Source organism: Rhinatrema bivittatum, chromosome 8, assembly GCF_901001135.1.
Source record: "Rhinatrema bivittatum chromosome 8, aRhiBiv1.1, whole genome shotgun sequence".
In the NCBI taxonomy this organism is placed as follows: Eukaryota; Metazoa; Chordata; class Amphibia; order Gymnophiona; family Rhinatrematidae; genus Rhinatrema; species Rhinatrema bivittatum.
The window spans coordinates 151,212,366-152,296,984 of record NC_042622.1 but is presented as its reverse complement, the minus strand read 5'-3'; the positions used below and the strand labels follow the sequence as shown (position 1 = coordinate 152,296,984).

General features: G+C 43.2%; 7 protein-coding genes across 15 annotated transcripts; 4 read left to right on the top strand and 3 right to left on the bottom strand.

Annotated features, from left to right (window-relative positions):
* Nucleotides 1-72,425: 72,425 nt before the first annotated feature.
* Nucleotides 72,426-130,779, bottom strand: EIF1AD (eukaryotic translation initiation factor 1A domain containing). Of its 2 annotated transcripts, none has more exons than XM_029612187.1 (6): nt 130,470-130,779; nt 115,021-115,310; nt 87,361-87,469; nt 87,102-87,210; nt 76,851-76,892; nt 72,426-75,693 (listed from the first exon to the last, which is right to left on the bottom strand). In XM_029612187.1, exons 2-6 carry the CDS (start codon nt 115,105-115,107, stop codon nt 75,504-75,506), a joined length of 537 nt encoding a protein of 178 aa, XP_029468047.1. In that variant the 5' UTR covers nt 115,108-115,310; nt 130,470-130,779; the 3' UTR covers nt 72,426-75,503. The 2 variants fall into 2 exon arrangements, with proteins under 2 accessions (XP_029468047.1, XP_029468048.1); XM_029612188.1 differs by having other exon boundaries at nt 130,496-130,779.
* An 83-nt stretch (nt 130,780-130,862) lies between these two features.
* On the top strand, nt 130,863-156,395 carry LOC115096907 (barrier-to-autointegration factor). The gene is made up of 3 exons (XM_029612189.1): nt 130,863-131,024; nt 154,319-154,455; nt 155,634-156,395. The coding sequence occupies exons 2-3, from the start codon at nt 154,333-154,335 to the stop codon at nt 155,778-155,780; spliced, it is 270 nt and encodes an 89-aa protein (XP_029468049.1). The 5' UTR covers nt 130,863-131,024; nt 154,319-154,332; the 3' UTR covers nt 155,781-156,395.
* Nucleotides 156,396-194,272: 37,877 nt separating this feature from the next.
* LOC115097951 (barrier-to-autointegration factor-like) lies at nt 194,273-273,603 on the top strand. The gene is made up of 5 exons (XM_029614141.1): nt 194,273-194,293; nt 195,238-195,351; nt 227,567-227,712; nt 270,870-271,012; nt 273,464-273,603. The coding sequence occupies exons 3-5, from the start codon at nt 227,587-227,589 to the stop codon at nt 273,552-273,554; spliced, it is 360 nt and encodes a 119-aa protein (XP_029470001.1). The 5' UTR covers nt 194,273-194,293; nt 195,238-195,351; nt 227,567-227,586; the 3' UTR covers nt 273,555-273,603.
* A 41,381-nt stretch (nt 273,604-314,984) lies between these two features.
* Nucleotides 314,985-357,749, top strand: ZDHHC24 (zinc finger DHHC-type containing 24). Of its 3 annotated transcripts, none has more exons than XM_029612116.1 (4): nt 314,985-315,139; nt 315,687-316,071; nt 347,818-348,095; nt 356,272-357,749. In XM_029612116.1, the coding sequence occupies exons 2-4, from the start codon at nt 315,794-315,796 to the stop codon at nt 356,583-356,585; spliced, it is 870 nt and encodes a 289-aa protein (XP_029467976.1). In that variant the 5' UTR covers nt 314,985-315,139; nt 315,687-315,793; the 3' UTR covers nt 356,586-357,749. The 3 variants fall into 3 exon arrangements, with proteins under 3 accessions (XP_029467976.1, XP_029467977.1, XP_029467978.1); XM_029612117.1 differs by lacking the exon at nt 314,985-315,139 and adding an exon at nt 315,156-315,243; XM_029612118.1 differs by lacking the exon at nt 314,985-315,139 and adding an exon at nt 315,346-315,501.
* A 47,466-nt stretch (nt 357,750-405,215) lies between these two features.
* PC (pyruvate carboxylase) lies at nt 405,216-987,242 on the bottom strand. Of its 5 annotated transcripts, XM_029611112.1 has the most exons (23): nt 987,124-987,242; nt 959,336-959,380; nt 953,320-953,387; nt 908,177-908,312; nt 904,138-904,322; nt 893,799-893,964; nt 887,733-887,878; nt 884,890-885,007; nt 872,717-872,868; nt 831,791-831,909; nt 787,940-788,102; nt 723,043-723,225; nt 526,230-526,374; nt 517,099-517,188; nt 506,363-506,584; nt 494,332-494,488; nt 493,769-494,009; nt 493,072-493,321; nt 483,034-483,278; nt 455,365-455,544; nt 449,575-449,823; nt 415,111-415,251; nt 405,216-411,040 (listed from the first exon to the last, which is right to left on the bottom strand). In XM_029611112.1, the coding sequence occupies exons 4-23, from the start codon at nt 908,310-908,312 to the stop codon at nt 410,792-410,794; spliced, it is 3,537 nt and encodes a 1,178-aa protein (XP_029466972.1). In that variant the 5' UTR covers nt 953,320-953,387; nt 959,336-959,380; nt 987,124-987,242; the 3' UTR covers nt 405,216-410,791. The 5 variants fall into 5 exon arrangements, with proteins under 5 accessions (XP_029466972.1, XP_029466968.1, XP_029466969.1 ...); XM_029611108.1 differs by lacking the exon at nt 953,320-953,387; XM_029611109.1 differs by lacking the exon at nt 953,320-953,387 and having other exon boundaries at nt 987,156-987,174.
* LRFN4 (leucine rich repeat and fibronectin type III domain containing 4) lies at nt 559,282-697,846 on the top strand. The gene is made up of 4 exons (XM_029611113.1): nt 559,282-559,409; nt 611,228-611,279; nt 646,259-647,665; nt 696,585-697,846. Exons 3-4 carry the CDS (start codon nt 646,284-646,286, stop codon nt 697,423-697,425), a joined length of 2,223 nt encoding a protein of 740 aa, XP_029466973.1. The 5' UTR covers nt 559,282-559,409; nt 611,228-611,279; nt 646,259-646,283; the 3' UTR covers nt 697,426-697,846.
* Nucleotides 987,243-1,046,689: 59,447 nt separating the features above from the next.
* On the bottom strand, nt 1,046,690-1,082,881 carry TIGD3 (tigger transposable element derived 3). 2 transcript variants are annotated; one of them, XM_029613431.1, is made up of 2 exons: nt 1,082,747-1,082,862; nt 1,046,690-1,048,279 (listed from the first exon to the last, which is right to left on the bottom strand). In XM_029613431.1, exon 2 carries the CDS (start codon nt 1,048,224-1,048,226, stop codon nt 1,046,796-1,046,798), a length of 1,431 nt encoding a protein of 476 aa, XP_029469291.1. In that variant the 5' UTR covers nt 1,048,227-1,048,279; nt 1,082,747-1,082,862; the 3' UTR covers nt 1,046,690-1,046,795. The 2 variants fall into 2 exon arrangements, 1 of the variants encoding a protein (XP_029469291.1); XR_003858293.1 differs by lacking the exon at nt 1,046,690-1,048,279 and adding an exon at nt 1,065,120-1,065,776 and having other exon boundaries at nt 1,082,747-1,082,881.
* Between the last annotated feature and the right edge of the window lie 1,738 nt (nt 1,082,882-1,084,619).

Here is a 1,084,619-nt window from a genome sequence, read left to right as displayed (position 1 = left end):
GGATGGCTTGAATAAAGTTTGACCCTTAACTTAGCAGCTCTCTCCTGTTTCAGGGGAGAGGTGAACGCAACCTGCCTGTCAGCTCATCCGGACATGGCCTGCTTTCTGAAAGGGTGAAGCACCTCCGGCCACCCCTATGGTGGGCAGTTCCCTTGTGGAATCTTAATCTAGTATTGGAGTTTTTGGCAGGGCCTTCCTTTCGGCTGCTGCGCAACCTTTCTTTGCATTTATTAATCCTGAAAACAGTGTTCCTGGTGGCTATATGCTTGGCATGTCGCATCTCTGAGCTACAGGCATTGTCGTGTCGGGAACTGTTCCTCCGGATGACTCCAGGAACGTTACAGCTTCATACCATTCCATCCTTCTTGCCCAAGGTAGTTTTGGAGTTTCATTTGAATCAGTCCATTTCATTGCCATCCCTAGATAAGCACAAGGATGAGGAAGAATACCACTGCCTTTGCCATTTGTGGCAGTAGGCTTTTGGTGCAGTATCTGGAAGTTTCAGAACCAGTCCAAAAGCTGGACTGCCTGTTTGTCCTTCACGGTGGAAAGAAGCAGGGTGAACCAGCTTTGCGGGCTACCATAGCTTGCTGGATTAAGGAGATGGTCACGGGAGCCTATATGGAGGCAGGAAAGCCATTACCCCTTCCAGTTAAAGCTCATTCCATTAGGGCTCAAGCAGTCTCATGGGTGGAAGCTAGAATGTCTCCCGTTGTCATCGGCCGAGCGGCGATGTGGTCTTCCTTGCACACCACCTCCAGGTTCTATCGCCTGCACGTTCAGACCCAGGAGGACGCAGCCTTTGCAAGGGCAGTGTTAACCGGACCGCGTACAGCCTCCCACGCCAATTGAGTAGCTTTTGTACATCCCATTGGTCCTGGGTCCATCTGGCTACATGCTAGAAAATGGAGAAATTATCAGGTAAATAATTTTGTTTTCCTTAGGGTAGACAAAATAGACTCAATATCCCACCCACGGCTGCCCAAGAACTGTGCGAATGATTCGCCTGTGGAGTGGATATCTATTCCAAGAGATTACAGGTAAGCTGTCATCCAGTCCCTAGAGCAGGGCATCCGTAATCTTACTGGAGTTTAGTGTTTGAGTACAGTTATGGTTATCAGTTTTTAATCAAGTTTTTTCGATAGTATGTCCATCGTGGCTTTTGAAGAAAATACTGAAGGGCTGGGGGCACTGCAGGGATGTATCTAGGGCAGTGGTTTCCAACCCTGACCTGGGAACCCTAGCCAGTCGGGTTTTCAGGATATCCACAATGAATATGCATGAGAGAAAATTTGCATGCTAGTGCAGTTGGGAACCACCCTAGATCAGTGCTAGTGTAGTTGGGAACCACCCTAGATCAGTGGTTCCCAACTGCACTAGCATGCAAATTTTCTCTCATGCATAATCATTGTGGATATCCTGAAAACCCGACTGGCTGGGGGGTCCCCAGGTCAGGGTTGGAAACCACTGCCCTAGGGATAGGAGGCGATGTCCTTTCGTGGATTACAAACTGGTTAAAAGACAGGAAACAGAGAGTAGGACTAAATGGTCAATTTTCTCAGTGGAAAAGGGTAAACAGTGGAGTGCCTCAGGGATCTGTACTTGGACCGGTGCTTTTCAATATATATATCAATGATCTGGAAAGGAATATGATGAGTGACGTTATCAAATTTGCAGATGATACAAAATTATTCAGAGTAGTTAAATCACAAGCAGACTGTGATACATTACAGGAGGACCTTGCAAGACTGGAAGATTGGGCATCCAAATGGCAAATGAAATTTAATGTGGACAAGTGCAAGGTGTTGCATATAGGGAAAAATAACCCTAGCTGTAGTTACACGATGTTAGGTTCCATATTAGGAGCTACCACCCAAGAAAGAGATCTAGGCGTCATAGTAGATAATACATTGAAATCGTCAGCTCAGTGTGCTGCAGCAGTCAAAAAAGCAAATAAAATGTTAGGAATTATTAGGAAGGGAATGGTTAATAAAACGGAAAATGTCATAATGCCTCTATATCGCTCCATGGTGAGACCACACCTTGAATACTGTGTACAATTCTGGTCGCCGTATCTCAAAAAAGATATAGTTGCAATGGAGAAGGTACAGAGAAGGGCAACCAAAATGATAAAGGGGATGGAACAGCTCCCCTATGAGGAAAGGCTGAAGAGGTTAGGGCTGTTCAGCTTGGAGAAGAGATGGCTGAGGGGGGATATCATAGAGGTCTTTAAGATCATGAGAGGTCTTGAACGAGTAGATGTGACTCGGTTATTTACACTTTCGAATAATAGAAGGACTAGGGGGCATTCCATGAAGTTAGCAAGTAGCACATTTAAGACTAATCGGAGAAAATTCTTTTTCACTCAACGCACAATAAATCTCTGGAATTTGTTGCCAGAGGATGTGGTTAGTGCAGTTAGTGTAGCTGGGTTCAAAAAAGGTTTGGATAAGTTCTTGGAAGAGAAGTCCATTAACTGCTATTAATCAAGTTTACTTAGGGAATAGTCACTGCTATTAATTGCATCAGTAGCATGGGATCTTCTAGGTGTTTGGGTAATTGCCAGGTTCTTGTGGCCTGGTTTGGCCTCTGTTGGAAACAGGATGCTGGGCTTGATGGACCCTTGGTCTGACCCAGCATGGCAATTTCTTATGTTCTTATGTTCTTAGATACATCCCTGCAGTGCCCTCGGCCCTGACTCCAGCTCCATCTGCTGCCAGAGGAGCATAAACCCATTCCCTGTACGTACCCAGATCAGTCCAGACTCCTGGGTTTTGCCCCCCCCCCCCCCCTCCTAGCAGATGGAGACAAGTTTATCAACAAAAACTCCGCCTTATATAGGATGGTGCCACCTACAGTCTGGCAGTATTCTTCTGTCACTAATCGTGTCACAGACCTTATATTTACAAGCTATATCATGTTGGACCGTTGGCGCACTGTATATCACACAAACATATACCAATAGTGTCCAATTAATTATTGCCTTTCCCCAGAACCTATAGTCTAGATGTATTGACCATCATAATAGGTGTCATCGTATAGCTTAGTTGACGCTTTAATACTCTACCTTATGTTTAATCATTGGTCACTGTATTTTCCTTTTCTTTTCTTTATGTGAACATATCACCTCTATTGTGCTTTTTATGCAAACATATCACGTGATTACTTAGCTGAATGGATGAACGCCTTTGTTTTCCTCAGAAATTAGCCCGGTGGATAATATCGTGGTATTTGCTCTACCCGCTCGCTCTGCCCTGTCCGATACGGGACCGTGTTTCAAATTTCAATTATCCTTTGTCAAGGGCTCATTTTTGTTACCCAGCCCTTGACAAAGGATAATTGAAATCCGAAACACACAGAGCGAGCGGGTAGAGCGAATACCACGATATTATCCACCGGGCTAATTTCTGAGGAAAACAAAGGCGTTCATCCATTCAGCTAAGTAATCATGTGATATGTTTGTGTAAAAAGCACAATAGAGATAATATTTATTTATTTTATTTATTTAACACTTTTCTATACCGACCTTCATGGTTGAAGACCATATCAGATCGGTTTACATCGAATAGGGGAATTGTAACTAAAACCATAAGTAGAACAGGAAGAATAAAGTCACATATAACAGGGTTAGTAAACTTGTTCACATAAAGAAAAGAAAAATACAGTGACCAATGATTAAACATAAGGTGGAGTATTAAAGCGTCAACTAAGCTATACGATGACACCTATTATGATGGTCAATTCATCTAGACTATAGGTTCTGGGGAAAGGCAATAATTAATTGGACACTATTGGTATATGTTTGTGTGAAGTATTCTTCTGTCTCCAGCAGGTGGAGAAGGTGCAAAACCTACAATCTGTGTTAGGGCCTAGCTTGTGTTTTGTGGCAGTGCAGTTAGGTGATTTTCAAAAAATAAATAAGAAAAGTACCTTTTTTTAATCTAGGAGATAACACTGGAGTGCTGAAGACCGCAGTGTTCCTCCTGCTGGTCACAGTAGACGCCTCCCAGGGGGTTGTGAGGTCCTGAAGGGACCATCCCCCTGGTTTCAGAGGCAGCTGAGGGTACTGGTGGTGCAGCCCCAGTTTTCCAGCTTGAGGGGATCACTGGAGGTGAAACCGGGGAGCCCGGCTCACTCCCCCCAGCTTGATCCAGGACCCGGAGGCTTGATCAGGCATTTAAAAAAAAAAAAATTAAACTTTTATTTTCACTCCCGAGGCTGGTTTTCTCTGCGGGGCTTGACTCTCCCTTCCCTTTGGTCGTGTTGGGGGGTTCGTTGCGCTCCATTTTCGGCGGTCTTACAGTCGTTTCTGAGGGACAGCATGCCATGCCGGGCTGCCTGCAGAGCCTGTGTAGCCGTGCAGCCGCGATTATTGCGCGATGGGGTCTGTGCGGATTGCCTCCCGGGGGTGAGGCAGCCTCCAATACCCGAGGGAGGGTCGTTCTAAGGGTCCAGACGGTGACCGGGGCATTCAGCCTTCATCCCCCGTCCCGTTCCCGCTGAACTGAGCACGGGAACAGGTGCCATTTTGAATGCCCTTGGGTCAGCTCCTCAGGGAGCAGGCGCCATTTTGTCCCCGATCGCGCCGGCGCTTTCCACGGTACAAACGGGGGTTGGGGAAGAGGACCATCCACCTCGCTTATCGCCGCAAAGCAAGGTCCCTGAGGGGGACAGATCGTCGGGGTCGGGCATCCAGATTGACACAGACCCTGATGCGGATGGGGCAGATTTGTCATCTGATTCCTCTTTTTCTTCTGAATTCATTTTGCTCATGCACAAGGACTTTAAGGCCCGGCGGGCTGGGAAAAAGAGGGTTCATAGTCAGGATACCCCACTAGGGTCCCGGAAGTGGGCTAGGTCCGGCCAGGACCCGGGCCCACCAGAGGGGCCGCGTCCTTTGGGTTTACGGACTCCTCTTGTAGATACGGATTTTTCGGTGGACACGGATGGCCAGGAGGGCCAAGACTTGCCCACCCAGCCCCAGAGGAGGGTTGAAGGAGAGTCTGACCCCCTGCAGGGGGGACTGAGGGGGTCCCATGGGATGAACGGTCTGTCTTTTTAGGAAGGACGAACTGGGTCTGCTCATTCCTGCTATCTTGGGGGAACTGGGGATTCAACTTCCCCAGGAAGAATCCAGGTTAGGGGCCACAGACCCGGTGGTCCTAGGTCTGAGGGGGTCCCCCTTCGGCTTTTCCCTTCCATTTTTCTGCGACTGATTTGCTTTTCAAGGAATGGGATACTCCGGATTTAGGTCTCAAAGTGGCGAAGGCAATGGACAAGCTTTACCCCCTGCCGGAGGATGCCTTGGAGTTGTTGCGGCTGCCTAAGGTCGATGCGGCTGTGGCGGCGGTCAGGAAAAAGACTACCATCTCGGTTACAGGGGGAACGGCCCTTAAAGATTTACAGGATCGCAAACTGGAAGTTCAACTTAAGAAGATTTTTTAAGTATCGGCACTAGGAGTCCGAGCGGCTATTTGTAGTAATTTTTCCTTAAGGGCTGGTCTCCATTGGGTGCAACACCTGCTTGCCAACGAGTCACTATCGCAAGAAGAAGCACTTCAGGCAGGGAGGTTTGAGGCCATGATCGCCTATAGTACGGATGCTTTTCATGATTGCTTCGCACCTCGGCCAGATCCATGGGGTCTGTGGTGTCGGTGAGGTGCTTGTTGTGGCTCCGTAACTGGGCAGCAGATGTTTCATCTAAATTTCAGCTGGGTTCCTTACCCTTTAAAGGCAAGCTGCTTTTTGGAAAAGAACTGGAGGACCTGATTCAGTCTCTTGGCGAGAATAAGATGTATCTGTTACCAGAAAACAGACCAAGGGCTCGGGGGTCCTTTGCTTCTCGATCTCTATTTCGCGGAGGTCAGAGACCTCAGACTTCCAGGGGATCAGGTTCCTCCTTCCGGCATAATGCCAGCTGGCAGCAGGCGTACTCTCACTCCTTTTGTGGGCAACGCTTCGGTAGACCTGGCGTCAACCAGAATGCACTGGGCGGTAAGCCCTCGCATTGATGTGCAGCCAGTCCATTCCTCTGTGCCAAAGGTGGGGGGCAGATTGTCTCTATTTTACAAGGAATGGGCCAAAGTCATGTCTGATCAGTGAGTCCTCACTGTGATAAGACAAGGCTACGCGTTAGATTTTGCATGCCAACCCCGCCAGAGGTTTCTGGTCTCCCCTTGCAGTATGGCATCCAAACGCCGAGCAATAAAGGAGACGGTACAGCGGCTGCTCGATCTCGGCGCCATTGCTCCGGTTCTCCCCCCCCCGCGGAGCTTCGCAGAGGCAGATATTCCATTTACTTTGTGGTGCCGAAGAAAGAAGGAGCCTTCAGACCCATCCTTGATCTTAAAAAGTGTCAACCAGTGCCTTTGGATTCCTAGATTCCGCATGGAGATGTTGCGGTCCGTTATTGCGTCGGTTCAATGGGGGGAGTTTCTGGCATATCTGGATCTCACGGAAGCCTATCTACACATTGGGATCCGGTCCGACCACCAGCGGTTCCTAAGGTTCCCTGTGTTGGGTCAGCATTATCAGTTTCAGGCTCTGCCTTTCGGCCTAGCCACCGTCTCCCAGACGTGCACCAAAGTTATGGTGGTGGTGGCAGCTCAGTTGCATCAGGAAGGATTTTTGGTCCATCCAAACCTAGATGATTGGATTCGCGCGAAGTCGGAATTGCTCTGCCAGGAAGCGGTACATCGAGTTCTCCAGTTGTTACGCTCACTGGGATGGATATTCAAAGTATCCAAGAGCAGGCTGGTACCTTCCCAGGTGCTGGAGTTTTTGGGAGCTTTGTTCAATACCCGACAGGGGAAGGTATCCCTCACAGAGGGATGTATGTTCAAGCTTCAGGGTCAGGTTCAAGCCTTGTTATCCAAGCCAGTACCAACGGTTTGAGATTATCTACAGGTGCTCAGATCCATGATGTTGACGTTGGAATTGGTTCCCTGGGCCTTCGCTCATATGCGGCCTTTGCAGTCAGCATTGCTCTCCCGATGGAATCCGGTTTCGGAGCAGTTCTATCTTCCTTTGCCTCTTCCGGAATCGGCTTGGCACAGTCTGGTTTGGTGGCTATCCCCGGACAATTTACAAGGGGTTCCGTTGGTGGTACCGAACTGGACAGTTGTCACTACGGACGCCAGCTTATCCGGTTGGGGGGCGGTCTGTCTGCAGAAATGGTCCTCAGTGGTCCCAGGAGGAAGCTCGATGGTCCATCAATCGTCTGGAGACTAGAGCAGTGAGGTTGGCGCTGCATGCGTTCCTCCCGTTTCTTCGGGGCAGAGCGGTCAGAGTCTTATCCGACAATGCGACAACGTCAACCGTCAAGGGGGAACCAAGAGTCGTCCAGTGGCACTGGAAGCTCATCTCTTGATATCGTGGGTGGAACGATATCTAGACTGCATAGCAGCATCTCACATTGCTGGGGTGGAGAATGTCCAGGCAAACTTCCTCAGTTGCAATCATCTAGATCCTGGCGAATGGGAGTTGGCGGACGACGCTTTTCACCTCGTTGGTGCCTGTGGGGCACACCTGCAATGGATCTTATGGCGATGTTCAAGAATGCGAAGGCTCCTCGGTTCTTTGCTCGGCGCAGAGACACGGGGGCCGAGGGAGTGGACGCGCTGGTCCTCCCCTGGCCCACGGACGTTCTGCTTTGTGTTTCCACCGTGGCCTCTCATGGGCAGAATCCTTCGTCGAATAGAGCTCCATCCGACGGAGGTTATCCTGATCGCTTCCGAGTGGCCGCGGTAGCATCTCCCTTACGGTTCCCGGACATTCTGGATATGCTTCATCAGGGATCCATCTGTTTCGACCAGGTCGAGCACTTTTGTCTAGCGGCCTGGCTTTTGAGAGGAAGCAGCTGAGTTCTAGGGGATACTCCGATTTGGTAGTAACTACGCTTTTACAATCTCGTAAGGTTTCTACTTCCATTTCGTATGCCCGTGTTTGGAGGGTTTTTGAGACCTGGTGTCTTGCCAGGGATGTGGTTCCCACTCAGGCGTCCGTGCTGAAAATTTTGAGTTTTCTTCAGGATGGTTTGGCTAAGGGGTTGTCGTGTAGTTCTTTGCGCGTGCAGGTGGCAGCGCTCAGTTCTTTGCGCGGCACCATTCACGGAATGCCCTTGTCAAGTCATCCTGACGTCTCTCGATTTCTTCGAGGGGCAAAGCACTTGCGCCCGCCAGTGAGGCAGCCTTGTCCCTCCTGGAATCTGAATTTGGTTCTGAAAGTTTTGTGTGGGGCTCCCTTTGAATCTTTACACAGCGCGACGTTGAAAGATCTTACTTTGAAGATGGTATTCCTGGTGGCTATTGCGTCAGCGTGCCAGCTATCGGAACTTCAGGCTCTATCTTGTAGAGAGCCTTTTCTCAGAATCTCAGATTCGGGGGTGTCGCTACGAACGGTGCCCTCCTTTCTACCTAAGGTAGTGTCTGCTTTCCATTTAAATCAAATCTGTCAAATTGCCAGCCTTTACGGACTTGGATAGATCGGACCCTTTGTATAAGGATTTGAAAAAGCTTGATGTTCTTCGGGCATTGTTGTACTACTTAGAGGTTGCTAACGGATTTCGGGTCTCCAATCACCTGTTTGTACTCTGGAGTGGACCCAGAAAGGGTAATATGGCTTCAAAGGCGACAATATCTAGGTGGCTAAAGGAGGTAATAAATTCTGCATATTTGTTGACAGGTAAGTCCTTACCGTTGGGAATTCGGGCTCATTCAACTCATTCGCAGGCCGCATCCTGGGCTGAATGTCAGTAGATTTCCCCAGAAGAAATTTGCAGGGCAGCTACATGGAAGTCACTGCATACCTTTGCCAGGCATTACCGCTTGGATATTTGAGCTCCAAGGACTGGTGACTTTGGAGAGGGAGTGCTGCAGGCGGGCCTCTCCGGTTCCCATCCCAAGTAAGGTTAGCTCTGGTACATCCCAGGAGTCTGGACTGATCCGGGTACGTACAGCGAAAGGAAAATTGGTTCTTACCTGATAATTTTCTTTCCTGTAGTACTACAGATCAGTCCAGAGTCCCACCCTTTTGTCCTTTGAAGAGAATGGAGAATGTGCTGCGTTATCCTTTTTTTCTTATTGGCAGATCTGATATTTTGATTGGTTATTGCTCAAACTTGGGTTCTGTATCAGTTTGGGAATGGATGAGCTGATTTACAGTTGTCAGGTTGCTGTATATAGTTTTGAGTGTTTTGTCATGGAGTCTGCTTTGACATTACGTAATGCTGCCAGACTGTAGATGGCACCATCCTATAGAAGGCAGAGTTTTTGTTGATAAACTTCTGTCTCCATCTGCTAGAGGGGGGGCAAAACCCAGAACTCTGGACTGATCCGTGGTACTACAGGAACGAAAATTATCAGGTAAGAACCAATTTTCCTTTAGTCCTGAATCCATCTGTTTACACTAAGGAAAACAAAATTATCAGGTAAGTAATTTCTCCATTATATGTAGGTAATGTCATCCTGCAGCACCAAATGGATTTGTGTCTCAAAGCTAGTAGAGCTTTGAGCCTTACTGGGCATGAGTGGGAATTCCCATATGAGAGTTACTTCATGGGCCTCAGTCATTTTTTTGTCTGAGCATTTACATGAATATGAATTTTTTTCTAAACTATTTTTTCCCCCTATAGTAGCTGCCTTTGCAGCCCTAAACCTTTCAGTGCTAAGACAAAAAATGAAGAATCTCATTAGCACTTCCTTTTTTCTTCTCTGAAAGGCCTTGCCCTCGAGTTGGCACAGAAAAAAAGAAACAACAGTGAACAGTTTTTAGTGGTGCATTTGTAGGAAGGTAGTATCTATAACCAATGGCCATGATGTTTGCTACAACTGCTTAGGGTCACAGCATGACCAGCCAAATTGCTGCTCCTCAGCTGGATGTCACTGCGTTTGCAGCAATTCAAGGCTTATTAAGGAGCTGTGTAAATCTCTCAAGAATCTCAGCAGATCCTCTGTCCATAGTGCAGCATTTTCTGCATCACCCGCAAAAGACATGCATGCAGGATCTTCAGACACCCCCCCCCCATCACCGCAGACTAAAGCTGCAGGATCTAATTTCCACAGCTACCCTGCATCAAAGAAAAAGTACCACTGGTCTCTTGAACTATACAAACCCGCTTCAAAAAAGCATAAACATTTAGAAGTTTGGTGCCAGTGCCATCAACACAACTTTCATTGGTTCCATCTTTGTCTCAACCTGCATTGAGTTGCTCATAAGAACTTAATAAAATAAGATTTGCCATACTGCTTAGAGAAAAGGTCCATCAAGCCCAATAGTTGCCAATTCAGTTCACATGTACCTAGCAGGATCCCAAAACTAGATTCCATGCTGCTTATCCCAGGGATAAGAAATGAATTTCTGCATTTCCACCTTAATGATTTATGGACATTTCCTCCAGCAATTTGTCCAAACCTTTTTTAAAAGCAGCTACACTGCTTTCACAACATCCTCTGGCAACAAATTCTAGAACTTAATTATGCATTGAGTAAAAAAAAAAAAAATTATCTTACTAGTTCTAAATATACAATTTAGTAACTTCATTGTGTCCCCTAGTCTTTATACTTGTTGAAAGAGTAAACTGATTCATGTTTAATCGTTCCACTCTACTCATCATTTTGTAGACCTCTATCATATCTTCTCTCAGTCATCTCTTCTCCAAGCTGAAGTGTCCTAAGCTCTTTAGCTTTTCCTCACAGGAGACTCATTCTATACCCTTTATCATTTTGGTTGCTTTTCTCTGTATCTTTTCTTTCTGCTATATCTTTTTTTGAGATGTGACCAGAACTGCAGACAATACTCAAGATGAGGTTGCACCATTGAGTGATACAGAGGCATTATGATATTCTCTGTTCCTGTTCATACCCCAGATCAGTCCAGACAAGCAGGTTTTGCATCTTTACCAGCAGATGGAGGCAGAGAATAAAATGTTTAAGGCACTGCTACTTAAGCGAGAGTTTCACATAGAGTTCCTCAGTATTTCTCTGTCTCCAGCAGATGGTAGAGGTGCTAAATCTGCAGTCGAGTTTCAGATTAAAAAGAAAAGATTTAAGGTGAATATTGCTCTTCAACGTTAGGTTCCTTTGGGGGCAATCCCTCGGGTAGAGCAGGATGAGCGGGGAATTGGATATCCCAGTTCTGACTCGACCCTTGTCTCCAGAGGGAGGAAAAGCCAGGGGTCCTGGTTCCCACGCTCCCTCTGTGAGCACTTCACCCTCAGCCAGCAGCCTACTTCCAGAGGCAGGGAAGAATTCTTTTTGTTTTCTTGCCTTATTTGTTGCTTTGGGATACTGTTGCTTTAAGTCAGAAGCTGTGGCAGGCTGCTTGTGAGCTGGGAGGCCAGACGCGCAGGTGAGCAGGAGGGCAAGCAATTTGGCGCTGGAGCGGGCAGGATCATTGAAGGTTTGACACTGGCTGGAGCTCACCCGTCGGAGGTTATGTGCCAGCTGGAGCTCGCCTGAGCTTGTGGTGCGCTGCATTGACAGTGACCATGGCAGGAGCCAATTTTTGCTGTGCAGGAGACGCATTGCTGCTTGCCACGGCAGCATGGCGCCTCTTGCTGAACGTGGGAAATTGCATCGGGGCTGCGGCTGAAAGTGATCATGACTGAATGCAGCCTCTTTATACCTTAACTACATCTCTGGAGGTGAGGGGGGAACTCTGCGGGAGTCACTTGAGGTGCTTGCTCCACCCGATCCTCCAGTCCTGGGGGAGGGGTGCGTCAGAGAAGGTGCCAGCCATTTTATCTGCACATGGCAGAAGGCAGTTTGCTGCAAAGGAGTTGGGCCTTCAGTAGAGCAGGGCAAAGCAGGGGAGCCTGAGGAAGAGGATCTAGATAGGGAATCCAGGGCTACAGAGCAATTCTCAGCAGCATTTGTCCTCTCCATAAAGCATTTTTGGCATGGAACGAAGCAAGAGTTGATAGATTGGGTGGGGGAGTCTCCTGAAGCGGGCCTTAAAGTGGCCAAAACAATCGCTAAGTTGTATACCTTACCAGAACAAATGTTGGAGCTTTGGAAAATGCTGAAGGTAGCTGCAGCAGTGTCAGCGGTGACCAAGAAGATGACCATCCCAGTGTCGGCCGTGTTGAAGGATGCCTTAGAAATTTCTCGCCCAATCAGTGGCCTTTGTGGTCTCCAGTGGAGCTTCGCAAGTCAAAAGAGAGGTGGTACGGGACACATTGTAGAGGCTGCAACTCCTGCACGCCATTGTTCCCATTCTACCTCAGGAGCATGGATTAGGAAGGTACTCCCTGTATTTCGTGGTTCTGAAGAAGGGAACCTTTCGGTCCACTCTCGATTTGCAGAAGGTCAACACGGCTCTGCGGGTCCCGCAATTCTGTAGGAAGGCACTGCAAATGGTGATTGCAGCGGTTCGCAAGGGAGAGTTTTTGGCATCCTTGGGGTTTGTGATCAGCTACCCAAAATTTCACCTCTACCTGTCTCCTCAGCTGGACTTCATAGGCACCAGACTAGATACTGTGTAGGCAAAGGCATTTTTGCCCTGTGATCGGGCTCTTGCCCTCGCCTCGCTGGCGGCCTCCATCCACAGCAGCCGGCAGGTGACTGCCCGTCTTCTACTCCTTTTGCTGGGTCAAATGGTGGCTTCCATCCATGTTACCCCTCTTGCCTGTTTGTGCAGGTGGAGGGCTCAATGGACCTTGCCGTCACAGTGGCGAAAGGCCTCTCAGGACCTTGAGACTTGCTTTGCAGTCATGGAACTCCTGTGGGCATGTCTGTCCTGATGGGAACACCTCTCCAATTTGGAGTGGGGGATTCCTTTCCAAACTGCACCACCTCAAAGTGATCCTCACTACCGATGCCTCTCCTCAGGGTCGGGGAGCCCATGTGGATGGCCTCCACACACAGATCTCTGGACCGCTCACGAAGCCCACTGTCAAATAAACTTTCTGGAGCTTTGGGTGATCCATTACACCCTATGGGCGTTCAGAGACTGGTTGTCCCACAAAGCAGTCCTGATCTGGACAGACAACCAGGTGGCTATGTGGTATATCAACAAATGAGAGCATGGGCTCGTTTCTCCTCTGTCATGAGGCAGTGCTGGTGTGGACCTAGGCCTTGTCGCAGGGGATGATGTTGTGCACGACGTACCTGCCTGGGACTCAGCCGGTCCGCCAGCACGTTCAGAGTCGCTCCTTCCAGCCGCATGAATGGTCCCTCAACCCGGAGGTAGCGGCCAAACTGTTTCATCAGTGGTGTTCACCAGATGTGGACCTTTTCGCCTCCCCACACAATCACAAGGTGAGCAGGTTCTGCTCCCTGTCGGGGGGGGGCAGACATCTCGCCTGCAATGCCTTCTCCCTCCACTGGGGGAGAGGTCTGCTGTATGCATACATAGAAATGAAATGAAACATAGAAATGACGGCATAAGAAGACCAAACGGCCCATCCAGCCTGCCAAACAAGCTTCACACTTTTTTTTTCTCATACTTATCTGTTTCTCTTGGCTCTTAGTAACCTTTTGGTTCTATTTCCTTTCCACCCCCACCATTAATGCAGAGAGCAGTGTTGGAACTGCATCTAAGTGAAATATCTAGCTTAGTTAGGGGTAGTAACCGCTGCAATAAGCAAGCTACACCCATGCTTATTTGTTTACCCTGACTATGTAATTCAGTCTTTGTTGTCTGTGTATAGATCCACTTTTCTTCATTCCCCCTGCCGTTGAAGCAGAGAACTATGCTAGATATGCGTGAAATATCTGTCTTTCTCCCCTGCCGTTAAAGCAGAGAGCTATGCTGGATATGCATTGAAAATGAAGTATCAGGCTTATTTGGTTTGGGGTAGTAACCGCCGTAACAAGCAAGCTACTCCCCGCTTTTTTGTGAATGCAAATCCTTTTATCCACATTTCCTCTTGCTGTTGAAGCTTAGAGCAATGTTGGAGTCACATTAACCGTGTGTATGTTTATTGAATAAGGGTATTATCTCCAGGCAGTAGCCGTCATTCCCGCGAGCCACCCACTCTTCATTCATGTCCTCTAGACTTTATGGATCCACAGTGTTTATCCCACGCCCCTTTGAAGTCCTTCACAGTTCTGCTCTTCACCACTTCCTCCGGAAGGGCATTCCAGGCATCCACCACCCTCTCCGTGAAGAAATACTTCCTGACATTGGTTCTGAGTCTTCCTCCCTGGATCTTCAAATCGTGACCTCTGGTTCTGTTGATTTTTTTCCGACTGAAAAGATTTGTTGTTGTCTTTGGATCATTAAACCTTTCAAGTATCTGAAAGTCTGTATCATATCACATCTGCTCCTCCTTTCCTCCAGGGTATACAGATTTAGATTCTTCAATCTCTCCTCATAAGTCATTCAGTGAAGACCCTCCACATTTTTGGTCGCTCTTCTCTGGACTGCCTCCATCTTGTCTCTGTCTCTTTGGAGATACGGTCTCCAGAACTGAACACAGGTCCTTGGTGAGGCCTCACCAAGGACCTGTACAAGGGGTTAATCACTTCCTTTTTCTTACTCTATTCCTCTCTCTATGTAACCCAGCATTCTTCTGGCTTTAGCTATCGCCTTGTCACATTGTTTCGCCGACTTCAGATCATTAGACACCATCACCCCAAGGTATCTCTCCTGCTCCGTGAACATCAGGCTTTCTCCCCCCATCGAATACTGTTCATTCGGATTTCCATTCCCCATATGCATGACTCTGCACTTCTTGGCATTGAATCTCAGCTGCCATATCTTCGACCAGCTTCCTTAAATCCTGTCTCATTCTCTCCACTCCTTCCGGCGTGTCCACTCTGTTGCAGATCTTAGTGTCATCCGCAAAAAGACAAACCTTACCTTCTATCCTGTCCGCAATGTCGCTCACAAAGATATTGAACAGGACCGGTCCCAACACCGATCCTTGCGGTACACCGCTTAAAACCGCTCTCTCTTCAGAGAGAGTTCCATTTACCATCACACATTGTCTTCTGTCCGTCAACCAGTTTGCAATCCAGGCCACCACCTTGGCACTCACTCCTAAGCTTCTCATTTTATTCACCAGTCTCCTAAGCGGGACCGTATCAAAAGCTTTGATGAAATCCAAGTAGATGACATTGAGCGCTCTTCCTTGATCCAATTCCTTGGTTACCCAGTCAAAAAAGTCAATCAGATTTGTCTGACAGGATCTTCCCCTGGTGAATCCATGCTGCCTCTGGTCCAGCAATTCTCCTGACTGTAGATAGTTCACTATTCTCTCTTTCAACAGTGACTCCATTACTTTTCCCACCACCGAAGTGAGGCTAACTGGTCTGTAGGTACCAGCCTCTTCTCTGTTCCCACTCTTGTGAAGCGGGACCACCACCGCTCTTCTCCAGTCACTCGGCACCACTCCCGTTTCTAGGGATCTATTGAACAGTTCACACAGTGGACCCACCAGCACATCTCTGAGCTACCTCAGTATCCTGGGATGAACCTCATCAGGCCCCATGGCTTTGTCCACTTTCAGTTTCTCCAGCTCTTCCCATACATTCTCTACTGTAAATGGAGTTACATCTACTCCACTCCCCTCCAGTTTCTTCTTAACTAGCGACTGTCCTTCTCTAGGGTCCTCTTTAGTGAACACAGAACTGAAGTATTCGTTTAATATTTCTGCCATTTCTTCGTTCTCTCCACACATTGATCCTTTCCACCTTTCAATTTCACTATACCACTTTGAACTTTTCTCTTTTCACTGATATATCTGAAAAATGTTTTGTCACCTCTCTTTACGTCCTTGGCAATCCTCTCTTCTGTTTGACTTTTTGCTGTCTTGATTAATTTCTTCATCTCCCTCTGTTCTACCAGATATTCTTCTTTGTGCTCCTCCCTTTGGGATATTTTATATTTCTTGAACGCTGTTCTTTTGGCCTTTATTTTGTCAGCCACCTCCTTTGAGAACCAGATAGTGGATGCCATTTGTTTGAACAAAGCTGCTTGCAGGGCATCCACTATTTCTCTACTATTATTAGATTCTGCAGATGGGATTCTCCAGTCTACATCTGGCATATTAAAGTCTCCAACGATCACCACGTCTCCCTTCTTTCCTATCTTTTGGATGTCTTCAACCAGATCTCTGTCCAGCTCTTCCTTTTGGTTTGGAGGCCTAACAACCACTCCAATAAAAATGGATGCCCCATCTTTTTTTAGGTCGGCCCATAGTGCTTCTTTGTTACCCCATCTTCCTTGCAGCTAAGATGCTTGGATATTGTTTCTGACATAAAGAGCCACTCCTCCCCCTTTCCTATCCTCTCTGTCCTTCCTTAAGTTGTAGCCTGGTATTGCCGTATCCCAGTCATGAGATTCCGTAAACCACATTTCCGTAACAGCAACAACATCCAAGTCCACTTCCACCATTAGGGCTTGCAGATCTGGGATTTTATTGCCCAAACTACGAGCATTTGTGCTCATAGCTTTCCAGCTTTCTTCGTTCAGTTTACTGCTGTTCCTGGATTCCTTTTGTGACCTCTTTAGTTGAGTTTTGTTATCCACTTTTCCTTTTGCATTTGTGCAAGGGAAAAGATTAGTGCCTCTGACAGTCATCCATCCCAGTGAGCTTTTTTTGGGGGTTTTGATCTGGAATTTCTGTATGCATTAGGTTTCTTCCCTCTTTCCAGATAACACTTCAATCTTTATTTCAAGAACTTCTTCAGTATTTAGTACAGAGAAGGCATTTTGTACTTGTTGCACTTGATACAGTGAGTGTCTCTCCTCTCCTGCTCCTCCTAAAGACCCTGCTGAATCTTCAACAGGACAGAGAGACCATGATCCATGTGGCACCTTTTTGGCCCCGACAGGCCTGGTTCCCTCTCCTTGGAAAGGAAGTTTATTCAATAATACAATCCCTGATTGATTGATATAATTTTTATTTTTTTTTTTATTTATTTAAGTTTTTCTATACCGGCATTCGCGATAAAAATCGCATCATGTCGGTTTACAATTAACAAGTAGATGGGGAACAAGAGGCAATAAATAACATTGATCTAAGTAATAATAATAATAAAATAATAGTAATAGTAGTAAAAAACGTTAAACAAGAGAAGGCTAAGGAATGCAGTTACAATAAAACAAGGGAGTAATATAACTTGGATCAGAGAAAAGAAGCAGGGGTTTAAATATATATAACATATATGTCAGTCAATGTGCTTATAGCGTTGAAGAATTGCCCTTATGAGGTAGGGATATTAATTATTATGATTAAGGCAAAGTCTGAGCGAATAGGTAATAATGGAATAGGTTTAGTTTAGTTCCGGAAAGGCTTTCGTGAATAGCCACGTTTTAAGTCTTTTCCTAAATGTAGGAAGGCAGGGTTCCTGTCGCAAATCTGGTGGGATGGAGTTCCACAATGTTGGTCCTGCAGTGGAGAAAGCCCTGTCTCTGGCGGTTATGTGCCTCATAGATTTGGAGGGTGGTACTTGTAGGGTTTCTCTATAGGATTCTCTGATTGGTCTTTTGGACGTGAATTTTTTGAGAGGAATTTGAAGGGTGAGCTGAGAGTGTAGATGTATAGCTTTGTAAATAATGGTTATGGACTTATATATGATTCTGTAATGAATTGGCAGCCAGTGCAGATCTTTGAGGATTGGTGATATGTGGTCTCTTCTCCGTGTGTTAGTTAATATTCTAGCAGCCGTGTTTTGGACCATCTGAAGGGGTTTGGTGTGAGATGATGGAAGACCTAATAGCAAAGAGTTGCAGTAATCTAGTTTCGAAAAAATTATTGATTGTAGAATAGTTCTGTAGTCATGAAAATGGAAGAGTGGTCTTATTCTTTTTAAGACTTGGATTTTATAGAAGCAGTCCTTAGTAGTTTGATTTATGAATGCTTTTAGGTTTAACCTGTTATCCATGATAGCTCCCAAGTTTCTTACTTGTGGAGTTTGTAAATTGGGTGGAGGGTTTGTGTCAATGTTACTGTTTTCAGATGAAATTAGGAGGAGTTCGCTTTTTGAAGAGTTTAGTATTAGATTAAGGTTTGAGAGGAGTCCATCAATTTTTTGAAGACAGGTTTCCCAGAATTCTAGAGTTTTGGTGTATGATTCCTTGACGGGGATGACTATCTGGACGTCATCTGCATACAGAAAGTGTTTAAGGTTTAAGTTGGTTAGCAGTTGGCAAAGAGGGAGCAGGTAGATATTGAAGAGCGTTGGTGAAAGGGAGGAGCCCTGTGGAACTCCCGTAGATGAAGAGTAGTGTTGAGATTCTTTGTTGTGAATTTTGACTTTGTATTTTCTGTTCCCTAAGAATTCTTATGCTCTTGAAAACATTGCAGTGTGTAAGAAGGTTGTGATGTCACATGGCTTCGCGCCTTTAAAACAAAAAACCGCTGGATATAAGAGGAATCTTTAACGAACACTGTGGTTACTTTTCAGCACTTGTTGGGTGATATTGTGCTTATGCTCTGCAAAACCTTGAAGATTCTTTCGGCGCAAAATGCTATTGTATATAGCATATTACAGCATTCTCGGCCACGGATAGAAAGATGGTTTGAGCGTACACTTCCAAAATCACAAAATTGGGTGTGAATATATACTCTAGAAATCAATCTCAAGTGTATCCTTCCAAAATCACACATTGTGCCCGAGTACTATCCATTATCAAATGCCCCTGCTGCAGCCGTAAGGGCGAAATTCTGCCAGAGTTGGGGGGGGGTACTATATTATTGAATAAACTTCCTTTCCAAGCCATCAGTCTTCTTTCCTGTTTTTTCACATCCGTGGTAACCTTAGACCAATTACCGCTTTGCTTTCTGGTTCCCTCTCCTGCAGGACCTGTCGATCAGGCCCTCCATCTGCTCATGCAGAATCGGGACACCCTGCACCAATCAAACCTCCAAGTGTTGGCCCTGACAGCTTGGATATTGAGTACCTAGCCCATCAACCCTTGGCCCTCTCAGATAGTGTCTCCCAGGTGGTGTTGGCATCTAGGAAACCTTCCACCAGAAAGTCCTACAGCTTGAAGTGAAGAAGATTCTCCATCTGCTATGCAGGGCAGGGCTTGGATCCATTCACTTGCCCCCTTCCCCTGCGGTTGGAATACTTGTGGCACCTTTCCTAGTCTGGGCTTCAAATCAGCTCAGTCAGGCTCCATCTCAGCACTGTGAGTGCATACCAATGAGGCATCGCTGGTTCACCTGTATCAGTGCAACCTTTAGTAGGTTGCTTTGAGGGGCCTGCTTCAGCTAAAACCCCCTCTTCGGCCTCCTGTTCCTTCCTGGGACCTCAACATTGTCCTAGCACGGCTCATGAGTCCTCCCTTTGAGCCACTGCGTTCCTTCGACATGAAGTACCTCACCTGGAAAGTTATATTCCTGGTGGCGATTACTTCGGCTCGCAGGCCTGCAAAGAGAAAAAAAATGAGAAGCCACAGCCAGTTATCACTCACATTCTTAACTGGATTCACAAAATCAAAATGATCCAAGCTTACCACAAAAAAGGAGTGTTGGAGAGAGATGGCCGCAAACTGCTCCTCTAACAATTTCTCACAGCAGGTAGTAGCGGCATAGAAAGAAATGGCACAGATATGTTCCATGCTCCACTGGAGGGGGATACGGTTTGCTTTGTTGTACCCAGAAATATTAAGGGTGCATTATGAAGGCCACGTGCAGATGTTCAAGGATAAAGTGGCATACATGCGACTGTGTGAGCGGATAATGAGAGATAAGTAGCCTGCAAGCCTTGGTGCGCTAGCAGTGCATGAGCTCATGTACTCAATGCATTTTGTTGTTCTTTTTTCTGTTGGCAAAGACTCTGTGTGATTGACGTCATGCAAGCCATATGTTTGTTTACTTCTTTTTGCATGCTAGATATGGTCAGTAGTAGCTTGCTATTTGAGGTTTTTTAACCTTTAAGAAGTCTTACAGTTCTAAAGTTTTGTTTCTTATGCTAGTTGGCATATTTGCTGATATGTGAAATATTGCCTTTTTTTTTTTTCCTAAGGTCCTGCCCCTTCCTAGGTGTGCAGCCGTGCCTCCTCTCCATTTAAAGGCCAGCGAGGGGCAGTCCATCTGGGCTCCTCTTGCTGACGTTTCCAGGGCGTCTCCACTTCAGCCCTATAAAGAGGGCCTTCCTTCAGTCAGTCTTCGCCTTCACGAGGAGCCAGTCATGGAGTTGGCCTGCTCCTGGATTCTCCATTCCAGCTCTTCGTTCCTCCGTGATCCTTCCTCTCTTCTTCAAGGCACTCTGTTCTTTGTTGATATTCCTCGTCTTCATCCGTGGTCCCTGATCCTTCGTCTTCATCTTCGTTCCATGTCCTGGTCTCTCATCGGATCCCATCTCCTTGTCTCTCTAAATATTCTGATGTTCCTGTCTTCTGATGTCTTCATCTTCTGATGTCCAGTCTCCGGATGTTCCTAGTCCTGATGTCCCCGGTCCAGAAGTACTTGTTCCATGCTTTGTGTTCCAGAGGTTCCTGATGTCCAGATGCCTTAAATGTCCAGACACCTTATTGTCCTGGTGTCCAGAGGTACTGGTGTCCTGTTGTATCAGATGCCCTACATTCCAGTCCTGATGTTCTGAGTTCCAAGTCCTGAACCTGAAGTTCTAGTCCTGATCCTGAATTTCCAAGTTCAGAGTCCTGATCCTGTTGTCCTGTTCTGATCCTGACGTAACCGCTAATTCCTAGCTCCGGGTTCAGCTTTGCCTCACCCCGGACCTCGTCTCCAGCTGACCTTCCTGGGAGTAAATCCGTATCAATCCGGTGTCCATTTCCAGTGGCCAGATCATCTTCTGGTTGGATCCTTCCTCAAGCACTGCCCGGATTCCTCCTTCGTCCTGAGTCTCAGTCCTACGCATGTCCCGCTCTCCGCGTGGTCCGTGACTAGCCTCTTCAGGTTGTGTAGGGCGCACAGTGGGACAGAGTGGTCCATGACCAGCCCTCGTCTGCTGTGTAGGGCGTCTTGAGGGGCATTGCCAGTCTAAGTCTCCGAGTATCCTGAGTCTTCGTTCTCATCTGAGTATCTGGAGTCCTCGTCTGAGTATCCGGAGTTCATGTCTGATCTCCATCCACATCCTAGCATCATGCATCTGAGTTCCAAGTGTCCTCATCTCGCCCAAGTTCCAAGTGTCCTCGTCTTGTTCGTCTTCAAGCCTTGTCCAAGTCTCGAGTTCCTGTCTTGTTCCAGTACCATCACCTGTCCTCGACCTCTGTCCGTCCTGTTGCATCTGCTGCTCCCATGCGGCAGATCCGAAAGGGCTATCGAGTGGCTGTAGGGCTACCCCAGAGACCAGCATTGTGTTGCTGGGTCTCTTTGGTGCATGCAGGTTCGGCAGTGGTTAGGGCTCCTGTGGCCAGCCTTATCCGCCCATGTTTGGACACGTCTTACCTGCCTCGGCGTTTCCACGGAGCTCCTCTCTGCAGTCGCACCGTGGTCAAAGGGCACACCAATCTCCCCGGAATCGGGACCGCTCCCGCAACAGATCCTGGTATCACCATGTCCCATTGGTTATCCTCTTTCCATCAGATCTCTGAGATGCCAATTATATCTATCTCTTCCTTCAGTGCTATACACTTTAACTCTCCTGTCTTTTTTTTTTTTACTTCTAGCATTTGTATACAGACACTTCAAAGTATGTTTTTGGTTTGCATTAACAACCATCTTATCGGTTAACTGGAGTAATTTGGAATATTTCTGCTCTTAAAGGCATCTGGGTACTTTAGCATTTATTACAATCTCTCTACTAGGATGCCCTATCTTCCCTGTCTGTTAGTTTCCTTCAAAGATACAGCATTCCGAACCATGTGCTTCTCAGAGGTTGCCAGCTTTTCCCATCTAGTTTAAAAGCTGCGTCATCTCCTTTTTAAAGGCACAGGATCCATCGATGCATGGAGTGTTGAAGCAGTTGGTGCATATCCCTAGTCAACTCAGAATGCATCAATAGCATCCATGCGCACTGCATCGACGTGCTCGACACATAGAAACGACGGCAGAAGAAGACCAAACGGCCCATCCAGTCTGCCCAGGTGTATAGACACGTATAGGATATGATGAATTGAGACATTTGCTGCCTGGATGCTCGACGCAGATTAGTGGATTGGTGCACTGAATACATGGTGCACTGAAGATGAAACACCGCTCTCCATTGAGACATTTCGAAACATTGGCGCACTCACTCCTTGATGTGACCTAAACCTTGCACTTGGTCCCTGAAAGGGTAGCACTTGGTACAGTGAGAATGCAATTAGCGCTTCCATAGAATTCAGCATCCAGATTCTATGATGCACTCTGATTATCCTTCTTTAAAGCAAACTAAATATTACTTTACAAAATCGAAGCATTCTACTCCATCAAATTTGCCGATTCTCCAAGCTGCTTTACTAACGCAATTCTAAAGGGATCACCCTAGATTGGCTGGAGAAGGGATATGGTTACTCCAATCCGCAGAGCGCATTTACCAACTCAACTACTGGTTGAAAGTTTTCATCTTGAAACACCAGACCCTATTCCATCTGTACCTCCTTTCATGGTTGGCCAGCCTCATTCCCAGCCACAGAAGCCAATTCTAGTTTCTTAAGAGGATGTGCCAATACCTACCTTAGGTCAGAGGCCCTATCAGTCTCTGGATCAGATCAGAATATGAGTGAGATATTTCTTCTCTGCCTTTTCAAAGAAGTTGGAGGAATTTCTTCTGCCTGTTCTTCAGAATCTAACATCAGCTGGTTTTGGCCATAGGGTTAAAACACTTCCTCTTGAGCAGATTATCCATACCTCTTCCTTATCTCACTCTGTTGCAGTGAAGACTAGCAGATTGGAGGATGTAGATCACCCAGCACTGCCCCCCACCCCCAGCTATAGCACCACCGGAGTTGCCCTCTTTCTTCATTGTACTCCTGGTTGAGTAACCCTGTACTTTTGGGGTCTGATGAGGATTCAACAGGCATAACTTCTGATCCACTGCCAAAACTGCCACCTCATACTTTGTCTCCAAAAGAACTCTCTTACTCAAATTTCATTGAAAAAATGGGCCCTAGGGGTCCATGTCTGTAAGGACAGAGTCCCACTTTCAAAGCTTCTAGAACTTATTTACAAATTCTTGATGCACCTTCTGAACCACTGACACTGCCTCTTTATGCCATTCTTAACGCTTTACAAATGAGAATGTGGAAATGCCCATTTCAGGCACACTGACTGCAAGAAAACGAACAAAAGTACAGAGTCCATCAATTTCCAGGTTTTGTTATTCTGCAATTGCCACACGGGTAGTCTAGTTCACTATGAAAAAATTAAAGAAAACATAGATTCATCCAAATTGACTACCAGGGAAGGACCATTTTGGCAAGAACATTTTTCAAGCTTCCATGCCAACGGCATGCATTACTATTCACCAATTCTACATGGTACAGTATATTCATGACTTATCTCCAAAACTTAAAACCTTTTTTCTAGCTTGAGAAAGGATATTCAGCCTATTCTCAACCATTTCTGAGCATGGAAGAAGGCATCTGCCACCATCTCCATTCAGTTTACAAGGCCTTTGACTCCTTTTTTTTAGAACCTCTGCATCATCGAATGGAGCGTGCCACATGGCTTCAAGCCAGCAGCATAAGGAGGGATGTGCATGAAAAACTAGCGGATTCCCCTTGTCTTGGAGATAATTTCTTTGGAGAGAATCTTCAAGAAACAGTGGAGCAAATAAAGGATCAAAATGTTGCAGTTCAATTCCGCTTGATGGGCCTCGAGCAACTGACTGCACCGTGATGGCCCTTCTATTATTTTAAGCAACCCTGTTTCTGTTCATATCATCAGTTCCGTCCACATCATCAACAGCCTCTCAACAACAGGCCTAGACTAAGGGAGCGACATTAGTTGAAGACAATTCAGCCGGCCCAACCAAAGCTGGGACCCAATTTTTGACATATTTGACCAATCCCCATGCCTTTTCTGGTTGGGACCAAAATTCAGTTTTTCGTGGACAGCTGATACCACATAACCAAGGACCCTTGGATCCCTCAAAACTGTGCAATCTGGGAATCAGTTGCGATTCTTCCAACTACTGCATCTGCTGCATTGTTTGAAGCTTCAGCCAGACCTGTCACATCTGCCACAGCTTCACCTGGAGGTTCAGATGCTTCTACAGCAGTGGTCAGTAAAGCCCCCTTCCTTGTATCACAGCATGGTCTGTACTCCAAGTGGTATTTCATCCCAAAAAATTGGGGTAATTGCAGTCTAGTCTGGATCTGAGGCATTTTAACAAGTACCTCCGAGAGACATTCAAAATGAGCCCCCTCAGCACGATTCTACTGTACATTTAGAAAGAAGAATGGATGTGTGCTTTGAATATCAAGGATGCTTACCTGCACATACCAATCCACCATTCACAATTGCTCTACCTTTGGTTCAAAGTGGATTCTGCCCGCTACCAGTACAAAGTGCTCTTGGCGGCTGACCCAAGAATATTCAGCAAATGTCTCACTATAGTAGCAGACGAGGTAATATTACAGAGGGAAATGCTTTTTTATAGCTAAACTCTCTAACAGCATATAACAATATCACATACACAGAGAGATCACATGTATTCAAATTATCAAAATTTTTATTAGAAATCACAAGGTGTTTTCCCTATCTAGACATTTAAAATCTAAACTCACACACTCATTCATCAATCACACTTCATATAAAAACATCTACATACACAAATAATGTTCACTGGTCAATAATTACAATTGATTATAATCAGTATAACAATATCAAACATGTAATACTATTTTTATATATCCAAACCCTGCTCTTATTTGTCCAACAAAGGATCTCCTTGTTTCGCCTAAATAATCAGGCTTCCTCAGGGACTAACAATGTCCTGTAGCCGGTTATATCTCTCAGGACTTGAAGTCTAATTCCTACACTTTCAAAAGTCATAGATATTCATTAACTTTCATTATATCACCACTATGACCAAAGGTAATTGCTACTCCAAACACTTTCCAAGATTTGCTTTCAACCGCTACTTTTTTACATGTCTCTCGGTAGTATCAGTCATGACAAGACAAACCGCTACTCGTTCCAATCCTTTAAATAACCTTTAATTCCAAATACATCTAAACAAATCCATTTCAGGAACCTTGCAGATTGTGCTTCATTGTATCTGCACGTGGCCAGACGCAACGCACTGCGTCAAAGATGAGTCACTATAGTAGCAGGGCATTTATGATGCCAAGAGATTCGGGTCTTCCCTTATCTGAACAACTGGCTACACACAGCACATTCACAAACCAACCTCATCAAATCTATGCACAAAACAATCTCCTTCCTACAGCTTCCTAATCAACTTTGAAAAGTTGCATCTAGTCCCTGCTCCGAAACTACAGTTTATTGGAGCATACTCTCCATGCAAGAGAGAACATTTCTATCTTTGGCTTGCGCAACCACCATGTACTAGCTCATCTGCTGATTGCTTGCCTTCCAACAGACAGCAACTCCTTTCTAGTCATACTGGGACATATGGCAGTGGTGGTCCACATGATCCCACTGACTGTATTTCATCTTAGTTAGCTTCAGTGGGGTCTGCATTCCCAATGATATCAGTTAACTCAACCACTGTCTAAGGTGGTCAGGATTTCCTGCACTATAGCTCAGGAACTTGAGTGATGGCTAAGCTTCATGCCCTTTAGGGGAGGGTACTCCTCTTCATCAACTACTCTACAAAATAATGCTGACACCTCCACAAAGGCATGGGACGCTCATATTGCATCCAGGACATTTGGTCTCCTGAGGAAAGTCAATATCAAATCAACCTGCTAGAGTTGTGAGTGGTAAGGAATGTGCTATTTGGTTTCACGCATCTTCAAGGTAAGAGCATCCTCATCCAGACAGACAACCAAGTGGCCATGTTGTATGTCAACAAATGAGGAGGAATAGGATCATGGCCTTTCTGCCTGGAAGTCCTCAGAATCTGGCATGGATGAACAGGAGTCAAACCATCTTATAGGCCTTTTATCTGCCAGAAATCTCTAACACATTAGCAATCACATCAGCTGAATCTTTTGCCCATTTGAGTGGTCTCTGCAGCAATCTGTAGTAGACAGGATCTTCAAATTATTGGAGTCTGCCATCGATGGAACTGTTCACCTTTCACGAAAACAACAAACTAGATTGATTCTGCTCATTTCTGCTAAGCAATCTGACTGGCCCAGGACACTTTCTCCTTGACTGGGACAAACCTCATACGTGCTTTTTCCACCGATACTGCTCATTGCCAAAACAGTGCAAAAGGTTCTTCGCAATTATGCTCAGCTGATCCTTCTGGCTCCAGCATGGTATGCATATCTGATACAACTTTCCAGCAGTCCTCCCATACCACTAGGATCTGATCTGGCTTATCTAACTCAAGAGGATGGGATGCTTTGCTATCCCAACCTCTCAGTTCTCAACCTAACAGCCTGGATGTTCTCTGCTCAGTGATTGCTGATGACTATTTACTGACAGTCATTGTGGATTTCATCTAGGAAACTATTAACTAGAAGACATTACGCTTTCAAGTGGAATAGATATTCCAAATGGTGTCTGCAAACTGCTTTCAACCTTTTCATGTGTACTTCAGCAGCTGTTGCAATATCTCCTCCACCTTTCCAACTCAGGTCTTGCCACTTCTTTGCAAGTGCACCCCAGTGCCATAGCAGCATATTGTATAATAGTGAATAGCAAACCCATTTCCACTCATCCCTTAATATCTTGCTTCATGAAAGTGCTTTCACAAGTGAAACCACCAGTTCAAGAATTTCCTGTGCTGTGTGATTTTAATTTCCTTTCTCAGCTGATGAAACTTCCATTGAGCCTCTAGAATCAGCTTCTCCAAAATTTTTTTTTTTTTTACTTGGAAGGTGATTTTTGTGGTTGCAATTATCTCTGCTAGTCAAGTCAGTGAAATTCAGGTGCTTGTCTTCTATCCCCTTTATCTGCACTTTTTCACAACAGTGTGGCTCTTCAAATACTCCCCAAGTTTCTTCCTAAGGTGGCCTCGGCGTTCCTTATTTATCAAGCCATCGTCCTGCCTACATTCTTTCTAAAACCACAAGCTCATGAAGGTGAAAAGGCCCTCAGTAGTCTGGATTGAAAATGGACCTTGGTGTACTTCAAAAGACTAACTCAATCACACCAGCAAACAAATCAGCTTTTTGTCTCCTATGACCCATATCATCTTGGAATGGTGGTAGCTAATTGGTTGGCTGAGTGCATTCATCACTGCTACACCTTCTTAGCACTACAAATCAGACTCTGTTCAACCTCATCAACTGAGAAATGTACCATCCTTGGTCGCTCACCTGCAGGAAGTGCCTATGGAAGATACCTGCAAAGCTGCAACATGATCTTCAATTCACCTCACAATTATTGTCTTGAAAAAATCTCAAAAACTGGTAGTAAATTTGGACAAGCAGTTTTGTGTAATCTTTTCTTATTGTAGTCCACTCTCCATAGTCTAGGTTGCTAAAGTAAATGCTCCACTGCAACCCTTAGCTTGGGACTCCCCATCTATAATAGCTAATTCAACTTGCTTACTGTAAATTGTGTTTTCCGTAGATAGGATGAATTAGCCATGGATTGCCAGCCCTCCTCTCTGGAGAGTTGAGTGTACACCTAGCTTAGGTCTGGCATTGACTGAGGAGACTCATGAGGCAATGCCTGTGCAGGAATTCTCGCAAATATTCATAGAGCTTGAAACTTTACTAGCTTAGAAAGACAAATCATTTCACTGCTGCCAGCTGATGTCACCCAAGTGTAATGGCTAATTCATCCTGCTATCTATGGAAAACATCATTTAAAGTAAACAAACTTGCTTTTATACTTGCATATACATTTACCTGTGTACAGTGTTTGGTCCTTGTCATCTTTGATATGATGTTCCTAAGGGCCATCAACTACATGTAGAGCTGCACTAGTTTATTCCCCACTGTAGGAATGACACCTGATTTCTCCAAGAGACAGTCTTTTAGCAAAATTCATAATCCCTGCTTTGTAACACAGTTCCACCTACAACCAATAAAAGTGTTAGTTCCATTCAATGCCGCTGGTCCCAGTGGTCTAAAATGGAGCCTTGCTCGTAATACAGTTCCACTTGAAGTGTCCCAAAACAAATGTAGCAGTGCTTCTGGCTAAATGCTGCTGCTCACAGTTGCAGAGAAAAACAGGATAGAGTTAGTAATATAATTTGTTAGATTCAAAGTGAATAACAGTTCAGCTGGCTCAAGGCTGCTACTCCTGGGGCAGAGACCCTGTTTGGAATACAAATCCACTCAAGGCTAACAACGACGATGAGAAAAAAATAGCCAGTTCATTTAGTTAATGCTGCCCTACTCAGTGGCCACCCAAAAAAAAAAAAAATCCACTAATCTGTAATACAGTTCCGCTGAAAGCCAATAAATAAGATTGACTTCCCCAGTAAAATATATCTCTGGGGAACAGAGGCACAATTCTTTCCCTTTCTCCCCATGAATTATGCTTTCTGCTACAAGCCTAGGCCCCCAACTTGCAGCCTGTAATGGAAAGAGTGAACAAAAGAAAAAACTACTAGAAGAATGAACTTCTGCAGCCCTTGCCCTAATTAGAGCTAATACAGTGCGGTATCTCCCAGATTCAAAGATGACAAAATTCACATCATACCCTGATCTTTTTCTATTTCCATGTCTAATTCCTGCTGTGGTGTAGCAAACGTCAGATCCAAGCCTCTTCTGCTAGTAACATGCTTGGTTCAAAATCCTCTCTTTGTGGGTGTGATTGCTACCCTACCTGGAATTCTCAACTTCCTACACCTGAGTTACTGGGGAAACCGGAGTCCCTGCCCTCGCAAGGACTTCTGTACAGACCCATTGATCTCCCTCTGGAAACATGGGAAATGTAGTCTTTTCAAAAAACTTTCCTTGTTCTGGGTTATGTATATTTAGGCCTTCCCTCCCTCTCATGAGCTGCTCTGTGTGTGTTAGCAAGAGGCGAGGGGGCTACCTTACCACAACAGAGTAAAATGGCTTTTGAAAATTGCTCTCCCCAAGTATTCTCACACCTCACTGCAGCCCATATATGAATGTTCTGCACATTTCTGCTCTCTGGTGCCTTTTAGCTTCAGTATGATTGCTAGATGGCCAAAGGAAAGGACATTTGTATTAAATACTATTAAGACCAAGATGTTTTCTGAATAAATTTCTGATTTTCTACCTTGTTTCTTACCAATGTAAAGGGACTTGTATATATGGTATTTATTTTATTTAAAATTACTAGTATCCTATGCCCTAAAAAGTCTGGGGTGGATAACAAAGAAACATCCACAAAAACTCAAGATATAATCAATATGTACATAAAACTTGTTAGAGAAGTGAATGACACATTGAAAAAGGACATATTAACTGATTAACTTCAGGCATCTGTTGATATTAAATCTTTGAACCTTTGGTTGAAAAAATTAGTTTTTAGGCCTTTCCTGAATTCCTTTGAGTTACTAATTTTATAGAGTTGAAGGGGTAGGGAGTTCTACAATACTGGACCAGCAATTTGAAAAGGCCTGTTCTCTAGTGCAGTCAAGATGGGTGTGACATGGTGCAGAGATATCGAGTAACTGTTCTGATGAATGTAGTGTTCTGCTGGGGGTATATAACTTGTGTTTCTTATGTACAGGGGGAGGTGATGTTATAGTTTAGATTAGAATAATGGTAGCCAATTTATATTGAATTCTCCATGTCACTAGGAGCCAGTGGAGTGAGAACAGAACTGATGTGATGACCGCATATATTGGAACTGGTCAGTAGTCGTACTGCTACATTTTGCGTAATCTGTAAAGCTCGAATAGTGTATCTAGAAAGCTCATATATATTATTTTGAGTCTTGCATTGGGACTAACATTAAGAATTCTCTCACTCTGCAAAGAATCCAGTTTGTCTGTGAACAAACAGGTTAGAAATATTTTAAATAAATATAATCAGCCACACAAGTGAGTTAGATCACCAGATAGTGCCATTGTGGAACATGCTGTCTGAGCTCAGAAAAACCTGAAGTCTTTGCTAGTATGCCTGAGAGTGCTTGCACAACTGCTGCCATGCGTGTCGTCTCAGTCAATTTTCTTCCACTGAGTCAAAAGGATGTTTGCTTGCTTTCTTTCTGCCGCTCACTTATTATTTTTTTTCAGGTAGTATTTCCTTTTCTTTTTTCCACTCAGTTACTTTATTTTCATCTTTACCAGTCTGATGTGAGTCTTCCCTACAAAAAAAAAGTTTTCTGTGACACCATTAGCTAAATTTCAAAATGTCAGGGAAAAAATCCTTTTTAAGTTCTGCACAAAATGCAAACACAAGGTGTTGAGCTTGGACTTCCATGAATTATGCCTCTACTACCTGAGCCCTTCTCATGATATGACAAGCAGTACAGCATGTGGAAGAATATCCCTTTTTAGCATTCTCACTATAGGGACCTCAAGCTAAAATTACGCCCCTTTGGAGGAAAGGAGCAGGAAAAGTTCAGAGGGATGGGCTTCAGCTTTGGAGCACAAGAAAAAGAAAAAAAAATCATCTGTTGGCATAAAAAAAAATTCTTATAAAGTCAGTACCTTCCTGTTTTGTGGCTGTCAATATTGAGGATTATGGCACCAATACTTTTCAATGCTGAAACTGATTTGACTCTTATGCTAAAACACAATTTCATCATCTTTGGTAAGGAAAATCACTCCTATCATACTGATGCCAGCTTCAGCCCCCTCTTAAATGGGTCTTCCTCTGTCTGCTCCACAATTTAGTGCAAAAGTTGTGGTTGGAGTTTGTCCATAATTACATGACAAATATTCCACTCCAGCACCTACATTTCTCATGGAGCCCACCTTAAAGAAATTCTCTAAGATTCCCAATCTTCTATTTCTCCTCCTGAGAAGGCTCAACAGGTGCATCAAACATCTCCAATCCATCTCTTCAAGAGATGGGTCTTCCTCGATAGACCCTCCAATTCTGCTCTCTGACAAGACAAATCTCATTCTTCTTTTGATTCCTACTCCTGACATTCTTTTGAGGGCAACAACTATACCTTCAGACCCCTCACCTGAACCAGCTACAAGCATGACTGCCAGAAGATGTGACCAATCCAGCCTTCCTGCAGAAAATGGCAGTCTATTCCATTTAAATTGAAGGAGGAGGTAATCAAGGGAAGAGTTAGCTGGTGTTATTAAATGCATTCAAACACACCTATGCAAGCCATTTATGTGCCAATCCATAAGACACTTCAAGAAGTCCAATCTAAGATTTTGCAGACTTCTCTCTTCATACTTTGTGTCTAGGAAGTTAGGTCTTAAGTATAAAATGCAATCCTGTGCAGACCATGAAAGTACAGCTCCCCCTTGAGTCGATAGAAGTTTGCCATCCTTGCTAGGTGGAGGACTACAGTATGTCTTGGATCATTTTGCTTTCTTTAAGGCAGATTTTATTACTAAGTAATAGTGGAAGGAAGATCTTCCAGTTAGCAATGCTGCAAAGTATTTTATTTATTTATTTTTATATACCGATATTCATGGTAACATCATACCGGTTTACAGCATAATAATCATACATCATTATTAATAAAATATACAGTATAATCATAAAATAAAATGCATTAAAATGAGAATAGATCATCTGCTATTTGGATGCCCAATTTTCCAATCTCACGAAGCAATCCACACAAAAGTCAGCATCAAATTTTTAACTATAGAAATTAATTTCCATGTGTCCCTTGAAGCTCTTCCAGTTGGGGAAGGCTCTCATTGCCACAGACCAGTAGTTTCTCACCTGACCTTTCAAAAGTTGCCTCCTCACACTCCGCCCAACTTTCATCCAGTCTTCCTGGAGTAACTTCAAATTCTAAAACAAGAGCTAGCCTGTCTGTTCGAAGCCAATGTGAGAACAGGTTCTAATGATGGAAAAAAAGGGCAAAAGATTCTACTTGAGATATTTTCTTATCCAAACAAGTAAGAGGTGTGTCTCCCATTCTAAACTTGATAAATCTAAACACATTTAATAAATAAATAGATAAAATAAATTTTGTAGGTACCATCCTTCCATATCTGGTGGGCATTGGTGAGGATACGTGCTGCAGAGTTTTGGAGTATCTGTAAAGGTCGTAGAGCGTGTTTGGGGAGGCCAAAGAGCATCGCATTGCAGTAATCGAGCTTGGATAGGATAGTGGCTTAGAGGACAGTACGGAAATCGGTTATGTGGAGCAGGGGTTTCAGTTTTTTTAGGGTGTGGAGTTTAAAAAATCTGTCTTTCAGGGTGGAATTAATGAATTTTTTTAGGTTGTGGTGGTTATCGAGGATAACACCAAGGCTGCGAACGTGATGGGCGAATGAGACAGAGGGGTGGGAGGGATTGGGAGTAGGGCAGGCGCAGTTGAGTGTGTGTGAGATGTAAAGGAGCTCTGTTTTGGTGGTGTTGAGTGCGAGGAAGTTATCAGTGAGTAGAGCGTTGATGGTTGTAAGGGCATTGTCCCATGTTTGCAATGCCTCTGGAAGGGAATTGGTGATAGGTATGAGTACCTGAACATCATCAGCATATATGAGATCACCTTCTTGTGATCTCAACACACTGGTGAATTGCCTTAGCAGGGTTTCACCCTCACAAGTGATCCCTCTGGGCTTACCCATCAGTCAACTTGTTTGCAACAGAGAATAGGAAAGTTGACATTTTTGCTCCATTTTCAAAGCAAGTTCATATCCACTCCAGACACTTTCTACTTGCAGGATACAGATTGCTGTATACCTTTCCTCTATGTCTATTGGTGGCGAGGATCATTCAGCAGGTATCCAAAGAACAGTTGCATCTTATCCTCACTGCTCCAGCGTGTCCCAGGCAAGTGTGGTTTATTGATCTGACCTACTCTACTAACTCGAGGAGGGTCATCTGTCATCCAATCTTCCCCTCTGTGAACTTAACAACATGGATATTGAACACTGGATAGTCTCATCATTGTCACTATCTAAAGCAAGGCTTCTCAAACCTGAACTGGGGACCCCACAACCAGTCGGTTTTTCAGGATATCCACAATGACAGCTGATCTCTGAAAACCCACAGGGCATACCTGAATGGCCAGAGCTCCGGGAAGTTGATTTGACACAACTGTTCACAGACGAACCAAAGGCACTGGGCACTGAGCCCATCTACATGAGCTCCCCCAACCCAGGGTGGACGCATCCGTAATTAGGACAATTTAAACCTGAGGACTTTGGAAGGGAAGCCCCCTGTTCCAGATTGGAATTGTCCCGCCACCAGGACAGACTCAGATGCTGTCCCAAAGTCCCTGAGAGGCTTGACACCACTGGGACCATAGTGTCCACTGGGCTTTTGCATATGCAAGTATGCCCTGGCAGTGACATGTACTGTTGTGGTCATATGGCCCAACAACCTCAACATGTGCCAGACCTGAGATCTGCTGGCTCACGTGAATCTCTGCCGTGATGGACATCAAAGGTGACAGCCCTCTAGCATGGCAGGAAGGCCTTGGCCTGAGCCATGTCTAGCCATTAAGTCCAATTGTGGTGATGAGCTGAGATGGGACTTGGAGTAGTTGATGACAAACCCTAATGGCTCCAGGACCCAGATGGTTGAGTGCATGGACTCCATGGTCCTAGTCTCCACAGACGTGCTGACACCATGGCAAGGCATTTTGTGAAGACACGTGGAGCTGACGCTAGTGCAAACGGCAACATCCGATACTGAAAGTACTGATTTTCCACCACAAATCGGAGATACTTCCAGTGACCATGGAAGATCTTGATGTGGGTGCATGTGTCCTTTAGATTGAGGGAGCATAGTCAGCACTCTTTTCGCAACAAGAACATTAAGGTGCTCAGGGAACCCATCTTGAACTTTTCCTGCTGGAGAATCTTGTTTAAGGCCCTTAAGGTTAGGATGAGATGGAATCCTCCTGTTTTCTTTGGAATCGTACCAGCGACTTGATGTCCTGCTGCTGCTTAGGAAGCTGCTCAGCCAGCCCCTGCACGTTTCAGAATGTCCTGCATATACTGGCTCATTTAGGGCTGATAGGTTGCTAAGTTGGCAATGTGCATGGCACCTTTAAACACCTTTCTCCCAAGAGCATCCATGGCCCTCTGATCCTTCCCCGGAGCCACCAGGGAATGGGTCAGAGTGCACTTGGTCTTCTTGAGAGATTTGATGACATTAATTGTAATAGTGTTGCTGGCTGGCAGAGTGAAGGGAAAAAAAGAGAGAAATATTCCTTTTCAATGATCAACAGGTGGCTGGCTGAGGTGTGGGAATTTTTTTTTTTTTTTCTGGGAGCAATACTACTGGTTGGCTGTGAGAGGAAAGAGAGGAGAGAGCGGGCTTGTTTTCTTAAAAGTGGAACATTACCTTCTTTCTATGACACCACTCACCTGCAAACCTGACCCATAAGATTAAAGGCCAGGTGGCAATCAGTATAACAAATGTCCCCCAATTTAATTTGCGGGGAATCCATCCCCTACCCACCTCTGGTGCATGAGTGCTGCAAACTAGTCCAGGTAATTTAAGAAAGGTAGCTAGCTGGGCTCTGCCATTCAAAAGATTGAGAAACATTGCTCTAGCTAACCTGCATCTGAAATGTGGCTACTAGGTGTCATTCTTCAGCAATAGCTGACTCCTTGCTCTTGGGGAGTGTGAACACTGCCTCCCCACCATCCCTGACCAGGCCTGGCAATTGAACCCAGGCTGAATTGGCTGAAGGGTTTTCATTTTTGGCCAAACGTCCAGCCACTCTCTGACGGCCTGTGGCTCCGGAAGCGCACGCCTCTCGCTGGGGTGAGTGAGCCGGGCTCCCCGGTATCACCCCGGCTGGGCTTGGATAAAGTGGGCTCCTCAACCCCTAGCCCCAGCAACCTGCTCGACCAGGGGGCATGGTCCTCTCAGGACCTGGCAACCCCCTGGGAGACACAGACTGTTCTTCCTCCAACCTATGCTAAAGGACTTCTTTTTTTTTTTTAAACTTAATTAAAGGAAGAAAGCAGACAATAACAAGACACTCTGACTACCTATCCTGAATTCCCCCAGTCCTCTAATTCTCTTTTTTTTTTTAGGCTGTGGGCTCTGCACCCATACCAGCTGCTGGAGACAGAGAAATACTGACAGGCTGTGGGTAGCACCCTGGTATATATGGCAGAGCATATCAAGTTTTGCTCTGTCTCCACCTGCTGGTGCGGAGGCATAACCCAGGAATCTGGACTGATCCTTGGTACTACAGGAACGAAAATTATTGCAGGTAAGACGTAATTTTCTTATAGTAGGTCTATTGCCAGAGCTTGGCTCAATGCCTCCTTAAAAAGAAGCCTTTAGTCTCACAAAGTACAGGAAAGATGAACAGAGAAATGACTGAAAGGAGATCCTTCCCCACTGTGAGAGAAGTAGAGATACAGGTAGTGCAACAGTTGTAATAGAGAAATACAGGCAAGCACTGCACACGTGTTTTGTTAATCTAGTACTTTTTTTTTTTTTTTTTACAAGCACTTGTGGAGTTTTTTATATTCTGCCCAAAACTATTATGGACACCTGTTGTAGGGGTTTTGACAACTCTAGTCCTTGAGTCCGCAAATAGGTCTGGTTCCAGACCTGAAGAAAAGGAGAATATGAGACTAATGCCTGTAGTTTGCTAAGTCTTCTAACTGAAATGATAGCATCAAATTGCATCTAAGAAATGTCAAAGAGACCAACTCCATTGGTTCATAGGGAGGCTTCATCAGTTGTAGTAAGACAATAATGAGATGCTATGCTACAGAAGGTTTAAAAAAAACTGGAGGCTTGTTTATATGTCATAAACCCTTCACAAATTTTAATACCAAAAGGATTAAGGAAGGATTGTTTTCCCTCCAATTGAGGGTGTTAAGCAGAGATGGCACTAAGGTGTACATTCACAGATGATGGATCATGGGAATATCTGGGAAGTTTTGAGTTGTGGCTCCCCCGCTTCAAGGATGACCAAAGTACTCTTTCCTCTCCCCAAAACACAAATTCATACTGGGGCAGATCACGTGTGCATCAAGCTCAGTATCCTGTTTCTAACAGTGGCAAATCCATGTAAAAAATATCAACAACCTCCCAAAAAGTAGATTCCATACTGCTTATTCTCAGTGCTTTCCCCAAGTCTACCTCATTAATAACTGGACTTTTCTTCTAGAAATTTGTTCAAAACTTTTATAGAAAGATAACAGCAGAAAAAGACTCTATGGCTTATCCAGTGTGCCCATCCGTCCAATTAATTTAGCATTATAATTCTCATCACTTCCTTAGAGAGCCCCTGTATTTATCACAATTTCTTGAATTCAGTTACAGATTTTGTCTCCACCACTTCCATTGGAAGGCTGTTCCACACATTCACCATCCTCTCTGTAAAGAAATATTTTGTAAGATTACTGTTGAGCACCCCATTTCAACCTCATGACCCCTCATTCTGGAGCCTCCTTTCCATTGAAAAAAACTCAGCTCCTGTGCATGGAAAACTCTGAGATATTTGAATGTCTCTATCATCTCACCCCTATCCTCCAGGGAATACATGTTTAGATCTTTGTCTATCCCCATATGCTTTAGAACAAAGACCACTGACCATTTTAGTATCCACCCTCTGCATCAATTATCCTGTTTATATCCTTTTGAACGTGCAAGCCCCAGCCTTGTACACAGTGGGGCAGATTTTCAAAGGCCCGCACGCGCCGGCGCGCGTAAAGCCCCGGGCCGCGCGTAAGTCCCGGGGTTTTTGAAAAGGGGCGGGAGGGGGTGTGTCTGGGGGCGTAGCGCCAGCCCGGGGGCGTGGTCGAGGCCTCCGGACCACGCCCCTGGGACCGGAGGACGGAGCGGGGCTGCCGGTGACGCTCGCAAAGGTAAGGGGGGGGGGTTTAGATAGGGCCAAGGGGGTGGGTTAGGTAGGGGAAGGGAGGGGAAGGTGGGGGGAGGGCAAAGAAAAGTTCCCTCCGAGGCCGCTCCGAAATCGGAGCGGCCTCGGAGGGAACAGGCAGGCTGCATGCGTATCTTATAAAATCCAGCGCACTTTTGTTCGCGCCTGCTGCACGAACAAAAGTACGCGCTCGCGCAAGGTTTTAAAATCTGCCCCAGTATTCTTAGTGAGTTCTCACCAGGGACCTATACAGAGGCAATATCGCCTCCCTTTTTCTGGGGACCCTTCCTCTCCTATGTAGCCAAGCATCTTTTTGCATCTGTTTGCTTAGAAGAATTTCACCTCCAATTCTTACCCACCTATAGTAGCTTAACCTTGCATTCAGTGAAAAAAAAAAAAAAAAGTCTGATTTGTTTTAAATGTGCTACTTAGTAACTTTATAGCGCATCCCCTGGTCTTTTTATTTTTTTGAAAGGATAAATAAGATTTATATTTATTTTTCCACTCATGTATTTATATACCCCTCTCCTAGCTCCCCTCAGCTGTCTCGTGTCCAAGCTGAAGAGCCTAATCTAGTTCAATTGTAAAGCACTGTTGCTAGTCGTTATGTTAATTGTAAACCGATGTGTTACTAAACGAATGTCGGTATATAAACCTGCAAATAATCTCTTTAGCCTTTCCTTATAGGAGAGTCATTCCATTACCTTCAGTGGTTTGGCTTTTTCTGTACCTTTTCTATTTCTGCTCGGTCTTTTATGAGATGTGGCCAACAGCATTCATTACTCTAGCTGTGGTCACATTATGGAGTGCTAGAGAGATATTACAATATTCATCATTCTTTTCCCAATAATTCATACCATCCCACCTCCTGATAAAGCACTGACAATAATTCCCTGCTTTGTGTTCTAAAGTGTCTCCTGCCTCCTCTCCCACTCTGCCCTCACCTGGGATCCTAGACAGCTGCAGGCTCCTGTGTCTACTTCAGCATCACCCCGCCCCTCCTATTCCTCCCCACATACTGCTTTTTGACATGGGAGAGAAGAGGCTGAAACGGCAGTTACACAGTACAACAGAAAACAATTGCTCAGCTCCCTTTCATCCCAATGCAGAAAGCTGAGCGTTTGCAGTTTCCTAATGCGCAAACTACTGTTATACTAATGCAGCAGGAGCTGAAAGGTACAGATACTGAGTTAAAATGTACGTTCAGCATAGACGGAGGGGGCCGATGCAATAGTATGTGGTCAGGCTACTGTGCTAGGCTAACCCAATGCAATAAGGGATTAGTGCATCCAAACTCACACGTAGCTAATAGCGCTCAGCACATGTAAATGCCATGTAGACGAGGCTATTCGCTATTACTGCCCATGCAAAAAATTGCCATGTGCCCAATGTGCACTTTTAACATAGCAAATTTAACGGCAGTGCAGAGCTGGCGTTAAGACTTACTGCATGTCAAGAGCTAACTAAAAAAACAAAAATCCTTTCTTGGTTCCTCCTACTTAGTATTGTCATGCTATTAAGCAGGAGGAACCACAGAAAGCTGGATCAAGCCAAAATGGGTACACAATATACACCAGTTGCAGGACTTTTCTGTCCTGCAGCTCAAACTTCTGCTGGCTTTACTCTAAGTGTCTCCTGCTTCATGTACAAGGGCAACAAAGTTTTTTGAGAGAATGAACAGTCTGACATTCCCTGTACATACCCGGATCAGTCCAGACCATGGGTTAGCCCCCGTTCCAGCAGGTGGAGACAGACCAAAGTTCTAAGGGTAGCCCATATAAGGACGGAACCCACCCTGGAACCCTCAGTATTTGTCTGTCTCCAGCAGATGGAACAGCTCTCCCTTTGGTTCCCTGTTTAGCTTGCCCTCTGTTTTCTTTCCTCTTCTTTCTCTGGGGCAAGCTCACGCAAGTACTCTTTTAATTTACTTCTTAATTTTTAAATATATTAAAAAAAAAAAAAAAAGATTTTTTTTCTCTGACTGACTGTGTCAGGGTAGACAGTTCTGTCTCCCTCGCTCTTGGGGTTCCTAGGGGGGCTTTGCCCCTTGATTTCTGTCAGCCTAGGTTCCCTTCCCGGTGACCTAGTGTGGGTGATACTGGTGGTGCCAGTCCCTCTCTCCACGTTTGTATCTGCTGCCGTGCCCTGAGATGCCTATACCTCGGTGGAGCTTCAGGGAGGATTATTATACCCCTGCCTCTGTGAATGCAATGAATTATTAATGTGAATAAACTGTTTTTGTTTTCCCAAGCTTTCACAGAATATATTTTTTACTTGTCTTTTTTTTTTTTTTTAATTTAAACAAAGACAGCAGTTTGATTTTGTGAGGAAGGAGCCGGGTTCAATCTCCCGCCCATCTCCTCAGGGGCTTCCTGCTCAGCTGTTTTCAATTAGCTTTATAGCCGCTTTCCTGCTCAATGCCGCGGCCACCTTTTTGTTTAGCTTGTGGAGAGTCGGCCTCCCCACTCTCCCGTGAAGGGATATGCTCCAGATGTATTTCAGGGGGTGAAGGCTCTCCCCGTCATTTTTCTAAGCCGTTCCCTTCTCGGGAATGCGCGTCAGCGGTGGCCATTTTGGGGATTTCTGATGAAACACTTCTTGCTTCTCCGGGGGCTGGGGACCCAATTTTTCCCCCCGATTTGAGCCCGGTTCGCTCTCGGGGGGGGGGGGGGGCTTGAACCCCCCTCACCTCTCCCCCCCAAAAAAAAATTTGGCCCGGACCCGTTTTTCATCAGAATTTGTCCTTTTATTGCATGAATCTTATTTGGCCAGCTTACAGAGGGAGGTAGGACACCCCCCCCCCCCAGTTGTTCCCCTTCCTCCGAACCCTCCTCCTTTGCCTGTGCCGTCACCTGATGTGGTTCCAGACCCTCAGTGCCCGGTTAGGGTTCATGTGTTCCCGGGTGGCCCCCCCCCCACCTCCCTTAGACCCGTTTGATGTTGGGGATAATGATATCACGGCCCAAGCCGCCCCCGCTGGAGGGCGACGAACCCCATGTCCTGCTCTTATTTCAGCGGGAGGAACTGGAGCCCCTTATTCCTTTCGTTCTCCAAGAATTGGGAATTGATACCCCACCAGATGATTCCATGGCGGCAGCGATGACACCAAACGCGGACCCGGTCCTGGCGGGACTCAGGGCCTTACTGCGTACTTTCCCGTTTCATCCAATGCACCGCTTGCTTCTCCTCAGGGAATGGGAATCCCCAGAGGCGAGGCTTCGAGTTGGTAGGGCTATGGATAAGCTATACCCGCTACCTGAGGACTGTCTGGACATGTTAAAGATTCCTAAAGTAGATTCTTCTGTCACCGCAGTGACAAAACGTACCACCATCCCTGTGGTGGGCGTTACTGCATTACGGGATATGCAAGACCGTAAGCTTGAATTTTATTTGAAACGCATTTTTGAGGTTTTAGCACTCGGAGTCCAGGCAACTATTTGCAGCAATCTCATGCAGCGGGCAAGCCTTAGCTGGATGCAACAGTTACTCAGCACTCAAGACCTCCCATCTGCAGAAGCAGAGCAGGCTGAGCGTTTGGAGGGTGCTATAGCCTATGGTGCGGATGCCCCCTATGACTTGCTTCGTGTCCAGGCGAAGGCTATGGTTTCTGCGGTCTCGGCCAGACGTCTTCTCTGGCTATGTAATTGGTCAGCTGATGCTTCTTCGAAAGCTCAACTGGGCACTCTTCCTTTCAAGGGCAAGTTGCTTTTTGGTGAGGACCTGGAGCAGCTTATCAAATCCTTGGGTGAGAACAAGGTCCACAAGCTACCAGAGGACCGTCCCAAACAGTCGAAGTCTTTCTTCCCAACTCTCACTCGTTTCAGGGGGAACCGCCGTTATGGCAATAGGTCTCGTGGCTCCTTCCCCAGGGTGGTTGTGTCCAGGTCCCAGTCTTGGTCCCATTCCTTTCGCGGCCGTCGAGGTTTCCGGGATGGCCATCAGCAACACACAACCACTAAGGTCAGCTCCCCAATGAGATTCAGCCAGTCCATTCCTCCGAACGAAACTTAGGTGGGCATCTTTCTCTGTTTCTCGAGGAGTGGGCCAAAATCACTTCCACTCTCTGGGTCCTCGAGGTGATAGAACACGGCTACGCGTTACAGTTTGCCAGGGACCTGCCGGATCTATATATCGTGTCCCCTTGCGGCCGTTCCAAGCAGCCTGTGGTCTGTCACACCCTCTTGAGACTTCAGGAGTTGGGGGCGATCCTTCCGGTACCGCTGCAAGAAAAGGGCGCCGGCCAGTATTCAATTTACTTCTTTGTTCCCAAAAAGGATGATTCTTTTCGCCCCATCCTGAATCTCAAAAGGGTCAATCGGGCCCTCAAGGTTCCCCGTTTCAAGATGGAAATGCTCGTGCGGCGATTGCAGCGGTCCGTTCCGGCGAGTTCCTCGCTTCCCTCGATCTGACAGAGGCATATCTTCACATCCCAAACCGTTGGGAACATCAAAGATTCCTTTGCTTCCAGATCCTAGACCAGCACTTCCAGTTTCGGGCACTTCCCTTTGGTCTCACCACCGCTCCCCACACCTTCACCAAGATCATGGTAGTTGTTGCGACAGCTCTCCGACAAGAAGGAATCTTAGTCCATCCTTATCTAGATGATTGGTTGGTAAGGGGCAAGTCCGCTGCCCTCTGCGTGTTCCAGAATGATCATGATAAACGGAGTTTTAGCCCTACTCGCATCCCTTGGCTGGATAATCAGCTACTCCAAAAGCAATCTTCGGCCCTCACAAGAGCTGGAATTCCTGGGAGCTCTCTTCAATACTCGGGTCGGAAAAGTTTTTCTTTCGGACTCGCGGACTCTCAACCTGATCAATCAGTTGAACACTTTTGTCTCTCTACCACTTCCCACGGCGTGGGATTACCTGCAGGTTTTAGGGACCATGGCTTCCACAATCAATCTCGTCCCCTGGGGGTTTGCTCACATGCGTCCTTTACAGAAAGCATTGTTATCCCGTTGGAAACCGATGTCTGAACTGTACCAAGAGATTCTCCCTCTCTCCGACTCTACCATTGCCAGTATACAATGGTGGTTCTCCCCGGCACACCTTCTCAAGGTGTGCCGGGGAGAACTCTTCTGACTCCCTCTTGGGTCATTGTGACGACAGATGCCAGCCTCTCCGGTTGGGGGCCGTCTGCCAATCTCAAACGACTCAAGGTTTCTGGTCCCTCTCCCAGTCTCGGTGGCACATCAATCGTTTAGAAGCCCGAGCTGTTCGCCTGACTCTCAAATTCTTTCTTCCCCTGATTCGACACAAAGCTGTCCGGGTTCTATCAGACAACTCCACCACGGTGGCTTACATAAATCAACAGGGGGGGGGACTCAACGTCGTCTAATGGTGCTAGAGACCAGCAAGCTTTTTCTCTGGGCAGAGAGGCACTTGGATCGCCTGGCAGCCTCCCACATAGCGGGCAAGAAGAATATTCAAGCCGACTTTCTCAGTCGACAACATCTCGAACCCGGTGAGTGGGAGTTGTCAGACGAGGCGATGGACCTAATCGTGCACAGGTGGGGTCCCCCTCACCTGGACCTCATGGCGACGCTTTCCAACGCCAAGGTTTCCCAGTTCTTCAGCCAGTGGAGGGAGCATTGTTCGGAAGGGGTGGATGCGCTGGCCCTTCCCTGGCCCTCCGACGTACTTCTCTACATGTTCCCACCATGGCCGCTAGTGGGGAAGGTTCTACGGAGGATAGAACTTCATCGTGGACCAGTCATTCTCGTGGCCCCCGAATGGCCCAGATGGCCGTGGTTCGCGGATCTGGTGAATCTCACTGCAGACGGACCTCTTCATCTTGGTCACCTGTCCCATCTTCTGCGGCAGGGTCCCGTATTTTTCGATCAGGCGGATCGCTTCTGTCTAGCGGCATGGCTTTTGAATGGAGACGTTTGAGACGCAGAGGATATAGGGATGAAGTTATTGCCACACTCCTCAGGGCTCGCAAACAGTCAACATTGCTTACCTATGTCCAAGTCTGGAAGGTTTTTGAAAATGTCTGCGAGGAGTTGGGTGTTTCAGCACGTTCACCTTCGGTTGCGGTGATTCTCACTTTTCTTCAGCGTGGTCTCTCCAAGGGTCTTTCGATTAGCTCCCTTCGAGTTCAGGTTTCGGTTCTTGGTTCCCTCCTGGGCACCATCGAAGGTCGGGCAGTCGCCTCTCATCCGGATGTTGTTCGTTTTCTCAGGGGCGCTAAGCGCTTGAAACCACCTGTCCGGTCTATTTGTCCCTCGTGGAGTTTAAACTTGGTTCTTCGAGCTCTTTGTTTGGCTCCGTTCGAGCCTCTCCGTCGAGCCACTCTCAAGACTGTCTTCTTGGTCGCTATTTGCTCCACCAGGAGGGTATCTGAGCTTCAAGCTCTTTCCTGTAGAGACCCTTTCTTGCGTCTCTCGGACTCGGGCGTCTCTCTCAAGTTTAAACTTACCTAAGGTTGTCTCGTCTTTTCATGTTAACCAGTCCGTGGAACTTCCTTCTTTTTCGCCAGAGGATATCGCGGCATCTGGTAATAGTGATCTTCGTCGTCTCGATGTCAAACAAGTCTTATTGCATTATCTTGAGGTCACTAATGATTTTCGGGTTTCCAATCATCTTTTTGTCCTGTGGAGTGGACCCAGCAGGGGGAAGCAAGCTTCTAAGGCTACGATCGCTCGCTGGTTGAAGGAGGCAATTCCTTCGGCCTACATTTGCAAGGGCCGAGCAGTTCCTGAGGGCCTAAAAGCTCATTCTTTACGTTCTCAAGCGACTTCTTGTGCGGAGTCTCATTCGGTGTTGCCGCAAGAAATATGTAAGGCGGCTACATGGAAATCCCTTCATACCTTTGCTCGTCACTACCGTCTCGATGTTCAGGCTCCAGTTTTTGGTTCCTTTGGTCGGCAAGTGCTTCAAGCGGGACTGTCTGGGTCCCACCCTTTGTAGGGAAGCTTTGGCACATCCCATGGTCTGGACTGATCCGGGTACGTACAGGGAAAGGAAAATGAGTTCTTACCTGATAATTTTCATTCCTGTAGTACCACGGAGCAGTCCAGACGCCCGCCCATTCTTCTTCTTCTGTCCGCTCGAATTTTCTTCCTGTCATTTTTTGAATTTTCCCTTCTTATAGGATTTTCTTTTTTGATCCCTGCATCTTCTTCCTGGAATTTACTGATAGGCACCGGAAGCATCATTACGATGATCAGGGGTAGATATACAAGAGCGTTTAGTTACACAGTTCATTCAATTGTTTCTGTTATTTTGTTGGTTTAAATTAAATTACTAGTTATCCTGTTACTTGCTTGATCTTGTACTTTCTGCTTTGACAATGGTTATACTGAGGGTTCCAGGGTGGGTTCCGTCCTTATGTGGGCTACCCTTAGAATTTTGGTCTGTCTCCACCTGCTGGAACGGGGGCTTAACCCATGGTCTGGACTGATCCGTGGTACTACAGGAATGAAAATTATCAGGTAAGAACTAATTTTACTTTCAAGAAATCGAAAGACATGCAAGCCAAACTGGGACGTACAGGAGCTAGGCAGAGAACAGCTAAAGAGAAATCCTTCAGGGAGTGCCTTCGGAAATCAAGAAAACTTGAATGGACGAAAGATATGACCCAATGGCATCACACTTGACAACCCATGTCTCCTAGGCACCCTATGCAAAGGACACACTTGGGACATAAAAATATCCCTAGCGCTTCCTTTTTAGAGTGGCACCTCATTGGAATACTGCATCGAGTGCCAGGGGGAAGTGGTTGTGCATGTGTTGTTAAAACAAGCGCCTGTTTCGTTCATGCATCAGCATGTGAATGCACTAACTTTTGAAGGAGGGGGTGGGGTGCAGGGTGTGGAGTTGCCCTAGAGCAGCACTTCTCAACCGGTGTGTCGCCAAGCACCGGCAAGTGTCTCGCATGCTCCCGGTCTCTCACGCTGCTCTTCCTTCCCTGCTGCCGTTGCTGCCGGGCTAAGAGCACGTTCAAGCCCAATGGGAACAGCAATGTGGTTAGAGGAAGCTGTGGCACTCGCAGCTGGCCTTTTCTTCTTCCCGCACCTGCCCTGGAACAGGAAGTGATACACAGTGCAGTGCGCGGGAAGGAGAAAGAGCCGTGCCTTGTGGAAAAGTAGCGGCAGCAGCAGTACCGGCCCCCGAGCAGTAGCGTGGCCCAGAGCAATCGAAGCAGCCGGCAATCGGCAAAGGAGACAGCAGTATAAGCCTCCCGCGGCCAATGGAATTCTTCTTTCTTGGCCTGCAGGGGCTGGAGGAGGCTGCTGCAGCAACCATTTGTGCTCGGGGAGGGGGAGGAAGTGAGTGACAGAGAGAGAAGACAGCCAGCCTGTGAGAGAATGTGTGTGATTGAGAGCATGTATTTGATTGACAGCATGTGTGTAAGTGTGAGAGAGAGCATGTGTGTGATTGAGAGAAACTGGTCAGAGAGGTGATGTGTGTATATGTGAGAGACAATAAAAGTGACTGGTCAGGGAAATGACTGGAGTGTGTGAGAGAGTGAGAGATTGGTCAGGGAAGTGACTGATGTGTGTGTGTGTGTGAGAGAGAGAGAAAAAGCATGGAAGTGAGAAATCTGGGGATGTGAGGAAGCATGGGAGTAAGAAGTCTGGTGTTGTGGGGGAATGTGTGAAAGAAAGCATGGGACTGAGAAGCATGTATATGTGAGAGAGAGCATGGGAGTGGGAAGCCTGTGTGTGGGCATGCATGAGAGAGAGACTGGTTGGTAAGGTGACTGTGTGTGAGAGAGAGACTGGGGTGTGTGTATGTGAGAGAAAGTGATTAAGGGAATGAGAAGCCTGTGGATGTGGAGAGAGCGAGCATGGGAATGAGAGAGAGACTGATGCGTGTGTGTGTGTGTGTGTAAGAGAGAGAAAGTGATTATGGGAATGAGGAGCCTGTGCAAGTGGAGAGAGTGAGCATGGGAGTGAGAAACCTGGGTGTGTGGGTGTGTGTGAGACACAGTATGGGAGTGAGAAACCCGTATATGTAAGATAGAACATGGGAGTGGGAAGCCTGTGTGTATGGCATGAGAGAAACTGTTCAGGAAGGTGACTGGTGTGTGTGTGTGTGTATCAAAGACTGATTGGGAGATGATTGGTGTGTGAGAGACTGGTCATGGGCCCTAAGGAAGAGGACCACGAGTATAGAGCTTAGCCACTACTGCTGCTTCTGGTGTGTGCTATGGCCTGCATGGAAGAGGACAGGAATAGGAGAGCTGCTGGAGGGGGTAAGTAAAGGTGGCTTTTAAAATTTATCTTTCTTGATTGACTGCCATTTTAAATTATTTAATATTATGTGATGTCTGCTTTTTTGAAATATTTTATTGGTGTTTGGAGAATTTTTAATAGTTTTTAATTGGTGGATGTTATTCTGTTCATAGCTGTTTTGAAACATTTATTCTGCTTTAGTATAGTTTTACAATTATTTCTGTGCGGTGATCTATAGCTGCTTGCTTGTTCTGTTTTCCTAATAGGAGGTGTATTGGTGTTTAGGGCCTGATTTAATATTTGTAGTATTGCCTTTTCATAGTTAGAGTTGTTACTGTTTGAGTGCATTCCATAATACAAGTGTAACTGTGTGCGGATTAGTTTATGTACATAACTGCAGATCCTGGGAGTATGTTAGGTCGGTTCTGTGTGTGTTACTGAGGTAAGATATTTTACTAGCATGTAAGCGTTTTATCAATCTTATTTGTTGTGTTTTCTCAAGAGGACATGCATTGGTGGTAAACTGCTGTCTTTTCATAAGTATGGCTATTGAGCCTGGTAGTAGAAGGAGTTTGAGTTGCTGTTACTGAGATGACACTAGAACCAGAATATCTTTTTTGTAGGGTGAGTTGTATGGGGAATGTCATAATTCTGCTTTACATCCATTATTGTGGGTCGGGGGGGGGGGGGGGGGGTTTCCCGTGGATGCAAACTGTACTTTTACATCTAGCCCCGTGACGATCATGGGTTCAGTGTGTCATACATGTGAGAACCATCTGTCAGGTGTGTCCCGACAAAAAAATGGTTGAGAACCACTGCCCTAGAGGGCTGGTGTCTCTCACTCTTGCTCAGAACCAGCTACAGTCTCTAAGGAGAGGCCCCAGCTAGAGACTGAGCCAGGCCAGGCCAGAGGTGAGATAAAATGTAGTTGGTATTGCTGTAGCTGCGAACAATTTAACTTTCTGTGTTTCTCCGGCTTTGGTTACAATATTGCTAGAACATGCAATGGAATGCAAGGAAGATGAAAAAGGCATGCAGCAAATTGACAAGCCAGGAAAAGGACAGCCTATTGTTTTTTTAATTATTTCCTATACTGACTGTAAGGTATTGAGTAGAAAAGCCATTTTAGATCAGCAGTTTAATAAATGAGCCCTCCATGAGGTCAATCCAGACAATGCTTAAAAATGATAAAAGTGGGAGATTGTATTGAGACCCACTGGCAGGGGTCTTCCCTTACTAAAATCATTTTGATATTGCAAACCCAGACAGAGTCACAGCAGTACTAGAAACTTTGTCAGAGATGAAGTAAACAGTAAAAATTTCCAGCACTAGGAAACCCTGAGCAAAGCCTGCAAATCTCTGACATTTGATTTATGTTTAATGTCTTTATTTGCATGGAATTTTCCATTTGAGGGCACCAAGATGGGGACACATTTTATTAATGTTAAAGGGCGACCAAAATGGTAAAGGGAATGGAATGTCTCCCCTATTGGGAAAGGCTAAAGAGGTTAGGGCTATTCAGTTTGGAGAAGAGATGGCTGAGGGGGGCATATAATAGAAGTCTTTAAAATCATGAGGTCTAGAGCAGGTAAATGTGAATCTGTTATTTACTCTTTTGGATAATAGAAAGACTAGGAGGCACTCCATGAAGTCAGCACGTAGCACATTTAAAACAAATTAAAGAAATTTATTTTTCACTCAAAAGCACAATTAAACTCTGGAATTTATTGCCAGAGGATGTGGTTAGTGCAGTTAGTGTAGCTGGGTTTAAAAAAGGTTTGGATAAGTTATTGGAGAAGTCCCTTAACTGCTATTAATCAAGTTGACAGAGGGGGTCAATTTTAAGAGCGGCACGCGGGTGTCCATGTGTGCACAGTTCTCAGCACACACACATGGACATGCCAATTTTATAACATGCGCGCATCACCTCTAGCATGGCCAGGCCACTTTGAAAATGCGCTTGGCGAGCTAGGGGCCCTGCCACGCGCATATCTCCCAGTATTTGCATGCGCCAGGGAATTAAAATTAGGCTGTTAGGGAATAGCCACTGGGATTTCGGGCATCAGAGGATGGGATCTACTTAGTGTTTGAGTACTTGCCAGGTACTTGTAAGTAGTATAATGGGTACACGATCAATCAAACTGATTGACAGGTGAGATAAGGATGACAGCAGCCAATCAGCGTTCACTTCCGGTCTAAGCCCCGCCCCCGCCCCGCCCACTCCCCATAGAAGTGAATGGGGGCGTAGCCACGCCCCTCCCGCCCCCTCCCGCCCTCGACCACGCCCCCGGCCACACCCCTTCCGCCACAGGCCCCACCCCTTCCGCAGCCAATCAGCGTTCACTTCCGGTCTAAGCCCCGCCCACTCCCCATAGAAGTGAATGGGGGCGTAGCCACGCCCCCTCCCGCCTCATCCCACCCCTCCCACGCCCCAAGCCCCACCCCTTCCGCCACAGGCCCCACCCCCTTCTGCCCCAGACCCCGCCCAGACCCCATCGATGCTCCTCCCCTCCCCATAGAAGTGAATGGGGAGCCCCTCCCACACCCCACACCCCCAAACCACCCCCCCCATGATGTCACGGATGACCCCGTCCACACCCCAACCCCAAGCCACACCCCCCAGTGACGTAGCGGGTGTGACATCACCGGAAGTCCACCCCACACCGCCCCACCAAAAACACACCCCCTAAAACGTCATCAGAAAGGGTCCTGTCGCTTTTTTAATGATGTCAGTATTAATGGACTCTGGCTGTTTTTGATGATTTCATTCACCGGAAGTACAATACAAAAGTCCCGAAATATGCGCTCCTAGAACCTCCTGATGCCTTTTAATGATGTCGGAGCCGGTAGTATGCTTTTAGGAGGCAGGAAAACTGCAGGAAATATGCTTTTTTTCTAGCCACTCTGTTTTTAAAAAACCAAACAAAATACAAGCTGATAGGAGGCAGAAAAACAGTGGCTCGTTCTGTTGACAAGGATTTGGTTTTTTTTTAAAACAAGTGATTGAAGCTACCGGTGGTGAATTGCATGAACTGCAGGATCAAACTTTGCAAAAGACAGGTTTTTTTTTTCCAAAAGACTAGGGACCGGGTAGTATAAAGGGTACGCTGTCACTCAAACCCCCAAGCCAAACCCCCCAGTGATGTCACCAGAAGCCCAAGCCCACCCCTCCAAGCCCTTGCTGTAGATAGGCATGCCCCAATAAAAAAAGTTACCAGAGAGCAGGCAGGAAACTGTGACTCATTCTGTACACAGAGACGGAGAATCCAATTACACCCCTTCCCTCCGCCCCCTCTGCCTCAATCCGACCTTCCCCCAGACCTAAATCTGAGCAGAGGATAATTGAAAGCAGTGGGGGGTGTAGGTTTGCAATGGTGAAACACAAGGCTTTAGTTTTGTTTTAAAAAAAACAGACTTCTGTATTTTACAGCCATATAAAAAAAACAAGAATGCACCAGCGGATCTTAAAGAAAATTTATAATGAGCCAGGAAATACCGGCAGTTTTGGCGGTATAACACCTCTTTTGCAGGCAGCTAAAGCATGTATGCCGTCTGTGACCAAGAAACAAGTGATTGATTGGCTTACAGAACAAGATGCTTATTCTTTACACAAACCTGCTAGGGTACGATTTAAAAGTTACATCAAAAGTATGTGTGACCCTGTGTTTTTTTATTTTATTTTGTAATTTTTAGAATGTGAAAATGGTGCAAACAAAACTATTTCCAAAAGAAAGAGAAAGGAGTCTGAAGATGCAGTTGAAGGTAAGAAGTATTTTTTTATATCTGTATGGGTAAAACAACAATTAGTTCACAACTGTGTAAAAGAAAAGGTATTACCATTTTTTGTTTTTTTTACATAACAGACCATGAGCAGCATATGCCAAAGAAATCTGACGAAAGACCGTACAAAAAACCGAGAGATAAACAAAAAAGTAAGAATCTATACTGTTATAGTTTAAGAAAAAATTCTTCTTAAAATATTGCAAAAAAAAAGTATGAGCCCACCCGTGTTAATTATTATTATTTTTAATTTTAGACCGTGAAAAGACTGCAAAAAAGCCTATTTCCGAAAGAAAAGATGAGAGAGACAGCAACAGACCTGTGCACAGGGAGGAAGTAGAGAAAGAATGTGAAAGCATGTTCTTAGATAATTGTACCGATGACAATGTTTCAGGGGGGTTGGTAAATAATTGTATACCAGAGACCTCTGAAAATGCAGCTGTAGAAAATGAACCGGTTAATTTTGTGCAATTTGTGAGAAGGTGGAACCGTGATTTAGAAAAATTTAATGGCGTGCTTTATTCAGAGGAATTTCGTTTTATTAATTTAGATAGAATAGATTCTTTCATAGATGCGCAAAATGTTGTGAGACAAGGCATACAGCATGTTCTAAATGAAATAAGCCATAACGTGTCCCCCCATGATTATATACAGATTCATTTACATTCTACAGGTTTTCATAATTCTTTGTATTCGGGAAAGTTAAACCCTCAGGATTTGAACGCTGATGATTTCTTAGATCAAGTTAGTAAACTCCTGCAGAGTTATAGAGAGATACAGTTTGGTGAGACATTCCGCATAGTCATTCTTGTTATAAGAAACAGAGGGGGCGGGTCACGAAGGGTTTTAAGGTCTATTCTGTACAGTCAAATCATACATAAAAAGAGAAGGCATTTAATAGACTTGAACAACACAGATAATAAGCTCTGTTTTGCAGGGAGTGTTACAGCGATCAAGGGCTCAGAACAAAGCTTACATTGTCTGACCCGGCATTTATGTTTTTTATCAACATACGATTCACATTTTTCGCACAGTATTTTAAGCAAACACTCAACTTCTTTTTTTAAAGCCAGAACTGTATGCCTTTCTAAACACTCTTGAGAACGACAATACAGCCTGCATTTCGGACATCTCTGTTGTACCCCGATATTGTCTACACACATTGCTGTTAAACAGAGACGGCACCATAATGTACAATTATGATCGTGACTATATGGTTTCTGGCAAAAATGACAGAAGTTTCGCTCCCCATAGAGCTTTTTTACATCTAAGATTCCATAAAAATGGTCATCATGTAGCAATATAAATACAGTTTTCTGGAATTCAGGTCTGTCCTTTGTCTTAAAACACCCCCATTGTTTTGTATAAAGCACAACTCTTATGTTTATACCCAAATGTTGTTCAAATGTTGAGACATCATCTAGCATGACCTTTTTATGTTCTGACCACCCTAGCTCTGTGTGCAGTTTTTTAGCACGGTCTAATAGCTCTGCATCTGTGAGCTTTGTTGGTGACATGAGCGCTGTAACACTCCCTGCAAAACAGAGCTTATTATCTGTGTTGTTCAAGTCTATTAAATGCCTTCTCTTTTTATGTATGATTTGACTGTACAGAATAGACCTTAAAACCCTTCGTGACCCGCCCCCTCTGTTTCTTATAACAAGAATGACTATGCGGAATGTCTCACCAAACTGTATCTCTCTATAACTCTGCAGGAGTTTACTAACTTGATCTAAGAAATCATCAGCGTTCAAATCCTGAGGGTTTAACTTTCCCGAATACAAAGAATTATGAAAACCTGTAGAATGTAAATGAATCTGTATATAATCATGGGGGGACACGTTATGGCTTATTTCATTTAGAACATGCTGTATGCCTTGTCTCACAACATTTTGCGCATCTATGAAAGAATCTATTCTATCTAAATTAATAAAACGAAATTCCTCTGAATAAAGCACGCCATTAAATTTTTCTAAATCACGGTTCCACCTTCTCACAAATTGCACAAAATTAACCGGTTCATTTTCTACAGCTGCATTTTCAGAGGTCTCTGGTATACAATTATTTACCAACCCCCCTGAAACATTGTCATCGGTACAATTATCTAAGAACATGCTTTCACATTCTTTCTCTACTTCCTCCCTGTGCACAGGTCTGTTGCTGTCTCTCTCATCTTTTCTTTCGGAAATAGGCTTTTTTGCAGTCTTTTCACGGTCTAAAATTAAAAATAATAATAATTAACACGGGTGGGCTCATACTTTTTTTTGCAATATTTTAAGAAGAATTTTTTCTTAAACTATAACAGTATAGATTCTTACTTTTTTGTTTATCTCTCGGTTTTTTGTACGGTCTTTCGTCAGATTTCTTTGGCATATGCTGCTCATGGTCTGTTATGTAAAAAAAACAAAAAATGGTAATACCTTTTCTTTTACACAGTTGTGAACTAATTGTTGTTTTACCCGTACAGATATAAAAAAATACTTCTTACCTTCAACTGCATCTTCAGACTCCTTTCTCTTTCTTTTGGAAATAGTTTTGTTTGCACCATTTTCACATTCTAAAAATTACAAAATAAAATAAAAAAACACAGGGTCACACATACTTTTGATGTAACTTTTAAATCGTACCCTAGCAGGTTTGTGTAAAGAATAAGCATCTTGTTCTGTAAGCCAATCAATCACTTGTTTCTTGGTCACAGACGGCATACATGCTTTAGCTGCCTGCAAAAGAGGTGTTATACCGCCAAAACTGCCGGTATTTCCTGGCTCATTATAAATTTTCTTTAAGATCCGCTGGTGCATTCTTGTTTTTTTATATGGCTGTAAAATACAGAAGTCTGTTTTTTTTAAAACAAAACTAAAGCCTTGTGTTTCACCATTGCAAACCTACACCCCCCACTGCTTTCAATTATCCTCTGCTCAGATTTAGGTCTGGGGGAAGGTCGGATTGAGGCAGAGGGGGCGGAGGGAAGGGGTGTAATTGGATTCTCCGTCTCTGTGTACAGAATGAGTCACAGTTTCCTGCCTGCTCTCTGGTAACTTTTTTTATTGGGGCATGCCTATCTACAGCAAGGGCTTGGAGGGGTGGGCTTGGGCTTCTGGTGACATCACTGGGGGGTTTGGCTTGGGGGTTTGAGTGACAGCGTACCCTTTATACTACCCGGTCCCTAGTCTTTTGGAAAAAAAAAACCTGTCTTTTGCAAAGTTTGATCCTGCAGTTCATGCAATTCACCACCGGTAGCTTCAATCACTTGTTTTAAAAAAAAAACCAAATCCTTGTCAACAGAACGAGCCACTGTTTTTCTGCCTCCTATCAGCTTGTATTTTGTTTGGTTTTTTAAAAACAGAGTGGCTAGAAAAAAGCATATTTCCTGCAGTTTTCCTGCCTCCTAAAAGCATACTACCGGCTCCGACATCATTAAAAGGCATCAGGAGGTTCTAGGAGCGCATATTTCGGGACTTTTGTATTGTACTTCCGGTGAAATCATCAAAAACAGCCAGAGTCCATTAATACTGACATCATTAAAAAAGCGACAGGACCCTTTCTGATGACGTTTTAGGGGGTGTGTTTTTGGTGGGGCGGTGTGGGGTGGACTTCCGGTGATGTCACACCCGCTACGTCACTGGGGGGTGTGGCTTGGGGTTGGGGTGTGGACGGGGTCATCCGTGACATCATGGGGGGGGTGGTTTGGGGGTGTGGGGTGTGGGAGGGGCTCCCCATTCACTTCTATGGGGAGGGGAGGAGCATCGATGGGGTCTGGGCGGGGTCTGGGGCAGAAGGGGGTGGGGCCTGTGGCGGAAGGGGTGGGGCTTGGGGCGTGGGATGGGTGGGATGAGGCGGGAGGGGGCGTGGCTACGCCCCCATTCACTTCTATGGGGAGTGGGCGGGGCTTAGACCGGAAGTGAACGCTGATTGGCTGCGGAAGGGGTGGGGCCTGTGGCGGAAGGGGTGTGGCCGGGGCGTGGTCGAGGGCGGGAGGGGCGGGAGGGGGCGTGGCTACGCCCCCATTCACTTCTATGGGGAGTGGGCGGGGCGGGGGCGGGGCTTAGACCGGAAGTGAACGCTGATTGGCTGCTGTCATCCTTATCTCACCTGTCAATCAGTTTGATTGATCGTGTACCCATTATACTACTCGGCTCGTCTCTGTGCGCACGGATCGACAGGGTGGCGAACAGAGCAAGATGGTGACGGCGACCACGTGGACAATATGGCGAACACCTCGGAGGGTCTCCACGTGGGAGGACCCTCTGATCTGACCGGGGTCTAGCCCTGCTAGGGCAGGTCAACCCAGTGGCACTGGTCCCGGCTGGCGACCTGTCCGTCTCCTCGAGCTTCGGAGACCGGAGACTTTTAAATAGATTTCTACCTTACCTTGTCTCGGCGCTTCCCGGTCTCATTCCGGGCGGTCTCCGGCTGCGGGGGAGAGGGAAAATACCTTCACCGCCGCGCTCAAAGTTGTGCCCGCTGCCTCTCGGCCTCACCCAATGTCGGGGGCTAGGTCCCCGCCGAGAGTCAGCCGCCGGACCGAGGCTTACCTTCGAGGGATTGCAGAAATCACCTCGGGAATTCTCAACTGGGGGAGGGACCCAAAGGGTGTCACCGCAGGAGAGCGGAGCTCGTCTGTAGAGGTAAGATTTCTTCTTAATTTGGTTTTCTTTGGTAAAATTACTCTAACGCTGTGCCAGCGTGCATAGAGTCCCTAACTGCTATGGAGACGGAAAATACTGAGAGCTGCACTTCCTGCAGGGGTATATGTACTAGGGCTGACGTCAGATTGAAATCTGGTCCGTCTTCAACTGCTATCAGGAGTACACTATACCCATGGTCCTGAGTCCATCTGCTACACGTTAAGTATTTTAAAAAAAAGTTTATTTTCTATCTTTTAGAGGATATTGTTTTAGAATTTAGGAATAAAATAAAGATTTTTGAGTTTAGGTTTTTGCATATATGGGAAAAATATATGAGGTGAACGGACAACATAAACATCTGATGCTGGTTGAAGCCCATTGCGGGCAAGAGCCTGTGGATTATTTGATTACAGAGCACAATTTTTCTGATGCTAATTTCCCACATGTTAGTATTTTTCTATTACTTTTCCTCATTGGTTTTCTTTTTACTGATCTGCATTATTCCAGTAATGAAAATTAGCAAGTAAGAACCAATTTTCCTTTGTTTACCATTGCTTGGGCAGGGGTAGCTGCAAAGACTTGTACAGGTCCAGCACAAGCAAACCCAATTGCAGACTCTTTTGGCTTGTGCCATTTGTTAGCAAATCTGATTGTTGAAGGTCCTCGAATAGCTCTGTTTCAGGGGCACTAGAGTAGTCAAATCAACATGCACACACAGCCTATGAATATTCATAGGAGATAGTTTAAAAAGCACAGGGTGTTCCATGAACATAGCTTGGAATGCTCTGGCTTTTAACTAGAGCCTCCTGGAATTTATATCAAATGCTAGGTCTCTAGGGAACCACTGTCAACCTCAGGGCTGGGCCATCCTTAGGCCAGTGCTACTATTCTGCTTCCTACTCCCCTTCCTCTCATGCAGGGACCAGGCAGAGAGAGACTAGCAGAGGCCAAGGCAATAAGGTGCATGCAGAACATGCAGTTTTACCCATAGTTGTGCACATAAAACGTACTGCTATAAGGAGTTAGAACATACAAACATAAGAAATAGCCATACAGTGTCAGACCAAGGATCCATCAAGCCCAGCATTCTGTTTCGTACAGTGGCCAATCCAGCCTACAAGAGTAGTATAATGGGTACACGATCAATCAAACTGATTGACAGGTGAGATAAGGATGACAGCAGCCAATCAGCGTTCACTTCCGGTCTAAGCCCCGCCCACGCCCCGCCCACTCCCCATAGAAGTGAATGGGGGTGTAGCCACGCCCCCTCCCGCCCTCGACCACGCCCCCAACCACACCCCTTCCGCCACAGGCCCCACCCCTTCCGCAGCCAATCAGCGTTCACTTCCGGTCTAAGCCCCGCCCACTCCCCATAGAAGTGAATGGGGGTGTGGCCACGCCCCTCCCGCCTCATCCCGCCCTCGACCACGCCCCAGGCCCCACCCCTTCTGCCCCAGGCCCCACCCCTTCTGCCCCGGCCCCACCCCTTCCGCCCCTGGCCCCTGCCCCAGACCCCGCCCAGACCCCATCGATGCTCCTCCCCTCCCAATAGAAGTGAATGGGGAGCCCCTCCCACCCCCAAACCGCCCCCCATGATGTCACGGATGACCCCGCCCACACCCCAACCCCCAGCCACACCCCCCTGTGACGTAGCGGGTATGACATCACCGGAAGTCCACCCCACACCGCCCCCCAAAAACACACCCCCTAAAACGTCATCAGAAAGGGTCCTGTCGCTTTTTTAATGATGTCAGTATTAATGGACTCTGGCTGTTTTTGATGATTTCACCGGAAGTACAATACAAAAGTCCCGAAATATGCGCTCCTAGAACCTCCTGATGCCTTTTTAATGATGTCGGAGCCGGTAGTATGCTTTTAGGAGGCAGGAAAACTGCAGGAAATATGCTTTTTTTCTAGCCACTCTGTTTTTAAAAAACCAAACAAAATACAAGCTGATAGGAGGCAGAAAAACAGTGGCTCGTTCTGTTGACAAGGATTTGGTTTTTTTTTTAAAACAAGTGATTGAAGCTACCGGTGGTGAATTGCATGAACTGCAGGATCAAACTTTGCAAAAGACAGGTTTTTTTTTTTTTTCCAAAAGACTAGGGACCGGGTAGTATAAAGGGTACGCTGTCACTCAAACCCCCAAGCCAAACCCCCCCAGTGATGTCACCAGAAGCCCAAGCCCACCCCTCCAAGCCCTTGCTGTAGATAGGCATGCCCCAATAAAAAAAATTACCAGAGAGCAGGCAGGAAACTGTGACTCATTCTGTACACAGAGACGGAGAATCCAATTACACCCCTTCCCTCCGCCCCCTCTGCCTCAATCCGACCTTCCCCCAGACCTAAATCTGAGCAGAGGATAATTGAAAGCAGTGGGGGGTGCAGGTTTGCAATGGTGAAACACAAGGCTTTAGTTTTGTTTTAAAAAAAACAGACTTCTGTATTTTACAGCCATATAAAAAACAAGAATGCACCAGCGGATCTTAAAGAAAATTTATAATGAGCCAGGAAATACCGGCAGTTTTGGCGGTATAACACCTCTTTTGCAGGCAGCTAAAGCATGTATGCCGTCTGTGACCAAGAAACAAGTGATTGATTGGCTTACAGAACAAGATGCTTATTCTTTACACAAACCTGCTAGGGTAAGATCAAACTATCAGGCTGTTGCCCGTAGGAATCAAAAAATTCTCCTGTGCCGTTTTCAGTCACGTATATTGCTAGCCAGTGTTCTCCAGGAAGGTCGTGGGGGTGGGTATTTACCACCAAGCTTGCAGGTTTCCTTTCTATTTGTACATCAGACAGCCAGTCACTGGGTAGGACGTCTACAAAAGATTTTGTAACATACGGATCCTTCTTTAAAATACGGTAGATCTGTACGGTGTTCATCATCATAGATAATCAAAAAGGACGTTCCTTCTGTGGTTAATTTCTATCACGTTGTCAAAGACACCATACACAATCATATTCACCGTGTGTGGCAAAGCGATGGCAAAACGGATTTCAGCCCGCAGATTACCGGTTTTAATCAAAGAGTAGTGGTCCGTGCACTCTTGGTCGGGTGATAGGTCAAAGGCCAGCAAGGTATAACCTTGGTAAAACTCTTGACGATCAATCAAGAGAGCACTGTCTTTCAAATGTTTACCCGTTGCTTGAACCAGCTGCATGTATTCTCTGATACAACAGCCGTTATCGAAATCCGGCTGGAGAGGTTTCCCTGGGACTTGCTCACCATCCACATACAGCGCAGCAAAGTTAATATCGTAATGTTTAAAATTGAAGGGGTTTTTAGAGTAATTACCGCTGAAAGCGTCATTATCCACGAAGCCCAATACGATAATTTTGGGTAATTGTCCCAAAAAGAGGTTTTCCTGGTTAGTCACACGGGCGCCAGCCGGTATGCTAAAGACTTTCAGACTTACACGGTCCACGGCGTACTTGACATTAGCTCTCAGCAGCGCTTCTGCATGCCCCAAGCGCACTCCCGGTGACACTTTCACTCTCCTTACAAAGAGGGCTGCAGATAAAATAATGAGTTTGTACCTCTCGTTGGCATCTCCGCTCATTAAGCAGAACGTATCTTTGTTCCGCGTTAGTTTAATTTTCACATCCACGCCATTTATGAGCAGCTTTTCTTGAAAAAACAGATCGCTATGTAAATGTCCCAGAAGCTCTACTTTATGGCTAGCGGCTGTAAACACAGCTCTTTCGGTAAAACCTTTATTACGCGATCCCAAGTCTCTCACTTCATGGTTTCCGGCTGTGTCTTTATAAAATAGGCCGCTTGTAAACTGTGTTTTGAGAGGACCCTCGCCGTAATTGAGAAACAGTTCTATGAGGGCTCTGTAAGGGTAACAGTTGTTGCTCTGACTAATGAGTCTATCTCCGAGAGTGACATCCAGCTGGCTAAAAATAGAGGCTATTGGATAGTTCACGAGAGCTACTCTGGCCCCTACTTCAAGATCGGACCCATCTTCGTTCACGATTTTGCAGGTCAGGTACAGCAACGTGTTGTTCAAATCCAGGTAATCCTCGCCATGTCCGGCTATATAAAAATCTAAAGGGGCTGTTTCTGACAAGGCAGATAATGGCGGAATCTCCACATAAACACTTTTTTCTATGCTGGTTTGTGTGGGGGCCAGTTGAAACAGATCCAGTTCTGTTTTCAAACATTCTTCAGACCCCTGATGTACAAAAGCCATAGTTTTTAGAATATATCTTGCTTCTTGGCGGAGAGGTTTCTCTTCTTCCCCTTGCGGTTAGTCTTTTGAGACTTGGCACGTTTGGTCTTCTTTGTTTTAAAAGGTTCAGGAGGCCCCTGTTGATTGGTTCTCTTTCTTTTAACAGCTCTTCTAATAACCACTAATCCTGACCCCTCCTGCTCTGTGTTATTGTTCATTTTATGCAGAACCGCCGTTGTGACACGGCCCATAACATCTTTGGCGATGTTTTTTGCTGCACTTTTCACATGAGGTTTAACAATCTCAAAACCCCTTCTCAAAAGAGGTATTGCTTTTCTAAAGAGACTACGAAAAATTCCGCCTATCCCAGCCCCGTACATGACCGGAGCACCGTAATACCCCGAAAGGCCTTCACCGGCCTGTGCTGCATAGTAATTTCTGTATGCGCCAGGGTCCCCATAGTATTTAACCACAACCATTTTAAAAAATAGTTTTCCGGGGTCGCAGGTGTAGCTTAAGGATCACTTTCCCATAGCGAAATGAGACGTGTTGGTTCTGGTCCGTCTTTATTTCAAATGTTATGGTGTCTATGTGCTGCTTGTTCACAGGAACATAATGCGGTTTATCATAAGTGAAGGTGATAAACTCGTCCTTACCCCCTTTAGTGGGAACACAACGAAGCAGCTGCACAAAATGGTCTCCCACCAGCTGGTGCTCTACAATATCCGTATACAGGTATAGGGTATTAAACCCTCCTGTGATATCCGTTGGAAATAGCGAGCGGTTCGTATTCGTTTTAGCTTCTAGCCCCAAAATGGTCGCTAAGTCACCCCCTGCAGAAATTACTGCTTTGTCCTCTGATTTTAATTTGATTCTTCGGATATTGGGGTCATAGATGATTCGTGGTGCCATGGCTTTGAGGACACTGTTCATGTCGTGGTTCATTTGATCCGTCAGGTTTTGAACGGTTGCATAATACCCTCTTCGTACAACAAAGTGATGCTCTGTGCTTCCTTCACCAGTGGTGACAACATATTTATGGTCTTCTTTAATATTATCCCATGTGTTCGGGTACTGTATTTCCACCAGACCCACTTCCCACGGGCCCTGTAGGTCCAAAGGTCTAGCTAATTGTGTGGTGAAATTAGAGCTGTTGTTTTGTGGAAATATTCTCACAGAGGCGTTACTAGGCAGCGTTACGTAAAATCCCCCTTCATTCATTTTTTTCTTTTTATGAGACAAGGCCTTTTCAAATCAAATGTTTTGAATCTCTGATGCTTTTATCCAGCTGTTAAATTTTTCAGGCCATCCTCGCCATTTCACAAAGCACTGCTTGTTCTTACCTCTCCCTTTTACCTTTAGAACCTTATCAACGCGGTATATTCTGTCCTGTTGAGGGCTGACTTTCTGTAATTCTTCAGGATAAAAAGAACCTTGAATGGTTTCCTCACCATAATCTTGTATCTTGTACACTGTTTTCTGTCCCCTGCTTAGGACGTCAGTAATTATAAATATCTCATCTGTCCATGTTTGTTCATAACCTTTTTCAAATTTCCCTTTAGTTTTTGACAGTCTAACATGATCCCCCTTTTTTAAAAAAGGCTTAGCAGTTTCATGTTTGTTGTTATTGCCGTAGATTACTTTCCAGAACCGCAGTGAGTTTGAGGTTGTTACATCGATGGGGCGGGCCTGTATTGTTCTGTGAAAACTGCGATTGTAACTGTTCATAAAAGCCGGAAGCACATCTTCATAGCGAAAAGTGTTGCGCGCTGTAAAGTATCGCCACATTTTGGATTTTAAAGTCCTGTTAAATCTCTCCACAACTGCTGCCTTAACATCGTTGTTGGTCACAAAATGCTGAATGCCCCTGTATTTTAACAAACTCTTCACAGATCTGTTTAAAAACTCTTTACCTCTGTCTGTTTGTATTTTGTTGGGAACACGACCACCTTTAAATATATTTTCAAAGGCCTCTGCCACTTCACGACCTGTTTTTGTTTTTAGGGTCACAGCCCATGCGTATTTTGACAAAACATCTATCACCGTCAAAATGTATTTGTAGCCTCTGTTATAACCAGACAAGGCTGTCATATCAACCAAATCTGCCTGCCATTGCCAATCTATATCTGACACTATGGTTTTATTTCTTTTAAATCGTACCCTAGCAGGTTTGTGTAAAGAATAAGCATCTTGTTCTGTAAGCCAATCAATCACTTGTTTCTTGGTCACAGACGGCATACATGCTTTAGCTGCCTGCAAAAGAGGTGTTATACCGCCAAAACTGCCGGTATTTCCTGGCTCATTATAAATTTTCTTTAAGATCCGCTGGTGCATTCTTGTTTTTTATATGGCTGTAAAATACAGAAGTCTGTTTTTTTTAAAACAAAACTAAAGCCTTGTGTTTCACCATTGCAAACCTGCACCCCCCACTGCTTTCAATTATCCTCTGCTCAGATTTAGGTCTGGGGGAAGGTCGGCTTGAGGCAGAGGGGGCGGAGGGAAGGGGTGTAATTGGATTCTCCGTCTCTGTGTACAGAATGAGTCACAGTTTCCTGCCTGCTCTCTGGTAATTTTTTTTATTGGGGCATGCCTATCTACAGCAAGGGCTTGGAGGGGTGGGCTTGGGCGTTTGAGTGACAGCGTACCCTTTATACTACCCGGTCCCTAGTCTTTTGGAAAAAAAAAAAAACCTGTCTTTTGCAAAGTTTGATCCTGCAGTTCATGCAATTCACCACCGGTAGCTTCAATCACTTGTTTTAAAAAAAAAACCAAATCCTTGTCAACAGAACGAGCCACTGTTTTTCTGCCTCCTATCAGCTTGTATTTTGTTTGGTTTTTTAAAAACAGAGTGGCTAGAAAAAAAGCATATTTCCTGCAGTTTTCCTGCCTCCTAAAAGCATACTACCGGCTCCGACATCATTAAAAAGGCATCAGGAGGTTCTAGGAGCGCATATTTCGGGACTTTTGTATTGTACTTCCGGTGAAATCATCAAAAACAGCCAGAGTCCATTAATACTGACATCATTAAAAAAGCGACAGGACCCTTTCTGATGACGTTTTAGGGGGTGTGTTTTTGGGGGGCGGTGTGGGGTGGACTTCCGGTGATGTCATACCCGCTACGTCACAGGGGGGTGTGGCTGGGGGTTGGGGTGTGGGCGGGGTCATCCGTGACATCATGGGGGGCGGTTTGGGGGTGGGAGGGGCTCCCCATTCACTTCTATTGGGAGGGGAGGAGCATCGATGGGGTCTGGGGCGGGGGCCAGGGGCGGAAGGGGTGGGGCCGGGGCAGAAGGGGTGGGGCCTGGGGCGTGGTCGAGGGCGGGATGAGGCGGGAGGGGCGTGGCTACGCCCCCATTCACTTCTATGGGGAGTGGGCGGGGCTTAGACCGGAAGTGACCGCTGATTGGCTGCGGAAGGGGTGGGGCCTGTGGCGGAAGGGGTGTGGTTGGGGGCGTGGTCGAGGGCGGGAGGAGGCGGGAGGGGGCGTGGCTACGCCCCCATTCACTTCTATGGGGAGTGGGCGGGGCTTAGACCGGAAGTGAACGCTGATTGGCTGCTGTCATCCTTATCTCACCTGTCAATCAGTTTGATTGATCGTGTACCCATTATACTACTGAGCCGTGTGCACAAATACCTTATGTGCACAACGTCGCGCACCCAAGTACCGTGCGCACAAGCGACGCGCATAGCCACACGCTTACTGTGCCGGGCGCATAACTTCGACCTATGCGCACAACACTGAGCGCGCACCCAATCGGAGCACACAACTGTATTTTACGCGCACAACCCATGGCACCACTGGAAAAGAAACTCAAGGCTCAGGGCCTTTGCCCAGCACGCCACATTAGAGCCGTACAGCATGAGGAGGCCACTGCCTTGTGTATACGGTGCGAAGAGGCCCTAAGGGATCCAACACATGGCCCTCCCCAGCCAGTACCGGGCTCCAGCCTCTCGAGCAGTACGCCGGACCTCGCATTGCCCAGCGGGCCCCCCCCCCAAAATGGGGCTCCCCAGGGACACGGCGCCCCTTAGTCTAGACCCAGCATCTATCTCCTGGGTGGAATTCTTCAAAGGTCTGCATACCTTCGTCCACATGCAACCGGGGCCTCCTATTATACGGCCACAGGCTCCACCAGAGGACCTCAACATACCAGGACCCTCTATGCCCAGGGAAGTGATCCCACCGCCCAGAATCCCCACCTTCGGGGACACTGACAACTCAGATGAGGATTCAGAACCCCTGGAGGAAGGGGAACTCCCTCGGGGGACAGAGCCCCACTGAACCATGAGACGCTTCTTCACCAAGGACGAGCTTCCAGATCTGGTCACACGCAGCTTAAAAGAGCTTGCCATCCCGGGCACAAGTGCCTCGGGAACCCACTATTAGAGGGACTCCATCAGACCTCCCGCCATTTCCCACTATTATAAGCCGTCCAGCAACTAACTGACCTGGAATCGGATGCCCCAGAAACTACATTCAAAGGGGGCCGGGCTCTGGCAGCCATGTACGCTCTGGACCCAGCCGCCAAAGATCTCCTGGCATGTCCAAAAGTGGATGCCATGGTCTGCGTGGTCTTGAAGCGCACTACTATCCCAGTGGAGGGAGGAGCAGCACTCAAGGATGCTCAAGACAGACGTCTGGAATCTATCCTCAAACAGTCCTTTGACATTTCTGCTATGTCTTTACAGATCGCGGCCTGCTGTGCCGTGGTGACATGCGCCTGCTTAGCACAGACCAGGAACAACACTCCTGGGGAGGCCCTGGAACCAGCTGTATCATTCTTCATGGACGCCGCTTCTGATATGGTATGCACAGCAGCTAGAGGAGTGTCATCTGCCATGGCAGCCAGAAGACAAATCTGGCTCCGAAACTGGTCAGCCGACGCATCCACCAAAATGAGACTCACAAGGATGCCTTTTAAGGGCACACTCCTGTTCGGAAGTGAACTAGAGAAACTAGCCAACAAATAGGGCGAGTCCCCACTGCCGCGGCTACCGGAGGACAGGAATAAGAGAAACCAGTGATCCTTCCCCTGAACCTCCAGGGGCAGAGGATCACAGCGCTTCAACCCATATAGAAGCACATATCAAGCAGCCCGCCCCGCAGACCGGAGCCAGTCCTCACACCGGGAACCATCCAGTTATGCACAGTTCCGTCGTTCCTCCCCAACGTGGTTCTCACTTCCATCTCAACCAAACCATCTCGCTACCATCGCCAGATGAGCATAAGAATTCGGAAGAGGCTCGAAGTCTATGCCATCTCAATGTCAGCAGGCTCCTAGTTCGATACCTGGAAAGGTCGTAATCCGTACAAAAGACGGACCATCTATTCATCCTTCACAGCGGGAAGAAGCAAGGGGAAGCAGCCTCGCAAGCAACCATAGCCCGCTGGATCAAAGAAGTCATCAAGGCGGCCTACGTAGAAGCAGGCAAGCCACCGCATTTACAAGTCAAGGCCCATTCTACTAGAACCCAGGCAGTGTCCTGGGCGGAAGCCAAGATGCTGTCACCCGCATGTTCAGGCTCGGGAGGACACAGCATTTTGCAAGGGCAGTACTAAGTGGGCCACGGGCAGCCTCCCACCCGGTTCGGGAGTAGCTTTTACACATCCCGCTGGTCCTGAGTATCTGCTACATGCTAGGAAATGGAGAAATTACTTACCTGATAATTTCGTTTTCCTTAATGTACTCATGGAATTCTCGGGGGATTCACGGGTAAGCCATGCTTTCCTTCAGCTAGGACACCCATCCTACCGGGTGTCGACGTTTCCCAGTTGAGGGCACTGGCGGTCTCCAGCTTTATCCACTTCAACCGGTTCAAATTTATTAAATTAACCAAGTTATAAAGTTAAGCACGTTATCCAAGTTACAAAGTTAATCAAGTTATTCAGTCATACATATATCCACAATGCTTTCGAGGAGAATACTGAAGAGCTGCACTTCCTGCAGGGGTATATGTACTAGGGCTGACGTCAGATTGAAATCTGGTCCGTCTCCAACTGCTATCAGGAGTACACTATACCCATTGGTCCTGAGTCCATCTGTCTACACTAAGGAAAATGAAATTATCAGGTAAGCAATTTCTCCATTTCTTACCAAAGTACTTTCCCTTATCCATTTATAATCTATCGAACGGGTGCTTCAAACTAAATCCCATAGCTCCCCCACCACGGACAATGTTTTGGCAATATGCCTTCTTCAGGGGAACCAAATTTATCCTTTGTCTTGGTCGTCCAGGCTCAAATTCAACCTTAATAAGATGGATTTGTTTGATTTAGTATCATAATGCAGATCAGTCCAGAATCCTGGGTTTTGCATCTGTATCAGCAGATAGAGACAGAGAAAGTTTTGCTGACTGTGCTACATAACCTAGTAGCACAGTTTTGCTGACTGTGCTACATAACCTGCAGACCCTCAGTATGATCTTGCCCAAGGCAAGATGACATCACAATTGTAGTTTTAGATGCCTTCATCCTGTTTCAGTCTGCTTTGAACTTCAAGGAGACAGCACAATTACAGATTCTTGGGGAGAGCTAAGGAAAAAAAAGTGTAATTTATCCTTATTTTAGAGGGCTTCTTGGTTATATTTTTTTATGTTTTGTGTAGTGCTAGCCTTATATTCTCTAGATTTTCTTAGATATTTATATTGGTGCATTAAATTGCTGTGTTTGTTCAAGCAAAAAAACAAACAAAAAAATAAGGGAGTGGGTTCTTCAGCTATGGGCAGGTGACTCATAGTGCATTGCAGGGGGCAATCAAGTCTTCAGTCTGCTTTTAATGTCAAGGAGACAGCCATAACTACAGATTCTAGGGGAGAGATAAGGAAAAAGCTTAACTTAGCTAGCCAATCTGGGGGAGGGTCTGTTCAAAATCAAATAGCAGATACAGTGTCCAGTGAACAGCCCTGGCCCAGTGGCATCTGGAAACTTAGGGCTTGCCCCATTTGTTCAGAGCTCTCTTCCTTAAAAAAGGAGCTGGCTGAAGTTAAAGATGAATTAGCTGCAATAAAGAAAGTTTCACCCATTTTACAGTATTTAGGAATTAATTCCCCATTACCACAGAAAAACCAAAAGTCAAGGAAAAAGTGGGGTCAGGTAGGATAAGACCTGTGACCCACAGACACCCATTCTTCACAACTGTGCAGCCCACATGTCTAACCTCCCCTCCCCCCCAACTCACACAGGGCGTTAAGGAACCCAAAAAACAATGGGATTACAGTGGGCTCTGGTAGAGTAAGACCTGTGATGTGGAGAGACACACTCTTTAAGTGACAAGTACAAAACGCCTTCTCTGTATTAGATAATGTAGAAGCTCCTGCGAAAGAGATTGAAGTGGTATCTGAAAAGAAAGAAGAAACCCAATGCATACAGAAATTCCATAATATAATCAATAACCAAAGGAAAAAGCTCATTGTGCTGGGTGACTCATCAGAGGCACTAATTTGGGAACTCTTCGAGGGAAACACTACAGTAGAAATGCTATTCAGATAGTTAAAGTGATCAAAGAAGAAAGCAAAGACTCTAAAGTTGATATTATCATCCATCTGGGAACCAACGACCTTTCTAGAAACAGTATCCAAGCGGTACAGAGAGATTTCCAGTCTCTGGCGAAGCAGATTAGTCACATGGCGACAACCATTGCCTTTTCAGAAGTGTTACCTGTTCATGGAAAGGTAAAGGAGAAGCTAAGCCATATTGATAACTTCAATGTATGTCTCAAATCCTGGTGTAAGGAACAAAGTTTTGGATATATTGGGGGCCGGGGCCATGGATGGAACAGTAAAAAGCTCTTTGTCAAAGATGGCTTACATCTGTCTGTGGCAGGAAAAAGGATCTTAAGCGATAAATTCAAATTCTATATCATAAGGCATTTAAACTAGATGGCAGGGGTGGCAGAAGGAATTTAGAAAGTCACCCCCCCACCCCAAATACAAATGCAATGGAAAAGGGTGAAGTAGATAACAAAAGTCAGCTAAATAAGTCACAAAAGGAGTCCAAGAAAATCAGTAACCTGAATGAGAAAAGCTGGAAAGCTATGAGCACAAATGCTCGTAGTTTGGGCAATGAAATCCCAGATCTGCAAGCTGTAATAGTGGAGGCAGACTTAGACATTGTTGCTGTCTCAGAGACATGGTTCATGACTGGGATATGACCATACCGGGCTATAACTTAAAGAAGGCCAGAGAGGACAGAAAAGGGGGAGGAGTGGCTCTTTATGTCAAAACAATATCCAAGCATCTGAGATGCAAGGAAGATGGGGCAAAGAAGAAGCATTATGGGCCATCCTAAAAAAAGATGATGGGGCATCCATTTTTATTGGAGTGATTTACAGGCCTCAAAATCAAATGGAAGAACTTGATAGAGATCTGGTTGAAGACATCCAAAAGATGGGAGAGAAGGGAGAAGTGGTGATTATTGGAGATTTTAATCTGCTGGATGTAGACTGGAGAATCCCTTCTGCAGAATCTATCAGTAGTAGAGAGAGAGAGTGGGTGCCCTGCATGGGGCTCTGTTCAAACAAATGGTAATGGAACCCATGAGGGAGGGAGCTATACTCTATTTAGTGCTCACTAACGGAGAGAATGTCTCTAATGTCTGGGTGGGAGCCCACCTCAGCACTAGTGATCATCAAACGGTATGGTTTGATAGCACAAATAGGATATGGAGAAGTCGCATGAAGACCCGAGTTTTGCATTACAAAAACACGAACTTTGTTGAAATGAGAAAGTACCTGGAGGAAGAACTAGAAGAAGGCTGGGAGAAAATGAGAGATGTGGAACAACAGTGGGCCAAACTAAAAGGAGCAATTACCAAGGCAACTAATCTATATGTTAGAAAAGTAAAGAAAAGCAAGAGAAAAATGAAACCTATCTGGTTCTCAAAGGAGGCGGCTGATAAAATACAAGCTAAAAGAACAGCGTTTAAGAAATATAAAGGATCCCAAAGGGAGGATCACAAGGAAGAATATCTTTTGGAACTGAGGGAGATAAAAAAAAGTAATCAGGAAAGCAAAAAGTCAAGCGGAAGAAAGGATTGCCAAAGAGGTAAAGCAAGGCGACAAAATTTTTCAGATACATCAGAGAAAGGAGAAAAGTCCAAAGTGGTATAGTGAAATTGAAAGGTGAAAAGGATCAATGTGGAGAGAGAGACGAAGAAATGGCAGAAATATTAAACGAATACCTAAGTTCGGTGTTCACTAAAGAGGACCCTGGAGAAGGACCATCGCTAGTTAACAAGAAACTGGAGGGGAGTGGAGTAGAAGAAACTCCATTTACAGAAGAGAATGTATGGGAAGAGCTAGGAAAACTGAAAGTGGACAAAGCCATGGGGCCTGATGAGGTTCAGCCCAGGATACTGAGGGAGCTCAGAGATGTGCTGGCGGGTCCGCTGCGTGATCTGTTCAATAGATTCCTAGAAACGGGAGTGGTGCTGAGTGATTGGAGAAGAGTGGTGATGGTCCCGTTTCACAAGAGTGGGAGCAGAGAGGAGGCTGGAAACTACAGATCGATTAGCCTCACCTCAGTGGTTGGAAAAGTAATGGAGTCATTGCTGAAAGAAAGAATAGTGAACTATCTACAGTCAGAAGAATAGCTGGACCAGAGCCAGCATGGATTCACCAGGGGAAGGTCCTGTCAGACAAATCTGATTGACTTTTTTGATTGAGTGACTAGGGAATTGGATCGAGGAAGAGCGCTCGATGTCATCTACTTAGATTTCAGCAAAGCTTTTGATACGGTCCCGCACATGAGGCTTGTGAATAAAATGAGAAGCTTAGGCGTGAGTGCCAAGGTGGTGGCCTGGATTGCAAACTGGTTGACAGAAGACAATGTGTGATGGTAAATGTAACTTACTCTGAAGAGAGAGCGGTGTTAAGCGGAGTGCCGCAAGGATCGGTGTTGGGACCGGTCCTGTTCAATACCTTTGAGCGACATTGCGGACAGGATAGAAGGTAAGGTTTGTCTTTTTGCGGATGATACTAAGATCTGCAACAGAGTGGACACGCCGGAAGGAGTGGAGAGAATGAGACGGGATTTAAGGAATCTGGAAGAGTGGTCGAAGATATGGCAGCTGAGATTCAATGCCAAGAAGTGCAGAGTCATGCATATGGGGTGTGGAAATGCAAAAGAACTGTATTTAATGGGGGGTGGGGGGGGAGGGCTGATGTGTACAGAGCAAGAGAGAGACCTTTGGGTGATAGTATCTAACGATCTGAAGTCGGTGAAACAAGGTGACAAGGCGATAGCTAAAGCCAGAAGAATGTGCTGCATAGAGAGAGGAATATCTAAGTAAGAGAAAGGAAGTGATGATCCCCTTGTACAGGGCCTTGGTGAGGCCTCATCTGGAGTACTGTGTTCAGTTTTGGAGACCGTATCTCCAAAGGGACAGAGACAGGATGGAGGCAGCCCAGAGAAGGGTGACAAAAGATAGAGGGTCTACATGAAATGACTTATGAGGAGAGATTGAAGAACCTAAATATGTATACCCTGGAGGAAAGGAGGAGCAGGGGTGATATGATACAGACTTTCAGATACTTGAAAGGTTTTAATAATCCATGGTCAACAACAAACCTTTTCCATTGGAAAAAAAATCATTAGAACCTAGGGGTCACGATTTGAAACTCCAGGGAGGAAGACTTAGAACCAATGTCAGGAAGTATTTCTTCACGGAGAGGGTGGTGGATGCCTGGAATGCCCTTCCAGAGGAAATGGTGAAGACAAACTGTGAAGGAAGTCAAAGGGGCATGGGATAAACACTGTGGATCCATAAAGGCTAGAGGATGGGAATGAAGAGAAGAGCCAAGGGGATGGCTTGCTGGAATGGTGATGGCTACTACCTGGTGATTACTGTCCTTACTCAATAAACCCTCCCACGGTTAATGCAACTCCAACATTGCTCTCTGCTACAATGGCAAGGGGAAATGTGGAAAAGAGGATTTGCATTCAGACAACAACCAACAGGGACTGAACTACACAGTCTGGGTAAACAAATAAGCGTGGGGGTAGCTTGCTTATTGCAGCAGTTACTACCCTAAACCAATTAAACCTGATACTTCACTTTGAATGCATATACAGCGTTGCTCTCTGCTTCAATAGCAGGGGGAAATGTGGAAAAGAGGATTTACATTCAGACAACATCCAATAAGGCAGTGATCTGTGCAGTTTGGGTAAACAAGCATCGGGGTAACTTGCTTGATGCAGCGGTTACTACCCTTAACCACTAAGCCTTATGATTTACCTTTGATGCAACTCCAACATTACTCTCTGCATCACTGGCAGAGGGTGGCAGGAAATTCGAATCAAACAGTTACTAACAAGGGCCCTGAACGTGGTGGTCGGTGAAACAGATAAGTATGGGAAAATAAGTGTGGGAGTTTGCTGGGCAGACTGGTTGGGCCGTTTGGTCTTTTTCTGCCGTCATTTCTATGTTTCTATGTTATCCCCTCTTTGGGCCACTCCACGGTACATAGAGATGATCCGATCTGCGGAAATCATTAGTACCCTTAATAATGCACGCCTTACATCCAACAGCCTAAGTTCTCTTGCTTGAGGTATGGAGGAATCCAAATCTGGAAAGGATGGAAGTTCCACAGTCTAACTAAAACGGAATGCAGAAACCACCTTTAGGAAAAAGGGAAGGCACAGTGTGTGATACCCCTGATTGAAATCTGCAGAAATGGATTTTGACATGAGAAAGCCTGGAGCTCAGAGATTCTCCTAGCTGAACAAAGAGCCACCACAAAAACCACCTTAAGTCCTTTAAGGTTGCCCTCCTCAGTGCATCAAACAGAACCTCAAACATTCCTCTATGCATCAGATTAAGATTCCAAGAGAGACAGATCTTTCGCACCAGAGGATGCAAATTTTTCCCTCTACGAAGCAAACTTATGATCCGTTTATGTGGACAGAGAATATCCCTGCACCTTAACCCGAAGACAGCCCAAGGTCACTACCTGCACTCTCAGTTTAAAGGCCAGACCCTTGACCAAATCTTCCTGTAGAAAGGCCAAAATATGTGACACTGTAGCATGAATAGGCTGCACACCATTAATGGTACACCAGGACTAAGGCTGTGGAAGCTCACCTGGCCTGCAATAAGGTAGCAATAACTTCTTTGGAATATCCCCTCCACCTCAGCCGCCTCCTCTCAAAAGCCAGGCTGCGAGACAGAAGTGAGCCACCTGATTTGAAAATATTGGGCCCAGGCAAAGAAGATTTGACAGATGACTAAACCTCAGCGGCTCCTCTATGGCTATGTTGACTAGATCTGCAAACCATGGTCGATGTGGCCACTCTGGAGCCACCACATTCATATTGCGTGGATGTTTCTATATCTGCCGTATTACCTTGCTCACCAGTGGCTATGGAAGAAAGACAAAGAAGAATCTCTCAAGGCCATGGCTGAACTAGAGCATAGATGCCTTCTGCCCCATGTTCTCTCCGGTGGCTGTAAAAATGAGATGCCTTGGCATTCTGTCTGGTTGCCATTAAGTCCATACGGGGATACCTCCATTTCTTGAGGATGAGACACATCACTGTATGACGGCTCACTTAGTTCTAGCTTTCTTTAACTGAGAAAATCCACCTGAACACTGTCCACCCTGGTGAGGGTGGTACAGGTCCTTGAAAAAAGCCAGAGGAGAAGACGGAATGAGGAGAAGGGGCCCTGGTAATATGTGACACTTCTAGCCTAAGTGCTATTCTGCCCAGAGAATCAATTCATGGGCCTTCTGAGCTACCGCCCAACTCTTGGTTCCTCCCTGCCAGTCGATATAAGCCACCATCGTTGCATTGTCCAATAGGACCTGCACCAGATGGCCGTATAATCATGGCAGAAAGGCAAGCAAAACGCACCGCTCTGGTCTCTAACCAAATGATAGATCATAAAGCCTCCTTCTTCTACCACTAGCCTTGCGTCAACTGATCCTGGCACACTGCTTCTCAGTTGGAAAGGCTGGCAACGGTGGTATCACCTAATTCTGAATTTCCAATTCCACATCACGCTCCAGATTGACCCAGAAGCCACCATGAAAGACTGTCTCTGCCTTTCCCCTAGAGCAGCAGGGGAAAATGAAAATCCTTCAATAACTGATTCCAGGGGGAGAGAAAGGTCCTCTGAAGAGGTCGCATATATGTGAATGCCAAGGCACTAGCTCCAATGTGGATGCCATAAGAGCTCAGGACTTGCAAATAGTCCCAGACTTTGGGCATTGAAAACCCTAACAGGTGTCGAATCTGACCTTGCAATTTCAGAATCTTCTCTTCCATGAGAAACATTCTTCTCTCCAGCGTGATGAAGAGTCACCAGATACTCCAGGGTCTGAGAGGGAATGAGATAGCTCTTTGCCTGATTCACCACCCTACCCAGAAACTTCAACCGCATCAATACCTTTTGTACTGACTGCTTCAGAGGTTTTTTGATCTCACTCAAATGAACCAGTCATCCAGATACGAATGCTGCCACCAACACCACCACCACCCTCTGTGAACAAAACTGGAGCCATTGCCAATCCGAAAAGAAGAGCCTGAAACTGAAAATTGTTCCCCTAGAATCATGAACCTCATTTCTGAGGTGAATCAGGCAAAGAGATATGTACAGCTATACCTCTATCAAGTCTGGAGACGCCAAGAACTCCTTGCATACCGCTGCTAGGATTGACTTCTGAGTCTCCATACAGAACCAAGGAACCTAGAGGGCCGCATTCACCTTCTTTAAATCCAAAATTGGACAAAACATTCACTCCTTTTATAGTACCACAAAATAAATGGAATACGTTCCCATTCTTTGCTCCTCTCAAGGAACCGATACTATAGCCCCCAACTGCTGAAGGCAGTCCACTGTCCCTTGAACATGCTTGGCGTGGGGAGTGCAAAGGTACATGATGCAAGTGTCTTGTATAAGCCAAGCAAATTCTAATTTGTAGCCGTTTTTTTTTTATCACACTTAGAACGCACTGGTCTGTGGTAATTTTGGTCCACTCCTCATAAAAAAGCACCAAGCACTCCCTGATGGCCAGGACTGAAGAGTGGACCGTCCTCGCTTCATTGCAAAGACTTTGCACCTCCTGTGCTTGAACAAGGATTGTCTCGGGATAGCTTCTGACCACTCCGAAAGCACTGTCACCAGGACTGAGCTCTGAGTGCGTTTTGCCTCCGAGGCCCCAAAGAACCTTTACTTTGGCGAAATCTGATCTTGAAACCATACATGAGCAGGAAAAAATCTTCTGCTCTTTGGCTCATCCTCTGGTAACTTATGCACTTTGGACTCTCCTGGATGCTTCATTATCTGCTTCAAGTTCTCCACAAACAAGAGCTTGCTCTTAAATGGAAGAGCTCCCAGTTGAGATTTGGACCAAACATCTGCCGACCAATTTTGTAACTATAGTACCCTTCTGGCCGATACTACAGACATCATAATTCTGGTAGATGTCCTAATCGGGTAAAACAAGGCATCAGCCCCATACACCACAGCCACTATTAAACACTCAGCCTGCTGCGCTGCTGCCCCCAATGCAGCCTGTGTCTCCTGCAACTGCTGGACTCAATGCAGACATGCTTTTTCCAAAAAACTGCTGTAAATTACAGCCCTTATGCTCAGGACCAAGACTTCAGAGATCTTCTTGAGGTGAGCTTCCAACTAGCGATCCCGCACATTTCTTAAAGTGGCAGACTCTGTTACCGGAACGGTGATCATTTTGGTTACTGCCAACAAAGATGCATCGATCTTAGGAAGAGCCCAAAGCTCCAATGTCTCCTTCAGCAACGATAAAGCTTCATCATAGCTCTGCCAACTCTTAAGCGGGACTCTGGAGTGTCCCACTCCCAAACTACCAACTTCTTTACTGTCTTATGAAAGGGAAAGACTTTCACTGGACCCCGCAAACCATTTAACATGGGATCTGCCCCTCCAGGTCAGACTCCTCTAGTGAAACCTTGATTCCCAACTTCTGAAGTACATGCAAAATTAAAGTCCAGAGCTCCTCTCTCCCCTTCAGCCACCAGAACCTCATCTGGGTCCCCACCCAGATCTGCTCCTGGGGAATCCCCCACCGTAGCAACAGAGTACTCTGAGTCCCCCTCTGAACCTCCTGCCTGAGAGGAAAGACCCAAAACATGCCGAATGATCGATCGCTTTCTTTTCACCTGTACAGATCTCTTCACTGGCTGCGAATCAACAGTGGACAGAGACTGGGACCAAGAGTGCATATCTCCTGCTGCCCTCCTTGCCAAATACACCTTATGCATGAGCAAAACCAAATCTGCCGAAAATGCCTGCAAGTCATCAGAATCCTGATCCAGGGGAAAAATCCTCTGAATCAAAACCTTCAGGTTCCTCCCTGGGGCCAGGTAAAGCCGTGATAATCGAGGTGGGGAGCCCCCCTGCCTCCCCCACTGATGCAGATAGCCCTGCTGGAGAATTCAATATCACTGCCCTTCCCGCGCTAATGAGGAAAGCCTTCGCTGTAGACCCAGCCACTCACGGGACTCGATACAACTTAGCAGCAGCGGCAGATGCCCCCGAAGTGCCTTCCCTACCCAATTACAGCCTGATTACAAGCCAACATGACCGAGTCATGATCATGATCCCCCTCAAGAGCTGCATGCTTTGCTGCGTGCCATTGCCATGTGTCTGGGGCTACGCGCCGCCACACACAAAACACCGTACTGGCTTCAAAAAGGATAGCTGGCAAACAGCTCTGCAGCCCCAATCGCTGCAGAGAAAGGACGCCACAAATAAGCTAACCACGAGGTAGACGCTTTTTTTTTTTTTTTCTTGTTATCAAACTTTAACCTCTCAGCCCTGGCCAGAAAATAAGACGGGATACTTCCCTGCTCCACCATGCTTATAGCTGCAGAGCTCTCAATGGTTTCTAACGCTGCCTCATGGAGAGTGATTGATCTAGACCACCAGATGCACACCCCCCCAGAACTCTCTATTGAGCTACCAAAAGAGTCACTAACCCACTGCTTGTCCACGTCGAACCAGGAGGATAGCCCCACCAGGGCTTAAAGCCCTGGAGAGGATCCAGTGCATTTTTTTTTTAAATCTACTCCAGACTGCAGGTTTTACATAATCTGCCATCTGCTGGAGAAAGAGAAATATAGTGAGGGACTGCTGGTGATGCACTATGTTATGTAGCAGCATCAGTGAATCTTTGTCTCCATCTGCTGGCAGTGATGCAAAACCCAGGAGTCTGGACTAATCTGGTAATTTCAGATCCTGTTCATACCCCAGAATACTGGATATTACACTACTGGAGCTACAGCTAGATGCATGTGAAAACTGTAGGAACCATATTGTCTCAACAGTCCAATCTTAGAGGTGCATTTGTGTCCCAGATTCAGCACCTTAACACAATTTTGTCCCAACCCTCCCAACTTATATTATATATCAATCCACAAGTTTCTGGGGCAAACTTTTTTTTTATTCAGTAACATTCACTTCCTAACAAGGCCCTAGTACCCTAGCAGGCTTTACCAGAATGTTTTGTATCAAAACAAGCCCCCACAATAGTGATGGAGACTTGCAAAAGATTGTTCCTGTGCTCCTGCACTGTTGGGTTGGTTCTTGGGTTATGATTAAGAAGGAGATGCTCTTGTTCCTGCAGCTTAGCTAATACATTTGCAGAAATTTGTAGATAATCCACAATGTGGATTTGGAATTTGTTTTTTTCCCCCCAAAGTATGACAGTCATCTCACTCTTGCTATCTCTTGCTGTAGGTGCATACCTAGAATGCTATAGCAGCTGTGGCAGAATAGAGAGACAAAAGATGCAAGACGTGACCATACACTTGCTCTCACTTAACCAGCTGCATGCCTAGCACTAGCAGAAGGGAGGCAGTGCTAGTGAAGACCCATAGAATTTCTACCCATGCCACGCTTCATAAGTTTGAGCTTAAGTCTCCCACCAGGAAAGCTGTAGAAAGCACAATAAAAGTTATTTTTGCCCTTGGTGCTGGTCTTTCTCTTCTTCCTCATCCTCAGAGTCCTCATCCTTGCTTGCAGAATACCAGTAGTTAGCACGATTTGTGTTTACAAACAAATCACTGTCATCTTCTGAATCATTCTGGCTTTCCTCATCTTCAGAGTTTTCACTAGGATGGGTGGTATTGGCACCTTGGTCACTGCTGGGGAAGAGTAAGAGCAGAGAGTAAGTTAAGATTGCTAGCTCAATGCCATCAAACTGGATAGGGCAAGGGTGGAAACTCCAGTCCTCAAGACCCATAAACAGGCCTTGTTTTCAGGCAGTGCATGCAAATATATTTCATGCATATTCATTGAGGATATCCTGAAAAACAGGTCTGTTTGTGGCTCTTGAGGACTTATCCCAGGGGTGACTAACAGCAGCCCTATGTTTTGCCAGGGAATAGGATAAGGTAACAATGAGAGCATGACCAAGGCTGCTCAAATCAGACAAACAGGATATTCACAGCAAACATTCAAAATCAATCGAAGAAATAACTTATTTGCATATTTTTGCTTTTCTGCTTGACAGAGCTGGGTGGGGGCATCCAGCATCAGATTTGAGAAGTCTCTACAAGAGGACAAGGAAAATAGTAGGTCAAAGGGGAGGGAAGAGGAAAGAAAGTGTAGGATACTAGAAAGCGGTAGGTAGAAACACAGGGTGTACCAGAAGGGAATGAATAGGCAAAGGCCTCCATAGTAAGGAAAGCCCCTGCCAAACAGTGAGGACAAAGGCCTGGTGAGGCAGGTAGAGGCCCTTGAAAAAAATCCAGAGGGGACAGAATGAGGAGAGAGGCCTCATTCTTCTTGATCGAAACTGGATTGGAAGGATTAAACACCAGGGTTGTTGGCTTTGTTGCCTTATCTTGGCTATTATTTTTGTTCAAATTAAAGTCTGTTTTTTGATACTTCAAATTCACTAGGTATTCCCTTTGTGTGCAACCACTGTGTGGTAACTTGGGCGATAATAGCTCAGGCACAACCAGGGAAATAAGGAGCCACATTTGATCTGTTCCTTGGGTGCACTTTATTTACAGTGAAAAAGTAAACTCAAAACAAACAATGCAGCTCACCTTAACTTCAGGTAATACACAGTCCTTAAACATAACAGGTCTTAATGTATAGTGGGGCTCTGCCTGCTCAACCTTTGGGCCCTGAGTTCTTATACACTGGTAAAGGGCTTCTCCCTTTACCCAGGATTCCCTGTGGGTCTGGATCTTAGAGGACCAGACAGGCCAGCTGTACCCAATTCTTTAAAAGTAGTCTGAGGGAGTTTTATGTATATTCCCTCACACACTGACTTGTACCTATAAGCTCTTACCTGTTTTTGTCACCTGTGTGGCGCTCATCAAACTTTTCTGGCCTATAGAACAGAACAACAAAACTAGTTTGTTATACAGATTTTTATAAACTGCAATTTCATTTGTTTTGATAAGATGCTCTCTCTAAGGGGGTACCCATCTTTGTAACAGTGCCACAACCACTACAACACATTATTTCACTGGTTCATTCAGTGTCTGCAGGATAGTTTTGTGACAGGTGCATTAATAAAGACCATCATCATATGCCAAATTTGCAGTAACATGCAGTGTCTCAGTAGAGTAAAGCAGGGGTGAACAAACTGGAGGATGGGGCCCACAGGGATCATTTGAACAATCCTGAAGGAAAGTACACTGGCTGCCCAATAAGAGAAGAAAAAAAGGCTATGCTGTCAAGTATCTGTGCCATGGAGGCACTGCATGCTCAGGAGGGAAAGCATTGCCAGAATGGAATAATATCATTGTAAGCATTCCACAGCTTAGCCATGTGGCTCTTTCAGTAGGCCAAGGAGAGGAGCTGCTTATGTTGCAGCAGAATTGGACATGGGAACAGCTATTGTGGTACTGCACAACCCAAGAAGAGATACCACCCTCAGGACTCAGCCCAGGACCAGCTCCTGCTGCTGGGTCCCTACCCAGGGAAAGATCACAGCCGTTGCCAGAGGGAATGAGAAAGTGGAGAGAAGGGAGGGAGCAGTTGGGGAAGGGAAAATAAAGGCAAAAAATATAAAAAACTTAAATAAAATAAAAACATTAGAAAAAAAAAAGATAAGCAAACTAAGAAAAAAAAAAAAAAATCCCTCTGACAGGCCGATACAGTAAAAATCACGGGAGAGCGGGCAAGCACCCGCTCAGGCCACTCTCCTGTGCGTGCGATTCAGTAAATTAATTTATTTAAATTAGGGTCCGTGGTAAAAAGAGGCACTAGGGACACTAGCGCGTCCCTAGTGCCTCTTTTTTGACAGGAGCGGCAGCTGTCAGCAGGTTTGACAGCAGACGCTCTATTTTGCCATTGTCAGTTCTCGAGCCCGCTGACAGGCACGGGTTCGGAAACCGGACACCGGCAAAATTGCGTCCGATTTTCAACCCGCGGGCCGATTTCAAATTTATTTATTTATTTTTTAAACTTTCGGGACCTTCTGTATATACTCAGATCATTCCAGACCAGTGGGTTATGCATCGCTACCAGCAGATGGAGTCAGAGGCAAAACTTTGGACACTGCTACATAAGAGAGTGCCACATGCAGTCCCTCAGTATCTATCTGTCTCCAGCAGATGGTAGAGATGCTTAACCTGCAGTCTAGAATTTAGATTATAAAAAAAAAAAAAAAAAAAAAAAAGAGTTGAGCTAGTGTAATGTGTTGCTCCTTGAGGTGTTCGGCACTGTCGCAGGCCATCCCTCAAGTGGAGCCGGGTGTCCGGGGGGGGGGGGGGTTGGTTACCCCTGACTGTGTTTTGCCCGTGTGCCTGCCGGTGGGCCTGTTATCCAGAGGTTTCTGGTTCCCTTGGCCTCCGAAGCAGTTCCCCCATTCTTTTGGCCCTGCTCTTCAGCGAGGTTTGGTAAAGTTGAGTGTTTAAACCAAACCAAAAAACAAAAAACCACCCCAGTCTTGTTGTCTTATTGCCTCAGGTAAGCCTCCGGAGTCAGCCGGGATGGCCGGGGAGGTGGGGACTGTGTCCCGAAGCCTGGTATGGGGCAGAGCAGGCTGTGAGGTCGGCAGCCTGGGGCTCCGGGTGGGCCTTACAGCTTTTGCGCTTCTCGGCTGAGTGAAGAAGGTTTCCTCGCCCCCCTGGTTCGTCCTTTCAGGCCTTCTGCAGCATGGGAGGCACGGTTGGAGCCAGAAGCAGTGCATTGTGGGAGCTTTGGTTTGCTGGCTGGGGACCGTTGAGGCTTCTTGTGCGGCAGGCGCCGGTTTTTTTTTTCTTTGCCGTGTGGCTCGTATGTGGTGCGGCAGGGGACAGTCTGGATTCGCGGTCACTCTGTCGTGCCTGTGTTTCTGGCCAGGAGGGCCCCTCGGGGGGGGGGGGGGGGGGGCAGAGCAATGGCAAAGCTTTATCCCATGAATCTGGAAACATTGGACCTCCTGAAGGTATTGCGAGTGGACGCCGCTCTTTCAGCAGTCACTAAGAAGATGACAATTCTGGTGGGTGGGGCGGCAGCGCTGAAAGACATGCAGGACCGCAAACTGGAGATTCAGTTGAAGCGGCTGTTTGAGGTTTGGGCGCCCAGCCTGTGTCCGGTGGTATGTGCCAGCATAATGCAACGGACCTGTCTGTGTTGGGTCCAGAAGGCCTCGGAGGTGACGTCTGGCGACTCTTTGCCCTTGCAAGCGGCCCGCCTGAAGGCAAGGGCAGCGTATGTGGCCGATGCTCTATGTGACTTGGTGCGGACTTCGGCGCGTGCTATGGCTTCCTCCGTCACGGCCCACAGGCTTTTGTGGTTGCAGAACTGGTCGGCAGACTTGTCCTGCAAGGCGCAGTGAAACGACAGCTCTTGCTAACATTGCCGCACCCAGGGATCAGATTAAAAAGGGGAGAAGCCAACAACTGAAATATTGTTAGCATTGCTGGTGGGGCCGTGCTCCTTAAAGGGCACAGCAGTTTTTCTATAATCCCTATACATGGGAAGCAGCCTGACTAGTGTGTTACTACAGGTGCTTTTCAAGTGCCAAGAAACACGCAGTGTAGAAGAGCCAAGTGCTCCTGCAATATGTTTTGACATCAGACAGCAGGGCCTGCAGAAAGGCCAAGAGCTCCTGTACCAGCCTTGCTATGAGATAGCAAGGACTGTGCAGAAAGGCCAAGAGCTCCTGTACCAGCCTTGCTATGAGATAGCAAGGACTGTGCAGAAAGGCCAAGAGCGGAGGAAGTGACGTCAGCCAAAGAGATGGCTGCTTAACTCACGAGGAGGAAGTGACGTCAGCCAAAGAGATGGCTGCTTAACTCACGAGGAGGAAGTGACGTCAGCCAAAGAGATGGCTGCTTAACTCACGAGCTCCCGATCACTTCCATATCTAAAGCCTTCTTTAGTGCGACAAACCGAGTAAACCGATTTAACCTTCAGCAGCGAGTATTGCTGGAAGATACCCGAGATGGCAACGAAGAGAAAATCTGTGGACTTTCAATGTTTTTCATATCAAAAGTCCAGCGGAGCGGAGGCGGAGGCCCAGACGAGGAGCGCGGACTCAGCACAGAGCTCTGATTCAAAAGACGGTGCAAGTGACGGAGCAGATGAATTTAATCTTACCTCTGATGCAGCGCCCACCCGCTCCGAATTCCGTGAATGGTTCTGCAGCATCAGACAAGATTTAAAAAGTTATAAAAAAGAGATCCGCGAAATGATGGATGATTTTCATGAGGAGTTGCACGCTATGGGAAGACGTGTGGATGAACATGAGGGCAAAATGGACGAACAGGCAGAGGTTACCAAGCAGCTTCAAGATATCTGCAGCGAGTTACAGGGCGAAAACGCAGCTATGAGAGCCAAAATGGCCGACTTAGAGAACAGAGCTCGGAGGGGAAACCTTCGCTTCCGGGGCTTTGCAGAGACTCCCAACACCGAGAACTGTGAGCTTTTGATTATACGTTTTTGTTCTCATCTGCTACACAATGAGAATTCGGATGATCCGCAGGAGGTGGAAGAAATAAAGCTGGATAGAGCGCACAGAGCGCTCCGCCCGCCCAAAACAAATGTCCCCAGGGACATAATTGTTTGCTTCCATAGTTATTCCCAGAAGGAGAAAATAGCCACGGCAGCAAGAAAACAGCAAAAATGGATGTGGGAGAAACAGGAGATCTCTATATATGCAGACCTCTCACAGGCAACGCTGCAGAGTCGCTATGAGCTGCGGGAAGTTACACAGTTCCTTAGGGGTGAGAACATTAAATACCGCTGGTTGCACCCTTTTGGTCTTACTTTCACGTGGGATGGGAAAACCTCGCAATTGCAATCGGTGGCGGAGGCGACCTTACTCCTGAAGGATAAGGGATTTCGTCCCATCACACCAGCAGCTGTTTCCACACGAAGAGTAATCCCTCAGGGGCAGCATCCACGATGGCAGCGAGCTACCACCAGAAATAGTAGGCTGAAGAGGAATTCAGATGCTGCTAAGCAAGCAGAAGGGAAAACCTGAACTACAAGGGGTTCCCTAAGCTGGTTTCTATACTGACATGGCTATCTCTGGTTGAGAGAGCTAACTTACAAGAGTTAGTCCGCACTCGCTGTTAAGCTGTTCAATTGGATTTACATGATATGTATATGTTTAAAGTTGGAGAATTTCGGTTTGTCACAGTTCTTTCATATGTTATGTAGGAAGGGGGAGTGAAGTCTGTTATAATCTTCCTCCACACGTATAGAGAGTATGGATCTACAGGAGGGAGTGTGTAGATCGGACGTAAGGGAGGGGAGGGGGGGGAGGGAGGGGGGAAATTTGCGTGGAGAAAGGAAGAGCCCAGAGCTCACTGGCAACAGTTCAATTTGGCATTGAGGATCACTTCTTTGGTATTTCTGCAGGGGACATGGGTGGAAGTGTGACGGGATTGGGACCTCAACAATGGAATAGTTATGGAGAGGATACCTCTGATTGGATAAAATGACGACCATACATATAGCCTCTATTAATGTTAAGGGGCTAAATACGCCTTTTAAGAGGCGTATGTTCTATAGGGAACTGGGCTACCTCAAAGTTGATATCGCCTTTATTCAAGAGACGCATCTAAGGGCGAGATATGAATCCTTAATGAAATCTCCAACATATCCACACCAATTCTATGCCGCAAGTTCTAAGAAAGCTAAGTATGCGGGGGTGGGCATACTGCTCAGCCGACATGTGGTTTTTGAATGTATCAGTTGTATCAGGGATCCCCTAGGACGTTATCTTATTCTAGTTATCTCTATTAATGGGGTGGAATATACCTTAATGAATATATATGCCCCCAATACGGAGCAGGGAAAGTTTTTTGATCAACTTAGTTCACTTCTCCTATTACACAGTAAAGGCTATCTATTGCTAGGGGGGGATTTTAATGTGGTCCGGGCACCTCAGTTAGATGCTTCTAGGGGCAGTGTCTCTGCTTCCCATAAACATAGAGCCAAGTTACAAGATTTAATGGAAACCTGGCAGCTATTGGATGTCTGGCGAGTGCATTATCCTACATCTAGAGTATATACATTCTATTCGACATCCCACCTTTCTTATTCAAGAATAGACTATTTCTTTACTGATAAGGGACTGTTTCATCATGTCCGTAAATCCAACATTAGTCCGGTGGGGTGGTCAGACCATGATGCGGTGGTTATTGAGGTCAATTTGCAGGGGTATGATGCTGGGGTGCGGTTTTGGCGCCTGAATGAATCTTTACTGGGTGAGGAAGACTATGTTAAAGCCCTCACTGATAATATCCAAAGCTTCTTTCAGCAAAATATGGGAGCGGATGTATCTGCACCTATGGTATGGGATGCGTTCAAAGCTTATCTTCGGGGACTATTGATTGCTAGAGGTACCTTTGTTAAAAAGAGAGATTTAAAAACTGCTCAAGAATTGAGGGCTACCATACAACAACTCTCCAAACAACACCAGGCTAGTGGTTCGGGGAGGGTTTGGTCGAAACTTACGCAGGCTAGGGAGGATCTAACCCGACTGGAATCTAAAAAGATTGCCCACTCAATGTTATTGGCGAAACAGGAATACTTTGAGGGGGGCAACAAAGCCGGAAAGCAGTTGGCCTCTCGATTAAAACAAGTACAATATCATAATAATATAGCCAAGATTAAATCCACCACAGATGTCGTCCTTACTAATAATACAGACATCAGGAAGAGATTTCTAGAATTTTATGCTCAGTTATACGCATCTAATGCTACTATTACACAAGATACTGTGGATGAGTACCTGGCGGATGTAATGTTGCCTTGCCTTTCCCCTGCAGCACAATTGGACCTTGATGCCGAGATCACAGTTGTAGAGATACTCGACAGCATACAGGATTTGAAGGTTGGGAAATCGCCTGGCCCAGATGGTCTGACGGCCAAATTTTATAAGCACTTTGGGCCGCACATAGTCGCCCATTTGCAAAAAGTATATAATTCTCTAAGGGATGGAGTACTGTTGGGACCCCAAGCTAATCTGGCGGGAATCACGGTGCTTCCCAAACCAGGGCGCGACCCTACGGTTTGCGGATCCTATCGTCCCATTTCATTAATAAATTTGGACCTTAAGATTTTAGCGAAAATCCTGGCAGGTCGCATGAATCTCCATATCACACGCCTTATCCACCAAGATCAGGCAGGATTTATACCAGGGAGAATGGCTGGGGATAACATTCGAAAACTGATAGACCTCTTATGGCTTGTCCATGAACGACATGAAGAAGCGCTTTTTCTCTCCATGGATGCAGAAAAAGCATTCGATCTGGTGCATTGGCCCTTCTTATTTGGGGTATTACGCAAAATGGGGTTTGGCCCGTACTTCTGTGAATGGCTGCTTAAACTGTACGATCACCCAAAAGCATGCCTTAAAATCAACGGGGGGTATTCTGACAGTTTTGATGTTGGAAGGGGCACGAGACAGGGATGCCCGCTTTCGCCTCTTCTTTTTGCGATATTTTTGGAACCTTTAGCAATTAAAATTCGTAATAATCCAAATATCCATGGAATACAGGCGGGAGTTTCACATCATAAACTTTGCCTTTTTGCTGACGATGTTATTTTTACAGTGCGGGATTCCCACAATTCTTTACAGGCCATCGAACACGAAATAAGGCAATTTAGTGAGGTATCTGGATATCGAGTCAATTGGGAAAAATCGGAGATACTCAATATTACTTGCTCCGATGCCACAGTACACTTTTTAAAACCTCTTCATCCTTTTCGTTGGGCCCACAAAAAACTTAAATATTTGGGGGTTTTTCTTACTAGTCATCCAAGAGATATTTATGGTTGCAATTACCCACCGCTTATTAAGAAAATATTTTTCGATTTGGATAAATGGCATAGAGTACCCATGTCCTGGTTGGGGCGTATCGCTACTGTAAAAATGAATATTCTCCCGAAGTTACTATATCTTTTCCAGTCTTTACCCATAGCTATCACTAATGCCGCGCTTAAACTATGGCAACGACGGATTTTTAGTTTTATCTGGAGAAGGCGCCCACCACGTATTAGCAGACAGGTTCTATATCAATCTAAATTAGAGGGGGGACTTAGTGTTCCAAATTTCCTCTGGTATTATGCTGCCAGTCAGGTTCGCCCCATTATTGAGTGGCATGCGGATAGTTCTCAGAAGCACTGGGTAACTATTGAGCAATGTATGGTGCCCGCGATGAAACTAGCTGCCATGCCCTGGCAGCCTAGGAGAACTTGGAAGGAATGTCGAGATCTGTTGCCCACTACTAGACACACTCTGTTAATGTGGGCTACATGGAAGGCTAAACTGGTGGGCATTAAGAACTATTTTTATATGACTAGCTTATACCACAATACTGATTTCAGACCGGGTCTACCAGCCTCAGCATTCCACGCTTGGAAGGGCAGATCAATTACAAGATTGGAGCATATTTGGGGAGGCGATAAACTAATTCCTTTCGCTTCTCTACAAGAGACCGCTGGTCTACAGACTACGGAATTTCTATCTTATAAGCAGTTGGAGCATTTCTGTCGCACTAACGGAGTGCTGGTGGATCTGCTGAGAGGTAAAACTCTCTTTGAAGGTTTTTGTTCTAGTCCTCATAGAACCCGAGGACTCTTATCAAAGATTTATAAGTTATTAAATATTAGAATTTTGGCTGTTCCCAGCTATGTTAAAGCGTGGAGTGCTGATCTTAAACGGGAAATACCCATATCTGACTGGGAACGCATCTATCTTCATATTAGTAAAGCCTCAGTGTCTTCCGTCCTTGTGGAAAATGGGTACAAACTGTTGTACCGCTGGTATGTCACCCCGGAAAGGTTGGGGAAAATATTACCTACATATGATGGCAAATGTTGGAGAGGGTGTGATGCCAAGGGGTCATTTTTACACATGTGGTGGGAAGGGGACTGTATAAAATCTCTTTGGCAGAAAGTGGAATGTTGGCTAGCCGAGATACTTGCTCATACCTTTTCCCTCACCATGGAAGGAGCTTTATTGAATGATATGGGCAGCGGAGAACCCACAGTAGCATCGGATTTATGTGTTCAAATCTGCATTGCTGTAAGACTGGAAGTAGCGCGATTATGGAAGGACAGGAATGGACCTAGTTTGGCTATGGTACAGCGCAGGACAGATCAATTATGTTCCCTGTACAAACTCACCGCGGAGAGACACAGGCGGCTGAAAACGTTCTACCAAGTCTGGAACCCTTACCTGCAGTGGCGGACTTCTCGGTCATCTCAGACTTAAGACTCGTAGTGTGTGTGTCCTCGGGAAGTACATGAGGATCCATACCTGATGACATATTTACGCTTCCGGAATTCGGTAGGGGGTGCATATTCCTGTGGGGCTCGGACTCAATCTCTTGTCTTTTTTTTTTTTTTTTTTTTCTCTAAATGGACAATAGTTCCTATTCCATGTATCAGAGCTGGTGATTCTGTATAACACAACTGTTGATGGTGGAAGCGAAGGGTCCTTCTCGCTTGCACATTTGCTCATTTGCTATTTAGTGATGCTTTAAGAGTGACGTTGCCAAGGGGGGGGTGGGGGTGTAAAACATTAGGGGGGTAAGAATTGAAACTGTGATGCATTTCTTTGTTTTCAATACTTTATTGTTCTCATGTTATTCATTTTATGCATCAATAAAAATGTTCATGATAAAAAAAAAAGAAAGGCCAAGAGCTCCTGTACCAGCCTTGCTATGAGATAGCAAGGACTGTGCAGAAAGGCCAAGAGCTCCTGTACCAGCCTTGCCATGAGATAGCAAGGACTGTGCAGAAAGGCCAAGAGCTCCTGTACCAGCCTTGCCATGAGATAGCAAGGACTGTGCAGAAAGGCCAAGAGCTCCTATACCAGCCTTGCTATGAGATAGCAAGGACTGTGCAGAAAGGCCAAGAGCTCCTGTACCAGCCTTGCTATGAGATAGCAAGGACTGTGCAGAAAGGCCAAGAGCTCCTGTACCAGCCTTGCTATGAGATAGCAAGGACTGTGCAGAAAGGCCAAGAGCTCCTGTACCAGCCTTGCTATGAGATAGCAAGGACTGTGCAGAAAGGCCAAGAGCTCCTGTACCAGCCTTGCTATGAGATAGCAAGGACTGTGCAGAAAGGCCAAGAGCTCCTGTACCAGCCTTGCTATGAGATAGCAAGGACTGTGCAGAAAGGCCAAGAGCTCCTGTACCAGCCTTGCTATGAGATAGCAAGGACTGTGCAGAAAGGCCAAGAGCTCCTGTACCAGCCTTGCTATGAGATAGCAAGGACTGTGCAGAAAGGCCAAGAGCTCCTGTACCAGCCTTGCTATGAGATAGCAAGGACTGTGCAGAAAGGCCAAGAGCTCCTGTACCAGCCTTGCTATGAGATAGCAAGGACTGTGCAGAAAGGCCAAGAGCTCCTGTACCAGCCTTGCTATGAGATAGCAAGGACTGTGCAGAAAGGCCAAGAGCTCCTGTACCAGCCTTGCTATGAGATAGCAAGGACTGTGCAGAATGGCCAAGAGCTCCTGTACCAGCCTGCTATGAGATAGCAAGGACTGTGCAGAAAGGCCAAGAGCTCCTGTACCAGCCTTGCTATGAGATAGCAAGGACTGTGCAGAATGGCCAAGAGCTCCTGTACCAGCCTGCTATGAGATAGCAAGGACTGTGCAGAAAGGCCAAGAGCTCCTGTACCAGCCTTGCTATGAGATAGCAAGGACTGTGCAGAAAGGCCAAGAGCTCCTGTACCAGCCTTGCTATGAGATAGCAAGGACTGTGCAGAAAGGCCAAGAGCTCCTGTACCAGCCTGCTATGAGATAGCAAGGACTGTGCAGAATGGCCAAGAGCTCCTGTACCAGCCTGCTATGAGATAGCAAGGACTGTGCAGAATGGCCAAGAGCTCCTGTACCAGCCTGCTATGAGATAGCAAGGACTGTGCAGAATGGCCAACTGCTCCTACAATGCACTTTGCTATAAGCCAACAGAGACTGTGCAGAAGGACCAAGTGTTCCTGTAACACATCCTGCTAAGAAACAGCAGGAAGGTACAACCACTGATAGATGTGGACCAGAGAAAGCCCCTACCTGCCCAAGACTGAACCCCGAGCTGTAAATAAATTCCCTCTCCTACAATGTTGGGGATGGGGTGAAAATGCTTACCACAGTCCGCCTTTCTTCAAATAGCGAATGTGATCTTTGTAAAGGATGCAGGCGATCTCTGCCTTTACCTTTTCTCCTTCCTCAATAGGGTCCACAATCAGGAAGTCTCCTAGGGCACAGAGAGATAAATAAATAAATCTTGATTTTGATTAATTAATTTATTTTATTACACTTGTTTTTAAAACCGGAACCTCCAAATCGCTCCCCTGATTCAGATGAATGCCTGCCTGCAGTTCTATAGCAAAGAGCAGCTGCTCACCTCTTTTTATCCAGATGTTCTTCCTGAATTTCGTAGGCATGCTAGCTAGAAACCGCTTCCCTTCATCAGTTTCCACTTCATGGAGGTTATTTCCAGGAGTCCCAAGAACCTGAAAAAGAGACATATAGGCACAGAAGTGCCATTTTAATTGAAAGTTGTTTCCTTTCTCTAGTACTAGGCACAAGTTCAAGAATACACAGGACAAGGTAGTGCTCCTCAACCTGTATCAAATCAAGAAATTCCTAAAACATAGGATTTAAAATCCTTCCCACTGAAATTCTCTTAAACATCTGCAACATTCAGAACAGTGTCAAAAGTTACCCTGCCTGCTGTGCATTTTTTTGGAACTGATTTTATCATAAGCTTCTGTAAATATACAATTGATAGAGTTCAATAGCATTCAGTTTACACCAAGTCTTTCAGCGTAGATTAGTCATATTATATAACATAAGATATGCTAAGGGTCCACTGAGCTCAGCATCCTGTCTCTGTCCGTGGTCAATCCAGAGCTCTTCCACATGCCCCAGGAGATTTCCAAGTAAGAGAGAATGAAAATTTGTCTACTGTGCATCAGTTAATGCTTCCTCCACGTTGGGAGTTATGCACTATAGCAAGCCCTATAATTTTTCCTATGCATTTTATGTGAAAAACTTTAGACACAAGACATATGACTCATTCTAAATTACTGGAATCAACTGCTATAAAGCAGGATGTGGACAGAAATAAATAGATTTAGCTGTCTGAATGTAAATTCCAGCAATATAAGATTAGAGAATATGTGTATGGCACTAACTGAAGATAAAGACTTAATAAGCATGTCAGAGACCTGGTGGAAAGAGAATAACCAATGGGACACTAATACCAGGGTACAAAAAATATCGAAATGACAGAGCATGGTCGGGTATATCAGTCAAGCAGGGTAAAAATGCTGCAGGAACAAACTGCACTTTGGAATTTCTACAGATGAAAATTCATGCACAACAGGAAAACAGTATAGCAATGTGGATATACTAGTGACTACCTGACCAGGTTGTGAAATGCTAACAGAAATAAAGGCTAACAAAACTGGCAGCACAATAATAATGGGAGATTTCAATTACCCCAGTACTGAGTGGGTGAACATCTCATCAGGGTATGCTAGGAAGATAAAGTTTCTGGCCACTTATAACTGCTTCATGCTATACCTGGTCATGGAACCAACAAGAAGGTGGTGGGGGAAGGAGGCTACTTTAGATCTTTTTCTCAGGGAATCATAGGACCTGGTTCAATGGGTAAATGTGGTGGGGGCCACTTGGCACTAGTGCAATCAAACGTCATACTCACTGGAAAGAAATTAAGTAAAACTACTGAAGTAGCATTTAACTTTTTTTTGTAATTTTATTACAATTTTAAATATAATCACCAAGAAAAGAAATGTGTTATAGTTTAGAATATTACTTGATGAATTTCATTCATTTAATACAATAAATATCAAATATTCAATAACTAAACTTAAAACAAAATAGCAAAAATGAAATAAAACAGGCATGAAAATTATAGTAAATGAAGTAATGCACAATGAATTATATCAAAGCTAACTAACTAAACAAAGCAAAAATATAAAAACAATAACAGTAAATCACAAAAACAGTAAAAATATAAAATTAAAACACAGAGTGCAATAAATGAGTGTGAAGCCAAATATAATAAAAGTCAACCATCAGTTGGGATAACCTTTTAAAAACAGAATTAGAACTTTCCTAAATTTCAGATGTTCCTTCTTAAGGCATGTTAATGGAAAAGAATCCTAGAGAGACAGCACCAAAAAGGAAAAACATTTCTCTAGTTCTTTCTAGCCTAATCTCCCCAGATGAATGCAGAACCAGAAGATCCTGCTGAGAGGAATGAAGAGTAAGTGAAGGATAAAAAGGAACAATAAGGGAAGCTAAACATGAGGGTGTCCCCCAACGTAAAGCTTTGAAAGTACAATACCCAATTTTAAGCTGAATATGAAGATAGACCAGAAGCCAATAAAGATCATGAAGAAGGAGAGTAACATAATTGTATTTTTTTTAAATAAAAAAAACCACCTTTGCAATAGTATTTTGAACTGTTTGAAGCCTCCTGATCTGATTGGAGGAAAGATTATGAAATAGAGAGGTACAGTAGTTCAAACAACACTAAATGAATGTAGAAATTTTAAGTCAGAAGAAGCTAGGAAGGATCTTAACCAGTGAATAAAGTGCAAAAAGAAATAATTTCTGCATCAAAATTGGGAATGTAGAGGCAAAGATAAAATTATTTATTTCATTTCTATACAACCTTATCAAATAATCAAGATTCAATGAACCATCAAGTCTGACACCAAGAGTGGCAATTATATCCTTAATTTGAAAGGGATTGCCAGCAATAGCTGGAATTGGTAGCTAGTTAATCAACTCCTAACAAACCAACTAGCCTCAGATTTGCTAGGATTAACTGAGTGGTTGAATTTAGTCATGGAATGCAAAGCCTTGTGGTCACATATAGCCGTAATCTGAATATCATCAGTGTAAAAATAACTGAACATAAGAACACAAGAAATTGCCATACTGGGTCAGACCAAAGGGTCCATGAAGCCCAGCATCCTGTTTCCAACAGTGTCCAATCCAGACCATAAGAACCTGGCAAGTACCCAAAAACTAAGTATATCCCATGCTACTGATGCTAGTAATAGCGGTGGTTATTATCTAAGTCAACTTAATTAACAACACGTAATGGACTTCTCCTCCAAGAACTTATCCAAACATTTTTTAAAACCAGCTACACTAACTACATCACCTGGCAACAAATTCCAGAGTTTAATTGTAAGTTGAATGAAAAAGAATTTTCTCCGATTGGTTTTAAACGTACTACATGCTAACTTCATGGAATGCTCCCTAGTCCTTCTATTATCTGAAAGAGTAAATAACCGATTCACATTTACCCGTTCTAGACCTCTTATGATTTTAAACACCTCTATCATATCCCCCCTCTGCCGTCTCTTCTCCAAGCTTGAACAGCCTTAAACTCTTTAGTCTTTCATCATAGGGAAGCTGTTCCATTCCCTTTATCATTTTGGTTGCCATTCACTGTACCTTCTCCATTGTAACTATATCTTTTCTGAGCTGCGGTGACCAGAACTGTACACAGTATTCAAGGTGCGGTCTCACCATGGAGCGATAGAGGCATTATGACATTTTCCGTTTTTTTCACCATTCCCTTCCTAATAATTCCTAACATATTATTTGCTTTTTTGACTGCCGCAGCAGACTGAGCCAACAATTTCAATGTATTATCCACTATGACACCTAGATCTCTTTCCTGGGTGGTAGCTCCTAATATGTGTATCTAAGCATGAGTTATTTTTCCCTATATGCATCACCTTGCACTTATCCACATTAAATTTCATCTGTCATTTGGATGCCCAATTTTCCAGTGTCACAAGGTCCTCCTGCAATTTATCACAATCTGCTTGTGATTTAACTACTCTGAATAATTTTGTATCATCTGCAAATCTGATTACCTCACTTTTCTGATTCCTTTCCAGATCATTTATAAATATATTGAAAAGCATGGGTCCCAGTACAGATCCCTGAGGCACTCCACTGCCCACTCCCTTCCACTGAGAAAATTGTCCATTTAATCCTACTCTTTGTTTCCTGTCTTTTAACCAGTTCGTAATCCATAAAAGGTCATCACCACCTATCCCATGACTTTTTACTGGTAACCCTCAAGAGGATAACTTTCAAACAACTGCGATTGCAGCATATACATGTGTGTTCCCACATATTTGCTATAGTATTTTAGATTATGTGCATATGATATATCCACCTTTATAAAATACATGTAATTCTACTTCGCAACACACATGTATTTGTAAGCTTATGCACAAATACATGCAATGCATTGAAACTATTAATGGATCGAACATGCATACTTTATCCACGTTTTAAATATATGTGCATATATTTTACATGTAAAAAATTGGAATCACTTGCATAAGTTAGCCAATCTTAAAACATGTGCGTCAAGGAAATTAACCAGTTTACCAATTAGTCTGCCAGTTCACCCAGTCCTTCTCCAAATCATTGAGACCATGGTGTTTCTTCAGCCTGAACTTCCCCAGTCCACCCTGACCTCCCATCCTGTCAGCACTAAACAGACATTTAATATCACACCAGATAATTAGCTATTTACATGCAGAACTGTTAGCCCCTCCCCAAAATGCCCCAGACCACCCTTTATACCATTATGTATGCATGAACATATGTGCATATTTTTACTTTTATAAAATACAGAAGATGCAAGTATAAGCTACTTATGCATGCAATGTTTTGAATAAGGATTGCAAAAGAGGGCCAATATGTTAAAAAGAATGGGAGACAACACAGAGCCTTTCACCTCTCTCATTTTCTCCCAGTCTTCTAGTTCTCCCTCCAGGTACTTCCCCATTTCAATAAAGTCCGTATTTTTGAAATACAAAACTCGGGGCCTGTGTGACTTCTCTGTATCTTATTTGTGATATCAAACCATACCGTTTGATCACTGGTGCTGAGGTGGGCACCCACCCGGACATTAGAGATGTTATCCCAGTTAGTGAGCACTAAATAGAATATAGCTCCCTCCTTCATTTGTTTGAACAGAGCCCCTTGCATGGCATCCAGTATCTCTCTACTTCTGTTAGACTCTGCAGAAGGGATTCTCCAGTCTACGTCCGGCAGATTAAAATCTCCAACAATCACTGCTTCTCCTTTTCCCACCTTTTGGATGTCTCCAACCAGATCTCTGTCTAATTCTTCCATTTGATTCAGAGGCTTGTAAACCACTCCAGTAAAAATGGATGCACCATCTTTTTTTTTAGGACGGCCCATAATGCTTCTTCTTTATTCCATCTTCTTGCAGCTCAGTTGCTTAGATATTGGTTTTTGACATATAGAGCTACTCCTCCCCCTTTTCTTTTCTCTCTGTCCTTCCTTAAAAAGTTATAGCCTGGTATGGCCGTATCCCAATCATGAGATTCCGTGAACCACGTCTCCATGACAGTAACAATGTCCAAGACTGCCTCTACCATTAGGGCTTGCAAGCCTGGAATTTTATTGCCCAGACTACGAGCATTTGCGCTCATACCTTTCCAGCTTTTCTCATTCAGGTTACTGCTTTTCTTCTTTGTATTTAAGGGGTGACATTCTAATTTCCTTCTGCCACCCCAGTTGTCTAGTTTAAATGCCTTTATGGCATAGGATTTGAATTTATCTCTTAGTATCCTTTTTCCTGCCACAAACAAATGTAACACAAACAATAAGCCCAGTTTCCAAAAACCAGGAGTACGCATACACAACAATATAGAATGGTTTTTGGACCTATTTTTTCAATTTTTTCACGCCATAAGTCAAAGACACATTCTTAAGATCATTGTTATAGTTTGTAGGACCGCTACCAAAGGGATCTGTATAACAATCAGACCCAGCACAGGAGAGGTCACTTTACTTTATTATTAATATCAAATTTTTCAAAAACTCCTTCAAAAGTACTGTTTGCCACGGGAAAATGTATTCATAGATGCAAGCAAAAATTATAGGAGCTTTCGTCTCAAAAAATAATCATTAGCAAAAACATTGCAGTACTTAGCTTCAAGCCGAGAAACCACGATGAAGTCCCGACGTGATCACGTTTCGGACCACCCGTTTAAGCGGGTTTGAAGACGGACCGCCAATGAAGATTTGAGACGGAATAACGCCAGTTCTTGCCGTTCTGGGAATGAGTTCTAGTAACCGCAATTAAAGGATTATCAAGAATTGACCCCTGAAGCAGGACCCTGGGTGGTCCGAAACGTGATTACGTCGGGACTTCATCGTGGTTTCTCGGCTTGAAGCTAAGTACTGCAATGTTTTTGCTAATGATTATTTTTTGAGACGAAAGCTCCTATAATTTTTGCTTGCATCTATGAATACATTTTCCCGTGGCAAACAGTACTTTTGAAGGAGTTTTGAAAAATTTGATATTAATAATAAAGTAAAGTGACCTCTCCTGTGCTGGGTCTGATTGTTATACAGATCCCTTTGGTAGCGGTCCTACAAACTATAACAATGATCTTAAGAATGTGTCTTTGACTTATGGCGTGAAAAAATTGAAAAAATAGGTCCAAAAACCATTCTATATTGTTGTGTATACAAACAAATGTAAGCCATCTTTGACATAGAACCTTTTACTGTTCCATACACGGCCCCAGCCTGCAATATATCCAAAACTTTGTTCCTTACACCAAGTTTTGAGCCTTACATTAAAGTTATCTATATGGCTTAGCCTCTCTTTCCCCTTTCCATGAACAGGTAACACTTCTAAAAAGGCAATAGTCTTCGCCATGTGACTAATCTGCTTCGAAAGAGACTGGAAATCTCTCTGTACCACTTGGATGCTGTTTTCTAGCAAGGTCGTTGGTTCCCAGATGGATGATAATATTAACTTTAGAGTTTTTGCTTTCTTCTTTGATCACCTTGACTATTTGATTAGCATTTCTACTGGCCGATGACCCTGTAAGGCTTTTGACTGTAGTGTTTCCCTCACCCAGCACAATGAGCTTTTTCTTATTGTTATTTATTGTATTATGGAATTTCTGCATGCATTGGGTTTCTTCTTTCTTTTCAGAAACCACTACAATCTCTATCGCAAGGGCCTCTTTATTATCTAATACAGAGAAGGCATTTTGTACTTGAGTCACTTGAAAGAGCATGCATTTCCACATCACAGGTTTTACTCTACCACAGCCCACTGTAATCCAGTTGTTTTTGGGTTCTTGTATGCTCTGTGTAAGTGGGGGATGGACATCTGGGCTGCACAATTGTGAAGAACAGGTGTCTTTGGGTCACAGGTCTTATCGTACCTGAGCCCACTGTAAACCCTTTTTTTCTGGGCTTTTGATTTTTCTGTGGTACTGGGGAAACAATTGCTGAATACTGTAAAGTGGAAGAGGATTTTTTGGTGGTTTTTGATACTTTTATTGCAGCTAATTCAGCTTTAACTTGAGCCAACTCCTTTTTCATGGAAGAGAGTTCTGAACAAATGGGGCAAGCCCTAAGCATCCAGAAGATTTGCCTCAAAAGAAAGGCTCCACAATTGATACATTGGATAGTCTTCATTTTCCTCAACTGATTTGATGGAGAACACCTAAGGAATTACCAAATTTTTTTTTCCAATTATGTATCCAGGCAGACAATATTAGAACAAACCCAGGGGTGGGTGGTTAGAGGGGTAGGGTGGGAGGGAACAAAGTGTTACAATCTCTGACCATAGGGGCCCGAGGGCGGCCACATTCATCTGCTGATGCCGGCCTGGCCTAGCGGCCCCAGGCGCCCTGGTCACGGCTCCCAGCCATCACAGTTGTCCAGCTCGCCAGCTGTTGCTATAAGACTCAGCAGGGCCGAGTAGTGTTCCCCGCTACAACATGCCACACGCGGTCCCACCTGGAATGCTGCTGCTACATTGGGCTGTGCGCCCTCCTAGGCGCGCACACGCGGCATCTCTTCAAATTTAAAGGGCCTGCAGCGGGACATCAGCCCATGGCCCCTTCTGATAACGTTTCCAGCTCCACCTATATAAGGCAAGCTCCGACCTACAGCACTTGCCTTGGAAAAAAGTTCCTTCACTCTGTTGAGCTACGTTCCTACTTCCAGCTTCTCTGTTCTCCGTTCCCTTCTCCTGCCCTGCCTTGCTCTCTTGGACGGACCTCCTGGTTCTTGACTTCTGGCCTGCATCTTGACTACAAATATCGCTGCCTGCCCTGACTTCTGGCCTGCCCCTTGACTATGCGGAGTGCCTCCTGGCACCTGACCTCTGTATTGAACCTGATCTTTGAGTACCATCGCCTGTCTCAATCTTCAGCCCGCACTCAGCCTGTCTCTTCACTGTGCCACCCATCATGGGATCATCCATGCAGAGGCCCACCTAAGACCAGCCAGCCCCGGTACCCAAGGGCTCAACCTGCGGGGATCGCGGGCTGGTATTGGCAAAGCTCCAGCTGGCCTCTGCTTCCCATCTGGCCTCGCCTGCCGACGGGAGGAGCCTGAAGGGGCCTCCCTTCAGGCAGTCGCAACTCCTCCCTCAGCCGCAGGGTCCACTTTCCCAACAGGTTGCCAAGGCCATGGACTCGGCGGAGGCCTCCGCTCTTCAAGCCATCCCAGGCCTGGCACTCAAGATTCAGGAGCAACAGCGATTCTTAGAAGTTCTGGTGGCCTCTATCGAATGTTTAAATGCCCGACTGGACTCCACTCCTACTCCGGCTACCCCTGCTCTGGCTGACAGCACCCTCGCGGCCCTCAATATCCTTGCCGGGCCCTCCACTTTACGGCGGGGAGCCAAAACTGTGCCAGGGCTTCATCAATCAATGTTATATGCATTTCTCCTTGTTGCCTACCGCATTTCAAGATGGGGCTTCCAAGGTGACTTTTATTCTCTCACATCTGGAGGGAAAGATTCTGGCATGGGCCTCGTCACTCTGGGAACATGCGGATGCTATTCTGCTGGACCTTCTTCGCTTTGTAGCTGTCTTCAAAAGGACTTTTGATGACCCAGGGAGACTAGCTACAGCTAGCTTGGACCTCCTGCATCTCCAACAAGGCAAGTGTGCCCTCAGTGACTACACTGTGGAGTTCCGAACTCTAGCTACAGCATTAGGGTGTCAAGAGGACTGCCTATGTCCTATCTTACTGGATGGCCTCTCATCTCGGATCAAAGATGAGCTCGCAGCCCGAAAACTTCCTGACTCCTTAGAGGACCTAAATGACCACATGGGCCGTCTCGAGCGTCGCCTGCAGGAAGACTCTTGGGAGCTTTGGCCTGTTCGCTGTTCTAGTCCCTCTCCCAATGGGAAAACTTAGTATACCCACCATTAACCTTATTACAAGTGGTAGGGAAGGAGTACAATTTATTAATCCACTTTAGGAAATGCTCTCCAAATCCCATCTTCGCCATAGTTTTAAACAGGGCCAGTGCACCATATTGAAAGCCTTCTCTACGGCAATAGTCAAAAACAAAGAGGCTATATTTCTTGATGGGCCCATTACATGATATCTACTATTTTCCAAACATTATCCCCTGCCAATTTTCCCGGAATAACCCCCCCCCCCCCCCCATCTTTATGTATCAGCCCCACCCCACCACTAATTTATTTATACATTCAGCCAGAACCTTTGATAGGATTTTCAAATCTAAATTTATGGGGGAGATCGGGTGGTATGAAACAATTCACAGGGTCTCTCCCTAGTTTAGCTAAAATCGTAATCCCTGCCATGTTACAGTCTGAAAGAATAAAGTTCTCCTCTCAGTAAGTTATACATTTTAGTCAAAGGGACTGCCACAAATGGTCTGTAAATTCTGGCCGTAAAGCCATCTAACCTCAGAGACTTACTGATCTTTAATAACCGCTGAAACTTCCAAGACAGATATTTCTCTGTCCAGCCAGATTCTATCCTTATCTGACAGCTGCGACAGATCCACTTCAGCCAAATATTTCCCAGTCTCTTCAAGAGAGATAGAGCTCTCAGGATTATGTAAATCTTGATAGAACTGAAGGAAACGCTCCCAGATATGTTGGTTAGAAGTTAGAATATCTCCCAATTTACTTTTTTATTTTTAGTATAGTATTTTGGGTACTCAACTGCTTCATGCAATGAACCAAAAGGCACCCCACCCTATTCTCCCCCTCACAATAGGTTTGCTTTGCTAGTTGCAGGTGGTGTGCAATTGTTGTGTATCTAGAGTCTAATTCCTCCCTAGCTGATAGTAGTCTCTGTAATATATTCTTAGACCCATTAAGTTTGTGTTATCTTTCAAGCTCTCTTATGTTATCCCTTAATTTTCTACTTTGATCTTCTCTCTCCTTTTTCAGAAATGAAGCTCTCGAAATGAGATGCCCTCGCAAATACACTTTCAAGCAGTCCCAAATTATTACAGGGGAATATTCCCCAGTATCAATTTCTAAAAACTCCTGTATCATATTTGAAAATGTATCACAAAATTGTTTATCATCCATTAAAGCATTGTTTAATTTCCAGAATCTATGTCTTGTTATGGCCGTTGGCTGCGGCGGGCCTCGACTGGGGCCGACTGTCATGGCCGCTGGCCGCAGTGGTCCGCGGCCGGGACCAGGCACTCACCCGAGGCGTCCGGTGGGCTCCGAGGCTCCTGCTGGAGGAGGTAGCCTCCTCCGGCGTTCTCCCCATGGTCATGGCTGCTGCTAGGCCGGCCGCAGGGCCCAGCATGGCTAGGATGACTCCTCCCCCCTTCCTTGGCTGCCTTAGAGCCGTTCACGCGGCTGAAGAATAGATTTAAAGGTGCCACAGCAGGAATTGCTCTGCTCTTCATCTCGCTTCTGCTTCTTCTCTTAGTTGGATTGACTCTGTGGTTCCTGACCTTCGGACCGGCTGTGGTGATTCTCTGGCGTTGACTTCGGATCAGCTTTGGACCATTCTCCTGTGTTGCTACTGGACTGCTTCGGACCTGTCTCCCGCCTGTTCCTGGACTGGCTCTCGACCTCTCTCTCTGGACTTCGACCCTTGGACCGGCTTTGGACTATCCTTCGACTTCTACTTCCGGACTATCTATGACCAGCTGGAGGCGCCAGCCGTCTGGAATCCATGACCTGCAGGAGGCACCTGCATCCAGACCTTCACTAATCTTCAGGGAGTTTCTTAAGTCCCAGCGGCCTGATCCCGACGGGCTCCTCCTGGGGGGATCTCGAGCTTCCAGGGTGAAGTCCTTTTACTACGCTCATCCCATCAAGCCTTGCCCTCTGACGGTAGAGACCTGGGGTTTACCCGTCTATTGGAGTAGCGCCTACTCTACCTCAGAACAGGGGTCCACCTTCTAATACGCAACATGTCCTGAGTCATAGTTCTTAAGAGATAACTCCATCCATATAAGTGCATGATCAGACCAGGTTACTGGTTCAATTTCCACTTGAGTACTCTATTAGTTAAATCGTTATCAATCAGAAAATAATAGATTCTGGAATATGAATCATGCAGGGATGAATAAAAGGCATAATGTTTTGAATTAGGGAATCTGGATCTCCAAATATCAATTATATTCCAAAATCCAATTAAATGTTTTAATTTAGAGCAATGATAGTCAGAATGCTTTCTACCTCTATAAGAACTATGCCAAATTAAAGTCCCCATCTAGGATAAGATGCCCCTCCACTTTCCCCACCATCATGTTCTGGAGCTGAGAAAAGAAATTTCCTTGCTCCTTATTAGGTGCGTATATATTAATGAACATAAAATATTTCTCCTCCCAGTTGTATCTGGATCAAAATATATCTTCCCAAAGGATCTCAGCTACATAACTTAGTTCCAAAAATATAATCCTTAAACAAAAGGATCCCAAGTCCCACATAGTTACTCCTTTTAGAGCAGGCAGCAAAATAGTGTTGAACAAACTGAGCAGAACTCAACCACCTTTCATAACGAGCTTTTAAATTAGTCTTCAAGCCCTTAATTTCTCCAAATCTTTTATAGAAGAGTTTTCTCTTGCGGTAAGTATTTAACCCCTTTACATTTAGGGAGACAATCCGAACCTTAGCCATAATGTATAATCATAGGTATACCACATCAGCATCACTCCATTATACCCATTCGGCCCTCCACCTCTCAACCTCTGGCATCTGGTATCTCACAACAACCCTTCTACCTGAAACCCAGACAGCTCATTTACCAAATCATGCACGGCAAGCCCTTGCATACCAACCCATCCCCCTATCCTTCCCTTTCACTTATTTCCTACCCACTCCCACCCCTTTCCCCAACCCCATTCTTGAGCCAAACTGCCCATCTTTTCAGGCAGCCAAACATTCCAAACGGGAGGAACCCACCCCAGAAGGCCTTCAGAAATCTCCCCCTCCCTGAACCCATCACGACATTCAACAACATTTAAAATGTGTGCAGTCAAATTTTAACCATTTGCTTAAGGTCTACTATAATCTATAAGTTCACCAACACTGTTCAATTTAACTTCATCTTCTGCCATTAAGAGGCTATCACCTTTGAGCAGATAATCTGCAACTCAAACTAAAGAGAAAAGAGAATCACCTCCAATGCATGCTTACCAGCCCTTTACGCCAGTCTAAATGTTTCAAGCATGATCTCCCATCACAGCTGAACCACTTGGTTGTCTTCATAGACTGTTGTTCCCAGCCCCCACTTTCTGCCATCGCGGTGCTTCTCCTTTCGCCAAGTTGGCTCTAGCTGCTGGTTGAGGTTTCTGATTAACTTTAAATCCTTTTGGCCCTAAACAAAGCCAATGCGTCTTCTAGTGATTTAAGATTCATTGATACTCCATATATAGCTGCCAACATCCTGAATAAATATAACCATCTGTATTTAATGTTCTCCTTTCTCAAAAATGACGCCACTTCTCAGCTCTGATCTATTTTGATGAGTAGCAAACGAGAGATCTGCGAAGACAGCCACATTTTGCCCTTCCCAGTTCAGGGTTATATTGAAATTTCTTTGATTTGAAAGTCATGAAAACATACTATAATGTCCCGTGGTCTGTTATTGGTTCCCCAACATAAAGATTGATGCGCTCTGTCTAATTTTATTGCTGGACTCTCGGGCAGATCTTCCCTCTCTTCCATCATAAGAAACTTGCAGAATCATTGAATTATCACCTCATAATCATCTCCTTTGGCGATTCCTTTAATTCGTAGGTTATTTCTTCACGCTTTTTTCCTCATCAGCCAGTTTCTCCTTTATGGTCAAGGTTTCCACCCTCAGTATCTCACAGTGAGATTTTATATGTTGTAGACTCTCCATCTAACTGTTGGCCCTATTGTCTAGCTAGTCAACCGGGTCCAGCCAAATCTTCTCTTATTTCAGACATCATGTCTATTAACTCAGCTTTGTTATTTTTAATATAATTTCCTAGTTCACTAAACCAGTATCAGAATTCGAACCTGGTCAGTGTTTCCTGATCTCAGAGATTGTCTGCATCACTCAGGCCTATTTCCGGTTGCTCCTCCCCGAGAGTCTCTGTGCCACTTTGCTCTCCACTAGGCTTCTCATTGGATTTTGCATAAGAAAAAAGTGTCGAAAATCCACTACTTTTTTCTTTGTTGACATTCTTATATCCTGTCAGAGTGTCCACACTAAACAGATAACTATGCTAAATCAAAGACTGAGTCAGAGGAGTGAGGAGCTCTGAATTTAGGTTGCCATCTGGCCCGCTGAAATCACTTTCTCCAGGAAATGACTTTTCTGGAGGCCTCCCACAGAATAGAAGGGGCTAGGTCCTCCAGTCTTGGTCCCAGAAGGAGTCTGTCCCAAAGAACCCCTTGGACTGGAGCTGTTCAGTTCAGGATAGGTTTTCCTCCCTATTTCTTGAAACCTACGCACCAGTTTTTCTGTTCTATTCAGAAGCCTAGTGAGGGAGAGGTCTCTGTCATCATGAAGCTAGGGTTATGGACTAGGTTTTCTTCAAGTGGGGGTTTGGTCCCTAAGCATGGCTAAGCAGGTGCTGGACTTAGCCCAGAACAGTCCATTCTGGGTTCGCCTCTAGGATCAGCTGGGAATCTAGAGGAAGACAACCGGTGCAGTTAGACCTCTAGATTTGGTGGAGAAGGAGAACTTTCTTATGAAGAAGAATCTTTCAATCAGGCTGTTTCGAAAAAAAGCAACTTGCTTCTCATTTCTCAGGTTATCTTTTCCCTACATGTGTCAAGATTTCAAGGTCGAGGAGGACCTTGAAGGCAGACCTATCCTATAGGGGGTGTGTGTGTGTGTGTGTCAGAAAGTTATCTAGGTCTTTTCCAATCTACAAGGCATTGAAGCACATGGTGTTGGTAGATTGGGAGTCTCCTGAACAGGAACTCAAGGGAAGTAAATCCATAAATAGGCTGTATCTTCTCCCAGCAGAGCACAAGGAATCTTTCAGGGTTCCTCAAGTTAAAGTCCGCGCGTATCTTATAAAATCCGGGGTTGGTGCACGCAAGGCTGCGCAAAAATCTGCAGCCTGTGCGCGCCGAGCCGCGCAGCCTGCTTCCGTTCCCTCAGAGGCTCCTCGGAGAGAACTTTCCTTCCGCGTCCCCCCACCTTCCCCTCCCTTATCCACCCCACCTCCCAGCCCTACCTAAATCCCCCCCTCTACCTTTGTTGGGCAAGTTACGCCTGCTTGAAGCAGGCGTAACTTGAGCGCGCCGCCCCGGCATCCCCCGGCACAGGCTGCAGTTCCAGGGGACTCGGGACTGCCCTCTCGGCCCGCCCCCGAACCGTCACCACGCCCCCGGACCCACCCCAGACCCGCCCCTTTTAGGAAGCTCCGTGACTTATGCACGTCCCGGGGCTTTGCGCGCGCCGGCAGCCTATGCAAAATAGGTGCGCCAGCGCAGGGGTTTTAAAATCTACCCCTTAGTCTTTTAAGACACTTTTGCCTGTTTTTATTTTTTATGTGCTTTGAAAGCTCTGCGATTTAACCGGTAATATTTATAAGATTTTTAAGCACATACTGTGGCGTTTTAATGGCTGTTAAGATAAGTAAAGTTGTTTTGAAAAATTGGTCAATACGTTTTGCAGCTTTGTTGTTTTTAATATACCTTTTTGCCTATTAACTTTTGGCGCGGAGTTGCCCTTTAAATTACTATTAGTGCATATGTGGGTTGTACCGATTTGATAGCATGTCACTCCTTATAAAAAATTTTTAAATGGATTTATAAAAATTCATTTAAAATTTTTTTATTGATTCGATCTCCGGTATGATTTACTTTGAGCACATACAATAAGTATTTTTGTTTGAAGTGATATATAATTTTATTATAATTTTTTAAATGTTTCCAATTTTTATTAATTAGGTGCACATTTGCAGTGATCCAGATTGTCTTTAATATTTTTTTTTTTGGGCAATTGACTTTTTGTTTTTAATTCATTTTTAGAATATTAAGCGAAGTGGAATTGCTGCATGCAGGTAACCACCGATATCAAATTTAATAGGTATTTACAGTTTTTCAAAAAAATTTTCAACAAAAAGTTTATATATTGCACCGGGTCATTGAGGCTAACATATTGACATATGTGGGATTATACATACAGTTTTATATTGAAGGATCTTACGATTTTTTAGATTTTATCATTTCCAATTTTGGCCATGAAGTGTTGTCATAATGTTCTGTCTATTATGTTGATTTAATATTATTTATATGATTTTATTATGTATGTTGGTATATATGTTTTTATATTAGTTTATATTGATTTTATTCTCATAGCCCCTGAAGCTCAAATGAGCGAAACTTGGCCTGAGTCGGGCTTTTTGTGATGATTTACGCAGAATAAAGAACTCTTGGTGTTCACCGGTTCTTTTGTCTTGGTCACTTCTGCTCTGAAGCAGGCCAGTGCGGCTTCTTGGACTTTGAGGGAGTTAAGTGACAACCCCTTCTTCATACTGTCCTTTAAGAACTCCAGAATCATGGGAATCTTGGCTGTCCGCGGGAGAATCCCGCGGTCCTCACACCATGCTTCAAATACTCTCCAGATCCGTATGTATGACAGGGATGTGGAGAACTTGCACGCTCGAAGCAGGGTTTGAGTCATGGCCTTTGAGTAACCGCACTTCTTCAGGCGACTCCTCTCAAGGGCCAGACTATAAGAGAGAATCAAGAAGGATCTTTGGGGAGAATTGGGCCCTGACGGAGAAGGTCCCTGTGTGGAAGTAGGCACAGAGGGTTCCCCGCAAGGAGTCTTTGCATGTCTGCCTACCATGGTCATCTTGGCCAATCCGGGGCCACTAGTAGAACTAACTATCAGTATAATTCAAAAGCATTGTTTTCTTATGTAGCTGTCCTTACCAGATCTGTAGGGGATTCTAATTTTCAAGAAATTAATACTGAAAACTGTAATGATATCGCCCTCTTTTTTAAATGATAAAACCCTCAAATTAGTATTATTGACTAATAAACAATCCAAGTCAAATTGTGCTCCCAACTAATCCTGACATTAAATTGGGCCACTTTTGAAACAGTCTCCTCAACTGAAATTGATAACATTATAAAAACTCTCAACCCTGCAATGCACCCTATTGATCATGTCCCCATTAAACTGCTAAAAAAAATTCCTAACATTATCTCTAAACCAATAGCCGATATTGTCAATCTTTCTCTAACTGAAGGCTCTGTTCCTAAACAACTTAGGTGTGCAATAGTCAAACTAATTCTAAACAGACCCCAATTAGATCCTTCTGAATTCTCTAACCTCAGACCTATATCAAATTTACCTTGTCTAGCTAAAATACTTGAAAAGGTTGTGAACAATCAACTTGTAGAACATTTAGGAAAGCACAACCTTCTCTTTTCTGCTCAACATGGATTTAGAAGATACTACAGCACCCTACATAATACCATCTTGAGAGGTATAGATAATGGACAAACATTTTTTGTTGATGTTGGACATTTCTTCAGCGTTCGACACAGTGAATCATTCAACCTTATTAGACAGACTGAAAGAATTAGGCCTACAAGAATTGACTTTATGCTGGTTCAAATCTTACTTGGAAAATAGATCGTACAAAGTTAGGATAAACAATGCTGAATATGATCATTTTAACCTTCCTCCTGGTGTACCTCAGGGATCCTCGCTCTCCGCTACTCTTAATATTTATATGTTTCCACTTTGCAAGCTTTTATCTGGTCTTAATCTTACTTATTTTATCTATGCGGATAATATGCAGATTTTAATACCTACTGAAAATTCTATAGCCTCCACTTTAAAAACTTTGGGACATTTATCTAGTTGCCATTAAAAAAAAGTATTAATTCAAATGAATCTTTCACTCAATGACAAAAAACAGAAATCTTATACATCTGTCCAAGTTCTTTCAATGTACTTAATTTTAAAGTACGGGAAGCTGCTAAAGACTATACTATTGCTTTTGATGTTAGGGATCTAGGGATGATACTAGATTGCAAAGTGAGTCTCAAAAAATGGATCAGCAGTATAGTTACATAGAACATAGAAACATAGAAATGACGGCAGAAGAAGACCAAACGGCCCATCCAGTCTGCCCAGCAAGCTTCACACACTTATTTCTCTCATACTTATGTTTCTCTTAGCTCTTGGTTCTATTTCCCTTCCACCCCCACCATTAATGTAGAAAGCAGTGATGGAGCTGCATCCAAGTGAAATATCTAGCTTGATAAGTTAGGGGTAGTAACCGCCGCAATAAGCAAGCTACACCCATGCTTATTTGTTTTACTCAGACTATGTTATACAGCCCTTATTGGTTGTTTTTCTTCTCCCCTGCCGTTGAAGCAGGGAGCTATGCTGGATATGCTTGAAGTATCAGTTTATTCTTCTCCCATGCTGTTGAAGCAGAGAGCCATGCTGGATATGCATCGAAAGTGAAGTATCAGGCACATTTGGTTTGGGGTAGTAACCGCCGTAACAAGCCAGCTACTCCCCGCTTTGTGAGTGCGAACCCTTTTTTTCTTCTCCCCTGCCGTTGAAGCAGAGAGCTCTGCTGGATGTGTGTAGTATCAGTTTTTTCTTCTCCCCTGCCGTTGAAGCAGAGAACTATGCTGTATATGCATAGAAATTGAAGTAACAGGCTTATTTGGTTTGGGGTAGTAACCGCCGTAACAAGCCAGCTACTCCCCCCTTTGTGAGTGCAGATCCTTTATTCCACATTTCCTCTTGCTGTTGAAGCTAGAACGATGTTGGAGTCACAGTAAGCATGTGTACGTTTATTGAATAAGGGTATTGTCTCCAGGCAGTAGCCATCATTCTGGCGAGTCACCCACTCTTCATTGGCGGCCTCTTGACTTTATGGATCCACAGTGTTTATCCCACGCCCCTTTGAAGTCCTTCACAGTTAGAGATGGATATTTTAAGCTGAATATTTTAAAGAGGCTAAAACATCTTTTATACCCCAATGATTTTAGGATGGTTTTAAAAGCTCTTATTTTTACTACATTGGACTATTGCAACACACTTCTACTGGGCCTACCTTCTAGCGCCACATGATCGTTGCAGCTCCTGCAGAATTCTGCCGCTAGACTGTTGACCAACACAAAAAAAATTTGACCATATCACTCCCGTACTAAAAGAACTTCACTGGCTCCCTATTGGCTATAGATCTCAGCACAAAGCACTTTCCCTAATTCACAAATCCCTTTACAATGAGAAGGTTGAAATTCTCAGTGCAGCCCTACATTTTCACATACCAACACGAACAACGGGATCATCTAATACTGGTCTACTACAGATTCCGAAATTAAAATCCGCCCATACGAACACCGTTCAAGAAAGAGCGTTATCCATTGCCGGACCCAACCTATGGAACTCCCTACCATTGCAATTGAGAATGGAAACTAACATCAAAGTCTTTAAGAAAGGAATCAAAACATGGCTTTTTAATAAAGTATTTAATAACGGTTGACTTTGATGGTGTTTACTTTTTATTGTTATAGATTTTATGATGTATAACTGTCATTTCTATTTTAGATATTTTTTTTAAGCAAATCAGATATGTAATTAGATTTTAAATGTTTATTTTAAAATGCAAATATGAATACTGATGCCTGGCCTAGGATGTAAACAGACATATGTTTTTACATGAATGCCGGTATACAAAAACAAATAAATAATAAATAGAACTAGTCCCTTGTGATGTTCTATCTTGTGGATGACCCTGCCCAGTAGTGGCCATGGGGGAAGGTGTACAGTAAGTCTTCCTCTGGCCAAGTCTGGACGAGAGCGTCGATTCCTTGGGATTGTGGCTCTCATCTGCGGCTGAAGAACCTGGGGACTTGGGCAGTGAGACAGGTGGCCAGTAGGTCCATGGCTGGGAGGCGCCAGTGATTTACTATCAGTTGGAATGCTGTGGTAGACAGCATCCATTCCCCTGGGTTCAGGCTCTCTCTGCTGAGGAAGTCTACTGAGACGTTGTCATTTCCTGTGATGTGGGAGGCCGAGATCCCTTGTAGGTTTATCTCCGCCTATGCCATGAGAGGGTCTATTTCCAGAGACACCTGCTGGCTCTTGGTTCTTCCCTGGCAGTTGATGTAAGCAACCATTATCTGACATTACTCGAACTCCATTGCCTCAGAGTCTGTGGCTGAATCGCAGGCATGTTAATCTGACCGCTCGAGCTTCCAGGCGGTTTATGTTCCATTCCACCTCTTCCTTGTTCCATTGTCCCTGGGCTATCAGTTCCTGACAGTGGGCTCCCCACCCTCGCAGGTTCGCATCCGTGGTGAGCAAGATCCAGTTCTGTGGGGATAAACTTACTCCTCTGCTTAGGTGGTCTTCCTGTAGCCACCACTGGAGCTGAGTACATACCTCTGCTGGTAGTTGGAGGCAAATTGAGTAGTCCTGGGACAGTGTGTTCCATCGTGACAGTAATGAGCGCTGGAGCAGCCGCATATTTTTATTTAACAGTTTTATATACCGAAGTTCTAGTAACAAAGTTACTAATCAATTCGGTTTACATTATAACAATAACATTGACAGTATATAGAATAATGTCTTACAGCCCTTGCCCATGGGATGACCTCCAGGGTTGATGCCATGAGGCTGAGGACTTGAAGATAGTCCCATACCATGGGGCGTGCATTGGTCATCAACTGTCGTAATTGTTCCATCAGTTTCCTTCTCCTCGGAGGAGGGAGGAAGATTATGTTCTGTTTGGTGTCAAAACGGACCCCCAGGTACTCTAGAGATTGAGAGGGCTGCAGACTGCTCTTGCCCGTGTTCATGACCCAACCGAGTTCCTGCAGTAGGCTCTTGACTCTGCTGGTCACCTGCCGGCTCTCTTCCGAAGACTTTGCCCTGATTAGCCAGTCGTCCAGGTAAGGGTGCACCAGCATCCCTTCCTTCCTCAGTGTTGCCGCCACAACCACTATGATTTTGGTGAAAGTTCTAGGGGCGGTTGCTAGGCCGAAGGGTAGCGCTCGGAACTGGTAATGGTGACCCAGTATCGCAAAACACAAGAAGCGCTGGTGATCCTGATGGACTGGGATATGAAGGTAGGCTTTGGAAAGGTCCAGGGAGGTTAGAAACTCTCCCGGTTGTACTGCCATTATTACAGAGCGAAGGGTTTCCATGCGAAAGTGTAGAACCCGCAGATGACGGTTGACGTTCTTGAGATCCAAGATGGGCCAGAATGATCCTTCCTTTTTGGGAACGATAAAATAAATGGAATAATGCCCCATATTTTGTTGGGGCGTGGGAACCGGAGTTATTGTCTTCATACTGAGTAGTTTTTTAGCATGGTTTCTACTGCCAGTCTCGGAGTGGGAGTGGCAGGGTGACATCATAAATTTGTCTCGAGGGATGCTGCGGAACTCCAGAGAGTAACTTTTTTGAATAATGTTTAGAACCCATTTGTCTGATGTTATCTCGACCCATCTTTGGTAGAAGAGGGCAAGTCGACCCCTTATATCTTCTTCCTGTGGATGGGTCAGCCCATTCTCATTGTGGAGCATGGCTGGAGCTTGCCCCCGGGCCTGCTCCCCTCTTGGTCTATCTGTTCCGAAAGGGCTGGGACCTTCCAGAGGGACGAGGTGCCTGGAACTACAAGTTCCTGTAGGGTCTAAAGCACTGTGATCCTCTGCCCTTGGTTCTTCTGGGGTAGGGACGCTGAGATCTTTTACTCCTATCTTCTGGTAACTGAGGCACTGGGGATTCGCCCCATTTGCTGGCTAACTTCTCCAATTCACTTCTGAACAAGAGAGATCCTTTGAAAGGCATTCTTGTGAGACTCGCTTTAGATGTCGCTTCCACAGACCAATTCCGCAGCCATAGTTGTCTTCTGGCTGCCACTCCCGAGGCAACGCCCCTGGCTGAGGTGTGCACCAGGTCTGAGCTTGCATCCGTGAGGAAGGCTGCTGCAGGTTTCATTGTCTCACCGGTATAGTTTCTGGAGTCATTTGCCTCTCTTGAGAGGAGCAAGCAGGAACGTGCCACCAGTGCACAGCAGGAAGAAATCTGCAATGTCATTGCTGTTGCAAAGGCCTCCTTAAGGATGGATTCCAATAGTCTGTCCTGAGTGTCCTTCGATGCGGCCCCTCCCTCAATGGGAATCGTTCGCTTTGAAACAGCACAGACCATAGTGTCCACTTCCGGGAAATGCAGTTGTTCCTTGGCCGCTGGCTCTAGGGGGTATAGAGCTTCCAAGGCCCAACCCCCTTTGAAGCTGGCCTCAGGGGCATCCCATTCCAGGTCAATCAGTTCTTGGATGGCTTCCATTATTGGAAAGTAGCATGAGGCCTTATGAAGGGACACCAAGATGGGGGTTCTTCTTTGGTTCCGCCATAGGGTCCGTGCCAGGAATACCCAGCATCTACAGTCTGGGAAACAAGGGCTGGTAATTCGTCCTTGTGGAAGAAGCGAAGCATGGTTCGGTATGATTCCATTCCTGGAGGGATTTCTCCTTCTTCCAGGGAGTCACTCGTATCATCTGAGATGTCTGGGTCCCTGTTAGGGAAGTTCTTGGTTAGGCGAGGCATGTCTCAAGGCATCCAAGCTGGGCGGGGAGGATCTTGTGCTTCCGGCAGAGGATGAGCCTGGGGTGCAGCTGGGGCTGATTGCGCCTGAACAAAGGCTTGCAGGTCTTGGAAAAATTCCAACCAGGCGAAGGTCCCTGGATCCATGTTAATCCCAGGGGGAGTCGGAGTAGGGGCCCCAGAGGTGCCCTCCCTTGGGGAAGCCATCTCGGAGATGCAAAGGTCCGGGGAGCTATCGTCAGTAGTTCCAGAACCATCTCCCGACAGTAAGGGACCAGGCTTTGGTTCCTCCTGGGCTTCTTCACAATGTTGACACAGGCAGGACTCCAAATCAGGCTGCGCGGCTCTTATGTGGCAGGCTGTGTAAAGAGAGTGCCTTCTGGCCTTGTTGGGCACCGGTGCCATTGTCTCTATGTGTTTGCGCGCGTGCAGTTGTAAACGCGGCTGTGCATGTAGTTATGAGCATGGGTGCCTTCAGTTGTGCGCACCGCTATGCGAGCCGCTGTGCATGCGCCTATATTGGACGCGCGCAAGTTAGGCACCTCGGCTGCCTGGCCTGTCCCGCATGTACCGCCGGTTGAGAAGGGAAGATGGCGCCGACGACCCCCGTGCGTAAGATGGTGCCCTCCAGGGGTCTCTACGTGTGTGGACCCTTGCACCGGATCGGGGCCTTGCCCAAGCAAGGCTGCTCAACCCGATCGGTGCTTCCTTCTAACCTCGCCGGGACAGATTCAGTATGGCAATCCAAGCTCTGGAGACCAGAGACTTGAATTTAAATATTTTTTCTTACCTGGTCTCGACGCTTACCGATCGTATGCCGGTCGGTCTCCAGCTGCTGGGGGAGAGGGAATTACCTTCACCGCCGTGCTCGTTTCTGCACCCACTGCCTTTCAGCCACACTGGGGACTAAGTCCACGCTAGGAACCGGTTGCCGGACCAAGGCACACTTCTGAGGGATATTGGAGATCAACTCAGGAATTCTCAACTGGGGGAGGGACCCTTAGGTATCACCGCAGGAAAGCGTGGCTCGATCTTCCTTAAGGTAAATTTTGTTTCTTCTTTGCTGTAATTCTTAACACTATTCTAGTGTGTGGGATAGTGTCCGCATCTGCTAGGAGACTGAGAGATACTGAAGAGCTGAGGTTACTGCAGGAGTATATCTAGAGTGACGTCAGCTTTGAAATCTGACTCAGTCTCCCATTTGCTAGCAGACGAGCCCAATACCCATTGGTTCTGAGTCCATCTGGCTGCATGCTAGGAAATCCACTATTTGTGGAGGGTACATAGATCATGCCCTGGTATGATAGCTACAATTTCTGAGAGTCCAAAAGATGACCTGTATGGACTTGGGAGTAGCTTTTGTGGCCTATGCTGTGTATGACCCGGAGAGGGTCTCTTCTAGATCTGTGGCATTGGATGTCTTAGTGTAGAGGTTGTTTGGCTGCAATACTAGGTGGCAGACACGGCTTCAAAGGCAGGTCATGACAAGCTTCCATTTTAATGGGGAAGTTGCTGTTCTGAGAAGATCTGGAAAAGCTAAAGATCTGGGAAAAATCAAACCTGTGATTCCTCTTTACAACAGTATGCAGGCAAATCACAGTCCTTTGGGGGTGGGGGCGTGCATAAGAGGGTAGTTGGCTCGCTTTTAAGAAGAGTGGACCAAGATAGCAACAGATCAGTGGAACCTTTTTGCCTTTAGAATTTGTTGAGTGGTAGAGGCTTTCATGGTCTCTTCATGTGCTTCAAAAGGTTGCAGTTCGATCCACATTGAATCAACTTCTTCTGTTGGATGTTGATATTTTAGTCCAGGAAGCAGAAAGAGAATGGGGCAGATATTCCATTTACTTTGGGGTGCACAAAAAGGGGGACACGTAGTGGCCCATTTTGCACCTCAAGAAAGTGAACACTTTACAAGTTTCCTACTTTTAGATGGAAACTCTGTGCTCAGTGATTGCTGCAGTCAGAAAAGGGAAATTCCTGGCATCCTCAAATCTGACAGAGTCCTATCTTCACATCTCCATTTGGAGAGATCATCAAAAGTTTCTCAGGTTTGCAGTGCTCAGCGGGGTGGGGGGAAGAGGGCACATTTTCAGTTTCAGGCGTTTCCATTTGGGATGGCAACAATCCCTTGCACATTTTCCAAGGTGATAGTGGTTGTGGCTACGAGCTTGCACAAAGAATGTATTCTGATATACCCCTATTTGGATAACTGGTTTATTCAAGCAGAGTTGATGTGGTACAGATTTTGCAAACTTTAGGATGAGTCAAGTTTTGCCAAGAGCAAGCTACTTCCATCACAGAATTTGGAATACCTGGGAGTGCATTTTGAGACAAGTGTAGGTAAGATGTTCCTTATAGCAGACAGGAGGCTAAAAACTGCAGAAATAGATTAGTCATTGGTTACACCTGAAGAATCCCAGGGTCTGGAATTATCTTTGTCCTTAGTTCCATGGTATCTATGCTACACCTGGTTACTTGGGCGTTTGCTCACATGAGACCATTACAGAGAGTTCTTCTGTTACTGTAGAGTCCCCAGTTGGAGGATTTTGAGTTTAGGCTGCCCCTGTCTGGGGAAGTAAGACAGTCTTTCCTGGTGGCACTCACAGGACAATTTGTCCAAAGAAGTGGAGTTAGAACAGGGCTTCCCAAAACTGCCCTGGGGACCCCACAGCCCGTCATGCATATTCATTGTGGATATCCTGAAAACCTAAGAAATTTGCATATCATGGAGACACAGTATATACAAATCTTTTTCATGCATATTCATTGTGGATATCCTGAAAACCCAACCTTCTGTAGGGTCCCCAGCACAGGTTTGGGAAGCCCCGAGTTAGAAATTCCAGATTGGGTCATAGTGACATATGCCAGTATGGCATCTCTTATGTTCTTATGTTGTGTTCCTATGACTATAGATGCCAGTGTGAAAGACTGGGGAGCCATTTGTCAGGGACAGACAGTTCAGGGCCTGTGGTCAGTTTTGGAAGCCTCCTTGTTCATCAATCAGGAAAGCTTTAGTGTTCTTTCTGCTGTTGGTCCGAAACAAGGCAGAGAAAGTCTTGTCAGACAAAGCAAAGGAGGTAGCATATATTAGACCAAGAGTCCGGTGGTTTCCTTGGAGGTCAGGATGCTGTTCGGTTGGGTACAGCAACATCTGAAGGCATGGTCAGCATCTCATGTGGCCAGGATGGAGAATGTGCAAGTGGATTTTCTGAGCAGACACACTCTGGATCCTGAAGAATAGGAATTGATACAAGAAGTGTAAGCACTAATCAAAAGACACTTGGAGGAGGGGATTTCCTAGTTGGATTTGAAAGCAACAAGACAATGCCACAGCTCCGCAGTTCTTCAGTTGAAGACAGAAGAGGGGCTCAGCAGGCCTCGATGCGCTTTCCCTGCCATGGCCTCAAGAGATCCTGCTTTACGGTTTTCCTCCTTGGCCTCCATTAGACATGTAGAAAAGCCATCGAGGCAGAGCAATCTTGGTGGCTCTGGAGAGGTCCAGGTGACTGATTTGTAGACTTGATGAATCCCAAGTTAGAAGGTCCCTTAAGACTTGGTCAGGGTCAGATTTTCTTGAAGCAGGTGGGTCACTTTCATCTCGTGGCCTGGCTTTTGAGAGAAGATTGAGTGTTAAATGGTCATTTGGAGGAAGTCATCCCAACTTTGCTTCAAGCTAGGAAGCCCTCAACTTCCCTAGCATATGTGGAGATTTGGAAGGTGTTAAGAGTTCTCATGTCAGAAGGCACGGATTGTCTCACTTCATGCCTCAGTTCCATAGATCATTTTCTTTTTGCAGAGGGGATTACAGAAAGGTTTAGCCCTGAGCTCTCTTAAAAGAACAAGTTGCAGCATTGGCCTGTCACAGAGGGAAAGAGCATAAGGTTTTGCTGGCCTCCCACCTGGATGTAGTGAGATTTCTCAAGGGAGTACAGCATTTGCTTCCTCTATTTTGATGAGTGGTTCTGCCGTGGAATCTTTATGTGGTTTTGACGGATTTGTGTAAACCGCCTTCTGACCCACTGAAAAGAGCATCTTTGAAGGAGCTTACCTTGAAGATGGTCTTTTTGTAGCTATTTGCTCAGTGAGATATATTTTGGAGCTGCAGGTTTTGTTGTGCAGGGATCCTTTCCTTTAGTTTTCTGAGGAAGGGATTTCCATTAGAATGGTACCATCCTTTTTAAGAAAAGTGGTTTCTTCATGCTATTTGATTCAATCTGTAGAATTGCCTTCTTTTAGGAAGTTGGAATCTTCTCCACAAGCCAGACAGCTTCATGTTTTGGACATGTGCAGGGCTCTCTGGAGAAATCTGAAAGTCACGAATGGCAGCAAGTCACTCAGAAAAACTAACTGTAGTGTAAATCTCCAAAGGTATTATTTTGTACTAATTTACCTTAGAAGCACAATATATATTGCAAAGGAAGAGCTCAGTAACCCACAATCCAGTGGGAGCACTGAGAGGAGAGGATCACCTTGCTAGTGGCTGAAAAGAATCGGTAAGTACTGCTTGGGGAAATTTTTAAAACTTAAAAGTATTGGGGAGAAGTAAACTATTGGGGTATATTATTTAGTGTGTTTGGTATTAAATAGGTAGTCAGAAAGGCAGGCAAAAACCAGAAGCTTGTGTGTTTGTATTTCCCATCCCACCCGCCCACCCCTAGCTCATCCTTTAGTTTAAAAGGCAGGTGACACTTTCACACTAAAATAAATAAATAAATCAGCCTTTTTACTTAAATTCAGAAATTCCCCATATCTTATCAAGAGTTTAACCATTCCCTTGTAAGTCACTACCTGATATATACTGAATACACTAATACATTTAAAGGATCCTAATTATATGCATTCCAACACTCATAGCAACCTAAAACTTAATTAGGAACTGAACAAATTTAAGATGAAGGCAGCAGTCTAGCAGCCAGAGGGGGGCTTCCCAGTCTTTAGCATCGAGTGTCACATGTATGATTTTTTACCCGCCAGTGAGAAATTGTACATGTGCATCTGATGCAAAGAGCTCTTGTCTCTCAGAGAAACTGATGTCTGAAGGCTAGAGCGGCAGACCTGGAGGAGTTGAGGCAGACAGAGATGTATATAAATGAAACCTTCAGGGTCATAGTAGCCAAGTCCCAACTCCAGTCTGGCAGCCTTGGTGCTGCCTTGAAGGAGGAAGGTCTCATGATCAGACAGCATCAACCTGGTGCAGCAGGAAATGATCCTGTAGAAAGGACCTGCTCTCCGGGTGGTGCATTGTCCTTTTGCTCTGAGAATGTGTCTCCCAGGGCTACTGCCTAGGAGGGAAGAGTTAGATTGACCATCATAGCTGGTGATTAGATTATTAAAAGTGTAGACATTTGGGTGGCTGGTGGGTGTGAGGATGCCTACCTGGTGCGAAGGTGGCGCACCTCACGCATCACCTGGATAGGATTTTAGACAGTGCAGTTGTTTCTTCTACACTCTATGTCCATATTACAACACAAACATTCGTAAATAGAACTCTCCCTTTTTATATATAACACCCCTCCCTTCCACCCCTTTACCTTGCTGACTCCAACTATTATGAAAAATGCAATGAGTACATAATTTCACTCTGCAGTTTGTGTCAATGTGTCCAAAAATCATTGCCATATTTGTAGAAACTGCTTCCTTCTTGTTAACTTACTATTCAGTATTGAGATTTTCTCCAGTCATTAAATGATACATTTGGTTCTCCCACATTGTAACTGAAGGAGGTTCTCTATCCATTTTGATTATTATACAAACTGTGAATAAACAAACACACTCTCTCCATACAAAAAGTAATATTGATAGTTATGCATTTGTTTTAGGTTCCCCTGCCCCTTGATATCATCAGATGCAATACACCAATATAACCTCCAGATTTCAGGTTCTCTTAATAAGAGCAGATTTTTAAATGTAAGCTGCCAGAAAGACAGAGGCACCAAGAACTGATCCTCTTGGAAGAGCAACTGGGATTTCAAAAACTTGCCCAGCAAGTTTTAGAACTTTTTCACACACTGTTGAAGTAAAGCACGGCAGAACTAGTGAAAATGGTTCAGGCCTCCTGCACAAGGTGAGTTTCTGTGCTGTTATAATTGTCATGGACAAGAGCATGGAAGGAGAGGAAGACTACGATTTTGTGGACTTAGGGTAGGGTTGTTGGTTTTTTTGTTGTTGTTTAAACTCACCCGGACGATCTGCTGCTGTTCAGATAGCGTGACATAATCCTCTAATACCTCCTTCACAACATGTTTACGTTTTGTGGCCTGAGACATCCTGCTCCACGAGATGCCAAAGGGGAAAAAAAAAAAAAAGTTTTCACCAGTTCAGGATTAGATGCCAACTTCCAACTTCTGTAATGCTGGCTGGCTCAGACTTTACTGCAGGAGGCAGTGATACCCCGAAAAGGTACTGCAAGGTCCTACACAGGTATCAGCTTCAACAGTATCTGCTCAGTTTCCTAAGTGATGACGGAGAACTGCAAAATAATCAGAAGAAAAAGAAAAAATACCAATGTTAATTTTCACAGAAGCAATAACAATATTGATACTAAAAAAGGATAGTAATAGGAATGAAAAAATATTTTAAAAACTTGGACACCAGCCAAAATGTTTAGGAGCCAAGGCAACTTGTCCTTATATAACTTAAAAAAATATAGATATATATTAAGACTTTGTGTTTTTTTGTTTTGTCTATCCCCCGCCTCCAGCCTCTTCTATTCAGACAGGGTGTAGTCTTGTCCCGCACTAGCTCCCTTTAAGCCTGAGCCAGCTGCCTTGGCTCCTCCTGGATCTGTACCCACCACAGAAACTTTCTGGCTAGGACCCAGGAATTTTCCTCTGTTGGTAACAGTAATAGCAGCAATATTGAACAGTCAGAATAACAACAGTAGTAGTGACAACATGGATATTAAAATATTACCAAATCATTACTGTCCCTAGCTAAAATGGCCCTCATCCCCCCACAGCCCTTAACTGGATAGAGGATGTGAATAATCTTGGGGTTTTCTTCCTGATGGTGGTAACATGTCTGCACAGAATTATTACAAGGATGGAAAAGCAACATGAAACATTGGAGAAATGACTGAAAATAGGGAAGTGTGTGCAATTACACTGAAAGTCAAATGAGTGCAAGTAGCTTGTATCCAAGAGACAAGATGAACAGACAGCACAGCAAGGAAGATTGCAGAAAATTTTAAAATGTTACACTGTGGTATTGGCACAAAAAGAAAGAGAAAGCAGAATCGCTTACCAGTAATATGTGCTCTCTGAGAACAGCAGAATGTTGGTCCTCAAAAGTGGTGACATCATCTGATAAAGCATAGCCCAGAACTTATGTCAAAGTTTCTAGAACTTTGTGTCTTTCTGGGCATGTGTAGCATTCCATTATGCAACACATCAACATGGGAGTTACCTCAGTCTAATTTCTTGGTTTAAATAAGCCAACACCAAGGGGAAGCAGGCATGTTTTGTAAGGACTTTCCTCGGCAAAAACTGCTACACAGCAGTGGCGTAGCCATGGGTGGGCCATGACCCACCCACTTTGGTGTTGGGTAGGCCTGAGCCCAAACAAGGCCTGGCCACCTTCTCCATCACAGTGGCTGAAGAAGAAGAGGCCCCCCTGAAGCAAGGCTGCCACGGGAGCCCATCCTTGTGGCAGCGAAGAAGCCAACCCGCTAGAGCAGGGGTCGGGAACCCATGGCTCGCGAGCCAGATATGGCTCTTTTGAGGGCTGCATCTGGCTCGCAGACACGTGTCGCCATACTTCGCGGTTCCCGGCTGACCCAGCTGCTCCCCGGTCCTCCGCCGCCCGGGCTTAAAATGCTGTCAGCCCGGGCGGAACGCGGCAGGACAGCTGGAGTCAGCGGCACCGGCGTGCTCTCTTCTCCTCCACCCCCCCCCCCGCGGCCCGGAAGAGGAAGTGGAGAGCATCGGGTGCCTGCGCGGGAAGAAGAGACCACACTAGCGTGGTCTCTTCTTCTGCGCAGGCACCCGATGCTCACCACTTCCTCTTCCGGGCCGCGGGGGGGAGGAGAAGAGAGCACGCCGACTGGAGTCATCCGGGTGCCTGCGCAGGAGTCATCGGGTGTCAGCCGGGTGCCAGCGCTGGAGTCATCGGGTGCCTGCGCGGGTCTTCCCGCGCAGGCACCCGATGCTCTCCACTTCCTCTTCCGGGCCGCGGGAAGAAGAGAGCACGCCGGTGCTCTCTTCTTCCCGCGGCCCGGAAGAGGAAGTGGAGAGCATCGGGTGCCTGCGCGGGAAGAAGACTGCAGCGCGGCTCGGAGGAAAATGAAAATCTTCAACCGCGGCCGATGGGACTCCGCCTTCGCCTCCGCGAGGGCTGAAAATGAAGGAGGTTAGCGTTGGGAGGTGGCTGCTGCTGCCGCGAGTTCCCGGGGGGAGAGAGAGAGTGAATGAGCGAGCAAGCATGTGTGTTTGAGATCCTGTGTGTGTGAGTGAGAGATTGCATGTATGTGAATGATTGAGAGCCTGTATATGTGAAAGAGAGTATGTCTGTGATTGAGATCCTGCCTGTGAGAGAGAGAGCATGAATGTAAGTTTACCATTGGGACCCTGTATGTGTGAAAGAGTATGTGTGTATGATTGAGATCCTTTGTGTGTGAGAGAGATCATGTGTATGTATGATTAAGAGCCTGTGTGTATAAGTAAGAGAGAGATCATGTGTGTCTGTGTCTGATTGACAGCTGGTTTAGGTGATGGAGCATGTGAGTATGTGATTGAGAGCCTGTGTTTAAATGAGAGAGAGAGACCATGTGTGTCTGTGTGATTGAGAGCTGATTTAGGTGAGGGAGCATGTGAGTATGTGATTGAGAGCCTGTGTTTAAATGAGAGAGAGAGACCATGTGTGTCTGTGTGTGATTGAGAGCTGATTTAGGTGAGGGAGCATGTGAGTATGTGATTGAGAGCCTGTGTGTAAATGAGAGAAAGAGAGGACATGTTTGTAAGCATGTGAATGAGAGTCTGTGTGTGAGAGAAAAAGACAGCATGTATTTATGTGATTGAAAGCCTGTGTGTGTGTAAGCGTGAAAAGATAGACAGCATGTGTGTAAATGTGTAATTAAGAGCCTATATAAGTGAGAGAGAAAAAACATTTGTATATGTGAGTGACTGAGAGCATGTGTGTATAGGTGTGTCATTGAGAGCCAGTATGAGAGAGAGCGCTGGTATGTGACTGAGAGAGGAGAAAGTTCCAAGCAAACCACCCCACCTCCTGCTAATTCAGAACAATCTCAGGACACCTGGATATCAAACGTTCCCAGGTATGCAGAGCAAAAAAATTTTTGTATCCTTATTATTTTTCATTACTGGATCTTTGTGTCTGCTATTTTGAAATATTTTGTTGGTATCTGGAAATGTTTTATATGAGTTTTTAATTATTGGATATTCCACTCATCAGCTGTTTCGACATGTGTTCTTTTTGTTAGTACAGTTTTACTGCTGATGATTTTATATTTCTTGATTTGTTTTATAAGGATGTATGATGTTTCTTTTTTCCTTTGTTACACTGCATACAGAGACTCTGGCTTGTTGCAGTTTCCAATTCAGTTTTTGTCTGCATGCTTCTTGTTATGCGTTTTGGTCTCTTTATTCTATGTTAGGTGAGGGACAGCACGTGATTCAGGTGAGGTTTTCTGCTGGCGTGTAGTTTCTGTGTAGGACTCTATAGCAGCCTGACTTGGTCCGTTTTCCTAATAGGAGATGTATTGGTGTCTTAAGGCCTGGTGTAATATTTTCAGAGACTTATTGTACTTTAAAAGTGTGATCTTACATAAAATGCACACATTTACTTGTATTTAGTTTTAAACATATTGTATGGCTCTCATGGAATTACATTTTAAAATATGTGGCGTTTATGGCTCTCTCAGCCAAAAAGGTTCCTGACCCCTGCGCTAGAGTAAAGCCATGGCGGAAGCCCATCCCTGTGATGACAGAAGAGGTTTGGCGGTGAGGCCCAGTGAGAATGGGAGCCTGGGTGTTTGTGTGTGAAAGAACGGGAGGCTGAGTGCGTGAGTGAGAGCTTGTGTGTGGTAAAACATGTGAGAGAGCTTGTGTGTATAAGGGAGTTTGTTACAGAGGAAGGGAAGAAGATAGGGGAGAGAGACAAGAAACAGAAAGAGAAGTGTGACCCTGGAGAAAGAATTAGAAAAGGTCTGACAAAGGGAAAGTGGGGAAAAAAAAGGAGATGGGAACCTACTGATTAGAAAAATAAAAACACACAACAAAGGTAAAAGAAAAAACAAAACAAAACAGTATTTTAGCAATTGGAATATGCCATGTTTGGGTATTGGCATTTTTTGTAATTTTGTATTTTGCTCTTTAGCGTTACTTTGTTCAGATTCTGGTTTCTCAAGCTTTCTATTTCAGTTTTGTTTCCATGTTTCTATTTCTAAATTGTAATCCCTTATTTCTGTATTAGGAAAGGGTTGGTCTGTGTTCTGCCTGTGTGTGACTGAGGCGCAATATTGCTGCTAGCTTGTAGTTTCTCTGTAGGAATTTGTAGCAATCTGACTTATTCTGTTATCCCAGTAGGTGGTGTATTAATGTTCTAGGCCCTGGTGTAGTATTTGCATTTCATCTTCTTCATAAGGATGCTGTTATTTGAAACCTGAGAGTCAGTGCTGTTGTATGGTTTGGCAAGGTTCTAGGTGCTTTATTTTATTTATTTATTTTTTAGATACTTCACAAAATGTTTAGCAGTAGAGGGAGTCTTTTTTGGCTTAGGAGACTCCAGAATTTGTATATACGGTAGTTTTTTTCATGTTGGGTTGCAATGTGAACTGTTGTAATTTTGCTCTGCACCCGCTCTGATGATTATTGCTATTTTATTGTAGTTATGGTGATCTCTGCCTTTCTGAAAGAGGATTTGTGAAAGAATACATTGATATTTGTTTTATGACACAATATCTGTTTGTGTACTTTGCTTTTTACCTGATACTCTTGTGTATCTATTGCAATAAATATAAATAAAAATTCCTTATTAATCTGTATTTTAATGTTGGTAAGTGCTTGAAATGAGTTAGAATATTCTAAATAAAATTTCACTCATTTTTTTAGATTCTTAGACAGGATTCAAGGAAAGAGTTGTTTCACCTGTAAACTCATGATGTATAAGGGCTGTTGTAGACTCCTTAGAAACCCAATGGAGTACAACTAGTAGGGTTTAGATCTGTATGCCTTAGGCCCACCCAAAAAAAAAAAAAATCAGTTCTGGCTACGCCACTGCTACAGAGGACAAGCAGGATGGCAGTCTTCACAAGTAAGGAACCCTAGCTACAGACTACCCCAAAGAAAAAAAGGGAAAACAAAAACAGTGTCAAGGGGCACAAGAATAACTTTGTTGCAAACAGGCCTTTCTTTTTATATTTTTCTTGCACAGGGGCAGACTGGAACAAAAACAGGAACAAGGAGAGAGAGTGGAATTGGGTTCTATACCTCAGAGAAAATCTGCAGGACAGACTGAACCTGCTGTCACGTTAGGAGTGCCTGTGTAGAGAAAAACTCATCGCAACTTTGGAGATCTCCTCCATAGAGATGTATCTTAGGTGGGCTACAGCCACTGCCATGGCTCTGACAGTGTAAGCTTTGACATGACCCAATTAGATTCAGGCTTGCCTGGGTATAACAGAAGGAGATGCTATCTGCTAAACAACTGGATAAAGTCTGTTTAGCAAAGGCAAGCCCCATTTATTTGATGTCAAAGGAAACAAAGCTGGGTGGACTTTCTATGTGTTTCAGTCTACTGCAGGTAGAAGACCAAAGCTCTCTTGCAGTCCAAACTATGCAGTGCTTTTTTCACCTTGGTGGACATATGGCCTGGGGGAAAAAACAAACAAACATGCTAGGAGGATGATTGACTAGTTAACGGCAGGGGAGAATGACTGATACATCACGCATATCCAGCATAGCTCTCTGCTTCAACGGCAGGGGAGAAAGTCAGATACTTCACTTTCAATGCATATCCAGCATAACTCTCTGCTTCAAGGCAGGGGGAATGAAGAAAAGTAGATCTATATACAGACAACCAACAAGGTCTGAATTATTTAGTCTAGGTAAACAAATAAGCATGGGTATAGCTTGCTTATTGCGGCGGTTACTATTTATTTATTTATTTAAAGCTTTTATATACCGGTATTAGTATGCAAACATCATACCGGTTTACATTGTAACTGAAAGATAGAAAATACAATTAACAGGGAGGGGAAAGGGAGGGAGTAAATACATAGTGCAGTAAGATGAAAGGAAAGGGAACATCAACTTTGAGAGGTAAACAAGGAAATTAATTACAAAGGGCTATATACAATATTTACAGAAAGCTATTAACAGTGTGCAATTTGAGAGTCATTTGTGTGAGGATTGATCGAGAGGAATGAGAGGAGTAGGCAAGTGGAGGCAGATTATTCTGGGAAGGCCTGTCGGAAAAGCCATGTCTTTAGTTTTTTTCTGAATTTGGAGTAGCATGGCTCAAGTCTGAGTGTAGTCGGGAGGGAGTTCCATTGCTTAGGGCCTGCAATGGAGAGAGCGCAGTCCCTTGTGGAGGAGAGGTGGGCTTTTTTGATGAGAGGTACTGTTAGGGTACTTTTGTTGACAGAGCGCATAGGTCGGTCGGAGCGTACGGGGCAAAAGAGTTCATCTAGCCAGTTAGAGTTGTAGGAGTAGATGGATTTGTGTATTAAGGTTAAGGTTTTAAAGAGGATGCGGGATGTTATGGGGAGCCAGTGGAGGTCTTTGAGTATGGGAGTGATGTGGTCTGATTTCCGTGAGTTAGCAATAATCCTGGCGATGGCATTTTGGAACATTTGTAGGGGTTTCGTGGAGGAAGCGGGTAGTCCGAGGAGAAGGGCATTGCAGTAGTCTAACTTAGAGGAGAGAGTAGATTGGATGACAGTGCGAAAGTCATGATAGTGGAGGAGGGGTTTAAGTTTCTTTATAACATTGAGCTTGAAAAAACCTTCTTTGAGGATGGAGTTGATCTGTTTCTTTAGATTAAGTTGTTGGTCTAAAATTACTCCAAGGTCTTTAACAAAGGGTTGGGATGATGTGGCGCTGAATGCTGGGTCATTGGAAATCAGGGGTTTGGGGGGTTGGTGTTGAGAGAGTAGTAGCAGCTCCGTTTTGGAGACGTTTAAGGCAAGGTGGCTGTTAGAGAGAAAGTCATTTATAGAGGCAAGGGTGGTGTTCCAAAAGGCAAGGGCATCAGAAAGCGAGTTGTGGATGGGGATAAGGATTTGCACATCGTCTGCATAGAGGTAGAATTTGAGGCCAAGGTCTGTGAGGAACTGACAGAGGGGTGTGAGGTAGATATTGAATAAGGTAGAGGAGAGGGAAGAGCCTTGGGGGACACCTTGGGATAAGGGGTAGAGAGCAGATTTGGCATTTCCTATTTTGACAGCAAACTTTCTGTTGGATAAGTAGAATTTGAACCAGAGCAGGGCTAGGCCAGAGATACCTATTTCAGTCAAACGGTTGATGAGGTAATTGTGATTGATGGTGTCAAAGGCAGCTGAGATGTCAAGAAGAACAAGGAGGTAGCAGTTGCCCTGATCCATACCTCTGAGTATGTGGTCTGTGAGTGAGAGTAGGAGTGTTTCAGTATTAAGGGATTTGCGGAAACCGAATTGGGCAGGATGCAGAATATTGTTATTGTCAAGGTATTCAGTGAGTTGGATATTAACGATCTTTTCCATAATTTTAGAAATGAAGGGCAAGTTTGAGATCGGGCGGAAGTTGGAAGGGTCTTTGGGGTCTAGTGAGGGTTTTTTTAAGGAGGGGTTTTACTATCGCTTGTTTGAGGACATCTGGGACGGAGCCCGAGGAGAGAGAGGAGTTGATAATGTCAACAATGGGTTTGGCAATGGAGTTTGGGATTGAGAGGAGGGTTTTTGTGGGTATGGTGTCTGAGGGATGGGTTGCCGGTCTAAGTTTTCTGAGGATGGATTCCACTTCTTTGGTGGAAGTCAGGTCAAGAGTGTGAAGGGTACTGTTGGCAGGGGTGGGCTGCAGGGGGGAGGGGTTAATGGGGAAGGGTGTTGGAATCTGAGGAGGATGTTAGAGATTTTTGTGAGGAAGTATTGGGCGATTTCTTCACTCCTAGTAGGGGCTTCGTGAGGTCAGATACATAGGTGAAGAGGGCTTTTGGGTTGTACATGTATTGGTGGATCTTGGTAGAGTAGAAGTCTCGCTTGATTTTGAGTGTGGTTGTTCTGTAGTGGTGGAGGACAGTTTTATAGCTTGAGGCAAGTTGGGGTGAGGGAGCTTTACGCCAGATTCTCTCACGCTGCCTAAGATTGTTTTTTAAGACTCTTAGCTCTGCTGAGTACCATGGTTGATGGTTTTTTGTGGATTGTCGTATTTCTCGTCTGGAAATGGGGCATAGCTTGTCAGCAATTTCAAGGGTAATGTTGAACCAGGAGGTGATGGCAGCTTCAGGGTTGGAGCAGTCAAGGTTTGTGACAGCATTGGAGATTGCAAGTGCAAGTTCATCTCCTGGGCAGGGTTCCTGTAGGTAATGGTAATGTTGCTTGTGGGGGCAGGGTTGGCAGGAGTAGAGAGTGATAGAGAGGCTTGTATGAGGAAGTGGTCAGACCAGGGTACTGGGGAGCAGGTGGGGGGGTGGGGAGGCAGAAAGCAGTGGTTGATGAAGATGAGGTCGAGGGAGTGTCCAGCTTGATGAGTAGGGGAGGAGACAATTTGTCGGAAGCCCAGTGCTTGGAGGGCGGTGAGGAATGCATCACAGGAAGGGGAGAGAGGAGTGGCATTGACATGTAGATTGAAATCTCCTAGTATGATGGAAGGGATTTCAATGTTGATGGATATGAATTCAATAAAGGGGGACAGATCTCGGTCGATGGAGCCGGGGGGGGGGGCGTATATGAGGCAGATCTGTAGCGTAGGGGATTTGAAAAGGCCAATTTCTAGTTTGGGGGGTGAGGAAATGTGAGTGAGCTTGAGGTTTAGGTGTTTCTTGAAGGCTAGGAGGATGCCACCTCCTCTTTTTTTTGGTCTTGGGATAGATAGGATTTCGTAGGAGTGTGACGGTAGCTGATTGAGGAGGACTATGTCAGTTTCTTTGAGCCAGGTTTCTGTGATAGCACAGATATCTGGTTTGCAGTCGTTGAGGAGATCATTTAGGATGGAGGTTTTCTTAGAGAGGGACTGGGCATTGAAAGGATAATTGAGAGGGTTGTAAGTCCAAGAATTTGGTTAAAGGGGGTGGTGAGGATGGGGAGGAGGGACTTGTAAGTGGGGGATGGTATGAGGGAGGGGAGGCGTCTGTTATGAGGAAGGTGAATGCGGTGGATCTGGTGGGTGGTCATGGTGAGTGGGGGAGTGAGTGGGAGAAGGATAGGATTGGATAGGTCTGGATAAGTGTGAGTCCGAGGGTTGGGGTTGCTGGTGGGCAAGGCACATGCAGAGTAAAGTAGTACAGAGCAATTACTTAGGAGATAGAGCAAGTGAACAGTGAGGATATTGTAATGCAGGGTATACAATGCAGCTTATATTGCCGGCAATATAAAGCAGGTTAAACAGAGTACATTTCAGTGTGTCCAAACTGATAGCAGGAGTACAGTGCAGCATAAGCAATGTAGAACAGTAAACAGTTTCAGTGTAGTTAATTTAGAATAGGACACATAATATTTATGATACTTACAGTTGGGTGCAAAGTGCAAGGGGGTGAGGCAGGTGTCTGGTAGCGGATGAGGAGGTGGGAAGAGGTAGGAAACCTATTCCAGGAGGAAGGGAGGCCAGGGGTAGAAAGGTTTGGGTGAGAGCGGGGAGGAGTAGGCAGACGGAGGGGATGTATAGCTAGGTCCTGTTCTAATCGCACTCTTGTCCGGCTGTGGGAGAGACGGTCCGTGGTGGAGTAGAAGGGACGAAGAGTTGAGTCAGGGCGGTCCCTCGGTGCAGTCCAAAGGGGCTGCCCCCTTTGTCGTGCTCCTTCGGTGCGCGGCGCCGGAGCTGCAGGACGATTTAAAGAGCCGCAGGGTCTGTGGCGCCGATCGCGCAGGCCTTCCCTTGAGCCGGTGCCGCGTTGGAGGAGGATCGCTGAAGTCGCTTGGAAGGAGGGAGCCCCGGAGCTGCAGGACGATTTAAAGAGCCGCAGGGCCTTGGCGATTGGCTGCAGAGGTAAGAGGGCGGGCCTTCTAGTCGGTCGGAGGTGGCGGCGGGACGGCACGAGTGGCCACGCGGTCGGGCTTGGACCCAGCGAGGGTAAGAGGGATCTGAGGCCTTACCCCGCTGGGTCTGTGGCGCCGATCGCGCAGGCCTTCCCTCGAGCCGGTGCCGCGTTGGAGGAGGATCGCTGAAGTCGCTGAAGTCGTTACTACCCCTAACTAATTAAGCTAGATATTTCACTTAGAGGCAGTTCCAACACTGCTCTCTACATTAATGGTGGGGGTGGAAGGGAAATAGAATCAAAAGGTTACTAAGAGCCAAGAGTAACAGATAAGAATGAGAAAAAAAAAAGTGCAAAACTTGCTGGGCAGACTGGATGGGCCATTTGGTCTTCTGCCGTCATTTCTATGTTAAGATGGAATTCAGACACCAACTTAGGAAGAAACTTAGAATGGGTACACAGACCAACCCTATCCTGATAAAATTTGACATAAGGTTCATAAGTTACTAGAGCCTGGAGCTCACTGACCCTGCACGCTGAAAATATGATCTTCCAGGTCAGGTACTGCAGGTCATAGGGAGCATAGTGGCTCAAAGGGAGCTTTTATAAACTGGGTCAGGATTATATATCCCAAGACAACAGGAGGCCTGATGGGAGGCTTCATATGAAGCGGACCCCACAGGAACTGGACAATCAAAGGCTGTACAAAGATGGGTCAACCTTCTACATATTGGTGATAAGTGCCAGTTACAGTGAGACGTACTCTTATGGAGTTGGTCTTGAGACCAGAATTAATAGGTAGATATTCAAGGTAATCAAGCAGTTACAGGAGAAAGGATTCAAGGCCTTTTGCTCACACCACAAAGCTAAGCTCTTCTATTTTAGTCCAGGAGTCTCGTGGACTTCTTTGAAGCTAACAGAACACAAGACATAGTCAGTGAGAGATCCAGGGATTGCAGAGGTATTCTAGAAACACTGAGGTCCATATTCAAAAGCCATACAGATGGATAACGTAATAGTTATTCATCTAAATGGCTTACCTGGCTATATTCAGCCCTTATCTGTCAATTCTAGCCGGACAACTTGTTAATTGACTAAGAATATAAGAAATTGCCATACTGGGTCAGACCAAGGGTCCATCAAGCCCAGCATCCTGTTTCCAACAGTGGCCAGTAACCAAAAACTAAGTATATCCCATGTTACTGATGCCAGTAATAGCAGTGGCAATTTTCTAAGTCATCTTGATTAATATCAAGTAATCGACTTCTCCTCCAAGGACTTATCCAACCCTTTTTTTAAACCCAGCTACACTAACTGCACTAACCACATCTCCTGGCAACAAATTCCAGAGTTTAAATTGTGTGTTGAGTGAAAAAAATTTTTCTCTGATTAGTTTTAAATGTGCTACATGCTAACTTCATAGAGTATCCCCTAGTCCTTCTAATATCTGAAAGAGTAAATAACCGATTTACATTTGCCCATTCTAGACCTCTCATTATTTTAAAGACCTCTATCATATCCCTCCTCAGTCGTCTCTTCTCCAAGCTGAACAGCCCTAACCTCTTTAATCTTTCCTCATAGGGGAGCAGTTCCATTCCCTTTATCATTTTGGTCGCCCTTCTCTGTACCTTCTCCATCACAACTATATCTTTCTTGAGATGAGGTGACCAGAATTGTACTTAGTATTCAAGGTGCGGTCTCACCATGGAGTGATACAGAGGCATTATGACTTCTTCCGTTTTATTCACCATTCCCTTCCTAATAATTCCTAACATTCTGTTTGCTTTTTTGACTGCCACAGCACACTGAGCACAAGATAGCGTGGATCCGGTAGTGGTCCGCAGAGCGGGGTAACCGGAGGATCCCACACAGCAGGATAGATGAGGTAACGAAGGGTAGGTCTTGTACTCACAATGCAGTAGATAATACATCGTAGCAGCAGCGGAGATCCGAAGAAGGAGAACTCACTCAGCTGAAGATGGTGAGACAGGCAGGAGAGGCTCTCCGAGGAGCAGATAGCCCTGAGTGCAGCAAGGCCCCTGAGGAGCGGGTACCTGAGTCACTCAGCCAGGAACGCCGGTACAACGATGCGAAGCGTCTCAGAGAAAGGAATAGCAAGATGGAATCCTTGCTAACTCATAGGTAGGGAAGTCCGTTTAACTTAAATACACGTAGGCAGTGACGTCATGTGGAGGGGACGCCCCCAAGGTTCCCGCCATGACGTGCACAAGAAGGAGGCAGGTGCACGCGCGTGCCCTAAGTCACTCCAGGTTCAAGATGGCGACTGGGATCACCCTCGCAGTCCCAGGAACGCCAAGGAGGTCGGCGTGCAGAGGCAGAGACGGCCATCTTAGCCAGGCTCAAGGCTATTGGGCAAAATGAGGTGAGCAAAGGTCACAGCTGTCTGCGACCAGGCGCAACAATCGTAATTTCAGTTGGTACCCTTTCTTTATTATACTGAGTAGCCAGCGGTCTGATGTGATTTGGCTCCACTCCTGATAAAATGAAAGGAGTTAACCACCCACGAGTAGTTGTTGCAGTGGCCCGGTCTGGCTCAAAAAGACTGTTATGGTTTTGGAACAGCCAGCTGTGGTTGTTTTGGTGGTCTCTGAGATCGATTTAGTCCCCAAATCGGAGTGGTATTTGATTGTGATCTTGGTTGGTAAGGCAGAGATCTGTAAGATGTATATGGTCTATAAGAACGCCTAGGATAAAATGGTTTCCTGTAGGGCAGATAGTATCGCCTCGGAGGGGCTTGGTCAGTGGGCGTTGTTAGAGATGAGACTGCTACGCTCTGTTCTTTTAATTGTGTTACTGTCTCTCTGAGCTTCTCCCCGAACAAGGTGTCTCCTTTACATGGGAGGTCCGCCAATTTGTCATGGACTTCTTCCCGGATTGCACTTGCTTGAAGCCACACTATTCTTCAGGCTACTATAGGTGACACTGAAATTCGACTGAGGTATCAAACCCTTCATAGACCATTCGAAGTAGATGATGGAATCCTTCTTCCATGTCTAGTATACCTTGCTTCTGCTGGGTTTTCTGTGAATCTATGTTCGACTCTGTTTCAATGTTTTGTAGACATTCATATAAAATATTGAGCAAAATAAAATTGGTATTGCTGGATCTTTGCCTTAAGCATTGCTCCTTGCAACACCTTTTTCCCCAAATCATCTAGATATCAACTATCTTTTGTAGGAGGGGTAGTGGAGTATAACCTAGATCGTCTTGCTTATTCAACCACAATAGATGCATGTGGTAGGTTAGACGCTCCATAGTGCTTTGATTTTTGCATCCTAAATGTTAGGTCTGTCTTCTTCGAAACTGATGACCCAGAGAAGGGTGACTCCCATGCTTTATCCATTACCCCAGCCAATATGGAGTGGGAAGGTAAAGCTGTAGGTTCTGTTGGCATTTGAAAATTTTTAACAAGCCATGTATGTCTGCCCTTGCATCTGGAAGTTTTTGATCTCTAGATGTAAAGCGGTACCTACTTTTTCTATGAACTTTGGGTACAATTCCTCTGGGGGTGATGAAAGTTCTGGTTGTTCTTCCAGAGGATCTGATTGTATGCTTATTGGAGATTCCGGTGAGGATGGGGAGGAGTAGATAGGCTCTCCTCTCGGCCCCTTAGATAGTGGGCTTGGAATTTGTCACCTGTTGACTCCAGATGGAAGATCAGGCAAAGGAGAAATGATTAAGCCCTCCCAATTCCCCTTCCGATGGACTGGATGGAGGGTATGGAATTTGGGACAGCACCAATGTATCGAAAAATGTTTGAAGTATACCCGTAATTTGAGTTTTTGATTGAGAAGCTGCTGCCTGTAAGCCTTTGGCTGAAGATTCTGATATTCTCCTCCTCTTTCCAGGTGGGGGAGATCCTTTTTTTGGTCTCTTCAATCCAGCTGGGATGTTTATGGGAGGCAGAGGATGATGGGCATTTTGGAGGTGTTGAAATAAACTTCTTCTGAAGCATTGGAGGCTTCCACATTCACAATAGTGAGTGGGGTGGAATGATTTTGCCCAACAGGCGTTTGATCCTTTTTTTTATGAAATTGCAGATTTAAAACAAATTTAAGAAAATATGTTTTAGTCAATGCAAAATTAAGCTGTGGAATGTGGTGGCAGAGGATGTGGTCAAGGCAAGATAAGTAGAATAGCTGGGTTAAAAAAAAAAAAAATTTGGACAAAATTTCTAAAGGCCAGGTCCAATAACAACTGTTAGTGATGGAGGTTTGGGGAATGACATCTCTTACTACTTGTTGGGCATGGTTTCCAAGTGACCAAGCATGGCCATTGTTGAAGACATTATGCTGGACTTAATGGACTATTGGTTTGACCCTGTTTAGCATTTCTTATATTCTTATTGCTTGCAAAACAGCACCAAATTTTCAAGCTCCTGAGTTCCTTTTGTTTTAGTACCAGTCCTGGGTAGAATGAAAAAAAGTTATTCAGGAGTGTCCATTCTGCATGACAATGAAATTTTGCTAAGTGAAAAACCTAGAAAGATAGGTACAATATATAGAAAAAGGAAAAAAGTGAAAATAATCAGGATGAGCATAGAATACATGTTGAAATTCAGTGGTGAAAGTAATAAGAGGACAAACATACAAATTGCAGGAAAAATGTTGCAGTGTTTTGGTACCTAGTAGGAGCAACACTAAACAAATTAGATCCCTTACTGAAGCAGTCACACTGTATGACCAGCAGGCTACAGTGACTAAATGTGAGGGAATCTCAGCATGGTTAAAAGTAAATGTGTCCCAGATGATATAATAGTTCTAAATCTATTACACGCATTGCTCATTCTACTTTAGAGTCATTACAGCACATATGATTTATCTAATCTGCCTTACACTCACTAATTTAATTTTACAAATCCTACCCCTCCCTCAGCGATCCCCTATATTTGCCCATTCTTTCTTAAAAACGGTATCTGAATTCAAGAAAGCATGGGATAAATACAGGGGATCTTTGAGAGAGAGGTAGGAATTGTAACTCTAAATTAGTTGGGCAGACTAGATAAACATGCTGGCACAAAAAGACAATGTGGTCTCTCTGTTTTTAAAGTAGATGGAGCCATGGCTATGACAGAAGCAGGATGCTAAGCTAGATTCTTGGAGTGATTCGACGTGACTAGGTCAGCAATTAAAAAAAAAAAAGGCTGAAATGGCCGCGAAAGCTGATAAGGCGACAAAAACACTGATATGAAAAGAGAAGAAAGTTAAGTCAGCAGAAGAGTACTAGAAATGCAGGTGGAGAGAAGAAAGCTCAGAGAAGAAAAAAATATATAGATCATAACCATTCACCAAAATATTGAAGCTTGATGCTGAAACTAGAAAACTGTGCTTAACCAACGACCATAGTGAAAGATGGATAATACCTGGGAATTCAACGAGTGAAAAATACACTCAACAGAAACATAACATCATCACTAATCATAATAATAATAATATCAACGCAAGTCGCAGAAGTAATAATGAAAGTATTAATCAAAAAGTACCAGATACAACCATCTTGACCCCTTACACTTCCTGTAGAAACCCGCTAGTAACAAAGGCTTTCACGTGCATTCTCCTCAGTTTCCTGCGCCAAGCTCTTTATTTTGTCACCGATGTGCGCCTCTGTGGATTTTACGTCAGCGATCGGCGCAGTTAAGAGGCTGCTGCTGCTCTCATAGACGCGCAGGCGCATTGCTTGGCTAGAGGTACGCGCCTAAACTGAAACCTCAGTTGACGCAGATAGCGTGGGAGGTGGGAGACGTGAGAGAGAGAGCCAATGCCCCGTTTCGCGCAGGTGCGGTGGCGCTGTTTCTCTGGGCGCAGGCGCGGATTTCTTCTTTGGCGCAGGCGCTCTGGGAGACTGGCGTGGAGTTGATATCCTAGATCGTGTAGGCGGGGAGGTATAGGTTTCTTGGGCGCAGGCGCAGTAGTGTTGGGAGCCGGGGTGGAGTTGGTTCCCTCGGTTCTGTAGGTGTGGTGGCACAGGTCGCTTGGTCGCAGTTGCTGGGTTTGACGGTTGGCGGGAGTGGTGCTTACTTAAACGGAAGCCAGAGAAGGTGAGAAGTAGATGGCTGTGTCTATGCCTTGAAATGTTCATTTTGGGCGGGTAGAAGAAGAAGCGTGGCCAAGTCTGTAAATAAATCGGTTATTGGAGCTCATCTTCCTTCTCGAAACTTTCCTCCTCTCCTACAACCGCACACCCCCAAGCTCTGTGGGTCTTGGATATTTGTTGCTTGTATCTTGGAAAACGATGTAGCCTTCCACCTGCCAGTATTCCTCGACTCGTCCCGTCCTCTACAGATCAGCCTGAAGGAAATATGGGGAATATTGTTTCTCTTGTTAGGATCTAAAGGCATACTTTTGTCTGCAAATGAATAGTTTGTATGGAAATATATTGCTTCAGAATGTAAATGCCCGGGGACCGACAAAAGTATGAAATGTAAATTTTTTGGCGGGAGGGTTTCTTTCTTTTTGCTTGCCTCAAATTTTGCTTTGTAAATCAGATCAAGGGCAAGAGTAATGTTGCATTTTCTTATTAGAAGACAAAACTGCGAGGTCATACCTATCATAGCGAGTGTTTTCCTGATTGTAAAACTGCCAAATTGCCTAGTACTAGGAGGGAGGTTTTAGGCCAATTCTGGACGTCTGACAGCCCCTTCCGATGCATTATGGGTAGCAGCAAAGACTGTGGATACGACATTGCTTTGGAATGTAAATTCAAAATTGGGACTGGCCGAGAAGTCTCTGTCCTAGAACTGGCAATCTTGATAGCTCTCGATTGGCCTGTGGTCCTGTTAAATCACTGGCTTCATCCATTTGTGCGCGGTATTCAGTTAGGTGATGTCAAGAGGGAAAACGATTGGACAAAAACTATAGTCAATAAGCATTGTAAGGCCCACTTAGTAACAAACTTACTTATTTATCTGTTTTAGTTCCTTTTTTGTAACTAGGGATCCTGTGTGTTATGCATTTTTTAATTCCTTCTCTAAAAATGGTCATAAGCTGATATCCTGTGCAAGTCCCTCTGCTGGACACACGATGAATTTAAGTTGGCTTGCTAGCAAACCTGGTAGTATATTAAACCAGCGTCTAGCTAGGAAGTTATTGGGGTAGATGACTGCGTGCAGGGTGTTTCACAGCGAATTTCACAGGGGTAAAGAGTATTTCACAGTGAAATTTACGAACTGCTGAATTGCATAAACAGAATTGTACAAAACTTTTATAAAACAGCTTAAGATTCATTTAGTTAAGCAGGCTTTTTCAGATGACTGTTTAAATACCAGTTCTAATTCCCTGAAAGAAATACAATATAACAGGCAATAAGATGTTTTTATTTTATGTATTTATTTTTTACAGTTTTTATTCTTATGTATGTGAAAGTGTAAGTTGCCTAGACCTTTGGATTGTGCAACGGACAAGAAGGGCCTGGCTATCAACCCCCATTCCTGCCTTACTCTGCACTATCAAGGTGCATTCTAGCATCTCTGGGTATAAGGTTAATTGGGATAAATCTGAACTTATGCCATTTTGGTATTCATTCAAGTGAAAAGTGTCCCATATATAGTTTTCAAACATTAGAAGGGGAAGAAAAACCCTCTTTATATTGATTCAACTAACTTCTTTGGATAATACATTCATTGCAGAAAAATTTTTAAAGAAGGAAGTGGATGGTTTCATAGAACTTCAATGCACTACTTATTTGTAATGCTTTATATCGGTTTTAATCATGAACGTTCCACCTCCTGCCTTATTTGTTTTTTTGGGAATTTTTTATCAATTGCAATGTGCTTTAAAAACATATCATAAATATTTTCAATGGCAGTGATAAGTTAGAGTCCCATATTGATCATTGATAACACCGACCGTGTGTCTGGAAATTCACTAACCACTCAATGATAATACCGACTCTATCTGAACGTTCACAGTCCACCCGATAACACACCGATCAATGTGGGACTCTAACTTATCACTGCCATTGAAAATATTTGATATGTTTTTAAAGCACATTGCAATTGATAAAAAATTCCCAAAGTTCACAGGATGTTGACAATAATAGCTGCTTCTCATTACAGAGCAGACTGTACTGAATACTTGAAGCTCAGTCTTAGCTTGCAGATTTACTATAGCAGTTAAAGTTCTGTTAACAAAACTCTCTTGGCAGAGCTTGGGAAATCTGTGGAAAAAGCCACGGGAAAGCCCTTAGCAAAGGCTCTTTTGGGTAATGTCCATTCAGATAATATTGGACGTCAAAAGTCCATCTGGGTAACTCAGTCTCTTTTCGTTAAGTCATATGTTGCATATCTAGTTCCATAAGGTCCAATGTTGATCCAAATTGTATAGTGCCACCACCTATAGGCACAGAATTGGTGGGATGCAAATGATGTCATCTAGGTCCCGATGCATAGGAATGTTCTCATATGCTCATTAGAGTCCATCAACAAAAGAGGTGTTAGAACAATACCCATTTTATATCTGGCCTCAGGCTGGCTACAAAGTTTTTTACCAAGGACGTGATCTCCGTTCTTGTCCAAGTTTTTCTTCTCATTTGGGAGGTGATGGCAACTCTCTGATATGAAGAATTAAACACTTTTCTGTGTGAAAAACACTCATATATTGTGGCCAAAATCAACACAATGCAAACTCCATGATTGCATTGCTTTAGGTGTGCACCTTTTTAATCAGTCTGTGTGAATAGCAGTAGGCTTTCAGGTTCATGATGCACATCTTGGTTGGGGTCACTGGCGTTTACCCTCCAGTTCCCCCTCTCATAATATATTTTAATTTACACATCATATTAAGTGAAATAGGATGCATTACCTCTTGCAGCTAACTAGCAAAAATATATATGCAAGTTGAACTCTGAATAGCACAAGATAATGATAAATGCAGTGATGTGAATGAATAATAATACAAAATTAAAAAAAACCATAAATATCTTCTGTTTAAGCTTCAATGTAATAGTTAAATATAATAACTATTGATAAATGTACTCAAAATTAATCATGCATGAATAATGTGAGTAAATATATTTCACTTAATATGTGTAAATTAAAATATATTATGTGAGCTAAGTACGTTATGAGCTCACACTCTTTAAGTAACTCAAAAGTAAAATCACTTTAGGCAGCGAGTTGTGATATTATATGATACCTTATTTTAAAAGGAACGCGTGCGGAGATAGACTGCAGTTTTAAAATCCCTTGCAGTGCGTATGTGTGCACGTAATCTTAAGAGTGGTCTCAAGTAAATGTCCTGTGTGCATTTCCGATAGGGCTTTAGCAGCTTTTATGCGTGTTTAGCAGCTCTTATGCGTGTATGCAGGCGGATTTTAAAACATGCTCACGCAAGGAAAAAAACAGTTTTTTCAAATTAGTTCACTAGTTTGTCCAGTTCATATTGAGCTCTTCAAGACCCCTCTAGTTCTTCATACTGTAAGCCCCCTCACTTGACCCTGAACCTTCATGCTGTACCGAAAGCCCTAAAACTGGAGATCTTCAGACTTACTCCTCATCGGCACCAGCAGTAAAGTTACGGGGATAACATGTGGAGGCGTGCTACGGTCAGCTTTTTTAAAATTCTGAGTTATATGTATGTCTTTGCCCTGTCCCAGAATACCCATTCCATGCCCCTTTTCTGCCCCCTTGTTCTTGAAGCTTGCATGGGTATGTACACGAGTATTTCACGGCTTCTTAAAATGTGTTGCTCGCGCGTGGCCCGCATACGCGCATATGTGGCAGTTTTTTGCGTGGTCAACACTTTTAAAATCTGTTTCATAATAACTTGGCATTGCGCTAAGACTTGTAAACACAGTGGGGTGGAAGTAAAATAGTTCTACCAATAAGTCATCATGGCTGCAAACATTTGCTTCATGAGAAACAAAACAATGTATTATATAAACAGAAACCAAAAGTAGGAAGGGCATATGTCGAAACAGTTCATCTGTAAAAGGTCCACAACACAGGTATCGGTGATAATCTCAGTGTCCTGGTCTATAGACAGTTCAATAGTGTGAGAGTCTTTAAAGTTCAACAAATAATCTAACTCTTTATTAAAGTTAATAGCATGTCCCTGAAACACATCTAAGTTCTCTGTCTAGTATAGGACAGGTTCTGGTTCCAGGTAGTACAAGGATATTTCTCTCATTATGGAATTCTTAGGAACCGTAATAAGACTCACATTACTCGGCAGAGGCATTCTGTCAAAAACATCATCTTTACTATGAGAAACTCTCTCATTTTGTGATGTACTAACTAGCCAAACATTTACAACAGCTTTGGCATCAGAAAAATCATCATATTTAGTCATGGCTATATTGCATGTCTCCTGTCCATTTTTCAGAAGGCAAACCACAGAGCTTCAGTGGTATCTTTCAAAAAGGGTTTCCCAGGACACATCCAATATATGTCTTTTGGGCACTGGCATAGCTCTAAATTAGGCACTAAGTATTGCTGGGGATTGTGTGGATAAGCTAGAAACACAGGTGTATTTACATGGAGGAACAGATTATTGGACCATATACCTGTATTAATCACCTGCTTTAACTGATAAGTTAAGAACATAAGATATGCCATACTGGGTCAAACTAAGGGTCCATCAAGCCCAACATCCTTTTTCCAACAGTGGCCAATCCAAGACACAAATACTATACATGTACCCAAACATCAAATATATCTCAAGCTTACTGATTGATAACAGTTTATGTATTTTTTCCTCTAAGATCTTATACAAACCTTTTTTTAAACCCAGTTACACTAACTGCCGTTCCCACATCCCCTGGCAATGAGTGCCAGAGCTTAACTATGTGCTGAATGAAAAATAATTTTCTTCAATTTGTTTTAAATGAGCTACTTGCTAACTTCATGGAGTGCCCCCTAGTTCTTCTGTTATCTGAGAGAATAAATGAACAGGTTAATGTAAATTGGTTAAGTCCTTTCATGATTTTATAGAACTCTATCATACCCCTCTCAGTTATCTCTTCTCCACACTGAACAGCCCTAACTTCTTTAGCCTTTCCTCATAGGGGAGCTGTTCCATGCCCCTTAACGTTTTTGGTCACCCTTCTCTGCAATTTCTCCAGTGCAACTATATCTTTTTTTTGAGATGAGGTAACCAGAATTGCACAGAGTATTCAAGGTGCAGTCTCACCATGGAGTGATACAGAGGCATTAAGACATCTACCATTTTATTTGCCATTCTCTTCCTAATAATGCCTAACATTGTTTGCTTTTTTTGACTGCCACAGCACACTGAACCAATTTTGATGTATTATCCACTATGACGCCTGGATCTCTTTCCTGGGTGGTAACTCCTAAGATAGAACCTAATATTGTGTAACTACAGCAAGAGTTATTTTTCCCTATATGCATAACTTTGCACTTGTCCACATTAAATTTCATCTGCCATTTGAAAGCCCAATCTTCCAGTCTCACAAGTTCCTCCTGCAATTTATCACAATCCACTTGTGATTTAACTACTCTGAATAATTTTGTGTCATCTGCAAATTTGATTACCTCACTCGTACCCCTTCCAGATCATTTATAAATATATTAACAAGCACCGGTCCAAGATCCTTGAGGCACTCCACTGTTTACCTTTTTCCAATGTGAAGCCAGATCATTTAATCCTACACTCTAACCAGTTTGCAATTCAAAATGTCATCACCTCCTATCCCGTGAATTTTTAGTTTTCTTAGAAGCCTCTCATAAAGGACTTTGAATGCCTTCTGAAAATCCAAATACACCACATCTACCAGTTCACCTTTGTCCACACATTTATTCCACTTTCAAAAAAAATGTGATTTGTGAGGTAAGACTTCCCTTGGGCAAATCCATGCTGCTGTATCCCATTAAACTATGTCTATCTAAATGTTGCGAGATTTCATTCTTTATAACAGTTTCCACGTTTTTTCCCGGCACTGAATTCAGGCTCACCAATCTGTAGTTTCCAAGATCTCCCCTGGAGCCCTTTTAACATATTGGGGTTACATTGGCCTTCTTCCAGTCTTCAGCTACAACAGATTCTTTTAATGATAGGTTACAAATTAATTGTAATAAATCTGAAATTTCATGTTTAGTTCTTTCAGAACCCTGGGGTATATACCATCCAGGCCAGGAAATTTATTACTCTTCAGTTTGTCAATCTGGCCCACCATATCTTCCAGGTTCACCATGATTTGGTTCAGTTTATCTGAATCATCACCCTTGAAAACAGTTTCCAGAACAGATATCTCCAACATCTTTTTCAGTAATATAAAAGGAAAATTCAAAACATAAGCAATCTCCATTTTGTCTGTCTACACATTATGGAATGGCACTTTCCATGTGGAAGGCAATTTGAATCTGAATATGCACCATAGGATTTTGAGTAATCTTAGCAAAAACATTAGTAATGATCTCTGGGAAACCAGGTAAGTAGGGATCTGACCCTTATTGATACTATTGTCTAACTCTCTAAGCAAGTTGTTGGTGAGAGCTTGAATAGGTGCGATGAAGGTACATTATTCACTGACCCCTTTAAGTATATTAAATTCATGTCCATGTTGCTCAATGGCTTGACATTGTAAATTAACAACTGTAACAGCTTCCTTCAGTGCCTTGCCCTGAGCAGTTAATGAGTAAGTTGACTGTTCAGGGCAAGACATCTTGTTGATGGTGTAACTGAATTGAGATGCTACTCATATCAGCTTGTAACTCTCAAACGCTATTCTGTAAATTTCTCACAGAAATAACATTTGCTATAGACTTGGTGGAACCCAAAACTGTGAAAAGAAGTGCTCCCACAACAAATCCTGCAAATCTTTTGGCTCTGTCTTGATCTTTCCTGACAGACTGAATCATAATTTTCTCCAGCTGTGTCTGTATTTCGCACATTTGCAGTAGTATAGTCCATGTGCACCTGAAACCATTGTGTACTGTACAATGTCATGTGAGACGGGTTAAAGTGTCTTTTTGGACCACATGGTGAGGATCCAGTGATACATGTACTTTCTGTCTAACTATCTGTGACTGAGTGATTAGAAATATGGGAGTGTCCTATAGCACAATTCCTGAGGTAGAACCAGGTTCAATTATCTTGGCAACCTCAGCTCCTGTCAGCAGCACCATCAGGAGAAGAACCTTTAGGGTTGGGTTCTCCATCTATAAAAAGAAAAACCATTCTATCTCTTGGTTAGTAGTAGTCATTTCAAGAAGTGAATCTTGACTCTGGAACCTGCTTGGATGGCAAGGTCAAAGTTGATTATTGTGGACCCTTTTAAGGAGGTTTTCACCTTCAGGGTCTTTCTTCATTTGAATAAGATCATCGACAGGTCAAGCTTTATCCACAAATGGAAATGGTCCTTTCCAGCTAGGTAAAAAATGTACTTTCCTTTGCCTTACCAAAACTGTAATAAAACACTTTATCACCAATTTGGTACTTATTTGAAGTAAACCTGAGATCATAAGCTTTTCTACCTCTAGTGGCCTGTTCTAGGTTCTTTTCAGTAAAGGCGAAGGTAATCTACAAATGTTGCCTCAAATGTGCAACATCTTCATGTGAAGTTGTTGCACTTGCTAAATTAGCATCTTGCATTCCTGCAAAGAAAAACATAGCTCATTAATTTGTCGTCATTTCAAATGATGACACATGTAGAGTAATGAGAGTGAGGGAGACTGGTTGGAGGAGAAAATGGTGAGAACTGAGTAGGAGGTGACTGCTGTGGGGAATGGAATGGAGGTGACTAGTGAGAGTCTGGTCTGGGGTGACAGATGTGGTGACTGGGAGACTGGTGTATAGGATGACAAGTGAGAGAGACTAGGGGGACTGGTGAGAGGGACTTGTATGGGGGTGACGAGTGAGAGACTGGTGTGAGGGATTGGTTAGAGGGTGACACGTGAGAGACTAGTGTGGGGGATGACTGGGAGAGAGAGACAGTGGGGGGGGGGTCTGACTACACTGGTGAGAGGTGTGGAGAGAGACTGGTGTGGGGGATAACTGATGAGACAGTGGAGTGGGGGAGACTGGTTTGGGGATGTGACTAAAAACTTAATTTAAAAAATGGCTGAAGGGAGGAGGCAGGTAGTGCATCACTGCTTATTACAGGTACTAGTATACATGATCATAATTATTGCACACTATCCATGAAATTAAGGGAAAAAATGAAAATGAGCAAAAAAGAGATAATGAAAACATGAAAAAAAAATTACTGCACACCCCTTCTGACCTTACCAAATTTAGTAGCGTAAATGAAACTTTATGGGAAGGTGTCTTAAGTTTAAATCTAACATGTCCAAGTTAGAAGCTTTGAATATTAGTGCCCCTGGAGATCTCATAGAAAATCCTCAGAGTTACTTCTCCTTTCAGTGGCAGCGGACTTCCTAAAATATCTAGTGGTCAGGATTCTAGGCGATAGGAGGAAACTGGTTGAGGCAAATTATGGAAACTTAAAGGGTAGTATTGAACAGAACCATCAAATTTGGAATAACACAACTTTTGACTTGGTTGGGAAGAATTGTGGTAATTAAAATGAATGTATTGCCTCAATTGCTCTGTTTCAGACTCTTCCAGTATAGATGTTTAGTTTAGTTTATTGTTGTTTATATACCGATGACTCAGACTAACCATCACACCGGTTTACAAAATTAAAATACAAGAAATACAATAGATCATAAAAGAATATTAAATAGGATTCAGAAAAAGATTCTGCACTTTATATGGCGACAGAGGCAACCAAGAGTTGAAGGGAGTAGGCCTTCCTATAATTGCTTGTCTAAGGCTGTCAGGTTAAGAGCATTAGTAGATGGGTATATAACCGGCTAGCCTAAACAATGGGGCAGCATTGACAACATTTTGTTGAGGCATCTTCTCTTCGATCTACTTTATGGGAATCTTCTCAGGGTGGAACTGTGTCATGTGAACCCTTATACTAATTGGCAGCTCCAGCTTTGGAAGTCAGTTGGGCAGGGATTGAGTTCGTGGGGAAAATTTTCTCCATTAATTGCCTGGTGACTGCTTATCTCTGTTTAGGAGATGGGAAAATAAAGGCCTGCGAATGTTAGGGCAACTGTGTGACAAGGAGGAAGTGATTGTTTGTTTTTTTTTCTTGTTGAAGGAGAAATATCAGCTCTGTGATGCTGATCTGTTTGGTTACATCCAGGTATGACGTTTTCTAGAATACTCTGACAAAACAGGTGATCAGTAAGAGTAGATCCATTTTTGAGAAGTTAGTTACTAAGGGAACATATTGCAGGAGCTGTCTCCAAAAATCTGTCTCTGTCTGCTTCCCCATACTGAGGGAAACTTAAGTATAAACTTGCCTGGGAGTTTGACTTGGGGGTTTTTGGAGGAAGGTACCTGGGAGGGGATTTGTCTAAGAGCAGCTAAATCATCTATATCAGCTTATTTGGCTGAAAGTATGTACAAAATGTATTATAATAGATGGTGTCTTACCCAAAAGAGGTTAAAGAAGATATATAAATCCATATCAGATGCTTGTTTGTGTGGGAATTTGGGCTGTATGAACACATGTGGTAGAGATGCTCCATGTTAACTCCTTTTTGGAAATTGGTATATTATTTTTGAAATAACTAATATAAGGCTGGAATTGGATCCTGTTTTATACTTATTAAATAATTTCCTTAAAGTTCCTACAAAGTTGGCCAGGTTAATACTCCATATCCTTCTGGCAGCAAGATGTGACGTGGTGGTGTATTGGAGTAGAGGTACTAACTGACCTCTTATCTGCGATTATGGCGTGTTTTATCAGATGGATACATTAACAGCAATTTGGTGGGATTGTTATCAGTTGCAGGTGGAATAGTGCAAGTGGGAGGGAGAGAGTTGAGAATTAAGGGGGAGAAGGGTGGACAGGCAGGATGGAGGGGAACTTTATTTGAATTGTAAGTCTGTGATGCCAAATCTGGATCAATTTGTTGTAACTGTTATTACTGGTATTTTATTGAGTGGAGTTGGAAAAACTTTCAGTAAACTTTTAAATTAAAAAAAAAAAAAGACACTAAGTAATTACATAGCTTTCTGATATATATTTTTTTAATCAAGCACGCACACTCAGCTCTGTGGGTGCTTGAGCGTCCTCTCCATCAGTGGTTCTCAACCTTTTTCCCATCGTGACACACCTGACAGGCCTCGCTCACATGTGTGACACACTGCTCATTACAATTCACGGTGGAAATAAAAAGTAAAGGTCCGGTAATTTTTATTGTTTAAAATGACACAAGGAAAAGATACATATTCTGTCTGAACAGAAATTACATAAATAGTAAACATCCCACACCAAAACAGCACCAAATTCCAGCACTTAAACAGTAACCACCTTACCTAAGAAAAGGCAACACTGAAAATACTACACCAGGCCTTAAGACACCAATACAACTCCTATTAGAAAAACGGACTAAGCCAGGCTGCTATAGAGATCTACACAGAAACTACACACCAGCAGAAAACCTCACCTGAATCACATGTGCTGACCCTCAACTAACATAGAATAAAGAGACCAAAACGCATAACTAGAAGCATGCAGAAAAAACTGAATTGGAAACTGCAACAAGCCAGAGTTTCTGTATGCAGTGTAATAAAGGAAAAAAGAAACATCACCCATCCTTATAAAACAAATCAAAAAATATAAAATCAATAGCAGCAAAATCATACTAACAAAAAGAACAGATTATTTCGAAACAGCTGATGAGTGGAATATCCAATAATTAAAAACTCATATAAAAAATTTCTAGATACCAATAAAATATTTCAAAATAGCAGACATAAAGACCCAGTAATGAAAAATAAGGATACAAAAACGTTTTTGCTTTGGATACCTGGGAACATTTGATACATGCTGTCTTTTTCTCTCACACACAGACTCTCATTCACATGCTTACAAACATGCTCTCTCTCTCATTTACACACAGGCTCTCAATTACATACTCACATGCTCCCTCACATAAACCAGCTCTCAATCTCACACAGACGCACATGCTCTCTCTCTTACTTATACACACAGGCTCTTAATCATACATACGCATGATCTCTCTCACACACAAAGGATCTCAATCATACACACATACTCTTTCACACAAGCAGGTTCTCAATCACAAACTTACATTCATGTTCTATCACAGACCTACTCTCTTTCACATACATGCTATCTCACTCACACACAAACACACACAGGATCTCAAACACACATGCTTACTCATTCACTCCCCCCCCCCACCTGTGAACTAGCAGCAGCAGCCTCCTCCCAACGCTAACCTCCTTCATTTTCAGCCCTCGCAGAGGAGGAGTCCCATTGGCCGCAGGGGTTGATGCTCTTCTTCATTTTCCTCCGAGCCGTGCTGCACATTCTTCAGACCGCGCCTCTCTTCTTTTCGTCGGACCGACACTGACCACACTAGCGTGATCTCTTCTTCCCGCACAAGCACCGAATGCTCACCACTTCCTCTTCTGGGCTGCGGGGGGGGGGGGGGTGCGGGAAGAAGAGACCATGCCGGTGCCGCTGACGCCACTTGATCTGCCGCGTTCCACCAGGGCTGATAGCATTTTAAGCCCGGGTGGAGGAGGACCGGAGAGCAGCTGGGTCAGCGGGGGACCGGGAAATGTGGTGACACACTGGTTGAGAACCACTGCTCTACATTGTATCCTGCACGTGTGTAGACCAGGAGTTCAGAGCTCCATGCTGCAGGACTGTCAGGGAATGCAGTAAGTAAGTGCCTGTGACTCCTCTGATACTGCTCCTGCAGCCTATTGACTGGCTGTGTAATGTTCGGCCAGTGGGCTGCAGGAAGACCAGAGAGTAGCAGCAGTGTAGGACAGACTTCCTGACATATAATGGAGATGGGGAGGGTAGCTGATAGAAGATCTGGGAAGGGTAAAGAGGGACAGGAGCTACAAGGTAAAGAGAAACAGAGAAGTTATAAGGAGGGTGAGAGAGAAGCTGATAGAACTGCTAGAGGATGTTTTAAAAGGGGATACTGGCTGGGGAAAAGAATTCTGCTATGAAAGTCTGGGAGAAGAACTGAAAGAAGGAATTCTGGCTGGGAGAGAAGGAAGTAAGGAACTGGGAGAGGAGCTGAGGAAGAGGAGTAGACAGGCTGTGAGGCCAGAGGGCTGAGAGAAGGGGACAGTAGCTAAGTGAAGGGAAAAGGGAATGCAAGCTGAGGGAGAGGACATGGGCTCTGATAAGAACAGGGGTGAGTGATTAGATGAAAGAGCTCTATGGACAGAGGCGGGAGAGGTAAATTGAGAGAGGTTGTAAGGAGAAAGGATCATAGTCTAACGCTACTACTCTTCGACCATCCAGAAAGCTTCATGGTCTGGGTGTGATCCAAACAGCTCCTGAGCTAAAATATTCGCTGCTTATATGATTTTGCAGTTTAGTTTCCATTTGTATTCCTTAGGATCAGACCCAAGTGAGACCATATTCTTAAACCAGAAATGGCACTCATCAGCCATCAAACTCCTCTAGACACATGGAGTTCCCAGAGTCTCATGGTTGCAATTCAGGGTACAGTGTTTCAAGCACAAAGTCTTTTCAGATTCAGGTTATCAATGTGCAAAATCTCTTAAGATAAATTAGGTATGAAAAATGTTTAAACAAAGCTCTATTGGCAAAAACATAGTCTTCTTTCTTTTTCACTTGCAAATGCAAAACGAACTGGCTTACAAACCAGGTTCACTTGAGGGCCAGTGCAAGGGTATTAGATGCCCTTGGTGTCCTTGTCCTTGTCCTCCTTCCCCCTATCCTCACATATGCACAATAAAGTTATGAATTTAGAACAACATTTTATGAAAAATGGCATTCAAAGTATAGTCTTCTGTAGTAAAAATATCAACACATGTTACCCTTGCACCTGCCCTGCATATAAATGTATTAGTTGCTGTAGGCAAACCTTACAGCATTGTCTCAACCTTTTCATGCCTGCCCCCCCCCCCCCCCCCCCCCCCCGTCCTCTACACACACAATTGTTTATAATGATATTTTACTTGAAAAATTATGTTCAAAGTATATTCTTCGGAAGTAAAAATATCACATGTATATTACATTTACATGCACTGCTATGTGTCACACTGGAGGATAGTGAGCACCTGTGCTGAGAGTTCAAGGTAGGTCTTAACAAAATGGCAGCTGACGCACCGCAGCAGCAGGTCTTCTGCCTAGTCAACCACTTCCCCTTCAGGTTGAGCCATCAGGTTCTGATTGCCAACAGGACTTACGGCTGAAGACAGAAGTGGAGTTGAAATCCAGTCCGGGGTTGGCAGTGAGGAAACAAACCAAGATCAAGACAACACAAGGCAACAACCAGGACAAGGGCACGAAGGGGAGAACCAGAAAAGGAGCAGGAATGCTGAGCAGCAAGCACTGCAGAACTGCAGAGGACCTGTTGCAAAGGCAGTGGGTAGTAGTTTTGGGCCTCCCTTTCTACAGGGCAGGATGCCAGCAGGACCTGCAAAAGAGCTCAAGAGCTACCGGAAGTTCAGCCATGTTCCTTGGAAGCAGCATGCTGCCGGAGGCGCTTCACACTAGAAGTGAGAGGCGTTACACTGTGGTGGCGGCGGCAGCAGCAGCAATCAGAACATCCTGCAAAAAAGACACTTGGAACCCACATGGCATTAGACCTACTGCATGTTGTGTGTGGACTTGGCCCTCAGAAATTTGAGTAAATGGAATTACAATATAGCAAACCTCCCATACCAAAACAGTATTCCTTTTTTTCCTGATAGACCAGTCGTCATGCATGGGATTTCCCTCCTCCACAGCTGATGGAAACAGAGGAGATTCTCCTAGGACAAGCAGGATAGAAGTCCTCACATATAGGTGACATCAATTGGAGCCCAGCTCGGAAAACTTACGTCAAAGTTTCTGGAACTTTGAGCATGCCCAGTATGCCCTAATCCATGCAACCATGAGGGGTCCCTCTTCAGTCTCTCTTTTTCCATGGAGCTCTCACATTGCGGTTTCTGAACTTATCTTCTGTTTTGGAAAACCTTCACCAACTTTGTGTATCAAGTTTATTTTTCCCGATCGCAATTCCCTCTCTGTTCCTCTCACTTCCAGTTAGGATTTTCGTCAGTTCGGTAAGTTTATTTTATTTGTTTCCTTTGATCAGTTCCTCTGAGGCGGTGGTGCTTCGGTGTCCACCGGCATCAGTCACCCACCACTTTAGCTGTCGTTTTTTGCCCTTTGAGTTCGCCTCAAAGGGCAAAAAGGTGCTTGTTCTCTCTTTCAGTGATAGTACCCTCTTCTTACTTGGATCAATTATGTGCGCCCTGTGACATATTACCAAAAAAATAAGGGTACTGCTCTGATAGTAAGCTACTGAATTGGGCTAGGACCACATACCCCCTTAGAGCCTAGAGTGAGGTCATAAAAGAAATGTGTCCTCTGTCTCCGTCAACTGCGGAGGAGGGAAATCCCATATGTAATGACTGGTCTATCAGGACTGAAGGAAAGAAAATTATCAGGTAAGAATAATTTAACCCTAAATGCCAGCAATCATAGAAACAACCATAGGGGCGGATTTTCAAAGGGTTACGCGCGTAACCCCGAGAATCCGCTCCTGCGCGCGCCGAGCCTATTTTGAATAGGCTTGGCGACACGCGCAAGCCCCGGGACGCACGTATGTCCCGGGGCCATTTGCCGCTGTGCCCGGGATTGCGGGCTGCCGGCGCACGTAACCTATGCCTGCCCAGAGGCAGGAGAGGGTTTTAGGTAGGGCTGGGGGCTGGGTTAGGTAGGGGATGGGAGGGGAAGGTGAGGGAAGGGCGGAGGGAACGAAGGAAGGCTGCGCGCGCCAACCCCAGATTTTATAATATGCGCACAGCTGCGTGCACATGTTATAAAATTGGGCGTAGATTTGTGCGCGCCAGGTTGCGTGCTCAAATCTACGCCCGCATGTAAAACTTAAAATCTGGCCCACTCTGTCACAAAATGGAGCGAAGATGTTGGTGAGATACATACAGCTGTTTATTTTCTAACTCTGTTACTAACAAAATTCTGAGTTGTGACCATTCTAATAAGTGGTCCTGTCAACAAAAGTTTATAGTCACAACAATATTCTCATACACTGACTACAATAAAATACACACTCCAAAATATTACCCCAAAGCAAAAGATATTTAGCTTTGCAAGCAGCAGTAAAAAAAAAAAATATATATATATTGTGTGTGTGTGTGTATATATGTATATATATGTGTGTGTGTATATATATATATATATATATATATATATATATATATATATATATATAAAAATAAAAATAAAATACTCTCGTGTGTCTATGTATATATATATATATATATATATATATATACACACACACACACACACACACACACACACAAGAAGAGAGAGTTACTGATATCTACAGGAGACACTTCCCTGATCAGTAATTCCCCCACTCGCACAATCAGCCATGTCTAGAAACCTCAGTGTGGAGGATGGCAGTGCTAGGCTACAGAGGTCATTTGAATGAACTCTGGGATGGTGCTAAAGGTGTGTCAAAGATTTTTTTTTTTTTTTTTTTTTTTTGCTCCTTTGAAGTTTGGCTGGATTCCCAGTCATCGCATCAGACTGGGAACAGACAGATCCAAACTGAAACTTAATCCTCAGCCCTTTCTTTGAAAGCACATAATTTCTTTCTCTAAAAACATATGTACCTGCCCTTATATTTGTAATAGTGGTGCAGTTGTCCTCTGATCAGTTTAGGTCTGTATTTTGTATTTGTCTCATATTGGGGCTTCCTCCGTTACCCATGCTCCATCAAAATGTCTTCTGCAAACCTCTCCTTTACCATTAATACACTCCTTTCATTGGATCTTGAAAAAGAAATACAATGCGGTTTAAGAGAATAAGATATTGCAAAGTTGATTTAATGCAAAATATAAATACCAAAGCAATAATTGCAATGTAAATCAAAATTTTAGTTCCCTATGCTTTTATTTGTTACACTCTGAGTGGAGGTTTTTCTCACTCAGGCTCCTTGAGCCAATAAGGGGGTAGGTTGAAGAATTTAACGTGTGCTTAGAGAGGTTGAGCACTTGGGGCAGGGTGTTCTCAATAGCTAAACAGCACTGCACTCCCAAATGTGTGTAAAGCAGCAAACAGACCTCTTCCTTTAGCAAATAAAAGGTCCAGGGCTAACCGATTATCTTTTAGGGCAGTGGTTCTCAACAGGTGTGTCGCGATGTCCTGGGAGGTGAGTCGCAGGGCCAGCAGATGGCTGCCTCCTTATCAGCCTGGGTGGGAGTTGGTTGGCTTCTCTTACATTGGGCCTGATGGGAGATTACTCTCACTTCCTTCTCTTCTTTCTGGCCCAGTGAAAGGCTGTTTCCTCCTTCACCTAGATCAGAGTGAGACACTGCCAGTTCCTGCTGGGACACAAACTATCTTCCCCTGCAGAGTCTGGGAGTGATACTGAGGATCAGCTACCTGGATCCCTTGTTTCTCACCCCTTCCTGCTCAGCAGCCCCCACGCTCCCTCTCCGTTCCACCTTCATCTTCCCAGCATCCCCAACCTCTTTTCTCCCACCCTCTACCTGTGCATGGAGGGTGAGTGTGGGGGCTGCTGAGCAGGCAGCGGTGAGAAACAGGGGGTCCGGGTAGCAGGGCAGGGAGATGGGATGAAGCAGGTAGGGAGGGTCAAGCAGGAAAGAGAAGAAGCATAGAGAAGAGGATGTGGTGGGGGGTCAGGAATGCTAGGCAGGGATATGAGTGTAAGCAGATGATTGAAAGAGAATAATTGGGAAAGTGAAGGATGATGGAGGCATGGAAGGGGAGTGACGGGGTGCAAGAGCTGTAATATTCAGTTTTTGGAATGTGCATTTCTTCTATCTTTACTTTGCTTAGTTTAGGAGGATATGAATTTCTGTTTCTGGCTTTCCAGTTTTGCACTTCACACAGAGTGGCTTTTTGAGGTTTCCATTCCAGTTCTTGTCTCCACATTTGTAATTTGTGGTCTTTTCTGTATTTGGTAAAGGTTGGATCTGTATGTGTGACTGAGGTGAGGTATTTTACTAGTAGCTAGGGATTTGTATCAATCTTCTTTGTTGCGTTTTCTCACGCTCGGTAGAACATGCATTGGTGCTGCACTGCTGCCTTTTCATAGGAAGGGCTATTGCTGTTTGAGTTCTGGGAATTAGTGTTGCAGTGGTATGGAAGGTTTCCTACACACGTGTGCTGAGTTTTTTTTTTTGGTTTTTTTTTTTCAGGTTTTCTATTTTTCAATGCGCCTGGTAGTAAGGGAGTTGGCATTCTGTTACCGAGCTAGCACTAGAATCAGAATATCTTTTTTATATAGCAAGTTGTATTTGAAATATCCTAGTTCTGCTCTGCATCCGCTGTACGGGGGTGGGGGGCCGGTGTGGGTTACTGTAGATGCAGGGTATATGTTTACATTTAGCCCCGAGGTGGTCAAATGCTCAGTGTATCTCGCCTGTAAGCATTATCTGCCAGGTGTGACCCAATAGAAAAAAGGTTGAGAACCACTGTTTTAGGGTATCCTGGAGAATTTGAGTGTCTAATGCCAGTAACTTAAATTGAGTAGTGGTGATATTCTTCTGGATTTCTACCAATGCTTGTAGATGGAAGATTGCAGTGGCCAAACGGGCCATAGCATGCCCAGCACCATGCAGAAGTGCTGAAGCAGCGTTCAAACCATTGAGCTAAGTGAGGGTTATCAGGTTATAGTTGATAGCATCCTTGGGGTGTTATCGGTCCATTTGTGTACACTTGGGCATGAAATTATTTGGGTAAATAAATGCAGTATCTGATATGCATATACAAAGGTCCACTCTTCGTGCCATTTTTTGGAATCCAATAAGCCCTCCCCTTTGTCTCTGCACTCTGTGAAAAGCACCAGCATCAGGTGGAAGCCAGATGAGGCGCCATTGTGAAGGAGTGGCTATAACCAGTGCGTCATACAGCCATTGAAACAGGATCATTTCATGCTAGTCCAGAGTGTGACTGTCTCACCTGAGATCACTGTCATCTGGTGTTCCTTCCCCAAAGTGTATGTGTGTCACATAATGTATTTCTTAATCCAACATATCTCCACATCAAATTTCATCTTCCCATAAAAAAGAAACTGTTTTATTACCCAGTCAAATATATATATATCAGTTTTCTTTAAATTACCACAGAAAACCTTACTTCCTCAAAAACATATCTTGCACTTTAAAATTTCGACTCTTCCTTGAATGCAGCACTCTACAACAATCATGACAATTTGAGATTTTATTGTATTTTCTGAAACATTGATGACAAAGATCCTTCCATGAATGAAGACTCACTATTCATTAATTAAAGAACATTCAGGCTTACATCCAAACATTTTTCTATTTCATTTTAGCAACACTCTTGATCAGTGATTAGCCTTATCTTCTCAAAACCAACCACTGTGCAAGCACACCACACCACTCGACTTAAATATTTATATCACTCTTAAAAAAAAACCAAAAAAAAAAAACCCCTGAAGAAAACTGACCGATCTTTTATTAAAGATATGCAAACTTATCTCTGAATTCTTTTTATCAGAATTGCTGGCATTCACGATCGGCAGTCTGCTTTGTCTTCTTAAAGCAGAAACGCCATGTGTACGCACTGCGTTCGTTAAGGGGTCAATTTTAAAAGTGTTGCTTTCGCAAATATACCCATAATACATGAGTAACGCAAATATATGTGCTTATGCAAGCAAGAAATAAGGGGGCAGAAAAGGGGTGAGGTGTTCTGGAGTGGTGCCACCAGTTATGCGCATAACTCCCTATCTTAAAATTGGAGGCCGTAGTGGCTTGTTAGCCACATATATTTACTGCTGCTCCTGATGAGGAGCAAATCTATTAAAAATAGCATTTTAGGGCTTACATGACAGGGTGAGGGGTCTGGGTCAATTGGAGTACATGCAGGATGAAGAACCAGAGGGGTCTCGATGGGCAAACTGGTGGAAAAATTGGGAATGTCCCTCGCACAAGTGTTAAAATCTGCTTATTTATGCCTATTAAAGCCAATATCGTCCTATGGAAGGTATACAAAGTAGGTTTTGTAATATAACCTCTTAAAGTTAGGAGCATACTTACACATGCGGCAGATGTATTTTAAATCATACGTGTGCAGGTGCACAGATGAATTAAAATTCCAGTGTATCTCCACTCGCATGCCAGTACACACATGTATGGGTGCACGCACCTTTGTTTTAAAATTAGCCTGTTAGCTTATAAATATATAAGCCAGGCCTGTTTGTGGCTCTTGAGGATCGGAGTTGGCCACTCTTGGGATAGTAAAATTGGCATCCTAATAATTTCAATTATTTATTTTTTATTTATTTTTAATTTTTATATACTGGAATTCCTGTATACAATACAAATCAGTCCGGTTTACATGGAACGAAAAGATAGCCCTGGTCTGGGAAGTCAGACCGGGGTTTTTTTTACAAAGAACATTGAACAATAACATATAATACATTCATAATACAAAGAACATTGAACAATAACAATAAATCCTTAAATATTTTCATAATTTAATTAAAATTAGGCCAATGGCATGTTGAACTTAAATTAAACGTAAGGTAAATTGAAATTTAATTTTGCATAAAATTGCATATTATTAACTGTAACACAGAATATTCCCAAGTTCAATCAGGATGCGGCGCTTAGTTACATTCTGGAGATTGGAACGCTTGCCTGAAGAGCCAGGTTTTTAACTTTTTTTTTTAACTCTGGTAGACTGGGTTCGAGGCGTAGGTCAGGGGGGAGAGCGTTCCAATGGTGTGGTCCTGCAGTTGAGAGTGCTCTTTTTCTTAGTAATGATGTTGCTGGAGGGGCGAATAATGTGCCTCTGTAAGCGCTTCTGATGGGTCTGGAGGATAGGTGTGGACGAAGTTGAGTTTGGAGTGATATAGGTGCGATGTTGTGTATTGATTATGAATAATGGTGAGGGTTTTAAAAAGGATTCTCTGTTTGATGGGTAGCCAGTGGAGGTTGCTCAGAATGGGGGAAATATGTTCTCTTTTATTGGTGTTTGTTAGGAGTCTGGCAGCGGCATTTTGTACCATCTGTAGAGGCTTGATACTGTTAGCGGGGAGACCAAGTAGAATTGCGTTACAGTAGTCGAGTTTTGAAAAAATAATGGATTGAAGGACGAGGCGAAAATCATTGAAGTGAAGGAGTGGTTTTAACTTTTTGAGGACTTGTAGTTTATAGAAACAGTCCTTGGTGGTGGTGTTTATAAAAATTTTTAAGTTAAGTTGATTGTCAAGCCATGCTCCTAGATCCCTGACTTTTGAGGAGAGAGAAATGTTTAATGAGGAGGGTTGCGAAAGGCTGGGTGAGTAGATACGTGGGTCTTGTGAGATAAGTATCATCTCTGTTTTGCTGGAGTTTAAAATCAAGTTTAGGTTGGAGAGGAGTTGTTTAATTGGTTGTAAACAATCCTCCCAGAAGGAGAAGGTTTTTTGAATAGATTCTGTGATGGGTATGAGGATCTGGATATCGTCTGCATAGAGGTAGTGCGTAAGCTTGAGATTTGATAGCAAATGGCAGAGGGGGAGGAGGTAAATGTTGACCAGGGTGGGTGAGAGAGATGAACCTTGTGGTACGCCTTGGTCTGTTAGGATGGGTTCAGATTCCTTATTGTTTATTCTGACCTTGTAGAACCTGTTTGATAGAAACGATTTAAACAAACTGTGGGCAGTGCCTTTAATTCCTATGTTTGATTCCTATGTTTAATTCCTATGTTTACCCAAACATTGATTGAGTGTTTAATTCCTATGTTTACCCAAACATTGATTGGATAAATATCAAATCAGGACATGCAAGGGAGGTAAAGTGCATAGATGCCATCAATAATTGCTTCATTGAGCAGTTGCCATGGAACCAATAAGGGGCAACCAAATTAAATCTAGTTCTAAGTGGCTTGCAGGTCCTGGTGCAAGAAATAAAGGTGCTAAAGGTGCTGGATCTGCTTGATAATAGTTATCATAGTATAATTAAATTTGACATAATCACTAAAAGGCAAGTGTGATGTCAAAAATTGAAGTATTTCACTGTAAAAGTGGAGACTATGATAAAATGAGGAAATTTGTTAGAAAAAAACTAAAAGGAGCAATTCAGAAGGCTAAAAAAATTCAGGAAGTGCAGACATTGTTTAAAATGACCGTTCTCGAAGCCCAGACAAAATGTGTTCAATGTATTCAAAAGGTCTGAAGGAAAAACCAAACTATTACCAGCATGGTTTAATCATGAAGTGAAACAGACAATTGAAGCCAAGAGGGCATCTTTCACAAACTGGAAAGTAGACCCTAATGAGGAAAATAGGGAAGAGCATAAGGACTGGCAAGTTAGATGTAAAAACGTCATTAAGCAGGCTAAGTGAGAATTTGAAAAGAAGCTTCCCGTAGAAGTAAAAGCAAGTCATAAAAACTTTTCAAGTACATTTGCAGCAAAAAAAAACCTGTGAGGGAGTCAGCTGGGTGTTAGATGACTGAGGGGTGGTCAGGGAGGACAAAGAAATAGAAAAACTAAATAAATTCTTTGCCTCTGTCTTTATTGAGGAGGATTTTGCGGTCATATCCTCACCAGAGCTAATGACTGAGCCACTAAACAAAATCACTGTGAAACTAGAGGATGTAATAAATCAGATTGACAAACTGAAGAATAACAAATCATTGGAACTGTAGGATATTCACACCGGAGTTCAGAAGGAACTCGGACATGAAAATGTAGACCTGTTTCTGGTGATTACAACCTATCATTTAAAACAGCTGCATTACTTGGACACTGGAGGGTGGCTAATGTGACACCATTTTTAAAAAGGGCTGCAGGGGTGATCAGGGAAGCTGTAGACGAGCCTGAAGTTGGTAGATGCTACCCTTGAAAAAAAATAAATTACTGACCACAGAGAGTGACATGGTTTAACGAGGGAGAATCAACATGATTTTTGCAAAGGGAAGTCTTTTACCAGTTTACTAGATTTTTTTGAAGGTATAAATAAACATGCGGATAAGGCGAGTCATTTTGTATAGTATATTTGGATTTTCGGAAGGCATTTGACAAAGATCCTCATGAGAGACTCCTCAAGAAATTGGGATGTCATGGAATTGATGGCAGTGTATTGTTTTGGATTGGTAACTGGAGAAAAGATAGGACTAAATGTTCTGCTTTCCAAATGGAGAAAAAGGTAATTAGAGTTTCCTAGCAATCTATACTGGGATGTATGCTGTTTACCATATTCATAAATGATATGGAAAAAGGAACAAATGAGGCGACACAAAATTAAATGAGTCATTAAAACAGCAATGGATTGTGAGGATCTGCAGAAGGATCTTGTGAGACTAGGAGATTGGGCATCTAAATGGCAGATGCCCAATCGTCTATATTAAATTGCAGTAGTGCACATAGGGAAAAATACTCCAAACTACTGGTATATGATGATAGATTCTGTGTTAAGAGTCACCACCCAGGAAAAGGACCTCTGAGTCCCTGTGGACAATCCTTAACATCTTTGGCTCAGTGTGCAGTGGCAGTCATAAAGGCAAATAGAATATTAGGAATTATTTAGAAAGGGATAGAGAATATTGTAATGCCTTTGTATAGATCCTTGGTGCAGCTGTACCTTAACTATTGTGGGCTGTTCAGGTTGCCCATCTCAAAAAAGACAGTGGGCATAGAAAAGGTACAGAGAAGAGTGACAAAAATGATAAAGGGAATGGAAAAGCTGTCTTATGGAGAGAGGCTAAACAGATTAGGGCTCTTTAGCTTGGAAAAGAAATGACTGAGAAGGGGATATGATTAAGATTTATAAAATCATGAGTAGGGTGGGAGAGGTAAATAGGGAACAATTATTTACCCTTCCAAAGAACTCTAGGACCAGGGGACACTATGAAACTAGCAGCTGGCAGATTTAATATAAATCGAGGGTAGTATTTTTTTTTTTCACTCTGCACACAATCGTGCTATGGAATGTTGCCAGAGGATATGATCAAGGCAGCTAACATAGTGGAGTTCAAAAGAGGATTGGACAAGTTCCTGAAGGAAAAGTCCATAAATAGCTATTAGCCAGGTAGACTTGGGAAAGCCAGCGCATATCTCTGGGAGTGAGATAAAAGAAATAGATCTACTATTGGGAATCTGTTGGGTCGGTACTTGTGACCCAAACTAGCCACTATCAGAGACAGCATGCTGGGTTCAGTGGACCTTGATCTGACCCAGCATGTCACTTCTTATGTAGTGTGTCTAACCTGCTTTTAAAAATCTCCGATGGTGATCCTACTACCTCCTTAGGAAACCTCCTTCCATTAAACACACTTTTATCTCAGTCTAAATTCACATGCAATATTGATTTTTTTTTTTTGCTTCAACTCTTGAACAGCTGAATTGGCCAACATGAGCACATCCCAGAAACATCGGGACTTCGTAGCGGAGCCCATGGGGGACAAGCCGGTGCGGTGTCTGGCTGGCATTGGCGACGTGCTAGGCAAGAAGCTGGAAGACAAAGGTTTTGACAAGGTCAGCACCTCATTTTCTGGTACAGTAAGAGGAATCCAAGAGCTCTGTGAAAGCTGGAATATCCTGGGTTAATTATCACTGCTCTCCCTATCACAGAGCTCTTCTGTTGCTTTCAAAAACTCATTCACTGTGCTTTAAAAAAAAGTTCTATTTTCTGTGCGCTTGCAGGCCAATACAGTTTAGTATGCTCAGCCTAGCGCATAGCTTGATGTGCGGTTGGATGCATGTTTTGGTCGCACTAGAATAACTCCCGATACAATAATGGGATCAGCACGTCCAAAACGCACGTAGCTAATAGCACTCCTCACATGTAAATACCACGTTGATGAGGCTATTAGCTAGTATCCCTGATGCAAAAAATCACTGTGCACTCGACACACGTTTTAACCTGCAAAAATTAATGCCAGCCCCTGAGCAGGTGTTAAGTTTTGATGGCCCCCAATGCATCAACCAAACAAATACTGCTTTTCTGTGGTTCCTCTGATTTAATATCATCATGATACTAAGTAGGAGGAACCACAGAAAGCAACATCATGAGAAAAAAAAAAGTCTCGATGGCGGTCAGGTTAGGAAAATGGCTGCTCAATTTACCAAGTACCCATCAGATTCCTGTTTTCCTAACCTGCGCACAGCCAGGTCTCCTGAGTGCCTGATGCCAAGGATGCGCTAGGGATGCACAATTGATCCCTAACACGTTCTTTTTAGCGCGGCACCTCATTACCATACTGCACGCACACAGGAGAGGTGGATGGGCACACATTAGTAAAATGGGTGCTCAATACGCGCGCCCGTTTTCTACTTGTTTTTATTGCATTGGCCCCTTGGTTAGTAGTATAGCAGTTCACACTGTATCAATTCAACATACTTAAGGCCATCTCATTGAAGAAACACTTCAGCTGCCCATACTCTATCTTCTGGTGGGGCAGTATGTGTGATGGCAGCTAGTATTGCTGCTGTTTGTGCTGGGCCTGGCCTGTTTTGGGGCAGGCTGTGTGTATAAGGGAAGCTGGCTATGCTGTGCCTCTCCTGTGGTGGGGCAATGTGTGTAAGGAAAGCTTTGTATTACTATTGCCCATGCTGTTCATGTTTTGTAGGTAAGTTGTTGGTCGTTTCCAGCACTTCTAGTCCAAAAAAGCAAATTTTGACTTTTCTCTGTTTGCTCTTCTTGTGTCCCTTAGGCCTATGTCGTGCTGGGCCAGTTTTTAGTCCTGAAGAAGGATGACGAGCTCTTTCGGGAGTGGCTGAAGGATACATGTGGGGCCAATGTCAAGCAAGCCAGAGACTGTTTCGGCTGCCTGAAGGAGTGGTGCGATGCCTTTTTGTAAAACTGGATTCCCTCTCTGCTGTCCACCGTCAGTATCGTTAGGGCTTCTGCAGTTAGAACCAGCAAAATTTTCACCTCCCAAATTGCAAAGAACGGAGCCAGTTCTGTATTTAGCAGTCATTCACAAATGAAAGTCAAGTGAAGGACTAATTTATTCCAGATTTGGTGTTTGGACTTTCACAGCCCTGTGGTACTTGTCTTTGACTGAAATCTTGAGAGATGTTCCCTTCCCATTGGGTTTGTAACCATGCCTGATAATCTGTGCTGTCACCCCTGGTTTGTAGCTTTTAATACTGATTCTCACCTCTTTTCCCCCAATATATTTAAAACAACTGCCTCAAGCCTTAATGATATGCACGGCTATGGTAGCGTGCATAAATCTGAATATAGTTATGTAATGAGAGCTTTTCCATCATTTTTTCTGGTTCAAGTTTCTCATAGGCAGAAAAAATTACTGCTGTTTTGAATAATGTTTTTAAGTTTCTTGCTCGCATGCTCCTTTAATAGATTATTAAAATTGGTCTCTGGGATGGATTGTGTGTTATGACACTTGGTTTTTGGAAGAAGAACTGAAATCACTGCACAGTTTTTTAAATAAAAAGTTCTCTGATTAGTGCTTAGGCTCTGGTTATTTGAAATCTGTTTTTTCTGCTTATGTTCTAAGTAGTAGTGATCTGCAGATAAAAACTGCCCAGTCGCCTCCCTATGACCTGTTGACCACAATCTACTGGAGTTCACGCATCTCCTTCCACTTGCCCTTATTGCAACCCTGAAAAAGTTTGGATTCTGTCAGTTTTGGTGGTTTCCATTACCCCTGCTGGTAATGATTCTAGGCAGCCACTGCATCACAGTAAAGATATATTCCCTCTTCCAAATGTAATGATTGTCCTGGAATTTCTCTTTCTATGAAAAATGCTGCCTTTTTTTCAATATTGTTAAGAAAATAATCTCCCAAGCCGTATCTTTCTCTGTTAATAAGCAGGGCTGAATTAGCCATGTTGTGGTGTAATATCATCCGGCAGGACTGAATGGACCCCTTTCTCTTAGCTAGTAAAGCTTTTGCTCTATTGAGCATATACAGGAATTCCCACTTTGGGATTGCCTTGTAAGTCCCCTCAGTCTTTTTTTTTTTTTTTGTCTGAGCACCAGCACAGACATGTAGCTCATCTAGCTTTTTTTTTTTTTTTTTTTATTAAATCTTTATATTTTCTCTTTAAAAAGTTGCCTTCTCAGCAATTCTCAGTGCCTCCTTTCAAAAAAAAAAAAAAAAATCAAAACATACAAGCAACATTTTCTTCAGGATATCCAAGAAGAAACCCATTGTGAGTGACTTGAAGGTCTGTATTTACGATAGGGAAATGTCCATCACCGATGGACACGACTTGTGCTACTGCTGCCTGGGACTGGATCATGACCGGGTCAACTGTTTTAGGGTTGTGACTGGATGTCTCCTGCATTACCAAGGCGAGGGCCTGGAAAATGGAGGAACTGTGTAAGTCTCACAGAAGCTGCAGTTTGACTTTTTCCCAAAGCAGCCTCATCTGCCTCCCTGAGAGTGGAATTTAGCATGAGCTCCTCCAAAATTTCTCTCCCTTTGGCAGAATAGGTCAAGTAAACATAAGCAGAGTGCATTGAAGAGGCACCATGCTGGAGCCACTGGTGCAGCCACCGCCAAAAAAAGCAATGAGTCTTGGCATCGTCAGTGCACCCCCGATGCAATGATCCTTGATGCAGAGAACATTGGCACCATCGAGGCACTAGGCCCTGGAGCTGTCAAAGCATAAATCCTCAGTGCACCAAGCCTTAGACTGAGAAAGTCATCAGTCTTCAATACCCTTGTCATCTGAGCAGGCTCCTTCATCATCCATGTATTGTGCTGCATGCTTCCAACATAGCTGTACGCTACGCTGTTGAGAATTTTGACAGGGGCAGAAGGAGAAATTGGTACTCTTGCCCCTACCAATTACCCAGAGCCATTATACCAAAATGAATGGAACAAGGGCTATATCTGGAAATACCATATCCCAGTTGCCGTCTGGTATCTCTTCTATTTAATCAGCCCTCTATTCAAATTTTGCAGAGCCTGGAAGATATTCTGGATTCCATTCTCATATCAGAAGAGGGACAGCCCCTCAACCAACTAGCGGAGTTGGTAAAAGATCTTTTATCTCTTTTAGTGGCTAAGGGATAAGGAGGATACCTTCCATCCTCTCCAGGATATCATGTTTACTCCTGCAAGGAGGATTCCCAGTATCCACAGTTTGCACAGCTACTCCCATCAGAACCCCCATGAGATGGTTCTAGCTGGCATTTGCCTGCAGCAGAATCCCGCCAGTCGGAGGATGTACACCAGGTGTGTACGCCACCAAGGTGACCAACAACCCCCTTTAGGCTCTGAAGTGGGATCAATGAAGATACCCTTTCAGCCCCCCTCCCGGAGCCAACGCAAAAAACAACAAAGGGACTACCTTACACCGTGGAAGATTTTATTAGAGGTGCCATTGGTCGGCCCCTGTCACATGGTAGGAGCACAAGATGGTGCCGGCCGTCCATTGCACCTAACATGTGACAGGGGCTGACCAATGGCACAGGTAGCCTCTGTGACATAGTAAGGGCAAAGGCTATCGGCGCCATTTTGAATACTGGCAGCCGATGGCCCAAGTGCAGGAGATTGCTCCGGACCTCCGCTGGACCACCAGGGATGTTTGGAAAGTCTTGGGGGGGGGGGGGTCAGGAGGCTGGGGGGGTTGTAGTTAATTAAATTTAAAGGGTTGGGATGGGGAATGGGGACAAAAAAAAACATTGGTTGTAATTAGTGGGGGGGGGGGGGGGGGGGGGGGGGTTTGTTGGTTTGTTTTTTTTTAATATTCGCTCCATAAGAAGCACAGACATTTTCCCCCCACTTTTGGGGAAAAAAATTGCATCTTATGGAGTGAAAAATATGGTAAGTTACCCCCATGCACCCTTTTCTTCATTTTCATCCTGTAACCTTTAGGGATCTACAGTGTTTATCCCATGCCACTTTGAATTCTTTGACTGTTTTCATTTTCACCACTTCCTCTCCAAAAGGGCATTCCAGGAATCCACCACCCTCTCCGTGAAAAAATATTTCCTGACATTGGTTCTGAGTTGTCTCCCCTGGAGTTTCATTTTATGAACCCTAGTTCTACTGATTTCTTTCCAACAAAAAAGGTTTGAAGTTTGTGCATCATTAAAACCTTTCAGGTGTCTGAAGGTCTGTATCATATCTCCCCTGCACTTCCTCTCTTCCAGGGTACACATACTTATATCCTTCAGCCTCTCCTCATAAGTTTTCCGTTACTGACCCCACACGATTTTGGTTGCCTTTTTCTGGACCGTCTCCATCCTGTCTATATCCTTTTTTGAGATATGGGTTCAAAAACTGAAAATAGTATTCCAGATGAGGCCTCAGTAAGGATCTGTACAAGGACATTATCACCTTTCTCTTACTGGATATTCCTCTCTCTATGCAGCCCAGCATTCTTCTGGCTTTAACTATAGCCTTGTCACATTTCTTTGCTGACATTGGATCGCCAGACACGCTCACCCCAAGATCCTCTCTCTTGGACTGTGCCCATCAGTCTTTCACCCCTCATCACATACAGCTCTTTTGGTTTACTGCAATCCAGATGCATGACCCCGCACTTCTTGACATTAAATCCTTGTTGCCAAATCTTCAGCTACTCTTCAGGCTTTCTTAAATCACTTTTCACTCTCTCTCCTCCTTCAGCAATGTCCACTCTGTTGTAGATCTTAGTATCATCTGTAAATAGACAAACTTTACCTTCTATCCCTTCTGCAATGTCAATCACAAAGATACTGAACAGAGCCTGTCCTGATACGAATCCTTGTAGCATGCCACTTAACACTTTTCTCTTTACAGTAAGTTCCTTTTTCCATTATGCACTGTCTCTTGTCAGTCAGCTAGTTTTGTAATCCACTCCACCACCTTGGTGCTGATTCTCAAGCTTCTCATTTTATTCACAAGCTGCCTCTGCAGGACTGTATCAGCAGCTTTACTGAAATCCAAGTAAATCGCATCAAGCGCTCTTCCTCAATCCAATTCTCTAGGCACCCAATCACAAAAAATCAATCGGGTTTGTCTGACAGGACTTTTCCCTGGTGAATCCATGCAGCCTTGGATCTGGCAATTTACTGGATTGTGGATAGATCAATATTTTTTCTTTCAGCAGAATCTCCCTTAATTTTCCCACCATCGAGGTGAGTCTAATCAGCCTGTAGATTCCAGCCTCCTGTCTGCTGCCGCTTGTGTGAAGCGGGGGCCCCAATCGTTCTTCTCCAGTCTTGTGGCACCACTTCCATTTCTGGGGATCAGGTCTTTTTAGCGGATCCACCAGGACATAGCTGAGCTACTGTAGTACCTGGGATGTATCTCATCTGGCCCCACAGCCTTTGCCAATTTGTTTTCCTAGCTGTTCCTAATCATTCTCTTCTGTAAAAGGAGTTGTCTACCCCATTCCTATCTATGGTCTTGTCAACCAGCAATGGTCCTTCTCCAGGGTCATCTTTAATGAACACAGAACTGAAGTATTTGTTTAATATCAGCCATTTCTTCGTCTGTCCCTAAACCTTTCAATTTCATAATACCACTTCAAGCCTTCCTTCTTTCTCTGATTATATGTGAAAAATGTTTTGTCACCTCTTTACATCTTTGGCAATCCTTTCTTCTACTTGACCTTTTGCTTTCATAATTTTTTTTGTCTCCCTCACTTTCACCAGGTATTCTCCCTGTGTTCCTCTTTTTGAGATCCTTTATATTTCTTGATCACTTTTTGCCTTTTTTTTTAATTGTATTTGAAAAATGCATAAATAAATAAACACAAATTTTAATGAGTATAGATATTTGTAATTCTATTAGTACAGTTTGAGCTTGATTTAATATTTATCTGATATTCTATGGTAATTTCCTAGGAAGGGAGGATGGAACAAAGCAGTATTAAAGACAAATAAGGAGGACCACTTCCCCCCTATACAAACAATTGAAAATTTGAGAGTTTACAACTGGTTTAACTTCTACATTGCCTCTGATCAAGGAAAGCTCGTAGCTGTGATAATTCAAAGAATACATATTTTTTATTTTGATATACTATTTCACATTCTATGGTTAGCTATAAAATCTTTAGAGACGGCATTAGTCAATTTAAGAAAAGTAACAGTGGACTCTAATCAATGCTTCAGTAATATTGAGGCTTCTCTTTCCAAATCTGATGTTAAAATGGAGCAGATGGAAAAGAGAATGAGCAACATGGAAATTTGGCAGCAAAGATTTACAAGAGCTGAGATATTATACGATAAAAAGTTAGAAGCAATAGAAAATTCTTAAAATATTTGAATCTCAGGATATTACATTTTCCAAAACATGACTTAATATTGCCATATGAGATGTTCAAGGAATATCTTTAGCAAATCTTAAAAATGCCACAACAGGCAATACCTGCCGTCTCAAAGATTTATGTACCTTTTAAGAGGTAACATTCCATCAGATGGTAAGCCAGGAGAAAATTCATTGAATTTGACAGGAATAATTTAATCTACTGCGGACACTATTATGTCAAATAGATCCGTATTACATGTCTCCTTTTCTTTTGCCTCTGATCGAGAGGTAGTGTTTCGACTTTATATGCGGAACCGTGTGGCTACATTGCATGGTGACAAATTATGGATTTATCCTGATTTCTCAAGGATGATGCAAGAAAGGAGAAGGAAATTTCTTGGGTTAAGAGCAGAGATGGAAGCAAAGGGGGGTAAAATGTTATTAAAATGTCCTTGCAAATGTTTGCCTTTTTTTTTTTTTTCTTTTTTCAGCTACCTCCTTTAAGAACCAAATCGGTCTCCTTTTCCATGTACATTTGTTTACTTTCCAACATATAGATTTGTTGCCTTTGTAATAGCTCCTTTTAATTTGGCCCATAGTTATTACACCTTGTCCATTTTCTCCCAGTCTTCTAGTTCTTCCTCCAGATACATCCCCATTTTGTCAAAGTCTGTATTTTTGAAATTCTAAATTTAGGTTGTTGTGTGACTTCTCTGTATCTTATTTGCAATATCAAACCATACCATCTTATGATCACTGGTGCTCGTGAGCACCTGTCTGGGCAGTAGAGACATTATCCCACTTTAGTGAGCACCTAGCTCAAATATTTCATACTCCCTTGTGGGGGGTCCATTACCATTTGTTTGAGCAGAGCCCCTTGAAGGGCATCCACTATCTCTACTTCTTGACAATTCTGCAGAAGGGATACTCCAATCCACATCCAGCAGATTAAAATCTTCAAGCATATGTTTGCACCTATAAATAAAAAATAAAAATCTTCAACAAGCAACATTTCTCCCTTCTTTCCCACCTTTTGGATATCATTCACCAGATCTCAGTCCATGTATTGAGTTTGGATTGGAGGCCTGGAAGAACCATAGTCTTGTTTTAGAATATCCCATAATGCTTCCTCCCTACCCTATGTCTCTTGCAATTCGGCTGCATTGATAATTGTTTTTGACATAAAGTGCTATTCCTCCCTCTTCTGTCTTCTGTCTTTCCTTAAAAAAATTATAGCCTGAGTTGGCTGTATCCTAGTCATGAGACTCCATGAACCATGTCTCCATACTGACAACAATGTCCCAAGTCCGCCTTCACCATTTAGGGCCTGCAGATCTGAGATTTTGTTGCCCGGGTACAAGTATTTGTGGTCATAATTTTCCAGCTCTTTTTTTTTTTTCACCTTTTCTGCTTCTTTGCTTAAGCATGAAATGTAGAGCCGATTGCTTTCATTGTCTACTCTCGCTTCTGTGCGCAGTGGCTGTATAGGGGTATATTTAATATTATGTCATAGAACATTCTACACACAATCTGGTAAAGCTGAACTTAGTTTACTAAATTAAGTTAAATATATGGATAATAAATCAGCAAAGATAAGTAATATCAAAATTGAATACAGTAACACAGTAAGCTGTATATAAATCAATACATGTAAATAGGAAACAGACAGAAATAAAAATAGAATATTAAAGGACAGCAAAGATCACTTCCCTTATATGTCTTCCTTCTATATAAGCCAGTGTTCTTAGAAACCTGGAGGACATGAACTCGGGGACCCTAAAAAGAACCAGCAAACTCGCTTTCTGTTCCTTTCAGCTCATCCAACTAACATAAGCAAATGCCATGCCTTATATATCCCTCTGGAAGTTAGGTGTTTCAATTTGCACTTTATCCAGGAAGGTATTTCAGTACTAGTCTTTTGATCTTGCCATTTGTTAAAAGACACCAAATATGTTAACTTATTATCAGCTCATTGGGATTGGTACTATTCTTTAGCATTTGATCTTCCCAGGTATTAAGAAACACCAGATGCCTTAGTTTTTGATTTCCTCAGAGACCCAGATGTTCCCTGGGGCCATCCCAGCTCTCTTGTTGCCAGGATGTCCTGGGAATGATGTGATAGTGTCATGCCTTTATACAATGCCTGTACTCAACGTATATGCAATAATCATCAATCATTAGAGCCTTTTCTGATCCATAGCTCTCTATTCGTGGAAGAAAGTCTTCCAGGGATCTTGCTAGCTGCCTAAAATTATCTTATAGACTCCTGTGTTGCTTGGGGGTGGCATTCCAATTTCAATGGCCACCTTCTCCCATCCCCATCCTGCAGTTTACATGCCTGATGTATGACTGGACTTTCTCATTTAGGATCTTCTTTCCTGCCACTGTCAAATGTAGTACCCCAAACCCAAAAAAACTCAATAAAAAAAATGACATCTAATTGATACCAAATGTAAACTCACACCTTTTACCTTTTATCTCTGTATTCCACAATTTTTTGAAAAATGTTTTTTTTAAATACTATAAATCTTATTTGTTCTAATGATTCACTCTATAGAATTATTTCTTAATACAATAACTTCTGACACATTTCTCTCTCCAACTAAATCATGTTCTCCAAAAGGAGTTCTTTCTCAAAAGAATCCTCCATTACAATACAAAAAAATTGTTTTATGGAAAGGATTATGGTTTCATATTTAATTTGTATCTTTACCAGCTAGCAATCGATACCTTGAACGTGTTTATAATCATTAACCGCCAACCACCTTCCCCGTGAGCTGATGTGAATAATTATGAGAAATCCTTATTGGGAGGGCACTAAGAATTTTTGCAATTAGTGATTGCTGCTATGCTGTTAAAGAACATGGACAGTTTTCTTGAAAACATGTACTGTGTCGATTAGGTTGGATAAATAATCCAGTGACCAGAATAAAGATTATGGTGAAGAGTATAGGCATATTTTTTTTTAGTGTTGTATAAAGCTTGTTTCAAAAAAATCCCAATTTTTTGCTTTCTCATAATTATTCTCATCAGTTTGTGTGGAAGGTGGTTGGCAGTTAATGATTATAAACACGTTCAAGGTATCGATTGCCAGCTGGTAAAGATACAGATTAAATATGAAACCACAACCCTTTCCATAAAACAATTGTTTTGGTATTGCAATGGAGGATTCTTTTGAGAGAGAACTCCTTTTGGAGATAATCTTGTTAATTGAACCTCGGTATATAAAAAGTTATAAATAAATAAATAAATCATGATTTAAGTGGAGAGAGAAATGTGGTAGAAGTTATTTTTGTAAGAAATAATTTAATAGAGTGAATAATTAGAACGAAGAACGTTTATAGTACTTTAAAAAAATTTTGTGGATTATAGAGGTAAAAGGTTTGAGTTTATATTTGGTATCAACTACTGTCAAATGTAGGCCATCCTTAATCTCTTACTGCTCCATACATGACCCCAGCCTCCAATGTATCCAAATCCACTTTCTTTATGCCATGTATTGAAATTTTCTATCTGGCCTATCCTTTCCTTTTCTGTGAACAGGTAATATTTCCAAAAATAACATTGATATTAGTCTTTACTTTCTTCTATAATTAAACCAATTACCTGGTTTGCATTCCTACTTGCTGAAGATCCTGAAAATGTTTAATATGTGTCATCTTTGAAAAGAGATCCCAAATTAGTTTCTCTAATGAACTGAGTCTCCTATCAGAAGGTGCTTGCTTTTGAGGTTTGATATTTTAAATGGTTTTCAGTTGCATTGGATAACTTCTTCCTTTACAGTTGTCCACTTATTTTCTATTGGAGGAGTAGCTTCTATTTCCAATGCAGAAAAGGCATTGGGGCAGATTTTCAGAGGGTTACGTGCGTAACCCCCGAAAAGCTGCCCCTGCGCGCACTGAGCCTATCTTGCATAGGCTTGGTGGCGAGTGCAGGTCCCGGGGCTTCGGGAAGGGGGCGGGTCTGGGGCGAGGGGGCAGTCCGGGGGCATGGTGGAGGTCCGGGGGGCAGTCCCGAGTCCTCCAGCACAGCGGCCTATGCCGGGGGATGGCGAGCCGGTGCACGCAAGTTAACTTCGGAAATAAAAGGGGGGGATTTAGTTAGGGCTGAGGGGTGGGCTAGATAGGGGAAGGTGGGGGGATTGTAAAAAAAAAAGTTCCCTCCAAGGCCGCTCCGAAATCGGCACGGCCTTGGAAGGAACGGGGAAAGCCATTGGGGCTCCCCTTGGGCTCGGCGTGCACAAGTGTGCACCCCCTTGCGCGCGCCGACCCTGGATTTTATAACATGCGCGTGGCTGTGCGCGCATGTTATAAAATCAGGCGTAGATTTGTTCGCGCCGGGTTGCATGAACAAATCTACGCCCGTGCATAAGTTTAAAAATCTGGCCCATTATGTAAGGGCATCAGTGTGGATGAGGCTCTCTCTTCACCCCAGGCCTTAATCTGCCAGAATCCACCATATTCCTGGATATTCGAGTCCTCTGTGGAAGTGGGGGTAAATATCCTGAATGTTTCTCAGGTGAGGAGAATGGGTGGCTCTGCTTCACAGGTCTGTAATCCATTTTTCCCTTGGTTTTAGAATTTGCTGTGGCAGTTTATGTTGATATGCTGGAAAGAGGATTTTCAAAGTTTTGATAATTCCTCTTCCAGATGAGTCAGTTCCTTTTTTCATTGTAGACAGTTGGAACAAATTGGACAACCATTGTCTCCAAGTAGTATGCCTTGGGCCATGAGCAGTATGATTGTTACACGAAATAGCAGACATTCTGATTTCTAGCTGTTACAGTAGGTATAAGCTAGAAATTATTGCCATTGTGGACTTGCTGTTAAGACTGTATTTCCAGAGATGCCCTTTCCAGCAAGTCCACAATGGCAATAATTTCTAGCTTATGCCTAACGCCATCACCAAAAAGAGTGCAGCAAGTCCAGACCAAGCCTGAACCACGTTTTTGGCCAGTACAATGCTGCAATTGTCATGTAGTGTTATAGAAATGTTTAAGTAGTAGTTAGCAAACCCAGCAACTATGCTGTCTGATGATGGGGGAGGGAGGGGAATCCAGCACTATTTGAAAGAGTGGCACAAGATCACCAAAGATTAGTGGGTCTGCACACTTAAGGCTGGATACCTCTTGTGTTTCTCCCAGCTTCCCACACTTCCTCATCATTCAACTTTCAATCTGAATCTGTCTCACACAAAGCAACTCTGCCTGGAGGTAGAATCACTCCCCAAGCAGCAGGTGCTAGAACCAGTTCCTCCACCTTACAATGGCCAAGGGTTCTACTTTTGTTATTACTTATCCCTAAGAAATGTGGGGGGACAGAGACCCAGCCTGGGTTTAAGAAGCCTGAACAAGCATCTACTCTGGGAGAAATTCAAAATGAATTCTCTCCCCATAATTCTCCCCTTCATCCAGAAGAGGAGTGAATGTGTGCTCTAGATCTAAAAGATGCTTATCTTCATATTCCCATCCCCCCTTCCCATGAGTGGCATCTACACTTTATGGTGGACTCCTCCCACAGTCAGTACAAAGTGCTACCCTTTGGCCTGGCAGCAGTACAGAGTGTCTTCAAGTGCCTAGCTGTGATAGTGCACTGTGGTGACATGGCATTCAAGTCTTCCCAGACCTGCACAACTGGCTTGTGACAGCAGACTCCCAGGAATGTGCGGTAACCACCCTGCAAAAGTCAATACATCTACTATAGTCAGGGCTTCTAGTGAATTTTGAGAAATCTACTCTATTGCCTTCTACAAAATCAGATTCATTGGGGCTTGGATAAGAGTCGGTAAGAGAGAGCTTTTCTTCCATTACATTGGGCAAGCACTCTCAGGTCCCATGTATACAGACTGTTGAAAGCAAAGATGAGTCAACAGCCATGGAGATGATGGTTGTTCTGGGCCGCATGGCAACAATTTATATAGTTTCACCTACCTGCTTTCACAAATGGCTCCTATAGTGGGCCTTTGTTTCCAGAGGAACCACTTTACTCAACCCTTAACATCTAAATTAGAGATTTCAAAATAAATGAAACAGGAATTGTACTGCTGGCTACAACCCTTTAATCTTCAGGAAGGAGCACCACTCTATTTACTTCCATCACTAAGTAATGTTGGCAATGGATTCCTCCTCAAAAGGGGGGGGGGACTCACAAGGCTATATCTTGGTCATTTATAGAAAGATCATTTCATATCAACCTTCTAGAGTTGAGAGTGATCAGATTCACTCTAACAACTATCTCACACTTCCTCCCAGGAGAAGAATATTCTCATTCAAACTGATAATCAAATAACCTTATTCTGTGTGAACAAGCAAGTGAGCACAGGGTCATGTACATTTTGACAGGAAGTGATAAAGATATGGAAATTGGCATGCAGACATCAAGCTGTACTGCAAGAGACCTACCTTCCAGGGATCTCCACCATGTTAGCAAATCACCTCAACAGAGGTTTTTTTTTTTTATTAATCTAATAGTCTGTACAGCAGTTAAGTCAGCATCTACTTATTCTATGGGAACTTTCAGCAATTAACTTATTTGCATCGGAGCAAAACTGAAAAAGCTTTGCTCTATTCTTCCCAGTGAACTCAGCACCACTCAGGATGCTTTTCTGCTAGATTGGAATGCAGCTCTCATGTATGCTTTTCTACCAATTCCACTGATAGACAGAATGGTGCAAAAGGTGCTCCACAACTGGCCCCATCTGATTCTCATAGTTACAGCATGGCCCAGACAGATTTGATTTGTGTATCTAGTACAGCTGACCAGCAGTCCTCTAATCCATCCTAACTCCAGAAGAAGGATGTATGTTTCATCTGAATCTTCCCTCCTTCAACTTGATGGCTTGGATGTTGAGTGCTCAATGAGCACTGAATTGTCCATACCCAAGGAGGCCAAGGACATAATAGCATCTGCTAAAACTGGAAAATCATGGTTTCAAATAAAGAAGATTTTCCAAATGCTAATAATTCTTTGCATACAAATCCAAGAATTATTCAGTTACTTGCTCACTTTCAGCTTCAGGACTTACCACCTCATCAGTAAGAGTACATTTCAGTCCCATGGCAACATACCACGCTCAAAGTGAGAGCCAATCTCCACTCATCTGTAAATTTCCAACTTCATGAAAGGCATATGGCATACTTAACCTCCAGTTGTCAAACCACCTGTTCCATGGGACCTAAACACGGTTCTGGCACAACTGATGAAGCTGTCATGTGAATCATTGGAGTCTGCTGCTTTCATGTTTCTAGCATGGAAAGTAATAAATACTTATGGCAGTAACATTAGCCAGAAGTCAGTGAGCTTCAGGCTTTGGCTCATTATTGGTCTTTTATGCAATTCTTCCATAATAGGGTGGTACTCTGCATCTACCCAAAGTTCCTACCAAAAGTAGTATCAGCCTTCCATATTAATCAAGCCATTGTGTTCCCTATGTTCTTCCTGAGGCCACATGTTCATGAAGGTAAAAAGCCTTTTCGGAAGAAGTGATGTCATCCGGTGAGAATGGACGCTTGAGCTTCCTTCTCTGCTCCCCTCCACTGGTAAATTCAGCATTTTCCCATTAGTCGTAGTTATTACAGTTGGAGAGCTCCAGGAATAGCTGCATTGAAATTGACGCAATGACCAGTAAGAAAAAAACAAGTCGATTTGACTCATTTTTTGTTCGATGTGAGCGGATCGAGATATGAGGCCTTGTCCAGCATGGCCGCCATGGAGGAGGCTGATGGTGTTGTTTTGGCAAAAGAGCGAGTGAGCCTGGAAAAAGATGAGCTAAAAGACACGCTAACAAAGCAAGGTTTTGACAACTGGTTCCAAGATCTCAAGCAAGATATTCATAAGTTGAGGGAAGACTTTTGTTCGTCCATAGCGGATCTCCATACAGACTTGATGGATCTCGGAAAGAGAGTAGAGGATGCAGACGTAATGGTGGAGGAACAAGAGACTAAGCTTACAAATATGGTGGCAGCTATGGAAGAATATCATGAGAAACAAGAGGACATGTCTCTAAAAAAAAAATAGATCTAGAGAATAAATCGCGGTGGACCAATATAAGAATAAGGGGACTGCCGGAAAACCTAGAATATGCGACTACCATGGAAGTTGCCCATAAGATTTGTTCCGTACTGCTTGTTGCTTTAAAAGAATCAGGAACAGATTCCAGTCATGCAAGAGTGGTGATTGTGAGAGAGCGCACAGAGCACTGGGTAGGGCCCCGCAAAATGTCTCCAAAGACATAATATCGTGCATGCACAACTTTCTGGTTAAGGAAAGGCTTATGAGATGTGCCCAGAAACTGGCGCCTTTCAGATGGGAGGAACACAAACTCACCATATTCAAAGATATTTCACCAGCAATGTTAAAATGAAGAAGAGAGCTTCAACCATTAACAACGCTACTGCAAAAGAACGCATCGGGTATCGGTGAACATATCCTTAGGGGTCTGGCATTTACAATTCAGGGGATAACCTCCAACATTAAAACCAACGAAGAGGCCTTCATAATCCTGTCGGTGGCAGGAGTAACAATATCATCTCTAGAGACTCCAACGGTCCGAGAGGTTGCATCGGTGGCACCCAAATGGAGGAGGGCCAGGAGGGAGACACCTCACCTGATATTCTGGAGGACAGACTGACCAAGTACGAGAAATACCACCTTGAAATAATAGACTCTCCTCCCTTGAACCGAGCAGGGGAATGGAGTGTTGACATATTTTCTTGCGAAGACACAATCCGCGACTGGTTACGAGACACATGGACAGACATTAACGCTATACATAATCAGTATGTTTGGAACTTATGGGTCTGAGCATGGGTACCTAGATCTCGATATGGTTCAAAATTGATTTATATGCTCTGGTGCTTAGAGTTGTTTTACTACTGCACTTTAAAAGGTTTTTGGGAACAAAATTGAATTATGTTTAAATTACGAATAAGATGGGGAGGGGAGTACCTAGATGGATCCTTCCTCCCTTGTTTAGGGGTCTACGGGTATAGTGGATGGGGTAAAAACGGGTTTAGTGAAAGGGGTGGGAAGGGGCTGAGAGGGTGGGGAGGGGAGGGTCAGAACTCTCGAAGTTTTTGGGTTTTATATAATCAAATTAGGATGGGGTGAACCAAGGCAACGGATGGTCAAGGGAATACCATTAGAAGGGAGGGAACAGTTAAGGAAGGCTTGGGTGGGGGGTACAAGGTATGATTATGAGTAGCATAAAATTTGTGACTATTAACGTAAAGGGATTAAACTCTCTTTAAACGCCAAATGCTGTACAGGGAGCTTGACCATTTAAAAGCTACATAGAAATGACGACAGAAAAAGACCAATCGGCCCATCTAGTCTGCCCAGCAAGCTTCCACACTTATTTTCCCATACTTACCTGTTTCATCAACCACCAAGTTCAAGGCCCTTGTTGGTAACTGTTTGATTCAAATTTCCTGCCATCCCCTGTCATTTATGCAGATAGTAATGTTGGAGTTGCATCAAAGGTGAGCATAAGGCTTATGGTTAAGGGTAGTAACTGCCGCATCAAGCAAGTTACCCTGATGCTTGTTTACTCAGACTGCACAGATCAATGCCTTGTTGGATGTTGTCTGAATGTAAATCCTGTTTTCCACATTTCCCCCTGCCATTGAAGCAGAGAACAACGCTGTATTTGCTTTCAAAGTGATGTATCAGGCTTAATTGGTTTAGGGTAGTAACCGCCGTAATAAGCAGCTACCCCCATGCTTATTTGTTTACCCAGATTGTGGCATTCATCCAGGAGATGCACTTACGCCGCAGGGACGAATGACTCTTAGTCTCCGCCAAATTCCAATATCAGTTTTTTGCGGCATTCACTGTCCACCGCAGCTCCCTGGATAAATGACTTGGACAGTAGTCACTACCGAACAAATTAGGAAAATCCCTAAGGTGTAATACTATTGGAATAGATCTAATTAGATACAGTGTTTGGCAAGATGGTATATTAACCAGACATTGCCCCTTCATTAGTGTAATGAGTCCACTATGTCACCCTTAAGCATGGGGGGAGAGGAAGGGATTGGGAGAGGGATTAAGGGATAATAATGGAATTTGTGGAATAATGTTATCTGTATTACATGTAAAATTGTTTGTATGCAATTTTCCACAATAAAAAGTTAATTACACAAAAAAAAGCCTTTTCATACCTTACAATGTAAAATAGCCTTGGCTTACTATAAAAGAACTCTGCCACATCATCAAGCTTTGCAACTATTTGTCTTCATACAATCCTAACAAATTGGGTACACTAGGGGCTGCACATTGTTCAACTGGCTAGCAGACTGCATCATGCTCTGCTATATACTAGCAGGACTACAAAATTCAGACCTCATCAAGTTAGAGCCATGGCTGTATCAGTGGCTTTTCTGCAAACCATACCTCTCGGCATCACGCTCCAAAATATCTCATCCCTCATATTCACTTTCTTAGATTTAAATGACCTCACCTACTTATCAGAAAAATCTGGCTCCTTGGCTCAATATATTGTGAGTGTGTATGTTAAATATCAGTTTATTAACAGGAGATTTTTTTTAATATGTACACATTTATATACTATGAAACAAAACAAAACTGCAGGACAAGCTGTTGGGTTGGAAGGATGTAAAAAATTGATTCATAGTTGATCTTTGGGGTTTTTTTTTTCAAGCTGCAACCATATATCTGAAATGGCTTTTGAAGTTCTAATCCTTACTCCCAAACAGTCTTTATTACAGTTTTATTCATCAAATAAATCTTGCAGTGCTTAATTTGTAACCTGGTAATATAAAAAAATATAAATATGCTATCAATTTCATCAAGGTATTATCAAAGTCTCTTACTGTATAGAAACAACTCAGTAGTGTTTAAATATCCCCTTCAATATCCCTGTCTCTGTCTGGAGTTCCATACCAAATTTATATCCAAAACATTTTGTATTGCACCCTTAACCATGCTCCAAAAATGTAGGATATTCCTGCAATCCCACCATATATGCCAAAAGGTACTCACCTCCCCACAAAGTCTCCAACATCCTGAATGTGTATATTTTATGTAACCTATGCAGTGTGAAATACCAATGATAAATAATCTTATAACTATTCTCTATTAATAAAGCAAAAACAGAACTTTTGGTGCCCAAGCAAAGCACTGCTCCCACTCAGTGTCTTCCGGCTCTTCCCCCCAATCTTTTTCCCAATCCCTGATATGACAAGCTATTCCAACTTTAGAAATCTTTATATTCTGTCTGGGACAGTTAATGCCTACACGTAATGAGATATTAAAAAGCTTCCATTCAGTTTGGGATCCATTCAGGTTTTTGCGATCTAAGTTTAAATGAATGAAAAATGATAATTGCTATTTGGGGGGGCTACCAGTTCCACCTATCAATCTGCAGTGGAGACTACATCTATCAATCTGCAGTGGAGAATAGCAAAAAACAGGGAAACTATAAAAACTTATGAATACTTGAATCTATGGGTGTTAATTTTGGAAAGATGTATTATGGCATAATGTTTTGCTGTTATGGTTGTTATCTATAAAGTATTCAATAAAGAGTAAATATTAAAAAAAAATTATGGATTTTTCTTCCAGAAATTTATCCAAAACCTTTTTTTAAAACCAACTATACTAACAGCTTTACTACATCCTCTGGCTACAAATTCCAGAGTTTAATTATGCATTGAGTAAAAAAAAGTATTTTCTCCTATTTGTCTTAAATGTATCATCTAGTAACTTCATTTCAAGTCCCCTAGTCTTTGTACTTTTTGAAAGTGTAAACAACCATTTACCCATTCCAATCCTCTCATTATTTAATAGACCTCAGCCATCTCAATTCCAAGCTGAAGAGCCCTAACCTTTTTAGCCTTTCCTCAAGGGGAGTCATTCTATCCCCTTTATCGTTTTGATCACCCTTCTCAGTACCTTTCTAATTTCACTATATCTTTTTTGAGATGTGTGACCAGAACTGCATACAATATTTGAGGTGCAGTTGCACCATGGAGCAATACAAAGGCATTATGATATTCTCTGTGTTATTTTCCATTCCTTTCCTAGCAATTCCTAGCATTCTATTTGCTTTCTTGCCCACCACCACACATTGGGCAGAGTATGTCAACATATTATCCAAGTTAACACCTAGATCTTTTTCCTGGGTGGTGACTGCCAATGTGGAACCTTGCATCGTGTAGCTATAATTTAAGTTCCTCTTTCTGATATGCATCACTTTGCACTTGTCCACATTAAATGCCATCTGAATGCCCAGTTTCCCAGTCTTATAAGATCCTCTTGCAGTTTCTCACAGTGCTCTTGTGATTTAACAACTTTGAATAATTTTGTATCATCAGCAAATTTGATCATCTCACATGTAATTCCCATCTCTAAATCATTTATTAATATATTACACAATAGCAGTCCCAGTACAGATCCTTGGGGTAGTTGACTAGTCATCTTTCTCCAATCAGAAAATTGACCATTTAATCCTACTCTCCGTTTTCTTTTAACTAGTTCTCAATCCACAATAGAACATTGTCTCCTACCCTATGACTGTTTAATTTCCTCAAGACTTTCTCGTCAAATACTTTCTGAAAGTCCAGATACACTATATCAACTGGCTCACCTTTATCCACATGTTTATTCATACCTTCAAAAAAGTGTAGCATATTAAAGAGGCAAGACTTCTCTTTGCTAAATCCAGGTTGGGCTTGTCCCATTAAAGTATGACTATCTATATATTCAGCATTTTTGTTCTTTATAATAGTTTCATCATTTTTTCCAGTAGTGATTCAGGAAATGGCAGCACACGCCACTTTTAAAATACCCCAGGTCATGAGGTAGAAGCGGGATTTGCGCACCCACTTAAAATTTGGCGCACATATGCATGTGGCCAAGCTATTTTATAACATACATGCATATTAAATGGTCACGCCCCTGGGTGTGGCCAATGTATGCATGCAAATGTTTGCATGCTCCCCCGTTTGAAAGTTACTGTCCCTGGTACATACAAATTCTAAACTATCACCTCCCTTCAAGTCATTAAAAGATTCAGGTTTCAAATCTGTAGTCAAAAAATCAGCTACACGATGAATACCAGCTACAGACCATAAATGGAATATTTGCTGTCCACCAAACTGCAATTCTGGATTCTTTCTAAAAGTTAATATGGGTGAAAAGTTACATGATAAAGACCATTTACTCTGAAGATATGTCCAGACCTTTCGAACTAGCTTTATTAAGGGATGCATTTTTATTGTCTTTGTTAAATAATCTCCGGATACCTAAACCACATTAATGGGAAAATAAAGAACCATCAAACCCAACTCTATAGAGCTATGAGTATAAATATTCTTACCTAATTTCCAATCTCCCAATATTCTCAATCGACAAGCCGCATTATACATGCAGACATCAGGTAAGCTAATGCCACCCAAATCTTTGTTTCTATATAGTTTTTTAAATAATATTTTGGAGTTTCATAGCGGTCCCTGGGTCCTCTCTTTATCTCTGCTGTGGTGGCCTGTTAGATCGTGGTGTGTGTGGTGGCAGGAGTCACATTTAACCAAACATACAGGTCAATCCAGTAACGAGCGGTAGGGAGAGTTGCATTAGTGCCCGGCGCACCCGCGGTTGCCACACGCACAGTCCAGCTCACCTACCGCTCGATCCTGTATGTAAATAGCTTGCAAATGCAAGCTGCGTCTAAGAAGCGTCCGTGAAGCGTTAGGCCCACGCAACCCATTTTACTGTATAGAGCGCTATACAGTGCCTATACAGTAACCTGGGTGCGCGGGCCTAACGCTTCACGGACACGCTGGTATCTGTCATTTCAAATGTCATTTCAAATGACATTTGAAATGACAGGTACCAGGAAGTGGACGGTTCTCCGACGCTCGGGATTGTCAGCCCTCTCTCCCCTCCTCCCGAAGCAACAAAAGCGAAAAGCAGCCTTGCTCCGGGAGGAGGGGAGAGAGGACTGGCAGTGTAAAGCGACGAAGCGACTTACTTTTTTTGCAGCCCCCCTCCGGAGACGTACGACGGACGCGGCTTCCCTGCCTCCAGCTGCCCGCGAAGACAGACGCATCGCACGGGCGAAAGCGGCCCCTGTGCGTGCAATTGGGCCGCTCAAGACGTGATGTCACATGCCGTGACGCCAAACGTCGTGACGTCACGTCTTGAGCGGCTCAATTGCATGGGTTCCAGCATGGAGCTATGAAGAGAGGGCCTAGCCCTACTGAAGCTCTCCTCAAGCTAAGGACACTGTTTAAAATACCTCCAGTGAAGTGTCGACTTTCAGTGGACATCAATTTGTTATCAGAGAACAAATATCTTTACTGTTACTATCTCCCCAAACCGCTGCCAAAGCACAAAGCTGTCATATGTTATCATAAGTAATACATTAAGGGGTAGATTTTAAAAGAAGCGCGATCAGCCTACTTTTGCTTGCGCATCAGACTCAAGCAAAAGTACGCTGGATTTTAGTAGATACGCGCGGAGCCGCGCGTATCCACTAAAATCCTGGATCGGCGCGCGCAAGGCTATCGATTTTGTATAGCCTGCGCGCGCCGAGCCGCGCTGCCTCCCCCCGTTCCCTCCAAGGCCGCTCCGAAATCGGAGCGGCCTCGGAGGGAACTTTCCTTTGCCCTCCCCTCACCTTCCCCTCCCTTCCCCTACCTAACCCACCCCACCGGCCCTGTCTACACCCCCCCCTTACCTTTGTCGGGGGATTTACGCCTCCCGGAGGGAGACGTAAATCCCCGCGCGCCAGCGGGCCTGCTGCGCGCCGGGCCGCGACCTGGGGGCGGGTACGGAGGGCGCGGCCACGCCCCCGGGCCGTAGCCACGCCCCCGTACCCGCCCCCAAAACGCTGCCGACACGCCCCCGGAACGCCGCGACGACCGGGCCCGCCCCCCGACACGCCCCCGACACGCCCCCCTCCGAGAACCCCGGGACTTACGCGAGTCCCGGGGCTCTGCGCGCGCCGGGAGGCCTATGTAAAATAGGCTTCCCGGCGCGCAGGGCCCTGCTCGCCTAAATCCGCCCGGTTTTGGGCGGATTTAGGCGAGCAGGGCTCTGAAAATCTACCCCTAAAGTTTTTAAGTATATGAAATGGCAAGGAGTATCATATTTGCCATACTACATCTTTTATGTCATGGTGCATCCTCGCTGTTTAGAGAGGCTGCCCTGTACAGGGGCTCAATGGCACATCACTAAAAATGAGATATTGTTAGAAAAGGGGACCTAAATTTGTGCAGATCATTGTATACTAAGGCTTTCCACTCTACATGCATGATCTTATAACCTTTGCTACTGCCATCATACCACATATAGCTGACATTGGACAATTAATCCTTACTTGCAGAGCTGTATACTCTTGCAGGCATGTCAATATATAGGGAAGTAGGAAATAGATTCTAGGTTGCTATAGAAATATGCACCAATAGTGCAGGCTCCTATATTTTTCTGTGAGAACTTTATATACACAGCTATGGCACAATTCACATAAAATGCATGATTTCTATTTGGGTTGTATTTCATTAGCTAACCCTTTCTTTAAATTAAAGATAAGTGTTGCAGATACGGATTCATGCTGTATGCCAGCATCAGTAGCACATACTCCCCCCAAAGTATGTGCTTATATAATGCTATGAATCAACATTGTAATGTCGCTGTTCATTAGGGGATGCAAAAGATCCCAAAGTAAATCCCAGAGAGATGAAATATTAATATATGCAGCCACTTACAGGCTATATTTCAGTACTTGGGTAGGAGAAAGTCAAGATACTAAAGGCTTTTACTGTGTGCAGCCTTTTAATATACACATCACTCTATGCAATGGAGCTCATTATGTGCCAAGGTGATGTCTAAACAACAGATCAATGTGAGGAAAGCCAGCTGGAATAATATTCTACCATTATTAGCAAGAATTCCTGTTTTTTGCACGGAAGGCCAATAATTGCAGGTTGTATCTAAAAAGAAGCTAAAGTCAGCAATGCACAGCTGTAACAAGATCTCAAAAGAACATATGGAGGCATGAAAGTATGTACACATAGGGGCAGATTTTCAAAGGGGTACGCGCGTACCCCCTGAAAACCTGCCCCAAGCTCCCCCTGTGCGCGCCCCGGGATGCGCATAAATCCCGGCGCTTTCCTGGGGGGGCGTGTCGCAGCGGCATGTTATCCGGGGGCGGGGCCACGGGCGTGGTTCTGGCCCGGGGCGTTTCGGGCTACGCGCGTATCTATTAAAATCCAGCGTACTTTTGTTTGTGCCGGTCGCGCGAACAAAAGTATGCGTGGGCGTAGTTTTTAAAATCTACCCCATAGAGAGGTGGACCACATAACCTATAGGGTCATTCATCAAGCCAAATTAGGGTCTTATGGCGCGATAAATGGGGTCTAATGTGTGATGTTTATTGCATTGTGCGTTAGCATGTAAATATGAGTATGCAAAAACTAGAAAAATTATGCAAATGAGGGACTCCTTCCACATTTCACAGTAAACTAGCACAGAATAATGAGGGATTTAACTTGGGAAATAAAACTTTTTTATAGTAGAGGGGGAAAAAATGTATCTCGCCATAGAGGCAGTTATCTTGAATAGCGGCTATTATTGCGTGCAATAAAAAAAAGGCCTTTTCCCATACACACCTACACAGCCCTGCTGGTCCAATAAAATCTGCTTTTCTTACTTGCCCTGACTTCGTAAAGCTACAGTATTAGGGGGAAGTGCACTAGTAGTGGGATACTGGCTGCCTCATGCTGGTCAAAAACAACAACTACTACAACAGGCTAGAGAGGTTCAAATGCCTCCTAGGGAAGTACCTGCAACGGAGCCAGAGCCACAATCCCCACCGGTAGAGCGCCCTGGCCCATGGCAGGCCTTGTCATGCAGGAGAGCATGTAGGTGGTATAGGGAGTGCACCTTTCATCCACAAACCTCATTGCTGGGGTTGCCAGAGGAACATGTGGTTATGAGCTCTCAGGCTATCATGGAATTATATCAAGAACTCAGAAGGGATATGGATCCCACCAAGGAAAGGTCCTGCGTTATACCAAGTCTCACCAAACTATTGTGCGCCCTGCATTTTATGACATCTGGCTTTTTCCAAACAACAGTCAGAGTCATCGGGGAGTGTCCCAACCTTCTTTTTCCCGCTGTCTGGGCCAGGTCATTACAGCTGTACATGGCTGCATTAATCGCTACATAAGATTCCCTCAAGAAAGGCAGGACTTGCTGGAATTGAAGAGAGAGATTAATGCCATTGCCAACTTTCCTAATGTTCTGGGAGCTATTGACTGCACTCACGTAGCCATCATCCCACCCTGTGGCAGGGAGCAGATCTACCGTAACAGAAAGCTCTTCCACTCCATCAATTTGCAAGTGATTCTGATGCTCGACTGCATATCCTAGACATGGTCGTCAGGTACCCAAGAACTGTGCATGATTCCTTTATACTTAGGTAATCTGGCGTGTTTGTCATTTTGAAGACGGCCTCTATGATAGGGATGTAGCCTATTGAAAGAAGCCAGGATAGGGATGTAGCCATTGCAAGAAGCCAAAAAGTAAGGAATTTAGGAGAGTTAATAGATGAGGCTCTGACAATGGATTTCTACATCTGTTCGATGATTCAGAATGCTTGGCTTTGACTCAGACAATTAAGAAAACTTCAAACTTGTTTAGAGGCCTCCGTTTTCAGATTGGTGGGCCAGGCGTTGGTTTGTTCAATATTAGATTACTATAATGTATTTATTTATTTATTGTTTTAATGAATAGAACAGATTATATTGCAGAGATCACAAGACAAATTGAAGATCAAACCACATACATTAGATTGCCAGGTAATCCAACAAAACAATTACAGAAAAAAGTACATGAGATCACTGATATTGCTAAAGCATTGGGTTATTTGACTAACAAGGAGTATAATTTTTTAAATCCAAAACAGCCTAGAGTTCCCACCATCTACATTTTACCAAAGGTACACAAAACCTTACACTAACCTCCAGGCAGACCGATCATCTCCGCGAATGACTCATTGCTTGAGCCATTATCAATTTTTACAGATTGTTTTCTTAGAGAATTCATTCTACAATGTCCTTCTTATATGCGTGACACTACACATTTCTTGCAAATGTTGGAACCTGTGTTAGAAGTTATTCAAGACAAGTGGTTGGTCACTTTAGATATAAAATCCTTGTACACTTCGATTCCCCAAAATGAAGCATTGGAGATCATACAGTCATTTTTGAATAAAAGGACATGGCCACATCGAGTACCAACTGAATTTATAGTGCAATTGGTGACATTAGCTCTGAAAAATAATTTTTTCATCTTTCAAAATCAATTTTATGAGCTAGTTTCAGGGACAGCGATGGGGGCCACGATGGCTCCCTCCATTACAAATTTATTCATGGCACAGTTTGAAATCACTTGGGTGGACAATTCTCCATTTTCATCAAAAATCTTCTTTTATAAACGCTTCATTGACGACATCTTCATTATCTGGTGTGGTAATGAGAAGGAATTATTATCCTTTGAAAGGTGGATCAACACTTGTGATGACAATATTCAATGTGTTATGCAATACAGTTATACAGAAATTTCCTTTTTGGATGTCAAGTTACAGAAAACATCTTCAGGAAAAGTGATTACAAGTGTTTTCAAAAAATCAACAGATCGAAACACCATGTTACATTATAACAGCGCACATCCTGTACCTTTAAAAAACAGTTTGCCATTTTCGCAATTTTTACGGTACAAACGTAATTGTTCCAACAGTCAGATCTTCAAAATGCAATCTAATAAATTGGCCGAAGATTTCAAACAGCGAGGTTATCCCAAGAAATGCGTTAGCAATGCATTCAAACGGGCACTCTATTACGATAGAGATGCTCTGCTGAATCCTTGTGTTAGACAAGACAGCACACAAACGATCACTTGTGTCACTAAATATTCACCCATGTCACGTAAAATAATCAACAGTATGCGTAATCATTGGCACCTAATTCAGATGGTACCTGGACTTGAAGATCTGAATTTCCGGATGGCGTTTTCCAGGAGCAGAAATTTAAAAGAAATCTTAAGTCCATCTACTTTACCGCCAATAAAAAGGAATACATTGACAACCATCGATGGTTCTACACCATTGGGACATTATAGATGTGGTCATTGTAAAATTTGTGATCAGACATTGGAAACAAAAGTATTTACATGTCCAACTACAAATTATACATACAAGTTACATCATTTTACCAACTGTCAAAGTACTCATGTGGTGTACATTATCAAATGTCCGTGTGATAAAATTTATGTCGGACAAACCACACGTTCATTGCGATTACGTATCAGTGAACACAAAAGTTGTTTAAGAAATAAAAAAGAAACAGCACCAATAGTAGCACATTGTTTATTGGCACAACATCAGTTGAAAGATCTTCGCTGGTTTGTCATCGATCAGGTTGTTATGGACATTAGAGGTGGAAATCGTGAAAAAATTCTATATAAAAAAGAACATCAATGGATTTTTAAATTAAAGTCTGAAGAACCTAATGGCTTGAATAGTAACATCGAATGGAATACTTTAATTAACTTGTGATCAATTACAATAAATTCTGAGATTTAGGTATATACAATATATAATGGTCATAGTCAATGCAATAGATCATTCTGATATTTGTTACAGATGAACAATCAGTAAAGTTTCTTCAAAACATGTGACGTCAATACGCCATCATGTCAGATGGTGTTCTAGGATTGGTCCATTTCAAGTAAGTTTGTCATTTAAATAGAGGCGCCATGTTTAAATGCCTTAGATTGACCCGACCATAGAGACGGTATTGTCCAACATAAGTAAGTAGTAAAACCCTTAAAAAATTTCTTGAACGTTAATTTGGCACGAGATAAGCTGTATATTACCGACTCAATGTTTTAATATCCTAGAGCCCGCCCTGATGCAGGTTCCGAAACGTTGACAACGTCGGCAATTTGGTGGCTTCCGCAAAGAAACTGAAGCGGTTCCTTCAGCCAAAAGATGTTTGGGCTACAAATTTCAAGATAAGTAATTGTCGGGACAGTTATTGCCAATACAACAAACAGTTCATCTGTTTTATGTTCTAGTCGGGTGGCACAATGTAAAACTGCTCCAGTTTACTTTCATTCATGATTATCGGAAACCTCATTGGTTCTGAGTTCAAGTCTGCATAATTCAAAGTTGCAGGAAGAATCAAGAAACTGCAGTAATTGAAGTTATAGTACAATCTATCATATTATCTCTTGAAGCTCCAGTGCAATTTACACTTTTTGAAATGATATGCAATTTTAAGAAAAATTAGAAAAATACAGGGTAAGATTACAGACCAGTGATTGTACCAACACGGCTGAAAACCTCTGCTGATTGCAGAATTATATGCCGGTGCTGAGGTCTAATCTTCCCCAAACAAAAATATTCAAAAAATCTATAAAAATTGGTCTAATATAATAATTGAGTTTTTAACAATATTGGAATAAAGCAATATGTTTTAATTATATACAGCAACTTTGAAATCACATGACTCATTGTGGTGCTTACACAAGCAAGATTAACTAGTTGATGTTTCAACTGGAAAGCAGTACACAAGGTGTGGTGAGTGAGCTGTTCTCCATCTGGGATTTAAAACCCTTTGTGTTCCTTTTCTTAAGGTGATAATGGTAGTGCTTTGTAATTCAAAGATTGAAAATCTGCCACCTTTGTTAATGGTCATGCAAATGCACCATCAATACTTGTACCATCAATTCCTAGCTTAATTCCTAAAAATGAAACCTGGGACAGACAATTTTGACTTTGTTAGAATTTATTTTATTTCCTTGCTATGCTCTTTATAAAAGTAGTTCTGTAGGGTGCCTTGCACACAGATCCTGTAAATACTGTTCTTAATAGATCATTTAGATAATCACAGATGCACTAGCTGGAAGTCTGAAGGTCTTGGACAAGGTTTAAAAAATAGAAGGGCTTCAATTGAATTTCCACTGAATCTATACTCTGCGCCTTGCCATAAGGGTCTTGTTTAGTTGCCCATACTGTAACAGGTACCTATAGAAACTGTTCCTATCTGTATTTGAAATTAACAAACTGTCTGGCTGAATGCACTACTTTGGAGATTGGTGCAAAAGAAAGCCTTATTTCCAGGTCTTGTAACAAATCCCTGCCTAACAAATTTACTGGATAATCTGGTGCATTATACTAACTGACTTGTTACTTCTTTTCATTGTAACTGTATCCTAGTCTTAGCTGTCCTGTGTAGGGATGTGAATCGTGTCCTCGATCGTCTTAACGATCGATTTCGGCTGGGAGGGGGAGGGAATCGTATTGTTGCCGTTTAGGGGGGTAAAATATCGTGAAAAATCGTGAAAAATCTAAAAATCTAAAAATCGCAAAACCGGCACATTAAAACCCCCTAAAACCCACCCCCGACCCTTTAAATTAAATCCCCCACCCTCCCGAACCCCCCCCAAATGACTTAAATAACCTGCGGGTCCAGCGGCGGTCCGGAACGGCAGCGGTCCGGAACGGGCTCCTGCTCCTGAATCTTGTTGTCTTCAGCCGGCGCCATTTTCCAAAATGGCGCCGAAAAATGGCGGCGGCCATAGACGAACACGATTGGACGGCAGGAGGTCCTTCCGGACCCCCGCTGGACTTTTGGCAAGTCTCGTGGGGGTCAGGAGGCCCCCCACAAGCTGGCCAAAAGTTCCTGGAGGTCCAGCGGGGGTCAGGGAGCGATTTCCCGCCGCGAATCGTTTTCGTACGGAAAATGGCGCCGGCAGGAGATCGACTGCAGGAGGTCGTTCAGCGAGGGTTCCGGCGCCTCGCTGAACAACCTCCTGCAGTCGATCTCCTGCCGGCGCCATTTTCCGTACGAAAACGATTCGCGGCGGGAAATCGCTCCCTGACCCCCGCTGGACCTCCAGGAACTTTTGGCCAGCTTGTGGGGGGCCTCCTGACCCCCACGAGACTTGCCAAAAGTCCAGCGGGGGTCCGGAAGGACCTCCTGCCGTCCAATCGTGTTCGTCTATGGCCGCCGCCATTTTTCGGCGCCATTTTGGAAAATGGCGCCGGCTGAAGACAACAAGATTCAGGAGCAGGAGCCCGTTCCGGACCGCTGCCGTTCCGGACCGCCGCTGGACCCGCAGGTTATTTAAGTCATTTGGGGGGGGTTCGGGAGGGTGGGGGATTTAATTTAAAGGGTCGGGGGTGGGTTTTAGGGGGTTTTAGTGTGCCGGCTCTCGATTCTAACGATTTATAACGATAAATCGTTAGAATCTCTATTGTATTGTGTTCCATAACGGTTTAAGACGATATTAAAATTATCGGACGATAATTTTAATCGTCCTAAAACGATTCACATCCCTAGTCCTGTGTACCAGCTTATTCTGTCCTTCAAATCCTATAGTTTGTATGGTTTCATCTGATAATTCAACTCCTTTTAGAAGTATTGTTAGCACTGAAGAAGTCGCCCCAGAATCCAAAAAAATGTGCAAGGTTGCTTATTAATATATACAGTCAACATGGGTCCTTCTGCTCCTGCCCTGATTTGCACCACTCCTAACAGACATTATGTATAACCATTCCCTGCTCTATATCTCTAAATCTTGGGAAATCTTCCTGGTCTGCCTTTCCCACTAATTCTGTTATATGTGGGATTTCTTTCAGGGTTTGCTCTATATTTATGTGCAAAATGAATATCAACATTTCAATACCTGTGCTCCTGTCAGGATCAAAACTAGCTCCTTATAAAGGGCTAACCACCTCTGCCATTTATCCTTCTTCTAATACTTCCCATCCTTCTAGATTACTGCACCTATTAATTAGGGATGTGAATCGTTTTTTGACGATTTAAAATATCGTCCGATATATTTTAAATCGTCAAAAACCGTTAGGGCCACGATACAATACCAATTCCCCCGATTTATCGTCAAAAAATCGTAAATCGGGGGAAGGGGGAGGGCAGGAAAACCGGCACACTAAACCCCCTAAAACCCACCCCGACCCTTTAAATTAAATCCCCCACCCTCCCGAACCCCCCCCCCCCAATGCCTTAAATTACCCTGGGGTCCAGCGGCGGTCCGTAGCTAAATCGGGGGAAGGGGGAGGGCAGGAAAACCGGCACACTAAAACCCCCTAAAACCCACCCCCGACCCTTTAAATTAAATCCCCCACCCCCCCCAACCCCCCCCCCCCCCAATGCCTTAAATTACCCTGGGTAGAGCGGCGGTCCGAAACGGCCTCCTGCTATTGAATCGTGTTGTCTTCAGCCAGCGCCATTTTGCAAAATGGCCACCGCAAAATGGCGGCGGCCATAGACCAACACGATTCGACTGCAGGAGGTCGTTCCAGACCCCCGCTGGACTTTTGACAAGTCTTGTGGGGGTCAGGAGGCCCCCCCAAGCTGGCCAAAAGTTCCTGGGGGTCCAGCGGGGGTCTGGGAGCGATTTCCTGCCGCGAATCGTTTTCCGTATGGAAAATGGCGCCGGCAGGAGATCGACTGCAGGAGGTCGTTCAGCGAGGGTTCCCCCGCTGAACGACCTCCTGCAGTCGATCTCCTGCCGGCGCCATTTTCCATACGGAAAACGATTCGCGGCAGGAAATCGCTCCCAGACCCCCGCTGGACCCCCAGGAACTTTTGGCCAGCTTGGGGGGGCCTCCTGACCCCCACAAGACTTGCCAAAAGTCCAGCGGGGGTCTGGAACGACCTCCTGCAGTCGAATCGTGTTGGTCTATGGCCGCCGCCATTTTGCGGCGGCCATTTTGCAAAATGGCACCGGCTGAAGACAACACGATTCAATAGCAGGAGGCCGTTTCGGACCGCCGCCGTTCCGGACCGCCGCTGGATCCCCAGGTAATTTAAAGCATTTGGGGGGGGGGGTTCGGGAGGGTGGGGGATTTAATTTAAAGGGTCGGGGTGGGTTTTAGGGGGTTTTAGTGTGCCGGCTCACGATTTTAACGATTTTCATGATACTTTACCCACCCAAACGGCAACAATACGATTCCATCCCCCTCCCAGACGAAATTGATCGTTAAGACGATTGAGGACACGATTCACATCTCTACTATTAATTAATTCTGGGAATACCAAGCATCACTTCCACTGGTTCCATATTCCACATCATCTGAAACCTGTTTACTCCAGATACTTTCTCAGCATTTATTCTATCTAGAAACACTTTCCCTCTTTCTGCTTATGTAATTCCTCCATTTGCCTAGAATATAACTTCAGCTCCTTTACTCTTTTCTCTAGCATACAATGACAAATATTGAGAAGCCCTGGTTACAAAGAACAAAGTGTCTGTAGATTTGGAACCCACATGCTAGTACATGGGCTGTACACTATTAGGCATAGACCAATGAGACCCATGTAATATCAAATTTAAACATTTAAAGCGTAACGGATAATACCAGCTGGGTGTACCCAGCTTCTATTTCCCCACAGATTCATGCAGCTGCTGCACTGTTCGTAATCCTGCTACCCTTTGTGCTCTAGTTAGTACACATTCCTTAACTGCTAATTAACAAGCTTGTTTAGTAATCTCTTGTGCTGCAAAGTCTGCACATGTAAGAGAGATATTCCTCCTATTCCATTTTCTTAGGTGTTCATTAAGAGATGAAAATATTAAAAAAAACTTTAAAATTAGTCTAGAAGATGCCACCAGCCTCAGAGTCACTCTTGCTACTACAGAATACCACAGCTACATCTCTGGAAGTCTTAAATAATATTATCCCAAACCAAAAGATCTTTTAATGCAGCATCGCCAAATGTTTAAATACTGTACCAATAAAGGACAAAATGGGTTTTAGCGGCAATGCCAAATTGTAAACCTATGAACACAGGTTGTACTATCGTATTCATTTGTTGTCTCTCTTGTAAGCTCTCTGCCCAGGTCCTTAGGAAAAAAAAAGGGCCGCTTAATATTTTTGTTCAACCCCCAGACCTCTATTTCACTACCCAAACAAATGACTCTAATTACTAAAAGCTTGCTCTCATATGTGGTAAGCATACTTTGAGAATACAGAGCATGGAGTAGAAATATATTCCTGCCTTCCAACCTCCTACAGCCACATCTTCTTCCTATTCTACAATTAAGGAGCACAGATGTGAGTAGTGCTAAAGTTGTACAAGTGCATTTTAAGATGAGATTATTGTGAGGCTCTATGCAAGTGTGATTTAATCTTATAATGGTAAATGTAGCTCCCAGAATCACTGGTATCTAATAAATAAATCTAAGCAGGTTACAGGGAAAAAAAAACTTACTCCAATTTTTTCAATTGAAAGAGTGGGAAGTATTTTTTTTTTTAGTTTCTTATCATACTGAAAAGCTGTCAGATCCCTACTTTGCACAGCTAGAGGCACACAATAATATTCATTAGCCAAATCTAAAACTGTATACTAGTTGCTCAAAGATTCTGTTTTAAGAGTTGTAGCTGTATTTGTAACATTAGGGTATTCTGCTAGTACCAATTCATTTAGTGCACTTAAGTCTTGCACTAATCACCACTTCCCAGAAGGTTTTAAAACTGGAAACAAGTAGATTCTATTATACCATGTTTAAGCAGTGAAGCAATTTCTGGTTTAATACCTTCTTGTGCTTCTTTGGCTAAGGAATATTGACGTCTCATACTGAAGAAAATTAAATTTGGAATTAATTGTAATTGTCTAATGGGATACTATAGAAGTCAATAATATGGCTGAATAGTTACCAAATCTCATAGTGGTAAAAGAGATGTGAGCATTCCCTAAAAGTATTCTAACATCATGGGAAGTATGTAAGACAATTAAAATCCCTGGTATGTGTGCTTGCAATTTACAGATAGTTTCCGTACATACCACAACCCCTAATTCTGAAAACCCCTGTTCTATCACACCAAAGTACCAGAGAAATAAGCCATGGAGGTTATATTGTCATGCTGAGAAGCAGCCACTGCCCATCCTTCAGACCCATGATATACCCACAAATCAATCTCATAACTTAACTCTACAAGAGCCAAACTAGATGCATTCAATACTGACTGTATTAGATCCTGTATAATTTCTGAGTCTTTTGCTCTGCAGTTAATGTCAATTTATTTTCACTAGCAGGGCTGCCTTTAAGATGCCTAAGTAATTTGACCTAGCTGACTACAAGCATGCAGCAAAGCTGGATATCAGCAGTACCCTGAAAAGATAGGAATTCCAAGCAGCCAAAACAGGAGCATAGTGTGGGGGCAGTTTACTCCATTCAGTATCATCAGAAACAGAATCTCTTTGTCTATACCATAGATCAAACACTTGCAAATGTTTATCTAACTACTGTTCTTTTACATACTTAAACCAATTTAACAGGAGAGTTGGTTTCCATGAGCTTTCCTATTATCTGCTAGATGACTTCCTGTCACCTGAATGAAAAAAGAAAGTGCAATATATCATTTATGTCTGCTCTAAAATCTTTTAAGTTTAGTATTTGCAAACCCAATATTATGAGCTTCTACCCAAATTCAAAGTTAGCCCATCAGAGAAAGCTGACGAAACCAAACTTTCTAAAATAATCTACTAAATTAAATTCACTTACTGTCCACAACTTTAATTCCTCCATAGTCTGTTTATACCTTTTAAACAAAAGCCAGTCAGGTAAACCAGTTTTCCCCCACTGTGTTCTACTAACCATATGAATTGCCTGGAGCTTTACATCTCCCGCTTTCTCTTTATCTGCCTACCCAGTTAACTCTCCAGCTCCCAGTGCCCTTTCAAGTGCTGAAACTTCCATAACAATCAGACCTAAAATAAAAAACCAGAATGCAAACTATACTTCCCCAACACTTTCCCTTATGTCCCTCTAATAATCCCTCAGCCTCGCAAGCAGAGCAAGGACTTACAACTTACACTATTGTTGTTTTTCCAGTACACATTTTAGTAACAAATATACAGACAAATAATTCACAATCACTCTTAATAAGTACTCCTTAAGTATAATGGTCTACAATGGGCGTCCCCAAAGTAGATCAAAAGAAATAATGCACTGTTATTTGCAATTGGCCAAAAAAGAAATCTTTTACTTACTTACCTAGAAAATTAAATTTGAAAATTAATTATATAGGCATGATTAACTACTTACAGATCTATCTTCCCGTGGGGGGCTCTCACATCTTCCGGGTACTACTTTTGTTGTCTTCCAGGTACTACTGTTTCAATAACCAGTCATCCAGAAATCAGAAATCTCTGTTCCTAGGAATTACTATGCAATAAACAAAACTTCGGACAATCTGCCAATTAAAGTCCGAGTAGCAGCATTAGATCTGACCCAGTCCAGCAGAGACAGATGTAAGACTGCACAAGTGATGGCCGCAACCATCAGTCCCTGTTCAGGTGCCAAAAATGTTTAGCACACTATATGCTTATAGCCAGGGATACAAGAACGCTTAGACTCAGTAGAAAGTATAATTTCTTTTTATTAATCAGTATAAGTGTTCTCGGGAGATGCTGGGTACTGGATGTCCTTTGTCTGACAAACTGACCAGTATCTCTTTGTATACAGGAAGTGACCCTTCTTTTATAGTTAACATTTAATACTGGAAAAAGATAGAAGGTTCTAGAGATTTGCGTGACTGCCCAAAGGATCATTTATATAAGTTGTAATGTCAACTGCATGATAACATCATCCCTAACTACCCTTGATTAGTTTACCCAGGAAAGTGTAGCCCATTTACCATGGCTTTCGAGATAGTTCTTTGTTCTGTTAAAATCTTTACTGGTCAAGATAATCAACACATCTGTAGCTGTGTTGATTACAAACTCCTGAGAATAGTGCCTGAAGCTCCCTTGTGGTTTCTCCTTTGTGACCCTAAAAATAGGCATCACCTGTCTGGTGCCAGCTTGGCTGCCTCTACAGATATCGAGGGACATTCTGTAAGTCATGCTCAGAAAGTCACTCAGAGTCCATTCAGCCTAGGCAGGCTAAAGAAAAGCAGAGGCTTCTGGGGATTTCCTTCTCCATGTTGGTTTTCTGTTCAGGCATACTTCTCAATGCTTCCCCCATTTGAGCCCATGGACTCAGCACATATTAAATACCTCACATGGAAGATGGTGTTACTGGTTGCAGTAACATCAGCACGATGAGTCAGTGAATTACAGGCCTTGGTCCATTATTCTCCGTATTTACAGTTTCATCACCAAAAGGTGGTTCTCTGAACTCACACGTCCTTCCTACTAAAAGAGGTTTCTCAATTCCATCTCAATCAGACCATAGAACTACCCATCTTTTTCCCTAAACCTCATGCAAATGACAGGGAAAAATTACTGCATAGACTAGATTGCAAAAGAGCTTTAGCATACTACAAAGAAAGAACAAACTCAGACTCCCGTGTTTCTCAACTCTTTGTCTCTTTCGACCTGAAGGCGCCTGGATTACCGGTGGCTAAACACATTATCTCCAGCTGGATAGCACAGTGCATCAAGTTCTGCTCCGACAAACAGAAACTACAGCTACATTCTGTTCCCAAAGCTCACCAAGTTAGAGCAGTGGCGGCTTCCTTGGCACAACTTAAACATGTCCAACCCATAGACATTTGTAAGGCAGCTACATGGTCATTGTTCCATACCTTCACATTGCACTACTGCCTTGATCAACAAGCAGCTGCTGATGCGAAGATAGGGCACGCAATCTTCCAATCTCTATCCTCTTGTTCACGGTGACTGCCACACTGTTCATGATCACGTACAAACATATATAGCATAAACAACGTGATCGGGAGCTTGGGACTCCCATGACAGCATGGCTAATTCAGCCCTGCTATCGACGGGAAAAAGCAAGTTTGCTTACCGTAAACGGTGTTTCCGTAGATAGCAGGATGAATTAGCCTTGCTGACCCACCCTCCTCCCTGGCAGTCACCGTCTTTTCGACTACACTACAGCTTAATCACAGACTGAGGAGAATCTGTTACTTTCCTGCACGGGAACACACGCGCAGCTGCAGAGAGCAAAGCTCTAGCCTCTGCTTGGTAAAGCTCCGCCTCCTGGGCCCTGAATGACAGTTCCCATGACAGCATGGCTAATTCATCCTGCTATCTACGGAAACACCGTTTACGGTAAGCAAACTTGCTTTTACCTTTGAGAAAGCGTAAAATTGTGTTGAAAGTTTCAGTGTGTTGCCACGTATCCTGGATCCCCTGCTCAGGAACAGGGTTACTACTGCATTGAATCTGTGGTGCCTGGGTCATTTTCCCCAGTATCTAAAGAACCTGCAACTCCCATCTGCTTGTATTACATGGGGGCTGGCGGGGTCTTCTGCTGCAGCTCACCTCTCGCTGCTAGTGGTAGCTTTATCCCCATGTTTCCTGGTGGGGGTGCTTCAATACTTTCTCAAGAAGTTGGCAGTGCCATTTCAGATGCCAGACCTACGGTAGAACCAGGAACTGCCTTCTTACCCGATGCTGCCTAGTTTTGGCCAGGTTATGAAGCATGCAGCAGGCTAGATGTCAAGATTTATTATTACAAGTTTAAACAGTGAGAAACAAGTAATGAAAATACTATAAAGGTACCATAAGTTTTTCACAGTTAATACAATTAGGTTTTCTTTTAATTCCTAGTTAAGTATTTTAAATTAAGAGAACCGGTTCTGTTACCACGGTGCACTGAGTAAAGGTTCAGATGTTCATCAATCTGTAGCCATGGCCAGTGGCTGTATATTTATATGTGTAATCTGAAGGTGCCACAAAGTATTTTCATACTGGGGATATTATAAGTATGAAAACACTATTGTCTGTTCTTCTGTGTACTCTGCCTGTATTCCCAACCTGGTGCAGAGTGATGATTCACAATGTCAGACTATTTCCACCTAAGATAAATAACAAAATAGTTCCTCTCACTTTAGAAGCAGCTCTGCTGTTTGACACTCCTTTCTTTTCTTTTAGCTTTCTCAGTGGGTTCTGTTATCAGCTTTATTATAAGCAAGCTTCCAGTTTCATATATCCAGTCTTTTTCTCATCAGAGCACACCACTACAGTAAACTAGACCTTCTCCTGAGTCAGACTCTGGTTCTCCTAGATCAATTCAACTGGAGAGAACATACTTCTTTAGATGATATGTGTATTCTCCTATATTATGAGAGCTGTAGCCCTCTCCTTGTTAGAGAAAGCCAAGATCACGCATATATTTCTTAAAAGCAAGCCATAACAGTGGCATATACAGCCATATGTATGTATAGTGATTGGAAAATCACTCACTTTATCCACATTACATTTGCCAAATTTCCAGTCAATTCTTATAATGCTATCAAATACTGATGAAAATCCATTGTGATACAGCCAGGTTAATTTAATATTAACAATTAAACTGCCTACCCTGAACCTTACCTTGAATTTACCTCATATTTAAAACAAATTTCACACTAACAGTGTTACACATACTTCACAGAAACATAGAAACACAGAAGTGACGGCAGAAGAAGACCAAACAGCCCATCCAGTCTGCCCACCAAGCTTTCACAGTTTTTTTTCTCATACTTATCTGTTACTCTGTCCGCTGAGGTCAGGGCCCTTATTGGTAACTTCTTGGTTCAAATTTTCCTTCCACCCCTGCCATTGATGTAGAGAGCAGTGCTGGATCTGCATAAAAGTGAAGTGTCAAGCCTAATTGGTTAGAGGTAGTAACCGCCGCAATAAGCAAGTCACCCAGCCTGTGCAAATTAGTCCTTGCTGGTTGTCTTAATATAAATCCTCTTTTCTTCATTCCCCCTGCTGTTGAAGCAGTGAGCTGTGCTGTATATGTATTCAAAGTGCAGTATTGGTTCGGAGTAGTAACCGCCGCAACAAGCAAGCTACTCCCATGCTTATTTGTTTACCCAGACTATGCAATTCAATTCTAGTTGGTAGTTGTCTGAGTGTAAATCCTCTTATCTTCATTCCCCCTGCCGTTGAAGCAGTGAGCTGCGCTGTATATGTATTCAAAGTAAAGTATCAGGCTTAATTGGTTCGGGGTAGTAACCGCCGCAAAAAGCAAGCTTCTCCCACACTTATTTGTGAATGCAAATCCTTTGTCTCACATTTCCTCTTGCCATTGAAGCATAGAGCAATGTTGGTGTCGCATTAACCGTGTGTATGTTTATTGAATAAGGGTATTAATCACCAGGTAGTAGCCGTCATTCCCGCAAGCCACCCCCATGTCTCTTCTCTTCATTCACATCCTCAAGAGGTCAGTGAGCAGTAATCATTTTTTGCTGCGTTGCTGATAAGGAACCTTTTTCAACTATACTCTGGCAAGTTCACTTTTCAAGAATTTGCTGCAGCACAGTTGAAAAAGATTCCAGTGATCGGGGAAAGGTACTGGAACTATGAGAATTTTCAAAGCTCATGGGGGGGATGCTGGTACTCCTGCCTAGTAATCTTTCAAGATCAGCAGCCAGGAAGTGTTGGTGTCCAGTCGCTGAGTTTAAAATATACTTGCAGCTGGGATTGGATGACTAGCAGTGTTAATCCTGCCAGCCGCCAGAGACAGGAGACCAGTGCCCACCTGGCTCCTGTAGGTAGGGAGGGAGGAAGAGAAAGAAGGTCTTGGCTTAGGGATAGGGATGGCAGAGAGATTACCACCCCTCATGGCTGGATTTAAAAATATGGTGCCCATAGGCAGAGGATTGGGAATGGGGAAATTTGCCATTGGAAATCAGAGTGCAGCAGGGTGAGTCCCTATTTTTGGGTGCCTTCTAAACTTGGTGCCCTAGACATACGCCTATGTTGCATATGCCTAAATCCAACCTAGCGGCTCTGTAAAACCCATGCCAGAGAAAACCCTCCTATCAAGGGAGGAGAATGAGAAGGCCCGCGGCAGATCAGAAGATTGAGCCATCCCCAAGGGAGCAAGGGTAATCCAGCGGCAGATCTGGAGGTGGCGTGGTCACCCTTCAGCAAGGGGACCCGAGCGGCAGACCGGGAGGTGGAGTCAGGTCCCCCAGGAAGGTGCGGATCCCAGCGGCAGCCCAGGAGGCAGAGTCGGGTCGCGTGTACCCCAGCGGCAGTCCAGAAGGCAGAGTCAGGACCCCCAGGAGGGCTGGACCCTAGCAAGCGGATCTCTCAGTGGAGCGGAAGGAGACATTTAGATACAATGGACCTCCCCAGGCCAACACTGCCCACCAGCCCAGTTGCATCTTGTCACATGGGTGAGGCTTGGGAAAGAAATAAGGGGAGGATGATAATACTTGCTTAAGCGGGAATGTAAAGATCCCTTCTATTACATATGGTGGCATACTGTATATAATTGTGTGGCCTACTAACCACGAGTAGAGTAGTGTGCTGTTTGATTAGCAAGACACGTCAAACGCTAAATTTTGATTAGTTTAATTTTTATGTCTTATTATTCGTAGGTTTTTAGAATTTTTTATTACACTCGTATTTTTAGCTTTTAGTCTGGACAAGAAGAAAGAGGAGGATGCAGGGCAAGGAGTGAACAGGAGAGAAAGGAGTAATGCAGGGCAAGGAGTAGGTGAGGGAGAGGATGGGGAATGCAACTTAAGGAGTAGATGCAGGTTAAAGGGGAATGCAGGGGATGAAGTAGGAGATGCAGAGCACAGAGTGGATTGTGAGGAGGAGAATGCAGGGGAAGGAATGAGGAGGAAGAGAAAGGGGATGCTGGACATGAGGGTGGGGGAAGAGAGAGAGTAGGATGCTGGGCAGGAGGGGAGAGAGAGGGGTGTGCTTTGCTGGAAATGCTGCCCCCAGAGGGATACAGAGGGATACATCGCTGTGCCAGAGCAGCCATGTGTATCTCAGAGGGGAGGTAGGGGTGGGGTTGGAGGAGTAATTCTGAAAATCTGTCCTAGGTGCAGAAAAGGCTGGTCCCGGCATTGGAGTCAGAGATGGGAGGAATGAATGAAACCCCATCACAGTGTAGGAAATCGGTGATGGGACTATTGTGTTAGACTCCATTGTGATGTATGAGGTAGGTGCTGGGAGGAATGAGTGAAACGCCATTGAAAGGACTTAACATATAAATAAAGCTTGAAGTTGTAAAAGTAATTGAAAAAAAAAAAAAAGCTAATCTTGGAAAGTTCCTGGGAGGTGATTGGTCATAAAAGACAATGGAGTCTCTTAGTGACCAATCAGGTGATGCGTTTGGAACAATAAGTATCTGCTGGGAGCTGGAAACTGTCAGGGCAAACACTCCAACAAGGAAGAGGGGGGGGTAAGAGACTCAGCTACCAGGGTGTGTTCTGGGGTAGGGGGCAGACCCTGGGGCAACAGAGGAAGATAACAATGGAGGAAGATGGCCAGGAGATGGCTTTAGGACTGAGCTTTGGGCTGTGTAGGGCAGATACCCAACCGGATGAAAATAACAAAGGGTAGTACGAGAGGGGGCTGCAGGCCATCTTGTGATGAAGAGCAGTGTGAGAGGTTCATAGCATATGAAGTGATGGGACAGACAGAGGGTGCTGCAGTGTATGTTATGATGGAGCAGTGTGATGTGAGCTACAAGGAGCCTCAGTACTGAGACAAGGGCCAGTATTGTAGGTGCTGCTCAGCTTCCTGTGATGAGTCAGTTTGAAAGGGACTTACTGGACATCATGTGACAGAGCAATGTGAGAGCAAAGCAGTATATTTTGTGATGGGTCAGTGTAAGAGGAGGGCTGCAGGGCTTTTTGTCACAGGGGTAGTGTGACAGGGGGCAGTATGAGAGGGAGTTGCAAGACATCTTGTGACGGGGCAGTGAAAGAGGGGACTGCAGGATATCCTGTGACAGAGAGCAGTGTAAGTCCACGGCACATCCTGTGACTGGACAGTGCAAGAGGATGCTGCAGGATCTCCTGTGACAGTAGGCAGTGTGGCAGGTCAGTGAGAGAGGGGACTGCAGGGTATCCTGTAATGGGGACAATGTGACAAGGCGAAGCACGTCCTATGAGTGGGTGGGGAGAAGAGGACAGTTTGACAGGGGGCTGCAAGGGATCCTGTGACTTGAAGGAGGAGGGGTGGCAGGATATACTAGGATGGGGCGCATGTGAATGGGGGCTGCAGGACATCTTATGATGGGGTAGTGGAACGAGGGGGGATGCAGACAATCTTGCGACAGGGGGGGGGAGGGGGACTTGCAGTATATCCTATGACGGAATTAACAAGATTCTGTGTTGTCAGTTGGGAGCAGAGAGCTGGGGGAGGCGACACCAAAGAGGCACGGGATCAGGGCCTGGAAGCTGGAGCCAACAAGGCACAGCCCTGAGCGCACAGAAAGAGTGCGAACCTGTGCAGGTGAGTGTTGATTGATCTAGGAACTGCACAGCTACTGAAAGTCCCAGTCAGTGATCAGCCTGCTTAAGTAAAATATTGTTGGGTATATAGATCTCTTATTATTTACACTCCTAATCCAAGAGCATTACCTGAGTTGTATCTACATTGGCGTATTTTAAAAACTATATGTTTATGCTTCCCTCGCAGAGTCTATGGATTTTTCCCTTGTCAATGTTTGATGTTTTTCCCATCTTCTTTTATACTCTGTGTCTCCAGGTTATTTCCATAGTATTATATAACTATGTCCTTTCTATAGCTAGCATGCTATTAGTCTACTCCTGATATTTTAAAATAAAAAAAGAGTAAGGTACTCAGGGCCACTTTTTCTTATGGGCAAAAGCAGCTGCACTCCTCCCTAGCAGTGGTATTGGTTGCTGGAGTGGGTGGTGCCAGAACCTTGTTGCTGGCAGAAGTTTTCATGTTCTCCTGCTCTTCTGCCTCCTGCTCCAGTTCCTGCTCAAACATAGAGCTGTCACCTGTGAACAGCAAATGTGTTTAATTAGGTGTGTTCATATATTGCAGGGTGTGCTGGGCATTGTCTTATGGGCATTTAGAAGAATTTCCTTTTCAGGGAGAGCTGCATGCAAAGAAAACTGCTATTAGCAATGGTACGCTCATGCCATATGTGTGATGGCAAGGCCATACCATGGTTTCTATTCATACAGAAGCTTGCTTTCAGCATTATGTAACTTGATGGTGCCTTGAATGTGAGAAGGGGACAGAGATAGACTAGGTGTCAGGGTTAGAAGTGTTAGGTTCTGGTCCACAGAGGAAGGCATTTAAGGCCATGAGCTGTACCACTGGGAGGAATGTTCCACACATCCATCACCTTCTCTGTAAAGAAATATTTCCTAAGATTATTCCTGAATCTACCCCCTTTCATCCTCAATACATGACCTTTCATTATAGAGTCTCTTTTCCGTTGAAAAAGCCTTTGAGATATTTGAATATCTCTATCATATTTCCTCTATCTCACTTTTCCTCCAGGGTATACCTGTTTAGATTTATATGCTTTAGAACAAAGACCACTGATCATTTTAGTAGCCACACTCTGGACTGACTCCATCCTGTTTATATCCTTTGAAGGTGTGGTCTCCAGAATTGTACACTCACTCTGTTCCAAATTAGGTCTCACCAGAGACTTATACAGGGTCAATACGACCTCCCTTTTTCTGCTGATCATTCCTCTCCCTTTGCATCCAAGCATCTTTCTGGCTTTTACTGGCACATTTTCCATCTGTTTGGCCACCTTAAGATCATCAGATACAATTACCCCCAGATCCTGCTCTTCCTTTGTGTTTAGAAGAATTTCACCTCCAATACTGTACCTTTCCTTTGAGTTACTGCATCCTAACTGAATCACTCTATAAATTTTAGCATTAAATCTTAGCTGCCAGACTATAGACCATTCTACAAGCTTTATTAGATCCCGCCTCTTGTTTTCCATACCTTCCTGGCTGTCCACCCTGTAATAAATTTTGGTATCATTGGCAAAAAAAAGACAAATATTTACTGACAATCTATCTGCTATGTCACTCACAAAAATGTTTAAAAAAATGGTCCAAGGACCAATCCCTGAGGCGCATCACTAGTAACACCCCCCCTCCTCAGAGTAAACTCCATTTACTCCTGCCCTTTGTCGCTTTCCATTCAGCCAGTTTCTAACCCAATCCAGCACCAAGGGTGCTCAATTTATTTATAAGTCTTCTGTGTGAAACCGTGTCAAAGGCCTGACTGAAATCCAAGTACACTAGTCAAGTGCTCTCCCTTGATCCAACTTCCTGATCACCCAATCAAAGAAGATGATCAGGCTCATTTGATAAAATTTACCTCTGGTAAAACTATGCTGCTTCAGACTTTACAATCCATTGGATTGCAAAAATTGTAATATCATCTGTAAAGATATATTTCCTAAGATTACTCCTGAATCTACCCCCTTACACCCTAATCACATGACCTATCATTCTAGATCCTCTCTTCCATTGAAAATGCATGGAAATCTTTGAGATATTTGAATGTATCATATCTCCCCTATCTCACCTTTCCTCTAGGGCATATACATGTTTAGATCTATAAGTCTATCCCCATATGCTTTAGAACAAAGACCACTGAACATTTTAGTAGCCACCCTCTGGACCAACTCCATCCTGTTTATATCCTTTTGAAGGTGCGGTCTCCAGAACTGTACACAGTATTCCCAATGAGGTCTCACCAGGGACCTATACAGGGGCAATATCACCTCCCTTACTCTTCTGACCATTCCTCTCCCTATGCAGCCAAGCATCTTTCTGGCTTTTACCATCGCTTTATCCACCTGTTTGGCCACCTTAAGATCATCAGATACAATTACCCCCAGATCCCGCTCTTCCTTTGAGCTTAGAAGAATTTCACCTCCAATACTATATTTTCCCTTGGGTTTTTGCATCCTAAATGCATTACTCTGCATTTTTTAGCATTAAATCTTAGCTGCCAGACTTTAGACCATTCCTCATGCTTCACTAGATCCCTCCTCATATTTTCCACTCCTACCTGGCTGTCCACCCTGTTACAGATTTTGGTATCATTGGCAAAAAGACCAAACCTTTCCTGACAACCCCTTCCGTTATGTTGCTCAGAAAAATGCTGAAAAGAACCGGTCCAAGGACCAATCCCTGAGGCACATCGCTAGTAACAACCCCCTTCTCCGAGAAAACTCTATTTACAACTACCCTTTGTCGCCTCTCACTCAGCCAGTTTCTAACACAGTCAATCACTCTAGAACCCATACCAAAGGCACACAATTTATTTATGACTTCTGTGCGGCTTTGCTGAAATCCAAGTACACTATAAGGCAAATTTTTTAAGCCCTCTGCGCACCAAAGCCAGGAGATATGCACTGAAGTCAGGCTGGTGTGCGCTGTGCGGATTTTAAAAAGTGTGCGAGTACACACATATCTCCTAGTATGAGCACAAAACATTTTTGCCAAAGAGAAGCAGGGCATAACTGTTTAAGCACACAAGCACGCTCCAGGGTCCCCTACCACGTAACTTTACTTTTGCTACCTGGAGATAATACCCTTATTCAATAGACATACACACGGTAAATGCGACTCCGACAGTGCTCTATGCTTCAAAGGCAACAGGAAATGTGAAAAAAAGGATTTACATTCACAAAAAATGTGGGGAGTAGCTTGCTTGTTACGGTGGTTACTACCCCAAACCAAACAAGCCTGATGCTTCACTTTCAATGCATATCCAGTGTTGCTCTCTGCTTCAACGGCAGGGGGAATGAAGAAAAGATGATTTTTATATTCCGACAACAACCAACAAGGACTGAATTCCACGGTCTGGGTAAACAAATAAGCATGGGTGTAGCTTGCTTGCTACGGCGGTTACTACCCGAATCAATTAAGCCTGATACTTCACTTTCAATACATATCCAGAGAAGCTCTCTGCTTCAATGGCAGGGTGAGATGAAGAAAAGTGGATTTATATTCATATAACAACCAACAAGGACTGAATTGCACAGGATGGGTAAACAAATAAGCATGGGAGTAGCTTGCTTATTGCGGTGGTTACTACCCCTAACCAATTAAGCTAGATACTTCACTTAGAAGCAGTCAAGCACCACTCTCTACATTAGTTGCGGGGGTGGAAGGCAAATAGAACCAAAAGGTTACATTAATAGCGGGGTAGAAGGGAAATAGAACCAAAAGGTTACTAAAGACCAAGAGTAACAGATAAGTATGAGAGAGAGAAAAAAAAGTGTGGAAGCTTGCTGGGCAGACTGGATGGGCCATTTGGTCTTCTTCTGCCGTCATTTCTATGTTTCTATGTAAATCCTGAAACAAAAAACAATAAAGAGGTTAGTAGAGTTTTAAGGATTGGGGCTAACAGGGTAAAAGGGAGGCTAATTATCTAGGGGGGGAGGTTTAGTAAGTCATATCCTTTACCTGGGCAAACTGGGAACAAACTGGGGAAGCTGGTAATTGCATCAGCGCACCTATGCACCAAAATGCCCCCACTTATGAGGTAGAGGTGGCATTTGCAAACACATTATTTTATATCATGCGAGCTTATACGTGCATATGTTATAAAACGGCTGCTTCCATTATTGTGAGCCAGCATACGCGCATATTTGTGAGCCTGCGTGGCTGTTTAAATGTTACAGTTTATGTCTAGTGCTCTCCTTCATCCAACACTCTGTCACCCAATCAAAAAAATGGATCAGATTCATCAGATTCACCTCAAAACAATTGAACCCACCATATCTAAAACTATCACCAAAATCGTCAATTTATCCCTGACTGAAGGTAATTACCCCAAATGCCTCAAATCTGCAGTTATCAAACCTATTCTAAAAAAGAACAACTTAGATCCTGAAATCCTCACTATCGCCCCATCTCAAACCTATCGTTCATAGCCAAAACCATTGAAAAAGTCATACACACCCAACTTGACGACTATCTGGAAACAAACAACATCCTACCTCCAACTCAATATGGATTCAGAAAAAACCTAAACACAGAATCTCTCCTCCTCTCACTAAATGACATAATACTAAGAGGCTTTGACAAAGGTGAAAAATACCTACTCATCCTCCTTGACCTCTCAGCTGCTTTCGACACAGTAAACCACAATATATTGTTAGAACGACTGACTCAAATCGGCTTAACTGACACCACCCTACAATGGTTCTCTTCCTATTTATCTGACAGAACCTACCAAGTTTTAATCAATAACAACCCATCCAAAAAGATCAACCTCAACACTGGAGTTCCCCAGGGATCAGCGTAATCCGCCACCCTATTTAACATATACTTTCTCCCCATCTGCCAATTACTAAAAGATAATGGAATCACCCACTTCCTCTATGCCGACGACATTCAACTTCTAATTCCCATCCAAAATTCGATTGAAGACACCTACAAGAAAATCTTGACTCTACTTATCTCAATTAAACATCTCCTAAATTCTCTGAAGCTCATAATCAACATCGACAAAACTGAAATAATACTCATGAAAAAAAACCCAATCCAACTCCGCCACCCCTGCCTTTACTTGACAAACAAATGAATTCTATACTCCCCACCACCCACACCAGGAACCTTGGAATTATCATTGATAAAGAACTTTCATTCAAGAACCACATATCAAATAAAACTAAAGAAGGATATCACAGACTTCTAACCCTAAGACACTTAAAACCATTTCTTAACCCTTATGATTTCAGAACAGTCTTATTTTATTTATTTATTTATTTATTTATTTACTTTTCTATACCGCGGCTCGTTGGCAAACATCACCTCGGTTTACAATGAACATTAAGTGAGCAACAGGCTTTACAATCCAACATATTTAAGAAAGGATACAATAGCTGATAACATTCAAATTATATTAAAATAAAACTAGACTACTTAGCTAGGGCGTATAGTACTGGGGATCAACTTAAATAAACAGTACAGAAATTTCTTTAGGTCCATATTAGACATATTGCAGGAAGTTAGGACATCAAAATGTGTTTAGCATAATTGAAAGTAACTGATTGGAATGATAACTACTACTACTCATTTTCTCCACCTTTGACTACTGCAACTCCTTACTAATTGGAATACCTTATTCAAACCTCAAACTGCTCCAGATTCTGCAGAACTCAGCAGCCAGAGTTCTGACAGGAACAAAAAGAAATGAACACATAACGCCCATATTGATCTCACTTTATTGGCTCCCAATTAAAGCACGCATCGAACACAAATCAATGACCATCATTCATAAAATTCTAAACAATGATCATCATGAACTAAATGGCTTAAACATAACCCCCCAAAATCCTCAAAGAAACCTACGTTCAAACAAATCAGGATGCTTAAACATCCCCCCCATCAAAGATGCGCATCTAACAACAACAAGAGAAAGAGCCTTTTCCATTGCCTCCCCTAAATTTTGGAACTCCCTACCTAAAGATCTGAGAACCCAACCCAACCTCAAAACGTTCAAAAAAGACCTAAAAACATTGCTGTTTCACAAATTCTACACTGACCTTCATACTTCTGAACATCCTAACTCCCAATCGAACTTTCATCCAAAAAACCTCAAAATAACTTCTATCCAACCAGAACAAACAATCCCTCCTCCTCCCACATAATGATACTTTCTGGACTTGAAATGTTTAACCTCTGTTTAATATGCACATTGTTATATTTTTTCCACAATTGTTAAGAGAGTTACAATTTAAATTTTGTAAACCGTTATGATGGCTTTACCGAATGACGGTATATAAAACTCAACAAATAAATAAATAAATAAATAAATAAATAAATCTGACAAGATTTATTTCTAATAAAATCATGCTGCCTTGGATCTTGCAATCCACTGGATTCCAAAAATTGCACTATCCTCTGTTTTAGCAGTGATTCCATTAGTTTGCTCACCACAGAGGTCAGACTAACTGGCCTGAAGTACCCAGCTTCCTCCTTACTTCTATTTTATAAATAGGAACCACATCTGCCCTTTTCCAGTCCTTCAAAACTACTCCAGACTCTAAGGAAGCATTGAAAAGGTCAGCCAGTGGAGCTACTAAGACATCTCTAAGTTCCCTTAGTACCTTCGGATGCATCCCATCCAGCCCCATCGCATTTTCCTCTTTAAGTTTAGTTACCTTCTCATGAACACACTGTTCTGAAAATTGATTGAGGCTTACCTCACTTCTAATCTGCTCCAGGCCCTGCTCCAGGCCCTTCCACAGTGAACTGTGAACAGAAATATTTAAGTAATTTTGCTTTTTCCTCATCAGCCTCTACATATCCCTCCCCTTCACCTTTGAGTCTCACAGTGCCACCTTTGCACTTCCTTCTATCAAGAATATATCTAAAATTAATCATGTCCCCAATTTACCATATTTGCTGTTTTCTTCTATTTGAATTTTTGTATTCCTGACCACTTTCCCAGCTTATCTTAATTTTTCCAGATATTTTCACCTGTCTTCTCTTTTTGTGATCTATTGTAGCTTATGAATCCTAAACTTTTCTCCCTTACCTTTTCAGATACTTTTTTAGAAAACCATTATGGTCTTTTTTTTTTCTCTTCCTTTTATTTACATTCTTAACAAAAAGATTAGTTGCCCTTATGATATCTCCTTTTAGTTTTGCCCACTGCCCTTCTATTTCCCCTAGATTTTTCCATCCAGCTAATGTCTTCTTGAGGTACTCCCCCATTTTGAGAAAGTTAGTTTTCTTGAAGTCTAGGACCCTCGTCTTAAAATGAACCTTCATCTTTTGCGTCCTAATATTGAACCACACCAGGTGGTCACTGGTTCCCAGATGATTATCCAATACAACATCTTTCCTTCTCCCTAACTAAGCTTAGTACAAGGACAACAAATTGTTGGTTTATTCATTTGTTAGACTTTATTACTTATAACCTTTATTACTATGTTACCCAATTCTTATTTACCGTGATTACTATGTAATTCAAATTGTATACTTGGTTTTTCTTCTCTTTGACTATGTTACTTAAAGTTGCATAAATGTTCATTGTTTCATGTAATGCCATCAGGCAAGTTTCTTTTTGTTCTATGTAAACCGGTTTGATTTGCATCTAATGTAGGAAGATCAGTATATAAAAACAATAAATAAATAAATAAATAAATACTGTCCCCCATTGGTAAGCACCAGCTCCAGTATTTCTCCCTCCAGTGTGGTTTCCATTACCAGTTGACAGAATAGTTCTCCTTGTAGAGAATCCAGGATCTCCATGCTTCTGGAACAGGGGTGGGCACTTCCGGTCCTTGAGGGCCACAAACCAGTCTGGTTTTCTGGATATCCCTAATGAATATGCATGAGAGAGATTTGCATGCACTCTGCCTCAGTTGTATGCAAATCTATGTCATGCATATTCATTAGGATATCCTAAAACCTCGACAGGTTTGTGGCCCTCGAGGACTGGAATTGCCCACCCCTGTTCTAGAAGATACTGCAGTTGGTATGTTCCAATTAACATCTGGAAGATTAAAACCACCTAGCAGCAGCATCTCCCATTTCACAGCAATCCTGTGAATATCCTCCATTAAACCTCTGTCCATCTCTTCTGATTGTGTTGGATGTTTCATTCCCTCTTTCCAGATTAACTCACAGTGCCTCCTCCATACCTCGTAAACCAGGAATACTGTTGCTTTAATACTGTTCTTTATATATAATGCCATGCCTCTTCCTTGTATAACTATATCCCAGTCATTTTTTTCTGTGTACCAGGTCTCTGTGACAGCTACTATATCTAAATCACCTTTTTCCATGACTACTGTTTTATTGACCGAGCCATTAGAACAGAGGTCCAGTACCAAGTTTTAATCAGAATAAATTTATTTTTTATTCAATATTGAAAGCCAATCACATTAGACCCCTGGGAGACAGAGAGGGAACTTTTTCTTTTTCAAAGTTCTGCCTGCCTGTCTCAGCGTTTATTAGTCAGGGCTAAGTTTTTATAGATAAAAAACATCCAGGGACTGCATAAAGTATCAGGTACCACGTGTGTCCTATCCAATCAGGCAAACTTTATCTAAACTTCCCCTGATACCGCCTCCCACCTTAAGATCCAATTAGGCCTAAGAAGGGCCCACATGTCTATTGAGTACTGTCAATCTTCTGTTAGTTCTTTGTCCTGTCAATATATCAATCATTGTAGTCGGTCTTTGTTCTGTCACTCATTCCAGGCCTTTGATCAGAGTCTTGACCTCAGGGGGATATTCAGTTTAACTGGCCTTTTTCAGTCGAGATAGGAATCTGTGAGAACAAAGCTTGGAATGTGGCCTCAGCCATTTGCTATCGATAACCTCATGACCTTTGAGCATAGGCTTTGCAGAGCCTAAATGTATTCCAGATGTCTCCAAGTAGCCATTCACACACAGGTCAGTTTAAGTTCACTGTATGCCAGCAGTTTCAGTTAAGTCAGACAGCAAAGGATTCTGGGGTAAGCTGAATGAGCCAAAGTCCTGAGCCAAAGTCTCCATGTTAAGCTGCTGCCCACATATCATTACCTCTAGATCTGGGACTTTATTCTCTATACTATGAGCATTGGTGCACATAGCTTTCCAAATATTGTCTTTTTTTCACATCTCCCATTGCTATATGAGTATTTAATGCTTTAATTACCTTAGTGTTTTGTTCACCCATCCCTGATGATTCTAGTTTAAAGCCCTCTTCAGTAGGTTCTGTGTTGAAAGATGCCCTATGAGAAAAGACTAAAAAGGTTAGGACTGTTCAGCTTGGAGAAGAGACGGATGAGGGGGAATATGATAGAGGTGTTTAAAATCATGAGAGGTCTAGAACGGGTAAATGTGAATCGGTTATTTACTCTTTCGGATAGTAGAAGGACTAGGGGGCACTCCATGAAGTTAGCATGGGGCACATTTAAAACTAATCGGAGAAAGTTCTTTTTTACTCAACGCACAATTAAACTCTGGAATTTGTTGCCAGCGAATGTGGTTAGTGCAGTTAGTATAGCTGTGTTTAAAAAAGGATTGGATATGTTCTTGGAGGAGAAGTCCATTACCTGCTATTAAGTTCACTTAGAGAATAGCCACTGCCATTAGCAATGGTTACATGGAATGGACTTAGTTTTTGGGTTCTTGCCAGGTTCTTATGGCCTGGATTGGCCACTGTTGGAAACAGGATGCTGGGCTTGATGGACCCTTGGTCTGACCCAGTATGGCATTTTCTTATGTTCTTATGCTGCTTCCCATCTTTGATAAGTTGATCCCATCTCATAAATCATAAGAACATGCCATACTGGGTCAGATCAAGGGTCCATCAATCCCAGAATCCTGTTTCCAACAGTGGCCAATCCAGGCTATAAGTACCTGGCAAGTACCCAAACACCAAGAAGATCCCATGCTACTGATGCAATTAATATCAGTGGCTATTCCCTAAGTAAACTTGATTAATAGCAGTTAATGGACTTCTCCTCCAAGAACTTATCCAAACCTTTTTTAAACCCAGCTACACTAACTGCACTAACCACATTCCCTGGCAACAAATTCCAGAGTTTAATTGTGTGTTGAGTGAAAAATAACTTTCTCCGATTAGTTTTAAATGTGCTACATGCTAATTTCAAGGAGTGCCCCCTAGTCCTTCTGCTATCCGAAAGAGTAAATAACCGATTCACATTTACCCGTACTAGACCTCTCACGATTTTAAACACCTCTATCATATTCCCCCTCATCCGTCTCTTCTCCAAGCTGAACAGTCCTAACCTTTTTAGTCTTTTCTCATAGGGGAGCTGTTCCATCCCATTTATCATTTTGGTTGCCCTTCTCTATACCTTCTCCATCGCAACTATATCTTTTTTGAGATGTGGCAACCAGAATTGTACACAGTATTCAAGGTGCAGTCTCACCATGGAGCGATACAGAGGCATGATGACATTTTCCGTTTGATTCTCCATTCCCTTCCTAATAATTCCTAACATTCTGTTTGCTTTTTTGACTGCCGCAGCACACTGAGCAAACGATTTCAATGTATTATCCACCATGATGCCTAGATATCTTTCCTGGGTGGTAGCTCCTAATATGGAACCTAACATTGTGTAACTATAGCATGGATTATTTTTCCCTATATGCATCACCTTGCACTTATCTACATTAAATTTCATCTGCCATTTGGATGCCCAATTTTCCAGTCTCACAAGGTTCTCCTGCAATTTATCACAATCCGCTTGTGTTTCTTTCCAGATCATTTATAAATATATTGAAAATCCCAATACAGATCCCTGAGGCACTCCACTACCCATCCCCCTCCACTGAGAAAATTGCACATTTAATCCTACTCTCTGTTTCCTGTCTTTTAACCAGTTTGTAATCCACGAAAGGACATCGCCACGTATCCCATGACTTTTTACTTTTCCTAGAAGCCTCTCATGAGGTACTTTGTCAAATGCCTTCTGAAAATCCAAATACACTACATCTATCGGTTCACCTTTATCTACATGTTTATTAACCCCTTCAAAAAAGTGAAGCAGATTTGTGAGGCAAGACTTGCCTTGGGTAAAGCCATGCCTTTCTATATGTTCTGTGATTTTGATCTTTAGAACACTTTTCACTATTTTTCCTGGCGCTGAAGTCAGGCTAACTGGTCTGTAGTTTCTGGATTGCCCCTGGAGCCCTTTTTAAATATTGGGGTTACATTAGTCACCATCCAGTCTTCAGGTGCAATGGATGATTTTAATGATAGGTTGCAAATTTTTACTAATAGATCTGAAATTTCATTTTTTAGTTCCTTCAGAATCCTGGGGTGTATACCATCCGGTCTAGGTGATTTACTACTCTTCAGTTTGTCAATCTCTGCTCAGCAATCCTTGAAATATCATCCCATTATCCAGGAAGTCAAAACATTCATGTTGACACCATCTATGCAGCCGTTATTTTATGTCCAGAATACAAGCTTCCCTGCCTGGGCCTTTATCCTTAACTGGGAGGATTGAGGAGAGTACCACCTGTGCACCTATCTGTTTTACCCTTTCTCCCATGAAGTAACTTTTGATACGACCTGCATTGCCAACATCTAGATCTGAGCCCTAGTGACCTCCATGCAGCACCTGAATTGAGACCACCCCCACTCTCACCTCCCTAGAGGCCCCCTAGTAACCCTCTGGCACATCTGGAGCTGAGTCCACACTCACTATCCATATGCTAGATACCTCACATGTATATGATGCTCTGAAAGTGAAGAGGGTGCACAGCAACTGCCAGACATTTTTGTTGTGCCGAGGTTTTGGCGCACCCCTTGGATGGGGAACAGATTAATTTCATGTTCCTCTCCCAGGGACACCAGGCATTAGATGTCCCTGGCAGTAAAATTAGGCTGGCAGGTTGGTGGTGGCATTTTTAATGGGCAACGCCCTTGCAGAACCAGAAGTTGTACATTGCAAAAGCATGCATATTATTGTATTATTGCACACACAGGTGGCACAAATGTACACAAAAGTGAACGTGCAACAATGAACTTCGATATACATGCATTTTACATCATGCACATGCATTTGCACACCATACAAAATACCTGTGCATTGGCACACTTCTATAATCATTTATAGGGGCATACGTGCACATGTTTGAAAGTTATCCTCTTAAGGGAAAATTTTCAAAAAGATTTAAATGCTTAAAACTGAGTTTTAAGCATTTGTAAATGCACTTTATGCATTTAGGTGGGCTTTTGAAAATTGCTACAAAAAATGCCATTGAATTGTCACTAGGTTTTACGTGCATAAGTTCAGTTTAACGAGTAAATGAGCTTTAAAAAATTGCTACAATTGTATGTTACATTTACATGCATAACTCCTTTGAAAATTATCTCCATAAAGTACTCCTATGCACATAAAACCTATTAACAATTCAATAGCATATAATCATACAAATTTTCAAAAGTGCATTTAGGCACATAAAACCCAGTTTTAAGCATGAAAATCCATTAAACCTTATCTGTTAAGTCTGTTATTTTTTTGTTCCTGCCCAAAGCATGCCCCCCCCCCCCCCTCCCAGGAATGTTTCACTTCAGCGTGCACACAATATAGAACTCTGCACATATTTTTTGCTGTTCTGAGTGAGGGCAATGTTGAGACAGTCAATTCACCCACATAAATTTCTTTGAAAATTGTCAAAGAAAGCAGGAGGACATGCTGAGCCTGTAGTTTGGCTGTAGCATCACCATAGCTCCAGCCGAGGGGGAGTGTTTTGGATCATGAGAATCCTCCTTGATGAAATTGGCTAGGTGAAGGTAAAAAGAAAGTTAGTAATTGTTATTGTTTTCCTGGTCTAGTGGTGCTCTCACCACCAAGGCCCAGGTTCAGTTCATAGCCAGTTTCTTTTGCTAGTAGTATGGAGAAATTACTACTTACCTGATAATTTCTTTTCCTCTATGAAAGACAGGTCAGTCCCAAGTGGGTTATGCACCTCTGCCAGTGGATGGAAACGGAATAAAAGCTGACATCACAGATATATAGCCCTGCCCCGACATCAGCTCGCCAGAGGTCTCCGGAAAAGCAAAACTGTGGACAAACTGATTATACTTGAAAATAATGATTAACAATCATGCTTCCAACCAATTGGGAACACTGAGCTAAGACAAAAAAATTAACATTCACTAAACTGAGGGGCTAGTTAAGACACTTACCTGTCTTCAAATGAATATTAGGAACAACACTCTGCAAGGTCTGTATCAAAAGAACAAACCAAAAGCAAAAATCGGCAGCCGAGGACGGTTTGGGGATTGGCCTGCCGTTTGGCAAATCTTGACAGGAGACAATAATCAAATTTCTGTCCACGATTCTGCCTGAGTCCTCATGGAATGCGGTCTAATCTGCTTCGGCAATGGGATCTTGGCATCTACATAGGCAGCTGTGATGATTCCTTAACCCAACGGGCTACAGTTGTCTGTGATTCCTATGAGGAAAGGCTAAAGAGGTTAGGGCTGTTCAGTTTGGAGAACAGACGACTGAAGGGGGATACGATAGAGGTCTTTAAAATCATGAGAGGTCTAGAACGGGTAAATGTGAATGAGTTGTTTACTCTTTCGGATAATAGGACTGGGGCACTCCATGAAGTTAGCAAGTAGCATATTTAAAACTAATTGGAGAAAATTCTTTTTCACTATACGTACAATTAAGCTCTGGAAATTGCTGCCAGATGATGTGGTTAGTGCAGTTAGTGTAGCTGGATTTAGAAAAGGTTTGGATAAGTTCTTGGAGGACAAATCCATTAACTGCTATTAATCAAGCTGATTTAGGGAATAGCCACTGCTATTACTGGCATCAGTAGCATGGGATCTACTTAGTGCTTGGGTACTTGCCAGGTACTTGTAGCCTGGATTGGCCACTGTTGGAAACAGGATGCTGGGCTTGATGGACCCTTGGTCTGACCCAGTATGGCAATTTCTTATGTTCTTATCATTTGGAAGCACTGGGTATTTTGTCTAAAGTTCTCTCCTGGTTCTCCTCCTTTCTCTCTCAGTAGCAATATCAGGTGATTACGGGGGATACTTCCTCCACGTTGCATCCTCTCAGCACAGGAGTACCTCAGGGCTCGTCTCTATCTTCAACCCTTTTTAACATTTACCTTATCCCGCTCTGTGCTGTTCTTGCTGATTTGGATGTCTCATTTAAACTTTATGTATATGATATACAGTTCTTTTTTCCTATTCTGTCTTTCACGTTAACATTGAAAAAACTATCAACCTGTTTGACAAAAATTAAGGAATGGATGCATAGCAACAGACTATCCCTGTTATCTCGGAGTCCGGCAGAGGAATTTCTGTCACATTTTAGTTTTGACAGACATACCATCCCAATTCAATTGAGTGCATGTAACTTTGGGGTTGTTACTGACTCTTCTTTGTTTATGCATCCCCACACTGATAAGTTAGTGCAGTTGTTCTATTATAAACTTCGTTTACTACAATCTTTAAAGCCATTACTCAGTTATTCTGATTTCTGTGCAGTTACACAATCTCTTGTGTTGCCATCACTGGATTATTGGAACCTGCTGTTCTTGGGTCTTCCCAACTCTTATTTACAGGCACTCTAGCTTGTACAAAACTCTATAGCTCAACTCATTTCCGGTACCCCATTGTGCAACCATATCTCCCCAGGCCTGGCTACCCATTAGCTGGCATATAAAGTTCAAAATGCTGATGTAGATCTTCAATGCTTTGCATGAACATGCTCCTCCTTGTTTGGCTTCAACTATTTGGAAATATCAATTGAATTGCTGACTCCGCTTTTCCTCACAACATTTACTTGAGATTTTTGGTTAGGTAAAACTTACTGAATCTAGGTAACACATTTTATGCATAGCAGTCTCTACTTTATGGAATAGCCTCCCTGAGGAGCTAAGATCTGAATCAGATCTGCTTTGCTTTAGAAAGCTTCTTAAATCTTATTATCTCATCAGCTTTCACTGACTGTCTTTCCTGGTTTTTGCCTAGGCCTTTTCTTTCCTTCCTGGGTTGCTTTCAATAGGTAAAGGGGGCAAAAAGTATTATAATTTATGGTTGTTTACTGGGTTATGTTATTGTTGAATATGTATGTTTTGTTGTAATCCATTGAGACTGGAGGATCAGCAGAATATACATTTTTAAAATAAAGAAAACAGATGCCTGAAATGACTTGCATGACATCAGTCCACTGAAGAGGTCATCAGGCCGGAGATAATGAAATACCGGCATAAAATAAGCAGGTTGCATAAATCATGGTGATGGGCTGGGTCTGGCCCCACAATCTTAATTTACCCACTCCTGACCTAGAAGGAAATGGTATCATTAGGAATAGCCATCTTGGATTTTGGGAACACAAGTCATGTCTCACAAAGCTATTAAAATTCTTTGAAATTGTAGCTAGGCACATGAATGCTGGTGAACCAGTCAACATACCGTATTTGGACTTTAAAATAACATTTAACAAAGTACTGCATGAGAGATTACTCTGAAAACTCACTGGCTATGAGATAGAGGGCAATGTACATTCATGGATCAGTAACTAGTAATCTATTCTAAATTATAATCTGCTTTGAGGCCATTTTGGAAAAAGGCGGAATATCAAATGTTTGGAAATGCTGTAAATAAGTACAACATGATGTGCTTTAGGAGAAAAAAATCCTAACTATCAAATTTGCGGATGATACAAAATTATTCAGAGTAGTTAAATCACAAGCGGATTGTGATACATTCCAGGAGGACCTTGTAAGACTGGAAAATTGGGCATCCAAATGGCAGATGAAATTTAATGTGGACAAGTGCAAGGTGATGCATATAGGGAAAAATAACTCATGCTGTAGTTACATGATGTTAGGTTCCACATTAGGAACTACCACCCAGGAAAAAGATCTAGGCAACATAGTGGATAATACTTTAAAATCGTCGGCTCAGTGAGCTGCGGCAGTCAAAAAAGCAAACAGAATGTTAGGAATTATTAGGAAGGGAATGGTTAATAAAACAAAAAATGTCATAATGCCTCTGTATCGCTCCATGGTGAGACTGCACCTTGAATACTGTGTACAATTCTGGTCACCGCATCTCAAAAAAGATATAGTTGCGATGGAGAAGGTACAGAGAAGGGCAACCAAAATGATAAAGGGGATGGAACAGCTCCCCTATGAGGAAAGACTAAAGAGGTTAGGGCTGTTCAGCTCGGAGAAGAGATGGCTGAGGGGGGATATGATAGAGGTCTTTAAGATCATGAGAGGTCTTGAATGGGTAAATGTGAATCGGTTATTTACATTTTTGGATAATAGAAGGACTAGGGGGCACTCCATGAAATTAGCATGTAGCACATTTAAAACTAATCGGAGAAAATTATTTTTCACTCAACACACAATTAAGCTCTGGAATTTGTTGCCAGAGGATGTGGTTAGTGCAGTTAGGGTAGCTGGGTTCAAAAATGGTTTGGATAAGTTCTTGGAGAAGTCCATTAACTGCTATTAATCAAGTTTACTTAGGGAATAGCCGCTGCTATTAATTGCATCAGTAGCATGGGATCTTCTTTGTGTTTGGGTACTTGCCAGGTTCTTGTGGCCTGGTTTGGCCACTGTTGGAAACAGGATGCTGGGCTTGATGGACCCTTGGTCTGACCCAGCATGGCATGTTCTTATGTTCTTAACTACCAGTACATGCTGCTGGGGTTCAATATGGGAAAAATGCTATTAGTAAAGGGACCTTGGAATTACTGTGGACCACACATGGTATGCAGCAGTGGCCAAAAAAGCCAACAGTATGTGAGGAATCATTTGGATAGGCATCAATGACAAATCCTAAGATATTAGCCTGCTTCTCTTTAGAGCTGTGAGACAACTACACCTGGAGTACTGCATATAGTTCTGGTCACTCCATCTCAAAAAAGGACGTGGTGGAGCTCTAGAAGGATGATGAGAAGGATGAATGGATTGGGGCATCTTTCATATGAAGAAAGGCTTAAACAATTTAGAGATTTTTAGCCTGGAAAAGAGAAGCCTGAAGGGGGATTGCTAGAGGTCTAGAAGAACATGCATGGAAAAATTAAACTACAAACAAGTGGTTGTTTATGCCATCCAGAAATACTAGAACCAAAGGCATTCATAGAAATTGTATGCTTGCAATTTCAAGACAAACACCAGAAAGTATTCTTCAGTCATTGGGTAGTTAAAGTGGAATCTGCTACCACCAACTGTAGTCACAGCAAGCAGCATAGAAATGTTTTAGAGACGTCTGGATGTATTTCTGGAAGACAAGGACATAAATGGATATTAGACATGGATGGAGGCTTCACACTTTTATAGATCTGTAGGGAATACTTAGATCAGGAATCCCCAAACTTTTTAAATGAAACAGCACATGCGACATTTCAATTCACAGAGGGGGTGGAGGGTTGTTCCTTGAAGTCTAGCCCTTTCAGTGATTTGAAAAGCTGTGGAAAAGGGGAGGCAGGCGGCAGGATTCCCACAGAGGTATGGCAGATAAGGTGTCAATAAAATTTTTCCTAGGAAGCTGGCAATCATGCTGCAGCCCTGGAAACACTGCCACCTGCCTCCCCCTACTTCACCATCTGGATCTGTCCCCTGGGAAAGTGAATGGCAAGAAGATGTGTTTGTGGCACATTCTCTCCCACTCACATTCCCCCATACACATTTGCTTTCTTCTTCCCTCTCCTGCACCTCAGTCCTTTCTCTCACTTCTTTTCCCTCTTCACACTCATTCTCTTCTTTACTCATGCTCCCTTCCTCTCACCCCTTGTCCATTTCTCTCATTTATGCTCCCTCCCCTGTCTTTCACCCCTCTCTGCTCCTCACTACTTTTCCTTCCTCTCACCCTTTTCCTCTCTTCTCACAGTCCCTTTTCCCTTTCTCATCCTCACTACTTCTCCTTTGCTCCCCCTGTTCTCTCTTTTAATTCATTCTCCCTCTGCCTCCTTTCTTCCCATCTACACCCTCTCCCTCTTACCTCTCTTCTCCTCCCACTCGTTGTTTTCTATCCTCACACCCCTTTCTCTCCTTTCAACCCCTCCCCTCACTCTCTCCTCTCCACTCTTACTCCTCTCTCTTCACCTCATAGGACTTATCTTCTGCTGGTGGAGGCTGGGGACCTCACCACTGCTTTCTCCTTGCTCTTTGTTTGGCTGCCAGGGGTTGGGAATCCTGCCAGCACTTCCTGCTTGATCTGCTTCTGTGCAAGATTTGCTGTTTCGTTGGCAGGGGTTGGGGACCCTGCGAACATTTTCTGCTTTCATTGCCTGTGAGTGGTGCAAAAAAAATAAAATAAAATTGTGCTCTGTGGGAAAATTTGGCTGTGGGCAGAGGAGTATTTGGGGAGCCGGACAAGATTGCTTTGTGGGCTGGATGTGGCCCAAAGGTCATAGTTTGTGGACCCCATGAATTACATGACCTCTGGTTTTTATCTGATAACTATAGGGCCACTGTAAGAGACAAATGTTGGGCTTGATGGCCCATTGGTCTGATCCAGTAAGGCTCTTCTTATATTTATATATATTCAGTAAGAACAATATAGGTAAATTGTGGTAGGAGGTATGTTTTTGTAATAATGAATTGTTGTTTATTTGATAGTGTCAATGCATTAAAGTGGCTGCGAAGTTCGAGTGCAACATATGAGTCACTCACATAAGAAACAAGTAACAAGCGTGGAAATAGTTCCTTCCCAATGAGGAGAGCTATCTTTTGATATAAATTATATTCAAGATTCCCCTGAAGAAACCGCCAGGCGAAACAAGGGCCCTGTCGGGAGCAATTATAAAGGATCATTTTGTCATCAGGATCCAATGAGATTGCAGGAGCAATTATAAAGGGTATTTTTGTCATTAGGATCCAATGAGATTGCATTAAAAATTGTGTTGGGGATGCATTAAAGAGATTAAAGACATCAGAGGTAGTAAATATTGAGTAAGAGGATAATATGAGTTCATATATAATTTGAATCAAAAAAGTAAATAGTGGGGGAGTTTTTGTTGCCACTTGTATTGAGTCATGAGATAGATATGATAGGGAGAATAATTAGAAGAAATATTTTGAATATTTGTGATAGTATTTATTTAATGAGAATTTTATGAGAATTTTAGGAGTGTGGTGTAAGTATGATTGAGTATGTATGGGTGTGAGAGAGATAATGTTTTAATTGCATTTTTAAACACTGTTTTTGATGATTTATATAACTAATGCTTGAGAAATGTGAATCATATCTTTGTATGAATTTTCTAAGAAAATAAAACTAAAATTTTTTTAGTATATAATAAGAGTTGTTGAAGTATGATAGCTAAAATTATGGAGAAAATTGTCAACAGACAACTTTCTGAATTCCTTGACGACAACAATATCCTCACCTCTAACCAATATGGATTCCGGAAGAAAAAAAGCACAGAATCTTTATTAGCCACACTAACGGACACCATTATCTTCAAGCTCGAAAAAGGCCAACCTTGTCTCCTCGCGCTTTTGGATCTTTCCTCAGCGTTCGACACCGTGAACCATCCCAGCTTACTACAACAACTAACAGACATCGGCATCACAGGAGCAGCTTTCAACTGGTTTAAGTCCTTCCTAGAGAACAGAACATACAAAGTTAAGATAAACAACAAGGAATCTCACCCCATCCAAGCCAAGATGGGGGTACCACAAGGATCATCACTCTCCCCCACCCTCTTTAACATTTACCTTCTTCCACTCTGTCATCTACTTACTAACCTCAAACTCACCCATTTCTTATACGCGGATGACATACAAATTCTCATCCCTATCACGGAGACCATACACGAAACCATGGCATACTGGAAAAAATGCCTCTCATCCATCAACGATCTTCTAACCAGCCTTAACCTGGTTCTAAACACCAACAAAACAGAAATCCTCATAATAGAACCGGATCATTCTGCCTTGCCAACATCCAACAACCCTCCAGATACCTCAGGATATGCCACTGCACCTCAAGTCAGAGATCTGGGAGTACTACTAGACAACAGACTCTGCCTCAATAAATTCATAAATAACACTACAAAAGAATGCTTCTTTAAACTACAAGTGCTAAAGAAACTAAAGCCCCTTCTACTCTATAGGGATTTCCGCACAGTTCTTCAAGCCATCATTCTCCCAAAAGTAGATTACTGCAACTCTCTCCTGCAAGGCCTTCCCGCATACACTACCAAACCACTCCAGATGGTACTGAATGCTACTGCAAGGATCCTTACCAATGCCAAAAAAAGGGACCATATCACCCCGATCCTCCAACAACTCCATTGGCTTCCCATAAAATACAGGATTCAGTTCAAACCTGTATGATGATTCATAAGGCCCTACATAATATCTCTCCACTCAACTTAACCTTCAAGCTTCAACTACACTCCTCTAACAAACCAACCAGAAGGGCATACCAGAACAGAATGAACACCCAACCTGCAAAATCTACCCTGAGGAAACGCGCTCTATCCACAGCGGGCCCGTCTCTCTGGAACTCCTTACCACCGGACCTCCGCCTTGAGTCGTGCCATACCACTTTTAAAGTGAAACTCAAGACTTGGTTATTCCATCAAGCTTTCCCAGAGAGCTAAGAGCAATAAGATCAACAACCATCATTTTTTTACAGCAATAATTTTATGTTTATATTACTTCAGTTTTATGTTCCATGTCGTTTTCTTTCTAAGTTGTTCTTAGTTGTTTTCACAATAGCTTGTAGTTTATTATAGATTACCCGTTCATTATTCACAATATGTTCCATGTAAACCGCCTCCCTGGCGATAGTTATCCATGTTAAATGTGAACCGGAGTGATATGTATTGTATACAGGAACTTCCGGTATATAAAAGCCAAAAATAAATAAATAAATAAATAAGTAATATGTGCTTGTACCCCACTCCTGAAGGAGCGGGGTACATATATATATATATATATATATATACATATATATATATATATATATATATATATGTATGTTTGAACATAGACTACAGAAACATCATTAGAAAAACAGTCCTGTGAAACAATTACAAAGAATCCTTTCTTGTGGACTGTGATCAACTATATCCCCTTTTTAATGAAGATATCTTCCATGTAACTCATTTGCAATTCACAAAGTATCTTTCTTGAAGTCCAGCTCTATTGCCAGTGTGTTATTGTTTCATTACAAGCACTTTGTATATACTTTGACAATGTTTTATGTTACTATTTGTATACCTGCTATAAATGCATACACTACAGAGAGTTTAGAAGCGGTGTGAATGAGGAATGATTGACTAGGGCAATTGATAAATATATGAGTATGTTAGTGGGCCAATTTTATTTTTTTAAATTATTTTTTGAATAATTTTGATATTCTTTGCCATTGTGTAATAAAGCTTGCAATATTAAGCATCTTTCAAATCATACAAAACATTAGTGGTGCTACTTACCCTATTTTAGGGTTCTCTGATGTTTTAGAATAGGGATGGGCAAAACTTTTTGACTGGGGCCACATTATTGGCTCCAATTTTTAACAGGGGCCAGGGGTCCTCCTTGATGTTCCTCAAATGGGTGAAGAGGGGGGAACCCCCTTGTAGCTCCCCAAGTTGGGGGGGGGGGGTGCCTTCAAACTCTTTGTGCCTTCTTAGATTTCCTTATCAGTAATAGGCTCTCTCCCTCTCTCCCATCCACATACCTCTCTCACTATCACTTATACACGTAATTCCCTCTCTCACTTCTTCTGCTGCAGACAGCAGCCTTGGGGCCTCTATTCTGAGATAGCTGCAGATAAAAGCTGACTACTAGTATCTTCACTGGAATATGTAACACAAGTCAGCCACAGTATCAGCAGTGCATGCTCCAGGCCCCATAGCCAGCATTCACCCTGCCAGACAATATCTCCCTCCTCCTCTGCCACTTAGGTCCCTGCCCCTCTCCAGCTTTTTACCTCAACACCAACATGCCCCACCATGGGGCATATGCCATCTGATGACATTACACATCAACCATTCTAGCTGAGGGACAGGTTGCTGTAGCCGGTGAGGTGGGCTCTGCCAGTGATATGAGGGCCTCCGGTTCCATTCAGCTGCCAGAAGGATGGGCTTTTCCAGTGGTCCCAGGCCTCCATTCTTCTTTGGCTGCTTACAGCCATTAGGCAAGCTTTTCTTAACCCACCAATTCCTCCCATGCGAAACTGCCTTCCTCTAGCAGCCCGCCAGAGGTGCAGTCTGACATCATCTGCGATGGCCCATGTTTTGTGCATCATTATGATACATTGTTAATGATGGAAGGCTACTCTGGCAAGCTACTGGAGGATGGTAGTGGGCCACATCCTACTGTGAATTACCAGGTGGTAGGCAAGCTGGAAAGATGGGAGAGATGGGGCCAGTTCTGACCTGTGGGCTGTAGTTTGCTAACCCCTATTTTAGAAACGTTTCTTAATTCAAATTGTTCTCCCTTTGCCAGCAAGACTTCATGCAAAGGAGAAATGGAGACAGGAAGCATCTTTTTAAAATTCTTTTGAAATCAGGAATACCAAATGATTAAGACAGCAAATGTTGTTTTGAAAGACTATGGAACAGTAATCAACTTGTGTTCATAGTAGACTGTTAATGAGCTTTGATGTTCCATGAGAAAGACTTTGATTGCCAGAGCTGTACTATTAGCTAGACTACACTGCCCCATGAGGATGTTTAGTGGGTAGGGGGTGTTACATTTGGTAGGTTGTGGGACAGCCATGCAACTAGCCACATGAACCCCAAGATGCCATTGACTGTCTGTTACGGCATGGATGCCACCAGGTCCTTTTTCCCCGGCACGCAATGCCATCCTCTAGGCACATGCATGCGATGCATTGGGCCTTTAAGGCTCCATGGCAGGAAAGCATCACCTGAATGCCTCCTGATGATGTCATGCAGCTGGGTATCTAAACCCAACTGTGTCTCCTCCAATTTGCCTCAGCAGCAGGTCTCCTGCCTTGTGTAGTCAGGACAGTGCGACCGGGTGTGCATACCGTGCAGTTCCACAGGGCGGCACACCCAGAGGGGGCAGTGGGTCGGTGGCAGCAAGAGAGGCTGTGGGGCCACCAGTGGAGCATAACCTGCTGGCAGCCAAAGAAAGAGGGAGACTGCTGGCTGCCAGTGCTGAACCTGCCAGTGGCCGAAGAAAGAGAAACGCTGCATGCCACCAACAACTGAAAGTGAGAGGCCCAGGTCTTCTTTTGTGCATGCGCCCGCGCACAACTTCCATTCCCCCCCATTAAGCAGGAAGGTCAATAGGACTGTTGTGGAGCTCATTCTACTATAGAAACATAGAAACATAGAAATGACGGCAGAAGACACAGGAAGTGTGCTGGCCCCACCTTTAATGGGACTTCCTCTCCAAGCCCTATAAAAGGGCTGCTCCATCAGTCTGTCGTTGCCTTGCATCTGAGTGACATCTCTTCTGGAGGCTCCTGCCTGCCAGAGCCTTGTAAGGTCTTCTGTTCTTCGTGGAGCTCCTCGTCTCATCTGCCTTCGTATCATGTCTTCATGTCTTGATGTCTTGCCTGAGGTCCCGGTCCATGTTCTGATGTCTCATCATGATTCTCCATGTCCTGATGTGCCTGCCTTCCAGGATGTTCTTCCCTGCGTCTTCGTCTGGTGCTCCTAAGCCTTCTGTTCCTGTAGAGCTGTGGTTCTCGGATGATGTCGTGCCTGAGAATGGAGCGGCCTGCAGGTGGGATTGGTCCCTGTGCTCCTGAGCCTCTGTTCCCGCCAGTCATAGGTGAAGCTTCGGATGACATCGGCTCTGTCATTGGAGTTCCTCCTTGCCTGGATCTTCCCCATGCTTGTCCCGCTCTCCTCGTGGTCCGTGACCAGCCTCTTAGGGCTGTGTAGGGCGCGTAGTGGGACAGGGTGGTCCGCGACTCAGTTCCGTGGGTGGGCTGAGTAGGGCGCGTTGAGAGACAATGCCAGTGTCCTTCCTCCCAGCTATTGTCAAGTTCCAAGTCTCGTCCGTGATGCCGTTGCATCAACCCAAGTGTCTTCGTCCGTGATGCCTTTGCATCCATCATAGTCCTGTCTATGCGTCAAGGCCTCCGCCTGCCCTCAACCTCAGGCCAGGCCTGCTGCTTCATGCTGTTCCACGCAGCAGGTCCGAAAGGGCTCGGAATGGTCAGAGGACCATTCAACTTCCAACATCCTTGGGTGTTGGCCATGGGAGCTTGCAGGCCTGGCAGAGGGTTAGCTCGTCAGCCGTGCTGAACCATGTCAACCCACGGGTCGGTCCTGAACGCGTCTGGGGCCGGGCTGAGGCCCAAGAGCACACTAAAATACCTGAGTGTAACACCACAGGAGTGCATGTAAACATAATATGCATGTTATAAGTGTTATTATTGCCTCAGAAGACTGTACTTTTGAATGTTATTTTTCATGTAAAATTTGTTATAAATACACAATTTAATTGTGTGTCTGTAAAGGGTGTGAGTGTGTGTATGTGTGTGGGGAGGTGGCATGTGTGCAAGGCTGTAAGATTTGCCTAGGGTACCTCATACCCTTCCCTATCCATGGGTTCTGGGGTGGGGGGGGGGGGCATGTAAGTTTAAAAAAATATAGATTGCAGGATGGAACTGGGCTTTATTTGATGGGCCTGGGATAGATACTGAATGAATCGGGGGGCGGGGGGGAGGGGGCAGTACAGTAATTTTTTGCACAGGTCAGCAAAAAAGCTAGCACTGGTCCTGTGTGTAGTTTATGTTGCTTACATTCCTGCTTGCCTTGCCTCTCCAGCCTGCCCTGCCTTGTTTCATCCAGCCCAGCCTTACTTTGTCTCATCCAGCCTGCTCTACCTTTTCTTGCCTCTCCAGCCTGCCATGTCTCATCTCATCTAGTTTGCTTTGCCTTGCCTTACCTTATCCAGCCTGCTTTGCTTCATCAATCCCCTTGCCTTTTTCCTGTCTTCTCCTTCGATTGATTTCAGGATTGACTCTTGCCTGGACCTTGACTACTCTGGCTCACCACCTGCCATTGACCCTTGCCTGGACCTCGATTATTCTTGCTTGCTGCCTGCCTCTAACCTTTGCCTGGACCAGGATCTTGTTGCTTGCTGCCTGCCCCAACCTAGCCTGGACCTGGACCCTGTCTCTTCTTACCGTGTAGGACTTTTGCCTAAGCCCTGTTGCCCCCCCCCCCCCCCGGACTCAAGGGCTCAATGTGTGGGAAAGGGGCTGGTAAAGGTGAAGTTACAGGCCCTGCCTTGCCACTGGATATTCTCGTCAGCTGTCAGTGTGGGCCTAGGGGGTTCACTCCCTAGGCTGTGTCAACCACACCATAGCACTAAGGATCCACCTTCCTTTCAGGGGAAAGATATATATTTTTTTTTATAGTAGCAGATACTGCTTGAATTTGAGCTGATGAATGAGATACCTTTGCATCATAGATTAGGTAAGTGATGCATTATATATTCATCATGTTAGCCAGTAAAAGATAAGGGTTTAAATTTTAACAAGGCTTCTTAATTATGTATATAAAAATGAGTCTGTCTTTGAGAGGGACACAGAGAGAAAGAGAGATACAGGGATGTAGTCATGAATTGCAGCTTCCAGTTTGCTGCTGATAACTAAGGAAAAGCAGTTTCTGGTACCTGGAAGTTTTCTTGTAGTTAATTACCCTGAAGAAAATTACTTATCGAGTAGTACTGAAACAGATAGTGTGTTATTTTGTAGTATGGGCAAATAGGGTGATTTTTATATATTTTCTGTTTTTGTTTTATTTCAAACTAGGTAAATGGTATTAATATATGCCTGTATTTCATGAGTGGTATGCAAACTTAGTTTTAAGGGAATTTTCAGAAGATTTGTCATGAGTTCATTCAGAATAGAGGGAATTTTTATTTTGTTTTTGAGATCATCTGGTCCATGCATACTGTTTTAATCACCCATCTAAACTGCAGAGAATTTGTCTAAAGTATTCATCAATCACGTGAGACTGAACTCAGAAATCATATGCAAATATTCTGGCCAGAATTTAGATGGGAATTTTGAGAACTCATTTTTGTAATTTGCTGAGATATAGGGCAAGGTTAATGATTTCCCACTATAAATGGCTGTGACACTGTGGGAGCGGCCCTTGACTTGCTAGAGGACAGAGCAGTCTGGATGTCAGCCTTGCTTCATTTAAATTTTTATTATTTACACAAAAACAAAAGCAGAAAAACTCCTGCTTATCTCAGCAGTGCTTAAATCAAACAGTAGCAGTAAGACAAATAATTTTAGCATATTCTCTACTTCCTCCTCCTACCTGGAGCCTGGGCATTCTTTCTTATTCCCATCCTTAAGAAACACTCTATGATCAAGATTTCCTTCTAGGCTATGCCTTAAGATGGACCAGGCTAATTGCCTGGTCCTGGTCTTTTAAGGAGTCCTGATATATATACTTTTTTGCATACCTTCCCAGGTTGAGTGCTTGCCCTTACCAGGGTTACCTCCCTGGAACAGGAATCACCTTCTGGATTGCCCTTAGCTACTTGATGTTTTACCTCTTTCTTCATTATAATTCAAGGGGAAGTTGGATAAAGGCCTTTGGACTCATGGACTGGCTTCCTATCTACCCTGTATTTCCAGCAGACTTAACTGGCTCATCTTCTCTTTTGATACTCTTAAAGCTATCCATGTTACTCTTCATTTCCCCTTCTGGTGGAACTATGGGACCATGGCATTTTTAGTGAACCTCCATGGGACTCTCTCCATGGCAGTCCCTAAATACTTGGACTGACTGAGCTTTCTCCTCTGACATTACCCATCATGGTCTGAATTTTGTAGGTTCCCTGATATATATATGTTTCAATTTTCTAACAGGGAGGCCCCTGAGAGAGATTCCTCACTATGAGGTAGATCTTCAAAAGTACGCTGGATTTTATAAGATACGTGCGTAGCCGCGCGTATCTTATAAAATCCGGGGTCGGCGCGCACAAGGGGGTGCACATTTGTGCAACCTGCGAGCGCCAAGCCCAGCGCGCGCTGCCTGTTCCCTCCGAGGCCGCTCCGATTTCGGAGCGGCCTCGGAGGGAACTTTTCTTCGCCCTCCCTTCCCCTATCTAACCCCCCCCCCCTTACCTTTGTCGGCAAAGTTACGCCCCCGGGCCGGCACCACGCCCCCGGGCCCGCCCCCGAAACGCCGCGGCCTGCCCCCGAAACGCCGCGTCGTTTCGGGGACGCCCCCGGACACGCCCCCTCCCGCCCCTTTTCGAAAGCCCCGGGACTTACGCGCGTCCTGGGGCTTTACGCGCGCCGGTGGCCTATGCAAAATAGGTGTGCCGGCGCGCGAGGGCCCTGCGCGCGTAAATCCGGAAGGATTTACGCGCGGCCCTTTTAAAATCCGCCCCTATAGTCTGAGCTGGATAAGTAAGCTTGCTCCAGAGAGTCTCTGGATAATCGTATCCCAGAACTACAGGGTATGGCAGCCTGGAAACTACTCCTACTTCTGTGCTGGCTTGTTCTGCTGGGATCGTCAGAAAGACTTGGCTGGTCGGGTGCTGTCATTGGTCACCAAGCAAGGGTCACCATCTTCTTATAGTTGACTTATCTTCTCTTGAGTAACTCTTTCTGGATGAGAGTCTTTACAATTCCTAAGTCTAGTAGGACTTCTATGGGAGAGACATCCAGTTCTACTGGAACCACAAAAGTGGAGAACCCTAAGCAGGGGCTTTCTATAAAGTTGCACAAATATGGAGTCATCCCATTTACATCTATAGCTCACTTCTGGCCCAAAGACAGTTGCTGGTGAAGTGATCTCTCTCTCTCTCCACAGCTGAAGCATAGTGGCAGACCCAGATCCCATCACCGGTGTCATGCTTTTGGATTGCAGCTTCCTGATCCCAGTGGGGACAGTCTCTTAGATAGTCTTGGTTGATCTGGCATCGACTAGGCCTAGTGGAAGGCATCAGCTTCTTCTAGGATGGTCTCCAGGGTGGGTGCTGATATACCCACTTTCACATAGATCAGTCCAACCCATCCAGTAGAATCAGTTTGGCTACTTCAGCATTTGTCTTCCCTTCAGGCTGTAGCCATTTCCAGCCTACATTTTTTAGCTAGTAGAAGAGGCTTTGTGGACTCACCCCAGGTTGAAGGACTCCTCATCGAAACTGCTGCTGGTATACTTCTAGGGTGCACCCAGTTTTGACCTCTGTGAAGGTGGCCCTTCCATATGGGTTAGCAGTTGGAAGGCAGCCTGGCTGCTGCCTGTAAACAAATTGCATAGGTATGTGGTCCATGTGGATTTGGGCTAGCCTGCCAAGAAACAGTTGGGGGTCTTTTCTTGACATCAATTTAAGTATTACTGGAGACAGAAGGGGCAGCTGGGCTATAGCAGCTTGTTCAGATTATGTTATTTGAGTCAGTAATATTTGTTGCTGATTGACAGTGACAGTTATTGCTTGTACTGCTAGTTACTGGGTATACTGTGTCTGTACAATTCTCTGTAGTTGCTGTTGACCCTCTATGAGCATACAGTAATTGCTCCATGTTGATTTAATATACTCTGGTGCAGCAGAGGCTTTGCTCTTCCTAGCGAGCCACTGCCCTGGTTAGGAACACAAGCAAAAAAAAATAATCTTTCTCTTTTGTCTCAGAGGAAAGGGGAAAAAAAAGGTAACACGTCCAGTTCATTTCCCTGTCTGTCCCCTGTATTTAGTTCCTTGCTGCTCCTGCAAGGAGGCCCAGGGGATAAAAAAACATCCTCACTTTTTTTTTCATTGTGGGTCTCTGTTCTATGCTAGCACTAGAGAAGAAACCTCACTGCTATCACCATATGTAACACCTGATCCTTGGCTTGCCAGAGGGTAGAGCAGTCTGGGCTGAGCCTTGCTTCACTGAAATCTTTATTATTTACACAAACCAGAAAAATACCTGCTTACCTCAGCAGTGCTTAAATCAAACAATAGCAGTCACAAGTAGACAGTTTTAGCATATTCTCTGCTTCCTCCTCCTGCCCAGGTCCTCTGTGTTCCTTCCTGGTCCTGCTCTCTTATTTCCTTGCTTAGAGAAGCATCCTATGACCAGGATTCCCTTCTGGGATGTGCCTTAAGTTGGACTAGGCTAAGTGTCTGATCCTGGTCTTTTAAGGGAATCCTGATATAAATTCCTTTACAACTACCAAAACTTACATTTTCTTATTTTCCAATGTTAATAAATTATTATTTTTATTTTTTTTTACTGGGAGTAAAGAGGTGTTTTACCCTTGGAAAAATGCCTTCTGAAAAGGGGTGCAAGGGGTGCTACCAGTGGATGGAGTTAGGGTGAGCCTCCAAAAGTACACATGGGGATTTCATTTTTAAATCGCCAAGCATACTTTTTAAAAAAAAAAAAATTATTTCTCAGAATTTTCAAAAATTACAATCAAGCATTCTTGACAGCAATACTGGCCGCAACCAATTCTTAGTCCACAATACATGAGGAAAGGTTCCACACATTTTTAAGCCAGTTACAATCACAACAGAAATAACTAAGTAATAATAGACGATCAACTAGGATAACCATACTAACTGTCACTTAGAGTTACCAGCTATTTCACTAGGGGAGGTATCAATAGTTCCTGTAGTTTGTTTTTCCATAATAAATCTCTGCAGATGGGACAGTTGGAAGAAACAATATTTCACCTTTTTATATATTATATCACATTTACATGGATATCTTAACTTAAATAACGCACCCATTTGCAACAATTTTGACTTAAATGTAAGAAATTCTTTCCTCCTATTCTGGGTTTCCCTCGTCACATCCGGAAACATTCTAACCTCCATCTGGCAAAATTTCTCTTTAATATTACGAAAAAAGAGTTTTTGAACCCACTCTTTGTCTGTTTTCAATAAAAAGGATATTATCATAGTTGCAGGTTGGGCTTTTTCTAAACCAGTGGATTCAAGAATATCAGTTATATTCAATGGTTTTAAAGATTGATCATGATCCTCTTTTCCAGATGACTTTTTCATAGAAGGTGCATAATATACCTGGGACAGTGGGGGTAACGCTTGTTGTGGAATTATTAAAAATTCTAATGCGAATTTATTCCACATTTCCTTCGCTGACAGACTTACCATTTTAGGAAAGTTTCTCAGTCTTAAATTATTGCTTCTTGTTTGATTTTCTAAATTCTCTAATTTTCTAGTCAAACATTGATTTTCCTTCATTATTAAACCATTTTGGTTGTTTAATTTTTTTATTTCTTGGGAGTTTTTTCCAATTTCTAAATCTCTCCTTTTATCATCAGAAATTATTTTATTCACTTTAATTTCAATTTTTTCCATATTTTTTACTAATGGTTTTAATTGAAGAGATACATTTTTGTCTAACACAACAAGCGTTTCCCAAATTACTTCAAGTGAAAATGTATGTGGTCTCACAATAGGTATCATTTCAAATTTCTCGCTTTCTAAGACAGGATCTTGAGATATATCCCCTATCACAGCTGCCCCTTCTAATCTTTCTGCTACCGGAACCTCAGACGTTTCCAGAGGACCCTCCGTATTGTCACACTTTTCCAGGGACAACACAGTGTTCTCTGTAGGTTCGGATCTTGAAGTAGCAGGATTGTCAGTGGGTACTCTACAATCCGGGGATAAAGAGATCTCAAAGTCACGAGGGTTTGCATTGCCTTCCTGCATTCCGTCAAGCGACAATCCACCTGGTATCATGGGAATCCTTCTGATATGGGCATCCATAGGGCCCAGTATCGGACTGACTAATTCTCCTTCCATAACAGTTCTCTCTTTTGCCCTCCGTTTCCGGGCAGAGTGAGGCATAATATTAGAATCAGAAAAAAGAAAAAAAAGAAGGGGACTTAGCTGAGTTGAAAGTCTCTCCTTTTTCCTCACGTGGGATCTTTGAAGGTGGGCTGCTGTAGAATGGAATTAATGCAAAGTTCCCTGCATCTCCCTGCGATTCCCTGCGAAGCCCGAAAGCCGCGTGCCCCTTAGGTGCGCACGGCTTTGGCTGTGCGCCGCTAACAGCTTGATGTTATAGGGCTGCTTCCAGGTCCGCCCTCTGTCAGAGAAGTCACGTGGTACAAGGAAAACTTCAGGGCACTGAGGCTCCTCTTACCCCGGCAAGAGAAATGGTAGGCAGTCCTTCCCCTCTCAACCCGAAGGGAGAGTACAGCAGCCCGATGTTATAGGGCTGCTTCCGGGTCCGCCCTCCGTCAGAGAAGTCACGTGGTACAAGGAAAACTTCGGGGCACTGAGGCTCCTTTTACCCTGGCAAGAGAAATGGTAGTCAGTCCTTCCCCTCTCAACCCCACCAAGCATACTTTACCCCATGTGCTTTGCACCTGTAAAGTAGACAGGGTAAAGAATCTCCATCAGAGCTGGCCCACCTCTGGATTTTTAGAGAAACTTCATGTGGAGTTTCCATTTGAAAACTGGCTTCCAGGCCTGTAGGCATGCAAACTACCTTCAAGGACTGCAAATTCCCCCCAAAACAATAATGCAGCGATAGACTGATAATTTGGCAGGCCTAAGGTTAACAGAGGCTGCCACATACATATATTAGCTTCATTTGGCTGAGGTTGAAGAGAGGGGTGAGAAATATGTGGGAGAATGAACTTTCTCTCACACACACACACACATGCTCACACACTCTTTTTGACACATAGGGAAAGGGACGTTGAGAGAGACTGCTCCTCAGCTATTCAGGACAAGATGGAGGTATTGAGAGTCTCTCAGTTCCCCCATTCTGTTCTGAGCTAGGACAGAGTTAGTGTTTTTCTATTATAAACTGCAAAAATCACATTTTCTTATTTTTCCAATGCTAATAAATTATTTTTTTTGCTATAATGCCATGTGGTTCTGTTTCCTATGGAGTATAAAAATCTAAATGTGTTATGTTAATGTTCATGCACTGATTTTGCTTATATTACTTGTAATATTTTTTTTTAATTTTTCTGCTCCAGCCTTACCTCCACACCTCTGGGAGAAGCTTTAGTTGTGTGTACTTGTTACACAAGCCCATTCAAAATCACATAGCTGAGAGGAAAAGTTATTTATGTGGCCCCCTCCCATAGGTGGGGGTTTACATATACCTCACCATTTAGTTCACACTTTTCCAACTAGAGAGTTAAAGGCATGTTATAGAGACTAGTATTTATAACACAGATATATATAGATAAATAGCTATATAAATACAGTACATAAATAAATAGAAAAATATAGATTAAAGAAAAAGCAAAAAATCATCCAATGAGATCAGTGTCTATTTCTTTACTTGATAAAATCCAGCGTGTGGAGAAGGACGCACCATGACTGGGATTTCTCAGAAGCATCAGAGATTCCTTAGAGACCGTATAGAAAACAACTCGGTCACTTCGGTGCCAGGCATTGGAATAATCCTGGGTCATCGTCTCATTATCAAGGATTGTAAAACAGTGAGTACCATCTATTAATGCAAGATTTATTGCTAGTGCTACTGTGTTTGGACTCACATGGGAGCCGATGTAATAAGTGGCACTAACATTAGTGCAGGTTTTTACTTTCATTTTAGTGCGCTTGCTTCTGGTGTAAGTTAACTTTGATATATAAAAGGGGTTTTAACTTCTGAAAAATGCGTGCTAAAAGTGTAGTAAAAACCTGTGCTCAGATTAGCATCGTGCATGCAAATCCCATGCAAAAGAAGGCATTAACTATTCCTCAGCAATGCAGGGAGGTGTTTTAAAGAGAAGACAGTTTAAAGCACATTTTCTTAATGCTGGAAATTTAATTCCTGGATCAGAGCAGAAGTAAAAGGTATCTCACATTTCTGGTTGCCATATTATGCTATTGCTTCCCAGTATGTGTTACGACTGTCGCTGCCCGACGTCTCCACTCCGCCCTCCCTACCTCTTTGGTGACTTCTCCCGCGGTTGACGGACGTTTGGCTGCTGTGGCGTCTGCCTGCCGTCCTCTCCGGCGTCCCCGGTCCGGCTTGGGCGCTGCCTCCCACCATGCTGTCCAGCTGCCTTAGGGCGCGCGCGCTGCGTGACCCTGCTTCAAATACTTTCTTTGGCGCGAACCTCAGGGGCATCCCCCTGTGATGACGTCACACATCCCGGATACAAAAAGCCTACACTACTGCTAGCTAATCGAGTTAGCAAGGACAGGTATTCGTACTGGAACTCCTTACAGATGGGATTCGCTCTCCATACCTAGCTACTCTGCCTCTCCATTATTGGACTTACTCTATTTGGGGTACCCGCTCCTCGGGGACCTCTCTCTTCTCTTTTAGGTCGCTGTTTGGAACCGGTACTCACTCCTCGAGGGCCCATGTTCCTGGACTCGCTGCCTGAACTCCACTTCTGCCTGGAAGATACCGCTGCCTACACCATCAGTGAGTTACCACCTACTTCTCTCAGAGCTGTTCCCTGGAACCAGATACTCGCTCCTGAGCCTGAGGGACTACAAGCCCAGCCGGGCCTCATCTCTGCTCACTACTGCCACCTCTGTTGGCTCCTCAATACTGTTAATAAAAGATCTACCTGTGTTGTGTGTCCTGAGCTGAGCCTGACCTGTGGCCCCTCACGGGACTTCCCCCCGTGGGCATGGTCAGCAGCCACAGTGTCCAAGAGTCCACCCAAAACCTTACAAACAATAACAGATTGCTAACTCCATGGATCTGGCACAGCTCAATGCCATGCAGGCCATTCTGGGCCTGGCCCGGCGCATTGTTGAACAGCAAGACACGTTGGAGAAACTCACTTCAGCGTTTCATCAGCTGCACACACAGAAGACCCAAGGCACTAATTCCAGCAATGAAGGTCAGTTACATGAAGTAACTTTAAAGACTGTTGTACCGCTGGCTGCTCCTGTTCATTTCTCGGGAGAGATTCAGACCAGGGTTTTTTTAAACCAGTGCTGCATGCATTTTGCATTACAGCCTTCTCAGTTCTCCACAGCTTTTTCCAAGACTACTTACATTCTATCTTATCTTGATGGAGGGGCCTTGTCTTGGGCCTCTACACTGTGGAAACGCAAGGATCCTATTTTGCAGGACATAGATGGATTTTTGGACTTATTTAAATCCGTTTTCGATGATCCTGCTCGAGTGACCGTTGCCGGTTCTGCTGTAGTAGACCATTCATAGTGGCGACGAATGGAAAACAGCCTTCAACACTCGAGACGGCCATTTTGAGTACTTAGTTACGCCTTTCAGCCTGTGCAATGCACCCACTATATTTCAGAATATGATGAACGACATCCTGCGGGACCTGCTGTACAAGAGTGTCGTGGTATACCTGGATGATATCCTGATATTTTCCCAGGATTTGCCCACTCATCTAGAGGATGTCAAGCAAGTACTATGCCGACTCCATGAACACCGGCTTTACGCCAAACTCACCAAGTGCGAATTTCATAAAGACTCAGTGCCTTTTCTTGGCTATATCGTGTCTAAAGTTGGCTTCCAGATGGACCCTCAAAAGCTCGAGAGTATCAAAAATCGGTCCCAACCTACCAGCCTGAAGGCCCTGAGATGATTCCTGGGGTTTACCAACTATTATAAAAGCTTTATAAAGAACTACTCTTCTTTAGCAGTACCCTTGACTGCAATGACCCGCAAGGGTGCCAATGCTTCAAAATGGACTGCGGAGACCATTTCCGCGTTTGAGAAACTAAAGACTGCCTTTTCCATGGAACCATGCTTGCAGCATCCTGACCCCAACAAGCCCTTTATCGTAGAAGTTGACGCTTCAGATGTTGGCATGGGGGCTGTATTGAGCCAGACTGGAGACTCTAAAGCCTTACGTCCCTGCTCTTTCTTCTCACGACGTTTCTCCCCAGCAGAGAAGAACTATGGGATCGGTGATAAAGAGCTCTTGGCAATAAAGCTTGCATTCGAGGAATGGCGGCCTTGGCTCGAAGGCAATCAACATCAAATAACCGTATTCACGGACCACAAAATCTAGAGTATCTCCGCCAAGCGGATGTTTGGCTGCCACAGCGTCTGCCTGCCGTCCTCTCCGGTGTCCCTGGTCCAGCTTGGGCGCTGCCTCCTGCCATGCTGTTAAGCTGCCTTAGGTCATGCGTGCCGCATGGTCCTGCTTCAAATACTTTCTTTGGCGCGAACCTCAGGGGTGTCCCCCTGTGATGACGTTGCGCATCCTGGATACAAAAAGCCTACACTACTGCTAGCTAATCGAGTTAGCAAGGACAGGTATTCGTACTGGAACTCCTTACGGATGGGATTCGCTCTCCATACTTATCTACTCTGCCTCTCCATTATTGGACTTACTCTATTTAGAGTACCCACTCCTCGGGGGCCTCTCTCTTCTCTTTCAGGTCGCTGTCTGGAACCGGTACTCGCTCCTCGAGGGCATATAGGGAAAAATAACCCTTGCTGTAGTTACACGATGTTAGGTTCCATATTAGGAGCTACCACCCAGGAAAAAGATCTAGGCATCATAGTGGATAATACTTTAAAATCATCAGCTCAGTGTGCTGCAGCAGTCAAAAAAGCAAACAGAATGTTAGGAATTATTAGGAAGGGAATGGTTAATAAAACAGAAAATGTCATAATGCCTCTATATCACTCCATGTTGAGTCCGCACCTTGAATACTGTGAACAGTTCTGGTTGCCACATCTCAAAAAAGATATAGTTGCGATGGAGAAGGTACAGAGAAGGGCAAGCAAAATGATAAAGGGGATGGAACAGCTCCCCTATGAGGAAAGGCTGAAGAAGTTAGGGCTGTTCAGCTTGGAGAAGAGATGGCTGATGGGGGATATGATAGAGGTCTTTAAGATCATGAGAGGTCTTGAACGAGTAGATGTGACTCAGTTATTTACACTTTCGAATAATAGAAGGACTAGGGGGCATTCCATGAAGTTAGCAAGTAGCACATTTAAGACTAATCGGAGAAAATTCTTTTTCACTCATCGCACAATAAAGCTCTGGAATTTGTTGCCAGAGGATGTGGTTAGTGCAGTTAGTGTAGCTGGGTTCAAAAAAGGTTTGGATAAGTTCTTGGGGGAGAAGTCCATTAACGGCTCTTAATCAAGTTTACTTAGGGAATAGCCACTGCTATTCATTGCATCAGTAGCATGGGATCTTATTTTCTTCAAATGTTCCTATCAAATTTCTCTCTTTCCCTATCCTTCCCTATCCTTCCTACTGCTGTCCTCTCTCCTCTTTCATTGTTGCTCCCCCTTCCCCATCCCTGTTTATTGTATTTCACTCTCTTGTTATTTTTGTTACAGTGTAAACCGGCATGATGTTCCGACGAATGTCGGTATATAAAAATCAATCAATCAATCAATCAATAAATAAATAAATCTTTTTTGTGTTTGGGTACTTGCCAGGTTCTTGTGGCCTGGTTTGGCCATTGTTGGAAACAGGATGCTGGGCTTGATGGACCCTTGGTCTGACGCAGCATGGCAATTTCTTATGTTCTTATGTTCATGTTTCTGGACTCGCTGCCTGAACTCCACTTCTGCCTGGAGGATACCGCTGCCTACACCATCAGTGAGTTACCATCTAGTTCTCTCAGAGCTGTTCCCTGGAACCAGGTACTCGCTCCTTGAGGGCCTGCTTCTATTCCAGCTTCTGTGATCCCTACCGAGAGAAACCACTGTTTGAGTACTCAACCTACGAGGCTCTATTCCAGAACCCTGCATATACTTCATTGTACTCACTATCTCAGTTTCTCTTCACTACAGCACAGCCATTGTGGGATCACTGTTCCAGATCCTGAGGGACTACAAGCCCAGCTGGGCTTCATCTCTGCTCACTACTGCCACCTCTGGTGGCTCCTTAATACTGTTAATAAAAGATCTATCTGTGTTGAGTGTCCTAAGCTGAGCCTGATCTGTGGCCCCTCACGGGACTTCCTCCTGTGGGCGTGGTCAGCAGCCACAATGTCCAAGGGTCCAACCAAAACCTTACAAACAATAACAGTATGTTAGTGTCTAGCTGCTTCTACCACACTGGGCACAGCAACAGAATAACTTTGGCCACCAGAAATGTGAGTTTGTTTCACCTTGGACCCAGGAGTTTAATTTCCAGTGCTCTCAGGGTGGTCATAAGAACATAAGAACATGCCACACTGGGTCAGACCAAGGGTCCATCAAGCCCAGCATCCTGTTTCCAACAGTGGCCAATCCAGGCCATAAGAACCTGGCAAGTACCCTAAAACTAAGTCTATTCCATGTTACTGTTGCTAGTAATAACAGTGGCTATTTTCTAAGTCAACTTAATTAATAGCAGGTAATGGACTTCTCCTCCAAGAACTTATCCAATTCTTTTTTAAACACAGCTTTATTAACTGCACTAACCACATCCTCTGGCAACAAATTCCAGAGTTTAATTGTGTGTTGAGTGAAAAAGAACTTTCTCCGATTAGTTTTAAATGTGCCACATGCTAACTTCATGGAGTGCCCCCTAGTCTTTCTATTATTTGAAAGAGTAAATAACCGATTCACATCTACCTGTTCTAGATCTCTCATGATTTTAAACACCTGTATCATATCCCTCCTCAGCTGTCTCTTCTCCAAGCTGAAAAGTCCTAACCTCTTGAGCCTTTCCTCATAGGGGAGCTGTTCCATTCCCCTTATCATTTTGGTTGCCCTTCTCTGTACCTTCTCCATCGCAATTATATCTTTTTTTGAGATGCAGCGACCAGAATTGTACACAGTATTCAAGGTGCGGTCTCACCATGGAGCGATACAGAGGCATTATGACATTTTCTGTTTTATTCACCATTCCCTTTCTAATAATTCCCAACATTCTGTTTGCTTTTTTGACTGCCGCAGCACACTGAACCTACAATTTCAATGTGTTATCCACTATGACGCCTATATCTCTTTCTTGAGTGGTAACACCTAATATGGAACTAACATTGTGTAACTATAGCATGGGTTATTTTTCCCTATATGCATCACCTTGCACTTATCCACATTAAATTTCATCTACCATTTTGATGCCCAATTTTCCAGTCTCACAATTTCTTCCTGCAATTTATCACAATCTGCTTGTGATTTAACTACTCTGAACAATTTTGTATCATCTGCAAATCTGATTACCTCACTCATCGTATTTCTTTCCAGATCATTTATAAATATATTGAAAAGTAAGGGTCCCAATACAGATCCCTGAGGCACTCCACTGCCCACTCCCTTCCACTGAGAAAATTGTCCATTTAATCCTACTCTCTGTTTCCTGTCTTTTAGCCAGTTTGTAATCCACGAAAGGTCATTGCCACCTATCCCATGACTTTTTACTTTTCCTAGAAAACTCTCATGAGGAACTTTGTCAAACGCCTTCTGAAAATCAAAGTACACCACATCTACTGGTTCACCTTTATCCACATGTTTATTAACTCCTTCAAAAAAGTGAATGCAGATTTGTGAGGCAAGACTTGCCTTGGATAAAGCCATGTTGACTTTGTTCCATTAAAGTTGAACAGTACACCAGCCTTATACATTAGAGATGTGAACCGCTTCCCGGTGTCGGCCGCCACTAATCAAAATGGCGCCGATGGCCCTTTGCCCTTACCATGTGACAGGGTATCCGTGCCATTGGCTGGACCCTGTCACTTGGTAGGAGCACTGGATGGCCCACGCCATCTTGTGCTCCTACCATGTGACAGGGGCTGACCAATAGCACTGGTAGCCCCTGTGACATAGTAAGGGCAAAGGCTATCGGCGCCATTTTGATTACTGGCAGCCGACTGCCCGAGAGCAGGAGATCGCTCCCGGTCCCCCGCTGGACCACTAGGGGCTTTTGGCAAGTCTTGGAGGACCCTCTTGACCCCCACAAGACTTGCCAAAAGTCCAGCGGGGGTCTGGGAGTGACCTCCTGCACTCGGACCGAACTCAGAAGAGCCAAGGACACTTGGAACTTGGAACTCAGACAAGATGAGGATGCTTGGAACTTGGATGCAAGATGCTCAGACGTGGATGGAGATACCGAATGCTCAGATGTGGATTGAGATCAGTCGTGGACTAAGGAAAGTCAGGCGAGGACTCTGGATACTTAGACATGGATGAGGACCCAGGATACTCAGTCAAAGACAAATGCTCAAGATCTAGGTTAAGGACAGAAGCAGGCACAAGGTACTCCGAAGACTGGAACAGGATACAAGACTCAGGATTCAAGACTAGGAAATTGGAACTTGGAACTCGGAACATTAAAAGCAAGGATCTTCCAGAGGCTTGCGCTGCCGACAAAAAGGACATCAGGACCAGGATTTGGAACATGGAACTCGGATACATCAGGGTGAGGACTGGAGCATAGAACATCAGGAACAGCAAGACACCAGTACCTCTGGATACCAGGACATCAGGGCATCTGGACATCGGGGACCCCAGGAGATGAGGGCATCAGGGACATCTGGAGCATGAAGGGTGGAACATCAGGAACTGCTGGACCAGGGACATCAGGACAAGGAATATCCGGAGACTGGAACTGAAGACAAAGATATCAAAAGACAGGAACATTGGGACATCTGGAGACAAGGACAACTTGACATCTGGAGACAAGGAGAAGGAATCCGACAAGAGACCAGGACATGGAACAAAGATGAAGACAAAGGATCAGGAACCACAGAGGAAGACGAGAGAAATCCAACGAAGAGGAGACGGGTGACGTCACGAACCTGAATGGCGGCTTGAGCCAGTTGCTCCACAGTGCCTAACGCTATCATTGCAGAGAATCGAGCTCCATCCGTTCTTCCTTGCCTCTAAGGGCGCACATCGGTACCTTAGTACGTCCCCGACATGACGACCAAACGTAAAGGTCCCGATTTGAGACAGTTTACATATGCGAAGGGGAAAGAAGAAGTGGGGCCTTCTGACGACCATGATCCACCGGCCGAACCCGTCGAGGAGATGGAGGAGGGTGCGAATTCCGAAGCGGTGGTGGGCCAAACAGAGAATACTATGCCCACTCGGGAAGAATTTCGCCGTTGGTTCCAAGATCTTCGCCAGGATATGAAGGCTAATAAACGGGAGATGATGGCGCAAATGTCGGAACTCCGGGAGGATATGGCGGCCATAGGCCGGCGGGTGGATGACTGCGATATACGTTTGGAGGGCCAAGAAATACGCCTAGATCAGCTACAGGAGGCGGAGGACTCTCTGAATAAGCAATGTGTGGAAGTTTCGGCGAAACTGGAAGATCTCGAGAATAGAAGCCGCAGATGTAATCTGCGGTTTCGAGGCATCCCAGAGACTGAGCTTTATGCTGATTGCACAGCGGTAGTGCGCTCTCTCTGTAAGTTTTTTCTTACACCCGACCCCGCTGGGGAATCCTCGGCAGCAGTATCGGACATTGAGATTGAAAGGGCCCACCGCACCCTGGGTCCTCGCGGCAACAATCAGCCGCGTGATATTATAGCCTGCTTTCTGCGATTTCCCATCAAGGAGAGAATTTTGACAGCGGCCCGGCGACAGCAATCGTGGCAGTGGGAGTCGAATCAGATAGCGGTGTTTGCCGATATTTCCTCTATCACCTTGAAAAAGCGGCAAGAATACCAACCTGTTACATCTGTGCTTCGGCGGGAGAAAATTCGCTATCGGTGGTTGTTTCCGGGGGGTATAGCGGTCACCATCCAAGGAGTTACCTCTAAGGCCCTCAGTGTCACGGAGGCGGCAGCCATCTTGACGGCGGCAGGATTTCCAGTTACCATCTCAGCGCCGCAGCCCCAGCGTACGAGGCCAGAAGTCAGAAGATGGCAGCGAGTGGAGCATGGAGGCCGACGGCTACGCCGGAACGTCAGCGGGCAGCTGGCGGCGCCGGAGGAGACCCGTGAAGGGACCTGATGTACTTTTCTATAATAGATTTGCTGAGTACTTCCTTTTGAGTTGCTTTTTCGGGGAGCGTGGATGGAGGAGCAGCGCTTGCTGAGCGCTGTTCGTTTGAATAGTCTGGGTTACAGAGATGCGTCTTGCATTGGGTGACTAAGTTTGTTTGTTCTCATTTGAGTATGTTTATAGCCAGCTCGGTTCAATCACAGTTTAAGGTGCATGGCACTGGAGTGGCGGAGGGCCGCCTCAGGGACTTCCCTGGTCTCCTCTGCTTCGGCAGACGCGCCATGCGACTATGGTGCATATTTCTATGGGGGGATGGGGGGCGGGGGAGGGATGGGGGACAGTGGGGAATATGGAACGATAGGATAACCATGTTGTACGGCACCTGCAGGTTTGATGCTGGTAATGGGGAGCTTATGCTCAGGTGGAGTGGATGGGAGGAATGGGACATTTTGAGATCTTGGCTAGGGGCACATACTATTCTTGGGACTCTTGTAGCAAGTAATACCTCTTTATGATGGCGGTTCATATATATTCTCTTAATGTTAAAGGGCTTCACACCCCAAGAAAACGGCATCTCCTCCGACAGGATATTAAATCCCTGGGTGCCCAGATAATATGTCTTCAAGAGACTCATTTAACTAAACGATATGAGCATTTATTACACTGGCCAGAGTTCCCTCATAGGGTGTTCTCCGCGGCCAGGCCGAAGGCGAAATATACAGGAGTATGTGTTCTTTTTTGTAGAGGGGAGGATTATGTTTTACGTAAACAAATTAGTGATGAGAATGGGCGCTATGTGCTCGTAGTTTTTGTTTATCAGGGAATTACTTATACACTATTGGCTGTATATGCGCCTAATGACCACCAGAAGGATTTTTACTCTAAGCTTGACGAATTACTAGACAAAGAGGGGGAGGGACTACCAATAGTGGTGGGCGATTTTAATTTGACCCTTGATCCCCTTTTGGACACGTCTAAGGGGTGCCAGGCAGGTTCCCGCTCTCATAGAAAACGGTTGAAGTCCCTCATAAACACTTGGCAGTTGGTGGATCCCTGGAGACAGCAGAATCCTACGGGACGAGAATATACCTTTTTCTCTGCGTCTCACCAATCGTACTCCCGTATTGATTTTTTTTTGATTGATTCCCAACTGGTGGATAGAATTGAGGATGTTGATGTCCAGGCCATTACGTGGTCTGATCATGCCTCTATCACTTTAAAGTTAAGGGGTCGCTGTGCAAACTCCGGTAGTAAAACATGGAAGTTTAATGACACCTTATTGAGGGATGATAAATTTCGTCAACAGCTAATTGCTGATATCCAGGAGTATTTGGAGAATAATGAAGGGACGCCCACCTTGATATGGGATTGCCTTAAAGCAGTCTTGAGAGGCAAATGTATATCCCAGGGTGCATATGTGAAACGTTCTAAATTAGCACACCTCACGTTGCTTCTTCAGAAGATTGAGGCTCTAGCAAAAGACCACAAAACTACGCTTTCGAGGGCTACCTATTCTTCTTTGCAGCAGGCCCGAATGGAATTGAACACGCTGGCCTCGGCTGAGCTGACAGACAAATTACGAATGTTGAATCTAGAACGATATGCCTGGGGAAATAGGTCCGGGAAACTACTGGCCAGATATTTACGGCGTAGGCAGACCCAGAATCAGATTTTGGGTATTAAAGCGGTAGGGGGTGATTTGTTAACTTCTCCCCCGGATATTCGTCGCCGCTTCCAGGAATTCTATGGCGCCTTGTATTCAGCTGAAACACATATTACCGATGATCAGATTCAGGGCTATCTGGATCAGGTCACTCTCCCTAGTTTAACGACCGAGGAGCGGCACCTGCTAGATCAGGAGATCTCTACTCTGGAAATACAGTGGGCTATTAAAGATCTCAAGGTTAATAAGGCACCAGGCCTTGATGGCTATACACCCCTTTTTTACAAAACTTTTGCTGACTCCTTAACCCCTTTGCTTGGGGAGTTATTTAACTACTTGAGAGGGGGGGATCCCTTACGGCCAGGCTCGAATGAAGCCGGAATCACCATCCTTGGGAAACCCGGGAGAGACCTCACTCAATGTGGCTCTTATCGGCCCATCTCCCTTCTCAATATTGACCTCAAACTTTTAGCTAAAATTATGGCAAACAGGATGAATAGAGTCATGGGGAAGTTAGTACACTCTGATCAAGCAGGGTTCATTCCTGGCAGAATGGCCGCGGACAATATTCATAAAATCGTAGATTTAATTGGGTGGGCCAGAAGGGGGGGGGTACCAATGGTCTTGCTCTCAGTGGACGCAGAGAAGGCCTTCGACATGGTGCATTGGCCGTTCTTATTTCAGACTTTACGTACCATGAACTTTGGGGATAAATTTTTAACTTGGCTACGGTTATTATATACTAACCCCTTGGCTCGTGTAAAGGTTAATGGCACTTACTCTGATGCCTTTGCCATTCAGTGGGGTACTCGTCAAGGTTGCCCCCTGTCACCTTTACTATTCGCCTTGTTTTTAGAACCATTGGCTACTATGGTGCGTATCGCCCCGGGGATCAGTGGGGTGGAGATAGGAGATAGGCCTTATAAAATGTCCTTGTTTGCAGACGACATTTTGTTTACTCTGACCAAGCCGGCCTCGTCGTTACAGGGAGCTTTAGATGCACTACATAACTTTGGGGCGGTATCTGGCTTTAAGCTTAATGTAGACAAGTCCGAGATTCTTAATATTACTCTACCCTCCTTGGAGCTGTCGGCTCTCAAACAGCAGTTTCCGTTCCGATGGGCATCGTCCAAAATCAAATATTTGGGTGTCTACATCAGTAAAGATCCAGGGGAGCTATTTCAGCTGAATTACCCGCCCCTCATCCGTAAAATCTTTGATGATCTAGATAGATGGTCCGAACTATATCTCTCCTGGACGGGGAGAATAGCGTCGGTTAAAATGAATGTGCTTCCCAGGCTTGGCTATTTATTTCAGGCGCTTCCGATTCCTATCCCTGATGCGATAATTAACAGCTGGCAGAAGCGTATCTTTTCATATATATGGAAACGTCGCCCTCCCCGGGTTTCTAGAATGATTCTGTACCGACCTCGCCTGAGGGGGGGGATGGGAGTCCCAAATTTGCGGTGGTACCTAGTAGCGTCCCAATTAAGAGCGTTGTTTGATTGGCATAGGCTAAAAGAGCAGAAGCAATGGGCAGTAATTGCTCAAGAGAGGGCGGGTGGAACCTCTCTTCGTTCCCTATTATGGCAGCCTAAAAATACGCGTCTCCCCTTGGACCAGGCTTCAGCTTCCACTACACATGTACTCTTGCTTTGGGATAAGTGGAAGGTATCGTTGACTGGGTCCAGACGTTATTATTTTAGTTCCAGCTTTCAAACGAACTCTAAGTTTCCAGCAGGTCAGATCTCCAGCACTTTTGGTAGCTGGAATGCGAAGGGGATTCACAGCTTGGGCCAATTATGGGGTTTGGAGGGCCTCCTTCCCTTCACAACTTTACAAGAGAGGTATGGGTTGCCCTCGGGTGATGTATTCCTCTATCTTCAACTTCGGCATTTCCTCCAGGCGGAAAGGGTGGGGAGTGACCTAGCCCTGGGGAAAACCCAGTTTGAATCCTGGTGTGATCAAGCAGATACCTTGAGGAAAGCAATCTCGCAGGTCTATAATTATCTCAATAAGGACCCTAAAATTAAACCTCCATACATGCAGGCCTGGGAGAGCGATTTGGCACGATCCATGTCTGATGAGACTTGGGATCAGATTTTTGCCTGCACAAAAAAAGGTCTCCCCTACTCGCAGTTGATGGAGAACAGGTACAAGATACTACTCCGTTGGTATTATACACCTGCTAGGATACACAAGTTTAAATCTAATTATGATATTCGCTGCTGGAAGGGGTGTGGGAACGACGGCACTTTCTACCATATGTGGTGGACCTGCCCCTACGTAACACAATTTTGGACTGCTTTGACCTCCTTCCTTCGAGAGATACTGGGGAGAGAGTTAGTGCTTACCCCTGAACAGGTGTTACTGAATATGCCGTGGGACTTGCCTGTAATACAGGGAAAGCTGGTTACTTATGTAGTCTCAGCTGCTAAATGCCAGATCGCCTTAGAATGGAAATTGCCAGGCCCTATTGCTTTTGAGAAAATTCATGGTCGCTTGCAGATCCTTAGTACGCTGCATGATAGTGTGGGATCCTTCAAGGCCAGTGAGACGGCCTTGTCCCGAAGGGTATGGCAGCCGTATAAGGATTGGCGAGTGCGAAAGGGCCTCTGACCTTCTTGCTCTTCTATCAATCAGCATAACCGATAGCTATGCCAGTGCCCCTTTACACATGGTTTCCTCATGGGTTTTCAATAGATGGTAGGGTGGGAGGGGATATTGCAGATAAGAGAGTTGTTGCACATTGTTCTGCTATTGGAACGATACATATTGTTTGGACACTTTGCCTTTATTGTTCATGGCTGTTTTCGTTCATGTTATATTTGTGTGTATTTTGCACGCTTTCAATAAAAAACTTTAATTACAAAAAAAGAAATCCAACGAAGAAACAGAGTGCCTTGAAGAAGTGAAGATGGACGTCGGAGCCTCCTGGATGAAGAGCTGGAACAGCGGAGAATCCAGGAGCAGGCAGCTCCTTGCGAAGGTGAAGACAGACTGAAGGAAGGCCCTCTTTATAGGGCTGAAGTGGAGACGCCCTGGAAACATCAGCAGGAAGAGCCCGGAAGGACTGCCCCTCGCTGGCCGTGCACCTAGGGGCAGGACCATGGAGAGTGGCATCATGCCGTGAAGGAAGGTCCTGAAGTCAGTGCCTCCCTGCCATGAAGAAAGAAGATGATGGTGGCCTCCAGGCCGCATGAAGAGGAGCTCCATGGTGGCCTCCTGGCTGCGGAAGATGGCAGGCGCTGGCAGCCTCGAAGTTGGATGGGGCGGTCTCCGGACCGCAGGACTGGACGGCGGCGGCTCCGACCACCGTGGAGGACTGGCAGTGGAGAGGTTAGAGGCTGCTTGTGGGTCTAGCCCGCAAGCAGCATCGTAACAAAGGTGCCTTCTCCAGAGAGCTTATGCTTTGATTTTACTTGCCATGCTTTGCCAAAATGGCATTTCATGTGAGATTGGTGCTGTGCATCAACTTGTGCGCACATTTTCTCATTCAAGGCCATTTTGACAAGGCATGACAAATCAAATTAAAGCATAAGCTTTCTGGAGAATGCACCTACAGCTAGATAAACAAAGCATAGGCTGTTTGGGTGAGCAGCAACAGTTGAATAGTGCATACTTTAGCACTACAGGTATGTGTGCTGTCCAGCTCTTCAGTAAAGCAAAGAAAACCCATGACTGGTGCCTGTCTTAGACAGCTTTCATTTGAAATGTAAATTCTGGGTCTGATGTGGAGTAATCTCACATTTCTGGTGGAAGATGTTGTCTATTGTTGTGCCAGTGTGGTATTTCAACTCAGATCCAGGAGGATTTACATTTCCAATGTAAACTCTCTGAGGTGGGCACCTACAGCTGAACAATACTTGAAAGTCAGGATGCATAATACCAAATGTATACCATTTAGCTGAAGGTGCATTTCCAAGAGAGCTTATGTTTTGTTCAGCTGTAGGTGAAAGCCCCAGAGAGCTTATGCTTCATTTGGTCTGGGGTAGAGTAAACTCACATTTCTGGAGGCCAAAGCTATTCTATTGATGCACTCATTCTGGCAGAAAAACACTACCACATGAGCACAGCAATAGAATATCATGGCCACCAAAAATGTGAGTTAATTGTTACTTCATCTTAGGACAAGGAGTTAACCTGAAAATCCATTTAAGTTATTAAACCAGGAGTATAGAGGTAACTTGGAAGGAGTGTGACCAAAATGGACTTGCATACAAGATTATGCCCAAGTTGGCATGCCCAGTGCTAATCTCACATGCAAGGACATTTTGCCAAGTGAAATCACAAGGTAAGTTGTCTGGCTCAGACAACTACAGCCATTTGAGATGCACAGCACCAGTGTGATACTGTTCAGCTGTAGGTGCCTGCTCTAGAGGGCCTACCCTTTGATTTCACTTGGCATTCCTTGTCCAAATGATCTTGCATGTGAGATTGTGCCCAAGTCAGGATGCCCAGTGCCAATCTTGCATGCAGGGTCATTGTTGTCACACTCCTTCCAACTTAAATCACTTTTTAAAGCACTTTTATGCATTTTACACCCCCCTCCCACCACCCATGTCATTCAGGCAGGGGGGGGTTCATTTAGCGGCCAACACCAAAGATGCTGTGTAGCTTGTTGTGCACATAAAGGAGCACAACAAAGGAGCTCCTTTGTACACTTTTTCATGTGCACTTAGTGCCACGAAAGACCTAACATCGTGACACTTTGATGACTGCACAATGGAATCTCATGGTCACATTGCAGGACTGGGCCTGTTCCCTGTTATTACTGGATGTGGAAGGTATGGCAGTTTGATTCATATTACATGTCACTCTTTGCTTAAGTCCCATTCCATCTGCCTAAAGCAGATTAACTGCCAATTTACTGCTGCAAATGTTCTCTCTACATCATTGCAATTGTTTTTCCCGTTGATTAATGCCCAATCAACCAGAACTAAAATCCAGCTGCTATTTGATTTGCTCTCTTTGCACAAGCCAGATTTCTTATGCATTATGAAAACATGGCTTCTTGAACCAAATTTGTCCACCTAGTTATTCTTGGGCCTCTCAACCAAGGAGCAAGGGATGTCGTAGTTGCCTCATTATCTACAAAAGCTCTTTTAATATATCTATTGAAAGACCCCACCCATGGTTAACATATGAACTTAAGGCTATCACATTGAAATACCTGTCTGCTTAGTTTACTGTCCACCTGGCTTCCTTTCTTCTAACTGTTCCCCTTTTCTTAAATGTTTGATGAGTACGAAGGCTGATTTAGGAAATATGCTAATATGGTGATTTCAATTTACACGTAGACACATATCTGCTTGCACCTCAAACTTAATTTTTAATAGCTGTCATAGACTGTCTTGGTTAGTCTCAAATTCTAACTAGCTGACATAAATTTGGGCTCCCTGGATTTGATTTGCATCATCTCCATGTTATTGTCTACTTTTTCTCCTGATTTGGTTATTTCAAAAGGTCCCTTGGTCAGACCATTTTTTATTACAGTTTGTGTACCCTCTTTCTGAGGCCATTTCTGACATTGTTCCATCAGTTAAAACTATCAGAAAGAGGACACAATTTGAATTTGATTCTCTGCAAGATCAGTAGATTTTTGCTTTAGCTGAAATTGAGGCTGTTGATATTAAAAGTGCTGTACAGGGTTGGGAGTCTGCCATTACTACCTCCTTAGACCTCACTGCACCAGAGACGAATGTACAGATACTTCATACCAAACATGCTAAATGGTTCAAGTGAAGATCTACGTAAGATGCAACATTTCCTCAGGAAGCATGAAAGAGAATGGCAGCATTCCCAATCTTCTGAGGCTCTGCGCTTCTATAGATCCTTTTTGAATTCCTATAGAATTCAAAGTGACTCCGCTACGCAAAGCTTCTACTCCCTGTAGAACAGGCAATAGACAAAAGGATCTCTTCCATTTGGGTAAAAATATTTCCACTGCACCCAGCAATGTGCTTACTGATAACACAGGTTGAATTTCATGTGAGTCCTTTATTAATCAATTTTCTCAGCAAATTGCTAATACCTGCTCTACTCTCCCTATGGGAAGACATATTTTCATCTGCCTGCTGCCATTAGAGCTCTGCTACAGCCCTGTTTCCAGCTTGAGAGCTGTGGAGAAGCCAGCCCATTATATCCGCAGTCCTGCTGGACCATCAACCTTGCACGCAGAGACTCCACCCCTCATCTGACATCATCAGGGGGCATCAGAGTCTAAAGCAGGCCATGACACCAGACTTAAATTTTCATCTGCCTGCTGCCATCAGAGGTCTGCTACAGCCCTGTTTCCAGCTTGAGAGCTGTGGAGGAGCCAGCCCATTGTTCCCACAGTCCTGCTGGACCATCAGCCTTGCATGCAGAGACTCCGCCCCTGTTCTGACATCATCGGAGGTGTTGGAGACTAAAGCAGGCCACAATGCCAGAGGTGCTTGCACTGGAGAGGTGCATGCATTTGGCACATGCACAAAGGAGCCTGTCACTTTGAGTGTCCCTTCATGCACGCTTTTAGGGGATTTTGTTATCTCATTGGAGTTTCTCTGTTGTTTCTCTTGAGAGGTTTCATCTTCCTGCTTCTTTTCTCATCAACCACGATAACTGTCAACTTCATTTTTAATATTACTGGCCAAAGATGTTAAGGATCTCTCTCTTCTCATTATTACAGACCCACACATTGTCCAAGGTCAGCCTCAATTTCCATTCCTATAACTCCGGGGCAATTACTTTCTTTGTCCACTGCTATAACAATTTTATTAGTTAACACACAGTCATTAACCAAAAATGTTATCATACATGATCTCATTGTACAACATAAGCTGGATTCTTTTTGCATTACTGGTAACTGGTCTGCTGATTACGATTCACTTTGATTACTGCAATGCTGTCTGCCAGGATATAGCTATCTTTCTCAATCTAGGTCTCATAGGCATGGCAAAGGCATTGCAGTAATCTATAATTATCCCAGGACAAGCAGGATGCTAGTCCTCACATATGGGTGACATCACTCACGGAGCCCTAATGCGGGAAAACTTCTGGCAAAGTTTCTAGAAGCTTTTAACTGGCAGCCCGGGGCTACTGAGCATGCCCGGCATGCCATGATATTCCCTGCCACAGGGGTCTCACTTCAGTCTTGTTTTTTCCGCGCTGCCATCGACATCGCGGTCACAGGAGCCCTGTGAGGTTTCCTCACAACTTGACAAAAATTATTAAATTTTTCGCTGTCAAATTTGCCCATTTCGGGTCTCATAAAGTTTGTCACCGGCCGGTGACAAACAAATTAGTTTTCGCTAAAGAAAATTCCAACTTTCCATCGACGGATGTCGACTGAAAAAATGTCATCAGGCTTCAAAAAGTGCCCAGCCTGCAACCGAACTATGTCCATAACGGACCCGCATACCGAATGCGTTCGGTGCCTTGGAGGAGAGCATGACATCGCTTCCTGTCCAAAATGCCAAGAAATGACGGTAAAAGGCAGGAAACTCCGCCAAGAAAAAATGGCACAAATTTTCCAGATTCAATCAGGACCTTCACCGACGACTTCCACAAAATCATCGCCGGTAGGCCTCACAAAGAAGATCCTGATCAAGAAAAGACTTCCGGAGGGTTCGGGGGATGCCTCTTCTCCAACACCCTCCACATCATCGACAAGGTCGGTATCCGAACCACGATCGAAGCATAAGCACCGACGGCATCGATCGATCCCGCCGCTCCCGCCGCCGGAGGAACCGACCCTTAAGAAGCAAAAGACTTCCTCAACTGTGGTGCCATCGGTTCCGGAATCGATACCGTCGACGTCGCAGCAAGTATCAACTCCGATTACTGACTTGACTGCTTTAATCAAACAAATAGTCACTGATGCCTTGCAGCATCAAATTCCGGCATCATCGCCGATGCCGATCGCCGTGTCGATGCCGACCACCGTGTCGATGCCAGCGGAATCACCGATGTCTCTGCCTTCGATACCGGCTTCACAGCCGATGCCGACACCTCACTCGATGCCGGCATATACGCCGATGCCAGAGATGTCTTCATCGATTCCGCTGACGACTTCTTCGATGACGGTTCCGGTTCCATTATACACACCATCGATGCCATCGGTTCCTTTACAATTCCCGATGCATTCGATGCCAGCCAGACCTATATCATCGATGATTCCAACACAATCAATGTCACTCTATACTATGGCACCATCTACAGCACCTCTGCTAAGAAAAACATCTTCCACTAAAAAATCAGTGGAAAAATTCAAACATTCTGCACTCAAAACTACTTCCACTCTTCCAGACCCTTCTAGTTCGGAAGCACAATTACACAGCATCATCACTAAGAGGTATCAAGACCTTCTGGCTTCATTACCCATAATGCCTGGACAAGAGGAAGAGGAGAGGGAGGATTCACCGGATCCTCAAGATCCCTTGCAAGGACCTTCAGGAGTACCTCCACCTCAAAGGTCAGAACCTCCTCAGTATCACATACCTACTTCTGAGACTTGGTCAGACACAGAATCTGAGCCTACCTCAGAAGACTTCTTGTCTGATGCCTCTCCACCTCAAGCCAAAAAGCAGTCACCTCCAGAGGACCTCTCATTTTCTTCTTTTATTCAGGAAATGTCTGAGTCCATACCCTTTCAACTCCAGGCTGAAAAGGATGAGAGGCAGCAAACACTTGAAATACTGCAATTTGTGAATCCTCCTAAGCACAATTTGGCCATCCCTGTGCACGAAGTGCTTTTACAGCTTCAGCAGAGGATTTGGGAACATCCATGTACAACCCCTGCCGTGAATAAGAGAGTAGACTCTACATATCTTGTTCAAGCAGCTCCAGGATTTGAAAAGCCTCAACTTCCTCACAATTCCCTTGTGGTGGAATCTGCTCAGAAAAAATCTCGCAGAACCAGGACTCATACCTCTTTCCCTCCAGGAAAGGACAGTAGATTCTTAGACCTAATGGGAAGGAAAATCTACCAAGGAGCCATGCTCATTTCCAAAATTGCTGCATATCAGCTTTACATGACGCAGCACCAGAGGAATCTCTGGAAGCAGATTGAAGAGTTTTTACCCTCTCTGCCTCAACAACACCAGGAGGCGGCACAAGTCATTATTCAAAAGGGTTTGGATGTAGGAAAGCATGAGGTAAGGGCAGCCTACGATGCTTTTGAAACATCCTCTAGAACAGCAGCATCCGGCATCAGTGCCAGAAGATGGGCCTGGCTAAAAGCTTCTGATCTGCGCCCTGAAGTCCAGGACAAATTAGTGGACCTTCCCTGTCAGGGAGATAATTTGTTTGGAACCAAAGTACAGGATGCCGTCGCCCAGCTTCGAGAGCATTCAGAGACACTAAAACAACTCTCTATGCTGCCTCATGACCCTGTAACCCACACACCTCTCAGGCCGTCACGAAGAGAAGCGAAACGTCCTTTCTACCGCCCGAAAAGATACTATCCTCCCGCTTCTAGGCCAAGACCTCCAAGGTCTCAGCAAAGACCACAACAAAGACAACAACGGTCTGCGAGACCTCAACCACCTCCCCAAACAGGATCCACCTCCGGTTTTTTAAACAAATTTCAGAGCACAAAGCCAATATCCCAATCCCTATGCCACCTTGCCAGTCGGAGGGAGAATATCCCATTTCTACAAGGAATGGACAAACATAACCACCGATCATTGGGTACTGTCCATAATTCGTCAAGGCTACCGCCTAGACTTCTCATCTCTCCCTCAGGAGTTTCCACCACAAAACTCCCATCTCAATCACATTCCTCAATTACAAACAGAATTATCCACTCTTCTGAAAGCAAAAGCTGTGGAACATGTACCACACACTCAGAAGGGCAGAGGATTCTATTCCGGTATTTCCTCATTCCAAAGAAAACCGGAGGCCTACGTCCCATTCTAGATCTCAGAAATCTCAACAAATTTTTAAAAAAAGAAAAGTTCAGGATGCTTTCGCTAGGCACAATGCTTCCACTAATACAAAAGGGAGATTGGCTTTGTTCTCTGGATCTTCAAGATGCTTACACACACATTCCTATATTCCCACCTCATCGCAAGTATCTGCGATTCACAGTAGGACATCAGCATTTCCAATACCGAGTGTTACCATTCGGCCTGGCTTCAGCTCCCAGAGTATTCACCAAATGCCTGGCAGTGATAGCAGGACATTTACACAAACAAGATGTTCACGTGTTTCCTTATCTCGACGATTGGCTAATCAAAAGTCAATCACAACAAGGAGCAATCAATTCACTCCATTACACAATAGCAATACTTTCCAAGCTGGGATTCCTCATCAATTATCAGAAATCCCACCTGAACCCTTCTCATCTACTCCAGTTCATAGGAGCAGAATTAAACACAAATACTGCACAGGCCTTTCTACCAGAAGATCGTGCAGTCACACTGTCCCTGTTGGCGTACTCACTTTCCATGCAACAACAAGCGACAGCCCATCAGTTTCTTACCTTACTAGGCCACATGGCCTCAACAGTTCATGTCACTCCTACAGCACGACTCACCATGAGAGTAACCCAATGGACTCTTTGAGCACAATGGATCCAAGCCATTCAACCATTACATTATTCAATCCAAGTAACCCACCAACTACGCTCATCGCTACACTGGTGGACAATCAAGGACAATTTACGCAAGGGCCTACCCTTCCAAAAACCGGTCCCTCAGATAACATTAACTACAGATGCATCCACCTTGGGCTGGGGAGCTCACTTAAACTCTCTTCAAACTCAAGGAACTTGGACAAAACTCGAAGCTACATATCAAATCAATTTTCTGGAACTTCGAGCTATACGTTATCCGCTGCATGCGTTCAAGGACTGCCTTTCACAAGACTGTTCTGATCCAAACAGACAATACGGTAGCCATGTGGTACATCAACAAACAGGGAGGTACGGGCTCGTATCTCCTTTGTCAAGAAGCTGCACAAATTTGGGACTGGGCCTTGAACCACTCAATGTTCCTACAGGCCACTTATCTAGCAGGAATTCACAATGTGCTAGCAGATCGACTCAGTCGTCAGTTCCAACCACACGAGTGGTCCCTGAATCCCTCAGTAGCGACCAAGATATTCCATCGTTGGGGACAACCAACAACACACCTCTTTGCGTCACATCTGAATAACAAAGTGGACAACTTCTGTTCTCTACACAAACACAACAACCAGCCAGCCAAGGACGCTTTTGCTCGCCCTTGGAACTCAGGCCTACTATATGCGTATCCTCCAATACCGCTTATAACGAAAACTCTAGTGAAGCTACAGCAAGACAAGGGAACCATGATACTCATAGCCCCATACTGGCCTCGACAAGTATGGTTTCCCCCACTGCTAGACCTTTCAGTCAGGGATCCAATACGCCTGGGAGTAGCTCCCAATCTCATAACTCAGGATCAGGGTCGGTTGCACCATCCCAACCTTCAATCCCTATCCCTGACAGCATGGATGTTGAAAGCTTAATCCTACAACCACTCAATCTTTCAACAAATGTTTCTCAAGTGCTTATCGCTTCATGTAAACCTTCCACAAGAAAGAATTATTCTTTCAAATGGAAAAGGTTCACTTTGTGGTGCAGACAAAACAATATTGATCCTTTCACTTGCCCCACTACTTCTCTTCTAGACTATTTGTACCATCTTTCAGACTCTGGTCTTCAGACTTCATCAATCAGAGTACATCTGAGTGCAATCCCAGCTTATTATAACAAGATGGGAGGTGCACCTATATCCACACAACCTCTTGTCAGTAGGTTTATGAGAGGTCTAACTCACCTTAAACCACCAATTCGGCCTCCAGTCACACAATGGGACCTGAATCTGGTTTTAACAGCATTAATGCGTTCTCCCTTTGAACCCATTCATTCTTGCGATCTCAAATTTCTCACATGGAAGACTATCTTCCTTATAGCCATCACATCAGCAAGAAGGGTTAGTGAGTTACAAGCACTTGTCACGTATGAACCTTATACAAAGTTGCTCCATGACAGAGTGGTTCTCCGAACACACCCAAAATTTCTTCCTAAGGTAGTTACAGAGTTCCACTTGAATCAAACCATAGTTCTACCCACATTCTTTCCAAGGCCTCATTCTCACCAAGGAGAAAGAGCTTTACACACTTTGGACTGCAAATGTGCGTTATCCTTTTATCTAAATTGCACTATGCCCCTCAGAAAATCCAATCAGCTTTTTGTCTCTTATGATCCAAATAAGCCAGGTAAAGCAGTGGGTAAACATACTCTGTCTAACTGGTTAGCAGATTGCATACAGTTTTGCTATGAAAAAGCAGGCCTTCCTCTCCAAGGGCGAGTAAAGGCGCATTCAGTAAGAGCAATGTCAACCTCGGTAGCACATTTTCGTTCAGTGCCAATCATTGACATTTGTAAAGCAGCAACATGGAGTTCTCTTCACACCTTTGCAGCTCATTACTGTTTGGACAAAGAAGGACGACAAGATTCAGCCTATGGACAATCTGTCTTAAAGAACTTGTTTCCAGTTTGATCCCAACTCCTTCTACAACCAACCTGCTGTGATCTTCGGCTGCATCATTTCCTCAACAACGCATCACTGCTACCTGCATGGACAATGACTCAGCCTCTAGCTTGCTAATCACCCATATGTGAGGACTAGCATCCTGCTTGTCCTGGGATAAAGCAAAATTGCTTACCTTGTAATTGGTGTTATCCCAGGACAGCAGGATGTAGTCCTCACAGAACCCACCCGCCACCCCGTGGAGTTGAGCCTCAGACTTTTATTATTTTAGTTTGCTAACGCTTATTGCTACATACCAGACTGAAGTGAGACCCCTGTGGCAGGGAATATCATGGCATGCCGGGCATGCTCAGTAGCCCCGGGCTGCCAGTTAAAAGCTTCTAGAAACTTTGCCAGACGTTTTCCCACATTAGGGCTCCGTGAGTGACGTCACCCATATGTGAGGACTACATCCTGCTGTCCTGGGATAACACCTATTACAAGGTAAACAATTTTGCTATCCTCTCTGGCCCTGACTAAACATTCTGCTTCATTATCTTCACCTGTTGGAAACAGGATGCTGGGCTTGATGGACCCTTGGTCTGACCCAGTATGGCATTTTCTTATGTTCTTATATGAGTTTCTTTTCCTTATTTCCAAACAGTTCAATTTGTATGTAACCTTCTGTCCACCAGGTCTTCTCAACCATAACATTTCTCCTTTGTTTGAATTCCTATTGTCTCAAAATGCTGACCATGACAAAACAATCATCCTGGAATACTTTAAGTGCATGTGGATGCTCAGCCCCTTTCGCACACTGGTAAATTACTTCTAGAGACCATGAAAATCTGTGGATGGGAACAAGTCATAAATCATCCAACTCACAAGGCTGGCTATACTTTAGATTTGGTATTTATTAATCCCACAACTTTTTCAGCTATTTATTATTTCAAATATTCCTTGGTCTGATCATCAACTTATTAATGTCATACTAGGAATTCATTCTCAATCTTTGCCTAACACTGAGGAGTCCACCGCATTTTACAAGCACTCCCAAGTTGATACACCTCTCTTTCAAGAAAAACTAACTGCTCTATTATCATTATCTGCTCCAAATTGCTTTGAGTCTCTAGTTGACAGATGACACAATTCCATCTCAGTAATTATGGATGAATTAACTCTAAAAAAAAAATAAATTGTGCCAAACGAGGAAGTTAAATTCTGCTCCTTGGTATACCAATTCATTAGCAATTCATAAGCGCAGAATGCACTGAACGGAAGCTTACTGGTGAAATCTTCCTCACCTGAGAACTTAATTGCATACAAACAATGGATAATTTGTACAGGCACACTGTTTTCACTGCCATTCGAACATGCTACAGTGATGGAATCCTGGCATCTAGCAACAGCATGGGACAGTTATTCAATACTGCAAAATTATTAATTGGTACTTTTAAGAGAGTTGTCCTTTGCCAAAAATTCCCAATACATTGTGTGAATCTTTTGCAAAACATTTTGTCTCCAAGATTTCAAAGTTGTCTGCTTCTTTCACTATTATTATGGGTCCAGCCTTACCTGCTTGAGATTCCTGTCATTTGGGACAATTTTGAAGAAATCTCCCAGTCTGAGATTATTAGCATAATCCAATCCATGAACCGCACCACCTGTGCATGCAATCCATGTTCCATCGCCCTACTAAAATGCTGTTGTAAGACTCTTTGTCAACAAATTGCTGACACTGTCAACCTTTCATTATCTTCTGCCACACTACCTATAAGCCTAAAAGGAATATAAGTAAAGCCGCTATTAAAAAAAACATTGCTCAGTATATCAGAATTTGACAATTACTGGCCCATTTCTTCCATTTTGTTTATTGCAAAGGTACATGAGTCTTTTTTTTTTTTTTACATTAACTCTCTCAATTTCTTGATGATCATTCAATATTAGACCAACACCAATTTGGTTTCCTTAAAGCTCACAACACTGAAAATTTACTCATCTCAATATATTTAATGGTGGATTTGATTTCGGCATGGGTTACTTCCTTGTTTTTTTAGACATTCATTCAGCATTCATCATGTTGGACCACACAATACTCTTGTCATGTCTCAGAGAGGTAGGAATGGCAAACATAGTTCTCACTTGGTTCTCATCTTTCCAGCTGTACATATCAAATAAAAATTGATTCATTCAGTTCATCTTATCACCCTATACAATCTGGTGTTCCACAGGGATTTTCCCTTTTGTCAGCCTTGTTCAGTATCTACTTAATTCCACTATGCCGTATCTAGGCCAGCTAGGCTTTTCAAACAAACTCTTAGCTGATTACATTCAGTTTTCTTTTACGATACTTTCCATTTGATATGATACCAAGCAATTCTTTTCTTGATGTCTAACTACCAATCAAGACTGGCTATCACAGAATAAATTATCCTACCTAGATCCTCTGATCCTCATTCACAATAGATCAGATATTTCCTTCTGACATAAAGTTTGTGATTGTGGGGTCTATCTTAACCCAAAACTATCAATTAAACTGCATATACAATCAGTTGTACAGTCTTCCTTCTTCAAGTTAAAATTATTGCATCATCTTAAGCCCCTCCTAGAACCATCCAACTTTTGTACAGTTCTTCAGGCCTTAGTACTTTCGGGTATTGAATATTTTAATTCACTATACTCTGGTTTGCCTCTTTTCACCATATGACCTCTTCAGATTATACAAAACTCAACAGCTAGTTTACTCACTGGTTCACATTTACAAGATCACATTACTCCTGATCTTAAAGCCTGACTCTTTCTTCCTGTCAACTTCTGCATACAATACAAAACCGCTGTAATCATTCACAATATGTCGTTTGAGTATCCCGAGTCCTCATCCTTGTCTGAGTATCTGGAGTCCTCGTCTGACTCTCCTGAGTTCACGTCTGAGCATCCTGCATCTGAGTTCCAAGCATCCTCATCTCGTCTGAGTTTCAAGTTCCAAGCATCCTCGTCTCGTCTGAGTTCCAAGTTCCAAGTGTTCTCGTCTGAGTTCCAAGTTCCATGTATCCCCATCTCGTCTGAGTTCCAAGTAACCTCGTCTTGTTCAAGTCTTCAAGCCTTGTCCAAGTCTTCGAGTTCCTGTCTTGTTCCAAGTTCCAGTACCATCGCCTGTCCTCGACCTCTGTCCGTCCTGTCGCATCTGCCGTTCCCAAGCGGCAGGTCCGAAAGGGTTATCAAGTGGCCGGAGGGCTACCCAGAGACCAGCATTGCATTGTTGGGTCTCACCCGGTGCTTGCAGGTTCGGCAGAGGTCAAGGCTCTGGTAGCCAGCCTGTTCGCCCATGCTTGGACACGTCTTGCCTGCCTCGGCGCTTCTACGGAGCTCTCTGCAGTCATGCTGTGGTCCAAGGGCACACCAGTCTTCCCAGAATCAGGACCGCTCCCTAGCACTCCCCCAACCACTTCTCCATCGGTTAACCAAACAGACTAATCTTATCCTAGATTTGTCTCAATGCATGCATAGATTTGTAAGGAGATCTCATGTGGAACCTGCAACTATAGGAAAATCAGTGTAAATAAACTTATAGTAGATTATCATATTTAACCAATAACTTTATGATATGTATTCATTAGTTTTAGGGAGCAGGTACAGACACTTTTTATGAGTTAATTGAAATAGGTCTGACGTTTCATTTTTTAATTCTTTTAGAATCCAGGGGTATATACCCATTTGGTCCAGGTGATTTACTACTCTTCAGTTTGTCAATCTGGTCTACCACATCTTCCAGGTTCAGTGTAATTTGGTTCAGTTCATCTGAATCATCACCCTTGAAAACCATCTCTGGAATGGGTATCTCCCCAACATCCTCTTCAGTAAACACTGAAGCAAAGAATTTGTTTAATCTTTCCGCGATTACCTTATCTTCCCTAAGTGCCCCTTTAACCCCTCAATTATCTAATGGTCCAACCGACTCCCTCACAGGCTTTCTGCTTCAGATATACTTTAAAAAATTTTATTATGAGTTTGGCCAACTTCTTTTCAAATTTTTTCTTAGCCTGTCTTATCAATGTCTTACATTTAACTTGCCAATGCTTTTGCTTTATCCTATTTTCTTTTGATGGATCCTTCTTCCAATTTTTGAATGAAGATCTTTTGGCTAAAATAGCCTCTTTCACCTCACTTTCTAGCCATGCTGGCAATCGATTGACCTTCCTTCCACCTTTCTTAATGCATGGAATACATCTGGACTGCGCTTCTAAGATGATATATATATATTATTTTTTTTTTCAGTTTTTCACACAATGCAGAAAACAATATAGCAGGTACCACAAACCTAGTATCCGTAAAACTCCCCAGTGCTCCACCCCCTCCCCCACCCCTCCCATCCCACCCTTATTCCAAAACCGTAATGTTCATTATTCTAGGTAGTAAAAGCTGTTCTACCAATCCAGTAGCGAATTGTTTCATGTTTTTTATCGTAACTCTAGGATGGTGTTGCGGGCTTTAGTTGGCAGAAACATAAGTTAGTCTGTCCAGAGTGCCATATAATTAGCATACATTTTAGCGGAGTTATGGCCCTGGGATCTGCAAACGGTCAAGTGTTCATAGATGGCTAACTTCCGTAGTTTATTTTCCCACTAAATAACTGTTGGTATATCATTCGTCATCCAATAAGCCAGTATTGATTGCTTCATTAATAAAAAAGCTTTTTGTAGAAATTGCTTTTGTGTGTTCTTTAATGTACCTTCCTGGCCTTCTATACCACCAAAGAGGCAAACCTTGGGAGACTGAGGGATTCTACATTGCAACATCCATCCCAAGATCCATCCCAACACCTCCAAGACCTTCTTCCAACATCTTTTTATCATTGGACATTCCCAGAAGCTGTGATACAGCGTTCTTGTTTACATTTTAAACATAGATTCGAATTTACCAATTTTGCTCTATAAACCCACGTTATAGGCATGTACATACTACATAAAAATTAAACTGTGTCTCGCTTAACACCATGTTTTCTGAGGGATCCTTTATACCACTGAAACATCTTTTTATCATACCAGAGGATATATGATGCTCCAGTTCTTTGTTCCATGAGTCAGCTATTGTCTGCCAGGCATTTGTGCTATCCAGCTGTTTGAGTGCTTTAGAGATAGAGGCCATTAACAATTGTTTCCCTGGAGGTGTGACAAAAAATTTGTCTAATACCTGCAGAGAAGGCCTCGAACATTTAAAAAGGTCATTCATAATAAAATGTCTAATTTGGAGATATACATAAAACTCTTTATGTGAGAGATCATACCCAGAATGTAGATCATCAAAGTTTCTGAGTTCTGTACCAGTAGCATTTAAGTAGCTTTTGAGTGTTGATAAACCCTTCTGTGCCCAAACTTGAAAGATGATATTTTTTAACAATGTCCATGCCTGTTGCATACTCTTTTCCTTTGTAGATGCAGCTTTCAGTTATTTTTTAACTATTTTTCTCATTTTATCTAAGTTTCCCTTTTGAAAGTTTAGTGCTAGATCCGTGGATTTACTTACAGACCCCCTTCCAGTCCTTAGTTCAAATTTGATCATATTATGATCTCTATTGCCAAACGGCCCCACTACTATTACCTCTCTCACCAAATCCTGCACTCCACTGAGGATCTAAAATTGCTCCCTCTCTCGTCAGTTCCTGAACCAATTGCTCCATAAAACTGTCACTTATTCCATCCAGGAACTTTATCTCTCTAGCATGTCCTGATGTTTCATTTACCCAGACAATATTGGGGTAATTGAAATCTCCCATTATTACTGCACTACCAATTTGGTTACCTTCCCTAATTTCTCTTAGCATTTCACAGTCTGTCTCATCATCTTGGCCAGGTGAATACTACTGTACTCCTATCACTATAATCTTCCCCAACACACAAGGGATTTCTACCCATAAAGATTTGATTGTGCATTTAGTCTCATGCAGGATCTTTATCCTGTTGGGCTCTATGCCATCCCAGACATAAAGCACCACCCCATCACCAAGATGTTCCTCTCTGTCATTGCGATATAATTTGTACCCTGGAATAGCACTGTCCCATTGGTTATCCTCTTTCCACCATGTCTCTGAGATGCCAATTAATTCTATGTCATTCACTGATATACACTCTTCCATCTTACTTCTTAGACTTCTGGCATTAGCATACAAACATTTCAAAGTGTGTTTTTTATTTGTATTAACATTCTGCTTTTCAGTTGACCTGAATAAATTGGAATCTTTTAGCTCAGGTGAGTTTTTAATTATAGGCACTTGGACTACTTTTCTTATTATTGGAACCTCTCTTTTGGGATGCCCTAACTCTAATGCTTCATTAGTATTCTTTGAATATATCTCCCTCTGAACTATGCGCTGCTGAACGACTGTTGGCTTTCCCCTTTGATTTAGTTTAAAAGCTGCTCTATCTCCTTGTTAAAGGTTAACACCAGCAGCCTGGTTCTACCCTGGTTAAGGTGGAATCCATCCCATTGAAAAAGTCTCCCCCTTCCACAAAAGATTCCCCAGTTTCTTACAAAACTGAATCCCTCGTCCTTGCACCATCGTCTCATCCATATGAGACTCCAGAGTTCTGCCTGCCTCTGGGGACCTGCACATGGAATAGGGTACATTTCAGATAATGCTACCCTGGAGGTTCTGGATTTCAGCTTTTTACCTAAGAACCTAAATTTGGCTTCCAGAATTTCCCTCTCATATATGTTTTTATATCATTGGTTCCCACATGTACCACGACAACTGGCTCCTCCCCAGCACTGTCTAGGTGATGTGTGAGGTCTGCCACCTTCACACTAGGTAAGCATGTTACCAGGCGATCCTCATGCCCACCAGCCTAACAATCAGATCACCAACACTTCCCTCCTGGGCAGTAGCCCTGGGAGACAATCCTTGGTGCGAGAAGACAATGTACCACTTGGAGAGCAGGTCCTTGCTACAAGATAATTTCCTGCTGCACCAGGTTGATGCTCTCCATTCATGAGACCTTTATCCTTCAAGACAGCACCAGGGCTGCCAGACTGGAGCTGGGACTTGGCTACTATGTCCCTGAAGGTTTCATCTATATACTTTTCTGTTTGCCTCAGCTCCTCCAGGTCTGCCACTCTAGCCTCCAGAGATTGGACTCATTCTCTGAGAGACAGGAGCTGTTTGCACTGGGTGCACATGTATAACTTCTCACCAGCAGGTAAAAAATCATACCTGTGACACTCGATGCAAAAGACTGGGAGGCTCCCCTTTTGCTGCTGGACTGCTGCCTTCATCTTAAATTTGTTCAGTTCCTGGTTCAGTTTAGGTTGCTATGGGAATAGGAATGCATACAATTAAGATCCTTTAAATGTATTAGTGTATTCACTATTTCTCTGGTAGTGACCTACAAGGGAATGTTTAATCTCTTGATAAGGTGTGAGTAATTTCTGAATTTAAATTAAAAGGCTGATTAATTTTTATTTTATTTTATTTTTTAGTGTGAAAGTGTCACCTGCCTATAAATTAAAGGATGAGCTAAGAATGGGTGGGAGAGGGGTGAGAGGGAAAGAAATACAAACATACAAACTCCTGATTTTTGCCTGCCCTCTGACTAGCTATTTAATACAAAACAAACTCCTGGTTTTTGCCTGCCCTCTACCTAGCTATTTAATATGAAACACACAAACTCCCAATTTTTGCCTGCCCTCTGACTAGCTTTTTAATACAAATTTCTGGTTTTTGCCTGCCTTTCTGACTACCTATTTAATATAAAACTCAGAAACTCCTGGTTTTTGCCTGCCCTCTGATTAGCTATTTATTACAAAACACATAGGCTCCTGGTTTCTGCCTGCCTTCTGACTAGCTATTTAATACAAAACACACAAACTCCTGATTTTTGCCTGCCCTATGACTAGCTTTTTAATACAAACTTCTGGTTTTTGCCTGCCTTTCTGACTACCTATTTAATATAAAACTCACAAACTCCTGGTTTTTGCCTACCCTCTGACTAGCTTTTTAATACAAAGAAACAAACTTCTGTTTTTTGCCTGCCTTTCTGACTACCTATTTAATACAAAACACACAAACTCCTGGTTTTTTCCTGCCTTCTGACTAGCTATGTAATACAAAACACACAAACTCCTGATTTTTGCCTGCCCTATGACTAGCTTTTTAATACAAACTTCTGGTTTTTGCCTGACTTTCTGACTACCTATTTAATATAAAACACACAAGCTCCTGGTTTTTGCCTGCCCTCTGACTAGCTTTTTAATATAAAGAAACACATTTCTGTTTTTTGCCTGCCTATCTGACTATCTATTTAATACAAAACACAAAAACTTCTGGTTGTTGCCCGCCCTCTGACTAGTTATTTAATACAGACATACAAATACACTAAATGATATACCCTAAAGGATGGATTTTAAAACTCTGGCGCATGTAAATCCCGGGGTTTAAGTGCATGGCTGGGTCTTACACGCGCCAGGCCAGACCAGGTCTACTGATTTCAATGGGGCCCTCTATCAATAATTCTTGAAACACTACTGCATTACATCCCAATGTGATTCTAATGAAAATGTTGGATCTGCTATATTAAACAGTTCACATATCTAGTATCAACCATCCATTCTTGTCTTTTCAGTCCCAGCATATGGAGCTGTTTTGTGTGCACATCCTCAGAGAAATCAAAATTGCATATCTATGACTGGAGTTCTCCGTGGACAGAAGCACAAAACAACCACACATTCCCTCTCTCCTCCCAATAGTTGATATTTATATGCTTGACTTGTTATTCCAACAGCTATATACTTCTTGAGGTAACTTTTAGGCAGTAACTGCTTGATAGCACCACTGCACATACTCCGAAGTTGTGTTCCAGATTCTTTGGAGCTGTAGCAATGTGATTGGTTCAGATACGGCACTGTTGGTGTTGTCACCCAGCATCTGTAGCTATTTTGATGACTCTCCCACTGCCTTGATGAGGACTCTCCCCACAGGTACCCCCAACAAATGGGAGGTGATAGACTCTTCATAGCAGAAGCCTCAAGCTTATCTACTCTATTTTTTTTTTAATTTACAAATGGTGGAGGGTGGGGGGAAGGAGGAGACCAGAGGAACTGCCATTCTATGATAGAAAGAGGCAACTTTTTTTTGTATCTTATTTTTTAAAATTCCTTCCCCTCTCAGGCTTTACCTAGTTCCCATTAGGACTGGGAGCCAGACTTGCTCTGCTTGCCAAAGCCAGTGGTCTGGCCCTAGGTCCACAGGAGCAAAGATTCAACATCGAGCAGCTATACCACCAGGTCCTACTGTCTGCTGGAGGCAGAACATACTGGATATTTCCAGTGCTGTACCACTTGGCAGCAATGTCATGAGGGAAAAATACTGTGTTCTCTGCCTCCATCTGCTGGTAGGGGGAAACAACCCACAAATAAAGCCTGGTCTGGTGTAGCTGAATGACATTGAATGATAGTGTTTGAAAAATTGACAGTAAGAGTGTTGAGAACGGCCTCGAAAGGCCTTGCATTCTGTTGAGAATGGGTGGTTTAGTGTGCCCTTGGGCCTCAGCCTGGACCCAGACCTTCAGGGCTGAGCCAAGGGTTGACGGTGGCTCCGCATGGCTGACGGTCTTACCCTCTGCCAGGCCAGCAAGCTTCCAAGGCCAACATCCGAGGATGTTGGAAGTTGAATGGTCCTCTGACCATTTCGAGCCCTTTCGGACCTGCTGCGAACAGCATGGAGCAGCAGGCCTGGTCTGAGGTTGAGGGCAGACGGCCTTGACACGAAGACATGTCAATGATTGATGCGACGGCATCTAGACGAAGACACTGGGTTGATGCAACAGCATCTTTGGACGAAGACACGGGGTTGATGCAACGGCATCCATGACAAAGACACGGGGTTGATGCAACGGCATCCATGACGAAGACACAGAGTTGATGCAATGGCATCCATGACGAAGAACTTGACATCCAAATAGGCAAAACACAAGGCATGGACATTGGCACTGTCTCTCAGGGCGTCCTACTCAGGCCACCCGCGGGACTGAGTCGTGGATGACCCTGTCCCACTGCGCGCCCTACACAGCCCTTGCAGGCTGGTCACGGACCACAAGGAGAATGGGGCAGCGCAGGGAAGATCCAGGACATGACGGCTCGAGAGCGCAGGACACCAGTCCACCTGCAGGCCACTCCAACCCGGGAAAGACGTCGTCCGAGGGAGTCCGGCCCACAGGACCAGAAGGCTCAGGAGCGTAGAAGACGAGACGCAGGAACACACATCAGGACATGGAGGAACATAGCGAGACATCACAACATGGACCGGGACCTCAGGCAGAACACCAAGACATGAAGACGTGGTAGAAGGCAGACGAGACGAGACGAGGAGCTCCACGAAGACAGAAGACCTTACAACTCTGGCAGGCAGGAGCCTCCAGAAGGAAGTCATCACGATGCAAGGCCAAGAACAGACTGACGAAGCAGCCCTTTATAGGGCTAAAGCAGGAAGTCCAATAACAGGTGGGGCCAGCACACTTCCTGTGCCTGGCCCTTTAAATCTTGAAGAGAGGCACACGCCGATGCCTAGGGGAAGCAGGAAGCTGTGCAGGACCGCGGACAGCGGCCTGCACCGACGCGCAGTGTCAGAAGAGGCAGAGCTGAGCCTGGACGCAGGCTCCGACGTCGACAGCGGCTCCAGCCGCTGCAGGAGGCCCCAGGGGCGGCTCCAGCCGCTACTCCAGCCCGGGGCTGTGGCCTTAGCGCCGCAAAGATGGAAGGCAGCGTCGGGGGCGGTCCCAGCCCCGAAGAAGGCAGGAAAGTCCGCGGCTCCGGCCGCGGTGAAGAGGAGAAGCACGGGCGGCCTCCGGGCCGCATGAGGAACTTCAAGCCGCGGCTCCAGCAGCGAAGTGCAGGCCCGACGGCAGCATCCCTGCTGCGTCAGGGACAGGAGCAGCATGGGGTGAGTGAGCCTGCTCGTGGGGAGACCCGCAGGCAGTGCGTTCATAACAGTACCCCCTCCTCAAACCTCCTATCAACAATTCGAGGATAAGGGTAACAGTCCATACCGGATGGAGGTATTCAAGGGTCCAAAAAATGGAAGCTGGTAATTCCGGGGACTGCGTGAAAAAGGCAAGAACAGCAGAAACACACAAAAGGACATACCACAGGAACCAGACAAAAGAAACCATACCAAAACAGAACACACAGCACAAAAGGCGAGCAATAATCAACAAAAACAAACAGCACAACCACCAAAAACAAACAGTACAACCAACAAAAACAACAAAACACACAGCAGCCACACATGCAACCCAACACACAGCAACCGCCACACAACAGCCAACATACCAACCAAACATACAGCAGCCACACACGCAACCAAACCAACACAGCACACGGCACAAACACACCAACACCACACCACCAATCAAACATACAGCAGACGCACACACAACCAAACCAACCCTAACACACAAACAACAACAACATACAGCAGCAACGAGCGCAACCACAACCAACAACACAAACAAGCGCACCAAACACAAACAAGCGAACCACCAAACAGCACAAACGAGCTAACAAGCACCAACAAGCACACAGCAGCCACACATGCAACCACAAGCAAACACACAGCAGCCAATACAGCACCGCGCAACCAACCAAACGCCCCCAATCAAACATACAGCAGCCGAACACGCAACCAACCCAACACAGTGCAACCAAACAACCAACAACGCAACCAACCAACACAGACAAGCGCACCCACAAACACACAGCACAACCAAAGCAACCCTGATGCACATACAACATACAACAGCAACACACCCAACCATCGCCACACACAACAGCGACAATCAACAAGGAGCCAAACAGAACAATCACAGTAAAAGCGAGCCACACAAAACAGCACAAACAAACTGAACACAGCACAAACAAGCACAACCAACCAACACACAGCGCAACCAACCACACACAGCGCCAACGAGCAACGCAAGCAACCATACAGCACAACACATTCAGACAGCACAAACAATACAAAACAGACAGCAAAAACAACAGCACAACCTACAAACAACAAAACATACAGCACAAAGAACAAAACAACCCAACATACACATACCACAAACACGCGCACCAACAAACAGCAAACCCAACACATACAACAAACCAACCAACTGCAGCAACGCATCCACACATGCAACACACCACAACAACCACAAGCACAACCACAACCAAAACAGCGCAAACACAAGAGCAACATAGCAGCATACCAAAGACAAACAGGACACCCAACACAAACAAGCAAAACACAAAAACATACGGCACAAATGAGTGCAACCATACAGCACAAACAATACAGCAACACACACAAAACAATACAGACAGCACACAACAAGCACAACCAACCAACACACACAGCACAGACAATACAAAACAGACAAATGAGCAACAAGCAAGAACCAACCAGAAGCACCCAGAAACACCAAGAAGACCTGGGGGAGGGAACCCAGGGCGGGCAAAGAAAAACCAACAAAACCAGTAGGGGTGCAGGCGCCTCCTGCAGGTCCTAAAACCCCAACCTGGCAATATGATGACAAAAGGACTGGATGCAGGCGCCTCCTGCGGGTCATTACAAAAAGAAATCCAGGCAGCTGGTGCCTCCAGCAGGTTGTAACTATGGCAAACTGGCGCCTCCAGTAGGTCGAATACATAAAAAACCTGAAAAAAATTTTTTTTTACGGTCCCATAACAGTCCAGGACACAAAGACAAAACTCTGGAACAAGGCGGATCCATCGGCGGGGCACCACCGTTGGGCACATGGCCTTGCATTCTGTTGAGAATGGGTGGTTTAGTGTACCCTTGGGCCTCAGTCCGGACCCAGACCTTCAGGGCCGAGCCGAGGGTTGACGGTGGCTCCGCACGGCTGACGGTCTTACCCTCTGCCAGGCCGGAGCAGCAGGCCTGGCCTGAGGTTGAGGGCAGACGGCCTTGACACGAAGACATGACAATGATTGATGCGACGGCATCTAGACGAAGACACTGGGTTGATGCAACAGCATCCATGACGAAGAACTTGTCATCCAAATAGGCAAAACACAAGGTATGGACATTGGCACTGTCTCTCAGGGCGCCCTACTCAGGCCACCCACGGGACTGAGTCGCAGACCACCCTGTCCCACTGCGTGCCCTACACAGCCCTTGCAGGCTGGTCACGGACCACAAGGAGAACGGGACAGCGCAGGGAAGATCCAGGACATGACGGCTCGAGAGCGCAGGACACCAGTCCACCTGCAGGTCACTCCAACCCGGGAAAGACGTTGTCCGAGGGAGTCCGGCCCACAGGACCAGAAGGCTCAGGAGCGTAGAAGACGAGACGTAGGAACACACATCAGGACGTGGAGGAACATAGCGAGACATCACAGCATGGACCGGGACCTCAGGCAGAACACCAAGACATGAAGACGTGGTAGAAGGCAGACGAGACGAGACGAGGAGCTCCACGAAGACAGAAGACCTTACAACTCTGGCAGGCAGGAGCCTCCAGAAGGAAGTCATCATGATGCAAGGCCAAGAACAGACTGACGAAGCAGCCCTTTATAGGGCTAAAGCAGGAAGTCTAATAACAGGTGGGGCCAGCACACTTCCTGTGCCTGGCCCTTTAAATCTTGAAGAGAGGCGCACGCCGGCGCCTAGGGGAAGCAGGAAGCTGTGCAGGACCGCGGACAGCAGAGGCAGAGCTGAGCCTGGATGCAGGCTCCGACGTCGGGCAGCGGCTCCAGCCGCTGCAGGAGGGCCCCGGGGGCGGCTCCAGCCGCTACTCCAGCCTGGGGCTGCGGCCTTAGCGCCGCGAAGATGGAAGGCAGCGTCAGGGGCGGTCCCAGCCCCGAAGAAGGCAAGAAAGTCCGCGGCTCCGGCCGCGGTGAAGAGGAGAAGCACGGGCGCCCTCCGGGCAGCAAGAGGAACTTCAAGCCGCGGCTCCAGCAGCGAAGTGCAGGCCCGACGGCGGCATCCCTGCCGCGTCGGGGACAGGAGCAGCATGGGGTGAGTGAGCCTGCTCGAGGGGAGACCCGCGGGCAGTGCGTTCATAACAAAGAGCTGCTGGTTATCCAGGTAAAATTACCCAAGCACTTTCCTACTTACCAGCCTGCTGAACATCCACTTCTCAGGAACATGCCCTTGAGTTCACATATCAACAGACTGATGTAATAACCTGCGTGTTAAGAAACTGTGTGCTGGATTTCCGTGCACAGTATTCATGCACAGATTACAATTACTCATCAGGAGTTTATGTTTAAATATCTTTTATTAAGTTTGCAATAAAACTGACAAACAATCCAACAATGAGATTGGGATCATTGGTAGACACTGTCCAGTGCCCATATACTTAACAGATTATTAACTTCTCAACAAGCAGATAACACCCCTCCCCACCATAGCATTCCTTGAAAAAGTGCCTCTTATTGTCATATGATCAGTCTTTTTTTTTACTCATAAGTCTAATCAAAAGAAACATTAATAGTCATTGAGTTTTTGACTCTTAGTTTTATGTGGCAGAGCCTGCAAACATGGGCTCCAGATTAGCATAAAGACTGTTTTCTTCTTGGTCAAGGTCATCTTATCAACATATTTTTCATAAATGCTTATTTGATGAAGCAAATTATGAAACTGCATCAGGGTCGATAGATCCTCTCCCACCCAATGGGAGGTAAAAAATGCGCATTGACTGGAAAATGTGCATTCAGCATAGGGCAAATGCGCATTTTAACTTGGGAAGGGGGGAGGGGCCATCCCTTGAAACTTGTACTTATCCAGCTAAGTGGCAGTGGCTAACTGTGACCAGATAGCCAAATAAGTCCATATTTATCCAACTGTCAGTGGCTAATCGCGGCCAGATAGCTGGATAAGTCCAGACTTATCCAGCTATTTGGCCAGAGCAGGAAAACATTTTTGTTTTCACCTGTCCCTTGGTTTTAAGTGCCAGCACAGCAATTCTGGAAACTTTACTCCACCTCTGACTAATGCCCTCATTTGCATGAGATTTCCATGCAAGTGCGCTAAGTAATATTCACATTTTTGAAAGAAGCTTTTGTGAGTGTAAAACCTTTTGCTGCATTAGCAGTAAGTTTATGCTTACAAAATGTGCATTCAGATGCAGATAAAACTGCGTTCAGCTGAACCCACCTTTCTGCATCATCCTGCGAGTCAATGACAGAGCCAAGGATTAGGACTGAATAGGCAAAAAGATAACACTGTGTACATTTTTCAGAAGCACACATGGCAAATAACAAACACCCACCTGAAATATTTTCTTACAAGCAGATATCCTGTTAGCTGTCCCATGTATGGAGCAATACATGCAGTCCTTCACATGAACAGGGACGCTGATCACTTCACTTGCATGTGTTGCCATGTATGACTATACTTGATCTGAGTCTTCCCCCCTGGATTTTCATTTTGTGACCCCCCCCCAGGTCTGTTTCCTTTCCAACAAAACGGGCCGATACAGTAAAGTGCGGGCCGCAGTTACCCCCGTTTCTAACCCGCTGTTTACTCACAATTTGGCCGCGAAAGTCCAACCCGCGATACACTATCCCTTTTAACCCATCCTTACCGTTTCTTTAAATCTACGGGTAACCCTTTCCGCCCGCGGCATGTATATATGTAAACGATTGGATTAGCTATTCCCTCCCATTCAGTAACGTGCGCCCCGACTATCGCCTTTTTAACCTGCAATTTAGCCGCGTCTTTAACCTGCCGTCCACCTGGACAAAATGGTCAGACAGATGATGAAATGCTAAGGGAAATCAGGGAAGAAAACCAATTGGCAGTGCAATAATAATGGGAGATTTCAATTACCCCAATATTGACTGGGTAAATGTAACATCAAGACTTGCTAGAGACATAAAGTTCCTGGATGTAATAAATGATTGCTTCATGGAGCAATTGGTTCAGGAACCAACAAGAGAGGGAGCTATTTTAGATTTAATTCTTAGTGGAACGCAAGATTTGGTGAGAGAAGTAACGGTGGTGGGGCCACTTGACAACAGTGATCATAACATGATCAAATTTAAACTAATAACTGGAAGGGGGACAATAAGTAAATCTACAGCTCTAACACTAAATTTTAAAAAGGGAAACTTTGATAAAATGAGGAAAATAGTTAGAAAAAAACTGAAAGGTGCAGCTGCAAAGGTTAAAAGTGTTCAACAGGCATGGTCATTGTTTAAAAATACAATCCTAGAGGCGCAGTCCATATGTATTCCGCGCATTAAGAAAGGTGGAAGGAAGGCAAAACGATTACCATCATGGTTAAAAGGTGAGGTGAAAGAGGCTATTTTAGCCAAAAAAACATCCTTCAAAAATTGGAAGAAGGATCCATCTGAAGAAAATAAGGTAAAACATAAGCATTGTCAAGCTAAGTGTAAAACATTGATAAGACAGGCGAAGAGAGAATTTGAAATGAAATTGGCCATAGAGGCAAAAACTCATAATAAAAACTTTTAAAAATATATCCAAAGCAAGAAACCTGTGAGGGAGTCTGTTGGACCATTAGATGACAGAGGGGTTAAAGGGGCTCTTAGGGAAGATAAGGCCATTGCAGAAAGACTAAATGAATTCTTTGCCTCCGTGTTTACTAATGAGGATGTTGGGGAGATACCAGTCCCGGAGATGGTTTTCAGGGGTGATGAGTCAGACGAACTGAATGAAATCACTGTGAACCTGGAAGATGTAGTAGGCCAGATTGACAAACTAAAGAGTAGCAAATCACCTGGACCGGATGGTATGTATCCTAGGGTTCTGAAGGAACTAAAAAATGAAATTTCTGATCTATCAGTAAAAATGTTTAACTTATCATTAAAATCATCCATTGTACCTGAAGACTGGAGGGTGACCAATGTAACCCCAATATTTAAAAAAGGCTCCAGGGGCGATCCGGGTAACTATAGACCAGTGAGCCTGACTTCAGTGCCAGGAAAAATAGTGGAAACTATTCTCAAGATTAAAATCGTAGAGCATATAGAAAGACATGATTTAATGGAACATAGTCAACATGGATTTACCCAAGAGAAGTCTTGCCTAACAAATCTGCTTCATTTTTTTGAAGGGGTTAATAAACATGTGCATAAAGGTGAACCGGTAGATGTAGTGTATTTGGATTTTCAGAAGGCATTTGACAAAGTCCCTCATGAGAGGCTTCTATGAAAACTAAAAAAGTCATGGGATAGGAGGCGATGTCCTTTCGTGGATTACAAGCTGGTTAAAAGACAGGAAACAGAGAGTAGGATTAAATGGTCAATTTTCTCAGTGGAAAAGGGTAAACAGTGGAGTGCCTCAGGGATCTGTACTTGGACCGGTGCTTTTCAATATATATATAAATGATCTGGAAAGGAATACGACGAGTGAGGTTATCAAATTTGCGGATGATACAAAATTATTCAGAGTAGTTAAATCACAAGCAGACTGTGATACATTACAGGAGGACCTTGCAAGACTTGAAGATTGGGCATCCAAATGGCAGATGAAATTTAATGTGGACAAGTGCAAGGTGTTGCATATAGGGAAAAATAACCATTGCTGTAGTTACACGATGTTAGGTTCCATATTAGGAGCTACCACCCAGGAAAAAGATTTAGGCATCATAGTGGATAATACTTTAAATCGTCGGCTCAGTGTGCTGCAGCAGTCAAAAAAAGCAAATAGAATGTTAGGAATTATTAAGAAGGGAAAGGTTAATAAACGTAAAATGTCATAATGCCTCTATATCGCTCCATAGTGAGACCACACCTTGAATACTGTGTACAATTCTGGTCGCCGCATTCTCAAAAAGATATAGTTGCGATGGAGAGGTACAAAGAAGAGCACCAAAATGATAAAGGGGATGGAACAGCTTCCCTATGAGGAAAGGCTGAAGAGGTTAGGGCTGTTCAACTTGGAGAAAAGACGGCTGAGGGGGGATATGATAGAGGTCTTTAAGATCATGAGAGGTCTTGAACGAGTAGATGTGACTCGGTTATTTTCACTTTCGAATAATAGAAGGTCTAGGGGGCATTCCATGAAATTAGCAAGTAGCACATTTAAGACTAATTGGAGAAAATTCTTTTTCACTCAACGCACAATAAAGCTCTGGAATTTGTTGCCAGAAGATGTGGTTAGTGCAGTTAGTGTAGCTGGGTTTCAAAAAAGGTTTGGATAAGTTCTTGGAGGAGAAGTCCATTAATAGCTATTAATCAATTTTACTTAGGGAATAGTCACTGCTATTAATTGCATCAGTAGCATGGGATCTTCTTAGTGTTTGGGTACTTGCCAGGTTCTTGTGGCCTGGTTTTGGCCTCTGTTGGAAACAGGATGCTGGGCTTGATGGACCTTGATTGACCCAGCATGGCAATTTCTTATGTTCTTATGCTAAATTACCGCCTACCCTTACCCCTGAGCTAGAGGCAGGGTAAGGGTAGGCGGCAAACTTTCCCCCAGCCCCCGCTCAACCTGCTCTGGCCGCCGGTGTCCGGGGCAGCCCAGTCCTCTCTCCCCTCCTCGCGAAGCAAGGCGCAGGGCGAAAAGCGACTCGACCTGCTATTAAAATATTGTAAATAAAGTGTAACAAAAGTTAACTTACTTTTTCTTACAGTCCTCTCTGCCCTCCTCCGGAGGCGTGCACTGCAGCTCCCCTGCCTCCCGGGGGCAGCCGGCGGCAAAAGTGGCTTCCAGCAGCCCCCGCCGGCGAAGATGGATGAACGCACGCCTGTAGTGCACGGGCGCTCGTCAGCAAAGGCACACGAACGGGCGTGCGTGACGTCACGGCATACGTTCATACGCTTTCGCTGACGTGGGCACCCATCAATTTGGGTGCTCAAGCCAGCGAAAGCGTCCGTTCATACGCTTTCGCTGGCTTGAGCACCCAAATTGACGTGCGCCTACGTCAGCGAAAGCGTATGAACGTACGCTGTGACGTCACGCACGCCCGTTCGTGCGCCGGGAGCCGCAGTGTGCGCCTCCGGAGGAGGGCAGAGAGGACTGTAAGAAAGGTAAGTTAATTTTTGTTACACTTTATTTACAATATTTTAATAGCATGTCGAGTCGCTTTTCGCCCTGCGCCTTGCTCGCCTTAGGTTTTCTTTTGATTAAAGTTGGGATCCACTTCCTGGTACCTGTCATTTCAAATGTCATTTGAAATGACAGGTACTAGGGCACCCAGGATACTGTATAGGCGCTGTATAGCACCTATACAGTAAAATGGATTGCGCTTCATGGGCGCGACGTTGGACGCGGCTTGCATTTGCATGCCATTTAAATACAGTATCGAGCGGTAGGTGATCCGAATTGTGCGTGCGGCAAACGTGGGTGTGCCGGGCACTAACGCACCTCTTTCTACCGCCCCTTACTGTATCGGCCCGAAAAAAGGTTGAAAGTTTGTGCATCGTTAAATATTTTTAGATTTCTGAAGGTCTGTATCAGATACCTAAAAAGATTTAATGATGCACAACTTTGAACCTTTTTTAGCTGGAAAGGAAACAGTAGAGCTAGGGTTCACGAAATTAAAATGCAGGGGGGAAGATTGAGAACCAACATCAGGAAATATTTTTTCACAGAGAGGTGGTGGATGCTTGGAATGCCCTTCTGGAAGAGGTGGATGCCTGGATTCCCTTCCGGAAGAGGGTGGTGAGGACGAAAACAGTAAACAATTCAAAAGGGCATGGGATAAGACCATGGATTCCTAAAGGCTTGAGAATAATAATGAAGAAAAGGGTGCATGGGGGTAACCTACATGGAATGGCAGTTAATATCCTTAACCAGAAGGCATGGGGGGATTATTACTCTTAACCAATTAGCCTTGATGATTTAGACACAACTGCAACATCGCTCTCCGCTTTGATGGCGGGATGGTGAAAAAAGGGGTATTGGATTCTGAAGACAGACAATGCTGGGCCTCAACTTTTACAGTCTGGGGTACTGATTCGCTGACATTGGGGATAAAGCTTCTGTGGCCAAGCCCAAAAGCAAAGAACGTTAAAGCAGTATTATTGGAAGTATCTGGAAGGCTGCTCACTATGTAAAAATATTGCAGTAATTTTGTTATGGGTTTGAAAGTTGCTTGGTCTTACTTGTAAGTATATTATTCTTAACATAAGGCATGGGGGTAACCTGCATGGAGCAGTTGCTGCCATGGGAAGCTTGCTGGGCAGACAGGATGGACCATTTGGAATTTTTCTGCCGACAATACTATATTACTATGTTACTATGTTATGACAATTAGCCAACACGAACTGCCAGATCCAATCTTTCTCCTACACCCCATACCAAACAAGATAAGGTCAAGCAGCTTTTGCAGACAGAGACCATATTTCCTAAGATATTGGTGTAGCAGGGGCAGGAATAGCAGTTTGGACAGTAGTGTGGGGGAGGGAGGATGGTGGCCAGAGGTTGATGCTAACATTTGAAGGAATGCTGTGAAGTGAACGGGGGTGCTATATCACTTTCTAAACAGCCAGTCAAGCACTAGCATCCAGGCATCTAAGCAATAAAGCACAAGAGGGGCCCTGGGTTTGAGCTGGGTGTTACCACACCCAAGGTACCCTCCATCCCAACTGAACAGAGAGTGATTATTAAATTCTATTCAGTGCATGAGTTCCATGTAAGGAATTCTTGGTATCATTTTACAGGAGTGATCCTTTTCCGCTCTTCTCTTAACTTAGACTGCTGATCTGTTGAATGTGTATAAGAAGGACACAGCAGGGTTTGATGCATGGCTAAAGAAGACCTGCAGAGCCAACAAGAGGCAGAGGGCCAGCTGCAGCCGTGCTCTGGCAGAATGGATGTCGTGCACCTGTCAGGAAATGTAAGCGGGATGGAGTGGGGATAGGCACTTTCCATGTACGTATGAATAAAAGCAGGATTCTGATGCAACACCACTCTACAAACTCTCTATGACATCACCATGCCAGTAGACTAACTTATTATGTTAATTGACTCTGGAAACACATAACACTAGTTACAATAACTGGCTCCTTTCACACACATCTCTATTTACAGTAGCTGGATCATATCATATACATAGAACTAGGTACAGTGTCCAGTTTTTATGATTATTTTGATTCCCTGTGAATATGCTGTATCCAGCCCTTCTGTGTATTTCAGCTGGGCTCAGACTCATGAGTTGCTGAGACAATGGGAAATGAATTTTACTCAGTCACTTGCTTTTTTTTAGTCTTTAAAAGATGCCTGGGAGAGAGTTTAGCAAGTCTTTTGGTAACTGAGTTACCAATATAAATAAGAAGCAATTGCTGGAAACTAAAAAATGTTTCAGGCCAACACATATTTATACCTTTGGTAGGCAAGATGGAAAATGTTTTAGTTACACTGACCTTCTTTACAATGGCATGGTATTCTTGTGGTAAGGATCTGGATCTGCACAATATACAGGCCGATACAGTAAGGACGTGTAAGAAACAGTGCGGTAGTGCCGGGTGCTCGCTCGTTTGCCGCGTGCATATTTTGGTTCACATACCACTCGATTCAGTATTCAAATTAGACGCAAATCCAAGCGGCGTCCAAAGCGCGTCAATGAAGCGGTAGGCGCTCGCAATCCATTTTACTGTATAGAGCAGTATGCAGCACCTGTACAGTATCCAGGGTGCGTTGGTACCTGTCATTTGAAATGTCATTCCACCAGGTAAGTGGATGGTTCTTTTCTACAGACCCCCCTGCCTTGAGCGCCCGGCCGGATGTCCAAGCCGCGACCTTGGACATCCGGGCTGGGCGCTCAAGGCAGCGGTGCCTCTGGAAAAAGCTTGGGTAAATCCTTTCAATTTCAATAGTGTGAAGGAAAACAATCAATTTTTTTTTCTTTGCCATCATACGGAGTCTGATAAATATCCGGGCATCCATGATTGGAGGCAAGCTCGTGGCTCTCCTGATCTGCGCCCTCTCTTCATCCCCGGAGTGTCAGGAATCGCGCGGCCGGCACAGCTGCTTCAGGGCAGGAGCCCCTTTAACACTGTGAAGCCGGGGAGGCCCGAGGGAGCAGAGCGCGCCTCTCCGAGGGACCCGGAGTTTGTACATGGACGTCCGCTGCCTTGAGCGCCCGGCCTGATGTCCAAGCCGCGACCTCGGACGTCCAGCCGGGCGCTCAAGGCAGCGGTGCCTCCAGTCATGGACGCTGCGACCTTGGATGTCCGAGGTTGCGGCTTGGACGTCCGGCCGGGCGCTCAAGGCAGCGGATGTCCAAGCCACTGTAGGCACCGCTGTTGGCAAGCTGCTGCCTTGAGCGCCCGGCCGGACGTCCAAGCTCGCGGCTTGTTATCAGTTTCAATGTAAAATGTTTTTAAAGTGATCTTATCATTTCAACTTGTTAAGGTACCAACAGTTCTTCTCTTGGGTTGACTCTGTGTCCGATTTGAGTTCCACATTGGGGAAAAAGCTTGCGTAAATCCTTTCAATTTCAATAGTGTGAAGGAAAACAATCAGTTTTTTTCCTTTGCCATCACACGGGGTATGATAAATATCCGGGCGTCCATGATCGGAGGCACTGCTGCCTTGAGTGCCCGACCTCGGACGACCAAGCCGCTTTTTTTCGAGCATTTCTCAACCGCTGTCTGGTACGAAGCTGAGTGAACACCACACTAATGCCAGGGACAGGGTAGGCGGTAAATATTCAGGTTAAAGACGCGGTAAATGAGCTGGTTAACAGGGTGATAATTTGGGCGCTCGTTACTGTATCGGAGGGAATAGCTAATCCGATCATTAACATGTCATATACATGCGGCTGGTGGAAAGGGATGCACGTCCTTTTTGGCAAGCGGTAAGGACGTGTAAAAGCCGATACTGAATCGCGGGTACGCCTTACGCATCCAAAACGTGCTCCAAAGCGGGTTAAAAACTGGGTAACCACGGCCGCGCTTTACTGTATCGGCCCGATTGTGAGGTATTTCACTGGGGCTACTCTAGATTTGGCCTGCTGTAGTGTGGTATTCTTGTAATAAGGTTCTGGATTTGACATACTATAATGTGGAATTCCTATGGGAAAACTCTGGATTTTGCACACTATAGAATGGTATTCCTGTATTGAGAATCTGGAGTTGGCACCCTATAATATGGTATTTTTATGGGTATGGTCAGGATTTGACATGCTACAGAATTGAAGAAATGTTGTTGAACAACAGATGAAAACAAATTTATCTTATTTTGGAGAGAGACTCTGGTCTGCTGTGCCTCTATGCACCACACTTCGGCTGCTCATGCCTCAATTGGTTGACACTGCTGTGACATCATTGTCCATTCCTGTTTCCAGGCTCTGTCCAGGATCACCAAGTCGCAATTCAGTGCCTAAGAGGGACGAGATTGCAAGCCAAACAGAACACCGTGAAGCAGTATGTTATTAATTGCTAGGTGTTCCTGCTCAATAAAAGTGGATGAAGAAGTACAGCAAGAGCTTATTGTTCTATAATAGAATGAAATGTGCCATATTAAATATACGTGCATTCCCTCTCCTCAGCTCAAGCACTGCATCTCTCCTCTCAGATTACAAGACAGCACTACAGTACGTGGTCTAAACATGGGCAGGGGATGTGAGAGCTGTTTGAGGAGTAAGGAGAGAGGCTTCACAGGGGGAGGATCCCTGATCAGAGCCAAATGGGAAGAAATAAGAAGGTCTTGCAGAGGGAGAATTCTCATTCTGATGAGACCTGTTTGGGAAGGACAGAGGCCTCACAGACTGGCCAATGCTATATCGTGCACTGAGCCTAATGCACAGGCTAACAAGCTCTTGGACATGCGTTTTGGACGTGGTAGGCTAACACCTGATGCAATAAGGAGATTAGCATGTCCAAAACGTGCGTCCAAACCAGCAAATAGCTAATAGTGCTCATCACATGTAAATGCATGTAGATGAGGAAAACCTAACGCCAGCCCCAGGACTGACGTCAAGTCTTACACACTCTGAGCCGTCTAAAAAAAAAAAACCCCATAAAGCCACAAAAAAGCCCAAAATACTGCTTTTCTGTAGTTCCTCCTACAGAAAGGAGGTGGAATCACAGGAAAGAGCATGAAAAAAATTTTTTGACAGCAGTCAGGTTAGGCAAATGGACGCCCATTAATTGAGCGTCTGTTTTCCTAACCAGCGCACAGCCGCTTCTCTTAGGCGCCCGGTGTTATGGATGCACTAGGGATGCATGATTTGTCCCTTATTTAAATAATGCATCACATGCCCAGGAGAGGTGGCTGGGCATGCGTTAAGAGAGCGGGAGCTCAATCATGTGCACCCATTTTACGCGAGCTGATATTGCATCGGCCTGAGAGGGAGAAGCCCAGATAAGAGCTAGATGGGAAAAAGTAGTGTGGCCAGGTGTCCTGATTTATACAGGACAGTTTTGCTTTTAAAGAAATTGTCCCATGTCCTATTTAAGCACGAACAGGATGCACAATTGTCTTTTTTTTTTTTTTCAATCTGACCATACATGGAAAAAGAAATGACTGAACTTCACAGATGACATACATGGACAGATCTAGAATTTAAACAATGGAAATACAGATGATGTGGTGCATCATCTCCCTCCTCCTTCCCCCCTCGCTTTTATTTTCCCTTCAGTTCTTTCTTCTCTCCTACCACCTTCCACGTTTCTTTCCATTCCCTTCCCTCCACATGCAACCATCGAGTTACAGTCGAGGAACCAAGTACAGTGCGACAAGGCAGGGGAAAGAAAGACCAGACAATAACCGTACAGTATGCAGTTAAATTGAGACTCTGAAACTGGGGGGTGAGAGATTACATGTATTTATTTAAAACATTTATATGCTACACATCATCCAACATTTGAAATGGCTCCCAGAAAACACATTCATAAATAAAAACAAATAACAGGACAAGAGGAAGACAGATGAGACAATAAAAATTCAGACTGCAAATTCAGATACATAACTCTGAAAAGGTGACAGTCTATCCCAGGAGTAGGGGGTGAGAGGGTTATAGCAGGCCAGAGGTAGAGGGTTTGCTTCATAGTTCTGTGTGGTTAAGATGTCATATAATAGACAAAGCAGGATTTCTCAACAGTCCGGGGAAACACAGTTGTCCGGGTCTGATCCAACGTTTTTAGGGGTTCAGATCACACATTGATGTCTGTGACTAGGGCCCAAAGGCTGCTTCAAATAACCATGTTTTCAGTAGCTTTCTGAAGACTAGGAGGTCCAGGGCCAGTCTGATGTGAGGGGGCAAGGAGTTCCAAAAGGACGGAACCTATAAAGGTTCTGGACCTGGTGCTGAAGAGGCATATAGCTCTCAGGGATGAGGTCACGAGGTGAGCTTGTGACAGAGAGTAGAGTGGGCTCATAAGGATTAGGTAAAAAAGAGTAAGGTCTTTGAGCAATTTATAGGTCAGAGTCAAGATCTTGACTTTGTTATGGTAGAGTGTTCGCAGCCTGTGAAGACTTTTCAAGACTGGTGTGATATGGTCAAATTAGTGTACCCTCAAAATCAGATGGACAGCTACATTTTGAATAAGTTACAAACAATGGTTTAGGATGTTGGGGATGACTACATACATTGAAGTAGTGCAGGTGGGAAATGACAACAGTGCAGATGGCAGTTATGAAGTTGGTGTTTTTGAGTAATGGTCAGAGGTGATGGAGTTGGCGGAGGTGGAGGAAGGCTGTTTTTACTAACATGTGAACTTGTGATTTAAATGTGAGTTGGGAATCTAATATGAAGCCAAAACTCTGAACTTGGGAGCTGAGAGAAAGAGTTGTTCCTTCAAGGACCATTTTTAGGAGCAAGTGATACGATTCTTTGTTCCCAATCCAGAGCATCTCAGTCTTTTTGGGATTGAGGTTTAGTTTGTTTTGGCTCAACCAGTTGGTGATTTTCTCTAAGGATCCATTGACATGAGTGATGATTTGATCTTAATTTGTACCTATAAGGATCAGGAATTGAATATCGTTAGAGTAAGAGAAATGAGTGATGTGTCAATCTCTAGTGAGTTCATAGAGAGGAATTAGATATAGTATATATTAAGTGTGGGTGAGAGAATGGAACCTTGAAGTACTCCACAGTGAAGTGAATGTGGATCAGAATGCACTGTTCCCATGGAAACAGTTTGGGTGCAGTTTTGGCGGAAAGATGTGAACCAGGCCTGTATTGAACCAGCCAGTCCTGTATCATGTAATCTGGTGAGAAGATTGTGATCCACCATGACAAAGGCTGTTGAGAGGACTAGAAGGATGAGTAATGCTGACTTCCCTCTCCACTTATTCCCTCCCATTTCTCTCTCAGGTTTTTCTTCATCTCCCATCCCCTTTAAATTAATCTCCATCTTTTCCCTTAAGTTCCTTTCCATTTCTTCCTCCTCCACCAGGGTCCTCTTCATCTCTTCCTGCCTTTGGATTCTCTCTCTTTTTTCTCTCCTTTCCTTTAGGTTCTTATCTATCTTTTTCCTCTCTCATCTCTCCCTTTATCACATACCTCTGTTTCTTGGTATGGGAAGAGTAGTGGCAAGCCAGTAGGGTGTGAAATGGTGAGAGTATGCTCCCTGTCCCTTTGGCTGCTTTTACCCCACAGTATTCACTTTCTTGTAATCAGGAAGTATAGGAGGGGGGAGAAGGACTATTCATAGAGACTGGGGGTGCCAGTGTGCCCCCTCGCTGCCAGCCTGCTGTCACTGCTACTGAACTGACAACCCAAGAAGATGAGAGTCGAAAGAAGGTCGGCCTTATAAATGTAGTAATTTTGGTACAGTTATTTACCAAGCAAATGTCTTCTATTCTGTGGATGTATCAGAGGCCACCTTAGGAAGGAGTAAGGAGAGAGCCATTGTGAGGGGAGGATTCCTGATGAAAGTCGGATGGGAAGGAGTCAAGAGAGAGGTGTCATAGTAGGGAGAAATCCTGACAAGAGCCAGAGGAAAAGGACTAAACTTGGGATGATACACTGGTTTATACTTTTGATCCTACCTCTTTTGGTACGGTTGGGGAAATGACGGCTTTCTGGATGGCTCCTTTCTCAGATCCTGTGGGCATCAGCTTGACATTCAAATAGTAATTAATCCCATTCATGTCCTACAATGTGACTGTTTTCGTAGAAAGAATGACTTAATCCATAAAGTGAGAATGTCAAAGCACAGCCGGCCCCCACTCATTCCAAACCAGGAATTTGGAATTTCTGTTCTCTCCAAGCCCCAACCTCTTTTTACTCAGCTTCACAAAATTGCACATGGAGAATCCTTCCTAGAGGATTCCAAAAACAAAATGCTCCTGTTTCTCTAGAAATTTGAAATTGCCAAAAAATTGGGCATTTTTTTGGTAATGGATTTTAAAGCTGAATTGCTAATGCAGTCCTGACGGAGCCAACTAGGATGACCAGGAGTTCTGTTTTTATACAGTTTTGATTGTTAACATTGCTCTGTGGCCTGTTTAAGTAAGATTAGGAAGCACTATTATCCTAATTTTCAATTGACCGAACATAGAAAAGAATTTCATACATGACACACATGGGCAGATCTAGGAAGGATTCTGAAAAAGAAACTGCAGATGTGCTACACTGATATTCCCCTACCAGGGTAGATATTCAATATGCTGAAGTCCAGGGCAAAAACTAAGTGGGCCCACCCACCTTGGCCCTGTGTCTTTCCCCCTCTTCTTCTCCGCCCCCCCCCCACCCCAACATTCCACTGTCCCAGGACCTTTCATTCCTTCTCCTCCTGCTCCTCCAACCCATGGCTCCTATCCCAGTTTCTCATCCCTCCTCTTTCTCTGCTCCCATATCCTCCCCTATAATCTTGGATCCTCCTACACACCAGGCCCTCTCCCTCCTCCTCCCCCTCATAGCCCTTTCCTGGGTCCTCACCAACCAAACCAGGTTTTCTCCCTCTTCCTTTCACTCCCCTGCCCCAACTCTATGACACAGGGTTGGAAGGGGGAGAAAGGGCCAGGCCCAGATTAATATTGTTTACATATCAAAATATCTCCACTAACCCCAGTGATCCTTCAGTTTTACTATTCCCCCTCAACTGGTTAGCCTTCAATTTTTCCCCATCCCACTGGCTAACCTTCAATTTGATTTCTTCTCATCCCTAACTGCTCCATTCCCCGATCCTCCAATTTTAAACCCCTCCCCTTCACCTCATTTGGTTGGACCTGGGTCTGACGAATTTCTTTGAGGGAGGGAGGGGGGGGGGCAGTAATAGTTAGACATAAAATCCTCTGTGAACCAGTGTGTGTTTACAAGCCACACAGTGGCCCTACTATCCTTTGTTACTAAGGAAGCTTGGGGGGGAGTCAGATATAGAATCAGCATGGGGCCAGTGAGGTTGTGTAAGTGGATAGGCTATGTAGCAGTCCTGCCCTTTCCTGTTACTAAAGACATTTGGGGGATGGGGGAAGAGGGTGATAGTGGGCGACAGCAGTAAGATATAGAATCAGCATGGGGACTGTGATCATACCTGAGAACTTTTGATTTCCAGTCACCCAGAGATTGTTGCAGATTTGGTCTGTGCGCGGTGTGCACCAGTAGCAGCAAACTTTCTCACATATACAAACCTACTCAAATGTTCACCCTCATACTCTCTTTCACACACATACTATATATGCTCACACACACACACACACACACACACACGTTCTTCTCATTCATCCCCCAAAAAGACTATCACACACATGCACACTCACTCAGTTCTCCTCCTTTTACACACACAACACTCATATCAGTAACAACAAACCGAACACTTTTCACTGACAAACAATTTAGGAAGTAACACAAACCCTAGCTACAAATCCCTACAGAGAAACTTCACGCTAACAGAAATACTGTACATCAGTTACTTATGCAGAACACAGATCGACCTTTACCTAATATAGAATAAGGAACTACAAATTAGAAAGAAAAATATGTAGACAAAAATAAAATGGAAAGCCCGAAAAACAGACTCTGAACAGTGGATTACTGAAGAAAATATATAATGTAAATTCCCAAAGATAGCATATGCCAGTCACTAAAAACTCAAAAGATATTTTTCTTTTAACCTTTGTTGTCTGATCTCATTATTTTAATCGGTTGGCCCCAGCCTCTTTTTAACATGTTCTCCTTCTCAGTCGTTTCCTAATTCCTTTTTGAGGGTCTCATTTTTTTCTGTTTCTTTTCACCTCCTGTCTTCTTCCCTTCTTCTCTTCTTTCCTTAAACACACTCACTCTGTGTCTGATTGCTACTGTCCCTTCGCAGCCCCAAAGATGTCTGCCCTTGGGCAGCTGTGGTTTGGTGTTTGTAAGCATCTGTTGTTGGATTTGCCTCTGGCTTGCAGATGCCACTGTGAGCTGCTTGGACTATCTATTCAGACTTCCCACATCAGTGTCCTTCATTTTCCCCAGTGGCTATCTAGTTTTCAGTATAGATTTGTACAGGGCCAGTGCAAGGGGATTAGATGCCCTAGGCACCTTCTGCCTTGCACCTGCCTCCCCCCCACACCCTGGGTCACCCCCACTGCCTCCCCGGTCGCGCCACCACCCCCCGGTCTCGGCCCTGACTTCTACCTCATTCTCAATCGCACCCACATGTTCGTGGCAGAGACAGGATGGAATAATGAGGCCCTTGCTGCGGCCTTCTGGAATGGATTAGCGGATCGGATCAAGGATGAGCTGACCTGTCCGGACCTACATTTAGAGCGAGATGCTTTTATTCTCTTTTGTCTATGCCTGGATGTCCATATTCGTGAACAACAATCAGAGCTTCAGCCTTCTTCCAGCCTTCTTCCATGGGCCTACCCTGTTCTGCCACTTGAGGAACCTATGGAACTGGGCCGTACTGGCATTTGCTTTTCCCAAAAGGTGAAAGATTGCAGGAAGCAGCTGGGACTTTGTCTCTCTTGTGCAGACTTCAGCAACTTGGTCAGAAATTGTCCACATAAATCCAGGTCTGGTCAACATTAGTCTCTGGCCTCACAGGAGCAGATTCCTTTGGATCTTGTTAAGGTGCCTCTCAATCATGTGGCCCAGCATCTCAGTCTCCTTATGTTGGCCATCAAGATCAGCAGAAACTTGCCTTTATCAACTCCGGAGCAGCAGGCAATTTCATTAGTCTGTATTTTATCCACCTGCACAGAATTCCTATTCAACCCAATCCTGCACTGGTCTCCATTGTTGCTTTTGAACTAAGGAGGGGTACAACAGGTCACAGTGGATCTGAATCTTCTAGTGGGTACGTGGCACTCTGAACCCATTTCATTCTGGGTCCTTTAATTGCCTTCCTGTATGGTTCTTCTGGGTTTATCATAACCCACTTGTGTTCAGGATATATTGTCTCTTAGTCTCCCTCTTGCTCTCTTCTTGTGTTCCTGACCTGGGGTCTATAGCTTCCACTCTCATGGCTTCTGTAGTGGAAATATCCCCGGCTTTCCAATGTAGTACCATGCTTTCACAGATGTTTTTAGCAGAAACACTCCTATGGCATCGAGAGTACGATTTCACTATTGAACAGCTTCCTGGATCCATTCCTCCATGTGGCCAGGCATACCCCTTGCCAGGCCCAGAAACTAAGGACATGTCTCAATATATTCAGGGAAATCTGGCTTCAGGCTTTATTTGACCATCAAAGTACAGGATTCTTCTTCTTACAAAAGGATGGATCTCTTAGCCCAGGGCTTCCCAAACGTTTGCTTAATGTGACCCCATTTTAGCACATAAAAATTCACATGACCCCAAAGGATAACCAAAACAAATTATCAGAGGTGTGGCCCCCCTTCCAACAATCACTTCTTGTCACCCTCCCTGCAACAGCTGATCCCCTCTCTTAACCTCTAATGCCTCCTGAGGACCGCCTCTCTTAACTTCCTCCCCTCCAGCAGATCCCTCTCTCCTTCAGCCCTTGCTTTTCTTATAAACCCCAACTGATCCTCAATCATCCCTTCCCATTCATCCCATCCTCTATTCCCTCCTCATTCTCACCTCCCATCTCCCATTTCCTCTCTCATATCCCAGCATCACCTCCTCCCCTCCAATCCTTCTCTCACATTCCTCCCCAATTGATCCCCTCTCACCCTTTACCTTCGCTAAAGCTGCTGGCACCAGAAGAATGCTGCCATCTGAGGCACTTGTGACCCCCAGCTGAAGGTTTTGTAACCTCATTTGGGGTCCCAACCCACGGTTTGGTAAGTCCTGCCTTAGGCCCTGTATTCATTATTGGGGTCTCAATAAGATCACAGTTAAGGATTATTATGCCCTGCCACTAATCTCTGAACTTTTTGATAGACTTCAGAGTGCCCAGATTTTTACCAAACTGGATTTGGGAGGGGGGGAGGGGGGCTATAACTTGATTTGGATCCGACAGAGTGATGAGTGAAAAACTGTCTTCAATAATAGGGATGGGCACAACGAGTATACGGTCATGGCCTTTGGACTTTGTAATGCTTCTGCCATATTCCAAGCCTTTTTCAATGATGTGTTTCAAGACCTCCTTTCTCAGTATGTAGTGGTTTATATTGAAACATCTTGATCTCCTCCCCAGAGCAGGGCACTCATAGGCAGCATGTAATGAAGGTCTTTTCTCATCTCCACCAGAACCAGCTTTTTGCCAAGTTTGAGAATAGTGTGTTTCAACAGAAGTCAGTTCATTTCTTGGGATATGTAACTAGGCTCAGGAGTTTGAAATGGACCTGGATAAGTAACCACAATACTTAATTGACCAATACCTTTGGATGTTAGGGCCACCGGCGGCAGCAAGCCACAACCGGGGCCAGCCACTCACCAGCGCGGCAGACCATTCCACCCGCGGTGACCGTACTCGACTTCAGCGGGTTTGTGCTGCGGCAGTTCCGCTGCTCAATCAACATGGCCGCGGTGTCGGCTGTCCTCCTGCTCACGTCTGGCTCCGCCCCCCGCTGGATCTCCCTAGAGCCGCGCATGCGGCAGAAGCTATTTTTTTAAAGGAGCCACTACAGGAAATGGGATTGGTTCCTTCCTGTGAGCTCCATCTGTGAAAGAGTATTTAAGGCAAGGTCTGCACCGCAGACCTTGCCTTGGCTTCTTGGCTCCCGTGGTTTGTTTGTTCCGGTGTTCCGTTCCTGATCCGCTGTTTGACCTCCCGTGCTCGATTCCTGGACTGGCTGCTGACTACGTCTTGTTCTTGATCCCTGGACTGGCTGTGGAGTATCGTTTAGTTCTTGATCCCTGGACTGCCTGCGGAGGTTCGTTTGGTTCCTGATCCCTGGACTGGCTGTGGAGTATCGTTGGATTCTTGACCCCTGGACTGGCTGCGGATTATTCTTTGGACTTTACCCGACTACTTGTGTCCGTGAGCCAGAGCAGTTACAACCCGCTGGAGGCGCCAGCTATCTGGACCACACGACCGGCAGGAGGCGCCTGCATCCAGATTTTCCTCTGCACACTGCACAAGATCTTCCAAGTTCGCCTCGCCTACCAACGTGAGTGATTTGAAGTACTACGTCAGACCAAGGGTCCACCGCCTGAAACATAACAGTAAGCCAAGACCATGGACCCGGCAGAGGCTTTCGCACTAAGAGCAATTCCTGGCTTGGCTCAGAAACTCATGGAGCAACAGAGTATGTTGGAATCTATGGCAGCCTCCATAGATCGACTCAATGCTCGGCTGGACGCAGTAGTCGCTACACAATCTAGCACTCCAATTTCCACTCCTCTGCCTGTGCCAGTTCTGCCAGCAACACAAGGCTACAACCCGCCAGTTCTTCCTCTACCCATACCACCCCAGTACGCCGGGGATCCGCGCTTATGCTTGGGATTTCTGGACCAGTGCAGTATGCATTTCCGTCTGCAAAGATCCTTGTTTCCGGATGATATCACCAAGACCACTTACATTTTATCCTTGCTTGAAGGCAAAGCTCTGGCCTGGGCTTCTCCACTATGGCAGCGCTCGGACCCAGTACTGCAAGACCTTCCACAATTTCTGGAGTTATTTCGAACAATGTTTGAGGAACTAGGGAAGCAAGCAGCTGCCAGTACTGATCTTCTTCACCTCCGTCAAGGAGGGTGATCCCTCACGGATTACACTATTGAGTTTCGGACACTAGCTACAGAACTTCATTGGGAGGAACACATTCTGTGAACAATACACCTAGAGGGACTATCTGCCAGGATCAAAGACGAGCTGGCTGCTCGGGAACTTCCATCTTCCTTAAATTCCCTCATTGAATTAGCAACAAGAATTGATCGACAGTTACAAGAAAGGGCTCACAAGGCCCTAGGATCAAGGAGACGCCCGGCTATTTCCTATGCTCTGCCTTCCACTCCCCCAACCTCTCGAGAGTCTTCTAGCAACGTAGGGTCGGTAGCAGAACCTATGCAATTAGGCCGTGGACCTTTATCACCCGAAGAACGCCTGAGACGCCGCAAAGCAGGCCTTTGCCTTTACTGCGGAGGATCAGGCCATCATATTGCCACCTGCCCAATCCATCCGGGAAACTACAAAGCCTAGGATTTTTGGGGGGGAGTCACCCTAGGCCTCATATCTCCAGCTCCCCCACTCACCTTACCAGTTACCCTCGACATTAAAGGATATGAATTCACCACTTTGGCCTTAGTAGACTCCGGTACGGGTGGAGATTTCATATTGCCACTTGGGGTGGCAAGCTTTCCTGAACTCCACCTAACAAGCTTCACCAATAATTACTCTACACAGCAGCTGTATATATTGGACTATGTATATATACTGTTCTCTTGTATATAATTAACCTCATCTATCTTTCTTTTATTTCTTCCACCCCAGTTCATCAGCCCTTGTTAATTGTAACTGCATCTCTTCATCACGTTTATTGTTGTTCTTGGTTGTATTCATCACACCCCTGTTTTTCATGTAAACCGACATGATGTGAATGCTTTCATGAATGCCGGTATAAAAAAATCTTAAATAAATAAATAAAATAAATAAATATTACAAGAACTAGTGGATCAACTCCAGATTCCTACTCGTCTCTGTTCAAAGCCTTTGATCATCTCTTCTATCCATAGCGATCCTTTACCAGGAAGAATAACTCACCACACAGAACCGCTAGACTGCCATATTGCGCCCAACCACACAGAACAGATCACCTTCTATGTCCTCAGCAAAGCCATTCACCCAGTGGTTCTCGGCAATCCCTGGTTGCAACGCCACAATCCACAATTTGATTGGACTTCTTTAAGACTTACTCACTGGGGACTGGGATGCCGTGAGACTTGCTTAAAGAGAACTACTTCCACTTCTAGTTTCGTCTGCACCTCGGTCTTGCAGAAGTTACCCTCCCAATACAAACAATTTGCGGACGTATTCTCCAAGGAGGCAGCAGATACATTACCCCCGCATCGAGAGTTTGACTGTGCTATTAAGTTAATTCCGGGATCCACACCACCTCGAGGGAAAGTGTATCCTTTATCGGCCGCAGAGACCCGGGCAATGTCTGAATATATTCAGGACAATTTACAGAAAGGGTTTATTCGACAATCCACCTCCCCCAAGGGGGCTGGTTTTTTCTTTGTCGGAAAAAAGGATGGGACATAACGCCCTTGCATTGATTTCCGCGGACTTACCGCTATCACTATCAAGGACCGGTATCCCCTGCCTCTTATTGCGGACTTGTTTGATCGCCTGCAAAGAGCTCGAGTATTCTCCAAATTAGACTTGCGAGGAGCCTATAACTTGGTACGGATTCGGGAAGGGGATGAGTGGAAGACGGCATTTAATACCAGAGATGGACACTACGAATATCTCGTTATCCCGTTTGGGTTAACCAATGCTCCTGCTGTTTTTCAACATTTTATTAATGAGATTTTTAAAGACTTATTATATGTTTGTGTGGTTGTCTATCTTGATGATATTTTGATTTTTTCCAAGGACCTACAAATGCATCGCCAACACGTTACGCAAGTTTTACAACGCTTAAGAGAACATCGTTTATATGCCAAACTAGAGAAATGTATTTTCGAAACAGAGTCCTTACCTTTTTTGGGTTATATTATCTCCAAGCAAGGTTTCCAGATGGACCCGACCAAAGTGAGATGTATACAAGAATGGCCTCAACCCAACGGACTACGTACACTCCAACGGTTTCTGGAATTTGCTAAATACTATCGGTATTTTATCAAGAATTTCTCCAAACTGGCTGCGCCGCTTACCGCACTTACACGGAAAGGAGTTAACATCAAAACCCGGCCAGTAGAAGCGATTGAAGCATTCCAAGCTCTCAAAGACTCCTTTCTACAGCAACCCTACCTTCGCCACCCTGATCCTAGACGTCCATTCACGGTGGAGGTTGACGCTTCCACGGAGGGAGTTGGAGCGGTTCTGAGCCAGAACGATGCAGCTGGAACGTCTCATCCGTGCTCTTAATTTTCGATGAAATTTTCACCTGTAGAGCGCAATTATTCCATTGGTGACAAGGAATTGTTAGCCATCAAACTTGCCTTTGAGGAATGGCGACAGTGGTTAGAGGGGGCTCAACACCATATTACAGTTTTTACAGACCATAAAAACTTAATATACTTACAACAAGCTCAACGCCTGAACCCACATCAGGCGTTGAGTCTCTGCAGACTTCATGACAGACCTTTCAATTTCTACTAACTGTACTGCCATCTTGGTGGTAGTGGACCATTTTTCCTGAATGGCACACTTCATTCCCATCTCTAAACCACCTCCGGTTCGTCAACTGACCATCATCTTTATTTTGGAGGGAGGTAGTTTACATGGAATTCTGACCACTATCATGTCGGATCAAAGTCCCCAATTCATTGCCAGATTCTGGAGGACTTTTTGTAAAAATTTGGTTACCAATCTGCAATTTTCATCAAGATACCATCCCCAGACAAATGGCTTATGGAGAGGACCAACAAAGATCTTGAGCAGTTCTTTAGGTGTTTTGTCTCTGCTCATCAGAATGATTGGGTCACAGTGCTCCCTTGGGCTAAGTTTGCTCACAACAATCAGTTTAATGAATCTACAGGGACTTCTTCATTCTTCACAGTTTATGGCCAACACTCTATTTACCTCCTGCCACTCCGGCTACTAACATTCCTGTAGCTGATGACTTGGTATGACAATAAAATGTTCTGAATAATTTTGAAAAAACTGTAACCCCGCAGAAAAAATTTGCTGACCATCATTGTAGACGTGAACCCCAGTTTCAAGTTGGCAATCAGATCTGGCTGTCTACAAAAAATCTAAGACTTAAATATCCGTGAGCTAAGCTCAGTCCAAGTACATGGGGGCCATATTCCATTATTGAGAAAATCAGCCCAGTAATCATGTGTCTTCAGCTTCCTAACACACTTAAGATGCCATCCTCATTTCATGTTTCTTTGTTTAAGCTGGCTATGCCAGATCCTTTCAATAGGCAAGAAACACCTCCAGATCTGGTTCTGGTTGACAGTCAGCAATGAATTGGAGCTTGAGGAGATTCTGAACGCTAGAGTATCCTGTAACAGAGTACAATATTTGGTCCATTGGAAGAAAAATCTTTGGGTGATGTCTGACTTCAATGCATCTTGTCTTTTGAAAAGATTTCTTGCAAAGCAATGCAAGGGTCCCCCTGAAGTGGGGGTACTGCAAGGATCCATTGCAGGATTTGCCTCCATCCTGCAGGTGGCATTGTGAGCATTGTTCCCTCTAAGGTGTGCGCATGTGCACACAAAGACTGGATCTTGTGCACACAGAAAATAAGCATGGAGAAAGTGCTAGCCGTGCAAATTTTTAATATCGCGGGGCCTGCATAGAGAAGGAGCAAAAGAATGGGCTTCTGTAACAATAATCGGCTCCTCCCCAATGGGCAAGTAGTGATGGTGACAGTGGCAGCAAAGAACTGAAAGAGCTTCTGAGGCTGCCAGCAAAAGAAAGAGAGGTGAGCCTGCCTTGAGTGTGTGCATGTGAGAATGAATGGGAATTTGCCTGGGGGGCTGTGTGTGTGTAAGAGAATGAATGGGAACTTGCCTGGGGGGAGGGGGTGTCTAAAGGAGCCAGTGAGAGTGAGTACATATGTGTGTGTGGGGGTGTGTGTGAGGAAGCCAGTGAGAGTGAGTTCATGTGTGTGTATGTGAAGGAGCCAGTGAGAGTGAGATCCTGTGTGTGTGTGTGTATGTGTGTGTGTGTGTGTGTGTATATAAATGAGAGAATCTGTGGGAGTAAGAGCCTGTGTATGGTCGTGGAAGGGGGGGAGAGAGGGTCTGAGAGCCTGTGTATCAGAATGTGTGTGAGTCTGTGAGAGAAAGAGGATGTGAGCTGTGGATGTGTATGAGAGCATGTATGTGTGAGTGTGTGTGTGTGTGTATATGACATAGTGTGAGTGACAGAGAATGTACATGGGAGTGTGCATGAGAGAGAGAAAGAATAAAGTTTGTGTTCTCCACTAGCCCCCTAATCCTCAACAATCTCAGGGTAACTGGAAATCAAGAGTTCCCAGTTATGTACAACTGGGGATTTTTAAAAAATTCTTATTATTTTTAATTATGGGTATTATTTGATGTGTTTGCTGTTTTGAAATATTTTATTGGTGCTTTAGAAATTTAAAAAATGTATATGACTGACCCCGCCCCCGCCCCGCCCCCAGACCGCCCCGCCCTCTCCCCACCCCTTTTTGCAAGCCCCGGGACTTTCATGCGTCCCGGGGCTTTACGTGTGTCGCCGAGCCTTTTTAAAATAGGCCCAGCGCGCGTAACCCTTTTAAAATCTGGCCCAGTATGTCTAGCCAATTATAATTAGTTGAATTCTGCAGCAATAGCAAAGTGTAACTTACCCTATTCTTACTTCATGATCATTTAAGTAATGCAGAATTATTTTCATTAAAACAGTTAAATAAAACATTTGAAATCTGATATTTTTTGCCCTAATCCTGCTTGGACACACTTGGCTCATAATGCACACATTTTAGCTCAGCTTATAAAAAGTTGCATGAAAGAAACTTTTTGCGCACAAAGGGCTAGATTTTTTAAAAATACATGTGCATGTCCATGTGCGTGTGCTACCCGGTGCGCACACATGGACACTCAATTTTATAACATGCGTGCACTGACCTTTGTGGAATAAGTTGTGCGCACCGGCCAAGTGCCGTTCCGCGATTCCCCGACACGGCCGCTGTGCTGGAGGCCTCGGTCCCGCCCCTGCCCCCGGACCACCCCGCCCACTCCCTGCCCCTTTTTTTCAAGCCCCGGGACATAAGCACGTCACTGGGCCTATGCAAAATAGGCTCGGCGCGCGCAGGTTTTCAGGGTTACGCATGTAACCCTTTGAAAATCCACCCCAACGTTTTGCACTTTGCGATAAGTGCCAGAATTGTTGTAATTCCTACCTACAACCACTTGGGAGGGGGGGGGGGAGAGAGAAAGCACACCTAGCTATAAGGCCCTCATACTAGGTAGGTATTTATACCTCTATGGGAGGCCCACCTAGTTACTTGAGGTGAGGTTTAGGTATTAGTGTAGTTGTTAGGGGCCACTTTGAGATTCAGAGTGCGACGTACGAAAAGAACAGTGCACTCTTGTGAAGATTTGATGACCTTTGGAGTGAGGAAATTCACCCAAAGATGAGATTTGTGCAATGTTCTCTCAACCTAGCTTGATGTTACCCATATAGCACTTTGATAAATGACCCCCTTAATGCGACCACTCTAGACTGGTTCGAGCCTGGATCAAGAGAAGCACTTGTGCTTTCCTATTGGCTGAGAGCAAACCTCCCTTGAGTGGGGAGGGTGGGGAACAACCTTGGAGACTAGCGACAGGTTCATACTTGTCTAGGCTATTCAGTTACACATGAGACAGTGTGGTGAGAGGTTGTTTGCCGCTCTATATAGTGAATCGTATTCCGAAGTGTAGTCCGAGTTCTTGTCTGTATACAAGAAGTTAGCAGAATTAATTTTTTTATTTACATACATACTTATTTCCTTTCCTTCATATCATCTCTGCCTCTGCTATTTCTCGTCGTATGTGCCTAAACAACCCTGATTCGTTTTGTTTTATCTGTGGCAGTTTCACCATTCCCAGTCAAAGGACAAACATCAGCGCATTTGTCAGGCAAGCCTATTTTGCATATTTTAAAGTAAAACTTGGTGATCAAGATAAGTCTTGGGCTCCTCACCAGGTGTGCAAGCAGGGTGTCGAGAGTTTATGGATGTGGACGAAGGGAACATGTGATAAATTGCCATTTGGTATACCTATGGTTTGGCGAGAGCCCAGAAATCATTCAAGTGACTGTTGCTTTTGTATAGCGAAAACGTCAGGATATAACAAGAAAAATAAATGTAAAATAGAGTATCCTAGTCCACCATCAGATATACGCTCAGTGCCTCATTCAGCTGAAATCCCAGTGCCAGTTTTCATTGAACTACCCTTTTTCGAAAAACAGGAGTATGGTGAAGAACTAAGTAACAGCAATGATGAAGATTTTGAAATTGAAGATAACTCAGTTCGTAAGGGATTTGATCAGCATGAGTTGAATGATTTGGCACGAGATTTGGGACTATCCAAAAAGGCTTCAGAACTCCTAGCATCAAGACTGCACAAGAAAAACTTGCATGAAAAAGGAGTGCAGGTATCCTACTTTCGATCAAGAGAAAGTGCATTTCTGCAGTACTTTCGAAGTGACGGTGGCTTTGTCTATTGCCATAACCTACATGGTTTAATGGAGGAATTGGGAATTCCAATCTATAATGCAACTGAATGGCGACTGTTCATCGATAGCTCAAAGTGGAGCTTGAAGTGTGTCCTCCTCCACAATGGCAATTTATTTGGTGCAGTCCCAATTGGCCATTCAGTTTGTTTTCGTGAAGACCATGAAGACATAAAGAGAGTCATTGATCTGTTGCAATTTCACAAGCACAATTGGATCATCTGTGTTGACCTTAAAATGGTCTGCTTCCTTGGTCAGCAACGCGGATACACCAAGTATCCCTGTTTTCTGTGTATGTGGGACAGCAGAGCTCGTGAGAAGCATTGGGTGCAGTCGAATTGGCCTCCAAGATCTGACCTCAAACCTGGTGATGCAAACATTCTACATGAGCCTTTTGTTGACAGAAAGAACATTATATTCCCACCTCTGCACATAAAACTGGGTCTCATGAAGCAATTTGTTAAAGCTTTGCCAACTGAAGGAGAATGTTTCAAGTATCTCATTTTGGCATTTCCTAGCCTGTCGTTTGAAAAGATAAAGGCCGGTGTGTTTGACGGTCCACCGATTCGGCAGCTCATTAAAGATGAACATTTCATCGGGCCAATGTCAGAACTCCAAAAGAATGCTTGGTTGTCATTCAAAAACCTTGTCAAGGACTTTCTTGGAAATACACGAGCACAGAATTACACCGCTAAAGTTTATAAACTCCTGACCGGTGGAATCACCCCCTTTTCAAAACAGTGGGTGTCCTTGGCAGCAATTCCCCACCCGTCCACCACATGTCGAGAATGTCGCAGCACAGGCGTCGGGGTGACCAGAAGACAAAAAAGGGGGGCTAAGCAGGAGAAGCCTGCAACATATATTAATTCAAAATGAGACGTTGCTATAAAGTTCGACATTTTTTTCCACTTGCTTCAACGGTGAGGGACATATGAAGACGGCAAGCATCAATGTCGGGGTCCCAGACTTCTACGGAATGGGCCCCTGGCCAAGTCACAGTCCCCCTGGCTGCTCCAGATCAATGGCTTCAACGGCCGGGAGCCGGAATAAGACTGAGAACAAAGAAGTGGTCGGCAAGAAGGCAAGCCTGGTCACCCCCTGTTTAGAGTAGGCGGTTTGAATTATATGCAAATGTTTTGGTGTTGTATCTGAAAATGTTTAAATCCTAAGTGGTAGATTTTAAAAGGTGTGCGCGGGCGTACATGGCGTGCGCTACCAGGTGCGCACACATGTACACCTGATTTTATAACATGCGCGCACAGGCGCACAAATGTTATAAAATCGGGGGTTGGCGCGTGCAAGGGGGTGCACAATTGTGCACCTTGCAGATGCCAAACTGCACTGCCTTCCCCGTTCCCTCCCAGGCCGCTCCGAAATCGGAGCGGCTTGTGAAGGAACTTCCCTTCCCCCTAGCCTGACCTTCCCATCCCTTCCCCTAACCTTTCCCCCCCAGCCCTTTGTCTTACCTTTTGTGCCTGCCTCTGGTGCGCAAGTTGCGCGCACCGGCAGCCTGCTGGCACGCGATCCTCCGACAAAGCGGCAATGGCCTCTGTATCGGAGGCCTCTGGCTCCGCCCCTGGACCACTCCTTTAGTAAAGCCCTGGGACTTACATGCATCCCAGGGCTTTACAAGCATCGCTGGACCTTTTTAAAATAGGCCCGGCGTGCATAACCCCCTCTAGGCGCATAAATCCTCTGGATTTACGCTCGTAGGGCTTTTAAAATCTGGCCCTTACTTTATTCGGTACTATATAAAGCTTGTGCTGCAGCCAAAATACCCACATAAAATATGTATTGCTTGAAAAAAGCAAGTGTGGTGCATTATTTTGAGTGGGTGATGGTAAATATGCATTGGAGGAGGAGGCTAGCCCGTACACATATTGTGAAAGGTTTATGTCAATGCATTCATTTGATGAATATTATGTTAATAAACATGAATGTCAGATTTGATTCCTTTGTACTTCTCTATTAAATATGGAGCTCCACATTGCTATGTTTCTATATGTTGTAAAGCCCTGACAGGACAGGAATGATGAGAAAAACAGCAGCCTGTCTCAGCTTATTTTGGTATAACAGCCACAGTCTTACTGTAAGTGCATTAGGATTAATTCTTTCCCTGATGAGGAAAAATGCAGTGCTTTGGTTTACAGATTATAAAATGTACCCAGTAAAGTTGTTTTAAAAATATATTTTCCCCCTGTTTGTTGTTTGCAGATTGTTATTCTTTTTTTGTGTTCACTGTATATCCTTGTTAATAATAAACTTTCTTGGTTGTTAGCACTATATTTAAGACTAATCAATGACCCAGGTAAAGTGCTATGTGATATCTGTATTTTATGTATTTATTTTTAAACTCTTTATTTATAAGTTTTAATTATTTGAAAAGAGAAATAGGTACTATACATATCAAAGTTTCAATTTAAGAAACAGTTAAACATAATAAGAAAAAGAGATGTGTAATACAATGTGTAATACCAAATTTAGACCCCCAAATTAAAAAAAAAGGGGGGGGGGGGGGGGGGAACTAACTACCATGGGGCAAGGCAAAGGATACAAAGACATTTTTCCTAAAGAGAAAGGATGGAGGCAATCAAGCAGTGTACTACCTAATCATTACAAATCCACATTAGCAGAAGGGGGGGGGGGGGGGCACAATATTACATTTAGAATCCAAAATATTCCTTAACTGTAGTGGGTCAAAAAAGAAAGGACGTGAAGAGTCCAAAGTTCCACGCATTTACAAGGAAAACACACTATGCAAGTTGCCCCAAGAGTTAGGTCTCATTGCCAAAAACCTCTTTCTACGTTCCTGTGTAGCTCTTGAAATGTCCGGAAATATCCACATTTTTTGGCCTTTAAAAAGAACATCCTTATTACGAAAATATAGATGAAAGATGTTGTTCTGATCTTGTATAAAGACAAAAGTCACCGTCAAAGTAGAACGACTGATCACATTCCCTTCCTCAGAGTTTTCCAGGAAATCTGTTAAGTTGGTGGGAACCACCACTACAACCTTGCCCCCTGAACTTTTAGAGGTAGGCAAAAAATAGATTTTCTTCATTGGAGGTAATGCATTTTCTGATATTAATAAAACTTCCTTCAAATAAGTAGTAAATAAATCAGCAGGTGTTATCAAAGGAATCTGAGGAAAGTTAAGAATCTTCAAATTTAAAGACCTTAAAGAATTTTCAATATTTTCAATTCTAAGCAAAGTAAGAAGAAAGATCTTTAATAATATTAACCTGGACTTGTACTTTCGCCAAGAAAGACTCTCCTTCAGACACTTTTTTTTTTCCAGTGAATTCAAATGAAGCTCTTGGGATTGAAATTGATTATGCAAGTCAGTGGGCATAGATACTAAAGATGTAACAGATTTATTAACTGACATCAATCCATAAACTTTCCAGCGTTATTACAGGAGGTTTTATAGAAGAAGCAAAATCGCCTGAGCCCTCAAGAGTGGATAAAGAAGAAACAACGGAAACCTTAAGACTCATTTTGAATGATTCACCAGTCAAGAAAAACTGCACAGCCGTGCCCTCTGCATACAACAGCGCTTCCCGTGACTCCTGTGTTACTCCCACCAACCTCCTCAACTGAACCTGCTCTGGGCAAGCAGGAGGAGAGGAGCCAGAAGACACAACAGGGCCGCCCAACAATCCTGTATTTCCCAAAAAGGAGTCCAGGAAATTGGCAGCACCTTCGGGAAGCCACGAAATGGAACAGCGGTCAGGGCTGAGGGAAACCTCTGCCTCTGATGGGCTAGCCCCCAACACCAGCCAAGAGGTAGATGCAAGCTCTAGAATTCTTCAGGCTTACCCTTCCTAATGGCTCCTTTGAGTTTACCCATCGCAGAATGTAAATTCAGGAAATGTATTTGAAGAAAAAGGCAAAAACGCCAGGGAAGCAACTCTGGTCAGCTACTGCTTGGGAGTGGCCATCTTGGTTTCCCTGATATCAGTATTTTTCATCTGTAGTCTGCAAGTGCCTTTCTGGGTATTATGTGACCCTAGGTTGTTGTGGAGTCACAGTGTCCCTAGAAACCATCAGGAAATAACTTGTTAGCAGGATACTTGCCCCTAGGTAAAAGGAAACCCAGTTGACAGGACAAGGGCATGTGTGCAGGTGCAACAAGGTCTGTGCAGTGCTTCTTGGACTTCAAGTGGCCAAGGGTTTTACCCTGGTGCCTACTAAAGATAGTGCAGAGATATTACATGACATCCCCCATCTACAAGTCTGACCCCAGCACCTTCCCCCTTGCTTCTGTCCCCTCCTTCGGCATGACTCCAGCACTCTCCCAGAGCGGAACCTAGCATTCTCTTTCAGCCAAAACCAATCCAACCAGCTATATTTATATTCTGCTTCCCCCAGCATTCTCCTTCCTTACTTCTCCAACATTCACCCCACTCTCCTCATCACTCACAGGTATTCAGTAGATTCCGACCTCCCCCAAAATTCACCCCTCATTCTGTTCCAGGCATTCTCCTCCATTTTATCACCCCCTTTTCAGTATTTAATTATTTAATTAATTTTCTGTACAACAATCTCAGACCAAATAAGGTCGCCTGATGTAGTTTACAAACTTTGACCATTTAGCCATCATATAAAAGTACATTATAGGCAGAGATGATTCAAGGGAATCTGCTATCTGAGACAAGGGATAAGATGACGCTATTCCCTTCTCCCCCCCCCCCCACCAAGTCAAAGCACAGGTCAAATATTAAGAGGGGTCCCCCTATAGTCTGGCCCTTGCAGTGGTTTGAAATACTGCAAAACAGGAGTCAGAGTTCCCAGAGGAGTGGCAGATAGTGCGTCAATGATATTTCTAGGAAGCTGGCAAACCTGCCACTCATCCAGGAACCCTACCACCTGCCTCCAACATTTCTCCAGCATTTGTCCCTTGGAGAAGTGGGAAATAATTGAATGGTAGGGGTCTGTGTGTGGTGCACTCTCTCCAGGTTGGTGAAAAGCTATGAGATGCCTTAGGCGAAACTTAGAGCCATGCACCCCTTTCCTCCCAGCCTTCACCACACATAAAAATTATGCATAAAGAAGGGCATTCATAGTTTTCTGAGGTTAAAATATAACAACATATATATTGGGGTAGATTTTCAAAGGGGTACGTGCATAAGATACGCGCGTTCCCCCCGAAAACCTGCCCCAAGCTCCCCCTGCACGTGCCGAGCCTATGTTGCATAGGCTGCCGGCGCGTGCAAAGCCCCGGGACGCACTTTGCTTGGGGGGCGTATCGGGGGCATGGTGCCGGCCCGGGGGCGTTCCGGGAGCATGGCCAAGGCCTCTGAAACTGCTCCCGGGCCGGGGAATGGCACGCCGGCAGTCGGCCCGGGTAGGCGTAACTTTTAAAATAAAGTGAGAAATATGCCTGAACAGAAAACCAACATGGAGAAGGAAATCCCCAGAAGCCTCTGCTTTTCTTTAGCCTGCCTGGGCTGAATAAACTCTAAGTGACTTTCTGAGCATGACATGCAGAATGTCCCTGGATATCTATAAAGGCAGACAAGCTGGCACCAGAAAGGTGATGCCTATTCATAGGGTCACAAAGAAGAAACCAACGGGAAGCTTCAGGCACTATTCTCAGGAGTTTGTATCAACACAGCTACAGACGTGTTAATTATCTTGACCAGTAAGATTTTAACAGAACAAAGGACTATCTCGAAAGCCATGGTAAATGGGCTACACCTCCTGGGGAAACTAATCAGGGGTAGTTAGGAATGATCTTATCATGCAGTTGACATTACAACTTATGTAAATGATCCTTTGGGCAGTCATGCAAATCTCTAGAACCTTCTATCCTTTTCCAGTATTGAATGTTATCTATAAAAGAAGGGTCACTTCCTGTATACAGGGAGATGCTGGTCAGTTTGTCAGACAAAGGGCATCCATTACCCAGCATCTCCCGAGAATACTTATACTGATTAATAAAAAGAAATTATACTTTCTACTGAGTCTAAGTGTTCTTGTGTCCCTGGCCATATGTGTAGAGTGCGCTTAACAAAAGGTAGGGGGAGCGATTTAGTTAGGGATGGGGGTGGGTTAGGCAGGGGAAGAGAGGGAAAGGTGGGGGGGAACAAAAAAATTCCCTCCAAGGCCGCTCTGATTTCGGAGCGGCCTCGGAGGGAACAGGCAGCGTGCGCAGGGCTCAGCGCACGCAAGGTGCACAAATGTTCACCCCCTTGCACGCGCCGACACCGGATTTTAAAAGATATGCGCGGCAACGCGCGTATCTATTAAAATCTGGCATACTTTTCCCTTGGTTTTGCAGTTACACCACCCCCTCTAAACTAGCTTGGGGTCTAATGGGTGTAGTTAATTTCAAAATGTGTTGTGTGGTATATACTATTTCCCTGTTTATTGTTTCGCATTGGATGTACTATGTCATTTTTCTTTAACAAAGTTTAATGCTTTGTATATTATTATGAAAAACTTAATAAAGAGAAAAAAAAATAATCCGGCATACTCTTGTTTGCGCAGGGTTGTGCGAACAAAAGTACGCTTCTTATAAAATCTACCTCATTATGTTTACATGCACTGCTATACTGCCAACTAGAAAATCTTGCCTAAAGATCCTTAGAACCTAAAGGGGTAGATTTTAAAAAAGAGCGCGATCGCGTACTTTTGTTCATGCAGCAGGCGCAAACAAAAGTACGCTGGATTTTATAAGATACGTGCATAGCCGCGCGTATCTTATAAAATCCTGGATCAGCGCGCGCAAGGCTGCCGATTTTGGGCAGCCTGCGCGCGCCGAGCCGCGCAGCCTGCCTCCGTTCCCTCCCCTCACCTTCTCCTACCTAACCCACCCCCCCGGCCCTATCTAAACCCCCCCCTTACCTTAGTCCCTTGATTTACGCCTGCTAGAAGCAGATGTAAATCTACGCGCGCCAGCAGACTGCTGGCGCGCCGTCATCCGACCTGGGGGGCTGGTCCAGAGGCCTCGACCACGCCCCCGGGCCGGCGCCACGCCCCCGGTCCCACCCCCAAAACGCCGCGTCATTCGGCCCCGCCCCCCTTAAAAAACCCCGGGACTTACGCGCGTCCCAGGGCTCTGCGCGTGCCGGCGGCCTATGCAAAATAGGCGCGCCGGCACGCGAGGGCCCTGCTCGCGTAAATCCGGGTGGATTTACGCGAGCAGGGCATTTAAAATCTGCCCGATATTGTATTAGGCCTTTTGCAAAGTGCGTTTGATGTGAGCTTGGCTCTCAGAAAGCCATGAATATACTGAATTACAGTTACAATATAGTAAACCTCACGTACCAAAACAGCACTAAATGCTAGCAGTCAAACAGTAACAATTCTACCTATGAAAAGGCAAATTCGCAAATATTACACCAAGTCCTAAAACACCAGTATACCTCTTTTTAGGAAAACAGAACAAACCAGGCTGCTATAGATCAATAAACAAAAATTACATGACAGCAGAATACCTCACCTCAGTCATACACACAGAACACAGATAGACCCTCACAAAATACAGAATAAAAATACCATAAAGTAGAAATAAAGTACATATGGCAGTCAAAAATTGAACTGGAAACCTCAAGAAGCCAGACTGTATGAAGTGCAACAGAAACACCATCCCTGCTCATAAAACAATAATAATATCAAGAAATATAACACATCTATCATAACAATAAAACTATACTAATAGAATAAATATTTCAGAACAGCTGACAAAAAGAACATCATTCAATAATTAAACTCAAATCTTTTCATAAAGGTCTTAAAAACCAATAAAATATTTCAAAACAACAGACATCAAATAACACTCAAAATTAAAACTAATATAATTAAAAAATTCCCTGCTCTCCCTACCAGGAATCTTTTTATTTCCAGTCACCCTGATATCAGTCCAAGGGTACTACCAGGGATGGAGAGACGAAGGATCAGGAGACGCTGGAACTGGAGACACAGGAGACGCTGGAATGGGAAACACAGGAGCAAGACAGTGGAACGCAGGAAGGCAAACTTGTTGTCACTAGGTGATCGACCCTATTGCCAAGGCAAAGAAGTGATGTGAGGCACTTCCTTTTGTACAGGAATCAATCTGGGTGCGCTGCGGAGCTCGGACCCGCCCTTGGCCCTTTAAGAGGGCGGTCAGTCCGCTTGCACATGCTTGTTATGGTTAAGTGTGTTTTGGTGGATTCTTGGGTGCTGTGGGAGATGACCACGCCCACGGGGAGGAGCCCTGTGAGGAGCCACAGCACTGGGCTAGACTCGTAATGCACAAAACACAGTTAGTTCTTTATTAAACAGCTTGAAGAGAGCCACCAGAGGTGGCAGTAGTGAGGCAGTCTGGTAGTTGCAGTCTCAGGGACCCCGACAGAGGGAGCCCTTCTCTCCTTGATGATGATAGGAGGTTCTGCAGCAGGTTTCCGAGCTAGGAGATACTGTGGATGAGATAGACTGAGAGTTAGAGTACTCACTAGGTGTTTGCTGTTGGTATGTGATTCCACCAGGTATGTTGAAGAAGATACAGGCACTGAGGCAGGGAGAGCAGGCCCTCGAGGAGCAAGTACCTGTTCCCTGTAAGGCACCTGAAATAAAGCAGAGGGCCCCCAAGGAGCAGGTACCCAGGTTAGCAGTTACCCCGAAGGGCAGAGAGAGAGAGCTTCCAGCGGCAGCACGGAAGTGGCAGAGTAGTGTAGACAAGAATGAATTCGAGTCCTTGCTAACTCAAAGAGCTAGCAAACTAGTGAAGGTAATATACCCAGATGGCATGACGTCAGCATGAGGGAACGCCCTCGAGGTTCGCGCCAAGGGTGGTATAAAGACTTGGGGTGCGTGTGTGCGCACCCTAGAAAGTACCTGGGAGGAGCAATGGTGGGAGGCTGCACCATAGTCGTTCCGGGGATGCCGGAGAGGTCAGCTTGTAGACTCTGTGGTAGCCATTACTCCTAGGTAAGTGGGAGGAGCCGTGAATAAGGTGAGGCATACGGGGTGAAGCTGTCTAGTACCGATGGACGCAACAGTGCCTAGGGATGGGGCCGATGCCACGGAGGACACCGAGCCCCGCCGTGAGGCCTGGCTGGAGCAAGAAGGTGAAGCATCGTGGAATGCTGCTGCGGAACGCCGTGGCAGAGTGGAGCTGGCGGCAGACGCAAGGGAGGCCAACCTGGGACTGGCTGGCATGGAGGAAGGGTAAGCGGGCCCGGGAGCGGGTGAGGCACGAACGGGACGCGCAACACTATCATTAAAATCATCCATTGTACCTGAAGACTGGAAGGTGGCCAATGTAACACAGATATTTAAAAAGGGCTCCAGAAGTGATCTGGGAAACTATAGATCAGTGAGCCTGACTTCAGTGCCAGGAAAAAATCGTGGAAACTATTATAAAGAATGAAATCACAGAACATATAGATAGACGTTGTTTAATGGGACAAAGCCAGCATAGTTTTACACAAGGGAGGCCTTACCTCACAAATCTGCTACAATTTTATGACGGGGTGAATAAACATATGGATAAAGTTGAACCAGTAGATGTGGTGTATATGGATTTTCAGAAGGCGTTTGACAAAGAGAGGAATCTAAAAAAACTAAAAAGTCATGGATAGGAGGTGATGTCCTTTTGTGGATTGCAAACTGGTTAAAAGACAGGAATCAGAAAGTAGGATCAAATGATCTGTTTTCACAGTGGGAAAAAATAAACAATGGAGTGCTTCAGGGAAAGGTCGGGTGGAGGGTGAAAAGGAGTGCCCCGGAGAGACACATGATTCATAAAATACATGGAATTTGGGAATGGAGGTTGGGGGAATGGGAAAGACCAGCACTGATCTTCCGGCACTTCTATTTTATTTAAACTTGAGATGGGGCACTAGAGGGAGTGGGCAGCAGGCTTGGCCTGACAGTTCCAAACTTTTGGAGCTCAGGTGGAAGGGAGGAGGGGGAGGTTGGGGAGGTACCAGTAGTGGAGAAGGTTTTCATGGGTAATGATTCAGATGGACTGAACCAAATCACAGTGAACCTAGAAGATGTGGAAGACATAATTGACAAACTGAAGAGTAGTAAATCACCTGGACCAGATGGTATACACCCCAGAGTTCTGAAGGAACTAAAAAATGAAATTTCTGACCTATTAGTAAAAATTTGTAACCTATCATTAAAATCATCCATTGTACCTGAAGACTGGAGGATAGCAAATATAACCCCAATATTTAAAAAGGGCTCCAGGGGCGATCCGGGAAACAACAGACCGGTTAGCCTGACTTCAGTGCCAGGAAAAATAGTGGAAATTGTTCTAAACATCAAAATCACAGAACATATAGAAAGACATGGTTTAATGGAACAAAGTCAGCATGGCTTTACCCAAGGCAAGTCTTGCCTCACAAATCTGCTTCACTTTTTTGAAGGAGTTAATAAACATGTGGATAAATATGAACCGGTAGATGTAGTGTACTTGGATTTTCAGAAGGCATTTGACAAAGTTTCTCATGAGAGGCTTCTAGGAAAAGTAAAAAGTCATGGGATAGGTGGCGATGTCCTTTCGTGGACTACAAACTGGCTAAAAGAAAGGAAACAGAGAGTAGGATTAAATGGACAATTTTCTCAGTGGAACGGAGTGGGCAGTGGAGTGCCTCAGGGATCTGTATTGGGACCCTTACTTTTCAATATATTTATAAATGATCTGGAAAGAAATATGACGAGTGAGATAATCAAATTTGCAGAAGATGATACAAAACTGTTCAGAGTAGTTAAATCACAAGCAGATTGTGATAAATTGCAGGAAGACCTTGTGAGACTGGAAAATTGGGCATCGAAATGGCAGATGAAATTTAATGTGGATAAGTGCAAGGTGATGCATATAGGGAAAAATAACCCATGCTATAATTACACAATGTTAGGTTTCATATTAGGTGGTACAACCCAGGAAAGAGATCTAGGCATCATAGTGGATAACACATTGAAATTGTCGGTTCAGTGTGCTGTGGCAGCCAAAAAAGCAAACAGAATGTTGGAAATTATTAGAAAGGGAATGGTGAATAAAACAGAAAATGTCATAATGCCTCTGTATCGCTCCACGGTGAGACCGCACCTTGAATACTGTGTACAATTCTGGTCGCCGAATCTCAAAAAAGATATAATTACGATGGAGAAGGTACAGAGAAGGGCTACCAAAATGATAAGGGGAATGGAACAGCTCCCCTATGAGGAGCTGTTCCATTCCCCATTCCTCTTCAGCTTGGAGAAGAGACGGCTGAGGGGGGTTATGATAGAGGTGTTTAAAATCATGAGAGGTCTAGAACGGGTAGATGACGTGAATCGGTTAGTTACTCTTTCGGATAATAGAAAGACTAGGGGGCACTCCATGAAGTTAGCGTGTGGCACATTTAAAACTAATCGAAGAAAGTTCTTTTTTATTCAACGCACAATTAAACTCTGGAATTTGTTGCCAGAGGATGTGATTAGTGCAGTTAGTATAGCTGTGTTTAAAAAAGGATTGGATAATTTCTTGGAGGAGAAGTCCAATACTTGCTATTAATTGAGTTGACTTAGAAAATAGCCACTGCTATTACTAGCAATGGTAAGATGGAATAGACTTCGTTTTTGGGTACTTGCCAGGTTCTTATGGCCTGGATTGGCCACTGTTGGAAACAGGATGCTGGGCTTGATGGACTCTTGGTCTGACCCAGTATGGCATGTTCTTATGTTCTTATGGTTAGGACCTGTAGGCCCATGATGTTTTTTTTTTTAAGATTGCCACTTAGCTGGATATCTTTTGAAGATATCCAAGTAAGTGGAACTTTATTCGGCTACACAAGGCTGGATAACATTAGACCTGCTCTGAAGCAGGTCTAAAGTTATCAGGCTAACTTAAGCAGTTATAGTTGAAAATAATCTAAATTAGCCAGATAAATTTGTCGTGCCCTGGAATGCCTCGTTTTTTATCTCGCTAAATTATAGCCAGATAAATATTTATTTGGCTATAATTTTGCTGGATAAGTGACCGAATACCCCAAAACTTGCCATTTAGATGGATAACTTGTGAATTATCTGTCTAAATAGCTTTTGAATATTAACCTTAAAGTTTCTAACCTGCAAATTGTTGTTTTTTTGTGACTGTCATTTCCGCATTAAGAGTAAGTGAACAACAAGTTCTGGTTTCATATTCACCATACCTTCAGTGTTTTCACAATAGGGTGGTCTTGTGTTCTCACCCCAAGTTTCTTCCAAAAGTGCTCTCTACATTCCACATTAATCAAGCTATTGTGCTACTTATGTTCTTTCCAAGACCAGAGAAAAGAAAATAGGTTCATCATTGCTTGGATTGTATGAGAGCCCTGTCATATTACCTAAAAAGGATTCATCCTCACATCAAGCTTCTCGGCTGTTTGTGTCTTTTTCTTCCCAATAGATTGGCAAACAAATTCTATCGTAGGGCTTCCAAAACTATGGGTTGGGATCACAAATGGGGATATAAAATTTGCAGTTGGGGTTACAAGTGTCTCAAATGGTAGCGATCTTCAGGCACCAGCAACAGCAGCATTAATACTGGCAGTCAACATAGGGCATGTGAGGCAGCATGTGCTGAAAGGTCTAGCAGTGGACTTGCCATTGTTTACGTTTCTGTGGTAACAGGAACCCCTGTATAAGAAGGGATCAGGGCTGTTGCAGTGCCCGTGAGCTTCCACTAGTCCTCAGACTCCGTGGTAACTTTCATAAGTAATGCTGCTGCCGCTTGCAGATCAGTCAGGCTTGGGATCAGCCATGAGGGGAGGGCTGAGTGTACATGGGTCAGTGGAGACTGCCATGGCTCCTCTCTTTTCACCCACCACGGAACTTACCCAAGAGAAAAACGTTGCCCCTGTCATCAACCTACCCTCTCTTCCTACCAGTTGTCATCTTTTAGCCCAGATCTGAAAGAAAAATGTTCTGCTGACCCTCACCAAGGGAATGTTTGGAGGCTGGGCTACTTGAAGGGAGAAATGAGATGAAGGGTTTGAGGATTGGATAAAGTGGAGCTGGATTGGCTGTGGAGGTTGAGAGAGGAGACAATAATAGAAAATCAACTGGAGAATCTTAGAGAAGGTTGGGGTGAGAGGGGATCAGCTGGGGGAATGTGAAAAAAGGATCGGAGTGGAAAAGGTGAGGATGGGAGTTGAGAGGGGATGGGGTGAGAGGAAGGGGATAAGATCATTTGGGGGTTATAAGAAAGGCCTGGTGTGAGAGAAGATCAGCTGGGTGAATGTGAAAAGGGCTATAGGATAGAGAGAAAGCCTGTAGGAGAGGGTGGAAGTTGAAAGAGGAGGACTGCTGGAGAGGGCAGAGGTTGATCAGGGATCAACTGAAGTACGGTGAAATGTGAGGAGGAGTGATTAGCACCCTTGCTAATTTGTTTTGATACTCATCTGGGGTCATGTGAATTTTCAAATGGTAAAATTGGGTCACATTGGTTAAAAGTTTGGAAAACCCTTTTCTATCAACTTGGTATGTTGTATAGCACAGTGGTTTTTCCCATTGTGACACACCTGACGGACAACACTCACATGTGTGACACACTGCTCATTACAATCTACGGTGGAAATTTAAAAAATAAGGCCCCGTATTACTTTTATTGTTAAGAATGATGCAAGGGAAAGATAAGAACACTTTCTCTGAACAGAAATTACATAAATAGTAAACCTCCCATACCAGAACAACACCAATTTCCAGCACTCAAATAGTAACCACCTTACCTAAGAAAAGGTAAACTGAAAATATTACACCAGGCCTTAAAACTCCAATATGCCTCTTATTAGGAAAACGGAACAAGCCAGACTGCTATAGAGCCCTACACAGAAACTACATGCCAGCAGAAAACCTCACCTCAATCACATGTGCAGACTCTCACCTAATAAAGAGTGTGAAGTATCAGTTTTTCTTCTCCCCTGCCGTTGAAGCAGAGAGCTATGCTGGATATGCATTGAAAGGGAAGTATCAGGCTTATTTGGTTTGGGGTAGTAACCGCCGTAACAAGCCAGCTACTCCTGTGTTTTAGATAAAAGGCTGATTATTTATGTGAAAGTCTCTCTTGCCTATAAATCAAAGGATGGGAGAGGGGTGGAAGGGAGGGGAAGATAAACACACACAAACTAAACTTTTTCCTACCTTTTGGCTAGCTTTTTATAGCAAACAGGACTGGATGTGCTGCCTAGACCTCAAGGATGTATATGAGCATAGGCATCCTTGAGGGCTCTGGATCACATCCAGTCCTATGGTTAGATGAAAGGTAAAATAGTCCCTAGAGATGTCATTTTGAACTCCCTCCGCGAAGATGTTTGTTGAAAGATCTGAGGTCTAGGATAGGGCGCAGACCTCTAGATTTTTTGGGAATGAGGAAATATTTGGAGTAATAGCCTTAGTTGTGTTGAGAGTGGGCTAATTCTCGTATGGCATTCTGCTTCAGAAGCGACTGCACTGCCAAATATAGAAGGCTCATTTGGGGTTGATCATGTGAGAGTTAAGTCAGGTGGGATATTTGAGGCTCGTTCTTGAAATTTAGGTGATAATCCTTTTTTACTATTGTCAACATCTATTGGTCTGTGGTTATTGTGGCCCAGTAGTTCGCAAAGTATTGAATTCTGTTCCCGACTGGTGTTACTTGCTGTGGCAGTGGTGGCTTTAAAAATGTTGCTGCAGCTTTGCTGCTGGCTGTGGCAACTGTTTCTGTTGGTAACAATCTCTTTGACATCCACAGGACTGGAAGGGTGTTTGTTGAGGACGTGGTGGTTGACATGGAACTTGCTGGTAGCTCTGGCATGGCCTGTATGATCATCTTTTATACTGAGGGTAGAAATGCCTTGGTGTATTTGACTTGTTGCCAACGGTAGAGAGGGATTGTACTATCACATTTTGTTCTTTTATTTGTGTGACCGTCTCCTTCAGCTTTATGCAGAAGAGGTTGCCACCTATACAAGGGAGGTCCATTAACTTCTCATGTACATCTTCATTATGCTGCTTGCCCACAGCCACGCCACGCATCTTGCCACTATGGAGAACTGCTGCTGTATTCACCACTTTGTTGAATTACTCATACATAGACTTTAGGAGAGTCCTTCTTCCATGTCATAAAGAGTTTGAGGTGAGACTGGTTAGCATTCTTCTGTTCTGATGTATTTTTTATTTTATTTATTTACCAACATTTTTATACCGGTATTTGGAGCAAGCCATCATATCGGTTTACAATAAATACAATTAACTAAAATTCTACTACATTCAAATAAATAACATAAAACTAGACATAAAAGTATTGCTAAAACTTAACTTATTAATTCTATTACAATATTATTATTATAAAAAATAAAAAGCAAATAAAATCATATAAAAAGACAAAAACGGATTTGTAGACCACTCCTGTTTGTTAAGTGCCAGTGGAAATAGTTATGCTCAGCTGTTGCCCTCAGTGAATGCCTGTTTAAAAAGCCATGCTTTAAGTCTCTTTTTAAACTGTGTTATGTTGGTTTCTAGCCTTAAATCTGTTGGAAGTTTATTCCAAATTTTAGGCCCTGCTAATGATAGAGCTCTGTCTCTCACAGTAGTCAGTTTTGCTGATGACAATGAAGGGATGGATAGTAGATCTTTATTTGATGATCTTAAATTTCTTTGAGGTGTGTGAAGCCGTATTGATGCGTTCAACCATTCTACTTTATCTCCATGAACTGCCTTGTGCATGATACTTAGGGCTGGATTTTAATACCTACGCGCGGGCGTACATTTGTGCGTGCAACCCGATGTGCACAAATGTACACCCGATTTTAACATGTGCGCACAGCCACGCGCATATTATAAAATCTGGGGTTGGAGCGCGCAAAGGGGTGCACAATAGTGCACTTGCGCACGCCGAGCCCTTGGGGAGCCCTACTGGCTTTTCCCGTTCCCTTCAAGGCCACTACGAAATCGGCCTCAACTCCGCCCGTGACCTGCCCCCCACCCGCCCATTCAGTAAAGCCCTGGGACCTTCACGCATCCCGGGGCTTTATGCGCACTGCCGGGCCTTTTGAAAATAGATCCGGCGCGCATAGGGCTTTTAAAATCTGTCCCTTAATGTTTTGTATTGTACTCGTTGTTCTATTGGTAGCCAATGTAACTCCTTCAATATTGGGGAAATGTGCTCTTGTTTTTTTTGACCCCCTTAACATCCTTGCAGCAGAATTTTGCAAAATTTGCAATGGGCGGATTGTCGATTAGGGTAATCCAAGAAATAGTGCATTACAGTAATTTATAATAGCCTTCTTTTGTTTTCATCGCAATATGCTTTTTAAAATGTAATTCCTGATCTAAGTAAACGCCGAGATCTATTTGTGTTCCCAAATTAATTTGAGTAATTTTCATATTGAAGATGGTGAGTGATATTGTCTATAGATATTTTCCTTTCCAGAAGAATAATTTCTGTTTTCTCAATGTTAATACTAAGTTTCATTTGTGTTAAGAGCTGTTTTATAATATTAAGATACATTACTGTCAGTTGATATGTTTTTTCAATAGTGTGTGTGATAGGTATTATGATCTGTATATCATCAGCGTAAAGGTAATATGTCAGGCCTAATCCTGAGAGGAGATGGCAAAGTGGCATCATATAGATGTTAAATAGTGTCGCTGATAGCGCAGACCCCTGTGGGACTCTGGTATTGAGATTAATAGTATCAGATGTTACATTATTTATATTGACTTGATATGTCTATTGGTTAAAAATGAGGTTAACCGTTGTAGGGCTGTACCACTTAAACCGATTTCTGTAAGTCTACATATGAGGATGTTATGATCAACGGTATCAAATGCCGCTGAGAGATCAAGCAGCAATAGTAGATATTTATTACCAGTATCAAATCCTCTTAGGACAGTGTCTTGTAGTGAAAGAAGTAATGTTTCGGTGCTAAAAAATTTTCTGAACCCATATTGTGCAGGGTATAATATATCATTACTCTCTAAGTGTTCATTTAGTTGGTGTAGCACAACTTTTTCAATTAATTTGCAATTGCAAACACTCATGCAAGTATTGCACCATATAAAACTGATACTGCTGAATACATGTTGTCAGCATTGAACTTTGAAAAACTTTCTTTCCAAAGTCATCTAATAGTTTGTAATCATTTCCTAGGGGCGAGTTAGAATGGAGCCTTGATTTTTTAGCCTCTTTATTGCTGATTCAACAACTACAGAGTTATGAGGCAGTTGCACAATGCCATACCCTGACAACTTCTGAAAATGAAATTTGAAATCTAGTTTGCGGGTTACTGTTATCCTGCAATAGGGAGATACCCATGGTTTAATGAGAATCTTCTGGAGAACTGGATGGGATGGGAGAGTTGTGGGTACTGCCAGGATTTTTATGATAAACATTATCTCTGCCCAGAGATCTGAGTCTTTCTTTATGTCTGTTTTAAAACAACTTCCCATCTTATCTATAAACTGAGAATACATCAAATCCTCAGGAGGGAAAGAATAGTCTGGAAGCTCCTTCTGCAGGTCTGATGGTAAGCCTGTTGAGTTTCCTGGGGACTCCACTGAAGATGGCAAAATGGGGCTCTCTGATCTTGGAGAAGGTGCCAGTGATGTTTCCATAGAAAGGACAAAAGGTGGCAGAAGTTCCTCCCTGTTATCCTTTGAAGATCTGGGTGTAGGAAGCGGAGGTGCTCCCGGTATCACAGATTCCTTGGCCCAGGTCGGATGGGGTACACTGGTGGAAACTTGGTGGCCGAACTTGTGGAAATAATGATGAAAAGAAATTCCTCACAATACTGGTAATCTGCTCTACCGTTTGTTGTGACCGGAGGCCAGGAGCTTGAGGAGTGTCCTCTTCTCGCACTAAGATTTGTTCCTGTTCCACCGTGGTTATGGGGCTCTTTGGTAGGATCGAACAAACAGGCTGTGGTGTTTGGAGTCGTTGATCCTGTTGCCACAGGGTAGAAACCAGAAAGGAGCTTGCCCTCCTGCTGGAACATAGACAAATGTTTCATAAGAAGAATAGATTCCTCTTAATAATATTGGTGATGGAAGTGCTGCAGTTAGTATTTCATAAGCTGGCGCTGATCCTAAGGGAAGGCCCAGAACCTGCCACTCTCTAGGATGGATGTCCCTTCTGGGAGATGTAAGACCTGAGAATATTTGATGTTCACTTTCCTTTGAGGACTCTGAAGTTTGCGGGGAGGGCTCCTTAAGAATAGGTTCCTCTTGATGTGGAGGTCTTTTCCCGGAGCAGAAGTCGTGCAGTGGGATGAGGGTAGTGACCTTTCCTTGGCATGTTCTTATTTTTTCCTCTTTGGTGGCATGATGCTTTCTTTTGCGTTGTGAGTGTCGAAGGTGTCAAGGCATGTGCCATTTTCAGCAGTTATAGTATTGTCTTCAGCACATAGTGCATCACCTTCGGTGTGTGATGTGTCATATATGATAATGAACCATGTTTTTGGCGATCTTTGTACCCTGCATCAGAAGCAGAGCTTCATGCGCCATACGGGTAGGAGCATCGTGCAACCTTGGGGGGTTTCCCCCATGAGTGAGCTATGTTGCACCATCTGTTGACACTTTCGGCGCCCCAATTCTTTGCTTCTTTGGTCCAGTGCTATGGGCCTTTTCATGCACTGAGACACTTTCTGATGGCGCAGACATAAGAACATAAGAAATTGCTATACTGGGTCAGACCAAGGGTCCATCAAGATCAGCATCCTATTTCCAACATTGGCCAATCCAGGCTACAAATACCTGGCAAATACCCAAACACTAAGTAGATCCTATGCTACTGATACCAGTAATGGCAGTGGCTATTCCCCAAGTCAACTTGATTAATAGCAGTTAATGGACTTCTCCTCCAAGAACTTATCCAAACCTTTTTTAAACCCAGCTACACTAAGTGCACTAACCACATCCTCTGGCAACAACTTCCAGAGTTAATTGTGCATTGAGTGAAAAAGAATTTTCTCTGATTATTTTTTTTTTTTTTTTTTAAATCCTTTATTTTTCAATTTTTTAATGTAATAACCACACTGCAAAGCAGAACACAACATTGAGAAACATTGAGAAAACATCTGGATCCCCCCCACCCCATTATGAAAGTTAAATACAGTATCATACCATCTGCCATAACGTAGTTAGTGGGACTCCGATTAGTTTTAAATGTGCTACTTGGTAACTTCAGGGAGTGTCCCCTAGTCCTTCTATTATTTGAAAGAATAAACAACCGATTCACATTTACGCGTTCTAGACCTCTCTTGATTTTAAAGACTTCTATCATATCCCCCCCTCAGCCGTCTCTTCTCCAAGCTGAATAACCCTAACCTCTTTAGCCATTCCTCACAGAGGAGCTTTTCCATCCCCTTTATCATTTTGGTCACCCTTCTCTGTACCTTCGCCACTGCAACTATAACGCATTATCTACAAAACACTCACCATAATCCACAAAGCAATCCACACACACAACTCCAATTGGTTAGACCTCCCTTTTACAACTCCTAAGTCCAGTCGACCCACCAGAACAGCAAAAGCTGGCACCCTACTTGTGCCCTCCTTGAAAACAGCCCATCTCTCCTCCACACGCGACCGTGCTCTTTCGATTGCAGGCCCCACCCACTGGAACACACTACTGCCTGACATACGCCTTGAACCCTGCATGAACAACTTCAAAAAGAAATTGAAAACATGGTTGTTCAACCAAGCTTACCCAGAATAAAAAGCCATTAACCCGTGCCAATGTAGACCACAATACGTCTACTCTCTTTTCTCATATTGAGGAACTATGTTTTTGTTATTTTCCATCTCCTCACCGCGAGGATCCTTGTTGGTTTTTACTCTGTCTTTCTTAGCTGCCTATCGTTACCCCATCTCCCAGTTTGAACTTCCCTGTTAAAATGTAATTTTCCTAACTTAATTTGTTGATTGTAAACCGACATGATGTCCACAACGAATGCCGGTATATAAAATGTTTTAAATAAATAAATAAATAAATAAATAAATAAATAAATCAAACTATATCTTTTTTGGAGATGCGGCAATCAGAACTGTACACAGTACTCAAGGTGCAGTCTCACCATGGAGCGATAGAGGCATTATTACATTTTCTGTTTTATTCACTATTCCCTTCCTAATAATTCCTAACATTGTTTGCTTTTTTGACTGCTGCAGCACACTGAGCAGACAGCGCATGCAAGGTTCCTCAGAGGCTGGTCAGTGCTCCTGAGCCTGCCTCAACTGTCCTGGGGAACATATTGTTGACCTGGTATGGGCTCTTACCTTGCTGGATGAGGATGAGGGTGAGGGCGAACACTGTTCTGAAGCCGGTGTCCCGTCTGCTCAAAGGTGAGCAATTTTCTCCGCTCTCTGCCTCTGTGCCCTCATAGACATCCTTCTGTAATCGCTGCAATTGACCTAGTCGTGGTCTGGACCCAGGCATAGATAACAATAGTTATGGCCATCAGTGATCGACATGATTTGGTCACAACTACAGTACTTAAAGCCCGAAGTGTTGCGGATTTGGACACTTGGACCGAAGAGTTGGCACAACCTGCATGGAGAAGCCCCAAAGGTCTCCACCATCGGCTTGCTGAGCTGGCTGTGCTAGAGGCTCAACTGGAACTTTACCTATATCAGCCGGCGTTCCCCTTACGTTGAGCCCTTGGGTGCCGGGCCCTGCAGGTCTTAGGTGCGGGCCTCTGCAGGTGATGTGAAGATCCATCAAAACGAAAGAGTTGCGGGCCAGGATTTAGTGCACAGGGAATGCAATTGAAGTCAGAGTCTAGCAGCGGTCAGGGCAGGCAGCATACAATCATTCGGAGACCGGGCAGTGGTCAGTGACAGGCAGAGTGCAATCAGAGTCCATGCCAAGATCAACACCAGAAATCCATCCGAGGGGCAACGAGGAATGGAGAGAGGTTGTGAGGCGAGGAACAGCACAAGCAGGAGCAGAGACACTGAGGACTGACCACTAAGAAGACAGGACTGAAGACTGACCATGAAGACGAGAACTCAGGAACACAGAGCAGACTGCCAACACAGGAACAGAAATCAAAAACTCTGGAACATGGACTAGAAGCAAGAAGCCAGGAACAGGAACACGGGAACATGCTGAGGCAATGCACTTCTAGGAAGTTCACCTATTGCCGAGGCAGGGAGTGCAGAGAAAGCCTTATATAGTGAGGGAGCCCATATGCCATCAGAGGGTGCCATGAGGAAGTTCCTTCCATGGGCCCTTTAAATTATAGCAAGTTGGGCACGCGCCTAGGGGCAGCCCTGTGTAGGCTTCTTCCTGCTAGTTCACTGTGTAGGGCCATTCAAGTGTGGAAGTCTGCTGTGTGCTCATTCGGGGTCCTTCCCTGGCATTGGAAGTGTCTGCAGAGAGCTCAGGACTGGAGGTAAGTAAAGTGGTCAGCAGGGCAGACCTGCGGACCGCCGAGCATAACACGAAGTTTTTCTCTGGGCTACGTTTAGCACTGAAAAGTGCTGTTTTGGGGTTTCCGTAAACAATTTTTTAAAGAAAATCTGAGGAGAGGAAATGAGAGACAGAATTCCACCTTCCGTAAGAAATGTGGACAAAATAGAACTGAGAAGACTTCTAAAATGATCATTTGTGTGGGAATTGTTGCACATGCCCAATACAGCAAAAGCTCTAAAGCTTTGAGAGACAGAACCGCCTAGTGCCGCCCGATGACATCACCCATTCAGCATGGCTTATTCAACCTGCTTATCGATGGAAAATATATATTACTGGCTTTGTGATGTTTGGTAATTAATAATTCTTTATAATCAGTCTCACCTTGGAAAAATTTTATTGACCTTTGATGCTTTCAAATCAATTTTAAATTGTTCAATTGTCTTCAAGTTACAAAACTTGGGTCAAAAACATCAACTACTGTGACCCATTTAAGTTTTTCTATTTTTTAATCAATGTCTCTTTTTAACACGTCATCTATCTCCTTAGCTTTTTCAATAATTAGAAGCATACGATCTATCGAACATTTATTCAAAATCAAAGTTCATTTTACCAAGAAAACCTTTTCTTCACAATAAATTTTTGGTTCTTTTAAAATTCTTAAACCCCTTGGAATAGAGATACTCAATCAAGGGAGCACTGTTTAGCTCTTTGCATGAAAGTCTTTTGTAAAATCAATAATGAAATAGATGTTTTATTTTTGTGTCTTTTTTCAAACAGGAATGTTTCCTTCAATACATTTGCTAATGTTTTTCACTACAAATGAATAATTCCTCCTACTGAATTTGTTCCATATTCACTTTCAACTGAAAATCATGTATAACAGTCCGAAAATGAATGCACAATACTCATTGAGTCATAAACAGCATTCATGCTGACTTGTTACTCAATGTCCCCCCACTATCTGGAGTTATCATCGTATGGTAGACACCTTGCATTGGGGTATTCTGTAGATTATAGTGCCCATAGTCAGAGGGGAGAATTTGGTCTTGCGATTATCATGACTAGAACAAACTTGGATTCACCGTCTCTGGAACATTTTATAAAATTAAGTTGTCTTAAATATGCACAACAGATTGACTGACTGGGCATCATAGCAAAACACAAATTTCATAAAAATACTTTTAATGGTTAAATCATTTCAAGGGAGGAGTAGCTTCTCTTGTACTCATTTGGTAATGATGCCTTTATGTTTATACACTTAAGCCATTTGAAATTTGATTTTACTCACTTATAGTGTATTGTGATATTGAATTGTGGGGTTGGATGATACCCCTTGTTGGTTGTTTTTTTATGTAACAGTCTTGCTTGTTTAACAAGGACCAACATAAATAGAGTATATGGAATTAGTATTGTATTAGTATGTCATCCTTTACTAGCTTTGGGACCCCTGATTATATTCTTGAAATAAATATAGGATGAAACACTAATACCATCCCTATACTACATTTATGTCAGTCCTTATTTAACAAACATCTAAAGTACCTGAATGTAATCTGCTTTGAAGTGTCATGAAAAGCAGCATATACATTTTTTTTAAAAAGCAGCATATACATTTTTTTTAAAAAGTGAAAAAAGTAACAATCAACCTGTTATAAAAAAACAAGTCAGCGTGAATGCTGTTTGTGACTCAATGAGTATTGCGCATTCATGTTTGTACTCTCTTATATGTGATTTTCAAGAGAAAATGAATTCATCAGTGTAAAATATCCTGAGACCCAGTTCAAAATCTCTGACCTAGACATATCTCCCATATAGAATTTACATATTGGGAATGGCAGGATTTTGTTAACCAATTTGACTTTTTTCCAGGGCATAATTCTTTTGTATGCAAGAAATACTATCAGCTCAGAGGCCAAAAATATTTTGTATTCATAACACTTTTTTTAAGGTATATTTTGAGAGTAAATTACTAAATTTTCCAAGAGGATAACAACTTCCTCCCCACCACACCATAGTCATGTCCTCTGGAGCACAGAATTCCCCTACTGCGCAGTTGTGCATAATCTGCGCAGAATTTGGCAGACCCCAGGGTTCCACGAGCAGGATGGTCTCCACTCGCAGCACGCCTGGGATTGCTTCGTTTTTGCTGTGAGCAGAGAGCCTGTGTGAGAGTGTATGTGTAAGAAAGAGAGCCTGTGTAAAGGGATGAATGTGTATGTGTGAGAGAGGGAACCTATGTTTGGGGGAGGTAAGCAAGAGAGGGAGCCAGTATGCAGGGGTGTGTGAGAGAACGACACAGCCTGTGCACGGTGTATTTATGAGAGGGACAGGAAGCCTGTGTGGGTGTGTGCAAGAGAGAGAGGGAACCTATATGAGGGAGGGTGTGTATGCGAGAGAGAGGGAGCCTGTATGACTGTATGAGGGAGTATGTGTGTGAGAGAGAGGGAACCTGTGTGTGTGTGTGTGTGTGTGCGCAAGAGAGAGAGGGAGCCTGTATGAGGGGATGTGTATGTGAGAGAGTGAGGGAACCTGTATGAGGGTGTGTGTGCGTGCAAGAGAGGGAGCTCGTATGAGCATGTGTGTGTGTGCAATAGAGGGGGAGTCTGCATGAAGGGGTGTGTGTATGAGAGAGGGAGCTGTATGAGGGGATATGTATGTGAGAGAGTGAGGGAGCCTGTATGAGGGGTATGTATATGTGCACTAGAGAGAGGGAGCCTGTGTGAGGGGTAGTACTGAGAAAGGGGTCAAACTCTGGGAGTGGAGATAGAGTGGAAGGGATTGAGTCTAGAGGGGAAGGGGAGAGATAATGGCAGGTGGAGGAGTTGGGTCCTGAGAAGGCAAAGTGAGAGGAGACTGGCTAGGGGAATAGGGAGAGAGGGTGGAAGAGATACTCTTACAGTGAACTTCTAGGGAAATTCTGCACAAAATATTTAAAACTCTGCAACTTTAAGTAGTAACTTTTTTTTAAAATTACTTAAATATTGTCATGTATATTGTGTTATATTGACCAATATAAAGTATGCAGAATTTTAAGATTTTGGGTACACAATTTTAAATTTGTGTGTGCAAAATATTACATTTTTTTATGCAGGAGGCCCCCTCCCCCTCTCGTAGTAACATCACCATGAACTATAGTATTACAGGGAACAAGTGTCTAGATTCACCCAACAGAAATCTGGTGGCCTTATTCCAACTGTACCATATCTATAAAGTGTCCAGATATTCAAAGTTATTATTGGAAAAAAAAGCTTATGAAGGTTTCCTTCTGAATGCAGTATGAGATTGGGGAGGAATAACGGGCAGCACCGTAATTATTTGCACAGGTCAGCATAATAAGTAGCACTGATCCTGAAAGGAATGTGAGAAAATACTTTTTAAGTGACAGAAATTTGGAAAAGGCTTCCAGCAAGGGTAAATCAAAATAGTGACGGAATTCAAGCGCGTATAGGATAGAGGCCTTAGTAGCTAGAGAGGGAGAAAACCACTTTCGAAGCAAAACCTATGCCAACACAGGAAGCAGGTATAAATAGGCGGAAGGGAGACGGACGAGTTAGTCCTTTTCTCCCCGCATCTTCATTTCACATTATATCCCCAATAGCCGTACCTCATCATCAGCCCTTTTCCTCTATGCCCCTAAAACACTCCTCAAATACACATAAATCTGACGGAGAAAAAAAAGGACCATACGGCCTATTTAATGTGCCCAGCTCTACCATTTACTAAGTCTTAAAACTCCACAAACCCTCCACCTGGGGTTCTTCAGTCCCGCCCTTATACTCTTTAGCCCTGCCTTGATACTCATCAATTCTGCCTTCGGAGTCCTCACTAAAACAGCGGGTACCCAAAACAATCATTTGTCAATAGTAACCGACGCTTTCACTGTCACCGGGCTGGGCTCAATAAGTGGTGTACGAGTGACTTCCGCTTCCGGTCCTTCAGTGGAGACCGCGACCCCGAGCTCGACGAATAGAAAGGAAGTGCGCGCGAAAGAACCTTCCTTCTTCTGCCTAGTCTCACCAACGGTACTAGTGAGGTAGGTACCAACATAATGAAGGTGGGATTCGGAGCGCAAGACGTATGAAAACGGCTTTCTCCTTAGGAGAGGGAACGAAGTGAAAAACACCAGCGAGCGACGGCGTTAGTAACGTCACTTCCTGTGCTTCGTAGCCACCCAATATCTATCTCTATTGCATTTTCTAGCTCCGTTTTGTCATGGGGGGGTCCCTGTGTAGAACATCTCCTTATATCCCTTTTGTCATAAGAATCATGATTTAATATCTGTCCATACATTTTTTTTTATAGTGGGGCTCTGTGTATAATAATTCCCCTACATCATTCTATGGTATAGGGAAAGTATATATAACATCTCTCTGTCGTCTGTCTTGCGGGCCATGTGTAAGAAGCGCTCTTTAACCGCAGCTGTTAATTTGGACCCATAGCCACGTTTGCCACAAGCAGACTGTGTTACACCTCTGTTACTTCCTATGCCCTGAAATCCGTCTGTATTATATTTTTATAACTTATTTTGAGGTTTTGAATTACCCTCCTATTGATATTTTCTTCCTCATCTTTTTCTTTAGGTGTTGCCTGACTGGCATGTTTCACACTGTTATTTTCATTGTCAAGTGAAAGAAGAATTGAATTACATGCTGTTGGAAATTGGTGGATTTGGGAGTTTCTGCCAGCCATGCTGAAGACACTGCCTGCTAGGTGGAGGCACTTGGATGCTGCACTCATCCTTCCTGTGTGTGTGACAGGGCTCCTGATCCTCTCTGTAGTGCTGGAGGTGCTTTACCTCCTCATCCAAGAAGGGGCTGTGGTACCAGGACTCCACCGGGGAGCCCACTTCCTCCTTGCCGGGTTCCTACTGCTGAATGCTGTGGGTAACATTATCATGTTTATCTACAGCAGCTCCAGCATTAAAGGGGTCTTTCTGCCAGCCAGTTTGGTGGCACAGGGCTGGGAGTAAGTATGTTGTCAAACTTCATCTGATAGAAGACATCCTTTGCAGTTCATTGTCATGCATTAGTAGTTGTGTATGAAAACACAAAATAGGTTAGAATTGATACTAGTAGAAAGTGCAGCCACCAGCAGGTAGACCCAAGGGTTTTTAATTTAATTTGTTAAGATTAATATAAGGCTAAAAGAACCTTGGTGCTAGATTGGCTGGGTATCTCAAATTTTGTATCTGCTTCCTGCTGTTGAGGACAAGGGGAGTTGTCAGTGCTGCATCCAGGCCAAGGCAGTATGCCACTTTGGGCCTTGGCTGAATAGTGCCATGCAACTGCAAGTAGAGACTAAAGGGAGAGAAAATGATTGAGGGAGGCTCAAAGGAAAGTTGACAAAGCTGGAGGGAGGGAAGAAGCTTTGGGTAGACTGAAAAGAGGGGAAGAGCAAGTGGAGGAAAGAAAGAAGCTTGTGAGAAAATAGAGGAGGAAGATCTGGAGAAAGGGGAGGGCAAATATTATAAGACCATACAAATTGTCTTGCTGATTCAGACCAGGGATCCATTGAATCAAGCTTCCTGTCTCTCAACAGTGGCTGGGCAGATATTAAGAGGAAGATCTCTGCACTTGCTCATAGAAGGTGTGAATCGCCACACCTATATGCCTGATAATTTTTAATGGATCTGTCCTCTAGAAATTTGTCCAAACATTTTAAAAATCAAACTATAGTATTAACCTTCACCACATCCTCCTCCTCCAATGAATTTCTAGCTTAATTATGTGTTGACTGAAAAATACTTTATTTGATTTAGTGATACTAATATTTAGAACAGAGAGAGAGCAGTTTTTAAAATAAATCATGGGGGAAAACTGACAGTTGCTTAGGAACACATGGTTCTGAGTGAGATATCTTCAAAGGATAATGGCATAATGAAAAAATTAGAATATCCCGATAGAGAGGTTATGATAGAGGCAGATGTAGCCCTGCTGCATTTAAATGAAGGTAAGACAGAGAGAAATGATTCCAAACTACCCACTTCAACTCCTAGGCAGGTTGTGAATACAGTTATCAAAACATACTTCGAATTGCCTGTAAGCAAATGGAGAAGTCTAAAAAATAAGATTTGAGAGTTGGAATGTATGGCATCAAACACAGATGTAGACATAATAGTCATCTCAGAGACATGGTGGAAGGAGGATAATCAATGGGCCACAGTGGTACTAAATGATAGGTCAGGTCAAATTGGTGCAGGGGAGGTGCTGTATGTTAAGAATGGCATAGAGTCAAATAGGATAAAAATTTCTTGCAGGAAACAAATGCAATGTGGAATCTTTATGGATAGAAATGCCCTGTGTTATGAGGAAGAGTATAGCAATGGGGTATATTATTGTCTACCTAGCTAAGATGAAGAGAGACGCAGTGAAATACTAATAGAAATTAGGAAAGCTAGCAAATTAGGCTCCCAGTAAATATGGGAGATTTCAATTGCCCCATTATTGATTGGGTAAATGTCTTAATGGGATATGCTAGGGCGGTAAAGTTTCTAAATGCCATAAATGTTTGCTTCATGGAGCAGCTGGTCCTGGAACAGATGAGAGGGACAACTCTAGCTCTGATCCTCACTGCGACACAGGTTGTGGTGCGAGATGTAACAGTGGTGGAATGTGAGGATGACTGAATAAAATCTTGTGGGCTGGCTCCAGCCTTTTCTCATGCAATTTCAACTGTTATTATAAATAGCAAAACAACATCACAGTAGACCCCTTACCTTTTCAGTACTCACAACTCAAAATTTCCCAGAGAGGGTTAGGTGCTCCTATTCCTGGAGATATGGGGCTTCGTGAACCTGATTAGGCTCAGTCTCTTATCCTGCCCCAGCAGGGTCCCACAAACAGAGCTCTCTCCCCCTGCAGGAATTAAAGTGGGCTAGGCATCAAGCCTTGTTAAGGAGGAGTTTCAGGGCCACTCCTTCACATGGACCTGCTTGGCAATAGTGATCATAACATAATCAAATTTAACACGATCATTGAAGGGAGAACATTAAGGACAACTACTGCAATAGCATTGGACTTTTAAATAGGGAAACGTTAATAAAATGAATGGATGCAAATGTTAAAAGTTGCTTATAGTGTGGATGCTGTTTAAAAACTATCTTGGAAGCCCAGAATAAATGTATTCCATGCATTAAAAAAGGTAGAAAGACCAACAAACTGCCAGAATTATTAAACTATGAGCTGAAAAATACTATTAAGCCAAAAGGACATCTTTAAAAAAACTCAAAAGAGCACAAGCACTGGCAGGTTAGATGTAAAGTATTAATAAGGCAAAAGAGAATTTGAAAAGAAGTTTGCTGGAGAGACAAAAACTCAAACATTTTCAAGAATATTCAAAGCAAGGGACCATTAGATGGCCAAAGGGGTAGAAAGGGCACTCAAGAAGACAAGACCATAGCAGAAAAACTAAATGAATTCTTTGCTTCGGTCTTTACTCAGGAAGATATTGGGGAGATACCTACCCTGGAAATGTTCTTTGAGAGTGTTGTATCTGTAGATCCTTGGGCTGGAATGAGAATCGCTCTGTGAACAGGGAGGAGCCCTGCAGGTTCGCACCATAAGCAGGCAGACCTGTCCCGAGCTTCACCTATACCAGCCCACGTTCCCCTCGGGTTGAGCCTTTAGGTTATGGGGCCGGCAGGACTTAGGAGAAGGCTGGATGTGGTCCAAGGGCAGGCTAAGGTCAGAGATAGGCAGCGGTCAGGCGCTCAGGAGTCCAGGCAAAGGTCAGAACCGGTATCTGATGGAGAGGAAGAGGGTTGGATAGGGCTGGAGTGGGCTGGGCAGAGGAAGGCTGGAACAGGCTGAGAAAACGAAGGCTGAAATAAGCAATACTCACTACTACTGTAACAACCTGTTGCTGAGGCAGGGTACATCAGGAAAGCTGCCCTTAAATAGGGTGAAGATGTGACATCCACAGCAGGGGCCACGGGAACTTTCCAGCTGCAGTTCTTTTAAGAGGCCTGATGGGTGTGTGTGCACCTGTGGGAAGCAGGGAGGTTCAGGAGCTGGCGGCGTCCTGCCACAGGGTGTTCACTGGCCTCCTGCTGCGCTGAAGACAGTGGCCAGCTGGAGCGTGCCGGCCGTGAAGGTAAAGATGATGGCTAGCAGGGGCATCCCATGAGCTGTTGAACGCAACAGAGTGATGATTCAGAGGAACTGAATCAAACCACAGTGAGCCAGGAAGATGTAACAGAATACATTGATAAACTAAAGAGTAACAAGTCATTGGAACAGGATGGCATGCATCCCAGAGTTCTAAAAGACCTAAAAATGAAACTACAGCCTTAGTACTAGTAATCTCTAACTTCTCATTCAAATCAGCTGCATTACCTTAGGATTGGAGGGTAGCCAATGTAACACCCTTTTTAAAAAAAAGACTCTGGAGGCGATTCGGGGAAACTACAGACCGGTGAACCTTGGTGCTGGACAAAATAATAGAAGCTCTTCTTTAGAATAAAATTACTGGCCATTTGGATAGACATAGATTGATTAATTAGTTAATGGGGCAGAACCAATATAGATTATGTGCAGAAGAAAAATTTTTATTTTGGTTCATTTATTTGTTTCATAGAACACAATCATTTGTTTTTGTAAATTTCAAAAATTAGCATCCAAAAATTCAATTTCAATTTTTCATTTTTTGTTTTTTTCAAACGATATATGTTAAAAATAGACTTCCCTTTTGTAGCTGTCGGGGTCAATAGGAAATAGACATAGAAAACTTTTTAATATATTTATAAATGATCTGGAAAAGGGAGAGAAGTGATCAAATTTGCAGATAACACAAAAATATTCAAAGTTGTTAGATCATGAGCCGATTGTGAGGAATTGCAAGAGGACCTTGCAAGACTGGGGAACTTGGCATGTAATGACAGATGAAGTTTAATGAGGCTGATATTCAGTGCTCCTTTGCTGGATAAATAACGGTGGCTAAATATCTGGCTGCAATCAGCAGTCTCCATTTAGCCTGGGTGTGCACAATTGTAAGTGTACATGTGCATCCAAGCACATAAATCAGGCTTCCACTGTGTAAGTCAGAGTATTTTAAAACCGGTCCACATCCACGCTATGGCCACTTTCACCAGTTCTTCTAGTAGTTTGCCCAGTGTGAACTGCGTCCTCCAAACTCCCGTGGTTTAATAGCCTGCGCTCCCCACAGTTAACCCAGATCCTTTAGACCCCTCCAGAATGGCTGGGGTTTTTTTTGTTGTTGTTTACAGTTGCACCTCCTCCATAGCAAAAGTAAAGTTATGTTGCAGAGGACCTGGGCATGCGTCAAGGCCTGTCAGTAATTACTCGCACAACTCTTGGCTACGCCCTGAAATGCTCACACCCCACCCAGACTGTGCCCCTTCTTGAAATCAAGTGAGATGTGCGCACAGCAGGAGATGCAGGCATCTGGGTGGCTTTTAAAATTCGGTTGCCAAGCACAGGCCCAATTGGTGCGCATGCCAGGCTTTTAAAATCTACCTCATAGCATATAACAATTCTGATCCAAGTACTCAACTATACAGCATAATTATGGAAAACAGTTTTACAAAAAAAAAAAAAAATAGAAACATTTGAATACAAAACTATGCTCCTCTCACCCACAACTACCCACTGGGAATTATTGATCGGCATATAGCCAATGTCTGGCACAGATTTTATCATACATTGTAGTATTGTTCTGCAATGTATATGTTCTTTAATAGGGCAGTCTCATGTATTTGCTTGTGCCAGTGAGCCAACAATAGCATTCATTTCCAGAAGGTGGCAGCTGTGATCCTTGCTGCATGGATTAATTAACTGCATAATTTGCATTGATAAATGTTCACTAGTGAATCCCCCATAAGCCTCATAAATACAACGCCTCTTTTCCACAGCCTCTTCAACATTCTTTAGAGGCAGAGGGAGAAATCTTTGCTAATAATATATGGTATCTATATGTCCTACGTAATAGTTTATAAATTATTCCATCGTGTGACTACATAGCAACACTTTGGGGTGAATTTTCAAAACATATTTTGAATAAAATTAGATGATAACTTTTAAAGAGGTGCGCAGGCACACATGTGCGCGTGTTCGTTGGCCCAGAGACGCAGCCATTTTATAACATATGTGCGTGCGTGTTATAAAATAGCCTGCGTGCACACATGTGCATGAATTTTAAGTGGACACACACCTCTGCACGCAAATCCCACTTCTACCGTGTTAAGTGGGGAGATTTTAATAGATGCATGCCGAAGTCATTACCAGTTTTTCCAGTTCATTCCCAGTTCGCACAGGTAAAGGATAGGACTTCCTCACCCCTCTAGTTTAAAGCTTCCCTTCTCCTCTGTTAGCCCTAACCTTTAAAATTCCGCTAATCTACCTAGAATTTTTTTGTTTTACAACTTACACGTCATCCATAGCAGAAGTAAAGTTACGCAGCACGGGATGCTGCCGTGCGCCTGTGCAGAGTAAGTATTTACGCGCTAATTTCAGTGTGAAATTCAGGCATGCCCATCCCTTTTATGGAACTTTCCATTTGTGCATAGCGGCAAATTTATGGGGCGGATTTTAAAAGCCCTGCTTGCGTAAATCCGCCCGGATTTACGCGAGCAGGGCCTTGCGCACGCAGAGCCCTGGGACTCGCGTAAGTCCCGGGGTTTTTTGTCGGGGGCGGGGCCGATCGACACGGCGTTTTGGGGGCGGGACGCGGTGTTTTGGGGGCGGGCCTGGGGGCGTGGTTTCGGCCCGGGGCGGTCCGGGGGCGTGGCCGCGCCCTCTGGAACCGCCCCCCGGGTTGCGTCTCTGTGCGCCAGCGGCCTGCTGGCGCGCGTGGATTTACGTCTCCCTCCGGGAGGCATAAATCCGTGGACAAAGATAAGGGGGGGGGGGTTTAGATAGGGCCGGGGGGGTGGGTTAGGTAGAGGAAGGGAGGGGAAGGTGAGGGGAGGGCGAAAGAGAGTTCCCTCCGAGGCCGCTCCGATTTCGGAGCGGCCTCGGAGGGAACGGAGGCAGGCTGCGCGGCTCGGCGCGCACCAGCTGCCCAAAATCGGCAGCCTTGCGCGCGCCGATCCTGGATTTTAGCGGCTACGCGCGTATCTACTAAAATCCAGCGTACTTTTGTTTGCGACTGGTGCGCCAACAAAAGTACACGAACGCGCATTTTTAAAAAATCTACCCCTAAGCGTACTCGGGCGGATTTTTAAATCTGCTCGGTGCATACTGGCCCGACTTACACGATTATCTCCTGCTTTTGACACACACCGGGCTTTCAAAATTCACCTTTTAGCATGTACTTGCATTCATTCTATTATATAAACATCAAAAGTATATGTGTATTTTCAGTCTGGCACACACATTTATGCCTAAAAATAAGGGGCAATTTTGGAGTTCCAGGGCATGGCCAAGATGTATGTGTGCAAGTTGCTATTTTATAAGAGACTTACATTCACATATTTGCAACTTATTTGTGTTATTTTACACCTGCTAATTATCTTGTTCTATTGATATCAGACTTGTCTATTTGTTCACTATTGGTTGGGTGAGAGAGAAGAATTTAAGATTTGTCATACTAGGTCAGACCAAAGGTCCATCAAGCCCACTATCCTGCTTCCAACAGTGCCTAATCCAGGACCTGGCAGGATCCCAAAAGGTCAATAGATTGTATTTTGTTAGCTTTAACCACTACTTTTGAGCAGAAATAGGCCATAGATCTGGCATGTCACTAATGAATATGAGGATCTTTTTCTTATTATAATACAGTACATCAAATGTGTTTCCTGCACTTTTGTGGAAGATAGTTGTAATTTTCAAAAGGAGTTATGCATGTAAATGTAACTACTATTGTAGCAATTTTCAAAAGCCTTTTACTTGAATAAAGTGCACTTGAGTAAATCCCAGTTTTACTTAAGTAATTTCTTTTTAAAATTAGGCCCTATATGAAATGGCTCACATTTATCCAGATGTTTATTCATCCCTTCAAAAGAATGTAGCAAATTGGTGAGACAATACTTCCCTTGACTAAATCCATGTTCACTTTGTCCCAATAAACTATGTCTACAAGTTCAGTAATTTTGTTCTTTATAATACTTTCAACCATTTTTCCCGGCACCGATGTCAGGCTCATGGGTTTGTAGTTTCCCGCATCATCCCTGGAACCCTTTTAATAAGCCAGTGTTACACTGGCCACCTTCCAATGTTCAGGTACCATACCTGATTTTAATGATTGTTTAATTTTATTTTTCAGTTCTTTCAGATGTCTACCACCTGGTCCAAGTGATTTGCTCCTCTTCAGTTTGTCAATTTGCTATAGTACATCTTCCAGGTTCATTGAGATTTGTTTCATTTCCTCTGAATCAGCACCTTTAAATATCACTTCTTTTTTTTTTTTTTTTTTGGCATGACTATCTACCTCAGTAAAGACTGAAGCAAAGTATTCATTCAGTCTCTCCGCTATAGCCTTGTCCTCCTTTAGCACCCCTTTTACCCCACGATCATCTAATGTTCCAGCTGACTCTCTCACAGGCTTTTTGCTTCAAATGTACCTGGAAAACATTTTTATTATGAGATTTTGCTTCCACAGCAAGCTTCTTTTTAAATTCTGCCTTTGCCTTCCTTATCAATGCTTTGCATATAATTTGCCAGTGCTTATGTTGTTTCTTGTTTTCTTCATTCAGATCCCTTTTCCATTTTTGAAGGTTGTTCTTTTGGCTAGAATAGGCTCTCTTACCTCACCTTTTACCCATACTGGTAGTTGTTTGGCCTTCCTTCCACCTTTTTTAATCTGTATAATGCAATTTATTTATTTAAAGGCTTTTATATACCGATGTTCAAGTACTAGTACATATCTCGTCGGTTTACATAGAACCAAAGTTGGAAATTACATCAAACCATACTCGCCATTCAGTTTTTGTAGTTTAAACCAGACGGAGATACAGTCTGAAAATTGAATATCCAATATTGTTCACGGCACATCAAAGACAGTGTTCTGTCTCTGCCATATGGGTCCACCACTAAATGGTCTAATACTACCCAGCAGATATCCTCATACTCATGATGAAAATCTAAGAAAGTGTTCAAATGAAGGAGCCTCATTTTACAAGTTTTCAAATAGCTCTTGTGTTCAATTAACCTAGTGCAAATCATTCACATTGGGGCAGATTTTATAACCTGCGTGTGCGGGGTACATTTGTGCGCACTACCCAGCGCGAACAAATGCAGCCGCGCTCATGTTATAAAATCCAGGGTCAGTGCGCACAAGTAGGTGCACACTTGTGCACGCCGAGCCCTAGAGGAGCCCCGATGGCTTTACCCGTTCCCTCCGCTCCCCCCCCCCCACCTTCCCCTCCCTTCCCCTAACTAACTCAACCCTACCTAAATCCCCCCTCCCTACCTTTATTTCAGTATTTACACCTGCCTCTGGCAGGCGTAACTTGCACGCACCAGCCAGCTGCCTGCGTGCCATCCCCCGGCATGGCCACTGTGCCAGAGGCCTCGGTCCCGCCCCCGGACTGGCGCCATGCTCCCGCTCCCTTCCTGCCCCTTTTTCAAAGCCCCGGGACATACACGCATCCCGGGGCTTGCACGCGTCGCCGAGCCTATGCAAAATAGGCTCGGCGCACGCAGGAGCAGGTTTTCGGGGTTACGCATGTAAGTTACCCACGTAACCCTTTGAAAATCTGCCCCATTGTCTTCCCAATATAAAATTTCCGGCAAGGCTAGACAATCAGATTTATTACATATGTAGAAGTACATGTGGCTCACTGCTTAAAACAGAACTGTTTCCCTGACAGTAAACAAAGTCAGTTCATCCCAAATTAATGGGCACATATTGCATTTCCCATAGGGATAAGTACCACACGCTGTGGTTACCTCCATGTTATGACTAGAATCATCTTGAGCACCAGTTGCACAATACAAACACAAATATTAGAGCCCTAGGAGAAAGCAAACATGGGATCTTCTTTAAAAATTCCAATGTTTCCTAATAATCCCACAAATTGATGACGAAGCAACAGAATAGTTCATAATGCATGTTTGTCAGGTATTGGTCTCCTTCAGAGAAGATTGTAATTCCCGATTCGCAAATAGAGTATGCTGATAGACTTGTTTAACATATATTATACAATATTCCCTCTGGAGAAAGCAATGGGCCATGACACATGCTTGAATTTTGAAATCATGAGTATCAGAACAAAGACACCATAAGCTTAAAAATTGTCCTGTGTGTAAATTCGTTTTGAAGGAAGCTGGTTAAAAGCTCTCGTATGATAATGATACGTTCATTAGGCTTATGATAGATGCTCATTCTAATAGAGTTCCCATTTCTCATAATCTTAATATCCAAAAAATGAAATCAGGAACCTGTATGTTTAGCCATTGATAAAATTCCAACAAATATTCTTCAGTGCCTCTCCAAATGACAAATACTTCGTGATATACCGATGCCAACATGCCAAGTTGGACATCCATTTGCTTTTATATATAAACATCTCCTCAAAAAGAGCCACATAGGTATTGGCCAGATCTGGGGCCATGATAGTTCCTTGAATCTGCAGAAAAAAATAATTCTGAAAACAAAAATAGTAACAACACAATGCCAATGTAGCCAATTCTATAATGAACTTGGTGGGAATCCAGTTGCTGTGTCAGTACTTTCATAACCTCTTGTAAAGCCCTATCTTGGGGAATAATAAGGAAACAATATCAAATGTACTAACCACATGTTGTTTTTGATCATTATGTCTTTCAAAAAATGCAATATATGAGTACCGTCTTTTATATAAGACTTTATTTGTAATACAAAAGGTTTTAGTAAACAATCAATAAATATTGAAAGTGGTTCTAATACTGACTCCCTTCATGGACACTATAGGGTGACCAGGTAGTTGGGAGAGAGACTTATGAACGTTCAGAAGTATATATAGAACAGGAACTTGAGGATGTTCATTAATCAAAAACTTCCTTTCCTTCTCAGTCAGAAAACTAGCTTCAAAATTACGTGTGACCGTAGCTTTGATTACCCCCACTAGTTCATTATTAGGGCCACTTCAAGGCATCATTAAAACTATGTGTCATTTAACTGCCTAAGCATTTCATTAACATATTGATCACAACTCAATAGAGTGTTACCCCCACTTTGTCCGCTGGCTTGATCATAAGATCAGTCTTTGATTTTAATTCCCTCAATGCCAGCATCTCATCCTGTGTTGTATTATGATATATTATTTATTTATTTAGTTCTTTTCTATACCAATGTTCATGACATAAGTCATATCACATCGGTTTACGTCGAACAAGGGGGAATTAACATTAGCTTAATCGTTTAAAAAGAGAGCTACTAGAGTTTGGAAGATAGAAGAAAGGTAGGGAGTGAAGGAAGGAACATATAAATGATAGTGGTTACCACAATAATATACTTATACGTTAACTACATTGTGACTTACTGAGTGTATCATAACATTTTATAAGGTTAAGGATAGGCTTGTTTGAACAGCCAGGTCTTAAGTTTTTTCTTAAAGGTCAGCGGGCAGTGTTCCTGGCGTAGGTCTGGAGGCATGGCGTTCCACAGAGATGGTCCAGCTGTGGAGAAGGCCCATTTCCTAGTGGAGGTGTGAATAGTGGATTTGGGGGGGGGGGGGGGGCGTGGAGGGTTTCTTTATAGGCAACTGTAACTGGTCTATTTGAAGTGTGGAGTCAAAGCGGGATTTTTAGCTCGAGCGAGTGCCGATTGTGGATGGTCTTGTGAATGATAGTGAGGGACTTATGAAGGATTCTGAAGCTTATGGGGAGCCAATGGAGATTCCTGAGGATGGGCGTGATGTGGTCTCCTCGGCTGGAGTTGGTTAGGATTCTGGCGGCGGCATTCTGGAGCATCTGTAGGGGTTTTCTGGTAGTTGTGGGGAGGCCAAGGAGGAGGGAGTTGCAGTAGTCGATTTTTGAGAAGAGGGTAGCTTGGAGGACCATCCGGAAGTCATAAGTGGAGGAGGGGTCTAAGGTTTTTCAGAATTTGTAGTTGGTAGAAGCATTCTTTTGTTGTGTTGTTAACACATTTTTTTTAAGTTCAGTCAGTTATCCAGTGTAACGCCAAGGTCTCTCACTTGGGCAATTGTGGCAGTTGAGGGGCTGGGGAGGGGAATATTATTGTGGTCTGGGGAGATGAGGAGGAGTTCAGTCTTGGCTGTGTTGAGGACTAGGTTGAGACTGGTGAAGAGAAGGTTGATGGAGTCGGATGTTTCTCCAGCACTTCCATATCTCATAATATATGTTGAAACATAAAAATAAGAGGGTTGAGAGGGCCTGGGGGTACCATTTAGAAGGCATTTTAACGATAAAATTATCATATGACACAGATGGATATTTTAAGAAAAATATCTTGTATTGTAATTGTTTAATGAATTAAAAAATCATGTCATAAATGTAAAGGATTATGAAAGTGAGTAGGAACAAAGGATAAGCTTTTACTCAAAATTTTTAAACAATGTCGATGTCTGAATTAAAACTCTTGACCTTTTGTAGCTGCTCCTTTTAGTTGTTTCCTAACCATTTTTGTCATTTTTATCATAATTTCTCTCGTGATGTTAAATGCTATCTCAGTAGATTCCCTTAGTTTCCTCCTTCCAGCTATCAAGTTAGATTTGATTATTTTATGATCATCATTGCCAAATGGTCCTAACACCATTACCTCTTTCACCAAATCATGTATTCCACTAAGGATTAGCTCTAAAAGAGCTCCTCCCTTGTTAATTCTTATATCAGCTGCTCCTTGAAACAGTCATTTATTTCATCTAGAAATGTTACCTCCTCAGCATGTCCTGATGTGACATTTACTCAGTCAATACTGGAGTAATTGGAATCACCATTATTATTGTTGCTATTTTTGTTGGCTTTTCTAATTTCTGTTAGCATTTCATCATCTGTCTGTTCATTCTGGCTAGGTGGATGGTAGTGTACCCCCACTGTTATTCTATTCCCCTTCTCAAATGGAATTTCTATTGAGGCAGTCCCAGAGAGGTTCCTTCTTCTGTTCCTGTGCAGATAAGACTCTTAAATTTCTTCTGGGGGATAAAAGACTCTTAATTTTCTGGGGTGCTCTTCTGAGGGAAAAAAGAAAAAAACCAAAAAAAACCCTGCTTGTTTTCTTTCACTATTCTTCTAATTGCTTTGTGCTGCACTAAAATCTGGGCTCTCTGAGCAGTAGAACTTCTGTGTTTTATACCTTTCTCTAGGTCTGTTATTATACAATAATTGTAATTGTTGCTTGCAAACTTATTTTTAAGATCCAGTATACCTGCTTTTCTATTATTGTATAGCTGTTCTTTAATAATCTGGTTAATATTGGCACAGAAGTGCTGAGGGGGTCCTTTAATAGCTAAAGGACTAATAAAGTTCCAGAAAGTGTCCTGCTTGTCCCAGGTTCAACTGTTTCCCTCCCACTCTACCCCTCTACCCACCCACCCCTGGGATTAGATTACTAATATAGACTGTCTAAATTAGCATTAGCAACAAGATCAATTAGTAAGTTAACAGCTAAGGACATACCAATCCCAAACTTAACCAATATGAGAACTATCCAATGCAACTGTTGTAGTGCCTTTATTCTGAGGGAAAGCATCTGGAGACTTGGAGCTTGCCCGATCTGTGCACAGCTCTCTTCTTTGAAAACGGAGCTGACTGAGGTTAAAGCTCAATTAGCTTCAATTAAAAGAATTACACCCATATTGCATTACTCAGAAAATAATTCCCCAACACCAAAGAATAACCAGGAGTCAAGAAAAAGAAATACAGTAGACTCAGGTAGGATAACACATGTGTCCCACAGTCACCCATTCTTGACAGATGGGAAGCCAACAAGTATACCCCCCCACTCAATCAGTTCATCAAGTAAATCATTAAAAAACAGGATCACAGTGGGCTCTGGTAGAATTAGACCTGTAACAAGGAGACACACACAGTATCAAATGCAACAAGAACATAAAGCCCTCCCTATATTAACTGAAGAAATTCTAGAGAAAAACATTGAGATGGATAACTCTGTCATCAATGGCACAACTGCAAAAGGAACGAGTAAAGTGAATAACAAATCTCAACTAAAGTCTCATAAGGAGTACAGGAAAAGCAATAACCGTAAAGAGAGTACCTGGAAAGCTATGACTACAAATGCTCATAGTTTGGGAAATAAAATCCCAGATCTGCAGGCCCTAATGACAGAGGCAGAACTGGACATCGTTGCTATCACAGAGACATGGTTCACAGAATCTCATGATTGGGATACGGCAATACCAGGCTATAATTTGTTAAGGAAGGACAGAGTGGATAGAAAAGGGGGAGGTGTGGCTCTTTATGTCAGAAATAATATCCAAGCATCTGAGCTGCAAGGAAGTTGGGGCAAGGAAGAAGCACTATGGGTAGACCTAAAAACAGATGATGGAGCATCCATTTATATTGGAGTGGTTTACAGGCCTCCAAACCAAAAGGAAGAGCTGGACAGAGATCTGGTTGAAGACATCCATAAGATAGGTAAGAAAGGGGAAGTGGTGATCATTGGTGACTTTAATATGCCAGATGTAGACTGGAAAATCCCATCTGCAGAATCTAAAAACAGTAGAGCAATACTGGATGCCATGCAAGTATCTTTGTTCAAACAAATGGTATTGGAACCCACGAGAGAAGGAACTATTCTCGACTTAGTGCTCAATAATGGAGAAATCGTCTCTGATGTCAAGGTGGGCGCCCACCTCAGCACCAGTGATCATCAAACGGTATGGTTTAATATCACTAAAAGAATATGGAAAAGGAGCACAAAGACCAGAGTTTTACAGTTCAAAAACACAGACTTTGAGGAAATGGGGAAGTACCTAGAGGAAGAACTAAATGGATGGGAAAATGAGAGAGATGTGGATCAACAGTGGACCAATCTAAAAGGAGCAATCGCCAAGGCAACTGCTCTACATGTTAGAAATGTAAAGAAAAGCAAAAGAAAAATGAAACCTATCTGGTTCTCAAAGGAGGTGGCTGACAAAATTAAAGCTAAAAGAACTGCATACAAGAAATACAAAAGATCCCAAAGGAAGGAGCACAAAGAAGAATATTTGTATCAACTGAGGGAGACAAAGAAATTAATCAAGTTGGCAAAAAGTCAAGCAGAAGAGAGGATTGCCAAGGAGATAAAATATGGTGACAAAACATTTTTCAGATACATCAGCGAAAAGAGAAAGGTCCAAAGTGGTATAGTGAAATTGAAAGGTGGAAATGATCAATGTGTGGAGGGAGACGAAGAAATGGCAGAAATATTAAACGAATACTTCAGCTCTGTGTTCACTAAAGAAGACCCTGGAGAAGGACCATCTCTACACAACAAGAAACTGGAGGTGAAGCGGAACAGAGGAAAATCCATTTACAGTAGATAATGTATGGGAAGAGCTAAAGAATCTGAAAGTGGACAAAGCCATGGGGCCTGATGGGATTCATCCAAGGATATTGAGGGAGCTCAGAGATGTGCTGGCGGGACCGCTGTGCGACCTGTTCAATAGATCCCTAGAAACGGGAGTGGTGCCGAGTGATTGGAGAAGAGCGGTGGTGGTCCCGCTTCACAAGAGTGGGAACAGAGAGGAGGCTGGTAACTACAGACCGGTTAGCCTCACTTCAGTGGTGGGAAAAGTAATGGAGTCACTGTTGAAAGAGAGAATAGTGAACTATCTACAGTCCGGAGAATTGATGGACCAGAGGCAGCATGGATTCACCAGAGGAAGATCCTGTCAGACAAATCTGATTGACTTTTTTGACTGGGTAACCAAGGAATTGGATAGAGGAAGAGCGCTCGATATCATATACTTGGATTTCAGCAAAGCTTTTGATACGGTTCCACACAGGAGACTGGTGAATAAAACGAGAAGCTTGGGAGTGAGTGCCGAGGTGGTGACCTGGATTGCAAATTGGTTGACGGACAGAAGACAATGTGTGATGGTAAATGGAACCTTCTCTGAAGAGAGAGCGGTTTTAAGTGGTGTACCGCAAGGATCGGTGTTGGGACCGGTCCTGTTCAATATCTTTGTGAGCGACATTGCGGACGGGATAGAAGGTAAGGTTTGTCTTTTTGCGGATGACACTAAGATCTGCAACAGAGTGGACACGCCGGAAGGAGTGGAGAGAATGAGACGGGATCTAAGGAAACTGGAAGAGTGGTCGAAGATATGGCAGCTGAGATTCAATGCCAAGAAGTGCAAAGTCATGCATATGGGGAGTGGAAATCCAAATGAACTGTATTCGATGGGGGGGGAAAGGCTGATGTGCACGGAGCAGGAGAGGGACCTTGGGGTGATGGTGTCTAATGATCTGAAGTCGGCGAAACAATGCGACAAGGCGATAGCTAAAGCCAGAAGAATGCTGGGCTGCATAGAGAGAGGAATATCGAGTAAGAAAAGGGAAGTGATTATTCCCTTGTACAGGTCCTTGGTGAGGCCTCACCTGGAGTACTGTGTTCAGTTCTGGAGACCGTACCTTCAAAAAGACAAAGACAAGATGGAGGCGGTACAGAGAAGGGCGACCAGGAAGGTGGAGGATCTTCATCGGATGACGTACGAGGAGAGATTGAAGAATCTAAATATGTACACCCTGGAGGAAAGGAGGAGCAGAGGTGATATGATACAGACTTTCAGATACTTGAAAGGTGTTAATGATCAAAAGACAACGACAAACCTTTTCCTAAGGAAAAAAATCAGCAGAACCAGGGGTCACGATTTGAAGCTCCAGGGAGGAAGATTCAGAACCAATGTCAGGAAGTATTTCTTCACGGAGAGGGTGGTGGATGCCTGGAATGCCCTTCCGGAGGATGTGGTGAAGACCAGAACTGTGAAGGACTTCAAAGGGGCGTGGGATAAACACTGTGGATCCATAAAGTCAAGAGGCTGCCAATGAAGAGTGGGTGACTCGCCAGAATGATGGCTACTGCCTGAGTCAATACCCTTATTAAATAAACATACACAGGCTTGACTCCAACATCGCTCTAAGCTTCAACAGCAAGAGGAAATGTGGAAAAAAGGATTCACACTCACAAAGAGGGGAGTAGCTGGCTTGTTACGGCGGTTACTACCCCAAATCAAATAAGCCTGATACTTCACTTTCAATGCATATACAGCATAGTTCTCTGATTCAACGGCAGGGGAGAAGAAAAACTGATACTTCACACATCCAGCAGAGCTCTCTGCTTCAACGGCAGGGGAGAAGAAAAAGAGGGTTCGCACTCACAAAGCGGGGAGTAGCTGGCTTGTTACGGCGGTTACTACCCCAAACCAAATGGGCCTGATACTTCACTTTCGATGCACATCCAGCATGGCTCTATGCTTCAACGGCATGGGAGAAGACTTATACGTCACGCATATCCAGCATAGCTCCCTGCTTCAACGGCAGGGGAGAAGAAAAACAACCAATAAGGGCTATAACATAGTCTGGGTAAAACAAATAAGCATGGGTGCAGCTTGCTTATTGTGGCGGCTACTACCCCAAACTAATCAAGCTAGATATTTCACTTGGATGCAGCTCCATCACTGCTCTCTACATTAAAGGTGGGGATGGAAGGGAAATAGAACCAAGAGCTAAGAGAAACAGATAAGTATGAGAGAAAATATGTGTGAAGCTTGCTGGGCAGACTAGATGGGCCATTTGGTCTTCTTCTGCCGTCATTTCTATGTTTCTATGTTAAAGATTCTATAGTGCATTTTGTTTCCTGTAGAATTTTTATCCTGTTTGACTCTATGCTGTCTTTACCATATAGCGCCACCCCTCCACCAATTTGATCTATCCTATCATTGCAATATAATTTGTACCTTGGAATCACAGTGTCCCATTTGGTTAACCTTCTTCCACTAGGTCTTTGAGATGCCAATTATATCTAAGTCTTTTTTCAGTGCTATGTATTCTAGCTCTCCCATCTTATTTTTTAGACTTCTAGCATTTGTATGCAGACATTTTTCTATGTTTCTATTTCAAAGTATGTATTTTTGTTTGAATTAACAACCTGCTTATTAGTTGACTGGGGTAATTTTGGAATCTTTTTGTTCTGTCTGCTCTTTATTTAAAGGCTCATGGACTATTTTAGCATTCCTATCAGGATACCTAACATCCCTGTTTTATTAATATCCTTCAAAGATATGGTACATCATTCTGAACCATGCACTTCTGAGCAATTGTCAGCTTTCCCCATCATCTAGTTTAAAAGCTGCGCTATCTCTTTTTTAAAGATTAGTGCAAGCAGCCTGTTTCCACATTGGTTAAGGTGAAGCCGGAATAGACTCCTCCTTCCCCAGAATGTTCCACAGTTCCTGACAAATCTAAAACCCTCTTCCTTACACCATCGTCTCATCCAAGCATTGAGACACTGGAACTCATCCTGCCTCTGGGGTCCTGCACGTGGAATGGGGATCATCTCTGTGAATTCAACCCTCAAGGTTCTGGATTTGTTTCCTACCTAAGAGCCTAAATTTAACCTCCAGAACCTCCCTCCAAGTCATTGGTGCCCACATGTACCTTGAAAGTTGGCTCATTCCCAGCACTCTCTAAAATCTTATGTAGGTGGCACGTGAGGTCTGCTAACTTCACCCTAGGCAGGCAAGGTACCAAACAATCCTCACATTCAGCCACCCAGCTATCTACATTTCTAATGATCAAATCACCTACGATAATGGCCTTCCTAACCTTTCCCTCCTGAGTACACAGACCTGGAGGATGAGGCATCACCTTGAGGGCAGGTCCTAGCTACAGGAACACTTCCTGACACACCAAGGTTATGGTCTTCTGTCAAGTGACCTTGCTCCTCCAAAGCAGCAATAAGGGCTGCTTGACTGGAGTTGGGACCTCTCTACTATGTCCCTGAAGGTCTCTATATACCTCTCTGTCTGCCTCAGTTCCTCCAGGTCTGCCACTCTGGCCTCTAGAGGATCAGACTCGTTCTCTGAGAGCCAGGAGCTCTTTGCACTGCATGCACTCATAGAGCATTTCACTAACAGGCAGATAATAATACATGTGACACTTGGTGCAAATGACTGGATAGCCCCCAAATTGCTGCTGGACTGCTCACTACATCTTCATTTTATTAAATTGCTAAAGTTTTAAAGCTGATTAAGGATTAGGCATGTCTCCCAACTGAAGGAGTTTTAAATTATTTGGTGTCTTTTAAAATCTAAGGTTTTTAAATTGATAATTTGGTGACTCTTGTTAGTTTGTGAATGACCAGCAACGAAACTAAAATCAGTCGATCACTAAAATGAGGGTTAATTGTATAGTTTGCAAAATCGCTAATTGACTTGTATTTTCAAGATTTTCCTCCTAATTGGGGGGGGGGGGGATCTATTTAACAGATAAAAAGCCTGGGATGGGTAGGAGATGGGGAGAGGGGTGAGTGGATGGGAATCAAACTAGTGACTAGTTGCCCAGGAACCGGTACTCTCACCTTTTCAGATCAAGTAAGTGACCTTTGTAAACTCACAAGTTTAATACTTACAAGCAAATACTAACTTCTCCAAGCTGACAAAATAACCCAAAGTCCTATTTCTAAACACACACAATTCCTAACAGTGGCAAACAACTACTACCCTTAAAAAAAACTAATACACAGTAAACACAGCCAATAATAGTTTAACCCTTTAAGAATTTGGGGTGGGTTTTTTTTAGATTTTAGGCTTTCTTTCCCAGCAAGTCCAACTTACCACTGGCAGATAAAGATTCTCCCTCTGGGTGAACTGGGGTGAATTGAGAGTGAAGAACTAGGAGGATCTCAATGACCTGGAGAAGGACTGGTTAAACTGGTGGAGGTTTCAGCAAACTAGTGATTACAATTATATATGCATGTTTTAAAATGCACTGATTTTTACACAGAAACAGGATTTTAAACGAGCAATTCATATTTTTTTGCAACTGTGATTTTAAAATAGGTAAGAAAAGTACATGCTTTCAATGAATTGCAGCTATTCATACAAAGGAAAATGTGGTAGGGGTAGACATACTGGGGCAGATTTTAAAAGCCCTACGCACGCCGAGCCTATTTTGCATAGGCCCGAAGACGCGCGCATGTCCCGGGGCTTGAAAAAAGGGGCAGGGGTGTGGCCAGAGGCCTCCGTAGGGCCTCTAGGCTGGGGGATTGCGCTCAGGCACTCGGCCGGCACGCGCAACCTACGCCTGCCCAGAGGCAGACGCAACTTGCATAACAAAGGTACGGGGGGTTTTTAGGTAGGGCTGGGGCCGGGTTAGGGAGGGGAAGGTGGAGGGGGTGGAAAAGCCATCTGGGCTTCCCTAGGGCTCAGCACGCGCAAGGTGCACAAGTGTGCACCCCCTTGCGTGCGCGCCGACCCTGGATTTTATAACATGCACGCAGTTGCACGCGCATGTTATAAAATTGGGTGTAGATTTGTGCGCGGCAGGTTGCGCGCACAAATCTACGCCTGCGCGTAGGTACTAAAATCTGGCCCACTGTGTGCACATTTTATAATCTGCTCATACCTGATACACGCAGGTTATAAAATACTGTAGTAGATCCCCATGCAGCCATATATGCGCGAATATGGGGCCGCATGCAGTTCTATGAAAGTTATCCTCTTTGTGCGCAGCTTTCCATATTCTTTTCCTATCTCCTTCTTGTAATATCAGTCAAAAATCCTCATTCCTTTGAGTTATCACAAAGGAGGTTCATAAGTCATGATGATAGCCCTATAGAGTGGAGCTGTTATCTTGTATCCTTCTTCCACCAACATGAAAACATTTTCCATCCTAGATGGCATTTTTTTTTGATCCAACCAACATCTTCAGTTCTTGAAAGGGTCTCTGTATTCTTTCAGGCTAATTTTAAAAGGAGTGTGCATGCGCCTATACATGTACATATTGGCGCAAGTGAATATATGCTGAAATTTTAAATCTTGCGTACACTTGCATGCATATGTTTGGAAATACATTGCCTGTGCATAACTATGCGCCTAATCTTAAGAGATTGCTCGAGAAAACATACCTCACATATGTTTCCTAGGACTTTACCAGCTTTTGCGTGCATTTGTAGGTGGAGTTTTTTAAAACATGCGAGGGACAACCCAGTTTTTCCAATCCACCAGTTTTTCCCAGTTATTATTGAGGTCTTAAAGATTCCTCGGGTTCTTCTTCCTGCAAGCCCCCACTTGACCCAGACTTCTCACCCTATCCTGTAAGCCCTAAAACATGAGATCTACAGACTTGTTCCAAATCTAGAGCAGCAATAAAGGTACATGGATACAAGCCAACTTGCACCACAGTCTCCAATTTTAAAATACGGAGTTACGTGTGTAACAGGTGGCCCTGCCCTGGAATGTGTATGCTCTGCCCATGCCCCACCCCTTTTCCCACCCTCTTATTTTTGATGCATGCACAGGTATTTACATGCAAACTTTGTGACTTTTTATATTTTTTTTTTTTCAATTATTTCTTTATTAGTTTTCCAAAATATTACATAAAACACAAAATATGTTTAATTCACATTTCTATATATAATCTTAACTTGGGAAAACAAATTATTTCAAATAATGACATTACATAAATGTTCAGAAAACTTTCCCAAGTTAAAAATAATAATAATGAAGGGGGTCCTATCTATCACAAATAACCTTCCATAATTACTCATTCTGTGAAGGGACATCATCTATCTTAACTTCTATTGCTTCTCCAAGTATCGAATCTTGGTTACAATTAGAACTTGACTTATCTTTCAAGAAATTCTCAAGCTGTAATGGTTCGTTGAAACTGAATTTTTTGCCCTGAAAATTTAAAAAACACCTAGAAGGATATCTCAAATAAAACGTTGCTCCAATTTCCAGGACTTTACTTTTCAGTGCCAAGAACTGTTTCCTGCGGACCTGCGTAGATCTAGAAACATCTGGGAACATATAAATCTTTTTACCACAAAATTGCAGGTCTTTATTTCTAAAAAATTTCTCCAATACACATTCCTTATCTCTCTCAGCCATAAAGGATACAAAGAGAGTTGCTCTCTTATTTATGACATCTATTGATTCTTCTAAGAATGTCGAAATTCCCATACTACTTTCCTCATTTATCCTAGCTCTTATATCGGATCTAGACAGGAAGTAATGTATCTTAGAGAAAGCTGGTATATCACTCTCTTCATACATTAAGATCTCTTTTAGATATTTTATCAACATCTCTCTAGGGGACAATAATCTGGTCATTGGAAAATTTACCAACCTTAAATTTTTTGCTCTTACCAAATTCTCTAAATTTTCCAAATCAGTATGTATTAGAGTATTATCTCTAATTAATACGTTATCCAAGTTCTGAATGTTATTTATTTTCCCAGTTACTTCATTTAACATTACTTCCACCGCACTCAATCTTTTACCTTGTTCCAATATTGAAGTTCTATTCACATTAACCAGTGATGTAAGAGAGGAATTAACTTGAGTCAGATTCAAGTCCAATTTTACCAGTACCCTCCAGAGGTCCGAGAGTGTCACATTTGACCGGGATTTGACTGGCTACCGGAACTATTAAAATCAATGGGCCGCAAAAGGAAAGCAAGATATGTCACGTCTTCACCCACAGCAACTTTAAGAACTGGACCCATGGACGCCCATGTGAGTCGGCAGGGACCGCCAAGAATGGACAGTTTGCGAGATTCGTCTGAAGCCTCGCTTAGTCCAGGCAACTTTGTGACTTTTTAAAATCTGTGTTGCTTGAATGCAGCCCACCTACGCATGTAGCTGGGCATTTTTTGCATGAGCAACACTTTTTTAAAATCAACTTCTTTATGCATCTGTTGCGACACCACCCTCAATCCAAACTCACTTTTCAAATTTTCAAACAATACCCAACTATCTTTTCTCCATAGTTGGCTTAGAAATCTCAACCCAGCTCTCCACCAATCCTCCATTTTCTAAATTAAATGTGAATATTGAGATGCTGGGATTATCTTTTAATAAAGAGATTGGAAAGAGGGAGCCATGCTGCATATTTACCCCTTTAAATAATGACCACCAAGTAATAATTGTGTGAGCAATTGTATAATTAGATTTGAATACTCTTTGGATTTGCGGGAGGAGGGGAAAGCAACAGAAGAGAGATCAACCCCTTTGGCCAAACCAGTCTCCAGAGAAAACCAAGGCAACATGTAGTCTCTGCTTAACCAAGCCTTTCAGCACATAAGCCTGGATGCCTAATAATAGTCTAGCAAATTGGGAAGCACTAACCCATCACCTAACTTTGATTTCCCAAGTGTGCTTAATTTAACCCTAAGTACTTTGCCTTTTCAAATAAATCTAGAGATTTCACCATTTAGATTGGCAAACAATTTCACAGGCAGCGTATATCAGATATGCTGGAAAAGGGCAAAATAATCATCTTGAGCACACAAATTCTCCCAGCACAAAACACTAACAGGTCTTTCTATTCCCTCACAGCTTTCAGGATCTTGTAAACAATAGGAGCATAATTATTCTTGTATAAATCGGACCACGCCCTAGGTATGATTTTACCCAGATACTTGAAACATTTCTCAGCCAACTTAAAGTGGGACATGCAAACAGGCATTGGAGCAGGCACCTCAGCCTTAATAGTAAATAACTGATTTTTTTTAAGTTAATTTTGTAACCTGATACCCAGAACTTCTAAAAGCCATGGGGCAGATATTTTAAGGTTGGTTATGAACAATAAGATATCATCTGCATAAGAAGAGACCTTATGTGACCTATCCTTGAACCGAAACCCATATATCACTCCAACAATTTGAGCCAGTACTTCTATGGCTACGGCAAACAAGAGGGGTTAATGGGCAACCTTGCCAAGTAAAAGCAGGATAAATAAAGTTTGATAGGAAGGTGTTGTTCAAGACTCTGACTTTAGAATTGAGAATATAATGCTCTCATCCAGTCTATATATACTTTATCAAAACCATAATAAGAACATAAGACATTTCCATGCTGGGTCAGACCAAGGGTCCATCAAGCCCAGCATCCTGTTTCCAACAGAGGCCAAATCAGGCCACAAGAACCTGGCAATTACCCAAACACTAAGAAGATCCCATGCTACTGATGCAATTAATAGCAGTCGCTATTCCCTAAGTAAACTTGATTAATAGCAGTTAATGGACTTCTCCTCCAAGAACTTATCCAAACCTTTTTTGAACCCAGCTACACTAACTGCACTAACCACATCCTCTGGCAACAAATTCCAGAGCTTTATTGTGTGTTGGGTGAGAGAGAATTTTCTCCGATTTAGTCTTAAATGTGCTACTTGCTAACTTCAAGGAATGCCCCCTAGTCCTTCTATTATTCGAAAGTGTAAATAACCGATTCACATCTACTCGTTCAAGACCTCTCATGATCTTAAAGACCTCTATCATAACCCCCCCTCAGCCGTCTCTTCTCCAAGCTGAACAGCCCTAAGCTCTTCAGCCTTTCCTCATAGGGGAGCTGTACAGCCTGTCCAAAGCTGCTTCTACATCTAATTCTACTATCCACTCTTGAGTTTTATTTCTCCGTGTCAAAGATATGTTGAATACTCTACACGTATTTGCCATAGACAATCTACCTTTTATGAATCTGGTTTGGTCGTCCTTGACAGGAAGCCCCCATTATTTTTTCCAGCATAAGTTGCAAAATCTCAGCCAGAATCTTTAGATCTGCATTTAACAGCGATATGGGATGATATGAACCTGGATCCAATTTGTTCCTGCCTTTTTTATGTAAAAAAACTCATTGCATCCGGCTGAGCAAATTGCCACCAGAAAAACCATCTTTAACGTAAGATCCTTCAAGGAAGCACGACCTCAAGGCTCACAGAGAACCCTCAAAACCAAATTGAGGTTCCAATCCGGACAGACCTTGCGAACCAGAGGTTTCAAATGCTTCACCCCGTTCAAGAAACGGACAACATCGGGATGAGACACTAAGGGCCTGCAGTACTTGCCAAGTTTTGGTTCTGCTCAGGCCGCCCGTTGCCCTGCATGCTTGCTGCACCATTCCTCTAGCCTTCAACTCTTGGAAAACCTTTTATAAAAATCCAGATGAAACCCATCTGGTCCAGGATTCTTGCCACTAGAAAGGCCAGACACAGCCTTCTGCATTTCTGACAGGGATATTTGTGTAGCTTGTTTTTTGTTTTGTTCCTCTATAACTTTAGGCAGCTGGGCCTTTTTGAGATAAGCATTGATTACCTCTGGCTCATATCCACCCCCACCTGAATCCAGGTCAGAGAAAAAAGATAAGCTTCAAAAAATCTAATTTTTTATGTGATACTTGCCCTTTTTTTATATGAATTATTGTAATCATGTTGCCCTGGTTCCTCTTCCTCAGCATCCTAGCCAGCAGTGTCTCTACTTTGTCTCCATGCTCATAACATTTATGGCACGAGTATCTTAGGGATCTTTCAATCTGGATAGTCTTAAGACTTTTCAATTCTTGTCTACATCTTTGTCATTTTTTCCAGCCCTGCCAGAACAACTAATTTCATGTTGTTTTTCCAAGGTTGAGATTTCCCGCTCTCGACCTTTTTCTTGTTTGAGGTGGCTTGTATAACTTATGATATTGCCTCTTAAGACTGATTTAAACGTTTCCCAAAGAACCACCAGATTATACTTTTCAATTACATGAACTTAATTCTCAATAGCATTAGTGATTATCTAAAAAAAATTCCACCATTTGAGGCTGGGGATACTGTCACCAGCAACCACAAATTGTATAGCAATAACTAACTCAGGAATCAAACCCTTTCAGAAATTGAGATGTCAACTCTGTCCCCATATTTACCCAGAAAGCATCATCACAGGACCCAAAAACATCAATTATTTAATAACATTTATAATTCACTTTCCAGATTTAAAAAAAATTGCTCAAAGCGATGCACATACACATGTAATACAATATTGTCATTATAAAACAAATATAAAAGAAACTTTAAAAACCAAATAAAATAAAGAACAAAACAGCCCTTCCATCCATAAACTAAATCTTAACCTCAAATGCTCACTCCTTTCCACCTCGCCACTTTCAAAAACCTACATATTGATCTAAATGCTAACTTAGCTATTGCTACCTCCACAAACTTCAGTCATCATCAGCCATGTCTATAATTTCTTCCAAAAGTACATCAGATCTATTTGTTCTCTGATTTCTAAAGGTAATATAGGTAACAACCATGGAAAATGCTTTATTTTGAAGCCTAATTTGACGAAAGGCTTTAAGAGTGGTAATTGTAGCTGATGCTGATATTGCGATCTTAAGGACCTTGTTGGGATTTTACATGTAGCTCGGCTATGAAGCAAGAACAGCTGTCTGTCTCTATTTCCTCAGAGTGCAGACTTCTGTCTCTCCCTCTTAATAATTAGCTCTTCAGTAGAAGAACTGATTGTAGGGCTGCATGAGTGACTGCAACCTTTTCCAACAATTTTGCCATGAATAGCAAATTTGCCAGTGGTCTGTAGTTAGCCACAATCTCTAGGGTCCAAATCGGGTTTATTTAATATAGGCAAAACAACCAAAGATTTTAAAACTACAGGACTTTTCCCTCCTGTAACAAGGAATGTATCAACTTCCATAATCCTTATAGTACCAAATCTGGCAACACATCCATCAAGTAAGACAGGCAAGGATCTAAAAGAAAATTAGATTTCCTTATACCTGTTCTTCCAATGTAATATATGCCATCCCCTGCTATCTATGTAGGACAAATAGGTCAATCTTTAAGGTTAGTGTATAACGTGCCATCCACCTCTGTCATTTTTTAAAATTTAGTTACACTACCAGTCCTGACTAAAACTTCCGGTAACAACTTCCACAGATTAATTATGCATTGACTGAAAACACTTGCTTAAATAATTTATTTTGAATTTGCTAACAGTTTCATGGAATATCCCCTAATCGTAGTATTATTGAAAGGGTAAATAACCATTCCCCATTAACTTGTTCCATACCACACATGATTTTATAAACCTCTATCATATTCCTTGAGCAATCTCTTCTCTAAGCTGAAAAGCCTTATCCTGTTTAACCTTGCTTCATATGGGAGCTGTTTCCTTTAAAGTTTTTTTATATACCACCTATAACAAAAAGATTGTGCTGGGTAGTCTACAACAGAGCATACAACATTATAATATCAAATACCAGTGCCACGCAGGCAGGCTACTTTTCCATGGGCCACCCTGTACAATAAACATGGTAAAAATAAACAATGTCAGTAATAACTCCTAGATATTTATATACACCTTTCTGCTCAAGTTCCTTTATCCTGTCATCTTCAATCTGAGAGATGTTTTCAGTTTTGCTTAGTTTTCATCCAAGGAATGTGCCTTTGTACATTGGTTGAGGCTGAATGTTATCCTGATGTCATCCCTTTTATCATTTTGTTGCCTTTCTTTTAACTTTTTCTAGTTCCACTATATCTTTAAGAACTGCGTACAACACTCAAGGTGTAGTCACACATAGATTTATACAGAGACATTGATATTTTCAATTTCTTTCCATATAATTCTTCACATTCTATTGTCATTTTTGACTACTGCTGCTGCACACTGAGCTGAGGGTTTTGGCTGGTCCAAGGTCCTTTCCCTGAGTGGTGGCTCCTAATGTGGAACTCAGAATTGTATATATGTAGTTAGAATTGGTTTTCCCTAAGTACATTACTTTGCACTTGTCCACATTAAATTTCATCTGCTATTTAGATTTCTAGTTTCCAGTCTTGCAAGGTGCTTCTGCAATTGCTTACAAGCTGCTTGTGTTGTAACTACTTTGCATAATTTTGTGCCATCTGCAATTTGATTACCTCACTCATTGCTGCCTTTTCCAGAATATTAATGAATTTGTTAAACAACAATGGTCCCAGTACAGATCCCTGAAGCATTTTGTTTTCTACCTCTATCTTTTGGGGAAACTGATCATATAATCCTACTATTTTTTTTTCTATCTTTGAACTAGTTACTAGTCCACAGAGTAGGACATTGCCTCCTATCTCATTACTTTTTCATTAACTGAGGAGTCTTTCATGAGAGACTTTGTAAAATGCCTGCTGAAAATTCAGATATACCATGTCAGCTGGCTCACCCTTATCCACATTTTTTTTATCCTTGAAAGAATTCTAATAGTTTGTTAAATATATGCTGTCTCTTCCCCATTAAACTATGTCTTATGAGGAGGCAGCTGAAGTGTGGATGCTGGGAACATGCAAAATGGAGGTTCCTTATCATTTGGGTAGGTCAATCCCAACGAGTGGGTTATGCACCTCTGCCAGCAGATGGAAATAGAGCAAAAGCTCCGAAATCACCCTGCCAGTATTCTCCGTCTCTAGCAGATGGTGTACATGCATGTCCCTTCGGGTGATTGCCTGTGAGTGAAAAAAAAAAAAGAAGAAAGAAGTTGAAAAAGAGATATCAGAAAGACAAGATGTCTGTGTAGCACCACTTACCTCCTGAGGTGATACTGTGCTGTCCCTCCCTCGCAGTGCTTTCAGTCCAGTAGCCTTGACTGGCGTGGACATAAATTCCAATAAGTAGTTGCAGGCCAAGAGAGACTCGGTAGTGAAAACTTTAGACCTCTCCCCCCATAGCTGGGATCTGTTCCTACTCTCATCCAGGGATGGCTGAGCTCAAGTAAAAGTTTTTTTTACTTTAAAAAAAAAAAAAAAGACAGCAGGAGAAGGGCCTGTTTCCTCAACGGCCAGCTGTCCCACTCATGTCTCTGGGGAGTTCTGTGAAATGAGGAGAGAGTGCAGGCTCAGTAGGTTGAGTAGCCATTTGGCTAGTCCCTGCTCCCAGGCTTCTCCTATTTTGGCATGTGGTAGGCCATGGAGTGGTTTTACACACTTTTTGCTGCAGGCTGTCAGCACGCACTTGCATATCCGTGTGGGCATCTGTTCTCATTTGTGCATGCAGTTTAGGTGTTCTTCCTTCTGGACACATATATTGTACATCCAATTTAGGCGTTGGTACTGGGCGTCCAGTTGGACAAGCAGCCTAGGCACGTGGACTTGGATGCACTTTGTTTGTGCGTCCATTCTGGGTGCACTTATACACGTGGTTAAGCTAAGCACAAGCCTTCAACAGTCTGCACAATTACAGCATGGCAGCCGCAGCAAAGAAACCTAAGCACCTATCTATCTGTGTTGCTTGCTACATCAGGGCCATTCAGCCGGAGCTTTCTTTAAGCCTGTATCAGCACTGCCTGGATGCTTGGAGAGATATGCTTCCTTTTTTGCTGACAATGGTTCATCTCCTCAGTCTGAGGGGAGTGGGACCGAGGAAGACATGGCAGCGGTGTCCCCTCCCTTGATTGTCCTCGGGGGACACTGGCTAGCAGGCCATCAGGTTTGGGCCTATGGGGCCTGGAAAGGACCCCATCCTCCTTTTCCTGGGTAGAATTTTTCCAGGGATTGCAGATATTTCTACAGGGCTGGTCTTCTGAAGTGGCAGTACCTACTAAGGTAGCTCTGAGTGCTCCTCCGTCTGTCTCCATGGTCAAACGCCGTGGCGCAGGGCAGTCTGACAGAGCTCAAATGCAGGTGGATCAGGATGATATCAATGATGATGGGGGTAGTTCTGGTGAGGAAGGGGACATTCTCCCAGATTAAGAACCATATAGAACTCTTCTTTGTTTCTTTCAGAGAGATGAGTTGTCAGTTTGATATTTAAGGCCTTGAAGATCCTCAGAGTGGCTGGGCTTGACTCCTTGGGGATGCAGAAGAAGGATCCTATTTTGGTCACCTTGCGCAAAGCTTCTTGCTTCTTTCCCCTCTTGGATGCAATCCAGGAGTTGATTGATCTGGAATGGAGTGCGCCAGAGGCATCCTTTAAAGGTGGATGCATCTTGGCAGGTTTATACCCCTTGGATATGCAGGCCAAAGAGCAATTGCATTTCCCTAGGGTGGATGCTTTAGTGTGTTTTGTCACGAAAAATGCCACCATCCGGGTAGAGGGAGGTGTGGCACTGAAGGATGCTCAGAATAGGAAGCTTGAGCCTATCCTGAAGCAAGCCTTTGAGGCAGTGACAATGAACTTACAAATTGCTTCTTGTTGTGCCTTTATAGCTCTGGCTACCTTGCGTCTTTGTCAAAAATCTGGTGGCACTGGTCCGATCTTGGATCTATGATAGAATCAGGGGCCGCTTTCTTGGCTGATGTGGGCTGTGTACGCACAGCCATCAGATGAGCTGCTTCAGTTATTGCAGCTAGGCAGCAGCTGTGGCTAAGCAACTAGTCTGCAGGTACTATTTCAAAATCCACCCTTACTTAGCTGCCCTTCAAAGGCTCGTTTTTGTTTGGCAGTGAATTGGAAAAAATGGCAAGTAAATGGGGAGAGACCCAGGTCCCTTGTCTGCCAGAGGACAAGAAACCCATTGCCTGGTCTTTTCAGGTGACTGGCTGCTCCCGAGACTACCGGCATTTTCAGCCTTATAGGAGAGGTTCTTCCCAGAGATCCGTCCCTTCAGTAGGTCTCAGCCCTTTTACCTCTGAGATCCTTGAAAGGATGCAGGCTCCCTAGGTGGAGCTCCTCGGTCTTCCCAATGAAGGATTGTGGGCTCACCTGGTGGTGCAGGAGATAGGTGATTGCTTCTCCTGGTTTTATCACAGGTGGGTTCAGATTACTTCGGATCAATGGTTCTAGAAGTGATTCAGAATGCGCATGCTCTAGAATTTCTTTGCATTCCTCCGGTTGCCTTCCTGGTCTTGCCATGCAACTCCCCTCAGAAGAGGGTAAAAGTGGAAGTGACTTTACAATGGCTGTTGTAGCAGTGATTCCTGTTCCCGAATATCAGTGAAATATGGGCCATTATTCCATTTATTTTGTTGTGCCCAAGAAGGAAGGATCATTTCGGCCCATACTGGATCTCAATGGCATCAACCGTCATCTACGAGTCACGCATTTCAGGATGGAAACTGTGCACTCTGTCAAAATGGCTGTCCAAGTAGGGGAGTACTTCACATCTCTGGATCTGATGGAGGCATATCTGCATATTCCTATCCGGCAGGAAAATGTGGTTCCTCCGATTTTACTATCCTGGATCATCATTACCAATTTCATGCCTTGCCTTTCGGACTATCCATGGCGCCCAGGACCTTTTCCAAGGTCATGGTGGTGGTAGCAGCTGCCCTTCACAAGGAGAGCATTCTAGTTCATCCCTATCTGGATGACTGGTTGATTCGAGCCAAGGTATTGGAAGAGAATATTTGCTTTTCGCAGGGTAGTTTCCTTACTACAGACTCTAGGCTGGGTGGTGAATCTGGCCAAGAGCAATTTGCAGCCATTTCAGACCCTGCAGTATCTCTGGGTTTGATTCGATAAAAGGCAGGACAGAGTGTTTCTGCCAGAATCTCGTATCCACACGTTGATGCTATAAGTTCGATCTCTGAGGAACTCTGTTCGTCTGACCGTGTGGTCTTATCTACAGGTCCTGGGGTTGATGGCTGCCACATTAGAAGTAGTTCCCTGGGCAAGGGCATATATGACCCTCCTCAGTGTGCATTGCTTTCCCGATGGAGTCCGCAGTTGCAGAACTATGCGGGGAGGCTGCTTCTTCCATTAGAGGTAAGATCCCAGGTGGACTGGTGGTTACATGCGGACCATCTCAGGAAGGGAATTTCCCTGATAACGCCAGATTGGTTGTTACTCACGACAGATACGAACCTCTGGGGCTAGGAGTCTCACTGTCAGGAGTTAGTGTTGCAAGGGCGATGGAATGCAGCAGAACGTCAGTGGAACTTCAACAGACTGGAGGCACGAGCGGTTCGGTTGGTGTGCCTACAGTTCACCGAGTGGCCCAGAGGCTCAGGCAGTCCGGATAATGTACAACAGTGTGACAACAGTGGCTTACATCAATGATCAGAGTGTAACCAAGAGTCAAAAGGTGTCAGAAGAGATAGATGTGCTCATGATGTGGGCAGAGAGGCATCTCCTAAGCATATTCACCTTTCATATTGCTGGATAGGGCAATTTCAGAGCTGATTTCCTCAGCAGGAGAAATTTGGACCCAGGAGAATGCGAGCAAAATCAGAAGGAGGCAAATCTCCCCAAGCATCCCGTCAGTGCTGATACAGACTTAAAGCTCCGGCTGAATGGATAGGTGCTTAGTTTTCTTCGCTATGGGTGCCATGCTTAAGCGTGCAGACTGCTCATGTGTAAAACTTATATACACAACAATATGGCACATTTGCACACACCCTGGAAAAAATTAGAGGGAACGTTGCTCTCAAGTGTTCTAAATATTTTCCACCACTAATTTAAATAATATATTTAGTAATTTACATTAAGCGTTAAAAATAAAATATTTTTGCCAGCAGACCCTTTTAAGATTAGTAGTTATAGTCTTCAAATACCAATTTTATTTATTTTTTGCTTTATTTCAGTTTCTAATCTTATTCCTGGGTCTTCTTACCTTCTTGTCACCACATGTTTTACACAGCACACAAGATCCCAGCCTTCATAGAAGGCAGATCTCCTTTACACAGCAAACAAGATTATACCTTGAGAAAATGGCAGGTCTGCTTTACAAGCATGCAGAATGCCCAGTCTGAGCAGAAGGCAGGTCTCCTTTATGCACTTCCCTGGATCACAATCTTTTACAGAGCACACAGGATCTTAATCTGAGCAGAAGGCAGCTTTTCTTTATGTAGCCCTCTAGATTGTAGTAAGCAGGCGAATATCCTTTACACAGTGTACAGGATCACAGCTTTAGCCAATAGCAGTCCTCCTTTGAGCTCGGCTTCTAAGATATCTCTCCTTCTGCAGGTACTGCTATACATGCCAGACACATGTGCCTCCCCGCTGCCAGCACTGTTTCACCTGTGGCGTCTGCGTACTGCGCCGGGACCACCACTGTGTACTGCTGGGTCAGTGCGTGGGATTCCGCAACCAGCGTTACTTCATCTGCACCCTGTTATATGGCTGGGCTGGGTTGCTCTATGCCACAATCCTGAACGCTGAGATCTTCCTGGGTATCCTGCATGAGGGATTAAGCTTCCACAGCGCTTTCCTGCTTATCATGCCCTGGATGATGCTCCTCACAGGTATAGTGTTGGGGGTTTGGGAAAATACTGAGTTATTTGTCCAGAACTGTGTTACGCTCACTTCCCTTGGAGTGAGTCATTTTCTCCCCTTGTGCCTCAGTTCTGCTCCCCGGCTTTCTAATTGATGCTGTGTGTGACTTTGGGGTTAGTTATTTTATCTCCCTTTGCCTGTCCTAATCCCTGAGGTAAAAAAGTGTGAATAAAATGTGAACTAAATTTTAGCTCATATTTTCTTTACTCATCCAGTAAAAATTGAGTTAACTCCTGACGCAAATGCAAAAAAACCACATTAACCGAAAAATGTGTGCACAAAAATATGTGTAGCACACACAAAACATGAAATATGTGCACGGGGCGGTGGAACGCCTTTTTGGTTGGAGGGGGCAAGCGAATCGGCTAATCTCCGCCCCCATTTGCACCTTAGCATTTTGTGAAATAGTACAAAATCCTACAAAAAAAACACCTCAGCACATGTACAGCAAATCTGCCATACCATAGATGCATGAAGACACAGGACTCCAACAGCAATAACCTACCTGTGAAAAAGCAACACTGCAAATATTACACCAGGCCCTAGAACAAGACTGCTGCAGATCCCTACATGCTAGCAGATTACCTCAGCGCAGTCACACTTGTAGAACACAGACAGATCTTTACCAAAATTCAGAATAGATGTCCACATAAGAAATGCCATGCTGGGTCAGACCAAGGTCCATTAAACCCAGTGTTCTGTCTCCAACTGTCCAATCTAGGTCACAAGTATCTAGCGTATTACAATTACAAATGTGCAGACAAAAACTGAAATGGAAACTCCAAGAAGCCAGACACTATATGCAGTGTAAAACTGGAAAACTATCAACAGAAGTATATTTCCTCCCATGCCAAGCTCCCTTTGTCATTCTTGTGGAGAGTGAGGAGCATTATGTTGACTCTACCAGGATCCTGTAATTGTTCTTGTGGAGGATGGGGGCATCTTTTGTTACATAGCACCTATCCCAAGAACAACGGGGGCTCAGTAGCCCTAAAACAACACCTCCTACCTCACCCTGTGATATTTTGGTCCCCTACTCCAGCACTAGTATCCTCCATCTCCTCTCTCTTTCCCCATGTTCAGTAGCTTTCCCCACCTCTCTCTCCCCCCTCCCCATATGAGTTATACCCAGCCTACCCCAGCAAGTCAGCCAGTCTGGAACATCCCCCACTTCAGCCAGCCTCGGACTTCCAGCCCCCAGCCAGCCTTGAGACCTCCCCCAGCCAATCTCAGACCCCAGTTACTTATCCTGCACCCTCCTGAAAGCACTCCTACAGCTCTACGAGTCTGAGCCGTGCAGATGTTTGTATTCTTGCACAGATTACAGGCATCTGCACAGCTCAACACCAGGGACATGCAGTACCAGCCAAACTACTTCTGGGATGGCATGGCTAAACGTTGGTAGAGCCAGGGCCTGTTTGGCCCACCCCTTTCCGATGCATATGTATGTGCATAAAACAACTGAATTAGGTACATTAGATAGGCATAAAGTTAAAAAAGTGCTTCTTTTTGAGGCAGGCATTTGGCACAATTGTCACCATTGTGAGTAAAATTGTTCTGTGTACAACTGTCTATCATGTAAGCTCTTTTGGGAAGGCACTATTTGCAGCAGATTTGTTATATGTACAATTGTCACCATCATGCAGCACTTCCTGTATGTACAACTGTCTGTTGCTGTCGCCTCATGGTTTCTGGTTTGTTGCATAAGGCCAGCCATCCCCTCGTCATGCTGTTATGCAGTTTCTGCCTGATCAACAGTTCTGCTGCCAACTGTTCTCCCTGGTTTTACATGAAGCAGTAACTATAATACAATTTTACAACTAGAGAGCACTGTACAGCAGTGACAATTATGCTATTTTAAGTGTATTCCCCAGAGAGCTTATGTAAAGATAGTTGCAAATACAACAATTTTGTGATTCTGACTTGAGGCTCCTGGGATAGAATCCCTTTAGTTTGAGAGTCCCAGCATTCCTAGACCAGAGGGCCTCTGGCTCAGGGTCCCAGTCGTGGGTACTTCAGTGCTTAGATTTTTAAGGCTTGGAAATGTAACTCCTCATCAAAGATGGGGTTAATGTTAGTCTATGGGGCTGTGGCAGCGAGGTCTCGGACCTAGGAGTTCCCAGATATGGTGGTCTATCCTGGACCTTGGAGACCTCTGAGTCTGGGATCACTTCCAGGAACTCCTGGTCTGGGACTAACACTAGACTCAGAAATGTGAATTGACATTACTCAACCTCTAACCCAGGAGTTACATTTCCAGAGTTAACAAAACATATTAAGCCTTCAGGGCTGCATTGCCTTCATTAACATGGGATTTACATGTAGGAGTACTAATTTATGTGACATTTTCACTCCTATTTTGCACACATTTTTTGTGCTCCAAAAATCCTTATTACATTGTGAGTAAAGTTATATGTACAAACAGGAGTAAACATGTGTACTCAGTCTAGCACACCTTATTACATTGGCTTCATAGTGTACAATGCCAGACAGTTGCAGTCCAAGTTGTGCACATATTGGTGAATATTAAATGAGAGAAGAAGAAAGGATTGATGATATCAGCATACCACTGAATGGAGAAATATAGTCTTACCTGTTCATTTTCTTTCCTTGAGTCCACCCAGACCATTTTAGACATATGGGTTTATGCTCCCATCTCCAGCAGATGGAGATGGAGACAACAGGTATGCTGATGTCAACCTTTTTAGGGTCCCGTGCTACCTCAGCCTGTCAGTATTCAATATAACAAGCTAAGAAATTGTAACCACATCCTATACTCTTAACCAGGAGCTTCCCAGGGAGAACCACTGGCTCGAGTCTCCCAAACCAGTGTAGACCGACCTGTGGAGCAAGGCCAGTTGCGGCCACTAATAAAATACAGACTCTGCATTCTGAATGATCAAAGCACTCTGGCAGTCTAAGGAGGTCCTGGACTTGTCTGACTGGACTCAAGGAAATTAGCAAATAAAACTCAATTTCTCTTTCCTCTTCATCTAGCCAGACCAGTCTAGATGCTTGAAATATACCAAGCTATCCCTTTTCTGGATGGGATGCCGCCAGACCTGTTCTCAAGTCATTCAAGTCAAAAGTCTTCTTTTCTCTGGCTTGGACATTGAGATGATAATGGTTCAAATATTAGTGTCATGTAGCGCTCTGCAAATCTCCCCCAGAGCAACCAAGAGAAGCTCCAGTCATTACAAAACCTGTACCTGGGAGAGTGTGTCCATCAGGCCTTAGGGCTTTGGCAGACCTCTTGCTATATAAGCCAAGGCTATCACCTTCTTAATCCAGCGCGCTATCCACGCTTTCAGAGCCGCTTCGTTTTTTTCTGGGACCACCTAACATTCCTAAGGCATTAAACATCTTCCGATACTGAAGAAGAAATATAATCAAATTGCTCAGTTTTCCACCTATAATTCCCTTTTGAAGGAAGGGAGAAAGTGCGATACCATGTTAAGAAAGAAGGATGGAACTGAGCAAATCGAAACTTCCTCTGCTGAGACTCCTACATAAAAAGATCTGCAATTGTGAAAACCATCTGGTTGAACAAAAACGCTATCATCAACACTGCCTTGAGTCAGATTCTCAATCCTTGCCATCCTGCCCATCACTTCCTTCCTGGGTGGCCAAATATGTTTAACTTCCTTCAGGAAACAAGAATCTTCCAAGTGAAACACCAGTGGTCTGCTCCTAAGGCAGATATTATAACAGGCAATAGCTGCTACCTGCACTTGTGGAGAATTCAGGGCCAAACTATTCTCCACATCTTCTTGTATAAAGGCCACGATATCTAATACTGACCACTTTTGAAGCATTCACTCCCTTATCTGAACACCACACCTCAAAAAAATCTCTAAGCTCTCATGTATGCCAGAGGGTAGAATTATTCTCACCAAGAAACCTTTTTTTTAAATTAAACTTGTTCTCTGTAGAACCATGCCTCAAGAGAAACCTGAGTCAGATCTTTGAGCTGCAAAGAGCCCAGGCCTTTGGAAAATGCAAGGGAGCCCTGTTTAGCAGCCTCAGCAAATCCACTTACCATGGAACCTGGGCCAATTGAGGGCCACTCGAATCAACCAATCCCAAAGTCTGGCTGTCCTGTAAGATTCTCATTCCTGAATTAAAACATTGAAACTGAATGAGTTCCTTTTTCTTCTTGTGACTGAAAAAAACTTCCTCATCTTGGCATTCCTCTGCATCTTGTTCATGATCTGGAAGAAATGCCTGTGCTGGCATCCCCACTATCCATTCTGAAGGTAGTTCATTCTTCCTGAGTAAATGAATCACTGCTGATTCATCCTCCTCCTTGGAGGAAGTTTGTCAGTTCTTCCCTTTAAAATGATGCTTCTGGCCTTAAACTATGGGCTGGTTGGTTTGAGGCTGAACTGATGGCAAGGAAGCTATAGAACTAGGAATCATAAGTGTCTTTCTGTAAGAGACTGAAACCAGGCCCGCTTTCTATTTAGTAGCAAGTAAACCATTTGGGGAAGCTCCTCAGGAGAGAGGGACCTTTCACACACCGCAGTGCTCATCTATTTGGTTTATCATCTTGCCAGCTCCACCATCAAGAGGGACTTCTGCATTTTCTTGATTGTTTATTTATTTTTTTTCCACACAATTTTGAAGTTTTGGGACAGGGTGCATCCTTTACAAATTGGTGACGTTGAGGTTGACCTGTTTTCTTCCCCCTTGCCTCCACTCTGTGCCACCACCCCCCCCCCCCCCCTTTTGGTCCAGACTATGAATTACCCCAATGCTTGGGGTGGGGAGTGCCACATGAGAAATTATATTCACTAATATGATTTAGCTTTGGGTTCATAGCCTGAGTGGGGGATGAGACAGGGTCCCGGTCACCTCGATACCACAATTCTGTGCCCTTCTCAAACAACCTCTCACTTGTGGCACCACAGACCAGATAAAATCATCACACCAGAATAAAACAGTAATTAGTCCTTTTGTTAGTATTGTGTAGGTAGACATAAATCCAACCAGAACATTAAATGGGAAAAGTACAGTGGTGAAGTATAATATAAACTTGCAGCTTTCTTATTTTATATCAAGCAATGCAAACATAACACTGGGTATGGCCTGATAGCCAGGGGCACCCAACACACTCACATGGATAGTAAACAAAATAATAATAACAATAATAAGGAATGCTAATAGAGAAAGTGTGTGTGGGGGGGGGGATGGGGGAAACAGTGAAGTACACAGCTTTCAAAAATTATTTTTACCCCTGAGTACTCAAAAAGGGGGGAACAGATCCACCCCACTGTCACCAATTTATAAAGGGTGCACCCTGTCCCAAACAAATTACCCTAAATGGTCTCCCAGCATTTCTTTGGCTTCTTCCTCTGCTAACTCTGTAGTGCTGTTCTCTGAGCAGACTAAACAGTACAGCCCTTTTCCCAACTTGTTAACACTGTAAGTGCTGGATGCTGGTTCTTGCAGAACATTTTTCATCCACAGGAGAACACACAGGGGTTTTTGACATATGTTTTATATTCCTTCACCTTGGCTGTGACGGCTTGCAGTCTCTTCAGGATTGAAAACCTTTTTTTTTTTTTTTTTTGACAGGTCCAAAACACATCACTCAGATCCAGACGCAGCTCAGTGCACATTCTAAGACTCCAATACACGATAAGCTTGTGGAGGCATGAACCTGGTTAATAGCAGCTTGCTACATACTTAGTTGCATTCCAGAAAGGTTTCCATGTCTCTGACAGAGGTGAGAGTTTGGAGGATATTTGAGGCCTGATGTTCATCTAAAGGATTAACAACAAAAGGAGCTTCAGTACCGTCAGTTTTGAAATTTCTTTAGGAAGGTTTGGATAAGAACTTCGCCCTTAACTCTCTAAGGGTGCAGATAGTTGGTATTGCTGGTCAATCCTATTTAGTTTCATCCAGATTTGTCTCATTTTCCTAGGGGAGTGAAACATATTAGCCCTTCAGTGACTGACTTGGTTCCTTCCTGGGATCTAAATTTGATTTTGAGATCCCTCAATGTTCATCCCTTTGACCCTATGAGAATAGATTTGATCAGGCATCTTACTGTTAAGGCAGTATTTTTGGTGGCGATCTGTTCGTCAAGCTGCATTTCGGAGCTGTAGGCTTTATTGTGTAGGGAATCCTTTTTGAGATTTCAGACAAGACAAATATTCCCAAGTTGGTTTTTCCTTTTCATCTTAACCCATTATGCTCCAGTGTCCTATTTAAAGCACAGCTTCTTAAAAAATTGGGACATAATGGGTTAATCAGATGGGATGACCTCCTTCCCAAACAAGTATGATCAGCTTCAGTGTCTGCATGTAAAAAGGATTCTTCTTAGGTTTTTGAAGATCACTAATGGTGTCAGGATATTGCAGCAGCTTTGTTTTGTTTAGTAGCTTCAGAAAGGATAAAGCAGCATTAAAGCCTTAAATAGCTTGTTGGACTAAGGAGATGACAGGTGCCATCCCCTTAAATAGCCAAGAATTTGTGGCAGAACTACGGCTGGTATCTCCTGAGTCTATTTATTCAGAAGGGTGGCATTGTGGTCATTCTTGCATTCCTTTTTGAAACATTATTGTCTACATGTCCAAGCCAGAGAAGAAGCCTCCTTTTCCCCAGGGGCTTTGTGATCAGGTATGGCAATTTCCCACCTGGTTGAGGGATAGCTAAGGTATATCCCATATGTTTAGACTCGTCTGGCTGGATGAAAAGGAAAGAGAAATTTAATCTTTCCTGTTAAATTGTTTTTCCTTGAGTCCAGCCAGACCAGTCTAGGATCCTCCCTGTCTGCCAAATATTACTTCAGCTGGTTTTTTTTTTGTTTTGTTTTTTTAAATCAGAGTAAGTACTGTTGACTCCCATTGCAGATTAGTTCTGCTTTAGTAAGGGGAGTCAGTTCTGTTCTCCTCTGAAAGCCTCTAGTTGAAAGAGTAAGGGATAGATGATTTTTATCTTGGCTTATTACATGGCATACTGGCAGGCTAAGGTCAATACAGGAGATTATATCAGCAAGTCTGTTAATGTCTGTCTCCATCTGTTGGTTGGAGAGCATAACCCATGCACCTGGATTGGTCTGGATGGACTCAAGGAAAGTAAATTAACAGGTAAGATTACATTTCTCCTATGTGCAGAAAACATGATTTGTGCACAAATCGTGAGAACAAGACTCCAGTATGATGAACTCCAGTTCAGCCCCATAGACCAGCAATAGCCCCAGAAACTTTATTCCACCGCTGACCAGGAGCTAAATCTCCAGCATTGAGAAGAGATGATGAGTTAAGCCTGTATATCTCTGCACTGGGGAGTAATAGTTAATGCCTTGATTAACCTGGCATTTCATGGAGGAGCAGTAATTAGTGCATACATTTTTACTTATGTTTGTGTGCAAATTTTTTGTACAGTCAACTCCTTATTCGGGAATAAAGTTGTACACGCACAAATATGCACATAGCTGCGCATACTGGGGCAGATTTTTACAATTATGCGCAGGGGGTACATTTGAGCTCGCTACCCGGCGCGCACAAGTGTACACCCGATTTTATAACATGTGCGCGCTGCCACATGCATGTTATAAAATCCGGGGTCGGCGCGTGCCAGGGGGTGCACACTTGTGCGTGCCGATCCCTAGGGGAGGCTCGATGGCTTTCCCCGTTCCCTCCAAGGCTGCGGTCCCGCCCACAGCCCCACCCATTTTTGCAAGCCCCAGGACATACGCGCGTCCTGGGGCTTGCGCACGTCGCCGAGCCTAAGCAAAATAGGCTCGGCGCGCATGGGGGGGGGGGGTTAAGGGTTACACGCGTAACCCTTTTAAAATCCGCCCCACTATGTTTACAGCTAAGCGTCCCTTTATTACATAAAGGCCAGAAGAAGGTGTACTCCTTTAAGATGAAAGGATAACAGATCTCACTATTGTCACTAGAAGGGATTTTTTTTCCTTCAGCACAAAATGGGAGAAAAAATAATGCCCAGAGAGTGAAATTTTGGATCATTTTGCCAGTGGAAGTAGTTATAGTGCAGAACTAAATTAATTTAAAGGTAAATCTGACAAGTTTATAATGGGAAAATGTATCAGTGAGTGTGATTATAAGAGCTATAAATTAGGGAGAATAGCTAATCCAATGATTCTGAAATGATTTTTCTTTTTCTGTTGGGCAGGTCAAGTCAGTGGCTCAGCCTTCATCTTTGCCTTTGTAGCTGACACATGTGTGGTCGGTTTCCTCCTCTGCACTGCTTTCCTGCTTTTCCACTCTGTCCTGCTCTTCCGGGGTGCTACCTCCCGGGAGTGGTTCGCTGGGGATCGACGATATGACTTGGGCTGCTGGCGACGCAATGCACAGGAGGCTTTGGGGAGCCAGTGGTATCTGGTTTGGTTCTGTCCACTACTCTCTTCGCCGTTGCCAGGTGATGGTGTTCGCTTTGAAATGCGGGCACCGCAGGGATGCCCCTTACCAAAGACCTCTGACCTCTGAAAGCCAATATTTTCCCATTTGATTCTTCTAGATCATTGGTGAGGGAGGCTGGAAGTGCAGATGTTGGCCAATTGAGTGTCTTTGCCATCTCACAAGGAATCTTGGACAAACAGATTTTCAATGTAATAGGCTCCCCCACTCCCAAGACTAGTCACTTAACTGCCCTGTACTAAAACAGGTTGACTTCCTGTCCATGAGCAATCCCAAAGAATTAAGTTCATATGTTAAGCTGAATTTTGTTTTGACTAACCCTCTCCAACCATCCTAATTAGAATAATACTGTTTTTGTAGGTGTAACAGGTGTTTTGTGTTACTGTGATCTCAGGAGCATTTTGCTTCCAAACTAGTGAAATAAACACAAGGGAGCTCTTACAGTTAAAAAATTACTTCCATTAGTACCTGTTATATGGCTTTGCATTTACATACTTTTTCACACCCTTACACTTTAAGCTTGGTCTATTATAAGGACTAGAGTGTTTGAACAAAGGAAATAGAGATTTTTAAATCATTAGGGTTTGAGAAAAAAAAATCAGTTGAGATTATACAATTTGGTTTTTTTTGTTTTTTTTTTAAATAGTACCACACCTCCCACAATTTTCTGCACATATATTGTGTAGGCCTAAATAAAACTAGGAATGAAAAATCCACAGTATAATATAGCTGTTGTGCAACTGAGAAAAATGTGGATTATCGCCCCTCTTTTTCCTGTGAAGAGTCCACCTCCAGGCCACTGCTGAAAAACAGTTTGTGTGCGGTGTGTAGGTCTATGCCTCAGTGTCATACAGAGGCGTTATCAGAAATAAGTCCAGGCCTGAGCAATGAATGTATGTGTGTTCATGATGCTCATGCACAAAGAAGTGGTTTTGGGCAAATGAATCAAAAGAAATATGACTTCCTTTGGAGATAAGAAGTAAAAAGTTTGGTTATTGGGTCAGGCAGGAATTGCTCATTAGGAGAAGGCAGAGTTGTTTGCCTTAACAAGCAGGTGTGGATAAAGCACTAAAAATGACCACCAGAGAATCCCAGTTTCTTGAGGGAGATTTTTTGAGATTCTACAACAAGAGTTGGCAAATTCTGTGGCAGTTAAGTGGTAAATTTACATATCTTTACAGTTTAAATAATGTATTTTTTTTACTTTATAAAAATAAAGATTTTTTTCTGATATTTGTGTCCAGTTAATTTGATTCTTCAAGATATAATTGCGATGGAGAAGGTACAGAGAAGGGCGACCAAAATGATAAGGGGAATGGAACAGCTCCCCTATGAGGAAAGACTAAAGAGGTTAGGACTTTTCAGCTTGGAGAAGAGACGGCTGAGGGGGGATATGATAGAGGTGTTTAAAATTATGAGAGGTCTAGAACGGGTTAATGTAAATCAGTTATTTACTCTTTCAGATAATAGAAAGACTAGGGGGCACTCCATGAAGTTAGCATGGGGCACATTTAAAACTAATCAGAGAAAGTTCTTTTTCACTCAAAGCAAAATTAAACTCGGGAATTTGTTGCCAGAGGATGTGGTTAGTGCAGTTAGTGTAGCTGGGTTTAAAAAAGGTTTGGATAAGTTCTTGGAGGAGAAGTCCATTACCTGTTATTAATCAAGTTTACTTAGGGAATAGCTACTGCTATTACTAGCATCAGTAGCATGGGATACACTTAGTTTTTGGGTACTTGTAGCCTGGATTGGCCACTGTTGGAAAAAGGATACTGGGCTTGATGGACCCTTGATCTGACCCAGTAAGTGCATGGGGGTAACTTGCTGGAATGTCGGTTACTACCCTTAACCAATAAGCCTTCGTACTGTTGATGTAACTCCATCATTGCTCTCTGCTTCAACGGCAGCAACCAACAAGGACTTTGAATTTTGTGGTCTGAGAAATCAAATAAGCATAGGGGTAACTTGCTGATGTGGCAGTTACTACCTTTAATCTATGAGCCTGTAACTCTTGATGTAACTCCAACATTGCTCTCTACTTCACAGCAAGAGGTAATGGGGATTTTGGACTCAAACAGCAACCAACAAGGGTCCTGACTTTGACAATTTGGGAAACTGATAAGTATGGGGGTGACTTGTATGGTACGGTAAAAAACTACCATAAGATTATGGCATGGCAAAAACTACATAAGATTGCTGGGCAGACTGGATGGACTGTTGGTCCTTTTCTGCTGTCATTTCTATGTTTCTATGTAGCAGCAGTGTGAGAGGTTCTGCTTTCTCTAAGTAATTGGATATGAATCTCCTGTAATACCCCATGAGGGCTAAGAAAGCTCTCACTTTTGCTTTTGTTTGCGAGATCACCTTGATCTTGTGGGTCTGCGAGTGGACCTTCCCCTTCCCAAGGGTATAGCCAAGATACTGGATTTCTCTCCTTCCCAGCAAGCACTTCTTGGGATTTGCTGTCATTCCTGCTTTCTTCAGGCTTGTAGTATGGCCTGGAGTTGGCTTAGATGTCCTGTAGTCTGGGTGGTACACCATGGTGTCATCCAAGTAGTTGGCTGTATAACCTTGATTTGGGCACAGCAGGCAGTTAACCAAGCACTGAAACATTATGTGGGTACCCTGGAGTTCAAAAAGAAGGATGGTGAATTGGAAGAGTCCACCTGGCTTAGAGAACGCAATATTTTCCTTTGGCCCTTGAGGATCCATCATCCTTTACCTAGGTTAAGTGGTCTCTCCTGGGACTGTGGTGAATCAGGCATGGTCTGGGCCTGATAATAGGCCTCCACAACTTCTAATGCCATTTCTAGCATAAGGTTTGGATGTTGGCACACTCACCGCTGCATAGGCCATCTAGGAACTGTTCTAGCAAAACCGTTTTGACTACCTCTACTCCAGTCTTCCCTTCTGGGTGCAACTACTTCCAAACCACTTCCTTAAGTTTGTAGAAAAACTTCCATAGGTTTTCCCCAGGTTGATGCACTCCTTGCTAAAATTGATGTTGGTAGGCTTCCAGGGTAAATCTCTAGGATGGCTGTTATGACTTCTGCATATATGGCCCTTCCTTCCTGGTTGGCAGTTTGAAAGGCAGCTTGACTATTCCCTGTAAGTAGGTAATCCATCTTATCTTCTGGCCACCCTGCCAGTCAAGCTGTCCATTCAAAATTCTTCAAAAAACAAAACAATCGGGGTCTTCTTCCAGAGCCATCTTATGTATTACAGGTTATAAGGGAGATGGCTTGCTTACAGCAGTCTGCATGGCCTGTGCTACCTGGGTTAGAACCAAATTTTGCTGCATAACTTGTTTTCAGAGTGCCTACTGCTGGCCAGTTTGGATTTGTGCAGCTGTCTGCAGTTGTCACTATCCTTCAGTGAGGAGCTGTTTCACTTGCTCCATCTTCCTTGCTTCTCAAAGGCGCAAGCGGTAAAGCTTAGAGACTCTGTGGGGGAAGAAGAAAGAAAGAAAGAAAGAAAACCTTTCTGGCCTTAACTAGCTGTTTCAGGTGGGGCAAGCCCCCTTGGCTTGCTGTAACAAACTCCCAGGCTGTTCCAGCAGCTAAGTCCCAGGAAAAGAAATAGAGAAAAAAATCCTGTGCATTTATTTTTTTTTCTGTGTCTTCCTATCTGTGCTTCCCGCTTAGATCAGGAGATCCCACTGCTGCCATCATATGTAGTAGCTGGTAGCGATCTTGAATGGGAACCAGCCAGGAGAATGGAAGCCGGTAGACTCTAGCATTTTTACACACACAGTTTTATTTACAGAATGGAAAAAAGACAGAATAAAGGCTACTTAAATGCAGCTTCAAAAACATCAAACATAAGAGGTCTGTCTGTATTCTGGTTTCCTACCTCTTCTCTGGGGCCTATCTAACCTCTCTGGGCCCTGACTCCTTATACTGTAGTGAGGGGAGCCTCCCTTCAGCCAGAATCCCTTGCTGGGCTGGCTCTTAAGGAGGACTGGGCCCAGGGGCGGATTCCCGCTGACGACCGGCCCGGGGATTCGCTGCCCATGCCGGCCCAGGAGATACCACGTGGTCTGCCGAGTGCGGCTCTGTCACAGCCCCGCTCGGCAGACCACGTGACTAGCGCGACCGGCCCACCGGGGGATGCATGATCCCCCCAATAGGGCAATCTGCCCCTGACTGGGCCAGATAACTGTGGTCAGTCCTTTAAGTATTCTGAGGGAGTTTCCCATATACTCCCTCACACATGAATAATGAAGTGACAGCGCAGACACTATGGAGGTAAACAAAAACACATAAAAAGAACTAGCAACCAATCATTTTCTACATGTTAATGATATACATTTTAGATATGGTAAAGCTGCCCAGGCTAAAGCAGGGCTGCATAGTATTATACAATATTCACCGATGCATGTACAGAAGTGTAAATTCACAGATGCACAGTTAAGACTGCTCAGTGCGGAGTAGCTGTAAATGGAATTTTGGTGATCCCCTGATGCAGGCGGCCGTGGGCTGCCAAAACGCAGCGTCGGGAGACCAGGAGCACTCTTAACTATGCAGTAAGATGCAAGATGTAAACATATAGAAACGGATATAAGCTTGGTGATCAGGCCCATATTGAGACACTGTACAAGGAGACGGAGGGCCCAGGAGGTTGAGGCACAGTCCCGGTGATTCCTTCAGCAGTAAAAATTTGGAGCAGGCAAGAGATTAAAAGATCAAAATGGCGACCAGTAAAGATTTTGTTTGAGAACAAACAAATGTTGGGACAAGGGAGAAAACTGAATCAGGGTTGAGCTGGTCCGAAAGGAAATAGTATAAGTGACTGCACATGGGACAGAGAACGAGCAAGGAAGCTCAGAATTGGAAATTAGCCGTGGGCTGAAATTTACAACGATAAGTACGTTTAATAGAGAGAACATTCATGGAACAAGGAATATAAAATTGGGGGACTATGCATAAAGATTTTGAAGAGTGGGAATAGTGATTTAAATGTGTCGGGGTTAATAGCTAGAGGTCCCACAGGGCCAGGGTCGGTATAGGAGGGGTAATAAACTTATCCTTAGAAGAAGGGTCAATACCGGAAATACTGAAAGGGGCAATCATAAAACCAATTATAAAGAAAAAAAAATAGTGAACCCTTCATCCTGAGCAATTACAGACCAGTTTCAAATTTACCATTAATTGCCAAAACTAATAGAAAAAACAGTCAAAAACAACTAACTGAACATTTAGATAACAATAATATACTATACCCCTTGCAGCATGGCTTTCGTAAACATTACATTTCAGAAACATTACTGCTCTCACTGACAGACAACATCCTGAGAGGTTTTGAAAGTGGAAAACATTACATTCTTGTGCTGCTTGACCTGTCATCAGCTTTTGACACAGTAAATCATGATATACTTTTAAAAAGACTAGAAGAAATAGGACTACATCGCAACACAATTGCCTGGTTCAGATCATATTTAAGTAACAGATTTTTTCAAGTACAGACTAAACGTAATGTCAGAGAAAATAAACCTACAAACAGGAGTACCACAAGAATCAGCCCTGTCAGCGACGCTCTTTAACATTTACCTGCTCCCTTTGTGCCATCTGCTGGCAGGCCTGGGAATTATACATTACATATATGCTGATGACATACAACTAATTCTACCCATCGACGACACAATTGAAAAAACATTAAACCTAGCTAACATGTACCTAGACATTATCAAACAACTACTAAACCAAATGGAGCTAGTTATTAATATTGAAAAAACTGAATTCCAACATTTAGAACGAAAAAATATTGAGATTATTCAAACTCCAATTATACTTAAAAATAATCAGAAAGTAGACTTAGCCGAGAAGGTACGAAACCTCGGTGTAATAATTGATACAGAACTCAGCCTTAAACAACACATTTCTCTGAAAGTAAAAGAAGGCTATGCTAAACTTATGGTTCTCAGGAAACTAAAACCTTTACTAACACCAACAAACTTTTGAACAGTTCTACAGGCACTGATATTTGCAAGCACCAACTACTGCAATGCTCTCTTTTAGATTACCATATACAACTATAGGACTGCTCCAAATACTACAAAACTCAGCCACAAGAATACTTACAGGTAAAAGGAAGAGACCACATTACTGAAACACTAGCAGAATTACACTGGCTACCCATAGAACATAGAGTACAATACAAAACACTATGGGGTAGATTTTAAAAAATAGCGCGATCGCGTACTTTTGTTCGCGCACCAGGCACAAACAAAAGTACGCTGGATTTTATAAGATACACGCGTAGCCGCGTGTATCTTATAAAATCCGGGATCGGCGCATGCAAGGCTGCCGATTTTGGGCAGCCTGTGCGCGCCGAGCCGCACAGCCTGCTTCCGTTCCCTCCGAGGCCGCTCCGAAATCGGACCGGCCTCGGAGGGAACTTTCTTTCTCCCTCTCCTCACCTTCCCTTCCCTTCCCCTCCCCTACCTAACCCCCCCCCCCAGCCGTATCTAAACCCCCCCCCCCCTACCTTTATCCATGGATTTACGCCTACCGGAGGCAGACGTAAATCCGCGCGTGCCAGCGGGCTGCTGGCGCGCCAAGACCCAACCTGGGGGCTGTTCCGGAGGGCGCGGCCTTGCCCCCGGAATGCCCCCAGGCCGGCACCACGCCCCCGATACGCCCCTTTTTAAAAGCCCCGGGACTTACGCGCGTGCCGGGGCTCTGCACGCGCCGGCGGCCTATGCAAAATAGGTGCGCTGGCGCGCGAGGGCCCTGCTCACGTAAATCCGGCCGGAGTTACGCGGGCAGGGCATTTAAAATCCACCCGTATGCACAATACATAAATTAATTCAAGACGAAAAAGCAGAGTGGCTGAACACAGCACTGCGTGTACATGTCCCACACAGAGAAATCTTAGATCGGCTAACAAAGCCCTTCTAACCGTCCCTTCTGTTAGGACAGCAAGACTGACCCAAGTTAGAGAACGGGCATTATCCTTAGCAAAACCTATACTATGGAACACCATGCTCCTTGAGATCAGATTACACAGAAATTTCAAACTCTTTAAAAAAAAGTTTAAAAACCTGGCTCTTCAAACAAGCATTCTACAAAGAGAACAGAGAATAGGAGAGAGCAGGCAGCAGAACATCAACACACAGCACACAGTTCAATATGTATTACCCAATACATTTTTTACATTACTATATGTGCCTAACTGTAAACCGTTGTGATGGCATATTACTTAACGACGGTATAGAAAAGATTTTAAATAAATAAAATAAATAAATAAATAATAGGAGATAAGATCTGTAAAGATATACATTGTTATGACGTCCTGCAAGGTTAAGATTGTCTCTATAGAGACTGGATAGCTTTTTGGGGGGTTTGATAGAAGGACTAGTGAGAGTGTGTGGCAGTTTATGAATGTGGAATGAGTATGAAAGGGGAGATGATGTGGTGTGTAGGTGGAATGCAGAAAAAGATTGGGAGAGACTGTGTGTGGATATTTTAAGATAATGAGTGGGGAATAATGCTTTATTATTAGATACTGTGTCATTGATAATGCTAAGTAATAAATGGTGAAACAGAAGAAGTAGGCTATAAGCCCATATGGTTTTAATTGAGGATCAGAGAGGGGGTAGGAAAGGGGGGGGAGGGAGGTTTGTATGTGGCATGCATGAGGTGTGACTGAGGATGCTTTGGAGTTGGTTCTGCGGGAAGGGGGTGGTGGGCCAGGATTGGATGGAGGGGATAAAAAAAGAAAAACCCGGGAATATGTTTACCGGGGATCGGTTGTTGGACCGAACATTTCTATGCACCACTTGGATTGTACGCTGTTTTTCTGTATTGCATATGCTATTGTTATCCCATGTCTGCATAACGTCTTCCGGTTAATATAAATTATTTTGATAAAACAGCGAATTATAACAATAAAGATACTAATTTAAATAAGTAGGAGAATAATTGAAAGGAACATTTATTGTGACTGTGTTCCTGAAAGGTAATTCAGGTGTTTTGAAGTTTATTGACTGGTGTAAGGATTGGGTTGTGTTTTAGTTCTCAATAAGTGAGCACCATATAAGCAGCTGGGTGTTTAGTCCAGAGGTAGACAATTGTTTTCAAATAGTACAGAACCTCAGTGAAATTAATGCAGAGGTCTCAAGACTACATAGAGTATGCCCAGCATTCTACTAATTCTAGGAGCATTCAGGATAGTCCCGTGTCCCAGGATACAATCCTTAAGAGTCCCATGAAATTTTAGTGCCTTATTATTTTGTTAGGAGGGGAGAAGGCAGTGGTGGCTTCTTCTCTGATATCCTCATAATATTTGCACGTCCTGTGCCTGATGTCGCAGGAGCCACTTGTCTGGAACACAGCATCCCAGTTTCTTACATGTTATACACATTGAACAACAATATGATTATTTGTCATAGCACTATTACAAAGATAAACTTACTTGTGGGTCAGCCACCAAGGCTCCCCAGTATAGCCTTCTCCAGGGGAGTGAGGGGCAACCTATCTGAGGCAGAGAGAAGGAGATTAGCAGTCTACTTCTTCTTGGCCTCTCAGCACAGCAACCTCCATCTGGCCTTCAGATTTTCCACCTCCCTGCTGTGCCTATGCACATAAAACTATGCAATAAAGTACGCTCAGCCTAGCGCACAGGTTTACACGCGGTTGGATGCGCATTTTGGACCCGCTAGACTAGCACCCGATGCAATATGGAAATTAGCGCATCCAAAACACACGCTCAAACAACTGCGTGGCCGACAGGGCTCATCACATGTAAATTCCATGTAGATGAGGCTATTAGCTATTACCCTCGATGCAGAAAATTACTGGGCACCCAATGTGCACTTTTTAACGTGGCAAATTTAACTCCAGCCCCGGAGCTGGCAGTAAATCAATCTACAAGTCAAGGGCTCAAGAAAAATTTAAAAAATAGTGTCCTGTGTGCTTCCTACCTTTATTTTTAAATACCTACTACTTGCGGTGTTTAAGAATAAAGGTATAATGTAAGGGCTTGATGAAAAAAATATTCAGGATGCTTAATATACATGCACAATAGCGATGCTCCAGGCCAATTTAGCCCCTTGCTATTGTGCGTGTATATTTGGCATCCAGAAGTGGGATAAAACGGGAGCTCGTATTGAGCACCTATTGCAGTTGTGGGTTCACAGCCGCATCTCCTGGGCACCTGATGATTCGAGCACTAGGGACACATAGCTCTTCCCTAGCAGCAGCTCATTAAAATATAGCATCAGGCACCCAGGAGAGGTGGTTGTGTGCACGTTAGGAAAATGCATCTTACTGCATCCAGTACACCCTCATTTTGCCTTATGAGACAGACCACCATGACACTCTTTGAGTTGCTAAAATTAGCTTTTCTGAAACCCCACCCCTTTTCTACCATCATGCCAAGCTCGGAGAGAGAGAAGGCATCTAGCCATAAAATTTGTATAATGAGAAACCAGCTGGACAATAGTGTCACACTTAACCAGATAATAGTTATCCATTTGGACACGGAAATTGGCAAGACATTTAATTTAAAATCCTATTTGGTACAAATACTTGACAGTCATATAAAATAGTATTTCTCTGTATAAAAACCACATTTGCTAATACTGTGTCCTTACTTTGGTAAGAAAACTAGGTCTCTACTTAACATTTAATAGCTATGCAAAAGCAAGCCAAGGTGAGAACTATCAGGGATGTGATCCAGAACTTTCTTGTATAGAGGCACGAGTGGGAACAGATGCAAGACCATGGCCTTGATGCAGAAGATAGGTTTCACTAGTGAAGAACTGCATGCATATTGTTTGAACATGTAAAAGCACTTGTCACACTTCAGTAGTCTTGTCACAATCCTCCTTTGAATAGCAAGAGATGGATTTCCAGGTGAGTGGGATTTAATTGAAGGCTAATCCTAAAAGCTCTGATTAGACAAAGGGAGTAAACAGTCAGCAGTGAATAATAGCTGACAGGTTACAACTGAAATTCCACTCTCTCCCACCTGAGGTGACATTTATGAAGTAGAGGTGCACTTGCTGAAAGGTAAGTAATTTTCAGTCTGTGTGTCTTTCTCTAATATATGCAAGTCTTTCTCTATTATACAGTCCATGAACACAGTTTTAAGTGGGTCATGCAGATGAATGCTATAACAGATATGGATGTAAATGCTGCAGCTTTGTTTTGTATTCTACAGCAGTGTCTAAATGCAGCACACCATTCAGAGCTGCCTGGGCTGTAAATTCAGCAAAGATTGATAGCTGTAAGGAAATCCTTTACTACCTGCATATGATAACAGCCATTTATCCCTGTGGAAGCAAAGTATTCCTACCTGTTGGCCATCACAACAAAGAAAGCACAGTTTTTTTCCTCACTCCTTTACAAACAGCATGAATATGTAAAACTGTCTTAATTGGTAAATCCTTTAATATATGTGCATGTGATTTGAAATCTGCACAGGGAGTTGGTTGTTTTCAGGGGAACACTATCTGTGAATAATCACTTGAAATGGCAGCCGTGGCCTTGATTTCTTTTGTGGTTCTGGGAACTTTTGAGGACTATGGGCCAGATTTTCAAAAGGTTATGCGCGTCAGGTCTATTTTAAAAAGGTCCGGGGACACGCGTAAAGCCCCGGGACGGGTGTAAGTCCTGGGATTTGCAAAAAGGGGTGGGGAGGGGGCGGGGTGTGGGCGGTCTGGGGCAGGGGCGGGGTCAGAGGCTCCAGGCACAGCAGCCATTTGCCGCTGTGCTTGGGATCGGCGTGTGCAACTTACTTCAGCCCCAGGGTAGCGCACGCATATGTACGCCCATGCGCAACCTTTTAAAATCTACCCCAATGTGTGCATAATCAGCTAAAATAGAGCAAGTTAACATAACAAAGGGTTTGATCATAAATAGTTGTACTGAGGCCAGTATTCAGTAGGCCATTTAGTAGACAAGTTATCTGGTTAAGGTTAACTGAATAACTTTCCCATATATTCAGCTCGATAAACATCCTGCTGAATATATTTGATTAAAGTTATCCGGCTATATGTAGCTGCATAACTTAAAAACCTAAACAGCTATATTAAACATAGCCATTTCTGTTTTTAAGTTATCTGGCCTTGTGTGGCTGGATAACTTGCCACTTAGCCGGATATCTTCAAAAGGTATCCGGGTAAGTAGCGCTTTTGCCTAAAAAAAGGGGCCAATGGCCCGATTTTTGGTTTCTCCCACCTAATATACAAGTTGCCCTTTCAGGCCTTGTATCCCCCACCCCACATGTTTAAATATAGTGAAGCTGTTGTGCACGCCCCCAACAAATCCCTTGTTCAGACCGAAACTGGTGGACCAGGCCCTTCCTCCCCTTCCCCCCTCAGCAAGTTACCACCCCAACACCAACACCCCCCCCCCCCCCCCCCCCCCAATCCTTTCCCCGCTTTCCTTGGTCAAAAAATCTCTGCCAAGAGCAGGGTCAGTAAGTTAGCCGAATAAGTCTTATCTGGCTAACTTACAAAGTCGGATAGCTTTAAATATTAAAGATACCTGATAATGATGTCATAGTCAAACACTGAGTGAGTAATATTGAAGAATAATAGTTGAGTAATTGATATGCATCCCCAAAAATAAAAACACATGATGATTGCTAACAGTTTAGAATGTGTTTTATTAACAAAAATTTATAAAATGTTTAAATATAATCCCTCCTACATAGCAATGATTAACTGCTCATCCTATAGCTCAACTATTCCCACCCACATCCCACATCCCATAACCCATAGTCCCACTGCCACTACAGATAACCCCCAACCTCAGCATTAATGGTGCCAAAATGACCCCAGTGGTCTGCCTGGTTGCTACTGCTCCATTTGTCACATCAGGAGCTTGATATCGCTTTTCAGCTCTCTTACCTCCCTGGCGATGGCAGTACTGGTTTCTCTATCATGACCTAACTCCCTCATCAGGGAGATGTTGCTCTTTGTAACTGGGGTGAGGAGCTCCAGCAGTCTTTCAAGGCTTAGAGGTTGACTGGAGCATTGCAGCGGCATCAAAGTCTGAGATCACTATAGCCATATTAGTGGCAGACAGTTCTGTGTCCGCGCAAGATACTCCCCCTTCCTCCTCCCCTTCCTCTTACTTACCTACTTATTTATTTATTTAATATACAGACATTCGATCGAGATATCACATCGGTTTACATATAACTAAACATATAAGGCAAGATCTGCTTATTTTTACATTGTAACATGGTAACTTGGGAAATAAGATATAGGATGCGATCTAGTAGAGTCTTAGGGAGGTTAATTGGGGGGGGGGTTCATGACATAGGGCATTAATATGCGGCTAGGGGGGGAGGGGGGATGGTAAGGCAGGGCGAGGGGAGTAGGGCAGAGAGTGGCAGCGGTAGTGGGTTTCGTTTTCAGGGGAGGGATGAATCCGGGGGGTGGCTAAGTATCTGGTGGGAAGGCTTTTCTGAAGAGCCAGGTTTTGAGATGTTTTTTGAATACTTGAGTGGAAGGTTCATTTCTGAGTGGAGGTGGGAGGGAGTTCCAGAGTGTGGGGCCAGCCACGGATATGGCTCGTTTGCGGGTTGATGTGAGGTGTGCTGTTTTGGAGTCTGGAACGGCTAGGAGGCCGGTGTCTGAGGACCTGAGGTTTCTTTGTGTGGAATATGGGAGTATGGCATTGTTTAACCAATTCATCTCGTTGTTGTTTATTTTTTTGTGGATGAGGGTGAGAGTTTTGTATTGAATTCTTTGGTTGATGGGAAGCCAGTGAAGTTCTTTTAGTGTGGGTGTGATGTGGTTGCATTTTTTTATGTTGTTGTGGACCTGGCGGCGGCGTTTTGTAGTAACTGGAGAGGTCTGATGGTGGCTTTGGGGAGGCCAAGAAGTATTGTGTTGCAGTAGTCGATTTTTGAGATTATTGTTTGTAGGACCGTTCTAAAGTCTTGAGCGTGAAGAAGGGGGTTTGAGCTTTTTTAGTGTTTGCAGTTTGAAGAATCCATCTTTAATCATGTTGGAGATGTGGTGCTTGAAGTCGAGTTCTTTGTCAATAGTCACTCCCAGATTTTTCGTAGATGGTGTAAGTTGCACCCCTATGTTTTTTTTGGGGGTGTTGATTTTGAGGGGGGCCAAGGGGTGATCATTTGAAATATGTAGGAATTCGGTCTTGTTTCGGTTGAGGCAGAGAGATAGTTGTGATAGCAGAAGCGTCATTTTTGAGCTGATATGGTTCCATCTGTCTAGGGTGCATTCTATGGTTTCACTTATGGGGAGTAGAATTTGTATGTCATCTGCGTATACAAAATACGTGAGGTGTGATTCTGATAGGAATTTGCAAAGTGGAAGGAGGTATATGTTGAATAGGGTGGAGGATAGGGAGGATCCTTGTGGGACACCGTGTGTAATTGGTATTTGGGAGGATTTCGATGTGTTTATCTTTACATTGTAGGATCTGTTTGTGAGATATGATTCGAACCATTTGATTGTAGTGTCTCGTAATCCGATTTCTTTGAGTCTGGTGAGGAGTGTTCTGTGGTTGATGGTGTCGAAGGCGACGGATATGATTCCTCCTCCTCCTCTTTATTGCCCTCCTCCATCTCCTCCTCCATCATGGCATTGCCCCTCTCTTTTTGACAGCTGACAGATGCAGCTGGATGATGGATAAAATTGACCAAGAGATGATTGAGTGTAGGGAGTTTACAACCCTCTCACATAAACGAAGACAATACTCACTGCATCAGTGACCCTGTCCTTCATTGAAGCTGAACATTGGGCCAACACCTGTTATCTAAGTCCTTCCCAGGTCTATTGGAATACTAGCAGCTTTATAACATACATTAGCTGGCAGGTAGTTTTCATTTTATCAAAGGTAATGCCCCCAGTGCATTGCCACATGCCTGACACTAGTTACTGTGCATTTATTAGTTGCCTAGAGCCAATAAAAGGTCACAGAGATTGCTGTTACCAACAGTATCTGATGCTACTTACTCTTTACTACAGCTTGTAGGACAAAGGTAGCATTCATTCACAGAACGATATAGTTATAAAGAAATTGTAACATGTTAGGAGATTAAGGTGCTATAAAATTTATAATAGCGCTCTCAACTACAGAACCTATTTTTTGAACAGCAACTATAAGAAACTTTGCTCTGTGTGCATCATAGTGCCAGCAGCAAGGAGGGGAAGAGAGAGATTGTAATTGAAGGATGATTACAGCAAGTGGTGACAGTTTGACCTGTATGTTCCATTCATAGTGCTAGCCACATAAGGCTTGTGTACAAGCTACATAAAGCTAAAACACCATTTAGGGTTTCCACAAGCCTTCTGTCTTCCATTACATTATACGGTAAAGTGCATGCCACTGTGGATAGTAAAGAAAGAGTAATAAAAGGCTTTACGTGTTGTTGGGAGGGGCACCCATGTTCCCTGAAAGGTGCTCCTGGCTGTTAGAGCTGGCTGGAGATTAAGGGCTGTCACAGCTCAGTAGGCTGCTTGAAGGGAGGATGCCAGCAGCCACAGGAGCATTCTCTCTGGCTCCCATGACAAAGGAAAGGAGCGGCAGCTGTGGGAGCCTTTTCTCTGGCTCCTGCGGAACAAAGATAAGGGCCAGCAGGCGTGGGGCGGCCTTCCCTGCCTCCTGCGATCCCATTCGTCCCTTGGCGAGGCGGAGCTTGGAGGAGCGCTGCTGCTGCTGCTGCCACCATCCGATTCAGCCACGGCAAATAAAAGAAGGCTCCCTGCCGCCGATCACGAGGCTGGCACAGGGAGCAGGAAAGGCAGCAGGGAGGATTGGAAAAGGTTTTGGCAGGGTCTGTGGGCACCTGACAATTAAGTCACCACTGCGACCCTTAAAAGGGCCAGATCACAGCGGCAGCAGTGCAGGCAAACAAAAATAAATAAATTAACAAAAATGAAAGCAAGAAAATAAAGACAAAAATAAAGTATGGGGAAGAGCATGCAAGTCCGCCCCCTCCCCCCCAAGCCATCCTGAAGGTGCGGGTATGCACTGGGGTTTGTCAGAAGAACATGCACATCAAGGGGACTTGGGTAAGAGAGAAAGGGAAGTCTTGGGAGAAAGCTGCCAGTGCTGCGCCGGGGAAAACATTTAAATTGAACAAATGGGCCAGTTGGGAGGTGGGGTGCCCAGTACTATCCCCTACCACCTGTGTCAGGGTGACTGGGCACTTTAACATGTTCAGGTAATGCCCTTATGCCATGGCTCCAGTTTCTACAAGAATCCATGCCACGGTTTACCTGAACGTTCACTTTCTATCTCCTGTAGCAAACCCAAAAGCCTGATGGCTATGTGACAAGGGTGACCTGGACCTCAATAGATCTTAATAGACCAGTCCCAGCAGTCTGGGCTCGTTCCACCTTAACACAGGGCATTCAGGGTACATGATGTCTCCTCTGAGCAGGCTCAGAAGTGTAGGCTCAGAGGAAAGTAAGACAGGCCCGGGGAGAAGGAGAAGGCAGCTCCTTAAACATAACTCACCTACTGAAAGGGTTTTGTTGAAGTACTGCAAGATAAGCAGTTTTGGAATTACATTTGCTGTGTGAAGAATAAAGTTGTGCAAGAAGAGAAAACTGGAGTCTAGACTGTGATTCTGTCCTCCAGCCAGCCATAGACCACTACGAGTTACGTGCATAACTCCAAAAGGAATGAAACAAAGGCACATCTCTAGTTTGGAGAAGGCAAAAGCACTGTTAGTGTTCACCAGCTCTGCCAGACTCCAGAGGAATCTTGGTGGAGCCAGCTTGCACCAAAGCGGGGACAGCCACAGGAACTTGTGTTACTGTGTGACTGAATGGACCGAAATTAGAAAAATGGGAAAAAAGTGAGTTTAATTTCCAGTGACTTCTGTGCCCTGTGCCAGAGTAAGGAGACAAAATAATCAATTGTTCTATTTCCCCTGTTATTATTAGGGAGAAGAGGAGAGGTTGTGAAATGGAGTGAGTGCTGTTCCCCGGCCTAAGGTATCATTTAAAACAGGATATTTTTGATTATTTGTTTATTTTCTATAGCTAGTGAACCAGTATTAACAAGCCATTGGACACCCCATTAGGGTATACCTAGCTGTGTAAAGATTCTCAGTGCCAGGAAGTAGGCTTTAATATTGATTTTGTGCAGTCAGGTAGTAGGTACCCCTGGAAGCAAGGATGCTGATGAAGAGAAGATAAATGTCCGGTGCATCTGGACTTGACACCCCAAGCACGTCCACTGCATCCAGAATCATCACCCAGGAGACATCTACTGCATGAGAGCTTTGTCAAGCAAAGGACTGGAGATACGTGTGGCACACTCACAACTGAGAATCACACAATAGGTCTAGCCAGACTGGGTATATGTTGTTGAGCAAAATAGTAAAACAAAGACTGAGAGACAACCAACTGAAACACACAGAGGGAAATAAAAGAATACTTACCTTAAAGGGACTCTCTTGTTGTGTTTGGCAACTTGCAGGGACAGCTCTTCCGGCCGGCTGCTGCTCTCCCCAATGCGGCTGGACGCTGCCAGCCTCTCTCATGGCAGGAGGCCATCAAATGTGGCCAGCTCCTGCCTCTTCGTGCGTCCCTTAGGGACACACACTCACAATGTCAGGACTCTTAAAGGGACCCTGGCAGAAAAGTCCCCACAGCCCCTACTGATGACATCGTCCTCTTCACCCTTTATAAGGGCAGCTACCCCGACGCACTCTGCCTCAGCAGCAGGTCCTCTTACATCCTGTAGTGCTTGTGGCTTTCAGCCTGCTCCAGCCTTATCCATCCCTCTTCCTCTGCCTCAGACATATACCCAGTTCTGACCCTTGCCTGGACTCTTGTTATGCCTGATCGCTGCCTGCCAATGACCCTTGCCTGAACTCTCACCAAACCTGACTGCTGCCTGCCTCTGACTACAGCCTGTCCTTGGACCATGTCCCTAGTCATCAGCAGAGATCTTTGCCTAAACCCTGCCAGCCAAAGGCTCAACCTGAGAGGAACATGGGCTGCTGAAGGTGAAGCTCCAGACTGGTCTCTGCTTCGTCTGGGTCCACTTGCTAGCAGTGAGAATCTGCAGCGCTCCTCCCCTGCAGGTAGCGCCAATCTTACTGCAGCCCAAGAGCCTACAGATACAGCATCTCTGTTCCAGAAGAGCCTAAAGAAGAAAACACAAAGGATCAATTTCTTAAAATAACACTTTGGAGTACCAACACAGAGGAATTTCAGAGACAATACTTATCTGACTCATAGTTGGTTTCAGCTTAATGTTCTGCAAAAGAGAAAAAAAAAAGTTATTATTTTCAAAGTATTTCTATGCTAAAGAAAAGGTTTGACTGTTAAAATTTCAAATTATTGTCTAAGTATATCTTTATAAAAAAGTTGTCTTGAAGTACTGTTTCAAAGATACTTGTTGAAAATCTTAAATAATTGGTATACTGCCTATTGCCAGCCAATTCCTAATTCTTTTTATTGAAAAAAAATTGTTAAACCGTATACTACAGGAATTATTTATTTCAGAGGTTCTTTGGACTAACACCCTCAGGACATCTTCCTAAACGTATCCATGATTTCTCTCTCCACCCCTGGGAGACTTTGCTAGGCGGGTTCTGGATCCCTTTTCTGCACAAGAGACACCCAAGAAGGCATCAAAAAGTCTGGTAAAGTTCCAACTAGAGACTTTGCAATACAGAAACACCTAACTCTCCACCAGTCTCGCCGCGGGAAAGGTCTCTGCCGGGGGGGGGGGGGGGGGGGCGATAGAGAGGGGCACTGTTTGCACCACTACTCTAATCATTTTGCCAGGTAAACTCCACACTACTAACAAGGGTAGACCTTTCATGAAAATGATCAAACTTCCTGAACCCTTTACCACTTCCAGCCTTCAAGTCCCTGCTCGCTCGTTGGCTCTAGCTGCCACAGGAATCATGTAGCACAGAAAACAACCTTTGTTAACAAATGGGGGCAGTATTTTGGACACCTGGGGCCTCTTCCTGGACATATGGAAGAATTAAGCACAATATTGGGGTTGCACTGGCACCCAGCACTCCCTCTGAAAGGCTATGAATGCCTTGTTAAATACATGCTTACTGGTTCAAATCCTTCCGGATGGGGCTCCAGGCCCACGGCACGTTCTCATCTTCAGGTTGCCCCACCTGTGGCCAGGAGGGAAGAACAAATCCTTTTTGGCCCAGGACTCCTCAGCTGAAACATTTCATTGCCTGGAGAGAGAGCTGACATTTTGTAGAACGATTTCTCAGCTTCACAATATTGCCCTTTGCGCGCCTTTATTAAATTTAACCAGATCTGTAGAATAAAACCAGTTATATTCAAAAATCTCCTGTTTATCAGTTAATCTGTTACTTCCCATTATTACTTTCATTGGCAGAGATTTTAAGCAGATACCTACTTAGCTATTTATCATTCCTATCCGTGTAACATTTTAATATCACTGTTATCCAGTTATTGTTGATAAGACGTATATGCATGAATATGGCTACTTATCGCGATATCTAAATTGACCACCTTAATCCTAATATTCATCAGTTAACCAGCCATCCATATATTGCACTATCCATTTATGTTTCTTTAGCTGTGTAATATTATAGCTAACTATACCTTTATATTAGGATCTAAACTGGTAGCTCCTAGTACTTTGAAATTGCCTACTCAATTTTTAATGTTCTAAATTAGCCAGCTATATCACTGCTAAATGGATTTCTGAATATTGGCCTCATTTTGCTTAGGAGATTTTTCCTTTCCTGGTTTGTATTAAGTGGAAAATAATCCTGGGAAATATAGTTTTATTTGTTTTGCTTAAGTAAATTATATCAAAATTTGTGTGAAGAAAGATTATTAGTCAGTGTAATGCATATGTTATATGGCCCCATAGAAGTCTCTGTAAATTTCACTATTACTTACCTGCAGGTGAGTGAATGAATACAAATGGTGTGCTTGGATATAACCAAAGAAGGAAAAAGTATGTGTTTATAGAGAAATATGTCTTGGAACATAGGGTAAGATGTTTGTTGCCACTGCAATACAGTCGGACACCAATTCTTTCAAGTCTTTCTCGTTGCTATACTCAAGCATTGATTTTCAGACAGGAAGTAATATTCTAAGTTTTCTAAAAGCACAGTGTTAAAAAAAACAAAAAACCCAACAAGATTTATTATATGTAAATATTAGTACCAGATAGTAAATGATGCAGGCCATTAAAATATGCAAAATTATTTAGTATTTAAACTTGAGCACATGCTTATATGAATTAAAGTGTAGCAAAATTTTGAATACAATCCCTGGAGTTTAAAAGCAGGGAGAATAACTTTAAAACATGTGCATGTGTGCTGATGAATGCACATAAGTGGTCACGCATGTGCAATCGGTTGTATTTTGTATTGTGCGCACAAATACTCACACATTATATAAGATACACTAAAATCTACCCAACAACATGTTCATGTATCTAAAAGATATGCGTCATGTATTTTAAACATAGCTGGATATGTAGCATTTTTAACACTTATCTGGTTATATTATTTAGTCGGATAAGTAGCAGTTTTTGAGACTTATCCAACTAAGTGGCAACAAAGCTGCCACTAACCCAGAGAAGTCAAAATTTATCCGGATAAGTGGCACAAATCTCCTAAACGCAAATATTTGTGCTCCCTATTGTAATCATTTACAGGAGGAGATTTAATTTGGATATTTTCCTTAGCACTTGTCAGCTTTCATGCATGTAAATCATCGAATTTTGTAACACGCATGCATGAAGGAATTTACCAGATTTACCAATTCATCCACCAGTTTGCCAGGTCTATCTCTAGCTCATCAAGACCCTCCTGATTCTTCAGCCTGAACTCCTCCCAGTCAGTATTTGGCTATATAGAATTTTATTCTCACACCTGAATCACAATATTCAGTAAGCAAAAAAAGAACTGGAATATTCAATTAAAAAAAAACTTGTCCGGATAAGTTTAAATAGCCAGCTGTAGGGGAATAGAATTATAGATAACTAAGCTAACATCTGAATATTGACATATAGCCAGACTATAGAGTTATCTGTCTAACGTTTGAGAATCGCCACATAGCCGTATAACTTTTAGCCTTGGTGGGAAATATGCCTTCTAGGGCTTATGTCTTCATTATCCAAAATAGTTGGCAGGAGCAGAAAACTAAATTTTCTGCCTGAGGAAAAGGAGCTTCTGACCCGTTTGGTACTTCCTGAAAAGGAGCTGCTGTATCTACCAGGCCCCAGCAGGGGGAATCTAAGGGCAAAATCCACAGTCTGGGCTGGAATCTGGCAGGCTTTCAATCGGTAAGCATACAGGGGATTTGGGGGTGTCTGTTCAATCTCTGGGGAAGGCAGAGGGGCAAATGTTAGGGAGCTGTATTATGGGTTCTCACCCCATTGGAGTGGCTAACTGTTGAGCAGTCCTTGAGAGTGATTCCCATGTAAAGAGCAGTGATATCTATGAAAAGGCAATGAGGGGTTGATAGGGTGGAGTGTGAGCAGAGTTCTGTCATGGGCCTGCATCTACATAGGTTGGTACTACAAAGCACATTGGGGCGGATTTTAAAAGGGTTACGTGCGTAATATACATGCGTAACCCTTTAAAACCTGCTCCTGCACGCGCCAAGCCTATTTTGCATAGGCCCGGCGATGCGCGCAAGCCAGGGGACACGTGTATGTCCCAGGGCTTGAAGAAAGGGGCGGGGAGTGCGTGGGGCAGGGCGGTCCGGGGGAGCAGGACCGAGGCCTCCGGCACAGCGACTGTGCTGGGGGATTGCGCACCGGTACTTGGCCAGAGGCAGGCGTAAATAAAAAAAATAAAGGTAGGGGGGATTTAGGTAGGGCTGGGGGGGGGGGGGGGGGGGTTAGATAGGGGAAGGGAGGGAAGGTGGGGGGGGGGGGGGGCGGAGGGAACAGGGAAAGCCATCAGGGCTCCCCTAGGGCTCGGCGCACGCAAGGTGCACAAGTGTGAGGTAAGAGGGCTGAGCTCCAATGATGATGTTCACATTGCACAGCAAATGAAACCGTGACAACTGTGCAGTCGCCCCATGCCAAGGTTTAGCCTGTTGTACAGGCTTCCCGCCACCAGAGGGTTTTAGTAAGCCTTGCTCACTGTCTTGCCAGTTACCTCCTTGCTGATTACACAATGCCCAAGCCTCAGCCCTACTTAACCCAGCTTGACTAGTACCTCAGTGCCTCTTCATTGAGTCACCTTGTTCTCTATTCTGGCCAGCCTTGTGGCCTCAGGGCCTTCTGCCTTGCCTAGCCTTGTGGCCTCAATGCCTTCTGCCTTAACTAGCCTTGTGGCCTCTGGATCTTCTGCCTTGCCTATGTTTTCTGTTCTGTTTCGGTTTTGTCCTGTCTGGGTCTTGTCTAGTTCTTGTCCAGTCCTTTCATTGTCTGTTCCTTGACCTGCCCAGCCCTGTTCTCTATTTCCCAGACCTTGCCCTTGCCAGCCTGTGCTTTGTATTCAGCCCCAGTCTAAACTCTGCATCCAGCTCCCAGTCAACACCAGTATCCAGCTCCTGCCATGATGTTCAGCAGGAGACAAACCCTACCAGCCCCCAGAACCCAAAGACTCAACCTGTGGGGGAGGGGGCAAAAGATCAGCACCAGTTCAGCCCTGCAGTCCTGCACCACTTCTGCAGGAGTGCACCCTGACTCCAGCCTGTATCTCCACTCCCTCACAGGAGTGGGTGCTGGGCTTCCTGCCAACCGTTGAGTCTGGAACAGATTTTAATCACTTTATTATGGACACTAGCAATGACGTTCCTTTCCCAGCATTTCAAGCCTTCCCAGGTTCTATATGTTGTTAATGTTTGTCCTGCCTGCCAAATTTTGAATCCTTTGCATTATCTAGAATGCATTGTTTGCCATTTTCCTAATTTAGAATTATGGGACTTTACAGAGTGCTGGTTAATTTAGAATTAGGGGACTGTACAGCCTGCTGGTCTACAAACCCTGCATCCGTAAATACCTGCGGCATTTGTGCTGCACCTCAACAAGATCCCCAGCTATGGTAAATTTTTTCCTTTTTACTTTTAAGGTATACTAATTTGTATATCTGCTGTTGTATTGTTTACCAATATGATGATTATATTTTTTATTTCTTGACCCTATCATTGACCAGCTGTAATTGCTGTTTATTCTGTTTAAAATGCATAAGTAAAAAAAAAAGAAATTGGGAAAGCAAGTGCCACTGCCACCTGTTCCTCTCCCTTTTGCTTTGGAGCAGGAGCAAAAGGTGGGAGAGCCATCTGAAGCTGGCATTAGCAAGGCAGGGGCATGGACAATGGCAGCAGAATTGCAACAGAACCAGCAGTGCTTTTCTCTGACAGGCTTCCCAAACCTGTCCTGGGGACCCCCCAGCCAGTTGGGTTTTCAGGATATCCACAATTAATATGCCTGAGATAAATTTGCATACAATGGTGAATCAGTATATGCAAATTTCTCTCATGACTGGCTGTGGGGTCCACAGGACAGATTTGGGAAGCCTGTCAAAGAGGAAAGCATTGCTGATTTTGGGTGTTGCACTTCTGCTGCCCCTGCCTTGCTAATACCTGCCTCAGATGGCTCTCCCACCTTTTGCTGCTGCTCTAAAACAAAAGGGAGAGGAACAGGCTAAGATGCTTGTATTCTAGCATCTTCGCCTCCAGTGAGGAAGTAGAGGAGGTAGATGATACCATTTTGAAAGCAACCACCAAGAAGAGCAAGCAGGGCAGGTAGAAAGCATGTGCAATGCCCCTAGTCTTTTACCTCATGGTCAGCCTTCAAACTCAATTTCAGTGCAGGCAGCAGGAGTTCCCAAGCATGCAGAGCGATCATGCTTGGGAACATCCCAGAGACCAGCACCATAGTGCTGGCTGGTTAGGGCTAGCTGGTGCCATTTTCCTGTGCGGCCATACGTACACCAGCACGAGAAAATGGTGCTAACTGGCCCTAACACCAATGCCATTTTGAAGTTATTATAGCACTGGTCTCAGAGACTGCACCATTTGAAAGCAGATGACCTGCCATCAGGAAGTTTGTGGGTATCCCTCCTGTCTCTCAGGATGATATTGGACAGGGTAAGTGGGGGCCAGGGTGGCTCCCAGCCTCCAGTATGTTTTGGGCAGGGGATTTGGGGGTTCTGGGCCTCCAACTAGTTGGGGCAGTCCCAGGGAAACCTTGGCTTGGACTTGGGATGGCCTTGGGGAAGCACTGGGTCTGGCTTCAGAAGGGAAGCCTTGAATTGGCTTCGGGGGGGGAGGGTAATCTTTAAAAAATAATGAAAATAAAATAAAACAAAAAATATTTTATTGGCTTTTCTTTCATTCCATTTTTAAAATGTCATGAAACAAAAAAGGAAATGTTGATGATATTTTCTATTTTGTTTCGAACAAATGCACATCCCTAGCAGCTATCCCTTTATGACCTGTCTCTGGAAACAGATACAGTAGGTGTGGCTTGTCCTCTGAGGCATCGTGATTGAGTAGTGAGGAGGCAGGTGATACAAATCCTGAAGCCCTTCAAGGATGTCACAGAAGATATGAGTTCCAGATGCACCATAGTAAATATTATGGAGGAAAGGTTTTCCATGAGCAAAAGAGAATGAAAACAGAGTTTTTGCAGTTTGTGGACTCCTTACAGCAGCAGGTGAATGAGATTGAAACAACTGACAGAAAACATTACAATACTTACAAGCTTGCCACTGTTTGTGATCCACAGGCGAAAGGGAATCTTATCTTCCAGTAGAGATGTGTGTTCGTTTCAAACGAATTTCAAAAACACGATGAATAAGGGCAATTTGTTTCATTTGGGGGACTCCCTGAATGAAATGAACCTTAATTGTTAAATTCATTTGAAATGAATGCATTGGGCTTAGGCACAACCCCAACGCACAGCATCAGATGAAAGAAGATGAAAATGGCAACCATGGAGCTGTGAAGCCCGGGCTCCAGGCCTGGACCTGACCCTAGGCTGAAGCCCAGGTATCGGGATCAAGCCCGGGCCCAGCGCATTCACCTCAGTGGATGGCACCATTTTGATGTAATGCAATTGTACAGCAATGCTGTACATCAAAATGGTGCCATCCACTGGGATGAATGTGCCAAAGTTAACTCCGGTGTGACCCCAGTGCATGGTGAGCTGAGGACCCGGCGTCAGGCCTGGGTCCAGGCTCCAGCCTAAACTGAGGTCCAGGCATCAGTACCCAGCCTCTGGGCTGAGGCTACGGTGTCAAGCCTGGGTCTGAGCTCTGGCCTAGGCTGAGGTCCAGGTGTTGGCCTTGAGTAGGACAAGGTCATGGCAAACTACTGCAAACTGAGGATTCGGCCTGCACCTAGGCCTCGCTGGCGGATCCCACTGAACTGGGTAAGTAGGCTATTGGAGAGGATCCTGGCACCAGCATTTTTCTGGGTGGGTGGGAGGCCCCAATTTTGTTTGTTTTTATGGCTGTTTTTGTTTTTTTTTTTATGTTTGATTCATTTTTTCCACACAAATGAAATGAATCAAACATTTCACGAACCAAAATTCTTAGGAAAAATCTCCTGAAAATTAACTAAAAAATGAAAACAAATTTGTTTTCATCCTTACCTTCGAGTTCCAGCATTTCATTTATATGCAGGATATACTGACAGCTAGAGTGCATGAACAGGAGTTCCAGAGCAGAGGTGTATTGGGGATTTGGATCAGGAAAGAATTGTCATCCCAGGTATTAGTGCGAGCAGAAGTAGCAGCCTGTCAGCTACCACTTTCTCCCCACCTCAATATGCCACAAGCAAATTGCCCCCACAGAAACATCTCTTCTGATGCAGACCTTAGCTAAAGCAGCTGGCAACAGAGTCCCTCACCCCACCCCTGCAAAGGAGACTCAGCAGAAATTTCTGTAACACGCTATCTAATGGAGCTCATTGAGGATATGGCCACTGATCCACTGGCATACTGGACAAAAAGTCTGTGGTCTAGCCACTGTAGCTCTGCATTATATTTACTTCTCACTAACCAGCATGCCCAGTAAGCATGTTTTCATAGTAGAAGACGTTGTGAGTCCTCACTGTTCAAAGCTGGTGCCAGAATTGATAGAAAATTGTCTTTTGAAAATCAATCTCTTTGCTAGGTTTTCCAGAATTCCCATGTGCATAACAAGTAAGGATGCGGAGGAGGAAAAAAATGTATTTTGTTTTGAAATGTGTTTCATAGGGATCCCAATTCATTTCTTTAACCTCATAAAGATTTTTGATTCATTTTTTGTTTGTCATTAAAGTCAATGAGGGAAGCATTACAGCCTATATTGGGCTCCAGAATTGGGGTTTTTAAATCAATTCCCTTAGAAATTGTGGGAAGAAATCATCAGAAGGGTTAATGAACTCCAAGGTACCTAGAAAGACAGGGAGAGCAGGCCCTCGAGGAGCGAGTACCTGATCCCTTAGAGCAGAGAGACTCAGTGGTATTGTACTCACACAGCATTTCCACTAGATGAGAGGTCTGGCACTGGAACAGAGGGCAGGCCCTCAAGGAGTGAGTACCTGGTTCCAGGGAAGCAGTACTGTGGAATAGATGGAAGTTGTACTCACAGATGGAAACTGTTAGTGAAGTCTTCCAGGTAGAAAGGGTTGTAGATGCAGGCAGCGACTCAGGGAACATGGGCCCTTGAGGAGCGAGTACCAGTTTCCTAATAGCACCTGAAAGAAGCAGAAGAGGCCCCCGAGGAGTGGGTACCTCGTTAGCAATAAGAGTTCCAGATTACGCTGGAGTGGCAGAGTAGCTTCGGTACGGAGAGCGAATCCCATCCGTAGACTTCCGGTTGCTAACTCGATTAGCTAGCAAAAGTTGTAGGCTTAAATATCCGGGCAGCATGATGTCATCTCAGGGGGACGCCCCTGAGGTTCGCGCCAATGAGGAAATAAAGATGAGGGCGGCGTGCGCCCTATGGTACCTTGGAGGAGCATGGCGGGAAGCAGCACCAAAGCCGGTCCGGGGACGCCGGAGAGGACAGCAGACAGACGCCGCAGCAGCCAGTAGTCCGAGGTGAGTGGGAGGAGCTGCAAGAAGAGTGAGGTAGGCGGGTCGAAGCCGTCGTAGACAGATGGTCACAACACCTACAGGGCAGTATCCCTTACCTTCAATGCACACTAGGTCCATGGCTTGCTGAGCTAATTGTATGTAAATTGTCTTTGAGATATTTTTGGCTATAGACCAGGGGTTTCTAAGTGGACTCTTAGAAATTTGATTGTCCTAATCAGTCCGAGGATCTGGGGGCATGGGTATGCCACTGGTCAAATGGTGGAGCATATAGCTACACACCCAGCAACCAGTAAAGTTCAGAACTTGAACATATTGATGTAATAGTCTCATACACATTGTAGAATATATATGAATTAGATGTAAATGACAGATCCCACAGCGTGAAGATACTTATGGTTAGATTCAGAATAATTTCCACTTATAACACTTGGGTTGGGGCAAATCCACTTCTGTGTGGGAGAGGTTATTAGCACTGACACAGGGACCTCAAGCAACATTACCAAGGATGTCTGCTTTATCCTCAGTATCAGGAATGCAGACAAAGTCCTCTGATTTTAGGATTTTATTTGACTCTGAGACATACACATATGAGTAACAGAGATATAATACAGTTTTTAACAAGGACATTACCAGTGGGGATTTCTGTGACCTTTCCTCGAGATTATATGTCTTCAGCTAAAAGACCTGGCAAGTGTCCAAGACAACAATTTAATGCAAAGTTATTTGTAAGCCATTAAGCTGTTAAGACTTACCATATAAGAAGAAAAAGTAACACATTTTTAAGCACATAGGCAAGTATTCAATTATTAGAAGCTTTTTAAACCAGTCAAAATAAACTATAAATAATATAACTGCAATGTAGCTAGACAGTTGAACAGGAAGACTGGGCATACAGCCAGCTAAACAGAAATAGATGATATAAATAGATATGTATACATGTAGGACAGTAAGCACATAAGTGAATAAACCTCTAAGTAATATAACATATAAGTGTATAAGCAAATAAGCAGATGACAGGTATAAATAAAGTAAGAATTGTGAGCTCACTGCTGCTGTCTTAGAACTCAGCTGTGATTGGGGATAAAAGTATGAGACTGGAATTATCCTGTAACTTAACCATTTTATTTTCTGTATCTATTTAAAAAAAGACTTGATCAATTTATTTATATATAATAAACAAGCATAGTTTTTCATTGAATATTCTTTTATCTGATTGTTGAGCTCTGTCCTTATAAAATAATTGCTCTCATACTAATTCATTAACTCTTAGGAGCAATGATGTGTAACACTTATATAACATGGTATCCTGGAGGGAGAGAGTGACGTATAAGGGTACTCCTTGTTAATGATTTCCTCATCCAGTACTATCTGACAGAGTAAACCCAAGACAATTGACAATCAATATGGGGCTCAATTATCAGACAAATAAAGAACTTTTAGGGGGCTCATTAAAAAAAAAAATCTCAGTATATAAGAAGGGTAAGGTTAAGCCCACCACAATGGCTCAATTATTTAGAGTATGGCCGGCTTTTCAGATAGAAGCCACTGCACAAAGCTATCTGGTGATTTGGTGATAGGTAATGGAGAGAATGTTACTTTTAGAATTCAACATGGGGATTGTGGTCCAGGCAAATGGTATTTAACTATTGAAATATGTACCCTTAATACTGTTAAACAGTCCCCCCATCCAACTACCAATACCTTCTTGGAGGATAGTCAATGTAGCATTAAATAGGCATGATTCAATAATTATTACTGCCACAGCACTGGCTATATCAAGTTGGAAGGAAGGAGCTTTAGGTTTTCTTGCTTCTATTGGCAGGGTCCAGTTTCTGGGGAACTTTGGACTCTGGGAGATCCTCTCTCAGAAGGATACTCCTCAGCTACACCAGTTGATGTTGCTAATCTGAATGCTAATCAGTGCAGAAATGAAATAGCATTAATGAGGAGTATTATAGTAGATATGATGAGGACTGCCGTAGGGGAGGCTGTAAAGAGACTTCTACGAGACGGGCTATAATGGCTACATTACTGATAACATAGATAAGGGCTGTGATTGGATCAACACCCACTAATATCAGGGATAGTGTGGTATGGCTAGGAAATAAGATTGCTGGAATTGAAGGAGTGGTGAATGTAAATAATCCAGATATCAGCCAGAGAATAGTCAACACCCTGGTTCCCACTCAGGTGTACTAACTCTGGTAAAGGCCACTATGTGGAAACATTCTACTTACTGATTCAGTCTGGAATCTTGGTGTCATAATTGATTCATCATTAACCATGAATATTCATATCAAATCATTAATACAAACTTCACATTATAAATTCAGACTGTTACGACATCTCAAACCTTTCCTTGATCTTGGTGACTTTTGTACTGTCTTACAAGCACTTCTTTTTCAGGCATCGACTATTGCAATTCTTTACTCTTAGGTAGGGATGTGAATCATGTGCCCAATCGTTTTAACGATCAATTTCAGCTGGGGGGGGGGGGGGGGGGGAGAAATCTGATCGGCATGGTGTTTTTTTGTAAAAAAAATCGGTTTTTCGGTTAGGGCCTAAACCTTTCCAGCTCCTGAGCTTCCTTGAGACCTTATGTGAGTTTTGTCATCTAGTTTTGTTCATGAACTTTGCCTACTCTGCCTTCTCACTTTTCTAGTTTCTATTCCAGTACCTGAGGCAGTGCCGGGCATATCAGCTCACTACTGCCACCTCTGGTGGTTTCAAAAACCTGTTTAATAAAAGAACTAATGTGTGTCTGTCTCTATACTCAAGCCTAGCTGGTGGTCCCTCTCGGGATATCTTCCTGGGGGCATGGTCATCTCCCACTGGCCCAGGGATCCACCCACAACTATATCAGATTATTACAGATTGCTAACTCTGCAGTCTAACCATCTCCTACACTAACAGATTGCTAACTCCAGTGGATCCGGCTTAAATATGGGATGTTGTTAACTTCATGAATCCGGCACATCTCTCTGCCTTGCAGGCTGTACCGGGCCTGGCCCAATGCATCTCAGAACAGCAAGAAACTTTGGAGAAACTTACTGCAGCATTTCATCAGCTACACACACAGAAGAAAGGCACAGCTTCTAACCAAGAGGGTCAGTTACAGGAGATAACTTTAAAGACTGCTGTACCACTGGCGGCTCCTTTCTGCTTTTCCGGAGAAATCCAGAAGACCCGGGGCTTTTTGAACCAGTGCTGCATGCACTTCACCTTCCAGCCAACTTTATTTCCCATGGCTCTTTCGAAGACCACCTACATCCTGTCATACTTGGATGGAAGAGCCCTGTCGTGGGCATCTACCTTGTGGGAACGCAAGGACCCTATTTTGCAGGACATAGAAGGATTTATGGACTTGTTTAAATCCGTCTTTGATGACCCTGCTCTTATTTCTGTTGCCAATTTTGCTTTGGTGGCTTGAAGCAAGGCAACAGATCACTGGCTGAATTCGCCATTGAATTCAAGACTCTTGCAGCAGAACTTCGCTGGGACCCTAAGTGTCTCAAGACTCTCTTCTACAGAGGCCTGGATACCCGCTTAAAGGACGAGCTGGCCGCTCGCCTGACACCTGACTCGCTGGATGCATTAATAGCCTTGGCCACTTGGATTGATCACCGGCTCTGAGACAAGGTGAAGGAACTCCGGCCTAAGGTGTTACCTGGGTTGAAACAGGCTAGTACTACCACTGCACCTCGGATGGTTCCAGTAACTTCTGCTGTTGATAAAGATGAACCGATGCAACTTGGTCATGGACACTTGACCTCCAAGAAGAGAAGAGTTCAGAAGAAACGCGGCCTGTGCATGTACTGTGGTCAGCCCGGCCATGATGTCTCTACATGCCCCATTTTGTCCGGGAAACAGATGGACTTAAGTCCCACGGGAGGACTGTTCTTGGGCCATACTACATTTTCTCCTCTGCCCTCTCTTCCAGTCTCCGTGATCTGTGAACCAGCTACGGTTCAGACTCCTGCCCTGATGGACTCAGGGGCAGGAGGCAACCTTATTCTCAGACGTCTAGTGGAAGACCTGAGGAGTCCCTTTGTCAAATTAGAAGATCCATTATTGTATCACAACTTGAAGTGGGCTTTGGACGTTCCTTTACATCGCCACTTCTCCTGAAGATCTCAGTGACGTTCATGGCAGTTCACTCATGGCTGCTGATATTCATAGTGCCTTCTACGTTCACCTTGGCTCAAAGGCGTTCAACATCTATCCGCTTTCACGGATTATAAATTTAGAGATATCTGTCACGTTCTAGCCATTCGAAGAATGTGTCTGATGAGCCACAGCACATAATTGATCTAAAGAAGATATCTCTGGCAACCAGTTAGTTTGTTTCCGCTGTTAATGCCACCATTTTTAGAAGTGGATTTTGGACGCACCCCAACATCGCTACTTCCGCTGAAGCCTCAGAGACATCCAGAGCAGCTAATTTTAATGCTGAATCTCTCATTCAGCAATTTCTACTGGAGAGTCATCTTTAGAAGTGGATTTTGGACGTACCCTAACATCACCACTTCCACTGAAACCTTCAGTGACGTCCACAGCAGCTCAATCCATTGCTGCTGATATCATCAATAACACTCTGCAAGATTCTTCCAAATCTCAAGATCCATCCGTCATCATTGCAGAAGACGACTTAGAAATTAAGATCAGAGATTCTGGATGTTCGTAACAGAGGCAAGACTTTTGAATACCTTCTAATTTGGGAAGGCTTCGGCCCCGATTTAATCTCTTGGGAGCCTCAGAGCAATATCTTGGACAAAGAGATGCTTCATCAGTTCCACCTCACGCATCCTTCCAAACCTAAGCCTGGTACCCGAAGATGAGTTCACCCTTTGAAGGAGGGTACTGTTGCGACCGTCACTGCTTGATGCCCTCATTCTGCCCTCTTTACCTCTGTGGCGACTCCCTCCGGGTCTGATGGACGGCTGGCTGCCGCGGCGTCTCCATGCCTTCTCCCTCCGGTGTCCCTGGACCGGCTCGATGTTGCAGATACGCCATGTTGCCTGATGACCTAGGGCGCACGCGCTCTGATTGAAGTACCAGCAAGGGCGTGAACCTCAGGGGCACCCCCCTGAGATGACATCATCTGCTTCCAATATTTAAAGGTCTCTATTGTACTAACAATCTGAGTTAGCAAGGATTCGCTTCGGCTATCCAAGCTACTCTGCCTCCTCGGACTTACCAGAGGTACCCGCTCCTCGGGGGCCTCGCTCTTTTCTTTACTTTCAGATCACAGATAGGAACCGGTACTCACTCCTCGAGGGCCCATGTTCCTGGACATTCTGAAGATTCTCTACTGCTTGGAAGCTATCACTGCTCCAAACAATTGTGAGTTACCATTGCTCTCTCAGAGCTTTCCCTGGAACCAGGTACTCGCTCCTCGAGGGCCTAAACCTTTCCAGCTCCTGAGCTTCCTTGAGACCTTATGTGAGTTTCGTCATCTAGTTCTGTTCATGAACTTTGCCTACTCTGCCTACTCACTTTGCTATAGTTTCTCAACAGCTCAGCCATCCTGGATCGCTGTTCCAGTACCTGAGGGACTATAGCCCGGCCGGGCATATCAGCTCACTACTGCCACCTCTGGTGGTTTCAAAAACCTGTTTAATAAAAGAACTAATGTGTGTCTGTCTCCATACTCAAGCCTAGCCAGTGGTCCCTCTCGGGATAGCCTCCTGGGGGCGTGGTCATCTGCCACCGGCCCAGGGATCCACCCACAACTATATCAGATTATTACAGTGAGGTTATCAAATTTGCAGATGATACAAAATTATTCAGAGTAGCTAAATCACAAGTGGATTGTGATACATTACAGGAGGACCTTGCAGGCCTGGAAGATTGGGCATCCAAATGGCAGATGAAATTTAATGTGGATAAGTGCAAGGGGATGCATATAGGGAATAAATAACCCTTGCTGTAGTTACACAATGTTAGGTTCCATATTAGGAACTACCACCCAGGAAAAAGATCTAGGCATCATAGTAGATAATACTTTAAAATCGTCTGCTCAATGTGCTGCAGCAGTCAAAAAAGCAAACAGAATGTTAGGAATTATTAGGAAGGGAATGGTTAATAAAACATAAAATGTCATAATGCCTCTATATCGCTCCATGGTGAGACCGCACCTTGAATTCTGTGTACAATTCTGGTCGCTGCATCTCAAAAAAGATATAGTTGTGATGGAAAAGGTACAGAGAAGGGCAACCAAAATGATAAAGGGGATGGAATAACTCCCCTATGAGGAAAGGCTGAAGAGGTTAGGGTTGTTTAGCTTGGAGAAGAGACAGCTGAGGGGGGATATGATAGAGGTCTTTAAGATCATGAGAGGTCTTGAACGAGTAGATGTGAATTGGTTATTTACACTTTCAAATAATAGAAGGACTAGGGGGCATTCCATGACGTTAGCAAGTAGCACATTTAAGACTAATTGGAGAAAATTCTTTTTCACTCAAAGCACAATAAAGCTCTGGAATTTGTTGCCAGAGGAAGTGGTTAGTGCAGTTAGTGTAGCTGGGTTCAAAAAAAGTTTGGATAAGTTCTTGGAGGAGAAGTCCATTAACTGCTATCAATCAAGTTTACTTAGGGAATAGCCACTGCTATTAATTGTATCAGTAGTATGGGATCTTCTTAGTGTTTGGGTAATTGCCAGGTTCTTGTGGCCTGGTTTGGCCTCTGTTGAAAACAAGATGCTGGGCTTGATGGACCCTTAGTCTGACCCAGCATGGCAATTTCTTATGTACTAACCAACCCAGAAGGCAGATTCAGTGGCAAGGGATGAGGCAAAATGTGCCCAATGCCAACAGCCTAGAGATCCCCAGCCTCAAGAGAATAAACCTCAAGGAAATTAAATGAAATTGTCACCAAGGTATGATCTTCACCCTAGGATGAATGACTCCCAGCAATACAGGGGAGATCCTGGGTATCAACCTTCAACATATTGACGTTATCCAGTTAATTGCCCTCAAGGAAATCTGCCTCAATCTCAGCCATCATCAACCCCTGGTCCAGGCCAAAACAAATCCCCAAAGGCAGGCCAACAGGGACGTATAAGACCCACAATAAAAGTCCAAAAAATTAAAACAGAAACAGAAAAGACTAATAGTGGAGAATAATTTACTATAAACACCCTTGTAAATATGAAGCCTTTTAAGCTTTGGGACATTATGATACATTGGCAGAGATTACATGCCTCCCACGTTCTTGGTTTGAGAAGGCAACACCTGTGGATCAATGGAATCTCTCTACTATATAAGGAACCCAATTGCCCAAGATGTATTTGTTCACTTGCCACCTGTTCCAATCCAGATCAGCGTTGTACTCTTATTGAATTGAATATTCAAGAGAGAGATTCTGAGTTACACAAAAATGAATTTTGGATGTCAGACAGACAGATGAACTTTAACATTTGAAAAGACATGAGCTGAACAGACATAATCCTGGGGATATTATTCTAAAGAGCTTTTGCTAAGGACTTTTTCATGTGGCTTCTCCATGGATTCCCCAAGCTCTGCCAAAAGATATTTAACAACAGAACTTATTGTAGGTCACTATAACTGTGACGTGTCAGCTAAGACTAAGTTCTTACTCAGCACAGTTGTTCATTAATGTGAACATAATTGTCAACTTTCCTGAAGGGCATTTTGCCAATTAAGTGATTTATACCCCTTTTCTGCCATCATACTTTACAGAGATTTTTGTAAGACTTTTGGGGTTTTCTCTTTCATCCACTAAAGGAATTTCATGTGGATTAATCTCTCGGGGTCAAGGCAGTGTTCTGTTAAAGGAGTGAACCCTGGACTTGCACAGGGTGAGAACACTGGCTTAAATTACTTTTACAGCAGGGATTAATTTAGTGGCAATTACATAGTTTTACTTGAGCTTAGATAACAGTTCTACTTATTTTACATGACAGTGTTTCCACTATAAAACTGAAAATAAAAATTGAAACTGTAACAAAACCAAAGAAAAAAAGATTAATTGTACCATATTAAATCTTATATTGCTATTGTTTTCATGTATGCTGCTAATAAACTGTCTACCTCATAAAAGTGTCATTTGCTCCCTAAAGCTAGTGAATTTGTATCGTAAGCTTATTGGTTAAATCTGATAATCAAATGCAAGATATCCACTTGCGATATTCCTACAGTGAACATTAAATTGTGAATTGGACACAATTAGACTCTCTCAGGAGGCATATAACCAGGAAGGCATTTTCATTCCCACCAGGTAGGATTAAGGGAACTATATTCCATACAATCTGGAAATATCAGATAATTTTTTAACTGGGTATTTGTTGTACTTCCAGTAAGCTACAATCTGGGGTCCAATTGTATCATCAGAAAGTGGGATCCAATACTTTATATTGTAGTAACACACCCGTTATAAGGAAATTAGGAGATCCAAGAGTTTAACAGAGCACAAATATAAGAAATAACATTTCCTAAAAAAGGATGAATTAGGTTTAAGAGCTATACCTATTCTTATATCCCATGAGTGGTGAAATAAGCATATTTATTTTATTTAGGCATACGTGCATCAAGAAAATTACGTAATTCCAGTGGATCTAAGAACACAAATCTTTCATTATTGTACTTGACTACACATTTAGAGGGGTAATACACAACTATCTGAGCCCCGAGGTTTTTTGGCTCCTGGCTCATTTGAAGGAAATTTTTTTCTGTGGTATAGTGTAGCCCTAGTGATATCTGGAAATATCCAGATTTTTTGAGCTAGGTAAAGCTTATCTCGATTACGGAGACACAACATAAGTATTTTATCTCTATCCAGAGCATGAAGAAATCTTGTACAAAGAGTCCCCCGAAATTGAACTTGTTCTTCCATAGATTGCTCCAGGAAGTCAGTCAAATTACTCACATTTTGCAATTGAGAACCTCTGTTTTGCCCCTCTAAATTCTTCTTCTTATTAGATGTTACAAAAAAGATCTTAACAATTGGTGGAATATTTTCTGGAGATATTTGTAAATTTTCCACCAAAAACCTTTTGAATTGTTCAAATGGAGAAATAAGTTCTACATTTGGAAAGTTCAAAACTCTCAAGTTGTTGTATCTGTGCTCATTTTCCATGGCTTCTATCTTTTTTGCATTTATCATTTCACCTTGAATTAATCCCACTTGAACTTTCTTAATCTGGGTAACCTGATTTTCTAAATTTTCCAATTTGTCTGCTTGTATTATTATCAATGGATCTATTTGAGTTATTCGGTTCTGTATGTCCGTAGTAGTTGAATTTAAACTTACTATAAACATTTTCAATTCCAGCAAGAGCGTCCAGATATTTTCCAAAGTTATATCCTGTGTTCTTTGTCCACTGGAATCAGCCGCTATGCACATTTCACCTTGTGGGTGGCATTCATGCCTTACAGCTAAGGCCGCCACCGTGCCTTCGTTCCTCCCAGGTGTTGAAGTTAACAGTTTTAGGGACAAGTTCTCTCCTCCGCTGTGATTACCTTCTCCTTCCAGTGGGTCCTCAACTGTTCCCTTTATTCCGCCAGCTTTCGGTCTCACGCCACCTTCCCCGATTTTCACCCCGATGGGAACTAGTGCTCTTGGATCCTCCCGGGAAGTTCCTACTCCCCGAAGCCAGGGATATCGTGAGACAAGGTGGTTCCGGCATCACGGGCGCTCCAGGGCTCAAAGAAATGTGGAGGTCCAGTAGCGTCGGTGTGTGCTCAACCCCAGTGCCAACAGCGGACGCTTCTCCTGGATTAATTACACTCAAAGGTGAGAAGAACCCATCTATTACCAGCTGAGAAAGGGTAGAGCTTGGCGTGGTCAGGGTCTCCATCCTGATCTTCCCTTTTCTCTTGGTATGTGGCATGATTTTGCAGTATACTGAAAAAAGAAGTCGGAGCTCTCTCTTCTCCCAACCTGCTAGTAGGCAGCCATCTTGGATCTCTGCTTTCTCAATTTCAATTTCTTGCTGCTTGTGCTGGCTTCCACTCCTAGCTTTTAGCAGCTAAAAAAGTCAAGGTTAGGGGCAGAACTTTTTTTCTCACTGCTACTAATACTGCTTATACTTCTGACAAGCTGAGCTGGCTCTGCAGCAACATCCAATCATCTGTCCCTGCCATTTTTCTGCTTGCTCTCATTCACTCCTCATCCCTTTCCTCATAGTGGCATGATGGAATTGGAAGTGCCTACTCGGGTTTTGAATTTGCAATATACTTTATTGATATTATAGCAGCACGCATTGGTATCACTCTAATATTGAACGTGTCTGTCACACACAATCAAGTTCACAGTCTGAGTTCACTTCAGTGCTTAACAAGCACAGTGCCAACTTGCAAAGCAAAGTTAGCAACTTGCTAGTGGCACAATCAGAATTTTTGTCTTTCACAGTATGTGCAAAAGTGTCTCTTTTACACACACATTAATATACATTATAAGTGTAAGAATGTTGATTTCTTTTGCATATACACACAAAAAATATTAGAAAGAGAAACAAGAAGGCTGGCAAGGCTGCATCTTTCTTCAGTTTGTCTGCAGATAACTAGTACAATGTGCTGTGCAGAGTCAGACACAAAAAGCCAGTGTTCACGGACACTGCTTCAGTATCTCCAGTCTACAGTAAACATAAAGCAGTGCCTCTGTATCTGTCACAGCAGTGAATATCAAAAAAGTCCATTGCAGATGCCCATTCTTCTCTTTTTTAAAGTTGTTTTTTGACTCTAAGAGAACTTCTGAAAAGATAAGATTCTCTGTAAAATCCAACAGAAAAAATGGCATTTCTTTATATATGCACAAACCTTTCAGTGAGATGCCATCAGCATTATTTGATCCAGATGGCAGTTATAAGAAATTCATTTAAAAATGCTTCCTTCATTGGTCCTCCATCCTGTCTACTTGCCTACTTTTCCCGCCTTGGCTCCAGCCTGGCTGCTACTTCACATAAGCAATGGTTGGTTGTTAGAGTGAGCAGTCTCACTACAGTACCTTTCAGTGTGCCATTGACTTGAATGGGAAACAAATGAATAAAAATACAATTTTTGCTTACATTCGTGGGCATACTCCATTTGTTTCAGCGGTCTACAAATAAAACAAAAATGTTTCATTCATTGCATTTTATCCATTTGTTTCAAACAAATACACATCCCTACCATGATTTTTTTAAAATATTGATTAGTTCATTAATATTATCTTTCAGAAAGTAAGATTTCTAACCTTTGGTGTCTTTTGGCTTTATTTTTAATTCTACTTCTCTCTTATCATCATCCTCTGTTCCACATCTTTCTGTCTGTATTTTTCTCTCTCTCTTTGGTGCCTCTTAGTTCTGTTTTCATAGAAGCCAGGCATGGATGGAAGAGGGCAGGCAGCAGGAGGTAGGTAAGCATTGGGAAGAGAAAGAGAAGAAGGAAGTTGTCATGAGGGAAAAAGGGAGACAGCACCATGAAGGAGGTAGCAGCATAAGTTGCTTGGAGAGGTAGCAGCAATGAGGGTTGTAACCAGGGCAATACCAGAAGCAGAGCTTTCTTTAGGCTGAAGTAGGGCCTGATGCAAAATAAAATGTGAGGTTCCATCTTTCATCAGTGCACAAAGTATGTCTCATGCCCCCAGCCTCCCAGCCCATCTTGCACTTTATTTCCTTCTCACGCCCTTGCTCTCTTCTCTCACCTCCCTCTTGCTTTCAGTCCTTATCCTATCCCACCCCTGCTCTCGCTTTCTTTTTCACCTCTCACCATCCCTTGCTCACCCCCTGCTGTCATCTCTTTGCTCTTTCCCCTTTGCTCTCACCTCCCTCCCTTACTCTCTCAGTTCTCTTTGCTTTTCATGTGCCTCCCCTGCTTACTCAACCCTTTTCTATCACCTCTGTTATAGCAGTGGGAGCCAGAAGGAAGCATTTCAGAACTGTTGCTGCTTCTCTGTCTCCCATGACTGATTCATTCATTCATTTCATTTACCAGAAACAAGCAGCCACAAGAAATGGGGAAGCAACAGCAGCTCTCACACACTTCTTTTTCGTTCTCATGACTATTGCTCTCAGTGACTGATGCAGAGAGGAGAGAAACCTCCAGGATCGTCCTGTCAACCCCACTGGGAGCCAGCCATATTGCTGCCTCTCCTTTCTACTGGCATCCCTACACATAAGCTGGTGCTAGTCCTTCAGCAGCATTAGGTGGGAAGGAGAAAGGCATTAGGAAATAAGACTAGGGGAGCAGATGGTCAAATGAGTCCTTTGGGCGGGCAGATAGTGACATCAGCAGGATGGGATATAGAAGGAAGAAGGAAGGGAGGCAGCAGTTCTTTTTGAAGGAGAAAAAGAGAACAATTCCTGTCCCCTGCTGCACTGAATTCTTCCTGGGGGTGAGAAAGAGCAGGAAGATCTCCACCCATATTACATTGTTTGATTGCTGGCAGGCTGGTTTTGGAATCAATTACACAATCACAAAATATTTCTAAGAACAAGTCTCTAAAATCAGTAAAAAAAAAATCTCCAAATTTGGGGAGAGTACCAAAAAGCCAGGAATATCTGGTAAATGCTAGCCTAAATCAGAGCAATGCTGGACACTTGGCCAGTAGGAAGTATGAGTGAAGCCTCCTGCCATCTCAGCTTGGGTAGCATTTGGGGATCATTAAGCTGCAGTGGGATTTCTTTAAATTTACATTGAAGCAGGTGGGAAGGGCGTGCGGGGTTCACTAATTTCGAATCGGAGCTTGGGGATGAGTTCTAGATAGGCGAGAATGCAGCCAGCTAGCACTGATTTTGAGCACTAGCTGGCTACGTTTAGGCACCATTGTTTAGGAAGCCATATTTAGAAAAAGTTTCAGCTAAAAATCTAGGTACCTATGTTCTGAAAGTTTTCTTAAACCTAGGTGCATAAAATTAAATCGCTCAGGTTTATTTGAAATTTGAGCTCTGAGACATAATTTTTCCAACTAATGTACATCTCTAGCGAATTCATTAGGCGTCTAATGTCATGTCGGAACAATGTCCAGTCTCCTGAGTTTGAGCACAGGGTGGGGTATACAGGCTCCCTGCATTTGGGCAGTGTTTGTGTGTAGGGTGATATTAAGGCCCAAGATACAGGGGCAGAAGATAGGGATAGAGAGGGTCCCTGCCTATGGACCAAGTGTGGGGGGATTTGGCCAGAAGGCAGGGGTATAGAGACCTTTTGTGTTTAGGAAGAGGGTGGAGGTTGAGAGTATAGAAGGCCCCTGTGTTTGGGAAGAAGGTATTGGAGTACAGAGGGTCCCTGAATTTAGATAGATAGTGGGTAAATTCTGTTAAGATATCGGGGTCCAGAGACAAAAAGATATCGGGCTCGAGAGACAAAAAACCACAAAACAAAAGGGACACAGCAGAGCTGTGAGGTTGTTGAAGAGAGAACGGACTCTTGTCTCCTCTTTCTCTCCCTGTTATTCTCTCTCCTATTCTTATTCCATCTTTCCTCCTTTTTCTGTTTTTTTCCTTTCCTGTCTATCATTGCCATCTCGCTCCCCCTCAGCCTCTCATTATCTCCTAGCCCCTTTGTCATTTTCTCTCCCCTTCGCTATCTCATCTCCCTCTTCCTCCTGTGCACAAATACATTCTTTTCCAGTTTGCTGTGTCACTTTTTCTTTAATTGCTTTTTTCTTTCTGAAATGGTTTTATGATTAAAAAAGAAGCCAAATCAATTTTCTACTGAAAAGCCATCCTCTTATGAAATTCTCACAGTGGACAACTAGCTCCCTCTGCATGCATGCTTCCTGTAATATAGACTTGTAATATTCTCAGATCTAAAACACCAAAGGTTCTGATATGTAATAAGCATATATTGAAGATTTATCCTGGGGATAACAAACTCTGCCCCACTCACCTTTCATTCGTTTCTTTCCCTTGGAAAAGCGGCTGGCAACTCCTCCTCTGTTTTTTGGGATGCTGTGCAGGCTTTCAGAGAAGTTTCAGGAAAGTGATGGATAAAGATTTTGCAGCTTTTCTGGTGTAATCTGGGAGAGTGTCATGCTTTTGCACAGTCCCCATTTCATTTATCTGCTGATGTGGATGTCATTACATGTGGGATCTTTTATCACCTTGCAATATTATTTCTCCTCGTGTATACACAAAGCTTTGCATGACTACCCACAAAGACAAATCCTTTTTTTTTTTCCCCAGTACACTGAAAGAATCTTTCTCAGACAGATGAAGGAATATATTTCTTCTTAGAGACCTCTTCCTTAGATATTCAGAGTCTCTTAAGAATCCAATTTTGCAGCCCAAGATAAAGGTCTCCCTAATACTGAAGGCCAGGGCACCTGGTCTTAGCTCATAGCCACCTTCCAAGGACAGACAGTCCAATCCTCTTGGAGAGATCAACCCCAAATAAACTCTAACTTGGTAAAGAGAGACCTGAAGAACCACTGTCTCTCAGAAAGAGAGGTCTGAAGAACTACAAGGGCACAGGAATTTTGTCAAACTAGGACACTTCTCACTGGGAAGTATGAAACAACTTAAGCACCCCTACTCTGAGGCCTACTAGTAAGGGACAGTCTTGTGACTCCCACCCCGCTGGCTTTTACACCTGGAATTGCTAAGAGTGCTCATTTCAGGAAACCAATTTTGGACATTTATTCTACTGAAAAGATGATCTGATTGCAAATGAAACAGGGCCTCCTTAGTTTATTTTGTCAGACAGCAGTTTCTGGATCAAGTGCAAAAAGCTGGCTATTTCCCAGCCTGGGCCATGCATGAAGAAATCACAAGTAACAGATTCGACTGAGCATTTTTTTTCTAACATAGTGTTTACTTTTAATTACTCTATCAACCAACCAGTTCATTTTCTTCTGTCTAATAAATTTATGAATGGTTTCCTTCAGCAGTGCCCCTGTAATTTCAAGCTCCTCACACTGGAGTCTGTCACCTATGTCATTTACAGTGTGTGTGTGTGGTGGGCGGGGGGGGGGGGGCAGTGAGGATGATGAAGGGTCTATGAAGGGATCATTAAAGTCTGACACAAAATTATTCAGAGTAGTTAAATCGCAAAGAGATTGTGATAAATTGTAGGAGGACCTTGCGAGACTGGAAGATTGTGCATCCATATGGCAGATGAAATTTAATGTGGAGAAGTGCAAAGTGATGTATATAGGAAAAATTAACCCATGCTGCAGCTTCACAATGTTAGGTTCCATTTTAGGAGTTACCACCCAGGAAAAAGTTCTAGGCATCATAGTTGATATTACATTGAAATCACCTGCTCAGTATGCTGTGGTGGTCAAAAAAGCAAACAATGTTAGGAATTATTAGAAAGGGACATAAGAACATTCCATACTGGGTCAGACCAAGGGTCCATCAAGCCCAGCATCCTGTTTCCAACAGTGGCCAATCCAGGCCAAAAGAACCTGGCAAGTACCCAAAAACTAAGTCTATTCCATGTTACTGTTGCTAGTAATAGCGGTGGTTATTATCTAAGTCAACTTAATTAATAGCAGGTAATGGACTTCTCCTCCAAGAACTTATCCAATCCTTTTTTAAACACAGCTACACTAACTGCACTAACCACATCTTCTGGCAACAAATTCCAGAGTTTAATTGTGCGTTGAGTGAAAAAGAACTTTCTCCGATTAGTTTTAAATGTGCCACATGCTAACTTCATGGAGTGCCTCCTAGTCTTTCTATTATCCGAAAGAGTAAAAAACCAATTTACATCTACCCGTTCTAGACCTCTCATGATTTTAAAGGGAATGGCAAATAAAATGGAGGATGTCATAATGCCTCTGTACTGGTCAATGAATAGACTGCACCTTGAATACTGTGGGCAATTCTGGTTGCCGCATTTCAAAAAATATATAGTTGCACTGGAGAAAGTACAGAGAAGGGTAACTAAAATGACAAAGGGCATGGAATGGCTCCCCTATAAGGAAAGGCTAAAAGAGGTCAGGGCTGTTCAGCTTGGAGACGAGACAGCTGAGGGGGATATGATAGAGATCTACAAAATCATGAAAGGACTTAAACAGGTAAATGTGTATTTGAGTAATTTTTTGTTACTTTTGCTGAGGATATATATAGAGGATGGGCCGTATGGATTCAGAGTTTTCGCCCAGACACAAACTAATTTGAAGGCCACAGGCCAAGCTCTAATGAACTCCTGTTTACTGACTTGCACTGTGAAATGTTTACGAACAGGTAAGAGTCTGTTTATTTAGTTATTCCACTAAGTCTGTGATGAGAAAGCCTGAGAAAGAGATTGAAGGCCACACAGTTGTGTCTGAAATTTGATAAGAACTCAGAGGGAGGGAACATTGCTTTTTTCCCACAAGCATTTGTAATGTATAAGGAAAGACAGTGAGAAAGAAAGGGGAGAGAGCCCTGGACGTGATGGAAAGGCTGATTCTTTGGAAATGCAAGTTTTTTTAGATCTATGTAATAACTTATTTATTTATTTAGCATTTTTCTACCATTATTTATCTACCATTATTATTATTATTAATCATCTACCATTACTTCTTCTATACGATCTAATTTTTTTGTTCTAACCTCCTATTGCTCAAATAAACTTACTTTCTTACCTGGAACCGTGATGTACTGAATCAAAGTTTGTGTGTTGCTCTTTGTGTTGGGAATTAACTCCTGGGTTCAAGCCCCCAGTTATCCCAGTAATTGCGTGTGGCTATTTGTATAGGGGATAAGCTCCTGGGTTCAAGCCCTCAGGTATAATTCCAGTAATTGTGTGTGTTTATATGAGATTAGCCCCCCAGATCAGAGCTCAAGGGCAGGATACCCATAACAAAGTGAAACTGTTATTTACCCTTTTGGATAATAAAAGGATTAAGGAGCACTTCATGAAGTTAGCAAGTAGCACATTTAAAACAAATTGGAGAACATTCTTTTTCACTCAGTGCACAATTAAGCTCTGGAATCTGTTGCTAGAGGATGTGGTTAAGGCAGCTAGTGTAGCTGGGTTCAAAAAAAGGGTTGGATAAGTTCCTGGAGAAGTCCATAAACTGCTATTAATCATTAGGGAATAGCCACTGATTTTTGCAGACCTTAGTAGCATGGGATTTATTTAATGTTTGGGTACTTGCTGGGTACTTGTGAATTAGATGGAGAAGGATACTGGGCTTGATGGACCCTCGGTCTAACCCAGTATTGCATATCTTATATTCTTATCATTGCCTTGATAATCAGCAGTACACGTTTCACAAGGGTTTGAGTACCAAAACTTTGTTACTATCAATCAGGCTGAGCATACCGTTTAGCCCCCGTTTTAGACGCGCTGTTATTACCCCTTATACTGTAAGGAGGAATAGCGCATGGAAAATGCACGGCCAACCCCCCCCCCCCCCCCCTGAAACTAATAGCGCTCATCACATGCAAATGCATGTTGATGAGCCTATTAGTTAGTCACCTGAAATACAGAAAGTAAAAGGTGCGGCCAAGCCGCACATTTTACTCTCAGAAATTAACGCCTGCCCAAGGGCAGGCATTAAGATCTAAGCAACCCAAAGTTGCAGAAGTATTTTAACAATTGCTTTCCTCATCTTGTCAAGTCCTGTCTGTTTGGAAGGAAGAGTGTTTTAAAGCTTAAGATGAGAGAAAAAAAATCTTTGTTTGGTTTCCTTTTTTTTTTTTAACTACTTATTTTCATCTTCAAAAAAATGTGAGCACTTAGGAACAAAGGAAGGAGCCCAGCCATGGCAGACACCACTCAGCCGAGCGAGCCCCAGACAAACAAAATTGTCACTTTCCACAAATGAAACTGCAGCGCTGGCTGCCTAATGTTCTGCATGCTGATGAAGTTCAGCACGGGCCTCTTCCGCTAATAATGAGGCGGTAGGGATGCGCTATTGTCCCTAGGACCTCCTTATTAGCGCAATACCTAATTTGAATAGAGTATTGCACGCCCAATATATCGCGCAACATGGAGTGCCGGCTCTCCCGCACTTTTTACGGACTTGGCCTGAAAGTTTGACCCAATTTTTCGGGGATTTGAGGATGGAACTATTTATCTTCTTTTTCTATAAGCATCATCTCATCGCTTGAGATGCTAAATCACGCTATACTGTTGAGCCGGTTTTATGAGATTGGTATCGAGGGCACTGTTTTTCAGTGGTTCTGCTTGTATTTACAAGGTTGTATGCAGCAAACCCAGGGAGGACAACAAACAGCGTTGTGTGAGTTAAGCACAGGAGTCCTTCAGGGCTCAGTACTTTCTGCTGTGCTCTTCAATATTGTACAATATTGAAAGGTTTAGGTGTCTCCTCCAAGATCTACACTGTCCACATCCAATTCTTTATTCCAGTTTACTTGTCCTGGAAACATTTGTTGAATTTTGCTGAAATCTGCCTAAACACGATAAAACTATGGTTACTTTACAACAGATTATCTTTAAATTCCAACAAAACAGAATTAATCGTTCTGAGTAGAACTCCCCATGGTTGACCTTCCACCTTTCTGATGTTCAATGGCATTAAAACAGCAATTGTACAAGTCCAGGATCTTGACATCAATCTTCATGGAGACTTGGATATGAAATCTCACATCAGAAACATTATTAAATCAGCACTGTTAAGACAGGGATGCTGAGTCATTTAAACTGGTATTATCTACCAAAGATTTTTGATCTATTCAGGCATTAGTCCTTACTAGTTTGGACTATTGTAGTGCCTTGTGTCATGATTTATTCGACTCTTATTTTAAACCCTTCCAAATTCTACAAATTTCAGCAGCACGAGTTGTGACTGGTACAGGTTTTTGATAATATATTACTCTGATCTTAGAAAGCCTCCATTGGCAACCTATTAAATACAGGATGAAATTCAAAGTCACTACAGTAGTCCACAAAGCAATGATACATCAGGAATATTCATTGCTTTGTGGACTATTGTAGTGACTTTGACTTTGATTTCTATATTTAATAGGAAGCCAATTTTTTTTTTAATTTTTAAAAGCTTGTATCCCACACATCTATATTCATGCCAGCTTACAAAAGTGTACATTCATAAAATATCAAACCACATAATAAAACAGAAAATATAAAACATAATACAGCATAACTTCCACAGCATAGGTTAACATCATAAGCAGAAGGCCTATTTAAACACGTATGTCTTTAGATGTTTATGGAACAGAATGGGGCTAATTAGCCGTATCTACTGAGGGAGAGTTCCAAAAGATAGGCCTTGCAACGGAGAAAGCTCTGTCATGGGTTTCTCCTAGTCGTGTGCCACTGAGAGTCTGTGCTTCTAAAAGGCCTTTAATTTGCAGATCATAATGTCCTTCCAGGGTGATAAGATACATAACAGAGTTCCGATGTAAACCGCTGTGGGATACAAGCTTTTAAAAATAAAAAATAAAACAAATACCCTTCCGCTAACAAACTCAAGAAATACTGAAATTACTTCCCTTCTGCTACTCTCTTTCAATACTTCCAATTCCCACATTCAAACCCACACGCTGTCCATTAATAGGCAGGTTATCTGTGCGGGAGACCCCTCAGGGCACAGATGCTGCCAGTTACTCTCTCTCCAAACCCTCCCCTCTCCCCTCAATCTGAAGTAACCATCCTCCACTATCAAGTACGGGAATGTTATAATGTAGCTCTCACAAGGGGGTAAACCTCTGCCAAGGGTCACACCTCCATGTTATGTATTTTCAAGTCTGGGTAATTAGAAAACATTGTAAAATCAAAGTCATGATCTCGGCCAGAAGTCTGCCATTGTCTGGATAAACGTAGTCTATAGCACCCTGCAAATCGTGAGGCCAGCAAACCCTCACTGCTCTATCTGCCGCATCATGGCGCATCCAGCCCGCACACTTCCAGGCTCCTTGCTTGCCAATGCTCTGTGGGAAACGCTGCCCTCTTGAGGAAGTAATAGCGGCTGTAAAGGCAAGTTAATAAAAGAGCTTCTGCGAACAACTGTACTTATAATAGTTATTTGAGCAGTCTCCCTCCTCATTAAGCCCCCAATCCTTTCCCCAGCCCCCAACAGCCTCACTGAGACACATGAAAAATTACAAAAAAACAAATACATCACTCCTAAAAAGAGAAATCTACCCATGGAGGACATAAACCAATAAAGTCCCACTGCGTTGTGAGACTCCCATTCCATGGGGCTTAATAACTAGAAGAGGGATCTTTCAATGGTCAGATTTCCCCTTAGTGTTCATTTTCCATTGCCTCTTCTCGTGCTGCTGTGGACTCCTCCCACTTGATCTAGGTACCGCTGCACTTCAACTGGTGTATAAAAAAAATTCTGGATTTGTTGCTATCGAAGATCTTTAATCTCACTGGGTACTGAAGTGCGTAGCTCAGGTCTTGTTTTTGCAATGCTCTCTTCACACCGACATAGCCCGCCCTTTTCTTTTGGAGCACAATGGAGAAGGCTGAGAAAAAAATGATCTGGTGCTGCTGGTAGATGATTTCTTTCAGCGAGCAGGCCTTCTCTAAGACACATACCTTGTCACCATAATTATGTAATTGCATGATCAGAGTCTGCGGGTAACCTCCCAGGCAGGAGGGTGTGGTGCCAGGGCTCTATGCGCTCTGTCAATTTTCATTGAGCTGACTTTCACTGCAAGTGTGAGTCTCTGACAGCCATTTGGAGAAGAAAGCAGCATGGTTTGTTCCCTCCACTGCTTCTGGCAGTCCCACTATTTTTATATTTTTCCTTCTGTTTGTTTCTAATATTGTCAAATTTCTCCATTACATCTTTGAGCTTTCTTTCCAACATCTCTGTCTTGCTACAGGCCACAGTCAGCGACATCTCTAACTCCTCCACCCAAATAAGCAAGGCATCTGTCTTAGAGAGGTTCTCCCGGGCAGAAGTTTCCAACTGAGCTACCTTCTCAACAACTACTTCCAGTTTACCATCAGTATTAGAGGCGACTTTATCAGATAGCAGTTCAAACATCCTCCACAGCGATTTATTAGCATCAAAAAGAGTGTATCTTAGGTCTGGTCCCCTGAGACCTCAGTTTTTTCAGCAGTCAGTTTCCTGGTTAATTTCTGTGTTTTGCTCAGCTGATTTGTCCATAACGCACACATACATTTCTTTGTCGAGTCTTTCTGCATCTTGGGGTATTTTTTGAGCGCAAGTGTACTGAGGATAGAGAAGGATAATGCTGAGAGAGGGAGCTCCAAGCCTGCACATCTGCGCTCTATCAGCTCATTACGTCACCCAGCAAAAATCGCATCTTTTTGTATTTTTACAAACTAGACACTATTTGTACTCTTTAAAATGGTCTGATTGCGATGCCAGAAGAAAATATGCTTTTGCAAAAGCAGTTCAATCTGTTGGAGAGGGAAAGAACTCTATTTCACAATGGCATTTGCTATGCAAGCAACAGATACATATTTCTACAGTGCAATCTAAGTAAATATCGGAGTGAAATTTTCGATGTGGCTGGTTCAGTTACAGATATTCGATGGTGATGCACTTACATTCACTACTGACATATCCTTATGAGAAATGGGGTTTTAAGTGTTACATCATTCCTATATTGATAATGTTAAGCATTACCAGATGAAGCTTGTTGATTCTCCTCACTATTTTAGATATAATGTAGAGCATGGCATATTGATTCACAAACTTGTAACACGTTCTTCAATATACTTTCCTTTTGGACTACTGTGCTGTGAATTATGCAAAAGTGAACAGGAGTGTGGCTACAACTAAAGGGTATGATTTTACTACTGGGGGAATTTTTCTCACACTGGAGAAATTTCTACAGCTACAGAGACATTTTTCTGTCTGGCTGTACAAGTGGCATGTAAGTGTCTCCTACTCAAATGGATTGAAGACACCTCATCTACTTTAATTTTGTGGCAAAATAAAATGTATGAGTTTAAACAAATGGAATGGTTAGATACTGAAGTATCTAAACCTAGAGTTCCAGGTTCCCTTGTTATAGCATGGAAAGCATTTTTTCTTCAGCTACCATCAGCTCTCCAGCAAAACTTGACAGATTTGGGATATTCTGTGGGCTGGAGTAACTTTTCCCTAAATAAGGTTTGATGACCTGTAGATCTCTCAGTTAACAGGTAGTCTCTAATTTTTGTGCTTTGTTGGGTGATAATCCCAACTTTTACCCTCCCAGTGCACGGTGTGCATGGGGGCATGGTCTGTAGTGAGTACAATTTGATTGTGGAATATAGTGTTGTGTGCATGCTGCTGTCAGATGTTTTGTGTTGTATAGTCTGGAGATGTTTGGTATGGTTGAACTGTGAGTTACATTAGGGAGTATTGCATATAAATATTTAAAAACTGCAAGCATGCATATTGCAAAGTGGTTATATAGCCTTTACTTTCATTATTGTTTTCTTGTACTAAGTTTATGATGCTATGTTTATGTTTTTTTGCTGTTTGCTGTAATGTGCATCTTGAGAAATAAAAATTAAAAAAAAAAAAATCAACTTTGCTTACAATTGTAATTGCGCCTGTCTAAGGTGCTTTAAATCACAGCATCATAAACAAGCCAACTGCAAGGAACATAGACAAGGCACAAATTCCATTCAATTGCTTAATACATTTATATTGATAGTTCCAATGAAGAGAGATTAATGAATAAGCAGGAAAAAATAAGGTGGGCAATTTTTTTTGCCTGCAAACTTAGACCTGGTGAAAGATAATGCCTCTTATGGTGCTGAAAGACAAGAACGCCATTAATTTACAAAACAGACAGAGCAGGGGCAACACGTTTGTCTCACCGCGGAACAGGCACAATTCAGGTAATAGCAGCAATGCACGCTTCACACACACACACACACACACACACACACACACACACACACACACAGACACTCGAAGCTGATGAGTTGAGATTTCTTTATTTCTAGTTTTACAGATAGTTTTTAAGACATTTGTTATAGTTGTTCTATAAATAATTGTCATTTGCTTCCTTTAATTTCTGACTGAAGCCATTTATTCTGCTTAACTCCCAGCTGATAGCCCAAGGCAGTTCTTTTTTAACTTAGCCAAGGATGGCTTTAACCATAGGCACTCAAATCCCAACACATATAAACCACCTTGCCAATTAGGTTCTCTGAATCTGAACCTTGGCTTCCCAGACTCCTACTAGAATGCCACTCAATGCTGACAAGTCAATGCTTTGCCATAGCCCTCTTCTGTTGCAATCATGACGACACAGTGTTAGGGTAAGCAATGAAGAGTGTCATCACCGTAATAGGGACACTGTCCCCCCCTCCCCAGTGATATTTAGCCTGATGAAGTAATGGTTTCATTTCAATGAGCAATATTATCTACTGTAGAGGAATGAGACTGATTGATCAGATCACTTTCACCACAAGTACTGGGGAGACAGTGATCTCTCCAATGGTGAGTCCTCTCCCCCCCCCCCCCCTCGGTTTCACTGTTGGCTCAGTGTGGTATCTGCGGGGACGCATGTGGTAGGTGCTTGTCTAGAGTCATCAGATTTAAAGTCTTCTAGTAATTATAATTACAAGAATTAGGTAGGATACTCTGTGTCTCTATGGTAGAATACTGAAGGGGAATGCGATGCTGGATGCTGTCATGTAACCACCACTTTTAGTCTCTCTCAGCTGTCTGTGCCATCTTCCTTCCCAGGTTTCCACTGTAGGATGCACTCACATTGCTTCATGACTCCCTATGCAGATATATGGGAATTTCCTCACACTTACAACTGCTATCTGTTCTCGGACAGTAGTGGGCAGAACAGCAGATCATGTGATACTTGAGGCATCCTTCGAAGGTAGCCAGGAAGCCTCTCTTTCTCTCCCCTTTGGCTAGTTCAAGGAAGGTGAAAGAGTTCTGAAGTCACCCAGCAGGGAATTACTGAACAAGGAAGGGGAACCAGAAGAGCCATCATCTCTCCCCTGTTGTGTGGACAGGCTTACACTCAGCTTACGGATGTGCAGTGCCGTTTCTTCTAAATAGAAATTGGTCCTGCAAGTTCACAGCAACCACAGGGGAAGAAGAGTAATGGTACCAAATCCATCTCTTCCCCCATGGTCTGGTGCTAGTGTCATTGTCCTTGAATACTGCAGCTGCACAACCACAGAATTAGCCATACTCTGGGGTTCTGTTTATCTCTCTTGCTTCTAAGAACAAAAACAGAAGCTGCTGCCCATACCTGGGGAAATCTCTGAATCTCACCCAGAATTTTGAATGAATTGCCAGTGTCCGGGTTAACACCCGAAAATTTCGGGTGATCTGCTGCTGAAGGTGGCGCAGAAGAAAAAGTGGGTTGAAGCAGTGTGGGCCCCGCGTCTGGCAAGAGAACGAGAAGGACCAGCAAACCCAGTGGCAGGAGGACAAGAAGTGCAGTGGGAAGAAAAAGAAGAGCAGGAGCACCAGCCCCCATGCCACAGCAGTTAAGAAACAGACAGCATGAGCCTATGCAGGAAGAGCTGCCATGCTGGGCCCGCACAGGGAAAATGAAACAAGAGTAGCAGAAGGATGGAAGAAGATGAGCACTAGGTCCCACGGGCCTGGGGAAAGAGGCTGCTGTGGCTAATGAAGATCGAGGTTAGTAGAGAGAATAAGTGTGCATGTGTACCTGGAAGAGGGAGAGGAGTGAGTGTCTATGTGGATGAGAGTATATGTATGTGTGGAAGTGCATGTGTATGAGAGCGTATGAATGTGGGTGAGTGAAGGTATGCGAGAGTATGAGTGAACATTTGAATGTATTAGCGTGTGTGAGAGAAAGTTTGTGCGCATGTTGCTGTCACTCCTCTTCCCCCCCCCCTCCCCCGCCACCCCCACTACAATCTCAGGGTGACTGGAAATGAAAAGTTTCCAGGTATGTGATGACATTGTCATTTTGGTTAGGTGCAAAGATGATAATTTTACAAATCCTATCCACAGATCCCATCTTGATTTTTTTCATTCATCACCTTGAGTAGGTTTTCTTGGGAAAATTCTGAACTTTGTGGCACTCTTGTATGAAGGTAAGTTTTACAAAACCAAATTTGAACTGATCCTGAAAACAAGGACCTGTGAAGGTTTGTGGCAATTCTACTGAAGGTTTCAAGTGCTCCATCCGTACAGTAACTGCTTCCCAAACTTAACATTATTGGTTTGTGGATTATGCCAAATTTACAGTGGTCCTTAAGTACCAATAATTCTCTTTGCTACTGTCCATGGGGATTCCAGTTTGTGCCAGCTGCTCAGTGAGATTAGGCACTTGCAATGCACCACAGGACTTGCAGGGCATGCTTGCTACTCTCTGAAGCTGAATGTGATCTAAGCTACAGGAAACTGGCAGACCCATACTATTCATGACTCTATCATCTTTCACTGGTTTGAGGAAATTCATGATTTGGTAATAAAAAAATTCAAGTGTGTGCACACATTTTAAATGGATTGACATCCCAATGAAATCATTTTTTCACCTTGTACCCATATGATGTTTTAAAAGCACTCAATATAGATTTGCTCTGTTACAACTGGAAATAAAATTAGAGGATAAAGCATGGCAAGTGTGTGTAATTAAAATTAAGACAAAAATTGAAAGAAATCAGCTTTTGAGTCCAGTGGAAATGAATCCACTATTGTTGATGCATTCAGATACTGTGTTCATTTGGAGGTTTAACTCATTTATTCAAAAACTTGGCAAAATTGTTTCCTTTTCTTTAGTATTCTTTTTTGATCTCCTTTTGTCACACATCCCCAAGCAGCGAGTGTGGGTTTCCAACTTAGACATTTTGCAGACTGAGAAAAAAAAATAGGTAGACTGATGGCAAAAAAAAAAAAATCAAGCCAAGTATAATCTCAAGATTTATTTTTACTTTGAAGTAGATGGTTAAATTTATTAAAATATAAGTGAGTTTTTACTAGGATTTTTTATTTGTTTTACATAAGAAGCCTAACTTGGCACACAGACAACCTCAAAATGAGGTGCAATGTCTGTATCCCTACTCCATCAATGAGCCTCATCACTTAGGTGAGATGAGTGCTGGCCAATTATGGAGCAAACCACTTCAGAAAACTGGAATGTACAAACAGAGGGAGGAAGAAACAGTGTATTAGGTCTGGGACTATCTTGTCTCAATTTGTTTTCAAATTGCTTACCTCTGGGTAGAACTGCAAGACTATAGATCAGTGCCACTTTATGGACTTGACCAACTGGATTACATGTCCCTTTTTATGATTTGTGTTCTGGAATGGTGACAGATTTGGTTATGCTGTCTTATGCATATCATCTTGCTATTTTAGGGTACCTGGAGATTGTAATCCATTTGTACTCTTTATTGATTGAATCAAATTGTCTTTGTAACCTCAAATAATATTTATAGCAATATATTTCATTTAGGCTGGAGCGAAAGCCTGTTTTTATTCTTGTGAATTTGATAAAAGTTCATGATAGAATTCACTAATTTGATCCAAACTTGGGGGAGGGGAGGTGGAACATGGGTTTGGCATCTACCCCATTGAAAATGATCTTGATCCAGTAACGGTGAAATTATTTTCAATAGTCAAAATTAAAAAGCCCTAGCAAAATCATGCATAAGCATGATTTTCACTTTCTTCCTTGCTATATAGTGTCATACAGAGTAATGTTCTTAAAGTCATGGTGCTCTAAGTAGGGACGACCAACATCTGTCCTTGAGGGCCATAAAGTTTTCCAGAATACCCACAATGAATATTTATAAGATGCATGCACACATTTGGTCCAGTTTGGACCAATTTGGTTAATTTGCATATTATAGTTATCCTGAAATCCCCATCTCTTCTTCCTGATCTATTAGTGATTCTCAAAGTCTGGATTCAGTGGCGTTGCTGTGTGGGCTATAGAAAAAGGAATGATAATTACCTGATTTTATTTGCAAATTAAAAAAAAAAAGTATTAAAAAAATTGCAAAGCTGACCAACGATTATTGATAAGGATAAGAAGGCGTTCTCAATCTGGTAAAGCCTATTTTGGTATATCAGAGCATTACCAACTGAAAGACAGTTGTCTAAGCATCTTTGCTTTTTTCACAATATTAAAACCCAGATTTGGTTTGCTTTTTTTTTTGCCTATTTTTCTTTTGTCTTGGTATTCATTTTTCCCCTTATATTCATTTGATTTTAGTCTAGCCCTTAATTATACTCTCAGGTGAAAGAGGAAATAAAAGGTAAAGACAGGAAGGTAACGAGGAAAAGAAAAAGACAAAGGATGAAACAAAGAGAGAGAGAAAGATAAGAATGTATATTTCCTGCGCTTGCGTGTGAATAGTTACATGACAGCACTCCATGTATAGTGGCTCCCTCCCTGTGCCAATGCCTTGATCTAATTAGACTAATTCTTCCTTATAACAACAGACCTTGGGATTCACTGGCCATGCCTTTAACAGGAGGGGCTGGTGTATAGGTGTGTACTTATGTACATGCTGCTGTGTAGGTGATGGGTACAAGCACACATCTTCCTGGGGCATGAACATAAGCTGAGCACTTTACAGTCAACGAGTTGCATTCAATGTAAATTTAAGGCAGCTTCAACATACAATGGCATGTACTATCTCCAAAACAGTACTTCCTAATGTTAGCAGACATGGCGCCCAATCCTTTCCTCTCTTGTTGCTGTGGGCGTCTTGAGACAGCCAGCTCTGACACATGGTTTAACATTGTTTCCAAGCCCCATCCATTTTATTTCCCCCTTGTGCCTGCTGACAGATGAGACCTATAATTCTTCCCTTTCCCTGACCTATGATGAGAGATTTGTCCCGCTTCTCTTTTCCAGCACACTTGATATTAAGAGGTCCATATATATATATATATATATTAAAATACTAAACTTCCCTATCCCATATAGCAATTAGATAGTTAAGAACAAACACTGAACACCCTCTCTCTTAAAACACACAGCTCACCTACTCAAGGCTCCACTGCAAATGACATCATCATCTCCAATTCTGAGCCAACCCTGGCTCTGTGAGCCCTGTCCTCATGCCTTCTCATGTTACAAAGCAAATCTGGCACTTTTATTTTTGACACAATTGTGGCAAAGGCTCTAGCCAGCCTCATTAAAAAGGAACATGTCATTTGCATGCCTGATGAGATGATGGAGGAATGTCTCCCTCCTGTGAGATGCCAAAGTCAAAAGCAGCATGACCATTATGTTCCTCATTGCTCTGTTTCGTTTTCATGGAATTGGGGAGGGCCACAGGCTTCAGAATGCTTTTGCGAGGAACACGGTGAAAGCCAGTCCAAGTTCTCTCATTGTGGTGCAACCTGAAACTTAATTTCAGTAAGAATCTCGGAATGCACTGGGGGAATGAGTTGCGACTCCTTCTGCACAACCTTGCTTTCTGGTGCTCTTGGAGGCATGTGAACACGATTACTGGCCCTTGGTATAGAACGTGGGAGAGAATGTGTGTCCAGGAAAGTGGAAAGAGAGGAAGAGGGTGACACTTGAAGGCCCCTTTACTCTATTTCTAGGATGAGATCATCACCCTCCAGGTGCATGTCAGGCTTCACGAACACCTTCTTGATTGTGCCGGACATAGGCGAGTTGACCACAGTCTCCATTTTCATGGCTGTGAGGACACAGAGCGGCTGGCCCTTCTCGATCTTACTCCCTTCTTTCACCTTGATGTCAATGATCTTGCCGGGCATGGGGGCCCCGATCTGCCCTTTCACATCTTTCAGGGCTTTCGGGTGGAAGTGCATCTCCTGGGGCAAAAGGTGGAGAGGAATTGTCAGGAAGATAGGACATGCAAATGGCACAGTCATGGATATGAACTCTTCACATCAACCCAAGCTCCCCAAGTCCATATTATATTCTGACATCCTTTTCTCATGAAAACATACCATTTCTTTTTTAAAAGTACGGGAGTTTCTACCTACTGAAGTTCTGGATGGTATGATCACTGTATCTTAACTCTGCTCTGAGCGGAACAGGTGCTAAGTCTGAGTGTGGTATTGCTCTTTCTTCTAATATTGTGTACTGGAATGTCAGTCTTCATGACAGACTGATTAATTGGTAACTTCACATGCAGCAACAGGCATCAAGTGAACTGGAAAGACTATCAGCAACTATTGGCCCAAGAAACATTTGAACCAAACTGGGAAACAGAGAATCTGATAGCACAGTGTGTCTGCAAAACCCTTCTCCCATCACTAAGGACGCTCTGTGCTTGTCCACAGAAGATGTTGGCAGAAAAGGCCCAGTTGGTCCATTCAGTCTGCCTATTTGTGCTGTCAAAGGTCTTACGCGATCTCTGGTCTTTTCCCTCTGCCATTAAGATCCCTTTGGGATTGACAGTCAAAAGATTTACCCAGCTAAAATTGGGTTTTAGCTGAGTCAGTCTAGTCATTTAAAATGTAGCCCCTTTGCAAACTGCACCAATTCAGCTGAGTAAAAAAGGGGCCAGGTCAGAGGGGCAGGCTTTAAGTTTAGCTAATGGGGCAGGCTTTTAAGTTTAGCTAATAAGTGTGATATTCAGCATTGACTGACTAAATTTAGCCAGGTAAACAGAGCTGCACAAATGACAGGTCTAAATTTACCACTCAGATTTTGAGCAGATTAATTTAGCGAGATATTCAGCCACACAACTAGTGTGGTGAGGGCTGCTTTAATCTATGGGCAAAAAGGGCAGCCACCCCAGGCCCTACATAGCCGGGGGCCCATAGTATGAGCACAAAGGGTGCTGCCCTGACGACTAGACTGGCCAATGCCCAAATCTTAAGCAGCAGATAACAGCCCTCTGTTTCCTGCTCCAGCACTTTTCCTCCCAGGCAGCACACAGGGAAAGAGATGGGAGGAGCTGAGCCTGGAGAAGACACTGTAGAGACAGGAATAGCCACATTGCTCCCTAATTTAATCCCTTCTCTCTTTCCTGTTGCAGGAACAGGAGAGGAGGGGTGAGATTGGAGTGGACAGAAAAGCAAAGAATTCTTTATTTTTCGTCTGCATGTTTGTATTTCTAATTTATAGTCACTTATTCTGTATTTGGTGAGGTTTGTATTCCGCGTAAGTGACCAAGGCGACATGTAAGTTCTGTGTAGATGTCCAACATGAAATGCACTGGTGGTTTTGGGCCCAGTGGAATATTTGTAGTTTTGCCTTTCCATATGAGGTATTTTTCAAAGGAGTTACACATGTAAATGTAACATACTAATATAGCAATTTTCAAAAGCCATTTACGCTTGTAAACTGCACTTATGCAGGCAAATCCTGTAGACAAATTCAATAGCATATATTGTAGCAATTTTCAAAAGCCCACTTACATGGGTAAAGTACATTTTACATGTGTAAAACCTATTTTTAAGCATGAAAATGCTTTTTAAAATCAGGCCCCCACACTTGTTACCATTTGAGTTCTAGGAGTTAGTGCTGTTTTGGAATACGAGATAGGCCACATGGAGTCTGAGTGACATTTTTTGCATTGTGGGTTATTTTACAATGTCTGGTAATAGGGTTGCCAACTTTTCTAAGAACCATAACTTATATGCATAAGTTATGGCCTGCTTTGAAAATACTTGGATAATTTTCTGACAATTTGTGTAAATTTACAGCTCCTCTTTGGCGGGCATAACTAATGCGTGTACACTTACATGCATACTTTTTAAAATCTAAAACTATGCACAATAGTTGCCTACTCTGCCCAACCCTGCTCCTTGGAATGCATGATACCAGGTTTTGCATGAACTTCTGTGTGCACTGAGCTCGGGTGGGTTTAAAAACACCCATTTGAACATAAATGGCTTTGAAAATTACTCCCAAAATGTGCACCAACCACAGTGGAAGGGCCAAGGGGATTGTGGTTAATTCTTACAGGGTCAGTGATGTGTTGCCGGTTTATTATCAAGGGGCTATCAGCCAATAAAGTTCCACTTGCTAAGGTATTCCTTTTTGTTTTTTACAAAATGATTTAACCCTCTATGACCTCTTTCCAAATAAAATAAGTCGTACATTGAAAATACAATATAACACCACCAAAATTACATTCCAATCATGAGATTTTGGGCAGATTCTTAAACCTTTTATAGGATCAGCATAAGTATTATCTAAAAATATGCACCCAAGTTTTTAGAAGTACTTAGGACCCTTCTTCAGATGTCACATCAGAGATATCAAACAAAAAGGACGTGTGGCAGAGAAAAGTACATTACTGTTCAATACATGTCCATACATTTATTACATAACAAATCACGTACATCTCCATCCAGGAGGACTTCGGGGGATAATGTAGTGTTAGTAGTAGTGAGTTTGCAAAACAAAGGCTTCAGAAAGAGTACCAGCATCTGACTCAGCACAGGGAGGATAGTGGGGGACCCCCAACGCCGGCCCTGTCCCTCCACCATCACATTCAAACCCACCCTTCTCCTGACGCTGAGCCAGATGCCAGGACTCATTCGCTGAAGCCTTATTTTGAAATTTTCGCCACCATTACACTACATTTATCCCCCGAGGTCCCTCCTGTATGAAGATTTACGTGTATGGCTCCGTTTCAAGATGTGAATATCTTTTGGTACCCCCCGACGCAAGTCTTGACAGCAAAACACGGCCGTGTCAGGGCTTCCTTGATAACGAGCGTGCATTAATATTAGATTGTGCTCTTCCCGATCTGTTAATATATAATTAATACATTTATGGACATGTATTGAACAGTAATGTATTTTTCTTTGCCACACACTCCTTTATGTTTGATATTATCTACATGTGTGTGTTCGTTTACTCTGCCTTTATCACACACTCAGAGATATTCCACATCTGAAGACACGATTCATATTGTCTCATTACCTCATGTACAACTTTTTTTTAAAAAATACTTATACTGATCCAAATAAAAGCCATCGTAGCTGCAGATAATCCAATTTACTCCAGAGAGCCATAGCGCTGCTAGATCACTGGGTTAAATATCTAATCAGTAAAACTGAAAATAACATGCTCATCAAATACAGAATACGGGGCCATATATTTGAAATAAAAACGTGGCCAGATAGAAAGCATCTATCCCAGGACTTTGTTACCTACGCGGGAAAGACATTCAATATAATAGACCCTAAATTAACAAATGAAACTAAACTCTCTTGCCTAGTCATTTCGCTACCACCCTTCTCCCAGCTCAACAGAGGAGCAGAGACCAGTAAATGCCGTCCTTTCAACTATCCACTCAAATCCACATACAGTACATCAACCACAGAGCCTAACAAACACTCAACCCACTAAAAGGTAATTGGAGCATTATCACTCTCTAGTTCTCTCTGTCTCTCCATTTACACCACTAGAACTGGATGCTATCAATGGATTATACCAAACCCTTGTAATGGTTTATTACTAACTAAAAAAAAAGAAACATTTCAGACATCACATGCATTGTATAATTTGTGAGCCGGATGGCTTACTTTGGAGACATGGCAGTCTAGATGACCCTCCCCTCCTGGGCATCTGTCAGTGCACCTTATGTAGTACATTTTCAGATGCTTTTAGCTTTCTTTTAGGGTTTGTTTTTTTTTTTAATTGAAAAGAAAAAAAGATGTTGAGGAAAGAGATGCAATTTCTCTGGGCTTGAACCAAAGTGAGATATATATTGTTTGTGACATCAGCAGGAAACAAAATAGCCAACGTCAAGAAGAAAGAAAATTACTTTCTCCATGTTGGCTGGAATGTGTATTCACAGATATTAGCTTGAGCCATGAAATTGCTATTAGAATTTTATGTACTGCAGTCAAACCTGGTAGTAATGGCTCTGTTTAGCATGAACTTGTGATCTTTTTTTCTACCACACGCCGCTTACCTTCATGGCCTGTGTATCCTTGACCAGGACTGAGCGCAGCTGCCCGTTCAGCTCAAAGAACACTTCCCGCTGGCCAGACTTGCTCAGGTCGCCCAAAGCCAGGGCTTTGATATGAAGTGTCTTCCCTCGCTCCAGTTCCACCTGAAAATACAGGCATGGGAAGATGTTAATCCTGTCAGCACCTCATCAGTGAAAGCAGACACACTTGCTGGTTTCCAAAGGTGCTATTCCCACCCACATCCAACCAAAGGGGCCGAGCGCACTGTATAACCCGCACTCCGACACGGGTTAAATAGGCGCTAATCCACCCCCTAACGCAGAGTGAATTCAATAGCGCTCATCACATGCAAATGCATGTGGATGAGGCTATTACTCATTCACTCCGCATGCAAAAAAAAAAAAAAAAAAAGGGTGCGTCTCAGACGCACATTTTGCTCTCAGATATTAACGCCTACCTGGAGCAGGCATTAATAGCTGAGCACAGGTAAAAAGTACAGAAAAGTAGAAAAAACTGCTTTTCTATATTTTTTTTCTACTTAAAAAAAAAACCAACAGACTGCCGAGTTATGAAGACAGTCACCGGTAAACTCAGCTTCGGTTTTCATAACTGGCCATCTGCCAGTAATGAAAACAGACGCCGAGTTTATCGGCGTCTGTCTTCATAACCGGCAGCCGCGACCCAATAATTTGGGTATAGCATAGTGCCCCCCTTGTGGGTGCCATGCACATGTTAGGAAAGAGGGCGCTGACTTTTCAGTGCCCACTTGCCACACTTTTTATTGCATCGGCCCCAAAACATTTGGTGTCATTTTTCATGAAAACACACCACCATCCTTGGCAGAACCCAAAAGAAAACGGTTCCCAACATGTACTCTACCCAGGAAGTAGCCAAAACGCACTAACACTTGTGCAGCCCTTGTTCCACTGGCTAGTAGGGCTTAGAGGCTCGCTTGGAAGTTCTAGGGCCATGTTCTCACCCATGCTGCTGGGTTCTTTTGCTAATCTGGGAAAGGTAAAGCTTTTCAAGACCCTTAGGGTTGTCTGGAAGTCTTCTACTAAGTCTCAGTAAAACACAAAGACAAAAGACATAACACATCGAGTTGGGGTTGCTCATAAAACAAATCCTTTAACTGATTAACTTGTTTACAAATTCTTTGGGCAGAAATGGAAAATAATGAGCATAGATTAGATTCTCAAGCCTATACATATTGCCCATGAAATTACCCACATGAAAAACAAGCTCAAAGTCCACAGGTACACTGTGCTCATAGCAAGTCTCAAAGGAAAAGTACAATTATGAAGTAGCAGCCTACTGATAAGAGCAGCAGGCTAAGAACTAGGGAACACGGTTCAAATCCCACTGACACGCTTTGTTCTCCATTGCCTTAGTGTATTAGTGGAAAGAGATAGTCCATGTTGGAAGAACTTTGATATACGAAGCAGTGTCTAGCTTAGCCTGCAAAGTGGTACACTGACATGTTAGAACACAACATTTAGCTGCCCTGACAGTACTCCTTGCTAGTTATTACTGCATAGTACTTCTGCTTTCTGCCTAAGGGCAGCGGCTGCCTGTCAGTAACAAGTGTATTTATTTATTTATTTAAAATCTTTTCTATACCGTCGTTAAGCTAGTTGCCGTCACAACGGTTCACAATAAGGCACATAATTTCAAACTTAAATGTGTTTAAATTATATTAACTAAACAGGTGCCATCAAATACTGTAACATAGTTTCATATTAAATATTACTTAGTGGTTGTGATAAGTCATGTCTACTTTTAAGTATATCAGCTATAAGATAAATTAATACTTAAGTCTGGTCCTCTGTTTGTTGCAATCTAATAAAAGTAAAATAAAATAAAATACACATACATACACAATTCGAGTAAGCTGATGTGTGTGTGGGAGTTTTTCTGACCACATCCTACATTTCTCTGGATTCTCTTCTCCATTCTCTTTGTGGTATGCTTGCTTAAATAGCCATGTTTTTAAACTTTTTCTGAAAGCTTTGATGTCTTCTTTGCATTCTGATTTCTAAAGGCATTGTGTTCCATATTATAGGTCCTGCTAGGGATAGGGCCCTATCCCTTACTTGAGTTAGTCTGGCTGTTTTTACTGAGGGAATAGTTAGTAGGGCTTTGTTTGCTGATCTCGTGTACGTGATGGAATGAGCAGACTAGGGACTCAGAACAGGTGAATAAGCATGCACAGCCTTTGTGATTTAGGGCAGGAACCTTAAATATCTAGAGGACATAAAACTACAGAACCCAGGAAGTCATATGGAATAACTGTCACAGAGATGACAGAGCAGTTAGAACAATTTGCAGAGAAGCCAGTGACAACCAGCAGGACCAGACCCATCTGCACCATTCAGAGAGTCCAGCTCTCCATCCTGACCTTCTCCTCTGGGACTAACTGAGTTGTGCCATTTGACTACATTGACCAGACGAGGGAAGCCAGTTCACCTGAAGTCCCTCCGGATGACAACTAGCCAGACAGTCAGACACCAAGAGCCTGTAAATATCTTTTGAATATACTCCAGTCTCATAAGCAGTGATTATTATTCGCTTGCTAGCACTATTATTACTAGTAGTAGTGATTTTTTTGCCATTTTTTTTTTTTACCATACTTTATATACAATTTTGGCGATCTTTGTCACATGTCTGGGTCTGAGTCGGGATTGGGGGAGGGGGGTGGAGAAATTAATCTCCAGGGACCCTGCCAGTCATAAGAACATATGATATGCCATACTGGTCAGACCAAGGGTCCATCAAGCCCAGCATCCTGTTTCCAACAATGGCCAAGCCAAGTCACAAGTACCTGGCTATTTATTTTATTTATTTATTTATTTAAAATTTTTATATACCGACATTCATCCAGGATATCATATCGGTTCACATTGTAACGCAAAAACAAACGCACGGCATGGCGCTTTACATTGAACAGTAAAAAACATGATAACAATGCATTAACGAGAGGGGGGAACAATAATATGGGAAGTTTTGCAATAAAATTATATACAAGAATTGCAATTATATACATATGTACAAAAGAAAGAAAACTATGAGGTTAATTTTAACCTCATAGTTTTCTTGGCTAGTACCCAAAGTTGGCTAGTACCCAAACATTAGATAGATCACAAGCCACTATTGCTTATTACTTACCGTAATAGCAGTTTATGGATTTAACCTCTAGGAACTTATCCAAACCTTTTTTAAACCCAATAATACTAACTGCCGAAACCACATCCTCTGGTAATGAATTCCAGAGTTTAAGTATCTGCTGAGTGAACAAGAATTTTCTTCACTTTGTTTTGAATGAGCTACTTGCTAACTTCATGGAGTGCCCCCCTGGTTCTCCTATTATCTGAGAGAGTAAATAACCGATTGTTCAAGTCCTTTCATGATTTTGTATATTTCTATCAAATCCTCCATCAGTCGTCTCTCCTCCAAACTGAACAGCCCTAACTTCTTTCGTCTTTCCTCAAAGGGCAGCCGTTCCATGCCCCATATCATTTTGGTCGCCCTTCTCTGCACTTTCTCCAGAGCAACTATATCTTTTTGAGATGCAGTGACCAAAACTGCACACAGTATTCAAGGTGCGGTCTTACCATGGAGTGATACAGCAGCATTATGACATCTTCCATTTTATTTTCCATTCCCTTCCTAATAATTCCTAACATTCTGTTTGCTTTTTTGATCGCCACAGCACACTGAGCCGATGATTTCAATGTATTATCCACTATAACGCCTAGATCTCTTTCTTGGGTGGTAACTCCTAAGATAGAACCTAACATTGTATAACTACAGCAAGGGTTATTTTTCCCTATATGCATCACTTTGCACTTGTCCATGTTAATTTTCATCTGCTATTTGGAAGCCCAATCTTCCAGCCTCACAAGGTCCTCCTGCAATTCATCACAATCCACTTGAGATTTAACAACTCGGCATAATTTTGTGTCATCCACAAATTTGATCACCTCACATGTCATACTCCTTTCCAGATAGTTTATAAATATATTAAAAAGCACAGGTACAAGTACAGATCCCTGAGGCACTCCACTGTTTACCTTTTTCCACTGTGAATACTGACCATTTAATCCTACTCTCTGTTTCCTGTCTTTTAACCAACTTGCAATCCACAAAATGACATCACCTCCTATCCCATGACTTTTTAGTTTTCTTAGAAACGTCTTATGCAGGACTTTGTAGAATGCCTTCTGGAAATCCAAACACATCACTCCTACCAGTTCACCTTTGTCCACGTATATTCACCCCTTCAAAAAATTGTAGATTTATGAGGCAAGACTTCCCTTGGGTAAATCCAGGTTGGCTGTGTCCCATCAAACCATGTCTATCTAAATGTTTTGTAATGTTATTATTTATAACATTCTAGCTCTAGTACATCCAGAAGGTGCAAAATTGTTTAGAAAAGGAGCAAGAAGGGAGAGCTTTCAAGATGGCGCCCTGACCAGACGTGGCTGAAGGAGCTCCTGAAATTTCTCCTCGATACCGTTTCCACAATGCCACACACTAAGCGGAAGGCTAGGGTTCGTGGAGGGAAAAGTACTTCCACACCGACCGAAGCCTCCCAGAAGCGGATAGGAAACTTCTTCGCCACGCTTCCCCCACCAACACCGGGAGACCTGGTCGCTATAGGGACAGTTGAGGAGCGTGAACTTTCCCTCTTGACCGAACCATCTTTGAGTCCCGGCTCACCAAAAAGACCGCCGCCGCCGGGACGTGGAGAAGATCAAGGGCAGCTGTATGCTACCCCCCCCCTCCGAAGAAAATAGTGGAGGGGTAGAGATATTAGCATTCAAAGAGACAACATCGGGACTTGCCGGTATGGAGCAAGGTTGCTCGGATCCGCGAAGGGAGGTAGGAGGACGAACGGATTCTGAGCAGACTGCAGGACCCGCCCCGTTGACAGAGAACAATGGCGTCGATGAAGCAGTAAGTGGGGGAAGGGTAACCGAGGCTCGAGAAGTAAAAGGGACAGTGCTGATGATTCCCCCAGGGGAAATAACACTCTCCATGACTTGGACGGCACTTAAATCTCTGGAGACCGCTATAGGAGGTTTGACAAGAGAGGTCCAATGTATTAAAGAACAAACTAAACAAAATGCTAATGAATTGGCTATCCAAAAAGAAAAAGTGGGAAAAATAGAAGAACGGTTGGAAAAAGTGGAAAAAAATACAGGTAAATTTAATACAGACTGAAACAGATGTTAATAAAAGACTGGAAAGAATAGAGAACAACTTAAGAGCCCATAATTTGAGGTTCATTAACTTTCCCTTATTTAGAAACATTTCTCCAATAGATTTGTTTAAGCTATATGTTTCTCAGGTACTGAAAATCCCTGATGAAATTAAGCCTGTAGTTACAAAAGCGTATTACCTATTTCCTGCTGACTCTAATCAAGGTAATGTGGAGGAAATATCTTTGCCGGATTTAACAGCCCTCTTAGAATCCTCACAAGAGCTGGTGGTCTCTCAAAGAAGACCATTATTAGTTTCGTTTGCATTTTTAATGGACAAGAACAATGTCTTTAAACAGTTTTTCCGCAATAATCATGTGTTATTCTTTGGGCAAAAGATTTGGTGCTATCCGGACCTAGTTAAGCAGACACAACAGCGAAGAAAACTATTTCTTAATATGAGATTGGAAGTACTCCAGATGGGGGGAACTTTCAAGCTAGTTTCCTCGCAAGTGTCATGTTAAGAGTGGGGAACAGAGATATATTTTCCTAGAACCATCTCAGCTAAGGTCCTTTTTGGATTCTGGAACCAACCCCACTTAAGATTACTGTTTAGGTGTATGCAATTGTATAAGGTGGAGGTTTTCAGGGTGTTCAATACTTCAGTATTATTTCTTGTATAATGCTCCTTGTTTCCAGCTCTCCCATATTTCTTTTATTAATGGAGTACAATGTTAATTATATTGTAAATGGATAATGGAAAAATTTTCATTTTGAATTACCTCATTGTACCCAAATTATTTCTTTAACAAGTTGAATACTTGTATGTACTTAAAAAGCAATAAAGAAAAAAAAAAAAAAAAAAAAAAGAAAAGAACATAAGAACATAAGAAAATAAGAAAATGCCATACTGGGTCAGACCAAGGGTCCATCAAGCCCAGCATCCTGTTTCCAACAGTGGCCAATCCAGGCCATAAGAACCTGGCAAGTACCCAAAAACTAAGTCTATTCCATGTAACCATTGCTAATGGCAGTGGCTATTCTCTAAGTGAACTTAATAGCAGGTAATGGACTTCTCCTCCAAGAACTTATCCAATCCTTTTTTAAACACAGCTATACTAACTGCACGAACCACATTCTCTGGCAACAAATTCCAGAGTTTAATTGTGCGTTGAGTAAAAAAGAACTTTCTCCGATTAGTTTTAAATGTGCCCCATGCTAACTTCATGGAGTGTCCCCTAGTCCTTCTACTATCCGAAAGAGTAAATAACCGATTCACATCTACCCGTTCTAGACCTCTCATGATTTTAAACACCTCTATCATATCCCCCCTCAGTCGTCTCTTCTCCAAGCTGAAAAGTCCTAACCTCTTTAGTCTTTCCTCATAGGGGAGTTGTTCCATTCCCCTTATCATTTTGGTAGCCCTTCTCTGTACCTTCTCCATCGCAATTATATCTTTTTTGAGATGCGGCGACCAGAATTGTACACAGTATTCAAGGTGCGGTCTCACCATGGAGCGATACAGAGGCATTATGACATTTTCCGGAGCAAGAAAGCCAAAACCAATAAAAGGGGAAGGAATCATGATTCAAACCAGAGTCCGTCCATCCATGCACTTCTTGCACTAGGAGTATTTGGAAAAATCAAACAGAAGTCCAAAATGGTGTTAAAAAAATAAAGGCTTTCCTGCAACTTAAAAGTTTCCAGGCCAAAATTATAAAAATCAAATCAGCATACAGCAGATCACAAAAATATATCATAAGGTTTCATTGTACATGTTCTGACAACTCTCCTATCCCTTGCACTTTCATCAATGGAAAATATATCCTTACCAGTGAGGGTAGGATGACTAGAGTGTTACGCCAGTGTTATGTTTGCTGGTCACAGCGGCATGCCGCGACCAGCTGCTCTCACCTGCGGCCTTCTCTGATGCCGCATCTTCTAGTCTTGCAAAATCCTCCAGTAATTTATCACAGTCTGCTTGTGATTTATCTACTCTGAATAATTTTGTGATATCTGCAAATCTGATCACCTCACTCATCCTACCTCATCCCAGATCATTCATAAATATATTGAAAAGCACCGGTCCAAGTACAGATCCCTGAGGCACTCCACTGTTTACCCTTTTCCACTGTGAAAACAGACCATTTAATCCTATGCTCCGTTTCCTGTCTTTTAACCAGTTTGCAATCAACAAAAGGACATCGCCTCCTATCCCATAATTTATTATTTTTCTTAGAAGCCTCTCATGAAGGACTTTGTCAAATGCCTTCTGAAAATCCAAATGCACCACATATACTGGGCTCACCTTTATCCATATGCTTATTCGCCCCTTCAAGTTGGGTTTGATAGCTATTTTCATTCAACTTAAACATTTCCTCAATATATATAAGCTGATTTTCTTAGGCCATTGAATGATCTGTAAAAATTATTCAGCAATTAGTCATTAAATTAAATTAGTCAGTAAATAGCCACTGCTAGTACTAGCAACAGTAGCATGGAATAGACTTAGTTTTTGGGTTCATGCCAGGTTCTTATGGCCTGGATTGGCCACTGTTGGAAACAGGATGCTGGGCTTGATGGACCCTTAGTCTGACCCAATATGGCATATTCTTAATAATATGGAGGAGTGGCCTAGTGGTTAGAACAGCGGGCTGTGAACCAGGGAAGCCAAAGTTCAAATCCTGTTGCCTTATCACCTTGGCCAAGTCACATCACCTTACATTGTCTCATGTATAAACTTAGGGGGTCATATACCAAGCCGCAGCATTTTTCCCTGGAGCAAACTTAGGGGATTTGGTACCACAGTTTAGGAAAACACAATGTATTTTCCCCAGCAGTAAAATTCCACAAGGAAAAATACCGTGGGGGCAAAGTGCCCAAAACAAGTTTGATGATGGCCCCTTCGCTTGAGGCTGCCATCTTCTTAACGGCAGCCCTCATAAGAACATATAAACATAAGACTTGCCAAACTGGGTCCATCAAGCACAGTATCCTGTTTCCAACAGTGGCCAAGCCAGGTCACAAGTATCTGGCAAGATCCCAAAGGGTAGATAGGTTCCAAGTTGCTTATCCCAAGAATTAGCAGTGGAGTTTAACTATTATTAAGGTAAATTGCAAATGGACTTTTCCTCCAGAAAACCTGTCTTAAACGCAGCTAAACTAATAGCTTTCACCACATTCTCTGGCAATGAATTCCAGAGTTTAATTATGCATTGAGTAAAAAAATATGTTTTATTAGTTTTAAATGTATTACCTAGTACCTTCATTGTGTGTCCCCTGGTCTTTGTACAATTCAAAAGAGTAAACAACTGATTGTTTTCTCGTTCTATTCCACTCTTTATTGTACAGACCTCTATCATAGCCGTCTCTTCTCCAAACTGAAGAGTCCTAACCTTTTTAGCCTTTCTTTATCGGGGAATTGTTCCAGCCCTTTTATCATCTTGGTCACTCTTCTCTGTATGCTATACCTTTCTTGAGATGTGGTGACCAGAACTGAATACAATACTCAAGATGAGGTTGCACCATGGAGCGGTACAAAGGCATTATGATAGTCTCAGTTTTATTCTCCATTACTTTTCTAATCATCTCTAGCATTCTATTTGCTTTCTTGGCTGCTGCTCCGCTCTGAGCAGATTTCAAGGTATTTTCAGCGATGACACCTAGATCCTTTTCCTGAGTGGTAACTAATGTAGAACTTTGCATTATGTACCTATAATTTGGGCTACTCTTTAAGTGAATCACTTTGCACTTGTCCATATTAAATTTCATTTTCCATTTATATACCCAGTCTCCCAGTTTTGCAATATCCTCTTGCAATTTCTCACAATCCTCTTGTGATTTAACAACTTTGAATAATTTTGTCATCTGTAAATTTGATTACCTTACTTGTTCCCATTTCCAGGTATATTAACAAGCAGTGATGCCAGAACAAATCTCTGGGACACTCCACTATTCACCTTTTTCCACTGGAAAAATGTACCATTCAGCCCTACTCTCTGTTTTCTATCTTTTAACCAGTTGGCAATCCACAATCGGACACTGCCCCCTATCCCATAATTTTTTAATTTCCTAAGTAGTCTCTCATGAGAGACTTTGTCTAATGCTTTCTGGAAATCCAGATAACTATATCAATTGGCTCACCTTTATCCACATGTTTATTTATGCTTTCAAATAAATGTAGCAAATTTCTGAGAAAATAATTCCCTTGGCTAAATCCATGTTAGCTTTGTCCCATTAAACTATGGTTATCTGTATGCTCAGCAATTTTGTTCTTTATGATAATTTCTACCATTTTGCCTGGAACAGACATCAGACTCACTGGTCTGTAATTTCCTGGCTCACCCCTTAATCCCTTTTTAAAAATTGGCATTACATAGGCAACCCCTCCAGTCTTCAAGTACCATAGATGGGGGGTGGGGGATGGGAGAGAAACATTCCGGAATTTACAAGATGGACGCCTAACTCTGCTCCTGGTAACAACTAACTGCTTGTCTCCACCTTAACAACCTCCCAAAGTCTCACCTTAGACTTCAAATATGCCCGGGAAAGGAAACTTGATTCAAAATTTAATAAAGGAGTTAAAAGACTTAAACAAGATCCACCACCCCTGAAAAAGAGAAAGCGAAGCAAGCTGTAAATGGAGACTCAGTTCTAAATGAACTACATAAAATAAAAACTGATGGAGCTACACTTTCAAACAACCAGAGATATTAAGTCTAATTTACTGCATTTTGTAATGTACTGCACTTTGTTGGTTCAAATCTTTCCTCAGTAACAGATCATATAAGGTCAGAATTAACAACAAAGAATCCCTCCCGGTCAGCTCAACCCTGGGAGTCCCTCAAGGCTCCTCATTATCCCCTACCCTCTTCAACATTTACCTCCTCCCACTCTGCCAGCAGCTTTCGAATCGAAAGTTAACACACTACATATATGCCGATGACGTGCAAATACTCATCCCGATTAAGGACTCACTGTCCAAAACCCTTTACTTCTGGAACACTTGCTTACACATTCTATCAACCTCCGACTAGAATGATGCATGACAACCTTAAAAAAAAAAAAGACTCAAAACCTGGCTTTTCGGTCAAGCCTTTCCGTAATCTCAGATGACCCCTCCTTCCTTTCTAGACTCACCAACCTCAAGACCATCCACCAGTTGTTACGTCTCGATCTCCTAAACCAGACATAGCGTCATAGTCAAGTCTGGTTTTAATTTGTAATTTTTTCTTTTAATCTCAATTTTATTCTTTAAGCTCTAATCTTAATTTCTTTCTTTTAGTTTTACCTCCACCTTTGATCTTTTGCCCCCCCTCCTCTTTCCCCCCTAACCTCGCACATGATCCATTACCACCCGTTTCTTTGGCCTCTGTTTTCGCAGACTTAACTTTCTAGCAAAGTTAGCTTTGGTTTCCACATCTTAGATATCAGAGAAATGTGATCGTTGTTTCGTTGTTTGATGTACGTTCAATAGTTGTTCTGTTATTTGATGTATTATAACAGTCCTATAACATTTACTCTATGTTTGGTGTATAATAACAGTTTAGAACAGTTATCGCTCTCTGGAGGAGCTCTATATTTATCCATACCCATTGGATCCCAGTTACCTGTATCCCTTGTTCGATGTAATGCATTCGTTGTTATGCCGTTCCTCGTTTCGATGTAAACCGATCTGATATGTTCTTTTGCACATGAATGTCGGTATAAAAAAGTTTCAAATAAATAAAAAATAATTTGGAAAAATTGGCTAATCAATTTACCACTCTACAAGTTGTTGTGGGTAAATGTGAAGTTCAATTGTTGAATCAGATGAAACCACCAGGTAAAGTAATGAAAAATATAAGTGAAATTAATCTTCTCAAAAAAAGAAATTGAAGAGCTCAGGAACCGGGGACGTTGCAGCAATATCTGTCTTCTTGGCATACTGGAAGGAGCAGAGGGCACTAAATTAAATTTGAGGAAGAAATAGTTCCTAAGATACTTACCTGATATGCCGTTTGAGGTGGAAAATGCGTATCGAGTTCTTTCACATCTAATTTCTAATTCCAAATTCCCAAGGCCAGTTGTCTTCAAAACTCTCAGATATCCCCAGGCTATTGAAAATTTTTTCATCAGCTTGCCAGAAAATGCCAATTATATATGAGGGTAAGAAAATCTTTGTTGTTCCTGACTTGGCTAAAACGGCAGCATTAAAACATAAGCAAATACTTGCAATGAGACGGCGACTTAAGATATTGGGGGCAAGATATGGTATACTGTATACAGCTCGTATGAAAGTAACCTACAACAAATTCAACAACTTCATATGATGATCCCACTGATCTAGAAGCCTTTATTTCTAGAGAAATTAGTAGAATGGATCAAAATTTATTTATATTCAACAATATTTAGAGTTTTTCTATACCGGGATTCATGATACAATCATATCATGCCGGTTTACAGATAACAGGGGGTGCAGTAACTTTGTACATTTAACAAGTGCAAAAGAAACAAAAAGTTAGAATATAACAGGGTTGCTGGAACTGGTGGAGGAAGGAGACAATAATTATAGAATTTATATAGAAGTAAATTATTTACATTGAGCAGTATTTACATCGTGCAGCAATGGTCTGTTAATGGATATTAGACTCGGGAAAGGCTTGTTTAAATAGCCAGGTCTTAAGCCTTTTTCTGAATGTTAATAAGCATGGTTCCAGTCTGAGATCGGGTGGTAAGGTATTCCAGAAAGAGGGGCCCGCTGTGGAAAAGGCCCGGTTTCTGAGTGCTAGATGGTGTGCAGATTTGGTAGGGGGAATAAGCAGGGAACCTCTGTAGGCTTCTCTGATGGGTCTGGATGATGTATGTAGTCTGAGGGGGATTTGGAGGTTGAGGGGGGCTTGGGAATAGATGGTTTTATGGATGATTGTGATGGACTTGTGTAGAATTCTGAAGTGTATTGGTAGCCAGTGTAGATTTTTTAGAATGGGAGAGATGTGGTGTCTTCTTCTGGAATTTGTCAGGATTCTAGCTGCCGCATTCTGGAGCATCTGAAGTGGTTTTATGGATGAGGATGGGAGACCTAGCAAGATAGAGTTGCAATAATCTATCTTGGAGAATATTACGGCTTGTAGGACTGTTCTGAAGTCATGAAAGTGTAGGAGTGGTTTCATTCTTTTTATTACCTGCAGCTTGTAGAAGCAGTTCTTGGTAGTATTGTTAATAAATGTTTTTAGATTCAGGTGATTGTCTATTACTACTCCTAGGTCTCTTGCTTGTGTAACAATGGTGTTAAATGTAGCACTTTGTGGGGAATTGCTGTTTTCGGGAGTGATGAGGAGGAGTTCCGTTTTGGCTGAGTTTAGTATCAGGTTTAGGTTTGCGAGGAGTCGGTTGATTTCTTGGAGGCAGTTTTCCCAGTGTTTGAGTGTTTTGGTGATAGATTCCTTGATGGGTATCAGAATTTGCAAGTCATCGGCATATAGGAAATGTTTTAGTTGTAGGTTGGTTAACAGTTGTCATAGAGGAAGAAGGTATATGTTGAATAGAATTGGGGATATAGAGGAACTCCTAGAGAGGAATTGTAGCGGGGGGATTCTTTATTATTGATTCTAACTTTGTAACTTCTGTTACAGAGGAATGTTTTGAACCATGTGTGGGCAGAGCCTGTTATTCCAATGTCTGATAGGTGGTTGAGGAGGATGGCATGGTTTACAGTGTCGAACGCCGCCGACAGGTCTAGGAGAATTAGTAGGAAAGATTGTCCTTTGTCCAAGCCCATGATGAGGTGGTCTGTTAGTGATAAGAGTAGGATTTCATTGCTTAAAGCCTTGCGGAACCCATATTGGGAGGGGTATAGTATTTCGTGATCTTCTAGGTTGTCCGAGAGTTGTGAAATGACCAGTTTTTCCAAAACCTTTGCTACAAAAGGCAGGTTGGAAATTGGGCGGAAGTTGTTTGGATTCTTGGGATCCAAATCTGGTTTCTTTAGTAGTGGTTTAAGAGAAGCAATTTTTAGGGCAGCAGGGAAGATTCCCTGTGTTAAGGAACAGTTCATGATGTCTGCTAGTGGTTTGGAGATGGTTTCAGGTATTAGCAGAAGGAGTTTTGACGGTATTAAGTCGAGGGGATGGGAGGAAGGTTTCATTATCTTTAACAGAGATTGGATCTCTGAAGCAGTGGTAGGTTCGAACGAATCCAGCGAGGTTCTTTTGTTGAGGAGATGGTAGGAGCTAATCAGCAATGTGGGGCTAGGGGGCAAGAGGGTTAAGAGATTGGAGATTTTGCTTTGGAAGAATAGGGCTAGTTCATCGGCTTTGGCTTGTGCTTGTTCATTAGGGATAGATGGTGTGTTAGGTTGAGTTAGTTCGGATACGTAGGAGAAGAGGGCTTTTGCGTCGAAGGTAAGGCCATGAATCTTGTGAGCGTAGAAATCCCTTTTTGCCTTTAGGGTTGAGTTCCTGTAATGATGGAGGGCGGATTTGTAGGCGGAAAGTGTGTTGGGACAAGGAGTTTTGCGCCATTTGTTTTCCTTTTTTCTGAGGATTTGTTTGAGTTTCCGTAGGTCATTAGTGAACCATGGTTGTCTCTTTCGGGAATTTGGGTTGAGTTTTTTTGTTGATAGTGGACATAATTTATTTGCTATTTCCTCTGTGATATTGCTCCAGGATGATAAGGCTGAGTTGGGATCTGAGAGGTTTAAGTGTGGAAATTCTTTAGCCAGGTGGATGCTGAGGTCAGCAGAAGAACAAGATCTTCTGTAGGTAAACGAAGATTGAGGGGGGTGAGGGTTACAGGTTTCAGTTATTGAGAAAGTATTTATTTATTTTATTTAACAGTTTTTTATACCGACCTTCATAGTAAATAACCATATCGGATCGGTTTACATTTAACAGAGGGTATAACTAAAGGAACAATTCAGGTAAACCATAGATAACAATAGATAGTAATAAGTCAAAGTTACAATCAACGGGAATCGAGAACTTGGAAGCTTAAACAAGCTGGAAAGAAGATAAAGGCAGGTAGTAATTATAAAATATACGATAGTGAGACAGGGTTAAAGCTTGAAGGTGCTTTAACCTGGAGGTGCCAGAATCCGTAGTTCATGAAGATAAATGCCAAAGGCCTGGAAAGAGTGGAGGGCCATTAGTGATTGTCTGGTGGATCGGAGAAGGCTTGGTGGAAGAGCCACGTCTTGAGTCTTTTTCTGAAAGTTAAGAGGCAGGGTTCCAATCTGAGGTTTGAAGGGATGTTGTTCCAAATAGAAGGGCCTGCTATTGAAAAAGCTCTGTCTTTGGTCATAGAGAGGCGTGTGGCTTTAGTAGGAGGAAATTGTAGAGTGCCTTTGTGAACATCTCTTGTTGGTCTGTTAGAGGAGTGGAGTTTGAATGGGATTTCCAGGTCGAGTTGAAGTTGATGATGGATGGTTTTGTGTATTAGGGTGATTGATTTGTATAGGATTCTAAACTTCACTGGTAACCAATGTAGGTTTTTGAGGATGGGTGAGATGTGTTCCCTGCGGCTAAGTAGCGGAGAGTAGTGAGTGATCCGACCAGGGGACCAGTGTGCATACAGGAGGGGATGAGTGCTTGATGCCAGAGTTTATGAAAATGAGGTCCAGGGTGTGGCCTGCTTTGTGGGTGGGCTTGTTGATAATCTGTTGGAAGCCCATGGCTGTAAGTGTGGAGAGTAAGGATTCACAGTTGGCTGTGAGTGTAGTGTTGTCAACATGTAGGTTGAAATCTCCTAGGATCAAGGCGGGGGAGTCCAGGTTTGTGTGTTTTGCAATTAATTCTACTATGGGGGAGGCATTTGAGTCGAGAAGTCCTGGTGGGGCGTAGACTAAGAGGATTTGGAGTTGGTCTGTTTTGAAGAGGCCCGTTTCTAATTTTGAATCCGATTTTACTGGGAGTTGGGAGACTCTCAGTTCTTTTTTGGTTGCTAGAAGAAGGCCCCCGCCCCTTTTCTTTGGCCGGGGGAGGGAAAATACATCATACATCTGTGTGGAGAGTTGATTTATTAGGGCTATGTCTGTTGGTTTCAGCCAAGTTTCTGTTATGGCGCAGATGTCTTGTTTGGCGTCTAGGAGATAGTCATTGAGGATTAGAGTTTTTTTGGTGATGGATTGTGCATTGAATAGTGTCAGGGAGAATAGAGTGAGACCTAGGAGTTGGGTGAGAGGTGAAATCAAGATCGGAATGAGAGATTTAGAAAAGCGTGGATGGTATTGCATTGTTGCTTTTCCTGTGTTGTGGAAGCTGTGGTGAAGAATAGGGATTGGGAGTCCCGGAAGCATTATGATCTAGTTGTGCGGTAAAGGATGGGTTGAGTGCTAGATGAATGCTGGAAGTGGCTGGATGAATGCTGGAAGAGGCTGGATGAGTGCTAGATGAATGCTGGATGAATGCTGGAGGAGGTTGGATGAATGCTGAATGAAGGCTGGAGGAGGCTGGATGAATGCTGGAGGAGGCTGGATGACTGCTGGTGAGTGCTGGTGGAGGCAGGAGGGGGTGAAGGTATGTTGGCTGTGAGTTGCGTGTAGCAATGCTGAGGCGAGACTGTCTATCAAAGAGTGGCCTTTGTCCTGATTCCTTGGGCTCACAAAGGGGCGCACTAAGGGGCAGGCCCTTTAGGTCGCGCTCCTTTGGGCGCAACGCCCCGGGAAGTGTCACCAATTTAAAGGGCTTACTGCTGCTATGTGATAGGCCGGCTGGGTTAGGGTGGGAGCGGTCGCACTCACCACGTGGTTTCCTGCAGCTTTTTAGTTTTTTGGGTTTCGTTCTCTCCCTTGCTTCGGAGACTCTGCTAGCTCACCGTTCAGAGGGTGAGTGGGCTCTTGCCCCGACTGGGCAGCGCCGACCGCGCGAGCCCCTGCAGAGATAAGGTCAGTGGCAGTGAGGGAAGTGTGCCTCCGACTTAATATCATAGTGATATTAAGTCGGAGGTCCCAAAAATGAAAAAAAAAATAAAAAATTTTAAATTTTAAATCTGCCCACGGCCCGCAAGATGGACACTCAATTTAGCCAGCGTGCATTTTCCCGAACCCGTGGCTGTCAGCGGGTTCTAGAACAGACGCCATTAAATTTGAGCATAGGCTGTTAAACCCACTGACAGCTGCCGCTTCTGTCAAAAAGGAGGCGCTAGGGACGTGCTTGTGTCCCTAGCGCCTCCTTTTACTGCGGGCCCTCATTTGCATACGGGCCGATACTGAATTGCACGCCCAGGAAAGTGGCCTGGGCGCGCGCCGGGAGAGATACAACTCATATGCTTAGAAAGTTGTCTGATTTTGGCAGTCCCAGGAAAGGTGTTTCTCGTGCCTAACTAAGCCTACATGGTTTCTCTTACACACTGACCCGGGCAGAGGATCGGTGAGTAAAAGAAAGATACAGATGAGAGAAGCAAGAACCATTTGCTGGGCTCTCTTTCATGCAATAGGCAGGACTAGCTGATGACTAACAGGCAAAGTAGTGTTGTAATAACACTTTGCCGAAGCTGGCTGCCAGTCCGTGTGTTCTTCCCGGCTTGTGCAGGGGGTCATGGGGAATCCTCAGGTAGATATGGAACGAAGGCAACTGGGATGCCATAACGTAGAGCAAGATTGTGAAATACATAGCAGACGAGCACTATCTTTGCCACTCTAGCTGGGCCATATATTAAAGCTTCCCTTGTTTTGCACAAACAGCGAAATCTACATTACATAAGAACATAAGAAATTGCATACTGGGTCAGACCAAGGGTCCATCAAGCCCAGCATCCTGTTTCCAACAGTGGCCAATCCAGGCTACAAGTACCTGGCAAGTATATCCCATGCTACTGATGCTAGTAATAGCAATGGCTATTTTTAAAATCAACTTGATTAAAAGCCAGTATTGGACTTCTCCTCCAAGAACTTATCCAAATCTTTTTTAAACCCAGCTACACTAATCACATCCCCTGGCAACAAATTCCAGAGTTTAATTGTGCGATGAGTGAAAAAGAATTTTCTCCGATTAGTTTTAAATGTGCTACATGCTAACTTCATGGAGTGCCCCCTAGTCCTATTATCCGAAAGAGTAAATAACCAATTCACATGATTCTCATGATTTTAAACATCTCTATCATATCCCCCCCTCAGCCGTCTCTTCATCAAGTTGAACAGCCCTAACCTCTTTAGTCTTTCCTAATAGGGGAGCTGTTCCATTCCCTTTATCATTTTGGTTGCCCATCTCTGTACCTTCGCCATCTCATTTATCTCTTTTTTGAGATGCGGCGACCAAAATTGTACACAGTATTCAAGGTGCAGTTTCACCATGGAGTGATACAGAGGCATTATGACATTTTCTGTTTTAGTCACCATTCTCTTCCTAATAATTCCTAACATCCTGTTTGCTTTTTTGACTGCCGCAGCACACTGAGCAGATTTCAATCTCTTATCCACTGTGATGCCTAGATCTCTTTCCTGGGTGGTAGCTCCTAATATGGAACCTAACATCGTGTAACTATAGCATAGGTTATTTTTCCCTATATGCATCACCTTGCACTTATCCACATTAAATTTCATCTGCCATTTGGATGCCCAATTTTCCAGTCTCACAAGGTCCTCCTGCAATTTATCACAATTTGCTTGTGATATTTATTACTCTGAATAATTTTGTATCATCTGCAAATTTGATTACCTCACTCATCGTATTCCTTTCCAGATCATTTATAAATATACTGAAAAGCATGGGTCCCTGAGGCACTCTACTGCCCACCCCCCTCCACTGAAAAAATTGTCTATTTAATTCTATTCTGTTTCCTGTCTTTTAACTAGTTTGTTATCCAAGAAAGGACATCTCCACCTATCCTATGACTTTTTACTTTTGTTAGAAGCCTCTCATGAGGAACTTTGTCAAATGCCTTCTGAAAATCCAAATACACTACATCTACCGGTTCACCTTAATCTGCATAGTTATTAACCCCTTCAAAAGATGAAGCAGATTTGTGAGGCGAGGCTTGCCTTGGGTATAGCCATGCTTAGTTCCATTAAACCATGCCATTCTATATGTTCTGTGATTTTGATCTTTAGAACACTTTCCACAATTTTCCTAGCACTCAAGTCAGGCTAACTGGTCTGTAGTTTCCCAGATTGCCCCTGGAGCCCTTTTTAAATATTGGGGTTACATTAGCCACCCTCCAGTCTTCAGGTACATTTTAGAACTCCAAATGTGTGTTCAATGACACAACAGGTAGAATATAAGCCTTGTTATAACTCATCTCTGCTGGTGTGTTGAGAATAGCAACAGGTGCGAGAAGCAAGATCCTGCAACCATATCCCAAATCTCCTTTGGCAAAGAGAGAATGGCTGCATTACTCACACCACCATGACTTTGTTATATCACTGCCGAGCCACAGCATACTCTAACACACTAGAAGCTAAGCTATAGAAACATAGAAATGACGGCAGAAGAAGACCAAACTGCCCATCCAGTCTGCCCAGCAAGCTATGCACTTTTTTTTTCCTCTTACTTGTTACGCTTGGCTCTTAGTACCTTTTAGTTTTATTTCCCTTCCACCCCACCATTAATGTAGAGAGCAGTGTTGGAACTGCATCTAATTGAATATGTAGCTTAGTTAGGGGTAGTAACCGCCTCAATAAGCAAGCTACACCCATGCTTTTGTTTACTCGACTATGTAATTTAGTCCTTGTTGATTGTTGTCTATATATATAGATACTCTTTTCTACATTGCCCCTGCCGTTGAAGCAGAGAGCTATGCTGGCTATGCGTTGAAAGTGAAGTAACAGACTTTCTCCCCTGCAGTTGAAAGCAGAGAGCTATTGCTGGCTATGCGTTGAAAGTGAAGTAACAGACTTTCTCCCCTGCTGTTGAAGCAGAGAGCTATGCTGGCTATGCGTTGAAAGTGAAGTAACAGACTTTCTCCCCTGCCGTTGAAGCCGAGAGCTATGCTTTGAAAGTGAAGTAACAGAATTTCTCTCCTGCCGTTGAAGGTGGCTATGCGTTGAAGGTGACGTAACAGACTTTCTCCCCTCTTTTTTTTTCCACATTTCCTCTTACCGTTGAAGCTTAGAGCAATGTTGGAGTCGCATTAACCGTGTGTATGTATATTGAATAAGGATATTATTTCCAGGTAGTAGCCTTCATTCCCGCGAGCCACCCCCTCTTCATTCACGTCCTCTAGACTTGATGGATCCACAGTGTTTAATCCCACGCCCCTTTGAAGTCCTTCACAGTTCTGGTCTTCACAACTTCCTCCAGAAGGGCATTCCAGGCATCCACCACCCTCTCCATGAAGAAATATTTCCTGACATTGGTTCTGAGTCTTCCTCCCTGGAGCTTCAGCTCCAGGGAGGAAGACTGATTTTTTTTGACGGAGAGGTTTGTCGTTGTCTTTGGATCGTTAAAACCTTTCAAGTATCTGAAAGTTTGAATCATATCACCCCTGCTCCTCCTTTCTTCCAGGGTGTACATATTTAGATTCTTCAGTCTCTCCTCATAAGTCATTCGATGAAGACCCTCCACCTTTCTGGTTGCCCTTCTCTGACCGCTTCCATCTTGTCTCTGTCTCTTTGTAGATACGGTCTCCAGAACTGAACACAGTACTCCAGGTGAGGCCTCACCAAGGACCTGTACAAGGGGATAATCACTTCCCTTTTCTTACTTGATATTCCTCTCTCTATGCAGCCCAGCATTCTTCTGGCTTTTGCTATCACCTTGTTGCATTGTTTTGCCGACTTCAGATCATTAGACACTATCACCCCAAGGTCTCTCTCCTGCACCGTGCACATCAGCCTTTCCCCCCGCCCATCAAATACAGTTCATTCGGATTTCCACTCCCCATATGCATGACTTTGCACTTCTTGGCATTGAATCTCAGCTGCCATATCTTCGACCACTCTTCCAGCTTCCTTAAATCCCATCTCATTCTCTCCACGCCTTCTGGCGTGTCCACTCTGTTGCAGATCTTAGTGTCGTCCGCAAATAGACAAACCTTACCTTCTATCCCGTCCGCAATGTCGCTCACAAAGATATTGAACAGGACCAGTCCCCAACACCAATCATTGCGGTACACCGCTTAAAACTGCTCTCTCTTTAGAGAGTTCCATTTACCATCACACATTGTCTTCTGTCCATCAACCAGTTTGCAATCCAGGCCACCACCTCGGCACTCGCTCCTAAGCTTCTCATTTTATTCACCAGTCTCCTGTGCAGAACCATATCAAAAGCTTTGCTGAAATCCAAGTAGATGACATCGAGCGCTCTTCCTTGATCCAATTCCTTGGTTGCCCAGTCAAAAAAGTCAATCAGATTTGTCTGACAGGATCTTCCCCTGGTGAATCCATGCTGCCTCTGGTCCAGCAATTCTCTGGACTGTAGATAGTTCACTATTCTCTCTTTCAACAGTGACTCCATTACTTTTCCCACCACCGAAGTGAGGCTAACTGGTCTGTAGTTACCAGCCTCTTCTCTGTTCCCACTCTTGTGAAGCGGGACCACCACCGCTCTTCTCCAATCACTCAGCACCACTCCCATTTCTAGGGATTTATTGAATAGGTCACACAGTGGACCTGCCAGCACATCTCTGAGCTCCCTCAGTATCCTGGGATGAACCTCATCAGGTCCCATGGCTTTGTCCACTTTCAGATTCTTCAGCTCTTCCCATACATTTTCTACTGTAAATGGATTTTCATCTACTCCACTCCCCTCCAGTTTCTTGTTAAGTAGAGATGGTCCTTCTCCAGGGTCTTCTTTAGTGAATACAGAACTGAAGTATTCGTTTAATATTTCTGCCATTTCTTCGTCACTCTCCACACATTGATCCTTTCTACCTTTCAATTTCACTATACCACTTTGAACTTTTCTCTTTTCGCTGATGTATCTGAAAAATGTTCTGTCACCATTCTTTATCTCTTTGGCAATCCTCTCATCCGCTTGACTTTTTGCTGTCTTGATTAATTTCTTCATCTCCCTCAGTTCAATCAAATATTCTTCTTTGTGGTCCTCCCTTTGGGATGTTTTATATTTCTTGAATGCTGTTTTTTTGACATATATAGCTTGACATGAGCCATAAAAGGCTATTTCAGAACCAAAAGTCCATGCCTCCTTTTACTGTTACATTATATGTATACTATAGCACTGTTATGCTGTGTCAGATCTTCATGAATGGAAAACTGCATCTAGGGTTCCTATACAATGTGTACATGTCACTCACAACCAAGCAATCTCTATCTAGTTCTAGGCACTCCTATAACACCTAAGCTGTATCTCACAGCTCCTACACATGTCACTGCAGAAAGACATCAAAATTGTGGCATGATTGTTCATGTCCCTGGCTGTTCTGCAGTCTGTTCTCTAGAGATATGTATTTGTCAGACATGACACAGTGAATAGGATTGGCCCAAAATGCACATTCCACAGCTTCAATTGAACCTGTGTATCCCGTGATGGTCAAGACAAACTCTGGCTGACATCCTGGCTGTCAGAGTACAAGCACTGCAGACTGGATAATTATATGGGCATTATTAGCTGAGGGTTAACAGAGCACTAACAGGGCACATCTGACCTGGGAGTCCCTGCACTGTGGACTCAAAAAGGTTTTGGTTGACAAGTGACATTTCAACAGCTGCAGCAGAGAGGATTTGAACAGCCACTTGTTTAAAGTTGACAAGTTAAAACTCTGTAGTGCTCTTACTTACTGTCCTTAGTGGAAACTGCATTGTATAAGCATGCGACATTAGCAGACCTCTACAGCACTGAGAGAGAAACCTGGATCCTAGCACTATTGATTGTTGACATAAATGTGCAAACCACTTGTCATATAACTGATGGCAGTGACATGGGGTGCTGTCAGGGACGTTACTGCATTTGCTATAAACAGAGCTGGAGAGGGATAGCAGAAAGCAGCATTGCTCTTACCTATCTGCCAGCCATCACCATAGAGACCGACTTCAAATAGTTCAAACAGTGCAGATTACCTAAGTATAAAAGAATCATGCGCAGCTCCTGGGAACTTGGCGATCACATCAAGGATGTGAGGTCAAGCGTCACTGACCACTTGAACATTGATGGAGTGGAAAACCTTTTTTTGGGGGTAGATCTCCTCCCTGTGACGGGCTAGGGATGATGGCTACATAAGTGCAGTTAATAGCTCCAAGAACATGTGGAAAGTTTGCTATGGTATAACAACCTCTCTTCAGATCCAGCAAGTCCTGCCTTTTAGGAGGGAATCATATAATAATAAATGCAGCTGTGTACAGTTCTTAGGACCTGGCTTAGATAGCGGGAAAATGATGTTTGGGACATTCTGACGATGACCTCAACAATTGTTTGGAATTAGCCAGTTGCCATAAAATGCAGGGCACACAATAGCTTGATAAGGTCTGGTACAGTGTGTGACCTTTCTATGATAGGATCCAGCACTTCTGAGTTCTTGATATAATTCCATGGTAGCCTGAGAGCTCAGGCGATACCTCTTAACTACATGCTCCTCCTGCATCCCCAGCAATGTGGTGCAGGATGGAAGATGCGCTCCCTGTACCGTCCTTGTGCCCTCCTGCATGGCAAGCCCAACATGGGCCATCGTGATCCACCGGCGGGGCTTGAATTGCTGGCTCCAGTGCAGGTACTTCCCTAGGAGGTGTTTGAACTTCACTCTATTGTTGTGCTTGTTGTTGTTGAGCAGCCAGTGTCCCACTACTAGTAGACTTCCACCTAACATTCTGGCTTGAGGAAGACAGGGCAGGTAACAAAAGATGTTTTTATTGGCTCACCAGGGCTGCATAAGTATGTCAGAGAGAAGGCCTCATTTTATCATATGCAATAATGGCTGCTATCCCATAACGGCCGCTATTTCGTGATAACAAATTTTTTTTTTACCTGTTAGTATGCAATATTTTATCACCAAATGCGTTACGAGTCCCTCATTTGCAATTTATTGATTTTGCATGCTCATCATATTTTAATACTAATGTAAGCTGCGATAAGCACTGTGCATTAGTACCACTTTATAGGGCGATAGACCCCATTTAACACACTATAAAAACAAGTTTGCTTACTGTGAACAGGGTTTTCTGTAGACAGCAGGATGAATTAAGAATGCTCTGTGGGTAATGACATCCAGTGACACTGAACGGACTTGTCTCTCCATGCTAGTAGAACTTTTGAGCTTTACTGAGCATTTGTGAGAGTTCCGTGCAGCCGTTGCCTTGAGCACCTCCTTCGTCTACATCACACAGCTAAAATCCATATATATATATATATATATATATATATATATATATATATATATATATATATATATATATATATACACACACACACACACACTTTTTCTGTAGATAAGCAGGGCTGAATTAGACATGATCTGTGGGGAGTCCCAAGCTGAGAGGTGCGGCGGATCATTTACTTAGTAAGCAACCCAGACTCCTTCATGGAGAGTAAACTACCATAAGGACAGGTCACGCAAAACTGGTTGTCTTTAGGTACTTTCAGTCCTTGAGAAGATGTAGAGACCGAAAAGGATCATAAAGGTGTGAACTGATGATCAAGGTGCAGCTTTGCAAACATACTCTGGTATTACCCCAAGATGAGCCACCCAGAAGCCAGAGTTCTGAGCTGAGGAGTGTGGACTAAGTTTATTGTTGGGGATTCAGAGCTGGGGAAGGGTGGTGGACACTACCTCCAGGGTGGCATAGGACAGCAGGACAGACTAGAGTTAGACAGAGTGATTTGGTGAGGCTGGATCAAGGGATGATATGCAGCCTGGACTGGAGCTGCGAGTGAACTGGAACACAGAAGCTGCATGGAGGTAAGAGTGAACTGAAACACTGGAACAGACTGGAGCTGAGTGGAGCTACGAATGAACTGGAACATTGAGATGGAGTGGAGCTGAGTGGAGGTAAGAATGAATTTTAAAACTGGAACAGACTGGTGCCGAGTGGTGGTAAGCATGAACTGTAATACACTGGAGCTGAGTGGAGGTATGAGTGAACTGGAACAGACTGGAGCTGAGAGGAGGTAGGAGTGAACTTAAGAACTCAGGGACAGACTGGAACACGGGACTCAGACAGGGCAGGGCAGGACAGGATAATGACAACATAGCCCATGAAACAAAGCCCAAAGGCAAGAAGGCCTCAAGGGACAAGACAGGCAGAGGCCTAGTAACAGGAAGAGACCTATGGAGGACTCAGGGCCAGGCCAGAAGTCAGGAGAACAGAGAGAGGCCTAGAAACAGGAAGAGGCTATGGAAGCCTCAGGCGAGGCAAGGCCTGGTAAGGCCAGCAGCATGGAAAGGCCTGGAGCAGGCCTCCAAGGGAGGTTCAGAAGGCCTTAGGCCACAGGGCAAAGCCAAAGACAGAAGGACAGATAGCTACAAGACAAGTTAGGGAAAGACCAAGGTCAAAAGGCCCAATGGCCACAAGACAAAGCAAGGCAAGATTGGAACCAGAAGACCCAGAGGCCACGAGGACACACAAGGAATGGCCTGGGAATGCTGCAAGGCAAAAATGGCTAGAGCAAGGAGCTCGAGGGAATTTGATGCCGAAGCACTGAGGCAGAGGCTAGATAGGATTAAATAGGGCTGGGGTCTGGGTGTGGTACTGAGCCAGGCAAGAGGGGCTTGGCCAACCAGGGGAGCGAGCTTGTGGAGGACCCCTGGTGGCACTGAGGCTGTAAGATAGACCGTAGCAAAAAAAAAAACCAACCCAAAATAAAACAGGGACATGCTGGAGAGTATTGTCCAGAGCCAGGCTCGCTGGAGTCCTCTGGTGGAGGGGAGGCCGCCAGGCAGTCAGAAAAGCAACATTTTATCTGCAATCCTGCTAAGATGCAGCAGATCTGAATACATTCTGCTAAGCTGGTGGACAAAGTGTGGTAAATAATTTTGATGTCAAGTCAGTTAATGCTGCAAGTGTCCAGCAGAGGAGAAGTCTGGCAACATGAGCAAGTTTTTATCTTATACCAGTTAGAATGAATGAGGGCTGAGGAAACAGATGTGTAGATAAGATCAACCTTTCAGCAGGGCCTGCATACACCTTCTCCCCCCTCAATCAGGCCAATACAATAAGAGTGCTCAGTGGTGAGTGCCTGCTCTCCCAATGTGCGCCCAGCCACCTCTCCTGGGTGCGCAATCCTGTATTTAAATAAGGGGTTGCGCTAAAAAGGAGGCACTAGAGACAATAGCGCATCCCTAGTGCCTCCTTATTAACGGAAACCCAGGACAGGTGGCTGTCAGCAGTTTCAGGAAACTGACGCTCAATTTTACGAGCGTCTGTTTTCCAAACCCGCTGACAGCCATGGGTTAGGAAAACGGACACCGATAAAATTGAGTGTCCGTTTTCCTAACCTGATCAGCCGGCACTTTTTTTTTTTTTTTCCTTTTTGGCTCCTTTGACTTAATATCGATAGGATATTAAGTCAGAGAGTGTACAAAAAAAGCAGTATTTTCTGCTTTTCAGTACACTTTTTCAGGCTGCTCAGAAATTAATGCCAATTTCTGAGTGTAAAATGTGCAGCTTGGCCGCATTTGTTTTCAGTATCGCTGGTTCATAACTAATAGCCTAATCAACATGCATTTGCATGTGATGAGCACTATTGGTTTCAGGGGGTTTGGACACGCATTTTCGACACGCTAAACCCCTTACAGTATAAGCTGTAGAGATACATGTCAAACAAAGCGTTCGGCTGAGCGCACTTTATAGTAGCGGACTGAATGTGTCGTCTGCTTCAAGTGAGTCGATGCTCTGTTTGCTTTGCGTGTCTCAGTATTTCTGTGCTTCTAATGCATTGAGTGCCTTGAGGCATTGAAAGCCTTGATGCGGCGAGTGAGGGCTAGATGCATCAGCATATGGTGCATCGTGTCCCTTGTGTGACATTTGATGCACTGTGCGCATCCAGGGTGTTCCTTGATGCACCATGCGAATCCAGCAGTGTATCACACATCAAGCACATCTAGTGGCACAACTTGATACTAACTTACATTTCTTTGTTTCGGCAAATGTAACCCTTGACCCCATGGCTCTGCTTTAGGCCTATGGGGGAGTGAATGAGGAGCTCCTGCTCAATCCATTTCCTGGCGAGGCAGGTGACACTGCACTGCAGGAGGAAGACTCCACTGTCGCCTCTGACTTTTGTAGAGTGACTGTGCATGGCACTATGGAGTGATGAGAACATGAATAGGTCCACCAACATCTCTGGAAGAATCAGGAATACCATACTGAGGGACCTCATCTCACCATGGTTGTTGGTCTTTGCCATTTTGAGGAGGCACAATGTTTTCTTTTGTAGCATTGAAAAGTGCTGTAATATGCGCTGCAGCGCAGAAAGGCAACAAAAATGAGGAAAACTGAACAAAAAGAAACTAATTTTAAAAGATTTTGGAAAAAATATCTGGAGAGACTGAGTACAGGTCTGGCCTTTGCTCAGACAAAAAACAGACTGAGGAGGTTTTCGAGGCATTGGCTGTGTGGGAACTCTTGCACATGCTCAGTAGAGCTCAAAGCTCCACTAGCTTGGAGAGACAAATCCGCTTGGTGCCGCTGGACGTCACCCACAGATCATGTCTAATTCAGCCCTGCTTATCAACGGAAAATGCTTTAATGTGGCTTGATGAATGACGTGGTTAGTCCGCTAAGAAGTGACTTTAATGTGGATATTTTGTGACATAGCTGTACTGCTGAATATCCCATGTTGGCTGGATATAACTTAACATGGCTAACTTAAGTTACTTACCTGGCTACCTTTCAATATTCGGTCCCTAGTTATCAAATTTAAAAACCACGGATTTAAGAGACACCTAACAAACATTTAAAAACTCTAGTTACATTTAACAACCCTATATCTAAATCACAGGCTAAAAATACAGTAAAGTGCGGCCACGGTTACCCTGCTTCTAACCCGCTTTCTACTCACAATTTGGCCACGTTAGTCCAACCTGCGATTCACTATCCCTTTTAACCCATCCTTACCGCTTCTTTAAATCAACGGGTAACCCTTTCCGCCCGCGGCATGTATATGAGATGTAAACGATCGGATTTAGCTATTCCCTCCCATTCAGTAACGTGCGCCCCGACTATCGCCTTTTTAACCTGCAGTTTAGCCGCGTCTTTAACCTGCTAATTTACCGCCTACCCCTACCCCTGCGTTAGAGGCAGGGGTAAGGGTAGACGGCAAACTTTCCCCCAGCCCCCGCTCACCTGCCCTGGCCGCGTCCATGGGTGCCGGTCTCCGGGGCAGCCCCAGTCCGCTCTCCCCTCCTCCCAAAGCAACTTTAACCAAAAGAAAACCTAAAAACCTAAAATCCCCTCCTCCCGAAGCGACTTGACATGTAAAGTATTGTGAATAAGTGTAACCAAAGTTAACTTACTTTTTCTTTCTTTCAGCCCTTTCAGCCCTCTCTGCCCTCCGGAGGCGCGCACCACGGCTCCCCTGCCTCCCGGGGGCAGCCAGCGGCGAAAGCGGCTTCCAGCGGCCCCTGCCGGCGAAGACGGACGAATGCATGCCCGTAGTGCAAGGGTGCTCAAGCCAGCGAAAGCACATGAACGGGCGTGCGTGACGTCACGGCATACGTTCATATGCTTCACTGGCTTGAGCGCCCAAATTGACAGGCGCTCAAGCCAAATGGGCGCTCAAGCAATTGAAGGGCGCTCAAGCCAGCGCCCAAATTGACGGGCTCCCAAGTCAGCGAAAGCGTATGAACGTACGCCGTGACGTCACGCACGCCCGTTCATGTGCTTTCGCTGGCTTGAGCGCCCATGCACTACGGGCGTGCGTTCATCCGTCTTCGCCGGCGGGGGCCGCTGGAAGCCGCTTTCGCCACCGGCTGCCCCCGGGAGGCAGGGGAGCCGTGGTGCGCGCCTCCGGAGGGCAGAGAGGGCTGAAAGGGCTGAAAGAAAGAAAAAGTAAGTTAACTTTGGTTACACTTACTCACAATACTTTACATGTCGAGTCGCTTCGGGAGGAGGGGATTTTTGGTTTTTAGGTTTTCCTTTAGTTAAAGTTGGGATCCACTTCCTGGTACCTGTCATTTCAAATGTCATTTGAAATGACATTTGAAATGACAGGTACCAGCGCACCCAGGATACTGTATTGGTGCTGTATAACGCCTATACATTAAAATGGATTGCGCTTCATGGACACACGTTGGACGCGGCTTGCATTTGCATGCCATTTAAATAGAGTATCGAGCAGTATGTGATCCGAACTGTGCGTGCGGCAAACGCGGGTGCGCCTGGCCCTAACGCACCTCTTTCTACCGCATCTTACTGTATCGGCCCGTCAGTTTTTAAGACTTTAGCAACTCAAAAAATTAGGTGCAGACATAAACCCAGGAGTGAGATGGGAGCTATCCAGGTTTTTGCACCGAGTATCACATGTATAATTATCTTCCTGAAGGGAGAAGTTGTATGTGTAGCTGGTGCAAAGAGTTCCTGGCTCTCAGAAAACGAGTCCGATCTCTGGAGGCCAGAGTGGCAGATCTAGAGGACTTAAGGCAGACAGAGAGGTATATAAAAGAGGCCTTCAGGAACATAGAGTTGCAGTAGCAAATGTACTCTAGGCATACCTTGTGCTGCTTTGGAGAAACAAGGTCATGTAGCAGGAGACCATCACCTTAGTGTGGCAAGAAATGATCTTGTAATTAGGACTTGCCTGCCAGGTGATGCTTTATTCTCTCGCACCAAAGATGTGTCTCCAGGGATCCTTGCCCAAGAGAAAAGGGTTATGGCCATTGTAGTGGATGGTTTGATCATTAAGAAAGTAGATAGCTGGGTGGCTGGTATGTGAGGACTGCTTCCTAATTTGCTTACCTGATGAGAAGATAGTGGATCTCACATACCACCTAGATAAGATTTTAGAGTGTGCTGGGGAAGACCTGACTGTCATGATATATTCTGGTACCAATGACATAGGAAGGTGCTAGGAGGTGGTTCTAGAGACTAAATTTCAGCTCTTCGGTAGGAAATTGAAATCCAGAACCTTCAGTGTTACATTCTCAGATATGCTCCCCATTCCACAGAGGCAGGCTGATGTGTAGATAAGACAAGGCTGCAGAGAAGAGGGATTTAGATTTATTAGGAAAGGGAGAAGGGGAACTTATTCTGACAGGATGGGCTCCGCCTTCTCCAAAGTGGAACCAGGCTGCTGGCATTAACTTTTAGAAAGGAGACCCTCAGAACATAAAATTTGCCATAGTAGGTGAGACCCAAGGTCCATCAAGCCCAGTATCCTGTTCCATTAGTGGCCAATCCAGGTCACAAGCACCTGGCAGGATCCCAGAAGGGTGACAGATTTCTCGAAGCCCACCTATCTAATGGCTTATAGACTTTACTTCCAGGAAATTATCCAAACCATTCTTAAACCCAGCTACACTTTTACCACAACTTCAAATTCCTTTATGCAATGAGTAAAAAAAAAATATTTCCTCCTATTTGTCTTAAATGTATTACCTACTAACTTAATTATGACCCTAGCCTTTGTACTTTATGAAAGAGTAAACAACTGATTTGTGTTTACCCATTCCACACCACTCATTATTTTATAGACCTCTAACATATCTCACCTTAGCCTTCTCTTCTCCTTGCTGAAGAGCCCTAACCTCTTCAGTCTTTCATCAAAGAGGAATTGTTCCATCCCATTTATTAGTTAGGACCCCCTTTTCTGTACCTTTTTGTAATTCTGCTATATCTTTTTTGAGATATGGTGGTGATGAGAACTGCACACAATATTCAAAGTGTAGTCGCACCACGGAGAAACAAACATAATGATATTCTGGGGGTTTTTTTTAAACTTTATTTTCAGTGATTTTTTTTACAATTTAAGTCAAAACTGACACCTTAGCGATATCAGGAAATAATGCCAGCTGCTGGCCAAGAAAACTTTTATCAGAAGCACGAAAAAACATTTTCATTGTTCATATTTTATCAAGCTCTAAAGCATATACAATTAGAGTAGCAGAAACTTGAGTATCAATCTGGGAGTCTTGAAGCAAAGCTGTTAAATTAACTATTACATTAGACTGTATAGGGGGGCTGCTTGAAGAAGAAGCAGCCTATCTAGAGGATATACAGAAAGCTTTAGTAATAGGTGGACTTGAATCCTCAGGTACTTTAAGAACTTCAATATAAAATTTCCTAAGCAATTGAATTGGGGAAATACTAGCCAACTTAGGGAAATTAAGTATTCTCGAATTTAATTTCCTGGAATTATTTTCTAAAGCTTCTAATCTTCGTTGGATAAATTCCTGACCCTTACTCAAAACTATATCACATTTACCCAATGATTCACACTGTTTCTCCACATGGGAGATATGTTCTGTATTTCCCTTTATAAATAAATCTTGCCCCATGATCTGAGTTTGAATTTGCCCAACTGCAGTCTCATTTTCAAATTTAGACCCTAGAGATTGTTCAAATCCTTTGATAGCAGTCCAAAGTGTCTCCAAGGTAATCTGTATGGGTCTCTCAGGGAGGCTGGATGATGGTAAAGAACCAGAAGCTAGTGTCACCAAAGGATCATTAGTGATCACAGCAGATATCTGAGAGGCCATGAAAACAGGTTCCCCTACCACAGGAGAGACCTTCAAAGCACCCAAAGGCTGAACTGGAATCTCCTTAGAATTAGGTGATAACACAGTCTAATCCAGGTGGTAAGTGGGAATTAGGGCTAAGGAAGATGGTATTTCCAGAAGAAGGGATCCCATGCCAAGCTGAGGCAGCCCTGAAGGAGTACTGGAGCTCAATGGCTGCATAAACCCATGAATGGTCGACTGAGACATAGAAGAGGGAACTGCAGGATTTGGAGGGGGAAAACGAACAGTTCCTTTTCTTTTCTTCCCCATAAAACCAAAGAATGGGAACAAAACAAGAAATTCTCCAGAGAAGAAAAGTCTTACTTGCAAATATCTTCTAAAAAAAAAAGTAAGGTGTTGGCGACAGAGCTTCAACAAAGCCGTGCACCCCTTTGGCGAGAGCGGCTTCGGTAGTGCGCCGGCAGCAGCTGTGCACCGCTGCAGGTCTGAAGAAATAGGCCCCTCCTGGTTTCTCGGGTTGATGACGTCAAGGCACTTGGGAAGGCCAGGGACAAGAACCACCACGGGCAAGAAGGAAAAAAGCACTACCGGACAGCTCAGGGCTCCTCCAGTGGGTTGGTAAATCTGCTCTACCTCTGGAGTCCCGCAATATTCTCCATTTTATTCTCAAGTCCTTTCCTAATATTTTCTAGCATTCTATTTGCTTTACGATGATGCCTAATTCCTTTTCCTGGGTGGTAACTCCCAATGTGGAACCTTGTATTGTATAGCTATAATTTGGCTTCCTCTTCCCTACGTGCATCACTTTGTATTTGTCCACATTAAATGTCATCTTCCATTTGGATGCCCAGTCTCCCTAGCTCAATTTTTCACAATCCTCTTGTGATTTAATAACTTTGGACAATTTTGTGTCCTTGGTAAATTTGGTTACTTCACTCATTGTTCCCAACTCTAGGTCATTTATGAATATGATAAAAAGCAGTGACCTAGTACAGATCCCTTGGGCACTCTATTACTCCTCTTTCTTCATTGAGAAAATTGACCATTTAGTCCTACTCTCTGTTAATCCAGAATAAAACATTGCATCCTGTGGCTAAAATAAATATTTACACTATTTACTCCTTAAGGATCCAGGAGCAGGCAGAGTCAGGAGTTAAACAGGGGGTGCTGCAGTAGCTAAATAGGCAGGCAAGAAAGGCAGATGGAGATTTGGACCTGGCAGAGCTGCCTAGTTCACAGCAATGGCAGAACAGGCAGGGATTGGAGCAATGCTGCAGAGAGGGTAGCACTGGGGAGGTGGTCAGCTGAAAGAGGAGACGAGTATGGCTGTGATGCTAGTGAGCTCCCCAGGAGGCACAGAACTGCAGCATGCAGCACAGAAAAAAGCAGGAAGAAGAAAAAAAAAACAAAACAGAAGGCCATGCAGCAGTCCTGCTGCTTAATAAAAGTATGATGCTCCTCATGCTGAATCCAGGAAGCACATGGAGGAGGAGGAGTTAGTCCACAGGACATAAGAAATGGCCTTGAAGCCTAGGAGTGTCAGTCACTCAGGAGTATCCTAAGGCTTCCCAGGGAAGCAGCAGATGTGCTCAGAGCTTGGCCATAGCAGGGGAAGGTGACAAGAGCCAGCTGAAGAGGGCAATGGAGCAGAGAGTCACCCAGGGGCCGCTGGAGCAGAGACACTGTAGGAGACTGCTGGACCCTGTAGAGAAAACCTGAGCCTAGCTGAGGTGAGAGGGAAACAGCACCAAAGTGGAAGGGTGAGCCTGAGAAAGCTGCAGGGAACCAAGGTGAAGAGAATCCAGTCTAGGTTACTGAATTGGGAGAGAAAAGAAGTGAGAAAGTCTAACCAGGAGGGCTGCAGAGAGGAAGACTGCTTAGAGTGCTGCAGGGAAGCAGCGACAGGCCAGAGGGAGTGCGCACTGAGAAAGTGCACAGAGCAGAGCAGCGGGTCAAAAGAACTGCTGTGGAGAAAACAGATCCTGAGGAGGCCAGAGGGGCAAACCTGATTGAAGAATTGAGGAAACCGTGGGAGTGCCATTAGTGAACGTCTGCTCTAGGGGGCTGAATGCTGGAATAGGAAGTTAGGTAGACAAGAGTTTGCCTGCTGAAGCTGAACCCAAAGGAAGGAGCCCAGCCTGAAAAGCAAGTCCGGTAAGAAGCCATCCCAGCCAGAGAGAGTGCACAGGTTCTGATATCTCAAGCCTGTCAGCACTGCAGCAGCTCCTGAGCAAGAACATACCCCGAGTATGCGAGTGTGTGGCAAGTGTACAAGTTATACTTTCCTTTGTGTGTAGATAGGGATCCTGAACTGTTTTTTTTTTTCTTTTGATAGTTACAGTCCTAGTGACCTCAGGGCTGCATAGAGACACAGCTGGAGTCAAGTATTACCCCATTACACTTGAAGACTGGTGATGGTGGCGTAGAGAGGCTTCCTTCCCTTTTATTTTATTAAATACATTTAGTAGTTACCCAGTGAAAGTCATGAGACTATGGAGGGTTACAACTGAGAGCAATGTAACATGGCTGGCCCAATGCTAGCAACACCTAGACGGTCTTTCTGTGGCCAGAGGAAAAGCATGAGCTCACCCACTTACTCCACACACATTATTAGACACTGACACTTAAAAGAGCTCTTCAGTGGTTTTTTGAGAAGAAAGTTGAAACTCTAGTAACTGAGTTAAAGTTGTACTCATCTGATGAAATGCTTTCCCTTCCAGGAAAGTCTGCAAGATACAAATAGGTGAAAGATTTTAAGAAAAGAACTGTGATCCTTTGAAAGTGTAAGAAACTTCTAGTGTTACAGTTAAACCTAGATGTTTATTTGATACTGAAGCTTGTTGCTGAAAATGTTAAAAACAAAGGGGAAATTTAGATTATTCCTAAATGTTAACAGCATGGGTTTATATCGTGTACAATTATTCCTTTGGGTTTTTTTTTTTTAAACAGGTATCAACATCTATCATCCTTTTCTTTGCCATTTTAGCCCCTTTATTTATTTATTCTTTTAATTCACTTTTGTATACCGATTCTCCCTACCTCTGGAAGATGCCTTAACAGGGTGGGATTAGCTGTAATTTAAGTAACCCATAGAGGGGTAGGATTATGAGGAGACGAGGTAGGCTCTTCCCCATCAATTTGTGTGTGCTCCAGGTATTGTGGGGACAACCTGGAACCTCTAGCCCCAACTAAACTTTCAGCCTCATGTGGGGGAGGGGGGGGGCTCTGTTGGCTCTGGGATGTTATAATTCCCTCACAGGCTTTTGTTTTGAATGTAGTTGGGAAAAGTTTATATTATTTGTTTTACCTCTATGGAAAGGGAAGTGAGATACAAAACACAGATCAATTATTGGGCATATCACAGGTATTTGTGACCCAGACTGGCCATTCTTAGAGATAGGATGCTGGGTCAGACCTTTGTCTGACCCAGCCTGGCACTTATATAGTCTTATGATCTAAATCTAAATCCAGTCACTAAATCCATCCTTGAGCAATAACCGTAACTCCCTCTTCCCCTGGAGGCTGGGAATGTTACCTCTGGACTATCTCATCCCCAGCTAACCCAAGAAGCAGAAGACCTGACTCTGGGTTCGAACCAGGGACCCTCTGCAGGGCTGGCCCTTGCATTATTTATGTGCAATTCTACTTGCAACTATGGTTTAGGGTATTGCTATAATATGAGCGATCTTATTTCCAATCCATAAGAAACGAGAGAGCACAGTAGAAAATATAAAGATAATACTTATCCTTTTCTCAGTGATGTCTTTCCCAATAGGCTCCCCTTACCTCAAATTCTTCTGCTATCTTTGGCCCCTCTAGGAAAAGCCGAGTGCTCAGACACTCCACAGGCCCAAATTGGGAGTTGAATTCCTTGAACTCATCAAAAACCTTGGGGTACATGGCAGCCGACATAACATCTTCTGGGGTTATGTCCTCCTCATGCTTAGCCCTCAGGCCTTCCTCCAACTTGGTGAAGTCCATAGCTGGGAGAGAGGCTCCAGGCCGGCCCTCGATGCGAGGAAGGTTTTTCAGTACCTGAGGGGAAAGAGGGTTCCAGTTAAAAATAAAAATGGAAAAAAAGAATAGGAAGCACAAAACTGCAGAAGCAAGAGTGGCCCTTTGATACTTCCCCTGCAAAACTCTGCACTTCCTTGCTGCTTGTAAGTTAAGAGATACTGGGTTCAGCTGCACATTAACCTATTAAGTTTTGTGACTGGCCTAGACTTTGCGAGGAAATGCCCATAATATAACACAATCAGATAATACCATGTTGTCAGAGACAGGCTGAGACAGTTTCTAGTTTTACTACCCTTTGCCCTAGTTCCCATTGCACCTAAGGACTTATAGTGCCCAATTATCTTAAAGACACTGAGCTTGATATTCAGCAAGTCAGTGAGCAGATAACTTTATCCAAATATTCAGCAGGGTTTATCCAAATAAAAGTGATGACTAGGCAGCAAGCAGCTGATGCTGCAGGCAGTTTTCCAGCTGATGGACTCAGAGCTGCAGTAGATTTACAATTGACTAGTGGCTGGCTGTCTTAAAATTTAAAAGTTGGCCAGAAACCAAAAAATTAGCTAATTTTCAGTGATCTTTCTAATGTCAGAAATTGTTGACAATTTTCAAGTTAATGAACGTATGGGTTTAGTCATTAATACAAGGCACAGATATTTTGGAAGAATGGTGAAATAGTTGAAAAAAATGTCAAGATAGACTATTGCTTTAATTCACCCTATAACATGCACATATGCGAATATAACTTGGAAGAGAATGTGCCTGTTGAGAGCATTATGGGAAGGAGTGAGGAAAAAGGTCTTGTTGTAGAGTTTATCCCTGATGAGTTGCAAGGAACAGTTAAGGAAAGAGACCTTGTAGTGGATTCCTAGTAATAGCTGGATGGAAAGCAGTAAAGAGAGGCCATTAGGGAAAGAATTCTTGATGACATCCAGGGACACTTACCATCTGTAGCTGCTTGGATTGTTCCTGCCCATTTCCCATCTTGCCTGCCTTTTACGGGTCTGTACTTTGCTGCTTCTTTCAGCATGAATCCTCCCAAGCTGATCCCATCTATCCACCTGCCACTGATCTCATTAGCAAGGGCCCATAAGTTTCATGGGAATGCCAGAGAAACTCTGTTGCATACACAGAGGGCATGGGGGAGGCATTGGGGTGGCTTGAGGGAATGATGGCTACTACCTGGAGATGAATATCCTTATTCAATAATGTGACTCCAACATTGCTCTATGCTTCAACGGCAAGAGGAAATGTGGGAAAAAAGGATTTGCAACCACATAAAAGCAGGGGAGTAGCTTGCTTGTTATGGCAGTTACTACCCCAAACAAAAAAATACTGGATACTTCACTTTCAATGCAAATCCAGCATAGCTCTCTGCTTCAACGGCAGGGGAGGAAGTTTGACACTTTACACATATGCAGCATAGCTCTCTGCTTCAACGGCAGGGGAGGAAGTTTGACACTTCACGCATATCCAGCATGGCCCTCTGCTTCAACGGCGGGGGAGCAGGACTGATACTTCACTTTCAATGCATAGCCATCATGGCTCTCTGCTTCAACGGCAGGGGGGAATGAAGAAAGGTGGATCTATATTCAGACAACAATCAACAAGGACTGAATTACACAGTCTGAATAAACAGATAAGCGTGGGTGCAGCTTGCTTATTGTGGTGGTTAATACCCCTAACTAAATTAAGCTATTTCACTTAGATGCAGTTCCAACACTGCTCTCTACATTAATGGCGGGGGTGGAAGGGAAATAGAATAAAAAAAGGTTACTAAGAGCCAACAGAAACAGATAAGTATGTGAGAGAAAAAAAAAGTGCAAAAGCTTGCTGGGCAGACTGGATGGGCCGTTTGGTTTTCTTCTGTCGTCATTTCTATGTTTCTATGACAAAGGAGTGCTCCTTTGTGCTTGTTTTCTGAATTAATTTAATTCAGTTTCAATGTTTTGATTAGGTGTATCCATAGCTCCTGTGACATATTTAATATCATCCCTGTATGGATTAGGCATGGAAGATATGGAGAACTCTCTTGTCCCTATTGGCCTCACTGAAAAGGTAGTTCCCCTTATTTAATTACTGTCAGTACCTACAAACCACTTGTATCTGTTTTAATACAGTCTGTATCTTATTAATGTGCGATCTATTTCTAGAAAGAAAGCACCGGTTATTTTTTATGTGGTTAATAATCATGCTCCAGACTATCTCTGTATTACTGAAACGAGGTTTTCATAGTCAAAATTAAGTTCTGATGAATCAACTCTGCCAACCAACCTATTCTATGGCTGCATATTATAGGGAGACCAGATAGGGGGTGCGGGTTATTGGTTATACATATTATAAGTATTCCTTAGTTCTGACAATGGTAAATTAATACATGGTCGCCCCATACAAATCTCTTGTACTGACATCACTAGCTTTCAGTGTTTACTTGTGCTACTTTCTGCTTGGGCTTCTCAATAACAACATCTCTCTTGTTACTGAATTTTTGGCTGACTGGAATATTAACAAAAATATTTATTGTTTTGGGAGACTAATCTATAGGTTGATAAATTTCATTTATCATCCACTTGTGAACTGTTTTTGGATACTATGGCTGCTCTGGGTTGGAGACAAACAATACAAACCAACTCACAGGAAAGGGCACACATTTGATCTACTATTTATAAATAAATCATCTATTCATTTAGTGGATGACAGGGTATCAGTGTGTGAGGTCTTCTGGTCTGATCAGTATTTATTACAGAGATGGCTAACTCTGGACCTCAAGAGCCACAAATAGGCCAGATTTTCAGAATATCCAAAATGAATTTGGATGAGATAGATTTGCATGCACTATCTCATGCATATTCATTGTGGATTATACTGAAGACCTGGCTTGTTTGTGGCTCTCAAGGATCAGAGTTGGCCATCCCTGATCTATTAAGATTTGTCTGCCAGATGCCATTCATGGCCATCATTCTGAGAACCAAAGATCTTTCACAAGCCATGGTTATATTAACCCTGAGTTCTAGTACCATCTTCTGTCAATATAAATTATGACAATGTTGATAGCTGGCACTCAAAACTGCAATCCATAGTGGATGAGAATGCACCTATAAAATCTTTTTCCCCTTGACTTTTGAAATCTGCTCCCTGGTATATAACTGAATTGGGTTCATTAAAATATCTATTGAGATGGGTCAAGCATCAATGGCAGAAACATAAAACTTTAAAAATGGAACCATTCTGAAAGGGCTGTTGGCAGAAATTACACAACTGACCTATCATAAATATGCTGTCAATACATGGAAGTTTTGTGCCAGCAGCACGATTAAACCGGGACACTGACAAGAAATGCTTCCGACATCTCAGAGTGAGCCAGATGTAAACATTTGTCAATGATATTAAATGTCATCTAATATAGACTGTTTGTGTGTAAATATTAGAATATTTTAATGGAGTCTTTTTGTTAAATCGGAATGCTGAAAATCATGGAACATTGTTTGGGTTCTTACAATGTGATTATGTTATGCTCCCATCATTTTTCTCCTTCAGTATTTATGCTGAAGATTGATTCTTTACAATTTTATGTGCCCCTGATGCAGCTCAAAAAACATTGAATCAGTGTCGAGCCAATCTGACTGTGAAGAAATACGATGACTTCCTGCTCGAAACTATGAAGTAACTTTCTGCTCAAAATTGTGAAGTGTTCAGATTTCCAGCTTGAGGTAAATGACTTAGTATTAAAGAAATTATTTCCCAGCACTAATGGAAGTTTTCTATTTAACAAACAAATAAATTGTTTCTCAGCATTAATAGAAGCTTTTGATTTACAATTTAAAAAAAAAAAACCAAACATAAAAAAACAGAGAACTCTCACGTTCATTTCACTTAGATGATCCATGACCAATGATTAAAAACAATGATCACTTCTCTTTGAAGACATTAGAAATTTGAAGATTAAGTTCCGTCAGTGTCTGTGGCAATATGAAGGTCATGTGATTTAATATGAGGTCATACCAGATCTTAAAGTGTGCGGAGACTGTTTCACCTTTTTTGGTTGCTTTTTTGGAGAGCATATTTCATGGCAGGCTACTTTGAAAATTTGTATTGATCTGTTTAGCAACTGTTATGCATTGGCATAATCATAATAAACTTTGTCAATATATAAATAAAATAGAGCTGATGATTCTGAGTCATAGCACCATGATAGATCCTCCTGTCAAGCTAAGTTTTAAAGGTCTTAACCTACCTATTAGAAATCAGATCCAGAATTTAGACATAATCCTTGAATTTAAGCTAGCGCATATCCAGAATGTTGTACGAGTAGACTTATTTAAACTTCGCACATTGAGTCGATTGACACAACTTCTAAGCAGGAAACTTTTCGATTTGTTCGCCAGGCCTTGGTATTTTCAGGCATGGACTATTGAACTTTGGTGTATCTTGGTATAGGAACCAAGTAGTGATCCCCCATGCCTGGAGACACAAATGCAGTCTGAATCCAGCCTCTCTCAAAACACTTTATCTTTATTACAGCGTTACAATCAGACAATTGTAGATTGCCTTCCCTTCAGAACAGTGTACTCAATTATTCATAGTTCAGTACTGTTTCCCTCAGTACTCACAGTTCAGCTTTAGCACAGCTCAGTGTTTGGACATTGTTAAATTACAGGAGCTGCCTTCCTCCTGGAGACCTGGGCTGGTCTGGTTACCCCCCACCTGGGTCCCAGCTCTTATTCTCCAGTCTCTGGTTATGCCCTCTGAGCTCCATACTCTCCTTAAGGAATTTAAGGTGAACCAGGTGACTAGCCTGGTCAAGCACAGGTAAATAGAGGAACACTAGGGACACTGCCTCACACTTGGTTTGCCTCAGAATACTTTCAGGCCATTTCATATTCACCAGAATTTGACTGCACTTTTTTTATTTTTTTTTTATAACAGGGACTGGACTACATGACCTTATTTCCCCTATTTTACAATACCTCCAATACCTTCCTGTATAGTGGAGGGTGAAATTTAAGATTTCCATTTTGATGCATAAAACCATTTATGCTCAAGCAGTAACACCATTGAATCCTGTGTTACATATCTACCACCGTACAAGAGCATTATGCTCTGCAAATCAAGGATTACTGGAGGTCCTATCCAGTCACTCCCATTCAGTCAATCAGCACATTTGGATGAGACTAGAGATAGTGCATTCACAAGACCCTTGCTTGATCAGCTTTGTTTATTTGTTTAATAACATGTTTACCCAATTTAAGAAACTTTTAAAATCCTATCTGTTTAAGCAACCTTTTGTCATTATGGACTAAAGCTGATTTTCAGGGTCAGATGGTTTTACATATAGCTAGTCCTAAGTATGCCTGGTGGTGTTTTTGGGTGAATTGACAGCTTGTTAATGATTGTTATATTTGTATGCTATCTTTTCTTTTAATTTTGTGTATGTTTTATATTCCCTGCTGTGAACAGTGGAGGTACATGAGTTATAACATTTTAAAAACAAATACATTTATCCCTGATGAGAGCCTGATGGAATGGGGCATAGAAAGAGAATGGGGATAGAGGTTTGCTTACCTTGGAGCGAAGGGGCTCTGGGAAGCCCCCATGTGGGATGCCAACGAAACCTTGCAAATACTCTACTACAGACAATGGGAAGGACAGCTCATCTGCCGAGGACTCTACTTCTTCTCTTGTCAGCCCATTGTGCACCATGAACTGGGCTAAATCTCCAACAATTTTCGACGATGGTGTGACCTGAAATGAACAGGACTATGTGAGTATGGAAGACTAGTTCCCTGACAGAGAGGAAAAGGTGAAGATGACTTACTGTGGCATGGGGCCCTGATTCCCAGGCACAGCAAGATCATCAGCAGGGCATATCAGTGGATTAACAGAATACTGGCAAGGAGAAAACATTAATCTCATTGTATCATAAGCAGCAGGGAACACAGAACATCCTTAGGGTTTTCTATCCCACCAAATTATATTGCAAGGAACAAAGATCTTCTCAGGCTTTTGACATTTCTAACTTTATTTTATTTATATATTTAGTGGATTTGTTCTGCTAATTCAAACAAATTGGAATGGCTACATAGATAGAATTGGCATGCTTCCCCCTTTCTCGGTCAGCCATTGCCGTGTCACCAACCATAGGGCTTGCAGCTCTGGTTACCATTACCTTTTGTTCTTTGCCACAGCACCTTCTAGTGGTAGCTGTCCCTGGCCCACTTGACATTTGGCTGATCACTGACTCTACGGCTCCTGTTGCCGGCACTCATTTTTCCCTGTTATAATGCCTTCTAGCATCTGCTCACCTGGGATGTGTGGATGCCTATGTCTGAACGACTCCACAGCCCTGGCTACCTTGTCTTTGCCGGCACAGCACCCCTATGTATCATGGCCTAGAATACTGCACCAAGGGGATTACAGATAGAAAGATAGATGGACAGGACATTAGGCATTTTCTTGCACACAAAATACCTAAAAATGGATTGCTCATAAAGAATTACAGTAAAAACAATATATATCTTACTTTATTAGGGTTCAATTGGGAATTAACTCTATTCACATATATACTGGAGTAGACCGAAGCATAAAAAAAACATTTATTTAAAAATTTTTCTATACCGTCGTTAAGTTAAATACCATCACAACGGTTTACAGAAGGGCACGATAAAGAGAAATATGGGTGGTATAGATTACAAATTACTCGTGTGCCATCATAGTACGGTAACAATTTAAAATAATAAACTAGGTGTGTAAGTTAAACCTGATTGTTAGGAACAAATTAGGCAGTTTGATTTTAACATTAATGTGCTTATGTAGGTTACTAAAAACATCTAGCTTGGTGCATCCTTATGGCTCAACTATTTTTCTCCTTTTCTTTATCTTTATAAAATGCTTGTTTAAAAAGCCAGGTTTTCAGGTCGGGTGACGTCACCGGGAGACATGGCAGCTTAACTAAAGAGCTCCCGGGCTTTCCGAGCAACGATCCGAGCGCATCCCACCCCGGCACTCATCCCTTGCGGTGATAACGTTTGGAGAACACGCAGTAACCGAACCCGCATATGTCGACTCGGAAAAAAGGCGCCGATCTCAGCCGCTTCTCCTATTCTAAGGAGGGTATGGCTGCGGGTGCAGACGCGGCCTTGCAGAACGTGGCAGAGGAAGAGGAAATGAATGGGACGCCGGATAACCCTGTGCAATCGGATTCGGTCCCCACACGCAGCGAATTTTGCCAATGGTTTATGGATCTAAGGGCGGATATGAAGGCCAATAAAAAGGAGATGTTGGAGAAATTTGCGGAATTTAGAGAGGAGATGGTGGATATCGGACGCAGAGTGGACGAATGCGACGTGCGGATAGAGGCCCAGGACGACAAAATCCGAAATCTCCAGACGCAAAGCGCCAACCATACCTCTCTTGCTGAAGAGCTAAGCCTCAAATTGGAGGACTTGGAAAACAGGAATCGTAGGTGCAACCTACGATTCCGCGGAGTTCCTGAAACTGAGGCCTACCAAGATTGCCACGCGGTGGTACAATCCATCAGCCGGGACCTCCTCTCTAAAATGGCCGACGGTCCGCAACCCGCGCTTGCTCCTGAGATCGAACTCGAACGGGCGCATCGAACTCTAGGGCCGAGACAAGGGAACCTTCCGAGGGATATCATCGCCTGCTACCTGCGGTTCCCGGTGAAGGAGAAGATTTTACAAATAGCCAGGCAAAAGAAGACTTGGGACTGGGAAACACATTCGATCGCTGTGTTCACCGACCTCTCCCCGGGAACCCTCAGGCGCCGGCAGGAATACAGGTCGATCACCTCTTTGCTTCGACAAGAAGACCTTCGATATAGATGGCTTTATCCGACCGGGTTGTCTATCACTATTAAGGGCGCCACTTCTAAAGCTACCTCGCCGGAGGAGGCGGCGGCCGTGTTGCGGGCCGCAGGATTTACTGTACAGCACTCCGCCCCAGCGACGCAGAGAGAAGAGCGGCGCGACTACCCCCGATGGCAGCGGGTGGAGAAAGGTGGTCGCCGGCTCCGGAGGCAATCTGATACACCACTGCAGCCTTCGATTGAAGATCAGGGCTGAGGCTCAGTCACCCTGGGGGCAGTTTTCTCGGCCGAGAGTCCGGTCTGAGGTCTGGTTAATATTCTACGATGGAGGCGACTGACATGGCCTCCGATATTGACTTTTGCTTGTTTATAACTGAGTTTGCATATTTGCAGCATTTCTTTCTGTTGAAGTGCGGGTGAGAGTTAAATGTTTGGGATGAGTGTTGGGGTGGGGAGGGGGGGTGTTTGTGAGTGGCCTTGGGGGTCTACGGGGGCTGTTCATTGTACCCAGTAGCACACCGACCATGCCTGAGCTGCAGGCAGGCCATAGTGGTATGGCATTTGAATACGGGGGGAGGGGGGGAGGGGGGAAGATGGGGGGATAGGGAATACTGGGCACTTAGGCAGGAACAAAGGGAGAGGTCTTAGGAATGGAGATTATTGGGACGCTCAGTGCCATGGGATTAGCCGGTGCTGGGCGATGGGGCCATTTCGGGAGAATGTGTCCCCACAGTTTTTTGTGGCCAGGATCGTAGGAGCTAAGGGGGGCGGCCCGACTTGGGAAGATTGGGGTGCTTGCTCCCTTCGGGACGTTGTATTTTTTGGCGCTAGGATTTTTTCAATAACCTAATCAGTTGGGATGGCTGTACAAATTTTTTCTCTGAATGTAAAGGGCATTAATATCCCTCGGAAGCGCCAACTGCTGCGGCAGGATAGGGGCTTTCAATCAGCAGACATTATATGCCTGCAAGAGACACACTTAACGCGCAGGTATGAACATGTGCTTGCCTGGCCAGACTTGGCGCACAGGCTATTCTCTGCGGCGCACAAGCACTGTAAGTATGCCGGCGTGTGTATCTTATTCAAACGGGGCTTGGATCTACACATACATAAACATATTGAAGATGCCAGTGGCAGATACCTTTTGGTTAAATTTGATCTGAAGGGGGAAGTGTATACCCTAGTAAATCTCTATGCCCCGAATACTGACCAGCGTAGCTATTTTGCTAAGGTTAATCAATTATTGCAAGATGAAGGGGATGGAAAACTGATCTTAGTGGGGGATTTCAATGTGACGTTGGACCCTCGGTTAGACAATTCGGGTGGTAGTAGTAGTGGGACGGGACCTGCCAGGCGGGGATTGCGTTCCCTCATGAAGACGTGGCACCTTATAGATATTTGGCGCCATAGAAATCCACATAGCCGAAATTACACGTTTTATTCTACTGCCCACCAGTCCTATACTAGGATAGATTATTTCCTGATAGACGGGATGTTGGCTGATATGGTCCCCTTGTCCGATCTAGGGAACATAGAGTGGTCGGACCACGCTCCGGTGGTGCTTTCAGTGGATCTGTCTCGGGGTGATAGGGGCTACCGCCCGTGGAAAATGAATGATTCTTTGCTCCTTGATGAAACATTCTGTACTACACTGCAGGAAAGGATCGAGGAATATTTGCACCTTAACGTTGGGCAACCGGCGGTAATCTGGGGACTGTTTAAAAGCTGTTGTGAGGGGGCACTTGATTTCAAGGGGCTCCTTCTGTAAGAAACTTAGTCAACAGGAGAAACAACAAGTGGTTGCCGACATAGCTGCCCTATCAGTGACCCATTAAAAAACGCTTTCTAAGGTGGTGTATGCTCAATTGCAGAGGGCTAGGGATAGACTTCGGAGTATGGCTGATGCGGAGCTGGTTGCCCGGGCTACTCTCATCTCTCAGGAGAAATTTGAATGGGGTGACAGATCTGGACGTCTCCTGGCCAGATATCTGAAACAGCGCATGCTACAAAATCAGATTTTGGGAATAGAGAGCCCAGAGGGACAGATGCTCACCTCCCCTCCGGATATTAGACAGCGTTTCCAACAATTCTATGGCAAGCTGTATGCAGAGCAGCAGGGGATCACAGACACCCAAATTGACAGGTACCTGGAGGAGATCTCGCTACCCACGCTTACTAGTGAGGACAGGGGTTTCTTGGATGGCGAGATTTCGCTTTTGGAGATCCACTCCGCTATTAAGACCTAAAAGCAAACAAGGCCCCCGGTTTTAGACGGCTTTACGCCTCAGTTTTATAAGAAATTGCTTGTCAGTCGTGGCTCCCCCATTACAAGCTCTGTTTAATTCCCTGAGGGAGGGTCACTCCTTGGGTCCCGGGGCGAATGTAGCAGGTATCACCATTTTGGGTAAGCCAGGTCGGGATGTCAGGAAATGTGGCTCATATAGGCCTATTTCTCTCATCAATGTCGATTTGAAAATTTTGGCCAAAATACTTGCAACCCGTCTAAACAGAATCATAGCCCGTTTGATCCACTCAGATCAGGCGGGGTTCATCCCAGGCCGATGGCCGCTGACAAACATTAGGAAAATTATTGATCTGGTGGAGAGAGCTAATTTGGTGGGCCTACCGACTGTGTTACTCTCAGTGGATGCGGAAAAAGCATTCGACATGGTCCATTGGAGGTTTTTGTTCCGGACCATGGAAGGCATGAACATCGGCCCCTATTTCTTGACCTGGTTAACCCAGCTATATACAGATCCTCAGGCTAGGGTTAAGGTTAACGGGACCTACTCTGATCCTTTCCAAATTCAAAGGGGAACAAGACAGGGGTGTCCCCTTTCCCCACTGCTCTTCGCGCTATATCTAGAACCTTTGGCAATCAGGGTTCGACAAAGTGGGAGTATTCGAGGGGTTCCAGTGGGGGGGCGGGAATACAAGATGTCTATGTTCGCTGACGATGTCCTGTTTACATTGTCGCAGCCCGCTGATTCCCTCTCGGCGGTCCTTACTACTGTACTAGACTTTGGGAAGGTGTCTGGTTTCACGCTGAATGCGGAAAAATCGGAAATTTTAAATGTCAATGTCCCAGAGTGCGAAATCCCGAGATTGCAGTCGTCACTCCCCTTTAAATGGGCCTCCAAGAAACTGAAGTACCTTGGGGTCTTCATTAGCAGTAATCTTGGTGATCTTCTTCGGCTGAACTATCCCCCACTCATACAAAGAATTTTTAAAGATCTTGACAGGTGGGAAGGGCTTTACCTCTCCTGGTTTGGCAGAATCTCAGCAATCAAAATGAACGTCTTGCCCTGTTTGGGTTATTTATTTCAAGCTTTGCCCATTCACATTCCCGCTGCTATGCTCAAGTTATGGCAACGGCGGATATTCTCCTACATTTGGAGGCGGCGGCCACCTCGACTAGCGCAAGCGGTTATGTACCGACCCAAATTGAGGGGTGGGCTGGGGGTCCCTAATTTGTCCTGGTATTTGCTGGCGGCTCAGCTCAGGGCCCTTTTCGACTGTCACAGGAAAAGGGACTCCAAACAATGGGTAGACATAGAACAAGCATGGTTGGGCAAAACGCCTTTGCGGTCACTGGTATGGCAGCCCAAGGCAACTTGGTGTAGGTCCCTATCTATGGCAACGGCCACGAGCAACACATTGCGGCTGTGGGACAAGTGGAAAGAGACCTTGGTGGGGGTCCGAAACTATTTTTATAGCTCTGAGGTGTCTAGTAACACACGGTTTCCGGCAGGGAGTCAATCTCGGACCCTCCAGCAGTGGACGGTGAAAGGGCTTCGATATATGGCACAACTGTGGGATGGCAGAAAGGTGACAGACTTTACAGTTCTTCAGGACAAATATCATCCCCAGACTCTGACATTTTTCTTTATCTACAAATCCGCCACTTTGTGCAGAGGGAAAGAATAGATTTAGATCTTGTAAAGGGAAAAACTCAAATAGAGAACTGGTATGACCAGGCGGACGATCTGAAGGGGGCGATTTCACAAGTTTATAGTTACTTGAATAGAGACCCCAAGGTAAAGGCTGCCTTTATGAGGGCATGGGAGATGGACTTGGGCGCACCCCTATCGGAGGAAGCTTGGGACTCGATTTTCCTGGGTACTAAAAAGAGCTCTCCTTTTGCTGCTTTGAGCGAGAATAGCTACAAGGTGCTCTTGCGGTGGTACCTGACTCCATTACGCCTCCACCATTACTCCCCGTCTAAGGACTCCAATTGTTGGAGAGGCTGTGGTCGGGTGGGGTCCTATTACCATATGTGGTGGTCCTGCCCTCTTATACAGAGATTCTGGCAGCTTATCAATACTTCCATTAAGCAGATTACGGGACACGACGCTGCATTAACACCAGAACAGGCACTACTAAATATGCCAGTAGAGATTCCCCGTGGGCGGGGCCGACTCATAACACTAATAATTATTGCAGCACGATGTGAGATTGCTAAGGGGTGGCGCTTGAGTACGGTGCCAACTCTCCATAATCTTACGTCCCGTTTGTCCAAACTCTACTCCTTGCATACACCCATTATTGTTCGGCAGAAGCAGCAGGTGCAATGGCGACCGCTACAAGACTGGTTGTACCCTCCCGAAGGGAAGGAGGGCGGTGGTCCTGCTTAGTCTCCTCCAGTGTATAGGCCTTTCTTCCATGTATTCGAGCTCCGTGGTGGAGCTCTCTGTAACTGGTCCCTCATGATGACACTTGTTTTTACTCTCTTGTTTCGATTACCCGGTATTCCCAAGGGAAGGGGGGGGGGGGGCACGCAGTACGGAATGCTATCAATCCGAAGATCTAAAAGTGCGTGGAGCTTTTACCTATCTAGTTGCGTAATTACATTTCAGATAGCCAATGTTCAAATGTTGTTGTACTACTTGGAAGCACATAATGTTATTGCTGGTTACCTTGTATTTCGGATTCTGTGAAGGATGTAAACTGCTATGATGGAAATCATAATAAAATTTTAATTACAAAAAAGCCAGGTTTTCAGATTAGTTTTGAATAATTTCAGATTTGTCTGTAGTCTTATTTCGAGTGGCATGGTATTCCAGAGTACAGGACCAGCCAGTGACAGTGCTCTTTCCCTTACTTGCGTGAGATGTGCTGATTTGACAGAGGGGACAGTTAGTAGAGCTTTATTTGCAGATCTCATGTTTCTTTGTGGTACATGCACGCGCAGTGCCGTGTTAAGCACTGTGCGTGCATGTACCACATGCACGCACAGTGCATGTGGTGCATGTTTCCAATGAATTAAATTCAACTTAGTAAACCTCATCACTATAATAGTTTTCTTTCCTACAAAAATGCTCCACAGGTAATCAGGACCTGGCCATATGCATCAGAAAATCTGCAGCACATATGTATGCCCTCAAAGGATTATGTATATTCTTGTGACAGTAGGAGGCCTGAATTTGCTCTTCAGGTTGGTGAGAAGCAAGAAGTTCTGCTCAAATAGTGGCTCACAACCCTAAAAAGTGGGGAGGCGGTCAACATAGAAGAGCACAGAAAACATAGAAACAGGATGGCAGAAAAAGACCATACAGCCTAGTCTGCCCATCTCTACAATCCCTAACCATTCCCTCAGAGATCCCCTGTGCTTGTCTCGTGATTCCTTGAATTCAGCTTCATGCTTTCACTACCCTTGCTATAAAGAAATACTTCCTTAGATTATCCCTTTTCAGCCTTATCCCAGGGCCCTTTGTTCCATAGCATTCTTTCTGTTGAACATGGCCCACCTCCTATGCATTGATACCTTGGAGGTATTTAAATGTCTCTATTATATCTCCCTTATCCCACACCTTTCCTCTAAGGCATACATGTTTAGATCTTGAAGTCTGTCCTCATTCGCTTTACAATGAAAATCACTGAATATTTTAGTAGACACCCATCCGATGTATTTCCTTTTGAAGAAGGTGTGGTCTCCAGAATTGTACACAGTATTCCAAATATCTCGCTAGGGATTTACACAGGAGCAATATCACCTTTTTCTGCTGACCATTCTTCTCCCTATGCACCAAACCTCTTTCTAGTTTTTGCCGTCAACTTATACACTTGCTTGGCCATATGTGGCTTTGTGGGTGGAAAAGGTAGAAATTAGTGTGAGAAGAGAGGCTTTGTGTGTGTGTGTGGGGGTGGGGGGGGGGGGGGGGTGGGAAGATCCTTGATGGGAGAGCTAGATGGGATGGAGTAAGTGGTGAGGCATGGCAGGGTAAGATAAACCAAGTCCCTTAATGTACTCAATTAATCCAATTATAAACATCAATCATGATGGGTGAGGAGAAGCAGTAAAGATTAGACAAGATTTGGGCCTAAGTGTACACACGATTTTCATGTGGTGCAGCACAAAATGGCCCATTCCACTTCTAATTGCTATTGTTTACAAGGTGCTTCTCACTTTCTCATCACATGGGTAGCATCAGCACATAATGGTCTGGAATATCTGTCTACATTTCACTTTGCTACTGGTCATAAACTATTACAGATGTCATTAGCACCAGGAGACCAAAATGTTATTTAATCACTGCTTGGCCACCCTTATATCTCTAGTTGTATTCTGCCACAAGTTAAATGCTATATTCAAAAACTGCAATCAGTGTTTGTACCTAATCCAGACTGCATCCACACAGATCAGGGTTAGGGGAGATCCAAAGGACTTTTCACTCAAGGACTTCATAATTTACATTGTCTCCAGATCTTTGTGTGTTCCCTCTGAACTAGAAACAACTGCATCTCAGTGGCTTGCAAGAAGAATCACTGCCAGCAGAATTTGCACTAGTGATATAGTAAAACATGTGCTTTCCAACTACTCCATCTTAGTAGACCACAATTCCTATTACTGGGACAAGGTTAGACCTATCCAAAAGAGTGAAGTTTATTAGCTTTAGAGATCATTTAGATTCCCTACTCATCTGGCAACTCAATTAATGACATCTAAAGAAGTGGCCTATGTGATGGCCATTTTTGGATTAATTTCTTTATAATCCAATACAAGCTATCATGGTTTATAAAGAAATCCAGTTTTCTCCAGGGTTGATATGGCTACCAGGCCTCTGTCGTAGGGGTGCTGACCAATTTGTAGGTGGTCTATGAAAGTAACTAACAGGTACCTTAAGTCCGGGATGAAGATCAAGGTAATCCTCCAAGATTTACTGATCAGGGAAAAGCCTCATAATTCAGGATTTATCATATGTAATACCCTGCTTTTAATAAACATCAAATCAGCTTACAGAAAATCAACAACAATCAACATCTACCTGTCCCCCCAGCCACCCTACTCAACCCATAACAACCTAAAAACAATATAAAATACAATGCGGTAGCCATCAATACAGTCCACCCACCCCAGCCCCACTGTATCCCAAAGAGATATTCCAAGAACCAATAGACAGTCCATCTACTCAAGGAATACCCCTCAAAGTAACCCAAAGTCCTCTATCCTATTCCTATTAATCATCAGCAATTCATAACCCAACCTAGCCAGAACGAAGGCTGCCTAGACAAAAGCTGCCTAAAAGAGCCAAGATTTAATCATTTTTTGAAATTTCAGATAATCATTTTCAGTATGAATCTCAATTGGGAGGCTGCTCCAGAGAGTAGAAGCAATATAACTGAAAATTTTAAATGGTACAAGTCAAATGAACACTAGTGAAAGAAGGAATGGCCAAGAAAGCCTGCTGAGAGTATCTCAAGGTATGGCTAAGTTCGGAAGGAAACAGACAAAGATATATTGTGATCCCAAATCGTTAAACTTTATATACCAGTAACAAAACCTTGAATTTGGACCTAAACTCCGCTAGAAGCCAATGGAACTCCTCAGAGTAGGAATAATATGAACATACTTCTTACAACCTAACAGAAATCTTGTTGCAGTGTCTGAAGGAGCATAACAATAGGCTAGTTGATTAGTGACCAAAGTACAGGCTACAATGATGAGGTCTTTTTTGTGAAGAAATGGGCAGAGTTGACTAAAGATGTAATGTGGTCATGCATTGTCAAATGAGCATTGTCAAATGAGCTTAACTCTGAGTCTACATACTACATCCTTCAGAATTAAGATGAGGCTAGATAAAACAGAAAATACTGTAAGGTTTCTTCCCCAGTTGACTGGACCATAAAATCTCCAACTTAAGTAGGTACAGTTTTAGCTTGAATCAATTTAGACAATTTGTGACTGAATTCAAACAACTATTCAACTTATGTATTGCTGTGGCCTAATTTTGTTCCATATGAACAAGTATCTGAATGTCACTGGTGAAAAATTGTCAATAAAACCCAAAACCCTGAATAATGAATGATGGCAGGGCCAGATATAGATTAAATTTAAGGAGTCAGGACCAAGCCTTGCAGAATTCCACACAAAAACATTTTAAGAGATGAACACTGAGAATCCCAGGACACTCACTGGGAATAGTCAGACAAAACCAATGTAAATCAGTACAACACAGGCCCAAAAGCCTCATATGTTGTAAGCGCTGCAATACAGTCCATGGTCCATTAGGTCAAAAGGAGCTAAAAGATCAAGTAAGACAAACAGAGTCGATCTTTGCCGGCCTGCATTACAATCCCATCCAAGGGAGCCACCAGAGTGGTTTCAGTACTATGCCCTCAGTGAAACCCTGACTGAACCTGATGGCAGACAGCATTTTCTATAATTTTGCTTAACAGAAGATTTGACACTGGATGATAACTATTGATACTATCAGGATTAAAAGTATAGCTACTTTTAAGGACTTAGGCAAAGCCCCTAAGATAGAATTAACAATAGCTCTGGGTTCCCCACAAAGCTAGAGGGAATGGGGTACAGGCTACAAATGGGTAAGTCTAATAAGATCTAGCAGTTTACTCATGCTTACAATTGTAAACTTATTAAGGAAGATAGCTCTTCTGTCTAAGAGATCCACAGAAACCTGCCACAATGGTCATGGCAATAACAGGATCTCCCTCAGTACGGTCAGAACCATTATCTTTATCAGACATCATGGAAGAAGATATAAAAGTAGCATGAATGGCCATCACATTAGCCTCCAAAGGGCAGGCACAAACTTCACAAGCAATACATTCACTAAATTTAACAGCTAAACTATTGTGAATCCCACAAAATGTATTCATAAGCTGAAAAAGCCTCTTGGTACAACTGTCTGCCTTCAAGAGTTGGTTGGCAAGGTAAAGTTTTTTTCCCTCCTGTGATAGTGTGGGGTGGCCCTTTGCTTCAGAGAGGATGCTGGAGAATAGAAAAATCAGTCTGGACTATGGCCTCTCTCATACATAAATACTTTTTTTTATTTACAGAAAGAAAAAGTTGTAACGGCCTGCTTATCTCAGCAGTTTCTGATTCAAAACGGTAGGGTATTCAAAGTCTTTGCTTACTGTCCAGTGCTTTCTCCTCTCATCCTAGGTCTGGGCTTTTATTCACCTCCCCAGGGAATCACCCTTTGACATAGGTTTCCCTCCTGCCTTGTCTGATGAGGTGCCATGGTACTCATCATAATCGGTTCCCAAGGAAAGGAAATCAGAAAGGATACTTTAAGAGGGAAGGTACATTTAAAGACTTATCTAAGAGCATACAACTACCATGAGAAAATACATCTCCCAGAAGGCCTTGGGAGGCAGGCATAGGAAACCTGAATGATGCCAGGCAAGATGTGGGACAGGAATCACTCCCATCAGGTGGTTTTAATCTGGTCAGTGATTGGTGGAAGGAGGAGGAGAGCTGGCCTTGGGAGGAAGAAGAGGGTGAGCCCATTTCAGGATGGAAGAGCTGGAGCTGACTTGGGGAATGAACCTGAGAACATGGAGATTTAACTACATAATGATCCCTTCAGAGGTGGGTATGGAGGAGATGGAATATATAGAAAGGCTGGCAACCCTGCAATATTAAAAGCCAAGTGGATAGTTCTGTTTTCATTTCCTCATATAGCTAGAAGTTAAAGTAGTTCTACTGTTTTTTGTTTTTTTTTTTAAAGAATAGCTGCAGGTAGATGGTAGTCATCTAGTCTGTTCAGACTACCATGGGTGGCAGTAATCTAGAGAGTACCTGATTTAATAGCTGCTTATAGAGCTACAGAATTGGATCTGTGAACTGAGAGACTGGATTATACCAAGAACTATATATATATACATATACCAAGACTAGGATATTAGTTTGTTTTGATTTACCCTCCTTGAAGGGAGGACTAAGAAAACTGTTACCAGCTCCAACCCCTGTAAAGCAAGGAGATTAAATTAGAGTTAGCCCAGGAGCTAACCCTTAGAGGCATTTTAGAGGACTGCAGCAGTCTGGGGCTGTGTTGAACTTTTGGATATCCATAGAAGTAAAGGCAGTGTTTGAACAGAGGTTATCAGCCAACGGAGAGGAGAATACCAGAGGACATTTGAAAAAAAACAGCTTCTTCAGAAACTTGGTGGCTGTTGTGGGATCAGTAATTCTGCAGGCAGAAACCCCAATCAGTGATGAGGAATGTGCACTACTCCTGAAAAAGCGCTATACTAATGTCTTTAAGGTAATGGTATTTAAGAAACTGGGGGAGGAAGCTACTAGGGGATTATTAGGCAGCATGAGTCACTATGGTGGGGAGGGAGAAAGAAAAGTCTGAAAAATACTGTTTTGGTAAATGGGTGATCAAGCAGGTGGGAAGAAGCAGCCACAACCTAATTTTCTAAAAGGGGTTTCAGCAAAGGTTTCGGTACCACACTTGCTTGTGTTTCTGTTTATCTGTTTGAGGTTAAAAGAAGAAAGCGAAGATGGGTACTAAAAATGTCCTGGAATGGATTTGCTCAGCAGATGCAAAAGCTGGAGGATGTAATGAGGAAGTTTTCTGAACAGATAATGCAGCAGCAGAAACAGCCACTGATTTAAGTTACTGGAGGAGGAGAAACAGATAAAGACTACAGGCTAGTTTACGGAAGCCCAAATGGCAAGGGGGGAAAGGGTCAGTGCTGGCTGACAACTGATAGGATCAACTGCTTTTGGTTCATAATGATGCTAATTCCGCAGTAAACACATGGATCTCCATCAACTCGCAAGTAGCAAAGATCAAATGCCCAACTATCAAAAAAGAAATCAAGACATCCACCAAATACAAAGCCCCATGGTACACCTCAGAGTTAAAAAAAAAATACCAAACGCCTACTAAGACAAGCTGAAAAGAAATGGAGAAGAGACCCAACCCCCACCTAAAAGATAAATACAGAACCATCCTATACATATACAGAACTGATACTGAAAAAGCCAAATGTGAATTCTATACTAAAAAGATTCATGACTACCAATTTAATCCTAAAACCCTATTTGCGTACGTCACAATCTTGACACAACCAACTCACAACTCACCCTCTTATGAAAACCCTATGAGCACCTGCAAAGAACTAGCCCACTTTTTTCACAAGAAAATAGTTAAACTTATTACAATGAACCCACACATGAACAAGACAACTTCAAAACCACCAAACCTAACCACAACTGCATGGACTCAATTTGAGACAGTTGTATCAACTGAGGTCGAAACCATCAACCAAAATATAAATCCCGCCGCACACCCCCTCGACCCCATCCCACTAAAATTCCTAAAGCAAATCCCCAACACCATTGCTAGACCTATAGCACACAGTCAAGCTTTCACTCAAACAGGATATCTTCCCAGACAGACTCAAATGTGCTGTCATCAAGCCAACCCTCAGAAAACCTCATCTTGACAAAGCCAACCTATCAAACTACAGGCCCATCTCCAACCTTCCTTTTATAGCCAAGATCCTCGAAAAAATTGTCAACCGTCAACTCACCGAACACTTGGAAAACCAGAATATACTATCTCTAGCCCAACACGGCTTCAGAAAGCATTTCAGCACTGGAACGCTACTTCTCACTCTCACAGACTCCATCCTCAGAGGACTAGACAGTGGACATTCCTACCTACTGATCCTTCTCGACATCTCGGCTGCATTCGACACCGTCAACCACAAAACATTTTTAAACAGGCTAAGTGAAATCGGCCTATGCAACTCCACACTCAAATGGCTTAAATCATACCTATCAGGCAGATCCTACAAAGTTAAACTAAACGCTTCTGAATCCAAACAAATCCCCCTTCCACACGGTGTCACTCAAGGCTCATCCCTCTCATCCACCCTATACAGACAAGCCTTCCCGGAACCCCTAGACCACTCTGACACCGGTTAAAGGACTTAACAGGTCACTTTAGGGAGCCAAGATCCCTCTCCTTCTCCCTTGTCCCTAACCTCCCTTGTCCCTCTTTCCACACCCGGTGTCATCTTCACGCCAAGGTATCCTGAACCATTCTACTCAAGCAGGAAAGTTAAAATCCACGGATCATGTGATTGTTTATTATTATGCTCCAAAGTTTTAAAATGCCATTGTTCTTTAGGACCCCCCCTTTATGCTATATTAGCATTTATCCATATGTTTGCATATTTATATTCTTATAGACTCTAAGGTTCATGTTACGCCTTAGCAGCGATTGTTCGGTTGTATTATATTATATGTTATTAGACGCTATGTTTATGTTTCAATATAACGCCTCTGCCGCGATTGTTCTGTTGTATTGTAAACCGATATGATTTGTATATTATACAAGAATGTCGGTATATAAGAATCCAAAATAAATAAATAAATATTCAATATTTACATACTGCCCCTCTGCACATTCCTTTCTGAATTAGGCCTTTCCTGTTTCGTCTACGCAGACGTCCAAATTCTGCTCCCCTTAAAAGAGATCCTTGAGAACACCCTAAAACTCTGGGACACCCATCTACAGGAGATAACACTGCTACTCTCACAAATGTCTCTCTCCCTCAACCATAAGAAAACTGAAATTTTATACATAAACATAGCCATCACAGCACTCAGCCATAACCGCACAGCATCCCAGTTTGAGAATTAAAGAATTCCACAGTCAAAGACCTGGGTGTCGTCCTAGATGGTGAACTCAATCTTAAAAAACACATCAACACAATAATCAAAGATGAATTCTTCAAACATCAGATCCTAAAAAAAAAAAAAATCAAACCACTTCTTTACACCCATGACTACCGAACAGTCCTACAAGCACTACTATTCTCCAAACTGGACTACTGCAACACCCTCCTTTTGGGCCTCCCGTCCACCTCCCTCAGACTGTTGCAGCTATTACAGAATGCAGCGGCAAGATCACTTACAAACAGCAAAAGAGCCGATCATATCTCACCGATCCTCAAAAACCTACACTGGCTACCTATACCGTTCAGAATACAATATAAAGCCCTAACTCTCATTCACAAAGCTCTATACAATGATAAGTTTGACTGGCTGAACGCATCCCTTCATTTTCACATCCCCCAAAGGAACCTCCGTTCCACTAATACCGGACTCCTTCCAGTACCTTCACCAAAAATGACACACCTGACCACAATACGAGACAGCGTATTGTGGCAGGCCCCTCGCTCTGGAATAACTTACCTACACAACTAAGATTGGATCCCACAACTCAATCCTTCAAAAGAAACCTCAAAACATGACTCTTTCAAAAAGCCTTTCCTCCAGCCACCTAAGACCCATCCTCCACTTGCACTAACAAGAGCTTCCTTCCCCCAGATCTTCCAGTAATCCACCTTCCCTACCACCCCTCAACGATGCCTCCATCAGCATAGTTTATTCTGCTTATTCCAGATTACTATTGACACAAGTTGATCATAAAAGTTCACCTAGACTAAGCTCCCCATAGATCCTCTTGATTCTCTTTTAATATGAATATATACCTAGTAATTACCATTCTTAAAGCTTCTTTAATGTCGTTAATATTGTCTCCTGTTCTACTCCAACTATGTCTAAATCAAACTGCAAGAAACAATGTTGTTCTCTTGTTCTATTCTAAGTTATTCTAAGTTAAACTGTAAGAAACAATGTTGCCCATTGTTTCATCCTAAGTTATACTATAAGAAATAATATGAAGTTACATTGTAAATAAGAAGCCTACGTCTTCTTAGAACCTCAGTAGCACTTTAAACCAATGTGATATCTCAGATCACATGTCGGTATATAAAAACAAACAAACAAATAAATAAATAAATTGGGAGAGAAGTGTGATCTGGATGTCTTGCTTGTGACATTTGAAAGTGTGGCTACTGCTGCTGGTTGGCCTGTTTTGCAGTGGGCTGCAAGATTAGCACCCTCTTTATCAGGAGAGGCCCAAGCTGGGTATAGTGTTCTGGGGACAGAACAGGTAAATAACCGTGAGGTGGTGAAAACAGCAATTAAGGACCATTTAGGGCTCACTAAGGACTCTTATAGCTACTAGAATGGATTCCCAGGAGAGGCCAAGATTGTTAGCCAAGAAGCTTAGGGACTTAGCCTGCAGATGGTAGAACTGGAGGGGAAAAACCCGATGGAATTAATTTTTGAAATTGTCTTAGAACAGTATCTGTATGCACCTGCAGAGATGAGATAATGAGTCATAAAGCAAGGTGTCACAACCTTAGAGGCAGCAGTTACCGCCTCTGAGCATTATAATGAAGTCATGATCTCACATACAGTGCCCTACATCGAGACACCACAGATGCTTACCTTTAACAGGTGTTCTGCTAGGACAGCAGGATGTTAGTCCTCCTGATAAATAGCATTTTTGAGACTTATCCGGCCATCATACATCCCCGGATAAGAACAAAAAGTGCTATTCAGATGGACAAATAGCACTTTTCAGACTTATCCGGCTAAGTGCCACCACTTAACCACATAAATCGAACTTATTTAGATTGCATCTCAAAAAAGATATAGCAGAATTAGAAAAGGTACAGAGAAGGGTGACCAAAATGAAATAAGATGTAATGAATCTCCAGTGAGGAAAAGCTAGAGGTTAGGGCTTTTCAGCTTAACAACAAAAGAACATAAGAAGTTGCCATACTGGGTCAGACCAAGGGTCTATCAAGCCCAGCATCTTGTTTCCAGCAGCGGCCAATCCAGGTTACAAGTACTTGGCAAGGACCCAAACATGAAGTAAATCCCATGCTACTAATGCCAGTAATAGCAGCAGCTATTGCCTCTCCTCCAGGAACTTATCCAAATTTTTTTTTGTTTGTTTTTAACTCAGCTACAATAACTGCCTTAATGACATTCTCTGGCAACAAATTACAGAGCTTAATTGCACAATGAATGAAAAAGAAATTTCTCCGATTTGTTTTAAATGTGCTACTTGCTGACTTCATGGAGTGCCCCCTAGTCCTTCTATTATTTGAAAGAGTAAATAACTGATTCACATTTACCCATTCTAGACCTCTCATGATTTTATAGACCTCTATAATATCCCCCCTCCACCAACTCTTCTCCAAGCTGAACAGCCCTAACCTCTTTAGCCTTTCCTCATAGGGGAGACGTTCCATTTCCTTTATCATTTTGGTCACCATTTGCGTACCTTCTCCAGTGCAACTATGTCTTTTTTAAAATGTGGCGACCAGAATTGTACCAGTACTCAAGGTGCGGTCTCACCATGGAGCGATATAGAGGCATTATGACATTTTTCATTTTATTCACCATTCCCTTCCTAATAATTCCTAACATTGTTTGCTTTTTAGACTGCTGCAGCACACTGAGCAGACTATTTCAATGTACTATCCACTATGATACCTAGAACTTTCCCCTGGGTGGTAGACCTAATAAGGAACATAATCGTGTAACTACAGCATGGGTTATTTTTCCCTATATGCATCACCTTGCATTAAATTTCATCTTCCATTTGGATGCCCAATCTTCCAGTTCTGCAAGGTCCTCTTGCAAATTATCACAATCTGCATATGATTTAACTACTCTGAATAATTTTGAATCATCTGCAAATCTGATTACCTCACTTGTTGTATTCCTTTTCAGATCATTTATAAATATTTTGAAAAGCACTGGTCCAAGTACAGATCCCTGAGGCACTCCACTGTTTACCTATTTTCCACTGAGAAAATTGACCATTTAATCCTACTCTGTTTCCTGTCTTTTAACCAGCTTGTAATCCATGAAAGGACATTGCCTCCTATTCCATGACTTTTTAGTTTTCTTAGAAGCCTCTTATGAGGGACTTTGTCTAACACCTTCTGAAAATCCAAATACACTACATCTACTGGTTCACCTTTATCTGTGTTTATTAACCCCTTCAAATAATGAAGCAGATTTGTGAGGCAAGACTTCCCTTGGGTAAATCCATGCTGACTGTGTTCCATTATACCTCGTCTATCTATATGTTCTGTGATTTTGATCTTTAGAATAATTTCCACTAATTTTCCCGGCAATGAAGTCAGGCTCACTGGTCTATAGTTTCCCGGATCACCCTTGGAGCCCTTTTTAAATATTGGGTTTACATTAGCCACCCTCTAGTCTTCAGGCACAATGGATGATTTTAATGATACGTTATAAATTTTAACTAACAGATCTGAAATTTCATTTTCGAGTTCCTTCAGAACCCTGGGGTGCATACCATCTGGTCCAGGTGACCTGCTACTCCTTAGTCTGTCAATCTGTCTACTAAATCTTCCAGGTTCACTGTGATTTGGTTCAATTCATCTGACATCACCATTGAAAACTTGGAAAAGAGATGGCTGAGGGGAGATATAAGAGGTCTATAAAATAATCAGTGGAGTGGAATGGGTAAACGCAAATCAATTGTTTTCTCTTTTGAAAAAGAACAAAGACTAGGGTACAAACAATGAAGTTACTAGGTAATATATTTAAGGCAACTAGGAGAAAATATTTTTTTACCCAACTCAAACTCTGGAATTCATTGCCAGAGAATGTAGTAAAAGCTGTTAGTGTAGCTGGGATTAAAAAAAGGTTTGGAGAAATTCCAGTAAGAATAATGCATAAACCATTATAAAGGTAGACTCGGGGATATCACTGTTCATTCCTGGGATAAGCAGCATGGAATCTATCGATCTTTTGGGATCATGCCAGGTACTTGTGACCTGGACCAGCCACTGTTGAAAACAGGATACTGGGCTTGAAGGACCTTTGGTTTGACTTAGTATGGCAAATTTTCCTGTTCATACCCCAGATCAGTCCAGACAAGTGGGTTTTGCAATCTTACCAGCAGATGGAGGCAGAGAATAAAAACTTTTCAGGCACTGCCACATAAGTGAGAGCGCCACCTGCAATCCCCCAGTATTTTTCTGTCTCCAGAAGATGGCAGAGGTACAAACCTGTAGTCTGGGAGGGGAGTGACATATTAGAAGAAAGAGCAGAAAGAAGATTAGAAAAGACACTTCCTGAGATGTTAGGTATCTTCGTGGGCCATTCCCCAGGTTGAGCCGGACGACTGGGTTGGGGGTGGGGTGGCAATCCCTGATCGGCTTTAGCCCACAGCATCCAGGGGTCTGAAAAACAGTGGTCCTGGTTTCCTCTTTCTGCCTAAGGTCTTCTTCCTCAAGTGTTCAGCCAGCAGCAAGGAAGTATTCTGTCTTCTGTCTGGGGTTGTTTTGTTTTTCTTTGGTTGCAGCTTTGAGTATGTTTCATTTAAAAAAAAAAAAAGCTCAACTGAGTGAAGGGCTGTTGGAGTGACATAGCAGGTGCTCGGGGAAGGAGAAGCAACATATGTTGGCCTGCATTCTGGACATCCGGGGCATTGTGGAAGGAGACTTGCGCTGCAAATAAACTTTCACTTTTGGTGCGGCAGGGAAGCTCGGTGAGAGTGTCACATGTGTTTCTGTAATAACGCTGGCATCTGAGCGCGGGAAGACTTATTGGGCCTGTGGCTACAGCCACGCTATGTGGAGACTATGTTGCCAGAGGGAAGGATCCCTCCACAGGGGTGGCAAGCAGCAGAAAAGCCACCTGATCGTAGGGGCCTATCAAGGATGCTCCGGAGAGAGATGTAAACAAGGCAGGCAGGAGAGGTGCACGATGCAATAAATGGTCAGCTTTGTGGGAGTCCAGGGATTATCCTCCGCCCCTGTCTCCAGCACTGCAGATGGTTGGAAGGTCAGGGGGATAAAGGAGTGACCAAGGAAGCCGTGCAAGATGACGGGGGCAGTAATTATGGAGGATTTCTCAAAAAAACTTTATTTTACTTCTCCTTAAGGCCTATTTGGCCAGGAGAGAGGCTAAACGAACCCTGAGTCAGAAGCTGCAGCAACTCTCAAAGAGATCTAGGGGTCCCTGGTCAAGGGGGTCGAGGGATCTGCTTTGATTGTTTGGGCCTTAGCCATCCTGATGGATGTGAGGAATTGGAGAATTCTGATTTGCTGGATGGGCTAGGTAATGGTCTTGGGGATGATCCGGCAGATGAGACCATGGGGAAGTACCTTGATGGCAACAAGGATTTATCTGACCTGGAGGAGATCCTGATTGCAGAGAGGGATGACCCGCAGGTAGTCCGGTTGTTCCGTAAAGAGGAGTTGAGACCCCTTATGCCCCAGGTGCTAAAGGAGCTGGAAATTAAAGTGCTCCAGGAGTCGTCAGATAATGAAGAGGTGGATCTGGTCCTGGATGGGCTGTGAGGTCTGCCAAAGGTTTTTCCATTGCCTAAGAGAGTGAAGAAGTTGGTAAACTGGGAATAGGATTTTCCAGAAACAGGTCTCAAGGTGGCCAGGGTGATGGTGAAGTTGTATCATTTAACGGAGGACACTTTAGAGCTTTTGGTGTTGCCAAAGGTAGATGCTTCAGTTTCGGCAGTCACCAAGAAGACAACAATCCCAATGGTGGGGTCCGCTGCGTTAAAGGATGTCCAGGACTACATGTTGGAAATTCAGGTGTAGAGTATATTTGAGGTCTCTGCCTTAAGTCTTCGGGTGGCTATCTGTGCTAGTCTGATGCAAAGAGACTGTTTACACTGGCTATAGAAGTCTCAGGAGAAAGACTTTGCCCTGATGGGTGATTCTAAGCAGGCGGTCTAGTTGGAAGCCAGAGTTGCATATGTGGCAGACTAACCGTATGATTTGGTCCAGACTTCGGCAGGGAGTATGGTTTGGTGGTGTCAGCATGAAGACTTCTGTGATTGCGGAATTGGTTGGCGGATATATGATCCAAGTCCCAGCTAAGTAATCTTCCCTTCAAAGAGAAAAATACAATTTGGAGAGGACCATGAACAGTTCATGAAACATTTGCGGGAGTCGAAGGGGAATAAGCTGAAGGAGGACAAGAAGAGCGGCAAAAAGACATTCCCGGTTTGTGCTCGTTTCATGGATATGAGAAGGATTCGCCCCAACAAGGGCTCTCCAGCTTCCGTGTACAAGCAAGGATCAGGTCGACAACAGTCCTTTCAGGGTTCCTGAAGACCTCCCAGAAATAGCTCTGGAGGCAGTAAATCCTTACAAGGAAATCAGGCTGGTCCGCTCTCTCGTGGAACCTGACAGGGGTTGCCTGACACGTTTTTACAAGAAGTGGACCACGATCACCTCGGACCAATGGGTTCTAGAGGTGATAGTAGACAGCTACGCTTTAGAATTTTCTAGCCCCATCAGAGAAGCCTTCATGTTGTCTCATTATGTGACCCACAGTAAGCGAGAGGCAGTGCGGGATACATTACATTGCCTCCAGGTGTCAGATGCAAACATCTTGGGTACGATCAACGAAAAGGGCCAAGGAAGATACTCTATTTACTTTGTGGTTCCCAAGAAAGAGAGCACCTTCCAGCCCATCCTTGATCTATAGAAGGTCAATGAGGTGCTGAGAGTTCCAAGCTTCCATATAGAGAAGTTGCAGACAGTGACAGCAGTGGCCTGTCAAGGGGAGTTTTTGGCTTCACTGGATTTGATGGCGGCATATCTGCCCATTCCAGGAACCGACGAGAGAGGGAGCAATTTTAGATTTAATTCTCAGTGGAGCACAGGACTTGGTGAGAGAGGTAACGGTGGTGGGGCTACTTGGCAATAGTGATCATAATATGATCAAATTTGAATTAATATATATAGAAACATAGAAATGACGGCAGAAGACGACCAAATGGCCCATCCAGTCTGCCCAGCAAGCTTCGCACTTTTTTTTTCCCTCATACTTATCTGTTACTCTTGGCTCTTAGTAACCTTTTGGTTCTATTTCCCTTCCACTCCCACCATTAATGAAGAGAGCAGTGTTGGAGCTGCATCTAAGTGAAATATCTAGCTTACAGGCCGATTCAGTAAAGTCCGCGGGAGAGCAGACGAAAGCCCGCTCTCCCAGCACGCACACCAGCCCCTCGCCGGTGTGCGCGATTCAGTATTCAAATTAGGTGGTGCGGTAGAAACGGGGGAAAAGGAGGCGCTAGGGACACTAGCGCGTCCCTAGCGCCTCCTTTTAGCCCGGAGCGGCGGCTGTCAGCGGGTTTGACAGCCGACGCTCAATTTTGCCGGCATCGGTTCTCGAGCCCGCTGACAGCCACGGGCTCGGAAACCGGACGCCGGCAAAATTGAGCGTCCGGTTTTTGGCCCGACAGCCGTGGGCCGAATTCAAATTTTTTTTTTTGTTGTTTTTAACTTTTTTTACTCTTCGGGACCTCAGACTTAATATCGCCATGATATTAATTCGGAGGGTGCACAGAAAAGCAGTTTTTACTGCTTTTCTGTGCACTTTCCCGGTGCTGGAAGAAATTAGTGCCTACCTTTGGGTTGGCACTAATTTCTGAAAGTAAAATGTGCGGCTTGGCTGCACATTTTACTTTCTGTGTCCCGCGCGCATACCTAATAGGGCCCTCAACATGCATTTGCATGTTGAGGGCGCTATTAGGTGCCGCGGGTTGGATGCGTGTTTTCCTCCCCTTACTGAATAAGGGGTAAGGGAAAACGTGCATCCAAGAGCAGGCTAACAGTGCGCTCCGTCAGAGCGCACTGTACTGTATCGGCCTGTTAATTAGTTAGGGGTAGTATCCGCCGCAATAAGCAAGCTACACCCATGCTTATTTGTTTACCCAGACTACGTAATTCAGTCCTTGTTGGTTGTTGTCTGTATATAGATCCACTTTTCTTCATTCCCCCTGCTGTTGAAGCAGAGAGTTATGCTGGATATGCATTGAAAGTGAAGTATCAGACTTTCTCCCCTGCCGTTAATGACTGAAAGGGGGACAGTAAGCAAATCCATGGCTCTCGTGCTAAACTTTCAAAAGGGAAACTTTGATAAAATGAGAAAAATAGGAAAAAACTGAAAGGAGCAGCTATAAAGGTAAAAAGTGTGCAAGAGGCGTGGACATTCTTAAGAATACCATCCTAGAAGCACAGTCCAGATGTATTCCACACATTAAGAAAGGTGGAAGGAAGGCAAAACGATTACAGACATGGTTAAAAGGTGAGGTGAAAGAAGCTATTTTATCCAAAAAATCTTCATTCAAAAATTGGAAGAAGGATCCAACAGAAGAAAATAGGATAAAGCATAAGCGTTGGCAAGTTAAATGTAAGACATTGATAAGACAGGCTAAGAGAGAATTTGAAAAGAAATTGGCCATAGAGGCAAAAGCTCACAGTAAAAACATTTTTAAATATATCCGAAGCAGAAAACCTGTGAGGGAGTCAGTTGGACCGTTAGATGATCGAGGGGTTAAAGGGGCACTTAGAGAAGATAAGGCCATGGCGGAAAGATCAAATGATTTCTTTGCTTCTGTGTTTGCTGAAGAGGATTCTATCTATATGATATTGAGCCTTATTGTTTCTGTGAAACAAATGAAAATTGTGTGTTATTGTACATGTCAATTTTATGTTTTTATTATGTATGTTGATGGTGTAAATCGCCTAGGCCTCCTTGTGGTAGGCGATTAATAAATTTTAATAAATGAAAATGAAATGAAGGATGTTGGGGAAATACCTGTTCCGGAGAAGGTTTTCATGGGTAATGAATCAGATGGACTAAACCAAATCATGGTGAACCTAGAAAATGTGGTAGAGTCCTGATTGACAAACTGAAGAGTAGTAAATCACCTGGACTGGATGGTATTTACTCTTTCGGATAATAGAAGGACTAGAGGGGCACTCCATGAAGTTAGCATGTGGAATATTTAAAACTAATCAGAGAAAGTTCTTTTTCACTCTGGAATTTGTTGCCAGGGGATGTGGTTAGTGCAGTTAGTGTAACTGGGTTTAAAAAGGATTGGATAAGTTTTTGGAGGAGAAGTCCATTACCTGCTATTAATTAAGTTGACTTAGAAAATAGCCACTACTATTGCCAGCAACAGTAACATGGGATAGACAGTTTTTGGGTACTTGCCAGGTTCTTATGGCCTGGATTGGCCACAGTTGGAGACAGGATGCTGGGCTTGATGGACCCATGGTCTGACTCAGTATGGCATGTTCTTATGTCCCCATACGTGCAGATCATCAGAAATTTCTTTGTTTCATGGTGCTGGGGCAGCATTTAGAGCTCTTCCTTTTGGGTTAGCGATGGAGCCGTAGAGTTTCACGAAGGTGATGGTCGTAGTAGCTGCAGCGTTGTGAAAGGAGGGAATTCTGGTTCACCCATATCTGGCAACTGGCTTATACAAGTGAAGTTGGAGGAGGAATATTCTCAGTCTTTTCGGAGGGTGCTGGAGATACTGTGACCTCTGGGCTGGGGGGGGGGGGGGGTTAGGGTTAGGAATTTAGCAAAGAGCCACCATGCTCCGTTTCAATCATTAGTGTGCTTGGGAACAAGATTCGGCACCCAGTAGAGCAAGGTTACCTCAGAAAGGGTTCTGGAGTTGCAGTCGCAGGTGGTCTGGCTACTGAGAATGCTGGTTCCCAGGGCCTAGGATTACCTGCAGGTCCTGGGTTCTATGGTATCTATGCTAGATTTGGTGCCATGGGCATTTTCTCACAAGTGTCCACTCCAGAGGGCACTTCTGTCCCATTGGAGTCCAATGTTGAAGGAATTTCATCTGCCATTGCCGCTGCAGGTTGTCTCCAGATGCAGTTTTTCATGGTGGCTGTGTCGTCACAATTTGGAAAAGGGGGTAGATCTGGAGGACCCAAACTGGGTGGTGGTAACCATGGATGCCAGCCTTAGAAGTTGGGGCATGGTCAGGGGTGGACAGCACAAGGTCTGTGGTCACCAGAAGAAGCATCTTGGTCTATCAATCATTTGGAAACAAGGGCGGTTTGCAGAGTGTTGCTAGGGTTCCTCTCACAGTTTCGGGGACCGATGGTGAGAGCATTCTTGGATAATGCAACAATGGTGGCGTATATCAATCGACAAAGTGGGATGAAGAGGTGAGGTGTGGTGCTAGAGTCCCAGGAGCTCTTTGCTTGGGCAGAGAAATATTTAGAGGGGACAGTGGCCTCACCTGTGGCTGGCATAGACAATGTACAGGTGGATTATCTCAGCAGGCAGCAATTGGATCTGGGGGAATGGGAATTGCTGTCAGAGGCCTGGACCTCATTCAAGCCAGGTGGGGCAGTCCCCAAATGGATCTGATAGCATTGTGAAGCAATTCCAAAGCGACGAGGTTCTTCAGTCACAGACAAGAGGGTGGGAGCTGAAGGGATCGTTGCTCTGGTTCTTCTGTGGCCAACAAAGATTCTGCTGAATGTGTTTCCTCCATGGCTTCTCATAGGGCGGGTGTTGCGGAGAACAGAACGACATCCAGGCAGAGTAGTCTTGGTGGTGCCCGTGGTTTAAGGATCTGGTTCATCTCTCCATAGACGGACCCCTCAGGTTGGCTCACCTCTAAGGCTTACTCCGACAAGGATCCATCTTCTTGGATCAGGTAGATCACTTTTGTCTGAAGGCTTGGCTTTTGAGAAGAGACACTTAAGTTTGAAAGGGTACTCTGAGCCAGTTACTACTACTTTACTTTAGGCAAGGAGACCTTCTACCTCACAGGCTTATGGCAGGATGTGGAGACTGTTCAAGTCCTGATGTTTGGAGGAGGGTCTGGATTTGGTGCGGGTGGATATTCCTGACACCTTGGCCTTTTTACAACAGGGCTTGAAAAAGGGGCTGGCCTACAATTTGCTTTGGGTACAAGTGGCGGCTTTAGAATGTCTTTGAGAGAGGAGGCAAGGGAAGACACTGGTTTCTCATCCTGATGTCATATGATTTCTCAAGGTGTCAAGCACTTGCGACAGTCAGTGCATAGGTTGTGTCCTTCACAGAACTTTAACTTAGTACTGCAGGCTCTCTGTGTTCTCCTTTGAGCCTTTGTGGAAAGCATCATTGAAAGACCTCATTTTGAAGGTGGTCTTTCTGGTGGCGATTTGTTTGGCCAGGCAAATTTCGGAGTTTCGGGCTTTGTCCTGCAGAGAGCCATTCTTACAAATTAAGGAGGATGGAGTGTCTTTGCGTACGCTGCCCTCATTTTTGCCAAAAGTCATTTTTTCATTCCACCTCAACCAGACTGTAGCGCTTCTAGCGTTTCCAAATTGGTGTTCGGAGAGAGTGCATGGAAGGGAGCTTCACTTATTGGATGTTTGTTGGACTCTGTTGCAGGATCTTAAAGTCACTGTTTTCGACGATTGGATCAAATATTTATCTTGTTCTGGGCCACAAAGAAAGGAGCTAGGGTGTCTAATGCCACAATTGCTTGTTGGTTAACAGAGACTATTTTTTCAGCCTCTCTCTGTTAAGGTCAGATGATCCCAGAGGCGTTGTTGGTGCTCTTTGCTACAGTGCAAGCAGCCTCCTGGATGGAGTGCCAGTTGGTGCCATCACAGGAGATCTGTAGGGCGGCGATATGGTCTTCTCTTCATACTTTCATCAGACATTACCAGTTAGATGTTTGGGCACCAGAAGAGGCAGGTTTTGGTGAGAGTGTTCTTCAAGAAGGGCTTTCGGGTTCCTGTCCAGTATAGGGAAACTTGGGTACATCCTGCTTGTCTGGATTGATCCGAGGTATGAACAGGAAAGGAAAATTGGTTCTTACCTGAAAATGTTTGTTCCTGAAATACCACAGATCAGTCCAGAAGCCCGTCCCCCTTGATTCCAAAAGACTGAAATGTTTGCGATAAGTATTTAAATGTAGAACGTACTTTGTGTGTATACTTGGCACCTTTAGAACTGAAAGGTTTTTGGTTCCTTTGTTGGATGTGAGGGTTCCAGTTTAGGGGCTCCAACCCTGGGTTCTATGTTCATCCTAGGAAGGGAAGGGTGTGGCTGTGCATTGGCTTGGGTACAGGTCAATAGTGAGGGACTACAAATGGCCCTCTCGGTTATGTAGCATTGCCTGAAAAGTTTTTATTCTCTGCTTCCATCTGCTGGTAGGGATGCAAAACCCACGTGACTGGACAGATCTGTGATTTTTTGGGATGAAAATTAGGAGGTAAGAACCAAATTTTCCTCTCTTGTGTTCTTCCCATCTCCACTTCCAACCCATTTGCCCCATTCAAAACACCTCCCCCAACCCCAGACCAGCACTTTCCCCTACAGCTTACCTTTCTTATCATGCCCAACAATCCTTTTGTCCTCTATAAATGTGGCCAATGTACTTTAGAACTTAATGTGTTAGCCCCATAGCTATGACGCTCATACACGGATCAGAAAGAGAAGTTAAGATTTGCACCTTGATCAGGTCTCCCAGCAGTTTGTTGGCTTCAGCATAAGCCTTCTTAACCTCCTTAAACTTATTGCCCAGTCCCATGCTGTGGGCCTGAAAGTGGAGGTTGGTGTATTGGCCTCCAGGGATCTCATTCTCGTAGACATCTGCGTTGCCTGACTTCATGGTGGCTGTGCAGTCGAAGGCTGCATACAGCCCTCGAGCCACCTCCCAGTATTCACTGTAGTCAAACACATTCTCCAGCTGGATACCTGAAACCAGAGTAAGAGACAGGCATTTGGTTTCCATCATTGCTACTCCAGTGGAACCAAGATGTGGACTTGAATTTGGGGAAAAGGTAAAGCTTAGGCCCAAGCTAAGTTGTTTATTCCTGCATGCTGCTGAACAGTGAGCTATGATAAAATTCACCTTGTGTGCATGAAAGATATGAGACATTTTGATTGCTCTTTTTTGGTTCTCTAGCAATCCTGGAGGCAGTCATCATAGCAAGACAATCACAGGTTACCTCACATGCACACACAGCCTGTTCGATTGCTCTTCAAAAACTATGTCGTCACACCCTACAAATAGGCAGGTGTGATGTCATCTTGTACTCTCTTGCAAAGATGTCTGCTCCTGAGAGCATCAGATGAATTACTGAAATGTTTTAACGCTAATTACTCAATGGTAAAATACTGAGTTAATAAGTGTAAAGTGTATTATCAAAATATTTCTCAGCACATACCTTTCCTGTTTTTGAAAAGGGAGGGGGGGGGGGTCACACATGACATCACAAGTAAGATGCTGCCTAATTAGTAATAAGCTATATGGACAGTGTATCCAAAATGTCCAGCACACACAGAGAAAGCTATGGATCAGAAGCATAAATGCACAGTCAAGATATAATAGCAACATTTTTAATAAATCAGAAAGCAATAACACAACAGCTGCTATTTCGGGTCCTTAAGAGCTGCAACATACAGTACTTGTCTTTTTAGAGAGAAACCCTCTGTTCAGCGTGGATCAGTATTAATATGTGCAGATGGAAGGCTAAAATCTGTTATCCAGAAAATGCTGCCCTCCATAGCCCCCCCCTCCCCCACCCCAACCTCCAAAAAATGCTCCAAAGATTTTGAAGATGATGATACAGCAAATCTCATTTAGATTTCCCTTTCTTTTTTGGATTTCTGTTTCATTCCTAAGGAGATGTAATGATAGGCCGGTAGCGGGTTGGCCCTGTTACCGGCCGACTCACCCCAGGATGCAGCAACGTTCTTCAGCGGCAGGGAAGCTACCATGATGCCTCCTACTCTTGCTCATGTACCAGCCTTAGATGTGCATGTAATGCTCAGTACCCTAGCTAAAGGCATGTTGCTACCTCCCTGTGTCTTGTTGTCCTGTTGTGCCTCCCTGCCTTTCCCTATCTCTCTGTTGCCTTGCCCTGGACTTCTGTATTTGTCCTGACTTTCCTGTTTGTCTTGTCCTGATTCCTGGTTCTGACCTCTGTTACAGATTCTGCTTCTCTTGCCTGCCCTGCCTGGTACTAATTTCTGCTATGGACACTGACTACTTTGGATCTCCACTTGCTCCGACCTTGGCCGGGACCCAGATACTGATTCCTGCTGCCTGCCCCTACTCTGGCCTGGACCCATACACCTTGCTTGCTTGCTGCCAGCCCTGACCCTTGGCTCATATCCTGACTTTGTTTGATCGCTCCTTACGAGTCTTTTGCCTACGCCCTGCCAACCCCTGGGGAACGGGACTAATATAGGTGAAGCTCCAGCTCCAGTCCCAATAAGAACTGTCCACCAGCTATCAGTGTGGGCCTAGCGGGTTCGCCTTGACAGCCGAAACATGGTCCATGTTGGGTAACTGTTGAATGCTTCGTTCGGAGCTAAGTACTTTTTTGCTTTTTAATGCGGTTTGAAGTGAAAAGGAAGAAACATGAGAAAATAGTTAATTTGTTTAATAAAGATAAATGTTTTCAGTAAAATGAATAAGTGAGGTATAGGATGTTTATTAAAAATGTATTTATGAGGGGACGGTAGATGATTACAACTGCAGTGCCGGTGAGGCTGATACTGTCTGAGGCCCATTGCGGGTGAGAGAAAGCGGGATTACAAATTAGGCACTTTCGCCCTGATACCATCTTTCCTCAAAATAGTAATTGGTTTCGTATAATGATTTTTAGTGTTTAATAATATTTGAAACATAAAATGTTGCCCATGCCATAGACCAACTTCCTTCTCTCCACCCCCTGCAATCATTAAAAAAAAAAAAAAAGTATCCTGGTAGTAGGATTTCTCTTTTCTCCATCCCTGCTTGCCAAAAAAAGGGCAGTGCCAGCTGAGGATCCTCCCCCTTCCATTCCTCCTGTCCTTTCAAGCAAGGGGAAGGATAAATGGAAGGGGTTGGGATGCAGCAGGCGAGACTTTTTTTTGTTGTTGTTAATATTTTAAGAGTGAGGAGAGAAGAGGTCATGTTGCCGGGGGAACATTATTTTACATTTAGAGAGTTGGGAGGGAAGGTGTTATTGCAGCCCCTAAATTTCTCTGGCCAAGCTGGCACTGAAAATCAGCACTAGTCACCTTTCTTCCCCAAATCTAACCTCATACCCAGCCCCCACTAAGAATTTGGTCAGCTAAATTGAGACAATTAGCACAGCCAGTTTTCAAGGTTTTGACCTAATCACTCAAGTTCTTAGCTAGCTGGCTAAATCCCTTTATAAAACTGACCCTATTCTGTTCAGCTTCTATTACTGCCGGAGATTGAGCATGCAGGAGCCTCCTGGTAGTAGTCTATGATAGGTCCAAATTTTTCCAATCCACTACAAAACCCCCTCCAGCTGACAGGCTGTGCAGATATATTTCAAATGTTGAACTTAACATGAAGATAATATCTGGCGTTGTGAGGAGGCAAAGTACTGTGGGAGCTCAACAAAGAGCAACCAAGTCCTTTAGTGCTCAAACACCATTTTTTAAACTAATAATTCATCCCATTGTCAGTCATTCTGCCTCCTGTGTGCACATAATTTTATTTCTATACTGCCTTTTTCCCCCCACAAGGGGACTCAAAATGGCTTACATCATTCATCATATGACAATACAATGCATTCAATATCGGAAAATTACAGGCATCTGCTGCGTTACATTGGCCTTTTTCTGCATTCAGGCAGCAAAAGTGCTAAATCACTTAACTGTGAGTTGACTTTGCAGAGCAGAGCTGGAAGGGAATCTAGGTTTATGGGCAATGAACAGAACAGTTTTGTCCTGGTGCTTATTGTATTGAAAGAGATCTGCAAACATTAGTATGCTTAAGAGTGTGTGTGTGTGTGTGTTTTGCCAGAGTTTTGTGGAGGGTGAGGGGGGTACCCTTAGTACTAGAATAGAAAGGGATGCAGCAGGCAAAAGCACTGGTAGAGCTGCGTACATTTTGTGGGGGGTGCTTTAGTATTGAAATAGCAGCAGTTGTAGCAGGGCAGAAATGAGGCACACTGGCAGAGCTGTGTGTGTTTTGTGGAGGGTACTCAATACTGGCATAGCAGGGGATGCTGAAGGGCAGCAGTGATGTGTGTTTCAGAGATCCATAGCAGGCTGAGCTCTGCAGATCAGGAAACAAATGGAGATGAAAGATCTGCTGCATTAAGCCCAAATCACAGATGTCTAAAGGCACTTCTTAGTCTGTCCTTATTAAATTTTTTTTTTTTTTTTTAAAGAAAACGCGAGAGTTGTTGAATTGCACTGCTTGCTGGTCCATCTACAACACGTGTGGTTTGATTTTCAGCTTTTACCCTTTCACAAAGCCATATTCTGTATCCCCTTTGCTCTGAACCCATGGCTATTAGTCCCCCACACCCCCAAACACCACAACCTAAATCCCTCATATCTGTGCTAAAAGTTTTTTTTTTTTAAATCTTAGTGTCTGTTCATCATTTGTGTCTAGATCACAAAAAATAAAAATAAAAAGAAAGCAAAACAAAATGGCTGATAGTTTATAGGAGCCTGGAAAGCATGTCTAACGTTATCTGGCTAACTTAGCCAGATAGAAACAAATTATCTAAGTTAGCCAGATAACAGGTCTGCTCCAGAAAGCTCCTGGAACACCTCTTTTTTATCCAACTAGATTTTAGCTGGCTAAAGCATGCTTGCTTACTGTAAATGGTGGTTTTTGTAGATAGCAGGATGAATTAGCTATTACTCGTGGATGACGTCATCCGGCGGCACCGAACAGACTTATCTCTCCAAACTGTAGAGGTTTGAGCTCTACTGTGCAATGCATGTGGGCAATCCATGTGGGCATTGCCCTGTGAGCCTTCTCAGTCACCGACAGAGCTGAAGTTAGCAGTGTAATTGACTCTTCAGATAGGTGGGTGGGAATTGCATGGCTAATTCATCCTGCTATGTACGGAAAACACAATTTATGGTAAGCAAACTTGCTTTGTCTGTCGATAAGCAGGCTGAATTAGCCTTTGCATGTGGGGAGTCCCAAGTTGAGGGCTGCAGCGGAGCGATTACTGAGTAAGCAACCCGGACTCCACTGTGGAGAGTGGACTATAGCAAAAACAGATTTAAAAAAACCTGCTTGTCCAAATCTACTGTCAGTCTTTGAAATGTTATCAAGACAGCAATGGAACATGAATTTGTCGACTGAAGACATCGTTGCAGCTTTGCAGATATCTGTGATGGGTATTTTTCTGAGATGAGCAACAGAGGAATCAATAGCTGGTATTTAGGAGCTTTGATTGAGTCTGTAAGTTGAAGTACTGCTAGATCATAGCAGTGATGGTTGCAATGAGCTAACCAATTGGATAAAGTTCATTTGGTGACTGCTATTCCAAGGTGGCTGGGGTTGTATGAGATGAAAAGTTGGTTAGCTTGATGAGGCTGTATGTCTTTTGTAATATGGCAAGGCCCATTTTCAGTACAGAGAATGGAGGGCTTTTTCTCCCTTATGTGCATGGAGATGGATTCATATGGAAAGCGCAGACTATTTTGGTAGAAATTGTGGGTGTGTTCTAAGAACTACCGTTGTGATAGAACTGCAGATACAGAGGGTAGTGGATGAGAGCCTGAATTTCAATAACTTGTCTTGCAAAAGTGATTGCAATGAGAAAAAGCACTTTCCAAGTCATGTACTTTAAAGAGCAGATTCCAATGGTTCGAAAGGAGGCTTTATCAATTGAGAGAGGACCCCATTGAGATCCCACGGAACAGGAGGCTTCTGTATGCCAGAGTACTTTGATAAAATGAAACAGGTGGATGTGTAGAGATTGGTTTGTTGTCCAACAAGGTGTGGTAAGCCACAATGACGCTAAGATGTACTCTTGCTAAAGCAGTGGCAAGGCCTGAATTAGAGGTGAAGCATATATTGTAAAAGCTGCAGAGGCTCACATATAAAAGGGTAGGAATCATGTTGGCATCAGACAGAAAATCTTTTCCATTTGAAGATACAGTATTTCTGGCTGAAGTCTTTCCAGAGGAAACCAATGGGGTCCATTTTCAGCTGCTGTCTGACTAATTTTAAGACAGCCATGTGGCTCGACCAGTGTTAGCCATTAGGTTAGCTGGCTAACTCTTAATATCATAGTTAGCAGGTTAACTTAACTGGCTAACTTTGCTCCCCCCACGGAATGTGCCCATCTTATCTGGCTAAATTCTAGCTGGGTAACTAGTTACCCAGCTAGAATTTAGTTGGGTAAGGGCTAAATATAGCTGGGTAAGCCATTTAGATGGATAACTATTACGTTATCCATCTAAATGGCTTTTGAATATGGACCTCAATATGTTTTCAATCTCTGATGGTTAATGAAAATTGACCATCACTGAGTGCTGAACATCCAATGAGGCTGAGGGCTGAAAGACTGGGATGAAAGAGCATCCCATCACCTTGAGTTAAAAGAGCAGGGTCTGACCCCTGAGGTATGGGAGGACTGCTGGAAAGCTTGATGAGATATGCATACCAAATATTTTTGGGCCAAGTCAATGCTATGAAGACCAGGTGGGCACAATCCTGAAGAACTTTCTGTGAAGTTCTGGCAATGAGTGGTATCAGTGGAAAAGTGTGTATGAAGCTTTGGCCCCAATAGAGATGGAAAGCATCTTGTGCTAGTCTGTGACTACTTGGTAGAATGGAACAAAATTATTTTGTTTTGTGTTTTGCTATGATGCAAACAGGTCCACTGTTGTAGACCCTAGAAGTTGAACAGTTTGTTTGCTTTTGATTGTTGCAGAGACCACTCATGAGGTTGAAACATTCTACTGAGATGATCCACTAGAGTTTTGGAGTCACCCAGAAACGTTGCCAGTAGGGTCATTTGATATCTTTCTGTCCAGTTCCATATTTTCAGCGTTTCCCAGCAGAGAAGCCACCTCCCTCCTTGTTGACATAAAGCATGGCGCTTTGACTGTCCATTTGAATTAGTTCAAGGTCATAGCAGGAGAAGAGTGTTCAATGTCTGGGCTAAGGTTGAGGCAAGTGTCAGGCAAGGCATGGTCAATGTCTGTGCTAAGGCAGGCAAGACGTGGTTAGGATTCAGTCCAAGGTCAGTAGGGAGAGCAGAGGAGTCAAGGTACAGGAGGCACAGGAAGTCGGGTAGGATCTAGGTTGCAGCAAGGTAGGAGGGCCGGAGCACGACAAGGAGGAAGATGCAGGAACTGGGCAGGAACAAGAAGTATCTCAAATTGCAGGCAAATGTATGGAAGAGGACCTGTTGCTAAGGCATCGTAAAGTTGGAACGCTGTGTCCCAGCCTGCTGATGTCATCAGGGAGCTCCATGGGCTGTTTCCCACCAAGGACCCTTCAACCTAAGGGGTCACTGAGAAATGTCAGTGATGCCGGCATACCAGAGCCCAGCTGGTGGTAAGATGGGCTGACCATGGGATGGGCACCGCTAATGGTGCATTATTACGCACTGCTACTACTGCAAGGCATTTCATAAAGGCTCTGGGGGCAGAGGAGTGGCCAAATGGAAGGTGGATTAGAATGAGAGTATAGGTGTCCTTGAGATTCAGGGCACACATCCATTTGCCATGTTGAATAAATGGGAAAATTGTGTTGAGGAAGTTCATTTTGAATTTTTCCTAGAGGATATTCTTGTTGAGAAGCTGCAGGTGCAGAATCAGTTGTAATCTTCCTGACTTCTTGGGGATGAGGAAGTATCTGGAGTAGAAACCCTGCTCGTGTTGCAATGCAGGGAGGATCCTCACTGCCTGGTGCTGGAAAAAAGATTGCACCTCCAGATGTATCTATGAGAGATGAGAAGAATCTAGATGAGGCAATAAGTGTGGAAGGAACGGTATTTAGGGGAAACGCAACCAGTATCCATTTTGCACAATGCTGAGGACCCAAGAGTCATAGTAATATAGAAACATAGTAAAGATGGCAGGAAAAAAACCAAATGGTCCATCCAGTAAGTTTCTTATGGTAGGAACTGCCACTCCATGCAGGTTACCCCATGTTTCTGTTAAGAGTAGTAACTGCCATTCTGTCCAAGTTATCCCCAAGCCTTATGTTAAATGTAGCAATATTTACAAAATTACTGTTAGCAACAATGTCTATGGGGTGAATAGCCTTCTTAAAAAATTCAGACAATGCTGCTTGAACGTGCTTTGAATGTGGGAGCAGAGAGGAGGCTGGAAACTACAGGCCGGTTAGCCTCACCCTCAGTGGTGGGAAAAGTAATGGAGACACTGCTGAAGGAAATAATAGTGAATTATCTACAGCCCATAATAGTGACTGGTTACAGCCTCGAATTCAAGCAACATAGGTGGAGGTAAGGGTGCAAGGAGGAAAAGAGGTTCTTGATGATCAGCGAAATCTGTTGCATTGCCTGGTTGGACTGACTCTCTGGAGATGTTGGAGGAGGTTTTTCCAAGTCCCCATTTTGGGAAAACCCCCGTTTATTAGGTGGGTGAATAGCTGCCAACAAGATGTCAGATACGGACTGACAAAGATTCCCTGAAACTGTTTCTGGTGACATCCACCTGTCTTTTGGAGAAAGCTCCTCCTCAAAAGACTATATTGAGAGATCTGACTAGATTCATCGGCCCTCTTGTGGAGAAGAGGATGCAGAGCTTACTGAGTAAGGCCTCAAAGGTTAAGACCAAGGCTGGTTAGACAAAATGTCCAGGATGAGATCCAATTCTCTGAAATGGCAAGGTGGGGTCAAAGAGGCCTCCCTTCTCTTTTTGTGTTTTGGAGCCTGGCAGCCCAATTGTAAGTTTGATGCCTGGGAATGGCTTGAGGAGATAGGTGGAGACTGTTTTCTTCTTGGAGACAAAGGCTGCAACACAGTAATCTTCTCCTGTGCAGGGCACTTCTGGGCCTTTGCAGGCTTTGTCACGTAAGAGGGCTGTGCCACCGCATCACATTGCTGCACAGTATTGGTGCTGCTGTGGATTGGAGCGACACGGCTCACTGTGCATTGCCATTTCTGCTCTGTGCATCGACACGATGTGGCTGTCCTTTGCCTGCTGCACATCATAGGCATGACTCAATGATTCCGTGCCCTCAATGTGCTGGGGTGCGTCGTGCGTCCATATGACTACACCCCATGAGCTGGCGTCGGTCGAGACTATTGGCACAGTTCGGCCCTCTCGTAAGGTCTTGATTTGGGGTATTTGGTGCCTTAGCAACCTGATTCTCTGAGGCTTCACTCACCTTAGTATGGGAGACTACCTTTTGGTGGCTCAATTCCTTATCTTTTTGTCTTGATGCCTCTGAGGTTGGCTCCATGGATGCCGTCCTCCTGAGCGGGTCCTTGTGGCACTTTTTCAGGCCTGGTGAGGAATGAATAGAATGCCTCAGAGATGGAGCATAACTCCCTGAAGCAGAGGAGCTTCTGTCTTTTTCTCTTAATGCAGCAATCTTCGCAGCCCTCTGGCGCTGAGTTCTGGGCGACCTGCTCCCACAGTCACGGCATGAAGTCTGTTTGTGGTCTGGGCCCAGGCTTTGACAATCAATGACGGACATAATGTGTCCATTCTGGCAGTACATAAACCCTGCTTTCTTTGACTTTTTTTTAGCACTGAAAAGTGCTGTTTGGGAATTTCTTGTGTGAAAAGAAAAACCTGAGGAGATGGAGAGGAGCTTCAACACGTCTGTGTAAGGCGCGGAAAATATAAGACTGAGGAGCAACATGGAGCATTTTCACAAGGGAACTGCTGCACAGGCGCAGCAGATCAAGGCTCTGAATTCTTGGAGAGCACGCTCCACGTGGTGTGCCAGATGACGACACTCAGACAGCATGGCTAATTTTGCCTGCTTATCAATGGAAAGTGATTTATTCAGCTACAATTTAGCCAGATAAGTGGCCAATAATCAAAAACATGCCACTTAGCTTGATAACTTGTGAACCAGCTGGCTAAATTGTTTTGAATATTGACCTTATTGGAACTACAAGTCCATAGGTGTTATGGAGGGGATTAAACCTGTGCTCGATTACTTTAAACCATCTGGTTGTCTAATCAAAAGCAGAAGATTAAATCAAAGGACACCCTGGAAGCTTCTAGTAGCCTCTCAAATGCCCCAAATCTGCCTGGAAGCTGAAAGAAATAGGAACTGCCTAGGAAAAATGTGGAAAAAAATAGCAAAACCAGTAATAGTTTTTTTTATGTTTCTTCTCAGGCAATTGATTTTTCAAGATGGCCATCAAATGCACAACAACAAATCTCTGGTCATTATGACTGACAATTACTTGGATCATTAGGGATTTCTTCCATTTCTAGATATATAGAGGCCAGGAATGGTAATGAATCAAAACACATTCAGGAAATCTTCCCAACCAGTCTAAAAGTTTTTGTCCCTGCCCAGTTTATAAATTAATACCCTCCAGGGTACATCTTGTTATACTACAATGTAATCTCACAGAAAGTGGTCTTTTATCCTCCTACTCAAATTTAGGCCAGGCAACACTTATACATAATAAGATGCACCACCCAAAAATGATACAAAACTTTAGGATGGTGCCTTATACCAATTCAATGTCAGCCAGAAAATTGTAGAAAGAAGGAGCATTCATGAGATCATGGATGGGGCAGTTGCCCAGTGCTGAGATGGGTATCCTACCTGTATCTTGGTTTGTGCCCATGCAGCATGCCACCATGGCTCCCATGCTAGGCTGGGAGGTCATTCCTGACATGGAGTCCACAGCAACATCTACTATGTCTGCCCCGGCCGTAGCACATGCCAGCATGGAGGCCACACCAGCCCCAGCTGTGTCGTGTGTGTGGATATGGATGGGTATGTCAGGGAAGCGGTCACGAAGGGAACGGACAAGCATATCCGAGGCTTTGGGCTTCAGCAGACCTGCCATATCCTATAAATGGGGTGGAAAGAGCAAAAAACAATAGGAAGCTATGTAAAGGAGGGGTACAAGAGAGCTGAATCCATCAAAACAAAAACTGTAATAACAGCAGAAGACTGGCATCGGACCACTGCAATTGTTAAATCTCAAAGATCCACTGCAGCTGTGAATTGAGTCTTAAAAAGGCCCCATTCAAAGAAATCTTTCTTTCACTTTAAAACTAAGCACTAACTGAATTCAATGCAGATTTTTTTTTTAAACAGGCAGCTTCCTTCTGCTCTTTTTTGACCTTCTAGTGCAGGGATGGCAAACTCCGGTCCTTGAGTGAACAGGCCAGGTTTTCAGGATATCTATAATGAATATGCATGAGAAAGATTTGCATGCACTGCCTCCATTGTTTGCTAATCTGGTAAGGCACTGAGTGACTATGGAAGACAAGTGATGAAAGATTTATTCTACCTTGATGCACAGGATGTGTGTGCCAGCCTTTACCAGCTCCTCTGCCAGATGGATATAGTAATCCAGGGTGTATTTGGTGCGAGTGGGGTCAGCCACATCTCCGGTGTAGGAGATGGCAGCCTCCACAACTCCTCCAGCTTGCCCAGCCGCCTCCATCCCCAGGATCATGTTGGGCAGGTAGTTTAGGGAATCAAATACCCGGAATATGTCCATGCCATTCTCCTTGGCGACCTCGCAGAACCTTTAATGAGGCAGAAAGCAACTTGCATGTGAAACCCATATTTCCACTGGCTCACTCCCATTGAATTCACTCTGTGGTGGGGTAGTGTGTGTGATGCTGTACCTCTTCTGTGGTGGAACAGAATGAGCGTGTGTGAGTGTGTGTGTGGCTTTCATTGCTACTGCCTATACTGTACCTGCTTCCAGATTGATTACTGTACTGTTTCTCTGGTTCCTGTAACTAATAGTTTAGTCATCTGGTATTGCCTGTGAACAATGAGGCTTTCTAATTCATTCAACAAATAAATGCCCCAGTGAACCAGAAGTGTGCTCCAGGCACTCACTTGAAGACAGCATTATCGGGATAGTTGGTGTACCCCACAGCATTAGCTCCTCGTAACAACATCTGGAAAGGTATGTTGGGGATTAGCTCTCTCAGCTCTTGTAGGCGTCGCCATGGACACTCATACAGAAAACGCATTGCAACATCAAAGGTGGCTCCTGGAAAAAATGGCAATCACAGGTTAAACAACAAGGAAACAGGCCATTGCCAAGCCATTTACATGATAAGAAAGCCCAAGATACTGCCAAGTTAATTATACGGAGAGGGTAATTTTCAACAGCAGCTTAAGACTACAAGTGAATATTTAAAGGGAATTTCTTTACAGATTTTCCTTTTAAAAATTTACTGACCAGTTGCTGCTGCAGGGAGACTTTTCCTCACATACTTTGGGGCTGATGCTATACAGTGCGCTCAGCTGAGCGCACTGTATAACCAGTCAGACACTGGTTGAATAGGCGCTAATGAATCCCCTAATTCAATAAGGGGATTAGCGCCTATTCAACTTGTGTCCAACATGGAGTGAGTCTAATCACATGCAAATGCATGTGATTAAGGCTATTAGCATTCACTCCAGATGCCAAAAAAAAAAAAAAAAGAAAAGAAAATGTGCGTCTAGGACATCTAGGACATCTAGCGCTCAGCAATTAACGCCTGCCTGGAGCAGGCGTTAATTGCTGAGCGCTCCTTAAACCAGTACAGAAAAGAGGAAAAAACTGCTTTTCTGTACTGCCTCCTACTTAATATCGTTGCAATATTAAGTAGGAGGAAAAACAAAATTAAATAAAGTTAAAAAAACAAAACAAGACACTGGCAGTCGGGTGCAGGAAACAGATGCTTGAATGACAAGCGTCCGTTTCCTGAACCCCCTGGCTGTGCGGCGTTTAGGAAAAACAGACGCTGATAAACTCTGCGTCGGTTTCCCTAACCGGCGGACTGCCGACACCGATTGGGTTCGCGTTAGCAAGGAGGCGCTAGGGGCGAGCAAGTAACCCTAGTACCTCCTTCCTATGTTTCTATGTATGTTTCTATGTTCCTAACGTAACCCCCTAATTTAAATATTGCCTGGGGCGCATTTAGAAAGCGGGTGCTGACTGTTCAGCACCCGCTTTCTATGCAAATTTATTGCATCGGCCCCTTTATAAGTGCAAAGTATGCAGGGAAAAGCAGGAGGAAGAGGGAATGTTGAGGGAAGAACTACTTGCAGGGATTTCAAAATGAAATCCCTGCAAGTAGTTCTGCCCTCAACATTGCCCCTTTTGTCCACTGACAGCTCAGGAAAATTTTCACTTGTTTACCCACAGAAATCCCTTTGAAAATTGCCCAAGAGACATATATATATATTTTTTTTTAGCCAGACAGTTAACTCTTCCCAGCTCAACTGGAATTAAGACTGGGATCTGGCACCAGGAGCCTTCATTTAAGAACATAAGAACATGCCATACTGGGTCAGACCAAGGGTCCATCAAGCCCAGCATCCTGTTTCCAACAGTGGCCAATCCAGGCCATAAGAACCTGGCAATTACCCAAAAACTAAGTCTATTCCATGTTACCATTGTTAATGGCAGTGACTATTCTCTAAGTGAACTTAATAGCAGGTAATGGACTTCTCCTCCAACTCTCGGGAGATTTTTCTCTTGCTTTATTCCCGCACACACATCATACTTAGTCTGTTCACTGCACCACTACCAGAGCTCTTTCTGGATCCATGAAATCATGGAAAATGACTACAGCTACTAAGAGGTAACTTTAAGCAATGACCACAATTCCCTCCTCACCCTGCCTTCACAGTATCCCATGTAGCAGCTGCAGTCGACCTGATTTAGGGATCGAATTGGGGACCTATCACATGGCAGTGCACAGTACTGCCATTGAGCTGGTCAAGAGACATATAGATTAATCATTCACATGTCTTGCAAATCTTTATGTAAGAAAAGTGAACAAAAGTAAGAAACCGACCTGGTTCTTAAAGGAGGTGACTGAAAAAAATAAAGGCAAAAAGAACAGCATTCAAATACAAAGGACTCCTAAAAGGGGAACAGAGGGAAGAATATCCGGTGAAGCTGAAGGAGATGAGGAAAAAAAATCAGGAAAGCAAAATGTCATGTGGAAAAAAGGATTGACAAAGAGGTAAAGCAAGGTGACAAAACATTTTTCAGATATATCAGAGAAAGGAGGACGGCCTGAGATGGTATAGTAAAATTGAAAGGAGACCAGAACAAGGTGGGGTGAAAGATGAAGAAACAGTAGAAATATTAAACAAATACGTCAGTTTGGTGTTCATTAGTTTCTAGTTTATTAGGTTTAATATACCGTCATATCGGGTGTTCCATCACAACAGTTTACAATATGAAAGAAATGAAATACAATAAATCATTAATAAAACAAATTACTAACAGTTATGTAACTATAAAATTATAAATAATTAAGAACTAGTACAAAACTTAAACACAAAAAGGATACAGTGTAAAATAGAGAACAATAAGAAAAATAAAAGCAATAAAAGAGATTAAAACTTCGTTGGATTCTGCATACGCACAGCCGAATAGCCATGTTTTAAGTTCAGACCCTGGCGGAAGACCATGGCTGATTGACAAAAACATGGATAAGAATGGGGTAGACAATCCCATTTACAGAAGAGAATGTATGGGAAGAACTAGGAAAGCAAAGTGGACAAGACCGATATAATTGCGATGGAGAAGGTACAGAGAAGGGCTACCAAAATGATAAGGGGAATGGAACAGCTCCCCTATGAGGAAAGACTAAAGAGGTTAGGACTTTTCAGCTTGGAGAAGAGACGACTGAGGTGGGATATGATAGAGGTGTTTAAAATCATGAGAGGTCTAGAACGGGTAGATGTGAATCGGTTATTTACTCTTTCGGATAGTAGAAAGACTAGGGGGCACTCCATGAAGTTAGCATGTGGCACATTTAAAACTAATCGGAGAAAGTTCTTTTTTACTCAACGCACAATTAGACTCTGGAATTTGTTGCCAGAGGATGTGGTTAGTGCAGTTAGTATAGCTGTGTTTAAAAAAGGATTGGATAAGTTCTTGGAGGGGAAGTCCATTACCTGCTATTAAGTTCACTTAGAGAGTAGACGCTGCCATTAGCAATGGTAACATGGAATAGACTTAGTTTTTGGGTACTTGCCAGGTTCTTATGGCCTGGATTGGCCACTGTTGGAAACAGGATGCTGGGCTTGATGGACCCTTGGTCTGACCAAGTATGGCATTTTCTTATGTTCTTAAGGCCAAGGTGCCAGATGAGAGACATCCCAGGATACTAAGAGAGCTCAGAGATGAGCTGGCAGGTCCGCTGAATGACCCGTTTAATAGATCCCTGGAAAGGGGAGTGGTGCTGCAAGATTAGAGAACAGTGATTGTAGTCCCTCTTCACGGATGTGGTAGCAGAGAGAAGGCTGGAAAGTACAGGCCGGTTAGCCTCACCTCGGTGGTTGTGTTTAACCTAATTAGAGGTCATTTGGTTTCTGATTTGTGTTATCCTTCTGTTCAAGCAATACAATGGTAAGCACTGTTAAAGGGTTAAATCTAATAGACAAGAAAATAAGTCATAAAATACAAAAAACGCTTGTAGACTAGGTAGAAAGCTTAACGGTTAACTGTAAAATGCTGAAATTAGTATAAACTGCTGTAAGGAACTGACATTTACTTCTGAGACCAGATGTGATTTTAGCCAGTAAACATCACCGCATTAGACAGGATATTTGCGGTTAAGCTAAACTAAGAGTTCTAGTGAGAAGCGCTAGCGGGTATGCCATGTACTCTTGTCTCAAACACGTGAGGGGCAAATTCCAGCATGACCCATGGTACCGAGCAAGCCATAGATGGAGGATGTCATAGGCAAGTGACCATTTCTGCACTTGCAGGGTGGGAAAGAGTCCCCACGCCTCTGACATCCCCTCATGGGTTTTATTCCACTTGGGGAACAGGGCTGATCTCTAGTCCGGTGGTTGTGCAGGCACTTCGCATCTCTGACTCCTAGCCTAGCGTGTCATTTGTGCTACCGAGAACTACGTGACTTGTATGCTTGGTGATGTGCCATTATTCACCTGAATCCTATAACATCTGTGTAAGTCTTGTCAATTCTCAGCTTGTCAGCGCTTGTCACATTCTGGCAATTCTTCTTTTTATACAAAGCTCATAATTGTTACTGCTAATAAGCTATGTTTGGTTGGTACGCTTAGTCTGATCCTCTCTCTACACAGACAAGAATGGGAGGGCACCTCCCAGGGTAGTAAATCACAGCAGTGGGAAAACTAATGGAGACTTTGCTAAAGGTCAGAATGGTGAGCTATCTAAAATCCAGTGGGTTGCTGGACCAGAGGCAACTTGGTTTCAAGCAGAGCAAGATCCTGTCAAACAAATCAGATTTTTTGACTGGGTGACAAGAGAATTAGATCAAGGAAGAGCACTCAATTTGATTTACTTGAATTTCAGCAAAGTCTTTGATATGGTCCCACATAGGAGGCTTGTGCAATGGTAAATGGAACCTACTCTGAAGACAGAACAGAGTTAAGTAGAGTGCCTTAGGGATGGGTTTTGGGACCAATTCTGTTCAATATGTTTGAGTGTCACTGGAGGGCTTGGTGGGAAACATTTATCTTTTTGTTGATGATACTATGATCTGCAACCGAGTGGACACATCTGACGCAGTGGCGAGAATGAAGAGTGATTTAAGAAAGTTTGAAGAGTGGTCAAAGATTTGGCAGCCGGGATTCAATGCCAAGAAGTGCAGAGTCACGCATCTGGGCTGTGGTAATCCAAAAGAACTGTATGTGATGGGGGGGTGAAGGGCTGTTGTGCATGGAATAAGAGAGAGATCTTGGGGTGATAATGTCTAGCGATCTGAAGATGGTGAAGCAATGTGACAAGGAGATAGCGAGAGCCAGAAGAATGCTGGGCTGCATTGAGAGAGGAATAACCAGGAGTACTGTGTTCAGTTCTGGAGACCGTATCTCAAAAGGGACAGAGACAGGATGGAAGCGATCCAGAGAAAGGTGACTAAAATGATGTAGGGTCTGACTTGGAAGACCTATGAGGAGAGACTGAAGGATGTAATTATGTATACCCTGGAAGAGAGAAGTTGCGGGGAAATATATGATACAGACTTTCAGATACCTGGAAGATATTGATACACACAAACCTTTCATGTTGGAAAGGAAACTGACCAACTAGGGGGTCACGATATGAATTTCTAGAGGGGATGATTCAAACCAACAGGAAATATTTCTTCACAAAGAGGATGGTTGTTGCCTGGAATGCCCTCCTCGAAGAAATGGTGAAGACGAGATCAGTAATGGATTTCAAGAGGGAATGGGATAATCATTGCAGATTCCTAAAGCTAGATAATGGAAATGAAGAAATGGGACAACCTATGTTAATTTTGGGAGTACCATTTCTGCATGGGGGTAACCTGCATAGAGCAGCAGTTACTACCATAAGAAACTTGCTGGGCAGATCAGATGGATCTCTTGGTCTTTATCTGCCGTCAATTACTATGTTACTATGATCGTTTACTACGACCAGTAACAGATAAATCCAAATACCAGGGAACTCTCCAAATTTTAAAGCCATTTCTCTAGGTTTTTGGGAGAGCATCCAGCTTCTCCTGGTGCTAGAAATAGCCTTCCTCCCTCAGTTTATCTGTCTCTTTCCTCCATCTGTGCTGAGAAGTTGGACTGGCACTAGGACAGAGTCCGAGGCAGGAGGAACTCTGCTGCTAATTCTCTGCCTCCGACCTCTGAATGGGTTCATCAGAATGAATCAATCAGCAGTGAGTGGTAGGAAGTACTGCATTCTTCTCCAGTCCTACATGGATCCTGGTAAAGAAGAGGGCAAGAGGAAGTGTGCAGGTGTGAGTGAGAGATTAAGGGGTGGGGAGCAGGGACAGAAAAACTGTATTAGACAGAGAGGTGAGTATGTGCATGCGTGGGGTTCAGTGAGAGGAGAGAGCAAGAATGAACGTGAGGAGTTAGGAGAGAGCAGAGTGAATGCTGGGAGGGGTGGTGAGAAGAGAGTGAGAGTGAGAGCGCACGTGATAAGTGGTGACAAGTATAGGAAGAGAGAGGAAAAGCAAGGAGAGTGAGATGGAACAACAAGAGAAGAGAGTAAGAGCTGGTGGGGGGAGAGAGGGAAATACGAGAGAGAGTGTGGGGGAAGAGAGAGGAGCGAACAAGATGTGGAAAGGAGAAAGCAGAGTTGTTTACCTGTAGCAGGTGTTCTCCTAAGACAGCAGGATGTTAGTCCTCACACATGGGTGACATCATCAGACTTGACTGGTTGAGATGGAACTCAGTCACCAACTTGGGCAGAAACTTGGGGCATGTGCGGAGAAAGTATCTGTCATAAAGGAAAAGAACTTTGTGTATGGAGGGTAAGTCACCAATGCCTGAAGTTCACTGACCCTGCAAACTGAGATGACTGCCACCAAAAAGATGACCTTCCAGGTCAGACACTTCAGGTCGCAGGAGCTCAGCAGCTCGAAAGGAGCCTTAACCAGCTGAACCAACACCACTTTGAGGTCCCAAGACATAGTGGGAGGCTTCAACTGAATCAGGCCTCGCATGAAGTAACCCACAAAAGGTTGCGCAGAGATGGGCGAACCATCCATACCCCGGTGGTAAGCTCCGATCGCACTCAAAAGCACCCTAACGTAGTTGGTTTTTAAACCAGCAGCCGAGAGGTAGAGGAGATAATCAAGCAGCAAGAGTGTGGAGCAAGAGAAAGGATCCAGACCACGCTGCCCAAACTACACCAAAAATCTCTTCCACTTAAGCCCATAAGACTTCCTAGTGGAAGGCTTTCTGGAAGTCACCAGGACCGGAGAGACCTCATCTGAGAGATCAAGGGGCCGAAGATTCAGCCTCTCAGCATCCAGGCTATGAGAGACAGTGCCCAGAGGTTGGGATGTCGTAACCTGCCCTGATCCTGAGTGATGAGATCCTGGGATCTCCCCAGGCTGATCAGTTCCCAGAGGGAGAGATCCTGCAGGAGAAGGAACCAGACCTGCCTTGGCCAATGCTGGTCTATGAGGATCATGGTCCCCTGGTCCTGGTGAAGCTTCAAGAGAGTCTTCATTACCAGAGGAATCGGAGGATATGCATACAGAACGCCCGGGCTCCAGCTGCGGGCAAAGGTGTCCGACGCTGGGATGCCATTTGTTTGATACAGGGAGCATAACTGAGCCACCTTGCTGTTGCATGGGGAGGCGAACAGATCCATGTCTGGAATTACCCAGAGACGAAAGATCCGATCTGCCACCACCTGGCTCAGGGACCACTCGTGGGGCTGGAAAGCTTGATTCAACTGGTCCGCTATTACGTTGTTCATTCCGACCAGGGACATGGCCCGGAGTACCATGCCTTGGGACAAGGCCCAAGATCAGATCTGAACTGCTTTCTGGTACAGGAGGAACGATCTTGTGCCTCTCTGCTTGTTGATGTACCACATTGCGAACTGGTTTTCAGTCTGGATCAGGACTACTTTTCCAGCCAGCCGATGCCTGAAAGCCCACAGAGCATACTTGACCGCCCGGAGCTCCAGGACATTGATTTGGCATTGCACTTCCTGGGTGGACCACAGGCCTTGGATGTGGAATCCTTCCACATGGGCTCCCCACTCCAGAGTGGAGGCATCTGTGGTGAGGACTACTTGAACAGGGGGAAAATTGAAATGACACCCCTCGTGTCAGATCGGAGAGGGTCCCCCACCAAGACAAAGAGTCCTGGAGAGATGGTGTAACCTGGATGTGAACCCGGAGGCTCTAAGTAGCCTGACATCACTGAGACCTCAGTGTCCACTGGGGTCTGTGCAAATGAAAGGGGGCAAAGGGAGTAACATTGATGATAGCGGCCATGTGCCCCAACCACCTCAACATTTGTTTCACAGAGACCCGCTGGCTCCGCTACACCACCCTCGCAAGGGACGCCAAGGTCAGCGCCCTGCTGTGGGGCAGAAAGGCCTTCACCTGCAATGTTCCAGCAAGGCTCCAATAAAGTACAGCTGAGTTGGATGCAGCTGAGACTTCTGAGTAGTTGATAATGAATCCCAATGAATCCAGCACCTGGATAGTTAAGCGCAGGGAATGTGACCCCGCCCCACCTGGGTAGTGCTTTTGACCAGCCAATCGACCAGGTAGGGGAAAACCTGCACTCCCAACCTGCAATGGTGTGCCCCCACCACAGCCAGACATTTGGTGAAGACCCGTGGTGGGGAGGCCAGACTGAACGTCAACACCCTGTATTGAAAGTGGTGTTCGCCCACCAAAAACCGGAGATACTCCGAAGATCTCGATGTGGTTATGTGTCTTAAGTTGAGGGAGCATAGCCAGTCCCCTTTTTTGCAAGAGGGGAATCAGGGTGCCCAGAGAGACCATCTTGAACCTTTCTCTTTTTAGAAATCTGTTCAAGGCCCAAAGATCCAGGATGGTATGGAGCCCCCCAGTTTTCTTTCGAATCAGAAAATACCGGGAGTAGAAAGCCTGTCCCCACTGCTCTGGTGGGACAGGCTCGACCACCCTGGCCATTACTAGGGCAGAAAGCTCTGCCAAGAGGATCTCCCGACATGCTGATGGCCCCCCAAAAGGGGTTTGGAGGAGAATCAGGTGGAACCGCCAACAGATTCAGCCTGTATCTCCGCCGTACAACGGACAGCCCCCACTGGTCTGAGGTGATCTGAGGCAACCGATCTGCAAAGAATCAAAGAGTGAGTGTGTGTGTGTGAGAGTGTGAGAGAGTGAGTGTGAGAGAGTGAGTGTGAGAGAGTGAGTGTGAGAGTGTGTGTTCCAATGCACAGGGATGGGCGAATGGCTTTTGCTCCCTCCTCTCCAGTCAGGTAAGGGTGCCGGACTGTGCCTTGGGGGCTCCCTGCTGCCTGGAATGGCCCCAGGAGCTCGCCCTTTGCGGGTGGAGCGAGATGCAGGTGGGTAATACTTCAGCTGGTGAAAGAAGGAATGTGCAGTCCTTGGCATGCCGACCTCTTGGCCAAAGACGGGTCAGAGGTACTGGCGGAAAGATGCTAGAGGATATCGTGGTGGTCTTGCAACAGCACTGCATCCCTTATCTTATCAAAGAGATTTTCGCCACTACATGGCAAGTCAGCAAGCCTCTCCTGCACCTTCAACCGGAGGTCTGAGGCCCGGGGCCAAGCCATCCTGTGGGTGCCAATCCTGGCAGCCACAACCCTCGCCGCCATCTTAAACACATCGTATGTGGCACGCACCTCATGCTTCCCGCATTAAAGGCCCTGCTGCGCGACCACCAATAAAGCCTCCTGCTGGTGCTGGGGCAGATGGTCAGCCACCTCCTGAACCTGTTTCCAAAGGAGACAATTCAGGTGATCAGCATGGTGTCCTGAAAGACTTTCTTACCCAGTGCATCCAGCGCCCTATGTTCCCTCCCCGAGGGAGCAGAGGTATGGGTCCAGGAGTGTATGGTCTTCTTAGGCATGGACTCAAACACCACTGACTGGTGGGGGAGATGATGTTTTTCAAAGGCAGTGACATGCTAGACCAGGTACACACCACCTGCCTTCCTTTTTATAGGTGGCACCGTGAGGGGTGTTCCCAAATTCTGAGTAGCAGCTCTTTGAAGATTTCATGGACTGGGACAACCACAATCTCCTTTGGAGCTTCCAGAAATTGGAGGACCTCCAGCATCTTGTGCTTAGCATCCTCCTCCGTCATGAGCTGGAACTGAATAACTTCCGCATGACTTGCTCAAAACCAGTGAAAGTCAAGCCTTCGAGCAGGGACCTCCGTCACTCCTCTGGGGGAGATGGGTCCGAGGGAAGGCCCTTGGAATCCTCAAAGGAGGAATCGGAGGTATCATCCCCCCAGGGGTCGTAAGTGACATTGAGTATACCCAGAGCTCCATTTTTGGCTCCCTTCAGTGAGAACAGAGGCCCAGACCCTGCGGGCACCAACGGAGGTCGATGGACACGCTGGCAAACCTGGCAGAGCCGGCTGAGGTGCAGGAGGGCGCAGCTGATCTCGTAGGACCTTCCTAATCTGAAGAGCCATGAAAAAGGTCGGCACTGGGCTGAGGATACAACAGTGCCCCATGGGGCATTGACAGTCCCTGGGGCACCGGAGCTAACTGAGTGGGAAGGATGCCAAGGCCATGGCCACAAGTGCTGGCGGAGGCACCAGCTCGATGCCCCACTGAGCTTCATCCACCAACTGCTCCTGATGCTCCAGCTCCTCCTCGAAGGTTGCAGACGCCAGGATCAGCTAAGCGGAAGGAAGCATGGCGTGATCCCTCTTTGGAGCCTAGAGGGACGTCGGCATCCAACACCAGAATCAGTGGGGACCGCCTGGGAGCCATGGCATCGATGGAGCATATAACCTCCTTGCCTTGGGGATGCTTTGGGGCATTGACGGCAACTGATTTTGATGTTTCCTTAATTTCCTACAGTGCTCAGCCCAGTCTTTCCCCGACACTGAGGTGGACAACGAAGATCCAGATGCCTTGGACCTCGAGGAGACCAAAGAAGCCCGATCCCCAGCCCCCCACTCCTTGGGTGTTACCAGTGTAGGGCTGAAAGGTGAGGGATTGTTACCCATCGGTTCTCCACGATCCTTTGATATCAAGGACACTGACACTGATGTAGTAGGCTTGGACCGCTGGGGAGTTATCCATTTTGTCAAGGCAGGCATGCCAGCTCTTGGGAGTCATCTGATCATATAGATGGCACCCTTGGACATCATGGGATGCTCCCAGGCAAAAGGATGCACACCTCATGTAAACCTGTAATGGACATAGTCCAAGGGCATTGGGGCACTGAAGAAAACTCAACACAATACGGAAAACAAGGTCAGCAAACGGTCGATGGCCAGCGGGCCTGAAGGACACCACTAACGGGAATCGACCGCACAAAAGGAACTTACCGTGCCGCTAGACTGACTGAAGGTAGGGGGAACTGTAGAGGGATCTGGCACAGGAAAAAGTCAAAAAAGAAGCTGAAAACTGGAAGTTTTCCAAAGAAGAAGAGCACAAGCTCTGACCACAAGAGGACAGCTCAGCAGAATAAAAGCAACTGAAGAGGGACCCCGCATGAATGTGCATTAGGGCATGCTGAGTATGCCAGTCAAAGTTCTAGAAACTTTGACAGAAGTTTTCCGTGCCAGGCTCCATCTAATGATGTTACCCATGTGAGGATTACCATCCTGCTTGTCCTTGGAGAAACCAATGGTATACTATACAAAGGGTCAATAATTAATCCCTCTTCTATCCAGTTGCTAAACTATACACAAGAAGAAGACACTTGTAATTTTATAATTTTATTTGCAATATACACATATACCTGTCTAACATTAAAATTCTCTCCAACTCATACATCCATCACATACACACCACGTAAAATCCCATATCCCAATAACCTCAATTTCAAATAATTTACACTTTGAGAACGTTTTTTTGATATGCAATTAAAAAACATATACGCATGTATTTAACAATTACAACATGGTAAGTATCAATACAACTAGTTGGACCAATATTAACACTTTACTGATACACTGTGTCCATGACATACTGCAATGTTACAAGGAGAGTTGGATTGACATTGATATTTTATGGATACATTGTACTCTTGATTTATTGTATTGATACTTAACATGTTGTAATTGTTAAATACATGCGTATATGTTTTTTAATTGCATATCAAAAAAACGTTCTCAAAGTGTAAATTATTTGAAATTGAGGTTATTGGGATATGGGATTTTACGTGGTGTGTATGTGATGGATGTATGAGTTAGAGAGAATTTTTAATGTTAGACAGGTATATGTGTATATTGCAAATAAAATTATAAAATTACAAGTGTCTTCTTCTTATGTCCTAGGAGAAAAGCATTTACCATACATTAACACCTATCACAGCTTAGTAAATGATACCTTTAGAATGTAAGCCCTCTGGGAAGGGACCTTCTGTACCTGAATGTAATCTAATTTTAAGTGACTGGCCAGTTGCAAAAGGCAGAATATAAAATAATTACTAATACCCATTTTTACTTACCTCCCCAGTTCTCTATGCTGAAAAGGTTGCCGAAGTTCTGAGACACAAAGGGAGCAATCTTCTTCAGGTCATGGGTGCGCACGCGAGTTGCCAGTAAGGACTGGTGGGCATCTCTGAATGTGGTGTCCATCAGCAGCAGACCGCTGTGTTTTCGGATGGCCTTGGCAAAGCTTTCGGGACCTTCCCTAAGAAGAATGTCACGAAATCCGGCAGGGGGCTCTCCTGTGGGCATTGAAATGAAACAGAAGAGGTCACTGGGTTGCTTTGTGTGGGCACACAAGGTGAAGCATGCAAGGAGGAAAAAAACAGGAAGGTAACAGATTCATTGCATGTGGAAAAGATTTAGGTTATCCAAACTTTACCTTGTTCTAACATACACAAAACAGGGAATTTAAAATAAAAGAAAAAGGAAAATGTAGCTCAGGTCTGAGACTGGAGGAACAAGTGGGACTCCACTGCAATGTGTGAAGTTGGTGCTGAGAGAAATAAAGAAGATCCCAATGTGGTGACTAGAAGCAACTAGCAGGTTTAAGACCTAAGTATTTCAGATACCGTGACAGGTTAACACTGGAGACTGTGTAGTAGCTTATAGGTCAATGCAGAAATGCGTTAGAACTCGTTTACACCACCATGCAGAAGCAAGTAACACTAAGAACTACTGAAAGAATTGTAGAAAATAGAGAAGAAAAGGAAAAGGAAAATGGAGAAGAGAGATTCTTGTGACTGTCTTCTGACAAATTTGCTTACTTCTGAAGTTTAATTTACTAGGTATTGCAGATTAGTGGTAGGAAGTAATAAGAAAACAAGCTAATGATTAATGTATATTTTAGGTAAGAAAGAGGAAATGCGAAAAAAGTATGATTGGTAGGAACTAGGGAATTGCGGTAAAATTATTATTCATGATTATTCGTGATTAGGCTTATATGGTAAAAGTGATAGGTTGAACATGATGATTATGCCTATTATGGAGATTAACTGGCTTTGCATAAAATAGAGTATATATAAATGACACGTTCCTCTTTTGACCAAAACTGCTTCTGATTTTTATCTGCGAGATTCTCATTGTACACAATTATTTAATAAAAAGATGAATTTCTAACTGCTGTAATCTTGGGTGTTGGCTATCATAGAAACATAGAAATGACGGCAGAAGAAGACCAAACGGCCCATCCAGTCTGCCCAGCAAGCTTCACACATTTTTTTTTCTCATACTTATCTGTTTCTCTTAGCTCTTTGGTTCTATTTCCCTTCCACCCCCACCATTAATGTAGAGAGCAGTGATGGAGCTGCATCCAAGTGAAATATCAAGCTTGATTAGTTAGGGGTAGTAACCGCCGCAATAAGCAAGCTACACCCATGCTTATTTGTTTTACCCAGACTGTTATTCAGCCCTTATTGGTTGTTTTTCTTCTCCCCTGCCGTTGAAGCAGGGAGCTATGCTGGATATGCGTGAAGTATCAGTTTTTCTTCTCCCCTGCCGTTGAAGCAGAGAGCTATGCTGGATATGCATCAATTTTTCAGTCTAATGGAAGAGTAAAAATGAACCATGGAGATCTATTAAATAGATTTTCCACACCAAGATGGGTGATGGGAAGAATGAGAAGTTGGCCAAGATTTTCCCAGCTACCTTGGCTGTAAACAACTGAGGAGACAGACTCAACAAAAGTTGAGCTTTTACCACTCCATGCTCCTTTGACCAGCCATAATGATTTACATGAACTGGACTTACCAAAATGACATTTTGGTTACCTCATTCAAAACCCTTTCATAAGAGCATAACACATGCCATGCTGGATCTGACCAAGGTCTATCGAGCCCAGCATCCTGTCTCTGACAGTGGCCAGTCCAGATCACAAGTACTCTGGCATATCCCAAAAAGTAGATCTATATCATATTACTCACTCCTAGGGATAGGAATAGCAGTTTTTAGTCTACCTGGCTAAAAGTGTTTTATGAACTTTTCCTCCAGAAACTTGTCCAAACCTTTATTAAATTCCACTAGGCCAGTTGCCTTAACCATGTCTTCTGACAAGATTCCACAGCTTGATTGTGCACTGAATAAAAATAGTACTTTCTGAGATTTGTTTTAAATCTGCTGGCTGGAGTATCTCCTTTGTTTAGTATTTGAAAACGGTAAATAACTGCCTTTTTATTTACCCATTCCACCAAACTCATGATTTTATAAACTTCTATCAAGTCCCTCTAAGTCATCTCCTTTCCAGGCTGCAGAGCCTTGGCCTGCATAAGCCTCTCATTGTAGGGGGAGCCATCCATTAGCTTTATATTTTGTGTTCCCATTCTCTGCAGCTTTTCTAGTTCTGTTCTCTTTTTTGAGATGGGGGTGATCAGAACTGCAGTCAGATCATGGATCGATACAGAGGCAATACGACATTTTTCATTTTATTCTTCATTGCTTTTTGACTGCTGTCACACAATGAGCTGAAGATCTGAAGGACTCGCAAGGACTCCAGTGTTGCTTTTCCTGAGTGGTGACTCCTTATACAGAAAGCAGCAATGTGTACCTGTAGTTAGGATTATTTTTTCCTTTATGCATGTTTCAATATTAATATCTGTCATTCAGATGCCCAGTCTCCTAGTTTGATAAGGTTCTTCTGCAGTTCCTTGCGATCTGCTGCTTTTTTAACGACTTTGAATAATTTCATGTCATCTGCAAATTTGATCACCTCATTCATTGCTTCCTTTCCTCGATCATTTATGAATATATTAAACAGCACAAATCTCAGTACCGATCCCTGTGGTACTTCATTAATGACCTTTTCCATTTGAAAAACTATTTAGTCCTACCCTCTGTTTCTGTAACATACTTCCAGCATTGACTTCTGGCATCTGTGAGAGTTCTGGCATAGTCTCTGGCCTCGGCTCCTTGTCTGCTTCCTGCCTGACTTAAGTTTCTCTTCACTTCCAGGTTTATAGGTCCAGCAATCTGGACCTCCTGGGGCTCACCCTGATGATGTAATCGCTCTTCCCGCATATAAAGTTGGCTTAATCTGTTGAGTGATGCCTGAGCAACAGGTTCTATACCCGAGTGCCCTGAGTTTTTGAGCTTTGGATTCGTCTTGACCCTTGCCTGTTTATCGGACCTTGCCTTGCCTGCTGTCCGTCTTGACTTTTTCTGTTTACCAGACCTCACCTTGCCAGCTGCCTATCTTGAACCTTGTCTGTTCACTGGATCTCACCTTATCTTCTGCCTGCCTCGACTTCTGCCAGTTACCGGACTTCGCCCCCTCTGGCCTGGTTGTGGCCCGTCACCTGTCAGCTGACTAATGCTAGTTTGTTCAGAGTGGACCTTCGTGTCCCAGCACCAGAATTAAGGATTCACATGTCCACTTCTGACCATGTGATAAGGCAGTAACTAGAGCCAGAGGGATTCTGAGCTGTTTAGAGAGGTATAACTAGCAAGAATAAAAGAGGTGATATGGAGGCCATCTATCAAAAAGGTTAGAGAGATTAGATGCAGTGCAGAAAAAGGCAACCAAAATGGTGCAGGGTTTGCACCAAAAGACATACGAGATGAGATTTGAGAATCTAAGTATGTATATCCTAGAGGAGAGAAGAGACTGGAGGGGATATGATACTGACTTTTAAATACCTGAAAGGGATACCAACTTTTTCCAATGGAAAAGAATTTACAGATATTATAGTAGAACGTACTAGAGATCATGATATGAAGCTCCAAGGGGATTAGACTCAGGTACACTATGTCAGAAAATACTTTTTCACAGAAAGGATAGTGGATGTCTGGAAAGCCCTCCCAGAAGAGGTGGGGAGGGTAAGAATGGTAATGGAATTCAAAAAGGCATGGGATAAACAAAAAGGATGTCTAGTGGCACAAAGAACGAAAAAAAATGTAATATCACTAATCTAGGGACTGGATCTAACGAATACCAGTAATGTCCAGAAACACAGCCACTCAGGAGGACAATAGCACCACCATCTGGCAGACAAAGGTGGGAAGGTGGATTAACCTGTCTTCATTAAAGAAAAGGAAATTATCAGGTAAGAAATAATTTCTCCTTTCTTCGCATTCAGATGGGTTAATCCACGAACAGTGGTATATACCAAAGCTACTTCCAAACAGGATGGGAAGCTGCCCGCAGTCCGTTCAACACCACATGTGCAAAGGCTGCGTCCTCCCAGGCCTGCACATCCAGGCAGTAATGCCTGGGAAAGGTGTGTAAGGAAGACCACGTGCAGGTTGGCAATTCTTGACGGAAGACAACAATTTAATTTCGCCCATGACACTGCCTGAGCCCTAGTGGAATGAACCCTAACCTGACCAGGCAATAACTGCTCAGTATCCACATATATGACCGTGATAGCCCGCTGGATTAAGGAGGTTATCGTAGCCTGCAATGCTGGCTCATCCTGTTTACCCTGACCATGGAGATTGAGAAACCTCCAAATACCTCATAATATGCCGCTCGACATTCAAGGTTTGTAAGAGACTATATTCATCCACATCTCTCTCCCTGACCAGTATCGGCAGGGAAACCAAATAATTCAAGTGAAAAATCCGAGACTACTTTTGGCAAAAAAGACAGAATAATTCGCAGCTGGACTGCCCCTGGAGTCACTCGCAGGAACAGTTCCCGGCAACACTGAGCCTATAGTTTGGAAACTCTACACGCAGAACACCTTGAAGTTACTTACTCTTCAAAGTAAGCAACTTCAGGGAGACACTACACAGTGGTCGAAGGTGAGGCCCACCAGAAAATCCAGCACCAGATTAAGACTCCACAAGGGCACTGACCTTCGCAAGGGGGGAACAAAGATGCTTCATGCCTTTCAAGAACCGGGTCACATCCGGATGGGCTGACAAGGATTCACCATTCACCTGACTTTAGAAACAGACAAAAGTTGTCATCTGTACACCTTCAAGAGATTAAGGGCTGAGGCCTTAATCAACTGATCCTGCAAAGAAAACAAACCCCCCCACAAAACACTAAATAAGTGGGATATTAACCGAATGAAGATGAACCCCTCATTCCTCATACCAAACCGCAATCTCTTGCCAAATCCAAAATAGGCTAAGCAGGTGGAGAAATTTTGCGCTCAAAGAAAGATGGAATCACTGCAGTGGAATATCCATGCTTCAGCAACCGAGCCCTCTCAAAGGCCATACATAAGACAAAATAGAGTCAGATCTTCGAGAAGAATAGGCCCCTGCCGTAGCAGATCCCTGTGGACCAGTAATCGGAGAGGAGAGTCTAAGAGGAGGCTCCCCAACTCTGCATACTACATTCTCCTGGGCCAATCTGGCGTCACCAGAAGCACCAACTCCATGCGTCTCTTGATCCTCTGAATTATTCTGCCCAACATGGGCCACGGGGAAAAGATATATAGAAGCTTGCCTTTTGGCCACTCCTGCATGAGGGTTTCGATGCCCAAGACTTCAGATCTCTCCTGTGACTGAAGAAGCGAGGAATCTTTGCACTGTGTGATGTCATCAGCAAACCTAGAAAATAGGAGGCTTCAGTGGCCCATTATGAGCTAGAAAACATCGTTTGATAATTCTCCTGGATCCAGACCCTGTCTGCTGAGAAAGTCAGCTCATACATTTTCTTTTACTGCAATGTGTGAGGCTGAGATCTTATGAAAACGTACTTCCGCCCATTCTATGAGTTGGGCTATTTCCTGCGACACTTGCTGGCTCTTGGTTCCTTCCCTGGCGATTGATGAAAGCCACCGTCATCACATTGTCAGACATCATTCGGACCGCTCGACCCTGCAAGCGATCGATGAATCACAAGCATGCCAAACGGCACAGGCTTCCAGCCAATTGATGCTACAGAGTCTGGAGGCTCGTATCTGTCGTGAGTACTAGCCAGTCCAGTGTTTATAGGGGAAGGCCCTTCCTTAGAAGATCCACTTGCAACCACCACTGCAGTGGGATGCTGATCTCCACCGGTAACTGAAGCCTTATCGAGTAGTCCTGAGACTGTAAACTCCAACGTGCAAGCAGTGTGCACTGAAGAGGACGCATATGCACCCTTGCCCACAGAAACAACTCTAGGGTAGCTGCCATGAACCCAATCACCTGTAGATAAGACAACACCATCAGGCATATTGTTTCTGTCAATAGTTCCACCCACGCCATCAGTTTCTGAAAGCAGAACACAGAAATACTCCAGTGTCTGGGATGGCTGAAGATTGCTCTTGGCCAAGTTCACCACCCACCCTATTTCCTGTAGCAAGGAAATTTGGCACAAATTAGCCAATCATCTAAGTATGGGTGGACCATCCTCTCTCAACACTGCTGCTACCACCATCATGACCTTGGAGAAGATTCTGGACACGGTGGCCAAACCAAAGGGTAGCACTCGAAACTGATAAGGTCGCCCCAAAACAGCAAAACGCAGAAAACATTTGATGCTCCAGTCAAATGGAAAAATTCAAATATGCCACTGACAATTCCAGAGACGTAAACTCCTCCGACTGTGCTGCTATTATCATTGACCATAGGGTTTCCATGCCAAAACGAGTCACTCGCAAAAGACGGTTGACTCCCTTGAGAACCAGAACAGGGCGAAGGAAACCTCCTTCTTGGGTCAATGAAATAAACTGAATATTGGCCTGTATTTTCTTGTTACGTGGACACTGAGATCACTCCACTGCCTGTCTTTTCTGCGGAGAGCTGCAGGGAGACAACATGAAAATGTCCTGAGGAACGCTGAGAAACTCTAGAGCACAGCCATCTCTTATCATCTCCAGAACTCACTAGTCTGATGTGATCTCAACCCACCTCTGATAAAAGAGAGGCAGGCCATCCTCTATCTCCTGTTCCCGGGGGGTGGGTTAGCACACCCTCATTGAGGGGTTGGGGGGCACCGTCGCTTGAGTCCGTGCCCCATCTGGGCTGCCTGGGAAGAAAGACTGAGACCTACCCAAACTCGAGCCCTCTGACAAGCCGCTCCTCTGTAGGGTCGAAAATGTTTTGAACCCCTACCACAACTTCTCACGCTGAATGAGCGCGGTGCCTGCTTTTTATTCTCTGGTAACTGAGGAACCTGCGATTCACCCCACTTATTGGCCATTTTTTCCAACTCACTCCCAAACCAAAGTGATCCTTTATAAGGCAATTTCACAAGATTAGACTTTGAAATTGTAACGGCCGATCAATTCCTCAGCCATAGCTGATGCCTGGCTGCTATCACCAAAGCCACTCTTCTGGCAGAAGTGTGGTCCAGGTCGCAGCCTGCAACCGCCAAAAAGGCAGCTTCCAGTTCCATCACTGCCCTGGAATTCAAACCAGACTCATTGTCTTCCTGAGAGAGAAGCAAGCAAGAGCGAGCCACAAGGGAGCAGCAAGAGGCTATCTGCAATTCATTGCCACTGCCTCAAAGGCCTGCGTAAGGATAGCCTCAATTCTCCTAACCTGCACATCCTTCAATGGTGCTCCCCTTTTTACAGGGATAGTCATCCGTTTGATGATGGCACACACCAGCGCATTCACTTTCGGAAGGTGCAACTGCTCTTTTGCCGCCAAATCCAGGGGTACAGCGCTTCCAAGGCTTGCCCCCTTTTAAAATTCGCTTCTGGGGTGCCCCATTCAAGATCAATCAATTCTTAAATATTATTCATAATGGGGAAGCATATTGATGCTTTTCGCAAAGGACCTAAAATGGGATTCTTCATTGTCTCAGATATGGAATCAGTATCTGGTAACCCTAGCATCTTCAGTGTCTGGGAGATCAGAGCCAGCAACTCATCTCTAAGAAAGAAATGCAACATTGCTCTATCCGGCTCCAACCCCAGAGGAATTTCCCCATCCTCCTGAGAGTAAGGATCACCTTCATCATTTGTGCCATCTGGGTCCCTACTATCAGCCTGACTCACAGCAGGTCTACAAATACTCCAAACCTTACCTGCGGCACCAGGCATGCAGGGATCCACAGTCTGCGATCCTGAACTCTTAGGTTTGGCCGGCTACGCCGACTGGGCCTAAAGAAAGGACTGCAGCCCTTTAAAAAAATACCACCCAAGAAAGGGCAGAAGGATCCATACCAAAACCAGGGGGCATTGGTCCTGTGCCTGAGTTGCCTTCCCCTGCTGACGATCAGTTAGGGAAGCCCCAAAACCAGGTGAATCCTCTGACAGGTCCCCCTCCGGTCCCATTCCCACATCATGTTGGGAAGAGCCAGGCTCAAGCAAAGTCAGCCGGAGATAACTCTCCCTAAGCTTCCAAGCAGCGCTGACACAAATTAGAGGTGACGCCAGGCTGAGATACCCAAATATAGCAAGCAGCACAAGGGTAAGGCACTTAGGATTCTTTGCTACCAGCGCCATGGATAAACACCCACTAGCAGTACACGCCCAAAAGCATCTGACAATTGTGCGTCCAAGTGCCCGTCTGCACAAGCGAACCAGGACAAGGTGCCCAAAAAGCTCTGTCCAATATGCATACACTATGGACATTTGTAGCCTAATACGTGATCTATATAGGTGCCCACCTGAGTGTCCATCTGTGTGCGCAAGCGCTGCCAAGGCATACCACGCGGCGTGTGAGCAAAGCCTGAGAGCAGTGCCTAGCCGAAAGGCTGCTCAACCCACCAAGCTGCCACAACTCCCCAACCTTCCCCAGAGGCAGGAATGGACGTCAGATCGGGCGCCAAAGCTCGGAGTCCAGAAGGGGAATGGAATCCTTAAAATTATCTTCCTTTTTTTATTTTTAAACCCATTACCTGAGCTTAGCCCATCCTAGCCGAGTATAGGCTCGGTTCCTGGCTGTGGGGTGACAGAGCAAAGCCTTCACTGCTGCGCTCGGCTTCCTGTACTCGCTAAACTCTTTGCTGTTTCTCTCTTTACAGCTAAGTCCATGCCGAAAATCAGCTACCGGACCGAGGCACTCTACTGATGGAGGGATCTGCAGATATCACTTCAGAAAAACTCGACTGAGGGAGGGACCATACAGTATCACCACAGGAGAATGGAGCAAATTAATTTCCTTTTTTTTTTCTCCTTCTAAATTTCTTTTTGTAAGCATTCTCCAGTAGGGAGATGCACGACCGCCATTTGCTGGAGACAGACAATACTGGCGGGCTGATGTCAGTGCAGGGGTATATATACCGTGAGGTCAGCTTTGCTCAGTCTCCATCTGCTGCTAGTGGTGTATAACCCACTTTTCGTGGCTTAACCTTTCTGAATGCTAAGAAACAGTTATTTACTTTTTCAGATAATACAAGGCCTAGGGGGCACTCCGTGAAGATAGCAAGTATCATTTAAAAATAAATCGGAGAAAATTCTTTTTTAATTAATGCACAATTAAGATTTGAAATTCATTGCCAGAGAATGTGGTTAAGGCAATCAGTGTAGCTGGGTTTAAAAAAAGTTTGAATAAATTCCTGGGGGAGAAGTCCATAAACTATTAATCATGTTGACTTAAGAGAATAGCCACTGCTTATTACTGGCATCAGTAGCATGGGATCTATTTAATGTTTGGGTATTTGCCAGATACTTGTATCCTGGATTGGCCACTGCTGGAAACAGGACACTGGGCTTGCTGGACCTTTGGTCTGACCCAGTAAGGCAACTTCTAATGTTCTTATATCAGGTGTTAAAATTTATTTAACAGTCTGAGTTGGAAAATCATAACGAGATTTTGAACGACCCTTATTTTATCCTTTTAATGCATAGGTTTAGGCTGGAGAATTAACTGCTGTCAAGGAAAATAAATTACTATAATCAGGCTACATGGCTGAAATTCTCTCAAAGTAAAGCCAGTGGGGCTATAGCACCCTGTCAAGGAGTGGCCCTAAAACACCCCCTTAGCCTGATGCACCTTAAAAGCCATAAAGAGGAAGATCTCTGTAGGCAAGTCCCCTGGAAGGAGGAATAAGAATGTGGACCCAGCTAGAAACAGACAGGCCCCATGTCTCCAGGAGAAGGCAGCTCCTGATACATCTCTGTCCTAAGGTGAAGTGAATGGTGTGTGAGCATATTGCTGGAGTTAAGCAAATTACTTTTTGTGAAATTGTTCTTTACAGGAAAAAAGCTGGCATCTTTAAGATGAGCTTTGGAGTCAGACCCTTGCTAAGTGAGAAAAACATGAAGGCTCTTTGTTTTCTATACTATTATTTAAATGAAAATACTGGATTGCACTGAAATGCAGAATGATAATTTGGAAAAAATGTTATTTTGACAAATAGATGTGCAGAACTTAGAAAATGTGTGCACAGAATTTTTAATTTTTTTGCACAGAATTCCCCCAGGAGTAATGTGTGAGCATACTGCAGGAGCTAAGCAGATTACCTTTTGTGAAGCTGTTCTGTAAGAAGACAACTGAGTTAGTGTGGTACATGTCTTCGGCCTAAGAATTGTACTCTGCTATCCCACATACCCACACAAGTATAAACAAGCTGAGTTAGTATACTCCTTTCTCTATAACTGGCATAGTGCTGTCTGGCTGTGAGCAAAAAAATGTCTGGAGCATACTCTCATCCCTGGCCTGATCTGGCCCAGCAGCAGAGGAACTCAGCTGCCATGCAGGAGATTTATTTCCATTTCTAGGTTCAGCATCTGTTTCTCAGGCCAGGTGGGGATGCTGGTTGAATGTTGGTAAAGCTTTCCTTGGCTCAATTCATAATGCACTGATGTGACAGCTCTTCCTCAACTGTTTACTGTGTAGTGTTCACTTGGTTCAGGGATACACGGTGAACCTCAATGAGGCATAGAATTTGTGGGAATCAATTTGTTAAGGAAAAGCAGGCAGGACTCACCCAAGGGGACCTGCGGCACCACTGGATCCACAGAGGAAGGTTTGGCTTTGACAGGGATGGGAGTCGTTGGTCCATTGACCATCACGTGACCTGTGAAAAGACAAGACAGTTCAATGCTCCCCTGTGACACTTATGACTGCTATATATACCATAAGTACATTAGGATGGAGGAAGGCACTTGCTTCAGTGGGTGTCCCTGGTTAAATGAGACTTTTTTTTTTTTACACTTATTATTTGCATAATTTCACAGATCATTTGAGGTGCTCCTGGGGGCAGTCATGTTTGTGTCACTGACATCAAAGCAGCTGGCATCTGACTGGTTGCTTGACATCTGTACTGGTGACATTGGATCAGTGGAGCCCCAGAGAAAGCAGAGTTGCTTACCTGTAACAGGTGTTCTCAGAGGTCAGCAGGATGTTAATCCTCACACATGGGTGACATCATCAGATGGAGCCCTGATGCGGAAAACTTATGTCAACTTATGCCCAGAATGCCTTATACTACCTGTCCATGCAAGAAGTCACTCGTAACATAGAATTACGCTTAAAGCAAAAAATAGGAGAAATTCAACTCCGCGGGGTGACGGGTGGGTTTTTTGAGGACTACCATCCTGCTGTTCTTGGAGAACACCTGTTACAGGTTAGCAACTCTGCTTTCTCCAAGCACAAGCAGGATGGTAGTCCTCACACATGGGTGAATCCCTAGCTACAGGCTGCTCCCTAACACAAAAACGGGTCAGACAGACATCTAACCAGATGCCAACGGGAACAACATTGGTGTTGTTGGTAACAATGAGACAGCCTGAACCCAAACAATGGGCACTAAATTGATAGAGTTGGGTTCTACACCTCGAACAGGTTCCAAAAGACAGACTGGCCAAACCTACTGTCATATTGGCCATCCCTATCCAGTCATTAATGGGATGTGAATGTGTGGAGAGAACTCTACAATGTAGCCTTGCAGATCTCCTCCATGAGAACTGCTCGCAAGTGGGCTACTGACGCTGCCATGGCTCTCACAGAATGAGCCTTGACATGGTCCCTAAGATGCAGTCCTGCCTGTGCATAACAGAAGGAGATACAATCTGCTAGCCAATTGGATATTGTCTGTTTGGCAACTGCAATGCCCAACCTATTCTTATCAAAACAAAAAGTTGGGTGGACTGTCTATGGGCTTCTGTCTGCTCCAGAAAGAAGACTAAGGCTCACTTGCAGTCCAGACTGTTCAGTGCTCGTTCGCCTTGGTATGAGAATGTGGCCTGGGAAAGAATATTGGCAGGATGATTGACTGGTTAAGATGAAAATCCGTCACCACCTCAGGAAGCGCACCCAAGGCCACCCTGTCATCATAAAATTTAGTATAAGGTGTATAAGTCACTAAGGCCTGGAGCTCACTGGCTCTGCATGCTGAAGTGACCGCCTCCAAAAATATAACCTTACAGGTCAGGTACTTCAGGTCATAGGTATGCAGCAGCTCAAAAGGAGCTACCACCTCGTTGAGGTCCCAAGATATAGCGGGAGGCCTCAGGGGAGTCTTCAACTGAAGCAGGCCCCACATGAAATGTACAACTACAGGCTGTACAGAGATGGGTGTACCATCTACACCATGGTGATATGTGCCAATTGCACTAAGATGAACTCTAAAGGAGTCAGTTTTTAAGCCAGCCTCTGACAGGTGAGAAGGTAATCAAGAAGGTTTTGTGTGGGGCAGGAGAATGGATCTCAGACTTTTTGCTCCAAGGTTCATCGATGCTGATGCCACTGGCTCGGACTTCCTCGACCCAAAGAGCTGATCCATCTTGTCGAGTAGAAGGCAATATCTCTTCGGGGTTATTCGGGTGCACAAACGACAACCCCGGATATCATGCAATGCCCCCAGGCAGAGGAAACTTATCTCTTGAGGATCCGAAATGGAGATGTTCCTCAGGCACCGGGGGCATCAATGAAAACTGGACATGGCCATGACGAAACCAAAGAAAAAGGGGCCACAGACACAAAACAAAGGTGGTGGCTTTCGATGGCTGCGGGCACCAGGGTACCACTGCCACAGGGGGAATCAACCATGAAAGAAAACTTACCAGAAACGCGGAAAAAACTGACTAGGATACTATGAGGAAGCACCGAGAGGAACCCGATGATGGAATGAAACTGAAAACCGCAATGAAAAAAAGGTTTTCCACTAGGCCAGAAACAGCAAAAGTGAGCTCAATCAGACTGCGAGGCTTGCAGCTCTGCGGAAGAGAGACTGAATAGGGACCCTGGGTGGACGCGTGGTATTGGGCATGCTGGACATGCTCAGTATGCCTAGTCAAAGTTCTAGAAACTTTGACATATTTTCTGCATCGGGGCTCCATCTGATCATGACACCCATGTGTAAGGACTACCCATCCTGCTTGTCCTTGGAAAATCAGATTATCTGTGACACGCTACCAAATCTAATGGCTTCCAACGTGGTATCGCAAAGAAGCTATGTGATTTCATAACTAAAATCTTAACAGATGTAAAAATCCCAGCTGCCAGGTTGCACAATTACTCCATTTCAACACTTGACATTGTGAGAGAAGTCACAATGACTTGGGACTGTCCCCTACCACACAAGAGAACGTGAAGGAGGGAAAGGCTAGGTAGGATGAGAAGGGAAGAAAAAGTGTGACAGCAGGGCTACTGATGGTGATAACCCCCAGGGGAGGGGGCTGGACCCAGTTAGAGCTGGCTAGAACAAGACCAGGATCAGCCTAACACCAGGATCTTCCGTCCTCAGGTTCTGGTAGCCGGCAGGACGTAGCAGGATGGGGACGCAGAGAACAAAGGATAACCAGAAGAGCAGGGCAAGACTACAGGAATAGAGAGACAAAAGGATGTCCACAAAACAAAACACAGGACAGGGAGTGCACCACAAGAAAGAGAACAGATAGACAGACAGACAAAACAAAACAAAACAAAACCAGACAAAGGAACAAAGCCAGAAGGCCACACATTTAGGATAGCAGCAGAGTTAAACAGAACAGATACAAAACAAGAACAGAAACAAACAGAACACCAGAAGACCACAGAACTGAGCCAGTACAACAAGTAGCAAAACAATAGCAAAATACACAAGGCAGAGGACAAGGCAAGAGCAAGAAGCAGAGTAACCAAGGCCACAATCAGAAACACAGGGAACTCCACGCTCAGGCACTGAACTCACTGGAGAGCAGACTCATATCTTGTGGCACCACAAGTAAACATGACTGCCAGCAGGACCTCCAAGCCATACGGTTTGGAGTACTGAGCAACAGGGAACATGGCCCTGCTGATGGGAAGGAAGCACTGCTCACAGAAAGACGGAGAAAAGAAGGAGGGGATGGAAAGAAAAGAAGGCATAAGGAAGATGAAGGATGGTGAGGAGAAACAGAGAGGAAGCGGGGAGATTGTTGGGAAGTGGGGAATGAATGAGGAAAGAAGTGAAGAAGGGAGGACAGGCAAAAAGAGCAAAACTAAAGAAAAAATAAGCAAAATATTCCCCCCCAAAAAGAATACAAAGCAAAAATGAGCAAAAGTATCCTCCTTCCCCCAGCCCCCCCTCCCAAAAAAAAGCATAAGAAAAAAATAAAATATTGTAAAGAAAAACATTTACCTGGCACCAGTAATTGAGCTTTCTAGCAGCTCTGTAAAAACAGGGCCAGTGCTAGCTTTTTTTGCTGTCCTGTGTGAACAATAACTGTGCTGCCCCCTGCTCCCTGTTCATTCAGTCTCTGTCCCTGACCTGCCAAATAAAGGTTCATCTCCCTTCAGTGATCTAAATTTACAAACTGACACCCCCCAGATCCCATGGCTAGTGTTGACCCCTTCTCCCTGCCCTCTCCACACATACAATTAAGAACTATGCATTTATAACAACAGATTTTACATGAAGAGCACTGGGCTTCTGAAATGAAAAATCTGTTATTATGTCAAGAGATGTAGATTCCAGGATTTCCTGGGCAGGGAGAAGTTCACTTTCAAGCCCATCACATTGCTATGGGTATTTCCATATTAAAGTCTTTGCACACAGCATAAATGAGCATTGTCATTACTCAATGAAAGAGATGAGAGTTTTGGTGGTGCAAAGTCTTTATAGCTGATGTATTCTTTAAGATGATACAAAAGATTTTGAGTAAGTTTGTGACTTCTTACAGTTTTGTTTTTTTTTTATATAAAACATATGATGTTAAACCAATCGATTCAGTTTTTTAAGTTACTGATCTCTTCCTTCCCATTGGAAACAGGGCAAGCTGACGGCTTCCCTCCCAAAACAGGTGAAGTATCAAAGATGGAAATTATATTACAGTCATTTATCTCCCACTGCCATCTCGTTATCTCCTCTTACTCTTCACTGTCCTCTATGTATCTGAATGACATAAGTACTTCTCTTTCTCATCTATTCAGTATCAAGATGATACCTTTCAGGCTTCTTCTCCAAACCTCCAGTAGATGTTCTTGGGCCCTGGATGGGTCCCAAACTCCTCTCCTCTCTCCCCTTTCTCCTTCCTCTCAGGATGGCTGGAAGTCATCCTTCTCTTTGGATCTTGATGATCACAGATTCATCTTGCATGAAGGGAACCTCTCCCATTAGATTGTAGAGCAGAGATTAAACTAGCTTAACTGAGTCCCAAGTTACTGGGTACTCCAAACTTAAATTAATTTGAGAATACAAAATGGACTGGGAGGGTGGAAAGAAACCCCCATCCAAATAAAAGGCTCCATGGAGACATCAACTCAATTAATAGAAAAATCAAGATCAGAGAACAGTCAAGACAACATGCTGTCTGTAAAAAATAAAAACAAAACTAAAGAGAATCCACAAAGCAAAATGGTGATCTGGCTTTATGAATCAAAGCAACACATTTTATTTATTTATTTATTTATTTATTTATAGTTTTTATATACAGACATTCATCAAGGATATCACATCGGTTTACAGTGTAACGCAAACAGACGCCTGGGGTGGCGTTTTACATTGAACAGTTTTACATCAAACAGTTATAACATGTTAACATGAAATAAAATTGGGTAAATAAAAGGGGAGTAAAAAAGGAATATAACATTAAAGATTAAACAGGTTTTGCTAGCTTCCACATGACTATAACCAACTACAGAATAAAGAGACAAAGTACAAATATAAATTTAAGGCAGGGAAATCCACTCTTATCCTGCCGCCAGTAACATGGTGGCAGGGTAGGCATTCTGGAATGGGAGCCAGTGGGGGAAGGATTAGAGAGGTTGAAGGGTTTTCTCTATTCTCTCTCTTCTTTCCCCTCCCCCACTTCTCCCACTAAGCCCCCCTCCATTCCCTGATTCCTGGTGGGTGCCGTGACTTGGTCCTGGGTGGTCACGTGGGTGTTGGGATTAGGCTGGAATTATGGAGCTCCCGATTGGTTACTTTATATGGAGCCAGGTTATTGCTACAGCTTCAAATGCTTGCATAAGGATAGTCTCAATCTTTTAATCATGAGCATTTTTCAAGGCCGCTCCGCCTTCTACAGGAATAGTGGTCCGCTTGGAGACTGCACACACAAGAGCATCTACTTTCAGAAAACGTAAGTGCTCTCTTACCTTTGGACTTGGAGGGTAGAGGCCTTCCAAAATCTGTCCCCCTTTGAAATGAGACTCTGGGACTTTCCACTCAAGATCTATCAATTCTTGAATGGCCTCCATCATGGGGGAAAAACGCAAAGAAACCAAAATGGAATTGCTCTCTGGCTCAGGCACTGAGAAAACCCCAGGAAGTCCAAGCATTTTCAAAGTCTGGGAAATCAGAGCTGGCAGTTCATCTCTATGAAAGAATTGTAACAGAGTTCTAGATGGCTCTAATCAGGGGGCATATCACCATCTGCAAGAAAGGCAGGATTGGTGTCCTCATCAGAGCCATCCAGATCCATATCCTGAGGTTCTGCTACCTCTCTAGGAGTATTCCGGTGCTGAACAAAAAGTCCAGGCAAGGTTCGTACCTGCGCCTCTGACAAGGAGCAGAGGACTGCGCCTGAAGAAAAGGATTGCAGCCCCTGGAAATGTCTACCCATGAAGGAGTAGAAGAATCCAGACCAGGAGGGGGCTTGAAGAGTACTCACTGAGCCACCTTCCCCTGCTGAGGAACCAGATAGGGGAGGTCCAAAATCAGGCGCTCCACCTGAGTCATCTTTACCCAAACCCACATCTGGCTGGAAAGAACCAGGCTTCTTGAAATTAGAGGAAGGCAATTCTCCCTGAGCTTCCAAACAGTGCCGGCACAAATCTGCAAAGAGAAAGACGCTTAGTCTTCTTAGTCACAGGCACCAATATGGCCAATAGTGCACTGAGCGACGGCTAGAGGCATGTATCTAGCTGTTTTTTGGGGGGTTTTTTACACGCAGAACTAGGCGCTTAAAAAATGTATGTGCCCAAAACACTTAGGCGCACACACCCAGTGACCAAAAAATTAAGCGCACAAAACCATTAAGTGCACAGTATTACTTGTACGCTGAAGGGAATGGCACTTAACATAGGCGCAGAGACTACAAAGCCCGACCGTGTGCCCAAAACAGAGCGCACAACCTGGACGCACAGCTAGATGCACATGCTGGACCGACAATCCTGTAGAGGGCAGCCTTAATAAGCACATAGAAGCTGTTGCTGCCTACCATGCAGCGTGCAGCGAAAAGCCTCGGAATGGGGCCTAGCCTAAAGAGGCTGCTCAATCCACCAGGCTGCCCATGTCCCTTGACCTCCCATGGAGTAGGATGAACCTCAGACTGGCCCGCCGAGCACGGAAACAGAGGTAGAAGGAAGCCCTACACATGCAAAAACCCCCTTTCAGGTCTCTGTAAGTTAATTGTTTTTTTTTTTAAACTTACCGGAACTCAGCCGTATCTGGCCGAATACAGAGATGGTCTCCGGCTGTGACGGGAAAGGGCAAGTGCCATCACTGCCGCGCTCGGCTTCCTGCACCCGCTGCCTTTCAGCTGCTCAAGCAGCTACGTTCATGCCAGCTGAAGACCAGCTACTGGACCAAGGCACACCTCTGAGGGACCAAGAAAATCACCTCAGGAATTCTCAAATGTAGGAGGGACCAAGTGGTATCACCGCAGGAGAGAGGGGAAATTTAATTCCTGAATTCTCCTTTCTTTAAAATGAAACAACCCCCAAAGGGGAGATGCACGTCCACCATCTGCTGGAGACGGAAAATACTGGCAGGCTGGTGTCACTGCAGGGGTATATGTACTGTGATGTCAGCTTGCTCCGTCTCCATCTGCTGGTAGAGGTGCATAACCCACTTATTTTGGATTCATCTGACTGGACGCTAAGAAAGTTTGAATTTTGAGATTTGCCCATTTTTGCCTCTAGTTGATAATCAAAACTTTTTACCAGGTATGCAATCGGGAAATGTATTTAACTGGAGAAAGCGGGGTTTGGTAACGGTTGGGCAGCTGAACGATCAAGGGGGTTTTCTTACTTTTGAAGAATTACAAAATTCTTTTGATGTACCAGGGAAGGATTATTTCACATACCTCCAGGTACGGCATTACACTCTACCACACTCTGAGCTGAACAAGGAACCTTGGATAATTCTTAAAGAATGGTTTGATATAGAGGATCCAGGTAAGTCTATTTTGTCTTCTCTCTATAGGGCCATTACTTTGGACAGATGGTAACTGGGATTTTAAGGTGTTACGGCAAAAATGGTTAACTGAATTGCAGACCCCGATGCCCATAAAAGATTTTCTTACATGTTATGCTTATATGCCTAAGATATCAAGCAATGCACAGTTAAGAGACAATTTAAATTTTTGAACAGGGCTTTTATTTTGCAATGCCAGGCATTCTTGGCACATATTTTTCATTCAGAAACAAGTATGAAATGTTCTGCAACAGTTGGGAAATCTGGGTCATTTATTTTGGGCCTGCAGCAAAGTACAATCATTCTGGCAGAAAGTTTATTTCTATATAGAGGGGATTCTCTCACAATCACTGGTGTTTGATGCACGATATTTGGCGATATTTGTCATTAAATACCAGTGTACTCCTCTGCAAAGAGCTTGGATAAGAAAAGTTTTGTTACTAGCGAGACAAGCTATATTGCACACTTGGAGACAACCGGAAGCTCTGTTGTTCACCTTTTGGAAAAATAAAATACAAATGTCATGTAAAACAGCTAATCCTGGCAAAAAGAAATGTATTTTGGATATATGGTTGCCATATATTTCACATAAATTTCGTAGTCAGATTTTGAATGATTTTTTTTTTTAAAAGACTTTTCAGGAAACTTTCCTGCGTGCCAAACCATGATTGGGAAGCGTTTGTTTGCTGGAAGAAAGAGGGGGAACAGCAGATGAGGAGGACATGGGGATAGGGAGAGAGATTTGGAGAACACAGATTGTACCAAATGGTTGTTTGAAGTTGTTGTTGCCATTGTGACTTTTATGTGGCTTCAGTTGTACCTGCTGAAACTAATAAAACAGGTTTTCACAAAATCCTGGAACACCTCTTTTTCAGAAGTTTCGAGATGTGCGCGCAGCGGCATTTTCTCGCGCGTATCTCAGCAGCTTTTAAAATCCGCTCAGCACGCGCCAGCCCAACATATTCACACATCCCCTGATTGACGGCGCTTGCTGGGCTTTTAAAATTCACCTTAAAATGTTCATGTGTACAATATTACTTGCCATTGCTTAGTGCACTGCAAGCAAAGCTGGAATATGACCCTCAAATTATCTTCATCATCTCTGTAAAACTACCTGAGGACCTGCAAGCACTGCAGGGAAACTCCAAAATTACTTTGTACCTGTGGGCCCTGGCAAGCCGATTTTCAAAGGAAAACGCCCATAGAAGACCAATATCACAGCTAAGGAATGCATGATTTAAAAATAAAATCCTTGTGTGCACTTTACTGAGGTGGGGAACAATTTTGGAAAGGTTTTTATTCTCTGGGTAATCACCCGTGGAGGTAGGGAACAATTTTTGAAAGGTTTTTATTCTCTGGGTAATCACCTGTTTACCATGGGAATTCCTTTGAAAATTGCCCCCGTACTGTAATATCCATTGTGAAGGTACTTTCTGAGGTATGCACAGCTGGATCCCCAGAGCATGCACGCAGAAAGAATCCACTGCTTGGAAGAAAAAGAGCAGCTGGTTCCCTACCTAGGTAATGCAGCAGTTTCTGGGCTCGGTTCTGTCCTGGTCGCAGGTTGAAGAGGTCAGGATTCTCATCGATGAACTGAGTGTCCACTGTGCCATGAAGGAACTGGTCATTGCTCAGCACATTTTGTAAGAAGGGGATGTTTGTCTGCAAGAGATTGAGAGAGAGACAGGCAGGCAGACAAAAGAAGAAGGGGGGGGGGGGGGGGGGGAGAGAGAGACACATGTAAGAGAAGAGTCAGAGACCGGAAAAGTGTGGGATAGAAAGAGGAAGAGGAAATAAAAACAAAGAAACAAGTTAGCCAATCCAATACCATTTTTTTTCTTCTTCTCTTGTCCTGATAGATCTTTTTTCTTTTCTTCCAATTTAATTGTAAGCAGTGCAAACCGGGAATTTTTCCCCTATTTGTTTAACATTTTATTTTTATTCTGCAACATACAACAAATATGTATGCATAACACTTCCCTATCCTACACCGAGGTATAAATCAAGAATTTGCTCTAGCTCAGAAAGAGTTTAATGGTGTCTCACTGTGTTTTAACACATTTCCCTTTATAAAGAACAAACCAGAAAACAAAAGAAAACCATCTCCCCATCCCAAACCTCTTGCATCCAACATATGCATCCACATCCAAAGACACCCACAACATCCAAGTGGAATAATCCTCATACCTAGTACCAGTGAAAATGAAAAAACCCTATGCAATATAACTTTTTTTTTTTTTTAAACTAATTCACCGAGTAGCCCAAATCTAGTAGAGTTTTTTCTTTTCATCCAGTAGTTGCTTGTATTGCTCATAGAAGACTTTCCACATTTTTAATTCACTTTACATTTAGTTAATTGTACATCTTTCTAGCTCCATGAGGTAAATTAGTTTGTCTTGCCAAACATTCAGAACTGGTGGAATATCTTCAATCCATTTTAAAAGCACACCTTTACAAGCAAATTACAAAACCAAAATAAACTATTTCTATCCTTTTTTAATATCTGTTATTCTAGAAAGGTCAACCCAACAACAGTACTTTACCTCTAAAAACCATGCATTCCCTTGTGCATTTTTGTAGCTCTTGAATCACTCTCTCCCATAATCCACCCTCTCACTGTTCCTAGTCTGATCATAGCAGCACTGGTCCTGAGGCCAGAAGGAATTCACCAGGGCTTCTTCCAGAACCATGTTTCTAGCCACCAGATGTTGACCTTATTAAGGACTATGATCCCCTCCTCCAATCCCAGGGGCTGTGAATGTTACCTTTCTAGCCCCTGCTCATCTGGGGTGTGCAAGATCTGATCCAACAATCAAACTGGCGCACTCCACATCACAGTGCATAGCACTATCAATGAGCTACTGGGCTGACCCCCCAATATCATTTTCAAGGCACACTGTCAGTCTTTCCAATTCATAATCTAGGCCATTGAGCTGGCAAAGCACCGGGGATATCTTCTAGAAGAGAAGCATGACAGTTCCTAAAGAGGATGGTCTATAAATTAAAAAGTAATGAGCTAAGGACCAGGGCTTACAACATCCAGTATCTCCCATGATGCTCCTTCTGAATTTCTAGGCAAGTCTCTTGTCATCGCCTGTTTTGCCTCAGGTACCCATTTAGATTGTAATCTCTTTGGGGCAGAGACATGTAACTAAGGTTACCATCATCCAGAGGGACTGTTCCAGTCCTTTTTGCTTCCTTACAGACATGGCAAAGTTCCACTTCAACTAAGAAAAGAAGGAACTACATCTCTATGCATGCAATGGAGAAAATAAGGACTTGATCAGCTCTCCAGACTGATGCTGTTCTGCCTCTGCAATGCATGCATGTGTTTTATTACACTGCCACCTGCAACAGTTTATGATTATTGCTTAGCTTAGAGTCTCTGCACGCGTAGAACTCCCTTTCCTGACTGGGTTATTTTTTAAATAATTCTGAGCTCCCCATCGGATCTATCCCTGTTTGTTCCTTCTCTCTGTCTGGGTTCTCGGAGCCTTCCATTCTCAGCGTCCTGCTGAGGCTGTGGCGCTCACACACAGTCTGATGGGGTAGTGGGTTTGAGAGAAAATTGCTGCTCAATTTTCCCCTAACACTACCACCTTTTTCCTTTTCACTCCCCTTTCCAACCACTCCTACCACCGTCCCCCTTTCTGGTTTTGCAGCAGACCAGGCCCCGCTGCTGCTTCATTTTTTTTCCCCCACCGGTTTGGAAGCTCCTTCTGGCGGCAGGTTTTAGGGTATCTTGTGCTGTGTAACAGTTTATGCCTGGGGAAAGGAGCAGAGCAGCAGTCGAAAAAGAAAGTTTTGTTTTAAGTTTAGCAGCTGCTCCCTGCCCCAGTGCATCTTTGATGTGGCTCTCCCTACAAAGCTTTAGCTCTAGCAGTCCTTTAGCTTTTCCACTAAAGTTGGACAGCTGCTTTTTATTCTCCAACAGGCCGATACAGTACAGTGCGCTCCGGTGGAGCGCACTGCTAACCCGTATTTGGACGCACGTTTTGGACGCGCTAGCTTTACCCCTTATTCAGTAAGGGGTGAAAACGCGGTCCAACCCCCCCCCCCCCCCCCAGACTAATAGCACCCGCAACATGCAAATGCATGTTGATGGCCCTATTAGTCATTCCCGTGCGATACAGAAAGTAAAATGTGCAGCCAAGCCGCACATTTTACTTTAAGAAATTAGCGCCTACCCAAAGGTAGGCGTTAATTTCTGCTGGCGCCAGGGAAGTGCATAGAAAAGTAGTAAAAACTGCTTTTCTGTGCACCCTCCGACTTAATGTCATGGCAATATTAAGTCGGAGGTCCCAAAAGTTTAAAAAAAGTTAAAAATTAAAAAAAAAAAAAATGTTTTAATGGGCCCACGGCTCGAAAACCGGATGCTCAATTTTGCCGGTGTCCATTTTCAAACCCGTGGCTGTCAGCGAGTTTGAGAACCGACACCGGCAAAATCGAGTGTCGGCTGTTAAACCTGTTGACAGCCGCTCCTGTCCAAAAAGAGGCACTAGGGACGCACTAGTGTCCCTAGCGCCTCTTTTTACCGTGGGCCCTAATTTAACTAAAATTATTTACTGTATCGCCCGCAAGACAGGGAGGGGTTCCCAACCTTATTGGGAGCATGGATCCCCTTTTCGACTTCCAAAACGTTTTGAATCTCCACATGCTTCTCTTTCACTTTTGCCTGTAGTTATGTGCTTTACATAGAAAAGTTTTTAAGATAATAAAGAAATAGTTATATGCATACCAGACATTCATGATATATAAAACTTATTAAATAATGCTTACTGATATAAACAGAATTGCATTATATAAACTGACTTGCAAAGCACAGCAGTAAATGTGAAAGAATGCACTCATATTCAGAAACTTATGGAGTGTAAGTATAGGTTCCCACAGAGCTGGATCCGGGGTGACGGAGGGGAATGGACTGGTGGAGGGGGACAGAAAGAGAGAGACTGGCAGGCAGAGATGGATTGGTGCAGGGAGATAGAGGCTAGCATGAATGGACTGGTGGTGAGAACATGCGACTGGCGAGGATAGACTGGTGGAGAAAGAGAGCGAGCAAGCAACTGGCAGAGCTTGACTGGTTGAGGATTAGAAAGTGACTGGCAGGGATGACTCGTGCAGGGAGAGAAGGGGACTGGTTGGGATGGACTGTGGAGCAAAGACAGAGAATGACAGACTGATTGGGAACAGCAAAGGAAGGATGTTTGAGACAGGGAGATGTGGAGAGAGGTGTAGTGCACATATTTCCCACCCAGCCCACCACCCACTAACATGGTATTGTTTTGAAAATTATTTCTATTTTTAGAGAAAATCACCGGTGACAGGAAAACCACCCTATTAGTTCAATTTTATTTATTTATTTATTTAACAGATTTTCTATACCGACATTAAAATACACATCATGTCGGTTTACATTGTAACAGCAGGTAGAAAATACATAGAACGGGGAAGTGGGAGTGGATAAACCAGCAAAAACAAGAGTTAGAGAGGGCTCTAACAGGGAGCCCGAGGCAATAGTTAAAAATAGTTAACAAAAAGGGGCGGGGTAAGAGGAGTTAATTACAAAGGGCTAGAGTGCGGGGAGGTATAAAATGGGTGACTATTTACAGGGGGGGAAGGAAGGGGGCAACTGTTTACGAGGGGGGCAAGGAGAGGAAAGGTTGCTATTCCGGGAAAGACTGGGTGAAAATCAGGGGAATTGCATTTTATGGAGAGGGGTGGGGAGGAATAGAAGGGTGGCTATTTACAGGGGGGAGGGTAATTATTTAAAGGGGGGGCAGGCAGGGGGGAGATTGCTAATCCAGGAAGGCTTGGTGGAAAAGCCAGGTTTTTAGCATTTTGCGGAATTTATTTGGGCATGATTCCTGGCGTAGATTTGATGGCAGTGCATTCCATTGATGGGGCATGATTCCTGGCGTAGATTTGATGGCAGTGCAAGCCCTCATGGCAGGGGTCCCATTACTCTCTCCACACCTGCCTGTTACCAAATTCCATATATATGCAGAGGTAGGACCACCACTGCTCATAAAGCAAGAGGCACTGCTACAAACATTTTGCACCATTATCACAAGGTGCTGGGCATGCATGTCTGTGGCATCTCTAGACAGAAGGACCTTATAATTAAAAAAAAAAAAAAACAAACCCCAAAAAAACCCCTGGCCAGTTTTAACCATTATCATCAAAACATTCTTCTATATAGGAATGGGACAAATCCCAATATAAAAGCTGCACCTCACATTTTACAATACCCTGTGTTCACAGAAACTGCCCCAACATTTATTCTTACCATTCACCATAAAAAAAAATTAAAAAAATTCAAATTCTGTTGTCATCTCAGTAACAGAAACACAAACTCGCTCCACTACCAGGAACATTATATAATATAAAATCCTGCAAAAAAACGTACTCAGAATCTATAGGAAACTTGCCATACCCCAACTACCAGCTTCAAACAGTAACCTCCTTACCTATGAAAAGGCAACACTGCAAATATTACTGAACTGGAAACCACAAAAAGTCAGTCTCTGTACACATTGCAACAATGGAGAGCAGAGGTGCTTACCTGTAACAGGTGTTCTCAGAGGAAGCAGAATGCCAGTCCTCACACATGGGTGACATCATCGGATGGGTTCCAGCATGGAAAACTTATGTCAAAGTTTCTAGAACTTTAACTGAGCTTCTCTGAGCATGCCCAGCATGCCATTATACCACACTTCCAGATGAGGTCCTCTCAGACTTATAACACAGAATTAAGGAATGAAATTTAATTAAGAACAATACCCACGAAATGAAACCCAACTTTGCAGAGTGGCAGGTAGGTATCATGAGAGCTGGCATCCTGCTATCCTCTGAGAACACCTGTTACAGGTAAGCAACTCTGCTCTATTGCTGACCAAAGCTCCCTGTATGCTTTGACTTTTGGAATTTGATAGGGTCTCTTCAACACTGTCACTCATCATTTGTAAGTCAGCCCTCATGGAGGAGGATTTTCAGAGGGAATTAGCTGGGTAACTAATCAGTTATCTTATATTGCCCAAAGTGAAAATTGTTCCTCACATGACGACTTAAAAACCAAGTGGACTTTCCAACACATGTACTTAAGGGGCCAATATTAAAAAAAAAAAAAAAAAAAAAAAAGCTGAGCTCCTAAATTTAAGCACCTAAGTTAGGTGCTTTATTCAGCCAAATTTAGGTGCCTAATTTTTCAGATGAAAATTTGCATAGATACAGGGCTTAAATGTTAGGGACCTAGGTTTAAGGCTGCTATTCATTTGCCTAGATTTTGGATCCTAAATTAGGTGCCTAGTTCTGAAAATCAATACTAAGCTTCTAACTTTGTTTCCCCCACCTTAACTCTGCCCCTGTAACCACCCACCTTTTTAGTCTCCTAAATTAAGGAACCTGATGAAACTAGGAGCCTAAATGTAGGCACTCACCCCTAGTAAATTTTCAAAAAGGCCAATTTAGGTTCCTAACTCTAAAAATTAGGATCTTAAAACCTTTAAAAAACGACCCCAGCACAAGGTCACTAGATGTTGTGAAAGAGTAGATGTGCACTGGATTCTCTCCGCGGGGGCCTTCTCCTCCTTTTTATATAATCTGCACATTTTATTTTTAGACAGAGATATTTGGCTCATTATTGAGCTTGCAAAGTGACAGAGCTACGATCACTGGTCCTGTGCGCTCCCTCAGCTCAACATGTTGACTAAAACTGGGTGACAAGACAGAGATAAACAGAAAGTAACTCAGTCTAAAATGCTCCAGGGACACAGGCAAGATGTTCGATGGGGCCGACCAGAATATTACAGATGCTGCCGCGACCGAGATAGCAGCAAAGGATGACCGGTTCAACCAGCTGTCTACACAAATAGAAGGGCTGAGTACCCAATTTGCAGACTTTAAGCAACATCTTGAGGAGGCAGAAATGTGTATTTCAGCCCTAGAAGACAAAACACATGCCCTAGAGACAAATCTCACTGTGGTACAGCAGAGCAATAAAGCATTGACTGACAAAGTCAATGACTTGGAAAATTGCTCAAGGAGAAAATCTGTGCCTGGTAGGTATCCCCAAAAGTGTACCTGAAGCAGAGATGGCCTCGGTGGTTGAAAAATGGCTACCTTGGGCCCAGACTCAACTAATGGCACATTGTGGCTGGAGAGAGCCCACTTTTTGGGACCACAGAATCAGAACATTGAAAGACCTTGGGTAGTCATCTTCTGCGTGCTAAATATTTCCCACAAAAGTGGAAATCTTGCTGGCTTACAGTTGTAGTGGAATATTATTCTAAGAAGGCCATAAAATTCTTCTTTTCAAGACTACTCAGCAGCGGTTGCAGTAAAACAGAAAACCTTTGCTCCTATGCGCACGCAACTGATAAAGAAACAACTTCGTGTCACGCTTTTCTTTCCAGCTAAGCTGAAAGTCTTGTATCAGGGGAAAACCATATTTTTGAATACAGCAGATAAAGCTTGATCATTCTTACAAAATCTGGGAGAAGGCTCATAACCTGTCTATTGTTTTGGCTCTTACGTTTTGGACTGGCGCTTTAAGTAAGGAGTCTTACTGCTCAGAGTTCCCTTCAGAGTTTTGCTTTGGGCATGGCCTTGCTCCCATTGATATACTATATGGCTAAATGGAGAATCTTCTTTATTTTGATATTCTCATCCATATTTGTGCCTTTTTGTTTTTCTCAAAAAAAGGAAAAGTGATGAGAACTGGTTGGGGAGGGCCCTTATGGCATATATATGTACTGTGATGCTATCCTTACTGTTTTGTATTGCATTGATTTTGAGATATATTGGGTTATATAGTAGTGAGTTTAACTGTTGTGGGAGGGGGCGTTATAAAGGGTTGGCAGGGAGGATGCTTTGGGGGGAGGGTGCACACATATGTCTAATATTGCTTTGGATCACCGATAACTGGATTCCTTTGCTTTGTATGATGGCTGTATACCAGAGAGAGATTTGGGGGGGGGGGGGGGGGGGGGGCGGGACCTCTCCTCTATAGTATGGAGTTTCATGTTATATTAATAATCATACACTCACAATTAGGTGAGGAAATGGGTGAAGGCACCAAATGTCTCACTTGGTGTGCTGTGTAGTGAAGAGATATAACTTGCTGAAAGCTATGAAACTATTTCGTGCTGACACTGCTCCGTGAGAGGACATTTTTATTTTATTTATTTAGAGTTTTTATATACCGATGAATGTTGGGAACATCTCATCGGTTCACATTAAAACGAAATTCCGCAAAAATTGCTTTACAGTGAAACAAGGAACATATGGATAACAAGAAAAGTAAACAACGATTTACAGGTTGTTGATATGAATCATGAAAACATAACATGAATTACAAGAAAAAAAACCCATATTTACAGGAATATCATTATATACAAGAGTGTCGAGGTGGACTTGTGGAGTGTGTGTCATGTAGGGGAATGTCTGTCTGGAGTTAGAATACCTGAAATTATGGAAGCAGTGGATGGGAGAGGGTTGTTTTTTTTTTTGCCTCTGCCACCAAGCATAAGGATAGCGTGGCTATCCTAATTAATCAAGCCCTGCATTTTCAGACGGCCAAGGTAACACGAGAGTCTGAGGGTTGCTATGTCTTTGTGGAAGGACACTTATTTGGGAAACATGTCTTGCTGGTAAATATATATGCTAAACTGGTTAATATCCTTATACATTACAATCATCTCCTAATTATACTGGGGGGAGGGGACTTTAATGTAGTTTCCGATCCCGAAATAGAAAAGTTTCCCACTAAACCTTTCACCTCGAAAGTTCAGCGTGGGGCATTCCTTCCATATGTCACTATTTGCAATTATTGGATGAGTGGTGGAGATTACACCCCTTAGATATTGATTTTATACATTTCTCTAGGGCACATGATTCCAAATCAAGATTAGATTACTTATTGTTGTCCAAGATTTGCTTCTGTAAGGTGGTGGGAGCAGAGATTGGTCCTCTGGAAATCTCTGACTATGCACCAATCTGGATGACATTAGAGGGTTTCTCCCCAGCTGGTGGCTCAGAGAGATGGAAATTTCCCAACCACCTGTTGCAGGATAAGAAATGTCATGTCCACTTAATTGAGAAATGGAACGAATTTGAGGAATTTAATAAACACCACAAGGACAATCCTTTATTATTTTGGGAAACTGCAAAGGCAGTGCTACGGGGAGAAATATTGGCATATACAGCCAGAAAATGTTGGTCAACAATATATTGTCCCTGGAAAAACAACTGCAAATAGTTAAACTGAGGTGTGCTAGGTTTCCTTCTTTGGCACAAAAGTCAGAATTTATAGCCTCACAAACTGCTTTAAATGCTTTCATTCAGCAACAAACAAAGAACTGCCTTCTTTATCATAAGCACCAGCTACTTCTGCATGGTAATAAAGTAGGCTGCAAGTAGGCCAATGCTGTGAGAAACCGGGGAGGAAATACATGTTGTTGCATTGAAAACCAATACTGGCCAGGTAATTCATTTTATTTATTTATTTATTGAAGGCTTTTATATACCGATTTTCTTGAAACAAATCAAATCAACTCGGTTTACATCGAACTAAGCAGTAAATATAGATAACCAATCAACAATTCATACAAACTGGGACACAGGAAAATTTTCCACTACTATAAAAATCTATATATATATCTGATCCCATAAGAATATAGGATATGCCATATTGGGTCAAACCAAGGGTCCATCAAGACCAGTATTCTGTTTCCAACAGTGGCCAATCCAAGTCAATACCATCCATAATCTATTACCTATGGAGTTCCTCTCTGTCAAGATAGGGTGACCTAATGAAAAAAGGAAAGCATTAGATATATAGATGCCTTAAGTATCTTCTTTACCACTTCAGGCACACAGTATAGTTTCTAAATGATTACGGATTCTGTTACAGGGCTTATTATATCAGTCATTGTTCTGGATCTCTGGTTAAGGAGGGTAGGACCGGGGGAGTAGGGGTTTGCGGATATCATATGGTTCTCTGGATATTCTTGATTCTAATGCTTGCGTGTATGGCGTGCATCAGGAACAAAAGGCTGGCCGTGTACTATTGCACTGTTTTGTTCACCCAGCAGGCTACAATGGTAGAATCGACTAGCAGCCGTGTAGCTCTGAAATAACTAAAAGCCATAGGGGAAATGCAGGCACCTGTGTACACAGCTCTGTCTGGCAGGCTATGTAGAGGTCCTAAGAGGTTCACTAGTAATGTAACTATATCAATTAGGCTGCAATGATAAATCAAACTAGTCGTTGGTCTGATAGGCTGTAAGAGAGCATAAAGTAAGTGAAGTTGCTCCCTTGTAATAGGTGTTCTCTGCAGACAGCAGGGCAAATCAACCACATACATGGGTGACGTCATCTGAAGGCGCTAATGCAGATTCATTCTCTCAGGGGTCAGATAGCAAAACTTTCTGAGCATCTGTGGGACTTCCCTCACTGCAGCCCTTCACAAGTCTCTTCATTCTTTTCTCTAGCCACCTTTATGGGGAAGAGGACAGGATTGTGTGGCTTATTTGTTCTGCTGTCTGAGGAGAACACCCAATACAGGAGAACAAATTTCCTTTCTTTGGGCCCAGGTAGGACAAATACAGCCAACACAAGTGGCTGAAGACAAATGTTATTCCCTTAAAATTACATGCAACTTGAGATAAAAGGTAGATGGGGGGAGGTGAAACTAGCAAACATCCAGGTTTGTTTTTTTTTTAGAATTGCTTGACTACAGGTACTGTCATTTACTGAGGTCTGTTCTAGACAGTAATGGTTAACGGACGTGTGACCAGAGGACCAGGTTGCTGCTTTGCAGATGTCCTGTATTGAAACTGATCTTTGAAAAGCGATGGAAGCTGCAGTATCTTCAATTTGATGTGCTTTAACCTTGTTAGGAAGGTTTATTCCTGCTTCTTTATAACAGAACAAAATGCAGTCTGATAGCCAAGATGAAAGAGTCTGTTTGGTAACAGGATGGTCTTGTGTGATTGGATTACAGAGATTTTCCTGAGAGATCTTGTCCTTTATAAATAAAATATATATATATATTGCTCTACAATCCAACTTATGAAGCATCTGGTCATCTATGGAAGCACGAGGCTTTGGGATGAAAGTATAGGAACAATTAATTGATTCAAATGGAACAGTGAAACAGGACTAAACTTTAAATGAGTTCTGAGCATTGCCTTGGGCCCAAAATTCAAATGGTGGGCAACCAGATACATAGGACTTACTGGCTAACTAGCAGCTGCTGAATATCTGCTCACGTTCATGGCTGCTAGATAGCCAGATAAGTCACTTATTTGGCTATCTATCAGGTGGACAATTTTTGGGGCGGGCAGTGGGCGGATCAGGGCGATGCTACTTAGCTGGATAACTTATCTGGCTAAGTAGCTATATTGATATTTAGCCGGATAAGTTGCCCGTCTATGTTAGAACTGCTCAATAGCAGGTCTAAACTTAGATGGATATAACTTATCCAGGTAAGTTGCAATATATACGCAGATACTGAGCGGCACATCTGTGCCACTGAATATCCTTGTATCATAGCCAAATAAGGTGCTATCCGACTAAGTTACTTATGGACCGATACAGTACAGTGCGCTCCAACGGAGCGCACTGTTAGCCTGCTATTGGACGCGTGTTTTCCCTTACCCCTTATTCAGTAAGGGGAGGAAAACGCGCGTCCAACCCACGGCACCTAATAGCGCCTTCAACATGCAAACGCATGTTGATGGCCCTATTAGGTATGTGCGCAGGATACAGAAAGTAAAACGTGCAGCCAAGCTGCACATTTTACTTTCAGAAATTAGCGCCGACCCAAAGGTCGGCGCTAATTTCTTCCGGTACCGGGAAAATGCACAGAAAAGCAGTAAAAACTGCTTTTCTGTGCACCCTCAGACTTAATATCATAGCGATATTAAGTCGGAGGTCCCGAAGAGTAAAAAAAGTTAAAAAAAAAAATAAAAAAATAATAATTTTAATTCGGCCGAAAACTGGACGCTCAATTTTGCCGGCGTCTGGTTTCCGAGCCCATGGCTGTCAGCGGGCTCGAGAATCGACGCCGACAAAATTGAGCGTCGGCTGTCAAACTCGCTGACAGCCGCTGCTCCTGTCAAAAAGGAGGCGCTAGGGACGCGCTAGTGTCCCTAGCGCCTCCTTTTCCCCGTTTCTACCGCGCCACCTAATTGGAATACTGCATTGTGCGCACCGGCGAGGGGCCGGTGCACGCGTCGGGAGAGCGGGCATTCGTCCGCTCTCCCGCGGACTTTACTGAATCGGCCTGTTAGCCAGGTAGGATTTGAATATTGATCCCTTATTTTAAAAAATCTGTAGAAAGGAGAATCAATCACTAATGCCTGGAGTTCATGTATTCTTTGTGCTGAAGTTATTGCAACTAGGAAAAGTACTTTACAGCAGGGGCGAGCAAACTTATTAAGCCTTGGCACCCCCTTCCATTCGTGCAGTTGGTTGAGACCCCCAAGATGGGTTACTACATACATGTATGTATGTGTGTGTGTGTATAAATATACACACATACATAAATACATACACATGCACCCACACATGAAGGGTATTCACCAGGCAGCCACACTGCTAACCAGAGAATCAACGCCCCCATTTTATTTCTCGTTTAGTTGCTAAAAGGAGGAAGCTCACATATAAGCACACAGAGGCACAGAGAGGTAGATCCCCTGTACTCAGAGAGACACCCCACACCCAGACTGACAGGGAAACAAATACCCGGACAGAGACCCCTCACTCAGACAGTTAGCCCATACCCATGCAGACACAGACACCCGCATTCAGACAGACCTCAGAGACAGACATAGCACACCTGGACAGAGAAACACAGACACAACACAGAGGGAGACAGTCAGATTACATCAAACACAGACACAGACCACACACACAGATCAAAACACAGAGATACATAATTTACATCACACCCCAGTCCACAGGTCATACACCACAATGATAAGGGCTGGAATAAAAAAACAAAACAAACAAACAAAAACTTAGGTGCCCTGACCAGATTTTTTTTTCTATTTTACTGTTTTCACTAATTTTCTATTTTTCTTTCTACTTTTGTATTTTCTTAGTTTGCTCAGTTTTTTGATTTGATTTGATTTGCATATTTAATTTTACCTATATTTTCCCTTCCGCACCTCTTTCCTCTCTCGCCCCTCCACTTCCTCATTCTCCCTGGCCCCTCTCCAGCCTCTCCAGGTCTTTTCCCCCAGCGGGTAACAGTTGTGATATCTCTCCCCTTGGGTAAGGACCCAGCGGCAGCAGGAATCCCTCCTAGGCTGAGGCCGGGAGGTGGCAGTTTTTTTTGCTGGGTTGCGGAAAACCGCAGTGGCTGCTGCCATGTACAGTTCTCCCATAGAGTAAGCAGCTTCCCACCTGGGCCCACCACAGCAGAAGTAGCGCACGCCATGACCTCCGACATCCAGTCGGGCGCTCAGGTCACGGCGTGTGCGCATGCACCTACGCTGCCTTGAGCGCCCATATTGGACGTACAGGCGTGCGCGTATTCACCTTCGCCGGCGGGGCTGCTGGAAGCCGCCTCGCATGGGGAGCGCCCGATCCACCCCGGGCTGCTGAAGCCGCTCTCTCTCGCCGCCCTTCTACTGCTGCTGCTGGGGGCTTGCGTGGCCGCGGCCAGGGCAGGTGAGCGGGGGCTGGGGGAAAGTTTGCCCGGGACTGTGAAATTTCGTCTCTCTCTGCTGGGGCTTGGATTGGGTTGGTTTGGTTTGGTTTGGTTTGGGACTGTGAAATTTCGTCTCTCTCTGCTGGGGCTTGGATAGGGTTGGTTTGGTTTGGGACTGTGAAATTTCGTTTCTCTTGCCCGTCCGAAGGAGGGTGCTTTGTTGCGCTCCCTGCCTCCGATTGCCGGCTGCTGGGGCTTGCTGGCGCCGGGCGCTCAAGGCAGCAGGGTCTGTAGGAGAGCCATCCACTTCCTGGTACCTGTCATTTCAAATGCCATTTAAATACTATATCGAGCAGTATGTGATCCGGACTGTGCGCGCGGCAAACGAACGGATGCCCGGCACTGCCGCACTGTTTCTACCCTGTCCTTACTGTATCGGCCTGTATGTCAGAAGGAACGAAAACATTTGAAGCAAAATAGGTTGAGCAATTGATAATCTCTCAAGCCAAAAAAGCTATGCTTGGTGTGGCCAGAATGGAGCTATTAAATTCATCCTTACCTTGTTTTGGTAAGCTTCAGAATTGTTTTGGTTATAAAAGGTATTGAAGGAAATGCATCTAATAGGTCTTCTGACAAGGGAATTACTAGTGCATCAGATGTTAGAGCGTTCACATTGTTTTTTTGGAGCAATAGATGGGTAGTTTGTGATTGAAAGATACTGCAAGGAGACCAACTCAAGGAACTCCTCATTGTTTAAATATTCCTTGCAGGGTGTTCCTGTTAAGAGACCATTCATGAGTCTACAAATGTAGGCTCAGAGAATCCACCAGAACATTGAACTTCCCTGGGTTGTATGTGGGCTGAGAGATGCAGGGGCAGATTGCAGGAAAATAACAGCCTGGGGGATTTTTTGTAAAACCAGCCTATGGGATATCTGATGCCCTTATGCACTTTTCCCTGCAGCACGTGTCAACAGCTCCCAAAAGCACGCCAAGACAACCCTAGAACCTGGCAGAACTGAGCCAAAATATCTCCAAAATAAACTACTTCTTTCCTAAATAACTAAGAGGTTGAGCACATTCTGGACCAGGGGATAGCAGAATTGCAGCCCCCATTCCATCCATGCAGACTGGTTGGGCCCCCTACACATCTGCTTATATCTCTTACAGAGATATATCCTGGATTCCTGGTCTGGCTCTTGAACCAGCTGCAAGTAATGACACTGTTTTAAGAAGAGCACTGACGCATGTAGGTATATCCTTGCTTAGTACGCGATGGACTAGAGTGACAATTTTGAACTGTATTCTCCATTGTATAGGGAGCCAATGAAGAGAGCGCAATACCAGAGTTAATTGGTCAGATATTCTTGCACTGGCTATCAGCCTAGCAGCAGCAGAATAGTACATATTTTGATATACTATCAAATGTTAGCTGTCTTGGGTGGGTACATGTAAGCTCTCTGGATGGGTATTGAAAGCAGAATAGTGCATGGTGCCAAAAGCATGTACTATTCCATTATACAATCAAATGTTAACTGTCTAGCATAGGTACATGTAAGCCCTCTGAGGTGGGTACTGAAAATGTTGCATGAATTATGGGGTGGTTGAGAGCACGATTTATTTTGATGTCTTAGAACAAGCCATTAACATGCTGTGTGCAATCTTTTTGCAGAAGATGCTGGTTACAGTGGCAAGGCATAGCTGCTCATGCCCCTGTCTGCACCATGTATGGGGGCAGAAATCCACTATAATGAAGCATGAGAACTGGGGCGGTCATCGAATGTAAATTTGGCCTTTTGAAAAGCCAGTTCCGCTGCCTTGACTGCTCTGGAGGAGTACTACAGTATTCACCAGAAAAAGTAGCAGATATCATCATGGTATGCTGTATGTTCCATAACATCGCCCACTGGGATGGCATTCATCTGGACATGGATCCAGATCTGAAGCCAGAGCCAAATATGTTTGCACCTGCTGCAGACGGAGATAGTATAGCAAGGTGAAATGAGCTCCACTGAAAGATCATAGCGGACTATTTCGGAGGTACATTTTTACATATAATGGGGGTGGGAGTGAGTTGACAGGGGTGGGGACGGTTCTGTGGAAGAGATTCTAACTAACATTTGTCTCTTCTCAGATCAGTGCAAAGACCAAGGAGGATGAATGACAGAAGAAATGCACACTGTGGATATCTATTTTTTTTTTTTAAATATTGTGAATTTTAATGCAATTTTAATAAAATAAAATTTTTAATGTCTGACTGGTCTCCTACTTCATTTGTGTAAAGCTATTTTATCCCAGGCCTATCATCCTTGGGCCAATTTGGAAATCCCTGGCCAAGGAGGCACGGCTTGTGAAGCTAGTGACAGGCCCTGTATCCCTGGGCCAAGGATATCCATACCAGTATCCACACTAGTGTGGAAATACCTGATCCAAGGAAGCATAGCCTAAGAGATGTCAGAGGCCCTGCATCTTAAGCCAGGAATATCCACACCAGTGAGGAAATCCCCGATCCAAGGAGGCACGGTCTGCGACATCCATGACAGGCCCTGAATCCTTGGGCCTGGATGTTCACACAAGTGTGGAAATCCCTGATCCAGGGAGGCATGGCTAGTTTTGGTGCTCCTGCTCCACACCTCTTTCTCCTGTTCAGCCCCTGAGCTCCACCATGATGCCTCAGGCCTAGCCTCTCCAGGGTCACACCTTCCATTCAGGGTGACCCCTGACAGCCAAGCCCTGAAAGTTCTGACAGGTTGACCTCAGCGCTGGCGATGTACATGGCACAGAATGTGCCTCCTCTAAAGTTGATGGAGCTGAATTTTTCAAGTATCAAGAGATCCCTCTGAATATTTAGAGGATTTATATGCCTCTTTTTTTTTTTTTTTTATCTGATGGAGATCTCTTCCTATCCTGATGGGAATGGAAGGAAGACAACTCCTTACTCTTCTGTCTGTGAGATTCAGGCCTGCTCTTTTTATGAGGCTGTTTTTCCCTCCAAGTAGGAGGCCTCAGAGAATCATTTTAATTGCCAATACCTGATCGCCCCAGTGACATTTTGACACAAGCCTCACAATTTTAAGTGTTATATGATGGTCCCAGACATTTCAGACAGACTTTGTGTAAATCTACGGAGGACATTTTATGGTGACATTTTCTGCATTTCTAAAATAGTGGCTTCCCAGATATGACTGAACTACTCTAATGAATTTTTTTTTCCCCTAGAACTAAGGAGACTGAACAGCAGGGGAACAAAAAAAGTCTAAAAATAATGAGGGCCGACAGAGCGAGAGCAAGCAATGTCTTGCCACTTCAGCAAAAGAAAAAAAAAAAAAAAGACTGAGGACACTCAAAGGGGGGGGGGGGGGGGGACAATTCATAGGAAGTCCTGCCCATGCCCAGAAAATTTTACTTTCTAAGCTCTAAGACAGCACATCCACGTCAGTGCTGTCAGATGACATCACTATCTTGTGTGGCTGAATTTGTCTTCCTTGTCCAAGGAGAATAAACAGAAATATGAAAATGTGAAAACAAAAACTGAACTGGAAACCAAAAAGAAGTCAGACTCTGTGCAGTGCAACAATAGGAAAACACATACTTCACTATTCCTCATAAAACAAACAAAATCAAGAAATTTAAAACATCAAAACATAATAGCAAATTCATGCTAATAAAAAGAATATTCAAAACAACTAACAGAATAACATTCAATAATTTAAAACTCATCTAAAAATTTTCCAAATTTAATATTTCACAACAGCAGAAATCGCACAACACAAAGTATTTAAAATTAATAAGGATAAAAAAAAATCCCTCTCCCCATACCTGGGAACTTTGATTTCCAGATGCACTGAGACTGTTAGTGATTAGCAGGGCTAGGAGGGTTATTGTTCACAAACTCTTCTCTTCCACACACACACACACACACCCTTACTGATATCCTCAGCCTTTTCTCACTCCCACATACATTTAATCACACATGTCCTCATACACTCCCCTCATGTTCTCTTCAGGGCAGCAGAATATCTCTATGGTTGGGAGGGGGGCAGCCAAGCTCCACCCCAGCTCTGCCTCAACTCCACCCACATTACCACTGCCAATTTATTTTACATTTACAGTTAATTATTCTATCTTACATACATTCTTTCCATAAATTGCAATACAATTATTCATTCTCAGACCAATTAAATGCTTGATGCTAGAAAATCTGACATATTGGTAAAGGAAAAAATAACAAACAACATTACTAGTAGAAATGTTAGTACTAAGTGACTTATTTGTGATCACAGACTACCTCCCAACACACACATACACAGCCCTCTAGCAATGGGGGCAGAGTAGGATATTTTCCCCTACACCTCACCATGCAAAAAAATTCTGGTGCCATTTAGTAAACAAATTTCCTCTACTACCAGGCACATTGTGAAATAAAACAAAATCCTGGGGAATAAAAAACAGTCAGCACATAATTAGAAAACCTGCTATACCATAGCAGCACTGACTCACAAGGCTCCAAAAGCAACAACTATGTAAGATTAGGCAGCATTGCAAATATTACACCAGCTCCTAGAAACCAGTACACCTCCTGTTGGGAAAACACAATGAGCAAGATCGGTACAGATCCCTACACAGAAACTACGGTACATGTTAGCAAAATACCTCTCCTTAGTCACACATGCAAATGACCCACACAAATACAAAATATGTGATCATAAATTAAAAACAGAAATATGCATACAGAAACTAGAAATAACCTCAAGAAGCCAGAATCTGCATGCAATGCAACACTGGCACACTAGAAAAAGACTTGCATTTCCTCCTAGATTAGGCCGAGCCCAGTCTTTGTTCTTATGGGGAGTGAAGGCTGTTATGTTACATAAAAGCCATCACAAGAAAAATGACAAAGACTTGGCAGCACCCACATATGTTATTATCTTGGGGCCACTGAGCCTTTGTTGTTTTTCTTGTGGCATGTGAGGGCAGGAGGGAGAGAGAGCAACAGGAGAGGGGTAGGCAATGTTTGTTCCCTCTAAGGAATGAGTACGTGTGTGCAAATTTTTTTATCGTGCAAGGGATAATTTTCTGAGCACCAGTATTAGCAGTGTTTCTGTATATAGCACAAAGAAAAATAAATCATATAATTGATTTAGTGTATTTTTTATTTTATGTTTGTTACTCACATTCTGTTTCATTGGAAATTCAAACAGTTTCTCTTCTTATCTTTTCTGTTTTCCATAAGTTATAAACTATCAATACCGAGAAGTCAATTTAAAGAGATTCTAATTCTCATCAAGTTGTCCAAATGTTCAGCATCTAAGCAATTTCTGGATTTTGTTTTTATACTGTTCATTAGACTAAATCCTCTTTCACACTTGGCACTGGAGGCCTGGAACGTGCCACAGATGTCCAGAAGTAAAAATAACTCCCTGAACTGATCCTGTTTAGTAAATGTAATTATATATGAAAATGTATTTGTTGTTCCAGTTTCTAATTTTTCATTAATCAGTATCCTGAACTCTGGATACTAGTTACAAAGATCCTTTTGAAGGGATTTGTAATCTCTCTTCAACAGAAGGCAGTATCTGATGGCAAGCCTATTCATCTGTTCAAGTTCAAATGAATAATTTTCTAGATTTGCAGGTGGAAAGAAAGTCTTTGTCAAACACTGACCAATGTTAATTCTTTGTCTGGAAATAGACAGTCCATATGGTCACATGTCCACTGGAGGAACGTAATTACTGATTTTGTCTTAATTGGAAACTGAAATGGAGAGCAGATTATGTGTCTCTTCATGGAAATACGGCTCAAGGTATTTTGATTTTTGGTTTTGCAAACTGAAAAGTCTCGACAGTCGAAAGTACACTTCTTTGCAGAATTTTACACAAGTCGGCTAGTTCAGCTAGAACTTCATTAAGTACTACGATTGCAACATGGTATTCTGGACTCTATAATTTTTGAAGGCGATATTTATAAACAGGATCATTTTCTTCAACAACTTGTTGGCAATATTACAATATATCATATATTACATATATGATATATTACAATATATCATAGTTCTTAAAGCATTTTCTGCAAAATGTCTGGATAGCCATCTGATTTCATTTAGTGGTCTGAACGCAATCGCATCTTCCTCTGCGGCTTTGCAAATTCTTCAAATTTTGCTCTCAGATATCTGCAGAAAATCGTGTAAATAGTTCTTAAAGTCTCTATATCTCCTTCATCAAGGGTATATCTTTCCAAGCGTCATCTCTACCCATGTCCTCATGATGTGCCAGACAATGTTGCTCTGACAAGCGTGGAATGGACTGGCGCAAAACAGCAGCTATACCTTTTCGTTTGCCTAGCATGACTGATGCTCTGTCCGAGGTAAACATTACCGTCTGGATCAAATTTAACTCATTTTCCATATCAAATTGTTGAATAGACACTAAAGTAGACAAACTGTAACAAGCTGTTAATTTAATGATGCCAAACACTGTTTTATGAATGAATTTGCTTTCTTTCCTAAATTTAAGGCTGGATTTTAAACTGCCCGTGTGCGTAAAACCCAGCCTTTTCACGTGTGGCCGGGCCTTGTGCGTGCCAGGCGAATTTTCTAAGAGGCCCGGCCATGCGCGTAAAGGCCGGTATGCGCACAAGTTCTGGGCTTCCTGGAAGGGGCGGGCTGGGACAGCGTTATTGATAGCTGTCCCGAAGACTCGCACGCTGGCAGCCGGACGGCGGGAGCTGAAGTAAGTTGTCAAACAAAGGAAAAAAAGGAAAAAAAGATAGGGTGTAGGGGATAGGAAGGAGAGGGGAAGAGGGAGGGAGTATGGGTAGGGGGGTAGGGAACTGGGGAAGGCCGGAAAGCATCGACGCACGAAAATTGCAAAAATGCCCACCCCTTTGCAAGCTCCACCCACACATACACGCATGGCCTGGAAAGCGCACGCACATGGACGCGGTGCGCACATGTGGAAAATCTACTCTTTAATGTATAAAATGAACATTATATCCATGCAGATGTATCGTAAAATTAGATGGGAAAAACTACATATTCACAAATCCTGAAGATCTCAAAGCCCTTATAGAGGTATAAGATCCGGTATGATAATATTGAAGAGAGGGTCCTAGATAATGTTTGCCTATAATATACTTACCTAAATTATCGCTCATAGAAATATGAAGATTTTACTTTGTAATTTGCCTAATATTAGTGGCTGATTGAGAAAATTATGCATTAAGATGGTAATCTTATGTTAAATTTTATTTATCGTTTAAAATTCTATTCCTTCCTTCTATGTATAAAATATCAATCAGAAGCTATGATATTGTAATTGATATAATTATTTGTTGTTGAAATGGTTTGGAAAGCAAGAAATAAAGAATTGAAAAAAAAATAAAATGAACACTGTTGAAGCTGAAATGTCATTTGATTCATTGACTATCAAAGTGTGGCAAACCGATTTTCTAATTTCATTTAACAAATCCGTTTTGAATGCTGAATTTATATACTGGATGAACTCAAAAGGCACAGTTCTTACTTCTCTAACTTTCTGATATTTTCATATATTTAGCAACATGATTATGAATATCCTGGACTGATAAGACTGAAGAATTAATTTTAACAGCAAGCAAAACATTGTCTATTAAAACCTTTACTTCTTTAGGTGTTGCCTGTTATCGCAGCGTGAGTTCTTTTCTGTTTTCACATTCTTGTTTAGATTCTGTTATTTTTTTCCAACAGTCCCTGGGATTGGTTTTTAAGTTTTATGACTGAATCAATATGAGATTTCTGCTGCACATGTTGTTTGAGATGGTCCACTTTCCAGTCAATCCATGTTTTTCCTGAGGTCCATTCGCTATTAGATCCAGCTTTAAAGGAGAAATTACTACTTACCTGATAATTTCCTTTACTTTAATGAAGAGAGGTTAATCCAGCAGATGGAGGCAGAGCAAAGCTGATGTCATAGTATATATACCACAGCACTGACAGCCAGCCAGTATTCTCTGCAAAAGCCAACTGTGGACAACTAAACAATACATGATCATAACTTAAAGGCAACCATTCAATCAGTTAACAGAAAACATTGAGGTCAGATTAGGAGTGTAATATTACTAATCTAGGGACTGGATCTGATACGTACCAGTAATTCCTAGAAACGCAGCCACTTAGGAGAACAATAGCACCACCATCCGGCAGGCAAGGGCGGGAAGATGGATTAATCTGTCTTCATTAAAGAAATGGAAGTGATCAGGCATTCAGCCTTCAGACAGGTTAATCCACACCAGTGGGAGGTACCAAAGCTATTCCCAAACATGGTGGGAGGCTGCCCACGGTACAATAATCACTGCCCATGCAAAGACTGTGTCCTCCCGGGTTTGCACATCCAGGCTATAATGCCTGGAAGTTGTGTAAGAAAAACCACGTCGCAGCTCGGCAAATCTTGACGGAAGACAACCATCTAATCGCCGTCCATGACACTACCTGAGACCTAGTGGAATGAACCCTAACCTGACTAGGCAATGGTTGTTCAGCATCCACATATGCAGCCGTAATAACCTCCTTAATCAAGCATTCTATTGCCGGCTCACCCTATTTACTCCCACCGTGAATTATAAAAAGCTAGTCTGTCTTCTTTAGAGGTTTAGAAACCTCCATACCTCATGATATGCCGCTTGACACCCAAGGTCCGTAACAGGCCAAATTCATCCACATCTCTCTCCCTGTCTAGAGTAGACAGGGAATTGATTGATTCAAGTGAAAATCCGAGACCACATTCGACAAAAGAGACAGAACAGTTCGCAGCTGGCAGCCCCGGAGTTACTCGCAGAAACTGTTCCCAGCAAGAGAGAGCCCGCAAGTCAGAAACTCTACATGCAGAACACCGGCCTCTAGTGAGTAACCTCAAGGAAAGGTGGGACCCGCCAGAAAACCAGAACCAGATTAAGACTCCACAAAGGCACGGCAACCACAAAGGGGATCGAAGCTGCTTCACCCCTTTCAAGAACCAGGCCACAACCGGATGGGTCGACAAGGGTTCATCATTTACATGACTTCAGAAGCAGGCAAGAGCTGCCACCAGTATCCTCAAGGAATTAAGGGCCATGTCCTTAAACAATCCATCTGCAAAAATTCCAAACTGAGCGGGATTTTAACCGAATGAGGATGAACCTCTCGTTCCTCACATCAAACCTCAAACACTAACCAACATGAACATAGGCTAAGGAAGTGAATAACTTTCGCGCTAGAAGCAAGATGGAAATCACAACAGTGGACTACCCATGCTTCAGCAACCGAGCCCTCTCAAGAGCCACACTGTAAGACAAAAATCAAGTCAGATCTTCACATATGTTGTGACTGCGGCTCCATTATTGGTGGCTGACCGGTGGAAGTCCAAAGATATCCCGACATGCACGCAACTGTTTACTAAGCTTAGGTATATATATCTCATGTAAAAATTGACAGCAATCAGAAGAGACTCCATACCAAAGTTTTATAGAACATGGTCTCTATTGAAGCCGTTTTTACACCTCTCCGATTAAGTTTAGTTTACATATCTTGTTATCCTCAAGCCTGAAGGGGGGTGGGAAGGGGTTCGGGGGGTGGGGGGCCATGTTGTAGTGGAAAATCGGAGCTCTGGGGGTAGCCGTTTCAGTTTCTGCTAGTTCTATCACCAGTACTGTGTTGTGTTTGTGGCATTGTGGACCCTTGGTCATTGTGGAGATGACTCCGCCCATGGGGAGGAGCCCCATGGGGAACCACAGCGATAGGCTGAACTCAGACAGCAGACAAGGAATGAATGGAAAGCTTTATTGTACTGCTGGAGGTAGATGGTATGAAGCAGGAAGGTAAGGCACTGAGGTCCGCGAAGTGCCAATACGTTCAACGTTCTTGGATGTAGAATCTCACCCAGATGTTCAAGATAGGTGGGAACCCGTGGTATGGGCAACGCCGAGCCTGGTGGGTGGAGTTGGAGCACCAGATTGTAGAGGTACTCACAGGAGTGTAGGCGTCTTCCTGGTAATGAGATGGTGGGACCGAAGGTCCATGGTACAGGATGCATAGACTGGTAGGCCCTCGAGGAGCAAGTACCTGATAGTCCGGAGATCCTGAAATGAATAAGAGAGAGAGACCCCCGAGGAGGGGTTGTCTAGTTAGTAGAGGCCCCGAAGAGTGGTTCGAAGCGAGAGACCCCCGAGGAGCGGGTGCCTAGAGCTTCTAGAGGAGCAAGGCCCTTGGAGTGTAGAGCGGCGTCTAAGCGAGCAGCTTAGAGCGGTCAGAGTAGCTTAAACAGAAGTCCTTGCTAACTCAAAAGTGGTAGCGAAGCGGAGGCTTTAAATACCCAAAGGTATTGACGTCATGTGGTGTGGACGCCCCCGAGGTTTCCGCCATGACATGTATTTGAGCGTAGGAGATGTGCGCATGCGCGCCCTAGGCCAGGGGAGCGAGCATGGCGGACTGGAATGCCCATGCTAAGTTGGAGACGCCGAGGCCCTCGGCACCGGAGGCAGCCATCTTGCCCAAGGAGGAGGAATAGGGAAGAAAAGAGGTAAGGCAGAGCAGTCGCAGCTGTCTGCGACCAAAGGACGCAACATACTGTTCTATTTGCGAGTATGTACAAGTTACTTGAAATATGATGTTATAATAATGTCTATGTTCTATTTTTGCTCTGTAATGTTGTGTATCTGTTCCAATAAAATAAAAATTGTCAATATAAAAAAAAAAAAATCAAGTCAGACCTACAAGAAAAGGAGGCCCCTGCCGTAGCAGATCCCTGTGGACCAGTAATCAGAGAGGATATTCTACCATAAGACTGCAGATCTGCATACTACAGCCTCCTGGGCCAATCTGGCACTACCAGAAGTACAAACCCCGTATATGTCTCTCAAACCTCCAAATCATTCTGCCCAACATGGGCCAAGGGGAAAAATTATATAGAAACTTGCCTTACAGCTACTCTTGTATGAGGGCATTAATGCCTGAAAACATCAGATCTCTCCTGCAACTGAAGAAGCAACAAATCTTCGCATTGTGCAATGTTGCCAGCAAGCCTAGAAACAGGAGGTCCCAGCGGCCCACTATGAGCTAGAATGTTTCATTGTACAATTCCCATTTTCCAGGATCCAGACTGTCTGCTGACAAAGTTGTGTCTTAAAATTGATTGATGTAAGCCACCATCGTCCCATTGTCAAACATTATATGGAGTGCTCGAACCTCTAAGCGGTCGACGAATCGCATGCATGCCAACTGAACGGCATGGGCTTCCAGCCGATTGATGCTCCAGATATACTCCTCTGTACTTTGGCGCCCCTGGGACTCCTGACAGAGAGTCCCCCAATCCTAGAGGCTCATATCCATAGTACGTAGTTGCCAGGCTGGTGTTTGTAGCGGAATGCCCCTTGTTAGATCTGCTTGTAGCCACCACTGCAGCTGAATGATGATTATCACTGGTAACTGAAGTCGTGTCAAGTAGTCCTGAGACTGCGGACTCCAACATGCAAGCAGTGTGCTCGGAAGAGGATGCATGTGCGTCCTTGCCCATGGAACCACCCAACCTAGTTCCTGAGCAAGGAGATCACCTTGCATGAAGCCTGAAAACTCTCTTTCATGGCTCTTGGCTCAAATTAGCCAATTGTCTAAGTAGGGATGGATCAGAATGCCATCCTCTCTCAACACTGCTGCTTCTACCACCATGACATTAGAGAAGGTCCTGGGCGAGGTGGCTAAACCAAAGGGTAGCATTACAAATTGATAACTTTACCCCAAAACAGTGAAACACAGAAAACTGTTGATGCTCCAGCTGGATGAGAATATGCAGATACGCCTCTGACAATCCAGAGACTTAGGAAACTCCTCCAACTGTAGTACCATTATCAGCAAGTGTAAGGTTTCCATGCAGGTTGACTCCCTTGAAATCCAGGATGGGGCAAAAAGAACCCTACTTCTCAGGTACAATGAAATAATTGGAATGGCAGCCCATATTTTCTTATGACATTGGCACCGAGATCACAGCCCACAGGCTGAGGAGTCTTGACAATGTACACTCCACTGTCTGTCTCTTCTGCGGAGAGCTGTAAGTACACACCACGAAACATCCTGAGGAATGCTGAGAAATTTCAGAGCATAACCATCACCACCTCCTGAACCCACTGGTCTGACGTGATCTCGATCCACCTCTGATAAAAGGAGACAGGAGACCCCTTACCTCCTGCTCCCAGGAGTGGGTCAGCACATCCTCACTGAGAGGGTTGGGGAGGCCACTGCCACTTTAGCCCTTGCCCCATCTGGGTTGCCTGGGACGAAGGACTAAGATCTACCCAAAGGTCGAGCCTTCTGAGAAGCCGCTCCTCTGTAGGGTCGAAAACGTTTGAAAACCCCTAGCACAATCTCTTGCACTGAATGATCGCGGCACCTGTTTTAAATCTTCTGGTTTTAATCTTCACCCCATTTATTGGCCTTTTTTTTTTTTTTTTTTTTAACTCACTCCCAAACCAGAGTGGTCCTTTAAAAGGCCATTTCATATGATTAGACTTTGAAATTGTCTCGGCACCAATTCATTAGCCATAGCTGACGCTCAATCCTGCTTAGCTTCTGAGATCAGATGAGATCAGGCGCATCCAGGGTGGTGAGACCATACAGGTACTGCCCTGAAATTCAAATCAGACTCATCGATTTCCTGAGAGAGAGCAAGCAAAAGTGACCTACCTAGGAGCAGCAAGAGGCCATCTGCAATTTATTGCCACTGCCTCAAGGCCTGTTCCACATGGATAGTCATCCGCTTGGTGACAGCACACACCAGCACATCCATTTTCAGAAAGCACAACTGCTTTCTCTCTGCAGGATCCAGGGGGCTACAGCACTACCAAGGCTCATCCCCCTTTAAAATTAGCTTCCAAGGTGCCCTATTCAAGGATCAATCAATTCTTGAATAGCATCCATGCTGCTTTACTTAAGGAATCTAAATGGGATTCTAGTTTGGCTTAGATATGGAATCAGCACCTGGCACCCCCAGCATCTTCAGTGATTGGGTGATCCGAGCCGGCAACTCATCTCTATGAAAGAAATGCAACATTGTCTATATGGCTCCAATCCCGGAGGAATTTCCCATCCTCCAGGGAATAAGGGTCGCCTTCATCATCTGTGCCACCTGGATCCCTATCAGTGTGATCCGCAGCAGGTGTAGATGTACTACAACACTTACCTGTGGCACCAGGCATGCAGTGATCTGCACTTTGTGATCCTGAACTCTTAGGCCTATCACGTCGGCGACTGAGCAAAACCTGCGAGTGGGGCCTAGGCAAAAGGCTGCTCAACCCACCAAGCTGTTTCGCGGCAGACTTGCATGTAGAAAAGCGCGCAAATGTCGCCGCAATCCATACCAAAACCAGGGGTCATTGGTCCTGCGCCCACCGAGGAGCATTCCCCCGTTGACAAACAAGTTAGGGGAGCCCCAAAACCAGGCGAATCCTCCGACAGGTCCTCCCCTCCAGTCTCATTCCTGCATTATGCTGTGAAGAGGGGGCTCAGTAAAAGCAGACAGAATGAACTCTCCCCGATCCTCTAAGCAGCGCCTACGCAAGTGAGGGGGGAACGCCAAGCTGAGATGCCTGAACGGCGGTGGATTCCTGATGTTGACCGGCCTGGGGATTCGCCGCCCAAGGCGGCCCAGGAGATACAACGTGGTCCGCCAAGCGCGGCTCTGTCACGGCCGCTGATGGCAGACCACGTGACCAGCGCGACCGGCTCACCGGTGGATGCCCGATTCCCCGATAGGTCAATCCGCCCCTGTGCCTGAATACGGCAAGCAGCACAAAGGTAAACACCTGCTGGCAGCACATTCCCTAAGCGTCTGACAATTGTGCGCCCAACTGCGCAAGCATGGACAGGGCACCCAAAAACCAAGTCTGTCCAAAAAGCGTCCAAAATATAGGTGCACAATATGCAGTCCAGTTAGGGGCCCACCTGAGCACCCACCTAAGTGCATACACCCAGGCGCGCAAGTGCGAAACTTCAGACACTGTTTTGCAGCAGTCTTGTGTGCAGAAAAGCGAGTGAACACCGCTGCGGCCTACCACACAGCATCTAAGCAAAGCCTGAGAACAGGGCCTTGCCAAAGACTGCTCAACTCGCCAAGCTGCCACGACTCCCCAAGCTCCCTGGGAGGCGGGATTGAATGTCAGATCAGCGTGCCAAGTCTAAGAGACCAGAAAGGGAAAGGAAACCCTCACTCCTTTTCTTTTTTACACTCTTTACCTGCGCTCAGCCCTTCCCAGCAGAGTACACAGTCGGTCTCTGGCTGTAGGGGGAGAAGGCAAAGGCCTTCACAGTCATGCTCTGCTTCCTGTGCCTGCTATCCTCTCAGCTGTTTCTCTCTCTACAACTAAGTCCACTTCGGAAATCCAGCTACTGGACTAAGGCACTCTACTGAGGGAGGGATCTGCAGGTTATCACCTCAGAAAAAACTTGACTGAGGGAGAGACCATAGGGTATCACCACAGGAAAGCAGGGAGAATTCATTTCCTCCTCCTTTTCTCCATTCATTTTCTATTTTTTTTTTAAAGCAATCTCCAGTAGGGAGATGCACATCCATCTGCTGGAGACGGAGAATACTGGCAGGCTGATGTCAGTGCAGGGTTATATATACTATGAAGGCAGCTTTGCTCTGTCTCCATCTGTTGGTAGAAGCACATAACCCATTGGTGTGGATTAACTGTCTGAATGCTGAGAAAGCAAATTTTTCAGATAATACCTTCTGTCTCCAAGTAACTAAAAATTTCTCCCAGAATCATCTGCTGTCCAGTGCCATGTGGTAAGTCTTTCAACAGAACATGCAGTCAACCATTCCATCTTAAATCCCAAACACCGCTTTTTAGATTGTTACTTGAACTCTTTTCAGCTTGATGCTCAGACATGGCTAGAAATTAGAAAACTATTTTAATATTTGAAAGAGTAAATAGCAGTTCCCTATTTACCTGTTCCACTAATGATTTTATAAATATCATTTTTGTTACCCTTTTTGGGTACCAAAAGATTTTATTTTCTGTGGAAAAAGCAAAGAAAAGATCCACTCTAAGTTAAATGTTAACAAATCCACTCTAGCTTAAATGTTTCTCTCTCTCTCTCAATATTCATCCAAATCAAAGTTGCTTGCAAGTTAAGTTAGGTGCCACTTTGCTCTTAACAAATGCTGGAGACACATCGAGTTATAGCACAGCGTTCTTCAACCAGCTAGCTGTAATCTTGTTCCCGTGCTTTCACTGTGTGCTGTGATAATTCGTTCTGACTGCATCTTTATTGTGAGCGATCATATGAAACATGTGAGCGATGAACAACTGCTCATACATTCGATCAACATGTGCTCAACCTTAGAGAGAAAATTGGGGATGGAAGCAGGGAGACCAAAGGGAGAGAAGGGAGGATGGGACAAGAGGCGAGGGCAAGAGAAAGAGTGGAGATGGAGGAGGGATGTGGGGGTGCTGAAGGGGGAGGGGCAGTTGCGTACCTAAAGTATTTGGCACCCCATATATAATTTAAAAATTTAAACAAAAAAAGATATTATGTTTGCAAGTAGATTTTTAAATAGTACACTAAGTACAGTACTATCATTAGCAAATCAGAAATAAGAAAAATGCAAGAAATTAATAATTCAATGAACAGATATTACATATGTACCTAAAATATTGTACAAAAGCTTTTAAAACTACGTAGATGCCTTCTTTAGATGTCAGAAAGAGACATGCAGATTATTCATGGTCTCAATAGCTCATGTACGGTATTTTTGGATAATACCTACACAGTGCAATAAAAGTGATCACAGCGTGCCAAAAATACAAGTTATTCCAAGAGACAAATCTGCTGTATCAAAACAACACTAACTCCCGAAACTCAAACAGCAACAACCCTACCCAGCAAAGAGCATCAACAGACCCTACTGAAAACAGAACTATAGAGCCCTCACAGAAAATATACATTAGCAGAATTTCTCACCTTGGTCACACATATAGAACACAGAAAGACCAACAAACAAGAAAATCAATAAAAAAAAGTATCAACCATACTAATAAAATGAATAAATATTTCAAAACAACTAATGAATAGAAATCCACAGGTAGATTTTCAAAACATAGCTGGCTATCTAAGTTAGCCGGAGAGACTAATACGACTAACTTAGACGGGATATTCTGCTGCACAACTATGCAGCTGAATATCCCCAGATAAATTGCTACTTAGCTGGATAGGTCTGCTATTGAGCAGGTCTAACTTGGATAACTTATCCAGCTAAGTCTGAATATTGCTGCTTAGCCAGATAACTTATCCAAGTAAGTAGCATAGGCCCGATATGCCCATTGCCCACCCACAAGTTATTCTGCTAAAAACTTAGCCGGATAAGTGCTTACCCGTCTAAGTAGCAGCCACTGAACATAACCAGATATTCGGCTAAGAGGATTTTGAATATCGACCTCTCCATAATTAAAACCTCCTCCCCCAACTAATCCGTGACTTGCGACAATCTCAGGGTGAGTGGAAATCAAACATTCCCAGGTATGACCAGCCTTTCTTTGGCTGGTGGTGGTATGTGAATGGCTGGAGGCACACCTGTGGGGCCTTGCCTTCTTTCTTCAGTCACCAGCAGCACGAGATCCACCAGCGGCCCCCCCACTAGGGCTTCTCTGACTCTTCCTCAGCTATGCCATGCCTCATGGGGAGGGGCCGCAGGAGGTCAGGATCCCTTTTGCCATCCTCTTTGTGTGCCCATCCTGATAGAATATTAAAAGCTTGCAGGGCTGTCGCTTCCTCTGTGCTGATCTAGAGCATCACAAGGTCAGCATAAAAGATACACCAATCCTGCAAGTTTTGAAAACCCACGGGCAGGGCTAGTGTTACACTCGGTGGCTCCCGCGAGCTGCTGCACTTACACCTGACACATGGCCAGATTCCCCACACACCCGGCACTCGACCTCCTACCTTGAACACAGCGCAACGTGGCCTGAGATGCTGCCAGACATCACACCCCAGCTGCCCTCCCATACATGCGTAAGTACAGCAGCACGCCTGGAATTTAAAGGGGTCATAGCAGCATCTCTCTATTTAAGGATTCCTTGGACTTCTCCTCTTTGCCTCGGCAACAGGTCTCCTGGTCTCCTTGAGTCCCAGTGTGTGTGTGTTGCTATCCATGGTTTTCTTGCTTTGTTCCTTGTTTCATTCCTTGCCTTCTCCGTGTCCCGCTCTTTGTCCTGTTACTTGCCTGGCCCATTCCTTGTCTTCGCCTTGTTCATGTGCTGGACTCGTCTGTTTTATCCTCGGTCTCTTTGTTCCTCTTCAGCTTGACTCCCTGGTTCTGACCCTGGCTTGGATCTCATTTCTGCTGCCTGCCCCGACCTTTGGCCTGTCTCCTGGATCTTTGCTTGTTTGCTGCCTGCCCTGACCTTTGGCCTGTCTCCTGGATCTTTGCTTGTTTGCTGCCTGCCCCGACCTTTGGCCTGTCTCCTGGATCTTTGCTTGTTTGCTGCCTGCCCTGACCTTTGGCCTGTCTCCTGGATCTTTTCTTGTCTGTTGCCTGCCCCAAAACCTTTGCCTGGCCACTACCCCAGGGATCCTCTTAAGACCTGCTGGCCATGAAAACCCAAGAGCTCAACCTGCAGGGATGACCGTTGGTATAGGTGAAGTTCCAGCCTGTCACATTCAGGGTATGACGGGCTTGCTCGTTCAGTAGCGCGAATCACAGCACAGCGGTCCACATCTCTAACAGCTGGCACATGTGGAGGAGTGATGAAACAGGCTCCCACTTCTCTTTCAGCTCTCCTGTGTGGGCTGAGGTGTGCTATACATGGCAGCATGAAGAATTGTGTCGCCGTGCAAATGCGCACCTTAGAGTGAACATGGCCTGCCGTCCTGATTTCCCACCCTAGTGACACTAATGTTGGGCCTTGTGCCTGATCCTCCCTTCCCTCCTATGTGCTCCCAAAGAGAATTGAAAAGTTTACGGCCAATTGAGCCGACAGTCACCCCCCTCCCAAAGTTTCTTCAAATACTTCTTCCTCTGGGCCTACTCCTCATCACTGCACCCCCTTCCTCTGTTAATCCAATCCTAACTGTCCGGCCCCATCTGCACCTCTCAAAACCCTCCAGGCTGCTGGCATCATAGTATATTTGTATTGTTCCCAGCAGCTTCCAGTGTTACTTTGACAGCAACGCTGGAAACATAAGTTACCAGCGCTGCTGACAGAGTATTCAGTAGGTTACTTTTTTTTTCTTTTCTTCGGTCACCACTTAAATGGCTATACCATTTGAATATATCCAGTTAAAATTAAAGTTATCCAGGAACACATACCCAGACAACCTTAAAATCTAACCGGCAATATTCAAACATAGCCGATTAGGGCTCAAAGTTATCTGGTACATATACTCAGAAAATTTTATTTGAGGATATTTAGCAAGATGTTTATCCCACTGAACATCCCTGATAACTTATCCAGCTATCTTTAACCAAATAACTTACCCAAATATAGGCTTCAATATGTCATTTACATTTTAGAGAGTTTATTTTGAGTGTGTTGTTATGTATCATCTACAGTGTTAGCTTGTGTTCATGCATTGGTGGGTAAGGTATATGTGCTACATGCATATGCTGTGAGCTCAGAGTCTAGATCATATCTCTATGTAAGTGTTGAGTGTAATCCATTGAGTCAGTGCTGTCAGTGTGTGCAGTGATGAGGTAATGTGAACTCATTGTGAGCGGAGTGTCTGTGGCACATGGGTGAGGAAGTGTGAACTGAGTGTAGAATGCAAGTGAGGTACTATTTTCAACATGTACTGTTTGTGTTGAGCATGCTAGGAGATGAGTATATAGGAAAGTCTGTGGGTAGGAGGTAGAGCACGAGTATACAGTGTGTATGTGTGTATGCATATGAGGCAGTGTTGTTGGTATGTAATTTGTGTTGTTGAAAGTCAGTGCACTGATGAGTGTATACTGTGTGTGTGAGGTAGTATTGTGAGTGTATGTTGTTGAGGCAGCATTGCAAGCTAAGCATAGAGTGTGCATGCATTTGTGAGAAGCAGTGTTGCGAGCAATGCTGTGAGTTTTGGTGATACAGCATTGTGAGCACATTGCAAGTTAAGTCTATAGTGTATGCATGTGAGTGTGTATATGAGTCAGTACTGAGTGTGCTGTTGAGTCAGTGTTCTGTGTTTATCGTACGCATGAAGCTGTATTTTCACCAGGTAGTGTGTGTATTGAGACACTGTAGTGAAGGTGTGTGGGTAAGGCAGTGTTGTACATTGCATATATAGTGTGTATATGTGTTTGATGCATGGTCAGAATGCTGAGACAGTGTCATGTACATGTATGTTGGTTAGGCAGCATTGGTAGTTGAGTGTATAGTGCATTTGTTTGTATGAGGCAGTATTGTGAACATGTGTGTTTATGTTGAGTTAATGCTGAGAGTGTGTATTGGCGAGATAGTGTTGTGAGTGCATTGTGAGCTGAACATATATTGCATGCATGCATCTTGTGCTGTAGGAGTTACACTTCTGTTTTTATTCCATGAGCCTGGATGGAGGAGGGGGTGGGAAGAGAGCCAGATCTATGCTCCCTGGATGCCATCTACCGAACTGAAGAAGCATTGCTCTCTTTTCAAGAGGCTTGCTAGACAGGAGCAGGCAGGGCAGAACGCTCCCTTGCACCAGCTGCGCTCTATGGAAAAAAAATGAGAAGCCCAGGAATCTCAACTGCACCCTGCAGCCTCCAAGGGTATAAAACGCTCTCCCCGCTGCATCTTCTCAAAGGTGTCAATGGGAATGGATACAATAGGATATGACAATAAATGAAAAAAAGGAAGACAAGGAAGGGGAAGAAAAACACTGAAGCACTGAAAAAAGGGGGGGATTCATGGGAGGGCTGGGCAGGGGGCTGGGGGGATGGTGAAGATGCAGCACATAACTAAGGATTACATAAATGAGACCAATGCCAGCTGGGTCCCCAAGTCGGCTCTGCCTGCAATCCTATAACTGTCTGCAGCTGGCTGAAGGATTAGCAGTGAAAGAAGAGAAAAACACAATTCAGGTAAGGATGTGCCCTAGAAGTGCAGCTGTGCACTGTTTGGGCTTGGTGTAGAGTGTGTAGTGGGGTGGGAAGGTTGTGTCTGTGTGGAGTGTGCATTGTGTGAGATTTCTGCAGTCCGTGTATGGGTTCTGTGTTATATTATGCAGCGTATGTATGTTTGTGTGAAGCTGTTTCTATAGTGTGCTAATAGTGTGTTGGGAGAGGGCTGTGTAGTGGGTGCTGTAACATGTGGGATGCTTTTGTAGTATACCGTATGTATAATACATGTGGGGTTTCTGTAGCATGTTACACTGTGAATGGTTTGTGCAGTGTATACTGTATTGTGCATACAAGCTATTTTTTGTCATATACTTGGTGTGTGCTATTGTATGTGGCTTATGTAGTGCACATGTTATATTGCTTGGGGTATAGGTGATATAGCTGTATATGTGTGGGTGTTTTTGTAATGTTTGGTGTGTGTGTGGATTATGCAGTTTGTGCAAGTGTGGGGGGAGGTTGTAGTATGCTTTGTGTGGTGTGTGGGTTTCTGCAGTGTGTAGTTTGTGTTGTGTGAGTAATACATGTATGTGGGATTGTGTAGTGAGTGGGGGCGAGCATGTGTGGGGTTCTGTAGTGTATATGGTGTTATCTAGGGCCATTGTATTTGTGGCGGGGATTATGTAGCATTTGTGTATGTGTGTGTGTGGGGGGGGGGGGGGGGAGTATTATGTAGTATTTGTAGTGTGCATGGGAAGAGGAGGAAGGTGGTGTGCGTGGGGGAGGAAGGGCTAGGCAGTGCTTGTACATATATATGGGGTTTGAAGCGTACTTGTGGCATGGGGGGCAAGTTGTGTAATATGTGTTTGAAGAAGGGAATTTATGCAGTGTGTGGGGGTGGTTATGTGGAGATAGTATGTGTGTATGTGTGTGTGTGTGTGTAGGGCTGGGGTGAGGGGAGTGTTCAAGGGTATAAAAAAGGATCTCTCCAGATACTTAGGTGGGAGGTGGGCTGGATTGAAAGAACCTGGTATAAATCAGCCTGGGCCGAAGACTGCCTCTTTTCCACCTTTATGTGGGGCTGGCAGGAATCAAGTTAAACATGTTAAATTAAATACACTTAGACCTGCAGCATGGATAGCAAGGAATTATCTCTCTTAAAACATTTCTCCTCTCTCACTCCCTCACAATGTAGCCTATCTTTACAGTGGCACCTGGGAAGTTGGGAAAAGGCCCAGGATTCATGCAGCCCCCCCTCTCCTCCAATCCAGTCAGTCAGTAATTGGGGGAGGAGGGCTTAGCCTCTCCCATTTTCAACCCACCAGCTGTATATGTCTGAGGCATGAGTAACCAACATGGAGAGAGGTAGTGGGGCATGGTACCTATTCTCCTCATTTAGGCCTTGTGGTAAAAAGCTGGAGATATCTCCTCTCAAGCAGAGCAGCCCTGGTCACGTGAACTCAAGAGATGCCAGGCACAGAAGCAGGCTGAGAGTAAGAGGGTGGCCTACCCACTAAAAGTCAAGCCAACTTAGCTGTAGCCCACTTTGCAATCTGGATATTTTCAAATTGGGACTGTGACTGTAATACCGTAGGCTATGTTTTGGCTTCTTAGGTTCATTTTCATCACCATCTGGCTTCACTTTCCCCAACCAGGGAAAGAATATTTATGTGGGAGTGGCCCATGGCCAGACCCAGTGAGAAGCCTGGTGGGACAGCTGCCTTAGAGAGTTTAAGGGACTTGATTAATGGGGAGGAGATATTAATGACCATGAAGATTAAGCGATCTGTCTACCCCTGATAAGCAATTTAAACCACCAAAGCCCAGAATCATGTTGGCGACTCACTGTTTTGGATGCATGCAAACTGAGGTAGTGGCAAGATCTGTGATGTTATCAGTCACATACTAGCTACGGTTGCCAAACAACCAGTATTTGGATGGTTTTAATTAAGAGAGGCTGGTGCTAACAGCACCTTTAAACTGCCAACCTACTGCCACTATTCTGCTGACCACTGGTCTCGGCAGAAGAAAAGCCTCCTCCCATTGTCCCAGAACTTTTCTCATCCACTCCTTTCTTCTCCCCCATGGATGTTCTCTTTTTTGGCCATATTTTCACACCATGTGGGAGAGGGGTACCCATTCCCAAAAACAGACTGCATTGCCTGGTATTAAGAGATAAGAACATAAGAAATTGCCATACTGAGTCAGACCAAGGCTCCATCAAGCCCAGCATCCCGTTGCCAACAGCGGCCAATCCAGGCTACAGGTACCTCGTAAGTACCCAAAACATTAAGTAGATCCCATGCTTCTAATACCAGTAAGAGCAGTGGCTATTCCCTAAGACAACTTGATTAACAGCAGTTAATGGACTTCTCCTCCAAGAACTTATCCATACCTATTTGTTTAAACCCAGCTACAGTAACTGCCCTAACCACATCCTCCTGCAACAAATTCCATAGCTTAATTGTGTGTTGAGTGAAAAAGAATTTTCTCTGATTAGTTTTAAATGTACTACTTGCTAACTTCATGGAGTGCCCCCTAGTCCTTCTATTATCCGAAAGAGTAAATAACCAATTTACATTTACCCATTCTAGACCTCTCATTTTATAGGCCTCTAACATAACTCCCCCTCAGCTGTCTCTTCTCCAAGCTAAACAGCCCTAATGACTTTAGCCTTTCCTCATAGGGGAGCCATTCCATCCTCTATCATTTTGGTTGCCCTTCTCTATTCCTTCTACAGTGCAACTATATCTTTTTTTTAGATGCAGGGACCAAAACTGTAAACAGTACTCAAGGTGTGGTTTCACCACAGTGACATAGTAGCATAGTAATGACGGCAGAAAAAGACCAAAATGGTCCATCTAGTCTACCCAGCAAGCTTCCCAAGGTAGTAACTGCCTCTCCGGACAGGTTACCTCCATATTTCTCTTAAGGAGTGATACAGAGGTATTAAGACATTTTCCATTTTATTCACGATTCCCTTCCTAATAATTCCTAACATTTTATTTGCTTTTTTGACTGCTGCAGCTCACTGAGCCGAAGATTTCAATGTATTATCCACTATGATGCCTAGATCTTTTTCCTGGGTGGTAGCTCCTAATATGGAACCTAACATCGTGTAACTACAGCAAGGGTTATTTTTCCCTATGTGCATCACCTTGCACTTGTCCACATTAAATTTCATCTGCCATTTGGATGCCCAATCTTCCAGTCTCCCAAGGTCCTCCTGCAATTTATCACAATTCGCTTGTGATTTAACTACTCTGAATAATTTTGTATCATCTGCAAATTGATTACCTTACTCATTGTATTCCTTTCCAGATCATTTATAAATATACTGAAAAGCACCAATCCAAATACAGATCCCTGAGCACTCCATTATTTACCCTTTTCACCTGAGAAAATTGACCATTTAATCCTACTCTGTCTCCTGTCTTTTAACCAGTTTGTAATCCATGAAAGGACATCACCACCTATCCCATGACTTTTTACTTTTCCTAGAAGCCTCTCATGAGGAACTTTGTCAAACGCCTTCTGAAAATCCAAATACACTACATCTACTAGTTCATCTTTATCCACATCTTTATTAACCCCTTCAAAAAATTAAGCAGATTTGTGAGGCAAGACTTCCCTTGGATAAATCCATGTTGACTGTGTTCCATTAAGCCATGTCTTTCTATATGCTCTTTGATTTTGATCTTTAGAATAGGTTCCACTATTTTTCCCGTCACTGAAGTCAGGCTCACTGGTCTATAGTTTCCTGGATCACCCCTGGAGCCCTTTTTAAATATTGGGGTTACATTGGCCACCCTCCAGTCTTCACGTACAATGGATGATTTTAATGAAAGGTTACAAATTTTAACTAATAGATCTGAAATTTCATTTTTTAGTTCCTTCAGAACAATGGGGTGCATACCATCTGGTCCAGGTAATTTGCTACTGTTTAGTTTGTCAATCTGGCCTACTACATCTTCCAGGTTCACAATAATTTGGCTCAGTTCATCTGATTCATCACCCTTGAAAGCCATCTCCGAAATTGGTATCTCCCCAACAGAAGCAAAGAATTAATTTAGTCTTTCTGTAATGACCTTATTTTCCCTAAGAGCCCCTTTAACCCTTCGGTCATCTAATGGTCCAACCAACTCCCTCACAGGTTTTCTACTTCAGATATATTTTTAAAAATGGACACACAGATGTTCCCAATTATGGATGAGACACTGGATGAAGAAATTCTTGGTAATGGACCCTGACTAGCCAGTGCCTTCTGAGTAAGATACTGTAGGAAATACATGTCAGTGACCCATTTGAAGTCACGTATAACTCTGTTTGCCTTTAAAAACATGACAACATATAACAAGCATCCAGGAAATGATATCAAATATTCAAATACTGACAGTCAATTAAGCTTCTAGAGAACCTTCATAACACCCATACGTGCTATTGTGTTATGCACGAAATGCCCAGGTAATGCTTAATCATTGGTCCTGGCTGAGTTTCATTTTTTTGATTTTTTTCAATTTTTTGCAAGTAAATTTTAGATTACTGAATATGAATTACTTTCCTTAAATCTTCGGAAAGAAGGTATTCTATTACAAAGCAGCAACAGCAGCAGTGAGCTTTGTACCTGACATGAGTGTCATGTTTCGAGTAGAGAACTGCATCAGGGGCTAAAGTCTCAGTAGTGTCGTCGTCTTTTTTCAGATGTGCATCTCCACGTTCTGAATGTGGTGATGCACATCTGAAATACGGTGATGCAGAAGGTGTCTAGGGCATCTAATCCCCTTGCACCAGCCCTGGTAATCACATTGTCTTTCTGACCCACTGGTTGGCACACATTCTGCTGTTGTGCTGCTGTTCATGTGCTTACTAAGGAGGTAATTTTAAAAGGAGCTACACATGTAAATGTAACACACTATCATAGCAATTTTAAAAAGCCATTTATGTGCATAAAGTGCGCTTAGATGTATATAACCTATGGACAATTAAATGATATATATCATAGCATTTTTCAAAAGTCCACTTACATGGGTGAAGTGCATTTACAGATGTAAAACCTAATTTTAAGCATGCAAATACTTTTAAAAATCAGGTCCTTAGTGAGTGTCCCCTGCATCATTATGTAAAGTTCTTGCTTGCCGTCAGCCTGCAGTACCCCCACTCTCCAGGAGACTCACTGGTTCCAAAGCCAGTCCCCTCTCAGAACTCAGCCCAGCCACATCAGAAAGAAGCCTCACCAACAATACACAGGCATTTCCTCCTGGCTTATTCACTCTCTTTCTGTGACTGTAGCTTACCTCCAATTCTCTGACCCCCACCCGACTACTCCAACACCTTCCCACTGACTGTGTGCTACACAGTCTATTGCTTTTAAAGTTAGGTTCTCCAGGCTCTGCTGCTTGATTCTTCTGGGATTATAAAAAAAAAAAATGTAGCCATGGCTAAGACTGCACACATCACCCTAAGTGAACCTTATAGCCTTCTATGCCCCACCCTCCTCACACACAATTAAAAATTATGTATTTATAACAGATTTTACATGAAAAAGGACAAAGTACAATCTTCTAGAGTAAAAATATCATTTACAACATGTATATTATATTTACACGCACTGCTGTGATGCCAACCAGAAAATCCTGCAAAGAAAAGACATTTGGAACCCAAATAGTATTAGGCCTATTGTTACGCGTGTTGAGTGTGGACTTGGCCCTCGGAAAGTTTTGCGTAAACCTCCCAAACCTACCAAAATAGCACTACTGCCAGCATTCAAGCAGTAACAATCCTGTCTATCGAAAAGGCAACATTATGAATATTACTCCAGACACTAAAACACCAATACACCTCCAATTAACAAAAAAAACAAAACAAGTTAGGCTGCTATAGATCCCTACACGGAAACCTGGCAAGGGCTTAATTTGTAGATTTGTTTTTCCTCTTAAGACTGAAAAGACGTAATGGAACTCAGTTCCAAGCAATTCCCCCACAAATTAAGCCCTGCCCCGTCACATCTGCAGAACACAGACATACCCTCACCAAATGCAGAATAAAGAGACCACAAAGTGCAGACAAAAACTGAACTGGAAACCATTACCTGCCAGACTCTATGTAGTGCAAAAATGGAAAAACAGAAAGATCACCATTTCTCATACAACAAAAAAATCAAGATGTATAAAAAAAATTATAACAGTAAAACCATGCTAAGAAAAAGAATACATATTTCAGAAGCTATTGAATATTCAATACTGTAAAATTGGGAAACTTTTTAAAAATTGTATAAGAAACCACCAATAAAATATTTCAAAACAGCACACAATGACCGTTGTGATGGCTTCACCGAATGACAGTATATAAAACTCAACAAATAAATAAACACAAACACCCAACAATTAACAAAAACCTTGAAATGGTTGGGGGTGGGAGATGTGCACGGCCATTTTACTCGCACTTTCATACATACAAATTGTCTAACACACAATCTCTCACATGCTGACATGCACACCCACATGTTCAGTCACACACCCATTCTCTCACATGCTCACTGACATCGTATCCACACGTTCAGTCACACACACAGTCACATTCTCACAAAGTCTCAATGGCTGACACACACAAATACCCAGTCACGCACACACATTCACACATACATCTTCTCTCAAGCTCACTGACACATACATACATTCGGTCATACAGACATTTTCTTACATATTCAGTCAAAAACTCATTTTCTTACACACTCACTAACACATGCTCAGCCACACATTTTCACTCACATACACTCACATATTCTCTCACGCCCCCCGCCATCTCTCAATCCAAAATGAGGAAGGGGCAGCAACTGCCTATAAAAAAAAAAAAAAAAAGCTAAGCTTTTAGAAGGATGCAAGCAAAGCTCAACAATAACAGGCTCCCGAAGGGCTGGCTGACTTCCTGTTGCTGAGGGAGGAGGCATACCTTTCCTTAAGAAGGGGGGAGGCTGTAAGGCCTCAATACTCTTTTTTTTTTTTTTTTTGCCTTGGCCTGAAGACAAGGGAGCCTGTCCTCAGGCCGTGGAGTTGGTGGACAGGCTGCAGCATGAGGCTTACTGCCCACCTCCCTAGGAAGAGACAGAATCCAAGCCAGTGAGGGCAGGCAGCTGCACTATTTCCTGCCTCTGTGGCTGAAGGTGGAGGAGAGGATCCAAGAGAACAGCAAGAGGAGGACTAAGGAGTCACTGTCATGTGAAAAGTCAGTGAAGGAGAACCTTGGAGGAGGCTCCTGCTTTGGGAGAAACGTACCTGGGTACCCAGTATTGGCCTTGCAGGACCACAGAGACATGGGGCTACTGTGATCAAAGCTAACTGCATGATTGGCTTGAATATCCCACTGAAGCATGCCAGAAAACCCAATAGGCCAAGCCACCCCTGCACAATACTCAAGGTACTTTCACACTGTGGCTCAATATAGAGGCAATATAATGTTTTACATTTTATTTTCCATTCCTTTTTAGATCATTCCTAACATTCTATTTGCTTTTTTGATTTCTACCATGCACTGAGCCGAGGTATTGTCCACAAGGATGCCAAGGTCCTTTCATTCAGAGCCCAGCATCGTAAATCTGTAGTTGGGATTATTTTTCCCTACATGCATCACTTTGCACTTTTCCACAATAAATTTCATCTGCCATTTAGTTGCCTAGTCTTCAATTTCACAAGTTCCTTCTTCAGTTCTTCGTACAGTGCTGTTAGAATAATTGTATGTCTTCTGCAAATTTGATCATCTCATTTGCCATTTCCTTTTCCAGATCATTTATGAATTTGTTAAACAGCACAAGTCCCAGTACCGATCTCTGTGATACTCCAATGACCTTTCTCCATTTGGAAAACTGACCATTTAGTCCATATATACAATATCACTTGGCTCACATTTATCATGTTTATTTACACCTTCAAAAAATTCTAAAAAACTAGTAAGACAAAACTTCCCCTTGCTTAAACCACGTTGACTCTTTCCCATTAAACCATGTCTATTTTTTTGGCAAGTGATTTTGTTTTTAAGAATGGTTTCTACCATTTTGCCTGCCATTGCAGACTCACTGGATCATCACTGGAGCCCTTTTAAAAAATCAGCATCACATTGGCCACCTTCCAATTTTAAGGAATTGTGGCCATTTTAAATGATAGGCAATAGATTACTAGTAACAGGTTAGCAATTTCATCTTTTAGTTCTTTTAGAATTCTGGGGTGGATGCCATCTTTAGTTTGTCAATATAATCTATTACATCCTTCACTATCATACATATTGTTTTAAAATAGATTAACCAATTTATTGATGCATGAGCTTTCAAGAACAGAGTCCACTTCCTCAGATGCATGAAGTGGAGTACAAGCAGTGGGTAATATATATGGGGATGGGGGAGGGGCAGGAGAGGACACAGAACAAAGAGAAGGCACTAAATTAGGCAGGCAGGGTATAGAAAGAGAGAGATAATAGCATTATAGTCCAGCCTACAGACAACCTAAAGTGTGATAAGACAGAATAAACTGAGAATAGTTAAGTTCATAGATAGTTGTAGTGTGCCATTAAGCCATTGCTTCTGTTCAGACCTAGGTTGATACAATTTTTTTTAGTCTAGTTTAAAAGCTCATTTCTCTCCTTTTTTAAACACTAGAGGGTATAACTAAGGTCCACTGAGACAAAGAAACCATGTAGTCTATGAGCGATAGGGGTGGGGGTTGGCTCACATCCCATAAGAACTCTCTATTCCCTGCCAAAGAGGTGAGATGAATAATTTGACACATGTAGCACATACAAAGATAACATGGGTAGAAATGCCCCTTTTTCTTTTGTAGCCCCTATTGTTCTGTGCCAGTTAGTGTGGATTGACATAATTTCATTTAGAAGATGAGATCAGAGAGTTATTAAATGATGGTGGAAACATCCAGAGTTAGATAACTGGACAATGAGTTAATCTTCAGTTGAATTTGTGAGGTTATAGCTGTTAGGTGGATTTTAGTCCATCGAGGTATAGGAGGAGTCACAGCAGATAAAGGGATTAAATCTTCTTCAATATTAAGTTATGAAGGTATAAATTATAATAATGAAGTATTTGAAGTCAATGGCGACATCAGCTCATCAAGGTGTAAGTTGTTTCCAACAACTGAGAACTTTTGGTGAATTTTCATTGTTTATTATATGATATGGTATATAAATGATATTAAAAATACATGAAAGAAGTATATCATGTTAGATAAGTGATTGTATATTTTATCTATGATATTTCTGGCTACATGGATACTGTGCTATTCAATAATATAATCTCAAGATTCCCCTGAAGAAGCTACTATATGTGCAAAAATAAGAGGCCCTTGTAGGGATTTGGCAATTATTGGATACAGGGATTTTTAATTGTGGTAGTTTTAGATGTCTTGGTACAACTGAAATACAGTAGGTGTTTATATATATATATATATATATATGTTTATATTATAGTTGATAAGAGATCTAATGATAGGTTATACATTTGATATTGGAACATGATAATTTGGATGTAAACTTGATAATACTGAAGAGTTAGATGTTCTATGTTAGGTATATTTTTATCTAATTGTGTATGAATGTATGTGTTTTTTTTAACACAATGTTTCGATAAAAATTTCTTTTGTTATAGCAAGTGCATATTTGAAACATTATATAATATATGTAATTGGGGTCCCTATAATTATTGCTTGTATAACACTTCAGGGTGCCTAGTGTGCAGACCTTATTTTTGTTGACAAAGGTAATGTGGCATCACTCCACATACAGTAGAAACCCAAGTACTCCTGGATACATTACAATGTGAAGTGACAGTCTGTATGTGTCTAGTGTACAGACCACAGGCTTAGAATGGAAAATTCAGTAAGTACTGGAGACTATACCTAGACCACTGCAATCTCACAAATTAATTTTTATCAGTCATCTAGCAAATTAAAATACAGCCCTTGCATATTTATCATGTAAAGAGCTTGTATAAGTGTGTAACTATAAATTAACCAATAGCAAGGTAGACTTGGCTAGGAAGGCTTTGAGTGTGTATTTGGGATGAGAGTAAGGATATGATAAAGGGGTTTAGAGGGGCTAGTGTGTATATGAAAGGGGGTCCAAAGGGCCCATGGATGGCTCTATATTTATTTAGAACAAAAGATATGCCATACTGGGTTAGACCAAGGGTCCATCAAATCCAGTATCCTGTCTCCACAGTGGCCAATCCAAGTCACAAGTACCTGGCAAGTAACCAAGGATTTATTTTCTGTACTCATATTTGCCATGTGACAAAGGTCTTGAGGGACTCTAGTATAAGGTAGCTGGGTTCTTGAGGGAGCCAGTGGTGTTTATGGGAGGAAATTCTAAGCCTCAGTCATAAATAATGCACAAGAGGCCATGGCAAGAGGGCAGACTCAGGAGTACCATAAAGAAATATCTCTTTGTAGCCTTCCAGAGGAGGTAGTAAAGGCAAAAATAGGAAGAGAATTCAAGAAAGCCTGGGATAAGCAGAGCATTCTCGGTGGTGGTGGAGGAATGAAGGGGAAAGCCAGGAATCAAATAGGTTCTGTGGTACTGCATCAGGAAGGGAAAATGAGCAGAGACTAGATGGGCCTGGAGGTCTTTACCTAGTCTATTTGTTGGAAGACAGATCTGTGCCAATATTATAACTATTACTTGGCTTAAACATGGAGCAGTGTCTGATGTAACTAATTGCCACTACCCTTTCAGAGTAGAGGAGGTACAAAACTGGCCTCTCAGAGGTCCATATTCAGCTGCTGTGCGGCTTGGCTAGTTAGCTGGATAAACTTACCTGGCTAACTAGTGCTGTATATTCAGTGGTGCAGCTATTTTAAAATTTGCCAGAAATGTTCTTCTGGATAACTATAGGACAGGTTTATAGGCCGACCAGAGTTGGCTGGATAACTTATCCTGCTAACTCAACTCCTCCCAGTTATGCCCCTAGAACACTCGTGACTTATCTGGCTACATTCTATTTATTTATGTATTAAAAATTTCTATACCGGTTTAGTTATCTGGCTAAATGTCTATGAATATGGACCTCTTACAGGCTACAAAACAGGCCTGATTTTGAGTATTTATTTTATTTATTTATCGAGTTTTATATACCGTCATTCGGTTTCGCCATCATAATGGTTTACAAAAATACAAAGGTTACAAGGTTAAGGAAGATAAGGGTTTCAAAAAGGTTCAAAAAAACTTAACATAGGGATATCATATAGAAGTCAGTTGTTCAGTTTTTACGTTTCAATTCTTTGTTATAATACATTGTTGTGTTGAGTTTCGTTTTTCTTCAGGTTAGATAGGAGGGGGTTGGCGTTGTGTTGTTCATTTGGGTGAGTTGGTATGCTTTGGTGAACATCCATGTCTTTAGATCTTTTTTGAAGGTTTTTAGGTTTTCTTGAGTTCTGAGTTCGGTTGGGAGGGAGTTCCAGAGTTTTGTCCTTGATAAATATTTGCTGAATGTACTTGTGTACAACATGGCCCGAGAATCTGGCTGATTTGTTTATCTTGACTATCCAGTAAAACCAAGCTCATTTGGAGTACTCCAGGACCTAGGGGATTCTGCATCTCTGATCTTGTTGGTACTGCTGGGGGTGAATCCATTTGAAAGCAAGAAAACCTCTCCCCTTTGCCTGTTTATTGACAAGTGTTGTTACATTTTATCTAGCTTTTATAGTTAATGGAGCTATGCTAAAGAGTTTCTGGGGTTGTTTTTGTAGTAGTAAGCTCTTTACAGCTAAGTTTGGGTATTAACAGATTATGGGTTAGGTTGGAACAGCTGATCCTGACCTTCATTACTTGCATTTTATTTTATTATGCAGTAGGGGAAGCAGTTTCAGAACTTTTAAATCTTGCACAAAATGATGGCCCCAGCACCCCTCAAGACAGGATTTGCAAAATGGCAGGGTGTTAGGGGTTATCAAAGGTCCACCACTCCATTAGCCAGGAAAGGTCTGCAAAGTAGCACGTCATTTAAAGTTACAGGCATATTCTTATATCGTTTTAGACTGTATTGTGTGTGGCAAGTTTGACACATTGCTTGCAGGTGACTGTAGGTGGCTGTTTTTCTTCTCTGTTTGATTAATCACACATTAGAAGAACAAAGATCAGATTAGGCCACCAAGTCAAACTACTGCCCATTGCTGCTGAACATATGCAGAATAAAACTCTCTATTATAGTAATAGAGTCTAGAGAATGGCATCACCACATTCCCCTCTTCTCTGTCCAATCAATTTCTTGAGTTGCATCAGGCAAAAAGACTTGAAAGTCATCCATCTGAATGCCTGTTCTTCCCTAGAGTCTAAATGCACCTTTCCTGCTCAAACTTATCAGACTGCAGATTCAAAACACAGAATGCTACCATCAAGAGACAGAGATGATGGGGAGGGGTTTCGCCATCATTCCCCAATTAACACAATGTGAGTTGGCCTGCTTTGGCAAGGTGCATTGGCCAAAAGTCAGCCAACCTTCTCCATCTGCATCTATCTCTTGCACATGCAGGAGCGCTTGTTAATATTTCTCAGCTCCTCCTGCAGTTGAACAGCTATTTATTTCAGAGCAACCACCAAGGAGGTCTCTGGCTGCTGACTGCTTGACAGCCTCCCATCCCACCAATTTAGGAAAATGGGCTCACCCCTCACAGCTGCCTTCTAGCACTGCCTGGCTCAGAATTCCATAGTGTAAGAACTCCATGACAACCTTCCTGAGTAGCCCTGTAACAAGGGAGAAATTTCATCTACTCATGATGCTTGTTATTACCCCAATCTGTTCATGTGTTTCAAGGAAAACATTTTTACCTACACTCAGTATTCACAGCTTTCACTGTATAACTGGAAATGTTTTTTACTCCTGTTTTCTGGAGTCTTGAGCTGTGATAGATAAGTAGTAATAACAGGATATGGTATGGTGGGAGTTTCCCAGGGCATCTCCGTACCAGCAGCTGCTGAGGAATCTTTTTTTTTCTCTTTATTTATAAAGTTCAAAATTAACAATTCAAGAGAAACTTGAAACATGAAAAGCACAGCAAGTACAAGTAAACAAACTACACTAAAGGAAAGAAAAAAAAATCAACAATAAAAAAAACAAACAGTACATGTAACATGCCATTATTTAGCCCACATATGGAGGGAGAGATTAATAAGAAAAAGCAAAACTCATGAATTACAAAATTCAAGTAATCAAGACCTAGCTCCAAGAAGCACTGACAGAATCAGATGACAAATTCCTATTTTGCAAAAAGCCTTCCAACTGAATTGGATCAAAGAAAATATATTTGATTCCCTGTAGTTTCACAACACATTATAGGGAAATTTTAGAAGAAAAGTTGCACCAGAACAATCACAGAGAGATTACTACTTACCTGATAATTTCCTTTTCTTTCATGAAGATAGGTTGATCCACAACCTGTAGGTTATGCACCTCTACCAGCAGATAGAAACGGAGCAAAGCTGATGTCACTATATATATACTCCTGCACTGACATCAGCCCGCCAGTATTCTCTGCAAAAGCCAACCGTGGACAAACTAACAAAAACTTATTAACAGACAACCACTCTAGCTCTCAGCTAACAGGAAAGCACTGAGCTCAGACAAGCAGTATAATAACACTAGTCTAGGGACTGGATTGACACTTACCAGCAAACTCCTGGAACACACCATGCAGGAGGACAATAGCACCACCATCCGGCAGCTAAGGGCAGGAAGGTGGATCCACTGATCTTCATTAAAGAAAAGGAAATTAAGAGGTAAGTAGTAAGTTATCCCTTTCTTAGCATTCAGATAGGTGGTTCCACGACCAGTGGGATGTACCAAAGCTACTCCTGAACACGGTGGGAGGCTGCTCGCGGTCCAATCAATACTGCATACGTGATGGTTGCATCCTCCCAGGCCTGCACATCCAAGCGGAAATACCTGGAAAAGGTATGTAAGGAGGACCACATCGCAGCTCGGCAAATCTCGATGGGAGACAGCATCTAATTGCTGTCCATGACAATGCCTGAGTCCTAGTGGAATGAGCCCTAACCTGACTAGGCAGTGGTAGCTCAGCATCCACATACGCGGCCATGACTACCTCCTTAATCCAGCGGGCTACTGTAGCCTGTGACACCAGCTCACCCTGTTTACTCCCACCATGGAGTATAAACAACTGGTCCTTCTTCCTGAGAAGTTCAGAGATATGCATCTTGACATCCAAGCAACGTAACAGGTAATATTCATCCACATCTCTCTCCCTGTCCAGAGTTGGCAAGGAAATTGATTGATTCAATGAAAATCAGAGGCCACCAATGGCAAAAAGGATGGAATAGTATGAAACTATCGACCCCAGAGTCACTCATAGAAACAGTTCTCAGCAAGACCAGGCCTGCAGTTTGGAGACTCTACGCGCAGAACAAATTGCCACAAGAAATACAGTTTTCAAGGTAAGTAACCTCAAGGAAAGGCAATGCAACAGTCGAAAGGTGGAACCCGCCAGAAAATCCAACACCAGATTAAGACTCCACAAAGACACCAGTAACTGCAGGGGAGGATGAAGATGCTTCACCCCTTTTAAGAAACAAGCCACATCTGGATGAGCAGACAAGGGTCCACTATTCACTGCCGCCTCCTGTACTTTCAATTATGGGCCAATCCTTTTCTCAATCCATCCTGCAAAGATTCCAAAATGAGCGGGAACTTAAGAGAACAAGGAAGAACCCCTTGATCTTCAAACCAAGCCTCAAACAATCACCACACCTGCACATAGGCTAAGGAAGTGGAGAACTTTCTCACTCATAGCAAGGTAGCAATCACCACAGTGGAATATCCACATTTCAGCATCCAAGCTCTCTCAAGGGCCATACTGTAAGAGAAAATTGAGTTGGATCTTCATGAAGAACAGGCCCCTGCCGTATCAGAATCCTATGAACTGGTAATTGGATAGGAGGTTCCACCAGGAGCCTTCGCATATCTGCATACCATGGCCTCCTGGGTCAATCTGGTGCCACCAGAAACCCTCTTCCCCATGTGACTCTTGATCCTATGAATCATTCTGCCCAACATGGGCCATAGGGGAAAGGCATATAGGAGCTTGTACTCCGGCCACTCCTGCACAAGGGCATCAATGCCCAAGGACTTTTGATCTCTCCTGCGACTGAAGTGAGGAACCTTCGCATTGTGAGATATTGCCAGCAGGTCTAGAAACGGGAGGCCCCAACGGTCCTCTATGAGCTGAATTGCCTCGTTTGATAAGTCCCATAGTCCCGAGTCCAAACTTTGTCTGCTGAGAAAGTCTGCTCTTACAAATGTCTTTTCCAACATTGTGGGAGGCTGAGATCTCCTTAAGATGCCCTTCTGCCCATTTTATGAGTTGGGCTATTTCCTGTGACACTTACTAGTTCTTGGTTCCTCACTGGCGACTGATGTAAGCCACCATTGTTGCATTGTCTGACATTATCTGGACCGCTCAACCCTGCAATTGGTTGACAAATTGTAAGCATGCCAAGTGGACGGCTCAGGCTTCCAACTAACTGTTGCTCCAGAGAGACTCTTCTGTACTCCAGCATCCTTGCACTGTTAACTCCCGATGGTGGGCCCCCCAACTCTGGAGACTCGCATCCGTCACGAGTACTAGTCAGTCCAATGATCATAGGGAAACCCCCTTCCTTAGATGGTCCACTTGCAGCCACCACTGCAGCTATATGCTGATCTCCACCGGCAGGTGAAGTCATAACAAATAGTCTTGAGACTGTAGACTAACGAGCAAGCAGAGTGCACTGAAGGGGGTGCATATGCGTCCTTGCCCATGGAATCACCTTTAGGATGGCTGCCATCAATCCGAGCACCTGTAGATAAGACCACACTGTCGGGCGAATTGCTTCTGTCAATAGTTGCACCTGCGCCATTACCTTCTGAATGCAGCCCTCCAGCAGGAACACCCTGCCTTGTTTCATGTCAAACCGAACACTGAGATACTCCAGAGTCTGGTATAGCCGTAGACTGCTCTTGGCCAAGTTCATCACCCAACCTAGTTCCTGTAGCAAGGAGATCTTGTGTGAGACCCAAAGGCTCTCCTTCCAGACTCTCGGTCCGAATCAACCAATCATCTTAAGTATGGATGAACCAGAATGCCATCCTTCCTCAACACTGCCACAACCATCACCATTACTTTGGAAAAGGTTCTGGGCGCGGTGGCCAATCCAAAAGGCAGCACTCAAAACTGATATCCCCCAAAACAGCGAAATGCAGAAATCGTTGATGCTCCAGGCAGATGGGAATATGGAAGGTATGCGTCTAACAAATCCAGAGATGTCAGAAACTTCCATGACTGTACTGTCATTAATGTCAAAGCATAAGGTTTCCATGCAAAAATGAGTCACCCGCAAATGACAGTTGACTCCCTTGAGATCTAGGATGGGGCAAAAGGAGCCCTTCTTGGGAATAATGAAATAAATGGAATATCGGTCCATATTTTCTTGAGACCTGGGCACTGGAACTACAGCCCACAGGCTGAGGAGCCTTGACAATGTACATCCACTGCTAGTCTTTTCTGTGGAGAGTTGCAGGGAGACACCATGAAGATGTCCTGAGGGACACTGAGAAACTCCATCTCTTATCTCCACCCACCTCTGATAAAAAAAAAAAAAAAAGAGAGAGAGAGAGAGAGGAGACAGCCTATTTCCTGTTCCTGGGGGTGGGTCGACACACGTTCATTGAGAGGCCTGGGAGGCATCATTACCCTAGCCTGCACCCCTTCTGGGCTGCCTGAGACAAAAGGACTGAGACCTACCCAAAAGACAGAGTTCTCTGGGAAGCTGCTCCTCTGTAGGGTTAAAGCATCTGAAAACCCTACCACGACCTCTCGTGCCGAAGGAGCGCGGCATCTGCTTCTTATCCTCTGGTAGCCGAGGAACCTGGGCCTCACTCCACTTATTGCCCATTTTTTCCAGCTCACTCCCAAACAAGAGTGATCCTTTAAAGGGCAATTTCATAAAGATTAGACTTCAGAATTGTATTGGACAACCAATTCCTGAGCCATAGCTGACACCTTGCTATTACCGAAGCCACCCCTCTGGTCGAAGTGGGGACCAGATCACAGCCTGCATTCACCAAAAAGGTGGTTGCCGGTTCAGTTATTGCTCTGGAATTAACACTAGATTCATCGACTTCCTGAGAGAGAAGTAAACAAGAGCGAGCCACCAGGAAGCAACAAGAAGCTATCTGCAAATTCATTGCCATCGCTTCAAAGGCCTGCTTAAGGATAGCCTCAATTCTCCTAACTTGCGCATCCTTCAATGCCACTCCCCCTTCTACAAGGATAGTTGACCACTTGGTGATGGCAAACACAAGCGCATCCACTTTTGGAAAGCACAATTGCTCTCTCACATATGGATCCAGGGGGTAAAGCCCTTCCAAGGTTCATCCCCCTTTAAAATTAGCTTCTGGGGCGCCCCATTCAAGATCAATCAATTCTTGAATGGCCTCCATAACAGGGAAGAAACATGAAGCTTTATGCAAAGAAATCAAAATAGGATCGATCTTTGGCTCAGACATGGAATCAGCCCCCGGTATTCCCAGCATCTTCAATGTCTTGGAAATTAGAGCTGGTAACTCATTTCTAAGAAAGAAAAGCAATATAGTTCTATATGGCTCCAGCCCCGGAAGAATTTCTCCATCCTCCACGGAGAAAGGATCAGCTTCATCATCTGTGCCATCTGGGTCCCTATCGGCATGACCCGCAGCAGGTCTAGATGTATTCCAACGCTTACCCGTAGTACCAGGCACACGGGAATCCGCAGCCTGCGATCCTGATCTGTTAAGAGTAGCTGGGGCCAATGATTGCGCCCGAAGAAAGGACTGTAGTCCTTGAAAAAATTCCACCCAAGAAAAGGCAGAGGGGTCCATGCCAAACCAGGGGGTGTCGGTCCTGCACTCACTGAACTACCTTCCCCCACTGACAAACCAGTTAGGAGAGCCCCAATTCCAGGCGAAACCTCTGACAACTCTTTATCCATTCCCGCATCATGCAAGGAAGGACCGGGCTTAGCAAAATCCGATGGAAACAATTCTCCCTGAGCCTCCAAACAGTGCTGACAAATTAGAGGGGACACCAAGCTGAGATGCCTGAATATGGCAAGCAGCACAAAGGGCAAGGCATTTAGGGTTCTTTGCTATTAGTGCCATAGTCACTTGTCAATATGCTCCAAACCAGTGTCTGAGAACTGTGTGCTCAGCTGTGCTCACAACAGGCACTTGTAATAAAAAAAAAAAAAAAAAAAAAAAAAAGGTGCTCAAATATTAGGCGTCTAATGCACTATACAGGTGGACACAGCTACAGCACCCGCCTAGGCGCCCTTAAGCACATCAAGATGCATTCACCTAGGCACCCTTACTCGCACAACTGAGCACCCAGCTAGGTGCACACCTAGGTGCGCAGCCAGGTGTGTAAATGCAAACTGACGTACCTGAAGAGGGCAGACTTATGCACAGAGAAAAAGCACACAAATGTTGCTGTGGCCTACCACGTGGCGAACAATCTAAGCCTGAGAGCGGGGCCTAGCCCAGAAGGCTGGTCAATTCGCCATGCTGCCCAAGTCCACAAGCTCCTGCAGAGGCGGGAATGGATGTCGGATCAGTGCACCAAGCATGGAGACCGGAGGGGAGAGGAATGCCTAAAATCAACTCCCCCTAACTTCTTTTTTTTTTTTGTATTTATTTATTTTTAAATACTTTTAACCTGAGCTTTGCCCCTCCTGGCCAAGTATAGACACTGTTTCCGGCTGTGGGGGGCAGAGGGTATAGACCTTCATCACCGCGCTCTGCTTCCTGCAGCCACTTGCCTTTCAGCTGTTTTTTTTTTTACATTTAAGTCCATGCCAGCAAAAAACTCATCTGAAGGAAGGATCCTAAGATATCACCTCAGGAAACTCGACTGAGGGAGGGACCATAAGGTATCACCACAGGAGAACAGAGCAATAAGTTTTTCTTTTCTCCTTCTACAAAAAATGTTTAACACAATCTCCAGTAGGGAGATGCATGTCTACCAACTGCTGGAGATGGAGAATAATGGCAGGCTGATGTCAGTGCAGGGGTATATGTACCGTGATGTCAGCTTTGCTCCATCTCCATCTGCTGGTAGAGCTGCATAACCCACTGGCTGTGGATCCACCTTATCTGAATGCTAAGAAACATCTGTTTATTTTATTTTGTTTTTTTTAATAGAAAATTTCCTTTTTTGCTGTGTTTCCTATGAAAAAAAATTTTTTTTTAGATGAAAAACTTCATCCTCCATTGTTTATCCAATTCTTGAGCAAAAGTAACTACAAGAGTGACTCAAGAATTTCAGATTGTGATTATTCTAAATAAGTAGTAAGATCCAAATTATCAGAGGAAAAATCAATTTTACTCAATTTTTTGGAGAAGAAACTTTATAATGCTCAGGTGAATAAAAGTTGTGTTGACGTGTTGAAAAGTGTAATATAAATAAATACCTTAGAGATTGAGGGAACAGAATTCTTAGAAAAAGAATTCTTAGAAACTAAGAAATTCTAAATTAAATTTCTTAAACATTTCCAAGGGGTTAATCATATGACAGCGAGGAAAATTAAGAATATAGCATAATTCCCTATATTTTCTATCTTATGATGTAATAATACCTGATTATCTTTCATTAAAGCCACATTATACTCAGGCAGACTGTGAACTTACTATCTCAGAAATTTTCTCTCCTTGTTCCTTAATTAACACAGAATGATGGTTAACCTGTGCAGTCAAAGGCACCTAAGGAATTTAACATTGAATCAATGTCAGGCATAGATCTTGCTAAATCTGAAACTGCAGTCCATATTGCTTCAAGAGTAACTACTGCAGGTATTGCTAAAGTTGATCAACTAGTGACTTTCAGTCTAGTTGAAGTAACTGGATATATACCAGCATTCTCTAGGAACACCCCGTCCTGAAGAAGCGAGGCGACAGATACTACATTTCTACTCCCACTTCCATTAAGAGTTGATAATTCCACCTGTAGAGGAAGTGGGCCATCAGGACCAAGAGAGACTGATGCTTCATCCCAAATGGAGCTTTCTCCTGCTTCTATTTGTCCTGTATTATTCTCTCTATTAAAACTGAAATCTTCCAACTCAGCAGTGAGGAAGAGGAGGGGGGGGGGGGGGAGGGACAGATTCAGATGGGTGGATATGGACACTACCTTTCCTCTTCTTTCCCATATAGCAGCAGAAGCAATCAGGAAATTCTAGAAATAGCAGAGACCAAACAAAAAAAAAAAAGAAAAGCCCAGGAGCGTAGCCCTTTTGTGTGCTGCTTCGGCATGCTGTTCTTAAGTGGAACGGGGACCAATTTCTGATGTCAGGAAGGGAGGAACTTCTCCTGGATCAGGAAATACATGGTTGGTAAGGGATCCTGCTCTCCCCCCCCCCCTGCTGAGAACAACTTGCTTTTACAGACAAGGGATAGGTTAACTTTCATAAATAGCCTCAAAGCCTTTTCATTTATTATTAAAAAAAACAAACCCACCAGTAGTTTCCATCTATCCTCCTTCCCCTAACCCCTCTCAACCAGGCTAAATCAGCCTAAGAAAAACACAGATGGTTCCAGGGACTTTGCAAACATGAAAATAAGAGTTCAGTCTTTCCACTAGAGACTATAGCCTGGGTAGATTTGCTAGGTCCCAGGGTTGGAGGAGTCCCCTGCTTCAAGTCACAGCCTTCAGTGCCACTGATAAGTGTGCTGTTGGGGCAGCATCCATCTTTCCTCCCTCCCCTGGGCCTGAGCACACTGCCTCTGGGATTTCTTTAGCACTGAAAGTACAATTATACAACAAACAGAGACCAATAGCCTCAAATAGTGTGATTCATTCAAGCAAGACCTTGCTTGTAAAGGACAAAAATCATTAGTTCAGTATATAATGTTAGACAAAAAAAAGGGACAATTTTCAAAATGTTTTACATAGGTAAATGGCCGTTTACGCACATAAAGAGGGCCACTGAAAATTAGGACCCCCTACCACCACCGCGCAGAAGGTAATTTAACTGTAGAAAAAAAGGGGCGAGTTTAGGTCAGGAAAGGGCAAATGCATGCAGGGACTGCTTTTTCAAATTCCTGACATACTTGACACTTGTACATGTGCACCTGTTTTAGAACAGGTGGAAACATATACATGAACAAAAATGCTATGTCCCTCAACAGCCCTGGCTTTCAGAAGGAAACTCTGTGGGGAGTTTCCCTATGAAAATTATCTTGCAGGTTCTACAAATGCTCTCAAAATTACCGCCCTAATGTTAGCATGTGAGAGACAGTGTGTATGAAAAACAGAGTGAGGAAGAGTGAGAAGGTATGTGTTTGTTTACTGTACTATTTGTACCTTCCTGCTACATCACTAGATTGCAGATTGCTGCGGCTTCCAAACCTGTGTGGTGAATGGCCGCATCCGCACAGGTCAACCACTGCATTGTAATGAGGTACCTAAGCCTGCTGGGGATGGGGTGGTGGTGGGGGAATATAAATTACACACAGACTGAGGTGCTGGAGAGGGCTGAGCCAGAATGAGACTGGAGCATAAGCGATGATGGGCCAAGAGTCTAAAGCATCAGAGGGAGCACCCATAGCAGAGAGTGAGAGAGAAGGGGGCCACAGAGCTTGCAGAGAGAGCAGTGGGAGCACCCAGGGACTTGGAGTGGCCACTGTTGGAAACAGGATACTGGGCTTGATGGACTCTTGGTCTGACCCAGTATGGCATGCTCTTATGTTCTTATGGAGTGAGAGCCAAGGGGGCCAAAGAGCCTGCAGTGAGAGCAGAGGGAGCCACCCAGGGCATGGAGTGAGTAAAGGGAGTCCCAGAGTCAGAAGCAAGAGCTTAAGAGGTCCTGGAGCCTGGAGTAAGAGCCAAAGGAGTGCCAAAGTCTATGCACCTCTTGTCTTATCCACTTTCCTGGCAGGAAGGACCTGTCTTGGATTTTTCTATTTTCCAAAGACCTCTTTCGGTTAAGCTGATGGTGCAGCCAGGAGTCAGCTTATTATGTTACCAACTCCATTAGCAGGAAGCTGAAATCAATGAATAAGAGGAAGTTAAATTAGGAAGACAATGCTATGTTTTCCCTCATCACTAAGGATTTTAACTCGTTGTAATGGTGTCAAGGGGTGAGGGAAAGAGGGGTTAATGACCTCCCCCCTTGAGGCCTCCAGTACTGAGATACTTATTTCTATAGCCCTACTAGACGTATGCAGCACTGCACAATTACAAATAAGAGTCTCTTCTATAGAGAGCTTACAATCTAGTCAAGGATGTAACTGCAGCTCCACAGGAAACATTCAGGGAGCATATTTTTCCCTATCCTAGGACCAGTGGCTGGGTCTGCTTTAATGCAGCCTTTTCCTGGAGTTTAGACCAAGACAATCAGTTATTCTTTCCGTCAACTTTTGCTACATTTCAAAACTGCAGCCTCTGCCTCCCCTGGCAAATGGAGAAGGCAACTGAAGAAACCGGAGATTTACAGTGGGACAAAAAAAACCCCCAAACAAACCCTTTAACTATGTTCAGAGCATCTCACATCTGCACCAACAGGCAAAAGATCGTTGCAGGGCAGAAGGTGCAGGTGCATAAGATTTTGAAATCTGCTGATCACAAAAGGAGGGCTATATCCAACCGAAGAACTGGACAAGAAAATGTCAAAGGCAAGCCTGCCGTTACCTCGGGCTGACATCAATTTGTACAGTACATAAAGGAAACCTGTCCCCTGCTCAGGCTAGAATCAGCATGCAGCGTGTGTAAAGGAAACAATCCTTTTCTCAGGCTAGAATCAGCATATAAAGGAGGCCCGTCCTTTCCCCATGCCAGAATCAGCGTGTGCACTGTCTCTGTAAAGCACTACATGTGCCTAGTGGCGCTTTAGAAATGATAAATAGTAGTAGGCAGTAATAAAGACAACCTGCCTTTCCCCAAGCTGATATCAGAGTGTAGTATGTAAAAGAAATCTGCCCTTTTCTTCAAGCTGGAATCAGCGTGTGTCATGGGTCAAGAGAGGCTAACATTTATTCTTAGCGGGAGTGTATGAGAAATGTAACAAATATGCAGTTAGATTATTTACAATTTTTTTCACAATTTGAAAGTTGATATGGCCGGGTGGGACTGGATAAGAAAATGTATTTTAACTAGTGAGGTCCTCACTGAGATTATGTTGTAGCTCTAACCTGTTATCTCCCTTGCTTCATTTTTTTTTTTTTTACCTTGTCCCTGGGAAAAATATATATATTTGCTATCATTTTTCTACATGTGAATCTGACTGGGTTGGTCCTGCCAATCTAGGATCGTGGACAGCTCCGCGTCGCCCTGGCTGAGCTGTAGTGATCCCTGGTTTTCAGCCCTGTGAAAAGCAGCAGGAGCCACAAATCCAGGCCTGCAAGGAGGGTGAACCTAAGATGGATTCGGCCTACCCTAGTGAGATGGGGGTCACAGCAGGCAGCCCCCTACTCCCCCCCCCCCTCCCAAGAAAGAATAGGGGAACCGTTTTATATTTCTCGACATTGAGAGCATACAAAAACTCCCCCAGGATGTCCCTTTCTTCCCCCTCACAAACCCTGTCCAAATTGCAGGCTGTTTTGTAAAGAAAAAAAACACACAAACCAACAGGCATGAAGAATCTGGGGCTACAGAGTCTGCAAAAAAAAAAAAACCCCAAACAAACCTCATTTTCCAAGAGTGCTTATTAAGTCAATAACTTGGCAATTGGCTCTTTGTGCCAAGCGGCAGATAGAAGAAAGGCAAATCATTTATTATTCATTTCAGTGTCGGCCCAGACTGCTTTCTTGGAACTTTATTTTTCTGAGCAAAAGGATACCCACAGTGAACTTTCACCTGTGGACAAAATTACCAGTAAAAGGGTTTTATTTATACATACTTACAGCGGTGGTGGGTGGGTGTTTATTTTCAGGGACAGCAAAACATCTTTTTGGTCGAGAGGGGGGGAGGGGCAAATAAATCAATCAAGTTCAGTCCCCAATTCCATTCCAAGTAAGTCCCACTGCCAATTTCTTTTTTTTTACTTATATTTTATTAAATTTTCAAATAATTTATGACAAAACTGTCAAATTGCAATACAGACATCTTTATGGTTATATATTTTCTTTTGTTCTTATGTATCATTAAACAATATGCACTTAGCATCTTTAAATAGGAAAAAGAACATTTTTTTAGATAATGAACATACAATGAAGTTGATATCCTTATTACCAGGAAATACTACAGTATAAATCTCAAATCTGAGCTAAGATAATCTGCCAATTTCTTATACTACATGATTCAGAAAAAAAAATAATATTCAAATGAGGGCCCGCGGTAAAAGGAGGAGCTAGGGACGTTAGCGTGTCCTTAGTGCCTCCTTTTTGACAGAAGTGGCGGTTGTCATCGGGTTTGACAGCCGACGCTCAATTCTACCGGCGTCAGTTCTCGAATCCACTGACAGCAACGGGTTCGGAAAACGGACGCCGGCAAAAGATTAAAACATTTTTTTTTTTAAATTTTATTTTACTTTTGGAGCCTCCGACTTAATTTCGCTATGATATTAAGTCAGAGGGGGTACAGAAAAGCAGTTTTTTCTGCTTTTCTGTACACTTTCCTGGTGTCAGCCGAAATTAACTCCTTTGGGCAGGCGTTAATTTCTGAAAGTAAAATGTGCGGCTTGGCTGCACATTTTACTTTCTGTATCACGCGGGAATAACTAATAGGGCCATCAACATGCATTTGCATGTTGCGGGTGCTATTAGTTTTGGGCGGGGGGAGGGGTTGGACGTGCGGTTTCCACCCGCTATTACCCCTTACTGAATAAGGGGTAAAAATAGTGCATCGAAAATGCGCGTCCAAGCGGGGGCTAACAGTGTGCTCTGCCGGAGCGCACTTTACTGTATCAGCCTGAAAGTGCAGCAGTGGAGTTTATAATCCAAGGGCTGTGGCTGATCCCTCTTCTTCCTTAAATCTCTTAAACATGTGACAGAGTGGTTTGAGGCTTCTAATGGGTGCGAACGCCCTGCTCGATGCCCTTTTTCTCCTGGTCTGCGGCAATGCGGGGTGAAGTTTTCAGGGCCATAACAGGCCCCACGCTCACTCCCCCTGGCCTGTGGCAGCAGCCCACTCATTCTCTCCCTAGATAAACTTTCTTGTATCCCTTCTGGAGGATCCCCTGGGATGGGGCCTTGTGGATCCCAAGATGGGAATTCACTATCCTGTCATATTTCTTCCAATACCTCATCCTGGCCCACTTTCTCCAGTCTCTCCCACTCAGCCATCTTCCCCAGCAGTCTCTCTCTTTCCTTTAACCCTTTCCAGCCTTTTATCCCTGTCTCTATTATGTTATGTGTCTCATTACACCTCCTCTTTTTTTCTCCTCACCCTCCTCTAGGGCACCCTCTCCTGTGCAGCTCTCCTGCCTTTAGTCTTATGTCCCCATGCCTTTGTCTTTCTCTTCCTCCCTCTGCCCTCTTGTTTACCTCTCCCTTTTTCACTTGGTGCCCTCCTCTTTCTCCTTCTCCTCTCCATCCCATGCCCTCCTCTCTCTTCTCAATCATATCTCTTCTGTCTCTCCGTTCCCTGTTCCTTCGCTCCCCTATCCTTACACCTCCATTCCCCCCTCTGTGTCTCTCTCCTCCCATGCCCCACCATATGTGTACCTCCCCTTTTCTTTTATTGTCTGTGTCCCCTCTGCATGTTTCTATCTACCCTGTGCCCTCTGACATCTGTGCTTGTTTCTCTCCCCCCCTTGGCTCACTTCAGCAACTCTCTCACGTCTGGGCCCAGCACACAAGTGGGAGAGAGGGAGCGGGACCCAGCCAGCCGTTAGTGTGGAGATCTGAGGGCTGTGCTATGCTCCGCCTCCGTATGGCATCCAATCACAAAATGAGAAAGGAGGAAGGGGCGGGGACACAGCATGGCTCTCTGCTGAGAGACATGGGCTCTGCCCTCCTGTCTTCTAGCCAGAAAGTATTGTGAGGGAGAGGAGGAGCTGCCTGCACGGACAGGATTTTCAATTTCACTGCACAGAATTTTAATAAACCAGGCTGTCCACTGTAAAACCAGGCAATCAGCAACCCTACGTGGTAGTGGTGGAAGGACCAGGATAGCTGTTCTGATTCCCTCCCTGCCTCAAAATGACCCTATCATTACTTCTATCAGGAGATTCTAAGCATCTTCCACCTGTTCGGTAAAGAATTTTTCATGTTTCCTTTGAGCCTTCCTCCCTCCAATTTCATGGCATGACCCCTTATCCTTGAATTTCCTTTTCTATGGAAATTGTCACCTTTACATGCTTTATTGAAGCCTGCTAACAAAAAACAAAGTGAGGATTAGCACTGAAATGTTGCTTGATTATAGTTCAATTTGATATTTTAATATGGAAATAATATATACACAAAGTACAACATACCGCATAATTACGTAATGAGTAATGCTCATAATACTGATACTGTTATAGGAACTCAAAGCAGGTGTTAAAGGGTCCAGAGCATTCATTTCTTAGTGTGAATCTAAACACTGATACAAATGCGACTGCTAGATTTTTTAAAAATTGGCTAGTTTCTTTGCTATAAATTTAGCTGACACCCGTAAAGACTGGTCACAGGCCCAGAGCTGGAGGACCAGGGAGGGGCTGCCCGCATGTGAGCTGGCTCCGACACCTTAATTATAGGGGGGGGTCACTGTATGGGGCCTTGGAGCAGCTGCATCTGCTACACCTCCATTAGTTTCGTCACCTCGTTCAGTGTCTCTGTGACGGATTGTGTCAGCCAAGTTCCGATGCTATAGCTGGGATGAGAGGAGAGAAGCTGAGGACAGTAAAGATGACGACTGAGGCTGGTGGGAGGCACGGAGATTAGAGACTTGGTTATTATAATGGTACACCTGGCTGGTGAGGCCGGTGCTTTTCTTTCTGTACTAGTCCTTGGTCACTTGGAGAGGAGTGACTACAGGTATGACAAATGTATTCATGGTGGCTGGAGCCATCCTTTGATTTTAGTAGTTTTAAATAAATGGAGGTCACTTTTATTGGCATATGCTTCTGTATTCACAGGAGCTTCAACATGGAATTAGTTACCTGCTTTTCAGATAAGAAAGAAGGATGATTTGTCTTTTAAATGTGGTGCTTTGATTTTGACAAAAAATTTTGTTTTCAGATATCTTCTGATAAGTATGCTTCAGTAATCTGTGCTACTTGGTTTCCTCCCACTCACCTCATATTTTGCTTTATATAGTTCTTGGGGACACAGATTCAACTTCTTTCAGATTTATCTAATTAGATACAAGCATGAGTGGCCTAGTGATTACAACAATGGGCTGAGAACCAGGAAGTCAGGGTGACCTTGGGTGAGTCACATCATTCCCCATCGTCTCAGGTATCCCCTTAGACTGTTAGATTTCTGAGGCAAAGACTTATTGTGCCTGAGTATTTATCTCTATTGTACAGCACGGAGCACATCCAGTAGCGCTATTATTATTAGAAAGCGTGGTCCCCGTCTTCAATTAAACTGCACTACCTTTCGGACTTTAGATCTTAACCTCAACACTCCCCAAACACTTCACTGACTGGTCAGTCTGTCTTTACTAACTAGATTGGAAGTTTCACAGAGCAGGGACCGTCTCTTATGGGTATTTGTGCAGCGCTGCATACCTGCAGCGCTATACAAATTTTAGTTGTAGCAGTAGGGAAGAGACATTGAGGGCAGATAACTGAAGCTAGGGGAGACAGGTAGGGGGGCAATGAGAGGGGATGAGTAAGGCTGGGGAGCACTGATGGAGGGAGAGAGGCAGGAGGGGACACTGAGTGAGTAGGATGAGAAAGAAAGACTGAGAAGGGGAACCTTACAAGGGAAGGTGGAAAAGGATCGGAAGAAGATGGAAGGTAGAAGGTTTAGATCAGTGGTGGCCACCCAGCATCTCACAAGCCACATGCAGCTCCCTGACTGTAGAAATGCAGCTCTTTGAATGCCGCTGGTGCCTGATGCCCATGCAGATTGAAGAGGCAGGGCTTGCTGCTGTTCCCCACTCTCTGAGAAACTGCTCTTTCTGGCAGTGCAGCATTCCTAACTTGCCACTACGACTTTCGGGTTTTCCATGCACCTGCAGACAAGTGATTCCTTTGCCACAGACAGCCCGTCTGGCTTCTTCCTGCCTCGGCAGCTCTAGCTTTCCCATGGGCCCCACGATAAAAAATAAACAGTGGGTTGATCAGGCCCTGCAAGAGGCACTGCCCCCAACATGCAAATAAAAAGAATATTTTTTTTTCTGGTTGACAGCGTCAGTAGCCTATGGAGGCTGAAGGGAGAAAGAGGTGGGTGAGGTCCTCATCGCCCCAGAGGAGGAGAGCTACTTCCTGCTGGTGAAATGGAGATACAAAAAGAAACAGACTAGCGGGGAGAAAGGTGAAAAACTGGGGACAGGGTGAGGAGCTTGAGAGGAAGAGGCTGCTGGGGACATGGTGGGAGAGAAAATTTGGTGGGGAAGAGGTGAAGGCTAAGATAGTTGGCCCTTTCTTGGGGTGGGGGAGGGGGACTCCCTCTTCTTCACCTCTCCCCGGCTCCTTAAGGGTGAGGTTCTCTGCTATGGTGTATTCTGGTTTTGAGGCTCCTGTGGGATAGATTGGCCACCCCTGGTTCAGATGCAGTTGAGCACCACAGAGGGTGAGAAATGGGGAAGGCTAGGAAGGCAAGCAAGAGGTTGACATTGAGAGTAAGCGGGGAAGGGGGTAGGGATAGACGTGTGAGAGGAAGATGGAAGACAGGCAAGGTGTGAAGAAGGGAGGGGTACTGGACACAGAAAAGCAGAAACAGAGAAGGGCAAAGTGAAAAATGAGAGGTGGAGAAAGGAGACAGACACATCAGGAAGAAAGATGAAATGGAAAGAAAACCAGGAAAAAGGTTCAGGTGACAGACAAGAAGATTACAAATCTTATGATGAAAATGCCCTCTGGCAATAAAGGTAGAAAAACATTTATTATTTTTAGCAGTTACTGGCATATGCAATATTTTGCAGTATTAAACTATTATATTTTCTGTAATTACATTTATTGTTTAAAGTTATGTGCAATAACTGACAAGTTCCCTGTTGCAAAAATTAAATTAGATATTGTTCATACCCTTTTTAACTGGCAACTAAAAAATCTTGCTGGCTTCTGAAATTTTTGAAGCCTTGTGATTCAATATGCTTTTCCCCTCCCCCTCCTCCATCCCAGAAAACAAAAGATCGGAGAAACACATCTGGTCAGGTGCAGTAGGAGCAAAAAAAAAAAAAAAAAAGGCAGATTTGTGCTGAAGTCCCCACCGGCAAACAGGCCGATACAGTAAAAGTCGCGGGAGAGCGCCAGCTCTCCCAGCGCGCGCACAGGCCACTCTCCTGTGCGTACAATTTAGTATTCAAATGAGGGCCCGTGGTAAAAAGAGGCGCTAGGGACACTAGCGCGTCCGTAACACCTCTTTTTTGACAGGAGCGGCAGCTGTCAGCGAGTTTGACAGCCGACGCTCAATTTTGCCGGCATCAGTTCTCAAACCCGCTGACAGCCACGGGCTCGGAAACCAGACGCCGGCAAAATTGAGCGTCCGGTTTTCAACCCGCGGGCTGATTTAAAATTTTTTTTAATTTAAAATTATTTTTTACTTTTGGGACCTCCGACTTAACATCGCCATGATATTAAGTTGGAGGGTGCTGGCAGAAATTAACCCCTACCTTTGGGTAGGTGCTAATTTCTGAAAGTAAAATGTGCGGCTTGGCTGCACATTTTACTTACTGAATTGTGCGGGAATGACTAATAGGGCCATCAACATGCATTTCCATGTTGCGGGTGCTATTAGTTTCAAGGGGGGGTGGGGTTGGCCGCGCGTTTCGACGCGCTATTACCCCTTACTGAATAAGGGGTAAAGCTAGCGCGTCGAAAACACGAGTCAAACGCGGGTTAAAGGTGCGCTCCACCGGAGCGCACTGTACTGTATCGGCCTGAAAGGAAGGGAGTTATAAAAAAAAAAAAAAAAAAAAGCGAGGAACACTGCTGCCTAAGGAGAGTGGGGAAGTGTCGGAACAAAAAGTGTTCTGGTGGACCTCCAGCCAGCGTCGGCCTGGTCAGAGGCTGCAGCCTTGAATGCTGAGCCACAGAATGCCTGTGAAGAAGCCAGACTCAGCATACTAATAGCCCAGGGCCTGGTCCCTGCTCACAAGGACCTGGATTTGTCCTCCATGGTTCAAAAGGGATAGCTGGGAACACCACAATGCTCTGGTAACTTGAGGGCTAGAGGCTAAGATGAGCTGGGCAGCTGGACTCCAGAGCCCCAGCAGGGTTCATACCTTTGTAATGGTCTACCTGTTCCTATAAGCAGAAGAGTATTGTGGAGATTCTGTTAAACTACTGTGAAGTTTTAACTTTGTCAAATATGTGGAAGATTGATATTAGTGAATTAATTGACCCGGACTGAATCTCGGACTGTGTTTATGCTTTCTCCATGCTGTAAAATCTAACCCTGCAGAAATGTAAGTCAGGTTGTTGTTTTGGTTCGGCTTAAATACCTTTGAGTAAAACCCCAGCATTTACTTTGAACTGGAGTTGACTCGTATATTGCAGGGAAATCCACAACCTGGCAGGAAGGGAAGAGTAGAAGGAATGAGCAGAGAAAAGAAAGATGCTGTGGAAGGGGAGGAAATGGGAAGAATAGGGGAAAGCTAATTCAAATGTTCTTCCTGCCCTCTCATTGATTTGAAATACCGTATGTGGCCCTTCTCACAAAATGTTTAGGCAATGGGAATTTGTATGCTCATTGCCCCAGCTGCAGGAAAATCAGAGAAAATGGGGCTCAATCTGAGCAGAGTGGATGGGCCAGCTCTCTTTATCTGCCATAGTGTATGTATATGTGCCACGTTGGGTCAAAACAAAGGTCCATTGAGCCCGGCATCCTGTCTTCAAAAGTGGCCTATGAAGTCATTAATAAGTACTCCACAGACCCCCAAAGAGTATTTATGTAAAAGGATTTATGGTCCACCAATCTAACAATAACAAACAATTAAAGTACAACTAATGAAGCGAGCAGTAAATAAGCAAATTAATTAAAAAAAACCCCTAAGAGCTGCCTCATGAAATCCTCATCCAACAATAATAGGAAAAACCTGTTCATTTAAAAAAAAAAAAAAAAAAAAGAAAAAAAAGATTTTTAATATTGTTTGAAAAAGTAAGTAATACCTTAGGGCATGCAAATCAGGAGGGAGTGAATTCCAAAACACTGGAGTAGTGACAGTAAAAACTGTTCCAATTTATTGTTTGTCACTCACAGGAATAAGCAGTGGCTTTCTCTGAGTCTACATGGCTCATAACTGTTTATGTACTTTTCCTTCAGAAACTTGTCCAAACCAATTTTAAACCCAGCTATACTAGATGTCTTCATCATATCCTCCGATTAATTCCATAATTTACCTGTGCATCTGCTACTTGCTAGTTTAATGGAGTGTCTCCCTAGTCCTATTTCCAAAGGTAAGTAATGTCTCCTGTTTACCTATTCCACCCCATTCAGGGTGGAGAGGTAAATAAGCTTTTATCATATCCACTCCCAGTTGCCTTTTCTCCAAAATGAAGAGCTCGGTGTGGCCGTATTCCAATCATGAGACTCATTGAATCATGTCTCTGTAATAGCAACAATGCCCAAGTCTGCCTCTACCATCAGGGCCTACAGATCTGGGATTTTATTGGCTAGGCTACGAGCATTTGTGGCCATAGCTTTCCATTTTTTTCTCTTTGGCTTGCTGCTCTTCCTAGTCACCTTTTCTGCTCTTTTGCTTTGGTGTGGAATATTGAGTTGATTCATTTTTTTTTCTTCTCCCAGTTCCTGTATTGCTTGGGGGGGAAGGCATGCCAATTTCGTTGTCTACCTCCTGCCACCCCCATCCTCTAATTTAAATGCCTGAAAATGTATGACCTGAATTTCTCACTTAGGATCCTCCTTCCTACCATGGACAGATGTAGGCCATCCTTACCATATAGCATTTTTCTGCTCCTTATATGGTTCCATCCTCCAATGTATCTAAAACCACTTCTGTTACACCACGTTTTGAGCCACAGAAATTATCTATATGGCTTAGACTTCCCTTTCCTCTTGTATGAAAGGGTAATGCTTCAGAAAAGGCAACAGTCTTTCCCATGTGTCTCATATTCTTCTCTAGATTTTGGAAATATTTCTGTACTGCTTGGATACCATTTCCAGTGAGGTCACTGGTCCCCAGATGGATGATAATATTGATATCAGAGTCCCTACTTTCTTCTATAATTGCATTCACAACCTGATTTGCATTTCTACTAGCTGAGAATGCTGGAAGGCGTTTAACTGTTGTGTCCCCATTAAAATGAGTTCCCAAGTTAGTTCCGCTGATCACCGAGTCTCCCAGCAGCTTTCTTTTATGATATTTGATAATGTTAAAGGGATTTGAATGCATTAGATGATTTCTTCCCTTTCAGACATCACTTTAATTTGTAATGTTGGAGCTGCTTCTTTTTCCAATGCAGAAAAGGCATTATGTAAGGGTCTCATTGGGGAGACTGGATGTGTCTTCATCACAGACTGTCTCTTCATCACAGGATGGGTCTTCATCAGATCCTACTGTAATCCATTTATTCCTGGATATCTGACTCCTCTGTGGGAGGGGGGACAAATATTCTGGATGCTACACAGTTGGGGAAATTGATTCAAAATATCATTATCAATCTCTAAAAGCCAGGATTCAGTTACATATAAGATGCAAGAATATAAAAACATAAGAAACTGCCATATTGGGTCAGACCAAGGGTCCATCAAGCCAAGCATCCTGTTTCCAACAGTGGCCAATCCAAGCTACAAGTACCTGGCAAGTACCCCAGCACTAAGTAGATCCCATGCTACTGATTCCAGTAATAGCAGAGGCTAATCCCTAAAGTCACCTTGATTAATAGCAGTTAATGAACTTCTCCAAGAACTTCTCCAAATCTTTTTTAAACCCAGCTACACTAACTACATTAACCACATCCTCTGACAACAAATTCCAGAACTTAATTGAATGTTGAGTGAAAAAGGATTTTCTCTAATTAGTTTTAAATGTGCCACTTGCAGTATGACATTTTCCATTTTATTCATCATTCCCTTCCTAATAATTCCTAACATTCTGTTTGCTTTTTTTTGACTGTCGGAGCACACAGCTGACCATTTCAATGTATTATACACTATGATGCCTAGATCTTTTTCCTGGTTGGCAACTCCTAATATGGAACCTAACACTGTGTAACTACGGCATTGGTTATTTTTCCCTATATGTAATACCTTGCACTTGTCCACATTAAATTTAATCTGCCATTTGGATGCCCAATCTTCCAGTCTCGCAAGGTCCTCCTGCAATTTATCACAATTTGCTTGTGATTTAACTACTCTGAATAATTTAGAATCATCTGCAAATTTGATTCCCTCACTCGTATTCCTTTCCAGATCATTTATATATATATTGAAAAGCACAGATCCAAGTATAGATCCCCGAGGCACTCCACTGCTTACTCTTTTCCACTGAGAAAATTGACCATTTAATCCTACTGTTTCCTGTCTTTTAACCAGTTTGTAATCCACGAAAGGTCATCGCCTCCTATCCCAAGACATTTAGTTTTCTTGGAAGCCTCTCATGAGGTACTTTGTCAAATGCCTTTTCATAATCCAAATACAGTACATCTACCAGTTCACCTGTATCCACGTTTATTAACCTCTTTAAAAAAATGAAGATTTGTGAGGCAAAACTTCCCTTGGGTAAAAATGCATGCTGTGTTCCATTAAGCCATGTCTTTCCATATGCTCTGTGATTTTGATCTTTAGAATAGTTTCCACTATTTTTCCCGGCACTGAAATCAGACTCACTCATCTATAGTTTTCTGGATCCACCCCTGGTTCCCTTTTTAAATATTAGGGTTACATTGACCACCCTCCAGTCTTCAGGTACCATGAATGATTTTAATGATAGGTTTCAAATTGTAACTAATAGATCTGAAATTTCATTTTTGAGTTCCTTCAGAACCCTGGGATACATACCATCCGGTCCAGGTGATTTGCTACTTTTTAGTTTGTCAATCTGGCCTATTACATCTTTCAGGTTCATAGTGATTTTGTTCAGTTCATCTGATTCATCACCCTTGAAAACCATCTCCGGAACTGGTATCTCCCCAACATCTTCATTAGTAAACACAGAAGCAAAGAATTCATTTAGTCCTTCTGCAAAGGCCTTATCTTCCCTAAGAGCCCCTTTAACCCCTAGGTCATCTAACGGTCCAACCGACTCCCTCACAGGTTTCTTGCTTCGGATATATTTTTAAAAGGTTTTTATCATCAGTTTTTGCCTCTATGGCCAACTTCATTTCAAATTCTCTCTTAGCTTGCCTTATCAATGTTTTACACTTAACTTGACAATGCTTATGCTTTCTCCTATTTTCTTCAGATGGATCCTTCTTCAAATTTTTGAAGGATGTTCTTTTTGGTTAAAATAGCCTCTCTCTCCTCACCTTTTAACAATGCTGGTAATTGTTTTGCCTTCCTTCCACCTTTCTTAATGCATAGAATACATCTGGACTATGCTTCTAAGATTGTTTAAAAATACAATGTCTATGCCTGTAGTACACTTTTAACCTTTGTAGCTGCACCTTTGAGGTTTTTTCTAACTATTTTCCTCATTTTATCAAAGTTTCCCTTTTGAAAATTTAGTGTTAGAGCTGTAGATTTACATATTGTCCCCCCTATCAGTCATTAGTTCAAATTTGATCATATTATGATCACTATTGCCAAGTGGCCCCACCACTGTTACTTCTCTCACCAAATCCTGCGTTCCACTAAGATTTAAATCTAAAATAGCTCCCTCTCTCGTTGGTTCCTGAAACAATTGCTCCATGAAGCAGTTGTTTATTCCATCCAGGAACTTTATGCCTTTAGCATGTCCTGATGTTACATTTACCCAGTCAATATTGAGGTAAATTAAATCTCCCATTACTGCACTGCCAAATTGGTTAGCTTCCTTGATTTCTCTTAGCATTTCATCATCTGTCTGACCATTTTAGCCAGGCGGATGGTAGTATACTCCTATCATTATTCTTTTACCCATCACACATGGGATTTCTACCCATAGATTCTCCTGAGCATTTAATCTCTTGTATGTCAATTTCATATTCAATTGGCATAACAGTTAAAAATGGGAATTTTGTTTTGAATCCATCTAGCATTAATGAAGTATTCCAAGATATTAGAAGAGGCAAATTCTCAGACAAAACAAGCATTGTTCCCACATGCGATTCAAGCTTCTCTTACTCATCTACATTTGCATTCATTCTGCAGTTACTTACTTACTACCTCTTCTCTTCCTACAGCCCCCTCGTTAAATCCACTCATTAGGCAAGCCACGCCTATCTATGCCCTTCTTCTTCACTGCCAGCTCCAGACTCTGTGCTTTCCACCTTTCTGCAGTATAAACCTGAAATAGATTTCCTGAGTTGGTGCATCATATCTAATTTGCATCCAGCCTAAAAAGCCATCTTTTTGAGGCTGATTTTAAATCATAACCCTGGCTCTCTTGATCATGCCCTTGTTAATTTTAACCATTTTCCATAATAAATGAAACACCCTAAGCCTGCTTGCCTGACTTATATTGTAAATTCTACAGAGAAGGGACTCTCTCCTGTGCCTTTGTACAACACTGTGTACCTCTAGTAGTGCAATATATACTAGCCAGTCGGGTTTGTAAGCAAGGTGTTTGTTATAGTAGCATGGTGTATGCATGTATGGGTGTCATTCCCTCCACTATTCAAAATGCTGCACCTCCAGACAGTGGTTAAGGACGTCAAAGTAGGTAGTGGTCTTTGCTACCTGCAGGATGGCCAATGTCACAAGGGGGTTTAATGGTCTGTGTGGGCTAGCAGAGAGATATAGGGGTATGAGTTAAGGAGACTGAGGTGCAGTGGTTTTTGACAGGCCTTTTCCACAGGAAATGTTAAGTAGTAGTAATGCAACATAAAATCTTGAAAACAGTACTTCTCCTTTAATGCTTTAATAGCAGGGATACATTGTTAAATATTGATTTTATTTGGATTTAAAGGACTGGTGATGTCACTACAACACAGGTATAACCTCATAAAGTAGCCTCATCAACTAATCTCACTGTAGCTTCCGGCTTTCTGTGCTGAAGACCAAAAAAAAATGTTTGATATATTATACCTACATTTAATGGGAAGAGAAACTAGCTATTTTTTTAATCTAAGTTAGCAAGAGAAAACATTCATTCTATTGATCTTTTCATAGGTAGGGATAACAACCAGCATTCAAGACAATTGAAGAATGCTCAAATGAAAAAAAAGTTGCTACTGTCTAGAAATACTGGAGTCTGATGTGAAAAATACATTCACATTTTGCCTTGGTCTCACTTGACAGAGAGCCCATTAATGAAATCTAGGAACTAGTCATAAGGTCATTGGGATACAGTTTCTCTGAGTCAAGTATCTATTTGGCCCATTTTTTAAAAATGAAAAAGACGCTTTACTCTGTCTACAGATACCATTGTTCATACCTCTCTACTACAGAACTATATGTACAACAATGGGAATTAGAGGTCCTTGTAAATCAAAATGGCCACCCTAGCTGTCAAACAAGTTGAAAAAAGAGTGACAAAATAGCTGAGAGGTATGATTTGGAGGGCAAGCATTTTTTTTTTTTATACTTTATAGTCAGCAAGACCTCAAAAGGGCTGGAGTCCAGAGAGGAGGACAAATAAAAGGAAAAGTCAATTATAAAGACCTTTATCTTATATCACATCTGCCCATATCTGTAAACTTTTGAGTGGTGGTCTCTCTGAAATTGCTGTGGATTAGCAGGTTAGAGGAGGGGAGAAGATAAGAGGAAGGAATAATGTGTATCATACAGACATGATGATCCACACCAACTTAATAACATAGTAAAAAATGGCAGATAAAGACCAATACAGTCTATCTAGTCTGCCGAGCAAGTTTTTTTGGGTAGTAGCAACTGCTGCTCCATGTAAGCTTCCCCTAAGCCTTCTGATAAGGGTAATAGCAACTGCCGCTCCGTGCAGGCTTTCCCCAAGACTTCTTTGGCAATCTTTTCTTCCACCTGAACTTTCACAATCCTGATTTCTTTCCATGTTTCCCTGAGCTTCACCAGATATTCTTTCCTGTGTTCCTCTTTTTGTGTTCTTTTGTACTTTTTAAATGCTGATCTTTTTTGCCTTTATTTTCTCAGTCACCACCTTGGAGAACCATATCGATTTCCTTTTCTCTTCCTTTTATTTTAATTTGTTTTACATACGTTAGTCGCCTCTGATATAGTTCCTTTTAATTTGGTCCACTTCATCCATTTCCTCCCAGCTATCTAGCTCCTCCTCAAGACCAGGTGCTATTTTACCAAAGTCTGGTTTTTGAAATCTAAAACCTTGATCTTCCTAAGACTTCCCTCCCTCTTGGCTGTTATAATCGAACCATACTGTCTGATGAGCACTGGTGCCCAGGTAGACAGACACTGTCTCCATTCATGAGTGCCAGATCCAATAGTACTCCTCCCTCTCCTCAGCTCCATCACTATTTGTCTGTGCATAGCCCCTTGAAGGACATCCACATTCTCTCTTCATGCATCTGATGAAATGGACTCTGTCCTCGAAAGCTCATGCTTTAATAAATTGGTTAGTCTATAAGGTGCCACTTGACGCCTGCCAATTTTGCTACAATCTCTCTATTTCTTGCAAATTCTGCAGCAAGGATACTCCAATCCACATCTAGCAAATTAAAATCTCCAGAGCACACCACTTCTCCCTTCTTTCCCACCTTTTGGATATCTTCACCCAGATTTCTAACAAGTTCTTCTGAATTATTTGGAGGCCTGTAGACCAAATTAATTTACACTAATGTACTATCATCTCTTTTTAAGACAGTCCACAGTGCTTCCTTCCTTTCCCTACACCACCCTGTATTTCAGTTGCTTGGATATTGTTTTTGACATAATTTGTTACTCCTCCCCCATTTTCTGTCATCTCTATCCTTTCTGAACAGGTTATAGCCTGATATGGCTGTGTCTCATTCATGAGGCTCACTAAACCATGTTTATATAATAGCAACAATATTCCAATCCACCCCCACTATTAGAGCTTACAGATCTGGAATCTTATTGCCCAGACTATAAGCATTTGTACTCATAGCTGTCCTGCTTTTTTTTCCCCTCAGATTGCTGCTCTTCCTGGATATCTTCTCTGCCCTACTGAGGTGACTTTTGTTAATTTCTCCACCTATTGCCTCTACTTGTCAGGGGTGACATTCCATCTTCCTTCTGACACACCCTTCCTCTAGTTTAAATGCCTTATCATATATGATTTGAATTTTTCACTTAGGATCCTTTTTCCTGCCACAGACCGATATAATGCAAAAAAGAGCAAAGTAATCCCACAAAGGATTTTTTTGAGTTAACTGTACTTTTAAGTAACTGCAAGTGATTGAGAAGACAGAGCGCTCTCCTGAATGGAGGAGAGACGCTGACTGGCTTGCTGATGCAGTTCACTTATTCTTTCAAAATTTTGTTGAAATTCAAATACAAAATAATAAAAATAAAAATAAAAATGTATAAACTATAAGAGATACAAGATAAAAATTATATAGTGAGCATTTTTATGAAATTTGTGTAATTAGTTTTCCCTTTTTTTGTTTGTTGGACAGACCGATATAAGCCATCTTTCAGGAATAGCATTTTACTGTTTCATACACAGCCCCAGCACCCAACATATCCCAAACTACTCAGCTTTACAATCCCTATCATTCACTCAGAGAACCTCTGTGCTTATCCCATGCTCTCTTGAATTCAGATGCTGTCCTGGTCTCCATTGCCTCCACAGAGAGGCTGTTCCATGCATCCACCACCCCTTCTATAAATAAATATTTCCACAGACTGCTCCTGAGTCTACCCTCTTTCACTTTCATCCCATTAACTCTCTCTGCTACACTCCCCCCCCCCCCCCCCCAGTTAATCCACACTATCTCTCTCTGTCACCACCACCACCACCACATTTTTTCCCCTCCAAGGATGATACCAGCATTCTTCCCCTTCCTCCTGACCACAACATTCTCCTTGCTACATTCCCTTATAAAGTTACAGCTCATAAACTCATGCACCCTTAACTCTACCTTCAGCTGAGTCCCACATCCTGGAATCACAGCTGAATTTCTCCCTACATACTGCTTGCAGTGTGTGCGTGCTCCATGCTTATCCCTCCCCTATCTTTAAGCTTGCTGAAGAGGAGTGACTGGAATAGTGAACAGAGAAGCCCGGTGTTTTTTAGTGTTTCCCCTGAGACCCAGCAACTGATGCAAATTTCCCCGAGTCTCCAGGGGAAATCCAGAGAGCTCCCAGGTATGCATCTGCAGCTGACATTTCCACCTTCATGAGGGAGTTCATAATGACTCGAGCAAGTTGACAGGCAAAACATTACTCCCTGATTCAATGCAGTACAAAAGGAGAGGATGATCTACAACAAGGGAATCTATAGCAGCCTGAGTTATGACATGTGCACAGTCCAGATAAGGAGATTCTGAATGTAAAAGTCAAAGATATCCCCGCCCCCGCCCCTTGTTAGTGAAAACAGCTTTTATTATGCCCTCATCTGTGAAAATTATAAATACTCAACAACTTCTCTGACCAAGTAAACCTTACATGGCATTAAAAATTTCTAACAGAAAACCCAGGGTAGTTGGTGCTGGGGGAGGGATGGGAATGGTAGATGTTATTATAAAGCAAATGAATGCCATGCTAGGAACAGCATCAGAAAAGCAGAGTTGCTTACCTGTAACAGGTGTTCTCCTAGAGCAACAGGATGTTAGACCTCACATATGAATGACATCATCAGATGGAGCCCAGCATGGAAAACTTCTGTCAAATTTTCTAGAACTTTGATTGGCACACTGAGCATGCCCAGCAAGCCACTATCCACACGTCCACACAGGGTCCCCTCTTCAGTCGTGTAACAGAATTCACGAAAAATAAAATAAACACAGGAGAAACAAAACTCCGCGGGATGGTGGGCGGGTTTCGTGAGGACTAACATCCTGCTGTCCTAGGAGAACACATGTTACAGGTAAGCAACTGTGCTTTCTTCTAGGACAATCAGGATGGTAGTCCTCACACATGGATAAATATGCAGCTACAGGTTGCTCCCAACCGTAAGGAGCCAGTACTTAACAGGTGCCAAAGTGCACAACAAATCATGCTGCTACTACTTGGTAGACAGCCTGAACCCAACCCAAGGGCCTAAGGTAAGCAGAGTTGAGTTTCACAGCTGAAAAAGATTATAGAGGACAGACTGACCAAAACTGCTGTCAAGTCGGCAGTCTTATCCAGGCAGTAATGTGTGGCGAAAGTATGGCGAGAGCTCCAGGTCGCAGCCCTGCAGATCTCACCCACGGGCACTGCACGCAAGTGGGCAACCATTGTTACCATGGCTCGTACAGAATGAGCCTTAGTATGGCCGCCAAGCTGCAGTCCCACCTGTGCGTAGCAGAATGAAATACAATCTGCCAACTAGTTCAATTAGGTCTGCTTAGACACTGCAACTCAGAGTCTATTTTTGTCAAAAGAGAGAGTTGCGTAGACTGCCTATGGCCCCCTGTACACTCTAGCTAAAAGGCTAAGGCCCTCTTGCAGTCCAGGTGTGCAGAGTCCACTCGCCCTGCTGTGAATGTGGCTTTGGAAAAAAGGTGGGTAGGACGATAGACTGATTGAGATGGAAGTCATTAACTACCTTAAGAAGGAACTTAGGATTCGTGCGCAGATCCATCTTTTCATGAAAAAATGTTGTATAAGGCGGGTATGACACCAAAGCCTGAAGTTTGCTGACCCTGCGTGCAGAGATGACCGCAACCAGGAAGATAACCTTCCAGGGGCTCAAATGGAGCTCTCATTAATTGGGCTAAGACCACATTGAGGTCCCATGATACCGCCGGTGGCCTAATCAGAGGCTTGACCTGAAGTAGGCCTCGCATGAAGCGCCCCACCAGCGGTTGCATTGAGATGGGTGAGCCATCCACCTCGCCGTAGTAGGCCCCAATGGCACTGAGGTGGACCCTTATCGAGGTGGTCTTCAGGCCAGCCTCAGAGAGGTGCAACAGTTAGTCCAGAAGCTTCAAGGTGGAAAGGAGAACAGATCCAATCTATGACCCTCACACCAGACCAAGAACTCTTTCACTTCAGACTGAAAGATTTTCTAGAGGAAGGTTTCCTGGACTTCACCAGGATCAGAGATACCTCTTCTGAAAGATCCAGGGCCTGCAAGGTGATCCTTTCAACATTTAAGATGTGAGAGCTAAGGGCTTCAGGTTAGGATGGCGCAGCCTGACCTGATCCTGCGTGATCAGGTCTGGAGAAGTCCTCAGGCTGATCGGCGCTTGGAAGAAAAGATCCTGCAGAAGGGGGAACAAGATCTGCCGCGGCCAACAGGGCGCGATTAGGATCATGGATCCACGATTCTGTTGGAGCTTCAGGAGAGTCTTCGACACTAGTGGAAGTGGTGGGTACACATACAGGAGGCTGGTGCCCCAATGGTGGGCGAAGGCATCCGATGCTAGTCCAGCGTCCCTCCTGACTAAGGAGCAAAACTGATCCACCTTTGTGTTGCAAGAGGTAGCAAAGAGATCGATATCTGGGGTCCCCCAGAGGTGGAAGATACGATCCGCAACTCCTGCTTGAGGTACCATTCATGGGGGCGAAACAAGCGACTCAGAACGTCTGCCATCATATTCTCTGCTCCCGGCAAGTACAATTATGCCCTGGGACAGCGCCTAAGACCAGATCTGGACTGCTTCCTGACAGAGGAGGAACGACCCCTTGCCTCCCTGCTTGTTCAGGTACCACACCACCATCTGATTTGCCAGTCTGAACCAAAACTACCTTGTTGGTTAGGTGATCCCAGAAGGCCTACAGAGTGTATCGGATCGCACGGCGCTCCAGGAAGTTTATCTGACATCGCCCTTCCTGTGCAGACCACTGACCCAGGGTGCAGAGATCTGCCACATGAGCTCCCCAATTCAGGTGGGAGGCATCGGTAGTGAGGGGATGGGACCTGAAAAGGTATCCCCACCTCTAATTGGATTGGGCCTCCCACCACGATAAGGACTCCCGAAGTGGCGGTGTGATGCTGATGCATACCCGAAGGTCTTATTTATTTATTTTTTTATTTATTTAAGGTTTTTTATATACCAACATTCAAGACAGAAGTCCCATCATGCTGGTTCACAAAGAACAGGGGTGTAAATATAATAAACATTACAATTTGAACTGTAGTGTAGAGAAGCAGTTACATATAACAGGGAAACAATAACTTGGATTAAGAAGGAAAAAGAAGATCAGATAATTATATATGTAAATAATAACATTGTACGAGGTGGCTGTTAATGCTATAGCTAGAGAAGCATGGTAGTTGAAGGGAGTTAAGTGATATTGGAGTTAGGAAAGGCCTGTGTGAACAGCCACGTCTTGGGTGACCTGATTCCACTGGAACCGTAAGGTTCACTGCACCATGCACAAGTGCAACCGAGCAAAGCGTGTAACATGGACTGTCACCATGTGGCTCAGCAAGCACAGTATCTTGTGCACAGAAGCCTGGCGACTCCAAGAGATTGCCTCAGTCATGGACACCAGGGTTAGCGCCTGGTCCTGGGACAAAAATGCCCTGGCTCGGCACCATTGAAGTCCAGCTGTAAGGATGGAACCAGGTGGGACTTTGGGTAGTTGATTAGAAACCCCATGGTAGCCAAAGTCTGGATGGAGGATTGGAAAGACTGCAAGACCCTGAGCCTGGTGGTGCTCTTGATGAGCCAGTTGTCCAGGTAGGGTAAGACCTGTACCAGCTGCTTTCTGAGATAAGCACTCAACTCTGCTAGGCACTTTGAGAAAACGTGGGGTGTGGACTCTAGGTCAAAGGGCAGAGTGGGAGACTAACACTTCCAATACTGGAAGTGTTAGTCTCCCACCAAGAATCAGAAGTACTGCCAATGGCTGGGAGAGATGGCAATGTGAGAGTAGGCATCTTTAAAGATGAGGGAGCAAAGCTAGTCCCCCTTCCATAGGAGAGGGATCAGGGCCTCCAGCGAAACTCTTGTGAGGAACCTGCTCAAAGCCCTCAGGTCCAGGATAGGACAGAGGCCTCCTGTTTTCTTGGGAATTGGAAAATACCTGGAGTAGAATCCGGTGCCTCGCTGACTTAGCGGCACTGGTTCCAGAGCTCGAGCTATAAGGGCAGACAGCTCTACATGAAGTATTTGCTGGTTCACCAAAAACCCCCATGAGGGGCACAGAGGGGATTTTGGGGGAATCTGTGGAAGTTCAGTCTGTACCCCCAATGAACGTTGGATACGACTTACTGGTCCAAAGTGACTGTCCGCCAACGATCTGAAAAGAACTGCAGGCAGCCTCCAATAGGAGGGTCTTCGTCGTGGGATAAGGCCGCTGGCCTAAACTCCCCCCCAACCAGTCAAAGACCTGTGGCAGGGCTCTGCTGTGGGGCTGGCTGTGGCCGAGGGATGCACGGCTGCCACATGCGTGTCCTAGGCGTAACATGCTGCGAATTCGCTTTACCCACTGGAGGATAATATTTTCTCGGGCAATAAAAGGGACGTCTCAAACGTTGCCTTAATGGCTTCTTGCCAAGAGGACTGAGGGTCAGAGGTGTTGTGAGACAGAAGCTGGAGGGTTTCATGATAATCCTTCAGCTATACAACTGCTTCCTTGACTTTACCTCTAAAGAGATTTTCACCAGTATAAGGGAGGTCCGCAATACACTCCTGCACTTCTGTCCGGAGGTCTGAGGCTCAAAGCCAGGCCATGCAGCGAGCACCTTTGCCTGCAGCAGTCACCCTCGCTGCCATTTTGAAAAGATAAGCAAACTGGATCTCATGCTTGTCACACTCCAATCCCTGCTGAATCACCTTCAGGAAGTCTTCCTGAAGCTATTGCGGGAGGCGTTCCACCAGATCTTGAACCTGTTTTTAGAAGTTCCTGGAGTACTGGCCTACCAGCATGGACCTCTGGAAGACTTTCCATCCTAGAGCATACAGAGACCTGTGATCACGACCTGCAGAAGCCAAAGCATGTGTCTGTGTCCTCTTAGCTATCTTCAGAACGGATTCCACCACCTCAGACTGATATAGACTATGGCAGCGTTCAAAGCCTGTAGTAGGTTGCGCCAAGTAAACTGCATCGGCTTTTCGGTTCACTGGAGGAAACAAAATGGGGTGCTCACACTACCGGATGAACAGATCCTTGAAAATGTGCACCGGTACTACGACCATCTCTTTAGGGGCATCAACAAATTGGAGGATCTCCAGTATTTTGTGCTGGGAGTCCTCTTCAGTCAAAAGTTGGAAGGGCACCAATTCCAACATAGCCCTCACAAAACCAGCAAATGTCAGGTTTTTCGGTAGAGACTTACAACTTTCCTCTGGAGAAAGGGCTCAGAGGGAAGGTCCTCGGAGTCTTCTGAAGAGGACGGGGATGCCTCCCCCTCCCTGGGGTCATAGGGGTTGACCTCCTCACTCAAAGCACCTGGGGACACCGGAGGTGGAGCCCTCATGCTGGCCCTAGGCCTAGACCCAAAGGCACCAGGAGCCCAAAAGGTATGGGTGCTAGCATTGGTGGCACTGCAGGCACCGGAAGCACAGAGAGAATCAGGGGGCCCACTAGCACCGAACCAAACAGTCCTTCGTCAATGGAGGAATCAGCCACTGGAATAGCCTCCAGTAGAGGCTACTTTGGTGCCCCGTGTGGCATCAAGGTGGGCCAGGGGCACCAGGATGGGCTGCGTCAGCAAGGCACTGAGCAGTAAATCCAGTCGTTCTAGCAACGGTGCGAGCATTGATGGAGTCGGCTCTGGCAGTGGCACTGAAAGAACCAACGGCTCGATGCTTTGTAGGGCTCGGCTGACTGCCAACCGTACACGGCACTCCAACTCCTCCTCAAATGCTGACAACGAGAGGACATCTTGAAGAGGAGGAGGTAGAACCGAATCCCCATCGGAGCCCTGAGGGGGATCGGTGACCATCATCAAAATCGGTGGAGATTGCCTTGAGCCTTCAGTCTCGATGGAGGGTGGAACCTCCTCGGACCATGGCTGCTTTGGGGGCAACTCTGTCGGCCTTCCAGAGTTTGGAGCCATGAGAAGATAGCAATGCTTTCTTGATTTCTCCTTCCCCAGAGCTGAGGGCGATGACAAAGATCCAGACCTGTAACAAGAAGAAACAGAAAGCGGATGATCCCCCGCACCCAGTTCCACCTGAGAACTTGGCGGTGGAGAAGACAATTCACGTCCCCAGGGCATCAATGCCCCCCGATGCTGAAGTCGAAGGCTGACTTTTTGGTGCCGAAAATTGTATCCATTTTGTCAAGATGCCTGCAATGGCCCTTAGGAGTCATTTGGGCACAGAAGGTGCAACCCCGACATCGTGCGATGCCCCCACACACAAAATACAGACCTCGTGGGGGTCTGTGATGGATATGGTCCAGGAGCATTGGCGCATGGTCTGGACATGGTCCGGGGGCACTGGGAAAAAGAACCTGGCGCGTGGTTGATGGCCAGCAGTTACCAGGAAACGGCACCATTGATAATAGACTGCAAATTTTAAAATTTACCAAGATGCCTAGTCACTAACCCATAAGACAGAAGGATCCAGCACAACTAGGAAAAAATGGAAAGCGATAGGTTTCCACAAAATTAGCCATGAGCTCAACAGCAGCGATGCAAAAGTTTCATGGTAAAAGAGAGACTGAAGAGGGACCCTGCATAGACAATGGCATGTTTTGGTATGCTCAGTTTTCTGTGCTGAGCTCCATCTAATGATGTCACCCATGTGTGAGGACTACCATCCTGCTTGTCCTAGGAGAAACGCTTTTCTTGTTCAGTATCAGGCCGATAGAGAAAAACCCGTGGGAGAGCCGGCGAGTGCCCGCTCTCCTGGGCACGCAATTCAGAAAGAAAAAATATGCAAATGAGGGCCCACGGTAAAAGGAGGCGCTAGGGACACTAGTGCGTCCCTAGCGCCTCCTTTTTGTCAGAAGCGGCGGCTGTCAGCGGGTTTGACAGCAGACGCTCAATTTTACCGGCGTCTTGTTCTCGAACCCGCTGACAGCCACGGATTCGGAAAACGGACGCCGGCAAAATTGAGCAGCCATCTTCCAACCCGCGGGCCTCCGACTTAATATCGCTTTGATATTAAGTCGGAGGGTGTACAGAACAGCACTATTACCCCTTACTGTATAAGGGGTAACAATAGCGCATCAAAAACACGCGTCCAACTGGGGGCTAACAGTGCACTCGGCCTGAGCGCACTTTACTGCATCGGCCCGTATGCTAGGCATGTTTCCCTACAAGGCTATAATCCGGAAATGGTAGTGGCCATTGGAGATCACCAATATTGCCGGGGTTAAATCAGGAATGGGCTGTCCTGAAATGGGAGAGAGAATTTTATACAGCCATAAATGAAAACTGGAGCAGAACAGACCAGATAGTCGCCACTAAGAGGCTCCATTTTTTGGCAGGACAGATTGATCTGGTCCTACGTTCATCCATTTGAATGTATGAACTTGTAGTTCCTGATGTTTTTAGGAGGAAAATCAAAACTAGTCCATCCATAAAATATGGGGTCAGAAAGAAAATGCAGGACTGAATCAGCTTATCCTACAAACTTGGAAGCAGCTGTAAGGATGTACTGTGACATCAACCAAGCTGAACTTTAAACCAAAATAAAAGGCAAGCTGGGGTTAAGACTTATCTCTAATCATAGTCAGCACCTACAGTCCAAAAAAGTAAACAAATTAACCACAAGTGTCTACGGAAATAGGGCAGTTCTAACTAGGTCTGGTTTTGTTTTTGGAGCACCCAGCACCAATGTATTCTGATACTTGTAATCTTTCTGTCTTCAAAATATGGCAGTTTTAAAAGCAAAGGAAATTTAATGGTGGCAGAGATGAAGAGCTCTATCCCTAAAACAAACCATTGCACGTGAGTTCACCTGGCCATCTTACTGGCAACCTCAGGTCATTCTCTTTCAGGCCCTCATATATGAGCAGCTGGAGGAAATCTGCTATTATTCAACCACATGGAATTCAGTATCAACCTGTCAGAATCATTATTCCATCTAAAGCCTTTGGAAAATCAAGCTTTAATTCTCCCTCCAGTGGTGTGCTGGCCACATCTAATCGACTGCAGTTTATACAGAAGAACAGTAAATTCTCGGGGGGGGGGGGGGGGGGGGGAGGGGAAGAGATATAGGATGTGTATCTCCAGGTGGTGAATAACATCCTTTAAACCTAAGAATAACCAAGATAAAGCAAAGCCTTACAGTTTGATAGATATAAGTCCATGCATCAAAATCCTTTACCATATGGTTATGATTGTTACCAGAATACAAAATAATATAAATAAATTAAATATTAGGTACCAGCTAGTGGCAAGGCAGCTTTCACACTGCTCAGTAACATAAGAATATGTTTACTCTGTCCAGTGAATTTTCAACCAAGTTAGCTGAACAGATAATTACTTATTACCGGCATTAGTAGCATGAGATTTATTTACTATTTGGGTATTTTATTTATTTATTGATTTTTATATACCGTCGTTCGGCTTAGCCATCACAACGGTTAACAAAGCAACACATAGACCAATATTCATGCATATAAATTAAGTAATTGGTAAAAAAAAAATAGTAAAATAACAATATTGCTCATTAAAAAGGAAAGTACACTACAATCAACATAAAAGCCACAATTGTTATTCATAAGAGCAGATTAAAATTAAATATTAAAAGAGCATAAATATAAATTAAAAGGCAAGACTAAAAAGGTTTAAAATTGCAGAAACATCTAGAGAGTATGTAGAGGAGGGTAAGTGGTATGTTAGGCATCTTGATATGCTATTGAGAAGAGCCAGGTCTTTAGGTCCTTTTTGAAAGTTTTGAGATTTGTTAGTAGTCTTAGTTTAGAGGGGAGTGTGTTCCATAGTTTAGGGCTTGTGAGTGATATTGCGTGTTCACGCACTTGTGAAAGTTGTGCTGATTGAACTGAGGGGATTGTTAGTAGACCTTTGTTAGCTGAACGGAGATTTTGTTGTGGAATGTGAAGCTTAATTGCCGCGTTCAAGCAGTCTGTCTGTTCTTCATATATGATTTTATGTACTATGGTAAGTATCTTATATTCTATTCGGGATTTTATTGGTAGCCAATGTAGTGATATCAGAATTGGTGTGATGTGTTCGTATTATTTGGTGCCAGTTAGAATCCTTGCTGCCAAGCTTTGGAGGATTTGCAGTGGACGGATGGTAGAAAGAGGTAGGCAGAGTAGGAGAGAGTTACAATATTCAATTTGGCGAATATGAGCAATTGTAGTACGGTCCTGAAATCAGCTGAGTTTAAGAAGGGCTTAAGTTGTCGAAGTATTAACAGTTTGTGAAATCCATCTTCTATTTTTGCTGTGATGTATGTTTTGAAGTTTAATTCACTGTCAGTGATGATGCTAAGGTCACGTGCATGTGTCAGAGGGAAAATTTCAGATATTTGGTCTTCAAGTTTTCAAGGTGCGGTCTCACCATGGAGCGATACAGAGGCATTATGACATTTTCTGTTTTATTCACCATTCCCTTTCTAATAATTCCCAACATTCTGTTTGCTTTTTTGACTGCCGCAGCTCACTGATCCGATGATTTCAATGTGTTATCCACTATGATGCCTAGATCTCTTTCTTGGGTGGTAGCTCCTAATATGGAACCTAACATTATGTAACTATAGCATGGGTTATTTTTCCTTACATGCATTACCTTGCACTTGTCCACATTAAATTTCATCTGCCATTTGGATGCCCAATCTTCCAGTCCTGCAAGGTCCTCCTGTAATGTTTCACAATCTGCTTGCGATTTAACTTCTCTGAATAATTTTGTATCATCCGCAAATTTGATAACCTCACTCTTTGTATTCCTTTCCAGATCATATATATATATTGAAAAGCACCGGTCCAAGTACATATCCCTGAGGCACTCCACTGTTTACCCTTTTCCACTTTCCTTTTCCTGTCTTTTAACCAGTTTGTAATCCACGAAAGGACATTGCCTCCTATCCCATGACTTTGTAGTTTTCTTAGAAGCCTCTCATGAGGGACTTTATCAAACGCCTTCTGAAAATCCAAATACACTACTTCTACCAGTTCACCTTTATCCACATGTTTATTAACCCCTTCAAAAAAATGAAGATTTTTTAGGCAAGACTTCCCCTGGGTAAATCCATGTTGACTGTATTCCATTAAACAATGTCTTTCTATATGCTCTACGATTTTGATCTTGAGAATAGTTTCCACTATTTTTCCCGGCACTGAAGTCAGGCTCACTGGTCTATAGTTACTTGGATCGCCCCTGGAGCCTTTTTTAAATATTGGGGTTACATTGGCCACCCTCCAGTCTTCAGGTACAATGGATGATTTTAATGATAGGTTACAAATTTTAACTAACAGTTCAGAAATTTCATTTTTTAGTTCTTTCAAAACCCTAGGATACATACCATCTGGTCCAGGTGATTTGTTACTCTTTAGTTTGTCAATCTGGCCTACTACATCTTCCAGGATCACAGTGATTTCATTCAGTTCATCTGACTCATCACCCCTGAAAACCATCTCCGGAACTGATATCTCCCCAATATCCTCATTCGTAAACACGGAAGCAAAGAATTCATTTAGTCTTTCGGCCATGGCCTTACCTTCCCTAAGAGCCCCTTTAATCTCTCGGTCATCTAATGGTCCAACCGACTCCCTCACAGGTTTCTTGCTTCGGATATATTTAAAAAAGTTTTTATTTTGAGTTTTTGCCTCTATGGCCAACTTCATTTCAAATTCTCTCTTCGCCTTGGACAGATTCTTTTCAACATGTTTGCAAGTGATATTGTGGAAGAATTATCAGGAGTGGTTTGTCATTTTGTAGACTATTCCAAAATCTGAAACAGAATAGACAGCCAGGAAAGTGTGGAAAACATGAGGAGGAATGGTTTAGAATCTGGCAGCTAAGATTTAATGCTAAAAAAAGATGCAAGATCATATATTTGGCCTGCAAAAACTCAAGGAAGAGATACAATATAGGGGTGAAGTTCTTCTATGCATAAATTAAGAGTGGGATCTGGGGGTGATCATATCAGATTATCTCAAGGTGGCCAATCAGGTGGAGAAGGTGATGGCAAAAGCCAGAAAGATGCTTGGGTGAATAGGGAGAAGAATGGTTAGCAGAAAAATGGAGGTGAAATTGTCTCTATATAATCTCTGATAAGATCCAATTTTGAATAATGTGTACATTTCTGGAGACCATTCCTTCAAAAGAATATAAACTAAATGGATTTGGTCCAAAGGTTGGCTGCTAAAATGTTTTTGTTGTAAAGCCTATGGAAACAGAATTCAAGACTCAAACATGCATATCCTAGAGAATAAATGTGCTAGTGGGTGATATGAGAGAGACATGTATATACCTCCAAGACATCAATGGACAGGAGAAGGGCCTCTTTCAATAGAAAGGAAGCTTTGGAACAAGGGATCATGGGGCAAGAGTGAAAAGGGGTAGACTCAAGAGTAATCTAAGGAAATGTTTCTTGTTGTGAGCGGCCTCCCAGTAGAGATGGTGGAGGCAACATAGCATCTAAATTCAAGAAAGCATGGGACAAGCACAGTGGATCTCTGAAGGAGTGGTAGACATTATACAGATGAGCATATTAGACAGGCTGTATGGTTCTTTTCTGCCATCATAGGGTCCATTTTCGGCTGCTGTATGACTTGGCTAGTTAGCCAGATAAAGATATCTGGCTAACTGGCAGGTTATATTCAGTGGTGCAGCCACACCACTGAATATATCAGACTACCTTAAAGTTAGCCAGTTATATGGCTAACTTTAGGACAGCTATACGGTCAGACCAGAGTTAGCTGCTTAAGTTATGTGGCTAACTCTGAATTGATAGATAAGCTGAGTACATTTTACTATATAAAAAAATTACAACTTACACTCAGTTTTGCACAATGAAAGGTGAGTGACTGTTTTAGCTCAACAAAAATTACATTTGGAACAAGATGTTCCAAACAGCTGGATGGGGTCCACACCTTTACAAGGCTAAGAAAAGTTTTCAGTTGGAAACATTTGTTGCTCAGACAATGGCTTTGAAAACCAAAGTCAATTAAAGTGACTGAGGAAGCAGGGTCAGCCGACAGCTGCAGGCCATCAAGGAAAGGCCAGGCTATTTCTGGTTTTACCCCCATTGCATTCACGGACTAGTATTTCCCACTTATCTCAGGAATTACAAGTCCATGGTTACAATGGTGGTGAGGGAGGGAAAAAGGGACAGAGCACAAAACCAGAGCTAGCTCAGCCTGTCCCTCTATAATCTATGATTAGCTGGCAACCTTATACAGAGACCCATGTAGTCCCACACTGAAAAGTCTTTTAGCCCACTTGCTATTTTTAACATTTCAAATCTTGCATAGGGTACAAAATGAACTACAATTTGCTTTTTCTATAAATAGCCAGTGATAGTCACAAAATAGAATTGAAGATTATGCAAAAAGAAAGGAAGGCTCATGGGAAGGGCAATAATAATGCTGCCCGCAGGACTGCAAGCTCATTTTCAAAGGGAAATTCCTAATGAGGGCTGATGCACAGAATACAGGTGTAACTTCTGCACTGTAAAGAACATGTGAGATTAGCAAATACAATCTCCATGCGTACTTTGAATCCCCCTGACCCTATACTCTTTTTTTTTTTTTTTTTATAATGCAGGTAAAAGTATGCAGGCTGTTGGAAGTGCTGACTGCAGAACCTTCATCTGCTGGTAAGCTGAACTTGTTGGGAAGGAATGCTTAAAATCTTTAAAAAAAAAAAAAAAAGAATATATATATATTTATTTATTTTTTTATTTATTTTTTTAAGGGTTAAACCATTACTGGCTGTAATTATTGTGTTAGTTTTTATGGCTAGTATTTGCAAATGTTAAGAACTGTGTGTTTTTAGAAATAGGACTTTGGACTAATTTTGTGAGCTTGTATAAGATAATATTGTTTGCCGCTGTTAAGAATTGTGAGAGAACATAACATACTAACATAAGATTTGCCATATTGGGTCAGACCAAGGGTCCATCAAACACAGTATCCTGTTTCTAACAGTGGTCATTCCAGGTCACAAGTACTTGGCAAGATCCCAAACAGTAAATAGATCCCGTGCAACTATCACGCAGTGATAAATAGTGGCTATTCCTTAAAAGGTGAATTTTAAGAGATGTGCACGCACAAAATAGCAGATGCAAATTAAGTAGCGTTAATTCACGTTAAAGCTATTTTATAACATTGTAGTACTGATGTGTGAATAAATTTGTGTGTGTTAAAAAAGGGGCGGAATTGTGGTGGGTCAGGGGCGTTCTGAGGCGGGACCAATATTTATGCACATAAATTAAGATTTTATAATCTGCGAATGCAGCAAGTGTACGGCTGTTATCTGCACATATTTACTTCTGCTATTTATCAGGTGTAAAGCAGAATAAAACTCTTTACAGCCAAAATCTGACTGGGTGAGGGGTCAGGATAAACTGAAGTGAAGGCTGACTAAGCAGAGGGGTCTTGATGACCTAGAGATAGACTGGTGGACTAATTGGTAAAACTGGTCATTTCCTTCATGTGCACATATTATAAATGTGCTGACTTGCGCAAGAAAAAGCCAACAAGTCCTAAGGAAAATACGTGAATGTATCCTCATGTAACTGCTTAAAATTAGGAGTACACCTATCCCCGCTAGCATATTTTATATAATGCAGAGGACATAAAATTCACCTGCATGTATGTTTGTGTCCACAAACTCATGATAAGTAGCCTAGAGGTGAACCTTCTTTACAGATGGGAAACCCAGAAGGAACCTATCAGCAGAGCATAATGGCCAAGAGTTTGATTCAAGGTCACCAAGATATGTGGGATATCGCCCATTAAGAGACCTAAAACTAAAAGAATCCGCTTGAACTTAACCCTCTGGCCTATAGGCAGCCAGTGAAGTTGCTTCAAAACAGACACCATGTATATGGTTGCGTGCACGCTCGTTTTAAAGTTACAGTCCCTATCTACTTGGTTAATAACAGTTTATGGACTTCTCCAGGAACGTGTCCAAAATTTTTTTAAACCCAGCAATGCTAGCTGCCTTAACCACATCCTCTGGCAATAAATTATAGAGCTTAACTGTGCACTTAGTGAAAAAGCATTTTCTCCGATTTGTTCTGAATGCTCTACTTACTAATTTCATGGAAAATTTAGAGATAATTTTCTGAGCTTATATAAATTAGTATTTGTTTGTAAGTATTAGAATTGTGAGTTTGCAAAGGTCATTTACTTGATCTGAAAAGCTGAGAGTAGATATTCCTGGGCAATTAGTCTCTAGTTTGCCTGCTTGGTACGAAGGTAGCGGACCTCATTTCGCCACCTAGATAAGATTTTAGAGAATGCTGAGGAGGAGCTGACCATTGTGGTCCTATGAGTACCAATGCTATGGGAAAGTGCAGGAGGGAGGTGGAGGCAGCTAAATTTAGCCTCTTAGATAGGAAATTGATATCCAGAACCTCCAGGGTTGCATTCTCAGAAATGCGCCCCATTCCATGTGCAGGAGCCCAGAGGCAGGCAGAGCTCCAATGCATCAGTCTCAATGCATGGATGAGACACTGGTGTAGGGAAGAGGGTTTTAGATTTCTTAGGCACTGGGAAACATTCTGGGGAAGGGGGAGTCTATTCTGTTGGGCTCCACCTTAACCGGAGTGGAACCAGGCTGCTGGCATTAACATTTAAAGAGGAGATAAATCAGCTTTTAATCTAGATGGGAGAAAGCCAATAGTCGCTCAGCATTGCATGGTTTGGAATGATTATTTGAAGGATACTAACAAAACAGGGAAGTTAGGGCATCACATTAGAGAGGTTGCAATAGATACTAAAGTAGCCCAGGAGCCTTTAAGAAAAAAGCAGACAGATTCCAAATTACCACTGTAAACCTCTTCCCAGAAAACCTCGGCATATGTATAAGTCCACAACAGAGTGTGGAACGAGGAGCAAACACTAAAAACTAATCAGTCCAGCAGGTGTGTTGTGACCATAGGTAGAAATGGTCCAGGAATAAATTAAAGGCAAGCAATTAAACAAAGAGTCTGTAATTTCAGGTTGCCAAATATTTATTGAAACATCAGTCCCCAATACGGAACCGTGTTTTGCTAGGGCTGCATTGGGAGGGACGAGTGACATACATAATAAAACATCATTGGCAATACACCATTAAAAAGAATCTCCCATTCAATCATATAAACATCAAAATGGCAAATGACATCAAATGGCACATTAAGCAATTTGCACAAGAAGGGTGAAACTCAATTATGCACGGAAGAGAAAAAGGTTTTAAGAGCCACATAGGGTGGCAGTAACAATCTGCCTAGAATAATATTGCTCAGAGTATCAATGTCATCCAAAACCAGGTAATTGTGTAAAGGAAACTTGGAAGTATGAAAGAAGGATCTCAGCAATTTTAAGTGCAGACAATGCTGGTACAACTTGAAACCGGAGCTGCCACGTGCATAATTGAGAGTTTCACCCTTCTTATGCAAATTGCTTAATGTGGACCCAAAAAACAAATCGGTAACCGATCCAGTGAGCTGTGTAGCAGTGACGACAATGAGAATCGGATAAAAGAAAGCCCTTTATTAAAACGCCCGACTCTGGCCGAGTTTCGCTCTTTTTGCACAGAGCTGCCTCAGGGGCAATTCATTCAAGCAGGACTTGGAAAAGTCAATATCGTATTAATTATCCTACAGCGCGGATGATTTCACTCCAAAGCAGTTAGACTTTCATTTGTTCACGTAGCGATGCTGTGTGATGTCAGTAATGAAATTGAATGCATTGAATCCACATAACGAGCAGTCTTACAGCAATCAGCTGTAAGACTGCTCGTTATGTGGATTCAATGCATTCAATTTCATTACTGACATCACACAGCATCGCTACGTGAACAAATGAAAGTCTAACTGCTTTGGAGTGAAATCATCCGCGCTGTAGGATAATTAATACGATATTGACTTTTCCAAGTCCTGCTTGAATGAATTGCCCCTGAGGCAGCTCTGTGCAAAAAGAGCGAAACTCGGCCAGAGTCGGGCGTTTTAATAAAGGGCTTTCTTTTATCCGATTCTAATTGCTTAATGTGGTCACACTATCCAACACTAGTACCACTCTTTATTATTCATATATACATCCTTGCCATTTTGATGTTTATATGATTGAATGGGAGATTCTTTTTAATGGTGTATTGCCAATGACGTTTTATTATATGTCGCTCATCCCTCCCGATGCAGCCCTAGCGAAACACGGTTCCATATCGGGGGACTAATGTTTCAATAAATATTTGGCAACCTAGAATTACAGTCTCTGTTTAATTGCTTATCTTTAATTTATTCCTGGACCATTTCTACCTACTGTCGCAACACACCTGCTGGACTGATATGTACAAGTCCACCAGATATGTTTAAAGGTGCCCACTTGGCCACACCCTTGTCAGCAGAGCCTGGAAGAGGTAGGAGAGCATTTAATATAATATACCTGGTATCTATATGCATGATGAAGACATTTATGAATGTTCAACTCTTCGACTACATATGGAGATTTTTTAAGGACAATTTCCAGATACGTGTCCAAGCTCCCCAGTCTAGCCTCAAGCCTAGTTCACTATTCCACTTATTTTCAAGAGGAAGCAGCAATTCCATTGCGACACGTAAGATCTTGTATAGTACCAATACAATATTCCATGTTAGGCCTTCAGCCATCAGTCCTTTCTCAGAGATTAAGGCAAGCATCTCACCTATCCAAGCCCTTCTAGCTTAATTAACATATTCAATGCATAAAACTCTGGAATTTGTTGCCAGAGGATGTGGTAAAAGCTATTTGTGTAACTGGGTTTAAAAAAGGTTTGGACAAGTTCCTGGAAGAAAAGTCCATAAACCATCATTACCATGGACTTGTGGAATTCCACTCCTTATCCCTGCAATAAGCAGCATGGAATCTATTGACCTTTTCAGATCTTGCCAGGTACTTGTGATCTGGCTTGGCCACTGCTAGAAACAGAATACTGGGCTTGATGGACCTTTGGTCTGACCGATTATGGCAAATCTTAATTAGCACTTGTAGTTTTACCTGTACTGAGCTGGGGAGGGAAGGAAAGGGCAGTAATAAAAATATATTTTCACACAGGTAAACATGCATTCCAGAGAAATTTAAAGACCTGGCTTTTTACCTAGGCTTTTGAAGAATACCTCTGAAGACTGAGTCAGAGGGTGTGGGGAATTACAAAGTGGTATTAAATACTGATTAATATAGGAAATGATAGAATATATTCTGTAGTTGGCAGAGTGATTAAAGTTTGTCTGCTGTAGGGTCATATGGTTATTGTTTATGAGAGGATGATTTTAATTAAAGGTTCTTAATATTGTTAAAGAATTCAGGGATATTTTAATAATTTTATATTATGTTTGTTAGATCTAGCAAATGTCAATTTATGGTCCTGCTAGATTAAATTTAGTTTTAAATTGATTTATTGTATGTTTAACATTGTTAAATTGATGTATTTTCAAATTGTTGTTATATCTCTTGAGCAAGAACAAGAAATAAAATAAATTATTTACCCACATTAAAAATCTTTTATTCCTTCCCATCCCCCAACCTCCCGTGCTTTTCTGAATCCAGAACAGGCCTTGGCACATACCTGGTTCTATTAGTGGTTATCACTGCCACCAAGGCAGAAAAATCTATTTATTGACTCAAATAGTAGAGATTATTTTTTTTTTAAATTCCTTGTATTTTGCTTACTTTGAATAACCATTCTAAGTGGATTCCAACCAAACACATATAAAAATAAATCATAAAAAAAATTAAAGACCATACATTCAGATTGACAAATTACAACGCAATAAATATTACAAACCTAAGACTCAGCCAGATAAAATATAATACAGTGGACCCTTGACTTACGAACTCAATTGGTTCCAGCGGGCTGGTTGTAAGTCAAGACTATTTTTTCCATAGGAAATAATAGAAATACCCATAATGCATTCCAAACCTCCCAAAACTACCCCTTACCTAACCATTTCCATAATAAAAAATAGTTGATATCAGAAATACCAATAATTTCCTAGTGTACTCACCAAAAAGTTATAAAATGTGCCTAGCCTACCAGAAGCAACAAATTCACCTCCTCCACCAGTTCCTTTACAATATCTGCATATGGACTTACTACCTGGGTAACATCAAGCTAGGTTGAGAGAACACTGCACAAATCTCATCTCTGGGTGAGTTTCCTCACAAGAGTACACTGTTTTGTTCATACGTCACACACTGCATGTCAAAGTGGCCCCTAACCCTACACTAATACCTACACACCTCACCTCGAGTAACTAGGCGGGCCTCATATAGGGGTACAAATACCTACCTAGTATGAGGGCATTATGGCTAGTCTCTCTCTCATATATATATGGTTGAAACTTGAAATTTGTTGGTAACCTAAAACCTGAAAAGTTGGTCGTAACCAGAGTTGTTCGTAACTCGAGCCGGTCGTAACTCAAGGGCCCACTGTAAATAGGGGTACAAATACCTACCCTAGTATGAGGGCATGATGGCTAGTCTCTCTCTCATATATGTTTGGTCGTAACTTGAAATCTGTTCGTAACTCAAAACCTGAAAAGTTGGTCATAACCCGAGTTGTTCGTAACTCGAGCCAGTCGTAACTCAAGGGCCCACTGTAAACACTGTGTCCTTAACCATAAGCTTGTAGAAATAGGTATGCCTTCGGTATTTTTCAAAAGGCCTTAAGTTTATTCATCCCATGCAACTCATCAGGCAAATCATTCCATAAGTAAGCCCCACCTCATAAAAGGCATGGGCATGATGATGAGTAGCCTAGGAGGTGAACCTTCTTTACAGATGGGAAACCCAGAAGGAACCTATCAGTAGAGCATAATGGCCAAAAGGGTTTGTGTATCAAGGTCACCAAGATATGTGAGATATTGCCCATTAAGAGACCTAAAAACTAAAAGAATCCACTTGAACTTAACCCTCTAGCCTATAGGCAGCCAATGAAGTTGCTTCAAAACAGACAGAATATGGTGCTTCTATGATAAGCCTTGCTGCAGCATTCTGCAATGATTGTAAAACTTGTAAGATGACACTGAGGAAGCCATATATAAAGGGAATTACAGAAATGACAAAATAAGCATGTACAGAAGTCATCGCATACCAATATATACCTTAAAGGCCTTATCAGTCTAAGGGGCATTTTTTACTAAAGATTTTCTCCCATTTTGTGTCTACGGGAGAAATGCTTAATAAATAGGGCCCTAACAGCTAGTTACTTAGCTGTGATAAAAAAAAATAAATTAAAAGAATATCACACGACATCGTGATCAATGCTCGGGTGGATTAACAAAAGGGTGTAGATAGGCAAATTCAGTGACATTGCATCATACAAACTAACATCGCACCACGTGATGATTAGATTGTGCTGTGGATATTTTCTGTTATGTAAGGCAGCTTGCTGCAGCTTCTCCTTTGAGGGTGTGTCAGAGGCATGCTAGGAGTTTGATGCGCTTTAGGAGAGAGAAGAGTTCTAATCTAATTACCCGAGTGTCCTTGTGTGTGGCTTGTGTCCCAACTGTTTACCTTCCCCTTTATATGCTGTCTTTTCCTGTGTGTATTTGTGTAAGTGAAACAAGTGTGTCAGTTTGTGTTTTGTTTGACCTGTTTGTCTGTCTTTTTTTTGTTGTTTAGAGAGCGCAAGAGAGGAGTGTGTGTGTGTGTGTGCATGAGAGGTGCGAAGATGGAGCATGAGACACTTGTGCGTGAGAGGTGTTGGCATGGGGTGTGTGCTCCTAGGGAGGAGAGTCCAGAGGTGGGTCAGGAGAGGAAGGAGGAGCAGAGCAGGAGTGGCAGAGGGAGGAGGAGGAAGGCAGGAGTGTTAGAGGGGTCGTAGTGAGGTGAGACAGAAAAAGAGATGGGGAGGAAGGGAAGAGAGCCAGGAGAGTTTGGAGGGAGAAGCAAAGGAGGATAGGGCCAGACAGAAAGGCCAGAAGAGGAAGGAGCATAAACAGCAGGAGCAGGTGAATTGGGGGGAGGGGGAGACACAGAAGAAAGGTTGGGAGAGGGAGAGAGAATGAAGAAGGGAGTGATACCACCCTCTGGAATTGGAACACCCACCATCAGGCAAGCCAGGGAGAGGCCAGGCAGCATGTTTCAGTGCACACATTTACCAATGAGGGCAACAAACTCCTGATCCAGGTAGTCCTGGCCAACCACACAATACTGTTTGGGAGCCAGGCATCTAAAACTTCTAAGGCAGTGAAGAGTGTCATCTGGTGGAAGATTGCTGATACCATCTATTGCCACAGTGGCATCAGGAGGTTAGCAGAGCATGACCCATCACTACCAAGATGTTAAGGCCCAGATCAAGGTCGTTGGTGGCCAGGAGGCCGACAGAAAGAGAAGTACCATGTCTCATAGAGCTCACGCAGATGGAGCAGCGTCTGATTGAACGGCTGGGACCTGATGTCTTTGAGGGCTTGGAGGAGAGCCTGGACACAGCCTAAGAGCATGCAGGTAAGTCTGAGAATGGAAAATAAGAATGTCTGGGTGATCTGAATAGAAACAAAGGATAGGATTATCACATTGGAAGCTCTGTGTGTGAAAATCATATTTAAAATAATAACTATTACTTGTTATACCAGACATTTAAATGCTGTTCTCATTGTCTTAATAGGTCCCAGCACCTGGCAGGAGTAGTGTCATCAAGCAGAGGACCGTAGTGGATATGGACGAGCAACCAGAACAGGAGCAAGACAGCCAGCACATAGAAGAGGATCCTGGCCCGATCCAAGAGGAGCCACTGCAGGAAGCTGAAATATAATTGGAGCCACTACTTTTAGACACCTCATTAACCCTTGAACATTTCATCGCGAAAAGTGACATAAGGTGGTCGGAAGTGGAGAGCTATGAGGCACCTGATGCTATGCGCTAGAGGCTGTAGAGGAGCATGTTCCTCAAGAGCTGATAGGTGAAACTCCTGGAACAGTGAGCAGGATTCCTCCTGCAGAAGCAGCTGCAGAACCACTACCACATGCAGGAGCACACAGGCACCAGAGAAGGGCTGCTTGACCGGTTATAGAATGTGGTCATACCACACAAATAAGGAATATCTGGGGAGAACTGATAAGAGTGCCACGGGTTTGCGAGCTCAGTGTCACCATGACACAGGGATTCAGCTCAATGTATGCTGCACTAAATAGTATCAATGCTACTCTCATTCAAATCTGACAGTCACATCAGCAGGCAGCCCAAAGTCCTACCTGTTCACAAACCTCTACAACGCCCAGAAGCAGTCTACAGCTGTTGGTGCAGGCTAGGGGTCATGACCAGAGGGACATGCCACACCCCATCAAGGTGAAAGCACACCTGAACTTAAGTGTTGTCTGCCTACATGAGTTGCCAACAGTGTCATCATTCTGCTGGACCAGTCCTGGCTGAAGAGTCCCCTGGATATCCTCTCATCTGATAACAGTCTGCCTGTCGCATTCTGTTCTCAGTCCGCTCTCCCCTGCCTCCATTCAGCTGTCTGCAGTCATCAGTCTCCTCCCTGCTCTGCTTCCTACCTCTATTAAGTTGTCTTCAGTCATCGGCCTCCTGCCTACTACTTACCATTGTAGACTTTGCTGCCTGGCCTCCTTTCTGTTCACTCTCTCAACATGGACTGTTCTAGGCCTTGAGAGACTTTGCTGTCCAGCCACCTTTCAATGCACTTTCACAACATGAATCATCCTGGGCCTTGAAAAAGTTTGCTACCTTGTCCCCCTTTCCATGCATTCTCTCAACATGGACTGTCCTGGGCCTTACATGCAGAGTTTCTGGTGACATGTGATGCTCCACATCTGGGGGAATGTTAATGGTGGGTTGCCACTTCCACATATCATGCACTTTGCTGTAATCACCAGTTTGTTTACGGATAACATTAGCTATATGTGTATGTACATGTGCCCTTTGAGACTTTGGTTCTTTCTGTTCCTGACAAGCACAAGAAATGTTTGCCAAGTGCTGATGTCATCAGCAAAGGCTCATGCAATCCCCTTTGAATGATGTGCTGAATTGTGTAACACTTTGGCATGTGTTCTCATTTACCTTGTCCTTCAATATAGTGACTTGCAAAGATGCACACATACTTTTCTGGATGACAAGTTGATGCTATTGTCAAGTCTATTTCCTCTCATGTTTGCTATTTAGTCATGTATTCTTATGGTTCAGGGCTTTTCTTTTCATGACAGTATGAGGGTAGGATGCTGTATACACAGACAAACTCCTTGGGCCAAGACATTTTTGTCCCTTCAAACCTACAGTCTGGTTTCATGTTATATATATTTTCCCCTGGAGTTGTCCCATGTGTTAGAGCCGACACTCAGTGTCCCTTACACAATCTGTCATCAGAACATGGCAGTGGAAACAATAAGGAACAGGATACATCTTTCTTGGTCAAGAACTGTCACATGATATTATAAAGAGATGTTAGCTGTGGCTATGTTACAGTTCTTATCCAGCTTTGGTGCTGCTCATGGCCAGCCAAACGGCGGTAAGGGAGTAGTGGTGTGCCCCAGCTATATCAAACACTAAGTGCCCTGCCTCCACCCTCAGCTACAGCTTCCAGCTACTCCTGGCACAACAAGGGCCGGAAGGTGGGTTGGGGGAGGGGGCAGGGCGTGGTGGGGCACGGGAGCTCCTCGACACAGCAATCAAATCTTCACCACTTGCTGCAGTCATTTCAGTATCAGGCAGGTTTAAGCACCATCATTTTTAGCACCCAAGGAGCCCCTTCAATCATGGATTCCAGCCTCTACAGATATCATCAAAACCTTCAACCCAACAGGTACAAGGCGTTTTCCCAGCTAGCAGACTACCTCATCTCAGTCCCAAATGCAGGCCATAGAGTATAAATAGTAAGGTGCAGACAAAAAGTATGCTGGAAACCTTAAAAGCCAGACTTTTATGCAATGCAATAAATAAAAAACAAAAATATCAACATTCCTTAAAAAACAAAATCAAGAAATATAAAATCAAGTATATTTCAAAACAGATTATAAATAGAACACCTAATAAATAAGATTAAAGATTAAAAAAAAAAAACTTTAAACTTTTCCCCAAAATCAAATATTTCAAAACAGCAGACATATCAAACACCCAATAATTACAACTAATAAGGATTATATATATATAAAAAAAAAAAATCCCCCCCTTCTCCATACCTGGAAACATCATTTCCAGTCACCCTGAGATTGTAGTTTTGGATTAGTAAGTGGAAGGAGAGGAGGGTACACACAGACTTCCTCCTTTGTCTCTCCTGTACACACATGCTCATTCGCTCACACACACACGTGCAACTCTTCTACCCTCTCTTCTCACTCCTGCTTTCCTCCATCCCTTTTCCCTTCCCACTCACTCACCTTCATTCACCCTACTCCTCTTTCAGTCACTCAACCCCCTCACCCTCTTTCTCTGTCACTCACCCTCCCACTCAACCCCCTCACCCTCTTTCTCTGTCACTCACCCTCCCACTTAATCCCCTTACCTTCACTGTCACTCATCCTCCCACTTAATCCCCTTACCTTCACACTGTCACCCACTGCCTCCCTTCCACTCACCCTTTTCCCCTTGCTTCATTACCCTTCCTTCTTAGTCACTCACCCATCAATGACTCCCTCCCATTCACTCCCTTCTTTTCCCTTCCCTCCCTTCCCCACTCAGTCACACATTCTTACTCCCATTCACTCCCTTCTATCACTCACCCTCCCACTCAATCCCCTACCCTCTCAGATACTCACCCTCTTCGTTATCACTCACCCCTTTCCCACTCATTCACTAGCCCCACCTCTCCCACCCATACTTGTAGCCGGATAACTTTAAGCAGGAATATTCACTGGGACGTTTATCCTACTGAATACACAGGGCAAGTTATTTGGCTAACTTTAGCCGGATAACTTGTCCACTAAACAGCCACGGACAGAATACTGAGGTGTGGTAAAGACATTTGCAGAAATGTAAAAGGCATTTTGTTCTTTAGTGGCCCTCTTCCTATAGGCTTGAATAAGGCCCTGTCTTCCTGAAACCCTCTCCTTTTGGTTACATATTTCCCAGTGACAGAGGCAGGGCAGATCCCAGCACACTTGGGACGTTGGACTACAAGCAGGACTAAAGCATTTGCTACTTTCAAACTCTGGAATGTGGCAAAAGCTTCCTTTTAAAAATCATTTCCCCCCCCCCCCAAAAACACAGGCAGTCTCAGATGCAACTGCTAACTAAACTGAGCCCAGCAAGAACCTCACTGTCCTTCACTATCAAAAAGACATTATATTGTCAAGGGCAGGCTTTGTAAGGACTGTCTGCTTGTATCAGAGCTGCTTGGGGGCCTGTTTTTAAGGCTGAGCACTTCTGCTCTTTACCACATCTGACTTTTACATCTGGCAGAAAAGTGCTCTGTAAAACCTGGTCCTAGATCAGAGGCAATTCCACCCATTTGCAGCCTCTTCCACACACCCTACCTCCTAATCACGTACACCCAGAGAAGCAGCTATAAACTACCATACTGGCACAGCTCCATAGAGTAACAGTGGCCCCAGAAATGTGAGTTAGTTTTACGCAACCTCTGACCCAGAAGTTAAATTTCTAGTGTAAAAAAAATGTTCCTGAGCATTCAGTTCTTTTAACACGCTTCCCAGCCTTGGGGAGTAACACTTAATCCAATTATTTACATGGGATTCGAATGGAGATGCATTCATTTTAGTCAATATTTTTACTTCTGCTTTAGCACATCATTTTTGTATGCTAAAAGCATTATTAAATCAAGAGAAAAAGACTAGTGCACCAAAAAATGGGAGTAAAAAGGTGCGTTAAGTTTAGCACACTTCCATAAATCAGTCTAATTAAAATACTAACTTTCTGGTGACTCCCTGGAGACCGCTTGGTGTGACTCTCTCAGATTTCTTAACTCTCTTATCTTAACAATGCCCCATCCTGGTCAGGAAAGAGAGGCTAAGGAGAGGGCTTTCTCTGCGGCTTCCTTCAGATCCCACCCATTCCCCCTTTGCTGCTCACGCTGTGCAGGGGAAGCCAAAGATCGGGGTGTTGAACTGCTGGGGACTGTTCATTAAGGAGATTTATTGACTCCTCTCTCCCCCCCCCTTACATCTCTTTCCCCCACTGAATCCTGCAGCAGCGCGGGCACAGGCTCCGTGGATGGAGGCGTTGTGGGCCGACGACACTGGTGCAGCTGCTCTCTTCGCAGAGATCGGGGAGCCGTGTGGCTCAGCTGGAGCAGCTGCTCTGATCATCGCTGGAGGAGAAGGGTTTTTTTTTTTGTCTGCCACTAGAAGTCCGCAGATGGATGAAAAGGACTGCCCTCTCTTCTTCAGCCTACTGTGGATGCTCCAGTTTCCCCAACTTCCTTCTTACTGGTAAGACTGTCCCAGTTTTACACTGGAGTCAACCTGGGAGGCCACAGAAGGGCTGGGATTATCCATAACGGCTCAGCTAAATTCTCTGGTTACCAAATGTTCAGATACGGAGGCTCGGGTTCAAGTCTTGGAACATTTCAAAACAAATATTGGCTTACAAGTAAATACTTTTAAGCAAGAAGTTGAGTCTATTAAATCTTTACAACAATCTACTATCAAAGAAAATCAGCTGCTTCAGTATAAGGTGGAAAACCTTGAAAACACTATAAGAGGAAAGAATCTGAGATCTATAAGCTTTCCTAAGATACCTTTAACACCACCTAAGGATAGGATTGAAAGATTTATTTTTTTTTAAGTACTGAAAGTTTCTGAACAAGCTCTTCCCCCAATTTCCAAAGCGTATTATTTACCCTCGTTAAAAAGGGGAATTGGCAACCCTATTAGATCTCCAGTTGCGCCCTCATTGGGACTGGACAATATTGCTGCTATACTTGAAACCTCAGAGGGCAACCTTGATAGTTTCTTTTGTCTTAGAACCAGAGAGAGATTGGATACTGAGTATTTTTTTTTAGACACTGAGATGAGACTTTCCTTAACTATAAGGTCAGAGCATTCCTGGATATGGCTAGGCAAATGCTGAAAAATAGACAGCAATTTCTTCTTATGACACCTAGAGTTCTCTAATTGGGAGCTCTTTTTCCCCCTAAAATTTCCCTTTAAATGCTGCATCAAGTGCAGAGATGTAACTTGTATGTTTTTTCAACCAGCACAATTGTCCCATTTCTTAAGTGATAAGATGCCTTTGGGAGATGTTTCTTCTCATCCTATAGCTACTTAATATGGCATTGTATAGGCAGAAGCGAGTCCTGTGTTAATTTTCTTTTTTTGTTTTTTTACACTCTTTATAACATTTAAAAAAATAATTACAAGCAACAAAAAGCCTGAAAGTAATGAAGTCATTGCAGCATACCCCATTTTCACATAGCCCACAAATATCTACATAAGAAATAAGCATTAGAAACTGCAATCACATAACCTAATCACAAAAAAGGGGTTTAAAAGACCACTGGAACCACCTCCCAATAAAGGGAAAAGGAAAAGAAAATAAGCACTGTGAATGCTACTATTTATCTGCTTCTCCTACAAAGTTTAGGATATAGGAGCAGATGTTGAGTGCACAACAATCCTGCTATCCAACAGCATTTTTTTAAATGATTGGGTTCAAAAAAGGAATACTGATTGCCATTTAGCTTAACAAGACATCTCGATGGATAATGAAGAAAAAATTCTCCCCCCAAGGCCAATGACATTTTCTCTCAACTGAAGGAAAAAAAAATCTTCCTCCTGTTTTTAAGTTTGCCTTGACACATCAGGGAATATCTAAATGTTTAACCCAACAAAGCATTCCTGTTACCAAGGAATAATCTCAATCAAATATTTCTACATTTCTGAAGAACAAGAAATCTTGGATCACATCCTGAGATTGCTCTAGGAAGTCAATCAGATTTAACAGGCCCAAAGAAACTTGTAACAACTGAGAATCATTTTCCTCTACTGAATTTCTCCCCCCTTTAACAAAAATATAATATATTTTAGTAAAGGAGGGCATATAAGAACATAAGAACATGCCATACTGGGTCAGACCAAGGGTCCATCAAGCCCAGCATCCTGTTTCCAACAGTGGCCAATCCAGGCCATAAGAACCTGGCAAGTACCCAAAAACTAAGTCTATTCCATGCTACTGTTGCTAATAATAACAGTGGCTATTTTTTAAGTCAACTTAATTAATAGCAGGCAATGGACTTGTCCTCCAAGAACTTATCCAATCCTTTTTTAAACACATCCTCTGGCAACAAATTCCAGAGTTTAATTGTGCGTTAGGTAAAAAAGAACTTTCAGTAAATGCTAATTAGAAATACATAGAATTTCTTTCAAGTACTTAATAACTAATTCCTTAGGACTAATCAATGGAGACCAAGGAAAATTAAGCCAATAGAGATTTAAAAACCTCAGTCTGTTTTCAAACAGTTCTAAATGCCTATGAATACCATAGCAATCATTTACATGGGCAAATCTGACTTCCTGAGAACTGGAATCACGAGACTCAAGACTTTTCAATCTTTTATTAAGTTCCTCTGCGGTTGTTTGAAAGAGAGCAATTTGACCCTTGATCAAGTCCAATGAAGAGGAAAAACTATCCATTTTCTTGGACATTGTGTTCTTAAGAAGGACCACAGCACATTAGACATCCTCAAGACCTATATATGCCGGCCTGTGCAAAACAGAACCCAACAGGGCACTCACAGCCTGTCCACGAGCAGAAATTCATGGGGCTGTATCACTCCTCACATTGAGACTGGGAGTCCCTATCAGGGTTCGGAGCAAGGGGAGGCATGTGAATCTCAGGACTCAGATATGTTCCTATCTCCAGCTAGCTAAGCGCTGTTCCAATCGTGCCACTAGCAACGAGAGTCTCTCTTGAATTTAACCCTCTGTTGACCTGCTAGCATTTGGAGAACAGTCAATTGTGAGGAAGAGGAGGAAAAAGCATGAACCCAGCCCCTTCTCTTACCCATATCTGGGTCCAGGAAACAAAGCAAAGCACACAGGGCCTGTCAATCAGCTTCCCCAAAAGCAAGGCCTAGGGGTGTGCGCCCCTTTGACACGTACTAGTAGTGGAGTGCCACAGGACACCTCTCTTTATGCAGCCAATAGGCGCTGTCCAGTAACGTCAAGCTGCAACCAGGGAGCAGGCCAACGCAGATGTTCCGGGCTAGATGGGGAAATCAGCACGTATGAGGAAATCTTTCAACCTAGTCCTGTATTAACTAAGCCCCTGTTTAGCCTTAGATTTTCCTTTTGTTAATATTATCTTCAAATTGTGTCTTGATCCTCAGATACTGTGGACTTGGATGAAATTGACATGTTTTTGTTTTCCAATGCATAAACAAAATGTAATGGAAACCCCCCCCCCCCCCACCCCACCCACTAACTTTCTGGTTCAGTCCTGGCATTGAAGTGAGAAAGGAATTGACCTTGAGGGCTTTGTCTTTCAGTCATATTCTCATATTCTATTCTATTGCTGCGGCACTTTCATCTCTCCATCAGTAAATCCATCCTCTCTTGCAACAGGGTGACTGAAAGTGCACAGGCAGCTCCCAGGTAGCCACAATGGGAAATTTCTCCCCAGTGAGACAGAGAAAACAGTTATAAATTAGAAAGATGTTTTCTGTGACCTGTTCAACACTACCTTGCAGGCATCTGCAGTACACAGCATGCACTATGTGAACTTTCTTGAAACACCAAATTTATTTACACCAAGGGGACAGTTCCAGTTTGTCCAATCGCTCACAACACAGCAGTCTCCAAACATGTGAGCATAAATCTAATGTCTTCAAGGAAGGTCGTGTCTTAAGTCCCTGCAGGTTACATTATATCAAGCAGGAAGGGAGAGGAAGAGACAGAAAGAGGTAGAGATGGGGAGAATGTGCAGCCTAGCGGTCAGAGCATGGTGCTTTTAATCAGGAGTACCTCTGCAAACAAGCCATGCCCTGTCATTGTCTGTGTGTATGACTTCTGGAACGGTGTTATTTCCTGTCGCCATCTCTCTGTGTAACCTTGGAGAAGTCATTTCACCTCACACCTTCCTAGTATCAGAGACCCTCAAAATAGGTCCAGTTCAGTAATATTTATTTATTTATTTATTTAAGGTTTTTATATACCGGCAATCATGAGAACATATCTTGCTGGTTTACATGAAACGGGAGTGCATTAAATACATCAAACTAGAACTGAGGTGACCGAAGGTACAGTTACAATTAACAAGGGTAGCAAAACTTGGTGAAGAGGAAGAAATAGGAAAGAATAAACTGGTTAAACGATATACAAGTCAAATTACAAGTTATGTGCAAATGGCATGATTAATATGAAACAAGCAGCTGCCAAAGGCAGGGCAAGACCTGGATAAAAATAGTACAATGGGATGCTGAGGACAGGAGTGGCAGCAGGCGAAGGGAAGGTTATGCTATGGGGCAAAACTAAGCTCATTCCTGTGTGTTAATGGCTAGAAAGGAGCTGGTAATCAAAATCAGGAAAAGGATTCATAAAACAAGCACTGGCCCTACTAAACTGGAAGGTACTCTTGACTTTAGCCTGAATTAACTCACCCAAAAAATTACAGCATCGTTACGCTACCCTCTTTTAGAAATGACCATTTATGTACCAAGCAAGTTACCCCCATGCTTATCAGGTCCCCTGACCATAAAGGTTGGGGCCCTCGTTGATTGTCATCTAAATTCAACTCCCCTTTTCCCCCTGTGGTTCAAGTGGAGAGCAATGTTGCAGTTGCATCAAAAGTTTCAAGCTTAAAAAGTATCAAAAATGTCTGGTTAAAGGTAGCAACCTCCGCACCAGCAACTTACCTCCATGCACCCTTTTCTTAAATTTCCATCCTCTAGCCTTTAGGGAAGGAAATCTACTGTGATAGCACTTACCTTTTCAAAAAGGAGATTATGATATAATGAGAAAAACAGTTAGGAAAAAACTGAAAGGAGCAGCACAAAGGTCAAGAGTTTACATCAGGCATGGAAGTTGTTTAAAAATACCATCTTGGAAGCCCAGATCAGATATATTCCATGCATTAAAAATGGTGGCAGGAAGACCAAACGAATGCCAGCATGGTTAAAAAGTGAGGTAAGAGAAGCTATTCTAGCCAAAGGAATATCCTGCAAAAAATGGAAGAGAGAACCAAATAAGCACTGACAAGTTAGAAGCAAGCATTGATAAGGAAGGCAAAGTTAGAATTTCATAAGAAGCTTGCTCTGGAAGCAAAATCTCATAATAAAAACTTTCAGGTACATTTGAACCAAAAAGCCTATCATTAAAATCATCCATTGTATCTGAAGACTGGAGGGTGGCTAATGTAACCCCAATATTTAAAAAGGGCTCCAGGGGTGATCCGGGAAACTACAGACCGGTTAGCCTGACTTCAGTGCCAGGAAAAATAGTGGAAAGTGTTCTAAACATCAAAATCACAGAACAAATAGAAAGACATGGTTTAACTGAACAAAGTCAGCATGGCTTTACCCAGGGCAAGTCTTGCCATACAAATCTGCTTCACTTTTTTGAAGGAGTTAATAAACATGTGGATAAAGGTGAACTGGTAGATGTAATGTATTTGGATTTTCAGAAGGTGTTTGACAAAGTTCCTCATGAGAGGCTTCTAGGAAAAGTAAAAAGTCATGGGATAGGTGGTGATGTCCTTTCGTGGATTACAAACTGGCTAAAAGACAGGAAACAGAGAGTAGGATTAAATGGACAATTTTCTCAGTGAAAGGGAGTGGGCAGTGGACTGCCTCAGGGATCTGTATTGGGACCCGTACTTTTCAATATATTTATAAATGATCTGGAAAGAAATACGATGAGTGAGGTAATACAAAATTGTTCAGAGTAGTTAAATCGCAAGCAGATTGTGATAAATTGCAGGAAGACCTTGTGAGACTGGAAAATTGGGCATCCAAATAGCAGTTGAAATTTAATGTGGATAAGTGCAAGGTGATGCATATAGGGAAAAATAACCCTTGCTGTAGTTACACAATATTAGGTTCCATATTAGGAGCTACCATCCAAGAAAGAGATCTAGGCGTCATAGTGGATAATACATTGAAATAGTCAGTTCAGTGTGCTGCGGCAGTCAAAAAAGCAAACAGAATGTTGGGAATTATTAGAAAGGGAATGGTAAATAAAATGGAAAATGTCATCATGCCTCTATCGCTCCATGGTGAGACTGCACCTTGAATACTGTGTACAATTCTGGTCACTGCATCTCAAAAAAGATATAGTTGCGATGGAGATGGTACAGAGAAGGGCGACCAAAATGATAAAGGAGATGGAACAGCTCCTCTATGAGGAAAGACTAAAGAGGTTAGGACTTTTCAGCTTGGAGAAGAGACGGCTGAGGGGGGATATGATAGAGGTCTTTAAGATCATGAGAGGTCTGGAACGGGTAAATGTGAATCAGTTATTTACTCTTTCGGATAATAGAAAGACTAGGGGGCACTCCATGAAGTTAGCATGTGGCACATTTAAAAATACTCGGAGAAAGTTCTTTTTCACTCAACACACAATTAAACTCTGGAATTTGTTGCCAGAGGATGTGGTTAGTGTAGTTAGTGTAGCTGTGTTTAAAAATGGATTGGATAAGTTCTTGGAGAAGTCCTTTACCTGCTATTAATCAAGTTGGGGAATAGCGACTGCTATTACTGGCAAAAGTAGCATGAGATCTAGTTAATGTTTGGGTACTTGCCAGGTTCTTATGGCCTGGATTGGCCACTGTTGGAAACAGGATGCTGGGCTTGATGGACCCTTGGTCTGACCCAGTATGGCATGTTCTTATGTTCTTAGAATTTCATGAGAAGCTTGCTCTAGAAGCAAAATCTCATAATAAAAACTTTCAGGTATATTCGAAGCAAAAAGCCTGTGAGGGAGTCAGATGGACCATTAGATGATCAAGGGGTAAACAGCAAATATAAGAGCAATATATATTGGGAAAAGAAAAAGAATAAAGTTATATTAAAATTAGACTTTAAAATTAGCCAGGGGGGTCACGTGGGGTGATGTGCTGAGGAAGACGCGTTCCGCCTCAGCTCCGAGCTCCCCGCTTGCTATTCACCGGCTTTAACCACTGTTTTGGTTTTTTTTGAGTTTTCTCTGTGCAGCGGGGACACTAGCACATGTCTATAGTGCAATATATGAAAAAATCGCCGCAGTCCATGGCCTCCAAGAGCGTCCGGAAAGAGAAGGAGAAGGAAAAAGGCAAAACGGGGACGAGCAAGATGGCGGCGGAAACGGCAAATGGCGAAGCTGATCAGGCCCTACCAGGAGCGCTCACTGTGGACACACTGAGGGACGTTATCGCGGCTGCTCTTGACGAAAAACTCGCTGGCATCCATGAAAAGCTGACAGGAATGAATGAGGCGCTAACGATTTTGGGGCCCCGACTCGACCACGTGGAATCCAGGGTAAGCGCTGCAGAGGAGGAAATAGTAACAGCAGCCCAAATGATTAAAACACATGACGCGCTAATAAAAGAATATCAAGAAAAGATTGATGACCTGGAAAATAGGTCTAGACGGGCAAATCTCCGGTTTCTGGGGCTGCCGGAAGGGCCTTGCGGAATTTCTGGAGTCATGGCTGCCGGATGCGGTGGGAATCCCGGAGCTTAAGGGATCACTGGTGGTTGAGAGGGCCCACAGGGTTGGCCCCAAGCGGGATAATGACCCACGCCCCAGGATAGCTATTGCTAAATTATTGAATTATGCCCACAAACAGAAAATCTGGATCGCGTCACGGAAACTTAAGGGCCTGTCTTACAATAATATCTCAGTCAGACTCACGCAGGATTACTCTGTCAGGGTTTCCCAGCTAAGGAAGCAGTTTTCCCCAATCTGTTCGCAATTAGTGGACTCGGATACCCGTTTTGCGCTTCAATACCCTGCCACATTAAAGATTTGGAAAGATGGCAAAGTTCACACTTTTCAAACTCCTGATGCGGCTAAAAACTTTCTCCAACCTAAATCAACCTAGGGGCCGATCTGGGTCCGGTCGCTCTGCAGGAACTTGACAGCGAGGATTTCACGCTCGTCCAGCCGGAGTGGGCTGAGCATTCATAGCTAATGGCGACGGAACATTTTCACTCTACTGTCCATGAAGCAAGGTTTCAAATGTTTCCTATTGTTTAGTTATTGCTGACTTTTTCTCTGTGTCTTCTGCTGCGGTTTACTAGAGCTTTAACTGTTTAGCTCTAAAAGGAAATGCAGAAGTTCGGAACTTTTTTGAGACACAGCAAGTTATTCTGCTTCAAAGTGCAAGTGGAATATAAGCTTTGACGGCGGGGAGCTCGTACATCCGGAATCTGACCCCAGCGCTACCGCTAGTGCAGCGGCAGCAGGACTATGTTTTGTTTGGACTTGGGGGGGTTGTTCAGGGAGGGGAGGGAAGGGGGGATGGGGATGGAAGGGGGGGAAAGGGGGGCAAGCTTGTGGTTGGATGGGGTAATGTTTGTGGTACAAGCAGGGCTGATCTGTAGGGTGATTGGGCAGTGTTTGAGGGGAGCCAGCATGTGGACATCAGGGGAAAGGTGGGGGCTGGGCGCCTTTCCCCTTAATATCTGTGCATCTACTGTTTACGATAGCACCCAAGTCATAGGGGTAACATGAATAAATTGATATCCTGGAACGTTCATGGCCTAGGTTCCCCGATCAAAAGAAAAAAAATTCTGAATAATTTCAAAAAATTGGGAACTGAAATAGCATGTCTACAGGAAACCCATTTAAGTACAGCGGAAAGCCTTAAATTGAAAAGGGATTGGGTGGGTGAATGTATTTTTGCTCCAGCGCAGGGTCGCAAAGCAGGTGTTGCTATCCTGGTACATAAATCTTCTGACTTTAATATTTCCCAATCTGTTGTAGATGAGAATGGCCGATATGTTCTTGTTAAGGGGTGTTGGAAAGGGGTAAAAGTAACGATATGTAACATTTATGCCCCAAACGTTAACTCCACGAAGTTTTTCCAGTCCATTTTATCAACAATTCTCACTTACCTAGAAGGCCAGTTAATAATAGCCGGTGATTTTAATTGCATCTCTGATCCAACCCTAGATAAAAGCCCCCCAGGTTTGGCCTCAAGATCAAAAATGCCGAATGGAGTGGAACTGCTATGCCGCAATTTGGACCTCATTGATGTGTGGCGCACCTTGCACCCGACGGAAAGAGACTACTCTTTCTACTCCGCACCACATGGAACCAGATCCAGAATTGATTACATTCTTATCCAGCGGCAACTTTTTTCCAACACACAGGCGGCTGCAGTTGAACTCCCTGTGATTTCTGACCATTCACCGGTATCTCTAACCCTACGCTTGGGAAGTAGGGGGTCTCGGCCTACAACTTGGCGATTCCCCATGGGATTGGCTGATGATCTGGCATTCCACGCCTATTTAAAGGATAAGTGGAGGGACTATCAAAGGGAAAATGACCAACACCGGAGTACCCCGCTGCTTTTTTGGGATGCTGGAAAAGCGGTTATCCGGGGGGATATTATTGCCTACCTCAGTGCTAAAAAGAAGCGTATTGATGCTACTATTTTGAGGCTCGAATCGCAGCTGAAATCTTACAAAGCGATATGGGGTTCCTTTCCAACTGAAGTTAATAAGAAAAAGTATTTTCATGTACTAGCACAATTGAATACGGAACTACATAACCGGTCTTACAGGGAACTGCAAACTGCTAAGCATAATTTTTTCCGGTTCGGTAACAAGATAGGACGCCCTTTGGCAAATTTGGTCCGAGGAGCCCGAAAACGATCTTTCATTCATAAAATGATGACAAGCTCAGGTGAAGTGATTACTAATACCACTGCGATGGGAGAAATTTTTAAACGATTCTACGAGACCCTATACGCTGATGACCTAACGCCTGCTCCGAATCAAGAACAATTGTTTTTTTCAGACATCGCTCTACCTTGTTTATCGGAATCGCAACGGGACTTTTTGAATAAACCGATTCAAACTCAGGAAGTCCTTCGAGTTATTAAAGGGATGGCCAAAGGGAAAGCGCCAGGACCGGATGGCTACTCTTACGATTTTTATAAAATCTTACAGGACCTGATAACCGTCCCCCTCACTGCGTATTATCGAACTGGTCTGGAGCAACAAGCATTTCCGGCGGAATTTAACAGTGCCACTATTACAGTTCTTCCAAAAGAAGGGAAAGATCCCTGTTTCCCGGCATCTTATCGGCCCATAACCCTCCTCAACAGCGACCTCAAGATTCTTGCGAAGGTGTTGGCCGACAGACTGAACACGCTGCTCCCTTCATTAATCTCGGAACATCAGGTTGGCTTTGTCCAAGGGAGAAGAGCCACTAGCCACATCCTTAAACTATTAACGGCTATGCAATTTTCTCAGCAAGATCACACTCCTTCTCTGGTTATAGGCTTCGACTCGGAGAAGGCTTTTGACAGAGTCTCCTGGGCGTACATGTTTTCTGTTCTACAGAAGTATGGCTTTTCGGGAGCTTTTCTGGACTACATCGCCTTACTATATCGCCAGCCATCTTCTCGAATATTGGTTAATGGCCAGCCATCGGAGAAATTTTATCTCCAGAGAGGGGTCCGACAGGGATGTCCGCTCTCCCCACTTTTATATATTTTGGCTATTGATCCCTTGCTGTGGAAAATACACGAGCACCCCAAGATTTACGGGTTTCTGCGAGGTCAGAGGGAGTTCAAAGTTGCGGCTTTCGCAGATGACGTGTTAGTCTTTCTAACCCAGCCGCAAAGGTCTCTTCCCCTTCTCCTGGACATCCAGTCTTATTTTGGGGCTTTTGCTGGTCTGAAGATCAACAAGGAAAAATCCGAAGCGTTAGATATATGCCATATGGTTCGAGAGCAATGGAAAGTAAACTTTCCCCTTCGATGGGCAGAGGACAAGTTAAAGTACCTGGGGATCATTATTCCAACAGATCTGCACTCAATTTATGATAGGAATGTAAAACCGAAGCTCCAACAGACGTTAGCTACCCTGACGAAATGGTCTTCACTACCTTTGTCGTTGAGAGGTCGTTTTCATCTATTCCAAATGGTGATTCTCCCAAGATGGATGTATATATTACAAATGCTCCCCCTATGGCTCCAGTTTCCCGATATCCAATCCCTAAATAGGGCCTTGTCGGGTTTTCTCTGGGGAGGAAAAAGAGCTAGAATAGCTCTGCGCACGTTACAACTGGCGGAACAAGAGGGAGGGCTTGGATGCCTGAATATTTTTCGCTACAATATCGCTTGTAACCTTCGATTCCTTCAAGACTGGCTTTTTGGAACGCAATTCTTTACCCCTGGGGCATACTTATTGGAGTGGTACGAGGTTGCATCTCTGAACGCTCTGCTACATGCGCCACCCGGGGCTATCTCATCACAATTGCGGTCACATCTATTTCTCCGCACGTGCAGGACCACATGGAAATTTGTCTGTAAGAAATTGGGGTTCCAGTTTACAGTCACCCCGTTACTCAGTATTACACATAATGAGAGGTTTATCCCCAGTCAGGGACGTTCCATTTTTTCCAGATGGCAAGAGAAGGGGTTAAGATATCTATATCAACTGGCGAACGCGGAAACGGGGATTATGTTAAGTTTTCAAGATCTACAAAAAACCTATACACTCCCCGCGTCGGACTTTTTTGCGTTTTTGCAATTACGTCATTTCTTAAATACTTTAGGGGAGGACCTTGAACGCTGGTTTCAAAAGACTGATTTACCCACTCTCATGACAGCAAGTACAAGGAAAGGACCCAGCATTTCTCGATTTTACCGTGAGCTGCAGAAGGCACCGGACGATGGTGCTATGGTCAACCTCTACTTGTCATGGAAAAATTGGCGGGCCTTCCACCTTACTCTTCCGGATTTTAAGTCCACTTTTAAGAATATCCGATCCATATCTACTAATGAAGACTTAAGAGAGACTCAATTTAAATTCTTGTGGAAAAGTTATATTCCCCCGACTTCGGCTTATAAGTTTAATGTATGTTCCTCTCCATATTGCATAAAATGTGTGTCTCAAATAGGAACATATGCTCATTGCTTCTGGGAATGCCCTAAAGTTGCCCCTTTTTGGAGGGATATTTTGCAGTTTTGTGAGAAGATATGGGATTGTTTGATTCCGTTCACCCCGGAAGGCTGGATGTTTGACGTCTGGCCCGCCCATATACTAAATCATGACAATGTGGTGGCTTTTTTATCCAGAGCAGCATTGGTCGGAAAAAAAGTTATCCTATCCGAATGGATAACAGATCGAGCACCGCATGTAGACCATTGGTTTCAGCGCCTGTTAACCCTTAGCTCGCATGAATATCTAATGGCAGCTAAGTCCACAGTCAAGAAAAGAGAACTTCTGCAACAAATCTGGGGCCCGTTTTTCTCTTATTTACGGCCGACTACCGGATGATCATTTTATATGCCTGGTCCCTCATGAATCTTTTGCTGAACAGCCCTGACCGACACCAGTAACTGTCCTGGGGCTAGTTTTCCAGAGTTCTCAAGGGCTCTCAGATGTTTTCTTAGTTTTGGTATCCATTATTGTTCTCCACAGTGTTCAATTCAGTTGTACATCACATTAGGAATACTGTGTTTCAGAGACGGAAGCTTGCTAATAGCTGTACGCTTACCCATAGCTTATTAGAATCATATGGTTAAACGCCCACACTGATCAGAGAACCCGTACCCTGTCCATACAGGCCTGGTCAACTATCTAAAATGGCTTGATATATTCTGGCTAGATTATATGGAAAGTTTGCCCTATATACTTGATATACTTGATATACTTGTTATCCTTGTTATTTTAAACCACAAGCAAAGCAGGTAAAGGAGGGAGGGAAGGGGGGGTAGGGAGGGAGAGGGATGGGGATTTCGTAATGAAAATCTAAAATGTGAAGTTTGTTCCATGTCTAGGGTAGCACGCACTACTCCTACCTACCTGACTTCTGAAGGGTCCTGTAGAAGAATTTGACCTATGTGGGACTGTTCTATGGTAGTGTTCTTTACTTTACTGTTTGGTTCTTTATTGCAGTGCTGTTCTTGTATTTTTTCTTTTTGTACCTGTTCAATTTATACTTCACAATAAACAAACTTTAAAAAAAAAAAAAAATTAGCCAAGCAGGAACAGGAACCAGGTAAAGCTGTTCAACCCTCAGCAGGCCCACATGTGCCTGAATTCTCTCTCCAACTAGGATTAGGAGGGTTTTGTTGAATACCCCCTTGTGCAACTGATTAAAAACCACTCCCCAAAAGTCTGAAAGGAACAGCCCTGAATTTCTCCCTTTTTTTAGATTATTCAGCCACACACAGACAAAAGCAAACCAGCAGAAACAATGCTGTCATGATAGATTTCTTTAATGCCCTCCCTCCAGTTATTAAGTCAAATATAATCATGTTGTGATCACTATTGACAAGTGGCTCCAACACTAAGAACATGCCATACTGGGTCAGACCAAGGGTCTTGCCATGCCATAAGAACCTGGCAAGTACCCAAAAACTAAGTCTATCCCATGTTACTGTTGCTAGTAATAGCAGTGGCTATTTTCTAAGTCAATTAATAGCAGGTAATGGACTTCTCCTCCAAGAACGTATCCAATCTTTTTTAAACCCAGCTACACTAACTGCACTAACCACATCCCCTGGCAACAAACTCCAGGATCTAATTGTGCGTTGGGTGAAAAAAGAACTTTCTCCAATTAGTCTTAAATGTGCTACTTGCTAACTTCATGGAATGCCCCCTAGTCCTTCTATTATCCAAAAGAGTAAATAATCGATTCACTTTTACCCATTCTAGACCTCTCATGATCTTAAACACCTCTATCATATCCCCCCTCAGCCATCTCTTCTCCAAGCTGAACAGTCCTAACCTCTTTAGTCTTTCCTCATGGGGGAGCTGTTCATGATATTGCAACTAACTCAGAATCAATAGGTATGACTGAAATGTTCAATGAAGGTAAAGAAGAAAGTTGGTGAAACATTAAAGAAAAACAGTGAAAATCCTTTATCTAATGTAGAAATTAAGTTCATTTACAGTCCAGCTTACTGGGCCAAGTGAACAAAAATGGATTTTTCAAGGTTAAGAGAACTCATGAATATCAATGACAAACACTTACACTAGGAAACCTTTAAGTGACAAAGGACCCCGTGAAATAGCATGTATTGTAAACGCTAGAAAACCACGCTGAAAAGCAGTACATAGGATATAAACAAAACTGCCCATCTCCCTCAGATATTATTTAGTAATTTATTTACATTCGAAGCAGATTAGATTCAGATACTGCAGGGGCTTCCCACAAGTAGCTATTTGGTGTCTCTCTGACTAAGCCCCTTTTGTTATGCTTCAATGCGCGTGTCATTCAGGGCATTCAGTTAATTTAGGAACATAAAATTGAGGTTGTTGAGGTTGATGTTATTGCACCATCGTTTATTGTAAACCGATATGATATGATTGGGATCATAAATGTCGGTATAAAAAAGCTCTAAATAAAATAAATAAATAAATAAAATAATGTATCTTCCACAATTCCCATTTAAGAACTTTAAGCGTACAGTAACACATTGTTACCAGGTGAAATTTAGGATGGAATTTTTTTGCCTAGCACCTGGGCCTCCCTACGGATGGAGAATTAATGGCTGAAATCGGTTTTCATCCTTATGTTTGGATGCTCATTTCGGCGAGTGGAAGGAATGAGTAAAAATCTACCCATCACATGAGTGGAAAGAAATAACAGAATTTGCAAAACAAGAGAAAAAAATTCTTTAAAGAATTTGAAATAAGAAAAAACAGTTGGCAGAAGCACAAATACAGTGGCAACTATAGAGAGCTGCTTCAGAAACCCCATGTGGATCAAAACCTGACTCCAAAGCGGTTAAAGAGAGGTGAGCTCAAGTCTCAGGATGACAGACTGTTAATTGCAGCACAAGACAGTGGCTAATGGAGAAGATAAATAAATAAATACAATGGTTTACAGCCAAAGAAAAAAATGGTAAAAGATAAATGCATATTCTGTAAAGCAGAGCTAGAGAGAGAGTTGCACCCCTCAACACTGGATGTCAAGTACTGATGCCAGAAAGCCTGTATACAGAAAGGCATATCCAGCTCAGCGATCCCTCTCTGAACTCCAGAAGCGACATTTCACAAAAGGATAGTTCTAAACTTTGCAGCCTGTGGGTTCTCCCTGCAGGGACCATGGATACATAAGTACCTGCAGAAGTTACATAGAGGAACAAGAAGTTCACGCCCCAAGGGGCTTACAGACTACAGAGATTTGTCCAAGGGAAGTCAGCATAAGAAGCAAGGCTTAAATCCTGATCTCCTGGTTCTCAAATCATTATTCTAACAATCAGGCTCCCTGCCCTCCCTTTAATAGAAAATCTGTAGACCAGGTATCATTCTCAGGTTCTTTATAAGATCTATGCAATAGAAAGGAATATCTGCAAGAAAAGTATCTGATATTTATTTTTCTGATATCTGGACTCTTAGCCACAATATTTTTTAACTGCATTGTTGATAGAGGGACATAGACCTTATCAGGGTTGATTTAAACATGGCAGTAGGCATTAGGTTGGTTGAAACTGATTACTGGAAAGCTATAAGCACAAATGCTCATAAGTTGGGCAATAAAATCTCAAACCTGCAAGTCCTAATGGTGGAGGCAGACTTGAACGTCGTTGCTGTTTCGGAGACATGGTTCACGGAATCTCAGGATTGGATATGGCCATACGGGCTATAACTTGTTAAGGAAGGACAGAGAGGACAGAAAAGGAGGAGCAGCAGCTTTTATGTCAAAAATAATATCCAGGCAATTGAACTGCAAGGAATAGGGGGTAGAGGAGAAGCATTATGGGCAGTCCTAAAAGAACCCAAAACAAAACAAAACAAAACAAAACGAGGATGGTGCATCCATTTTTACTGGAGTAGTTTACAAGCCTCCAACTCAAATGGAAGAACTAGACGGACAGCTGATTGAAGACATCTAAAAAGTGGGAAGGAAGGGAGATGTGTTGATTGTTGGAGATTTTAAACTGCTGGATGTAGACTGGAGGATCCCTAGGAACTTATTCCCCTTTTCATCTGGAATTTCTATCCATAAAGTTTCAACATTGCATTTTGTTTCCTGCAGAACTTTTATCCTGTCTGACTCAATGCCTCTTTAATATATAGTGCTAGTCCTTCACCAATTTGATCCAGCCTATCATTTCGATATACTCTGTACTCTGGTTTCACAGTGTCCCATTGGTTATTCTCCTTCCATCAGGTCTCTGAGATGCCAATTATATCAACCTCTTAATAAGGTGCTGCTATACACTAACTCTACAATCTTATTTTTTAGACTTCTGGCACTTGAATACAGATATTTCAAAGTATTATTTTTTGTTTGTATTAACTACCAACTTATCAGTTAACAGGGGTAATTAGGAATCTTTCTGCTCTGTCTGCTCTTTACTTAAAAGGCACCTGGGTCCAGTTTAACATTTATTGCAACCTCTCTACTGGGATGCCCTAATTTCCCTGTTCTCTTAGTATCCTTCAAAAATACATCATCTGGTTTAAAAGCTGCTCTCCCGCTTTTTTACAGGTTACTTCCACTCTGGTTAAGGTGGAGCCCATCCTTTTGGGAAAAAGCCCCCCCCCCCCCCAAACATGATGCCCAGTTCCTAACAATCCTAAAACTCTCTTCCCTGCACCATCATCTCATCCATGCACTGAGACTCTGGAACTCTGACTACCTCTGGGAACCTCCATGTGAAACAGAAAGCATTTCTGAGAATGCTACCCTGGAGGTGCTGGATTTTAACTTTCTACCTGAAATCCAAAATTTGGCTTCCAGAACATCGCTCCTGCACTTTCCTATGTCATTAGTACCCAAATGTTACTAAGAAAGTCGACTCTTCCCCAGCACTGTCTAAACTTCTATGTGATACATACCCGGCAAGCAAGATACCAAGCGATTCTTACATCCACCAGCCACCCAGCTATCTACCTTCCTAATAATTGAATTGGAAATTACAATTACCTTCCTAAGCCTTCTCTCCTGGGCACATGCCCCTGGAGACATATCCTCTGTGCGAGAGGATACTATATCATCTTGAGCACAGGTCCTAGATATGAGATTGCTTCCTGCTTCACCAAGGTTAAGCTCTCCTTCCAGATGACCTTTCTCCTCCAAGGGAGCAAAGGGATTGCCAGCTTGGAGGTGGGACTTTTCTACTATATCCCTGAAGGTCTCCTCTCTATACCTCTCTTCTCTTAGCATCTCCAGGTCTGCCACTGTAGCCTCAAGAAGGAGAAATTACTACTTACCTAATAATTACCCAATCTTAGGTGCCATTTTCTCCAATCCACTGCCAAATAAAAGTGAACCCTAAAAGGGCAGCTTGGTAAAATCAGGCTTTGAAAAGGTATCTGCCAACCAGTTCCGCAGCTACAGTTGTTGACTGGCCGCAATAACAGACACAGCTCCTCTGGCAGCTACGCAAATCAGGTCACAGCCCAAATCAGCTAAGAGGGTAGCACCTGGAATCACCATAGGCCCGTTGACAGAAATGGTGCTGCCAGATTCTTGAGAAAGATGCAAGGTAGCTTGAGCTACCAAGGCATAATAAGAAGCAATATATTTTTTTACGTTAATCACAACTGCCTCAAGGCATGCTTTAAAATAGCCTCAATTCTTCTGAGCATCCTTAAGAGCTGCACCTCCCTCTACTGGGATGGAGGTCCAATTTGTGATCAAACACACAATAAGGAAAAGTAACTGCTCTCTGGCCTGCGAATCCAAGGGCTATAACTCGCCAAGGTACATCTCCCTTTTAAAAGGACGCCTCTGGCACACCCCAATTCAGATCAAGCAACTCTTGAATTGCATCCAGAAGGGGGAAGAAACATGAGGCCTTGTGTAGGTTAACCAAGGGTCTGCAAGGTCTGAGCGATCAAGCTTGGCCACTCATCTCAATGAAATAATTTGAGAAGAGCTCCATGTGGCTCCAAATCTGGGGGAATCTCCCCTTCCGCAACAGGAGAGCCACTGCCATCAACATTGTCATCTCGATCCACATGCATTCAAACCTTGTGAGGCTGTGCTGTGCCACAGCACTTGCCTGTGGTGGCAGGTACTGGAGAACTCTGAGCGCACAGTCCTAAACCAGTAGGTATTGTACACAGACAACTGCCCCTTTAGAAATGACTGTAATCCCTGGAAGAATTACAATCAGGAAGAAGATGACGGGTCCATTCCAGGCCCCAACCTGACATCTGAAGAGTGAGTCTCTCCTGACTCGCTAGTGGATCAAGGGAACACCCAACTCATGTCGTCCTTGGTCCCATTCCCCTCAGTTTGATAAGATGGACCATCATTGGCAAATTCAGGAGGATATCCCCCATAGGGAAACGCATGTCTGCCATCTACTGGAGACTGAGAATACTGGCAGGCTAATGTCGGGGCAGGACTATATAGCTGTGACGTCATCTTTTGCTCCATCTCCATCTGCTGGCAGAGGTGCATAACCCACTGGGTGGGACTGACCTGCCAGAATGCAGAGGAAATCGGACACATTCTCTGAGGGTTAAGAGCTCTTTGCACCTAGTGCACACATACAACCTCTCGCCAGCTGGGAGATAATCATACATGTGGCGGCACTAAGTGCAAAAGACTGGAAAACTTCCCTCTCACTGCTGGACTATCATCTCCATCTTAATTTTGTTGATTTGTTATTGAGTTAAAATTTCTAAGGGAGTAAGGATGTAAAGCTAATTTAAAGTACTTTTAGTCTATTGATTTATTGTTTGTGTGTCTGTCAGTGACCCTCAAAATACAATAAATTTACGTATAACTGTTTTGAATTAAATTTCTTCTGTATAAAGTCTGCAGTAAATTTATAGTAAGATGTTTTGAGGCATGCGTGCCATCAGACAAGCGCTTCCAGTCCTCTTCTGTCGCATCTCAAAAAATACATAGCGGAATTAGAAAAGGTACAGAGAAGAGCAACCAAAATGATAAAGGGGATGGAATGATTCCCCCATGAGGAAAGGCTAAAGAGGTTAGGACTCTCAAGTTTGGAAAGGAGATGGCTGAGGGAGATATAATAGTGGTCTATAAAATAATGAGTGGTGTGGAAAGTGCTGAAGATTCTATTTGCCTGTCCCCCAGGCTTTCTTGAATTTTGTTATTGTTTTTTGCTCCATTATTAAGGTGGACTTGGAAAAATCCACTGCTTATCCCTGGGATAAGCAGCATGGAATCTGTCACCCTTTTAGCATCCTCCCAGGTACTTGTGATCTGGATTGGCCACTATTGGAAACAGGATACAGAGCTTGATGGACCTTTGATCTGACTCAGTATGGCAAATCTTATTGCTCTTGTGTTCAGGAGTCATGATCTGAAAATCCAAGGGAATAGACTCAGGAACAATGTCAAAAAATATTTCTTCCGGGAAAGGGTGACGAATGCATGGAATAAGCATACAGCATGACTAGAGGATGGAAATAAAGAACGAGATAACCTGTGTTACCTTTATATGTAAGATTTTCTGCATGGGAGTAACTTGCACAGACAAATAGTTACTGCTCTTGATAGAAGGAACGCGGGTAACCTGCATGGAGCAGCAGTTACTACCCTAAACATTCTTGCTGGGCAGAATGGATGGACTATTTGTCTATTGTCATATACTTATATTATTTCCTCACTGCCGAGGATCCCTTGTATCCATCCTAGGTGTTACCGCTCACGCCTCTAAAACCCTCTGCTGCCGAGAAATCTCATCTCAGTCTTTATCCATGACTCCCCAAACACTGAATGTTTTTGTGCCTGACCCAGGTTTTGTACCTTGCTCCCTTACCACTGAGAATTTTCTCTGTGCCCGTCTCAGGCTTTACCCCTCATGCCACCAACGCTGAAGATTCTATTTGCCTGTCCCAGGCTTTCTTGAATTTTGTTATTGTTTTTTGCTCCCATCAACTTCACCGAGAGGTTGCTCTGTAAAGCCACCAATAATATAGATGAACATATAAGCAAAAAAATCCTCAGTACTTAAAGGTCACATAACTGTCAGCCACCCAGAGCTCTCTCTTCCCAGCCCTCATACAACGTATAACTGATCTATTCATTCAACCATTACCAAGCTCACAGATCAGAAAGCACATGTGACCCTTTTGAGCCCTCAGTCTGCTGCTGAAATATATATCTATAATCTATCTCTCTCTATAGCTATATAACCACAGAGGAGTGCAGCCTGTTGAAATGAAAAAGGAAATTGAATGCGCCTGTAGGATCTGTGCCAGTGATCAAAATGCTCACTGGGAATCTCGATAAAAAGGGTTTTGTGGGATACAGAACAGTCAGCCAGCCATAATGGTCTACTGATATGACAAAGGACATTTTCAGCCTAGTTCACTCTCCACTTCTCCTATCTGGCTCTTTTTGCGGTGGGAGGGGGACAGGGCAGGGGTCAGAAGGCAATGGGGATGGAGAGAAATTATTTACTGCTGTGTTAGGGAAATTATATTTTTACTAGGGGCAGAGCCCCTGTTCGCTTCGGTGGCCAGCCACACCAGTGAGCTCTTCACTCTGGAATCTCTGTTTTTGCCTATGCGTAAAATGTACAGAATAGCTGGGTGGGGCGATTGACTGGGAAAAATTCTTGCCCCTGCCCCTCCATTTTTTTTTAGTTCAGAACGAACATGTCTATTTTAAGAGAAACCCCCCCCCCCCCCAAAGAGAGTTTATAATTGCTTGCATGTCAACTTAAAGAGCATGTTTTATGACTCCAAGATCTGCATGTGTGGGTGCCTTGTATTTGCTCTGTGGGAGTGGAGAAATGGGAGGAGGTCTGCATATGTTTGTGGGGCTCAGTGAAGAAGGCATGGTAGAGTGTGGGTCAATAGGCTTACGGGGGGGAGGTGGGGAGGGCATTTTCCCTTTTCTACTCTACATTTTGTCCTGCTCCCCCTTTCATTCTCCTCTTCCATGTGTGCAGTTGCGGAGGTGGTGTAAGTGAGATGTATGTGGGGGTGGCAGTGGAGTAAGGAAGTGGTAGGGGGCATTTGTGTTGGGGGACAGAGGAGTGGTATTGGGGAGAATGGGTGAACACTCATTCCCTTTCACACTCTCCACTCCCATGTGTGTAGGGGGAATGGTGTGATGTAGGGTGTGTGTCTGTGTAGGAATGATGGAGGAAGATCTGCAGGCAGTATTAGGTATGCTGGGGCTATGTTTTGTGTGCACACATTTTCCCCCTAACATTCTTCACTTTGTCCCCGCTTTCTACTCTTCACTTCCTCCACCCTGATCCTCTTCTCCTTCCCTGCATGTGTAGGGGGGTTGGGGTGGCATAGGTGGGGTATGTGTGTGGGGGGGGGGGGGGGATGAATGTGCATGTGAGGGGGCCAGTAGGGGTATATGGTAGGGATATGAATGAGGAGGATGGAAGGCTATGTGGTTGACTGCATAATTTCCTAATTGCACTCTCCACTTCTCCTCCTCTATTCTCTCGTCTAACTCACATCCTCTCTTCTTTACTCACCCCTCTTCTCCTAACCCTTCCTTACTCCTCTAACTCACACTCACTTTCTCCTCCCCCACCTCTGGCTTAGTCTTCCTGCAGCAGATGTGGCCTGGGAAACCTCACCAACCATTTGTACATCCACTGTGCCTATTTTCTCTTCTCCTGGTGGGGCTTGGGAAACCCCAGAAGCCTTTCCGCTGCTGTCCTCCCCTCCCCCCGGTGATCCTGATTCCACAGCTCTGGCCCCAGCCTGCCCAAGGTCTCCTGTATCAATAGCATGCTGTCCTGTTGCTCCAGATAAGCATTGCTATATATGTGTCTGTGCAGATATGCTGTGATGCTCACCTAGGTTTGAGGCTATGAGAGTGGAATGTGATGGAAGAGAATTTGTGGATGAGATTTGTGTGATTAGTGAATGCATGTAACTGGGAAGGGGGGTTGCGTGTGGGTGTTGCAACTGGTTTTGTAGTTTATATGGTGTAGGAAGTAAGGAGAAAGTGTAAGTATAAGGCGGCATGTGACGGTGGAAGTGAAGGGTGCATTTGTGGGTGGTGTGTGATGGTGCTAGGAGGGAGTGAGCAGCATGTAGGATTGATGTGGTATGAGTGGCTGCGGAGGGTTCAGTGTGTGTGGGTACCATCACTTCATTTTCTTATACATCCGTTCTAATCCCTGGCTCTATCCCTGTCTGTGTGACCTAGGGATGAAGCTTTTCACTCTACTGTGACTCAGTTCCAATCCCCAGCCATGGTTTAGGAGTACTCTAAACCCAGATTATCATCACTGATTTATGTTAAATAGCCAGAGACCAATCAATGTTCTATGGATTAGTCTAATCCACTTTTTAAACCCAGTGATATTTGCCATCACAAAACCCTGTGGCAGTAATTCCCGTCAGGTAACTCTGCATTGTATGAAGTATGTTCCATTGTTTATTCAAAACCTACTGCATAATAGTTTCCATTGGTTATCCCCATCTAGTTCTCATACAGTGAGACATAGTGAATAACTTTCTACACCGCTTGCCATGGTACCAGTGCTTAAAAATACACATAACACAAAAATAAAGATCTCTGTTTTATGGAAAGATGGTATACAGATACCACACTCAAGCCAACAGAATGATACTTGGCATTTCTGTTCATACATACAGCTCATACTCTGTTTGTCATCTTTCCTTCCAGGCTGTCCTGATTTCCCTAGTCTACCATGGAAAGACTGTTCTTGGTTCTCCTTCTGGTTGGAAGTGCAGTACTAGTGACTGAGGCCTGCCCGTTCCACTGCATTTGTCAAAACCTGTCCGAGTCCCTTAGCACTCTCTGTGCCAACAAGGGGCTTCTCTCTGTCCCACCCAACATTGATCGCAGGACTGTGGAGCTACGCCTGGCTGACAACTTCATCCAAAAGGTGGAGCAGGATGACTTCCTCAACATGAGTGGCTTGGTTGATCTCACCCTCTCCAGAAACACCATTGATAGCCTACAGCCCTATGTCTTTGGAGACCTGGAGAGCCTCCGTTCTCTGCATCTTGATGGCAACCGTTTGACTGAAATCTACGAAGATGATTTGCGAGGGATGCTTAACCTTCAGCACCTAATTATAAACAACAACCAACTGGTAAGCATCTCTGTAGCAGCCTTCGATGACTTTCTGTTGACGCTGGAAGATCTGGACCTATCTTATAACAACCTCAACACTGCCCCATGGGAAGCTATACAGAACATGATCAGCCTTCATACACTTAACCTGGATCATAACCTTATAGCTTATATAATGGAGGGAACATTTGCTGAGCTGTACAAGCTTTCTAGACTGGATATGACCTCTAATCGATTGTATACTCTTCCTCCTGATCCACTTTTTGCCAGATCTCAGACTGGAGTAATCAGCCCTACCCCTTACTTGTCTAACATTGTACTGAACTTTGGCGGGAACCCTTTGCACTGCAACTGTGAACTATTGTGGCTGCGGCGGCTCATGAGAGAGGATGACATGGAGACATGTGCCACACCGCCTCAGGTGGCAGGTCGCTATTTCTGGTCTGTCCCTGAGGAGGAGTTCACTTGCGAGCCCCCACTGATCACAAGACACACACACAAGCTGTGGATTTTGGAAGGTCAAAGGGCGACTCTCAAGTGCAGGGCGATTGGAGACCCTGAACCCATCATTCACTGGGTATCACCAGATGATAAAATTATATCCAACTCTTCGAGAACGGTCTCCTACCAGAATGGGACCTTAGATATATTTGTAACCACCATAAGGGATGATGGTGCTTATACCTGTATAGCCATTAATGCAGCTGGAGAATCGACTGCCCCGGTGGATTTAAAAATAATTCCCTTGCCCCATCGGAGTAATGGAACGGTTAATGTGCTGCAGCAAGATCCAGGATTCTCTGACATCACTACATCTGCAAAATCAGCTATGAACGCAAGCGATGAGAACAGGATACCAGATAAGGTAGTCGTCATTTCAGACGTGACATCCAGTTCAGCCCTGGTGCAATGGATTACCAACAGATCACCTTACGTAGTGTGGATGTACCAAATTCAGTATAATTGCACAGTAGATGAGACGCTTGTGTACAGGTAAGAGTATACTTTACTTTCCTGCAATACATGACTTTAATGCAAAGAAGCCAGACAGTCTCTGATCCAAAGTTCCAAATAATATTTGGTGATCACATGGCCACCTTTATATAAAATCAAATAGTAAAATCAGTTTGCATGATTGCAAATCCCTGTCTTCTGGACTTCTATTAATCTGTTTAGATTAACAATGAAAGTACTATATAAATCCCCAGAGGAGGATTTACATATCAAGTCAATGTGCCTCAACATTTTCCTGTGGGATCTGAAGTCAGGGAGATTAAGCTTTCATGCACACTCAGTTCTTGGTGTGTCTGCCCAAATTTTCCTTACTGCAATTGTAGGTACTACCCTTCTCCTTCTCCAGTGCTATCTTTGTATATGGTACAGGTCACTAAGCTGAAGCTTTGTGTGTAAATATCCGGGCAACTTCATATGAAAAATAATGAAGTTTCCTACAGTGGACCCTCCTGGCAAAAATCTGCAATGTACTCAGCCTCAATAATTTCCAGAGAAATGGATTGTGATGCCATAGAAAGAACTTAATGTCAAATCCCAAACAGACCACCTATGTGAACACTAACATTTCTTTCTTCTCAACCCTTTGTATATAAGCACCTCTTTACCTACCTACTGTATACACTGGCACTACAAACTGCATGTAGATGTGTTCTCTAGGCTCCCCAAACTGGTTCAGTTTCCAGGATATCTATAAAGACTTATAGAGAAATGGGGGGGGGGGGGGGGGGGGAAGGCATTATCTGGAAAGCTATGTACCCTAATGCTCACAGTATGGGAAATAAAGTCATAGATCTAGAGGTAGTCATGGAAGAGGCTGATTTGGATATAGCGGTGGTCACAGAAATGTGGTACATAGTTATAATCTTTCTAGGTAAGAAGAAAAGGAAGAGGAATGATGCAAAATTTAAAAAATAATATTAAAGCAACAGAACTACAGAGCTCGTGTAGCAAGGAGGCACTGTGGGTTAATCTAGAAAGAGGGAATGGAATATATCTTGGGCTGCCTGCAAACTCCATTAGAGTTTTACAATTAGTGCAGAATTTGGCAATATGAATGTTAACCAACACAGGGATGAGAGACCATATTACCCCAATTCTCTAATCGCACCATTGGTTGTCCATCTTTTGGTAAATCAAATATAAAGTCTTAATGCTTATTAACTGTTCAATAATGGCACCTCACCATGGATTTGTTCCATGCTGAAGATTTATAATCCACCACAGGCACGGAGATTAGCACATCGTGAACTGTTGGATGTTTACCTCCACCCTTGCAATTAACGTACTTGATGGTACCTAGGGATAGAGCTTTTTCTGTTACCAGGCCCATCATGTGGAATGCTCTTTCTAATAATCTGCGTTCCATAATTTATGTTGTAAAATTCAGGAAACAGATTAAAGCCTGCCTTTTCAAGCAGGCTTTTAAATCCAAGGTATGAAGACTCCTGTTACGTAGTGCTTACTAGTTTAAGGCTTATTTTCTTAACAGACTATTTGTGTTTATTTTCCCTGGCTTTTTTTTTTTTTGTGGCTCAGATTGTTTGTACTATTGGGTTTTATTTGTTTTATTATGATTGTATTTGATGTGCCCCACCCTGTACTGTGGATAAATCAGGTAACAAATCATTTAAAATAAACATTCATTTATATATTGGTGTAATATGCAAGCCTCCAATGCAAGCAGGAGAAACAGAGATTTAATTGAAGACATTCGCAAAATTTGTTTTAAAAAATGACAAGAGGTGGGTGGCACTTATAGATTAACCAAATTTATTTAGGTATGAGCTTTCGAGGACAGAGTTCACTTAGTCAGATTTGATGAAGCGGACTCTGTCCTCAAAAGCGCATGCCTCCATAAACTGGTTAGTCTATAAGGTGCCACCTGCCTCTTGTCATTTTTGCTCCACCAGACTAGCACGACTAACCCTCTGAAGAACAAAACTGTTATGAAAAGGGACGTGATATCGCCACATGATTTCAATTTACTGGATATTGATTTGGACATCCCGGCTGCAATGTCACCTAGAAGCAGGGAGATCATGGATGGTCTTCGGGGAAAAACTGTTCCAGCAATTGGTAATGGAACCCACATGAGAGGGGGGCAATACTGGACCTGGTGCATACAAATGGGGTGTGTATCTGGTGCCACAGTGGGGGATCACCAGCTGGTGTAGCTCAGTATAAGAACACAGACAATGGTGGTTCATTCAGGAACTTCAGGAAAACTATTATGATGGGGGAATACCTTGAGGCGGTATTAGCTAGATAGGAAAGGATAAGCCAGCAGAAGTAAAAAAAAAAACAGTGGGAGACATTGTAGGAGTTAACAAATCCTTTAGTTAGGAAATTAAATAAAGGAAAGAGGAAAGAGGCTATTTTTTTTTTTAAAGAAATGGATTAAAAAGTAAAGGAAGAAAGGCTAGCATTCATAAACTACAGGAGACTGCAGAAAGCAGGGGTATCATTAGCACTGGGCACACGGGCCCCGTGCCCCGAGTACAAACATCAGTGCCCTGAATCTCAGCATGGCTCCCGCTAAGGAAGAGACTGCTGAGTCAGCTGAGCCTGTGCTGGGAAAGGAGAATGCAGCTTTGTCGGCTTGGATTTATTGCTGCAGGCAGAGCAAAAGTGTAGCTGCCTCCTGTTCCATCTATCAACACTGCACCCTTAAGCCATGGGGCAGAAGAGAGAAGAAAAAACAGCCCCTCTTGCTCCATGCACACTGCAGGGACAGAAATGAGAGCCATTGCTGACCCAACCCCCCTCACCTCATCTGGACCACCTCTGATGATGAAAGGAGAAGACAGGGCACCCAAAGGAACTTGCATAGCTCAGTTAATAGGAGCCTGAGTGGTTTCCATGTTCTATAGGAACCACGGGGACTAAAGATAGCAGAGAGGTGCAGGCGAAGTGAGTGCAGCAAGGATCCAGTTCAGTGAACTGAATGCCCTCTAACCCCTGCAGAACCTTTACCACCTTTCCAGATATAGCCCTGGAGGGTCATACAAGAGCCACTGCTGCTCATCCTTGAGGGGATCTATTTATTTGTTTATATCCTATAACCTTTTGTTCCATGTACCACTGTTATAATATGTTATAATTGTTTTTTGTAAAATAGGGCGGACTACGCCCTATTCCCTTGGTTATCTGGAAACCGATGTGATATCTCGATTGAATGTCGGTATATAAAAGAAATAAATAATAATAATAATAATAATATACCGTCGTTCTATATGAGAATCACTAGGTCACAACGGTGTACAGGGGCCAAAGAGTAACTGACTGCTGCTGACCCTCAGATACAGCCCGAGAGCGGAGACGAGTGCTGCTCCTCTTCTCCAGGTGGCCCACACAAGGACAAAGTCTCACTGCCAAATTCCTTTCCTCCTGCTAGGGGCAAGGGTACATCAGGGCTGAGGTATTATAAGGAAAGAAAATGACACCAGAAGTTGGAGGAGAGGCTTATAGAATGGAATTGGAGGTCTCCAAGTGTGAGAAGAGATAGGATCTGGCATTGAAGGTGGGAAGGGACAGAGTGGGGGGGTTGGAGGGAGAGAGGGGAGAATGGTATTGGAGATCCTTTGGTGGGGGAGGGGAGGTTAGGTTAAGGGATCAGATTTGAGGTCAGAGGGTGGGGAAGAAAATGGAATTGGAATTCTGAGACCTATGGAGGGAGTGTGGGGGTGGTTAATGGATTGAATTTGAAGTGAGGGGGAATGGAGGATGGAGGTGGGAGGAGAATGGAGGCAATGGAATCTGATTGGGGGGAAGAATATGATTTGAGGTTAACAGGTAGGGGGTTAAGGGAATATATTTGAAGTCAGGGTGGGGAGGAGAATGGGATTAGAGGTCTTTGGGGGTTAAGGAATCAGTTCTGAGATGTATTTTTGTGTGTGGGGGGGGGGGGGGGCAGGGGGCAAACCAGAAGTCCAAGGAGGGAAGAATGAAATGGGAGGTAGTTAGGAGGAACAATGGAAATGGCAAAGTCTATAGGAGGGGGAGTGATCTAATCTGAGACAGCAGGGTGGGGAAGGAGGAGCAGCACAGCACTAAGGGGCCGATGCAATAAATATGCGCAGAAAGCGAACGCTCTTTATTAACGCGCCCCAGGCACCCCCAAGGGGGGATGCCATGGAATATTTAAATTAGGGGGTTGCGTTAGTAAGGAGGCGCTAGGGTTGCTTGCACGCGCCCCTAGTGCCTCCTTGCTAACGAGAACCCGACTGGCGTTGGCGGTCTGTTTTCCAAAACACCGCACAGCCAGGGCGTTCAGGAAACAGATGCTTGTCATTCTAGCGTCTGTTTCCTGCACCTGACTGCCAGTGGGGTTTTTTTTTTCTAACTTTATTTAATTTTGTTTTTCCTCCTACTTAATATCACAATGATATTAAGTAGGAGGCAATACAGAAAAAGCAGTTTTTTTCTGCTTTTCTGTACTGGTTTTAAGGAGCGCTCAGCAATTAACGCCTGCTCCCCTTATTGCATCAGGGATTCATCAGCGCCTATGCAACCCGCCTCCGACTGCGGATTATACAGTGCGCTCAGCGCACTGTATTGCATCGGCCCCACAGTGTCTAGAGGCACCAAAATGTTAAATCTGACACTGAAGGTCGCAACACTGAATAAAGAAGGCTGCTGCTGCCTGCATGTTCTGGGGGGGGAGAGAGAGAGAATGGGTGTGTGTGTGAGGACAGAGAGCAAGAGAGAAAGACCTCATGTGTGTCTGAGAGAGAGAGACAGCATATGTGTGTGAGAGTCAGAGAGCGTGCATGTGTAAGTGTGAGGAAGACAGAGCAGGAGTGTGTGTGTGTGTGGGTGGGTGTGTGTGTGTGTTTGTGTGTGTGTGAGGGACAGAGAGCAAGAGAGAAAGACCTCATGTGTGTCTGAGAGAGAGAGACAGCATATGTGTGTGAGAGTCAGAGAGCGTGCATGTGTAAGTGTGAGGAAGACAGAGCAGGAGTGTGTGTGTGTGTGGGAGAGAGAGAGAGCCAGAAAGCCTGAGTATGCTTGTGTTTGAGGGAGAACCAGAGAACATGAGCGTGTATCTGAGAGAGAGAGAGAGAGAGAGATACAGATACGTCACGGGCCCAAGGCAGCAGCGGCTACTGTTACCTGTATTTTCTGGGGAGAGAGAACATGTGAAGAACATTTGTATTTGTGTGAGCATTTGAGCGAGCAAATGGGACAGAAAGCATGTGCGTTTGTGAACATGTGTGGAATAAGCAAGTGTGTCTGTATGCAAGAGAGAAGAAAGTTTGTGCACCGCCTTTTCCCCACTAATCCATGACAATCTCAGGGTGGCTGGAAATCAAAAGCTCCCAGGTATGAAGAACCAGGGATTTTTTAAATTGTTTTAATTTTAAGTGGTGTTTGGTCTGCTGATTTGAAATATTTTATTGGTATTTTGGATATGTTTTAAAATATTGAGATTAGTTTTTAATTATTTGATATTTTTGTCAGCTGTTTTTGAAATATTTGTTCTATGAGCATAGATTTACTATTATGATGTTTTATATCCCTTGATTTTATCATTTGATGCTATTTTTCCATTGTTGCAGTTTCAAGCTGAGTTTGTCTGCATGTTTCTTTTCATATTTTATAGTTTCTTTAATCTGTATTTGGTGAGGGTTTGTCTGTGTTCTGCATGTGTGACCAAGATGAGGTATTCTACTAGTATGTGATTTCTTTGTAAGGATCTTTAGCAGCTTGACTTTTCTATTTTCCTGACAGGAGATATACTGGTGTTTTAAGCCTAGTTTAATATTTGCAGTGTTTCTTTTTCATACATAGGGCTGTTATTGAGTGCTGGCAATTAGAACTGTTTTGGTATGGGAATTTTACTATAATTATAATTCACTATTTTTCAGAAGATTCATTGTCATTTTGTTTTCAGCATCAAACTGAAGACAACACAATTTTAATATTTCTACAATACTGTAACCCAGAGGCTGTAAGTGGCTGTGTACGGGTCCCTCAGTCAGCTGAGAATGCACCTTAAGAAGAGATCGGTGAAAGTTGTGGATGTAACCTATCATTAACAATACAAAAAATATCCAAGCTAGTATTAAATTTTGAAGTTTAAATTTTAAATTCTTACTTTGGGAATTGGTATCGGATCTATGGATGTTTAAAATTTTTAACCTACAGGCTTTTGCCAGCAATGGGCCTCAACTAGTATCATATAGCAGGCATTAAAGCTTACATCATATTCCTTTTTCCACTAAATTTTTCTTACTTCATACAAAAAAAGTTTTATTTATCCTTGAAAAAATTAAGAACAAAATACCACTTAGCTTTGTGCCCCACTCCTTTCATGCTAGAGTGCCCAAACGTCAATGTTTGAGCTCCCTGCATACCACGAGGTATCTCAGCCGTGCGGTAGCACAAAGTGGTGGAGTAAGTATTCCTCCTTGATGGGCTCCCAGATCCAGCGGGATACAGAGAATGGCCGAGGGAGAAAGCAGCCACTCAAGAGACAAAGCCACACAGAGAAGGGAGAATAAAAAACACCTCTTCCCTAAGACACTAAGACACTAAGAGGAAACCTACTTAGATTGCCTTTCGGAAGCAAATAGCATTACCTTCATTATCCCGAGGGGGATGACTATCAATTTGAACCAGGTCAACAGCATATGTGTGACCAGACCGCTGCCCCATACCTGTGGCACTATCAGGGTTCGGACAACAAGGCCCTGAGCCCGGAAACCCCTACTCTCCGTACAAGAGTGGGAACCTGTCACTGAATTATGGAGAGATGGGGGGGTACCCCCCACACCACAGTATTCTATTGGTGACAGAGCATGTAGCTGGTGGTCAAACAATCAAACACTATAGATGTCATGGCAACCAGGCATAGGGATGCCAGCGAAAGCAGTCTAGCCAACCCTCACTGCTCCTTCCCCTTCTGCAAGAAGCTGCTCAGATACTTGCCAATTGAAGGCTGTGCCATCAAGAGGCATAGTGCAAGAGCAAAGAACTTTCTATGGTATGCACACTGGAAGCTATCTCAAAAGGGAGACCCTGGAGTAAAAAGGAGTGCACTCTCGCCTGAAAGGCCAGAGATATGTCAGTGCACTGGAAATTGCAGTGCACTAACCTGTGATGCCTTCTGTCACAAGATGACAGACACACACCAGAGGGCACCAAATAACAGTGGCGCCTCTGCATTTAACCTCAGCACTGCAACTATAGTGCCTTGAACCTGTTTAGCAGTGCATCACCTTGTTATTTGTAAGCAAATGTGCACAGTTATTGCTGCACCAGCCATGGTTACACATTGGCATTGTAACCGCAGCCTGCTTAATGCCCGGGCCACTAAACTGCCAGTACCTGCGGCAGTGCACTGCAAAGGAGTTGACCATCATGAGGTGTGCAATGGTGCTAATACTATCAGCACTGCACAGCGCCCCATAGTGCCAAGGGCACTAGCTGGCATCACCTAATGATGGCCTCTGGTGGCAATCAGCAGCTTTTGCACTGGCATGCTTGGCCTGGATAGCCCAACTTCATTATAATGCACCCTACGTGTAGAAGTTGTTCAATGTTGTCAATGCCCCTTATGGTGTCTACCATGTTTGATGGTGAAATAGGCAACACTAGCATCTGCCACATCATCAGTGGCACTGACAGTGCCTCTGGCATCAATGGCAACATGGTGCCAAGGTACTTTGCTGTGCCAACTGTCTTGGCATCACCCATGTCTAGTGGCATACATAAATGCCCGCTGGCACCCACAGCAACCAATGGCCTCAACCACATCTGCAGCACTCCGTTGCCTCAATGACGCTCTATGGCATTGGCAGTGCTCACAGTGCTCGACAATGTCAATGGCTTTCACAGCGTCTGGAGATAATTGCACTCTATGTTGTCTGTGGCACTTGACTTTACCCTTCAACTGTGTTGATGGCATCCAGAGTGTTCAATAAAGCCTATGGTCCTTGTCAGCATTGACAGTATTTGACGGCACCCCCAGCGCATGATGATGCCTTCACAGTGCTGATGGTGCCCACAGTACCTGGCGATCAAAGGTGAAGCTGGCCACGGCACTCGATGTTGTCAACCGTGCCCATGGTGCATGATGGTCTTGATGGTACTCAATGTTATCTGTGGTGCCACCGCACTCAACTGCATCATTGACTATCAACATCAACTGCATGCAGTGATGTCCTTGGCGCTCGACAGTACTGATGTTGCTCAATGGCCTCTGCATTCAATAGCATCTATAGTGCTCTTGGCACTGACAACATTGATGATGCCCATGACCCTCAACAGCACATCAATGGCTCTCATGCTGAGTTTTTAATGCCCTGGGTTACATACCAGTATTTGATCACCGCTGCTCTGCTGTACCGATTTGCATGCGCGATTGATGTCGGGCATGGAACCAACAGTGCAGCAGCAGAGTGGAATACCTGGGCTCAAACTCACCCTCTCTTTCATGGAGACTGCTCTGCCAGAGCAAGCTGACAAGCAGGAGAGGAGGCTATGCATTCCAGGGTACCAGAGGTAATCATTAACTTAGGCCCATGGAGACTAGTTCTCAGGAGCATGGGGAGAATGAGCTCTCCTTCACATGGGAACATTCCAGTCCTAGATTTCTTCGCAGTCTGGGCCCTCTGTCGATGCTCAGCGGTCAGATGAAACTTCATGGAACTCCTGCTTGTATGATGATTCAGCCAAGTCCTCAGGCTAGAGGCCTACCCTGACCACACACAGACTGCAAAGTCCCATAAGACAGAGAGAACACCACAAATAAACAAACAATTTGAAGGAGAGGACAACACAAACAAGCTGTGGGAACAGCATTATTTATTAGGAAAAGAAGAAACCTCCATCAGGTTGCCCTGGGCAATAGGCCCACCATGTGCCCCCAAGGAAAACCTTGAAAAAGGGAAAAAAAATTGAAATAAACACAATCTACTGAAAGGTACATAAGGAAAACAAAAACTTGATAGAAAAATGGCTTTTGCAGCTCCAAAACATTCACTGCCGTAGCTGTGAGGGAGAGATCAAAGAACTTAGCCACCATGATATGCAAATTTATCTCATGCATTCTCATTGTGGATATCTTGAAAACCTGACTGGCTGAAGGGTCCCCAGGACAGGTTTGGGAAGTCCTGTCTTAATGCCTTCTCTATTCTCCCAACCTGGAAAACTTGGGAGTCTATCTCTCAGCTTAGATAATTTCTGAAGCATCCTAGCCAATCTTGTGCACTTGTACTCCATCTCCACCTCCTTTTCTCTTTTAAACTGACTGCTCTGCCAGGCTACTCTTTTTGAGGTGACTCGCATAACTGATTATTTTTACCCCGCAATACCAGTTTGAACATGCACCACCTCAGGGATGGGTCATTCTCATCCAGACTATGACAAAAGTCAAAGTCTGATATAATCGTTTGCACCGTATCAAGAAAATCTTTTTTTTTATCTAACAATAACAGGTTCAGTCTCCGCATTCTAGCCATGCTCTGACATGTTCAAAGTGATAGAAACAGGGACATTGCCTTAGCAATGTCACATTGAGAAATTTGGTTCAAGACTGATTCTGAGCATAGAAAATAATCAATACAACTATGCAAATTATGTCTGGAGGAAAAACAAGTAAAGTCATGAAAAGAAAGGTATGAGCAGACAACAATCAAACTGAACATGTGGACTAAGGCTGTTAATGACCCAGGCATCTTGCCATGCTTATTGGAGCAGTGGCCCCCAACCCTGTCCTGGGAGCCCACCAGTCAGTTGGGTTTTCAGGATATCCACAATGAATATGCATGAGAGAAAATGTGCTTGCATTGCCTCCATAACATGCAAATTTTCTCTCATGCACATTCATTGTGGATATCCTGACAACCTGACTGGCTGGTGGGCCACCAGGACAGGTTTGGGGACCACTGTTATAGAGGATTCTGGCAGGCATTCTAGTCCCAACCCCACTATTAGATGGCGACCAGAGCACCCACCTAACATATTGGCCAGATCAGAATAAAAAGAATTAGAATTGGTGTATGGACTGTATACATTAATCAAGCCAAATTCCACAAACCCTAGTCGACAAAGCAAGATTATGAACCTCCTCTCCCCATCTATTTTAGTATCTAAGATCTGTAAAGGAAGCTGATGTGCATTAAGATACACCCCCTCATGCTATGGGATGTATATGGTGCTGCCCAAACCTGCCCAACCCAGTCTCTAATTTGTCATGTTTGGCCTGAGAAAGAAGTGTCTCCTGCAAAGGTGCTATCAGAGTCTAACTTCCTAAGAAAGCGTGGCATTCTCTCTCTCTCTTGACTGGATGTGAAACTCCCCCTGATATTCAAAGAAATTTTTCTAACCTGACCCTTGTGATGACCAGAGGGCAACTTCTGGCCTAAAGGGGACTCCCTTCTGCAGCCTTGGCTTGCCTGGGGAAGAACCTTATGCTAATATAAATATGTGGTCAGAGCTGCTGGGACTTTAAGGAACCGAGTTTACCATCTTCCCATTTCTCAAAAACTTCTACCTTCAGGGTAATCTGACCCTTCACTATATTCATAAGTCAATACCCCCTCTAATGGTGCAGGCTCACTATAATTACACCAGTAATTAATCCCTCCCCCCTTTTTAGTCTAGCATGGCAGCTCTTTTAATCGGGCTGTCCTGTCTCTTAAAGGGTTCCACCTTCAATTACCACTTCTACTGCACTTATTTCAGCTTCCTCCTGAAAAGGAAAAACCCCTTGAAACCACCTTTATTTCCTTATTTAAACTTTTAAAGCACTTGATATACTCCACACTATTCTTAACAACTTTCTTATTAAACTTAAAACAGTTGCAACGCTTCTTTCAGTCCCTGGGTTTCCCCAAACCATATACACATTTTGTCTTTTAAACATTACAAACAGAAAACATTCACTAGCTATTGCTTAACTGTTAATAATGGTGCTAGGTCCCTGTAGTTCCCTTGTAACCTTCTTCACTTCCAACAATCAATTTGACAAGAGCAAGGCTTCTAGCTAAATTATTTCCCCTTCAACTTACTTTGTGGAAAAAGCTACAGCTGAGAAATCCAAGGCAAGTCTTCAGTGCTTTACAGAAGATCAATGCACAAACTTTCACACTGCAGCTTTTCCAGCAGTGCTTCTATGGAGGGAATAAATTACCAGTTTCCCTCTTCTCTGGCTAAAACGCCTGATCCTTTTAAGCTTCAAAACAGCCACACTGATATTCACTACTTTTATACCAGTAGCCACATTTACCCAAGTTGGCTTTAGCATCTTCTCAGAAACAAACAAACAAACTGCAATCCCTCCCTTAGTAATAGGGGTTCAGCTTTTATTTATTTATTTTATTTAAAAACTTTTCTATACCGTCGTTAAGTTAGATAACCATCACAACGGTTTACAGCAAGGCACGCTAATGAAAATGTGAGTGGTATAGATTACAAATTAATCATGTGCCATCATAGTGCGGTAACAATTCATTTCAAAAAAACAGTGTGTGTAAATTAGGCTTGTCTGTTGGGATCATATTAGGCGGTTTGAATTTAACATTAATGTGCATTTGTAGCTTACAAGTAACTACTTTCAGTTTGGTGCGTCCTTATCAGTCAACTGTTTTTTTTCCTTCTCTTTATCTTTATAAAAAGCTTGTTTAAAAAGCCAGGTTTTCAGATTGGTTTTGAATATTTTGAAATTACGCTGCAGCCTTAGTTCGAGTGGCATGGTGTTCCATAGCACGGGGCCTGCCAGTGAAAGTGCTCTCTCCCTAACTTGCGTGAGGCGTGCTGTTTTGACAGAGGGGACAGTTAGTAGAGCCTTATTAGCAGATCTTAGGTTTCTTTGCGGGACATGTACACGCAGTGCAGTATTGAGCCATTCAACTTTTTCATTGTGGATTAGTTTGTGTATTATGCATAATGCCTTTTATTGAATCCTTTGTTCAATTGGGAGCCAGTGTAAATCAGCGAGCATTCCTGTAATGTGTTCATTCTTTTTTTTTACCAGTCAAAATTCTAGCAGCCGAGTTTTGTAATATTTGTAGTGGCCGGATTGTAGATTGTGCTAGTCCTAAAAGTAGTGAGTTGCAGTAGTCTGTACTTGCGAATATCATGGCCTGCAGAACTGTGCGGAAATTGTTTAGCGTTAGTAAAGGTTTTAGTCTTCTCAGGATCATTAGTTTCGCATATCCTTCTTTTATTTTCAATGAGATGTGTTGTTTCATTTTAGTTCAGGGTCAATTATTACTCCTAGATTTCGTACTTTTGTTGCTAGCTCAATGGTTTGGTTGTTTTTAATTGTGACTGATGGTTGAATTTGATGTATGTTTTTACGTTCAAGGTGTAAAAATTCCGTTTTGTCGATGTTTATTACCAGTTCCATCTGATTTAAGAGATGTTTAATTATCTCAAGATACATATTGGCAAGTTTCATTGTATCTTCAATGGTGTTTACAATTGGCAGCAGTAACTGTATATCGTCTGCGTATAAGTAATGTGTGATTCCAAGTCCCGCTAGTAGGTGACATACCGGGAGAAGATAAATGTTAAAGAGTGTTGCCGATAGGGCTGATCCCTGTGGGACACTGGTTAGCAGTGTGACTTTGTCCGAGAGTGTATTATTGATTTGTACCTGAAAACATCTATTGTTTAGATATGATTCAAACCATTTTATTGTTTTATTAGCGAGACCTATTTCTTTCAATCTATTGAGTAGAATTTTATGATTTACTGTGTCGAATGCTGTGGAGAGATCTAATAGAACTAGAATGTAGTGTGTTCCTGTATCAAAACCTCTTAGGATATTATCAGATAAAGCTAATAACAGAGTTTCAGTACTGTAATGTTTGCGAAACCCATGTTGGGTTGGGTAGAATATGTTATTACATTCTATATGTTTAGACAATTGTTTTTGTACTGTTTTTTCGATTAGTTTGGCTAGTAAGGGTAAGTTTGAGACTGGTCTATAGTTATTGAGAACTAGTGGGTCAAGGTCTTTTTCTTAATTATTGGTTTAATAATGGCTCCTTTCAGGGTATCTGGCATTACTCCTTCATCAAGTGAGAGGTTGATTATCTTAGTTAGGGTTGGGGATATTGTGTTGGTTAGTTTTTTTAGTTCGGTAATGGGAATGGTGTCAATTACGTGGGTGGCAGGGTTCATTTGATTTATCAGTTTCTCAACTTCATCTTGTGATACTTCTTCAAATTCTGACCAGTTACTAAGGTCTCTAGTGGGCATTTTAATCTCTTGTTTCGTGGTGTTAGGGATTTTTTGTCTCAGGTTCTCGATTTTCTCTTTAAAGAATTGAGCTACTTTGTTGCATTGGTTCTCTTGTAGTGTTGGGTGGTTGTTTGTATTGTCACTAGTTAGATTCTTTACTATGTTAAATAGGGATCTGGTGTTATTTGAAAATTTTTCTATTTTTGAGCTGTAGTATTTTTTTTTGGTGTCTAAAGTTGTTTTTTTGTAGAATGCAAGTTGTTTCCTGTACTTTGTTAAATTTCCAGAAGTTTTGTTATTTTTCCATTCTTTTTCTTTCTTTCTAAGGCATCGTTTTATTTTCTTGATTTGTTCACTATACCATGGACTATTTTGCTTTGATTCTTTTATGTGGGCCAATTGTATAGGGTTTAGTTCATTAGCCAAGGTAGTGGTTCTATTTAACCAGTCAGTTGTTGCATTGTGGCTATTTGTGTAGTTAACGTGTGTTAATTCTTCAATTAGTCGATCTTTGAGTACATTGGTGTTGAAAGGGGGACGGTATGAGAATTCAGCTGGTTCAATGATTTGCTTTACTATTGGTCTTGTGTGCTTGAACTGAGAGGTAATTAGGAAGTGGTCTGACCATGCGATTTGTGTGTATTCTGTTTTTTATTCCTAATAAAAGGAATGTTTCTAAACTGTGCTGACCACTCTGTTTAACCTAATTAACTCTCAGGTTCTTTTTATGACAATAAGGTAGCTTTAAAACTCAGCATAACTTTCCCAGTATTGCCCAGCTCAGTTTAAACTGCACCTTTTTTTTTTTTTTTAAATCTGTTTATTGAGTTTTAGTACAGAATTCAACCAGCAATGTAAAATACGTTAGACAGTGAACAATTAACATGAAAAAGGCATTACGTGCTGGTCCTTCCCTCTCCCCCGCCCCCTACCCATCAGGGCCAATCATGTTAAGCACAACTATACTGATATTATTCCAACTCCTTTGCTTCTCTGACTGACACTCCACCATTGATGCTATTATGGATGTTCTCTAGCATTAGTGATCCGTATCAGCATTTTTGTTCTTATACTGCACTTTTACTTTGTTTACCCTACTCTACACAAGGTCTATACTGAATACATTTCTCTGTCCCCCATTTTGTGCAAAAACGCACTGATTCAGTGATAGAATAAAGTCTCGTTAACAGCAGTCAAAAGGAACTTAGCTTAAAAGCTCGTAATGTTCATAAATCAGGTTCTGGCTTACCTTCAGCAGACGGTTCCTCCATACTGGGGCTGAAGCTGCTGCTGCTGTTCTTTCCTTCTACCCCCTGCTTCCGCTTCTTTCTGGCTTCCTCACTTATAATGCCTAACAGCTTATAGTAACCAAACTGTTGATTCATCACGCTTCAGCTGATTGCTTTTCTGCCAGCTGTTACTTCTCTGGAATTCTGGGCAATGTAGTCTCACTGGCAGCCATCTTAGCTTTTTCCAGCCTGCTTTTTACCTAATAGCTCCTGTCTAACCACACCGCAACTAATCAAAATACTCATATATCCATCACATCCATTAGTCACAAATGTCAAAATAAAAGCAATTAGTAACACAGCATATCCATATTTTGCAATGCAGCTGCCTATCTCTGCCTTGTCCATGAAGAAATAGATGATGTGCATTCGCCTGATTTTAGTAAACCATATCATCCCCCAATCAACTCTGCAAAGCATTCCTTCCCCCAACTTTATAACCCCACACAATTCCAAATGGACCAAATTTAGAAAATGAGTGGTGCTTCAAAGCTACAACTACCATGAGAAAAATGAAATAGCCAGCAATAAGAAATACTAGCATCCCCCCAAAATATTGTTCCAATGCAGTGGGTCAAAGGTGGAGACCTGGATACCCCTAACATTGAATATATCAATAAGAGACATACTCTTACCAAACTCATTCTTGCCGAATAACACCTCTGCAACTGTACCCACCCAGCTCATACCCCTCCATTAACCAACTTCCTCCCTAGCTCCCCAAAACATTCCCTTGTCCCCTCCCACTCCCTGCCAGTAAGAAAACAAAAATAAATCATTGTAAATCTGACTTATGAGGAGCAGACAGAAATAAAAGTCCAAGTTGTGAACATATTGCTGGGAAGGCTGCATGTCCAGATAAAAAGCTCCAATGATACTTTATGGACCACTGAGAGCTAGATAAATTATGGCCAAAATAAACATTTCCCGCTTCTGACCAATGTCAGTGCCAATCAGCTCACAGCTGCATGGGAGTGGATCTCTGTTGGGGAAACACTGAGGATAACTCGTCCCATGTCTGAGCGAATGCTACGCCAGCTAAAGCGCACAGTGGCCCTGAACAACACAGCTGCTCCAGTAAAAGAAATTGGCAAAATGAACTTGCCGCTTCAAAAATGCCAAGACACCAGCTGTGCTGTCAGTAAGCTTGGGCCACTCCCATCCCTGGCCAAGGTGAGCCAGCCTTATCCCACATAAAATTAGTGCCCCTGCATCCATATTGTAGAGTGACACTTATGCACAATTGATGCAAAAAAAAAAAAAAGGATCAGGTACTGAAAAAAAGTAGAACTGTAAGAAATAAACCAATGTCCCCTCACCACAAAACAGAGCCACAGATCAGACTCCACCCCAACCCACGCAGCATGACCCATGCTCCCCTGGTGCCGAGGGCCTAATAAACAGAAAACTATAAGAAAAAATGCGGTATCAATGTACATGGCCACCAGTTCCGAGAGCATCCCCAACTAGCTGCTCCCTCTGAGGTTGAATGTGCTAACTCCCACCAGGAAAGCCCCTGCAGTTGCCACAGATGGGACCCTTTTTATAGGACTGGGAAGATGATGAGTTCCAGTCTACATAATATGATCTGCTGGTGAGAAGTGATGCAAACCACTTCAGTGGCAAATTTCTAAGTCCAGTATCAAACATGCGCTTCAGTAGCAACCCAAGGTCAATGGTGTCAAAAGTGGCATTCAAGTCTAATAAGACCATGAGTTTAGCTTTACCACCATCCAAAACTAATGCTAATATCATTAAGTAAAAGACTAGTTCAGTCTCCGTAATTTGTCCTTTTATAAAACACGATTGCTTTGGATGCAAAACCAGGGAATTCGAGGAAGGAGCTAGGTTGAACATGGACAACTTTTTCATTCATTTTTGATAGAAAAAAAAAGATTTGATATTAGTCCGTAATTGTCATAAGAATCAGGATCTAGATTCTCTTTTTTTAGAACCAGACATACTCTGGTTATTTTGAGAGAATCAGGTAAACTACTTTGGTCTAGATTAGAGTTAATGATATTGGCCAAATAAGAAAGTAAGCCGAGATTTGGATTTTTATATATTTGAATTGGAGTGGGTCTATGGAAGAAGATGAAAATACTTTCATTTGTTTAAGAATTAACAACAGGCTGGCTTATCTGCTCCCAAATCTTGCCTCCATATGGAAGCAGAATGCATGCTGGATCAGTTTCTGGCCACTCACCTTAATAATGATATTAGAATTTGAGTGGAGGCCTCGTTGCTTCATACTTTTATAAATCTACAAGGAACACTGATTAGGGGAAGGAAACTCTAGTCTTAGAGAGCCATAAACAGGTCTAATTTTCATGTATCCCTAATGAACATACATGAGGTCAATTTGCATGCATTGCTTCAATTTTATGTAAATATCTCTCATGTAGATTCATTGTGGATGCCCTGAAAACCAGACCTGTATATGGCACTCCAGGACCAGACTTGCCTACCCCTAGCTTAGATGAACTCTGGCTTTCATCTGTTGGGTACTAGTAATTTTGGGGCCACTGTCAAAGGCAAGATTCTGGGCTACAAGGATCAGTAGTCTGACCCAGTTTAGCTATTCTTATGTTAAGTAAATGTCCATGGAGCAGGGAAAGGTGGATGGGAATGGATTGTATGGGGGGAGGAGGAAGAGGCATATGGCTTGGAGAAAGCTGGCCGTCTTATATCCACTACCCCCATCTCCATCTCAGGGGATATGCTGGGCAGAGGGTAGAAGGGAGAGAGAGGGGGATGCTCGGGATATATACAATCCATTCCCATCCACCTTTCCCTGCTCCATGGACTTTTACTTAACATAAGAATAGCTAAACTGGGTCAGACTACTGATCCTTGTAGCCCAGAATCTTGTCTTTGACAGTGGCCCCAAAATTATGAATCAATCTCAATCTCAATCTCAATCTCAATCTCTCTCTCTCTGTATATATATATATATATATATATATATATATATATATATATATATATATATATATATATATATATATATATCCCCTTTGTCCCCTCCAAATTAAGTACTCAAAGTCTACCTATGGAAGGGGGAAATAACAGATCAGGACTTTTGGAGAAGGGAGGGAAACAGCAGATTACAACTTTTGGGGAAAATGAGAGTGCAGAGGCAGATTGTGGCTATTGGGGAAAAGGGTCTGTAGTGACACAGGGCTTTTTGGGAAGGAAGGGCCAGTGGCAATAAGGGCTTTAGACAGGGAGATAGCTAGATGGCAGACTAATTATGACATGATGGAGGGAGAATAAAAGACAGTGAGCTGATCACGGCTTTAAAAAGAAATAGTCTTGGCTTGAGCAGGACCAGTCTTTAATCAAGAGGAGAAAAAAAACCCAGGAGAGTTTGGAAGTGGCCACATGGCAGAACACCATTCATTAAGAATGGTCAGGGCAAAGATAAATGTTTTCTATGGATAACTGAATTTCAGCAAATCAATCTATGGAGCACCTTGCAGTTCGAAGAGTTGATCTGAATTGGGAATCACAAGGGAGTGAGGTGGCAGGAGAAGTAGGTAGGACAAGAGACAGGCCAGACGGAGGAGAAGATTGAAACCTCAGTTATCCAGAGAAAACATTTATCTGTAATAAGTCTTGGTACTGACCATTCCAAATAAGCAGTACTTTTCTGTTAAAACTTAAAGAAATGCAACTCCAAAAGGGGAAGAGAGTAGGTATGTGAGGCTTGTTATCCTGCTGTCCACAAGATCATCCATTACATGGTAACATGGTAGATAACAGTGGAAAGATACCAATGTCTCATTCAGTCTGCTCAGTTGTACCATATTGCTAAGGATATAACAGAGTTTCCAGTCATAGGATCCAGTTCACAGCGTAAAACCTCATTATCTTTTATCAAGGCAACATAATTTGTAATGTTGAATACTGTATCTCTAGTTTTCCAATCTTCCCTTCTTGATCCTGAATTAAGAATGAAAGCCAACCGGTGAAGGCAAATCTTTAACTGAAGTTAACGTTTTACTAATCTTATTTGTAGAAGAATGTTCTAGTCCTTTAATGGCAGACCATGCCTCTCAAGTTATTAATGTGGTTTAATCAAAGCGAGCTAGTAGCAGAATCTTGAGTGTTAGAACAGCCCCCTGATTCTACAAACACAGGACTGGTCCCAACTTTAGGAGGGAGATGTCCTCCCTCCTACCAGATACATGTGAAGCTCCAATCCAACTTTAGGAGAAAGTAGAGTATCAGGTCTGAGCAATATAGAGGTTTCACTAAGACTGGAGGCTGACCCCTTAAAGCTCTAATTTTCCCGAAACATTACGGAGTAGGCGAAAAATTTAACATTTCCAGTCTTGCCTGAGACAACGGAAGAAGGGTTCTAAGCTTAGTGGGAGTGGTCGAATAATCTGTTGCCCAAACATGCAGCTTCTTGGTCCTTTGTGGCCTTGCTGGACAGTACCCAGCCACAAACAACCTGCTGGCATGGACCTGGTTGGTTTCTGGGGAGTTGTGGCCACCTGACCTTTGTTTTGTTCTTTTCATCTTTCTTCCCTGCCTCTGCCCTAGAGAAAGTGAAAGCTGGATGGTTTGTAACATTGCAACCTCTGAAACCTATTCTTAACTCTATCATAGAATATAATATCAAAGACCATGAGGTTTGTTCAGTCCACTCTACTTCACACCCACAGTAATGCCACAGACCTCAGTCCTTCCTTCACCTCCTCACCACTAGGGATGCTTTCCTAATTCTTTTACTTATTTCATCTCCACAACCTCCACGGGAAGTCCCTTACATACATACATAAAACACCCTTTCTGTGAAGAAATATTTTCTGATGTTGCTCCTGAGCTATTCCCATGGAACTTTATACAATGACATCTTGCTCTACAGAATTCTTTCCTTTGAAAAACATTTGCTTCTTGTGCCCAGTTTATACCTTTGAGGTATTTGAATGTCTATCATATCCCCCCCCCCCCCCCCCCCCATCATTCCTCTCCTCTATGATGCACATATTTATATCCTTAAATCTCATCTCATGTGTATTTTGGGGCAGAATCTGCACCATTTTGATAGCATTTCTCTGAACTGCAGCCTTCCTGTCTATATGTTTTGAAGGTAAAGTCTCCCAAATGGACACAATATTCTAGGCGAGGTCTCACCAACAACCTGTACAGAAGCATCATCATCCTCTTTTATTCTACTATTTATTTATTCATTTATTTGAAGGATTTATAGTCTGAACAATCCAAAGTACTTGGTGGATTACAAAAAAACATACATAGATAAAAGATTATAACTCCTTTAAAATAATCTTAAATAAAAAAAAAAACAAGACATACATAATAAAAGAAAAATCTTCAGAGCAAAAACAAAAACATTTGCTGTTTAAGATGTCATGGAGCTGAATGCTTGTGAAAAATATAAAGTTTTAGTTGTTTCCTAAAGGTGGAGTAACATGGAATTAAAGGGATTTTATCTGGTAAAAGAACTGGGCCTGCTACATAGAATGCCCTCTCTCGTTTCATCTAGGTGTACCAAACAGGCTGACGGAACGTCTAATGAATTTCAGCCTGCTGATCTTAAGGCTCTTAGCAGTTGGTATATTTTAAGTAGATTACTAAAGCTTAATGGGATCTCATGGCTCAATGCTTGGTGAAGCAGTGTTATGATCTTGAATTGTTCCCTCCATTGTATAGGAAGCCAGTGCAGTGCGTACAAAATGGGGGGTGCGTGATAAAAAAGCCGGGTGCCTGTAATGAGTCTGGCTGCTGCATTCTGGACTGTTTGTAGACACTTCAGTGTGTATGCTGGAAGGACTACGTACAGGGAGTTACATTATTCTAGTTTGGATATGACTAATGACTGAATGATAGTTCTAAAGTCATGCACAGTTAAGGATGATTTAAGAGTCTGTAGGAGATGAAGCCTATCAAATGCATTCGTCTTGACACTTTTATTTGATCTCTTAGTGATAGATTTGATTCTAACTGAACTCAAAGATTCCACACAGAGGTTCATATATATTTTTATTTAATCTTTATTCAAATTTACATCAAGACAAAAAGAAAATATGAAAATGCTAAATTATAACTAAGGTAATTACATAATTAAACTAATAGCATTTACATAATCTAGTCCACTATAAAGGAGACGAATATCAATAAGTAATATAAATGGAAAAGTAACACAGGAAAGGAAAAGGCAATCTCTTAAATTAAATCTACTATCAAACAATACTCAAGACCTCAACAGTCTAACAGAACACTAGCCAGTTGCTTTATCATTCGAAAAGGCTTCCAAATGCATTTGATCAGAAAAAACAAAATTGTTTTTTGGTATGAAACCAAACATTTACAGGGATATTTTAAAGAAATGTGCCTCCTAGTGAAAGTACTCTCTGTTTCAACAAGAGGAATTGTTTTGTATGAGACAGTGGCATGTGAGACATCCTGGAAAACCCACATTTTCTGACCATAGAACTGGAAATCCTGATTGGAAAAATATTTGTGGAAAATCTCCTCCTTGTCTCTCTCTAAACAGAAAGATACCAAAAGAGTGGCTCTTAAAGAAATGTCATTCAAGGAGGCTGCAATCTACCTCCATGCAGAACCTCAGTCTTGAAAGATGACAATCTCTCCTCTCCTCCCCGCCCCCCCCCCCCCCCCCCTCAGAGTAGTGGGAGGGGTATTATCAACTTTTCTACTCTCAGGGAGAAACTTTTGGAGCTTTATCCTAAATTTACATAGGGATTGGATATGAAGCTTTCAGTTACTGGATTAAGATCAAAGGACTGGGTGAAGGAAAGCCCAGTGGGTGGGTTACTGCCTGGACCTGGTTCCTTGCTCTCCCCTATAATACATTTAGTTAGCTCAAAGGTGGAGACACCAGAGTCCAATAATATTTCACTGATGAATTTTTGGAAGATGGCTACAAGGATGGGAAAAATGTTAACGTGCTCAAAACTACGGATGAGTGGTTTGAAGATACCAAGCAAAACTTTAATTTATTTATTTATTTAATTTCTTTTACTATACCGATGCTCAAGACTAGGTCTTATCGTACCGGTTAATGATTATGATATTTGTGTAGAGTCAATTGAGAAGGATCTAAATGAAGTGAAAACTCAAATAGTAGCTGAACAAGCTTTAAGATCAGCTTTTATCAAAGATAGCTTGTTTATTTACAATCACTTAGAGAATATAGAGAACAGTCAGCATGGGAAAAATTTAGGCTTTATAAATTTTCCCATGACTCAATTATCTCCTTATGAAATGTTTAAAAAGCATCTATGTGATATTTTGGGTTTCTCAAGTGAAAAAAAAAAAACAAGTGAAAAAAAACCCTAGAAACAGGAGTGGTACCGAGTGATTGGAGAAGAGCAGTGGTGGTCCCGCTTCACAAGAGTGGGAGCAGAGAGGAGGCTGGTAACTATAGGCCGGTTAGCCTCACCTCGGTGGTGGGAAAAGTGATGGAGACGCTGCTGAGAGAATAGTGAACTATCAACAGTCGGGAGAATTGCTGGACCAGAGGCAGCATGGATTCACCAGGGGAAGATCCTGTCAGACAAATCTGATTGACTTTTTGGATTGGGTGACTAGGGAGTTGGATCAAAGAAGAGCACTCGATGTTATCTACTTGGATTTCAGCAAGGCTTTTAATTCGGTCCCACACAGGAGGCTGGTGAATAAAATGAGAAGCTTAGGAGTGAGTGCCGAGGTGGTGGCCTGGATTGCAAACTGGTTGACGGACAGAAGACAATGTGTGTTGATAAATGGAACTTACTCTGAAGAGAGAGCGGTGTTAAGCGGAGTGCCGCAAGGATCGGTGTTGGAACCGGTCCTGTTCAATATCTATGTGAGCGACATAGCGGACAGGATAGAAGGTAAGGTTTGTCTGTTTGCGGATGACACTATGATCTGCAACACAGTGGACACGCCGGAAGGAGTGGAGAGAATGAGATGGGATTTAAAGAAGCTGGAAGAGTGGTCGAAGATATGGCAGCTGAGATTCAATGCCAAGAAGTGCAGAGTCATGCATATGGGGTGTGGAAATCCGGAAGAACTGTATTCGATGGGGGGTGAATGGCTGATGTGCACGGAGCAGGAGAGAGACCTTGGGGTGATAGTGTCTAACGATCTGAAGTCAGCGAAACAATATGACAAGGTGATAGCTAAAGCCAGAAGAATGCTGGGCTGCATAGAGAGAGGAATATCGAGTAAGAAAAGGGAAGTGATAATCCCTTTGTACAGGTCTTTGGTGAGGCCTCACCTGGAGTACTGTGCTCAGTTCTGGAGACCATATCTCCGAAGAGACAGAGACAGGATGGAGGTGGCCCAGAGAAGGGCGACAAAAAAGGTGGATGGTCTTCATCGAATGACTTATGAGGAGAGATTGAAGAATCTAAATATGTACACCCTGGAGGAAAGGAGGAGAAGAGGTGATATGATACAGACTTTCAGATACTTGAAAGGTTTTAATGATCCAAAGATAACGACAAACCTTTTCCGTTGCAAAAAAATCAGCAGAACCAGGGGGTCACGATTTAAAACTCCAGGGAGGAAGACTCAGAACCAATGTCAGGAAGTATTTCTTCACGGAGAGGGTGGTGGATGCCTGGAATGACCTTCCCGAGAAAGTGGTGAAGACCAATACTGTAAAGGACTTCAAAGGGGCGTGGGATAAACACTGTGGATCCATAAAGACTAGAGGATGTGAATGAAGAGTGGGTGGCTCACGGGAACGACGGCTACTACCTGGTGATAATACCCTTATTCAATAAACATAAACACGGTTAATGCGACTCCAACATTGCTCTAAGCTTCAGCGGCAATGAGGAAATGTGGAAAAAAGGATTTGCATTCACAAAAAAGCAGGGAGTAGCTTGCTTGTTACGGCGGTTACTACCCCAAACCAATGCATATCCAGCATAGCTCTCTGCTTCAATGGCAGGGGAGCAAGACTGATACTTCACTTTCAATGCAAAGCCAGCATAGCTCTCTGCTTCATCCGCAGAGGAGAAAGTTTGACACTTCACGCATATCCAGCATGGCTCTCTGCTTCAACGGCAGGGGGGAATGAAGAAAGGTGGATCTATATTCAGGCAACAACCAACAAGGACTGAATTACATAGTCTGGATAAACAGATAAGCATGGGTGTAGCTTGCTTATTGCGGTGGTTAATACCCCTAACTAATTAAGCTATTTCACTTAGATGCAGTTCCAGCACTGCTCTCTACATTAATGGTGGGGGTGGAAGGGAAATAGAATAAAAAAGGTTACTAAGAGCCAAGAGAAACAGATAAGTATGTGAGAGAAAAAAAAAGTGCGAAAGCTTGCTGGGCAGACTGGATGGGCCGTTTGGTCTTCTTCTGCCGTCATTTCTATGTTTCTATGTCTAATATATATTATGTCCCTAAAAATAAGAAAAATGTTAATGTATTAGAAGGGAGATTAGATCCTTTATCATCTAAAGAGGATGATATTTTTAATGTATGATCTTCAAATTTGAAAGATATGAAGTCTTTAGTGAGAAACCTACTAAAGATTATTAGATTGATTTTACTGACATTTAAAGCTAATTTGTTCATATACATCCATTCCTGGATAGACCTTAAACAGTTACCGACACTGTCAAGCGCATCAGATATCTTTGTAGTGACAGGGACAAAAAAATCGAATGTTATCTGTGTATTTTCTGTAGTCCATTCTAAGATTGGGGAGTAGACTACAGATTAGATGCAGGTAAATATTAAACAGTACAAAGAGAACTGAATCTTGGGCCTAGTTATCAGAGCTGAGCGCCAAGTTATCCTTCTCCCTATACACCCTAATATCCCCCAGTTTCTGGCCACTGCCCTATGTCAAGGGTCCCTGCCACCGGCCACTCTACCAGTCTACCAGTCACAATCTGGCTGGGATTCTCTAGTTGAGCAATAAACTGAAATGCTGGTTTGTCTGGGGTGTTTCTCTACGGTCTCGTGGCCAGACTCTTCCTTGCAGCTTCCCCTGGCTTCTCCCTCAGAGGCTCCCTAGCCAGGTATTTCCCCATCAGCATTCTAAACTTTAAAATCTGACATGCCTCCCTACCCAGGTCTACTCCCTCTCCTCTGAAACAAATGGCCAGCGCAATGGTATTAGATGTCATAGGCAAATTTTAAAGACCCACCCACACACGATTAAAAAATATGTATTAGAACAGATTGTACATTAAAAAGAACATTCTGAGTATTGTTTTGTGAGGTAAAAATGTTACAACAACCTGTATATTATATTTACATGCCTGCTGTGGTGCCAACCAGAAAATCCTGCAAAAATACCCATATGGTATTAAACCTATTGTAATGCAGTTTGGACGTGGGCTTGACCCTCAGAAAGCCTTGAGTAAACAATTATATTAAACCTCCCAAAGCAAATCAGCACTAACTGCCAGCACTCAAACAATAACAATCTTACCTACAAAAAAGTAACACTGCAAACATAAACCAGCCCCTAAAATATCAATACATCTCCTATTAGGAAAACAGAACAGGCCAGACTGCAATACACCCCGACACAGAAACTACTTGCTAGTAGAATACCTCACCTCGGTCAAACATGCAGAACCATAGACAGTCCATTACTAAATAAAATGTCCATCACAGAATAAAAAGACGATGAAGTATAAATAAAAATTTGCAGATCAAAACTGAACTGGAAATTGCAACAAAGCACACTCTATATACAGTGCAACAACAGAAACATCACCATATTTCATAAAATAAAATAAATAAATATAAATCAATCAAAATAGTAAAACCATAATAAAAATAAATTTTTCAAGACAGCTGAAGAATAAACATCCAATAATTAAAAACAAATTTAAAAAAAAATTTCCCAAACACCAGTAAAATTTCAGAACAGCAGACAAACACCCCTCAATAGTTAGAACTAATAAAGATAAAAATAAAATATTCCACTCTTCATACTTGGGAACCTTTGGTTTCCAGTCACCCTGAAACTGTTGTGAATTAGTGGGAGAGGGATGGCATACAAACTCTCTCCTCTCTCTCATATATGCACACACATTTTCTCTCTCTCATACATACTCATGCTCACACACACATGCTTCTTCTCTCAGATGCACAGAGTTCCTCTCTCCCACATGCCTACACACACACACTCCCTCTCACACATACATTCAGACACACAGATGCTCTCTCACTCACATACTCCCACACGTTCATTCACACACACAGATGCTCTCTCACTCACATACTCCCACACATTCTCCTTCTGTCACACACACACACACACACACTCCCTTTCTCATAAACACACATTCTCTCAGAGGCTTCACCTTCTTTTCTTCCATTTGCTCCCCCAGCAGCCTTGGATCCACCTCTCCACTTTGGCCTCCATCAGGTCGGGGTAACAAGATGGCCTCCACTCCACTTTGGCTGCTGGTGAGATGGGGTCCACTGGTAGCCCGCAACCTCTTCTCTACTTGGGCTACCAGTGGGATAAAGTCTACTGGATGACCCGCAGGCTTACAACCTCAGCTCCTCCTCTGCTTCCCCTCATTATCTTTCTCTCTCCCACTTTTTATTCCCTTCCTTCCCTCTAGATATTCCCCCCTTCTCATACTAGCTCAGTTCTTCCCCATCCCTGTCCCTCTAGATTCTTCTCCCCTTAGTGAGTCACCCTCTCAGCTTCTTCCCCTTCATCCCCTCTCCCTTTCTCTATAAATTCTGTTCTCCCCTCCTCACTCCTTGCTATGCTTTCCCCACTTTCTTCCTGCCCACTCCCTATGTCCTTCCCCCACTTCACTCAGTCACTTCCAGTCTCTTAGCCCTCTCCAAGCTCTTACTCCTCTCACTCCCTGGTGCAGTTTATTGTAATCAAGATTCCTTTTCCCCTCCTTTCCGTGTGAGCAGGCAATAGGAGAAGCAAAGCGGCCGAAGTAAAGAAAAGACTGGCAGACCACCCACGGTATAGGAGCTGCTAAAAGATTCTTGCCAGCTCAGATTTAGTTGTCGGATTGGGCAGAGGTAGCCCAAACCCCTGCCCGATTCGATGCATCAACACCTAGATCTCCCGCACGAGCCAGCAACAAGAGTAGCAGCAGCATTTGAATGAGATCATCTCCTGCTGTCGCAGGGCCAGTCTCACGAAAGGAGCAGTGATCGTCTAAGCTCATTTCGTAAGACCGATCCCACGGCAGCAGGACATGATGATATTCAAATGCTGCTGCTGTTGCCCACTGATGCGGGAGATCTAGGTGTTGATCCATTGGATCGGGCAGAGGTTTACATAAGAACATGCCATACTGGGTCAGACCAAGGGTCGATCAAGCCCAGCATCCTGTTTCCAACAGTGGCCAATCTGATAACTAAATCTGAGCTGGAAAGCCTCCTTTAGCAGCTAGTGTGCCGTGGGCAGTCTGCCAGCCTTTTCTGTACTTTGGCTGCTGGCGGCCCTGCAGCCTCCGATCCATTTTGGCTGCAGGTGTTCCAAGTCCGCTGTCCCTTCGTGCCGCTACCCTGTGCAAGTACATGGGTTTGTACAGTGGGTTGCGCCGGCCCTGCCCATTGCAAATCTTAAGTTCTTATGATTATTGCTGTTTTATTGCAGTTATGATATATTCTGCATTTTTGGAAAGAGGATTCATAAAAGAATACATTGATACTTGTGTTATTACATCATTGGATCTGTTTCTGTGAAGTTTTCTTTGTTTACTTTTTATATGATATTGTTGTGTATTTATAAATTGCAATCCATATAAAATTAAAAAAAAAAAGATCAATAAGCTATTTTTCATGTTGGTAAGTGCTTGAAACAAAATATTTTAAAGCGGCACTCATGATGCATGATGGCAGCTGCAGACTAAAAACAAATCCATTGACAGGTGCACTCTAAGGCATTATTTATTGATAAGAGTACAACTATAGGCCTACTGTCCACCCATGTTAACCACTGCCCCCCCCCCCCCCAAAAAAAAATTCAGTTCTGGCTACACCACTGCACTCACAGTCCTCCATTTCTTCTCTCAGTCTTGCAATTCCACATCTGCCCTTCCTCCTTTCACTGACATACAGTACCTGAATAAAGTCCTTATCTCATTTTACTGTACGAGTTCCTTTTTCTTCCACTTTCCCTTTCATTGTTCTACCTTTTCTGCTTTTTTCCAGATATTTCCTGTGTTTCTTTATCTGAGATTCTTTGTGTTTTTTGAATGTTTTTTGCTCTAATTTTTTCAGACACCTCTTTGGAAAACCACGCCAGTCTCTTCTTCCTCTCGCTTTTATTTTCCTAACATAAAGATCAGTTTGGAACACTGTTCTACTTGTCAAAGAACTTCCCATTCTGCCAGCCCTCTCTTAAGGTATTCGCGTATCTTAGTTTAAAACTCTGTTATTTAGGTTTTAAGTCAGAAAGCTAAAACTTGACACATACTTTACATTGGGTGGATTCAAGAACAAGATACAAAAGAAAACAAAACATATCCAATACTGTTACCCATATTAGACCTCTAAATGGGGGAATTCAGAAAAAAAAAAGAAAAAATGTGTTACAAAAAAGGATAACAGTCAAAAAAATTTTTTTTTTTTTTTTTTTTTTTTAAATGGCGCCATTTATTTATTTTTTTTTTGCCAGTCATCCTTTTTTCGGTTCCTCTGACTTAATACCGCCGATGTTAAGTCAGAGAAACTACAAAAAAGCAGTATTTTCTGCTTTTCTGTTTAACTTTTGGGGCTCCTCAAGAATTAATGCCTGCTCCAGGATAGGTGTTAATTTTTTATTTATTTTTTTTTTTTAGAGTAAAAATGTGCGAATCTGGCACATTTTCTTATTTTTTGGCGTCGGGGGTTAATAGCCAATAGCCTCATGAACAAAAATTTACAGGGGATGAGCACTATTAGCTACACGCTGCTTTGGATGCGTTAATCCCTTTATTGCATGAGGGGGTTTTCGATGTGCATCCAAAACGTGTAAAGCCATGCACTCGGCTGAGCCTACTACATTGCATAGGCCTGAATGTTGCTCTACCCTCTATATCAATCTGAGAATCCTGAAGAAGAACAGTTACCTCTAATGTAGCGTCCAAAACCTTAGATCTAACTGGCGTACTGCTGATTGGATTTCCCTCACTTCAGGTTGGAAGGTAAAAAAAACCTTAGCAACCAGAGGGATAGATTCTGATGGAACCTATAACACTTCAAGATAAAATTTTCTAAGCATCTTTAATGGTGATAAAATTGAAGATTTAGGGAAATTCAATAAATGTAGGTTTAATTATCTAGAATAATTCTCAAAACTTTCTAACCTCTTATGTAATATTTATCTTAAATCAAAATTAACTTATAGCCTTGAAAGATTGTATACTGTTTCTCTAATGCAACTATTTTCTCTAAATTATTTTTAATCAAATTCACATGAGACTGAACTTGGGTTTGAAAACCAGTATGCACAGAGAGGCTAACTTTAAAACATGCGTGATCACACCCATGGACATGCATTCACATGTATTTTATATTGTGTGCGCACACAATACGCTTACAGCACTGTCTCTAACAGCAGTGCGGAGGTGCCAGGAGTGGGGCAGAAGATCCTTTGCTCCTGGCAATCAAACATAAGATATCGGGGAGATCAGGAGGGTTGGAGGAAGGGGGATGCTGTGATGTAAATCTTTGCGGACTGGTGGGAGGGAAGGGAGGGGGAAGCCTGATTTTGGAATGTTGAAAACACCAAGATGGGGGAGGGTCTTGGTAACATCTTAAGGATTTGGGGGGTGAGGAGGGCACAGCCTGATAGAGCCTTTATAAGATATTTTGGGGGGACAGAAGGGATGGCCCGTTGGCCCATTTATTTATTTAACTAAAGATATCCAGTTAAGTAGCACATTATCTGGCCACACAAGGCCAGATAATTAAAAACCTACACAGCAAACTTTAAGCTTGTATATTCAGCGGAATGTTTATCCTTCTGAATATATGGGACAAGTTATCCGGCTAACTTTAGCCACATAATTGTCCACTAAACAGCCTATTAAATATTGGCCTCCTCATTAATAGAGGGGAGTTGATCTTCAGAAATAGACACCACTTCCTGGAAATATTTTGTCAAGGTAATAAAGAGTAGTTCTCCATTTTATGAAAATTGACCAACCTTAAATTAAGATGTCTGTTCCAATTTTTGAAGAAAATCCTGTCCTTTGAAACAGTAGCATTAAAGTTATGAAAAAGCTTAATATCTTCTAAGGCTCAAACCTTTGTCTTAACTACAATATCAATTCCTCATGCTTCTTCACAGCTGGTTCTATCCTTTGAGAAAGGGCATCAGTTTTTATAGTACATTCCTTAATGGGCTGACCCAGCCTCGCTGTTAACACTGGAAGCATTATGGAAGCTAACTACCACTGGCTTGACTGGAGCAAGATGCAAATCACCCGGGAGAGAAAGTCAACACTGTTGAGAAGGTGATATGGAGAGAATTTCCATTTCGTCACAATTCACTGAAGGCAGCCCGAGAAGTGTTAGCAATGAGACCAATCTTTCAATCCATTTCAACTCCAACAATGTGGTAACTTCTACCTGCAACAGCGGTGTGCTCTTGCACGTCCCTTCCACCTCCGTCACAGCAGTGAGATCACTTAGCTGCAACTCTGACAACTCGCAGGGACTTCCTTTCTCCACTGGCGGTAGACACATATCCAAGGGGCTGAGAGAAGTTTCCTCCCCCTGGCAAGCGCGATGCTCCTTCAGTGCTGTTCACAATGGGGAGTACCCCCCCAGAAGAGGTAGTTCCTGAAGACATAAAGGTGGTGATCAATTGCCGACTGTCCAAGTGAGCAGGAATACAGGGAAAGACCCTCACCTTTCCCTTCCTTTTCAAAGGTATCATAAAGGGAAAAGGCATAAGAAAAAGGGAGAAGACAATGAGTATCTTTACATGTCTTCAATCTATGCCGCCAACTTGCAATAAATTTTTTTTTTAACTCTTTATTTATAAACTTTACTTGTCATACAGTGTCAGAGGAAAAAAAAAAAAGGAATACAGCATTGAACTACACATTGAAAAATTCAAAACAACCTAACCTATACATTTTCAGGACATTCACCAAGTAATCAGAAGCTTACACGCAATGACAATCAAGGAATAACGATTGCATAGTATCGATGATATACTTCCCACACAGCTTTATATTTAAACTGTTCAATTTTCAAAGCATAGCATAATCACTCAATATCAGCAATTTCCCTCGTTTGAGCACGCCAATGATTTAAACATGGGTTTCGTTTCCAAAAGGTGGCAATAGTCAGTCTAGCAGCTAGCATTAAATGACCTACCAGCTGACGTTGTTTCCAGAGAGCCAGGGACCCTTCCCATCTGCCCAACAACCCCGTTATGGGGACAATATAAATAGAAAGGCCAATAATATCAACAATCTCTTAGGTAACTGACTTCCAAAATTGCCTTATCCTCTGGCAATGCCACCACATACAAAGTATCTATTTCACCAGAAACCTTCCAACACGCAGTATCATATTGCGGAGAGAATCGGGAATAAAATACAAGTGTGCAGTTAGTTCATTGCAGCAAGCGGACCATCAGCTCAATTTTTCTCATACAAATTGAGTTATGGTGAGCAACTGTCCATATAATCTTCCATGCTTTGGCGCCAAAATCCATATTCCACTTATCAATCAATAAGCGCTCATATGAGATCCAAATTTACCAGACAATATTCCCCAGTATATAAATGTTATGCCCTTATCAGGGTCACTAAGATAGCTCTCCATACCATTCCATGTGATTAGAGGAGTTGCAAGAGCTACTATGTTACCTAAGGCTTGTTGTAATTGTAAATAATTAACATGAGTACGTGCAGGTAAATAAAATACTTGGCTGAGTGACTTGAAGGTTTGAAAAGTCCTCTCCTCCCAAAGTTGAGCTAAGCAAAATAGACCACAAGACCTCCTCTACTCCTTAAAAACCCCAGAAAAAGTATATCCTGAAATATTCACATTCCCATAATTATGCACCAACAGGAAAAAACTCTTCCCATCTGTCCCCAAAAACTGTGAAACCTAGCCCCACACTTTAAGAATATGCCCCAGAATGGGACTGTTCCTGGTTACTCTACATTGCATCGGATTTGCCAGGGAGAGAAAAGGCAACATTGCGAAATCAACATTATCACCTTACATATGTTCTAAATGAGACCATAATGCGTCATATTGTTCAAACCAGACTTTAAAACAGGTCAAATGGGCCGCCCGGTAGTAGATTTGTAAATTGGGAAGGAACATACCCCTTGCCTCTTAGGGAGCCAGTGTTGACTAAGTCTAATTCTCACTTGCTTATTATGCCATATAAATTTAGAAATTGTGCTATGTAGAGAATAAAACACCTTATTAGGTATAAAACAAGGAACATGCTGAAATAAGTATAGTAACTTTGGAAGGCCATTCATTTTTAGCAAATTAATATAGCCAGCTCATGAAAAAGGCAAGTCCATTCAATTCTGCAAGTCACTCTTTAGCTTACTCAAGAGAGAGTCAAAGTTCTTAGCAAACACATTTTTTAAATCTTTAGGTACAAAAATCCTCAAGTAAAACCATCATGGAGCTGTTGAAAAAAACGATATACATTCTGGCATGATAACTTTTGTCCTGACTGGGAAAATCTCTGATTTATTATAGCTGACCTTATATCCGGCCAAAGTACCGAACTGGCCCAACAACAAGATAAATGAAGATGTCATCAGCATAGAGAGAAATCAAGTGCTCATGACCCCCCAACTGAAATCCATGTATATCTGGATGTTGCCAAATGGCAGCCAACTCTTAAAATTCACCATAGAAAGCACATTATCTTCCCTATCTACTAAAGAACATTTAAGTCCTTTGATAGCAGTCCATAACGACTCCAGTATGATCACCAAGGGTGGAGTAATGGGAGCAACTCCTAATACATAGGGATTACGTTTTTCCTGATTCCTCTTTGTATCTGTTGTATCCAATATTGCAGGATTCTGCCCATCTACAGAAGGAAGGTCTGCAACATCTCTGGACACAGTCCAACCAACACAGTCCAGCACTTACATCCAATCCAACATTGGTGGGAGCACATCTATCAGGACTGAGAGATATAGAAGCTCTATCTGAAGCAGTGAGAGATACACCAATCTTATTAGATCCTGATGCTTTCAAAACACTTGACTGAAGCATATATCCCTCGCTGGAAGATTGGGATATAGAGACAGGAAATGCCAATGTAAAAAAAAATCAAATTAACATTCCTCATCCTTTTCCCCCCATACCATCAAGCAAGGAAGGATTGTAGGAAAACCTGCATACAACAGTACTTACAATCTATAGTATCTGCTTCTCTTTTCCACAGTTTTTCCCAGAACTGTGCCCCTTTGGCACGCAGCTTTGGCTGGGAGCTGCACACAAGGCAATTATATAGGCAGATGACACCGTCCCTCAATAACAGTGTCAGACTTTGGACCTCCCCACTCTGGCTCCCGATATGCTAGAACCAGCATCGAAAGTGAAAACCTTCAACTCCCGGGGAAAAAAGGAAGGCAAGTAGGAAGGATGACCTGCTGTCGAAACAGCCCCCTTCCCCAGTATTCTCACATTTTAACAAAGTTGGTAGTCCTGAAGTCCAGGACTTTAGGTTTTGTACAATCCCTTTTTGTATTGGCTCTTATGTTAAACAATACCATCTGATTATCACTGGAATTCAGGGGACCACCTACTTGGATATTATAAACGCTTTCTCCATTTGTACACATCAGCTCCAGAATCAACCCTTCCCGCTCATGAGTTCTGTGATCATTTGCTTGAAGGGAGTTCAGGTTTTCTCTACTTTTCATAGATTCTGTCACCTCCCCCCCCCCCAATTTAGTTTACATTCTTGTCAACACGTCTGTGAACTTTTCAGCTAGCTGAGGAATGTAGAAGAGTTTCTCCAAGGCCAAATTGCCATGACAAAACCTCCATGACAGGGAGTCTCTGAACTGTCCTGTAACAAAGATGTGTTCATTCAGAACATGAGTGGTTTGATTCCTCTGGGACTTTAAGATCTATTGGGCTTATCTCATATGGAGACATACCAAAGGTGTAAAATTGTTGATATCAAATAGCCCAACATCTTCAACATATCCCAAGTAGATGTTTGCTGACTATTAATGACTCCCTTCCCATGACCATTAATTTGGTAATGTCCTGATAGCCTAAGTTGTGTATAGCAAAGCCCTGTTAAATTCCACTTGGAGTGATGGACTTAAATTGGATTTGGGTCATTTATGATGAACCCTAGCAACTCCAGCACCAGAGGATGGTGCATGTGGATTTGCTTGCCCCTTTCTGAAATGTGCACTTGTCCAGTCTATCGTCCAAACACATGAATACCCAGTCTATGTAGAAACGCTCCAATGCCAGCTAGACATTCTGAGGCCAATATTCAATAGGCCATTTAGTGGACAAGTTATCTGGCTACATTTAGCCAGATAACGTGTCCCATATATTCAGTGGGATAAATGTCCCACTGAACATAGCAACCTAAGGTTATCCGACTACATAAAGCCAGATAACAAAAAAAAACCCCAACCTGCTATATTTGAATATAGCTGGGTAAGTTTTTAGCAATCCAACCTTGTGTGGCTGGATAGCGTGTTACTTAACCGGAATTTTTTTTTAAATAACTCAACTTTTTTTTCCAGTGTAAAACCAATCTCATAATGCATCACAGATATAGCCCAAGGCACAGCAACTGTGTGAAATATACAAAGATAAAAAGTAGCATCAATTAGGTTTGCATATAGGGGTAGATTTTCAAAGGGTTGTGCACGTAAGATACGTGCGCAACCCCCCGAAAACCTACCCCTGCCTCCCCCTGCGCGCGCCGAGCCTATCTTGCAGAGGCTCGGCAGCACGCGCAAGCCCCGGGACGCGCGTAAGTCCCGGGGCTTGAAAAAATGGGCATTCCGGGGGCAGGATCGAGGCCTCCGGAACAGCCACTGGGCCGGGGGATGGAGAGCCGGCGCGCGCAAGGTACGCCTGCCCAGAGGCAGGCGTAACTTCTTCAATAAAGGTCGGGTGGGGGGTTTTAGTTAGGGCTGGGGGGCAGGTTAGAGAGGGGAAGGTGGGGGGGGGGGGGGGGCAGAAGGAAAGTTCCCTCCGAGGCCGCACCGATTTCGGAGCGGCCTTGGAGGGAACAGAGGCAGGCTGCTCAGCTCGGCGCGCGCAGGTTGCACAATTGTGCACCCCCCTGTGCGCGCCGACCCTGGATTTTATAACATGCGTGCGGCTTCACGAGCATGTTATAAAATCAGGCATAGATTTGTTCGCGCTGGGATGCGAGAACAAATCTACGCCCGCACGCATGTTATAAAATCTGGCCCATAGTGTTCTATGTAAGGGCCCCAAATTTGTGCCTATTTAAAAGTGTTCATTCTGCAAGTCACATCGCAAGAGCTCAATATCAGCTATTTCTCATGTTTGATTGAGCCAGTATTTTAATGCGGGGCTGGATTTCCAAAATGTGGATATCGTGAACCTGGATGCTAACATATGCCCTACTAGTTTCCTATGTTTCACAGGAACCAAGAAATTCTCTACCTGCCCAGCAGATCCACTTTTGGTCCCACAAAAACAGGATACCCCAGAAAACCAGAAATCTCCTGAGTTATCCGGGACCAGAATTAGCGAATACTCTGGCAGTTCTACCACATGTGCATAAAGGTTCTCACTTCTCCACAACTCCTCCAACAAGCATTATCAGCGTCTGGAAAGACTTTTGCATAATATACTGGGATTCGGTATGTTCTGTGCAATAACTGGATCATCAAGGCAACCCGTTTAGCACATATATGGTGAGCAGATTTCCAGATAATTCTCTAAGCCTTAGTATCTAATGTAGAAGCTAAGCCCACATTCCAGGCATCAATAAGCACCTGCGGAGTGTGCTTCCCAAATTTACTTTTGAGGAGACCTTTGTATATTATCGCTACACCATGTGTGCATGCACATCAGGGTCGTTAATGAATTTTTTGTTTTAAGACATTCAGAAGGTGCAAAGGGCTTGTCAGGCAAAGCCTATCCACCAGAACTTGCTGTAATTGCAGATACTGAGCATGGCTTAACCAGATATCTTATAAAGGCCATTTTGGGCCATGCTCTTTTCACTTCTCATAACTTTTAAATGGTTCAGCTACTGCTGTCCCGGTGTTTTATTAAACCGAAAATATCAGGCAGCCCTCTCCTCCCTTCCCTCCTACCCACCCACCTTGTAAGGACTATAAACATCACGGTGCCACCCCACTTCCCGCTGACCTTCCTCATCCCCCCCCGCAAGACCTTATCTTTTACTGCTGGGACCAAGGTAACCTCTGCCCTGCTCCCGGCACCTCCACGCTGCTCTAAGACAGACTGTGCTGGAGGCAGGTCTAAATTATCCAGCTAACCTAGCCAAATATACCAGCTATTCAGCTAGGTTAGCCTGATAAATGAACCCCTCCCTCCCCCTGAAATGCCCCTTTTTCATCCAGCTATAATTTACTGGACATGTGGTTGAATATGCTACATTTACCATTTACATTACTAACTTGTGAGTTATCAGTCTAAACGGCTTTTGAATATTTACCTATCTGTGAATGCAAGCAAGGCCAACATCAGGTCAAAGGGTAATATACAGTACTAGAGATAGTGTTCAACATAAATCTGAGATACTTCCCATGGTTTGGATGGTGATTCTCTATGTTAGGAAGGGCATCTTTGAAATTCAGGGAGCACACCCAGTCTCTTGTTTAAAAAGCGTATTATAGTGCCTAAGGAAATTATCTTGAACTCTTCCTATAGTAAGAATTTATTTAAGGCCTTTGAGTCTAGAATTGAATGATATTCTTAAGTTTTTTGGTATAAAAAAATATTTATTTATTATTTATTTATTTAAAAGGATTTATAGACCTCTTTTACAAATGTTGTGTGATCAAAACGGTTTACAAAAGTATTAACAATAAAAATATACATAAACAAAAATAAAAATTTAAAAATTACAAAAACTGTATAATATCTAAAAAATATAAAAACAAAAGATAACTACCATTAATTAAAAAATATAATTAAAACAAAAATCTGTGCCATCAGTACCAACAAGTAATTTAGGAATGTATAAAAGAACAAGGCAGAAGTATAAGTAAAGACAGGTAGGAAAGAGGGGGAAGGAATTAAGTGGGGGGAGGGAAGGAATGGGAAAAAAAGGGGTAAAGGTGAATGAAAAAATTATGTCTGACCAGTTGGTGGAATATTGTAGGCAATTTGAAACAAATATATTTTTAGCGATCGTTTTAAGTGTATGAGGTTTGATAACTGTCGAAGAAGTTTGGTAGAGAGTTCCAGAGGAGGGGACCTGCTACTGAGAAGACCCTCTTTCTGGTGATGTCAAGTCTAGTCAAGTGGGGGAAAGGAGTGTATAAAAGATTTTTTGTCAAAGTTGTCTAGTGGGTTTATAGATGTGGAATATAGAACAGAGCCAAATAAATGAAGAGTTATATATCAAAGAATGAATTATTGTCCAGATTTTATATTGAACTCTGAATTTTATTGGTAACCAGTGAAAAGATTGGAGAATTGGTGTTATATGGCTTCTAAAGGAAACACCTGATAGGATGCGAGCTTCAGTATTCTGAACCAGTTGTAAAGGATGAATAGTGTTATCAGGTAGACCTAAGTAAAGAACGTTTCAATAATCAAGACCAGAAAAGACAAGAGACTGAAGAACAGTACGGACGTCATGATAAAAAAGTAGCAGACGAAGACGTTTTAGGAGTTGCAATTTATAAAATATTTTTTTGTAACTGATGAGATGTGTTGCTTCATTGACAAATCCGTATTAATGATTATACCTAGATTTGTAGCAAACTTTGAAATTGGAATTGATATTCCATTTGTCATGAAGTGAGAAGGGGGACCGATGGATGAGTCTGCTATCGATGTAAGCTGTACAATTTCTGTTTTAGAGGAATTTAGTTTTAGTCGGTTGTGCGAAAGTCAGGTATTGATAGTATTTAGGTATAGAGAGACCATAGAAAGAGTGGCAGACCAGAATGTGTTATACGGAACCAAAAACTGTATATTGTCGGCGTAGATTTTGAATTGTAGATTTAGAGAAGAAAGGAGATGGCAAAGTGGAAGCAGATAAATGTTAGAGAATAGGAGATAAGGAAGAGCCCTGGGGAACACCTGAAGGAATTGTGTAGGGATCAGATGAGTGAATGTTAATATTAATTTGTTGTGTACTTCCCAAAAGTAGAAAACCATCATAAGACTGTATCTGAAATACCAATAGTTTCCAAACTGGAAAGTAGAATTTGATGATCAACAGTGTCGAATGCCGCAGAAATGTAAAAAAAAACAAAACAACAACAATCTGTATAGGAGTCGAATCCTCGAAACAATGTGTCAAAAGAAGCAAGCAGAAGAGTTTCCATAGAATGTCCTTTACGGAAGCCATGTTGATTTACATTAAGAATATCATGTTCTGATAAGAAATCTGTGAGTTGATGCAATACCACTGATTCAAGAAGTTTTGCTAAAGAGGCTAAAGATGCAATAGGTCTAAGATTATTAAGGTCAAAAACATATTTGGATTTATTTTTAAATATAGGAAGAATAGACGTTTTCTTCAATATGTCAGGGAACTGCCCTGTTTCTAGTGATTGATTCACTAACAGCCCGATCCAGTAAAGTCCGTGGGAGAGCGGACTAACGCCCGCTCTCCCGGTGCGAGCGATCCAGTATTTAAATTAGGCGACGCGGTGCAAACGAGGAAAAGGAGGCGCTAGGGACACTAGCGCGTCCCTAGCACCTCCTTTTGGCCTGGAGCGGCGGCTGTCAGCGGGTTTGACAGCCGACGCTCAATTTTGCCGGCGTCGGTTCTCGAGCCCGCTGACAGCCACGGGCTCAGAAACCGGACGCCGGCAAAATTGAGCGTCCGGTTTTCGGCCCGACAGCCGCGGGCCGAATTCAAAATTTTTTTTTTTTTTTTTTTACTTTTTTTTTACTTTTGGGGACCTCCGACTTAATATCGCTATGATATTAAGTCGGAGGGTGCACAGAAAAGCAGTTTTTACTGCTTTTCTGTGCACTTCCCTGGCGCCGGAAGAAATTAGCGCCGACCTTTGGGCGGCGCTAATTTCTTAGAGTAAAATGTGCGGCTTGGCTGCACATTTTACTTACTGGATCGCTCGGGAATACCTAATAGGGCCATCAACATGCATTTGCATGTTGAGGGCGCTATTAGGTGCCGCGGGTGGGCCGCGTGTTTTCCTCCCCTTACTGAATAAGGGGTAAGGGAAAACACGCGTCCAGAGCAGGGTGACAGTGCGCTCCGATGGAGCACACTTTACTGGATCGACCTGTAAGGAACTGAGGAAATTGCTAGCATGGGGACCTAGGGCTTTAAAAAAAATGAGCCCGATTATGGGTTAGCAGGAGAATTGGAGGGGTTCTGTTTCTTTATAATAGTTTGTATAGTAATTTCAGATGTAAGGGTAAATTCTGACCATTTATGACTAGTGCTGTGTTAATGAAAGTAGGGTAAGGTAACTGTATAAACTCTTTGGAGATATTAATGACTTTGGATTTAAAGTGACTAGCGATTTTGTTACAAGTTACGGAATCATAAGTAGAAGAACTGTTGTTGTGAATCGAAGTTAGAGACTTAACAATATTAAACAGGACATTGGGATTTCCATTTGTCCTGGAAATTTTATTACCATAATAAGATTTCTTTGCTAGATTTAGTTCCTTATTGTAATGACGTAAAATATAGTAATAGGCTTTTTTTGTAGTGGAACAGGTTTGATTTATTTGATCTGCAAGTGGGAGATTTCCTGCTGAAGCAATTCCTAGTGAAAAGAGGAATGAGAAGACCTCTTCCGAGGGTAATGTGGTTGGATTCTCCATAAATTTGTAGCCTTCCTTTGTTATCTGGAAAATGTGTCTAAGATTACCAGTGACTAATGGTTAACCTAAAACCTTAGCCTTCCCCAAGAGGCAGTTCAATCAAAAGAGATTAGAATATTAACTATATATTCTGGGTCCAATCAAAAATCCATCCCTAGTTTTGAGTGAGTTGCTGTGTAAGGGTCTGCACTCGGCAGTTTTGTTAGCAAGGCTCTGAGCCCTGCTGCTGGAGGGCAACATCTTTAAGAAGAAAAAAAATGTCTCCTCCTTGGTCCATTCTGGAATGCCAGTGTAGAGTATATCTGGAGCATTGTACCATTGATGAGATTCGCCACCTAAGAGCATGTAAGCAAGCCTATCCTATGTCTTTCCCTAGTCCCGAGGCTCCCAAACCATGAAAGCCTGCATGTATCAATAGACATTGCATAGGCTCTTGATGCTATCCTGAACGCATTATAGGTCAAGCAAAGTAGATGCTTTTCACATTCCTCACCAGGGTTCAATAGCAGAAGAAAGTTCTCTTGTTTAGAATATAAGAGATGCCATACTGATCAGACCAATGGTCCACTGAACCCAGTATCATATTGCCAATAGTGGCCAACTCCGGTTACTTGAAAGTAGATTAGTATGGCATGATTTCCCTTTCCTAAATCCATGCTTATCCATATATGACCATATATATATCCATGCTTATCCATATATATATATATATTTATTTATTTAGCATTTGTATATACCGATTTTCCAGTAACGGAATTACTAATCAATTCGGTTTACATTCTAAAAAATAACAATGACAAGTTGATGTCTCACAAAGAACAGGTAGTTATAACTTGGATACAGATATATGGGGTTAATAACATAATGTAAAAGTTACAGAGTCTAGTGAAGGCTGGAGAGCAGATGTTCGGCATAAGGCTAGGTTATTGATTTTAGACTGCATAAAGATAAGTAAATGACATGAGAGTTCTTTAGGGGGTAACCAATGAAGGGATCATTGGAAGGGATTTCGACTGGCTGAAGTTATGAGAATGCTTGGTTGAATAGCCAAGTCTTGAGTCTTTTTTTTAAATATAATGGGGCATTGCACTAATCTGAGTTCTGATGGGAGAGAGTTCCAGAATTTGGGACCGGCCGTGAGGAATGCTCTTTTACTTAAAGCTGTCTTCATCGGTGGGATCTGAAGGCTGTTTCTGTAAGCTTGTCTCACTGGTCTGGTAGAGGTATGGGGTTGGAGAGGGATTTTGAGCTCGAGTGGGGCAATGTTATGTAGTGCCTTGTGGATTGAAGAGAGCACTTTGAAAAGTATTCTGTATTTGACAGGCAGCCAGTGTAGGCTTTTTAAAATGGGTGATATGTGGTCTCTTTTGTTTGTCTTGGTTAGGATCCTTGCTGAGGCGTTTTGCAACATCTGTAGAGGTTTTGTGGCGTTAGCAGGGAGGCCCAGTAGAAGTGAATTGCAGTAATCTATTTTAGTGAGAATGATAGCTTGTAGAACTGATCGGAAATCTTGAAAATGGAGGAGTGGTCTCAATCTTTTTAAGACTTGTAGTTTGAAAAATCCATCCTTTACGATGTTATTGATGAGAGATCTGTAATTCATTTGGTTATCAAGTATAACTCCTAGATTTCTGACTTGTGGGGACATTATTAATTGGGAATTCAGGTTGGTAATGGGATGTGTGTAGGTTCCATCTTGGGAGATGAGGAGGTATTCTGTTTTGTTTTGATTAAGAATCAGATTGAGACTTGTGAGCAGGTTGTTGATGGCTTGTTGGCATGAGTTCCATATATATATATCCATATATGACCAATAATTTTGTTCTTAACAATAGGTTCCACCATTTTATCCAGCACTGATATCAGGTTCACTGGTTTGTAGTTATTTGGGTCAACCCCTGGAACAAATTCTGAAAACTGGTGTTCATTGGCTACCCTCCAGTCCTTAGATACAGAGGTAACTTTGAAGTATAGGTAACCTATTACTAGTAGCCAGTCTACAATTTTGAACTCTGGAGTGAAAACCATCAGGACCTGGTGATTTGCTACAATTTAGTTTGCCAATTTGCTCCAGTACCTCTTTAACAGTCACATTGGTTTGAAGCAATTCTTCTGAATAACCACCTACAAAAAAACAGTTCTGTTGTGGGTATCCTCTCAGCATCCTCCACAATAAAAATTGAAGCAAAGAAATCATTTACATTTTCTGCTATGGCACTGAATACCCATTTTACCCAGTCATCTAATGACCCAACCACTCCCTCATAGGTTTTTTATTTCTTATTAGTGACAACTCCATGGTAGCTTGTTGTGCTAATATAACATAGTAACTTAATAACATAGTAACATAGTATTGTCAGCACAAAAAGATCAAATGATCCATCCAGTCTGCCCAGCAAATTTCTTATGTTAGTACTGTGTGTGTGTGTGTGTGTGTGTGTATATAACACTTAGGGATTCATTTTCAAAACATTTCCACAGATAAAAATCAGCATATACATGCATATGTTATAAAATAACCTAGGCATGTTTATATATGCGCCTAATTTTAAGCTTGTGTGCACCCAGCAGCGTAACTCAGGTTTGAGCTGCTTGAGGGAATGTTATAGCCGGAGTGCATCCACACCATGACTAATTTCATCAGTCTAGAGCTAGGTCCTCCAAACCTTCCTAGTTCTTTAGCCTGCATTCTCCCCCATTCTCCCAGACCCCTTAAACACCTCACATAGGCCTTGAAATACTTCTAATTAAGACTTACACCTCCTCCATAGCTGAAGTAAAGTTACATGGCACTGGACCTGGGTGTGCCTAGGTGCGTAGGTACTTGCGTGCATCTCTCTTGGCCTCACCCCAGAATGCCCATGCCCTGCCCACATTCTTCCCCTTTTTGTCTGATGTGAGATATTCGCGCATTGGGCCTTGTGGACATGTAGGAGGCTTTTAAAATTGGGTGGGCATGAGTATGTCCTACATGCATGGCCATCTCCCAATTTTGGTGTGCAATCGGCTTTTAAAATTCACCTTTAAGACAATAAATGACAATACATGTATCAGCTTTTGTCTCTTTGTAAAATCTCTGCAATTTTTCTCTTGGCCTGCTTCATGAATGTGTTACATTTAATTTACTTGTGGGTATGTGCCTTTCTATTTTCCTTCTTTTCATTTTTAAAGTATGCCAGTTTAAAACACCAGTGTCAGCTATTTTGTTAGTATGGTTGTAATCGAAAACTCAATAAAAAGTTTTGAAATTAAAGTATGCCAGTTTAGCTTTAATAGTCCCTTTTACGGCACCATTTAGCCATGCTGGAAGATGCTTGTTCCTTTTTGGTCTATATTAACCTATGTAATATATTTTATACGGACTTCCAATATGTTATTCTTAAACAATCTCTATGCCTTATGCAGACTTAATCCTTGTAACTACCCCTTTTAGTTTCTCTACAAGGAGAAACTCAGAGAACTTCTATGCCCTTATAGAAAAATATGCACAAATGTGACCATGAAATTCTGAATGTTCACCTATGCAGAAGCAACCCATGGCTTTCTGAAAAACCTTATTTATATAAAGATCCAAGGTCTGAGACTCATGCCCCAAGGGGAACCAAAGAATGAGCCTTGGACCTTTTAGTCTTTTTCAGGGCAGACTCAGTCCTCAAAGATTAATGTGATAACTGTACTTTGTTGAATCCTGGAGCCTCCTGGTCACAGTATTTGCTGTCCACCTTTTTCCAACAGAATGTACTGAGAATAGGGTCTTCTGCCTGCCTGGGGATCTCAAATTCACAGTACAATTGCCTTTTCTTTCTCTGAAGACAGCTTGATAGCCACCCAAAGACTGTGTTCATTTTTAAGTGCTGCAGAGCACACAAAAAATTACTAATTGACACATCAAAGCTGTCCTTGTTGCCAAAGAATATGCAAAACATCTCCAGGAGCAAATTTAACTCTCACATTGCCACTTGAGTGCCAAGACATAGTTAACGGCAATTTTCCATTATTGTACTACTCAGGTACATCAAAGCAGAAACGTGCTGTCAGTTTATCTGCTTTTATCATGGGGAACAGGGTGGGAGGGAGATTCTGCTGTGAGACAATGTTTATTTCCATTAAATTTTTTTAACCACTGTATTCTTCAGAGCCTTCTCTAGGGCATATTGGACCCCTATTCACAAACAGTGGAGGGAGGCTTCACCCTTAGCTGACTAAATGCAAAACCAGGATGCAGGTGAAGGATTTAACACTGTCAGGGGATGAGGTACCCTCAGGAAAGGAGGATGAGAATGTTTTAGAGGAAAGGATCAGCAAAGATGCAACAGATAAGCAGGACAGCATTTCTTTTTAAAAACAAAAGATTTCTATGCATTGGAAACAAAAGTGGCATTTTCTGTCTTTAAGTATAACCCTAATCAGCATTCAGAGATTTTTGATTTTTGATTTTTTTTTTTTTGCAGGAGGTTTAATCCTCTTGTTTTGGCAATACTAACCCAACCGGGACAGGTGGCAGAATGTAAACCCCCATATGGGAGAGGTTCTCAAACGCCCAAGAAAGGACAGTCTTCAACTTCTAGCTCAGACTTCTTCACTTAGATTCAAGTCAAAAAGTCAAGAGCCATTTTATTCCATCAGTGGAGTGGCTTACAAACTGTGTAAAGTGGCGGAGGAAGAGGGACAGAGGAGGCAAGAAGAAAGTAAGGCACAATCATTTCATACAAGTGACTGAAGGGTGCACAGTTACCATAGGGAAGATTTAATTGGCTGAACCAGGAGGGAGAAACCAAGCACAGCAATACTAGCAAAACACATACACATTTAGATAAATCAGTAGTTAAAAAGGAAACATCTTTAAGATTCCTTTGACATTATGATTTGTATTATACCCATAAGGAAATATCTGCATTGCAAATCAGAGGTGCTGCTATACCTGTTCTCTTTAGAGCCCCAAGCAGGCATTGCACTGATAAACGTGAACACAGCACAAAAAGCTGAAAAGCAGATCATCAAAGGCCCATACAGGGAATGAACCAATACATGTATAACATGGTGGATGACATCAGAAAAGGACCAACTGCCTCATTCAGTCTGCCCAGTAATTCCAGTCCATGCTACAAGGAAATATTCCACCTGCCAGGTGTACAGCATGACTTTTCCAAACTCTCTCTCCTTATCTAAGACAGGTTTTTTTTTGTCATCTTCCTCAATTGCAGACTACCATTTTGTGCAGAGAAGTATTCAAAATTTCTTACTCAGTCTGTTCTCAGCATTCCTCCATTCCCATGTCTATCCACAAAGCTTTATAATAATTTAAATGGCTACAAATATTAGCATGGGTGTTGCTCAAACAGCAGGCTTCCTAAGTCTCCTGCACAGACAGACCCAGTTACGTGAGCACTCGCATTTCCACTACTAGTTATTACTGTACTTGCAGTGTACCAGACAGACCTAGCTGCTAGTTAATTCTATCACTGCACTTACCTATGTTTCTACTAGGACCTTCTAATATTTCATATTATTCACTTTGACATTCATGTTCTGGCAGCCGCAACACTCTTTGAATTGTTCAAGTAGGACACTTTAAACACAAACACGCAATGCTAGATTGTGCTTCTGCTCTCTCCAAGTTTTGCAACTAATGATTTTCTATATTTATCTCATGCCTCTTAAAATCTGTTAGTTTTAGCCTCCACCATACCCTTCGCGACAGAGTTGCAACACCTTTTGGTAAAAAAAAATATTTCCTGGCATTGCTGCTGAGCTTACCCTTGAAGCTTCATGTTGTATAAAGAAAGCAGGAATGCAGCACAGACAACTTAAGAGTGGATTTTCAGAGCCCCGTGTAGATGTAAAGCATGAATACAGCATGGACAGCTGAGAGCAGATCTATCAGAGCTCCATGCAAGCATCATCAAAATAACATGTAAAGCACAAACTCTAACAGTGGACTCATGGACTGCTGCCTTAATAAAAGATGCATACCTTGTACCAAAAGAAAACAGTAGATCTAGGAAAAAGATTGAACGTTGAAGCAAATAAATGCAGATTTTGAGAAATTTAGCTAGCTATTTTACAGTACTTGGTATTAAAACCATATATAAATGCAAATCCTACTACACCCATCCTTTAGATTCAATCCCCACCTTGGCTTTAAAATCAGTGGTTCAGTCAATTTCTTCTCCCATTGCTAAGATTAAAAAATCTCTCATTATCTGAGGGCAAGATGCCTCTCCCTTTAAAATGTGCAGTTGTTAGACCAATTCTAAAAGAGAAAAATTCCGACCCCAATATTTTAGATAATTTCAGACCTATTTCAAATCTACCATTTATATCCCAGACCTTAGAAAAAGTGGTACAAGCCCAACTCGAAGAGCACATCGATACAAATAACATTCGTTTCCCTTCTCAATTCGGGTTCAGAAAACATTTTAATACCGAAATCATTATTGCTTGCCCTGAAGACACTGTATTAAGGGGATCTGATGCAGGCCAGTCATATTTATTGGTATTACTCGACCTGTCAGCTGCCTTTGATATGGTAAACCACCAGATTCTAATTCGTAGACTGTCCAAAATTGGTTTTAGTGGCATTACCTTGCAATGGTTCAGTTCTTACTTACAGAATCGATCTTTTCAAGTGAGAATTGGTAATTCAATATCTGAGAAAATTAGTTTGGATTCCGGTGTGCCACAACGATCGGCTTTATCTGCCACGCTCGTTAATATTTATGTGTTACCTCTGTGTCAACTATTAGCTGGATTAGGTATCACACATTATTTATATGCAGATGACATTCAATTTCTGGTACCAATGAAAGATATGATAGATGATACTTTGAAAGTAGTTAACATTTATATTTCTGCAATTAAACAATTATTAGTTCATATGAAATTGGTTTTGAACCTCAATAAAACTGAGATTATATTATTAAACAGAAAACTGAGATTAAATAACCCTTTTTTTCAAATGGACTCTACCAAAATTGAATTAGTCGCCCATGCACGAGTTCTAGGAATAATAAATCGACAGCGACCCGAACATGAGAAAGCATATTAGTAGGAAAATTAGAGATGGATATATTAAACTCTTTCAATAGAAATCCCAGCGTGACAGATAATGCAAAATATCAAACCAAAAACAAGAAAACAGTTTCCCATATACCACTCTATTGCTATCTTGTATCTTATACTATTGTGCCATCATAATAGACCTTTCCCGGTCCACTGACCTTCATAGTCTTACGTCTAATCATCTGGAAAAAGTCACAATTTTTTTTTTAAACAATTTTTATAATTGCAAATAAGACTTAACTTAATAGATCAAACATAAATCCCAACCAGACCACGGTCCATGTTTCGAAGCTTCAGTTTCTGCATCAGGGGGAACTTCAAATAAAGTATAGTCCTTGCTGATTTCTTTATAAAGCCTTAGTATACAAGATATGACAGTGTCAACTTAAAATGGCGGCAATTTCTCAACCGGTTTAATGGGGACACTTAGGGCCGGATTTTAAATGCCCTGCGTGTGCAAATCCGGCCGGATTTGCACGCACCGGCGCGCCTATTTTGCATAGGCCGCCGGCGAGCGCACAGCGCCGGGACGCGTGTAAGTCCCGGGGCTTCGTAAAAGGGGCGGGGAGGGGGCATGTCCGGGGGGTGGGACTGGGGTCAGGGGGCAGTTTGGGGCGGGACCGGGGGCGTGGCGCTGGCCCAGGGGTGTGGTCGAGGCCTCCGGACCAGTCCCCGGGTCGGGTGATGGCGCGCCAGCAGCCCGCTGGCGCGCGCAGATTTACACCTGCTTTCAGCAGGTGTAAATCTGGCAACAAAGGTAGGGGGGGTTTAGATAGGGCCGGGGGGGGGGGGGGGGGGGGGCGAAGGAAAGTTCCCTCCGAGGCCGCTCCGATTTCAGAGCGGCCTCGGAGGGAACAGGCAACGTGCGCCGGGCTCGGCGCGCGCAGGTTGCACAAATGTGCACCCTCTTGCGCGCGCCGACCCCGGATTTTATAAGATACACGCGGCTACGAGCATATCTTATAAAATCCAGCGTACTTTTGTTCGCGCCTGGTGCGCAAATTTATAAAATCCGGCCCTTAGTATTTCCCAGTACGGCACTTATGTTCTTAAGCACGGAGGATCCTCAGCAATGGGGTAGCAAAAAATAAAACTTGAGATGAGTACACAGAGAATCCTTAGTGGGTGGTAGAGTGTGGGATAAAGGCTAGCATGGGCATAGAGGACTGTGCATGTGTACATGTAACAGTCCCATCAAGTGTCTCTGGAGAGCCTCAGCCGCAAGGTAGCATGGGGTAAATCTTGGGATAGACAGCAAGGATCTTCAGCTTTGGAGAAGTGAACGGCAAGGACTGGGGGGGGGGGGATTGGGAGATTATGTGTATTAATAAAATATAGTTAAGAGTTATACTATCTTTTTTTCAATTTTAATGTATTTTCTTTTGTCTACAACCTGTGTATTTTGGGTTTATTTTGTAAATTGCTTTGACTTTTCCATTTGTTAAAAAGGTGATCAAGTAAACAAACTAAACTAGAACAAGGACAGCAAATCCCTCATTCATGGGGAAATAAGGTATAAAACTTGGTATGAGCCCAGAGGATCCTTAGCTGTGCGGAAGCTAGGGATAAAGCTTGTAACAGGCACAGAGGATCCTCAATGGTAGAGGAATGAGGGGCAAAGCCTGGGATGGACATAGATCCTCAGCAGTAGGGAGCAAAGGGTAAACCTCAGAATGTGCAGAGAGGATCTTCTGTGGTGGGAGAATAAGGGGTACAACCCAGGATTGTTACAGAGGATCCTCTGCAGTGGGGAAATGAAGTAAGGAGTAGAAACAGAATTCAAGTAGGGTCTCTAGAAATGCAACTGGGCAAAGAGTAAGGAAGCCTTGAAGACTTAACCTGCCATCACAGTCTATGTTTCTGCATTAAAACAAATAACTATGCATATTTCCTATCACCATTAAACTATTCAATAGTAAGCTAACTGTACAATACATGTTTCTTTTTTCCTTATTGTTTGCAGCATAACAGTGTAACTATGGAAACTATAGGTCTTAGTTGATCGTCACAGAAATACAAATATTTGATTGGTGTGTCCAAAGAAAAAAAAGATCAAAGTTTAATCTCATAGGTGATGCATTGAGCCAGTCCTAGCTTTTCAGCTGCCCTGCCAATAAAAAATGGAAGCCTACCAACCCCAGGGATGGCTGGAGCTGAAAATCAATGACTGGATCAACATGCTCTGGGTGGCCTGGAGCCACATGAGTGGTTAGAGTGAGATGCGTGGTGAGCACCTGCAGTGGGGATATCGCATCTGTGGTCTAACAAAATCTGTAAAACCTGCTCAATATATGATAGGAGGATTAGGATACACTCTCTAATATGAGCTGGCTTTCATTCTCCTCTCGCTAAGGCTATCCATTTGCTGCATGTCAAGGTACTGAATTATTTTCCCTCTCTTTTCATCTTAGAATTCTTCCATCTACCAGCAAACATTTTGTCTTGAAACACTTGGTGTCTGGAGTGGACTACGATCTCTGCATCTTGGCCATCTTTGACGATGTGGCTACATCCCTGGCTGCCACAAAGTCCTTGGGCTGTGTCCAGTTCTCAACCAAGGAAGATTACCGTGACTGCTATTCTCTTCATGCTCATTTCCTGGGAGGCACCCTGACGGTCATCATCGGGGGCATCATTGTGGTCACACTTCTAGTCTTCACCGTGGTGATAATGGTCAAATACAAATCCTGCAACAGCGCATACTCTGGCATCCCCAAAGTCACCAATGTCTACTCACAGACCAACAATAGCCAGCTGGTTCCCAATGGAATGCTACCACAGCAAAGGGCTGGGGCAACTTCCAAGGGGTCGGCCAATGATTCTGTAAAGTCTTGGGAGGACACAGCTACTAAAAAAGAGCACCAGGTGATGGTCCAGCGAGGAGCCATTCATATCTCTAAAGCCCAACACAAGAGGACCAAATTGAGACATCAGGATGTGGAAGGCACAGGGAGGAAATCTGCAAATGTGGATTGTAAGCCCCAAGAAAGTTGGGGCTCTGAATGGGACTCAGGTGGGAGGTCTGCTCCACACCAAGGCACTGGAATTTTTAAGACTAAACGAAGCTGCTCGTTGGACATGGGGAGCATCTCCTCCACTACATGCTATAGCTATGCCAAGAGGCTGAGTGTAATCTGGACTAAACGCAGTCAATCAGTGCATGGGATGTTGACACATTGTGCTGAAAATGACATAAAAGGAAGGAAAGTCATATTCTCCAGCATAGATGAACTTGAGGAGAGCATGGTGTAAAGAAGAGGGAACAAAGGGCAAAGGTGCCATGACCTTGCAAAGGTGACTTTGTACAACGAAAAGATGGGGGGGGGGGGAAGACAGTGGAGAGGGCACAAGCTTAACCTGTACTTTCCTCTCTTCACCAATACTACTGGTTTGCTGCTTACAGCTTTTACCTAAGCCTGACAGTTTTCCCCTGGGGATAGTCGAGATCCGCACATTGAACGGTGTGTACTCCAAGGGAAGGTGCTGAGATCACATTTCAGTGACAGGGTAGGCAGAAAAGGAGTATACAGCAGAGATGGCCCCCTTTGAAACCATTCTGCAAACATCAAGGCAGATATCCAGAACAGGACATGTGCTCCACTCTTGTAGTAGGCAGGCACCACACCCCTGTCTATTCTCATCCTGCCCCATTTTGCAATGTTCCTTTTTTTGGCTGGGGGAGGGGGGGGGCGGGAAGAGGTGAACTAATACACAGCCAAAATTTTAGAAAGGATTTCTTGGTGATCTCTACCAGTTAAAAAATTCATTTGGTGTCTTTTTCCCCCTCTCATTACAGGAAATAAACTTACAAAATAATTCATACTTTTTCCAGCCTACTTGCCAATAATCAACAAAGGCATCTTTATCTACAACTTCTATATGTATTAAAGATGAAAGAAAATTGTTTCTTTAAACAAAATTAAATAGAAACAAACATTATATATATATACAATTTTCTATCATTTGCCAAAAAAAGTAATTGATCTTCTTCTGACTGAAAATAAAATGCTTCAAAAAATATTAACTGGCAAGTCGTCTAATTTTGTATCAGTTTTCTCTCAGTCTAGGTACTTTCATATCTTTCCCACAAACAGAAAGAAGGTAATTTTCAGTGGCCCACATAGGGCTAAATTCTGTGGGTACTTTTTACCCACAGACTTTAGCTCAAATTTTCAAAGCAGATTTATCTGTGGGTGTGTACAGAAACCATCGCAGCATTTACACAAAGTTACACCTACATTTGCACAAGAGCAGGTGTAACTTTGTGCATGTGGATTTACACTCATACTTTTGAAAATCGACAGTATGCATGCAAGTCTTTCTCTGCCCACCAGAAACTCCTTCTTTTACACACATAGACCCCCATATAGATTTTCAAATGGTGATCTAGGTGCAGAAAACTATGGTCTCTGCACACAAACCTTTTTGAAAATGAGGTCCAAAAAGTGCAGAAAACTAGAAGCTATATCCTTCTGGGAAAACTGGATTCCTTGCAGGTGGTACTTTTGAAGGGCACAGGCTTTACAACATTTTCAGGAGCTGGTGCAGATGAGCTTTTGAGAACCCTGCAGATACTTACTGTGATGGCATTGGTCACATAGCAAAAAGGGGCTGAGTGGCCTTGGAACCTCATGTGCATGGAATCTGTTCGGTGTTGTAAGGTGTGTGTGGTGTTGTGTGTGTGTCTGTGTTTGTGTCTGTGTGTAAGAGAGAAAAAAAAAAACCTTGCACTTTTGCTCTCTTGTTTGTTCAGCAACACTATTTTCCCACAACCCTAGGTGTACTGGAGAGGAAGTGTTCTCACCCTGGCAGCTTTTCACGTGCCCCTAAATTCCCAGACCTCTCGAGTTTGCCATCCACCAAGCTCCTGAGCCACAGCATAAAGAATCACTTTTGATTATTATTCAAATGGAGGAAATGGGAGTGGCTTTGATAGCTGTATCTCAGCTTACATTTCACAGTGATGAGAAACAGAAAGCATCCCTAGGATGCTGCTGCCAAGTCTTTAATACCGTGTAATAAGAAATCCATTATCTTGGGTAGCCATGGCTGTCAGAGACAGATGATCGATTGAAATGGCCCTTATTTCAGGAATAAGATAGTCTTCCCTGTCCTGATCAGAGGGGGCATGCCATCAAATCACAGCCAGCCCCAGTGCATCTCACAGGTTCCCTTCTGCTTTGAGCATGAGCCTTTCCTAACTTCATTTAAAATGGTACAGAGAGCGACATTCTAAGTTGGCCATGGCAGCGACCCGCCTTTCCTTGGCTCTTTCAACAGATTTGTTGTTTCTGAAAGCCATGAGTAGCCAAGATACCCCTCTGGGCAAGAGTTTGGACTAAGTTACCCACCTAGAGCTTGACTCCGGACCTCTGTTTTCAGCTAGTGTCTGCGGAGATCAGAGTTGGCTACTGAAAGTAGATAAATCAATGTATGCTTAATGGGCATTCTAGGGAGCGAGTCTGGAACATGTCACAGAGTCTTATAAATGTCTTCTTGCGCTGTGGAAAAGGAGCCTAGTAGTTAGAGCAATGGGGAAGCCAGAGTTCAAATCCTGTTTCTCTAACTGATGCTCCTTGTGACTTTGGGCAAGTCACTGCCTCAGATGCAAACTTGGGACTTGATTTTCTAAGCTTTTTCACAGATCCAGAATGGGGATTAAAGCCTTAGTAAATAGATTGTAAGTCCTCTGAGGCAAAGAAATATCTACTTTACCTATAATTTAACTCTCCTTGAGTTCGGATTTGGAAAGGAGAGTAATTAAATCCAAATACAACTGCCTTTAGGCCAACTGGTTCCCAGACTGCATTCAGCACTTAGCCAATTTGCTGAAACCTTTCAAAATGTACCATCTGCTACCCTCCTCTCATAAATACTCCTTTTATTTGTTTCAACAGCTACACGTGCTTTACGACCTGGATCAAGGTCCATGGCTCCAGCAGCCAGGGTTGAAGCAATAAGTTTTTACATTCAAAGGAATAAAGCCATCAAGGAGAATTAGCACAAGAGAGTTAGTTTTATAGCATCAAGCAGCCTGTGCGCGAGAAAATGTGAGGCCCCCAAGACTCCCCATACAGGCAGACCTTGGCATTACTCACAAGAGCACTCTCTCTATACTTCCCTTATTGGCCTTAAAAGAGAGAAAAACATTTCCTCACTCTTGAGAGCCACACAAATCATCATCCCTGCCATGGCTACTGTTATCTTCTCTAAGCCACACCATTTTGCAAAAAGGGGGGGGGGGGGGGGGAAAACCCCCAAACACACGTGCAAGCTGCTTGCCACATATAATGGCCGTCTCTGTTCCACAGAGATGTCCGGGTCTTTGGTAAACCTCAATGGATTCTTCAGTTTCCACCTTTCTCAAAGTATGAGCAGCCAAGGAAATCTGTGCTGAACTCCGAAGTGTAAATCTCAACAAACATTGTCCTTGGGAGTGATATCAACCTACTGGCCACCCTTATTTTATTTACCATATTTTTTACCTGCACCCTCCAAAGCTTGAGGCGGGGAACAATACATAATTTCCTCATAGGGAAATAGCTTTCCCCTACCAGCACCTGGCACTTCAAAATTTGCTATATAGGGGTAGATAAATTATTTCTGTATTTTTAACTCAGATGACCCAGGTAATGACCTGATAAGATTTCAAGAGATGATAGAGAAAGTGGGTCAGTGCTGGGATAGGAAACCACCATGAAAGGCGGCGTGGTAAGAATAGAGTCCATAGAGCGCAAAATGCCTTGTGAGCCAGTACTGACCCGCTACTGTATTAGGGGAAACTCTTCCATCCGAGCCCACCTGACTCAATATCCCACATGGGCACTTTTTCCTCTGAGCCAGCACTGTCCCAACATTCTGGACAAGGGGAGAGACGGCAGGCTTGCTCTCTGGTTTGAGCAAGGCAGGGCAGGGCTCACGCATGATGTAGACCAGTATTTCTCAACTAGTGTGCCATTAGACAATCCCCACGGAAAAGTCCCCACTACCTGACGCCCAAATCCAGACCAGCGCCTGGATTCTGCCCTCAGCATCTTCCAGCAGTAATAGATACCAGTGGTGGCTCTTAAACATGCAGGACTTCTTTTCTAATAACATGTTTAGTCATCCATGTCTCTCCTTTCTAGCTACAGCATGAGCCCCAGAGTACGGGATTTAATGGCCGCATGCGGGGCATGGATAGCCCACACACTGTAAATAGCACCTCCTCCTCTTCCCTCTCCTGAGCTTCCTCCTTTGGGCTCCTTCAGCCTTTGCTCTATTCCCAGGCTGAGCAAAAGAGGGAGAGCATGCATTGAGCACAGAGTGCGACTCACCAAGTAATGGGAGCAGCAGCAATGGAGAAACTCTGGCAGTCACCCGCAGCAGCCAAGGTAACTAATTAACCATCTGCCGACACCATAGTTTTCCCTTCTCCTGCATTTGTATATAAAGGGAGTTTATCCATTTTAACAGCTACCTTGTGTCTCCGCCCCTCTCTTAGTTTGTGTTAAAATTTGGAAGAGAGACTGGTGGGGGCGACCAGTGCTACCTTAGATCTTCTTTGCCCATGAGCCCTTTCCATGTCTGCATTGCCTACTTTACAAAGGTTGGTGTGCCACACATTTTTGCTTATGTAGGTGTGCCTTGTGCTTGAAGAAGCTGGGAAATACTGATATAGACTCTGGCAGTTCGTCTACTTAGCTTTACCTTAGTGGTAATTAATTTTAGTCTCTTTGCTTCTACTCAAGTGTTCTTCAAACTTTTTTCCCCCAACATGTCCCTGTTCTCACATCCTAAGAGATTCTATGAATGACAACACAAGATGTTTTTTTTCTTTTTTTAAATGCCTTTTCACTCTTCTGCATTTTTATGATTTAAATAATTTTTGCTAATCAGTTGTTTAACTCTTTGCAGTAATTTCTCATGAGAGGCTTCTAGGAAAAGTAAAAAGTCATGGTATAGGTGGCGATGTCCTTTCGTGGATTACAAACTGGCTAAAAGACAGGAAACAGAGAGTAGGATTAAATGGACAATTTTCTCAGTGGAAGGGAGTGGGCAGTGGAGTGCCTCAGGGATCTGTATTGGGACCCTTACTTTTCAATATATTTATAAATGATCTGGAAAGAAATATGATGAGTGAGGTAATCAAATTTGCAGATGATACAAAACTGTTCAGAGTAGTTAAATCACAAGCAGATTGTGATAAATTGCAAGAAGACCTTGTGAGACTGGAAAATTGGGCATCGAAATGGCAGATGAAATTTAATGTGGATAAGTGCAAGGTGATGCATATAGGGAAAAATAACCCATGCTATAGTTACACAATGTTAGGTTCCATATTAGCTGCTACCACCCAAGAAAGAGATCTAGGCGTCATAGTGGATAACACATTGAAATTGTCGGTTCAGTGTGCTGTGACAGTCAAAAAAGCAAACAGAATGTTGGGAATTATTAGGAACAGAATGGTGAATAAAACGGAAAATGTCATAATGCCTCTGTATCGCTCCATGGTGAGACCCCACCTTGAATACTGTGTACAATTCTGGTCGCCGCATCTCAAAAAAGATATAATTGCGATGGAGAAGGTACAGAGAAGGGCGACCAAAATGATAAGGGGAATGGAACAGCTCCCCTATGAGGAAAGACTAAAGAAGTTAGGACTTTTCAGCTTGGAGAAGAGACGGTTGAGGGGGGATATGATAGAGGTGTTTAAAATCATGAGAGGTCTAGAACAGGTAGATGTGAATCGGTTATATAGTCTTTCAGTTAATAGAAAGACTAGGGGGCACTCCATGAAGTTAGCATGTGGCACATTTAAAACTAATTGGAGAAAGTTCTTCTTCACTCAATGCACAATTAAACTCTGGAATTTGTTGCCAGAGGATATGGTTAGTGCAGTTAGTATAGCTGTGTTTAAAAAAGGATTGGATAAGTTCTTGGAGGAGAAGTCCATTACCTGCTATTAATTAAGTTGACTTAGAAAATAGCCACTGCTATTACTAGCAACAGTAGCAAGGGATAGACTTAGTTTTTGGGTACTTGTCAGGTTCTTATGGCCTGGATTGGCCACTGTTGGAAACAGGATGCTGGTCTTGATGGACCCTTGGTCTGACCCAGTATGGCATGTTCTTATGTTCTTATTTATATTATTCTTTATTAAAGAAAGACAAAATTATGTCATGTAGCACAAAGAATATGCTCTCCTTTCCTGCAGCAAGCACTACTGAAACCACCACCCCCCACATCCACATGCAACACATAAAGCACTCTGCCCTGCAGCATCCATGGATACTCCAATACTGAGATCCCCACACATAGCTCTGCTAATGCATTTCACTCCTGTTCTGCAACACCACCAGCTACTCCAGTACTGAAATACCCACAAGTAGCTCTGCCAATGCAGCTCACTGCTGCTCTGCAGCATCCTTAGTATTGCAAAACAGACATCCCTTCTAGAAAGCTCTGCCAATGCATTTCCACACAGATGTTTTCAGTGCTGGAAAATAACTAATGTGGCAACTGAATCTGTCTCTCTATCCAGAGGCACAATAACTTTCCTCAGAGGAGAATCAAATTTGGGGTGAAGACCAACCATAGTCCTGGAATTTACCCTAATGAAAAAGACCCAAACCTGATAAAGCTATACAGTATATTAAAAATTGTTGAAAAATGTTCACTTCCTTCCTTGTTTTAGTTAGTACAAATTCTACCAACAGCTGTGCACTTTAGCTGTTTAAAAATAAAGTTTTTTCCTAACAGAAATTGTTACTGTATAGCAGAGTCTGCTAACACTGCTTTGCAGCCCTGTGAGTTACACATTATGAAAGGCCAACCAAGCAATCAATAGCCATTTGGCTGAAGAGAAGCAGCATGCTCTGCCTGCTGTCATATACAGAGTAAAACGGATGGCGGAGATGATCATTGAACCTGGGAGTAGTCCAGACTTCCAGTTTCGTGTCTGCGATTTCCTTTCAATTTATAAGAACTACTTGGTCTGCCCAACTGCCCTCTTGTCTATTTAGCAGTGAACCGCACCCCTCAGTCTGATAAGATATGCTTAGGTAGGCCATGTAGACGGAATACAGAGTGTAAAGAGCTATGCTAACTCCGAGGGAAGAAGGAAGACCTGGGAGTGGTATGAAGTGAGCCATTTTTGAGAAATGATTGATGATTACCCAAATTACAGTGGTGCCATCTGAGAGGAGGTCCACGATAAAATCTATGGACAAGTGGGTCCAGGGTTCGCTGGGGGCTGGCAACAGCTGTAACAACCCCCAGGGTCTGCCAGACTGTTTTCTGTGTGCAGGTGGGGCACAAATCCACATAGGCCTTGACATCCTGCTTCATTTGAAGCCATCAATAGTATTGTTGAAGCAGAGTAAGGGGGCAAGCCCGTCCAGGTTGGCTGTGACACGGGATTCATGGGTCCATTTCAAAACCTTTTCACGAAGTTGGGAAGGTACGACAGTCTTCCCTGGAGGGACAGTCATGGAGACGGCCAATAGGATCTGGGCTGGGTCGATAATAAACCTAAGAGGCTCCAGGACATCCTCTATCTGGAAGGAGTGAGAGAGGGCATTCTGCTCTTAGGTTTTTGAAAGCTGGGTGGTACCTCAGTTCAAAATCAAAGTGAGCAAAAAGGAAGGACCAGCAAGCTTATCTTGCGTTTAGTTGCTGGGCATGGTGAAAGTGTTTAAGATTTTTGTTATCCATATATATAGTAATACGATACTGAGCACCTTCAAGCAAATGGCACCATTCTTCAAGTGCTAATTTGATAGCTAGGAGCTCCCTTTCATCAATGCCATAATTGCACTCTGTGGAAGAAAACTTCCTTGAAAAGAATGAGAAAAGGTGAAGGACTCCTTTAGGCGAATGCTGAATTAGTACGGCCCCTACTCCCAAGGTGGAGGCATCCACCTCCAGAATGAATGGATATGTGGAGTCCGGATGGTGGCGAAAGTGGTTTTTTTTTGTTTGTTTGTTTTTAAACATCCTTTAGCTCTTGGAATGCTGCTACAGCCTTGGAGAGCCAATCCCTTGTGTTAACTCCCTTGTGGGTGAGAGCGACGCAGCTACTGCAGACTAATTCGGGATGAATTGTCAATAATAGTAGACAAACCCTAAAAACCTCTGCAAGGCTCAAAGTCCTACTGGATGAGGCCCGTCCTGGATGGCCTTTACTTTTTCAGGAAATCCACTTTTTCAGGAAATCCACTCTTTACACAATGTATCTTAGGAAGGGCAAACTTTCCAACAGGCACTTTTCCAGCTTCGCAAACAAATTGTTTTCTCACAGCTGTTGTAGGACTATACATATGACCCAATGTTAGGTACTGAGATCCCAAGAGAAAATTAGGATGTCGTCAAGGTATACGACTATGCAGAGTAAATCTTGGAAGATTTCATTAACCATCTTTTGGAAGGCTGCAGGTGCATTACATAGCCTGAAAGGCATCACTAAATACTCAATGTCCATCATGGTTATTGAAAGCTGTCTTCCATTCATCACCAGGTTTAATTCGTATCAAGTAATATAGTCTCCCCGGAGATCTAATTTAGTGAAGATCCCAGCACCTTGAAGCCGGTCAATAAGTTAGGAGATTAGTGGCGGAGGGTATTGGTCCTTCCTAATGATGGTGTTTAATCCATGATAGTTGATACTTGGCCAGGGCAAGTCAACGATTTTGGCCACAAAGAACAACCCAGCCCCTGCTGGGGAGAAAACCCCGCTCAAGGTTCTCCCAGATGTATTCTGTCATTATTCAAGTCTCAGGGAGAAACAAGGGGTAGACTCTACCCTGTGGAGTCTTGGTGTCAAAGAGGAGTTCAATTCCACAGTCGTATGACCGATGGGGCAATAGAGTCTCTGCTTCCTCCTGGAGAAGACATCCTCGAAATCTGCTTCTGAGGAGGAAGACCCAAGTAGGGTAGTGGCCATAGATAAGCAGAGAAGAGATTCCACGTGATCCAGGCAAGAGTAACAGCACCTCTCACCCCAGGGGGTGAGCTGCAGGGTGGCACAGTTGATCTGTAGAGAGTGCTTCTGGAGCCAGGCTAACCCTGGGTAAATGGCTCTGGGGATGATGTGGAAGCGTATCTGCTCTTGAAGAAGCAACCCTGTATGTAGAATCAGAGGTGTGGTCATTAGTGTGATCTGGCCAGGCAGAGGATCCACATAAATGGAAGAGATTATCAACGGTGACATCCTTTGGAGAGTGGGAATCCCTAATTGGTCTACAAGTTCTTTCATTACAAAGTTTCCCCTGAAACCGGAGTCCACCAGTGCTTGAGGGAGGAAATTCAAGTGACCCAAGGTGATGGTCACTGGAAGTATTAGTTGGGGAGCAGGTGTGGTAAAGCCTAGGATCATCTTCCCACTGGATCCTAGGCTCAGGAGTTTCCCAGTTTCAGCGGGCATTGGGCCAGTACATAGCCCTTTCCCACGTAGTACAGGCACAGTCCTCATTGCTGGCAGCAGAGCCTCTCTTTGGGTGCTAGGCAGCTGCACCCCAGCTGCATGGGTTCATCGGAGAGGCCTGTGGAGAACTAAGCAGGAGTCAATGGTGATCACAGTCGCCGAAAGCAAGCAGCCAACATAACTCTGCTTGGAAGTCAAACCTCCCTAACCCATTGTTGAAGGCGACTGTCTACTTTGCCATCAGGTCAAGTCCTTCCAGTGTCGTCAGAAAATCTTGGGCCGCCAGTTCATCCTTGATCCTGGGCTCACGCCCTCCAGAAAAATGCTGCGAAGACGGTCCTCCCGCCAGTCTAGTTCCATCGCCAGGAGGTGAACTCAATGCCATATTCCACTAGGGACTGGGTGCCCTGGCGCAAGTGCAGAAGTTCTGAGCCCATTATGGCCAACCGACCTGGCTCTTCGAATATCCTCTTGAACACAGTGGTGAAATGCTGCAGATCACTTGGAGTGGATCCGAGCACTCCCAGAGGGGAGAGGCCCATGCCAAGGCCTTGCCATCCAGGAGGGAGAGGATATACATGGTCTTCACTGCATCATCTGGGAAGAGTGCGGCTTGTAGCGTGACGTGAATGTATTGATTTAAGAACCCACATCATTGTCTGGGGTCCCCAGCATACCGGGGTGGAGCTGGCAGCTATGGAATGGGGCGACTAGGTACAGCGAGTAATGGAGGTTCAGGTGACGAGGGCACAGGAACGGCTGCAGCTGAGGCTACATCCAGCCGTGAAGTAGTTCGTTTCATGGAGGCTTCCAAAAGTTCCAAGTATCTTTGAAGCTCTTGAAGCTTGTGTGCAAGACCCGGAATGGCCTGTAGAGCTGTGATGTCTGCAGTGTCCATGGCCCTGTTATAGGCATGGACCCTTTGTCCGAGGTGGAGGTGGTGCAACCTGCAGGGTGAAGCTCTGCAGGTCCCCACCATCAGCTGATGGAATTGGGATGAAACAAAGGCCCAACTGGAGCTTTGTCTATACCAGCCCACATTCCCCTCAGGTTGAGCTGTCGAGTGCTGTGGCCAGCAGAACTTAGGCAGGGGCCTCTGCTAACGAGCTGAAGATCTGTGGAAATGGTTGGGTTGCAGGCCAGGGTCCGGGACAGGCAAAGTTCAGGTGTAATCAAGAATCAGGTAGTGGTCAATAGAAGGCAGAGTTCAGGCACAGTCGAGAATCAGGTAGTGGTCAGTGGCAGCCAGAGTTTAAGCGGAGCCCAAAGGCAGACCGAAGTCAGAACCAGAGATCCGTCCAAGGCAGGATGAATAGGCAGGCAGGGAGACTAGGAACAGCACAGGCAGGCAGGCAAAAAGACTGAGAACACTGAAGAACTGAAGACTGACCACGATGAAGGCCAATGGAATAGAAGACAAAGGAGACCTGGAACTGAAGAGACTATGACCAAGAACTGAAGAGACAAAGACCAGGAATGCAGGCAGGGAACGTTGAGGCAACTCACTCTACAAGCTGTAGTGGATTTATTGCTGAAGTGAGAATGCAGAGTGAGTGGGCTTTTTTTTTTTTTTTTTTTTTAAGGCTCCCCACGTCATCAGCGGGCATCACAAGGAATTTCCCGCCGAAGGCCCTTTAAATCGCAGCAGGTTGGCCACGTGCTCACCTGGGGGTGGTCATTTTGGAAGCTGGCATCTCCTCCAGCATTGTGTTGGAATCAAGATGAGCACAGCGGCCTGCCGCACATCCATGTGGGGCTTCCCCTGGTATCAGGGCATACTGGTCATGGCTCGGGGCTGGAGGCAAGTGTGGTGGCTCACAGGGCCAACCCACAGACTGCCAAATGCACGTTCTGGAGACTATAGCTTCAAAGGATATAAACAAGATGGTGGCTATGAAAATGATCAGTGATTTTTTTATTCTAAAGCATATAGAGACAGAAAAAGATCTAAACATATATATCCCTGAGGAAAGGTGTGATAAGGGAGATACAGTATAGAGACATTTAAATACGTCCAAGGTTTCTATGCACAGGAGATGCACCTCTTTCAAAGGAAAAGAGGCTTAGAATGAGTGTCCATGGAATGAGGATGAAAAGGGGTAGACTCAAGAGAAATCTAAGAAAATATTTCTTTATAAAGATGGTAGTGGATGCATGGAATGGCCTCCTCATGGAAGTGGTAGAGACAAGGTCAGTATCTGAATTCAAGAAAGCATAGGATAAATACAGACAGTCTCTGTGGGATTGGTAGGGATTGTAAAGCTGAATAGTTGGATGGACCAGATAGGCCATATGGTCCTTTTTCTGCAATTTTCTTTGTTTCTATGTTAGGTGTTCTCTGAAGACAGCAATTCACCAATCAGTCAGGCAGATCTACGTACCTCCTCTTTGGAGCTTTTCTTGCCCCAGCCAGTTAATATGTAGAACTAAGGGGAGTTATGGGAAGAATGCAGCAAGGGAACTGCCCTGCATGGGCAATGAAAAGTGTTGCCTTTCCAGAGAACTCAGGAACATTTTTGTCCATTCGATGTTGTACATGGTAATATGACCCACTTGTGTGACTGATGAACTGCTGTTTTCAGAGAATCTGCTATATGTAAGCAACTTTGCCTCCTCTGCCTCCTGCAAAGCCATACATTCTATTTGACCTATAACTTTACACCCTCACTTCTCTACATCTAAGAATCCTCTGTGCCTATCTTGGGCTTTCTTAGATCAAGCGGATCTTTATCTTCCCACCCTGAAAGCCTGATAATCATGAGTATCTTCTTACTACTGTGGAATCAGAAACAGCCCCCAAGTAGCAAGGCTGCAGTTTTATACGTAGGCCAAATAGCTCTTCTCAATCAGACTATAAAGGATTCACCTTCTAAGTCAAATGGTGACACCAGGAATGGGAAAGCAGCCTTCAAGACTAAAGGAATCATCTGTTAATTAATGAAAGATTTTCCTTCATTTGTATTACCAACTTCCAAAATAAAGAATTCATTTCCCAATAAAAGTATCCAGAAAGAGAATTCTTTCCACAGATATCCTAATGGCTTCTAGTATTGTGATGAAGTGGAAAAGGGGGTGAAGGGAATTAACAGTAGAGAAAGCAGAAAAGCCAGGTTGAGGCAGATGGGGAATCTCTCCAGGCTCAGCAATGGGAACTGATCTTGGTTCAGATCTCAAGATAGATAAGACCAGGCCATGTTGCATTCTTACAAAACTCAGCAACCATTGTGAAAACCTCCTCAGGAGGATTCAAATCTATCTCAAACTCAAAAAAAGGGGCACATGGGAAGAATTAATTCTCTGAGGTATCTGCAAGTAGCACATTTAAGACTAATCGGAGAAAACTCTTTTTCATTCAATGCACAATTAAGCTCTGGAATTTGTTGCCAGAGGAGGTGGTTAGTGCAGTTAGTGTAGCTGGGTTTAAAAAGGGTTTGGATAAGTTCTTGGAGGAGAAGTCCATTAACTGCTATTAATCAAGTTTACTTAGGGAATAGCCACTGCTATTGATTGCATCAGTAGCATGGGATCTTTTGGTGTTTGGGTAATTGCCAGGTTCTTGTGCCTGGTTTGGCCTCTGTTGGAAACAGGATGCTGGGCTTGATGGACCCTTGGTCTGACCCAGCATGGCAATTTCTTATGTTCTTATGTTCTCTGGGAACAAGGAGACTCTTCCTCTGCTTATGCTGAAGCCTGGGGATCATACCACAGATGAGCAGGGCATACTAGATGTAGAAGCCCTTTTAATCTTGTTCCTTCACCAGCTACAGTGCAGAGATGATGAAAGTTAATGCATTCAGTATCAATTTTTAAGCAGTTGCATCTTTCTTCTTTGGCCCAGTACCTCTCCTTTCATTCATTACTTTTTGATTGATTTTGAAGCCTTGCTTTTTAGGCATTCTTGTATGAAGTAAAGCAAGAACACCTTAAGTAGAGACCATGTTTGTCAGTCTGCCTTCCTGTGACCCGGAATCAGGAGAAACTGCCAAACAGAATGAGCTGAGATTTTACAGTTTTCACTTGGGTACGTAGAAGGCATGAATATTATGATTGAAAGCTTTGAGAGAAATGTTATTGCATTCCATTTTGAATTTTGGTTTTCTGCACTCTAGTTGTATTAGTGTGTGCTCACCAGTGGTTGTAAATGCTGTATAAGAATGCTACTCCCACAAGTGCACTCCTAAGTGGGCGTACACTTTATATGCTTGCTAGAGCAAAAAGTGAAGTTTTTCCCCTCATACTGTGGGGGTAATTTTCAAAAGGATTTACATGCTTAACACTGATTTTTACACAAGTAAATGCACTTTATGTAGATAAGAAGGTTTTTAAAAACTGCTGCAATAAAATGCCATTGAATTGTCAAATGGTTTTACACACATAAATGCACTTTAAGCATGAAAAAGGATTTTAAAAATGACTATGATAGCATGTTACTTGAGTTAACACCTTTGAAAAATACTACCTTTGTGTTTTGGGTTGAAAAGTACCTCAGCTTTCAATAGTTTTGTATTTTGCTTTTTTTTTTTTTTTTTAGTTCCTGAACATCCTTTCACAAAACTTCAAGCTATAAAATGTTTAATCATTCTATTATTTCTACAGAAATGTAGAACACTCTTGGGAGTGTACCCTTGTACCCATTTCTTGAACCCTCTAGTCCTAGGAGTGACTAACTTTGTATCCTGGTGCCCATCCCCCTGAGCCCTCAAGTCCTAGAAGTGAAAAGTTTGGTATACGTGTGTCCCTGTTTGCTTGTGCCTAGAGGAAATCCCAGGGAAGGAGTGGGGAGGGCAGTAGATCAGGAAATGGGTAATGAGCAAGATCATTTTTCCTCATTTGTGCTGAGGCCAGGATGCTAGCACAACTGTCTTTGCACACAGATGAGGCATTGCTGCTGCCTGCTCTCTAACAACGATAAGCTGTAACAATGGAAATGAATGCCTCCCTGTCATTAAACTTTATAAAGATGCATGGAGGATCTAACACACACACACACACACACACACACACGCATGTCCTTCTTTTCTTAAGCATCAGAAAGTGATGACAGCTTGAAGCCTGAGATACTTCTCACTGCTGTCCAAGGGAATAGTTTTCTCTTTGCCGTGATGTTTGTTTTTCAAGTACTACGACAAGAGCACATATAGCATCCCCATCTCATCTAAAATAGCTTTTGGTTAAAATTTTAGAACTAGTATTAGCGATGTTTAGCGATGTGCAACTTCCGGTAAAAGCTGTTATAATCTCTACTCCGAGACCATATGATGTCACGTGTGCTGATGACCCTTTATAAATAATAATTGCTACTTGGTTGCTGTAGAATGCTGTGCATGTGGAAGGAGCTTTATAAATCACTGCTTTGGGATTGTATAGTGCTCTGTATACTAATGGCTCTGTACAAAAATCGCCACCTGGGGACTGAATGGCACCGGCTGTTTTCGCTGGCGAGTCTTTATAAATAATCAGTGTTCTGGAAATGTTATGATACCTTGTATGCTGGTGGCTCTTTATAAATAATTATAAACTTGTCAGACTTTTGCTATATATTAGCAATAAACTCATTGAGTGTGTTGCATGTAAATTATTTCAATGATGAATCAATTAATCATCATTAGTGAAACCAGCTTCTTTTGCACAGGCCTCAAGAGCCACCAGGAGTTAGCCTGAGTCATTTTAGTTTTCTCTTTCAAACCTTTGAGTAAATCTGGAAAGGGAACTGGGATGGGCACCACACCGTGTTTCAAGGATGGGCAGAGTCAAAGTGCAATATATTAACCAAAGTGACGAGCTAGCATTGGTCAATCCTGAGAAATAAGAGGGAAACTGAGCTGCCCAGCACTTTGGGGATTCTGCGTGTACAGGAATGGTCTTTACCAGCTGTGGAGTGCCACAGTGACCGGTTTTGGGACTGGTTCTGTTCAATATCTTTATGACTGACATTGTGGAAGGGATAGAAGGTAAAATTTGTCTATATAAGGATGATATTAAGATCTGCAGCAGAGTGGCCATGTTTGAAGTAGAGAGAATGAAAAAAATGATTTAAAAAAGCTTGAAGAGTGGTCGAAGACTTGGAGTACAGAGTCATGCATCTGGGGTGCGGTAATCCAAAAAGAGCTGTATGTGATGGGGGTGAAAGACTAATGTGCATGGATTGGGAAAGGGAACTTGGGGTGATGTTGCCAGATGATCTAAAGGTAGTGAAGCAACATGACAAAGCGATAGCTAAAGCCAGAAGAATGCTGGGTTGCATAGAGAGAGGAATAACCAGTAAGAAAAAAAAAAAAAAAAAAGAGGTATTGAGTGTCATATATATGATTTTTTACCCGCCGGTGAAAAATCACGTGTGTGCACCCAGTGCAAAGAGCTCCTGGCTCTCAGAGAACGAGTCCAATCTCTGGAGGCTAGAGTGGCAGACCTGGAGGAGCTGAGGCAAACAGAGAGGTACATTGATGAGACCTTCAGGAACATAGTAGCCAAGTCCCAAATCCAGTCTGACAACCCTGGTGCTGCCTTGGATCAGAAAGGTCTCCCAGTTGGGGAGCATTACCCTGGTATAGCAGGAAGTGATCCTATAGCAAGGAACTGCTTTCCAGATGATGCATTGTCCTCTCATACTGAGACAAGTCTCCCAGGGCTATTGCCCAGGAGGAAAGGGTTAGGTCGGCTATCATAGTTGGTGATTAGATTATTAGAAATGTAGATAGCTGGGTGGCTGGTGAACACGAGGACCACCTGGTAACTTGCCTGCCTGGTGCGAAGGTGGCAGACCTCACTTGTCACCTAGATAGAATTTTAGACAGTGCTGGGGAGAAGCCGTCCATCATGGTACATGTGGGCATCAATGACCTAGAAAGATGTGGGAAGCCAAATTTAGGATTTTAGGTAGAAAGCTGAAATCCAGAACCTCCAGGGTGGCATTCTCTGAAATGCTCCCTGTTCCACGTGCAGGTCCCCAGAGGCAGGCAGAGCTCTGGAGTCTCAATGTGTGGATGAGACGTTGGTGCAAGGAAGAGGAATTCAGTTTTGTAAGGAACTGGGTAACCTTTTGGGGAAGGGGGAGACTTTTCCAAAAGGACAAGTTCCACTTTAACTAAAATGGAACCAGTCCCTAACTTTCAAAAAGGTGATAGAACAGCATTTAAACTAGAATAAGGGGGAAAGCAGACACTCACTCAGCAGTGCAAGGTTCAGAGGAATGTATCTTTGAAGGATACTAATGAAACAGGAGAGTTAGGGCATCCCAGCAAAGAGGTTCCAATAAATACAAAAGTAGCCTATGTGCCTAAAAGTAAAGAATCACCTGAGCTAAAGAATTCCAAATTATCCATAACAACTGAAAAGAAGGTTGTTAATACAAACAAAAAACACACTTTGAAATGTCTGTATGCCAGTGCCAGAAGTCTAAGAAGTAAGATGGAAGAGTTAGAATGTATAGCAATGAATGAGATAGACATAACTGGCATCTCAAAGATCTGGTGGAAGGAGGATAACCAATGGGTCAATGCTATATCAGGGTACAAATTATACCACAATGATAGGGAGGATCAACTTGTTGGGGTGTAGAACTTTTATGTCCAGGAGGGTATAGAGTCCAACAGGAGAAAGATCATACAAGAGACTAAATGATCAGTAGAATATATATGGGTAGAAATCCCATGTGTGTTGAGTAAGAGTATAGTGATAGGAGTATACTATCGTCCACCTAGCCAAAATGATCAGACAGATGAAGAAATGCTAAGAGAGATCAGGGAACCTAACCAATTTGGCAGTGCAGTAATAATGGAAGATTTCAATTACCCCAATATTTAATGGATAAATGTAATATCAGGACATGCTAGAGACATAAAATTCCTGGATGGAATAAATGACTACTTCATGGAGCGATTGGTTCAGGAACCAACGAAAGAGGGATCTATTTTAGATTTAATTCTTAGTGGAGCGCAGGATTTGGTGAGAGAGGTAACGGTGGTGGGGCCACATGGCAATAGTGAACATAACATGATCAAATTTGAACTAATGACTGGAAGGGGACAATATGTAAATCTACAGCTCTAACAATTTTCAAAAGGGAAACTGATAAAATGAGGAAAATTGTTAGAAAAAACCTGAAAGGTGCAGCTGCAAAGGTTAAAAGTGTACAAAAGGTGTGGACATTGTTTAAAAATACAACATTAGAAGCACAGTCCAGATGTATTCCATGCATTAAGAAAGGTGGGAGGAAGGCAAAAATGATTACCTGCAGGGGTTAAAGGTGAGGAGAAAGAGACTATTTTAGCCAAAAAACATCCTTCAAAAATTGGAAGAAGGATCCATCTAAAGAAAATAGGAAAAAGCATAAGCATTGTCAAGTTAAGTGTAAAACATTGATAAGGCAGGCTAAGAAAGAATTTGAAATGAAGTTGGCCGTAGAGGCAAAAACTCCTAGCAAATACTTTTTAAAATATATCCAAAGCAAGAAACCTGTGAGGGAGTCCATTAGATGACCTAGGGGTTAAAGGGGCTCTTAGGGAAAATAAGGCCATTGCAGAAAGACTAATGAATTATTTGCTTTTGTGTTTACTAACGAGGATGGTTCCAGAGATGGTTTTCAAGGGTGACTATTCAGATGAACTGAATCAAATCACTGTGAACCTGGAAGATGTAGTAGGACAGATTGACAAACTAAACAATAGCAAATCACCTGGACCGGATGGTATGTACCCCAGGGTTCTGAAGGAACTCGAAAATGAAGTTTCAGATCTATTAGTTAAAATTTGTAACCTAACATTACAATCATCCATTGTACCTGAAGACTGGAGGTTGGCCAATGTAACCCTAATATTTAAAAAGGGCTCCAGGGGCAATTTAGGAAACTATAGACCAGTGAGCTTGACTTCAGTGCCAAGAAAAATAGTGGAAACTATTCTAAAGATCAAAATCACAGAGCATATAGAAAGACATGGCTTAATAGAACAAAGTCAGCAAGGATTTACCCAAGACAAGTCTTGCCTCACAAATCTGCTTCATTTTTTTTTGAAGGGGTTAATAAACATGGATAAAGGTGAGCTAGTAGATGTAGTATATTTGAATTTTCAGAAGGCATTTGACAAAGTCCCTCATGAGAGGCTTCTAAGAAAAATAAAAGGTCATGGGATAGGAGGCGCTGTCCTTTCGTGGATTACAAACTGGTTAAAAGACAGGAAACAGATTTGGATTAAATGGTCAATTTTCTCAGTGGAAAAGGGTAAACAGTGGAGTGCCTCAGGGATCTGTACTTGGACCGATGCTTTTCAATATATTTATAAGTGATTTGGAAAGGAATACAATGAGTAAGGTAATCAAATTTGTAGATGACACAAAATTATTCAGAGTAGTTAAATCACAAGCGGATTGTGATAAACTGCAGGAGGATTTTGCAAGACTGTAAGATTAGGCATCTATATGGCAGATGAAATTTAATGTGAACAAGTGCAAGGTGATGCAAATAGGGAAAAATAATCCATGCTGTAGTTACAAGATGTTAGGATCCATATTAGGAGCTACCACCCAGAAAAAAGGTCTAGGCATCATAGTAGATAATACATTGAAATCGTCGGCTCAGTGTGCTGCAGCAGTCAAAAAAAGCAAACAATGTTAGGAATTATTAGTAAGGGAATGATAAATGAAACGAAAAATGTCATAATGCCTCCATATCGCTCTATCGTGAGACTGCATCTTGAGTACTGTGTACAATTCTGGTCGCAGCATCTCAAGAAAGATATAGTTGCGATGCCTAACATTCTATGTGATTTTTTGACCGTTGCCTCAAACTGAACAGAGGATATCAGCAAAATTTCTGCAAGGACGCTAAGGTCCCTTTCCTAGGTTGTGACTCCCAATACAGGGTCTAGCATTGTGTACCTGTGGTTGGTATTACTTTTCTCTATGTGCATCACTTTTCCACTTTAAATTTCATCTGCCATGCAGTTGCCCAGTCTCCTGGTCTCACAAGTTCTCTCACACTCCACTGCTGTTTAAACAACCTTGAATAATTTTGTGTCATCTGCAAATATGATCACCTCACTCATTCCTTTCTCCAGATCATTTAAGAATAGGTTAAATAGCACAGGTTTCAGTACTAATCCCTGTGGTACTCCACTAATGACCTTTCTTCATTTTGAAAACCAACCATTTAGTCCTACCCTCAGTTTCCTTTTAATCAGTTACCAATCCACAATAGGACATGGCCTCCTATCCCATGATTTTTTAATTTCCTGAGGAATCCTTCATGGGAGACTTTGTCAAATGCCTTCTGAAAATTCAAATAAACTATGTCAACCGACTCAAACATGTTTCTAGTTTATTTATACCTTCCAAAAAATGTAAAAAAAAAAAACCCTGTAAGGTAAGAGTTTTCTTTATTTAAAACCATGTTGACTTTTCCCCATAAAACCATGTCTATTTATATGGTCACTGATTTTGATTTCAGGGGTGGCTTCAACCATTTTGCCTGGCTTCAACATCATGGTCACTGGTCTATAGTTTCCTGGATCATACATGGAGCCCGTTTTAAAAATCAGCATCACACTGGCACCTTCCAGGATTTAGGTATGGCAGCTGTTTTAAATGATAGGTTATAGATTACTAGTAACAGGTTAGTAATTTCATGTTTTAGTTCTTTTACAACACTAAGGTGGATGCCATCTAGTCCCAGTGATTTATTACTCTTTTGTTTGGCAATCTGATCTATTACATCTTCCACTATCACAGATATTTGTTTTAATTGCTCAGAATCTCCACCATTAAAGATTATTACAGGAGTGGGTATGTTTCAAACATCCTGCTCAGTAAAAAGCAAAGCAAAGAATTCATTCAGTTTTTCTATTTCCTTGTCCTTTTTGAGCACCCTTTTTGCTCCTTAAACATCTAGTAGCCCCAACTCCCTCACAGGCTTTTAGCTTTGAATGTACTTGAAAAAGGTTTTATTAGTTTTTGTCTTTCTGGCAAGCTTCTTCTCAAATTCTCTCTTAGCCTATCTTATATTTTGCATCTAACTTGCCAGTGCTTACGCTCTTGTCTATCTTCATCATTTGGGTCTGCTTTCCATTTTTTGAATGATGCCTTTTTAGCTTTAAGTGTATCCTTTACCAATAAACCATGCTGGCAATTGTTTGATCTTTCTCTGATCTTTTTTAATGCATGGAATGCATTTTATCTGCACTTCCAAAACGGTATTTTTAAACAGTGTCCATGCCTCATGCAAATGTAACTTTTGCAACCACTCCTTTAAATATTGTCTAATTTCCTCATTCTATCATAGTTTCACTTTTTAAAGTTATATGCTACAGCAGTAGTGTTACTTAATGTCCTCCTTCCAGCGATTATGTCAAATTTGATTATAAATTGCAAAGTTCAAAAATTGTTATTAACCAGGAAGACTTATGGAATAGTCACTACTTATCACTGTGTGATAGCAGCATTATTGTTTGGATTTGGGATCTTGCCAGGTACTTGTAATCTGGATTAGCCATTGTTCAAAACAGGATACTGGGCTTGAGGACCTTGGTCTGACCCAATATGGCAATTCTTATGTTCATAGGTAAGCTACCCTGGTCAGATCATTTTTAAATTTATTTTATTAGATAGTGACTATGTTTTTGCTTCATTTTCTACCTGCCAAAAGACTGAGGAGGTCCTTTAGATTTGATAATGTGCTTCTAACTGGGGCTTGTTTTCTGAAAGAGTGATTTTTCCTTACTAATTAATATGGTTGACTCTTGGGATCAGATGATGAGCGATGTCCTAGATTCTACTGGGCTTTTGATATGTTTTCCTTGTACAAGGCAAAATAAACTCCCTGGTTTTCCTCAAATATTGTCAGTGCTAAGAGAAGACTATGGCAGGCTGAACAGAAATAGAGAGAGACTTGTTATTGGACAAGGATTGCTATCTCCTGCTACTGAAATCCTATAGGAATGTAACTGATGCAATGAAAATACTATTTCTCCCATAAAATGCAGATTACTGTTAACCAACCATGTGAGCTTTTTACTATAGAAAAAGGCTTAGTGATTACTCCTGCTATTTTACTTCCCAAGAAAGCCTTTGATTAGGAAGAGATGGCTTTTTTTGTTTTTAAAATCACTACATTTCAGTCCTCTTTCAATTTGGATGACTTACTGAGTCCTTTTATCCCCATCAATCTGAGTGTGTTAGGAGACAGACTCCATCCGGTTACCAATGCTGAGGTCCTTAGACTACTTTCTCAAGTGAAGTCGATGTCATCATGTTTGGAGCGTCAACATTGCTCTCTGCTTCAATGGCAAGAGATAATGGGGAATTGGATGGAGACAGCTACCTACAAGGGCCCGCCCTGACTTTGACAGTCTGAGAAACTGATGAGTATAGGAGTGACCTGTAGGGTGAGGCAGACACTGCCATAAGATTGCTGGGCAGACTGGATGGACCGTTTGGGTCCTTCTCTGCCGTCATTTCTAGGTTTCAATCCTTGCCCAACTTGGCTGATGAAGACTTCTAGAGACACTTTAACAGAGATTTTAAGGTTTTTCCATCTATTCTTAAGAAGGAAGTTGTGTACGTGGTGTTGAAAAAGAGCCATCTTAGATTCTACTTAACAATAATTACCATCCGATTTTAATCTCCTGTTATTAGGAAAATTAACAGAACAATCAGCTGATCCCTGTCAATGCGGGTGCCAGGTGCAAGGAGGTACCCCAGGCCCTATCGTGTGACCTGCCATTTTAAAGTTTCAGGGGTGCAGAAGGGAGCTCGGGGGGGGGTGACTTAGGGTATGGGGAGGGGCCACTGAACCCTAATGATTTAATACCATCTTTGGGGAGGGGGCACTATACTCCTGAGTTTACTTTACTATTGGGGTGGGGTTGGGAGGGTCCCCCGAATGCCAATGATTGAACTTATTACCTTTGGTTGGGGGGAGGGGAGGCTCTCTTTATTTGGAGTGGAAAGGGCATGAGGGAGCCGTTGCTGCACGTCAAGGTTCATCTGTTTTTGCTTTTTCACTTTGAGGTCTTGGGGCTGCCTCCAGTGGTGGCCCAAGGTTGAGCCACCACTGGAGGCAGCCTTGACCCCTGCTCAACTTTTTTTGGCCACAGCAATTTTTCCCTTTAAATGTAACGTGGGAGCCCCAGGACCCGCATTAGTGTCGCGGGGCTCACGCATTACAGGAGGTGTTGCTATTTTATAATGTTGACCACTTTCCCAGTCGGCCATGGTAAAATATTAACATCAAATTGTCTATTGATGACCTTCTTTGCATGCATTTGCATTATTCATGCATGCAAAGCAAGTTATTGTAATAGGGGAGGGAACCTGGGAAGGGCCATGCAAATTATCACATATATCAGCAATATTCACTGTTTAATGCATGTTAGAACACTATTGTGGCTTAATGTATCACCCAGTTAGCCGGCTAAGTCTGGTCCGGCCAGCTATATTCAGTGTGGCTGCATTATTGAATATTCTTCACTGTCCAGTGTCTCTATTTCTTTTTACAATGAGTCCTAGCAGGTTTGTATAAAGAATAAGCACCTTGGTCTGTAAGCCATTCAATTACTTGTTTTCTGATCACTCTTTCATTACATTTTTTTAGTAGCCTGAAGATGATTCACCCCAAAGTTGCCTATTGCACCTGGGGTCATAACAAATGTTACTTAAAAGTTCCTCATGCAAGGTTGCTGTGTGTGGCTGTAAACACAGTAGTCTGTATTTAAAAACTCAATGCTTGTTTTATTTACTTCACTTTTTCAAATTTCTAAGTTTCTTGAGCCTCTCCTGCTCTTAATCATTTTAAAGTTCTCTTTCTATTTCTGAACTATGATAGATATATTCTAACTTCACTCTGAATGCCTGACAGGCAGGCTCATTGTGTATGTGCATTTTCTCTGAACCTCCTGACCAGAGAGAAGGGAGGTAGGAAGGGGGGGTTTCTCCCTGTCACTGGTTTATGGTAAGTTCAAACTGAAAGAGAGAGCTTCCTGCTACGTCACCCTGTAGCCTTCTAGGTCAGGAGTCTTGTTTGGGTTATCACTCAAATAGCAGCTACTTGGACTTCCAGTGGCTATCATCAAAAAGTGTCCAGGGGCCATTAATTGTGCTGTCATCAAAAGCAACAAGGGCTATTTCTGATATTGTGATAACTGTTGATTTGGAGTGGGCTGGGGTGTGGTTTGGTTGGACATACAGTGAGGTCATTAAAATTAGCAACCAGTGGCCATTAATTGCAACCATCAAAAACGACAGGGGTGATTTATGACATCATAGGTATGTGGATTTGTGGGCAGGTTGGGGGTGTGATTTGGCAGTGGAACATAGCATAGGCTATAGACATTCATATCTATAGAAGGGGTGGGATTTGGGTGGAGTTATGGGAAGTGCATGGGTGGGGCCTAACCAGGAAGTGAATGCTGATTGGCTATCAGGTTCCTGGCCTAGAGACCTTCTCCTCACTGCAAGGGCCAGAGATAGTTTTAGGCCTCTTACAGTTCAAATTCAACCATGGGCTGGTCTAGCAATATTATGAAGTAGTGCACAAATTTACCAGTCACCAGTTCAGTACGAATCAAGGCGTCCATTCGTAAATGTGTTACTCCTATTTCAGAATAAGCCACTTCTATGCAGAGATAGATTCTGGATTCTAAGCCAAGTAGCCTTCAATTTCCCAGTTACCTCTTTTCAAGGCCAAAACCTAATCAGATTCCTCACAGGCATGGTTGTTGGTCACACTTCAGATTTATTCCCTTCAGCATCTCAGCTTTCTCTGTGCTGAAGCTTTAGCCAAGTGGTCAGAACACAGAAATATTTCTCTGAATAATCTCCAGTTCAAAACCTAGTTAGCTTCCAGATCTAACATTACACCCTCTCCCATGGGTGACCTCCAGGTGTCAAAAGTTCCCATTCCAGAGGCTATCAAAGCAGGTATATCTTGTAGACCACAACTCCATAGTTTTTATGACAATATACAACTTACAGGCAGACAGATCAAACTATGTACAAAACTGGCTAGTCAGGTTGGACCACCCCTGCCCCCCCCACACACACACCCCCTGAATCAGAGAGTTAGGTCTGTTTCATCAGAGCCCACTTCTTCAAGATCCCTTTCATTGTAATTCATGGAATCCAGGCTAGTGTACTTTAGTAGACAATCCAGGCTTGGGGCCTCCGTCCCTTGTGTCTCATGTCTGGCAGTATTAGCAGCACAGAGTTCTAGAGCTTGATCTATAAGAATAGTGCCCATAAAGAGTTCAGGGTCTCCAATCAGTTTCTGAGGTCAGGTCTTCCCTTTCCAGCTCAGTTGAGCATTTTTAAGTCCCTTGTACATAATATCCTTAAATGTTTGGTGTGAGCTCTTTCTTATCTTTGACCTTGAAAAGTGGTAGTTGGGAACTAGGAAGCTATTCCTGGTAACTTGAAGGCTACTTAGCTTAGCATTATTTCAATATAAGTGTATTATAAATGTTTTAATAAATGGATAAATACTTGGCCCTATGCTTGGAACCCAGACCCTGCCTCTGCATAGAGGTGGCTTGTTTTGACATTGGAGCAACACATTTAACTGCAGACACATTGATTTGACAGGTCCGGTGACTAGTAAATACTACTCTAATATTGCTAGACCCGTCCTCGGCTGGATTTGAACTGTAAGAGGCCTAGAACTATCCAGCCGAGGACGGGTCTAGCAATAAGACAGTTGATCAGTGGATTATAAATATTAATAATTAAAATAAATAAAAGTGGACAGCTCACTTAATGGATCAAAAAGTGTTTAGTAAAGTGAACTTGTTGGCCCCATCCCTTCCTTGTCAATAGCAACCCAAAGCAGCTCTGCCACAGCCAAAGTTAAAGGCATCAAACCAGCATTTTGCAACATAAGGAGTGTAAAAAGTGCATTTCGTGATTAAAGCCCAAACAGAAAATGAAAGGTTTCCATTATTCAAACTAAAGTACAGAAGTGGCAAGTGATAGCCACTAAACTTCTCAGCCTTGCAAGATTGATGTAGTGTCCCACTGGGCCAACTAGCATCATCTACAAGAAAGAAGACTTCCACCTCTGGTTTCCAACTAGAGTCCCTCAAACTTCAAATAGGTTTTCAGGGGCACCAACATAAGCAACTTAAACCTCTTCTTCCAGGAAATGTATGTACATGAAACTTGATATACACTGCAGACATACTAGAGGCCATATTGCCTTAAGCATCCTCATGCTAATTAGGTGCGACTGGTCTATAACAAATAATCACAACCCTCAATTCTCTTTTCTGAAGGAGAAGCCATCTCCAGAGGGAATGCTGATCTGTGGACTCAACTACAGACTACCAGAGGGTCCAACAATGAGCACAAGAATCATTTCCAGCTATGGTGTGTGTCTCATTACACAACACACCAGCAGAAATGCATTATGAAGACATCACGGCAACACCACTGATACCTCCATCCAAAACTACAGAGATACTTCAAACCACCCACACACCACTTACCTTCACGCCACGTATCCGAAACTCAGCCAAGGCCCGACTCATCTTGGTGGCTGCCACTTGATGGTCCTTGCCATGGGCAATGACCTTGACCAGCAGGGAATCATAGTGTGGGGAGATGACAGCCCCCTGGAAGGCCGAGGCACTGTCTAACCGGATGCCCATCCCCTCGCCACTGCGGAAAACCTGTGGAAAGGAGAGAGAAGGAGCAGAAGATTAACAAGGCAAATCTGTGGTGCCCTTCACTGCAAATAAACTTCAAAAGAAAAAAAGAATAGAAAACTATTAGCGAGGTTTTGCAGCAAGAAAACTACTGGCTTTGTTTGCTAGGTTTCTGGACAATCAAGGTTATCATAAGAATGAAAACTGGAACGTGCCCGGATAAAGGTGACATTTTAAAGACTGGGTTATGGCAGAAAGCAGGCAACTGCCTAGACACCAAGCCAGATCCTCACATTCACAATACCTATATTAAAATTATATTAGAGGGAAATACCTACAGTATTCTAAATGCAGTCCACTTTGAAGGCAGAATGTAAAAAAAAAATATATATATATATAAAAGCAAGGAGGACATATTTATAACAGACACTAAATTCACAGTCTCTTTAGTGAGATAATAGACAAGGGAAACATCCTAGCATTTGGAGTCACTTCCATAAGGCTTGACATAAATCAATACTTCAGACAGCTGAAATGTTTCAGTGACCTGAAACATCTAAACTTCTGAAAGAGATCCTGACAGCTGAGTGATGGAGCAGCTTTTCTGACAAACACCCTTTCTGGCCTGCCAAAGCTATCCCCAGGTTACTTCAAGCCATGGCACCACGAAATGGAGACCAGCTAGAAATGCCTGGTGGGAGGGAGGGAGAGGGGCAGAGACGTAAGGAAAGTATACTGCCAAAAATGTTATTTCTGAACACAGTTTTTTTACATCCTCCTTGTTTCCGGACAGGTAACGGTGATTTTTATCATGATCTGAAATTTAGGAGGAAAGAGGTAATGACAGTGAAGGATAATATAAGAAGTTTAAGTCATTCTCCAGAAATGTTCACATCGCTGGAAAAGTCCGGAATGATTTTTGTGAATTGTTCTATTCAGAGGAGGTGGCGGGCAACTTTCAAACTGAACAGTACTGCGGGTAATTTTTACCCTTTTAGAAAAAAAAAAAAAAAAGACTCAGAAAAAGTACACAACGCCCCCCCCCCCCCCCTTCCCCCTTATTTGTGCGGATAGTTTTTTGGGGAAAATAACACGCATACTTTCGAAGCACACACAAAAGTACAAACTCTTCCACAGTCCTGCTCCTGGGAAAGCCTCTCCTACCTCTGCATAAATTTCCTGTTTAGTAGGTAATTTTCAAAGACATCATTTACACATGTTAAACACTTGTGCATGTAGAAATAACTTGTTAGAAATCCCTTCCCTTCCCCCATCTCATGCCACAGCTGAATGAGAGTCTGGGGTTTTGCTATATCAAAATGCAGAAATAAAAAAAAGAACCCAAGTATTTCCTTCTCTGCTCCCTTTGTCAAATTTAGGATATGTTTGTGATGCACTGTGAGCTACTGGAATAAGACATCTGAACAGTGTTCATAGAGTGTGAGGAACTATGAGGTCCATATTGAGAAAGCCAGGGAACAGAAAAATGATCCAAGTAAAGTTATTCAGATATTCAGTGAAAGATCTGGATGCATGTTCCAGTGAATATACCTAGCTAAAGTTAATATTACCAATAAAGTTATCCGGACAACTTCAGGACAGCTCTCTGGCATGACTAGACTTCTTACCCAGATAACAATATCAATGCAAGCAGCTAAAGTGAAGGCCTTGCCTCTGGAAAGCCCCATTACTTCTCCTCTTTTTTTTATCCATCTAAATTTTGAGTGGGTAATGACTTGTCCAGATAAAACTTTGTGAAGGTCTATGTGCAGTGCACGCCTCTTGCCAGCAGGGGCTCTCTGTAGACCTCCTATGGCTTGGAAGTCCTGCTGGCAGTCATGTTTCCTCTGCACTGCCACAACTTAAAAGCAGCTTGGGTCTATGTTTAGTTTTCATTGTGGCTTCTCCATAGTCCTAGTTCCTAGTCTTGTATTTGACTTGAGTATTGTGAACTTCTAGCTGTCTACATTTGTTTGTCTTATTTGTTCTTGCCTTGATCCTGCTTTGTTCTTGTCCTACTTTGGTTCTGGTGGCTCTGTTGGTGGCCTTCCAGTTTGTTGTTCTGCATCTATTTTGTCTTTGTGGGCACACTTTTGTTCTTGTTCTGCCTCATCTTAGTGGGTGCCTTTTAGTCCCTGTTTATTCTAGTTAAGTCCTGCCGGCCACCAGAATCTTAGGGCTCAACTCGAGGGGGGAAGTGGACAATACAGGCAGAAAATCCTGGAGGCAGGCCAGTTCTGCTGCTGAAGCAGCCAGCTGTTCTAGAGTCCAGCCTGTTCTGAATACAGGGGTTACCTTAACTGGCAGCCATGCCCTGATAAATTTAGACAGAGTGGGAAGAACATTTTGAAACCAAGACTGGTCCTGTAACTTCCAAAGTTACCCAGAATATGGACCTCTAAATGTTTAAGCTTCATGCACCATAAAACAATTATAAATCAAATAACCCAAAATTCCTCACACATACAGCTTTGGTGGTCACTCCAAAGACTCTCACTTTGCTTTCATCTCGTTAGTCCAACCTCTCTCTTGAGAGCATCCATATTAGAAAGCATGACCCAATCACATTCATCTGACAAATCACTGATCAGTTCACGGAGCTCTCTAACATCCCCAGGTTAGAAGTAAAATAAATAATGAACTGCAAAAGTAAATCACATTGTGTATTCCCCATAGAAACCAGATGAATTTCCCACTCAGCACCAGAAGGTATGAAAGCCTGAGAGAAGCACAAAAGATACTCAGCACTGGAGGAAGACAGAGAAGCTGCAGATCAAGCCGAGTCTGTGGAACCGAGTCAAGATGGGGAAATAGGCCAAGGCCAGATTTATTTATCAGGTTTTATATACAGTCATTCAAATTCATCATCATAAATCCATCATAATGGTTTACAAATATGAAGGTTACAATGTTAAGGAATAAACAGTTTCAAAAAAGGTTCAAACTGTTGTTAAACACAGGGGAATCAAATAGTTATTTACTGTTCTGTTTTACGTTTAACTTCTTAGTTATAGTCTGTAGTTGTGATAAGTTCATTTATTCATTTAATCTTCAGGTTGAAGTGGAGGGTGAAGTTGTTGTGTTGTCCATTGGGTGGGTTGGTATGCTTTGTTGAACAACCATGTTTTTAGCTCTTTTTTTGAATGTTTTTAAGGTTTTCTTGAGTTCTAAGTTCAGTTGGTAGGGAGTCTTGTGGTCACTATCTGTCCTCATAATGAGGGAAATTATGCATTCACAACTTCTATATTTCAAGATGCTGGCTGGAGGCTAATCATTGGATGCCATCTAACATCATTCCTCTAGGAAAAAAAATGCTTGAGGAAGAGGCAGGAGCAGCAGCAGCATGGCACTCATCCTAGGCCTGCTCCAGGGACAGTAGCAGGAAGAGGGGCAGGGGTCTATAGGAGGAGGGGCAGCAGCATGGCCAAGGGCTCTTAGGCACAGGAGGCAGAGCAGCATAGTCCGTTCCCCCCCCAAGCCTGAAGAAAGAGTCCTGTCTGCCCCAGGGGCTGAAGGAGGAAACTGCTGCTTGGGGGGGCCTTGTGCTTCTGAGGGAAAGGGGGGAGGAAGTGAATGAGAGAGAGCATGTCTGAGAGCCAGCACGTGTGTTGAGAGCATGCGTGTGCACCAGTTCGTGTGAGCATATCTGTTTGAATGTGTGTGTGGGAGAGAAAGAGAGAAAGCATGTCTGCATCTGGGTGTCTGAGTGTGAGAAAACATGTTCCTATGATTGACCCAGTGGCGTAGCCAGAATTGATTTTTTGGGTGGGCACAAGGTTAACATGGGTGGGCTGTAGGCATGCAGGTCCGAGAACTACTAGTTGTATTCTTATTGATAAATAATGCCATATACTGCACCTTATAATGGCTTTCTAAGTAGTTTGCAACAGCCATTAATGCATCATGCATGAACCTTTAGAATTATTTTACCTCAATTATTTCAAGCACTTACCAGCATTAAAAATTCCTTATTAATCTGTATAAATTTATTTTATATTTATTGCAGTTTATAAATGCACAAGTATATCATGTAAAAAGCAAAGAAAACAATTACCGTAGATCCAATCAATCATATAATAAAAATTAATGTATTCTTTCATGAATCCTCTTTGCAGAAAGCCAAAATTACATAACTACAATAAAATAGCATTAATCATCAGAACAGGTGCAGAGCAGAGCTAGGACAATTCTCATTACAACATACATGAAAAAAATATTCAAATTCTGGTGTCACCTCAGAAAAAAATATCCCTCCACTGCTATTTTGTGAAGTGACACAAACTCCTGCAAAGAGACATCTTGATCTTGCCATACCATACAGTCACAGCACTGACTCTCAGGACTCAAACAACAGCAAACTTATCAAAAAGCAGCAATGCAAATACTACACCAGGCCCTAGAACACTAATATAATCACCTACTGGAGTAACAGAACAAGCTGGACTGCTACAGAGAAACTACACGCTAGCAGAAAAACTGCACCTCAGTCACACACACAGGCAAAACAGAAACCGACCCTTACCTAAAACAGAAATAAGAGATTACAAATTACAAACAGAAACATGCAGACAAAACCAAAACAGAAAGCCTGATAAACTACACTCTTAATAGTGGAATACTGAAGAGCAAAATACAAAAATATAAGAAATGCACATTCCCAAAGATAGCATATTCAAATTGCTAAAATCTCAAACTTTTTTTTTTTTAATCTTTGTTGTCTGATTTTGTATTTTTCTAATCAGTTGGTCCTGGTCTCTTTTTCCCATTTTTCCCTTGTCACTCATTCCTAATTCCTTTTCAGTATCTCTCTTCTACTACTGTCTTCTTCCCTTCTTCTTTCACAGACTCCCTCATACACACAAGCTCTCACTCTCATATGCTCTTCCCCCCACACACACACACAAGCTCACATTCTCTACACACACACACACACACACCCACACCCACCCAAGCACCTATTCTCACCCACACACACACACATTCAACCTTTCATTCACACCCACACATGCAGGGCCTTTTCATTAGGCACAGCCAGACAGCACAAGTCCTACTTCTGCCACCGCGAGGATGGGATCCCACAATGGCCTTGCAACTTCAGCACTCCTCTTCGCCGTTACGGGGATGATGGGATCCCGCGACGGCCTTGCAGTTCCGGCAGTCTTCACCATCTGCATTGCTCGAACAGGCTTCTTCCAGGTCCGGTTGGGTGGGCCCAGGTTCAAGTTGGGTGGGCAACTGCCCACCCAGGTCCACACTTGGCTATGCCACTGGATTGAACATGTGTGTATATATGAGAGAGAGGATAAAGTTTGTGAGCAACAATCTCTTTCCTCTCCCCCTGCTGATCCATGACAATCTCAGGGCATCTAGAAATCAAAAGATCCCAGATATGGCATTTTTAATTCTTATTAGTTTTAAGTCTGGTTGTGTTTGATGTGTCTGCTGTTTTGAAATGTTTTATTAAGTCTTTGGAAATTTTATATTTAAATTATTTGATATTATTCTTTTTGTCAGCTGTTTATAAATAGCTGTTCTTTTTGTTGGTATGGTTTTACTTCTGATTATTTATATTTTCTGATTTTTTTGTTTAATGTTTTATGAGGAATTGTAATGTTTCTGATTTTCCATTGCTGCACTGCATACTTACAGGACAATACAGGCTGAGCGCACCGTTTAGCACCCGTTTGGCAATGCATCTATTACCCCTTATACTGTAAGGGGTAATAGTGCCTCAAAAATGCACAGCCAACCTCATGAAAACTAATAGCGCTCATCACGTGCAAATGCATGTTGATGAGCCTATTAGTTAGTCGCCCGGGATACTGAAAGTAACAATACTCTCAAATTAACACCTTCCCAAGGGCAGGCGTTAAGATCTAAGCAACCCGAGAAAGTGTACCGAAAAGCAGAAAATACCGCTTTTCTGTACACTCTCTGACTTAATATATCCTAGCAATATTAAGTCGGAGGCACCAAAAATTTAAAAAATAAAATAAAAATCTGCCCGCTGGTCAGTGTGTTAAAAAAAACAAACAGATGCTCAATTTTGCCGGCGTCCGTTTTCCTAACCCGTGGCTGTCAGCGGGTTTGAAAACAGTCACCAGTAAAAATTGAGGGTCGGTTGTCAGACCTGCTGACAAGCCCGCTCTACCGCTAATAAGGAGGTGCTAGGGACATGCTATTGTCCCTAGTGCCTCCTTATTAGCGCGTGGCCTCATTTAAATAGAGAATTGCATGCCTAGGAGAGGTGCCTGGGCATGCGTTGGGAGAGCAGGCACTCAACATGCAGCGCCCGCTCTCCTGCGATTTTTACAGTATCAGCCTGATAGTCTGGCTTGTTGCGATTTCCAGTTCAGTTTTTCTCTGCCAGTTTGTATTTCTACTTTATAGTCAATTTATCCTGCATTTGATGAAGGTCTGTTTATATTCTGCTAGCGTATAGTTTCTGTGCAGGAATCTGTAGTAGTTTGGCTTTTTCTGTTTTCCTAATAGGAGATGTATTGGTATTTTAGGGCCTTGTTTATTAATTGCAGTATTGCCTTTTTGTAAGTAGGGTTGTTGGTGTTTTGAGTGCTGGCAGTTTTTGCTATTTTGGTTTCGGAGATTTACTATACTGAAAGTGTAATTCAGCTTACTCATGGCTTTTTGAGGGTCAATCCCACACCCAATACATGTTAGGCTTAATACCAATTTCCAAGGATTTTTTTTTTTTTTTTTTTTTTTTTTTTACTGGTTTTGCAGGGTTTTCTAATTGGCACTACAGCAATGCATGTAAATATAATATACATGTTGTGATATTACCACCTCAGAAGACTGTGCTTTGAATGTTCTTGTTCATATAAAATCTATTATAAATGCAGAATTTTAAATGTGCATGGGGAGGATATGACCGGGTGGGACAGCAGGCTGTAAGTTTCGCCTAGGGCGCCTAATGCCTTTGCAATGAAGAAGGGCACTTGTCCACTGTTACATAACCAGTTAAGTTAAAGGCAACCAGAGGTCCATCGTATTCAACATTTTTCTGATCAACTGAGAGCTCTCAACCCATGTGTGTAGCTCAATGAAATTCCCTTCTTTTTCTAAGGAAAACAGCTTAAGCCATACAATTTTTATTACCTATCTAAACTATAATTTCCCCCTTTGATCATCTATGCACCAGCTGTCATATTGGCAAAGCCAGATTAGGACACAACTAACTTTAACTGGGTACTGGAAGCACAAGAAGACAGTGATTTTGCACCGGGTCCATTTTACCTCTCACCAGAGGCAGTGGCAGAGGCAGGGAGCAAGACTGAGGCAGCGAGATAAAAAGTGACTTTGCCTAAGGTCAAGCATTTAGTCCATGGCAGAATGAACTCTTCAACTCCTGACCCTCTATTTCCTCTGTATCATAATCCAGTGCTCTATTAGCCATCCATCAACCAGTCAGGCAAAACTTGTGGAATTTAACTGGTGTCTAATTTATGCCATCTTCCATTTTTCAGACTAGCTGTCATATCTGAAGATAAGGGCAATTCTGAAATGCCTCCGACTGCTTGCAGGCCTGCAAGTACATGCAAGCCAGTTCTGGATGGTAAATTTACAGCAAAGTTTCCCTCTGAAAATCCTGTAGCAGGCCGATGCTAAGGCAATTCTTTACCCCATGTACTTTGTAGCCCACGCTAATACCACCCACAGTGCCCCATGAGGTTTTCAAAGCTCGTTCACTACCACATCGTTTGATCATTCTTATGCTGATACAATAGTATTAAAAAATAAGCTACATTTTCTTTTAGCTCTAGCAGTCTGAATTGAAGGGGGTAGTAAAACTGTACCTCAAGGAAATTATGCTTAATATTTGTAAGAGTCTATGCAAACTAGATTTCCTCTGCATCCCTTTAGGACATACACTTTTGAGAAACAAGAGAGGCAAGAGTTCTGGTTCCTTCAGGTACCAGAACCTTCCAGTTTACTGTTTCTCATCATTTTCAAATAAAAGGGGAGATAGGAATACAGAAAAAGGAGAGTAAGCAAGACAGAGAGAGCTGCAGGCTGCACCTCATCTTCAGGTTCCCTGTATACAGCCATCCTGCAAAACAGTGAGGGATGTGAGCTCTTATCACTCCTGACAGACTACTGATGAGATGTGGGTTTCCTGTTCAGAGGGGTTAACAGTTTTGTCAATAACACATTTCCATGCTAAAATTAATACAATTCCAGAATTAACAACTCCGGAGTCAAGAGGAACACAGGGAAGTTTAAAAGGGGCAATTCATGCTGATCCATCTCCTTTCACATTTGTTCAGTGACTTCTCAAGTTATTGTTAATCCGCTGAACACCACACAACAACTTAAAAACAAAATGAAAAAGAAAAAAAAACCCCTGATATCCAGAAAGCCTAGCACAAGAGAATAAGAGGCTCTGCCGGTCTGTCAAACACAATCACAGTAGACCCTGGCTTGAATATTTACTTGTTTAAAAGCATTTGTTACCCTGCCCTTCCTACGTTCAGGGCGGGGTACAAACAACACATATAATAAATAAAATAACACGATAAAAATTTAAAACAACAATTCATTAACCTTTTAGATCCTGCTCATTGAAGGAATTATTTCCTGATGCCCCTTTTTACATATGTTAGTTAACTAGACCCAAATATGGTATAAATATGGTATAAAAAATTTGCAAGTAATTAAAAGTATATGAAAAAATGTTCCACTTGTGCAACGTTGGTACCTAAAAGGTTAAGTCACATTACAGAAACAAAACAAATCATTTAAGAACATAAAACAATAACTTTGCTGCATGAGGAAGTCTTGGAGGAAAACAGGGAGGACTGCATGAACATGGCTTGAGGAAAGGGATGCCAGAGGGCTATAGATTGTTAGTAAAGTTTGGAAATGCTTTTTTTTTTTTTTTTTTTTTTTTAAAGTGGATCTTAAGCGCTTAAGAAGTTTTTTTCATAAAGACATCTTACTTCTTTTGGGAAGCTGTTCCATAAGGGTGGACCTGCTGAAAAGAAGGTACACCTTCTTGTTTCATTAAGGTGGGTTAGTTTTGGAGAGGGAACATCAAGAAATGTTTGACTTGCTGACTGATCTAAGTGACCGAGAAGGGGTATGGATTTTTAATACAGAGGAAATCCAAGGGGAATGGATATTACTGTATATGGTATGATATTGGGAACCAGTGTAATGATTCAAGGACAGGAGTAATATGATCATGGATAGGGGTACTGCTTAAAAGTCTTGCTGCAGTGTTCTGTATAATTTGTAATGAGCGGACAGCATATACTGGGAAACCCGTAAGAAGGGAATTATAATAGTCTATGCTAGAGAATAAGAGTGATTGTAAGACAGAACAAAAATCGGACTTCAAGAAGAGGTTTAAGGTGATAAAGTAGATGTAGCTTGTGAAATGAAAATTGGGTAACAGTTCTGATATGGTCACGCATAGAAAGAGAGGGGTCGATGGTGACTCCTAAATTGTGAACAGTTTGTGAAACAATAATAGTTTGGTTATCAAATGAAAAACCTTTGGGAGTATTTTTGACAGGGAAGCATGATAGAATAATGATTTCTATTTTTGAGACATTAAGCGCTAATTTATTATGGTGAAGCCATTTTTGAATGGTTGTAAGACAGCAGATGAGAAATGATTCAGCTAAAGCCCATGTTTCTTTCAAGGGAAAAAAGAATTGGATGTTATCAAAGTTTATAGTGAATTCCAAGACTAGCCAGAATGTGGCAAAATGGTGTTAAACATTAAATAAAGCTGCCGAAAGGGCAGAACCTTTAGGAACACCAGAACTGAAGGAAGTCCAAGAGGAGATATAGGAAACAATGTGGACTTGTTGGACCCTATTAGAAAGATATGAAGAAAACCAAGACAGAAAAGAACCAGTCATCCCAAGGGAGTTCAACCTACAGAGTAGGATTTGGTGATCCACTGTGTCAAATGCAGAAGAAATGTCAAGGAGACATAGAAGGAAAGCTGTACCTCGATCAAAACCTCGTCTCACCGTGTCAAAGCTCGAAAATAAAAGTAGTTCAGTGCTGTGATGTTTTCTGAAACCAGACTCGTGTTGGTTAAGGATATTGTTAGACTCAAGAAAGTTAGAGTTGATGGAGAACCGCTGTCTCTATGATTTTTGCAATGAATTGATAGGGAAGAGATTGGGCAGTAACTGGAGAGGAGAGTTGCATCTCTGATGGTTTAATTATGGGCCAGACTGAAGCTTGTTTTAAAGAGTCTGGAAGAGAGCAGTGTTGTAGAGAAGAATTAGTGAAATCAGTGATGAATAAAGCAATGTCAGATAATCAATTTAAGAAGTGTGGTGTGGCATGGATTAAGGGAATTGAGAGAATTTCATGTTATTGATTATCTGAACAGTATCTGATTCTGAAACAAGTTCAAAATGTTTCCAGGCTTGGCCATCAGCGATCAAATCATCAGCATTATTGGTAAATGTGTTAAAAGAGTTTGTTCACATTTGCTGCCTTTTCTTAAAGTATGAGGTGAAAATCTCCGCAATATTCATCCCAGGGAGTGTGGGTGGTAAAGTGAAAGAGGTTGAGCAGGGGTTGATGACCTTTTTGACTGAACAGTATACTTCTCTTGATTATTAAATACAGAGGCAAGTTTCGTGTATATGTAAGCTTTCTTTGCAGTATTGATGGCATCTTGGTAGGAAGCAATTTTATAGTTAAAAAGTAATTTGTCAGTGTAGAGTCTTCTTTGCCACTTCCTCTCCAAACATCTCAGCTCACATTTCTTATTTTGGAGTGTGTTATTAAACCAGGGGATTAGTTTAACTCTTTTTCTGGAAAAAGGGTTTCAAGGAAATGAGTTTGTCAAGAATGGAAGTTAGAGAGGTGTTCCAGAGTTCCAGAAATTCTTTGGGCTGATTACAGGTGTTACTATCTAACGCAGGCATAAGGTTGCTTGCCAATGTTTGAGGGTCTAAATGCCTCCACTTCAAATATGTCACGTTGTTACTATTGGGAATGTACTTAAAAGGTTTGGATGTGAGAGAGGAGACAAGGAAGTGTTCACTCCATGGGATTTCAGTAGTGGAAACACTCGCTTCATCTATGAAAAAATCTGAGAAATTGACAAACACCAGGTTTAAAACACTTACCTTTCTTACGGGTAGGAACACAGATAATCTGCTTCCAACCACATGAAGAGAGGGTTTCAAACAGAATTTGAGTGGAAGTAGAGAGCGAAGAGGCATCAGGGTGAAGATTAAAGTCCCCAAGAATTATAGTAGTGGCAGGAGCTAGATTCAAATTCAGAATAGATTCAAAGAGAGGAGAATTATGAGCAAGAAGCCTAGGGGGACAGTAAGTTAGACAGATATTGATATACTGTGATTTAAGGCATAGCAGCTCATATGAAAAAGGAATGGTAACCAACAGAGAATTTAAAATATGATTTGAAAAAAAAACAGCTAAGCCTCCTCCCCTTTGACCTTGCCTGGATTTGTAAAAATATGAGAAGTTCGGCGGGCAGCAATGATTAAATACAGTTTAATACATAAACAATCATGTGATCCAGAGGCCAGGAAGTCATGAATTACAGCAGATTTTTTTTTTTTTGCTATAGCTTGTGCATTGATCAGTAAAAAAATCAATGTAGTAGATGCAATGTGAGTAATCATGGCTGTTAATGAAATGTTTGTAAGAGTTCTGCTAGCAGGAGGGTGATTGCGTCGGCAGATGTTACAATTGCCTTAGTGTCCTTGGCCTGTAATGACTGGTATAGCCAGGTGAACCAAATCAGGTGACAATTTGTACTCACAGTTTCCCATTGAAGAGATGGTAGAGGTCTTAGCTGGCAGGCATGAGTTGCGCACGAAGGGTAGCACAAACTCCTTTGTGCGCCTCTTCATGCGTGTGACAGAGGTGCGCGCTCTACGGCGCAGGCGCCTCTGGCCTCGTTTAAATGGCCCAGCACCCAATAGTGATGTCAGCAGTGGGTGGGGCGAAGGAATGAGGCGTGGGAGTCCTTCCAACAGGGGGGTGGGCAGCCGGGATGTCAGGCGGCAGATGAAGAGTCTGGCTGTTGGAAGAGGCCAGACTGTGCTAACTCAATCCACGCATCATTTTTATAATGGCCTAAGAAACGGTAACAATTGTAACCAGGGGTAGTTTTCATTTTGGCTATAAGAGGGAGCAAGCAGAGCTGAGCGCCTCCGAGTCAGCGATGGAGAAGAGAGCAGGTGGACCAAAAACTCTCATTACAGTGGGAGCACTGCTACTCAGCTGCCGCTGCTCTGGCTGTTGAAATCGAGCCAGAGTTGGGTTCTGTTTGATTCTAGTATCAGCTTTCAGCTTGCCACCATCTCTAGTGAAGACAGTACAGGGGAAGATTAACTTTGAACAAGGATAGTGGCAGAGCTGGGGAACAGAACTAGACACAGGGAGATAATGTGACTTGCTGAGGGGCACTGCCATGTCCTTCTCTAAAATGCTCTTTAAGATTTCCCTTGTGCAGTATTTCTGCAGACACTGAAGGTCTGAATGTGATCAGCACACACAAGCATACCTAGCCTTGTCACTACATACATAGTGATGCCAGAGACCAAGTCCTTGAGGTAACAGGCCTCTTTCTCAGGAACAGGAAACCTACTTCTGCGTTAATAAAGGCTTTAGTACAGCTATGGTTTGACTAGCCCCACCACAGCAGCTATCGAATGTCAAAGTTTGTAAAAGTTATGTTTAAGGGAATGGCAATCAAAGAAAATGACAGATGAGTCCATCCCCAAAGCGTGCTGACAACCAGACTGCCCCTTCTTTCCTCTCAGGGAACAGAAGTCTCTTTGTTCATGGGATCCCTCTACAATGAGTTGGGGAGGTGGTGGTGGAGGGAAGGAGATTGGTAGGCAACTCTCTGATGGCTGTATCAGAGGCTAGGAATGATGTATGGCAATGAGCTGTCAGTTCCAGCTGCTCTAAGCAGCCCAGGGGAACATGCAAGCAGTGGCCATGAAGCTGAAAGCAAGACCTCACTCCCCCCATGGACTTCTCACATTGCCTGGCTGCTGCAAGAGAGAAACAGCAGCACTTTCAGAGCTCTCCACCTAATCCATGTTAACCCTTTCACTCCCTTCACAAACAGAAAGAGATACAAGTGGAGAATTCAAAGAGATGCTAACTGCTCCTTCCATCTTACTGCAGTAAGGTACTTCATCTATTTAATCGGTTATATATCCTCGGCTAGTTACAGATCAAGAACAGCTCTAATGCTCATGAGCTTTCTTCCTCTGAAGCAGACTATACTGCAAGAACACTCCATTTGGTAACTCCTCGTTCCCTAAAACACACTTACACAATCAGCCTCACGTCAGAGCTGAGAACATATGCATTGACAGTTCTAAAGGAGAAACTTGTCACCCACAGAATCATGGGAAGGATGCCAGAGATACAGAGCTTATCACATTTATGACTGGAGGATGCAGGAATAGCCAATCCCCTCTAGGACTAGAGGGCTCAGGAGATGGACACAGGGATACAGCGCCTGACAACTCTAGACCTAGAGGGTACATACAGATACAGAACATGTCACCTTTATTACAAAATGGCTCAGAGAATACAGCACTTTTTATTTCCAAGACAGGAAGCGATAATATTGTCTCCATGCTTGGATAAGACAATGGTATAGGGGAGAGGGATTCAATTTTGTGTAAGGAGCTGGTCAATCTTTTGGGAACAAGAAAGTTTTTTCCAAAAGGATGGGCTACATTTTAACCAAGGTGGAACCAGGCTGCTGGAGCTAATCTTTAAAAAGGAGATAGAGCAGTTTTTACATTAAAACCAGGGAGAAAGCATACAGTCACACAGCACCGCATGGTTCGGAGGAAGGAATCTTTGAAAGATACTAATGAAACAGGAGAGTTAGGGCATCCCAACAGAGAGGTTCCCATGAAAGTATACAACCTGAGTGAAAAGATTCCAAATTATCACACTCTATTGCTAAGCAAATTGTTAATACAACATACTTTAAAATGTCTATATGCCAATGCCAGAAGACTAAGAAGTAAGATGGGAGAGTTAGAGTGTATAGCACTGAATGAAGAGGTAAATATAATTGGCATTTCAGAGATGAGGTGGAAGGAAAATAAACAACGGGACATTGCTATAGTAGGGTACAAATTATATTGCAGGTGGATCAAGATGGTAGGGGTTGGGCACTTTATGTTCAGGTTAGCATAGAGTCCAACAGGATAAAAATCTTGCAGGAAACTAAATCTACTGTAGAATCTTTATGGGTAGAAATCCCATGTGTGTATCATGAGTACTGTGATGGGATTATTCTAATGTCCACTTGTCCAATATGATAAGACTGAAGATGAAATGCTAAGAGAATTAGGGAAGGTAACAGATTTGGAAGAACAGTAATAATGGGAGATTTCAATTATCCCAATATCGACTGGGTAAATGTAACATCAGGACTTATTAGAGATGAAAATTCCTGGATGGAATAAATGACTGCTTCATAGAGTAAGTGATTCAGGAACCTACTAGAGAGGGAGCAATTTTAGATCTAATTTTTACTGGAACACAGGATTTGGAGCAAAGGGTAACAGTGGTGGGCCGCTTGGCAATAGTGATCATAATACGATCAAAGTTGTCTTCATGACTGGAAGAGGGACAATAAGTAAACCTACAGCTCTAGCACTAAATTTTCAAAAGGGAGACTTTGATAAAATGAGGAAACTAGTTAGAAAAAAAACTGAAAGGTGCAGCTCCAAAGGTTAAGAGTGTAAAATGGGCATGGACATTAATGTCCTTCCAAGGGGAGAAGGACATCTCCGGTAGAAGGGATGGACCCAGAAAACAAAACGGAAGCCGATCCAAATTGCCGATAAGCAAAGAAACAGAGTGATTGGTGTAAAGCGGCCTTTATTGGAAAGAGCCCGACTCTGGCCGAGTTTCACTCCCTCAGGAGTGAAACTCGGCCAAAATTAAGGCTGGTCACAGTTCAGCGCGTTGAAGAGGCGCAAGGCAACGCACTGAACTGTGACTGGCTTTAATTTTGAATGTAGTAAATGTGTTTCTTAACACGGCTTCCATAGGATTGTGTCTATACCGGTCCATACACCAAGTATTATTGCTACACTATTTTACACGTTTACTCAACAAATGTTGAAGATTACCACACCAAGTTGCTCAGCCTGGACTATGCATGTTTTTTGACAATACATTGATTAATCATAATTGAAGATAATTTACAATGATAGCCCCTGAGGCAGCTCCTGAGGGAGCAAAATACGGCCAGAGTCGGTCTCTTTCCAATAAAGGCTGCTTTACACCGATCACTCTCTGTTTCTTCATTGTTTAACAATGCCATACTAGAAGCGCAGTCCAGATTTATTCTTCACATTCGAAGGTGGAAGGAAGGAAGACCAAACGACTGCCAACATGGTTAAGAACATAAGAATTGCCTTACTGGGTCAGACCAAGGGTCCATCAAGCCCAGTATCCTGTTTCCAACAGTGGCCAATCCAAGTCACAAATACCTGACAAGTACCCAAACATTAAATATATCTCAAGCTACTATTGCTTAATAATTAATAGCAGTTTATGGATTTTTCCTCAAGGAACTTATCCAAATCTTTTTTAAACCCAGCTACACTAACTGCTTTAACCGCATCCTTTGGCAGTGAATTCCACAGCTTAACTATATGCTGAGTGAAAATAATTCATGGAGTGCCCCCTAGTCCTTCTATTATTTGAGAGAGTAAATAACCGATTTACATGAACTTGATCAATCCTTTCTTGATTTTATAAACCTCTATCATATCCTCCCTCAGTCATCTTCTCCAAACTGAACAGCCCTAACTTCCATAGCCTTACCTCATAGGGCAGCAATTCATGCCATGTTACTTAAAAGTAGAATACTTTTCAAAGAACAAATGATATGCCCACACAAGAGACCCAGTTTGGGATACCATAATGGATCTAAGAAACTCAGAGATGACATCCATACAAATCAGACCCTCAATCCTGAATGATGAGAGAAGACAAAGGTGCAGGCTGCACTGCTCTCCAGCACTCTTTGGTGGCCAGCTCCAAATGATGGTCATACGTCTCCGCCCTCACCAAACCCCCTCCTCCATCTATTCCAAATCAACAACAAAGAATCACAGGCAATCAGTTCAAAAGTGGGAGTCCCACAAGGTTCATCTCTCTCCCCAACCCTTTTCAACATTTATCTTCTACCTCTCTGCTTCCTCCTATCTAAACTGAAAATCAAACACCTGGTATACGCGGATGACGTACAAATCCTCATCCCTATTAGGAAATCACTTCAACTATCTCTAATCTTCTGGGAACAATGCTTTCAGGAAATTAGTTCACTACTCACCAAACTCAATTTAGTCATCAACAAGGACAAAACAGAATACCTTATCTCCCAGGAAGAAAACTTCATCCCCAGAGAGATCTCCTCCATTATAATTGATCAACCACAAAAAGACATCATCTCCTATCCCAATCCACTTACCCCCATTCTAGACAACCTCAAAAATACATCCTACGTAAGAGACTTAGGCATGCTTCTGGACAATCAGCTGAACCTCAAAAGATTTGTAAACAACACAGCCAAAGAATGCTTTTTCAAATTACAAGTTCTGAAAAAGCTAAAACCCTTACTACACGCACACGACTTCCGCCTCGTCCTGCAATCAATCATCCTCACCAAAATTGACTACTGTAATGCGTTGCTACTCGGTCTACCAGCCTCCACCATCAAGCCTCTCCAGATGGTACAGAACTCTGCAGCTAGGGTCTTGACCAACTCTAATAAGAGAGACCACATCACGCCCATCCTCTACAATCTCCACTGGCTTCCAATTAAATATAGAGTCTTCTACAAAGTCCTGACCCTCATACACAAATCCTTAAACAACTTAGCACCAATCGATCTTACCAATCAACTACGTACCATTAAATCAACAAGACCAATCAGAAAAGCCTACCAAGACACCCTGGTCATCCCCCAAGCCAAAACTCCGCTAAGGAACAGGGCTCTCTCCACCGCAAGTCCTTCTCTTTGGAATTCACTTCCACCAGAACTCAGACAAGACCCTTGCCACCAGTCATTCAAGAAAAAACTGAAAACCTGGCTCTTCAGCCAAGCATTTCCCTGATTACTTACAAGCCGCTTTCAACTTGCTATTTTGCTTTCTGCTTCGCTCCCCACCCCATTAAACTTCAATCCCCACCCTCTTAGATGTAATTTTTTCCTTCCCCTTAACTCCACCCCTTTTCCCTACCCGTCAATCCCTCTCATCTTGACCCCCCTTAACCTCTCCCCTCCCCCCACACCCTTGTCCTACCCCTTCCTATCCTCCCTGTACACAACCTCAATTTCGTTCTAGTCACCCACGAGGAAATTAGCTATCTAAGGATTCTTCTTCCAGCCTCATGTAAGGCATCTGTTTAAATTGTAATGTTTTATAATACCATGTTTAGATAGTTTGTGTCATATATTTTTCTTCTATTTATCTGTTATTTAATAAGTTTTTCGTTATATGTAATTGCATTCAAGCAAGTTTTTTAATTGTTCTCTGTAAACCGATTTGATTTGCATATAATGTAAGAAGATCGGTATATAAAAAACTAAAAATAAATAAATAAATGCCACAGCCTGAGAGGTTCAAGGGACAGGTGCAGGGGGGGATACAGAGCCTGTGATCTCTAAGCCTGGATGCCTCAATGGACAGATATAAAGGATTGCAAGACATGTGGGATGGGCACAGGGATACAGAACCTGTCAAGGACTGGATGACTCAGGGAAGCACGCACAAGGATTCACATCCTGTCATCGCTAGAACTGAAGGGCTCAGGGGACAGGTGCAAGGTGCAAGTATACTGAGCTTGTTACCTCTAGAACTATAGAGCTGAGGGACTAGAAGGTGCAGGGGATGGGCACAGTAATACACAGCCTGTCACCTCTAAAATTAGAGAACTTAGGAGATGGCCACAGGAATACAGAGCCTGCCATCTCTAAGACTAGAAGGCTTAGGGAACTGGCACAGGGATACAGAGCCCGTTACCTCAAGGACTGGATGCCTTAGGGGATACGTACAGGGATACAAAACCTGGCACCACTATGACTGAAAAGCAACTCATATAATTTCTGTTTTATCCTCTTTTGGGCAATGGAGCTGAAAACTGGAATCGTATAAAGTGAGACACTCTCAGGGATGCTAAAAATAGGAATCTGAATATTTCCTGTCACGTTTACAATGGCAGTGCTGCATCAAAATATGCAAAATGAAAGAATTAGTCACTCATCATGCCGAGCTTTGCATAATTCCATTATCACCCTGCACCCAGAAGCCCCCACTGGCCACTGCAATAGTCTTGATCATTCCAAATTCCACCTCTTTCTTTACCTACAGTACCTGAAAGTAATTCACTCTGAAGTGACCAAAAAGTGGATTATAAATTAAATCAAATAAATATCAAGTTTGATTTAATATAGCCAAGCTTCAAAAGACTGGTATAGCACTCCTACTGCTCAATGATAATACTATTTATTGCCAATGCCACACCAATTTATCTGTGATGGAACTAATTAAGAAAAAACTTGCTATAAGCAAAACATTTGAAATATTTTGAAATTAAGGAGCAGAAGAGTGCTAGAAGTATAATACTTGTTGTGCACCACTCCCTTTTATAAAAACATTTCTTGCATTTAAAATCAGTTTGTTAAATCTTGTATAATAAATCACAGAATCACTGGTTTATCCCAATCAACTTCTCTGCATTATTCCAACTGGAATGCCTGTTGTGGCGTTTTAGGCTGACATCTCTCATATGATCTGTGTGCTGGAAGCTGCTGTTGCAGTAGTGTAGGTGGAGCGTGATACCACTCAAATAGGTGAAAGGGGCAGCTCTGGGAGACTGAGCACTTAAAAGTGAAGTAAAGAAGTCTAGAAGAAGGCGGCTGCTCAGCTCATTAAGGATTGAATGGCCATGTTAAAAGTATTGGAAAGAGGAAGTAGTATATTCTGCATATACAAGATAAACTATAACATCGCAAATACAGAGGAAGAAATACCAAGCCTTCAACAACAAGTATGTGAAGGCTACAGACCACAATTCCTTTCCATTTCCTTCAATTTAAATGCCACTCCCACTCCCTCATCTCATCCCAGGTACACAGCACACACACACACACACATATCTGTTAGGGGATTCAAAACCCCCGGTGTATACATAAGGAATACATAAACATCCAAAAAGAGGTATCATCATAGAACACTGCATAATGAGCACACATTTTATCTCCCCCTCCCCCCCTACGGTTTACTATATAAGGATCCACACCAGTTATTAGAATAACCCATAGCTAACAGACCATCCCTAAGATCCTGAGACAAGAGTGCAAAAAAGGATTTCAAGCAGGCACAGTATGCATCACCAAACCTGCTTGTGCCTGTTTTAGGGTCGAGCCACTCCATCTGCATCACCAGTACCACTTTGAGGAGCCAGGAATTAAAAGTAGGCACTTCTCCTCCGCCCCCCCCCCCCAGCCCAATTCGTTAGGATACATTTAAATGCCAACCGAAGGGCCATATGTAGAAATTGTTCCCCTACCGCCTTACCACAACTGGAAACCAGACCATCATCACCAAGTAAAAGGACTTTACCCAATTTAGGAATTGTCAAACCAGTACATTGTCGAATGGATGCGAGCACTGCATTCCAAAAATCATCAAGTCTTTTACAGTGCAAAAACCAATGAATTAAAGACCCAGTGTCCTCATTACATTTTATGCACATTAGGTGTTGGCATTAACTTTGATATCTCTTAACATCTATAAAGGTTTGTTGGAGCAATTTAAATTTCATTTCCTGCAAACTAGTATTAACATTGAAATATAGCATTTTGAAATATTTAGACATAGAATCTTTAGAAATATCTACCTCCAGGGCCTCATTCCAGTAAGTGCCAAGAGATGTAAGGTGTAGATCTTGTAAATGCTGTTTACATAACTTATGCCTCTTGGAGATAGTATTCTGTTTAGTAGATATTTCCTGAAGCTCATAAGCAAGAGAGACCTCTTTCTTAAAGCCAGTGTCTTCCAATTTAAAAGTACTCAAATAGTGTCGTGCTTGAAGGTATGCAAAGAACTGCCTGGGAGAGATTAGAAATAATTGACAGAGCATAGTAAAAGAAAGACCTATCGGCCGATCTTCTCCATATAAATGCAAGATATGAATAACTCCCAACTTCGCCCATTATTGAAAAGTAATGGCATAATCTACACCTGTAGAAAAATCACTGTTGCCTTAAAGCGGCATCAATAAGGATCTTTTACCCACATAAAATCTCCTGTTTCCTCAACTAACTCCATGCCTGCATACAGGGTTGTAGTAGAAGGGGACTGGAGGAGGTTAATCTGTGAATTTCTTGATCCATAGAGTAGATTAAATACAATGAAGACCAAGGAGACATGATGTTGTCAATTAATCCAGGCTCACAAAAAACAGATTTACCAGAAATCCATTCTCCTATGAAACACAATTGACAAGCTACATTGTAAAACCTTAAGTTAGGAACCTCTCTGGATAATACTCAAACAAGGGACTTAGGAGTAATAATAGACAACCATCTCAACTTAAAATCCTTCAAACAAACGACAAAAGACGGCTTTTATAAACTTCAGATCCTGAAAAGAATCAAACCATGGGCGAAACTTCAGAACGGTCCTTCAAGCAGTAATCTTCTCTAAGATAGACTACTGTAACTCTATCTTACTTGGTCTCCCTTCCGCTTCCATTAAACCTCTTCAAATGCTCCAAAACTCGGCTGCGAGAATACTGACAAACACCAGGAGAAGAGATCACATCTCCCCCATTATCAAAAACCTACACTGGCTGCCAATACACTTCAGAATTATTCACAAGTCCATCACCATCATCTATAAAGCAATCCATCACCATGCTCCACTTGATCTACAAATCCCACCAGACCCATCAGAGAAGCTTACAGAGGATCACTAATCGTTCCCCAAACCAAATCCACACACCATCTAACTTTTAGAGACCGGGCCTTCTCCACAGCCGGACCCACGATATGGAATTCTAGTCCCTCGGATCTGAGACAAGAACTTTGCCTACTAACTTTCAGAAAAAGGCTTAAGACTTGGCTGTTTAAACAAGCCTTCCCAGATACTAACTGAAGTACAGCAACAACTCCAATGAAACACTACAATAAAACAAATAATTAATCCCATTATTGCACAGTTAGTCTAACTCTTTCTTCCCCCAGTTAGATAAACCCTGTTTTAATGTAACTTTACGATTTCTATGCACATGTTTAATGTTTGTTTTTTTTCACCCCCTGTTATCTGTAAACCAGCATGATGTAATTGTATCATGAATGCCGGCATAAAAAAACTTTAAATAAACAAACAAATAAATAAATAAAAACCCTAATTCTGATACCATTGGTCAGATTGTGAATCTGAAGGAAAGCTGTGAAAATTAAGTACAAAGAGCATTCTAGGGAAATTAAAGATAAAGTTATAGATATGCACAAGATAGGAAAAGGCTACAAAATAATATCCAAGTGCCTGCATATTCCAGTGAGAATTGTTGGATCAATTGTGAGGAAATGAAATGGAAGCTGCATCATACCACCCAGACACTGCCTAGACAAGGCTGTCCCTCAAAACTCAGCATCAGAGCAAGAAGGAGATTTGTGAGAGAAGCCACAGAGAAGCCAACAATCACTTTGAATGAGCTTCAGAGTTCAGTGGCTGAGACTGGAATGAAGATACACCAGTCAACCATATCAACAGCTCTGCATACAATTGGCCTGCATGGGAGGGTGGTTAGAAAGAAGCCATTACTTAAGAAAAACCACATCAAAACACATCTGAATTTTGCCAGAAAGCATCAGTGACCCAGCTAAAATATGGGATAAAGTTTTGTGGTCAGATGAGATAAAAATGGAGCTTTTTATCCAAAATTCAAAATGCTGTGTGTGGCGCAAACCTAGCACTGCCCATTCCTCTGCAAACACCATCCCAAAAGTAAAGTATGGGGGTGACAGCATCATAATGTGGGGATGCTTTTCCTCAGTGAGGACTGGGCATCTTGTTAAAAGTGAAGGACGGATGGATGGTACAACATACAGGGAAATACTGCAAAACAACCTGCTTCAGTCTACTAAACAAACTTGGGAGAAAGTTCACTTTTCAGATGGACAAGGCCAAAGCAACGCAGGAGTTGTTGAACAAAAAAGGTGAATGCTCTACAATGGCCAAGTCAACATCCAGATCTCAATCCAATCAAGAATCTGTGGCACTATTTGAAAATTGCAGTCCATAAGGTTCATCCAACGAACCTGAACAACCTGGAGTAAATCTTTCAGGAAGAATGGGGAAAAATCACTCCCAAACAGTGTACAAAGCTGGTAGAAAACTTACCCCAAAAGACAAAGCTGTTATTGCAGCAAAAGGTGGTTCTACCAAGTACTAGTCTGAAAGGGTTGAATACTTATGCAAGCAGTATTTTTCAGTTTTTAATTTTATTTTACAAAAAATGCAGAGAAATAATGAAATATGACTTTGAAAATGTTTAAGAGCATACTGATTTGCAATAAACATACTGTCTGAAACAATCTGTGTAAATGTCATTTGTAATCCACACAAACCTACTGACATTTTAGGGGGTCGAATACTTTTGCAAACCACTGTATAAGAAATGTCCAGCTCCAAGAAGGTCCACTGCCAATTGCTTTAAGGACTGCAAGATATCCATCACCAATGACCACGACAGCTACTAAAGATGCCCGAGTCCACAGCCCAACTCAGCTGTTATGACTGCATTTGGATATCGCCTAGAACCCAACAGAACAGGGCTTGGAAGATGGAGGAACTTAGTAAGCCTGTAAAGAGCTGGAGGCCTCCTTGGGCTCTCTCCATGCCAAATCAAGCAGGAGCTCCTTGGGAAATGCTCCCCCAACTGTGGTGCTGGACTCCTAATCCGCCACAGCTCAGGGGTCAAGCTGCATCACCCTCTATGTGAGGTTCGTTGGTGCAGAAGCAACAGCGTCATTTGTTGGAGATGGCACTGCAATCAATGCTGAACCTTGCATCAACGCACCAAGCCTCTATGCCATTGATGCACCAGGCCTCAGCAATACACCAAACCTCAGCACCATCAACACACAGGTTCCTGGCACCATTGAAGCATTTAGCACATTCTGTGCAGGAACAAGTTTCAGGGGGACCAGAAGGGGCCTCCTTACAGTTACCTCCCCCCTCTGTGTTGGCTCCCTTGTCTCTGGCTCGTCTCATTTTTCCAGACCCTAGGCCTTCTAAAGTAGATTAAATTCCCACACAGAATACAAGAATTTTATGAGTAGGGAATTTACAGTGACCTTTTGCCTTAATAATGTTGGGATGCAGAATTTTCCAATTTTGGAGGCGGCTAGCAATTACCATTTAAGAGTCAAATTAGAACTGTATAGAGGAAGAAAGTTTGTACCTGAAGCAATGGAGGGTAAAGTGACTTAACCAAGGACCACAAAGAGCTGTAGGAGACAACTAATGTGGAGAGTAAATGACATATAGGGGAGAAGTATATATTGAACAGAACTGTAGAAAGAGATGACCCTTGACCAGGAAGAGGTAACAGAGTTAATGTGGATTTGTTGAGTTCGATCTAACAAGCAGGATTTGAACCAGAGGTAAACAGTAACAGATAGACCAATATTAGAAAGTCAAGAGAGCTGAATTTCATGATTAATAGTATCAAAAACAGCGGAAAGACAAACATAAGAAGTACCAGAATCAAAGCCACGGTAATTGATGTCAGTACGAGATAAAAGAAGTGTTTCTGTGACTGTGGTTTGGTCTGAATCCGAATTGATACTGATCAAGGATGGAATGTTGGTCAAGAAAATCAGTGAGTAGTTTTAAGACCACAGATTCAATGATTTATTTCTTTATTTAGCACTTTTATATACCGATATTCCGGTAACAGAGTTACCAATCAAGTCGGTTTACATTACAACAATAACCATGACATGAGAATGTCTTACAATACACAGGATGAACGAACTTGGATACAATGAAATGGGTTTAACAGCGTAAATAAGATAGGAAATCAGAAATAAATAGTAGGACAAAGGAATCAAGATTTCACTACATCGGGCAAAAAAAATAGGGCGAGAGATTCTCTTGAAGGGGTTACCAAAGACTAAGATCACTGGTGTGAAATCTAATATGATATTGAGTTAGGAGAAGGCTTGGTTGAACAACCAGGTCTTGAGTCTTTTTTTAAAGGTGATTGGGCATTGTATTAGCTTGAGGTCTGGTGGAAGAGAATTCCAATGCTTAGGGCCTGCAGTGGAGAAAGCTCTTTTGCTTAATGATGTTTTGATCGGTGGGGCCTGAAGATTGTCTCTGTATGCATGTCTCACCGGTCTGGAGGAGGTACGAGGTTGAAGTAGGATCCTAAACTTCCAGGGGATGATGTTATGAATCGTTTTGTGGATTGATGATAGAGCTTTGAACAAGATTCTAAATTTGATAGGGAGCCAGTGCAGGTTCTTCAGAATGGGTATTATATGGTTTCTTTTGTTAGTTTTGGTTAAAATCCTTGCTGTAGCATTTTGTAACATCTGCAAAGGTTTTATAGTGCTCACGGGGAGGCCGAATAGTAGTGAATTACAGTAATCAATTTTAGTGAAAATGATTGCTTGTAATACTGATCGGAAATCTTGGAAGTGGAGGAGGGGTCTCAACCTTTTCAAGACTTGTAGTTTGAAGAAGCAGTCCTTTACTGTGTTGTTGATGAAAGATCTGCAGTTCATTTGGTTATCCAGGATGACTCCCAGATTTCTGACTTGGGGGGATAGAATTAATTGAGAAGCGAGGCTTGAGTTAGATAATGGGCGATTCCCTTCTTGGGTGATGAGTAGGTATTCTGTCTTGTGATTGAGAATCAAGTTGAGACTTGTAAGCAGATTGTTGATGGCTTATAGGCAGGAATTCCAAAAGTCTAGAGTTTTGTGAAGTGTGTCAGAAATTGGAATCAAAATCTAATGAATGAATGAATTTAGATAGAAATGGCAAGGCAAAAATAGGTAAAAATGATTATAAACAGGATTTGTGTTTGCGGAGTTCTTTCATATTGGGGTAATTATAGCAGTTTTTAATAAGTCAGGAAAAGACCCTGGGGATAAAGAAGAATTGACAATATGGGCAATAGGTAAGGCAATGTAATCCTTAACGAGTTTAAGCAGAACAGTAGAACAAGGCGATAATGGGTAAGTAGATTTCATTTTTTAGAGAATTTAGAGAATTTCTGTTTTGGCTATGCTTTCAAATGTTTCCCAAGTATGAACGGAAGAGATATTGGGTATGTTCGGTATAGCAGAGGAGAATCTACTGACTATATTTTGAATATTTAATTGAAAATGATTTTTAAAAGAATCACATACTTCTTGAGAAGAGCTAGCTTTTGGGTAATTGCATTTAGAATTATGTTGCCTGGTAATCAATTTAATGGTATTAAAGACAACTTTGGGATTATTAATGGCTTGATGAATGCGATTTAAATACATTTTCTTTGCTGTATTAACAGATGTGCTATATATTGATAATTCAATGTGGAAGAGGTTTAGGTTGTAGTTGGTTCTGTTTCTTCCAAGCATATTCTCATTTACAGAGTTTTCTTTTTTGTAAAGACAGCATATGGGTATGCCAAGGAGCATATGAAGTTCTATTATGAGAGAGTTTTTGAACCAGAGCAATCTTACTCAGTGTGGACTAGTGCTGTATCCGATATATATTAACCATATTGTGAGTGTCTGTATTAGGCATATTATTATTATTTATAACTTTTCTATACCGAGGATCAGGTAACATAGTTACTAATCACTTCGGTTTACATTCAACATCAAACAAAACAATGACATAATGTATTCTTACAATGAACAAGGAGAACATATCTGAGATTAAAGGAAGAAATGTGGCTTTGAAAATTAGTGGATCAACATATTTTCATTTAAGAATGATTTCAGATGATAGAGTGGGTTTTGAGTAGAAAGAATTGTATTTAATTGAAATATCAATTAAATAATGATCAGACTAGGGGATAGCGGTAGTGGAGATAATGGAAGAGTCGCAGTAAAAAAAAATGAAGCATTGAGAAAAATATGATCTAAAGTATGACCAACTTTGTGAGTTGGTACAGTAATGTGTTGATGCCAATCTAATGCATTCATGGCATCTAAGAAATGTTCAACAGAGTGGGATAAAGTGATCTAATCGACATGCAAATTAAAATCATCTAGGATGATTGTTTTTTCAGGGTATGGAACAGATATAGCAAAATATTCAATAAGTGGAGAACAATTATGAGTTAATAATCCAGGAGGACAATAAACTAGACAAAGATTAAAGCCTTGACTGATAAGTAGCATTACTTCGAATGGACTCTGTAAAGCAGGCTGAGAAAAAAAGACTATAAATGAGCATTTATGAAAGATTATAATACCCCTACTTCTACTATAAGTACAAAGGAGATGATGGTATGTATAGTTCCGGGGGCAACGTAAGTTAAGAAAAGAGTCGTCACCATCAAGAGTCCATGATTCAGTAATAAACAATCAAGTTCAGAGACGGCAAGTAAGGCATAAATTATAGGAGCTTTCTTTGAGATGGAGCGAACATTTACTAGAGAGAGAAAAATGGTGTTAGAAGTCTGAGGACTTTGAATAGTTTGTAATGGAATAGATATGTGGTCAGATCTGGATCTGGAGAAATAACGTTTGGTACGCAAATCTCCATACTGCCCTTGACCAGTGATGGTCAGAATGAAGATGTTACAGGAGGAAAAAGTTAACCAGAAAATTATCAAATACAGTGGTGTGCACAGACACACATAAAGGAGCATGCTCCTTTGTGCTCCTTCATGGCACGCCAAAGGCGCACGCTCCGCTGGCGCAAGCACCTCCAGCATCCTCGACCTATTGAAATAGGGCCGTCACCCCAAATTACATCACCAGGGGGGCGGGACTTGCACCGCCAAAGCAGCAGCAGCTCAAACTGGTGGCCTTAGAGCTGAAACCAGAGGGAGATCCAGGCACTATCCCAGTGAAGAGAAGCAAAAGGCAGGTGTAAAGTTCTCCTCCCGCATCCTTGGCCTGTTGACATCATTCAGGGCCATCGCCCTGAATGATGTCACCAGGGGGGCGGGATTTGGCAGAGTTGTGTGTTTTAGGGGGAGAGAAGACTCAATACTGGAATATTAAGATTTTGCAGGGCAGAACAAGTGAGGTGCATTGGCAGAACTATGTATGTATTGGAGGTCTCCATATCGGAACAGCAGGGTATACTGCAGGGCAGGTGTGAGATGCACTGGCAGATTTATGTGCATATGAGGGAGAGAAGGAAACTTGGTACTGGGAATAGCAGGGGATGTTGTGGTGCAGGAGTGAGGTGCATTGGCAGAGCTATATGTGGAGGTCTCAGTAATGAACTAGCAGAAGATGCTGCATGGCAGGAACAAGGTGCATTGTTTGTATATAGTGAGGATAATTAGAGCTTCTATTCTTAGGTGTTTATAAAATGTAAATTTAGATGTTCATTTTTCAGTTAATTCAGGGTTCTTTGAGAGTACTACAAACCAATGTTTATTGGTGTATTTGCAGCACAGGTACTATTGCAGAGTTCGTTTTCCAGCTTAATTAAATATATACATTTGTGAAGAATCATCTGCATGGAAAAGGCACTACAACAGGATGAAGGATTCAAGGGAGGCCAGGGAAGGGGATGAGGAATTCTAGGGGAAGTGGTGATTGTCAGTGTTATCCAAGAAACATGTTTTTCTTTTTCCATCAAGGGTTCTTTTATTTATGTTTATCTGTTAAAACCTAAAATAAGAAGCCTTAAGGATAATGTATTAGCAGCAGTATTGTTTGGGTTAAGTTGACATGTATCATTACATTTTGAGCTTGTGGTGCCTTGTATGCTGATCACAAGAAGCCTTGTTCTCTTCCAGAGTTGGATCTTCTGCTGCCATTTCTTTTGTGATCGCATCTCTCTCTACCTGCACGAAGCTCATTTGAATTTCATGAGCTGCAATTGTTTCCATTTTGTTCCCTATTCATCCTCTTTTCTTTTCATTTTAAGGTCTTTGGAAACTAGGGGGTTTTTTTTCCTGCCTCCTTGATTTGCTGTGTTTGCTCTTTATATATAAGGTAAGAAGGAAGATAGGTTTTTGGAGTGGGGAGGAGAAATAAATACCAATTCTCTTCCTTGTTCTATTTGTGGAGTTTTTTTCCCCAGTATTTTAAATGTTGGTACGGTTTTATGCATTTTATATCACAAAGCTCTGTATGCTGTGGGCCTCAACATCTTAAAGACCTGCTTCAAGTTTCTGTCCCTTTGTGGCCTCTACGGTCTGCGGAGAAGCAGCTGCTAATCATGCCCTCCCACAAAGAGGCATGTTTACAAAAGACTGGGAAGGAAGCCTTCTCAGTTACATGCCCCACATTATGGAATTCACTCCCCTCTTGAACAATGAAATACAGAAGATTATAAATGTTCAGTGAGAAGGTGAAAGCTCATTATTTTGCACAAACATTTTTCATTTAGATCATTTTATTTTTTGAAACTACTCTTTACTTTTATTTTGCCTGTGTCTATTATTGTTTGTCACTTATCATATATTCAGATATTCAAAAGAATAGGTATGTTAGTCTGGTGTAGCAAAAAAATGACATGAGGCAGGTGCTACCCACCTCATGTCATTCTTGTTGTAGGTTTTAATGTAATTTGCCTAGAACTACTTGTCCTGAACAGGTGAATCAGAAAAGCTTTTCAGGAGGCGAGAGAGGAGAGTGGATTACCTGGGGTGAGGAGGATTCCCAGCCCTGTTTGTTTGTTCCCTGGTACTTTGCCTGACTTCCTGTGCCGTTTCGGAGGGTGAGAAGAGCCCGCGCCCTTGACGTCATCAAGGGGAGGGACCGGTAAGATTAAAACCGGACCCCCCTGCGGCGCGCAGATGAGGCGAGAGAGGAGAGTGGATTACCTGGGTGAGGAGGATTCCCGGCCCTGTTTGTTTGTTCCCTGGACTTTGCCTGACTTCCTGTGCCGCTTCGGAGGGTGAGGAGAGCACCCGCCCTTGTTCCGGGTCTGTCGTGCCCTTGACGTCATCGAGTGGAGGGACCGGTAAGATTAAAACCGGACCCCACTGTGGCACGCAGGAGACGCCGGCGCGCTGCCAAAGGGGCGCACGGCTTTGTTTGGATTTTTAGAGTCTCTCTTTTCCTGTATTTTATTATGATTTTCCAGTGGCTGAAGACTTAGTAAGTAATTTCATTCATTACTCCTCTCTCTCCCTTCAATCCGAAAGACATTAGATAGGGAAATTAATCAGAGTTAGTCATAAAGAGGGAGAAAATATTGTTTTCATTTCTTATGCCTCATAGCAAGCAGAAGGCCCAAATAAGGGAGGCTATGTCTGTCTCCCTTACCAGGCCCAACCCAACCTCAGATTTCTTCATTCTTTATGTCAGCAACATATGAACCACTGGAGGAAAAGGCCGCAGTGGAAACGGATCACGAGCGAGAATCCGTACTACAGGCTGAAGCCATCTCTCTGAGCCCCAGAGCTCCCAATACCCCATCTCCACCAACTATTTTAAAAGATATTCTTGGGGACTCTCTACTTGAGGAGAAATCTCCAGATTTAAATGTCGTACCTAATAGTGAAAGGGGATTGGGGAACCTAGCTGCAGGTGGGTGAGGAGGATATGCCTAAAATGAATGTTATTATACCTATTAAAACCATTGAAGTAACCATGGTAATACTCTGGGATGTGATTAAGTCTCTTGAGAAGGCAATAATAAAGTTGACTAGTATCAATACAGAATCTCAAAAGAAAGTTTCAGACTTAGAAAAATCTTATTTCCCATCATAATGATAGATTGGAAGTTCATGATGAATGATTGGAAAAAACAGAATCTCACCAAAATAATATAGTTAAGATGGAGATGTCTAACTTGAAAAAATTAGAATATATGGAAAATAGTTTAAAATATTCCAATTTAAGGATATTAAATTTCCCATATTTAAAAATTATGCCTTCTAGAGAAATGTTTAATGAATATCTAGTGCATGTTTTGAAAATGCCTAGTCAGTCCATTCCAGCTTTGGCAAAAATACATTATATAATACAAAGAGCACGAACAGGGGACATGCAACCAGAGCAGTCCATGAATGTTTCAAATGTCTTAGAAATAACTACTGAAACTGACATACAGTCAAGAGCAACTTTGTTTGTTTCACTTGTCTTCCCATCCGAAAGAGATACAATATTGTTACGGTTCTTGCCGCAAGCGCCGCGACCAGACCCTTACCTCCATGTTCATTGCCAGTTTCCATTCGTACTGAGGAAAATATTAAGAGTTTCAAAAAAATGATAAAAACCTGGTTGTTTGTTCAGGCTTTTAATCATGTTGATTGATACTTCTTGGAATCTGGCTGCCTTCGATCTATTCAGTTGACTAACTACAGTGCAGTTTATTTTAGGTTTTAAGTTTGGTGTTCTTTAATTTTAATGTAATTTTGGTGCTTTTTACTTAACATGTTTTATTATGGTTTTTTATGTTTAATTTTTAAAATTAATTTTTAAAATCAGTTTATGACTTTTTATTTTTTTTAAATTGTGATAAGAATAGGGAATTGCAATTACTGTCCTAGGATAGTAACTAATTTAGGAAGTATTGGGTGTTAATGTATGTAATGTGTTTGGTGATTTGATTGTTTTTGATCTTGCTATTGTAAACTGACTTGATATGAATTTGAAAGTCGATATATAAATCTGACTAAATAAAATAAAGAAAGAAATGTTCCTGGACCTGTTCCCGCTTCAGGTGGCCTAGTTCGCGGCCTGTTTGGTGGCGTCCCTGCGGGGGCCGCGCCGCCGGGAAGCCTCCCATGGACGCCCTGCCTCTAGGCGCGCGCACGCCACTTGGGTGCTTTTCTAGGCAGTTTCCCGCCAGTGGTGACTCCACCCAGTTCCTGACATCAGATGCCGCGGCCTTGATAAGCCGGCTGCGGACACTCAGTCTTTGCCTTGCAACGAGCTTACCTACCGGTTCCCTGTTGCTCCGTGCCCCAGAGTGAGCTGCCTTGGTACTTGCTCCGTTCCTGCTTGCCTGCTACAGTACCTGCCTGGTTCCTGCTTGCCTGTTTTCGACCCCTTACTGAATAAGGGGTAACACTAGCGCATCGAAAACACGCGCACTGTACAGTAGTGGCCTGAAATATTGCAAGACCCATCTAGTCTCTGCATGATTTTTCTCTCTGTTGCAATACTTCAGGCCCTACTTGGTCTCCAGTTAAATGCCTTCTGGGTTCCACAGTTGGTTGAAATGCAAATCAGATAGTCAATGCAATCAATGAAGAAAGTAAGGACTCTGAAGTTGACATTATCGTCCATCTGGGAACCAATGACCTTGCTGGTAATAGCATCCAAGTGGTACAGAGATTTCCAGTCTCTGGCGAAGCAGATTAGACACACAGCGAAAACTATTGCCTTTTCAGAAGTGTTACCTGTTCATGGAAAGGAGAAGGTGAGGTTAATTGAAATAACAGGAGATGTAAATAAATACCCGCAATACTTTGATATACACTCATTTTGATATCCATCATCATTCACATTCCAAAGACAAATTTACAAACTAATCTTATTGCTTCCTCATGACTCAATTGAAAATTTTGTATGAATACATTTTTATATACAAAATATAACAATGACAAACTAAATAGATCGTTTTGAAACATTGGCTCATTTTAATGTCATTACCTACTTTCAAAGATAAGCCAATATTTGCAGCTAAGAAAGGACATAATTTGAGGGCCAGGTTAAGTAGAAGTGGCAGTAATCACTTGGTAAATTAGTAAGAATGTATCAGCCAACCAAATCCTTAGCCATAGCTGACACCTGGCCGCTATCACAGAAGCCATCCCTCTGGTTGTAGTGCGGACCAGGTCGCAGCCCACATCTGCCAAAAGGTGGCTGCCAGTTCCATCATGCCTGAAATTCAAACCAGATTCATCGACTTCCTGAGAGAGAAGCAGGCAAGTGCAAGCCACAAGGGAGCAGCAAGAGCCTATCTGCAAATACATTGCCATCGCCTCAAAGGCCTGCTTAAGGATAGCCTCAATTCTCCTAACCTGCACATCCTTCAATGCTGCTCCCCCTTCTACAAGGATATTAGTCAACTTCGTGACACAGCACACACCAGCGTATCCACTTTCAGAAAGCACAACTGCTCTCTTGCCGCTGGATCCAGGGCTTCCAAGGCTCATCCCCCTTTAAAACTAGCTTCTGTGGTGCCCCAGTCAAGATCAATCAATTCTTGAATAGCATCCATAAAGGGGAAGAAACATGATGCTTTATTTCTTTGGCTCAGACATGGAACCAGTACCGGCACCCCCAGCATCTTCAGTGTCTGGGAGATCAGAGCCGGTAACATCTCTATGAAAGAAACACATTGTTCTATACGGCTCCAACTCCAGAGGAATTTCCCCATCCTCCAGGGAGTAAGGATTGCCTTCATCAACCATGCCATCTGGGTCCCTATCAGGGTGACCCACAGCAAGTCTAGATGTACGATGCTTATTCGCGGCACCAGGCGTGCAGGGATCTGCAGCCTTCGATCGTGAACTTTTAGGTTTGTATATATTCATAACTTCATATTATATTTCAGGTGAATGAACATGAAGTGACTAAAACTGGTTGTGCTACATACTGTATATCTACCTCTTCATTCAGTGCTGTACACTCCTCTCCCATCTTACTATTTAGACTTCTGGCATTGGCATATAGACTTTTCTAAGTATGTTTTTTGCTTATATTAACAACCTGCTTATCAGTTGACAGGGATAATTTGGAATCTTTTAACTCAGGTGGTTCTTTACTTAAAAGGCACATGTACTACTTCTGCTTTTATTGGAACCTCTCTGTTGGGATGCACTATCTCTGTTTCATTAGTATTCTTTGAAGATACCTCCCTCCGAACCATGCACCGTTGAGCAACTGTTCTAGTTTAAAAGCTGCTCTCTCCCCTTTTTATAGGTTAAAACCAGCAGCCTGGTTCTACCTGGGTTAAGGTGGAGCCTGTCCTTTCGTTAAAAAATCCCCCTTCCCCAAATGTTTGACCAGTTCCTTACAAAACTGAATCCTTCTTCCCTACACCATCGTCTCATCCATGCATTGAGACTCCGGAGCTCTGCCTGCCTCTGTGGACCTGTGCATGGAACAGGGAACATTTCACTACCATTTCTCTTGAAAAAATACTTTCTAATGTTATACTGTGTTTGAGACTCTCTCCTTTCAACCTTATATCATCACCTCAAGTGTGTGGCCTTTCATATAGAGAGCAGGGATGCAAAGTGGGAAATTAATACCACATGGAAAGTCTTAAAACTTGTCTATTGCTCAAAACTTGTCTGCCTCAGTATAATACTCAACAGATCTGACATACAAGCCACATGCTGAGAAAATCAGGGCAAAGGTAAGCTTTTAATGCAGCATCATCTATAAATTGGTTAACATGAAATAGAGAGCAAATGCATCTACACTTAGATCAAGTGCATTATTCTGTTATTCAACAGTGAAGTACATGTGCCGGCTATGGGAATAGTCCGAGCAAGTAAAAAATTAACAACCCAGGGTAAATGATTGCTGCCAAGGCATTACTGGCTGTTTTCATTTTCCTAGCCTGAGTTACTTAAACCACACTTCTCTTTTCTGGATTTAATACAGAGTTTAAAGCAGGCTTAACAGAAACAGTACACAGGTTATCTCTATCTTCAGAGATTTAAGCATTAATCATATATTCCTTCCTAGCATGGAGCAGGTCCCTAGTAATGTCCAGATACATCCACTGCCAGTGCAAGAGTACTTGGCACCTTAAGCGAACATTCGTTCATGTAACTCCCCCTTCCCCGACTTACCTATTGATACAGGTTCCAGAACCAGCACTCCCTGCTATTGGCAGCAGTGGCTCCAACATAGCACTCCCTTCTCTGGCGATATTGGCTCCGACATAGCAACCCTATGGGCTTTGTGCTAGCAGCAATTTGCTGCACCCAAACTTTTGATGCTCCAAGCAACCACCTAGTTTTCCTATTGGAAGCACTGGCACTAAATATTTCACTAATATAATAAACAACTGCTATTATGATGTAATCACTTAACACTAGGTTATTAGATCATCATATAAATGATGGAAACTCCACATTAATTTTCACAACAATTTTTTTTTGTTATTGTGATAGGAGACCTCATATACAATACAAGAGAGTTTTTCTTGTATGGCTCTCTCTCTCTCTCAAAAGTGTGGGTTTTGGTTTTTTTTAAATACACCACTACTAATTGAGCTGCACAGACTTTTACAGTGTTTTCTTGCTTATAATCATTGGTCTCTTTTTCACAAATATTTTGAAATTTTTTTGAGATGGTATTTAAAGCTTTTTTTTTTTGGACAAATCAAATGACACGTATTGTTTCTCTTGTTGAGCAAATGCACGCTGAAGGAGCGATACTTCTATCCGGAGAGGTGCTCCTGTCCGGAGCGGTACTTCTGCCTGACACGGCTCGTGTTTCTTTTCTGCTTCGTCAGGGGCAATGTTCTTTTGTACTTCGTCAGAGACAATGATTTCTTTTGAACTCTATACATCGGGGCTTCCATGGTAAGATACTGTGTTCAACATAGACATACATTTCAAGATTTACAATGGACAGTGTTAGATCAAACAGTATGTCTGGAACGAGGTGGCGATCTTCATTCTCTGTTAAATTACTGTGAGCAGAAGTGGATATTCAATTTGACTTCTCAAAGTCCGATTGGCATGAATGAAGCAGTGGATTGGTTAACTTTAATCTGACATCAGAAGCCTGAGCTTTTTTATGATTGGTTCTTTCATGGTAACTGGTTTAGATTAGTATCCTGTGAGAGGTTTAAATAAACCCGGGAAAAGTAAGATGGCGGATCACAGTTGGAAACGCTGAGACAAGTACCTAAAGAATGACACCTAAAAATTTGGAGCATACGTATTTTGATTGAATGGATAAATGCTTTATCTACGAGGCAGCATGTTAATGCTTTGCTTTTTTCATTGTATAGAGTTGAAAAGAAATAATTATTGTCTCTGACGAAGTACAAAAGAACATTGCCCCTGACGAAGCAGAAAAGAAACACAAGCCGTGTCGGGCAGAAGTACCGCTCCGGACAGGACAGGAGCACCTCTCCGGGCAGAAGTATCGCTCCTTTAGTGTGCGTTTGCTCAACAAGAGAAACAATAAGTGTCATTTGATTTGTCCAAAAAAAGGCTTTAAATACCATCTCAAAAACATTTCAAAATATGTGTGAAAAAGAGACCAATGATTATAAGCAAGCAAACAGTAAAAGTCTGTGCAGCTCAATTAGTAGTGGTGTATTTTAAAAAAAACCCCACACTTTTGAGAGAGAGAGAGAGAGAGAGAGAGAGAGAGAGAGAGAGAGCGCCATATAAGAAAAACTCTCTTGTATTGTATATGAGGTCTCCTTTCACAATAACAAAAAAAAATTTGATGTGGAAAAAATTGTTGTGAAAATTAATGTTGGACTAAATATTTATGGCAGAATTAGTTTACAGTTCTCACAAAAGGTCCAGTCCAGAATCAGAATGACCAGGTTCACTTCAAAAGACACAGATCTCCGTATCCAGCATGGCCAAGCAGTCAAGTTGCTGAGAACAAGGTGTTGTTTTCCAGGTCTTGTCTGGTATCCCAGGGATGGAGCTCACTGTCTTGCATCAAGCTTTATATTGGGTCTCTTCCCTTGTATAATCTAGATTTTCGAGAGTCATGGTTTTAGTTAGTGCCTTTGTTCTGGGAAAAACAAACAAGGTACCGGTACTCATATGCAGGGCCTTTCTTAGGGATGGGAAGAGGCAACTACTTAGGGCCGTCTCCTGTAATTGGCCACAAAGCCTATGAACTGACAGCATTTCAATTACACCCAACTTGAACACCAATACACCTCCTATTGGGCTGGACTGCTACAAATCACAATGTAGAAACTACATACTAGCAGAATACCTCACTTTGATTACACAGACAAACATGGATAGACTCTTACCAAATAGAGAATAAGTAACCGCAAATTATAAATAGAAATATGTAGACAAAAGGTGAATTGGAAACCCCAAGAAGTCAGTCTGCATGTAGTGCAACACTGGAGAAATAGAAACAAATGTATCATTCACACTCTCAAAGCTGACATTCAAATCACTAAACCAAAAGGAAAATGCTTTGTTTTGCTAACTCTGTTGTCTGGACATTGTGGACCCTAAAATAGCACACACTCCCACTCTTTACAATGATGACATGGACTCAGCAGCTCCAACATAAGAAACCCCCAACCCACCCCAGCACAAATGGATGATGGCCCTCAATATAAGACCTCCCTCCCAACACACTCACAAAAGAACAATGATTGGGGCTCAGGAGCTCTAATTTAACATTTCCCATCCTCCTCACACTACTTTGCCATCTCCTTCTCCTCCCTGGGCTCCCCTCTGTCACTCATCTCCCAGCAAGCAGGTTGAAGCCCCTCTTTCCACAGGAGTCCAGCATTAGTCCTTTTCTCTCCCACTACCCTGCCTAAGTAAGTCTCTTATCCCCAAGTCCCTTCTCCATGCAGAAGAGAGGGGACAGGGAGGAGGAGCAGAGGCTGCATACATGTTTATTTTGAGGAACCACAGGGCAATTCAAGCAGGTGGAGGAAAAGGTGCCAGTACATAGCACCGGCATGTACTCCCTGAAAAAAGCCCTGATATTAGAGTCACCGTACTGTTTTTGTTTTGTTTTTATTGTTACTTCTATTTATTGTGATTTTATACTATGATGCTTAATTCTATAATACTGGTTATTTAATTTTATGTTTTGGATTGCTGCTGCTTTAGGCATATTTTTATATAAAAGTAGAGTATAAATTAAAATAAAGAAACAAATCCAGTGGCTTGGGAGGCAGGACTCCGGTCCTTTGCCCCACAGACTTCCTATTAAAGACCTGATGCAGCCTGTAGACAATCTTTACATCTTGGCTAGCAATGCACTCCCAGACATCAGAAAAATGTTGTCCAGCCATGCAGAACATTTGTGCCAAACCACAGATCCAAGGCATATATTTTACTAGCACATACTTGCTACTAGATGATCTAAATCATGTAAGAGTTTATTACCACTACAGAACCTCTCTGCTCATCTGCAGAGAGAACATGGCTGCAAGCAACATAAATAGTTGATGAGAAGAACATTTATTTGTTTAAATTTATTAAGAGGGTTATTTTATAACAGCCTGCAGAATCTGCATGTACATCTTACACACAGACTTTGGTGAGTATTTATAAAATGAACTTACATGCGTAAGTTTGCTTTGAAAATCCTTAGGCAAATGGCCGCATAGATGCACAAATTATCTTGCATAAAGATGCTTGGATTTAAAAAAAAAGAAATACAAATCTTGTGCAGGGAAACTTGTGTGCATATTTTTAAACCACAGATAAAAGTATGCACATAAATTGCAAATCTGCCCCTACGGTCCTCCCCTCAGTTCAGGTAAAAGTATGTGTGAAACCAGGTTATGCATGTACCTTTAACATGTATTGGCTCCTGACTGATTTTCAAAATGCCACGTACACACATAAAACATTGGTTTTATGCACATAAGTTACTTAAAAATCAAACCCTAAATGCCTATCCCTAAGGCCCAAGGAGAGATTAAAAGTAGCAGAGACAATTCTGCCAGAATCAAAAGAACCACAGGCAATGTGGTCATACTTAATCTATACAGATGCTGGGTGCAGCACAGCAAATCTCCAGAAGTTGCTGCATTTGCAACAAAGAGCAGATGTCACTATTGCCAGTATTGACACTCTAAGCACCATCACCAATAGTGCCCATAAACAGTTATCTTTTGTTTCTTTCTTTCTTTTTTTTTAATTTGGATGCATTTACAGCATTATTAGAAATTTAGGTGTGCATCTATAGTGCACAGGGGTGCACAGGCACCAGCAACTTTGATGCTACTCTCTCTTCTCTGGCTCTCCCCCACGCCCGAAACATAAGTGGCTGAGGAGTGGTGACATTAGGTGGGCCATAAGCAGAGCCCATCCCCCCCCCCTCGTGAACAAGAAGCGAGAACATCCAGCGGACCCCGCAAGCAGAACACATCCTGCTGGCAACAAAGGTGATGTTGCCAAGGGAGAGGGAAGGTTAAGATCATGGTAGTGCCAGAGGGTTGAAGGGAGAGGGAAGGAAAGAGAAAGTAGTGATGATTTCAGGGGTTGGAGGGAGGCGATAATGCCAGGGGAGAGGGAATATTAAGGATGATTGGACCAGAGGGGTGGAGGGAGAAGTAAAGGAAGAGAAAGCAATGATCCCAGGGGGTGGAGGGAAAGAGAAGATGGTAACTGTGCCAAGAGAGAGGGAAGAGAAGATGGTAATGATTCCAGATGGATGGAAGAGCAGGAAAGGTGGCGATGAGGCAAGAAGGGTAGAGAAAGAGGGAGGGTGATGATGCCAACCCTTTAGAACATTTAATAAAGGAAAAAAAAACTTTCAAAGCAACGTCCAACCTCCAAGGGTTATGTATACACAAAATGTCCACAAAAAAGTACAGCTCTTAAGACAAGTGCTACTTCAAAATTTTATATCCAGCGATGTCCTTCTCTTAAGGATTATGTACGAGGTAAATGTTCTAAAGGGTTGGCAAAATTATTGAACTTTATGAATTGTGGTTTAAGCCATTTGATTGATTCTATACTTCATTTTCAGGGATAGATTCTGGGTTGTTAATAGGGGTGGGATATTTTGTTTCATTACTATAGACGTTTGGATACTTTGTTTCAGTACTGCATACACTAGCTTTTAAATTGATTTGGATGCGTGTGTTTGAATGTGTGGGTAACGTATGTGATTTTTAGGCGGTTGAGATGTCAATAGTATTTTAACATGCATATATGTTTGATTAAAGTTTTCTGGATATATAAATATATATAAATATGTTTTTTTAACTATATTTATGAATCTATAGAATATTTGTAAAGGGAGGGAATTGGGTCTTTTTTGCACATATGTAATTTATTAGCGTCCCATTCCACGTTTTATATTAGATTGCCTTTGTTTCTTTTGATTTTATATATATATACATACATACACACATACAGACACATATATATATATATATATATATATACACACACACACAAAATAATACAACACCATGTAGCTTAATTTATTCACTCTAGTAGACACCTACAAGAATCCTCTTTTCACCACTAGGCTTCTTCAGGGGGAGTCTCTTGTTACCTGATATACCATGACAATGTAAGAAGAAAACTGTATGCATGGTACAAAACTACAGGAAAACAACTAACTTAAAAGATCCCAGCTCATTAAGTAATCACAGAACTTGATTTATTAGGGCGATAAATCAGCTGCCTGGAAAAAAAAAAAAAAAAAAAAACACGCCTGCTTTCCAACTCCTGTCAGTATCAAGCCGTGCTGTCATGGATTTAGAAGGGATAATTCAAACGCTAAAATTGCAGCCTATTTCCAACCTTCGCTTAATACCAAGCTGTATCATCTTATTTCTAGTTTCAGGGATGGCGTGCAGCCACAAGAAAACCTGGAGTGGTGCAGCCAGGGTACTGAGCACCAGAATGCAGCAGTCTGAGAGCATGACTGAAGGAAGCTGGCAAGCACTGATCCAGAATCTCCAGAAGGGGGATCAGAAGTTACAAGAAAGCCTTGCAAGGAGTCAGCTGGTCTAGGCTGAGCAAAAAAAACAGAAGCACACTGAGCCATGGTCAACTTCTATTTGGGGTGGAGCCTCGTGACCTTGTCAAGAAGTGGTGGCACAGAGTGCGCAAGAGGGAACACTACAGACTGGCCAGCAGGCCGCAAAACCAATTGGCCAGAGGATGGCATTAAAGGTGGTCCTAAGGAAGACCCTGTAGGGTGCCCAAACACTACCGGGAGTCCAGAGACTGCTCCCGTGAGAAGCCCTGAGAAGGAGGCAGTGAAGAACCATGAGAGAGGGGTCACAGAGAGCTGCATAGACTGCCCAAGAGGAGGAATATTGAAAGCTGGTGCTACAGGAGGTCCCAAGGAAGACCCTGTAGGGTGCCCAAACACTACCAGGAGCCCAGAGACAACTCCCTTGAGAAGCCCAGAGAGAGAGGGCACAGAAAGGCAAGATATGCCATGGAGAGCCCAGAGGGTGGCACTGTGGAGACTCCAGTGAGTGAGGCTGTGGAGGAACCAGCGACCTGTGTGGGCGAGTGGCCAGAAGTTATAGAAGAGGAAACTGCAGAGAGCCCAGTGGGAAGCGCTGTGGAGCTGGAGGAAGAGTCCATGGAGAGCCCAGAGGAGGGCACTGTGGAGACTTGAGGAACTGAGGATAGAGAGGAGCCATGAAGGGGCTCTACATCAGAGATACCAGGATGCCAAGAAGTGGGTGCAGCTGGTTATTGAGGAACCAGCACTTGTGGTTACCCAGTCAGTCCATAAAGCTCCATCGGGGTGGAAGTCGAACCTGGAGTCAGCAAAAGACACAGTTAAAGGACTGGGGATGTGCACTGAGCGAATGGCACACTGTGTGGTGGTGGTGGTTGTGATTCTGTCGAGGGTAACCCTAAAAGATGGGGGTGAACATGTCACTAGATCCCCATTCCCAAGCATAGCTGGGGGGAACCCAGAGGAAGGGGGAACGGGATGTCTTGGATTCTCCTGAATGTGATCCAGGAGGGAGTAGGAATGCTTGGCCCGATGGATTCAAGCTGAGGCATGGGGGTATGTAAGACAGTGCCCCTAGTGTTCCCCTATTTACCTGTGCAGGACCAGGCTAGATGCCTGGTCTACCTTAAACTCCTTAAGGAGAATATGCTCTAATGGTGGGATCCTGCAGGATAGGTGGGGCTTAGAGAGTTTAACAAGAGACTGGGAAATAAGAGATGGGATCCAGGTGGGGCTATAACCAGGCCCTAGGTCTCCAGGAGGAAGGCAGCTCATGTAAAGTAACACTGTCCAAATTCTGAGTTGAGATGAAGCTGAACTGAGAGTACTGAGGGAAGGAGTATTGAACTGAAAGTACAGCAGGTACACTGTTCTTAAGGGAAGACAGCCTACTGTTGTGCATGTATGAAGCTGTAGTAAAGATATACTGTTTTAAGAAGGCTGGAATCAGACTAGTTTTGTTTCCAGGCCTGTGAGAATCACCGCTCATTCGCACACACCAGCACTGTGTACCTGTAGTTGGGATTATTTTTCCCTATGTGTATCCCATTGCATGTTTTTACATTAACAGGAAACTTATCAACCCATGATAAGAGATCTATCGCGTGTTAAAAGGGCAATATTATGCAAAAATTAATATTACCACACTATAAATGGAATTCGGCACGTTGCTGTGATATATTGCTAATGAGCATGCAAAAACAAATAAATTATGGTCCACTATTGCCTAACATTAAAATAATGTAATAACATGAAAAATAATACCAGCTTACTGTAAACAAGCACTAGAAGTTGTATACAAACGCTAGAAGACTAAAAAAATAAGATAGGAAGAGTGCATAGCACAGAATGAAGAGAGAGATATAATTGGCATCTCAGAGGCCTGGAGGAAGGTGGATAACCAATGGGACACTGATACCTGAGTAGAAATATCGAAATGATAGAATGGTTGAGTGGTCGCATTTATATATTAAAGAGGGCACCTGAGTCGAACAGGATAAAAGTAATACAGGAAACAAAATGCAATGTTGGATCTTTATGGATATAAATTTCTGGTAAAAAAAGGCAATAAACTAGCAGTGTGCGTGTATTACAATCCAGCTGCCCAGAATAAACAAACTGAGAATTAAATGTTAAAAGAAATTATGAAAGTTAACAAAATCAGCAGCACAGTAATAATGGGTGATTTCAATTACCCCAGTACTGACTGGGTGAATGTCACATCAGGACATACGAGAGAGGTAAAGTTTCTGGATGCAGCTGGTACAAGTACCAACAAGAGGGGAAAATATTTTAGACCTAGTGCTTACTGGAACACAGGATTTGGTGTGAGAAGTAACAGTGTTGGAGCCACTTGGCAATAGTGATCACATCATGATCAAATTTGAATTAACAGTCAAAAAAGAAAACAGAATGTTGGGAATTATTAGAAAGGGAATGGTGAATAAAACGGAAAAGGTCATAATGCCTCTGTATCACTCCATGGTGAGCGCACCTTGAATACTGTGTACAATTTGGTCGCCGCATCTTAAAAAAAAGATATAGTTGCGATGGAGAAGGTACAGAGAAGGGCAACCAAAATGATAAGGGGAATGGAACAGTTCCCCTATGAGGAAAGACTAAAGAGGTTAGGACTTTTCAGCTTGGAGAAGAGATGGATGAGGGGGGGGATATGATAGAGGTGTTTAAAATCATGAGAGGTCTAGAACGGGTTAATATGAATCAGTTATTTACTCTTTCGGATAATAGAAAGACTAGGGGGCATTCGATGAAGTTAGCATGTGGCACATTTAAAACTAATCAGAGAAAGATCTTTTTCACTCAATGCACAATTAAACTCTGGAATTTGTTGCCAGGGGATGTGGGGTGAACATGGGGGTGAACATGCATTATTGCAGTTAGTGTAGTTGTGTTTAAAAAAGGATTGGATAAGTTCTTGGAGAAGTCCATTACCTGCTATTAAGATGACTTAGAAAATAGCCACTGCTATTACTAGCATCAGTAGCATGGAATAGACTTAGTTTTTGGGTACTTGCCAGGTTCTTATAGCCTGGCTTGGCCACTGTTGGAAACAGGATGCTGGGCTTGATGGACCCTTAGTCTGACCCAGTATGGCATTTCCTATCTTCTTAAATGAAGGGAAGAAACTAAATAAATCTATAGCAACAGCATTTAATTTTCAAAAAGGGGTCTATGGAAAAATGAGGAACATGGTTAGGAAAAAACTGAAAGGAGCAACTGCAAAGGTTCAGAGTTTACATCAGGCACAGACATTGCTTAAAAATACCATCTTAGAAGACCAGGCTAGTTGTATTCCACGCATTAGAAAAGGTGGAATAAAGGCTAATCAACTACCAGCATGGTTAAAAAGTTGAGGTGAGGTGAGAGACTATAATAGCTAAAAGAACATCTTTCAAGAAATGAAAAAGGAATCTAAATGAAAAAAACCCCCAGTAAACTGCATAATCATTGACAAGTCAGATGCAAAGCATGGATAAGAAAGTCAAAGAGAATTTGAAAATAAACTTGCTGTGGAAGCAAAAACTCATTATAAAAACTTTTTCAAGTACATTCGAGATAAAAAGCCTGCAAGTGAATCAGTTGTTTCATTAGATGATTAAGGGGTAAAAGGGGTCCTTAGAGATGACAAAGCCATAGCAGAAACACTAAATTAATTCTTTGCTTCAGTCTTCACTGAGGAAGATGAAAGAGATACCCATCAGAGTGTAAGACCAAGTAATAGGCGATCAGTTACAGGAGTGTCAGCAAGCCAGGAAAAAAGTGCCAGACCTCTCAAAGCAAAGGTATCTCTGTCTTCAACCATCCATTCTCTAACATATAAAAGTCTTAAAACACAAACACTATTTTTAGAGATTTTTTGTTGTAGATAAAATTAATTCAGAACAATATTCATGTGACAATAATTAGTCAAACAGTTTCAATCCAATAGATCCAAACACATTGGGGCAGATTTTAAAAGGGTTACGCGCGTAACCCTTTTAAACCCGCTCCTGCGCGCGCCGAGCCTATTTTGCATAGGCTCGGCGCGTAACCTACGCCTGCCCAAAGGCAGGCCCAACATATGAAACAAAGGTCAGGGGGGGTTTTAGATAGAGCTGGGGGGTGGGTTAGGTAGGGGAAGGTGGGGGGGTGGAGGGAATGGGGAAAGCCATCAGGGCTCGGCATGCGCAAGGTACACAAGTGTGCACCCCCTTGCGTGCGCAGACCCCGGATTTTATAACATGCGCGCAGCTGCGCTTGCATGTTATAAAAGCGGGCGTAGATTTGTGTGCGCACTGGGTTGCGCACACAAATCTACGCCTGCGCATACGTCTTAAAATCTGGCCCACTATATGCAAAGCCCGTATCAGGGCTCTGTGAACCTGCTATTAGTGATTTGTAATTAAAACAGTTTATGGTACCTGAAGATTGGAGGGTTGTCAATGTAACTTTTTAAAAAGGGATCCAGCGGGGATCCAGGCAACTACAGACCAGTGAGTCTGACATCTATGCCAGACAGAATGATAGAAACTGGTGTTTTTTCCATTCTATAAGTTCGCTGTAAACAGATATGATGTCCCCACGAGTAGCAGTAGAGAAGACTTTAAAATAAATAAATAAACAAACAAACAAACAAACAAACTATCATAAAGAACAAAATTGCTGAACATATAGATAGGCATAGTTTAATGGGACAAAGTCAACATGGGTTAGCCAAGGGAAGTTTTGCCTCACTAATCTGCTACATTTTCTGAGGACATAAACAAATATGTGGATAATGGGGCAACAGGCAAAAAGAAAATTTTCATTCAGACTGCCAAACAACTCCTTACAACTCTCCCCCACAACTCCTTACTCCTCTCACCTCTAATGCCTAACCAACTCTCACAGTAACTGAAACAGGAAGCTGGCTTTTATACAGCAAGGAAATATCGTGCAAAGCGGGATTTTAATGGTTTGTGCGTTGCGATATTACAATGTTTCATGCAGTATTTTGTAACCACGCTTTCTTTCCTTCTGTGAATACCGTGGTAACTATTAGCATGTACCAATGTTTTTTTCAACAAATACCGTGCATTAGCAGCTTCTTTTTACTGAGCCCCCTGGGGTCAGAGAAATACCTACTGTACTTGAATGTAATCCACTTTGATATGGCTGAAGGTGGAATATAAATCTAAATAAGTAAAAATAAGTTCACTTTGAAAATTTTCAGGTTGTACCAGTATATGCATGGTCATATACACAGAACTTACACTTGGTCTCAAGCAGGTGTAACTTTATACATGTACATTTACACGCATACTTTTGGAAGCCAAAAGCATACGCATAAATGCTTTCTCTGCCCCAAATCCACAGTCTAGAATGCCTACCATGAGTGTAGGAAAATGTGTGTGTGTGTACTTTTCAATGCACAACACCCTTCTCCTGTTCCCCCGGATTAATTTTCAAAAGTTGATTTACAAACAAACTGGTGTTTGTGTGTGTTAATCCTTTTGAAAATGATCCCCAGTATAACCAAAAGCCTATCAATAGTCAAAACTCCTTACCTTTCCCCCTTAGCCATTGCTTTGGAACTGGGACTCATCCCCCAGTGTAACTTCAAGAATCCCTAGAGTAGACTAGCCCTTGAGAAAAGTAGCCAGATGATTAGGGGAATGAAGAATGGCTTGTTTTACCTGGAACTTTGCAAGCAATTGCAGGAAAAGTTAAGCAAAATCTCAACATAAGAACATGCCATACTGGGTCAGTCCAAGGGTCCATCAAGCCCAGCATTCTGTTTCCAACAGGGCCAATCCAAGCTATAAGACCTGGCAAATACCCAAAAACTAAGTCTATCCCATGCTACTGATGCTAGTAATAGCAGAGGCTATTTTCTTTTTTTAAATTTTTTTAAAATTTTTTATTTATCAAGTTTTCACATTTCAAACATAATTGAAACTACATCGAAAGTAAATAGGAAGAAAATACAGAAATATATATATTCCATTCTTAAAGTAATTCAACTTCCAAAAGCATAATATCTTCCAACATTATAAGCAAATTGGGAGACCCGTGGAAACTAAGCGATAGCATAAGAAATCAATACAAAATAGTATAATCACACGGTTATTTGCCGATACATTCTATTTCAAGCCGATACTTCTGGACCTTAATCGGAGTGGGAATCCAGATATACACGTAGTTGTTCCAATTCAGTAAATACATACTTATTATTATTATAGACCAGAATACAGCGACATGGATATTTCAAATAAAATTTTGCACCTCTGGTCTCAATTTCATTCCTCAAAGCTAGGAAGGCTTTCCTTTTTCAGAGGCTATTTTCTAAGTGAACTTGATTAATAGCAGGTAATGGACTTCTCTCCAAGAACTTATCCAAACCTTTTTTAAACCCAGCTACAGTAACTGCACTAACCACATCCCTAGGCAAAAAATTCCAGAGTTTAATTGTGCATCGAGTGAAAAAGAACTTTCTCTGATTAGTTTTAAATGTGCCCCATGCTAACTTCATGGAGTGCCCCCTAGTCCTTCTATTATCCGAAAGAGTAAATAACAGATTCACATTTACCCGTTCTAGACCTCTCATGATTTTAAACACCTCTATCATATCCCCCCTCAGCCATCTCTTCTCCAAGCTGAACAGTCCTAACCTCTTTAGTCTTTTGCACACAGGGGAGCTGTTTCATCCCCTTTATCATTTTGGTCGCCCTTCTGTGTACCTTCTCCATCGCAACTATATCTTTTTTGAGATGTGGCAACCAGAATTGTACACAGTATTCAAGGTGCAGTCTCACCATGGAGCGATGCAGAGGCATTATGACATTTTCCGTTTTATTCACCATTCCCTTTCTAATTTCCCAACATTGTTTGCTTTTTTGACTGCCACAGCACACTGAACCGACAATTTCAATGTGTTATCCACTATGACGCCTAGATTTCTTTCTTGGGTGGTAACTCCTAATATGGAACCTAACATTGTGTAACTATAGCATGGGTTATGTTGCGGGAAGCGCTAGGGAGCGATCCCACTTTCGGGGAGAGTGGTGTGCCCTTGGACCAGACGTGACTGCAGAGAGGAGCTCCTTAGAAGCGCTAAGGCAGGTGAGGCGTATCCCAGCATAGGTGGACAGGCAGAAGACCAGGGACTCGCACCTCCACCGAACCTGATGCATCAATAAAGACCCAACAACACAATGCTGGTCTCTGGGGTAGCCCTCCAGCCACTCGATAGCCCTTTCGGACCTGCCGTATGGGAACGGCAAATGCGCCAGGACGGACAGAGGTCAAGGGCAGACGATGGAACTGGAACAAGACAAGACTTGAAGACTTGAGACTATCAGGCAATACTTGAAGACGAGGATCTGACGAGGACTTGAAGACAAGGTCAGACGATACTGGATAAGGATGAGGCAAAACTGAAGAGAAGAACATCAGGAACACTGATGAAGACACTTGCTAAGTGGAAAGATGACAGAAGAGTTAAAACTCAGTATGAAGGTATCCGGCCATGACTCGTAGTAGCATCCATCCTGAACTGGGCTTCGGGAACCAGGCGTGATCGGCGCAGGCCAACCTGAAGAAGCGACAGCTTCAGACCCAGCGTGGAAGACGCATCCAAAGGTCATCCCTAAGTTGAAGAGGACGGTCCACTAGGAGGTAGAATCCGGAACCAGGATATCCGAGAGGAAGGCTACCCTGATGAGGGCGTCAAAGAGTCAGAAAGCTTCCTTGACGAAGGAACCAAAATGGTCTGAATGCTTGACAGTGAAAAGCCTGAAGACGAAGACATCAAAAGGATTCAGAGGACGAAGACAACTTGACACGAAGATGTTTGGCACGTTAGAACATCTAGACTTTAACCCCCAGGGCACTCAGTCAAGAGCATCAAGGAGGTGTCAAGTGAACTGGAGAATGAGACATCTGGACTTCTGACCCCCAGGTCACCCAATGAAGAGCATCGAGGAGGCTCCGAGAAGCAGGACAACAGGATGACTGACTTCTGGAAAGACAGGACATCAGAAGAAGAGGACTTCAGGAAGATCTGAAGGTGAAGACATCAGGAGGGTCGGATGATGAAGACATCTGAAGACAAGGACTTAGGATCCGGCGAGAGACTAAACATGGAACGAAGATGAGACAAAGGATCAGGAACCACAAAGGAAGACAAAGGAATTACCAAGAAGAACAGAGTGCCTTGAAGAAGCGGAGCTGGACATCAGGAACTCCTGGACTGCTGGAATGGAGGATCCAGGAGCAATCCGACTCCATGACTGACTCCTTGCGAAGGTGAAAAGGAACTGAAGGCTGAGCCCTTTTGTAGGGCTGAAGAGGAACACCCAGGATGACATCACTAGGAGGAGCCAGGAGGACTGGCCCTTTAAATCCTGAGAGGCGGCATGGCCTCATGCCTAAGGAGGTAGGAGGCAGGACCCTGGAGAGCGACCATGCTGCAAAGGAAGAAGAAAGCAGGCCTGAGGCGGAGGCTCCAGCCGCTGAAGAAAGGACCGAGGGCGGACAACACCAGCGGCCTCCGGGCCGCGAAGAGGAGCTCCGGAATGGCCCACTGGCCACAAGAAGAGGAGAAGCGACTGTGACTGCTCCCGCCGCGTGAAGACTGCGGTGGCCTCCTGGCTGTATCAGGGCATGGCGGCACGGCTCCCTGCCACGGAGAGGGACGCTCCTGGCCGCGGAATGAAGATGAAACGTCGGGGTCACGGCCTCCAGGCCATGTGAAGAAGATGGTCAGCGGCGGCAGCTCCCTGCTGCGTGAAAGCAGCGTCGGCGGCCTCCTGGCCGCAAGGAGAGGCGACCGTGGCTCCAGCCGCGCAAAGCGCGGCGATGAGGCAGGCAGGCAGGCAGACGGAGGGGAGCAAGCAGGCTGGAGGTAAGAGGCTGCTTGTGGCTAGGCCCGCGAGCAGAATCGTAACAGGTTATTTTTCCCTATATGCATCATCTTGCACTTATCCACATTAAATTTCATCTGCCATTTGGATGCCCAATTTTCCAGTCTCAACACTAAGAGCTAAACATCTTGGTGCAAGGAAATCAATTTTCTTCTTTTACTTTGAGTAATCCTGCAAATTTCAGGCAAAACCTTTGCTTTATTACCGAATAAAATGTTATTCCTATGACAGAAATAGGTCTTATGAGTTCAAATTTTAGGGATTTGGTGACAAAGTAAAAAGGAATGCATAAAGGGGAGATCATGTCTGCCCTGCAAGGGACCTTGTTTCAAAAACCAGCAGACAAATTTGCATGAAAATTGAATTTGAAGAGCTGGGAAGGTTGGTTAGTCAATTGTGATAAATTTTGATACTGCTGCTTGCCTCATCTAAGGTCGTGGGTTTTTGTTTTGTTTTTTTGCAATTAGGACATTCCGGCTAACAGCAGCATGCATCAATGAGTTTTAACACACATTAAACTGTTGGTGTTCACTTTGAAGTACTGGAGGCTACAAAATGAATTAGTCTGCAATAGATGAAACAGCTCTCCATAGCCAATAGACTACTCCCACATGTATTCACCCATTGGAAATACATAACCATTACTTGGTGTCCATCTCTAAAGCAAATGATACCATCAATGTGAATCCTCTTCCTCCTCCTTCCTGTAACTGGTTCCAGGACTTGGGCAAGTCCAGACTGCTGAAGAATAATTGTCTTCTCTCTGCCGCCCCTCATTTAGCATGCTGTCAAGGCTAGGAGCCTGGACTGTTTTCTGTTCAAATCCTAAGCTGCTGAGCATGAAAAATAGAAGTTATCTTGAATATGAATTGATTAAAAACTTATATTCCGCACTTTCACAGGGGTCCATTACAACGTGGTTTACATAAGGGCATTATAATAAAACAAAGCATAAATAAAATACAGAGACAGCAAAATAAATATACAATCAAAGTGCCATTCTCAAACTCTGAAAATAAAGTGAAATGCTGCTCAATTAAGACTGGCCTCAGCCTTCTATGCTGTACGCCTTTTTAAACAGGTAAGTTTTTATTGCCTTTTTAAACAAATTGGTGTTGCAAATGGACCTAATACAGACTGGCAAAGAGTTCCACAGTGAAGGCCCCACTAGCAAAAAAGCTCTGTCCCTTGTTAGCTCAAGTCTTGCCATTTTTATAGAAGGTATTTCAAGTAAATATTTACCCTAAGATCTGAGGTAACGTTGTTGAGTCCTGCTGAGTACATCAGGAGATTAGCTTCCTCACAAGCAGAGAGAGGATCATGAACATTTTTGGTTCTATTTGGTACAAGAATTGAGCAAACTCAAGAGTCTGTCATGAAACACTAACCTAGTCCATCCCCTGCCTTCAGGCAGATCTCTTGCCCCTAACCCATCCCAGAGAGATGTGCATCTTACCTAGTGTTTCCCAGCTCTCTCCTGGAGGCACACCTAACCAGTTGGGTTTTCAGGATACCTGTAATGAATATGAGGTTGATTTTAAGCGCTCTGCTCGCGCGTATGTGGGCCATACTCAAGCAACGCGGATTTTAAAAGCCGTGATTTACATGTGTATTTACCCGTACACACGTCAAAAATAAGGGGGAGAAAAAGGGGTGGGGAATGGATATTCCAAAGCGGGGCCAATGCCAACACTTATATGCATAACTCCAGATTTTAAAACTGGAGAGCGGCCGCCGGTGGGCGCAGGGGCACCTCGCTGCACTGCGGCCGCCGGGAGGCGCGAGGAGACCGCGCTTGGGAGCCAGGCCACCGTGCACTGGAACCAGGAAGGGACCAAGCAGGAGGAGCCGGGGAAGAAGAGGGGCACCTGGACGTTGTGGGCCGGGCTCCCTGCCCTACCCGCTGCTCTGCTCCTGGCACACTGCTACAGCAAAGGCCACACCTCCAAGGGTGATTATCTCTGCCTGTGTCTGGGTGCGGCTGTGGTAGGGCACGAGAGGGGCCACTTGGTTTGGCACGGCATCCCTGCTCAGCCAACCTGGCTGATCCTATCCCGCTTTTGCCCTATTACATACATGAATTTGTAGATTTGGGAGGGGGGGGGGGGGGGGGGGGGAGGTTTGACTCAGCAATTTGTACTTGGTCCTTTGAGCTTCCAGAACAATCAGAGCAAGGATTTGGTGTCATGAGCCTTCATTTACAAATACCAGTGGATTTTTTCCCCCTTGTTTTTAATTCACCCACCTGCACTTCCCTCCAGCTTTCTTGTACTTAGTCTGGTCATTGCAATGTTGATCATGCATCAAGGCTATTTTGTAACCCGGCAGTCATGGAATGAATTGCAGTTACTAGATGTTACCTTTAAGCCACTAACTCAATCAACGTTCAAAGTGAAGAAACAAACAAAAAAAAAAAATGCATAAAGCCATCAACCTTGTAAAGAAATTCAAATGCCACCATCACTTATCAGCATGTTGGCTGTTGGGTGTCAACAAGCCAAGCGCATTGAGCCCTTGGGGGTCCCCGCTGGTGGTCTTGGTCATCCACCTACTAATTTTTAACAGAAGTTTTCTTTTTGTAGGTAGAGAACTCTGTTATCGGTTTATTTTTGGCCTTGTCGACTGGATGTGTTCGGGGGCGGTCCAATAGGTCAGTTTGGATGACGCAGGACCACGATCGGACATCGGCTGATGTTTTTTAGACTGGTGCTGCTTCGGGGTTTATAGGTTGTGAGACAAACTTGGGGAGGTGTTCAGTCTGGATGCTGGTGTCTTAATCCATTACTTTAGAATCCGGATTGAATATCTTCCTAGACTGGGTGTCGTTGCTTATGATCCCTGAAGCAGTGTTGGCCTACCAGACATAGTCTGGTGTCGGGTTGTGGTCTTGTGTCATTTGGGCCGACTTGTTGGATTGTTTTTGAGCATGTTTGGTTGACAGGGCTAAAGGTGAATTGACATTCTGCATTTTTTGGCTGCAAGGAAGAAAACTTTGTTGGGAATTGGTGGGTGGATGATCGAGAACACCAGCGGGGATCCTTGAGGTCTCATGTGTTTGGCTTGCTGCTACCTGATAGTTTATTAATGTGCTGATACGTGGTGGTGTTTGAATTTCTTTACAAGGTTGCTCTCTTTACCTTTAAGCAATGACCTTGATTACTTCCAACCCCTTGGACTATGAGTGTCACCTATTCAGCATTCCCAGTCAACCTGGAAAGTGAAAAATTCAACCCAGAGTTTGATCCAGGGACCTTCTGCATTGCACATTTTCAAAGGGGAAATCAAAATAAAAATAAGGTCTACATCTCTCCACATGTAGTGGAGCTAAACTAGGACTAACTTAGCCTGTACCTGTGTGCAGTTTCTGCCTCACCTGCTATCGCAGTGTAGGGTTACAACGCACAATAAAGCTCTGGAATTTGTTGCCAGAGGATGTGGTTAGTGCAGTTAGTGTAGCTGGGTTCAAAAAAGGTTTGGATAAGTTCTTGGAGGAGAAGTCCATTAACGGCTATTAATCAAGTTTACTTAGGGAATAGCCACTGCTCTTAATTGCATCAGTAGCATGGGATCTTCTTAGTGTTTGGATAATTGTCAGGTTCTTGTGGCCTGGTTTGGCCTCTGTTGGAAACAGGATGCTGGGCTTGATGGACCCTTGGTCTGACCCAGTGTGGCAATTTCTTAGGTCGCAGCATGCACTGGCTTGTTAGCTGTGTGACTTTACTGCTGCTGCTGAGGAGGAGCAAGTCTCTAGATCTCATGTTTTAGGGCTTACAAGACAGGGTGAGGGGTCCAGATCAACTGGGTGTTGTGCAGGATGAAGAACTAGAAGGGTCTGGAAGACCTCAATGTTGACTGGACAAACTGGTGAATTAACTGGAAAAACTGGGAACGTCTCTCACATAAGCATGTTTTAAAATCCTCTTACATAAGTGCATTAAAGCCAGCAAATTCCTATGTAAGATGCACAAAGTAGGTTTACTCCAGTAACATCTTAAAATTAGGAGCATACTTATGTGAGGTAGGCATATTTTAAATTATACACGTGCAAATGTGCACACAATTTAAAATTCCAGCATCTCTCTGCTGGTGCACGTGCGATCATTTTTACATTACCCTGTATGCATGAAACAGATTTGCATACATTGCATACCCAGTGTATGCAAATCTATCTCATGCATATTCATTGTGGCAACCCTGAAAACCCGACTGGATAGGTGTGCCTACAGGAGAAGATTTGGAATCACTGATCTAATCTTCTCTTAAAATCCTTATGTGATTGATATCCTTCCATTTCCAAGAATAACTCACTCCAGCACTTCACCTAACAATCACAGTTTAAAAGTTCTTCCTCTATGCCTTTATTTTTCATTCATTCAAATTTTCCACAGGTACTGGGTGAGAAGAGAGTACATGCAATAAATCCAGCACTATGAGATCTCAAATTCCAGGATTGATTTTGCCTTCACTACCACTTCCACAGCATCCCTAGCTTGTACCAAAAATAGAAACTAGGCTCACAATTCGAACCAGGTTCTCTCATACCGCAGAGCTCAGACGCGGGGATGACCCAAGCTACTATTTAAAACCTTCCAAAAGCTTTTCCGTTTTCAAAAACAGTTTGCAAAGCAATTTAAATAAGAAAAACAAACAATAATTCTAATTTCACATACTGTTCTCTTGCTCTGAATTGTTTCTATGGAAGTAAAGAACTTCCTCAGACAGCATTCTGCAGTAACAGACTCCATTTAATTAAGTCCCTTTGAAGTCAGCACTGTAGCTAATCCATTCCTGTTCAAAGACCTAATTGTTCTCTTTGATTGATTATGCATATATCTTACTATTAAGTTATCACATTTTTTCCACAACAATTTCGGTTTTTAATATACCTGTGCTTTTGGTGCGATGAGTAGCCCAGCAGATAACATGACCTGGATTTTCTCTATTTTAATGTCACATTCCTGAAAGACTATGCATAATACAGCTCAAGATATCAATCTGCGCTTTGTTACTTTTATTGCTTCCCTTAGTCTAAAGGACTTATTCCTATCTCACATCTCTATTTTTATCCAGATGTATTCCATTTCTTATATTTTCATTCTTTTTGGAATAAAAGGTGCACAACCTTCAATATATCAATGCCTTTAGTAGTCAAAACTGTTCCCCAAGTCCCCTTTATAGTTCTGTGTGCTGTGTTCACGCTTTGTGTAAATTAGCAAAACCCCTGCATGGAGCTCTGATGGAAGATCTCTTCAGCTATTCATGCTTTACATATAATTGGTGAAAATTCTGCATGGACTTCTGATTGTACAGCAGTACCCCAGATCTACTTAAAGTCAGAACAATTGCAGTAGTCACCTTCTCAGAAATAAAGACAGGAACAAAAAAGGGAAGGCTAGATTCTCTTAATTGTACCTAGTGAAGCATTTTATTTTATTTTTTTAAACTCCATTTCTAAAACAAGCATACAACACAGTAAAAAAAAATTAAATTAAATTAAAGGTAACGTGCATTACAAATGTTATACGTATAAGGAATATGCATGCATACTATTATTTAACCAGAATTCGGGGGAGGGAAGGGGGGAGCAATATCCTATATTCTTTCCCCCCCATTCCCAAAACACAGAACAAGTTCTCTGCAGGATCCCCTTTCTCTAGCCTCCATATACTTCCAATACGGCCCCCATATTCTGTCATAGAAAACCTCTTATTCTTGAGAGAGAAGGTCAATTTCTCAGTTAGAGCTATGTCATGCACTTGCTTATACCAATGCCTAATTAGTGGGGCCAATTTCCAATGTGTCACAATTCTAAAACATGCTGCGTGGAATAGATGATCTCACAGTTTACGCTGATAGCCACTCCAGGTTGCATCCACCCACAACCCCAATAGGCATACCACTGGCAGGAGATGCACAGGATGGCCCATCATATCCACAATCTTAGCTTTAAACTTATTCCAAAACTTTTGTGCTAAAACACATGACCAGACATGCAACTATGACCCACCTCTCCACACCGTCGCCAACAGTCTTGATGCAAGCAATGAAAATTTAGCACAGAAGAGGGGGCATCTATAAGTCCTTCCCATCAGCTTGTACATTAGCTCAGTTCTTCTACAACATATTGAGACCTTATGCACTCTTCCCGATTCTTACTCAGTCTCTTTCCACAAGGCTCAACCCTAGATCATTATTCCATTCATTTATCAAAGCTATTAAGTGCTTCCACTACCCAACAGATAGTTTAATAGTTCTATACAAAGGAGAAATGATCTTGCATCCCTCCTCTACTAACAATAGCACCTGATCCATTTGTAAGGGCATTCACCAGGTCCATATGATCCCCTCTGACTTGGGAAAAGTCTGCTCTAATTCTGAAGAACTTTCCTCAACCCATCCTTCAAAACAAATTCTCTCATCAAGAGTCAAAGCTATGCCAGCTCGCCTCATCCCATAACTGCCCAAGGAATCTTAAACCCATAGCCAGTCAATCTTGGGATGAAACGTGGCAATTAAAATTCTAAGGTTATCTTTCAACACCACAAGCAGTATACGTGTACCAAAAGGAATAGCCAGTTCTTTACAAAGCATGTGCCATATCTTAACTGTATGTGCAAGAATTGGGCAAGACCTCATCATCCACCGAACCGGCAGAGATGAAGAGGGCAGGAACAGCAAAAGAACAAGAACACCACCCTCAGCTGTTCCAGACTCTAAAGAAGCCACAGTTGTGTGTAATCCTTATCCAACCACCCTAGCAGACATGCCAGTTGTGAAGCCCAGTAATATTCAAGTAAATTGGGAACTGCCATCCCCCCTCTCCCCACTGCCACCTTTGTTCACCACAGGGTACTCAACTTTAGTCTGAGACATGCCCTGCCATATAAATTGGGAAATAAGTCAATTTGGGTTAGCAAAGAAATTCATAGATAGATGAATAGATAAATGATGAAATAAGTAAATCAGTATGGGCAATACACTCATCTTCAGAATGCCTATCTTTCCCGCCTACGAGATCATAAGCCCAAACCATCACTGCATACCTTCAAGGATCTTATTACATACAAGTACATAATTTGTTTAATATACTGTATATCATACCATTTCTTTGGTATAAAGATTTTCAAATATTTGAACCCTTCCCTAGCAGGCTGAAAATGTGACACGCACCCCAGCAAGGAACTTTCACTATACACCCCCCCCCCAAAATAAAAAAAAATTCAGATTTTTTATTAATCTTATTTCCAGCCACTATGCCAACATAAAAACCATTGGCACCTGGACTTTTGCCAGTTGGAAGAAATTGGACTGCCCTGTAAAGTTTGGCAAGTGAGATGGGTGCCATCAACTTTGCATTTTGCTCAGGAGTAACTTTAGGTAATTTCACTTTCTCCAAGTAAGTAACTAAACCCTCCTGAGTACAAAACTCCTTCCCTGCATACAAATTGGCATAGTATGATCTAAAAATATTGATATGAATACTAGTAATCAAAGTACTTCTAGACTGCTTTTTTAAGAGACTAGCCAATAACCTTGTTGCCATGCTCATAGAATTTTTGGCAGGTAAAATGCATAAATCTCTCAATCTGGCCTGTTTGTAGCATCTCCAACGCATGCCGGCATGCCAAATCTTTTTAGAGAAAGTACATTTGTGCTGCAACTGCAACCTAACAATTTCTATTTCCAGGGAATTCACCCTAGCCAATTGGACCCATTTGAGATGACTAATAAATCCTATCATCTTACCCCTTAAAACTGCTTTGTTTCCCAGAGAACAACTGGGTTATAGGCTTCCTTAGACTGATTTTTTTGGGTTTTTTTTTAAATCTTTAATCTCCTGGTTAATCATAGCTATAAAGTCTTTCCGATCTAAGACAGAATGATTAAGCCTTTTCCTTTTGTGGGCAGAGAATACAAATATTCGCTAATGTTTCCCGTGGCACTTAAGCCCGAAGGAAGCAGTTTCTTTTATTAAGGCAACATGTATTGGATATCGGGACTACATTCTTCTTGAAATTTCTGTGCAAGTGCCTGATTTCTTATCGCAATAATACATTTGTGTTCTTACACCCAGGTCACTTAGAATCCTTTCTTCCTAATAAGAATGCTGGCAGTTAAGGTTCTTCAGCAACTAGCTGGTTAAATAGATTTACATCTTTCTGTTCTCTGGGCTATCTATTGTAGTTTTCCATCTTCTCCCTTCTTGTTTTCTTAATAATGTTGGCTTGTTCGTACCAAATTATGGTTTTCTTTCTTTTTATTTCTTAAAAGTATGTACTGATATTTGGTTATGCATATATTGATGCTTATTGGATTGTAAAAATAAAGCAATTCAATAAATATCTTTTTTTAAAGAAAAATTAAGCCACCATGAGCACTGTAGCTAAAGTCTGTGAAATATTCAGGGTCATCGCTATTGGACTATGGTCTGAAATATGGCAAATCAATACATCAGCATCTGTATATTAGCCCCCACCCCTCGAGCATAAATAAAAATCCAGATGGTTATAGGAGGTGTGCACACTAGAGTAATTATAGTCTCTACTATCAGGAATTACGCCCTCCACAAGACCCAGTCCTTGTACCAAAAGCTACAATCCCTTATGTTCCCCTACACCTATGATCTGGTCAGACCTATCCATCAAAGGGTCAAGACCTATTCCAAATCCCTGCCGCAATTACTGGAAGACTAGAGAATTCATCAATGATGGTCTGGAGAAGAATGTAAAAAAAAATCCTGCTCTCTTGAGCCCACATACATTAATAATAACCAGTTACTGCTCACATAAGAGTATCCTCTAATATAAATCTCCCATGTGGGTCCTTTTTGATCTTGTTAATCTTCAAGGGTAAAGCCTTGTATATCAAAACACACACATCTCTACTCCTTGAGTTATAAGAAACATATCTGCCCCACCCAGTCTCTACATAATATTTTGTTTTCCTGATCTGTTAAATGCATTGCCTGCAACAGAACTACCCGCGTTGAGAGCTTTTTCAAGAATTGCAAGACCCTCTCTCTCGGAGGACGCAATACCGCGTACATTCCACAACATCAAATTTACCTTGGAATTAACCATTTTCAAAAAAGAATGCAAGAAAATTGTATATCCATTACTCTGGAGTGTTAAATGACGTGCATGTACTGCAATATCAGAGAGAAAACTAAAAAACAGTGTCTGCAATTTCCAGACTTTAAATCCAATGCTTGGTGAAAAATCCCAATATTTCCCATCATCCCGAACCCCCTTTCCAAATCCCACAGGCTGAAAAAAGGTCAAACAAGGCACCTTTTGGTTATCAACACCCAGTCTAAACCTCCCAATGCCATCAAAACCCACCCCTAATCTCTCCCATCCAGTTATATGTAGCATGCCACCCAGGCAGGAGCACCCTCGGGGCCTGAGCTCTGCTATTCCTCAGTCATCTGATCCCAGCAGCCCCCCCTTCTCTATCTTCCATCTCACTCTACCAGTCCTTAAATTACCTCCGTTCACACCTCTAGCATTCCCCACCCTACCAAGAATATATATAGAATGAAAAGAAGTCCGTTCCTTCACTGGTTCCAACTCCAAGGATCAGCCGGGAACAGTACCAACGCTGCAATCGGGAAACCACAATCTCTGTATCTGCAGCTGACCCCAATTCAGCTAGTCCCAACGTAGCAGTAGTATACATGTTCGAAACACCATGCTTGCCCTCTAGACAGTTTCAGCTGCTGCACATCTCCCGATATAGGGACTTTTCCTGCCAGTCAGCACCAGTCGAGCCAACAGAAAATCCAAGCAAGCCAAATCGAAAAAATTACATTATACTGAGTCCAAAGTCTCCAGTGTCACAGGCAGTCTACATTCCACTTTTCTCTTCTCCATTCACTCCTAATCCCACCCTCACCCAGACAGTAAAAAAAAAAACCCACCCAAAACCTCCAAACCCAAACAAAAAGCATTACCCAGATGACATTTACCAGATGGGGGATTCATGCTGTTTCAACAAATATCTGTCCTTTCCATCTGTCAATCTCCTTGGACGTGGACAAACCAGAAAGGTACCTGGCAGGCAGGCATCTAAAACCACAAAAACTCCATCAGTCACTGTCTCCTCCTCTGCTTGTGGGAACATGGGCTGCTCGAGGAACCCCTGTGCTGAAAAACCTCTGCCTGTTCACATCCGGAATTCAAAGGCTGACCAGGTATAAGAGCACATATTTAACACCATGCTGTCAGTGTCTTTTTTTTTTTAACAGGTGCGTATCCTGCTCTTTTCATGTGGAATGCAGCTGAAAAATTGTTGAAAAAAAAAGCACCCACCGCTGCTTATACTGCACTTTGCCCTGCGCTCTGGCTGCTTCCAATATATTAATTTATAAGGCAATCTGCGCAGCTGTAGGACAACTGCTTTGGTGCTTCCACCAGGACCCAAGAGGAGCAAGTGCCCTCTGAGCACGCTCAAGCTTAACACAGCATGTAGGCCTAACTTTGAAGCTCTGAGAAAAAAAAAAAAGTGTGAAAAGTGGAATATAAATAAATAGATAGATAAATAAATAAATAAACAAATAAACAAACACCACCTCCAGGATCCATCGTGAGAAGGTGGTGACCGGATCAGATTCCTCTACCCCCCCCAGGGAGCTTGACAATACAAATACTTCTTTCTCTGGCCCCGACTCTCATGGTCATCAACCTTTTCAGCTGCCGCCTACGTTTGTCTCTCCTGTAAGTCTAGCTTTAGGCGAGTCCCCACGAAGGAATCCTCAAGTTCTTCCACTCAACTCTCCATGGCATTCAAGCAAGATGAAGTGTTCTGAACAAAGGCCACCAGGTTCTGCAACTTTTTTTTTTTAACTACTGTCCCGGGCTTTGTAGTAAAATCAGAGATAAGTTTTCAGAGAAAGATATGAACATAGTTTGGAAAATGTTTAGCCTCATCTAGAGATTTTGATAGAGCAGGCCACTCAGCCCCCACTATCTATCTGGCCCTCATGTTTATCTGATTTCCCCACATCAACTGATTTAAGTTGCCTTTGTGCTTTCGCAGAACAATATCTCCAAAAAGCCGGCAAAGATTTTCTTGGATGTTCATTATTTATTGTACCAAAGTAAAAAAAAAAAAAAAAGGATACTGTTGGCCAGGAAAATAAAGGATTTTAGGCCCTTTTTCTAAGGAGTTATACAGTCATACCTAGCACATATGACCCCCACCCCTCCCCCCACTTTTTTTTTTTTTTTTTTTTTTTTTTTTTTTTAACATGGAGGTCCATCTTCAGTAAGCCAGTGAGCAGACATTAGCTAGTAACTTGTTTATCCTGTTGAAAATTCAGGACATCTCGCTGAATATATTTTCCAAAAGCTATCCAGCTACATGTAGCTGAATAACTTTAAAACCCTAAAACTGGCTATGTCTGAATACAACTGGTTAGGTTTTAAACTATTCTTCCTTTGTGTAGCTGGATAACCTGCCCTGCCACTTAACCAAATATGTTAAGATATCCGGTTAAGTGGCAGAGCAGGCTATCCAGCCATAAAAAGAAGGAATACTTTAAAATCTAACCGGTTGTATTCAAACATAGCCAATTAGGGTTTTTAAGTTATTCAGCTACATGTAGCCGGATAGCCTTTGGAAAGTATATTCAGGGAGATGATTATCCTATTGAATATCCAGGATATTCAAAGATATCCAATTAAGTGACACTGTTACATGGGACCCGGTTCCTAAAAAGATGCCTCCACTGTGCCCCTGAGCTTGTACTAAAACCAGGACAAGGAACTGGGACAGGAAGTCAAACTGTGCTTCTCATTCTTAGAGAGTACTTCAGACTTGTTTTACTTAGCCCAGGATCTCTAACTCCCCTAGCACCATGACAAGAAAGAACCGAGTTGTGGCAAAAAGTAAAGGTTATGCAGCATTCAGCCTGAAATGTGCCCTGGCTGACAGGAAAAAAAAAAAAAAAGAAGCTTATTTCTTTGAAATTCTGTCTACCAAACTCACCCCAAAAAAGGTTAACAGGTAAAAGAAACTAGCTGGAAGAGAGGGGGAAGCTGCATGGAGAAACAAGGAATAAACAGCCCCCCTCCCCCCAGGAACCTAGGAGAACTGCAGATTTTCAGAAATGATAAGACAAGAAGCAGATTTAAATCCCCCGGGCAGTTAAGGGAAGAGAGAGAGGCCGAGACCTGCTGTGAAGGCACAGGAAAGTCAAATTTTTCCACTGGTAGGAGCTGCGGGAGCCACTCACCAGAGACTCAAGAGTCTGCACGTTTTGGACTCACAGAGTATCTGAATGCCTCATCCTACCAAGGGTGAAAACAGCAGCTGAGTGGTCAGAGTTTCAAGAGAGGGATGTACATGCTACAAGGTAGTTTTGTGCCTCTCTCTGCCTGCCTGAGTAGAGAGACAGCTCTGGGAGAGAGGAAATAACCCCACTACCTCTGCCTGGGCTCAAGGATATTCTGGCTCTACTGTCTTGCTAAGGCGGGGTAAGTGCTGTCCAGGGAATTATCCAGAGGAGCTGTGAGCACGTTGGGAATTGTCCCCCCAGAGTCATTCAAAGCCAGTGAGCTGGGTAAGAAGTTTTTAATCAAAGACAAGGAAAAATAAAACCCCACTTTCCACTAAGCCACTTCAGTATGAGCCCCAACAGCGACTAAATATTATGTGCACATTTACAGACACAATTTTAAGGAAACTAGCACGTCCATATTTATGTGAAACATTTACTTGTAAAATTGTTAAATGAAGTAGTCAGCCAGTTGCCATAGGTGACCGATACTACTGCATATATTTGACTTTTTTTTGAAGAGTCTGTTTTCCCTTGTTCCTGCTTTCTTGTGGGTGTCCACTTCACAGTGTTATTTCAAGTGTTTTATTTTGCTTTGCTTTCAGTCCAAGTTTGAATTCATATCTATTGTCAGTGTAATTAAATCTTTTGAACAAAAGGGACACATTACTACTCAGGGAATCTGTCTGGAGAGACCGGATGTGGTATTTGGGGGGGGGGGGACGACTCCTAGCGCATTGTCTTACCCAGTTCCAGATGAGCAAACCTGCAAGAATCAGCATTTCTGCTATGGTTAACTGCCCCTCCCTTGAGCCAAGTAACTAACTACCTCAGAGGGAGGTTGTACATACACAAAGAAACAAAAAAGTGCCTTGCGGGCTTGTGACCCAATTCCCAAACTCCTCCCCAATGTGAAAGGGGGAGGATTGGGGTTGGCCGTTGACCTTATGATGCTTATTTGTAATCATCAGAGAGGTTTGCAGGGTGAGGGGTGGGGGAATGTGGGGTGCACAACCCAGCAAAGCCATATATATATCATATTGAGGAGGCATTTTTTAAAGATATCCAGTTAAGTGGCAGGTTATCTGGCCAAACAAGGCCAGATTTTCATTTGTAACTTAACCAGTCAGAACTGAAAATCAGCTAAGTTAGCCAGATAATTTACACCTGCCTTGGAACGCCTCTTTTTTTTATCCAGCTAAATTATAGCCAGATAAGTAGCTGGATAAGCAGCCCAAGGCCGAAATCGGAGCAGCCTCAGAGGGAACTTTCCTTCCGTGTCCCCCCACCTTCCCCTCCCTTCCCCTTATCTACCCCACCCCCCAAGCCCTACCTAAATCCCCCCCCCCTACCTTTGTTGGGCAAGTTATGCCTGCTTGAAGCAGGCATAACTTGCGCGCTCCGCCCCGGCATCCCCCGGCACAGGCCGCAGTGCCGGGGGACTCGGGACCACCCTCCCGGCCCGGCCCCGAACCGTCGCCACGCCCCCGGACCCACCCCAGACACGCCCCCGGACCCGCCCCTTTTAGGAAGCGCCAGCGTGCGAGTGCCCTGCGCTCGTAAATCAGGGAGGATTTACGCGCGCAGGGGTTTTAAAATCTACCCCAATGTCCTCAAAATAAGATGGGATCATTTCTCACAGATCTCTGAACTAGAAGTCACCAATATCATTAGAGCCTTAAGTTCATCAACTTGCAACTTAAAATCCTGTTCAACTGCCTTTTGAAATGTTGCCATGAGGACATTAGCAAACATATTCCACATATTGTTAATACCTCCTTATCCACAGGTGTATTGCCTCCTTGCCTTAAAAGAGCCTCAGTCAAGCCATCGTTGGATGTTCAAGACTTCAATAATTACCATCCTGTCTCATCATTATCTTTTATTTAAAAAATCATCGAAAATGCAGTTCTGAGACAGCTATCACAATTTTTTGACAGATACTCTATACTTGATCAACATCAATTTGGATTTCATGCATTTCACAGTACTGAGACATTGTTGATTTCTAGTCTTTACACTGTCTACAGTGGCTTTGACTCTGGGATCAGTTATATACTTATCCTTCTAGATCTTATTTCAGATCATTCTGGCAGAATTGCACTGGTTCCCCATCAATTTTCAGATCCAATATAAAATTCTGTTAGACAGAAGATCCTTAATAAAGATGATGCTACTAGGCTAGGTGCAACATGGTCTATATATCCCTCGACGCGAGTTAAGTAACCTCCAACAAAGGATTGCTCGTAGTTCCAAACATTCCACAGGCACGACTAGGAGATGTAAGAAATCATGCAATATCTGTTGCTGGCTCAATACAATGGAATAAGCTGCCTGATGACTTTAGAATGATTTCTGATATTAAGATATTTAAGAAAAATTTGAAGACTTGGCTTTTTAAATATGCTTTTAGCGATAATCTATCTTTGTATCACCATCTCTTAACTGAGATGGTGATACAAAGCAGGCAGATATCAATCCTCGCTATGGATGGAAGAAATATTTTACTTATTTTTAATTTAATTGTATATTTTATGTATTTTATTTTCATAGAATGTGTCTAATTTTGAGTTTTATTGTATGTGTCCATAGGTTTTACAAGTTGGTCTTATTTGTCATTTTATTTGTTTTTTATCTGATATCTAAAATAATTTTTCATTATTTTATGTCATATGTCGTCTTTTAGAATGATGAATGGGATATTGTAAATCACCATGATCTCTGGAATGGTGATTAATAAATTGTCAAACAAAACCAAAAATAAATAAAAACATGCATCATTTGAAAGAAACTGGGACAGCTGGCTCTGTACTCACATGGTTTATATCATATTTACCTGCTTGCTCTCAATAGGTAAAAATTGGAACATTTTCTCCAAATTGGCATCCTCTGACATCCAGAGTGCTGCAAGGTTTGGCACTCACAGCAGCATTATTCACTATTTACTTAACCCCAATATGCCACTTATTACCTCAAGTTAGGCATATCAATATATGTTGTATGTTGATGAAATTCAGTTGTTTTTCCTTTGACATTATCATGGTCTATCATGGCACAATTTGCTGCACTGTGTGAATTAGAAGTTGGTTATATTCCAATATACTTAATAAAAAGAAAAATTATTTTAGGTGAGCCTTCCCCATTATCTATCCCTACTATTATGCTTTTTGATGGGAATTCTATTACCATCACACAAAAGATATGAGTCCTGGGAGTCTTCCTTGATTCAAAATTATCCATGATTCCTCAGATAAATGCAGTTCAATTCTCATTCACTTAAGAGAAACAAAAATGTTTAAGAAGCTCTTAAAAATGCATCTTTTTAACCTGTCCTTCTCAGGGGTCCTCTTCTCAAATCCTTGTAACATTTTGACAGGCTGCTTTTTTTTTTTTTTTTTTTTAAGTTGTGTTATTTATCTTATATACGTTATTATGTATGTTACATTGTTCCCTTCCCCGAACAGTTTCTCTGGAGGGGCGGGTAATAAATACCTTTTAAATAAAAAATGCATTGCACTTACAATGAACAACAAATTAGTTATCCAGCACATACTATTCATACCAAATCTCTAGTTGCCAAAAGTATTTTATAGCTATTGTCTATGATTATTTCAAAAGCAGCCTAATGCTCTCAGGATACTGCAGTAATCTTACAGACTTGACCAAAATTCTTCCAAATTTGGCTATTTAAAAAAAGAAACATTCCCATCATTGCCATGACCCCAGCCATGTTCCTACCTCAATGCGGCCTGTGTCTGGCTGGAACCCTCGTGCAGGGTCCTCGGTGGTGACGCGGCATTGGATGGCGCAGCCATTGATGCGGATGTTGTGCTGCTGCAGCCCAAGATCAGACAGGCTCTTCCCCTCTGCCACGTGGATTTGAGCGTGCACCAGGTCAATGCTGTGGAGGGAAGAGGGAGAAAAAGAAAACAAGTGAGCCTTCTTCATTATTCTTCCAAGACCACCAGGTGTGGATTTAAAAACCCTGGAAACCAGAGAATGGCAAGTATACAGTCCATAAACCCAAAGTAGCATGCAAGGCCTAGTCTACGAAACAAAATCAACAAGATAAAGTATCAAGAAGAAAGGCAACAGAAAGCAGATTCCCACAGATTATGCTTATATCTCTCATTCTGTTCCAAAGCAACCACCCTTAAAGGTGCTCAATTCCCATGTTCCCTCATCTCTCAAACTCTTTCTGCTGAAACCAGAAATAAGAGTGAGATTCAATGGACACCTGTTTATTAGAAACACGACTGAAAATAACATGTTTCACATACACTACACTGAATGGTCCAATAGCTACCCAGTACAGTAGATGACAGCTTCTATAATCCCTGAACTCACCTGTAGGGAACTAAGTATGCCGCTTCTGAAGTGCTGGCACCTCGCCTTTAGCAGGAGTTTTACAGAGCTTATTGAAGACAAAGAAGAAATGAAATCAGGGTTGAAAAGAGCCTCATGGGGGGGTTTGCAGTCTTCATGCATTCTGAGCCAAGGTGAAGGTGATTAGGGATAATTACAATTAGATTTTAAAAAGCCAGCTAGAAACAAATGGAGAGGAGCAGGGCCAGAACATCATCATGCAGGCAGGGTCTCTGCTATGTTTCTCTAGAGTTTTCCTTCCCTGGTAGGATTGTTTACTTAAAGAGAGCTAGGACACCCAGCTGAGAAAAGTTAAATAACTGGGCAGATTAGGAAAGTAAGGCTCGGTTTCACAGACAGAAGCCAGGTTAGCCTGGACTTGAGTAGCAGCCTAGTGGTTAGAACAGCAGATTGCGAACCAGGGAAGCCAGGGTTTAAATCCTAGTGACACTCCTTATGAGCTTAGGCAAGTCACGTCACCCTCCACTGTCTCAGGTACAAGTTTATGGGCTCATTTACTAAGTATTTTTCCCATAGACAGAATGGAAGAAAACCTTTAGTACCTGGCCCCTTAGATAGCATATCTTGTGTAGATAGGAAAATACCTACAGTACAGGAACCAAATCTGCTCTGAAATTTCACAAAAGGCAGAATATAAATTTAAAAAATATTACTTCTTATATCCGTCTGCTTGGAATGCCTGCTGACCGAATTGCATAGTATCTGTAAGTCTGGATTGTTAAGTAAGAATAAAGAGCCTAGACTGAATAACTTCTCTGGCTAACTCAACTCTGACCAGAAATACTACTGGAACACCTATTTGTTATTCAGCTAAATTTTAGCCAGATAATAAAATATGTGGAGAAAATTGAGCCAGATATGGGTCCAACAAATTCAAAGGTTGGTAATTAGCCAGATAACTCATAAATGGGAAAATTAAGGGAAACACTGCTGAAGGAAAGGACAGTCATCTACAATCCAATGGGATGCAGGATCCGAGGCAACAATGTTTTACCAGAGGAAAATTGTGTCAAATGAATCAGAGGGGTTTTTTTTGTTTGTTTGTGTGACTAGAGAATTAGATCATGTAAGAGCACTCGATGTGATTTATCTGGATTTCAGCAAAGCTTTTGATACTGACCCACATAGGAAACTCACGAACAAAGTGAAAAGCATAGGAGTGGGTCCCAAGGTGGTGGAATGGATTACAAACTGGTAGACTGACAGAAGACAGTGAGCAGTGATAAAAGAAACCTACTCTAAGAAGAGAAGAGTGATAAGTGGAATGCCTCAAGGATTGGTTCTGGGGTTGACTCTGATCAATATCTTTCTGAGCGACACAGCAGAAAGGTTAGAAGGAATAGCTGGTCTTTTTGTGGATGACACTAAGAGCTGCAACAGAAAGGACATACATGAAGGAGCAGAGAGGATTAGTCGAAGGTTGGACTGTTGGACTTCAATGGCAAGAAGTGCGGACATGCATCTGGGATGCAGAAATCCAAAGATGTTCTATGTGATGGAGGCAAAAGATTGATGTGCACTGACTACAAGAGAGACATTGGGGTGATAGTGTCTAATGATCTAAAAAGGGTGAAGCAATGTGAAAAGGCTAAGGTCAGAAGGATGCTAGGCTGTATAGAGAGAGACATAACCAGCAGGAAAAAGGAGGTGATAATGCCCTGAGGAGTATCGTATTCAAGTCCGGAGAACATGTTTTTTGTTTGGTTTTTTTTTATACTTTGAAGTTGTGAACCGTCTTGGTCAGACTTTGTCTGTGAAAGTCAGTATATAAAATATTTTAAATAAATAAATAAATACATATTCAGTTCTGGAAACCGTATTTCAAAAAGGACAGACACAGAATGGAAATGGTCCAAAGAAAAGCAACCAGAGGTGTGTGATCTGCCCTAGAAGACTTATGAGATGATAGTGAAGGACCTAAATATGTACTGTATACCCTGAAGGAGAGAAGAGACAAAGGAGATATGATACACACTTTCAAATATCTAAGATGCATTAATTATGCACAAGAATCACACCTTTTCTGATAGAAAGCTATAGAAGTAGGGGTCATAATATGAAGTTCCAAGGGGGCAGACTGAGGAATGTCAGGAAATATTTCTTAGAAGAACATAAGATATGTCATACTGGGTCAGACCAAGGGTCCATCAAGCCCAGTATCCTGTGTCCAACAATAGCCAAATCAAGTCACAAGCACCTGGCAAGTACCCAAACATTAAATGAATAGATCCCAAGTTACTAATCATTATTGATTAATAGCAGTTTATGACTTCTACTCTAGGAACTTATCCAAACCTTTGTTAAACCCAGCTATAATAACTGCCATAACCACATCCCCTGGAAATGAATTAGAGAGCGGAGGAAGCATGGAATGCCCCCCACCACCACAACACACACACACCATCAGAAGAGGTAGTGAAGACAAGAATGGTAATTGAATTCAAAAGGGCATGAGATAAACAGAGGACCACCAGTGGCTGAAGGACGGAAATGTAGATAAGGAGTAATCTGTAGGGATGTGAATCATTTTTTGACAATTTAAAACAATCGTCAGATATATTTTAAATCGTCAAAAATCATTAAGAGTCGCAATACAATAGAAATTCCCCTGATTTATCGTGAAAAATCGTAAATCGGGGAAGGGCGGGAAAAACCGGCACACCAAAAAAACCCCTAAACCCACCCCGACCCTATAAAACGAATCCCTTACCTTCCCTTACCTTCTATCTTTACGATGGCCACCGCCATCGTAAAGATGGCCGCCGCTGTATTTAAAGATGGCGCCGGCCATCCAGTGCTCCTACCATGTGACAGGAGCCGGCCAATGGCACGGATACCCTGTCACATGGTAAGGGCAAAGGGCCATTGGCGCCATCTTTATGAGTGGCAGCCGACGGCCCGAGAACGGGAGATCGCTCCCGGGACCACCACTAGACCACCAGGTAAATTTAAAATGTTTTGGGAGGCTCGGGAGGGTGGGGGAAGCTAAGGGGTTGTTTTTAAAGGGTCGGGTGGGGTTTTCTTTTTATCGGGCCATCGGCACCATTTTTGAGTGGCAGCCAAAATGGCGCCGATGGACCGAGAGCGGGAGATCGGTCCCCGCGCCCCCACTGGACCACCAGGTACTCGTAAAAAGCTTTGGGGGGGTTCGGGAGGGTGGGAGAAGGTAAGGGGTTAATTTTAAAGGGTCGGGCCTCACTAAAAAAAAAAATAACGATGTGAATCGGAACCAATTCCGATTCACATCACCCACAATCAGATTTTTTTCCCCCCTCTAGCCGAACCCAATCGTTAAGACGATCGGGCACATGATTCACATCTCTAGTAATCTGTACAAAGCAGCAGTTACTTCCCATATATAAAAAGCCTTGCTGGGCAGACTGGATGGATGACTTGAGACTTTTTCTGCTATCTATGCCTGTCCCCTGAACTATCCATTCCTAGAGATAATAAGATCTGTGTTCCTGCACCCAACCCCAGAACCCTCCAGTCAATCAGTGGCAGGCTCTGTATCCCTGTACTCAGACCCTGAGCCCTCTAAGTCCTACAGATGACAGGCTTTGTATCCCTGTTCCCATCTAACCATAATCAACTCCTTAAAAATCCATGGAGTTAAAGAAAAAGTCTAATAATCCTAATGTACCGGTGTCCAATGTGTTTGAAATCATTTCACCTTATTTTTAGATGTTATTGCCAAAAAAGTGGCAATCACCGTTACCAGTCAGAAAGTTAGAGAGATTGGTGTTTAATTACTTAAAGTTCTAATGAACTAATAAAACTCAAAAATATCTTTAAAAATAACATATCAGTAATAAAAGCAGTAGCAGGTTAGTCCAGTGGCTCAACAGTAGTGCTGCGCACCGCCACGCAGAAGGTCCCCAGTTTGATTCCTCAGTCACATTTCTGTACCCTGGGTCAGCTGGGGATAGGAATACCGCAAAGCGAGTCATGGTCTTTAAGTATGACACCCGGTGACTGGATATAAAACTCATGATATAGTATCCTAGAAGGAGCCCTGGTACATGGCTCCTGGCCTCAGGACTGGCTGCAATGACCAAATTAGGAATAGTGGGAGGATGAGTTCCAATTAAGCTGGAAGGAGAAACTAAGAACTACCAAGCTAAAAATACATACATACAAGGCCGAGGCACGAAGAAGGGCTTCCAAGAGCCTCTCAACCCTATACACAGCAGCAGATAGGACATGGTCACATCCAGAACCGTCCTTCCAGGCAGCACTTAAAAATATTTCCCCACCATCCACAGACCAATCTTGGATTAAACCAAGACAACAGCAAGATGATTAGAAAATCCATTGATGTAGCAATTTAGAAGGACCTTTGTATCCTGTTTGCAAACTCACTTTTATAATCTGTTCAGCTGCCAGCCAATGACAAGGTGGCCACTGACATCGCCTGAAAGCTACACAATTCTAAATTAATACGGATTTCATTCACACCTGCCCTGCTGCTCCTGGCTCGGCTACTTTAGTGCTCAATTCTGAATTGGTTTTTCCAGTTTTATATCCTCTCCTGCTCACATGGAAGGGAAAACTGCCATTCTCAAACATAGGAACATAAGAACATGCCATACTGGGTCAGACCAAGGGTCCATCAAGCCCAGTATCCTGTTTCCAACAGTGGCCAATCCAGGCCATAAGAACCTGGCAAATACCCAAAAACTAAGTCTATTCCATGGCAGGAGGGAAAAGCTGGTAAGGGACTGATGCTGCCATGGATGGGAGGGGGGGGGGGGGTGGTAAAGAGGCCAGGAATAGACCATTGGAGAAAGGGGGATTAAGGGGGAGGGGATGGAAAGGAAGAGAAGGGAAGGGATGATTATGCCAGGGGCTGTGGGGGAGGGGGTAGGGAAGGGAAGGTGATTATGTCGGGGAGGTATGGGAGAGGGAAGTGATTATGCCAGGGAGGTATGGGCAGAGAAGGGAGAGCGCTTATTCCAGTGGGATGCGAGAGAGAGAAGGGAAGGGACAACGATTATACTAGGAAGGTTGGGCGAGAGGGAAAGTAAAGTGCTGGTGTGCATTCACTGAATCCCCTGAATCTCACCACATGCCACTGGGCTTCGAAAATGTTTAGAAGCCAGAGAAAATATTTTTTCTTTACAGTTTACAAAAGTTGAGGTGCTTTATTTTAGCTTTGCTTTTCCTTTCGCTGCTTGTTTTATTTTTTAAATATTTTGCTCTTGTTTTTTTGCTCATTTATTTGGGGGAAGGTGGTTTTTTTTCATATTTTCTTTCATTTGCTTCCGCTTTCTTTCTTCCTTCTCTCAGAAGGACATTCTTATTTTTTTTTTACCTTCCTTCCATTTTATTTATTTATTTAGAAACTTTTATATACCGGTATTTGTGGGGACATCATACTGGTTCACATAATAACTGCAAGCTTGGAAAGTATATTTCAACAGGGAGAGTAACTGGGCGAGGGGGTAATCAATAGGCAGTAAGAAGGATAGAAAACAAGTAAGTCATAACAAGAGAATAATAATAATAATAATTAACAATTTACAATTTACATTTTACATTTCTCCTCTCCCAGGCTCCATTCACTGAAACTCCTTCCTTATTTGCCCCTTTTCTAGATTTGTCATTGCCTTTGATGTGGTTTCTCATACTTTGCTGTTAAAAGAATTAAAGGAAATAGGGAATGAGACCACAGGTTTGTTTTTCTGGAAACCAATCAAATTGGTGGGCATTGTCCTGTGGAGTGCGGCAAGCCTCTGTACAGTCTGCAGCACTTTCTAATGTTTACTACGGCTGCTTTGCTTTTTATTGGAACAGCATGCAATAAAGTTCAAAATATATTCTGATGATTTCAGTTATTTTTCCCAGTAAAAAGGAATGTGCATGCTGCTCTTATTGCTGTTTGAGAGCCTGCAGTACATCAATAAGTGGATAACTCAAAATCACTTTGTGCTTAATCTTAATAAAACATATAATTTGCTTTACACGTGATACTGACCTCCTGGATAGCCATAAAGTGACTAGTCTTTCTGAAATGGGCAATAACATTCAATTTACGGATACTATTTGAAATTTAGGGGGTTTTTTTATTTCACTCCAGATTATAATTTAAGGATCATATTCAGCTAGTCCTTAGGTCTGGCTATTTCAAACTCAGATTGAGACACCTAATTTCTTTGCAAAATAAACCTTATTTTAAAACAATGGTTCAAACCTTTATGCTACCAATTATTGACTGGTGTAACTTTATTAATCAGACTTCACCCCTCCTCCACACAAGTCCTACAAGTTCTTCAGAACTCTATGGCTCGTTTGATATCGGACAGACAATGCTGGGAGCATGCTTCACCATTACTGTAAGAGTTGTATTGGCTCCTGGTGAAATAGCATATCGAATATGGTTTTGCCCTTTAAGGATATGAAAATGAAGGGTCCTTCCTATTATTTGAATTATTAAACCTTTATACTTTCACTCGCACTTTGCAGCCACAGAGTAAGGATGTGTTCGTTGTTCCAACAATCAAAAGTTGCTCACTTACAGGAAACATGTTTACAGGCATTTTATACAATTATACTTTATGGAATGCACTGCCACAATTTTTGCAAGCAACAGATATTAAGATCTATATAAAGCAGTTGAAGGCCCATTTTATTATCTTAGCATTTCTGAAAAATATTTTTTGTTGCTTACGTTTTAAGAAAATGTGCTGTATAAATAATGGTTTTATGTTCAGTTATACTGTACTACTTGTTTTACATTGTGATCCGCTTAGCATGGAGTTTCTTTATAGGCAGAGTATAAGCATTTTTTAAATAAACTCTGCTGCTGATGTTGTCTTCGGCATCGCAACCCGCCTTTGTTGATCCTGTGTCACTGCTTCAGGCCACTTGTTTTGCTCTCCAGAGCTCTGTACTGGGCCACAGTAGCACCTAATGCTAAGCAGAAGCCTGGCAGCACCAAGCCTAAAAATGTGGGCAACTACATACCCGGGATTTGTTTTTCACCACTTGAATAATGCTACGATTTTTTTTTTTTTTTTTTTTAAATTGATGTCCGTAACTAAGTACATTTTCTGTCAATCACATTTTATAGTATGTACCTGTAAATAATTTTGCTTTAATTTTAGTGTGGGCAAGGAAAGAGGCACTGGGCTGGTAGGAGATTTTAACCTGCTGGGTGTTAACTGGCGTATCCAGGCAGCAGACTCATTTAGGAGTAGAGAGAGTCCGGACTCCCTTCAAGCGGCTAGCATCAAACGAATGGAGATGGAGCCCATGAGAGAAGGAGCAAACCGGACTTGGCACTTACAAATAGTGACAGTGTTTCAAATGTCCAGGAAGGACACTACTCGGCACCATTAACCACCATACAGTATAGTTTGATATTACCATTAAGGCAAAAAAAAAAAAGAGAGAGTCATACAAAAGCTAAAAGGTCTCAATTTTAAACACACTGACTTTTTTTTTTTTTTTTAAATGGGGAAGTACCTAAATGAGACTGGCAGGTTGGGAGGAGGTGGGTGAAATTAAAAGATACTATAACAAGATCAACAAATTTTTATGTCAGGAAAGTTAATAACTGGTATGTTTACCAAAGAAGTTGCTGAAAACATAAGGGATAAAAGATCAGCATTCAAAAAGTACAAAGGGTTGCAGAAAGAACATCACAGGAAAGAATATCAAATTAAGCTGGAGAGAAAAAAAAAAAGTCAGGATGGCCAAAGCACAAATGGAAGAAGAGAAAGCAAAAGAAGTAAAGTGTGGCGGCGACATTTTTTCAGATATGTCAGTGAAAGAATAAAGACCAGAGGTGGCACTGTAAAACAGAGATGAGCAGCAAGGTGTGGAGATAGAGGAGCAAAAATAGAAATGAGAAATGCATACTTCTGTTCATCTTTCACCGAAGAGTTGGAGAAGGACCACTGGTATATGTGAGAACAGGGTAGGTATGACAACATCCATGGAGACGAGCGACTGTGTGCAATTTGCAAAACTGAAAGTGGACAAAGCTATGGGGCTGGATGGGATGCACCCTAGGATACACTAGGGAACTCAGAAATGTCCCTGGTGGGTCCACTGGCAGAAGTGGACAAAGCTATGGGGCTGGATGGGATGCACGCTAGGATTCACTAGGGAACTCAGAAATGTCCCTGGTGGGTCCACTGGCAGAAGTGGACAACAAGACGTTGGATCTACATTTTAGGATGGGTCACTCATGCTGGGCTTCATGGACCTGTGGTCTAACCCAGCATGGCACTTACATTCTTAGCCCCTTTTCTGGACTTTACCCTTGAAGGCAGGGGTCACATTCAGTCCTGGGGCTTAAGTTCTTATACAACTGCAGGGTGTGGATTCTCCATGGGGTGGGGGGAAGGATTTAACTATAAGGCCCAAAGTGTAAGGGGAATAACTCTACTGAGGGTGTTATTCTCTGTAAGTTTAGTGTAAGAAATTGCCAAAATAACCAGTCTGGATACTCTGAAAGGGTGTTCGAACTTACATTTTATTGCTGCAGATCTTCGATAGTAATCATCCTACAGCCAACTCAAAAATGCCACACTGATCTCCCTGGTATCATCATTATTTTTTAAGAAAATGATCACTAGTTCCTTTACTTTAGTAATATTAAAACAGCATCAGAATTGCTGATCAGGTTATTGGTTTTAAAACTTCTATGTCACTTCTTTTGATATTGCTGTTCTGTATTTGCTCATGTGAGTAGTTGTAGATTCAATTATATGATGTATGAGCTATTATCAAGATTATACACTTGCAGGGGTGTCAAACTGCAACCCTGGAGAGCCATATATCAGTCTGATGTTCAGGATATCCCTAATGAATACTTAGGAGATATATCTGCATATAATGGCAACAGTGCATGCAAACATCTCATGCAGAGGAATACCCTGAAAACCTGACCGGTTTGAGGACCTCCTGGTTTATTGTATTGGACAGTAAATATTTTAAAATTGAATAGAGTCTGTTGCAGACTAGCACCTGATGGAATCAGAGTCTCAGAACTCAACTAGTCCTGAGAAAACCCAAAAGGAAAGATCTTAATCCTATTTGTCTGTAAAAAGTTGTAGTAGATATTCCTGGACTTGGGGAGAAAAGCAAGCTGCAGGGCTGATTGGCCATTCATACCACCTGGAGGAGAATTCAGCTTTCTAGGAGACAGCTACTTGTGGAGACACAATAGGTCTATGGACAGAGCCCTCCCAAAAGCTCTTTGCATACTCACGTTGAACTGACAATTGCTTCCACATACAACTCAAGCCATTTTTTACTATTAGTTCCTAAGCAATAAAACTTACAAAAAAACAGAAAGACAATTTTAGCATGAGCTTGCAAACAAAAAAAAATTGTATGTAAATGTTTAAAAAAAATATAACAAGTGATACAAAAACATTTAGCATGCTCATGGTAAAAATGTCAAAACAATTCATGCTATTTTTGTGTGCAAAAACCTGAAAATGCATTGGCTAAATAGCATGAGCAAGTTACTTAGTTACCAAAGGCAAGCTAAATATTATGAGCACACTCAACTGGATACACTCAGTTCTGGTTTCTTCTTGCTTCCTTCTGCTGGTTTCCAAGGGATATACAATTTAGCTTGGAACATGAGGCTTGCTAGTTAGTGGAGATCTAATACACACCAGGAGGCCAATGCAATAAGATGCGCTAAGTTAAGCACACATTTGCTCCCATTTCTACACACATCACTTTACTCATTATTTAATAAGGGGTTTGGAGCATCTGGGAATGCGAAGTCCAGGACCACATTGGCACAGCACCATAGACTAACACTCAACCCCAGAATTAGAAGTTCTTTTTACTCCACACCTCTGACCCATTCCTAAAAAACTGGGCTAAGCACCTGGATACCTAAAACAGAGACCCTGAACCCGAGACCCTCTGCCCTGGGATACCTGGGACCTCCCACAGGATGCAAAACTGTTGCATGTACAACTATCATTGCATAAGCTCTTTGGGGGCAGGTTCTTATTGCACAATTCTCACAATCACGCAGCACTCGCTGTACGTACAGCTGTCTATCACGGTCGCCTCACGATTCTCTGGATTTGTGTAAGACCTGGGAGTGCAGCTGGCAGCAGAACTGTTGGCCAGGCAGGAGCTGCGTGATGAAAGTGTAAGGAGGAGATGGTGGGCCTTACACGGCGACAGCTATAGACAGTTGCACATACAGTGAGTGCTGCACAATTCAGAAAATTGTGCTTCTGTAAGTGCCTTCCCCAAAATACTCACATAACAATAGACAGTTGCATAGTTGTCACATTGTGAGCAAAACTAAGTGCCTGCCTCAAAGAAGCATTTTTTTTTTTTAACGATATATCTGTCTCATGCACTTTTTCAGTTGTTTTATGTCCACAAATCATGATTTATGCACATATTTATGTTATGCGCACTTGTGTGAGAAAGTTTATGGTTAGCATGCTTCTTTTAAACTCTTTATATCCCATGCCCTCTTCAGTACTTCAGACAAGCAAAGAAACTGTTAGCTGCAAAGACGTGAAGAGACAGCAGAAGAATTATAGCAGCTAGGTGCATCTGGCTGGCTGCACTTTTCTCCACCTGTACCAACTATCGGGCTGATTCAGTAAAATGTGCGGGAGAGACGGCACTCCGAGGCGAGCGCCCACTCTCCCAACGCGCGCCCAGGCCACTTTCCTGGGCACGCGATTCTGTATGCAAATGAGGGACACAAGTGCGTACCTAGTGCCTCCTTATTGGCAGAAGTGGCGGCTGTCAGTGGGTTTTACAGCTGAAGCTCAATTTTACTGGCGTCTGTTGTCGAACCCGCTGACAGCCACGGGTTCGGAAAACGGACACCAGCAAAATTGAGCTTCTGTTTTTCAACCCGTGGGCAGATTTTTTTTTTTTAAGACTTAATTATTTTTTATTTTTGGGGCCTCCAACTTAATATCGCTATGATATTAAGTCGGAGGGTGTACAGAAAAGTGGTTTTTTCTGCTTTTCTGTACAATTTCCTGGTGCCGGCCGAAATTAAAGCCTGCCTTTGGGCAGGTGTTAATTTCTGAGAGTAAAATGTGCAGAGAGTAAAATGGCTGCACATTTTACTTTCTGTATCGCGCGGGACTAATAGGCTCATCAACATGCTGATTCAGTACAGTGCGGCCTGATTGCACTGTACTAAATCAGCCTGTATGAAGGTAGCAAGACTAGAAATCACAAGAACAGAGCCTTCTCCATGTTTATGGAACAACTTATTGGAATCAGTACGACGGCCTCACCTTTAAAAAGGTTCAAGGCGGCCCTAAAAGTGCATCTTCTTGAGCTGGCTTTTCAAAGCTAATATTGGGTCTCCTATTGTTAACAGATGTACGTTACCTGTTTTCTAGTCATCTGTATTAGCTTCCATACTTGTTTTTATGAATGTGTATGTAAATATTATGCATGACCAGGTCACAGCAAAAGACCTGGCCTGACCAACCAGACTCCCAATTCCACTGACCACCTAGAATTGGGGGTCTGATCCCTGCCAGTTCCAGGTGGTCAATGATTTGGTGGTGGAAAGCATTTTGCAAGTTTTGATAAACAAAAGACAATAGTCACGAGGTTCATAACGTGATAAGAAACCAAGCTAGTACTGTCTTGCTTCAAAAGTTTTGGGGTTTGGTTTTTTTTTGTTTTTTTTTTAAATTTCTCTAAATATCAGTGGGCAGAAAATAATAAAAAATGATCAGTAGATATAGTGAGGAATGTTCAAAGTATGAATTTTTTGTGCTCACATATAAAGCAGGCAAGATAGCCAGAACTGTGTGTGCATGTACACGAAGATACAATTAATTACAGGAATTAAAACAGCAGGGCAGAAGATTGGACAGGTTGCTGTGGAAGGTGCCAGACAATGTGAATAAACCAAATTATAAACATCTGAAAGATTATAATAGGGTTGCTAAGCTGCAAAAGAAGGCTTTTTCTCCCCTTAGTCATCTCCTCCTCACTCTTCTAAGGAAACTTTAAAGTGACTGATGTCCTGGTTGGAAAAGCAATTACTATTGTTTCCGGTGAAGAGTCTATTTTATTTTGACTCTGCCTGCTCTCTGCCTGTCCGGACTATTGCCTGGGTACCATGTTGTCTGCTCTTCACTCATGACTTTGGCCTAGTTGTTATTGACTCTGCCTGACTGCCTTCTGTAGGGCCCTAGTCTAAGATCTGCCGGCCTCAGAGCCGAAGGGCTCAACCTGCGGGGAAAGAAGCTGGTACAGGTGAAGCCTAGCCCTCCGTCCTGCTTGCTGTCGGTGTGGGCCCAGCTGGTTCATTAGTCGGGCGGTGCCAACCTCGCCAGAGCCCAAAGGACTCACACTCCGGGACATGTCAGGGCATTTCTTGGGACTTGAGCAGGGGTCTGTCCGGTCGAGAGCTGGTGCCCTGATATTGAGACAACACAGTGACTTAAATTGAAGCAGCCTCAGACCAGCGTTACACCCCCCAGGGCACAGCTCTGCCCTTGAGGATCTGGACTGGTCCTTGATGGGCTTTAGAAGGGGTTACTGAGAAAGGCCCAGGGTTCAGGCAGCTTAATGGCTGAGAGCTGCATGGTGGAGCTAGACTCTGAACTGGAACGCTGGTGAAAACGTATCAGTGCTGGACAAAACATTCACAGTGAGCAATGGACTGTGGGGCTGAGTTCAGTATTATTCACTGTGTCCTGTGAATAAAAACCCTCGCATTTAAGTACAGAGGACCTTTACCTGACCTCTCTTCATGAAGAAATACCAGTCTGGCTGGAAGAGAAATCTAGATGAAATAGAAGGGCGTGTTAACATGGGGAGAGGAAGAGAGCAAGTCATTGTGGCAACCTTTCCTCAAAACATGGCACCTGCTCACCCAAAGTATCATTAAATAACTCATTGCGAGGGAGCTATCCCTGCTGGTAGGAGAGAACTTTTTAAAATGGCAAAATTAGCTGAATTTGAGGAAATAAAGATAATAGCAGGCAAGCAAGCAAATCACTTTTCCTGGGAATACCAAAGTGATTAATAAAACAAAATACAATTTAATAAATAATATAATGTACAAAGCCATACAAGAAATTACAAAGACAAAATAGAAACAAAGATCAAACCTACAATAGGTATCACATCAGAAAGTGTAAAATCCCTGCTGGCTAGTCAAGATGGGACTAGACTGTAATTGCCATGGAGCAGGGACAGTCTTTTATATGGATGTGTACAACACGTGTATATCTAGTAGTGCTTTACAAATTAGTAGTAGTAGGAAGGCCAGATCAAACAGCCTGGCCTTTACTAATTTCCTAACCGCAGGAATATATTTTAAGGATGCAGCTTTTCCACAGTTTCAGAGCAGTTAAAAAGGAAAAAAAAAAGCACATTTCAGTTTCCTGACCAAACTAGTCTGAGAAGGAGGGGCAAAAACAGTAAAGCAGCATCAGAAGACCTGAAACACTTTTCTTATTACCGTAATGACCCTTTATTTCTTTCTTTATACACTATGAGCAAATTACACGGTTTACTATTGTTTTTTCCTCAGATATGGATATGTAAGTTTGGATTAATGTTAAGTAAACTAATTGTTTGTTAAAATCAGAAAATGATGATAAATAAAGAATTAAAAAAAAAAAGAAGACCTGAAACACTTGAGGCAATGTAGACTCCTCAATAGAGGTGAAAGAACGGCATGAAGCTTTGTGCCAATACATAATCTAGCTGCAGCGTTCTTTGCTAACTGTAGCTTCTGCAATGTTTTTACTGGTAAACCATAACAGAAGAACATGAATTATGGCAGGGCTTCCCAAACTTTTAGCCAGTGTGACCCCCACTATAGCACTAGAAAATTCACATGACACCAGAGAACGACCCACCAAAGCGAATGATCAGGGATGTGGTCCCCTTCCAACAATCGCTCCAGTCTCACCCACTCCACAGTCCAGCAGATCTCTCTCAAAGTCCACCTTCTCTAATCAATCTTCTTGCTGGGATTCGTTGCCCCATAAGCTACCATGCCTCTCCTCCCGGTCCCAATGCTGCCCAGCCTCAGCACAGCTCTAACATTGCCGGCTCCAACCTCCACTGCGGCTACGACCTGGCTCCTCCATAGAAGTGCGCAGACTCTTCCCAGCCTTAAAGGGCCTGTGGTGGGAAAGTCCCTGTGGTGCCCCTTGATGATACCACACAACCTTTTCTATATAAGGGCTCCTCAGACAACTCGCCTTTGCCTAAGCAACAAATCTCCTACTCCTGTGTAGTGCCTGTTGCTCCTGTGTGTGGTGCCTGTTTGTGATCCTTGCCTCGTCCAGCCTTGCCTTGCCTGTCCTGCCCATCTTTTCCAATGTCTTCTGTAGGTCTCCATCCACTCTTGGCCTGTCTCTCCAGATCTTGACTTCTTGCCTGGACCTGACCACTCTTGCTAGATGCTCACCTTGACCTTGGTCTGTTCTTGACTCCAATCGTCTGTTGCTTGCCCTGACCTAAGTGTGCCTCTGGACGTCAGTTATCTTCATTGTCCTAGGGACCCACCTAAGTACTGTCAGCTGCCAGAAGCAAAGGGTCAACCTGCAGGGGAGGCGGCTAGTAAAGGTGAAGCTCCAGACTGTCCTGCTATAGGGTGTATTTGCCTACTGCCTGTGTAGGCCTCGTGGGTTCGCCCCTCAAGGCTGCGTCAACTACACCGCAGAACAAAGGGTTCACTCACTCACTACCCTTTACACTTCTCTCTCAACCTCCTGTCCCTCCAGCTGAACCCATCTTCCAGCTCCTTTCACCTCCATCCCTTTTTACATCCTCCCATTGATCTTCTCTAACCTCTCCTTGTTATAACCCCTAAACTAAGCCTGTTATATCCTCCCTCTTACTCCATTCCTAACCCATCTCTCTCACAATCCACCCTCACCTCCTCTCCCAACCCTTTTCTCACATCTTCCCTAGCTGATCCCCTCTTACCCCAACATCCCCCAGTTAATCTGCTTTCACTAACTTCAGTCAATCCCTTCTCCAGATGATCCAACCATCAAATGGTTGGATCATCTGGAGAAGGGATTGACTGATCCCTCCCTTCAAAGGGATGCGTCTGATCCCTCCCTTCAAATTATCTCTTTTCTAATCCCCCTGGCCTAGGTTCAGCAGGAACGTTTTCCTTTGGGCCCCAGGATGATAACTGGTGAGGAGAGAGACTAATAGACAAGGCAACATTATTCACTTGGGTATAGTAGTTAAGGAGAGAGGAGCAGTGACAATCTTCACTGACCCATACACACTTAGCTCTCCCCACCCCTCATAGTTGATCCCAAGATAGACAATAGTAACATAGTAATGACAGCAGAAAAGGACAAGATGGCCCATCCAGTCTGCCAAGCAAATGTCTTATGGTAGTATCTACCACACCGTGCAGGTCACCCCATGTTGTTCTTAAATGTAGCAACTGTCGCTCTGTGCAGTTATTCCCAAGCCTTACGATAACCCATAAACAAATTTGCTAGCAACATTTTTACTGGGTGATGAGCCTTCTTGAAAATTCAGATAGTGCTGCTTGACTGGACTTGGCTGTAGAAGCAGTCCTGTGCTTTTTCCCTTATAGCTGTGTATTAGTACCCCAGACTGTAAAAGTCAGGGCCCGTGTTAGTTATCGTCTGACAATGATCTACAAGCGGCAGCAGCATTAGTAATGAAGGGTCAGCACAGGACTTGTGAGCCAGTGCAAGCTTACAGGCCCTGCAGCAACCCCAATTCTTCCTTATGCAAGGGTAGGGCCGCTGCAGGGTCTATGAGTACATGCTGGCTTATAGACCCTATGCTGCTTTCGGCTCCTGAAGGGCGCTACCATTTAAGGCATTGTGACCCCTGCTGAAGGTTTCGTGACATATAGTGTCCTGACCCTCAGTTTAGGATGCCCTGGATTATGGTCTCAAAAGCAGACTGCTCTGAAAAACACTGAATATGCCGCAACCAGCAAAGATGAATAAAGTAGCATTTGAGACCCTGGCCCTGTGAGACTCCATTTGCAATATGAAGTCTGATTACTCCAAGATTTTTTTTTTTTTGTAACTTATGTTTATTCATAAGAACATGCTATACTGGGTCAGACCAAGGGTCCATCAAGCCCAGCATCCTGTTTCCAACAGTGGCCAATCCAGGCCATAAGAACCTGGCAGGTACCCAAAAACTAAGTCTATTCCATGTTACTGTTGCAAGTAATAGCAGTGGCTATTCTCTAAGTCAACTTAATCAATAGCAGGACAAGGAATGGGCCAGGCAAGTAACAGGACAAAGAGCGGGACAGGGAGAACATAAGAAAATGCCATACTGGGTCAGACCAAGGGGCCATCAAGCCCAGCATCCTGTTTCCAACAGTGGCCAATCCAGGCCATAAGAACCTGGCAAGTACCCAAAAACTAAGTCTGTTCCATGTTACCATTGCTAATGGCAGTGGTTATTCTCTAAGTGAACTTAATAACAGATAATGGACTTCTCCTCCAAGAACTTATCCAATCCTTTCCTAAACACAACTACATTAACTGCGCTAACCACATCCTCTGGCAACAAATTCCAGAGTTTAATTGTGGGTTGAGTGAAAAAGAACTTTCTCTGATTAGTTTTAAATGTGCCACACGCTAACTTCATGGAGTGCCCCCTAGTCCTTCTATTATCCGAAAGAGTAAATAAACGATTCACATTTACCCGTTCTAGATCTTTCATGATTTTAAACACCTCTATTATATCCCCCCCTCAGTCATTTCTTCTCCAAGCTGAAAAGTCCTAACCTCTTTAGCCTTTCCTCTTAGGGGAGCTGTTCCATCCCCTTTATCATTTTGGTCGCCCTTCTCCATCGCAACTATATCTTTTTTGAGATGCGGCGACCAGAATTGTACACATTATTCAAGGTGCGATCTCACCATGGAGTGATATAGAGGCATTATGACATTTTCCGTTTTATTAACCATTACCTTCCTAATAATTCCTAACATTCTGTTTGCTATTTTGACTGCTGCAGCACACTGAACCAATGATTTCATTGTGTTATCCACTATGATGCCTAGATCTTTTTCATGGGTGGTAGCTCCTAACATGGAACCTCACATCGTATAACTACAGCATACGTTATTTTTCCCTATATGTAACACTTTGCACTTGTCCATATTAAATTTCATCTATTTGGATGCCCAATCTTCCAGTCTCGCAGTCTTCCTGCAATTTATCACAATCCGCTTGTGATTTATCTACTCTGAATAATTTTGTATCATCTGAAAATTTGATTACCTCACTCATCATATTCCTTTCCAGATCATTTATAAATATATTGAAAACCACCGGTCCAAGTACAGATCCCTGAGGCACTCCATTTTTTACCCTTTTCCACTGAGAAAATTGACCGTTTATTCCTATTCTTTGTTTCCTGTCTTTTAACCAGTTTGTAATCCAAAAAAGGACATCGCCTCCTATCCTATGACTTTTTAGTTTTCTTAGAAGCCTCTCATGAGGGACTTTGTCAAATGCCTTCTGAAAATACAAATACACTATTTATTTATTTAGGCATTTTTATATACCAAAACATATTGTGTACACTTCATGTCTGTTTACAGTGTATCTGTGGACCGTCTTTAATGATGTGTCCTAAAAAGCATTAAAACAAATAACCCTATAAATAGTAAAAACATCTAAAATTAATCTACATTTAATTTTTACAAAATAATAAAATACATAAAATTCATTCAATATCAAACTAGTTATAAAATAGGGTTTTTAATAGACATTCTTTGTAATAGTCTAGATTCACAGGGGGAGTCTCAAGAGAAGTCATACTACTTTGTTGAACGCCTGTGCGAACAACCATGTTTTTAGCTGTTACACTACATCTACTGGCTCACCTTTATCTACATGTTTATTAATCCTTTCAAAAAAATGAAGCAGATTTGTTAGGCAAGACTTCCCTTGGGTAAATCCACGCCTACTGTGTTCCTTTAAACCATGTCTTTCTATATGCTCTGTGATTTTAATCTTTAGAATAGTTTCCACTATTTTTCCCGGCACTGATGTCAGGCTCACTAGTCTATAGTTTCCTGGAATGCTCTTGGAGCCCTTTTTAAATATTGGGGTTACATTGGCCACCCTCCAGACTTCAGGTACAATAGATGATTTTAATGATGGGTTACAGTTCCTTCATTTTCTTACTCGTATAATATTACAGACAACAAGGTACAGGGTACAAGGTACAACCTCACTTGCCCGGAGCTATACAGGTCTTCAACTTTAACAACAGCATTAACATAATGAACCTCTCATCCTTCAAACTTTAACATTTGTAAGATTTATAACATTTAAGAGTGCTGCCCATGTAGCCCGGCTCCTGGGAGCTGACATTAACAAACAGTTCCACCCCCTCATTGTCCCAATTTCAACAACTTTACCCCTCACAAGGTACCACCCCTGCCCCCAATCCCCATATCCTCCCGTGCCATTTCTGTTCTCCAAGATATTTTATAGGAAAAAAAAAAAAAAAAAAAAAAGAGTATAAAAGCTATGCTATCCAAAAATGAGTCAACATAAGAAGGGACCTCTGAATTCTCAATCCATAAAACTTCAGTTTTGATAGAAGTTAGATGCAATTTGCTCATCTTCAACCATGCCATTACACATTTAGTGCAATTTAATTTAGTGATGCCTGAAAGGTTTAACAGGAGAGTAAATGTGGACATCATCAGCATAAAAATGAAAGAAGACAAACTCACATAATTCAGCTAATGGAGACAAAAAAATAACAAAAAGTGTCTGTGATAAAATAGAGCCCTGGAAGTCTATGTTTAATAACCTTCAGAGAGGAAACAAACTCCACCAAGGACACAGAAAATGTTCTTCCAAATAAGAAGAGAGCAAAACCAATGGGAAACCAGTTGATCTACTAGGATATCTTGTAACTGTTGCAATAAAATAGAATAATATAAAACATAATGGATGATAATGCTTTTTCAGTAGAAAATCCGACTCAGAACCTGAACTGTAATAGGTCTAAAAGGCAGTGATCACTCACAAACTGTAGAAGTTTAACATTTACAAACTTTTCAATTAATTTACCCAAGAAAGGTAAATTAGAAATTGGTCTATAGTTGTTGGGAAGCATTGGATCCAACAAAAAATTCTTTAAAATAGGGTCAACAACTTCTGTCTTTAACACATCAGAAAATGCCCCCTTTATAATGGACTTATTCATAATTTCTACGAATTGTACAAGTAAGCCCTTTCCAGAGGCTTTGATTAGCCAGGAGGGAAAGGGATCCAAAAGACACGAAGCTGGCCTAAATCCTTTCAGAAAATTCCACAGTTCACCAAAATCCAATGTTTTCAACTCAGAGGGGACAGTAGTAGCTTGAGAAACAATCAATCGTTTATTTCCAGACCTTGCTAGATCCTATTAGAGATCAAAATTAAGACAGAAATAAGATCTGAAAAATAACTAGTGCAAGTGTTTCAGTATTGGAGTAGCATGATCCTGTAATTTCCCCCTAAAACTAATCTAGCTGCAGAATTTTGTAAAATCTGATTTAACACAATTTGAAAAAAAAAAAAACAAAAAAACAATAAGCCATTACTGTAGTCATTAATACAAAAGCCTGTACTACCGTATGGAAATCCTCTTTTTTCACATATTTCAAATGACATAAGTCTTAATTTGTAAAATCCAGATTTGAATACTAATCTAATAGGAATTTTTTTAATTCAAGCAGCATCAATTTGTAATCCAAGATTCCAAACTACCTCAGCAAAATTAATGTTCAAATCTTCAATTTTCAAATCAGTGTCAATTTCAGAAATAGGTTTTCAAGAAACCCATAAAGCTTCAGTTTTTGTTAAATTCATAATCAATTGATTTTCTCTGAATCATTTCCTGATTTCTGCAAACTCCTTTCAACTTTATTAAGGGTCTGTATGAACTGGGAAAAGCAAGTATGTCATCTGTGTATATTTTATACAAGATAGAAAGATTATCTAGAAGATAGCAAAGTGGTTGTAGATAAATGTTAAATAAAAATAGCACTCAGGGTTGATCCTTGAGGACTCCAGCATTTATTATTCACCAAGTGGAGGATTTAATATCAACCACAACTTGTTGCTATCTATTAAGTAAGAGGCAAACCAGTCAAACAGCACCACCCCCATTGTTTTAATCTAGTTAGTAACATTTTTTGATTAATCAAATCAAATGCAGATAGAGAGATCTACAAAAATCTCAATTACTGATTGGCCCTTATCAATTTCATGTAGCAAAAAGTCTGAGACATATTAAAACTCTCTCCGTACTATACTCACAGCAAAATTCACTTTGATGAGGGTTCAATATTTTGTGATCTAGAAAATCAGTCAATTGACTCAATACAACTTTCTCTAATAATTTAGCTAAGCTAAGTAAGCTAGAGATAGGCCTATAGCTTGAGCATGACTGAGTAGGTACGTTTCCTTTTTTAAAGTTTTGGATACGCAATTTATTTTATTTTTTTTTTTAGTGAATTTGGATAGACCCCATCATATAATGATTAACTATCTATGCTGGCAGAAGAATGTCTTTAGCTGAATGAAGAGGTCCTACAGGACATGGTTTCAAAGAGCACAGAGAAGTCTAACTTGCATAGGATAGAGTCAAGATCTTTTAAGGAAACAGGATGAAGAGTCCCAGCTTATACTCTCTCAGAGCTGTGGTTCACTTTAAACAATTATCTTAATATTAGGCAGACTGTCTTCAGAGAATCCTGTTTACAGATAAGGAAATATTTTGTCAATAAAAACGGAATTAGCCATGATAAGTGGGGAGTTCCATGCTGAGGCTTGCACAGCATGGCAATTACAGAAAAATCACCACGTTTCACCAGTGGACAGATCGCACAAAACTGTTTGTTCAAAACTAGTGTTATCCTTTGACATTATGTCCAGACAGTAGTGGGATGTAAAGATGTGCATAGACAACCAATTCACAGCTTTGCAGATGCCTTCAATTGAGGCGGCTCTTGGAGAGCTACTGAAGTCACCATGGCTCTCACTTGGTAAGACTTAAGAGATTATGATTCGTAGATCAACTAGCATGTAACAGTGCGCAATATGTCCGCTAGTCAATTTAACTGAGTACTTTTGGTAACTGCCACTCCTAGTCTTAAGATCAAAAGAAACAAACAACTGAAGTCTTTAATGAGGTAGAGTCCTTTTTAAATAGTAAGCTAAGGCTCTCTTACAGCCTAGTGAATGAAGAGCCTTCTCACTTTCAGGAGCATAAGGCTTTGGGAAGAAAATAGGAAGAACAATGGCTTGGTTTATGTGAAAAGCGACAACATTTTAGGAAGGAATTTAGGATGTGTGCAAATCACTACCCTACTGTGGAAGAACTGGAAATATGGTTAATAATACACCAAAGCTTTTAAGTCAGTAACCTGTTAAGCAGATGCAATGGCCCCTAGAAACACCAATTTTGATGTAAGTAACTTTAAAGGAGCCAACTCCAAAGGTTCAAATGGAGGCTTCTTAAGCTGGGTCAAAATGACAATAAAATCCCAAGTCACTTAGGCTTAGAGTGCCACAGTTCTGTCATAAATTTGAATATCAAAGGATGAGTAGAAATTGGAACACCTTCCACTTGTGGATAGAAGGCTGCAATTGCACTTAAAGTGTACTTTCACTGAGGATATGTAGAGTCCCGACAAAGAAAGGGACAATAAGTAGGGGAGGAGGTCCCTTGGGCTACAAGCTAATGTGTCCAGCGTGCCAAATCAGCACCAGGCTGAAAATCTATATTTGAAGCCATAAGACCTTCTTGTTGTAGGTTTCCTAGATGAGATCAAGGTTTCTTTGACTTCTTTAGAGAGGAACAGGGAAGAAACTATTGTGCATTCAACATCCATGCAGTGATGGCAGGTTCAAATGACAAAGACAATTTTCTTCCTGACAATGAGGAACAGTGATGTGCCCAGTGTAATTGGAGGTTATTTGGACAATTGCAGCAGATAAGAGGAATCACATTAGTCTTGGCCATGCTGAAGAAATGAGAATCATTCTTGCATGATCCTGAAGCACTTCCTGGACTAACATAGTAGCATAGCATACAGGTATAATGGAAGGAATTGGCACTGGTGTTTGATGCCTCTGCACCAACTGCACCATGGAATGTGTGTTCTGTGCCAAAGCTACCAATAGTGCCCTGGACAAGTGGATCCGGAAAGAAAAGGTGTTCCAGCATCATGGGGACCTTCTGCGCCATAAAAGATAAGATTGGTGGGGCAGCACCAACCAAGATCAGCGCAACGAAGGGTCCCTAGTCACAGAGTCATGCTGTTTCTCTCTTCAGCTCCAAGGTGCTCTGCCTTAGGATAAGTCCCACTTAGGTACCAATGATCATGCCTTTCGCAGCACAGATGATCCTACCTCTTCTGGCGCTGAGCTCTTTCTTGATCCTGAACCCACAAACACAACAGGGTGAGCTTTCACTACAGAGCAGTGATAGGAGCCCTTGCTAGGTTCCTTGCAGTGAAAGCTCAAGCAGACCCCACTTTGAGAGGAGAAGTGACTCCTATTATCAGACTCGTGGATGTATTCCTTAAGAGCCCCCCCCCCCCTTCAGAGATCCTGCATTTTCCAGGCCCATTATTGCTGGGTCCCAGGAATCATCCTACTACAATTGTAGAAGCTTTCCACATCATGATCTGGCTCCAGCACTTATAACACACCTCACGGGTATCAGTGATCAACATCCAGTGCCCACAGATAAAAGACTTGGCCACTGATGGCTGACTTCTTCCTAACCCTCTTTCTGAACATATTGGAAAAGGACTCAATGCAATTTTTTTTTTTTTTTAAACAGTAGTACTTAAAAGTGCTGTTGAGGGACTGCCAAGGCAGCAGAAAAAAAGAATTGCAATAAGGCAGACAGTTAAAGAAAAATACAAAATTTATCATCAAGGGAGAGGCTCACATGTCCGTATGGAAGCTCAGACAAAATCTGACTGAGGGGGCTCATGAGACAGAGCACACATGGAAACCAACACATTTGCTCAGTAAACTTCTACTGAGCTCAGAGAGATGTCACCCACATGTTATAGCTAATTCAGTCTTGCTTGTCAGAGAATATGTATGATGTATAGCTGTGCTTAGTCAATAACTCAGTAAAAAGAAACTGATTAGTAACCTCACTGAATAGACAGACCCACCACAGTCACCTACTAATCGTGCCAAAACCCTTTCCTAAGAAAGAACCAGTCTAAGAATCATTCACTTCAGTCTGAAAGATAGTTACCTAGAAAACAGAGGGTCTACATTTAATATTTACATTCAACTGCAGCACTCAATCTCTACCATCAGCTTTGACTTTGGCTACAGATACACAGTTTTCGCCTTCCCCTTGCTGAGAGCTGTCATGTCATCGGGAGAAGACTGGATTCGAAGGGCCCTTATCTTTTCTCAACCTAACTGGCTAAATAACACTGAATTAATGAATCTACGCTTCCTGAGGATTTGCATTTAAACAATATTCTAAGTATGTTCTCTCCCCTCTACAGCCCAGTGAGACGCAGCCATTAGAATTACCTATAAATATTTTTTCTCATTATCTAATTAGGAAGAGAAAATGTTTTCTTTTCTATGCGATAAGATTTTTCCTGTTTAAATAAGAACATAACGAGATATTGTGCACCGCAATTGTATGGCAGCCTTTGCCACGTCTTGCTGTAACATATACACCGAGGAGAAGGCAAAAATAAGCTTCCCATGACATGTTTAGCACATGTACACATGCATGCAGAGCATCTGATAACATACCTCACGCACACAGACTCCCAAAACAGGGCCTCACATGACACAGCCTGTGCAGGAACACCCACACACAGTACCTTGCACAACTCTGCTGGTGCATGGATGACACTTGCCGCCCCCTCCCCCCCCCCGGACCTCTCAACAAAACAATGTACACAATCTCTCTGGGAGGGGGGGGGTGTGGGGGCTGAGGGATCCCTTTATATGACCACCACAACCTTTATGCAGGGATATGAGAACTACATATGTATACAAGCAAATTTGGATCTCTGGAGCAGCATAAAACCTGAATTCCCAGTTTTATCTTCTCAACAGGCCACACAAATTTCAAGGCTAGCTTCATAGTTCACACAGTGACAAATTCATTCTGATAGAGATTTATTCCTGTCTACAAGCCCAACGATCTTCAGATTTCACAGAGGAAGCACCACGGCAGTTTTAGGTCTTTATTCTTTTTTAAAAGGGCCCATCTTTCTAGACCAGGTATAGGTTACCAGGGAAACATGCACATGCATCTGATTTTAGCTCATTGCCTAATGGCAGCAAGGGCTTTGCTGCCCTTACATACTAATATATCCAGTTACACTGTGAACTTTAAAGACCAAACAAACCGAGCACCCAGTCCAAGACAAAGGACTTCTGCTAAAGACCCCTAATTTGAGGTGAGCTGAGCAGGGGAGGGGGTGTTTCTAGACCCTGCTAGACAGATCTTCACTTCCCAACATGCTCACCCATCCCTAGCCCCAACCTTCTAAACCAGGAAAGCCAAACAACAAAGTTACACACGGGCACAAGTCCCTGTCTAGAAAGGCACTGTTGGCAGATGCCAGATTTGAATTCCAGGTCCCAGTCCATTGTGTTAACTGTTTACCCCTCACACTGCTGTTTAAATACCCAGTACCTGCAAGCCAGCATGTTCACTGTGCATTCGGCTGGATAATCCTGAAAAGTTTTGTCTGAAGGATTTACATTTCTATTCCTGTTTTTGTAGAGGAATGGCAATGCATGAAGCATTAATCTTGCAATAACTTCAGTTAAAGATTGTGTATTTATTTGTGTTTATATACCACAATATCTAATGCTCTTGGCGGTTTACAGGGAACATACACAATTTACCACATCAGTTACTCAAACCGACCTATAATTTAAAAGAAAACAGTAAAAGCGATAATTTAATTTCTCAAATTAGGAAAATACATGCCTGAAGAAATAGGTCCTTGGTAAATGTCTTAGTATAACTGATATTTCTGAGTTCCTGTCACAGTTTCACCTGCCATGCAGCCTCAGCATGCCCTGATCCTGTCTGCTATGACACTTCCAGCAAAGGCCTCCAAGTGAGCTCTGTTCCTGGCTAGCCAAGCCATCTCCTCACTGACCATCTGCTTCAACCTCTGGTGCAGCCTCCACTGGGGGTCCTCAGTGAGCTTCACCTCCAGCCTTGCCAAGCTCCACTTCTGCACCACACCCAAGCTCCAACCCCATTTAATCTTGTCTTGCCAGAACCTAGATGCCTCTTTATGGAGTCACTCTTGACTCTCTGACCTGGCTGCTCTTACCTTGCTCCTTGTCTTGTGGCCCCTGGCCCTTCTGTCTCTTTGTACCTTACTCTGTGGCCTACTCAAGCCTTATCTTGACTTGTGGCCTCCAGGCCTTATGCTTAGTTGCCTACAGACCTTCTGTGCTAAATCAATCAATAAAAGCAAATAAATGAACAAATAAATAAATAAATATTGCTGCTTTTGGGCCTCTGTGTTCTTTGTTCTGTATTGTTTTGTCTGGTCTTGTCCTGGTCTGTCTTGTAGATCCCTGCCCAGTCCAGTTCCTCGTAGCCATACCCTACCTTGCTATTGCCTTGCCCGAGTCTGTATCCAGTTACAGTCTCTGCTCAGTATCCTGCCCAAGCCTGTGTCCATATTAAATTCCAGTCCCTACTCTGTATCCCTGTCTAAGCCTGTCTCTGTATCCTGTCCAGTCTTGTCCAGCCTATTCCAATACCTAGTCCTCAGCTCCCTGCCTGTTCCATACGCAAACCTCTGCTTCCAGTCTGTTTCTGCCCACAATGTCCAGCCTGTGTCAAACCTCAGTTCAAGCTTGTGCCTGCCTGTCGCGCCTTGCTCAGCCTCATCCAGCTAAGCTCTACCAGTCCCCAGAATCCAAAGGTTCAACCTGCAGGAAAGGAGGATGGCTAGGCAGACAACCAGCCCAACTTCCAGCCATGTCAAGATGTTCTGCTGCCAAAGCCAAGCCCTACTGGCCCCCAGGGGAGGGGGCTGGCTAGGCAGAAGACCAGCCCTTGTCCAACCCTGCAGTCCTGTACCACACCTATACAGGTATATCGGTATATCCTAACCCCAGCCAGGCACCTCCATGACAGTTCCTGTGGCAATGAATTCCACAGGATCAGTGCAGCAACTGAGAATGCACGTTCTCTGGTATCTTGCTTGATGAATCAAGAATATATCCAGAAGAGCTCTTTGTGAGGACAACAAAGCTCATTGGGTTGTATACTCACAGCATCGCATTAATTCACAGAAAAGAATCAACCGTAAATAGTTTGCGCACAAGCAACAAAATATTGTAATTGACTCTCCATTGGATAGGGAGCCAGAGGAGATCGTATAATACTGGAGTGATTTGATCCCTTTCATTACATCTTATGATCAAGTGGGCAGATTTCTGTAGAAGCTGGAGTGGATGAAGTGTGGTAGCTGGTAAACCAACGAAGATGGTGTTGCAGTAATCTGACATTTTCATTAGAAGGGCCTGAATGACCAGACAAAAGTCTACAGATTGTAGGAGTGATTTAAGACAATGTACAAGCCTTAGTTTGTAAAAACCAGAACAATTTGTTATATATGGAATACATGATAATTTGGCATCAATGACCACCTTCTTGAATTTATGCTTGTATCACAATAGGTAAGAATACCATCATTTCTAACCATCGACAGATTGGTATGATTTGATTCTGTCGGATGATTAAAATTTCAGTTTTTGTTAAATTCAGTGAGTTTGTTGTGGGTGAGCCATCACTTTTCACTGTTCAAACGTAAGAAAGTCATAGATGTGGTATCAGCCCATGAAGAGGCCAGAAGGAAATAAAATTGAATATTGTCTACACAGAGACAAAATGCCCCAGAGACAGTTGCAAGTTGTTGGCAGTTGGGGGGCCAGATATATATTAAATAATTGGACTGATAGTGTTGACCCCTGAGGCATTCCTGTGTGCATCGGAATCCAATTCAAGTCTGTTTCTACAGTTCGTACATGTTGTCTACCATAAAGATAGGAACTGAACCATTTTAAGACCATGCTTGATAAGCCAGCTTCCCTGAATTGATAGAGAAGGATATTTTGCTGAACTATATCCCCTCCCCCCCCCTCCCCCCATCCCTTTATACATTGGTTCCATGTTCTTTGTAAAGCCTGTTGCTGATTTCTGTTCCTTGTCAACTGATGAGATGTTCCCAACGAACATCGGTATATAAAAGCTGTTAAATAAATAAATAAAACAAATATCAAAGGCTGATGAGATATCAAGCATGATCAGTACATAGCCTCAATTCCCTTCCCTTCAAGCCTTCTTCTCAGACAGTTAAAAAGCGAGAGTTGCAAGATCTAAGTACTTAAATGCCTAAAACCAAATTGGAATGTTCAGGATCTCATGTTCAACAAATTCAGTTAGCTGCTTCAATATCACAGACTATTTTTGTAACAAAGGGAAACGATGAAATGGGTCAATAATTAGCTACCTCCACAGGATCTAACTTAGCCTTCTTTAGTAGCGGACTCAGAAAAGCTTATTTTAGTTTATCAGGCACAAGCCATTCAGTAAAGGAAAAATTCACCAGTGATGTTAAAAATGGAGCGATATTTTCCTTCAGGGTCTTTAGAATCTTGTGTGTTCAACAGACAATAAGAAGGATTCATCGATGAAATGATTTTAGTGACCTTGAATTCAGTGCAATGGATATGGGGTGTGAAAGCTCTTAGTGCTGTGGCATAGTTGACACTGCCACGAGAGTCAGCCCTCAACTATGCTGACAGTTGGCGCATATGCCTTGAAACATGATAGTCTGGAAATTCATCTTTACCAGCCACCTCCTCTGCAGGTTGAACCCTTGGATTCTGGTGGCCAGCGAGTCTCTACGGCCGAGTTAGAGTCCAGTGACACACCAGAGGCATGGAAGAAAGCAGGCTTACGGAAGACAGAGGAGAGCCAATATCGGGACAGGCAGCGAGCAAGAGTAGACAGGTCCAGGTGGCAGGAAATCGTAGTCAGGTCCAGGAAGAAGGTCAAGATCTGGAGCAGCAAGCCAAGGGAGATATGGATACACAAGAGACACTGATGACAAGAAAGAGGAAGGCAGGCTGAATAGGCTGGCCTGCAGGACAAGACTGAACAAGGCTAGAACTGGAAGACAAGACAAAGCTGGGCTGGAAAACAAGCTGTGAACACTGGCAACACGCATTGCAAGGAATGCAGGAGACCTGTTCCTGAGGTAAGATGAGAAGTCCAGAGAGCCCTTATATAGGGCTAAGGCTGCTGTCATCATCCATGGGTACCATGGCTTCTTTCCACTGTGGGCCCTTTAAAGATGCTGCTGTCAGGTGTCCCTCCTTGGGAGTGAGGCCCGTGCTGCAGCGTCAGAGGTGAGTTTGTGGCTTGTGGGTATGTCCTGCAGGCTGCCAAACATTATATTCAGTAGCTAAATTAAATGAGGATCATCTGATATTGACAACAGATGGCAAATTGAACCACAGAGGTACAAGATTAACAGTTTTCAAAATTTTTGAAATTTTAGAAGATAAAAATTCCATAAAGTTGTTACTTGAGAACTTCTTCAGCCAGACAATCACAGAGAGGCATGCTACTGCTGGAGGAAGTTATATATTGAACAATCCCAAACACTTTGGGGCATTCCCTCTAGTATGAATTTGGGACAGAAAAAAAAATCTTGTTTATTTTTTTCAGTTTGTATTTTGTAGGCATGAAGCTGTAATTTGTAAGCAGAAAAATTTAGCAGCATGTACTTTATGTCAGAGTAATTCCAGTTTTCTCAATGCCAGTCTTGATTTGCGTATTTCTAGAGGGAACCATTACCTGTAACTAGTGCTTTGTTTCAGAATAACTTGTTCAGGGACAATTTCATCAAGAACACTAGTTAAAGTTTCATGCCAGCATGTCAAGGCCTGATTGATATTGGTCGGCACACAGATCTTAAACTTCTCTTCTAGAAGGACACTAAGTACCGTATTTTTCGCTCCATAAGACGCACTTTTTTTCCCCCAAAGGTGGGGGGAAAATGTGCGTCTTATGGAGCGAATATAAAAAAATAACCAAACAAAAATCTAACAAACACCCCCCCCCCCCCGACTCCCCCAAGACCTGCCGACTTAATTTCCTACAACCCCCCCCCAAGACCTGACAAATTAATTTCCTGCAACCCCCCACCCTCCTGACCCCCCCAAGACCTGCCAAACGTCCCTGGTGGTCCAGCGGGGGTCCGGGAATGATCTCCTGGGCGTGGGCCGTCGGCTGCCAGTAAACAAAATGGCGCCGACGGCCCTATGCCCTCACTATGTCACTGAGACCGACCGCTGCTATTGGTCGGTCTCAGTGACATAGTGAGGGCATAGGGCCGTTGGCGCCATTTTGTTTACTGGCAGCCGACGGCCCTATGCCCTCACTATGTCACTGAGACCGATCGCTGCTATTGGTCGGTCTCAGTGACATAGTGAGGGCATAGGGCCGTCGGCTGCCAGTAAACAAAATGGCGCCGACGGCCCTATGCCCTCACTATGTCACTGAGACCGACCAATAGCAGCGGTCGGTCTCAGTGACATAGTGAGGGCATAGGGCCGTCGGCGCCATTTTGTTTACTGGCAGCCGACGGCTCACGCCCAGGAGATCGTTCCCGGACCGCTCCTGGACCCCCGCTGGACCACCAGGGACGTTTGGCAGGTCTTGGGGGGGTCAGGAGGGTGGGGGGTTGCAGGAAATTAATTCGGCAGGTCTTGGGGGGGTCAGGGGGTGGAGGTTGTTAATTTAAAGGGTTGGGATGGGGGGGGGGGGGTTTGGGGGTTCCCACAGAAAGAAAAATTTTCTGATCTGGGGAGTGGACCGAAATGGCCCTCCCCAGACCCGAAAACAAAATGGGGAGAAAAAAAAAAACTATGCACTCCCCTAATTTGCTCCATAAGACGCCCAGACGCAGAGCCGGTTTAGCACAATTTTTTTTTTTTTTTAATTTTCCCCCTCTGAATCCTAGGTGCGTCTTATGGTCAGGTGCGTCTTATGGAGCGAAAAATACGGTATGTCAGTATCAATATAATATATCTCCTCCTCAGGGAATGGCTGTCCAAATTCAAATTAATAGGAAGAGTCGAGAAAATAAAATGAAATCAGACAGTGATCTGACCAGGATAAATCAGTAATCTTTAGTCTCATTGTGATGCCCTTGGAGCGGTCTATGGCTGGGGTAGGCCGCAGAACAGACCAGGCTGGAGAATGGTCTGCTTTTCATCAGTTTATTTTCAAAAGTACATAACAGAAGAGGAGCAAAATGGCTGCTTACCTCAGCAGACTGACAAGCAATGAAAATGTCCAGAACAAACACAGCATTAGATTACAGCTTCCTTCTTCTCCCTGGGGCCTCTCTAACTCTCTCAGGGCCTCACCTTTCTATCCCTTACCTCAGGGAAACGCCCCCACCCAAGGATCCCTTTCCTGTCTGTCTTAAGGTGGACCAGGCCAGATAACTGGAGCCGGTCTGTTAAGGCAGCCTGAGGCTTTCTATCATATACTCTATCACACTCATGTTAGAAGATGTACATACTGAGGAATTAATACATAGCGAATCGCAGGTACTACCCATTCTGTATGTGGAAACAATCTGCTTCCAACCTAAGCTGTGCATGCTGCTCAGAAAAAGCTCGCAGCTAGAAGATAGAGGCACTGAATTCATACTTAAACTCTTCTGTAACTGTAGGCGATTTTAACTTAGGTTTGCCTTTGAAGACAACAGTTTGAAAAATGGAGAAAGATTTGACCCCCATCCAGCCAGAAGGAATGTAGACCAGACAAATATTTTAAAATTCTGAGCATTGCATTTGCATTTGCTGCTTAGATTTTCATGAATGAATCTCATGCAAGTTTTATAAATATCCATTAAGCCTCCAATCCCTCCTTTTAACTGAGGTTAACCAGGTAGAGTGAGCTGATTAATGGTCACCAGAACAGAATCCAATAACCAAGATTCAGAGACACGTAACACATCTGGTGATTCAGCAATAAGCAAATCATACAAAACAGTAGTTTTCTTCTTATTTATTTATTTATAGACTTTTATATACCGAAGATCATGTACTAGTACATATCGCTTCGGTTTACAGATAACCAGCATTAGAATTACCTTCTTGATTAAATTCTTGATCAATTGTACATTCAGATAACAATTTACACTTCACAGCAGATGGGATGGTCGATTGTTTATTAATTTTAACAGGCACTAATCAAGACGGCCAACAAGCTGGACAATACAGGAATTGCCTGGGGGACAGGCGGTATCACACTAGAAATGACAGAATTAATCAGAAAGACCTCATCCGCTCACATTGCGCATGAAGAGTGCAAAAAGCAGTGGCAACCCCCTCAACAGGCAGAATGTCTGTTTACTTTCTAGTTTCTGTAGTAGAAAAAGTTACACCTTGAGCTGAGGGTTTGTGGACAGACATTACTCTCCTCTCTCCCCCATTCTGCTCCAGGTTTAGCCAATATATCTCTATTTTAATACTTGAAAATTCACAAGACCCCAGATGACCAAAATAAATCATCAGGGGGGTAGTCTCCCTACAACAATCACTCCACTCTCGTCCTCCCCAGACTCCAGCTCTTTCCCTATGAACCTCCACCCTCTTTCCAGCCGATTATTTTGCTCAGTCTCCACTGCTTCCCTAAACCTCCACTGACAATTGAGAATCCCTCTTAACATCCTGCCCCTTCAGCAGACCCTCTCAACCTCTGCTTCTTCAGTTTGTCTCCTCGTATATGCCTAAGCCAATCACCTTCCCTTCTCTAACCCTAATATTTCCACACCTAAATGGTTCTGCAATGTATGGCAACAGCATGAGATGTGCTCGACCAGTCATTTATCCAGGTAAGATAAAACATGTACCCCAAGTTTGCATAGATGTGCTGCCACCATGGCAAGACTTTTTGTGAGGGGAGGGGGAGGGAGATAGAATAGTTAAAGCGACTGGATTACTACCTGTGAAAATGAAAAGGCCCAACTTTTTTTTTAACTCAGATTTTGCAGAGGTTTTGTATGTGATTATTACATCCCATCTGGACTACTGCAATTCTTTATTTTTGGGTCTCTTGGGCAGAATACTAGTAGAATGCAATGTATTCAAAATGCTGAGGTAAGAATATTGGAAAAAGATGGGCCAAAGAGCACATTTCCCCCATTCTCAAGCTTCAGCATATCGATGCAGTCATGTAAGTATTGTACACCATGTATAGTTGGTGGGCCGCAATATGGATGGGTAAGCACAGAACTCTGGAAGATTTTCTTCCTGAAGTTATCCAACAGCCTAGGATCCTTACCCAAAGGGGTACTGGAAAAACTACTGGTCTTTTTAGCCCATTTCAATGCTGATTCAAGGACAACTAACTGGTACAACACTGGAAATTGTTGGACTCTGTATTTAAGGTTCAATTTCCTGTCTACTGGGGGGGCAGGAGGCTGGATTATCCCACATTCTCATTTGCAATTCCTGCAAGACTGAATGGATCAGAATCACTGCAGGCTCAGAAGATGTTCCCAGAATCTTAAGTATCCCAAATACTTCTTTCATGGGGATCTTTGTCCTTAAGAATGTTGATGTCTATCACCTTATCCAGCCTCGTCAGGAATTTGAAGTAGAACAGGTTTAATGGTGGACATGAATGCTCCAGCAACTCAGGTAAGGGGTCTAAGAGGATCCCTATATAACCATCCTCTGAACTGAAACAGAAGGACATCAGCTCATGAACCATATAAAAACTATGGCAACCTGGGTGGGGTCCTAAGTTATCTCTGAAGGGAACATTCCTGGGGCTTACTCTAAAGGGTGTCATCGTGTGCTCCATCCTCAGACTGGCAAGGTTGCCCTAAAGAGAGGGATGCTACACCCAACTGATGAGTGCTAGTTCCTACTACTGGGTCTTATAATGGAAGTTCCCAAAGCATGGAGGCAAGAGGGACTCGTTTATGGGAAACAGATCCAATATTCTTGACAGGAGAATTTGAAAGATGCCCTTTGTCACTGGCCACCAATGAGATAAAGACCAATTCAGCCATCTTACCTATGGACTATGCATTTAACCTGGATTTGGGGAAGACATCCTCTTCTGAAACCAGTACACGATCAACCGCCTGAGGAGCACTCCAGGAAGAGACTCCCTCCTGTGTTAACTGTACTGGTGATCGCGCAGAGACCAGAGGCATAATGGAGCATATCGGATCTGGAGTTTCCAAATGAACCCCATGATTAGATGGAAGAGAAAGGCTCCAGAAGATCTGGGACATGGGCTGAGAAGGCAAGACGGAGGTAAGGCTGACAACATAGAGGAAGGTAATAGTAAGGAGTCTCCTCCTGGTCTCCCCAACGCCTGTTCTTGCAGAGTGCAATGATGGCGCTGGAGACCAGTGTGCCAATGGGTCTGCAGGCTGATGTGTCAAAGGTACATGCTTGGTGCAGACTTCTGTTTATATGGCATGACTGCACTTCCAGCTCCAATGAATGGCTTTTTTTTTTTTAAACTCTTTTTTATAATGTATATCAATTACAATTCCAAGAATAACTTGAAGCAAAAATACAAGTTTATACACAAATTCCACTACCTCCAACCAATTGTTTGGAGCAGATCATATATAAAACATTCATAATCCTTAAAACATTTATAAAAGAGATAAAACAAATCACTTTAAAATACTAAGACATAGAATAAATAAAATATATAACAGTTGCACATTCTTCAGTTACTACTGAAATGTCTGAAGTAAAATGCTTTGAGCCTTTTCCTGAAGATGCTTAAATCAGTTAGCAAACAGGTGACAAGAAACACATTAAGACAAATATCCTGCCAACTTAACTGTAAAGTCCACAATAATTTGAAGGCCAATACCATAAATCAATGAAACACTACTAGTACAACATGAAACCGAAGCAACAGTTGTTCAAATTTTATACAAAGAGAGAAAGCAAACAGAAACCATGATTTACTCTGATTGTCCAACCTTATCACTCAAAATAGAACTAAACCGAGAAGGCTTAAAGAATAAATATGGATTATATTTCACAAAATACTTGCAAGGAAACGTTAGAATTCTCATTGTAGTTTCCTGTTACCAAATTGGGCCCTTTCTAAGAACAATGACCCCCCCCCCCCCCCCCCCCCCGGTACCAATTCCTCCAGGAGAACAGCTAATGGTTGTGGGCTATGTCCAAATCAAAGTGATTTAAAAGAAAAATTCCACATCTTATTTTATTGTGAAAGATATCAAGAGAGCAGTGGCAAATCTCAAAAGCTGTTCTGAATCTCCAAGAACTTATGAGTTATATAGATCATACATTTCATTGAAAACATATCAAAGCCAATCAACATGTTGCAATGTCCTTACATCAGATTCTAATGTTCAGTTGCTATGCCCCTAACCAATCATGGGTCTGGTCTACCATTCCCAACCCCTTGAGCTAGTTATTTCCCAATTTACATCATAATGCCATAGCACACCCCACTACTAAATCACCTTAGATCTTAAGGCCATGTATCCCTTATCACCCATCTTAAGCCTCAAGGGCATGTATCCCTTATGCTCCATTTTGTAGGAGGCACCATGTGATGTTTTCCTTCATCTCAACTTAAAAATATGATTTTCATGCCTCAAAATCAAGAAGTTTCGGTTTCGTTCTCACCAGGCTCCCGGTGCAAATCTAAAATTACCCTAGACTCCAGACAGCATGATTGCAACATTATATCATAAGACAGTAGCATGTTGAAACATCATTCTTAGCCCAACTTAAACTTTTTCCACTGTAACACTCATTTAGCTGGCCTAATTAGAAATCCAAGAATGTCAGAGGTCCCAAATTGAGGACCTCTTAAAACTAATTCCACACCAGCTGAAGAACTCCAGGCCTTAACACCACCACCTGCTTACGCCTCTTCTGGGTAGCCTTGGATACATCTAGGTAAACTGTGATTTTAAACTTCAGAAACAGTTCTTCACAATGTTTAAAGAAGAGCCTCAATAGCTAGTCCCTATCTGAATCAAGAACCAAAATCACAATGAAACTGCCAGCTTTTTGTCCGAGTTTTCCAGAAGGGCTGTACAATTCAAGCTATCCTCAGATATTTGAGATAAATCTCTTTGCCCATCTGCAAGCTATTTTTTCCACATGTTTTGGGACATAAAAAGCTCTTGAAACTGGAGATACTGACTGAACAGGAACTTTTAAGTATTTCCACCAGGTATCCCTTAAACATTTCTAAAGCTGAAACAGACTGTACTTTAGGAAAATTGATGTCTCAAATTTCTCCATCTAATCAGATTTTCCTAGAGCATAAATGCAAATTGTCCTTAAGATTTTCTTCCACTCCACAAACTTCTCTCCACAATGGGGCAGATTTTCAAAGGGGTATGCGCATAAGATACGCATGTACCCCCGAAAACCTGCCCCAAGCTCCCCCTGCGCGCGTCGAGCCTATGTTGCATAGGCTGCCGGCGCGCGCAAAGCCCCAGGACGTGCGTAAGTCCCAGGGCTTTCCTGGGGGGGCATTGGGGACTTGTCGCGGCCGGCCCGTCATTGGGGGCGTTTCGGGGTGGGGCCGCGGCTCTGGCCCAGGGGCATTCCGGGGACGTGGCCATGGCCTCCAGACCATCCCCTGGACCAGAAAATGGCGCGCCGGCAGCTGGCCTGGTGCACGCAAGTTACGCCTGCCTCGGGCAGGCATAACTTTTGCAATAAAGGTAGGGGGGGGAAATTAGGGCCAGGGGGCGGGTTAGTTAGGGAAAAAAAAAAAGGAAGGTGGGGGGCGCCAGAAAGAAAGTTCCCTCCGAGGCTGCTCCGATTTTGGAGCTGCCTCGGAGGGAACGGAGGCAGGCTGCGCGGTTCAGTGCGCGCAGGCTGATTTTGCGCAGCCTTGTGCGCACCGACTCCGAATTTTAAAAGAAATGCGCAGCTACACATGTATTTATTAAAATCCGGCGTACTCTTGTTTGCGCCGGATGCGCGAACAAAAGTACACGCTCGCCTACTTTTTAAAAATCTGCCCCAATTTTTTGTTATTACATCCACATGCTTTGTTATAGCTTCTAATTGTGTTTCCTGCACCTTAGCTTTGTTTTCCAGATTCTTAGTGGCAGATTTTTAAAAAGTACGTGCATGCGTACTTTTGTTCGTGCACCCAGCGCAAACAAGAGTACGCCAGATTTTAAAAAATACGTGTGTAGCCGCGCATATCTTTTAAAATCCGGGGTCGGCGCGCACAAGGCTGCGCAAAATTGGCAGCCTGCCTCCGTTCCCTCCGAGGGCGCTCCGAAATCGGAGCAGCTTTGGAGGGAACTTTCTTTCTGGCGCCCCCCACCTTCCTCCTACCTAACCCACCCACACAGTCCTATCTAAACCCCCCTCTACCTTTATTATAAAAGTTACGCCTGCCTGAGGCAGGCGTAACTCGCGCGCACCGGGCAGCTGCCGGCGCGCGATTCCCTGGCCCAGGAGCAGTTTCGGAGGCCTCGTCCATGCCCCCGGCCAGAACCACACCCGCGGCCCTGCCCCCGGAACGCCCCCCGATGTCGCACCGCCATGACACGCCCCCCCCAGGAAAGCCCAGGGACTTGCATGCGCCGCCGAGCCTATGCAACATAGGCTCGGCGCGCGCAGGGGGTGGAAGGGGCAGCTTTTTGGGGGTTACACGCATATCTTACGCGCGTACCCCTTGGAAAATCTGCCCCTTAGTTTTATTCATCTCAGAAAAAATTTGAGTAATTAGGGACTTACCAAGCTCAAAAGTCACCTTCCAAATTTACTCCAGACAGAATAGAGATGGCCTCTCCAAAAGAAATTTCCCTTAGGAAACCAGTGATTTATCTAAGGTACCTGAAGAATTCTACTCCCCTATTTGCTCAATTGCTGAAGCTTCATCTGATATATCCATCTTGTGCTTCTCAAACAACAGTACGCTGGAAACAACCCCCATAAGCTCTTCTCCTGAAGCCCTCCCTGATGGACTGCCAATTTCATCTTTTGACGCCACAGTCACTAGGGCTTGCAGGAGCATATCTTTCATGGAGTCTCTTTGAGGCACTCTCAAGTCAGGGTTGTACGAAATGCTCCGATCTGGAGAAGGCAGGGGCTCCACTGTCCTCCCTTGTCAAAAAACGATTTCCTTTTTAAGGGGACTTTTTATTTACAAAAGCATGGCACTGTGATGGGGGTAACAACGGCCCCTAGTGTAGCTAATATATGTATCCCATTTTGAAGATTGTTACTTATATCCATCTTCCCCCCCCCCAACATTCAAGGCTTGTCCAATACATTGCATTCTTTTTTAAATTGGCTTAACTCTTTGGATTCTCATCTACAATTTACTATGACTTTTCACACAGATCGTTTGGCATTCCTAGACATGATTTGTAAAAAAAGATAAGCTGGTTACTTTGGTGTTATTACAGACCATAATAACCTTCTTCGGTCTGACAGCTTTCATCCTTATTGTCTACACTCCAATTTGCGGATTGGACAATTTTTACGTTTGCACAGAATTTGTTGAAATAAGAATGATTATATCGTACAGGCTCAAGATCTCTGTCAAATACTTTTGCGACGAGGTTATCCTATCCAGTTGATCAAGCCAACAGTTAAAAGAGCTTTTAATGCTCAAAGACTGTGGCTTTTGTATAAAAAAAAGAAAAGACTTCAGATGATTGATTGGTTTACACTATACGTTACTCTTGCAAACCTCATGGTTTGATAGCCATATTACAGAAACATTAGCATGTGTTAAAGTTATATTCTATATTCCGGGAATAACCAATGATTGCTTATACAAGAGGCAGAACTTTGAAAGACATGTTGGTAAAATCTATGTTTAGTGATTCATGAAATGCAGCTTCTACGGACTTTGGAGGACATTCCTCTTGTTGCAATTGTTCCACGAGTCCTACTACGATTTCTCTGTCTTGGCAAGATCCAGCTTCTGGCCGAATTTTTAATATAAAGGGACATTTTGATTGTAGATCAAAAAGTGTTATATATGCTATCTGCTGTTCCTGCAATTACTCTACATCAGTCATACGAAGTGCATGATAAAAACTCGGCTTGTGGAACAAAAAAGTTGCCTTTCCACAAAAGAATGACAGGCTCCAATGGTTTCTCATTGTACTGAATTTTCACATAATTTTTCTGAATTACAATGGTAGGTTACTGAACAAATTTCCACAGGATGTGACTCGAGTCTTGAATCAGGGAACAGTTTTGGATTTTTAAAGTGAACTCAATTATTTCTTGCAGCCTGAATGCTGAAATAGATTGGTATTCTCTGATCTGATAGTTTTAAATTTTTCATTGAGTTTTTCATCTGAAAACTTTTTTTAATCTATTTTTTCTTTCATTGTTTCATTCATGGTTACTAGTGATGTCATGCTTTTTACTCAATAGCCAACTGGAAACTTGGATCAAAAAACAGGTCAATATAAAATTCAGTGTATATTCAGGGTCGGGTTTGAACCTAGAGAGCAGTTGAGCCTGGCATGAGTGGTGTGTATGTCTCTTTGTACTACATGCCTGTATTCTACACTTACATGTTTCTTTGTATTTCAGTATTGGCTCTTTTGAGGTAAGTCTGTGCTTCATCTCACAAACACAGCATGTGTCTGAACTAATGGGATTTCAATACTTGATATGAAAAAATATTAAGATAAGGGAATTTTCTACTTTTATTTACTTAAAAGTTTTTGTATTCCACCTATACAAACCATGTAAGATCTAGGCCGTTTACAGAATAAAAACATATATAATCAATTAGGAAATTATAAAACAAATAAAAACAATGGCATAATATGACAAAAATTCCTATGAAATTTTGGGCCGATGATTTAAAAAACAATGAAGGTCGATAGACCAGTAGTGCTTAGTATGATGGGCCTCTTCATGTAAAAGTATGCACAAAACTAGGTTATGCACAAACGTATGCACCTAGATCCCAGGCTGATTTTGTAAGACCTAACAATCCAATACATTACACATTAATTAAGATAACATTACTCAAGTCTCCTACTGAGCCTTATAATTAAAATGTCTTTTATTCAGTGTAACAATTGTGGTGCTTATGTACCAATGCATAGCATTTGGAGATTTAAGGGTTGTCCGATTTGCCTCCAGCTTCTGCAGAAACAGTATCCAAGAAGTATAGAAAGATTTCCAGTGTTTGGGAAAGGAGATTAAATCCATAGTAAAGAATATTGCCTTTTCTGAAATGTTACCCCAAGAAATAAAGGAAGTGAGAGTAGATAAAAATCAATCAGCTCTACATTCCACACTTAAGCAAAAGAACAGAAAAGGGGACTATGAAGATAAGCAAAACAAGGTAGCAAAGCTGGAAAGCTATGACCACAAATGCTTATAGCCTGGGCAATAAAATCTAGGAAGGTGGACTTGGACATTGTTGCCGTTACAGAGACATGGTTCACAGAGTCTCATGACTGGTATACAGCCATTCTGGGCTATAACTTAAGGAAGGGCAGAGGTGACAGAAGAGGGGGGAAGAGTAGCACTTTATGTAAAAACCAATATCAATTCAAGGGAAGTGGGGTAGGAAGAAAGCATTATGGGCTACCCTAAAACAAGACTATGGTTCTTCCATTTACATTGGCATGGTCTACAGGCCTCCAAACCCAAACTGAAAACCTGGATAGAGATCTGGAGAAAAACATCCAAAAGGTGGGATAGAAGAGAGAAGTGATGATCACTAGAGATTTTAATCTGCCAGATGTGGATTGGAGTATCCCTACTGTAGAATCTGCAAGAAGTAGAGAGATAGTAGATGCCCTTCAAGAGCTCTGCTCAAACAAATGGTAATGGAACTCACGAGGGAGGGTGTGATTCTAGATCTAGTGCTCACTAATGGGGATAATATCTCTAATGTCCAGACAGATGCCCATCTGAGTACCAGTGATCAGACTGTATGGTTTGATATCAGAGAAGTCACACAAAGACCTGAGTTCTGAATTTCAAAAATATAAACTGACAAAATGGAGGAAGAACTAGAAGACTGGGAGAGGTAGAACAGTGGTCCAAATTAAAAGGAGCTATTACAAAGGCAACAAATCTATATGTTAGAAAAGTAAACAAATGTACAAGAAAATAGAAACTGATTTGGTTCTCAACGGAGGTGGCTGAAAAAATAAAGGCAAAAAGAATAGAGTTCAGGAAGTATAAAGGATCCCAACGAGAGGAACACAGGGAAGAATAACTGGTGAAACTGAGGGACACGAATAACGAAATCAGGAAAGCAAAAAGTCAAATGAAAGAAAGGATTGAAAAAGAGGTTAAGAGAGATGACAAAACATTTTTCAGATATATCAGAGAAAGAAGGAAGGCCCAAAGTGTTAAAGTAAAATTGAGAGGTGACAAGAAGCAAAGTGTAGAGGCAAAAGAAGAAATGACAGAAATATTAAATGAGTACTTCAGTTCTGTGTTCACTAAAGAAGACCCGGAGGAGGACTGTTGCTAGTTGAAAAGACCGTAAATGAGAATGTGGTATGCAACTCCTTTTACACTAGAGAATGTATGGGAATAGCTAGGAAAACAAAGTGGACAAGGCCATGTGGCTAGATTAGGTACATCCCAGGATACTACAGAAGCTCAGAGATGTCCTTGTGGGTCCGCTGAAAGAACTATCCAGTAGATCCCTGGAAACAGTAGTGATGCTGCAAGATTTGAGAAGAGCGGTTGTGATCCCGCTTCACAAGAGTGGTTGCAGAGAGAAGGCTGGAAACTAAAGACCAGTTAGCCTCACCTTGGTGGTGGGACAATTAATGGAGACTCTGCTAAAAGAAAGAATAGCAAACTATGTACAATCCAGTAAGTTGCTGGATCCATGGCAGCATGGATTCACCAAGGAGACAAGCTGTCAGACAAATCTGATTGATTTTTTTGATTGGGTGATTAGAGAATTGGATAAAGGAAGAACACTCAATGTGATTTACTTGGATTTCAGCAAAGCTTTTGATAAGGTCTGGCATAGGAGGCTTGTGAATAAAATGAGAAGCTTGAGAGTCGGCGCCAAGGTGGTGTTGAGGATTAAAACTGGGTGACTGACAGGGGACACTAACAGTAAATGAAACCTACTATGAAGAGAAACAGTGTTAAGTGGAGTGCCACGAGGATCAGTATTGTTACTGGCTCTGTTCAATATATTTGTGAGCAACAATGTGGAAGGGATAGAAGGGAAAGTTTGACTATTTGAGGATGATACTAAGATCTGCAACAGAGTGGGTACATCTGAAGGAGTAGAGAGAATGAAAAGTGATTTAAGAAAGCTTGAAAAGTGGTTTGGCAGTTGGGATTCAATGCCAAGAAGTGCAAAGTCATGCATCAGAGATGCGTAATCCAAAAGAGCTGTATGTGATGGGGGGTGAAAGACTGATGTGCACAGACTAAGAGAGGGATCTTGGGGTGATAGTGTCTGCCAATCTGAAGGTGGTGAAGCAATGTGACAAGACGATAGCTAAAGCCAGAAGAATGCTGGGCTGCGTACAGCGAGAGGAATAACCAGTAAGAAAAAGGAGGCAATAATGGCCTCGTACAGGTCTTTGGTGAGGCCTCATCTATTAGTACTGTGTTAGTTCTGGAGCCCATATCTCAAAAAGGATAGAGACAGAATGAAGGCAGTCCAGACAAGGGCAACAAAAATGGTTATGTGGTCAGTATAGAAAGACTTATGAGAGGCTGAAGGATCTAAATATTTATACCCTGGAAGCGAGGAGGTGCAGGGGAGATAGGAGACAGACCTTCAGATACATGAAAGGTTTAAATGATGGACCTCAAACCTTTTCCACTGGAAAGAAATCAGTAGAACTAGGGGTCATGAAATCAAACTCCAGGCTCAGAACCAACAACAGAAAATATTTCTCAACGGAGAGGTTGGTGAATGCCTGGAATGCCCTTCCGGAGGAGAAGGAAAAGACTAAAACAATCAAAGAATTCAAAGGGGCATGGGATAAAACACTGTGGATCCCTAAAAGCTCGAGGAGGAAATGAAGAAAAAACAGGGTAAAATGCCGGTGCGACGGTTCCTACCCTTAACCAATAAGCCTTGATACTTTTGATGCAGCTGCAACATTGCTCTCTGCATTGATGGCAGGGGGAAAAGGGGTGTTGCATTCAGACAACCAATGAGGGCCATGACTTTTACAGTCTGTTAAGCTTGAGGGTAACCTGCACAGAGGAGGTCACCCCCATGCTTAACATAAAGCAAGGGATTACTACCCTTAACGCTTCTGGCGCAACTACATCACTCTATATTTTGATGGCAGGCCAACACAGGCCCTGACTTTTACAGTCTGGGGGTACTGATACACAGATATAAGTGAAAAAGTACAGGACTGCTTTTAAGGACAGTTCTATAAGCAAAACACATCAGCATGGTTTGAATTTTCAAGAAGGCTCATCGAATAACTTCATGGAGTGGCAGTTGCTATCCTTAAAGAGAAACATGGGGTCACCTGCACAGTGAGGCAGATGCTTCATAAGAAGCTTGCTGGGCAGACTGAATGGACCATTTGGTCCTTTTCTGCCGTCATTACTATGTTGCGCGCATAAAGCCAGGTTTTATGCATGTAAATCACTGAAAATTACCCCCTCCTGGGACAATATTCAAAACTGTATGGGAAGGTGCAAAGTTCGCAGTCATTTTACCCACAGATTTTGCACCAGTTCTTAAAAGGAAAACATAGGTTCCCTTTTAAAATTGCCCAGGAAAGAGTACCCACAGAGATTTGAAACTGCTTTTTCTGCAAATGCTTTTTCAAGACAAAACTATATGCATTGTCATCTCCCCCAGCCTAGCCCCATCTTGGGAATGCCTCCAAGAAAATGCGAGGCAAAGTAGGCACATTATGGAACATAGAGGGTGAAACATTTTCAACTAGCCCTATTACCTAGGTAAGCAGCCTTTTTGCATGGGTTAATGGTTTTTGACAATTACCCTTTAAAGCTTTTATTCCCTATTCTGAAAACCATTTGTGTGCTAACTCCTGTTCTACCGTTTGAAGTTCTAAGATATCATCAAATCACCAGACTGCTTTGATTTTCTGAATCCCGTTGGTGCACGCAAGGAAAGTGAAAGGGGGGGGGGGGGGGGGGGGAATGCAAGAAACCTGAACTTACTCTGTAATTTCTTCTGTCACAGTATGTTCTACTTGGAGCCGGGAGTTGACCTCGATGAAATAATGTTTGCCATGCTTATCCACCAGGAACTCCACTGTGCCAGCATTTTCATAGCCAACCTTGGAGGTGGAGAGAAGGAAAGAGAATGAATCAATAAATACAGTAAACCACTGCCCCTCTTCCCATTGGTTAATACATCACAGGTACCAAAAACAAAAGGACTAAGGGATCCTCAAAAGAGGTGAACCATGGGTTGTTCAGCACTTTGTAAATCACAGATAGGCAAAGATACAGGGAATAAATACATCTACTGTGACATCACTTCCAGTCTCATGGTTAGTAACATAATAGATTATAGCAGAAAAAGACAAAAGATAAACTGGGACCATCCAACCTGCCCAGCTGTACCACACTGCATGGATATACCCAGCTGCCAGCTGTCCCTCCTTATCCAAGCCAATTTTGGTTTTCTTCCTAATTAGTTCTCTACAGTTTTGGGTAGAAGAGCATTACAATCGCAAGCTTAATCCAACACCGCTGTTCCACACATCCACCACCCTCTCTGGAAATATTTCTTTACAGAGATATGTGGAACAGTCTCCCAGTAGAAATGGTGGAGACAAAAACAGTGTCTGAATTCAAAAAGCATGGGTTAAATATAGGGGATCTCTAAGGAAGTGACGAGAATTATAATGCAAAATTAATTGGAAGGATGGGCAGACTGGATGGGGCAAGCGGTTTTTTTCTGCTGTCATACTTCTATGTGTCTATCCCCTTCCCTCCCCATCCAGGCTGCTGCCCAAATCTAGCATCCCACGTTCCCATGGTCTTACTAGACAGAACTTGGCCACCAGCAACCTGCCAGCACTAATCCAGTTGGTTTCTGGAGAGTTGTGGTCTGCTGGTACCAACCTGGCTATCCCATGGCCTACAATATCATGAGGTCGCACATTGTTCACCAGGTCTTCATTTTACCCTTATCACTTTTCTCCTCCTGTGCCCTAGAAAGTGCAAGGATGGGTTACAACATAGAAACTGTATGCTATGCTGAGTCAAGACCCAAGGTCCACTGAGCCTAGCATTGAGTCTTCAATAGCAGCCAATCCAGGTCACAAGTACCCAACAGATTCCAAAGAGTAGATCCAATTCTTATTACTCACTCCCAAGGATAAGAAGTGGTTTTCCCAAGGCTACCTCACTAACAGTAGTTTATGGATTTGTCCAAACTCCTTTCAAATCCAGCTATGCTAGATATCTTGACCATATCCTCTGGTTTCAAATTCCATAGCTTGATAGTGTGTTGCGTGAAAAAACACTTTTGCCAATTTTTTAAAAATCTGCTGTTAGTTTTCTGGTGTCCCCTAATCTTAGTACTACTAGAAAAGGTAAATAATTCTTCCACTCCAGTCATTGTTGTATAAACCTCTATATCCTCTCAATCTGAAGAAATGTAACTTTAGCCTTTCTTAATAAGTAAACCTTTTCAACCCCTATATCATTTTTGCTGTCAATCTTTTTTTTTTTTTCAAATTTATTAGGTTTTGAAAAAGATAATTACAAACATTTCCATTCGCTAGACACTTTTGGTCCTTTCTGAACAATTATGTAATATCTAACAAGTAAAAGAACCTTATAATACACGACAATATACTGTTTCCTTTTCCTTCCCCATCCCTCTATCCTACCCTACCTGTAACACTAGTCTTTAATATATATAAGAAAGAGGAGAAAGAAACACACATTGATTTAACTTAGTGGGCTATAAGTTCAGTATTACTTTTTTTTTCCCAGCATCGCCTCCTGTTTGCTGATAGATAAGGATTTCGTTGTTAGGTATTCAAAGGTTAGCAGCTTTATCATTCTATTTTCCCATTGAGTCAGAGTTGGAATGTCTATCAAACCAAGTACCGAAAACTGTTTTCTTTGCAATTATTCCTGCTTTACCTTTAAATAATGTGTGCCTTATTTCAGGCCTTTCTACATCAACAACACCGAAGATGTAGAACACCGAAGAGCCAAATCTTGGGGTTTCCTGTGATGGATATCCCCAGAAATGTGGAGTCTCTCTTTTCTTCCTCTCTCCAGAACATTTGAATTTTGGAACATTTCCAGAATCCATGTACATAATCACTAATCTCTGCTCCACACTTAGAACACATAGCTGATGGGCATATCTTTGCTTTAAACGCTCTTTCCTGTGATTAATTTGCCATATAAGTTTGAATTGTGTTTCTCTAAGTTCCACATTTTTCGGAATATGCTTGAAACAATATTGAAAATCTTTTTGCGTTAGTTTAATTTCTGTCCATTGAGACCATCTTAACATTATTTCTGGGTATTCTTCCTGTGTGCTAAGAGTAGTAAGTGTTTTAAAGAGTTTAGCACAGGAAGGTTTTCCTGATGTGCCTCCTATCAGGGACTCTTAATTTGCCCCTACTCCCATAATTTGTAAATAAGTAAAAAATTCTTTGTGAGGCAATTGAAATTGATTTTGTAATTCTTGAAAACTATGTAATGTGTTAGAGTTTTCAATAAAAATTTGTTGGATACCTGTAAGTCCTTTCCTTTGCCATTCTTTGAATACTGCATTCTCTATTCCTGGAGAAAATTGAGGGTTTCCACAAATAGACAAAAAGGTGGAAATTCTCCCTTTTTGACTTGTAAGTTTACATAAGTATGTCCATGATTTCCTGCAGGATACCACCACTAATTGTGACTTAAGTTCTTTTGGAACATCTCAGTTCAATCTGCAATAGTGCGGAAAGTGACCAAACCCCAAACCAACATTGTAAATGTTCTTGAAGTGAGATAAAAGAGGAGCCCATTATCCAATCTATATATCTCAACATGCACGCTAGGTTGAAGTGTAACAAATTTGGGTAGTTCAAGCCCCCTTGTGTGACAGGTTTCATTAAAATTTGTAAGGGTAGCCTCGTCTTTTTCCCATTCCATAATGAGAGTCTGAATTTTATTTATATATCTCCTTTAGATCATTTCTAGATAATGCAGATGCCACCAGTTTGGTTAAGTATAGCCACTTGGAAATCTCCATCATTTTTAATAACTGTATTCTACCGGTGAGTGACAAGGGAACTGTAGTCTACTTCTTTAGCTTCTTGGACATGTTTTGTATTAATGGTGTCACATTTGCTTTGTAAATTCATGTAATGTCTACAGGAATTTTGATACCTAAATACTTCATTTCATCCTGTACCCATATTAATGGGAAATTTGTCTCTCATTGTTCTTTCAAGTGGCCATTCCTCACTAAGGCTTCTGACTTGTCTTGGTTGATCTTTTAAGCCAGCAAATTTTGCAAAATTTATCTGATACTCCAACGCTTTTAACAAAGAATTCACTGGGTTTATAAGAAAACTTAACACAGTCTGCAAAGGCCACTATTTTAAAAATTTTACCTTTGACATCAAATCCTGTTATTGAGTAATCCTCCTCTATTTTCCTTAGTAAAGGATCAATGGAGATGATATATAACGAAGGGGAAGATGGGCAACCCTGCTTTAATTCTCTGCAAACTCTAAAAGGTGAGGATCTACCTCCATTAGCCAATATATGTAAAACCGGAGTATTATAGAGAAATATGGCCATGAAACCTTGTTGAAGGCCTTTTCAGAATCAAATCCAATTGCCATAGCTGATAAATCTTGCTGTTTGCAGAATGTCATTGCTGTAGTTAATTTAACAATGTGGGTACTGGCCACCCTCCCTTTTACAAATCCCACTTGGGTATGTGAGATGATTGAGGGAAATATCAAACAGTCTATCTGCAAGAATTTTGGCATACATCTTTAAATCACGGTTCAATAGTGATATGGGTCTATAAGATGACGGAAGCTCTGGGTCTTTACCTGACTTGGCTAGCACAGTAATGTATGCCTTATTGAAATCCTTAAGTAAACCACTTTTTGCCAAGGCATCTTCATAGAATTTGCTCATGCGTCCTACTACCTGTTCCTTCAATATCTTATAATCATAGGGGAGCCCATCTGGGCCTGGGACCTTGCCTATTTTGCTCATTCTAATCACATTCAGGATTTTGAAGGCTTGGATTAGTCTACTAACAAATGCGAATTGTTGTTCCAGAATTCTTGGAATACTGAGATTCTGAAAAAAAACTCTTCTCCTTGGGTATCCCCCTCCTGTCCTATCGTCAGAATATAAAGATTCATAAAACATCCTGAGAGTCACATATAATCAGACCATTTAGTAGCCCATATATCTTGTTTAGTTTTAAGTTTTTCTATGCAAGTTCTCTTTCCACACTTTCACAGAATGTAAGAGTTTCCCAACCTTGTTGCCATACATGAAAAAGTTGTGTTCAGAATAAGTAACATTCTTTGCACTCTTTGAAGCAAGCATGCATTTAAACGTTCCCAAATATCCAGATATTCAGTTTTAGTTACCTTGTTCAAATGACTTGTTTTGACCTTTGCCCTTTTCAGTTTTACTTCCAGTTAGAAAATCATTTTATTCAAACGAGTATTCTTACTAGCTAAAAAAAAGAAATTGCCTCTCCCCTCATCACTGCTTTGTCTCCCAAAATAGCTCCCAGAGAAGTAAAATGTTGGGTATTATGTATGGAAAATTCTTTCCATTTGTTTTGTAAAAACTGATGAAATTCCTTGTCTTTTCTTAAATAAGATGAGAATTTCCATAGTGTCTCCCCCTTTTCCCTTTCCTCAATTCTAAGATCAATCGAGATTGATGATACAAATATCTCAGACCATGCTCCTATCTTTGCAGTACTTATTCGGGGAAACAGCTCTTGTGATCCTTAAATGTAATCTATTCTGGATAGAGACATGTGCACTTTTGAAATATAAATGAAATCCTTCATTCTCTGGGTTTAAGACTCTCCAGACATCTAAAACCTGCAGACTTCAGTATATAAAAGCAATTCCTTCTTTTTTTCCTAGGAACCTGGTAAGTGACTCTGGCTAGGTAATCTATACAGCAATAGATCATGTACACAATTAAAATCTCTGGCCAAGATCAACCAACCTTTGCTATTTATAATTAACAAATTTACTAGTCTTTCAAAGAAGGCATGGCCATAGTCATTAGGACTATACAGATTGCATATCATGTTCTTTCCCTTTTAATTTTCTAGTAATCATTATAAACCTGCCTTCTGGATCTGAGACTTTGTCTATCTGAAAATTATATTCTTATGAAAAAGGATAGCTACACCAGCTTTCTTATCCTGTGCCAGTGAGTAGTGACAAGAGCCAACCCAATCTCTAATTTTTTACTCTCCAAGTCAGACAAGTGAGTTTTCTGAATACATGCTATGACTGCTCTGTCCCTTTTTAGTCCCTGTAATATTTTACCTCTTTTGACAGGTGTTCCCAAACCATTCACATTCCAAGATACCAGTCTAGTATCATTAGCCATTTTCTTGGTATTTCCGGTTCTGAAGTAGTGATGGAGGCCACCTGGCCTTGACCCTCATCTCTTCTTTTAATAACCACCTTAAATAGCTCTCCAAAAGTTCCTGCAACCCCTTTAGAACTTTATCCACCCAAATTCTTAGAAAATCCCCTATACTGCTGCCTCTGTCTACCCTTCCTCCTCACCCCTACCCCTTTTCTCCCCCTCCTTTCTCTTCTTATCTCTGAAATCAGGGCACGCTCACTATATAAGCATGAGGTACAGTTGATATATACGAGCATTTCCCCCCATAATAGAAAACTGCAAATTTAGATCTGCAACACATTCTAGGGTCCTTACTCTTCAGAAAAATAAAAATCTGTAAAAACGAGTAACATTAGTCCTTTGTCATGCTTTGAGGCCCCAGCTATTTCTCAAGTTAGTACTGATGTTTTACCACGAAAGCTTTTTCCTGAAGCAAGCCACCTCTGGCACAGCCTACTGCTTGTCCTTTTCATTTACGATCACAAAAACCCAGCAGTATACCAACAAACTCTTTTCTAGAGGTCAGCCTCCAGTGCAGCCGACTGTGCTTCTCCTGATGTAATGTTCCTAGCAATAAAATGTCATCCTGAAATTCCTTTAGGTTGATAAAGTGTTTTGCCGTTCGTACTAGCTCAAAGATGACCCCAGCGTCCACCATGATAGATGATAACTTGATCCCTTGGGTGTTTAGATAGATTTTCCACTATTAACTAATTTCCCCAAAAGTCAGCCCTTGACTCCAAATACATTCCTTAATATTATTTTAGTCAAGTTGCTATATTGTGTGGATAATTTTTGGCGCTGCCAAAATATTAAAACCTTCCCACATGCTTAGGTCCTCCTTGTGCTAGTATACATCAATGATTGTTTGCTGCATCGCATTCACACATCGCAGATGACTCAGCTCTTGGAGTTCCCTGCTCTTACCCCCAAGTCTGCCACATTTAAATGTATCGGAAGCACAGAAAAAAGGGGACTTAATGCCAACCTCAAAATGGTGGTATCAATTTTTTTTTAATTTCTTGCAATGTAAACCAGAACAACGAAAATGTTGCATTTACAACTCACAATTTATCAATAAACTGATTGGTTTTTTTCCACATCCTCAAATAGCTGTGCTTTGCCTTCATACCAGTTCCTTAATTTTGCTGGATATTGCAAGGTAAATTTGATTTGTTTTTGCGCCAACTTGGAACAGAGTGGGTTAAATGCCTTCCTCTTTACTTTGTGGGAGTCTCAGAAATCATAGAATAGTCAGATGGAATTATCCAAATACTTTAACTCCTTCATTTTTCAGTATGCCTGCATTAGGCTTTGCTTGTGTGCAAAATTTAGTATTTTCGCCAGTTTCTTAGCCTCATATCCTCTTACTTTCTTCTTCCTAAGCCATATGCACGTTCTACAGTAATAGCGCCTTGCAGCTCTGTGATAGTCAATGCCACAGGTAACCATCTTTCAAGTAAGCCAGGCATATGGGCATTGGTAATCTCTTCAGGCAGACCTACTATGCGTATGTTATTCCATCGAGAATGGTTTTCAAGATCTTAGATTTTTTTTTCTTCTTACATATTGATAAAGTTTTCTAATTTAGTTAATCTGCCATCCCATTCGATTGCCTCATCTTCAACACTTGATATACATCCCCTCTGCATTGTCCATCCTGGAATTAAATTCTAAAATTGTGAATTGCACCTCCACAATCTAAGATGAGATTGAGGCAAGAGTGTCTTAATGGCTCCACTACCACTACCAATGAGTTCTTTAATCGTCTCACTATATAGGCTGGGCCTAAAAAGACTCAAAGAGACAGCAGGCATTTTTCCTTCTCCCGCTCCAACCTTTTCTCTATCTTCCTTAGCACCTTTTCTAGGAATGTTTGGCATTTTTAGCATAACATTCTCAATCGACATAAAGCTGTCAAATACCTTAAAGATTTTACCAATTTTAGCTGTTTTTCAGACCTTTTGCTGATAATTGGGAGGGAGCACCCAGAGTTCCAGAAAAACAGCCTCTCAGGCTCACCACTTCATGTGACCTTCTATTTCCACTTAACTTCTTTGCGATGGAGCAACCAGTACTGCACACAATACTCAAGGCACAATCACACCATGGACTGATATACAGTCATTATGATATTCTCATTTTATTTTCTATTCCTTTCTGAATCATTCCTAACATTCTATTTGCTTTTTGGTCTGCCGCTAGCACTGAGCTGAACATTTCAACATATTGTCCAACACTCTTAAAATCCTTTTTTCTGAGTGACTATAATAAGGATTATTTTTTATATGTGCATCTCTTAGTACTTGTACACATTAAATTTCATCTGCCTCACAATCTATTTGTTTTAACAACTTTGAATAATATTTTATCATCTGCAAATGTGATCAGCTCACTCATTGCTTCCATTTCCAGATTATTTATGAATATGTTAAAAAGTACTGTTCCCAGTACAGTTCCCTGGAGTACTATAATATTTTCTTCATTGGGAAAAGTGCTTAATCTTACCAATCTACAATAGAGCATTGCTTGCTTTTCCATGTCTTTTTCATTTAATAAGAAATCTCTCATGAAGGACTTTGCCAAATGTCTTCTGAAAATCCAGATACTCTAGGCGGACATGATTCCTCATCGGGGAAGTAACCTTTAACAAGTAAGATCCAACCTAGCAAGACAATTCACAGAGGTCCTAGGTATTTTGTAGTTTAGGAGTATACCAAGGATGGAGGCCCCAGTCTCCTCTGCAACTCAGCTAACAAGGGCTGTGTGCTAGAAACAAACCAATCACAAGGAAGGACACACACTGAGACAGAGGCTTATAAACATCTGCAGCAGCAACCCAAGCTCACTATAGAGGACATGGAAGTGGATTTGGCACCACTGCAGAGCAGTTCAGAAGAAGACCTTGAAATAGATATTAAGGTTACCCACTTCAATTCTGTTTATGGCATTGGGGGTTTAGGTCCAACAAGGAGATGGTAAGAAGCCACTTTCCTGAGGAAACCTCAGATATTTCATTTTAGAGCTGTTTAAAGCTGAGTGATTTTTGCTTGTTTGCATGACTAGGGGTGAGGACAGGCTATTGTCTAGAAGTACAACTCATGGAGGAGTATGGGAAGAGAGTTGTATTAGGTCCCCTGATTCTGAAGGGTTTAGTTTGAATTTGTGGTTAACTAAATCAATGTGCTACTGCTGTGAGACAGCCACTGAGATTTGCAATAGACGAGCTTTGTCATCTGCAAAGAAGCGAAGTTTGATGATGAAGGAACGGCTGAGCTCAGATATTGGGGACTGAACGCCGAGGTACTCCACAGGTAAGATTTTTGGGCGTGGATTGTTGGCCCATGAGACAGATTGGGTTCCGTTAGATGAAAAGGATTCAAACAGTCCCGGGGCAGTGCCTTCAATACCAACGTCCAGTCAGCGTTGAATCAGGAATTGGTGATGATAGTATCAAAGGTGGCTTAAAGAAATTTAAATAGTGCTAACCAAGCATATCAATTGGTCCTTGTCTGCCATTATCTACTATGCTCCTATGACATTTTTCTCTCTCCCTCTGTAGCTTAGGGAGTTTGCATTATCAGACTTTTATCCAGTAAAAGTATCATTCAATAATGTCCTTTTTGCAACACTAATCAATCTGCTTAGCTATCAGTTAAGGGAATGATGATAACTCAGCCAAACTTTCTCCATAATACATCTGCAGATGACAGATAGTTGAACAGTGCAGTGACAATCTGGGTATCACCAGTAATGATGCCCAGCGTCTAATCACTGTTGCCACTTTCTCGCTTAACTTAATCAGAACCTGAAGCCTCCCTTCATGGGTAGGGTTATTACTGTTTGCATGCTGACAGTTAGTGCTGTTTTTTTGTATGGGAGTTTACTATATTGCAATTCAGTTTATTCAGAGTTTTCTGAAAGCCAAGCCCACATCTAACACCCTTTAGAAAAAACTGTAATACCACATAGCTGCAGGTGGTGTTTTTGCAGAATTTTCTGGTTGGTACCATAGCAGTGCATGTAAATAATATACATGTTGTAAGTGATATTTTTACCTTAGAAAACTGTACTTTGAATGTTCTTTTTCATGTAAAATATAATATAAATTATCCTTGCACCAGCCCAGACTGCACTGGCTCCACAAGAGAAAACAGGATTCCTGGGTTAGTGACTCTCCCTCCTCTCAGCCAGGGCTTACGTTTTTCTTTTTATAAGCCCAGGGAAAAGTATGGATCACTTCTGGTCCCCTTTCCCCTGGAGTAAATAGGCAGAGTCAAGCCTGGGGAACCATAAGAGCAGAGACTGTGTGTACAGTCAGTGGGAATGCCCTGGAATGGTGGGAGGGTGGTGAAGAAGTAGACGCAAGTTACAGGCATAGGAAGCAAGATAGTGAGCCAGGAGGAAGTACCTGTGCAGTGCTGGGGAGACTTCTGTCTGAGATGACTGGACTGAGTTCTGAGAGGAGCAGTTAGCTGTGGAACAAGCAAGTCCTAAGAATGGGACTGGAAAGGGAGGAGGCTGCTGCAGAGTCAGGAAGAGCTCGCAGCAGGCAAGAACATTACACTATGATGCAGTAGTGCTGTGGTTGGGGAACTCACTATGTGAGCACATAAGCAGCAGCACAACAGTAGTGTGTTAGAGTGTTTGTCTGTGTCACACATAAACCCACACACTTTGAGAGCAAGAATGTATCTGTGTGAAAGTGTCTGAGAAAGTGTCTCTTTGTATTTGTCGGTGTATATGTGCCAATAAAGTTTTTGCAATCTATAAATCTGTGTGATTGAGCATGTGTGAGTCTGACACTGGCTGGCATTGTAGTTGTCTCAACAATTTTCACTAGTTCAAGAGCTGCTTGGTTTGTCAGACCAGGATATGAGTGTGAGAGTCCCTGGAGGAAAGATGAGATAGGGGAGATATGATTGAGATATTTAAATGTCTATAAGATTTCTGTGCACAGGCAGCTAACCTCTCAACAGAAAGAATGCTCTAGAATGAGGGGACATGTTTGTGACAAGGGACTTTACATTCTCTTTTGCCATGCCAATACTATGGAATACTATTCTTGAAGCTCTAAGACTTACAGAATGAACAAAAATTTTTAAGACACTCCCTAAAGTAATTTTGCTAGGACAGGCTTTTTTTTTTTTTTTTTTGTTTGTTTGACTCTTTCCTTTTATTCTATTACTGATTCTGCAGGCAACTTGAACGTAAACTTGAAGATGGCTATTTTCATTAATAGTAATTGTCATAGTCTTTGTATAAGTGTGTTTTTCCATGCTTTAAAATTTGTTATTGTATTATGTATGTTTTTATGTTTATCTCTTGGGGGCCTTGGTACAAATGATTAATATATTTTAATAAATACAAATGAGAGTATAAGGAGGTAGACAATCTTAGGAAATGGAGAAATTACTTACCTGATAATTTCATTTTCCTTAGTGTAGACAGATGGACTCAGGACCAATGGGTATTGTGCTCTCCTGACAGCAGATGGGAGACAGAGTCAGATTTCAAAGCTGACGTCAGCCTACATATACCCGTGCAGCATGCTTAGCTCTTCAGTATTCTCTTCGAAAAGCCAGTGTGGATATATGTTGTTTAATACTTGATTACACTTGAGTATGCTTGATTAACCTTGAATTGGTTCAACTGATTATATATATAAGAACGTTTTTGGCATTGGAGACCGCCGGTGCACTGAAAAACGCCGACACCTAGGTAACTGCGGGTGTCTTAACATAGAGGTAGGCCATGGCTTACCCGTACAGTCTCGAGATTGATATCTGAGGTTCTCTATTTCTGGAGCCGCCGTGGGCGGGATGCTGAGTCCATCTGTCTACACTAAGGAAAATGAAATTATCAGATAAGTAATTTCTCCATTTCCTAGCATGTAGCCAGATGGACTCAGGACCAATGGGATGTACAAAAGTTACTTCCCTACCGAGTGGGAGGCTGCCCATGGCCCACTTAGTGCTGCCCTTGCGAAGGTTGTATCATCCTTGGCCTGGACATCCAGGTGGTAGAACCTGGAGAAGGTGTGAAGGGAGGACCATGTCGACGCCCAATAGATCTCGGCTGGCGAAAGCAGCCTAGTTTCAGCCCAGGAGACTGCCTGGGCCCTTGTAGAATGCGCCTTGACCTGTAGAGGTAGTGGTTTTCCTGCCTCTGTGTAGGCTGCATTAATTACTTCTCTGATACAGCAGGCTATGGTCACCCACAATGCCGTTTCCCCTTGTTTCTTCCCGCTGTGAAGAACGAACAGGTGATCAGTTGTGTGCAAGGATTCCCATCTCTTCAGGTATTGGACTAGGATTCTGCCAACATTCAAGTGGCGAAGGAGGCGTGAGTCTTCCAAATCCCTGTGTTCATCTGGCGATGGTAAGGATATGGTCTGATTCATATGGAACTGGGAAACCACTTTCGGAAGGAAGGATTGTACCGTACGCAGTTGTATGGTGCCTGGGGTGAACCTGAGGAATGGTTCTCGACAGGATAATGCTTAGAGTTCGGAGATGCACCGAGCTGAGCATATTGCGATCAAGAATGCTGTCTTTAAGGTCAAGAGGCGTAAAGACAGTCCGCTTGTTGGTCTGAAGGACTCCCCTGCTAGGAAGTCTAGTACTAGGTTGAGGTTCCATAGAGGCACCGGCCACTTTAGTGGTGGCTGGAGTTGTTTGACTACTTACAGGAAGCCAGACACATCAGGATGAGCTGATAGTCTGATGCCGTCCACTTCGGACCTGAAACAGCAGTGCTGCGACTTGAACCTTGAGGGAGTTGAGAGACAACCCCCTTCTGCATGCTGTCCTGTAGGAATTCTAGGATCATGGGAATCTTGGCTGTCCTTGGAAGGAGGGCGCGGTCTTCACATCAGGCTTCAAAAATTCTCCAGATCCGTATGTAAGACAGAGATGTGGAGAACTTGCGTGCTCGGAGCAGGGTGTCAATCACGGCTTTTGAGTAGCTGCGCTTCTTTAGGTTAGTCATCTCAAGGGCCATACCGTAAGAGAGAATCAAACCGCATCTTCGTAGAAGATCGGTCCCTGCTGAAGAAGGTCCCTGTATGGCGGTAGATACAGAGGATTCCCCACCAATAGTCTTCGCATGTCCGCATACCATGGTCTTCTTGGCCAATCGGGGCGACTAGTATGACTAGTCCCCTGTGGTGCTCTATCTTGTGAATGACCCTGCCCAGTAGCGGCCAGGGTGGGAAGGCGTACAGGCGGTCTTCCTCTGGCCAGTTCTGGACGAGAGCGTCTTCCTTGAGATTGTGGTTCTCGTCTGTGGCTGAAAAATCTGGGGACTTGGGCATTGCGACGAGTTGCTAGGAGGTCCATGGCTGGGGGACCCATCGATTCACTGTCAGCTGGAAGGCTGTGTCCGCCAGCAACCATTCCCCCAGGTCTAGGCTCTCTCTGCTGAGATAATCCGCTGAGATGTTGTCTTTTCCCGCGATGTGGGAGGCCAAAATCCCTTGTAGGTTTGTTTCCGCCCACTCCATGAAAGGGTCTATTTCCAGAGACACCTGCTGGCTCTTGGTTCCTTCCTCGCGGTTGATGTAGGCCACGGTTGTTGTGTTGTCTGACATGACTCTGACGGACTCGCCTCGGAGTCTGTGGCTGAATCACAGGCAGGCTAGTCTGACCGCTCGAGCTTCCAGGCGGTTTATGTTCCATTCCGCCTCTTCTTTGTTCCATTGTCCCTGGGCTGTTAGTTCCTGACAGTGGGCTCCCCACCCTCGCAGACTTGCGTCCGTGGTGAGCAAGATCCACGTCAGTGCGGATAAGTTAACACCTCTGCTTAGGTATTCTTCCTATAGCCACCATTGAAGCTGATGCCAAACCTCTGTTATTAACTGGAGGCGAACTGAGTAGTTCTGGGACACTGGATTCCAACGTGACAATAGGAAGCGTTGTAGTGGTCGCATATGAGCCCTTGCCCACGGAACAACTTCCAGAGTTGATGTCATGAGGCTGAGGACTTGAAGGTAGTCCCATACCTTGGGGCGAGCTGAGTTCAACAGATTTTGCAATTGGCCCATCAGTTTCCTTCTCCTTGGAGGGGGAAGGTAGACCTTGTCCTGCTTGGTATTGAACTGGACTCCTAGGTATTCTAGTGACTGGGTGGGCTGTAGGCAGCTCTTGGCTATGTTCACAACCCACCCGAGCTCTTGTAGTAGGGTTCTTGACTCTGGTGGTCGTGTGGCGACTCTCCTCCTGAGACTTTCCTCTGATCAGCCAATTGTCCAAGTAAGGATGTACCAGGACTCCTCCTTTCCTCAGTGTTGCTACTACTACCACCATAATTTTGGTGAAGGTTCTAAGAGCAGTAACTAGTCTGAAGGGTAGCGCTTGAAATTGGTAATGATTGCCCAGTATCGCAAAGCGCAGGAAGCACTGGTGGTCCTGATGGACCGGGATGTGAAGGTAGGCTTCGGATAGGTCCAGGGAGGTTAAGAATTCTCCCGGTTGTATTGTCAATATAACTAAGTGTAGGGTTTCCATGCGGAAGTGTGGTACCTTCAGGTAACGGTTGACGGCCTTGAGGTCCAGGATGGGCCGGAATGTTCCTTCTTTCTTGGGAACGATAAAATAGATGGAATAGTGGCCAGTATTTTGTTGAGTGAACAAAAAGAGATAGATACCTTGATCTTTTCCAAATATTTATTAAAGTAGAGAGGAATTCATAAAAGTGCCCGACTCAGGTCGAGTTTCGCAGCTCAACAGCCGCTGCCTCAGGGGCTTTGACAATCAAGAATCTCAGATGAATTACAATGGTATGAAATCATCAAGGGAAGGTAACTGTGAACCAGCGCTGTAAAATAACTTGCAAAACGCCATCACATATTCAGTCTCTACTCGGCGTTTTTGTTCACCTGACGGCCATTATAGATCACCTACCAGTATTTTCTTGAGACATGGGCACTGGAGCTATTGCCTTCAGGCTGAGTAGTCTTGCTAGTTTGGTTTCCACTGCCAGTCTCTTGGAGTAGGAGTGGCATGGAGATCTCAAATTTGTCTGGGGGAATGCTTTGGAATTCCAGGGAGTATTCCTCTCGAATGATAGGACTCACTTGTCCGATGTTACCTCGACTCATCTTTGGTAGAAGAGGGTAAGTCTGCCCCCTATGTCTTCTTCCTGTGGATGGGTCTGCGTCTTCTCATTGTGGGGTACAGCCGGAGCCTACCCCTGAGCCTGCTCCTCTTTTTTTTTTGGGGGAGTTTTTTTTTTAATTCTCTATTTATTGTTTTCATTAAAAATACAACAAATATTATGAAACATTACATAAGTAGCCTAAGTACAGAATTAATGAAATACATCAACTCATACTTAATCTCTGTATTAAAGCTCCTCTCTTAATGTGCCTGTTCCGAAAGGACTGAGACCTTCCTGAAGAACGAGGTGCTTGGGACTGTGTGTTCTTGTAAGGTTTAAAATGCTGCGATCCTCTACCTTTGGTTCTTCTGGGGGAGGAGCGCTGATATGTTTATTTTGCTACTGTCTTCAGGTAATTGTGGTACTGGAGATTCGCCCCATTTGTTGGCTAACTTCTCCAGTTCACTCCCGAACAGGAGAGATCCTTTAAAAGGCATTTTTATGAGGTTCACTTTGGAAGTCATGTCAGCCGACCAATTTTGGAGCCTTAATTGTCTTCTGGCTGCCACTGCGGTGTCGACACCCCTGGATGATGTGAGAATGAGGTCTGCGGTAGCATCTGTGACAAAGGAGACCGCAGGTTCCATCGCTTCTCCGGGCGTGGTAGCGTCTCTGGAGAATGTGCCACCAAGGTGCAGCAGGAGGTAATTTGTAGCGTCATTGCTGAAATATCAAAGGACTGCTTAAGGATGGCTTCCAGCCTTCTGTCTTGGGTGTCCTTCAATGCCGCTCCTCCCTCCACAGGAATCGTGGTGCGTTTTGAAACAGCTCAGATCTACGCTTCCCTAAAGTGGATGCTATGAAGTTCCTTGGCCATGGGTTCCAGTGGGTATAGGGCTTCTAGTGCCCGTCCCCCTTTAAAACTGGAGCATTCCATTCCCTTTAAAACTGGAGCTCCAACATAGGAAATAGCATGAGGGTTTACGGAGGTACACCAACATGGGATTCTTTTTCGGTTCCGATGTAGGTTCCGTGCCTGTGAGACCCAAGTGTCTTCATAGTTTGGGACACGAGGGCTGGTAATTCGTCCTTGTGGAAGAATCGAAGCATGGTACGGTATGGCTCCAACCCTGGGGGGATTTCCCCTTCTTCCAGGGAGTCTGTTTCCTCATCTGAGGTGTCTGGATCCCCATCCAGGATGCTCTTGGTTAGGAGAGGCATGTCGCGAGAGCTTCGGGAGCTGATGGGAAGGGCTTGTGCTTCCGGCAGAGTTTGAGACAAGTGGACAGCCGGGGCTGGTTGCGCCTGGACAAATGTTTGTTGATACCAGCAGGGATTGTAGTGGAAGCCCCGGAGGAACTTTCCTGTGGGGGTGCCGAGTTGGACATAGTTAGGTCCGGGGTTCCATCACCTGGTTGTGGGAGGTCTTGATTGGGTTCTCCCTGGTTCTGTTCGCACTGCTGGCACAGGAGGGATTCTAATTCAGGCTGCGCAGCTCTCAAGTGGCAGGCTGGGCAAAGGAAGGGTCCCCTTGGCCTTCTTGAATGGAGGTGCCATTGTTTGTGCACGTGTAGGGCTTAGAAACTTGTCCGTGCGAGAGTTATGTGCACGGATGCTCTTAGTTGTGCGCGTCGAGGGTGCAGAAGTTATGCGCAGTACGTGCACACAAGTTGTGCATGCAGGCAGCTGGCTTTGTGTGCGTGGCACAGTTATATGGTCAGTTGTGCATGCGGCCTAGTTGTGCGTGCCGCTGTGCGCACGCACAACTAGGTGCGTGCGCACGAGTTAGGTGCCTCGGGCTTCTGGCCTGCTCCGCATGTACCAACGGCGAGGGGGGAAGATGGCGAGCCCCCCGGTGGGTCTCCACGTGTGTGGACCCTCGCACCAGATCGGGGCCTAGCCAGAGAGAAGCTGCTCAACCCGATTTAAACCTCGAAGGAAGGTCGGTATGGATGTTCGAGCCTTGGAGACCGGAGACTTAGAAGTAAAGGTTTCTACCTTACCTGGTCTCGGCGCTTACCGGTCGCATGCCGGGAGGTCTCAGCTGCGGGGGGGAGAGGGAAATACCTTCACCGCCATGCTCGAATCTGTACCCGCTGCCTTTCAGCCACCCTGGGGGCTACGTCCACGCCAGGAATCGGCCAGCGGACTAAGGCTCACCTCTGAGGGATATCGAATCGACCTTAGGAAGTCCTGATTGGGGGATGGACAGTTAGGTTTCACCGCAGGAGAAGCGGGGCTCTCTTCTTAAAGGTAAATTTTCTTTCTTCTTTCTTGTAAATGTTACACTGTTCTCTTTTGGATAGTGCCCGCATCCTCTATGGGAGACGGAGAAATACCGAAGAGCTAAGCATGCTGCACGGGTATATGTAGGCTGGCGTCAGCTTTGAAATCTGACTCAGTCTCCCATCTGCTATCAGGAGAGCACAATACCCATTGTTCCTGAGTCCATCTGGCTACATGCTAGGAAATATGTTTTTACAAAGAGGGTAGTGGATGTATCTGAATTCAAGAAAGCATGGGATAAATTCTAGACCACCAATATTCAGTAGGTTTAGTGGACAATTTATCTGGCTAAGGTTAGCTGGATAACTTGTCCCATATATTCAGCAGGAGAAATGTCCCATTGAATATACAAGCTTAACATTATCCAGCTACATGTAACCAGATAACTTATAAAACCAAACTGGCTATGTTTGAATATAGCCGGTTAGGTTTTTAAGTTACTGTAACTGGCCTTTGTGACCAGATAACTTGCTACTTAAAACCAGATATCTTAATATCATTAAAAGATATCTGATTAAGTAGCACTGAGACAAGTTAAAAATAAATTAAGGGGTCTGTGGCTTGATTCTACCACCCCCTCCCTCCATCAAATTTCACATATGGCCCTGTCGGGCCATGCACTCTCTCCTGAAATAGTTGACATTATTGCAGTCAGCAGATCGTTGCCTACCCCTACTCCCCGTCCCAACCCAGTCATATTTCAAACAGGTATTAATCCAGCTTTGCTCCCCCAGTCCCTTCCCACCCACCGAATCAATCAGCTGGTCCTAACAAGTTGTGTTTTCCTGGCCTCTCTCCCCCATTTTTTTACCCACAAATTAAAATGAGAATCTCCAGTGAAATCCTCATGAACACTGAATTGGACTTTTAATGCTTTGGGATCATAGTGTGTGCTGCTACCTCACACTGTTAAGAGAGTGGCTGGTGTGATCAGAGAACAATAGATGTGCATTTGTGTCTTGTTGAGAGAAAAGGACTATTTGGTTCACAATGTCTGGCATTGGTGATTCTCTATGTCACAGGTCTTACTCAATCTGTGGTCTTCTCCCTTCCTCTACTACTGAGGTCCCTTTGAGGTCAGTATTCAAAAATTACCTGAATGCCTAACAGCCAGCCAAAATTTAGCTGGTTAAGTAAAACTAATTGTCATCTGAATCTAAGCAGGCCAGGTTTTGAGTTGAAAGTCTTCCTAAATCTAGCTAGCTAAAACTTGAAAATCCTTTCCAGGAACTATTTCCTCACAGTAACTCAGTCTTCATGAGGACTGGTCCCCCTAGTTCTGAACAGGGTTGGCCCCTTCTTTGAAAGTCAAGTGAATACATTACTACCAGGTAGCTGTCTGCTAGCTCTCTCCTACTGGCAGTGGTAGAAAGTCAGCTGGACTTGAGGAAAGGAGGGGGGAGGGGGAAAGAGAGGTCAGAGTTGGAGGACTTTTTTTTTTTTTTTTTACACATCGGGATTTGGTAGTGGTGGGGTGGAAGGGAAATGGGAGAGTAATTTTTTTTTTTTTTTTTTTTTTAAACAGGATTTGGTGGAAGGGGTTTGGAGGTGGGAGGAAGATGAGATTGAATCAAAAAGGCCAGGATTAGGGGCCAACAAGACAGTTTTAAAGTTAGTCTCAGAAAGGTAAGATTTTAGACAGGATATGAATATCACAAAAGAGGGAGCATAATGCACCTGCTCAGGAAGGCAATACTAGGCATTTGGTGTAATGAGATGGAAAGTGCAGAGTCAAGATTTGGCAGTGGAGAAGGGTATAGATAAATGCCTAATGAATGACGTTCACAAGGAGGGGTTCATTGAAGGAGAGAAAAGGAGGAGGAAGATAAGTCACACAGCTGAATTTTGAATAGCCTGCAAATTTATTTTTTTATTCAAATATTTATATGCCACATTATCTAATATGCTAAGCAGCTCAAACTCAAAATAATAATGGGGAGAGGTGGCTGACTGACAGACTCATGAGGAACAGGTTAAGAACATAAGAATTTCTCATACTGGGTCAGACCAAGAAGCCATCAAGCCCAGTATCCTGTTTCCAACAGTGGCCAATCCAGGCTACAAGTACCTGACAGGAGCCCAAACAGTAGACACATCCCATGCTGTTAACACCCAGGGTTAAGTAGTGGCTTTTCCAAAGTCTATCTAGTTAATAACAGTTCAAGGACTTCTCCAGGAACTTGTCCAAACCATTTTTCAACCCAGTTTTAAACTTCCTTAATCACATCAACCTGTAATGAATTCCAGAGCTTAAGTGTGCAAGAATGAAAAATTTGTCTTCAATTTGTTTTGAGTGTGCTACTTACTAACTTCATGGCATGCTCCCTAGTCTTTGTATTTTTTGAAAGAAGAAATGACGGATTTTCATTTACCCGTTTCTATTCTACTCGTGATTTTATAGACCTATCAGATCCTCCTTCAGCTGTTTCTTCCAAAAGCTGATCAGCCCTAACCCTCCTTAGCCTTTCTTCACAGAGGGAACATTCCATCTCCTGTATCATTTTGGTCAGCCTGGTCTGTACTTTTTCCAATGCAACTATATCTTTTTTGAGATTCGGTAACCAGAACTGTACACAGTACTCCAGAAGTGATATACAGGCATTATGACGTTCACTGTTTTATTCTCTATTGCTTTCCTAATAATTCCTAATGTTCTGTTTGCTTTTTTGACTGATGCACACTGAACCGAGGAGGTCCTTTTCCTGGACAGTACTCCTAATATGGAACCTAACACTGTAACTGCAGTGTGGATTACTCTTCCTCATGTACATCACTTTGCACTTGTCTACATTAAATTTCATCTGCCATTTAAATGCCCAGTCTTCCAGTCTCAAAGTCCTCCTGCAATTTTTCACAATCTGCTTGTGATTTAACTCTAAATAATTTTGCCTCATGTGCAAATTTAATTGCTTCATTCATTGTTCCCCTTTCCAGATCATTTATAAATATTTTAAAAGGCACCAGTCCCAGTGCAGATCTCTGAGGCACTCCACTGTTTTATCGTTCTCCACTGAGAACACTGATTATTTAGTCCTACTCTGTTTCCTATCTTTTAACCAGTTTGCAATCCACAATATGACATTACCTTCTGTCCTGTGACTTTTTAATTCTCTCAGGAGTCTCTCATGGGGCACTCTGTCAAATGCCTTCTGATAATCCAAATGCACTACATCCACCGGCTCACCATTACCAACATGTTTAACTGCGTCAAAAAAAATGCAGCAGATTGGTGTGGCAAGATTTCCCCTGTGTAAATCAATGCTGGCTTTGTCCCATTAAACCCATCTCTTTCTATTTGTTCTGTGATTTTGTTCTTTAAAATACTTTCCTGGCACTGAAGTCAGACTCACCAGTCTATAGTTTTCCAGATCAGCCCTGGAGCTGCTTTTTTTTTTCCATCATCATCAGCATTACATTGACCACTCTCCAATCTTCAGGTACGATGGACAATTCCAATGATGGATTACAAATTACCAGTAACAGATCTGCAATTTCATTTTTAGTTCTTTCAGAACTCTGGGGTGTATATCATTTAGTCTGGGCAATTTGCTACTCTTCAGTTTGTCAATCTGCCTTATCACATCTTCTAACTTTACCGTGACTGCAGTAGTCTAAGCAGTAAGTGTTGAGAGGGTAGATGAGGGTTTTCGTAGGAAGTTCAAAAAAGAAAGAAATGCTTTTGTTGACATTAAAGGAGCGACATGTTTTAGCAGTGTTTTGAATGTACACAGACAAAGATAGGAATCAAAGATACTGCAAGGTTACAGGTTGAGGGGACTGTGAGGATAATAGTGTCATCCACGGTACTAGAAAAAAGGGAAAAGGGGGATGTGGATTTATGGGTTGGGGAGAGGGAAGATATGGGAATGAGAAGCTCTGTCTTTATTTTATTAACTTTAAGGTCACAGTGGGACATCTGGAAGGCAATATCGGACAAGCAGACTGAGTTTAGCTAGTTCCTCATGAACACAGTCTTCGGAACATTATACAGAAACATCGAAATGATGGCAGAAAAGGACCAAATGGTCCATCACTTCCAATCCTACTTGTAATCATTTTCTTCAGTTGTACTCCTGGCCCTTCCTCAACGAACACTGAACAGAAACATTTACTAAGCTATTCTTTTTCCTTGTCAATCTCTGCATATGCCTTCCTCGGAGACTCACAATGCCACTTTTTTTTTTTTTTGCTAGATATGTTAGTGACAGGAAGAAGTGTAAGTCTTGTCTCCCCCCATTTTACACTATTTTTTCTTCTATTTGCATCTTTGCTGTCTTGACTCTCTCAGCTTCTCTTGGCTTTTCCAGGTATTCTTGTCTGTCTTCCTCTTTATGCAATCTTATAGTTTATGAACGCTAACTTTTTTTCTTATATTTTCAGCTACTTCTTTAGAAAACCATAGCAGCCTCTATGCCATAGAGATGCTGCCATGCCACTCTTTCCCCAGGCAGGCGCACACGATGCACCACGACCTAAAGTTCCCATGGCGGAAAACACTACTGCAATGATGGCATGTGGCTGGGTATTTAAACCCCAGCTACACTACAAGCAATTGCTTCCGCAACAGGTCTTCCTGATGTCTTGCAGTGCATGTTACTTTCCTTGGTGTCTCCGTGCTTTGCCTTGTCTCCTTGTTGCTCTGTCCTGCCTTGCCTGTCCCTGCTGTGTCTTGATCCCTTCGTGTCCTGCCCTGGTCTTGTCTGTCTCTGCCTGACTCACAGTGTTGACCTCAGCTTGGACCTAGACTACTCTTCTTGATCTCTGCCTGCCCCGACTTCTGCTTGGACCTTGATGCTGCCTAATCTCTACTCACCCTGACCTTGGCCTGCTACCTGACTTCGTCTAATCGCTCCTTACTGGACCCTCACCTAGGCCCCGCCAGCCTAGGGCTCAACTTGCAGGGAACTGATCTTCTAAACGTGAAGACAAGTGCAAAGTGATGCATAAAGGGAAAAATAACCCTTGCTGTAGTTACACAATGATAGGTTCTATCTTAGAATTTACCACCCAGGAAAGATCTAGGGGTCATAGTGGAAAATACATTGACATCGTCGGCCCAGTGTGCTGTGGCTATCAAAAAAGCAAACAATGTTAGGAATTATTAGGAAGGGAATGGAAAATAAAAAAATGGAGGATGTCATACTGCCTCTGTATCGCTCCATGGTGAGACCACACCTTGAATACTGTGTGCAATTCTGGTCACCGCATCTCAAAAAGGATATAGCTGCACTGGAGAAAGTGCAGAGAAGGGAGACCAAAATGATATGGGGCATGGAACAGCTGCCAGATGAGGAAAGGCTAAAGAAGTTAAGACTGTTCAGTTTGGAGAAGAGACGACTGAGGCGGGATATGATAGAAGTCTACAAAATCATGAAAGGACTTCAAAAAGTTAATGTAAATCTGTTATTTATTCGCTCAGATAATAGAAGGACCAGAGGGCACTCCATGAAGTTAGACTAGTAGCTCATTTAAAACAAATCGAAGAAAATTCTTTTTCACTCAGCACATAGTTAAACTCTGGAATTCATTGCTAGAGGATGTGGTTTCATCAGTTAGTGTTACTGGGTTTAGAAAAGGTTTGGATAAGTTCCTAGAGGTTAAATCCATCAACTACTACTATAGTAATTAATAAGTAATAGTAGCTTGTGATCTATCTAATGTTGGAATACTTGCCAGGTACTTGTGACTGGGATTGGCCACTGTTGGAAACAGGATACTGGGCTTGATGGACCCTTGGTCTGACCCAGTATGGCATTTCTTGTGATCTTTTGTAAGATGCTTTTTAATTGTTTTGTGTCGCATAAGGTTTTATAATGCTTTACTCTGTATAATAACTGTAATCCACTAAGATAGGTGGATCAGTGGAACAGAAATTGTGGAAATAAATAAGTCCAAAACAAGACCTAGTAAGAGCACATCCACCTGCTGACAGAGTGGGCCTGGTGGGTTCACCTACTAGGCTGTGTCAAATATGCCACAGCCAAAGGGCTCAAACACTGTGATAGATTGCTGAGGCCATGAGATCGATGATCTTGCCCTCTGCTCTGGCCATACCTGGTTTGAGCCACCAAGTCCAGCAGCAGCAAGAATAGCTTAGCCAAGTGACAGGGTTGCTCCAGGGCTTGGCCATGTGCTTGGATAATATACAGGATCAACCACCTGCTCCAGCTCCCATCGCATCATCTCCAGATACACAGACCCGCTTGCAGGACCCATATCACAGTTGCCACCTCTTCCCAGGTATGAGGAAGATCCCAAGGCCTGCAGATGTTTAACCACCATGCACTTCATCATGGACCTTGTCCCTCTGACTGTTGTATTACTATTTGGGTCATTTTGGAATGGTTCTCAAAGATACCCCCACTTTGTACCACTATCAGGACTTTCTTCAGCCCCAGAACTAGCTAGTCTCTTCTTTCTGCATATCTTCCGGCTCCATGGCCTGCCTAAAATTATACTCTCTGACCAGAGTGCAATTAACAGTAAATTTTGGAAGAAACTTTGCCAGAAATTTAGGATTTCCTTGGATTTTTCTTCAGCATACCATCTGCAAATTAACAGGCAGATAGAACCAGATTCTTAAAGAATGCCTAACAGCTTATGTGAATGAGTGGCAGGATGACTAGGCCTCTTCTCCCCTGGGCAGAATTCTTCCACAACAATCACCCAGGAGACTCCACATGGCCATCTCCGTTCAAGATGGTCTACGGCCAACCCCCACGGATTCCACTCCCTATACTGTTAACTGTCCCATGCTCCGCAGCTGACTAGTTGGGCCAAGACCTCAAAGAATTCAGGCAACGGACATGCCAGCTTCTTATAATGGATGCAGAAAAGTATAAAAAGTAGGCTGGCAAGAGACATTGACCAAAACCTCACATGAAAATGGGGGATATGGTTTAGCTGAACACCAGTAACCTCCATAAAATTTTTACCTCACTTTATTGGGCCATTCCCTGTCACTTGCCAAACTGGGCCAGTCTCTTACCAATTAAACTTAACTCCTATGCTCAAGATCCACAACATCTTCCATGTATCACTGCTCAAACCAATACTCTTATAATCTTCTTGATCCATTCCCAAACTGGGCAAGGTTGTTTCTGAAAATGACACTGAGTACGAAGTACTCTTGACTCTAAGCGCATTGGAAACAAGCTACAATATTTTAATTAAGTTGCTGTTTGTCCAATTTTATTTTGTACTCTGCTGAGATTTGCAGATCAGCGAAATTGAAGTTTATTTATAAAGTAAATAAATCTCATCTCTTGGAAGGGATTTGGCCTCTAAGAAATTCGTTGGTACCCGCTTCTAACATCCAAACTCCTCATCTCATCCAAGCGTTTCATCACCTCTTCCCATGCAAGCCTAGACCCAGGGCCCTGGGGAAAGGAGGTACCATAACATTTAGCCAGCCGCAGGGAACAGGGCTGGTAGAGATGAAGTCCTAGACCCAAGTCCTAGTAAGAGCATGTCCCACCTACTGTCGGCATGGGCCTGGTGGGTTTAAATGCAAGGCTTGCCTGCTAGGCTACGTCAACCATACCACAGACAAAAGGGCTCACACTCTGTGATAAAAGCTAAAAATGAATGGGGAATACATCAGTATGTAATGCAGAGAGATGCAACAAGACTGTAATGTTGCTCCATGAATAACTCTGTTCCCCAAGGAAATATTTTTCAATTAAAGATACATGAACACCAGATCAGTACTAGCCACACCTGGGCTTTATTAATATTTTCCAAGGAAAACAGCTGTCATCTAAACCACAAACTTTCATGTAGGCTCAAACACACTAAAACATGCCTGGGTATACATTACTCTAAAAACTATACATTATGAAATTGCGTGCATACACCCCTTTCTGCCTACTCAACAACTGCTTTACAGATGCTCAGCAAAGTATGAAGGCTTATTGGTTAAGGGTAGTAACCGCCACACCAGCAAATTTACCCCCATGCTCTCTTTTCTTCATTTCCATCCTCTAGCCCAGAGCTTTCCAAACTGTGTGTCGGGACACGTTAGTGTGTCGCCTGCAGTGTGCAGGTGTGTCGCGCAAGCCCGGTCAACTCTGATGCGAGTTTGGGCTTTTTTTTCCCTAGAGATTCACTTTTTTTTTCAGTTTATGGGTTGCTTATTATTGGGTGATTTTTGCTGTCAATCGCGTTTTTTGGGGGGGCTTGGTGGGTGGAACGAGCCCAGCCATCCTTGCATTGGCTGCTGCTGCCGATGAGGCCTGGCCATGAGGAGTACTGACTGCAAGCAGCAGTGTCTGGTGATCATGGAAGGGAGTGAAGCACTTAACTGGCAACAATCAAAAAGACGAGGTACATGAGTGTGGGGGCCAGACATGTGCTGGGGAGAGAGAGATGAGTGAGTGGGGGGCAAACGTGCTGGGGGGACAGACATGAGTGTGTGGGGGCCAGACATGTGCTGGGGGGAGGAGAGAGATGAGGGTGTGGGGGACAGACAATTTGTTTTATTATTGTTTCTCATAAATTATAACATGAATCGGAATATATATTTTTAATATAAATTTAAGGTTTTCATGAGATAGGTTGTGTCGTGAAACATTTTATTTATGTATATATTTAAGGAAACATACATAAATTGTCGAAATATGTTTCGTTCGTTTAACCTTTAACCTCTGGTTTACTAGTAGACTGAATTACCGTGTCGTGAAATTATGTTTGTCTAAAAAGTGTGTCACCAACATGAAAAGTTTGGAAAGCTCTGCTCTAGCCTTTAGGGAACCACAGTGTTTATTCCATGCCCCTTTGAAATCTTTCACTGTTTATTGTCTTCATGACCTCCTCTGAAAAAGCATTCCAGGTATCCACCACCCTCTCTGTTAAGAAACATTTCCTGATGTTGGTTCTGAATAGTCCTCCCTGGAGTTTCATTTTGTGACCCCCTAGTTCTATTGATTTCTTTCCAACAGAAAAGGTTTGTTATTCATTGTACATTATTAAAACCTTTCAGGTACCTGAGGGTCTGTATCATATCTCCTCTACACCTCCTCTCCTCCAGGGTATACATATTTAGGTCCTTCAATCTCTCTTCATAAGTCATTTGATGGAGACCACCCATCATTTTGGTTACCCTTCTCTGGACCACCTTCATCCTGTCTATCTTTTGAGATATGGTCTCCAGAACTGAACACAGTACTCCAGGTAAGGCCTCACCAAGGACCTGTACAAGGGGATTATCACCTCCTTTTTCTTACTAATTATTCCTCTCTATACAGCCCAGCATTCTTCTGGCTCTCGCTATCACCTTGTCACATTGCTTCGCCATCTTCAGATCGCTAGACACTATCCCCCCAAGGTCCCTCTCTTGCTCTGTGCACGACAGCCCTTCACCCCATCACATCCAGCTCTTTTGGATTACCACACCCTAAATACATGATTCTGCACTTCTTGGCATTGAATCCCAGCTGCCATATCTTCGACCACTGTTCAAGCTTCCTTAAATCACATCTCATTCTCTCTACGCCTTCTGGCGTGTCCACTCTACGCCTCATGGTGTGTTTCAGTTCTTAGCATCATCCACAAACAGACAAACTTTACCTTCTATCCCTAATGCAATGTCGCTCACAAAGATATTGAACAGAACTGATCCCAACACTGATCCTTGTGGCACTCCACTTAACAGTTCTGTTCAGAGTAGGTTCCATTTACCATTATATTCTGTCTATCCATCAACCAGTTTGTAAATCCATGCCACCACCTTGCGCTCATTCCCAAGCTTCTCATTTTATTTACAAGCCACCTATGAGGGACCATATCAAAAGTTTTGCTGAAATCCAAGTAGATCACATTGAGCACGCTTCCTCGATCCAGTTCTTTAGTTACCCAATCAAAAAAATCAGATTTGTCTGGCAGGACCTTCCTCTAGTGAAGCCCTGATGCTAATGTCCAGCAATCTTCCTGACTGTAGAAAGTTCACTATACTTTCCTTCAGCAAAATCTCCATTAATTTTCCCACCACCAAGGTGAGGCTAACCGGCCTATAGTTTCCAACTTCCTCTCTGCTACCATTCTTGTGGAGCAGGACCACCACCGCTCTTCTCCAATTACTTGGCACTACTCCCGTTTCCAGGGATCTCCTGAACAGGTAATGCAGTGGGGACCCACCAGTACATCTTTGAGCTTCCTCAGTATCCTGAGTTGAACCATATCCGGCTCCATGGCCTTGTCCACATTCAGTTTTCCTAGCTCTTCCCATACATTCTCTTCTGTAAACGGAGTTTCATCTATCCCATCTCCATCTACGGTCTTGTCAATCAGCAACAGACCTTCTCCAGAGTCTTCTTTAGTGAATACCAAACTGAAATATTTGTTAATATTTCCATAATTTCTTACTCTCCCCAACAGTGCTCCTTGTCACCTTTCAATTTTACTATACTACTTCAGGCCTCCCTTTTTTTTTTTTTTTTATTTGCAACTTTACTGATGTCCAATAAACAAATAAAATCCAACAGAACACCAAATATGATGTGCATTCCTGAAATATAAAGTCTACCTGCGAAGACTTACAAGAGGACAATCGGATGCTAAGGCTGAAACTAGCAGACCTCAAAAACAGAGTGCGCAGCAGTAATCCACGAATCCGAGGCATCAAGGAATCCCCAGGGAATGAGGATTGTAAACAAATTATCACGTGCTTTTGCCAATACTTGCTAACTACCTCCAATCCTGAGTCGGGCCTCACCATTCCAGATATTCAGCTTGATAGAGCTTATCGAGTATTATGTGCCCCACTGGCTAACCGAAGTCAAGATATAGTAATTTGTTTCCATCAAAACACTGAAAGAGATGATAGCACGGGCGGCCAAAACACAAAATAGTTGGCGCTGGGAGGACCAGGATGTCTCAGTGTATGCAGACCTGCACAAGCCACGGTGCAAAGTCGACAAGAGTTGAGGGAAAGTACAGCGTTCCCCAGAAAGAACATTAAGTATCATTGGATACATCCTGTTGGAATTTCTCTCACTATAGAAGGAATCTCACACAAAATATGTTCACTGGCTGAAGCCTTACCAATATTATCACAGCGAGGCTATGTCAGCACTACTCCAAACTCTAAACCAGCTAAGTCAGCCATTTTGAAATCAGCAACAACATGGCAGAGAGCAGGGACGCGCAACAGCAGATTGCACTGGCAATCCGGTGGCTCAGTGAACAGCCAGGGTCCATCTTGATCGATATCTCGCTGAAGGGGTGCTTCTTTCTTAAATTGATAACTTTATAAAGCCTGATTACAATATGCAGATACCCTATCTGGTTTGATTCATTTCGCTTCATAATGCTTTTCTCTGATTTTTTTTTTGTCTTACAATAGCAATAATTGCTTATTTAAATGTATCATAACGAGGCGGCTTCAGGATCTTCCCTTGTCTTTGATGGTAATTCCTCCCAGGAAGGGAGTATCTAGTCTGCAGGGAGGATAGAGCAGGCCTGTTATGGTTTAGGAGGGGGCAAAAAAGTTCTTCTTTTTCTGATATATCTAAAAAATGTTTTGTCTCCTCTCTTTATCTCTTTGGCAATTCTTCTTCCACTTGACTCTTTGCTTTCCTGATTTCTTTCTTGGTCTCCCTCATTTTTAATAGATATTCTTCCTTTTGTTCAGATCCTTTTTACTTCGAATGCTGTTCTTTTTACCTTAATTTTTTCAGCCACCTCCTTAGAGAACCAGATCGGTTTCTTTTTCCTCTTATTCTTCCTTACTTTCTTAATATATAGATTTGTTGCCCTTGTAATAACTCTTTTTAATTTGGCCCACTGTTCCACCTCACCCATTTTCTCCTAGTCTTCCAGTTCTTCCTCTAGGTACATCCCCACTTTGACAAAGTCCATATTTGTGAAAATTAAAACTCTGATCTTTGTGCGAGTTCTCTTCATCATATTTGCGATATCAATCCATACCGCCTGATGATCACTACTGCTCAGGTGAACCCCTACCCGAACATCAGAGACATTATTCCTCCATTAGTGAACACTAGATCAAGGATCACACCCTTCCCTTGTTGGTTTCCATTACCATTTATTTGAGAAGAGCACCTTGAAAGGCATCCACTATCTCTCTACTTTTTATAGATTCCTTAGAAGGGATGCTCCAATGCACATCCTGTAGATTAAAATCTCCATTGAGCAACACTTCTCCCTTCTTTCCCAACTTTTGGATGTCCTTGATCAGGTCTCTGTCCTGTTCATCCATTTGGATTGGAGGCCTGTAGATCATACCAGTAAAAATGGAAGAAGCATCTTCTCTTTTTAGGATGGTCCATAATGCTTCTTCTTTACTCCACGTTCCTTGCAATTCAGTTGCTTGGATATTGTTTTTGACAGAGCTACTTTTCCCCCTTTTTTCTCCTCTCTGTCCTTCCTTAAGTTATAGCCCAGGTTGGCCACATCCCAATCATAACACTCGGTGAACCATGTCTCTGTAAAAGCAACAATGTCCAATTCTGCCTCTACCATTAGGGCCTGCAGGTCTGGGATTTTATTGCTCAAAACTACGAGCTTTTATGGTCATAGCTTTCCAGCTGCTCTTCCTAGTTGCCTTTTCTGCTTTGGTTTTTTTTTTTTTCAACTGATTGTGTCACTTTCTCTTCCCACTTCCTGTATTGCTTGAGGGTGACATTCCAATTTTACTGGCCACCCCACTTCCTAGTTTAAATGTCTGATAATGTATGATGTGAATTTTTCACTTAGCATCCTCTTTCCTGCCACAGACATATGTAGGCCACCCTTACCATATAATTTTTTTATTGCTCCATACATGACCCCAGCCTCCAAAGTATCCAAAACATTTTTCCTTACATCAGGTTTTGAGCCAGACATTGAAATTATCTATATGGAATAACCTTTCCTTTCCCCTTCCATGAAATGGTAGTACTTCTGAAAAGGCAATAGTCTTAGGCATTGTCTAATCTTCTCCCCTAGATTTTGGAAATCTTCCTGTACCTTGTGGACACCGTTTATGATGAAGCCATTGGTTCCCAGATGGATGGTAACATTGATATCAGCGTTCTTACTTTCTTCTATAATTGCACTGACCACCTGGTTTGCAGGTCTTAGTTGAGCATCCCGGAATGCATTTAACCATTGTGTCACCAAACTGAGTTCCAAAATTGGTTCCTCTGATAATTGAGTCTCCCAGAAGAAGCAGCTTTCTTTTATGACATTTGACCATGTTGGAGGGTTTCTGGGTGCATTGGGTGACTACTTCCCTTTCAGATATCACTGTGTGTTCTGTTGCTGGGGCTTCATTTTCTAAAGGAGAAAAAGCATTATGTAAGGGTAACAATTGTGAGCATAGGTCTCTCTTCATCACAGGCCTTGTTCTGCCACAGCCAACTGTAATCCAATCATTCCTGGGATTCTGAATCTTGGATGTCTGACTACTCTGTGGGAGTGAGGGTGGGTATTTAGGATTTTGTCTATTTGGGGAGACTGGGTGTCATAGTTGCATGTCTTATTCTATCAGATCTCATAGAGCACCATTTATTCCAGATATTCTGAATCTTCTAAGGAAGCTGAGTAAGATATTATGATTGCATCAAGATAGGGCAGGTTTTTTGAAATCTGAACAATTCCTCTTTTTCATTGCAGACAGCTGAAAACAAATCGGACAACCTTTAAATCTCCAAATGGTAGGCTTGTGACATAAGCACCACAGATGTTACATTGAATAAAAGCCATTCTGCTAATAGTGACAAGTTATTAGATTGGTACTTTAATCTTATTATTCACTTAACCAAGTCCTTACAAGAACTATTTAGGGAGAAAAAACCTAGGAGTGGGTGGGAGTGGGCAGGGTGCGAGGGATCAAACAGCTCCAGCAGATAGCAGCCCTTTGTTCTATAAATTACAAACTTATTTCAATTCACTAGCCAGGAGTTTAACACACTAGCTAGATTACATAGATAGAGATTTCAAACATGCATAACAGGAAATATAGGAGAAAAAAATAACAATGTCAGCAAGAAATCAGTCTATATTATGGCTAGCAAATTAAAAATTAAACTTCTCTTATTTCAAGCACAGGTAGCTGAGTCTCTGGAGAGGCACCTGAACAATTCTCTCTCTTCTATTTAAATTACTTCTTAATCAACCCCTGCAGAGCCTTGTGAGTCACTAGACCCAAAGGTTACTCAATCTGCATAAAAAAGATATATTAGTATCATGCAGCAAGCAGATAAGAACATAAGAAATTGCCATGCTGGGTCAGACCAAGGGTCCATCAAGCCCAGCATCCTGTTTCCAACAGAGGCCAAAACCAGGCCACAAGAACCTGGCAATTACCCAAACACTAAGAAGATCCCATGCTACTGATGCAATTAATAGCAGTGGCTATTCCCTAAGTAAAATGGGTCACAGTCTTTATGTGCTGGATCTCCGCAGAATTCTTCTGAGGTATTTGAAATTCTTCTGAGGATCTACGCACCATCTTGTCCTTCTCACAGGCACTGCATCAACTTGCTTGATTCTTTATCACTCATCTCTATAGGGTCATGTCTAGTGAGGGCATGGCTGCTTCTCTGAATAGGAAACCTACCATCTGACAAGTAAGCATACTGCTAAAAGGTACACACAGTAACTTCAAAGTTACTGAGATGACTTAGTTAAATGAACAGATGCTCTAGCATGTTTAGCCCTCTGTTAGCCCTCATGGCTATAAATCCATTCCTTGTCCTCCCCCAATTGGTAATTGGTATAAGCCTTTTGCAATGGGAAGGTAAAAGGGGAAAAAAAAGGCTGTTGCTAACAGCAACTTGCACAGATCAGAACTAGGCCCAGACAGTCTCATGCCTGTGCTTGGGACTTATCAGGGCTCACAAACCTTGGTGTTCTGGCAATAAATATCAGGTTCTGGACTATGCTTCAGAAAGCCCAAATTCACCTTTATGCCTCTCACACTGGGCAAATTATTTAGCTATTTTTCTTAAGTAATACACACACACATATATATATGTGTGTGTGTATACACACACACACCTTTTATATATATATATATATATATATATATATATATATATAAAAGGTGTGTGTGTGTATGTGTGTGTATATGTATATATATATATATATATATATATATATATATATATATATATGTGTGTGTATTACTTAAGAAAAATAGTGAAATAATTTGCCCAGTGTGAGAGGCATAAAGGTGAATTTGGGCTTTCTGAAGCATAGTCCAGAACCTGATATTTATTGCCAGAACACCAAGGTTTGTGAGCCCTGATAAGTCCCAAGCACAGGCGTGAGACTGTCTGGGCCTAGTTCTGATCTGTGCAAGTTGCTGTTAGCACACACACACACACACACACACACACACACAAGGGTAGAGATATCTTTTATATACATAAGGATTGAGATACATATTTAAACATACAAGGCGAGAGATGCAGGCCTGAAGCTATAAATATTCAAGCTAGGGTCTTAAAGCCTTTGCTGTCCTCTAGTGATCATGTGGGAAACTGATTTAAAAAAAAAACAAAAAAAAATGCAAAGCAGCAGTACATATTCTCATTATTAATGAAGGATATTTTAACAACTAAGCTAAAGCCTAAATAAGCAGTTTATCTAGTCAGAAAATGAGCACATGATATCTCATTATTTTTGTTACTTTTATAAAGTAATGAAGCTATTTATATTGATGGAGATTTTGTAGCATATTAATAAGGTAATTTTATAACAGCCCACTGAGGGCTGAAGCCCGTGGTATTTGTCCCCAAGAACTTTAGCTCAAATTTTCAAAGCAGACTCACAAGCATACATTTGCTTTGAAAATTAGGTTGTCCTGGTACGGGTACACATACGTGCTTTAGAGCAGGTATAACTTTCTGCATGTACATTTACATGCATACTTTCCGAGTTTCATGCCAAACTTGGTGCAGAAATCCCCAAACTGACACCATATTTGGCACTGTGAGTGATCAGTGACTGGTCAGAGACTCAAGTTGAACTCTGGCTCTTCTCTCAAATGTCTTTATTAATGACAAGAAAAAACAGAAGTACTGCTTACCTTTGTAGTTCACAAAATAAAGACAGATATATAACTCACAGTTCAGCAATGCTGGTCATCCCTAGGGTCTCCTCGCCCCTCCTGGGCCTGGCTAGATATCCCCCTTGCCTAGGGAACAGCCACAGGACCAGGATTCCCTGCTATCTAGTTTAAAGTTGACCTAGACAGATCTTTGGAGATTGTCCTTCTTAGGTTTTCCCCTATATATACCCCTTCACACCATGAAAAATCCAATACGAATTTTAAAATGTATAAAGTCTGTCAGCCAATACGTGATTAGGTACAGGCTGTTTGATTTGTTATACACTAATCCGATGTTTTATTTTTGGTGGGGGGGGGGGGGGGGAGGGTTTCTCTCATACTTAATTATAAACCTTCATTGTTCTAATGTTCCTTTTATATTTGTTATGTTGGTCAGGTATTTCTTTTTATAAAATTCTTAGAGATTTAACTCACTAGCCCTGCATGAATTTGGAAACCAGTGGATGAATAGATATTGATTCTCCCTCTACACGAGGGAGATAATTCAAGTGTCTGTTTTTCCCTCCCACCCACCTCTAGCTGAACCCTTGATTTTTAGGCAAGATACTCTCTTATTACAAATCAATCAGGCCCTTATCCAAATCATACTATGCACCAACCCTTACTGAGAGAGTTTAATCATCCCATTGTAGGTCACTAGCAGATTAATTAGTGAATACACCTATAAATTTAAAGTACTCTAATTCCAACTCTCTTAGCAAGCTAAATTTAACTAGGAACTCAACAAAATCAAGATGAAGACAGCAGTCAGCAGCAAGAGGGGGGGCTTTCCAGTCTTTTGCATTGAGTGTCACATGTATGATTTTTTACCCGCCAGTAAGACTATGCATGCACCGGGTGCAGGGAGCTCCTGGCTCTCAGAGAACGAGTCCGATCTCTGGAGGCTAGAGTGGCAGACCTGGAGGTGCTGAGGCAGACAGAGGTATATAGATGAGACCTTCAGGGACATAGTAGCCATGTCCCAAATCCAATCTGGCAGCCCCAATGCTCACTTGGATCAGAAAGGTCTCCTGGTTGGAGAGCATCACCGTGGTGTAGCAGGAAGTGATCCTGTTGCAAAGACCTGCTCTCTAGCGGGCCGATTCAGTAAAGTCTGCGGGACTCACCTGTGGGCGCGATTCTGTATTTAAATTAGGTGGTGTGGTAGAAACGAGCAAAAGGAGGCCCTAGGGACACTAGCGCGTCCCTAGCGCCTCCTTTTGACCCGGAGCGGCGGCTGTCAGCGGGTTTGACAGCCGCTCAATTTTGCCGGCTTCGGTTCTCGAGCCCAATGACAGCCATGGGCTCGGAAACTGGATGCTGGCAAAATTGAGTGTCCGGTTTTTGGCCCGACAGCCGCCGGCCCATTTAAAAAAATTTTTTTCAATTTTTTTTTTTTTTTTAACCCTTTGGGACCTCAGACTTAATATTGCCATGATATTAAGTCGGAGGGTGCACAGAAAAGCAGTTTTTACTGCTTTTCTGTGCACTTTCCTGGTGCTGGCAGAAACTAGCGCCTACCTTTGGGTAGGCGCTAATTTCTTAAAGTAAAATGTGCAGCTTGGCTGCACATTTTACTTTCTGTATCGCGCGGGCATACCTAATAGGGCCATCAAAATGCATCTGCATGTTGAGGGCGCTATTAGGTGCCGCAGGTTGGACACACATTTTCCTCCCCTTACTGAATAAGGGGTAAGGGAAAACGTGCATCCAAGGGCAGGTTAACGAAGCGCACTGTACTGTATCGGCCTGCTAGTGATGCATTGTCCTCTCGCACTGAGGACAAGTCTTCCAGGGCTACTGCCCAGGAGGGAAGGGTTAGGCCGGCCATCATAACTTGCCTGGTGCGAAGGTGGCGAACCTCACATGTCAACTAGATAGGATTATAGACATGCTGGGGAGGAGCCGGCTGTTGTGGTACATGTGGGCACCAACGACACAGGAAAATGTGAGAGGAATGTTCTGGAAGTCAAATGTAGGGTTTTAGGTAGGAAGCTGAAATCCAAAACCTCCAGAGTGGCATTCTCTGAAATGCTTCCTGATCCATGTGAGGTCCCCAGAGGCAGGCAGAGTTCCAGAGTCAATGCGTGGTTGAGACGATGGTGCAGGGAAGAGGGATTTAATTTTGTAAGGAACTGGCCAGCCTTTTGGAGAAGGGGGGAGACTTTTCCAAACCTTAATCAGAGTGGAACCAGGCTGCTGGCGCCAACTTTTAAAAAGGAGAAAGAGCAGCTTTTAAACTAGAACAAGGGGGAAAGCAGACAGTCACTCAGCAGTGCAAGGTTCAGAGGAATGTATCTTTGAAGGATACTAATGAAACAGGAGAGTTAGGGCATTCCAACAGAGGTTCCAATAAAAACAAACGTAGTTCATGTGTCTATATATAAAGAATCACCTGAGCTAAAGAATTCCAAATTATCCCTAACAACTGAAAAGCAGGTTGTTAATACAAATAAAACACACACCTTGAAATGTCTGTATGCCAATACCAGAAGTCTAAGAAGTAAAATGGGAGAGTTAGAATTAATAGCAGTGAATGGTGAGATAGACTTAATTGACATCTCAGAGATATGGTGGAAGGAGGCTAACCGATGGGATAGTGCTATATCAGGGTACAAATTATGACAGGGAGGCTCAACTTGGTGGGGCACTTTATGTCCGAGAGAGTATAGAGTCCAACAAGATAAAGATCATACAAGAGAGTAAATGTTCAGATCAATCTATATGGGTAGAAATCCCATGGATGTTGGGTAAGAGTATAGTGACAGGAGTGCTAAGAGAAATGCTAAGAGAAATCAGGGAAGCTAACCAATTTGGCATTGCAGTAATGAGAAATTTCAATTACCCCAATACTGACTGGGTAAATGTAACATCTGGACATGCTAGCGACAAAGCTCCTGGATAAAATAAATGACTGCTTCATGGAGCAATTGGTTCGGAAACCAATGAGAGAGAGAGCTATTTTAGATTTAAATCTTGGTGGAACACAAGATTTGGCGAGAGACGTAAAGTGGTGGAGCCACTTGGCAATAGTGATCATAACATGATCAAATTTGAACTGTCTGGAAGAGGGACAATATGTAAATCTACAGCTCCAACACTGGCGCGCACACACGTTATAAAATCGTGCATCCATGTGTGCGCACTGGGTAGCATAAGCGCAATGTTTTAAAATCTACCCCATAGTGTATTTGGATTTTCAGAAGGCATTTGACAAAGTCCCTCATGAGAGGCTTCTAAGAAAACTTAAAAGTCATGAGATAAGAGGCGATGTCCTTTTGTGGATTATAAACTAGTTAAAAGATAGGAAAAAGTAGGATTAAATGGTCAATATTCACCGTTTACCTTTTTCCACTGAGGATTGACTCAGGGATCTGTACTTGGACCAGTGCTTTTCAATATATTTATAAATGAAAGGAATACAACAAGTGAGAATCAAATTTGCAGATACAAAATTATTCAGAGTAGTTAAATCATTAACGGATTGTGATAAATTGCAGGAGGACCTTGTGAGACTGGAAGATTGGGCATCCAAATGGCAGATGAAATTTAATGTGGACAAGTGCAAGGGGTTACATATAGGGAAAAATAACCCATGCTATAGTTACACAATGTTAGGTTCCATATTAGCAGCTACCACCCAAGAAAGAGTTCTAGGCATCATAGTGGATAATACATTAAAATCGTTAGCTCAATGTGCTGCGGCAATCAAAAAAGCAAACAAAATGTTAGGAATTATTAGAAAGGGAATGCTGAATAAAACGGAAAATGTCATAATGTCTCTGTTTTGCTCCATGGTGAGACCACACCTTGGGTACTGTGTACAATTCTAGTCTAAGCATCTCAAAAAAGATATAGTTGCAGTGGAGAAGGTACAGAGATGGGCGACCAAAATGATAACAGGGATAGAACAGCTCCCCTATGGAAAGGCTATAAAGGTTAGGGCTGTTCAGCTAGGAGAAGAGACTACTTTGGGGGGGGGGGGGGGGGGGGGGGAGAGGAATATGATAGAGGTCTTTAAAATCATGAGAGGTCTAGAACGGGTAAATGTGAATCAGTTTACTCTTTCACATTGATAGAAGGACTAAGAGGCATTCCATAAAGTTAGCAAGCAGCACACTTAAAACTAATCTGAGAAAATTCTTTCATTCAACATACAATTAAGCTCTAGAATTTGCTGCCAGAGGATGTGGTTAGTGCAGTTAGAATAGCTGGGTTTAAAAAATGTTTGGATAAGTTCTTGGAGGAAAAGTCCTTTAACTGATATTAATCAAGTTAACTTAGAAAATAGCCACTGCTATTATTAGCATCAGTAGCATGGGATATACTTAGTTCTTGTGTACTTGCCAGGTACTTGTGGCCTGGTTTGGCCTCTGTTGTAAACAGGATGCTTGGTCTGACCCAGTATGGCAATTTCTTATGCTCTTAAAACAAAAGTATTGAAGTTAACTCCATCACACATAGCTCATCCAAAATATAGCTCTTCAACCTGCGTAGCCAGAGAGGTTTAATTGTGATGGTGTGTCAAGTCTTTGGTGGTGGAGATATTTTTGGACTACCTTTTCCTATCACTTAAACTAGATGTTAGTAAAGTTAGATAATTTAAGAAAAATATAATATTTTGTAGACTTACTTCAGGAATGAGTGTTTGTGATTATCCAGTCTTGGCGCCAAAGTATAAGAGTAGGACTCTATCCTCTGCTCCTTTACTGTATCCTCTGCACTATTCCGCTATCAGTCTGTGTGCTTCAAAGCTCTCTTCTGGACCCTCTTCTCTATCTATACTTGTTCCCTTGGTGCTCTGATCTCCTCCCACAGCTTTATCACTATTATAATGACAACCATATCTACCTCTCTACAGCAAAGTTCATCACAAATCCAGTCCCAAATTTCAGCCTGCTTGTCAGACACCTTTATGGCCCACCACCACCACCCCTAACTTAACATGGCCAAAACTGTAGGGGGGCAAGCCAGTCGCCTTATTTATTTATTTAAACATTTTTATATACCGGCAATAGTTGTGGACATCATGCCGGTTTACAGCAAAACTGGTTAAACTTGGAATTTACATTTTAACAGGGGAATCAAAACTGGGAGGAGGGTAACAAGAAGTAGAAGAGAAGAGAAATAACGGTAACATTAACATTAACATGGTTCCTCGGTGTGAAGAGGAGAGAGGATAACAAAATATGGTTCCTCAATATGAGGAAGAGAGAATAGACGCAAGGAGGTCTATTTTTGGAGATGGTGTAGGCTTTTTATTCTGGGTAGGCTTGTTTGAACAAAAGGAATGTGCAACTGAACCAAAATCTGCAGACCTGAGCAATATAACAGACATCCAGCCATGTGACGGCCCCTGTAGTGAATGTCTTGTGTGAACTACAGAGAGAGGAAGAAGCTACTATTGTGCTTATCAAGAATCTGTCTTCATCTTGCTGGTACTGCCAGACAAACTTGTTAAGCTATGGTCTTGACAAAACTTTGTATCTAGCCTTGAAGCCCAATAATGTTCACAGTGGTCTGACTTATGCCAGAATCTCTGTGAGAATATGCATATACTTACCAGCCAAGGTGTCATAACCTTTGTTACAAGAGTGATTTCCTCTGTTAAACCAGAAACTTAAATAATATCTACCATATAAAATTATTGTATATTTATGCTGGTACAATAAAAATTTCATTTTCTGCCTATAAAAGATGTAGCATTATGTTCCTTTTAATCAAGCTTGTAACATGTTATCTGATTTTTATGTCAGATAATCCAGAGGCTAGAAAGACTCTGGCTGGTTCACATACAACAGAAAATAAACATCTTCCAAAGGCTGCTTACCTCAGCAGTCCTTCAATGCAGTTCCAAAAGCAGTTAAACAAAACTTGTCAGTCTGTATGCTTCCTGCCTGCCTGCAACCTGGGGTATCCCTAAACCTTCTGGGTCCTGACTCCTTATTCTGTGGTAAGGGGTGCCCTCCCCTTCACCCAGAATCCCTTGCGAGGCTGGTTTATAAGGAGGACCAGGCCAGATGGTTGTGGCTGGTCCCCCTTTAGGTGAACCAAAAGAGTTTCCTATACACTCCCTCACAGCTACCAAAATGCTTATCCCACTCTTATCACCTCCCACTTAAGACCACTGAAATTTTCTCTTTGTGGTTCTCCTGCTGAACCTTCTTTCTCCATTGTAATAATTCTAAAGTCAGTCGCATGATTTATCTATCTTCAAAGTAGCTACGACTATGTAACTTCTCAATTCGTTACATTGGCTCCATCTGCTTCCACATATAGTTCAAGCTTCTCTTACTCACCTATAAATGCATTCGCTTTGGAGCTTCTCAGTACATATCTTCCTTTCTCTCTCCCTACACCTTTCCTTGTGAACTCCATTCTTGGAGAGTTGCTCTTATCAGTGCCCTTCTCCTCCAATGCGAACACCTGACTCTGTGCTTTCCACCTTGCTGTACTGCATACCCATAATAGACTTCGAGTTCATATTCAAATCCAAACTAAAATCTCATCTACCTATGTATCAGCCCTGGGTGGCTAGTTATGAGAAAGCCAGAAGGGGTACAGGAAGGAAAAGAAATAGAGGAAAAAGAGAGGAGGCAAGAGGGGCAGGCAAAAAAAGAGAGGGGGTCAGGGGGATATTGGTGCTGAGCAGAGTTTAAGGGGGTAAATTAGCTTGAGTTGGGCAGGAGGCATTATGTTGGGGCCATCATCAAAACCTAAGTCCCATCATCAAAACCTGAGACATGTCCCTGATGCTGTACTTTCCGTAACCGGTACCTTTACTTGTCTTATTACTATTTTCTAATTTTCCCTTCTTTTCCTACCCTTTTAATGACTGTGCATTACTTTGGCAACACATGTAAAACTAACATTCCAATAAAGTTACCCAAAATTGAATCTTGTAAAGAGTGAGGGATGCAATGTTTAGGCTGTTGGGGTTGAGAGTGGTGGGAACACAGCGGGGGTACTGAGAACGAAAAAGAAAGAAAGACTGGTAGGAGAAGTAAGACTGATGGGGAAAGGGTGTAGGATTGAAAGTTCAAGAGATACTATTGGGGACATGGTGAGAGGATTGAAACTATTGGGGACAGTGTGGCAGGACTGAGAAACAGACTAGTGGGAAGAAGATAGGCGATTGTGAAATGGGAGACTGGTGGGAGAATTGAAAGACTATGGGGACAAGGTCTGGGCAAGCTGGAAGGCTTGAGAGGGACAGGTTGTGAGAGAACTGAGAAATAGACAAGTTTGTTGGGAGGACTGAGAGAATGAGATACTAGTGGGATGGGGAAGAGAAGAGGAGGGCCTATGTGCCTCAAAGGGTATCCCCTTCTGCCTACTGAAAATGGGAGACTCTTTGGCACTGTGCATTCCAATTCCTTGGCTCTTGGTACAAGAAAAATTGGCCACCCTGGACTAGATCCCCTCATCTGTTGCAGGGCCAGCTGCTCCATGAAGCAATCATTTATGGCATCTAGAAACCTAACCATTATTATTTTGCTACAAATGTTATTTGCCTTCCAAATTTTTGTTAGCATTTCATTGTAGCATAGTAAATGGTAGCAGATAAAGACCAACCTGGCCTAACCAGTCTACCCAGCAAGATGTTTAGGGTTATAATTGCTGCTCTGTGCAGGTTCCCCCCATGCCATGTCGGAAGCACAATGCAGTCATTTTAATGTCTTTTTTGGGCTGAACCGCTGCTCCATACTGGTAACCCTAATGCTTCATTACCATCCTCTTGCCACAGCATTTCCCAAAAAAAAAAAATGTTTAAAAAACTCATTTGAAGGGTTATTATGAATTCACATGACCTGAAAATCATTTAATCAAAACCCAGTCATTCTGAATCAAGCATTATTTACCTCAATGTTTTGAGAAAGTCCCAGTATCGCTCTTCACCACCCTTCTCTGAGACGCCTACGAGGACACCTTGTGGTATCTGAACTCTAGGGAGGACCGACATGGCACCTTCAAACTCCCATAGCCAGAACATTATTAAACATGGAGACAGGCCAGAGCTTATATAAAGACTTCAGAAGAACCACTTTTCCTACCTGTTTGGCCAGCTTGACTGAGTCATGGGTGAGGCGGTCTCGCAGCTGTGGGTCCAGCTGAGCTGCAGGTGCAATTTCCACCACTTTCTGGTGCCGTCTCTGGATGGAACAGTCCCGCTCATATAGGTGCACCACATTTCCGTACTTGTCACCTGTCAAGGAGAAAGCCCAGGTCAGGTCAAGGTGCTTTCTAGAGTCAAGACAGATATCTACCATGGCTCCATGCTCCACCTCTCCCCTCTAGTTGGAGCAAATTTGGTGAGGAAACTAACTGTATTCTCACCTTCACATGCTATCTGCAGTAAACTGGTCTCACCTCTTCCAATTCTCAACAAACATTTGGCAGGGGATGTTTATGGTTGGACATTAGTGGCTAAAGGAACACAGAGTTACCCCAAAAGAAGTAGTGAATCAGGTAAACAATTCTTTAACTATGCTATGTCCTATATCTTCACATGAATTTCCACTACACCCACTGGTATGTGCTACCTCTGTAATTGTCCCATTCTTTCAGTGTATTTCAGATACATAACTTCCAGCTCACAAAGCATGAAACTGGTCATCTTATTTTGTTTGAACTGGCAGAAAACTGAGAACATAAAAATAATGATCTCAAAAATATGTTATAATGGCTCTAGGAATAGCAACCCATTTTAAATAAAAATAAATACATATTTTGAAAGCTTTTTTTTTTCTTTTTTTTGAGACCACTGCATCTGAAGTGAGGTGCTCTCTTGGTCTAGAGAAGATCCCCCAGGTTCCTGAGGTAGATTTTTCATGATTCTGTGGCAACAGGTGTCAATTTCTGTGGCACCCTTTTTAAACGTCTGCAGCAACTATGTGACAGATGTGCCTAATTTTGCATATATTGCAATTTAAATGTCTTTATTTACTTTATAGAAATAAAGTCATTTTCTGACATTTCTATGTCAGTTAATTTAGTTGGTTCTTTATTAGAGGAAAAGGGATCTTAGTGATTGGGACTGGAGAGGAAGAAAGGGAAGGGAGGCTGGGAATGGGATGATAGGAGACAGCAGAGAAGGGAAAAGAGAGAATCTTAAGCAGGAGGGAGAGAGGGGGAAGGGATGAAAGAGGACAGCAGGAGAGGGGAGGAATCAGGAGTGGGGCAAAAGAGGGAGGATCGGGGATGGAAAGCAAAGGATGAGAGTGGAAGAGAAGGAGGGAAGATTGGGATAAAGAAGAGAAGGAGAAAGGAGAAGGATTGAGATAGGGGACAAAGGAAGGAAGTCACGGACCCCCATCCCCTCTTTCCCTTATCCCCCTTTCCAAATCTCCTTTGATCCCCTCAATCTCATTTCCTCCCTCCTACAAACCCCCTCCTCACTCACCTGGTACCCCTCCCCACGAAGCCCTCAACCCTAGTTCAATCCCTTCCCTCACCCCACGAAACCCTCACTTTCCCCAGTTCATTCACTCTCCTCCCTTCAGCGATCCCCATTCTATTTATTCATTCATTCCCTCCCTCCCCCCCCCCCTTCAGCGATCCCTCGGGGTTCACTCCCTCCATGCTCCCATCATATCCCCTAACTTATCTGCTCCTATTTGCTAACAGGAGGACGATGGCAGCCTTCCACCTCCTTCAGCACAGGTTAGAACGTCGCGCTTTGAACCACGTGGTTCAAGATCTGCAGGCTCCGGCAGGGAAGGAGTGAGAACGCCCCAGAGGAGGTGTAAGGCTGCCATCCTCCTCCTGATTGAAAATAGGAGCCAGTGAGTGAGGGGATATGGGTGGTTAGATTGTGCCATCCACTGCCACCAAATGTTTTTCTTCCGGGGAGGGCAGGCAGGAAGGAGAGGGGGAAATGCGCTGTCCACTGCCATCCTCTTACTGCCACCAATACTTTCGTTTCAAAAAGGTCTCCCGGTCTCCCATGGCAATTCAGCCAGGATTAGCCAATTCTGTGGCAAGGACCCAAATGTTGCCGCCATTACTGCAGCCACACAATCACAGGAGACTGGGGGGGGGGGGGGTCCTATCTACAGCCTGAATAGCAATTGGAATGGTTCAGATTATCTCAATTTTATTTATTTATTTATTACAAATTGAAACAGTACATAACAACTGGTGGCTGGTGGATTCTTCCCAGCCTCCAGCCAGATTAAGATACAGTACAGCAATTTTCAAATCCCCACCTCACATCCCTCAGGAGGTAATATCAAGCGACAGTCAGGCCAACCATAATAGTAGCATATATCAAAGAAAACAGAATCATAAAAAAAGGAAATCTCCATACTATTTAGTAATCATTCAAAATTATACTGAGGGCTCTGTGAGGTAAAAACTGCAAATAATCCCAAATTCATAAAAACTCTTAAATTTTCCACATATTTTTCAATGGCAGACCCAATGAAGCAAATTCCTCCAGTGTGTCAGTGTGGGTGGATCCTTGTTCAATCAGGATTGTAGTATAGGTTTCTTCGCCAACAACAAAGCTTTCTGCACCCACAATTCAGATTGTCTCTTACCATTTGTCTTTGGATATGGCAAGACAGTCTTCCCTTAATCTGTAGCCGGTTGTATTTTCTGCTGTACGCTTTGGCTACTTGTGGGATCCCTCGACTATTGTTGTTCGGATTACACGCATCTGCCCTAGGATGTTCAACTCCTTTTAAACAACAGGGTTACAATTTAGAGGTCTGCCAAACGCTTATCTTATATTTTATGTAACGCCAACCGATTTACTTCAACCTCTAGTTCCAATTTGAACTTTCAGTATCCCGAAAAACACTTGTCATCCTGGGGCAGATGCGTGTAATCTGAACCCTATTGTTTAAAAGGAACTGGAATAGTCAAAATAATAGCATAGCGGGCCTTCTTGAAAATCTGAAGGTACTGACGCAGTCGCTTTTTTCTCCACGTGGCTTCTGATACTGCTCCATCTTCATTTAAAAAATGATAGGGTTAAAACTGATCGAGCCCACCATATGCTAGCTCATGTGCTGAAGGATAATGGCAGACTGCATGTGGTTATAATCCGGCTGCACAATTATGGAGACAAGTGCAGAATAGTTGAGGCTAGCAGGTTGGTGCAGGAGCTCACCTACCACAACAAGAGGCTTTTCAATTTTCATGATTACTCAGCTGAGCTTCAATGAAAACGCAAGAATTTGTGGCAGTTAAGAGAGCACTTCGGGATAAGAGGATGACATATGCCATGCTTTACCCCCATGAGAATGAAGACCAGCCATGCAGAGAACACACTGATTTTTGAGTTGGTCAAGGAGGTGCAGGAGTTCCTCAAGAAGCCTGGACGTGAGGAGCAGGAAGATTCACCTGCACGTTTATAGTGCCCGATATCAGTTTTATACTGCTTGTGACTTCTTTTGGTCAGGAGGTGTTGGCCATGGCATTATTCTTCTGCACCCAAATTAAGAATGTCTAGCCTGGAGGGATATTTTACATGCTGTTTATCTTACACATTTTGCTTTGGAAGGTGGGAGGGAAGGGCTCCTGCGGTTTAGTTTAATAAATGGTGGGGGGGGGGGGGGAGGAATAGGTAGTCCCCTGCTGTTATTTTTCTTATTACAAATAGCACAAACTGTTGCGTCTCCATCTTTGTGTGGCTGAGAAATAGACTGCTTCAGAGGGAGCAACGTGTTGTGCAAATTCTCTAGATGTGAGTGTGCCTGCTTCTCGCTGCGGTGCCGTGCTGAACGGTCTGAGTTGTCACGCTGTTGGCTGCGATGGGGGGGATTGGCAGTGAAAAGAGGAGGGCAGTGAACGTTTGTCTTTGCGCATGGAATGAGCATGACAAGCAGTGGGGCTTATGGTTATTGAGAGAGAGAGAGTTCTATACCCAGTTGCTTGGGGTAATGGAGTCCTTTACATCATTGCCCTTTGTCATGGGAGCAGCTTGGAATGCATGCTCAGATCTTCTGGAAGATAGACCCTTCCGAGTACAATCTGCGGGTCAAGTGGAGACTCTCAAAAAGATGATAGGCTTGGGGCTGGTGGAAGTGTGGAGGGAGCAAAACCCCCACTGGGAGAGAGAGAGACTGTACAACATCTAGTCAATACTGATTTCTTTCTGTGTGCTAGGAACCTCCTCCACCTGGCAGACCCCGTGGATATACTACCAGGTTTTATTTCAGACCATAATCCAATCTCTCTCCCTTTAAAGCTGCTACATCCTGTGCGAATATGTAAAAGCTGGCATTTTAATGTGTCACTGCTAAGGCAGAAGTCTTTTTGTGCCCTGATGTCTGAGGCAGTTAAAGAATTTGTTGAGATACAGGTCGATCCAGTAAAGTGTGCTCCGTCGGAGCGCACTGTCACCCTGCTCTGGACGCGTGTTTTCCCTTACCCCTTATTCAGTAAGGGGAGGAAAACATGCGGCCCACCCGCGGCACCTAATAGCGCCCTCAACATGCAAATGCATGTTGATGGCCCTATTAGGTATTCCCGAGCGATCCAGTAAGTAAAATGTGCAGCCAAGCCGCACATTTTACTCTAAGAAATTAGCGCCGCCCAAAGGTCGGCGCTAATTTCTTCCGGCGCCAGGGAAGTGCACAGAAAAGCAGTAAAAACTGCTTTTCTGTGCACCCTCCGACTTAATATCATAGCGATATTAAGTCGGAGGTCCCCAAAAGTAAAAAAAAGTAAAAAAAAAAAAAAAAAAAAAATTTTGAATTCGGCCCGCGGCTGTCGGGCCGAAAACCGGACGCTCAATTTTGCCGGCGTCCGGTTTCCGAGCCCTTGGCTGTCAGCGGGCTCGAGAACCGACGCCGGCAAAATTGAGCGTCGGCTGTCAAACCCGCTGACAGCCGCCGCTCCAGGCCAAAAGGAGGCACTAGGGACGCGCTAGTGTCCCTAGCGCCTCCTTTTCCTCGTTTGCACCGCGTCGCCTAATTTAAATACTGGATCGCGCGCACCGGCCCCTCGCCGGTGCGCGCGCCGGGAGAGCGGGCGTTAGTCCGCTCTCCCACGGACTTTACTGGATCGGGCTGACAGTGAGGGGGAATATTCTTCTGCTCTTTTATGGGAAACGCTGAAAACTGTCCTCTGGGGGAAAATAGTTAACTTGCAAATCTCAAAAAGGAAAGGAGAAAATGAGAGAGGCGTGCTTGTCAGTTTGAAAAGAAGCATAAAGAAATGGGCTCCTACAGGATGTATTGGGATTTGAAAAAATGTAAAGAGGACCTTAAGGGGCTACAATTAGAAAATATTGAGTGCAGCCTCTGCTATTCATGTCAAAGAACATTTGATCCCGATAATAAAACAGGGGCAATGCTGGCAAGTCTGATCAGGCGAAGGACACTGCAAACCTTAACAGGAATGCACAAAAAGGATGGAAGGGTCACTCCAAAACTGGAACAGATGAGTCTTTTACAAAAGATGTTCTCCAGTATCTTGCTGGAGTGCATCACCTGACGCTGACGGACATGAAGAGAGAAAATGGGGAGCCCCATCACTATGGAAGAAGTGCAATGGGTAATGATGAGATTACCCAGCCAAGTACCCTGCAGATTTTTATATGGGATTTTTACAAGAATTACATTGCAATTGACATGGGTTTTCAACCATGTACAACTTCACCCACAGGAGGAATGAAATCTTATGGATGCTACTATACTGATTAGACATAAGAAGGGACAGGATAGCCTAAAGCCTACCACACAATCTCTTTTACTTGCTAAGATACTCCAGTTCTGCCTAGAAAACTGATGCCCAAATGGGTTTTGTTAAAAAAGACACACTTCAGTTAACACTCAAAGAGGCAATTTAATATCCTAGCATTGGCCAAGTGAAATAAGATCCCTGGCCTAGTGGTTGGGCTAGATGCTGAGAAGGTCTTTGATAGACTTCATTTGCCCTTTTTTTTTTTTTTATTTACTGTTTTGAAAAAGTATGGTATGCCTATACAGTTCTGCAATTGGGTTCAAGTTCTTTATGACCATCCTAGAAGCAGAATTCTCACAAATGGGGGACTGTCAGATTTTTTCAGCATCCAGAAGGGTACATGGCAGGGTTGTCTTTTCGACTTGGTCATAGAGGTCCTGGCACAAAGGGTTTGAATGGACCCCGAAATACATGGATTTTTTGGGGGGGGGGGGGGGGGGGCAAATCGCATGTCATCTTTGTATGCTGATGATGTGCTGCTCTCTCTTTCTATGACCCAAGGATTTCTGGACCAAAATGGATCTCTTTGTTGGATGAATTTGATGGTGTTGCAGAGTATAATGTCAATTATCATAAATCAGAATGCTTTCCTACAGGCACCTGCTACCCTGGGTGAGATACCCAGGTGTTCTGCTTATTTTAAGAGAGCAAGTTTATATATTAAATGTCTGGGGATGTGTGTGCCACATAAAATGGGTGATTTATATAGGCTTAACTATGTCCCTGTTTTTTTTCAGTACCCTTCAAAGTGAATTGAGGGAGTAGACAAGGCACTTTCTTGCCTGTGCGCATCAAAAAAGATGAAAAAGAAAAGAAAGAAAAGTAAAAAAAGAAAAAATTGACAGTGGGACCCCATCACGAAAACAGACACAGAGTTTATCGGCATCTGTTCACCTTACCGGCGGACACCCAGGAAAACAGACACCAATATGGGAATCAGGTAAGGCTACCATAAGGGGGAAGCTCATTTCAACTGCAGCTTTTAAAAAGAGGGAGAGAGACTAAACTTTGTGATTTGCTAAAATTCATGGAACACAAGCAAATGGGGCAGGATACTGTGTTTAAGGAATTGTGTAACCTGAGAAAGCAGTATAATTCTTTGCTGAATAAAAGGATTTATTTAATGAAACTTCCCCAAATAGCTCATCAGAAGATCTAAGGTTCTCTACCCCCGTATTTTATTCTATTGAAATCGCACATTGCCAATCAGTATCTCTAATGCATTTGTAAATCCTTAATTTGACTGTAATCCTCTTCGAGACCATCTGCAGGAAAATCTGGAATAGCAAATGTTTGTAAATAAACTTACTAAAGCACAACATTTTGAGAAAAGTAATTAACCTGGGAGAACTTTAGCATGGCAACTGAGGGGGGAGGAAAGTCAGTAATGTGATTAATGGAATTAAAGTACATGGGAACATGGTTAATTCCCCAATGGCAATTGCTGATGCGTTTAAAAGTTTGTTTGTTTTTTTGGGGGGGGGGGGGGGGGGGTTGGTTGGTTTGTTTTTTTTTTTTAGCAGGAGTTGTTTTCTGCCCAAAAGAGGAATTAGGACTCTACTGAAGGATATTCAGATGCCTAAGCTTAGTGTGGAAGACAGGGAGAGACTCAATGCTCCAATTCCAGTTTTTTGGGGTTTGTTTTTTCTAAATTTATAATAAGACAACCAAGAGATACATCTTATGTGATGTCAAGGAATAGACAGATACAGTTACCATTGAATATACATGTCACCAGGAAATAATATCCAATAGAAAAAAAATTTTAAAAATTGTAATCTGTGCCTGACTCAAGGAAATAAGGGGGGGGGGGGGGTTATAAAGAGCAATAAACACTGGAATATGTAAAAAGAAATAGATAAGGAAACACCCATTAATCATTATTGCCTAACATTCAGAGCCTTATTAGGTGTGCGTGTCTAAGAATGCCTGAAGTTGTGAAGGCTCAAAAAAGAGATAATTAGCATTCCCAAATCTGACATGGATACTGTAATAAAAAGTAAGCCCCCCTTGAAAGAATCTCTTCACGCATTGATAGAAATTTTTTCCTTTGAAGTTGAGTTGGCCTTGTAACATCTGGGAAAATCCATAACTGCTGGCCATAAAACATGGATTCACTGTTGCGGGTAAAAAAAAAAAAAAAAGACTAGTATTTCGATCAGCGAGAAAGGCAAACGAGACCAATAGAGTTCCTCTTCGAGAAACTACCATCTCATGCGATTGTTCCAGAAATTGAGTTAAATTCAGTGAGGCTTCTTCAGGAGAGTCAGTCGATACCGTTCCATCAGATTTGGGAAGAAAATATGATTTGGTGATCACCGGCATAGCTGTTTCAGGGATTTTCAAAACATGAGAGAGGAAGCTTTTAAATAAATCAATAGTAGGTAAAGATTTTATAACACGCAAATTACAGCTCCTCAATGTATTCTCAATATTTTCCAGCCTCTTTGATGTAATTAAATCGGATTAAACCAAGGTTTAACAGAGTTTGCTCTACTGCAGTAAACCGTGAAGCCACCATTTCAAACTTGGTCCCAAACTGAGAGATAGGAACTCACATTAGCCAAGACCTTAGAGAATTAATGTCCATGAAAATCTTCATGAGATTAGAAATGGAAGATTGTAGAGACATAATAGCTTGCCAAAGACTTCCAACGTTATTTCTGGGGGGTTAACTAAACCCAAATTAGGAAATATAGCAGTCAAGTCTGCACCACCTCTGCTCCTTATTCTGCCCTCAAGCTGATCTAACGGGGTAGATGTTTTACTTACAGATGAGGAGATAGCCCCCCTTCCATAACTTTTCCATCGGGGCTCAATCCCACTGCAGCGCCAAGAGTATTCAGGCTCCTCAGTGTTCACAACCCAATCAGGGTTAGCCACAGTTTGCCCCAAATTCAGATCAGCTCGGTACAACTCCTCCATAAGCAGTTGATCAAAAGGTTCACATTTAGGAGGAGAAGGCGTTTTAGGCAACTTGGGAGTCAATGATGTTTCCTTGATCAAAAGGGGCAGCATTCCCTAAAGCGAGTGTTCCTAAACAGCGGCCATCTTGGCTCCTCCTCTCCCCCCCCCCTCCAATTCCAGTTTTTGAGGTGCTGGAAGTGATTAAAAAATTGAAAAGGCCTCTGATAAATATACGGGTGGATTTTAAAAGCCCTGCTCGCGTAAATCCACCAGGATTTGCGCGCCGGCGCGCAGAGCCCCGGGACGCGCATAAGTCCCGGGGTTTTTTGAGGGGGGCGTGTCAGGGCGGGCCCGAATGACGCGGCGTTTCGGGGGCGTGGCGCCGGCCCGGGGGCATGGTCGAGGCCTCCAGACCAGCCCCCGGGTCGGATGACGGCGCACCAGCAGTCCGCTGTGGCGCGTGTAGCTTTAAGTCTGCTTCTAGCAGGCGTAAATCTAGGGACAAAGGTAAGGGGGGGGGGGGTTAGGTAGGGGAAGGCAGGGGAAGGTGAGGGGAGGGCGAAGAAAGTTCCCTCCGAGGCCGCTCCGATTTCGGAGCGGCCTCGGAGGGAACGGAGGCAGGCTGCGCGGCTCGGCGCGCGCAGGCTGCCCAAAATCGGCAGCCTTGTGCGCGCCAATCCAGGATTTTTTTTATAAGTACGCGATCGCACTTTTTAAAAAAATCTACCCCATAGTGTTGAAACAGAATACTTCAAGAAACTTGCTGAGAGACTGGCCGTATGCATTGCTCTTTGAAATGAATGACTAAAGAATTGAAGTATTTGGGGACTGGAATATCTGCTAATTTGGGAGACCTTTACAGGTTGAACTATCAATTTCGGTTGAAATTGCTTAATGAGAATGCCCTAACATGAAAAAAAAAAGACTGTCTTTGAGCTTGATGGGCATTCTTTTGTGCCTTGAACAAATATTTGGTGATCTGTTTAGATTTATTTATTTAAACATTTTTGTGTACCGGCATTCGTTGTGGACATCATGTCGGTTTACAGTAAACAGGTTAAGTTTGGAAATTACATTTTAACAGGGAGATTTACAACTGGGGGAGGGGGTAACAACAAGCAGCTGAGAAAGACAGGGTAACCAACAAAACAAGGAGATAGAGTATAACAAAACATAGTTCCTCAATATGAGAAAAAAGGGTAGGCCTATTGTGGTCTACTTTGGCACGGATTGATGATTTTTTATTCTGGGTAAGCTTGGTTGTACAACCATGTTTTCAATTTCTTCTTGAAATTGTTCATACATGGTTCGAGGCGTATGTCCGGCGGTAGTGTGTTCCAATGAGTGGGACCTGCAATCGAGAGCGCACGGCTGCGTGTGGAAGAGAGATGGGCATTCTTCAAGGAGGGCACAAGTAGGGTGCCAGATTTTGCCTTTCTGGTGGGTCGACTGGACTTGGGAGTTGTAAAAGGGAGGTCTAACCAGTCAGAGTTGTGCGTGTGGATTGCTTTATGAATTATGGTGAGTGTTTTGTAGATAATGCGTGATGTTATGGGGAGCCAGTGTAAGTCTCTGAGGATGGGGGTGATGTGATCATATTTGCGGGTGTTCGCAATGAGTCTTGCTGCGGCATGTTGTAGCATTTGTAGAGGTTTAATGGTAGAGTGGGGGAGCCCCATAAGTAAAGCGTTGCAGTAGTCTAATTTGGATGTGATGGTGGCTTGGATAACTGTACGGAAATCATGGGTGTGTAGGAGGGGTCTAAGTTTTTTGAGCACATTGAGTTTGAAAAAGCAGGCTTTGAGTATGGAGTTTACATGGTTCTTCATACTTAATTGATGGTCCAGAATGACTCCAAGGTCCTTAAAGGGTTGTGTAGGGGGGTTGAGTTTAGTGGTGTTAGACAGCGGGGGGGGAAGTGGATGAGTGGGGGGAGATGAGTAGCAGCTCAGTTTTGTTTGTGTTGATGGCAAGATGGAGGTTGGTGAGGAGAGAGTTAATGGCCGTGAGGCATTTCTCCCAATGTTCTAGGGCGTCTGCGAGAGAGTTCTGTATGGGGATGATGATCTGAACGTCATCAGCGTAGAGGTAGAACTTAAGGTTAAGGTCAGAGAGGAGGTGTTATAGATGGGTAATTAGTTTAAAAGGTTTTGCAGAAGACTGGGGAAAAAGGGGATATTAATATACCAAATCTCCATGACAATTTGGCAGCTTCATTTACTATCTTTAACCCAGTGGAATTCCTTAGTGGCTAGTCAGCACTAGATAGAATCTGAACAGAGAGGACTGGGTAGTAGTAGGCGATTCCCTTGGAAAAGATGTACATATAAAAGTTATTTGGTTCTGTGACTGCTACAAGGGAATGGCAGGCATAAGCAAGGGAAACCATTGCTGGGAGTATTCTCTATCTTAGGGTGTGAAGAGTTATGTCAGCTTTGGCAGCCAAATGTCTGTGCTATGATTAGTAGGGAGACATTGATGAAATCCTCCTATTTGTTCAGGGAGGGTTTTTTATTTTTTGTATGTGGGTGGATTTTCAAACCAAATATTATTTGGGATTGTTTTCCCTTTTTGCATTTATTCATCTGTGGGATGTGGTTAACAGGACAACAATAGGAGTTATATTGGCTAGAGCCTCCTCAATGGCAGAGAGGATAATTTTTCTTAATAGCAACCCAAAAAGGCAGATTAGTAAAATCTATAGAACTCTGCAGTGGGCTAAAGATCATAACCCACTTAAAGTGACACAAATTTGGAATAAAAAATTAGGTCGGGAAATGCAAAAAGTCTACTTGGATCTTATTCTAATAGATATCTGGAAGCACTCCCAGTCTTTAAAATTTTGGAGAGCAGCAATACAGAATACACACATGGGCCTATTTTACACCCTTTCACCTCAAAGCCACGAACAATTCCAATATTTGTTAGAGAGTTTTGTGATCTGAAGGGCAACCTTACTTGCATACTATTCACCTGTCCTATTATTAAAGACTATTGAGTTAATGTGCAAAAGGCTATGTTGGCCATTTTTGGAGTAATAGTGCCTGATGATCCAAGAGTTTACATGTTATTTTATTGGCCCTCTGAGTTGAGCATTGGTAAAATGAGTCAAATTATTATAATTACTTGCTACTGGGAAGAGCATGCTCTCTTGTGGTATTGCAAGAAATTTAATCCTCTCTTTAGCAAAAACTGATATGAGGAATTAAGTGAATAGAGTTGCAACTTTTATCTGCAAAATTTAAAGGGAAGTATCAGGTGGCTAAGACGTTTCGGGACCCTATATTGACTTTCCTTAGTGGGACTCTAAGTTAACAATTAACTAACAGTGTAATGACTACTTTTTTTTAGTACTTTGTGATATTAAATTGGAGTGGGTGGGAGGGAATACAGGGGAATGAGGGAATAAGTTTGGGCAAATTGCTGTCTATAGTGGGAAGGGAATGTAGGATGCTCGGTTTTGACACTGGTTGAGACATCTTTATATATGACCTCTGTATGATATTTTCTGATGTCTGTTTTGAAGATGTGTTTTGTTTATCAGTACATCCTGCCGTGATTTATTAATTTACTCAACAGTAAATTATTATTTTTTTTTTTTTTTTTAAGGCAGCCTATCACTTACCCAAGATCTGCACTTCAATGTGCCGCGGCTTCTCAATGAACTTCTCCACGAAAAGAGCACCATTGCCAAATGCTGACAGCGCCTCCGAGTACGCCCGGGTATAGTTCTCTTCGAGTTCCTAAATGCAGAGAGGAGACAGTAAGGGAATTAAACCTACCCATCTCCTTTCCAAGCACTATCGAAAAAACACACAAAAATCAGTTAAAAAAATTAAATGGGAAAAAATATTCTTTAACTGCTTAAGCCCATAAAAGCAAGTGGCCATAATGTGAGCAAACACAATCTAGCAGGTGATGACAATGCTTGCTTCTGTTGCCTTACTATCAGGCCAATGCAATACTATGCGCTGGATGCAATGCACGGCTCAACCCGCTATTGGACACGCATTTTGGATGCACGTCCATAACCCCCGATGCAAAATGGGGGTTAGCGCACCCAAAACACACGTCCAATCGCGCACTCAGGTAATAGCACTCATTACATGCAAAGGCATGTTAATGAGGCTATTACCTATTCTCCCCGCTGCAACAAAAAGTGTGCCCCCGAGCAAGCATTAATTCTGGAGGAGCCCAAAAAGCGTACAGAAAAGCAGAAAATACTGCGCACAAATATTGCATCAGCCTGTATGATGGATGAGGTCATCACTTCCCAACTAACCCCACTTCTGCAGAAAGAGGTGCACCAGAAGGATGCATTATCTGTAGCCAATGGTGTTCAAAGCTGCCAGCACTGAAAACCAAGGGTTGAGATTGCTGGGTTGCAAAGGAGGGAAGTGGGTGGATCAGCTGGCTACTTTTTGCCTACATTTCTTTTTACCTCCAACTCTTTCTTCCATAACTCTGAAGGAAGCTCAGAAGCTGGAATTCAGGCGGCCTTGAAAAGCAAGATGCATTCTTCTTCTCCCCCATCTTCCCTCTCTCTATTCCACCAAATGCACAATAGTCATGATAAATTCAATTAAAAAAAAACCAAACCTCTTTATTATTTACATTTTCACCTTCCAGCCCTATCTTTTTATCACTCTGGGCATCTAATCTATGGATCTAGACCAGGGGTAGGCCTCAAACAAGGGACATCCACAATGAATGTGCATGAGGTATATTTCCATATACTGCCTCCATTGTATGCAAATCTGTCTCATGCAAATTCACCGTAGTTGTCCTGAAAACTAGATCTGCTTCTGGCACTCCAGGATAAGAGTTGCCTACCCCGACCCAGACATTAATTCTCATTTGATAAGCCTGGAGGAGTAGCCTAGTGGTTAGAACAGCGGCTGCAAACTAGGGAAGCCAGGATTCCAATCCCACTGCTGTTCCTTGTGACCTTGGGAAAGTCGCTTCATCCTCCATTGCCACAGATACAAAACCTACAGGCAGATTTACTAAGCTGCGAAAAAATGGTATTGTGAGTTAAATAGCACATAACGGATATTAAATGCTGTTTATAACACGATATCACCATATCATGACACAATCATGCGACAGAGCAGAAGATTCCTCCCCCATGGAAATAAGCTGCTCTGCATACGAAAAAAATTGCCTAATGTATGCAAAGCAGCTCATGCATAGGCAATCCTATGGTAATAAAATGACACAGCTGACTTTAGGAAAATAAAAATCAGGCCCTTTACATTTGAGGAAGGTGTAATTATTTTCCTGAGGGAGCTTCGGGCAGCTAACACAAGCCCCCAATGATCCTGTGGGAAAATTAAACATGGTGCCAAAAATACACCCCACAGTTCACTGGAGACCACCATCTGTCCCCCCTACTGCCTTCCAAGGTGGCTTTGGCCTGCACCCTTCTCCACCCCCTCCCCTTAAACAAAAATAAGTGGCCCCTTAGCTAAACAATTCCCCTCCCCCATTAGGCCCACCCCTTCTCCCCCCCCCCAAAAAAAAGTAAAATCCCAAGGTCTAGTGGTCACCCCCCCCCAAAAAAGAATTTGACCCTAGTGGTCTAGGGGAGGGCAGGCAGACCCCAACCCCAATCCCCACCCCTAAACCCCCTCTCCATATCTCTAAAATACATCTTCGATAGACAATGGGGGCCCAGAGCACCCCATAGCTCTGGGCTCGTCCATGCTATTTTTCAAAATGGTTTAAGGGGAGGGGGTGGGAAAGGGTGCAGGCCATCACTGCATGACGGGCCTCTTTTTTTATTTTTTTAATTTATTTTGGGGTGTAGAGTCACTTTGGAAGGAAGTGGGGGGGGGGGGGTGCAGCTGCGGGTCTTCAATGATTCCCGGGGTGAACTGCATAATGGAAGGGGCAAGATTTTTTTTGGGCCTTGGGCCTTTTAAATGTTGGCTACCCCAGCTGAAGTGGGTTGCCAACGCAGGAAGAGGCCCCATGCCACAGCACAATTTTTTGCCACATGTTTGTGCCACAATAAAAAAGAAATTGTACCAGACTGCCACTATAGTTTATCTGGGGGGGGGGGGGGTATCATGGGGATGCCCCCTGTGAAATTTGGCCCTTTCTGCAATAAACTATCATGGTTTAGTAAATCTCCCTGTTAGACTGTAGGCCCTCTGGGAATATGAAAATACTTATTCTACCTGATTGTAATCTGCTTTGAAGGGCCTAAAAGGCAGAATATAAACCAAATAAAGAAAAAATACAATAAAACTTTGGGATGCTGTGACTCACGCTTCCCCCAGTCAGTTTGACAGTAAACTGGGTAACTGTGCTCCCTTAAGCAGCTAATAAGTACATGCTACTAATAACATAGGTTTCAAGAGGAAAATTCTCTAAATGATTTTTGCCTTTTCAGGGGCATGAAAACCAATGCTGCTGCTGCCACCAGCTTACATCATTTTACCTGTCAAAGCCCACGGCACTGACCTCATAACTGCGCACCACCCGCATCCCTCTGCCACCGCCACCATATGCAGCCTTGAAGATAATGGGGAAGCCATATTTATTGGAGAATTCCTGGGCCTCTGTGAGGCAGGCAATTGGAGAGTCTGTGCCAGGCACCACAGGGACACCTGGATAGAAAAGAGAAATGCAAGTGGAAAATGTATCTCTGCATCAGCTGTAAGCTGCACCTGGGCATAACATGATTGTCACTAGGATGGCAACATCAATATTTACAATAGGGGTATTGTTAGTGCCAAGCATACTGGTCCTATGTCCCAAGCCTAAAGATTAGTGCCCTGAGACTCTGCATTCGCATTAATTTTTTTTTCAATCACAATTTACCCTGCCAGCAAGTTGCCGCTGCATGCAGTACCACACTATCAATCACCGTTGTGCTGCACTGCTCTGCTATAATCTAGAATTAAGGGTTGTCGGAGGGACTCAAGGCCACCTGTGCTCTGCTGGGTTCCTACTCCCACACAGACTAAACAAGGCAGATGCTACATCAGCCAGGCCCAGTGAACTTAAGGGGAAAGTTTATTTATTTTTATTTATTTTTAACTTTTATATACAGACATTCTTGCATTAAATGCAAATCATGCCGGTTTACAGTGAAACAGAAAAAGCAGGAAAAGATTCCTTAGTCGAATACAATGAAACAGCTTAGTTAAAGGAAACATAAAAATAAATTTTTACATATACACAAAAGTTTGCACGAAGGGGTGCACAAAGGGGAGAGTCCCTTTGTCATGCCCCTTCGGCGCACGACGCCTGGTGTTGAGGCTGTCTTAACTGTCCGATGTTAGTGACGTCATGGGGGGCGGGTCTAATGATCGCAGCACTTAATGGTGCATTGGCTGGGCCATGCAGCCGGAGAGAAAAGGCTGCCACATCGGCCCAATCCATGCTAAAGACAGGAAGCTGCCATGGTTAGCTAGCCCCATGCGGTGGAAGTCTAAGCTGCCCCATTGGCTGGGCTGTGTGGCCAAAGAGAGGAGGCTTCTGCTCCCACCTGCACATTTCAAAAAGCGAGAGTATAAGTGAGCTTGTGAATGTATGTGAGCAACAGCACGTGAGAGGGAGTGTTGTGGGAGCAACAGCACGTGAGAGGGAGTGTTGTGGGAGCAACAGAATGTGTGTGAAATTCTGTGTGGGCCCAAGGAAGAGGCTGTTGCTGCCTGCATATTCCAGAGTGAAAAAAGTGTATTAGACACAGAGCATGTGAGAACATATGGAAGAGAGAGAGAGGTGAGGGAGCTGTGTGAGAGCATGAGTGTGAGATGCTGTGTGGGCTCAAGGAGGTGGCTGCTGCTGCCTGCACATTCCAGAGAGAGCATATATGTGCGCAAGTTTGTCAGAGAGTAAGCATGTAAGCATCCAGAGGATGAAACATCACTTAGCCCTGACAGCTGCCTATCACCTTTGGCACTGGATTCCATCTGAGAAACAGAACAAACAAAGGACAAGATAAGGATCTCTCTCAGCTGAATAAAGGATTGTCTCTCTGCAAAATATATACAGGTCAATAAGCCATCTGAACAAAGGCTGCTACTGGAAAGGCCAATTTTCCAAGTAGCAGGACTAATGGAAAGGAAATTAAACAGGTAAAATTTCTTCTTCCATTTCATCCTGTTATGCCAGTCCAGATCACTCCATACGAATGGGAAGTATCAAAGCACAAGTAACTAGGAAGGAAGGAAGGGCCATCTTGAGAACTGCAGCTCCATAAGCTGCATCCTCTTTAGCCAGAACATCCAATCTATAATGCTTTGAGAACGGTTGCTTCCATGGAAATGTCTGCTGGGGCAACCTGCTATCGTTTCCGCTCAAGAGGAAGATTGTGCTCTTGTAGAATGAGTGCAAATAAACTATGGGGCTCGCTAGCCCTTGAACAAATATGCTGAAGAAATGGCTTCCTTCATCCATCTAGCCAGAGTCACTTTGGAGGCCCTTGCATGGTCCAAAGAAAAAAAAACAAAACAAAACTCAGATACAGAAAGTGTTTGCTACCTCAAGATACCTAATGACTAACTGACCAACGAACATCCAAAAGTCGCAAGAGCCTGTTAACACCATGAAATGCTTCCTTAGAAAAGGTTAGGAGAACAACTAACTGATTAATATGGAAAGATGACGACCTTTGGCAAAAATGAAGGGACATGTCGAAAAGACATTGAATCTAGCAATATCACAAGAAAGGGGTCCCTTCAAGAAAGCCTGAAGCTTAGAAATATGCCAAGCTGAACAAAAGGCCACAAGAAATATCGTCGTCAAAAAACCTCCTTATGTGACGCTCACGTGAGAGGCTCAAAAGGAGGTAACATCAAGGCCATCAGAACCAAACAGATCCCACTGCAAAACTGAGGCTTTAATCTTTTAACACCCCAAAGAAAATGGGGCACAACCAGATGAGCATCTAGCAAAACTCCACCAAGCTTGCCTCTCTAGCAGATCACCGCCATCTGAACGTTTAGGGAATTTAAAGCTAAGCCCTTTTCCAGACCTTGTTGAGAAAAGCCAAAATACAAAGAATATCAGCAAGAAAGGCAACTCTACATCTGTCTGGCAACTCTACATCTGCCAGACAGATGTAGAGTTGCCATTCTTCCTAAAGCGAAACCTTTCAAAAGTCAAAACATAAGATAAAATGGAGGGGTCCAAAAGATCGAGCCTTGTACAAAGAGACCCTAGGCCATTTGTAGGTATAGAGGTGACCGACCTGAAGCCTCCTTAGATCTGCATACTGCAGTCTGAGACCAATCTAGGGCTATAAGAATCATCTGATTGTTCTCTATTTCGATCCTGCACAGGACCCTGTCAGAGTGGCACAGAAGGAATGCATAAAGAAGCTCCCCTGCCAGCTATGGGTGAATTAACCACATGGGCTTTCCATACCAAGTTTTCTGCAATGGCTGAAAAACCAAGGAACCTTGACATTCGTGCGAGTTGCCATGAGATCCATGTGAGGCATGCCCCACTGGAGAACCACACTTTGAAAGGCCTTTCTGCTCAACTCCCACTCTCTGGGATATAGGAGGTTCCTGCTCAGATAGCTGTCCTGAAATTTGTCCTGTCCTGCACTATGAGCTGCTTACAACTGCAAGTGTTTCTCCACCCAAGGAAAAAAAATTCTCTCCTCCAACATCGCCAGGTGCTACCCTGCCTGTTCAAATATGCCACCACCATGGTATTGCCAGACAACACCCGAACCCACTTTCCCCCAAAGTTAGGGAAGAAAATGACAGAGGACAAGCCTTATCACTCTGGTTTCCAGTCTGATGATGGATCAGACTGCCTCTTGTGGTGAACAACAACTCTGGACTGCTTGGCCCAGGCAATGAGCTCCCCAACCTGAGAGACTTGAATCCATGGTAATGAGAACCCATGAGGGGAACATAAGGCTGACATCCACAACAGATTCTGAGGAATGGACCACTAGAGAGGACTATCTTACTGGACAGGGCAAGGGAAGATGAAGCTGGTAATCATGAGACTAAGGTGACCATCGAAACAGAAGCAATGACTGAAGAGGTCACATGTGAGCTCTGGCCCAAGGAATTAGATCCAGAGACGCTGCCATAGACTCAAGCAAATGCAGATAATCCAAAGTTCTTGAAGGTGCCAGGGTGGAAAACCTCCTGACCTGAGAAGTCAGTTTGTTCATCCAGTACACTGTTAAGCACACTTGACCTGCCTGTCAAAATGTGCCTCCAGATATTTCAGGGATGAAGAAGGAACAAGCTTGCTCTTTGCATTGTTGATCACCCAGCCCAAACTTCCTAAAACTTGGGTCACTCTGTTGGAAGCATGGATTCCTTCCTGGTAAGATTTGGCTGTGACCAACCAATAACCCAGATAAGGACACACCATGATGCCTTCCTGCTGTAAAAATGCTGTTATGATCACCATGAGCTTAATGATCGTATGCAGAGTAGTTGCCAAACTGAAAGGGAGCCTTAGAAATAGAAATGTTTCTGCAAGAGGCAAAAGCAGAAAACCTTCTGATGGGAATATGTAAATAAGCCTCCAACAGATCCAGAAAGAAAAGGGACTCTCTTGCTCACAGCCATGAGCACAAAGTGAAAACTTTCCATCCTGAAATGAGACACCCAAAGACTGTTGCTCATTCCCTTGAGATTGAGAATGGGCCTGTAGGACCCATCCTTTTTAGGGACTACTAAGTAAGTGGCATAGTAGCTGAGACCATGCTCTGATAGAGGGACTGGCACTATGGCCCACAACAACTGAAGCCTTAGAGCCCATAAAGCCATCAGAAATAGAGGCAATGAATCCCAAGGTATAACCATGCCAGACAACGTTTAGCATCAACTGATCCAGTTATTTGAGCCCACTTCTGGTAAAACCTCCACAGACAGCCGCCTATTTGAAGAGCCAGACAATGGACTCACCGCTCTTCATGAAGACGACAGGCTGGATCCTGAGAGGGCAGATGTGTCCAGCCTACACTTTCGGAAGCCTCAAAAGGACTAACCCCTTTCCCTCACACTCTGCGAACCTCAGAAGGTATAAGATCCCAAAGGCTTTTCTGGGTTATGCCACCTAGAGTCCTGAAACTGACCTTGACCTTTGCCAGGTCTATAAAAGGACCGACTCTTATCCTAAAACAGCATCTGTGGCTTGGGTTCCCCCAGATTCTTCACTAAGTGCTCCAAATTCTCTCCAAAAAGGATTCTTCCTTTAAAGGGAAGCTTTCTCAGACACGACTGATGAAAAATCTGTTGCCCAGTTGCAAAGCTAATGAAGTCTTCTAGCTACATCTGAAGCCACCGATCTAGAAGGCATCCAGAAAAGAGCATACAGTGCATCCACTAAATAGGATGCCACTGATTCCATCCTAGCCACTTCTTCCCTCTGTGAGCTGCTGAATCCAAACGCAAGAGCGCGCAAAACTATAAGGCTGCCGCAAATAGAAATCTGAACGGCTAACGCAGTGGCAATGAAAAGATGCTTCAAAAGGAAGCTCAGTCTTCCTATTCTTTAGGCCCTTAAGCAAGTTACTTCCCTCCACAGGTATAGTAGTCCACAGAGTAACCACAGTATGCAGAGCGTCCACCTGAGGAACTTGAAATAAATGCTGGACCACTGCAGGTGCAAGAGGACACGATTTCAAAAAATTTACCTCAGACCACACTCTGAAAACTTCCACTCTGCCAGGACCATCTCTTCCACCTCTGAATGTAAAGGAAAGGCCTAAACGGAAGAAAGTATTTGCCAGGAACATAATATCATATGTTTACCAGTTGTTATAAACTGAATTCCTTTTTGGAGGAGAATATTTGACTGTTTGGATAAAGTATTGAACTGTTTGGTAGAATAGTAAAAAAAAAAAAAAAAGGTTTATTTTGAGATTCTGAACAGAGATCAAAGATTGACTGAACATCTGTACATTCTTTTGATGTTTTTGTAATGTTCTAATTAAAGCAATCTGAATAAACAAATGTATTAAAAAAAAACGCAATACCCTCATACAGTCATGACATTAATATACTTGAAGAATGGATATAGTAAGAACTGGCGAGTAGATCTTCAGAACCCATGCAGGCATTGCACTGATAGAGCAATAATCAAAGGCATTTCCATGAGTAAAACTGTGTTTTACCTGTGAAAAGGCACTCCAATTATTGCCCAATCTGTGTATAGATAAAAGGATACTCATTTTTCAATGCGGCAGGTACCTTGGGGGCATTTCCAAAGGCAGAAAAAGGGCAGAAAAATATAACACCTGGGCCTGTGGAGCGTGAAGTCTGGATCGCTTGCAGTGACTTCTGGAGTCCTCTCCCCGGGGCTGCTGGTCAATCCAGACATATCTTGGTATTGATTGCATGCAAACTACCAAAGTAGTTTTGCTTTGATTATTGGTGCAAATTCCGCAGGTAAAAGTATCCACAGAGTTTGTACCAATGTGGGCATGGTTGATTATTTCCCCCAAAAAGCATAAAGAAGGCAGATTAAAGGGGAGGCTCCCCAAGCCTAGGTGAGTCCCCACCAGTGAAGAGCACCTTAGAAAGATAAGTCACTCCCACCAACCTGCTTCAATGGCAATGGCTCGTGCCTCCACCTTGTCACCCATTTTGCGCACCACCTCAGGGGTCGGTCCAATAAAGCGCACGCCGGCATCATTACATGCCTGGGCAAAGTCCGAGCGCTCTGAGAGGAAGCCATAGCCCGGGTGAACAGCATCCACTTCATTATCCTGGAAAAAATAATAATAATATGTATTATCAACAAGACACTGGATGGTAACTAGGCAGGAAGCACTGGCTTATATCAGCTTAAGAAAAAGGTTAACTATCCCTGGCCTGGCCCAACAGCTCAGATGGTAAGAGCTGTGGCACTACCATGCTGAAGGCCCTTAGTTAAATCCCTAGGTTGGGTCAAGCTGGGTCTGAAAGTGCTGCGGAAGTAGCATTCACAGCCCCACCGGGGGGGGGGGGGGGGGGGGGAGTAGAAGACAGTACTGATCATTAGTTAAGGGTGACCCCTAGTGGCCAGATTCATAGCCCATGATTGCAGGGTTCCAAAAGGAGAACTAATGCATTTCCCCTGGTCCAAGAGCGTCTTTGTAATGACTGGACTAAACATAATTTGGGAGGGAATATAAAATAGGGTGGAATTTGCTCATGGTGCCAGATCCAAGCCATGGTTCTGGTTGAACTGGAGATACAAAATGAGCACATGTCAAAACAAACAAAAAAACTCAAGGTTATCTATATCTTTGTATCAAAATGCCCATTGCAGAATCTCACAGGGACCTGATTATGAGTGTCAAATTTGATCCTGGTTTTCAGGATATCTTCAATTAATATTTATGAGATTAGCACAGGAGTAAACCTGCCTATTGGGAAAACCTCAGTGACAGGTAGCAAAGACACAGAGATCCAAAATGTACAAATCGGAGAAGTCTTAATCACTTAAATTTACAAATCACACAATAAGAAATGTATATTTTCAGAACCAAACGTATATCTAAACAAAACTCAAACTGTCACCGGTGACTAATAGTCACAATAAGAGCTGGAGAGACGCTATAAGGAGATATCTCATGCTTTACCTCTGAAAGCAGCAAATATGAATCATAATAGCCAAAGAAATATGCAGACAATACTGACAGACCCCTAAAGCGCCATCACAGCAAGAGAACGAACTTTTGCCCAAATGAACTTTAAAACAACACTGTCTCGGAGGAAAAAACAAGAGAACTTGCCCTGATACATTGTGAAGGATACAAACAGGCACATCTTGATAAAGTAAGTGCCTGCTTAAATAAAAATAAAAAATAACAGACAGACAGACAATACTGCAACTTAAGCTCATAAACCAGGAGTCAGGGAACAGCCAAGGCAAGATCCAGAGGTCAGAAAGACCCCCACCCTTGGAAGAAAGGTGGGGGGGGGGGGGGGCGGCAGTCGGAGATAGAGGGGAAAAAAAAAAACTGATCCTGGCATAACAGCCTGGCAAACAGACGCGGCAGTTCTCCCCTTGGAGAAATGGAGAGGTGGAAAAAGGCCTGCAACATGGCAGGACCCCTCCAAAAATAATGGGGAGGGGGGGAAAGACCTGCAATGCAGCAAAGACCCTCCACCCACCACATGATTATGCATGAGCTTATGCATATTTATCAGCTGGGGGGGGGCAAATAAAAGAGGCAAAGGACCCCCCTGAAAGCGAGCCTGAAACCAGAGAAGGGACCCAGGCAAGAAAAGGGCCCACGGCCGCCGGAAGAGCCCATTCTACCCGGCGTCAAAAAAAGGAGGTGCCTAGAGTGGCACCAATCTGGGGCAAGGGCTCTATTTCCCAACCTGCCAAGCCCAGAAGAGGAAGTAATGGGTCTGTGCAGGCGGGAAGGAGAGGCCATGCAGTCAGGCCAGAGCAAAGAACAGTGCATCCTCCGCGCACCCCTCCTCCTTCCTTCCCAACCCTGGAGACGCAGGAAACTGCATCAGCCCCCTAGGCCTTAAGAAGAGGAGGTTGCCCTCCGGACTTCTGCTTCTCACGGGGAGGGGGAGAAGAAATGAGCATCTCTTTATGTGAGTGTGTATGTGTGTCTGTATGTGTGTGAAAGGGAGGGCGTGTCTAAGTGAACATTTCTGTCTGTGTGTGTGTGAGAGCATGTTCTGTGATTCAGCATGTGTGTATATATGAGAGAGCGAGCGCGAAGAAAGACTGAGCAACAATCCCTCTGTGTTCCCCTGCTAATCCACATTATTCTCAGGGCATCTGGAAATCAAAAGATCCCAGGTTTGGACAAGCAAGGGGTTTAACCTTTTATTTTTTTTTCTTCTTTATTTATTTATTTCGAATTTCTTCTATCCCGATAACCGTTTGCACATCGTATCGGTGTACATACAACTAAGAACTATTGGGCAAGGCCCTTACATAGAACAATAGCAAAAAGGAAGCAAAACAAACTATATATAACGTGAAAGGAGGAGCAATAAAACGGGTATGTTAGGCATAAATTATACCCTGTATAGTACATAATACATAAACTATAATACAAGGTAAAGAGAGGTTGGGAGTGGGAAAGATAAGGGTAACAATAAGGGGAGTATAGATGACAGGGGGGGGGAGAGAGGGGGTTTCTAGTGATTAAGAAATAACTTACTGGCTGTCAGGTATTATTCGTGGAGGGGGGAGGGAGTAGAGGGTAGGCCTGAAGGAACAACCATGTTTTTAGTTTTTTTTTTTAATTTAGGAGTGGAGGTCTCGGTGCGTAAGTCAGGGGGTAGGGAATTCCATAAGGTGGGACCAGCAAGGGAAAAGGCTCTGTTCATAGTAGAAGTCAGTTTGATGGATTTGATTGAAGGGGTGCGGAGTGTTCCTTGGAGGGCGGGACGAGTAGGTCTTGTGGTTGTGCGAGGAAGGAGCGGGGGGTTGATCCATTGGAGGTTGTCATTTGTAATGCTTTTATGGATGAGGGAGAGTGCTTTGTAGAGTATGCGTGATTGAATAGGAAGCCAGTGAAGTTCAATGAGAGTAGGAGTGATGTGGTCTCTTTTTTTGGAGCATGAAAGAATACGTGCAGCGGCGTTTTGTAAGAGTTGTAACGGTTTAGTATATGTTGAGGGGAGGCCGAGGAGGAGAGAGTTACAGTAGTCTATTTTAGAAAAAATAATAGACTGAAGAACTGTGCGAAAATCAGAGAAGTGTAGTAAAGGTCTGAGTTTTTTTAATAGTTTGTAGCTTGAAAAAGCAGTCTCTTATGATAGAGTTTATAAAGGGTTTGAAAGTGAGATTGTTGTCAATGAGAACACCCAGGTTGCGAGTGTGGGAGGGGAAGGATGTGGTGGAGTGAGAGAGGGGGATAGGGGGATGAGGATGTTTTAAGTTAAGTATTTTTTAAATGTTTTAAGTATTAAGTATTAAAAAGTATTTTAAGTATTAAAAAGTTTTAAGTATTGGGTGGTGAATATATCTGCTGTTTTGAAATATTTTATTGATCTTCGGAAAATGTATATGAGTTTTAAATCACTGGATGATTTTTTTTGTCAGCTGTTTTGAAATATTCTTTTTATTAATATGTTTTTACTTCTATTGATTATTTATATTTCTTGATTTTATTGTTTGATATTTTATAAGGAATTGCAATGTTTCTGATTTTCCATTGTTGCAGTACATTGTTGTGTTCAGAATGTGTTAAGTTAATGTGTTATTTCTATGTAGGAATCTACAGAAGTTTGGTTTATTCTGTTTTCCTGACAGGAGGTATATTGGTGTTTTAGGGCCTAGTGCAAGGTTTGCACTGTCTCCTTTTCATAGGGTTCTATTTGAGTGCTGGCGGTTAGTGCTGTTTTGGAATGGGAGATTTAGTTTAGCTTGCTCATGGCTTTCTGAGGACTAAGCCCACACGTAACATGCATGACAATAGTCCTAATACCATACATGTTACAAGGGTCTTTTTGCTTTTATGCAGGGTTTTCTGGTTGATACTACAGCTGTACATGTAAATATAATATACATGCTACTGTGATATTTTTATTTCAAAAGACTGTACCTTGAGTGTTCTTGTAAAATCTTTTATTATAAATGCATAATTTGAAATTATGTGTGGAGAGGGCCGTGGTAGGGAAAAGGCTAGGCACTAGCGCCATGTGGCGATGTGCTAGCAGATGATTGTTGGGGGGAGGGGGGGAGAGAAAGGGAAAAAACAACACATGCATTGTCCCCCAGGTGCCATAGACCCTGTCTACGCCTCCGCCAGTTTGACATAAAAATCTCACCTTCAGAGGTCTTCCTGCACTAATAATTGAAGCCCTGGTAGATTAGTGGAGGCCAGGAGCACCCTCTAGGCTCCAGGTCAGAAGCGGACATTTCTCAAATGGCACTGGCCAGCTGGACCATGCCCTTGCCCCATCACATGAAAGGGGCAGATGGCTCCATTTTCAAAATATAGTGACTGCATTGCCTGAGCCAGGGGGCGCTCTGAGCCTCTACTACTCCACCAGTGCTTCCCATGTAAGTGCATGGGGGATCCAGAGGGTGGGGATAGGAATTCAGCCTCTGGGGGGGGTCAGATTTTTATGTCAAAGGAAAGGGGTTGGGGGCAGGGCCTGCCGTGGGTTTATTGCTTTTTCAACATTTCAGTTGCCCCCAGGTGTGGTGGGACAGGGATCTATGTAGACTCCTGGGGCCTTTCATTTGTCATGGAGGAGGGGGGGAGGGGGTTAGTGATGGCTCCATCAGCCCCTTTAAAGGCATGTCAGCCCCTTAATCCCATGGCCACTATCGTGCAAATCATGCAAATTTCCCACTATTGTTTTATCACCAGTGAAAATACCGTGGGACATACAATGTGGTAGTACACAGGATTCACAAAGTGAAAATTATGTCTTAGTAAACGAGGTCACAAGGAGTATCAGCAGGATTTGAACCTTGACTTCCCTGGTTCTCAGTCTGCTGCTCTAAACACTAGGCTACTCATCCACTTCAATCCCATACTCAACAGCACTCCATTACCATCCAAATTCCATCCATTTATAACATATAAACTTCAGAAAAAACAAACTGGCAGAATTTCATGATATACCATGTTAAAGCGGTGGTAAACAGCAAACAAACTGTAAAATTATAAACAGTTTGTCAAAGTGATATAATGCTGCCAAAAACTACATTCAGTAAGACCACAGAACAATCTACATATTGGGATTCATGCCTGACTTAGCCATATATAACAACTTCATCCGAATGTATAAAATGGATTATTTTTCATAAGACATCATTACAACAGAACAGCTTGCTGTTGGATTGGTAGAACATATGACATGGTAGGAAGTAACTGAAAATACAGATAGAACCCACAATCTAGCTTGGTTCACAATCAAGAAACTAAGCATCAATCCATGTAAGATGGAACGGTACATTGAAACAGTTAACCATGAGAACATAAGTTACCAAATATAATACACCAATATATCTGTACTGTACCCCACCCTGTACTGTGATCTATTAACTATTGTGCCACCCCACTGTTAGAACTAACAAACTACTCTGTAAAACTATAGAAAACACCTCTATCTGTAACACATACCCAACTAACTATGCTGTACCACCCTTACTGTTCTAACTAGCTTAAACTTCTAGGTAGCACTATACATAAAGACTATTTGCAATATGTGTATTGTATTCACATACCTACACTTCACCAACCTGCTATCCTAACAATCTGCATCAACTGTGCTACATTGTTTAATATGCTTATATCTGTAATATGCTTTGAACTCCCATGCTAGGAAAGCATGTCATAAATAAACGGATGATGATGATCAGCTGGGGTCACTAGCACATCCCTGAAGAAGAAGAAGAAAAAAAAAAAAAGATATCCCACACACACATTTAGTACAGAAGACTACTGACAAACATAGCAAGCCTGCGTGTTCCTAAAACCAAGTGTATATGCCGGCTGAGGAGAACACAGAGCGGGAAGCCATTTGCTTCACTTTGCTGTCCCCCTCTTCCTGGCCAATGGGAAGTTATTCCTTCTTCCAGATCAGAGCGCATTATCACCAACTCCTGATCATATGGGTTTGTCAGGATACCAACTTTATCTTCCTCTGCTTGGTCTAGCAGTGAGGTTACTGATGCTCTCTTCACCCCATGGGGAAAGATGTGAAAGCAGGAGCATAAGTGAGAAAGGTGGGTGCTCTGTAGGTCCACTGATGCTGCCTCCTCATCTTCCTATCGTCAATGCTTCCTGCCCTCATCTACTGAGGATAAAGAGGGAGGGAGACTCTGTATTGGACAAGTCTTTTCTGCTAGCTGGGAGGCAGGAGGAGGGGGAAATGTACTGGGTAGGAAGGCGTGCGAAAATAGGATTTCAAGAGTTTGCTGGGCAGGAAGGCATGGGGAGATAGAGAGAGTCAGGGGTGGGGGAAAGGAGTTTGGGGTTGCTGGGTAGGGAGAGGTGAAGAAGGGAGAAGTTGGAAGCTGCTGGGCAGGGAAGAGAGATGCAAGTGAAGGAGGTATGGGGCGGCTGGGTTGGGGAGATGGGAGAGAGAGGCTCAAGAAGGAAATAGATCCTTGAATCAATGGGACATCCAGGGGGATCAAACTAGGGATTTATGAATTTTTGGGAGGACACAGAAAAGAGGGGTTAAAGGATGCTTTTGAACCAGAAAATCCACTTCATGTGGAGTGACACAATGAGGGGACAAACTAGTGTCGACAAGTTGAGAGATCTTAATGGTCAAGACAGGAGTGGGAGGCGTGTGTAGAAATGGTGGTCTGATAGTTGGCGACATATCTCCTCAATGTAATCTGCCCGGGAAATGTGGGAGGGAGGTTCTGGAAGCCAAATTTAGGGTTTTAGGTAGAAAGCTGAAATCCAGAACTTCCAGAGAGCAATTTCTGAAATGTTCCCTGTTCCACATGCAGGTCTCCAGAGGTACTATAAATGTGACTCAAAGGTGGCTGAAAACAAGAATCAATCACAATAATAAAGATTCAGCTGTAGAAAAAAGAACTCAATGGGAAGTGGTATCTAGCAATTATCATATATTGCCACAGTGGACTATATGGCTTATATTGTCAAGCCCGTGGAACACTGGGCTCGTCTAATCATAGGTTGCAAAGATGATAGAATAAACTCCTAAACAAGGCTGTATGACAGGTGAGAATTCTACTAATGCTTGCACTTATCTTATTCCACCAATGACAGGATAGTACATTCAGTCCTGAAGTGCATGCTCCAACACAGCGGTGTTTCGGAGTGTATGACTCCTTCCTCAGGGAACTCCAGGTAGTGACATACTGATTTGATGAGTTGAAAGGTTGAATGCGGTCAGTCTATAAGCTGGTAACCGCTTGTATTAGATCGGTGTACAATGAAAGTGCAGCCTCACAGCGATTTATGCCGCTGTCAGTGCACCGATTTTTTACGCTGCTTAATCATTTAGCCTAATTCAGTAGATTGAAAATACTATCCTGGCTGGTGCAAGGTCTAGTGCTATCGTGCACCAACATATATGCACAAAATTATACCTGCTTGGTAGATTTGAAAGTATGATCATAAATCCTTTCCCCGCCCCAGCTCCACCCCTCTCCGGAACACCTCTTCCAAGTGGGTGTAGAAGTATACACATAGAGTTACATGCATAGCACTGGCCCCGGTTGATTAAGGCAATTTACGCCTATAACCTGGATTTCATGCACTTAAATCCTTTTGAAAATTAACCCTAAGGGGAGCTGGCCTGATATCTCAGTAACAATGCTGTGCACGGCCATGCGGAGGGACCTAGATTTGATTCCCGAGTCAGGTATTCTGCTTCCTGCTCCAGCCAGGGCTGGGAATGCTACGGAAGCAGTCTTAACAGCCCCTGGAGTAAGTGGGAAAGGGAGGAGTCTCGTCATCATGCAACAGGGGCACTTGGTGGCTGGATTTTGAGAGCTCAAGACTGCAGTTTTGGAAGGAGCCCCTGTTCAAGGCCAGTCATTGCAATGACAAGGCTAGACGAGTTAGGAGGGAACAAAGATAGATAAAAATTCCCCACACAGTTATGAACGAAATGTTCATAGCACCAGACCCCCAAACCCATTTTCAACTGAATTCGAAGCCCAAAAGCAGCAGGTGGAAACTGCTAGACCTAGAAAAAGATGTACAGGGTCTGATGGTACAATTATACAACCACAGATGGGATTTCCAAAATGGATGTTTTTTTTTGCCAGTCTAGGATTAAATTGCATTTCTTGATTATACGTAATATGTACCCCAGCCCCCTTTCCCCCAACCCTGCAACAGCAGCTGGGAGTCACCAGTGATGTCGCCTATCCATTTCACCCATAAATGTCACCACAAATCAAATCATACATCAAAATGACACAAAACTAATGCTGATGGGTTCTCATGCCCTTGAATATAGTGACACAGCAGTTCAGGCTGCAAGGAAGCACAAGGTCTATCATTTTTAAACAAGTACTCTTGGTAATCCAGGAGCAGCACCCAAAAAACATGGAGTCAGTTTCTCCCTCATGATATCCAAAAATCATATCTTTCTGGAACTCCTAAAAACCAGTTGAATTCCCCTAAATTTATCCACATCTCTACAAATTTACAGATGCAAGAGGGGGTAAAATTCATCCACAGTGACCTGGGGCCATCTGCAAATTTTACACTCAATGAAAATCCATTCACCAGTTTCTGATAAAAACTAAAGCACGCTAAAACTAGTGCTATAACTTTTTAATTATTGTTCAGATTCTACTCTCAAATCAATAAAATCTTGAAAACATGCTCTAGAAAAATAATTTAAATTATGTTTAGAAAAAAGTGTTTTTAATTTTAAATATTTAATTATTTATTGTGATTTATTTCTTAAGAGGAAAGGACCTCAGCACTGGCAAAGAACTCAATTTAATAAACTATTCCATTCAATTCTACTGTTGAGACCACACTGTTCCTCAGATTGTAATTTAAAAATCCAGTTTTGTTCTCTCCTATACAACAGCCGTTCTCGATCTCCTCCTCTTATGCTGTTCTACTGAATAAATCACAAACCATCTCAGATTTCAACCCGATGCTTTTCTTATACAAAATGTGATATCATTGATGCATTTTCTCTTCTATTTCTTAAGCAGCTTTTATGCTCCCCAATCCGTTGTTTAAATGCCCTCTTCGTCTGACCTACATAGATTTTACTGCAAGGGCACCCAATTACATATACCACATAACAAGATGAACAAATGGTGAAATGTTGTGAAAACCATCGGGTTGAAGACCTGAGATGGTTTGTGACTGATTCAGTAGAACGGTTATTGTATAGGAAAGAACAAAATTGGATTTTTAAATTACAATCTGAGGAACAGTCTGGTCTCAGCAGTAGAACTGAATGGAATAGTTTATTAAATTGAGTTCTCAAAGAGGAAACTGTCCATTTAAACATTTGAGGATATGAGGTAATTATGAGTAATTGATGGCTATCACTGCACGATGACTTTTTTTTTTTTTTTTTAAAGTGAGTCATGAGGGAAGAAGCAGAAGACCTGATTGGTCTAAAAATAGAACGTCAATAAGTTAAAATACAGCACTGCCATGTTGATTTTCACTGAGCCCAAATTGTTAAGAACATATGGTGATGTTGAAATAGAAAACCTAAATTGTGAATATTAGACCTTTTGAAGTCTTTAAAAAAAAAAAAAAGGGTTTAATGCGTTTGATATATATTTTTTGCATTAGATGGAGAGCCCTGATGCAGCATAAACGAAACGTTGTCAACGTTGGCGTTTCCTGATAAACAAAAGGATATAGAAACCTCGACTAAGAGGCATTAGAGTCATTCAGATAAGTTAAACTTGAAGCCTCTTTGGGCACTGTTTCTAAATGGTTCAGATTTTCAAAAAATAAATTGTCAGATGCATGAAGAAAAATAGTGATTTTCAAAAAAATAGAAATTGCTAAATGCATGAAGAAAAACAATTTGTTTTCTGTGGATATCTAATATATTAAGAAGACATTTTACATATTGGATGAGAGGCTAAGGAATTTTAAAAGGACATTAATAAAAATAGAGAGGTTTTTGACCCTTGTTTGCACAGACTGGTTTTGAATTCAGTTGAGTATGTTTTTTGCCAGTACTGAGGTCCTTTCCTCAAGAAACAAATCACAATAAATAATTTAAAAACTTTTAAAAAATTTAAAAAAACTTCTCTAAACATTATAATTTAAAATATTTTTCTAGAGCATATTTTCAAGATTTTATTCATTTGAGAGTATAATCTGAACAATAATTAAAAAGTTTAACACTAGCTTTAGCGTGATTTTCATTTGGATACTAGTGTTTCCCTACAATTTTGATACATCTGATAAAAACTAAACCTGCATTGGGACACTCCAGTGAGTACTTTGTTTCACTGCCTTCTCCTCCCTCCTTTTTACCTTGGCTACTTTGATGATGTCAGGAATGTGCAAGTAGGCTTGGACAGGAGGGAGCCCCTTGCCGATCAAGTAGGCCTCATCTGCTTTCTGCCGATGCATCTGTCCAGTGTCCTGCTCTGAATAGACTGCCACCGTCCTGATCCCCAGCTCTGTGCATGCTCTAAAAACCCGGATTGCAATTTCACCTACAACAAAAATCATTATAGTGTTATACACATACAACATGAAAGCAGATTAAAGAGAACAAGGCCCATCTATTCTGTCCAATCCACATGACATTCTACCATTTTACGGGTTAATATACTATGTTAAAGTTACTATCTTCTCTTCTTCTTGCTCCTAGTTGTACGACTCCTTGTTTTATTGTAACTGCATCTATAGTATGTTTAGTACATATTATCTCGTTCTCTGTTCCGGTTATCACCCCATTGTTTATTGTAAACCGGATTGATGTGATATTTTCACGAATGCCGGTATAGAAAAAATCTAAATAAATAAATAAATAAATAAATAAATGACAGCGGAGCTATAGTTCAAAGGCTGTTCAATACCTAATGATGCTAGACATCACCTTGACATGTTATTGGTTCACTTCCTCACTAAACCCAATAGCATCTGACAAGGTCTTCAGGAAAAGACTTAAAACCTTCTACCCCAATTTACCAAGGTCACCTGGGTCCTCTACTGCATGTTAATGGCTCATCAGCTTTGAGATATAGCACCAAATACAGAAACAGAATATGAGAACATGATGGCAGATAAAGACCTCCTGACTCATTCAGATTCTGCTTCATTTTTCCCTTCTCAGTGCAATACCACAGAGCCTACTTGATCCCAGGCTTTACCCCTTACTTACTAACTACTAGATATTCTATCCCCAGAGTTTACCATTCTCTTTCCTACCACTTAGGATCCTTTGTGCCAAGCCGCACATTTTACTTTCAGAAATTAGCGCCTACCCAAAGGTAGGCGCTAATTTCTTCGGGCACCAGGAAAGCGCACAGAAAAGCAGTAAAAACTGCTTTTCTGTGCACCCTCCGACTTAATATCATGGCAATATTAAGTCGGAGGTCCCGAAGGGTAAAAAAAGAAAAAAAAAATTTTTGATGTCGGCCGGCGGCTGTCTGGTCGAAAACCGGATGCTCAATTTTGCCGGCGTCCGGTTTCCGAGCCCATGGCTGTCAGCGGGCTCCAGAACAGACGCCAGCAAAATTGAGCGTCGGCTGTCAAACCCTCTGACAGCCGCCGCTCCGGGCCAAAAGGAGGCGCTAGGGACGCGCTAGTGTCCCTAGCGCCTCCTTTTGCCCGTTTCTACCGTCGGACCTAATTTAAATACTGAATCGCGCGCACAGGCACGTGGCCTGTGCGCGCGCCGGAAGAGTGGGCGTTCGCCCACTCTCCTGCGGACTTTACTGAATCGGCCCGAAAGTCAGCCCAAAGGTCTATCAAGCCCAGTACCCTGGTTTCCAACAGTTGCCAATCAAGGTCACAAGTACCTGGCAGCATCCTGAAAGGTTTGACAGATTCCTCGTTGATTATCTCAGGGATAAGAGGTGGATTTCTCCAAGTCCACCTAATTTATGGAGCTTTCTTCCAGGAACGTGTCCAAACTTTTTTTTTTTTTTTTTTTTTTTTTTTTTTTTTTTTAACTCAGCTACACTACAGGCTTCACCAAATCCTCTGGCAATAAATTACAGAGTTTAATTATGCGCTGAGTAAAAAATATTTTCTCCTGTTTTAAATGTATCACCTAGTAACTTCTTTGAAAGTCTCCTAGTCTTTGTACTTTTCTTCCTATGCATTTTGTTTTTTATTTTTTTGATTCCCTTACTCCTCAGTAGGCCTTTCCATCCACCCATCTTCTATAGAAAAAATATTTCCTTGCTGTTGAAGTACTGGTTCAGTCTCTTATTGCTGTACCACATTTTTGAGGCAAATTGTAGCCACCGCACTTTCCACTTAGGATGAAAACATTTGACAATAAGGAAAGATTACATACCTAAATATTTCTGGATGGGAAAGAGGTTTCTGAAATCTAACAAATTGTTTATGGACATAGCAATTCAGCAGTAATCTTTGCAAAAAATACATGTTTTCTTAATTAAAAAGGACTACTAAATCTATGACATGTAAGCAAACGGGGTAACAACAAACACTGGGGATTACATATTTCAGAATTTTCAGGTTTCCCATCTTACCATTATCTCCTTTAAACTATTCCCACTTATGAGATCTCATCAAGGCCCCCGTGAGCATTTATCTTCTCCCCACCCTCTGCCTGTCATTCACGCTTCTCCTCTATGCTCAGCCCCATGTGCACCCATTCTCTGGAATGCTTCCATTCCATGATCAAAAGGTATCTGCTTTTAAACACAGCATTGCCATTCCCGTTCTCCCAAATGCCTTCAAAACACTTTCTCCCTTAACTTGCAAGTTGTCTGGGGCTGTTTCCAAAACGTCATTCCTTAGATGCTGCCCTGATTCTCCATTTGCCCAGAGCTATGCTGGTTTCTACTAATGACCTTAATATGGAACCCTTTTAAAGTCAATTATTATAGCAAAAAAAAAGAAAGAGAAAATCAGGGACTATGATAAGAAAGCATCACATGGACAAGCATCAAGGGTGGAACTTCTGCAAGTCAGAAGGAAGCACTAGTGATTACAGCAGTGGCCTATTAACTAGGAGACCAGGGCTCAAGTCCCACTGCTGCTCCTTGTGACCTTGGGCAAGTCACTTTACCCTCTATTGCCTCAGGTACAAACTTAGGCATGGATTTAACAAAATGCACTAAATATTGCATGCGATAGGAAAAGGGGTGTGTTTTATGGTAATAGGCTGATTTGCATAGGTATTAGCCGAAACTGCGATAACTTTTTTGCACTTTGCGATACGTGCCAGAATTGTTGTATTTTCTACCTACAACTACTGGGGGGGGTGGGGTGGAGAGAGAGCGAGCGAGAGAGCAAGAGAGCGCGACTATAAGTCCCTCATATCTATAGGAGGCCCACCTAGTTACTGGAGGTGAAATTTAGGTAATGTAGGGGTTAGGGGCCACTTTGACATTCAGAGTGCGACATACGAACAGAACAGTGCACTCTTGTGAAGATCTGATGACCTTCAGAGTGAGGAAACTCATCCAAAGATTAGATTTGTGCAAAGTTCTCTCAACCTAACTTGATGGACTCTCTACCTGGGTAACATCAACCTAGATTAAGAGAACATTGCACAAATCTCATCTTTGGGTGCCCTAATTCCAAAGGTCATCAAATCTTCACAAGAGTGCATTGTTCTGTTCGTACGTCGCACTCTGAATGTCAAAGTGGCCCCTAACCCCTAATTAATACCTAAACCTCACCTTGAGTAACTAAGTGGGCCTCCTATAGAGGTATAAATACCTACCTAGTGTGAGGGCCTTATAGCTAGTCTCTCTCTCTCTCTCTCTCTCCCTCGCTCTAGTATGAGGGCCCTGATAGCTAGGCTGGCTCTCCAGCAGCTTAAAATACTAAAAACGCTATTTGCGAAAACATCGCAAAGCATGATAAAGCCAGATTGCACGGCTTAATGCAAATGAAAAAGGTGCAGTTAAAATCCGTGTTAAAGCTGTGTGATATGGATTTGCAAGTGACGAAGCCAGCCTACTTGGACACAAATCCCGCCCCAAACTCCTCCCCTTTTCTAATTTGCATTGCACCATGCGTTATGGCGTTTTCACATGCAAAAACGCCATATAGCACTTTGATAAATGACCCCCTCAGATTATAAGCCCTCTGGGGATAAAGAAATATCTATAGTACCTGAATGTAATCCGCTTTGAAGTGCCAAGAAAAGTGCAGAAAATGGAATATAAAAAATCTAAATAAATAAAACTTAAAAAAAAATTAGACAGTTCTCCTGCATTTCATGTTTTTTCAACTTGTGGTTAATAAATTGTTTTCCCACATTTTATTGACTCAGGTCCACATGTACATTCCTAATGTGTTTTGAAGTTTTAGTACACTATTCCAGAAACCCATTTTACAGAAATGGGAATCCTCTTACCTCTATTCGCCACCATCACTTTCTTAATGGGTTTGTACTCCACCCGTTGCGTGCTCTGAAAGCTGGCGCTGATGAGGGAGATGCGCTTGGCCCCCAGGAAGCTCAAGCTCCCACGCATCAAACGGAGCTGCAACATCTGGAAGAAAATGCCAAAGACCTCATGAAGATGTGGTATGCTGTATGCAAGCACCTATATCTTTCATTGTATGGCATGGGATACCTTCATGAATTTCTTTTAGTTTACTGACATCTGAAAATGTGGTGCAGGCAGGCAGAAAATAAATACATAGGAACATGATAGAACAAAAATGACTTATGGTCTTTTGGGATATAGTTCTGATACATCCCAAGCATGCAATACACATCAGACAGACTGATATATGCTAGAATAATACAAAACTTGGCATTATTCTCCATCCCAGTTAAAATAGGTGAATGCTGCTCCCCTGCTAGAGTAATTTTGCAAATATTACAAATGACTTGGCATGGGAACGCTTTTTTTTTCTCATTTTTTATAATTCAACATAACTACTCAAGCATATCATGCTACAAGCATAATGCAATCCGTAAAGTAAAAATGTCAAATTAAGAAAAATAAACACACACAATATAGGGCAGGAAAAAAACACTATGTCCATAAACTTGATTCAACAGCCCCTATTTCAAAAACTCAAGTTCGTAAAAGTGTTGTCACATGTCAGTTTACAAGCAGTTTGCCTTCCGACGTGCTGTCTCTGTTCTTGGAAGAAAGTAATGAAGGCTCGATTGGCTACCTAATAGATGATTCGATCTCCTTATCCATTTTGCATAAGTTGAATGTTAGGAATCTTTTTCTTCACCATGACATATCTGACAAGCTTGTGGTATGGAAGCCTTTAGATTTTTCTTCCTTTCTTTATTGATCATGATGTGTATGTAATTGTACATATATTTGCCTGCTATTGTCCCTTGTTGATTTTGTTACTTATTTATTTAGATTTGGGTCCCTCTCGACGCAGTTTTTGTATGAAGCATGGTCTGTGTCGGGGGACCGTGTAACTTCACTTCTAAGTTTGGATCTCTCTGGATACATCTGGATCTTTTGTATTAAAAACTTTCTTGAATCCTAAGTTTATGGACAGAGTGTTTTTTCCAGCCCTATACTGTGTTTTTGTTTACTTTGCAGCTTGAGCAGTCACCTTGTTTTGCTTGAAATTTTTAAAAAATTACATAATGAACAGCTAACATAGACCATTATCAAATGTGGGGGCCCAGAATGTATGGAAGTGAACAATAAAAGGAAAAAAAAATAAAAAGGAAAGAATCTATTCCCAGAGATGCTTCTCAACATATACAATAATCCAGGAATGACCCCCACACAAGCACTCTCACTATCAGACAGCAGGCAGGTTTTCACTGTGAACCATAGAATTTATAAAGCTATGTAACTGCGAGAGTTCAAAGACGACAAATTTCTCAGTGGGAAAAACAACCAAACATTTGCAGGGGAAATGCAGGAAAAAAAAAATGAGCCTCCAAAGTTACCACGTCCTAGCGCACAGCCAAGAATTTCTTTCTACGATCTGGCGTAGCTCTGCAAAAATCAGAACTTTAAACCCCATAAAAAGCACATGAGCAGAACGAAAACAACAAGCAGAGCGCAGAGTCTTGATCCTGCAGAGAGGAAACAGCCACCAAAAGACGTGTGCCTCAATCGTTATTGATCCAAAATAACTAATATCCCAACCTTCTCCCTCCTGATGAGGCATGCCCATGACATTATCACCACCTGCCATCCCTCTCCCACGAGGGAGGTAAAACGTTTTAAACAACAATGGCAGATATGGCACGGTGGGAAAGAGCAAGGACATCACACATATTTAATTGAAAAAGTTCAGCCAGCAATATCATGGCTATCACAGGAAAGCTCAGGGCACAAAGATTCATGCTTCTGGCAAAGTTCTCAAGATTCTCTATCCTACAATGGATCACATTCTTGTCCTGTACAAGGGAAACCTGCACAACAGATTATTTCTTGCTTTAGTTCCCCAATTTGATCACACTGAGCCATCAATATTGCTTCCTGAGAGCGGGTCCGTCTATGTAGATCATTAATAGTGCCAGTCAAACAAGATAATGAAAGCTCCACTGATGAGAAAACCGTCCATATATACTGTCCAATGTAATGGGGGAGGGTTTAGGCATACAAGGTCTAACAGCCTGAATAACAGGATGTAAACCTGAATGCGGATTAGAAACCACAGGAGCAGAAGAACAGATTATACTTACCTCCGAGGACAGCCATTCCCCACCAGCTCCCAAAACATTTTCCTGTCAGCAAAATGCTGACACTCAGCTCCTTGGACAGCTGCCCCACTAGATGCTCCTTCAAACATCACCACATCCCCAGCACTACCGTTCTGGTCTTGAATCGCCAGATCTGAAGGGCCTGCTGATGACGCAGTAGTGGAGATCACCAGGGAGGAGGGAATCTGGAGTCAGGGCTGAGCAAAACGTCCACATCCACCTCTTACTGTTGTGCTGCTCCCTCCAACCAGGCCAAGGGCAGATGGAGGTTGAGAAAGGTGGACTAGCTCAGGAATCTCTGCCAGCCACATCAGGGTAGACTACAGGTAGGTAGGGGGGAACCCTCCCCAAAGCTTTCCCTTCCACTTAACCATGAAAAAGGAGAATGTCACAGGAAAAGTCCCAGCAGTGCAGAGCTCCTCACGACACATTCTAGCAAGATGCCACCTTGGGCCCAGGAACACATTTTAACTCAAAGATGGAAAAATATTTAGAAAACTAAAGCTCCAGCCAAATATTTTTAGGAGCCAGAGAATATTTTCATTTTCTAGGCTTTCCAACATATAGAATGTTGGAAAGAATTATACAAAAAGGGGTCCATATCTGTCCATCCATTCAACTGAGGGCAAAATAACTCTCCAAAGAAATCAAGGTTGGCTTCCTGGAAAAAATTGGCTCTCTCTCAAATGAGTTCAAAAACAAAAAACCAAGTTTAATGCTTTACTACACATAAGCTGGATTTGCTCTGGGAGACCAAGCTTGCTTCATTAAATTATATTCAACTTTCAGAAATACTTTATTCAAAGATTTTGCCTGAAAAACCCCCCAATGACTTGGGGACTAGACTATTGGAATACTTCGGTGTAAGTGGATAATGTTCTAGTTTTGTCTGCAATTCCAATATGTTTGCTTTATGAATATTTTCAATATATCTTGGTAAAATCCAATAAAATATTAATTAAAAAATACTTTATTCATTCTATAAAGCAAAAAATTATACTTAACTTAAAGCAAGCTGGGCAATGTAATAATTCGCAACACAATTCCTAACCACTCATAACACAACTCAAGAAGGACAACACAGTCCAGTTTCAGATCAAAAATGCCTTCTTCAGGAGTTCAAGAAAATTGTTTGCACTGCTAGATGCTTCATCATAAAAAGGTATTTTTGAACCGAAACATGGACCGTGTTGCTTTACTGATACTATTTGAAGCGCATTGTGCACAAGAGACAGTGGATTATATTTGCACCACTACAAACTCCGATACCTGTTCTCTTGGTAAGAACTTTGTTTTAGTGATTTTTTTAGGTTGGCATTATTGTCCCTACACCTGTTAATGTATTTTGTCATATTTGTCCTGTTCCATGTACTGCATTTAAGTTCCTTGTAAATGGATATGATATTCCCATGAATATCGGTCTATAAAATCTTTTAAATAAATAAATATTTTAGGGAGGCTTTTGCTCTTTTTGTTTTTGATGAACATGTATTAGCCTTCCTTTGTGGGTATTTGTCCAGGAAAATCAAATTATTTCATTGTGACTGAAGTATGGACAAACTTATGGTCCCTAGAACTGAGGGAATGAGTGATAAAAAGAGCCAAAAATGAGATAAAGCTTAAGAACGGCGACGACAAGATGGCCGCTAACCCACATGAAGAGGCTACAGGAAAGAAAGCTGTTTATGGTACTCTCTGTAGAAAAGACTGCTAATATCTCTAAAGGGGTCTTGAAAGCCTTAGAGGACAGACAGTAAATTAGTCTGCGATGGACGAGATACAGGAAAACTGACTTGCACTCGGAGACTTACCAAGGCTGAACAGAGAACAGTAGAAGAGGAGGGCACAAGTCATTTGGAGCAGCAGGTGGCAAACCTTGTAAAAGAAAACATGCAGCCAGCTGAGTGCACTGATAATCAGGAAAATAGAGGACATCACAATAATCTCAGGTTAACTGGCTTACCTGATACAGTTAAAGATGCGGATCTGATCTCTAAATATATTTGAAAGATGGCTGTCAGAAATGCTAGGCCTAACTGCACTGCTTACCATTATGCCATGTGAGTGAAACATGGAAATATATAAAGAAGATGGCAGACATCCTAGGTCAGCCTATCGGCGTGCGCGGTCTGGTCCTCAAGGGCACTGGGAGGGGTGCCAGGGGCACCAAGAGGCCCCGAGGGTGGCGTGGGATCAGATGGCAACAGCAAGAATGCGGGCACCGAAGGATCAGTGGAACAGACCCTGATGGCCCTGGAAGAGCTGGCAGGTGAGATGGTTCAGTGTGTCTCCGAACAGCCATTGAGCTCAATGGTCCTTCCCTCTTTGGAGGAGTTGCTCACCGGTATGGGGGCCAGTGGCAGTGGAAGAGGTGCATCCAGGGGCCGTGGAGGGGCTTGGGGCTCCGGAGCCGTCTGTGTCAGTAGGATACCGATCAGCATGTCGAGCCGCTCCAACAAGTGCGCAAGCACTGGAGGAGCAGGTTCTTGAGGCAGAGGCAGTACCCTGGGAACCAGTAGCTCAAGACCCTGTAGGGCCTGGTCAACCACCAAATGCACGCACCTCTCTAACTCCTCCTCGAAGGCCGGCAAGTAAAGCATGGCCAGAGGAGGAGCTAGCGGAATCGGTACATCCCCCTGGTATAAGGGGAACAGAGCCCTCCACTGGTGTCTGTGGAGGCATCGGTGGGGGTCGAAGGGAATGGCCTCCTCTGCCCTCGACCGCTTCATGGGAGGCACCAAGGTCAATGCCTTCTCATGGTCTGGTTTGGAGGAAGAAGAGGATTGATGCCGATGCTTCTTAGGTCTTTCTCTATGATCACTGTGGTCCTTACCCAATACTGATGGCGATGTCGAGGAACCCGAGCACAAATGGGATGACAGGAACAACAGACTGTCCCCTGCGCCGATCTCGGGACCGGGCAAGAAAGGGAGAGAAGAACCCAAAGGAGTAGGAGCCAGGGGCTCCTTTCCAAGCGGGGTGGAAGTCCCCAACACAGAGGACAGCTCCAAATGCTTTTTAGAGCTGAAATGTTTTTCCATTTTATCAAGGTGGGCCCAACCCTTTGGGGGTCATCTGGGCACAGAGATCGCAGACACAGACATCGTGGGAAGCACCCAGGCAAAGGCAGAGACTTTGTGTGGGTCTGTGATGGTCATGGTCCGGGGGCACTGGCAGAAGCCAGTTGATGCCTAGGAAAAAAAAAAAAAAGTGCAGTGCACGGTCGATGGCTGGCGAATACCAGGTGAGTAAGCCATCTGGGATCGATCGCGAAAGCACGAAGCACTTACCAAAAGGAGCCCGGGAAGGAAAAGGGACCCTATGCAATATGTGGAAAGAAAAGACGCACTTAAACTAGCCAAAAATGCCAAAAGAAGTGCGAGCTCTGAAACCGCAAGGCAACTGCTCCGTGGAAAAGAAGAGACTGAAGACGGACCCCACATGGATGCATAGTTAAACGGCATGCTCAGTGGAGCCTGTTAAAGTTTCTAGAAACTTTGACAAAAGCTTTCCGTGCTGGGCTCCATCCGATGATGTCACCCATGTGTGAGGACTACCATCCTGCTTGTCCTTGGAGAACTATGCAGTATACTGTTTTTTGGGTTTTTTTGTTGTTTTGTTTTTTTTGGGGGGTTTTTTTTTTTTTAAACAGCTTACTGCTGTCATAACTGGTACAATTTCAATGGTGGAATGGTGATATTCTGGATAATTACTGCTCAGGCTTTAAGATTTGTCATGAACCTAATGAACCAATAAAACTGGAGTGAAAGTGGCGATGCAAGATGTGATCTTATTATTCTGTTTTCTGCAAACTTTTATTACCAATGTTGCATTTGACAGTTTACATAGAAAATGGAGACCTTTTTTTGATAGGCTTTACCCAAGCAGGTTTCTTCTCTGACTGTGTCATGTGATACAGAAACAGTAGCTGCAGTTCCTTAACAGGCTGAGGCAGTTCCTTGACAGGCTGATGCAGTAATCAGGACTTTAAACTGTGTGCTGCATGTCAGCGCACATTTTTAATGCCAAGATAAATTTTTTTTTTAACTCACAATGCAGAAAGCTAATGGCCAATGCTATGCAAATGCATCAGGAATTTAAAGTGCATTGAGTATAAAATGTGTGTTCAAATAAGTGGTGACGGTAAGCCTGGTAAGTCCAGACTTTTTTTTTTCCCCCTTTAGCTTTTTGTCCAGTTTAATTAGTGCTGGAAACTTAACTCTCTGACCACGTTTGGCCAGCACAGCTCTCTTCATGGAAGAGTACTGCTTAATGCCCTCATTTGCAGGGAATTTCCATACAAAGATGCCAAGTCGTACTCCCATTTTAGAATGCACATTAGGAGCATAAAACTCCTTGCCAGCAGTAAGGTTTGTGCTCACAAAATAAGCATTCCCTGTCCTTAGGCTGGGAAGCACAGGGCCATTTTTTCTGCATGCCTTTTTTCTTACGTTTGTCCTAGGGGGTGTATGCCCTGAATTACTAACATAATATAAAGATAGCGACTTTTAATGTTAATGGCATACATTTGCCTATCAAATGTATAAAAATACTTACCTTACTGGAAAAAAGATGCATGTTATGATAGCTGCCTTTTTTTTTTTTTTTTTTAAACAAGCATTATTTAACAGATGCGGAACACTTTACACTAAAAAATGATTGAGTAGGAATTTGTAGATATACCTTTTTATTCTAGACAACAGAGAGGAGTAGCAATCTTGATTCACAAGAATTTGTCCTTCACACTAGAGAAGATCATTAAAGATGAAAAGGGGAGGTTTATTTTTATGTTGGGTACATTATACAGGATCACATATATGTTAAAGAATATCCGTGCTCCCAATGTCTATTCACTGGTATTAGGAGATTATTTTAATACAATAGTGGGTACTGGGTAAGTGTCAACTTCCCAGGTTTGATACACCACATGATATCTCCAAAGGGATAAATTTGGTAATAAAGGAGTTGGATCTTGACGTGTGAAGAATTTTGCATCAAGGTGAAATATTATACTTTTTAATTCTAACCCCCATCAAAGTTATTCAAGGCTAATTATCTTATTTCTGAAACCGTGTTTCCTAAATGGCTTCTGCAACCCTGTTTTCTATTACGATCTCTGATCATGCACCAATGCTTCTAAGGGGATTGGCTGAAGAATGAGTTCTGATCTTATTAAAGATGCTGACTTCTCTGCATATCAGAGATAAATGAAAAGATTACTTAGGATTTAATGATAAGCCGGACATCACTCCCACAATATTAAGGGAAACTGGAAAGGCAGTACTGAGAGGGGATATAATAGCGTAAGTAGTTAAAAAGTGAAAATAGAGAGATGCAAAGATTCTCCTCTACCCAAATTAGTGTCAACACTAAAGAAAATACATGCTTGTGATCTATTGCCTGAACAAAAATTAAGACTGGAGGAGACAAGGGCTTCTTTAAATCAGTTGCAACATCTTAAAGCATTACACTCCATGAATCATCAAATTCTAATTTATTTTTTTTTATTTATTCAAATTTTAAACAATACAATCAAGAATAACTTGAAACAAGAAATTACATGTTTATGATTATGACCATTAAGCAACATTACCCAATGAATCATACCATCAAACCACATGAGTTTTCCTAGTCCTCAACACAGAGGAATACCACATTGAAAATAATAAAGGCATTACAAAAAGAAAATTTTTTAAAGTAATATAACAATCTAATTTGGGATTATTTAACTATAATATAGAGCTTATTTGTTGCATCATAGAAACATAGAAACATAGAAATGACGGCAGAAGAAGACCAAACGGCCCATCCAGTCTGCCCAGCAAGCTTCACACATTTCTTCTCTCATACTTATCTGTTTCTTTTAGCTCTTGGTTCTATTTCCCTTCCTCCCCCACCATTAATGTAGAGAGCAGTGATGGAGCTGCATCCAAGTGAAATATCTAGCTTGATTAGTTAGGGGGTAGTAGGGGTAGTAACCGCCGCAATAAGCAAGCTACACCCATGCTTATTTGTTTTAACCCAGACTATGTTATACAGCCCTTATTGGTTGTTTTTCTTCTCCCCTGCCGTTGAAGCAGAGAGCTATGCTGGATATGCGTGAAGTATCAGTTTTTTCTTCTCCCCTGCTGTTGAAGCAGAGAGCTATGCTGGATATGCGTGAAGTATCAGTTTTTCTTCTCCCCTGCCGTTGGAGCAGAGAGCTATGCTGGATGTGCATCGAAAGTGAAGTATCAGGCACATTTGGTTTGGGGTAGTAACCGCCATAACAAGCCAGCTACTCCCCGCTTTGTGAGTGTGATTCCTTTTTTCTTCTCCCTTGCCGTTGAAGCTATGCTGGGTATGCGTGAAGTATCAGTTTTTCTTTTCCCCTGCCGTTGAAGCAGAGAGCTATGCTGGATATGCGTGAAGTATCAGTTTTTCTTCTCCCCTGCCGTTGGAGCAGAGAGCTATGCTGGATGTGCATCGAAAGTGAAGTATCAGGCACATTTGGTTTGGGGTAGTAACCGCCGTAACAAGCCAGCTACTCCCGGCTTTGTGAGTGCAAATCCTTTTTTCCACATTTCCTCTTGCTGTTGAAGCTTAGAGTGATGTTGGAGTCACAGTAACCATGTGTATGTTTATTGAATAAGGGTATTGTGTCCAGGCAGTAGCCATCATTCTGGCGAGTCACCCACTCTTCATTGGCGGCCTCTTGACTTTATGGATCCACAGTGTTTATCCCACGCCCCTTTGAAGTCCTTCACAGTTCTGGTCTTCACCACTTCCTCCGGAAGGGCATTCCAGGCATCCACCACCCTCTCCGTGAAGAAATACTTCCTGACATTGGTTCTGAATCTACCTCCCTGGAGCTTCAAATCATGACCCCTGGTTCTGCTGATTTTTTTCTTATGGTAAAGGTTTGTCGTTGCCTTTGGATCATTAAAACCTTTCAAGTATCTGAAAGTCTGTATCATATCTCCTCTGCTCCTCCTTTCCTCCAGGGTGTACATATTTAGATTCTTCAATCTCTCCTCGTACGTCATCCGATGAAGATCCTCCACCTTCCTGGTCGCCCTTCTCTGTACCGCTTCCATCTTGTCTTTGTCTTTTTGTAGATACGGTCTCCAGAACTGAACACAGTACTCCAGGTGAGGCCTCACCAAGGACCTGTACAAGGGAATAATCACTTCCCTTTTCTTACTCGATATTCCTCTCTCTATGCAGCCCAGCATTCTTCTGGCTTTTGCTATCGCCTTGTCGCATTGTTTCGCAGACTTCATATCATTAGACACTATCACCCCAAGGTCCCTCTCCTGCTCCGTGCACATCAGCCTTTCCCCCCCCCCATCGAATACAGTTCATTCGGATTTCCACTCCCCATATGCATGACTTTGCACTTCTTGGCATTGAATCTCAGCTGCCATATCTTCGACCACTCTTCCAGTTTCCTTAGATCCCGTCTCATTCTCTCCACTCCTTCCGGCGTGTCCACTCTGTTGCAGATCTTAGTGTCATCCGCAAAAAGACAAACCTTACCTTCTATCCCGTCCGCAATGTCGCTCACAAAGATATTGAACAGGACCGGTCCCAACACCGATCCTTGCGGTACACCACTTAAAACCGCTCTCTCTTCAGAGAAGGTTCCATTTACCATCACACATTGTCTTCTGTCTGTCAACCAATTTGCAATCCAGGTCACCACCTCGGCACTCACTCCTAAGCTTCTCGTTTTATTCACCAGTCTCCTGTGTGGAACCGTATCAAAAGCTTTGCTGAAATCCAAGTATATGATATCGAGTGCTCTTCCTTGATCCAATTCCTTGGTTACCCAGTCAAAAAAGTCAATCAGATTTGTTTGACAGGATCTTCCCCTGGTGAATCCATGTTGCCTCTGGTCCATCAATTCTCCGGACTGTAGATAGTTCACTATTCTCTCTTTCAGCAGTGACTCCATTACTTTTCCCACCACCGAAGTGAGGCTAACCGGTCTGTAGTTGCCAGCCTCCTCCCTGTCCCCACTCTTGTGAAGCAGGACCACCACCGCTCTTCTCCAATCACTCGGCACCACTCCCGTTTCAAGGGATCTATTGAACAGGTCACACAGCGGACCCGCCAGAACATCTCTGAGCTCCCTCCCCTAGGTTTGTGTTTCTTATATAACCTGCCTAGATTCATAAATGGCAACAAGGTAAATTAGTATTTCCATAATTGCTATTCATCAAATGTCAAAACTTACCAAAATGAGGATTATCCAATGTAACTGCTGTGGAGCCTTTATTCTGAGGGAAAGCATCTGGAAACTTAGAGCTTGCCCAATTTGTGCACAACTATCTTCCTTGAAAAAGGAGCTGAATGAGGTTAAAGCTCAATTAGCTTCAATTACAAGAATTACACCCACATTGCATTACTCAGAAAATAATTCCCCAACATCACAGAGAAACCAGAAGTCAAGAAAAAGAGATTCATTAGGCTCAGGTAGGACCCACAGTCACCCATTCTTGACAGATGGGCAGCCAACAGGTATACCGTCCCACTCAAACAGGTCATTAAGAAATTATTTAAAATCCAGGAATACAGTGGGCTCTGGTAGAATTAGACCTGTGATGAGGAGACACACAATGTACCAAATGCAAAAAGAACAAAAAGCCTTCTCTATATTAAAAACTAAAGAAGTTCTAGAGAAAAACATTGAAGTGTTACCAGAAAAGAGAAAACAAACACAATGCATGCAGAATTACAAGATCCATAACCAAAAGAAAAATCTAATTGAGATGGAAATCTCTGTCAACAGTGGCACAACTGCAAAAGGAAAGATAGGGACTACTTCTGTCGGGAGACTCTCTACGTTTTTATCTGAAATAAACTTAATCAAATGAGTTGGTTGAAAAAAACAGTACTTAACTGATTTATAAATTATACAACATTTGCATGGAAATTTTAACTTATATTGCGCCCCCATTTGCAAACGTTTAGGTCTTAATATAAGAAATTCCTTCCTTCTCTTTTGTGTCTCTCTCGTCACATAGGGAAATCTCTTACATTTAATTGATAGAAATTTTCCTTGATGTTTCTAAAAAATAATTTTTGGATCCACTCTTTATCTGAATTTAATAAAAAAGATACAATTAATGTGGAGGGCTGTACCTCCTCCATATTTGTGGATTCCAACATTTCGGTCACATTTAAGGGCATAGTTGTTTGAAAATCTTGTCCTTTCTCAGATACATTTTTCCAAGAGGGAATATAATAAATCTGGGTAAGAAGTGGCATAGCCTGTTGGGGGACTTTTAAGTATTCAAGAACAAACTTATTCCACATTTCTTTAGCTGAAATATTCGGGAGCTTTGGAAAATTAACCAACCTCAAATTTTTACTTCGTGCTTTATTTTCTAAATTCTCTAATTTTCTAGATAAATACTGATTCTCCTTAATCATAACATTCTGGTCGCTTAATCTTTTTGATTCCTTAGAAACATTTGCTATGGCCTGATCTCTCTTACTATTCTCCAGGATAACATTTTTCAACTTCAAATCTAAGTTTTCTATTTTTTTTTATAACCGGTTTCAATTGCAAGGTAACATTCTTATCCAAAACCACTAAGGTTTCCCATATGGCCTCTAAAGAAATTATAGATGGCCTTATTAAAGGTAAAGGATCAACCATATCAGCAAATATCTTATCAGAACTTGAGTCTATATCCCGAAACAGTTCTTGTCCCTCAGCAACTTCCCCTTCCGAGCTTCCAAACAATTTGGTATTTCCTGCGGCTGAATTCATCGATTTTCCTGAGTCATCCTCTACTCCTCCATTTCTCTCCAATGGAGGGGTGGCGTCTCCAGATGATTCTGATCTAATTGTCGCAGGATTCTCAGGAGGAGCTCTATTATCCGGGGACAAAGAGATTTCCAAGTCAAGAGGGGAAACCATGCCTTCCTGGGTCCCCTCTAGCGACTTATCACCCGGCAATATAATCCCTTTCCTAATGTGGGCATCCATAGGGCCCAATACTGGACTAGCTAAAGTATCTTCAATCAACCTCTCTCGAGCTCTACGTTTCCGAGCCGAGTGTGGCATTCTTAGGAAACAATCGAATATACAGATAATAGATAAACAAGAAGATACTTAGCTTATTTAGATTGAATTAGTTGGTATCCCGCTGTTGGAGAGGGAAAGTTGCGCTTAAATAGGAGAAAGTTCTTCGCGTAAACTCTAGTAGATGACAAATCCACTCCAAATCCGCACCAAAGCTGTGCACCCCTTTGGCGCGCGCGGCTTCGGCTGCGCACCGCTCGGAGTTAGATTTTAACTCCTCAGACGTCGCCCTCCTATGATGTCATTCGGGGGCGTGTCCTCGGTTTACCTCGCCGGACCACAGGAACGCTCTGGCCTCAACAAGGCCACCGGACTCCACACGAGAAACAGTCTCAGGGTAGGCACAACTTCCCGGTCTCCTCAAATTCTAATTTTATAACTATGGCAACAAGGCAGACAAAATGTTGGCAAGTCTTGTGAAAGGGGTCAGGCAAAAATTGTGTATCACTTGCCTGCATAACAGTCGGGGTAACGAACAATAACCCTGAGGAAATTTTAGAGATTTTCAGAACTTACTATGCAGCTTCATATGATAAACAGGAAACAAATGTAGAGGCATGAGATTCATTTTTTGAGGGATTGTTAATGCCTACAGTTGAAGACAGACAGTTAGAAAAAACTGAACACTCCCATTTCATATGCAGAGAGATTTCAGGCTATTACCAAATTAAAGTTGGGAAAATCCCCTGGAATTGATGGTTTAGGTCCTGATTTTTATAAAATATGTATGCTTAAACTCTAGTCTACAGCAGAGCTTCTCAACCACTGTGCATACTGGTGTGCCAGAACAAGATCCCTACTGTGCCACGGTTGTATCCCTTCCCCCCTCCCCACCCCCACAGTAGTATTGTATTGCAGCCTGTAACTTTTGATCCTCCACAAGTCCCTACCCAGCCTACCATGCTTGCCATGTGATAATCCAATAGCCAATGTCCTCTTGCCACTGCACAGCAAGCATTCCAATAGGCTGGCTATTCAGTGTGCAGCCACTGCACGTGCAACACAGTTTTGTTGGTGGCAAGCAATGTTCCCTCTAAAATGCGCTACCATACCCAACCTCTCACGGTCACGCACAGCTATGGTAGAGCAAGTGAAAGACAACAGACCTGGCTGCAGGCCGCTGCCAAAGATGAAGTAAAAATTTAAAACGATCCCGCTGCAGGCCGCCAGTGGAGCACATGCCAGCAGAGCCAAAATGTGTGTGGGGGGGGGGGGGGGGGAGGGTTTAACAAACTACAGATGCAGCTGCTGCTGGAGCCCAGACCCATGGGGCTGAAGGAGCAGAGGCAGAACTATGAGAAAGAGAGAGATTGAGAGCCTACTTGTCTGTCTCTCACAGGTGCATACACATCAAGAATGGGAGCCTGCTTGTGTATGTCTGTGAGAGAGAGAGAGATCAGGAACCTGCTTGTGTATGTACCTGTGTAAGAACCTGTGTTTGTGTGCATGCCAAGGGAGAGAGCCTTTATATGTGAGATGAGTGTGTGAGAGAGCATAGTAATGTATATGAGAGAGGGAGTGTGTGAGAGAATGAATGTATGTGTTATTGTGTGTGTGAAAGAGAAGATAAATTTTGTGCGGTCCAACTCCTCCAATCTACAACAATCTCAGAGTGATTAGAAAAATCAAAAGATCCCAGGTATAGAGAAGCAGGAGTTTTCAGAATCCTTTTTATTTTAATAATTGGGTGGTAGTTGATGTTCCTGCTGTTTTGAAATATTTCATTGGTGTTTTGGGAAATCTGTAACAAGTTTTGTTTTTTTTAAATTATTGGCTGTTTGTTGGTGGTTAACATTTTAAATTAGTATGATTTTCATATTATAAATGTTTTATGTCAATTTTATTGCTTGATTTGTTACACTGCATAATACAATCAGGCTTGTGGTTTCTAGTTCAGTTTTTGTTGGCACGTATAAATATAGGTGACACTAAAATTTGATTGGGTGCACTACAAGGATCAAACAAACTTGAAAGTATACCCTGATATAAAAAAAGGTTGAGAAGCTCTGTTCAATAGTATGGGTTTTACTCTTCTGAAATTACACAAGCTGCAATCAGCATTCCCAGAAAAGGGGAGGGACCTGAGAATTCCTCTCTCTTATCATCCAATCTCCTTACTGAATGTAGATGCAAAATTGTTAGCCTCCATATTAGCCGCTAGGTTGAGTAAGATACTTCCCGATTTAGTGGCACCTGACCAAACCGGCTGGTTGGTAAGGGGTTACTAATGTCCATAATCTGTTGGCTATTTTGGGACATAAAACCAGACCCTCTCCTACTGTGCTGGTCTAAGTTTAGATGCAGAAAAGGAATTCAATAAAATAAACTGGTCCTATATATTTTGGGTATTTTCAAAATGGGTATTATACACTTCCCCCAATGTCAAAGTTTGAACTCAAGGGAGGTATATGACAGGGATGCCCTCTCTCTGCTGCTTTATGTTTTACTTTGGAGCCTTTAGCAATCAAAACAAGGAAGCAGACAGCATCCATGGTATCAATATTGGGGGAAATTTAAGGAAATTATGTATGCTCACAAATATTTTTCTTTTTCTGGCTGATGCAGTCAGTGATATACCAAATGTTCTTAGGATCTTTGGTAACACTTGTTGGCTTAAAAATCAACTTTGATAAATTGAAGGCCATGCCATTACATTCCTTCTTAATGGAAAACTGGACTAATTTTCTTTTTGCCCTTCCAATGGTGTCTTATAAAAATAAATACACGTGGGGGTGTGGATACTCTCCGATCTATTTTATATGAAGTACATTTTAGAAACCGGTTGGATAGATTCAAGATGCAAATGAATATATTGCATGAACTACCAGCATCTCTAATGGACAGATATATACTTTTTAAAATGATCCTTCTCCAGAAACTGTTATACAGGTTGTAAATGCTTTTCAGCTGGCTATCTTGCAAAGATTTGGCAATTATGAAACCTATGTTTATTCGTTTTCTATGGAAGAGAAGGAGGCCTAAGGTTAGTTAGGAGAAGATGAGGAGGAGTAAAGAGTTGGGAGGCATAGATACTCCTCATTTCAGATGGTAAACCATTGTCTGTCAAATGAGATTTATAGGAGAAATAACTGGGGAGTTTAATTATAATGCTCCTAAAACTGCTAGATGACATGGTTGCGCCTTATTCTCCACTGGGTTTCTCCATTTGGCTGATAGAGACATGACAGCAGCACTGTTATACAAATTTTTAGTAGTCTGTTTCAGTGACAAAATGTGCCATTTATTATTGATGTTGATATGCCAAATTCAAATGACAATTAAACCAATTGATTGGCTACTATTTCCATGATATTTAAGTTTTTACATTTGAGTCTACTGCATAAATAGGGATAGATTTTAAGAAATCGCGCGCAGGCATCCATGTGTGCGTGCTACCCTATGGATTTACGTGCGTAGGGCTTTTAAAATGTGGCCCATAGTGCGTAGATAGTTTTAATCATAAATTGTAAACTTAAGCCTTTTTGTGCATTTAAGGTTGCACAATGTTTCACCTATGCTGTTTATGTAACACTTTTAAAATTAAATAGGGGGAAGGGGCATTATTCATGCATGAAGATGGCCACATCTCAATGAAACTAACTACCCTGTAGCCAATTTACCTCATTCCCCCCCCCCGAGATTTAATTAAATTAAACTGAATGATCCTGGATAACTAAAGAGAAGTAAATCATACCTAGGAATTAGATATGGCCCCAGAAAAGGGTTTTAAAAGAACGTGCTGCTCTCGACAGAATGAACCATCCTGGAGCACTCAAGAATATGCAGGACAGGCCAATTACTGACTATTATCATGAAGTAGGTGAGTCCTCAGGTTCAAGCACAAGGAAAGGAACAACCGGATAGCTTAGCGGGACAGTCAGCAGTTGCGGATCAGGCAATGTTGTCAAATTCTGAGTGAACTATGGGGCCTGCGAATAGAGGTGGCATAAGATTTGGGTCTAATAAAAACCTCTATCACAAATCAAGGCCTAGCTCTATACACTTTGCCCCATTGTCAAGAAACCTGAATACTGGGTGTTGACGGTGAAAGATTGGGCATCTTCACCTCTTAGCAGCACTGAAGAGGCAGGTCAAAACCTTTGCAGACAAGGTAGTAGACCTGGAAGACAGGTCTCACAGATCAAACATCCAAGTCATGGGGGTATCAGAGAAGCTGGAGGGTCAGGATGTATGGGGGTTTTCTAGAGAAATGCCTGCTTGGCTTGCTTCAGCTGGCAGAGTCCAATCCAAGACTGGACAGAGATCGGAGCCACTGGGTGAGGTCAGTGTCCTCTTTTCATATCCAAGGAAGAGAGAACTGAAAAATGGACTTAGCTCACAGCTTTTTCCCTATAAAAAGTGGCACTAGGCAGGGATGCCCTCTATCTCCATTATTATTTGAGCTAGCCATCGAAATATTGACTCAAAAGATTTGCTCCTGCCCGAGTGTTGATAGGCTTCAGGGTAGAGGGTGTAGAGCATGTCATCTTGTTATATGCGGATGACATTTTACTATTCTTGAGAAACCCCAGGGGTTGTTGCCCAAAGCTGGTCAGTGATTCTAATGGACTACAGTAAATTCTCTGGCTTTTAGATAAATCTTTCTAAATCAGAGTTGCTCCCTATTGGATCAGCTGATTTCGGGGATATTCCCCCTGGCATATCTACCTTTAGGAAAGCAAGAAAGGGTATACAATATTTGGGAGTGTGGGACCCCCATAATCTGCGATATATATATAAAATTTAATTATACTCTGGTGGTAGACAGCATCCCGAGAGATCTGGAAGCCTGGAGTGACTCTTTTATATCATAGGCTAGGAGAACTGGAGTACTGAAAATGAATATCCTGCCAAGACTAATGCTTCTGTTTCAACACTTGCCGTTTCCTACCAGACAGTTGGGGGGGGTTTGTCTCTTAATGGGGGCTTATTAAGTTTATCTGCAAAATAAACCAGCTCATATAAAATTATGAACTCTCTGGAGACAAAGAAATGAGGGGGTATGGCTCTTCTGAACTTGCAACATTACTATTGGGCGTCAGGTCTTGGGGGAGCAATGAGGTGGATGCACAGAGATCAAACTGTACCATGGCATCACTCAGAAGTCAATCAAAAAATACTTTCACCAATTATTTTAAAAGCATTTTTAAAGCTAATTAATTTAAATTCCTACAATGTATTTGTACTCTGGTGAAATTAATGTTCCAAAATTCAAATGTACCATCTGCACGAGAAATTGAATTAATCAAAATGCAATTAAAAAAAATCAGATTTTAGAGCATTTAAATTTCAAAAACTGGTATTTTAAAATCATTTTTCCAATGTAGTAAAACATGTTTTTGTTACTGAGGTTCAATTTTGAATCTAGAGTAATTAAATCACTAATTAATTTGCAATTATAAATTGTGCATGCTCCGAGGATTGAGTCTTTTAACCCACTGTGCATGTGTCAGCATTCTTTAAGAATACGTCAGAGAAAGCAGGCAGCTCTGATAAGATGTGTTGAAATTCAGTATTATGTGAAAGCACTGTATTGTTTGAATTAATGTGTGCTTCAAAAATAGAGACTGTGTCTTTGCTTTTTAGATATCACCCTGAAGCAGCTTTAACAGCGAAATGCTGACCAACGTCAGCTGCTAAGCATTTCAAAATTCAGAAGCACATACTAAGATAATTGTTTAAAAAAAAAGCCGTTAAATTAAAATAGAAAAAGAAAAAATAGAATGTTTTTTGTAAGAATAATCTAAAGCATGTTTTCAAGGTTTATAAAAAAAAAAAAAAAAAAAAAAACTAGTCAAGCTCGGTTCTAAGGTCTTTTCCTCCTTTTGAAATATAATTCAACCTCATGGGAAATTTCAATGCTTTTAAATAATTGGTGAAAGTATTTTTTGATTGGCTTTCACTTGCCTATACTGGTAGGAGTGTTTCAACAAGCATCAGGCATGTCTAACATTTGGCAAGATGCCTTTAGCTACAGCACAGAACATGTCAATACATTACTGCAAGAGCCTTTATTACTGAACAAGAATTTTCCTAAATCCCAGACTGCTCAATGGTCTGATTTATTGGTGCTCTATAAACGCTGCATACCTGCTGAGCTCCACAGTGCTACATTGATCGAATACTGCAAATTTGAAAAGATACCCCATGGACTTTGGGTATTAAAGGAGCCAAAAACTTTTTTTGGGAAGCAGCAAGCTTTCTGGAAAAATGGAAATCAATTTTGAACAAATGCTCATTAGATTTAATGATTTTAAGCTTAACAATTGAGCTCAAGCAACAGTTAGATATTTATATATATAAAATTTTACTCTACAAGTATATTGAGCCGCCTTCATCTAACTGTTGCTTGAGCTCAATTGTTAAGCTTAAAATCATTACATCTAATGAGCATTTGTTCAAAATTGATTTCCATCTTTCCAGAAAGCTTGCTGCTTCCCAAAAAAGGTTTGGCTCCTTTAATACCCAAAGTCCATGGGGTATCTTTTCAAATTTGCAGTATTCGAACAATCATCAGAGGAGGAATTCTCAAAATTGAACGTGTATGTCTGTGTCTGTGTGTGTGAGGTATTGGGTAAGAGTATAGTGATAGGCGTATACTACCATCCACCTGAACAAAATGGTCAGACAGATGATGAAATGCTAAGAGAAATCAGGGAAGCTAACCAATTTGGCAGTGCAATATTAATGGGTAAATGTAACATCAGGACTTGCTAGAGACAAAGTTCCTGGATGCAATAAATGCCTGCTTCATGGAGCAATTGGTTCAGGAACCAACAAGAGAGGGAGCTATTTTAGATTTAATTCTTAGTGGAACGCAGGATTTGGTGAGAGAGGTAACAGTGGTGGGGCCACTTGGCAACAGTGATCATAACATGATCAAATTTAAACTAATAACTGGAAAGGGGACAATAAGTAAATCTGCAGCTCTAACACTAAATTTTAAAAAGGGAAACTTTGATAAAATGAGGAAAATAGTTAGAAAAAAACTGAAAGGTGCAGCTGCAAAGGTTAAAAGTGCTCAACAGGCATGGACATGGTTTAAAAATACAATCCTAGAGGCCCAGTCCATATGTATTCCACACATTAAGAAGGGTGGAAGGAAGGCAAAACAATTACAGTCATGGTTAAAAGGTAAGGTGAAAGAAGCTATTTTAGCCAAAAAAAATCCATCAAAAATTGGAAGAAAGATCCATCTGAAGAAAATAGGATAAAACATAAGCATTGTCAAGTTGAGTGTAAAACATTGATAAGACAGGTGAAGAGAGAACTTGAAATGAAGTTGGCCAGAGAGGCAAAAACTCATAATAAAAACCTTTTTAAATATATCCAAAGCAAAAAACCTGTGAGGGAGTCGGTTGGACCATTAGATGACCGAAGGGTTAAAGGGGCTCTTAGGGAAGATAAGGCCATTGCAGAAAGACTAAATGAAGTCTTTGCTTCCATGTTTACTAATGAGGATGTTGGGGAGATACCAGTTCCAGAGACGGTTTTCAAGGGTGATGAGTCAGACGAACTGAACGAAATCACTGTGAACCTGGAAGATGTAGTAGGCCAGATTGACAAACTAAAGAGTAGCAAAATCACCTGGACCGGATGGTATGCATCCTAGGGTACTGAAGGAACTAAAAAAATGAAATTTCTGATCTATTAGTTAAAATTTGTAACCTATCATTAAAATCATCCATTGTGCATGAAGACTGGAGGGTGGCCAATTTAACGTCAATATTTAAAAAAGGGCTCTAGGGGTGATCCGGGTAACTACAGACCAGTGAGCCTGACTTCAGTGCCGGGAAAAATAGTAGAAACTATTCTAAAGATCAAAATCGTAGAGCATATAGAAAAACATGGTTTAATGGAATACAGTCAACATGGATTTACCCAAGGGAGTCTTGCCTAACAAATCTGCTTCATTTTTTTGAAGGGGTTAATAAACATGTGGATAAAGGTGAACCGGTAGATGTAGTGTATTTGGATTTTCAGAAGGCATTTGACAAAGTCCCTCATGAGAGGCTTCTAAGAAAACTAAAAAGTCATGGGATAGGAGGCGATGTCCTTCATGGATTACAAACTGGTTAAAAGACAGGAGACAGAGTAGGATTAAATGGTCAATTTTCTCAGTGGAAAAGGGTAAACAGTGGAGTGCCTCAGGGATCTGTACTTGGACCGGTGCTTTTCAATATATATATATATATATATAATCTGGAAAGGAATACGAGTGAGGTTATCAAATTTGCGGATGATACAAAATTATTCAGAGTAGTTTATTTAAAAACTCTTCTATACTGTCGTTAAGTTAGTTAACCATCACAACGGTTTACAGTAGGGCACGAGAATGAAAGAATGAGTGGTATAGATTACATCTTAATCATGTGCCACAGTACAGTAACAATTTAATATAATAACTATGTGTGTATTTTAATCTTGTATATTAGGAACATATCAAGCAGCTTGTATTTAACATTACTATGCGTTTTGTATGTTACAATTAACAACTTCAAGTTTGGTGCGTCCTTATCAATCAACTGTTTTTCTCCTTCTCTTTATCTTTATAAAAAGCTTGTTTAAAGAGCCAGGTTTTCAGATTTGTTTTGAAAATCTTTAAGTTTCTCTGTAGCCATAGTTAAATCACAAGCGGACTGTGATAAATTACAGGAAGACCTTGCAAGACTGTAAGACTGGGCATCCAAATGGCAGATGAAATTTAATGTGGACAAGTGCAAGGTTTTGCATATAGGGAAAAATAACCTTTGCTGTAGTTACACGATGAAAGGTTCCATATTAGGAATTACCACCCAGGAAAAAGATCTAGGCATCATAGTGGATAATACTTTAAATCGTCAGCTCAGTATGCTGCAGCAGTCAAAAAAGCAAACAGAATGTTAGGAATTATTAGGAAGGGAATGGTTAATAAAACAGAAAATATCATAATGCCTCTGATTCGCTCCATGGTGAGACCGCACCTTGAATAATGTGTACAATTCTGGTCACCACATCTCAAAAAAGATATAGTTGCGATGGAGAAGGTACAGAGAAGGGCAACCAAAATGATAAAAGGGGATAGAACAGCTCCCCTATGAGGAAAGGCTGAAGAGATTAGGGCTGTTCAGCTTGAGAAGAGACGGCTGAGGGGGGATATGATAGAGGTCTTTATGATCATGAGAGGTCTTGAATGAATAGACCTGAATCGGTTATTTACACTTTCGGATAATAGGAGGACTAGGGGGCATTCCATGAAGTTAGCAATTAGCACATTTAAGACTAATCAGAGAAAATTATTTTTCACTCAATGCACAATTAAGCTCTGGAATTTGTTGCCAGAGGATGTAGTTAGTGTAGCTGGGTTCAAAAAAGGTTTGGATAAGTTCTTGGAGGAGAAGTCCATTAACTGCTATTAATCAAGTTTAATTAGGGAATAGCCACTGCTATTAATTGCATCAGTAGCATGGGATCTTTTGGTGTTTGGGTACTTGCCAGGTTCTTGTGGCCTGGTTTGGCCTCTGTTGGAAACAGGATGCTGGGCTTGATGGACCCTTGGTCTGACCCAGCATGGCAATTTCTTATGTTGACAATATCATGAGTCAACTTAAAATCCCTACCACATATAAACGTTTAAAATGCGATCCTACTAAATTACTGCAAAAGGAAATTGAGCACGTGACTAAGGGAACGCTGAATTCAGGTTTGTCAAAGAAATCTCTTATCTGAATCCCAAACATACATGAGTTCCAACTATTTAAACATTACCAAAAATTCATAAGGATCTGCATAACTCTCCTGGGCAGACCAATCTTTTCTGCCAATGATTCGGCATTAGAGAGACTTTCAGTGTATGAAGATACTTTTCTCAAGCCACTCGTCAGTGAGATCAATTCTTACATCAGGGTCACCACCCATTTCTTGAATATCCTTGAAGAATTACATAAAGACTGAACCGAATTTTGTTTGGTTACAATGGACGTGAAGTCACTGTATACATTAAAACTTCAGGATGTGTCACTTACAGTCATCAAAAGCATTCTAAGCAAGAGAGTACGGCCACATCAAGTACACCTGTTCGAGGAATTAAAAAAAAAAAAAAAGAAAGAAAAGTATGCGATTCCAGCATTACTTCCTATGTCAGAGATATTTATGGCAAGCACTAACACTGGATCTGCGCTTATGGACATTATTGGTGTGGCACATGTTCAATTTGTGAGAATACTTTATAGATTCTGAAATCTGAGAATCCACAGGATCAGCAAAAATACATTTTAAAACAATTCACCACATGTGCTTCTGACTGTGGTTTATGCAATCCAGTAACCTTGTCCACTATTATATACTGGGGGGGAAAAAAACATTCAGAACTCATTTATTAGAACACAGCAGCTGTCTCAAAAGACTAAGAATGGAAGGACCAATCACATCCCATTGTTTAGAATATAAACATGATTTTTCAAGTATGAGATTCTTTGCATTGGATCAAGTTAAAAGACATATCAGAGGAGGAGATCAGGACAGACTTCAGACTCAAAGCAATGCTGGAATTATAGATTAAATTCCCTTGATCCACACAGTCTGAACAGTGTTAATGAATGGGTTTTATTTTGTAATTAATTTTTTTTGTTTTTTGCATTTTAATTACTTCAATTTCTCATGTGCAGATGGTACATTTGAATTTTGGAACATTAATTTCACTAGAGTTCCAATACGTTGTAGGAATTTAAATTCATTTTTCAGACTTTAGAGCATTTACATTTAAAAAACGGGGATTTTAAAACCATTTTTTCAACTTTGTAACATGGCATGTTTTTGTTAATGAGGTTCAATTTTGAATCTAGACTAATTCGCAATTACAAACAGTGCACATGTTCCAAGGATTGCGACTTTAAATCCACTACACATATTAGCGTTCTGTAAGACTAAGTCAGAGAGAGAGAGAGCAGGCAGCTCCGATAAGATACGCTGAATTTTTGAATATTGTGAGTACTTCAAAAATAGTTATTTGTCTTTGCTTTTTAGATATCTCCCTGAAGCACCTATAACAGTGAAATGCTGGCCAACAGCAGTAGCTAAGCATTTAAAAAATCCAGAGGCACATTAAAAAAAAATCTTTAACAATTAAGTCAAATTAAATCAAAATAGAAAAAGAAAAAAAAAGCAATAAAATATTTTTGTAAGAATAAAATTTTGGGAGGTCATGGAGCAGTGGTGTAGCCAGAACTGCTTTTTTGGCTGGGCACTATGCATACAGGTCTGAGCCATGGAGGTTGCACTCTTATTGATAAGTAATTCTGTAGGGTGCACCTAACAGATTTCTAAATAGTGGGCAGCTGCTGTCCTGTTTCATAAGTGATGCTTTAAATTTTTTGAGGGTAATTTTCAAACAAACTGTATAAGGCTAAAGTGTGCTGGTCTCTGTTACTCATACACTTTAGACAGAATTTTAAAAAAGTGGATTTATGTGCATAAATCTGCTTTGAAAATTCATAGGTGTGTGAATAACTATCACAAAGTTATGCCTCCACAGGAGCAAGCATAACTGTGTATGTAAATTTACACGCACACTAAATAGTGTGTGCTCTGGTGTGTTAACACTTAGCACATCATTTTAAATAGAAGCTATAGTAATTGCTGTGAATTTTGTATTTTTGTGACCCTAGGGCTTCTCAAGACACCTAAAACTCTTGAAAGAAGTACAGTAGTCATGAAAGGTTGAGAACCACTTCCCTATAACACAGTACACCCTCCCACTGGGAAAGGCAGAATAGAAAATAGGAAAAGAAACTGGACTACTGCAGATCCCTTCACAAAAACAACATGCTAGCCGATTACTTCACCTCAGTCACATAGTAGAATACAGACCCTCACCAAATAAAGAATCGCTGGTCTAGGCACTGGTTCATCGGGGTACACATAATACATGTGAGTAGTAGATCTCCGAATATTTTTTTTTTATCTATCCATTAGTGCTAAGCAGTTTTCATACTGGGCTCTCCATTGTGTCAGTATTAAGAATGACATTTTGTTTTTATATATGTGTTAAATATGTCACTACCTCTAGCCATATGTAAGTTTGCAGACACACTGACTGTTGTAAAATTATGCTGCCTCTGTACATGCTGTGGATGTTTTAATTTTTTTTAAACATTTTATTTAATCAGCAAAAAGATTATGGAAATAAAATGTATATGAAACAAAAGACCAAAAACATATGTATATCTATGTACACAGTTTAGTCCTTATTCAGTGGCTACTCTGCTCTTCTCGACTTGTCTCTAGTTTTCATTAAATGGAAAATTTCATCACTGTCCAGCAATAGTCTGCAAGCAATGATGAGCTCCATTTGCCCTGATACCGTTTTGGAAGGTATCAGGGCAAATGGAGCCACGGTAATATGGGCCCAGGCTCGCTATGGGAGCAAGCCCGGGCCTGTGGCGGTTAGTAGGGGGGGGGGGGTTAGGCCGGGAGGGTCAGCAGAAGGTCAGGCCGAGCACAGTTAGGTAGAATGGGGGGGGGGGGGGGGGGGGGGGAGGTAAGGCAAGGAGTGGGAGTGGTCAGGCTCCGGGGTCAGATCGCCCAGGATTGGTAGCCTCAGGGAGCTATGGCTGTGCTGGCTGGCCATGATTGGGCAGCCAGCATGAGGTCAGCAGCGGCTAGGTGGGGGGCCCTGGCGTAGCATTCGCCGGCTCAGTCGCTTGTTAGCATCTGGGCAGCCGGCTGTTCTTTGCTGTCTTTTGCGGGCTTTCGGTTCAGCTTGCTCCCTGAGAGCTTTAGTTAAGTGCCGGGAAGTGGTGGGGGAGCGGCGGCGGCTGTAAGTAAGTCGATCGGAGGGGCTGAGCCTGCTGAGGAGTTCGGCGGCGGAGGAGCAGGTGCGTGCTGGGTCAAGATGGAGTCTGAAGAAGCAGCTTGGGTCCCTGGGGACGCTGTCGAGGCGGCAGGAATGGAGCCGGTTCTGGCGCAGGGCGCCTCGGAGTCCGGGGCCGAGCGGGTGAGTGCGGCTTGGGCTGCCGTGGTTAGTTGTGAGCTACGAGGGCAGTCCAGGTTCTCCGCGTAGTTGGCATCATCGGGGGATGGAGGGGGGGGGCTGTGAGGCGAGAGGTCCTCGGGTCTCCTGCGATGGCACGTGATGCAGGGAGGGGAGGGTCCCGCGGGTCTCTCGATCAAGGTCACATGCACGTGGTGGGGGGTGGCGTTTTATCCATGGGGGGGGGGTGGCTCAGCAGGGTCCTCTGGGGTCTGAACTCTGTGTAAGGGCTGGAGGGACGAGCCAGGTGGCTGGTGCCGTCTGTCTTGCTGGGGAAGCGACGGACGGTCAAGAGGTTATGTCATTGGGAAATGATGCATGTTATTTGTGAGGCTCGGGCCTCCCTGGTGTTTATTAAAGCTGCGGCCCTGTTAACCCAAACCTTGGTGTATGTGGTCTTGATTTGTAAAAGGGGCGGATGTGAGCACGTGAGGTCCTGGATGCCCATATTATTCCTTTGCTGTAATGTTCTGGTGAAGTCACTCGCCATGCTGTTATATATATATATATATATATATACATATATATATATATACATATAACATATATGTTATATGTTATATGTATATGTACCCAATGATGCCTGTTATATGTAAGGGCTCCTCCCAAAAATTTATTTATATGTTGCCTAGTTCATCATATTATATTATGTTATCTGTTATATGTTAAATGTACGGGCACTGCCCAATGGTTTTTTGTTCACTGTGAACCGATACGATGTGCGAACGGATATCGGTATAAAAGAAATGTTAAATAAATAAATAAATGCTCATTGCTCACTGCTCCACAGTTTGGTAGAAATAAAATGTAGATAAGCGTGCAGAAAATGTATCTTTACTGACATGTTGCAGCCAAGGCTTTTGTATGCCTTGAAGTGGTTTTCCACCAACTCCTTGTAGTTGTCTGCCTTGTTGTTTCCAAGAAAATTTGTTACCACTAACTGGAAGGGTTTCCATGCCATCTTTTCCTTGCCACGCATTACATTGTCTAAACCTAGTTATAAATTTATTCAGGGATCAAAGATAAGACTCCACTCAAGAGGAGGACCAGAAGCGGCTCTTTAGAGAGTTATGCAACAACTCCATTTTCTAGGCCCTGGACTTTTTTTTTTTGTCAAGCTTATTAAATTTAATTTTCAAGCATTATAAATATCAAGCAAAAGTACACAATTGAGAACAGAAAGATACCCTCAAACCCTCAGGACAAGACAGGAGAAATAAATATAATCAAGATGCTGAAAAATGAGATACAGCCTCCCACATTGTTTTACAAATTACAGAATTCCCCTTAATTTCCATAGCATTTTCTTACTTAGCAAATAAGCATACAGTACTACACCACATATGGCCATCTAAAACAGTGGTATCTTTCCAATCAGTATCAGCTTTAATGCAACAGACAAGCAACAAACTTCTTCTCATTACCTACCAATAGACACTGTACAGCCAAAGATTTTAAAAATTACAATTTGAAAAGATAGTGGCTCTTGAAAATGGAGAAAAATCACAGATAAACTTCCACACCCGCTGGGGTCCAAATTGCTTTATGAGCAATGAAATAGAGAGATTGGATAATGGAAACAGAGAGGGTTACCCAAACAGCTTTACCCCTAAACTTTTGCCATACATTCTGGGCTAATTCCATCCCAAGTTCTTTTCCCCAGATCTTTTCACTGTCAATACACCCGAGGCCCAACTGTGGATTTCAGAAGTTTGTAAGAATTAGTAGCTTGCCTAGTAGAAGAAGAGATATTCAGACAAACTGGAACTACAGCCAGATGATCCAACAATCCCGCTAAGTTTTAGGGAGGAAAAATGTCATAGTTGAATCCAGTAAAAGTATTTGCTGTCACTAACACCACAAGCAGCCTGAATATGAGCAAGGGATTCCCAAGCATGCCCATCAATCAGTTGCCCAAGGGTCCACACACCCTTTGCATACCATGCTTTCCAGCAAATCATACGTTTATTAATCAAACTTACTATTATTCTAAATGGGAGTTCTATTAGAAAACAAGCTTAAAGGATTAACGCATTATTGAAAAAAAGGCATATTGGGTCGCACTTAAGATTCAAAGATCTCTTTGGGCATAGGAATGAGACATATCCACAGAAGGATTTCAACAAAAAGGATTCGCCATCACTTCTTCCAATTGAAGCCAAACAGTTTTCATATGATCTAAGCCCCCCCCCCCCCCCCCCTTTCCAGCCACCAACATCCTTGTCCCAAAATGGAAGCTTTATGGTATAAGCTGAAATCAGGAAAGTTGACCGCCAACCCCCCCACCCGATATGGCAATTTCAATTTAGACATAGCAATACTAGGTGGTTGGGATTTCCATTGAAATTTAACCAGCCGAGTTTCCAATGGCTTATAAAGAGTGGGCATATCTGAACTTAAAATACATAAATGCCTGGGAGCCATCATCTTCCATCCTGCTCCACCACTTCAGATATAAAGGGGACCCATCTTGAGACCAGTTCATTAGCAGTAGTAAATCTGGTCACATTTCTTTCTGTCGGCTCTTCCAGGATAACCCCAACCTACATTCCAAGATATTACATAGCAAGAACAGCCCAATGGAGGGGGAAATCATCCAAGTCAGATCAGAAAACATTTAAGTGGTATAGCAGATTTTTGCCCAATTCACCTTGCAGCTGGATAACATTGAAAACTGATCAATGATGTCAAACAGAGAAAATAAAATCCAGCGAAAAACATTAACATGTCGACCGCATAAAGAGAATTTTGATTCAATCTGTTTTGAATCTCAATCCCTTAATCTCACACGCAGCACGGATAGCCTTGGAATCCTTGGTGATTGCTAAGTTAAAAAGTAGTGGAGAAAAGGGACAACATTGTCATGTACCCCTATGCAGAGTAAACACTTCAGAACTTTGGTCATCACCTACCTTGCCATAGATGATGTATATAAAACAGTTGCACTCTCTTTATGAAAGTAGGCCCAAATCCAAACCATTCCAGCACAGAGAATAAATATCCCCTTTCCACCCTGTTGAAGGCTTTCTTTGCGTCCAACAAGGCAACCATGTGCTCATCCAAGTGACTGGTTATAGAAACAACATTACAGAACAACCGTGCATTATCAGAGGTCAATCTTCCAGGAATAAAGCCATTCTGATCCTTACTGACCAGAGATCATATCACTTTAAGCAATCAGTCTGCAAGAATTTTTGCAGATATTTTGCATTCAACATTGATAAGGGACATTGGGTGATAATTTTGAACAAAAGGAAGGTCTCTACATGACTTCTCCAAAACAATAATGCAAGCTTTGCAAAAGGATCCCTTCACGGAACCCATGCTTAAAAAATATTGGATAAATCCCAAAGCTTAGGAGCCAAAAGCTCTTTAAAAGACCAGTAAAATTCCACTGAGAAACCATCCTGTCCCACAGCCTTATTTGGGGACAAAGTATTAATAGAATCTTATTTCCCCCTCAGCAATATCCATACCAAAAGCTCTTTTTCTAGTTCAAACAGGTTAAAAATAGGAAATATGCACATACATGCTAACTTTACACATACAACCAAATAATATTTTGAAATTACCTCCAATGATTAATATTGATAATATTATAATATTGATAATTTTTGGCTCTACTTGATGGTCAGTTTATGTATGTTGACTATCCCTGAAAGCCAGGCCATTTAGTGGCCCTCGAGACAGGTTTCAAAGACCACCAAAGACAGACAGCCCATCTCATGTTCATGTTCAAGCGTTTAGCATCCCACAAGTATAGTCTTGCCTCCAATCTAGCAGAAAGCAAGACATTTTACAGGTAAAAGCAGAAAAAGTAATAGCCCCAAAAAGAGCAACTTGTGTGATTCATCCTGGGAATTGTCATTTAGAGTATGTTACTTCCTGTGGCAAACAAACAAACAATCTCCCAGAACCTGAAACAGGAACTTCACAGAAAACCATTCCCCTAGATACCACCAGTTATCTGCAAGCCACAAATCAATGCTGCATGTTTCCATCAAGCACAAATCCCACTTTGATAGGATTATCAAGTAAGACATTTCTGTCATGGTGTTGTGAATATCTCAAAACTTCTCCAGCAAACAGAAAAAAAGCCTCAACGTGAATGCACACATCAGGGAAACAAGTAACTTTACACACCTACAAGTTTTGCCTTTCTGCATTCACTTTTTTGCTTTTCAAACCAACTCAAAACCTGTATCTTTCCACATTTATTATTTTCATCTCTTCAAGTGAGCATGCTTGCACACCAGAACTAGCTATATTTATTTATAGGTTGTTTTTTTTGTCTACCGACATTCGAAGATACATCATGCCGGTTTACATAGAACCGTGTTAACAGGACAAGAATTACAAAAAAACTAGGGCAGTAGTAACAGAGGAATTACAGAAATAAGGCATTTCAAGTTAAATTTCAAGATAAAAGGAAAACACAATAAAACAACAATAAAACAATATAACTATAAAATATCAATAAAATGACAATATAATCACATGGCATTAAGCTGACAGAGGATGGGGAAATCAATTGTGAAGTTACAAAACAATGGAACGTACATGAACAGTGGTGAGGGCATAACCAATGGAGAGGGCAAATATATTGGAAAGGGCTAAGAAGAAGGAAAGTAACATAATTGTTGAGATTGAGATAAGAAGGTTAAGGGAAGGCTTGTTTGAAGAGCCAGGTTTTGAGTTTTTTCTTAAATTTCTGGGGGCATTGTTCTTGTCTGAGATTGGGAGGCATGGAATGCCAGGTGGAGGGACCGGCAATGGATAGAGCACGTTATATATTTAGCACAGCATGTATTACTGATCTCTACTGTTAGGTATCAGCCAAGGGCTCTGTGTAGATGCAGCAGCATCATATTCTCTCTGCGAGAAAAACATGCAGATCGGAAATGCCACAACAAACATCTCTGACCTCTCCTTGCCAAAGACCACATTGCAGAATCCATGCACATCAAGATTAAGAAAATGTTTTGCTTTTCTCATTTATTCTAATTTGGGAAGGTTTTATTTTGCTGGGTTAGTTTTTTTTTTTTTTTACTTCATCACGCCACGCCTGTTCGGTCTCAAGCACTTCCCTTCAGAGCTATGAACTGATTAAATGCCTCAACAATCAGATTTAAATAGGAAAGAAATGCATACCTTGAAAGAAAACATCTTGAGCCTAGGATCTTTGGGTCGGGCTCCTCCAAAGAACTTGGTCGCATGGACGCTTATCGAACAATATACGGTATGTTAGACACACACAGGCGGAAAGGTCTCTAGCCCCTTTCCCTAAATTGGTTTCACAGTAGAGAGGAAAAAGTACCTGTACTTTGTAACAGATTGATTATTAAGTAAACACATGCCTAACTTAGCGAGCATGCCCAATCAACAAAGAGAAAGGGTAAATAGCAGCTCCACAGCTCTGAGCTCCTAAACAGTTCTCTGCACTACTACTGCTATTATAAGTGTCTAGCACTACTAGACATTCACAACACTATACAAAAAAAAACAAAAAAACAAAGAAGGAACCATCCCTGCTCTGTGGCACTTACAATCTAGTCAAAACTCACAAAGAAGAAAGAGAGGTGTTAGTTACTGGTCCCTGTCCTCAATATACGTCCATCCAGTCTGCTCAGCAAGTTTTTTATGGTAGTAACAACAATTCTATAATTGTAATTATAATTGTAATTATAATAATTAAGCCTTAAAAATCAGGCCTCTAAAAGATAGCATAATTGCTCCACACTGGATTTCCTCCTTCCTATTAGATTTTGGGTTATGAAAGGTGCCAAAAAGTTAATCTAGAGAACAGGTACAGCTCGGGCAGCAGCAGTGCCAGCTTCCCATATACTGCACCACCCAAGAATAGGTAAACACAGGCAGTAGCAGTGCCAGCTTCCTTTACACACACACACTCTGCCCCATCAGAGATCAGATACAGCATAATACTAGCTGAACTAGCTTCTCTCTCTCTCACACAAAACACACATGCACACACACACTACCCATCACAGGCATCAGTAGGGCAAGCTTTCCTCACATACTCGCTACCCTATTACAAAACAGATACAGCACAGGCAGTGCAGTTCAAGCTTCCCTCATACGCGCACACACACTGCTCCACGACAGAACAGGCACAACAGAGGCAGCAGTACAAGCTTCCCTGAAATCTTTAAACTGACCTTCTAATCTACATATTTTAGGAGATTAAACACAGTAACCACATTCCTACAAATATGAATGAAGAGAATCTTGTAGTTTTTCCCCTTTTTTTTCTTTTACAGAAAAAGTTCCAAAACTAATTTTTAAGCTAACCCCCCTGGAAACATCTCCCTCCCACACCGGCTCCGCACGCTGACCTGCTCAGTGTCGCAACTCGATGTAAAGAAAAAGCAAAAACTCCTGAGCCAAGAATACAGAGCAATTACTAGCCCTGGGCAAAAATCAAGTTTTTCAAGCTCTTCCCTGGGCACTGATAAGATCAGCAGAGCAAGGCGTGAAATAAAACTTAAAATCAGAATCTTGTATTAAAATCAGCGAGAAAATAAAATGTACTGGCAAAAGTGGCAACAAATTCCTGCATGCGGTACCATATGCAGTTAATGGCGCTTTCCCACCGAACAAGGGATCCGTTTAAATATTCTTGACTGAGAAACTTTACAAAGGCTTACAATCTGTTGTTCTTATTTGGTTTGTTATTAAGATGCTAAGGTTTAAAGCTTTTGAGAGTTTCTGATTGGCTGCCGCACTCTTACGAATCTTGGGAAAAATCAGAGCCGGGGTGGGGGGAGGGGGGGGCTGCTGTGTTGATTGGAAGAGGCTCGTGCATGTATCATATTAATACGCATAAAGCATGAACACAGAGCAGGTAGCTAAAGAACGGATTTTCAGAGCCCAATGTAGGTTATCACAAAATATATAGCAGGGACCCTGTACTACAGGCTGATTTCAAAATGGTGTGACTGGCGATCCCCACCAGGTAAATATTCGAGAACTCTTTGCAAGTGTAGACACTCCAAAAATACCTGCGCTACCATCAAAGGCTCTGCTGCGGGGGGGCAGCCCCTGCTGGGACCCAGGCACCACTGAAGGCATCCTTCCCCAGTCCAAGCAAAAATCGTCTGAACCATCCTAGAGCAGTGATTCTCAACAGGAGTGTCGGGACACACTGGTGAGTCGCAGGGCCAGCAGATGGCTGCCTCCTTAATCAGCCCGGGTGGGAATTGGTTAACTTGTAACATTGGGCTTGATGAGAGGCTACTCTCACTTCCTTCTCTTCTTTCTGGCCCAGTGGGCGGCCGTTTCCTCCTTCATCCAGATCAAAGCAAGACATTGCCAGCTCCGGCTGTTCTATGCCTGATGGGACGCAAACTTTATCTTCCTCTCCTGAGTCTGGGAGTGATGTTGCTGATGATGATCTCTCTTCACCCTATGGGGGGGGGGGGGGGTGTGGAGGAAAGGAGGTTGGTGATGCTGTGAAGATGAAGGTGGAATGGAGAAGGGAGTGTGGGGGCTGCTGAATAGGAAGAGGTGGGAAAAAAAGGGGGTAGGGGTAGCTGGGTAGGCCAGGGAGATGGGATGAAGGAGGTAAAGAGAGTGAAACGAGAGAGAGAGGGAGCACAGGGAAGAGGATGTGGAGGGTCACAGATGCTAAGCAGGCTCCTGTGGATGCAGAGTATAATGTTTACATTTAGCCCCCATGATGGTCATGTTTTCAGCGTGTCACGCCTGTAAGCATTGTTTGCCAGGTGTGTCCCAACAGAAAGAAGGCTGAGAACCACCGATCTAGAGGAAAGGTCCCCATGTGTGCCCTTGGCAAATGCACAAACAGGTTTGGGGTTTTGTTTGGTTTTTTTTAGGTCACAGAAAGCAAACAAGTTGGTTAGGTCACCAGAGCACATGTATCTATAAATATTCAGTGTGGCTAACTTGAAAGGTACATCTGTTGACAGAGGGGGGGGGACGAGCCTTGAGTAATCACAGTTCAGAGTTATGTGGGCAGAAAAAGTGTGGGGGCTAAGGAGGGGGGCAGCATTCTTGAGCTGTAAAACGATCATCCAATTCTAATTCCCATTCATTTTGGAGGAAGTGCTGACGACTCACATGCAAACATTTGTAAAGAGACATTACTTGTCACCAAATGCTCTACAATACCCAAACCTCAACATGCAATTTATTTGATTCAAAACATTTTCTATATCGCCTTTTGGTCAGCACCAATCAAAATGTTTTACAATACACAATAAAACAGAATAAAAACATAACACTTTAGTTTTTGGGATTTTTTTAATCTTAAAATAAATTAAAAAAAAAAAAATCGCTTAGCTGCCAATTCACAGTATCACCCGTAGCCCTTTTTAAAAAGACACATCAGATCCTGGGAACAGCCATGTTTCACGTGTTTTCTAAACCTTAAATTATCATCCACAGTTAAGGGCATTTTCGGTAGTAGCACCTCAACTGTAACCTACACATCTTTTTAACTGTAGGGACCACAAAGTAAGCTCCATCTCACCAAGGGTTTATATCACCTTATCTTTTCCTTCAAACAGATCGGTGCCACCCCTGGCAATACCTTAAATGTTAAAGTCAAAATATTAAACTATACACAGGCCACTACTGGCAGCCAATGCAAACTTGTCAACATTTAAATCACTGGGGTGCGCTTCGAGCACCTTAATATCCTAGCTAGCACATTCTGGGAAATTTGAAGTTTCCACATTAGTCTTACGGATAAACCCACCAGAAGAGTGTTGCGATAATCAAAGTTTGACATATTTAAGCTCTATGCTACCTTCCTGGAACTATTTTCATCCAATAAAAAGATTTTAATTAACAAACCATTCACAGCTATCCATACATTTTCTGTATTACTGCAGAGACCACTGCCTCCCTCTTCCATACTAGTTTCCAACATGACTTCTAAATTCCTCATCTTCCGCACAGATTCCATCTTAACTCTCAGCAAAGGGGAGTTGTCTCCCACCTTATCCACTGTAAGCACTTCAGTCTTAATAGGAGTTTATTACCAGCCCATTAGATCTTAACCAAATAACAATAGTCTCAAACTTATCACCAATTTACTGCATTGAACTATTCACATCACACTCAAAGGAAAAACCAAATATATATCTCCAGAGAACACAAGAGCTCCCAGCAGCTACAAAAAAAAAAAAAAAAAAAAGATATTAAATAGTAGTGGAGAACCCTGTGGAACTCCACATGGAAAATTGCACTTCAGTAGATACAATCCATTTACACATGCTTGATACACGTTTCCCTTTCAAGAATGAAAACAACCACTAATTCCCAAATCAGAGCATCTCTGCAATAGCAAAGAAAGAATGATCTACTAAATCAAATGTGGATGTTAAATCCAAGAAAACTAGAACCACCCCATCCAATCTACAAAAAATATCACACAACACAGAGACTACAATTGTCTCTGTTGTGTCCTTTCCAGAAAAAGCTCTGTCACTTGTCTAAATTTCCCCTTCTCTTCTAAAATTCCGACAACTGTAGAAGTAACTGCTTTATCATTTTTGCAATAAATGGGATGGATGCAACTGGTCTATAGTTAGCGCAGTTCATAATATCCATGCCAACCTTCTTCAGCAATGGAGTTAGAACTATCCTACACAAATCCTTATGAACTGCACCTGCCATCAATATAGCATTATCAATCCCTAACAAGCACTGTGACCCTTTATCCAAGAAAGATTTAACCAAAACAGCAGAACATGGTTCTATTTATTTTTTTATTTATTTTATTTAAGGGTTTTTTTTGGCCGACATTCATCAAGAGATATCATACCGGTTTACAAATAACATGGGAAATATGGAAAAGAATAATAGTTACATATAACAGGGGTGCGAGGAACTGGGAGTAAAATGCGAGATAGAGGAGGAAAGGCAGGAGAGCTGGAGGATCAAGGCTGGTAAATGGAGTAGTTACCAGTGGACTTTAACAACAGTAAAGTGGAACGTACTTGAACAAGCAACTATTTAAACTCCACTTTACAAATGATTTCAAACAATTAATTCCACTCTTACCCTATCACTCCTCAGAATGTTATCTCCCTCACACTCTCCAAATCCACCAAGTTTTCACTAACCTTAAACTATCTAATTTCTTCACAAAATACATTTTAAAACTCTTCTCCATTTGGCAGCAAACTAAAATCCATCCTGCTATGTACATCTCTCCCTAACCAGCTCTTTACCACATCATACAAAATTTAAGGATCACCTACATGTTGCACTATCACTCTTGTAAAACGTCTTTTTCTCCTATACTTATCTGTGATACTTATTTGCTGCTCTACACCAATTACTTCTAATCAAAAGGGTTGGCCATTTTCGCCAAACTCTTTCCAATCGTCTTGTCTCTCTCTCTCTAATACACTAAGTTCCTCAGTATACCATTTCTTCTTAGAGCTATATCTCACAAGTTTTCAAGGCACCAATTCATCCAAAAACAAAATTTAACCCCTCCTCCCATTTTTGATTTATTTTTTTTTTAAACATCTGTGATGCAGAACCCTCAACCCAATTTTCCACCATATTTATAATCCTCGCATCAAACTCCTTCCTATCAAGCTTATCCCTATGCAACCGACCCTCTATCCTGACTGCCCCTTACATAATTCAACAGAAGGGTACATCCCAAACCATAATACCACATGATCATACCAGGGTACTTTATAAGATCCTAAAAATTTTAACCCTCGCTCAAATAATACAGGAGAACTAATAAGTTTCAATTTATGTCCTCCTCTATGCTTTGCCCCCATAATTAACAGGGTCAGCTTACCATCAGATAAAGTAGTAAAAAGTATGTTAATTTTGATTCCAAACTCCCAGTGTGTAAATTAAAATCTCCTGCAATTAATGTATACTGCTTAACTTTATTTGATGTTTGAAGGGGTCTGTGTGGTCTCAAAAGCTTGTGATAGTCCATTAAAAAGGTAACCCCCAACCTACAAAGATTCCTTAATTCCATTTAAAACTCACATATTTCCTTTCTTCATATCCCTTTATCTCCCCCTAGTCTGTTGAAAAACTATTTTCTTTCCAGAAATTGCTAGAAACAAAAGTCTTAGGTTAAACTATCAAAACTGTGTGGAGAAAAGCAAGTGTTCTTACCGTAAATGGTGTTTTCCGTAGATAGCAGGATGAGTTAGCTATGCTGTCTGGGGATGTCTTCAGGACAGCTCGGCAGAGCTCTACCAAGTTTACAGAGCTTTGATCTGTGTACGGCTGCATGTCCTCCCCCAGATAATGCCATCTTCTCCTCAGTCTATTTCAAAGCGTGTCTGCGAAGCATGGAGACTGTCTAGGAAGGCGGATGGGTCAGCATAGCTAATTCATCCCGCTATCTACAGAAAACTCAGTTTACGGTAAGCATACTTGCTTTTTTCCCCCGTTGATAAGCAGGCTGAATTAGCCTTGCTGTCTGGGAGTCCCCAGCTGAAAGTTGTAAGTGCAATAAGATGGGTCCTTGCCGCAACATGGCGTAGTTCCCAAGAATGAGTGAGACCTCAGCTTCAACCTGGTCCAGAGCTGCGGACAGTCTCCTTACTGTGTTCCGGACTGGAGAATGGACCCGCCCATCACTGCATCAGCAGCTGCTTGCTGGTCGAGACAGTAATGGAAAAAGTGAAGTGTGGAGTGAGGACCATGTGGCGGCATTGCATATGCCCATGACTGGAACCTTGCGTAGATGGACTACTGATGCTGCCATCACTCTTACTTGATGCACCTTTGGCAGATTGGCCAGAGTCTCTGATTTTACTGTAACAGTACTGAAGGCATTGCAAAAAATACAAGTTGAGATAGTTCTCAGAGACTGGTAAACCCAGAGCATTCGGGTTGAAGGAAATGATCAACTGTGATGCTCTAGCCTCAGAGTGCATTCTACGTTTATAGTAGGCCAAGGCTCATTTGCAGTCCAGTGTGTGACACTGCCTCTTCCCCCTCGTTTGTGTGTGGCTTCGGGAAGAAAGTCGGCCGGGTGATAGTTTGGTTTATGTGGAAAACTGAGACCATCTTGGGCAAGAATGAAGTGCAAGTCCGTAATGTCACTTTGTCGTGACGAAATTCCAGGTATGGCGAGTAGTGAACCAGCGCCTGTAGCTTGCTGACTCTTCTTGTGGAGGTCAGGGCAACTAAGAACAGAACTTTCCAAGAGAGATATTGCATGTGAGTAGTCTCCAGAGGTTCGAAGGGCGAAAGCGTTAGCTGCTCCAGAACTAGGCTGAGATCCCACGTGACAGGGAGCTTATGTAACAGTGGTTGCAGTCATAGAATGCCCTTCATGAAGCGGGAGACCAGGGGATGATTGGATATAGACAGGCAGCAATCGCACTGACATGAACCCTCACTGAAACTGTCGCCAGTCCCACCTGTGGATCTCCTGCTGGGGCTGGATCCTGGGATTATTTTGGATCCCTGTGATACGCAGGTGTTTTTTGCGTCGAGCTGCGTAGTGCAGAGAGGGCTCGCGTTGACGTTCGTGCTGATGAGTCATGCCGAGTTGAGCCCGTTGTTTTACTATGACAGTGCATTGAAGCGTTGTGCGACAAATCCTCCTTGCACTTCAATTTTGACGCCTGAGTCGACTGTGCTTGAGGTGCGTGGTGCTTCACGCACAGTGACGCACTGGGGCAGTGCAACACATCAAGCAGGTGTGTTAGTGATTCCGCGCCGGACATAGGGCTCTATGCTGGATGCATTGGTGCGTCTCCCGATGCCTACTGCGCCAGCTGGGAGAGCTGAGTCTGAGGGGTTTCCCCGATGGCGGTCCCACAGAGGGGGCCTTCTGAAGTTTTGGGGCAGTCCAGGAGGGGCCATGGGGAGCAATGGGCCAACAAGCTCTCTGAGCTAAGGGCATAGGACCCCGAATTACCTTCTCTCAGCCTGGCAATTTTGGCGACATGCTGGCGCTGGGCCCGGGGGGACATGCGGCCGCAGTCACAGCATGCCACCTGGTCGTGATCCAGGCCGAAGCACAAGTAACAATAGTCGTGCTCGTCCATTGCCGACATTTTGCTACTCTGGCAGAATTTAAAGCCAGGTGGTCATGGCAGCATGATCGCGATCTCTTTTTTTTTTTTTCTTCAGCAGAACAGAAGAAATGAAACTGAGGAGAAGATGGTGGTGCATGGGAAAGGATGTGCAGCCGAACACAAAGCAAAGCTCTCTAAGCTTGATTAAGCTCCATCCAGCCATCCCAGAAGGACGTCCCCAGACAGCATGGCTAATTCAGCCTGCTTAGCTGCAGGAAAAACCAATTTTCCAGGTATTTTTGCACAAAACTCAAATCCAGCTTTAAGTACATCTACAGGTTCTTTTAAAAACTTTTTGTTCACAGCTTACTGTGCAATTCTTTATCTTAAAACATAGAGAGCTTTTTAAATGTAAAGACAGACCCAGGAACTAGCCAAAGACAAAGTACTCAAACCTCATCAGAATGGAAGAATCTACTCAACTAGTGTAGCTGGGATTATCTAAAATTATCAAAATTTCTGACAATCCAGCCAATGTTAAAAAGATAGAAGTTTGTCATTATATACATATTTTAAAATGTGCCTAGCACCTCCAGGCAAATTCTGCACACAATCAACTGTGATTGATTATATCCCAGGTCTATGAATAGTGATGTTCAAATCCAACTCTAACTAGGAGGATTTCAGCTTGTTTAAACTTGGAGTGGGCGTGGGAGAGGAGAAACATCACCCCCCCCCCCCCCAGAGTGCATTTCCTCATGCCCTCCCCAAGATGCAATGTGAAATATATACATTGGAATTTTGTTTGAGAGAAGAGCTCAAGGAATACCACAGTGGAGCTACAGAAGCCCATGGTGAACTTTTGTATCTTGTGTAACTGAGAAGTGTTAATTTGAGACAGCTTGAGCATTCCCTGACTTCTGCCTGCCAGATATTTTGAGATACACTGACTGTGCCATTATTCCCCTTCCTCAGACTCATATACCTCCCCACACCCAAAGAAAGCCTGTACAAAGCACTAGAACCTTTGCCTGCAGCAGTCAAAAAAGCAAACAGAATGTTGGGAATTATTAGAAAAGGAATGATGAATAAAACGGAAAATGTCATAATGCCTCCGTATCGCTCCATGGTGAGACCACACCTTGAATACTGTGTACAATTCTGGTCGCCGCATCTCAAAAAAGATATAATTGCTATGGAAAAGGTACAGAGAAGGGCTACCAAAATGATAAGGGGAATGGAACAACTCCCCTATGAGGAAAGACTAAAGAGGTTACGACTTTTCAGCCTGGAGAAGAGACGACTGAGGGGGGATATGATAGAGGTGTTTAAAATCATGAGAGGTCTAGAACGGGTAGATGTGAATCGGTTATTTACTCTTTCGGATAGTAGAAAGACTAGGGGACACTCCATGAAGTTAGTATGGGGCACATTTAAAACTAATCGGAGAAAGTTCTTTTTTACTCAACGCACAATTAAACTCTGGAATTTGTTGCCAGAGAATGTGGTTCATGCAGTTAGTATAGCTGTGTTTAAAAAAGGATTGGATAAGTTCTTGGAGGAGAAGTCCATTACCTGCTATTAAGTTCACTTAGAGAATAGCCACTGCCATTAGCAATGGTTACATGGAATAGACTTAGTTTTTGGGTACTTGCCAGGTTCTTATGGCCTGGATTGGCCACTGTTGGAAACAGGATGCTGGGCTTGATGGACCCTTGGTCTGACCCAGTATGGCATTTTCTTATGTTCTTATGCCTCTCCAGGTTGTTTACACATCACAGAGCCCACTACAGCCTCTCTTTCTACACATGTTTTTCATTTACCTGGCTTTCTCTTCTGGATTTTTCCACCCACTCCTACCCCTTCCCCTTTCAGAAATTGCAGAACATGAAATCCTTAGGCAGAACACATATTAATTAAAAACAAGATGAGCAAACAGACTCCTGAGCTATTGATCATCTCTGGAAACAATTGCCCCTTTCTAAATTTGAGGATCTCATGGGCCCATTTCAAGTGCACTCTCCATCTCTTATTTCTTAAAGTATGGCATATACTGCTGATAAATACCCTAAAAAACACTTAATATGAAGTTGGGCAAGCTCCAGTTAGTACCAGGCATTCAGATTTTACTAAGTATCTGATCAAAAGCAGCAAATCTAGGGATGGCCTCAGATGGCTTCTTTTTGGGTTTGAAGGTTGAGGGTTTACAAAAGGAACTTTTCACTTGGGTAATAAAACATCTCCGGAGTCTCACATAGCACTAAAACTAGTTAGCAGACAAGGGCAAATCAGAAACTGGCTGCACCTTAACAGCTAAATGACATCATTCAACGATCACATAGCTGTCAGGGTCAACCACTTTCACACAAGCCAAAATTCACTTTGAATGAAGGTGACTTTTTCAACTTGTTTGCTATCTGAAGATAACACGGCTTACTATGAACTTATTTTATGAGCTTTATCAATCTTTGTCTCACTCTGCCACAGCTAACCATTGCAATATTGCCACATGAGTGTTTGCAGTCACAAAACAAATTCTCAAGTAAATCAGAGACTAGTAGCATATTTAACTTACTGGATGGTTTTGTGAATGGCACTGGGTTTGCAATGTGATGTCTCCTTTCTAGCATTAGCTCAGACCTGCCATCTTTGTAGAACTACAACTTTGAAGTAGATTACAATAAATGAAGGAATATTGTACAATAAAACTGTAGTATACAAGCTTCAAAAGGCAAGCTTCTCTCTCTATACTCTTGCCCATGTACTCATCCCCCAACCAAGAAAAAAAAAAAAAAAGTTACCAATTCTTTTTTTTCTCTCTCATTTTCTTTTCAGCAGGCTCCAAAGATGGCCACCTGAAGAGGATGCTCCATAGTTTTTATGTTGCCACCAAGGTCTGCAGCCAACTAACTTACCATGGAAGATCAGAAAGGAGGCCTTGTTAGCACCAGGCACATGGAGCTCGTGCTCCAAGTCTAAAGATCAATACCCCAAGTCTCTGCAGCCACGCTAATTTCTTTTTCAGTCCTCATTGCTGTGCTGTGCTGCTTTGCAACTCTCTGGGATCACAGGCTGTCAGAGGGAGTCGAAGCCACCTGTGCTCTGCAGGGTCCCTATTACCATACAGCCAAAAAGAGGTGGCTGTTGCTTTGGCTTCCTGCAAAGCAAACAGACAGCTGTCGTGTTGACTAGGCTGCATGGCCAAAGAACAAAGGCTGCCGCATCAGCCTGACCTGAGATGAAGAAAGGAGGCTGCTGCATCTGGCTCACGCAGTGGAAGTCAGGAAGCTGCCCCACTGGCTGGGTCGCACATTGCAGAAGGAGAGAGATGTGCGTATGCGAGAGCTTATGAAAACATTTGAGAGAGAGAGGAGCTTAAGAACATAAGAACATAAGAAAATTCCATACTGGGTCAGACCAAGGGTCCATCAAGCCCAGCATCCTGTTTCCAACAGTGGCCAATCCAGGCCATAAGAACCTGGCAAGTACCCAAAAACTAAGTCTATTCCATGTTACTGCTGCTAATGGCAGTGGCTATTCTCTAAGTGAACTTAATAGCAGCTTGTGTGAGAACATAGCTGTGTGTGAGAAAGATGTTGCCTGAACATTCCAGGGAGAGAGAGAGCGAGATAAGGAACATATAAGAACATATGGGAGAGAGCGAGAGCTTGTGTGGGAGAAAGCATGACTGTGTGTGAGAAAGAAGCTATGTGGGCCCAAGGAGGTGGCTGCTGCTGCTTGCCCATTCCAGATGGAGAGAGTGTGAGTGTTTGAGAGAGAAAAATAGAATATATGGGGGAGAGAGAGCGCTTTATGAGAGCATGGCTATGTGAGAGAAAGATGCTGTGCACGCCCAAGGAGAAGGCTGCTGCCTACATGTTCCAGAGAGACAGACAGTGAGAGCGCGCGTTTGCATGTTTGTGTATGTTTGGGAAAGAGAGCAAGCTTGTGTGCAAGAGCTTTGTGACAGAGATGCTGCGAGAGTCCAAGGAGGTGGCTGCTGCTGCCTCCATGTTCCCGGGAGAAAGAGCAGAAGTGCGTGAGAGAGAGAGAGCATGTGAGAGCACGTGTGTGGGTGAGACAGAGAAAGCGCCAGCATGTACGAGTGAGACACTACTGCTGCCTCTATGTTCCAAAGAGTAATAGAGATAACGAACGTGTGTGTGCGCGAGAGCACATATGAGGGGGGAGAGAGAATGTGTGAGGACGACAGTGTGTTTATGTGCCCCCCCCCCCCCCCAATTAATTTGTGATAATCTCAGGGTGACTGGAAATCAAGAGTTCACAGGTATTGAGATGGGGGATTTTTAATCCTTATTTGTTTTAATTATTGCATGTTATTTGATATGTTTTCCATTTTGAAATATTGGTATTTGGAAATTTTAAAAATTTTGTATGAGTTTTTAATTGATGTATTTATTCTGAGTATGGTTTTACTATCATGATATTTTATATTACTTGATTTTATAGTTTGTTTTATATGGAATGGTAATGTTTCCACATAAAATGCTGGAAGCACAAGCTTCAAAGCCAGCTTTAATTATAGCTATTTGCCAGGTCACTGCCACCTCATATGCCCCTCTCCCTCCCTCCAAATTAAAATGTGCATGTGGCCTACGCTGAATGCACATTTTCCAGACTACATGCCCTCTTTTTTTTTTTTTTTTTTTTTTTAAACTCCTGATGCATTAGCTTGTTGCATTGGGAATTCATTTTTTTATCTGGGAGAGCTGTTTCCTGGTGGTATCACCATGAGGCACTGGGGAAGACAGCCCAGTACTGATGTCATCAAGACACCAGGCATTTAAATCTCAGTGTGCTATGACATCTTCAGGGAGAGCTGTCTGTCCAACGCTGTTTGTTCCACCAAAGGCACTACCAGGAAGTAACACTAACGTGCGGTGGACTTCAGGGATATCTCTTTACCTGACGTCAACTGCTACATTGGAGGCCCTTCCTAGAGATATCAACATCTGGCATTGGGGAGGGCAGCCTGACACAGATGCCATCAAGATGCTGAGCCTTTAAATCTCAATGCGCTGCAGAGCCCCTTACAGCAGTTTTGCTGTAGGATGGGGAAAAAAAAAAAAAAAAAAAGAGAAAAGGGAAGAAGATCTTCTCATCCCACAAAGAGGTCCCACGGATTCATGTATTTCGAGCCAATTTGCCATTGCAGGTAGCTCTGAAATGAGTGAAACCTCAAGTCCTGAAGTGCGCTCTCTGCCACCCATGCCTCAGTCCCTGCTGGGGGCTCAGGATAAGGAGTCTTTAGAAATTATTCTAGACTCCAGTTTAGTTCCACCTGAGGGTTTACCATCTGACCCACGAGATGTTTCCACTACTATGGATACCTCACTTCCTGGTTTATCTCCAGTTCAGGCTAAAAAGGAGGTTAGTGGATCGTTGCCAGGAACTACTCGTACCTTGATTCCAGATGCTATACAGCCCCCACAGTCACTGGGAGTTGAAGTGGGCAGCAAGCCATCAAAGCCTGCAAATATTTTTCCTAGGGAGATATGACAAGTTGTAACTAGAACTGAAAATGCCTTGATGAAAACTGTGTTTCAGTTATGTGCTTTTTCTACTGGTGTTTCATCTAATCTATCAGAAATTGACCAAAGGTTGGGAATGTTGGAATCTCAGTCTAATACAACTGCTGTTTTGCAATCCTCTAAGGATAATACTGATAATGAATATTGAAGTTACTTGAAAATAGGTTGAAATCTAAAAACCTCCTTTGCTAAATTTTACTAAAATGCATTTACTTTTTGGATTGAAATTATTTTAAAAATTTGATACAGATTTACAATTTTCAAAAGATAAGATCTTTTCATGGTCCAAAATTTACTTGCCAAATAAGAGGAGGATATCCAATATTGAGTAAGGAGCCTCATATTTTGGCCCCTGTCTCTAGCTCAGATTTTTCATTATTTCTTCAATCATCAAATGGTAATATACCAAATAGAACTACATTGGTAATTACATTTGTTTTAGAATCAGATAATGTATTGTTGGAAGAACAAGTCTCTAAGTATAAAAGGAGCTTGCTTTGTAGACAAAAGATGCTAGTCTTCTATTCTGAGAAACTCAGGCTTGAAGGAAAGCCTTCCTCCAGTTAGAACAACAAATTATATCTAAATACTGGTAATTGGCCCTGCTAATATTATTTCAATGGCTGTTCTCCAACAAACTACTATTTATGTACCTTTTTATTATACTTGTGGATGTTTTTTTATACCTCACCCTGAACTTTGGAAGGGTGGGTAAAACATCTTAAATAAACATGGGTGCATCTTTCTTCTTAAAATTCCCCTGTAAAAGTCTTATGCTTTAATCAAAAGGGACAGATATATATTTCTGGATCCAGCTTCTTGGTAAATAAGTCTGCATGATTATGCAAGGATGAAGTTGGGTGGTAATAACAGGAAGTATTAAAGGATAATATTTTCTTTATTTCTGTATATTTGAAGTACTCTAAGGATTGCCTCAATCCTATCCTGAGCATCCTTAAGAGCAGCTCCTCCTTCCACCAGAATGGTGGTTCACTTAGTGACAGAACACACCGAAGCATTTACCTTTGGGAAACACAACTGCTCTCTGGCCTGCGGATCCAAGGGACATAAACCTGTGAAGGCATGCCCCCCCCCCCCTTTAAAGTTCATCTCTGGCGCATTCCACTCAAGGCCAATTAACTCTTGAATCACATCCAGGAGGGGAAAGAAACATGAAGCCTTGCATAGGGTGACCAATATGGGGACCCTCTTCTACACACCTGAAGAGTCACTCCCAGCCACTCAGAGGGTCTTCAAAGTCTGAGAGATCAGCCTCGGTAACTCGTCTCTGTAAAAGAAACAGAGAAGAGTCCTATGTGGCTCCAAATCTGGGGGAATCTCCCCTTCAATAGGGGATCCACCACAATCATCATCAGCGTCATCCTGATCTACATCCATTCAAACATTTTCAGGACATGCTGCACCATGGCATTTGCCCGTGGGGGCAGACACAGGGGAACTCACAGCATGTGAACATAAAGTAGCAGGTATCACAGACTCAGATGGATGCTCCTGTAGAAAGGTCTGCAAGTCCCTGGAAGAATTCCACTTAGGAAAAGGATGGCAGCTCCATACTAGGCCTGAACCTGACACAGAGTCTCCCCTGAAGATGACTCAGCAAGTGGATCAACTGAAGGAGGGGGATTTCCCCATCATGTCGCCTCCGGTCTCACTCCCCTCAGACCATGGGGGGATAGACCAGCATCAGTAAAATGAGTAGAAGACAAATCACAACATGCATCCAGGCAGCGCTGAAACAGGCTTGCAGAAAGCTCCAGCCATATTGCCCTCATGTGGCATGCAGCATAATTAGCTAAGAGCTTAGACTTCTTTGCCGCTGACACCATGGTTGGCAGGCGCTCGATTCACACGTGAAGATGCATACCCAACTAAACGCCCAAAATGTGCATCCAGAAAAAACAAAACACTCATCAATACACAACCAACAGAAGACATAGATCTAGACATACAAGGAGACGCGCATCGTCGACACACAAAAACGTACACATTAACCACCACGGCCTACCACGTGCCAGGAAAGAGAAGCTTGAGAGCAGGGCCAAGCCAAAAGGCTGCTCCACCTGCCGCCACACCTCACAGAACTCCCTAGAGACATGAGTGGGAGAAGCTGAATGCCAAGGAGGAAGACCCAGTAGAAAGAATCCTCACTAAAATGGTTCCTTTTTTTTTTTTTTAGGTAAAGCTTTTATCTGAGCTCAGCCCTCCCTGGCTAAGATCAGGAACAGAATCCTGCTATGGAGGGAAAGGGCGAAAGCCTTCACCACCAAGCCTCTCTCAGCACATTTCTGTTTATACTTTCTGATCTCTTTATTCTGTATTTGGTCAGGGTCTCTCTGTGTTCTGCATATGTGACTGAGGTGAGGTATTTTGCTGGCATTTAATTTCTGTGTAGGGATCTATAGCAGCCTGGTTTCCTAATGAGAGCTTTTATTGGTGTTCTAGGGCCAGGTGCAATTTGCCTTTTCATAGATAAGTTTGTTAGGGTTGTTTACTATATTGTAATGGTAATTCTGTTTGTTCATGGTTTCTGAAGGCCAAGATAAATTTATAATCCATCAAAGAAACTGTGGTCGTCAGTATTGGACCTATGGTCTCACCTGAATGTCAGGAGGTGCCAACCAGAAAACCCTGTAAAGACACTTGGAATTCATATGATATTAGATCTATTATAACATACTGAGTGTCCGTTTGGTCCTCAGAAAGTCAAGAGCAAAACAGAATTACAATTACAATATAGTAAATGTTCCACACCAAAACAGCACTAAATGCCAGCACTCAATTCTACCTATGAGAAGGCAACAATGCAAATATTACAGCAGGTCCTAATACACAACACTATTAGTAAAACAGAACAAGCCAGGCTGCTATAAACCTCTACACAAACTACATGTGAGTAGAATGCCTCACACCTTGGTCACACAAGCAGAATCCCTTCACCAAATACAAAATAAAGAAACCATAAACTACAACTAGAAGCACTTATACAAACTGCAACAAGCCAGACTCTGTATACAGTGCAACAATGAAAAAACAAATCACCATTCTTCATAAAATAAATAAAATAACTATAAAAATCATAATAGCAAAATCATACTAAAAGAATACATATTTCTTCAGCCTGTAGAATGGTGCGGAAGTCACTGAGGTGTAGGAGTGGTTTAAGTTTTTTGAGTGAGTGAAGTTTGTAGTAGCCGGCTTTGATTGTGTTATTAATGGTGTTTTGTGAAGTGGTTATCTATAGTGAAGCCGAGGCTACGCACATGTTGGGAGGTGGCAGTGGTGGGGATATGTTTTGGGGTGTGATGAACAGGAGCTCTGTTTTGGCAGTGTTGAGTGCAAGGAAGTTGCTTGTCAGTAGGTTGTTAATGGTCGATAGGGTTGAGTTCCAGGTCTCTGAGGCTTTGTGAAGTGTGTCTATTATGGGTATGAGGATTTGCACATCGTCGGCATAGATGAAGTGCGGGAGGCCTAGCTTGGAAAGCAGGTTACAGAGGGGGAGGAGATAAATGTTGAAAAGGGTGGAGGAGAGGGAAGAACCTTGGGGAGCACCTTGTGCAAGAGGGATAGGTTTGGACGTGTAATTATCTAATTGGACACTATAATGCCTGTCTTGTAGGTAGGATTGAAACCATTGGAGGGCCGAGTCTGTAATGCCAATGTCAGTGAGGCGTTCTAGTAGAATTTTGTGGTTTACGGTGTCAAAGGTAGAAGAGATATCAAGGAGGATGAGGATGTGTGATAGGCCTTTGTCAAGGCTTTTAAGGATGTAATCAGACAGTGAGACTAGTAAGGTCTCTGTGCTGTGATGTCGTCGGAAGCCGTATTGTGACTGCGATAGGATATTGTTTTCTTCAAGGTATTTGGTTAACTGACGATTGATTTTTCTAGGATTTTGGCTATAGGGGGCAGGTTCGAGATAGGGTGAAAGTTGGATGGATCAAGTGTAGGTTTTTTCAGAATGGGTTTGATAATGGCATGTTTGAGATTTTTAGGGACGATGCCATAGGTGATGGATCTGTTGATGATATATGAGAAGGACTTGGCAAGGACATCAGGGATGGAGAGGAGGGTTTTAGCAGGAATGGTGTCAAATGGGTGTGAGCATGGCCTCTTTTTTTAGGATGGATTCAATTTCTATTGAGGAAGTAGTTTCAAGTGTAGGTAGGTTTGCATTGGTGTTAGAGCCAAGGTGGTCAGTGGAAGTCTGTGGGGGGGGGGGGGGGAGAAACGTGACATAATGTTAATTTTTTGTGGAAGAATGTAGCCAGGTCTTCACACTTGCCTTGACTGTCTGCATCTTGTGTGGTATTTGGGCTGGATTTTGTTAAGCTGTTTACTAGTTCAAATTAGGCTCGAGGATTGAATTGGAGGTTATGGATTCTGGCAGCATAGAAGTCTCTTTTAGTTTTATCGATAGCTGTTCTGTAAGTGTGGAGGCAGGATTTGAAGGAATTTAGATGTGCAGGGGAGGGATTTTTGCGCCACTTTCTTTCTAATTTCCTGAGGTTGTGCTTCATAGTTTTTAGCTCAGCGGTGTACCATGGTTGTTTTTAGAAGGGTCGATTAAACAGGTTTGCATGGGGCAAAGCTTGTTAGCTATGGCGTCGGTACAGTGGCTGCAGGAGTCAAGAGCAGTTTCAGCATCAGTTAAGTCAAGCTTGGTGAGTTCCGTGGTGAGGGCAGAAACTAAGTCTTCTTGATTGCACTTAGTCTGAAGTGAATAGTTTTTACATTGCCTTGTGCGGGTGTGGAGGTTTTATTTATAGTGCAGGTAGTGTCGATGCGGTAGTGATCAGACCAGGGGAAAGGGGAGCATAAGGGTATGTTGGTTTGAATTTGGGAATTGGTGAAAATGAGGTCTAGGGTGTGACCTGCTCAGTGAGTGGGGTTAGAGATAAGTTGCTTGAAGCCTAGAGCATCTAGTGCAGTTAGGATGGCATCACAGGAAGGAGAAATAGGATTGGTATCAACATGGATATTAAAGTCTCCTAGATTAATAGCAGGTGAGTGACAGTTTGTGTGTTTGGAGATGTATTCGATTATGAGGGAAGGGTTCTTTTCAAGAAGCCCTGGGGGGGGGGGGGGGGGCATAGACTAGGCAGATTTGTAAGTTAAGATGAAGTGAAAATGCTGATCTCAAGCTTGTGAGGTGGGGGAGTGGGTTTGAGAGAGATTTTAAAGGCCTTTTTTGCTGCTAGGAGGAGCCAGTCTCCTTTTTTTTTGGACCTGGGAATTGAGAAGATATCGTAGGTGTCAATCGGTAATTGGTTGATGATGGCGGTGTCAGTATCCTTTAGCCATGTTTCAGTAATGGCTAGAATGTCAGGCTTGTCGTCAGTGAGTATGTCGCTTATTGGAGCAGTTTTTTTGGAGACGGATTGTGCATTTAGTAGGAGGATTGTGAAGGTGGTGAGGCCAATTATTTGTGTAATAGGAGTGGTCATGATGGGAAGAAGGTTTCTGTGACGCTCCTGTGAGAATTTTGGGGGGGGGGGGGGGGGGGGGGGGGAGTAATGTGCCACAGGGTAGAGTTTGATAGTGGGTGTGAAGAGCGTGTGCATGGTGGCTGCACAGTGGAAGAGTAGGAAGGCCTACAGGGGAAGAAGACAAGGAATTGTAGACAGGTAAAGGGGGAGTCAGTGTGTATGAGGATGTGTGGGGAGAAGGGAGGGAAGGGAAACAAGTATAGGAGTATTCTTGGGGGTATGAAGCGAATAGAGATTAAAAGAGTCTTTGTCTTAAGAGAATTAGAGGATTGGAGTTCCTTGGGGAGCCGTGATTTGACGCAGGTGGTGGCTGTGGGAAATTTAAGCTGGCTTGTCTTTCACGGTGTTGCAGCGAGAGTAGACGTTGAGTTGCAGCCGGGAGAGAAAGAGTTGCGGGGACCCAGAAGGGGGACACACGAAGGGGCTCCTTCGTGCGCGCGGCGCCGCAGTAGTGCGCCCAAATTTAAAAGTCAGAGAGAGTCCGTCCTCCCAGGCGTCCACGTGGACGCGGCTCCCAGCCCTTGATTGGGGCTCGGGGGCGGTCTTACTTTACCCCCTTCTCCTTCTCTCCCTCTCTGTGGGTTTCTTGGTGCTGGTTCTTTTTTTTTTTTTTTCTTTGGTGTTTCTCACGGTGGTGTTTCTTTACTGGTGGGTCTCTCTTTTTCTTATCGGAAGGCCGGATCGGCTCCGGGTCAGGAGCTACTGTTCTGACATGAATTACCAAACTAGATCAGACCAAAAGATTTGTCTAGGGCCTGATAGTTGCATGCAGGGGGCACTGATCAGTCATAATACAAATCCCACAGTGTCAATCCCTCAATAGCAATTGGTGCTTGTTTTATTAGGTTTTTTTTGGACCTTAGTGCATCAGGAGTCAAGTGATCATTCTCATAAGATTCTTTAGGATATTTTTTTAGATTTTATTTTGTAATGCAAATGTATTCAAAAACAAATGATAGTGCTAATAAGAAACCTAGAAGCCAACTTAGCTGCACAAAGTTCTTATCCAAAAGCCCCTGCACAAATTGTTTTTGATCTGTTTCTCTGCTCCTGCCTCCATCCCCATCTGACTTCTCCCTATCTCCAATCTTACAGTCTTTTTGTCACCATATGCCCCTCTCTATGTCTCCTCCACCACATCTGTGATGACGGAGATATATTGCCTCTTAACTATGCCCTCACCATCTCAGCTGCACATTACAACCTCCACTCAGGTGAACAATCAGGTGCACAGTAGGACCAATGCTTTCTGAAAGATATTTCTCTTAATTTACAGAAATTTTATTTGGTTCTGAGGAATTCCACTATTCTTTTTTTCAGAAATAATTTTTATTTCCGTGATGGGACATAGCATATGACAATACAACATAATAAAACACCATAAAGCACCATTCTAAGCAAATGTCCACATCATATGTAAGAAATCAATACCTCAATGAATTTTCTCAAAGGTTGTTTCCATAGCAATTTCAAAATCAACAGTTTTCAAGAGCAACAGTTTGCAACTTCCATTATCCTGCCTTTACTCCCATCTTTCAAATATTGCTTTATCACATAATCCACCTGCTATCCTATAGAGTTCCAAACCCCAGTGGGGCGAGATAACTGACTGCACATGTAATGCTGAGAAGCATCATTTAATGATTCAAAAGGATTTTAACACAAAAGGCCAGAAAATAACAAAAAAAAAAAAAACACACACAAAATAAATTCAAAAAACATGACTCACCATGGTGTATCTGTGAAGACTCCAGAGAAAATGAGTTGTTTTTGCCTGAAGGAAGAGAAAAAATGTTATACATTTAACTAAAGAGTGAACCTTGGAACTTCTCTCAGCCACAGCTCCCCATAGAATAAACCAGATTATTGTTACAGATAAGGGATTGACATGACCCTACTTCAGTGAAACAGAACAAATAAAAGATAAACAATCAGGCATAGCCAATGGTTTTCCCCATTTCATACACAAGAGTTCACTTTCCCAGGGCACTGTGTATAGTAAAGAGTATAAACAAAGGCAGGTATTTGTATAATAATATTTTATATAAGTTATGCACGCATATTACAAAGTAATATTACAGTCAATGGTGCAGTGAGAGAGCAAAAGAGAGAAATGGAAAGGCGGATGAGTCCAGAGATGAGAAAGATCTATAAAGTTTGAAAAGGTTGTCTACATCTGCCTTATTGTTTACTGATTGTACTTGATGGGTTTAGTCTTTGTTAGATGAAAGCTGTAATTAGGTCATTTAGTATCTCTGTATTGTTTTGAGATGATTACATTAGTCTTCAGACTTCAATCATCCTTTAGAATTTGCTCAGTGTCTTATCAAACAAGTACTTGCCTCCCACTAAGACAGCTTGCTTCTTATGCAATAATTTGCAGAAGCATCTGTTCAGGCCTGATTTGATCAAGTTAGGAATGTGTACTGTACATCATACAATACATATAGGCCCAACCTGAATTACATTGTGGATATGTACAATATTATAGAAATTACTTACTGATAATTTTGTTTTCCTTAGTGTAGACAGATGGACTCCAGACCAATGGATTATATGCTCTCCTGCTAGCAGATGGAGACAGAGTCAGGTTTCAAAGCTGATATCACCCTAGATACACCCCTACAGTGACCTCAGCCCTTCAGTATTCTCTTCAAAAGCCATTGTGGTCATACTATTGAAAAAACTTGATTAAAACCAATTCTACTAAAAATAAAAAACAGATAACCATAAACTGTACTCAAACATAAATGCTAATTCCCAGCAAGATTATAGATGCCCTGATATAGGTATTGGGCGATGGCTTACCCGTAATCTATTGGAATCGATATTCATTTCACAAGCGATTCCATAGCACAATCCTGGGCAGCCGTGAGTGGGATGCTGTGTCCATCTGTCTACACTAAGGAAAACTAAATCATCATTTCCTAACATGCAGCCAGATGGAGTCAGGACCAATGGAATGTACAAAAGCTACTTCCGATCAGGCCCTGGATGTTCAGGCCAGAGGTCCCGTTAACACCGCCTTTGCAAAGGCTACGTCCTCTTGGGCCTGAACATCCAGGTGATAGAACCTGGAAAACATGTGTATTAAGGACCACGTCGCCGCTCGGCAGATGTCGACGGAAGACAACAGTCTAGCTTCCGCCCTGAAGACTGCTCGAGCCCTAGTGGGATGAGCTTTAACCTGAAAGGATAATGGCTTTTCCTGCCTCCACATGGGCTCCCGTGACCACCTCGCTATGGTAGCCCGCAAAGCTGGTTCGCCCTACCTCCATGAAGAACAAATAAGCAGTCCATTTTGCGCACCAGTTCTGAAACTTCCAGATACCGCACCAAAAGCCTACTGATGTTTAAATGGAAGAGGATGAAGATATGGAAGTGTCCCCCTCCCAGGGATCATAAGGGAGCTCATCCTCACTGCGGCCCTCTGGGGAAACAGGAGGAGGGAAGCTCACCCGAATGCGGGGGCCAGGCCTCGATGGCATCGAGGGAGGCACCAGGGGCTTCGAAGAGCCTCAAATTTGAGGGGGTCCCAAAGGTGCCATCGGCATCAGGAGCACCGAAGGAATCTGGAATCGACCCAGAGGGCCCTGGAAGAGCTGGATGGTGAAGGGTCACTGCGAATCTCCGGCCCACAAACGAGCCCGATGGCCTGTCCTCTTCAGAGGAGTCGCTCGCCGGTATGGGTGCCAGTGGTGATGGTAGCAGTGCGCTCAGAGGCCTCGGAGGAGCTTGAGGCACTGGTGCCAGCTGCATAGGGAACATCTCGAGCAGCATGTCCAGCCTTTCCAACAATGGTGCAAGTACCAGTGGAGCAGGCTCTTGCGGCAGAGGCAGTACCCAGGGAACCGAAGGCTTGAGGCCCTGCAGGGCCTGGCCAACCGCTATCCACACATGCCTTTTGAGCTCCTCCTCAAATGCTTGGAAAGACAGGACAGTTTGAGGAGGAGCAGGCAGAATTTGTAGAACCTCTGTTGGAGGGGAACCAATCCCTCCATTGGAATCTATGGAGACCGCTTGGAGGCATCACTGGGTTCAGAGGCAATGAGGTCCTCCTCATTCGATCATTTCATAGGAGGCACTGAGGTTGATGCCCTATCTCGGTTCGTCTTGGAGGATCGATGCCGATGCTTCCTGGACCGTTCCCGGTGATCCTCGCGATCCTTCCCTGAAGCAAACACCGAGGAACTCGAACAGGAGCGGGAAGAGACAGATAGCAGGCGGTCTCCCGCTCCCACCTCGGGAGCAGGGGAACTTGGGCCTCCTTCCCAAGCAGCACTAACACCAGAGATTGCTCCGGATATTTCGCCCAGAACAATTTTTCCATCTTGTCAAGGCAAACCCTGCGACCCTTCGGGGTCATTTGGGTGCAAACTTTGCAAACACTGACATCATGAGAAGCCCCCAGGCAAAGGACACAGACCACATGGGGATCTGTGAGGGACATAGTCCGCGGGCATTGGGGGCACTGGCGGAAGCCAGACGATGCCATCGGAAAAAGCACATGATGCAAGGCGATGGTCGGTGGGTATCTAGAAGGACCTCAGTCGGCGATAGACCGTGAATATCCAAGGAAACTTACCGATTTCCGAAGGGAGGGAGAGGGACCCTACGAGACATGTGGAAGCCAGGAAAAAAAAAAAAAAAAGGTTTTAGGGAGAAAAAAAAAAAAAAAGCATGAGCTCCTTAACCACATGGCTACAGCTTCATGGAACAGAAAAGACTGAAGCGAGACCCCGCGTGAATGTGTGGTTAGCAGCATTCTGGGCATGCTCAGTAGGCCAGTCAACGTTTCTAGAAATTTTGACAAAGGTTTTCCTTGCCGGGCTCCATCTGATGATGTCACCCAGTTGTAAGGACTAACATCTTCTTGTTCTTGGAGAACAGAGCATAAATCTGTGCACCAATTATAGAGCCTAAAACCCAGTTGCACATTTTCATACACATGGCACAACTAGGGTAGGTAGCCACCGCTGGTGGTTTTAGTGTTAAAGGCAGAAGATTTTAAAACCCCTGTCTTAAGAGTGGTTGAGATCTGTGCATGATCTACTATATAAATAGCCCCCAATTCCCTTTTGACAACCAAAAGAAAAGAAGAAAAAAAATCAATTCAGAAATAACTGTTATTGGATTTTGGTGGAAAGGATGAAGTCTAGTTCTTCGGGCTATAAAATCTACCATACATCGATTAATTCTAGTTCCTTCATAAGATAAGGAATCCCTTTATAAAAAGTTTGCTAAAGCACAGTGATTTGGCATCTTTGCTATTATCTGCAGTACTACTGAAATAATCTCCTACTAGCAAAATATGGTCTTGGAATTGACTTAGCTCAGTGAGAAGACAAGAAAAAAAAAAACATGATTATAAATGTTTGGAGCGTATACATTGCATAACACATACTTCTGGTGATATAAAGTGCTGATAACTATAACAAAGTGACCTTCACTATCTTTTAGTTTGCTATTACAAATGGTAAATCTTTATGATATATAACAACCCCTAGTTTATTAGAATAAGAGAAAATGCCACCTCTGCTTGAATTTGTGTTCCTGTTCTGTTAAACGAGTTTCTTGAAGATAAACCACTTGCTTCTGCCTTACTAAACATAGTTAAAAATTTCCTGCATGTCATAGGAGTGCACATGTCATCTACATTAAGAGAATAAATTTAAATATTAAAAAAAAAAAAAAAAGTTACCATCAATTATCTAAATCTATACTGAACCCATGCGTCCCCCAGCATAGAAGTAACAACTCTATGCTAAGCAAACAGAGAGTAGGATTAAATGGACAATTTTCTCAGTGGAAGGGAGTGGGCAGTGGAGTGCCTCAGGGATCTGTATTGGGACCCTTACTTTTCAATATATTTATAAATGATCTGGAAAGAAATATGACGAGTGAGAATCAAATTTGCAGATGATATAAAATTGTTCAGAGTAGTTTAATCACAAGCAGATTGTGATAAATTGCAGGAAGACCTTGTGACTGGAAAATTGGGCATCCAAATGGCAGATGAAATGTAATGTGGATAAGTGCAAGGTGATGCATATAGGGAAAAATAACCCATTCTATAGTTACACAATATTAGGTTCCATATTAGGAGCTACCATCCAAGAAAGAGATCTAGGCGTCATAGTGGATAACACATTGAAATCGTTGGTTCAGTGTGCTGCGGCAGTCAAAAAAGCAAACAGAATGTTGGGAATTATTAGAAAGGGAATGGTGAATAAAACAGAAAATGTCATAATGCCTCTGTATCGCTCCATGGTGAGACCGCACCTTGAATACTGTGTACAATTCTGGTCACCGCATCTCAAAAAAGATATAATTGCAATGGAGAAGGTACAGAGAAGGGCTACCAAAATGATAAGGGGAATGGAACAGCTCCCCTATGAGGAAAGACTAAAGAGGTTAGGACTTTTCAGCTTGGAGAAGAGACGGCTGAGGGAGGATATGATAGAGGTGTTTAAAATCATGAGAGGTATAGAACGGGTTAATGTAAATCAGTTATTTACTCTTTCAGGTAATAGAAATGTAACCCATAAGGGTTAAAATAAAAAAAAATGTAATTCCCTGGATCTCAGGCTGGGAAATTGGTGTAGGGGGAAAAGCAAAGGAGGGAAAAGAAATAAAAAAAAAAAGTGCTAAAAAGAGGTAAGGGGGAATAAAGAGGGCAAGTTTGGGTGTGTCTGAATGGAGGTTCTGTATGGATGTGGCTGTCACAGGGTCACTGAGCTTGGGACGGCTGCTGTCAGCATTCCAAGTGTGATAGTTAAACAGTGAGTGGGTGGGTAGCCTTGAGAGAGAGAGAGAGAGAGGTTGTGTATAGGAAGATCCTCTCTCTCAAAGGCATTTCTGTGATGTTTTTTTATGACAGTCTGGGAGTGTAAGGGGGTGAGTGTATGAATGAGAATCTTAGTTAACTTAGAGAGCCCCGCGGGAGTTTGGCTCTAGCTTGTGATTGTGATAGGGACTCTTAAAAGAAAAGAAAGGGAAAAGAATTTTGTTGAGGTTTTGTTAGTTTTAAGCTGACAGTGGCGAGTTATTGTAACAAACCTCCTATCTGAACTGGTTGAACTTAACCCTGGCTACTAAGAAAACAGACCACTGTTAAGCTGTTACTGTCTGAATTTAAAAGGAATCATTTAGGAATCTAAGGATCCTATATTGATTTAAAAAGGAATTTCTTTAGCCCTAAGAAACTTTTGTAAGAAGTTTGTTGATTTTGAACTGACAGGGGGTGAATTGATTTCCTCTCTGAAGCAGGTTGAGCTTAAACCTGGCTGCTAGGAATGCAGGACCTCTGTTAAGTTGCTGTAACTGTCTGAAAGTAAAGGAATCATTTAGGAGGCTGAGGATCCTATATTGATTTAAAAGGTATTTCTTAAGCTTTAAGAAATATTGTGAAAGCTGAGGCACAAATTAAAAAAAAAAAAAACTCCGCTATATTTATTTGCCTAAGTGCCTATAATTAAGCCTTTCCATTTTTACTTTCCAAAGAGGGTTTAGTATATGTATACTATGCTGATGCATAAAGAACCCTTTCATCTATCTGGATATTTTTTTTTAAGACTGTCTGGTTAAGGGTTTAGTTAGAGGGATTATAATTATTCATTTATTTGCGTTAGTTAGATAGTGTAAAAAAAAAAAAATTTAGAATAGTTTCTTTTAATTAGTTTTTTTTAGATAGGTAAGTAGGTGCCTGAGGAACCTGCAGCGGAGAAAACTGGACTCTCTGAAAAGAAGAAGTGCAACCTGAAAAAAAAAAAAGGACCCCACCGGTCTTCAATTGGTGAGCTCACTAAACCAAAGACAATATAAAAAATTCTTTGTAGGAAAAGGAAGAGGAGAATGGACCGGAAAGCATGTTAGAGGTTATGTATAAAGACTGAGAAATTTATGAAAATAAATAAAGAAGGATACATAATTGAAAGGATAGAGGAAGCAAATTTTGTTGTATTTATATTTTTCTGACTTATGTTGTTGAATCTGTTGTATTTGAGATATTTTCAGAAAGTTATGTAACAAACTAAAAATTTTTTTTTTATAAAGAAGTTATTAGCTCTAACAAAACTATTAGTTTGAGTCTAAGTGGTTTTTTTTCCTATGAAATAATTCTTTATTCTTGTAAACCTTGTTGCCCACAGCTAACAACCACCCCTTACATTAAACGGCCAGTTTAGCAACTACTCTAGCGGGGACTTGGGGTGTGAGTTGTTCCCAGGGGGCGGGGTTTACAGAAAGACTAGGGGGCACCTCCATGAAGTTAGCACGTGGCACATTTAAAACTAATCAGACACAGTTCTTTTTCACTCAAAGCAAAATTAAACTCTGGAATTTGTTGCCAGAGGATGTGGTTAGTGCAGTTAGTATAGCTGTGTTTAAAAAAGGACTGGATAAGTTCTTGGAGGAGAAGTCCATTACCTGCTATTAAGTGGACTTAGAAAATAGCCACTGCTATTACTAGCAATGGTAACATGGAATAGACTTAGTTTTTGGGTACTTGCCAGGTTCTTATGGCCTGGATTGGCCACTGTTGGAAACAGGATGCTGGGTTTGATGGACCCTTGGTCTGACCCAGTATGGCATTTTCTTATAAGCTGTTTGCTCTACTAGATCTACAGAACCTTTCATCCTGCCATTCATACCATCTCATTCAGCCAAACACAACAAACCAATAAACAAAATAAAATACTCCAAGAAACGGCATCTTTGGTGCTTTCCACTATGTTTAAAATCCAAAGACATTTCCTCCAAGGTTGAGGAGCTGAGATTCTGATTTTTCTTGTGGCCAAAATGATTATACATCCTTCATTCATCCCAAATCCATCCAACTTTAAGATCAACATTTCTTTTCTAGTTAGAGGTTGGTTAAGCTTATTGAGACTATGCAAGGCATCTGTCCAATTGATTAGATAACTCAAAAAAGTTTTCAATGCCATATCTACAACTTCAGAAAGTACAAGAAAAGGTTCCACAACTGGAATCAAAGGGGAAAATCAACCAGCAATTCATGAGAGCAATCAAAAGAATATTCTTATATGTATTCATTTTCCATTGTTCAAACTATTTGCAGAGTTGATCACCCTCCAAAATGTCATGCTGGTTCTCCACTGTGACAAGGACATTCTCTCCATTGAGGCCTCAAAATGGTCTCCTTACTTTGGTCTAAAATTCAAGCTGACGAGGCCTTGCATGTAATTTCCATTAAAGTGGTCTGTCATAAGATGCTTAGACAATTTCATGAAAATATTGTATTTACAAAAATGTTATTAGACCATTTGAATACAGGAAAAAAAAATGTATTTTGCCCTCAATTAGCACTCAGTTTTGCCAGTAACAAGAGAGCAAATTTTATGCCCTTATGGTGTAGCTCAGAGTAGACTGGACTAAGTGCTTTATGATTTTCCGAAACATTAACAGGCCGATTCTGTAAAGTGCGCTCAGCCGAGCACACCGTTTTACCTGCAGTTGTGGACACGTTTTCGACTCATCCAACCACCCACCCCCACCCCTTCTGAGCCCCAAAACTAATAGCGATCACATGCAAAAACATGTTGATGAGGCTATTAGTTATGCACCAGAGATACTGAAAAAAAAAGTGCGGCCAAGCCGTACATTTTATACTCAGAAATTAACGCCTTCGCAAGGGCAGGCATTAATTTCTAGGCAGCCCGAAATTAATGCCTGCTTTTCTGTACACCCTCCAACAATATCTTAGCGATATTAAGTCTGAGAAACCAAAAATGTTTAAAAAATAGTTAAATTTTTTAATTTTTTTTAATGTGCCTACCAGTCAGGTTAGGCAAAACGGACACTCAATTTTACCGGCATCCGTTTTCCTAACCTATGCCTGTCAGCGGGTTTGGAAAACCGGCGCTCGTAAAATTGAGCGTCTGTTTCCTGAACCCGCTGACAGCCACCTCTTTTAGGTTTCTGCTGCCAAGGAGGCGCTAGGTTCGCACTATTGTCCCTAGCACCTCCTTTTTAGCGCCACTCCGCATTTAAATACAAGATCACGCACCCAGGAGAGGTGGCTGGGCGCGTGTTGGGAGAGCGGGCACTCCACACTGAGCACCCATTTTCCCGTGAACCTTACTAAATCGGCCTGTGAGTAACCAGTAAATAGTAAAAGTTCTGCACCTTCATAATGCAGGTCTTCTTTCTTCCTGTATTGTCTTCAAAAGTTTCACCTTATCTGCATCCTTTAGGATCCTGTAATAACTGGTCTCAGTCATGCTGAGTTTGCCTTGTAGATTTTAATCCTATGCACGTGGTCCACCATGATCGGTTCCATTTCCAGGAGAGATTCAGGAAACCATATTTATGCCAGTTTAAGAAGCTCAGAGTCCTTGTTAGATTCAGAGAGGCCAATAATAATGATGTTATTTCTCCTTCCTCAATTTTCTATTACTAAAGCATTTCCTCTCCACAAGAACTCTATCTGCACCTCTACGTTCCCAACCAAAATTTGTGTGGTGGCAGTCTTCGATTGGCATCGAAAAGGAGAGCACAAGCAATGGGGAGACACTGAACAGACGCTGGTGGGCAGAATGCCCCCTCAGAGCCCTTCTGTGGCAACCTCAACATTTGTGGTTACTACTAAAATATATCCCACCACCGGTCTAAACTACTATTTCAATTTGGGAGAAATGGAGGAATTTACTGGTGGGGGATAGGACATTTTTTTAGCTCCGGTGTTTCCACCAATAATAATGCAATCTCCACCAAGGGTCAGAGGAGGTATTTCACCACCTGAGAAGAGAAAGGTATAAGCTGTTTAGGACATTTATGGGCCCAGGGAGCTTTGCTATCCTTCCTGACGCTGAAGGAATTCTAATCACTTGTCCCTGGGCGATATTTTCCCCTATTTTCAATTTAGACATTTCTTTCGGTCTGAACGGATTGGACGAGAACTGGAAAGGGGCAAGACAAATGGAGAATTGGTGTGATCACACTGATACATTTAGGAGGGCGATCTCTCAAGTTTATGATTATATTAATAAAGACCCTCTAAATAAACCCGCATATATAAAAGCTTGGAAAGGTTGAACTAGATAAAACATTGCCGGAGGCTACATGGGATGCCATTTTTATGGCTACAAAGAAAGGCTCCCCTTATACTCCGCTAGCAGAGAATTGCTACAAGATATTATTCAGATGGTATTATTCACCGGAAAGTTTACATAAATTTGACTCCATAAACGACCCACGGTGTTGGAAAGGTTGCGGTCAGACGAGTACATTTTTTCACTTGTGGTGGTCCTGCCCTAAGGTGTCATCGTTCTGGACCTCCATCACTCTAATTATAGAGTCAGTCCTGGGTGAATGGTTCCCTCTTACACCTGAGAATGTTCTCTTAAACCTACCTTTTGATGGCACATCTGATTATTATGGCAGCACGCTGCGAGCTTGCTTTCTCTGGAGGTCCAACAGCATGCCTTCAGAGGTTAGTCTTCGGACGAGGTTATTCAAGATTTGGTTGTATCAGAAGGTGATTGCCCGTGCCACCAGATCCAGTCTACGATTCCTGCAGCTATGGCAACCTTTAGAGGGCATGGCACTCCCAGAAACAGGGTGAGCGGAGTGAGAATAATATAGATGAATAGATGTGCTCATGTCATTATGCTGTTTGTTCTACTTTTTTTTTTCTTTTCTCTATTATGTATTTATGGCTTAATTTGAATCCCATTGCGAAATGTTTTCTTGATCCATCAGTGGGAAGTGGGGGGAAAACTAATGATAATAGTTAATGCTTATCACACTGTTATGTGTTACTTCAATGCTGTACCTGATAAAAATCAATATCTGCGGAGCTCTCCCAAAATGTGACCTCTCAACTTGCCTGCCTGCATCTCTAGAAGTCCAAAAGGAAGAGTATGGTTTATGTAGGGTCTGTGTGTTACAGATGTGTGGAGATGTGAGTGATGTAGTGTGTTGCTAAGTAGCACTTCCCCAATACGTCCATTGTCTGCCCAACTTTTATCCAGCTAGACAGCTGGATAAATCACTTATTTGGCTATCTTGTGGCTGCTGAACTTAGGACTTATCCGGCTGAATAGCCACTTTATCTGGCTGCCACTTGAATATCAGGCCAGATATAATTAGGTAAGATGGCACCAGAACAAAAATGGCCCCCACCCCAGGAATATTTTTTTTTTTTTTTACAAAAAACAACACACAACCCACTTTACTTTTAACTTATATTATGTCTAGCTCTCTTTTACCCTCAAACTGTCTTCCTTAGATGTCATGGCTGAAGATAAGCAAAAAGAAGCTGTGAATATGGGCTTAAAGCATTTTCTGGGCAACCAAGCCAGAATAAAAATAATTCATTTTCCATACACAATCCAATACAGATGATTTTTGTTAATTTGATGTTGCTTTGCTCACATTACTGCAATAATATATAAAATGTATAATTGGGAAACAGGGTTCAAATTATATTTTACATACTATTATTTCAGCAAAAAAAATTTAGAAAAATTATACCAATATAAATATGCAAATGTATACCATACATACATATTTGTTTATCCAAATAGATATATGTATTTATTTATTTTGCATTTTTTATATACCGACAACCGCTTGCACATCGTATCGGTTAACAAATAACTTGGAACTTATAGGCTAGGCCTAATTTCAAAGATTCTCTCTTTTGGCATTAAATTAGAATCACAGGAAGATGCTGGATCTTTCCAAGATCGGATATAAAACTTAAATTACCAATTTAGTTGTACTAATACTCACTTCTCTTTTGAAATCTTGGGAAGTGATCAAAGATTGAATGTTATTAAATTAGGATGTTGGTATCCCATATTTATCATTTACTGTCTGACACACTGGATTTTACATACCTTGATCATCCTTTTACCTATAATTTTGAACTGTTTCTCATAATGTATGATCACCCCAAAGACTTCCTGTCTACTCTATGCATATACTAAAAATTCAGGACTGCCAATATTGTTTGATGACAATGAACAGAAGTCTATACAAAGTAACCACTGCAATATGATATAAACTTTATTAGCCAAATTGAATGAACTAAAAACATTAAAACTGAATTTGAATAAAAGCCATAAACAACTGGGTTGCCCTGCCCAAACATACTATAGCCTTGCTATGTATTAAAAATACAAGATACAGCAGCCAGAAACAATCTGAACCCATTTGAAGTGATTACTAGACACTCATGCCAACACCTGATGACCCCAGCTCTAAACATAAATGTGGTTTTAAACATACTTAATGATTTAATAGTACAAAAATAATTTTCAACAGATCTGTGTTGTATTCCCAAGAGCACAAGCTGACAAAGTAATGCTCCCCACTCCTACAGCCACAAACGAAAAAGCCTGAATCCACACATCAGCAGCTAAAGCTTGCACCTCATTGCTATGCCGAAAAGCAAATGACTGCATTGATGCCAGATGCCCAGAATACGGAACTGGTCAAACTGTAGCCACAAACCTATTACAACCAACATCCTACTTGTTTGACTTATCCCAGTTACTTTCCTACCCAATTGCCTCACCCTGTAACCCCACCCACCCTACATGCATCAGCACATGTTATAGCAACTAACCCACTACTTATCACGAAGTTGCAAAGCGATGTAATAAAAATATGCTTTAATATTATGTAACTAAAACACTAACCAAACGCCGTTCTGATGGCGAAACCGAATGACTGTATACAAACATGACAAAAACAAATCCTTCCATTCAATTTTACAATTATAAAGATTTGACCAGTGGGTCCACGCCAAAGAAATTTGCTCCAATTACTGCAGTTACAGACAAGGCCCATGAATGAGCCTTTGCTTCTTCTTGTTCGCAACTTCAGAGAAATCAAACTTGCAATCTTCTTTTCAACCTGCAGCAAACACTGAACACAGATGAGGCATATCTGAATCCCACTTGGGTCCTCAAGGTCCAGCGGTGGATAGGCCTTGAAATCCCTCATCTGCTAAACTCTCCAATTCTACTGGAAGAGGTCCATTGGGGCCCTGCAATAAACAAGTGCTTGCACCCCGAGAAAGACTACTTGTCCTGCGCAAAGCACGGCTAAGCACCACCCTTCTTCATTCCGATTCACTCCATCTCAGTGCTCACCAGCTGCTAAATAACTTCATCTCTTACAGCCAATCTTCTCTGAAATGGACTATAACCAACTACTGAGTTGTCTTACATCCTTCTCAGCTGAAATGTTTTCATCTAGATTATATTGGAAACAAACTGCATAAGGATGACTACCTGTAACACCTAGTAAAAATTTCACCCTTCTTGCTGGCTGAAAGAAAACTGCAACCTATGAATCCATTGCCATGTTCTCCTCCAGCCTATAAGTGGTGCTATAGGCTGCTTAGACTACCTGTTTCATCCTCCCAGCTTGGTGCTCCTCACTTCCCTCTGACAGCCATCTTCTTTCCTGTACAAACTTGCATTTATACAGAGGCATTCTCAGCAGCCAACTGGAGTTTCAAATCGTGACCCCTGGTTCTACTGATATTTTTCCCCCAATGGAAAAGGTTTGTTGTTGACCATGGATCATTAAAACTTTTCAAGTATCTGAAAGTCTGTATCATATCACCCCTGCTCCTCCTCTCCTCTAGGGTATACATATTTAGGTTCTTCAATCTCTCCTCATAAGTCATTTTATGTAGACCCTCCACCTTTTTGGTCAGCCTTCTCTGGACCGCCTCCATCCTGTCTCTGTCCCTTTGGAGATACGGTTTCCAGAACTAAACACAGTACTCCAGGTGAGGCCTCACCAAGACCTTGTACAAGGGGGATCATCACTTCCTTCCTCTTACTAGATATTCCTCTCTCTATGCAGCCTAGCATTCTTCTGGCTTTAGCTATCGCCTTGTCATATTGTTTCGCCGACTTCAGATTGTTAGACACTATCACCCCAAGGTCTCTATCCTGCTCCGTGGACATCAGCCCTTCACCCCCATCAGATACAGTTCTTTCGGATTTCCACACCCCATATGCATGACTCTGCACTTTTTGGCATTGAATTTTATTTATTTATTTTGAACTTTTCTAATCAGACATTCATGTGGCAAAATACATATCATATCTGTTTACAGTGGAACACAATATTGCAACAAGCATTACATAGAACCAGGGTTACATGGAACTGGGAAAACAGTGGATAATACTGGGGGTAGTGTTAGCAGCTGTTAACAAGAGAGACACTTAGCGAACAAAGAGACGATTAAGCAAAAAACTATAAATCAACACCAGAGAACTTTAAAATAAATATATGTACAACTCAGCTGCCATATCTTCGACTACTCTTCCAGCTTCCTTAAATCCAGTCTCATTCTCTCCACTCCTTCCGGTGTGTCCACTCTGTTTCAGATCTTAGTATCATCTGCAAAAAGACAAACCTTACCCTTCTATCCCATCCGCAATGTCGCTCACAAAAATATTGAACAGGACTGGTCCTAACATTGATCCTTGCGGCACTCCGCTTAACACCGCTCTCTTCAGAGTAAGTTCCATTTACCATCACACATTGTCTTCTGTCAGTCAACCAGTTTACAATCCAGGCCACCACCTCGGCACTCTCCTAAGCTTCTCATTTTATTCACAAGCCTCCTGTGCGGGACCGTATCAAAAGCTTTGCTGAAATCTAAGTAGATGACATTGAGCGCTCTTCCTCGATCCAGTTCCCTAGTCACTCAATCAAAAAAGTCAATCAGATTTGTCTGACAGGACCTTCCCCTGGTGAATCCATGCTGCCTCTGGTCCAGCAATTCCTCTGACTGTAGATAGTTCACTATTCTTTCTTTCAGCAGCGACTCCATTACTTTTTCCACCATAGAGGTGAGGCTAACCGGCCTGTAGTTTCCAGCCTCCTCTCTGCTCCCACTCTTGTGAAGCGGGACCATCACCGCTCTTCTCCAATTACTCGGCACCACTCCCGTTTCTAGGGATCTATTGAACAGGTCATGCAGCGGACCCGCCAGCACATCTGAGCTCCCTCAGTATCCTGGGATGAACCTCATCAGGCCCCATGGCTTTGTCCACTTTCAGTTTTCCCAGCTCTTCCCATACATTCTCTACTGTAAATGGAGTTACATCTACTCCACTCCCCTCCAGTTTCTTGTTAACTAGCGACGGTCCTTCTCCAGGGTCCTCTTTAGTGAACACCGAACTGAAGTATTCATTTAATATTTCTGCCATTTCTTTGTCTCTCTCCACACACTGATCCTTTTCACCTTTCAATTTCACTATACCACTTTGGACTTTTCTCCTTTATCTGATATATCTGAAAAATGTTTTGTCACCTCGCTTTACTTCTTTGGCGATCCTATCTTCTGCTTGACTTTTTGCTGTCTTGATTACTTTCTTCGTCTCTCTCAGTTCCATCAGATATTCTTCCTTGTGCTCCTCCCTTTGGGATCCTTTATATTTCTTAAACGCTGTTCTTTTAGCTTTTATTTTGTCAGCCACCTTCTTTGAGAACCAGATAGAAAAGTAAAGAAAAGCAAGAGAAAAATAAAACCTAACATAGATTAGTTGCCTCGGTAATTGCTCCTTTTAGTTTGGCCCACTGTTCCACATCTCTCGTTCTCCCAGCCGTCTAGTTCTTCCTCCAGGTACTTCCCCATTTCAACAATCTTCTACAAACATGAGGCATTGTACATTCGTAAATTGGGGAGTTTTAACACACCATCCCAAAGATTCAACTGGAGCTGAGATGTCCTCATACAATGTTTTCTCCAGGTCCATATAAAATCTGAGATCATTTTATTCCAAGCAGTTATCTTACGCTGCAAAACCCACAAAAGTTAGCGTTTGTAATATGTAGAGCCATTTGGGCTAGCTAGATAATCATTTTCACTAATTGGATCTTTTTTTAAAACTCAAGATATACATACTACTAGCCTTAACCACATTTTCTGGCAACAAGTTCCATAGCTTAATTTACCAGACCTTGAGCTAGGATGCTCCTGCTTGTTTTTATACCCTTCAGTGGAGTCTATAGCCCTTCTCAACCTTTTTTTTTTCTGCCAGGACACAGCTGACAGATGGTTCTCACATGTATGACACAGTGAACACATGATCATCACAGGGCTAAAGGTAAACATATACTGTGCATCTACAGGACCCATATGACTCCCAACAATGGATGGCAAACTGATATTCCCAATACAACTCACAATAAAAAAGATATTCTGGTTCTGGAGTCCTGTTCAGAAAATACAAGTCACACACACACAGAACCGACCTTCACCAAATACAGAGAAACCATATGGAGACAAACTAGAATGGAAACCCAAAACAGTCACTCTGCATGCAGTGCAAAACTGGAAAAATGGAAACAAATATAGCACCTAACATACTCCCAAGATCTGAAATAATGCATACAAACTAGTTCGGACAAAGTTATATCTGCATTATGGAACGCACTTCGGAGCAGAAGTAAACTCCATGTGCCAGCCAGCTGCCGACCCGCTCTTCCCCGGGATGTCTAATGGTGCTGTCGCAGCCCTCCCTTTTTCTTTGGCCCAGCACTTCTGCGCGTATCAGGGGTTACGCATGTGGCCAGGCCCTTTCGAAAATGCACGCGGCGTGCACAGGGCACCGCTATGTGCATAACCCCCGAATTTTCCACATGCAGAGGTTTTAAAATTCTAGCTTGAGTGAAAAAGAATTTACTTCAATTTGTTTTAAATAAGCTACTTGCTAACTTCATGGAGTGCCCCCTAATCCTTCTATTATCTGAGAGAGTAAATAACCGATTTACATTAACCGGTTAAGTCCTTTCATGATTTTGTAGGCCTCTATCATATCCCCCCTCAGTCATCTCGTCTCCAAACTGAAAAGCTCTAACCTCTTTAGCCTTTCCTCATAGGGGAGCTGTTCCATGCCCCTTATTTTGGTCACCCTTCTCTGCACTATTTCTTTTTTTGAGATGTGGCGACCAGAGTGGCATTCAGTATTCAAGGTGTATTCTCACTATGGAGCAATACAGAGGAATTATAACATCCACCATTCACTGCATCAGTATTGCACCATGTGTTCATGCGCTGTGCATCATGGGGTCATGCAAAGGAACAGCTGCATCAAATGACAGTACATGGAAGCTTTGAGGAACACAGAGGAAAATGTGGGCCACATGCTTCGCAGGCTTCAGTGCCCCAGAATGTCGAGTGGACCAGCAAGATGTGCGTCAGATGACCTGAAACAGCATAGCTGGAGTGCTCCCATTCATTATGCATCAAGCAGGTTGATGCACCTTGTGCAGATGATGGTTGCGTCACTAGTGCCGATACTGACTGATGAATATTAGGTGTTTGCTTAGTTCCTGCGCAGAAAGAAAGGTAAAGGATACAGATTTCCTGGTTAGGGGTAGTTTAATTTGGGAGAGAGTGAGATTAAGCCAAGATGGCTCCTCCTGGGACTCTATTTCCCAAGTGCCATTCTAAAGCAATTTCTGGGAGGAACTAGTTCAAGCTCAGCCCCTCAGAGTAGCGTGTTACCAAGTGAAATAAATGAGGAAGCTTTAGCAGGCAGCACCATTGAGGAAACCTCAGAGGATGATTCAGAGTCATTACCTACAGACACACCATGCTTTAAGATAAGTTGCTTATTTCATTAAGTAAAAATGAGATGTTTTCTTCTACTCAATTACACCCTGGAAAGGGAATAAAGTGCTATACGAAACAGGATTGGGAAAACAACGCAACCCAGGGTGAAATGCTGCTGGATTTAAGAAATGGAATTTTTGAAAACTGTTTGCATCCTTAAGAAGTTAAAGTGGATAGTGAAAGTGTGAAAGTTTTACAAGCGAGGCAACTAACGACGTGTCTCTAAACTGGCTTCTTTGTAATGTGGATATTGGAACAGTGAATGATTGTGCCAGCCTTCCATTATTTTCCCCTATGAACTGCAGTGACTACTGATTTAAAAACTGCTTTTTGAGAGAGCGAGCGAGCTCAGGCTTGTTATGAATCCATTAGAAATGTGCCTGCTGAGTTCCAGATGACTGCCGAACTACCAATCTCCTGCTTTAACCACTTAAAGTGGTTTCAAGGCAGTTAAAGCTATGAGCTTTAGAGAGAAAAGAAAAAAAACTCTCTCTTTAAAGAGAGAAAGGAAGTTCTTACCTTGTTGAGATGTGTGACCAATTATAATAAGGAGAGGAAGCTGGAAGAGCTTAGGTTCCAGCACTGCTCCTTGCCTTTCCGGAACTGAAGGATTACAGGCTGTGTCACTTTTTTTTTCTTAAACAAAGATCTGATCTGTACAGATTTATGGTGAAACCAGATCAGGGGAAAAAAAAAAAAAACAACTGACTGTATGCTGCCAAGAATTAAATTTGAGCTAAGCTCTTGATTTTGGACTGAGATCCTTCCCATAAGAGACTGGTTTTCTTGTTTATTTTTCTGTAAATTATTCTAATAGAAAGAACAAGTATGTTTTACCTCAAAAGAGGGATCTGAAATGGAGATGGTGTTTGAATGTGTAACCTGACCAGGATGGAACTAACTGTGAACTCTGACTTAAAAAGAATTTTTTTTGTTAAAGGATAATAAGACTCTGCACTAAATGCGTACAGTTGTGCTCATAAGTTTGCATACACCTGGATGAATTTGTAAGATGTGTAGCATTTTAAGAAAACAGACTTGTTTTCTCTGTTCACTTTTTTAAAATATATATTTTATTAATTTCCACATAAATCATTACAAGCATTAGAATATCTTGATTTGAAATACAGAGAAAGTTAGTACACTTCAACTATTCTAGTCAGAATGATCAAAATTATTAATATACAGAAGAAATAATTAAATTAACTTCTTTCTGTTATTAGTCCTCAAAATTGGGACCACTACCCAATTGCAGGAAAAACTTTACAGCATAAATAAATGGAAGAGCTCATTAATATTCATTCAGGACTAGTACCAGTATTGAGTCTATTCTGTCATAATCGGTGAGGAACATTTTACAGGAATAATCTTATTTGACAGAAACATAGAGAGCTGGTTGGGCATAAAGAAAATATGTGTAAGACCTTGATGTCTTACCATACACTTACAAGGAAATTTGAGCAAATATGAGGCTCCCACATCAATCACTCTAGGTTTTAATATTAGAAATTGTCATCTTTCAGAGTTTGCAATTAGAGTTTGTTCTATCTGATTCAGCGATTTTCCCCTATACCCAATTAGCTCATTTCTATGCTAAAGAGTCACTCAGGGATCCTCTCCAACGGGAGGAATCAGACTTTGAAAAACTATGCTCTAGGGCGGACAGAGTCAGAAAGGTAGTATCCTTGATATATACCAAGCTCTGTCAAAAGGCACAGACCAAGGCTTCCCACATTAAGGCATGGGAGTCAGATTTAGGACTAGAGATATCCCCCAGAAAATGGAAGGTGATATATGGCTCCATGGGCAGGGGTTTTATAGCTGCAAACTTAGTGGAAAATGCCTTTAAACTTCTGTATCGCTGATACTTATATCCACAAAAGCTGAATGTTATGAATAGGACTATAAGCCCCTTATGTTGGAGGAAGTACAAGGCCGCAGGATCCTTTCTCCACATGTGGTGGGAGTGCCCTGCAGTACGCACACTATGGAGTGAGATTAATGACTAGCTCCTAGTGATGGGGATAACACGGGATCCATTGTCCATTAAACAAGCTTTACTGGGAGCCTTGATTTCAAATCTATCTAACAGCGCCAACACCTTGGTTAAATATGTATGCACTGCCACACGCTGCGAAATTGCAAAAAAATGAGCCACACAGATTATTCCGAGTCTTACAGAAATACAACACAGGGTGGAGTCAATTTAACAACAAAGATTTCAGCACATAAACATGACACGCTGTCTAAATTTCAGTCAACTTGGCAGGCGTATGAGACGTGGAAGAATCATGATATGAACTCGGCTGACTGTCAAGGGGGCGATAATGCATGGGCCATTTATTTTAGCAAACTATTTCACACTATGTCTACTAGGATTCCACTCACTGACCACTAATCTGAGATTTTACTGATACTTTTATACTTCCTGCACGAGTACACCAGCAGGGAAGGGAATTGAGGAGGGGACACCGAGTCTAATGTGAGTGTCACTAAGGCTGCAAGATCAGACGTACTGGTTTCTCACACATGATGGTTTAGTTTTACTATATGTTTTCATACTCGTATATTTTAACAGTACTCCCAATGTTACCTCATGTTCACTATATTATTTGTAGTACCAGTTTTGTTGACGTACTATTGTACATTTTTTATGACACTTAATAAAGTTTTACATTTCAAAAAAAAAGAAAATGTCTTCTTTTTTTGTTACCCTAGATAAGTCAGGGAAAACACTGACCTTTAGATTTAGAAATTTAGCAGAAGAATTTCTGAAATACATTTTGAGTATCCACTGTTTGTCTTCCTCTAAAAGAAAAGATACCACCAGAGTTGCTGGAGTAACTTGCTTCTCTCTAATGAGATCTCTCAGATCTCAGACACATTTAATAAAGGAGGCTTTATGCCAAGAGGAATGGGCAGCTTTATCACATGAGAATATAAAGGGCCTCATTCACAACTATCACCAAAAAACTGCAAGCTGTCATTGGTACAAAAAGGGGGCAATACCCAATATTAAGAAATAAGGGTATGCAAACTTTTGAACAGGATCATTTTATTTTTTCCTTTATTGCTATGGTTTAACGATTGTGCTATTCTGCAATGCAGAATAGCTTAATTTGAAACACATTAAAAAATAACAGACGTGTTTTGTCTGATCACTCATTTACTTAAAATGCTATACATATTACAAAAATTCTGCCTGGGGTATGTGAACTTATGAGCACAGCTGTATATTAAGACCAGACAGGGGTTCTAAGCCCAGCCATAGGAATACTGAAGCTTCATTGATTACATTGATATAAAGGAAAAAGTTCCCATAGCCTTAAGGCTCTTCCATAGGTCCTGAGGCACATCTCGGAATTAAGACTACTGCAGCCTTGCCTACCCATACCGGTGGCAGTGGGATCCAGGGGCCGGTGTGATAAGCTGCCCAGGGTGCTGCCTTAGCCCTGTACAGGGGTGATCCTGCAGCCGGTCTACTAAGAGTTTCTGCATGTCAACAGGGCACCGGTGAGCCAAGACAGGCTTGATTCTTGATATACTCCTACAGGTACTGTTACATTGCAAACTGGTGAAAACACCACACCCAGTAGAGACACATACACCTCAGGTGTCGCATTAATCACAATAACGCACTGCACTTTAGAGTGCTTCTGCTTCTTCAATGCAGGCTCCAACTGATGCTGCTGCTTCTTCGATGCACGGTGGCTTACAATATTTGACCCCATGGCTTTCGCCTGAGCAGCTCCTCTTGCTCTACTCTTTACCCGGCAAAGCAGATGACACTGCTCTGCAGGAAGTGGACCTACTGGGACTCCAGAGAAATTTACACAGCTCCTCAGTCCTAATCGCCCTGAAACATTAGGAATGCGAGGACATTTGTCCAGGCATAACAATTTTTCTGGTCATGTTTCAGCCAGAGACGTCTTCTGGCCTGACATGTTGAAGAGGCAGGGCCTTGAGAAAAAAACGTTTCTTTTTATTTTGTGTAGCACTGAAAAGTACCGTTGTGGGTGCTGCAGAGGCAGCAAGGCAACTATTAATGAAAAAAAATTGAATTTAGAAAGTTTTAAGAAGCTGAAGAAAATTTTGAAAGGAGAGACCAAATACACGTCCATGCTTGTGCTCACACAAAACAAATAACCAAGGACGCTCAAATGGCAACACCACACAGGAACATCTGTACATGCTCAGTAGAGCTCAAAGCTCTACTAGCTTGGAGAGACAAGTCCTTTCACTTCCGCCAGATGACATCACCTACATGTAACGGCTAATTCAGCCTGATTATCAACTGAAAAAAGGAGATACCACCTTCGGACGAAAGGAGTGGACTGGTTTAAAAGTGACTGCATGTTGAGATAATACCAAATAGGGCATTCTACAAGAGAGAGATACTTGTAATTCCAAAATGCATCTAATCAAACATTAACAAGAATGCTGTCTTTAATGAGAGGTTTTTGATGGAGGCTCTCCTCAAGGGTTCGATAGGTGCTCCCACCAAGGCCATACAGACCAGGTTAAGGTTCTATTGGGGAAATATTGGTCTAATCTAATCATGTCTAACCTGCTTCACCCCTCTCATAAAGCACACTGCATCAAGGTGCATGGCAACCTGAGTACCTATAATGCAGCCCTGAAACAGGATATGGTTGCCACCTGGAATCTTTGCGAAATGAGGGCTAGGCTCTTGTCCAAGGCCTTCTATAGGAAGTCCAGGATTCATGACTCATCTGCAATCCATGGAGAAACTTCATTCTCTTGGCAGTTTGCCTCAAACAACCTCCAGGCTCTGACAGACTATAGAGGTTGAGGTCTTACATACCTTAAGAATTATTGTGGCCACTACTGCTTGCAAGTATCTGCTGCTTCGCAGACATGCCCTTTCATGGGCCAGGCTGTATGCCAATATAGAGCGCAAATTCCTGTCAGTATTGGGCCTTGACCTATCTGTTCTTTCGATTGTGCCAGGTAAGTAAGTATTTCTGCTAGGCAGCTCCTCTTCTGTTTCTCACCTTGTATTTCCATGTACCTCACCCAGGGCTTGATTCTGTGTGACAGGTGGAATCAGGTCACTGTCCCCTTGAATTCCCCCCGTTATCTTTAGCCAGAAAGCCCTCTGAGGCAATGTGTGTTGGTTCTTGATTGTGTTTCGCACTATATGGATATTGCATTACTTCTTTTACTCCTTCTTCAGGGGTCTAATGATCCCACTAATATGGTCCCCCACCCAACCAGGTGGGCCCTTCCTGCTTCCTTGTCAACCGATTTTACTAGATGGGTTTGTATGACTGGAGCCCAGTGAGTCCTTGGGGCAATTATTGGTTTAATTCCCCAACACCGATGCCAGGCAATCCTTTTTTTTTTTTTTTTTTTTTTTTTATTGCTGCTCCTTCTTCGGGAGTCTAGAACAGGCCAACTAACCCTGCCCTTCCTTGGCCCCTTCCTTGCCCTTTCTTGGTCCCTTAAAGTAAATGCACATTATACCCTCTTCCCCAGGGGCAGGATTCAAACTACCATGTCCACCCCTGTAACCTGTGTAGGAACATTTTTTTGCACTGTAGACGTGAGGGAAAACCAAACATTCTTAATGTTAAGGCAGAGCCCTTGAGCACATACCCTTTTGAATTTATATTCAGGACACTTTAGTCTGCTGGAACATGTGCCCCCTCCGTGAAATACCAAAGTCTGGGCTTACTGCAGATGGGCCTATGGTATATGACTGAGCAGAGCAGCTACCAACTACAGATGAATCAGTCCTCAGCTTCTTGGCCCTGCAGAATGACAAACCTTCCCTTAGATGCTTGTGAGGCAGCTATCCCTGGCTCCTTGCTCTTATGCTTAAATGAACTGCTGCCTTCTGAGTCCCTGCATGTTCCACTGCACTCTATCCTCTGGTAGCCTTTGTGGCTTGGTTTCCCCCAGGTCTTTTATCAGCCTCTCCAACACCTCTCCAAAAAGGAGTCCCCACTTGAAGAGAAATTTACACACGTGTGCCTTAGATAGATTCAACTGCCCAATTGCGAAACCACAGCAGCTTTCTGGTTGCCATCCCAAAGGAGACCAACCTTGATGATAGCCTGACCACGAAATACAATATATCTGCCAAGAAGGCTACTGCTGACGCAAAGCGGGCTGTTTCCTAGCTCTCTGGCAATCGCTATACCCAGCACAGGGCAGCCAGTACTGCTACGTGGCCCCCACAGATTGAAGCTTGGATTGCCTATTTTAAGGCCACCTCTATCTTCTTATCCAGGGGGTTCTTCAGAGCCAACCTCTCTCTACCAGAATGTTTTTATGGGCTACGGTAGACATGGCCTTAGGACTTGTGTCCACTTATTCATTTCATCCTGTCCACACCATCTGCCTCAGGTCGTCGTCATATAAACAAAGAGTCCTTGAGAGCTTCCTAACCCCTGTAAGATGGCATAATCTTTTGTTAGGTCCCCTGCCTTTGTACTTGCTGTCGTCAAGGTTGTCTGAACACTGAATCCCCCCTGATCTCAGACAGGAACCCTGTTTGTTGTCTTTCAGAAAAAAAAAAAAAAACTCAAGACCTGGCTCTTTCAACAAGCCTTCCCCTAACCCAGACTTACACCAGCTAAGCCATGTCAGCCTTGCCTCAGATCATGTACCAAAGCCTCTATTCAATGCAAGCCATCTCGGACATTGTAACTGATCATGGCACGCCACGTCAAACTCTGTAAATAATTGCTTTAACTACCAAGTTTCCTATCTACTACAGCTTCCTCTTCTTCCGAGTTCCATCACCCTTGTTTTATTGTAACTTTTTACCTCTTCGTTGTGGTTAATGTCAATGTTATGGTTAATGTTAAATCCCCCTGTTCCCTGTAAACAGATATGATCTGTATCATGAATGTCGGTATAAAAAAGTACTAAATAAATAAAATAAATAAGTGCTGTGAGTTCTCTCCTTTGAAACACTCTAACCACTGAGGAGTCTTCCTTCCCCGAAGAGCATTGCTCTTCTTCCTGGGAACTCAGAGGGGCTGATTAATCCTCCGCCCACCCTTCCTTCCCAGTGACTGGGGCAATGGTGATCCTGGGAGAACCCCTTTGCATATTCCATGGGCATTTAATGGCTCCTGTTCTATCACCCAGAGACATCTGGTCTAGGGATTTTGCTCCTACCGAGAATCCCGATTTCTGCATCGTGCAAAAAGGGGGTGAGCCCCTGCCAGGTCTTGAGGAGACTAACATAGGCTCCCGCTCTGGGCCTAACAACTTATTTCCTTGGGCTGCTTCCATGTCTCCCTCTATAAAAGAGGCTACCATGGTTAATTGCCCTGGGGTGAGGCTCTCCTTTTCCCCGTAGGTCAAGGGGAGCAATATCCAGTACAAATATATGGGCACCTTCCAGGCACCACAGGAGCTACATCTGCAGCCTGTGTGTGTTTATAGGCAATATACCTTGTGTGGAGAATACCCGTAGGACCCAGCTCCAAATCTGCTAGTGTGGCTTTTTTTTTCCCTAAAGACACCTGTAATAGGATGAAACTGTGCCTCTCAAGCATGCTCCTCCAGCACTTGCAAATGCCCCCTTTTTTTTTTTTTTTTTTTTAATTTTTTTTTTTTTTTTTAATACAATCCAATGTGCTACCACTGTCACGTGGGCTTATCACCAACCCGCAACATGGCGTGGTAGTCTGCTGCATCACATGTGATTCCCCTTCAGGACTACTCATCACTTCCAGGGCAAAAAACGTTCTCATTGGTTGTCTCACCACTGCACTATGTAGCTGAACCGAGTATGGCTTGCCAGAGTCCCTCTCACATTCTCTCAGTAGAAAACCTCTCCTCTGTATTTTTTAAATTATTTATTTATTTATTTATTTATTAACTTTTATCTACCGACATTCGTGAAGCACATCATGCCGGTTTACAATGAACTCAGGTGGGAGATACAGTATAACAAAATGACAATAAAACAGTAGCTTTCATCACCTTGTCTCCAGGAGCTTTCATCACCTTGTCTCCAGGAGCAAGGAAGCTCTTCTGCTAAGCAGCACACCATGGACAGGTGGGTTAGGGAGGAGGGAAACCCTTTGACGACTTGGGGCCAGGCATGAGGGATGGGCTGAATGTGCATGAGCCAGTCATTCCACTGCTCCTCTCCCTCACCCACCATCAAACCTACCCAAAAGAAAAAAAAAAGTGTTGTCCTGCCTTTTCTTCTCACTAATTGTTTTCCATCTTTGGACAGGCGCTCAAAGGAAAATATTGCTGCTGGCCCTGGCTCAGGGGGATGTTTAGAGAAGGGGCTGTTTTAAGAGAGGAATCAGATGCAACCAGTTTGAAGGTTGGATCAGCTGGAAAGGGATTAGATATGAAGGGTAAATAAAATGACTGGGGATAAGAGGGGATCAGCTAGAGAGATGAAAGAGAAAGGCTGGGAGGTGATAGGGATGAGAGATAGAATGAAAAAGGATCAAGTTGGGAGTTTATAACAAGGGTTTGGGAGTGAGAGAGGATCAATTGGGGAGATGCAAAAATGGGATGAAGGGGGGGTGGACTAGAGAGGTGAGAAGGCCTAGGGAATGTAAGAGGGAATCAGCTGGAGGAGTAAAGGTGGAGAGACAGGGTAGGGTCTGCTGCATGCCTGGATTTGTCAATAGGCACACTAGGCCTATGCCTAGGGCTCAGAAATCGGAGGGGGGGGGGGGGGGTGGCAGCGAGCTGAAGATTTGCTGCTTTTCAGTTGGGCTGAATCTCATTCAGCAGAGAACAGCCTTCTCCTTCCTGATGCATCACCTCCCCTCCAGGCAGCATACAGGGAACAGGAGAGCCTGCAGCAGACAAAACAAAGATGGATTATTTTGGGGAGACTAAAGAGGCTGAATATAAATCATTGGAGAGTGAGAATAGAAACTGGGGGGATTGACTAGTGGTATAGGTCTGTGGTGGGAGGGTGAAGGGTGTGTGCGCGTGATGTTAGGGAGGAGGATGCAAGGAGGAACAGGACTGGAGCATGGTAAGGACACCTCCTGCCTCTCCTCCCCACCCACTACAATTCAAATCCTCCCCTCTTGATCTCAGATTCTATCCCCAAGATCCTAAACCTCCCTTCCTCTCTCTTTTCTCCATATTCTGAAACCCACTCCCTAACCCTTCCTACTTCCTCAATACAAGATCATCTCTCTCCTCTTACCCATCACATATTCCTAATCCTCTTTCCTTTTCACATGCCCCCCTCCCTTTTTTTTAATTTATTTAGCATTTTTTTTTATATACCGAGGTATAGCATAGTTGCCTTCACTCCGGTTTACATAAAGAACAACTTGTTACATTGAAGGATTTTTTAAACTTTAAATTTAACAATTATGGGAAATGGCATCAAAAAGAAGAGGTACTCGTGAACATAGAGTACACAGGATAGGTACACTGAATAGGTAGACAGAGATAACTGAGTTCTTCATAAAAAGGGAGCATCAATAGCTTGAAACAGTTGAGCTTGTCTAAGGGGAATAGTGGAAGTTGGCAGTTTATGGGATTATAATATAAAGTCATTGAGAGCTGTCCTAGTACTCACTGAGATGATAGTTGCAGTAGAAGGGAATATCTGAGAAGCAGAGGTTCACAAGAACAGACCCAGAGGGGTGGGTACCCTAGGCGTCAGAGTTGTAGAGCAGTTCCCTGAATGGTGAACAGGAGTGAAGCAAGACTCAAAGGAGTGAGTGTCTTGGGCGTCCTTAGTAAGTAGCAATACGCTGGCGCATGGACAGTAAAGAGGCTGGTTTGTTTTTTTTTCTCCTCATCCCATTCCTGATCCCCCTTCTCTTCCCCTCTCCATCTCCTCCCTGGACTGATTGCTGCTTTTCTTTACCCAATAAAAATATAAAATTATACTAATTGTGTAAAATCTACTTTAATTTTTATAATGCCATATAAAAGATAGAAATGTATGCCAATCTGCTTTTGAATCTTTAAGTGTTTGCCATCACATGATCTACCACTGAGTTGCTATAGGAAACTAGGGAACTGTGCCATAGACCTTTTGCTCCCTGTTGTCCATCCTCGGGGAAGGAGGCTACAGCATCTACAGTACCTGGGGGCACCCAAACCCTAAATCTGTCACTGGTCTGCTGGAGGGGAGGAGGTTGATAAGATCAGCGGTAAAGGTTGAGGGACAGGATCAGCTGGAATGTGGGGAGGTTGAGAAAGAAGTGATTATTAGAAAGAAGGACCGTAGCCATTCTTCTGGAATCATGGGAATTTTTAAAGTGCTAAAAGTTTGGGAAGCCCTGCATTACATGATCGTCCTGCACAATGCACACCTCTGCAGGACCTTTCAAGTCATATGGCCCTCATACATAAGAACATAAGAAAATGCACCATTACCTGACTGCCTTGCATATTACAAGCCATAATGAGTCTCCTACACCTTGCAAGTTATTACATGACCTACTCTACATTTCACACTATTCCATGGCACGACAAGCCTGTACAATCACTGCATGACGTTACATCATTGCAGGACCCTAACGCACATTACACAACACAAGCACACGTGGCCTTGCAAGTTGTTATATGACCGTTCTGCATCTCACAAACCATGGACATCTTCAAGTCACACCACGGCCCTGTTGCATGATACAAATCATGGCATAAACCTATAGGACCTTACCCATGCCATGACTCATCTCCAAGTTACGCGACCTTAGCTTTCCCAGCATAACAGTACACGCCGCTCAGGGAATACGGTAAACTGAGGAAGTACCCACCCCTCCCTCTCGCAACACAACCAACACGTGTGAAAGAGACGATACCGAAGCAAGTGTACGCCGCCACAACCAAGTCTGCTATCATCACAGCCGCTTCTTTGCAACGCAGCGGAATTCAGCACCGTCCGCACCTGGGGGGCAGGGGCTGACTGTGCTCACCTGTTTCAAGCGTGGCGTCCCCAGACACTTACTTCCAGTAGAGCCGTCCAAAACCACGTCGCTTACAACCCCGCCTCCCCGCCAACATCATCAGCGCAAAGCAAAAACCTTTATCCCCACCCCCACAGCTATCACTGGCCGCCGGCATGTGCCCTCGCGCGGCACGTTCGGCAACCACATTGGCCAGAAAAGCCGTCCATCAAACGATTACTTAACCCTTAAAAGGGACTTCATAAAAGTGGCCGCTGCCAACCGACACCCAGAAGAAAAGGGTGAGGCTTTACTGCTTCTTAAGACTCTTCTCCTGTCTTCGCGACAACGCACCGCCCACTGAATAAGCTCTCTGATTGGTTCTGGGCGGTGTGCATTCTTCGGAAGAATACTGAGTATTTCCATCTCGAGCTGGGAAAGGCTGGTCAAGGCATGGCCAAACGAAAGGCAATAATCTGTGCGCTAATAAAATGTGCGCTGCTTTTTACCGCACATTTTTAAAGCCCAGATTATTATTTTTTAACTCTCGGTGCAGTAAACTAATGCTATAGTAATGCATCGGGAGTTTAAAAATGCGCCAAAACTTTGAAATGTGCGTTCGGCACAGGCTGAATGCACGTTTTAATTCAGGGGCTGATGCAATACAGTGCCCTCAACCGAGCGCACTGTCGGGGCGATGCAGTAAAGTGCGCTCAGGCTAAGCGCACTCAGGCCGATACAGTAAAAATCGGTGCGCGCGATTCATAAGAACATAAGAACATGCCATATTGGGTCAGACTAAGGGTCCATCAAGCCCAGTATCCTGTTTCCAACAGTGGCCAATCCAGGCCATAAGAACTTGGCAAGTACCCAAAAACTAAGTCTATTCCATGTTACCGTTGCTAGTAATGGCAGTGGCTATTTTCTAAGTCAATTTAATTAATATCAGGTAATGGACTTCTCCTCCAAGAACTTATCCAATTCAGTAAATTAATTTATTTAAATTAGGGCCCTTTTTGACAGGAGCTGCAGCTGTCAGCGGGTTTGACAGCCAACGCTCAATTTTGCTGGCATCGGTTCTCAAACGCGCCGACAGCCATGGGTTTGGAAACCGGACGCCGGCAAAATTGAGCATCCAGTTTTCAACCCGCGGACCCATTTTAAATTTTTTTTTTTTAATTTTTAACTATTTGTAACTTTTGGGACCTCCAACTTAATATCGAGCGCTTTCCCGGTGCCGAGAGAAATTAATGCCTATCTTTGGGTAGGTGCTAATTTCTGAAAGTAAAAGGTGCGGCTTGGCTGCACATTTTACTTTCTGTATCGCACGGGCATAAGTAATAGGGCCATCAACATGCATTTGCATGTTGCGGGAGCTATTAGTTTCGGGGGGGGGGGGTTGGATGCGCGTTTTCAGCTCGCTATTATCCCTTACTGAATAAGGGGTAAAGCTAACGCGTCGAAAACGCGCGTCCAAATGCGGGTTAACAGTGCGCTCCGGCGGAGTGACTGTTAGCCCCCGTTTGGCCGCAGGTTTTCAACGCGCTATTTTTACCCCTTATACACGGGCCGATACAGTACAACTGTTAACCCGCGTTTGGACGCGCATTTTCGATGCACTAGCTTTATCCCTTATTCAGTAAGGGGTAATACTGCGTCAAAAACGCGCGACCAACCCCCCCCCCCCCCCCGAAACTAATAGCGCCCGCAACATGCAAATATGTTGATGGCCCTATTAGTTATTCCTGCGCGATTCAGTAAGTAAAATGTGCAGCCAAGCCGCACATTTTACTTTCAGAAATTAGCGCCCACCCAAAGGTAGGCGTTAATTTCTGCCTGCACCGGGAAAGTGTACAGAAAAGCAGTAAAAACTACTTTTTTGTACACCCTCCGACTTAATATCATGGTGATATTAAGTCGGAGGTCCCAAAAGTAAAAAATAATAAAAAATAAAAAAATTTAATATCAGCCCGCGGCTCGCGGGTTGAAAACCGGATGCTCAATTTTGCTGGCATCCGGTTTCCGAATCCCTGGCTGTCAGCGGGCTCGAGAACCGACACCGAAAAAATTGAGCATCGGCTGTCAAACCCGCTGATAGCCGCCGCTCCTTTTACCGCAGGCCCTAATTAGCATATTTTTCTTTAGTGGATCGCGCATCCAAGACATTAGCCTGTGCACGCGCCGGGAGAGCGGGCGCTCGCCGGCTCTCCTGAGGGTTTTTCTGTATCAGCCCGTGTATAACCTGCAGTCGGACGCAGGTTAAATAGACACTAATCCACCCCCTAATGCAATAGGGGGATTAGCGCCTATTTAACGCACGTGCGATGCGGAGTGAATGTAATAGCGCTGATCACATGCAAATGCATGTGAATGAGGCTATTACTCATTTACTCCAATGCAAAAAAATAAATGTGCGACTCAGACGCACATTTTTCGCTCAGAAATTAATGCCTGCCTGGAGCAGGCATTAATTTCTGCTTTTCTGTACTTCTTTAAAAGTTTAAAAAAAAACCTCAGCTGGCCACATTGAAGACCAACGCCTGTTGAGTTTGAGGCATTGTGCACCCTTGGTCGCAATGGAGATGACTCCGCCCACAGGGAGGAGCTCTGTGGGGAACCACTGGGATAGGCTGACACAGATAGCAGACACAGAATGGACAGAGTCTTTATTGTACTGCTGTAAATAGATGGTAAAGCAGGAAGGTAAGGCACTGATCCACAAGGTGACAATATGCTCAACAGGCTCAAGAGTATAGTCTCACCCAGATGTTCACGATAGGCAGGAGCCTGCAGTGCGGGTAACGCCGCGGCTGGTGGGTGGAGTTAGAGCACCGAATCGTAGAGGTACTCGCAGAGTGAAGGCGTCTTCCTGATGGTAGAATGGTGAGACCGAAGGTCCGTGGTGCAGGATATGAAGTAGATAGGCCCTCGAGGAGCGAGTACCCAATGGTCCAATATCTTGGAAATGAATAGAGAGAAAAGACCCCCGAGGAGCGGTTGCCTTGGTTAGTGAGGACCCCGAAGGGAAGTTGGAAGCAAGAGACCCCGAAGAGCGGGTGTCTAGAGCTTCTGCTGGAGCGAGGCCCTTAGCGTGAAAGTGGCGTCTAAGCGTACAGCTTAGAGCAGGCAGAGTAGCGAAGCGAAGTCTTTGCTAACTCAAATTGGTAGCAGAAGCGGAGGCTAGATATACCCGGAGGAACTGACGTCATGCGATGGGGCCGCCCCTGAAGTTCCCGCCTTGACGTGTATTTGAGCGTCGGAGATGTGCACTCTCGCACCCTAGGAGGCCACAGGAGTAAGCATGGCAGATGGGGGCCCCCATGCTGGTCTGGAAATGCCAAGGCACTCGGCACCAGAGACAGCCATCTTGCCCAAAGGGAGAGAAGGGAGAAAAAGAGGTAAGGCAGAGCAGTCACAGCCATCTGCGACCGGCGGTCGCAACAACGCCAATATGCTCGGCGTCGGTTTTCAACCGGCTGGCTGCGTTATGAAAACCGATGCTGATAAACTCGGCATCAAGTTTATCTGCATTGGTGTTGTTCATAACCGGCAGACCACCAATAACCATGAGGTCGTGTTCACGATAGGCAGGAGCCTGCAGTGTGGGTAACACCGCGGCTGGTGGGTGGAGTTAGAGCACTGAATCGTAGAGGTACTCACAGAGTGAAGGCGTCTTCCTGATTCCTAATTTGCTTATAACATGGCGCCCCCCTTGCAGGCGCCATGCACACATTAAGAAAGCAGGCGCTGACTTTTCAGCATCCGCTTTCCGTGTTTTTTATAGCATCAGCCCCTCAGGAAGAGGGAGATTTTGTTATATTTATTTAACTTTTTTACTATTTTTCCATAGTGTTGGAAACTTCAGCCCTAACCCAGGAGTTAAGTTTCCAGTACTGAAGAAGGTGCATTGGCTAGATGCAGACTTTCTGCAACAGGGAGTACAGCTTAATTCCATTCGCATAGGATTTCCATGTGAGGGCACTGAGCAATACTCCTGTTAAGGAATATGCATTTTCTGCATGCAGAACTCCTTGCTGCATCTGGAGTAAATTTTGCACTCAAGTGCAGGCAAGATGGTACTTTCGACTGAACACACCTTTCTGCATCGACCTAAGACAAAGGTGGAACTACAACAGGGGCAGCGGAATGCCTTTCTATTGGAGGGGCTAATCACCCCCAGCCAGTCAGCCTCGGTGTTCCTGCCCACCAGTCAGCCTCGGACACCCTCAATGTCCCTCTGCAAGCCAGTCAGACCTTCCTCCCACCAAGCAAGCTAGCCCCCATCTCAGACCCTCAAGCCTCCTACCCCTACCCCTTAGCTTTGCATCTCCAAACTCCACCTCCCACAGTCAGCCAACCAATCCTGGAGCCCCGAGCCTCCAGTTTCTCAGCAGTGCTTCTGCAGGCACAGCACAGCTCTGTGAGTTTGAGCTGGACAGATACCTGTATTCCTTCCCATCCTGCTGCATCAGCAATGCAAATATTACACCAGGCCTTAGAACACTAATATACCACCTACTGGGGAAACAGAACGAGCCATATTACTACAAATCCCTCCAGAGAAGAAATACTGCACGTCAGTCGCATGCGGTTCTCAATCTTTTTTTCATTGTGACACACCTGACTGATGATGCTCAAGTGCATGACAAACTGTGCACTACACACCACAGCCAAACTAAAAAAAAATCTTATTTTACTGTTAAAATAGCACAAAAAGATAAAATATATTCTTTATTTTTTACCAGCTATTACTAAAATTAGTTAATATATTTTGAGGTCCATATTCAAAAGCTATTTAATCGGATAACTCATTAGTTATCCATCTAAATGGCACAATTGGCATATTCAGCAACTTATCCAGCTAAATTATAGCCAGATAACTATTTATCTGACTATAATGTAGCCGGGTAAAAAGGGGGCATTCAGGGGAGAGGTTGAGTTATCCAGCTAACATAGCCGAATATCGCATATATTTGGCCTCATAAGCCAGGTAACTTTAGACCTGCTCGGAAGTAGGCCTAAAGTTATCTGGCCTTGTATGGCCAGATAACTATCTAATTACCTGGATATCTTCAAAAAATATCTGGGTAAGTAGCACTTTTGCCAGAAACACCCCCCCCCCAAGGATTAAAGAGGCTTATGGCCCAATTTTTTTCTTTCCCCCCCACTTCCTACTTATTTATTTATTTATTTATTTATTTATTTATTTAAATGATTTATATACCGGAGGTTCCTGTATAGTATTCATATCACCCCGGTTTACAAAGAACAGTAACTATCGCTAAAAAAATATAGCGGTTTACATAGAACATAGAACATAATAAAAGAAGTTTTTACATTGAACAAATCTAAGTAAGCAAAGTTTTTACATTGAATAAATTAATTGAAGCAAATAGTGTATGATATTTAACCGTTAATAAACAAGCAGTTTACTTAATCTTAAAGTAGCCCTATCAGGCCTTGCATTCCCTATCCCACATCTTTAGCTCCAATAGAGCCATCATGGACTCCTCCCCCTCAGGCAAACCCCTTCTTTAAAGATCAAGTCACCAAGGTAAGGCCCTTTCCCCTCCCCCCTCCAGCAATCTGACAGGCCATTACTGGAAGAAGAAGAAATTAGAGGACATCTTTGGAGCTGCTCCGAAGCACGAGCTCTGGGTCTGACCCTAGACTGAGGCCCAGGCATCAGGACCCAGCCTCTAGGCCAGACTCCAGCATCGGGCCTGAGTCAGGGCCGAGGCCCTGGCATCAGGACCCGGTCTTCGGGCCAAGCTGCAGTGTCAAGCCTGTGCCCGGGCTCCGGTCAAGGCAGAGGCTCAGGCATCAGGACTTGGCATCTGGCCTGGGTCCGGGCTTTGGCCTAGGCCAAGGACCTGGCATGGGTACCCGACCAGGTGTTGGTACCAAGCCTGGCCACTTCCATGAATTTACAACAGATCGGGTAAATTTGTCAAGGGGGGGGGGCTCAGCTGAGGCCCCAGCATTAGGTCAAGACCCCGGTGTCATGCTCAGGTCTAGGCAGCAGCCTCTACTTTAGGCCTCAGGCTATGCCCTAGGTGAAGGCCCAGTCTCGGGCCTAGGCCAAGGTACTGGCATCGTGCTGTGAGAAGGCCACAGTGCCTGCTTTGGGCCTCAGGCCTAGGCATAGGCCTGATGCACTCATTTAAAACAAATGCAGCAAATAAGGTTCGTTCCATTCAAGGGGCTTCCAATTTGTTTTGCAGCCCCCCCAAATGAAACAAATCAGCCTTATTTGTAGCATTTTGCACATTAGTTTTAAACAAATGCACATCTCTAACATATATACATGGCCTTCCTGAACATATTGTCAGCAACCGAGGAGTACAATTCACATCAACATTTTGGTGTCCTCTTTGTAAAAAGTTGACATTAGACTTTTTATTGGCCTATCATCCCCAATCTAATGGCCAAATGGAGCGGGTTAACCAGATTCTCGAGAACTTCCTTATAGCTTACTTGTCAGCCATTCAGGATGACTGGATATAACTGCTCTCATGGGCTGAGTTGTGTTACAATAATTGAGTCAGTGAATCCTCTGGAACCTCTCCATTTTATATCATGTATAGCAGACAACCTCTCCAGTTGTCCCTAGAGATTCCAGCAGCAGATCCTTTCTCTTCCAATTTGGAAGAGATTTAGGAGAATACTTAGATTCTCCTTGTGAGAGCAGCTAACCATTACAAAAGCTGTGCTGACAATGTGCTCCTCAATGTGTTTGGCTCAACACTAGAAAAATCTTACTCAAGGTACCCTCCTTCAGATTTGCTCCTACATTTATCAGATCTTATCAGATTGTAAAATAACTTAATCCAGTGACCTACAAAGTCAAGATTCCCCCTTCCCTTCGTATTCCTAATTCCTTCCACATCTCCCTAATTAAGCCACTGGTTTTAAACAGATTCTCCAAGAAACTCCCATATCCCACTCCTGTCTCGTTTGCCTCTGATGTAGAGTTTTAGATCAATTAAATTATTGGCTTTACTACTTGGTTAATTGGAAGGGTTATGACTCCGAGGAAAGATCATGGAAACTACTGGCAAGCCTCAATACTCTGTTACTGATCAATAGATTTTATAGCCTTTTTCCCTATAAGTCTAAGAAAAGGGGTCTTGGAAAGGCCCTGGAGGGTGGTTTGGGAGGAAGGGATTTCTGTAACATGCCGCCAACCACAGGGTGCTGCACCATGGTTGGTGCCTGAGCAACAGGTCCTGATTCTTTGTTCCTCTGCAACTGGCTGTTCTGATTACCAAATGACAAACAGCCTGGTTCCTGACTTTGCTTCCCTCTGTGGCGTTTCCTAATCCTTACTTTTGAATGGATTCTGCTGTATTTATGTATATAAAACCCAGTTTTGTGCATGTAAATCCTTTTGCTTGCTTGATCATGTCTTTGCCTCACATTTCTGTACCTTGCCTTGAGCCTGTCAGTCAGTGGTCCCAGAGGCCACTATTCCAAGCCCTTGATACCCTAATATCTCAAATTCTCTCTTATATTAGAGACTGTGCATATTCAATCGCTTTGGTAGAAGATTTACCAATTATAGAACTTTCTTGGTTACTGGTAACAGCTGACATCACAGCTCTTTATACAAGCATTCCTCAGATAGCGGCCATTGAGATTGTGGAACAGTCTTTGAGAGAGATGGATATATTGGACTCTAAAAAATGATTTTTACACAGATGGGCAAGTATGGTGTTAATCCAGAAATATTTTCAATTTGGGATGGAGTTTTTACCATCAAAGGGAGTCACATTTATAATCCGACTTTTCCTTCAAAGATCTTATTTTGGAAACACTTTATCGACGATGTATTTTGGATATGGACAGGGACTCGGGCAGAATTTGTAGATTTTTGGTTATGGATTAACACATTAGATCCTTGTCAGGGCTTGATTGCTGGTAAAGGGTGACCCCCAGGACAGGAGTGGCTGGCAAGCTGATCTGACAGGCTGGAGCAGGAACAGGGCAGGAAGGACGTCTTCACCTGCACTGTCCACCTCCCCCTCAGGTTGAGCCTTTAGATACTGGTGCCCAGCAGGATTTAGATGGTCCAAGGGTAAGACTAAAGGGCATCCACAAGAACAGGATTACTGCAGAGACAGACAGATACACACACACACACACACACACACACAAAATCAGAAGGCTACAAAAATAAACAGAACAAACAAACAGGAACAAGTGACAAGGATTACATGGAGAAAGAAGGCCTTTAGAGAGAGAGAGACCAAATATAAGATTGGAACTCAGGGGGCCAAAATTAGGAGCAAGGGGACACCAAGCAGAGGCAGGGAGCTTACTGTGAAGCAGCTTAAATAGAAGCAGCAGTACTGAGTCATTGCCAACATGGCTGCCAGCAGGACCTCCAAGGCATAGGAGCTTGGAGGACTGAGCAATGTGGCATATATCCCACTGAGGGCCCTTGCTGGAAGGAGGGCCGCCCTGAAGCCAGGATCCTGACAATCCCAACTTGCAATTTACTGTAGTATCTCAGGAGCAGATATATTAATGACTTCCATCTATAGGAAAAGTGTAGCCAAAAATTAGACTATTGCATTACTCTAGTTTCCATCCACATCGATTCAAAGATAATATACCTGTGAGCCAATTTTTGAGTCTGTGCCGTATTTCCACCTCTAGGGATGAATACAAAGTGTAAGCCTTTCATCTCACACAAAGATTCTTGGCATGAATGTATACCAAATCTTGTATTAAACAGACATGTAAGAGATCCCTTTATGCCAATCACCAAAATTTATTGGTTACTGTGGAAAAATCTCCACTGAATCGCATAGTCTGTACTATTCCATATTCATCTCAATCAACAGTTATTAAAAATATTGGGGGTAATTTTCAAAGGAGTTACACATGTAAATGTATCATACTACTGTAGAAATTTTCAAAAACCATTTATGCGTGTAAAGTGCACTTACATGTCTATAACCTATGGACAATTGAATGACATATATATTAGCAATTTTCAAAAGCCCACTTACAGGGTAAATTGTATTTATGTATGTAGAACCCAATTTTGTGCATATAAATCCTTTTGAAAATTATCCTCATTGTGTCTAAACACTGGCACATTTTGAACTCTAAAACCTTTTTGTGAACCATGAGTATTTGCAAACAAGAAAGGGCACACGAGTGATCCACTGACACCATCTGTATTTAGTATTGTTAGAGTAGATAATACTGAGGATAAGGGCTGTATAAATGTATTTATTTATTTATTTATTTACTTGTTCCATTTTATAGTCCACCGTTTCTCCATATTCAATGCAGATTACATCTTTGCATATATAAATATTATTAAAATGTTAATTAAATGAAATATAAACAAAAAAAAATCTTAAAACACATTATAACACACATGTGAGAGAGTATATAAGAAACTCCCTCAGACCTCTTTAAAGGACTGGCCACAGCTATCTGTACTGGTCCTCTTTAAGTCCCAATCTAGAAAGGGAACCTGGGCTAGGCTGGATCCCTGCAGAGTGGGATAAAAAGCCATGGCCCAGAGAAATGACAGGGGCCCCAGAAGAAAGATGGAAGTCTCGAGAAAGCAAATATAACTGAACTGTAAGTTCATGCAATTCAACATTTGTTTTGTTGAATTGCATGAAACAGTCAAGTGGTTTTCTTAGTTACTTTTCAACAATAAAGAAATATATACAGGCTTTTGTCAGAGTCCACCCTGGAGTCTGTTTTCTGGCTAGTCCTGATTGCTTGGTACCACATATGGTGGAAGAAGTGGGATCCCTGTTCTAAGCAGGAAGCACAGACAGGAGCCCACAGAGACAGAGAAGAAGAAAAACATTTTTCTTCTGGGGTCTAGTTGCAGGGTAGCTTGGGAATTTGTTACCACAGGTCAAGGGGGCTAGCCCTGCCTGAAGCAGGTACAGCAATTCAATTAGTAAGAGCCGGACTAGCCAGAAAGGCTTTTTTTTTTTTCTTTTTCTCTCCTTCACCTGGAGAGTCAGCAAGTTGCTAGTGATGTAAGTAGAGAAATAATGAACATAAAGCGGGTGATACGGGCAGAGGGCCAGCAACAGCCATAAAAGATTGTGCATGATTTGCATGAACAATTCACTCAGCAACAAGGGGTGCTGGTGCAAATTGTTCGAGCTCTACAAGCTGTTACACCCCAGGTGAATTTATTACCTCACATCCTGGAGGTCTTCCTGAAAAACTTTGAGAGGACTGGTTGCCTATCAGCTTGGTCAGAAGCCAATTGGACTACATACTTCGTTAACTTGCTCACAGGCAGAAGTCACATGGCTTTTCAAGCAGCCAACCCAGATAGAAGGGCTACCTATGCAGAAGTCAAGGCTGCTGTCCTAGAGAGAGCTGTAACATTTATTTAAAAAATTTTCTATACCGTCACTAAGTTAAGTACCATCGTAACGGTTTACAATAAGGCACAAATATTAATATTGGAAAAGATTATGAATTCTATCATTATACATGTGCCAAGACTTTACGGTAACAAAGTAGTAATAAAAAAACCTCATAATTGGATGTGTTATGCTATGTCCGTTTATTTTGAGCAGGAATAAAAGAGAAACTATGTCATCTTATTCTAGATATTTGAGATTAATGATTAAAATAGAATATGTACCCGTGTTGATTTGGGTAGTGTGTTTAGGGTGAGCTGCCAATCGCTTTTCTTTTTCCCCAGTGTTCTACTGGCAGCATACTAGCAGCAGTTCCAGTGGGACTTTCTGCAGCCTGGGGAGAGCACCTGAAATATGTTCCAACACCTGAAGAATGCCAGCTGGAAGTGGCTGTATCTGGAGACAAAAACTGGCCTTGAAGTAGCTTGATAGGTGCTTCTAGAACAATTCTTGAGACAGGACTGACCAGCCCATGTGGAATTGGGTCTGCTGACACGCAGGGCTTACACTGGAAAAAGCCCTAGAAGTGGCGGATGCCTTCCACCAGGCACAATTAATGCTCGATATGGTAAGGAGGCTGGAAAGACAGCACACACAGACTCCCTGGCAAAGCACAGAGAGTGGAGGTCCCCAGCAGTATCCCTCAGAGGCTGCACCCAGAACTCAGGCCTGTCCATGTGCTTTAACTGTGGTCAGAGAGATCATTTGGCAAGGGACTGCCAATTTGAGAGACCTGACGTTATGGACGTCAGCTTAGTGACCCAGCCCACACTAGAAAGTAAAATCCCTGGGAAAGACCTGCACCCTGAAAGAAGAAAGGTACCTCAGAGCATTCAAACCGTCCCAGAAATGAAACTATGGGAAATTTTTCTTTCTGTGCCCTCAGTGCAGGGAATGGTCATCAGAAGGACCACTGCCCATTTGGAAAGATTGAAATTGAAGAGCCCTTGAGGGGAACAACTAAAAGACAAAGTAGAACCACTCCACGGGCATGCTCTTTTTGTAAGACAGTAGACCATACCGATGAAGAGTGACTATGGTTAGAAGACATGGAATGGGAACACATCAACATCGTAAGGAATTCGTGATCCAGCTGCAACTGGACAAAGTTCCCACCCAAGCTTTGGTGGATTCAGGATCCAGCAAGACTCTCATTCGTGAGGACCTGCTCCAAAATTAGCACATCAATCATAAGAGAAAAGAGTCACTCACCTGTGAACATGGGTACAAACAGGAATACCCAACCAGTCAGGTCCTGCTGATGACCCCAGCAGGCCAAGCCATTATGGAAGTGGGTCCGTCCCAAGCTCTTGTACCCAGTTATTCTGGACCCGATTGTCCCCAGTTTACGGCCTTGTGGGGCCAGCTCACAGGGAGTCAGGGCAGCTCACTCAGGGGTGGGTCATATGAGAGGAAAAGCCAGGAATTAGCCCAGGCACGGCTGGACGTCCAGCCTGACAAGGCCGAGCTGAGGGGGAAGGTATATAAGGGAATGTATAAGAAACTCCCTCAGAAAACCTTAAAAGGACCGACCACAGCTATCTGTACCAGTCCTCCTTAAGTCCCAACCCAGCAAGGGATTCTGGGCTAAGGTGGATCCCTGTAGACTGGGATAAAAGGGCACTGCCCAGAGGGGGGGCCCCAGGAGAAAGACAGAAGCCTTGAGAAAGCAAATATAACTGACCTATAAGTTGTATTGCCACATTTGTTTTCTTGAACTGCATGAAACAGCTGAGTTGTTTTGTTTGTTACTTTTCACCAGTAAAGAAGAATATACAGACTTTTGCCACAGTCATGCCTGGAGTCTGTTCTCTGGCTAGTCCTGACCACTTGGAACCATCAATAAAAATGAAAAAGCACAGTACAATCACAGTAATTACAATTCAAAAGATCATCTCAAGAAATCTGCATATACTTTTGTAAATAAAAAAGCCTTTACCATCTTTCTAAATCTTAAATTACTTTCCTTTTGCATATCCAGAGACAAAGAATTCCATAACTTTGGAACAGCGAAAGTAAAAGCTCGCTGTGAAGTAGCTTGTAGCCTAAAAGAGGTATATGATGGTATTGCAATCAAATTCTAATTTAATGATCAAAAATATGTGCAGGAACATGCATTTTAAGCTTGCCAGCAAGGCAATGATCACCTATATACAGAGATTAATGTGTTACGGTTAAAACCTTGAACCAAATCCTTTCAGCCATTGGCAACCAGTGTAATTTCATTTTAAAAGATGTCAAACTGGTTCCCCAAGGTAAATTAAAAAAATCATATGAATGGCTATGTTCTGAACCAACTCCAAAGTCTTATTTAAGTGTTTTGGTAATTCTAAATAAAGCGAATTACAATAATCAAGTTGACTTAATACAAGTGCCTGAACCAACATTCTGAAATCATCAGCAGATAGAATATGTTTAAGAGTACGAATCATTTTTCATTTAGCAAAAGATATTCTTGCTACCTTAGCTACTTGGGCCTTTAAGGAAAGACTAAAATCTAAACTTATCCCTAGATTTCGTGTCTTATCATGCCACTGAACAACATGAACATACAAATTAAAATCAATAGGAAGTGAATGAGGATTACTTGTGCCTAACCACATTATTACAGTCTTACTGTGGTTTAAAACCAAGCCATGCACAAATCCTTCCACTCACTTATCCTAGTTAAACCACAAGTAAGGCTTTCAGAAGGAAGTACCTTTATTGATGGATTTGGAATATAAAATTGAACAGCAGCTGCATAAAATGTAAATAAAAATCCAAGAGATTCTATCATGTCAGCAAGAGAGAGAATGTAAATATTAAAAGGTAGATTTTCAAAGCCATGCGCACACGTCCATGTGTGTGCAGTTCCCGGCGCGCGCACGTGGACGCGCTGACTTTATAACATGCGAGCCGGATTTTAACCCTTCCTACCTTTTACCCTCTCCTCCCCGACCCCTCACCTAACCCTACCTAGCCCCTAATTTTTTATTTTAATACTTATTGCTCCTCTGGAGCAGGAGTATCTTCTGTGCGCTGGCCGGCTACCAGCACGTGCTTCCCCAGAGCAGCGCCTAATGGCGCTGTCCCGGCCCCACCCCATCCCGCCCAGTCCACGCCCCAGGCTGCCCCTTTCAGCAGGCCCGGCACTTTGGCACGTAATAGGGGTTATGTGCATGGCCAGGCCCTTTGTAAAATGTGCACGGCGCACGCAAGGCCCAGGCATGCGTGTAACCCCCGAAATGTAGGCATGCAGCCCTTTTAAAATCGAGCCTTAAATAAGGAGGAGCCTTATGGAACTCCCATACTAATAGACTACCATGCAGAGGTTATATTATTAAAGTGAACGTGTGGTTGGCACCCCCTCCAAATATGATTGAAACCACTTAATTATTACTCCTCCAATTCCCAACTCTCATAATCTTTTCAACAAGTTATGATAAGGAATGGTGTCGAACACAGAACTACATCTAACTACACAAGAACACTAGTTTGACTGTGATCCAAATCTTTATAGATATCATCAAATAATGAGATTAACAATGTCTCTTCCCATATCCTTTATGAAAGCCAAATTGATTTGTATGCAAGATCTGCCACTTGCCTGCTGCTGCCATTGCCGCTGCATCCCTCCCGCCTGCCCCTATTATTTCTGCTTTTTGTGTTGGGTTTGGTTTTGTTGTCGCAGCTGGGGGAGGGGACGGGTAGCACGAGCCATCTTGGGGGTTATGCCTGATTAACGGTTGACTGACTTGACAGTGGTCATGTCAGGGATTCCTAGCAGAACCACTGGGTGCAGTTGTTATTGGTACGACTCCTTCCTGGACGGTGGCGGGGGTCGACGAGCATGACGTCTTGCTGGGTGGTGGCAGGGGTCATGGTTATGCTCATTATTGATGTTATTAATTTACAGGTTGGGTAGCCTGGTGGTGCCTATCTTGCTGGTTGGTGGCGGATGGGCGATGGGGGTTGATTGTTATTTATACCTGGCTCGGGATCCTGGTTGGGAATTGTAATAAAGCTGCGGCCTGTTTGACCCCATTTGATAGTTCGTGTATTTATTGTGTTTGTGAAGGGACGGGCATGGGAGAAGCGTTAATCCTGGCTACCCATATTACCATTTCTTCAATACTTTGCTCAAAGAGCAAAGATTGGACAGTGTACAATAATAAGATAATGCTGTATATGATTCCCCACCATTTTTCCAAAAAGGACATACTAAGGCCTGTTTCAGTTTTCTAAGCACTTCACCTAGCTGTTACGATTGATTGATGATACTTAGTAATACTTCTTCAATAGCAGGCATTATGGACTTTAATATTTCAAAAGGATAAGAGTCCAATTTACAAAGAAACAGCATTCTCCAAACTTCTATATGATAATGGAACAAACGTGTCCCATTTCACTGTCCAATCATCATCATGAATACATGGCTGTAAATCATCAACTGTATTCTTTATAGAGGAGGATATCTTATGTACCTGTTCACAAAAATAAACAGCAATTTCAGTACTTCTAGGCAAATCAATACATTTTGATTTTGGGTGACTTAACATACTTTTTACAACTGAAACTAGCTCTGAAGGCTTGTTAATAGCATTTGAAATTAAGGATGAATAATATTTACTTTTAGTGAATTCTAATAAAGAATTATATGATGCCGTAGCCTGATCATATTCCTCTTTATTCACAATGGATCTCAGTTTACACCATCTTCCTTTTGGCACAATCATTTACGATTCTCTGTTAATTCCTTAGTATACCAAAGGGCATAATTACAATGCAGTTTCCTACATACTACTGAAATTGGTGCAGCAATATACGCTGCAATATAGAATTCCACCAATTAACCATCTTTTCATTAGAGCCATTAGGTGTCTCTAGTCTAACATCATCCCATAAACTCTTAAAAATCTCTAAGTCTACTTGCCTTTTACCATCTTATTCTCATATTGAGACAGATTAACGTCATACCCAACGTTATGTAAAAAATCAACAGGTGATGGCATATGGCACATTATGGTCGGTGGCTTGCAGGACTGACCTGTGATCTACCTTACTCACCCTAACGCCACCAAACAGCTGAGCTCTCTTCCATGGCTGGACGCTGCCATTTCCGCTGCTTGTCCCAGCCTCCCTAGGTGTGCGCGAGCCCGCTCTCTAGAGAATTAAAGGGCCTGCAGAGAGAAATGCCTGCAGTGCCCACTGATGTTGTCAGCAGCCTCATCATATATATATATTTGCTCCTGGGCAGGGCCGGTTGAAGCACTAGGCGAACTAGGCCTGGGCCTAGGGCGCCGAGCATTAGGGGGCACCAAGCAGCTGATGGCCCACATGAAGGCTCATGTGGCCGCCGGTGGACCTCATCCCACTGGTGGCTGAGCAGTGAACTACTGCTGTGCTGTGTGCCGAATACACACAGCAAGAAGTTTGGTGGGCCGCGGTGGAATTCACGTCACCATGGCCAGAAGAAAAAAGTTGTGTCTAAATGTGCAAGTGCTCCTCCTCCTTCTTGCCCACGCAGCCCCGGAAGAAAAATGTTGCCGGAGCCGCACGGGCAGGAAGGAGGAGGAGCATCAGCCACCTGCAGAAGAGGAGCAACGCTTACGGGCAGCCGCGTTGCAGGAGGCTGAGAAGAGGAGGAGGCCTGGTAACAGGGCCGCCGCCGTAGATCCCACATTGCGGGCAGCCTGAGAAGATCAGGGCCGCTGCAGAGCCCATCCTGCGGCGACCTGTGAAGAGGAGGCCCAGAGGTGAGAGAGAGGCTGAGGGCCTGTAGCGTGTGTATGTGTGCGTGTATGAGATGAGATGAGAGATTGTGTGTGAGAGTGAGTTGAGAGACTGTGTGTGGGAGTGAGGACCTGAATGTTTGCAGAGACAGCATGTGAGAGCCTCTGTGTGTGTGAGAGAAGACAGCATGTGACAGTGAGAGCCTGTGCTTGAGCAAGACAGCATGTGGGAGTGAGAGAGAGCCTGTGTGTGTGAGAGTCAGACAGCATGTGCCTGTGAGAGACTGGATGTATGAATGATTGTATGAGAGAGAGCATGTGAGAGTGAGAGCCTGTGTGTGTGTGTGTGTGTGTGTGTGTGTGTGTGTGAGAGAGAGAGAGAGAGAGAGAGAAAGCATGTGAGAATGAGAACCTGACTGTGTGTTTGAGGGAAGAAGACAGATGGAGAGAAAAGAAATAGAAAAAAAGACATAAAAGGAAGTGGCAAAAAAATAAGAAAGGGAAGGTGGAAAAAAAAGCCTGTGACCAACCAATTAGAAAACTAAGATCAGACAGCAAATGTAAAAAAAAAAAAAATTACTTTTTAGTGATTGGCACATGTAATCTTTGGGAATGTGCAAGAGTAGCACTTTCTCTATGCGGATCTCACAATGTACGAGATCAGCATGGAGGAAGTGGAAGCCCACAGGGCCTGCACAAAGGAGGCAGCAGAATGGGCTTCAGTGCCAGTAGCAGCAATCAGCACCTCCCCAATAGCCACGTGGCAGCAGTGACAGTGGCAGCAGAGGAATGAGAGAGGCTCTGAGGTTGCTGGCAAAAGAAAGAGAGGGGGGGTCTGCCTTTAGTGTGTGCATGTGTATGAATGGGAGTCTGCCTGGGGGTGTATGTGTGTGAATGCATGGGTGCCTGCCTGAGGGTGTGTCTGTGTATGAGAATGAATGGGTGTCTTCCTGGGATTTGTATGTGTGAGAATAGGTGCCTGCCTGTGTGTGGGGTATGTGTGTGTGATAATGAATTGGTGCCTGCCTGGGGGTCTCTGTGTGTGAGAATGACTGGGAGCTTGCCTGTGTGTGTGTGTGTGTGTTTGTGTGAGAATGATTGGGAGCTTGCCTGGGTGTGTGTGTTTGTGTGAGAATGATTGGGAGCTTGCCTGGGTGTGTGTGTTTGTGTGTATGTGAGGGAGTCAGTGAGAGTGAGAGCATGAGTGTGTATGAGAAAATCCAGGGGAGTAAGAGTGTGTGGGGGGGGGGGGGGGGGGGGGGGAGAGAGTGTCTTACAGCCTTAGAGTGTGTCAGTGTCTGTGAGAGTGAGAAGTTATGGTGGGTATAAGAGCATGAATGTGTATGTATGTGACAGTGTATGTGTGAGAGAGAATGGACATGTGAGTATGTGTGAGAGAGAGAGGATAACCTCCTAATCCTCGACAATGTCAGGGTGACTAGAAATCAAGAGCTCCCATGTATGGACAGCAGGGGCTTTTTAAAATCCTTATTAGTTTTAATTATTGGGTATTTGATATATGTGCTGTTTTGAAATATTTTATTGATGTTTGGGAAATTGTAAAAAATGTATATGATTTTAATTAATAGAAATTCTTTAAAATATTCTTTTATTAGTATGGTTTTACTATGCTTTATGTTTCTTTATTTTATTGTTTTAAGAGGAATGGTGGTTCTGTTTTTCCATTGTTAATACACAGAGTCTGGCTTCTTGGGGTTTCCATTTCAGTTTTTGTCTAATTTATGCTCCTTTATTTTGTATTCTGTATGTGGTGAAGGTCTGTCTCTGCTCTGTGTGTGTGACCATGATGAGAGATTCTACTAGCATATAGTGTCTGTATAAAGATCTATAGTAATCGGGTTTTTTTGTTTCCTCAGTAGGTGGTGTATTGGTATTCTAGGACTCAGTGTAATATTTACCCTTGCTTATTCACAGGTAGGGTTATTGTTGTTTGAGTCCTTGGTGTTATTACTGTTATGTTATGAATGGATTGCAGTATAGATTTTTAGTGTCTTTTTTGCGGGGTTTTGTGTTAGTTCACAATGTGTCTGGCAGTGGAAGGTGTTTATGCTGCTGTTACTGTGAGGTGACACCAGAATTTGAAAATATCTTTTAGTATGATGAGCTGTAAGGGAAACATCCAAGCTCCATTGTTTGGGGGAATTTCAGTGGATGCACCTAGTTACAGAACTGGAGGTGCCGGATTTGTATTGACATTCTGTCCCTTCCTATATATTCCAGACTTCATAAGAACATAAGAAATTGCCATACTGGGTCAGACCAAGGGTCCATCAAGCCCAGCATCTTGTTTCCAACAGAGGCCAAACCAGCCCACAAGAACATGGCAATTATCCAAACACTAAGAAGATCCTATGCTACCGATGCAATTAATAGCAGTGGCTATTCCCCAAGTAAATTTGATTAATACCCGTTAATGGACTTCTCCTCCAAGAACTAATCCAAACCTTTTTTGAACCCAGCTACACTAGCTGCACTAACCACATCCTCTGCCAACAAATTCCAGAGCTTTATTGTGCGTTGAGTGAAAAATAATTTTCTCCAATTAGTCTTAAATGTGCTACTTGCTAACTTCATGGAATGCCCCCTAGTCCTTCTATTATTCGAAAGTGTAAATAACCGAGTCACATCTACTCTTTCAAGACCTCTCATGATCTTAAAGACCTCTATCATATTCCACCTCAGCCATCTCTTCTCCAAGCTGAACAGCTCTAACCTCTTCAGCCTTTCCTCATAGGGGAGCTGTTCCTCCCCTTTATCATTTTGGTTGCCCTTCTCTTCGCAACTATATCTTTTTTGAGATGCGGCGACCAGAATTGTACACAGAATTCAAGGTGTGGTCTCACCATGGAGCGATATCGAGGCATTATTACATTTTCCGTTTTATTAACCATTCCCTTCCTAATAATTCCTAACATTCTGTTTGCTTTTTTGACTGCTGCAGCACACTGAGCCAAGGATTTTAAAGTATTATCTACTATGATGCCTAGATCTTTTTCCTGGGTGGTAGCTCCTAATATGGAACCTAACATCGTGAAACTACAGCAAGGGTTATTTTTCCCTATATGCAACGCCTTGCACTTGTCCACATTAAATTTCTTCTGCCATTTGGATACCCAATCTTCCACTCTCATAGCCATATAGAATTCATTGAATGAGGCTATCAAATAATTTTATAGTAGTTTTACTAGAAATGTGAAACTGGCCAGCTTTTTTAAATTACGCAGAAGACCCTTTAGACTTTTTTATTAACACTTTTTTTTATAACCAATTTTAAAACAGGATCCATGCTATAGAGGTGGGTGCGATGAGAAATGTCATTTTGGCTCCCCCCCCCCCCCCCCAATTCTTCTGTCTAGAGATACCACTGATTTTCTGTGACCTTAAGCATTAGTACAAGAAGGATTACAGGGGGCATGCTGGAGAGGCACACAAATGCATTGGCCCCCGGGCGCCGGAGACTCTTGGTGCACCACTGGGTGCGAGCCATATGGGGCTGCAAGTGGTGGCAAAGAGGAGTGGAGATTTGGCGGGCCGCAAGCAGTGCCCAACCTACTTGCGACCCAGAAAACCACACAGTCAGCGGGCGTGATCGAGAATGAGGTAGGAGTCGAGGCTGAGACCGGGGGGTGGCGGCGAACCAGGCAGCGGGGGCGCAAGGGAGAAGGCTCGCCTAGGGCACCTAATCCCCTTGCACCGGCCCCGCTCCTGGGACTCCACCTTGCCTCAGCAACAGGTCTCCTAGTATGCCTTGTGTCCCAGTGTGTGTTGCTATTCCTGTTTTGTCACCTTTATTTATTTTGGAAGCTTTTATATACCGATGAACGTTGGGAACATCTCATCGGTTCACATAAAACATAACTTAGCAACAAAAGCTTTACATTATAACAAGTAATTATAGGATAAAAAAGGTATAATTGGCTTGGCTTGTTCTTGCCTTGCCTTATTTATGCTTTGTACTTGTTTTGCCTTGTTTATCTCCTTATCTTGTCCTGATCCCTTCGGTTAGAGTTCCTGGATTCTGACCCTGACTTGGACCATGTCCTTTGAAGATCGCTGCTTGGACCTGACACCTTGTTAAGGACTTGACCGCTCCATCTGCCGCCTGCCCTGACCTCTGACCTGCTCTCCGTTACCACTGTCTGCTGCTTGCCCCTTCCTCTGGCTCGTTCCTCGTCTCAGTTGTCTGTCACTTGCCTCCACGCTTGCCTGCCCTTGGATTCTCGTCACTGGATAGCCCAAGGGACCCACCTAAGACCTACCAGCCACCGGAACCCAAGGGCTCAACCTGCGGGGAAGACAGCTGGTATAAGCAAAGCTCCAGTGGTCCCTCATAGGGCTTCTCCGCCAGATGCTGGTGTGGGCTTAGTGGGCTTGCTTACTATGTAGCGCCAACCACACCACAACACAACACAACACCAAGGGTCCACTGTTCCTGTAGGCGTTACAGTACATACATATTCTCTATATTTGATATGCAACCCTCATTAACTAACTGCTCAGGCATAGTTATCAAGTCAATGATATGACCAGCACAATCGGTAGGTGTTCTAACTACCTGAGAAATCCCCAATGACCAAAGAAAGCTCTTAAAATTCCTTGCAAAAGTGGATGTGTTATCATCATAATGAATATTAAAAATCCCTTAATATAAGAAAACTATTATATTGAATACATAGCATTGTCAGCAACTCCATTAACTCATTTAATTCAGCAGTAATACAACTTGTAGGAATACAAAAAAGACAGAATACCCAATTTCCCATTTTCAATAATAATCTTTCATATCCCTCAATACATTTAAAAGAAATCTTTATCAATCCCAAACATTTCTTATATAAAATTAAACTCCCCACCCACCAGTTCCCTGGAATATACCCTCAGAAGTAAAATCTGAAGGGCACAAATTATTTAGTAAAATAATATCACTTTCAGTGTGCCATGACTCTTTAATAAAAATATATCATAGAAACATAACATAGAAACATAGAAATGATGGCAGAAGAAGACCAAACGGCCCATCCAGTCTGCCCAGCAAGCTTTCACACTTATTTTTCTCATACTTATCTGTTACTCTGACTTCTGAGGTCAGGGCCCTTATTGGTAATGTTTTAGTTCTAATTTCCTTCCACCCCCGCCACTGATGTAGAGAGCAGTGCTGGAACTGCATCAAAGTGAAGTATCAAGCCTATTGGTTAGGGGTAGTAACCACCGCAATAAGCAAGCTACTCCCACGCTTATTTGTTTATCCAACCTGTGCAATTTAGTCCTTGTTGTTGTTGTCTGAATATAAATCCTCTTTTCTTCATTTCCCCTGCTGTTGAAGCTGTATATGTATTCAAAGTGAAGTATCAGGTTTAATTGCTTTGGGGTAGTAACCGCCGCAACAAGCAAGCTACTCCCACGTTTATTTGTTTTCCAGACTAATAAATTCAGTCCTTGTTGGTAGTTGTCTGAATGGAAATCCTCTTTTCTTCATTCCTCCTGCCATTGAAGCAGAGAGCTACGCTGGATATGCATTGAAAGTGAAGTATCAGGCTTATTAGGTTTGGGGTAGTAACTGCCGCAACAAGCAAGCTACTCCCATGCTTATTTGTGAATGCAAATCCTTTTTCCCACATTTCCTCTTGCCGTTGAAGCATAGAGCCAAGTTGGAGTCGCATTAAACGTGTGTATGTTTATTGAATAAGGGTATTAATCACCAGGTAGTAGCCGTCATTCCCGCAAGCCACCCCCATGCCTCTTCTCTTCATTCACATCCTCAAGACTTTATGGATCCACAGTGTTTATCCCATGCCCCTTTGAAATCCTTCACAGTTTTGGTCTTCATCACTTCCTCCGGAAGGGCATTCCAGGCATCCACGACCCTCTCTGTGAAGAAATACTTCCTGACATTGGTTCTGAGTCTTCCTCCCTGGAGTTTTAAATCGTGACCCCTGTGTTCTTGATTCACTAAGGTTTTTTAATCCATAGGCACAAAATGGGAGAAAAGCCTTAATGACTCTGACCCTATGCTTGTTATGAAACCTCAACAATTTCCGCCTAACTGCACATGCATTAACATATGCTACATTCAAAGCAATTATTTCTTCCACGCCTGACGATAACATATTAGGATAAACAAGACTTCTTTTCTGATGATGAACAAATCTATTCCAGGTTTTGCCAAAGTACCATTATGGCCCTGTCTAGTGACCACAGAGTTAGGATTTGCAAAAGTCAGCCACTTTAGACGCTAACAGAACAAATACCAATAGTACCTGAATGTCAAATCCCCTGACATGGTCACAGTCATGGGCACACAAAGGGGCAAGTCCTTTGGTGAGCGTTTCGGTGAGGCCTGCCAGCAGAGGCCCATCTACAGGCTTCCTCTTTTATTCAGGACAGCTGGCAACGCTGATTGACGTCATTACAAGTGGATGGGACTTCCATTCTTGCCAGGAGCAGATCAGGAAACAGGCAACAGACTCCCGATTTGAAAGTGCAAGTGCTGTAGAAAGTGCAATGTGGCTCCTGCACAATATGTCATCATGTAATTAAGATTACAGTATTTTATGATCCATCCCTCTAATCTCCATATTATTTTGCCAGCACACTATGACGGTATGTCTAAGCAAGTGATTTAACACAATATTGTGCACTTGTCAATTGATACAGATTGGACAAATGAAGCATGAAATCTGCCAGCATATTGTCAGGCACAGAAGCAGTACAAGAACCCATAAATTACAAGCTCCATTAGTTGCACATTGGCAGATATTTCAGCACACTCTTGATAATTTAAAATTTGTTTTTGTTTCCCAAATATACCTCCAGAGAGGAGGTGACATCTCGCGGATATTAATTCAGAAAGAACAATGATACATTTTCAACTGGCAAACTTTAGTGTCTCAGGGACTGAATAATGAAATCAAGTGGTCGACATATTTGTGATCGTGTATGAGATCAATCTCAGGTAGACATAATATATTACTTTATAGAGACTGCTTTGCATATGGTTCACTATGCATGTTTTATTTGTATTTTGTCTTGAACAAGCGGTTTAAATTAATTCAAAACAGATTCAAAAATAGTTTGACATCGTGATATTGACCCCAGATATCAGTCATGTTGGCTGACACAGACGTGGGCGCAACCTATGCAAAGTATGTTCCCCTTTCATTAATGAAATTGAGAGGTTGGCATATTGGTGGTCTTATATATACAGGAGTTCCATAGAATATAACAATCATAGTCAGATATAATATCCATATATAGACTGTTTTTTGTATTTCAGTGCATTTTATATAAGCGGTAAACCGGGATAGTGACATCATACATTAGTTTCGTTGGTTTACGTGGATATACTGAATGTAAAATTATGTGACGTGCATTCCCTCCTTCTATTGTTATTTAAGTTAGCATTCGCATAAAGCAGCCACTTGGCAAGATGGCAGTGAAAAGAAAAACCAAAGGTAAACAGGATTTCAGTAATATGAGGCAGGAAGAATTACTGATGCTCTGATTTAATAAATATGAATGTTTAGTGAGTTGACATGAGTAAAAGGTTTCTATTTACACCCTTTTCACATCAAGAGGCCAAGAATATACACAGACATTCTGTTAATAAATTTTGCAGTCACTAGGGCAGTAAGCTAGCTATATATGTCTTATAGCTGGGCATATGCATTTATTATTATAAAAAAAAAAAAGGAGCAATACAAATTAATTCTAAACATACAGACAAATTCTGTTTTGAATATTTATATTTTGTAGGTGCTTGGAGAAACCTTAGATGGTAACTTTCAAATGAGCACATGTGTGTTGGTGCATGCCATGTTTGGCCGTGCGTTTGAGACACGCTCTTATTACTCCTTATACTGTAAGGGATAGCAATAATGCATGGAAAACGCGTGGCCAACCCCCCCAAAACCAATAGCGCTCATCACATGCAAATGCATGTTGATGAGCCTATTAATTAGTCGCCCGAAATACAGAAAGTAAGATATGTAGCCAAGCCGCACATTTTACTCTCAGAAATTAATGCCTGCCCAAGGGTAGGCTTTAAGTTTGAAGCAACCCTGAAAAGTGTACAGAAAAGCAGAAAATACTGCTTTTCTGTACACCCTTGGACTTAATATCCTAGTGATATTAAGTCGGAGGCACCAAAAAAAAAAAAATCTGCCCATCGGTCAGTGGGTTAGAAAAATGGACTCTTAATTTTGCCGGTGTCCATTTTTCTAACCTGTGGCTGTCAACAAATTCGAAAACTGATGCCGGTAAAATTAAGCCTGGGCGCGCGTCAGGAGAGCGGGCGCTCAACTCGGAGCACCAGCTCTCCCGCACCTTTTAATGAATCGGCCTGTATGTAATGCTGTTCTCTGGGCAGGCTAAATAGTATAGCTCATTTCCTAATTTGTTAACACTGTAAGTTCTGGATGCTGGTTCTTTCAAAACATTAATCATTCACAGGAGAGCACACAGGGGTCTTGATGTTTTTTTATATCTCTTCACCTTGGCTGCAGCGGTTTGCATTCTCTGCAGGGTTGAAAACCCCTTTTTGGCAGGTCCAAAACACATCACTCAGTTCCAGATGCAGCTCTGTTTACAGTGTAAGGTTCCAACAAATGATAAGTTCGTGGGGGCAGGAACCTGGTTTATAATAGCTTGCTATTGTTATGATATCCCTTGGTTGCCCATCCAGAGAGTTTATAGGTTAAAGTGCTCTATGAAGTGATCCTGAGTTACAGGAATTAAGTCTGTTCTGGAATTTTGTTTTGTTTTTCTTTTCTTTGCCATGTTTGATCAGTTGTTGGGGCCTGCAGCAGAGTTTAGAATCAGGCCAGCAGCTAAGAAAGCACCAGGAGCATTGTCTGGCAGCTGCTCAAGAAGGCTGCTGAGGAAGTCTCGGGAACACGGCTTGGTAACCTTGGCATGCTGTCACCAGTAATTCAGGGTTGCAGTCCTCCTGATTCACTGCTACAGGAGCCAGTCAGAAGGAGAAAGAAGGCACACAAAAGTGGCAGCGATTGCAGGGACAACTTCTGTCACTGTGTGGCGTTCTGGGGTGGGGAGGAGGTTTACTGTGGCTGGTGGTAATCTTGAAAAGCACTGGATAGCTGTAGGCAAGTGCTGCACCCAAACTGGCTCAGTTGGGAAACTGGAAGTGTGGCGCCCTTCCTGCATTGGCACCTATGACCAAGGCCATATTGGCTATAGGCTAAGTACAGGTCTCAGCTTGAGTAGGCCCCAAACCATGACAAGTGTAAACCCTGGGCAGGGCAGATCCTTTAACGTATACCCAGGGGCACATAGAAGAAAGAAAAGAGACAGATCATTTCTGCACACCACTCTTTCACGGTCTCTTAGTCTCTCCTTCACCCCACCAGATAGTTTCACTTCTGAGTCCCAGGATTCCAACTGCAGGGAGGAACAATAGTTCTTATACCCGGCTTTTATGCAATTACAGCTCTTCTCTGTCCTTTGTATACAGCCCTGCTTAATTAAACTGTCTCCACATCCAATAAACACACCATGAGAAGAAGGGTGGTTTCCAACTTCCCCGGACCGGCTCGACGCTGCCCATCCGCCATGTTGCCTGATGACGTAGGGTGCGCGTGTGCGCACTCCGACTAATGTACCAGCAAGGGCGTGAACCTCAGGGGCATCCCCCTGAACTGACGTCATCCGCTACCAATATAAAAGGTCTCAGTATTCGTTAACTAATCGAGTTAGCAAGGACAAGAATATGGCCTCGCTACAAATTCGTCCAAGCTACTCTGCCTCCTCAGACTTACCAGGGGTACCCACTCCTCGGGGGCCTAATCCTTTTCAGCTACTGAGCCTCTTTAAGATCTTATGTGAGATTAGTTATCTAGTTCTGGCTATGAACACAGAATACACTGTCTACTCACTATCTATAGTCTCTCTACAGCTCAACCACCCTGGGATCGCTGTTCCAGTACCTGAGGGATATCAGCCCTGCCGGGCATATCAGCTCACAACTGCCACCTCTGGTGGTTCTACTAACCTGTCTAATAAAAGAACTATCTGTGTCTGTCTCCATAACCCAGCCTAGCTGGTGGTCCCTCTCAGGATATCCTCCTGGGGGCGCTGTCATCTGCCATCGGCCCAAGGATTCACCTATCTACATTCCTCTACAGCCGAGTGCCCTCTCCAAGCACTCCGCTGGTATAGATTATTACTCCTTCCTGCCTGCGCTAGGTATTAGGGATGTGAATCGGGTGCCCGATCGTTTCCACTATCGGGATCGTCTGGCCGCAGGAAAAAATCGTTTTCCCGCGTTTCCCTGGTTTTTTGTTTTAGTAAAAAATCGTTTTTTGGGTTAGTGCGCACTAACAAAAATAGCAAAAAATAACAAAAAATAACAATATAGAATACTATACCTAGTAGGGATGTGAATCATTTTTCTAACGAATTGAAATATCGTATGATATTTCTAAATTCGTTAAAAGAAGGAAACGATCAATTTTACCCCCAATTTTTCATAAAAATCGTTTTTCGGGTTAGTGCGGTAAAATTGATCGTTTCCTTCTTTTAACCGATTTTTAACGAATTTAGAAATATCATACGATATTTCAATTCGTTAGAAAAACGATTCACATCCCTACTAGGTATAGTATTCTGGTGGCCCCTTTGCATCATGTCTGGTGGCTAATCGTGCCTATACTGGGTTATACAGTTTCAGTGTTGTCCTTTCTTTCAATACAAGGTAATCTAGACTTCTTACTGGGGGATCAAGTGAGGGCCTTTATTGACTGGGCTGCTTCTGGTATCTTGCAAAGTCTTAAATGTGTTTACAGAGCAAGGTACTATGAAACCCTTTCAGAGTTTACAAGACCATTTTGGGCTGTCTCGTAAAGATATATTTCCCTACCTGCAGCTTAGTCATTGTATTGCCAAACTACAGCAATGGAGCTTAAGTATGGTCTTCCTATCTAAAAGTTAGAGACATTCTTTCAAACAAAGGACAGAGAGCACATGTCAGTTGCTGGGCTTCGTAAAATGCTGGTGAGATGGTTGCCAGACTCCCTTGCCCCATATTAGCAACGTGCTGAACAGTAGAGTGGGGACCTTTCACTCCAGAACCTCTGAAATGCTCTTTCTTCAGAACTGGAGAACTTCAACTCACTGAATTTGTGACAGATAGGGATGTGCAGTTCAAATTCTTACATAGAGCATATATATTGCAGTCTGTACGGATGACAGATCCTAACAGAGGTCTGAGATGTTCTGCATTTTGGAGCTGTCCCATGGTACATTTTGGAGCTGTCCCATGGTGCATTTTGGAGCTGTCCCATGGTACAGATTTATTGGCGGAAGATCTTCTGTTGTTTGAGAAATCTAATTGGGCAACCTGTACCTTCCTTACTGAATGCTGAATTGTTAGATGACTTCTCCCATGCAGCTCCTAAAGGCATAGGGGTAGATTTTAAAAGGAATGCGCGCGGTGTACATGTGCGCGCACTACCCAGCGCGCACACATGTATGCCTGATTTTATAACTTGCGCGTGCAGACGCGCGCAAGTTATAAAATTAGGAGTCGGCACGCGCAAGGGGGTGCACAATTATGCACCTTGTGTGCGCTGAGCCGCGCTGCCTTCCCCAGTTCCCTTCCCCCTAACCTAACCTTCCCACCCCTTCCCCTAACATTTCCCCCCGTAGCCCTACTCTAAGCCCCCCCCCCCCCAAAAAAATTGTTATCTTACCTTTTGCGTGCCTCCAGGCAGGCGCAAGTTGCGCGCACCGCACTGGCAGCCTGCTGGCACGCGATCCTTCGACACAGCAGCAATGGCTGCTGTGTCGGAGGCCTCTGGTCCCGCTCCCACCCCTCCCACGGACCGCCCCTTTAGTAAAGCCCCGGGACTTACACTCATCCTGGGGCTTTTTAAAATAGACCCGGCGCATGTAAACCCCCCTAAGCTTAGGGCTTTTAAAATCCGGTCGATAGGTTCCAACCCTGGCCCGACCCTATGGAACTCCTTACCTCCTGACTTACGCACAGAGACCTCCACTCCCAAATTTAAGAAAAAATTAAAAACTTGGTTGTTCCTTCAGGCGTACCCCTCTCAATCCTCCACGAAGAAATCATAGGACCCTAAAGTCCCTACCCTTGAACCTGTGAGCTACCATGACAGTACCAGTCTCCCCACAATTTTACTTTCCTCTTAACACATCCCTCTCGAATGACCATGAACTGCTATACCTTCTGTATTATAGTTATCCTTATCCATTGTTATTGTTTGGTTTAGGGATGTGAATCGTTTTTTGACGATTTAAAATATCGTCCGATATATTTTAAATCGTCAAAAATCGTTAGAGCCACGATACAATAACAATTCCCCCGATTTATCGACAAAAAATCGTAAATCGGGGGAATGGGGAGGGGAAGGGGGAGGGCGGGAAAACCGGCACACTAAAACAACCGTAAAACCCACCCCGACCCTTTAAAATAAATCCCCCACCCTCCCGAACCCCCCCCAACTGCCTTAAATTACCTGGGGTCCAGCGGGGGTCCGGAACGACCTCCTGCAGTCAAATCGTGTTGTCTACGGCCGGCGCCATTTTGCAAAATGGCGGCGCCAAATGGCACCGGCCGTAGACAACACGATTCGACCGCAGGAGGTCTTTCCGGACCCCCGCTGGACCCCAGGTAATTTAAGGCAGTTGGGGGGGGGTTCGGGAGGGTGGGGGATTTATTTTAAAGGGTCGGGGTGGGTTTTACGGTTGTTTTAGTGTGCCGGTTTTCCCGCCCTCCCCCCCCACTGGACCCCAGGTAATTTAAGGCATTTTGGGGGGGTTCAGGAGGGTGGGGGATTTATTTTAAAGGGTCGGGGTGGGTTTTAGGGATGTTTTAGTGTGCCGGTTTTCGATTTACACGATTTTCACAATTTTAACGATATTTTAAAACCCCAAACGGCAACGATCCGATTCCCTCCCCCTCCCAGCCGAAATCGATCGTTAAGACGATATATGACACGATTCACATCTCTAGTTTGGTTTGATATGTAACACATTGCTACTCGAATTTAACATTTAACTTATAGTTCTTTTATTGGTCCTGTTGCCTCCTATAGTTGTTATTGTTCCATGTAAGGGCTCTGCCTAAATATAATTGGCTCTGCTTATATGTTCCATGTTGTATGTAAACCGATACGATGTGCAAACGGCTATCGGTATAGAAGAAACTCCAAATAAATAATAAATAAAAGATTTGTCAAGAAAGCTTTTATAGTGGGGAAGAAAGTTATTTTGTGAGTCTGGCATGATTCTGGGCCCCATCCTATTGGCAATGGAGAAATCTGCTCCATGATATGATGCAGCTAGAGAATCTGGCCTGTGGTACGCAGTTCAACCATAGGAAGTTATTTATGAGCATCTGGAAGACCTATATTCAGAGCTTGTAGTGATATCCTTAATTACAGCTAATTTCTCTTTGGGTCTGTTTCCTTCTGAATGAGTTATTTGCAATACCTTTTGTTCCTTCCTTCGTGCTATGACACGTTTGGGGGGAGGGGGGATTGAGGCGGGGGGTAGGTGGGGGTGCGGGGTGTATATACATTCTTCTCTATGTCAAGTGGTACAGCTTTGTGTAACAAGAATTGCATGGGTGCTTCTTTAGTGGTAATAAACTCTGGGAAGAGTGCAAAGTAAGGTGGGTTGTTCATAGTTATTGGGCGTGGGGGCTGTTTCCTCTAAAGTCAATTGAAAAATTGTTATGTGATAGTCTGGTTATATGATGCACACTGTCATTCTGTAATAATTGTGCAACTCTGTATTTTAGTGTATTTCCTAAAATAACCAAAATTCAATATAAAAGTGCCCTAGACAGCATGAAAGAGGGAGCCACCCCTGGTTGTACCAAAAGGGCTGCAGAGCCAAAAGATGCGTTTGCGTTTGCGAGCTGTGCGGCAAGGAGGCTGTTGTGTCAGTGGAGCCACACGGCTGAAGAAAGAAGGCTGATGTTCCTTACATACAGTATGTGTATGACTAAATAGAATGTAAGACAGAATGTGTATGTGTGTGAGAGGAATTGCACAGGCCCAAGGAGCAGGTTTCTGTTGTTGGTATGTTCTGGGGAGAGAGAAAGCAAGTGTTTGTGTGTGTGTGAGAGAGAGCATATGTGTGTATGAGAGTATATGTGTGAGAAAATAGCATGTAAGAGAGCATGTGAGTGAACATGTGTAGGAGCATGTATGCATGTGAACAAATAGCATGTAAGACTGCATGGGTATGTGAGAAAGAAGCTGTGCAGACCCAAGGAAGCCTCTGCTTGTATGTTCTGGAGTGAGAGAATGTGTGTGCATGTATGTGTGTGAGAGAGAATGTGAGAGCATATGTATGTGTGAGAGAGAGAGCATATGTATGTGTATGTGAGAGAGCATATGAGAGAGAACATGTGTGTGAGGATGTGTGAGTAAGCAAGTATGTGTGTGTGTGTATTGGAGAATATGGGTATGTGAGAGAGAGAGGAGAAAGTTGTACCACTCCTTCCCCAAAGTGATCCATGACAAACTCAGGTGACTTGAAATCAAAAGTTCCCAGGTATGGAGAGCAGTGGATTGTTTTAATACTTGTTAGTTTTAATAATTGAGTGTTATTTGATGTCTTCTGTTTTTAAAAATTTTATTTATTTGGTTTATATTCTGCTTTTAAGGGTATTTGGGAATAATTAAAAAAATAATTATTGTGTATTCTTTTCATCAGCTGTTTTGAATATTTATTCTTTTTATGATTATGGTTTTATGATTATGATTGATGATTCATATATTTTGATTTTATTGTTTGATGTTTAATGAGAAATGGTGATGTTTCTTTTTTTTTGTCAAAATCCTTTTTTTGTTAGAGAGCAACACAGGTTCAATCAATAACCCAAACTTAGGAGAATAGAGTACACTTGAAATCAAATATTGTCAGGATGACACATTTCAAGAACAGTTTCCCAAGATAGCAAGGTCAATTATAACAATACCCCGTGGACTCTCCTTTTGTGGTCCTCCTGACCAAGAGAAACAGATTAAACTCCAAGCATAACCCACCACCCAGTCACACCACAAATGTCCACTAACATTCCACACACTACACATACCACCCCGCTCCCCCCCCCCCCCCCTTTTGCCCTGGGAGACACCCCTCCCATAATTAGCACTGTCCAACATTGGTAAGAAAACAAGTTACATGCCCTTGTAAAATTCAATCATCCTTGTAATGTACAATGATCTCAAAGCCAGTCACTTCCAAGAGGGATGATAACCAGTGGCGGTTAAAGTAGATTGAAGGTCTGACGGCAGTAGGCCATAACAAGCTGACCAACAAGACTGGTATAGCATATCCTTTTCTCTTTCACTGTCTATGGCAACCAGTCGCTCCATTTGCATTGAAAAGGCCAGCCGCCCAAACCACGCCCACAGGTTGGGCGTCGTATCTGGTGTTATCCAGTCAGCTAAAATCGTATGGCATGCCAGTAATATTGCCGTATGGCCAAATTTATCCAACGATAATTTGTAAGAGGGAAGAGTTCCTCATAAACCAGAGAGAAGTAACTTGCCCGTCCAACCTATAGATGAGCCAGTGCATTGAGCTACTACTGCAAGGACCTTCGTCCAAAATGGTCGCAAAACAGGGCATAGAAACAATCTATGTGCCAAAGTACCCGCCACTTGATGACATTTAACACATTTTGGGGTGGGCAACCGTCCCATCCGGCAACGGTGAACATCATCGCAAAAAATGTGGTGCAAAATCTTAAATTGTAATTCCTGAAGAGAGAGGTCTGGTAGGCTTTTGGGCATAAGCTTAAAACATGAAAGCAGATAAGAAGTAGATATATCCATGTTCCACGCCTCATGTTCCAATCTATGAGAATGGGTTCAGATGTGGACCCTTGGTCCAGAGGGTACTCACCAAGGATCAGCCTTGAAGAGCTCTTCTCCGGAAGGGGGAGTAGAGTAGTCCAGGCGGACTTCAAGGCGGGCAGCAAACAAAACAGAGTCCAAGTCCGGGCAGGGTCAAGGCAGGCGGCAGGCAAACACAGAGTCCAAATCCAGGCAGGGTCAAGGCAGGCGGCAGGCAAACACAGAGTCCAAGTCCGGGCAGGGTCAAGGCAGGCGGCAGGCAAACACAAAGTCCAAATCCAGGCAGGGTCAAAGCAGGCGGCAGGCAAACACAGAGTCCAAATCCAGGCAGGGTCAAGGCAGGCGGCAGGCAAACACAGAGTCCAAATCCAAGCAGGGTCAAGGCAGGCGGTAGGCAAACACAGAGTCCAAATCCAGGCAGGGTCAAGGCAGGCGGCAGGCAAACACAGAGTCCAAATCCAGGCATGGTCAAGGCAGGCGGCAGGCAAGCACAAGGTCCAAATTCAGGCAGGGTCAAGGCAGGCGGCAGGCAAACACAGAGTCCAAATCCAGGCAGGGTCAAGGCAGGCGGCAAGCAAACACAGAGTCCAAATCCAGGCAGGGTCAAGGCAGGTGGCAGGCAAACACAAGGTCCAAATTCAGGCAGGGTCAAGGCAGGCGGCAGGCAAACACAAAGTCCAAATCCAGGCAGGGTCAAGGCAGCACCAACAGAGAAGCACAGAGAGCAGCCACTCTGGAACCTTGTTGCAAGGCATCTGCTAGGTCCCAGGGAGAGGTTTAAATCTCCCTGGGTGATGACATCATCTTCCGGGGCCGGCCCGGCCCCCGCACCATGGCCCCTTTAAGAGGTGGGGTTTGCTGCGCTCTCTTCGACGCTGCAGTGCCGACGCCAGAGAAGTTGTGGCGCGGTCCGCGCGCCGAGGGAAGGCCCCGCTCTGCCGCACGGAAGGAGGTAGGGGGTCCTGGCCGGGGGCTACCTCGGCCAGGAGTCACAACAGTACCCCCCCTTACACCCCCTCCTGGAAGGACCGGGTTTCTCAGGATGCATTAGATAAGTGCTGAAGTAAGGTTTTATCCAAAATGTTCACTGATGGTTCCCATGAATTCTCTTCAGGACCAAAACCTTCCCAAGCAATCAGGTATTCCCACCGCCTGTGATGACGACGGACATCCAGAATTTCTCGTACTTGATAGATCGGGTCCTCCTCAGACACCACAGTTGGTGATCGAGATGGAGAAGCATGGAAAGAGGAGGAGATCAAAGGTTTCAGCAAGGAGACGTGAAAAGAATTATGAATCCGAAGACTGGTCGGAAGTTGTAGACGATAGTTCACTGGTCCCAGGCGCTTACTGATGAAGAACAGCCCAATGTATCTGGGAACGAGCCTCATGGAAGGAACCCGGAGGCGGATGTGGCGTGTACTGAGCCAAATTCGATCTCCTACATTAAACAGAGGGGGAAGGTCGACGGTTCTTGTCCGCCATCCATTTGACAGAATCGGCCGCCCATAGCAGTTTGGCATTGGTAGCCTTCCAAAGGTCATGCAACTGTAATGCGGAAAGCTGGGCCGCTGGAGAGGCAACTGATAGAGATAGAGGTAGTGGAGGCTGGGGTTGCTTGCCATAGACGATCTGGAACGGTGAAGTTCCAGTAGCTGAGTGTTTATGGGAATTATGGGAGAACTCAGCCCAGGGTAATAGCGTGGACCAATCATCCTGGCGGTTGTTCACAAAGAGGCGAAGAAACAGCTTCAATCCACGATTGACCCTTTCAGCCTGCCCATTCCCTTGGGGATGAAAGGCAGTGGTAAAGTCCAGCTGTTCGCCAAATTTCTTGCATAGCACACCCCAGTATTTGGCGGTAAATTGCGGACCCCTGTCCGATGCGATGTGGAGTGGAAGGCCATGCAGGCGGAATACATGATGGGTGAAGAGCCCAACTAGCTCAGGGGCAGAGGGTAATTTGGGCAAAGGAACAAAGTGGGCCATCTTGGAAAAACGGTCTACCACTACCCATATTACCTGATGACCAGAAGAAGGAGGGAGGTCCACAACAAAGTCAGTGGATATATGGGTCCATGGTTCCTGTGGTGGTGGAAGGGGTTGGAGGAGGCCCCACGGCCGGCCAGGTAACGGTTTCTGTTGAGCACATTTCGGACAGGAATCAACGTAGGCATGCACATCCCGGCGCCAAGGTGGCCACCAATAGTAACGGGATAATCTTTCCAAGGTACCCGTCCTCCCGGGATGGCCGACCGTAAGGGAGTCATTTGCCCATGAGAGTACCTTGGGACAAAGGCAGAGAGGAACCACTGTCTTCCCTGGTGGTGCAGTCTCTGTGGTGGCCAAGACCACCTTGGCTGGATCAATAATATAGCTGGGGGGGTCAGGTGTATCATTGGTCTCATGCATTCGGGAAAGGGCATCTGCACGAATATTTTTGGTTGCGGGACGATAGCGTACTATAAAATCAAATCGACTGAAGAACAGCGACCATCGAGCTTGGCGAGAATTCAATCGTTGCGCTTTACTAAGGTATTCTAAATTTTTATGGTCTGTGTAGACTGTAATTGTATGTTGTGCTCCCTCCAGCCATTGCCTCCATTCCTCAAAGGCCATCTTTATAGCTAACAGTTCCTTGTCTCCAATCCCGTAATTTTTTTCGGCTTGGGAAAATTTACGTGAGAAGTATGAGCAAGGGAGTAACTTTCCTCGGTTAGAATGTTGGCTAAGTACAGCTCCTACCGCCGCGTCTGAAGCATCTACTTCCACAATAAACGGACGCGTGGGGTTTGGGTGACGGAGACAGGGTTCTTGTAAAAATGCGGTCTTGAGATCCAGAAAGGTTTGTACAGCCTCGTTAGGCCAATTCCTAGGATCTGCCCCCTTTTTAGTCAAGGCCGTGAGCGGTGCTACGATGTGAGAGAATCATGGTATAAAAGACCTGTAAAAATTAGCAAATCCAAGGAATTGTTGTAGGGCGCGAAGTCCTGTTGGTTGTGGCCACTCCTGGATACTAGCTAACTTATCAGGATCCATTTGAAAACCAGTGGTAGAGATGATGAAGCCCAAAAAAGGTAGTGATTGTCTCTCAAATAGGCATTTCTCCAATTTTACGAATAATTTGTTTTCTCTCAGGCGTTGAAGAACTCTTCGGACGTCTGTACGATGAGCAGCCAGATCCTTAGAATAGATTAATATATCATCAAGATAAATGATTACTCCTTGATTTAACATGTCCTGAAATATCTCATTCATTAGATTTTAGAATACTGCTGGAGCATTACAAAGACCAAGCGGCATCACCAGATATTCATAATGGCCATCTCGTGTGTTAAACGCAGTCTTCCATTCATCTTCCGGTTTTATCCGAACCAGATTATATGCTCCACGTAAATCCAGCTTAGTAAATACGTTAGCTCCATGAAGACAGTCCAATAATTCCGGAATCAGCGGGAGAGGTTAGCGATCCTTGCGAGTTATTGCATTAAGTCCTCGGTAGTCAATGCATGGTCTTAACGACCCGTCTTTTTTGGGGACGAAGAAGAACCCTGCTCCTGCTGGAGAGGATGAAGGTCGGATGAACCCACGTTCAAGATTTTCTTTAATGAATTCGGACATAGCCAGGGATTCAGGTCCAGATAAAGGATACACCCGCCCTCTAGGTGGACAAGTATTGGGAAGTAGATTAATAGCACAATCAAAGGTACGGTGTGCCAGGAGGATCTCTGCCTTTTCCTTGGAAAAAACGTCCATGAAATCTGTATATTGCGGAGGTGGTTGAAGTCTTGTAGCAGCTAGTTGGATCCCAGGTTGAGGTCTCTCATTCAAACAGGTAGCAAAGCATTCTGGTCCCCAAGCTGTAATCTGAAGTGTCCTCCAGTCAATGGTGGGTGCGTGTTTCTGTAACCAGGGGAGGCCCAATACCACCGGGTGGACTGCTTTTTCCAAAATGAAGAAGGATATCTCCTCCTTATGGAGGATCCCCGTATGGAGTGTTATCGGGGTGGTGCAGGTGGTGATTTGACCCGGAAGCTTCTCCCACTGAATTGATGAGATGTATAGAGGTGACTCGCGATGAAGTACTGGTAATTGTAGTTGGTGAACTAATTCCGCTAGAATGAAGTTTCTTCCTGACCCCGAATTGATGAGGGCCAAAGTTGTAAGGGATCCATGGAGGTAGCTTAGCGTGAATGGAACCATACAGTGAGGGGCGAAGTTGCTCCCTAGGGTCAGCCCCTCTAAGACACCTAGGTTCGGAAGTTTCCCAGACATTCAGGCACTGAGTTAGAAGATGTCCTTTGTTACCACAATAGAGACAAAGTCCCATCCTTCTTCGACGCTGTTTTTCTTCAGTAGTCAGATGGCTCCTACCCAATTGCATGGGTTCCTCTCTGCCTTCGGAAGGTGCTTCCGGAATGGTTGGGTGGACCATAGGGCGGGAGAAGGTGGGGGCCAAAGGAACTGGATGACGGTATGATCTCAACTCCTTGGCTCATTGTTGTAGCCGTCGATCAATACGTCCCGCGAGGTCAATTAACGCCTCAAGATCCTCTGGAATCTCTCGCGCTGCGAACTTGTCTTTGATACGAGGAGAAAGTCCCTCCAAGAAGATTCCTCTTAAGCAGTCTGTCTGCCATCCCAGTTCGGAAGCCAAGGTGCGGAATTCCACTGCGAAATCAGCCAAAGTGCGAGCACCTTGACGGAGGTTAAGGAGTTCCGAGGAGGCAGTGGATAGCCGTCCAGGCTCGTCGAATACTTGGCGAAATGTCCAAACGAATCGCTGCAAGTCGCCCAAGGGGAAGGTATGGGGAAGGTGGGGGGTACTGAAAAAAAAGTTCCCTCCAAGGCTCCGATTTCAGAGCGGCCTTGGTGGGAACAGGGAAAGCCATCGGGGCTCCCCTCGGGCTCAGCGTGTGCAAGGTGCACATGTGTGCACTCCCTTGCGTGCGCCGACCCTGAATTTTATAACATGCATGCGGCAGTGCGCACATGTTATAAAATCGGGCGTAGATTTGTTCACGCCGGGTTGCGCGAACAAATCTACGCCCGCGCATAAGTTTCAAAATCTGGCCCTATGTGTCTTTGTGGTTTCCGCAATCTAAAAAATGTGTTTGTGGCTGAGTGTATGTGTCTGACAGTGGCTGGCAGTGTCATTACTTTCAAATGGTTCAAGAGCCAGACCAGGACTCCAGACTATATCTCTATAAGTAATATAATCAGTTATGTAGGGGGCCCAACCAATTTGCATGGATGGAATGGGGGCTGCAACTCTGTTCATCCATGGTCTCTAGAATGTGTTCAATTTCTTAGTTATTTAGGAAAGATTAAGCTTATTTTGCAGAAACAAGTGATGAAAGAAAACAAAGCAGAATATAATACTATTTTGGAAATCTTAAATACATCTATTCATCAAAGGATGCAAAGAATATTACAGTGTACAAAGCATAATTTTTTTCCATTCGAATCATAAAATATGCCATATTGGGTCAGACCGAGGGTCCATCAAGTCCAGCATCCCAGCCAGGAAATTTATAGCCAATGCTGTGAAAGTCTGAAAGGAGAAAACATATAGAGGCAGATTTTAAAACATACGTGTGCGGCGTACATTTGTGCGCACAACCTGGCGCACACAAATTTACGCCCGATTTTATAACATGCACGCGCAGCCGCGTGCATGTTATAAAATCAGGGGTCGTCGCGCGCAAGGGGAGACCAGCTGTCTTTCCTCGTTCCCTCCCCCAACCTTCCCCTCCCTTCCCCTACCTGTCCCGCCCCCAGCCTGGAAAAAAAAAACACCCCTTACTTTTATCTCACAAGTTACACCTGCCGGCCAACTGCCGGCACAACATCCCCAGCACAGCCGCTGTGCCTGAGTCCTCAGCCACACCTCCTGCCCCACCCCACCCCCAGACCGCCCCACCACGCCCCCGGACCGTCTGCCCTGCCCTGTCCCCTGCCCACCCATTTAGAAAAGCCCTGGGACATACGCGTGTCCTGGGGCTTTATGCGCGTCGCCAGGCCTTTTGAAAATAGGCCCGGCGCGCGTAACCCCCCTACGTGCGTAAATGCTTATGGATTTACGCGGGTAGGTCTTTGATAATCTGCCCCATATTGAGTAGCTTAAAAATAAATAGGGATGTACAGTTACTAAAAGTGCAGAAATATGTGAAGTCATGAAAACATTTTTATGAAACACTATACCTGGAAAATAGATTGTTTTTAAAGAATTGCATTTGCCTCAAGAAACTGAACAGCAATTGGAATATCTAAATAGACCTAATGAGATTTTCAAAGTAATCAAATCAAGTATATCATGCAAGGCTCCCAGTCCAGATGGGTTCTCCAAAGATTATTACAAGATTTTGAGTCAGCAAATTGTAGGATCCATGAGTAAATTTTTATTTATTTATTTAAGCCTTTTATTATACTGTTGTTCCAAAAGTAGATCACAATGGTTTACAAAAATAGCAAAGAATTACATTTTACAAAGATCGTAAATTTCCAAATGCATTAATAGAAAAGTATGAAAAGGATATGAGAATAATGGAATTATCAATTACTACAACAATGGATAATAATTCCAAGGAAATTATTTAAACAGGAAATTTAAGAAAGTATACAATTTTTCTTGGAGGTTCTGCAAAAGGATGCTTTCCCTCCTGACTTTAGCAAAGCATACATTATGGTCTTGGCCAAACTGGGGAAAGATTTATTACCATCTTCATATAGACCCATCTCATTGCTAAATTGTGATTTGAATATTTTCACTACAATTGTTGCCGATAGATTTAGTATGATGCTTCCTTTTATTGTATCAAACAATCTGGTGGGATTTTTTAAAGGTAGAGCTCCAATACTTAGTTAAACTAATTACTGCATTGAATATGTGTAAAAATCATAACATTCAGGTGGTGGCAATAGGTTTTGACTCAGAAAAGGCCTTTGATATTTCTCCTGGCCATTTATGTTCTCAGTTCTACCGAGGTTTCATATTAAAGAAGATATTTAAAATTTGTATCCCTTCTATATAAGTCACTGATCACTATTATTTTAGCTAATGGTCACAAATAGAAACAGAAATGATGGCAGAAAAGGAACAAACGGCCCATCCAGTCTGCCCAGCAAGCTCCCACACTTATTTTCCCATACTTATCTGTTTCACCAACCACCAAGTTCAGGCCCTTGTTGGTAACTTTGATTCAAATTTCCTGCCACCCCCTGCCATTGATGCAGAGAGTAATGTTGGAGTTGCATCAAGGGTAAATCATAAGGCTTAATGGTTAAGGGTAGTAACCGCCACATCAAGCAAGTTACCCCGATGCTTGTTTACCCAGACTGCACATACATAGAGGAGTGAGACACCATAGTTAAGAACATAAGAAAATGCCATACTGGGTCAGACCAAGGGTCCATGAAGCCCAGCATCCTGTTTCCAACAGTGGCCAATCCAGGCCATAAGAACCTGGCAAGTACCCAAAAACTAAGTCTATTCCATGTTACCATTGCTAATGTCAGTGGCTATTCTCTAAGTGAACTTAATAGCAGGTAATGGACTTCTCCTCCAAGAACTTATCCAATTCTTTTTTAAACACCGCTATACTAACTGCACTAACCACATCCTCTGGCAACAAATTCCAGAGTTTAATTGTGCATTGAGTAAAAAAGAACTTTCTCCGATTAGTTTTAAATGTGCCCCATGCTAACTTCATGGAGTGCCCCCTAGTCTTTCTACTATCCGAAAGAGTAAATAACTGATTCACATCTACCCGTTCTAGACCTCTCATAATTTTAAACATCTCTATCATATCCCCCCTAACCTCTTTAGTCTTTCCTCATAGGGGAGCTGTTCCATTCCCCTTATCATTTTGGTAGCCCTTCTCCATCGCAATTATATCTTTTTTGAGATGCGGCGACCAGAATTGTACACAGTATTCAAGGTGCGGTCTCACCATGGAGCGATACAGAGGCATTATGACATTTTCCGTTTTATTCACCATTCCCTTTCTAATAATTCCCATCATTCTGTTTGCTTTTTTGACTGCCGCAGACGATTTCAATGTGTTATCCACTATGACGCCTAGATCTCTTTCTTGGGTTGTAGCACCTAATATGGAACCCAATATTGCTGTGGGGACGCCGTAAAGTATCATGCTTTATAAATCAGTGGAGTTGCCTGATTGAATGAATAAAAACCTCTTTGACTTTTGAAAGCTACTGCGAGTACTTTGTCAGGATTGACAACGAATCTGCACTTTTTGTATTATGCGGTAATTGAAGTCTCCCATTATTACCGCACTACCAATTTGGTTAGCTTCCCTAATTTCTCTTAGCATTTCACTGTCCATCTCAGCATCTTGACCAGGTGGACGATAGTATACCCCTATCACTATAGTCTTCCCAGACACACAAGGGATTTCTACCCATAAAGATTCAATTTTGTATTTAGTCTCATGCCGGATGTTTATCCTGTTGGACTCTATGCCATCCCGGACATAAAGTTCCTTATCTCCTTTATTGTATATCTTACTTTTGATCCCCTATTAAGAAAAATTGACAATAATGGGTCTATTCAAGTTTATACTAAGGGGGACCAGTCTTTTAAAGTGGCTGCTTTTGTGGATGATGTCTTAGTTTTCCTGACAAATCTGAAAGAATCCATAATAAAAATTTTGGATTATCAGAGTAGATATGGAGAATTTGCATGCTTAAAAATTAACCATAATAAGTCTGAAGTTTTAGATGTAACCTGAAGGATCGTTGGAGTGGTTGTTTCCCATTGCGTTGGATGGAGGGAGAAATTAAATATTTAGGGATAAAAATGTTCTTAATGTTCAATCCTTATTGAAAGGTATTATTGAAAGGTATGGCAAAATCTTTAACTCATTGACATTCACTGCCCTTATCACAAACTGGCAGAATTCATCTGTTAAAAATTATGGAAGTTCCAAAATGGCTCTATATGTTGAAATGCTTCCTATTTATTTAAGAAGAAAGGATCTTAGGAAAATTAATAAAAACATTAGACTTTTCCTGAGAGTGGAAGGAAGGCAAGAATACTGCTGTCAATATTGATGTGCTCTCTCGCTTAGGGAGGTCTGAAATGTCCAAATCTGCAATTGTACAACTTGGCATGTATGTTAAGACATATTGCTGATTGAGTGTTTGAAACTTCACAATATTCACCTCAAATGCTTTTGTAATGTTGTCTGGGTCCTTCTCCTTAAATTCTTTGATTCAGATTGATAGAGAAGTACCAGGGGAAATAAAATCACATATAATGGTGAATTTTTGTAGGAATGTCTGGACATTATTGTGTAAATTATCACAAAAACCAAGTAAAGTAACATCCTTCATTTATAACCATGGAAACCCACAGTTTGTTCCAAGTTTAGAAAACCCAGTTTTAGAGTCTGGAATATGAAAGGTCTTAAGTTCAACAACTTTTTATTGGAGACTCAAATATATTAAAATTTCCAGGAGTTACAAGAACATTATTCATTGCCACATATTGACTTTTACACATATTTACAAGTAAGACACTATGCAAATGATCTTATTAGGGCTAATTCAGAGACAGGTAAATATGGGATCCTGGAGGAGATATTGTTAGGTAGTAAGAAGGAAAAGAATTATTGTGCCAAATATAATAGAACTTTAAATAGTACAAAAATAACAGATGAGTTTGTAGAGATTTTCGATAGATGGAGCAAATGGTCGGGTTTCAATCTGACAAGGCAAGAATTTCAACAGTGTTTCAAAAATATTAACAAGACTACAGAAAATGTGATATTGTGGGAAACACAATTCAAATTTCTTTATCAAGTATATTTATTGCAAGAAAGAGTGTATCAAGCTAAAGTATGTACTTCAGCAATTTGTCTAAAATGTGACAATGCAATAGGAGATTATATACATGTGTTCTGGAGCTGTCCCAAGATTCAAACATTCTGGAGAGATTTGCAGGTATATACGGAAGATCTTCTTATAACGTCTCTTCCACTTGAACCGAAAATATGACTCTTTGGCTGTTACAGGGATGCCCAACCTGAATTAAGATCAAACAAAAGATTATTTTGAGATAAGGTTTGTTTAATAGCAAAAAAAACAAAACAAAACAATCTTAACCACCTAGATTGAGAAGGGGAGTCCAAAAATTGCACAATGGGAATTGAGAATGGTCAAATTTCTAACATTTGAGTATTTAACAGCAAAAACCCTCTAAAAAAATATTTGATAGTATATTGGAGATATGGTAAGATTATCTATTCTTTCTACACCGTGAGGAATGCAATACTTAGGGGTAAATTTTTTTTAAATATGTGCATGCGTCCATTTGCGTGCGCTACCCAGCTCGCACACATGAACGAGCAATTTTATAACATGTGCGCGCCAGTGCGCGTACGCTATAAAATCAGGGCGGCACGCACAAGGGGGGGTACATTTTTGCGACTTTTGTGCGGCAACGCATTGCTGCTTACCCCAGTTCCCTACCTCCTACCCCCTACCCTACCCTACCCTCTCCTCCTCAACCCCTAAATTAAAAAAAAATTTTTTTTTACTTGTGTCCCAACTTACTTCAGCTCCCGAGATCAAGTAAGTTGCGCGCACAGGCCCACCCTTCTCCGCCCAAAACATGCCCTCTGGCTCACCCCTTCCAAGAGGCCCAGCACTTGAGCTCGTACCGGCCTTTTTGCACATGGCCGGGCCTCTTGGAAGATTCGCCCAGCACGCGTAAATCCCGGCCACTGGCGTAAAGGCCGGGATTTACGCGTGCTGGGCATTTAAAATCTGCCCTTTAGTTTGTAACTTTTAACATGTAAAGTCAGGCTGCACTGTCTGTATGGTGATACTCAATATGGGAGACCAGTCCAGCTTCATAAGTTTGAAAATTATATAATGTAAACTTTATAGAAAATACTCCTTAGAAGGAGTAATTATTATTTCGTGCATATTGGCTTCTTGAATTAGATATTCTTAGGGTTATTACAATCATAGGTATAAGATGCAATGTAAACGGAAAGAATATATGTGAATGAGAATTACTTCAGAGGAGAGGGAGGGAGAAATGGAGGGAGAAGGGAAGGGAGGAGAGATAAATACAGTGGGACTAGTCTAATATATAAAGATGTGTCCTACACTGTTCTTTTGGTCTTATTCTGTTGTGTGGTGCTGTTTGTAACATGACTAATTGTTTCTAAAATTCAGTAAACAAGTTTGAAGAAAAAGGGACAAATTTGGAATGTTTTTCCCTTTTTTTTTCTCCTAATGGACAGAAGTGGAAAAATTGGAAATTTTGGAAATTTTGGAAGAATTCATAAATTTTACATCACAGTCTTTGCCTCTTGGTCTTATTCTTTATGAGAGAACGATTTTGTTTGCTTGCAGTACCACAGAGAGAAGGGGGCAATGTTGGTTGCCTATCTGTAGGCAGGGAAGCTTTTGCCTCATAGACTGTTCACAACAATCTGTCCAGTTCACTTCTCATCTGGGGTTTCTATTGTGGTGGTGGTGGTGGTGGGGGACACACACACAAATGCATTGACTCCCGGGCACTGGAGACTCTCACTGCGTCTCTGCCTTGGAAGGACCACTGGGAATTATAAGTGATGAAGGCTGAGGAGGCAGATCAATGACCAAGAGGTATTAGAGGAGGAGTGATAGAAATCACACAGCACCATTCTCTCCATTGTCCTTCTCCACCTGAACTCAGAGATTCTGCATTCCCATCCACCCGCAATCCTACTGTGCTGGATTGTAAGGGTATTTGTAAAGGTCTATAGAACACAGTCAATGTCCCATGAGTGACATTGACTGTGACAAATAATTGCTATAGTTGTGTTTCCATAGAGTTGCTCGGCCTAGGTGACCTAAGGGAACTGTATGTAGTCTATCTGTCTCCTGCCTCAGAAGAGCTTGCCATAATGTAAATACCTAACTATACAGCAGGCAGATGAAGAAATCCCTTTAAAGAACAACAAATACAATAGCTGTAACCCACCTACTATTCCAAGTTCACCAATACCATACTCAAAGAACAAAGCTATGCAACTTATGGAGCTTTTGTTGGGCTGTTGCTGGTCTTTATATACACTCACTTGATTGAACCTCTTCCATATATGGTCAAAACAAAAAAAAGGGGCAAAGCTCCCTGATTGAAGGCAATCCTCTCAGCAAGGCTTCTAGCTGGAGGTTGATGTGAAGTGTAATTGGCAGTATTTCTTTCACATTCTTACATTTTATAAAGACAAGAGGAATGGGAAGGAGTAGGAGCACACATTTGGAAAGAACACAAGGTGGGCCGCATATGTCAAGGGACACCATTCTGTGATAAAGGAGATAAATACTCCCAACATGAGGTTATATTTGCAGATACAGAGACAGAAAGCTTACTGGTGTGGCCACTTAGCTTGCCACCACATTTGGTGAGATAGCTAAGTGGCAGAAAAAATGGATCGAGTTAGCATCTGTAGAAATCAGGAAAATGTCCCATATTTCTTTTCCAAAAATCCTGATATCAGAATAAAACTGCTCACAGGGCCCTTTTTTGTCTCTGGGAACAAACTCTTAAAGTGGCAGAGTGCCTTTACCAAGAAAGCTGACATGAAGCCAAAATTTCCTCTTTTTTGTGATTTATTGAAAAAAGTACAGCTCTAACACTAAAATCTAAAAATGGTTGTATACTTTTCATTATACACATACACAGCCAATCAATACATTATTCTTTGATTACCCTCTTCCTTTCATCATATTCTCATGACATCCTACAATATCTGAATGTAATCCACTTTGAAGTGCTGTAAAAAGTGGAATATAAAAATCTAAATAAATAAATAAAATAAATAAATAAACATCATCACCTCATAGAGCCAATCATGAATGGGATTTATTTCATCCAATGATTATACTGATTACTAATTAGTATAATATAAGCTATAATACGCCCCTTTCCTCAGTCTTAGATCTTATCAACCATTTTAGATTCAAGGACCAGATGTCCTTTTGTCCTCCATCTTAGACGAAGCATCGTGATGATTTTCCTTCTTTCAACTGGAAAACATGTTTATTTCCTACAAAATGGTGAACAATAACAGTTTCATTTATGATTTCATCCCAGGTGTGCCCTTAAAATAATTCTTGATTTCAGACAGTTATGACTTAATCCTTCATTTCTTAATCAGATCATAAGACTTTAGACACATGCAAAAACAAATTGTTTAGCTCTGCTGTCTGTTCCACTGCATTACTCTTTCAGAACTGGCCTAGTAATGAAAACCCTAAGAAACCCAGAGGGTGTTTTCTATTCTAATTCCACACAACCAAACAATACAATTACCACTCTCCACCCATTCATGCTGGATATTACAGCTAGGCAATCAGGTGTTCTTATGTAGCACATTGAATGTGCATGGTCAACTAGCAGGCAATGAGTCATAGAGTAGAAATTCATCTTCTGCAATAGAATTGTAAAATTAATGTCATCTAGCTTAACCTTAACCACAAATCTAGAGATTCCTTGGCTGGGGAGATCCATGAAATTACAAAAGCATGGGGCCATATCATTAATGCACATTGGTACATCTTCCCTGCTGAGACAGTTCCATACAAAATGGCCTCTCTCTCCACAGATGAAATATTGCGGTGATGTGGGTTTTTGAGGTTGAGGTGAAAAGTCTGGCTCCACCTGCTGTCAGGGTCTCCTGTTCTTAGATCTCTGGCATCCTCTATTTGGGTCGGATGGTCCCCCCTGAACCCGTGTCCACCATTTCTAAGGTCATCTCTAGCATAAGGTTCGGGTGTCTCCGCATCCACTGCCGAATAGGGCATTCCAGGTCATCTAGGAATTGTTCTAGCAAAACGGCATTGGCTACCTCCAGCCTGGTCTTCCCTTCCAGGCGCAGCCACTTCCTTAAGTCAGTGGAAAAGGTTTCGCAGAATTTCCTATAGTTAAAGAACTCCTTGCAGAAATTGCTGGCAGTAGGCTTCTGGGGTGAGTCACGCTCTCTCAAAGATGGCGGCCTTGACTTCCTGATGGCCTTCCCTTCTGGATTGGCGGTTTGGAAGGCTTCTTGACTATTCCTGGTGAGTAGATTCCCCAGATAGGTCATCTAACTATCTTCTGGCTAGCCTGCCAATCAAGTGGTTTGTTCAAAGTTCCTCAGGAAACAATCAAGGTCTTCTGGGGCCATTTTAAGTACTACTGGCGACAAGGAAGGTGGCCTGGTCACAGCAGTCTGCATGGCCTGTGCTTCCTGAGTTAGCACTGTGTTTTGCTGCATAAATTGTTCTTGTAGCACCTACTGTTGATCAATTTTGAGTTTGCAAGGTGTTCTGCAATTGTTGCTGCCCTATAGCAAGGACCTGGATCAATTGCTCTGTCTTCCCTGCTTTCCAAGTTGCCTCCAAACTGGTGCCTCTCCAGGGACAGGAAAGGGGAAAAAGCAAAAAAACCTACTGGCCTGTCCAGCCTTAATTTACTGCTTGAATCCTGTCTGCACAGGCAGACTATCTACTTGGCTTGTAATAACTTCCATGGGTGAGTACAATTGGAGGCCCCAAGAAAAAGAGAAAAAAAAGCTCTGCAGGGTTTTTTTTTCTGCTGCTGCAGCTGTGGACTTCTGCCTATGCTTCCTGCTTAGGCAAAAGATCCCACTGCTACTACCATATGTGGTAACTAGAGATGTGAATCGTGTCCTCGATCGTCTTAACGATCGATTTCGGCTGGGAGGGGGAGGGAATCATATTGTTGCCGTTTGGGGGGGTAAAATATCGTGAAAAATCGTGAAAAATCGTGAAAAATCGAAAAAACGTAAAATCGCAAACCGGCACATTAAAACCCCCTAAAACCCACCCCCGACCCTTTAAATTAAATCCCCCACCCTCCCGAACCCCCCCCCAAATGACTTAAATAACCTGCGGGTCCAGTGGCGGTCCGGAACGGCAGCGGTCCGGAACGGGCTCCTGCTACTGAATCTTGTTGTCTTCAGCCGGCGCCATTTTCCAAAATGGCGCCGAAAAATGGCGGCGGCCATAGACGAACACGATTGGACGGCAGGAGGTCCTTCCGGACCCCCGCTGGACTTTTGGCAAGTCTTGTGGGGGTCAGGAGGCCCCCCCCAAGCTGGCCAAAAGTTCCTGGAGGTCCAGCGGGGGTCAGGGAGCGATTTCCCGCCGCGAATCGTTTTCGTACGGAAAATGGCGCCAGCCATACGCGTATGGCCGGCGCCATTTTCTGTACGGAAAATGGCGCCGGCAGGAGATCGACTGCAGGAGGTCGTTCAGCGAGGGTTCCGGCGCCTCGCTGAACGACCTCCTGCAGTCGATCTCCTGCCGGCACCATTTTCCGTACGAAAACGATTCGCGGCGGGAAATCGCTCCCTGACCCCCGCTGGACCTCCAGGAACTTTTGGCCAGCTTGGGGGGGGCCTCCTGACCCCCACAAGACTTGCCAAAAGTCCAGCGGGGGTCCGGAAGGACCTCCTGCCGTCCAATCGTGTTAGGCCGCTGCCATTTTTCGGCGCCATTTTGGAAAATGGCGCCGGCTGAAGACAACAAGATTCAGTAGCAGGAGCCCGTTCCGGACCGCTGCCGTTCCGGACCGCCGCTGGACCCGCAGGTTATTTAAGTCATTTGGGGGGGGGTTCGGGAGGGTGGGGGATTTAATTTAAAGGGTCGGGGGTGGGTTTTAGGGGGTTTTTAGTGTGCCGGCTCACGATTCTAACGATTTATAACGATAAATCGTTAGAATCTCTATTGTATTGTGTTCCATAACGGTTTAAGACGATATTAAAATTATCGGATGATAATTTTAATCGTCCTAAAACGATTCACATCCCTAGTGGTAACTTCGGCAATAGAGGCTTGGAAACAGCCAGAAGGAATAAGGAGGCAGACTCTGGCTGCTTCCTTTTGTGCAATCTATTTACAGTGAAAAAAAATGATATGCAAAGCAAAACAAACAAATGATGCAACTTACCTTAAATTTCAGGTAGCGCAGAAATATCACACATAGCAGGTTTTCTCATAGAGTGGCTTCCTGTCTGCACCCTGCAGACATCTAATCTTTTGGGGCCCTGACTCCTTATAGTATGGTGAAAGATATTGGTATTTCAAACAGTGGCATGCACCAGAAAGGAGGAGGACATGGATACTAGTTTACAGACTCTGTCTTCTTCTCAAAGCAGCAGAAACATAAGATTTGCCATACTGGGTCAGACCAAAGATCCATCAAGCCCAATATCCTGTTTCCAGCACTGGCCTATCTAGGTTACAAGTACTTGGCAGGATCCCAAGCTGCTTATTGCAGGGATAAGCAGACTAGCCATAATATCATGGCCCATAGTTGGTATTTATATCCCTATGGTAGGCCCACCTAGTAACTCGAGGTGGGATTTAGGTAAGAGTGTAGGGGGTTAGGGGCCACTTTGACATTTTACGTGACACCTACGAACAGAACAGTGGTCTCTTGTGAAGATTTGCTGGCCTTCGGAGTGAGGAAACTCACTCCAAGATGAGATTTGGGCAATGTTCTCTCTCAACCTAGCTTCCAAGCTCTCTCTCTCTCATCTAGGACCATTAACAATGGTCCCCTGGTGGTTGAATGATGGAAATACAACAGGTCTGGCACTTATCGCAGAATCTGAAATGGTATCGCAATTTGCACTAACTTAGCTCTTCGCACAGGTAATTAGTGCAAATTGCGATAAATGCTATATTAGCATAAAACACACCCCTTTTGCTATCGCATGCGGTACTTACCGCATTTTGATAAATCCAGGCCTAAGTTATCTGGCTAACTCTGAATATTTTAGCCTGCTAACTCAACTCCTCCCAGTTATGCCCCAGAAAACCCCTAACTTAATGTCTTAAATTCTAGCCGGCTAACTCATTAACCGGCTAAAATATAGCCTGTTAAGAGCCCAAATATTCATTTAGCCAGAAAACTTCAGTATTATCCATCTGAATGCTTCTGAATATGGGCCTCAAAATTGTTATGTTTGGGCTGGGAATTGATAGTGGGTGGTTCCCTCTGCCTCTGCTCTTAGTGAAAGAGGGGATTGGAGTTGATATTTTGTTGATATGTTATTATTTTATTGACAGCTTATAGTTGCTTTCCTAAAACTATAGTTCTGATGCCTGCAGCTGTTCTAACTTTTTTTGTTCCTTCTGACTTTGGAATATCATATATTGTGATGAGTGTTATGACTAACTAACAATGTAGCATGATTGCCATGCTAGTCCCACTTGAATGCACAGAAATAAAAGTTAACAAATAAAATACAAAAAAATATATATCAGATTATGTATTATTTTTTTAACTGTTTATTTATAATTTCTTTTATGAAAAAGCATAATCAGATCTTGTTCAGGTAACATGTAGGTGCCAACAGAAACTAATAAGAAAGGAAAAAGAGAAGTAACAATTCTATAAAATACAAAATTAGGCAACCTAAACACATCACATACCAACAAGTTATAGGAGGCATATTTCCAAGGAGATATAAAGGAAACCAAAATAACAGGAAAAAGCATAACCCGAGTTAAAATGCTGAAAAAAAAATCTATCTTAACTGACTAACTAGAAGAGCGTACGATCTGCAACTGAGTTCTAGCATCCAAAGAAGCCCTCAACTGTTCAGGGGCAAAAAAATGTCATTATTCAATTTAACAAGACATTTACAGGGGTTCCTTAAAATAAAAGAGGCACCTAAAGAAATAGTTTTCTGCCTTAATGAGAGGAAACCCCTTCTCCTGTCATGTGTTACTTTAGATATATTAGGAAACATTTTAAATCATTGACCATGAAATTGAGAATTCATATCCCTAAAATAAAATTTCATAGTCTTACTGATATCTAGCTCAACTACAAAGGAAACTAACAATGTGCTACACTCTATTACTTCTGGTCCTGACCGCTCCCAAAAATTGGTAAGGTTTAAAAAGTCCCCAGAACCACCAGGTTGGGCTAATGATCATTGTGAACTGAAGTAGGAACTCCCCCCCCCCCAAAAAAAACCAAAAACAAAAACATTATTGATTGAAGGAGCCTGATCCTCAGGGATAAGACAGACCTCATAAAAGTATCTTTTTAAAGGTAATATAAGGCAATTTCCCTAAAATTTTAGGAGATTTCACCAGCATGGGGTTAATACAACTGTTCCAGTTTTCTAAAAGTTCAATTCTTCTAAATAGAGTTCTATCTTTAATTGTAGCCACATTGAACTTTTTAATATGCTGGATATCAGATTCCATAGTTTGAATAGATGAATGTACACCTTGCAAAGTTTCCTCATGTCTCCTAATCATTGGACCTAGCCTGGTAGTTAGTAAATCAGTCTTGGTATTACAGGACTTATTGGCTTACTTGAGCCTAGCTGTTAGCTCCCATAGCACGTCTAAAGTCACAACCGTTGGCTTAAGAGGCAATAGATGAAACTCATGAAGAGGTGGGTGCTATTCCACTCGAAGAGAAGACACAGGAAGAACACCACTGATATCCTAGTCAACAGACCACGAAACCTCCAGGTACGATGGATCGACAGTCTCCACCTCATTTCCAGTTCTCCCCTGCAGAGATGAAAATGCCAGAGTTTCCTCCTTCACAGTTTAGCGGACTCCCTCCACTGGCTTTGTTTCCGTGACCTTATCAGTCTGCGATATCGGCAGTCCACATGAAGAGCCATTTCTCTGAGCTGGCGGCGCTTGGATATTAAGAAGGCAGAATGAAACTTCATCCTCTACTGAAAACGACATTCCTCTATCTGTTCCTACAATGGGGAATAAACCCCCCCCCCCCCCCCCCCAATACGAAAGATATAATCAGAGGCTGCACATCAGGGTGAGGTGAAATCAAGGGAAAACCCTTACCTTGCCTTTTCTTTTAAGAAGCATGGTAAGAAGAAAGCAAATCAAGGAAACTAGGTACAAGCGGCATCTAAACGGGCCTCCTCTCGGGACGCCATCTTGCCTCCCTCTTTATTCTGTTTGAGGTGGACTAACTTAATACATGTCTTTACTAGCTTTCACGAGCTCTCTTCTTCAGGTCGGAATCCAAATGAGCAAAAGATGGACTTACCTGGAAATATAAAGTAGTGTGGCTACGATATGGATCATTAATAGCAGCCACACTACTTTATATTTCCAGGTGATGTCATCATTTGCTCATTTGAATTCTGACCTGAAGAAGAGAGTTTTAGTGCTTGAAAGGCAGCCAAAAACTGTACTGCTAGTCCAATAAAAAAATATCACCTGACAGTTTTTCTTTTTGTTAACTTTTATGACTAATTAGAGGATTGTTCATTCACTATTCACTGTTATACTCCAAGGACTGCCACTCTCACCTCCCTGGCCGTGCTGGCTTCCCCGCCTCCCAACGCGGCACACCTGGTTCCTTCATGGCAGGTTGCCATGCTCCTAACTGGTGAGACACCGCCGACACTCCATGTGGCAGGATGTTGCCAATGCCAGCTGACCCTGCTCCTCCTAGGGTGCTGTGCACCTGACTTCACCACATTTAAAGGACCCATGGTGGGAAAAGGCTCAAAGTACCTCATGATGACATCATGGGCACAGGCCTATAAAAGGCCCACACTGACACTCCATCAGCGCCTCAGTAACAGGTCTCTGTACGACTTCGCAGTGTTAGTTGCTTTGGCGTCTTCAGTTCCAGTTCCTGTGTTCATCTTCAGTTCCTGTGGTCTTTATCCTAATCTTCAGTTCAGTGGCTCCTGTCTTCATTCCTGAGTCCTTGAGGTCAGTTCTTCGTCTCCTCATTTGCCTTTTCTTTCTTGCTCCTTGCCTTCCTGCCCTGCCTATCCATCCTGCCTTGTCCTTCAGACAGATAACCAGTACTGACCACTGCCTGCTTCTCAGACCTTCCTGAACACCTCCTGCCACTGACCACTGCCTGCTTCTCAGACCTTCCTGACCACTGTCTGCCTCTCGGACCTTCCTGAACACCGCCTGCCACTGACCATTGTCTGCCTCTCAGACCTTCCTGAACATCACCTGCCACTGCTTCTCGGACCTTCCTGAATGCCGCCTGCCACTGACCATTTCCTCCTTCCTGGACTTTCCTGAACACCTCCTGCCACTAACCACTGCCTTTCTCTCAGACCTCCCTATCAGCAGAGGCCCCCACCTAAGAGCTGCTGGTTCTGGCACCCAAAGGCTCGATCTGAGGAGAGGGTGGGCTGGTAAGGCGAAGTTACATCTAGGTTTCTGTCTCGTTGGACTCCGCCTGCTGAGGTGGGGACCTGCAGGGCTCCTCCTTGCAGGTTGTGCCAATTCCACCTTGGTCTAAGGGTCCACGACTCCAACAACTGTTTTGTTTATATATTTTTTTATTTTATATTTATAGATTTTGCAATTTAAACAAGACACTCTTGCCTAAAGCACCGCAATATTGAATTCCACACCCAAAGAACTCAAACCACGGAAATAATCGCATAAACCTAAATAAGTAGACAATTCACATTAGACCAATAATAATGGAGGGAATGAAGGTAAAAAGGGAGGTAATTTTAAAAACGTAAAGAAAATAGAATAACTAGATGTTATATCCACAATGCCATACAACATTTTCTGGTCAATACTAGTAATCTTTTTTTATCAAGGAAAAAACATAATTGGACAAGGGCAAAAACCTAGCAAAAGCTAACAGCATAGGGGTAGATTTTAAAAGACCTATGTGTGTAAAACCCGGGGTTTTACATGCAAAGGTGGCCTTACGTGCACCGGGCCTATTTTCAAAGGCCCGGCCACATGCGTAAACCCCTAGGAAGTGTGTAAGTCCTGGGGTTGCTTAAAGGGGCAGTACGGGGGCGGGGTGGGGCCGTGCATGGGTGGGGCTAGAGGCGCCTGGCACAGCAGCCATTTGCTGCTGTGCCGGCACGCACAGCCTGTGCCTGCTTGAAGCAGGCGCAACAGATAAGACAAGGATTTGGGGGGAGGTTAAGGGAAGGGGTAGGAAAGTTAGCATAGGGGGTAGGGAAGTTCCCTCCTAGGCTGCTCCTAAATTGGAGCAGACTGGGAGTGAATTGTGGAAGGCTGCGGGCATCGGCATGTGCAGGTTGCACAAATGTGCACCCCCTTGCACTCCGACCCCCGATTTTATAACATGTGCACACTGGGGCGCGCATGTTACAAAATCGCTTGCCCATGTGAGCGCGCCGGGTAGTGCGCGCACATGGATGTGCGTGCGCAAGCTTTTAAAATCTACCCCATATTTAATATACATTTGCAAGGATATCAAAGTAAAAACGTTGCCCCATGAGCTTGCACTTCTTGGCGCACTGCCAGAAACATTTCTCTCCTCTTTTGCGTAAATTTTTTAATACTTGGTTAGAACTACGTTTTTTGCCCCATAAACACAGTCTACATTCTGCGAAATTATAAATGCATAACCCTATCAAGATCTTGCTGAAACATGAATGAAACTAATAAAGTGATCTCTTCCATCTCCTCCTGTGCTGATTTCTTTAAAAGGCAGTTAAATCAAAACTTTCAGAAATCTGAACGGCTCATTCTTCTCTCCCTTCACTCCCCCCCCATTCATTTGACTCCAGATAAGTTGATTTGAGGCTTCAGCAGAAATACCCAGCATTTCCATATGATATTGCTTAAATAAGTCTATCGGTGTCATCCCAGGGACCTTAGGAAAGTTCTGAAATCTAAGATTCAAATATCTGGCTTAGATTTTCTATTTGCTCCAATTTCCTATGAAACACCAATTTATCCTAATATAGTAAAATAGTAAATGATGGCAGATAAAGACCATAAGGCCCATCTAGTTTGCCCAGCAACAATTTTATGCAAATTTACCGAAAGTAGATCAAATTTGCACATGGAACCCAACCCCCAATCCCATTGTGCCCCTGCTAGAGTTGCGGCTGCTGCTCCATGCAGGTTTCCCATGCCATCTAGGAAGTACAATTCAGTCATATTATTGCTGCCCTTGCCTATAACCATCACTCAATGAAGGCTATGCAGTTCCTTCATTACCATTCTCTTGCCACCAGGGATCCTCTGTGTTTATCCCAATCCTTTTTTAAGTCTGTCACTGTCATTGTGATCACCACCTCCTTCAGGAGGGCATTCCCAGGTTATACTACCCTCTCCATGAAAAAATGCCTCACAATATTGTTCCTGAATCTACCCCCTTAGAGTTTCGAATTTATGATCCCTAGTTTTACAGCTTCCTTTCCAGTGAAAAAGCTTGCTTCCTGAGCATTAATACATGTCAGGTATTTAAATGTCTGTATCATATTCCCCCATATCTCACTTCTCTTCTAGTGTAAACATATTAAGTTCCTTCAGACTCATTTCATAGGATTTTCCATATGAAGCCCATACCATTTTTGGTTGCCCCTCTCAGGACTGTCTCAAGCATTTCTATATCTTGAGCCAAAACAGCTTGCACCAATATGATTTCTTTAATTTCTTCCTCTCTCTTTCTCCAAATTTCCCTTTAAATTCCTTAGACTCCACCTTCTAGTTGTATGCAAGCACATCCACAATTTTTACCAAGAAACTCAAGACCAAAACAGTATTAGATATAGCAACATCCAGTCTTATCAGCACCATCCAGATACTATCAAGTGTAACCACAGATAACTTTGTCAAAGGAGGGAGGGGTATACTAGTTAACTTAAATGAGGTTACTATCAGAGATTCAAACTGCTTCTTCTCTGGAGTTATAACATTGCCTCCAACTCAGTCTCCTCTATTTCCTTACTGCCCCAGACCAAGCAATAAGCTTCTTCTTCCTCCAAAGTCTAGAAACTCTGTGCAGCTCCAAAACCACTCTGTCTCCCCTTTGCAGGACCTGCAGTGCCATATAATCAGTATTGAGTTTGTGGACTCTTAGACCAAGGCGGGGTTGATGCAACCTGCAGGAAGGAGCCCTGCAGGTCCTCACCATCGGCAGATGGACTCAGAAGAAGCAGAGGCCCAACTGGAGCTTTGCCTTTACCATCCCACATTCCCCTCAGGTTCAGCCTTTGGGTGCTGGGGCCGGCGGGTTTTAGGTGGGACACTCTATTGATCGTGGTGAGGTCTGTCGAGGTTGCTGGGTCAGAGTAGGTGGATCTGATGGCAGACCAGGATCATTGGCAGACAGCATTCAAGAGTATCCAGGAGTCAGGCAGTGGTTAATGGCAAGCAGCTTTCAAGAGTGTTCAGGAGTCAGGCCATAGTCAATATTGGGTATCTGTCCAAAGGGAATGGCTGGATAGATAGGCAGGGCAGGAGGATAGGAGAGACCAGGCAGACACAGAGAAGAAATGAAGACTTGGAATGCTAAAACAGAAGAAGGAAGACAAGGACCACTGGAACTGAAGAATGAAGACAAGGCCACTGGAACCGAAGAACGAAGACAAGGACCACTAGAACTGGAAAACAAAGACAAAGAGCACTAGAACTGAAAACAGGAGATGCTGTAACATGTACTACTAGCAAGTAGAAAGACCTGTTGCCGAGGCATTGGTGGAGAATCCACAGGGGCCTTTCATAGGCCTGAGGGGATGATGTCATCAAGAGGCACCTCCAGCATTTTCCTGCCACAGGCCCTTTAAACCTGATGACATCGAGCGTGTGCGTGCCCTAGGAGGAGCGGGACCAGGCGGTTTAAGCGACATCCTGCCGCGGGAGCTATTGGTAACATCCTGCTGCGATGACATGCTGCAAAGCTGCTGGGAGATTGGGCTGTGCTGGAAGCTGAAGTGCAAGGCCCAGCTGGGAGGTGAGTTCGGTGGTTTGCAGTAAGAGCCCATGGACTGCTGAGTGCAACAATCAATTGGCATTAACTTCTGTAAGAGGGTTCCAATCACATCAAGTCTCATTGGCGGTATACGATCCTGGAGACTCAACACACGTTTTCTTCTCAGCCAACACCGCAGCAGGAATAAGGTCCTCCTCACCAACTCCAGATGCTTATCTGGCATAACTAAAGTATGCTGCCAGGGGTAAAGATGTTGGGTCTGAGGGGTAGACCCTAATCTTTCCTTTCTTGGGCAGCATCCAAAGGCAAAAAAGAAAAACAAATTATATTGTTAAGAAACAAGGCGATCGAACAAATGCACAGTTGAACATACCACCATCTTGATTCCACCCCAATATATTCAGTTCTGTTATTTTTTATTTTTTTTTCATATTATATGGATTTTTGATTCAATATCTTGTGGGTAGATGTTATTGCTAGTTATTGTGTGCATTACACAATATTTTTGGAAGATACGGAATATAAGATTTTATAAATAAATAAATTTGGCATTATTGTGCCCTATGGAGTTATTATTTTAGGTGTACATATTCAGGGTGTTTGTCTGGCTAAATGCTGAACTTAGCTGCACAAATGGTGATATTTATAGTTTCCAAAGTGCTGAATTAGTCTGGTTCATCCAGCTAAGTAATTAGCCGAAGACATCTTTGCTAGATAAAGCGGAGGAGTTCCAGGGGCAGAGTTTAGTTATTCTGCTAAGTTAGCCAAATAACTTTGATATTCAGCATTAGAGAACTAACTTAGGCCAGGATTCATCATTCCGTGCGGAATGATGAAACATGCGCTACAGGGGACGGGGGGGGGGGTGAAGGAGGGGGCATGCGGGCGATAGCCCGCAGCCGATCACACCACGGCGGTGCGATTTCGCCTGCTGCGGTGCAGCCGGCCGCAGGCTATCGTGGGCATAGCAACACCGTAAAAGGTGGTGCTATTCCCCGTGCTGCTGCCAGCGATAATGTTCAAAACATTATCGCCGGCAGCAGTGATGCTGCCAACTCCTCCCTAACTCTGCCCCGACTCCTCCCTCCCTAATTTTAATGTTACCACCGTGAAAAGGCCCTTTTCGCGTGCAATAGGGTCCTATCACATGCGATAGGTCCTTAGAAATGAACCCCCTTAGCCAGATACCTTTAGGACTGCATTAAAAAGTTCAATAGTTAGCTACATTTATCTGGCTATCTTGCCAATAGGCGCATCTCCACTACTCAATGTCCAACATCAGTTATCTGGATAAGCTTATCTGGCAATCTTATCCAGATGCTCTGCGCTTACCATTGCCATTTTAGTTTATTTTTATTTATGTTTGAAATATTACTGGAAGTAATGAGTTAAAAATATTTAAATACTGAGGCCAATATTCAGTGCCACTTAACTGGTTAAGTTCCAACTTAGGGGGTTATTTTCTAAGGCCTTTTCACGGTGGTAACATTTAAATTAGGGGGAGGGGAGGAGTCGGGGAAGAGTTAGGGAGGAGTTGGTGGAGGCACCATTGCTGGCGATAATGTTTTAAACATTATCACCGGCAGTAGTGCGGGGAATAGCACCATCTTTTATGGTGGCGCGATGCCCGCAATAGCATGCAGCCGGCCACACTGCAGCAGGTGAAATTGCACCGCTGTGGTGCAATCGGCTATGGACTATCGCCCACCCACCCCCTCCTTTGCTCCCCCACCCCCCACCCCCTTTAGCGCAGGCTTCATCATTCCGCATGGAATGATGAAGCCTGGCCTTAGCTAGTTAAGTGGCATTGTCTGAAAATTCAGCCCAGCTGGCTGACAGCCACTTAACTGGCTGTTGTGTATCTGGCTAAACAGTCAGCCAGATAAGTGAAGGGTGGAAAGGGGGCATTCCAGGAAGGAGCTACGTATCTGGCTAACTTAGGGCCTGATCCATTAAACATTTTTCCCATAGTCACAGAATGGGAGAAAAGCCTTAGTGAATCAGGCTTTCTTGCTGGATAAGTGCTGATTTTCAGCTTATTCAGTTTAGTTAGTCAGTTCGGGTTCACAATATAATCAAAATACAAGGAGATCCATATTCAGATACTATCTAGCTAAGCAAGTTAGCCAGATAAACTTATCTGGCTAACTTGACCGAGATATTCAGTGGCGTGGTCATGCTGCTGAATATAATCGGCTATCTTATAGTTAGCCAGATAAGTCTAGGACAAATATTTCGTTGTCCTATATTTAGCCAGATAAACTTATCTAGCTAACTTTAAGATAGCCAAGTATATTCAGTGGTATGGCCATGCTGCTGAATATTCTGCTCGGGTTAGCTGGATAAGTTTATCTGGCTACCTTGCTCACTGGATAATGGCTGAATATGGACCTTCTTGTATTTTGATTATTATGTTGTGAACTACTCTGAGCTCTCTTTTTAAGGAGGATGTTATATAAATATAAATTGCATTTTTATTGTATAGCAATCGGAAGAAACTGAACTCAATAGAGCTCTAATGACCTCTGGATTATTTTTATGTTGATTCAATAAAAGGCAACACAACCCAGAAAGAATCCACTATATAACATAATGATAATTAACCTTAATATAATTTACTTATATTACATTGTCAACTTATGACCAACAAGCCTATCACATGATGTCCAATCATTTATGATTCTTGTTGGCTACATGTTTCCAGTGACATTCATAGGTGTTCATACTGAAATCATACAAATACTATAATTCTCTCATCACCATCAAGTGCCATCTTCAATGTGAAGGATGGCACCTATAGTGCAACAGTTCTTTCTGTGCTCAGCTTTCCTCTTTGTTTTACCCATGTTTCAAAATTGTGACCATTTTCTGAGCTTCTCATCCAGACTGTTCTCTATTTTGCCCTCTGTCATGTCCTCCAGTAACAGATTAGTTAGTTCATCGCTATAATATTTTTACTGCTCAGTAAAACCCCTAGAAATATCTCAAATGTACTGTATAATCACATTATGCTGCTTTTATCTATATCTTTGGGTTTCAATGAATAAAGTACATGGAAGTGAGTAGCAAATGCCTAGTGCAGCAAACAGAGCATCTGAATCAGAGAAGATTAACAACCCTGCACTTGGTTTGGCAGCTAGGGAAATATTTGTTCCTAGGATGGTGTTTTCCAACCCTCTCCTATCTATCCAGTCAGGTTTTCAGGACTGCCACAATGAATACGCATGAGATGGATTTGCATACACCAGGTATCCAATGTATGCAAATCTCTCTCATGCATATTTATTATGGCTATCTTGAAATATGACTGGTTAGTGTGCCTCCAGGAGAGGTTTGGGAAACACCAATCTATAACATCCTCAAAAAACCCCCAGAAATACCATTCCATTGGAAAGAAAAATGCAACAATAACATAGGTTTTCATTAGGCTTTTAGATACAGAAAAATGAGGCTGGAACACCTTAATTAAAGTATGATGGACACTTATAAATACATATGTTCACACTACTAATGTTTTAGCTCCACCAGTGGGACCTTCATGGGGAATCCCCTGAATGTCATATTACCATGAAACAAAAAATGTTGGTTGTATATATATATATATATATAGTATATATATATATATATATATAAATATATATATATATATATATATATATATATATATATATATAATAAGTGACCCTACATTAATTAAGAGGTATCTGGTGACATATTAGCTATGCACATTGCCTATACTGGGAGGATTCACACTAGCTGAAGTGAATATTTCTTTGTAGATTTGAAGGTAATTTCTCTAGGTTGTAATCTCATTTTTATAGTTGGAGTTTACATCTCCTCAGATAAATTCCTCTATCTGCTATTTAGCTTTTTCATGTGATCTATTTCCTTTTTCCAAGTGTCTTTCAGAGCGCACAGGTGAGAACTGAACATGGTAGAAATCCACATAGTAGGGAAGCCAACTCTCCTGCTTGTACACTCACTGACAGCACAGCTTTTCCACTTCCTCTTCACAGTCATAAAATTTTTGGAATATGTCCTTGGGGGAGCCATTACACTCAAACCACCTACGCAGAGTCCCCAAGGCTTTAAGCGCATCTGCTTTAGTGGGAAGACTGTCCAATAACTCCTCACAGTCACTCCCATCACTCTCTTCCTCCTCTTTGTAAAAGTAAGTCTCTTTCTGCTGGTCAAATGCAAACTCCTCCTCCAAATCAACAAACCGGCGAAAATCTTCCAAGTTCATGCCCTTTGGAGGGGCCAGACTGCACTGGGCAGCAAGGGATTTCTCTCCTTTATGGACATCAGCCTTGGCAAAACAAAACTTGATCAGCAAGGGACTTACTTTCTCCCAGGCTGCCGCTACCATATGCATAGCGTCCAGTATGGAAAGACCATTTGCTATTGAAATTGAAGGGCTCTCGGTTTCACTCTGGATGGATGCAATCTTGGTCATCAGCCTATGCTTGTAATGGGATTTAAACTCCTGGACAATTTTGACATGAAAAGGTGAGAGGGTCATGTTGTGCAAAGGGAGAAAGACCAGCTTGATGTGGTGCAGCTCAAAATCCAGGAATGTGATATTACTACTTAGAATAAGGGCCACATTTCGATGCTGTTTTCCCATTTCCCTGTCAAAGTCCATCAGCCATTCTGAGAAGATGTTGGGTGTTATCCAACCATTACAGCTGCTTCTGTAGAAAACAGGTAACATTTCATTTTTAATACCAAAGAAACAACGAGGTGACATATGTGTACCCACAACCACTGGCTTTCTTTTCTCAGTGCCAGAGCTATTGACACACAAGAGAATACAAATTATTTTCTTCTCCTTCTTAGATATAATCTTTTTTTCCAGAATCATTTTATAAAGTAATGGAATCTCACTACAACCAAACACATTTTCTGGTGCATAATTCTCTAGGATTTGTGGCAAATTAAAAGCTACAGCTTCATCACACACAGCCTCAGAGACATAAGGAGCTCGAGAGGCATATCGTTGGCCAAAACAAATGTTGTTTCTGCGTTTCCATCGAACTAACCAGCCAATGCTAGGTATAAACTCCTGGCCCATTATATCTGCCAGTTCCTTTGCCTTTTGAAGCAGCATAGGCCCCGTGATGTTCCACATCTTATTCCTGGCAATATGAAACCAACAGAGGAGGGCTTCATCGATGCTACTGTATTTGGATTCCCTTTTGCGTTTCCTTTCTCGATTTGCTGTTCCACTGCACCAGTCGGCAAGAAGTTTCTCCTTGTTTTTGCAGATCCTGGAAATTTGTGGCTGAGAAACTTGGAAATGCCTTGCCACCTCTGACTGTGACATCTTGGACTCATTCAGCATCTCTAACACTTGAATCTTCTCAGCCAATGACAATGCATGGAGTTTCTTCTTTCCATTGATCTCCATGGTGATTTGGGATAAGGCTATATTCTTTGGGTAACAGAAATTGTACACAATATCTGAAAATACACATAGAAAAACACCATCAGAGGTCTTAGAGACATAGAAATCAGCAAAGTAAATCATGGACTTTCCAGTAAGATTTACACTATTCAACATCATGGGGAGGGCAATTTTCAAAAGTCATTACTCGAATAAATTAGTTATTTGAAAATTGCTTATGCTGTACATAGGTAGAAGTACATACAGGGATCAACAACATAGGTGTCACTATGGGGTGACAAGTGTCACCCCCCAAAAAATGGCTTGCCATCCTAGTTGTATATATTGGATCAGACAGAGATAAACCAAAGCACTGCCTGATCTGATGCAGAGAGGGAGTGCAGTCAGCCACATGATCTTTAAAGTAATCCAATTCCCTCTCTTCACATGTAGCCAGTAGTAGGAGTTGAGTTTAAGCCAATGTCAACTCCTGCCGCCAGGGGCCCAATCTCACAGCTCTTATTGTGAGCTTGGTCCCACAAGAGCAGGAGATGATGTTACTTAAATGCTACTCCTGCTGCCACCCACCCACGCCATGACCATGGGTGGAGTTTAAGAAGGAGAGAGTACATTGCCCTTCCAAACAAGAGAACCTAACAGGCTGCCAGAAAAGCAAATCCTGCTGGCAGCTGAATAAAGGAAAGAGGCCCAGTGACCACCAGTATAGCACATACCACTGGTAGTCAAAGAAAGGAAAAGGTCCCACTGGTGACTGAAGAAGAGGCCCTGAAGAGAGGGGTAAGAGAAAAGTGAGAGCAAGTGAGTAAGAGAAAAGTAGTGAGAGAGAAAGAGAGGGTGGCAGTGGGTTGGAAGGGTATGGGAGGGAGAGAGAGAGTGTGTGTGTGCGTGTGTGGGAAAGAGTGAGATAGGGTGGTTGGGTGTGTATTTGGGAGACAGTGTGTGGGTGCGTTTGAGAGAGAGAGAGAGAGTGTGTGTGTGTGAGAATGAAAGTGGGTGGATATGTGTGTGAGAGAGTGGGTGCATGTGAGTGGGTGCATGTGAGTGTTTTTGAGAAAGAGAGAGTGTGGGCAGATGTGTGTGTCTGAGAGACAGAATGTGGATGGGTGTTATAGAGACTATGGGTGTGTGTGTGGGGAGAGAATATAGGTGAGTGGAGAGAAAGAGTGAGTGTGAGTGTGTGGAGAGTGTATGTGGAGAATGTGTGTGTGGTTGTATGTATGGGAGCAAGAGAGTATGTGGCTGTGTGCATGAGAGAGAACTTGAGTAGCTAGGTGTGTTTGTAAGAGAAAGTATGTGGATGTGTTTGGGAGAGAATGAAAGAGTGGGTGGATTTGTTGGAGAGAGAGAGTGTAGGGGGGTGAGTATGTGTTAGAAAGAGAGAGAAAGTGTGGGTGGGAGTCCATGTGTAGGATAGAGAGTGTGCATGTGGTTGATGTATGTGTGTGGGTGAGAGAGAGTGTGTGGATGTATGTGTTGGAGAGAGAAAGAGAGAGAGATAATGAATGTGTGTGCAAGAGAGAGAGTGGGTGGATTTGTGTGTAGGAGAGAGTTGCTGGATGTATGAATGGAAGAGAGATAGAGTGTGTAGGTGGGTAATGTGTGTAAGATAGTGTGTGGGGGAGAGAGAGTTAGTTTGTGTGTGGGTATTTGCATGTGTAGCAGAGAATGTGGGTGGCTGTATATGAGAGAAAATATGAACGGCTTGTGGGAGAGATAGAAGGTATGTGAGTGGGTGTGTGTGTGGATGAGAGAGAAAAAGAGTGGGTAGCAATGGTAACATGGAATAGACTTAGTTTTTGGGTACTTGCCAGATTCTTATGGCCTGGATTGGCCACTGTTGGAAACAGGATGCTGGGCTTGATGGACCCTTGGTTTGACCCAGTATGGCATTTTCTTATTTTCTTATGTGAGTGTGTGGGATAGGGAGACAGAGAATGTGGGTGGATGTGTATGTGTAAGAAAGAGAAACAGAAAGTGTTGGTGGATGTTTGTGCGGCAGAGAGAGACAATGGGTGTTATTTGGGAGAGATAGAGGGTTTGTGTGTGTGTGTGTGTGTGTGTGACAAAGAGAGAGAGAGAGAGAAAGAGTGTGTATGTGTATATATGTATTTGGGAGAGAGAATGTGGGGAGGTATGCGTGTGGGAGGGTGGAGTGTGAGTGTGGGTGTTATAGGGAGAGTGTGGGTGGTGTGTGATTGTGAGAGGGAAAAATAGTGTGTGTGATAATTATTATTATTTGTTATTTAATTTATCGCAGTATCATACAATGTAATCAAAGCAATAAAGCTAGATATAGTGCGTGTTTGTGATAGAGTGAGTGTGGGAGAGAGCGAGGGTGTGGATAAATATGTGTATGGCAGAGTGTGTGTGGAAGAAAGAGGGTGTGTGTATGGGAATGTGGGTTTGTGGGAGAGAGAATGTAGGTTGGTGAGTGTGTGTGGGAGAGAAAGAGAAAGTGTGGATGACTGTGGTTGTGTACGAGAAAGAGAGTATGCATGTGGTTAGAATGTGTTTTGGGGGGAGAAAGATTGTGTGAGTGTGTGTGTGTGTGTATGCTTGACGAGAGTGAGTAGGTGTGTGTATGTGAGAGAGAGATAGTTGCTGATGGAATGGGGAAGAGACAGAGCATGTGGATGACTGTGTGTGAAAGAGTATGGATGGGTGTGTTGGGGGAGAGAGAGAGTGTGTGTGTAGGAAAGAGTGTGGGTTGCTCTGTGTGGGAGAGAGAAAGAATGGGTGTCTGTGTGGGAGAGAGACAGAGTGTGTGTGGGACAGATAGAGAGTGTGTGTATGAGAAAGAGAGTGTGTGTGTATGTGTGAATGTGAGGGTGGGAGGGTATGTGGAAGAGAGAGAATAGTCTGTGAGTGTGTGTGTATGGCAGAGAAAGAGAGAGAAGGAGTATGTGGATGGCCATCTTTGTGGGACAGAGAGAGATAGTTAGTGGATGTTGTGTTAGGGAGTGAGAGTGTAGGTGGATGTTTGTGTGGGAGAGAGAGAGTGGATGTAAATGTGGGAGAGAGTGTGAGTGTATGTGTATGTATGTGGGAGTGGGAGAGAGAAACAGTGTGAGGGTGTGTGTGGAAGAGAATGTGGGTGGGTGTTTTTCAATGAGAGAGAGGAGCAACACTGCAAGGAATTCTGGAACATGGGCGTTCCCTTTAGCCTGGGTTAAGTTGGCAGTGCCCAGAGGGGTTAGGGAGGCCCTGGGAAGAGGAAAGAGAGCTACCAAATGCAAGGACCTCTAGGTTTAAAGGACTGTGCAATACCTGAAGTAAAGTGAGTCATATAGTTTATTCTGACTCCTGAAGTGAAGGTGTGCTGCCATATTTGTTTTTTAGTTTATTTCACTGTAAATAAAGTGCATTTAAGGAACAGTCTGCCTCCTGTTTTTTCTGGCTGTCATTAAGCCGCCTCTCACTCAAGCTACCAATTATGGTGTCAGGGGATTTTTCTAAGCTTGGCACAGAAAAAAAACAAGTCTCCCAGAGAAGGACAAGAAAGTGGAAAAGCTTATTGTGTGTGCCCTACCGAAGGAAGTGTGTTTGGAAGAGAAGAAAAGTACTACTGGAGGGGAAGAGCACAGAAGTTTGAAGTACAGGCCGAGGCTGACAGCTGCAGCAGAGAAAAAAAAAAGGCAGAAACCCAGAGAGTTTTTTTCTTCTTCCCTCTCTCTCTGGGAATCTCTCAGTCCTACCTGCCCATTGAAGCTGTAATAAGCCAAGGGGGATAACCCCACCTGAGTAGTCAGAGCTAAAGCAGTGAGTCAGGGCTGGCCAGGCCAGCAGGGTTCTTTTTGTTTTCCCTCTTCAACATAGAGATATCCAGTCTAAATTGCTCCAGGGAACAAAGAAGATGGAGCAAGTAATCCAGATCCTGGCTGTAGGGCAGCAGCTATTGCAGAATGCTATGCAATCGCAAATTGATAGGCAGCAAACGCTTTAAGAACAGTTAACACAACAAAGTACAGTGCTAACTCAACTACAGAGGCTGTGCAGACTGCTCTGACCAGGATACCTCAAGGTATCTTTGTTCCCTCACATCCTATTTAAAATAAAGGCTGGTGAGGACCTGGAGGTCTTCCTGAAAAACTCTGAACAGACTGCCTGCGAATTGGCTTGGCCTGAAGCCAGCTGGAATATCTACTTGGCTAACTTGCTCACAGGCAGGAGTGAGAGCTACCTATGTGGAAGTCAAGGCTGCTATCCTGGAGAAAGAAACATACCAGCAGCATTTCCAGCCAGGGAGAATCCCCAAATTCTGTTTCATAGTCTGAAGGATGCTGGCTGGAAGTGGTTGCAGTTGGAGGCAAAGACTGGACTCAAAGTAGCCCAATAAGTGCTGCTGAAACAGTGCTTAGATGGGCTTGACTGACCCATGTGGAACTGGGTCTGCCGATACACAGGCCTCACATTGGAAAGAGCCCTAGAACTGGCAGAAGTCTTTCACCAGGCGCAATTAATGCCCAAAGGTGTAAGGAGGCTAGAAAGGCAGCCCGTATAAACCCCCTGATGAAGCGCAGAGAATGGATGTCCTCAGAAGTGTCCCTCAGAGATGGTTAGCTCTTCTTCCATTCCCAGAACCCAGACCACATTCTCTTCCACATGCTTTAACTGTGGTGGGAGAGGTCACTTGGCAAGGGACTGCTGAGATGAGGGAAGTAAAGTTATGGACACTGGCCTAGTGACTCAGCCGACATTAGAGGGCAAAATACACATGGAGAAAAGCAAATCTCCAAAACAGGGGCGACCCTTAAGTCAAAGGATAAAAGGAACCTCGGAGAGACTGGAATAACCCAGGAATGTGGGTGTGAACATCTTTTCCTTTTGTGCCCTGTATGCAGGGAACAGTCATGATGAAGATCATTGCCTGTATCAACAGATAGAAAATGAAGAGCCTTTAGAAGAAATGGGCAATACAAAAAGGCGATCTGCTCCACCGACCTGCTCTTTCTGTAAGTTGGAAGACCATACGGGGAAGAATATCCCTGGTGTGAAGACCTGGAGTCAGAACGCAAGTTGGAGGAACAATATGAAGGGGAACCAGAGCTGGAAATAGAGCCCCAGAATAACAATGATGACTGGGAACATGAATGGGACCACACTTTGTTAAAGCTCCAACTTTGTGGACATTCCTTATTCAGAACTCAAAGATTTTGTATTCCAGGTTGAACCGTTGATAGATTCAGGGTATGGCAGGGTATGGCAAGATTTTCATTTGCGAGGACTTGCTTCAAGAGCAAATCAACCATAAGAGGAAAGAGACACTTGCCTGTATATGCAGGGACAAACAGAGATGTTCAACCAGTCAAGTCCGGCTAACGACCCTGACAGGGCAAGCCATGATAGACGCAGGAGTCTTTCCTGAACTCCTGTATCCAATAATTCTGGGATGAGATTTATTTATCTATCTATTTATTTAAAACATTTATAGCCCGCCCTTCCTACATTCAGGGCAGGTTACAAAATCACATTCACATAGGGGTACATTTTAAGAAACAGCGCGCACGCGTACTTTTGTTCGTGGGGTCGGCGCAGGCAAGGGGGTGCACATTTGTGCAACTTGCGCGCACCGAGCCCTGCGCGCGCTGCCCGTTCCCTCCGAGGCCGCTCTGAAATCGGAGCGGCCTCGGAGGGAACTTTCCTTCCGCCTCCCCCCACCTTCCCCTCCCTTCCCCTACCTAACCTACCCCCCCGGTCCTATCTAAACCCCCCCCTACCTTTGTCGCTCGAAGCATGCGTAACTTTGCGTGTGCCGGGCTGGCTGCCGCGCGCCATGTTCCGGTCCGGTCCAGGGGCTGGTCCGGAGGCCACGGCCACGCTCCCGATGACGCCCCCCCGATGACGCGCTGACCGCGTCACGCCCCCGACACGCCCACCCCAAGAAAGCCCCAGGACTTACGCGCGTCCCAGGGCTTTACGCACGCTGGAAGCCTATGCAATATAGGCTCGGCGTGCGCAGGGCCGTTTTAGAAGGGTTACGCGCGTACCTAACCCTTTTAAAATCCAGCCCAAATTTTTTAAAACATGGTGACAATGTCATATAAAATAAAAATTGCATAGCAGCGAGTAGTCAAACAATCATACAACTGGATTTAGACATTAAAAGCGAGTTTAAATAAAAATGTCTTTAAAGCTTTCTTTAAAAACTTGGGATCTTTTAGATTTCTCAGTTCATTGGGTAACGAATTCCAAAAGGTTGGATCTGCTATTGAAAGTGCTCTTTCCCTAGTTTTGTTCAGACGTGCGATTTTAGGGGAGGGGATATCCAGAATATTCTGATTTGCTGATCGGAGGGATCTTGCCGGGAAATGTAATGGGCAGAGAGTATATTTAGGCAAGCCAATGAATTGCAGTAATCTAAACTTGAGGTGTCGTAACAGCTTCAATTTGTGATAGGAAGTCTGCATTAGACTTTTAATTTGAACATTCATGCTTAATGATGGATCAATTTGTATGCCAAGAGTTCGAACAGATTTCATCATTTGAATACTTTGACCATTAATAGTAAGTTCAGATGGGGCATTGCATAATGGGACTCTTGTGAGGTGTATTATTTCAGTTTTTTGGATGTTCAATAATAGCTTATTTTGAGATAGCCAATTTTGAATAGTAGTGAGATAATTCGAAAGAACTTGTTCAGTTTGTGTCCATGTTGTTTTAATAGGAAAGAAAAATTGTATATCATCTGCATTTAATCTATAGTGAAGTCAAGATTTGCAAGTATTCGGCACAATGGTGTCATATAGAAGTTAAATAACATTGCTGACAACACAGAGCCTTGTGGTACTCCAGATGCAACTATCTGCCAGGATGAGGTATATGATTCAATTTTAACTTGTAAAGCGCAGTTTGACAAAAAAAGAGTTGAACCAAGCCAATACCTTCCCTGTGAGACCTAGTGTGCTCAAGCAGTTTAGCAATATGCTATGGTCAATTATGTCAAATGCTGCAGAGATGTCTAGCAGCACCATAATGAAGATAGTACCATGTTCAAAACCACGACTTATGATATCAAAACTAGAGAGCAATAGTAATTCTGTGCTATGAAATTTATGAAAACCAAATTGATATTGGCCTACAGGTCTAGTACATTACTGCAGTCAGTGAAGGTCAACTGTTTGAGGGTGCATATTTCGAGGATCTTGGCAATGTATGACAAGGAGGATATTGGCCGGTAATTTGTCAACGCTGAGGGATCGGCATTGTGTTTTTTAAGGACAGGCCAAACTACAGCTCTCTTAAGGGAGTCTGGGATATAATCTTCATTAAGTGAGGCATTGATCAATCACATAATAAAGTTACAGGTATCAGTTTTAACTTTTTATTGATTTAAGAGTGTTGTAGAACAGGAGTTTAAGCAGCAGGATGAGGAGTTCATGTTTGAAATACATTCAATTATGTCTTCTTCTGTGACAGTATTAAATTCAGCCCAAGGAGCATTGTCAGGACAGAATTCATCATCTATTGTGTGAGTAGGAGTTGTAATGGAGCTTCTAATTTTATTCACTTTGTCGATAAAGTATTTGGCAAACATGTCTGCAGTATTCAGATCTGAATCTGTTACATAGAAACATATAGAAATGACGGCAGAAGAAGACCAAATGGCCCATCTAGTCTGCCCAGCAAGCTTCACACATATTTTCTCTCATACTTATCTGTTTCTCTTAGCTCTTGGTTCTATTTCCTTTCCATCCCCACCTTTAATGTAGAGAGCAGTGATGGAGCTGCATCCAAGTGAAATATCTAGCTTGATTAGTTTGGGGTAGTAGCCGCCGCAATAAGCAAGCTGCACCCATGCTTATTTGTTTTACCCAGACTATGTTATTAGCCCTTATTGGTTGTTTTTCTTCTCCCCTGCCGTTGAAGCAGGGAGCTATGCTGGATATGCGTGACGTATAAGTCTTCTCCCATGCCGTTGAAGCAGAGAGCCATGCTGGATGTGCATCGAAAGTGAAGTATCAGGCCCATTTGGTTTGGGGTAGTAACCGCCGTAACAAGCCAGCTACTCCCCGCTTTGTGAGTGCGAACCCTCTTTTCTTCTCCCCTGCCGTTGAATCAGAGAACTATGCTGTATATGCATTGAAAGTGAAGTATCAGGCTTATTTGATTTGGGGTAGTAACCGCCGTAACAAGCCAGCTACTCCCCTCTTTGTGAGTGTGAATCCTTTTTTCCACATTTCCTCTTGCTGTTGAAGCTTAGAGCGATGTTGGAGTCACGCCTGTGTATGTTTATTTAATAAGGGTATTGACTCCAGGCAGTAGCCATCATTCTGGCGAGTCACCCACTCTTCATTGGCAGCCTCTTGACTTTATGGATCCACAGTGTTTATCCCACGCCCCTTTGAAGTCCTTCACAGTTCTGGTCTTCACCACATCCTCCGGAAGGGCATTCCAGGCATCCACCACCCTCTCCGTGAAGAAATACTTCCTGACATTGGTTCTGAATCTTCCTCCCTGGAGCTTCAAATCGTGACCCCTGGTTCTGCTGATTTTTTTCCTTAGGAAAAGGTTTGTCGTTGTCTTTTGATCATTAACACCTTTCAAGTATCTGAAAGTCTGTATCATATCACCTCTGCTCCTCCTTTGTTATAGGGAGAACAGATAAGTTTGAGGCAGGCTTAATAATTTGATTTATCATTTGATATAATTCAGCCAGTTTATTAAAAGATGTTGCTAGTTTTGAATATATGTATTGTTTTTCCGTTTTCAGGATTTTGTTTTGGTAAGCTATGAGATGACTTTTGTATAAGGATAAGTTCTCAGCGCATGGATGATGGCGCCATCTTCGTTCCAGCCTCCTTAGTTCAAATTTTTTACACTGGAGTGTGTTAGAAAATCAAGGTGCATTATGATGACGGTTCTTTGTAAATTCTTTAATAGGACACAATTTGTCAAGGGAGGATTGCCCCCAGTTTTCAACACTAAGGGGCCAACTCATAGATAACCAGGGCAGTCCATCCAGAGGGGGAATGTCCTTGAGGAGGAGCCAGAATTTAGCCTGGAGACAGCTGGATGCTCAACCTGACAAGGCTGAGCTGAGGGGGAGGATATGTGAGGGAGTCTATAAGAAACTCCCTCAAACCACCTTAAAGGATCGGCCACAGGCATCTGGTCTGGTCCTACTTAAAGACCAACACTGCAAGGGATTCTGGGACAGGGAGCTCCCTTTAGCCTGGGTTAAGTTGGCACGGCCCAGAGGGTTTAGAGAGGCTCCAGGAAGCAGTTACAATGGTCTACAGATCCTTGCGCCCTAGGCAGACCAATGTAACCCCCCCCCCCCCCCCCCCAAATCCACCCTGAGTTGAAAGTGCCCCTCTTACAATGGGATATATATAGAGCGTCTCTCTCTATCTCACTCAAAATCTCTAGACTTGCATCTGTGCATGAGGGAGGGGTGAAAGAGCAAGGAGTCGCTAGTACACATCTTCTGGAGATACAAAGTGGCAAAAGAGGTATGGAGAAAAGCAGAGTTGTGGATGGAGGCGATGAATCCAGATGTGGTGATAACAGAAAAAGCAGTGATGTATGGACTATTTGAGTCTGCATGGCCATGTGCAAGACTATGGATTTGGATGGGGTGCATGAAAGAGGCCCTCTGGAGGGCAAGGAATTTGTTGCACCTCAAGAGCATGGAATTGGATGTGGATACGATATATCAAACTGGAAAAAAATTGGTAATGGACTATATGTGGTGAAGACCAGAACTGTGAAGGACTTCAAAGGGGCGTGGGATAAACACTGTGGATCCATAAAGTCAAGAGGCCGCCAATGAAGAGTGGGTGACTCGCCAGAATGTCAAGAGGCCGCCAATGAAGAGTGGGTGACTCGCCAGAATGATGGCTACTGCCTGGAGACAATACCCTTATTCAATAAACGTACACATGCTTACTGTGACTCCAACATCATTCTAGCTTCAACAGCAAGAGGAAATGTGGAATAAAGGATCTGCACTCACAAAGGGGGAGTAGCTGGCTTGTTACGGCGGTTACTACCCCAAACCAAATAAGCCTGTTACTTCAATTTCTATGCAAATACAGCAGAGCTCTCTGCTTCAACGGCAGGGGAGAAGAAAAAAGGGTTCACAAAGCGGGGAGTAGCTGGCTTGTTACGGCGGTTACTACCCCAAACCAAATGTGCCTGATACTTCACTTTCGATGCATATCCAGCATAGCTCCCTGCTTCAACGGCAGGGGAGAAGAAAAACAACCAATAAGGGCTGTATAACATAGTCTGAGTAAAACAAATAAGCATGGGTGTAGCTTGCTTATTGCGGCGGTTACTACCCCTACTACCCCTAACTTATCAGCTAGATATTCACTTGGATGCAGCTCCATCACTGCTTTCTACATTAATGGTGGGGGTGGAAGGGAAATAGAACCAAGAGCTAAGAGAAACAGATAAGTATGAGAGAAAAAAGTGTGTGAAGCTTGCTGGGCAGACTGGATGGGCCATTTGGTCTTCTTCTGCCGTCATTTCTATGTTTCTATGTTTCTATATATCCTGAGATGGAATATTTTCTTAATGACCGTATATAAAACCTGATAAATAAGATGCTAAAAAAACAACGTAAGAAGAAGCGATGAAAGCCTGGAAGTGGCGAATTACAGAAATCGTGGCTCCAACAGACAGTATAGGAAGAACCAGAATAGGATGAGGCTCCATCAATAGGTTGGAGAGAGGGTAACCAATGCTAATAGTGTGAAATTATAGAGAAAGAAGTGAATAAATGGGGAAATTTTGAGATGAATAGAGGTAAATGAAAACATGTTAAAGATAATCTTTGCAATGATTTGAGAAATAGTTTAGAATTACAATATAATGGTAAAAACAATTAAAGATGAATGATAATCTCTAGGATGTAGGTTAAGTTTCTGCAAGATAAGTCAAAATTTGAAGGTTGTAAATATCTTTTGATTAACTGTGCTAATATGATGCGGGAATAAAATTTTCTAAAACAAAAGTAGTAAAGTTACCTGCGTAACTTTGTGTGCATTGCCATGGTTAGCCTTGCAAAATTCAGGGGTTACATGCATATGTCATGGCTCTACCCTGGAACACCCAATCCTTTTTCTGCCTCCTTAGTCTTGACATGCACACAGGTATGTCTGTGCGTACTTCCTGGCTTCTTAAAATTCGCTTTGCTTGAGTGCGGCCCACATACAAATGTATAGGGCTGTTTTTGCGAAAGCAATGCTTTTAAAATCTACCTGACAGGTAGTAACCTTCGCTCTGTGCAGTTATCCTCCAAGCCTTATGATAATCCATAAAAATTGCAGCTAGCAACATTTTTTACTGGGTGATGAATCTTCTTGAAAATGTAGACAGTGCTGCTTTACGTGCTTTGCTTATGGACTTGGCCATAGAAGCAGTCCTATGCTTTTCCCCTTATGTCTTATATCAGTACCTCAGACTGTAAACGTTAGGGCCCTTGGTTATCATCATTTCCTTTAGAACTTACTGTAGAAACAGTCCTGTGCTTTTTCTCTTATGTCTGTGCATCAGTATCCCAGACTGAAGAAGTCAGGGCCCTTGGTTATTATCTAAAACCAATTCTAGTACGTCCCCCCCCCCCGCCTCCGCTGTCTAAGAAGGGAGCAATATTGCAGTTGCATTAATAGCATCAAGGCTTATTGGTTAAGAGTAGTAATCTCCATTCCTTCAGCTAAGGGTAGTAACCCCTGCACCAGCAAGTTGCCCCACTGCATGCTTTTCTTCATTTCCGTCCTCTAGCCATCTAAGTGGGGAGTAATGTTGCAGTTGCATGAAAAGCATCAAGGCTTATTGATTAAGGGTAGTAATCTCCAAGTCTTCTGCTAAAGGTAGTAACTGCCGCTCTAGCAAGTTAGCCTTCTGCACACGTTTCTCATTTCTGTCCTCTAGCCTTTATAGATCCATAGTATTTACCCCATGTCCCTTTTAATTCTTTAGCCAATAGAGATCCACAGTATTTATCCCTTGCCCCTTTGAATTCTTTAACTGTTTTCATCTTCATCACCTCCTCCAGAAAGGCTTTCCAGGCATCGACCACCCTCTCTGTGAAGAAATATTTGCTGTAGTTGGATCTGAGTGTTATGGCCGGGTTCTGCGGCTGAATAGTGGACCCTTGGGCCAACCCACCCCGAGGGGCGGAGTAGGTCGGGAGGCGGAGCCAAGACTCAGAGGGCTAGGATGTTTAGTAGCAATAGAGTCTGATACAGGATCTTCACCCGGGTACGCAGACCCCCCAGGAGGAGCCCGTAGGGTTCCGGCACCTTGGGACTTGGGCCCCAGAGAGAGAGTCCAGCAACAGAGAAGCAGGTACAACCAGTGGTAACAGGACTAGCACAAGCTCTTCACCCGGACACCTAGCAACCCCCCAGGAGGTGCCCGTAGGGTTCTGGTGCCTTGGGACTTGGGTGCTAGTGAGAGAGGCAGCAGCAAGGAACTAGACAGTTCAGGGAGAATAGAGTTCAAGACAAGAGCTTCACCCGGGCACCGGGAACACCCCAGGAGGGGCCCATAGGGTTCCAGCACCTTGGGACTTAGGAGACAGCAGAGACAACTCTATCTCACAGGCGTAGTTGCAAGGGGCGCCTGACGTGGGGTCCGGAGTCGTGGCAAAGCAAGGCTGCCGGCAGGCGCTGGAGCAGGCCACGCTGAGGACAAGGCTGGTAGCAGGCAGCGAGCAAGGCGTAGTCAGGACGAATCGAAGTCAAGGCAGGCAGCAGGCAAGGCATAGTCAGGACGAACCGAAGTCAAGGCAGGCAGGAAACACAGCAAGGAACGCAACTCAGAGCTACAGGACTGTAGTGAACCTCGTTGCAAAGCGAAGAGGAATAGTCTGAGCGCCGGTTATATCTGGGTGGCGGGTGACGTCATCACTGCGGGCGGAGCCAGGCTTCCGGGTTCTGGGCGCCCAAAGAGTCCGTACTCGCGCGCGCGCGTGCGAGGCCACTGCAAGCGGGGCAAGGAAATGGCGGAGACCACATGGGCCTATGCGCGTCCCTGGGAGCCGGAGGGTGGTGAGCGCAGCGTTCCCTGGCCCGAAGGTAAGCGCCAGTCAACGAGGAGAGAGGGGAAGCGGAGCATACCGCAACACTGAGTTGTCCTCCCTGGCATTTCATTTTGTGACCCCTAGTTCTATTGTTTTCTTTCCAAGAAAAAGGTTCAAAGTTTGTACTCATTAAAACTTTTTAGGTATCTGATTGTCTGAATCATATCTCCCCTGCACATCCTCTCTTCAAGGGTATATATATTCGGATCCTTCAGACCCCACATCATTTCGGTTGCCCTTCTCTGGACTGTCTCCACCCTGTCTCTATTCTTTTTTGAGATAAGGACTCCAGAATTGAACATAGTACTTCAGGTGAGGCCTCTGCAAGGACCTGTACAAGAGCATCATCACCTCCTCTTACTGGTTATTCTTCTCTCTGTGCAGCCCAGCATTCTTCTGGCTTTAGCTATTGCCTTGTCATATTGTTTTGCCATCTTCAGATCACAGACACTATTATTGTGGGAGTGTGAGGGTGTGTACATGTGTATGTGTATGTGGGAAGGATAGAGTGAGGGTGTATGTGTTGGGGAGGGAGAGACTTTGGCTGAGTGTGTGTGTGAGAGAGACAGAGTGAATGGGTGAGAATGCTTGTGGAAGACAGAGAGGGAGTGTGGGTGGATGTGTGTGTGAGAGAGATAGAGATAGTCTGTGGATGACTATGAGTTAGAGAGAGAGAGTGGGCATGTGTGTGAAAGAGAGCATGTGTGCATGCGTATGTGAGAAAAATTGTGGGTGGATGGGTGTGAGAGAGAGCACAAGAAATTGTGGGTGAGTGAGTATGTGCATAGGAGGCAGAGGGTGTGTCTGTGTGGAAGAGAGTATGTGTGTTGGGGGAGAGAGAGTGGATAGGTGTGTGTGGGAGACAGAGAGAGAGTGAGTACATGTGTGTGAGAGAGAGAGAGAAACTGTGTGTGGGGGTGTGTGGGGGAGAGAGAGAGTGTGTGTGTGGGAAAGAGGGAATGTGGGTGGGTGTTGTGTGTGGGGGATAGAGAGAGAGAATTTGTGGGTTTGTGAGGGAGAGAGAGAGTAGTGGGTGTATGAGGGAGAGAGAAAGTGGATGGGTGTGTATGTGGGAGAGACTGTAGGTGAGTGAGTCTGTGAAAGAAAGAGAGAGAATGGGTGTGTATATAGGAGAGACACAGTGTGTGTAGTCACCGTATGTATGCAGGAGAGAGAGAGAGAGAGTGTGTGTGTGTGTTTGGGAGAGAGAAACTGTGTTGATGTGTTTGTGTGAGAGAGAAAGTGTGAGTGTATGGGAAAGATAGAGTGAATGTGTGTGTGTATGTGTGAGAAAGAATGGATGGGTGAAAGTTCCTGTGGGGGAGAGAGAGAGAATGTTGGTGGATATGTGGAAGAGAAAGTGTGGCTGTCTGTGTGGGAAAGTGTATGTGTGCGTGGATGTGTATTTGAAGGTGTGTGGGGAAGAAAAGGTGTGGGTGAATGTGTTCGTGTGAGAGGGTGGGATTGGGTGTGGGTGGGGAGAGAGTGTGTATGTGTGTATGGAAGATATTAGAGTGAAGATGTGTGTGTGTCAGAGAGAGAGAGTGGATGAATGAGTCTGCCTGTGGGAGAGATAGAGAAAGAGAATGTGGGTTGTGTGTAGAAGAGAGATGATGGGTGTGTGGGGGATAGGGAGAGTGTGTGCGTATGTGTGGGAGTCAGAGAATGTAGGTGGGTGGGTGGGAGAAAGTGTGTAGGTGGTTGTCTTTGTGGGAGAGAGAGAGAGTGTGTGTGTGTGAATGAGAGTATCTGTCTATGTGTGAGAGATTGAGTTTGGGTGTGTTTTTCAGTGGGAGGCTGTGTGTGGGAGAGGGAGAAAATATTAATGACTATTTGAGAGACAGGGCGTGTGTATGTGTATGAGTGTGTTTGGGTATGTGTGTGTGTGAGAGAGAGTGAGTGTGTAAGTGGATGTGTGTGTGTGGAAGAGAGAGAGAGAGAGAAAGAGTATGTGGGTGTATGGGTGTCTGGAAAAGAGGGAATGTGGGTTGATGTGTGAGTGGGAAAGAGAGAGAGTGTGTGTATTTGTGTGGGATAGGTGGGAAAGATAGAACCTGTGATTGTGTGTACGAGTGGGACAGAGAGAGTATGTGTGAGTGTGGATGTATGTTTTTGAGAGAGAATGTGTGGGGGTGTGTAGTTGTGAGAGAGAGAGAAAGTGTGGGTATGTATGTGTGGGAGAAAGAGAGGGGGAGACAATGTGTTTGAGTTTGTGAGAGAGACAGTGTGAGTGGGTATGTGTGTGGAAGAGAGAGAATAGATGAGTGGATATAAGAAGGAGAGAGAAAAGGTGGGTGAGTGTCTCTGTGGAAGAGGAAAATAAATTGTGGGTGATGTGTTGGAAAGAGAGAGAGAGGGTGGATGCATATGTGTGTGATAGAGAGGGAGAGAGAGAAACTATGTGGGTGGGTGTCGCTGTGGAAGAGAGAATGGGGCTGGATATGTATGAGAGAAAGAGAGAAAGTGTGGGTGGGTGTATGTGTGGGAGATAGAATGGATGGGTGCATGAGTGAGAGAGAGAGTTTCCAAGTGTGTGTGTTTTTGGGGAGAGGGAGATTGTGTAGGTGAGCGTGTGGGAGAGAGAAAACGTGGATTTGTGTGTATGTGTGGGAGAGAGAAAGTATGTGCGTGCGTGGATGTGTGTTTGGGGGAGAGAGAGTGTATGTGGGTGTTGGGAGAGTGTGTTTGTGGGAGACAGAGACAGTTTGGGTGGGTATGTGTGTAGGAGAGTGAGTGTGTGGGAGAAAATATTTGTGTATCTCTGGACAGTGAATGTTTGTGTGGGTGTTTTATGTGTGGGAGAGATAGAGTGTAAGTGTGGTGGGAGAGAGAGTGTTTGTGAATGAGAGAGAGTGGGTGGTTGAGTGTCTCTGGGAGAGACAGAGTGCGGTTTTGTGTGTGTGAGAGGGAGAGAGTGTGGGTGGATGCATGTGTGTTTGAGAGAGAGGGAGTGTATAGATGGGTGTCTGAATGATAGAGAGAGTGTGGAGGGATATGTATGTGGGGGAGAGAGTGTGAATGTGTGTGTGAGAGGGGGAAAGTGTGGGTGGCTGTGTGTGATTGAGAGACAAAGTGTGTGTGAGTGTGGATGTACATTTGGGAGAGAGTATTTTCTGCTTTTCTGTAATTTTTTTGAGCTCTTCAAAAATTAATGCTTGCTCCAGGCAAGCATTAATTTTTGTGGGTTAAAATGTGCGCATCGAGTGCACACTCATCATGAATTTACATGTGATGAGCGCTGTTACCTACTCACTCAATTGGACATGCGTTTTGGATGCGCTAACCCCCGTTTTACATCGAGGGTTATGGGCATGCATCCAAAACGCACGACCAGTCATGTGTTGAGCTGTGCACTGTGGCCAGCGCACAGTATTGCATCGGCCTGTGAGGGCCGTAATAACAGGTGTTACAGCTGTAAGCAGCTCCCTAGCTATAAATGTAACTGCTGTGAAATGAACCCCTGTCTATTTCCCTTCTTATGTGATCAGGGCTACCATTGGAAAACTTGTCTCTTAACGCCCATTAGACATCCTGCAACACCAGCAGAAGAAAAAGTACAAAAAGCGAACATGGTTGATCCTAGAGCACACCTTTGGCATTTCCAAGAGCTGCTTCAGATGTCTGGACAAAACGGGAAGGTTATTACTATATACAGCTGTAAAGGTTTGCCACAATTTCACTGCCTGCTGTGTCCTGCACAACAAAGTTACACAATGAGGAATACCAACACCGGATGAGAAGAAAAAAAACATATGGTACGGAGTTAGATTCACAGCCAGATATACCAAGCTTTCACTCATAAACATCAGCTGCTGCCCTGTCTCAAAGAAACAGATTCATGTTTTAAAAGTGAAAAGTGCATATTTAATTATAGTGCAAGGGAAGGTAAAAAGTGAAATAACATGAATGTAGTTAGCAAGATTCCCCCCTCCCCCCATGTGCCACAGCGTACCCTCTGGTGAGCTCCTCAGAGGGGCAGTGTCCGAGGGTTGTGTTCCCCTCATGAGGCTCTTCTTTCACCTTATCACCTTGGGAGGTGGAAAGGCCAGGAGTCATCACCTGCCCCTCCCCCATCAGCATAGACATTTTGTACAATAGATACAGAGTCCGGGCACACCTGTAGCTGTGCAGCTGCTGCAGCAGCCAGAGGGGCAAGCTGCTGTGTCAGCAGCTGGAAGGCAGAAACAACATTGTTTAGGAGTTCAGTCTGCTGCTCACTGTTGTATGCCTCTCCTGTGCTGCCCGCATGCCCTCCATAGCGTCAACTAAATGCTGAGCGTACACCAGCATGTGTTGCTTTTCAGCGCATGGCCCCTCTTCTTGCATTTCTGCTTCCTCTCCTTCATGCTGGAAGGGTGGCGATCTATTATCAGGCTCCGCGCCTCCTTCTTCCTGTATTCGGGGAGCTGGGGACACAGGGTTGATGTTATCAGTGTTGGGCTCCTCAATGTTCTCTTGCTGGCAAGGCTGTTGATGGGAACCACCTGGCAGGGCATTATCATCCTCGTGACAGCTCTGTCCTGAAGTGTGGGAAGAGTTAATAGTTTGCATAAGCGTATAGACCTTATTTGTTAATAAAAGCATGAGTTATGAAGTCTGGTAAGACATAACAGACACAATGGAGGAGGGAGGTCCCAAAAAACACAAGTATCAACCAGTCATTTTCAACATGGCAATGATACACATTCTAGATTTGGCAGAACTGCCTAGGCAATGCCAGGGTTGCACGGTATTATTTAACATCCACAGATACTTGTGCAGAAGAAGATAGAGGAAATATATGACGACGGGTAGCTAAATGACAAGTGAATTGGTCAGCAGAATAGCCAAAATCCAGAGTCACTCCTGCTGCAAGAAGGGATGTATAGGTAATATAATCATATTGTAGTAGAAAAGAATAGCAAAAGTACACATCGCTGTTTGCAATGCTGCAAACCATGTAACTGAGCAACTCTGGAGGCTAGGTGCAATACACATAAAAGCACTCCAGGTGTATGCTATAAGGGTAGATGCATTATGGAGGCAATATAGTATGGACCACATACGCAATACTCAATTTGGTGTTTAGTATTACTAAAAAGAAACCAGCCTTAATAATTGGACATCATATAAGCAGCTGTATGTAATGGCCAGAGGTACACAATTTTTTTTTTTTTAAATGGTACCATACCTCAGTTCATTGCAATGCAGTAATGTCTTTGAAACTTTTGCAGAAGTCTGAGAACTGCAAACAGTATGGCCAGCATGCTATAACTGTTAGGAGCATTCAGCATACTCCCACATCCCAGGATATAGTCCTAAAAAGGCCTATGAAAAGTTGATGGGGAGAAGAGTGAGGGGTTTTTCTGTTATTCTCATACTATGTGCACTTCATGTTCCTGGTGTTGCAGGATTCACTGGTCAGGAACACACAGCATCCCAGTCCCTTACATGTTTATACACTTACAAATGCAGTGCATAACTAGTTTTGTAAGAGCACTATAAACAAAAGACAGACTTTACAGCCCGTAAAAGATATACTTACTTGTGGGTCTGCCAATCCTGGAGCTGTCTACTCCGGTCACGCTACTGCCTGCAACATTATCAAGGCTCCCCAGTATAATCCGCCTCCAGAAGAGGGGGGGACACCCTGTCTGAGGCAGGGAAAAGGAGAGTAGCTGCCTGCTTCTTCTTTGCCTCTCAGCGTAGCAACTTTCATCTGGCCTTCAGGTCCTCCACCTCCCTTGTTGTACCTATGCACTGCATTCACCTGGTGGCATACAGAATGCCAGGTTTCTAGTTTCGAAAAGACACTGTGTTCCCCAAACAGTATCCCCTCATTTTGTTAGATGAGGTGCACCCCCATCCCACTCCCTGAATGACTTTTCTTAAACCTCTCCCCTTTCCTGCCATCGCGCTAAGCTCTGAGAGGCATCTAGCTGGTTAAGTTTTAAATAATAAACAGTTAATTGTTGTATAATGAGAAACAGCCAGATAAATGTGTCACACTTAATTGGATAATAATTCCATTTGGTCACTGAAATTGGACATTACTCCAGCATGAATATATGATGTACAGCCGATGAATTAACACAGAACTTTTATTTAAAACATATCCAGCCGAAATAACAAACTGCCCAATTTGGTACAGTTATTTGACAGCTATATAAGGGATGGCTTTTCGGGGTAAATGCCACACTTGCAGATACTGTGTAGTGACTTGGACATGCAAACTATTTCTCTATGAAACTATTTCTCTAGCAACTATTTCAGTTTATAGCTATGCAATAAGAAGGCAATGTGAAAACTACCTGGGATGTGATCCAGATCTTTCCTGTATAGAGGCAACATACAGTGGGAACAGATGCAAGGCAATTGGCTTGAGGCAGATGAGAGATTTCACTGGTGGAGAGATACATGTATATTGTTTGAACTGGTGTCAGCACTTGTCACACTTTACTGGTCTCAACTGTCACAATCCTCCTTTGATTAGCTAAAACCAGATTTTCTGGCTAGTAGAATTTGATTGAAGACTCTTTCAAAAAGCTCTGATTATACAAAGGGAATCAACAGCCAGCAATGAATAAATGCTGACAGGTCATAACTAATATATTTGTTATTTTCCTCTCTGTCCCACCTGAAGTGACATTTATGGAGTAGGGTGTACTTGCTGAAAGAGGCATATGCAAGAGGTAGTCCATGAACACAAAGGCAAGTGTGGGATGTAGTAATCCAAAAGAACCGAATGAGATGGGGGTGGTGAAAGACTATTGTGCACAGACTGGGAGAGGGACTTTGGGGTGTTAGTGTCTGGGGATCTGAAGGCAACGAGAAAATGTGACAAGGCGTTGCAACAGCCAGAGGGATGCTGGGCTGCATAGAAAGAGGAATAACCAGCGGAAAAAAAGGAGGTGATAATGCCCTTGTATAAGTCTTTGGTGAGGCCTTGTTATGGTTAGTACAGAGCTAGGGTAGACATGACCATTAGCATGAGGCTTAGGTAGATTAGGTTAAGGATTGTTGGCCTATTCGCTTCTTTGAGCCAGTATTGCAGAAAAGAGTTCGGGATAACATCATGAACACAGTTATACTTTCCCACGGGAATAAGACATTGTGACCAGTTTCAAGATACTTCCTCCAACATGTTAATAAGCTAAATAACTAACTCAAGGGCGGTGTATTCTCGAGCAAGAGAGAAGGTTTTCCCCACATATGTATCACCTCGGCTGCTTTGAGACCATGTGAGTTCGCATTGCTCATTCTTTAGACATGCTAGAGCCCACAGTTGAGGTTTGTGAGTAATTCGCCTTGGATTTTCAATAAATATTTCCAAGCTTATTGACAGCTTTAACCCTGCATCTTTCCCACAATCATTTTCTTCTACTGTTACACCTAGCTGGTCTGATTTTGACCTGCTGTCCACAACTGAGATTTGCACTATTGTCTCAGAAATGAAAGACAGTTTCTGCCCTTTTAACACCTGATCCACAGCTCTGATTAAGATAATGTGGTCTGAATTAAGTAACATGATCAAACAGGCCTACTACCGGCTAATCTTGAGTCCACAGTAGTATGTCCCATTCCAAAAAAAACATAACCCTACTGCATCTGACCCCTCTATCAACCCATCTCGTTGCTCCCACTACTTGCTAAAGTAATAAAAAAGATACTAATACAGCAACTCCAGAAATTTTTAGATGACAAACCTTTATTAAATGAGGCTCAATTTGGGTTACGGTCAAGCCACAGCACAGAACTACTTCTCTTCTTGATTAGAGATGGTCAGAGGGGGCTCTGAGGCTGGCCTACAAAATGCACTGATGCCATTAGAATTGACCTCTGCCTTTGATACCATCAACCATTTGATTCTATTACAGCACTTAGAGTCCTTGGATATTTCTTGGAGTGTTCTCTCCTGGATTACTATTTTCCTTGGTGATCATTCTTAGTGTTGCTTTTGGTAATCTCACTCAAAATCTTTCTCTTTATCTACTGGGGTTCCGCAAGTGTTGGCACTCTCGCCAATCTTGTTCAATATCTATATGCTTTCTTGCTGCACTTTACTATCTCAAATGGGTTCTTACATTCAAGTTATATGTGGACAATATTCAGTTTCAGCTTCCTTTCTCTTCACCCTTTGATAACTTGGCTGGCAAATTGTTAAACTGTTTATCTAAGATAAAAATGTGGCTCTCTCAGAAAGTCTGATAATCAACTTAAGCAAAGCCGAGATTGCAGTGCTCTCCCCTAAGGAGCAATGTAACATTCCCGAGCAGTGGCTTTTTGAAGACACCTCAGTTTCTATCAAATCCTGCTCCTGGGACTTAGGGTTCAAGAGAGACTCCTGTTTATCTTTCCGTCCCCAGATTCAATCGGTTGTTCATATTTGTTTTTTCAAATTACGCTTATTATGCTCATTAAAACCTTTCTTGAATAAGTAAGGACTTTCAGATTGTCACTGAGGCTTTTGTTCTCAATTCACTAGATTACTGTAACTCTTTTTACATGGATTGTCCGAAATCCTCTCTGAAGGCTCTTCAGTTAATACAAAACTGTGTGGCTCATCTTATTTCTGGTTATTCTGGATGTGGCCACATAATGCCTATACTGGTAAAACTACACTGGCTCCCAGTTCTTTGGCAAATTAAATTCAAAATCCTGACAGTTTTCAAATTGATTCATAGTTCATCGCCTCGCTCTTTCACAGGATTGCCAAGATATAGCTCAGTGCGCCTCCTTCGATCTTCTAGACATCTTCTGGTTGTACCCACACTCAAGCTAGTCTGGTTAAGTGATTCTCATGAAAGAATGTTTCAAGTAGTTGGTCCAACTTTATGGAACAAGTTTCCCAAATCCCTGAAATTAGAAAACAACTACCTGCATTTCAGGAAATTCTTAAAAGCCTTTCTGTTTTCCTCTGCATTGGACCTGCCTTCAGGGGTCATAGCTAATTTCCTTTGCCCCTCAGGTTGATGACAAGCCTAGACCAGTATGCAGGTATTCTGGGTCGACTGATTGTGGCTTGTGTTGAGTGTCTGTTGCAGGTTAATTTGTGTCATGTTAGGTTACTTCTTTTATGCATGTGGTATTGTTACCCGCTAAGAATTGTGGATCGGCGGGTTACACATTTTTTAAATAAGTAAATAAATATGCCTGCAAAGACATCTCTCCCCTTTTTCCTCAAGGAAATAACCCATTGCAGAGACTGCTCAGCTAAGCATGGATCGAAGAATTTCTACTGCTAATTGGAAAGATAAGAAGGAAAAAAAATCAGAGCCTGGAACACAGCACAGTCTGTGAAAAAAGGACTAGAATAAAGAATGTGAAAAACAACACACAGTACAGCAACATCAATGAGTGCATCAGCAGCAGCAGCAGCAGCAGAAACAGCACCAAGAACAATCAACTACTGACCAGACACCGGCATCCTGCTTCCTTCACTTCTGGCAAAAGTGGGGAACAGAGTGGCTTGGGTAAGAGATAAACCTCTTCATTTTGGAAAGGGGTGGCCAACCTTTTATGCACCAATAGCAAAGGGATCAGATTAGTATCAAAGAGTCTTACATTGTTTTAAGAAATGAAGGGTCCCCTTTAAGGAACAGGGCAGTTGCAAGAGATAGCAAGCAGGGTAACTGCCTAGGGTACCAAGCTGGGGGACCATCACATTACCTTTTTGAGTCTGTGTGCAAGTCCAAAAGGGGGGGGGGAGGGGGTGCCAAAAGCAACCCTTCCCTGGGGCAATGTTATGGGCAGCAACTTCTCTGCATAGGGGGAAGAGTCACCAAGGACAATCCTCCTTCCCCTTATCTCTCTCTATCTCTCAACACCCCCACCCTGTGCCAAACCTCTCTCTCTCTCAGTCCCAACCTGCCCCTGCCAGTCTCTCTCAATCTTGGCACCTGTCCCTCTGTTAATTACCTACCCTTTTTCCACCAGTCTGTCTGGCTCTCTCCACCAGTCTCTGTTCTCTCACCAGGTCCCCAAAAATCTCTCTCAATCCTCCCACCCTATCTCCACCAGTCCCTAACCAACATCCCCCTCTCTCCTGCTCTGCCCAATGTCTGTCTGTCTTTCTCTCTCTCACTCGCAATCTCGCCACCCTGTCCCTTTCTCGCTCAGCAGCCTCAGCATAACATCCCTCACCCCCCCCCAAGAAATATGATGGGGGTTTGGCAGCCCCCTCCATAACTCCTTTTACACTCTTATATCCTCCTTCTCCCCTGACACCCTCTCTTTTCCCCCAGCCCCATCCCCTCCTACCTCTCTGTCCCTCATTTTCACCCCCAGTGCCTTCACAAACTCTGGCTCTGTCACTGGCCTCTCTCTTTGCCACCTCTGGCTCTCTCTCATACATGCACTCATCAGCACTTCTGCCTCAGCCCCGCTCTGACATTATTTCTGGCTCTATCATCCCCAACCACCGCCTCTGGTGTTCTTTATACCCACACCCTCCCACTCTGGATGTCTCCTACCTCTCTACTGCCATTCCTCCAGTTCTTTTGAATCACTTATTCCCCCATCCCTGGCTTTCTTGTCCTCTCTCCTTCTCTCCGTTCCCCCATCCTAGCCATGGGCCTCTCACACTTGCTGCAGAACACATGGCACAATGGACCTCGGGGAGGAATAAGGTGCCAGACAGTCCAATCTGTATTGTTGACTTCAGGGAGATGGGGAGGAAGATGACATTCATCCCTTACTCCTCCTTGTACTGTCCAACCTCATTTTAACCTCTCCTCAACTCTTCCAATATTCACCCCTTATCATGTCACTTCCAAAGTTATGGACCGCTCTTCCCGCAAGCATTTATATCTCTCCCCTCCCACAATATTCACCTTCTCATACTGCACCCCAGACATTCATCCTTTGTCTTGCTGAAATCATTCTGGCCTGACTGGAGTTCTGGGTGACTCCCTCCTACCCTCAGCTGAATCCCAAATCCTGTGAACACAGTGAACTGCTGGGCCTGGAGCAGCGTTCATGCCAGCTTCTTCCCTCTGGACAGCACAACAGAAAAGAGTATTCCAGGCTGTAGGTGGCTGGGAGGCTGGACGGGATAGGCAGGGCTGGAACAGGGAGCTGACTGGCTCTTTGCTGTCCTGTCTTTCTCCCTCCCTTCCTGTCCTCCAGGGCTGCTGGTTGCAGATAGGATGGGAGGGACAGAGCAAGGATGAACAGTGAAAAATCTCTGCCCCCAGTGCTTCAGACTCTCCCTACAGTTTCTGCTGCAATTAACATTGTGAGGACAGGAGAGGAGGAGTTGGAGCAGGGAATAAACTGGTTCTTTTATGCTGTGTGTGTGCTCCTTGGTTCAGTCCCTCCTCTCCTGTCCTCTGCAGTGGTGCTCAGTTGTCATGGAACAAAGCACAAGAGCCACATTTCGCACATGAAAGAGCCACTTATGCTTCCTGAGCCAGAAGTTGGCCACCCCTGATTTAGGTAACTAGGCCTGGAAAGATATTTCTGTGGGGAGCTGGCTTACCATAGCTTCTAATTTTGTGCTTTGTTATCTACTAGGATTATAATAAATGTTATAGACCACTAGTTGGTCTCTCTTGTCTCTATATTTCACTCATGCTTCCTGCTAGTAATGTTAGTGGCTGTAGCAGTTCTGGAGTCCTTATCTCAGAAAGGATAAGAACAGGATAGAAGCAGTCCAGAGAAAGGAGACCAAAATGATGTGACGTCTACCTCAAAAGCTATATGAGATGAGACTGAAGGACCTGTCTACTCTAAAAGAGAGGAGGTGCAGGGGAGATATGATACAGATCTTCACATTCCTGAAAGATATTAATGATGCAGAAACATCTTGGGTTATAGTCAGTAAGCTGAATAGTGGACAAATTATCCGGCTAAAATTAGCCAGATAACTTGACTTGTACATTCAACAGGATAAACGTCCTGCTGAATATACTTTCCTAAAGTTATTCGATTACATGTAACTGGATAACTAAAAAATCTGAACTGGCTTTGTTTGGATATTCTGTATCAGAAAAGCAGAGCCTTCCTCTATTATTCAATATACACAAAGCAAAAAGAAGAGGCACACCATATATATTTTCTAAATACATTTTCAAAAAATCTCAAACATTTAAAACATTAATTTATTTATTTTTTTTTATCACAGCCACAGCATCAGACTAAAGGTGTTAGAAGTTCAATAACCCAACTCTTGCTTCGCAATGGGCTGCAGACAGCGTCAGAAAGAACACCAATAAATCAATTATCTGCTAGTTGGCTATGCCTCAACACATTTTTTACTAGGGGAAAAACACTTTATTTAACTGAATATGACTATCTTATTCTCAATATGAAGGGCTGGCTCTTGAATCCGACTACACAGCCAAAGTCGACTCTGTGTATTATGGCTTATGTTAGATGACAATATACTAAAAAGAAATACACAGTGTCGACTTTGGCTGTAATTTAATTTCTTTGAATAATTTTGTGTCATCTGCAAATTTGATCACTTCACATGTCATACCTCTTTCCATATCATTTATAAATTTATTAAAAATCATTGGTCTAAGTACAGATCCCTGAGGCATTCCACTGTTTACCTTCTTCCACTGTGAAAACAGACCATTTAATCCTCCCCTCTGTTTACTGTCTTTTAACCAGTTTGTAATCCATGAAAGGACATTGCCTCCTCTCCCATGACTTAGCTTTCTTAGAAGCCTCTCATGAGGAACTTTGTCAAACTCCTTCTGAAAATTGAAATACACCACAGCTACCGGTTCACCTTTATCCACATGTTTATTCATCCCTTCAAAAAAATGTAGCAGGTTTGTGAGGCAAGACTTCCCTTGGGTAAATCCATGCTGGATGTGTCCTATTAAACCATGTCTATCTATATGTTCTGTGATTTTATTCTTTATAATAGTTTGCACAAATTTTCCTGGCACTGAAGTCAGGCTCACGGATCTATAGTTACCTGGGTCACTTCTGGAGCCCTTTTTAAACATTGGGGTTACATTGGCTGTCTTCCAGTCTTCAGGTACAACGGATGATTTTAATGATAGGTTACAAATTACTTGTAATGGGTCTGAAATTTCAGTTTTTTAGTTCTTTCAGAACCCTGGGGTATATACCATCTGTTCCAGGTGATTTGTTACTCTTCAATTTGTCAGTCTGGCCTACTATATCTTCCAGGTTCATCCTAATTTGGTTCAGTTCATCTGAATTATCACCCTTGAAAACTGCCTCCAGAATGGGTATCTCCCCAATATCCTCATCAGTAAACATTAATGCAAAGAATTAATTTAGTCTTTCTGCAATGACCATTATCTTCCATCCCTTTAATCCCTCGATCATCTACCAATTCAACCTTCAACCGACTCCCTTGCAGGCTTCCTGCTATGGATATATTTAAAAAAGAACTAAGAGTCATGATATGAAATTTCAGAGGATGACTCAGAACCAATATCAGTAAATATTTCTTCACAGAGAGGGCAGTGGATGCCTGGAATGCTCTTCTGGAAGAAGTGGTGACGAAGAGAACAGTAATAGAATTCAGAAGGATATGGAATAAACACTGCAGATCCCGAAAGGCTAGAGCATAGGTCGGCAAACTGTGATGAAGTTATTTTTATTGGCACACAGCGGCTGCACCTCGCAGGCTGAAAAAACAACCAGGGTGACACCGAAGAGATCAGGGATCTTAACAGCAGAAGAATTATTTTTGTTTGCGGTCCCTCTTTTTTCATGGAAAAACATTGGGGGCAGTGTAACAGCATAACTCCTTCCTCTCTGCTCCCATCTCCTCCCCAGGATCCCTTAACTCCTGTGCCCACCCTAAAACAGGATGACAATGATGATGGCCTTGCAGCTGCTCAGGCACTTCCTCCCTCCTCACCTGAATGGGTGCTTAAAGCAAGGTGGTTCAAAGTGTGAGGCTGGGACCCTGCAGGGGTGGAGGAGCTGCAAGGCCATCACTGTCCTCCTCCTCTTCCTGTTTTACAATAGGGTGCAGTTGAGAGGAGATTTGGGCCAGAGAGGCAGTGAGTTAATAAACTGGGGATTGCCACGGGTGGGGGGAATTAATAAACTGGGTATCACTGTTGGAGGGGGTAACGGAGTTAATGAAATGGGGATCAATGGGGAGGGGGAGGGAAAGTGAACGAGGGAGAAAGTGTGTGTGCAATAACTTCTTCCTCTCTGCCTGCTAATCCATGACAATCTCAGGGCAACTGGAAATCAAAAGTTCCCAGGTATGGAGAGCAGGGAATTTTTTTTAAATCCTTACTAGCTTTTATTATTGGGTAATATTTAATATGTGTGTTTTGAAATATTTTATGGATGTTTGGGATATTTTTATATGAGCTTTTAAGTACTTGATGTTATTCTATTTGCTAATTTTGTTGAATTATTCTTTTTATTGGTATGGTTGCTGCATTATTCCTCTCACTATGGGGTATACTTACCACTGTAATTGTTTTCTCCCCACCCAATCACAGAGTTCTAGGGGGCCCCCTGCACTTCCTCACAGAGTTCTAAAGAGGACATCCCGGCTCCCCAGCTCCGAAAAGCACCAGTAATGTAACCTGTTTAAAAAAAAGTTTGCCTAGTGGGGCTGAGAGATTGGAGAAGAGTGGTGGTGGCCCTGATTCACAAGAGTGGCAGCAGAGAGGAGGCTGGAAACTACAGGCTGGTTAGCCTCATCTTGGAGGTGGGAAAATTAATGGAGATTCTGCTGAAGGAAAGGATAGTGAACTATCCTCCTGACTGTATCAGGAGGACTGTATCAGGAGGACTGCTGGACTCGAAGCAGCATGGATTCACCAGAGGAAGGTCCTGTCAGACAAATCTGATTGATTTTTTTGATTGGGTTACTAAAGAATTGGATTGAGAAAGAGCGCTCAATGTGATCTACTTGGATTTCAGCAAAGCATTTGATACAGTCCTGAATAGGAGGCTTGTGAATAAAATGAGAAGCTTGGGAGTGAGCACCAAGGTGGTGGCGTGGATTACAAACTGGTTGACAGATAGAAGACAGCGTGTAATGGTAAAAGGAACCTACTCTGAAAAGACAAGCATCAGTGTTGGGACCGGTCCTGTTCAATATCTTTGTGAGCGACATTGCGGAAGGGATAGAAGGTAAAGTTTGTCTACTCACGGATGATACTAACATCTGCAACAGAGTGGACACGCCGGAAGGAGTAGAGAGAATGAGACATGTTTTAAGGAAGCTTGAAGAGAGGTCAAAGATATGGCAGCTGGGATTCAATGCCAAGAAGTGCAGAGTCATCCAACTGGGGTATGGTAATCCAAAAGAGCTGTATGCGATGGAGGGTGCACAGAGCAAGAGAGGGACCTTGGGGTGATAGTGTCTAGCGATCTGAAGATGGCGAAGCAATGTGACAAAGCGATAGTTAAAGCTAGAAGAATGCTGGGCTGCATAGAGAGAGGAATAACCAGTAAGAAAAAGGAGGTGATAATCCCCTTGTACAGATCATTGGTGAGGCCTCACCTGGAGTAATGTGTTCAGTTCTGGAGACTGCATCTCAAAAGGGACAGGATCAAGGCGGTCCAGAGAAGGGCAACCGAAATGGTGGGGTGTCTCCATCAAATGACTTATGAGAGAAGGCTGAAGGACCTAAATATGTACACCATGGAGGAGAAGAGGTGCAGGGGAGATATGATACAGACCTTCAGATACCTGAAAGGTTTTATTGATGCACAATCAACAACAAACCTTTTCCCTTGGAAAGAAATCAGTAGAACTAGGGGTCACGTAATGCACTGGGGTAGATAAGCCAGGTGTCCACCTGTTCCACCTTTCTGTAGTCGCTCTTGCTTCCCGGGGCCTTTTTCCCACCCACTCCAGTAGCAGGGGCACAGCAAGGAAAATCATCACACTGTGAATGCTTCTGTCACTCTTACTTATAACATTAAACAGCAGCGAGAAAAGGATAAAAGAGGCGGGATGGGACAGTCAGGGAGCAGCAAATTTAATATAAACAGCAAATGCACATGAAAGCACAGGTAACATAAACTAGGGTATACGTAGTTCAGTAAACAGAGGATTAAAGTACATAACAAAATATTGATTAAACTGCAGCTAGCACTGGTATTTTGGGTACCACCCAAAAGTGGTTTTTTTTTCCTTTTTTTCTTTTTAAATGTACTAGTTGTGTTCTTGTGCACAAATAAACAAAACAAATGAACAATCAAAATCCTCTCCGGGGCCCAAAGTTTCCTTGGTAAGGTGCAGAACACAGACAGCTGCAAGTCATCTGAGATTTAGGTAACGAGGAAACACCACTGGCTAAATTCTCTCTTCACTCTCACTTGTTTTATAATTCCTTGTTGGTATGACCAGTATACCCCATTCCTCTCAGCTCCACACAACTCTCTCTCAGCTATTGGGGGGGTGTCAGCTTTTTGCTGGCCTTTCTGGGGTACAAAAGTCCGATATCCCACCCTCTGCACAGCAGGCTGAGTGATTAGCTGCCAGTGAACAACCCTCTATAATACCATTCCCTTCTGTGTGACTATATTCAGCACTTCGCTCTTGGCATGGATGGGGGAAGGATGCCTGGTGGGCCCAGCAGCCCCCGACTCCAAAAGCCTGGCAGTCCAACAGTCTCTTGTCCTTCACAGTGAGGATTGGCTGTTCGCCCGCTCCTTTCTCCGAAACAATTCTCCTTGCTCTGTCTCCTCCGGAAGCTGGCTTCTCTCATTCCCTTTCTCTGTCTCTAGCCCAGTCCCACAACCACAACCATTTCCACAGCAGAGCCTGGGCAAAACAAAACTGGGCTTTTTCTTCCTGGTTTGCAGGCCACCTCCATAGACTCTCGCAAGTCAAGGTAACTGCTGTTTTCTTGTCAGTAGCATAAGCATATTATTATGGGGGGGTTTTTAAAACCTGAAACAGCTCTCTCCTGCACCTCTCTGCTTGCAGTGGGGGGGGGGGGGGGGGGAACGTTGTGCAGCAGTTTCCCTGGCAAGAATCTGGAGCATAGTCCTTACCAGTCCAGCTGGAATCTAATGTCCCTGAGTCACCCTGTACAGTCCCAGCACCCTATGGAGACAGGGACCCAAAGTAGCAGATCTTGCCATGCTAATAAAAATATTTCAAAATAGCTGACAAATAGAATAGAATCCTATACTTAAAAACTCATTTAAAAAATGTTTCAAACACCAAAAATATATTGCAAAACAGCAGACACATCAAATAACATCCAATGATTTCAATTAACATGGATAAAAAAAAATCACCTGCTCTCTATACCTGGAAACATTTGATTTGTAGATGCCCTGAGACAAAGAAACCCCTGACCATTTTCAACCATCTAGTAACACTATTCACTAACATTATTCAAGAGCATCAATCAAAAATTCTTCTATATAGGAGTGGGACAGAATCCCAATATAAAATCTGCATCTGCACCTCAAGTTCTACAATACCCTCCATTCACAGAAACTCTCCCAACAAAAGGTGCAGAGCAGTACAAGGACATTTCCCCTTACCACTTACCATAAAAAATATTCAAATTCTGGTGTCACCTGAGTAACAGCAACCTCAACTCTCTCTACTGCCAGGAATACTGTGTGAAGAGTGGCGTTGTTGTGAGCATTTTGTGTTGCAGAGTAGTTGACGCAACCTTGTAGGCAAACCTACAAGACCTACGCTGGCGGCTGGTGAAGGCGCCCTGTCATGGGACAGACTGGAGTTTCACCTATACCAGTCACCTCTCCCGCAGATTGAACCCTTGGGTTCTGATAGTTGGCAGGTCCCTAGGGAAGTGGCTAGAGCAACATTCCAATGGCATGCTAGGGTCAGGGCAGGCAGCAGACTAACGAAGTCAAAAAAAGGCCAAGGTCGGGAGAGGTGGCTAACAAAAATGGTCAGGCCCAGGTAAGAGGTCAGGTCCAGGCAGCAAGCAATCGAGGTCAAGACCTGGAGAGTCAGCCAAGGGTGGATGAAAACACACAGAAGACGAGAAAGGCAGGATAAGGCAAGGCTGGATGAGGTAAGGCTGGATGACAAGAAACAGAACTTGAAGCAAAACACACTGCACAGACAGTAGACCCCTTTCTGAGGCCTCTGATGTGATCAGAGGGCGCCACGGCTAAGTTCCTGCCATGGGCCCTTTAAGGGAGGGACTATTGGCATGCACGCGCCTAAAGGAAGTCAGGAGGAGTGGCAGCAGGCAGCATCCTATGCTGTGCTGAGTGGTGTTTGAAGTCCGAGGTGCCATCTTGACTGCGAAGGAGGCTGACAGCATCTTGAGCAGGTGAGGCTTGGCTGCTGGCAGTGTCCCAACCGCAGAGCTCTGTTGCTGGTGTCAGTGGTAAATGAGGCGGTTCGCGGGACCATTCCACAAGCTGCTAAAGGTAACACGTGGTATAATACAAAATCCTGCAAAAAACATACTCAGAATATAGGAAATCTGCCATACCATGACACCCTAACTACGAGGCTCAAACAGTAACAACCCTACCTGTGAAAAGGCTAAACTGCAAACTGCAACAGGTCCTAAAACACTAATACACCTTCTATTAGGAAAACAGAACGGTATATAAGTTTCTAAATAAATAAATAATTCGGGCTGCTATAGATCCTTATGCAGAAACTACACCTCAGCAGAATACTTCACTTCAGTCACACATGCAGAAACACAGACCCTCACCAAATACAGAATAAAGAGACCAAAAGTTTAAATACAAATGTGCAGACAAAAACTGAACTGGAATCCGCAAGAAGTCAGACTTTGTTTGCATTGCAACAATGGAGAAACAGAAACATCACCATTCCTCATAAAACATCAAACAATACAATCAAGAAACATAAAATAACAATAGTAAAATCATGCTAATAAAAAGAATATTCAAAAACACTGACATATGGAACATCTAATGATTAAAAACTTATATTAATTATTTTTAAGTTTCCCAAACACTAATAAAATATTTAAAAACATCAGACATCAAACAACAACCAACAAAACTAATAGGGATTTAAAAATTCCCCATTCTACATACCTGGGAACTTTTGATTTCCAGTCACCCTGAGATTGCCATGATTTAGTAGGAGTGGGGCTCACAAACTTTCTCTCTCATATATATATATACATGCACATGTTCATTCTCACACACACATGCTCCTTCTCTTTCACACTCACGCATACATTCCCTCTCATACACACATCCTCTTTAACACACATGCTTCTCATACACACACATGCTCCCTCTCATGTACAGAAGCTCTCACATACAAATATGTTCCCTCTCTCTCATATACACACATGCTCTCACACAAACTCCCTCTTTTTCACATTCTTACACACACACACACACACACACACACACATACACACACACACACACTCCTTCTCTCATACACACATGCTCCCTGTCTTTTATACACATATGCTCTCACATACAAGCTCCCTCTCTCTCACACACAGGCTTACACACAAGCTCTCTTTCTCAAATATATGCACACACACATGCAGGCTCACACACCCTCTCTCTTAACTGGGCCTCTCTCTCTCTCTTTTTTCTGGAGTCTGCAGGGGGTGGGGAGTCCTAAAGCCTCCTCTTCACTCAGGCTACCTTTGGATTGGGATGCATTGGTGACCTGTGGCCTCCTTTTGTCTTTGGTCGCTGGCGAGATCAGTTGCGCCGGCAGCCCTATGGCTTCTTTCAGTCCTTGGCAACCAATGGGATGGGATGTGCTGGCAGCCTATCACACCTCTTCTTTCGTGGCCGCCGCAGAATGGGATCCATAGCAGCCTGTTGGGCCTCTTCTTGGCATGGGTTTTCTCCTCTCCTTCTAGAGCTCACTTCCCTCAGACCCCCTGTTATGGTCTGGCAGGTCCCTAGGGCTCCATAAACCACAGGTTGGGATCCATTGCTTTATAACCATCACAACCTGTCCTTTCTTTTCCAAACACAACCAAACCCTTATCCACCCTCACATCACTTCCTGCTTAGATTATTGCACCCTGCTCCTCAGAGGTCTCTCATTCAACCATCTCTATCCATTACTACCTTGCAGATCTCCCAGTGAGTCACTATCCAAAATTCATCTATGCAACTTGTTTTTCATCAGTGCTGTTATAACCATCTAATCCTTCTTCTCAAGTCATTACATTGGCTCCCCTTCTGCTACCTCATACAGTTCCAGTTTATCCTACTCACCTAGAGGTGCCGTCACTCCTTCTTACTTCTTCTCTCTAATCTCCCCTACCATCCCTCCTCATGACCTCTGTTCATCAGGCAAGCTGTGTGGTGTTCTCTTTCATTTCCAACTCCGAACTATGTGCTTTCTACCTGGCTGCACCGTACACCTAGAATAACTTCCTTGAGCTCAGTGCATCATGCCCCTTCTTTAGCCGTATTCAGATCCTACTTCAAATGTGCTTTTCTTAAGCTTTTAAATTTTAACCTCTGGATCTTTTTGATCATAGCTTTGTCAGTTGTAACAGTTCTTCTCTGTAAAATTAATTTCCTGAAACTCCAAATGTTTTGTCTGCATGTCATGACTACATTGCAAGCTCTGTTGGGAAGGAACTATTTCATGTGTATCTATATAATATTGCACACTTTTATTAGTGTTTATAAATTAGTAGTAGCTGCAAGGGGAGTCATCATTCAGTATCAATTCAGGGTACACGGCAAATGAGATAATTTAATGTTAATTTAAGGTACACTGCAGCAGGATTCATTCTTAATTAATGCTGAAGAGGAAGTCATCTTTCAATGTACTTTTATTTGTTTCTCTAATTTAAACACTAATTATGCATGGGTATAACACTGCATTAGCACTGCAATGACACACTGAAAAGCACTGGTGAGCTAGAGGGACACCACTGTACTGTGAACAGTGAATTTTCACTCGCTTCAGAGGTCAGTGCCAAAACCAGCATGTACACAGGGGTTTCAACAACTTCAAGTACTTAAGTCTGCATGCCATTCAGAGAAGCCAGCAAGACATTATCAAGCCTATGCAGGTTGCCAGAATGACTATTCCAGTTACCCAAAGGCCTGACAACCTGACTATCAGAGGTAGACAACTTCCAGTCCTCATTGACACCAATCCACTTGGGATTTCAGGATATCCCTAATGAAAAAGCATGAAATAAATTCCCATGCAATTGAAGAGGTATGCATGCATATTTATGCCATGCATATTCATTAGTGGAAGTTGCATACTAAAGGCTCCAACCCCAGTACTGAAATTTCAGCTCATATCAAGCCTCTCAAAATGCAGACAGCAATGGAGCTCCTCCATACTGTACATGTGAACTACCCATCCCAGAACAGCCAGTTTATGCTTAATGAACACATCCCTAATGTTATCAACACTGCAATCTCACCACAATACATTCCTTAAGAGGAACAAGGGAAGGGAGGATTGGTTTGTTTGTTATTTATGATCTCCGAGGTTTTTAAGCATCAGGGGCTGAGGAATACAGTTTAGATATAGGCCTGAGAGATTACTGAAAGAAGCAAAAAGCAAAGAGGAAGGGGGCCCTGGCAGGATTAAAGCATGCATGCTACATACCTTCTTAGTGGAGGGGGGGGGAGTTCAGATCTGGGTCTTTGGTGATGATTTCACAGCCATTCTTTTGTGTGTGTGTGTGTGTGCATAAGAAAACTCTTTCTCTGCTGGCTGCTGTTTCCCATCTCCAGACTGCCTTGCCTCTCAGCTTGCTGGAAATCATGGATTCAGCGAGTCCTGAGGACTTAACTGGCACAAAGGAAATGCTGGGGAGCCAGAGCAACAAGGGCTGGATGGATTCTCCTCTCCAGATTTTGCCTCTCCCAGTGGGTAATAACTAGCCTCTTTTGTTCAGGTCCTGAATGGGCCACTAAAGAAAAAGTGAGCAGAATAAGCATATAGGCCTTTCTGTACCCTGTAATTTTACCTTACTGTTATTATCCTTATTATGTATGGATATTTTTTCCCTGTACTTTGGTACAGATTGTCAAGCCAATAAAGTTTCCTGAAACTGAATCTGTATAGTGGATGCTTATTATATCTGTGCGTGTATACATATGTATACATGTTGTGGGTATCATGTGTGTGTGTCTGCTCTGTGCATCATATTCAGGATTCTTTTTCTGCCAGTACTGGATGTAGTTAGTACTTTTTTTTTTCCTGTCTCTGCATCAGCCCCTGAGAAATGACAGGAGGGGAGGAGCTGGATTAGGGAGTAGAGTAGCTCTTTTCTATTCTGCCTGCTCTAGCCCTGTATGCTGTGACTAGGGGTAATACAGAACAGCACCAAAATCTGGTAATTGTCCACACTATTAACTATTCTGTACATGGTCATTTTAATTACTGTAAATGAGCAATATTTTGTTTTTCTTATTTATTTTTTCCTCCTTTTAACCATTTCATGTATTATTTTGGCAACACACGTCCAAATTATGTCATGACAAAGATTCCTTGATTAGTCACTGTTGGAAACAGAATACTAGGCTTGATGGACCCTAAGTCTGACCCAGCATCCACTCTCTCTCTCCACTCCTATGTACTCAGAATCCTCTCTCTCTCTCTGTCTCCAACCCACCCTCATCTGCCCAGCACCTTCTCTCCACAACTCCACCCATCCAGCTTCCTTCTTGCTCTACATCTACCCAGCATCCATGACCTACCCTTGTGGAACTGTGTCTTAGAAATGAATATGGAGCACCTGCAGGTTTCCATGAGTTTTGCTGCAAAAATCCCCCTTCCCCCAAATTTTGACACCCTAGGCGACCACCTAGTTTGCCTAATGGAAGACCCAGCCATGGCAGTTACTAAACCCTGTAGCCAATTACAGAGAGTGGGGCTATGTTGCGGCACTGGACACATGACCCAATACCCCCTCCCCCCAACAAGGATGGCCAAGTATCTGAGTATCAGCCCCTTTCGTCTTAGAAAAAAAAGCACATTATATTTATATCTATACTACTGGAAAAGCCTCTCAGTGAATGAAGGGAAACCTAAATGCCAGGGTGTAAACTCAGAGGTCCATATTCAGTGCATTTGTCTGGCAAAACTGGGCACTTAGCTAGGCAAACAGGGATTTGAAAAACTCATGTTTGACTGCCCTAACATAGCTGGATAAGATTTTAGCTGGCTAAAAACTTATCCAACTATATCAGGAGTATTCTGGGGTGGAACAGCATTATCCAACTAACTGGGTCATTCATCAAGCTGCATTTGGGCACTAATATGCATTATATCACATATATTGCACAATATATACAGTATTCTGCATCTCCCCACCTAGATACCCTCCCCTATTACAATGCCTGCTTTGTGTGCAATTTGTATGCATGAATAATGCAAATGCATGCAAAGAAAGTCATTAATAAGCAATATGATGCTAATATTTTATCGCAGCTGACTAAGAAGGTAGCCAGCCACGATAAAATACCACCACCTC

Bases quoted from the DNA above. Each gene is read 5' to 3' on its own strand.
- EIF1AD (XM_029612187.1), bottom strand. From the start codon at position 115,107: ATGTCTCAGGCCACAAAACGTAAACATGTTGTGAAGGAGGTATTAGAG. The intron at 87,470-115,020 runs GTGAGTTTAAAC...TCTCTTTTTCAG, and splicing joins AACAGCAGCAGATCGTCCGG to GTTCTTGGGACTCCTGGAAA. The intron at 87,211-87,360 runs GTGAGCAGCTGC...TCTGTGCCCTAG, and splicing joins GAACATCTGGATAAAAAGAG to GAGACTTCCTGATTGTGGAC.
- LOC115096907 (XM_029612189.1), top strand. From the start codon at position 154,333: ATGAGCACATCCCAGAAACATCGGGACTTCGTAGCGGAGCCCATGGGG. The intron at 154,456-155,633 runs GTCAGCACCTCA...TGTGTCCCTTAG, and splicing joins AAGACAAAGGTTTTGACAAG to GCCTATGTCGTGCTGGGCCA.
- LOC115097951 (XM_029614141.1), top strand. From the start codon at position 227,587: ATGACTGGGATTTCTCAGAAGCATCAGAGATTCCTTAGAGACCGTATA. The intron at 227,713-270,869 runs GTGAGTACCATC...CTCTTAACTTAG, and splicing joins TTATCAAGGATTGTAAAACA to ACTGCTGATCTGTTGAATGT. The intron at 271,013-273,463 runs GTAAGCGGGATG...TCCTGTTTCCAG, and splicing joins TCGTGCACCTGTCAGGAAAT to GCTCTGTCCAGGATCACCAA.
- ZDHHC24 (XM_029612116.1), top strand. From the start codon at position 315,794: ATGCTGAAGACACTGCCTGCTAGGTGGAGGCACTTGGATGCTGCACTC. The intron at 316,072-347,817 runs GTAAGTATGTTG...CTCCTTCTGCAG, and splicing joins TTGGTGGCACAGGGCTGGGA to GTACTGCTATACATGCCAGA. The intron at 348,096-356,271 runs GTATAGTGTTGG...TCTGTTGGGCAG, and splicing joins CTGGATGATGCTCCTCACAG to GTCAAGTCAGTGGCTCAGCC.
- LRFN4 (XM_029611113.1), top strand. From the start codon at position 646,284: ATGGAAAGACTGTTCTTGGTTCTCCTTCTGGTTGGAAGTGCAGTACTA. The intron at 647,666-696,584 runs GTAAGAGTATAC...TTTTCATCTTAG, and splicing joins GATGAGACGCTTGTGTACAG to AATTCTTCCATCTACCAGCA.
- PC (XM_029611107.1), bottom strand. The intron at 887,879-893,798 runs GTTGGTGGGAGT...TTTTCTATCCAG, and splicing joins AGCCATTGCCATTGAAGCAG to GTGTCCCTGTGGTGCCTGGC. The intron at 449,824-455,364 runs GTAAGCAAACCT...CTTTCCCCTCAG, and splicing joins CAGAGCCCCTTCGCTCCAAG to GTACTGAAAAACCTTCCTCG.
- TIGD3 (XM_029613431.1), bottom strand. From the start codon at position 1,048,226: ATGGAGATCAATGGAAAGAAGAAACTCCATGCATTGTCATTGGCTGAG.